Source organism: Mustela nivalis (genome assembly GCF_964662115.1).
Source record: "Mustela nivalis genome assembly, chromosome: 11".
NCBI lineage: Eukaryota > Metazoa > Chordata > Mammalia > Carnivora > Mustelidae > Mustela > Mustela nivalis.
Genome location: NC_139030.1, coordinates 71,672,023 through 72,729,404, shown reverse-complemented (window position 1 = coordinate 72,729,404; position 1,057,382 = coordinate 71,672,023). Strand labels below are relative to the sequence as shown.

The 1,057,382-nt window shown below is 47.9% G+C and overlaps 5 protein-coding genes and 5 long non-coding RNA genes across 28 annotated transcripts; 5 read left to right on the top strand and 5 right to left on the bottom strand.

Annotated features, from left to right (window-relative positions):
• Window positions 1-8,544: 8,544 nt before the first annotated feature.
• On the bottom strand, window positions 8,545-17,900 carry LOC309843842. Of its 3 annotated transcripts, none has more exons than XR_014300361.1 (5): window positions 17,755-17,900; window positions 14,240-14,551; window positions 12,733-12,865; window positions 10,622-10,838; window positions 8,545-8,931 (listed from the first exon to the last, which is right to left on the bottom strand). It is a non-coding gene; the product is annotated as an uncharacterized lncRNA (long non-coding RNA). The 3 variants fall into 3 exon arrangements; XR_014300362.1 differs by having other exon boundaries at window positions 14,240-14,573; window positions 17,755-17,877; XR_014300363.1 differs by lacking the exon at window positions 14,240-14,551 and having other exon boundaries at window positions 17,755-17,877.
• An 83,710-nt stretch (window positions 17,901-101,610) lies between these two features.
• AGAP1 (ArfGAP with GTPase domain, ankyrin repeat and PH domain 1) lies at window positions 101,611-606,354 on the top strand. Of its 10 annotated transcripts, none has more exons than XM_082689783.1 (19): window positions 101,611-102,340; window positions 271,762-271,820; window positions 278,771-278,858; window positions 300,476-300,561; window positions 303,382-303,523; window positions 308,465-308,599; window positions 349,478-349,605; window positions 350,773-350,928; window positions 357,328-357,420; window positions 419,819-419,923; window positions 439,244-439,412; window positions 458,215-458,373; window positions 487,418-487,579; window positions 520,355-520,432; window positions 537,808-537,962; window positions 541,026-541,116; window positions 549,474-549,696; window positions 603,185-603,440; window positions 604,989-606,354. In XM_082689783.1, exons 1-19 carry the CDS (start codon window positions 102,178-102,180, stop codon window positions 605,190-605,192), a joined length of 2,652 nt encoding a protein of 883 aa, XP_082545909.1. In that variant the 5' UTR covers window positions 101,611-102,177; the 3' UTR covers window positions 605,193-606,354. The 10 variants fall into 10 exon arrangements, with proteins under 10 accessions (XP_082545909.1, XP_082545911.1, XP_082545910.1 ...); XM_082689778.1 differs by lacking the exon at window positions 101,611-102,340 and adding an exon at window positions 242,737-244,256; XM_082689776.1 differs by lacking the exon at window positions 101,611-102,340 and adding an exon at window positions 242,737-244,277.
• Window positions 606,355-638,435: 32,081 nt separating this feature from the next.
• Window positions 638,436-641,725, bottom strand: GBX2 (gastrulation brain homeobox 2). The gene is made up of 2 exons (XM_082689793.1): window positions 640,771-641,725; window positions 638,436-639,728 (listed from the first exon to the last, which is right to left on the bottom strand). The coding sequence occupies exons 1-2, from the start codon at window positions 641,291-641,293 to the stop codon at window positions 639,205-639,207; spliced, it is 1,047 nt and encodes a 348-aa protein (XP_082545919.1). The 5' UTR covers window positions 641,294-641,725; the 3' UTR covers window positions 638,436-639,204.
• On the top strand, window positions 640,903-778,655 carry LOC309843843. 4 transcript variants are annotated; one of them, XR_014300364.1, is made up of 4 exons: window positions 640,903-640,991; window positions 676,015-676,251; window positions 776,418-776,785; window positions 777,976-778,655. It is a non-coding gene; the product is annotated as an uncharacterized lncRNA (long non-coding RNA). The 4 variants fall into 4 exon arrangements; XR_014300365.1 differs by having other exon boundaries at window positions 776,418-778,655; XR_014300366.1 differs by lacking the exons at window positions 776,418-776,785; window positions 777,976-778,655 and adding an exon at window positions 680,091-684,047.
• On the bottom strand, window positions 658,671-722,171 carry ASB18 (ankyrin repeat and SOCS box containing 18). 2 transcript variants are annotated; one of them, XM_082689792.1, is made up of 6 exons: window positions 720,296-722,171; window positions 700,334-700,460; window positions 696,760-697,027; window positions 676,694-677,198; window positions 660,745-660,858; window positions 658,671-660,001 (listed from the first exon to the last, which is right to left on the bottom strand). In XM_082689792.1, exons 1-6 carry the CDS (start codon window positions 720,500-720,502, stop codon window positions 659,816-659,818), a joined length of 1,407 nt encoding a protein of 468 aa, XP_082545918.1. In that variant the 5' UTR covers window positions 720,503-722,171; the 3' UTR covers window positions 658,671-659,815. The 2 variants fall into 2 exon arrangements, with proteins under 2 accessions (XP_082545918.1, XP_082545917.1); XM_082689791.1 differs by lacking the exon at window positions 700,334-700,460 and having other exon boundaries at window positions 720,292-722,171.
• Window positions 695,883-720,323, top strand: LOC309843844. The gene is made up of 3 exons (XR_014300368.1): window positions 695,883-696,562; window positions 697,624-697,761; window positions 720,239-720,323. It is a non-coding gene; the product is annotated as an uncharacterized lncRNA (long non-coding RNA).
• Window positions 751,638-903,102, bottom strand: DRC11 (dynein regulatory complex subunit 11). Of its 3 annotated transcripts, XM_082689788.1 has the most exons (19): window positions 902,835-903,102; window positions 892,810-893,134; window positions 889,410-889,529; window positions 886,143-886,334; window positions 884,066-884,137; window positions 868,459-868,664; window positions 835,722-835,806; window positions 827,472-827,603; window positions 818,763-818,838; window positions 811,857-811,963; window positions 811,590-811,691; window positions 801,275-801,342; window positions 798,564-798,646; window positions 791,488-791,595; window positions 787,798-787,997; window positions 773,900-773,986; window positions 763,871-764,048; window positions 757,570-757,808; window positions 751,638-752,233 (listed from the first exon to the last, which is right to left on the bottom strand). In XM_082689788.1, the coding sequence occupies exons 1-19, from the start codon at window positions 902,843-902,845 to the stop codon at window positions 752,105-752,107; spliced, it is 2,520 nt and encodes an 839-aa protein (XP_082545914.1). In that variant the 5' UTR covers window positions 902,846-903,102; the 3' UTR covers window positions 751,638-752,104. The 3 variants fall into 3 exon arrangements, with proteins under 3 accessions (XP_082545914.1, XP_082545916.1, XP_082545915.1); XM_082689790.1 differs by lacking the exon at window positions 757,570-757,808; XM_082689789.1 differs by lacking the exon at window positions 791,488-791,595.
• A 38,994-nt stretch (window positions 903,103-942,096) lies between these two features.
• On the bottom strand, window positions 942,097-946,118 carry LOC309844207. Its single transcript, XR_014300546.1, has 3 exons — window positions 945,697-946,118; window positions 944,523-944,588; window positions 942,097-942,467 (listed from the first exon to the last, which is right to left on the bottom strand). It is a non-coding gene; the product is annotated as an uncharacterized lncRNA (long non-coding RNA).
• A 3,465-nt stretch (window positions 946,119-949,583) lies between these two features.
• On the top strand, window positions 949,584-961,137 carry ACKR3 (atypical chemokine receptor 3). The gene is made up of 2 exons (XM_082690586.1): window positions 949,584-949,703; window positions 959,224-961,137. Exon 2 carries the CDS (start codon window positions 959,250-959,252, stop codon window positions 960,336-960,338), a length of 1,089 nt encoding a protein of 362 aa, XP_082546712.1. The 5' UTR covers window positions 949,584-949,703; window positions 959,224-959,249; the 3' UTR covers window positions 960,339-961,137.
• Window positions 961,138-974,082: 12,945 nt separating this feature from the next.
• LOC309844140 lies at window positions 974,083-1,035,523 on the top strand. Of its 2 annotated transcripts, XR_014300517.1 has the most exons (5): window positions 974,083-975,334; window positions 975,825-976,109; window positions 1,004,877-1,005,107; window positions 1,029,558-1,031,741; window positions 1,031,960-1,035,523. It is a non-coding gene; the product is annotated as an uncharacterized lncRNA (long non-coding RNA). The 2 variants fall into 2 exon arrangements; XR_014300518.1 differs by lacking the exons at window positions 1,029,558-1,031,741; window positions 1,031,960-1,035,523 and adding an exon at window positions 1,007,039-1,007,479 and having other exon boundaries at window positions 974,083-976,109.
• The last annotated feature ends 21,859 nt before the right edge of the window (window positions 1,035,524-1,057,382 follow it).

Sequence of the window (1,057,382 nt, the reverse complement as noted above, 5' to 3'; positions counted from 1 at the left end):
GAATTGGATAATTACTGCATATTTACAAAAAATAATTCTGTGCTAAGTATAATGCTTTAAATGCCACAGCATCACCTCACTGTAGGAGGGACAGCTGCAGCCCACCCACCTGAACAGCATCCTTGACTGACACTCAGAGCTGCAATGCCATGAGGAAGAGAGCCCAGTGGGTACTCAGCAATGTCCGGGGAACAACTCAGTGGATTTCAGTGAGCCAGCCAACCATTGAACCCAACCATCAGGCCATCAGTGATTATTAACAAAGAGAATGATGGAAACATCTGTAAGTGGGAAGGAAGAGAAGCGAGAATGGAACATTTTTATCAAATTATATCAATGACATAATCCTGCTGGATGATTTTAACCCAATGTCTCTAGTCCTCTCTGCTCACAGTGAGGATGGACGCCACGATGAGTGGTCAGGAGGGACATCATTGCTGCTGCATGGGAAAGACTTCCAGATGAAACTTAACCAACTTCCACTCAAGCTCATTGGATGGACCAATCACTGACCACCCGCCATGTGCAAGAAACTATGGGGTGCTACAGACATGAAATAAAACATGGCTCCCTTTCTCCTCTTCCCATGCCCTACCTCTCCAACCTTGGCTTCACCTTGACGTTTCAGTAGACAGAAACCTTTCAGAAGACACCTAGACCTTTCAGAAGACAGAGAGGAGCTTCACCCAAGAAGGGTCTTGTCATGTCTGTTCTGACTAGTGAGCAAAGGGGAGAGGAGAATTATACCACCCTTCTACCCTTGGTTCTTCCTCCCCATTTCTTCCATGAAAATCCTATAAAAAGGGAGCCATTAAATTGACCTTATGGACCTTGAAATATACTTTCTCAGAGGAGGGTACCAGAACATGTCTTCCAAGAGCAGGTGAGCTATGACAGTCCAAAGCAGTGGGTCATGACTCTTCTCCCCTGGCTGAGGACATCTGGCAACATCTGGGACACTTTTGGTTATCTCCATGAGGGGAGGAGAGGTGCTAACAGGTGCATCAGGAGTCGAGGCTGGGGATGCTGCTAACCTTCCTGTCATGTACTGCACCACCCCATCACATGGAATCACACAGTCCAAAATGTCAACAGTGCCAAAAGAGAGAAACTTTGATCCAAAGAGAAGAAGCCAGATAACATGGAAAGATCAAAGCCAATGCATCAGTCTCCTGAGGAAACATGCCAACAAATGATGCATTCACCAGTGGTGGAGTCGGCAGCATGACCTACTCATCTTTTATTCTTTTCTACCTCGACACTATCACGTTGGCAAAGCAGAGGTTCAATGTGAGGGGGAAAATGAGAAGCTGGCAAACAGTTTTTTTTTTTAACCTCGCCACACGACTGCACAGAAATTTTATATAGACCTTCTGCGTTTTCAACATCCACATCATGTCATCTCATGCTGGAAGCAGAGATGATTCTGCCCTCTGAATGCCAACATTTCCCCAAGACTGGTACCTTGAGTGTATTGGAAGGAAGAAGGCTATGGGAGCTGGCCAATGAAGTTCTCTGAAGCATTAGTAAAAACGTAGACTCACGTAGTACGTAGAGTACTGGTTAAAGAAATTGGATGATGTTCTAATCAAATGTCAAGCTTGATTTTTTCGGAGTCTTTTATTACTTCCATAATAAATGGAAAACTAAATTCATGTAGATATAAAGTCAGAGTTGATTTTTACGTTATGATTGCCTTGTATGTTGAAAAGGTGGGTCTCTGTAAAAGCTCCTGCTTCCCCAAACTATAAAGAATGTAACAAAATATTAAGAGAATCTTCAGCCATTAAAAAATGCTTCTCTTTGCCCATCTTGCCACCAGTATAGCAGCTAAGCCCCATTGTCTGGACGCTAAGGGTTAGCCCCCACATCTGGTGGTTTGAGGATATTTTTCTTAGGTTTGTAGATTGTGTTTGGTTTTTGTCTTTTGATACTGTTGACAGTAGAACATAACAGGAACAGAGGAACAAAAGCAATTATTTCCTTTGGCATCGTTGAGACGAGTACTGAGTCTCCAATAAGCTTGATTTAGGTGACTTATTTTCCATGGCCTTGGTTTCACCAAAGGTGGGCTCTCTCTCACAAAGACCTGTAATGAGGTCCCATGAGGCGTCCCCTTGAACAACACCCAGGTGCATCGAACACCAACCAAGACAGAGAGTGGAAGAGTCTTTGCTGGAGAGAGACCTCCCCCTGAGATAATGCACGCAGGCACCGAAGCTTCGTGGTTCCTCACGGAGACTCAGGTACAGCCGAGTCGCTGGCTGACTGACACCTTACATCAGGAACTTGTGATGTGAGCGGAGGAGAGAGCAGGGCATCGGGATGTTGAGAAGACTGGCCATGATGTCTTCATTGGTCATGGGGGATGTGGACAATCTTAGAAGACCGAAGAGCTGCTAGTGAGATTCCTAATTTTCAAATGCAGGAGACCAGTTTACTTTAATGCTTTTCTGTGGTACTGCCTTCCAGGGCTAAGAGCGTGTGGGGAAGGGAAGCATAGAAGGGCTCATCACTCCCTACGCAAGAGGACGAGAATCCCCGAGGGAGGAGGAGGAAGAGCTATGGTGTGTCCATCCTGCAAAGACTCCATAGAAGAGGCCTCACAGGTGTATCCCGCCACACCTCCCTGCCCCCAACAACCCCAGGGAATGGGAACTGCCAGCAAATTGCGCTCATGGGCCTCAGAGAGCTGGCCTCCTGCACAGACAGAGCAGGGATGTGGAGGGGAAGGGAACTGGCCCCAGGCCAAGGCCTTTCCAAAACCCATTCCATGTTGTGGACAACTTTCTAGACACAAGTGCCTGTCCCAGCTGGAGAGGGGACGAAAGCGTGCCTCCTAGCCTCATCTTCCATTGATGGGATTCATCAGTGGGGCATCACCTTCCCTGACTGGCCCTGAGAGGCCTGTGGCATGACACCCCTGGGCCACCACTGGGAGGCAAGGGTCTTGCCTGGAGTCTTGCATGCCAGCAGAAAGTGGAACCAGAAGCAGCCACCGGCAGCCCACCACGGTGGCAGTGAGGCTCTTTGGCAAGACCTGAACCCCAACCTGTCCCAGTGATGGAGTGGGCGCTCCCGCAGGTTTCCTTCTACTGTCCTCCAGGCACAGCTCTTCTCAGCAATCGGACAGCTCTCAGGCCTGTCTCTTCCACGTCTGGATTAGGGGACAGGGGAAATAACAACAGAGTACTTTGCACACCCACACACCCACACCCACTGTGAGCACACTTGGATTTGGAAACCTCCAAGGGTGCCAGGCCCCATGTAGCTGCAGACAGCTGCTTTTGGCTACCAGCTCCTGACTTGGCTTCGGCTTCCTTCAGGCCCTAACAATGGCCACAAACTGGCTGGCTTGCGACTACAGGAGTCTCTTCTCTCCCAGCTCTGGAGGCTGGAAATCCAAAGCCAAGGTGTTGGCAGGGCCATACTCCCTTGGAAGGCTCTGGAGGGAATCCTCCTTTACCTCTCCCGCTCCTAGTGGTTATCAGCAGTCCTGGGCTGCTAGCAGCATCCCTGTGATCTCTGCCTAGGTCATCACGTGGCCTTCCTCCCTGGGACCATAACCCCCGCATGTCTCTGTATCCAAATTGCTACCTTTTAGGACACCAGGCATTGGATTTGGGGTGCCCCCAATTCAGTACCACCTCATCTTAACTTGATTTTACCTACAAAGACTCTACTTTCAAATAAAGTGACATTCCCAGGTGACCATACAGGGAGTCCGGCATGTCTTTCTGGGGGACACAAGTGTACCCCCAATGTTTTATCATAGAAATCAAGCACCTGGTAGGCTGCCCATATCATTCTCCTGTAATAAAACCATCATCCATCGAGTCATTACAGGCACAGATCCCCCCACAGCCAACGCCTCCTGCTTGTCACCATGGCGTTGGTAGCGGTCATTAAATTTATCTTCACATGTCTCTGCCAGTTAAGTGTCCAAGACCCCATCCCACTCTGTTCCACACCACTTCTATGGGAGCCTCTCTGGGTGAACCCACCTCCAAACCCCTAGAGGTGTCAATAGACCCTTCCTGGTGTGTTTCCTCTCTATTGAATAAGGGGAACACCCTCTTGCCCTCTGAACCCTCAGGTCCCACAAGGCAAATCCATCCTAATATGTCAACCTCCAGGAGCCTTCTGACCCACCCCTCTACACAGGGCCTCTACCGGGCTGGGCATGCATGGGTACCTAGCGGGTCCGGTCGAATCTCTCCCCTCCCAGGGATAATAGTAGAACCAGGGCTAGGACACAAGCCCTGAGGAGAGGAGCTGTGAGACCACAGCTGCCACCACCTGAGGGACCAGGGGGAGCTGGGATTGTGGGTGTTTCTTACCACCTGACTCTCAACTTCAGCCAGTGCTGGGCCCTTGGCCAGAAGGTGAGGCAAAGGCAAGAACAAGAGGAGCTCCCACACTGAGCGAGGTAGGAAGGCAAGGGATTCCTCCCAACCCAGCCCTCCGAAGGGGTACATTTTTGTGCAAGGAGAGAGAGGCACAGCGAGGTTTGGTAACTTGCCCGGGGTCACCAGGTGCTGGCTCCAGAGGAAGTGGCTCACCAGTTCTAGAGGCTTCTCACCCCGTTCTGCAGGATGGCCCGCATGGCCAGCTGGCCCCAGCAAACAGCAACAGAGGCAGACACCAAAGGGTGACACAGTGTTAAAGTAGAGAAATGTTTACGATTGAAAAAGTAGGGTCCAAGGACGTCATGCTTTCTGGAAAGTGGGAGAAGGTTCTCACTATTTCTTCTGCAACAGAAGCCCTCAGCCCAGCTTGGAAGCATAGCTGGGGACGACCTTCCCCTGGTATTCCATATTTGTCAGGAGAGCTGGGTCGCCGGAGGCACCCTCCCTATACAGACAGAACATGAGCCGTGGGAGGTCAAGCTAAGGGCCCTTAGGCCAGGATCTTAACGCTTCCCAATCTCCTTCACTCCAGCACAAGGGATTAAACCAGACACCGTATGGAAAGCCCCTCTCGTGTTACACCAGCTCATATGCTGTGGTGGTTAAGTTTGTATGGCAACTTGGCCGGGCCTCCGGGCACGCAGATACTCAGTCAAACATGATCCTGGGTGTTTCTGGGGTTTGGGGGTGAGATTTACATTTAATCGGTGGACTTTGAGCAAAGATGACAGCCCTGCATAAACTGGGCAGGTCTCCTCCAATCCCCTGCAAGCCAGAATAGAACAGAAAGGTGGGCCTCCCGGACATAAGAGGGAGTTCTGCACTAGACGGCCTCTGGACTTGAATGTCAATGTCTGCTCTGAGCCTCTGTCTGACGGCCCACCCCGAGGATTGTGGACTTGTCAGGCTCCATCATCACATGAGCGAATTCCTTAAAATAGATTTATAAATTTATAAATACACATCCTACTGGGTCTCTTTCTCTGGAAAACTCTAATATATGTGGTTTGAGACAACACAAACCAAGAAGGCCCTGCCATAGTGCAGGGGAGCTTAGCCGGGAATGTCTGTCCTACCACTGAGCTTTCTAGATGCAGAACCCACACTTGAACAACTGGTCTACGGTGCGCCTGCTTGGCCCATCTACTATCCTTTGACAACGTAATGTTGGTAGCCAGAAGATGGTACAACATTGGGTCTAAATAGGCAGCCATTGGGGCGCCTGGGTGGCCCAGACCGCTGGGTGTTTGACCCTTGAATTTGGCTCAGGTCATGATCCCAGAGTGGTGGGACTGAGCCCCTCATAAGACTCCAGGCTTGGAATGCAGTGTGGAGTCTCCTTTCTCCCTTGCTCCCTGCTCCTACCCCACTCATGTGTGCACTCTGTCTCTCTCTCAGGTAAATAAATAAATAAGATCTTTTATAAATAACTAAGTAAATAGGTAAGTTGTCCTGGGCTGGCCGGGCCTCTGCACCTCCATTTAGGACTTTGGCGGATGTACACCGAACACGTTCACAGCTACGGAAGTCTGGGTTTCTTTCTTCCAAAGCTTGAAAGACTTGCTCTTGACATGTCTGCGTCTGACAGAGAGAACCATGTAGAGGCAAAAACACGGGTCTCAAGTGTTGACTGCTTCCTTCTGCATCCGATCCCATCTGTCCATTTCCTACACTTAACTCATCCTGGAGGACGATTGCCTCCCTCCGCCGTGCGTGCATTCAGTGGACCATCCTCCTCACTTCCTTCACCCACCAATGCCGGAAAGAAAAAATAAAAAGCACACAACAAACAGAGCTGCTCTGGTCAAGCTTGGGGCTGTGATGATGGACCGGCAGGAAGGATCAGACTGCCCCAAGTTGCCCTGATCCCACATAGGCGCCAACGGGATTTGTTCCAAAGCAAGAGGAACGATTTGCATAGCAGAAGCCTGACCGTGGTCCCTGCAGGTAGGTCGGCTCCCGAGTATTTGGAGCCTGTAGAATGCAGAGAGGAAAGCAGCTTCTTTCCGTCCTCTCCTCTTTGAACGAAGTGCGACAGACATCCATCCCCAGACCTGGAATCCTCTGCTTCAGATCTTTTTGCTCTTTTTGGTTAACTGGATTTAGGAATTGTTGGTGGGTGGGTTGGTTGGTTGGTTGGTTGGTTGGTTGGAGGCTTTGAGGAGCGAGGGCTATTTCTTTGGTCTGGGTTAGTTTTATTTAGCTTTGTAGGAGCATAAGGACAGAAAGTCGATACCAGAACATTTCAAATGGAAAGGTCACGCTCCCATCTCTCCTGCTTCTGGTCCCTGCAGGTAATCAGTTTGTTTTCCTGGCCTGTGGCACGTGGCCCTCTTCTCCTAGAAATGATTTTCTCCCATCTCTCAAGTTTCTCCAAGCCCTAAGCTTTAGGGCACCTGTCCTCATATGACAACGTGCATCAGAATCACCTAGAACCACACACTTAGGTGGTTTTAAATTTTCTAGAAGCCACGCTTTAAAAAAAAAAAAGGTTAAAGGAAGCAGATAAGATTGATGTTAATAATAATACAATTTAGTTAACTCCATATGTCGAAATAAAAATTCAATAAAAAAGTTGAATGCGTTAGTTGTGATCTCTCCCTTTTCATTCATAATTTCATTAATTTGGGCTTTCTCTCTTTTCTTTTGGATTAGTGTGGCCAATGGTTTATCGATCTCATTCTTTCAAAAAACCAGCTTCTAGTTTCATTGATACGTTCTACTCTATCTCTGGTTTCTACCTCATTGATCTCAGCTCTAATCTTGATTATTTCCCTTCTTATGTGTGGAGTTGGTTTGATTTGTTGTTGATTCTCCAGTTCTTTAAGGTGTAGAGACAGCATGGCGGGAGTGGGAGGTTGCGGGAACCAAGTGGTGGGTATTAAAGAGGGCACGGATTGCATGGAGCACTGGGTGTGGTGCAAAAATAATGAATACTGTTATGCTGAAAATAAATAAAAGGAAAAAAAAGTGTTCAAGAAATCCCTTTGCCAGCAGGTAGAAGCTGACCAGTGTGCACTGGGAGGATGATACAGTTAGTTGGGGGAAGTGGGAGCATCTGCCTTCCAAAGGTGAAATGCTTTTGCAAGTTTATATGTATCATAAGTTATCAGAAATAGAATTATTAGAATTTCTTTTTCAAGTCTTCCTACAATTCAAATGAGTTTAGTTATTATTATTATTACTGCAACACTCTTTTCCCTTTTATAAGCTGAGCACATGCAATCAATTTAGATGCTAGCCTGGTTTTACAACAGCATAAGGATCTCATGATACAAATTATATGTTGTATCATAGTAAAAAAAAAAAATTGAATGCGGCCTTCCACATGCCTTCCTCACATCAGGTGGCGAGTTCGAGTGTACCTCACCAGCCGAGTATTCACCTGTCAAATGTTCACTTGCCACCGTAAGGCTAGCGGCCACCACGCAGGATGGTGCAAGCTAGGGAAGCTTATTCAACCACAGCTTACCAGTTGCCAGACATGGAGTTTCCGGTTTGGGGGCATCTGGGTCTGGGTGGGACCTGAGAACCCGAGTATCCACAGTGTCACTGTTGGGAGTAGAGCTCCACTGTCCAATGTGGCAACATCCAGCCCCATTGGGCTACAGAGCCTTTGAAAGGTGCCGGGTGCTGCAAGCTTCAGATGCATACAAGATTTTAATGGCTTGATAGAAAAAAAAATGTAAACATCACTACTTTCATATCAATTATGCCTTGAAATGATAATATTCTTGATATGAGTTACATATGTCATATGTCATTGTATATGTGTTACATACACATACGAGTTTTATATTTTTATACATGATTTTATATTTTATAACATAGCATAGAGTAGATTATTAAAGTTAATTTCACCCAGTTCATGTTACTTTTTAATGTGACTCCTGAAAAATTAAAATCACAGCTGTGGCTTGTCTTTGTGGTTCACATTATGCTGCTATTTGGACAGTGCTGGCCTGGAAGATCACTAAGAATCATTCCATTGACGGCAACATTTCCTAGAATATGTACCTGAGAAGGCGAGTCCCAGGGGTGTTCTACACCAAAAGATTTCCTTGACTTAGGCAAGTAAGTTTGAGACGCGCCCTCTAGGACCTCCCTCCCTTGAAGGTACACATTCACACAGAGGACCCTGCATAGTCATGTAATGAGAAGCCTTCCAACCCAGCACTCCCATAATTGTAGGCTTCCATCCTGCCCTTTCCCACCCCACAGAACGAATGTTCCAGGGGACCGACGCTGAGATTGCCTCACCATGCCACCATGGGGAACACGAGCCCTTAGCAGCAGGAGAAGCCGGAGATACGGCGTGAAACGCCCCATGCGGAATTTATGAGGCTCCGTGGGAAAGCTGCAGAGGAGTTGGAATGTCCCTGTTCCAGGTCACTGATGCTCAGGATCAGACCTAACGGCTGCAGAAGGATTGATGGAGGGACGGACGCCTGATCTCATCAGTCACCGACTAAATCATCTTCGTATCTTCATCACAGCCTGTTTTCCACGGGCCAGAAAATTCCTTAGGGAAGGGAGTGAGAATAATAAGACTTAAATACTCTGCTTTCCACCTGTTTGGTTCCCGGACTTATAACTGTGAATATTTCCACTCAATTAGCAAACTCCTATTTGCCTTCAGAGGCCAAGGCTCTGCAATGTCGGTGGTTTGTCTCTGTCCAATTGTCAACTGACGGTAGGAAGTTGGCTATATTCCTGTCTTCAGCATCTTTTCAGTGGGGTCCTGGTTGTGGGAGGGGGCTTGAAAAGAATGGCAAGGGGACTGCCATTAGCATCGACGGATGCTTCTCTGGCCTGGGGACAGTAACCACCTCGGTCACCTGGAGTGACTTCTGTGTCCTGGGAGAATCACTTGAGTGGCCTCTCCTTAGGCATGGCCTTGGGAAAGCAGCAGCAGGACCCTCTTTAGTGTCTTAAAAAGTCCCAATTTTGTTTCCTCCCGACATGCTCACATAGTCCATCTGCCCAACCAGGCCCTGCCGCTTCTCCGGAACCCCCGTCACACTGATGGTGCTCAGTGCAGTGAGACAGACCTTTCTCAGCATCACGGACAGAAACCAGTAAAAGGATTTTCTCCGCCCGCCATCCCCTGTCAGGAGCAACTTCACGCTCTATGCCGAAGCTGTCACACCACCCAACGTCTGCCTGAAGCACCTTCCGTGCAGGGAGAAGCCTGAGACCCAGAGTGTCTCCGAGGGTCACAAAGAGTATTACTGGGTGGCTGGGAATGGGTGGGCCAAGGCCTCATAGGTGACCCAGCCGGGAGCCCTGCAGGGACCTCCAAGAGACCTCCCAAGATCTATTCCAGTACGTGGGTGGGGGAGCTTCTTAAAGCTTTCTACCAGACTCTGGAACAAAAGCTACAAGGATGGTAGAAGTCTGCTTGTAACTTCCTTCTTCTGTCTTTGGGATGCAAAAGATAATTTTCTATATAACCTGTCCATGGAGATATCCATGTAAGAGGAAGGAAGGAAGAAAAGGAGGAAGAGTGAGAAGAAGGGAGGCAGGACAGGACAGAGGGAGGGAGGGAAGCAGGATTTTTGATAAATTTTCCTGCTTGAATCACTTCATTTCTGGGATGACCTTTTTTGACCTTGGCTGGGATTTTTTAGCATAAAGTCTGAAAGAGCGTAGCAAGCTTGACATTACTTGCTTAAGAATGATGTTCTTGATGCATTAGTCTCCCCTGTCTGTTCAGAAGGTGAAAATATATGCCCCAGGGCTCTGCTGAGGAGCTCCCTTACCACCCCCAAGGCTCACCGGCAGGCGAGGTTCCCAGCGCTACCTGGCAGGGAAGAGCCAATGCTGGAAGGTGTCCTCACTCCAGCCCTAAGATCAGAGCATGGAAATAGACAATACAGCAAGCCGGACCTGCCAAGCAGGGCAGGGAAGCTGGGAGAGCCAACGGCCCCCTTGCAGCCCGGCCAGACACACCAGGGGAGGCAGCCCCCCCCACCCCCACTCCAGCTGCACAGGGTGTCAGCAAGTGCTGACAGCCAAAGCCAGGGTCTGCTCCAAGAGCAGAGAGTCTCAGCTTCCCTCTCCAGGGAACTTTTTGAAGCAGCACTGGCCTCTTGGTGAAGGGAGCCTCAAGGCTTGTGGACAACACGGGGAGTGGTGGAGGCCCCTTTTCACTTATAATAGAAGGGTTTTTCAGCTCTATCTTCAAGACAAGCATGACTGTAATTACTTGCCATTAACGATGCACCTGGAGGATAGTAATAGTAGTCAAGTTCTCCTTAGCTCAGGGAAGAGTTCTCCCAGCAGAAAAGGGAAAGAATCCGCTGTCTTCCACAAACGTCCCCTTCTCTTGCCGTCCAGCAGCCAGTGAGCTGTCCATGAGAGCCGTGAGCTCTTGGCTCGCTGGAAGCAGTGGCATATTCCTCTTGAACCCCAGCCTTGTGGCCCGAGCTACGGAGAATGACAGTACAGAGGGGCTTGGTGGTCCGAAGAGCAGGTGCGCCTTGCCCTTCACAGCCCCAACACCCAGAGAAACCACCCAGAGACGTTCTTTAAAACACTTTGCTTAAAAACCAAATAATGAAAATGTGGATGTTTAAAACCAGCACTGAAGCTCGTCCTTTGGTCTCATTAGGAAGTGTTGGCTGGGGCAGAAGTGTGAAAGCATGGGGTGGGGGGGACGCACAGGACAAGAATATGCAAAGATTTCACACCCCGGAATTGCACTGCAACTCTGCCCCCTCAAACACACCCTGGAAGAAGTCTTCCAGAATCCTCATGTGCTCCAACCATGCCCCAGGCTCTAGCTCCCACAACTGCATGCACCCAGACTGTTGAAGCTCCTTCTCATCCCCACTCCCGCCCCCAGGAGGACAACTTCTCAACTACACAGCCAGAAGCAGAACAGCAACAGGGGCCACTCTGTGGCCTGAGGAGGCATCAGCAGTTGGGAATGGAAGGCCAGGAACTGGCTTTGCAATCCTGGGACCCCTCCGTGTCACCCGATCTCGGTGTTTCCTCAACTCGGTGCTTGCCTCACGAAGGAGGTGTGTAAGTCCGCCATTAAGGGGCACATTAAGGATGAGCTCATTAGCTGACAAAGCACTGGGTAAGGGTTCTGCAGTGTTGTTATTTTTGAATTGTGACGCAAGGCATCATTACGGTTGGCTGTGTCAGCTTTAATGAGGTGCCTCATTAAGTCTAAGGATACACATTAACACCTGTCCAGGGTCGAGCTTCCGTGGGCACCAGCCATTCTGGGGCACTGGAGGAAACAGCAGCAGGCAGGGCAGGGTCAGGAGCCAAAATGCTAGAAATCATCCAAACATGTCCAAAGACCTCTCCACCTCCCATCTCCCCCCACCCCCAGACCCATTTTCCTGCTCTTTGCAGCAAAGCTCTCAGGAAGAGTTGTCCATGCATAGGCCTCCTGGCCTGCACCTGCCATGTTCTCTGCGCCCCATACCACCAACATCTTCTCTTTATCACTCCACCAAATTCACCCTAGTCAAGGTCACTGATGACCTCCCATCGCCAATTCCAATGGCCAGCTGGCTCCTAAGTGTGTTTGTCCTGCTCCAGTCTCATCCCTGGAGCATGCAGCTCCTACATAGACCAAACAGCCTTCTCCTCATCTCTGTGTGGTTGTCTCCGAAGCACCTCAAGCTTGCCTATCCACACTGAACTCATTTGAGGGCCTCATACCCATGGCTCCCCCAGCTAGTCCACAGCCATGAGGGCCAAACTTTCCACCAGCTGGATCAGGCCAAGGCAATCATCTCCCCCTTGATTCCTCTTTCCTCTCCCTCCTCTCATCCAATCCACCAGAAAATCTTGTCAACCCACCTTCAAATGTATCCAGAATGTGAGCAACTGTCACCCCACCACTAGTACAACAGTCAGAAACACCCTGGCCTCCCCCAGACCTGTGACGCCTCCATGCCCATGTCCTGTCCATCCAAAAAGTTCCAGGGAACCTGGACAACAGAGGACATACAGAAGGACCAAAGGATGTCTAAGTTTCAGCTTGGTGTGCTGGTGATGACACCATGACAAGGCATGGACACATGTGGGTGCTTGTCCTTAGGACAGCCACTGAGGTGTCCCAGTAAGGATGCGGTAAGGGAGGAAACAAGCAGGCCCACCAGGGACCATCTTCCTCTTTGTGCGTCTTCTGGAAAGTGAGGCCGGCCAAGAAGGCTGACGTGTTCATAATGGTCTTCTTATGTGTTGACCATTTATGAAGTGATTTAGAATAAGGAAAGTGCCTAAGGAAAACATGCTTTATCACGTGGCAGAGAAAAATCTAGAAGTACCACAAGGATAAGCATCTGTCAACACGCACGGTAAGAGTTGAAGCAGAAGCTACTGTTGCGACCTGGGGAGCTCTGCAACAGATGCACATGTAAGGCTTCACCATCCGTTGTAGGCTTTCGTTTTTGCAAAGAAAAGGAGCAGCAAACGCAATCTGTAAGAATCTGCAATGGAAGCGAGAGAAAATGAATTTCACTAATGTATGTAGGTTCTTGCTCATTTCACGAGCAAGGAAGAGAGTGTTACCACGGAGAGCTCCAGTATCACAGTTTAAACACATCCTGAGCTCAAAATGTGGGCTCCCAGCAAAGCAAATTATCACATTTTCAAGAGTCATCACCAGTGGGAAGTAGAGGGAAGCTGATAAATGTGTGAAGAGTTTAGAATGAACAGTGTGTCTCTCTGCTCAGAAGTTTATAAATAAGAAAGGGGAAATAAGATCTAGTCGTGTCCTTCCCTATGTGGGCGGAGCTCAGGAGACCAATCCCCAAGGTCTCATAGTTGGGCTGGTAAAAATCGGGAAGCATTTCCAAACCTTCCTTTCAAGAGCCCAGTCTTACCAAAGCCCACCCCTTCGCCATCCTGCCCTTCGTCCTGTGTCGCCATCTTACAAATGGTGGTTCCTTTTCCCATCAGGCTTTGGGGGAGCTTCTCCAGAGCCCCTGCCATCAGAGAGCACATCTCGGTCCCAGAGTAAAGGCAGGACAGCTCTTGCTCCTTCTGGCAGAGTGGGGTGAGAAAGAGGAACAGAATTCAGAAAGGGGTTTGGAGGATGGGGAGGTTGTGTTCAGCCACCAGGATACAGGCTGATGGCTTGGAGGAGCTGATGTTTGGATAGGGTCATGAATGGTTGGGAATGCCAGAGTGGAAGAGGGGTTCCCTGGGAGCCAGACCAGCATGTGCAAAGGCCAGGGGTAGAAAAGCACACTTAGGGAAAAGTGGTTGTCTGGCCCGCCTGCTGGGTAGTGTAAGGCACAGAGAGAGAGAGAGAGAGAAGGAGGAGGAAGGGTTCTAGAGCAAGGCCAGGCCAGGGCAGAAGAGGTCTTGAATGGCATTCTATTAGGATTTGAACTTGATTCAGAGTCTACAGGCCTCATTTGTCGGCAGCTCCTATCACAGACTGAGCATCACAGAGCTGTTCTCCTAAGGAAGCAAGACCCAGAGACTCCAGAAAGCCCATTTTCTGGCAATGCTCTCATTGCCACATTTCTGGGCTCCCCCAGAGCCCAGCTCAGGGGCATGCAGCGGTTTCTTAGGCAAGACTCAAACTGAGCACAAATCCTCTTCTCTCCTCCAAAGATGGTAATTCATCCTATTTCAAGGCTTGACCACATCATTGGACATTTTTACGTCTAGGTGTCAGGCATAAAGGAAAGTCATGGCGGGCCCTCACCCTCCCCAGGAAGGGCACACTCACACGAAAGTGTGGGCCCAGCTGGTGGCATCCTGTGCTCCTCCTAATATCTCAGGATGCGAGGCTGCAGCAGGGCCCCTGGGATGGGAACAGCCACTACCAGAAGTGACCAGAAGTGACTTACCTTCTGCAGCAGCAAATTGTTTGATTATACCAGACGAACCCATGATACTGGATCAAAATTATCCAGTAAAGTAGAACTAATTATTCCGAGATTGTTCCAGGTCAGCTTTGCAATTGCTGTATTTAAAATGGGCACATACGGGGCGCCTGGGTGGCTCAATGGGTTAAAGCCTCTGCCTTCAGCTCAGGTCATGGTCCCAGGGTCCTGGGATCGAGCCCCGCGTCGGGCTCTCTGCTCCATGGAGAACCTGCTTCCTTCTCTCTCTCTCTCTCTCTCTCTGCCTGCCTCTCCGCCTACTTGTGATATCTCTCTCTGTCAAATAAATAAATAAAATCTTTAAAAAAATAAATAAAAATAAAAATAAAATAAATAAAATGGGCACATACGTGAAATCCAAAGGCAAACCCAAGGCACATTAGGCACGGTGGTCACTGTGAGGTGGGACATGTGTGGAGTAATGTAAGTGCCACCAGGCAGACCTTCTGTCTACCACCCTGACTCTGGGTCCTGCAGCTTCCAAACAAACCAGTTTCCTCTTGTCTCACTCATGCTCATTCATGAGGCTGGATGGACAGACCCCGCCCCCACTCCGCCACCTCCCATCAATGTCTCAGCTCTAGCAGAAATCCCAATTGGCTTTCACAGTCCTGCCTGCCTGGAAACGTTCCTTCTAGAGTCATGGGGCAGGCAGCCCCCAGCCGGAATCTACCAGAAGCCCACCTGTACCCCTCCTGCAGATCCAAACAGCCGCCCAATGCACCTTCGAACGCTTGCTTTGGCTTCTCCCATCTCCAGCCAGCTCAGCTCAGCGCCTGCTCTGCCCAGGGCTTCCCTGAGGCAGCTCTTGACCCTGAATTGGTTTGGCATCATCACCCACACCTGCATGAGGAGTTTAGAAATGCAGATTTCTTGGCCCCTACTTCGTATGAGGTGGAGCTTGGGAATCATTCCTTTTGGAAGCATCCAGCTGATTCTGACCTCGAGTGGAGCCTGTGAGCCCTGGCCACCCTGGGGATCCCAGCTTCCATGTTCTGTGCTACAAAAATGCAGCATGACCTCCTTCCTTTGTTCTTCAACACATATGTTTTGAGTAATTTCCTAGGACCAAGGGCTGTGCTGGGTACAGAGGGGCTGGGAGAGGGGATTTATGAGAAATTAAGAAGACATGCGCTCTAGAATGAGAAAGTTCACTGTCCATTACAAATAACAGAAATATGAATAAATTATTGTTGTCCGCTGTGAACAGGTCTCCCTTAAAATGAGTGTCCAAGTTCCCATCAGAGCAAAGGAGAGGCTAATCCTTCCTGAAAGTCAAAGGTGACTGCCCAGAGCTGCATCTTGCAGGACCAGCAGACCAAACAGGTAAGAGAGGGGTCATCCATCGCCCAACCTGTTTTCTTCTATACCATCCTTTTCCAGGATTACAAGCGTGGCCATTTTAAGGCTGTGCCATAATTGATAAAAATCAATCTCCCGTTACTGCACATGTAGTTTACTTCCAGTTTTTTTCCTATTGTAAACATATGGCAGCCTTGAAGAATTAAAAATGTTTCCCTCAGGAAAATTCCACAACATCCAATTCCCCTGTCAGAATACTGGGTTTGAAACAAAAACAAAACAGCAACAAAAAAACCTTGTGTCGATTTTTAAAGGTGAAAATTTGATTACTACTTTTTTTTCCCAAAAAAGTTTTATTTATTTGATAGAGAGAGAACACACGCAGGGGGAGCAGCAGGCAGAGGGAGAGGGAGAAGCAGATTCTTCAATGCAGGAGCCCGATGCCGGACTCGCTCCCAGGACCCTGGGATCATAATCTGAGCCCAAGGCAGCGGCTTCACCAACTGAGCCACCCAGGTGCCCCTGATTATTATTTTAATTCTATACCTAAAAATATTAATAAAGAAGTACTTTAAAAAATATTGGGTGTGTTATAATGAGCACTGGATATTACATAAGACCAGTACCCCTGAAACAAATTATACATTATATGTTAATTAATTGAATTTAAGTTAAAAAATAAACTTAAAAAAATAAAATGTAAAACATTTAACACAAGGTAAAAGCAAAATTTATTGGCGGGGCTCCTGGGTGGCTCAGTCTGTTGAGCATCTGACTTTTGGTCTCAGCTCAGGTCATGATCTCGGGGTCCTAAGATCGAGCCCCACATCAGGCTCCATGCTCAGTGGGAAGTCTGCTTGAGATTCTCTCTCTGTTCCTCTTCCTCTGCCCCTCCCCCTGCTTGCTTGCACTCTCTCTCTCACTCAAATGAATAAATAAATAAAATCTTTATAAACATATATTTATTGGCAATTTTTAAGTCTTCTTTTGAGAATCTTACTTGTCTTTTGTCTACTGTAGTGTTTGCCTTTTTCTTACTGACTTCAAAGAATTTTTTAATCTTTTAAAAATATTGACCCTTCATTATATATAGGAAATATATAGATTGGAAATTCTCTTAATTTCTTGGTCACCTTTTATTTTTGAATAGGATGTGTTTGGGGATGGGATACTGAAATCATCTTCTGCAGAGTAAAACCTACCAATATTTGGCTTTTATGATTTCTGCTTTGGGTGGTCGTATCTCATTGCTGAATTACATATTTAATCTGCTATGTATTTAACAGCTCCTGCTACGTTGCCTCATATTTTATGTTCTATCTGTATGTAGTGTAATTAAATACCTATTGAATCTGTTCTTAAAGGGCTGTTTCCAGGGCATCGATTTTTTTTTTGTGATGATATAGGAAGCAGTTGGTGCTCAGAGGAACCTATCATCCTACAAAATGAAAAACTGGCTCCTGCTTTACAGGCAGGTTCCACTCGAGCATCCCTTCCAGCAGCTACAGCAATTGTCATTAAAGAACACGTGCCTAAACCACTCAGCCTAGCAGAAGCGTTGTCCTTCTCTTCGAAGGCCCTCTTCATCCACTTGCCTTTCTCCTAAGAATTTCAAGCTCAGCTTCCTTTGCTCTACCCTAGTCATTCCCAAAGCATGGCCCCTGGAGCAACAGCATCAACCAGGAGCCTGTTAGTAATGCCAGTTCTCGGGCCCCACCCCAGACCTACCAAGTCAGACTTTCTGGGGTTGGGGCCCTCATGGCTGAAGCTCGGGGATCATTGCTTTGCATCATCTTGTGAAAATGTTCAAATCATTCTCTCCGGGTCAACCATTGCTTGTGAGCTCTAGATCCACACACTAACCCCCCCCCACACACACACAAGATATCCCCTTTTTTGATATCTCTCAGGGACCTGGACTCCACACGTGAAAATAATGTCATCTTTGTGTCTCCCCCAGCCCTACCGTGTCCCCCCAGCTCCATCATGACCTCTCTCCATGAATAGCACCCCCACTCTGCCCTTCTTTCTAGGTTCTGCTCACACCTCCCATTCCCATGAGTCCTGCCCATCCCTGTTCCCAAAAATACCCCCGTCACCCACCTCACCCCTCTCCCCACCGCCCTTCCCCCGCAGCTTTCTCTTTCCATAACACCAGTCACCTTCTACCTACTCACCTGATCGCCATGTTCAGTGTCTGTTGTCTGTCTAGAATGGAACATCCACAAAGGAGGGGTCTTTGTTTGGTTCACTGTGTACCCCAAGCATCCAGAGTAATGCCTGCCACATCAGAAACATTCCTTAAATATTTAGATGAATGAATGAATGAATCTATTTAAGTCCGTCCACTTCACTCACATGCTTATCGTGTTAAGTCAGACTTGGAACGATGACTACGGCATGACTTCATGAGTTTCACAATCTATTGCTGAGTGGAAAAGTAGATGATAGAACCCTGTGCTTAGTAAGATCGCCTTTGTTTGCAATGTGCGTGCATCAACGCTATGTGTGCGCGACGACATCCAGCAGGAAAGTCACCAGCACATCTGAGTGAGTGCCTTCTGGTGATCTCATTCACACCTCCTCCTCCCGCATGCAGGTTTCAAGCTGCTGGTCACACCCACCTGCCAAACCCAGATAAATCCTACATCCAGAACCTCAGCAGCGGCATCTTGTCACCTCCTTTAGCGAACTCATGCTCTACACCCTTGTTTCCTTCAGGTTCTCTCCTTCCTCCCAGCATGGCCTCCTCCACCTCCCCCAGCCCTCCCCTCCAGCTCCCTGGCCTCATCCCCTACCTCTCACCTGCACCAGCCTCTCGAATGCCAGCCTTTCCTGGGGCCTCAACCCACAACTCAACGTTGTTCCTGGGAAAGCCCGTTCTCACTGCTCTTGCTGCGTTGTTCTTCCCGATGAATTTTATGATCAAACAGCTCAACTCCTGTAAAAGAAACAAACTAAAAACGGTGAGTATGTTTGCTGGGATTATGTGACCTGTATAACCTAATAGGTAAAATCATTTTCTGTTCAAGCACGTGTGTGTCTCTCCATGTGTTTGAGTTGTGCTCCTGTTTTAGCTCTTATAGTTTTCTCCAGGCAGGTTTGAGGCATTTCTTGAGTTTTTTTTAGCTGTTGTATTTTCCTCTTTGCTCTTGTGCTGGATTTTCTCTCCTGTTATATCATTTGTATTACTTGTAAATAAAGGGATTAAGATAGATATCAATATATACATTGAGGAAAACTATAATATATATAAACAATGTATACATTGATACATACAATATATACTATATATACATATATATACTTTCATTTCATAAGTTCTCTTTTTTATGGCTTTTCCATCAACTATTTCATGTTTTCCAGATATATAAGCATATCCTTTACAAATAGAGAATGTTTCAGTTTTTCCTTCTAATACAAATGCCTTTTATTGTTTTCCCTTGTCGAAATGCATGGACTGGTCATTGCAGTGTCGTTTAATAACAGTGAAAACAGAGGGCACACTTGTCTTATTGTTCCCTTTAATGGGAAATCCTCACATGTTTTCTGATTAAGGAAGGTGCTAGTCTGGGGCCTGAGATATAATATTTTTATTAAGAAAGTATCCATGAAGTCCGATTTTATTAAGTAGATATTGTCTTTTGTCAAACTCTTTGTTTTATGACATCTTTGGAGATGACTTTTACACTTTTACCCTTATTTCTATTAACATAATGGATTATATTAATGGGCTTCTTAATATGGACTCAAACCTCACTGTATTTGTTGAATTATTATTGGTGGTAACAAATCATCCCAGAACTTAATGACTTAAAATAATAATGAACACGTATTTTCTCATAGTTTCTCCTTTTTAAAGATTTATTTATTTGAGAGACAAAGAGAGCGGGAGAGCATGCATGTGAGTAGGGGGGATGGTGCGGAGAGGCGCAGAGGAAGAAATTCTCAAGTAGACTCCTGGCTGAGCATGGAGCCCAACGAGGGTTCAATGTCATCACCATGAGATCACGACCTGAGCCGAACAAAGAGTAGGATGCTCAACCAACTGACCCCCCGCCCAGGCATCTCTATTTTCTTATCGTTTCTGAGGGTCAGAAATTGGGGAGGGGCACCTGGGTGGCTCAGTGGGTTAAGGCCTCTGCCTTCAGCTCAGGTCATGATCCCAAGGTCCTGGGATTGAGCCCCGCATCGGGCGCTCTGATCAGCAGGGAGCCTGCTTCCTCCTCTCTCTCTGCCGGCCTCTCTGCCTACTTGTGATCTCTGTCTATCAAATAAATAAATAAAATATTTTTTAAAAAAAAGAAAGAAATTGGGGAGCAGGTTGTCCATGTTAACTAGACATTAATCCTCAAAAGCTACTAACATTACGCACACACACACAGAGTTGGGTATTATGCAACTCCTGTTTGGAAGAATATATCATCACCTGTTAAAGAACTGAACTCCCATTTAATCAAAACTTGACCCAACTGCCAATTAATTTATAATAAATATACAGAAGACAAAAGAACATCGTAGGGACATCATAGGGAAACAGTCAGCAAATTGCAGACCACAGGGGATGCTGTGTGACAAACAGTCTAGTTTTCTAAATGTAAATTGTAAAGAAAAGAGAGACAGAGACTGGGAGAGAGAGAGATGTGAGAAACAGCTATAAGTAAAAACAGATGTGGCAGACTCAGTATTCAACCACAACGTACGGATCTTGTGTGGATGCTGACTCAAAGAAAACATTAAAAAATAATAATAAGGAGCCACACCTGGGCGGCAGAGTCAGCTGAATGTCTGATTCTTGGTTTTGGCTCAGGTCGTGATCTTGGGGTCTTGAGATCGAGCCCACGTCAGGCTTTGTGGTCAGCATGGAATCGGCTTGAGACTCTCTCTCCCTCTCCTTCTGCCCCTCCCACTCATTCTCTCTCTCATAGAAACAAATCTTTAAAAAACAAATAAATAACACTTTAAAAATAAGGAAACAGAAATTCGATCAGTAGCTGACTGTAATCATATTAAGGAACCATTGTGAATTTTTTTACTGTAATATTCATATTTTGATTTTTTAAAATTTTTCATCTTTTAGAGAGACTTCCTGAGCTGTTAGTGGAGGATGGGATACAATGTCTGGAATCTATTTCAAAATTATATGAGAGTGAGAGGTGGACGAAAGTACAGGAACAGCTTTGTTGGCCGTGACTGGTCACTGTTGAATTTGGTTAACAGGCACAAGGTTTCATCACCTTCCTCTGCGTGATTTTGTGTGTATGTGACATTTTACCATCTCAAAGATTTTTAAACATCCTGATTCATCATTTTCTTCTATTCTGAGCTGCTCCTTCTCTTGAAAGCCTTATTTCAATGATGGCATCCCCTTCCCCCCATGGACCTGAACCAGAAATCTGGGGAGACAGCCAGTTCTCTCTTCTCTGCCTCGCTCTACAGGGTCCATCGAGTTCTGTGTCCTGATGTTTTATATCGCCCACATTTTTTTTAAATTATTTATTTGAAAGACAGAGATCACAAGTAGGCAGAGGCAGGCAGAGAGAGAGAGGAGGAAGCAGGCTCCCCACTGAGCAGAGAGCCCGATGTGGGGCTCGATCCCAGGACCCTGGAATCAATGACCTGAGCCGAAAGCAGAGGCTTTAACCCACTGAGCCACCCAGGTGCCCCACCCACATTTTTTTATGGAGGTGAAATTCACATAACCATTTTGATGCGTACCATTCAAGGGCACTTAGTGTATTCACAGCCTTGTGCAACCAACCCCCACCCCCTCTAGTTCTCAACATTTCATCACACCAGAAAAACACTCTGTACCCATTAAGGACTCACTCCCCATTCTGCCCTCCCCCCAGCCACTGGTAACCTCGAATCCGTGTCCTGTCTCCATGGATTCGCCTGTTCTGGACGGGCCATAGCAGAAGAATCATGCAGTCGGAGCCTTTTGTGTCTGGCTCCTTTCGCTTAGCATCAGGCTGTCAGGGTTCATCCTAGCCATAGCATGCATCAATCCTTCCCCTACATTTTTATTAATCTTTGCATTTCTTTCCATTGCCTGCACCAATGCTTTACTTCAGGGCGTCCATCTCTCTTTCCCAGGGTGTCTGAACACGCCACGCCCCCCACTGTCTGAAACGACCTCCCTGCCTCCCCAACCCATTTTCCCCAGTGCCGTCACAGCAATCGTACATTTCACCAACACTGTCCACTCCCCACGTTGGCCACCTGCCCGTCCTCCAGGCTTCACTCCTAGGTCCCCTTCACTCAGGCCCCTCCGACCCGCATTGTTCTTTCTTCTCTCTCGTTCCTTGATCACATTCGTTCTCACCACTGTGATGTGGAACATGCTCCTTGTCACGGTCACTACAGCATTGCTTTCTCTAGCCGGACACCAGGAACCACCAAAAAGCCCATCCAGGGAGGGAGGGGTGGCATCATAATGTGAAAGCCACTGGAGCAAATGTCACTGGGCTGAAGAACCTGGTACCAGGGGCTCCCTGATGTGAATCATAGCTTCGAGAGCACTCTTGCCCAAATGAGGGACCGGGCCCTAGTGCCAGGACAAACTCAGCCAAAGGGACATTCTACAGAACACCTGGCCTGCATGCCTTGCCACATGTGAGTGTCGTGAAACACCCGGAAAGGATGAGGGGCAGCTCCAGATTCAAGGCTTCACAGAGGCAGGACAGTCAGGTGAGATGAGAGACCCTATACCAGACCCTGAATCAGAAAAAAAAAAAAAAACCAAAAAAAAAAACTGGGAGGACTTACTGGGACAGCTGGTGGAATCTGAAGGTGGACCAAACATGAGACAGCAGTGTTACACGGATATTAGGGACTATTTTTTTTTAAGATTTTATTTATGTATTTGCCAGAGAGAGAGAGCACAAAGAGGCAGAGCGACATGCAGAAGGAGAGGGGAAAGCAGGCTCCCTGCTGAGCAGGAGCCCGATGAGGGGCTCAATCCCAGGACCCTGGGATCATGACCTGAGCCTAAGGCAGAGGCTTAACTGACTGAGCCACCCAGGTGACCCTAGGGACTGGTTTTATAAACAATGGTTACATTGTGTCCACTGTGTTAAGGCCTAATTTTCTGACCACCCCCCAGTCTGCAGAGCAGGGCACTTGGGATAAGTCTGTTAATGCCTAACTTTGATTTTAGTAAGGACTAATGTGCCTTGACATGATCTAACCCCATAAGCCATCCCACACGGGGCATGCTGTGGTCTCTCCTTACGATGGGAGTCTCTGAGAGTTTCCAGAATGAGGTCACCTAAACTCCAGGGCCCATAGAAGCCCACCCCCACCTCTCTACCTTGCTGGGCCCAGTCTGCTGTTTCTTTCTCAGCCTCTCCCCTGGGGAGCTGCCGAGGGGAACCAGCCCCCATCCCAGCTGTGTCGGGCACACAGAGGGCATTTTTGTGCCCTGTCGAGGCTGGACATGACCAGCGTGGCAATCAGGGCTTCAACATGTGACTCCCCCTCTCCCACCTAATTCCCTGGCCTGATCTGGTCCAGGGCCCGCTCACACGGCTTTTCTGATTTCCCAGCCATTGTTCCAGGCTGGGCGGAAGAGAGGCTTCCCCGAGGCTTCCTGGCGTCCGGGAATGTATAATGAAGTCACCAGCCTGCGAAAGAAAAGGCCTCTGTTTCTCGGGGTGATGGGGCTCTATTCCGGGACGTGCGTTATGCTGCTCCATCTTCAGAAATAAAGTGGGGACTGTTAGGAACACGTCATCTGGCCTGGCAGCCCTGAGAGGGGACACTGCATTTCGTGCTCTGTGAGTTCCCTTTTGCTTTCCTATCGGCTGCATGGCTGCGTGGCTGCGTGGCTGCGTGCCCGAACGGTGGGCCATCGCTCTTCTGCCAAGATGGTGTGAGCCACTGGCTTAGAGGAGCCCCGATTTGCACCTTCCCCCAGGCCTTACGAACCAAGAGGCCAGGAGATCCGCTGGGGCAGAGGACCTCCTAGAGGCTCTCAGGGCCTGCAGAGGCTCTTAATCTAAGCCCAGACGACAAGAGAGGTCACCCTGTCTTGGCTCCCGCAGAGGCCGCCACGGGAGCTGTGAGCACAAAGCCGGGATCGTGGTCATGATGAAACCATCAGGACAGGGGCTGGGGGCTCACGCCATGCCCGCCAGACAAAGCCAGAGTCAGGGCCAGGCCAGGTCTTGGGGGCACAAAGTGCGCTGCCCATCCCAGCGGAGTGAGAGTGGCTGAGAATCCGCCGACTGAGAATCGGCCGGCCAAACCAAGGGCCAAACCCCACAGCAGCTGTCAAGGAAAGGGAAGGTCCAAACCTGGGAGTCTGAAGTGGTCTCACTCAGTTTCTCAACTCGAGCTGGGGCCATCACGAAGTGAATCTGTTAGTTCCAAATCCTGGTTTCCCAAACCAATCAGGGGGAGGGGGAACCCTCCAAAGTTCTGGAACCTTCATTGTGGGAAGAACTCCTGAGGCACCACTTGAGCTCATGAAATTAGAACCCACACGTGGCCCTTACAACAGCTTCACCAGCTTTTTCTGGGGCGTGGGGAGAACAGAACCCTATTAACTATTTTTAAAGTATGTCCTTGTCTCATTTTACTTATTTAATTTGTTCCCTTTACATTCCTGTTCCAACCACCCCATCAAAGCAGCCTTGCCCATGGGTGACTATGCATCTTTGAATTTAAATGTATCTTTGAAAAGTGCTTATTTCTTGGTGCGTACTGCTATTTTGATTTCTATAAACAAGGTTGCCTTGACCAACTGCCTCTTCTGTTGCTCCTGCCGCTCCGAGTGCTTGAGATAAACCCATGCTGCTTAGCGAGCATCTCCACTGTTTCCAAGCACTGCTCAGAGCTCCGTGGTGTGTGTGTGTCCCTCCGGTTGTACCTCTATCCCCGAAGGGTTGGGAGTTCCAGATGCTTCCATCCCCCCCACACCCAGCAGACATAGACACATATACATATAGACACACATGCACATGCACACGCACATGCATACACAGAAACACATACAGTTCGTGTGTGACTCTGTGTGTGTGTGAGTGTGTGTGTGCATGCCCAGAAGCAGGATTCCTTGGTCATACTGGGAATAACCCAAGTTCATCAATTGATGAACCCTGAACTGATGACAGACCTGGAGTCCATCAGCTGAATCCGCCAGATGGCCCCCCACCAAGGATACGTCCATCTACACTCCCACCACCAATGCGCAAGGGCCCACACACCCCATGTTCCAGAGTTAACGTCATCCTGCTTCTACTTTCCTAATTTTTGCTGGTCTCGTAGATTTAAAGTAAAGACTCACTATAGTTTGAATTTGCATTTTTTTCAAGATTTTATTTATTTATTTGACTGAGAGAGAGAGACAGGGATAGCAACAGAAAGTATAAGCAGGGAGGAGAGGGAGAAGCAGTCTCCCCACTGAGCAGGGGAGCCCAATGTGGGATCTAATCCCAGGACTCTGGGATCAAGACCTGAGCTGAAGGCATGATTAACTGACTGAGCCACCCAGGTGCTCCAACATTACAAACTTCTTATCTCACTTTTACATATTTTTCTCAATTTATGATGCACCTTTCTCATTACGTATTTTTAAATGTTTCTGTTGAGGTATAATTGACATATAACATTAATTTCAGGTGTGTAACATAGTGATTCAATATATGTGTGTATTGCAAAGTGATCACCACAATAAGTCTGGCTAACATCCATCACTATACATTGTTAAAAAAGACTCTTCTTTGTGAAGGACTTTTAAGATCTACTCTCTGAGCCACTTTCAAAAATACAGTATAGTATCATTAACTGCGGTCACCATGCTGTATGCTACATCTCATGACATATTTATTTTATAACCGACAGTTTGTACTTTTTTACTTCCTTCACCCCTTCTGCCCACCCCCACCCCTGCCTCTGGCAATCGCCAATCTGTTCTCAATGGTGTACTTTTTTGTAAACAACTTAACGGAGATACAAGTCACATATTGTACAATTAAATTGTGTCATTCAATGGTTTTCAGTGTATTCATAGTTGCGCAACCGTCACCACAATCAATTTTAATAACATTTCCACTATCCCCCAAAGAAGCCCTGTATCCACTAACAATTCTCCCCATTACCCCCACCCCCGAAGCACCCAGCCCTTAAGCAACTGCTGATATCCTTTCCATCTCCATAGATTTGCCCACTCTGGATATTTCATATAAATGGAATCCTACAACATGTGGTCTTTTGTGTCTGGCTTCTTTCACTTAGCATCATGTTTTCAAGGTTCATTTGTCTTAAAATGTGTGTCAGTACTTTGTTCTTTATTACCAAACAATGTGTATGGCTAGACCACGTTCTGCTTATCCATTCATCAGTTGATGGACATTTGGAGTTGTTTCCACTTAGTGGTTATTACGAATGATGCTGTTGTGAACATTTGTGCTTACAGAATTTTGTGTGGACATATGTGTTTCCTTCTCTTGGGTATTTACATTAAGAGTGGAATCATATGGTGACTCTACGTATTACATTTTCAGGAACTGCAAAACTGCCTTCCATGGTAGCTGCGCCATTTTACATTCCCACCAGCCATATATGAACATCCCCATTTCTTCACATCTTGCCCACATTTGTTGTAGCCGTCTCCTCTATTACAGCCATCCTGGTGGGGTGGAGCACTATCTCCACCGACGGCGCTGAGCATCTTGTCGTGTGCTCCTGACCATGTGTATATCTTCGTTGGAGAAATGTCTATTCAGATCCACTGTCCATTTTCAACCTGGTTTATCTTTTAATTGTCGAGTTGTGCAAGTTCAGTGTACTTTTTGGACCAAAAGGATAAACCATTACTTTGAGGTAATCACAACAAGCTTATTTTGTTTGAGTTTTGCCTTACATATGGTCTGTGATCCATTTGTGGAACATTTCTCCTCTTCTCGATCTGCACCTCTGTGTTGATTTGCATTGGAGTTCCTGTAGGACTTGGATCATTGGTGCCCTCCAGTTTTCTAGGTATCCCATAATATAACCAAGGAGAAACTGCTATGACTTTATGGCTAATGCTCTCCTACCAAGAACCCTTTTGACGGGACCAGTTGTTTTAGTTGGCCAAATCTGTCTTCAGATAGCTGGGGTCCTAAGTCATGGTTTAGGGACTTACATAAAGCATGACTTCAGTGAACCAGCGCCTTAAGATGGCAGCTCTGGTTTCATGTCACAAAGGTTCATGCCCTCCTCCAATGAGCCTGAAACCACGCTTTTCCTGGGGGCCCTGCGTGTCCCCACCTGGTGTGAATATCAGATATACAGTCTGGATAGTGATGCATCCCTGTGTGGTCTAGCACCATCTGTCTTTTTATGGATGCAGTATCCAGGTGCTAGGACGTACCTGGCTGGACAGCTGAGGATAACATACCACCCAAGCCTCAAGATTAAGAAAATGTTACACTTTACAACTGTGTCACTGTATACAATTTGATTTTATTATGTTTATTAATCACCATATAGCACGTTATTAGTTTTTGATGTCGTGTTCCATGATTCATTGTTTGCCTATAACACACAGTGCTCCATACAATACAATTTTAAAAGAACATGTACTTATTGCACTAAACCCTTAGTGACTTCTGGTGAAATAGTCAAAGCCCTGTATTGTAATTTTCCCCATTTTAAAGGTGGAGAAACTGAGTGCAGAGGTGGTATGTGATTGCCTGTGACCCCAGATCTCATGAGTGGTGGGTAGAGCTTAGGAAAGACCCCAGCTTTCTCACCTACACTACATAACTGCATTGGTCTGCTAGGACCACCATGACAAGACACCCCAGGGGCTTAAACAATAGACCTTGACTTCTCACCATTCCAGAGGTTGGAAGTCCAAGAGTAAGGTCCAGCAGAGTTTGGTTTCTGGTGAGAACCCTCTGCTTGACTTGTGGATGGCCACTTTGTCCTCCCATAGCCTTTTCTCTGAAGGTGCATGGAGAGGGGAGAAGGGAGAGAGGGAGAGAGTGCACTGGTGTCTCTTGTTATAAGGACACATCCTATCAGATCAGGGCCCCTCCTTTATGATCTCATTTAACCTAAATTACTTCCTAAAAATTGCATCTCCAAATTCAGTCACACCAGAGGTCTTACTCTTTAACATTCGAATCTGGAGGAGACAGGATTCTGCCCTTGGCAATATTATAACAAATTGCTGCAAACTTAGTGGCTGAAAACAACACAATGGTACTATGTTGCAGTTCTGGAGGGCCGAAATCAAGGTTTCACTGGGTTTCAGCAGAGCTGCATTCCTTCTGGAAGCTTCCAAGGGGAAGCCATCTCCTTGTCTCTTGCAGTTCCTAGGGGCCACCTGTACTCCCTGGCTCATGGCCCCTTCCTCATGCTGCTCCAGCCTCTCATGCTCTGTCCTCACATCTCCTTCTCCTGACTCCGATGTCCTGCTTCCCTTGTATAAGGACCTCATGATGACCTTGAGCCCGCTCAAGTACTTCAGGATACTATTACCATCCCTAGATCCTTAACTCAATCCTATCTGCAAAGGGCCTTTTGCCAGGTAAGGTGACATTCACAGGTTCCAGGGATTAAGAAGTGACCTCTTTGGGAGCGTATTCAGCCCCCAATGTTCACTTAACTCCCCTAGATTGCATCTTCCTTTCTATAAAATGAGGAAGTAGAACAAAAAGATTCCTAAGACCCTTGTAGACTCTCTCCCGCTGTGGCTTGTGGTTAGCCTGCTCAGAAGAGCAATTTCTGGTTTGCTTCATGTATACCTGTCACCTGCTGGCCATGCTCCCCTCCCTTGGAGCATGAATGAGGTTACATATCTGTTAGATCGTAGCGTTTCTCCTCCTCTTTCTTAGAACAACTCTCTCTCTCAAAACTTCAGCTCATCAGCATTATTTTCCAATTTTAGGAAAACCAAAATGAACTCATTTTGCTCAAATATTCGGCAACATTGCATTTTTCAGAATTTCTCACTTTTTCTTCAGAAATTAATCAGATTGGGTATGCATCCATTCATTCATTCCACAGATATTTACTAACATCTGTGTGCCAAGCACTGTGCTACTTTGCAAGGATGCTCCTAAGTCAACATGTGGAAGTAAGAAAAAAAAAAAAATGGGGATTCAGGACACCTGTTTCCTGTTGCCTGGATACCTCATCTATAAAAAGATAGATGATGGTAATGATGACACTAGATCACGTAAGGACTCATCACTATTCAGGACACCTTCAATTCTGAAGATGGCAGGAAACACAGTTCAAATGAAGAGACTCCAGTGAAAAGCTCCCTGCCTTGTCCAGAGGTGTGGGCAGGGTTAAGGGACCACCCAAGGGATGATGGGGAACCCAGAGCCCTGTTACAATGGCTAGTGCTACCATCCCCAGGGACAAGGGAACCAGGTGAGACTTGGAACCACGGAGGTGGGAGCTGTCATCACAAAAAGTCAGAGCTACGATCAGAGATGAGGTGTCAAAGTAGACAGTGGGTGGGTGGCAAGAAGTACCCCAACTCGTCTTTCTTCCTGCCCATTCATCTTATGCCAGTGATCCAAGCCAACCAGAAGGGACCCCTGGAGATGCAGTCATGGGAGTTAGTCTCTGGGGGCACAGAGAGGGCAGAGAAAAGCTGAGAGCGGATCTTGCTAGGGTGGGTGGAGGGAGAGAACCAGGGAGAACCAGCTTTCCCGCAAGTCACTCACCAGCTCTGGTTTTTGTTTCCCTCACCTAAAAATGAACCAGAGAACTGGAGTCTACTAGGTGAAGGGTCGTATCCCCACTTATTTCAATTTTAATAATCTATGGTTCGAGCTACAGACATAAAGTAGAAATATAGAGATATGATCTATATTCAACCGCCGCCAAGCCATATGTTTGTTTTCTGTAAATATATAAAATACCGTGAAGACGTGGCTTTCCAGGCACCAATATGTATAAATATATCAACAGGGCTTCCCTCAGCACACATAATTCATAGCTGACTTGCACAGAGTTAAGAGGAAAATCAACAAATAAGAGCATATTCTAGCATTCGGTCTGGCCTGATTGGGGTGGGGGAGGGGTTCTTCAAACTTCCTTGGATTTTAATCTTTACATGAACAGCTGTCATAAAAATAAGAAAGCTTGGGGAACACAATGCACTCTCACAGAAGCCTTCTCTCCTTCCAAGCCATAAATTCATTGAGGAGACAGACATATAGCACCATGTCCATGAGCCCGCGAGGAAGACTCTGCTGAGAGCCCTAGCCTCCCCGGGGACATGGAGGGAGAGGAAGCCTCTCAGCTTGTGTCCCAGATACGGCAGTGGCAGCTGACGGTCTCTAGCACAGCGCTCTTTCAATCTGGCTGATCATCTAATAATACCTTTGAACAGAAAGAGACGGCCACTGGCAACAAATGAAAATACTGCAATGCGTTCAGAGAGCAGAAGGGAAGCCAGGCTTCTACTGTTTGCAGACACTCAGCCGTGAACCCTCCGGCTCTTAGCTTGGGGCTGCTGTCCTTGTGAGAAGTCACCCCCTTGACTGGCTCTGGTGGGGGGACATCTCTTTCCTCGTCATGGCCGTGAGGGGGTCCCTGACCCTCTCCTGGTACCATGGCCAGGTTTCAAGGGGAGAATAGCAACAATTGTCTGAAAGGCGTCTGTTGTTAGTTCAAAAATGAACATGTGCAAGGAAATTTCTGGAAGAACATACAGACAACAGTGTACTACTCCCTGGGGAATAATAGGAATTCTCCCTAGGAAGGAAAATTGAAGTCTTGGGGTAGGAAGAAGAATTCTATCTTTACTACGAATCCTTCAGTTCTGTCTAAACCCTTGACTCATGCATGTGTACCTTTTTAAATTAAAAACCACTGTCCTAAGGGGTCCAACCATTCTACAAGCTCTGGTCCTGTTTTGCGATGAGAAGTTCTTTGCCACAAAATGGTTTGCAAAGTATCCCCGATGTGTTTGCACATATCACTCAACCCTGGGGAAGGTATGAGGAATAGGTTTGCTTAGAACTCATAGAATCAAAGTAAATAAAACCGAAAGGCTCTAAAATATCCGAAGAAGGCCCCCCTCTGCATGCCCTGACCGGCATTTGGCATGATTAACTCACACCAGTGACTGATGCCATCCAGGCAGGGTGCAGGGTCCTCCGATCAGCTGATGGGGATAATGGATATTTCTCTTTGCAGGAGAGGACATTGCTGTGGACAGCATGGCCATTGCCAGGTCTTCCTATTTACCGGAAACCTCCACTGGTGGATGCCTTTTGGTTTTCATCAACCCCTGTCTGCCTTTTTCCCAGAAAGCAGAAAGAAAGCAGAGAAAACCTCTGTGAGCCTGCACTAGCCTGGGATCTGGAAGTGGTCAAGGTACCCTTTCCACCACCTTATGACTCAGGGATGCTCCCCATGGGGGCAGAACTGAACATCTCCAAAAGCCATGATTTTGGAAAGACACAACCTTGACCATTTAACCTTCAGACCCAGCCTGTGATGACCTGGGCTCTGGGGTTCTCAATCTCTACTGACAGCTCTCAGAGACCCTCTTGGCGCTTTGCTCCCAACTCAGCATGTCAACCCCATCCTCTTTGCCAAGTGAATTTGTCTTCTCCCCAGTTCCAGGTGCTACCACTCCTTGAAGCAAAAGGTCGGGATCCCTTGTGTTCCCCCAGCTCCAGCTAATCTGCCCAGAAGAAGTCACTGGAAGTGAATTAGAAATGTTAAGGAAATAGAATGTGGAAAGAAGTCTGGAAAAAATTAACCAAGAAACTGTTGCAAAACCATCTTTGTGGTGAACAAAATTACCAACACTCAAAACATTGTAGGCTTTCACTATCAACAAAACTGCTGTCTCGACCAAATGGCCGTGTTGACTCCCCCTTTGCTTTCTTCCAAACTGCTTTCATGCAAATACTTTTCAGCTTTATCACTTGCTGCCCTGTCCCTCAGCCAGCTCTTGAACCTGACCTGGTGGCACCACACTTTTACTCAGAACATTGCCTCCCCACCCCCACACCTTCCCTGCTATGAGGCGTTGTCATGAGGTCAGGCATGAACCAGAGACTGGGGAGATGCCATTATTTTTAGGAACACCTGCACACCACTTGGCAAGGGGTCAGAGACATTAATAAACTTTTGGTCAATGAACACCACCAGCTAGAGGATCGTGTGAGCAAGAAACATGGAAAGGTTCCCCTTTTGCCCACCTACACCCATCTACACCCACCCTGCCTCAAGCTGGGGTAAGGACATATCTGAGGCCCTGTGATCTCCTGGCCCTGCACCCTTCCTTCCTCCAGCCCCTTAATAAAAGCTCTGCTTTCACTCCACTAAGCTCTCCTACAACCAACACCCATCCTACCACTGTCCCATGACTTGCTTGATTTCCCTCATTTTGATATTTTCCAGTTCAACGATTCCAAAGATGGCCATCAAGATACCGCCACACCTGGGCTAGGTCCTCACATGCAGTGTCCCACATGGGACACCTTCGTCCTACAGAACCTGCTCAACTTGGGGACGAGCCCCAGAATGAGGATTTTCTGAAGTCACATTTGGGGCAGCCTGGGTAGGTCAATGCCATCTGGTACAGCTCCCTTTCCCTCTGGCACATAACTGCTATCTAGGTTTGGAATTGGTCTTTATGAACTGAAAGCCAGGGGTTGGAATTTAGAAAGAAAGGGAGACAGAAGACATTACTGGTTGGAGGATTTCGGACACACAGACAACCTGAGACAACCTGAGACCGCCCGGCTGGTGTGTTTCTCTCAGCTGCAAACCCAGCCCGCACCCCTTTTACACCCTTAGTCTTTAATTCTACATCTCAGTGGTATTACTGAAGATTAGTGTACTTGTGATCTGAGCACACCTACTAGCTTCAGCCAAAGGGAGTACCTGGGGAAGAGTGATGGTTTTGAGTCATCGGAGGAGGGGCTGTTCAGTCCGAGTGTAGGAAAGGTGGGGCACAGCTGAAATCACCAGAACCAAGGTTCATGGGTCATATGTTTGTCATCTCAGTGTGTCTGCTGCCAAGCCTCATGCCCTCTCATCCTGGGCGGCTTTCCCCCGTGGCTGGAGACACGGGGGCCAGCACCTAGCACATTGGTTATCTTGGGTTCCCTGCTAGCAGAGACAGACTCCTTGGTTCAGTTTCTCCCAGAAGACTGGGTCTATGAATCATGTTTGTTAGCTCTTGACCCTGACTTTCCTAACTCCGAGAACTCAAGTCCACCACACACTGGAAAGGAAATGCTGTCACAGCAGAGAAGTGGACAGAAGGAACGGCACACTTTATGTAATAATAACAAGCATAGCCATGAGCGGAATAGGGAATATTGGTTGGCTAAGGTGGGGCAGGTTCTGAGGGTGGACAGTAGTGCTTTTCACTGGAATTGTCGGCATCTGGAATTATGCCTGGAGGCTTTTGTACACTGTGGTGGGCAGAATTACCATCCCTGAAGATGTCCACATCTTATCCCTCGTGCCTGGGATTGCTACATTACACCGAAAAGGGGAATTCACATTGCTCATCAGCTGACCTTAAAATGGGAAGATTATCCTGGATTATCTCAGTACGTCCAGTGTAATCACCAGGATCCTTAAATATGAAAGAGGGAGGCAGGAGAGTCCGGGCCAGGGTGATGCCACCTGAACAAGGAGTGATGGGACATTTCCGGCTTTGGGGACAGGTGAGGACCTGGCAAGGCAAGGGGGCTGGGGCCTCTGGGAGCTGGAAGGGGGCAAGAAGATGGATCTCCCCTGGAGCCCTCAGAAGGATCACAGCCTCTGCCAACACCTCAGTTTTAGCCAGGGAGACCCATTTTGGATTTCTGACCTGTAGAACTGTCCAATAAAGAGCGTGTGTTGTTTCACACCACTGATTTGCGATTATCAGTTACACCAGCACCAGGAAACTAACACATGAAGTAATGGGCTTGTAGGGAAGATTTTGGCTTGGGGAGAAGCAGATAAGAGAGCAGGAAGAGTAATAGGGTCTGTGCTCCTTTCTGTGGCCCATGCCCTTTGAAGAGGCTTGAGCCCCTATGTTTGGAGGATTTGGACTGGGAGTTGATGGAGTTGCTTTCAGGAAACAGCCCCATGAGCCTCTGCGCATCAAGGGACCACCTGACAGAGCTGGTGCTGAAATGTGGGGCAAGGCCCTTCTCCTCACCTTCGTTTTCTTCCCCCTTCTACCCTTAGCACATGAAGGACCATCCTCATTGGACACATCCAAGGTGGAAGCCTGTGCATTGGTATGTCTCTTACCATGATGGAAACCATCAGCTAAGGGAGGTAGGTGGTCTCCCTGGAGAAGCAGCCAATGGATAGGGGCCACAGCAGAATGGAAAAAGAAAGAGGAAGGCGCATGTGCACAAAATCTTGTAAATTTAAGACCTTCCCATAGAGCTGTTCCACATAACCGGTAGCCAAGCCCCAGTTGGAAGTACTGAGTTATTCCTTCCTTCTATTTTTACATTAAGTCTGCTCAGCTCATAAAAGACACAAACACCAGCCAAAAACAGGAAAACTGGGAGCATCCTAAGAAGATCCTGACACTCCCCCTGACTTACTTTCTTGTTCTTTATGACCCGGACCTCATGCTGAACCCTTATATACTCTTGATGTCACTGTCCCAAGTTCAATACTGTTTTTCAATATTTATGAATGGAGTTTAAGTCCTTGGCCACCCCACCATCTGATTCTTGGCTTTCTCCAGTGATGCCTCAGGTGAGAATCTCTCTGCTTCCCCAGCACAATTCCCTGTCCTCCTGGCTTCACTAGTGTCCTAGTCAGGCAAGCCTGACCCTCCCACAAAATGAAGTAAAAGGTGGGCTTCGATGTAGATATTGGCCATGACCTCAGTTTCTGAAACCCTCAGAAAAATTGAGGAAAAATTTCCCCAAATTCAAAATAGTCTAGTTTTTTCTCCTTCTCCAACAATGACTGAAATTATAAAAATGTCTCATTTTAACTTGGTATTTCATCAGTGCCCTTCAACTGTCATGAACCAACTCCAACCCTATTATGTAGAGATAGATTAATATGTATCTGTGTAAAATGTATCTCTGTAATTCTGTTTCCTGAATCCAGTGCCCCAAGGCAACACCTGGCTTTGTGACATCAGAACTGATCACTGACAAAAAGCTTATGCTGGTAGAGTATGAATATTTTGGTTCATTTCTGCATCCCTACCCCTCCCATCCTTATCAGAAGCCACCCCAGAACAATTTTCCATTTTGGTGGTGAGCTGGGAGATGGGCGAGTGTCTGCCTTGCATCAAGCTCTGCAGAATGTGCTCCCATATGAGTTCTGGTTTATTCCCCCACTCCATTGGCACTAACCCGTCTCACTGGCCTTCCGAAGGGCAAAGTAGACATTCTCTCCTGGTGCAATAACTGTGAACTTTGCCCAGGTCATCTCCAATCAGAAGGAAAGAATGGCCTTCTACCCATGAAAGGAGTCTGGCATTTTCTTCCACCCATGGATCACTGCTCGGTAGATTTCTATTAGAAACTTGACATTCCTTAGCAACTCCCTAGCAACAAAAGCTCACCTGAAATTTCATAAAGCTTTCCAGAAATTGTTTTCTAAAAGGATTCATTCCCTCCCAACATTTTTACCCTCAAGGAAATAATTTCTCTTTATTGCTTTTCCTGATCACAAAAAGTAATATAGACTTGCTTTAGAAAATTCAAGCAATATACAGATATAAAAGTAAGAATTCCTGGCTGGTACCACTCCCATCCCTGCCCCCTGTCCCCTGCCAAGAACATCTCCTAAGAAACATTATTAAACAAGGTTGGTTGGTTATTGTTTTCAAACAGAGTTCAAGTTACTTTCGTGAGCAATAAGTAACAAAATTCTGTTTAGGTGTCAAAATAGAAAGAGACTTTCCTTTCTTTTTAAGGAAGTTACCACTAGTTCTGCATTGTTTCCCTTTCATTCCTAAACAATAAAAGTTTGCTTTATCCTGGATTTCATCTTTCTAGCCACTATATCGAATGAGGATAAACCAGGAAGAGATTGAGGAAAGCACAGACTCCGCTGAAAGACACTGAGTAGAAGTTCAGCCAACCCAATAAATTGGGTTATAGTGTGAAATATAGACATGGAAATAATTAATGTGAAGGAAAAAGAGGAGGTGGTTATTGAGTAGCAATCACACCAATAAGATAAGCCAGAAACTTCTGAGCATGAAAATAACCAAGGTGTTTTATAAAGGAAAAGTGATCTTGACCTCATGTACATCCTAAATGGTTCAGAGTTGTTCTTTTTCTAACTGTGGGAAGTCTGAGCCAGCAGGATTTCATACAAACTGGCACTGCAGAAATATGTGTATTATATTAGGGTCTGGGCTCTGTCTTTAGAAAAGCTTAGCATCCTAATTCCAATTTTCTGCATCCAAAGTAAGTCAGTATCCTAAAATAAGGTCATTTATTCTCCGTGGCATAGACAAGATTAAAATAATGCTTCTGTGATCATAGATTGCTCAAGATAAAGAAAAATACCTGCATCCCGACAGCCGTTGATATATTCAAGAAATATTACTAAGTGTAAATTTTTATGTGAAGCCCGCCACCCAGATGTGTGAGAATAATGTGTGTGTGAATCTTGCAAAACAAAAGAAAAAATAAATCCTTGACCAGACCCGTTGCTAGGCTTTGAAGATGCCATGATTAATAAGAAGAGACAAGGAAACAACTATTAGTCCCATGAAGTGCATGCCACGGTCAAGGAGAGCATCTGTGAGGGTGAGGAGTGTATCCTAAAGGAAAGCATACACTAAGAGAATGTGAAAACCTCAAATATGTCAAGGAACATTTTCTTATTAGGAAATGTGGGACAAGTCCCTCTTCAAATTACCCACAAAGCAATTTTTCACTTAAAAAAAAAAAAAAGACTTCATCTGTGTTAGTTTCCCACAGCCGCTATAACAAATGACCACACACTGAGTGACTTAGAGCAGGAGGAATGCATGCTCTCACAGTTCAGGAGGGGGGAAGCCCAAAGACAAGGTGTCAGCAGGGCCACGCCCTCTCCAAAGGCTCTAGGGGAGGGTCATTCCTCACCTCTTCCGGTTTCTGGTGGTGCTGGCAGTCCTGGTGGTCCCTGGCTTGTACACTTCAGACGGTGTCCATCTCTGCTGGCTTTCTGTGTCCGAACCTCCCTGCTGTTGAGGACAACATTCCTGTTGGGTTTAGGGTCTGCACTCGCTCTTCTGGTAGAACCTCATCTTAGCTCAGTTACATCAGCAAAGACTATTTCCAAAGAAGGTCACACTCACAGGTTCCAGTGGACATTAATTTGGGAGAACCGTGTTCTACCACATAACATTTTGTAACCTTTAGAAGGGAGCATTTTTCAAATTGCCATCTGAACTTCACAGTCAAGCAAGCTTGCGATCTATTTTTGGTCGGTTCTTTGTTTGATTGGAAACATTTCTCACACACAGAAATACTTCCAGAGTAAGGCGCCACCGTGATCCGTTTAAAGTCAGCTAATTCTCCGAAGGACCCCAGACCCTGAAAAACAGGGTCTTGGAAGTGAGGAGCCTCTGGGTTTGAGCTGTGTTTCTGTCACAGGCTGACCAACCCGACCCATTTGCCAGCTTCTGTACTAAACGCGCCGCATTCCGGGAACCCCACAGCACCACCCAGAGTGGAACAGCTCGTCGCCTCACCAAGCCTGCGGAAAAGCAACACGGCTTTGCAAATGTCAGGACTTACCAGAACGGGAGCCAAGCTCTGGAAAAGCCGTCCTCCAGCTCTGCTCCAAAAGTGTGCTTCTGTTCAATCAGCCGTTTAGAAGGGGGACTGGAATATTGGACTGAGAATCCACACAGGGTCGGCCCTCAATAAGTCGTCTTAATGGGCCGAATGACTGCCTTTAATGACAGCACCAGACGAGGGGTGCCTGGCAGACTCCCTGGGGAACCGGAGGTCTGAGCCGGCCCCGCAGGTAACATCCACCTGTCTTGGGCCTGGAATGTTCCATCTCTGAGATTCTTTCCTTTGGATCTTAAAGACAAAGTTCAAAACTCTCATCCGTACAAATGCCCTCAGGGGGAAGGAAAGATGAGTTTGGAAAGCCCCCGTACGGAACAGAACAGATAGGACGTTTGTCTCAAATCCTGGCTCTGGCCCCCATTTTATATTTGGCGCCAGCAACTCCCTTAATCTCATTGGGTCCCAGTTTCTTCAACTGTAAAATGAGAAAGATAACCTGCCCCTCCCGAAGCCGCAGGGTGGGGGTGAGGTGTGTGAAGTACTCTCTCGGAAGGGCGATTTAAATACCATGTATGCTTATGAGAGCAGCAGAGGGGAAGCTTTGCTGGGCCCCGCAGTCCGCCAACAGCCCAGCCAGAATGGGGTATCAGAACAGAACAGAAATCTTCTTGGCCTAACTCAAAACTTTAAAGTTATGCTGAGAGCACTGGCCAATAATTGTAGGGAAAGGGGCTGCTTGCCCTAATATTTCTGGCTATAGAACCTAAAGGATGTGAGGGCTCCTCTGGGGACCCACGAGCCTGGAGAACCAAACAGGGAGGCAGCAGGAACAGAGAGGAAAAAAACAGGAAAGCGTAGGTAGAGAGGTGCAGCACAGACTTGGGGGGTCGAGGGGATCGGCAGGGTTGGCAGGCCGGAGCCCAAGCAGAGATCCAGTCCCCACTCTCAGCCCCTCCCCGAGTGCCCATGGTCAGCTGATCATCAGGTTCCTTTCTCATAATGAACTAAAGCTCCATGCCTCTCCAGATTTAGATCACACCCAGAGGGTCCCCAGTGAAAACTGAGAAGCCTAGCTGCTCTGGTTGCCACCAAGGGAACACAGCGGTCAAACCAGGTCCCGTCCCTGGTAGCTCCCTGACATGGAAGGGGGGAACAGCAAGGCTCAGGGACACCACTGTGCGGGGCCTCGAAGTCCTTGCAGAAACTGCCCTCGAGGACTCCTGAGAAGGGCAGGAGGGAGAAGATGAGGCCAGGGAACATTAGGGAGCAGGGCTGTGAAGGAGGGTGTCAGGAGAAGGGGGAGCCGGGGAGCAAAGGAGCACTTTATCAGGAGTCCCTTTCCCGGAATTACTTGCCCTCCAGCCCAAGCAGGCAGGCCCAGTGGTCTCCCCCCAGCCTCCCAACCAGGAGGACACCCTGCAGGAGGCATCATCTATCTATAAACCCCTCGGAGGAACATGCCGCTGGCCCTTTTGGCCTATGGCCAGCGATCTGAAAACAACTCTGTGGGTGTTGAATTCCTTGAACTTTGAGTAGGAGAAATGACTCTTTTGAATTTGCGAATGTTGCCCGAGGCCTGGAGTCAAGACTATCATTTCAGAATAAAAGCTCCAACGGCATCTTTCAAAATTCATCTACTTGTTCCTGCATATTCTTATCTTAAAAAAGGAATAAAAGCAACAACAAAAAAACCCAAAGAACCCAATTTAAAAATGGACAAATGTCTTGAGTCGAACTCTCTCCAAAGACATACTAACGGCCAACAAGCACGTGGGAAGATACTGAACATCCCCATTAGGGAAATGCAAATCAAAACCACAATGAGAGACCACCTCATGCCCACTAGGAAGGCCACTATCAAAAAAAAAAAAAAAAAAAAGCATAAAAGAAAAAATATTGGCAAGGATGTGGAGAAATTGGAATCCCTGTGCACTGTCATTGGGAATGTAAAGTGGTGCCACCACTACAGAAAAGAATATCATGTCTCCTTCAAGAATTAAACATAGACTTTCCAAATGAACCAGCAACCCCACTTCTGGGCATTCCCCCAAAAGAACAGAAAGCGGGGTCTCCAAAAGGTATTTATTTGTACATCTGTGTTCACAACAGCCCTATTCCCAATAAGCAAAATGTAGAAGAAACCCAAGTGTCCATGGACAGTGAGGGAATGATGTAGTATATCCATAGGTTGGAATGTTATTCCATCTTAACCAGGAAGGAAACCGCATCCCACACTATAACACGGATGACCTTTGAAGACATTATGGTAGATAAAACAAGCCTGTCACACAAAGACAAATTCTGTGTGACGTCGCTCTATGAGGGACATAGAGGAGTGGCACTTAGAGGGACAGGAAGTAGAATAGTTGCAGGAGGACAGGGAATGGGGCATCGTTGCTTGGTGAGGGTGGAGTTTCAGTTTGGGGAGATGAAGCGTCCTGGAGATGTTGCACAGCAACGTGAATCCACTCAGCGCCGTTGAACAAGACACGTAAAAATGCTCAAGATGGTGCATTTAATGTTACGTATATTTTACTACAATTAAATTCTTTGAATAATAATGTTTTTTTTTTAAAGCTAAAGTCTAAAAAAAGCACCATGATTTACAGTAAAAGAGAACACAGGTCATCAACTGTTGGTCCTATTTAATAAAGAAGGAGAAGCAGAAACATGAAAGGCTAAGTGGTGCCTAGTGATAAAGAACAGAAAGGTTAAATACAAACCAAAGCAAAAAAAAGCGGTGGGGGGGGGGGGACAGACTGTGGAGAGTTTCTTCGTTAGCATTCGAAAGATCAGGATCCTGTATGCCAGACAGCAGTTCCAGCAAGGGATGAAAGTGGTCGCCCATAACAGAGATGCTACCAACGACTCTGTGCATTTGTGGTCCCCCACACTTTCTCTAGTTCCATCCACCAAAGTAAGTAAGATGATTCCCATCTCTCTCCCCACCACAGTGTGGCCGCATCCAAGCAGAAGTCACCTGTTTCCCTCAGAGTGGTATCCACAGACCGTCCAGCAATAAGAGGCAACTCCATAAATACCTTGTTGACTCACTGATTGATTATTTGATTGACTGAGTGCCTGCCTGGATGAACGAATACAGAAATTGCATTTGACATGCCCTTCTCCGGGGTATAAATTGGTGTTCTGTTTTAGAAATACAATTTAGCAAAATCTCTACACTTTTAGAGCACACAGCCTTTGACTCAGAAATTCTCCTCCCAGAAATGTGTCCTGTCGATAAAGCCCGCAAGTGGGGGAAGATGCCAACATGAGTGTCTACAGCAGTACTAAGCAGTTGCAACTGGAAAATTCTGGAAACCATGTGTTTAAGTAATAGGATATTCAGTATCTTCCCACATGCATTAACCTGATGGGATACTATGTGGTAACTTTTTAACTATACCTTCATGTAACAGTTTCAAAATCTAGTTTCAAATTGAAAAGGCAGATTGTTAAAGAATATGACCAGTAATCCTGATGGTGGTCTTTTTTATTCCACGCTTGTACTTAAAGAGAAGTTCTGTAAGGAAAGCTGTGTCAGGAATAGAACCCTGTTTAAGACAGGGAGAGGGACTTCTTTTCAAGTTACACGCTTGTTTGCTCTGATTTATTTTATTTAAAGGTATTAATTTTTAAATGTGAAAACAAGTATGAAACAATTGTTTCATCTGTAGCCTGGAACATTAAATCGTAGAGAGATATCCACTGAAAGTCAGGATGCTGTACAGCCTCCCGACATGCCAGGCTTGCTCAAAGGGTTCTCTGTAAGCAAGAAGCCACTTCAGTGTTGTCCAAATGCCAAGCTGGCCAGGCCACAAAAACCGAGCCTTTGGACAGGGGCCTTGAGCCCTCCGAGGTCACATCAATGACATATTATAGGAAGGGTTTCAAGGCTTCGTTTTATTTTAATTTTTTCCGTGCTGCTTTTATTCAATGAAAAGACTAATTTCAAATCTACACGAAGCTAAGCTGAATCCGAAGACTTAGAGGAGGAGGTCTTGTGGTCTTGTTTGTAAAAACGAGGCCACTATCCTTTGGCCTTCAAACTCAGGGAAGGGCCTCTCAAATGGCTTCCTGTTAGTGTTTCAGGGACAGTGCAGAGGACTGGCCCCTGGCATCCAGATGTTCTTGGGCTACAGGAGTATCGAGTCTCCGCAGCAGGTCCCTCTTTGGTAAGGAGATGACTGCAAGAAATTCTCCGCCTCCTGGCTTTGACTTAGGTCTCACATCATCTGCATCCTCTCCATGCATAGTTCCCACCGTGTACTATCTGCAACATCACCGTTAAGCCAGTTTCTTCCTCAGGCCCCCAGAGAGCCTTCCTTAAATTGCAGGGGGCCCCCTGGGACCTCCACGCAGTGACCTTCCTTCGGGGGTCAGAGCTGCTTCCCCAGAAAGATGCACACATGGTGAGGAGTTCTCCACTTGCAAGGACAGGCACCATGCCACCTGCCAACGGTCCTGCCTGGTGGCACATTTCATGGTCTCCCAAGTTCTTATTTGACCAGTAGGATCCATGCGAGCCCCATCTTCAGGCTTGGCCCATCTTCCTTCTGAAAGTACCTACGGCGCTCTCCCACACCGAGGGGACAGCCTCAGTGCAGACATCCAGCCCTGGCCTTTTTCTCCCCATCCTGTCTTTCACGTCCGGCCAGCAGTAACCTAAGAATTACCAGCAGATCCCCTCTGAAATAATAAACTGGGATTTTGAGAAGGATCCGCTGGTTCTTGGTTTCTCATTTTCAAGCTAGTTAGTCTTTTTCGTTCTCAGGCAGGAAGTTCACACTCCTGGGCTGTGCACGACTTAGAATCTCTGTCTCGACACTTCCAGGACTCCTATCCTAGAACCCGGAGGCTGTGTGTGTGTGTGTGTGTGTGTGTGTACTAAAAGTCACTCCACGATTTTCCTCTGCTCCCTTTTCTGCTCTCACCTCCTTTCCTTTTCTCAAGTCTTCATTTTATAGTAGGTGATGTCTTGTTTGGGGGAGGTCTTGGGGGTAAGAAATAGGGTAACCCTTGAGGAATTTCGAAATACATGAATTCATCAGGATCGTCTCAGCTATGCTTCAGTAACAAATACACCCTCAGTAAAGGTCAATTTCTTTCAATGCTGGTTGGGTAGCCCACTTATTTGGGTGGCTTCGCAGGCGGTCATGGCTAGGGAAGAGACAGAAGTGGAGAATCTAGAAAGAAGTTCTGAACCCCAGGCTTGCAGGTGGCTCCTGTAACTTTGGTCCACATCCCACAAGCTGGAATCCCAGCCACAACTTAACTTCAAGGGAGATGGGGATAGGCAGAGAAAAGGAATGTGGGGCAGTCACAGATAGTCATAGCCCAGGCACCCTAATGTTTATTGAGATACTGATACCTGCCAATGTCCCTGGGAAGAAGAAAGGGATGGTCCCCTTCCCCCTTTTATGAGACAACCAGATGAATAGCTTGTTCAGCTTCAAAGAAGCCTATATCATGTGCCAAGTGCTCTGTGGCCGGGCTCGATGGATGGGACTTTGAGTCTCACAGTGTCAGTGTTTCTCCCATTTGACAGGTGAGGACACACACTCAGAGGTGGGCTGCTCTTCCAGATCAGAGAGTGCCCAGGACAGAGCTGTCCAGAGATCCCGTGTCTCCAGACCCTGAGTCTGAGTGCTCTCTGCCACTCTGAGCCACCAGCCTCTGCCATCACCAGTCACCTTGCATCTACCAGCTCCCAGCAGATCTCCCGTTCTCTCTTCCTCTGCCATAACCCACCTCAGAAGCCACAGAAGGAAACAGCTGCCCAGCTTGCAAGCAGCTGGGCACCCCTGGGCCCTCCATTTCAGAGCCAGTCCCAGTAGGGACCTGTGCAACCTCGCCCTACCAGGCGGAGGGGCCAGCGCCGTTGTCACTCTCCCAGGAGACCTCTCCTCCACCCCTTTAGCACCCTAGGTTTCCTGATTCAAACTCAAGTTTCCTGCTGGGTCCTGGGCCCATGTCTGAGTTCCATCTGGTCTCAGATCCTGAGAGCCTATAGAGATCTGCCGATCTATTTCCTGCCAGCCGCTACCACTTACTCATCTCTGGACAGGCTGAAGGCCAAGCCTTGGACTCTCTAGCCCCACACTCCTCCAAATTCCAGCTCCGGGAGCAATGTCTTACCTCCTCAGATGGCCTCAGAGGAGAGCACAGCTCCTGATTCCTTCCGATCCCTTCAGAGCCCAAGGTTCCAAGAATCCAGCCCCAGACACATCGGAGCCAGTCAACTGTCTCCCTTCTCCCCCTTCTGTCTTACTGACTAGGAATCCCTCCCAACGCCTGACTCCAGCATGAATCCACCATGGGAGGGACAGGCCAACTTCAGATATTGTGAGCAGTTCTGAGGTCTCATTTCACACCAGCTAGACCCTGAACCTCCAGCATCTCATGGAACCTCTACTTTTCCAAGTTTTGCCCATAAAATAATCCTTAGTGCAATGCAAGGATTTGTAAATTTCTAGGGAAGCAAAGGACACAGATCTTAAGGACACAGAGCTGAGGGAAAAAACATCATTGTGTGTTTAGGAGGGACTATGAACCTTGTTAAGGAGGAGCTGGAGCCCTGAGCCCTGACCCCTTCCTTCTGCTGGGACTACCCATCCCCATGTTGTCCATCTGCATGGCCCCTCTGCAAGAATCCAAGTTCATAGCTTATGACCCTGATGCAAGGCAGGCTAAAGAGGTAAGTGTGGGGAGAAAGACCTTGAGGACCTATGAGTATACTTCATTCCTGTTGTTAAAAAGGATGCTTTTAATCCAAAAATTTACCAAGTTGGTGTGTGTGTGTGTGTGTGTCTTATAAGTGAATTTCCTTTGTTGCCTAAGCAGCTCATGCAACTATCTGAGCTCTGCAGCCAAAATTCCTCAGTAATACAAGGTGTAATTGAGAAAGACCAGCATTGATCAATTAGCAATCAGAATTTCCCATCAATACTTTCAAGAACTTCTATAAAATACGTCTAAATTGTGAACAAATTAATTTGGAAGCAAAGCAACAGGTATTTATCTTCCTTGAAATTATTTACTACTCTGACCTAGCTTTCTCAGCATTGGCAAATTAGTAAATTTAATCTATTTTGTTTATTATACACAAGCCACCACAGACTGATTGCACGAGGGAGGTTGCTGTTTTTACGGTAATAGCCTTTGACCTTTCGACATTCTGAATTTCTTGCAAAATGTGCCAGTCTTTCTCGACCTTGGGGTGACCGTGTCTCCAGTTGCCTAAATTTTAAGTCTGGTTTTTGTTTTGTTTGTTTTTTCAACCATGATAGGAACAAGTATACCTGATCGCTTGTCCAGAATATAGCAGGAAGGAGGAAATTGGCTAAAAAGAAATTCAGTGAATTCCACTTGTATCTGTGTGGGCATGCACAGTGCCCCCCCCATACACATCAACCCCATTCCTGCTGTCTGCCAGGCCCTGTGCCTACTGCTGGGCACTCAGAGAAAACTGGGATGGTGTCTCACCCCCCCAGGAGGCTCACAGGGTCATCAGGAAGAAGGACAGGTAGCCAGGAACCATGATGCCATGTGACCAGTCCAAAAGGAGCACAGCCTTTAGGCACTCAGAGAACAGAGTGAGGCAAGATGCCAGGCCCATTCAGGGAAACCACAGAGAAGTGTGGGCGTGGAGGGGCAGGGCTGGATGGACTGGATGGTCTGCCAAGCAGGAGTGGGAAGAGTACTCCAGGAAGGACAGAAGGACGAGTAGAAACATGGTGTCGAAAAGGCACTTGGAAGCCTCCAGAAACTGCTAGTAGGCTAGTTCCCTGAGTGAACCAGACCCCATCCATGCCCTTAAGTACAGGAAGTAGAAATGCCCTTTGATCTTTGTTTCTTCCTTACTTCTTTCCATTTTTTTTGTTTTTGTTTTGTTTAATAACAGATATGTGTGTGTGTGTGTGTGTGTATATATATATATATATTTCCCATGCCATACAAATCACCTATTCAAGTGTACAATTCAATGGCTGTAAGTACATGCATGATGTCATGCAACCATCTCCACCATCTAATGTTAAAATAATCCATCACCCGAAACAGACATTCTGTGCTCAGCAGTCCCTTCCCCTCCCCCAACCCCTGGAACTGCTAATCCAGTTCCTGTCTCTGTAGATTTACGTGTATCGGACATTTCGTGTAAATGGAATAATGCAACATGGCATATTCTGTGACCAACTATTCTCACTGAGCATCCCGTCTTCCAGGGTTACCCGGGGACCAGCACGGGTCAGCACTTCATTCTCTTTTACTGCCAAATAACATTCCTGTGTATGGATAGAGTGCATTTTGTGTACCCACTGATGAATGTTTAGTTTATTTTCACTTTTTGGCTACTGTGAGTTCAACTCCTGTGAACATTCACATAAAGGTTGTGTGTGGACGTGTGTTTTTATTTCTCTTGAGTACGTACCTAGGAGTGGAATTGCTGGGGCCCGTGGTCAATCTACTTTTAACTTTGTTTTGTTTTGTTTTGCTTTAAGATTTTATTTATTTATTTGACAGAGAGAGATAGCGATAGAGGGAACACAAGCAGGGGGAGTGGGAGAGGGAGAAACAGGCTTTCCACTGAAAAGGGCTTGATCCCAGAACTCTGGGATCATGACCTGAGATGAAGGCAGATGCTTAACAACTGAGCCACCCAGGCACCCCAATGTTTAACATTTTGAGGAGCCCCCAGACTACTTTCTAAGGTAGATGCACTATTTCACATTCCTACCAACAGTGTATACAGGTTCTAATATCTCTGTATATTTGCTAATACTTATTATTTTCTGTGTTTTTGATCAAAGCCATCTTAGTAGGTGTGACATTGTACCACATTGTGGTTTTGGTTTGTATTTCCCCAACAACTAAAGATATTGATCATCTTTTCAAGTGCTCTTTTTTTCTTTTTTAAAGTTCTTTCTTAAAGCTCACTAAATGCCTGATTTCTTGGCTTAAGAAGTGATGGGAAGGAGCCAGGGACATCACTTCAGATTGGGTAGGTAAAGGATCGCTGGACCATGGAAGAGCACAGACATCGGTCACAGCTCTCAAGCTGGGTAAGGACCCACTGCACAGTGTGAAGAAGGGGAGCTCTGAGACCCCATTAATCTGTTTAAGTCCTGGTATCAAAGAGGATGTTATCATCTGAGATTCATCATGATTAAATATAGTTGGATCTGTACAATGTGTTGGAAGGCTCTTTAATGTATGAAAAATAGAGAAGTCAGGCAAGCCTAAGTTTTTTTTTTTTTTAAGATTTTATTTATTTATTTATTTATTTAAGAGCGAGAGATACAGGAGAGAGGAAATACAGGCAGCAGGGGGTTGGAGAGGGAGAAGCAGGCTTCCCACTGAATAAGGAGTCTGATGCAGGTCCTGATCCTATGCATGGGATCATGACCTGTGCCAAAGGCAGATGCCCAATGACTGAGCCAGCCAGGTACCCCCTAGACAAACCTAAGTTTTATTCCCTATGCTTTCATTGTGTGGCTTTGGGCAATTTACATAATCTCTGTAAGGCTCAGCTTCCTTGCCTGTAATATGGGAAAACAAATACCTAATTCACAGCTTATTGTGAAAATTAAAAAATATATTAAAAGAAACCTATCGCTTTATGGTCAATAAATTTTGGTTTCTTTCTCCTCCTTCTAATACTTGACTGGGGACACTTTGTAATCGCACATCGCCGTGAATTTCATACTGTGGATTTTCACAACTATAGAATGCCCCCGGACATAGGAAAGGACTTTTCCACTGCATTGGCTTGGTTGTTTGGTAAAGGCTGAGACCCAGGGCCTGATGCAGTCAGTAAACAAGGCTGTGTTCTCCACAGCTGAGCAGACTCTGAGAAGAATCTAATTATATTTCCCCCTCACCTTCAAGACCTCAGCATCTCAGTGTGGTTTGGAGGGAATTGGCAAGGTGGTTTGGACAGTACAGGGAAGACAAGCTGTGTGCTCTGTCAACGGATTCCTGGAAGGCTGAGTTTTCTGGAAAGGTCATGGAGACGTTGTTCCTAGAGCCAAGGCTGGGAAGAGGAGGAAGAATTGGGTGGTTAAAGAGGAGACCACTTCTTTCCCTCTGAAGAGAAACTGATAGGCAAGCCACGCCGAGGCTGGCAAAGTATCTCAGGGTTGGGGAGGAAGTGAGCAAGACTTTGGTTGAGCAGAATTCACATGTGAGAAACAGCCTCCCCGAATTCCTCCTGTGCTACCATATATGGCTCTGGTTGTTTAAATGTGATTGTCAGCGCTCTCCCGGGTGGCTGTCTCATGGTTTGGGTGACTCTTCTCATCCATAGTCAACTCATGGACAAATGGAAAGAGCATCGTCTTGCCAGTACTATCAACCCCTGCCCCCCTAGATCCCCACGAAGCTCGTCGTGGAGACGGTGCCTGCCAATTCCCACAACCAGGCCAGGGGAGGCTCCCTGCTGGGATCTGTCCCTTCCGGTCCATTCAGCTCCTCTCTGGCAGCGCCTGGACACTGGCTGGGTGTTTTTGGCTTTTCTGGCTGCCAACTTTCAAGGCAACAGTCTAAAGATGACTATCTTCAGAGGAAACGTGTATGCAAGTCTGTATATTTATACCATACACACACACACACACACACACACACACACAAATATGTTATGTCCTGAACATTTGTGTCCCCCTCTTAAAATTCATATACAGAAGCCCTACCCTCCAGTGGAATGGTATTTGGAAAAGGGGTCTGTAGGAGGCCGGTAGGGTGGGGGTCCCCAGGTTGCAATGTCAGGTACCAGAGTTCTGGATCTCTCCCCACTTCTGCACAGGGAAGAGGTCCCATGAACCTACAGCAAGATGGCAGCTACCCAAAATCTAAGAGAAGAGCCTTCAGATTGGAACCTACCTTGCCGGCACCTTGACCTTGGACTTCCAGCCTCCAGAACAATGAGAAATTTCTGTCGTTTTAAGCTGCGCTGTCTGTGTTGTTCCATTATGGTGGCCCCTGCTAAGACAACATATATACCAATATGTTTACTTCTGGGGGAAGCTCTTCAAGTAGCCCCATTGCAATTGTGCAAAAGCACCTGTTTTTCTCTGTATAGTTTATGGGCTTTTAAAGCAACAGTTCCTTTTTTTTTTTTTTTTTCAGGTGTTTTCTAAGAAGCCCAGGGACCTCACAGTAAAGACATTTCCTGAGACCATGGCCCTCGGTGAGGTGATTTCACATGATCTGTATGGCTCCTTGCTTCTGGAATCCTCCAGGGCTCCTAAATTACTGAAGGAAACAGATGCCTTATAACCTTTGAAGCTCTTACTCCGTGAAGCCCTGTGCTTGTCCTTACTCCTGTGTGAGACTATGTCAACATTTAATACATTTCGTCTCACCATCTTTCAACTTCAGACTCACATCCAAAATGCTGTATTGATTTTCTAGTTTGGGACATGCATTTTTCCAAATAGCATTCGCTTCTGATGAGTGTCTTTAAAAAAAGAAAACGGTTCCCTGGTGAGTCTGTTGCCCAGCAGGTCTGAGGAATGAGGAGCTGGAGACCAGCTTAGCTCACCCCTTGTGGAGAAAATTGGAACATCAGGTGGGAGAGAGGGTGGTGGGACCAGGTGTGCCCTGAGAAGCTGTATTGACGTAAATATTTTCCCATGGGCCTTGCATATCTTTGGACTGTGAATGATATCACTTTCCCATATTGAATATACTTCTCTTTGGCTCCATTCTTGATAACATGCCACTTCCTCAGGCCACGGTCAAGTTGCTTGTCACTTTTCCGAGGCACGGCTGCTTTGAGGACTATACGTGAGATGTGTCGTGTTGAACCTCAGTAGAACAGTCTTTGGCCTAGCTGCTCCCACTTCAGGAGACTTTTCAGAAATGTCCTCACTAAGTTGTGGGAGAACTGAAAAAACTGTAACATTAACTGTTCTGATGGCTTGAGAATTTGAGGATGCCTAGGGACAGGTCAGACCCCTGTTCGTGCCCCTGCACTGTGCCCGGAAAATTGCAGCAGCGCCCCCCTGACCCGAGCCGCGGCCGAGCCTTAGCCAACTCTACTGAGCCCCTGAGCCTGTGCCTTGTTCCTTATTGTTCTCCCTCTGACCTCTGGGGTCACTCCTCCAACCCTTTTATGGGTGAGGATATTGGATTGCAGAGATCTGACAGGACCTGCCGAGGTCATTCAGTGAGTCAGAAGCTGAAGGCAGGCTGCCTCCTACTCTGTGGACATCCAGGCCCTTTCCCCACCTCTAGCGACCTCATGGTGATTGCCTCGTCCCCTTCACGCCTGCACAGGAGAGTGGCTGCCGTCAGGTGCCCTGCATGTCGGGCCCTCACGCTCCCGTTGTGTTCCCACCACGGCCGAGCACTGGGGCTGCATGAAGCCAATGCTCTTAGTCACCTAATTAAGCAGGAAGACCCAGCCACCACCCTGGCCCCTCGTTTTGTCTAGGCATCCAGTTCCACCCTCCCCCGCCCCTCCCCCCAAGTATTTTAACATCTCCTCCCTCCTGCGGCTCCACTCAACACCCACCTCTTCAGCAAGGGATTGTTGCACAAATTTGAACTGTTTTCCCCATAGGAAGGCAAGTTTCAAAATAGGAGGTGCAGCTGTGTTTAAAAAAAAGGAAAAAAAAAAAAAAACCAAGAGTGTTTTCACAGCATCCGGAAGAGCAGAAGCTCACCCAGACTCAGGTTCTTGCAGGCGATCGCAGTGTCAGTCTTCAGGGAGATTTCGAGAGAGAACAGAATGGTCCAGCGTGGGACAGAAGGACATTTCACATTGACTTTCCAGTTCCATCCGACAGCGCCGGCTGCGAGCAGGTCAGGAAACGAAAGGTAAAGGGGCAGCATCTCTGGCCTCAGAGAGTGCGTAGTTTTGAACAGGAAGAAAACGTGTCTCCAAACACAATGTGCTTGTTAATGGGCGGCGGGAGGTGTTCTCCTGCAAGACCAGGGGCAGCGCCTGTATTCCGTCTGCAGGGTGGGCCCCTTGTCTACGGACAGCAGGATGAGGCTACCAGGCCCGGACCACGCAGAATCCACATTTCCCGGGGCCACTCACGGGCCGCACCCTCCCCCCCCCAACACTCCATGGTGACCGTGGTCTGGGTATAACTTGGGACTCTCCTTTGGGGTCAGATTCAGGGACTCTGGGATGTCCTGAAGCCTTGTTTGCATGGGAGATACTGAAGTCCGTGAAGGGGGCCCAGAAGGAGTTTGGAGCTCAGCTTTGATCCCTGGAATTAGGTTCCGACCATCCAAGTCTGAACAACCAGCAGGAGGAGACGGGTGCCTCACAGAGGCCTGGGGAGGATGTTCAGAGGAGGAAGGGAGCTCTGAGCAGAGGAGAAGACCGAGAAGTTCTTCCTGTCCTGCTCTGAGGGGCTGGAGGCCAGAATGGGGCCCAGAGGCCCGCCGGCTCACCAGGCCCACGGCACTCTTGCCAGCATAGCGATTCGTCCCCCCACCGAGGTGTCCAGGCCACATTGAGACAGGCCTCGAATGCCCTCCTGTTCACAGATTCCATCCCGACTCACACATAAAACAGGATTTATTATTACTTAGGACAATGTACTCTGATATTTCCTCTAATCTGTTTCATTGTATTAAAATTCAGATCATCCCAGGGTCCTGGGATGGAGCCTACTCAGCGGGGAGTCTGCTTTTCCCTCTCCTTTTGCCCCTCCCCAGCCCACCCCTGCTCTCTCTTTCTCTCACTCTCTCTCAAATAAAGAAATAAAATCTTTAAAAATAAATAAATAAATAAAATGCAGACCATAACCCTCCAAATTGATTTCATGACCCCCTGGAGAGTCATGACCCGTAGTATGAAAAACAGAGGTCTAGGCCTCCATCGGGAACCTCCTGTGTCAGGAGAGCAAATGATCAGAGGCCAAGTGAAAGCAGAGGAAAGGGGCTGCGGGGCTGCCCGACCTCACCACGCGGAGGCTCTCGGGGGCTGGGAAGGAGGGCCAGTCTAACACCCAAGGGGGACAGGGACTCCGGCAGCACTTCCATCTATGCAGAAAGTGAGAGAAAAGTCAGTATTATTCCCATACGAGAGAACACTATATGTATGCTCTGACGCAACGTTCCAGTATAAAATAATAGCCTGTAAATGAGAACAACCGAAACGTTCTAGAATGCTCACCCGGTGAATTACAAATTATTTTAACCTTGCAATTGCATCAACACCTGTGGAATATTACCATGTCTGCCTTAGCAATGGGGGGTAGGGGTGAGCTACGCTTCTCACAAGGCAGGCATGTTTAAAATCGCTGGACAATGCAAAAGAAGAACTGAGGAAATTGTATCAGCGCACAGAGAGCCTCCCCACCCAGACTGCAGCTTTCCAAAGGTATTAGGAGAGCGCTAGGATAACTGCAATGTATAATTAAAAAGTGACAATGGCTGTTACAGCAACCAGAGAATAAACTTCTGCGAGGCAGAAGAGCCTGAGCTGAGCACCAGGAGCTGGACCACCCCACTGTGGGCTGGAGGATACCCTTCATATGAAATCCAGAGTCGCTGAAACTAACCAGGGGTGATGGACATCAGACCAGGGGTCACCTGGAGGTGTGAGGGTTGGTGCGGAGATCGACTGCAGAGGGGTACGGCAGGACCTGCTGGAGTGATGGATGGATCTCATATTGTGGGGGGCGCCTGAGGGGCGCAATCAGTTAAGCATCTGCCATCGGCTCAGCTCATGATCCCTGGGTCCTGGGCGAGTCCCTGCTCAGTAGGGAGCCTGCCTCTCCTTCTCCCTCTCCCCCAGCTCTTGCGCTCTCTCTCTCTCAAATAAATAAAAAATCTTTAAAAAAAGAAAAAAAGATCTTATATCGTGATTGGGAAGGTGGTTGTGCCGATAAAGCACTTACCAAAATTCATCAAATTGCACAGTAGAAAATAGACAGCATTGTGCCATATGTAAATTAGGCTTAAAGCTGATTTTTAAAAAATAGCTAAAATTAATCACTGTGCTTGGCTGAAGGTACTGATAAGAATATTTTAAGAAGAAAACAGAATGGCTGTCCCCCACATAAGAATCTTGATAACCCACACGTACACGGGTCTGGTAGAAATTTCTGATACCCCGTGGCCGCCAGTTTTTCTCTCAGCCAGCAAGAGGAATCTCAGCACATGCTGGTAACACAGGAGATTTAGCTGATAAATGCTCATCTTAGAAGCTGCCAGTACCTCGTTAGTAAGGACGTGAGGTCATACACAAAATAGGATGTGGGTTCCTTGGCCCGTGAGACACAAATAGTAACTTGCCTGTGGGGACCCATCCGAGGTCCCCCCCGTTGGACCTGCTCAATATCCAAGGTTCACAAACCACATTTGAGAATCACCGCGGTACCCACGCCTCCTGCTGCATCAGGAACACGAGGGTGGCGTTTCAGGCCACGCACACACCTGGCAGCGTCCATCATGTGTGACAAACCTTGGTCACTCCCTGTGCCTTGCCTGTCTCCTGCCCAGCAGAGCAAGCAGATGGTTTGCTGTGAGCTCTCTCCTAGCTCCTCTGGTCCATCCTAGGCCTTGATGCCTGTTCCCCAGTTGTGAGCTCCTCTGGGCAGCCTGGCAAGTGCCCACCTTCTGTCTCATGGAAGGCTGTCTGCTCTGCTCTGCCCTGCATGCCCTGAGGCCCAGGGACCAGCTCTCCAGCGGGACTTTCTCTCCCCAGCAGGCTCCTTCCGGCCATCACTCCCTGGACAGGTGCAGCCCGGCCATCCGGCAACCACAGCAGGCCCTTGGCTCTGTCTGCAGCTAGCAAGCCTGGATCCCAGTGAAGGCTGGCATGGGTGTCCCATGTCCGTACAGTCAGAGAGCATGTGGATTGTACCCAGCAATCACCTTATATTAGTAGACACACAGCACAAATGGAAGGACACACCCCTCCAAGTTTGAATCCTGGCAAGTTATACATTAAGCTGCATTTACAGTCTGGGCTCCTCCTTTACTCCCCAGAATTTTCGGCATACTCCCCCAGAATCAGTCTTGTGATCTAGAAGCTAACCCAGCCCTAAGTCAGAGCATGGATCAGCCAAGCCTAAGACTCCGGGGTGATGACTGGCCTTCCACTCCCCCAGGGACCCCACATGGCAGATGCCTCCTTTAGCCTCTCTGATGTCCTGGCAGATGGGGGAAGGGAGAGCACAGCTGTCAGGGAGCCCAGCCTGCCTGGACTCCACTTTAGGGGTCGGGGAGGAGTCTGTTTGGAACAAACGCAGCTCCGCTTCCTCTGTTTGGTGCCAAGGGCAGGATGTGAAGAGGGGAGAAGCTGTCGGTGCTGGGAAGGCAGCCATCGCAGTGAAAGTCTCCGGTGAAGGCAGAGAGGATGGACCATCCCTGATGATTCTGATGCTCAGAGGGAAGCACTCACCCCAGGGCGTAGGAGGGCAACAGGGGGATGCTTGCCAATGCCACGAGGCTGAGGGATCTGTCCTCCGTGGCGGGGGCCGGCTTACCTGCCCGGCAAACACATCTGGTCCACAGGACTGGAGCAGGATCAGGAGGAGAGCGGAGTCTGGTCCACAGGAATGTGCAGAGCTAATGTGAGTGACGTTCCTCCAGCTCTGTGGAACCTCCCAGGTGAGGGGTGAGGATTCTGCCTCTGGTACCATGCACCTGACTCACACCAACTTGCTTGACTGGGTGAATTTCACCTGTTTGTGGTTCCCAACTCACCGAAGGTGTGTGCTCCCTGAGCAAAGGGACCACGTGTTATAATTCTTTACCAACCCAAGAGTAATGTTCACAGGGACATAAATAAAGCAATGTTTTCTATTTTTGTTGTCATTGTTCGGTAGGTCCTATGTGTTGCTTTCAATATTGGCATGGGCCAACTGTCTCTCTGACCAAGGCAGGGCTTGAACTCACAACCCCAAGATCAAGAGCTGAGCTGAGATCAAGAGTTGGACACTTAACCAACTGAGCTATCCAGGCACCCCTCAACTAAGTCTCTTAAAAAGAAAAAAGACATAGCTCTGAAAGACTTCAATGAAAATTATGATTTCGATGCACTTGAAGACAATGCATCTTATTTTTTTAAGATTTTATTTATTTATTTATTTTAAGGAGATGGGGGAGGGAGGGGCAGAGCAAGAGGGAGAAAGTCTCAAGTAGACTCTGCCCTGAGAGCAGAGTCCTATAGGGGGCTTGATCCCAGGACCCTGAGATCACGACCTGAGCCGAAATCCAGAGTCGGCCACCTAATGGGCTATACAACCCAGTGCCCCGAAAGCAACACATTTTGAAACAATGAGTGCAAAGAAGGTGACTGTTCCTGTGTCCCTCCATGCTGCAGGTAAGGACCATCTGTCCCAGGTAAGAAAGATGACCCTAGGCAGAAAGGGAAGATGGAATGGGCACGTGCCCAGCTGGACCTCGCCAGAGGGGCCACGTTCTAGCCGGAGCAGAAGCAGACATGTGGGTGGCTAGCAATGGCAGAGGAGATGGCTAGTGTACAGGGAGAAAAGCCGGTCCAAGAGTTTGCCTAAAGGAAAGCAGTAAGAAGTCTCCAGGACGCATGTGGCAGGTGATATCAGGGGGCTGTTGAGGGGCAAGGAGGGCCCAGGGTCTCAGGTGGGATGCTTCTAAGCCACAGGTGTCCCCCTGAGACCCAGTGGGACTGAGCAGGAAGGAGAATGTCCCCGGATTCTGAAATCTAAAAACACCCAGCCTCTAGTTCAAATGGTGCCGGCACAAAAGCCCTCAGTCTGCGTGAAGACGGAGGCTACAGGAACTCAGAGCAACTCCCAAATGACGACATGAGCGATCGCCGAGATCTGGGAAGAGTTGGCACTGGCCATCAGAAAACTGAAAAGAGATTAGGAAGAGGATCCCCAGACACCATCTGAACAGATGCCCCTTTGCTTCAAGAGATACAGACTGGCCCTAGTTTCTACCCCCAGGCTCAGATTTAGGTGTCCCAACCAAAGAACTGGCCAGCTTCCCCTCCATCCAGCAGGTATAATGTCCTGGGAAAGACAAGGAACTGATTCCACCCGGCCATATCCTGCCAGAGCAGGTGACCAATATATCTATGAACATAAGCTTAACGCCTGTAGTAATCACACAAATTCAAATGGAATGAAAAATGAAGTCATCTTTTGCCTATTAAACTTGTAAAATCCTTTAAAATGATAATACTTACTCTTAGGAAGCATGCCAAGAAATAGACACTCGTGACTGTTTCTAAGAACGCAAAGTGATTCGCCATTCTGAAATCTCTGATGAACTGAAAAATTAAAAATATGGACATAAGTTTATCTGTCCATCATGTCCTCTTCTGGGCAACCACTTCTTCTCTGAGGAATTTCTGTGTGGCTTCAAATCAAGGAGCCATTTCTCCTCACTCCCACAGATAGTATGAGACACAAGCCAGTAAGCCAAGCCCCCCTCAGGATTTTTCCCAGGACTCTCAGGAAAGACACGTTTGCATGCATCATCTCGGTGCACACACAAGACTCAAGACAGGAAAGGGAGGAGAAAAAGCTGTGCACATCAGCAGGGGGAAAAGCTCAAATGCAATGCTAAATTAAAATTAAGAAATGCAAGTTTGGGGCGCCTAGGTGGCTCAGTGGGTTAAAGCCTCTGCCTTTGGCTCAGGTCATGATCCCAGGGTCCTGGGTTGGAGCCCCACATCAGGCTCTCTGCTCAACAGGGAGCCTGGTTCTTCCTCTCTCTCTGCCTGCCTCTCTGCCTACTTGTGATCTTTCTCCCTCTCTGTCAAATAAATAAATAAAACCTTTTAAATTTTATTTTATTTATTTATTGACAGACAGAGATCACAAGTAGGCAGAGAGGCAGGCAGAGAGAGAGGAGGAAGCAGGCTCCCCGCTGAGCAGAGAGCCCGATGTGGAGCTTCATCCCAGGACCCTGGGATCTTGACCTGAGCCGAAGGCAGAGGTTTTAAACAACTGAGCCACCCAGGCACCTCAATAAATAAAATCTTCAAAAAAATGCAAGTTTTAAAACACACAGGATAATATATGCTTCCCCAAATTACGTGTATGTGTAACTAAAAGTCTAGAAAATAGATCAGAAGGACAAACAAATTTCTCAAAAGTAAGATCTGTGAAGGAGCAGTAGAACGAAATTTGGGACGGAATGAAGAAGGAAATAAAACAATACAAAATTTTTCTAATGGATTAATGAAGACACAGTGCCCTGAGCTGGAGATCAGGAGCAATCCAAGTCTGTGCACCTAAAATGCAAAACAAGCAAGAAAATTATGAGCATGCCTAGCTGTTGCACAGAAATAATTGTGAGAGACTAGAAGCTACTTAATCATTCAGGAATTAAGACCTATCAAATAAATTATGGTACATGCATATGATGAAATGATATGCAGCCATTAAAAAGTACACAGCCCTGTGAGATTATGATTTCTAAGAGGTATGTGCTTGGTCTGCATCCAGTTCCTGGCACAAAACACCTAAAACCCTTGGAATTTCCTCTAAGGAGAGCTGGAAAGATGTCTTTTATTATGTTAATGAAGTGGCTTTTGGAGAGCACCTAGGATGGGGGCTGGTTGCCAGGGGAACAAACCTTGAGATTAGAGGCTTGGAATATTTAATACCCCCCTCCCCACTCCTGGGAAGAAAGAGGGCTTGAGATGGAGTTCAATCACCAATAGCCAATGATTCAATCAGTCGTGTCCATGTAATGAAGCCCTCCACAGAACCGTGAAGGATGGGGTTAGGAGAGCTTCTGGCCAGGAACTAGCAGGGATACAGGGAGACTGGCGCACTCGGAGCACAGAGAGGCTCCTGTTCACCCTGCCTTGTGTATCTCTTCCGCCTGGCTGTTCCTCAGTTATATTCTTTCATAATAAACCAGTAGAATTATAAGTGAGATGCTTCCCTGAGTTCTGTGAGCTGCTCTAGCAAGTTCATTTCTCCCTGGAGCCAGTCCATCAGAAGCACAGGTTCACAACTTGGACTCACAACTGGCATCTGAAGAGGGCTGGGGAGGCGGGCAGTCTTGTGGCACTGAGCCATTAACCTGTGAGATCTGAGATCGGAAGCTATCTCCAGGTGAAGAGTACCGGAACTGAATTAAACTATAGGACAGCCGGCTGGTCTAAGAGAGTTGCTTGGATATGAGGAGGAAAAAAATCTACATGCTGGAACTGGAATCAGAATCAGAATTGCAGAAATTAATTAATCAGTATAGAAAGTTATTCTTGATGCATTGACTCATAAGAAGGCAAATTATAAAATAGTACATACAATTGATTCATACGTGAAATAGAAAACATTCCAGAAGATTGTGTAGCAAATAGGGGCACCTGCATGGCTCAGTCAGGTAAGCTGCCAACTCTTGATTTTTGGCTCAGGTCATGATCTCAAGGTCATGAGATGGAGCCTCACAGCAGGCTCCACGCTGAGCATGGAGTCTGCTTGAGATTCTTTCCCTCTCTCTCCACCCCTCCATTGCTCATGCGCTCTCTCTCTCTAAAATAAATGAATATTTTTTTTAATAAAAAAAAATGTGCCGTGAATCATTAAATGTTGTTACTGTTGCGATAACAAGTCTTTTTCCCACTTTTTTTCTTGGTTTCTGTGTGTCTTCGGAGAGTTCAGCAGTGAACATATATTACTTATACAATAAAGAAATAATAAATTTCCAGAAGGGGCTTTTATTCAGTAGAAAATGATGTACTAACGTGCCAACTCTCAAATGCAACTCCTCTATACCCCGTTAGCATATTTTAACGATTGCAAGTGTCAGACTGTTTTTATGCCATTATAGCCTATCAACCCCTAGATGTGTTGATTTCTGGAGGAAAAAGAGATCAGCACCTTGAGACAGAGCATGAATGACCCACAGGTGTTTCCCGTGATGAAGGAAGAGCCTAAATATAGAAAATCCAACTGTGAGAATGAATTCACACTGTTCGTGATCTGAACGTAAGCAGGTTTTCTTCCTGTGCCATTCTTCAAGCCCTGTGCCTATGGAGCAGCGCTGTTTGGGTGGATGTCAGGATATAAGCTAGTTTTCCATTCTGTACGCCACTCGCCGCCTGCTTCTGGGTCATTTGGCACCCGCATGCCCACACCATCCTGTTGGAAGGGGCCCAGGGGAAAGACCACGGTGGTTAAGGGCACAAAAGCTGGACTTTGCCAAGAGCAACACTCACGCCACTCCGACTTCACAGGATGGGACTCGATCCAAAGAGGCAGGCTCTTTCCCAAGGAAGCAGGCTCTCTCCCCTGGTAGAGAATGCAACTGAGAAAAGTAGAACTTGCCCAGGACCCGCTAAGACTTTCCTGGAACTTATAAAAACAACTTCCAAAGTTAGAAGGGACATTACTTCAGCTTTGTGTCCTATTCCCAAATGAAAATCAAACCACAACCCAGAAAGTAATTTCCACCATGACTTTGAAGTGCTTCCTTGTACATTCATGACCCTTTTGCAGGTTTCAATGTTTATAGGGGAAATAGTTGTGTAATTGTCAAAAAAAAAAAAAAAAAGGTTTAAGTTTAGCCCTAAACAGCCCACCACCATTTAATTAAGAATTCTCATTCTTCCAACCCAAGGGGAGCAGTTCTAAACTTGCTTTAAACACTGTTGGCTAAGTTAGGCAGGATTTGGAGGCCCCAGATGTCTCTCTAAAGAATTGGGAGCTAATCTGGGGAAGGGAGGAGGGAAAGAGAAGATTGAACACCTGGGACTAACATCCTGAATGGCAGGGGGTGTGGCCTTTCAGAGGATGGGTCCTACACCTAAGTCATCCGACAACAACAATATGTCACCAAAAACAAATGTGGCTTGAGATACAGGAAAGAGCATGGTGTCCATTGGATGTCGCATTTGGCTAAAAGTAAAGCATCTGGAAATTCTATTTTAACAACAAGTTCACTGCTGAGAAGGTAGCTGAAACTGTAAGAACTGACATCCTACTAAGAGGCTAAGCAACAAAGAAGAGCTGATGAGTGGACACGCTTGGAATTGGGATACAGGCCATCTTGGGGTTCATGATTGTCAAGGAGGAGGATTTTGTGCAAAGCCTGGTCCACAGCTGATCTCAGCTCAAGAGCTGTGACAAGGACAAAGTCCCTAAAAGAGGAACACCCTCTTTTCACTCCCTGAAAATGAGTGAGGGGCTTCAGAGTTTTTTAATGTTGACTAGGACATCTTCACGTGAGCGAACCACTCCTTCCTTTCCTCCTTTGCATGTCTGCCCCATGTCACCTCCCAGGGCAGCCTCTTCTGACCACCCCAAATCTCGCACCCTCCCGACCTGGCATTCCTGTCCCTACTTTACTTTTCTCCACGACACCTGTCACCTGACATACCTATGTCTTACTTGCTTGTTTTCTGTCTCCCCGCCGGAGTGTTCGTTCCACGAGAGCAGGGACTTTGCCACTGACATTTCCCCAGTGCCTCCATTTGAAGGAACGTGGTAGGCCCTCAGTAAATACTTACCTCATCATTGGGTTAATTAACTGATGAATTAATTCCATTCCTATTATTCTGCTTTTTAGTGGAGCCATTTGTCGCATCCTTCATCTCTAGATTATAGCTTCTTTTTTTTTTTTTTTTAAATATTTTATTTATTTATTTGACAGAGAGAAATCACAAGTAGATGGAGAGGCAGGCAGAGAGAGAGGGAAGCAGGCTCTCCGCTGAGCAGAGAGCCCGATGCGGGACTCGATCCCAGGACTCTGAGATCATGACCTGAGCCGAAGGCAGCGGCTTAACCCACTGAGCCACCCAGGCGCCCTAGATTATAGCTTCTTAAGGGCAAAGACTCTAAGGGAAACCTTTGGATTCCCTAACTACTTAGCCCATTGATGAATGAATGAATGAGTGAACGAGTGAGTGAATCAATGAACTAACAAATTATCTAAGGCCCAAAGGACAAATGACACGTTAGAAGAAAAGGGGGAGCCATTAGGAAACCTCTGAATGGACGCTTGGAATTTCTTCTTTAGCCCAATTCAAGCTTGTGTCTATACTGCTCGAAACGGAGTACACCCACATAAAAATTTATTTCTATTTATTCAAAGCAAGTCAGAGTTTTTCAAACCGAATGGGAATTTTTAAAGATGATTCTTCCTAGAGTCAAATAAGTTTGGAAAACTCTTCATGTAACAATGTTAAACAGATTTCTTTATGGCAAAACTTGCATGTAGATACATTCATTCATTCTGAATGAATCACCAATATTCATGATTTTTTCCTCCAGTTTTGTTGTTGTTGTCTTACGACCGGGTGCTCTGCCTGTGCACTAGCCGTGAATGCCTCCCAGTGTTCCACGAAACAGTGTGGGAAATGTCGTTTCAACATATAGGTCAGAAATTAGCACTGGCACCTTTTTTCTCCATGGCCTTATTGATGGGAAAACCCGCTGCTCACTTTTCTGTTTGCCGAAGAACTGACATGTTAAAGTAAAGACAGAAAGACCCAGAAGAGCTGAGCATGACCTCTGAGCCTGCCAGGTGGTTAGGAAGGATCCAGCATGATTTTTTTTTTTATTTTTTTTTTAAGATTTTATTTATTTATTTGACAGACAGAGATCACAGGCAGGCAGAGAGGCAGGCAGAGAGAGAGGAGGAAGCAGACTCCCCGCTGAGCAGAGAGCCTGACGCGGGGCTTGATCCCAGGACCCTGAGATCATGACCTGAGCCAAAGGCAGAGGCTTTAACCCACTGAGCCACCCAGGCGCCCCTGATTTTTAAATAATAATAGTAGTAAAGTTCTTAAAAGTCTGTAGATGTCAAGGTAAGGAAAAATGAGGAGGGTAGAGAAAGCTTGGGCCCCGGAAGGACGAAAAAACCCCGTTTCCTCTGAGGGTAAAGCATGTCTCGTATGCTGGGGAATCCCTCTCTCTCTCACCCTCTTGCTCGCTCACTCTTTTTCAGGCTCAAGCCACAGCTAAGGTGGAGGACAAGTTCCGTGACCAGTGGACCCAGGCCGCGCTTCACGCCTCCTAGGGCCAGCCCTCAGAGCCCCCCAAGATCACCTCCAACACTCTGTGGCTTCCGAGGCATGGCTGGCCGAGCCCTGAGTTACAAAATGGCAGCAAAAGGGCAAAAAGAAGATCTTTCCTTCCAGCTTGACATGAAACAAGCAAACATGACGGTTCAAGGTCATGGGCGCCTTTTCTAATTTCATGAAGGACGTTTGTTTGCAGAAAGCTCGTTGGCTGCCAGCACAGGGCATGAGGCTGGAGCCGCCCGCCGCAGGCCTCTTCCCTAAAGGGTTTGAAATATCAGAGTCTGTCACTTCTATTCCTGTTGGCAAAGGAGACTTGGCTGGGTTGTTCTATCAAAAGCTTTCATCAAAATAGCCCATTCACATTACATAAGCACATGCAGGTTATATTTGAGAGGGAGAGAGAGATGTTGACGTTTGGGGACAAATGACAGAGCTTGCTGTATGTTGGGGACAAGTCTAAACCCCCACGGGTGGGGAGGGCTGGCCACAGGAGTCCCTCTGCCCAGACTCCAAAGTCCCCACGGGGCCAGAGAGTGTTTCTCAGGGTTGCAGTGATAAGCTTTCTGGGGGAGGTGAGCACAGAGGGGGGTCTCTCCTCTGTCCTGCCCCTCCCGGTGAGGACTGCGATATTCCTCCGTAGTACTTCTGAGCCTGGGAGGGGGAGGCCTGTGCTGGGTTGTCCTCTCTCTTCCTCACACTCAGGAAGGCCTCGGGTCCCTGGGTCCCTGGGTTCCTGAGGGTGCAGCCTTCTGAGGGATCTGGCCTATTTTTTCCCCAGAGATAGATAGATTTCTTTCTTTCCTTCTTTCTTTCTTTCTTTCTTCTTTTCCTCACCTTCCCTCTTCCTTCCTTCCTTCCTTCCTAACTTAAGATTTTATTTATTTGCCAGAGAGAGAAAGAGAGGCCAAGCAGGGGGAACAGCAGGCGGAGGGAGAAGCCAGCTCCTTGCTGAGCAAGAAACCCGAAGCAGGACTCCACCCCAGGACTCCGGGATCATGACCTGAGCCAGAGGCAAACACTTAACCAAATGAGCCACTCAGGTGTCCCCAACCCCCTGGAGCTGTCTGTCTTAGGTTCTGAGTCTAGGAGGGCTTCTTGACGCAGGCATAGAAGGCGTTTTTCTCCTGTTCCCTTCCTCCAGATATAGTGGGTCTTGAATTCTGCCCTGGGGAGCAACAAGGTTTGCTACCCCTACCCAAACAGCCTGAGACTCCTGTTTCCCACATGAGCAGGTCCTGGGTGGGCCTCTGGGTCTCCTGTCAAGGCCGCTGCGGCCGCCCTCCCAGGCCCACGTCCTTAGGAAGGTTTTTTACCCTACCCCTCCGCACCCCAGTCTTTCCTGTGCTCCAGACATCGCTGAGGTCCGTGGAGCAGAGCCAGGCGTGGGTGCCAACTCCCCTGGTGTCTGCCGCTCCCCGGGCTTCTGGGCTCTCAAAAGCGCCCACATTCAGCCTTGACAATTCATTAAAAGTTTGGATGGAATCTTGCAGCTGCTTGGAGGCGGACCCCGTCTTTCTCATGCTCTGTGCCCCCAATAAGCTGGACCTGGTACCCAGCTGCCCGTGAAGCCACCAGAGTCCCCCTAGTTTCCAGGCCAGTGGCCACCTCTCTTGCTCTTAGCTCGCAACCCTCTCTCCACCTTCCTGTGCCCTATGCAGAATCGGAAGTCCTCCCCACCTCTTTCTGCAAAGAATCCAAGTGGTTAAAAGGATTAGGTTTATTTTGAGTTTATTTTGTTTTGGTTTTGATACATGTAACAACACTGCAGGGGTTGAGTGCTTTGTTTTGTGTGATACTTTTACGTACATCAAACGAAGCCCTGGAATTTTTGAGCAGTGTTTTACAATTCACAATAGGCATCCTTTCGGGGGTGCATTACCTAATGACCTTCGCAGTAACCCGAGACTCGTGCTTGGTCTCTGGACTCACACACCGTGAGCCGCAGAGCGTTAACCTGGCTGTCAGGGCCAAATCTATGATTATCTTTCTTTGACATGCTTACTCTTGTAGCAGTCCAGATGCTGTTGTTCTTCTATCATTTAAATTAAAAAGAAGCTTCGTTTTCAAACAGTTAGGGTCCTTGTTCAAAGAATAGAATTGAGCCTTCCAGCACAAGGCTGGCTCTTGAACCCCTCTCTCCAATCAGTTTTGATGCGCTGTGCACCCTGTGCCAGGCGTCCTATCAGATTCAGGACTAGCAGTCATGAGACCCAGCCCTGAGTCGGGCACAGGCTGCACTCCTTTATTACCATCCCATTTAATTCTTAGGATAGTGCCATGAGATGAGAGACCATTATATCCATTTAAACATAATCTGGGGGGATTTTGGTGGCTCAGTCCGTTAAGTTGGCTCAGCTGGTTAAGTTGGCTCAGCCAAGTCTTGGTTTCAGCTCAGGTCATGATCTTGGGGTCATGGGATCCAGCTCCGCCCACACCAGGCTCTGGACTGGGCATGGAGTCTGCTTGGGATTAAAAATAAATAAAATATATTTTTTAAAAAACATAATTTTGTAGTTTTTTAAATTTCTGAAGTAGTACTCATGGTTTTGTTTCTTAGAATCAAACTTTTTTCTTTTTCTTTAAGATTTTATTTATTTATTTATTTAATTTTTTTGCGGAGGAGCAAGAGAGCACCAGCAGGAGGAGGGGCAGAGGGAGAGGGAGAAGCAGACTCCCCGCTGAGCAGGGAGCCTGATGCAGGGCTCAGTTCCAGGACCCTGAGATCACGACCTGAGCTGAAGGCAGAGGCTTAACCCACTGAGCCTCCCAGGCGCCCCATAAAATCACACTTTATGGAAGCATAAGAAGTGAAAAATAAGGCTTCCATCCTTCATCCCAACACTTAGGCTCTATTAGTAACCACAAGTAGGGTGTGTGTCTTATACAGGATTCTTATGTATCTTTGTAGTAAATGCCTATACATACAGAAGCAGACTCCTACAGGATACATTTATAGTAAAACTTTTTTCTGTCTCTGTGGGCTGACACTATTTGCCACCTGATTTTTTGCACCAAGTATATATATGTATTATGTATTTATATATAGTAAACACATCTATCCCTCTATATAGATATATATATCTATATCTATAGAGATGTATATATCTTAAATATATTTCCTTATCAGTAGGTAAATAAGCATCTATGTTAATATTCCAAGCATCTGTTCAGTATTGCCTTGAGTGACTGCTCTAAAATTTATTTATCCAGTTCCCTAATTGTGAGCTATGCAAGTTGTGTCTCGATGTGTGATTGTGTGCGTGCTGCAATAAATTAGCTTTGTGTTTTGCGGGCAAGATAATTCAACTCTATCTCAATATTCTCATCTGTGGGCGCCTGGGTGGCTCAGTGGGTTGAGCCGCTGCCTTCGGCTCGGGTCATGGTCTCGGGGTCCTGCTATCGAGTCCCGCGTCGGGCTCTCTGCTCAGCGGGGAGCCTGCATCCTCCTCTCTCTCTCTGCCTGCCTCTCTGCCTACTTGTGATCTCTCTCTGTCAAATAAATAAATATAATCTCTTAAAAAAAATATTCTCATCTGTGTAATGGAAATAAAAATAGTACCTCCCAGCCGCCTATTGAGAGGATAAAATGAGATCATAACATAAAGCGCTGAGAAGGGTTCCTGGCATGTTGCAAACATTCAGCAATTGCTGAATATTATTATTATTCTAAATTTCTGTGTTCTTTTGCAAGAATAAACAATACATTTCTGTAAGTAAAATTCATGTGGAAAAGAGTACAGGCATTTAGAGTTTTGAAAAACATAAACAAATTACCTTCCTGCAATTTACTCTAAAAATGTTCAAATCACTCGTAAATAAATGTTAGTCACAGCAACAGTGCAGTTCCATTTCTCACCCACCTAATCACTGAAGACTGAAAAATGGGAAGGTAACTGGTGCTGGTGAGCCTTTTGGGGAAGGTGTTCTCAGACTGACTGGAATCATCTTGAAGAGGTTCTCCTTGCTAATTTTGTCAGGCACACTTAGAATATATGCAGTTTTTGTTGTTGTTGTTGTTGTTTGTTTGTTAACAATTACATAAAGTCTAGTTTGGCCTTCAGTGACCCAGAAGCTGAGGAGTTATGGGGAGTGTCCCTCTGGTGAGAAAGTCCCTCCAGATGCCATGAGTCCATTCCTGGGTCCAGATGGTTCTCAGGAAGAGGCACCCACTGTATTTCATCTCCTCGAAGTCATGGGATTAGCCCTCCAGCTGTTCCTAGGTCCATGAGCAGCAACCTAAAGGGATAGAATAAATGACTCAGCAGAGGACCCTTCATTTCGAGTCTCCGGGGCCAGTGCCAAGAGATTCGGCAGACTCCTTCCACCTTCCATCGTGTGAGCCGGAACAGGTTACTTGACCTCTCTCAACCTCTCTCTCCTCAGTAAAAGAATGCCAATGTCAGCTCCTATCTCCAGGGCTGGTATCTCCATGGCTATTGGCATAAGGAAGGCCATAAGATGCTGAACCACTCCTGTCCCCGTGGGTGACTAGCCCCTGTCCTCATCCATGTGCCTGAACTCTGCGTGTCAGCTCTTCCTGCCCATCCTCCCAGGCTCCCCCGCCCCGTTCCCCCACCACTAAAGGGTTCACACCTGGCTCATCAATGGGCCTCCCCGCTTTATCTCCACAGCTGAGTTTGTTTTTGATCGACCGTCACTCATGCCCTAACAAAGTTGAATAATTTCGGGGCACCTGAGTGGCTCAGAGGGTTAAAGCCTCTGCCTTCGGTTCAGGTCATGATCTCAGGGTCCTGGGATCGAGCCCCGCATCGGGCTCTCTGCTCAGCAGGGAGCCTGCTTCCTCCTCTCTCTCTGCCTGCCTCTCTGCCTACCTGTGATCTCTGTCTGTCAAATAAATAAATAAAATCTTTAAATTAAAAAAAAAAAAAAACAGTTGAGTAATTTCAACGGCACTCTTGCCTGAATCCCAGAGTCACCAGGGATATTTGGGATGACGCACAGGAATCCCCCAGTACCCTGTACACACTAACCACAAGTAATAACTTATGACCATAACTGACACTAAATTATCAGTGTCGAATGGAGAGAAGCAATCCTACCGCAGGGTCACCCTCGGTCTCCTCCCTGTCTCTGGCTCCCACGGGGAAAGGATTCTTGTTTGTGGTGTCTTGCAAAGAAGAACAAAAGAGGCCAAAGAGTAGAAGGTGGTCCACATCATGTGGGACTAGCAAAGTAAGAGATGAGAAACAGAGGCAGCCTTGCTGGCCAAACGCCTGGGAGAGGCTGCTTTGGGAATGAGAGTGGAATGTGGGAGAAAGCCATAGTCCGTTGAGGGGGCCAGCCAGAGGCTGACTCAGCTGAAGTCCATGAGTTTATGCTTTGGGGCCATTGGTTTACAGGGGCTCCTTCTAAGACCCCGGGCAGGGCCAAGTGATACATTGACACAATCATGTATGTTTTTGAAAACTTTGCAAAAGCAAGATGTTTTAACCACAGTTCCTTATGATTCTCTGTCTCTTTCCCTCCTTCCCCTCCAACACCTTTACCTCCTGTCGGGGGTGTTAGAGCGAAGTTCCTAAAATATTTTAGTTGGGGTTTTTGTGGATCTATATATCTGGTTTGTGGTTATTTTTGTGCATAGTTATAATTCTAGCCATCCCAGCATGGGAACGGCTGTCAGGAGTAATGCTCTCCCCATCTCTGTGACTCCCCTGTTGCACTGCCCCGGGGACTGCTTCCTTGCATGAAGGTATCCTTTGGTTCTTAGCATCGCAAGGATGTATCTAAAGGAGCAACACTAGGTTTAAAATAAGAAGCAGGAGCTAGACTGCTACATCCTTCCAACATTATGTATATAAAATTACAAGCTGAGAATTCAGTTCTCATGGATGCCTTGCTAATAGGAGAGCCCTCTCCCTCCCATCAGGAGTAGATCTACAAAGCCTCACAGACAGCTGTGCCTCGCCGCAGCTTTTTCTTTAGCACAGAATTGTGTAAATAGAATTTATCAGAGTTCCCATGTAAGTTGCACTAACCTGCAGCTGTAGTAGAAACAGTAGGCACATCTGGGTATAAAGATAGATATTTTATCTGCCCCAAATCCTGGATCCTGTTTTCGTGTATCTGATGGATCAACTCCTTACAAAGTCTGAGGGTTCTCGGTGAAACGGCAGTGCAGAGTTGCTGTCCACACAGCAAAATGGCCTAAGTGAACCAGGTTCTCACTGAAAGCAGCACTTTTCGTAAGTCAGCATTTGTGGGATGAGGGCAGCTCAATTACAAAATTATGTGCAATCAAAAATCGACTGCACTTTCTTTACTCTTTATAAACACTCATTTTTGCATCTAATTTTACAGTCATAATTTTGTATTCTTCTTCTTAATGAGGTCCTCCGAAATCATATAAGCCACGGGCTCCACAAAAGCTGGATCTGTCCCTGCCTGAACTCAGGGGGAGAGAAAGGTTTTCCTTTTAAACTCACTGAGTTCATTTCAGATGTAAAATGAAATTGTGAAAATAGGATACCCTGCTTCTAGCTCCTGTTAACACAACCTTAGTTGCATCAAGAACAGGAAATGAACTAAACTGTAGACCTTATGAGAATCTCACTGATTTTTCCTCTAATGCCCCTTTTCTGGTCCAAGGTCCCATCTGGGATTGCACACTGCATTTAGCGATTGGTTCCAGTTAGTGTCTCCAGTCTAAGACAGTTCCTTAGTCTTCGATCCCTCATGACTCTAACACTTTGGAAGGATGCTGCTCAGTAATTTTGTACACTGTGCCTCAGTTAAGGTTTCTCCAATGTTTCCTCAGGGTTGGAGCAAGGAGGTGCATGTTTAGCAAGAATAGGGCAAAAAGGACTTTATATCCTTTCAGTGCAACTCCTGGAGAAGTTCATGAGGCCAACATATGTTATTAATTATGGCAGTTCCCTTGATCATTTTGGTTAAGTTGGTGTCTGCTGGGTTTCTCCATCATAAATTTGCTAACTTTCCCTTCTTGGTAGTAGATAAGAATCTCAGGGGAGATGCTTTGAGACTCTGCAGACCCTACTTCTCAAGCTTTCTCCTTCTAACTTTAGTATCAAGGATCTTGTCTGAGACAATTATTACTGAGGTGTTTGCTTCATGATTATTTTTTATTTCCCTCTTTTTTTGGGGGGTCTTTTTTAGCAATCGAAATTCTATTTTGAGGAAGCGCTGTCTCTTCTCCCCCCATTTACTTAGTTATTGTTCAATTATTTATATATACCAGTACGAGATAATGGTGGCTTTTTATTTTGTTCTATATGTTAGAATTCAATACTATCATCATTTATTTTGTTGCTCAAATGTTTAAGCTTTGGCCACTCTGGGTTCCTTCAGGTCAACTCCTGTGTTCTTTTGACAGGTTGTCATCTTTTTTTGAGTATTTCCTTACTTTGGGGCACCACAGTATGTTCTAGGTTCATCTTGCATTTTCCCTTCCCCAGCACTGAGATCAACCACTTCCCCTTGGTTCCCTTTATTAGAGACCAAGATATGGGCAGCAGGTGTACCCATTGTTACTGGGGTGTCACTGCTTCCAGGCTCTCTCAGAAGACAGAGCTAAGGAGTATATGATCATACAACCTACTGAATGGGAGAAGATATTTGCAAAGGACATATCGGATAAAGGGTTAGTATCCAACATATACAAAGAACGGATACAACTCAACACCAAAAAACACCTAAATAATCCAACTAAAAAAAATGGCAAAAGATATGAACTTCTCCAAAGAAGACATCCAGATGGCCAACAGACATGTGAACAGATGCTCACCATCACTTATCAACAGGGAAATGCAAATCAAAACTACAATGAGGTATCACCTCACATCTGTCAGAATGGCCAAAATCAAAAACACAAGAAACAACAGGTGTTCACAAGGATGCAGAGAAAGGGGAACCCTTCATGCCTTATTGGTGGGAATGCAAATCGATGCAGCCACTGTGGAAAATAGTATGGACGTTCCTCAAAAAAAAGTGAAAAACAGAACTATTCTATGATCCAGCAATCACATTACTGGATATTTACCCAAAGAATATCTGTGGTACATGCCCCCCAATGTCTACAGCAGCATTGCTCACCAGAGCCAAGATATGGAAGCAGCCAAGTGTCCATCGATTGATGAACAGTTAAAGAAGATGTGGGGTACACACACACACACACACACACACACACACACACAGAGGAATATTGCTCAGCCACAAAAAGAATGAAATCTTGCCATTTGCAAAGACATGGATGGAGCTGGAGAGTATAATCCTAAGCAAAATAAATCAAATCAAATCAAACAAATGTCCTATGATTTCACTCACATGTGGAATTTAAGAAACAAAACAATCAAATGGAAAAAAATAAGAGAGAGAGAGAGAAATCAAGAAACAGACTCTTAACTATAGAGAAAAAAATGATGGTTACGGGGGGGTGGGCAGAGAGGAGTGCACCTGTCGTGATGAGCATTGGGTGTTGAATGGAAGTGATGAATCACTGTATTATATACCCGAAAGTAATACAGCACTATATGTTAACTAACTGGAATTAAAATTAAAACTTTAAAAAATTTTATGGAAATATAGTAACACGTGTGTATGTCTGTATCTGTATTTCTTTATCTGTCTTTGTCTACCTACCTCTAGAAAATAATAAGTTTCTACTAATACCTACCTCTAGAAAATAATAAGTTTCTACTAATACCTCTGATCCCAGTTCAGCACCTTCTTTAGATAAATACATGGGAGAGGGAACTAGTGTCACCAAAATGGCAGCATAACCAATCCTCCAGAAACCCACGATCCATCCTGTATCCATGGGTTCTCATGGATACTTCTCAGGGGTATGCATTATTCGAGCTCCCCCCGTGCTGCCATGATTTCAAACAGACATAAGAGCTCACATCCACTGTGAATAAGTAAATCACCTTTGCCCTTCATAAAGCCAAGAACACAAAATAAAATTAAAATGACCTAATTCCAATTGCCAGTTCTCCAAATGTTATGACTGGCAAATATTCAGATAAATTAAGATGCTTGTATCCTGCTGATTTTATCTTTAAAATTATACTTTGTTGATGTTGGAACTCCACTGTCCACAACAAGTCATTGCATTTCAGGTAACAGAGCTGCGTATAATTTGAGTGAACACTTCAGTAAGGGTGACTGACGTCATGGGGTTTCGGAGCTCATGGGGCATGATGCCTGCTGGGTAATGCGAGCTAACACAAGACTTACCAGCAATGACCCTAACGTAGCACTAATACTCCCAATGGCATCCAAGTCCTCCTTGTTAATATAATAGGAATAGGATGTAGGAGTTTGTCTCTTGCTACACTGGTTTCCACAAGAGGAATTTCCAAAGTATATAATTCTGGCTTCTTGTCCTACCTCCCACTTTTCTCAAGGAAGCTGGGGTCCAGGAGTGGATTGGGAGGTCAGGAAAGGAGAACAGCCATGCACAGCCAGCCCATCCTCCTTCTTTTTTTTTCTTTTTTTTTTTTTTTTAAGATTTTATTTATTTATTTGTCAGAGAGAGAGAGAGAGAGAGCGAGAGCGAGCACAGGCAGACAGAGTGGAAGGCAGAGTAAGAGGGAGAAGCAGGCTCCCTGCAGAGCAAGGAGCCCGATGTGGGACTCGATCCCAGGACGCTGGGATCATGACCTGAGCCGAAGGCAGCTGCTTAACCAACTGAGCCACCCAGGCGTCCCCCATCCTCCTTCTGACAGCGAAAAGGAGAGACTCGGTTTGCTTTTCCCAGTCCCAAGGGCTCCAAGGCCAAGGCCACATAGGTGGAGGGATGATTCTTTGTCTCTGCCTGTGGTTCAGCAGGGCAGTGTCAGCCTGGTGCTGTTCCACAGCCTAAGCCATGATCTGGTCCAAGAGTTCCTTTTGGGTTGCAAGTCACAGGTCACTTGAGGCCAGAGGGAGGACAGGCCTTGCAGATTTTGAATATTAACAGTTCCAAGCAGACTCAAGACCACCCTAGTGAGATTTGATCTTAGTGAGTTACTGCAGTTTGGGGCAGTTCTGTTTTTCAAAAGGAAGGACAGCAGGCCCTGACCTTGGCCAGGCACAAGCTACCCACACCTTCACAAACGCTCCCAGCCTCAGCCAACTCGGGGGGTGGGGCGGTGGTAGGAGGCTGCAGAGCACAGGCCTCAGCAAAGGCAGGTGCCGCTGGGACCGAGTAGGTGTGTCAGCCAAACATGAGCTGCGTGGGAGGCTACAGGGTGCCAGCTGCTACGGCTTGACCTTGAGCTATGCAGACACAGCTGACATTTAAACATGCATGCCAGTGTCACAGGTGAGGCTAAGGCTCGACCTTGACCTTGACTTCGGCAGGCAGAACATTTTCTGCTTTTGAAGCTGAGAGGCAGCTGAGTTCTGCAGGGAGTTAGGTCTAGCTTTTACGTGGGTGGCAAGCCTGGGGAGACGGGCCACGAGAGACTGGCAGCCCGATTCCGTCCCATAAGCATGGCTGAAGAGGCAGCTGGAGGGACGAATCTTTAATCATATGTTCCTCACTGGGCCCCGAGTTGGCTCTAGACAGGTTCATTACAAAAGCCCGCTCTGGGTTTTAGACTTCAGGGACCCAAGCAGACTCACCTGCAAGACGTGTGGATTTTTAGTTAAAAACAAATAAAAAGAAATAGGAGTCTCTCATGAAACAAAAGCTGTCATTTTGGGTTAAGGGAGAAACCCAGTTCAGTGAAACCGTTGCTAGAAACCCAAAAGCTAGAAATGCCGGTGCCTCTAAGAAACACATTTGCTCAGAAAATCAAGTGGAAATCAGAATGACATTTAAAAGAAAAAAAAACTTTAGGCTTATAGTCAGAACAGTAGCCCTGGAAAAATCAAAATAAAATAAGGCAGACTGGGAGGATTAAACCAGAGAGAGAGCTTTCTTTAAGAGGCAGGAGAAAGGGCAGGATTTTAGCAGCTGTCCAAAACCATACTGAAGAAATAAGTATCGAGATCTAAGGCCAGGAGAGACAGATATAAACAGGAAAGAGCTAACTGCTCTCACAGGGAAATAGTGAGAGCAGTTTGGTTGCTCTCAGATCAGAAACAGTGATGAGGGGCACCTGGGGGGCTCAGTGGGTTAAGCCTCTGCCTTAGGCTTAGGTCATGATCTCAGGGTCCTGGGATCGAACCCCGAATCGGGCTCTCTGCTCAGCAGGGAGCCTGCTTCCCTCTCTCTCTCTCTGCCTGCCTCTCTGCCTACTTGCGATCTCTCTCTCTCTCTCTGTCAAATAAATAAATAAAATTAACTAACTAAATAAATAAATAAAAAGAAATGGTGATGGAGTCCAGTGAAATCTGGCAGAACTGTCCTCTCAAGAGCTATGCCAGGCGGGCCTCCTGGAGGAGGTAAGGAAGAAGATATTTAGAGCATCAGAGTCAACAGTAAAATCAACCGGAAACCAGCAGGAGTGCATTCCAGGTGGTTGGAGAAAATCTGAACAGCTTTGAGAGACAGTCACTCAGACCAGTGTGGAACAACATCAAGGCGGCCTCCTCGGGTGCACTTCAGGGTGACATGGTTGGTGGGGTCCCCGTGCATCCTACCCTGACAGGACAAGCCTCAGGAACAGGGATGCCAACGCCCTGAGCCAGGATCGTGAAGGTGGAGTCCAGGCCGGGCTGAGATGCTTGCCTCATGGCAGAATGATCCAGCTCAGGGAGCGAGTTGTAAGGAGGTGGGCAGTGGGGGGTTGCCACAGACCTACAACGGTTGTTTTTCTTTCCTTCTTCTTACTCTGACAGCCTCGCAAGTCTGTGTGGAGGCATATGTTTGAAAAATAAAGGCCACAAGGAAAAGGAAGAAGAAAAGACACTCAGACTAAGCAACCAGTCGTAACCCAGGACCCCTGAGCCAAGGACAGGGAGCCAGTCAGCACACGGCTGAAGTTGCTGGAAACTCAAGGGGCCCCTGAAGAGTGGGACACCCAGAGTACCTGACACTTCACCATCAGGCCCTGGAAAGGGAGTACTCCCAGTGGAGAAGCTCAAAGCATGAGCTCAAAGTACCAACCAAGCCCAGAGTTCTCCTCACGCGGAATGGGGATGAGCATCCAACAAGACCAGGAATGGGTCTCTATGGGACGAGGGATGTCTAAGGACTAGGGACTACGAAGTTCTAAGTCCTGCAAGGAGGCAGCTGTTTCGTGTCACATGTGAGCAGGTGGATTCTTCCCAGATGAGATGAACATGGCACTGACATAAGAATGTTTCCATGACATATTTCTCCCAAGTTTAACTCAGAGGTCAAGGATTTGAGCCAACCAACACAGCCTGATGGGCACCTGTGGGGGGAAGGGGTGAAAACAAGATTGTCTCCTTCCACACCGTCTGTTCACATGCCCAGGTCAATGCAAGGCTGGGCAGTAGGTGTGACATGCGTGCTCCGTTGTTCCTGTCCTGTCCTCCTAGCTCTTGGATTATTTAAAAGAGGAACACACAAGAGACTTGGGCAACCTTCTGCATGTTGGAATCACCTGAGCAGCCCTGAGAAAGCACTGAAGACTGGATCTCACCCCAGAGATTCTGAGTGGGCAGGTGTGGGAGCTGTATGGACCCTCCAGGTATAACAGGACACCCAGAACTCAGAATGTCGCCTTATTTGGAAATAGGGTTTTTGTGGATGTCTTTAGTTAAAAGTCATCAGGGTGTGCCCTAAATCCAATGACAGGGTCGTTTCAAGAGACAGGTGGGACATGCAGAGCCCGGAGAAGTCGATGTGAAGATGGAGGCAAAGGTGGGAGGGAGGAAGGGTTTACAGATCAAGGAAGGCCAAGGATTCCCAGCAACTGCCAGGAGCTAGGAGAGGCACGGGAAGGTTTCTCCTTCAAGTTCGCAGAAGGAACCAACCCTGACAACATCTTGATTCTGAAGGTCTAGCCTTGAACACTGTGAAAGAATAGATTTCTGTGGTTTCAAGTCCCTCTATTTGTAGCATTTTGATACAGCAGCCCCAAAAAGCTAATGCACCAGGTGACTGTCCCACGTCCCCACATTGGCCACTCTTGCCCTTTCCAATGGAAGAGAGCGCCGCTGCACGGAGACGCCTCCATCCGCGGTGCTTCCCATCCAGACTGTGTCTGGCTGAGCCAGAGAGGATTAGAAATGGGAGATTAATTTCTGGTCTTTAACTTCTTTGACTTTTAACCGACAAGGAAGAAAAAAATTTTTAATTCCAAGTTTTACTCCTTTGGATTCCCACTTCTTTGAAGTTTCACAGGCAAGAGGACCTCATCTTCTCGTTCCATTTTATCGCCAGAAACTTCCTAACAAAGACAGGGTTTGTAGTCACATAGGAGGATTTTTGGAGAATCTTTAGGATGTCCCTTGGCATACCGCAGATGCTCTGACAGGCCACGTCAAAGAGCATGGCTGGACAGGGTGCGACAGGGCACCGGAAGACGGAGTGAGTGTGCGGCCGTGGGGAAAACAGTGACCTTGAGCTGGTTGAACTCCGGCAACGTTCCCACTGAGTTTTGAGCTATGTGGGAGCGGAGGGTAGACAATCCGTTAAAGAGCAGAGCCTGGTTCTACGGGGAGCGGGACGCAGGCCTGGCCCAATACACGGCTGGTGCCCTCCTCGGAGATGTGGGGCCTGGAGGACCGCGGCCCCACCAGGCAAGTCCTGTGGGTAATAAAGATACAAAGCTCGGAGTAGGGAAGCCACAGCCCTTCGAGAGGGGTGTCCCCAGAACACTCCAGGCCCCTGGCCCACCCCACTACAATAGGGCAAGATTTCTATGACCTTCATTGCTGGGTCTGTGCCCCCAAGAGTCTATCTTTTCCTCCCTCTCCCTACCCAGACCTGGGCAAAGTGTATCAACTGAGCGTGGGTTTGCTCTCTCCCTCTGCAGCCTGTGCCCAGGCTCACCTGCCGGCAGGACGCCAGCAGGCCATATCTTGAACCTGGCCTTGTCAGTAGTAAAGGTGACATTAAGGTCTTTGCCTGCTGATTGTCTGACTTTACCATTCGTCAGAAATCAGGAGGGAGGGGAGATCCTTTGGCTGACCCTGAAAGCAAAGGCCACCGGCCCTTACAGAGGCCGGGCCCTATGCTGGGGTCTATGTCCAGACCCTACAGGAATCTTACCGTATTTCCATAGGGAGTTTTCCCTACTGCTCTAGAAGGAAGACTACCTATTGTCCCATTTCACAGATGGATACTGAAGCAGAGAGAGGCTGGGTGAGATTGCACAGGCTAGGAGTAGAAGAGCTGAGATCTGAAGGCAAGCAGTCTGATCCCCAAACTCTAAAGTTAATGAGACAAAAGCAAACCTGGATAGTGTCAAACCTTTTCTGGCATTATATATCATATAACCTATATTAGATCGTATATAAATATAGAAAATACACGTGGGTATGTATTTAATACATATGGATATCATTTGGGCATGATACTTATAAATATATATACACTCACATATGAGCTTATGAGTATGTATATGAACATATAGACCCATAATTTTTGATATGTATGTATTATATATAGCAAATACACGTATCCAGCAATTTCTCTTACAAGAATCTATTCTAAGAAAGAGTCAAAGAGCTATATAAACGCATATGTATAAGGCTGTTCAAAGCAGCTTCTTTTTAACAACAAAATGGAAATAATTTGAATATCCAAAATAAATGTCGATTAATTATATTACAATAAAGTCATGCAGGGGCACCTGGGTAGCCCAGGCAATTAAGCATCTTACTCTTGATTTTGGCTCAGGTCATGATCTCCAGGTTGTGGGATTGAACCCCACGTTGGGCTCCCCACTTAGTGCAGAGTCTGCTTGAGATTCTCTCACTCTGCCTCTGCCTCTCCCCCTGCTCTCTCTCTCTCTCTGAAAAATAAATAAAATCTTTAAGGAAATAGAGTCAAGCAACACTGGAAAGATATTTGGAAAGGTAAGGGAAGTCTCAGGGATAGCAGTAAGATTTGGAACTGGGGAGCAGACCAAAGGGTGACCAGCACCTAGCAAGGCTGAGACACCTTCAAGCAGTGAGAGCTGAGAACTAAGAAGCAGCATCCCTGGAACGTCTAGGAATTAAGGCACAGGATACATCCAGTAGTGGGGTCAGTGGGGATGATCTAGAGCTACACCAAGGAGAGGAATGCGCCTTCCCCACCCCTGCACGAACTGGAAGTAGACCCTCAACAGGAAATGAGGCCGCTGGCCTCCAGACTGGTCACCGCAGGCTTGCTCGAGGGCAGGGCTGCCTCTGAAGACAGGAAGGCTAAGGTGTTTACGTTCTGGATGCTGACACCCTGCACCCCCTCTTCTAACAGCTCCCGGGCAGGGGCTGCAGGACCTCCCCTCCCGGCAGAATGCCAGTGGCATCTCCTCGGGAAAGGACCTAAAGACTTCAACATCAGCAATTTTCCTTTTTTTTTTCTTTTAAAGATTTTATTTATTTATTTGACAGAGAGAGAGATCACAAGTAGAGAGAGAGGCAGGCAGAGAGAGAGGGAGAAGCAGGCTTCCCGTCGAGCAGAGGGCTCGATCCCAGGACCCTGAGATCACGACCCAAGCTGAAAGCAGAGGCTTAACACACTGAGCCACTCAGGCGCCCCAACATCAGCAATTTTCAGTGAAACATCCAGCCATTGAAAGAGGTTAGCCAGGTGGGTAGATTGTGACCCTGTTGTGCAAACAGAACAAAGAGGTGACCTTGGAGGTAAGGCTACTGGCTCGTGTGTCCCTCGTGGGTGACCACCAGGATTGGCCAGTTTGAGGTTCCCAAACTGAACACAGTGAGAGCCAAATGGAGGAGACAGGATCAACGGAATGTTCCATAAACATGGGTGGAAATTACACCCTATCTGGGGACACAGCCCAGAGTCAGTGCTGCCAGGGAACGAAGATAAGAACAAAGCCGTTGGTGTGTTGGCACAGGAAACAGCATGGTGTTGGTGACAAAGCCCCAGAAGGACAGCAACCAGAATTCAGAACAAACATGGCTAGGGTGTGTGTTCACAGGGAAACTCATATCTCACAGGAGCTAAATACACCCATGTACTACCATTCATGAGCCCAAAGGCCAGTGGTTAGAAAGAACTGATGGTATGTGGATAAGAGGTAAAAATTGATCTTACTAGTTCCATTACCAGCTTCTTACTAGTTCCATTACCAGCTGTGGCCTTTTGCATTAGTTTTTCATGCATCAGTGTGGGGGTTTTGTGACCAAATGAAAAACACTCACTACAACTATCGGTCTGCCATTAATGGCCACCCCTAGCACAAAATCATCCTCATGATGCTCACAGTAAATACCCAGACAGTGGGAGCCAGGGTTAAAGCATGTTGAGGGTTGAACTGTGGCCCCAGCACCACTACCGCAAAAGATAGGTTGAAGTCCTTACCCTCGGTTACCTGTGAATGTGACTTTGTTTGCAAAAGGGATCTTCGAAGGCATCATTAAGACGTAAGTTAGGTTAAGTTCACACTGGAGTAGGTAGATCCTTTACCCAGCATGACCAGTGTCCTTACAAGAAGAGGACAAGAGGCACAGAGACATACACAGGGGAGAAGGTCACCTGTACACAGAAGTGGGGGGAGGGATATGTCCACAAGCCAAGGAACGCCAGGGATTGCTGGCAGAGCTCAGGAGGGGCACGGAAGCTTTGACCTTTGAGTTGCCAGGGGGAAACAACCCCGCTGACACCTTTGATTTGGGACTTTTTGCCTCCCTACTGTGAGACAAAGAATCTCGATTGTCTTACATCACCAGTTAGGGGTGCTTTGTCTCAGTAGCTGGAGGAAACCAACACAAAAGGGCTCAAAGGTGCACCCAGGGCTGGAATTGGAAACCACCCCCCTCCTGATGCTCTTCCCTCCACCTGGCTCTACTCGTCTGGGAGCTCATTATCATACTCCTCGGGGGTGTGGGGGAAACAAAACAATTGTTCCCCCCAAGAGAGAGGACGCTGAAACATATACAAAGGTAAAAATGGAACCAGGCGCAGGGAGTCCAGCACCAACAAAGAGAGCAGCCCGGCTCCCGTTATAGATTTGTAGTTCTGGTAGTTCAATACAAGCCTAAAAGCCCTCCAACCTGATTTTCAAAATTCAATATTGGCAGAGAGGAAAATAAGCCTTTGTTTTTCATGCGTGAGGACCATTTCTCTGTTCTCAAGCTATCGAGGAAAACAAACGTGGAACCAGAAGATACCTCTTTTCCAAAGCCCTTTTTTCTGCCTCTCAACTGTGCTCTGGTTTTTCAATAAAGGACAATTAGGCCTGTGATGGCTGTGTGGTCCCTATGTAGCCACAGGTCTGTGGAATTTGTGTGCTGTGGAGCACAAATTGGTCTTCTTTAAATTCTTATTAATTAGATACCTCTTATCTGAATGCGACACCATTTCTGCCTGTTCCCATGGGGGTACCTTACGGCAGTGCTAAAGCACGGCAGCATATCTGCCACCCACACCTGCCCTCCACAGCTGGCACTCGCCCAGCTGCACCTGCCAGCCAGGTAGGGCTCCTGCTGGGGTGCATTGTGTGAGGTTGGCTTCTGCCAGAGAGGGAACAGACCTCCCCAACAGCACCCAAACCCAGAAGAACCACATGGTGTGTTGTAGTACCTGCCAACCTTTTATATTTCTCTTTTTGCTCCCCTAACTGTTGTCCTTGAACTTGGCTCTACAGGATCAGAAGGAGCTCTGAGAAGAGAGCTAGGACACGTTAAAAGGAAGAGGGAGAGAAGGGAAGGGAAATCAAGGAAGATCCAAAACTGTGAAAGGAGGTGTTCCCATGCCATCATATATGACTTGTTTCTTCACTGTTGTCTTAGAATTTCAGGGAGGGTCCCATTCCTGAGGGCAACGGTAACCTCAGGTTTTCACATAGACCTTCAAGACATATGCCCATGGGACTTATCCTGAGTTGACCACATAGGCTCTGCTCCTTAAACCTGATACCATGAGCAGGCTCTCTAGGCAAAGACTAGAGCATATGGGAGGTAATTGTGGGAATAGAGAACAGTTGAACTGTGGGAATCGGGGATTGCTAGGAATCTGGGATCATGACCTGAGCTGAAGGCAGAGGCTTTAACCCACTGAGCCACCCAGGTGCCCCCCCTTACAGCAATCTTAACACCAAAGTCAAGATGTATGGTTTGTAACAGTAGCCACTGGCCATGTGTGGCTATTTAAATCTAAACTAATTAAAATTAGGGACACCTGGGTGACCCAGTCAGTTAAACATCCAACTTGGCTTGGATCATGATCTCAGGGTCCTGGGTTTGAGCCCCATATTGGGCTCGGTACTCAGCGGGGAGTCTGCTTGAGATTCTCTCCTCCCTCTGCACCTTCCGCTGCCCACACACTTGCTCTCTCTGTCTAAAATAAATAAATAAATAAATAAATATATTTTTGAAATTGAGTAAAAGTAAGGACTCATTTATTCTCTCACATTAGCCACATTTAAAGTGGTGAAGAACCGCAGGGGACTGGTGACCACCAGACTAGACAGCATAGAACATAGCTGTCACCGCAGAAAGTACCATTGAACAAGGTTGTCTAGATGATTCAAACGTTTAAACATTACAACTTACCTTATTAAAGCACTAGAAGAAAAATAAACATAAATTTTAAAATATTGGAATGAAGGAGGGTCTCAAAATGGTTCAAAAAGGTAGATACCAGATAAAAATGGTTCAAATCCATAAGTAAAGAGTTAACATTTTCTCTGTATGAAAGATAGCCTCAGTTTCACAGTGTGAAAAACCAGGGGAAGATTATAACTCATAAGCAGATAAAGAGCTAATCTTCTTAATCAAATCATAAGAAAAATACCAACAGAAAAACTTGCCAGGGGCCAGGCATGTAAATGGCCAAAGAATATATGAAAAGATGCTTAACCTCACTTACAGTTAAGGAAATCCAAATTAAATAATGATGACACCATCTGTTGATAAATAACGGAAGAGGCCACTTTATAACTATCACTGATAAAAATGTAAAAGTTTGCAAAAACCACAAAAAGGTAACACCTCCTACCTGTCGGAATGGCTAAAATAAAAGACAAGAAATAACAGGTGTTGGGAAGGTTGTGGAAGAAAATGAACCTTTGTGCGCTGTTGGTGGGAATGCACACTGGAAGAAAATGAACCTTTGTGCGCTGTTGGTGGGAATGCACACTGGTACAGCCACTCTGGAAAACAGTATGGAGGGTCCTCAAAAAATTAAAAACAGAGCTACAATACGATCCAGCAATTCCACTTCTGAGACTGTCCCCAAAGGAAAGGAAACGCTAACTTGGAAAGATAGCTGCACCTCCACATTCCTTGCAGCATCATCTACAACAGCAGCCAAGATGGCAAAACAAAATTAGGCGTCCACTAACAGATGAATGGGTAAAGAAGCTATGATGTTATTCAGTCATGAAAAACAAGGAAATCCAGCCATTTGTGACAACATGGGTGGACCTTGAGGGCAGTATGCTAAGTGAGATAAGTCAGACAGAGGAAGACAAATATTTTATGATCTCACTCAAATGTGGAATCTGAAACAACCAAAGTCATGGAAAAAGAGGTCATATTTGTGGTTGCCGGGGTTGGGGAGGGAGGAACGGGGGAACTGAAGGAAGGTGGTCCAAAGAGGTATACTTCCAGATACAAGATAAATGGGACCTAGGGATGTAATACACACCATGATGATGGCGGCCAGCGATGGATGTCCTCCCATAGACAGGAAAGCTGCAGAGGGAGTAGGTCCTAAAAGCTCTCATCACAAGGAGAATCTTTTTTCTTTCCTTCTTTTTGTTTTTTTTTTCTTCTTTTTATTCTATCTACATGAGATGACATGTGGTAACTAAAAGTTGCTGTGGCAATCATTTCACAAATCATATAATTTAAACCCCTATGTGGTCCATATTAGACTTACACAGTGATGTGTGTCCATTAAAACTCAGTAAAATTTTAAAAAGTTTTAAAAAGTTTGCACGTATCATGAGCCAGAATGTGGAATATCTGGTGGGTTCATACATGGTCGGTAGAAGAAAAAACTAGAAAAACCTCTTGGGAGGCAGTTTGCCAGCAGAAATCTAAATTTCAAATGCACGTTCCCCTTGGCCCCATATTTCCATCATTAAGAATTTACTCTGCAAATAAACTTGGAGATGCGTACAAAGTTATGTTCACAAAATGGTCACTTGCAGTGTTATTTGTTACAACAAAACAAAAATCCGAATGTCTGTTAAATGGTCTATTTCAATAAATCATGCTACAGTTGTATAGAGAGATAACGGGCACCCACTAAAAAATACATGGGCTGATAAGTTAAGATCCCCGAGATACATAATTAAGTGAAAAATGCAAGGCAAGAACAGTGCATGGTATGATCCTAACTGGGATTTTTTTCTATTTTCAGGTATACAAAATATACACACAGATTCTGCATACACACAAATAGGCACAGACACAAGGGGACGCAGGAGCCTGCTCATGATTTCTCCCAAAGAATAGAACTGGGGTGGGGGAGAGGCATCATTTTATTTTTTTTCTCTTTAGATCTTTTCATGCTTTGGAGTTTTTTATTTTGTTTTGTTTTCCTTTGGAGTTTTTTTTTTTTTTTTTTTTTTCCTTAAGCATTCATTTGTTTATATTAGAAAGGATTTAGTTTCAAAAAATGCTCAAGGCACTGTATACATGGAAAACAGCCATCAACATCTTGCCTAAATTTAATTCCCATGGGCAGGTATCCCCGCAGGTAATGTAGACAAAGGGACTGAAGGGAGTTTGGAGACTGAGTACAGGGTCGCGCATGCGCTGAGTGTGGAGCGGCTGCAGTCCGTCACCATGGAAGCGAAGGGACGCCCTTCCTGAGGTCTCCGCGCCAACGTGCCAGGCCAGGTATCACCTAACTCCAGCTACCTGATACCCGGTGAGAGGATCCAGCTCTGACTCAGGGAAGGATCTGGTTCCAGGGAATGTGGTCCTCAAGAGCAAATCATGCGACAACCCAGGAAGAGAACCAGCCGGCCCGTGGAAATCCTTGGAAAATGGAAGTTGGTCCTGGCTCCGGGCTGCCCGGAGGATTTTCTGTTCCCCGGAGGTGAACCCAGCGGCCCGGTTAATGCAGAGGCGCAGAGAGGGCTGTTGGGGACGGCCGTGACCGTTCACATTGAGGTGGAGGACCCGGTTCGGGGACAAGCGGGTGTCGCTGGCAGCGCACAGCGCCCCTGGGACTGAGGCTCGGGAGGCCTCTCGTGGGTCTGGAATGGCAGCCTGGAGGAGACAGGCTGGCGGCAGGCCCTGCTGGGGATGTCAGCTGACAAGTAGAAGCCTTGTTTTGTTCTCTGTAGGAACAATGGAGCTTCCACGACGTGGGGAAGTGTTCAAATGTCTCACATTCTCTAACATCCCACCACACCGAGGTCACTCCTTTTATTTGGACAGGCTCTCTTCCTATCTTCCCCCCCCCCCCACCCTTGGATACATATTTTTCACAGTTCTCATTAAAACATAACCCCCAAAATAACATTTTCCCATTTTATTTTTTAAGGGTTTATTTATTTATTTGAGAGAGAGGGAGAGTGAGTGAGAACAAGCAAGAGTGACCTGAGAGCAAGCACCAGCAAGCAGAGGGGCAGAGGAAGAGGGAGAAGCAGGTTCCCTGCTGAGCAGCGAGTCCAACTCGCAGCTCCGTCCCAGGACCCTGAGATGGTGACCCGAGCTGTAGGTAGACACTGAACCGACAGAGCACCGAGGTGCCCCCCATTTTGCCATTTTAAGTCATTTAATGTTAAATGTATTTTCCACATCTCTGCATAGCACTCCTACTTATAGTTTCAGTGGACTGAAAGTCCCTTACTTCACCGAGCTGACACCCTGTTCCTGTTCCTCTTTTGGGTGGTGACACGTTGCCAGATATTTCTTATTTGGTAACCCAAAAGATGAGACTCCAATGAGCATCTCCAACGTATCCAGTACTTTCCTTCTATCAAATTACTTCCTAAAAGTGCTCAGGACTGAAATCACAGCAGGAAAGACAAACTTTTTTTTTTTTTTTTAAAGACAGAGACAGCAAGAGAGGGAACACAAGCAGGAGGAGTGGGGGAGGGAGAAGCAGGCTCCCCACTGAGCAGAGAATCTGATGCGGGGCTCCATCCCAGGACCCTTGGATCATGACCTGAGCCAAAGGCAGATGCTTAATGACAGAGTCACCCAAGTGCCCAGACAGAAACACTTTTTAGACGTGTCGCCACATTGCTTTCCAGATGGGACAACGGTAGAAGCACAAAGCCAGGAGGGCCTTAGCAATCCTTGTCAGCTGGGCTTCTATACCAAAATACCACAGGTGAATGGCTAACGAAAACAGAAAGCGATTTCTGCCAGTTCTGGAAACTGGAAGTCTGAGATCGGGGGGCAGGGTGGTTGGGTTCTGGTGAGAGCTATCTTGTTGGTTCACAGATGGCCACCCTCCTACTGTGTCCTCACACGGTGGAGAGAGAGAAATAGAATACTTCCTCTTCATATAAGGCCACCAATCCTATTGCATGAGGACCCCATCCTTATAATCGCATTTAACCTTAATTACCTTCTAAAAACCCTAACTCCAAATACAGTTACCCTAGAGGTTAGGGCTTCAACATACGAGTTTAGGGGGAATGCAATTCCGTTGGCAAGAGTAGCCCTGTCTCTAGGGGAGCTGCTGGACCATCTGAGCCCAGTTCCAACCAGAGATAGGTGGTTACACCAGCCACTTCTCTGGAGAAAAGCCAGGGTGTGGCATGTGGAAGCAGAATGTGAGCTCCGACCTTACAAGAGTCTGGGGTAAAGTCAACAAAACAGGGGAGAAGGGAAGGCTTTCCAATTTCCATAGCGAGACCTGGAAAGTCATTCCACTTTTTTGTTTATAATCTATGATAATCATTGAATATGAGCTCAGCTGCAGTGAATTGGGAATGAGGCTATTACATTCTAGACCTGAACCTGCCCAGAAACCGTCTGCTCTCAGGTTCTCCCACTGCCAATCTTTTGGGACCTTACTTTGACCGGATACCACCACCAGGACCTTCTCAGTGTCCCCGGCATGCTGGGGTAGCTTCATGAAGACAGGTGTATTTGCTTTAGAGGACCACTAAAAACATGTGTGGCCTCTGGACACCACCAGCACCCTGGAAACAGGTGGTGCACGAGCTCAGGCTGAGGTCAAAGACTAAGCATCACAGAGATGAATCCACATTGCATCGCCTTGCCCAGCCCACGCCCACTTCAGTCCCTCTCCTCCCACAGAAGGGCCTGTTCCTTTCAAGATAAAATGGGGAAGTGTGCCTGCAAATGTGCCATTTGCTACCTCTTGTCCTCTGCTGGGCCTCTGACACGTTATGGGTGTCAGCACTGGACAGCCCATATGGATTAAAGCTTGGGTCATAAGGATTTTTCTGGAAAGAAAAGAGCTAGTGACCAAGGCTGCAGAGCACGCAGGGCAGGACTAAGAAGCCCTGTTCTTACCCTATCACACCCTCTGCCTGGGGGCAAACTTCAAGTGTTGCCGCCACTTCCCCACTCAGACTCATCGCTCCTTCCATCCTAAATAAAAACTCCTTATCTGGGTCTAACACATGTGCAAGTAATGTAGATTTTACTGATTTTCCATGGAAAGAAAAGAATGCCATATTTTTAAAAATAACATCTTATAATAAAATTTAACGAGACGTCCCTATTAGTCCTGTTCTTCTCTATCTTTTTAACCAGACTGCCCATCACTGGGCCTCTTCCCGCCTCCCCCTCTCTTCCACAGAACCTCAAAAAATGACCTTCCATTGTCTGAGACTCTTCAGCTCTATTCTTGTGCAAACATTTACTCTCTCTTCACAATAAACAACGCTATCATTTGCCAAAACTCGACCAGATTCTGCTCCTCGAGTCTGTCCCTCAGGCTTCAGCTCATATTGGCCATTAAGGCCAAGGTCAAAGACCAGTTCAGGAGCTACAGGGTAATAAGCACATGAAGCTGGAGAAAGGAAAATGGAAATCTGGCCCAACCTTGGATCCAGAGACACTGAAGCCGATGGGAAGTGTCACTTACCGCAGGTCCATCAGAGCACATACTTGAAATGAGCTAAACAGCCACAAGACAGTATTTAGTTACGTTCCACCTGGACAGCTCTGGGAAGGAAGTGACTGTTTTGTTAACCACAGTGTCCCAAGTCCGCGACCCACTGCCTCCCACAGAGTGGGTACTCAATAAATATTTGTTGACTGGCTGATTGGCCCCATTTTTATGCTACCCCAGCCGAGCTTATGAATGTGTAAATCCCCAAAAATAAAATAAAATTGTAGATGGCATATTTAACCTAAGCTCAGTTAGACACACGCTGAGTTTGAGAATATAAGAAATTGTTGTAATTTCACATGTGTACCTTAAATTAGCAACTGCTGTTTCTAATAAGATTGCAGGTAAAGTTAACTTCCAGGGGTGCCTGGGTGGCTCAGATCATTGAACATCTTCCTTTGGTTTAGGTCATGATCTCAGGGTCCTGGGATTGAGCCCCATGTCTAGCTCCCAGCTCAGCAGGGGAGTCTGCTTCTCCCTCTGCCTGTGTGCTCTCTTTCTCTCTTATGAATAAATAAAATCTTTTTAAAAAGGCCCAATTCCCGGAAAGGGAATGCTGATATCCTATGAGGTAGGTATGTTAGTAGTTCCGTTTTACAGATGAGGGAACCAAGGCCTGAAGACGACAGTAAGTTCGCCGGAGTCACACAGTGAACAATGGGAGGGCAAGATCTTGAACCAAGAGGGCTGACCTATGCAAAGTTCTGTTTGTGGTCAGTTTGGGGGTTGTCTGGAGAGCGTCCTGGACCAGACATTTTGTCCGACTGCTATCTCTGCCATTGACCTTCGGGTGACTGGAGGTTAGCTTTAAGCCACTGTTTTCTCATCCATAAATAAGAGCCATCTGGAGGTGCTGTGCTCAGGTCTGGCCTGCCGAAATCATGAGCACAAGACTGGTGGAGCCGATTACCACCTCCAGGAAGCCGAGAGCGAGCCAGGCCAGGATCCAATCTGCTGTTGAGTCGGAGGCGGCTGACCTGCCCCGGGCCAGTGTTGCTGCCAGAAGTCAAGGACTGAAAAGTTCTATTCCAGCTCTGGTGGGGGTGAGATTGGGGGAGGGGGAGAATTGGCTCGAATGCCCACCTCACTCCAATCAGGGCATTCTACGCTATAAAACTGGGAGCGACTTGATGCTTTCGATAACCAGGCAGGTGGCTTGGGATAATGACACAAGGAGGATGTCTGGAGTCCCAGAGAAATGCCCTATGAGGAGAAGACTCACAGATTGAATTCATTGCTAAGAAACTTCTAGAAGGTGCTTTGGTTTTCAAAAATACCATGACTTTCCTAAAACAGAGCTGTGGTCTAAAACATTATGGAGAGACATTCAATGACAAGAATTGGAAGAGCAGCAACAAATATGTCCCCACTAAGAGCTGTGTACATTGTCAGATCCTGTCCCCACACCATGCTGGTTCACCAGAGACTTTTGGTGGACAAAGCCTAGCTATTCCACATGAGATGGGCAGATGAGCCCAGTGGCTTCTAGTGATGAATCTGAGGACTTATCTGAGCCTACTAAGTCAGAACCTGGATTTCAGGTTCCCGGTGGTCTGTGAGCACACAGAAGTCTCAGAACCATGGGCCGTCAGGTCTTCTATCCATCCCAGGTTTTTCAAGTTGGGAAACAGAAGCACAGGTGAGGAAGTCACTTACTTGGTGACAGGAAGTTGGTGGCTATGCTCAGGGAGCCCCTCACCTCTCACCCCTGGCTGAGGCAGGATCGCTGCCACTTCCTTTGCCCCAGGACCTCCTCCTGGTTGTGAGACTGTCTCCCCCTTCCAGGAGCCCCGACAAGGATGGAGGTGGGACCAGCGGGGTGCCTCCTTGAGCAGCAGACTGAGAGGGACCCAAAACACCCCTGCAAACGAACCAAGGTGGGAATTCCCAGGATCCTCACCCAGTGCATGGAGAGGGATAGGGAGAATGTAGCTGGTGCCTTCCCCTTCACCCCTAGGCTCACCACCAAAAACACGCGGGTGGTTTTTCCCCATGGGAACCCAAGGGGTTTCTGTGATCACAGGAGTGTGCTAAGTTTGAAATGTCAGGGAACCAAGGCCCCAGAGAACAACCCCTAGTCCGTGGATTGGTGAACAACTATCCCAGCTTCCTCATCCTTTGGGGTGACCCAATGCAGTCCCCCAGAGGACCCAGGTAGACTGAACCCCAGTTGCCTATAGCAGCATCCTTCTTAGGAACACAGTCTACACTGGCTTCTTCCCCTTCCCCATCTCGCTTCCCAGCACCCCCCACCCTGGAGCTTCCTGGGGTCACCTCTCAGACCAACTCCTTGGGCTCACATCCTCATCTCTGGGTCGGCTCCTGAAGGAGTCCCACTGGACTGCCTTGAGAAGCCCAAAGACAGTCAGACAGGTGGCGCACTGCTTTCTATGGAGGGTGATTTCTAGTACGTTCCAGAACTGAATATTTTTTGCTGAATAGGTGATGTGGGTTTGGGGCAGAGCTGAACAGCTGTGGAGAATGGAGACAAGGGCTGGCTCACGATATCCCCATGGTACCTTTTTCTTTATCTCTCTGGGAAGCGCAGAAGCTATGCATCTGTATACATTAACCGTTCAGTGAATGTTGGTTTGGATGGATTCAAGGTCACCATCAAGCTCTGTCCAGCTTTGCATGATGCTCTTGGTTATACAACTGCTTCAAAGACCTAGTTCATAGCACATAGCTACTAAAATTCAGAAATGAGCTTGCCCAAGTTTGCTGTATGCTATTAGCAGACTCGTGAAATCTCTGTGTATTCACAACAGCATCAAAACAAAAGTTCTGTACTTACCCAGCTGGCCCTTCCTTAGGTATCCATAGGCTCCCCCATAGAAATATCCAAATCTCCAAGTGAGTGCAGATTAATGACTCCCTGACTTCCACTCCAGACCCTTTCTGTGATTTTCTGTCCTCTGTTACCATTAGAAGTTTGCTGTTAAGGAAATACCCTCTGGAGACCCTTCTAAAACCAGGCAGAACCCTCCAAAAGCTATGTGGGGGTCCACAAACGCTTTCTGCAGAGGGCCTTACCATAAATAGGTTTTGCAGGCCTTAGGTCCCTGTCATAGCTCTTCCCCCCTGGAGTGTGAAAGTGGCCATAGATAGCAAGTGAATGAATGGCTATGGATGTGTTCTAATAAAACTTTATTCAGATACTCGAAATTTAAATTTATATAACTTCTGCATGCTTTATGGAATAGTCTTCTTTTTGACTTTTTAAAAGCCATTAACACATAAACATGATTCTTACCTTCTAGGCCCCACAGAAACCGGCTGTGGCTAGGGTCTCGTCCATAGGCTAGAGTCTGCAGACCCGAAGCCTAGTGTTGCATCAGCACGTCTCTGCTGTCGGTGGAGGGAACGGTGGAAAGAAAGTAGAATCTGAGGGTGATGTTAAAAAGAGAAGTGAAGGGGAGTGTTCTTCAGCTATTCGCTTCTGCCCACGTCTTCCCTTTGCCTTCTCCTTCCATGATGAGCAGAGCAAAAATGCCCCGAGCAGGTGACGCTCGCAGATGATAACGAAGAGGTGTCAATGACCCAGAAAATATTTAAATCCTTAGAAAGCATGTTGGTGCCCTGCACTGGTGTGTCTCACTTCTTAAGCTCTCCCCCAAAGTGAATCTAGTGGGGAACCTCATCTACGAAGATAAAGTGGAGCTTTTCTGTGGAGGGAACCAGAATTGGGGATGGAGGGGTGCATTCAGTGCATTCAGTGCACTCAGACCATCCTCCCACCCCTGCCAGCGGACTTCCTCAGGGGGTCCCAAGGAACACCGTTCGACAACCGCTGGTCTCGGAGAAGGAGGAGGGGAGTCAAGCAAATGGCTGCTGTTCCTTTCCAAAGGCGGTCCTATGATCTCGGGAGACACACGGAAAGTTGGCTGGCGTGCTGCACACCAGGTGTGCCCTGGACCCCAGCCGGGCACAGGCCAGCCCCTCCTCTGTAGTGTGTGCTCACACTCTGGGCAGCGTGACAGAGGGCACACAGGGACACAGTGGGAAGGGATCCTCGCAGCCCTCTCGCTGAGCTGGGTGGAGCGCGACTTAGGAAAGCCGCAGCTCACAGGCCCCCAACATGACTGGTGAGATGAGAGAGCAAGGTCAGAGCGAGAAAAACCTCCTAACTGTGCCTGTCCGTCCAGACAGGTTTTGTAACGGGCTCGTCTTCCCTCCTGCAGAAAATGTCTCTGTGATCATGCTGGTGAGAACTCTGCTGTGTTTTATCTGCACCGACGCTGCGGTGAGGAAAGAAGGCACACAGGCTCACACTCAGAACACAGAAAATCGGGTCTTTAACACCGGGTGTGTCACGGCCCCCAGACCCAGCCCTCAAGGTCTGAGAAGGTTAAATGAGATAACACCCAAATGTGCCAAGTACTTAGTGGCGATTCGATAAATATTTAAACGCAACTTATACTTGGAAACTAAGTGAAAATCGAAGAACAGAAAAGCAATCCTTTTTTGGTCGATGTCGTTTTACATACATTCAGAGGGCACACGGAGAGGAACAGATGACCCAATGTATGAGATCCTAAGTTTCCCAAACCCCCCGAAGATATTGTAGCAGGTCATCTATCAAACCAAAAGCGTGAAGATGTTTTCAAATATGCATGGTGAGCATGATGAGAAAGATACAGTTGGTAAACATCGCAGAATCCGTCCTTTTAGCTGCCTCAGTAGATCCATTCTAAATCATTACTCGGTTTTCACATGATCTGGGAGACGATTATATAATTTCAAAAGTGTCTGTAAACTACTCATTTGCATCTGATTTCTCAATGTCTCATTTGTTCATCAGCCAAAGCCATGTGTATAAAACCAGCTATTTAATCTGTGCACAGAATGTGTATAAGCAAATTAATCTTCCGTTTTATGAGAGAAAAATTCATACACTCTAAATTACCATGCGTTGCGCACATGATACCCAGAAGAGATCCTTTACACGATTGTGTGAGCATGGTCTCCATAAACACGCACTTTAAAAACCACTGCAAATCTAAAGTCAGTGGGCAAAGTGCAGATTTTCACACCCCCGGTAACCGACATGAACACAGACTAGTGTTTCTGCGGCATACGGAAGATGGCTTGAAGGCGTTGCTAGGAGAATAAGGCATCTTTGCCTATTACCTTCTTCTGGGAAACAGAAAGCAGTCATAGCAGCTGGGGCCATGGAACCCGTCCAGGACAACTGGCGTGTGACTGCGTGGCTGTCAGGGAAGGGGCAGGGGCATTTCTACCGAGCAGCGACTTCTGCCCTAGGGCCAGCACCCCTCTCTGCTCTGGGATCTCTGATTCCGAAAGCCTGCTGGGTCTGCAGCCCTGTTGATCCCCATCCCTGTGTAAGGCTGGGACCTGGAGGGTTTCCTGGGCTCAGTGCTACTCCTGGGTCCGCGTCTAACAAGCAGTGAAGTTTGGGGATTGACTTCACCCACTCGGGCTTTCTCCTCTGTGCGTGAAAGGGACTCTGAGATCCCATGCACAGCTCAATTGTGTGACACTTCAGCCTGCAGACTGACTGTCAATTACTTCTTTTGCAACCCCTGGGAAGCGGGCTTGAGTTTTGCTTCGACATGCCGTTACAAGGACTTGGCTTGGCCACCAATCCCGCTTATGGATGAATACACCCAAAGGAAATGAGGGTGAGGGTCTCCAGGAGATGTTCGTGCCCCCCAGTTCATAGTGTCATTATTCGCAGCGGTCAAAGGATAGAAACAACCTTTGTCTGTCAAGGGATGAAATGAATAAACAACTGTGATCTAAACAGGCTTGATATAAATTATAAATATGAATAATATATTGATATAAATTTATATCAATAATTTATATATATTAATTTATATGTATAAATAAAATGGAATGTTCCTTAGCCTTAAAAAGGAAGGAAAGGCTGCCATGTGCCACCACATGCGCAGATTTGGGGGACATCATGCTCGGTGAAATAAGCCAGACACAGAAAGGCGTGTACTGCATGATCCCACTTAGAGCAGTCCAATTCATACAGATGGAAAGTCGAAAGGTGGTCGCTGGGGGCTCGGGTGGGGGAGTGGGAAGTGTTGTTTAGTGGGTATGTTATTCCAGTTTACAAAACGAGAAAGTTCTGTAGATTGGGTGCACAGCTATATGATTACACTTAATGTCACTCAACTATACACTTAGAAATGGTTAAGATGTTAAGTTTTTCGTGATTTTTTTTTTTTTTTGGCCACAATTTAAAAACAATAAAATAAAGGCACGCCTGGGTAGCTCAGTCAGTTGAGTGACTGATTCTTGATTTTGGCTCCTGTCATGATCTCGGGGTCACCCTGCACCCTGCATGGGAGTCTCTCTCTCCCTCTCCCTCCATCCCTCCTCACCCACCCTGTCTCAGAAAATAAAATAATAAAGTAAACTGTAAAGTAAAATAAACAAATACAATAAAATAAAGGTCTTGCCTAAGAAAACTTAACCCTCTTCCAAGGCTAGACACCCTGGCTTGCCCGCTCTGTCCTGTCCTGAAAGCAGGAAGAGGGGAGGTCTGTGAATTTGGACAGGAAAGCACCGACATCCTTAATTTCACTAAGCTCTAAGTGAAATATAGTATCACCTTCCATCGTGAACATAAACTAAAAAATCACAGAAGAATTAGCAGTATCTGAAATTTTGCCACCAAGGGGAATCAGATATTTTCCTATAGCATTCAAATAATACAAATATCTTAAAATATTCTTTAAGTTTATCAGTAATTCAAAGTTATAGTAGTTACTAGACTGGCTGCTTTATCTTGTTAATTAGTGTGTTTATAAAGAAGTACATATATTCCTATAAACTGTTAAATATCTTGTTAACTGTATGTCAGTGTAACTGGTTTCTTTCATAAGTTTATGTATTTTATTGAACAAATTTAAAAACATCAACAATTAAATTTTAGATGAAAATGAGGAAAGCTGACAATGCTTCAGTTTCCCCCAGAGAGGTTGGCTTTTTATTAGTGTGTCACTAATTATGTGTTGATGTCCATACATCCAAGGACCATCCCATGATTATTTCAGTGAAATGTGCAAAGCCCGTGTCTCTTTCCATGCATTTTCAGCTAAGAGGTCAGCAAAAAAAAGGCCCCAGAGATCCCCGTGTCCCAATGCCCGGCACCTGTGAAGACTGCCTCCAGTGACAGAAGGGATTTTGGAGGTGTGGCTAAATTAAGGATCCTGAGCTGGGGAGATTATCCTGGATCACCCCAGTGGGTCCAGTGTAATCACACAGTCCTTGTAAGAGGGACACAGGAGAGTCAGAAGGGGGTTAGAAGACACTCCACACTGCTGGCTTGGGAGAGAGAGGAAGGGGCCAGGAGCCAAGGAAGGCAGGAGGCCTCTTGCAGCTGGAAAAGGCAAGGAAACAGATTCTTCCCAGAAGCCTTTAGAAGGAACACAGCCTGGCTGACACCTGGGTTTTAGCTGGTGAGGCCTCTTCCAGAGTTCTGTCTTTCAGAACTGTAAGAGAATAAATGGATGCTTTCTTACACTACCACGTTGGTGGTACTGTGTTACAGCCACCATGGGAAGATGCCTCAACACAGGGACTCCAGCATAGTTGTGCTTAGCAAAGACATCCAAGGGGAAGGCAGGGTGAGAGTTTTGCTTACATGCTTGTCCTCTGAGACACGCTACTTATTCTCTGCCTTTACACAATAACAAAAGTTTGCAGAATAATCATTACCCCCAAAGAGTACTCAGCCCCACTACCTGTGATATACCAACATTCTGTTCTGTTCTCTCCTATTCTTCATCAATAGAACTGATTTCTCAACCTATTGAAAAATCATGAGCCATAGAAATCTTCTCTGAGTGACAATTACTCCTTAATTTGGGAAAATAAGAGTGATGGACTTTTTTGTGTGTGTGTGTGCCTTTGGTCTTTATGCAAGAGGTAAAGCAAGTACCATAAAGTATCACGGCTCAGGGAAAATTCCATTCTGACAATTCAAGATGGCTGAGGAGAGGGGCAATGATCCCCATGACAAGGGAGGGTCCTGAGGGGAAAGGTTAACGGTGAGGGATCCTGATTGCTACGATCAAGGAAGTTCTGAGAAAAGTAATGTACGGTGTACAGTTTTAATTTGTCCCATCACCTTGAACTCTGATTTACCCCTGCCCACATTATTATCCCTAAAGCTTTCTAAGAGTCCTTAACAACCATACCCTTATTTTAGTGACACAGGAGCAATAAAACTTGGATTTCAAGGAGGAACTATTTGCACTTTCAGGGTGATTTTTAAAGTCTGGATAAAATCCATATATCATTCATTAAATTAATTTTAGGGCTCTCCATTACACGTGAACATCTTTTTTTAATGACCCTCAGGGAAGTAATACTGCCACTCACTTTGTTTACTTTTCACAAGAGGGAGACATTCCTCTAATGCTCTTCTCTAAAAATAACTTCCTTTATTTATTAAATAGGCTCCATGCCTAGTGTGGGGCTCACACTCAAAACCCCAAGATCAAGAGTCACACGCTCCACTGACTGAGCCAACCAGGAGCCTCAAGGTAGATATTCTTCTAACCCTATGAATCACTACACACTGACCTAAATATGTCAGGGTAAGAGAAATAAAGATGTGAGTTCTTAAAAGTGGTATTCATCTGGGGGCACCAGGATGGCTCAGTTGGTTGGGTGTCCAGCTCTTTGGCTCAGATCATAATCTCAGAGTAATGGATCAGGCCCTACGTTGGGCTCCATACCCAGCGGAGAGTCTGCTGGAGTCTCTCTCTCCCTCTCCCTCAGCCCCCGTCCCCAATCTCTCTCTTTCTCACTCTAATATCAATAAATCCATTCTTTTAAAAAATGTTATGTTCATCTTTATTTCGTTTTCCATCACCTTGGCTTGGGGGTCACGGGGTCCTGTGGTAGGATTCTGAATATGTTAGTAGCAGGTGGTGACTCACCAGCTTACACAAATCTCATGAGCTCCAGAAAGATACCTGGCATTGAGTGGTGTGGGTGGGTGCAAGGCTGATTCTGACAACTGAGGATTCCTTTTGAAAGCTCTCCTGGCTACTCATAGGTGTAGGTTCAAATGCAACAGCTACTACATATGACAGTGCCAAATAGTAAACCACCATGTTACACATTGCATACTGGACTATGGCAGAGTTTATTAACGTGTTATAGGCAGCATAATGAACAACCCCCTTTCCAAAGCTGTCCATATCCTAATGCCCAGCCCTTGTGGATATGTTACCTAACATGTCAGTGAGGTATGAAGACTGCAGGGGGAATTGAGGTTACAAATAAGATGACCTTGTAATGGGGAAATTATCCTGGATTATTCAAGTGGGATCAGTAGAATCACATGTGTTCCAAAAACCAAGAGAAAGCGGCAAAAGAGGGGGTCAGGCAATGTGACAAGAGAAAAACTCAGCTCCCCGTTGCTGGCTCTGAAGCGGATACAGAAAAGGGCCACAAGCCCGGGGAGTGTGCAGGCGGCCTGGAGAGGCTGGAAAGGCAAGAAAGGACCCCACACAGATCCTACAGACATGAACACAGCCATTGACATCTCAGTTTTAGTGTGGTGAGATGCGTGGCAGGCTTTAGACCTGCAGAACTGGAGGGTGGTACATTTGTGTTGTGTAAGCCCCTAAGTTTGTGGTGCAGTAGAAAACTAATAATGTTGCTTCAGAAGAGGGGTCATGGCCATCAGGTAAGAGCTGTGGGGAGTAGATAAGCAGAACCAATGCGGGGACTGGGCTCTCCTTCAAGGGATCCCTTATTCAGGGCAAAGGCTCAATGAATGATAAACCAAGAAACAAAAATGTCTTACACATGTGCTCTCACAGACATGCCACAATTCTCAGGCATTTTCACAGGGTGTAGGGATCGTCTCTCCATCAGTACCTATTACTACAGTACAAATTACTCCAAAATGTAGTGGCTTGAGGAGCAATCATCATTTATTATCTTTCCCAGTTTCTGTGAGTCAGGGATTCAGACAAAGCACAGAAGGGATGGGTTTTCTCACTGAACCGTATCTGGGGCCTCAGCAGGAAGACCTGAAGCTGGGGAGCAGGCATCTTCTGAAGGATCTTTTATTCACATGTGACCTCTCCATGTGGCTTAGGCTTCCTCCCAACATGGTGGCCAAGGACAAGTGGAAGGAGTAGGAAGCGGGTTGAAGAGGAAGAAAAAACAAGCAGAAGTGGTCTTGCTTTACATGACTCACCCTCAGACATCCTGTATCACTGCTTTTGCTGTTTGGATGGCTGGGAAGTTGCACATAGAGAAAACAGGGATGCCGTCCCTCTATGCTTCCTTTAGAGAAGTGGAGTAAAACAGATTTGGATTCTATTACTTTTAGTAGCCATATGAACTTGGGAAAGTTGTGTTTTAGGTTATATAACTGATCTTTACAGATAAGAAAACCAATGCTTAAAGATATCCTTCCTCCATTGACAAAGCATCAGACACACATTTTGTTCGATGTTTATGACCACCTGTGACATGTCGCTGCTTTCTTCCTGGAACTAAAAACTGAACAGCGAACACAAACTCGGGAGATTGGCTTGGTTGCATGGCCAAGGATGGCATGACAGACCAGGGTAGGAGTCAACTATATGCTACCTCCCAGCAGCTGGGTTATTTACCCATACCTGACCAGCAACTTCCCAGGACCATCCCACTACAAGGAGCAGCTCTTCCTTCCCCTTACTCTCTGCTCAGTTTTGTGATTTACTTTGACCACAGGGATGTCTGCAGATGTGGAGTGCAGATGCTTGAAATATACTTGCCCACTGGGGATAGTTCTCATGAACCACCACCATCACTAAGAAATGTACATGCCTGATCTAGCCCACAGTGCCAGGTGGAGAATGAGAACTACAATGGGGTAAAGGTCAACGGCCATGGAGAGCCCAGTCAAGTCATTTCCCAGAAGGGAAAGTCCACCCAGGGGCAAATGCAAGATAAGGACATTTAATTTTGGTAACTTTCCAAATTCCCCCTCTTCCTGGTCCCTGCTCTTCTCTCCTACCCTGTATGACCCTTCCCCACCTCCACCAGGAACCCAAAGTCTTTAGGAGACACTGATTCTTCAAAACTACCTACTGCCTTCTTCAGATGACCCCATGAGATGAACTGACCTCTGTCATATTATCACCCATACACATGTTAAACAGAAATCTCAGAGCTCTTTAAACATGGGTGTAATCTAATGAAATCAATGCAAGCTCAGGCAAATGGATAGAGTACACAAAAAATCCAAAGACACATAATGCTTCATGAATTTTCTTATTTATTTATTTATTTGAGAGAAAGAGAGAGAGAAAGCATGTGAACAGGGATAGGGGCAGAGGGAGAGGGAGATTAGCAGACTCACCAATGAGTGGGGAGCTGATGTGGGGCTCAATCCCAGGACCCCGTGATCATGACCTAAACTGAAACCAAGAGTAGGATGCTTAAACGATGGAGCCACCCAGGCATCCCTGCTTCATGAATTTTCTATGACACTTCTTAGAGATAATTTAGGTGGAATAGCTATGTAGCTATGCATACGGGCAGTTCTGTAGGTTTGGGGGATGGGGAGCATTTTGATGTTTAAGGTTATGGCTGTGAAATTATTCCTACAGACCACATAATTCACACTGCCGTGCCACAGGAGAACATGTCTATCTATGGCTACGCACTAGCAGAACTGCCCTTAATTCACACTTTTAATTAAACAGTATCAGAATTATTCACCCAACTCTAACTCAGCTGCTGAATGTGCTCGTGTGGGACCCCTGTGTCCACTTGTGTGTGTCTTCGAGTCTGGCTTCATCTGTAGCGATTCTCACTCTCTGTTCATGATCTCAGACTTGGATTCAGATAGTGAACCCTAAAAGCAGTCCCTCTTCTACAAATAATCCCCTGGAACAAAAGCTCATGAAAGGTAGGTATCATCTTTTTCATCTTTGTGTTCCTAGAATGTAGCACCCTGCCGGGATGGAATAGATAACCAAAACAAAAATTTGTTGAATGAATTAATGAGAGAATTAATGAATGAACGAATGGGATGACCCTTAGATCTTTCCTTGACTGTTCGGCTGATGGGAGAAACTACTTGAAGGGCCAGCTTGCTCTCAAAGTGAGGTTTTCACTCATACGTTGAAATCCTTAGAAGGACTACCCGTATCAAAAATGGCCAGAATTCTTGGCTGTATTCACCTAAGATGAACCTATAGTAACCTTCTCGGCAGTGCCACTGAGTCTCATGTTGGTAGAAAAACGTTAATTTCAAAGCAGCTAACATTTATTGAATACCTACTACGTGCATGGTGTGGCAAGAGAAAAGTCTTACTATTTGAGAGATGTTTGTTCACTTATTAATTTATTGAATATGTCTTGCCCCTACAATGACCAAGCACTGTGCAGAAGAAAGATGGTCCTGTCTTCATGGAAATTACAATTTAATTGGGAAGCCATGCATTACCCAAGCATTGACTGGGTATCTATTATGTCAAGCACTTCTTATATGAGCTGCAAGTAGAATAGGGAACAAAACAGACAAAAATCCTGGCCTCTGTGGAGCTTATATTCTAGAGGAGGACACAGACTATACATAAGATAAACCAGGAAAGTAAGTATTGTCTTAGAGAGAAGTGCTAAGAAGAAAACAAAGCAAGTGTGGTTTTTTTCCTACTGCTGTTAGAACTTAGTGGTATAAACACAAATTTAGGATCTTATAGTTCTGGAGGTTACAAGTCAGAAACAGGTCAGTAAGGCTGTGTTCCTTCAAAATATCTAGAAGAAGATCCATTTTCTTGGCCTTTCTAGCTTCTAGAGGCCACCTACATTCCTTGGCTCATAGCCCTTTCCTCCATCTTCAAAGACAATGATGCATAGGAATTACCAACCTCTCTCTCTCTCTGTCTGACTCCCACATCTGTCTTCCCATCTCCTTCTCTGACACTGACCTCCTTGCTTCCATCTTATGAGGACGCTTGTGATTACATGGGATGCCCACAGATGGTACAGGAACATTTCCTCCTCTGAGTGTCCTTAAATTGATGACATCTGGAAAGCCCTTTGTCATGTAAGGGAACATATTTACAGATTTTAGGGGTTTGGATGGGGGTACCTTCTTCTTGCCACAGCAAGGAAGTGAAACATGAGGTATTGATGAAGAGGGATGTCATTTTATTTTACTTTTTGGAGAGAGAGAGGGAGAGCACACAAATACATGCACAAGCAGGTGTTGTGGGGGAGGGGGGCAGAGGGAGAGGGAAAGAGTGAGAATCTTAAGCAGACTCCACACCCAGTGCAGAGCCCACCTGGGGCTCAATCTCATGGCCCTGAGATCATGACCTGAGCCAAAATCAAGAGTCAAATGCTTAACCAACTGAGACACCCAGGTGCCCAGGAGGGATGCCATCTTAGGGTGTCCAGGAAGGCCTTCCTGAGAAGATGGATTTGGAATCAATATGTGAAGGAAATGGCAGAATTGGTGGGCACAGTTGCTGGGGAAGCACATTCCTGGCAGAGGAAGCACCAAGTATAACACCAGAGGGGGGCTGTGCCTGGCATGACAGCATGGGAGGCTCTGCAGTGTGACTAAAGAGGAGAAACCATCTTTCATTGGTCTCTCATCTCTGAACATCTGTGGGCAGAGACATGGACTGTCTTTGCTCTGAACCATCCTTTTTTTTTTTTTTAAGATTTATTTATTCATTTTAGAGAGAGAGCAAGATAGTCTATGTGGGCATGTGAATCAGGGGAGGAGCAGAGGGAGAAGGAAAGAGAGAATCCCAAGGACAGGGCTCACCAAGTGTGGAGCCCAACATGGGACTCAGTCCTGATCCTAGGACCCTTAGAATACAACCTGAGCCAAAATCAAGAGCCAGGTGCCTAACCCACTGAGCCATGCAGGTGCCCTGCTCTGAACCATCTCTTTAAGACCCTTTGTAGGGCAACAGCCTAGGGAGATGGAGATAGTGTTTCCTGTTCACAGTTAAGTGCAAATATGCTTACTGTCCATGATAATTAAGATAGGGTTTCCCTCCTGAAAGAACCCTTCCCATATAAAAGGTTGGGGTTCTCTAAGCTCAGGATTCCTCTCCTGTAGGGCAGCCCACTATGTGTCCATGAGGTCTGACCTCATGGTCCTGTGGAAACAGGGCTCATTGATCTGGTGCATGAAAATGCTGATATTCTACCTACTGCTATTGCTGTCAAGGATAAAGTCCTTTGTTTCTGACCCAGGAGTCTCATGTCTTCTGGCAGCATCTTACAGCAGGCTAACTTGTTAGCTTAGAAGTAGTGGGAATGCTCAGACCCTGAACTGGTGCCTATATGGCTTCAGAGGCCAGGGTAAGCTAGATTTCACTCTCAGTGGGATGGGAGTCACCGGAGGGTTTTGAGCTGAGATGTCACATGACCTTAGGTTTTATAAAGGTTCACCAAAGCTGCCTTATTGAGAATATGCCGTAAGAAGCAGGAGATCAATGGTCAGGTCAATGACCTACCAATAACCCAGAGGCAAGATGATCAGGGCTCAGTAGTGGTGGTAGAGCGGTGTGAGTAGTGGGATTCTGGATCCGTTGGAGGTGAAGCTGACACTCTTCCGGGTATGAGAGAAGAGGTGTCAAGTTGTTAGCTTGAGCAGACAGAAGCCAGAAGTTGCCCATAACTGGGATGGAGATGATTTCAGGGGGAGCCGGGGGAGGGGATAGCAAGAGTTCAGCTTGAGGATGTTGGATTTAAATTGCCAGGGGGCATCCAACAGATGTTGAGGAATTTGGATATAAATTCATGATTCAGGGGTGAGGTCTGGTCTGGAGAAACAAATTTGAAGTTCATTAACCATATACGATATTCAAAGCCTAAAGACAGAGATCACTGCATATAGAAAAGAGAAGAGGCCCAAGAATGAACATCCCCCACTCCCACCTTCCATATTTAAGAGGTTAGGGAAGTAAGCAGAAATCACAAAAGGGACTGAGAAGCCAGGAAGATAGTAGGGAAGCCTGATGAGCAGGTTATCCCAGCAGCCAGGAGAAGAAGGGGTTTCCAGGAGAGGGAGTGACCAAGGCCTGCTGATAGGTTAAGTAAAATGAGGCCACATGCCGGCATCTCAGTTATTATAGTTACTTACAATAAGTGTAAAGCCAGAGGCATATCACAGATGGAGCAATGAACTCTAAGTGTGTCAAGAACCCTGCTGGGGCTTGGGGATGGGGAGGAGGGCATGAGCAAAGGCTCAGAATGCTGAAGACGGTCGGCACGTTTGTCTGGGGGAATTGTGAGCCCAGGGAGGGTAACGCAGCGAGGCTAGATATCAGGGTTCAATACGCGGGCTGCAGGTGAACCGGTGAAGGCTCAGCTGGCTTTGCTCAGGCATGCCTAGGCAGCGGATCTCTGTTTCCGAAAGACCCTTCGGAAGTGTGGGGGCAGGGACTCGGCCAGCGCACAAACCAAGCCCTTCGGAGCCGCCCATTGGTCCTGGTGTTGCACACATCTGCAACAATCCACTTGCTTAGAACCTGCGGGGAGAGCGGTCTGCGCGCGGAGGCCAATGCTGCAGTGCGGTCCAGCTCCGCGGGGTCCGGAGGCTGAGCTTACGCGGGGCTGGGGGCTGGCAGGCAAGGGGCTGCAAGCCCCCTCTGAGCGGGCGGTGTATGAGCTGTCTGATTCACACCTCAACCTTTTGATTTTAAAGGGAAAGGGTACCTAGGATGTCTCCGTGGTAGTCCAACGCCCCTCGCTTCCCCATCTAAACTTCAGTTCACTCGTGGAGTGTGAACTCCACGCCCCCACGGCTAAGAAGGCTTTTCGCCTTCGCGAGGTAATTTCATTTAAGAGGAAGCACGCATGTCACTTTCGGAAGAGGCGAAAAGTTTAAAAATGCGGGTTGGGGGAGGCCGACCAAGTGTGGTCGTGGGGCACTGGCGAGTCGCAGAGCCTCCTGCAGTCGGCCCCGGGGAAACAAACAAAAACACGGGGGGGGGGGGGAGGTCGCTCCCCGCCTCCCGGTCCCGAGGCGCGGGGGCACAGGGGCAGCTCCAGGGCCCACGGGGAAGGCTGCGTGGGATGCGAGATTGTCCCGCGCCCTCGGCGCCTTGACCTGGGCCGTGCGCCCCCTCCCCGTGGTCCCGGGCGGGGCGGGCCGCGACGCGGCGCGGACTACAAGTCCCAGGAAGCCCAGAGGCGGGCGCGGGCGGAGCCTGGCGCAATTCCCCGGGATCCGGCGCGCAGGGAAGCGCCGCGGAGGACGCAGCGGCGGCGGCCGGAGGGCGGCGAGCGCGCGGGCGGGCGGGGCGCGGGCGGAGGCGGGGCCGACGTGGGCCGGAGCCCTGCGTGCCGGGGAGGGGGCCGGCCGGGCAGGCGGCGGGCGGCGCTCGGAGCGGGCTCCGCGGCTTGCGCGGCGCCTGCGGCTCGGTCCCGGCTCGGCGGGCGGCGCACGGCAGGCGCGGCTTGGGGGCCCCGGCGCGCCGGGCAGCGCAGCACGCAGAGAGCGGACCCACGCCGCAGCCGGGCGTCCAGAGCGTTGCGGCCACTGCCCGGGGGCCGGCCCTCGGCCCCGGCGCTCGGAGCGCGGCGGCTGCCTGGCTTTAATGGCTGCTCGGCCGGGCAGCGCCTAGGGGTGGAAGGGGCTGAGGCGCAGGAAGGCGCCCGAGCGAGCCTCCTCCGGGGCCGGCCGCGCCTGCCGCGGCGCGCTCCATGGGGGCCCGCTGACCCGGGGCGCCGGGGCCCGCTCGCTCGCCGGCCGCGCGTCCCGGCCATGAACTGAGTCTGCGGGCCGGCCCCGCGCCTGCTCCGCCCGCTCCTTTCTTCTCGCGCCTCCTCCGCCCGCCGCCGGCGGGCCCGGCTCCCCGGGGGCTGCGGCGCCCCGGGCTCGGCGGCCCGCGGGCCCCGGGGCGCGGGGCGGCGGCGGCGGCGGGGGGCGCGCGGCTCCGGGCGCGGCGCCTGCACCATGAACTACCAGCAGCAGCTGGCCAACTCGGCTGCCATCCGGGCCGAGATCCAGCGCTTCGAGTCGGTCCACCCCAACATCTACTCCATCTACGAGCTGCTGGAGCGCGTGGAGGAGCCGGTGCTGCAGAACCAGATCCGGGAGCACGTCATCGCCATCGAAGGTGAGGGCCGGGCCGCCGCGGGGCTTCTGGAAAGCGCGGGGGAGCGGGCGCCCCCGGCACGGCGGGGTGCGCGCGCGCGCGTGTGTGTGCGTGCGTGTGTACACACGCGCGGGGCCGTGGCACGCGGCTGCCCCGCGGAGGGAGCTTTGCGGTGCTTCATGTCCTGCAAAGGCCGGGCGTCGGCGGAGGGGGAGGCCGAGGGCGCCGCCAGCTCTCCCGGGGAAGATGGGCGGGCAGCGTTAATTTGATCATGGGCAGTGGAGGCTCTCCTGTGCGAAGGTGGCTCGATGCTGCCGCGTCCCGGGCCGCCCTACTGACCGGACCGAGCCGATCCCCGGGGACTGCTGGCAGGGTTGGTGCCACCGGACCCGTGACAGGTTACCAGGCCAGGGCTGGGCGTCTTGCTAGATGTTGAAGAGGTTTGGGGAAGTGCAGCTGCTGGGCTGGGGGCCCTGACCAGAGTGCTTAGGCGGGGCAGGGCCACCCCCTTCTCGTCTTTGCCCAATTCAGGGAGCCCGGTGGAGACAGCTTCACGGAGCCTGTGCAGACAGCCAGCCGGGGCTGCAGGCTGTGTTGTGTCCTCGTGCCTGTCCACCTGCCTCAGTGCAAAGGCTCGTCTCCCTAGAGTGTTTTCTACCAAAAGTCTGGGGCCAGATTAGAAGTAGAGCCTTCCCTACCAGGAGGAGAGGGGGTCCCTCAGCCTCAGGGTCTCATTTTCACAGGCCAGAGGCCACCCCCTTCCAGTTTGTCCAGCGCCGCTGTGACCCTGCTGGAGAGGTGCTGCAGAGTTCGCCTCTCTTGGGCCTGTATTCTCTTTGGATTATGAGTGGCTCTTACCTCTCTGCTAGTGGGTTTCTGGTTGTCTCCTTGGTCCTTCCAGTTGGCCCCACCGAGATCCGCTGCGGGGACAAGGTGGGATGTCAGTATGGGCTGTGGTGTTCCACTCCAGCCAACACTCAGTCAGCAGTTTTTCCTCTCTGTTGACCAGAGGTGGTACAAGGCCTGTGGGTGGGCCATGCTACAACTGTCCTAAGCAGACGCCACTGGGGCCGCTGTTGAGGAACATTGAGAATGTTCCAAGGCCTGGCAGGAGTTTGTCCAAAAGCCTGGGTACAGGCATTCACCCAGCTTCCCTCCATCAGTGACGGCATCGGCCACAGGAAGGCTTTGCTTTGGCATCATGCAGTCCGAACTACTAACCCCAGAGCGTCTTGGTTTGACACTTAGCCAGTTTAGATGGGGAGGGTGGGTGCTGTGGTGCTGATCCTCTTGGCATTTGGCAGCGCGGTGGACTTGAACCATGTCCCGGCCCGGCTGCCTGCCGATTGGCCGACTGCATCCACAGGGGACCTGCTGATTCCCTGGGAGGATCGGAGCAGAGCTCCAGCCTGTGTGGGACCTGGCTGTCAGAACACGTGGCCGCCTTGTTGGCAATTTAAGATGCTTCCAGATTCCTTGAGAGCTGGAGAGTCCCTGTGTACCTCCGATGAGACCTGTGGGAGGCCGTGGGAGCTGCACGCATCTGCTGATGGCCGCGTGATGTTGCACGAAGGTTCCTCCAGGGCCTGGGCATCGGCTTGGTTGTGGTCAGAGTGAGAGGGACGCTGTGCCTGCTTCCCTTGTCTCTTTGCAGCTCTCTGGTTGTATCCATAGAAGTCTGATGAAACACTTGAAAAGCTAGTGGCAAGTGTTGGTTGCCTTGGCTGAGAGCCCCTCGTGGCCGTGCAGGGACCTCTCGTTGAGTGTGGTTCCTGACGCCTCGTTCTCATTTCTCATTCGGGAAGCCCAGCTCTGGGGTCTCCCGCACTTCCAGCAAAGCAGTCTGACTTTCTAGCAAGAGGCTGTGGTTACATTTTTCTTTTCTTTTCTTTCTCTCTTAAAAAAAGATGTTATATGATTTCTAGGTGAAGGTTTTTGGTAGCTTGATGTCTGCCTTTACCATGTGACAAGTTAAGCCCTTTCTTGGCTGGAATCCTTGTCATTTTTAATAAGACTCAGAATCACTGAATATGAATCCTATTTGGGACTTTGATGCTATTATTTTTCTGTTAGAAAAAGGAATGTCTGTGTTGTGTGTGGCTGTTAATGAAGCTTAAGAACCATTCTCATATGTTTCTGTTCTTCGCTTTACTGTGAGCAGTCATATCTCCTTTCATTTGTATAGAACTTTAGCAGAAATACTCTTGCATTCATCATCTCATTGTGTGTCTGTACCAGCCCTGTGAGAATGTGGGCCAGATTCATTATCTTCCTGTCGTGAAGGATGGCAGTTCAGGGAGGGATAATGACCTCCTGAACATTTGACTGAGGTCATTCCAAGTCTGGTCTAAAGCAGAGGGTCATTTGAATAGGGAGTGTAGATCTGTACCTCCCAAAGCACCTTACACTACCCCTTCCAACGAAAGGTAAGTTCATCCATGATAATGAAATGTCCTCTCCCTCTGTGCTGATTTTAAGATATGGCTGTGATTTATGTCTGTATTGTTGATGTTTTGGAAATTGAGAGGATTGCTCGATTGTGGCAGGGGGACATTTTTGCTACGAAAAGAACACTGTGCAGAAGCAATTTTGCGTGATTGTGTAGTGCGTGGGTTATTCATGCATACGGAGCCCAAGAGTGTGGCCGTGGGGCCCGGAAGCTGCAGGCATCATTTGGAGGAGCCCAGGGCTGGACGTGGGCATGTGCCCAGAGTTTTAGCACCTTGCAAGTCAGGATGACACAGCGGCCAAGTAGAAGTCTTTCTGAATTTTAAAACAGAACCATCTGCTATCAGGAAAGCCTGTGCACATCAGGGCAGATAGTTGTTTAAAAATCATTTGTCCCACACTTCAGAGGCTATCCAGTTCATCTTCCCCTGCTTCTGTGAGTACGTGTACAAAGTTGGATTCCTATTTACAGAGTTTCTCGGTTAACATATTGTGAGTACTTTTCAGTGATATAGACAATTTTGGAGATATAATTTCTTATTTTGGCATAATAATCCGGCATTTGGCTGCGCCATAATTTATTTAAAATTTTTCTATTTTTTGGTGTTTTCAAGAGTTTTTACTGTTGGTGTGAGGAGTGGCCTTGTTTGGCCAACATCTTTTCAAAGCTCATTTCAAAGTGATTATAAGTGGGTCTGGATTGGAAAATCTCTTGGTGATGGGCTGAATTGTGTCTATCTTATTTGAAAGAGTTCACTGAGAGTCCCAAATAAGAATGGGTCTGTGGACCCTGTTCGCAGGCATGGGAAATGTGATTTTGTTTATGTTTTAAAATAATAACTTGTCAAAAAGTTTTTTTTTTTTCAAATTTTTATTTTAGACTTTGAGAGATTCATTTTTTTTCTCCTAAATCTCTGGATTCTAAGGAAGCATTGCCTACTGTTTTCAGATTGTCCTGGTCAGATTTCTGGGGTGTCCCACAGGGGTGTGGCATGCTCTGAAACGTAGCTGGGTGGCACGGATGTTCTCCAGACCCAGACACAAGGGCAGGATCCGCTGCTTCTGGTGTGGAGAGCTTGTCTGGGTTCCCCCCTTTGGTTCTCTTTAAAAAAAAAATCTGTCTGGGGTGGATGGGTCTGAGGTAAACGAAGTCAGCTGCCTTTCTTGTTAAATAAACTTGCTCTTCTCTTAGGGCTCATGTCTCTGTTGGCGACTGCACAGTGTAATTCAGTTTGCCAGCAGTCGCACTGTGGTGGGAATAGCAGCACAGAGGGCTCACTTGCTGGGGTGATGGCTGAGCCCCCAACCAGCTTTTAGGCCTCCACACCACCCCCCCTTTCCCAGGTGGCCCATCAGGCTTCCTGCCAGCCCCACTGGTGGTTTGTGCAGCTTCCTCTGGAGAGAAAGGCAGGAGAGCGCAGTCGCAGTCCTCAGCCAGAGAGCTCTGCCTGGCGTCTCTGGAAAGGGCACTTTGATGGAGTGGGGAGGAGGGGTGCTTGGGCTGAGCCCCTGCACCAGGGGACCTGGGAAGGTGGGGTAAGGGGCCACTTAAATGCTGTGATCCAGCTGCACTGTGGAGCATCTGCAGACAGTGGAGTGCTAAGTGCTTAACCTGTATCGTCTCAGTTCATCCTGCGGTGATCCTAGGATCTTGATGTCACCGCTGAGGTTCCGAACATGGAGGAGAATTGTCAGAGCTGGCCGCGGGCTGGACTGACCTGGGTGCTGGCTCCGCAGGTCCTTACGAGCCAGAGCAGAGCTCCTGGTCATTCACAGTCTCCGCAGGCTGGAAGCGCCGCGGTCCCCAGCACAGCCTACCTTTCCCCTGCCAGGAAGGGTCTGACAGTGCTGCTGGTAGCTGCGGGTGTTGTTTTTCTGTAAAGCTGCTCACCATGGCGAGCTTGTAAGAGTTGGTTTTCATATAGGACATTATTCAATCTGGTTGTTGCCTGTGTATGTGTCTAGGGAACAAGTACCTTCTTCCTGCCATGGATGAGCATGATTTTTCTTTGCCAGTATCGCCTGCATTTATGTATTTCAGGTTTAATTGGAAGGTGCAGTTATGGGGCCTTCTAGTTATTGATACAAATGTTGCACTTTCTTCCTTCGAAATAATTCTCAGTTGGCCGTTCCTTGCTTCCAGGTTAAAGTTCATACCTTCCCGGTCCAGACGTCCCTTCTGGCCTGGCTGACGATAGCATCTTCCCATATCTCTCCCAGGCACAGTTTCGGCCTGCCCGCTCCGTGTCCTTCGACTCCTCTCTAGCCTGCAGGACTGGGAGCTTTCTGAGGGCAGAAATAAGGATCTGTTCATTTTTTTAAATGTCCTCAGCGATTCAGTGTGACATGTCTGGCCCTTGGAGGAGGCCCAGGAATTGTTTGTTGACCGACTCACTTGCCAGAGGGACTAACCTTTTCTCTGGAGTTTGAGTCTCTTTGCTCCTCATTGGTAATATAAATAGCGTTTATCCCCTGGCAGAAGTTGAGGGCGTTTTGAAACTTGTTAGGAGGGTACAGATGTTAGGGCTGGGCACCTTTTGGATCTGATGGGTTTCAGCCTGGGTGGAAACTAAACACCATGTGTTTGGGGTGGAAATGAGGCTTCTTTAGCGGGTGTAGGAGAAGGGAAGACTGCTTGATGAATCTGAGAGCCCTTTTCCACCAGGCGCTTTGCACAGAGAGGGTGTTCCTTTGTGTTGGGTGTGATTGACTTTCCAGCGGAGAAGACTGACGTGATGTATCTTCACTGTAACACTGAGAGCCGTGGTTCCCCAAGTTCAAGTGCAGTTGGATGACATGGAGGGAAGCAGACTGCTGGCCCCCAACCCCCAAGTTCCTAGCTCTGTAGGTCCGGAGTGGGGTCCAAGAATGTGTTTTTCGAACGAGTTTCCAGAGGCTGCCAGAGCTGCTGGTCCAGGGACCACTCTCTGAGAAGTGTTGCTGTGGGTGGAGGAGCTCCTGCGGGCAGGACCTCTCTGGGCCCGCTGGTGGGCACGCATTCTTACGTGCAGGTGACAGGTGAGGGCCGGTCGCTGGGGAGTTCATTAAGGCCACACAACTTAGGCATCATGGAGAAGGGATCCAAATCCAGGTCCGAACGGGTTCACGTCACTGTTCAGGCTACATCCATGATGCTGAGTGCCCGTGAGGGAGGCAGTCACATGGGGGTGGACATGATTGGGGGAGCCTGTAGGGAGCTGCTCCGCTTTAAGGCCCCTCTGCTGTGACGTTTGCTTTCCTTCCAGTCTTCTGGAGATTTTTGCGGCTTCTTGGAGTCCCCTGTGCATTTAGAAGGGGCTCGTCAAACTTCAGTTGGCGGGGTGATTCGTCAGAGGATAACGTTTTGTTATCACCGGTGTGGAGCTGGAAGAGGCTTTCAGTGAAGGAGCCGAGCTTCGTGTCATGAGCAGCCTGGGAGGGCCGACGGGGAGCCCGAAGGACGTGACTCAGAGCCGAGAAGCCACTAGAGAAGCTGCAGGAAACTTCATAGCAAATCCTGGGGCCCTGTCACTGCCACCTCTGTTTTTGTTGTTGTTGTTGTTTTGTTTTGTTTTTCCAAACCAGACTTTTTATTTGGTTAAGACTAAAATCCCTTAGTTTGCATCCTTCTTCTTCTTCTTCTTCTTCTTGTTTTTTTTTTATCCCCTGTGTACCCTGCAGGTGTTTATAGTTTGTGAGTCTCGCTCCGGCTTGTTTTAACTACTGATTTGGTCTTGTCTCGTGTTTCTCAACATTCAAACAAACCCGTTCCCCCACCTCCCACCCCCCTTCTCTACGCTGCAGATCCTCTGAGTCCTTTGCTTAAGTGATTGAGTTTGGCAAAGCGGATCAGGCTTAGTTATTTTTAAAATCCAGGGTTCGGAGTTCTGATCTGGTGCTTAGCTGCATAATTCCTTCCCTTTGTTAAGTGCCTCTCTCTGAGGAGGAGGCCCTCTGCAGAAATTAAGCCGCAGTCTCTGCAGCATCTGTTATTTTGGGACTGGGGATGAGGGCAAGGCTTTGTATGTGCTGCCGTGGGCCCCTCTTCCAGGAGTTCTGTGCTTCTGAGGGGCTGAGAGGGATTGTGGGTTCTTGCTTTATGGAGTGGGAAGCCCGTATGCAGGGCTGCGAGTGAAGTGACTTTCCCGAGATGCACTGATGACCCACCCAGGAGCAGGGTTGTTCCGGTCTGGTCCCTCCAGCCTCCCTGGGCCCCAGCTCTCAACTGCCTGAGGCCGGAAAGTGGTGTCTTGGTTGCCTCTGGGGGTTGCGAGGGAAAGAGAACAGTGCCACCCCCACAGAAGAGGTTGTTAATGGACCCTTTGAATAACCAGCCAAATAGTTTGTGTGCGAGGTCGGAACATTTTCCATAAAGAGCAGGCTAAATATAGGCTCCAGGGTGGGGACCCGGGCCCAAGAGGGGGGTGTCAGGCCTCAGATATTGTTTCTTCCACTGGTAATCAGAACTTGCCACCAGCCCGGAACAGGTGGCCACCCTGAGCTGTCTGGGAACAGATTGGTGTTTTTGTTTAACCAGGGCCTCATTTGCAAATTTCACACTTCTCCCGCTGTTTGGTGGGGATTGTCTTTTTTTGGGCTGCAGTGTTGGAGTATTTGTACAGTGTTTCTACACAAGCAACTGTCTCATCTTTAAAGCTGCTCATGCCGTCTGCTTGTCATTAGCATCGTGGTTTAGAAACAGCTTTTTATTTTTCATTTTTTAAGGGTGGGAAACACTTTTCATGGTCCTGGGAGAAGAATTCAAATAATTACCGGCCATGTTCACTTTTGATTTATGTTTGGTCTTAGAAATGTCAACATTCAACAGGCTCCCGCAAATAGAACCATGTTGATTTCCAGCTTAGGACACAGCCTCACCGAAGCCACTGTTCCCATGTTCCCAGATAATAGTCTTCAAGGGAGAAGAGTGTCTTTTGGAAGTCAATTTAGTTTGAGTTTGAAGAGTTTTAGTTGACAGGGACATACCAACAATAATGATGAAAGGAAGAAATTAGAAAAATTTTTTTTTTTTATTCAATGCCTGCGACAAAACAAGACCCATTTTAGGTTCCTGGCAGAGTTTTTACCTCTGAAGTGCAAGACCAGAAGCGTGCCCTCTGCGTGAGGACGGATAGTGGCCGTTAGCAAGATTTGGTCTTGCAGGTGAGCTGGTTACTTCCTGGTTTCTGTAATGAAAACGAAATTGATTTGGAGAGAGCTGATGGCCCTGAGATTCAGCTGTTTGTTTCCAGTTGTCCTTTTCCGTGAGGGGAGAGCAGGCCTATCTTCCAGGGAGGGTGCTTGGCTGAAGCCTGCCAACCCACCTTTCGTGGTGGTTCTTGAGGACCTGGGGTGCCGCAGTCACGTGTGGTTCCCTCTCCCGTTCTGACCCGGCTGCCATTAGTGCAGGCTGGTAAGCCTGATTTCAGACGGACAAGAGCATTGTTTCAGTTGGAGGCTCAACAACCACGTCTGGGTCTCTGCTTGTCCATGTGTTACTATTTTGAGTTTGGGATTGCTGGGACTGGGACCACTTTAAGCTCCTGAATTTTTCTGAGCTCTTTTTTCACCTAGAGCATTATTACAGAAAGATGCCCGAGTCATCAGGGAGGAGGTTTTCACGGACTGAGCACATGTATGTCACCGGCATTCAGATGAACAGACAAGGCAGTCGGCACAGCCAGGACCCGTCTGGGCTCTGGGTTGAGTTTAGTTATAGGAGGTTGCCTTGGTTTATTGGTGCATTCTCCCACTGATGGGCATTTGCATGGTTTCCTGTTTCTGGCTGCTACGAACAGCGCCACTGAGAACATTCTCGTACTGGTCTTTTGATTCCTATCAGGTACCTAGGAGTGGGGAGCTGTGTGATGTTACTTGTGTGGACACAACCAACCATGAAACCAGTCTGTCTGGTCGGTAGGCAGCACCAGTCTGAAGAGACCTTTCATTGCTGTTCAGTGTTTAGTTCATGGGGCTTATGGACTGCCTTCTGCCTTTGATTTTAATTCTCTGCTTTGTTTGTTCATAAACAAATATTTAAGTGGCTAATAAATTTCCGGCACTGTCTTAGATTTTAGGATTTTTCTATGCACTGTTAAATCCTTGTTAGATGAATAATTACAGCTCTGTAAAGAGAAGCTGTGTGAGTGAAATCCTTCAACAGGAAGTACTTTCCTTTAAAATGTGGATGGCACAGTTCCCCTGAGGCCGGCATGGGCCCCTTTGGGCTCTCCCTGGCTCTTGGCAAATCAGTAATCAGTTGGGGTACTCATTCTGGAGGATCCCAGCCCAGTCCAGGATCCATCTCACCACACCCATCCTGGGTGTTAGGTAACCTTTGGATCTGTGTTGGCATTTGAATGGAAACTCATTTTCTACTCTGGGCCTAAGCTGTTCTGTGGTCTTATAGTTACATATTAGCACTCCTCAGTTTCTGTTGTTTGTAGCAATTATGTGCAAGACAGGAAAGAAAAAAAGCTAAGTGTTGCCAACTCTGTTACTCTCAAGGGGTTATTTTCTTTGTTCCTTCTGTGGTGATCTGGAGCTGCCCACCCTCTCAACAAAGGCCACACTGACCGGGGCCAAACCTGGGAGCTCATGAGGGTGGGAGGGTGTGTGCGTGGGGGAGAGCTTCTCCAGTGGCTTCACACAAGAAAATGTTTATTTTGAGGGATGGGGGTGGGAGGGCTGTGTTTATTGTCCCAGCTTAGCATGGCAGTAGCTAGTGTGAGAATCAATAGGCAAGGTTTTATGAAGCACCTACAGTGGGGCAAAGGGCAGTTTTTAAAATCTGGGGTGGGGGAGGGCAGGTAGATGTACGGGACCTGAGGCCTTCTGCCAGCACACCTTAGATCTAGCTCAGGAGGCCACAGGAATACAAACTGAGATAGGGGGCCACAGTAGTTCCAGGCTACGTGAGAAAGCCAGGGCTGCCTTGCAGGGAATGGGATTAACCCAGTTTGGAGGGTGGGTGGGACTCGCAGTGGAGGGTTTTCCGGCTAGTGGGTAACAGGATGGATCCTCAGCATACAGAGACTCAAGGAGTCCTGGGTGATGGAGAAGAGCCTCTGCTCTCCCAGAGAGCAGGTCAGGAGCACTTTTATTGGGGAGCAGGAAACTATTGATTATGGATTTCCATTTGGGGAGGGGAGCACTGTGATGCTCAGCTGTGGCCCTGCAGGCTAGAGGGGGTGTTGGTGGCTGCAGTCATGGGGACTGGTGGGGAGGGCTCAAAACCGGGACCATCATCCAGGCTGTTATGGGGGAAGGTGGGAGAACAGACAGGCCCCAGGAGATGGTCAGGGAGCTGCAGGCCACCAATGTGGCCTGTGAGCCTCAGGGTGGAGTGGGGGAGAAGAGAGACTGAGGTTTGATCCTTGAGGTTTGTTGAAGGGATTCCAACTATGGATGCCCTGGGGGTTTGGGCAGGGGGTGTACGGGGCCATGTGCAACAGTTACCTGGGATTTGTGGAAGAGGGCCCTGTCCTGTGGGGCTGATTTGCATATGTAGATCAGGGAATCACCCTGTCTCTGGAGCAGGCCAAGAGGCAGGCATCCGGGATGTATTGTGGCCTCTTCCTACCCTGCAGACTTTAAATGGGTGTCCGAGGTGTGTGGACGAGAGTTGCTCTGGAGTCTGGCTGGTGTGTATCTGTCCAGGAGCTGAATCTGCCCCAGGTAGGGGCTTACATGATTGAGTTGTTGCTCATAGCCCCTGGACTGTGGCTTGTCCAACCAGAGTCTCTTGGCCAGCTGTTCCTTTTTCAGAGCAGTGCCAAGGGCATACCCCGGGATGCTTGACTGACGTATCGGTCTGGAGCTAAACCTGAACTTACATCTTTACGTCGGGCTCTCTACCCAAGTCTGTGGCTGTTCCTGTCTATTAGGTGTGTGTAGTTTCCACTTAATGGCTTGAATCCATAGACTTGTAGAGCCAAGTGCTGGGAGTACAGAGGTGAATGGGCCATTTGCCAGGTGTGAACAAGACAGGTTTGTGGTTTGGGCCAGGTGTGTAGTGAGCTGGGGGGTAGCGAGGGTGCCGTGAAGAGGCCCGGGGGCTCCTGGAAGATGCCTTGTTTGAGCCCCAAAAGGCAGAAAGCCAATGTCGTGGGGGGTTGTTGACAGGGGACTCTGTCATCTATCAGGAGGCCTTGGAAAACTCATCTTTGCCCAAAGATGTCTCACTGTGTTCACGCAGAGAAGTCAGTTTCCATTTTTTCACTTAGAAAATTACAGTTTTACTGGGGTTTCTCAGTCTGTGTTTGCGTTTCTGGTCATCTCATGCTGGGGAATAAAAGAGTTACTTGTCTCTTTTCGTCCACAGTCTGAATCTACAGGTTTTTTCTTTTCCTTTCTCCCCCCCCCAACTCCCCCCCGCTTTAGACTCCCCAAATCCTACACTCTTTCCCTAAGTTCCCAGCTGGCCAGGAGACATCACCAGAGTGCTGCTAAAATCATGCGCAGTGGCATGTGGTTTGTTGCCTGCCCCCCCCCCCCAGCCCTGCCCCCATGCCAGGTGAGGCCTGGAGGTGCTGGGAGGGCAACTTGTCCTGAAAGTGCTTCAGAATTCCAGAGTTCCAATTAAGAGTCTGTGTTCTTCTAGAATTCCACCTTCTCCTTCTGATGGGATGCAGGTTGCTGTGCACTGAGAGTTTTGCAGATTGCCTGCTTAGAGATAAAAGACATAGAGTGGTACAGCTGTACTCTCGTCTGGGGAGATCGGCACCCCTCCACTTGCTGGCATTGATGCTGGGGTGTGTTGTGTTGAGCAGAGTGTGGTAAGAGGCAATTGCGCATCTGAGTGGACGGAGCCCTCACCTACCTGTGGGGTCTCAGGCACCTCCTTCTGGGTCTGCTTAGGGAGGGAGCAGTGTACTGTTCTAGGGCCTGGGAGCCATACAAACAAGGCGTTTTGTGACTAAGAGACAAAATTTGCAGATTAACTCCAGCTTGAGCTTGAGGAGGCTTTCTTTTCTTCAGCGTTTTGTGATGAAAATTGTCAAACACACAGAAGAGTTAAAAGAATGTTTAGAGGAACTGTTCTGTTCCCTTTGCCTTGCTTCTCTCCTTGTCATTGCGGCGTATCTCCCCATCCAGCCAGAGGATTGTTATCTAGCATTTTCTCTAGATTTCAGAGTTTTCCAAGGCTCATCCGATTTTGGCTTGGAATCCAAAGGATTACTGGAAATGGTGCTAGGCAGGGTGTTAGGGCATCTGGTTCGAGGTGCAGTGCCGGCAGAGAGGGGCAACGCATGGGCTGAGTGTGGGTGCTTGTGAGGGGGTCTCATTCTGCAGGGAGTTGGTTTAATTTGGGGTCTGGAAGGACAGCATTTTGTTGTGTTACTGTTGATTTAGTTCAGATGTGAACCCAGAAGGAAACTTGAACTGAATTCTGACTTGAATTCCCCATTTCAGGGGGTGTATTTGGGAGGGCAGCCCCTCTTCGGTCCTTGGTAGTTTTGGGGATGGGATGGCACAGAGGGCTTTGGTTTTAGGAGGAGCCCATGTGTTGATATGGAAGACAGGCATTTTCTTATTTGATAAGTTACATTGTGATCGCTTCCTGGAAGGGGAATGATGTCCTGGAGGCTGACAGCCATGGTGACTCTGCGTGGCCTGTAGCAGACAGATACCTCTTGCTTGGGGATCCAGGCAGGGTCCTGCCTTGTGACTTGCCATGGCATTCTTGGGACACACATGTCCCTTTGGTCCTTCAATTTAGAAGGGGTTGAACTTTGATCTCAGGGTTCCCCCGTCTCTGAAGTGACCACCACAACTGCCCCTTTCATTGCTCCTCATTCTCCAAAATGACCGAGTCTGGCAGAGGTGGGGATGGGTGGGGGGAGGAGGAGATGGTCAGATGAGGCCAGATTGCCCTAGGGCCTTGTGTTGAATTGTTTCTATCCATAATTCTCCTCCGCCAACAAAGTCACAGAGTGAAATCTCACTCAGTAGAGCAGTGTCCAGTCAAGGGAAGGAAACATATTGCGTGTGTGTGTGTGTAACCCATGTGGTCCATGGAAAAAGTAGCACCGACATCGGTGCATCTCTTGAAGGCTTCCTTCTGACACCTGAGCGTGGGCAGGCGTGTGCTGAAGAACCTCGTGGATGATAATCTCCAGCACTCTGCAGTACTTAGAGACAGTAAACAGCAGGTGTGCAGCTGTCTAACCTGGTGATGGTGTGTCATTGTCGTCGTAATGGGCATGTGTTGAAAGCAGCCGGTGTGATGAACACGTCTGTTATGTGTATGACTTATATGGCAGGTTCTAAGGCAGATCCTAGAAGTCTAATTAAGCTCTCAGTCACCTCGCTGGTTCACGAGTTTGAGGGAGCAGCCTCCAGAATGGCAGTCATCGTAGCCCTGAATGGGGAGCTGAATTACAGTGTGATTTTTGTCTCTGCAGTGTTAATCACAGTGTTAATTATAGAACCCGATTGGCCCCAAATTCCTGTTCTCCAGACTGGGCCCAAATGGGGCATGTCTTCCGGGTTGTCCTTGAGCCAGCAGTGACTTCACAGTGGGCTGGTAGAGTCCCCAGCCTCCTCCTCATCTGCCCCCTGCAGTGCTCCCCGCATCCTGCCCAGAGCTGGCTGGACCGGAAGGCCTGGGGGGGGGGGTGTTACTGAGTCAGCAGATTCCTTCCCGGATCCTCTCTCAGGTCTTGTACACACAGAGTCCTCTCCGGGTGGGCCCCGCTTCTGCTGGCCGGTCGGACTCTCCTCTCCCCTTCCCAGGACTTCCAGCATCTTTGCTCAGGGACCTACCTTCGTTTCTTTGCCAGATTTCAGTTTGAATGGGTCTGTGTGTCCAAAATCTCTAGCAGAGCTCGGGCTGTAATTTCCATTTGGTCGCAGTCCTGTCTTCACGGCAAGCAGGCTTTGAGCTAAGGGGAATTTATGGCAGAATGTGTCTCGGTTGTCACCTCTTTGTCACTCAGCGAGGGGTTGAGTTTCTGAAGAAAAGGTTGGTGGCTCGATGCCCCTCCCTCTCTCCCCACTCCTTCCTTTCTCACGATGTGGGAAAGCTACCCCCCCCAAGTGGGAAAGCTTAGCTTTTGAACGTGTCCTCTGTGGTGGGACACGATGCTTTGGCCCTTCCAGCAGTTTATGAAAGTGCGATCCAGCCTCGTTCGTGAGCTATCGTGGAGGAGGGCATTCCCCAGAGACTGGCCTGTACAGTTCATCTGGTCATTTCCGTAACAGGCAACCCAAATTCTCCTTATAGCTTGGCTCCCCCTGAGTACTGAAAGGCCTCTTGTTTCTGAGGCCTTATCTTAAATGCTGCTTCCCGGGGATCCAGGGCTGTCGGCCTCTCCAGACGCCCAGACATCCCTCTCCCTTCTCTTTCTGTCTCTGGTGTGTGTGTTTGTGGACACATGGGATGTCTTTCCCCCGGTTTATCCCAAAAGCAGCCTAGCAGCCTTGGCCGTGATTTGTTCCCAGAAGGGTGGGCAGTGGAGACATGCGTGGACCATCTGCATGGTGGGGAGGGGCGTCTGCACCTTCTCACACCAGAGAACAACAGTTCCTCACCCTGCTGCACCCACCTGTGGCTTCTGAAAACAGTCCCTGCCTAAGAATTCTGTAGGAAGATACCGTGTAAGAGCTAATTGCAGTGAACTTTTCCAGAAACGTGTGTTTGGAAGATCCATGTTCCATGGTTACTGTTACCTTGGCTCTTGTTACATAACTCCTGTTAGATACGGGGGTTTTGGGAGCTTGGGTTCCAATATTTGAAAAACATGACTTGAACTACAGTGACTATGGTATTGCCTTTTTGGGGCTTTCTGGACATAAACACAGGAATTGTAATCAGAAACCTGAGTTTATTTGACCAAGAGTTTCTTTGTTGGTTTGAAAATATGCTGCTGGGACCACTCCTGACGAGGGGCTGTCAGAGGCTGCGTCCCCAGGAGAAGGGCCACTGAGCCTCCAGGCCACTACTGTTGGCCTCACGCTTAGGCTTGTTTTCCCTGACCCACGTCCGTGCTGCATTCCTCCCTCCACACTCTGCAGAGATGGGGAGGCAGGGGCTGGTGGGCAAGGGGCTGAAGGGACAGCATGTTAGACCGAGACCCTAGCCGTCTGCTTATGGAGTTGACTAGAGTATGTCTTCTGATGGTTTTTCTACGAGCACTGTGATCTCAGGCCAGCTTCTGGCCTTTTCCCTGAGCCTGAGGGAAGCTGGAGCTGGAACAGCCCCTTACTGATTCTTTCTCTCTAAAGCCCCAGGTGGCCAGGTCCTACTTGGGCTGGGCTGACTCTCTTTCGTTGGGGAATTTGTTTGTGATCAGTCGTGACCTTTTCCATGCTGAGCTTCTGTACCTGGAAAGCCCCAGAGGGAGCAGCTGCTGGGAGTCTGTTGGGCGGGTTTGGAGTGCTCCCGTGTTCCAGGCCCAGTGCTGCAGCCAACTGGCCCAGGGGCCTCCACGCTCTCCTCCCCGGTTGCTCCATCCCAGACCTTAGCTACGAGTTCATTTTGAGGAAGAGAAGACAGAAACCGCTCCCTGAGATTGCCCTGTGCGGTGCAGACCTCCAGGGAGAGGCTGATGCAGGGATGTCCCTCTTGGGCCCGAGGTATAGTTCTGCTCCCGATGCCAGGCAGGCAGCAGGTTTGCCTTGTAAATGACACCGTTTGTTGCCTGGAGGCGTCTCTGACAGCTGCTCCTGCTCTGGATTCCAGAAATTTCTACGAAACATTTCAGGAACACCCTCCCTCCCTCCCTCCCAGTTTCTTCCCTTTCTTCACTTGGTACAACCCATAACCGCTCCAGCTGTTTCCTGAGTGTGTGCTGTGCATGGGACCCCGTGGTGAGCGCTTAAACATGCTTTCTGTCCTTTTATCCAGGTTTCCCTAGGACAGATGTGGTAGGACCCTCATTTGACAGGTCTGGAGCCTGAGAGCCAGGGTTTGAGCCCTTGCCTGAATCCACCCACTCCTTGGAGCTGGCAAATTTAGGGTTTAGACTCGGGAGTCACAGTCATGATGTTTTAGTGAAACAGAGAGGAAGCCTCTCTCATCAGACCAAGGCCTGCAGGTTCTAGTTGGTGATTGGAAGCTCATACCCACACCCAGTGTTTTACCTATTGCTGAAGTTTTAAAGAAAAGAAAAGCTGCAGATCATGTTGACTGTGTCGCTGAGGTTTGGTGATGCCGGGATGCTGAGTGCTGGTTTTGGTTGCACAAGGAGGAGACACGGTGGCAGGCTCGCTGCTTGCAGTGGCAGGTCTGTGGTCTGGGACAGGGACAACTTCCAGATGGTGTGCCATTGAAAAGACGCCCAAGTTCAGAAGGTCTGCAGCACCTTTAATCTGAGTTGGTTGGAAGTACTGCTCTTAAACCGAAGCCACATGAATTATGTGACATTTTAATAATGGAGATGCTAGCAAGCAGTTAATTTTTAACACATATAAATAGAAGTTACTTTTCCTCTGGGCTATAATTAGCATAATAGGGAGAAATTGATACCCTGGGAATCAAGGGATTTGCCCGAGGTCACGCAAAGTGAGGTGCTGAGCCGGGAGGTCGAATCGAGGTGCTCTCCTGGTGCTGCATTCATGGGGGAGCGGAGCCAGTTTTCCATTTGGGAAGCTTGGCACAGGGTTTACTTTTCACCACAGGTTGTGGGCTGGCTGGGTCCTGGGCATGGCCCCTCTTTACCACCGGGGCCTGGGCTGGAGGGCCAGCCCAGACTCTCTCGGGTTGTGCAGTGGTTGGCTTTCTGGAATGGGGTTCTCTGATGCCCGTCCGGGGCTCTGGCCACAGCATTCCTACCATCAGCCTTTGGTGATGGTCTGGATTCTTAACCCTGTTCTGGTCCTGACCCTGTCCTATGCAGGGAGCTGACCGCGGGGAAATGACCACAGTGCCCCGCCTGGGGCTGCAGCCTCAGGGCCCCCCTTTCCTTGCTGGCGTTGTCATGGTTAGCAGGCGTGCGGCGCTGCTAACTGGGAGTTCCCACCTGCACCGTCCGCGACGTCAGCGCCGTCCACATGGCCCGTGCCCTCGTGTGAGGGGATGCTGTGGGCAGTTCCTGTTAAAGTTAAATCTGGTGGGTGCCTGGGTGGCTCAGTTGGGTAAGTGTTCCACCCTCGACTTTGGTTCAGGTCAGGATCTCGGGGCTGTGAGATCAAGCCCCAAGCAGGCTCCCATGCTCAGCAGGGCATCTGCTTGTGCTTCTGTCGCCCTCTGCCCGTGCACATGCGCTCTTGCTCTCTCTCCAGCCCTCCTGCTGCCCCCCATCTGCTTGCACTGATGTGCTTTCTGTCACCGTGAGTTAGTTTGTGTTTTCTGGAATTTAATAGAAATGAAATAGTGCAGCAAAGCCCCCTTCTTTTCTAGCTTCATCCACTCCCTGTGGTGATTCTGAGGCTCATTCCGCTTGCTGGGTGTATTGGCACTGAGTTCTTTTTCACTGCTGACTAGTGTTCTATTGTGTGGCTCTACCACGGTTAATCCTGTCGATGGACACTGATTGCCGAGTTCATGGGTTTCGTTTGTGCAGATAAAGTGCCGTGAGCATGTGGTTCTTCATGCGGCCACGTGCTCTTTTGGTCAATACCTAGGAGTGAGGTGCCCGGGACATGGGGTGGGTGTGTATCTGACTTTTAGAGAGCTGCCCAACTTTTCCAAGTCAACCGTTTGGTTTTTCGCTCTTGCCAGCAGTGTGAGAGTCTCCCGTTTGGGGCCGAGGCTCTGCAGGCTCCTGGCGGGGACGGTTTCGGGGTGGCACCCATCCTGCAGAAGGAGGAGGGCGCCTGGGGGGCTCATTTGGTGAAGCATCTGCCTTTGACTTAGGTCATGATCCCAGGGTTCTGGGATCAAGTCGAGCATTGGGCTCCCGGCTCAGCAGTGAGCCTGCTTCTCTGCCTGCTGCTCCCTCCTCTTGTGCTCTCTCTCTCTCTCTAATAAATAAATGAAGTCTTCTAAAAAGAGCATGTGCCATCTGTGTGTCATGGGCTGTGAGCTGTCTTGTACTAACGGGGGGTGTGGGGGTGAGGCCGAGGTGGGGCTAGAGGTGAAGTGGGAACTGGGTGAAGAGGCCCAAGGGAGAGAGGCTGTGGTCACACACGGTTGTGTGTGTAAAAACCAGACCCATTTGGGTGCTTCTGGAACCGTCTGGGTAACGTGAAGAGCTGCCTCAGGACCTCCACAGCAGGCACTAGGCGCAGGCACTGAGATGAGGTGGGCAGAAGGTGGTAGGCAGACATTGGTAGTCAGGCCTCCATCCTCTGCATTGCTTTGTGACCCCTGGCCTAGTTTCCCTGCCTGTAATTCCAAGTGTTTGGCCAAGATCGGTGGTTTTTAATGGGGGGATGGGGCAGTTTTGCAGTGTTCGGGGAAATTTTTAATTGTCACGACTTTGGCATCTGGTGGCTGTCCTGCAGCCTGGTCTGCTACCCCTCTGTGGTTCCCTCCAGCTTCTGCTCTGCGTGCAGGGCCCTGCGCTGACTAAGCCTTACCTGGCACATGCCTTTCTCGGGGGACAGCCGCAGGTGTGTGTACCTGTGTGCTCACCGGATCTCACCGGGATCAAGGACTTCTCAATGAGAAGGGCTGACAGGGGAATGGGAAGTAAATGGGAGCCTCCGTTGGCTCCTTCTCCCCAGAGTTTTCTAGGAAACTGACTCCCTGTGGGGATGTCTCTCTCCCATCCCGCCTCCAGTGCTGGAGTAGGCAAATTCCACCCTGCTCTTTATGACTAAGTGTCTGGCAGCCCGAGCCCAGGATAGTCTTTTTTTTTTTTTTTTAATTTATTTATTTAACAGACGAGATCACAAGTAAGCTGAGAGGCAGGCAGAGAGAGAGAGAGGGGGAAGCAGGCTCCCTGCCCAGCAGAGAGCCCGATGCGGGGCTCGATCCCAGGACCCTGGGATCATGACGTGATCCAAAGGCAGAAGCTCAACCCACTGAACCACCCAGGCGCCCGCCAGGACAGTCTTAATGAACCTCTCTGATTATTAACCTTTGCCTGGCTCAGGGAAATCGCTCACTTGTTCTCTGGCCAAGAGTAGACCTGGAAACCTTTATTTGGAAGTCTTTTTGACAACTCCACCTTCTGGAGAGCTTAGTTCCTTTATTTACGGGGTGGGGAGAAAACCCTGAGTGATTTCCTCAAAGAGTGGATTTGCTCCTGCGGAGTTTTACGCAAGTGCTCCTGGCGGGGTTCACTGTGGGGAGGGGAGATGGTGGGGTGTCCACCTCACTTCCTGCTCTGATGCCACATCAACAGAACACCGGAGAGGCAGATATTATCTCAGCTGGGGTTCTGGGGTGTCTGTTTTTAACTTTTGCAGGTGCATCCCGAGGATGAGAAGTGGTTTTCTGGACATAGAAAAAGAATATATTCCACGCACATCCTTCTGCATTCCCACCTTGCTTTCTGTGGTGCTCACTGCAGAACAGACCTCCAGACAGGGCCATCGCTGGCCTCACGGAGGTCCTACCTGCCGTGCTCAGCAGCTCCCATGTCTTCGGAGAGCCGCAAACTTCCAGGCCAGCCAGAGAGCCTGCCCTTTGCCTCCCTTTCCAGGAAATGAACATACATGAGTGAGAACATTAGGAAGTGCTTTTGGATGTTCTAAGAAGAACGTGCTATCCTGTTAGTAGGAATGAGGGGTCCTGGCCGGCCTGGGTCCCTCTGCTGAGGGACTTGTTGGCCGCGGTGGTCGAGGTGGGCGCTCCTGGTCCCGCTTGGGGATGCTCCTCTGGCCAGCTGCCATGGGGTTTGGTTGTCTGCGGTTTACTGGGCCCATCGATGCTTCTCTAGTCCAGATGTGGCTTTGCTCCTGGCATCTTCCCGACCCCAGACAGCCAGAGCTCGTGTAGTTTGGAGGTGTGTGGGGTGTTGTTTTCTCCCTCCCCATGTTCCCGTCGCTGTGTCAGGTGGAGGGGGTGCTGCTGACCTGCGGTATGCTGGCCTGTCAGCCCTCCCCTTGCCATCTCCACGGCACACACGCGCCATCCTGGAGGGGCCAGTCCTGGAGGGGCTAGTCTTCGGGCCTTTCTTCCTTAAAAAGCCAAAAGCTCCCACAGTGTGCAGCCCCACCACGGTCAGCCTTCTAGAGAATGTCGGGCTCTTCCAACCGAATAATGATCTTACAGGCTTCCCAGGTTTGGCAGTGTGGTCACCCCTGGGATTCTGCTGAGATGTTTTATGGTCAGCCCAACATGTGCTTTCCCCTGCATGGTGTGTGTGTGTGTGTGTGTGTGTGTGTGTGTGTGTGTGACAAACGTGGGTCTCTGTTGACGTGAGTAAGCGCAGGTTGTCTGATCAAGTCTCCCCTCCGTGCGTGCCGGCTTGTCTGTGCATCTGTGCTCGATGTCCAAGGATGTTGATGTGGTAATTCGCGTTTGACAGCTTGGCTCACCCAGAAATAGGTTCCAAAACAAATCTGGCCAGGCCCTGCCCTGCTTAAAAGCCTTTAATGGTTCAGCAGCGGGCGATCAGAAGGAAGTCAAGATTCCTTGACCTCACCCCTAACCCTGCTGAGAGCAAGTCATGGGGTAAATAAAGAAAAAGGAGTTACTTTGTTTAGCCCCCAGGGCCCTCTGCCACAGGCCTGCCTGGTCCTGCTCCTTAGCAGTTCCCTGGGGCCACCCCATCCTCCTCAGACTCACTGGCAGTCCATGTCCTGCACCCCTCAGATCCTGTGTCACTGCTCCCCCGAGGTCATTCAGAAGGTCCCTGACCCAGTGCCCACGTGTGGCCTTTGCACTTTGTCAAATTGTGGGATCACCTGTCCTTCCCCAGCGTGGGCTCAGAAAGCTCTGGGATTGTGCTCCTCGGGCCTGGACCTGTGGTCATCCAGGGCCTGCTGGGTGGCGGGAGCTCCAGCCTGACCTGACCGCCTGCCAACAGAAGGACCTCAGAGGCCTTTCCTTCTGTAGCAGAGGGAAAGCAGCAGGGTAGCAGCAAGTTGCGCGCCTGCTGTGTGTCATGTCTGTCCTGGCATCTGGTTATCCCAGGAAAGAGGCCCTGTCATGGTAATGAGTCGGTGAGGTGGGAATTTGAGGTGGCTGTGGCTGCCGTCTTGAGAATCGCAGAATTTAGGGCACTAAAAAAAAAAGTTCTTAAATTTCAGTAGTCTTTGCCCTAAGCAGATAATCTTTGCTTTTTAGAATAGAAATTGCTTATTCTTTAATCTGGCAGGGGCGGGGGGAGGTGAATGCTAAGTTAGTCCTTTCTGGTCCGTGGTTGAAAACATCAGAATCCCATTGTAGGTCCTGCAGGCACACGTGACGTTTCCCAGAAGGCTGTGGGGGGGTGCATCCACGTGGGAGGCCAGCCGGCGAGCCAGCCCTGGGGCTGGGCTGAGCCAAGCCCACCGATGGGGTCCAGGGAGGAGGCACAAGTCCCGTGTCATGGAGATACTGCTATTTTCTTCTTGGCCACCACCCGGACCACTTGTTCCTGGAGAGCTTCAGCCACCCCTTGGCCACCTGGAGTGACAGCCCCACAGGGATGGTAGCAGAGAGGAGGGCCTGGTCCCGATGGTCTGTGGGGAAGCTGTCTCCAAGAGCTGGGAGAATGGGCACAGGCTGTCAGTGACGAGATGCTAGTCACACGTCGCAAGTGTGGTTTCAGGTCTCTGCTGAAGTCCACCACTTCCTTGTACTTCCGTTTGAGAAGCTCTGTTGAGCTGGACACTTTGTGGCTTCAAAAGAGAATGTGATGGGTTCGTTGGTGACTTCTGACACAGGTGCTTATCTTTAAGATGTACGGACATCACAGGCAAACATACCAGCAGCTTCAGACATTTCGAGTGACTCCATGCACATCTGAAGGACAGACATTAAACCTACAGGGAACTGGGAAGACGTGGTGGACTGTGTCGCCTTTTAAACCTTAGTGGATGTGGGGTACTTTTGAGAGCGGAGGTGCCTGCGGGACGTGGGGAGATGTTGCTGGGCTGCGTGTGGGCTTCGTGGACCAGGGGTCCTGTGGACTGTGACAGGTGATGGAGCATGGTTTGTGCTGCTGCTTGGGACGACCGTGAGGTTTCCATGGGTGCACACTTGGCCGTGCTTTCTTCCTCTCTAGACATCACTGCTATCGCCACCTGTCTTACTGTCCCTCAGGGCCCCCCTGTTTCTGGGCATGCTGAGCAGCACTGAATGTCCCGTGGAAGGAAGCCCTTTCCTGAGTGGTGGTCTCTGCTCCCCGCACAAACCAGAGATGCTGTGTGCCCTTTTCAGCTCCCAAGCTTGGGAGTCTGTTGTTTGAACCTTCCTTATGCTGTTTTCTGCTTCCCTGTCTCATAACTGCTGGTGGAGGGGCAGTCCATGCAGGGTTGAAGGGCAGGTCTCAGGAAGTATGCTGCTGCTGCTGCTTTCTAGCTGTGCACCTTGGGGCAGTCTTTTTAATTCCCGAGCCTCAGTGCTTCCTGCTTTTTTCAGAGGACGTGAGTGTAAGTGCTTGGCACTGGGGTGCACGGCCCATGCTGTGGCCCTCCCTGACCGGTCCTCCTCCAACTGGCCTCCTGCCATATCCGGGCATGCATGGATGTCTGTCTGGTGGGTGTGCATTCGTTTGGCTTCCCTGGGAGACTTCAGCTCACCTCTACTGGGGATCGGCAGTGTGGACGCTCAGCCTGAGGGAGGGCACTGAGCAGGGAGGCCCTCCACCAGCTGGGTCTCCACGGTGGGATTCGCTCTCTAATGTAATTGACCCAGCAGTTGGCCAGGCAGGTGCTGTGATGGGCAGTTGCCGGCAGATGCATCCAGCAACCTGCGGGGTGAGATCTGACTGGCTGGGGTTGCTGTGGGGTGTGGGAAGGGCTTGGGGTCTAGATCTGTCTGCAGGCTTTCCTGTCGCAGACTGGCCGGCCCAAGCAACAGATGTTGACTGTCTCAGTCCTAGAGGCTGGAAGTCTGAGATTGAGGTGGTGACTGGTTTGGATTCTTCTGAGGTCTCTCTCCTTGACCTGTGGACAGACTCCTTCTTGTGTCCCCTTGTGACCTCTCCTCTGTGTGTGCATGCCTGGTGACTGTCTCCTCTTAGGAGGATACCGGTTCTACCAGATTAGAGCCTTATACTTAGGACCCTTATGACTTTGCTTAGCCTTGGCTGCCTCCTTGAAGGCATTGCCTGCAGGTACAACCACACTGTTGGTTTGGGCTTCAACATAGGAATTGGGGGTGGTGGTGGTGTCTGTGCATATTTTAGTCCATAACAGTGTCCTTCCCTCCCTCCGCCTTCCCCAGGTCACATGGTGACACGGGCTGACAGGTGGTCATTATTCATGCGGATCGGGCTGGGGCTGCAGGCTGTGTCCTGTCCTGCCCTGCCCACGCTGGTGGGTCATTCAGGTGCAGACTTCCAAAGTGAGTGGAACCAGGCAACAGTGAATTTCTGGACCCGAACCAAACTACTTACTTTTCATCTTTATTGTGATTTCTTCTTATGATATCTTTGTTTTATAATATCTTTGTTTACTTCATATATTTAATTGTATTTATCCGATGTCTGTATTTTCTATATTTATTATAATCTTATTTTAATTGAAGTTGTAGAGATTTCATTTTTACTGGGAAAGCATGAGAGACATTAGACGTTCTGAAAATTTGAAAGAATGTGTGTTTAGATCAGAACAATGTTTTAAAAATATAAAACAAATTGTGAAAAAATTAGGAAATTTGTCTTACAGAAAAGTAGAAGTGGAGTACTCTGGGGTGAGGCCTGATTTCAGGGCACCTGTCACAGGAGCTGTGCTGCCCGGTTGGGAGGGGAGCTGCTGTGGGCTCAACCAGGCCTCGGCTCCCGGCTCCCAGCTCCCAGCTCCCGGCTCCCGGCTCCCGGCTCCCCGCTCCCCGCTCCCCGCTCCCGGATCCAAGTGTGGCCCCAACCCTGTGGCTCCAGTCTCACACGTGGCCCAGAAACAATATCCAGATGCAAAGGGGAGGGTTGGCCATCTTCCTCTGCCTGAAGACCACTGCCCTGCCACATTCTGTTACCATGGTCAGTTTCTTCTGTGGCCGTGTTCCATCATCCAGGCGGGAATGGTGGTCATCAGGTGATTGATTGAATACAGTCTCGCATCTCCACAGCTTTGAGCAGATGGAGTTGACGGTGATCTTTGAGTGGTTTTACAGAAGGGGTTTTTTGATCAGGAGCTTTAAAGATGGCAGAAATAAAAATGGCTATCTGCCCACGTCCCATGCCCGTTCAGTTACATTCTGAAGACTCCTTGTGAGTCCGCCCCGCTGGCACTGGCTCCCCGGAATTGACTTTGATCTCCGAGTCCCAACACAGATGTGAGGGTGGAAGGTGCAGGTCAGCCCGTGTCAGCTGTCCCCACAGTCAGCCTTTGGGAGGAACACCAAGCTTCTAGAACATCTCAGGCTGGCATTTTCTGCTGTTGTGCAAAGAGAAGAAGAGCGCATAAGTTTCCAGTGTTGAGTAGGAAAACAGCCTTCAACCTACACCAAACCGAGAAAAAAGATGAGTGATTATTCAGTTTTTAAAACCTCAAAACAATAAAACTTTAGTCTTGGCAGACGCTGGCAGAGCCAGCGTAACCATAATCCTCAGGTTAACTTGGTTTCCAGGCTGGTGCGATAGCCCTTCTTCGTGCACGCTGCTCCTGCAGTGAGGGGTCCTCCGCCCTGGGTCTTGTCCAGTGTGGAGACACGGGGCCCCACCCTGTTCAGGGCGGCGGGATCGTCAGAGCCAAAACCTTGAAGTGTTGGAAACTGGCACTGTTAATGAGTACAATTTGCAGATTATGTGACATGAATCATGTTAATCAGCTTATATTTATTAATTGGTCTAATCCTCACAGCAACTCAGAGACAGATATAATTGCCAGTTTATAGATGTGGAACCTTGAGACCAAGAGTATCGAATGATAATTCACCACCTCCTGAAGGTGTAATGATACGCATAGAAAATACAGAATTTGTGTGTGTGTGTGTGTGTTTTGTGTTATGTATGTATGAATGAAGTTCGAAAAAAGTCTAAAATGAACCTTTTGCGGTTTTATTTTATGTATGTATGTATGTATTTTAAGCTCCTTGCTGGGGCTTGAACGCGCAGCCCTGGGATTAAGACCTGAGCTGAAATCAAGAGTCAGAAGCTTAACAGACTCAGCTGGTCAGGTGCCCGTGAGGTGTTATTTTCTAAAACTTATGAGACAATTCAAATGTATGAAGAATGCGTAGACTCCTGTAATCACCTCCTGGGTACCCTCAGGGAGCTTCAGTAATTACCAGCCCATGGCTGGTCTCACTTCCTCTGTATGCCCTGCCACCGATTAATGTTATTTTCAAGCAAGTCCAAGACACCCTATCATTTCACCCGTAAATGTTTCAGTACTTGTCTCTAAAGTTGAGAACTTAAAACATACACACTCGCGTGTGCATACATAATAGCCATATTACCACTGTTACGCTTAACAAAGGAACAGTTCCTGGGTGCCTGACTGGCTCAGTCAGTTAAGCATCCGATGCTTGGTGTTGGCTCAGGTCATGATCTCAGGGTCCTGGGATTGAGCCCCGTGTCAGGCTCTGTGCTCAGTAGGGAGTCTGTCTGCCTTTCTCTCTCTGTCCCCCTCGGATAGATAAATAAATCTACAAAAAAAAAAAAAAAAGTTCCTTAATATCACCGAAAATCCCATTCATGTTCAGTTGGAAATTCGAGTACCATAATTTTTGTCTTTCACCTTGTTTGAATCAGGATCCATTAAATTTCTACTCAGTGCAACTGGGCTGATCTTCTAGGTCTCTTAATGTGTGGGTCCCATGGCCAGCTTTTCTTTCTTCCCATGTGATATGTTTGCAAAGCTGAGTTGTGTGTTTTGTGGTGTTTCCTTAGTCTGGACTTTTTTTTTTTTTTTTACTGCATCCACTTGGAGTCACTTATATGCTCCCTTGCCTTCTCTGTTTCCCCATAAATTGATGGTTTTAGAGGCTTATTTTGGTGTCCATTCTGGTTTGCTTGGTAGACTATTTCCTGGGTGGTGGCTGGGCTTCATCAGGAGGAATGGACCTTCTGGTTGTCTTACTATTGATGGTAACTGCTGCCGGTGGGCCCGGCCCAGATCCGGTAATGCTCAGAGGTTGCAGAATGGTAGTTTGTGACTCTGTCATTCATTCTGTTTGCTTGTTGGGAAGCTCTCAGGGAGAAAAGCTTTCTTTATGCTGGTCTAGGCCTTGCCCACTTCTGGGGCATTTCAGGGGAAGGGAGCATTTTCCTCTAAGCCAGATGGATCCCTGCAGAGGACAAGACCCAGACCCATGGCGGATACCCCTTGCTGTAGCCGGCTCCTGGGAGAGGCGGCCTGGTTCCCACTCAAGGATGGGAGCTCTCTGCTGTGCTCCCCTGCTCCATCTCTAGTCCTATTCCCTGTGAAGCCAGTTTTGAGAAGTGTTTCATGCCGTCCATGGAGGTAACAGCCGGTGTTTATCTGGTCACAGAGTCCGCTGGACTGGGTGTCCGCAAGGAAGGAGCTGCCGGTTGAGATGGGGAGATGGTGGTTTGAATGCCCCACTGGCCACTTAATGACCTCAGCAGATTGTGGGATTGGGCTGGGCTCTGCTTCCCCTCTGTCCAGCGGGGATGATGCCGCCCATGTCCTCTGCGTTGTGTGGTGAGTGTTAAAGGGGGTGAAAAGCTTTGAGAGGGAACCACCTCCAAGCATGGGGCTTGGCACCATGGAGACGCCATGTAGTGTGTCCTTCCGCTTCGCCTCGTTCCCCCAGTCATTGTGGGGGCCCCCTTGTCACGTGGCATCTGTCTGGACTCGGGTCCCTGCATCACATGCAGCAGACCCTGAACCCAGCAATACCCACTGACACTGGGTCTGGTTGCAGGTGCTGCCTGGAGCCAGTGGGCTGCACTGGGATGAGGTGGGGGCTGGCTTGGGCCCCAAACACCCTGCCTGGCTGTTGGGTGTGACAGCACACATACAGTGTGTGAGGAAGCTGCAGTGTTGTGTGTGTGGGAGTGAAAGTATACGTTTGTAGGAGACTCCGACCTGGTGGAAAGTTTTGAACCTTCCAGCTGAGAATCAAGACAGGAGAGGGTGCGGGTGGACAGTTGCTCCAAACCTCTTTCTTTTAGAAGCCAGTGCCGCTGTGGTTCTAACCAGGTCCCAGTGGACGTGCCCATCCCGCCCCCCTCCCCCACTCGGTTCCAGAGGCCCCTCCCAAGGGATGGGTTGACAGTACACACTTCGCTTTCCTGTAAGTGTTCTTGGTACATAAAGTAGGAAAACGGAAGGTTGTAATTGGAGAGGTTCCTGCTCCCTGAGCACAGGAGGTAACATGGATCAGAGGGAACAAGGCAGTGGGCTGCATGTTGCCTTTCCCTTTACTTAGCAACCTCCTTGGACCCCACAGAATGGGGGGAGTCGTTCTGTAAGGATCAGCTGGCAAACTAGATATTAAGTTCTGGATAAGCTGGTGCTGTGTACAGATTCTGGGTACAATGTCTCTGTTGCAAAGTAGGATTTTTCATTAAAAAAATAGGAGCTTTAAAATGCATCCTTTGTTTCTCCTGAGTCTGCAGAATGTGAATATCACCCTAAAATGTCAGGGCTAAATTTCTTAAGGTGAGTGAGTGGGACAGCCTTGAAATTGAGCAAAGAAAATTGAGATTGATCACTTAAGTTTACTTTCCCCCGTTTGGTAGGTGATTGTTTCATGTTAAATTTGTGTTTTATGTCCATGCCTCTTTTGAAGCTTGAGATGCTGATGTGATCGGAAGCAAACATCTCCAGAACAAGACAGAGAGGACTGGTTTATGAAGTGGGTAGACGGAGTGAGAGCATATGTTCACATGGCTGTTTTTCAAAGGCAGGGCCACTCAGCTAGATGAATCCAGGCACGTGTGGTTTCTTATGATTGATGCAAACCTGTGGACCAGCTACGATGAGGGCCCCCGGAGCAGCCCTGTGGGAAGGCATTTGGTGTGGTTCAGATGCCTCCTCCCAGGGCAGGCCTCGGCATGGCTGTTGCCTTTGCTGATAATCCATCTCTGTTTACTTGGAGACTGTGAGTTAGATTTTAATTTTTTCAGCAAGAAAATCATTTGAAAATATAGAACATTCCTCTTGTAATCCTCTTAAACAAAATGGTTTACGTTAAGGAAAGCCTCTTGTGGGTAAGTGGGGGTAATAAGGAATGAATTAATACAAAGAAAAAAAAACCTAAAAATAAAAAAGCAGTAGGACCTTTTTGAGATTGTTGTGCATAGATGAAAATCAGAAGCAGGTGCAGAAGTGGGTGTGAACAGTAGAAATGAGTGGGAAAGGCCGTCACCATCCTCAGGTCGGAAATCTGAGGCACGTGTTGTTTCTTTAGGTTGAGAATAGTTTTGATGCATAATGAGCCTAAACGTTAAAGAAACACTGTTTTTTCTCTCAAATCGTAGGTGAAAGTGGGTGAGTGCTGGCAGCGTTTGTCTAAAACATTACGCAGGCAGACTTCTGTTGATGGAGTGGGACAGCGGGGCCGCCGTGGTGGCTGGCTCCTTCTGGGCCATAGCTCTCTTGTGCGCCGGGGGTAGTCTCTTGTTTCCTTCCTGGAGTGGAAATAACAGTCAGACCTGGAGTCTTCCTGAGACTGCATCTCGTGAAAGTGAAACAGTAATTCTTCTGTGTCGGCTTCGAGTTTTGTTCTGCGTGCCACAGTGATGGGCAGGGATGGCTGTGGCTGAGAAGGGGGAAGTGGCACCCGGGCAGCGGCGTGTGGCCACAGCAGGACTCGGCTTGTCTAGCAGGCCACTGGCCGGGCATCGGTCCCAGTGTGGACGTGTGGTTTGTGTGTCCAAGTGGACCTCAAAGAGGACATTATTAATAAGCAGGAAAATGCCTGAAAAATAGCCATCCTGTTACTTTTAAACAGACTCTTAGACATTTATGATTAGACATTATGATTAGACATTTGTGTGTTTATTGTAGGATTATTCAAGTAGAACAGAAAAACCCCAAACCTAGCACTGTAAGATGCCGTGTATAGGTTTTGTGTTTGTCATTTTGGGTGTGGTTTGCTTGCTTCTAGTCACATCTTTGGACTGAGGCTCTGAGGACATTTTTCCGATGTGGTGGTCCTTCTGGCGCGTCTTCACCAAAGTGCTTCTGTCATCCTTGCCGGCATGTGGATATTTCATAGATGGCCACTTTGTTAGACATTGAAGCTCCTTCTGGCTTTTCAGTATTCTGAACAACACAATGCAGGATGTTTTCATAATTGCGTTGAATACTTCTTTGTGATGTTGCCCTAGATGGGTAACTGTTCTGCCAAAATTTTCTTCAATAAAAATAATGTTGTGTGGACTCTGGAAAGTTGGTACCAATTTACCCCTCCACCCGCCAGGCATCGCATTGAGGGGTAGGTGGTGGCTGCAGGGGGAGTTAGTCCTTCCACCCTGCAAGCCCCAGGGTGGGGGGCGGACCTCCATCGCACACTCGGGGTCCCTCGCCCTGCCTCCCTCTCCCCCTCCAGCCTAGCCTTCAGTTTCTTAGACTTCATAAGAATACTGATCATGAGGGGGACGGAGCGGGGCTCAGTCGGTTAAGTGTCCGCCTCTTTGTTTCTGCTTAGGTCAGGATCTCACGGTTGTGGGATGGAGCCCTGTGTTAGGCTCTGCGCTCAGTGTGGCGTCTGCTTCAGATTCTCTCTCCCTCCTCCTCCCCCTTCTCCTGTGTGCACATGCACTCTCTCTCTCTCTGATAAATACATAGATGAATAAAGTCTTTAAAAAAAAAAAGAATGTGGATTACGGCTGACTTCAGGTGTGGCATTGAAGGGTGAGGTAGGGACATGCCCACAGCTCTGGGTAAGGGGAACCTTCCCCAGAGGCTGCCGAGGAGCGATGGCCGAGGCAGTTGGCGGAAGAGACGGGCTTCCCAGCACCTGCGGCCTGGCTGGTGTCTTCCACTTGGTGGCTTTGGAAAGATGCGCATGGCCACCCTTCTTGGGGAGCGTGGGTGTGCAGCGTGCTTGGGTGAGATGAAGGCTTCCCATCACCGTCTGGCTGTGGTGTGTGACTTTCTCTTTCCTTCCTCATCTGCAGGGCCATTTTGGCCGAGGGCTGCGCCACACCGAGTTCTCTAGGCCAGGAGTCTGAACTCCATGTGGGGAGTGGCTCCAGGGCCCTGCTCTCCTGCTGGTGGCATATCAGGCCACACTGCCAGAAAGCCCCTGTGTTGCCTTGTCATAGCCAGAGCACAGATTCCTTCTGTTGCGGGAAGTGCTTGTTTTGAGTCCTCTGCAGGGAGCTGGTACTGGTGTAGTGTGTGCCAGAGGTGGTTCTGTGCTGATGGTGGTCGTGGCTGTGGTTAGTGGGCATCTCCTGAGTACCAAGAGTTCCGTGTAATTTGGCTACCTCTATGAATAAGCCACAAAATCCACATTATCATGTTATTGTAGGGATTAAGAAACTCAGAGAGTACAAACCTCGTGTGGGGTCCTTCCAGGGTGGGGTCGGGGGTGGAGAAGGCCGGGTTGGTGTCCAGGTGTCCAGGCCCCCTGACCCCAGAGCCTATGGGTAGAGATTGAATGGGCAGGAGCTGCTGGTGTCCTGTGTCAGGTGTCCTTGGGGCAAGGGAGGGAGGTGCACAGCCAGCCTTGGACGGGACAGCTTCAGGGAGCTGGTACAGAAGCCGCAGGGCTTGGGCTAGAGGAACTCATCTCCTGTCCTACGGAGCCTGAGAGCGCATGGGAGTAGCAGACATCTGCGTCCTGCGTGTTTTTGTTCCTATGTTAATCTATCCCCAGCTGGGCGGGTCCCCTCAGGACGTTGTAAGGCATACACACATGCACAGGAACCTTTGGGACCATCATCCTTTCCTTCCCGCAGCTTGGCCTGTGAGTCGGGGCTGTTGGCAGCTTCGGGTGGGAGGTGGGGCCGTGGAGGAGATGGGAGCAGGGTGGGCAGCACTGGGCCCGGGTCTGCCTGCCCTCCTGAGCCTTTGCGGAGGGCTGGCTGCTATGACAGTGCGGCATCTGGGTCCAGAATGCTTGTCTTCCAGGGCTAGGGGAGTCGAGGTGGGGTGTATTAGGTCCTTGCCGAGTCTTAAGTCTCAGTGTGGCTTTGGGATCCCAGGGGTGGGGAGGCAGCACTTGGTGCCCGGGCGCAGAGAATGCCCAGGGTGCCCCGCCCCTGTGTGCAGACACTGACCACGGAAGCGGACAGAACTGGAAGCCCGAAGTTTCTGTTGAAGAACGGGTGCTAGCCAAGTGCCTGCATGACTGCAGTGCCACAAGGGACCCACAAGAGGCAGGTACATGAGATTCGGGCCAGCAGGTTCCTGAATGAGTGAATGCTGCCAGGTCTTGGCCTGTCAGTGTCCCTTAGTGAGGGTGTCCTTGTGCTGTTGGTTTGGCTCCTGCCATATGAAATCTGCCATTAGATTGTGCTCTGACTTCCTGCAGCAGGTAGTTCCCCGGGCCTGCACCAGGTTGCCGTGACCTTGGTGTCAGTTCCCAGCTGCTGCTGTAGCAAACTGCCCCCAACTTGGGGCACGCATGTATTCTCTTGCGGCCCTCTCTGGAGGGCACGTGTTCTAAAGTGAAGGTGTTTGCAGGGCTGTGCTCCTTCTGGAGACGCCATGGGAGGGAACCCACCCCCCCGCCTCCCCCTGCCATTCCTGGTACACCCCTGTCCACCGGCCTCAAGGGCAGCAGGGTGGCCTTCCCCCAGGCTCTCTCTGACCTCTTCTTCCATCCACATGCCACCTCTCTCCTCTGCTTCCCTTTGCCAAATTGTTAGGACCATTATGGTTACCTTGGGCCCATCTGGACACTCTAGAACAAGATCCTTAACTCACACCTGCGAAGCCCCCTTGGTCATGGTAACAGTCACAGGATCTGGGGATTCTGACTTGATCGTCAGAGGGGAGGCCTTTTTCTGGGGATCACAACAGTCCCCTCACTCTGTTTCTGAAGCTCCTGTGAGTCACACTTCCACCCGGCAGAGTAGGGGGCCTGCTTATTGTCACTGGGGCTCAGCCTTCCCCTCAGGCTGGGGCGGGGGCCCTGCTGAGTCCCGGGCTGTCCGGTGCCATCTACTAACTTAGGCTACAGTTTAAAAAGTACAGTTAGACTGTGAGGACCTGGGTAATGATTTGGGGCACTTGGCACAGGCTGACTGATGTGTGGGCACCAGAGATCTTGACTCAGTACAGGAACGCTGAGTTTGGAAACCCAGCCCATTCTTCTGGTCCAGACTGCTGTCTGTGGGCATCCTTCATGGCCGGACTCCTCGCCCCTTGTGCAGCCAGCCTTGCCCCTGCTCACTGCCACTGAGGAGCCTTGCTGCTTCTCCCCTGCATGGCATTCCAACCACCAGCTGCTCCTGTCCCACTCCTTGCTGGTGGGGACACAATCTGCCTTTTGGCCCTGGTGTGGCCTGTCCTATCCCTTGGACACTCTTTGTGAATCCCTTGACTTGTGACTCACCCTGTCCCATGTCACCTGCCACTGTCTGCCTGGAAATGCGGTCATGACTTGTGCCTTCTTCATGTAGCGTCCCTTGGGGGATGAAGGGATTGGGAGACTGGGGTTCTCTGTCCGGCTTTGCTCCTACACTGCAGGCAGGACCCGCAGCCCTGCAGGATGGGTGCCCCCACTAGCCTGGACAACTGGCAGATGCCTGTTTAGGCTTTAGATTTTAAACAGGAAAAAGAGAAGACAGGAGAAATGGTAGAGTTGATCCCAAGAAGTGGCATTTTCCGGGAATACGTTCGACTCTTGTTCTGGTCACTAACCTATTACCTGCTCATTACTGCTCAAAATATGGGGCAGTGTAATGAGGGGGAAAAATTGCCTGTAATTAATCCGTCTGTAGGCAACCGTGGTTACGTGGGGCGGTGGCGGGTCCTGTTTTCCCACATTTCTGTTCTGTGAAGGTTCACATGTGTGGCGTGCTCAGTGGGGTTTCCGATTTTTTTGCTATGTCATCTTTGTTACACTGACATTTTCCCATCCTCACCTTCTAATTGATTATGTATCCTACGGCTGTGTGTGAGATTTAATCATGGATGGATTGGAATGGACTCATCCCAAACTAGATTTCTTTTCTTGTCTTTTCTTTCTTTCTTTCTTTCTTTTTTTTTTTTTTTAAAGATTTTATTTATTTATTTGGTAGAGAGCAAGCGAGCATAAGCAAGGGGAGCAGTGGGCAGAGGGAGAGGGAGAAGCGGGCTCCTTGCTGAGCAGGGAGCCTGATAGGAGGCTCTATCCCAGGATCCTGGAGCATGACTTGTGGTGAAGGCAGCTGCCTAACCCACTGAGCCACCCAGGCAGCCCCCCCAAACTAGATTTCTTTTTAGAACTTTTTGAGTGCTTCAAGTAAAAAAAAAAAAAAAAAAAAAAAAAGGACAGCAGTTTATGTTTTATATGTTTTAAAACAGGTAAGAAGGAAACCAAATACCCTTCCCTCAGTACCCCCTGTCTCTTACCGTGTGAGGCGTGGCCCATGTGCTGTCTGTTCCCTCCGGGAGCAGGTGATTGGTGGCTGTGGGCTCTCTTCCACTGGGCGGCTCTTCTAAGTTGTCAAGCACACGGTTTGCTCTTTGGTCTGTCTCCTCTGGTGCTTCTGACTGGGCATGGTTTGTTTTGCTCCTGAGCGTAGAAAGGGACACCCCTCCCCCCAAACCTTATGTGTGGTGCCAGTCTGGTAAGAGTGAAGGGCTGCAGAGCAAACCATGACCAGGTTCATGAGCATCAGAGGTATGTAGGATTATGGGCCCTGCTGTGGATATTTTTGTTCCAAAAAAGTTTTTGCAATCTACTGGTAGTCCATTAAAAATAAAATATGGTCAAGTTTATTAAAAACCACAGTCAGCTACCTGATGAAAGAGGTTTTGACTTTTTGCTTTTTAGAATTAATGAAGATCCAGATGTTTGTGGTAGGCAGGAAATCAAGCAGATTTTATAGGAAATTATGTAAGGAAGCTTAATGACTAATTTTTTTCTGGATTAGACAAGTGGAGAACAGTCTTAGGGAAATGTGTACATCCATTACTCATTAGTTTACTATATGATAATTAAAATTGTATAGAAGCATGTCAGATAATTAGAAACTGGGTGGCATTTTGTGCTAAGGGTCAAAACAAAGATTTTGCTTGGAATGTCGAGCAGAATTACACTCGGGCTCAGATTAAACACATGGCAGGCATCCTATTCCAATTTTTGAAATCATCAGCCAGGCTTTATTCTATTTTTTGGGTCTTTGTTCTTTTGTCCTTTGTGCTAATGAAAAGGAACGCTGGGAAAATGGCATTGGGAGGCCAGTGCAAAATCGGTTGGGGTTTTTCTCCCTGGTGGGAACTGTGAGATCTGCCTGTCTGCTCCTTCCCCCTCAGCCACTCCCCCTCCGTTCCTTGTTGGGCTGAGGTTTTTGTCTCCATAGCCCAAGTTTACCTTTTTGGATGAATGAAACTTAACCAAATGAATAGTTTATTTATACACATACATTCATGTATAATTTTTTACTCGGGTTCATCGTAATGTATGTCTACTACAGAGAGTTTCCTTATATCTCAGCGACACCCCGTGGCTCAGTTTCTTGGTCCAGTGACACTGGGATAGTGGTAGTGTGTCTTGAGCTGTGTTGGGAAGTATCAGCATAGTAATCCCTGGGAAGCCTTTGTAGATAAGTGCCCAGGAAGGTGGCAGTTTTCTCTCTCTTTCAAATGGTTGGGCATTTGCTTTCAACCTCATTCTGCCCTGTTCAGGGTTCCTTGGATGAGTTATTGTTCACAGCATTGACCTTTTCTCCAAAATAGTGTGGAGAAACCCTGGCAACAGTGGGAAGCAAACCCCATTCTTGAGCGATGAACATTGGGATGCTTGTTTCCGGCAGATGCCTTCTGTCTGGTTCCCCACCTCCTCCCATGTAATTCTGCTGTTGTGTCTGCAGATGGAGAAGGACCCACCCCCTGGTGAACATCCCTGCCTCCTGGAGCTACGCCTCCTGCTTTCATGCCTGGTCCCTGCAGAAACACCCCATAGGGGGGCTGGGCGGACACCCTCAGTGCAACTCCCTGTCCCCAGATCATGCTTGGGAGGAACTTTCAGGGAGAAGTATGGTCAGGAATAGATGGAACTGTGTGTGAGTGGAGGTCCCAGGTCTCTAAGCTGTCACTACAAAGGCAGTCAGAGCTCTGCAGCCTTCCATGTGGGGCCCAGGCACAGAGCAACCCTGGGGATGGCCCATGCAAAGGCTACCCTCTCTGGGGCTTGAATGTCTGCAGCCTTTAGCAAAGGTTGGTCTGCCTGATTAGTGAGCTTGTGTGCACAGTGAGCTCTGAGCTCTGACAGTCCAGTGTGAGGCCAGCATGGTGGGGGGAATGTTGCCCTGGCTGGCCCTTGCATGCTCCCACAGGCAGTGGTCCACTTTCCAGAACTTTCTCTGATTGGGGCACATGTGTTTGGAGCTCAGGGCCCTGGCTGGCTGGCTGGCTGGCTGGTCTTTTGAGCCCTCCAGGGTCTGGCCATAGAGGCTATTCTGGCTTGCTGTGTAGGACTTAGGAGTTGGCTTCTAACCCTTGCTTGTTACTTGCTTGTCCCTGAAAGTGCTTCATCTTTTAGAGCTTATATTGCTAAATTTCATTGCATTTCCGCTTGCTCTGGTGTTTTTTCATCAAGAACAAAAGATTTCCATTTCCATTAGTGGAAGTCCGATAATCTTTCAAGGACAGATCAATGCATCCAGATGTCCAGTTTTTCCGTGAAAACTGTCTCCCTTTAGCTTCCCATGGGAGTGAGTATCTGCCTTCTTTGTGGCCCTCTCTCCTTGCAGCATGATTACATGGAGCCCAGTGTGCTTGTGTGTGTATGTGTACCTGTACATGCTTCTGCTGTGCAGCTTGTGTTCAGGTATGTGTGCATAGCTGTGTGTGTGTGTGAATGTGTATGCCTGTGGGCATGGGTGTGTGTGCATAGCTGTGCATGTGTGAGTGTGCACGCACGTGGGCATATTTGTGCATAGCTGTGTGTGTGTGTGAATGTGCATGCACGTGGGCATGTTTGTGTGTGCATAGTTGTGTGCATGTGTGAATGTGCACGTACTTGGGTGTGTTTGTGCGTAGCTGTGTGTGTGTGTGAATGTGCGCGCATATGGGCGTGTTTGTGTGTGCATAGCTGTGTGCGTGTGTGAATGTGCATGCACGTGGGCATGTTTGTGTGTGCATGTGGGCATGTTTGTGCATAGCTCTGTGTGTGTGTGAATGTGAACGCACATGGGCATGTTTGTGTGTGCATAGCTGTGCTTGTGTGAGTGTGCATGCACGTGGGTGTGGGTGTGTGAGTACGTGTCCTGCAGGTACTGGCACTGTGTCTGGTCCTCTTGGTCCCTTGCACTGTGTAGATTGGTGGCACATGTGAACAGCATGGGTGGAGCTCCATCTGGGAGGAGAGTCTCACCCAAGTTTCACAGATAAATATATATAAAGATTGATTTATGTGTTTTGGAGAGAGCGTGCACGCGGGTGGGGAGAATGGCAGAGAGAGAATTCTAGGTAGACTCCCCGTGGAGCCCAGAGCCTGATGCAGGGCTCCATCTCCCTGAGATCATGGCCTGAGCTGAAAGGGAGGGTCGATGCCTAAACCAAGCCGCCCAGGCGCCCCCACATACACGTATTTTTAACTGGGGGCCTGGTTTAGACAGCGTGTCGGCTTTTCTTAGGTTGTAGTGACTTTGTTTTCCTCCCTGTTGTCCTTCCCCCCAGCCTCTGCATAGCGCCTTGCTTTTTTAGTATATGTGCTGCCGAAGCGAGCACAGCGCCTTGCTTTTTTGACAGGTGGGCAGCTTTGGGAGCCCAAATGATTCCTTTGTGTATTTGTGTACTCACTCACTCCTTCACAGTTTAGCAGGTCCCTGTCGAGTTGCTCCCTGTGCTGACCCCGTGCCTGGCACTTGGGATCTAGCTGTGAAGGGGACAGGTACCAACTGGCGTTCCTGGAGCCAGTCCCATTTGGACTAGGTGGAGGAGATAGATGAGAGACTGAGATGAGTGCATTATAGTGCAATTTCCAGGATAAGGACCGGAACGCAGCAGGGAATAGTGGGAGGAGTGTAGGTCTGCAGTGGATGGCGTGAGGGTGCAGTGGAGTCCCGGAAGGAGGTGTGGCTGAGAGAGCACGTCTGACCACAGACCTGGAGGAGGGGAGGAGGGGAGGATGGAGACCTCCAGCAGGGGTGGTGGGAGCTCTGGGCAGAGTCCTGAGAAGGAGGGGCCTTGAAGCATTTTAGGACCATTTTAGGAGCCAGAGAGAGCTGTGCATGTTCTGAGAGCAACGTGAGTTGGATAAAGAGCGAGCAGCAGGCGGTGGGTGGGCGGCCTGCAGTGGCCATTGGTAGCTACTACTGAGCCAGTCATGGCCCCTGCTGGTTCTGCAGACCCCCCCCCCCCACGCCCAATAGCAGTCTTAGGGGCTTGCAGCTCTCTGAATGAAAACCGTCACTTTGATTCTAATGATCACTTTAAAGATGACTATTGTCGAACCTATAGGAGCTTTCAAATTTAGATGATTGAGCTCTGAATCCTGTCCAGTAGTTATCTCAACAATTGGGGTATTTTGGCAGCAGCTTGGGGGTGTTTTAAGGCCCGAGTCAGTGAGTGATCTGGGGGGACGCACGTTGGAGGTCACTTGCATTTTTTTGTTTTTCTCCTGCCCTCCATTTTTTTTGGCGCAGTATTAAGTCAGCCTCATTTTAGACTTTGGGCCTCTGTCATCAGTAAAGCTGTCATGCTTTTCCCTAAAGACCAGGTTTGAAGCCTTTCTTTTAATGTTTTGTACCAGCCACAGTAAGTGGCTTCATGTCAACTCTCCATTCATATTTTCTGCAGCAACTAATATGCCTGGTGTGCTCATAATTGTTGCATATTCAAAATGCATGTGAAATCTCCGTGTATGCCCTGCTTTTCTGGGGATAAATTCAGAGAACAACTGTGAAGTCTAATCCATATTGTCATGTTGTTGAAAAGAAAGTAGGGTTAGAGGCTTATTTGGAGGCTTTGAGTGTTCGTGGTGATACAGATGGGTGTTACTGACGGATGATGTAAAATCTCGAGTTCCCGAGGCAGGGGCAGGCTCAGTTTTCGGCTGAGGCATATTGCGCCATGGTGGTGCTGTTGAAGAAAAAGGAGCATCTGGGGTGCCTGCGGAGCTCAGTGGGTTAAGCCTCTGTTTTCGGCTCAGGTCATGAACTCAGGGTCCTGGGATCGAGCCCCTCATTGGACTCTTTGCTCAGTGAGGAGCCTGCTTCTCTCTCTCCCTCTGCCACTCCCCCTTCTTCTGTGCTCCTGCTCTGTCTAAAATCTTTAAAAAAAAAAAAAAAAAGAAAAAAAATGAGCGTCTTTTATGATTAGCATTATTTGGTCCTAGAGTCTGTTAGATTATATTCCGATTGTTGAGGATGCACTGCACCCCCCACCCCTGCCCCGGTTTAGGAGGAAGACTCAGCCATTGTGTATGTATGCGTGCTTGCACGAACCTCTCTGCAGAGGATGGGGGGTCTCCTGGAACCTTCTCTGTGCAAGGGTTTCCCACGCCTTGTTGCCTTCTTGTCGGATGCACGGAGCAGGTTGTCTATCACTGGAGGCCTCTCTCACGGCAGGGGCCATCCCTGCCTCTGGGTCCACCCTGAGCCATCTCAGGGCCTTCATCCTCCTCCTAGGGCTCCCCTTCCCACCTTCTCCTCAGAGTTCCCTCCTCTGGATGCCTTTTCCTCTTTGAGGACAGTTTTGAAGTCTGTCGTCCAGCATAGGATTTGGTGCTCTGGAGGAGGGCCTGAAATATCCGTGGGGAAGAATTGGATTACCCTGGGAAAAAATGAGGGGAAGATGTTTTTATTTATTCATTTAATTAATTTTTTTAAAAAGATTATATTTATTTGAGAGAGGGAGAGAGAATGCACGTGTGCAAACATGAGAGGGGTGGGGCAGAAGAAGGAGAAGCAGACTTCGTGCTCAGCACAAAGCCAACGCGGGGCTCAGTCCCAGGACCCTGAGATCATGACCTGAGCTGAAGGCAGGTGCTTTACTGACCGAGCCACCCAGGTGCCCCTTTTAAATTTTTTATTAGTTGATTGTAGTGTTTTAACACCATTAAAATAACTATTACTTTATTAGAGCACTTTAAACCATTTTTTCCTGGGTGGGTGGCAGAAAGAAAACCTTGTCTTGTCTCAGCCACTTTTTAAAATGCAAATTTTAAATGGTTTATTTTTTTGTTGGCAGCAAAGCATCATCTGTGTTTTTTACACACAGAGTTCCGGACTCTGTAAGAGAGCACAGCAAACTGGTGTGTGCCCCTGCTTTCCCCGCTGGCCAGTGGGGATCCCTGTGGGTCTGGAAGGACGCCTGTAGCACGGCAGTGCTTGGGGTGCAAACATCTGACCGCATCGAGTAGCGCACTCTGTGTGCACCTTCTCCTAGAGTTGGGAATGTTCCCTTCTGGGGCTGAGATTGGGGCTGCATTGAACCGTCTGTGTGGGAGATGACTTGAAGGGCTCAGAGCAGGAGCAGTGCTTTGGAATCTTCTTCAGCTGGGTCAGGAGCTGATTTTTAGGGATTTCTATATTTAACCCCATGCTAATTCTTGGGATGTGGGGATGGGAGATGGATCTCATCCCTCCCTGGGGCTACCTGTCGAGGGGCTCCTGGCCCAATTCAAGTAAAGGATGCTGGTCTCTCCTGCCTCCCGTTCTTGGTCCTTTTTAGGGTGCCGTGCTGCCATGAGTGGTTATTTCTCATGTTGCTCCTACTTTTGTAGGTTTTCTCTCTACCCTCCTTCCTGAGTTTTCCCGCTGCGTGGGAGGGAGGAGACCTGGGCGTGAGGTGGCCCAGGTTAGAGCCCCGGGGCCCGCACTAGGGGGCAGAAGCCAAGGGGATGCATCCCATCTTCCCTGCTCCCGGAAGACACTCCTCATTTGTTTCTGAGGAGAGACCCTGCCAAATGCTGGTGTGAGGGATTGCGGGACGGCCCCCGGGGCAAACGTGTTAGAATGGAGGCCCGTGTTGGGGCTGTGAGAGACTGTGGATGTGGAAGGAGAATGAAGAGCTACTAGGGGAACGTAGGTTTCCTTTCTGCCAGGGTTTTGGGCATAAGAAACGAAGCCCTTTTTCGGTCTGGAACAAGGAAGCAGCTAGTGCCTGCACCTGGGGGATCCACCTCGGCCTCCTGGGTCTCCGCTCAGGCTGCCGGGCCCTGGGTGGGTCCTGCTTCCTCGCATAGCATCCTCGGGAGTGGGGTGGGCCAGGTGATTGGCAGCTGGGGGGAGCAGGGACACTGGTTCTCATCCTAGTTCTTCTCTACATCTGTGTTGAGGAGAGAGTGTTATTTTTATTAAATAAGCTCAAAAAGAAAAGAGGCTGGTTATCAAGAAAGCAAATGATGTGTTTAAAGACTTCAGAAAGCTTCTCTTTGGAGGGAAAGAGAAGATGGGAGAAAATCTCTACAAAATCTTCTTACAGTGTCTAAGAGAGTAGACAGTAAGCAAATCTGCAATGAATTAAAATGGGATGCAGAGACCATTATGAAGGGATTAAACGTATGGGAGAAACGGGAGCTGCTCTTAGAGAAAGGGCATTTATCTCTGCCTGTCCCAGGACTGGGACGGCATAAGTGAGGAGGCAGCTCGGGCGGCCACACAACCACATGGAGAAAGAAACAACTTCTGGTATTTCGGAAGGATGGAATAAAAAAGTTGCAGACCTGGAAGGGTGTTTGTCGCCTTCTTTTGTTTGTTTGTTTGTTTGTTTTTAACCCAGCATGACTCTTTATGGGATTACTGAGCTCCTTGAACAGTCTAGATGGACATAGGTTTGAAGAGTATTAATTAAAAAAAAAAAGTAATACATACTCATGGATATTGTTTTTTGTTTATTGTTTTAAGGAGTATAGATACCAAAAGTAATTATAGGTAATTTTTCTTTGGAATATTCTGGAATTATTTTTTCTGAATCTCGCACCTAAACAGTTGAGCACAGTTACCATGTTTAACAGTAACTGTGGGACAGGGTCCTGCATTGGGTCAGTCCAGACCGACCTCACGCAAACATGGATGGACACGAAGCCCGTCTGCTTGAGGGCCGCTCACACGGACGCCTGCACTCCCACTGACTTGAGGAAACACACGCCCCCGTCTCCACTGACCCGTGGTCCTCCCTCTTCCCCCAGTAACTTCTGTCCTCAGCATTCTCTTCGCTGTTCCTGTCATTCGTTGAAAGTGTTACCGTATAATAGATGTAGCCTAAAATAGCGCGTTGTTGGTGGTGTCTGTCCTTGTAAGCTTTATGTAAACGGGATTTATGTGCATGTGGTGCCGTAGCCATTACATTTGTTCCCGGGTTGCGGTAGCGGGCAGCTGCAGCTCCTTCATTCCCACTCTGTCATGGAGAAGTCCATTCTGTGCATTGAGCAGCGTGACCAACGGTCTTCCTCTTTCTAATGGATGCATCGTTTTTTTCTTGCTGACGCTGGATGCCCTGTTGCATTTCGGGTGGATAAAGGACAGAGACCGGGAGCCACCGTTCTGTCCCAGGGAGGAGGTTGCTGTTCTCCGTGGCACAAGGGTGACTGCTCTTCGAGCTTCGGCTGTGGGCGAGCTCTCTCTGTGTCTTTCACATTCACACACAACTGGTCTATAGAGCGGGACTCAGGGAGTGGAGTGCAGTTCAAACAGCAGGGCCCTGTGGGCTGCTTGTCAGGGATCCTGAGGTCAGGCACTTGAAGCCAGAGTGCAGGGACCCATCCTGAGCACAAGGCCCAGTGCCAGGCCCAGGTCGCGGCCTTGGCCTTCAGGGAGTCTTCCTTGTGTGGACATGGGGAGCACAAGTGAGTCTGTAGATGAAGAGGAAGCAATCTGTACAGCTCATTTCCTCCTGCGGTTTCAGGCAGCTTCTCTCTCAGATCAGAAGAGACTAGCAGTCCCCAGCCTCCATCCCTGAAGAGTAAAATCCCGTCTTTCACTGTTGAAAACAGTCACACGATGTCGGAAGAGACGCTGATCCTTGAACCCCCCCTACCCTCCCTGGTAGTAACTAACACAGGAGTTTAATATGTCCATGCACGTTGTTAGAAATGATTATAAAACGTATATGTTTTACATGAGATGATCCTAAAAAGAAGGTTGATTTTCTTTCAGGCTTTTGGAAAAACCAGTTTGTTGGATTCACCTTACCTGCCTTTGTCTTCGTGAATGTCTATCTAGTCTGTCTCACTGAACCATTGGAGGCTGCTTTAGGGTACTTTGGCACCCGATGCTGCTGCCTGTGTCCTGAGAAACAAGGAAAGAATACTTAACCGCAGGGCGTGGAGCATTCTGCCAGTACCACCCCTACTTCTCCGGCCATGTTTACGGCTCCCAGTTGTCCTATGAATGGCCCTCGTAGCCTTCTGGAAACTGAATTTTTATTTACCTCTGGGAGCTGGACCACCAGAATAGGGGGCACCAAACTGCAGCTGGGGTTTTGTCCTTCAGTTTTGGGATTTGGAGCTGTGCCCCTGTTGACTGAAGGCTGGGTTTTCTTTGCGACGGATGAGTAAGTGGTGGTACTGTCCTTCTCTGGGGATCGTCTGGCTCCTTCCCACATGGAGTGAGTCTGTGGCAAGTACCAGGGGTAGGCTGGGCCCAGAGGAGGAGGGCTGGCTGTCATTGCAGCCAAAGGGGCTCAGTGTCATTTGCAGGTTCCGAGTGGGGAAGTGACTGAGCTGGGCTAATTACAGTGTAGCTACTCTGTAGGATAGAAGGTTTCTGCTCATTGCTATTAAGTGTCCACTCTTGCAGAGCATGCTCAATAGGACATTGTTCAGTCGGCCTGGCGACATTCCCTGTCCCTGAGCCTGGGAAGGATTATTGGCTTTGCATCTTAACCAGGCAATGAAGGGCCCCTAGGGCGTCTAGGGGAGAAGTTGGAGGAAGATTGTTGATCTGAGCTTCAGACTGTAGCTGCCTGGGATTGTTTTCAGGGCCTCTCACCCAGACCTGGAGCTGCGCCCTGGGGTCTGACAGATTGAAGGCACGAGCAGCTCTGTCCCTCGGGGATCTCTGTGTCTTGCAGGAGCTCTGCCCGGCAGGTTAAGTCTGGGGTGAAGTCACACCCTGCCAGCAGGAAGCTTCTCCAGGGCTGGCCTGGCCCTAGGCTGCCCCTCCTGTTGGTTTCCCTTTCAAGTTTACCCTCTGTCCTTCAAGTCTGAAGTGCCTCCCTGGCTTTTGCCCCCACCACCCCCCCGCCCCCGACCTGGAGAGGCTTCCTGGAGCATCCCTGCTTGGAAAGGTCATTTTTCCTGCTTTAGAAACAAAGTATCTATGTCTTAACTACCAGCCAGCTCCAGAGGGTGCAGACCATGTTACAGTAGAAGGCACAGAACATGGCCGTCCCGGGGGAGTCAGGGCCAGTCTCTGCTCCAAGACTGGGCTCTGGGTGCACCCGGACTCCTGTCTATCTCCTCCCTTGGAGATCTACCCCCACACCCACCCCCCTGCCCTGGGAGGGGCTTCCTCTTGGGTGGAGGCTCAGTTAGTACAATTTGACATCTTGTTTCCAAATAGATTGAGCAAGAGAAGATAGGGACTCCCTTTTCTGGATCTTTTTCTAGGAGTTTCTAGAGCTCTTTTCAGGTGGATGGATACTCCTGGGAAGAGAAAGAATTCTCCGGTGAAGGCAGAGAGCTATTTTTCTGATTAGATCCTATCAGGCTTCTCTAGTTCCTTTTCCAGTTCCTGTTAATTCATTTTCTTGCTTGACAGCCCTGACAGAGCATTCACAGCTGGGACCTCAGCCTGGAGCACTGGCAGTGAGCTCAGGCTTCACTCCTTGATGGGAGCCGTGGCGGGAGCTGGGTGGTGTTCGGGAAAGCCCCTCCGAGCCCTCACCTGTGCTGGCAGGGTGCACTTCGGGATATCCAGTGATGGTGTGTGCCCTCCAGAAACACCAGCTCAGGAAGAACATCGTGGGATGGATCTCAGGTGACGTCCCACCAGGGCCTGGCATCTGCTTTTGCCTGCTGCCACAGATGCGACTGTTCATGTATCTGCCTCTGGCTCTGGTCATGCCCTTTCCTTGTGCGCTGGCTGCCCTGTTGCTTCCCTCTCCCCCGTTCCAGGAAGAGCGTTTGAATGCCTGGTGACTGGGGGTGGCTTTTGATGAGGCTTACCCTCCAGTGTGCTCAGTGCTTACCAAACATTTGACCTTCAATGGCCATCTGTATGAGTGATGACTGATTGCTCAGATGTGGGTTCCGCCTGTCCCAGGATCGTGACGGGAGTGAGTGGCAGAGGTCTGCAGGCCAGCTATCTGCCCAGTGGCCCATCAGGCATGGTGGGCAGGACATAGGGAAGCTGCCAGAGGGACCTAGGAAGCTGCAGTTTGCTTTTGTGAAAAATGTCCCCGAACCTGAGGGGCTTTGTGCTACCCTGTGGGGCTTAATGGGTCCTGGGTTCCACAGAAACTGTTTCCTCTCTAGATGAATCTGTGTGTAGTTTCTATTATGTAAGCTCAGAAGGAAAGGATGCTCTCTGGGGCTTGACCGGCCTCTGAGGGGGAGAAATAGGATCCTTCCCAGAGTCATTGTGGCTGGAAATACGCTTTTGTTCACTGGAAGTCAAGCTCTCAAAGCTGAGGGTGAGCACGTGAGTCCTTTCCCTGTGAGTTTCGTCCTATTGGCCACCGGGGTGGGGTGGTGTGTGCCTGGCCTGGGGAAAGTGGGGGGCCTGCTGAACCCACTCCCATTAAGATGCCTGGAGCTCTTTATGACGTGAAGACTTTTGCTAAAGGCCCTCCATGCTGTAACTGTCAAACTTGAATTTCCAGTTGATTAGAGGGGAAAATCTGTCTTCCTGTTGGAAGGCCGACTTTATAAACCTTTCGTGTCAGGTTTCAGAATCGCTCTCTTTCCTGTGGGTAAGACTGGCTCAGCCAGGGTCACGTTACCTTCTCCTCAATGGCCCTGTATTCTGTGGATGGAAGTTCTTTGTAGTTCAGTTTTTAAATTTTGGCTTGAGTTAAACGATATTCTAATGACACAAGCAGTCACGTCAACATACGAACGGATCTTTTGTACCCCATGGAGTTGAATCAGACCGTTTCCTCTCTTCCTTGGGTTATTGCCATTTTGTTGTGTAGATCACTGTTTATTAGGGGGATTACGATTCTGTGTTCTGCGCGATGTGGGCACTCCCAAACCTGACCCCACTGACCCACCCAGGTTCAAAGGGCTTATAGGTTACAGTGCTGTCGGTTAAGGTCATTTTGACTCTCTCCTCCTTCCCGCGTCGAGAATAGTGCACACATTTGAGAACGGCGTCCGTGCGCACAGTTTCGTTCGACCACACAGCAAGTCTGAGCATTTTGCTTTTGCAAGGAAGGGACGATAGTCGCAAGGCTGAAGTTTGGGAGAAACACTCCATCCTGGTGACTGTGTCACAGGGCGAGCGCAGGGATTCTGAGTTCGACGTTTATTTAGAGGAAACTGGGGACAGAATTGAAACCTGTCTTGGTCTCTTATAACCACGGATAATGAAGCAGGGGCAGTAGGAGATGGGGTGTTCTGCTTCTGCTCCCAGCACCTGATTAGACTGAGTCAGACCTGTAACTGCGTCCTGAGGCCATTTACTCCCGAAGGTGGGGGTGTTGGGGCTGTAGTGCGTCCCTGTCGTCAGCTACAGTCTGCCCTCCTCAACCATGCGTGCGGATTCTGTTGGGGGATGCAGTGCATGCCAGTTCCAGGCCCCCTGGGACGCTGGCCCTGATGGATCCTGCCATGATCAACTCTTCTCCTGGCCTTGTCACGAGATCGCTCTAAGATGGACAGTGCTGAGCTGTTTCTGCTCTGTTGGTGTCCACAGCCCTTGAGGCTGGGGACCCTCATTGACACACCCTGTTATCTACCACAGCACCGAGCATTGGTTGGCACTTGCTGCCTCCTTGTCGGACACAGAGCCTGGGAGAGGTGGGGCTTCTGCTGCAGGGCAGGGCCTGGGGGACACCTCCTGACTCTGGAAGACAGGGTAGGCTGCAGACGGCAGGTGTCCCCCAGTTGGCAGAGCACGTCCCCTGCTTGAAGCTGTTTGTAACCCCTTTACACCCAGCCTTCTCAGGAGGGGTGAAAGTCCATTCCTGAGAGGGGAAAAAAATCCCAAATGCTGCAAGGGTGTCTGGCCCTCAAAAGCCTTAGGACACAAACAGGTGTTCAGTGTGTCTCTGCTGCTCAAGTTTCACAGGGGAGATGATGAGAAGAATTCTGAAAAGGTTTTTGGGTTGTGTAATAATGAGACACAGGTTTAGAAACACTGCTCTATGCTAAGTGTGGTTCTTACCTCCAGGCCTTTGTTCCTGGGGTCCTGTTCACCTGGATGGCCACCCCTCCCCCCACACACAAGGTCTTGGCCAGACCCTCCTTATTCTTGAAGATTCAGCACAGTCTTCACTTTCTCTCCGTGGTGATTTCCACACTGGGCTCTAATGGTCTGTCTGTGACAGAGAGGCCCAAAGGGCAGGAATCTGGAGGCGTGGGGACAGCTGTCTCCCAGACCTCAGCTGACTTCTTGCCATCGTGTGTGAATGTTATCCTGAGCCAAGCTTGGGGCTGCAGGGAACGCCCCGGCTGAGTGCCCAGCAGGCCCATACCCCACCCTGATGGGAGCCATCTTGCTTCTTTAGGGCCTTATTATCCTGTGAAATGGAAATGAGATGCTTAAAAATCTCTTTTTCAGGGTCAGAGGGGACAAGCAAAGTGGAGACTGCATTCTGGAAGTAACCTGGGTTTCACTTAGCCAGCTTGAACTCCTGGTGATGCTTGGCATTCTATCAGGAGAAGGAATCGTGGTTCCAGAAGCATGCCTGGGGTCTGCACATCTGTCCCGGGGCTCTGTTGGGAAACAGGGCTGGGGCCCTTCCAAGATGACTTTGGTTTCTGTCCAAGACTGGGGTTATTTAGTAGCTATGGTGATGATGGGGTGGGAGCTTATGTGGGGATTGGAGGGTGATCCTTGGGGGTGATGGTGACAGCTTGCCCCCTTCCCCGGCTGGTCCTTGGCTCCCACTCCGCGAGAGGGCTCTCATGGAGACCCAAACGACGTCTTGCTGGCTGGAGACCTCCTGCTGTGTTCCACCTCACCCAGGAGCTTGCTTCTACCCGTGTGTTCTTCAGTTTCTTGGCAGAATGAGAGTTTTATTTAGATGCTGCTGTGAATCTTGAAACAGATTAAAGAAAGTTATGGAAAATCCTGTCAGTGGAAGGAAAGCAAGCAGTTTGCGGAAGTAGAGTGAGAAGGTGGGTCATCTGTAGTCGTCAGCCCATGGTCCGCCTGCTGCTGCCCCGTTAGCCGTGAGGCTGTGCAGAGGGGGACCCCTGAAGGAGAAAGGGCACCTCATCTCTAGGAGCCTGTTGCCAGCTCACAGAAAACATACATTTTTGAGATTGTGGTGTAAGATGGCACTGTGGAGGGATGGTCTTTACCCTCCAGTGGACAACAGAGAAGTTACAGAGGCAGCAGGCATGGGAATCGAACCCCACGTGGTCAGCCTCAGGGAGCTAGCTAGCTTAGCCATTTGGTACCCTCTGCCCAAGTTCTGTACTTTTGCTTGTGCTTCTAGAACACTTTTAGAACTCTTTGAGGAAATCTTTGTTTTTTTCCTCCCCAGTACTTGAATAAAACTCCAGGGAGCTACATGCTGCTTTTAGTGACTTCTTGACTGTTTTCCCAAAGTCTTAGAAGCTCAAGAGAATGATTTTGGACTCACCGCAAGGCTCCTAGTCCTGGTTCTGTGAACACTGCTTTGCTTCTTGGAGCATGTATAACACAGTATGAGAAACAAGTCCTGTTCTTCCAGTGTTTTCCATCAGCTGCCCCAATAAAACTAAATACAGATGAGTGAGATCACAGACTTGTGAGGCCACATTATCAGCCCAGCACAGGCAGAACCTACCGGTGCTGTGAGATCCATTAACACAAGATTAGCAAACCCTAGGAGCACACCCGATTGAAGATGAGTGGGCCTCCGGTGTTCCTGTCTGCTGGGGTTCCCTTTGTCTGTGTTAATATGATTTCTAGGTCCTACCCCCCCCCCCTTTTTTTTACAGGATGTGTATGGTGTGCTTGAGATTCAACACAGGGCTTGCCTGAAGCGATGATATGGAGAACATGTACCTTTTGTGTTCGATTTGGAAAGGAGTCTGTTTCTCCTAGGAAATACTCAAATCCATATGGTGCCAACCTCCCAGATAACCTCAGCTTATGTGAGTCCTTTCAGCCATGAGGATGGACTTATTTCATGTGGTTCCTGTGAGAAGCTATATTTGTGGGTGTGGGGGTAGGCTTGGGAGTGGAGGCAACAGGTAGATGCTTGGGTGTCTGCTCCGAAAAGAAAAGACCCTGGTAAAATTCTGCACTGATCTGTGTGTAACACTTTGTTCTAGAAACTGTTTTATGGAAATGCATACACACCAGCAACAGGTATAATGAATTCCTGTCAGCCGGACCTTGGGGGAGGTTAGTCTCTTGTTGCCATTTCTGTCCAAAGGTCAGGAGACGTAGTTATATCCATTTTAGTGCGAGAAGACAGAGCGAATGCTCTGAGGCTCCTGCTAATTCTGGGGCAGAGAGCAAAGTCCAGTGCTTTGGGCACTGATTCGGTACTCAAGACAACGGGCTCCTGTTATCCTGGTAATCATGGTGGTGACCCTTTTCCGGGTCTGGGGGCGCTCACCTGCTCTGCCTCTGTGTTCCAGTTGTGAGATTGTGGTGGTGAAGCCCTGCAGGGTGGTGCTGGGGGACTCAACTCCTTGACTTAAAGATTTCTTTCCCCTCTCCCGCAGCTTACTTTCAGAAACACTGGAGTGTGCAGAAGGCCAGAAGCTCCTCAGTTTGGAGCAAAGCCTAGTTTGTCTAGCTGGGAGGCTGGTTCTATTTATGCAGATGAAAGGACCCATATTTCACTCCCACATTTTCTACCTGTCCAACTAGGGGTACTCTGCTGCTGGGGTCAGCAAACACCCTCAGGCTGAGTCCAGCCCGCCATCCCTGTTTTTGAAAATAAAGTTTTTTTGAAACAGCCACACCCTTCTGTGTGTGCATTGCCTCTGGCTGCTTTGGCATCTGGCCCCCTGCAGAGGTGCCTTGACCCCCCTCCCCCCACGCTAGAGGGACACCTGGGTGTTTGCAGGGGTGTTCAGTACAGACTGAACTTGCTGCATTCTGGGGCTTGGGCAGAAAGGGAGAAACAGCCTCTAGGCATGTGGCACTCACCCAGGTGACTGAGTGTTTCACAGCTTCCCTGTTCCTCTGACATTGTGTCCCTCACGGTTCTTGGAGGGTGGAATGCTAAAGAAATGAAGTTCTCCAGATCCTGGCATAGGCCTGTGTGGGCAGTCAGGTGGGGAGGGCTGGAGAAGACCAAGGCAGTTGGGGGAAATCAGTGAGCGCTGCCTGGCGGGAGGTCCATTTGCCAGCCACCTCGCTCAGGAAGGACAGCATCTGGGTTTGCAGTCTGCACAAGCCTCAGGCTTGAGATCAGCTGTACCTCCAGCCACTTGTTTGTAGAGCTGCTGAAGAGGCTCAGGAGAGGCAGGGCATTCACCAGCCTGCGTGAAAGGCTCCCCATTCAGCTTCTATTTTTAGCTCTGCCAGCCTGTCCTAGCTTTCCTGGTACAAGTTGATTTTGTCTGTTAATTTTCTGTGTGCCTTGTGGGCAGCTTTTGCTCCCTTTAAATTATTATTTTTTAAAAGCCCTTTTCCACCACCTAATTTTTAAAAAATGAGCCTAATACTGTTCACATTTTAGCACCTGGGTATCATAGCGACAGTATTGATGTATCTGGGAACTCACATTGAGTATGTTTGGTGCGCGCCCTGAGCAGTCTATTCTATGTGGAAGCCCCGTTTAAGCCACTCAGAATTGTTAGATTCCAGAAACAAGGTAGGATGTATGGATAACACCCTCGCAGCCACTCAGTGTCAGTGAAAGACCCCTGTCCCTGGGAGCATGTTGGGGATGGGGGATGTGTGCCCCAGTCCTAAGTGCCTTTGGATCCGCACATGAATGGTGGACATGTTATAGTGGAGAAGTTCTGGGCTGCCCCCCAATCCGTCCTCCTCCTGCTCCATATGTGGCTCCCACTGGGTGGAGGGAGTCAGGAAAACAGGCAGTAGCAGTCCAGTCCTTGGGGCAGTCACCCCACAGGTGCGGCGTCACCTGTGCTGGAAGAGGGAGGGGCGCCATCCTGCCCAGCATTGTAGACTGGTTATGTGAGACAGAGGGCCTTTGTGGGCCCAGCAACGGGCCACTTGTTCTCCACCTGCGGCCAAGACCCTCCCTTCTGCCCAGCTGCCTCATCAGAGGGATTCCCGACTGCAACCTGGGCTGCCACCTGCTGGGGGGACCTGTGGCCACCCTCTGGAGAAAGCCTGTTGTCAACCCTGGACGTGTGCTAGGGCCACGTCTTGGAGCCTGTGCCGACAGTGCTCTGCAGTCACTGTATACAGTACATTCGTGGCGAGCTTAGCCTCATGAAGTCACCTGGGTGTGGTGGCTCCCGCAGTGGCATCTCTCCTTGGCTATAGCTTCTAAGGCTCTCAGACAGCCCTGGAACAGGATGTTCCAGGCTGATGTTGCCTAGGTGCAGGCCCTGCAGGGCTGTCGGTATCTCAGATGACCAGAGCTGACCTCTTCGGCAATGCAGGACCTCCACTATGCAGGAGGATTGGCCCTCGACTGTTGTGGACTCCTGTGGACTTGGCTCACTCTTCTGTGATCTATTCTGTGTGAAATGACGAATGTCCTGTCTGTGCCCTCGTGGTGTCAGGTGAATTTTTCGGGGCCTCTGGTGGCATTGGTGCTCTAGTGACCTGCTCCATGAGGGTCTTCAGGGGTGCCGGCAGGGATCTGCTGGGGCTTGGGCAAGGAGGGGGCCCAGTATCACCCCCGCAGGCCCGCACACTCCCAGCCTGTGCCCACAGCCGGCTGTGCAAGTGGAAGGTTGGCCCAAGGCTCTTGGTGCTCATCGTGCTCCAGGCAGCCCTGCCCGGTCAGGCTCTGTGCTCATGTTCCCACCTGAAGCGGAGTCTCCCCTGTGTTCTTCCCTGCTTTTCTCTTGGAGCCCTCTGTAAAACTGAAGCCCTTTGCTGCCTGCAGCTTCTCCCCCATCATCCGTCCCGCAAAGGTCAGCCGAGAGGGCCAAGTGGCTTCTCTGCTTCTCATGGAGCTCTGCCTCTCCGTGGGCGCCGGTGGGAGCTGCGGGGAATGCCAGTGCATGGGCTCCCCCACCCGCGGGCCCTGGCCACCAGCTCAGCGAGTGCCCTGTGTGTCCGCCTTGGTGCTGTTGCGGGCTCCGCAGGGCTCTAGGGCCCACCACCCTGGGTCCTGCGCCTGAGCAGTGGGAGCTGTAGACAGGATGCTGCAACGGGAGGGAGAACCTTGATCCCTTCGTGGATCTGAAGTGTGAGCTCTTTGAGTCTGCTGATAAAACAGTGCTTCCTAAAAGTGAGCATATGTCAGAGGGAAGGGGCAGGCTCAGCGGGACGGGACTTGGCAGCTGGTGCTCCACGCACGGGCCTGACAGTCTCGTGCCCCACTAGCCCCTCCAGGGCAGCTGAGACCGCTTGGTGGGGTCAGGCCCTGTCCTGCCTTCTCTCTCTCAGGAGCCCTATTTCCTTCTTTCCTGCCTCCTGGGAATGAAGCTTCCAGACCTCCCATCTCCCCGCTGATTTTGAGCAGCTGAAGGGAGAGGAGCCAGACAGCTTCTGGGGCCCCCATGTGAGACTGATTTTCTTTCCTAGGCACAGTCTTGGAGGGCATTTGCCAATGGTTACTGAGTGGGGCATCTCAGGAGAGAGAGAAGGTCAAACCCTGAGAGTTTTCTCTCGAATATGGAGGGGGCTCACTTCCGCTCTTCCCTTGGCCAGTAGGTCCTGGAGGGGAGGGGGCGGGTCCTCCGATCAGGAGGCATAGAGGCACCCTGCACTTGGGGTGATGCAGAGAGCCGGGTAGCTGCTGCCCTTCCTCCAGCCCTGAGTGCGGGCTTTGGGAAGGGGGAGGCCTCTCGTGCACTCTTCTCCTGGTTTATTCTTCCAGCTTCTACAAAGGTACAGGAAGTCTGCAAGTCTTTCTGGAGAACCTAGTATGGAGGTATGGCAAATAGCCTGGTTTAAATCTGGCTACTGATACCCACTTGAGCAGGACTTGGGGACGCGTGACAGGGGTGAGTTTGAGGACCGTCTGTGTGGCTTTTAACCTCCTTTCTGGCCACACACATCTGGGAGGCTCCACTTAGACCCACTTGAAGTTCTGCATGTTGCTGGCACTGAGAAACACAGTTACTGCAGAGAGAAGAGAGAAGTTGGAGCCAAGAAATTTATCAAGGGACATTTTATAACTGGAAATAGTTTAGGAAACCAGGCTTGGAATGCTTCCCTGGTGTACTTATAATGCAAATGGGATTTCATTGTGTGTTTAATGCTTGCTGTTGTTGGAGGCCCAAAGACCAGTGGAGTCGCCTGGTCAAATAGAACCATTGGTTCTTTGGAGACAGTGCAGAACCCTGTGGAGTGGGCTTTCTGGAAAGTGTGGCATGGTTCCACTGCTCCTTCATTTGGTGAGTCATTCGCGCATCAGAAGCATCAGCAGAGCAGCTCGTGTTTGCCAGGCAGCGGGGATGCGGGGTGGGAGCAGCTCCTCCAGCTGCAGGGGTGGTGAGCCGGGGCTGGCATCTGCCGGAGGTCGGAGACAGGTGTGGCTGAGGCAGGCAGAGCTGCTGTGGGTGCAGGGAGGCTTGGGCCCTGAGAATGGGGGCAGAGGAGACAAGGAGGTTCGTGGTGGTGGGCAGCTGGAGAGAGCAGTGTCTGCAGTCCGGGAAGTGGAGTTGCAGGAACGCAGCTGCAGAATGTAGTGCCCGAAGTGAGGGGCCGTGAGCCAGCTTCTCAGCGAGGGCCCTTCTGCGGACACAGGTGGTAGTATGGAGCGGCAGGGCCCACTTTGCTCCTAAGTGTGCACATGCGTACACACACAGACACACAGAGTTTATATGGGCGTGAGTGTGACATCCCCAGATGTGTAGTTTCTCTGAGCTCCCAGTTAAATTGTATCAGCATGTAGCATTAATGCTTATCCTGTGGTGTTACTAGGATTGGTTAAGAGAAACAGATTCTAGAACGCTGGTACGTGGCAAGTAGTTCATAAATGATTACCGCTGTTACAGTTACCATCTTTGTCATCATTGTCATTGTCATTGGCTTTAAAAGGACTGGTTGAGCCTTGGTGTATGAGCACATCTCCCTGCCCTGTTTGGCGGGGTCATTTGGTGGCAGTGGGATCTGTGTGTGAGATGGCAGCCAGCAGTTTATATCTGGAGCCACACTAGGATGCTTCCCAGGGCTTTGGATCTGGAAGGACCTCCAGCAGGTGTGGTGGGGACTGCAGGTGGCAGAGCCTTCCAGGACACCTGTCAGCATGTTCGATGTTCCTACCTGGCTCGCCCTGTGCTCTGTAGGAGAATCGCCTTGAAAATGTCTCAACTGTGGTCACTGGATGTGAGAAAGAAGCGCAACTTGGGGATCAGAGAGCTACCGTCACTCCTGTAGCTCAGTCCCACTTGCCCTGGGGGCCTGTTACTGGGTGGACAAAAAGGCTTTTTTTCCTCTTGATACCTCTGTCCAGGAATTCATGGAAGCTTCCTGGTAGCAAACATTCAGTCCAGTCACTGCAGGAGACCTCCAGAAGGGCTCCAAGGAAAGCAATTTTCTAAAAGTAGAAAGGTAGATAGCAAGGTAGGCTTTGCGGGAGGAGGAAGACAAGGAGCCTGTAAGACAGTACGTCAATCTGTCAGGTGATTAGGAGCCCTGAACTTGAGCATCTCGTTTTAATTAGTGTGGGTCTGCCTGTGTGTATATACCAAAACAGAGTGTGGCCTGCTTAGCCGCTCCTCGTGGTGTGTTTGAATTTCTTATGTGGGAAGTCTGCTTGCAACCAGGGCTCCTGATTACATCCTCTGGGGTAGGAGAGGGGCACAGTCCCGGGAGTGCCTGGGGAGCATGTGGACCTTCCTGGTAAGGAAAGCAAACTGGAAGGACCAGGCTGCCCATCATAGCCTGCTGTGTTCCCCGTGCCTCTCAGGAGACCACCAGGGGGGCCTCCAGCTTCCGGGAAGGAGGAAGAGAGTTCCACTGACACGCCTCTGGTTGGAGGTTCCCAGGGCCTCATAAAAGTCTTGATGCCATTTGGAACCATTTTTTGATTTTGCCAAACAAACTTTTTTTCTGGCCGATAATGTTGTAGGGAGGTCCAGGGAGGTGGTTTCCCGTGGTGTGAGCACTAGGTGTCTTAGCATTTTAGAACCTCGGGGTAGCCCTGGGGTAGTCTGGGGGCTAGGGTAGGGGTGGGGGGAAGGTCTGGTGCCCCTAGGCAGAACTTCCAGGGCTCTGGGATTCTTTTCTCAGATGGATCATTTCTTTAAGAATCTGGGTTAATGAGGAAAGTATTTCTCCTTAAAGGAGCCAGGGTCTCACCTGCTCTGTACTAGCACTCTTTTGCCTATGCCCAAGCCTCAGTGACACAGACTGCCAGCTGTCCTGCTCTGTGGGTCTCCCCACAGACTGTGGGTCTTTCAGCTGGCCCTGAGGACCCAGCTGGCTGTCCACTTGTGCCCATTGGTCTGCATTTCCAGTCTCTGAGTAAAAGCAATCCCCACTTCAGTGTCTGAAGCTCGGCTACATGCTTGGGGAGACCTCCGCTTGTGGTGTCCTGGGTCTGCTGAGTGTCAGGACCACATGCTATATAGGGGTGTCCCAGGTGGGACAGGGGCAGGGGGCTTGCCTCTGCAAGTGAAGGAGGTTTCTGCACAGTGCCTGCCGCCCCCTGCACTCCCAGCTGGATAGCAGGAGGGATAGCTGTGTTCAGAGGCTGGGCTGTGTACAGGCAGGTCTGTCCTGGGGCCTTTTCATCAGATTGCTTTTGGCCGGATAGGAGGGAGCGACCCAAACGTGTGAACTTCTGCGTCGATCTTGGCAGCCTCAATCCTGAGTAAAGCCACAGTTGGCCAAGGTGCTGGGGGAAGAGAACTGGGGTCCCCACCTAGCATGCTGGTTGCCTGAGGCTTGTGGCCGGTGACCGATGCTCCTGTGGCTTCCGTCAGGATGTAGGGTTGGTTGGATGATGACTTGGTTGTTGGGTGTTTGGGCACCCGCTCTGTGGGTGTACCATGTGGTTACGTAAGGCCACGGAGACTGAGAATAGGCCTCCCAGGCCTGCCTCCCTCTGTCCTCCGGTTCAGTTGTGCACCCGCTGGGAGCTGCTGGTTGGGGAGCTGTGGAGTTGGGGGAGAGGCTGCAGAGTTGCCCCGAGAGGAGGCAGGGGATGGAGACTGAAGTGTGTGTGGTGCAGGGTGCCCACTGGGGACTACACCTGCATCCTGCCTGCTGATCAGCAGAGGAGCTGCCCCTTTCTCAGAGCTATCCCCTGTGAGGCTGGTGTCACAGGAGCTATGATGCCTAAGGTCCCCCTGTCCTTGGCCCGCACCTGCCTTCTGCATTTGAGGACTCAGCTGCTGCTCCAGCGGCCCCAGATGAGACAGGAGGGGTGCAGCCTCCACAGCCCAAGCCAGCGGGGCCCTGTCACCTGCACCTGGGCCTTGCAGGGTGGGCCATGCCTCAGGCAGTGGCTTATCCCTCCTGTGGATAGGCCACGTGGGAGTCTGGGGTGACAGAGGGGGAGGGGGTTTAGTGGTGAGGCCACGGATGCCAAATCCTGCACCCTTTCCCTGCTCAGACTGCCCCTGGGTGCCCAGGCCCTGAGTGACCCCTGCCTGGGGAGGGAGGGAGTCCAGATTTGCTCATTGCACTTCCTAAGGCAGCTGGGTCCATCAGCATCCTCGTCGTGCTCGTTTATACGTTCGTTTACTGAAACACACACCTGCACACATGGAGGTGGAGCCTCCTCCCACTGAACCCTCTTGGAGGCTCTGGGCTCCCTCCCTCCTTGCTGCTGAGCTGCACAGCCTTGCTCGTGTACTGCAGTTGGCAAGGCCCATGAGGGAGCTCCGAGAGCAAGAGATTCAGCAGGACGGGGTATAGGTGGAGGCGTAGGGCCGTTTTGATTTGGGAAAGGAGTGAATCTGACCTCAGTCCAGAGACTCTGGCTTGTGAGAACCAACGAAAGTGAGAACCAAGAAGTATTGGGGCTAGTGGTGGGGTCCGTGTGCCCCGTTCCTCATTGGCCTTTCCTCTGTGACAGGAGCACTAAGGGCTCTACCAGAAGGTGCCTACGACTCCCCCATGCTGGAACGTTCCCTGCTGCCCAGATGGAGAAACTGAGGCACGGAAGCTTCTCAGACTCGCACAGTACTGCAGTTCCGTTAGGGAGACTGGAGTGCATGCCCTGCCCCATCCCCAAAGCAGCTGTGAGGCCATGTGCGTGCATGCGTGTGTGTGTGTGTCTGTGTGTGTCCGCGCGCGCGCGTGCCCTGGGGCTGCGGGTGTGGGACTTGTGATGTGCAGCTAACCATTGATGCCACACTGAGATCTGAGGTCTGCGTTGGTGCTTCCGTGGGCCCTTCCTCGTGTGAGCGAGCTTTCAGTCATGAGCTCACCTGCTTATAAGGTGGTGGTTTGGGTGTGGACGGGGCTGTGCTGTGGAGGCCAAGCTGCTGGGCCAAGTCCCCATGTCGCCTGTCTATCCGTGGGCTCTGTGCTCATGAGCCTCCAAGCCGGAGGAGAATGGTAGAGCCCGCAGCAGCTGTGTGTGGAGGGGTGCGTCCTTCCCTGCACAGACAGGGCGTGGTTCTGCCCACGGAGGTCATGTGGTAAATGTGCACAGTGGTCATTACTCAGGTCCTTGAGGGGCTTGTGTGTGGATGTGTGTGTGTGTGTCTGTGAGAGCCCGTGTGTGAGCAAGAGCCTGTGTGTGTGTGTGAGAGAGAGAGCCTGAGTGTGTGTCTGTGTGTGTGTGTGAGCTTGTGTGTGACCCTCTGTGTATGTGTGTTTGTGAAAGAGCCTGGGGGTCTGTGTGGAGCGATGCCCCCAGGAGATGGACCCCCCTCCCATGCTGTGGCCTCCTGTCGTGGGAAGCACCACACTTTTGTGTACATGGGCTCTTTCACACGCACATTGCTTTATTCCCCTATTTCATGACTTCTTTCTCATCTGATTCTGTGTTGTCTTCGTTGTGTATCTGTGTACAGTGACTTTAGCCACTACTTTTCTCCTTCTTTTAAACCACTTTTTCTCCCTGAAAATCCTTTCTGTCACCTTTTCCTTGTTAACCATGAAAACATGCCTACTGTTTATCTCTGATGGGCTTTTGTTCTCTGTCAGCCTCTATGTGTCTCTGCCTCAGTTTCCCTCTCGTGGTACTTCTAATGCATGTGATGGGTTCTGAGAATGAAGCATGCCCAGGAAAATTATATATGTTGAAATCCAGCTTCTCAAGCCTTTAAAACTACTCAGAGCCCTTCCAGAATGTTCTCACATCTCCACCAACTTCCTTTCTCTTTCTGCTGTAACCCAGCTACCCTCCAGCCTTTGCCCTCAGGAGAAATAAGAGCACCCCGGAGATTCCAGCCCAATTTCCCTCGCACTGAGTTCCAGGAAGCTTCCGCTGGTTTTCCCACAGGAACAATGTGATGATGGGATCAGGACCACATTCCTCACAGAGGACGCAGCCTTGAAAGATATGATTGGAAAGATGCAACAACTTTGAACTGCTGTAATTTATAATAATGCAGTTATGCTCTCGACCATAAATATACTGTACAAATTGACTTTTTGAGGGGCCCCAAGGTGCTGTGGGTAGAAGTCGAGTATATGCAGATGGACTCTGGGAAATCATTACCGTAGCCTCAGACGGGTCTGTTTGTAATTAGGAAAAAAGTTTATTACACATTTCATTGAGGTTTCTTATAATTATTTGCCAGCTTAGAATTCATGAGAGTACCATTATAGGGGTTTGTGAGTGTCCTCAGACCGTCTGGAAGGGGTTTTGTCTTAGTTTGCGTCTTGTGCTTCTCTGTGGTCACAAATACAGGCTTTGCAGTGAGCACGACCTTGGACCAGTGGGCGCAGGCTGTGTGCTGGCGGCTTGATGAGGATGCTGGGAGTGCCTCTTGCTCTAAGCACTGCTCTCTGAGAGGATTTTAAATCACTGCAGAGAAAACCAGAGAACACAGATGATGGAGCAGTGAAGGACAGAACTCATCCCGGTCCCCAGGGGGAAGCAGCGTGATGTTTCTTGGAGGTTGTTGTGCAAATTCTTTGCGCCCGTGGAATTTAATATACAATTATTTTAAAACAATTTTTATTGAAATAAAATTTGGATACCATAAAATGGGCTCCTTAAAATGTATGCTTGAGCTCTTGAGATTCAACACCACCATCTAATTCCAGATCATTTTTGTCACCCCAAAGAGAGCTCTGTACCCGTTAGCAGATGCTCTCAGTTTCTCCCTCCTCTCAGGCCCCAGCAGCCTTTAATTTAATATCTGTCTCTGTGAATTTGCTTATTCTGGATATTTCTATAAATAGAACCATAGAGTATGTGGGCTGTTGTGGCCGGCTTCTTTCATGTAGCAATGCGTGTTCAAGGTTCATCTGTGGTATAGCCTGTCAGTCCCTTCTTAAGACCAAATTCACATAGAGCGTGGGGAAAAGACAGGGAGCTCACATTTGTTAAAACAGTCATTCAAGGATGGATGTTGGGTTGTTTCCACATTTTGGTGTTGGGAATCAGTTCTCACAGCCGTGTTTAAGGGTCCACATTTCTCTACATCCTTGCTAATACTTGTTATTATCTTTTTGATTACAGCTGTCTTAGTGGGTGTGAAGTGGTATCTCATTGTGGTTTTGAGTTTTGTTTCCCTGATGTCTAGTAGTGTTGAGCATTTTTTCATGTACTTAGTGGCCACTTATATACCTTCTTAGGAGAAATGCCTATTTAGATCTTTTGCCCATATTTTAATTGGATTATTTGTCTTTTTATTGAGCTGTAAAAGTTCTTTATGTGTTCTGGATTATGAGACTCTTAGGAGACATACGATTTGCAAATATATTCTCCCATTCCATGGCTTGTCTTCTCATAGGGTGTTCTTTGATGTACAGAAGTGTTTAAGGAAGTCCAGTTTACCGGTTTTTTATTTGGTTGTTGGACTCTTGGTGTCCTGTTTGAGAAATCACTGCCCAATTTCAGGTCATGAAGGTTTATTCCTGTTTTCTTGTAAGCCTCTCCTGTTACACTTAGGTTGTCAATCTGTTTTGAGTTAATTTTTGTATGTGATGTGAGATACAGGGTAATTCTTCACATTTTCCCTTCCCAGTGTGTTTGGATGTTTCTCTACATCAGTGTGTTCAGATTTCTCCTTTTAAGAGGGCCTGGGTCATTCCCTTGTATGGCTGTGCAGTCATGTGTTTACCGGGACTTCTGTTCAGTGCTTGGCCTCTCCATTTTTTCCACTTGTGAGCAGTGACATAGGGACTCTCCTTGCATGTATGTTAAAATACATTTTTATTTGTTTATTTTTAAAAGATTTATTTATTCTTTAGAGAGAGAGCATGGTGGGAGAGGAAGGGGGGATAGGGAGAGAGAATCCCAGGTAGATTCCCTGCTGAGCTTGGAGCCCCATGTGGGGCTCGATCCCACAACCCCAAGATCACAACCTGGCCAAAACCAAGAGTTGTACACTCAACCGACTGTGCTGCCCAGGCGCCCCTGAAATGCATTTTTTGATCAGCCCCATCTTGCACTATTGTGGTAGGCAAAATAGTGACCTCCAAAGATGTCCATGGCCCGATCCCCAGAACTTGGGATTCTGTTACCTTACACGGCACAAGGGACTGTGTAGGCGTGATTATGGTTAAGAACCTTGAGTTGGGGGGATTATCTTGGATTATCTCATGGGCCCAGTATTATCACAAGGGTCCTTAATTGTAGAAGAGGAGAATCTAAGGGAGAGATGTAACTTTGGAAGAATGATCACATCAGATATGATGCTGCTGGCTTTGGAGAAGGGGCTATGAGCCAGAGTTTGTGTGGCCCCTACAAGCTGTTGGAAAAGCCAAGGAGTGTGTCATCCCCCTGAAGCCTTCAGAAGGGAATGCAGCCGTCCCTCCCCCATTGGACTTCTGACCTCTAGAAGTGAAAGATAGATCCTAAGTTGTTGTTTTAAGCCTCTGAGTTTAGGAGCAGTGGGTAGTGAACACATGTGGCTTCTCAGGTGCTTCAGATTTCAGGTGTGTGTTCTCGGCTAGACCAGGTGACACTCCTGCAGGGTCGGGGTGCTGTTAGGTGCTCTGCGCACTGTCCGAGGCCTTGTGTTCTGTTGAGAGGTCATTACGAAAAGCAGACCGCTCTGTCTGCGTAGACCCAGGCTTGAGTGTCAGGGAAAGTGTGCATGCCGCCGCCGTGACATCTGGGCCATGTGGAGAAGGCCCACAGGAGGAGGGGGTGGCCCCGCAACTGGGAGTGGGGAGCCAGGAGCCGGCACCCCTGTGTCTGGATCTGGAGCCATTGTGTTGTGCTACACTTACTGGTCTTGCTGTGACACTGCCTCTGCAAGTCTGTTCTCTTTGCATGAGCAGAGTTCCTGCCTCATCAAGGGCCACAGGGGCCTCAGTGGGCTGGCCGTGGACCTGGCCACCGTTGCCAGTGCTTTGTACCCTGAATCCCAAACCACCGACAAACCGGTGACCTTTAGAAGCTGTGCTGTTGGAGAGTGGCCAGGCCATGTGCAGGAGGACAGGGAGGGTTTACAGAGCCCTTCTGCTGCTTTGGGGGCTGGGGCAGTCATGGCAGCTAGAGCGTTTCCCTAACATGTTGGAATTTTCCGGAATCCCTCCCAGATGGTTCAGGTGTGTAACCAGGTGCTCCTTTCCTTGTGCTTCCTCTGGCTACTAAGCTGGGGGTGAAGGGCTTGGACGGGCCTGCCTGGCCCCACCCCGGTGATGGGCCTACCTCGTCCCAGCCCCAGGCCAGTCTTCTCCAGGCTGCAGCCTTCTGCCTCTGTGGTGGGGATGTTGAGAGGATTAAGTATCTAATTCAGTATTTGGAAAAAATATCCGAGTTTAAATAGAGGCTCATTAGATACCTTTTTTGGATTAGAACCGTAATTGACTTAGCATTTAAGGCAGAAACAGGCCTTTGATTTAAAAACTGTTGACAGATTTGAACCTAAGCTGCTTCTGTTTGCAGAGGAAAGCGACCGACTTCAGTCAAGTTGAAACATAACTTCCTCTGTGTCCTCTGAAGTTTGACTTTTGTCGTGTCTTGTAAAACACAAGGCTTTTAATTGTAGCTCATGTTTATGGCTCCTTCCTGGCCTAGCTTGAGGGCTTTTCTTTCCTAAACAAACTAGGTAATACCGGGACATGGTCGAAAGGGTTGAACATACAGAACTCTCAACAAAAGATGAGAAATGTTTGAGCTTAGAGATTGAGGTATGTATGGTGTTATGTTTTGCACGTAAAGGATGGTCTTCAGTGATCTTGAAGGGAATGGGTGGTTAACTTTTAAGGCCATTCCCCATGAGTGAAAGCGATTCCTTTATTCGTCTGTTACATTAGGCACCATATAAACGATTCTTTTCTTCTCTCATACCATAATAAGCAAGCAGTGTAGTCAAAGCATAACATATTATGGCCTGTAATCAAGTGATTATAGGGTACGAGTGTATTTTTTGCTGCTCTGGGGTTGAGGAATGAGGAAGGGATGCTAGGCATTTGTTGTACTGCTGATCACTAATGGGGGTTGAGGGGGTTAAGGCTGCCTCTTTTTGTGCATTCTGGAGCAAGGGGTGTTGTTCCTGCTGCCTCCCTCCGCCCCACCACATGTCTCTATTTGGGCTTCTAGCTGTACCCCACCCTTAAACCCTGAAATCCACCCTGCAGCTCCCAGCCATCTGCCTTTCCTCCGTGTGCCTGGAGCTTTCCAGGGGCCTTCTCATCGTCCGACCCGGGGTGTCTTTCATCCACTTTTCCTTAAAACCCTCCTCCCAGAGAAACTCCCTGTAGCTTCGGTTGTGAAGATCCTCAATCCTTAACCAAGAGTGAAGCCTCAGGAGCCAGACCACTTGGATTCTCGTCCTGGCTCTGCTGCTCTGCAGCCTGCTGACCTTGAGCCATCCCATCCCGGTGCACAGCGCCCCCATCTGTGAAATGGGGACGGCAGCAGAGCAGGTGCTCCCCTCTGGGGCTGCCGTGGAGATAGGTAAGTGCAGTGCGTGTGGTATGGGGCCTGCCTCACACCTCTAGCGTACTTCCCACATGGAGGCCCTGGGGCCCCCAACTGGCCCTCTGCCAACTGCCCTCGGCTGCTGGGCGCTGGCCCCCGACCCTGACTGCCATAGAGCCACTCATCCCAGCCGTGTCCTGTCCCTTTTTTTCTGTGTCTGGGTCTTTTGCCTTCCCCGATGCCCCATTGTGAATTGGCCGTGGTGCCCTCAGCTTTGGGCTGTGACTGCAGCCCACACTTGTCTCAACTCCCCCTCCGGCGACGGCAGTGCCCCGCACCCACAGCCCAGCTTCCTGAGCCCTGCTGATCAGCCCCGGTTTCCTCTGCAAGTCCACAAACTCAGATGCGCCAGCTCCTTCTGGGGAGGAAATTGGTGCGTTAATTGGATCCAGGGTCTTCTGCAAACACTGCTCTATTTTTACAATCAGACAGGAAGTTGTAGTTTTAGGATACTCTGTATCCATTAGATCCCTGGGAACTTGGAATGTTATAGTAAAATTATCCTGTTCTTGGTGGTTTTTTTTTTTTGTTTTTTTTTTTCTGATTTCTTGGCAAATTTGAGGACTCTGTCATATTCTCTTCATTTTAATTTATTTTGCCGTGGGTTGGGAAGGTAGAGAGAGAGCAGGAGGCCAGCATCAAGTGTCTGCTGTGTGTTGAGTACGGGGCCAGCTGCTTCAGTGTCCTTATTATAGCCCCTGGGAAGGAGGTGGTAGTGTTCCTGTCACAGATCAGGAAACTGAGGCTGGGGTCGGCTGGCATCTTGCTTAGGTCCCGTGGCCAGAAAGAGAAGCTGGGAGATCAGTAGGACTCTCTGGTTTCCAAGCCCACGCGTCTTCACGGGAGAAAGCGTGTGTTGCTGCTGGTCTGTAGGTCTCTGCTGGGAGGAAATGACCTCTGGAGAAGTCAGTAGGTCTTGCTCTTGGCAATTACCTTTCATCCTGCATGCTTTTTCAACCCACACAACCTTTGAAAATCTATTTATGATCTTGACCCTGGCCTGTATTCATTGAATCTTAAAGTGGTCCAGCTACTAATGACCAAGATGTGACCTCATGTGATGCTTTCCTTGGACGGATGAATCAGGTTTCAGTTACAGTCTTGAGCCTTGCTTTGGAGTTGTCGGACTCTGGGGGATGCTGTTATTATTATGGAGCTTTGTTTTCCACAGAAATTGATCTCGCCTGATATACAGTAGGCCAGGGAGGCCTCCTAGTGCCTCTGGTGGGGGAGGATTTTCATCCATTTGCTCAGAACCAGTACCTGAGACCAGGTTTCTGCAAATTCTGTGCAAGTGTTGGTACTTTTGAGAATGCCTTCTCTTCAGGGGCCACTCCTAAACTTCAGGTTCATGCACTGGCCACGCATGTGACATGGCGAGAGCCTGCCTATTGTGAGCAGCCTTGAGAGCAGGTGTCTGCCTGGGTCCTCTCCAGGGGCCTGGCCTCAGCCCCCTGCTGGTCTTTTAAGCCAGGGTGGAGGAGCCCTGCTGGGCTTTGCTGGGGGGGGGGTCTGGGGGGGATTTGGTTAAAGGGAATGAAGGGGATCCTTTGAAAAGGCCCATGTGTTTCGCCGTTTCCCACAGTGTTGTGCCTGCAGGTGCAGAGCTCCTGCCACCCCGCGGGCTCAGCCGTGTGACCTGCGGAAGACAATTCTTCGAAGGAGCTAACCAGGCAGTTGGGTATTCGAACATTATTACACACTTTTCTTAGTTATTTCTGATGAAAATGTTCTTAAAAGGCCATCGGGAGCTATAAATACCAAAGCTTTTCATGTTTCTGCTATTTATAAACTTTCAAAGGATGTTCTATAATGAACTATTTATTGCAATGTTTTATTATTAATTTTTTCAAACACAGAGAAACAGAAAGGATTTTACAGCAAATGCTGGTCTGCCTACTATGTGGATCCTGCAGTGCACAGCTGACCGTGCGGACCCCCCGCCCCAGGGTCTTTGGGGTGCACTTCAGGGCCATTTGCAGACTTTGGAATGGATCGCTCAAGCATTGGGGGGAGCGGCGAGCATAACTTGAGCTCAGTATTGGTTACCGGATCCTTCTTTTGAAAAGAACCTTGAACAGAGAAGCGCACAGATCCTGTGTGTGCCATTGGATGAGGGTTGGTGAGCTCTTCATTGCAGGGAAGAGAGGGCAGGCTTGTCAGTGGGCATGCGCTGGGCTCCCTGTCTCTGCGTCTCCCGTTCAGGTGGTTGCCCGCCTGGTGCCCACTCGCTCTGCTCCTGAGTCTTGTGTGTGGAGGGTGGAGGTCCTTGGCCGGCAGACCCCTGGGGGGCTCTCAGAGATACTGTCCGTCACCTGCTTGCTGAAAAGCCCAGCACCATGTTGTGGGAGTGTCAAACTATTTAAAGTCTCACGGAACATCTGGGGGCTGGTGAGAAGGGAGCCGCAGGCCAGAGTGGAGAAATCTCTGGAAGGTTGCTTCAGGGTCAGCATGCTCGCTGACGTTCGAGGAGGGCCAGGTAGATGCTCTCTGGGAGGTTGTCCCGCGGCGTGTGGGCAGATGGGGTGGATGACCTCACCAGTGCTGTTCCTTCTGTGGTGCCCTGAGTCTGCGGGCGCCCGTAAGGACCTCATTGTGATGGCTCTGGTGCCAGCAGGGCCCCCAAAGGCGTCCTGAGAAGGCTGCCTGTAGGCAGCACGTTGTCAGGCGGGGCCCGTGTGGCATTCATCCCTGAGTGGGCCTTTGTCAAGGGTGAGGGCAGAGCGGCGGAGACAGATCCACAGGCAGCCCACATGTTTTGGACTCCAAGCGGGTGGCTGGCGGCATGCTTAGCACTCATCCCCCATCCTCCAGGTCTGTGGACACAGGAACCCATCGCAGTAGCACTCTTCCTGTTGAGAAGGAGGCTGAGGCTCACTGGCAAGGCTAAGGTGCGTCCAAAGCCGCTAGAACTTGGCACGTGATGGGCACCAATGAGTCTGTGGTGCTTGAGTGTTATCTAGAGCAGAGCTGTGGCTCTGACACAGAATAGAGATGTTCTGTGTGTGTGCTGGGCTCAGAGAGGATGTGGGTTCCCCCTATCGCTGAACAGAGCATGAGAGGAAGACCATTGTGCGTGCGTTTCCGATGGCTGCTGTACCCAGTTATGGTTCACGGTGACTTCAAACCACTCATGTTTATTCTTGAGGTTGGAAGTTTTTAAATGTGTCCTCAAGGCTGCATTCCTTCTAGAGGCTCCAACAGGGTTGTTGTTCCCTCGTCTTTTCCAGGAAGCTCCTGGGCCCCTTCCTCCGCCTTCAGAGCCAGCTGTGTCATGCCTTCCAGTCCATCTTTGTCTCTCTGTGGTCCCACAGCCCTTTCTTTGACCTGGGCTCTCCTGCTTTTCTTGAGTAGGGACGCTGGTGATAACGCTGGGCCCACCTGGATAACCCAGACTGAGTTGAAGATACTTAATCAGACCTGCGAAGTCCCTTTGCCACGTGAAGTGACATACCCAGATGTTCCAGGGACTAGGAGGTGGACGTTTCTGGGGCCCGTTTAACCTTGCGCTGTGACAGAGGCTCTTAGAGGACTAACACAACCGCTTCCGGACACTTGCAGGCGTCCCTTTATGTGTGCTGCACAGCAGCCTTGCAAAGTAGGCTTGTTACTCAGCTTTTCAGATAGGGAAACTGAGACTCGACTGTTGGTGCCCACACGCAATAAGGACAGATGGAAAGAGAAGCTGGTGTGTCAGGCTTCTGAACCCAAAGTTCTGCCTTTCCCCCTGCATGAGAACAGTCTGGGAGCAACCTGGGTGCACAGATTCAGGTGGCTGAGACAAGGGAGGGTGCGGGAGGGTTGGACGTGGGCAGCAGGTGTGTGCTGGGTCCACACTCCCACCTAGGGGAGGCTGCCCCCGGTTTGCGGGTCACAGAAGGTGCTGGTCTTCTCTTGGCGCTGGTTCAGAGAGTGAGTCACGTACAGCACTTACTGCTTGGGCTGCCTGTGTCCGGAATTCCCACTGCCAATCAATACCCTCAAATGGATACAATCATCTCTAAGACCTGTGCCTCCTTAATCTAGTAAGTGTAGATTTAAGGAGCTTGTAGAATTAAATATTAAAACCAGAACTGCGTATCTCAGGGAGAAGTGGTGTGCCCGCCCACGACTGAAGATACAGAGAGAACTGGTCCTCCTCCCCTCGTCTCTTTCAGGGCTTTGTCTCTCTCCTTCCTTGTTTCCATGTCTTTGAAGTGTTTCGGTTTTTGAAGAGAAAGCCAATGGGGATCCATTTTCATTTTGTCCAGAATGAGTCTGCAGACTCCCCTTCCACTGAGCCTTTGCTTTATTGCGAGGCTGAGCCTGAGTAGAAGGGTTAGTGGTATTTGTGTTCTTCCGGGAGCAGTTTCTTCCAGTGTGCGTCCTGGGGGGTGATTGGTGCCATCTGTCCAGTCCTCATCCTGGGGAGGGTAAGATTGGTGTCGTCTGTCCAGTGCTTGTCCTGGGGGATGATCTGTGCTGTTCGCCAAGTGCTCATCTTTGGGGAATGGTGGGTGCTGTTCATCCAGTGCTTGTCCTGGGGAGTGATGGGTGCTGTTCGCACAGTGCTGCTCCTGGTGGGGGAGGGGTGATGCTTGTCCATTGTTTGTCCTGGGAAGTGATCATCCTGGTGGAGAAGGTGCATGCTCCCAACAGGCAGCTGTCAGGCTTACCAGCCCCAGCCCCGTTTGAAAGCCGCCTGGGTGGGGATGGGACTTTTTTTTCCAAGGCAGAGCCTCTCCATTAAGGCTGGTCTTCCTCTTCCTGGTCAAGAGGAATGTCAAAGTCAGACTATCCTTTTAAGAGTGTCTGAGAAAGCCTCTTCCTGAGAAAGACAAAGTCTTACCACACAAAGTTGGGGGGTCCTTTTTGTGCTTTAAGAAGCACATTCTATGTAGCACACCCTATCATTATTACCTTGCAAAGATGTAGAGAAAGAAGTGACTCACTAACTGAAAATTCTTTTGATAATTTTCTAGGTGAGTTTGGTGGTGGTTTTATGGCCACTGATTATTAAGTGCTGATTTCTGGTCGTTATGTTAAGACACTAGTTTTCAGGGTTACTTTTGTTGGGGTGTCTCATAGTTCTCTTAAGTTCAGAGATTGTTTCCAGCTTCACTGAACCTTGGATTCTTCTTTGCTAAAGTGGGGATAAGGGCAGTGCTCTGATAACATTTTTATCAGGATTAAGTGTAAAAATGCTTGTCGATGGTTAGGACAGTACCTGGCAAAGCAGCATTACTAAGGAAATCTTACGTGTCTTATGTTTATGGTAACACATTTTAAAATATGTCTCTAACTAGCTCTGCATGCTCCAGTATGGTGACCACTGGCCACATGGAACTCCTTAAATATGAAGTGAATGAGAACTTGAGTTCCTCAGTGGCAGTGGCCACATTTTTACTGTCCCGTGGCCAAGTGTTGCTGGTGGCTGCCACATTGGACCGTGTGGATAAGTGACATGGCTGGCATTGCAGAGCTCTGTTGACCAGTGTTTGTCTGACTCAGGTTAAAGTATCAGCTACCTGAACTTTCTTTGTATATAAGCCAATTTCTGGGGCTCTTCTCCAGTATTTATTTTACTTGGAACAACCCTTTTTGTGTCACAGGGAGTTGTGAATTTTTGTTCTAAAGAGCTTTTTTAGAAGATAGAAGGCTGGGTTGGCTTCAAGAGGCGAACAGGGCCCTGGGGTGGTGTCAGCACTTGGTAAAGGAAAAATGACCTCTCCTTGAGGCCTGGCAGCCCAGAGGTCCGTGGTCTACTCTCTGCGCTGATGCTGATGTGGGCTCAGCCTCTGTTTGCCTTTGAACTTCATTGCACTTTGTTCAACAGCTGCAGGGAAAAGACGTGAACCACACAGCATCCCTGAGAACCGCTGGTTTGGGGGTGGGGGAGGTCGTGCTTGGATGCTTCTCTGCTTTCCCTGCGGGTCCAGGTTCTGCCTCCTCCTCCTGGTGTCACCTGGCCCTTCCTCACAGCTGCCTGCAGCCAGGTGTGTGGGGAGACTCAGCCTTTCATAGTTCCTCCATTTTTGGAGCAGCCTTCGAGACATCGTCTGTAAATCGCTTTGGCTTAGCATCCCCAGGTGTGTGCCCCTGACCGTGCAGTCCCACGGCACCTGTGGGGACAGTGGCCCTGAGGCCTCCCCTGCAGGTGTCAGCATCTCCATTACAGTGCCACATGTGTGGCTGTGTGACCCCAGGACCTGGGTCCTGCTTGCTGCATGCAGGCTGGGGCAGTTCCCCCAGAGACTGGGGTGATGCCCATCAGCAGACCCTTTCCTGCCTTCTGACTTCCCTCCCTGCTCTGCACCGTTGTTGGCCCCACGGTCCCAGCACCCTGGAACGTGCTGCTGTCTTCCCTCCCATGTTTGCCTCATGCCCCCTTGTCTGTACCTCACTGCAGCCCAATCTCACTGAAACCAGCGACATCTTTCCCCATCCCCTTGGCCACAAGTCATCTCTCAGCCTTCAAAGTGCTACACAGCTTCCTCTCCAGAGCCAGACTGTCACAGGTGTCATTTTTGGCGTTAGTCCTGTGAACAAGGGCCTACTGTGTGCTGAATATGTGCTAGAAGCACACCAGACCCAAACCTGGCCCTGCAGCGCCTCCCAGACTGGGTGTTAAGAGCCGTGAGCAGACATTCCAGCTGCCCTCCTTTTGGAACAGGAACAGATACGTGCAAATGAAGAAGAAACCTTGTGTCAGCCGCTGCTAGACCTTTGCCTCCCCCCCCTCCTGTCCTGCAGGTTGTCTTGCTCATACTTACTTAAACCTTCCTTCCTTTCTTCCTTTATAAAGCAGTTTGTCTTCAAGTCTTCCTAAAACATTCAACTTAATTTTCATAGGAAAAAACCCCTCTTACTTAAATTCTTATAATCAGTCTGTGTAATGTTTAATCAAATGATGTAATTATACTTACTCTTATTAAAACGTCCATTGCATTGATGTGTGTAATATTTAATTAAGTGATGTAATTACAGTCACAAGTACAGTGGGGATACGGAGGTTTGGAGACAACAGTGAGGCTCTTGAGGACCACAGTCTCCATAGGTGGGTGTGGAAGGGTGTGGGCAGCCTTGGCATGGGTGGGCTTGGCGGGGGTTTTAGGAGGAAAGGGCTTCAGTGAATCGCTAGAGTCAGGTTGGCATGGCTGGTCAAGATCCCTGTGGACACATGGAATGTGAGTTTCCACAATCCCGTTCTCCCTGTGCCTCATCGCTGGGACGGACCAGCCCAGAGGCTGGAGGCTGGGCTCTGGGCAGGGTCATCTGGCCGCTTGGTACTTTGTTCCGCTTTCCCCCACTCCTGGCACCACCTCTCCTCCTAGCTCGACCCTTCCCGTGTTGACCAGGAGCCCCTGGCTTCACCAAGTCCCAGATGTCTGTCAGCTCCTCATGAAGAGAGGGCATGAATAGCTTGGGGTTCTGCACACTGATTCGCACGTGGCCCTGGGCTTGGCCTCAGAGGTCTGGTGTCTGCAGGGACGTCCCTTCCAAGTTGCAGTCTGCTTAGTGGCACTTAGTCCAAGCTGGGGTCAGCGTTTGCATGAATGTACTCCCAGACCTAAAGAATTCAGGGCTGCATGGACTCTTTCCTGTTCTTCTGGAACGTGACTGCCAGCTCTGCCATTGGGGAGTCATTCTCAAAACACCTCTTCACTGGGCATTAGAAAAATCAGACATGTTCCTTTCCCTCAATGGAATGACATGAATGGACAGACTTAATTGTATGTATCGTGCAGTTTTGTTTTGTTTTGTTTTGTTTTTTTGCTTTGCTAAACACATAAACCGTTTCACAAAATATAATTAGTTAAGATGCATCATCTGATAGAGAAAATAAATGACAGCCCCTTCTAAAGAACCTCTATGACAGCGTGGTTTCTCCTTCTAATAGTCGTTATCAGATGATGCCTTCAGATCTCCTTAGAACTTCCCATCACTGAACACTGTGGTTTTCTGCATTTGAAAGTTCTCATCAGGCTTTTGAGAAGGTGAAGAATTCTCCTGTTAGGACTGTTCTGGCACAATGCTTCCCGAAGGCCCGTGCACATGGCTTGAGTGGGGGAAGGTCTGTAGCTTTCTGAGGAGACCTGTCTGGAGCAGTGGCAAGCCAAGTCAGCCAGGAGGGAAGGAGCAACAAGAAGGAAGAGTGAAATCAAACAAGATCGGATGACTGATTTTGAATATTTCTGAGATCTTTGGTGTAGGATCTCAACTTCTGAGCTGTTCTGCTCAGGAGATGAATAAGATGTAGCATGGTATCATTGTTCCCTAAGCTGGTGTTACGCGCGGTGCTCGCCGACGATCTGTGTTTGTATTGTCATGCATGTTAGAAAGACATCAAACGTTGGAGTTTGTGAGTGATTTAGTACTTGGGATAGATCTCAGGTGTGAAAGATTTAAAGTCCCTGAAAGAGTAGGTGCGTAACAGGTGGAACTTGGCAGTGGCAGGAATCACGAAGGTGGGAGATGATGCCTGAGGTTGGGAGGTAAACCCAAGGAAGCATAGTCAAGCCTTTTAAGGACCAATCTGATGATAAACAGTCAGAGTCCACCTCGTTGTCCCTGTCACCTCTCTGTGTTGGCAAGCAGCATGCTCTGTGCGGCGGATGCTGACTGAGGTTCTCAACCCTTGTGGTCCTTAGACCTGTCCTGCCGGACCTTGGCTGTGTCCCTCTGCCCTGCTAGATGGAGCTGCCGTCGGGAGATGTGGAAATGCGCAGGCTGCATATTTACTGTTATGGAAGTTTTCTTCATTGCAAAGGTCTTTTTCTACTTTTCCTTTCCACATGTATGTTATCTTAAGTGTCTTTCTGTTTCTGGTGTCCTTCATGTCCTTTTTCTTTCTATTAAATACCAGCTACCTCGCTCCTGAGATCGTGGGGGAAGTCTGTCTCTTGAGTGATCCCCTGTCCACATCAGATAAAACTCCCTTCTTTCTGTTGTTTTCGAAAGAGAAGCAGCTGTGGAATGGTGGCATTTTTTTATGAGGCACATGGCTTTCTTGGATGTCCTTCCTTTGTCCAAGGGACCCAAACTCTCTGGCTGTTACTCTTGGCCCATGCTGGCTCCTGTGGTGGCTGAGACCAGGGGTGGGGGAAGTGTCTCCCCCAGAGGCAGTTGTCTGGGCAGCCCCTGGGGCCTCAGGGATCTAGCTTCCCTGCTCTTGCCTCGGGCTGTGGCTCTTGTTGACCGTGATGCCAGGGGGAGGGACTGGGCACGTGGCCAGGGGGACACTGTCCTGGGGATCCACAAGAAGCCGTCCTGGAGAATGAGCCTGCTGGCCGATGCTGACAATGAGCTAGGTCCCAGGAAGAGGGTTAGGAGGGGCTCAACAGGGCAGGGTTGCAGGCCACATGGGAGTGTGGCTGGGTGCTTAGGTGCAAAATGGTTTAGGACAAGGATTGTGTAAAGCAAAGCCCATGGAAAACCAGCAAAGGCTTGCAAAAGAGGAAGAGGCTGAAGGAGGCCAGAAGGCTTGTTCATTCCTCCTGTGCGCCATCTGGGGGCTCACAGCCTGCCTGTGCCGGCTCCATCAGATGCGGGAAACGTGAGGTTTGGAAGAGTGATCTGGAAGGTCAGCAGCCACATGCACAGCCTGGGCCTACCTCACTGCTCAGGCAGGTGCTGTCAGCGGGAAGGACGGACACTTGTGACGTGTTTCACTTCACCTCTTTCCCTGTTTCTTTCCTCTCTGGTGGCTGGGGAAAGCTGACATTTCGGGTTGTACCCCTTGTCACTGTTCCTCCCACCTTTCCCATAAAGAGGTGCCCAGCGGCAGCTCCTGTGAGTCTGACTGCGACACTGAGATTTGTAAGAAATATGCACATGGTCATTCAGATGACTGGAAATAGGTATCTCATTAGCTTGCCAGGAGAACCAGCTACGACTGGAGGGTTAGAACTTCCAGTCCCCTCTACGCCACCTCTGGAGAGGGGAGAGGGGCTTGGAGGTTGGATCAGTCGCTAGTGGCCAATGTATTAATCAATTGTGCTTTTGTAACAAACCCTCCATAAAATCCCAGTAGTGCAAGGTACAGAGAGCTTCCAGGCTCGTGAATATATAGACACACCAGGAGGGTGACACCGTCCCCCTAGCTCCACTGAGACAGAAGCTCCTGTGCTCCAGACCCTCCGTGACCTTGCCTTGTGTGTCTGTCGTCTGGCTGTTCATGTGTATCCTTTGTCACATCCTTTAATAAACTGGAAAAGGTAAGTGTTTCTCTGAGTTCTGTGAGCCACTCTAGCAAATTAATCAAACCTGAGGAGGGGTGGTGGGGGCCTCTGATCTCTGTCAGGTTGGTCAGAAGTCCAGGTGACAGCATGGGCTCACTGCTGGTGTCTGAAGTATGTGTGCGCGCCTGTGTGCATGTGTATGCATGGTGCATGTGGTTTGTGTGTGTGTGTGCATGGTTGTGTGTGTCTGTGTGTGTGTGAATGGTGGGTATTGTGTGTGCACAGTTGTATGCATGGTTCTGGGTATGTGTGTGGTATTTTGTGTGTGTGTGTGTGTGTGTGTGTACGTGCGCAGGAAGACATTCTGGGGGGACTGAGCCCTTAACTTGGGATCTGATGCTGTCTCCAGGTAGATCAGAATTGAGTTAAACTGTAGACACCCAGCTGGTATCAGAGAATTACTTGGTATGGGGAAAAACCTCCACATGTTTGGTGACGAGAAGTGTCAGAATTGAAGTCTTCTCTGTGAAGGTAAAGGAGACACACAGGGAAGAAAGACATAGTAGGGAAAATCTGCATTATTTCCTACATAGAAGGAGGGGAAAATTGATTTTTTTCCATTTCACCGATATTCCTTTAGAGGACTCCCACAGAAGTGAGCCTTCTGTCCCACCCTCTGCCACATGCACGTGCCACGCAGGCCTGAAGGTCCCGCCATCTCGGCCCGTCCTGGGGGATGTTCACGGAGGGGCTCCCACCAGCGCAGCACTCCAGGACTCCCTGTGGGGCGGGGCTGTCCCTTGGGCTCTCCCTCTGGTCAGTCCTGCTTCCTGCCTTCCTGCCTTCCACTGGCTCCCATCTCCCAACTCTGGCCTGAATGTCGGGCTCCACTTCCACATCTTTCCCAAGGAAAGATACAGTATTGTCAGAGTTGGGACTTTCTTGAGGTCACTTCGTAGAGCTATCCAGTGGAAATAGAATGTGAGCCATATGAGCCCTATAAAATTCTCCAGGAGCCACATAAAGATGTAAAAGAAACCAGTGAAATTAATTTTACCAATACATTCTGTTTAAGCCAGCATATCTGCTGTATTGGTGACCCTTCTGCTTGGTGAGTGTATGGAATGTATTAAGGAGTTGTGTTATATTCGCTTTTGGTCCTGAGCCTCTGGCATACAGTGCACATGGCTTGCTCACCACACATCTGCCCCGGTTTGCACCAGACATACCGCATTTGCCCAGGAGCCACCTGTGGCTGGTAGCCTCTGTGTCGCACAGTGTGGTCTTGGAGTTTTGATTTGGTCCTGTTCTTGTGTCCCTCTGCCCAAGAGCCTTTGGCAGAAGCTGTGCAGGTATTCAGCCCATTGCTGAGTGTCAGCAGACTCCTGTGTTAGTAGGGAAGTCCTTGGCTCCCATACTGCTGGCTGGGCTCAGTGATGGCCCGAGTCCTTGCTGCCCAGAGCGTGGCTGGTAGGCAGGCAGGAGATTTGCCACCCCCGTACCCCCAACCCCAGTTGTTTTTGTGGGGCCCGTTAACTCGGGATGTTCTGCTCGCTGATTGAGCCAGAAACAAAAAATGCATTCAACACAGACGTGTCGGCTGCCTCCTCCAGGAGGGAGAGGAGGTTAGCTATTCCTGAAATGTAATCCCTCTTTCAGCCCTGCACAAAAGCCTCATGTCTACGGGCTTGGGACCTGATAGATTGCCTTTGTGCTGATTGAAAAAACCAAACACAGGCCTGGTGTGAATAGGGCTGTTGAGGGGAGGCTCCTGGGGCAGAGGAAGGGGCAGGTAGTGTCTGCAGGGGCACCTGGCCTGCACCTGAGGCCGTCCCAGCTGCTGCCGTAGTGGGGACTTCAGGTTGGTCATCCCTGTTGTCTGGACTGGAGCTCCAAGGGCTCTAGCACGAGGAGCCCCGGTCCTGGGACCGCCCTTTGCCTGCATCCTCTAGCCCGGGAACACTCAGGCCCTTGCCCCTTACTACTCCTGGTGTTTGGGTGAGAAGTCAGTGGTGGGATTGAGGATAGTGAGCACAACACGTGAATGTACTTACTGCCACTGATCTGCACGCTTAAAAACGGTTAGAATGGCAGACGTCATGTTCCCTGTATTTTTCCCCCTGGTTAAAGGAGGCTAGTCCTGTATTTTTAAAAGTACTTGTGTTAAAGCCCAGTCAATTTTCAGTGTCTAGGATCAGAATTATACACTTACCGTGTATTTGTTTCTGTGTCTCTAACAGCTGTTTCTGTAATGCCTCTCTGTGTAGGTACAGATACGTAATTACGTATAAATAAATTTATTTCTGCTTCCTTGGACAGTCAGAGTGTTAGAGGGGCTGTATTAGTACTGGCCGACGTTAAAAGGTATTCAGTTTAATAATCTTGTGAGATTGTCACCATGAAGCAGCTCTCCCCCCTCTTGTCACAGTGACGTGCTTCTGCTCCTGGCTCGTTGACCGAGGGGAACAACCTCAGTGCCGCCTCCCCCATCCCCCGCCCGGGCCCGTGTGTGCCGCGAGGGCCTCAGCCGTGAAGGGCGTCCTCTGTTAGGGCCAGCTGGCTTCCGGCGAGCTGGGCTCTGTTTTCTGTGTGCGAGAAGCATCTGAAGGTCTTACTGTGCGGCCACACAGGAGTGTTCTGGGGCCGTGGGGCCGCGGTCCTGAAGCAGCCATTGTTCACACTGGGAGGCTGGCTTCTAGGCTGGTGCCTCCTGTGGGAGGACCTTGCACCCCGGCGCCCCGTGGCTGTGAACCTCTTCCCATGAAGAGCCTTCGTCTGGCACAGCGCTCTGGGGACCCAGTCCAGCCCGGGGCGGCCTTGCGGTGGCTGGGGTGGCCCTTCTGTTGTCGCCATCCGGTAAACGATGGATGCAGGACTGGTAGGATGTCAGATTCGCCATTTTAAAGTGAGCACTTCAGGGGCAGTGGGTCCACAGGAGTGCACGCCGTGTTGCCCCAGAGCAACTCCAGCCCCCCCTGGAAACCCTGCACCCATCAGCTGTTAGCTCTCACCCCCTCCCCCCGCCCCTGGCCCTGGCAACCGGCTATCTCCCCGGCCTTACCCATTCTGGACGTTTCACGGGAATGCAGTCCTCCTGCACATGGACGTGGGTCTGTCTGCTTTCTCTCGGCTTGATGTTTCCGAGGTTCCCAGGTCCCTCCATGTCCTTGCGTGTGTCGTGTGTTGGGACTCTTCTGCTCCTTTTCAGGGCCGAGTCCTGACATCACCCTGTGCCTGCACGTGCTCGGTCTTTCCCCCTAGTCTGCTGTTGGATGTTCGGGTGCTCTCTGGCTGTTAGGACGCGTGCTGCTGTGCACATGAGCTTGTGTGTGTCCTCGCGTTGTCTGTTCTCCTCTCTTTCCGATGTATGCATTGGCACCGAGTCCCTGTCCCTGTGGGAAGTCTATGTTTAACTCTTGGAGGTGCCCCTAAACTTTTCCCCATTCTTTCTTTCTTTCTTTCTTTCTTTCTTTCTTTCTTTCTTTCTTTCTTTCCTTCCTTCCTTCCTTCCTTCCTTCCTTCCTTCCTTCCTTCCTTCCTTCTTTCTTTCTTTCTTTCTTTCTTTCTTTCTTTCTTTCTTTCTTTCTTTCTCTTTTTTTTAAATCAGTAGTGAGAATATAGAAATCCGGGCCACTTGCTTCTGTTGGGTTGAGCTGTTCCCTTATTTTGTTTTACCTCCGTCATGGTGGCTTCTGTGTTGGTCCCCTTGGAGACAACAGGTGGATTTCCTCACTGTCTGGGGGTCTCCGAGGCAGCGTCGGACGAACCCAGAAGCCTCGGGGTGCTGTGTGAAAGTCTTGGATCACCACCTTGTACGCCTGAACTAGTAGAACACTGAACTGTGCTGGAACGGAAATGCAAACACAAGAACCCAAGGGTCCTTCACTCTCAGACTATGTGATACTTGTTTTGTAAAGGGATTTGTGTGGGCACATGTCCAGGCGTCTTCAAGTATGAGCATCATTTGGGTGGGCCATTTGTCTAGGATGGCTTTGTTAATTGATAGCTTTCTTTTGTCTTTGTGGTCCCTTCTTCTTGGCCCCTCTGGCCTCTGCTGTTTTGCCAGTGGTCTTTCATTAAGTGCCAGCAGTGGTAGCAGTGAAGAAAACCAAACAACTCACCTGTGGGGACAAGGGAAGAAATCAGGAGAGAACCCTTGCATCGGCCTCCGGGTGCAAGGCAGCATCTCTCTGAGCAGCAGGTCCTTTGCCCTGGATGGGAGAGCGTGGCCCCACGCGGTTTGGGCAAACAGCCCTACATGTAACTTGTGTTTCCATATGTGCCAGTTCACACAGCAGGTTTGCACACACTGTTCCGTGATCCGATCCTGATGACCACCCTGTGGGTATGGAAGGTTTCCTTAAGAAGCTGGCGCTCAGTGAGATTGGACTTGGGGTGTGCACAGGTGCTGGGATCTAAGCCTTAGGCACTGACCCGAGAGTTACACAGAACTGGGTCACGAAGCAGGGAGGTCGTCCGTGTTTTTAATGGATGGGGTGTGAGATTCATAGAACTATGTTAATGGTCATAGGTGGGTTTGGAGGACGGACCTGGAAAGATCCCACAGAAATGTGAATCCATTTTTACTAAATACATGATTTCCTTTCTAGAAGCTCAGCCATGTGCAGGTCTGTCACACACACAGTTTCTGCTTGTTGGCATCCCCCACCCCCCAGGTTGGAATTTATGCTGCGGGATCAGTCCCTGTGTGTATGTGCCTGAAACAAAGCCACCGCCCCAATTCCTGTTTCCTTGGAGACGTCTGGAGACCTGTGCACATGGGGTGCAGACCCCTCAGCTGTGTGGAAGAGTTGGCTAAATCTGTGCTTCTCGCAGGGCAGCTCCCAGTGCACAGATGAGACATGGGGCTGGGGTGGGGGGCTTGCAGTCGTAGCTAGTCTCAGCTGCTGGGCACACACCTGTCGGGCAAGGGTGGGCTGAGCAGAAACCCTGGGAGAACAGCACATGCAGGGATTTTAGCGGACTAGGGGCGCCGTCTGAGTCAGTGTGCTGGTGTGGGTGCCTCGCACAGACACGCCCCACAAGCTGGAGTGCGCCGAGCCCTCAGGCCACCTTACAGGCATGTCACCTGAAAGAGAGACGGACAGTCACGGGGCTTAGCATGTGCCAGGCCGACCCACGGACGTGTGTGGACTTGTGTCGGGAAGGCGGCAGGCAGACCCTGGCTGGCAGGCCCAGCTGCGGAGCCCTGTGGGTGCTGGCCTGGGGCAGGAGAGGAGGTGGTGAGGCTGTGCTGGGGGACACCGAGGGCTGGCTGTTGGGGGAGGCGGCAGAGGGCTGCTGCTGTGTGGCGCCCAGGTTGGGGTCCGCCGTGAAGTGTGTGGATGACGGGCTGGACCCAAACTCTGCCACACACCGGCCCTTCCCTGCAGAGGCCTCTTGGTGAGAACCGAGTGCCCCCCCGAGTCCCGGCCTCACAGCTGTTAGGATTCATGTTGTCCCTGTGAAGACCCCCCTGCGACACTCTCGTTCCGCAGGGTTCAGTTTTGTTCCATGAACACAACAGACCTCTAGGAGGCGAGACTGGCTTACCCTGTCCTCCCTGTCCCCAGTAGGAAAGGGGGGCCGGGGGCCTGGCCAGAGGCCCAGGCTTCCAGGGGGTTCTGGGGCACGTGCTTTGTGGCTGTGTTCCCATATGACGCTCTTTGTCACCCTGTGCAGCTTGGAGGCCTCCCGTGACAGAGCTCACGTGTGTGTGAGCAGTGGTCGGATCAAGACCAGAGAACGACCGGCGTGGGGAGGTCGGGGTGGGGTAGTTCTGGGAAAACAGATGCATGGACTCAGCCGGGCTCCGGCATCCGTTAATTCTCACGCAGTTTAATGAGCAAATGCTCACTAGATTCTTTTGTGAATGGATGGATGAGTCAGTGGCTTGAATAATTTCTGAGCAATTTGTAGGGAGAAAGTTCTACCCAAATAGAAACCTGGGGGTAATAATAGGAGTGCGTTTTTCGCTTGTTAAAGTGAGCAGACACCTCTTACCTCCTCGGTATGCACAGAGCCATCTACAAGGCACCAGCAGGTGGGAAAGGAGGAAACATGCCCATCACCAGCAGCCAGAGGTGAAGAAAATGAGGGACAGAAGCTTTCTTTCCGTGCTGCGTCTTTGTTGGAATGATCATAGGTGTAAACACAGCTGAGGTTCTGAGCTCACCACTGCCGGATGTTCTTCAGAGGACTAGAAGGGTGTCATTTCCTTTGTCTGGCAGTCCTAACTCCCCAAGACGGTGTCACGGAAGAGAAGAGAGGGCTGGAGGCTGCGGAAAGTACAGGAACCCGCTCGAGGCCTTTGTGGCCATTTACACCAGGTCTAGCCTCTCGCCCTGCAGCTGCCCAGTGTTTGGAGCCCAGTGTCCTGCTCAGAGGATTTTATCTAGCCGCAAGTGCAAGTGATTATGGGGGTAGTGCTCAGAATTCTTTGTGGATGAAATACCGAATGAAGGGAAAACCCAGGCTTTCTTCCGTTGCGGCATTTCCCTACAATTCAGGCCCTTGTACCCCATCCTTCATGTAATGCGGCCCCCTACCCTTCACTCTGCCCCTTCTCAGTCCTCAGTGCTGACAGGCGGGAACCTCGGCCTTGGTAGAACCCGTGGCTCACTCCTGCCGACACATGTGGTCATGCCTGGCCTCCGGGGGAGTGAAATCCTAGTGAAAATAATCATTGGCTTGTAGTAGAGCTCAGAAATTATTCATTTGCAGCAGCCAGGTTGCTGGAATATATTAGGTTATACCCTGTTCATTCAAATACCTAAAGTCCTCCCTGGGAAAATTTCCGGATTTCCTTAAATTCAGAGAGTGACATAAGGTGTTATTTTTCTGTTTCTTTTTTAACCCGCCTTTTCCTTGGAGGTCGTTAGTGTGAATTATAGATCAAGCCCACCATGTCATTACCAAGTTGAGGCTATTGACAGGCTCTGTGAATGCAGCTGGGCTCCCTGAACAGAGCTGCTGGGGATTGTCATTACTGATGGGACCCTCGAAAGACTCTTCCAGCAGGAGGGTCCTCCGTGGCCCATTTTCCTAGCTTATTTCAGAATTTTAACTAGCCTCTAGGTAATCAGCAGTTTGGATTTCTTGCTGTTCTTCACTGAAATATGGCTGTGTTTCCCTTACCTTGGGTATATTTGTCTCAGTGGATCAGGGTTGCCGTCATACAAATACCACACTGGGCGGCTTATAGAACATTTCAAACGGTTCTGGAGGCCGAGAGGAAGGTACCGGCAGGTGTGGCGTCTGGTAAGGGTCGGCTTCCTGGCTCACAGGTGACTGCTTTCTCACTGTGCCCTCACAGGGCACAAAGGCAAGGAGTCTTCTTGGGTCTCTGATTCGTCACCAGGGCTCCCCATGTGGTACGTGATCGCCCCCTACAGGCCTTACCTCCTAACACCATTGCCCTGGGGGTTTGATTTCCAACGTAGGAGTTTTGTGTGGGACACATTCAGTCCACAGTAATATCTCTGCCAGATTTTCCAAGGGCCCCTTTCTCCAAGAGGCCTGGGAAATGCCCTTTCCCAGCCCCTCTTGGGTGGAGCCCTCAAGGCCTCTGGAAGGGTGATGGACGTGTTGAGACTTTGAGAGACACCTTTCTTTCAACGGCTGAGTTTCAAATTCTCACTCCAGCTTAATTTTTTTTTTTTTTTTAAAGATTTTATTTATTTTTTGTCAGGGGGAGAGAGAGAGAGAGCACAAGCAGGCAAAGTGGCAGGCAGAGGCAGAGAGAGAAGCAGGCTTCCTGCTGAGCAAGGAGCCAGATGCGGGACTTGATCCCAGGACCTTGGGATCATGACCTGGGCTGAAGGCAGCTGCTTAACCGACTGAGCCACCCAGGTATCCCCCAGCTTGAGTTTTCAGGGGGTACCTCTTGGCTCTTCACAGGTACGAGGACTAGGCCAGCTGATGGTGTCGTATGCCCTTTGGGAAAGCTGTCTTTATATTTCATATTTTTCTGGAGTGAAGATGATGGGAGGAAGGGAAGGTCATCTTGGTGGGTGTGCTGCTCCATATGGCCAGGAAGGAGAGGTCGGGTCCAGGTGGCACGCTTCTAAGGAGGGACTACTGAATTCTGGGGAGTCCAGGTGAAGAAAGAGGTGTGGCCCTAGGGATTTGTTGGGGGATGGGGATTAGGAAGCATCTTTTCTTTCTTTCTCTCTAATGTGCTGTGCCCCCCCACGTTTTACTCAAGGGAACTTTTTAAAGGTTTGAATTTTTAAAACTAGTTATTTTAATTTTTCTTATCATAAAAACATAAACAGAAAGCAACTGTAATCTCTCTGCACCGAGAGAGATTATTAACCCCCTGGTGGTCATCCTTCATGCTTTCCTGAATGCAGTGTCTCCAGGGTCTGGCGCTCCCTGGGCATTTGCACATCCTGGTGATAAAGGAGGAGCCCCGAGTCCCTGGAGGGTGGATCGGGTGATGAAGCCAGTGATGAAGGGCCGTGGGAAAGATGGGCAGAGGCTGCTGGTGGAAAGATGAGACTGGTGGGCAAGGAGAGGAGCGCCAGCAAAGCTGAGCCTAGCCATGAAGCCAAAAGTGAATTTGGGAAACACATTTTATCTGTGTTTTGGGATGAGATGCAAAGGGGGCAGACCGCCTCCCCACCAGGGCTGTCATTTCTGCTCAGGCCCATGGGAAGGCAGGTGGGAGAGGCAGCCAGGCCTGAGGGAGGCGTCCCCCTTAGGTCACCACCACACTTCTCTTCCATCCCCAGCCACAGCCTGTCCAGGGGACTCCTTTCTGGTAGAATTAGGCAGTTTCCTAGAATTCTGCAAGAGATTGAAAGAGTGACTGTGTGATGGAGCTGATAGGAAATAGCACGTCATCTTGGCCACAGCGGTGCACTAAAGGCTGATGGGTCTGGGCTCAGAGAGTCCCTCCTTTTCTTGGTGGATGTGGCTCCAGAGGAGTGGTATGCCCTATTTGCTGTGCCCCGTTTACTGTGCCACATACACAGCCTCAAGTCGCAAGTCGGAGGTGAGTTTCAGTGGAACATTTGTGGTCCCAAGGAGCCCAAGCCAAGCAGGACAGGTTGCTGTGTCCAGGGAGGGTCATTGAGGTGGCTGGGAGCCGTGTGTGTCATTTCCGTCCTGCAGCAAAGGAGCGAACATTCATCCTGCACAGCTCTGACTGTTGGGATGGGGCATTTAACCTGCACACGGCACTCCTGAAGACCAGGAGATAGACCATCGCTTCTAGAATGAGCACAATGGGGGAGAGGCCTTGAAACCTCTTCACTGACTGTGAGGGCCTTTGCTCTGAAGACGCTGTCTTCCCGTGCCTTTGGAGGGCTGGACTCTAGCAGAGGCTGTTTCAGAACAAGGACCATGGTGAGTTTATGGCTGGTGGTGCAGGGCTCCAGAAGGAACCTGTGCAAGGCCCTGCCCCCTGTTGGGTACAAGTGATTGCCAGCAGGCCTCTAGTTTATGGGTATTTCATGCCCAGGAAGGATGCCGAACCCCGGTCATCATCGCAGAGCTGAGTCAGGGACATGCAAGCCTTGGTACCTTTCAGGAATACAATGAGAAAGCTGAATTTGGTGGAAGTTGTTTAGGGAGGTAGTGGCTAGAAAGCCATGGCCTCTCAGGGCTGAAGGTACTAGGTAGGCTCTTTTCCTCAAGAAGAGGGGACCAGCTGGGAAATGGAAGGGGTTCTAACTCCTGTACTCTCCCAGGGGTACTGGGATCCCAAGAAAGCACATGGTCACTCAGTATAAGGAAAAGCAGGCTGTCTGTCAGTCAGTGAATGAACAGATAAAAAGGTCTGGGGACTGTGGCCAGCGGGGGGTGAGGAGGTGAGGGGGGTGACCTCCAGGGCCACTGAGCTTCTAGAATGAGTTTCAGGTGCCTCTTCACCTGGGCAGGTATGTGATACCTGACAGGCGGTGGGTGCAGGTTGTAGGTCTGTAGTTCTGTACTGACGTCAGCCACCCCCAACCCGTGGGTGACTCGGGGTTACCTGTGTTTCTCGAGCACTGTCAGGCCAGCTATGTTCATAGAGCCTTCCGGAAGATTCTATTGTGCAGCTGATGGAAGCGATGGGTGGGTGAACGTGGACCCTCCTTGTGCAGGGATGGACCTTGTTCCCTACAAGTTCCTCTAAAGAGGCCCTGATACGAGACTGACCACACGGAGAGCGACAGATTTGAAGTGGAATGAGTTTATTAAACTTCTCTGGGTGCAGGGGGAGAAGTATGTTTGTTTTTGATCACATTTTTCCTTCTTGGTTTACATTTTACATGTTTCTGATGAACTTTGCTAAGAAACATTTTGGAGACTTTTACTGTCTCTAAGCAAACGATGTCTCACAGATGTATTTATAACATATTTTTCTGTACATACAGACATATGCTTAAATATATATAGACACGGTGTTTTGGCTCTGAGGTTTTCAAAAAAATGTGTATTCAAGTAACATAAGAGAGTGCTACTGTTACATAAGGTAAAGGGTGAGCCACTAGGTCAGTTTATATCATAGATACACGTGTTATGTTAATTACAATTTTATTTTAATGGTAGGTTCACGTGCGGTAAGAAATTTTTTCTTTTTCAGGTAATATAAGGGAAGTGGAGATTTGGAGATTGAGATACTTAAATGCAATCTGGTGTAATTTTAGTTCTCAAAGGGGCTTTTAATATCTGAGCTTCCTGCCGGAGAGCCCGGAGAGCAAGCTTCTCCATTGTCTTTAAGATGCTGCCCCCTTCTGGTGATGACGCTCACTCGGATACTGGCTGTTCTCTGCAAAATTGCATTCCGATGTTCTTGCTATTTGAATATTATTTTTATGAGTAAACCTGGAATCGAGAGTAAACCTGGAATCAGCCGTGGTCTGTTTTCCTCTGTCCCTCTCCTGCTCCATGAGACCTGGGAATAACTTTTTGGTCTGCCTACCATCCCGATTTCTAAAATGATTGTATTTTTTCACTCCCATGTTACTTCTTCCTTTAGCTGACATGTGGAGCACCTCTGTGGGCCAGGCACCATTATTGGCATCCCAGGAGTTACAGCACTTTTGTTTTTGTAAAGACTTGGGAATATGGTGTGTAGTTTACCAGATCATTATTTCTTATGATATAAACACAATTATAAGAGCATTAAAATAATTTTTTAAAAAGATTTTATTTATTGATTTGAGAGAGAGAGAGAGAGACAGAGCACATATGCACGGGGAGAGGCAGAGGGAGAAGGAGAAGCAGGGTCCGTGCTGAGCCACCCGGGGGCCCAGTCCATCCTGGGACTGGAGATCATGGCCTGAGCCGAAGGCAGATGCTCAACCAGTCGTCTGAGCCACCCAGATGCCCCATTAAAATAATTTTAAAGAAATTTTGTCTCACTCTGCCCAAAGGAGGTGGCTGGAAGCAGGACCCCAGCTTTGGAGCACTTACAAGGAGGAAGAGGCACACCTATTTGCCCGAAGTTCTTGGGGGGTAAGGGATGGCCCCAGTGAGATGCGTGTGGAGCCGAGAGGAGAGCTCACTCGGATATTCTCAGAAAAGGAGTCTCAGAGAATGAGGGGCAGCCTCGAAGAAGTGCTTGGAAGAGGGGCAAAAGGGCAGCCCTGTACCCAGGGGAAGGAAGCAGGAAGTGAATGGGAAACCAGAGATTTCTTGGTAGGGAGGGTAGAGTGGGGGTCAGCTAGCATGGGGATATTAACCCATGGCGCCCCATGCCCTATGTGAATGCTGCAGTACATTCTCAGGACATATTACCAAAGTCTAGAATTCAGCTTGCTCCTACACATGGGACCACTGTTGCCTTAATTTACTCATATGGTTTCAGTTTTGTAAAGTAAGCATAGCACTCCAAATTGTGCTGTCTCTTGTAACTAAGTGAAGCAATGCTTTGTGGATTTGTCAGTGCCCATTATTTTAAAACTTAAGCCTGGACTTTTTGGGGACTCCTTTTCAGCAGCCACCAATAGATGGAGGGAGTGAGACATATAAACAGGAAAGATCCCATCCTGCTTGGGGACAGCGTAAATCCATCTTGCTGTGGATGCTGTTGGTACCATAGAGAGAGACTTGTAACTGATGATTTCTGTGAAATTGACAAAATCTAGCCATCGACAGCAACAGGAGGGGCCAAAGTCTGTTTTGGAAGGTTTCTGGGGTTTTGTTTTGTTTAGTTTTGAAAATTAAAAAGCTATACCTTTATTTGCCTTGCTAAGGACCATTTAAGAATAAGTAACATAAACTGAAGTGGGTTATTAGAATATTACGTAGAATTACAAGGTCAGAATGGTTTTTTTTCAGAAGGAAGCAACGGCGTGCTGCTCTGCATACATTGTCCATTGGGCTCAGACATTTCTCAGGCTTATGAGGTTGTGTTCTTGGAAGTGATGGTGTGAGTGCATTGGTTTGCCCGGAAGGGCGCTGTGCTCTCGATGGGAGTGATGCCATGCTTCCTTGGAAATTACCGACAAGCACAGCCTTTACTCTGATCTCACACCAAGTGTGAGTAGCACACAGCTATGCATGAATCCTGTGAGCACCTCCGGTCTGTAGGGGATTGGACAGGAAGTCAGAACTCAGTACAGGTGCTCATATGGAAGGCAGTGTTGGGGACAGGGTTCAGATGGCTCTGGGGCTATGGAATTTTGAGGAGTCCCAGGAGAAGGTCTGTGTCTCTGACTGGAAGCCAGGGACCTAGGAAGGGGCATCAGGGAGACAATATATATAGCTGTTTACAAGGGGATTGTGTAAATATTTATTGTATAAGTAGTGATATTTGGAATCATAGAATATTAGATCTCTGGGGAACCTTGGGAACTGGCTCCACTGCTTCTCTCCCCATCCCAGTCCTAGAGACAGGAAAACCAGTGACGTCTGCTCAGGTTAGTTGTGTGCAGTGAATTGGATCCCCCAAATTCATACGTGGGAGCCCTAACCCCCACCACGATGGCATTAGGTCCTGAGGATAGAGCCTGTGTGACAGGAGTGGTGCCCAGCGAAGAGTTTATCAGAGGCCTTGCTGTATCCCTCTCTCCTCCACACAAGGACCCAGCAAAAAGGCGTTGTCTGCAAGCCACGTGGAGCTCTCCCCAGGAACAGAAGCAGCAGGACCTCGGTCTTGGATTCCCGGTTTCCAGAACTCTGAGACATGAATTTCTGTTGTCGAGGCCACCCTGTCTGTGGGATTTTGTCGCAGTGGTTCAGACTGAATTGTACAGCAGATCGATGGAACCAATGGGACAAGGGTCAGGGTTGCAGACTCCAGGGCCAGAGGTCTTCCATTTAGAGTGATGCAGGCCTCAAGGCCAGGGGCCACTCCTGGTCATCGTCACGCCCCACTGCCAGCCCAGCTGTGGGGTACAGAATGGCTGTGTGTCCTAGGACTGCCTGCCCTCTTGGAACAAACACAGCTCCCAGAGATGAGGGTGAGGCTCACTTTGTCCTTGGGCCCATGGAGCACTTTTTCCTGGGCCGTGACCCCCGTCACCACCCCATGAACAGTCCACACACAAGGACACCTCCCAGCCGTGCACCCTGAACACCCAGTGGGCCCTCATTGGACGGCTGCTCTTTTGGTTCTTCTGCTTTCCTACTTGTGGGGTGATTCCTTCGTCTCCTGGGACGAGAGCTCCGAACCCCAGAACATCAGTTCCAAACACTCCATCAAGTAAGGAAAGCTTACTAGGGGAAGGTTCCCATGCTTCTTGCCCCACCCTGGGCTGGTACTGTTGTTTTATGGTTACTTAACATAGTGTGCAGGATGAGATCTTACCTTCTTACACTCATCACTCTTGCATAATCCAACTACAAGTTCACAATGATTAAACCACAGGCAATAACCTAAGGAACCACTTTAATTCAAATGTAACAGATGAGGTGCTTTTGCACAACTAAGCCAGCCTCTGGGTGTGATTCGCGGTAGTCAGAGGGAGGCCCAGGCTCTGTGTGTTTGGGGTGTCTTAGTTTCCAGATGCCTCTGCTGTGCCCACAGCACAGCCTTTAGTTCTTTAAGATATTTACTCCAAGTGAAAATGCACATAACCCCTGAAGGTTGCTGAGGCTGAGTCTGCTGCAGACCTTTTAAGCTGCCCCATTCGGGTGCTTCTCAGAGAATATCGATCAGTCTTCAGTTACATGCATTGTCCATTAAGATCAAGGCACCATGTTTAAAAAGCAGAGTTGGAGGAAACTCAGATTGGGCAGCCGGGGACCTTGCTTTTGAGCAGAAAGCACCTTGCACAGGTGAATCCATCAGTAAAGATATGGGAGGCACACCCCTGGTAATTCGGTCAGAGGCCCAGGCAGATAGTGGGGGCTTTAAGAAGGTGTCACCATTGCAGTCACGAGAGCAGGAGTCCTCTGCCTCACCCGGAATTATGCAGTGCTTGAGGCAGGTGGGTCCAGTGGTCCAGAGTGGATGGGAGAGACTGATCAGAGGATCCTCATTGTTCCTAGAGAGTTGTTCCTCACTTATGAGCCCCAAATCCCTGAGGAGAGAGGAGTAATTGGTCATTTCTCATTTGTGAGCAGAGGGATGAACGAGGTCCCCAATCTCTTCTCACTTGCTGTGTGCACCAGATTAAGTGCCTTTATTTTAAAAGCATGTGAAAAATGAATTCTTGGTTCAGTGATCCAAATATTTGGGGCTGTGGATGGGCTCAGCTGCTTTAAATATTTGGCTGGTGCAGTGAGCCGGGAGTCTGTCTTCCTTTTGTTGATATTTCCCCGTGTGGTTGTATATACAGATGAGCTCATTGTTTTCTCTGAGCAGGTAAAAGTGCATTTACTTAGATGCCTTTGGATACTTGTCCTAAATCCGTTTGAAATTCTTCCTCTGCTTTTATTTGTGGAAAACTTACTTGAAGCCAAGATGGAAACTGCTAGCTGCTTCTAGAAGTCATCCTGGTTTACTGCAGCTGATCCCTTGCGCATATGCTGACAGAGCCCGTGCAGGTATATATTTTTAGCTGCCAAGGGTGTGTGGGCTGGAGTAAGTTACCCTGTGTTTTCTTCTTCCTGTCCTAGTTTTGTAGACGGTGCAGCCATTATGGAAACCGGTGTGGAGGTTCCTCAAAAAATTAAAAAAACAGAACTACCATATGATCTTTGTCCTTGGGCCCATGGAGCACTTTTTCCTGGGCCGTGACCCCCGTCACCACCCCATGAACAGTCCACACACAAGGACGCCTCCCAGCCGTGCACCCTGAACAACCAGCGTTCCAATCCTACTTCTGAATATCTACCTAAAGGAAATGAAAACAGGATCCCCATGTGCATTGCAGCATTATTTACAGTAGTCAACGTATAGAAACAACCTGAATGTCCATGGGCAGATGAAAGGAAATGGGCATATATGTACACACAATGGAATATTATCCAGCCATAAAAAAACAAGGAAGTTCTGCCTTATGTGAAAACATGGGTGGACTTTGAGGGCATTGTGCTAAGTGAAATAAGTCAGAGACAAATACTGATTCCACTGATGTGTGGATTCAAAAACGAGACTTGTAGAAAAAGAAAAGTGGTGGCTGCTGGTGTTTGGGGGTGGGGACGGGGAGCTGTGGATCAAAGGGTATAGGCACTCACTGATGAGATGAGTAAGTTCTGGGGATCTAATGTGTCCCATGCTGACTGTAATTAACAGCACTCTATTGTATACTTGAAAGTTGTTAAGAGTGTAGATCTAAAATATTCTAAGCACAAAAAAGGTATCATGTGAGGGAGTGAAGTTGTTAACTAAGCTCATGGTCGGGGTCATTTCTCAGTGTATATGTGTCTCTGATCATCACGTTATAAACCTTAAACTTTTGTTACATGTCAATTTTATCTCCGTGAAACCAGAATAGAGGGGGAAACCTGAGGGTTCCTTGTGAACCTACTCTTGCATTTCTCCCTTTAATGACCCCTGTGTCTGCTTGGGCCAGAACACTTAGGAACTCTTCCTCTGTGTGGAAAGGGACCAATGTTGAGGATGTTCAGAGAGAGCACCTGGCTGGTGACTGGCAGAACCTGTGCACTCACACCTGCTTGTGGTCAGGCTGGGAAGGTGCTTAGGGATCTTGGGCAAGGCAGTGCCTGTACCCAGGGCATGGAGGCTGCAGAGGCCATGGTGGGCTGTGATAGTGAGAATGAACATTCTGTGTAACTGACTCGAGGAAGCTCCCGTTTCCAGGTGGAAGTTAAACTGTCCTTTGAAAGTAGGACAGTTTTCTTTAAGGATGAATAGGGATTAGGTGCATATCGCAGCTGCAATAAACTGTTGTAACCTGAATCTAAACAGCCTTCAGGGAGCTCCCGGGCCCTTAGTGATTATTCATTCACCAAATGTGGAGTCAAGTCGCTTGTCCTATGTGCAGAAACTGGTGAGAATGGGACTGTTTTGTAGGTCAGTTGGCAGCAGAGCCAGTGGTGAGGACCTAATAATGTGGGTGGTTGTGGCTTCTCTTTATCCCCCCTGAGGCGAACATCGCCATGCTTCCCCGTGCAACTCTCAATGTGTGCGACTCCAGGGGCTGCCTGTGAGGGACTGCACCGAGTCACTTTTCTCCAGTCTTAATGCCGCTCTGCTCCTGGTGATCTGCCACCGCATCAGCCTGAATGAAGCCCGAGTCCCCTTCCTCCTGCCCCACCCAGTCCCACCCGCTCTACCTGCCCCACCTTGCCCCGCCTCGCCCCACCTGCCCCCACCCCTCCTTGACTCAGATTATATACGTATGAAACTTGCAGTGATTTTTTTGTTTTTAAGAACTAAAGTCTCTTTTCCTCCCCACAGTGTGTCTGCATGCATGTGAAGTGTGATCCCGTATCCGCAAAGTCCAGCTTGCAGGGGCCTCGGCTGTAAAGGATTTCACAGGGAATTTGAGCACTAGGATTCTTGCAAGATAGTGAATCAGTTTAGTTTAATCCCATTTTGTCAGAAAGAGATGCATTGCGTTGGTTTCCCATCTCGGAGTGAGACGCGGTTGCTCGTGGGGAGTGTGGTAGTGCGCGCGTGCGCGTGGTGGTGTGCGCGTAGTGCGCGCGCATGCACGTACACCCATCTGTGGGCAGGTATTACTCTGGTTTCTTCTGGCATTCATGAGATCACCGCCCCCTTCCAGTGCTCGTGGGTGTCCCCGTCTTGCTTTTTCTGTTGCTTTGGAAGGTTTACTATTAGTGGATCCCTAATCTAAAAATGTAGATTACAAAACTTACATGTCAGGTGTGTCTTGTTAAAAGCACCATAGCTATGCATTTCATTTGCTCACTTTTTTCCCTTAAGATACATAGAATCATTACCCTCAGAATTGAGGCGACCTCCATAGGTGTAATTTGGCATCTGTAATGGAATTAAAAAATGTTTTTGTTCAGATTTGCCATTCGTTCTCTAGTTGTGTATGTAAAAGGAATATTGTCACTTTATGCTATTTTTTTGTGTCAGTTGCACATTTTTATTTCCTCTGGCAAATGATATTTAAAACTATGATAACAATAAAACTTAATAGGCAGGGCTAACATCAAGTGCTTTCCATGTTCTGTGCTATATGCGTTTCACATACATCACCTTTAATAGTGTGGGTATTATCAGGGACACCTGGGTGGCTTAGCCTGTTAAGTGCCTGCCGTCAGCTCAGGTCATGATCCCAGGGTGTTGGGATCCAGCCCCACATTGGGCTCCCTGCTCAGTGGGGAGTCTGCTTTTCCCTCTCCATCTATCTGCTGCTCCCCCTGCTTGTGCTCTCTCTTTTTCTCTCAAATAAATAAAATCTTTTAAAAAATACTGGTATTATCACCATTCCTGTTTTGTCAGATGGGAATGGCCAGGCTCTAGCTCACACCCGTGGGCACTGAATTTCACCACACGTGGTCTTATCTTAGTATCTGTTTTTAACCTTTTTAAAGGTAGCACTGCATCATTGAGCGTTTTATCATTTTTATCAATATCAGCGATTTTCTCCTTGTCGTGTTGTGAAATACAGACACCTAACAAGTAAAACAGGACACCCCAAGAGAGAACATAAGGGAAGCAGTCTTTAAGAAATGGAAGCACATTTACAGAAATTTCAAAATTTTAGTCTCTACATCAGAAATTGGAAGTGTCTGAAGACACTGCTTTCCAAAAATGGCCAGCTCTGCCTGGTCGGCACATTTTTGTTGTGCAACATTTCTTCCCAACCGGCAATTAGTTGATGACTCTAGAATTTCTGCTGTGGATCTGAAGAGTTTCTGGAGGCAGCACACACCCTCTGTGCCCTGAGTTGCCATGGTAACGGGCACGCATATCCTCCTGCTGCTCAGTTGGTCTCTGGGTTGGCCCATCAAGAGCTCTGCAGACACAAAATGAGTTTGCCTCCTCCAATTAGATTTTTTTTCTTCTAGTTTTGAGCATTTTATAGACTTTCATAAGCATGCGTTTTGTGGTGAAAACAAAACAAGCAGATACGTGTCTGTGTATGCAGAGGATTCTTTGGAGGCTAGTAAATATTGATGAGTGCTCCCCAAGGTCAACTGGGGCCAGTTGCTTACTTGCTGTGTCTGTCAGGCTCGGTGTTATCCAGATGTATTTACCGCTGTTCTACTCATGGCCTCTTTCAGCCTCTTGGTGAATCTGGTGCAGGAGGCAGGAGAGAGCAGGCTGCCGGAGGCTCAGAACTTGGTAGTGTGTCATTTTTCACCAAAAGCAAAAGTGGTTTGCCCCAGATGAACACAGTTCACCTGGTAGCTGTCCATCTTCTCCGGGATCTAGAGAGTGACTCTCAGTATGTAGTTCAGAGACCAAGACCTACTTTGATCGAGTCATCAGTGGGGCTCAGCTTCCTGATGCCTAGTATTGCATCCAGAATGAGCTGTTTAAAAAAAAAAAAATCACCCTGACTCCTATATATCACCAGAGGGGCCTCACGAACCGTCCTTGGGGAATAACGGCAGAAGCAGTCCCTGGTCCATGGAGCTTGAGCATGAGGAGCAGCACTTCTGACCCCAGATGATCATTGTTTACAAGCCCGTTTCACATGCATTATCTCATTTGTCCACTGAGGCTGGAAGGAAGGAAGAGTGGGTATGAAATCCTGTTTACATTCTGTGGATGAGAAAATGGGTCAGGTGGGTGAGGGGCTTTCCCAGGTCCTCCAATTGCAGATCTGGCACCAAAGTGAGTTCCCATGGCTCCAAGCCCAGAACCAACTCTCCCCAGACCCTGGGCTGTCCCCAAACCACGCAGGGGAGGGTTCTAGGTGGGGGAGGTGGGAGACTGTATAGAAGGCCAGTGCATGATGAAGCCAGTCAACACTTGGCTTCCAGTTACTCCAGCAGATCCCCAACGCTTGCTTCAGCAGCTCCTGCTCACTCACGCCACGTGGCTAGCTGTGCAGTGGTCTTGCTGCTGTCCTGTGCGGTCTCCTTTCAGTGTTCCTGCAGGAACAGCACGTAGCACCCAGGGCAGGAGGAGGGCCTGCTGGATGTCGGGGGAAAATGAGGATGACTTAGGGCTCCTCTCAGCCTTTGCTCCCCCTGCCACCCAAAGGGTTGGACTCAGAGGCTTCTTTCAGCTGGCACACCATCCGGGGTCGATTTGGGCCCCCTCAGAACTCGGAAGATCCAGCTCCAAGGTGTCTTCCTGGAGATGGGGGAGCAGCAGGGAGAGGAGATGGCTGTGTAGCTGGAGGTTTGGGGCCTCAAGCCCTGAGACACTGTCCTGGGAACATTCTTTGAGTTTTTATTAGCATCTTAGAGTTTTAAAAGGATAGATAATATCTGGATGTCATGTCCCACCAAGATAATTACTGATCTGTTGAAAATATATTAGACCAAAAGTGCACCCACATCTTCTCAGCCTGATGTAGAAATGTGTTGCATGAATGCTGCTGTGTCCCAGATGCAGGGGAGCCGAGAAGAGCTGGCCGGGCCTGTAGTCTGAGGGATGCCCTGGCCTACAGGGTGGGCGGGTGGGTTAGGCCTGGAATCCTGCCCCTGGTCTGTGTAGCTCTCAGTTTTCCCACTTGTACTATGTTTGTTTTGTTTGTTTTTGAGTTACGGATTTATTTCAGAGAGTGTGAGCATAGGGGGCAGGGGTAAGGAAAGGGAGAGAGAATCTCAAGCAGACTCCCAGCTGAGTGCAGAGCCAGACTCGGGGCTTGATCTCAGGATGAGCTGAAGTCAGAGTCGGCCGGTTAGCTGACCGCGCCACTGAGGTGCCCCTGCTTGCGTGCACTTTGGATGTCCTGGCTACCAGGTTGGGAACATCCCCTGTGGAGCCCCAGTGCTACTCTTCTGCCTGGTGCACCTCTGGTGCCTCCACATTGTGCTGGGGAAAGGAGCACTGGCCAGGCATGCTGGGGACCTTCGGACCCAGAGCTCGCTGGCCTTATTCTGTAAAATTCCATGGTGTGTGTTTTTTCCCTGTGTAATCTGGCTCTGGAAACAGAGCTGCTGATCGGAGTTCCCAGCTGGGAGGGCCTGGCAAGGCTTGCGCTGGGTGTGGTCCTCAGATGGAGGAGCTGTCTCAGGCCAGGGCCCCAGGGATGCTCTGGGAGAGGTGGCCTGGCCCTGGGTCTGCAGCAGCAGTAGCCGCTGCCCCACACAGCAGGCACTCCCGACCCCCGCAGTGGGGCTGGGCCTCCCACTGCCCTCCCCCGGGGGGCTGGCCCTGCCCTCTGATCAGTGGGGAGGACGTGGGGGGCCGCCATGCTCAGAGAGGTTACATGGTTAGATGACTCCTCCATGGTCACAGACCAAGAACAATTTTCCATGAGCTGTAACTTATAGGACACCTGGAAGTCAGTCTGTCGGAGGTCTGGAGGAGGCCAGGGACACGACTGAAGGGGATGCTAGAATGTAAGGGAAGGTTTGATCTGGCAGAACCCACTCTGGGATATCCAGTCTCAGCTTTCTCTACTTTCCAGGTAACCCCCTTGCCCCTCTCCCCAACCCCTCGTTACTCACATAGTAGTACTAGTAGTAGTAGTAATAATAATAGAAGTAGTAGTGATATAATAGTAGTAGTAATAGAAGTAGAAGTAGTAACAATACTAGTAACATAATTGTATATAACATAGTAAGAATAGCTTCAGGAGACCCCAGAGGCAGGAAGCAGTGGTCACACTGGGTATAGAAGTAACATAGCACAGAGCTTGGTCACTTTGAAGGGTGCTTATTACAGAAGGCTTGGTGGTTTCCTGTCCTTCTTTCTTGTCTTATTTTTGTTGGTTTTCTTTGTTGGTGTGGGGGCGTGGGTGGCAGGTTCGAAGCCAAGACTTACCATGCCTGTGTGTGTGCATGACTGGGGTGCTCAGGCCTGGAATACAGATCGGCTGCAGAATCCCTCTCTGTGGTCTCTGGATGGGGGTCCCAAGCTTGTTGGGTCACCGTGCGGATGACCAGGGGCTTGAGCCTGTGGTAATGAGCAACGCTATAGAAATTACAGTGAGACTAAAAGATACAGTCTGAGTTCTTGCTAGAATTGTGATTTGGTATGAAGGTCTTACTTTTTTATTTTATTATTTATTTGAGATAGAGTGTGTGAGAGAGAGACACAAGCAGGGAGAGGGAGAAGCAGACTCCCCGCTGAAAAGGGAGCCTGACTTGGGGCTCAGTCCTAGGACTCTAAGATCATGACCTGAGCCGAAGACAGATGCCTAAACCACTGAGCCACCATGCACCCCTGTCTTCATTTCTTTAAGTAGCATTCATCAGAGATGCCTGGGTGGCTCAGTCGGTTAAGCGTCAGCCTTCAGCTCAGGTCATGATCCTGGGGTCCTGGGATCGAGCCCCGTGTCGGGCTCCCTGCTCAGGGTGGAGTGTGCTTCTCCCTCTCCTGCTCCCCCTGCTTGTGCTCTCTCTCTGTGTCAAATAAATGAAACCTTAAAAAAAAAAAAATAAGAGCATTCATCAATTATAAATGTGATTTGAATTTTGTACCTTTATAAGAGTTTTCACATAACTATGTATACACAGTGAACAAAGAAGCTCTTCCCTCTTCTGTGCCAGCTTTGGAACACACAGTTGCTGTTCTGTAACGTGTTTAGGTGCCTGTGGGTCTGTCCTTCAGGGTCTGGGGCTGCGTTTTAGGCCTGCTGGTCAGAAACCCCAGTACCGGGGACCTCCCTTGCCCTCCGTCAGTGTTGATGTTGATAATTATGTAAAATTATTCTGCTCTGCAGCCTGCCGACTCACTGGAGAACCATCAGACATGCTTGACTTTCTAATTATAATCATAATCTGAGCGTAATTTCAGGATTTTGTTTCCCAAATTGCTTATTGTTTTCTACTTTCCCTTGGCGCAGTGAAGCCTTCCACGCGCCTGCGGGAGCGGCGTTGGGCGGGTTCGCTGTGCTGGGAGGGAGGCTTGGGAGAATTGAATCCCAGTCCTCGCTTCTCATCTCTGTGGGACTTCAGTGTGCGTGTTAATTGATTGCACCTTTCCCTCCTCTCGGAGTTGGTGCCTCTGGACAGTAGCCTGTTTAAAGTGGGGCTCAGATGCACCTTTTTGTGGGCAATGCCTGTGCATAATCAGAGGGCCAGGGCTGCAGTGAATAATTCATGTCAGCCGGGGCTCCTGCCTCTAGTAATGAGATCTCAGGGGCAATGTCTTGAGTGCCCAGACCCCTCCAGATGATCTATGAATTGGTCTTTGCCTTTGTGCTTATTCAAACTGACAAATACACACTTAAGAACTAATCACATTCAGGGCTAAGGGAAACGAGAACAACTCTGTGTGGTTTTCCCTCCGACTCTTGAGAACCCGCCATCTTCTGAACCAGTGTAGGAAGAGTTGTGGGCGCCTGTGGACAGAATTTGGGAGTTCTCAGCCACCATATCCAGGGGCACTTGGTGGGGTGAAGGGGTGGTGGGCTAGAGGCAGTGGGGGTTGGGGGTCCAGCCTGGTGATTCTCCCCAGCACCTACCCGCCACTTCCTTGGGCTCGTCCTGCCCCCCAGCTCTGTGCTCCTGTGGATGGATAAACCAGTGTCTGGATTCCAGTTTCTGCCCCTACGTGATAGTGCAAGCTCAGGGCTCCGTGATCTTCACCTTCTCAGTGTTCTGTGCTCTCTGCCCGACTAGGGGTGCTTTTCTTGTTGGGCCATTCTGTGGAGCTGGGGCTCTGTTTCCCATGGCGCTGTGAGCAGGTAAACTACGGTGGTTTTGAAATAGCTTTACGTTTACTGTTCGTTCACCTGCAAGTCTGGGGCAGACAGCCTAAGGAATACAAGCGCTTTGTAATTTGGCAGCTTACAAGAAAATGGGTCTTGCCTTGTAACCTCAACCTGTTTCCGTTCAGTGCGTATATTAGAAGTGCCGTCCCCCAAACCTTTCTGCTTCCTTTAACGAGAAGTGTTACATCTATTTGAATAGAAACTGGGGATTCAGAAACTAACATCACCACGTTCCTCTGCAGGAGAAGAAAAGCTAGAGAAAGAATTTTTAGCCAAACCTTAAAACATTCTTGCTGGTTGGACATTCCCTTTTCTCCTGCTCTCCCTTAAAAACCACTAAATGAAGGAAAAGGAAAAATGAAAATACATCAGAGGTGAAGGGAGCCACTTTATTGCTTATTACTCCAGGTGATCTACCGATAAGTTAAAAGAAGTATTTAAAATAAACTGGCAATCATTTAAGAATATTCCTTTGTGAATGTGCCTAATTGGCACATCCCTCCCCATAGGACAGTCGCTCCTCTGGCAGTGGTGAGGAGAGGCAGTAATTAGCGGTAATTAGCATATCGCCACGCTGGGCAGTCTGCAGGTGTTCTTTCCCATCTGCTGTGCAGGGAGCTGAGGTGACACCTGGCCAGCAGTGGCCCACACGAGTTCTTTGTCATTTGGGAATTTATGGTTGAATCAAAATCTGTGCAAGGATTTTCTTCCTACAGTTAAAAAAAAATGTACGTGTAGATTTACACCCAAACACACATGGTTGTGTGTTCTGCCCAGATGGTTGTGAAAAGCCCCCAGATTTCCTTCATTGATGTCAGCTCCTTTATTCTTTCTTTAGGTATGTGTTGAACACCTGTAGACATACTGGGTAGACACCCTGGTGGTGCTGGCAAGCAAGCAAACAGGGTCTTCAGCCTTGGGGGTCCTTGGAGTCTAGAGGGGAAGGCAGCACTGGCCATAGTCACCCTAGTAACCAAAAAGTTAACAGTATGGTCAGTGCTGCTCAGATGGGAGGTGGCTAGTGTGGGGTACGTGTGCCAGAAGTGGGATCAGGATGGGCTTCTGCAGACATGGGAGACCTTAGTGAGCTGCTGCTCTTTTCTGAGGTGTTAGTTGGGGGAGGAGTGTGTGTCATCCCAAAGGGGGCAGTGTGTGCAAAGGTCCTGTGGTGGAATGGATGGATTTGAGGACATGGAAGGGGTCTGTTGCAGCTGCTCTGTGGATAGGGAATGCAAGAAGCATGAAGTGTGGTCTTAGGCACTTACAAAGTCTGTGAGCAGAGAGAAGTCTTGATACCGAAGGGTTTCTGGTGCAAGGTGTTCCATCAGCTTCCCTTTGGGAGTGCTGAGGGTCCCTGCAGGAGCCTAGGCCTCCCACCCGACCCCTTTGCAGCCTGGCATAGGATTTGGGACGTGCCAGGCACAGGGGCAGATGCAGGCAGACATAAGCATCCACATGGTTGGGGAGGAGGCTGGATCTGCTGCCTTAGTACTCACCACGGGTTCTTCTGTGCAAAATACAACAAAACATCGGGTACCACGAGGTGCTTTTTCCATTTTCTCTGCCTCTTAGGAATAAATTTGATTTTGTGGCTGTTCATTGTTTAGCTGAGATGTTTTCTCTACTTAGAGCACATGCCACATGTGATAGTCTTACAACACATTCAGGCCCTCAGCCTCCGTAACCCTAGGAACAACCTCCAAACAACCAAGGCCAAGTCAGCATCTGCCTGTGGGTTGTGTGCTCAGACAAACAGTGCTGTGCAAGATGAATGGTTTTCTGTGGGTTGTTTGGTAAAATGCAAATGACGGTGGCGTCTTGTGTGAAGGTGATGAGGGGGTGACATGGAGCTTCTGCAGCTCCATTTGGTCAGCGTCAGGTGTGGTCCCTCCGCAGTCCAGCTGTGGGCAGTGGTGACCGGGCTCTGCTTGTGCAGGGCCACATGACTGGGAGTCAAAGAAGCAGTCTCTGCAGGGCATCTGACAACAGCATCTGCCTCTTTCTGCTCTCCCTTGGACTGTCTTGTAGCTGACCCCACAGAGGAGCCTGTCAGACTGTTAAAATTGGAATGATCGAAAATGACCTAAAACTGGAGGGATCCCATTCTTTACTCACAGCCCAAGATATTTTTTCAAAGGATTATCTCTCTAGTGTTTCTAGGCCGAGAATTTATTACATTTTTCCTAAATTTATCCATAAACGTGGATCAGATGTACATTTGGCATTACTCTCTTCCCTGAGCCATTGTGGCCCTATTTTTTATGCCAAGAGAAAGTATTCTCAGGCAGCAGGGTCAGCTGTGCTGTGGTCTCCTGACTTCACAGAATAACTATGCATTCTGCCTCTCTTGGGGAGCCGGGTTATTGTGAAACTAGGTCAAATTATTGTTTTTCTCTTTTTGCCTATTACTATTCCAAAGACAGAATCCTTTCCTCAAAAACAAGGCTTGAAAGTCCGATATGCTTGGGATGGCCGTCAACGGCAGAAAATAAAAGCAGTTTGCCTTGACAGCATCTGAGCAAGCGAGTGCTGTCTGAACAGGATAGAGACACTTTAGCCAAAATTAAAAGGCAAATAAGAAACAAAATATTTACAACATGTGGTGAAGGGTTGTCTTTTATATGTAAAGAGTTCTTATAAAGCAATAAGAAAAAGAAGTTCCCCAACAAAAGGAATGGGCACAGATTCATCAAAATAAATCAAGGAACAAATAGTATGTAAGCATATTTATTAGCTTTACTAAGGAGCAATTTAAATGATGAGGTGATTTTTTTTTTTTTAAACCCAAAGTAGAATATTAAATTAGGGAAAGACTGTGTCGGCAACGGCATATGGACCTGGGTCTCTGTCTGGTCTGTTTAGGTGGTGATGACAAAACCCCACTGGCTGGGTGGTTAAAAACAATAGAAGTTCAGATCTCAGGGTTGTGGAAACTGGAAGTGGAGGTCATGGCACCGGCGTGGTCTGGTGAAGGCCATCTCCTAGGTAGCCGACGGCTTGCTGTGTTTCACGTGGCAGAAGGAGGTAAGGGGGGCACTTGGACCGGTCTTAGAAGGGCATTAATCCTGTTCATGAGGGTCTGCTGTCATGACCTCATCACCTCCCAAAGTCCCCACCTCCTAAGAACACCTAATAGGTTAGTTTTCAGCTGACAGATTTTGGGGACACACATTCAGGCCATACCATTCACCTTTCAAGTAAGTGGAAGGAATGTAAATTGGCATAGTCCCTTTATATTACATTTGACACCATGTAATGAAAGCCTTTAAAGTGTATGTAGCCTTTGACCTAGCAGGTTCCACTTCTGCCTGCCAGTCCTTAACCCTGGATTCGTTCAGCCCATTAAATAAAACACGTGGTGTTGAGTGTATAGCAGACCTCATCCGTTTATGGCCCCAGCCCCACGTGGGGTCTCATCCTGCCCAGCTGTGGTCAGTGTGACATCACTCTGTGGAGACCTTTAAGAAATGTGCTTGCCCAGAACAGATCGTAAGATTAACAGTAAAGAAAAAAAAAAATTTTTTTTTTTTGAAATATACAAATTTAAAAAAATCCACTTTGCAGTTTAACAAAAGCTTGGGAAAGATGCCCTTTTTGTTGCATCTTGGAAGTGAGGGGGGATATGTTGTGTAACTTTTAAATGCCATTAACTTCCCTAGAGATAATTGTAAAATGAACAAATGTGAATGTGTAATTTTTTTTTTTTTAACTTCAAGTGAATTAAAAAGTCAAAGTCGCACAAGTTCTCCAGGGATTGGGCAGGACTCACATTTTATGAATTTGCAGTGCAAAAGGGAAACATTTGCTTTCTTTTTTGGCATGCCGAAGTGGTCTTACCAGGGGATTGTGACTTTTAATTTTAAGGATTAATTATAATGTGGGGGAAAAAGATATTCCTAAAACCCAGAACAGATACGGGGGAGTAAATGAGCAAGGGCAGTCAAAACAGTGATTTGTAAAAATAAGGTTCAAATGTCCTGAGAATTCAATTTTGTTCTGTCCAGAGCACAGCAAGTTATTCTTTGTACAGTTTTGCGGCACTGGATTTGCAGAGGAAGGTAGGATAGTGGTTGAAATTGTGAATCTGGAGTGTGCTGCTGGCTGCTGCTGCTTAGTTGTTCAGAACATTTGCTCTTGGGTGATCATCTCCAACTCGTGACCTGGCTCAAGGTTTTGGGTAGAAACATACTTTACCTTCAAGGGGTTTGCTTATTTTTTAAACTCTCGCAAACCAGATTTTTTTTTTTTTTAAATTATCTAAGTGAACACAGCCACTGGTTTTAGGATATGCATGAACTTCCTTTTGGGTGGAAGCACTAAACTGATTTGGGAGCCTGGGTCTCTGGAGGGGGTGTAGGCAGCAGGTGGGCAGAGGGAGTCCCGTTCCCTGGATTAAGTAACTAACATTTCATGGAGCATCCAGCACATGTGACTTGTCTAACTGAGAAAACCAGCATTTGGAAGGCTCACAGTTTTGATTGCACGTATGCATTTTGAAGGGTTGTTTGAATTCAGTCTTCAGGATGCCTGCAGGTTTTGCCCCTACCTTTTTTGTTTAGTTTTTTGTTTTTTTGTTACCGCAGTTTCGATTTGTAAACCCATTGTATGTATTAGTATCTGTGGCTTTTGACTGTGTTCTGGTTGGGACCCAGAGCTCCAGATTGATAGGATACTGAGGATTTCTTTGTCATCGTTACTGAGCCACAGGGGCTGACAATTTTCAGTAGGTTTTTGTGTGTGATTATCCAGAGCACTGGCTTTTGTGGGTCCCACCCCTACTCTGGGGAGCCGACACATTGTTGTGGGGCACCTGGTCTGTTCTTAAAATTCACGCCCGATCTGTCCAGCTTAATTGGCTCCCTGAAGCGCCTTTCCTTTTTTAACTTCGAATTTCCTATAGACCCATTTTACATTGCTGCAAAAATTTGGAGGCATGATTCAGGCACAAATTAACAAGCTTCAAGGTTAGGATTTAAGGAGTAAAAGGGCTTTAATTATTTTTTCTTTGTTTTCATTAAAAAGATCCATCATTAAGCTTATATTTAGACAACATACCGTAAATGTGTAACATTGGAAGACTTAATTTTGATAGTGTCTATTAATTACTATTATTAAGCTCTAGATAGTAATACGTACATTTTATCAGGCTGTGGTTAAATGGCGTGTAATTTCATTTACTATTCACCAAAACAAAACCAAAAACCCAAACCTGGGGGTATAAATACGGTAGAAAAATGGCCCCCAAGGATGTGTCCGTCCTGATCCCCTCCCCGAACCCTGCGAATACGTGACCTGCATGGTTAAAAGACTTTGCAGATGTGATGAAATGGCCCTTTGGGTGGGAGATTAGCCTGGCTTAGCCACGTGGGCCCTGTGTCATCACAAGGGACTTTGTAAGAGGGAGGCCTGAGCGTCCGAGTTCTCAGGAGGCGATGTGGGGGAGAAGCTGGGCTGAGGGGTAGAGCCAGGAGTCAAGGAATCAGCTTCTTCCCTGGAAGCTGGAAATGACAGGGAAATGGCTTCTCCCTAGAACCTCCAGAAGGAGCACAGCCCTGTGGATCCAGTGATTTTAGGCACAGCTAGCTGATTGTGGGTGTGAGATAGGACATCCGTGTTGTGAGCTGCTGGTTGGTGATGAGCGTTCCAGCAGCGACAGGAGAGAGACGCTGTCCGCACGGGGACTTGTCCTCAGGCATCTTGCTTGGTATTCCCTTAACCCATGTCCCTGGTCAGCATTTGGACATGGGCAAGCCCCCTGTGCTATTGCGCTTTGTGTGGCTCTGTCTGGAATGTGTGCCCTGAGCGCGGGCCTTGTTTTTCCTGAGCCTGGGTGCCTGCCGGGCCCTTCTGATGTGGCCTGGCTGCCTTTGGTGACATGTGTCCAGGAGAACTGTGTTGTATTTGCACTCCCTGAGGGGTGCTGCCTTCTTGCGCCTCTGTAGCGCCTGCCCTTAGCCGCCTGGAGACCTCCTTCACCCCATCTGAAGCCGTGCCACGCTTCACACCGAGATCCCTCACCTTCCGGGAACCCTCACCTTCCGGGAACCCGCTCTTGAAGTCCCGGCCCTGGACGGCAGCGTTGCCCCAGCGGGTCCTAGCTACACCTTCTGGCCTCTTCCCCTGCCCCCCCAAACCTCCCCGGACACTGGGCTTCACACAGCAGCTGGGACTGGGGAGACGGTCCTCAGAACCCAAAGTCAGGTGTGATCACCTCTGAACAGAACCTCTTCCTGAAGTCAAGGTGCCCACATAGCCCTCTGGCTCCCCTGCCCCCACCCCCAGACCTCTGGCTCCCCTGCCCCCACCCCCAGCTCTGGCTCCCCTGCCCCCATCTGCTGCTCTTGGCCTTGCTGGTCGTCCTGCTGTTCCTCAACACGCAGAGTCACTCTTCTGCCCATTGGTGTTGTGTACTGTTACTTTTTACTGGACGGCCTCCACCCAGTACCTTCAGGCATTACTCAGGGCTCACTGGAGAGGCCTCAGGGCCAACGCCCCAGCCCTTCTCCCTCACCTGTCTCATGTCTCTCCATGGAGCGTAGCAGCAACCCCCTGCTGCAGGCGTTGCCCTCTCTGCTCACTGCATGGAGTCTGAGAGCACTGGGGTTGTGCAGGGCTGCGGCCCCAGCCCCCAGGTGAGGGGGCCAGCCCCCAGCAGGTGTTTTGTCCATGTTTGCTAGGTGTGCAGGTGAACGAAGCTTGCATTTTCTCCATTGTCCTCTCACTGGTGGTAGGTGATTCTTGAACCGTAGCTCTTCGACCTTTATGGGTGACAAGTTGTTGGTACGCCTCCTCACTGATGGAGAGGTGAAGAGGTGTGGGAGTCATTGTGAGTTCTGGAGCCCAGAGGCCCCATTTGAATCTCCGCTGGATTCCCTAATTGGCTGGGCGACTTTGGAAAGTTGCTTAATTTCTTTGTGCCTCAGTTTGTTCCTCTCACAGTGAGGGTGGGGGAGAATCAGGGACATGAGTGCGTAGAGCAGTGTCAGGTACGCAGCGAGTGAAAACCGTCACTGCAGTCTTTCTTGCCATCCTGACTTTGGGTGCCCCAGATTCTTATGTCTGTATCCGGGGAGCCCATCGATTCCTTAGGGATCCATCATGTATCTGGTGCGGTTTCCTGGAAACCAGGGAAGGCCTCCTGCCCTTTGTGCTTTTCGAGGCGTCTCTGACTTCATGCCTGTGACCCCTCTGGTCTCTGACAGGAGGGCGGGTCATTCCCTATGTCTGTGTTTGGAAGCGGAGTGCTTGCTCTTTGCCATGGGCTTGTGGCCCAAGTATCCAAAGATGGAAGCTGTTCCTTCCGAGCTGTCCCGGTGTAGGAAGAGGGAGCATGGCTGGGACCACCAGGGACAGCTGGCACCATGTGGGTAGGGAGGGTGCTGCACACATGTGCCGTCCACCCCTAGGAATGGCGGTCTGCTCTGGGGACATTCCCTCTTACAGACTCTTAAAGACTCTGCCCCTTTTCTTGCAGCAGATGAAGCATAATTTAAACTACACGTCCTGGGGTGCCTGGGTGGCTCAGTCAGCAAAGCATCTGCCTTCGGCTCAGGTCATAATCTCCAGGTGCTGGGATTGAGTCCCCCATCAGGCTCTCTGCTCAGCAGGGCACCTTCAGTCTCCCTCTCCCCCACCCCTGCTCATGTTCTATCACACGCGCACACGCATGCACTTTCTTTCTCAAATAAATAAAATCTTTAAAAAATAACTACACATCCTATCGAGTGTTGAGCCTGCTGCTGTCCAGCATTAAATCCTGTTTACCACCCTAGAATGCCTTCACCTTCCCTTGGTGTGTGGTGAATAGGTCACCCATAGACGGCCATCCAGAATGATTAGACATTCTTGGTGGTTGTTGTGTTGTTGGTTTTGTTTTGCTGCACAAAATAAGATTTAGTAAAAGAGCCCTGGTTAATAGCTGGGATTTCTTTTCATTATCTTCCCAGCCTTGAGAAAGGAACTTTCTGGAATGGTCAGTGTCTGCAGGCCAACCTGGCCCTCTTGCTGGCTTTCTGGAGTGTTGGCTGTGGTTTAGACTCTGGCGTGAGCTAGTAAAGGATCTTTTGTACTTTCTGTCCAGTCAGTGGTCTGTGGCATCCTCCTCCGCCAGGGGCCCCTGAGCCTCGTGAGATGGGACCTCTCCTCACATCTGTGTGCCCCCACATGCCTTGTTCCTGTGGACTCATGGTACAAAGCCCGGTGAGTGTGATCTGAAGACAGTTGTAGGAGAGGGCAGTGTTGGTCCTTGCCCTGCTTTCTTTAACTGAACTCTGGTAGTCTAGTCGCTCTGGTTCATGGACTTAATGTCAGTGTCAGTTTTGAAAAACAGACCTGTAACCCCAGGAGCCCCTGGCCAGGACAGAAGCAAGCCACTCACACAGGTCTCATGAGTCAGTTGGACCATAGTGTTTATTGAGCACTTACATGGGCCAGCCCCTGTTGTATGGTGAGCTTTCAGCAAATGCACACATCTCTTACACACATACACACACTGGCCCATCCTCGTAGTCCGTAAACTGTTATGTTTCTAGTCTGTTCTGCTGGTCAGGGGATATAGGACCTGGGAGGGCGTAGGTCTTGGTAGGCTGGGACTCATGATCCTGGCACCTCCCATCCCCCACCTGCATCCTGGAGGGACGGGATGGGGGAATAGGGTGTGAACAGTGATGCTGTCGGTTATGTGAATGTATTCTAGGGCTGCGCTCATTTTCCTGTTGATTGCCCTGTATTCTCCAGGCCGCCACAGCTCTGATGTTTTCACGCATGTGGGCCTCTCCTTTCCGCTGGAACTTCCACTAAGCTGCAGAAATGGTGTGTCCATGCTGATGGACCACTCCGCGGATGGATGCTTTGTTCAGTGGTCTGTGCACGACCCAGAAATCTATGGGTGGCAGCCTCTGGAACAAGATTTGCTTTGCTTCATGCCAACTTGTGTAAACATTAGCAAAATATGTTTTGGGGACAGAACATGAGCTAATTTGGAAATGGTGGGTTATTAGACTCCATTTGTTCTGCACATGGTGGCATTGAAAGTTGCTGTTTCAGGCTTTCAGGGTGTGGGGAGCTGTCCTGAGTCAAGACCTTTGTCTTCTTGCCCTTTGGTCAGTGCACTTTGTGCTCCCGTCCATGTGCTGCCGGCTCCCACACTGGTGCGCGTGGGCCTCCCAGCACGGCTGCGCACAAATGGAAGGCTAGGATGCAGTGTTGGAGGGCTATGAGCTTGTACTTCTGGTTGCCTCTCAACCACATATCTAGGGTGTATTTTCTGACTTTGGGCTTTTTTCCCCTGCCGCCCCCAATAACTCAAGACATTTTCTCTGAATGAATGACACATCTCTGCTTTCTGACAGCCTGGGTCATTCTTTCCTTTCCTGTTCCTTTTTTTTTTTTTTTTTTTAAATTCTTCTTAGTATTGTAGTGTTTCTCAATATTTGTGAATCACTTAACATTTGTAATAAGACAAAAGGTCATATTTAATAAGGTATTGTACCCAAGAGGAAAATGTTGTTTCCGTTTTAAAGATGATTCCAGTGCAAGCTGCCTCATGGATAAGTTAGATCACACCGAGTGTGTCCTTAAGCAGGGCCTCCGGGGGAATCTTTGACCACTAATTACTAACAGAAGAGCACCGAAATACGGCCAGCCCCTCTGCAGCCTGTGTCCCAAGTGAGGCTTCGCTGAAAAGAAACTTTTTCACTGTTCAGAGAGCCTCATGTTGTCATTTTTGAAAATGTTAAAGGAGGGTCACCTGGGTGGCTCAGTGGAATAAGTGTCTGCCTTCAGCTCAAGTCATGATCTCAGGGTCCTGGGATCGAGTCCTGTATCCGGCTCTCTGCTCAGCAGGGAGCCTGCTTCTCCCTCTGCCTCTGCTGCTCTCCCTGCTTGTGCTCATAGCACATATGCTCTCTCTCTCTCATAAATAAATAAAATCTTTAAAAAAAAGTGTTAAATTATTGAAATACTCAAATCCAGAGAGGAGACCGTGGTGAGTGTTATTGTGTATTTCCCTGATTTCAGATTTTACCATCTTTGCTTTCTATGCAAAGGGTGTGTGTTTATGTTTCTGAAGTTACGGATACTGGAAGGGCCATCGCTGGTCTGCCACACTGTTGATGGTGGCTGTGTCCCTACCACCTACATCTCTTCAAACTGTGATGTGTGTGACCTCAAACAGCATCTGGTATTCTGTGCACACGGGACGTGAGACCCTACAGGCGTAACATGCTGAAGATGCCCTTTTGCACTTTGAATGAAAGAAACTGTGTTATTGCATATTGTTTTTTTTTTTTTAATTTTATCCACTATAGAGTATTCCATTTAGAACCTTAATTATTTCATAGCTAAATATCTCTTTAAAGGTTTAAAAGTTTTATTTTACGTATTTAAAAATACTTCCTTGCTGTGTATGCTTATGCTGTGAAGCCTGTGTGTGTGCTTCCGCATTAGAATCGTGATTGCTGGGCACCTGGTGGCTCAGTAGGTTAAGCTGCTGCCTTCAGCTCAGGTCATGATCTCAGGGTCCTAGGATCAAGTCCTGCATCGGGCTCTCTGCTCAGCAGGGAGCCCGCTTCCTTCTCTCTCTGCCTGTCTCTCTGCCTACTTGTGATCTCTCTCTGTCTAATAAATAAATAAAATCTTTAAAAAAAAAAGAATCGTGATTGCTTGTGTTGGTTATGTTAAGAGATGCCGAGGGGGACCCACATCCTGCCCAACAGATTAGGCTGTAACCCCCACGACCGTTGTGGGCATATTTGATGGGAGGGCTCTGAGAATTGCTCCAGGTGCTTGGTTGAGACTTGGGGTGCCACTCTCTTCCTCCATCACCTTGAGATCTCTGAATGTAGCAGCAAACCTCGGAGACCTGGGCTGCCTGTCGGGATACTGTCCAGACAGCTCAGGTCTCAGGCTCTGGTACAGGTGCTTCTCTCGCAGCAGGGAGCACAGGATGCATTGTGTGATGACCTGTGTACCGAGGTGGTTTAGAACCTAGCTGGGGCAGCCGGAGGAAAGTTGCAGGTGTCCTGTGTGCCTGGGGTCAGGGCTGGCTCTGTGTATCTGGGAGAAGGGGAATTGTAAGCCTGATTGTCTGAAAGAGAGATAAAAACTGTGCTTGGAAAAGGCACTGTTATTAACCCAATAGAATAGCTATTTTTGCAATTCCAAATCACCAGATTTTAATTAGTTAAAAGTGTCCGCTGATCAGGGGATTATGAACTGACTATGTAAATCAGGGCACGTGAGTGTTCAGTCCTCCTTCACACAACTTGCCAAACACCAGGTTGGCTATGACGTGTTAGACCAGCAGCAGAAAGTGGGATCTCAAAGACAGATTGGTTGTGGTTAGTTTCCATAGGACTTTCTTTTGTGATCGTGGTTTAACATGGTGTCTAACAGAAGATTGAAATAAAATAACTTCAGACACGGTCACACTGTTAGTAGGTGTAGGTGTTGGCCAGCCCATCTGGGAGGCCCTGGGACAGCCTGTGACCCGTGTTTCATAAATGTTCACATGTTTGACCGAGAAACTGCATGGAGAGAGGTGCTAAAGCAAAGCAGAACACTGGCCAAGATAGTTGTCAGCAGAAAGCACAGGTGTCTTTTGCTGCATTTTATAAGAGTGGAAACTTGGGAAAAGGTGTGTGGGCAGATGTCTTTCTTTCATGTGGCGGGCAGAAGTCACTGAGTACAGCGTGCACATACTCCCTTGGAGGTTTGTTTGGTGGCTTCGCGGGGAGACCCAGGTAGGACCTGTGCTGTCGCGTCTGGCACTTGGTGAGAGCCATCATTTTTTTTTTTTTTTTTTAAGATTTTATTTATTTTATTAGAGAGAGAGACAGTGAGCGCATGTGCTGGGGAGGGGCAGAGGGAGAGGAAGAGACTCTCAGGCAGACTCCCTGCTGAGCACAGGGCCTGACATGGGGCTGATCCCACAACCCTAAGACCCTGACCTGAGTGGAAACCGAGAGTTGGCCGCTTACCCAACTAAGCCACCCAGGCGCCCCGTTGCCATTCTTTTTAAAAAGCATCTTGTGCGCATATAAAAAATCCAGAAGAACGTACACCAGAATATGAGTGGTAGTGATGGTAGGTTTTATGGGTCTTTTTCCCTTTTTAAATTTTTTTGAATCAAATATATATACTTTTCCTCAGTGAACACCTATTACTTATATACATAAAGTTAGTTACTTTTTTTTTTTTTTTTTTTTTTTTTAATTCTGGCCAAATGGAGATGAGAATGCGTTTGGAACTAGAAATGTATGCCCCGGAATCTCCTCCAGTGGGGGAAGAGGAGGGTCACTGGTAGTGAACTTGGGAAAGGAATGGCGTGCTTTGCTGGAGAAAAGGGAGGAGGTGAGCCAGGGAGGTACCTCATGTCCTTGAAAGGCTCAGGACAGTGGCCTCACCCCCCACTCACTTGTCGGTGAGTCTCCCCAGGCACCAGGCAGGAATGTGTCTGGAGGGGTGGGGAGCACAGGACCCATGTGAGTGAGTCAGGGCCCGGACTGAGCTGGGTGAGTTCTTTGGGTGGACGGAGGAAAGCACCCGAGGGCAGCAGCCTCAGGGGTTCACGGCAGGGGCAGAAAGGGGGAGGACTATGCATGGACTCCTGGATCGGCCTGCAGGTGAATGGGCCCAGAGGCCTTCAAGGGCAGGGCGTCCAAGGGAAGGTGGGAAGAAGGCACTGGAGGAACAGCTCTCAGGTGAGGTAGAGTGTGACCTGACTTGGGGAGCTGGGAGGGCAAGGCCAGTTTGGATGCTTTGGCCATGGCCGGACCTCCTAGACCAGGAGGAGAAGGAGGATGGGACAGACATGCAGGGAGAGTGTCTCCAGGCATGGGGACCAAGTGTCCAGCGAGGTGATCCTCATTGATAACGGACACAAGGGACATCATGGAAGGCAGAAAATGACCCTGGGAGGATTGTTAACAACACTCCATTGATCAAGGTATCATCTTCTGAAGCATTCACCATTTTGTCACTTCATGTGGAATATTTCATTGCACCTGTTTGTCCCATTAGTGTTGTAATACATTAATGCAAAATTTTAAAACAGAGAAGTATAGAAGGGTTTTGTGCCAAATAAAACTGAAAGAAAATTACTTCTTTGAAAACTCGGAGTCTTGTCGTACATCCTCATTAATATTTTGGTGAAATTTCTCCTAAACATTTCTCTCGATCGATTGATTGATTGATGTTTGAGAGGGCGTTTGGGAGCCTGGCCTCCTTAGTGTCCAGAGCCATGTGGTCCAGCAAACCATCCTCTGCATGGTCTGAAGTTGACGGAGAGTGAGTGGGAGGCGCAGGCTTCCTCCGTCCCCAGGTCCGGCAATGGTGCTTGTCTGGTGTTGGCGGGGCCTTATTTAGGCTCCCACCAGCGGAGGCGGGGGGCGCATTTGTCCTTCCTCCCATGTGGCCACCTTCCTTTGCCGCCGCCATGACAATGCTGTGCCTCCCCCCCCCCCCCCCCCGCACCGCCTGCGTGTCTGTCCTTCTCCGACGGCTGGGACCGCGGCCCATGTGCCGCCCCAGCCCGGTGCAGGGTCTGCATAATGGATGAGCCCGAGTGACAGGGTGACAGCCCGCACACAGCCTGATCAAAACAAAGAGCCCGCCGCAGAGAGACCGGCAGATTGCGGAAACATATTGTGAACACATTCCCTGCTAACTGAGAATCGTGTCATAAAACGCGTCTCTGGCCTGTCAGGAAATATTTTGACAGGGCCCTCTAGCCTCGCTCCTTCATATGCAAATGTGTTGGCAGTGCCGAGCTGGGGGGTGCCCCCCTCGCTGGAGGAGTCGTCCACCAAAGGGTGGCCCCATCGTCAGGGTTCACTGCTCCTGCGGATAAACACGCGGAAACCCCCTCTGAATGTTTTCCCTCTAACATGTAAACCGCCAGCTGGGTGATGCCGGCGCTGCCGGGTCCTGGGGCTGCAGAAAGGTTCCCTGAGGGTGTGAAGGGAGAAGCCACGCCTGGAGCCTGGCATGAGGACGGATGGCGGATGGGCCAGGCTGTGGGAACTAGCCACACTGAGGCTGGTTGAAGGGGGAGCCGCAGTGGGGGGGTTCACCCCCCAGGGAAACTGTTGGTGAAGAAGGGGCCTGTGCCTCAGGAGCAAGCCATGGGGTCTTGGTTGTGGCTGGTGTGCCCTGCCCGGCTCACAGAGCACCCCTCTTGGGGACGCATCCCCCCATGCCTCTTCCTCCCAAGAAGGGCAGCCGTCTTCCCCGGCTTACCGTAAGCCCCCCTGTGCCAGCCTCCCTGTGCTGGTGTCTGCAGGGGCCTGGTGAGGTGATGCAGCCTCTCCCTTGGTGTCCTCCACTGGAGCGGCGGTGGGGAGGGCATATCTATGAAACATGGTTGTCCTGGAAGTTCAGGGGTGCATGGGCAAATGCTTGGACGTGCAGGTGGCACATGGGAAATGCTAATGAGGTGTCGGTTGTTGTCAGGGCTGGTCCTCCGCTGGGTTGTCCAGAATAAGCCTCTCGTGCTGGTAGGTGTAGAGTTACTATGTGGCCCCTTTTGGTAAATCTCATTACAAAAGACTGGGTGGGTCCCTTTGCCCCCTCCCCCATTTTTTCCCCTCTGTTGCCTGTGTGTGTATTGGACCACAACAGTGACAGTCACATCTGCCCGGAGACAGGTCTGGGCTTTTGGAGCCACCAGCCATGTGGGACAGCCCCCCTGGAGACATGACGGAGAAATACCTCTCAGTCTTGCTGAAGCCACTGATGGTAGAGGGTTCTCTGTCGCGGACGGTTGAAGGCCACATTGATTCCTACGCAGGCTGAGACTGTTGTGGCTGCCAGCCGAGAGCTAAGCCTCGTGTCATCAGGTGAATTAACATAGCGGCTTTCGGATGCTGGCTCTTCTCTCTGGAGCCGCATTCCGGGGAGACTGCGTGGCCGCTAACCCGGCGCCCACTGGCCATGCTGCAGCTGAGGGGGAATGGTCAGGGCAGAGGCCTGTGGACTCTGGAGCCCCCAGGATTCCCTCTGCTCCTCGTGCTACCTGCAGCCCTGGGAACTCTGGGTGGGGTGCTGGCCGGCCAGGGACACCCCAGGGGCTGGTGGCCACGTGTCACCCAGCTGGTTTCCTGAGCTGGAATTGGGCAGGTGCTTGCAGCCGAGAACCTTCCTTGTCACCTTGGGCTTCTCTCTAGGGGGTCGAGGCTCTCTCCTCTGTTGGAACAATGTCCGGTCAGTCGGGATACACGCAGGCAGAGCCTGATGGCACATTGGTGTGTGGTTTATAACATATGCCCTGTCACCTTGCTGTTCCTCTTGAGATTGATGGTTGTCTTAGCGCTCGGTGTAGGAGCTTGGTGGCTGGAAAGTGGAAAGGGCTGCAGTGGCCGACCTGACTGGCCCTTACTGTGCAGATGGACAGCCCAGTGTCCTGCAAAACCAGAGCCCGCTGTGGTGTCTTAGCCCCTCACAGTGGGGGAGCTTGGGGGGGGGGGTCTCCCGAGTGTCGCTTTGCCTGAGCGCCCCTCCCCCCTGCCCCACAGAGGTGCAGCCAGGTTCCCTGAGTTTCCGGAATCCTCGAGGAGGGGGGACCCTCGCGCGTGGGCTAGATGCTGACGGAAGGCAGCAGCTGTGGCTTTCAGACAGATGGTAGGGCTTTTCACTGCCTTGTCCCACAATCGTGGATCTCTCGAATTTCTTCTTTTCGGCGCTGATAATAATTTATTGTCTGTGTTTGCCAATGCATGCCTGAGTTTGCACAGGCGCACCACTTCAAGCCAGCTCCATGCCAGACAGGGTCACCATCCTGTAGGGTCCCATTTCCCCTCCCCAGCCTTGGGAGTTTTAACCATAGCAGCAGCAATACCACCACCATAGTAATTGTGGACAATCCCCCCCCCCCCCCCCCCCCCCCCCCCCGTGGTGCTGCAGAAACAATAGAGCTCAGCCTTGGGAAGTTCCCCAGGGCATCCTCAGCTGTCTTGATCTCTCCAGAAACAGCGACTTCCCGGCTTCCCATGGGAACCAGAGGACAGACATGGTCCATCAGAAAGTTCTGTCTTGTGTCAAAATTGAGTATCTCAGGCTGTGACCTCGTCCCATCCCTAATCAGTTGCACCGCCTTGTGCTGTGACCAGCTGTGTCCGTGACACTGCGGATGGTCAGAGGAAGGCCGAATCTTCTGGGGTGGGTTGGCGGGGGGGGGAGGCAGGGCATCTTTCTGGTATGTTTGCAAGTGTCAGCAAGCCCTTCCTCAGCAAGCTTGCTCAGAGTGAGGCTTTCCGCTCTGATTTCCACACACTCCCACTTTCACTTGTGCAGCTGAAGCATAGAATGCTGTTTTTTGTGTGCACCAAAATAATATCATCCTTTGGTAGTGTTGGAATTGTTTGACCGTTTGAACTGTCTGGTGGCGGTCAGCTGTGTGAATTCAGACCTGCGTGGTTTTTCTGTGGCCCTTCCTCAGCTCAGGGACCAGCTTGCCCTCAGAAGTGTGAACGTTTGTTCCCTGCCAGGGAACCTTGTACAGCCTTCTGCCCTAGGACCTGCTGGTCAAGAGGCACCTGAGATGTAAGTAACGGTGTCCAAAGTTTGATCCTTGACCTCGTAGCCCAGCTGTGTGGCATTAGGTGAGTTGTTACACCTTTCTGAACCTCTGCCTCTTTGTCTGTGAAAGGAAAGACGGTAGCTACCCAAATACCTACCCAAAGTGATTCTGGGAAGGAAGTGACACACTTCCGTGAATGCGCTGTGCTCACACAAGCTCCCGGAGCACGCTGCTGGTATCCCTTCCGTTTCTCCTTTTCTCTGCTTTGTGGGATTTGCCTGTAGACCCACCTGGAAGAACAGGTTGCCCTGAATATTTGGTAGTCCTCAGGTTTGTAAGGTGGATGAATTCTTTCATCTGTCATTCAGAAAATGCCCGTTTCTGAGGTTATTTAAATTCTTCGGCAAATGTGGTTTAAGGCTCAGAAAAACAAGAAGATCGAAGAAAGGATGCACTTTGATTTTAGTTTTGGAAAGAATCAACTAGATCAGTGACTTTTTTTGTCCCAAGTGATAGCATTGTCCGCAGGGCCTTTTGCAGAACTCCGCCCCTCCCTCCACCAGAGCTGTGCCCTGGGAGCCACCGCCCTGGGGGACATGGGCTTGTGTGAGGTGGGGATAGTTGAAGGATGTTGTTCTGGGTAGGACGTTTTTTTTCCTTTCCATGCTTTAAAATCGCACCTTCCAGAGAACAGGATTCTGGGGAATGAGGCTGGTCTTCAAGGCTCTGTCCCCCTCAGCTGTGGTTTTCTTTCCTTCAGTGAATGAGTCTTGTGGGCGTCTTTCCAGGACTTTGGCCTCATGCAGGGAACAGGGTAGTGTCCCGTGCCTTTGGCGGTGACTAGTAAAAGATAAACATAGTCCTCATTGAGTTGCTGTGGGGCTGCTGAACTCAGAGAAGGAAGAGGAAGGGAAAGCTCGTTGATTGAAGACATGGTCATGGCTGTGGGAAAGGCAGTGGATGGGCAGTTGTGAGCCCTCTGGGTAAGTGTTGGGGATGTAAGAGGACTTGCGCAGAACCAAGAGGCATGTTCAGACTTTCCCCTTCTGGAGGCCCAAGTGCCCCCTCCTCTAGCTGTGGGACCCTCCACATCAGAATCCCAGAACTCTGCTGGCTTAGTGGTGAATCAGCCTCACTGAATCCTTGTCACACTACTTGTGGTGGGCTGAGTTGTGTCCCCATGGAATCCATATGCTGTTAAGTCCTGACCCCCACAACCTCAGAATGTGATCTTTTGTAGAAGAGGCTTCATTGCAGACATCGTTAGTTGAGATGAGGTGATACTGGAGTTGGGTGGGTCCTAATTTGGAGACCAACATGCCCCTGGGAGAACACCATGTGATGATGAAGGCAGAGGAGCCCCAAAGATGGCCAGCGGGCCACCAGAGTCACCCTCGCAGCTTCAGAAGAAACTGACCCTGTGCACACCTTGGTCTGGGACTTCCAGCCTCCAGGACTCTTAGACCAGGGATTTCTGTGGCTTCCACTACCAGGCTGGGGCTGGGAGCTTGATTTACTGTGTGCCCATGTTGTTTGGCAGTTGTCCTTGACCTCCGTTTCTTTATCTGTACACTGAGGGTTAGACCTGCCTGATACGGTTGGAAGATGCCCAGCACCTCCTGGTCTGTCAGAATGTAACTATATTTCGAAGGAACGGGAAGCCAGGTGCTCTGGGCCAGTAGGCAGCACTTTCAGACCTTTACAGCTGGGAAGGTGGAGTAGTGCCATGTTATAGAGGTATGGCCAGGAAGTACAGATGCAGCTGGTGGTGTCACACTCTGGCGCTATGGCCTGGTTGTGTCCCTCCTGCTTCCCTGGTCCAGGTGTCCTTGGCTGTAAAACAGGAAGTTAGACTAGATAACCGTGTTCAGCCCCAAGATGTTGCGACCTTGGCAGGTGAATGTGACACTGTCACGGTTGTGGCCCTGGGAATGGGAGCCCCTGGAGGGTCCTGTCTTAGTCTGGTCTGATGCCCTGCACATGTTAGGGGTCTCATAAACATTGGCTCCAACCGAGAAGAAAACTGGAGCATGTCCCCAGGAAAAAAATTGTGAAGAATGTAGAGATAAACATCAGAATGATGTGGGAAAATGCTAACATCACTTTGTTAAATTGGAAAACGAGTTATAAGATGATAGGTTAATTATTATCTCAGTTTGGTTAAAAAAATTACAAATAAAAAAATGGTCTATGCATACACAGATAAAAGATGGAAGAGAAAAGGAGCACAGTATTGATAGTAGCTGTCAGTGATGGGGAGCTCGCAAGTCATTGGCTTTACTCTCCGGGATTGGGGGAAGAAGAACCTGGTGATTGTGTGGGTCTTGGAGTCAGATGTGTATCCTGGCTCCCCTGTAGAGCACAGGCTGGGGGGAAGGAGAGACCGAGGGGGTCGGGGGGAGACCAGCCAGGAAGCTCATAATCCAAGAGAGGGGTGATGTTGGCCTAAAACGGGTTTTCTCGACTTGGGTGCAATAGACATTTTGAGCAGGACAATTCTTTGTTGAGGAGACTGTTCTGTGTCTTGCTGGGATATGTGGCTGCCTCCCTGGCCGCGAGACCCATCCAGAGGCCAGCAGGAACCTCTCCTCAGTGGTGACAACCAAACACATCTCTAGGCAGTCCAGTCCAGTGTCCCCTGTGGGGAAGAATGGCTTGTTAAGAAACCATTGTCCTACGAAGAGCCTTGGAGGTGAAGGAAGGGGGTCAGTCTGGAGAGATCAGAGGGAGGTTGGAGGAACAGCACCTTCCCTCCTGGCCTGGGGCCATGGTGGTTGGTAGGATTTGGGCTGGGAGTGGCTCTCAGGTTTGGGGGGTGGGTGTGGGGTGTGTTCTGCTTTGGCCATGCCATTGTTGAGTGTGGAGTGCCTGTGGGGGTGGCTCAGTGGGTTTGTTCCAGAAGGCTGTTGGGTCAGGGGCCGTCCAAGGCTCAGATCTGAGCAGGAGCATTCTGAGGTTATCTCGGGACTGGGGCAAGCCTTGGGGGTGGATGAAGTCATCCAGGAGGATTGTGTAGCCTGAGAAGTGGGCCTGAGATGGAGCCCCGGGGAATCCCAGAATTTCCAGGGTGGGCAGGGGGGAATCCCAGAGTTTCCAGAGTGGTCAGGGGACGAGGAGGCTGAGGGAGGAATTTGTTTCCCTGGCTGGACCTGTTGCTCAGCAACCGCTGGGCGGTGAGGCTGAGGCCCCAGGGCAGATGTGGCAGCGTGGTGGGATGACCTCACGTGCGGTGGGTGTGCCCCCATCCCCGCAGTGCTCCCGGCCTTTCCTGGTTCCACCGTCTGTGTGTTTGGGCAGATAGGAGATGTTTGTCATTTGAGGAGGAACCTGAGAGAGTCTCTCTCCCTTTCAGGGCATGACGGAGTGGAGCCTGTTGTGCCGCTGTGTCTCCCAAGCCCAAAATAGTGTGTTTGACCCCTGTTGCGGGTCTGTTCATTGCTGCTGATCAGAGCTGTGGAAGATAACAGAACAAAACCAAATTGCTTTCAGGGCAGTTTAAACTGTTCTAGGACTTTTTCTTTTTTGTTTGGATCATTAATTTGTCGGGTGTTGAAATATTCAGGACCTGGTAATGTCAGGAATAGAGAGTTTCCCTTTCAGGAAACTGGCATCTGTGTAGCTGTGATGGGTCCCTTACGAGGTTCAGGGACCCAGGGTTGCTCAAAAATCACTTGCGGTTTTCCTTGACATGAGGATCTCCTCGGGTGTTTGGTGTCCCCGTGGGATGTGGTCGTCAGCCTCTAGGGCCACGAACTTCCGGTTCCCGTTCACAGGCGCTTCCCTCTTTCCTCTCGAGGTGTGCCAACACCGTCACTGACTGGTGCCGTCCCCCTGACTGAGGTGGCCGATTGTGGACAGCTATACCACTCAGGGCCCTGCTGTCTCTGCTGGATTCCCACGTGAAACATGGACACTGTGCTGTGTGAGCCTGAGATATCTGTCACATTTCCTGCCTTCTGTTTGGTCCAAGCTGGCCCATCTCCCAGGATTCTGACTGGTTTACTGTGCAGTTAATAAGGAAAAATGGTGCCTAATGGCCATTATGGCCCCAGGCCAGAAGGGAAGGTAGTATTCCTCCCCTCAGAAGTTCAAGGGTCGGGAGAGGCCAGCCCTGCCCAGGCAGAAGGATTGTCTTCCAGAAAAGGAATGCACCGGGTGTTACCTCCCAGATCGCAAGTCACCATCTCAGGGCCCAGAAGAAAGAAATCTTAAAACTCCCAAGTACCATTTTCCCAACCCATGGACTGACAGGCTCAGCCTAATTAGAGGCCAGTAAGGAATCGCGTTTCCCCCCGGTCATCTGCCCACGGCGCTAGTCCATAAGCAGGGTGGGTCTGTAATTAAGCTGTCTAATTGGGCAGGACTGCAGAGGAAGCTGGGAACTGGCAGGCTCTGGTACCAGCCACCATGTCTGTCCCCTGTCACCTCTGGAGAATGGCTTGGGGGTAAATTCTAAAGACCTTATGGGGCATGCTCTTTGAACTTCCCTTTGGTCAGCTGGCCTGAGAAGGAGTGGGGGGAGCCACATTCTTTCCTTTCCCAAGGAAGGTGAACTGGCCAGAAGTTTGGTGCACTGGGAGACAGGAGAGAGGAGTCCTGGGCTGTTCTTCTGGGGGTCAAGACAGGTGATGAAGCCTCCCCGTCTACCTCTGCTTGTTCTTGGGTCTGATCACACGGTCTTGGGCCTGGCATTTGTGTATTGACGAGCCTGTTGCCTGCGCCTGCAAGACTGCTTTTCTCCCTGGGAGTTTCATTCGGGTCACGATTGGAAGGCATTTCCCATAAATCAGCCAGAGCACATGTCCTTGCCCACCAGCCAATTACAGAATGCACTGGGGCAGACCTGTACATTACCCAAAACAATGTATCACGGCACTTCTGAACTTTAAAAAATAGTCTCTAATCTTACCCTCAAATGTAGACAAGTCAAACTATACATAAGTATGGGTATGTCCCCAAAATGTGCATTTTTTAAAAAATGTGTTGCGGTTATATTTTAGGGAAACTTAAAATTAGACAAGAAACCCTGCGTGTGCGCATGTGTGCACGTGTGTGTGGCGCATGTGTGTACGGCCAGGTGGCGTCCCTCAGAGAACTGCTTGTCCTCTGTCTAGAGCCTTCACTTTTCTCACTCAGCCTTTGAGTGACATCCTCTTCTCTGTGTAAAAAATACACATTTTATTCTGCAAACAGCTTTGCTACATTACCACCGTCTAGGAAGTAATCAGTAAAGAAGATCCCCCCCACCACCACCTAGTCTGATCTCACCAGTCTCATGGTTTACCTGTGTTCCTTTCTTCCCTTCCCCACATCCTGCTCTGACCTGGATCTGGGTGCAGAGATAGCTCTAATAATGCTGCTTAGAAGCGATGGCTAGTGTATTCTTCTGGGCAACTTAGCCTTCAGGCTCAGTATCTCCGTGGTGGCCCAGGGTCCTCTCTGCCTTGCTTCTGCCTGCATTTCTGTCTTCCCTTCCTTTCCACGAGCAGTGGGTTGCTCACTACTGACTGGCTGTTTCTGCCATCATCCACTGCCTTGTGTTTCCACATCGCTTCCCAGAGGGTCCCAGAGCACCCGTGTCTGAGGTGCGCGTCTCCCCACCCAGCTCAGCCATCCCAGCACCAGGGACTCCTGTTCCAGAACCTGCTGGCCGCTTGCTACAGTGGGGTCTCTTTCTCAGGTGTGTGTTTCTTTCTTCCCTGAGGTCCGGGGCATTTGGTGGGGAGGATTTACAAGGAAACGTGGCTGGGGCCTTTCTGCATGTGCCTTCCTGGGGCTGTGACCGCTGGCATCACGGAAGAGATTCTGGCCTAGGAGGGAAAGCCTGGCTTTGAGATCAGAAGAGCCTTCTGCGTTTTGCTGGAGGGACCGTCCCCGGGGTTCTCCAGGAGAGCCTTGGCACAACCCGGAGGCATCTGTGTCGGGATTCGAGCCTTGGTTTTTCCAGGAATTCAGTGCACAGTCGTGCTTGAACTTGCCCTCCCCACCCTCCATGTGTCCCAGCAGCTGCTGGCAAAGGTGTCCCCAGGGGCCAGCTGTCTGAAGGCAGGCCCGCCGGTGAGGGCAAGAGAGCCCTGGCCTCCGCTCCGCTGATTCACTGGGAGGTGAATCATTGTTCCTTTGGCTTCAGAAGTCACACGGCGGTGGAGAGCTGTGTTTATGAGGAAGCACAGACGTAATTCTTGCTTTTAGAAGGAAGAAAATGTGAGTCGGGGATCAGTTTGGCTTTGCAGCAGATTCCCTCAGGAGGGCAGGGGAGCGATCTCAGTAACTGTCTTCTTCCTCTGCCTTCCAGCTGCAGGGGAGGGAACGGAGGCCCGGGGAGAGGATGCCCGTGAACACACGGGGTCTCCGAAAGTATAGAGGACATTCTTGATTTTCTCTGAACTGTCTTTTAATTCAGGGAAGAGTGATCATCGTGACATGGAAGAAATGGAAGAAGCTAACTCTGTGTGTGGTGTAAAGGAAATCTACCTGTTTGGGGTTACCGAGTAAGACCCAAAACATCTTCCCTGGGGGTGCGCTGGTAATCGACTGTCTCCATCTGCAGGGGCCCCAGGAGATCAGGTCATCATGTGGATTGTCTGAGCACAATCCTATTTCTCTGACTTTGGACAGGAAGCCAGAAAGTGAGAAGCACACCATTGAAGCATATTTTAGACATAGACTTGGGCAAACATGGCTTCTCTCCCCCCATACTGTCTCTTGAGTAGGGTCCCTGGTAGCAGAGCCAGCTGCGCATTCGGCCCTTCTGCGCCCTGTGATCCTCCCCCGAGGGAGAGCCCATCATCTAATCAGAGCTGGCAGAAGACAGAGCCCCGGGGTGTGCTGCCTGGTTTTGTGCCTGTGCTACAGGAGGTGTGGAAAGGGCAGGGACGCTGCTCCCTGGCCACAAAGTGGGGGTGCCGAGCTGCAGAGCAGGGTTCACGTTCTGGAAATGGGGAGCCTGTTAAGTTGTACAGAGTGGGCCTTGCAGGCGTCCCGGTTCTCTTTGAGCTGCTTCCACTGCAGGTGGTTGGGGAGGACTGGAGGGAATCCTTGGAAGCAAGATGAGAGGCTGGGAGCAGAAATCCTGGAACCCAGTTAGATTTCTTCCGGATGAGATAATACCGAGGAGGAGCGGGACGAGGACACAGCACGCGGCCAGTGCGTTCTCTTTCCCTTGCACGGGCATGTGGCATGCTCACGGATGTGTGTGTGTGTGTGTGCCCCTGGGGACTTCTGAGCATTGGCTGTTGACATTCATCTCTTGGACATGCTGGTGCTTACTCAGGTGGCTCCAAGGAGTCTACACCCTGCAGGCACAGAAGAGCGCCCCTGGTTATGGGAGGGGAACGCGTGATTATTCTTGGCGCTAGAATTCACGGGCTGTTCACAGAGCCTGAACCCCCTGAGCTGGGGACCGGCAGTAGTCTCTCCCCTGGGAGGGAGTCATTCAGCTGTCCATGAATGAGCGTGAGGCGAAGCTGGGTCAGACCCCCAGCGTGCGAGGCAATCTCGGAGAAGAGGTTGGCTGAAGGGGCCCCGGGGTTTGACCCATGATCCGAAACGCAGCTCGGCAGACTGGGTTGCCGAGGTCCTGCCACGTGCTGTCGCACCCGTTGGTGGTGCCCCTGGACCTGTCGATTGAGGTTTCAGATGGACTGACTTGCATCGGGATCCTTTCTTGATAGTGCATCATTGTTCTGTCTTCGCAGAGGGACTTTGGCAGAGCAAACTGATGTGGGGGGGGGGTGCCGCTGGCCGGGGCGGGACTCCCCATCTGAGACGGGTGCACTGCTGCCAGCCCTGCACAGTAGCGTTAAAAATGAATACCGTGAGCTGTGCATAAAATTAAAGGCGGGCTCACAAAACTGTGCCGAGATGCTCAGCGAGAAAGATTCAGCTAACATACGAGAAGCTGCGGGGCGTGAGTCTATCTGTCCTGGACGGTCAACCCAAGGCCAGCATTGCATGGTGCAAGTCACCTGGCAGCATGAAGGGTGGATGTGTGTTTGCGTTTTGAGGCACTGGCTGATGGTTTGGTCACAACTGCCTGTGAATGAGAATAATTATTACCTTGACAATTCTTAGCAGTCTGTCTGCCATTAAAGTGTCTAAGTGACTTGCTGAGCAGGGAGCAAATACCTACCTGAGGCCACCTGAGTGATGGGGATGTATCCGCTGTCACGGGAGGCCTCGGAACCTGCTTTATGGAGCTCCTCGGTGGAGGAATCCCGTCATAGTGGTCTGCAAAAGAGATCCTGCTGTTCGTGGGGTGGACTCTGACATCTGGAATGAAATTCTTCCAGGGCTCTGTCTGATCTCATCATTGTTTTGTGGTCCAGGACCTGACAGTGTGGCCGTGGGCGGCTGGCATCTCCCTGCCCCCCATCGTGGACCACACGGCCACTCACTTCCCCCTCAGGCCCCCTCAGTCTGGAGTAGAGCAGATTGTTGCCATTCAGTTAATGCCCCCCACCCAGTATGAGCAAAAAAGCTCAGGAGAACCGGGGTGACTGAGATTGACCCAGATGACTTCTTATCTTGAAGACAACTGCTCCCACATTATGCTTTGAAAATCTCTCACGGTCGTGGGCCAGTATGGGGGAGGCTTTTTGGCCGTGTGTCCGTGGTGTCCACCACTTCCATCTGTTTCTATCTTCCTGCAACTTCGGGGTCACCCCCAGCCACCTGCCTCTCCACCTGCTCTGCAGGCCCCTGTCCCAGGGCGGTGATCTTCACATTGTTTTCTTTCCTTTTGCTCTGTTTTTTGTCTAGGGTGGGTCCTGAAACTGTGCTAGTGTCCCCCTAGGGGATGGGCCATCAGTGGATGGCCCTGTTCCTCTTCACAGGGAGATGCGTAGAGGCAGGACCCATGGAGAGTCTTGGAGGATGGTTTGAAATTTGCCTGAATTAAAGTGCCTTAAGTGATGCTGCAAGCTCCATGGGTGTGGTTCCTACTCCCTCCCTTGGTGGTGAGGTTCCTCCCTGGGAAAGACAGTTTTCCATTTGCATTGTGAACTCATCCACAGCCTAAGAAGCTGAGGTCGGGGAGGGACATGCTGGCCTGTGCCTGTAGCCACCCCCCCCAACCCTGGTTCGTGTTTTCCATTGCCTCCATCAGGAGCCAGGGGTTTGTAGCCAGTCTAACCTGAGTTCAGATTTCTGTCCCTCCCCTCCTGCTTCGCTGTGCAATTTGAGTGACCCCTTCTAAGTCTCTAGTCGGTTGTCTGAAAAAGTTAGAGGGTAGAGGTACCCACTCTATTGCCGGGGACTGAATGCTAGTGGGTGTAACAGGCACACGGCCTGTGCCTGAGTTGCTCTGAGCGCCTGACCTGCATCAACTTTCCTGGTGTTACTGTTGGTCCCAGCCCTGGTCACCATGCTGACACCAGGTCAGTGCAGTGGCCCCTCTGATAGGGTCTTAGAGGACACACGGGACAGTGTGCCTTTTGTGAGAGTTCCAAAGGAGGGTAGTGAAACATTTTTAGAAGGTTTACTTAAAACTCCTGTGCTGGTTATGTATTGGAATTTAGTTGTATTGTTGTTTAGGGAGATGGGCAGAGGGCTCCCTGGAGGAGGTGGCCTCCTACCCTGGGAGGAGGTAAGTGTGGTCACTGGGCAGGGAGCTCCTGGAGGACTTGGTGGGGCATAGAGGAGTGTCAATTTTTCCTAAACCAGAGAGTGAGTCTAGCAGAGAAGTTATTTTTCTATGACAAACTAAGTCCCAGTGACCTTCTGTCTCTGCTTCCAAAGTTCTAATTTTTCCATTATTCCATCCTTGACTTTATCACACTTTAAAAGCCTCTTACACTTTTATATGTCTTTTTAAAATGTGTCATTTTAATGATCCTTCAAATGGTGTGCCTTTCTTCCAAAAATGAGGGAAATGAGGGAGGGAGGGAGGGAAAAGAGAACATTTGGCTTTTTACTAAATCAGTCATTTTAAGACATTTGAGTCGATTGTTTATTTAAAATGTAATCTGTTACATCTTTAATGTCAGAAAAGATACCAACACTCTGTGCCCTAGTGTGGTGCTTTTGCGCACTTGTGTAGAGATGCGTGAGAGGAATCTGGGGGAGGCTTTTTGAAGCAGATTTCTGGGTTCTGCCCTCAGAGATTCTGACTCAGGGAGTCTGGGGTGGGGCCCGAGACTTTGCATTTCTTTAAAAAAATTTTTTTAAAGATTTATTTTATTTGAGAAAAAGGGAGAGTGCCTGGGCACAAGAGTCGGGGGAGGGGCAGGGAGAGAGAATCTTAAAGCAGACTCCCCTCTGAGCTCAGAGTCTGATGCGGGGCTTGATCTCTGGATCCTGAGATCATGACCTGAGCCAAAACCTAACAGCTGGACACTCAACCAACTGAGCCACCCAGGTGCCGAAGACTCTGCATTTCTAACATTGGTGCCATGTATTTGCAGACGCCCCTGGTCCGGGGACCACATGCCAAAGAACACTGCCTAGAAGTTCCATGATTTCAAAGGGTACCATGCAATATATCATGTGTCACTAGGCATCATGGGTTGATGAAAAGGAAATCAATTAGAAATACTTCAGCCCTTCCATTAGATCATGGGCTAGCTTCTCTTGTTATTTATTCTGGAGTACCTCTTATATCAAAGTAGTGGCTTTTTAATTTCGAGCTTGGGTTAATTTATGGAGTTTCTGAAGCAACAGAATTCAGTAAATCAAAGTGGATGACCGTGGTGATAGGCAATCAGAAAAATGTCTTTTTGATTAGAGCATGATCTTTGGATGAAAAAGCTGAAAATAAGCATGGATCAGATCTTGGGGGAGTGAAACATTGGGAGGGAGTCCCTTGCTGCCCTGGGAACTGGGTGGGTTTGTGTGTTCATTCATTCATTCACTCATTCCCCCCCCCAACACCTCCACTGCTCTTTCCCCTCTTTCCCCATGTCCCATTGGCTGGCCCGCCCATCCATCCATCCATCCATCCATCCATCCCCGGTTAGCTGTTTTCCATGGCAGCTCCAGGCACTGACGATGCACCAGAGGAGAAGGAACGTAAACTCTGCGCACTCATACTGAAGCACGCAGCCAGCGGTGCCTTCTGAGTTCCTGGGGGTTCTTGCAAGTGCAGTTGCCCTCTACCCCTCCACCCTGCTGCTCTGAGGAACACCTGGCAAATAGCACACGGAAAACTCTATGTGAAAACAAGTACCAATTTTCAAAGTAGAAAAAAGCATGGTTTCTACAAATTGCAAATCTGTGAGCTTAGCTTCAGCTGCATCTAAAAGTCTAGAAAAACTTGATTTTAGCTTGTGCCCCAGCCAACACAAGATGGAAACCATTAGATGGGTAACGCCAACAGGAGAGAGATTTGCTACCCCTGAGAATACTGTGCCCTGGTTCTTCATATCAGCAATTTTCTTAAAATTCTTTCTTTTTGATGGACTCTGATCCCCATTTTGACAAATTAAGGACAACTATTTGCAGTGAATGTTATAGATGAATGGAATGCACAAAACCCAGCTAGTCTGAGATGTTATTTGAGCAAATAAGCAAATATTAAAATCACTGATGACAATGACATAGAAACACCCATTTCTATGTGGGCGTCAGATGGGCTGTTACCAGAAGATGCTTGGTGGGCAAGGGTGCAGGGGTGGGAAGCGTTGAACCCCCACGCTCCCAGTGATGGAGTTGAAATCATTTACTTTTTCTAGAAAGCAGTTTGGAAATGTTGAATCAATGAAAGGTTCCTACACTGTGACCTGGGAATTATGCTTCTAGGAATCTAGGCTAAATAAATAGAGATTTTCACAGTGATTGATGGGTTGGTTTATATTTTTCCCCTTCTTGTTCCAGAGAGGATATAAAACAGCCTACAGGGATGGGCGGGTGTTTAAAGGCAAGATACTGTTTCTGAAAATGTCTTACTTTGACAAAAATCAGTCTTACATCACACCAGGTGTCTTCTAGGATGAAATGATTAAGGTTTAGCGTACCATGTTTATTTTCTGAACTTGATTTTTTATGGTTATTTAACTGGGAAAGAGATACAGAGTCATGCTAACTGTACCCCATACTGAAGGTGGTCGGCTGACCTTCACACCTTGACTGGGCAAGAGACTCGCTGACCTGCTTTCCAGATGGCAGAGGAAAGGGTCTTGGTGAGTCCCCAGATAGACGCGCTTCAAGCTTGCCTCCTGGAAGCAGCACACCTGACCCCTGTGGCTGGGCCCTGCTTCCACGGTTATCAAGGGCACCACCCAGGCCATCTGGTCACGCTCCAGCCTCTGTCTACTCCAGACTGAGGTTCTGCCTCCCAGCCTCAGGCCCTCCCCTGAGTCCCTGTGTCCCTGAGACTCCCTGTCCCCTACTCTCACCCAACCTTGAAGTACTGCCATCAGCAAATGAGCTGATCAGGTGTCTGTGGGGTGACAACACCGATCATAACTGAAGGGAACAGTGTTCTACCTGGGGTTGGGGGAGGGGCACTGATGGCAATGCCAGAGATCCCCAGTGGCATTTCATAGGCCTCGTGGGACACCAGGGATGAATCAGAGCAGGAAAGACCCCAATTCCTCCACCCATAACAAGTGTGGGATGGAAGCACAGCACTGAGGAGGAGCAGAGCCTGGGTCCATCTCCCTCACCATCCACGTACGAGCTCTCTGGCCCTGGGCGACTCCTTGACCTCTTGAAGCCCTTCCCTCCTCTGCAAAAAGGAAATCGGACCCAGTTGCAGCATGGGTCACCCTCTTGCTTTGTTATGTAAAGAAAAGGGGTGTAGATTCACTGGTTTCTTCTATGTGATCCGTTCCAACTTTGCATGTTATTGGATGGATTCAGTAGTAAAGGAGAAACTTTCCAAGAAGGATTTGAAAGGTGGTCACTATGAGCAGAACAGAAAGAAAGCTTTTTAAGTCATTTATATTGTGTTCAGAGCATAAACAGAATTGTTGAAAAGCCAGCCTAAATCCAAGTTTTAAGAATTTAAAATAACCTTCCTTGTAAAAAACAATGTAAGTCAGTTTTCTTTTTTAATTTTTATCATGGAGCCCAGGACGGGGCTCGAACTCTTGACACCTAACTGATTGAATCAGATACCTAACTGATTGAGCCACCTTGGGCACCTCAGCAACACAAGTCGAATTAGAAAATACAGAGCAAGAATGAAGAAGACAAGTCCTAACAGTTACTGGGAGGAAGGTAGAATCCGTATTCTCTAGCTGCAAATTTCAGTCTGGACTGCGAGGATGGCTTTTATTCATAACATATATTTAATGTCATGTGAGCTCTTCTTCCTTCTGCTGCTGCTGCTTCTTCCCTGGGCCTCTGTGTGTAGCATATGAAATGGTTGACAGGAGCCCCAAATGATTCTTCTCTGCCCAATAATGTGATCATTGCGGTGGCATTTCCTGGACAGCTGGGGTTGCTTCACTTTGTAGCTACATGGTAAGATGAAGGAAACAGATTTTCCAATTGAATATTTTAATACATGACGATTGAAAAGGGATACCATAAACCACATCACGGACACTGCTGCTGATGTGATGAGAAGAAGGATTTTAATAGGTGCGTCACTGTCCCAGTGTGGAGACCGGAATAAAGAGTGGTTCATCCAACTGAAGGTCATCCTTGGGCCTCCATGTGTGGGTTTAGCAGAGAGGGAGTGATCTCAGGACAGTGACACGTAACAAGTGACAGGATATTGGTAGTCAGTCTTGCCCCCGGCCAGTTCTGAAGGTGATGTGCTCTCATCTTAACCCCCCGGGCTTTCTGAGGACCTTCCCTTCTCCTTTCAACAGGACAGTGCTTGATGGTAATTTCCTCTGAAAAGTGTCCATCATGGGTCTCTGCTATATTTTCACGGCAGCAAATGGTCTTAAGGAAATTAGAATAAAAATATCCAGCATATTCTGAGTCTCCGAGCTGCTGCTCGCCGCTTTATTGGGAGCTAGTTGAAACATTTATAAGGAGTGAACAGTGCGTTTTCAGTCCTTATGTTGTGTCTTTGTCACTGTGATTTGTATTCATATAGGAAGCCCAGCAAACTTGGAAAGAAAATGACTTTCTGATTGAATCATATAATTTCAAACAAAGCTATTTCATGAATAAGGAATATTAATTATGGTATCCGGAGTGATCCCCAGGTTTTTGTTTTGTTTTGTTTTGTTTTGTTTTTGTTATTGTTTTTTTTTAGTTTTGTGTTAGCAGAAACATTTGTGCCTTCCATACAAGGTCAGCATAGATTTAAAAGCAGACATACGCTTTGAAAATTTATTCATGCTGGAATCGCGAACATGGAATTAATTAAGTGTACAGAAGCTGGAAGATAGAAGGGTCACTGCCTCCATTTTTGTTCTGTAAAGCGCTTTATTCCACTGGGAGATCATACTTGGCTGTCATGCGTGGTGTATGGTTTCTTCATGGTGTGTATTAATAACCTGTAGGTGGAAACCATGACAGACAGAAGACCGGAAAGTGACGTGCCCTGAATTTGTTTCTAGGAATGGTAATCCTAACGATGCCCGGGGATCTCTTGGGGAATCATGGCATCATATCTCTCCCCGCCTTGATGTCTCACTTCTCTGTTACTTTTGTCCTTTTCCCTTTATTTCACCACTATCAGACTCCCCACCCCCAGTTTCCAAAGGGAAGGTTGGTGGAGGTAATGGAACAGTCCTGAGTGCTTTTATCTGATCAACTAGTAACAGCTAGCGTGTTTCTCAGGGCGGGGCTGTGTGTGCATCTGGTGCTCGTGGTTCTTGTGTTGTTGTCCCTGGCAGTCTCCTTGGAGCAGAATTCCTTAGTTTGTGGCGAAGTCATCTACATTATCATATGGACGTATGTGTGTCATATCATATGTACATATGGTAATATACATTATCATGTATCATATATACATATAAGTATACATACTTATACACGTATGTATGAGTACATACTTGTGTGTGTATTTGTGATACATTTCAAAAAGTATGCTTTATTCATGCTTGAGTTTGTTCAGTGGAAATTTCTAAGCTTTTTTTTCCTGCCCCAGTGAGGAGGCTCTGTCCTACAGGCCATGGGGGTATCTCTGTTGGGAAAAGATCCTAGTCTTTGATCTGGAGATTTAAGGAAGGGGGTGGGGCCAATGCAGAATGAGACAAGGCCCTTGGAGCTTGGATACTTCCAGTAAGTGACCAGCAGGGCTGTACACACTTTGCTGGGCAAGTGAAGAAAGCATCCTGTTCCAGGAAGGCAGGTGCCTGGCATGTCTTTTCCTTCCCTGCAAAGATGAAGGAGTCGTTCTTCATCCTTCAGTCGTCCCAAGACTGCAGCCCCTGTTCCCACTGGCCTGGGGGGATGCTCCTGCTAATGACTGCTAGTGAGGATACCACGCAGGACAGAATATTGCTTTCATTTATCTGGGTGTCTTATTACCACCATGGAAACGGACATTCAGGTCTGAAGAAGACACACCTTCTTTGTAGGGCTGTCATCATATCCTTGTTTCTAGAGCTCCATTTAAGAGAAAGAAAAAGAAAAAACAAGAGAGTTTCAAGCCTAAAATCCTGACTTGTGTATGTTAATAATGTGGTTTATTGTAATGGCATTAAGGAAATGGGAGCGTCGGGTTCAGCTTCTGCTAGAGCCCTCCAGTCAACATTGCTGACCACATACAAGGATGACGGTTTAATGGTTGCACAAGACACACCTGGTTTTAGGTGAATCCAGTAAGGTATTCCAGTGAAAAGCGGAAACCCAAACTGACCCCACCTCACACGTGTGCGGTTGATTCCTGGTTTCTATGAGAGGGTGGCAGGGAGGCTGAGCAGAGGCGTCCCTGCTGCTGTCAGTTGGAGGGGCCGTACTTGGTCATTGGCACCCTCGGAGCAGAGCTGGCCTCCCAGTCCTGAGCTTCTCACGTCTAGTAACTGTTCTTTCAGTTGCGGTGCTGGGCAGCCCTGGAGTTGAGCTGCACCTTGTAAGGCCTGTTGATGATGGGGCAGCTTTGAGATTTACTGGGGGGAGGGGGGGGCTTTGTAGATCCAGATGTGACTGTTACACACCAAATGCTCCTCTTTAAGAATTGCTGTTTGCTAATCATGAAGGTGCTTTCATGAGCTGAATGGTGTTTACCCAGAATCCATATGTCCAATGAGCCCTAGCCCCTCCCCAACAGCACGTCAGAGACTGTTTGGAGACAGGATCTTTAAAGAAGTCAGGAAGTTAGATCAAGTCACTTGGATGGGCCCTGATCTAGAAGACACACCTGACTGGTGTCCTTATAAGAGGACATTAGGACACAGGCACGAAGGCACCACCATGTGAAGACATGGGGGAGACACTGTCTACAAGCTAGAGAGAGACCTCGGAAGAAGTCAGCTCTCTGACACCTTGACTTCAGACTTCTACCCCCTAGAGCTTGGAGAAAATAAATGCCTGTTGCTTACACTCCCAGTCTGTGAGACTTTGTTACAGCAACGAGAGCAGACTTTGAAAGAACTTTGAAATATTTGTCTTGATAGTCAAGTTCATTAAAACCTTGGTGGCCAATCAAACATTTATGGAAATTTCTCCTTTACACTTTTAACCCCTTTGAAAAACGTTTTTGCTTGTTTGTGCACAACTTGTCTATTAGCAGAATGTCTTTTGGTACTAGAAGTGACGAGGTTTTGCTTTAGAAATAATGCTGCTGGAGCGCCTGGGTGGCTCAGTGGGTTAAAGCCTCTGCCTTTGGCTCAGGTCATGATCCCAGGGCCCTGGGATCGAGCCCCGCATCGGGCTTTCTGCTCCTCGGAGAGCCGGCTTCCTCCTCTCTCTGCCTGCCTCCCTGCCTACTTGTGATCTCTCTCTCTCTGTCAAATAAATAAATAAAATCTTAAAAAAAAAAAAAGAAAGAAAAGAAAGAATGCTGTTGATGCTACATGTGGAGGTACTGAGTTGACAGACCTCCTAAGGTCTGCATGTCTTCTGAGCAATGCTCAGTTTTCCAAGGACCCTGGCCTTTGGACTGATCTAATTATATCCGGAATGTGTCTGATGGTGAGAATTTATGGCTTATTTATAAGTGAGTATTTCCGCTTTAGGGAGGAGAGATCCACAGTTGGCAGACTTCCCTGCGACCTTCCAGGGTCAGGATCAAGGGCAGGAAGAGGAGGGTTGAGAGGGCGCTGGGGGCACTGGGTGGGGGAACCTGGAGAAGGCTCGCAGGCAGAGACGGGCCCAGCAGATGGGCTGGGAAGGAGACGTTGTGATTTGGAGCCCACACCGGTGTTTCTGCCAGGGCTGCCCTAGAGTCTCCGCTGGCGGGGGAAGCAGAAGCCAAGTTAAAGCCAGGGATAAGGGCTGAGGGGAAAGCTGAGGGTTTACTCATTTTTCCAGGGTGGGATTTGGGGATAATACTAACCTCAGGACTGGTAGCTGTCCTTGAGATCCAAATAAAAAAGGAGCCTGTTTTAGCCTGGTCTGGTATGTCTTGAGCTTCCAGTGCCCTATCCTTCGGAAGCAGGGTGAGGGGCTTTTGTGTGTGTGTGTGTGTGTGTGTGTGTGTGTGTGTGTGTGTGTGTGTTTTAACCAGGATTTCTGCCTGCCTGGTCCCAAAACATTTTATACTTTGCTCTCCTTTGCCTTCCCCCTTCTGTCCCGCCCCCGCCCAAGCAGAGCGGAAGGACATGCCCCCGACATTCTCCAGCAAAGCTCTTTCACAGTTTTATTCCTGGCACTCTGCCTCTGTGGCCTTGCTCTGCATATCCAGAAACCTGGCTGGGCCCTCCTTGGAGGCAGGCCACATGGGGGGCTGTGGGTCGGAGGCCTGGGGAGCGGAGTCGGGGGGCTGCTGTCAGCCATTCCCCTTGCATGGACTTGGTGCTCTTCTGAGCGCTGGGCTCCAGTCTAGCTCTAGGCCTTACCCTGAGGTCCAGGATGCCTTTTCTACTGTCTGTGATGAAAAGTTTCTGTATCTGTAAAAGATGTCTAATAATAATACCTACCTTATAGGAACACTGGAGAATAGAAACTGAATTAAATGAATTAATCCCTGAAGGCCCTTCAGCTGAGCCTGGCCTTTGGCATGCCCTCCTCAGGCCTGGCCTTGGCCAGGGCAGGAAAGGGGGAGCTGAGGGTTGGTCTGGCTGAGCCTTGAGGCCCACCAAGGGGGGACCCTGGGCTGCAGAGGGTCAGGACGAGCAAGCTCCTGGGGAGTCTAACAGAAGTGCTAGAAGTTCTGGGGTCATGGTGGGGCTGCTGATGGCCTGGTGCCCTTTAAGCCAAGGCCAACCCTCTCTGGTCGGCAGTAGCCCTGCACAGCTAGGCTTTTTTGGGCCTTCGAGTCCTCAGTGTAAATCACTTCTGTTCTATTTCGCTCCTAAGCTCGTAGGAGAGTTGAAGGTGTGCTGCGTGCCTGGCTGGCAAAGCGTGGCCACTTTGTACATTGTTTCTCAGGAGGGAGGTTGCCTCTAGCCGGGCTGGCCAAGTGTGGACCCACGTGACCTGCGTGGTGCACAGGAGGTGTGAGCAGCTCAGGCTTCATATTTATCCCCTTGCCTTGGCATTCAGCGGCATCCTGTGGATGGTGGAACATTCTAGAGCCGTGGTGTGCAGCAGTGGGGAGTCTCGGCAGCTTGCTTGGGTAAACGGCCATCTCAAGCGTTACATTTCCTTGCATACGAACTCCTGACTTCCTGGAGCATTCTTCTGGAGGAAAAGTCCTTTTGTGCAAACATCCTGTTGGCCAGTGTCACTTTATCCCCACCCGGAAGCATCCAGTGCCTGCTGTCGCTTCTCTGGAAATTCTTGGACAGTCAATCCAGTGTGGTAGTGTTTGCACACACAAATGTGGCCACCCTTGCGGGTGACTTCCAGAGTGCATGCCCTGCACAGGGTCCCACTGCAGCTCCCGACAGCTTCCCTGAAGGTGCCCTTGGAAACACGAAAGCCAGGATTTTGAAAACTTCTCAAGTGCCACATGCCAGGGACCAGGCCCTTAGATCTTTGCATTGACTCTGGGTAGGCCCACGATCGTCTTCCTTTTCAGTAGTTCTAAGTTATTTCAAGTGTTCTGGTTCTTTTTTTTTTTTTTTTCCCCTTTTGAAGGTTTTTATTTATTTGAGAGAGGGAGAGGGCGCTCACATGAACAGGGGGAGGGACAAGCAGTCTCCCTTCTGAGCAGGGAGCCTGATGCAGAGCCCAATCCCATGACCCTGGGATCATCACCTGAGCTGAAGGCTGACACTTAGCCGACTGAACCACTGAGCCCAGCAGGCGCCCCTCTAGTGTTCTGGTTTTCAGTGAGTATCTGAGCACTGAGATCAATGGCTTGCATTTCCTTCTATGTCAGTAAAGGCCCAGTACCCTGCGGATAGCCCTGGCTAGCTGAACCTTGGCCACCCTGCTGGCCTTCCTCATCCTGGGACGGCTGCTGCTTTCGCACAGTTATCATGGCCCAGACTTGAGGGGGAGGAGGGGGACCTTGGAGGGCTTCTTGGAGGATCCAAACCCTTCCCTTCTGACCAGTTCCCAAGTGAAGCCGCTGCTTCCCTAGGTAGTCACAGTCTGGAAACTCCCCGCCCCCAAGCATGGCTTTGAGTCCTGGAAGGAGGGGCACGATCTTGCGGGGGAGGGGGGGCGGCCACCCAGGATCAGCTGCACTGCAGGATTTTTGTGGCCAGGGGAAGAAGTGAATCGCCCTCCTCTCTGTGTCTTTCCCTAACCACTAGAGACCTTGTAGATAAGCTTCTCGGGGGTGGGGGGCTGCTGTGTGGTGTAGCAGTGCAAACGGGGGCGTCAGCCGACCTCTGCTATTACTTGCAACATGAGCAAGGTGCAACTGCTCCCTTCCAGAATTAACCTTGAATCAGTTGCCTGGATTGGTAAAGTTAACCACCTGGCAGCATTTATTAAGCAGAACACTGATAATGCCTGGGGCTGGGAGATAAAGATGCTGGTCCTGTGTCGGGACTGATACCCAGAAGGGGTGGCCCAGGTGTGCCTCTGCGGGAGGGGGGGAGGCCCAGGCTGTGAGTAGGACCTACCATACCAGCCCCAGCGGGAGGCTGTGGGGAGATGGGGTATGGTGTGGTCAGGACTGGACAGGAGTTGGCTCTGTTGGAATGAAGGGTCTTGGGAGGCAGCAGGCAGCGCATGTTTGTTAAGCACTGGGACACATGCTTCATGTATATAGTCATGTTTGATTGTCACATCTACCCTGTCATCACGGCCTTACTGCCAAGTGAAGCTGGCTCAGAGACTTGAGATCCCTTTCCCGAAGTCACACAGGCTTTGCATCATTCTGGCCTCAGAGCTCAGCCCCTTAGCTGCTCTGCACAGCAGGGGTGGCGGGGGCCATCCAGGGCCTGGCGTGCGGGGTATGAGTGGGCATTCTGTTCTGCAGGTGACAGGGAGTCTCTGAGCGGAACGGTGGCCCACAGATTCCATCAGGGCGGTGGAGAGGCTGCTGTCTGCTAGCTCTGCGACTCCGGTGAGGGGTGAGGAGGGTATAAAGGGAGGAAGGAGAGTGCGCTCTTCAGGAGGTAGGAGGAGTTTAGGAGGGGGCCAGAGGGCACACAGAGGGAGGATAGGCTTTTGTTTCTGTCTGTTATTAAGTGGGAGATAATTCAGTATTTTCCGTGCTGGCTGGATGAATGTGATGGATGGCCACGGTCTGCTTGCCAGCTCTGAGCAGGAGAGGTGAGCGTGGGTGGGAGGCCCAGAGTGTGGCAGCTCTGCGGTGTGGTCCCCTCAGGTTCTCAGAGCAGGCTGCAGGCTAGGAGAGTTGGGATGGGCTTGTGGGGGGACCAGTGCTGCAGGGAGGGCCTGCGGGGTGCTGGTGCCCAGCCTGCGCCCCCACCGCCCGTCGTGTGAGCATCTGCCTAGTGGGGCCCCGAGATGCAGACTCAGCACTCCCACACTTGAGCATGGGTCCAACGGGCTTGAGTTTGGATGGAGCCACCTTTGGGGTGGGCCTAGGTGGGGCTCTCAGAGGCATCGGGGGCCAGCAGAGCAGCGGGGGGCGAGGGCAAGGGGTGTGCCTTGGCCTTGGCTGGATAGAGTAGGGCCTACAGATTGGAAAGCACTGGACGTGTCACGCGAGCCTGCAGAGAGCAGGAGTGGACGCGCTGGAAAGAGAACAGCTGTTTGGAGGCTTGTGGCCCGGTAGGAGACATTTGGAGGCTAAGATTGTGGGTTGTCACAGACCTAGGTAATTCAAGGGCGTAACCTTGGGAGGAGGCCCCAGGAGCTAGTGAAGAGAAAGACCACGTGCATTCAGGAGACAGTGTGGCCTGGCTCTCCACAGGGATGCTGTACCCCTAGGCACCTTTTTTGGGGTATCCGGGAGGTAGTAACAGGAAGAAAAGAGGCCCTGGGGCATGGCATCGACATCCCCATTCTGTGTATGCACTCCCTGCCAGGCCACCTGGCGATGTCTTAGCTGGCGCTAGGACTTTGTAGTTTGGAGTCTTTTGGGGGCTGCCTTTGATCCACTCACACTCAGGTCAGTAGCTGGGTGAACCTCCTTTTACAGATTCGACAAGTTTTGTGTTGGTAACCAGCCACATCACCATCTTCAGGAGCACTCCCAAGAGCAGAGACGATGCTGGAGCCCTACGAATTGTTTGATTGTGGCAGTGTTGTTTCTCATCCCTCCGCTTTGTCTCATGGAAGATTCTGGAGCAGGTGGTGATTTCAAGGATGTGCGCCTAGCATGGCATGCATCTTAGCCCAGGGAGGTAGCTCCGGGGCAGCCTGGGCTCTCTGGCCCTCATGCCAGCGTCTTCCTGGCACAGGACCTCCTCACCCCTGCTCCCCACAGGCCGCTTGCCAATGAGCCGTGCTTGGCAAGCAGATGAGAGGACACGGATGCTTTATTTCATCTTACAATGTCAGAACGGGTCCCCGTGACCCACTTCTCCGCTTTCTCAGGAGCTCTTATGCAAATTGTAACTAGCAAGGGGGCCGCCACCACTTCCGCCCCAAGTGGTGTGTTTGTCCTCTGCCCCCGGGAAGGCCAAGCCGGGGACATACTGGCTAATAGAGGCAGGAGGGTGGTCATGTGGCTCCCGCTGCTGACCAGGGGGATTGTGTCTGGGCTATGAGCAGGCTTCTTAGCCATGTTGTTTTCCACATTTAGAGAGAAATACATCAAGCCTTCGGGTCTCCCAGGCACAGAGAAAAGATCTCAGCAGACAAATCCCAAATGGGACACAGAAGTGATAACTGCCCAAATAGGCTCTTCTTGAGCCTTTAATGGTGTGGCCAGAAGTTCCCAGGGCGTGATTTGCAGATGGGTTATTTTGTTTTCATGGAAGTCGTGGGCTTCACGAATCCTCCTTGTTGGGGGTGGGGGTTGTCAGTACAGCTAAAGACAGACTCGGTAAACATTCTCAAGTGTCAGACAGACTGAGGCCGCTGTCCTTTGACAGCTCGTGGTATTTGTCTGAACTCTGGGGGGCCGTTCAGGGGTGAGGGGTGAGGTCCGTATCAGATGGTTCCCTGTGTTTGGGTTGTAAGGTTTGTAGGAAGATGCTAGTGCTGATCATAGTATTAGGAGAATGTCTGCCAGTGGAGCCTCAGAGGAAAATGCTACTGGACAGGCCTGGTCCCGTGCACCCTCGGAGACGAGGAAGATTAGGTAATCGGTAGGAATTCCTTGGTTCTTCTCCTCACAAATTCCGGAGCTTCTCTGCAGCTGTCCAAGGGACAGCTGCACAGTTGTGTTTTACCCTTGATTAAGTCCTTCTCATTCCTCAGCTGTGTCTCCCCAGAGTGCTGAAGGCCAGAGAGGAAAGCAGGAACGTCCCCCGGGGAGCTCTGGGCTCGGCCCGTGCCCGGCACCTCAAGGGTGACCGTCACTTGCAGAGGCCGTGGTTGTGCCACAGACCACGAAGTGTGGTGTTCGCATTTGTTTCTGCAAAGTGACGCTTAACACATTTGGTTTTAATTTTATCTGAAGTCACCTTTGCCTGGCATTTAGCAAGAAAGACCACCAAGAAATGTCTGATCTTTTCTTTTGTATGGGAGTGAGAATCTATTCGCAAGGGAGTCTTACTGGCATATTTCTAAAAATCAGGACTTTTTCTCCTTGGCCTATGTAAGTGGATGTGAGTTTTCAGCTTTGTTTCATACACTCCCTCTTGGCTCACAGTACCAGAGTGTGGGGAGGAATTTCTCCCCTGTTCCCCATGGAGTAGACGTCTTTATTTGAAAAATGGGTTGGATTAAGGTTTCTTCTCGTCCTGGCTCGTGGTAATATAAATGAGTTCTCATTTTCCGAAGATGCAGTCTGTGTGTGAACAACGCCAGCCTGACCCAGTGCAGAGGGAGCAAGGGAGGGGAGGGGACAGTGTCCTAAGGCAGCTCCAGCCCTGTGCACACTGGTGGGCAGGGGCTCATGGTGGGAGCTCCCTGGAGGGCCAGCCAGTGAGCTTCCCTGAGATCATAGAGTTCAGGTGCTCTGGGGGGACCTGGCCAGGGCCGGCCTGCCTTCTCTGCATGCTTCTTAAGACCCAAAGTCTTCAAGCATGGTGCTTAGGATGAAAACAACACAGCATTGTTTGAGATTTTAAAGACTTAACATTGGCAAAACTGAGGGTTTTTTTCCTCTTTCCAGAATTTTAGTCATGTCTTTGATACTCACTGATTTAAACTAACTGTAATGGATGGCTTGTCTTTCACAGAATGACGACTGGTAGTGGCCTCATCTGGAACTATTGCTGTTTTTCCAATTTTGGAAGGGTTACTGGAAATGATCGCTTCTTTTTGTTATAGAGGGACCTTCTAGAGCTTTTTAGTTTTACATGTAGAGGCTAGAGAGTGTGGTTGCATCAATGAAATAATAAAATGAAAAGTTGCCAGGACACAGGAGCCACTCCTTCCTTCTTTCTGTGCACCTGCCTGTCCTGGTTCTCTGCTGGTGACATTCTGCTCTGCAGGAGACCCGAGGCAACATTTGCCTGCTGTTTGGGTGGTCCTGACTTATGGAGGGACATTCTGGCACTGCTAGGGGGAGGCCTTGGGGTACTGCTCAACATTCTCCGATGAGCGGGACGGACAATCCGCAAAGGAGAACCCAGCCCAGAGCATCTGTGGCGCTGGGGCTGCCCACCTTCCCGGGCCAAAAACCCATTTTCACCTCCTTCTTGAAGCTTTTTTTTTTTTTTTTCTTTAATCTTTCCCCTAGAAATAATCATCTTCCGCCTTCTTCTTTCCCCCTCCTTCCCCTCACACGTAACGCTTTCTGCTGGACATTGGTCATCTAGGACACTTGTCAGGCTCCTCAGCTCCCCATCACCCCATCCCTGGGCCGAGCGCTCTGGGCACAGTCGGGGTGCTCCTCACTGCTGATGCCTGCTGGAGGGTGGAAAGTGGGTGAGAAGCGGGGGCTCTTGCTGTCCTGTTGAGGCCCCCAACTGCCAGGGCCCACGTTTCTGACACGCCTCGCAGACTCCTCAGCAAGCTGAGGGCCAGGCTCTGGGCCACGGCCCCACACAGGTGTGCTTGCACTGCTTGTTCTACTCCTCTGTCATCCAGAATCGGCAGGGGGCTGCCTGGAGAAGCCCTTTGTTGGCAGGACACTAAGCTGGGCTTGGGGCATCATGGTTCAGGGGTTGGGGGAGTGTTCTCTCGTGCCTCCTCTGCCCCCCCCTTCCCACAGAGGTGCCCACTCCTGGACTCCTTATACAAAACCTCCTGATTCTCTGATCAGGGGATGCCTTTAGATGGGACATGGACTAAAAAAGCCCTTCCCCTCATGTAAAGCCTCACCAAAATTGGTTTTGATAAGTAGTTGCTGACCTTTTTCCTCTGACTCCTTCTGTCTGGGGCCTGCTGCTGTTGCCCATTGAGAGAACAGTGGGGCCTCCTTTTAAAATTGAGGAGTCTGGAGCCCAGGTGCTGCCCTACAATGTCCGTGTGTACAGACATGTAGGAATGTGAAAGGTTCTCTTGGCAGTGGGGGCATTACTGGTCCTCGAGGGAGAATATAGGTGCTCAGGTGCTCAGGGGATTTCTTTCTCTCTCTTGGGTCAGAAATGTCTTGGCCTTAGGGTCCCAGCGTACTGCTCCCTCTGTGACTCATCAAGTCTTTATCTCTTTTATGGCTCCTCTTTTAACTTTCAGCTTATAAACTGAGGGAAACGGGGTCCCTAATGAGTTCAGCCCAGGCAGGGTTGGTCACAGAGTCATCTGTCTGCAGAAACTGGGCATCCTGGTGGGTCTTAGATCAGATAGCATCATTCCTGTAGTGATCGGACTGGAGTCTCATGCTGAAAGGTAAATCCAGGACAATGTTGGTTTAGCACAAATGCCATTATTTTTGCTTCTATCTGTCTGTATCTTTCAGTCAACCCGCTGTCAGAAAATAGCCTTTTAAGGGCCCCATGCACTGGGGGAGGTGCTTTGTTGCCCCCCAGGAAGGTGTGCAGAACCTTGCAGGTTCAGTGGTTGGCCTGTGGCGGTGCCCCCCGCCCCCCACGGTTCCGCGAAGGTCCTGTAAATGTGATCACTGGCGGGCAAGTTGTGTTCCTGGGAAAGTCTCCTTGTGTAGCAGATGGCTCTGCTGACTACCAGAGATTTCCTTTCAATAGGGCTTACCAGCTCTAGTAACACTCTTGAGAAATAGTATTCTCATGGAGGATGTGTAATTTATAGATAGCTAGAAATGGCCCAGGACAGGGAAGTCGCTCAGGAGGGTGGCCAGATGATCCCATAAACCCAGAATGGGTGAGGAAAGCTAGCTGCAGGAGGCAATGGAATGGAGGGGTAGGTAGGGCTGTCCCCCACTCCTGGACCTCTCTGCAGCCCTTCCAGTCAGCACTGGAGCCCCTGCATTGCTGAGCCTTTTCCTGCCTCCCTGTTACTTGCTTTTGATGGAGCCGTGAGATCAACCACAGGCTTGCTTTTTTTTTTTTTTTTTTTTTTTTAAATAAGCCAAAATGGTGATATATTCGAAGGCACAGAAAAATTTAAGAAATGATTATGAAGAGGGGTCAGTTTCAAAAGCAGCAGAAAAAGCATAGTGCACCTGAACGTATATAGTATGACTTCTGTTTTTAAAAGGCAGGTCCCGCTGTGTGAAAGGGGATTTAGATTTTGGAGTGACAAGATCTGTCTGAGCCTCTGATTCTGTGCACTGGAAGAGCCCATGTATCCAGGGCAGCGGGGAGAGTCCTCTCCCGGTCTTTCAGCCTAAACTGTAAGGCCTGGCGTTGGAGCATTGCGATCTCGGTGTGGAAAAGATATGCATGCTTGGGAGGGGAAAGCACTGAGGGGTAGTGAACCTCTCCGCTGTGGCTGGAAGAGTTTCCCTCATTCAACACCATCTGAGATTCCGAGGCATCTAAGGTGGATCAAATGGAATCTTCTACTCTGCAGCCTGAATCCTCCCACGGCAAAGTGCAAACCCTGGGCTGGATTCCAGACAACCCAACCGGCAGGAGTGGGAAGATGCCAGCAGTTCAATATTCGAGCCCTTAAGGAATGCTATCTATGTTTTTTTTATACCTTTGACTCAGATAACAAGCAAGATCTATGTCTTAATCATGGCTGACTAATTTCATAGTAAACTTCATCACAATATTTGAGGGTTGCCTTTGTCTTAAAAAGTGAGAGTGGATCCCAGGCTAAGTTATGAGCTCTTGGTTCTGATGCCACTCTGCATGGCGGAGTCCCTTGCCTCCACTTGAAGCCAGCTTGACCTTTCTGTCCACACAGCTGCAGGGATGAAACCATAGACCCTGCCCAGTGCTTCTGGTGCTCACCCTGTAGACAGACAGACAGGTCCTCTCACCTCCCTCCCCTTCTTTATGGTAAATCACAGGCCTTAAAAACACCATTGTTTCACAACTTTGTGAGTTCTTTGAGGCCAGAGACTCTGCCTTCTCACTGAGTGCTGTGCAGTAGGCATGCAACATAGATTTGAAGAGTAAATGAACAAATGAACCTCATTCTGAAAGCTAATTACTCTCCATTTCCCTCTCTGGAAATTGCTGGTTCTTGGGTCTTATCCAAGTGGGCTTTTTATCCAAACTGAAGGTAAGACTGATCCATTCTGGGGTTCCCTAACATTGCACTTGAGGACACATTAGAGGCACTGCTCTTGAACCCTTGAGGGCCAGGAGTAGGTGGACACATGACCCCATGATTATGGCAGTCATATCCAGGTGCAGCCACTGGGGGTGGTCAAATGTGTTTTAAACTTTTTTTTTTTTTTAATGGACTTTATTTTTTAGAGCAGTTTTAGGTGAACGGCAGTATTGAGCAGAAGGTACAGATGGTTTCCCTATACCTCCTGCTTCTACACACGCATAGAATCCTCCATTACCGTCCACTACCCACATTCCCTCCAGAGTGGTACATTTGTTATGGTCGATAGATCGATGTTGGCATTGTTATCACCCAGAGTCCAGAGTTTCCCGTAGGGTTCACGCTTGGTGTTGTACATTCTGTGTGTCTGGGCAGATGTATAAGGACACATGTCCACCATTATGGTGCCATTTAGACGGGTTCCCTGCTCTAAAAATCCTCTGCGTTAAAGTATCATCTTAAAAAGAAATGGCATCGGGGCAGCTGGGTGGCTCAGTGGGTTAAAACCTCTGCCTTCGGCTCAGGTCATGATCTCAGGGTCCTGGGATCGAGCCCCTCATCAGGCTCTCTACTTGGTGGGGAGGCTGCTTCCCTTCCTCTCTCTGCGTGCCTCTCTGCCTACTTGTGATTTCTGTCTGTTAAATAAATAAAATCTTAAAAAAAAAAAAGAAAGAAATGGCTTCACCTAGGAAGATTTCTGATCTGTCCCATTAAATCTGAATACTTAATTTCCCTTCAAGGTAAAAATCCAGGTAAAAAATTTCCCTTCAAGGTAACGTCCTCCTTCAGACACCTCGCCATTCATCTTTGTGTCCCCTTCTGTGCTGTGAGCATGGTATTTGCTGAGGAGGGGAAAAGAGGACTTGCGAACAGTCACAGAATCCCAGAATGATGCTTTCCCTCTAAACAGCTTCTCATGCGTCTTTGGCATTTCCAGGCCCAGAGAAGCCCGTATGAGCATCCAACTTGATTACACAGTTGATTCATGCTATTTATGACACTTTCCTATGGAAGCTTCTAAGCCACCAAACGGAAACCGCTATGTTCGGACATCATCAAGAACTAACAGGTTGATGGGGCGCCTCAGTAGCTCAGTCATTAGCATCTGCCTACCGCTCAGGTCGTGGTCCCAGGGTCCTGGGATCAAGCCCTGCATTGGGCTCCCTGCTCTGTAGGAAGCCTGCTTCTCCCTCTCCCACTTCTCCTGCTTGTGTTCCTTCTTTCACTCTCTCTCTCTCTGTCAAATAAATAAAATCTTAAAAAAACACAGAAAAACAAAAAAAACCTAACAGGTTGATCAACTATGTGAGAATATTGTGCAACAACAGATCCTATCAAGAAACAGGATCTGGAGATCCAAGGGGTAGTGGATGGGGGAAATTTGATGGAAGACAAACTCAGCATGGCACTTGGTATCTTAGCTGTTTCAGTCCTCTACTCAGAGTTTGGGTCCAATTTTCTCCACCGCCATCTTCCAGGTGTAAAATCTGAGACGGAAGTGGACAGGCTTAGACAGACTTGGACAGGCAAGTCTTACTTCTTCCTGCTCTGAACCGCTGTGTTCTCCTGTCTGTTACTATCAGGGGCCTTTTCCCACACCTAGGGATAATACTCCCCAATCAGCATTTTAGGAGTGGAACTGCCTGTCCTTTGTTGGAGGGCGGTGGTGTGAGCAGCACCGTCACAGGGAAGCTGCCATCCTCATCCCTCCCAAGCACAAGTGTAGTACTGAGTACACTTGTGAGGGGGTAACAAGGATCTGAGACACCTTGCTTTTTAAAGAAGTCATTGTTTGAGTTACATCCTCTTCAGAGCTCCAAATAAATAGGTGAGACATGGCCCAGATTTAGTTTTGCAGGCCAAGCCCTGGATTGAAGGGTTCAGGCCAGGTGCCAGGCTGGCCCCTGGAGGCTCCGGTCCGCGCGGTGGAATCCAGCCCGGCGCTTCTGCCTGCGCTCCAGGCCGCGCTCCCGCCGCCGCGCTCCCGGGACTCCGCCGGGCTGGGCGCGCGGCCCGCGGTCCCTGCATGTCGGGCCCCCGCCCGCCCCGCCCCGCCCCGGCGCGCATTTCCATTTTAAACCGCCGTCCGCCAGCCCCTCGGCCTCGGCAGGCGCAGCTGCCGGTGATCCCCAGCTCAGGGAGTGGTGGAGGCTGCGGAGCTGCCGAACTGTGCAGAAAAGGCCTGAAGATGCGAGCGGGCCCCGCGCCGTAGACAATGAAGCCGCGGGCGCCGCCGCCCGCCCCAAGCTCCGCGCGCGGCGGCCGCACCTGCCGGCGAGACCATCTCCGCGCCTGATCGCCCGCCGCTCCGCCCACCCGCCCGGCAGGCCCATGGCTCGGCGCCCCAGGCCGGGACCCCCGCACATGGGCCGCGCCGCGCACGGGCCAGCGGGCGCCAGCGGTGCCGTCCCCGCAGCCTGAGCATATCCCTCACGGCCAGCGGGGGGCGTGGGTCCACTGCGGGCGTGCCGGTTCTCCCGCCTCGCCCAGCGACCTCCCGACAGCGCGTCCCGGCCCGCGGCGCGCTGGATGCGGCGGGGCCCCGGCGGGCGGCGCGGTGGCTGCGGCCCCGGGCGACATGTACCTGCTGGACGGCAGCGGCGAGCCCGCGTCTCCGCCCGCGGATGCGATGCCGCGCGGGACACCCCCCAGGAAGACCGTCTACCGTATCTCCGTGACCATGGTCAGGAAGGACCAGCTGGCCGCGCCGGTCCTCGGCGGTCCTGACCCGCGGCCGCCTCGGAGGCCCCGGCCCACGCGCTCCCCGGACGCGCCCGGGCGGCTGGTGGAGGAGGCGGAGGAGGAGGCTGCGAGCGCTGAGGACCCCGAGGGCCGCCGGCCGTGCGCCTGGGACTTCCGCACTTTCCGCACCCGCAGCACCGGGCAGCTGGAGCTCGGGCGTCTCCGGCCTTGCGCACGCGGCCTCGAGCCCGCGGACCTGTCCGGTGGCCCCCCAGCCATGGATGAGGGGCCCGGCTCGCCCATGCCCAGCAGCCCCGATGTGGAGGGGGTTCGGGCCGCGCCCCTACGGCGGAGCCTCAGCTTCAGGCACTGGAGCGGTCCCGAGGCGTCGCAGAGTCGAGCCCTGGGCCGAGGGAGGCGCCACAGCAGCTCTGGGAGTCTGGCCTGGGCACCGGGTGGCGAGGCCACGGCCGACCCGTTGACAGCGGTGGAGCCCGCGGCCCCCGCGCAGCCCGCCTCGGAAAAGCGCAACACCCTGGACGTGGGCGAGGTGCTTAGCAAGAACGACGCGCTCTCAGACCTGGAGCGCTGGGAGCGCAGTAAGAGCAAGAACCGCACGCTGGACAACAGCGACCTGCAGCGGCTGGAGCGTGCGCGGGCGGCGGCCGCGGGCTCCGGCGCCGCTTCCGAGCACCGGCTGCTGCGCTTCTTCAGCGGCATCTTCGCGCGCAGGGATGGCGCGCCTGGCAGTGGGCCCTCTCCCCGGAGCGGCTCCTCGCGACCCCGCGGCTACTTCAGCAGCCTGCGGCGGGCCCCAGCCGAGGCGCACTCGTCCAGCGCTGAGAGCATTGACGGGTCCCCGCGCAGAGGTGGGCAGCGCGTCGAGGGAGGTGAGGGCAGTGGTGGGAACTGGCCTGGTTCCGCAGTAGCTGCTTAGCAGAGTCCCCTGGGACTTGGAAGTAGCCAAGGGACCTGCCTTCATGGGCCACCAGTCGGCAGGTGGCCACACCAGATGTGAACTTGCTACTGCAGTCCGGAGGTTCTTGGCTGCCCTGCCTCCAGCTGTGTCTGGTGGTGCCCTTCCGAGTCTGTCTCCTCAGCCACCAAGAGCCTTGTCTGGGGACAGATCACCTTGCCATGCTGCATGTTTCTCCTTGTGCGGAACGGGGAGACTGGGGAACCTGTGGGCTGCCGCTCAGGTGGTGCTGCCTGGCCAGGAGCAGCAGCGTTTGTTTTGGTTAATCTCCACCCCCGCCCTATGCCTGGTCTTCCTGTGGGCGCTGCCATCTGCCATTGCTGTGGTGTGGCCTCCCTGATTTGGCAACTCTCACCTATTGCGTTCCTGCTAAGGATGCTTCATCCCAGTGGGCAGGAAGGCAGGCCTCTCCCCACAGCTTTTGGAATCTTAGCGGGAGAGCAAGTCTGGGTCAGGATTCTGTTTGCTAATGATGTATTGTACCATACCGGTAGGAAAATAACCCCCCGCCCCCCTCAGACAGCCAGTTCAGAAACTTTACTTCCCTGTTGCCTTGTAACCTCCCTATAGGGACCTCACAGGGAAGGTTTTGGAGGCAGATGTGACAGTATTGTCTTGCAAGAATTAGGTAATCTGCTGGTGTTTGGAGATTAGGCTCCTCCAGAAGTTAGAAAATCCAGATCCCCTTCTCTCCCCATGTGGGGTCATCACCCTAAAGGGAAGAGAGAGGGGTGAGTGGAGGGGCTGGATTGTTACACTGTGCTTGCATTGGAGGTGGAGGGGGATGGCTAAAGATACTGTCCCCGTGTACTTCACCACCAAGAAATCATTAGTAACATCCTTGGTGCTGATTCCCAAACACTGCTGAAGGGAGTTGAGGCTCTGCAGTGTGGATTTTTAATTGGAGAGTGTCAGCTGGTAACTCAACCCCCTTGGAGAGAATAGTCCTCCCTAGTGGACTTCACAGGTCAGCTGACTGCCTGGGGTAAGTGTGCAAACAGCCAGCGCAAAGACATCCCTGACCTTGCTCAAGTATCTTTAAGGGAAACTGAAGATCAGTGATGTCATGTTGTAAGATGCTTCTGATGACCCTCAAAATGCAATAGAGAATAGTTGAAATTAAGCACTTGCATATGCAGTAGAGTTTAAATCTGAATTTTCTTTTTATAGGTGAGGTTGTAATATAAAGTTATCTGTTGCCAGGCTTGTGTTAGTTGAACTTGCTGTGCACATCCTGTGGCTAACCTGCCCTGGAATATTCTAGAAGGGACTGTGTTTGACTCTGGCCACTATCCCATCCCTTCCTGCGTGCTCTTCAGATTCTAAAAAATGGTGTGAGTTATTTTGTTTAAGTTGGTTGCTCTGAAGTTGCTCTTGCCCTTACTTGCATTCAGTGGAGGTTCAAATCCGTAGGGTCAAGTTCTACCTGTAATAGCAGGCTTGCATCTTTTGTTCTCCTGGGCTTGCTGAAAATAGTAATTAGCTGCCTGGGTTCCAGACAAGTACCCATGGTTGGTGGGGAGGGGAGTAGAAATGAACACTCCATTTAGAATGAATGCATTTCCTTGTGGTCTCTATTGATTCCAGTTAAAAGTATTGGGGTTTGGGTCTTGGTGATCCGGTCAGAGAGATCAATGCCTTTGGAAAGAAGAGGTGTAAAGTGTGTTGGAATTTTTCCCTGTAGGGCAGTATAAGATTAAAACAGTAACAATTACAGTAACGCTTGGTTTGTTTATTTCTCGTGGCCAACCCTTCTCAGGGTGGAATTACTTTGGGCTGAGACATCAGCCAGCACCGTGGGCTGCATGGAAGAGCAGACTGTGAATGAGCTAGGTCACAGCATGCATAGTCCCAAACCCAGGTTCTCACTTGACTCTGAAGTTTGAGGTAATCACAGAAAAAAGCCACAGTTCTCACCTGCCTTCGGCTAAAAGGCCTGGAGCAGTGTCTGTGTTCTCGAGGTTTGGTAAGGTCAGTGGATCTTATGGTAAAGGTGCAGCCCCTTTATTATGCCGTTCTACTTTATACATATTTGCTGCTTCTGATGTAAATGAGGTTTTGAATTTAGGGTAAATGCTCTGAGGTAACATTCCGACGCAGTGGAACCCTGGCTCCATTTTCCTGGAAGTGTCTGATCACAGGTGCACAGAGCCTTGCCGAAACCCTGGGGCCAGGGAGGTTGGTAAGACTTAGAACATTTGGATTTTAGGAAGGTCAAATGCTGTGTGTTACAGAACACCGCGTGTAGCGTGTATAGAGAAGGCGTACTGCATTCAGACACTAACAATGGCCCAAGAGCTGGAGACACTCCCATTCGGTGTGATAAATATGTTTACCATTAGAGTCTGCTAAGCTTTTGTGAGTAAAGCTTCCATCTTTAGCCCTTTTTGGATTTCAGGACTATGGATAAATGATCCTGGAACTGAAATGTAGTACACATCATGAGCATCATCTCTAGCTTTCTTTAAATCTTGGGCCACAGTGTATTAAAATTTGAAGCCCTTTCAAGTATGAAGGAAATTAGAGGACCTTTGTCATCAGGGCACGTTTTCCTTTTGTTAGACTCAGCTATTAGGTTGTCATTTGGCTCTGGGAAAATACCTTTAAAAGACAAAGTAACTCTTAGGTTCCTTAAGTTAACTTAGAAATCTTCTTCCTCTTAGACAAGGCACCTAGGCTAGTGGTAGGGAAGGAAGATGGTTGGTCTTCTGAAACACACACACAGGCCCACACATCCCGTGCCTATGGTTTTCTTGTATTCTTAAGGCATTAGGATGAAAGGATTGGAGCACCTACTTTTGTAGGATGGTTCTCTTGTACTTTGTAATCCCTATTGTGGCTTTTCTCTTCCTCTGACTGCTGCACACCTGCCTCCCAGAGACCCATGGCTGATTCTTCTCTCTTAGGTTCATAACCATCAGGAACCCCCAGAAGGTTTCAGAGTGACCCTGTGTGAGATTAAGGGAAGTTTCCTATACCTGCCAGCCCCATACCAGGGCAGAGTCTGTTGACATAAGTATGATTTAATGCAAAAAAAGATCGAATAATAAGTGATGAATTGCACTGTAGGGTGTCCCTTCCTGGCGCATGCTCTTTTTGCGTCCTGCCCCCTGCTGCTGGCCCTCTGCTGCTGGCTGGTCCTCCCTGCAAGCAGCTGCAGGCAGTGCCCGCGCTGGGCTGGGCTGCCAGTGTCTTTGGGGTGTTCTGTTGCTGTCCACGAGGATTGATGACCGCAATAAAGTGATCACGGACAGCCCTGGCTGAGGTTAGCTTTTCAGATTAGTAATTTACAACTGATTTCTGACAGCATTGTTTTTATGAGTGGCTTTGTTCTTTAATTCCTGATTCCCTTGATGTGTATCACTCAATTTGTGCAGCTTGATAGACTGTTTTATAGTTAAAAAACAAAACAAAACAAGCCTTCAGTGGAGAAAGAGAGGAAACAGTAATTAAATGAAATAAAACTACTGAAATAACTGAAAATTTTTTCACGTGATTTGTTGCTGAAAAGGACATACATGGTTTTAAAGGAGCAGTATAATTCAGTTGCTCGTTTGAAACATTTTAAACTAATTATGTACTCCGTATTTGGGAAATCACCTGCTTTTTAGAAATGAATCAAGATAGTGGTTTAGGAGAACCTTCACTGTTTTTGTTATAAGGTCGAATTGCTTTCCTGGAGAACAAGCAATCCACTTGGCATCCAGGCAGAGCTGCCCCCATGAAGGTCAGCTGGGGACGCTCTAGGCAACTGCTGAAGGCTTGGACTGTGTCTTGCTATGTTGATGTTCTCAATGTGGAGACCCCAGTGTCAGCAGACTCACCCGTTAGCACCTTCCTTTATGTCAGCCGGGACCCTGAATATCATGCTATCACAGGCATGTTCTCAAGTATGTCTGTCTGCCAAAGAGGCCTCAACAGTTTAAGCCTAGTCTGGCCCATTGCAGCAAAATCTGGTCAGTTATACAGTTAACAAATACCTTTGTTTGGAAACAAAACTCAACTATAAAGCACTGGTAATATTTAACCCTTTTTTAAGTTTGTTTTCCTGTTCATGGACGGATATTTATGGAGTTTCTGTGGTGTGTTCTGAGCAGGAGCAGGGAGCTAGAGCTAAGTCAGGCATCATGCCTGTCTTTGGAGGCATGGGGGAAGGGAAAGTTCCAAGGAATCACTGTTTAGGGGAAGGTACGACTATATTTCTCTCTACAACATACCTCCCTTAGAGCACTGCTAATCCCAATATGTAACAATAACCTCGTCTACATACTTGCCACTTCTCCCTCCTGGGCATGAAGCCTGTATTAGTCCTCTTCTTAGTACAGAGTTCAGAGTGCTGTTCTTGGCTCTTGGACTTTTAATAAATGTTTGTGGGAGGAATTAATGAGAGGACTGGGGACACAAAAAAGGGAGCAGATGTCCTTGAGCAGGAGAAGGAATTAATGAAGACCTCACAGAGGGATAAAATGATTCGGGTGTTGCAGGGTCACTAAGAGTTTGACAACTGGAGAAGAGAAGATTTCAGCAAGCTGGTTGGGATTTCTGTAGTTAACATCTAAGAAGTCATTCCTTCCTCTAATCTGTATGATTAGCACCAGCCTCAAGCATAAGAAAAAGGATGTTACAGCTTCCACAATGAGTTGGTTTATTTTGTTTTATTTTTAGCACAAGTTGTTTGTTTTTGATAGGAAATCTCCTTTAGGCTGTTATTTTTCTCTGTAATGATTTGAAAATCATTAATTTAAAATGACATCACAATGAGTAAAATAATGAAAAGTAAAGGTTTTATTTATTAAGGGCAGCGATTGAGACAAAGTACATCCAGCTGCGGTCTCTCCCCAGGTGACGAACAGAATTGGGATTAAGGTCAACAGATTAGCAAAAAGAAGAGAGATTATTGTCTTTGCATCATTTTGAGAGAAGGACCATCTGCCCGCCATCGTTTTGCTCTGGGTTTTGTTCAGCTCAAATCCCAGTCGGCTGTGCTTGTTTGTAGGTGACGGCTTGAAATTCTATTTCTCTTTAGGTTTTTCAGTTGATGGAGGCATTCACGTCAGTTTTCTTTTCTCCCATTAAGTAGGAATTAACGTAGAGGCCTCTACAATTAAACATATTTTAGTCCCCATTCATTTGGTTGGTTTTCTCATAATCTCTTGTTAACTTCCGTTTTTGTAGTTGGCTTTCCGTCCTAACATCATCCATGGATCTATAGGCTCAGAGCTTATGGAGAAATCAGCTTTCCTGGGTTGGAAGGTGGATTCCTGCTCACTCATTCCGAATGGGGCCGCCCCAGTGGGAGGCTTGTGAAGGGATCCTTTGGCTTGTCCTTGTCTAACAAATGCAGATAATTTTGAGAGGTGCATTTCAATTAGCAGGAGTGAAAGGGAAAGTGAGGGTCACTTTCCTACACAGTCCCTTGTTGGTGATCATACTGAACGCAAAATCTATTTCTGGTGTGATAGCAGGTCCAAGACTTCGCATGACCCAGTGAGCCAGGCGTCTCTGGGGGCATGCAGGACTGTTCCCCGTGTTCAGTAGGTTGTCTTTGAGAGGGACGCATGGGACACACATTCATTGAGTGGATGCTCACTTGTTTGAGCTGGTTGGTAGTCAAAGGGAGTCTTGTGCTCCCTCTGTGCCTGTCATTGGCCGGGCTGCTTTCCGAGATCCTGCTGACCCACTCCAGAGAGAGAAGTCCCTGGACAATGCCGCCAGCCTTTCTGGGGCAGCTCACATTCTCTCCAGTTCCTACCCCATATCAGAATCCCTCAGATGCCGCTTCTTCTGTGGATGGGGGTGGGGAACAGCGGCATTTATCTACTTTGTACCTTCCTGCTCACTTAGCTTAGCAAGGGCTTTAAAACAACCAGAGACCTGTGAATTATGTGAAACAGGATTCTGGACTTAGGGATGCTTACCAGTGACTTGCTTTCCTGCAGCTTACGTCCCACTACCTTATAGATGGGCACAGTTCCTGCTGTGTGGGAGACCTGGAGCCAGGCTGCTTCCGTCTTTTTCCGCACCATGCAGCAAGCTCCTTGATGGCTCCCTGGGACTTGGGGCTTGTTCTTCTGATTCGTTTAGTTCCCAAACTAGAATCCCCACCTTCAGAGAGTCTGATCTCTCTTGCATTCAAGAGCAGCTGCTGAATCTGCTTTCTTGATCTGATTCATGGAAGATTCTGGAAGCCGAGTTCATTAAAGACACTGGAAATTTTTAGTTTGAAAGAGAAGCTCAGGAGCCTGGAGACTTGTCTGCCAGTATTTGAGAAGCAGACATAAGAAGGGCCCAGCAGTTAGCACCGATGAGGGAAACTCCTAGGGAAAGGGATTTCGCCTCAAAAGTAGGCAGTCACTTCTCAGAAGCCCTCACACCGTGGAACAGGCTGCCTTCTTATGTGCAAAGTTCCTGTGACTGGAGGTGTCCAAGCCCAGGTGAGTCTGGGAATGTTGGAAGGGGTGCTTTGTTTGTTGTCTGGGGGCTTAGAGTGGATGGTCCTAAAAGCCTCCTCCCAGTTTTAAGGTCAGGAGTTCCCTTCAGGCTGTAGGATTTTGATGATTTTGTATCTGGTGTTCTCTCAGAAAGTGGTTCCTCCCAAACTCCAAGGGAGATTTGTCTGTATTTTCTTGGTCCTCTTGCCCGGCCCTCACCTGGCCCCCAGTGTGGCTCCCACTTTGTTCTGCTGGTTTATCTGGGTTGGGGTAAGAGTTCTGGCTGCCAGCCAGAAGTAGTCTGCTTCCCCCACCTCCTCTGTCTCCCCATCCGTTGCCCCCCTCCAAGTTCCCCTCCAGTTAGCGCTTCCCAAGCTCGTGTTGGGCCCATAGAGCCCCCGAGGTACAGATACCATTGGCACCAGGGCGGTGGGGGATGTCCGAGCGCGACATCGTGGTGTTTCCTTCTTGCTCGCTTCCTCCTGGTGCTCCGACTCGGGGTGTGAGTGATGCCATGACGCTGGCGGGAAGGAATGTTCTGCGCATGGTGGGAGATACTAAGGTGCTGTGTGGGGACAGCAGCGTGAGTTGGTGGGCGAGGTTTCATTTTGGCTGCCGCACTCAGGCTCACGCCGAGCCCCGACGTGTTACGTGACGGCCTGAGCTCTGTCTCCCTCATGCACGTGAGGGGTTCGCTCCCCACCTGGCTGGTTCTCAGGAAGGCCGGAGGGGAGTGAGGACACCCCCTGAGCCGTGCAGCTCAGTCGTGTCGGCTTTGCTTTACAGTCGCTGCTTCTGAGAGCTTTTGCAGAAGCTCCAGGGATAGAAAATAACCAAGTAGCGGCTGTGCTTGGATTTATGTGGGCTGGGAGGTGTGCCTCTGTCCCGGTGGGACAGGTGGCCTCCCCGCACTAGCGCGAGTGTAAGTCCTCCTTGCAGTTCGTTTTCAGTAAGTGACCCTGTATTTCTCATGATCTGCAGTTTTAACTGCTGCTTTTTAAGTTACTGACCATCAGACCCTCAAACCCTAAGCCGGGAGAGCAGTCCTCGTTTGTCTTGGGTGTCATCTCCCGCCTCCCCTTCCTTATTCATGTCACTAGAAGGTTCACTGTTCTTCACAACATATGGGTTCATGGAGTTCCTGATCCAAGCCGAGGACGTGCTGATTCTAGAAAGCTGTCCCTAGCAGTGCCTTCTCTTACTGTGCTCCCTGGAGCGCGTCGGCTGCGGCCCCTGAAGGAAGAAGCCACCATCCACGTCAGTGGCTGATCATCCTCTCGGCAGTGACTTGCAGCCTTCAGAGTAGTAAGCACTGATAGGAGGTGTTACCAGGCGTGTTGAGTGGAGTAGTTTGTAATAAAGATCATCTGGAGCATTCTACTTACCTAACAGTATTTAGGCTTTCTAGTCTCATGACCCAGGTGGTGTCACTGGACCCACGTTGCTCCCAAGCCGGCATTCTGACTCTCTGTGGACAGAACTTCCTGGGCTTAGCATGGGGTGAGATGCTGATAAACCCATTGTAAGTTGAAAACGACAGAAGTCGAAAATGCCTTTGACAGACCTAACTTACTGGGCATCATAGCTCAGCCCTGCCCACCTCCAGCGTGCTCAGGACAGGCCTGTGAGGCCACAGCTGGGCAGACCCATTGGACACAAAGCCTGTTGTGTGATGAAGTGCTGTCGGATGCAGTGCGGTGAGCACTGTGCTGCGCGTGACAGACACTGGGTCTGCGGACACAGAGCTCTTGTGAGTGGGTTGGCTGTTGACCCCGTGATCGCTCGCTGCCTGGGAGCCACAGCTGGCCTGCCCCCAAGAGGGGATTGGGCCGCACGTCACTAGCAAGCACGGTCTCTGCCGACCACACGGGTTTCCGCAGCCCCGTGCCTTGGGGACTGTCCGTTCGGTGCACTGAGCTTGACTGTTGACTATGACGTAAAACGCCCATCACTTGTGCCCGCAAGAAATCCTAGCGAGAGGTCCTTCGGGTTGAACAGGAACAGAACAGGGAGCAGAAGCCGTGGCTGCTCCCTCACCCTTCAGGACTGAAGAGAGGTCAAGAGATACATGCATAAGATGGAGAACATGTTCACCGTCAGTGGACAGGGGCTCAAATGTTAGGAAACTGGGCAGCTTTGGTGGGGCTGTGAGGGAGGAGTTCAGGCTGAGCCCGGGGGTGATGGGCTGGCATGGGGGTCCGGGCCTGAGTGCCAGTGTGTAGAGGGTCAGGGGTCTGGGAGCCGCTCTGGAAGCTGTAGCTCTGGAGGGGTCCTGGAGCCTGTTCACCTCATGATGTGTGATGGCTGCTCCCAGGCATGTCTCTGGCCCTCCACAGGCTGGGGCAAAGGGACCCAGGTGGCCTCATCCAGTCCTCAGAAAGGCACTGAGGACAAAGTCTGGCCTCCCCCGGGCCTTGTCTTTGTGTGGCAACAGGTGACGTCCGTTTAGACTGGTTCTGGTGCCCAGTGTGTCTTCTGGTAGCGCTCTGTCCCTTGTCCTCCCTCATTGGGAGCATTTGTTCTGATAGTTCTTCTACAGAGTGTCCCCTTCAGGCCTTGCTGAGAAAGGTGGGCAAGTGGGAAGAGAGGCTGCGGAGCCCCAGAGTCTCTGCTAAGAGCCCTTCTCCATCACCTTCTGCGTCAGGCTCCAGAGGTACCACCTGTCTACCACCTGCCAGGCTGACCTGGGGCCATGGCACCAGGAAAGGTGACCAGCTCCCTTGACTGCAGTCTGGGACTCGGTGGCCACACACTCACCTTCTCCTCACAGCTGTGCGGTCCGCTGCCTGGGTGAGTCTGTGCTCCTTTCACACTCACTGTGGCCATCTGGGTTTTGCTGCAGGTGGAGAGCATGCACTGGTAGGACCTGGTTCCAATCCCGTGCTGTGGTCCCCAGCTTGTTTCTGCCCCACTGCAGCTGACGGCCTTGCCCACCCACTTCTGACACAGCCAGACACATGCACATACAGACATGGAGAGCCACTCAGGAGGGCGTTTGTCTTTTCGTAGACCTGTTCAAGTTTGAAGGCTTTGCCTATCCATTCTTAAACTAAGATCTCGAGTTTATGGCACAGGAGTGAACCTCAGGGGGCGCCGGGGTGGCCCAGTGGGTGAACGTCCAACTCTGGATGCCAGCTCAGGTCATGATCTTAGGGTCATGAGATCAAGCCCCATGTTGGCCTTGGTGCTCAGCATGGAGTCTGCTTGAGATTCTCTCTGTCCCTCTTACCCTTCCCACCACACTTCGCCTCTCAAAATGAACAAATAAGTCTTTTTTTTTTTTTTTTCCCCCGAAGCGGGGAATCACATGCAACAGAATCTGAAAGCCTTATGCAGATAGCCAAAGGTCGTCCCGCGTGGCCATGGGCGCCGCTGGAGACGGGGCTGGCGGGCTGGGCCACTGCGGTCCGAGCAGGTGGGCTGTGAGCTTATCCGTTGCCCTCCCTGCCAGGGGTTCTTGGAGCGGGGACTATCAGGCTGGATACTGTGCTTTCCGGACTGTTCCTGAACACTTATGGACATGAAGTGGTACTTACAGTGTTTGGTTTTTTGTTAAAGTAGGATTGATGTACAGTGTTGTTAGTTTCAGGCTTACAACATAGGGGTTGGAGAAGTCTCTACGTTACTCAGAACTCGCCACGATGAGTGTAGTTACCCTGTGACCGTGTGGCATTGTCACACTATTACTGACTGTGTTCCCTGTGCTATACTTTTCACCTGTGGCTTATACCTCGAAGTTTGTACCTCTTAATCCTTTTCCCTCCATCCATCCCACTACCTCTGTCCCCTCTGGCCACCGCCAGTTCTCTGTGCTTGTGAGTCTGTTTTTGCTTTGTGTTCATTTTCTAAAGATTTTATTTGAGAGTTTGAGAGAGAGCATGAACAATCAAGTGTGTGCCCATGGGTGGCGAGGAGCAGAGGGAGAGGGAGAGAGAAAATTGCGACATGGAGCCCAACACGGGACTCCCTCTCCAACCCTGAGGTCATGACCTGAACCAAAATTAAGAGTCAGACACTCAACTGACTGAGCCACCCAGGTGACCCTCTCTGTTTTTTTTTTTTTTTTAAGATTCCACAGCTAAGTGAAGTCATACGGTATTTGTTTTTTATGATTTGTAAAACCGTTCCAGGGTCCATCCATATTGAAGCAGATAGCAGTATCTCATTCTTTTTTTGTGGTTGAGTAATATTCCAGTGTGAGAGAGAGAGAGAGAGAGAGAGAGAGAGAGCAAGAGAAAAAGAATACAGACATGTGTGGACTTGGGTTGCATCCATGTCTTGGCTATTGTAAATAACTGTGCCATAGACAGACGGGTGTGTGTGTCCTTTTGAATTAGCGTTTTCATTTTCTTTGAGGAAATAACCCAGTAGTGCAATTACTGGATCATATGGCATTTCTATTTTTAATTTTTTGAGAATCTGCATATTGTTTCCACAGTGGCTGCCCCAGTGTCCATCCCCACCACCAGGGTGTGAAGGCTGATTTCCCCATGTGCTTGCCAACACGTGTTGTTTCTGGTGTTGTTGATTCTAGCCATTCTGACAGGTGTGAGATGATACCTCACTGAGGCTTTGACTTGCATTTCTCTGATGAGTGATGTGGAGCATTTTTCCACGTGTCTGGTGGCCATTTCTGTATGCCTTCTTTGGGGAAATATTTATTCAGGTCCTCTGCCTATTTTTAATCAGGTTATTTGTTTTTCTGGTGTCAATTGTGTAAGTTCTTTGTATGTTCTGTATACTCACTCCTTACTGGATATGTCATTTGCAAATACCTTCTTCCTTTCAGGAGGTTGCCTTTTAGTTTTGTTGATGGTTTCCTTCCCTGTGCAAAGCTTTTTATGTTGGTATAATCCCAGTAGTTTATTTTTGCTTTTGTTTTCTTTGCCTGAGGAGACACAGCCATAAATACCTTGCTAAGGTCAATGTCCAAGAGATTATTGCCTGTGTTGTCTTTTAAGGTTCTTACGGTTTCAGGTCTCACATTTAGGTCTTTAATCCATTTTGAATTTATTTTTGCGTGTGGTGTAAGAAAGTGGTCCGGTTTTATGCTTTCGTGCATAGCTGTCCAGTTTTCCCAGCACCGTGTACTGGAGAGAGACTGTCTTTTCCCCGCCGTGTGATCATGTCTTTGTGTCGTATGGTAATTAACCATATAGGCTTGGGTTTATTTCTGGGCTGTCTGTTCTGTCCCACTGGTCTGTGTGTCTGCTTTTGTGCCAGTACATACCGTTTTGATGACTGTAGCTTTGTAGCACACCTTGGACTTGAGGATTGTGGCACTTAAGTTTTCCTCCTTCTTTCTCAGGATGGCTTTGGCTATTTGGAATGTTTGCTGCGGTTAAATTTTAGGGTTATTGTTCTATTTCTGTGAAAAACACTGTTGGCATTTTGATAGGATTGCATTCAATCTGTAGATTGCTTTGGTAGTATGGATGTTTTAAAAACACTGATTCTTCCAGTCCATGAGCACGGAATATCTTTCTGCTTATTGTTTCGTCTTCAGTTTCTTTCATCAATGTCATAAATTTCAGAATACAGGTCTTTCATCTCCTTGGTGAATTTTTTTTTAGGTATTTTATTTGGTATACCATGTTTTTAAAAATGCTGCTTCTGCTCATTTCCCTTGGACTGCTTTTATGTGATGGTGGATGGATCTCGTGCTGCATGTGTTTGAGGAGTATGAGGACATCGTCAATGTGTGGGTGACAGGAGACCCCTCGGTTTCCTTCCTCACTGGCTTTCCGGCAGTATTGACACGCGACATGCATCCCTTCTCCCCGTCACTGATAGGCCCCAAGGTGCTTCTTTTATCTCGTCCTTGGGTGAGGAGGTGTCTTGCTGCCCAACCCACATCTGGAGCCAATGTGGTGGCTTCACTTTTCCTGCTCAGGGGACTTCAATGCCCATGCCTGGAAAGTTAAAACTGGAAGGAACCTTGACCCTCCCACTTCCCAACCTTAATCCCTACCCATTTGAAAGAAAAAGCAGTACCTGGCTTTTAAAGACCCCTTCCCTGTGGCCTCCTGGGCTGCAGGCAGGTGCAGGAGGGGGCCTGTCGCACATGCCCTCCCCACCCTCCTTTTCAGCCTCAGGCTTGTTTTGTTCCAGAGGCAGAACCCAAATCGGAACATTTGATAGTACTCTCTTGGGACATTTTAGGCGCAGGCTTAGTGGAAAATAAAAGTGATAACCAAAAAGCAAAGTGTGGTGTATTCTTAGTTGCTGACTGAAGCCCTTCCCTTCAGTCCAGTAGTGAGATTGGGTCTGAGAAGTCCAAACCGATGGTTTTATTTTGAGAGTTCTAAATTCGGCCATGTAAACACTTCTGAGTCTGAGCCGAGGGTTTGGCTTGGAGTTGAGGCTGCTATTTTAAATATGCCAGAAGCCTTCTTGGAAATCACTTGCTGCTGGCTTTCCTCTGATTAGGCTGTGAGCTTGGGATCTCAGGGGGCTCAGATTGGAGAGTTAGAGCCCTGGGGTTCTAACTTCTAATAAACAAATTAGAAGATCCTCCCCCACCCCAGATCCCACTGCCCGGACCAGGCAGGGTCCAAGTGAGTGTTCGCCTTTCTGAAGGGGCCAGGCTGGGGCTGCTCTGCTGCACCACCACCCCAACCCCCCCGACCCCCTGGGGAAGGGCCAGGGTCTCGGCAGATGGGTATGGCTGCTGCTAATCCAAGGAGGAGAGAAGTACGCCTTTTCAAAGGCCAGCGCTGGCCCATGACTGACACCCAAGGCAGGAATTTCTACCCATTTCCATTACAGTAGACAAGAGTAAATTGAACACATCTTGAAAATCTGATTACAACCTCAAATTAAACCTCAAATTAAAGATCATCATTCGAGATGTATCAGCATTCTGTTGAGACATGGGGGAGTCTGTAGCTGGCTTTGGTTCCCCTCCTTCCCCCCTTTCCCCCCACTATAGAGCAACATTGGGTTTAAAATGGTCAGATCATCATGGTCAGTTGTGGGCAGGTGCTACACAGTAGTTGCCAGGGGAAGACTCAGGAACAGTTACCTATTGCTTTGGGATCCCCAGTGCAGAGTCCCCTTCCTCTCCCTTCTCTCTGTGGCCACCCTGGGGCCCCTTCCCTACCCTGCCCCCCATTCACCCTTGGGGATGAAGCACTCACCAGGCTTAGGGACAGTGGCTGATGACCTCCAGGAGGCTCGAGGCAAGGCGGGGATGCAAAAATCAATTTCCCACTACAAACAAACGCACATCGTCTTAGGAAGCTTCTCAGAGACTTGCATGCCATCGTGATGCCAGTTGTAAGAGAGACCCGCAGCTAGATCCCCCTCACCCCACTACTGTGCCTCCTTCCCTCTACTGTGTCTACCTTCACTCTAGTCCATCAGCTGGGCCTTCTCTCTTATCTGGTCCCTCAGCGCCCCCCGCCCAGGCCCCTGCGGCTCTGGGAGAGCTGATATTCTCCTACCCCTTCCCTTCCCCAGCCCCCCACGCTCTCCCCCTTCTCTCCTGTCTGCTTTCCTCTTTCCATACCTCCATCCCCTGGGTCCGCGGGAGCATGGGCCTTCCAGCCTGCCCGCTGTGGCCAGGTCTCGCTCATCAGCCTGAATGTGTGGCTTATGTCATCTTCTGACTTTAAAGCCATCAGGTGACTTCCACTGCCACGGTGGTACAATCTAATCTCTCTACACCAACCATGTAATATCAATCTGCTCTTCATCCTGTTCCCCTTCATCACCCGCCTCACTGCCCTCCTGAGTGTGCCCGGCCCCTCGGAGAAGCCTTTATGACCAGCCCGCCCTCAGCCAGCCTCTCCCACGTACCCTTTCGCAGGGTCTCTTGTATTCCTGCCTGGCGTCCTTGTGGTCTGTCCTCCCAGACTTCTTTGTGGCCTTGTTGGTCATCCACTCTGGCCTGATGCTCCCCAAGGGTGGCATCAGCTTGGAGCTGGTCTTGGGTACCTCCCTAATTCTTGGCATGGGGCCTGCCTGTCAGAACCCCGGGTGAATGAATGAGCCAGGAAGGGCATTGTGCGTGTTGTGGACAGCTACATCAGGAAGCCAGCAGGGTGCTGTGATCCAGGGAGGCGCCGTTAACTGTCAGACTCATCTTCTCCCTTCGTGGTGTGAGGACCTTCCTGGTGGGAGCTCTGTGTACGATTTGCAGCGTTCCCCATGGGATACAGCCCTTGTGGGAGGTCAGCTGCTCTGGAAACTGGCTTGGGAAGGAGAGCGGCATGCAGGATGTTTCCTGAGTCCCGCTCTTGGGAGGACGGTAGTGTTGGGCTGCAATGCAGCTATCAGAGGGGTTCTGGCACTGTGAGGAGGTGGGCAGAGTGGGACCCTGGAGCTGGGACAGTTCTTAGAGTTGTCCCTAGTTAGGGACCATGCATTTATACCCATGACTAATCTGGGTGCCCTTCATGGGTCACGTCCTAGGGCTCCACCACTCTCTTCACTCCTGGACAGTTCCTGGAGGGGTCTCAGGTTGGAGTGGCCAGCCTCCAGCACTTCATGGACAGCCAGGTGCTGAGGGGGATGGAAGGACAGGGCAGCGCCCATGTGGTCATGAAAAGATACTGCTGAACACTTCTTAAAATCTCATTAGAAGTAGTATTTGCTTTCCTCCCAAGCTGAGAGTCAATTGTAGTTTAGCTTTTTTTTTTTTTTTAAGATTTTATTTATTAGAGAGTGAGCATGTGAGAGAGAGGGAGAGAGAGAGAGAACATGAGCAGGAGGAGGGGCAGAGGGAGAAACAGAGTCCCTGCTGAGCAGGGAGCCCAATGCAGGGCTTGACCCCAGAACCCTGAGATCTTGACCCGAGCTGAAGGCAGATGCTTAACCTACTGAGCCACATAGATGTCCCTTAATTAGGTTTTTTACTCACACATATCAGATTGTCTAGGAATATTCTTAGTTCCTTTCCAGTAAGAGCAGGTCCTGTGAGTTGCTCCCTAGCAGGTGGTAATTAATGGCTTTTCCTTTTGGAAAACATGAGAGTTTGGATGTCTGCTTATTTTGCAACAACATATCGAACCTTTCATCAGAGGTGGAAGAAATCAGATCGCTGTCTGATATTGGAGTATAGGTAACTATCTGTTTAGCTTTAAGGTCAGTAGTGTAAAGAATAAGGAACACAAAGATTAGGCAGCCCAGTTCTGTGCACCTGCTTGGATCCTGGTATGATTAGACAGCAGACACATCTCAGACTTGGGACACATTACTAGGAGTTCGTCAGCACCGGGAAGCATGGGGACACGTTCCTTGTTCCCAGTTTCACCTGCATGGTGTGGACCTTTTGACTTCATAACCAGGTAAGAATCTCTGACATCCATAGTCTGAGGGCTAAGAATCACAGAAACAACGGGGACCTTCTCCATATGTTCTGTTCTTAATTATGCTCTGTGATGCCTGGACACTCAGGCTGACCTTTGAAGCCTCCCTGGTTTGCCTCCTTGATCAGCAAGAGGATTGATGTCTGACACTGTAGTTCTTGGAGGCATACAAAGGAGGTTCTCGGGAGAAGGTATTTCTGCCTTTTCTTACTACAGAAGTAATATGTGCCCTCGGTGAGAATGAAAAGGACCCAAACCATTGAGCGAGATTACGCCTGTCTCCCTTGCCCCTGCCCCTCACAGAGACCCCTGCTGTAAGGTCTCTGGCTAGAAGTCCAGGGAGCCTTCCTTGGGGCTGTTTGCCTGCCATCCAGCTCGTTAAGGACCTGGTGATCGTCCATGGGCTCAGGTTACGTGTTCTGCAGGCCAGTTTTTATGCTTGGTGTGTTCTACTTAATCTGTCGTGGGACTTCTCCATGCACAGCCAGGGTGGGTCCAGGGTGTGGTGGTTTGTGGGGGTGAAGCCATTAGAGCAATGACCGGGGAACTGTGTGGGGCTCCAGGTCAGGTGTGATGGGGGCACCGTGCTGGGGGAAGGAGGTAAGAGGTGGGCCGTGACTCGAGCAGGTGGCCCCAGGTGAGCGCCTGTGTGCATGGGACAGTGTGAACATGGAGCCTGGGGACTAAGCCAAAAAGCAGGGTAGCGACTGTCCTTCCCAGGGGGCTTCCTAGTGGAGTGAGGTGGATGCTTGTAGACGCCACATGGCATTGTCAGCCTGAGATGCCGATGATGCCCGTGACTGTCACCATCCCCTCTGTGTGGACTTTGTGCTCTTGTCACTTTCTGCTGAGAACTGAGGGGGGTCGAGAAGGAGTGTGCCCTGGGGCCCAGGATGGGCAGTGCAGTGGTGAGCACTCCCGTGACAATGAGGAGGGAGTTGGCACACTTATTTTGCTTTCCCGTTTATAATTCTGGCCCATGACCTGTACTGACCCCGATCATCAGTGACTGAGGGGGTCCTAGGAGTCCCACAGGGTCGTGGGCTGCTCGGTGGGCATTGAGCATGACGAGGGGGGTAACCCTCGGGCTTCCATGTTCTGTGGCTGCCGGCGTGGTCCTGGATGAGAGGCCGGGACAAGGCCCGCGGAGAGGAGTGGTGGACCCATGCTTGCTGCCGGCACAGCCCACGTGCTGCTGGGTCCCCAGTCCCATTGGCGGGCATCATGAGCTGACGTGTAGCACAGCCACAGACTTGGTCGTGACACTGGGATCTTGCTGTGCATTCCCTGTACGTGGGCTACAGGTGGAGTCCCTGTTGAGGGAGGAATCAGTCAGGCAAACTCTCCAGATGAGCCCTGTCCCCACCCTACAAAGTGATACTTCCTTTTCTTTTCTTCTTCTCAGTTTGTTTTGACTTGGTTTTATCAAAATTAAGTTGAAGGTTATTTTAGCCAAAGGCCATGATGAGGCCGCGTGAAGGATCGGGGGTCTGTGAAGCGTCCCTGGGGTTCAGTGAGGGCCTGTGTCGGTGAGAGCAGCTGGGGACAGCCCCGAGCGTGCACGGCTGTGTGCCCACATGGATGCTGTTCCTGGAAGAGAAGACTCCAGGGTGTGACAGCCGGGGGCCCCTGGCAATGGGATTGAGGCCCAAAGAACTGAAATGACTTGCTGAAATTGCCCAGCTCTCGGGTGCAGAGCATCCCCGCAGCTCAGCCATCCCCCAGCCCCACTCCGGGAGTTCGTCCCCACGGAGTTGCCGCAGAGGCAGGCCAACCCCTGGGATTCCTCGCAGCCCCAGAGGGAGTGATGTGTCTCTGCGAGCAGTGGTGACAGACGGGGTGTGGCCTCTCTGCATCTTTCTCCCTGATCTGGGGCAGCAGGACCCCAGGCCCCCCGCTCTGCTGCCGGCAGTCCCCTGGCTGGTGAAGTCTGACGGCTCCTCCTCTGTTATCTTCTGGGTTCATTGTCCTCTGTCATCAAGCTGTCCCTTGTCATAAATATCACGTGCACCATGAATTTTAAAATGTTACTGTGTACAATTCTTTACCGAATTCAGACCACTTGGTGTAAGAATTCTGCATACGAGTTAACAGTCTTGGGGCCTGTCCTCCTGTTTCCTCAGCATTTGATTTAACCAGGGGCAGCTTTGCTTATTTCAGCTTTGTCTTAACTTCCACAGACCATGGTTGTTACCACCCTCGGCACCTAAGCCGTGCGTGGAGAGTCCCTTGTCATACTTGGGTCCACAGCAGAAACCTCCGTAAGACAAACAGCTGTGAACGATCTCAGAAAAATGGCTGTGAATGTAACCTACCAATTCTGTTTTATCTCGTAATTTCTGACTCCTACCATTTCATAAAATATCCTTATTTCAGGGTGCCTGGGTGGCTCAGTCGTTGAGCATCTACCTTCAGCTCAGGTCATGATCCCAGGGTCCTGGGATCGAGCCCTGCATCGGGCTCTCGGCTCATCAGGGAGCCTGCTTCCCCCTCTCTCTCTGCCTGCCTCTCTGCCTACTGGTGATCTCTGTCTGTCAAATAAATGAAATCTTTAAAAGAGAATATTTTTAAAAAATGTCCTTATTTCAACATCTTCCTTTTCAAGGACCCTGCAGGTTCATTTTAGGTGTTAAAATGTTTTAAAGAATCCTTAAAAGAGTTTTTCATAGTTTTAAGTCTCATAAAATCTGAGGTCCTCACTAGTCTGAGAGACGAGGTGCTGCTGCTGCTTAGAAGTACCAGTTGCCCCTGCACGAGACTGTGTGTCCTTGGCGGTGGCTGGCGCATTTGCCAGGGCCCGGGGGTCCGTAGGGTCCCTCTGTCAGGGGTTCTTCCTGCCGCAACCCACTGCGCAGGGTTTCCTCTTTGTAAACTCTTCATCACACCAGCCACACACTTCAAGTCCTTGTTAATCTTCCACATTACAGAAGCTGTTCCCTGAGGCCCAGGCAGCCACCAGTCCTCCTGAAGGCCCGTTTGGAGCCTCCCTGTGCTGAGACCCTGGGGCGGCCATGGCCATAGAGAGGAGTGGGAGGGAGGCCTGTGCCTGCGGCTGGTCTGGGGGCCGTGCGGCAGATGTTGGCAGCCTGGACCTTGTGGGCATCCCACAGGCTCTGACTCCTGGTTCGCGTGGGAATGAAACAAGAAAAAAAGTCTGGTTCGGCAAGGTGTCCCAGAGAGCCCCGCACTCAAACTGGAGGTCTCCTAGGCCTGTGGTTTTACTGCCCGGGAGGGGGACAGGTGGAGTCCAGTGGGTTGGGGCCCAGGGCAAGCAAGACCAGGAGACCTCCTACAGACTTGGGCAGAGTCTTTGGTTTGGGGTTGTCTCGGTGTAGAAAGCCTGAAATGGAAGAGAAGGTTTGGGGTGGCAGCGGCTGGTGTAGCTGGGGAGATAGAGGCTGACTTTTCATAACAGTTTGGCTTGCTGCCTGATAGATACTGGAAGTTGGAGGTATTTTTTTTTTTTTCCTGAAAGTTTTGTGACCCTTTTGAATTCCCACTGGTTAAAGAGGATCCCCAAATACTTAGTTGAGTCTCTCCTTTTTAAAACCCCTGGAGCATCTCCTGGCCAGAATTTCCTCTTTACAGCTGCGATATAGGCTCTGGAAGGTGGACAGCCACGTCCTGATTGCATTCTGCTACCACAGGGGTTGGCGTAATTCAGAGCCCAGCTTTGGAAGCGGTTTCTGTTTTCTGGACAGTGCCTTAACCACCTGCAAGGAACACCCTTCCTTCTCTGCCGACAGGGGAACAGACAAGGCCTTGTGAGGCCTGCTTGTCCTGCAAAGATTCGCTCCTAGTGATGCTGTCTAAACTTGCCCTGACACTGTCGGGGTTGGGGAGTTAGAGCTGTACGTGAGACCCTGGTGAAGTCAGCAAACCCAGAGTGTGATGTTTTTCCAGAAAAGGCAAGGGAGCGGGCACCTGGGTGGCTCAGTGGGTTAAGCCGCTGCCTTCGGCTCAGGTCATGATCTCAGGATCCTGGGATCGAGTCCCGCATCGGGCACTCTGCTCAGCAGGGAGCCTGCTTCCTCCTCTCTCTCTCTCTCTGCCTGCCTCTATGCCTACTTGTGATCTCTCTCTGTCAAATAAATAAATGGAATCTTTAAAAACAAAAAAAAAGGCAAGGGAGCAGCCGTAGGTATTTCTGGGGCCTGCGCGCGGGTGGTTGTTCTGGGGACGTCTGTGTTGAGAGGCTTGGGGGCCCGTTTCTGCGTGTGTGGCATTCTTGTGTTCTGTGTCTCAGGTTAACAAGAGCTGGGGGCCCAGTGCTGTCCCAAAAAGACACCTGCTCTTGTTCACAAATAAACCATGGGAGGTGGCCGGAGCACAGAAACGGGTGTCCTTCGGAAGGAAACGCAGGTCTTCAAAGGCCTGGAGCCGCACCAAGGAGCTCTTCCTAGCTGGTTCTCCTGCTGTCCTTGAGGCTCTAGGTGGCCATCTCTTTCCCTGTTAGAAGAAGGAAAGTAGACTTCTTTCTCTGCTTTCTTATCCCCAGATCCCCACAGCCTTTCCTTTTCTGACCGTCGAACACAGTGTTCCAAGCCGTTGTTCCCAGTCGTGCCATGGCACTGGTGTTCTTGGGGTTTGGGAACCAGGTGCGCGGCAGCTACTCGGGAACACCATTGAGGACAGTGTAGGGAAGGGAGCCATCATCCTCTGGAAAGTGAGAACCTTGCGGATTCCCCAGAGTTCATCTGGCCAGGCAGCATTTTGCCTTGGGGGCTCCTTAGGGGAGAGAGGAAAGGGTCCAACTCACTCCGAGCAGTGCAGCGAAGGGTTCTGGGTCCTGTTGGGGCCCCTCGGGGGGCATGCTGGAGGTTGCAATGCTGGCATGAGTCTGGTGGTGGGATTGGGGCATCTTGGTGGCCCCTGTTGTCATTTGCATTGGGAGTGGCTTAGGAATGGGGAGGGTGGCGGGGGTGGGGGGGACTGTCTTGTGTGCGGATTTTTGAGGCCACTGAGAAGCAATGTGGACTTCCAGGGACCCCTGACATGAGTCTGGTATCCCGGCGGCTTATGCTTTATTCCATTTATTATTGAGATCCAAAGATTTTCTAATGAGAAACGAAGTCACACGGTGGCAGGTGGTGCCCGTGAGCTTAAGTCCTCCTTTTGTGACTCATCAACGTATTAACCAGTTTGCAGTGGGGCTCTCTCCTGCTGCGTTGAAATGGATTTCCTTATTTTATTAAGGATGTGCATTTCCTTTCTCAGCACAGAAATGAGGCTGCAGTAGGAGCCATGTTGCCTGTTCCCTGTGGGTGCGCTTGCTTTTCCCCATTGCTTCCGTTTATATTTTGGGATTATGTGTGCATGCTCCTTCGCTTTTCTCTTGCTAAAAAGAATAGTTGTTTTGTTTTTTTAATAAAATCCTTGTGAAATTTAAGGTTTTTAAATTAGCATCTCAGTCCATGAGATAATACATTGTTTTAAAATTTTCACCTGCAATTTCAGGTTCCTTTTTTTAAACCGTTGTATATAATTTCACGAGTTTTGCTTAGAACCTCTATTTGTGGTCACTGGAGCCAAATGGGATCGCAGAGGGGAGGCGAGACTGTAAAGTCGTTCTAATTGTGGCCGCATGCTGTGCTTCTGGTTGGCAATTAGGAAGAAGAAATCAGAGTCCATGGCTCTGCTGGGGATTGAGCCCACCAGCCAAAGGATGGGGGTTTAATGTAGTGAGAGATGAGGGAGTGAGATGCGGCTGTCTAATGAGATCGCTGGTGAACCTCTGGTTGCAGGCTCTGCTCCCCGAGGAAGGGCTCGGGGCCAGGAGAGGAACTGGAGCCTCTGTGGAAGCTGGGCTGGCCTCCCTGGTCCTTGGGTAGCCAGAATCTGGGGAGGTGGGGATCCAGGAGGTGGGGCCTTGTTGCCTTTCTAGTCCCCTGGAAGAGCTCTTCTTGGTTTAAGCTTATTAGTTCTCTTGCTCTGTTCCTTTGATTAGGGGTATTTTCAGGATTTTAGAATTCTGCAGCATTCCTGCTCTATATCAGTAATCACTCCATGTGGATATGATTTTTGCCTTTGCATTCTCATGTGCTATAGGTTAAACCATAGGAAACTGTCATCTTTCAGCCACCTTTGACCTACAAAACATCAGTTACACCTGGTTGAATATAATATAAACTGAGATTGAAACCAACTGACGATACTTTTAGCTGGTGTTACTCACTTGAGCCTTACAGGTTTCTTTGCCCTAGGAGAACTGGGGTGTGGTTGCTTGCCCAGTGCTTTTTTAGCCACATGTCACTTCGGGCTCCCCTATGGCTCACTGTCCCTTGTGGGCCCAGGGTAGGTAGCCTGTGTCTACCCCAGAAAGGGGACACCCGAATGTTCTTCATCACACCTCCAAAGGCAGCTGGGGGGTCCCGCTGCAGGTAGTCTGGCCTGTCGCCAGGCACAGTCTCCGTCACGGCTGCAGGTCCTCGTGGAATCCGTGGGAGGGAAATACTTCCATTTTACCGGTGAGGACACTGAGGGTCAGACTCACAAAGTCACCCAAGGTTGAGGACACCACCAGCCAGGACTCTGAGGCTCTGGCACTGAGTTCCTCACGACTTGGGTTGTGTCCCTGTCTTGGGTCTTGTAAATAATGCCACAGTAACCACAGGGGTGCATGTGTCATTTTGAATTAGTGTTTTCATTTTCTTTAGGGAAATAACCTGTAGTGGAATTACTGGATCATACAGTATTTTGATTTTTGATTTTTTGAGGAACCTTCATACTGTTTTCCACAGTAGCTGCATCAGTGCATTTTCCCAGCAACAGTGCCTGAACGGTTCCCCTTTCTCCACATCCTCACCAACTTGTATTTCTTGTCAAGATCCTGAATTTCTAGGATTAGTCTGGGCTGAGGGGTCTGAGACAAAGTGTGGTGGGGAGTAAACTTGGAGGAGCACAGAAAGGAAAGAGGGAGGGATTTAGAATCTGCTGGTGTAGATGTGACATTTGCTTGGTGCTCCCAGGAGCAGGGAAAACCCAGCCACCAACTGCTGTGGTGTTTACCAAGCACAGGGGTTGTGCATGCTCTGGAGACCATCTTCAGGGTCACATGCTCAGTCACAAAACACGAGTGCAGCTCTCTCCTCTGTTTTCTCTGTGTGCTCCATTCGGTATGTATGTATGGACTTACTTCTGCTCATTAAACAGACGATGCTGAAGTCACATGTACTCTGGGCAATTTTCTTTCTTTTCTTTCTCTCGTTCTTTTTTTTTTTTTTTTTTTTTAAATTACTGAAATTATTTGTCTCCAAACCAAATTAGTTGTGATGGAAAAATTGCACTGTTTGCCTGGATAGCAAAGAAATTTAATTGCATTTTGTAAAGAAGACATGTGTTTGTACTCATAATTTCTGTGCTCCTGGGAAAGTCCTTCCCACAGGTGTTTGGGGTGAGGGGGTAAGAGGACCAGGAGAAGACAAAATACATCCCTTTCTAACTTTAGCTTCCCCGACCGGATATGCTAATAAGATTATCCTCAATTATTTTAACTGAGATTTACTGTTATGTCAGTGGATTTGAGTGTTTATTCTTAGAGAGCGCTTATTTTCAGGAGGAAGTTACTCTCCAGCTCAATGCTTTTCTTTCTTTCTTTCTTTTTTAAGATTCATTTATTTATTTATTTGACAGACAGAGATCACAAGCAGGCAGAGAGGCAGGGAGAGAGAGGGGGAAGCAGGCTCCCTGCTGAGCAGAGAGCCCGATGTGGGGCTCCATCCAGGGTCCTGGGATCATGACCTGAGCCAAAGGCAGAGGCTTTAACCCACTGAGCCACACAGGTACCCCTTGATGCTTTTCTGATGTCAGAGTATACGTGGTTGGTGCAGGCCGGGCAGAAAGGGGACATAATGAAGAGGTCCTTTCATTGGTCGATCTTACCCCTGGCATTCCTGGTTGTTGCTGGGACCAAGAGGTTAATGCTCATACCCTGCATTTAAATTAACTCGGAGATTAATGCTGAAGGACAAGGTGTAATTTTCAGCTAGTTTGCAAAATTCTGCCAGCTTCAAGACTTGAATTTCTGCCTTTAATACATCAAGAGCGTGGACGAGTCGTGCTGGAATGATAGAGAATACAAGGGCACGGAGGCAGGAACAGGTTTTCTGACGTCCGTGTGTTTGCTGGGCCTGTCTTCATGTGTGTTCCCACCGCTGGGAGGCAGATGATCGCCGCACCCCCATCGACCCGTCCGTGTCCTGTCATGCCTCCACTTCTGCTCTTTGGCACGTGGTGGGGGTCGGGGGTTGCCAAAGAGGAACATTTCTGGCTTACAGGCTCGAGCGTGTTTTTTGTGTGTCGTGTAATGAGGGCCTTAAATTTCCTGGGTACCCTTGTGGTTCACACATGAATATTTTTGAGGGCAAACCTAGAGCCAAGTTCCTCAATTAGTATTAGTAGCAAGTGGAGAATAAAGGGAATTAGGAGTCACAACGAATTTCAAGAACACACAGGCAAGGGAAACAATACCATTCTTCTCTTAGAGTAAAAATAAAATTAAATTGGATAGACTCGCTTTTGTTTTCTTCTTGTTTCTTCCTGTGCTCCCAGGCCCCGACCTTAGGTCCGTCCTCCTACCTGTCAGCATTAGTGGGTGTTTGCATTCCTTGGGGTCCAGAGTCTTGTCTCAGTGTGTGGCCGGGGGTGGCCCTGGAAGGGAGGGTTCTGGAAAAACAGCCTCCCTGTCCCTTTGCTTTTCTCTAGTGCTTTTCTTAGAAAAGCAGCTTGTACTCTGGGAAGAGGAACTTTTCTCTGAGATTGAGTTTTCTGTAGCTGTGTCTCTTCTAAAAGAACAAGGAAGGACTTTGGGCAACTGCTGAGGATGCTCCCCTGAGACCCACTGAGGGTCTTTGTGCATCCCCTGGAGAGGGTCCGTCTGTCTGTGTGTTTCAGCCCCAGTGGGGTGTGTGCTGTTGTGCTGTAATCCGGGGCTGCAGTCAGGCCATCGAGGCAGGCTGCTGTTGGGACCAGGAGAGCGGGGCAGCTACAAATGAGGGTTCCCTTCTCTGCCATGTGGGTGGAGCCTCTTGTTTACATTTCGACGTTGTCTGAGCTGGAGTTGGACTCAGCCTGCAGACCTGGTGGGCCAGCCCAGTACCCAGGAGGAGGCAGCTAGATGGACGCAGGTCCTAGGACACCGCTGGCCTCTGTGCGCTTTCCTTAAAGGAGGGGGGCCTCCCAGGAGGAGGGGGGAGGCAGGGGATTTTCAACTCAGTGTCTGTGTGATCCCCAGGTTCCACCACACCAGCAGTGTGGGCTCAGCTGGAAAGTCCGGAGTCCTGCTCGCCCTCAGAAGGATGAGCAGGAGTTTAGGGGTGCCGAGGAGGGCTGACCACAGTGCCACAGGCACTGCTCCCCATGAGGGAACCAGGCGGATCGCAGGCACCCAGGCATTGCCAGGACCAGCATTTTCCATTCTCCAGCCCCGAAGCCACTGTCCATAGACACGCTGACCATTCAGTGACCTCTATATTCAGCAGGAGTGCGGGAGACCCAGATGGGAATGAACCTCAGTAGTAGTATCTGTATGCACAAGTCTCAAGCCGTCTCCCCCATCTTGGGAAAACAGTCTGGCCACAGACCCCCTTTCTTTTATTTTATTGCCTAAAGAGACTGTTAGAACTGATGACAGTTGATTGGGAAAAAATACAGTTTTGGGACGCCTGGGGGGCTCTGTGGGTTAAGCGTCTGGCTTTGGCTCAGGTCATGATCCCGTGGTCTTGGGATGGAGTCCCGTATTGGGCTCCCTGCTCAGCGGGAAGCCTGCTTCTCACTCTACCTCTGCCTGCTGCTCCTCCTGCTTGTGCTCGCATGCTCTCTCTGTCTGACAAATGAGTAAGTAAAATCTTTAAAAAAAATACAGGTAGGCCAAAACCCAAAATTCGTGGTAGAAGCGACGCAGTGTCTGACTTCCCTGGGTCACTTGGGTCACCCTGCAGATCATATAAGGCCACGTTCCCATTTTTTCTCCAAGAGAGCCGTTGGTGACAGAAAATAAGTGTTTTGGCGACTTAATTCGCAGTGCCGTTCACTAGGAAGGATGTTTGTTACCATTGCCCCGTTCCTACCGGGGCTCAGGCCCCCTGCTCACAGCGTCCCTGTTTACTGTTTACAGGTGACATCTTATCTGTGGCAAAGCAGGGGCTGCTGGGCTCACTGAAGAGCGGGTGCGCCCGACAGCCCCCAGCCTGCTGGCTTCAGTGGGGGGCAAAAGCTGCTCTCAGTCTTTACTTTCATGAAGGTCTTTCTTCCTGCGTTCCTGCCGACGCCCCTTTGCTCACCAGCTCCACCCGCCAGCCAGCCCCTCGGTGCCCCAGAGCACAGACTCTTTGACATTCAGCACCAGTCTCTTCTGCAGCCAAGGTTTCAAGGTGACCAGACATGTCCGCATCAGCTGTGCCTCTGCCCCGGCTGCTAACAGCCTTCTGTCTCCTCCCAAACCCCTGACCCGTCCTAAGCAGTGAGTCCTCTGTGCTGGGCACCTCCCATGCCCCTCTATAGGGCCCAGGAGCTCATTTCTGCATCCCCGTGGATCGTGCTCGCCTTGCTTCCTTCACATATGTTATTCGTCCTTCCACGGGATGGCCCCAGTGGAACTGAACGGTCATGCCCTTTGCTTCCATTCCTGCCCCTGTGATCTAGAACATCATGTATTTCTTTGTAAATGATGGGCATTCCTTGACTTCTGTGAATCACTTCACTTCTTCTTGGACATAACGCGGAGTGATGAAATTTCTGAATTTGTGGGAAAGAGATAGAAAGGGAATCCCATTTGGAATGAGAAGTGTTGGCCCTGGGCTGGTTGTAGTGGGAGCAGGTGACCATGTCTTTGTGAGCTCGGCTCCATCTGTTCCTAAGTGCCTAGTACTGGCGGTGTTGTGGGGTCTCCCTGATGAGAAGAGGTGAGCGGGAGGTGTGGGGAGTTGGGTCGTGGGGTCATCTGAATTGGGTGGGTCCACCTGACCCACACATACGAGATGAGCGGCAGAGACGGCTGTCTGGGAAGGGTGGGTACCACGAGCCTGCTGGCTGGGATGGGGCTGGGCTCTGCAGAGCACCTCAAGGTGGCTGGGCGCCCCTCCCCCATCTTTCTGGCAGGTCTTCCAGTCCTGACCGCATCTTCAGTGTACCATGTGTGTGTGAGCATCAGAGCTCCACTAAGTCTCCTGAACCATAAGTGGCTGTTGTATGGGGAACATTGGGATTTTCAAAACTCATTCCCTCTGTGACTTTGTTGGTGGAATTTCAGATAAGACTCTCTTAGCAACAAACTGAGAAACCAGAAGCTGACTGACAGCTACGGGGTCAGTTCCCAGGAAGCCAGGGGCCTCCTTGATCATCCTGCCTGCAAATGTGCAGGATCACGAGGCTCCTAGCTCACCCCCTGGACAACGCGGGCTGGTGGGGCTCAGGCGGGGATGTCTGAGGTAGGGACATGGAGTTCCCGAGGCCCCTTGGTGTTGCTGGATGGAGTGTACGTCCTGGTTTAGGAGACAGACCCAGACTTGGGATAGGAATGGGGTAGGAGGAACATGAGGATGGGGGGGTCTCCACCATCCTTGGTGTTTTCCTGGTCTGGAAAGTGGCACTCTGGGGCATTCTGACTGCACTGAAGTGAGTTGTGGTGTCTGACTTTGCTTTACGTCCTGTTTTACAGATGCCTTTGTGAATAGCCAGGAATGGACGTTAAGTCGATCTGTGCCAGAGCTCAAAGTGGTAAGTGGTTCTTCTGGCCTCTGTGGTTGTGGTTCCTGCCCTGCAGGAGCTGGGCCTCTGTACGGGGTGGGAGGTGGCCTGCGTGCATGCCCAGGCCTGCATTCGAGAGGGCCTGGCTGTCCCTGGGGCCTTGACGTGGGTGTATGCCTGGGAAGGACCAGGTGTAGCTGACAGTTTGGGACCGGAGCCCCGAGTATGCCCAGGATGGCCATGTCAGCCAGCCCACCAGCATGGCCCTGTTCATGCCAGGCAGGGTCCGTCCGCCATTTTCTCTCTTGTGTCTGTGCGCCTGTGTGAGAGAGAGACAGAGTCACACATACACGCACAGATGTGTCTGCCTTTATCCTTTGCCGGGATGCCATGGAAGGTTTCTGTGTGAGCTGTCACGCCTTGGAATTCATCATTTTAAAAACGTGACTGGTCACTTAGCATGGTACATAGTAATAACATAAAAGATTTTGTTTTTATTAAAAAGTTTAAATACTCTTCCAGTGAGATTATTTAATGCATCAAATTGCCTTACATAAAAAAATGACTTGGGTCTATTGCAACCACACCCCTGAGCACATCTCCACTGCATGTCTGCTGGCTTAGGGTGGAAGGAAGGGACCAGTATGACTTTTAAGTAAGTGTGTTCTTTGTCATGATGTCAGTGACATTTGGGAGAAGTGTGTGTGTGTGTATTTACATGCATATGTATGCACACACATTTACACATGTGTATGTATTTATGCGTGCATCTGTGTGTGATGTATATGCTTATATGTATACGTGTACTATGCATATATGCGTGTGTATATTTATATGCAAAATGTGTATATTTGATGTATGTGTTTACATGTATACGTGTGTATGTGTATATGCATATTTATGGTGTGTGCATATGTGTGCTTACACATGTGTGCATTTATATGCATAAGTAGGTATGTATTTATGGTGTGTGTATGCTTACATATATACATGTATAATGCACATACGTGAGTGTATATTTGTGGTGTGTATATTTATGTCTGTAGGTGTGCTTGTATATGGTGTGTGTGTGTGTGGTACATATGTATATGTATTTATGTGTGTATATGTGTGTATTTCTGTGGTGTGTATAGTTGTGTGTGTGCATACATATGTGTGTACACGTGTGTTTACACGTGTGCATCTATGTGTGACATCTGTATATGTGTGTGTACACTTGTGTGTGGCGTGTGTGCATTGTTTGTATACGTGTGTGCATGTGCATGTACATATTTGTGGCGTGTGTGATTGTGTGTATACATGTGTGTACATTGTGTGCATGTGTGTGCATATTTGTATGTATACTTGTGTGTGGCGTGTGTGTGTGTGTTGGGCTGCTCCAGTGGCGCGTAGGACCGTAGGACGCAGGCAGACAGGCCGCCCTTGTTTCCTTCCACCAGTGACTTGCACACAGGCCTGCTCGGTTCTCCCCAGCCCCCTGCCTATCTCTGTGCATACACAGCCTTTCCCCTGCATGAGCCCCTTCTCCCGAGGTTTGTGTAGCTGTTAGCCTCTCTGGCACGTCTGCCAGTAGCCCTCCCTGTCCCCACCTCCAGCTGCAGCCTCCGTGGTGTTTTGTGGGTGACCCGGGGTAGGGGCCAGACTTCAGGTTTCTCACCTCTGAGAAGAGATGGAGCCACAAGGAATGTCCAGCTTTGAAGAGAATGTATGTGACTTTGGTCACTAGAAAAAACACGTTTTTAAACCTAAGAAATAAAGGATGACGTGGGAAGGGACTCTGGGATCTGCAGGTGTGGTCATCAGGCCCTCCTGTCCTGTCTGACGTGCCCATCCCGCTGCCCTCACCGCATGTCTTGTCGGGGCCTCCTTCCCGTTTCTCCTCGCCCTTCCTGCCAGAACCCTGACCTTTCTCTGCCAGAACCCTGACCTTTCCCTGCAGCATTGCAGGAGGCTCTGTTCCTCATGGGAGATATGGGGTCTTCTGGTCTTGTGGCCCTGCCCGAAGCCAGCATCTGCACGACTGGCCTCGAGACAGCCACTTCTTTCCTTCGTGTTTTGTGCTGTCCTGGCACAGGAATGATTCTGTCAGGTGGGCACTTCAGGAAACGCCTGTTGAGAAGGGATAATGAAGATGTGGTCCATACACGCAATGAAATGTTACTCAGCCATCAGAAAGAATGAATACCCAGCTTTTGCATCAACATGGATGGCTTGGAGGAGATTATGCTGAGTGAAATAAGTCAAGCAGAGAAAGTCCATTATCCTATGGTTTCACTTACTTGTGCAGCCTAAGAAATAGCAGGAAGGACATTGGGAGAAGGAAGGGAAAAAGGAAGAGGGAGAAATTGGAGGGGGAGACGACGCATGAGAGACTCTGAACTCCGGGAAACACACTGAGGGTTTCAGAGGGGAGGGTTTGGGTGAGTCTGGTGATGGGTATTACGGAGAGCACGATTTCATGGAGCACTGGGTGTTATATGCAGACAATGAATCATGGAATACTACATCAAAAACTAATTCCGTACTGTATGGTGTCATAATTTAAAAAAAAAAAAAAAAAGGAAACGCCTGTTGAATGAATGCTACAGAGTTGGCAACACTGTTACTAGGAGCTTTGCGGGAAGATTTACTGGTTGCTACCGGCCTCAAACTCAAACCACTGAGGCATCTTTCTGTCCTGCAGTCAGAGCACAACAGTGGGCGCAGCGTTGTGGTGAGGCGGCGAACCACGGCCACTGTGCATGGTGGGTTGTGATTGTGTCACAGGAGCACCTCACTTCCACTGCCTGTGAACCACGTCCGGCTGTTACCCCCATTTCAGGAGGAGGAAGTACCCTCAGCGTCCTGGGAACTCCCCCGCAAGCCACAGTCAGCGAGCGGCGGAGCTGGGACTTGAACCTATGCCTGGTGTTCCTGCGTCAGCACTGCTGGCGGAGCTTCCTGCTCCCGGGGAACCTCCTCTGTCTCGCTGCCCAGGCCTCCAGCTGCTGGCCCCACGCAGCCGCCGAGCGCTTGAAGGACGGCCAGTGTGGCCGAGGAGCTGAGTATGAAACTTTCATTTAAGTTTAATGAACTGAATTTGAATGAGCCCCAGGAGACCAGGGGCTCCCCTTCTGACGGTGTTCCAGTCTGTGACGGTTGAGTATCCAACCCTGTGATTCGGACCCCAAGCTTGGTAGTTTGTCAGGGGTTCCGCCACCAGCCACATGTGCAGACCATCCATGACTGAAGATGCTCACTACTGAACACTGGTCTTCTGCGGGTATTTCAGAAGCGTGTCATTTTTTGGAGGAATGCTCAGAGGGGTGGGAGGTAAGTCCATGAAGAGGTGGCTTGGATTTGTGTTCCCAAACGTAACGGTCTTGAGGTTTGCACATGTGCTGAAGGGTCGGCCATGTCCCATTGATGCAGAAATGTGGTTCGGCACGCTTTCCGCGGAGGAAGCTGTGTGTCGTGGCCCTGACCTGAGTGTGGATGGATGGACTCCCCAACTGCGGAAGGGCGGGCGGCTCTTCCTCCCTGGCTGCCCCAGCAGGTCCCCCTTCGGCGCCGAGGACTTCTCAGCTTCTGCAAAAGCGCTCCTTTGTTCCGAGGCAGCCTGTGAGCTGCCATTGTTTGACACCCCATCCCCGAGACAGGTGGCCCCTTAGGTCAGCGCCTTCGGAATCCCTGACTCTGTCGCAAATGCAGTGGGTGCATGACATAATCCCAAGCCTCAAGTGGACTCTTTATGTTTGCGATAAATCTTCTGGAATCTGTCAGAGGAGAAATCTCAGCGTTCGCGTTCTTTCAAGATGGTAGGACCATGCCTTATGTTTTCTAAAGGCATGCCGTGATGAGATCATCGGTGACCAGTGGCTCTTGGACCAGGGCACCACTCTTGGGCGGCGGGTGCTTGGTGCTGGTGTCTGGGCGAGAAGAGCCACCCTCCACGTCCTGCCTGTAGGGGGAGCCTCGGGTCACAGCCCACGTGTGGGTTTTCACTGAGTTCACTGGGATTTTTACAGACAGCCTTGGCTTCCTTTTCAGCAGACTGCACGCATAGCAGGTAAGTGGTGAGGTGAGGACGACAGGGAAAGCAGTCCGAAAAGAGAGAGCACTCCTTTCCCCCGTGTGGCGTGAGGATGCGAGCAGGAGCTCTGATGCTTCTTGGCCTCACCCCGAGGACACGGTCTGCAATCCGGGGACCGTGACTGCCTCTGGCCACCAAACGTTGGCGGGCCCATGTGTGATTTTCCCAACTCTGCTCCCACGTCAGCCTCCCACGAAGCTGGTAGACGATGGATGGGCTGGTTCCATTCTCTCCTTTTTATTCCCAGTAGCTCTCACGGGTCCCAGTGGAGCTTTACAGCCTGAAGAGCATTTCCGTGCCTTATTTTATTCCTCCTTCCAGCTGGCTGGTAGTTTCTGCCAGTCTTTGAGATTAGCATAAGGCCTGTGGGGCTAAATATAATACGGTCTATGAGGCAGCCGTGCAGACCGGAGCTCAGGCCTTCCCCCGCTACCCTCAGGACTGACGATTCTCTCCTCCTGAAGGCCCGCTTCTCCACAGAGCATTGGTGTGTGCGGAATGGACGCTGCCCATGCAGACACACAGGCCAAGCAGTGCTGGAGTCTGAGCATTTTCCTCCTCAGGAAAGAGAAGCTCTAATCTTAATTAAAAATTTAATTCTGTGGCATACTGGTTTGGATTTTCTCAGCATGAAGCTGACAAACAGCAGGTGCCCTGGAGCAAAAGAATAATTAATAGGTAGAAACTCAGATTATAGAGGCCGCAGGTAAAAGGAAGACATGAGTCCCCCCGGGAAGGGAGACGGCTTTATTTAGGATCTGTCCATGTTGCCTGGCTTTGTGCCTCCGCAGCAAAGCCTCTGTTTGTACTTGTGCTTGGTTGTTCACATGTTGGCTCGTTAGTGTGGCCAGGGCTGGTGGGAGGCTGTCCTTGCTGGGGTGACACTGGGACCCAGAGACAAGGTGACCCTGAGCCTGCTCATTGAGACTCGTCAGCATCACTGGTCAGACCCATACAGCAATACTGGTAAGATAAAGGTCAAGGGACAGCGTCATGAGGAGGGCACGAAACGGGGTTTGAGGAGAGGTGCCCAGTTGAGGTTGTGCGTTAGGAAGGCTTCTCAGAGGAGGTGACATCTGAACTGCTTGCTGACCCGTGAGCAGGAGCAGCATTTCAGGAAGTGATGGATGCGAGAAAGTCCAGGTGTCTGGAGACAGCAAGGCCTCTCAGGACAAGGCAGTTTCCAGGAGTCTCTCTGGTACTCCAGGGGTGAGGAGGGGAGCCTGTAGACAGAGAGGCCAGCTAACATCTGCCCTTGTGATCCAGTGGACAGCAGACCTGCCCCAGGAGTACTCCCAGGGAGTACGAGGAAAGTACTCCCAAGTACAGGGGCTCCATGGCCGGAAAGGATGAGAATCTGGGATGACTTCCATGTTTCTGGTTTGAGAGGCAGGGTGGGGTGTGGCCACAGAGATGGATGAACAAACTGGGGGAAGTGATGAAGTCTGGGCATGGTGGGGTCTGAGTACCAGCAGCGATGGTGTGGGGTGCATGCAGAGAACTTAGTGGTTCTCCTGGTGGCGGCTGGAGAATGAGATTTGGGATCAGTAGCTTACTGGGGGTAGGAGGGATGTGGCCAGGCACACTGGGGGTCAAGCATCTAGAAGAAGCTAGGAGATCTGCAAGGATCCTGTGTAGGCCAAGAGGAAGTTCAGGGAGGAAGCCCGGAGCAGAAAGTTTGAAGAAAGCATAGCTCACCTCCAGCTTCTGGTGGTGGGCTGGGTCAGGAGCAAGAGAAAGGCCAGTGCTCCGAGAAACATAGTCCTTGCTGACCTCAGGGGCAGCGTCCTTGCAGCCCTTGGCTCAACACTTGAGATCTTAGGGGTCGAGGACAGGCCTGGGAGGGCACGAGCATGGCTGAGAGCCTGGCTCTGCTGGGAAGGGGACCTGGCTTTCATAGGAGGGGACTTGCGTCCAGAGGCAGGGCTCTTGTTTTGTTTTTCTTACAGAATTGATTTGGGCATCTTGAATGCAGAGAGGAAAGTTCTGGTGGGGAAGGGAAAGGTAAATATACAGAAGGAGGTTCTCCCTGGGTGGCTTGCAGAGGAGGTGGAGGAAGTGAGGTTCCTGGCATAGGCGAAGGAAGGTTTTCAAGGGTCCCCCGCAGGGAGGGTCCAGCCGCCCTCAGGTCCATGTGTCAGCGCTGTGGTAAGAGAGCTTTTCCTGAAGAAGGCGCTGCACGGGGGACACTGCCCACTGGGAGTAAGACGCAGCTGGTTCTGGCTGGAGCCTTGGTCCTCCTCGCTCTGGATGGGCATTTTAACCCAGTCCAGACACCTTTGCCGCCTTCACTGCGGGCCCCTCTCTGCCCTGTGTCCTGGTCCCGCCGCCCAGACCCATGCTCCAGAGAAGAAGGCTTCTCCCTGTCCTCCGCGCCCTGCTCCCAGCCCCCCTTTCAGCCCCTGCAGCCCCCATGGTTCATCCTCCATGTGGCTCTTTTTAGTTGATCTCTCTCTGGGCTCTGGGACCAATGCCGTAGTCTTGGTGGAACATACCAGAACACCCTTCTCATTCCTATATGAGTCCAGACTGCGCCAGGCCCCATGGAACCCCCATGGACCTCGCTCAGGATGGTGAGGGTGTGCGGTCAGTGTCGATGGGCTGACTCACTGTGCGCACTGCCGGTGGTGCCGCTGCCCACGGTGCTAGCATGACCACAACCAGCGTGTGCTCAGACGGCGCTGACGTTCTCAGAGCCTGCGAGACTGGTGAGGACAGGAGATGGGCAGCTGGGCTCAGGAAGCCCTTCGACTTCAGGAGAGTTTGACGAGCCAGGTTTGGTACTTCCTGTGGTTGCTTGGGTGTGATCAGGCTTTGACTTACTATACATGCTCACCTCTCTCTGTTTGCAGATTGACGAGTAGAGTGACAGAATGATAATGAACAGTCGTCCGATTCTGTGTTTCAGGGCATCGTGGGTAATTTGGCCAGCGGCAAGTCGGCCCTGGTGCACCGGTATCTGACCGGCACGTACGTCCAGGAGGAGTCTCCCGAAGGTATGCTGTCTGCCAGGCTGTCTCAAGCTCCAGAGCGTTTAGTTTATTAGATTTTCCCGTAGCATACTCTGAATCGTGACGATGATGCATCATCACATGTCGAAAAAGAGTAAAATGCCAAGCAGTAAAGATCCTTAGGTATGTTGTTTCTTCCATAGTGTTTTTAGCTAACCGATTATACTTACTTTGGCATTTAGAGTGGTAGAGTAGAGTCTTGAAATGCTGTTGAATTTATTTCTTATGTAATAGTCCTGGCGTTTCAAATGTCAGTCCAGTGTCGCCCCCTTTAAATACTGCTCGGACATTCCTCTGATCTGGGTATTGAGTTTTCCCGTAACTTGTATGTGCTGTTACGTGGTCCTGGATCAGAGCCTCTCACATGACCACCACATGTTTGAGTACATCCCCCCATATATTGTATTATGAACATGTAAGAATCATTTTGCATGAGAGTAAGAGATTTCTTTTGCCATTAGGGTTTTGCTTCTTCAGTTAACATATTCATATTTTATTTTTTGCTTTAAGTGAAATTATGGTAGCAGTAGGAAGCCACGCAGTCCCTGTGTCTTTAATCAATGTAGAGTTCACAGGCGGCTTTCTGAATGATATTTTCTCTCCATGTAACCTTTTACAATCCAACTCTGAGACACTGAATTTCTGGTTCCTTCTTTTTCTTACTGGCTGTTCCATTCTTTGCAGATATGGATGCAGGTAACTATACGTTTCCTTCATGGCAGCGCTTGTCTTGTTTGAAGAGAGAGGACAGGCTTGACTTCGCACTGTAGTGTTCCCTCCCTCCTCGTTCTGTGTGCCATTGATTCTGTTTCATTTTATCCTTTTGTTTAAGTTACACATTTCACCCTGTTTTGTCCCTTAGATGTGTTCTTAGAAGCAGTCCTGAGTAGCTTCTCATGTTCCCTGTAACACCTGTTCTAGTATTTAACTCTTGTCCTGGAGACCGTGTAACCATTCCGAAGAGCACGGAAGGCTGGCGTTCTGGGGCTCTCTGGGGGCTTGGCCGTCATTCTGCAGGGTCTTGCAACCCTGTCCTCAAAGCCTCGTGGTGGTCACCTCAGGGAAAGGTCCGCTTTTTCGTTATCCACATGGACATGAAGGTGTACGGAGTTCAGACACACAGGCTTCTAGCTGGGAGTTGAAGAGAAGCCCGTGTATCTGATGGATGGAGAATGTATACAGATGCTAGGAAAAGTACCATCTGGACAGGGGTAGGGGGAGAGGTGGTCCTGGGTCTTTCTGACGTCTTCCCTGGGACCTGTGCCTGGGCTGTGCTGGTGTTGCGTCTGTTCCTCGGTGTCTGAGCGTGGATTTTAGCCATAGTCCTTTGGATTCCACTGAGGAGGCCTGAGCTCTTTTCTTGGCCTTTCTGCATCTTTGTTGGGGTTAGGGACTATTGATGAGGCCAGCTGTTGAGGGACAGGCTAACCTGACCTCCCACAATCGCCTCGTGGAGTGAATCTGCACGCATTCTTGGGGGTCGCTGGTGACAGGGTCTGGGCCCCTGGTTTTCTGCCAGTGCTTGGGCTCCTCCTGCGCTCAGTTCGGCGTCCAGTGTAGTCAGCGTGGGCACCCCCAAGTCATGGATGCTGGTTCTTCCCCACGCAGTGCTGTGCTGTTGTTATGTGGCTTTTGCTGTTTTCCCATGTGCTGTTTTTGGTCTGTTCCATCACATTTGGGGCTGTGGTTTCTTTTCAAGGGACCCTTATATTTTGATGAGCATGAAGGCATTTTTCTTGAATGTTCATACTTCAGATAAAAATTCTACTTAGTGGAATGACTTAAACGGTGGTCTCTGATGAACCCCCCTTCTTTGATTGTTTAACACATTTTACTCTATTGAAATTTCATGGCAGTGCATACAGTTTTAAAAATACACCATTTTACAGGGTAGAAGCATGCATGAGCACACCAAAGGACATCCCTTTCCTCATCTGCAAAGTCTCATTCCCCACAGTGAGGCTTGTGCCCAATGTGTCTTGGATGGGGGAAAGACCATCCATGATCCTTTCTCTCTACTTTCAAGGACAGGCCACCTGCCTGTCCTCTCATGTGTGACTCAGGTCAGGGTAGGGCCCCCAGGTGAGCCTGAGTAGACGTGCATTGGAGCCTCTGGCTGCAGAAGGAACTGGGCAGGTGCCACTGTGTGTTTGGGAACCCCATACCTCCTCCCCTACAATCTTTGCTTCCCAGGGGCTGTCCACTCCCGCCTTCCTGGAACCAGGCAGGTGGCCACGTCCTTGCCTCGTGGGGAGGCCGGGGCACTGACTCCCACTTCCCGTCCCCTGGCCTGGGTGAGTCTCGTAGCAGCAGGAGAATCCGTTTGTTTCAGAAAGGGCGTGAATGATGGAAGCCTCGCTTTCTCACTGTCTGGCCACACTGGAGTTCTTTCTGGAACTGGAACTCTGCCAGGGACCCTGCAGCTGGAAAAAGGGATCTTGGTTGTTGTTGAATGTGAATGACATTGACGTATTAGATATGCTTACTTCATTGAGAAGCCTTCCATCCAGAATGTTCTGGATTTGGAGTATACCAAATCTCTGCCCAGGTTTGTGTGCCCATGCGGGCGGCACGAGAAGCTGATCACAGCTCAGCCCCACCTGTGAGTACCTGCGAGACAGAGGGTCAGGTTAGGGGGCAGCAAGCTGAGGATGGATGTCTCCAGTGCCACCCTGGGGGGAGGGCACGTCCTGCAAGCTGTGCGGCCCTTCACTTCTTCTAACTCATCCTCCTTCCCTCCTGCAGCTGTTGGAGTGACCAGCTGGCTGCCCCCGGTCGCGCGTGGCAGTGACTTCAGGCACCAGCTTGCTGCTGCCGGTGGCCGTGAAATCGGCCAGTGTGCATGGCTCGCTGGAGCTCTCCTGTCCTCTCAGGGTTGTTTCTTGATTTCCTTAGCATGCAAATGTCCCTTAGTGCCACTCTGACCCGCCGCCATGAGACCTTCATATTGCTGGCCTTTTTTGGTGGGGACAGCTTTCTCTTTGCAGGAGAGTTTTCTCTTCTGCAGAAACCGGTGCGGGATGACCCGGACTTTTGGCCGAATGTACTTTTCGTCAGATGGGTTGTAGCTGGGTCTCCGAGGAGAACAGCTGCTGTGTTTGAAACGGCTGATAGGTTCTCACGGATACTCCTGTAGCAGAGGGTTGACAAACACGATTTCAATGATTTTAAAGGTGCAGTTTAAATGAGGGATAGATTTAAATATTATGTGTGTTTTTTAATGAGTAAATGAGCAATGCAAAAGTGGGTAACTCAGAGGGGAGCCAGTGGTTCCGTCCAAGTCATCTGAGGAATGAAATTTCTGTGTAAATACCCATTCAGTTGTGTGTGTGTGTGTGCATGCGTGTCAGTTCTAGGGCTGTCATAGCAAGTGACCACAGATGGCATGCTGTCGCCATGCCGGAGACCTGAAGCCCGACAGGATGGTGTTGACCAGGTGCATTCCTCTTGGAGGCTCTGACCACTGGTCTGTTCTCACGCGGTGTTCTTCCAATGGCCTTGTCTGCGTCCGATGGCACTCTTCTCATGGGGCTGGTGGTCCCTGGATGTAGGGCCCACCCTGGTCTCGTCTGACCTCATCTTTGTCACCTCTGCAAAGACCCTGTTACCAGATGAGGTCACATCACGGATGTTAGGGGCGAGGACTCAAGCTTCTCTGTCACGGGAGGGAATCCCCCCACCAGCGCTGCTCCATGTGTGATGCACACCTGGTTTTGAAGCAGAAGCTGCACCTGGCATGGTTGTCCGCTCCCTGCGGTGGGGGCGTGGGGACAGACCGTGAGCTGCCCTGCTGTCGCTGGAGGTGCTCACTGCTGGTGTCCTGGAGCTCTGCAGAGAGGAGATGAGCTTGCCTGTGACCATCACACCTTTGATGGGGATTTCACAGCTGTCACTCACTGTCTGTAAGGAGAAGTAGCGTGATCCGTGCCTTGTTATTGGCGCTCATTAGAATTGTGAACGATTTTGGCCATGTTGTCTGAGTGTCCACCTCATGTCCATGCTTCACGTTCATGGTGCTCCCTCCCACCATGCCCCACCAACCTCAGACCCCCTCTTGGGTTTTCACTCTGTCCCCCTCAAAATCAAGAAAGAGAAAAAAGAAAGGAAACACGGATGTCCAGTCTCTGCGAGAACATGAAGGACACCTGCCCTGAGCCGTGGTGCCCCTTGAGGACTGGGAGGTGGTGGACTGTGGTGATGTCAAGAGACTTCGAGCTTTAGAATGGGGTCAGTGCCCCGAGACCCTGTCTCTGTGACATCCCTGTGTTCTTCCTCTTCTCTCTTGTGCCGTGGGCCTTGCTGAACTGTGCAGAGAGCTCGGGTGGAAGAATCTAGAGCCTGGAGGAGCTCACACCGGCTAGCTGCCATGGTGGTAGTGCAGGGCAAGGGCCCAGGGGCTCCCCAGGATGAGACTCCACTGTCCCGTGGGTTGAGGGGAAGATTTTACAGTCTGCAGAGGTGAGCTTAATGTCCACAGACCCTTTCTCCTGTGTTTATAAAACTAACTGCTCTTAGCTAATTTTCCAAGGAACTGTGGGAACAAAATGGGGAGAAAGGTGCTGGGCTGCCCCGTTCCTGGCTGCCCCTGTCCCATGTGGGTGGACAGCTCTGTGGTCATGGCTCTTGGCAGGAGCAAGGGCCTGCTGGCCGTGAGGTCCCTGCAGGCTGGCTATCCCTCCCCTGGTCTTGCCATCGGCACCGCCAGCAGCTGTTTCTCAGCAGATACGTCTGTCTTGGGGTGGGAGGTGGTTCTCAGGAGCACATGGGTCTGAAATATTTTTTTTAATGAATGTTTGCTTAGTTGCTTAGAAACAAACCATGTGGTAAACACTTAGCCATATTTTTTGGGACACATGAAGTGCATTTGAGCTGTCAGCCCCTGAAACCCTTTCCAAACCAAATAAACTTAAAAAAATTTTTTGTCAGCTACCACTGCTCAACAGATGTTAGGGCTTACTTCTAAACACGTCCTCTTGTGTTGTTTAAAGTCCTGATGAAAAAAAATCTGTAAACTCTAATAAAAGTTGAGTAGTTTTGAAATCCAGCCTTTTAAGTGTTTTAACACAATTTTGCCATGTTACTTGTAACTGAGTGATTATGAGTACATGATAATTTTTTAATGAGGATTATCTGTAAACCTTGAGGTTACGAGCAGCCTGCTGGTAGTTTGGTTTAATAGATCAGGCACAAGTCCGGTCTTTTTCACGTTCTCTGATCCTTTCAAATCCGTCTCTGGCCATGGAACGTCACTGACCTCTCGCTTCCTTCCCCCTGCTCTTCACTCTGTCCTCTCGGACGTAAGCCACGTAGAGGGCCAGGTGATACTGCCCAGAATAGGGGAGGGATCCTGAAATTATCCCTAGAGCCACAAAGAAACCATGAAAGAGCACGTTCTGCTTTGTTTTGAACAAGGAAAAGAAGGCTGTAAAGTAAGAATGAGGAGGTCGTCATGTTTTTGGCATTGACAGAGCTGGCAGGACAAAATGTGTTTTTGAGTTGGTCGTTTGGAACTCAGAACACATCTTCCCATGTTGTTACAATTAGGTCAACAAGAAACCAAGGGCGTACTGTGAGCCGGGTACCTTCCAGAAAAGAGAAGAACCTTCTGTTGAGATAACTCAAGTTCAAGGCCGTGATTCACACCTGGCCAAAGAAGACAGTGAGCACTCGGAGGAGGGCTTGCTGGCTTCTGCCCGGAAGAGCGCCAGCTTCCCCCTGTAGCCCACAAATGCTCCCTCTGGCCATGTGATGCAGAGCCCCCAAATAGCACGGTGCACACTATTGACACAGCTGTTGCTTTCCCAAGACCTCTCGGGACATCACACGTTGCTACAAAACCATTTCTTTAATAGGAAAAAGGAGATGAGGGTCCAGAAAGTTTCACCTTTGCAATTATAGGTCACTTTTTCCTGGAGAAGTTTTAATACCAAAGATGTGTTTTAGAGCTTCAATTGTGCGAGCTCTGTATTGCAAATGGAAAAGTGGTCATTGGAGAGTCCCCTGGTCCGTTGCTGCATCTGTCCCTGTGTCTGGCCTTGATTCTGTCATCTTGTTGGCAGCCGGCTCCCGTCTCAGGCAGTCTGAATGGCAGTAGAGCCGATACCACTGGCCCTGCAGCGGCCTGCTCGGATCTGGCTTCTGATCTGGAAGCCACAGGGTACACATGCAGTGTGTCAGCCTAGACTGTAGGTGACCACCTTCAAGGAGTTTACGTAGAAAAGCAGGGATTTATGTAACTCGTGTGTGGGGAGCAGCTAAGAGGAAGGATTTCGTCTAGGAAACCTTGCTGATCCACGTAAACTCCCGAGGAATGATCTGTCCCATTTCTTGCCTCAGTGGGCTTTCTGCTCAGCGAGGTCTCCCCACTTGGTGGCAGGCATTTCATTGATGATCCTTAGTGTTCCCGGGAAATGGGGAGGAGAGTTGGCTATTTCTGTAGCTCCAGCAGAAGATCAGACATCCGTCTGGTTGCCTGGCTGCAGTCCTGTGCTCTTCTGTGTCGTCACTGATGGGGGCTCGTAATGCAGAGCTCTTCCGTGACCCGCTGTCTGGCCTTACGCCCTGAGGACCCGCCCTGGCAGTTCCCCGGGCACCGTTTGAACTCACCCCTGTGCTGCTGCTGCCAAATCGTTCTGGCTTCCACGGCCCTGCTTTGGCTGTGGACCTTGGGCTTCTTAGGCATGTTTTCCTTCTTGATTTTCAAGGACAGCAAACTCCAGAATGTTATGCATTTGTTTGGATCTGAAAGTATTAGCTCACAAAACTTTTTCTGTATCTCCCTCCCCACTGTTGTCTTAACTCACCACCCCTTCCTCCTGCTCAGGCTGCTTTACTGGTTCTAGGAAGTGGGAGACCTCAGATGTATGTGACCATGCCTTCGCTAGGTGAGAGGTTTTCTGTGGAAGGCAGCACAGAAAGGAAGAAATACTGGGCTGAGACCAGCCTTGGGGTGAAGAGAGGAGAGGGTGAGGGGCACACCATGCCTGGTGCAGAGGGGAGGGTGCAGGGAGGAATGCGTGGGTTAGGAGAAACTCCCTGTGTGGCTGTGGGTCAAGGTGGAGAGACTGACATTCCAGAGGAGGCTGGGTATCATTTGAATGGATGGAGCTCACCTGGCAGGTATGGCTGATGAGAGATGCAGCGGTTGACATTGTCTGCAGAAAATGTTACCTCCCGGGAGACCATGCTTACTGGACCGAGAACTCCCAAGTGCCAACTCTCCTTTAGGGTCATGGGCTCGGAGGACCAGGACTTGGTGATGAGGGAGGTCAAAGTTAGCAGAAGTGAAATAGGCCAAGTGGCAAAACTACATGGGAGAATCCGTGGTCAAATGAGAGTGCCCATGTCTGTGACTGTGCAGGAGTCCCCTGTCTCCAGCCTAGGGGCAGAGGTCATGTGACCGTGTGGGAGTCCCCTATCTCCAGCCTGGGGGCAGGACGTCCGCAGGTACTAGCTGTTCCAGTCTCACCGGATGAGAAGGCTCGCCCAATCCTGTATGTGCGTGTGCGTGCTTGCACATGGGTAGACCATGCAGATCTACCACTGATCCTGCGGATGACGGTTTCATAGCATCCACGTGAATTCTCTGGTGACTGACCCAGGCCAGAAGTAAAAGCCAGAGTCGACTTCAGTGTCGTGTTCTGTGCATCCTGGGTGGCTTCCTGGAGGCAGTGTGTTGGGAGACTCTGAGGGAGGGTCTAGTCTGGGCAGAATATGAAGTGTGATGAGTAGGCAGCAGAGGCCTGTGTTCTGCTCACACGGCCCCGTGGAGCAGCATGTGTGGCCGGCATTTGTTACCCTTTTCCCGAGACCCATTTTTTCAAAGCTGTTTTACTTATTTTTAAAAAATAACATCAGGGACAAAAGAAGAAAACAGCACTTGCTCTTTGAGGGCTGCTTGAGTAGTGGATGGTGTGGAGAGAGCGGGGGAGGGGGGCTTGGTGCACAGACTCGACTGGCTCGCAGCATGCTCTTGTCTCTCCCCAGGGTAGGGGGGGCGGGGAGCGGGCCTGGACTGGTGTGGGGAGCGTGGGGGGCATGTGGGCGAACTGTCCAAAACCACGTGCCCTGTAACCACGTAGCCTGGCAGGGGTGCGGGTCAGCTGCTCTGTGCGTCTTCCTTGCAGTCCAGGGAAGAAAGAGGCCTTGTTGGGGCAGGGGGATGGCTACTGTAGACATGCTCTGACAGGAGTTGGGGGTCCGGCCTCTGACAGGATGTGGGGACAGGGAGGAGTCCTTGGACAACCTCTGGAGGTTGGAATGGATTCACATCCCGACAGAAGGAACTGCAGGAACCTGTTGACCTCCACGCCCTCTACAGCCTGTCAGGGGTTCTGGCTGCTCGTTAGTTCTGAGAAACACTGGCCACAGAGTGTGTTTGTGTTGTCTGGGCCCTGTGCCCTGGAGTGCCCTCCAGCTTGGGCAGGCGCCCGCCATGCACCAGGGAGCAATGCAAGCTGATCTTGTTCCAGAATGTTCCAGATGCAGGAGCTTCCTGTGCCATGTGCAGAGTCAGGTTTAGCTGGAGAGGCAGTGACACACAGGCATGCATGCGCGTGCATGCACACATACCACACCCACACACACACACACACACCCGTGAGGACACCCCAGGGGCAGTCTGTCTCCTGCCCGCACTTTGCAGGCTCGGAGCTGTGCAGCTCATGCTCTGCACTCTCCTCAGGTGTGCTAGCCGACCAAAGTTCCCTCTAGGATGGGGACAGAGACCTAGAGACAAAACCCGGATTCCTTCCAGTAAAGTAAATACACTGTTTCCACAGGACTGGAACAGTTACAGCGAGTCTCTAGAGGGAAGGCGGAAAACTGTAATGTGCGGGCATTGGCATGAGAAATGTCAAAGGGGAGACTGGGTCCAGCAGCGCCTGCCCCGCTCGAGCTGTGACTGTCCATGAGCTGGAAGAGTCACTGCATTTTGAAACATTTGTAAAAGTAAATAAACCAACCAAGAGGCACCCAGGGGGAAAGAAGAATATGGCCCATGGTGCCTAAACTATTTATTACTTGGTCCTTTAGTGACAGTTTACAGACCCCACGCTACAGTGTGTAGAAATGGCATCAACTCGTTAAAATGGATAGGATTTTTTGGTTTCTCCATAGGGTTGGATCTAACAGTGAGCAGCCTTTTTTAATTTTTTGAAGCAGATACCTGATTTACACTCAGGGAATAGTGAGTGAGCAGTTATTTACTTATTTATTTTTTGAGAGTGAGTGAGTGAGAATGAGTTGGGCAGAGAAGCAGAGGGGGAGAGCAAACCTCAAGCAGGGTTACCCGCTCAGCGTGGAGCCTGATGTGGAGCTCTATCCGGTGAGGCCAAGTTCATGACTAAGCTGAAGTCAAGAGCTGTACACTTAGCCGGCTGAGCCACCCAGGCACCCCATGAGTGAGCAGTTCTGAAAGCCGTTACTTTTCCATATTTGATTCTAGGTTTGTGTATTTAAAAATAGAGTTTGTGCAACAGATTATTTATTTATTTATTTATTTATGTTTTAAGATTTTATTTATTTATTTGACAGAGAGAGATCACAAGTAGGCAGAGAGGTAGGCAGAGAGAGAGAGAGGAGGAAGCAGACTCCCCACCGAGCAGAGAGCCCGATGTGGGACTCGATCCCAGGACCCTGAGATCATGACCTGAGCGGAAGGCAGCGGCTTAACCCACTGAGCCACCCAGGCGCCCCAACAGATTATTTTTTTAATGGAAAGTTACTTTCACATGGATTGCGCTAGTTGAGTCCCCATGAATCTGGGGACTGAGGGACCACTCGCCAGCATGCCAGTAGCTGCGTAACCCAGCGTCTGGCTTCAGTTTGGAGCTTGTGATCACGCGCCCACTACCATTCTGGGGCTCTGGCCCCAACACCTGGGTCAGGCCACAGGTAGTGTCACTGGTCGAGGAAGCCTTGTTTCAGTATTCTGCATGAGCCAGGTTCTTGGACCCCAGTTTGCAAAGCTCTTTGCAAGTTTACCTTTTATGATGCTTAAAATAAATGTGCAGAATACTAAATAAAACAACCTAAGTGTGTTCTTTTCCCCCAAAGAAACTAGTACGAGACTAAGTATATTTCATTAAGTTCACCACACAAGTTATTTCAGGGATGGCAGTAGGTGCTGGAATGTTCAAGTCCAGCCACCGCCGTGGGCACTGGAATGTTTTCAATAAACAGTTCACTGATTTGGTTATGAATCAGATTTTACTGAGCAGGGGCCTCGAGAATGCAGTTCTGGGACTGCCCCCCTCCCCCCATCCACTCAGTGGATTCTGGGGGCAGGTTCTGTACCTATTCTCGGTACCCTCCCTATCCCCCCTGCCCCATCCGACACCAGGCCTGGCTCTTCTCCTCCTGCCCACTGCCCTTGAAAACAAGCTGCATTCGGGCAGAGCTTCTGCCCCTTTCCCTCTGTTCCCAGCACCAGCACTTTGCGTGGCACGGGGCAGGGCTTGCCAAACACGTGATTGGTGGTTCGGAAGGCCACGGTTAGGCGGATCCCAGTGCCAAATTGGCAGGAAGCACTTGGGAAAGGCTCACAGGTAGCAGCTCTCTTGCCTGTGCTGGGAAGAGCCAGATGGTGTCACCGGAGTGCAGATCAGATACATTCTACCCTTTACTGGTGTGGAAGCCCAGCTGGTGGTGAGGAGCACGCCTCAGGCTTGGGTAAGTGTGTAGAGGCTGTTAGCAGAGACTGGAGAACCTTCTCCTTGGAGCGGTTTAAGAAGCACTGTGGAAGCCTTGCTATCTCATGAGTTGTTTTGACCTGGTCTCCTGGATCTTCCAGAACATGGGGAATTAGGACCAAATGTTAGGCAAACTCTTGGTTTTCATGTAGGAATGGGGGCAGTGTTTTTTGCCTTCTGGTTGTATCCTCCTGGATGTGCTCCCATGTCACTGCCTTTGCAAGTGCAAACTCTCCCGCTAAGTGTGAGTTTGCATTTGGAAATCGCAAAATTGTCCTTGTAACGGAGCAGTCTCTAGCTGATTTCTGCCAGGCACTTGTGATGTTTAAGGACCCGATGGGGAGCTGATGTGGGCCAGCTCCTGCCTGCTCACCTTGGTCACTTGAGTCAGGTGCTGTGATTACCTGAGTTTTCACATGAGGAAATGAATGCACCAGGAGGCACAGGTACCATTGAGGTTTGGGCCAGGGGTTCACATTGGTAGGTGTGAACCCAGGGTTGACGTTGGTGGGTGTGAGCCCAGGACTTACCCTTGGCCGGCAGGGCTGTGTCTCTTCCCCTTCACTGCTGCCTGGAAGTACCACCCAGAGTTACAACTTGACGGATCATCAGCTGGGCTCCAGCACTTGGAAGGACCTTGGGCGGTCATGCGGTCTGAGTGCTGGGCTCTGCTGCTGACTGTGGGGGTCTTGAGCCCTGGTACAGCTGCCAAGTTATTAGGGAGAATACTGAGTTCTGCGGGAAAGTATAAGTGAGCTTTGAGGCTTTGGGTTCTAGCTTCTCAGAACAGTGTTAACAGGAAAATTCTGAGTGTATGGAAGCATGAGGAAGCCTTGGCTCCTGATCCCAGAGGTGGGACCCACACTGAGAGGCCTGGGTGGGAAGCCATTCGCATGCAGAGGTCTCTTTCTGGACGGCGTTCCCCTTATTTCAGGGGGAACCCCTGGACACCTTTGGGCTCTGTGGCCTCCTTGCCAGCCTACCTTATGGCGTTGATGACAACACAGAGGATGTGTTATTCTTTGCAGTTGCTCTATTAAAGATAATTTTGGGGGGGGTAATAGTATTTGAAGCAATTTTGGGGGGTGGGGGAAACTCATGAAACTTAATGAGAATGATATTGGGTCTATCAGTGGATGTTGAAAATTGGAGATTACTTGCCCAGAGTTGCTGGGTTTATTTTAGTCTTAAAAAGAGATGATTTGGGGGCACCTGGGTAACTCAGAAGGTTAAGCGCCTTCCTTGGACTCAGGTCATGATGGATCGAGTCCCGCATCGGGCTCCCTGCTCAGTGGGAAGCCACTTCCCCCTCTGCCTTCCACTCTGCCTGCTTGTGCACGCATATTCTCTCTCTCTCTCTGTCTCTCAAACAAATAAAATATTTAATTAAAAAATGATTTGGAGGAGAGAACTCTCAGTAGGATTTATGTATTAAACTGCTGGTTTGCATATTCCTCAGTAAGATGTGAAGAAATCCTGACTATTGAGCAACAAGCCACTTCCTCGGCTGTTTCGTTTTCCAGCTTCTGTTGGAGCAGCCGTTTCCTCCTGCAGGCCTCTGGGACATCACAGTGCTTTCCACGGGCCATGCTCAGTGCTCCGGAGGGGCAGCCCCAAAGCTCTTTTGGGAACAGGGCCTGAGGCTCTTGGGTTCCAGTGTTCCAGTGTTATGTCTGCCTTTCTGTCCAACTGGTTTTGGGTTTTGTTGGCTGGATGTCAGGAAATCTGAACTGTGTGAATGACACTTTAAAAAAAAAATACATTTTATATATATATATAATCAGCCTGTTTACTATTTCAAGGTACCCTTCCACGAAGTAGGTCCACAAGTGTGGAAGTAAAAGGAGTGGCTGGACTTTCATAACTTCGTGTTGCGTTAATGGAAGAGCTGTTGTCCTTTCATGGAATTGTTCAGACAGGGGCCCCCCAAGTAGTGGTAAGCACTCAACGCACCATGACATCCCGAGGTTAGCGTGTGAACCAATTACTGTTGCCCCACTGACCGACACACAGAAAGCTGCCCCCATACACGTGCCTGGCTTGTCAGCCTTGAGAACATGGGGCATGTCCTGTAGCCAGGTACTTGTCGCATAGATTGTGGCTGGATTTCAGGTGCAGACGCTCACAGGACAAGGGTTTTCAAAAGTCAAGTTCAAAGCCACCTTTCTGCTAATATTCCAGAAGGTGGGTTTCTGCGTTTACGTAGGAGTTTACCTGACGCAGCCAAATCCACGTGTTCTGGGTCTCATTCAGTGCATCACTTACTTGGTTCATTGTCACCTATGATTCACTCACCAAACCAGTTAACTGTATTTAAAAATGCTCGAATCAACCATTTTGAAAAGCCTTGAGGCCTCGCTGGAGGAAAGTTCTTTTGAGTAGCTTCGAAACCCTGCTGCCTGATAAGAAATCCCACTGTTGGTGGCGGGAGCTGTTTCCATCAGGGTCTCTGTTTTCTCTCCTTTAAAGTGGTTGAGAGTGTGTGTCACTGTTTCCTGGAACATCGTGTAGTCTTTTGATCTGCGGATTCAGATCTCTGCATTTCTGGAAAATTCCTTTGTATTTTCTCTCTCAAGAGGCTTGTCTTTCTTCGGGGGAGTTTATTGTCAGCGACCCTGTTTACCCCCCACCCCGTCAGCTTCATCTGTCGTCCTGTCCACTAACTCCTGCCTCGGGTTTGTCCCCATCTTTCTGATCTCACCAGCTGTTTATTTCAAGCCGTCCCCTCTGTGTCAGACTCTCAGCTTGGAGCATTGTCTCTTCCGTTCCTGTTTTTCAAATTTTACTCATTTGTTCCAGAAGGTCGCTGTGTTTCTCCTTTCTCGGGGTTTGCACTTCATCTCCTATCTGAGATTCTCATCGCTGGCATTCTTGTTGTTTGGAAAGCCTGTTCTTAAATTGCATTAGAGAGGAAAGCGCTTGTAAGGGATTTCCTTCTGCTTTTTGAGTTTAGTTTTCTTCTCCGTTGGCTCCTGTGTTCTTCGTGTGCTCCCTTCCTCTCTCCCTTCTTGCCTCTTACCGCTGCATCAGCACGCGGTGTCCTTACCATTTCTCTGCAGCATATCTCCTCTGTGGGCATCTGCCCACACCTTCTCTCTGACAAGACTGCTGCTGTCTTGACTGTGCTCTGGGGTCCCTCCGGGGTCGGCCACCAACACTAGCTGGGGCCACCAAGGAGGCTCCTCTCGCTCATCCTGAGTCCGGTAGAGACTGTGGAGAGCCCCCTGCCATCTGGTTTCCTGCAGGAGATGATAGCCCCAGTCTTGAGTGTCCTGGAGCAGAGGGCTGGACCGCTCCGCTCACACTGCTGTTCTCCAGGCCCCCGTCATGCACGCAGATTCCCTGCAGGGATGTGCTTGGGCCACAGGACCAGGCTGGATGTTCTTTTCCTGGAGAATGACAGTCCAAATGCATCATCATGCCCTACCCATCCCTGTCCTCTGCCCCCTGAGGGAACCGCCCCCCAACCACAGGGATCTGCTTTTTGTCACAGGCTGGGCTCTGTTTCTCCTGTGAATTTGAGAATGCCCAAGTATGGGGTTCCCTTCATTTATGGGGTGGGGGTTGGAATACAGACTGTCATTCCCCATTCTGGCATTTTCTTTGCCTCCAGAGGGTCGAGGATAAGGCTGTGCTGCCTCTACCCTCTTTCCCTCCACCCTTTGGGGGCCGTTGTTAACCCCAGGGGATGTGATTAGGGGCCCCCGTCCAGTCCTGGAGTCTTCTTTTTATCCAGAGCCCACTGTGTTTGAGGATTTAGTCGGTGAAGCTTAATTCCTTTTCTCAGTGGATGATCAGTTTTCTTCCTCCTGCTGTTTACTTTCCCTCCTTTGTTTTATTAGGAATAAAGGAAAGGAAATTGAATGATAGTGAAGTTCATTTTTGCCATCTTAACCTGGAACTTTGACTTCTCTCTCGATCTTTGTTATTTTACTTAGATCTGGGTGAAGTGAACTCATTAGAGTCCTCGGGCTGCTGGAGAAAATAGCATGTTGAACCCTCATCTCACCGAGTCATAACCCTGAGTGCTTCACCCTTGGGAGCACTTCGAGGTCGCTGCACATTAATCCTCTTTGCTGGTACAGTCTTACAGTTGTTACTGTTCCGGTTGGGTGTTTTTTTTTTTTTTTTTTTTTAAACAATGTAAGTTTAAAAAAAAATTGGCAAAGGAGATGAAGTCTGACTCTGTTAAATTTTGTAAACTAATACATTACCGATGAGACTTTTTTCCCAGTGAAAAAAATAGCATGTGGTCCAAAATTCCTTTTAAATGTCACAATAGAGAACTTCTCCAAAACCTCTTTATTAATAAGTTATCAACTTTGGTATTTTTGTCAGACTTAAAAGGGCAAAATTTAAAAGTTTCTGGCACATTCACAATTAATTTTTTTATATTCTCCTAGGGAAAAATGAATTCATAGTTTTTATTCAATGTATCCCTCTCATTCCATTTGCCTTAAATAATTAGGAAACAATAACATTTGCAGATACTCCGTTTTATCTAGTGGTTATGTGGAGAACATCATTTTGGGCAAATGTTAGAAGGGTTCTCATGGCCAGCATTGTGCAGGGAGCGTAGGAGGCCCAGTCCCTGATGGATGTCCTCGCCTGAGCCACGGCTCATGATCGCTGCCCAGTCCCGAGGCCAGCTTGCCCCCACGGGAAGCAGCGGGCCCAGCCACAGCTCCATCAGCTGCTAGGACAGTGCCCCTCCCCTCTTACAGAAAAAGGAAATAATATGCTCTACAAATGCAAATTGAAACTCAGAAATAATTTTCATCCTTTGCCAGAGCATGAAAAAGTAAAGATGAAAGTCCACAGTTTAAAAAAAAAAAAAAAAAAAAAAGGAAACAAAATGATAAGCAGGTTTCTTTTTAGTGATAATTTTGGAGCTGTGAGCAGAGCAAGGAAGAGTCTGGGTTCTCAGTCGGCCCCGTGGGTGCTGGGAACTTCCCCGAAGGCTGTGAGGCTCATCTGTGGACAGGGCGGCATCACGTGCACCCGTCCCAGCAGAGTCCCCTCGGGAGAAAGAGGGCAGGGATCTGTGGGCGCCTCTGGGTTTGTGTCTCCTTCCTGCAGCGTGCTGGTGAGGGGGTTTCAGTCAGCGCCTGACCTTCTCTTCCTCCCCAGGAGATGGGGATGTCGGTGATGATGTTTGCTTCACCCGGTATTGTGAGCAACAGCAGAGAGCATGTGGGGAGAACAGCGCTTTGTGAGCTCTCAAGGGTTCTAGGTCTGTTATTGGCTTTGTCTTCTCTTGCTCAGAGAAATGTTAACGATATATTAGTAGCTTTCAGTCCTATTCACCAAAACGATAGAAACAGAAATGTCAAACATCTGTTGCAGTGCTCACTCCCAAGAAAGCTTTTTTCAAAGGAAAATTAATTTGCTTTTTTCCCCCTTAAAGCAGAATGACAACACAGATGAGTGCTTAGCCCTCCGTGTGGGGATCACCGTCCACAGTGGGTCAATCCCACTGACTGTGAGCCATGACAAGGAACGCACTTATTCTACTTAACCCAGCATCCTGACTTTAGAACTGGTTCCCAGGAGTGAGACCGAGACTCAGTATAGTAACCTCGACACCTTTAGAGTGACTGATTGTGGTTGGGTGGTCAGAGACATTCTCCAGTCTTTCTGGAAGCTCCTTAGAAACCAGAACTGCCTTCTTCCCAGGTGTGCCGTTCACAACCCCTGCAAGTCAGCGTCCCTGTTCTCATTAGGCACACCCAAGTCCGCCAGGTCTGCCTTTTACCTGTTTTGGGGGGAGAAATGAAGACTTCGACTCCCTTCAGAATGCAAGCTCAAGTACACACAAAGGTCAACAGGGGAGTTTCCTGGGAAGCCGGAAAACTTGCCTTTGGCTGAACTAGAAGATGCACATGAGGCTGAGTTCAGGCAGCAGAGCAGCCTATCTGTCTGTCTGTCTGCTGAGCGCCGAGTGTGATGCTGTTCCCCTCTGCTGGCCGCAGCGTGTCTTTGGAAGGAACTCGCATGAGCTGAGAGGGACATCCGTTTTCCATTCCCACAGGGATGTCATCCCGGGCTCTGGGCCCTGGTGCTAGGGTCGAGCCAGCAGGCTTGCAACTGCATGGGGGCCTCATGGCCCTGGGGTCGGCACACCCCTGCCTGCTGTGCCCACCGCACCCCTGTACACAGGTGTGCTGGGCCAGCCAGCGCTGACAGTTTCCAAGATGAGGTCAGGTATGGGGACACTTTCTAAAAGTAAAATCATTCCAGTAGTAATTTAATATTATGTAATAATAGCTGGCAGAGAAGGTTGAACGCCAATCATGTAACAAATTTACATGTTGGCCACGGGGAAGACTGGGCACTGTGGACTAGGAACACAAAGTCGGGGAGAATAGACCTGCAGGAAAACCATTGGAAATTGGATTATAAAATAGGCATCAAAAAAACACTACATGAAAAGTGCAGTTGGATGCAGAATTTGGGGGTGTCCTCTTAAATCTAAGGTAGGCAAAGACCTAATGCTCGGGATGGACTGGACACTTGCTTTGAAGTCCTGAGCCATGGCCCCCACTGAAGCCAGGCCAGCTTGGCGCTTCACAGGCTGTCCTCCTGAGGCTCTCCCCTTTGCATTTCTAAACTGCAGAAAACGAATTTTAAAGTCGAATTTTATTTACGTGCCAGACCGTGTTTCTTCAGGACCCAGCAGCCCCATTCCAGGGGAGCCTGCTGGTGGTCAGTGGGAGTTTATTTATATATAAGTCTTCTTAATCTCTTTCTTTGTTCTCACACCCTGGATGCTTCAGTATCTGGCCGAATTTTATTTAATTATTAAATCTTTGGGGTTCTTGGCAAATCCATAGGTGTATTTAATTTTTTACCTGTTGTGTGTATAGTACCAGAAAAATCACATAAGCCAATTATAGGTGTCTAATATTAGTAATTGTAAGGTACTGAAAAAACATGCTAATTATATACCTTGAGGGGAAACGTTAAGTGATTTTAAAATTGGGAGGGGCCTTTAGCGGTGGGAGAAAGGATCACCCCTCCTTTTAGAGATGATGTAAATTAGGTCTGGATCCTTTGCTGAGGTTACAGAGCTGGATATTGTAGAGGAGTAAGAAAAGAGGTCGTTGCTAACCTTCCTTGAGTTGAATACTGTGATGGAACCATCTGGAAGCAGAACTTGCCAGTAAGGCTCCACAAATATGCTGGAAAGGAAGAAAGTGAAGGAATGGTGGTTAAATTCATCCAGCAGGGTCTGTGGGTAGGACATGCGAGGTGGAGGTGCTGAGCCCTATGCCATCCCGTTCCTGGAAGGCTGGGTGCTGACGCCTGCCCACTGGGCTCTTGCTCCCTGGAGGGGGATGGGGGGAATGCTGCTGGTTTGGGAGATCGGGTGGCCCCAGGGACAGGCTCCATTGCTCGCCTCCTGCTTGGAGGCCACGTGTGTGGCCATTGTGCCCAGGGCAGGTTTGTGTGCCCTCCAGTGCTGGCGCATCAGGGAGCTGCTGGGCCAGCTGGCAGGGACCCAAGGTCCCAGGGAGACGAAGAAGGGCAGGGGTTCTGAGTCAGACCTGCACGTGGTGCAGAACTTACAGACTGTGGATTGCCGTGGGGGTGGGCCTGCGGCCAAAGGCGGGTGTGAGGCTGCCAGGAAACTCCTGCAGAAGCCTGGATGATTTAACAGATACAGTCAGGATGGAGAGAGTAAAGGGGGTTTCAAAATGTTCTGGGGATAAGCTAGGTGGAGAGAGAGAAAGTGCGTGCCTGTGTGTGTGTTCGTGCGCATGTGAGCTCACTCTAGGAGGGTCTTGAGGACCAAGACGGCACCAGTGTATTAGTTTGCTCAGGCTGCTGTACCTGAGGGCTACCAACAGGGGGCGCTCCAAACAACGCAGATTGATTCTCCCACCATTCCCAAGGCCAGAAATCAGAGGTCACAGTGTGGGTAGGGTTGATTCCCCCTGAGCCTGTGGGGGTGGATCTGTTCCAGGCCTGTCTCAGGCTTCTTGTGGTTTGGGGGCATCTTCGGTGTTTCTTGGCGTATAAAGCTCCTGCATCCATCTTCACCAAAATTTCCTTTGTCCCGGGACTCCAGTCCCTGGATAAGGGGCCCATCCTACGCTAGTATGAGCTCATCTTAACTAATCACATCTGCAGTGAATTTATTAGCACATAAGATCCTTTTCTGATGTTTTGGGCGTGAGGACCTCAGCATATGAATTTGGAGGGGAGGGGACCCAGTTCCGCCTATAACAGAGGTAATGGTGGGCCACTGCATGAAATTAACGTTGCTCTTTTAGGATGTGATAATTAGCAACTTAACAGATTGAGGAGCACTTAATGATTACTGGGTTTTTTTAAATACCTGCTGGAACAACAGGGTTCCCACAGCCTCCTGAGGGCCCCAGACCTCAGCCCTTCCCTTCGTTCTCCCGAGCACAGGCAGGACTGTGTTGCTGAAAGGACATTTGTGAGGTGCTACCCAGACCAGTCCCTGCCACCAGAGGGCCCAGCGGATGTGACATGTGAACTGCCTTGAAATCACTCAGAGCACCAGTATTTCCTGCGACGTGAGAGCTCTAAGTTCTGCCTCAGATCTCTAGACAGACATGATCTGAAGTGCTGTGCTCACTCGGCTTCTCTGTAGTGGTGTCTCCCTAACTCAGGCACTAAGATCGACCCACTGGGAGTCAGAGGGAGGAATCGTGAGCTTGTACACAGATTCCCGTGGCTTTTCCCTTGTCCCCATCAGATCTCTACAAATAGGATGTGAGGGGAAAGGTTTTTCCCAAAGTATAGATTTCCCATCTGACATTGGTTTTTCATGAGAAGTTGAATTCGATTTATTCTCACCAAGACATAGAAGGTTTCCAGCATCTCTCTCTCTCTCTTTTGAAGATTTTATTTATTTGAGAGAGAGAGAGAGATCACAAGTAGGCAGAGAGGCAGGCAGGAAGCAGGCTCCCTGCTGAGCAGAGAGCCCGATGTGGGGCTCGATCCCAGGACCCTGGGACCATGACCTGAGCCGAAGGCAGAGGCTTAACCCACTGAGCCACCCAGGAGCCCCAAGCATCTCTCTTTTTTAAAGGTTTTTAAAAATGCGGAAGTGATCCTGATTGCTGTTGCAATAGCAATATAAGAAGGCTTACACATTAAGTGTATCTTTTATAAAAGCAAGTGATAACTCTTGGCAGAAATTTTGAATAGCACTAGTAATCCTTGTGAGTGGTTGCTGCCCTTCGTGTGGGGCAGGGGCCCCATTTTATAGAGGGGCACACTGGGGTAGAGAGAGTTGAATAAGGACAGTGAAGTCCCTGGGGTGGCGTGTTGTGGCCCTGGGATCCGCACATAGTGCTGGCCTGGCCTTGGAGTCTTGTGGCTGCATGCCCATGGGGACATGGGGACTCTGCTGGGTGCCTAAGGTTTCCTAGCTCATTTTACAATCTCGGCAGCCCAGCAGGGACAGACTCTCCTTACACAGAGTCTGTGATTCGGGGACCATAGGTCATCTGCCCGTCTTCCTACAAGTGCAGGAAGTAGGCTGAGCTTGTCCAGATCCAGCGAGCAAAATGCCAGTCTCTGTGCTCTGCCTGCAGTCTTTGATGGTGGCCTTGCGGTGGGAGGGGGAGCAGAAGGAGCATCAGTCTGTGCTGTTGGAACGTTGGAGAGTTGTCTTTGGTTTTTGTTACTGAGCAGACTGAACAGCAGATAGAGCACGTGTGTTTTGTGGGCCCAGGAAGGAGAAGAGAGTGGGGGCATGCATCTGTGTATGTGCAGATGGGGGCCTGCTTCAAAAGGTTGGTCCCCCGGCTGGCCTGCCACTGTGCACATAGCAGGTGCCCGTCCGGAGCTGTCGGGAAGGCCTGGGAGACAGAGAGCCCACTTGCATCCTCCAGGGCTGGTGGGGACGCTCTGCCCGTGTGGTTCTCTGGGAAGTGGTCGTCCGGGGCTCAGGTGGTGTTTCTGGAAGGCACCTGTGCCGAGGACAGAATGAGAGCAGGTGCTGATGCATTTCTTTCTCAGAAACAATTCAGAATCCTGGGGAGGACTCAAAGCCCAGGATCTCCAAAGTGCTTTGTCTTTGAGGTGGCTGAGGGAACCAGAAGTGGACATCCTTCCCATGTCCAGGAGAAGCCTGGTGGGGTGGTCTGGGGTGCTACAAGGAGGTGCACAGGACAGTTGCGTGTCCCTCCCCAGCTAGGCGTGTGCAGGGCCGAGATGAGGAGGGCCAGCCCCCCTTCCCGTGTGCACACACACACAGCAGCCCAGCAGGGTCCCTGATGGTTTCTCGCTAACACGGCGTGCTCTCTAACCCCCCACCCCCGCCAGCCAGCTGCCCCGCTCTGTCTCGACTTGTGCGAGAGGCCATCCGTAGTTCTGTCTAACACGTGTGTGCTAGTCGAGCGTCCTCCCCGTGCTCGTGCCCCGTGAATACGGAAACACCATTCCCATGATGTTCTGTGTTTTCCTTTCAAAAACTGGGTTTCTCTTGAGGAGAATACAGGTTCTCAGCCCTTGAATTTCTCAAAATGTTGTAGATTAGGCACCTGTTGAACATGAAAAATTCGTTTCAGTTTTGCGAACCCAACAGGAGAATGCTAATTCCTGTGCTGTTTCTGAACTCTGCATCAATGTGTTCCCAGGGAGAGCGAATTCCCGAATTTACAAACAAAGGCTGCGATCAAATGCTTCCCTTCTCAGCCGCAGGTGACCCCGGCATTGCCTGGGAGGCTGTGGACACAGGTCCTTAATGACAAATACTTAAAATCTGAGTTCAGTACTTCTTTTAAAATCCAGTGGTTGCTGGTCCTAAATACTGAGAGTTGCCTCCCGGGCGACAGCCTAGGGTGTATTTTTCCACAAGCGAAGCCCACGTCTGTTTGCCCTCCTCACACCCTGTCTTTCTTCTGTAACGAGATGTTTTGTGTGTGGCAGGTGGCAGGTTCAAGAAAGAGATCGTTGTTGATGGACAGAGCTACTTGCTGCTGATTAGAGATGAAGGGGGCCCCCCAGAGGCGCAGGTGAGTACTACAAGAAAAAAAATGGAAAGCAGCCTCTTACCTTTGCTCCCTTGTTAAGGTTTTGGTTCAATAGGTGATTCTAGAAATCTGTCAGGTGTGTGCAAGAAAGGTAACTAGAGCCCTCATGAACACGTTCTGTCTAATAAACATTCTGTTGCTCCTTCAGACACAGTCCTGGAGGGAAGTTAGGTCTGTGTGGCTGGTTTTCACTTTGTGTTTTTAAGATGGAAGGAACAGCAGAATGTGCACTGATTTGTCGACTGTTGATGTGACATCTGGAAATGTCCATAGTCCTCTACCATTCTCTGTCTGCAGTTTATTCCCTAGAGCAGCAGGATGATTGAGAAAGTTGCTGGTCTAAAGTCTAGAAATCCATTGGGGGCTGCCGTGCTGCTTTCTGGCCTTCTTGGTGCAGGTTAACCCTACTGAAAACCAGTGTACGGTATGGTGTGGTTTCCTTGGAGGTTCCCTCAAGGCTGGGCGTCCTGGAGATCAAAAAGCTTAGATGTGGAAAGCTTTGCCTTGGTTTACTCAATCTCCAGTTTATTATTTTACTTATGTAATAATTGACTAGGCAAGCACATATTATGTCTGAATCCAGTCAGCAGCGAGCGAATGCCTGCTGCTGTGGTGTGGGTTCACTCCTGTCATCCTTGAGACAACCCCGGGGAGCATGCTCTTAGGAATCCTGTCTTCACGGAGGACCCTGATGCCATGACGTCTTGGCCGGGGTGGACATGGTGGAGGGGCACAGACCAGGGGATGGAACAAGAACCCCCTGGAGATCTCTGTCTTGGCCTCTGGCCATGAGACTGTGTTGACCAGTCCTTTCTTCTAGCTGTACTTTGTTCAGGAGCCTTCTTTAGCTCAGAAGCCTTCTTTAGCCCAGAAGTGTACCCTAGTTAAAGATTTCTACCGTGGGGGGATATCAGCAAAAAGCCTTTCAAAATTAGCGACAGGATTTTGTACAAAATTAGGCAGAGTGTGTTTGAATATCTGGGGCTGGGGGCATATCTGTTTTCCTATTACCCTTTTCAGGCACATGGAAGCCTGATCTTTGTTTTCATTGTTCCAGAACAGTTCATGCACCTCACCTAAGAGAACAGCTTCATGAACAGGATTGTAAGACTTCTTTGTGGCTACTAGTGTCCTCTTAGGTTTGTGGAAAACCTGCCGGTTCACCGGCTTTTTGTGTGTGGCAGTTGGTGGGAGCAGCCATTGGGATGGGTGAGGGCTGGTTCTGGAGTGCTCACCACCTGCTAGGTGCTGGGGTAGCCCGGCCATGACCACAGGAGTGCGGGGTGTGGCTTGCTTTTCCTCTGCACAGGGGTTCACACAGCCTTGCTCCAGTCCTGGAGGACCACAAGAGCTCTCTGGGTGCTTGTGCTCGTGCGTGTGGGGAAGCTTCACTGCACTTCTTGGAAGAGAAAGGGAAAACATACCTGGAGGTGGTGAAAGGGGAAAGGAGAAGCCCCTGACCCCCTGGGTCTTGGGCCCTTTGTAGGGGCATCAGGCCTGTCCCAGGATTCATTCTTAACAAGATTCTGGGCTCATTTAATTCTGCTGTTAGCATTTGGACTTTGTCTTTATTTAAATTTTATCATATAGAATTTTGACTTATAACTGAATCACTTTTCTGTCACAAGTCAGAGCTTACCCCACAAAAAAATTCCCCCAGTTATATCAGAGCTGATGCCTAGCCTGGTAAAAGCTCACCTAGGAACTGTGGCTTCACAGAGAAAGTAAACAGGACTAATATTATTTTTCATTTTCATGTGGAAAGAGCAGGGTCTTAGGTGGCAAATTGGCCTGCTCTGGATTCTGCTGTTGGAACCATGTGTGATGCTGGGGGGCTGAGCCTCCAGGGCTCCCATTCACTAGGCTCCAGCCTTACGAGTGTTTTAAGTACTGAGTGGGCCAGTACATGCCTGGCTGTAGTCACTTGCCGGATTAGAAGTGATGGAGGCTTCACCTGGATGCAGGTAAAACAGGAACAAAATAGCAAGAGTCAGGCTGTTGTGGGATTTTAATGTTTTTCTCTGATTTTTGCTCATTTTGTTGATTAGCTCTGTGTATTTCTCTAACCATGGTTTATCATATCCTCAGAGGGGGCTTTCAGAATTCACTGGCAGGGGTGCCTGGCTGGCTCATTTGGTGGAACACATGACTCTTGATCTTGGGATTATGAGTTTGAGCCCCATGTTGGGGATAGAGATTACTTTAAAAAAAAAAAAAAAAAAGGATTCAGTGGCAGCTGATATTTTCAGTAGAAAGACCTCTTCTTGTGAGAAGGGAGTGGGCCACAGCCTGGGTAGAGGATTTCTGAGAGGCCACTGGAGCCCAGTGAGGAGCCCCCGCCCCCATCTCAGAGGGGTCCAGCCAGGCTCCTGGGGGTCCTGCGGAAGGGAGCTGGTGTGAAACAAAGCTCCAGCATCACTGTCAGCACCTGTCTTCCGATGTAGGGAAGTTTCTTCTGTGAGCCTGGGTTTGCTTTGGGTTTGTGGGACTGTGGCCGGCTAGACCGGGGGCAGAGGGTAGACGTGCCCATGGGCAAGCATATGCAGGTTGTGTTTCTGGGAGTCCGGGGTGGCCTGGGTGGGAAGGCGGCGAAGGTCCACTTCCAGATGTGTCACAAGGTGGATGTTAGTGACACCAGAGCCATGTGTTACAGCCGAAGTCAGGCATCTACTGGACTTGGCCTGCGTGACGGGACTGCCCGCCACGCACCCTGTCCCCAGGAAGACGCTGTCCCCACCCTTTCTCTCCGACAGACAACCTTGTCACTCAGCTTCCCTTCTCTCTGCCCTCTTTTCTCCCTAGTTTGCCATGTGGGTGGACGCTGTGATATTTGTCTTCAGCTTAGAGGATGAGATAAGCTTCCAGACCGTTTACCACTACTACAGTCGGATGGCCAACTATCGGAACACGAGCGAGATCCCTCTGGTTCTGGTGGGGACCCAGGGTGAGTGCCGCCCGCGTGCAGCTTGGGGGTGAAGGACCCCGGCAGTTGAACAGTGAGTGGACCCAGGGCCTGTGGTTTTGGCATGGAGGAATTTGAAAATGGTGTGAAGAAGAAATAATTTCCTCCTGAAGGCTTTTTCTGTGAGAATCCAGGAAACTGAAATTTTCCCATTTCCTGATTTGATTCTATGGAGAAATCACTCGGTCAGCACCTTCAGAGCAAAATCCTTTCCAAGTGCTCTCGAGAAAACAAAATCTATTTTCTCTTCCTGTCATGGGACCTCTTAATTCTTTTGGGTATGTCAGATAGTTGATAAGCAATTTAAAAGCGTATTGATTTTAACTTTTGGTACATCTTTAAAATACTACTGATTTCTTATATGCAGCAGAGTTTTGTTTTATGTTGCTCTCTTTGTTAATGTGTTATGATCTTTGTGTAATTTTTCACCTGGCAGGTACCTCAGTGTCTGGTATTACCTGTAAGAGTGCATTTCTTGTCTTCCTCTAGGCCACTTAACACTTGGCCTCTTGCAAAGTGACAGCCCTGAAGTGTCCTTGTTCTGGATCAGATTCACTGATGGGCGGATGTCCACCGTCTGTGTCTTAAGGCCACATAGAATGTTTTTAAAAATCAGATGCAGGTTGACTTTAAAGCTGCTTTGTCAGCAGTACGGGTAACTTACAAATGATCATGTCAAGACAAACTGGATTATGCCTTCATTTTGTTGTTGTTGCTGTTCATGTGCTATGTGTGTTAATTCCTTTAGAGCGTCCACATCTGGTTTGCCTTTCTGTGCCCTGATGTGAGACTTTTCTAAACGAGAAACGGGCTGTGTGGCAGCAGGGACAGAAGGCCAGCTGTGTGCATGGTATGGGGTCTCGTGTGCCAAGAGGGAGCTCAGGTAGGGAAGCAGCTGCCCTGCCACGGAGCTGCGTGGGCCAGCCCCAGCGGGGGTGGGTGTGTCTCATGAGAACGGAAGTAACGGAAGTGGCATGGGATCCACGGAAAGCATCATCTCCGTATGCTAGATAGAAAATGTTCAAGTCGGGTTATCGTGGGGAGCACCCCCACCCTCTTTTAGGGAACGTATAATGGCCAGGGGTCTCAGGACTTAAGCCTGGGAGCTAGTGGTGGGTAGACTCCACCTACAACCAGATGGGAAAGAGGTTCTTTGTGCCCAGGGCGCCCTCTAGTGGTCTCCGGGAAACCAGGGCGGGCCCTTGGGAAGCCCTGGGTTCTTGCTTTAACTCATCGAACCGGCCTATTGGAATGGGGCCTCCTGAAAATTCTGTGTTTTGTGGTGGGTGGCAGGATCTTCAGCCGGTCTGCTGAGAGCTGCCCTGAGGCTAGAGCGAATCCTGCGGGCAGCTTTCCCTGCGGGCCAGCCCAGGGCATTTCTGAGCAAAGTCAGACCCTGGGTGCAACCGTCCCCTCGGCGGCTGAGTTCAGGGCTTTGTATCTTTTACGCACAAGGCCTTTTTTCTGTGGACTCACTGTGCTGGGCTCAGGGACTTCCTCGGTCTGGGCAGGGAGGCGATACGTGATCCACTTGGGGTCTTGTCGTCTTAGACAACTGTGGTTTCGGTAGTAGAGGGTGGAGTGGCTGGTCCTGGGTGTGGGGCTGGCCAGCCCTGGCATCAGAGCATCCTGGCGCCATGACTTGGACTGCTGCCTGCCCGGACTCTGGCTGGGGAGCTCCCGTGAGGCCCCTGAAGCACCCGCGGGCATGTGAATGTACGACAAGCCGTCATTTCGTTCTTTGTTAGATGCCGACAGACAGCTTTACTAGGGCCCGGCTGGGGCTCCAGAAGCACACCTCTCTGTTCCCTTCCCTGGAGATGAGCGTTGCCCTCTGTGTCCTACCACAGTTGCGGGAAGGCAGAACCATGCCTCCCCCCAGGATGGCCCACGTGTTTGTAGAGGAAGCCTGCAGAAGGCTCCATAAGACTCTGTGGAAGCCCCAGTGTGGTCCCCAAGGGGAAGAACCCACCCCTTTCTCTTCGTGCTGGTCTTCTTAGCATTTGTGTGGAAAGGCCTCAGGCGAGTGAGCACCTGAGCCAGGGAGCCTGGGTGGAGGGGGGATGCTGGCAGTCTCCTCATGTTCACATTTGTCTGTGGGGCTTTGTTCATACCGAATCCCAAATGAACAGGACATGTTACCAAGTAGGGACATTCCTCACCTGAGGGGTCCTCTTGGTCAGACCTCTCATTTCCAGAGTGCCCTAGAAATCCCTGTGGCAAGAGGGTAGAGTGAGTGTAGGCTTCTAGAAGGTTCTGCTCTTAGGTTCACTGCTTGCAGCCTTGCTTTCTGTGAAGCCTGCGTATGCCTGGTACTTTTGCTTGGGCTTCATGGGATGCTGGAGGTAAAAGGTGGGTGAGGTCATAGATGGAGGACCCTGAGCTTTCCCCCATGCTAGGTGTTTGGGGTTGGAGGCCTTATCTAAGGGCGGGAGGAGTGTCTCTGAGAGACTGTGTGTTCTCTCCAGGTACAGTCAGGGAACTGTGCGAGGGTCTGCAAGTGGACAGGACACTTGTGAATGAGGCAGTTACATGATGTTTGTTAAGCTCATTCTGTTTTAAAGGCTTCAGATGATACCAGTTTAAGGGAGGAGGGGTACAAGCTATGAACAGGTGCAGGGTTACAGGTGGAATGAGAGATGGGGCTGGTATAGCCCTCTCTGGTGTGTGCTGTGGGTACAACATGGCCACAGAGGAGATGTGTTGCTGCCCCTGGGAAGTCCAGATGAGACAGTGCAGCAGGCCTCTTGCTGAGGAAGGTGGGCTCTGGGATTGTTGGGGACCCCAGGTCAGGATAAGCTGGATTTACTCTATGGCATGTGTTTTCCACATTACACCAGAGCATTGAAAAATTACAGATTTTGACCTGAAAACTACCGTTTTCTTAAAAGATGCATGCACTGGGGCGCCTGGATGGCTCAGTGGGTTAAAGCCTCTGCCTTCGGCTCAGGTCATGATCCCAGGGTCCTGGGATCGAGCCCTGCATCAGGCTCTCTGCTCGGCAGGGAGCCTGCTTCCCCCTCTCTCTGCCTGCCTCTCTGCCTACTTGTGATCTCTGTCAAATAAATAAAATCTTAAAAAAGAAATGCATGCACCTTTAAAAAATACTTCTTTTCCTTAAGTGTTGTGAAATCCAGGTCAGATTTATTAGTCTGGAAGACAAGAAGACAGGATGGGGTGGTATTTGAAGAAATCCCTATAGGGGACCTTACCAGGGAGTATTCTAGAACATTATTGAGGTGGCACAGGCCATTGTCAGAGAAAGAGGCCTGAATCGGAGTTAGTCTTGATTTCTCTATGGGAAACTGTCAGGTCAGGCTTATCCCATGAGATAAAAATAAAACAGGAAGCAAGAGAAAAATGGGGGAAAAAATGAATAAATTATTCCTTCAAGATGCCACTTTTTCATACTTACAAAATTAAATGTCACATGCATGTCCTGAGCCCCAAAACAAACACAATTTATTTATGTATTTATGTATTTATTTATTTTTAAAGATCTTATTTATTTGATAGACAGAGATCACAAGCAGGCAGAGAGGCAGGAAGAGAGAGAGGAAGGGAAGCAGGCTCCCTGCTGAGCAGAGAGCCCGATGCGGGGCTCGATCACAGGACCCTGAGACCATGACCTGAGTCGAAAGCAGAGGTTTCACCCACTGAGCCACCCAGGCGCCCCAAACAATTTAAAAAGTCGTTGCCATCTCCATGATTTCTGCTGTGCTGCTGCTCTTCCTTTGACTAGTGGAGAAAAGCCTGTCGGTGGATCTTTGTTTCAAGAGCCATTGGCATTTTCCGTGGTGCAGGAGCCTCAAGCCTATGAAGAAAATGTCATAGGACAAAAAAGTCCCTGAAAAGTGACTGTTGTCTCACACCTTGGTCCTAACATCTTGACCTTTCTCTGTTGGCGTGTGCCAGGCACCAGAACGCATGATGGGATAGGGTCGAGGCATCTTGGACACTTGAGCTAAAGAAGCCTGGTTTTTCTTTGTTTAGGGGCCTGGTGGCAGATGGCCCACACCTGTTTGCTACTCAGACATCCCCGTCTGTGTACAGATCCTGCAGGAAATGGGTACACCCCGGCCTGGCTCTGTTAAAACCTCAGGTGGTTTGCAGCCCAGTGCTTGGGGCCTTCCACCCGCCCCTTCTCTTATACTCCTGCCTCGGTCTCCCGTAAACACACCAGGTGCTTGGTTGCCCCCTGCCCCAGGCTCTCCCCCCTTTCCCCCCCAACCCCACCTCGCCCCAGGTAGCGGCTGGTTGGTCTTTACCTCCTTCCTACAGGTGGGGCTGCCCTGAACATCCACACTGAGCCCACTGACTGTCGAGTGTCCTGCCTGCCTGACTCGGGTCTTGCGGCCACACTGCATTCACAGCTGTTCACGTCCCTGTCTTGTTCTCTGCCTCTCCCCCGGCCGACCTGGTAGCCCCTCTGTGGGAGTGCCGAGTTTTGTCTCGCTCACTGGGCATCCCTGAGCCTGGAACAGGACCAGATGCCCGAGGGCAGCCCTGTGGGCACGGACCGAACAGGTGTGTGTTTACACCTGCAGAGTGACGCTGCTGGAAGGCAGCCAGCAGGGTGCTGTGTGCACCAGACACCGCCGGCCAAGAGGGAGCATAGGTGTTCTTTTCTCCTTTTTTAAAGTATTCTCCTCCAGAGTCACGTTTAACTCTTAACTCCTTTTTTCCGGGCATATGTTTATCTTTGTTTCAGAAGCAGGATCCTCTGAAACACGTGTTTACAAATGATGACTCTGCTGAATGTTTGAGATCATTACCTGGAGGACAAAGCAGGTTCTAAAAACTCCGGTTCTTAAACATGTTCCTTCCCTGGGAGCAGGGCACAGGTTTTGAGCTACTTGGAGACTTGAAGTGGCAGGAAGTAAGCGGGGCTGCTTACGGTCACCATGTTACTGTCTGTTCCAGATGCCATAAGTTCCACTAACCCACGGGTCATTGACGATGCCAGGGCACGGAAGCTGTCCAGCGACCTGAAGCGCTGTACCTACTATGAGACGTGTGCCACGTATGGGCTGAATGTGGAGCGGGTCTTTCAGGATGGTGAGTGCTCCTGGCGCAGCCGGGTCCCCTTCCCACGGCGCGGGGTCCCGTCGGCGGGCACGTGGGCCTTGGTGGGAATCTGGGGGCCCCTCTGTACTGAGGTGGTGCTCAGCGGCATGCAGCAGTCCACAGGGAATCCTATGTGGCACGCTTGTGATGGGACTTCTGTGCACAGGGTGCGACACCGCCCACACTTACTTCTGCATGTGATGGGTCACATGTACGCATTTGCCATTTCTTATCCACCATAGCTGCTCATTCTTAACCCCAGCCCATCTCTAAAAACAGTCTGAAATATTTGCTTTTAGGCTTTGGGGAGAATAAACCAAAAGAGAGTCAAGTTTGGGCCAAAAAAAACCCAAACAAACGAAAAACCCAACACCAACCGCACATTAAGACTCATGGCTGAGAGCCAGTACCACAATTTAGGAATTGTTTCTTTGTTGCTGAATTCATCAGTGATCACCCACCCCCAGAACAGCCAGGCAGCAGACTGGAAGCTCTCCTGGAGAAGCACGGGGCCTTTGCACGGGGCTTTTACGGGGCAGAGACAGTCTTGTACAAGATCAGAGTGGCTGGCTGGGAAGTGGAAGGGGTGGATAAGGAGGTGGGAGGGAGGGCTGGTCTCTGGTCTGGAGGACTCGGGAAAGTCTGTGGGAAGGAGAGTCCCTAGGCCTGAAGGGACAGTACTCCCTGCAGAGGGTCTTGATGTCCATGGGGAGTTGTGGGTAGTCACTGCCAGGCCGTCCCCCCTTGCCCCTCCATCTGGCTGACCTCTGTGGTTGCAGAGGAGACCACCAGAGCCGTGGGTCACCCCGGTCTTGCCGGCCCAGACCCCAACAAAGACCTGTTTCTGCCAGGGCAAGCAGTAATTACATGCCTGCGTCTCCGACCTCCCCAAACGGGGCAATATATGCTCATCTTCTAAATGTCCAGATGAGTTTTCAGATGGAATTGGAGAAATCCCACATTTGGACCATTTTAGGACATTTCATAGATTGGGTCCTCTCCAAACCTTGCATTTTCTTCCCTTTTCCACAAGAGCTGGTCCCGTTCTCAACTCACAGCCTCCTTCCCTGCACCGTGGCCGGTCCTCCCCCTTCTCAGCCCGTGTGCCCTCTGGGTCCTCCCTGCCTCCCCAGCGCCTGTTCTGAAACAGCGGCGTCCTGCTGAGGAACAGCACGAGGGCCTTCCTCTTTTGGCACACATTTACAACCCCCCTCGCCATCCCCCTCCCTGCCGGAGCCCGTGATGGCCCATGGGCGCCCCTACTTATGTGAAGAGCAGTGCGCGGAGGCGCAGGGGGTTCCGGGGGTGGGGAGGGGGCACCCTGAGGGGCAGGCAGCCCAAACCTTGTGGGGTTACCGCAGGTGATGGTCGCCAGTCTGGGGCGCACGGGCCGCGCTGCTGGCCAACCACCTGTGTCTGTGTCCCCTGGGGCGTGTGGGTGGGCTGCTCTGGTTGCCACAGAGGCCTGTGCACGTCGCCCTGCCAGGCCCGACCGAAATAGCTCCTCTCTGGCTGGCCCTCTGCAGCGGCTTGCCCGCCCCTGCTGGCAGTTTTAGGAATTTTATCCCGTGAATGAGCTAATCCTCCATAGTGATTGCTTTACATGTGCGTTTATCGCAGACATGAATTGTTCATCAATAAATGAGCTCATACGTAATAATTGTAAGAGTTGGTCCACACTAGGGGATGCCCAGGTCCCGTGCTTCCCTGCCCTGACCCCGCTGACTGTGAGGGGGAACACCAGCCAGGGGAGAAGAGGGAGGACCTTTCCAAACAGCGTTACTGTATCCTCTCCCAGGGCTTCTCCTGCTGTGATTTGACAAAGCACCTGAGTTTTCACAGGCTCAGGAGATTTCCAATACATTTTGTTACTTCTTATTTTAGAAATAATGCATTGCTGTTAAATATTTGAACTGTATAGAATCAGAAAAGAAAATAATACTCATGGTACTATGGTTTCTATGACTATTATGATTTTGTCCTTAAAATATTTCTATTTATATGAGGATCGGTTTTAAAAATAAAATTAGGGCTTACTCTGCGTGTTCTGTAGGAGGATTATATCTTTTTGTGTAATTGTTTTATCTGTGATAAAAGTCGTTGCTGACCAAGTTGGGACTATGCTCAGTATTTAGAAGCCATGAACAGTAACAGTCCATTTTAGTCCTTAAGGAGAAAAGAAACCTCATAATGTTTAGAGTTTAAAGAAATCAAGGCTTAGAAAAATTATGGAACTTAACCAGAGGCATTGGGTCTGGATGGGATGCCTGTCTTGGGACCAGGAGCCCAGAGCCTTACCGTTCTGCCGCACTGATGTGGGTCCTGCCTGGTCCCCTGGGGGAGTCTGGACAAGGGTGCACAGCGGGCTCCCCACCCACTCACAGACTCAGATCACTCAGATTTCTCGGTGGACTTTTCTGGCTTCCTTTACGCCTTAGGACTTGCTTTTATTTATGTGCTTTTTGTAACTTCTTATCAGAGAGAAAGAACGAGCATGTGGTTTCTACGGAACATTTAACTGACTCCTGAAAGGAGGATGCAGGCCTGGGTCTTAGACCAGCCAGATGCCCCCCGCTGCCCCTGCCCCCGCCCACCAGACTTACTGGTTGACTGGCTCCCTGAGTTTTTTGTTTGTTTGTTTTTAAAGATTTTATTTATTTATTTGACAGAGAGAGATCACAAGTAGACAGAGAGGCAGGCAGAGAGAGAGAGGAGGAAGCAGGCTTCCTGCTGAGCAGAGAGCCCGATGTGGGACTCGATCCCAGGACTCCGAGATCATGACCTGAGCTGAAGGCAGCGGCTCAACCCACTGAGCCACCCAGGCACCCCTTGAGTTTATTTTTTAAGATGCCAGGGACTATAGTTTTTGCTTCTTTAACTCGGGAATTCTTAGTATCCTGAAACTGAAGACAAATTGTGAAATTAATGGAGAAAGAGAATGCCTACTTTTCTCTACAGGGTGTAGTTCTCACACAGCTCTTGGGAAGGAGTCCAGGACACAGGGACTCCGTCAGCCCTGGGGGTGTCCAGAGGCTGTTCGGCGGGTGGATGCCCTCACCCAAGCAGAGGCCTTGCTCACACTGAGTCTCTGGTTCGGGGTCGAGAAGAGGGGATGGTACGGGGGGAGGGCCCCTGCCTTGGCGAAGTGGAGGGCTAGTGCCCAGAGATGGAAGCTTGCGCCTTCCCCAAGGGTGGAAGGCAGGTTGTGAAGGACCTGGCTGCCTTGACCACAGTGATGCTGGATCATCGTTGATCCTGCTCCTAGCTATGTCTGTGTGGCTTGGAGAGCAGAATGTCTGGCCTCCACAAGGGGGTTCCTGTAAATAAGATTCACCTGCTGAGAAATCACATACTCCCCAGTTCTCCTGCATCTGGGCTACCGGTCCTCACATGGGCGTGGTTACCCATCTGTCTGTCTGTCTGTCTCTCTGTCTGGATTCTCAGAAGAGCACTGCAGGGAGCACGGGGCCCCACACGCTGGACCAGGGGATTGAGGCAGCCAGAGCTGCGTATGGCCCCCCACCTGCCGTGTCTCTCTGTCTGTCCAGTTCTGTGCAGCTCTGGTCACCGCCGGCCGTGTCTACAAGATTAGCTTCAGGCTTTTGTAGTTTTAACGTTATAACAGTGATGTCCGTGCTTGGCATGAAATTTTTCAAAAGTCCCTGGTTATTTATTCTCTTGGCCTGGATTCCTGAAGGCCAGGATTACAGAAAAATGATGTTCACTCTCTGCAGATATTGTCTGGTGCTAAGATTTTTATTCAAGAGAAGGTCCTCTCGCTCTCTGAAGGAACCAGCCAAGTGGGAGAATCTCTTGTTGTGAGCACATGTTTCCTGCCACTTTAGTTCAGTATCTAGGTAGGGAAAGGCGGGTCATGTTGGTGATGGGATGTTTCAACCAAGATAGGGACAACCTAAAATGAATATAACTTAGTGACAGGAATAAATCCTTCCCCTAGACCAACCCGTGCTGAAAGGCAGTGAAGAGCCACGTGTAGAAGTGGTTGGAGGGCCCCTTGGGCCATTTGTGTGTGCCATCTTGAGAGAAGAAAGGGGACACTGACTCCCCATGTTCCGAAGGGAACATTTGGAGTTTTCGTTCCTTGAGGTTGGGTTCTGGAAATGATGAATTCTCCTCTCTTTCCAAACACACTTAGATTTCTCAGCCTACACAGATTGTCCCTGGTTATGGCCTGTTTTGTTTTGATGGCAGTGATCGTACAGTGGGTATACGAGGCGTGCAGTGATTTCGGTCATAGTGCAGTTCTCTTTTTCAAACTCTGCATGATGTAGAAGCAGTTTTCAGTGTGTTTTGATGTTTTGTGAAGTAGAACCAATAGACCCCTAAGTGTTTGGGGTGGTATATTTTATAATTTTTAAATATTACATTATCTGACTGGTGTGTGATATTTTAAAGATATATGATATATAAAGAAAAGCGGTTTCCCTTTCATGTGGAATGAGTAAACCCTGATGGTGGTACAAAATATTTAAATTTTTTCTTATCCAAACTCCTTTATGACTTTTTTCTCTAGCCCTCCCTCCCTCTCCTAAAATGAGCGGATAAATACTTGTATTGTAAAACAGCAGTGTTTTATATACAGGTCATTCCTGTTATGCATCCTAATGCCAGCTGGTTTTTTTTTTTAACAGAATGTAATACTTTTACACGTAAACTCTAAAACTGTCATCACTTGTTAAATCTGAACTGAAAACACCCTATTAGACATTAGAGCATGCTGCCCTGTAAAGCTTTAACTTCTTGTCTTAAGCTTGTTTTCATAGGATGGTAGGAACACTGTATACAGCATTTCGCTCTGACAGTAATTGTTCAGACCCAGTCAAGATCCGTATAAGCAAGATGTAAATCAATTACATGTCACTGTCTGTCTCCCTGACCCTCCCCGAGACGGCTGGGTCTGTTCTGTGTTATTGAGAGTACCTGGGTCGTTGAGTGATCTCCCGTGGAGGACCGCTCACCCTAGGGTAGATGTTCTGCATTACTTCCATTAAAAAGAGACAGTTCAGTTAGAGGTGCATGAGGGTGGGGAGGCTGGCCAGTCGCCTCAGCAGGGTTCTGTGCACTGGTGGCTGGCTGTCTGGGCTTCCTGGTTATCACGTACTTGGTGCAGTGTCCTGCAGTGCCGGTATGGGCCTGTTCAAGGAGGATCCACGGCAGTCTCTTAGCATGGCCATACCAGCTCTTTAAATGCGTGTTGTGGTTCACATTCTGGAAAGCACCTGCGTAGAAGCGATGCCTAGTGTCCCCCACCCTGCGATGGCTCACCTACGTGTGGATGCCCTGTGCTGTCAGGGCTGAGCCTGGAGAGGCTGCGTGAGTGCCCCAGGGCTCTGTGGTCCGTGCGGGAGCCTCAGTTTGCTTTCTGTCCTTCTCTTGCAAGGGCTGATACCCTAATGTACAAAGCATCCTATTTCACATTAAATTCTGCAGCTGCTTGGTCCTAATTATGGCCACGTCCCGCACAAGAGTAGCTGTATTAATGAGCCCGGTTTGTACAACCTAATTGCTTGTGTTAGAGCATCATTAAGTGGGAGCAGTCTCTAGGGGTTTTGGCCCTGAGTGCTGCGTCACCCTGTTCCTTTCCGTTTTGCTGACGCCGCGGTCTTTGTTTGTGCTGTTAAAGGATACGGCAATTAGGCCTCTTCTGTGCTTTCTCGGAACCGCTTAATTTTCATTGTTGGGGTGGCCTATTTTATTATTTGTTTTGTGCTGCTTTTTCTCTCTTTATTGTGTTAGGGAGGAGACTGGAGCCTGTCATTTGTTTTTATGTTTGTGTAATTCTTTCTTCAAAGGAGTTCTTTCAAAAATAAGATTTTCCGTGTTGAAAAGCAATCCATATATATGTGTACATTGGGCACCATATATATATATATATATATATATGATAGATATAGCCAACAGAGTCATTTAGTATCTGTCAATTTATATTTTTTTATCATTTGTATATATTTATGTATGTACATATGTATGTATATTTTTTATCATTTGTAATAATGACTAATATTGATGTCACAGTTTAAGGGTTTCTAAAGGACGATGGTAGATCTTAATAGGCCCTCTTTACAGCCAGCGTCCAGCCTGCGCGTCCTTTCTGTGCACAGTTTTCTCCACATGCCTGTGCCCATCACCATCCCCATGTGCCCGTCCCCCCCGCCTTGGCGTGGCGTGTGCTCACTCCCCCGCTCCTCGTTGCACCGAAAGGTTGTACATTCAAGATTTCATGGGCAGATGGGTAGTTTATGTTATGATGGGGCAAACAGACTTTATTATGCTTAAATTACACTTTATTTGGTTAATATTTTAAAACTTCTAAGAACAAGGATGACACAAGCAAGTTGCCTCCATGTGGCAGAAGTAGGAGAAAGGCTCCTTGGACCGCTGTTGGTGAGTCATATAAGACGGGCTTGGCCCCGTTTGTTGGCCGCTCCGCAGTTGTCATTAAACACCAGTGTCAGTGGCTGTCACCGCCGGGCGGCTTCTAACCTGGTCGGTTCCTGCCGAAATTAGAATCTGCATGTCGCCTCCAAAAGAACCACGTCTGTCCCATTGTTTGTCGCCTCTCATTAAATTGAAAAGATACCTATCCGGTGTTGACGTTAAGTAGACTTGGGGTTGAGCCTGTGGGTGGGGAGGAGGGAGTGCGTGCGGGAGCAAGGAGGCCGGGGTCTGGGCGGGTCTTTCTGTGCCCTGTAGCCCGTTTGTGTGTCGCTGGGAGAGTGCGCGCGTGGTTCGCCTTGGTTGTTTTTATAAAACATGATGTTGCCAGTGCGCTTTGTGTGTGCATCTTTAAACTCAGTGAACTTCTTAAACCGGAGAAACTTTCTGTATGAGCAGGGTTAGATCACAAAATGAAATAGTGAATTAATACCAAAGCTAAAATATCAGCATTAGCTATAATACGCCATATTTTCAGAGGCTCAGAACCAAAACCAAAACCAAAAGAAAAACAAAAAACCCTCTTGAATTGATATTTTTAGGGAAAAAAAAAAAAGTTGTTTGGAGTTGAAAGCATCTTACAGATGAGCCAGCCCCCTGGTGGCCGCCCTGCCGCCCAGTGTTCTCAAGCACAGTTGACAAATGGGGGACGTGCTGAGGTGGGGCTGATAGCCAGGCTGTACATGAACATTGTCAGGATTCATGTGAGAATTTGTTGAAAGTGATGACCCTGACATAATCCAAGTGTCTTAAGATATTATTATGAACTGGACACAAGCATGAAATCAGTTTGTTTCTTGTTTGGAGTCTCTCTGTGCAGAAATTTCCCCTTTTGAGAGTTTCTCTCTCATCCATTGAACTGTTCAGTGGTCCCCAAAGCTGGACGTTTATGAGGGTCTAACTCCTTTGGATGTGAGCCGATCTGCTTACCATCACTGACACAGGTGAAAGCATTCGGTTAGAGGTATCTCAGTGGTGGGTGAGACTTCGAGACTGTAGCTCCTGGCCCTGACAACTCAGATTCAGGTGTGAAACTGGGTAATTCTTTTTTATTTTTTTAAAGATTTTATTTATTTATTTGACAGTCAGAGATCACAAGCAGGCAGAAAGGCAGAGAGAGGAGGAAGCAGGCTCCCTGCTGAGCAGAGAGCCCTATGTGGGGCTCGATCCCAGGACCCTTGGATCATGACCCGAGCTGAAGGCAGAGGCTTTAACCCACTGAGCCACCCAGGCGCCCCTGAAACTGGGTAATTCTTAAACTAGTTTCTGGTGGGGCAGAGAGGACCCTGACATTTTTTACTCTTTCCAGAATAACATCCAAAGATGTCATCTTAAAATCCTGATACCAAGGTTGCTTGTTATCACAAACAACAGGGGACAGTGAATAGTCTTCCGTTTCACAGTTTTGTAGACGGGTCTGGAAGGAGAGACTGTGACTGTCTCTGGAAGTTTCTTACCCCGCGTCGGAAAGGTTTCCTGCCATGCTTCCCTTACTGCGACCATGGGCAGGCACCACGGCTGGCCTGTTCCTGTAGATGCTGCTCTAACGCCCACCCCACCGACATGAGATCAGTAAACACACTATGCTCTGTTCTGATTTTCATGTGAACACTCCTGTCTTCTGCTCATAGAATTAATGTTATCAGTGACACGGAAGACGGTTGCTTATACTTTCCTGTGCTGTGGCATTATAGCCAGGCCTGCCCCAGGATTCTGTTAATGACTTGAGCCAGCTTGAATTAGCTTGATGTATCATTAATGCATACAAATGGCTCTTATTTTTGTTCATAATCTGTTCATAATGCCACGCCACTCTGCTCTTCTTAGTGGTTTTAAAATGATTAAATGCTGATGTACTTTTTGACCTACTTAACCCTCCTCAGCCTCTGACCAACACAATATGAAAATATTCTTTACATAGGATCGTCAGAAATTGTTGTTGTCATGGCTGTTGTTTTCAGCCCAGTTTGAAGTCTTCTCTTTATAACATTTTCCCCCTAGAGAATACAGACATGGCCAGATTCTTAGGGCCTCCCCCTCCCCAAGAACTGTCTGCCATTGATGGGGGTTAGCAGCACCATTAAGTTCAGTTCGTGAGAGACAAGGAAGAGTAACCCTCCAAGGAGGGAAGTCGTGAAAGTCCTTAGCACCAGAAAGCATAGCTTTTCCTTATGAATACTGATGTTTTTGAGTGCTTCTCAGCAGCTGGGGGCTGGCCAGGAGTGTGTGAGGGTCCAGCTCGGAGCAGACACTGGGCGTCCCTGGAGATAGGCTCTGAGATCTGGCGTCGGCTTGTAGGGTTAGTGCAGTCACTGGAAGTTCTCTGAAGAGAAGATGACCCCCGAACGGCTGGATGGATCTTCCCTGATTTAGGGAGAAGGCAGCTGTGAGGGATGTGGATCGCACACTTGTTTGTCTGAAGAAAAGGAGCCTGTAGAAACTGCTGATGACGAAATGGGATTGTGTGAGATAGGCTTAAAAAAGTTTACTTTAAAGAAGTTTAAAGAAGAAAAGAAGTTTACTAATTTGAGAGAGAGAACACACCTGGGGTGGGAAGGGCGGGGAGTGGGGAGAGGGAAAGAGAGCCCCAAGCAGAGTCCCTGCTGAGTACAGAGCCTGATGCAGGGCTCGATCCCAGGACCCTGAGATCACAACCTGAGCTGAAACCAGGAGTTGGACACCTAACCAACGGAGCAGCGCCCCTAAAGAGAGGACTTTTATTAAAGGATGGATGTGAAATACGGAGGTAGAAACCACCCATCACACCACCCCCTACTGGCTGTTACCGTTAAGGTGTTGGCTGTGTGGCTGTATCCATTATCCGCCCTTGTGACACAGCACAACCGCTTTTTCACATCAGTACTTTCTCTACCATATATTTCCTCATTTTTGCATTGTGTTCTCTTGAGTGACTAGAAATACTTTTTTGGCCCAATCCTCTATTAGACATTGAGGGGATCCCCCTACTTATGTATTTGTTTTAGGTTCAGTGCCCGAGTAGATGGCTCTTTACCTAAATATTTGTTTCCATCCTTAATTCTTTCTTCAGTAGACAGCCCTGGAGGGGAGACTGCAGGCTCCATGGCCCACGTGGCCTCACGGATTTTGGTTCTTGACCTGTAGGCATTCTTTGGGGTCATTCCTGCCCTCAGTTCTCCAGCGGGTGTCCTTTTTCTATACCCTGGTCACACTGGATATTTTCAGTTTAAAAACTTTCATCATGTATAAAGAGAAAATAATCACAATTCTTAAATTTGTCTCAAGTATGATTTTCTACCTGTTAATATAAAAATAAGCTCATTGTCCACAGTCAGGCATTTTGTTAAGAGATAGCAGTCAGTGCCTTGGGTGGGCCAAGGTCTGGCGTTTTGGGTGGCACATGGGAGCAGGTGGGCCTCGCTGCTCTTGCAGATGTGGCCTTGGTGCTTCTGGTAGGTTCTGCACAGCTGGAACACCCCAGCTTGCCATAGGTCAACAGCCCAGAGACCTCCCCAGTTCGATGTGTAGCCGTGACCTTGAACTGGGGTTTTTTTGCACTTCATCCATCCCTTCTGACCCATGGTGCCACCAGCATGCTGCCTTGTGTCGCCTCCGAGGCAGACCCCTGCAGTGGGTGGGAAGCGGCAGCTCCTGGCATTTGGACCTTCCCAGAGCTCCAGGTCATGTCGGTGCTCGAGAGGGCTCAAGGGACTCTGGAAATAGAAGCAGTTCCAGAGAGGGGCCCTGACCCACTCCCCGCCCCACCCCCTGCCCTGGTCACGGGGCTTCTGCTGCGGCTGGGGACTGTCCCTCTGCAGTGGGGTCCTGACGCTCAACGCATGTGACCCCTTTGGTGGATATAAAAATCCTATTGCATTTATTTCCTGTTTGGACTGTCAGAATCTGGGAAGCACACAAAGTCTCTGAAAATCGAAGACGTAAAGCACAGGCGTGCATTCCCCTCCCCCCCCCACCCGCGTGACCTCTTGGGCTCTCAGGCACAGGGGTCTCTGCCCAGGAAAGTGGGGCCCCAGCGTCAGTAAGGGCGTGGTGGCCACGTTTTTCCAGGCTGCGTTCAGCCACAGCCCCGGGTGTGTGTGTGTGGGGGGGAGCAGTCCTGTCTAAAAGAAAAGAGAACTGGAAAAGAGTTCGGTGGGGGACGTCTGGCTGGCTGCTGCATGATCGGGCCTGGGGCCGCGAGTGGCACTGGGTGGACAGCACCCCAGCGTCCCTTCCCCCCGGCTGGGAGGTGGCGCTCGCTTGTGTGCGATGCGCCTGCAGAGGGCGCTGTGATTCATCTCCCTCCGCGGAGCTGCGGGAGCTGCGGCGGTTCGCGCGGTTCGAGGGGCATTTCTTCAGGTGATTTTTGGAATTTCAGGAAGCTTCCTCCCATTTTACTTTGTGTGTAAGCCATAAGAACAGCGGTGTTGCAGTCACTTGGGATGCTAGGAAGTTAACTCCCGTTCCTGCACAAAGATCTCTACTAAATGACCCACCGGGGTGTCCCTTTCGGGCCTGAACTCCGACCTTGTGGAATGTCCAGTCTGGAAGGGTGTGAGACCCCGGCTAGCTCGGGGTTTGCTTTCCAGCCCAGGCCAGCCCGCCAGAGAGCACCAAGCAGGAGCCGCACGGTCGTACCTTTGTCTGGAAATGTTGAAAGCCATGGACTGCATTTTAAAATCCAGTAGTGAGTGAAAATGCTCCTTTAAGTTAGAGTTCTCTTTATAAAATTAAGCCAGGCCGCCGCTGAGGGGTTTGGGGTTAAATGTGACGCTGTATTCAACATGTGAATTATTTCTGATTAGCTGTGGACTAAACGCTTATCTGCGCACCTGTTCTTCTTCCAGGAGTAGAGTATGTGGGTGCTGGAATGTTGGCTCTCTAAGGGCGTCTCAGATTCAGCGGAAATACGGCCTAAAGGAAACGTTGGCTTTCAACCGCTTGGTTTTGTAATTTAGTGAGAAGCCACTAGGGGGCATCAAAAGAGCGCGTGAGGGTGATTCTGGCCGGCCTATTTTTCCCTTTTGCTGTCACTGTGGAGAATAGACATAGTAAAACTAACATAGTGGTTTAAGAGATCATTTAGACCTGTAATAAGATACACTCCATAAAGCATGAGAAGTTACTGGATCAGCAGTACAAGAACACAGAAGTAAAGTTTCATTCATGGGCATGGGGAGGAGCACAAAACAAAGATGAAATGATACATTCTGTGGTTGTAGGGACTCACATCCCTTCTTGCTTTTTACCTTGTGTGTAACTTTAGAGAAGATTCAAAGATAAAGTGACAAAAGATATGCTTTTTTAAGCTAGCATATAGTAATAAACAGACTTATTATTTAGTACATAGTGCTCTTTTTCATAGAATTCACCAAGTTTTGCAGACCTGATGACAGCCAGGGTGTCTCTGATGCCGGGGCTGAGCAGGTGGCCATACACGGCTGGGGCGGAGCCTCTGCCATCAGCATCTCTGCCTGACCCTCACCTCTCCCTGCAGGGACACTGAGGGTTCTTCCTGTAGTCAGGTGTTGATGTGGAGGTCAGTGGTGAAATCAGGCTGATGCCCCTGGGCAGAGGGAAGGGAGTTGATCAGTTTGAGGAAATGTAGAAATCTTATAGAGGCCAGCTGTGGCCCTGGGAGTGCTGCCCTGCGGAGGGTGCAGAAGCACTGGGCTCGGGGCACGTAGAGAGAAGAGTCCCATTGTTGGAGTTTGGGGTTTTTTTCTCCTCCTCTGTTTTCCTAAGGTTGAGGGCTTTTCTACTGTTTTCCATTGATTTATTTTTTGCTTTTACCCTTTATTTTTTCCCACTACATAAATTCCAGTAGAAATTACAACATTTCAGATCGTGACTTTTTTTTTAAGATTTTAAGTAATTTCTACACCGAACACGGGGCTGAAACTTACACACACACACACACACACACACACCGCGAGATTGAGAGTCGCATGTGCCACTGACTGAACCTCAGATCATGACATTTTCAGTTTCTTGATGTGGCTAGGGGGCCTTACTCCACTTCTGGTGTCTCAGGTGAGGAGCCTGTCAAGTCACAGTCTTTCCGTACAGATGGTTTCTTTTTTCGGATTACGTACAGCTGGAGCGTTCAGAATCAGCAAGGAAGTAACATCTAGTTCAGGAGCGCTCCAGTTTTCCAGCCCTGGGAATGGTGTCAGCACGGGCAGAACCCCATGAGCACCGAGAGGACTGCGGCCTGCAGGGCGATTCCATCGGGTGAAGAAGAGCAGCGTCCGCCGCTGGGGGGTTGCTCTCACAGACTGTGAGAAAAGTGTTTGCCCAGCCCCTGAAGATGCGAATGCTGGGGGCACACGTAGGTGGAGCACTGGCCCGGGTTCTGGGTGCTTCGGCTGCGCTTGGTGGAGTCTGCATTCAGCCCTTCCACGGTGGTGGGTGCTCGGGACCCGCGGGAAGGGAGCCCAGCGCCGAAGTGAGGCGGCTGCCCACTGCTGTGGGGGAGCCCTTACTCACCAGGGCTGCAGGATGGATTTTTCTTTTTTTAAGAACAGGGAAAGCCTGCTCCTGCAGTCCAGTTTGAAAACCATTGCTCTCCTAAATATGTTCCTGATCACAGACCTCAGCACATAGCCCCACGAATCTAGTCAGTCAAAGGGTGAGGGAAAATTCCCAGGAAATCAGAACTTGCTGGTGATGGGTCTGTTGCTGGGCATTCCCCTTCCCCAGGCTCCTTGGGCTGCTCCTGCTGGTCCCTTAGGGTTGGTGTTAGGGGGAAACTGGGGGGACTCCATGCCTTTGTTTTGTGCTTTCTCCTAGACAGGCTGTGTTCCCAAATGGTGATTAAAGAAACGCAAGCAGGTAGTTCTCCCAGCTCACGAGCCTGTGCAGCATGGAAACAATTAGGAAGCCCTTGAAATGAACTGATATGTAAAGGAAATCTTTCAGCATAATACACAGTGAACATGACTGCTGTAAAATCCAATGGCTCTGGAGGGAGGGACAGTTGAAAAAGACCGATCAGATGAATATGGGCAGCTCCATGTGCCACTGCTCCCCGGGTCAGGTGACAGTGCGGAAGCCCAAGCAGAAGGTCTGTTCCCAGGCTTCCTGAGCTGGTCAGGGACGGAGGTGGGGAGGGAGCTTGTTTGCCACAGCGGGGAATCAGCCCGGAGAGGCAGGAGGGCATTGCCCTCGGCCACTAAAATAGCATCACATCCGGCATGGATTTTGCTTTTCAGAATTATGTTTCGTATCTGTTTCTGTTAAAATACACATTGATGTATATTTTATACGTTATCTATTTAAGTGTACTTAAAGGTGTTTAGTTTTTCTCATCAGAGTAACACCTGTTTATAAAAATACAGAAAACTAGGGTGCCTGGGTGGCACAATGGGTTAAGTGTCCGACTCTTTATTTCAGCTTGGGTCATGTGTGATCTCAGGGTCCTGAGATGGAGCCTGGCGATGGGCTCTGCGCGCTCCGTGGGGAGTCTGCCCGGGATCTCTCTCCCTCTGCCCCTCCCTCCACTCGCACACACATGAGCGCACTTTCTTTTTTTCTTTAAAATAAATAAAATCTTTTAAAAAATACAGAAAACCACAAAGGAGCCAATTAAAATCAACTGTGATCCCGCTACCTAGGAATAAACATTTTATTGAATGTTGAGTCGACTTTCAATACTTTTCAAATGGAATTGGGACTTTATTCTATGTCCTTTTAAATAGCCTGCTTTAAAAAGACCTAAGAATAGTTACTGTGTTATTTCATTTCCTCTAAAGCCTGTGTTTTTATGACCTCACTGCATTCCTTTTGGAAACTTGCATGTGCTAGCCTGGATTTACCAGTCCCAGAGCCAGAAGGCTGGTCCTGAGACTCCCCTTCCCCAGATCTGTTCTGTAAGTAACCCTTGAGTGCCTGTGGGGTTGGCAGAAATGCCCACTTCCTGCTGAGACCATCTTAGATTCATACCTTTTGGATCAGGTGTGGTCCGCTGGGACCTTCCCAACCAGAGCCCCTGGTGCACGGGGACACACTCCTGGGTAGGCCTCTGCCTCCCCCCACCATGTGCACAGGCCACCTCTCCTATCCCTCGTCACCAGTGAGCTGGGGGCTACAGGCCGGCTCTGGTAGACTTGACCACCAGAAGACACTGGCCTGAAGACCTCAGGGGTCCATCTCTTTGGTGTAGATTCCTCATGGGAAAGAAAGAATTGATTCCATTAAATATGTATATTAGACAAAATTTACAACGGACCAGATTGGCCCTTTTTGCCCCACGCCCTTTTCTGGCAGATGAACAGAACTAGGCCAGATTCTGTAAAGATCCATTTCTAAATCTCATGTATTCATTTGTATATAAAGTCCTTTAAAATATAAGATTTAAAATTAAAATTGAGGCTTAAATTGAAGGGCAGATCTTAAAACGCTCAGAATCATTTCAGATTTATATTAAAACTACTTAGAAAAGTTGGTAGGTTTGGTTTAAAAAAACAGCTTTGGTAGGTCGTCAGTCAGTGTGAGGATATTCGTATTGGAGCTGTGGCCTGAAGTGGTGTGGGGGGCTGGATAAGTCGTGCATCCCCCCCCCCCGCCCCCTCGCAACTAGCACAGCTTCATCCCTGGAGCCTGCGAATGGTCCTAAAGCAAGAACCAGGGACTTGCAGATGTGGTTAAGGGCCTTCCGATGAGGGGGTGGCCCTGGATTACTGGGCTGGGCCTTGCAGGAGGGAGGCAGAGATGTGGCCGTCTACAGAGAGAGCACCCTGTGAAGGTGGGGACGTGAGGATTGGGGTGCCCTGGCCCCCAGAAACCGGGTGAGGCAGCAGTAGGTTCTCGCCTCAAGCATCTGTAGGGAGCACAGCCTTGCTAGCACCTCGATATCAGCCAGCGATCCAGGTCTGGACTTGGTCCCCAGCCCCAGGCCAGAATGTCTCCTCCAGCCTGTGGGACCTGGCTCCAGCAGCCCCCTGAAGCTACTACCACACATGGAAGGAGGCAAGGTGACCCAGGAAGGAATAGGTGAAAGCTCAGAGGGAGAAATGCATCTTGCTCAGTCCAAGGTGTGGGCTTGAGGGGCCGCATGGCTGCCCTGGGCTCCAGGAGCTGACCCCCCCCCAGCTGTACCTGTGCACACCTGTAGCAGGTTCATCACCAGGAGCCCACGGGCCGGCCCTGTGACTGCAGCCTGGGTGACCACAGTCACAGGACCACATGAGCGGCTTTCCAAGGCAGCTGCCCTCGACCCAAGGGAGCAGATGGCTGTGTGCTCACTGACAACAGGGAGGTGGGACGAGAGGTCAGGGACATGGGCAGCCCACCCGCTGGCTGTTCACTGCAGCCCCAGTACCCTCATCTGGGTCTGTCACCCCTTGTGTGGCCAGGGGTCTCCGTGGCCCCTGCCCCCCACTAATCACGCCACTCTACCCTCCCATCTCCTCATGCTCTTCAGTGACCTTTCTTCCTGAATCCAGAGGCCAAGTTCAGTTGCCATGCTGCCTTCACCTGGTGGCCTGGACTCACACGCACCCTTTCATCCTGGGACTCTGGACCCACCTGTTTTCATTTCATGACTCAGGGCGCCTGCTGTTCCCTGGGTTTCTTCTCTGTGCAGCCTCTCCGTGATGCCCTTCACTGAGACCTGGTCCCAGGCCATCACATCCCTTGGCAGCAGCTCCAGACGGGATCCAGATTCATGTCGGTGACATGGGAGATGTAATTAAGGGTCAAGAAACTGGGGGGTTTCTGCCATGCAGCAGCAAGAAGCGGGGGTCAGGCTGAGCCCCACGGCAGGTGTTGCTGAGTACGGTGTGTCCATCGGCCTGCTTGCCACATGATACTGGATTCCTGTCCTGTGCCCGGGTCTACCTGGCACTGACCAGCTCGAGCAAGGACCAGCGGTATGCTGCCCAGCAGCCTCCCCAGCGCCTAACCCGAGACTCTGCCCTAGCTAGTCTTTTCAGATCAGAAAAAACATGTTTAAATTAGTGCAGCTGGTGTGGCAGGCTCTGTGGACAATTAGGAAAACATCCGCATATGAGTCTTAGAGTCAGAACACCTTCCCGTTTGAGCTTTACTCTGTTTTGTATTTTATCATTCGGCCTTCCCGGTTTCAAAACCAGGGCCGTGGCAGATGAAGCCCATATCCAAGGTGTCAAAGACAAACTACGAAGCTCAGGTGGGATTATTCAGCTGTTGTATCGAGAAGGTAGTTGAAGTCAGTGACCGTCCCAAGGCGCAGATGTTTCTTGTAACTTTGCCAGTGACAAGACAGGCTGAGCCATTGCTAAACACGTGACTCACTGAGAAACTTCATTTCCTCTTAATGAACTTCCTATTTTAATTCTGGAGAGACCGCTGTTACGAGTAGGAGTAGGAGTAGCCGCCTGCCCCAAGGCACATGAAGTCAGCGGACATGGGAACAAAATCTCATCGCTGAGTCAGTCCCCAAGAAGCCATCGCCCCAGGTGCCCGGGGACAAAGGTAGGGGCAGCGGCAGGGGCTCCATCTGGAGCTTAGCTTGCATGACGGGTCAGGAGCTCACTTCCTCAGTTGTCCCAGCTGTGAAATCGGGATGCCTTCCCCCTTTCACTTCTTCTAGGGATGCCCATAAGAACCGAAATACAGCTGTCCCAGCCTGTCATAAAGTAGCGGAAGGCCTGGAAAGGTGGCATGATTCTGAGCAGAAGCCTGTTCATCAGGAGATCCATTCTGCTTGGCAGAGACTGAAGGCGGAGCCGGGAGCAGACGGGCAGAAGCCGCCCTCGGTCAGCTCCACACCAAGGGCGGAGGTAGGACAGAAAGCACTGTTTGTAACCAGCTTTCCCCCTCGTGTTCCGGAAGCAGATTAACCCGGGTGTCCACTCCAGCCTGACTGCCACATTCAGAACGGCTCCCCAAGACCCGGAAAGTGGATCGCGAATCCCGTGCTCCCCAGTGCCATTCCCTGAGATGGCCGGATACTAAATGAGTACTGACCCTGGTTTCTTTTCTTGTATCTGCAACCCCCCCCCCAAAGTGTCCTGAAAATATTACCAAAATGCCGCAGAGAGGTGTTTATTTTCCCTGCTTGAAGATAAATATTTATCTCACCTGCTGGTCAGTTCCACCAAGCTCTGTTTCCAGGGGCTCTTAGCAAAAATAAGCAGCGTTGACAGCCTAGTTAACCGGTTAGTCCTCGAGCAAAACCTGATGTCCTTTGTCCTTTGCCTGGCTCATGCTGATAGACGAACTTGCCATGAAGTATCCAAGTCCGTGAACTTACTGCGTTAAGTCTCAAGAAGAAAATTCAAAGAATAGCTAGCTTTTCTGGAGATACCATGCCCGTGTGTCCCTTCCACCCCCCGCAGAATATGGCATATGTCTAATGAGGAACCCACATCTGAAAAACCCATAGAACAGAAATGCAGCCATTCTGAGAGTCTGTGGTGTTACCCCGCCTCTCCTTCCCCCCGCCCGCCACCACCACCACCGGGGAGAGGGCCGGGGTGCTTGGAGAGATGGGGACAGGCAGGTCCAGGGTGAGTGGTGCTGCAGACAGGGGCAGCGTGTGTGGGATGGGCCCCCACCCCCCACTCCCCCCCAGCCCCATGTTGCTCCAACGCCTGCACCCGATCTGCGCACGACACGTAGGCCAGGGGGAACATAGGAACCCAACCCAGAGCCGTGAGGTCTGCAGCCTGAGAGCCGCTGATGGTGGAGCCACCGAGGACTGAGAAACGAAGCATTGAAAGTGGAAATAACGCCACTGCTCTGAGGTAGCGCCGCTTTAAAGTGCAGTAATTAAAGTAGCTGCTAGGCTGCTCCTAATTCCCTTCGCTGCTGCGGCTGCCTTTATCTTTGCGGCGGTGCTTTCATTCCAGTCGTGCGCTTCTGCTGGTGTTTTCAGTGAAGTTTCACCGTAGAAAACAGATGTAGCTCGAAAGTAATTATAACCATTTTTCATCCTGTGGAAAAGCAAGACGCATGAGATGTGGGTGCTGCAGGAGAGAAGCCCGGGAGGTGACGGAGCCGTGGGACAGCCCTTCGTGCCACTTCCTCTTGTCTCCTGGCTGGTCCTTGGGCCCTGGGAGCAAAGCCACCAGCACCCGGAGGAGGCCACGGTTCACGTGTGGGAAGATGCAGAGCTTCCGAGAGCCTAACTGGTTTTCTCATGGAAAGGATTCCTTTCATTAAAGGAATTAAATTTAATTCTGGGAAAGGCAGAGGGGAGGTTCAGATAGTGGGGATGCGATGGTCCTATGTTAGTGCTGTGGGGGGTGGCAGAGGAGGCTGTGTCCTCTGCCCACAGCCTCGTGGGACAAACGAGGGAGGTCAGCGGGGTGCGGGAGCCCACACACAGATACCCGCGCCCCAGTCGTCCTCCTCCGCCACCAGGCATGGAGCTGCCTGGTCACCCTCAGTGGGAGGAGATTGGCATCCGTGTCCCCTTCGTTTGGTGTCCTGATGACTGACATTAATAGTCATGAGTGCATTTTAATCCAACAAAGATACAGTTTTACTGGGGGAAGACCATTCTTTAAAAACCATGGGTGTCCTGACGTTCTTTACTCTGGAACAAGAAAAGCAGCATCTTCAGGACAGAATAAGCCACCATGGAAAGTTCAGGAAGGCTATCCTCCATCCGCCACCAGCACCCGGGTTCCTCCGTCCTCCAAGGGGCAAGTGCTTCCTAGTTCCAGATCCAGCAGGGCTTCGTCACCTTGCTTTCCAAGAGCAAGAGTTCAAGGCGGTCTGCTCCAGCCAGATTTCCAACCCACTGGCTGCACTTGGTGCATCCCGGATTTCCCTGGGGACCTGGGATGATGGGTGAACCATGGTTTGGGCCGAAATTGTACATTGGTATGATCAATCAAGAAATTAGTCTCCTGGAGGTATCTCAAAGACAGAAGACTTTTAGAAATGAATTTTAGGAATTTGGGACATTAATTTTCTTCAAGGAGGTGCTGCTTGTCCTTCCGTGTCATACATACGTACGACTCAATTTGAAGACCGCCTCTTGATCCTCTTCAGGCTTTCAGGTTTCCCAGTGCCTGGGATTGCTGTGTGCGTCTGATAACTCTGGTCCTTAAAGGTTCTCCTATGGTGTTTTCTGAGTTACTTGGAAAAGTATGAACACGGGGCTCTGGACCCTCAGGAGACTGGGTTTCGTTTTGTTTTGAGCACGTACTGGACTCAAGATCCTCCTTAGAGCTGATTTCACTTTCATAAGCTCTGCAGGAGCAGGGAGTGGATCTGTTTCCAAATCTGGGTCACAGCATTTGGCATATGATGACTTCTGCACAAATATGATTTGGTGAAGAAGGGAACTAACAGAGGGGCTGGTTTGTAAACCCCATGGCGGTGGTGGTCTTGCTTCCAACCCACCTTCTGAATCCAGGCAGGCCGTCCTACTCCCAGTCTCTCTATGGCCTAGATCAGCACTCAGATAATAACTATTTCCTGCTCAGAGGCCTAGGCGAGCTGCTGGCACCTCCTACGGTGGTCTCCACGCCTGGCTGTGACTGGTTGTGACGGTGAGCTGCTCTCTGGGAGGGGAGGATGGCCCGGACCCTGCAGAGAAACAAGGAAGAGAAGACAGATTTCCTGAGCTCTTCACATGGGAGAAGGCAGAGAGGAACAATCCAGAAACACTGCTGTGAGAGTTCTGCCCACCCTTGAGCCCCCAGCCCCCTCTTCCTCATCAACAGATACCCTTGCTCCCATCTTTGGGGACACACAGAAGCCACTGTTTCAGACGGGACGTTCCCCAGTGTCCTCCTCCCGCTCCACTGTGCCCTGAGCTGGTGGTTCCTCAGCCGCTGGCTCCGACCCCTGACCGCACCCTGCTGTGCCTGCTCTGCTGTGGCTGCTCTGTCGTTTATTTTTTTCCTGCTGTGGCTGCCCTGCCGTGGTTGCTCTGTCGTTCCCCTTCCATGGCTGCCCTGCCGTGGCTGCTCTGTCGTGGCTCCCCTTCTGTAGTGGCCAGCAGGGCTGCTCTGCTGCAGGTCACTTTGCCGGCCCAAGCCACTCCCACGTGCAACTACGGACACAGACCCTTCCTGAAGGTCGCCAGCGGCGTCATGGCTGTGTAGACACCTGTCCTTTTGAGAAGGTACATGTTGGAATGTTCAGGGCTGGGGGAAGTGACATCTCTGACTTAGTTCATTCAGTTAAAACAAATAAGGCGAAATACTTGCGTGTGTCGGATGTCAGTGGTGCTCATGTAGCTTGGCTGTTCATTTGTATTACTACATTTTACCTTATGCTTAAAAAATGTTCCTAACGCAGCAGGGGCTTAGGGGCAGGACTTTCCACGGACGCTCCTGACTCTGTCCTCTGTCCGCGCTGACCCGGCCAGCATCACGTGGCTGTGTGACATGCGTCTGGGTCCCTGCCAGCTGAGCTTGACACTCACTCGTCCTCTGTCCACTTGGCATCCCGTGGGTATCTGAGGCGCTTCTGGCTCAGCATGTGGCCCTTCCATGTACCCCGATGCTCAGACAGCTGGGGCATGTTCTGACTCCCCTCTCTGCCTTCCTCCCTGTGCACTCCGGTCGTCAAAGTGTGTTGGTATAACTGCGTGGCTGTGTGGTCACATGTCCCAAGTGGCCCCATCCACCCTGCACCAGGGCTCCCACCAGTCTGTATACTTTGCAGGTGTCTGTCCCCCAGTCCTCCCAGTGTGGCCAGGGGGATTTTTTAATTAATTTTTTTTTTTTTTTAATTAGAGAGCATGAGCCAGGGAGGGTCAAAAAGAGAAGCAGACTCCTCACTGAGCAGGGAGCCTGATGTGGGATTTGATCCTGGGAGTCCAGGATCATGACCTGAACCAAAGGCAGTTGCTTCACCGACTGAGCCACCCAGGTGCCCCAGAGGGGCTTTTTAAATTCATGTGTAATTAGAGGCCCTCCTGGTGTCTTTTCAGACTCCCCATTGTGCTGGACATGGAGACCTCAGTCTGTCTGTGTCGAGTCTGCATCCGGGCTTCTCTCCTTCCCTGGGACCCTTGCTTTCCCTCAGCTCCAGTGCCACTTTCTCAGAAAGGGCTCTTTCCTTCCTTGTTCAGCTCTTAGCTGGAAACCCTAAACACAGGAGGCCTGCCCACTGCCCCACCTCACCACCCTGGAGCTGGGCAAGGTGCAGTGTCCTCAGTAAATGAGGGGACAACAAGGCACCTGCTGTCAGTTGGTTATGCCTAGAGCAGATCCTGACAAGGGGATTAGGGGCTCAGCAAGCTTAGTGATGATCATGATCTGAGTGACATCCCCATGGGAGTGGGAACCGTGTCCAGACTCGAATCCATGGCCCCAGCCCCACACCGTCTTCCCTGGCACCATGGTGGTCTTTCTGATGTGGCATATACAGATGAGGAAACTGAGTCACAGAATGGCTCGGTCTGGCTCCAGCGGTCCAGGCCATCAGTTGCAGAGCGGAGTTGGGGACTGAGGTGTCTGGACACCTGTGTCCCTCCTTGTTGCTCTCACCACCTTTGTTAAGGGATCAATAAATTCGAGAATCCAAATGGAGTCATTAGCAAAGAGTCCTCAGGAACTTGGTAAATTGTCGCAAGAGAACTCGGAAGAGGAAGTCCTTACAGAAACATCGAGCAGCCGTGTTTTTTGAGTAACGGCTTAGCTGAAATGTAATTCGCCCGCCCGCAGAGCTGCCTGTCAGAGTTGTGGTTTTCGTTTTTGGCTTCGCTTTTTGCCACAGCTTCCTTTGGGATATTTGTAATCTGAAAGCTGATTAATACGGTTTACTCTTTGTGCCGCCTGAGATAAATATTCCTCCTCCTAGCTTGTTCTCTTGTAGCTCTTTAAGGAGCATTATTGGCTGCCCTTGACCCTGTCAGAACTCTGCGGCTTCCTGTGGTTCTCTAGTGCGCCTGAGCCGGAGCTGCTCGGGGGCCGCTAGGTGGCAGCACCGGCCCGGCCAGAGCGCCCGCGGGGGGCTTCCTCCAGGTGAGGCCATCTGCCTGGGAGCCTTGCAGTCGGAAGGTGGGGAGTTAATGTGCCACATCAATTTTAGTTTGAAAGATACAATTAATTCGATTAGGCATAAAGTGGACGTGATAGGAAGCTGGAAGCCCAGGGCCGAGGCGCAGTCAGCTACCGGAGTGTCGACCTCCATTCTGCTTCGCCTCTGGGGCGATATCCTCACCAACTCTGCTCTGAGCGTATGGTTCATAAAGTTCCCACCGTTATGGAAAAATACCTGCATCATCGGTATTTCATTAAAGGATTGGACTGCACAGTCTTGTTAGGGAAAACTTGATACAGCTGTTCCCATGAGGCTCAGAATAAAGATGTTGAGAGAAAGAAGGTAGCAGGTGCCTCTAGGGATTGTCTGTCCCAACCCCCTCGCCTGCCGTTTCTTGGTACAGTTGTGCTCGATTTTATTTCAAGAAGATAGTTGGTGGTGGTGGTGTGTGTGTGTGGTTTTTTTTAAAACAGCTTTCAAAGTAAGTTGAAGAATTTAGGCCTACAAAAATTAATAGCTATAGGTAACCGCAAAAGATATTATTGGCAGATGCAGCAAAAAATATATTTCCACAGAAAATTGGATTTTGCACATAAAACTTAGTAATACTAATAAAGACAGGTCATTACCAGTTTTAAGCCAAATAAGCAAACTCAAAGAGATCCGCTGTCAGTGTGACTCTTGGTGGTTTTTTATTTTTTTGAGAAGTGTAAATCAGCTTTAGTATAGCAAGTACACCGCGGATTTGCTCAAATCATTCCTACCCTTTCTGACGGTGGGGAGAGTTGCTCGCGCCGAATAATTTACAGTCCTATGGCAAGGTATGTTTATATTTAAGCTGTGCAACGGTGTAGCTAATGAGAAAGATAAGAAATTTATAGTCCTTGGTGATTGATAGGATTACTACTTCAGCATTAATTGAAATCTGAGGGATCACAGCTGTGGGCTTAAGTTAGGAGGAAAAATTACTTCAAGTAAAGGAAAACTTTTAGCTATGCATCTGAACATTTTAAAGATAATTTTCCTGCTGACAGTATGGTTGGTGGTAGAAACAGTTGCTCCTTGCCAGGGCGTGGGTAATTACACAGAGATAATTATGGCATTTCCTTTGTGACCTCCCTATGGTGTAGGTGGTTATAAATGTGGAAAAAAAAATTAAATACTGTGGAGTTTTTTAAATGGCTTTAAAATTTTACATGTATAATAATAAAATTCTCTATGGCTAACTCTTTGCTAAATATTCTCTGAAATATTTAAGATGGTAGGGAGAAAAAAAAAAGGCCCATACTAATAATGGTAGAGGCAAGTCTGTGCTATTAGTCATTGCCTTAAAATTTCCTCTGATTATATTAAATCTGAGGATGTCCAAAGTAATCTCACAGAGCTTCCCTGCCTGCCACTTTTAAATGCACCATTCTTGTTTAAGCTCAGTCTTGTGAAAATGTCTAAATTTTCCCATTAAGTGCTTAAAAAGTAATAAAACTAAAGTCATTAGCCTTCACTCATCAGAGCTGTATCAGGAGAAATATTCTTTGGCGCAATAAATCTGACCAAGGGTTCGACATTCATATCCCTTGGATTCATTCCCTGGAAATGGCCATTTGAAGGTAAATTGCTTAAGTAGGGCAGTTTAAATTTTTAATACAATCTTATTGTAACTGTTAGCAAATGATTAAAGTGCAAAGGGGCCTTATATGTTCTGTAAGATTTATAATAAACGCTCTATGATGCCTTTTCTGGGCTGAGTTATAGATGTTATGACAGCTAAATGCGTAGAAAGGCCAGAAAGTCTCAAATGCAGAGTTGAGTCTTTACAGGAGACTAAATCATGCTTTCTGAATGCAGACATCTTTCTGGTGGACACTTGTTAGTTCCTGCATTAGTTAGTTAGTGGTGCTCAGGCACCTGCCAGCTTGCTTAGGACAGATAGCACACAGTGCCCCTTGGAATCCACTGCACAGCCAATGGCAACGGCTTTGAAAATAAAAGAACAGCAAATTACTGTTCCCGTCACCAGTTTGCTCGTGGGATGTAAATTAATCTTATCAGATGTCTCTTTCTCTGACGGAATGCCTTTAATTTATGATGCCTTCTGGCCTTTCTTTTGCACAATCAAGGAGGCCGCCAGCTACCTGTTCGTGAATCGTGGCCACTGCGATGCTCTCCTTACTTTCTCATCTCCCAGGGATGCGATGAGATTCCTTGGACTGTCAGATGTCCAGCTGTCATGTGTGGATTTGACGTTGGAAGGCACGTGACTGGACTGCTGGACTGGCTCTCTCTTGAGGGCCCAGCTGAAGCCCAGGAGAGCCCCAGGGATGGGCAGGGTGGCCTCGTGGATAGACACCAGGTCAAGGTGCAGAGCCGTGAGAGTGTCCCCTTCTGTTTCATGTGCATGTGAATCAAAGCCGCTGTTGGGTGCACCTGTGATACATTGGCAGGGTAGCTTTTTGTAGCTACTATATATTTTATATTTTCCCTCCTCTTTTTTGATGTATTATTGCACATCAAAAGAGAAATCTGTTTTAAAGACGATGCTAATATCTTTTCTCATTTGCATTATATGTTTTTGGAGGAAGGTACTAAATACCCAGATTTTCTCAACTTCCTTTCACGTGTTAATTTAGCATAGTAAATCTCCTGGGGAGAAATTTGTCTTTTACCGGGTGTCTCGTTCACAGGTGTATTTTGAGTGTCTGCAGCGAAGAGAGAACATTCCTTTTAAATTAATGTCCTTAATTCCTGAGATGGGTATTAATGATTTATTAACTCATACACGTTTGAGTTCTTTTTATCTATCCATGTTGGGGTTTTTTCCCCCCAAGACTGAATTCCCAAGAGCTTCACTCGAAAAGCTTGTCTGTAAACAGATTTCGTGTTATCAGATAAAATGTGAGGTGTAGCAGGATTCGTGGAGGAACTTGAGACCCCGGAGGAGAATCTACCTTCCTTAGGAACTAGAAGTCACAGTCACTTCCTTTCTCTTCAAGTGGTACGGAAGCAGCAGTGTTGCAGATTTCATTTTCATAGTTTTTTGACCCTAAGATAAACCTGGTGCCGGGCTACGAAGTAGGGGAGCCTTTTGCTTCCATTCCTCAGGGTGGGTTCCGTGCCTCCCGCTGCCGTCAAACAGATGGGAGGGGACTGTGCTCAGCCGGGACTGCCGGTCACTCGTGTGAGTTGGCAATCTCTCTCTTAGACTTTTGGGATACAGATGATAACTTTTTGTGACCTGCCGGTTGCTGAGAGCGGAGTCTGTGATTCTCTGACTTGTCTTCCGATGTGTCCACCGTGGGTTTTTCTGACGCCATTTTCCTTGGTGAGTTTGAGCCGTGATGTATCTAGGACAGCATGCCTCCAGTTTTTGTGAGGGAAAGATGATGTGTTCTGAGGGTGGGCTAACACAGTACTTTTGAATAAAGGAGAAAGGGCTTTGAACTTACGATCTAAAGGGTCATTTCATAACCTTTTGTCTGTAGCTAATGCTTATACCCCAGGTCAAACAGATTTAGAAATAGATTGGCTTTTCTAAAAATAATGGGTACTGAGTCCCTTTCTCATTCCTGGCAGGACCAGAGAAGTTGATGATAATTAGGTGTCATGTTCTCTGTGGTAGGAGGTCCCCGTCTTCTCTGGGAATCTGTGGAAGGCAGTGAAGGACTGTTGTGTTCCACTAGGATGAGAAGAAGAGTTGGTAATGTCCCTCCCTTAGAACTCTAGGATTGTGGTGCACCAGTGATGAAGTTAGTTTGCAGACTTGTGATTGCGGACGTATCTACAAGACAGGACTGAGTGAAGAGCCAGGAAGTCGAGGATTCCGTTTACATCAATTCTACGAAAGGCAGAACTAACTGATGGCCAAAAAACCCGGAAGGGTGGATTTAGAGAAGAGTGAAGGACTGCTTAAGGTGGGGGGCACAAGGGAGCTCCCTTGTGGGGATGGAAACTTCAGAATCTTCATGGTGATACGGGTTCCATGACTTCTCAAAACTCCCAGCAGAACGGTACAGCTAAGACTTTTGCATTTTATGGTATGTACATTTAATCTCGAAAAGACCCTTGAACAGTTAATGAGTTAATTATGCGCATGCTGAAATGTATCAGGTGAAGGGAACCCACGTCTGCAGTGGGTTAGAAATGGATCAGAAGATAAGATGGATGGGTGGAGGGATGGGTATGTGATAAAGCCGCTCTAGCAACAATATGTTGTCGGGAGACCTAGTGGTGTGTCAATGGGTACTGACTCATTCTTGCAACTTTTTGCACAGGTTTAAAAATTTCCATTATAAAAACGTAGGAGGAAAAATCAAAACAGTTCTTCCATTTAAAATCTTTTTGTGGATATTTTACATTAAAATGGATACAGGGAAACTAAGTCATGTCAAGTACTTTCCCACTCACAGGTGAAAGTGTGTACTATTATTGGGAGCTCTAATTTTTTTTTTTAGATGTGGCCTTCTTGAATTAAAATGCACGCACGATTCTTTTAATAATTTCCATAATTCGTAGAAACTGGCAATAACAGATCGGGGAGCTTGACTTCCCCACCGTCACTAAATCACAGCAGATTACAAATTCAAAATCAATCCGTATTCTCCGCTGGACTCTAATTAACACTTAAACGTTATTAGTCACAAACGTGAAATCTTGATTGGCGATGACCTCCGGTATTCTAAATGTAAATAAAATTAGATTTAGATCCTTTTTAATTACCTGAGGTGCTGTGAGTAATTACAATGGCAATTGATAAACTTCATTTCTTGTTAAAGAAAAAAAAAAAAGCTTACAGAAAGTTTCTCCACACAATATACTTAACTCTTCAGTAACCACAGTCTATGGAAAAAAATTCTCCAGAGTTCGGTGTTGATGAAATGGAATTATTACATCATTTCTTTACTCGGGCCCTCGAGTGCACAGAACCACAATGCCTTATAGTGCCGTAATATCCCACAAGGCAAGACCTGCCCAGAGGAACCTTGCATGTTTGAAAGGGTGGCTTTCTGGATGTTACTGGTTACATAATAATAATTGATGGGCGGCGGGGAGAGCGTTACAATGACTTAATGCACGGAGCCCCGTTGAAGACCAAGTGGAAATCTGTTTTGTCATGTCATCCTTCTTCCTAATTGCATCACACTACATTGTATAATTCAGCCTGTGTGTCACTGTCACTTGTTTGAAGGCCTCTCACACTGGGGCCACCACCACTGGCTCATTATTAACGGAGCCGGGGGAGAGGAATAATTTTCTCCAGTCCCAGCCAAGACATCTTCTCTCCCACTTTAAGAGGGAAATGTCTTTTTTATGGAGATTGTTGTAAGGATAATTATTTCTGGAAATAGGAAAACAGCTTCAGTTGTGATAGATAAGTCCATTTTTCTCAAAAGTTAAAAGATCTCTGAAGGAGAATGTGCTTGTGGCAAACGGGGAGATTAGAGAAATGTCTAAGCTCCTTTTTTCCTTAAAGTATATCTTCAAATAGGAAGCAATTTAGACCCAATGAATTGGGCTTAACCAATTATTAATCAAAGTCTATTAAAAAAAAAAGAGAGAGAAAAGGAAACCCAGTGAGACCCCTCACCCAATCTGTGTCGGGTGCCCTGGTTCCAGAACCTGACAGCTCACCCATCCTCTTGTTTGGGGCCCTTTCTGTCTGTTCCTTGCTGGTCCCATCTCTTCCTACCTTAAATTTTTGTGCAATTTCTTTGGTCTGAATAACTTAGCATAATCAGTTTTATGCATCTGTCATTTCTTCGAGGTGCCTTCCCCATTTCCATGCTTGAAGATCCTTCGTCAGTTCTGTGTTTGTGGGACCATGCGTCCTGTGGTGTCCCCGCGCATCCGCGCCCTCACCTGGAGCGTGTCTGTCACCCCACCCATGAGCCCGGTTCGCAGGTTCCACCATCTGTGATTCACCTTCCAAGCAAGAGCAATGCAGAGGTCAAGTCCTGGGGCATGGCAGGAAGGGCGCAGAGCCTCGCCAGGCATGGGGAAGAATCCAGGCAGGATGAGCTTTCACCTTCAGGGGGTGTCAGAGACATTTCTGCTCTGGAATCATCAGCTTTCTCTGCAAGACAGCTTGATGAGTTGAGAAGAAGTGACAGGCTCATTTTTCCCCTCTTTGTTTAAGCCATTCATCTTGCAGATCCCGCCTGCCATTCTAGTTGTGTTGCCCATTTATTGGGATAGTCACGTGCCTCGTCTTGAAAGACGCTGATTTGCATCCAACTTGAGAAGAAGTGAGGGAGAAAGTTAATCATCTCTTGGCCTTTTGAACGGATGTGCCTGGGGTTTAATTGCAACATTTGGACCATTTGCTACTCAGGGTCTGTATCCAGCTCCATGTTAACCCAGGTCTTCGTGGGAATAGACTAGGGACCCAGTACAGAAATTGTCCCTCTTTGCAAGGTTTTTAATTTCTGCTTTCTGCACATCTTGTCTCCCTTTCAGATTAACGTAACCTGCAGTAGCTCCTTTTTAGCTCTCCCAGCTACTGAGTATTTATTCAGTTACGTGGAATAATAGTACTGAATGCTAGGTAGACCCCGAGTACACGGCTGTCTGGCCTCATCAGCTCATCAGCGTACGGCAGTCTGTTAAGACAAGAGTACAGTGTTCTGACTTCTGAGCGAGCGAGCTCCTGAACGAGACGTCCTGTGTCCAGGTCTAGGGGACCAGCCGGCATCCCAGCCCCCACCCTGGTCTCCACACTTGCCAGAGGGACCAGTTCCTGCCACCCAGCATCCCGCTGCCCCCAGCTTGTACACGCTCGGACCACCCACCTTCTCCTGGCTTAGAGCCGAGCGGAGACCCCGGAGACCAACACAGCCGGACTCGGGTGCATTGGAAAGGTGTGCTCATTGTGTACTGCTGACCGCCCACTCCACAGGCACGACACTCTTATGTTTCATGCGTCCCTGGCCATCTTTTCCAAGTGCTTCCCATTTTTAAGGCTTCTTCAGTGTTCCCCCAAGACTTGTAATTTCTCAGTATTTCCCTTTGAGAATTATCCCAACTTACGATTCCCCCATAAACACATGCCTTTCTTTGAAGCTATTCGTGCTCACACAGCTGGTCACAGGCCTGGTGTACTGGTTCCCAGACATCTTGCTGGATGGATTCTGATGAGGAGTGAGGAGGAGCTTGGGGGCTCTAGGCCAAGACTGATGAGCACGGCTTCTTGACACCCTAATAAAATGTCATGGGAAGTGGCCTGACTTGTCTCCTCCACGGGACACTCTGACAGAGAGCAGAATCTGTGCTGGGTGTCCCGGCTGCTGGCTCACCATTTGCAGTGGTGGGGACAGCAGCTTCTCACGCTCTCCCCTTGTTCAATGGCTTGCCTGGCCCACACCAGCCACTCCATGACGTCATGAAAGAATAAGCAGGGAGTGAGTAGGGGTGCCTGATGAGGATGCTTCCCCAACACACGGACAGTAAAAGCGGCCAACCCCATGTAGTGGACATAGAGTGAGTAGCACTCGGGCATGACCAGGAGTGTTTTGGGGGCCCTTGTTGTCCATGTTGCACCCTCTGGGTCACACATATCTCGTGGGTTTTATCCCACCCTCACCTGTGGTGGGGAAAGTGGGAGGCAGAGCTGGGATGCCTCCTTCCTCCCTTCTCTTTCCTCATGAGAGTCCCCACTCAGGTTCTTGGTGTCTGTTCCTGTTTGGAGAGCCAGGGGACCCTTATGAGCTAGGCAGCATGGCAGGCACAAGTATACTGTGGGTGGTTGGGGCTTTCAGGAGCCCGAGCCTGGCCCAGCCTGGTGCCCTGCTTCTCTGGGCACGCACCAGTGCTGGGTGTGATGATGTCCTTTCTAAGCCTCATGTCCTGACCAGCAGTCAGAGACACAGAAGAGGTCCTTCCAGCTGGAGAGGGACTTGGATGTATACATATCGTATCCCCGAGCGTAGTGCAGACCTGGAGAATATTTAAACTGGGAACGTACACAGAGAGGAAAACCAGCCAGCAGCCGGCACAGTCAGGAGGGATGACTCGGTGAAGGTCTCCGACAGGGTGCCGGTAGGGTCTGCCAGTTGGAGAGAACGTGGCTGCAAGTGTGGAGCCAAGGGAAGACCAGATGGTGCATGGCGAGGAGAAGGCAGAGCAGCTGGAGGGTCTTCCAGAAGGTCAGGGAGTGACCATCCTGTCCTGTTGGCACAGGGGGCAGTCCGGAGCCTGAGATGCAGTCCTGCGGGGGGACACCAGGCCGTGCTGTTTGCAGTGCCTTCCTTTCTCCTGGGGGAGAGATGCTGATAAAAGCAGCTTTGAGCCCCAGCAGCCCCACGCTCACACAGGCTGTGGGCAGTACCAGCCAAAGAACACTTGACGTTATGGTATTGGGATATATTGACCCTTATTTTTCAGAGACATGAATGTATGCAGTTCTCTGGACCTGGGGACCTTGTGCCCTTTGGAGCCTAGAACAAGCAAGTGGTCAGCACTGTGGTTCCCGCCACCCACTAGCCCAGCGTCCACAGTGACTGTGGGACCCATGTTCCTGTTGGCAACTGCACTTGGGACTCGACTTTAAGGGGCAATTGTGACGAGACAAGGGTAGAGCGTGCATTTCCTCCAGGGGAATTTAACGTCCCTAACGACCTGTGACCTCACCCCGCTGCTGTCCCTATTGGTCACAGATACTAACTTTATGTGAAAATTAGGAGTGTGTATAAAAACACCGAATAGACCACATTTATTTCAGCATGGGTTTCTCTAAATTTTATGTTCTTTCACTTTCTGTGAAATGGGAAATCCAGCTGCCTTGGACATGGTAGAAATTTCCCCTCGTTCTGAAATTAATGTCGGCAGCCATGACTTTGCTCCGTCCTGAAGGTAACTGTTTATTACAGTCGGCATTTAAATCCCCCGATTAATAGGAGCAATTAAACAATAGCTTCATTTCCAGCAAATTAACAACCCTAATAGGTAATTGCGACATAAATGAAGATAAATTTGTTTTAATACAACGAGATAAAAAGAATACAGACAAGCACTGAATCTCAAATTAAGAATTCAGACTTCATTAGTTTGTGGAAAACTTGAGAGCATCCCCAGAAGAGACGAAAGCTAGCTTGGCTTTTCAACCAGGGCCTGTTTTGGATTTGAGGTGTTTTTTTTTTGTTGTTGTTGTTGTTTTAATATAATAGAAATATTATAGTTTGTGCTTAGGTACACATAAGGTAAATCATCAAAGGATCTCATGTGCCCCCCAACCCTCTCTTCGGAGGAGTCCCTCGATTTTTGTCCAAAGTTCGTCCGGTTTTCTGCAGAAAGCAGATGCATAGAAGAACATTGCCTTTGTACTCACCCCTAAGTTATCATTATGATCTTTTAAGTTACAGGGTACCTGTCCTTTTTTATTAATATTTGTCATAATTAGGAAACTGTACGGGTGGTTTATGGTTTGTTTCATAGAAATGTGAAAATGAGCCAGGCCTGTTTATAGAACGATAAACGTAGCATTGGTGGCAACGGTGGGGCTGGGATGTCCGCTTTGGACAGCAGCGGGGTGAGGTCACAGGTTGTGGCAGAAAGGGTGAGAATCTCACTAGATCCAGGATAAGGAGCTTCCCCTTGTGAGTCACTGTGCTCCTGGGAAGATCTAATGTACTTCAGAGAACAGGAACCGGGTCCAGACTGTATCTCTTAAGAGGATCAACATACTCAGGTTTTGGGAACTTTTGGCTTAGCCTGGTTCAAGTTCCAAATCTGCTTGGAACATTTTTTAAACTGTGGACGTTTACCTGAACCCCATCACTGAGGCTCGATCACTTCAGAAGAACGCCTTCTGGTAGCTTTGAACTGTAAAATGATGCACGGTCAGCCCAGAATTCTATCCCCTATAGGAGTATTCATCAAGCACAAAGGAAGAGGGACAGTTCTAGAGACAAGCCTCACAAGAGAAGGTCCAGTTGCTTCTACAAGCCATAAGTACCTGGCTCCGGCATCAAGGCCACGGCGGCTCCAGTACAGCCCCTCACTGCCTGCACCCCCGCCCCACACTCTCTCCCCATCCGGATGGAGAGGACCTGCAGCTCCCATTCCACACCAGGTGTCCTTCCAAAGCCGAGGTCCTGACACACCAGTCTGTGAGTGGTTTTGTCCGTCCCCATTGCCTCAAGGATCAAGCCCACACTGGCTGCCCCTCTTTGCATACGAGAACCTTAAAAATGTGTTTCCAGTTGCCATTTTAAGCTGCCTCTCCCACTTCCTCCTCTCCTAACCTCCCTATCTGCTCTGCGGCTTCATCTGTTCACTTGTGTGCCCACCTGCCCAGGACTGGCTGTGTGTCAGGCACACAGCAGTTCTAGGAAGGTAAATGAAGCTTGGCATCCAGCATTTCCAGAATGGTTTTAGAGCTCCGCGGAGTTGACCCATTGTCCCAGAAGGTGAGCAAACCATACTTTCCAGTTGGCAGGATCTCTACAGGTGTGGAGGTCCCAGGCCAGGCCATGGATCCCTCTGGTTCACTAATGTCATCAAGCATCAGACAACCTGAGAGACCTTTATGAACACATCTCTCCTCACTGACTCTCTCTCTTTACCTGTTTTTCTGGCATTGTTCCCTCTATACCCAAAACTGATAATATAAAAACAAATCTAATAGATGGGGCTTGGGGTTCCAGCAGTGCCGAATATGCCTCCTTTCACATTGGCTCACTGAGATACTTGCGGTGAGGAAAATCCCACCTCAGATTGCTTGTCATTCCTAACGAAGTCACAAATTCAGAACTACATAGATAATTTGGTAATTAATTTCTTCTTAATTAATAAGATAGTTTAATGATCACTGAACTGTAATTTAAAACTGAGTTGAGACATTAGAAGATCTTTTATTTGTTACTGGAAGATTTACAACCCCTGGTGGCTTCCGTTATTTATGGGAGTTCTCCCCATGGTTCCAGTGGAGGAGCCGTTGGGTGAGAGGCGCCCCAGACGGCACCTTCGGGGGCAGCACCAAAGACAGGTGATGCACGCATGGCCTTGTCCTCTGTTGGTGCTTTTAAGATACCTCTGTGAGTAAAATTAGTCTCAACGCTAGTTGATTTTTACAAGTATGTCTGTTATAAACATTTTAAATACTATTTTATTAGATTTATTCATACTTAAATTCCTGTCTCACATTACTTACGGTCTGGGCTTTCCATCCTTTCATTCCTCCCCCACCCCACATTCTTGGCCTCCACGTGCTGCCTACAGTTTTCTGCAGTAGCTAAAATATCATCTTCCTCAGATTTGGCTCAGTTCACACTAAACGTCCACTTGGCATCTAATTGTGGCTCTTCAGTGTCAGATCGATGTGCTCTTGGAGTGCTGTCCTTGGCTTCTCCCCGATCCCTGCCAGCCCTCTGCTCCCCAGCACAGGCTGAGTGTGCGGGTCTCACCCCAGAGCCCCGCTTACCCTGGAAGAGGCTGTCCGTGTACACAGTTGTGCTAAGGTAGAAGTTGACATTGTAAAGGATGTAATCATGTGGAATACTGAATAGCAAGACATTGCACAATCTGTTCGTTAGTTACCTCTCTTGCACTGTGCAGGGGGTGGGGGTGAGGGGAGGTGAAGGGACAGGCCGCCTTGGACCTGTGTGGGGCGTGTGAGCAAATCACGAGGGGAGGAGGGCTGCCCAGGGAGCCTTTGAGCAGTTCCAGCAGTGGCCCCTTGGTCTCTGGTGGATAAGCTGGCGCTCTGGGGGTGCGAGCTCCTTGACCAGGTCATCCTTCTCTCCTCTCCTGCCTCTGGCCCTGCCTCTGCTGCCTCACAGATGCCACGTCAAAAGTTCTCGCTAACTGATTAATTCAAGCAAATCATTTAAACCAGAGAAGATACTTCGCTGATTAAATTTACTAATGTTTATTGTACTATGCCAAAAATGTCATAATCCTTAATGAAACCAAAAAGCTTAATTTCAGATGTTGCGGAAGCCAGGCAGCGCCTTGCAAACAGCCGCTCAGAGGCAGCCCTCCGCCCTCCGCCCCTGGCAGGAGGCCGGGCCGCCATGAATCTGAGGTGGGATTTTCCTCACCGTCGGGCTTGGGGGTGTTGAGTACGTCGTCGTCTCTTGAGTGACTGCACGCCGGGCGCTATGGGAACCCAGAACCGCAGTCTTTCCACAGGGGCCCCGAGCGCGTGCGTGTACGAGCGTGTGCGTGGGGCGTGCGCGTGCGTGCCTGTTGCCCCCTGCGCGCGCCGCAGCGTGCCAGTGTGGCGTGAGGAGGCTCCGCGGTAGCCACTCGGCAGCTGCGGGAACCAGGGTGCGGGGCCTCCCCTGAGGCTCCGGGCGTGGCTTCCGGGACAGGGTGGGAGGGCGACAGGGCCGTGCTCTGGGCCTCGGTGACCCCACGCTCCGGGCTTCAGAACGACCGCGCCACGTGACCTGTACGGCAGGCTGGCCGTGGCCGGGCCGCGAGGTTGGGGGGCCGCAGCGTGGGGTTGGGAAGGGATCCCTGCCCTCTCCGGGGTTCTGAACCGATTCAAAAATAAGACGAGGGACTTGGGCCCCTGGAAGACCGAATTCCTGCTTTCTGTCGGTAAAGCTGTGCTGCGAACTGAAGCTGGGCTGGGCTTCCCCCTTGGAAACCAGAGTCAGACAGCCTCGCCCCCAGGTTCCAGGCAGTGCCCCCCCCCCCCCGCCCCCCAAGCTCCAAGCATGCCGGCTCCCACTGCAGGGTTGAGAAGGGATAGCATGTTGCAGGACAGGTCTCCCCATGTGGTCTGGCGCCTTTATGGGGACGCTAGTAAAGAGGCCACGAGTGCTCGGGCGGTGGGAGTCTCTTTGTGGAAGGAGATTCCAGGAGTGGACGGTCCATTTCGCTGCGGAGCTTCAGGTGTGATGTGTGTCTGCTGGGAGCCGCGAAAGAACTGTGAGCAGAACAGCGCTGTGGGGGGACTGGCCTGCAGCAGAATGGGCTTTGGGGGCTGCGGTGGACAGGACTGCTTTGGAAGCCAGTTCAGGAACCAGCCACGGAGGGTGAGGTCTTGGACCAAGGCAGTGGCCATGCAGATAAATTTGAGATTCTGGTAATAGGATGTCCCCTGTGTCCATCCCTGTTGGGGGTGGGGGGTGTCCTGTCATGGAGTTAGGTGGCAGGAGGGTGAGGCTCACTTGGGCCACATAGACTCTGAAGTACATCCCAGGGGAGATGTGTGGTTCTGGAATGCAGAAGGGTTCAGAGCAAGGCTGTCCTATAGATCTGGGAGCCATTGGCATCGAGGTGGATGAGACTGCCGGGGGGGGGGGGGGGGGGGGGGCGTGCACGGAGGTAAAGGGAAGCTGAGGAGGGCTGTTTGGAAGCACCCAGGCATAAAGAGCCAGTGCAGGGGGCTGAGCACCAGACGTTCCGGCTAGAGGAGGCAACTGGAAGTCAGTGTCAGGGAAGCAAAAATGAGTCAGGAAAGGAGGGAACCATCAGCCATGGCAAATGCTGCCCAGAGGTCAAGTGAGATGATGGCCTCTAGTCAGTCACCAGTGGCCTTGGCAGTGGCAGGCTCCACCCTGGGGGTGGCGATGGTCAGGAGAACCGAGGAACAGTCCAGAGAGTCCCCTGCTGGTAGAGGGCTGACTGGAAACAGAGGTAGGCCAACAGATGGACGGTACCAGCGTTGGCTGAGCATCTCCTGGGTGCCAGTCACCAAGCTGCCTCTCTTACCCATTACCCAGATAGAATGTGAAGATCATAGAGAAAGTTAGGGTACAAAGCAAAAGGATACATAGTCCCTGTTCTGGAAGAGGTAGAATCTTATGGGGAGGCAAATGGGGAAATCTATTCTGTTGCCACATGGCATTGTTGCCCCCATGGCAGAGCCACCCTGATGGCACCTGAATCCTACTTCTGCCCCCCAGTGGCCCGTCTGCTCTTTCGACCTCGTCTGTGGCACCGGGAGCTGTGCGGGTGAAGTGAGTTGCTAGATGGGACTGTGTGGCCCACATGTAAGCCACAATAACAAGGAGGGTACAGACTCGGGGGAGGCAGGAGAGGCAGGCCTGACTCCCACTGTCACCAGACATGTTCTTTCCCTTGTTCAGTGCAAATGAATTAAAAAATAAGGTCAGAGCAGAAATTGGGCATCACACCAGGGTTTAATGAAGTCTTATTTGGGAATGATGAGAGAATCTTATTTTTATCACTAATTAAAGGGGGCTGTTTACAATAGGAAATCTTGTTTGTGGAGGAAGGAAATATACAACTCACTTTCCTTGTTGCTGAAGTTTTTTTTTTTTTTAAGATTTTATTTATTTATTTGACAGAGAGAAATCACAAGTAGATGGAGAGGCAAGCAGAGAGAGAGAGAGAGGGAAGCAGGCTCCCTGCCGAGCAGAGAGCCCGATGCGGGACTCGATCCCAGGACCCTGAGATCATGACCTGAGCCGAAGGCAGCAGTTTAAACCACTGAGCCACCCAGGCGCCCCGTTGCTGAAGTTTTTGAATAAACTTCTTTTTAGGGACACCTGGTGTGCTCAGATTTTAAGCATCTGCCTTTGGCTCAGGTCATGATCCCAGGGTCCTGGGATTGAGCCCCTGCGTCAGGCTTCCTGCTCAGCAGGAAGCCTGCTTCTCCCTCTCCCATTCCCGTTTGTATTCCCTCTCTCACTGTCTCTTTTCTCTCTGTCAAATAAATAAATAAATAAGATCTTTAAAAATAAATAAGTAAATAATAAACTTCTTTTTAATGAAAGGATGGAAATAAGTATATGAAAGTATAATTGAGTGTGGTTTAAAAAATCATCTCAAAGTCATCACTTACATCAAGTAAGGGCACCACCAGCCCCCTAGAAGTCCCTTATGCCCTGATTATAGATAGATCTTTTATCTGTTATCCAAATAAATTTCCCAATTATGGAGGAAGTGCCTTTTAAAACAGCATGGAGCATTAGTACAAAGTATACGGACACTAATGAAATTGTTTAGCAGTGTTGGGTAAAAGAGCAAACATTTCCGTATGTGGTGACTTAGGTATAGTTCATGTCACCAACACTGAGAAAACAGCACCTCCCAATGATAACGATTCCAGATTCTTAGCTCAAGTGATTGGGTTTGTGTTATTCATTTATTCACATCCATGTATTTTTTAAGACATGTAAGAGGGGCACCTGGGTGGCTCAGTGGGTTAAAGCCTCGGCCTTCAGCTCAGGTCATGATCCCAGGGCCCTGGGATCGAGCCCCGTATCGGGCTTTCTGCTCTGCGGAGAGCCTGCTTCCCCCTCTCTCTCTGCCTACTTGTGATCTCTGTCAAATAAGTAAATAAAATCTTAAAAAAAAAAAAAAAAAAAAAAAAAGACATGTAAGGTACTTCACTTGTTGAATGAGCAAATGTAGACAAAAACTTGATAGTTAAAAACTGTCCAGCCCCTATAATCTGGGGTAATACTGATGTTTTAAGTCTGTTAACATTCCAGTGTTATAAACATCATGAGTAGTTAATGATTGTAACTCAGGAGAACAGTTCCTCCCTCTGGCATCCCACTGCCTGTGAGTTGTTGGGGAGGGAGATTCATCCATCTGTCCCACCATCTGTCCATCCCTCTCTCCATCCCTCCCTCCCTCCCTCCCTTCCTCTGGCTCTCCTTTCCTTTCCTCCCTCCCTCCATTCCAGCTACCCTGGGGCTGACTCCTGTAAGTTCACTTGCTTTAGCAAAGTCATCCGAGGGACGGACCATGACAGTATCTCAGCAGGCAGTAGTCACGCTAGCCTTTGCACAACTGAATGATTCACCTTGGAAGGTGTTGAAGTGAGGTACAGAGACTCCACCTCTCAGGTCACATTGTTGGGGCATTCAGCAAGTAACAGTGGTGACACTTAACCAGAGGGGAGACACTGGTTTTCACTCTGGCGGGGAGGATGGCCACACCTTACTAGACAGTCACTTTGCCTTCTCTTTCCTGTCTTTCTATTCTTATTCTTGAGTCACATGCTTTCATTGCTCATCATTAAGTTTTCCTAACTTTTATGGGTTATCCTACGGCTCTAAAGCAGTCTAATTTTTTTGTTCATTTGTTTTGAAGATTATTTATATCTTTTATTTGAGAGAGGGAACTTGTCCAGGGGAGTGGCAGAGGGCGAGGGAGAGCATCTTAAGCAGACTCCATGCCCAGCACGGAGCCCAGCGGTCTATATATTTTACAACACAATATCTATAAATCATTTCCTTTTGCCAATGGTTTATCGAGGCAGGAAGACAAAAGTTATGGGGGAGATGGGAAAATGGAATGAATATGAGTAAAAGTTCTAGTAAAGTAAAAGATGCAACAGAAGTTCTCACTTTGGTTTATGTAAATAATGTGGTAGAACAATTAGAAAAATTTTAGTACTTAACAGGCACCACGTGCTTCATACAGCTGTCACTTGGGGAGAAGCCTCGGTGTAAAAACGTTATTTTTGGCCATGAGCTCACTCCCTCTAGCCTCCAACCAGAAGAGGTGGAATGGAATGCTCATTTGCACTTGGAGTTTCATAAAATGAGGATTTTATCTTATTTTTTAAAAGATTTTATTTATTTGACACAGAGAGATCTCAAGTAGGCAGAGAGGCAGGCAGGCAGAGAGGGGGAAGCAGGCTCCCCACTGAGCAAAGAGCCTGATGCAGGGCTTGATCCCAGGACCCTGAGATCATGGCCTGAGTCAAAGGCAGACACTTAACCAACTGAGCCATCCAGGCACCCCAAAATGAGGATTTTATAACACATTTGGCTTGTCTTGGAAAGTTTCTCAGATCTTCCCTTCGTGTAGAAAACAACTGTAGAAAACGCTTACGCAGAGCTCTCTGGACAGCCTAGCTGCATTCCGTTCGGGCTCTGTGTGCTCTCTGCAGGCTTGAAGATTCTAGCCTGCGTGGTCATCCTGTGGTACAGTGACTCTGAGGCTGGGAGTAAAACAAAAATGCCTCTGCACTGCTCATCAAAACCCCCTTTCACTACCTCCTCAAAAAAAAAAAAAAAAAAAAAAAAAAAAGAAGTACTTTGGCAGTCACCCTGACAGTCGTGACTTTTGGTCTTTGGATTTCACTTCACCCACATGACCCATGTTTTGCAGCTTTTGGAAGCTGAGCTTAGATTTTATTTCCGAGTTCACATAATGATTTTTAAAATGTTCTGATATACGTCTTCAAAGACCCCAGATCGATACGCCAATGGTTTTGAAATGACAGAATGCTGCGATATTCCTCTGTAATTTAAACATGATTAGCTGATGAAGCTTGTGATCAATACACTGCGGGAAGATAAATTAATTGATACCATCCTTTCGGGATAAGAGGCCCATTGGAGGCGGGATGTAACTAATGAAGCTGCTGCTTCATCTCTGAGAGCCATTTTTTACACTCTGCATTTTCGCTTCATCATATTTACACGATCATTCATTTATAGGAAAGCCATAAGCTGTGGACAAACCAGTTCCCTATTAAAATTTTGTTCATTTGGAAAAGAAACCACGGACACTGTGTGTGCTCCTTTAGTGTTAACAGCCTATCGCTGGGGATGACGGTGTGTTCCTTGGCACAGGCATCTTTAAAAATAGCAGCTCTTGGGACTGAGACAAGGATTGAACACCACTGAACTTCATTACAGCTTGTCCCCAAAGACACACATCTATTCAAACAAAAGCTGCAGTTCTTCTGCAGTGACACCTATTGGTGTGGGAAGAGTTTTCTTATTGTGGACTTCCTTTCCAATTAAAGGCAGCATGCTTTATCAGTGAGCCCATTTGCCAAGAGAAGTTATGGCTGGTTGAATTTAGATTTGTATTGATTAAGATAAACTTCCAATGTGTGTAGTAATGTATTTAAATAAAGTCTTTGATATAATTACGTGTCCTTGGCTATAATTCTATGCAGTAGCTTATAAAGTTAAGAGTGATTCTTTAGGCTATGCAAAAAATAGATTTTTGATTTTCAAGGGGGAGAGGTTAGTCAAATAACCTTGTCTCATTTAGGATTATTTTTGCTGCAAGTAACAGGAAAAAATTCATAACATTAGAATAATTTGAATAGGACAGGTGTGTATTTTTTATTGTTTTGTTTGATGGTCAAGGCTGCTGAGGTGGTCTGGGCAGGGCTATTAAGGCTGGAGCTGGAGGGCCAGCTCCTTCTGTCTTGTGCCCCACTACATGTGGCTTCTGTCCCTAATATGGCTGCAGAGGCTACAGCTTACATCTGTATTTTCAGCAGCAAGAAAGGAAAAGGTGGAAGGAAGAAATGGGCCAAGGGCAGCCCTTTCAAGGAAAATTCCTGGAAGCTGCCGCATGAGCCCTCTCGACAGTCATCCCCCCGGCCAGCACTTGCCTATGTGGCCGCACTTAGCGAGGTTGCAGGAGAACAAGGAGGAGAAGGCTCTGGGAAATGCTATCTTTATTCTAGTGGTCCTGTGCCCAGCCCAGAGGTGGGAGCTCTGTTACTGCAGAGGAAGGAAGTAGTGGATTGTGGGGACAGCTGGTGGTCTCTGCCACATTCCCTATATTTGGAAACCAGCCTCAAATGAATTCCTCTTGTCTCCCATCCACTAGTTGCCCAGAAGATTGTGGCCACGAGGAAGAAGCAGCAGCTGTCCATCGGGCCCTGCAAGTCGCTGCCCAACTCCCCCAGCCACTCGTCCGTCTGTTCGGCACAGGTGTCCGCTGTGCACATAAGCCAGGTACGTGGGGTGGAAAGGCACAGCAGAACCGGGGAGCAGGCCGGTCCCAAGGGTACTCTTAGCCAATTCTATGCTAGATGTCTTTTTTTTTCCTTTTCCACTTTATAAATAACAGCATGTTGGTAATTCACTGCACATTTCCTTGAGAAACTGCTGTGGCCAAGTGGATTTTATGGGAATCATTCTTCAGTGTTTCCATCTTCGTGCTGCCTGTGTTGTGAGGCATGCTGGTATGGGCAGAGGCTCCAGGTGTGCGTTGTGCTCTTTGCTTTTGATTTAAATTACCCTGCGTTGGTCCTGGTTCTGGTGTGCTCATGGGTTGAACAATTGCGGGTAAACCTCAGTGGCTAATCCCACTATCTGCTTAAATTTGGTAGCACACCTCAACTATAATTACCATCTCCCTTGGTTACATCTTTCCAGAGTAATATTCTGGCAAATTAATTACTTGAAAGCAAACAAAGTGATTTTCACTTTGAAGCACCAAACCCATAGTCTGCTAAGGAAACCATTGTCTTGGTTTGCCTGTGTGTGTTTTTAACTAATATTTCTTGGGCAGGTGTTATATTTGGACTTTTTTAAAAGGCTACAGTGAGAGGGTTTGGTATGCCACTTCCATTTTCCTTGGGGAAGTCAGTAAGTGATGGATTTACGGTAAGGGACTATGAAGGTAGACTCAAGGATGCGGATGTCTCCACTGTAGGCATCTCATTTTCTGTGAATCTTTAAATGTCTTTGAAAGTATTCGGATTTTCATAGTGTGCATTGGGTTCTTTCAAGACAAACATCATTTTTTCTGCATCTGGTCTAGAGCCATGGAGTCTTAGGGCCCATTTAGTTCAGCCAACCCCTGATCTTTCAGAGGAAATAGAACATAATTACATTTTAATCCCCCTTCCCATTTTCAAATCAAATAACAGAGACCTCTCTTTCTCAAGTCACTTTTCTTAGGAAAAAGTACTTTATGAGATGACTGGTATAGTCTACAATGAGGCCATGTTCTACTCGATGCTAATCAACTAGCTGGGTCAGAGAAGCTATCCCACCTGTCATGCAGGCCTCTCTTCAGTGTAACTTGCTAACTTGTGGCTTACGACCCTGCAAAGGTGGTGACATTAGGTTCCTGGAGCGTGTCATTAGTAAAACCTTCGTTTTCCATTGTTTCAGACAAGTAACGGAGGCGGGAGTTTAAGCGACTACTCTTCCTCCGTCCCGTCGACGCCAAGCACCAGCCAGAAGGAACTGCGAATCGACGTCCCTCCCACTGCCAACACACCAACACCTGTCCGGAAGCAGTCCAAGCGCCGCTCTAATCTCTTCACCGTGAGTGTCTGCCCCAGAAGCTTGAGTGAAGAACGTCAGTCACTATGCATCGATTAGTTGCTGGATGGTTTAGTGTTACTTGTAGAATCCAGACTTAGTTAACGAGACTAGCACTGATTTCTTTGAAGGTCTAACAAAATTACAAGAAGCAAGGGTTTGGGCACTGAGGAAAATGTGAATTTCTCTGTGTGCAAGGAGTTCAGATACATGTGTCAAAATGAAGAGTGAGGGGCTGTACAAGGGTATTTATTATCTCGTGGTTGTCCCAGTCTCTAGCGACAGACTTGTCACTCTGGGTATGAGATGACAAAACTGTGCCAGAATCCCCAGACGTGGGCCTCTAACCTTCCCTGTGGGATGCGTCAGCGACTTTGGTGTACGGAACCGTCCCTTCTCGGGCTGGGGCTTCTGAGGATTTATCACGGGGGTGGAGGGGTGGGGGTGGCTTCATCACCAGGAGGCTTCAGTGTTTCTCAGAGGCTCCTCGACAGGAGGCTCTTCATTGGACTTTTCTTCAGAGTCATTTGTGGAGCATTTTAAACCTGAGCATCATCTCCATGGCTTAGGTTTATGAACTCAGAATCTGTAGGTGAGCCCCAGGCATGTGCAGTTTTTAAAAGCTTTCTTGGGCAATGGGGACACAGAGAAAACCCCTAAATCAGCGAGGAGGCAAAAGCACTCCCACCACATCCCTTCCTGTGCACCCAGCAGACATATCCAGTCAATCGTGAGAGGCTCTGCAGCTGACCCTAGAGCTGCAGGCAGAACTGCTGGCTTGTGACTGGAGTCATTTGACCTCAGAAGAACGTTTTCCCTCCTGAGACCAGGTGTGTGCATCATAAGTATATCATTTCAACCAGTGCTTTTGCTCCCTGGGGACACCTGGCAGTTTCTGGAGAAATTCTGAGTTGTTACAACTGGGAGCCAGGTGGAGTCATGGGTAGCACCTGAGGTTGCTGCTAAGTATTGTACAAGCCCAGGTCAGCAGTACAGCACACAGTCATGTGGTGCCCTGTTTTAAACCATTGGACTTCTCATTTTGGGTGATTACCACTGACTTAGATGCATATGAGTCCAGGATTTCATGTCTTGAACTAAGGGGGGCTCTGCAGGGGTGGCTGGGAGCCTCAGCTGACCTGTTGCCTTATTCAGAGACAGCATTTCTGATGTTGCATGCAGCTGCCAAGCCTGGTAGACACCCATGCCTTTCCTACCATGTTTGAGGCAGTCTTCCTGTTGGAGAGTTGTAATTGCCAAGATCTGCTGCCGACAGACCGTCCCCTTTCCTTTGCTGCCTACCCTCTGCCACGTCAGTTCTGACGGACGCTGTTGCTGTGAGTGCAGGGTAAGGAGCAGACAGACCAGATCCAGACCCCAGCCTCCTGGGGTCTCTGCTTAGCCTCCCTGGGCCGGAAGTGGCAGCATTCTCTGTGAGTCGTGCTGCTGGAAGAATCTCCCGAGGGGTGAGGGGTCTTAGTGGCATGGATTTCAATTTTGTGTCTCCACCCTTGCAGCTGTGAAAAGAATTATGACAGTGCTAATAAGCAAAAGCAGTTGTAGGACTGTGTGACCCACTGGGAGGGTGGTGTTCAGCCTTCTACAATATGCAGGGGAATGCATGATTTGGTTATAAACTCCTCTGTGATATAAGAGGCTTTCTTATGAAATGTTTCACATGCCAAGAATTAACAGCAGTTCCCAGTGCGCCCAATACTGGCAGCACTTGGCAACACCCAGGCCGGGGGAGAAAGAACATGCAGGCTCACCACACTTTCCAGGGGCTGCATGTACTGGTCATCAGCTTTGGTTTCCATTCTAAGGAAGAGGTGAGAAGCCAGGAAGTCTCTTTAAAAATAGGGCTGTTTGGAAAGACAGCTGTAGCATATACCCATTCCTACTCTTTAAAGAGTAGCTCTGGAATTGGAATGTACCAGAAAACATTATCCTGGACCCTGCCTACTAGGTAACCATGACAACCCAGGTTGCATACAAAGGAGAAACTTTAAGGCAGGTGGAATCAAAAATATTAAGAACTCTGTTAATATATACTTCCTTTCCCTCTACTGTCTGCGGAGACTGGTTTTCCTGTCTGTCAGGAATATTTCTTGCCAGAGTCAACCCACATTCAAGATAAAGTGTTTTTGGAGAAGAAGGAGGGGCCGGAGAAGAACAGAAGTGAGGCATGAGGCCTTCCCCTCCTTCTCCAGGCCAAGCACAAGTGTGCATGCAGCGTGCGGCATCCAAGAAGAGACGAGGGCCCCCCAGCAGCCCAGACTGGGCTGGGCGGGTGCGGAGCCAATAAAAACTCATCCTTACGGTTTCTGAAAATCTCCATTAATTATGTCGTAATTAATGTGTCTAATAGTGGAAAAGCCTCCCTGTGAACCTGTACGTAATCACTCCTTACTCTCTTTCCCTTTCAATGTTGGAAAACAGTTGGAGTAAACCATTTTAGAAATTGAGTCTAGCCATGCAGCAGTTCTTAAAGGGAACAGAAATTTGGGGTTGTGAAGGAAGCAAACACTGCAATGGATTTACATCATGGCATTTAAGGAAAAAGGTTAAAATCCCAGGGCGTGACCCAGGTGTTGATGTTGAACAAAATGGTGATGGTGCTGGTGATGGTGACTTGTGGTATTTTTAAGTTCAAGATCTTAGAAATAGGAACTCCACTAGATGTCAGTGTCATCCAAGGAATGAGAAGAGGCAAATTAGTTTTGAAATTGTAGCAATTAAGAAACTAAATTCTCATTATTACCAGTTTGCATCTACTCTTAAATATGTAAAATTCATAGACTCTTCATCTCTGGCAGTTGTTGGTAATTATTGGCTTAAATTGGGGAAACGTGTATTTATTCAAAAGCATCTAGTAGGAGGACTCATGTGCCCTCGGCCGAACAATCTTAGTGAGTAAAATTCCATGCAGACTGCGGCTGTACCACCCCAGTGAAGGAGCTCTATCCACCTTATTTATTAGACCGTCATAAAGAGGCCAGAGTTAATTAAGTAGTACACACATCATTTTTCAAATACCACGCTTATAAATTTTATAAAGTAGACCTGTAATGTACCACTCTGAGCTCAGATTTTGCAGTCCCAGATGTTTATTTGCATATACACAGGTTTTTAGACAGAAATCATATGCACTCTGAACAAATTATAGTAAACTTCACATTGCTCCCCTAGTAGCAAATTGTTATATTTGTAGTAGGAATTAATCAAAAGCTTAGTTATATCTTACTTTGCTCTTTTCTTTGAAAAAAATCATTGTTTTAAGAAAAATTTTAAAAGACTATGTCCATTCCATTTTTGGTTTTGTAACCAAAACCAAAGTAGGTTCTTAGGACAATTAATTTAGTGTAGTTGTTCTAATGTACATGTGGTTAAAATGTTTTATTAGAAAATATTTTTATGCAGAGGTAGGAGTAAAAAACATAGGCATGTACTTACGTGGGGCTCATCAAATGCACACATTTTGCTGCGCCTGCCACGACTTTAAGAAATAGCACATCTTGGGTAAAAGTTGAAGCCCTGCAGGTGTGCCTCCTAGATATACGCCTGCCCAGTTCCCTGCTGGAGGATCAGCATCATCTTGAATTTGGTGTTTATCATCCATCTGCACATCTTAAATTCACTCTAGTACATGTCCATCACTGGCACTGCCTTGCTGTTTTTCGTATTTAAACTAGCAGTGTCCTTACACGATCCTTCTAAAAGCTCCCCATCCTGCCCGCCGACACCAGTTAACGGTGCCCAGCATACCCACGAAGCATACTGTGAAAAGATCCCTAGAAACCCACTGTAAAAATGAGGCATTGAAGTTGATGGTGCAAACAGCAGCATGTGTGTTTTGTCTGCTGTGGAGGGGAGCGTGGGTCCTGTCACAATGTGTCCTAGTCAAAAGGCTCACTGTGGGTTGGAAGGGGGAAAACAGGCTTCTGTGTGATAGCGTGGGCTCCTGGCAGCATTGCTTCCTGTCCCTGGATGCAGATAGTTGATGGGGTGTCCCTCCGTGGCTTCTTGCATCACATGAGGAAAGGTAAATATTTGTGCAAAGAAGGAGGTGATGATGAGACTATCTTTAGCCTTTCTTTCTTCACATTCGGGGCTGGCAAGGATGATGGTCTCTCCAAGGGCTCGCCGCTGACCCCTGTGCCGAGCATGGTTGACCCTTGTTAGCTTCTAGTTGTGCGTGTCTGGCTGGTCCCTGCACACTGTTACTTGTGATACGCGCAGCTGGTGCCCAGAGCCTCTTTGTACGGGAGGATTTCACGGAGCAGTTTCAGCGCGAGCAGAAGCGTGTGTTGTGGCCATGCAGTCTCTGGGCCAGCAGAAGACTCGGGAGAGCTCCCTGCAGATGCTTGTGTGCCCAGGGGTCTGTCTCCGCACAGTTGTTGGGTGCCCATTGCTTTGGCAGCCACACAGCCTGGGGGCGGGGGGAAGTAATCGTGGGGCGGGGCGGCAGCAGACCCTTCTGCCCAGCAGCTGGTCAGAGCCTTAGAGTAATCGGGATTCTCTGTGCCATTTTGGTGGTGAAGTCTTCCTAACTTCCGGGGTCATTCATGGCAGCGTGTGTGATCGGACAGAGATGGGTTTTCTGGCAGCCTGCTCCCCTGGAATCTGGGCATCCGGCTTGGAGCACAGAGGGACTAGGGGGACAGATGTGCTGCCTTGAGGAAGATGTTAATTTTTTTTATGTTTGTTTTGTTAATTATTCTGGTTAACAGAGAATAATGAAGGTGGATTTTCAAATTTGGAAATTTGAATGAGCTCTGTTGATTTAAAAAAAAAAAAATTTTTTTTTAAATATTATCATCGGGAGCTTTGAATCTTCTTTTACAAATGCAAACCTCAAGTGCCAACCTGCCTGTGGACTAAGATACAGCAAAAGGAGACTCGAGAGTCATTTCATAGCTCTAACTGAACATTACTAATTAAAGAATTAATTAAAGAGAAAAGTGAGCCCCTAGCCTGTAGCTGAAATTCATGACAAGGAATCAGTATTTCCTATTTCTTCCCGGCCCAAATGGACAAACTCTGTCTTAGTTTTTCTGCAACTTTCGGTTTGTTGCTTTTTCACTTCCCCTTACCTCATTCCAGGCTTTTCTACCACCTTAAAGAAAAAAAGCACACAGTGCCTAGCACATAGTAGGTTTTCAGTAAATGTCGGCTTCCACAGTCATCAAAGGGTCCTGTTTCCTAATGAGCACACGTGCTCTTCAAAGTGCCACATCTGAGTTTACATCCTAGGGAGTTTTCTCACACCCGGTGACACTGCCCCTTTTAATATTAGAAAAAAAAAAACCTGGCTGCTCTCACACCCCTTTGAAACTGGATTTCATTAGCTCTTCGCTGCACACCGGACACCACGAAGTCTGTTCATTTCATATATCATCTCAGATTTGAAAAGCACATGAAAATATTTCTCCATTTTCAATATTGCGTGAGTAATGTTCCCATTGAAAAGTAATGGAGTGAAGTTGTCACTTGTCAGCACAGTTATTAAGGAGGACGAGTTTCAGATCTTTCTCTCATAATAAAATAAATCTGTCAGAAAATCATTGTGCTCACACTTCCTCATGCCATCCGGAGATGGAGGCTGAGCTGTGGTGCTCCTTCCACTTGCCGAAGTCGCCTGCGCTCAGGGTTGTGGCTTCCCTGAGCGGCACGGGGCCACCTGCCCACTCCCAAGCTGGTCACACAGTGTCAGCAATGCCGCCCAGGAGACGGTTCTGCAAACTTAGCAGACAGAACTGCTCATTTTTCCCCAAGCACTGATGTGTTGTCAAAAAAGAGGTCTTCAACTGTGTTTCCCCTTTGTTATTTTTTGTGGTGTGGTGTGGTAACAGTAGTTAGACTTTGCTGCTTTCTAACTGTCCAGAAGCAGTTAAAAAAAAAAGTTCACGGCACCTTGATATGAATGAAGAGTGCACTATTAAATTGCTCTGCTCCGTCGTTCGTAGAATTTCAAAATCCTCCTTCAGACATTAACTCAACATACACATTCATGTGGTAGGTTCCCCCAACAAGCCGCAAGGAGGCCTTTTCTCCTCGGCTGGATTAGCTGCAGCCCCAGAAAGCGCTTTCCTGTTGGGCGTTACTTTCCTATACGGTCCGTTGGTTTCTACTGATTGAATTTTGAGCTCTGTAAAAAAAGAATTAAAAGGGAATTTGGTGGAGGAAAAGTAGGGGGCAAAGTTTGGAGAATTCTCTGTAAAATGATGGGTTGGTGGGAGCGAAGTATTCAACAGCCCGCTTTTTGGGCTTGTGTGTGCTTGCGCCTGCGTTGTCCATGGCTTCTGGGTCGTGGGAGCAAAGAAACCGTCCGGGGAAGGGCAGGCCTGCAGATCCGTGAGCCACAGCCCTTACCCAGATGCTAACTTTATTTTTGCTTTGCAGTCTCGGAAAGGGAGTGACCCAGACAAAGAGAAAAAAGGCCTGGAGAGCCGCGCGGACAGCATCGGGAGCGGTCGAGCCATCCCAATTAAACAGGTACGCCGCTTCCCCCTTTTTCCCTTCCTGGAGCTGGAGACACACCTCGGCTCTCCTTGCTATGATGCCGGCTCGTGCGCCAAGGTTTGTTTGATGTGCTCTGTTGATGAATGTAGAAGTCACTCACTTGACATCAATTAGAAGAGGTTCCTGTGTGTATTAAAATAGGATCATTAGAATAAGAAGAGGGAAAAATGTGACAACAGATCTAATGAAGTGCAGTCTGCCCGCTGCATATGGAGTGTGTTTCGAGGCTGAGCTGGCTTCAAAGGCTGCCTTTGTAGCTCGGCTTTGATTGGGCCGCGGGCCGCCAGTCGACAGGGGTAAATCAGATCGCCGTACAAGAGCCCCTTGTGATCACAGGAATAGCCCGATGTGGCCCTAATTTGCTCTCGCAGACGGACATCTGAACACTGTTTCAGGCTGGTTTGTAACAACGAGGCAATTAGTTGTGATAATCATAGCCGGTGTGTCAGCTGCGCGCTCTTGTTTGTAATTTGCTAATGAAGGAATTGTAACTTTGATTAGGTTCAGTTTCATTTAGACCTTATTATATAAAGGAACATTTACAGCTGTAATGTGGGGCCTTAATTAAACTTCCTCATTACACAACAGGACTTGAATTCAAGCATTTGTTTTGGCCTATGTCGCTAGCCTGGAATAGGTTTTCATTAGCCCAGAAACCGGGTACCAAATTACTTTATGTCTCAAGTAAAATGGAAATTCACGTGACATATTTTGCTATTATAGTTCCAGAGAAAATAAAAATAAAGACTTCGACCCAGCACTGTGGCTCCTGGTAATAGCATCTTTTACTTTGTGAAAGAAGTCCAATTGATTTAGAGTGCATTCTGCTTGAGAGAGGGGGAAAAAAATCTGCAGGCAGGATAATAGCTCTTCCTCTTATGAACATGGCTGTAACCACTTTGTTCCTCTGGGGGATTGCTCTTTGCCAGCCTCTTCCACGGGCACTCCATTTCCTGTGCCCTTCCACAACTCTGGTTGGCTCCGGCCACCCCTCCAGAGGGCAGAAGTCAGTGCACAAATACAACTTTACCATCTGAAACAAGCAGGAAGGCCGCGTTAGCTGGGGGCCAGGCAGCCTCAGCGTAGACAGGTGAAAACAGGTCGGTTGGGGCCTGAGCCGGGACTCTGGAAACATTCAGTACCCAGGCCACGAATGTGTGGTCAGGCTCTGGGCACCATTGAGAAGAATCCTCTTCCCTCCCCTTTGCTGGCGGGCAGTGTCTTCACGCTCTAAAATGGTTTTGTTACTGTCGAGGTCCACACTCGTCGTTGCTCATTCTTTTCTTTGTATGCTTTTATTTAGACACTGAGCTGTCTACAGGAGGTGATTTTAATGCGTGATTTTTCTGTTGATTTTGTTCCAAGTAGGATTATGAAACTCCTTTTCATATTATTTAACTCCTTTTCTCTCATTTAAAAAATGAGTCCTGAGACTTTTCCTTTTGGGAATATTAAAACTTAATTCTCGACCATTTCCTTGATTCACGCTTCTTGTCTGTTGGGGGGTGCCGCCCTCCACACGGGCTGGGCAGGCCCCTGGCGTAATTGGAACCTTCACTCAATTTGTACCCTGCTCAACTGCAGAGGGGGCCCGCCGTACAGACTAGATTTTCAATCTGTGTGCCGATTGGAGTTGACCATCAAGCGTAAAATGAGTATTATCTAGTCTTTGGAAGCCTTTCAGTTGTGAATGTTCTAAATAATGCCGTCGAAATCTAAATCATGGTCTGATTTCCCGATGAGTCATGGTTCAGGAGCGTGCACAGATCCTTGTCCCTCATGGCTGCCCAGGGCAGCTCCTTCCTAGAAGTACACACCTGTCAGATCAGAGTCCCCCTGTGGCAGAACCTTCCAGGCCTCAGATTCCTCTTCTGTGAAATGGGCCCTGGATGATAATCAGAGCCCCTTGAAACACCGGGATGTGGAGATTCCAGAGAGAATTTTTTAAAATTCCAGCAAAACTGGATTTTCCAGTTAGTCATGCTCAGGGCACCTTTGTTGGAGCCTGTCTTTGGGTCACAGGGACTGATGTGGGTTTATAGCTGGTCCTACAGATTTATCTCACATGCCTGTGTGTGCTGTGTTTGTAAAGGATCCAAGATCATTAGAGACTGTCTGAATTCCTAACCCTTCCTGCACAGTGACTTCAGCAAGCAGAAATGAGGAGCAAGACTGCAGAGGAAGGAGCCAGGTGCTGGCATGTTCTTTCTAGATGCTCGCCAGACCTCTTGTCGAGGGAACGAACAGTTAGATGAGTCCTTAATATTGGTTAAGTGCTCATATAGTGTCCCCTTGAACCCCCCCACACCACCACAGGTGTGGCTGTACTATTCTTGCTTTAAATGAAACCCCGGGCAGGGTGAGCACTCCCGACCAGGCCACTTAGAGAAGTGATGGGGCCAGGATCCAGACACCAGCCCCTCGCCCCTGTGCTTGTGCTTTCTCCATGGCTGGTTGGCGAAAGCCTTCGGAAAGCTCAGAAAGCAAAGTTATGTGTTTTAAGTAAAACAGGTGAGCCCTGACCTCAGACAAATACCTTCCACCTATGTAGAAGAAACGTCCAAGACGGTCCCCACATTTGTCTGGGGACTACACCACCACGTGCTCCAGGCATGGAAGGTCTCCCTTTCCCCTGCCATGGTTTCATTTGCTCTCCCACCCTTCTCCCCAGTGCAGGCCCTTGGCCTTGCCACACAATGTTCAAGACTTGGTCTGGGCATGGGAGCCCCATATCCCGGCTTGTAGGCCAGTCACCCCATGGCAAAGAAACCGTCCTGGAATCTCGGTGACCGCCATGGGGCTGGTGATGGTGACGGGTTTAGGACCAGCTAGTTTTTTTTTTTTTTTATAAAAAGAACTCCATACAGGAATCTTGTAGCAGCTGGTTTAGGGTACGAGCAAGGTGGTCTTCACCACGCTATGCCACTAGACTCGCATTTGTCCAGATTGTGTTCCAGTGGATTATTTTAATCACACTTTGTTCACATTCTACAGCTCGTTCATTTTGAGAACAGAGGCCTCTTCCTCCAGTGTGGGAGCTGGCTGGAGCATGCTGGACAAGGATTTCATCTCTTCTCCTTTCCCCCCAGTTAAAGATTCTTCATCAAGAGTATGACTGATTTTCTGCAAAATAACTTCATTTTTCGAACCTGCACCCATTTCTTTTTTTGTCCTTTCTGGGACCTTAGAGGAGAAGAGGAGAATTGGGTCAGAGGGGTCCTAGTTTTCCTTGTTTTTTTTTTTTTTTTTTTTTTTTTAACTAATAAGATAAGGTCTGTTCGAATAAAAATTAAAAAGCAAAGCAAGAAAAATAAAAAAAAAAGCCAGAGGCCCGGCTCAGCGGCGAGTGGGCTTGTCACGTATTAATTTTTCATTGCTGTGGAGAGTTGTACATACATAATCACTTGATTGCAGTGGGAGTTAGGGAGCTCCTATGGTGTCATTTGCATAAATCTTGTTAAGTCAATGGCAGTTAATGAAGTACAAATGAGCCCGGAGAAGGTGACATGCAAATCGTGGGTGGCAGATGGGAGGTCTGTTTGGGGGACGGCAGCTGTGTGCTCTCCTTTCTTTCTTTCCCTTTGGCATTTTTTAATCTCTATATTATAGTACGGATACACAGCCTCAGCCCTGGCCTCTCCCCCTCCCGGCAGACTCCCGGCCAGAGCCTGGCCTCTTCCCGCCCCTGCCGCGCTCACTGTGCAGAAACAGACCTGATGGCCTCACCTCACCTCCCGCTTCCTAACAAGCACTGGGGTGTTTTTGAATCTTTGAAATCTTGGTCCGCTTGTCTTATCATGTTTCCGTCATTGAGAATACATATTTCACTTGGTGAGGCAAACATGTGAGCTGCTCACTAAATACTTGGAGAGAGTATATTGTCTCCTGCAGGACTTTGAAGAATGAGAGTAAGAAACACTGTCTTTGCTTCATCATACTTCCATATAGGAGTCTGGTGTTCCCCCTGAGACAGGCCAGTGGTGTCTACCCAGCATTACGACCTTCGCATGTGCGCTGTGGGCCTGGGGGGCAGCGGGCCTCGTGGGGCTGGTCAGGAATGAGAGGCTCTGGAGGTGGATGGGCATCCTTAAGGTCAGGCTGCGGCAGAGACCCCTGCCGATCAGTGCAGATCCCTCAGGCGGGCCCCCTCGGGCCTGTCTCAGTCATCTCTTGGGGTCCCTTGCCGGCTGGTTTGCGTTTTTAAGCTCCAAGTGCCATCAGGCCTCACCATGAACTTTTAGAGATTTATGGGCAAAACATCTACTTCCTGCTTTCAGAAGTTGGAGTTGTTTTTTTTTTTAATCTGTTTCATCAACTGGATCTTTTGAGAGAAACTGGTCTCTGTGGACTTTGAAGAGAGACAGGCAGAGAGGCATGTGTGGGCAGCCTGTGTCTGGCAGCCACTGTCCTGCTCACACAGGAGTTGCCAGGCCATTGGTCCTCGCTCTGTGAGTCCAGCTGAGCACTTTCCGCAGTGTGTGGGCCTGCGAGATAGCGCCATAGGCCGAGATCAGCACAGGTTGGGGATGGGTGCCCCAGGGATACATCGAAGCCATGAATTGTCCTCCAAACACCTGACTTTAAATCTTAATTTTGACCTTGAAGCTGGATATCATGGTCCCCTCGGGAGGAGAGCACTTTTCAACAGCCACCTGAAGCCACCAGGAAACCCTCCCCAAGCTCTCGTGGAAGGGCCGACCTGCATGGAACTTTCCGGTAGCACTCCGCCACAGGGCCTGGGAACCGTTTGAAGCCCTGTGTGGTTTTGATTCTCAGCTGAGTAGAAAGAAGCAATTGTCAATTAAGTGAAAGGCACCTCTGGAGTTAATCCTTTTGGCCAGCCTGCTGCAGGCCACTGACCCGTGTTGTCTGGTACCTGGGATCGGCCTGAGGGGGTGGATTGTGTGGTGCTGGCAGAATAAAAGCCACCTAATGATGCTCACTTTAACATCTCCAAGTTTGACACCAGTCACAGTTGGTCGATCAGCTGCCGGCCAGTGCTCTTGTGCAGGAAGCAGAATTGAAGAGTGGGCTGAAACTTCTGGGGGGTTTGGAAGAGAGAGAGTGGCCGCACTCTTCCTCCCGGGAGTGCAGCAGAAGCCACCCAGGTCCATCCCGCCACATGTGTGGCGTCTGCAAGGCGTCAGTGCTGCGGCTCCTATCTGTCAGGCCTGACCACAGAGGGACCAAGGTGAGCAAGAGGCGGCCCTGAGAATCTGCTGTTCACCCATGTGGCAAATCAGCTCTGCCCGGGCATCGGGGGCCCATTTAGTTCCCCAGAAGCAGATAATTTACTGACGTGGACCCCAGTGCCCTGAAAGCTAATTTACCTCACTTGGGTGAACAACTCCCTGAGAGTGTTGCATCTGGCCTGGTTCACGACAGACTCAGCCAATTACAATTATTAATTTAATGGGTCAGGTGGGTGCATCACATGCTTTTAATTTGACTCCTCAAATACCAGACTGTCATTGGAAAAACCACTCTGACTCTCTGGATGCCTGGGTAGGAATTGACCACCATCCATCTTGGACCAAAGAGGACACACACCCCGCCACCCCCAGACCCCTTTGGCTGTACGGGTGGACGACAGAGTGGTCTAAACAAAAATGCCTAAAAAGATTATGTTAACCGAAATACAGAACCCATCATTTAAATATAAATCTGCAAATTAATTTAAAATGTGACTCCCCTTAGTACCGGGGGCTGCAGGGGGTGACACAGAGCAGTGTGTGCACTCAGGTGCTTGGTACACCGTAAACTGCTGTGCAGACATGATGTGTCCTCTGTGGATCCATAATCCAGGAGCTGGGATAATAACTGACTAAGTGATTCATTTCAGTAAAATGTTGTTTATTTTCTTGAAAAGTTCAGCAGTGATGGTGAAGCCCAATTCCCCACGAGCTCAGCAGCGCAAGTTCATGCACAAATAGAGGAAAGTTCCCCAAAGCCAGCACTGGCATGAATCACCAGAGTTTATTTTTGTCCAGATGAATGAAGAGGGTTTTTTTCCCGGGTGTTATTTCCTATCAGACACGATCAGCTTGGAACAGTCATGTGCTCTTCCTGCACAGCTGTGCTCTGGGTACCCTGCTAGGGCTCAGAAGAGTCTACGAGCCAGCCAGGGCCCAGACCCCACCCTGTGTCCTCCAGGACTGGGGAGGACAAATGTTGGAATAGAGCTGTGTGGCAGGGGTCCTGGGAGCCCCAGGAGCTAAGGAACGGTAGATTCTCCTGAGCTGGAAAGGTGTGGGGTGAGCAGGGAAAGGGAAGTGGAGGTGGGGGACAGGCGGATGCGGCTGCCGGAGGCAGGTGGGTAGGACTGGTGCTGAAAGAGGGTGTGAGGAGGGCAGCCTGGAAAGGCTGGGGTGTCCCGTGGCCAAAGGGTCTGGTCGGCCTTGAGTGGATGTTGGGAAGGTAGTTGGTTTCCCAGAGTCATTCGGGGGTGAAGGGGGGCGCCATGCCATGTCTCCACAACTTGGCAGTTTGGGGGTATGAGACTGAGGACAGTCTAGAGCTAGGGGCACCAGCTCCCCAAGGGACAGTGCCTGCTTCAGGGTAGTGTCTCTGAGGACCAGAGGAGCCTTTCCTTTGGAGAGCAGCCCTTGGCCACTGTTCTCCCTAATCAGAGGGTTTCTTCCCTCCTGCTGCTTTAGCCCCTAGGGGTAATTACAATCCCTCAGAGTATCAGCAGTTGCCAACACTTCCTGTTTATGCACCAGAGATTGTCTCCCATTTAGCAGATGAGGAAGGGAGGGTTCAAGGAGAAGGTCGCTTGCCCAGCGTCACACAGCACATCCATGGCGAGAGCTGTCCTAACAACTGCAGACCAGGGCCTTCGGCAACATTGGTTTCTAGAGACTGGAAGTCTAGGCTCAAGACATTAGCAGGAGCAGTTTCCGATGAGGACTCCCCCTGGCTTGGTGTGGCTGCCTTCCCACTCTGTCCTCACATGGCTTCTCGGTGGAATGGGTCCTGGCATCTATTCCTCTCTTCCCCACCACCAGTCATCTTGGAGGAGGGCCCTGCCCTTCTGACCTCAGTTCACCTTAGTTACTTCTTTAAGAGCCCTGTCTCCAAGTATGGTCACACTGGGAGTGAGGGCTCCAGCATCTGGATTTGGGGGGCACGTAATTCAGCCTGTAATGTGGGACTGATTAATAACAGAGCTGGGGCACAAGGTTGAGTGTGTGTGTGTGACCATAAGGGACACCCGCTGCTGTCTCTCCTGTAACAGTCTTCTGCCTTAGGCCTTCTGGACATTACAAGTTAAGACCACTGTGTTCCTGTGCACATGTTTGAGAATTAAAAGAACCTACTTTGGGAGTTCAAAAAAACTCCATGTACTGGTTAATAAACATGCAATAGTCAAAATATTCTGATTTGAAGGTTTTGACCTAAATCCTCCTAAGTTGCAATAAATTGAGAATTTGAAGTAAGCCTGTGGGAACACATCCTTTCATGAAGCCTGGAGCATCCTCTCTGTGCAGCACATTTTATAAGTTAAGGCAGTGGAGACCGTTTAGGTCGGTTCTAAAATGAAAAGCTGCAATAATCTATGATTTCAGTGGGCCCTTTCCCATGCAAAGTTGGCTCCTCAGGACTGTGGGCACGTGTCAGGCCTATAGCTGGAATGGCCAGGAAAAGCATGTTTATTCAGCAAGTGCCTACAGTCCTGGGGTTCATCCTGTACATGTCTTCCCTTCTAGCCTTCCAGAAAAGCAAAAGCAAAAAAAAAATCCATTGTGTCCACAAGTTACTTAACCTGTCACTGTGGTAAAGGCACAGTGTAGTGTTTTATCAGTTTATTGCAGGTAGAGGAGAAGACATCCAGAGAATACATGTCATAAATGAAGGAGAGATGTGGCAGGAGCACAGGGACCTCACCATGAAGGTGATGAGGGGCCATAAGGCTGCACTCATGGGCCACAGGTTTGCAGATACTACCTACAAACCAAAGTCTACCAAGACGCCTGAGAAAATCATAGCACATCACAACCTCATTTCACTTCTGCTCCATCAAGCTGTTCCCAATGGAGGACTCTTCTTTTTCCATGTGTAAGAACATAGAACATGGATTAGGACCTCTCCCAAGCTGGCTTTTGTCCTTTGTTTATAGGAAGTTTAGAAAATGAGTGAGCGCCTCTCCTCCTGCAGGAAGAATCACACTGGCTGTTAGAAATCTATGTTCTACATAAAAACAGCAGCAGTGGAACTCTGGGGGGCGTTTGGCTGCTGGAACGGACCCTTTTCCAAAAAACGGAGATGGGCCCCCAGCTTAACCAGCTTTACTTGTGCCCTGGGCATCCCGGGCTTTCCTTTACTTTACCCCAGCTTTACTTGTGCCCTGGGCATCCCGGGTGCTCTGTGGCCCCTGTGTAGGCCCTCTGCCCTCAGCGGGCTTGTACCTGGTGCTTGCTCCAGAGCCTTTAGCCCAAAATTCTAGAGAAGATGACTTTGTGAGTCTTTCAAGTCCCTGTTTCAGGAAAGACATCAGACCATGATGCTTTGGGTCTTTTTGTTGTTGTTGTTGTTTTAAGATTTTATTTGAGAGAGAGAGAGCACAAGCAGGGGGAGCAGCAGAGGGAGAAGCAGGCTCCCTGATGAGCAGGGAGCCTGATGCAGTCCCAGGACCCTGGGATCATGATGTGAGCTGAAGGCAGTCATTTAACCAACTGAGCCACCCAGGTGCCCCAGACAGTGATGCTTTTATCAGATAATTTTGAGTAGCAAAAACATCCTTTCCTTCCAGCATCTCACAAGGGGACTTATTTCCAACTGACTTACTGATGGCCAGGTCTTCACATCCTTGGTATCAAAGCTGATGCTATTATAACATGTAGATATTTGGTGAAATTATATAAAATGGGCATGGGAAGGGCTCAGGCATGGGAAGTATGTTCCTAGTTAGACCCTTTTATGAAGTACCTAATAGCATAAGTATGTTTATAGACTGGGAAAAGAGACACATTTAAAAGAAAAAATATTACTAACTCCTCAGGGCCTTCCCAAACCTTGTCTTCCCCAGTTCAGGGAGACCTACACCCCACTGTACTTACTTGCTCACATTTCCATCTGCTTAAAAAGTCTGCACAATGAACCAGATGGTGATTGTGTTATATTTATCATAGCAGTGCTGGCCCCCCTTTCCTTGGTGCCTGTTGTGCATTGGTTACTATTAGATGCTTCAATCCTACAACCTTATTTAATTCTCTGCCAAGCTAGGGCACAACGTCTGCCAATGGGAGACGGGAAATCCAGGGTTCAGTGGGATTAAGTCCTCCAGCAGATGAGGTTCCCACACTAACCAGTGTCAGAGCTGGGATTCAAATGGAAGAGTCTTAGTGTGTTTCTAGAAAAGTTTTCCATGCCCCATTCCCCGATTTTATCCATGCTTACAATGGCCATCTTTTCCACACCAGATCAAAAATCATGTAAATGGTGTCCTCTCCTTGTGGGGTTCCATGTGCCCTGTGGGGCCATCCTCAACAACCCTGTGCTGTCTGGCACCCGGACTGACCGTAGTACCAACGTGGCAGTGTCCTCACAGCCCAGAGATTGACCAGACAGCCAGAGCTGTCTCATGAGAGATTTTGACCTGAACTAGCCACATGGGGCATGCGTGGCTCCTAGCTCTGGCTGATACTGGTCCCTTTAATCTGTGCTTGTCATAATCTTCCTGTCTTTGGGGCCCAAGTCAAATGCCTTCTGTTCCAGAAAAATCTTACCTTGTCCTCAAATAGGTGTGGTGTCTTTCCCCTTCTCCCTTCCCAGGACATTCCATCAAGTCTTGGGATCCTACTGCCATCTTGTGTGACGCTCATCAGCAAGGCGTCCTTTGTGCATCCACATCCCCACTGCCATGTGCTCTCACGCTCCTGGAGGGATGCTCGCTGGCAGAGCTCCTCCCCTGCTGTGTCAAGTAGGGAGGCAAGCAGTGGTCATAGATGAAGTAGTGTTATATTTTGAAAAATGGAATAAATTTTAATTCGGTGTTCTTTACACTGAACTCTATTTCATGTACATAGAATACTGTATTTAGGTAAAAGAGAAGAGGTACATTTTTTAACTATCAAAGAATCAAACCGTCGTCCGTGACCAAAATCATTTGTGAAAACTGGTTTCTTCTAAAACTTCTCTACTTTTCAATATTTGTACATTAGAAATTACATTTAAGTAAATATCTTCACTATGTAACTTTGTTTATAAGAATTGTTTCATGTCAAACCTACAAATTTTAGAAACAGTGGGCTATTTTTATAATTGCCAGATTTTTACCCCATTCTTCATTCTGTATCAGCCAGAGCCGTTGTGATTGTGATTAGTGCTAAAAACAGGAGTATGTGTGTTCTCAAAGTTATTTTGGAAAAATGATTGATACTGTTTTTAATATACATTAAGTTTTATGGAAATTTATAAATATATCTGCTACATAGATATTATATTGCTGGGGCTATAAGTGACCTAGAAGAGAAGGTTTGGAAATGAAAAACTACAGGAAGCAAATAAACATGGGTGGGTATTTGGTTTTTCTTGTGAGTGTCTAAAAAGCTTTGGAAACTTAAAACAATTAGAAATCATTTTATACTTAGGTTTGTAACTCACAAAGCATGATAGAATCCTTTTGGCAAAAGTTAGTTTAAAAAGAAAGTTCTAGAAATGGATTGCTATGTCACTAAAAGTTGGCCTGGTGTTCTTGGAGGGTATAAAAAATTTTACTCACTTTTCCCCATTAATCTCTCTGCTAGAAATTTACCCCAAAGGAATAATTAACAAGACAAAATTTTTAAGTATACAGAAATGTTCATAGCAGAATTATTTATAATATCAAAATCCTGAAAACTACTGATGTCCAACAAGCAAGGAATTAAATTAGTGATGGTCATTTAATAGTGCTAGGATCGGTAACCTCTAGAACTTTCATTTTGGAGATTATTTAGAGGTGTGAAAAGTGTTTATAAAACAGTAAGAGAAAGCATAAAACTATAATCAGTACATGAAAATAATTGTATATTTGGTTTAAAATTGGATGAACAGGAACACAAGATATGAGGTAAGGCTTAAAGAAGAGCTTTAATACTTTTGACTCTCTTTAATATTTCTTGTGAAATAATTTTGCAAAAGCTACAGAGCCAGCGAGAGCTCCACGTGCCCCATGCCCAGCTCCCCTGCAACACCAGCTGCTCTCTCGAGCTCAGTGCAGCGATGGCAGCCACAACACCTCAGCCATAAACCTCATTCCAACTCCATCTCCCAGTTCAGCCCAGGGTCCCTGCATGCGTGGGGGTCACTTCGTCCCCCTTGGTCACCTCCACCCTGAGACTGCTCTGTGGTCTGTCTTACCCTGACTTTAATGCTTTTTGAGGAATGCTGCAGGAACCCTGCAGAACGGAGTGCCCCTCGGTGTACACTGCCTGCTGTTGGTTCCTCGGTTGAGGTGATGCATTTGGGGCTGGAGAACCACAGGGCTGTTCTGTTCTTCTTGGTGCCCTCAGCAGGGGGCACATGGTGGTGGTGTATCTTATCCTTGGTAGCTTTGACTGTGGCCATTTGGTTCACGTGGGGGGGTCTGCCTGGTTTCCTCTGTCGGAAGGGATTATTTTTCCCTTTGATGACAATGAATTGATGAATATCTTGGGGGAAATACTTAGAAACTATGCAGATAGTCTGTAAAAATATTTTTAATGATATAAATTGTATTCAATAAGTAGGTTTTAAAAAATGAAGACAATTTCCTTCTGATAAATGTGCATTGTCTTGAATAAAATGCCCTGGGTGCCGTGTGCACATCTGTGAGTGTATGTGTGTGTGTGTGTATGTGTGTGTGTGTGTGTGTAGGTATAGCAAAGCTAAATTTCCCTTCCTTTATACTGAGTGAATTAGAAGTCTAAATACCACGAAATGCCTCTCCTATTCAAAGAAATTTCAAGAGCAGTAGTTACATGTGTGCTAGTACTTTTAAATACTTATTGGCTTATTGGCTTTTTAGTAGTATCTACAATGCAAAAATATTTTACAGCCTGAAAGGACCACTAATATTGTCCCAGTGTTCTTTTTTTCTTTCTTAATTTCTATTTTTAAAATTTTTATTTAAATTGGATTTAACTAACATATAGTATATTATTAGTTTCAGGGGTAGATGCTGTGGTTCATCAGTTGCATACAACACCCTATGCTCATTTGCATCAAGTGCCCTCCTTAATGCCCAGTCACCCAGTTACCCCATCCCCCGACCCCCCTCCCCTCTAGCAATTGTATTTCTTTTTTTAATCTTAAAACATTGATTTACCATCTAAGAACAGTCAAGTGAGTGCTTCTTTCCTCCCTCTAGTGTTGGAGGGAACGGGAAAGTGAGGATAATTTGGAACTTACTGGGCCTTTGAAGAGGAGCTGAAGGGTCCTGGGTAGGTGGAGGAGGGGAGGAGGAGCCTGGTTGGGGTGTGGAGAGGAGGCCTGAGTGGTGTTAGAGGGGGTTGGAGATGAGGCAACATCTAAAGGGGGGTGGGGAGGAGCCCTGAGGCAGGGATGGGAGATTTGAGGAGGAGCCCCAGGGGTACAGAGGAGCTGGAGCATTGGGAGTGTGAGTGGACCTGGTGAGAATGGAGAGGCAGTTTGCAAACTCAGGGGGAACCAGAGGCTGTGAGCCTTGAAGGGTAGGCACATTGTAGGTTCTTGGCAGACCCTAAGAGCAATGAATGCTCAGGGCACTGCTGTGGCCTGGGTGCAGTGTCACGTTGGTGTAAAGCAGGAGGGAAGCTTCACAGAGATTCGTTTGCAAACCAGGGTCTCTTGGGTTTGGTCTCAGTTTTTTTTTTTTTTTTTTTAAATGAAAATTGAAGTTCTGCTTAAGATTTCACCTGTTTTTTAAATAATTTATCTTAGAAAATGGAGAATAGGTACATGGGTACACCTGTACATATGTATTATATACTTGTATGTGTATGTGATACGTTAATATATAGGAATTTCGTGAATTAACCATAAGAGGGTTTTGTTTTGTTGTTTTTCCCTCCGAGCGTCCCATTTTTGCCCAAACACCATACTCTGCTGGTGCTTGGGATGAACTTGAGGCAGCCCTGGCATAGCAAATGTGCTATTTCTAAAGCTGGAGGAGATCCACATTTTGCACATGGAGAAACTGAACCCTGGGAAGGTGATGTGTCTTGCCCAGGCTTGCACCTGATGTGATGGGATCCAGGTCCCATCTTCTCTGATGCTCACTCCAGTGCACCTTTCACTATTCACACCCATATCCTGGGTATTTTCTTTTCCCTTGGGTTTAAAAAATACATAGAAATAATGTATACATCTATCTTGGTTGTAATGTGAGTGGCCATTTTTTCCTAAGTGGAACCTCTAAGCTTCATACTGTTTGATCCAGCTATTATAAAAGTGAGGAAGAGAATAAAAATTACTACATTTGCAAGGATCTGGTTCCTAGGGGTGGATAAATCATTTGGGGGACATTTCTCTATCCCATGGCCTCACTGAGGCCACATCAACCCCCTGAGACTCTGTGTGCTCTCTTTTACATTTTACAGATGAGAAAGCTGGGGCTCAGACACATGATTTCATAAAGCCAGGAAGAGGCAAAGACAGGATTCAAACCCATGTTTGCCTCTTTCCAGAACATGCTGCCACTGAGCCTCCAGCATGACTTCCCGGTTATAGTAAAAATTCAGGCGTGGGCAACACCCAGACACTGCTGCAAACAATGCCCACGCTGAGGGGTCTTCGGTTGGTGGCACCCGTGCTCTACGGCACAGCCGGGCCTCCCCCGCCAGAGCTCCTTCCCCCGTTTCAGAAACCCTCTAAGTGTATTCCACAGCGGTTGTTTGTAATTGGAGTATCTGGAATTCACTGTGGTTTTAATTAGTTGATTACTAGTTCTTTAAAATGTACTGTACTCACTGTGGGTCTCGCAAATTGGTAACTGGTAGCTACCAGTATAATTAAATATTTCAGAGCACTTGGCTACAGTAGCATTGAACTGTGAAGAAATAATGTTGTATAGCCAATCAAAAAGAGATCCTTGTAAACTCATTTACAGCGGCAGTGTGTGTTAGGACCATCATAGAGATGCTTATTGCAGGAGAAATTAAAGATACAATTTTGTGCTAAGAGGCAATATAGAAATTAGTTCCTGAATTACTTGTTAATTGATTTGGTAATTCCCTTGGGTCTGCATGCTCTTTTTTTCCCCCTTTTTGTTGTTGCATTCAGTTAACAGTGACTGTTCCCAGAGCAATAAAAATATTTTTCACACTTAGATTAGATACGTCCTTACATCAGACTGCTAACATTCATATTTGCAGAACCAAAAAATATCTGCCTTAACTACAACCAGCATATTGTTGTTTTATGTGCACTCATCAAGGTAACCAGTGCGTTTGTTTGTGGGACTGGATAATTTCAGCAACAAGGAAGTGTGTTTTTATGTCTTGTGTTTGAGGAGGTTTCTCTGATTTTCTTTTTCTTTTTCCTAATGGAAGCCCTCATTTTATTATCAACAGTGGAGCAGATTTGGCAGGCTTGATTTATGAAAGTCTTATTGTTTGCAATTCAGCAAGAATAACCATACAAAAGACCATTTGTAGAGAAGCAAGGATTGCTCCTAGAAATGATATTAGAAGAGAATGAGACCTGTTTCTCCTGTCGAGATTGAGTGTGGGTCCGAAAGGAGCACTGTGAATCCCAGGCTGGCGGGGGAGCCTCAGGGACCACTTCCTGCGTGGGGTTGGCCCCTCCCCTGCTGCTGGCTGACAGACAGGAAAGAACGTTGGGATTCACACACATATTTCTGCTGCTTCTGTGAGGAGGCAGAAACCGTTGTCCTTTTGGATTTTTGAAAGAAGGAACTGACTCCCATTTGGACAGCTACCAGCACGCTGGCCCCATTCTCATGGTGAAGAACACATTTCTCATCTTTCGGCTGTGCCTGTGGCCCAAGCAGGACCCTCGAAGACTTTTTGGAAACGTCATGACCTCAGTTTTAGGCCAGTCTCTTATATTTTCTGTTGCCCCCCCCATCCCCTACCTGTATAAATATCATTATGCTCTTGCTAAATTCAGAGTAGTTGATTCATTTCAGTGTCTGCTCTTAAAAATGTGCAATAAAAATTTATATTCAGTTAGGAAAAGTGGAAAATGTTTGCATTTAGCCTTATCTCTATTAAAAAGTACAAAGTTGTGACAGTAAAAAGCCATGTTTATCCTGAAATAAAGGGCATCCCAAATTTAGCTTCACACGGGAACAGAAGACACATGCGAAATGGGGCTCCCGTCGAGCAGACCCTTTGATGAAAGAGCTATCTGGCTAGTTGTTGATTTCAGTGGACAGAGAAGGAATACTCTGTGTGCTCTGTGCTCTAGACACATTCCTTCTCAGTGCCAAAATGGGGTGGCTGGCATTTTCCTCATTCTCATGGTTTAGTCAGAGCCCATAAGACACAGTGTTGTCTCTGCCAGCAGATGCTGCTTGGGCACACGTGGTACTTGACCAAGGCTAACAGGTGCATTCCCAGCCTCATCCTTGTACACTGTGGTTTTAGTTCTAATTCCCTACCCATTGCTTCGCTCCCATCTACCTTATTTTAAAGGTTTTTCTCATAGAACTAGCTTGCAAGTTACTTCGCAAAGGCTCCTGGGAAGGTACCTGTCCGTGTCACTTTCCTCTACTGATTATTTAAAAATGACCCAAATTTAGCTTAACCCCAGAAGCAATGGTTTCCTAACCCTCCTTCCCCAACGCCCCCAGCCTTGATGGAGTTAAATCAGCCTGCTTTCAGTTTTCAGGTAGTATGGATGGTTGGTTCCCTTGCTGGAGAATTCAGCACCAGGTCCCATCGCTGACCCTAAAGTGGGCCATTGCGGGGGGGGGGGGGGGCGGGGTTCACAGCCTTGGGCAATTTTGTAGTCCTGAGTTGTGCTTCTCCCCAAATTGCAGAGGAGAGGAAATGCATCCCCTTGAGAGATTGGAAGGACATAGCTCTATATATTTTATTTTGCATTTTTTATTTATTTTCTGCTTCATAAGGGTATCTTATGCTGGAATATGTCTTCTGGTAGTTAAATTGCTGATTGTCTCCAAATATTGGAGCCAAGTTGGTGTTCCACTGAAGCTTGCCTTTCTTGTTTACTGGGGCCCTGACCTGAGCGCCCCAGGTGTAGACCATAGGCTGCATCTCCTGCTATGCAGGACTGAGAGTTTGGAAGCAGGAAGTGAGGGCTGGCAGTGAAGCTCCAAGGTGATGAATATTTCTCCATGATATTTCTGCACTTTAATGACTATTTCTACTAATACTTGTACTAATAATTTTTAATGGTTCACACCGAGTAGGTGACATTTTGATACATTAATGAGCCTTATCAATGACTTTTAAAAGTTCTCTAGTTTGCCATGATGCTTTGCCACAGTCCCCCCAAAGGAAGGGTGAGAATGGAGTATCCAGAGTCATGACCCCCTGGCTATGCTCTCTGTGAGCTATAAAGAGTGGGTGTCATACCAGCTGCCGGCTTTGAGAATAAGTCCATCACTACATTGTGTCAGAGGTGCTGAATTACCCTTCCACGGTTTGTCATGGAGTATTTCCCTTAAAAATCATTTGCCTATGTACTAAAAGGTATGTCCGAATCCTTGAGAAGAGTAAGCCTCAGGAACGGTTGGGGGGTATTCAGCAGTGGCTGTGTCCTGCGCCAGGAGAGGGCCAGCTGGGGGACTGCTAGTGTGTGTGGAAGGAGAGGCCATAAGGAGAAGCTTCAGGAGTTGAAAATGCTGGAGGTTTGGAGCAGGTAGGCTCTGGGAGATTCCTGCTGAGGGCAGGAGGCCTCCCCAGGACCGATGCTTGCCTGGGCCGCTGTGGGTCCCGATGATAGGGTGTGGGGCGTTTTGGCAGGATTGTGACAAATATCCTAAAGAAAGGTCAGTGCGGATAACCTTCCTGAATTTTGCTTTTTGGGAGACAAGTGTTTTCTAGTTTGCTCTTGGGGTTCTGGAAAGCAATGGGCATAACTCAGGTACCTTCTCAGGCACCAGATTTGTCAGAAATGGAAACACTTTGAGAATGGTGAGATAAGAACCCGCCGGTGCTGTTCCCTATGTCAGGCCCGGGGGCTTACCCGCTGGTGGGTGGCCCAGTGCAACGTCAGCATCACATGGTCAGGAATTCCAAGTCTCTAGACTAGTAGGTACTTGGTAAATATTTATTGAGTGGGCAAAAAAATCTCCATTCTTACAACCACCTTATAAGAATGATAGCATAATTCCCATTTTATAAATAGAACGAGTGCTCAGAGGAGTGAAGCCACTTACTCAGTGTCATATTCCAGTGTTTGGAAATGGTGTTACTTGGGCTTAGGCATTGTGTGACTTCCCAGGAGTCAGGTATGTTCTGGAAGGACCCCGGAGGCTCAGTGGAGTGTGTGCCTTAGCTGATAACACATCTGGAGCTGGTGGGTATGATTCAAGGTAGGATTCAGGGGTGAGTTTCCTTTGGCACATGTTGCCTTAAGAGTGGAGTGGTGAAAGGTCAAGGAGAGAATTCTGGGAGCTTCTGCTCACCCTAAGCAGGTTTCCCAAAGAGCATCCCAGGACTGTCAGGTCCACTTGTTTTATGGCTGTAACCGGGTGAGGAACAGCTGACCAGGGCTGGGTACCTTTTTTCAGGACTCAATACCTTTGCTGTTCTTCCTGGCACTGGAGCCTCCAAGAAATGGTGGAGCACGTGTCCTCATTTGCAAGACACATCTCTTGGGACTCCATTACTCCAAGGCCCTGATCCTCAGTTTTGAAATCAGGTGTCAGTGTTTCCAGAGGCAGTCTCATGGACTGGTGTGAAGAGGCCAATGTAAGACAGTCTTTCTTTTGTTCCCATAGTGTTTCAATGTCTGGGACAGGGAGTGGGGTGTGGGGGGTGGTGTCAGGACATTCTCTGGTGCCTGGGCTCGTTGTGCCACAGGGCTTGCCCCCCAGAGCCTGGCCATCCTTGGCCAGTATTGTCTGTAGGGCCTGGGGAGGACCACTGTCTGTCACCCCTGCTCCTAGCCTGGCTGTTGTGCATTTTATTTCCTGAAGTGGGGGGAGCTGGGCCACTTGTGACCTTTATCAGAATTCCATTTTATTGGTCAAGGATTAATTTTCTTCATGTCCTTTGTATCACAGGCAGCATGGGCAGTCTGTCACCTTGATTTCAAAAGGCAGAAGTCTTTTTAGGACGAAGATACTGTGCTATGTTTAACCAAGTTCTAATTCGAATAAGAACTCTGAGCAGGAAAGGGCCCTGACCGGACATCTGATCTCTTGTTAGCCGAGCAAGTCCTTGATTGTCCACGAGAACTTGTTCATGTTCCAGGCGGGCTGGAACAGTGGTTTTCCTACCCTTCCTCAAAGATGAATCATGACATTAGCTTTTTTTATCATAAAGAGATTTTTTTTAATGTTGATGATAAATGCTTTTTAATTTTTCAGACCCTGTATGTAATTCGGGCCTCCTTTTCTTTGGGGGAAATCCAACCACATGAGGGTTTGGTGCTGGAGCATGATGATGACTTCTGTCCTTGCCTTGCTGGGTAGCTGTTGGTGCTGGGCTGTACAGCAGGTGCAAGATGGACAGGAGGCTCCTTTGGGCCTCCAGAGTTTGCAATGCAGTAGATAGGAGCACCTGAGGGTGTGGGACATGTGACAAGAGGGCTGGGACCCGCTCTGCTGGGAGGGGAGTGAAGGGAGGGGCAGCGTGAACATCATGTAGTGGAGAGGAATTGTGTTCTGGGGGAGGAGGAAGGGGATGTGGGAAATGACAAGTTTATGGTGACAGACTGCTACCTGGACACTCTCTGGAAACAGCAGGAAGGGCTCAGAGTGGGTAATACACAGTCTGGACAGCAGGCAGAGCACCATTGCTGAAGACAGAGGCAGGGAGCCAAGGCAGGAATTTCCAAAGAAAGGACATCATGGCTCCATCCAGGAGAGAGCAGAGAGAACCGAGTGCGGAGGCCCATGGAAGATGCGGACAGAAGAGACCTCAGCTTTGGAGCTTTCCGTGATAATGTCAGGCGGGTGGGGCTGGACTGGGCCATTTTGGTGGCCTGGGCGGTTTGGTTTGCTCAGTAAACGAGTCGTATCAATCCAGGCCACTTAATTCTTTTTTTTTTCTTTGTTTCTTTTCAGTGTAACAGTATTCATTGTTTTTGCACCACACCCAGTGCTCCATGCAATAGTGACCTCCCTAATACCCATCACCTTGTTACTCCAACCTCCCCCCTCCCCGCCCCTTCAGGACCCTCAGGTTTGTTTTCAGAGTCCATAGTCTCTCATGGTTCACCTCCCCTTCCAATTTCCCTCAACTCCCTTCTCCTCTCCATCTCCCCCTTGTCCTCCATGCTATTTGTTATGCTCTACAAATAAGTGAAACCATATGATAATTGACTCTCTCTGCTTGACTTATTTCACTCAGCATAATCTCTTCCAGTCCCGTCCATGTTGCTACAGAAGTTGGGTATTCATCCTTTCTGATGGAGGCATAAACTCCATAGTGTATATGGACCACATCTTCCTTATCTATTCGTCCGTTGAAAGGCATCTTGGTTCTTTCCACAGTTTGGCGACCGTGGCCATTGCTGCTATAAACATTGGGGTACAGATGGCCCTTCTTTTCACTACATCTGTATCTTTGGGGTAAATACCCAGTGGTGCAATGGTAGGCTCATAGGGAAGCTCTATTTTTAATTTCTTGAGGAATCTCCACACTGTTCTCCAAAGTGGCTGCACCAACTTGCATTCCCACCAACAGTGTAAGAGGGTTCCCCTTTGTCCACAACCTCTCCAACACATGTTGTTTCCTGTATTGCTAATTTTGCAGGCCGCTTAATTCTTTAGTGCACTGACTTTTCTCTGCATGTGAGTAATCCCTGTGGGGAAACACATGCCGTCAGGCCCAGTCAGAGCGAGGCCAGGAGACCTCTGCCTGGAAGGGCATCAAGACAGCAGACATGCTCGTTGTCTTCCTCTCAAAGGATTCCTTTCAGTGAACGTCCTGTAATTTGGAAACCCTACAACAGTCTCCTCTCCTCAGGGTGGCACAGACCAGGGAAGGTGACTGTTCAGGAAGATGGAATTCTTCCCCGGATGCTTTGGAAGTCAGAGGAACTGGGGCTTCCTTCTGGGGAACTGTGTTGGGCCGGGGTGAGGTCCCAGGCAAGCCTGCGGGTGTCGCCCCTGTGTTCACAAGCTGTCCTGCACCACTCACCTCACAGCAGTTCAGCAATGTGTCCACAGATCATTTCTTCCTTGGGCATTTTCATCGTTTGCCAGCTGTCGGATTCCAGACACACCCCTCCATGAATCCAGTGGGCAGCTCTTACTCTCAGTCCCTATCCGCAACCCCACAGGCCTGGGGACTCATTGAGATGTCAGTGGGGAGTGATAATGGCACCAGCCAGGTGTCCCCAGCAGGTGAGTCCCAAAGCATTTGTGTGAGGCTGGCGTCGCATGCAATGACAGGATGTGTTGAGGCCCAGGGACCTGCTGCAGGACTCATGGAGGTGCTGGTACCTCTTGGATGCTCATCGTGCTGATTCAACCTGGTGGGGGCTCACAGCCCAGCTTTAACTTGATTGGCCCTGGCCTCCTTCCCTTACTCCTCCTCCGTTTCCTATTCTTCATCATTACCAATACACTTATAGAATGGTTTTAGATTCGCAGCAGGATAAGCAGAAAGGGCAGAAAGTCCTGCCACAGCAGTGCACACCTGTACTAGCTGGCCCACCGTTACCACCCACAGCTCACAGTTTCTGTTAGGGTCTCCCTTCATGTGCACATTCTTTGAGTTTGGACAAGTGTATGGTGACGTGTATGTTGTTACGGGATCCTACTGAGTGGTTTCACTGCCCTGAAAATCCTCTGTGCTCTGTCTGCTCATCTCTCCTTCTCCACTGCTGGACACCACTGACCTTTTTATAGTGACTATATTTTTTGCCTTTTCCAGAACTATGTATCATATAGTTGGAATCATAAAGTATGTTGCTTTTTCAAAGTTGCTTCTTTCACTTAGTAATACACATTTAAGGTTCCTCTAGGTCTTTATGGCTTGAAAGCTCATTTCTTTTTAGTGCCAAATACTATTGCATTGCCTGGACATATAACACAGTCTGATTATCCATTCATCTATTGAAGGACATTGTGGTTGCTTCCAAGTTTTGGCACCTTGAGTAAAGCTGATTTGATAAGCATTTGTGTGCAGCCTGGGGTGTGGATGTAAGTTGTCACTCATTTGAGTCAATACCAGGGTGTGGTTGATAGATTGCATGGAAAGAATAATTGTAGTTTAGTCAGAAACTTCGCTGGCCTTCCCACATGCCCGTACCACACTGCAGCCCCACCAGCCATCAGTGAGAGTTCCTGTGGCTCCACATCCTCGCCAGCATTTGGTGTTGGCAGTGTTTCAGATTTGGGCCGTTCTGGTAAGTGTGGAGCAATGTCTCATTGTTTTAATTTGCAATTCCATAGTGACTCATGATGCCAGGCACCCTTTCTTATGCTCGTTTGCCATCTGTTTGTCTTGGTGAGGTTTCTGTTCAGATCTCACTTTTCATTTGGGTTGTTTTTTTATTGTTAATTTAAATTTTTTTTTTTTACATTTTAGATGACATTCCTTTACCAGACGTGTCTGACATAGTGTCTGACATAGAGTACTTTCTTCCAGCCTGTGGCTTGCCTTCTCATTCTCTTGATCACTTCTACTCTCCTTTCTAATAATTACCCTGTAGTGTTCCTGGCCGTCAGTATCGAGGTGCCCCTTTCACTGGAATGTTGGACTTGTTTGGTTTGCTGGTAGCGTTTTGTTGGTCTTTTCTTTAGAGGTTAGAATTCTTGCATACATTTCAGCCAATATACACTGTATGTAAATGCACCCTCAAAATCATCAACTCTTGATTACATAATTGCTCAGAAGCATGGCTATTTCTTACAAGTACTTTATCGTGTTATGTTTAGAATAGGTGAAACATTTTATAAGTTATATATTGTAGACATTCTAAACTTAATTCTAATTAATAAGCATTTAGGAATGTGCAGAAGTTCTTATGAGTAATAATTCTCCCTGTCTTGTGTTACTGTCAACATCGGTAACTAACAGCTGGGGGAGTAACCAGTTGCCACTTGGCTTCTGTCTTCATTGTCTAGAGTAACCATGTGCAGACCAAGTCTATCTGAGCCTTGGGGAAGTGTCTCCCTACTTTCATGGGCATAGTATGGGAAGTTGCCCCTCCCCAAAAGGCAGGATCTTCTTGGATTGAAACAGTGTTACATCCCATTCTTGAGGCATGGATGTGGTTGCAAGGTCATGAGGCTGGGGTGCTGGCGGACTGAGGAACTGAGTGGAAAGGAACAAGAGAGCTAAGAGCAGGTGTCTGGAGAATAGGTGGAAGAATTGCTGCATTTAGTAGGCAGGCTGCTTAGTACAGAGAGTCTCAGCTAGGGCAGCACTGTAGAAGGACCCTTGGCCTGCAGCCAGGGTGGGGGTGTCAGCAGAAGCACTGTGTAAACCTGCAAGACTGAGGGAGGCCAGGAAGTGTTGGGGGGGTTGCAGGTCAGGACTTGGAGCTATAAGGAAGACCTGATGCCTGGGGAGGGAGGTAGAAGAGGCTCCCCTGAACATGGGGAGGAGCCACAGATGGCTAGGATGGGGTGGCTCCAGGGGGACTGGATGGAATTGTTTAGCAAACCACAAAAAACCCCGAAAGTAGTACATGCTCATTGTATCAAAATTAGAAAATATGCATGGACAAAAAGGAGAAACAGTCACCCATGATGCTAAGTCTTGTGCTAACAGTGATTACCACATTATTTCGGACTCCGTTCTATCTAGTTCATGGTCTCTGGAACCTTTTTCCCTCCTGCCCACCCTAATCCCCAAAGGTCCTCTTGCTCCCCATCCCCCATGCTTCTGCAGATTCCCTCCTGTCACCTGGCCCCCACAGACCACCTGTGTCACCCTGGTTGGTCACATCTGCTCTGGGCCCCATGAGGGAAGGAATCTTGACTCTTGGTGATGGTTAAAACCATAGTAGATGCTCAATAAACATTTCTTGAATGAATAGTTGGAAGAGTAACTGATGTGTCTGTAAGTATATTTATAAAATGAGAGCACGATGTATGTGCCATTTGGAACCTGCTTCTGGTTTCCAGCCTTTGAGCCCCGGAGGCATCTCTGAGGCACATTCTCCTTAGATCCCATTCACACCCCTGGTTCATTCCTACTTTCTCTCCAACTTCCCTAGCATAAATCTCCAACCACAGTCTTGCTTAGCCAAAGGGCATAAGAATTTTAAATCTTTTAGATACATTTCCAAATTGTTCTCCAGAAGAAAAAAAAATCACTCTTTTGCAAGCATTGTTTCTACATACTCTTTTCTACATTTGGGTATTTTATGTATGTGTTTTTAAATCTTAATGAGTTTTATGGAGTTTTTTAGAATTACATTTTCCTGTTTAAAAAATACGCACTTCCTTTATTATTAGTTCTAAAAATCATTTTTATTGGCTACTTGTATTGTTTGTGTGTGAAGTACCTGTTCAATTGTTAGCTCATTTTTTTACTGGTGTTCTCATCATTGGCCTGTTAATTCACTATTCAGTAGGCACATTAGCCATTTGCTCTAGATACATTACACATTTTCCTCATTTACCTTTTCGCTTCAGTTTTATTTACAGTAATTTTTGACATGGACAAGTTTTTCCAAAATTTTAGAGTCAGACCCTCTTAATTTTTTTTTCCTCCTTTATTAATTATGTTTTAAATGTTTTCTCTCACCCCAAGTTCTAGAACTGCATCCTTTTACTGTTGGGCTGCTTGATGCTTTCAGCTACTTAAGCTTTCATCAATTGAGAAGTTGAGCCATTTTCTGATGAACCGAATGTCATCTTTTTCATGTTCTGTAAACTTTCAGTGCCTCGGGAACTTTGTCTTCTGTCCCATTGGCGGGATCCGTGCCGTACTCCCTCAGGTTACTTCTGCAGGTTTTGAACTAAGCTTCAAAATCCGGCAGGAGAACGGCTCTTCTAGGGGAATGGAGGAGGAATGGTTTGTGGGTGACTTTGGGGAGTCAAGCCAGTACTGCCCCGTCCCTTCCTTCTGTCCCCAAGGACTGGGAGGTGCCAGTGATGAGGAAGGTGGTCAGTTTGCAAGGGGCTAAAACGAGGAAAAAGTGAGAAAGCTAGAGGTCGTACTCCTTACCAGTGCTTATGGAGAACTTGCTGTAGGCCTGGTGCTGGAGCCAGTTTACTTCTGTCATGTGGTTTTATAGAACCCCGAGGTATTATAGAGCCCCGAGGTACCTGTACTAGGCAATGTCACTTGCCCAAAGTCTCCCAGGTCATAAGTGCTGAGTCAGCATTGTGGGCTTATGCTGTGCGAAATGGCCAAGATGACAGGGATGTGTGAAGCTGGGGTCTTCTGGGGTCAGGGTCCAGACACAGCCCCCCTATGGCTTTGGCCTTCCAGAGTCTCCACACCTTGGCTGAAGTGATATTTGGGCAGAGTCCGCAGAAACCTGGTCTCTAGGAGTCTGGTGGCTGAACAAACATAGGAGTGTCTAGGCAGAGGGGAGATTGGCCTTCCATAAGGAGGTGACTGCCTGTGCCCCATGTCCCATAAAGGCTTTGTCTCAGGGGCTAGGCAGAAAGGCCTGCGGTCTCAAGAGCTAGGGCTACAGCCGAGCTAGGGCTACAGCCCTGAAGGCCGAGCACCATGGTGTGCCAGAGCTGATTGGTGGCCAGGTTTCCTGGGGAGGCTGGTGCTGGAGGAGCTATGGAAGGGACCCTGCTGGCATCACATTCCTTTACTTTGTCAAATAAGTTCCCTCTCAGAGGGAATTTGTGACTTGATTCTCACATCACTTTTTTTTTTTAAATTTATTTTCAGCATAACAGTATTCATTGTTTTGCACCACACCCAGTGCTCCATGCAATCTGTGCCCTCTCTAATACCCACCACCTGGTTCCCCCAACCTCCCACCCCCCGCCCCTTTAAAACCCTCAGATTGTTTTTCAGAGTCCATAGTCTCTCTCTCATGGTTCACCTCCCCTTCCAATTTTCCTCAACTCCCTTCTCCTCTCCATCTCCCCTTGTCCTCCATGCTATTTGTTATGCTCCACAAATAAGTGAAACCATATGATAATTGACTCTCTCTGCTTGACTTATTTCACTCAGCATAATCTCTTCCAGTCCCGTCCATCTTGCTACAAAAGTTGGGTGTTCATCCTTTCTGATGGAGGCATAATATTCCATAGTGTATATGGACCACATCTTCCTTATCCATTCATCCATTGAAGGGCATCTTGGTTCTTTCCACAGTTTGGCCACCGTGGCCATTGCTGCTATAAACATTGGGGTACAGATGGCCCTTCTTTTCACTACATCTGTATCACATTTTTATGTGCATTCAACATTCCAGAATATAATTAGAGCAGGTAACTGTATAAGCTCATTTTGGACATGTTCCTATGTTCTTATAGTTACAAAAGCCACCACAAAGCTAGCCCTCTTTTTACCAGATGTTTCAGACTTCGTTGACCGCAACACCTACTAAGAAACAGATCTTCTGTGTGACTGTATCAGGATATATATGCACACATGTATGTATAAGTGAAAGTTTTGTGAAATAATGGTTTTAGGTGCATTGTACTTGAGTTTGTTCCCTTCTGTCCTGCTTTATGAAAAGGACTGGTAGCAACTCACAACACTGGTTTCATGACCCTCTTTTGGCATAACTCACATTTTTTTGCAAACACCATCCTAATGGCCTGGTAAGCGTGGTGAGGTCTTTGCATGTTGAATCCACACTTGGTGTTGACTTCCGATTTCACCCTCCTAATTGCAGGGCTGGTTGACCTAGTTGAGCGGCACTCAGCCAGAGAGCACTGCGGTGTTCCCACATTTCTCCCAGGCCACACCATCACAACAACTCTTAATTCCACACCTGCCTTACGTGGAGTGTCAGTTCGGGAGGGCACTGTCTGCTGGGGTTGAAATTCATTTTCACCAGTTCTGCCTTTAGCAGACTATTATGAAAGAGGTCTCCATGAGAGGATAGGAAAGAAAATATAATGAAAAGGTCCCCTGAGAAGGGAAGGCTCTGAAATCAGACAAGCACTGGCTGAGCAAACAGGCTGGTGGGGAGGCTTCACTCTTGGGGAAGGAGCTCCTTAGCAGTAGCTGAGGTTCTGCCACAGGACAGGGTGCTGTGTCTCTATAAGGCGCTCCATGGAAATCACCTGAAGCAAGCAGGACAGACTCCTGAGTCATAACACTTTCAAAACTGTTTACATAATTGCATGAGAGCCTTTGATTCATTCACTGTGGCCAAACTCCAAGAAGCTCCATGGAGAAGATCACTTAAGATCGTGGTGTCACTGTGGCCCCACACTCTTGCCCCAGCCAGCCGTGACCTTTCTTAACGCATCAATAGGGAATGCTTCATGCGGCCTCCCTACCTTCTCCCCATTTGCTCTGCTCTACCCCCCCAGCTTGCAGGACAGACTCCCTGGGGGATCAGCCTGACCACCATGTCCCCCACTGCACTGGAGTCCCACACTGAAGCCAAAGCTTGCTTTCAGAAAATGCCAATTTGATCCTGTCACCAGTTAGCTTAGAATCTTCTGTGTCTCCTCCCTGCGTGCTCCAAGGTGTCCAGAGCTCCTCTCCACCACCCAGCCTTGATCTGGTTTCAGGCAGGCCTCTCCACTTTCCACAGAGAGGGTCTTGAGCTCCTAGCATGGCTCCTCCTTTGCCTTTCTCCGTCGCTAAACTTGGCATCTGTAAGATGCCTCCCATAAATCCCCTCTCCTTTGAAACCTTCCATGTTTATCTGAAGAGTGGATACCCCCACCCACGCCTACCCCATTCCTCTTAGCACTTTGTTCCTTTATTAAGTTGCCTGGTGCATTGGATCAGCTTTCTCTTGGGGAGACCATGGAGAGTGCATATCAGGCTCTCCTGACAGGGAGTTCCCTGAGGACCGTGGGTCGTTGGCTTCTGCTGCTGCTGCTGCTGGCATGTCAAAAATGCAGAAAGTTTACACCACATACAGTGTTCATGTGGTTTATTCATCAGCGCGTATAGACGATTAAGGTGGAAAGGAATGACTGAGCCACCACATTTCAGGGAGACAAAGGAAGAGTGGCTGAGACGAGCCAGCCAGTGACTGGAGAGGCCCTGGCTGTCACCATGATTATTAATACATTGTAAAGACATTTTGGGGATTCCGCCATATTTTGTATGGTTGCCAACAAAATGTTGACAGTTGTATTGTGGTTAATAAATTCATTTAGATTTATAAGCATTGTTTACAGAACCTGTTCGCCTGCTGAAACTCTAACAGCATCTGTTCCTTCTTACTAATTAACTGCTAATTACGAATGAGCTTTGTGTGTTTGTCAGTATAACTGGCTCATGCATTTTGTAAGGAACATTAACAAATTGATTTACATAGCGGCAAAGCCATCAAAAGAGTAAACTGAACAGCAAGCCTCTAAAGCCCTTCAGCCGCTTTCCCAACGAAGCAAACTTTTGATGCTACGGACTTGATTGTAAATTTCCTGTTACCTTAATTCTTTGGTAAAGGGTGACCAAAAGCGCACTTCTTGAGTCATCAGTATATTGGTGCTGCATAGCAGAGGGGCCCGAAGGGACGGGGACCTGGGGGATACCAGTGGGGATGCCACAGGGGAGGAGTCCCACAGAAGTGGTCCCTCAGAAAACTCATATCAAAACCGGTGATACTTTGTGTCAGAGTAGCAGAGTAGATGTGTAGCTCACAGGCAGCAAGGTGCCTGGCCAGAAATTTGAAATCTGTTGTCCATCACATTTTTTCCCCCTTCCTTGCATTTTTCCCAGTTTCAGACCCCACAGATGCACAGCATGTTTTTAAGAGCAGGCATTTAAAATTAACCAGTTTAGATGGCTGACTCTAGCAGTTCAGGGCTCATCGACTTTACAGGGAGAGGATGAAGGCAGCCCCCTGCCTCGCTGGGATGTCGGGCCTGTTTGCATCCTAACAGCTCCAGAAGAATCTAGCCCCTTGGGGTTTTCTCTGCAGTTACCTCCTTGGTTAGAGTTAAGGGACAGAAAAATAGAACCAAGGCAAGAGAGTTTGTGAGCAGAAAAACAAGGGAAGAAATATGTTGTACCACTGACCATTTATTTTCAAGGTTACCTCTGCCAGTATTTCAGAATGCTGGTGTAAAGCTGGAGGTCGTGAACCAGGCAGGTGGATGGAAAGTGGGTTCAAGGGTTTTGAGAATAGCTCAGGTTAAATACGATAACAGCATTACATTAAAAAAAGAAGAAGAAGAGGGAGCAGCAGCCCTAGTAAGAGTTTGCAGAGTGAGAATGTTCAGTACAAAGAATTAAAGTACACAATGCTGGCATGAGCCTTGACACTGTCGCTCTGGAGGTGCCAAGGTCCGGGCTTGCAGGGAGACCCTGTACCCCAGCTCCTCAGGCAGACAACCCCCACCCTCTTCTGAACCTACAGAGTTAACTCCTCTGTAGAATGGGAATGACAGGATAACCCCCCTTGCAGGGTTGTTGGATATGTTAGAAAGAGAATAAGTAATCTGTGTACAGCAGGTGGCCCAAGTGATAGATCTGGAAAGAACAGTTAGCCATCCTTGTCATCTCTGCATTCATATAAAAGTAAATACGTGTAAACACTATATATTCAACTTTAGTAGAGTATAGTAGTTACGTGGGCGAGGAGAGTCTTCTTTCTACACAGTGAATTTATTACTTTTAATTTGAAATGAAAAAACTTTAAGCGAGCATAAGGATGGAAGCTGAGAAGTACAAGCTTCAGGGGAGGGGTAGGATAGAGGGGCAAAGTTATTTTACAAAGCTGTAAATGTATTTCATGGATAGCCGAGACATTTGATGAGTATATTTAAATGGTACCACTGACAAAAGAATAGGTTGCCACTGGTCACAATTACACCTACAAAGTAATTTTGTTAAAAGTGAAAAACTGCTTGCTGCAACATTTCAGTATATTAGGAGGAGGAATAGGAGTCATGCTTTCTGAAGAAATTCTTGCATTTCTTCCCATGGAATTTTCCCATGGAGAAGTTAAGCTTTGAAAACTTAATTCAAAATAGTTGGCTCCAAAATATTATGAAATGATTGCGTGAACTACAAGATAATTTCAGGTGGCATTTTCTGGTTGTGTGTGTTAGCTACCATCACTAGTTACCAAAAAGGGGACTCAAACTTACAACCTAACAGGAAAGACAGTTTGTCTTGGTCACTGTGGTCTGTATCTGACTCTCCCTGCTGCTATAACAGGAAGTCCCGGGGAACCCAGAAGGGAACATTCACTCTGCTTCTGTATTTGACATGCACTGTCCTTAGCTTTCCAGTGTTCACTGCAGATGACAGTTCATGAACAGAAAGCCTTTTCTCTTGGAACTTAATTGATTAAAGACTTGGTTTTTAAAGCATAAATTGAAATAGATACCATTTTTTGGATTTATAGTAGAAATCCAGTTTCTAAGACTTTCTGGGTAAATTTTGCAACCCAGGAATGTACTTTTGAAATAGAAAGGGATCTTGAAACTGCCTCTGGTGCATATGGGATTTACCCACAACAACAACACGCCACGTTGTTGACGGTTCTTAATGAACAAATTCCCAGTGCTGGGTATTTAACGTGATACTGGTCTAGTTTCCAAAAGATGTCCACATGGGTATTCCTCTCCCCAAGGACCTTAATCTACACTTAACATGAAGCAATCTTGTGTAGAAAAAGCTTACAAACCATAGGATGAGTTTGGAATAAAGTGAGAACACACCGTAGTTCTTTTCCATTTAAATAGTGCACAAGGGACTTGGAAAAGCGCTTGGACTGGTGGTTTTCGATCTTGGAGATATATCTGTGTGTGGCTCTGTGTACATACAGACACACGGTACACTCCATCAGTACAATGCCTGGGCTTTGTGAGGGGGCTGGTGGGGAGGAGGTTTGTTGCTAATCAGTTTTCACAGCCATCCTACCCCATTAAGAACCACTTCAGGGAAACCTGAAGGCTGCTTGGTGCCTCCTCTCTGGGGTTCCTAGCGAAAGGGGTATTTGTGCTTTCACACATGAAATCGTTCCTTATTTGCAGATTATCATCATTTGAAAGACATTTTTGTAGCTTGATTTCCACTCGGAAATAGATGTCACCAACACAGGATGAGAGAAACTTAGAAAGAATTATGAACTTCTTTTTAAAATGAGAAAGTCAATGAAGGGAGGCGGCATAACCAGAAAAGGGGAAAATTAAAATCTGAAATAATTTATGAGCAAAATAATTTTCCAGCTAAGAGTATATTAGCTGTTTACTCAAAACATTTGAGAGGAATATTTAGAATCAGACTACATTGTGATCTCTGGGGAATTCATGATCTCCCTGCAGCCCTTGGGGTCAGTCTTTCTCCTTGTGGATTTACAGCTAGAGAAGCATGGAACAGACTCCCCGTACTCCCCTGAGAGTAGGGTGACTCACCTGTTGATGGTCAGTCTTCTATGATGATACGCCGCTGTCCACTGGCTTCAGCCATTGTGCATCCATTTAAGAAAAGAAATGGTTTAGAGAGGTAAGCACAGTGACATTTATGTAGGGAGGGAGAAAACATTGCTGGTCCTCCACCCTCCTTTCCCCTTGGAAAGAGTTGGAAGCCTCCCCCTCTCTTTTCTGGCCTCCCTCTTGACTCCTTTTTTAACTCCTTTCTTTAGAAGCCTTGCAAATGATGGGTCAGAACTCAGCATTCATGGGCCTGGGTTTCACTAGCCATATTCCAGCATGATGTCCTTCAGCAGTGCCCTTCTAGCTGCAGGTTGGAGGCTGTTCAGAGGGAGCAGGAGCCCAGGTAGAAAGCAGGCAGAGCAGTGATCCAGGTAAGTGGTGGACCCTAGAGAAGGCTCCTGAAGGCGGTGGCTGCAGGTGTGGAGGGAAGGGGACGAATCTGGGAGCCTTTATGGCAGTGGTTGATAGGTATGAAGATGAGAGAGAAAGAAGGAGGAGGATGGTGTTGAGATTTCTGGCTTGATTAGCGTCAGAGAAGATGTCCAGTCACAGACTGAGAGATGGGACCCCAAAAGAAGTCCTGAGTGTCACGTGGTTTAGACATCCTGGGTCTGAAGGGCCTGCAGAACAGCCCAACAAGCCTTTTGGTGATGTTCTTACAGCCGGGGGAATCCTGGGCTGAAGGTTCATGTTTGGGGACCATTAGTATAGACGTCATGATTGTAGACATGAGAGGATACCATTTGGAGGGATCACACAGAACGAGAGTAGAGGGCTGGGGTGGCATCTGAGAAACATGAGGGTTGTAAGAACGGGCAAGTGAGGGAAAGCCCAAACTGAGAAACAGGAGCAGAGAAGTGGGAGAAAATCTAAGCAGCTGTGTGGTCAAAGGAAAACAGAACTTGGCTTTTGCAGACGGGGAGAATAGGGCGGGGACAGGAAGCTGTCTGTTGAGGTGGGTGACGAGGTCATTGGTGCCATCCATGACGCAATGAGAGGAAGCTAGCTTACAGGCTGTTGAATAGAGAGCAGGAGGGAAGGTGCAGGACAGCGAGGGTAGACAACACTTTAAAGCCGCCGGACTGGTGAAGAAGAGGAAAAGAAGTCTAGAAGTTCTTGATGAACACATGACAGTAATGCAGTATTGAACTGCCATGCATTTCTGCTCAGAAGAGTTACCAGCAGTCTCATTCTGAATCTCTTGAATAGACATGCATGGGTCTTTAAGTAGTTCCTCACATACCATTTAGTGGTTGACGAATAATTACCAGTGTGTATGAAGCACTCACCACGTGAGGCGTCGGGGTATGGCGGCCAGTGTCTCCCTCACAGCTGTGAATTTCTGTTGACTTCTTTCATTGCTGAAAGAATAAATTATTTCAGGCATGCATCCCTTCTCCCAGCCTCACCCTGGTCATTCCTCACCCCTCGCTGTGTCCCGTCCCCGTTCGTATATGCGGCCCTTTCCCTTCCCCCAGAGCCCCAGGTGCCCTTACCTGTGGTCTCACCTGTGCTCCCATCAATGAGATGAGGAACTCCTAGCCCTGTGTTAGGAAGCGTCTCCATATTTAAAGGAAATCTTGCAGTCCTTGTTCCACAAGGATGGTGGATAAGGTGTACCTACTTCTACAAGGTGCCCCTCACAGGGAGGGGTTCCTCTCTCTGGAAGCAGGAGCCTGCCTGATGGTTGGGCCTCCTCCACTGTCTCCAGGTTTTGGCTTTCCTTCTGGATTTTTTGTTTTTTAAGGTTTTGTTTGTAGACCATGCACACAGGCAGGGAATGGGCCAGAGAGAGAGGGAATCTCAAGCAGACTCTGCTGAGAGTGGACTCTGACATGAGCCCTGATCCCATGGCACCAAGGTCATGACCTAAGCAGGAACCCCGGAGTCGGATGTATAGCCTGAGCCACGAGGCGGCCCTTCCTTTCTGTTCTTTACGTCAGAGTTCAAGAGCAGAGCCTGCCTGTGAGAGAGCAAGGAAGTCTGCCTCCTCACCGGCTGCTGCAGCCCAATAGTACTTGGGATGATTGCTTAGTTGCAGAGCACACACTGGGTGCTCAGGAGCCCGAGTTCTTAATGAGTGCTCTGCAGGTAGTTCTCGGGGACCCGACAGTATGGGTGGGGGAAAGGGAGGATTCATCCTTACGTCTGCCAGGCTCTGAGGAAATTAGCGTTTCATTCAGATGTTGGCGGCGACCCACGGGTTGGCGGCGACCCATGGTAGTGAGAGTAGAGCCTGTGACTTGATCCCCACGGATCTATAGCTATCACAGATAGTTTGACTGGGTCCCTGGTACTCTCAGTCTTTGGCAGATTGTCAGGTCAGCCGCCAGCTCTGAAAGTGTTATTGAAGGGCTGTGTTGTTTACCTATCACAGGTATGTTTTTATATTTGGGTTACTGTGTTTAAGTTTAGTTGGTCCTTTTGTATTCCAATGGATTTAAAGATGCTCTTTTTAAGAGATCCTTCAGGAAGAATCTATGAAGACTCAGTCTTCTGGGAGCACGCCTACCAGTGGCTCAGGGTTTTCTTACCCTGTCAATTCAGTAAACTGAAAATGTTTTCATCTTACATATAAAGTTTCATGTAAAATCAGGGATGAGTGTGTTCAAAGCTAAATGGAGGTGTTCGCTGTCCTGTTCTGCCCTTTCTCACTTTTCCCCATGGAGCCCTTCAGAGTCCAAGGGGTGGGTCCAGCGTTGGCCCACCCCTCCCAGCCTATCCTTGCCCCTTATCTCCCATCCCTCCCCAGATTGTCTCTCCTGACCTCTCCTTGAGAATATTTCAGAAATGCTGCTCACTCCCCACTCTCCTACGTGGAAGTGGAATTGCCGGGGCCAGTGGGTGACAGTCCCCTTACCAGAAAAGGATGCTTGTTCTCCTTCCTCCTAAGGCCTGACATCTCCAGCATGTGACAGCGGCATCAGCTCTCCTCCTCCTGTGGCTCTCTGCCCTGGGATTGCTCCTCCTCCCTGTCCAAATCCCTCCCAGAGCCTGTGCTGCCCATCTCTGGGTGCTCTGTCTTACCCAGTGCACCCCATCATCGCTGGCCCAGCCCTTGGCACCTGTCTGCCTGAATTGGATACCTCTGTTTTAAGCCTGCCTGCTCCAGGATCCACAGCCTTTGGAGCTCTTCCTGATCCCATAAATTCTGTTTCCTACACGACTTTTCCACTTGATCCGAGGATGTTAGTGGATAGCTTGAACTTGGGTTGTCTGTGGTCCAACAAATAAAACTATTTAATGTAGGAGTTGTAAACACAGTACTTTATAGGGGCCACCGTACTTTACAAGGGTCAGATGCACTTTGGCTGAGTACATTCTGGGGGTAGGCTTGGGCATTTGGTTCATGGGGAGGGCAGCTCCTACTGTGGGAGCAGCAGTCATTCTCATACCCCCTATTTTGTGATCCATTTTTCCAGATTGCCCTAGTGTTTAAGGGAAGCCAGGAATCTGGGTTGGCATATTAAATCTTGTCCTTTTCAAATGTTGGCAACTATTCCAAGAGATGGTAAGCACTTGTAGGGGCTAATGGAAACACTGCTGTAGGGTGGAAACAGCCCCTAAGCTGTCTCATCTGCAGGTCCTCCCCACCTTCCCAAGGATCTGGTGTCTCTAACACAGCATGAGACCGCTTGTCCTGTCTCTGCCTTCTGGCCCCGGCTCCGTCCCATCCTGTGTGCTGCCTCAGCACTGACCACCTCTCCTCTACCCAGCCTGCTTCTCCGTGGCCCAGGGAGAAGCCCTTTTTTGTGCCCCATCCCTCAATTCCCTAGGTGGCCCTCTGCACACAAACACCATAGCACTTGTCACACTGCGTGTTGACAGCTCCTGGTCTTCCTGCGTCTACCTCCAGACTGTGCTTCTTGTTTGGATACCAATTACAGCATACTGTTCGGGGTGTCCCCAGGACCTAGTGGGGACCCAGCCTGGCAGCTAGGCTCTGTTACTGAATGATCAACAAGAAACTTTCACGCCATGGGCCTTGCTTTATGCCAGGCAAGTTACCAGACCAGGAAAAGAAATGTGCATCAGGTTAAAGCTTCAGCCCAAGAACCAGGCATGTTGGGGATTAAGAGTGAGGCTGTCCCCAGATCTTGGGAAGGGGGCCAGCAGGGAGATCCTCCCCCAGAGCCCAGCCACATCCTGAGTTAGATCAGGCCGTGAGGCTACTAGTTCTGTCATCATTGCAGCTCAGACCACATTTAGGATGTATTCACCTGAAGCCAAAACAGGCTCGGTGCCCACTTCTGAATGCACGTGTTTATAGGCATGGATGCAGAAAATCAGGCTATGCCTGACACTTGTAAACAGGAAAATGGCATGTGGGAGAAGCTCAGGGAGCTTGCCAAGGGTGCCCTGTTCTTAGCCGTGGGTTATCTCTGGCCCTGCTGATCTACCGTGGACCTTCTCTTCTCATGCCTCTGTTCCTGAGCTTGCTCATCTTTGTATCTTTCCTATCAGCAACATCCATGGATTCGCCCAAGTCAGGAACCTAGGATCTTGGAGTTTCATGTTGTCCTTCCCCACTCATTCCTGGATGGTCAGCATGTCCGGCCCACTTTCCAATCTGACTGCTAACCCTTGGGAAAGCCTGCTTGGGAGGTGGCCCTTGGCTGTGGTCTGGGTGCTTTGGCAGCTTCCCAGCATCCTCAGGACTGACAAGAGTGGCTCACTGTGCCTACACCATGTGCATACAGCATGGTTGAGGCTAAACTTCTGCTCTCCTCCTGGGAAGCTGGAATTCGGGTACATGCCAGGCAGAGGATGCCTACAGGACCAGCCCCCAGCAAGGTCCCTGGTGCTGAGTGTCTGACGAGTGTCCCTGGTAGACCGATTTCACACATGTCCTCACAGACTGTTGCTGGAAAAATTCAGGGTGCTCCGGGATACCTGCAAGCTTGTGCCTGTTTCCCTTGGATGTCTCCCTGTGCTCCTTCTCCCTTTGCTGACTGCTTTGCATCTTTGCCCTGTAATAAACCACCGCCACAGTCCTGGCAGTCCTCTTAGTGAGCCGTCAACCCCCTGGGGGAACCTTAGCATACCAGCTCTGTTAAGACTAGATGTCCCCCTCCTCTTTGCCAAAAACCTTCATTTTACTATATGCTCAACCTCAACTTTCCTTCACACTTAACCATGTTTTATTGAGCATAGATAGATAGGTAGATGAGTTTCTGGCTGAGTTTAAAGAGGAATCCTCTTAAACACTTTATTGGATGGTTGGAGATTTGGGTCTAGACCTCAGAGGGAAAAGGTTTTGAAGGCAGCCATTTGTAAGTTCTTAGCCTGAAGTGCATAGACCCCCTGAAATCCAGATGGAACATAGGAGTTGATGTATCTCTTTCTTGGAATCTCACTGCTTCCCAGTGGGCTCAGGCCTCCCCAGAACCAAGAACCACAGACCGGTTGGTATTCCCCAAGCTGACCATGTGGAGCCAAATGAGAGGAGACTGTCCTGCAAGCGGCAGACCCATCAGGCCGACCGGTGCCCCAGAACTCAGCGAAACCATGAGTCTTGTGTGGAAATAAGGAGCATCTTGTGAGACCAGGTGCCCAGAAGGGTGATGTGGTTCTGTTCACAGAATTGGAAACCAGAGAAGAAAAGAGAGTTCAAATAGCTTCTCAGCCTTTGGTTTTGGCTGAAACTGAGTGAAAAGAGGATTCCATTCAGAAAAAAAATAAGTGCTTTTGAAAAGAAGCTGGAACCAAAAAACATGATCATCTTTTGTTTGCTTTCAGAGGTGCCGTTCCGGTTCTTTACACAATCCCAAAATTCAGAGCCCTCTTTCCATTCACATAACTCAGGCTTTCAATTTTTTCCAGAAGGACAGAGGGTCACAGTGGAGGTGGTTTACATGTGCGCGTTGCTGTCTTAAGCTCATACGCGGCATGAGCCTCTTCCTACATTAGCTTAAAGTCCACTCTCCATGGCACCTTGCATCTCTGAAGAGATGCGGCAGGGTTTAAGTGAATCAGATTTACCGTAAAACTATTCTAACCATAGCAGCTTAATTTGCTATTTTATCAAACAAAAACCATTTTTAATATTTTTGACTACTCCTAACTGAAGTAGCACAGCTAGCCCATTAAAGGAACCATTTTTACCATTGCAGTTCTGTTTCCAGATCCCGAGATGTGCCATTCTGGGTTGTTGGTCAAGATGGGTGACCCTGGAACACTGCCTGCCCCATGGTGCCTCATCTCGAGGGCAGCCTGAGCCATGCCTCCCTGGGGCTCTGCCTTGTGTTTGTTTCTTCTATCAAGTAGGGCAAAATCCCGCAAAGTCACTTTGTTCCCAGCATATGTTTTACTGGTCAGTATAAGAAGTTGAACTTCACCAGGAGCCTCGAAAGCTAATTCTCATGCCAGGATAGTAAGGTCTTACAGTTTCATAGCAGTGGGGAGGGAGTGTTAAAACCTTTGACCTAAAATAATTTCTGGTCAGTACTGTAAGATCAGCACTGTGTGTTCACCTCTCAGAGTGGCTGTTGCTGTATGTCCACCCCGTCCCCCCAGCACCACACCAGGGACAGAGTCTGCACTTTGTAGATGAATGGTGGGCAAAGTCCTACTCCCAGTACATAGCTGCATTCTTATCCTGAAGCTGGTAGCCTGCCTGTGCCACAGTAGAATGTGGTTAAGGAAAGGAGGAAAATAATCATTGTCTCAACAAAGATTTGGATTTAGCAAAAGGGAAAAGTCATTCATAGTGGACGTAATTGTCCATTGATTGTGATGACCACGATGAGATCTTAATACTGATAGTGTAGTCCACTTCTAAGGTGCTCTTCTCAAAGCTCTTACACCTCTGACCCAACTGTGTGTACAGACACACGATCACACACCGAGAGCAGATAAAGTTTCACCACTCTTCTGACAGAGTAGGAACTCACAGTTGCGTCTTGGTAATTGATTGCACTTTTCGTCCCTTCTTGTAAATATTTGGAAGCATTTCTCTCTTAATGCTTTTCTGGTTTTGGAGAGGATTTTTAGTTGTGTGGGTGGTTGATTTCTCCACGTCCCTCAGCTGCCCCTTAGGGCTTGGGGTCTTCATGGACCGAAACCCCTCATTCATGTGTGTGGTTTAGGGGTACCCTGGCCATGTTGTTCCTTAAAGCTCTAAGTAAAAATGACTTTGTTCCATGGCGCTATGTTAAATTGGCTGGTTAATTCTGGTGTTATTTACCCTGTAATTCATTAGTTTCACCCCACCATTGGCAGCTGACAGGCCGTAATTTCACGCCTTGCAGTAAAAGATGTCTCATAATCTGCTTCATTTAGCAGCAAGAGAATTTAATGAAATTAACTGCAGTCCTAATTATGCCAGTGAATACTAAAGACTGCCATCAAGTTTTCTCAGAAAAAGGACGAGGTCCACCTCGTGAAGGATTTAGAATATAATTTCCTGGGAAAAGTTGCAAATGTCTTCCTTCTATTGGCCAACAAGGGCCAATTATGACCACACACATGACTATAATTAACTGATTTTTTTTTCCTGAATGTCTCTCTAAGTATTCATCGTTTCCAGTCAGATTTAAAAGTGATTCCTCCATTGGAGTGGCATTGATGATGTAAACAAGCTGATACTACGTTTTGCATTAATGGGTTTTCTCCTATGACATAGGTCTGCACATGCCATCACCCGTGGGCAGCAGGTTTTCGGCACGTGAAGGTGGATATTTCCGTGAATATACTGAAATGAAGCCTTCCTTTGCGTGGTCTGTTCCAGGCTTGGTGGGGTGGGGATGGGGCCCAACGGCTGTAGCTTGTTAGCTCTTGGGCTTGGAGCATCCACCCCTACCCGATCCCTCCCCACCACTCTCCTCTTGGACAGGTGGTCTTTCCTGCCTCTCACTCCAGCCCACTCCCTGCTCCTCAGGTAGGGGGAGAAGATGTATTCTTGGCACCCAGTGTACCCAGTCACCTGCTCGTGTGCACCTTTCCTGCCCTGCCTTCACTTCTCCCTATGGTCCCCTTTAGTAGAGGGCTTGGAGGAGAAAGGAAGACAAGCTAATGCCCTGAGAACACCCAGGCTTCCCTGCCACCACAGCCCTGGCCTGTAGGGTCTCCTGCCATCTGCTGCCCCTCATCAGGATGCAGAGGACACAAGCATGGTGGGAGTATAATGACCCCAGGGAAAACACCAGTGGCTGCACGTGAGCCAAAGGAGTGGAGACTCAGCAGAGGAAGAGCCACGCCTTCTCACCAGCACAGAAAGCAATTCAGACACAGACGTGAGAAATTCTGCATTTTATTTAAGTACTATAGAAACATCAACAGCCATGAGTTGTTTACTGCTGCCTGTCTTGTAATCACACTTACAAATGAGTGACATTTCTTACGTTCTAAAAGTAATCACCTGCCTGGGAGCGGTGGCCTGCTTCCTTGGGCCTCCAACACCTGTGCTTTGTGGGCTCCATGTACACCTGCCCACGTTACACATCAGCACAGGCAGGGGACTCGTTCCAGGCAGCTTTCATTCCAGAGACCTCATTTGAAAAATGATGGTGAGGTTTTCCTTTACTGGAGGCTGTGGGCAGGGAGGGTTTGGCAAAGAAGCCCTTTGGGGCAGGTCAGGATAGCCACCGTGTACTCGTGACAGCATGGCTGAGTATGCTTGTCTGTGACCACCCTCACCTCTCTCTCCCTACACGGTGGTCCCCTGCCATCCTGCACCGGCCACACTCCGAGGTACTGCCAGGTCGCGCCCTCCCCAGCCACTCCTGTCAGGCCCATTCCTGAGGCTCCATGAGTCTTGCAGGTCTGCGTCCGGATGGGGGCTCGTGGTCTGCAGTGGGCAGGGGTGACCAACCTGCCTGGGGGTGTTTAGCGGCTTGCTGGTGGTGCTGGATCCTGACCTGGGGTCTTCTGCTCCACACAGCCTCCTTCACCAGCTGCTGTGTCCCTCTCCTCCCTGACACAGCTGACCCAGGGGCTCCTGGGCTGTGTTGGCTGGATGGGCCCTGGTTCTTCTCCGTGCATGGAGCTCTGAACGCAGACAGTCCGTGCCAATGCCTATGGCAGGAGCCACCTGGGAGGCTGCCCAGGGACGGCCAAGTGTAGGAGCACGTGACCAGAGGAAGGCAGGGATGGGAGGCGTTTCCTGAGTGCTGCATAAAAATAATTGTACTGAGATGCAAGCTGGGGGTCCCGGCGGCCTCCCAGTTGGACGAGGAGGAAGCCGGGTGTTTGGACGCACACCCGGCACATCTTGCCTGTACTACGCCAGAGGCAGTTTTGGCGACGAGCAGTAAGGAAACCTGGAGTATTTCTCTCCCAGACCCTCCCAGCTTATTAAAAGAACTTATAGACATGAAAATACATTAAAGGGGCAAAGCGGAGAGGGTGAGAGAGATTAACAGCCTTCGCTGAATAGAGCCTATTGATGAGACAGTCCTGTGGGCTGCTGCTGGCTCTGCAACAAGGTGCTAGGAACTGAGAAAGGAGGTCAGGCCTGTCCAGAATTTCGAGGGGAAATGGAAATTTGTATTTAAAAATATTCCCTGCCCGTGTGCTCCTTCCTCCCCTCCTCCCGTGGGGAGCTGGCGCTGGGAAGAGGCCGGCCCCCCTGCAGCCTGTTCCTTTGCATCCACATGGAAGGATCTGCTCAAAATGCCATGGGGCCGGGGGGAGCTGCGACAAGACACACGTGCCTCACCTCCACCGGGTCTTGTCTGTGTGTCTGGGGCCGCTGTGTCCTGCCAGGGTCCAGCGCCAGAAAGCCCCCCCCCCCAACATTGGGGCAGCCACCACATGGGTGCCTTGGGCGGTGCCAGTGGGGAGCAGGGCGCTGGTGGGGGTGCCCATGGGCTCAGGGCTGCCGCGCACGACTGTGTGCAAGCCAAAGTTAGCCGTCAGTCAAGTTTTATCTCTTAATGAGTAGAGACTGCTGAAGTAAGGGTTAGGTAATTGAGTTTATAATTAATTAGCCATAACCCTCATCAGATAAAGGAGTTGTGAGGAATATTTTTTTTTATCTCCTTTCTCTCCCCAGGGCCTGCCCTTCTTTGTCCTTGCACTGACAGCCCGCACTTATCTCGGGCCGCGGCCGCCCGTGCCGCCCGCCCTCCCCCGGCCGGGGCCGCGGGTGGCCAGCGGGCTGCATTGTGCTGGCGGGCCCGCAATCAGCCCAGCTGTCCCGGCCATGATGAATTAGCGGGGGGAGGCCGGCGGAGGTGGCCTCCAGATCGGCTGATAGCTCGCAGGCTGCAGCCGCTCCGCCGACTTGGGCGCATCTCTGATAGACCTTTGACACCTCCCAACAAAGAGGTTAAAGAAGGTAGACCTGGAAGAATGGAGTGCTCGCCAGAAAGTTGGGCAACTTACAAAAGACCCCTTAATTTCTATAGCCCGGCAATTCATGCCACAAAGGAAGGAAATCAATGAGAATTTGCCCTCTTTCTTTGAGGAGCCCTTTTTTTTTAATCCCATTTATTGGAACTTTGTGCGTTTGGGGTCCAAGCAGCAGTAAACACGGAAGGCATTCAAATCAGAGACTGGAAGGGAATCTGTCTTGTCTTCCCTGCATTCTGCAGACTGCACAGAGAAGGATACCTCTGCCTCCTCTGTTTGAAGATTAGAAATCTTGGGTTTGGACAGGTTAAGTGAGGAATTTTTCATGCAACAAGACTGCGACCCCCTTACTGCTGCTGATAAACTGAGTTGGATAAACTCAGGGCTTACAGTACCAGCTTTCTTGTGACTATAGTTTCTTTCTGATTGATCCCCAGGCAGGTACAGGTAATTTCCCCGACATCCCAGGGATGTGGCAGGTAGGTGAGAGGGTATGACCCTTCTTTCCATGTGCACTTGCTGTCCCTTGTAGATGATGAAGGCAACAAGGCAGTTTTTACCTGTTAGCAGAACCAGGTATCACTTCTTGAGACCATGTGGCAGTTATTTGGGGACTGAGAAGCCAGAATGTTTTACCAGACAATATGACTGAGTAATGATTTTGAATGTTAATGAAAATTTAATCAGATTGAATATATTATTCAGCCTCATTTAGGGAGTAAAGTATGATAAGTGCATTTACAAGTGCTGAAATTTATAGAACAAACGAGTTCCCTTTTGTGGGGAGGAAGACGAGAAACCCACAGACTGATGCATGGTTAATTCAATGGGGAGAAGATGGTAGGTGGTTCCTGTTGGGTTTGGTTAGAAATACAGACTTTCCTCAGAATTCGTTTGGGAAAGAACATTCTCAGCAGATGTTTCCTGGTAAACACAGACTCTGTTCATCTGCTCCTGGTATAGAGATGCTGCCTGCTCTCCTGGAGCCACACCTCATGACCCATCTTTTAAGGGAAGCAGGTAACAGTGAATTTGTCAGTTCTGGGCATTCTCTGGAAGAAGCAAAAGGCGTTTGGTGTGTACTTGTGGAATGGTGAATACCGAGATGTGGAATCCAGATTGCTCAGCTGGAGAAAGTGGCGCTGCCTTATTGACCAGAGTACTTGGGGTCCCCTCCAGGACACCCAGTGTGAAAAACAGTGGCCAGCTCTGTCAGCTCCTGTTACCGCTGGGACAGTGTAGACCCAGTTCCTTGCTCCTAACAGATCAAGAGCACTGTGTATAGGGGCCCAGCCATGGTCCTTCTGGTGGCCCCATGCAGACTGCATGGTGCAAAGCAGAGCTCCTGCACATCTTGCCCCGCTCGCATCCCCTCGTGGCATGTGAGGCCTGTTCCCAGTGGGGTCCGCTGGGCCGCCCTAGGGATGTCACCTCCCAGCTAGCTGCTCCACCCATCCTCACAGAGACTAACCAACTGACTCCTTCTTTTGCCTTAAACTGCTGTAGTCTGTGCAGGGTGACAGGCTCCTTGGCCAGCCAACTGGGATGTAGTGTGGCCTAGAGACTGGTGGCAACAAGGGCTTTGAACCTGCCAGCCTGGCGCCTGGTCCTGCCGCTTCCACCTGGTGGCCATGATTTAGGGAAGTCCCATCCCCTGTCCGAGCTTCATCTGCGTCCTCCGTTGACCTGGTGGAATGATGGGCAGTCTCGTGGTAGGGTCTCAAAAATGGCTGGTTTCCCCCCTGCTCTACTTTTCCCCCCCTTTTTTCCTCATCTATAAGTTAATGAAGCAAATGACAAGAAACAGTTTTTCAGACATCCTTATTTTTGGAGCCAGTATTCTGTGAAGCATCCCTGAGAGTATGGGTCACTTCCAAGGCAGGAGCCCTGGTGGTCATTTCTCCCTTTGGGACGTGCTCAGTGGGATCGGGTGGCTCAGAGGAGGTCCTGCCTTTCGATCTTTGCTTTCCATGGTCATCACTTCCAAAATCTCAACCTTCCTTTTTTTAAACTAGGGTGACTAATGAAACCTTTCCAACCATGAGAAGGAAAAGAGGAAAGGTCTTTAAAGGAAGAAAAGATGAAGGTTGTCCTTTGTGATGTTCTCAGGCCAGCCACGTGGATAGTTGACATGCTTGACGCTCATGTGGCTCTTTGTTGGGATGGCACGAGGGAGAGGCAATGGGAGGTCTGGCCAGCTTGCAGACAGGTTGCAAAAGGTCTTCCGGCAAAACAGTGGCTTGGATGTGTCAAGGGATTAAGGGTAGTGTGGCAGGCATTTCAGATTCAGTTGTTAATATGTTTGATTCAAAAGTAGATATCACCTGAAATTCTAAATTCTCTTTCCTACTCTTTATTTAAGTAGCACAGTATTTTTTAGACATAGTTATTAAATCAGTTTTCAAACCTAATTCTAAGCTTATTTTATCTTAGGTATGTTTTTGAAGCCTTTAAGTTGAGTTATACTAAATTAAAAATAGAGTGATTCTGGATTTAGATATAAATAGAGTCTCAGTTTTCTTTTCCTTTAGATTCATTGCCCTGAACTGCAAGTTTCTGTATTGTGAGTACTTGTACCCCATTCTCTTGCCTCCAAAGCACTGGGGCCACTGGGAGAGTTGAGCCTTCTCTCTCAATTCAGGTCTCAGGATGCCCAGTTGAGCTGGAGATATGGTGTTGTAAATGGGCGATCAGGCATCTGGGTAGGGAGGAGACTTCTTGATCGTCATGCCATAGAGGGAGACATGGAGCTCTTTACCCTTTGGGGGTCTCTCGGTGGTTAGAGGCTGCTTATTCCCAGGAAGTCGTCCTTATCTCAGAAGTACCAAAGACATTGAAAATTTCCATCTTAAGTTAGCCTTCCTGAGGCTGTAGCTCCTCTTAGGTTTGTTTGGCTCCCCATTGGCTCACCCAGAATTATTTGGATTATGTGTCTAAGAAAATGCATCTTACCTAGTGTCCACAAGGAAGAGGTTTACTGACTCAGTGATGTGGAAGGCCAACCCCAAATAATGGCAACACAAGGCCCCTCTTGGCTCTCTGATCTTTTTGGGTTTGGGCCCTGCACATACTCCGTGTGCGAAACCCGGTACCTGTGGTTTTATACCCTTTCCACATCTAAGCCAGCAGTAGAACCAAGCAAAAGTTCCAGAAATGACTCTGTAGTTGTGAAAGCCCCACATGGACCACCTTGCAGTCTAATGCTGACCCAGTCTCTATTGACTTTGGGGATGAAATGGGCAGTGGTAAGGTGAAGACCTTGATGTAAGACCTTATGTTGGCCCAGAGTACAGAGGCCAAGATAAGAAAAGGTTAAGTTCCCATGCAGAGTTGGATACCTACAGCCATGTGAATTCAGGGTAGGGTACAGGACAGCCACCAAAAAATGTCCCCTGCCCAGAGTTACCATTAAAACCTCAAATCATCAAGTAATGCTGCTTGCTTGCACCTGAACCCTAAAGACCGTTTGCAAAGGGTCGGCTCATTTTGTGAGCTCTGGCATCTGAGAATCCACTTGGTTTCTGCAGTCTGGTAGGGCATATCCTCAGAGACGGCAGTGCCTGAGAGGACATGGCTGTAAATAAACAGATACCCAAGCTCAGCTGTACCTTATTTAATGGGCCCAGGTGTATGTGGGAGCCAGGTATTCTCAGTGGTGTGCCCTCGTTGGGAGCTCCCCAGATTCTGACTCATCACTCAGTAGCTCACGTTAGAGGTGCTACATTCCTGGGTTGCTGCTCTTTAGAGCCTTCCCGAACATCACAAGGAGACCTTAAGACACAGTGTCCTTCTCCCATCTGTCCCCCACCCTCCTAGGTTGCCCAGAGCACATTCACTGAGGACCATGCATCCTTCTTAAAGACATTTCTTTTAAACCAGAAACAACAAGAGTAGACACACACAAACACTTGAGTGTGTTACACAGCACATACAGACCTTGCGTTTCTCCATGTGTGCACCACACACGAAGGACACAGAAGAGCACAATCTCGGTTTGCCAGCCAGCTTTCAGCTAGTAGCAAACACAAGGTCAGTTAGTGATAAGGAAAGATGAATAGACAAGCGTTTTCTATGTATGTCTGTAACTGATTTCCAGGAATTCAGCACAGAAGTCATTTGGGAATCAATTGAGTATAAAGACAGGTTTTCCAGTTAAAAGCACTGAAAAACCCAGAAGTGCCGAAGTTACTCCTAAAATACGCCTTTTGATCTGTGCCCCTGTGCATGTTTTTTGTTAGACTGTTTGAATGCATTAGGTGAGTGTAGCTGCGGTTGCCACTGCTGCCTGAGTGATCTCGGAATCTTCACTGACAAGGCACCATAGCTGTCCAGGCATTTCCTCTAGCTTTGCCATTTTGGACAAGTGTGTCTCTTCATTGCTAAGACCTTTAACTTTGTATACGTTGAAACTTTAAATAAATTCTATCATCAACATGACTACGGAAAGGAAACTTAGTGGGCAGAAAAGATTATAATTCATTGACTCTTTCTTCAGCTGGTAAGCATATAACTAACTATTCATTGGTTCAAATACGTCATCCAGCGTTTGGGTAGCAGTTCAGAAATGGAAAGATACTGCTGTAGAAGATGAACATAACATTTTCAGTGAAACCTGTTTATCTAACTTTATAGCTGCAAAGCTCTAGAGGGCTTTTCAGCAACAAAAAAGTGTTTTTACTTCTAAAAGATAAGACTTGTTGTGTCTTTTTCTAAAAACATCGAGCCCTCAAGTTGGTAGAATGACACTCAGAATATATCCATTTTCTTGATTTTATTTGAGATAGAGTAATTTAGAAGGAAATTATTTTAAAACTATACAAAATTTAGAAAATGGACCTTTCAAGGAGTTCTTAAGACTCCTACCCCAGAGGTGCTACAAAGTAACGAATAGAAATTATTTCACAATGAATTATATTTTGTGTTCACAATTATATGTGCTCATTACAGGATGTGTACTTCCCCTTTGTCAAATGTTATAATGTATCCATCTACCATGAAAGGTCCATATAACATGGAAGGTGGTTTCCTTCCATGCCTATGAAATTGATGAGCTGATGAGCCGGGAGAGACTTACTCATATTTTAATGCCAACAGCAACAGTGCTCACACCCAGAGAACAGGGGCATCAAAGTTGGTGGTAGCAAGGAGTATTTGCCGCTGTAATTGACAAATAATACCCCTCATAAATACTGCCAGTCTTTTCAATTAGTTTTCATCTAAAATTCGGGCTACAAAATGATGGCCTGTCAACTGACAATGAATGGCAAAAATTAATAAATTGTCTTCTAAATAGAATGGACACTTAAGAAAAATTGGGCAGCCAATTTAGCACAGCATGAAGCGAGGGGAACCTTTTGTACTGATGCCGGGCACTAATGTCGTCTCTGTCTTTATTAATGGTGCTCGGCGGCTGCTGACAGTTTTGTTGCTACTGGCAACTTTCTTCATTAAAATTAAAGCCAGCATCAAATTCCATTAGCCGTACTCTGGGCACCTTGCATTTTCTTATACATATTGTTTCTTTTATTAACTCCCTGTCCACCCATGAGAAGTTTTAAAAGAAGTTAAACAGGAGGAATTATTTGCCAAGGCCAGGGAACCATTCTGTGTTCCTGAGGAAGAATGGCTGTTACCTTTTCTATTAGAGCCTGCATCCTGAAATCTACAAACCCCCTCTTTTTTGTTCCCCCCTCTTTTAAAGTGGGAACACATGACCTGGAAATACAAACTTCTTGGGGTCTGCCAAGCTTTCAGATAGGAACAGCCTATTCTAGTTTCTGATTTTTTTTTTTTTCTGAGCAGTTTTTTTTTTTTTTTTTTAAGTTGGGCTTCCCATTTCCACTCTATTTCCATAGCTGACTGTACCCTGACACAATAGTAGGTTGACGCTTGGAGAGACTTGCATTTGTCACAAATGCCTTAGAGTTATTTTCCCCAAAGGCATTACTTTTATCTGTAGAACAAATTTCAACCTTTGAAGGAGAAAAAACCAAGCTTTGCTGAACAAGTTCTCAACTATTGTCTGAAAAGCTGTTGCTGCCCTTCACAGCCCTGTAAGCAGTTCAAAGGCCTGAAATGCCTCCGCCCCGGAGCGTTGCCTCTTTGGGCAGCAAGAAGTCACAAACAGCTCAGGTTCTAGGACAGCACAGGTCTTGCCTGCGCACTGACGCCGTCCACCACCACTGAGCAGAGGTCGTGTGGCTGCTGTGGACGGCTCTCAGGAAGGCACTGGGCTAGAATCACCAGCCACACAGGTCAGCTTCCCCTCTCCAACCAGCATCCTAATTGCTTTCTCAGACCCTGAGTCATGCTCAGCTGAGGGGCTCAGCCTGCGTCTGCATTGTTTTTCTTCTCCGCCTCCTCTTCCTCCTTTCAGTTGGTCCCTTATACTGAAAGAAACCCAGATACTAATTAAAACAATGGAGAGTTAAGTGCCAGACAACAAAGGAAAAGGCATTATGCCAGAAAACCTGCACTCAGAAACTAACATCTCATCTCTGAGCGTCCTGGCACTGGAGGCAAAAAGGAAAGCATAGTTCTGAGCTCTGCTGGAAGTCAATGCCTCTGTAGACGCATTCCCATAACCTCGTCTTAACTGACTTGAAAGCATGGATTGCAATTACTTTATTTCCCCTTACCTCAAGGAGAAATATATAATATAAGAGTTAGTATTTTCTGATTGTACAGGTGTCTAGTCCCTACTGTCTCCTTGTACCTTATCTCCCACCATAGATTAATATTAGCAATATCTAGGGTAGTGTTAAATAAATGAGAATCCCAACAGGCAAAGTATCCGTCTTATTCCTGATTTTGGATTTTCTTTTTTAACCTAAGAAGTGACTAGTAGTCCAGACAGTTTATAATTAAAGACTGGACATGTTTTTGCTTTGCAGAGAGGTGATGCTTGTTGCAATCTGTTTTTTTCTAATAAATATTTGCAGCATTTTAATAGTGAAGCAAATCAATCAGGTAATTGCAGGAAGGCTTGGCTAGCCCATCTTCTTTTTGAATAATCTTAAAAATTAAATGAAAATCAACATAGTGTTTCAATTAGTTGCACTTAAAAAAAAGTATTCACTAAAGATTGTATTATTTGCTAAAATGTAGATGTGCGATTATTTAATATTGTTGATGGGCCTACGAAAGGAACAGTACCAAATCCCTGTCCATGTGTGTAGCTATCTGCAGCTCCAATGGCTCTTCTCCCACTGCAGACCCCCTCCCCAATATCTGAACCCTTCAAGGAAACAATTGTTACTTGATGACTGAACCCACTAATATGTTACAGTAAATGGGGCATGAAATACAACACTTTATATATAGTATATACTAAGTGATTCTTATATTGAAACAACAAGGCCATTTTTAACTTGCTGACACAATGTTTGCAGTGTTTCATCATTAAATTGTCCTGATTAACAATCAACTTCTATAGTGGGACCAGTAATTTTTTTTTTAATGTGATGAATCAGATCTGTTGAACACAACTTCATCCCCTTTTTTATTTTAAATTTTCACATTTGAGGACTTGAGTGAAATAAGGTGTCATTCATTTTATGTGCTCATTTCCATAGCTGCATGTTTAACCACTGCTGAGAAGTTTTATCCAGACATTTTATAGCGATAAGATGTCGTAGGCATCATTTGATTTTACTCCATAATCTGGGAATGTGTTCCTTGTTGATGGCAACAACAGTCTTGTCTTTCTCAGGGTCTCTAAGTTGAAGAGAAGACGGTCGTGGAAGATGTTAGCTAGAAAACACATCTAAGCTTCCCCACATTTAGCATCACATCTGTCACCCACATATACTGCGTATAATGGGCAGGGTAACCTCTGCCTATGACTTGGGGCATTCAAGCTGATGGCTGTCTTCTCCCTCCTTGGTTCCAGATATATGTAGACATGCCAGCTGGTTGTTATCTGTAAAAAGACCCACTGGTGTCCCCTGGGGGCAACTGGTGGACTGGTAGGAACACCAGTTCTTATTCACAAAGGGAATGATTCTAAGGATGACCCTTTACCTTCTTTATGCATATCTGTATTCATAAGCACATGTGTCCATATCCATTTTATCACAATTTCCAGTAACCTGACGTTTCCTCAAATGAAAATGGTGGGGGGAAACACTGGAATCCATAGAAAAGTTCTACGTGACATCTTTGCCATAACGCAACTTAAAACGCACCTTTTGCAAGGCAAAGGACTGTTGGGAACCTTGCCCTAATCTTTGTTTGAACTTAGCCCTTCAGGTCAAAGACCAAAAGCACGGGTTCCTCCTTCATCCCAGACTACAGAGCACCTGGATGACTCAGTCAGTTAAGCATCTGACTCTTGACTTTGGCTCAGGTCATGATTGGGATTGAGCCCCGTATTGGCCTCTACTCTCAGCGGGGAGTCGCTTGAGATTCTCTCTCTCCCTTTGCCCCTCCTGACCGCTTGCACACACTCTCTCAAAAAAAAATTAAATAAATAAATAAAATCTTTAAAGAGAGAGAAAATAGAAGAAAGAAATGGCTGTAGTGTCTTTAGACCACCAGAGACTCTGGTGTCCTGGGTGTTCGGTGACAGCCCCCATGTACACACAGCCCCAAAACAGGACACTGACTAGATCTGCTTTGTTTTTCCAGAAGCACAGACTCTCTTTTTTTTAAATGAGTGTGTGATGGCATTCAGTTTCCAAGAAATGAAGTGGCAGTAGTGGTAGTCATCTCTATCATCCCTGGGTCAGTAGTGCCAACAGAAGGAAGGCTTTGTGCTGCTCAGATGCCTGTGGTATGTTTGCAGATCAGGGACTGCCTTGGGACTCATTTTCTGTGCCGGCTCTCGTGTATAGTGGAGGCTAGCTGTGGGCTGTGTTGAGAAAACTTCTGAGGCTCTTCACAGCAAGTTCTCTCTGCTGTCAGTTCAGGGGAGGGGAGTGGGAGCCCATCTGCCAGGTGTTTGCCATGCCTGTTTAAATACTGGCCTCACGTTGAAACTTGGCTATTTGCACCAACCTTTTTCTTGTCCTAACCAGGGTGACGGTGAGTGATGGTTCCCTCCTTGGATTTCTCCAGTAGAAACTATTCCAGGCTTGAACTGCCTTTCTCTGCCCACATCCTCATTTTTGTAAGAGAGAGGAATCCTGAGGGCCAGGTCCTAGGTAGCGTTTCTCTGTAAATGTCCCCCCATATCCAGAGTAGCGGTTTGCATTTACAATGTGTGCAGTAAGACTGTTTGTGTTGATTTGGTCTCTGCTGAGATCTCTGTATGAGCATCATTCAAATCAGTTTTAACACATAGCATGAGGCACACACGTATGGTTACAATAGGACTGGAGCCCTCCAGATGACACAGATCAGAGTTGGGTTTCGCTTCCCACTGATCTTGTTGCCCAGCTTAGTTACTTACTCTCTGTGGAAGCCTTTCTCATTCATGGCCGTGGTTGTAACTGCTCCGCTGCTTCGTTCATTCATTCAGCAGGCATTTGGGGATCATTTATTCTTTGCCAGGTTATAGGAAACAGAAACAAGCAAGGTAAGAATGGTCTCTGCCGTTGCTCAGCTGGTGAGGTGGAGGCTAGGGAGCCACATGGGGCAGGAGCTTGGTACAGCATGCACGGCATCATCAAACAAAAACAGAATGGGATCCACCGGTTCAGTTTCAACTCTAATTTTCTTTTGGTAGCCACATAAGGGGAAGAAAAGTGAAATTAATTTTAATTTGTTATGTCAGCAAGTATGCGAAATATATTCATCTCAACATGTAACCAACATAAGAAGTCTTCCTCTTCCTGAGCTTTCTGAAGTGGGCGTATAGTTACCCTCAGGGCAGCACATGTCAGAACTGACCCCAGGTGGCATCTGCAGGTGTCATGTGGGGCTTTTGGGGGCACAGAAGTGGCTGGGGCAGCACCAAAGAGGAGGTGGGGAGGCAGCATGAGGCAGGTGCTCTGGGCTCAGGGGGCACTTGGGCACATGGGAGAGTGTGCCGATGGGGAGCTCTGGGCTCAAGGTGTCAGCAGGTTGAGATCACTCTCCCTTTGGGGCACCAGCCAGTGCTGTCGCAGTGTAGTGAGATTTTCTAGGGCAGGAGTGTAACTGGTAGAGAAATGAGCTCCAAGGTTGGCAGCCTTAGAGAGTGAAGTGGGTGAGCAAGGGCCAGAAACAGGAGTGAGAACAGGTGCATTCCCAAGGAGAACATATTTCCAGGTGTTGGTAGGGGAGAAAAGACAGGGCTTCTGTGCAGAGGACTTCCAAATAGCTTCTGTAGACATGAAATCTTCTCCATAGCTTACTTGAGCTTTGGACTCTTACTCAAGCCCACTTGAGTGCACAGGCATGGTGCCCAGAGGCACTTTAGTGAACAGTGGGTGGGGGGCTGTGTGGTGTTTGCAGTGACTGTGGGCTCAAGGGTCATTTACCTGAACAAAGAAGCAGCCACAGGTTTCTTATTATTGCTTATACAGGAGTTCCTCTCTGCTTTGTCCCTGTGTCACGTTGTAGGTGCCCGGTTTTGTGCAGTGCCTGCCCGCCCTAGCAGGAGGGGATGGGACCCCTCCACCTCCGGCCTCTCTCTGACTGCCTGGACACTGGGACGCTGGCTCCCTGGGCAAGCGATTGAGTTCAGGTTTATTTCATGTAGCTAAAGCTAAAGGAGGACTCTCCCAGCTCGCAGAGCCCTTTGCAGATAGTGGCCTGCTGGCCCCCAGGGCTGGCCAGGGCAGGAGGAGAGGCCACCACCAAGGAGGAGCCCACACCCCAGTCTGTGTCAGGGCTCACTTGCAGGGGTGTTGTCACCCCTGCTGCTGAAAACCCAGTGACAGGAAGGGGTAGAATGAAAGGCAAGAAAAAAACGAGGTGATGAAGAGATAATATTAATTGGAAAAATCAAGATGAGATTTGTCGGTCCAGGTGGAAATCATTTCTTTCTTAGCATCCTCTGCTTGTGTTTGGCCAAAGGAGGTGTTTTCTCGTAAGTGGTGCAACACAGAGCGGCTTCAGTGGGTTTTTTCCATGCGGGTTTAGAATTTGTATGTTCTTGTTGGGACTTAATAATTCCAGTCAGACCCAACATGAAGTGGAAATCTCCGTGGCCTTCCTCCCTGCCAACATGGTGCCTAAAGGGGAGAGAAACCCAACAAACTTTTCTCCCTTCGCTGTCATTGTTCTTGGTCTTGTTACTCAGTGGACACGGTGTTAAATCGGATTCTGTGTCCATCATTATTAAAATGTGAAGTGTGTCGGTCACAAAGCATACATTTCGGGGCAGTTAGCTGAATAATTCCTTTCTTTATTATCCCAAATTACTGCTGAGCTCTGGAGAGGGGACCGGTTTAGCCAATTATTGCCATTTGAGCTGGATTTGTGGGTGATTAGCTCCTGGTCGAATCCAGTCCCGGCCGGCGCTTTGAAGCCCGCGCCGTGTGATTTTCTCAGCAGTGAGGTAGGAATAGACGCGGCTAATGACAGCAAGGTCACGCGGGTGAGCTGACCTGTGTGTGGCGCAGGTTTGGGTTTCGCAAATAGGGCATCCACAATAACAAGTGTGGCACTAACCCTGCCGTGCATAATCGGGGCTTTCTAGGATTGTCGGAGATGCTGACAGCTCAATTAAAGTGTAACCCTTTGTACCCTACAGCCTGGCAGAATAACAGAAATATTACTAACCAGCAAGGGGAGGGGGCCACGAGGGAGCTGGTTAAAGATCCAGAATTGGCTCCTCGACCCCCTCCCCCACTCCCTCCCGGCACAGAACAAGCTGGGAGAAAAGCCTCCATTTGTGGTATAATAGATCCTCTGGAGGAGGGAGACGGAGACAAATATTACTTTAAAAAAAAAAAAAAAAGGAATTCAGTTATTGGGGGGGACACGTGCGGGCTCCCTGTTGTTTCTATGGAAACACTTTAAACTGGGAAGAAAGTTAAGATGGTATAATTGCGGCCGAGCTCACATGTGCTGAGCTCAAATTGGTCCGGCTCCTTCTGCTAAAGCTTACATCCAGGCATCACGTTGGTGAATTTGCGGCAAGTTTTCCTTTTGAGGAGGATCTGGGGAAACCAGTTAATTGGGATTATTTTCTTGCACACGGTGAATGTTTATGTTATTGATTTACTGCTTTCACTTAAGAGCATTTTGTGAACCTTGAACGACAAGCTGTTCTGACCCCACGGTGTGTCTGTAGTCTTGTCATTTTTGTCACACTTGGTTTTTTTTTTTCTCTTAAACCATGTAATGTGGGGTTCACTCATCCAGATTTGACTCAGTGGCATTTTAATTGAGTGCAATATGTTACTCTTTCCACATGTTTTAGGTTTTTGATGGATCACTTGTATATTTGGAGATATTTTAGAATGAGGAATGGAGTGATGGAATAATTATTATCGAGACTAACTGTGCACAAGGTACTGACAAGAGAATCTGGGAGCCCACGCCAGCATGGATAACCCAGTCTCCCGCAGAATTCCCAGTCACAGAGGGAGATAACCCATGTGTCCACTTGGGGACTGGGCATTTGAGGTGCCTGATAGATCCTCGGGGAAGGACATCCAGTTGGGACTGAGAAGCGACACTCCCTGAGTGGGGAGGTAACCGCTGTAGGGACGGGTGTGACCAGGGACCTTCGGGGCACTGTGCCTTCTGATGGGGAAGAGCACTTCTCTGTCCTGCAGCAGCTCCCAGCCTGGGCACGTGCTCACATGCCACCTTATTCACCTACCAGGGCTGCCAAGATAAGGTGCTATGGCCCGGGTGCCTCAGACAGCAACTTTATTTCCTCACAGTTCTGGAGACCAGAATCTGAGATCAAGGTGTCCTTAGGGCGGTTTTCTTCGAAGGTCTGTCTCCTTGGCGTGAGGATCATGCCTTCTCTTTGTCTCCCCATAGCCTTGTCTCTGTGCTTGTCTGTGTCCTCATTCCCCCTTCTCACAAGGACAGTCAGATTGGAAGAGGGCCTGTCTCACAGCCCCATTTAACCTTACTTACCTCTTTGAAGACATGTCTGCACATGCAGTCATACTTTGAGGCATGGGGGTTAGGATTTCCACATTCGAATTTGAGGAGGACATAATTCAGCTCCTGACAGCCAGTATCTAAAGGTCTGGATGATGCTTGTTTCAGGAGAGGTTATGGAAGCCCAGAACCCATGACCCTGAGGCTCAGGGCTAAAGGGTAGGGGCTGTTCACCAGGATGGCAGGAAGGAAGGGGAGGATGTGAGGAGGACATTCCAGCGAGAAAGAACAGAATTTGCACTTTTAAGTAAAACTGATGACTGCTGGCTGTTTTTGCACGGTTCCGTATCCTGGAGCTGGCTCCACACCCGTTTTCTGTAAAGGGCCAGGTAACAAGTGCTTTGAGCTTTCCAGCAACTACTGAGCTCAGCCAGTGCAGGGTGAAGGCAGTAGCACTGATGCGCGAGAGTAGCTGTGTTCCCATTAGACCTTACTTACAAGAGGCAAATGGACAAAAGGTTAGATTTGGCCCTTAGACCAGACTTGGCCAGCCCCGGTCCGGTGGGATTCCCAGCACCAAAAGTCCAGATTCAAGTGCACTGGATGGGACATCATGTGTCAACAATGAAGGACCGTGGGGGAGAGGCCTGTGCCGATTTGACCCCCATAGGAGGTGTTGCAGTGTGTCACTTACCGCTCATCTGAGTCCAGGTGCACTCTTGAGAAACGTGCATTTGTTATTTGCAAGGGAGGGCTTAGCATGAGGGGAGAACAGGGGCAGGATGGGTAAGTTTTCATTTTAGAAGAGCTGAATATTGTTAGGGATGGCAGGGAGCCTGTGACATAGGAAAAGATTGTCCCTGCTCCTGGTACCACCCCTTTGTGTTCCCCAATTTCTGATGATGAGATTCTGTCACCTAACACCCACATAAACATGTTTTTTTAGGTGCTTTTTTTGTTTTGGGATTTTTTTGTTTGTTTGTTTGTTTTTGTCAACACCCTCATGGAGGGCTTGATCTCATGACCCCAATATCTAGAGTTGCATGCTCTACCAGCTGAGCCAGCCAGGCACCCCTCTAGGTGGATGATGATGCTGATTACGATTATTTTAAGTAAACCAAAAGTTTAATACATGTCCTAGGAAAAATCTTGATTAGAATAAGTAATAAATATAAATGTGAAGACTGATTGGAGTTTATACTCCTTGGATCTCTGTTAAAGATGCCAGCATTTAAATAAATAAAATCTTTTAAAAGGGAGGTGGTGCCAGGGTGGCTTAGTGGGTTTTAAAGCCCCTGCCTTCGGCTCAGGTCATGATCCCGGGGTCCTGGGATCGAGCCCCGCAGCAAGCTCTCTGCTCGGTGGGGAGCCTGCTTCCCCCTCTATCTCTCTGCCTGCTTCTCTGCCTACTTGTGATCTCTGTCTGTCAAATAAATAAATAAATTCTTTAAAATAAAAAAAAAAATGATGCCAGCATTTCTCTGCAATGCTTTAGAGAAACATAGAAATCTTTAACTGCCATAAAGAGAATTTGTTACAAACTGAAGAATGTGAATCATAAAACATGGAGGAACCATAGCAGGTGTTTTATTACAGGAACCAAAGAAGTACTCAGACTTCACTTTAAAAAAAAAGAAAAAAGTTTAGACACATTGAACCTTTCTGAGCTAGTGTAGATATGTTTAAACCATAGGACACTTGTGTTCTTAAACTTGGTAACAAGGAAGCTGTTGGCACCACTGCCAGGGCAGCGGGGCCATTCAGTTACTGTCACCGTGAGATTCGGCATGTGCTCCCCCTTCTGTCCACTCCCATGCACGCCCAGCCCCCAGCCTCCGTCCAAGCCAATGAGAAATACTCCCTGGGGAGCCAAGGTGGTCTGATCTTCACATGGAGCAGCCTGCCACTGGCTGGTGCCCCCTTGCTGCAGAGGCCCTGGCCATTAAACGTCCCCCTGTGTTGCAGTGAACTCCGTGCTGACAGGCAACATCGCCGTTCCGTCCCTCAAACCGAAAACAAAGACTGATGGGCCTGGTTAAGACCCCCAGTCTCTAATGCAGTCAGTAAATCTTTGTTGGTAAATAATTGCGATCGAGCAGAGTTTTAATATAAATTTATGAGTGGTGTTTCATCACAGCTTGGGGCTGCAGCAAGCACTGAGTGATGAAGTTCAGATAGCACTTACATTCGTTACATTAACTTTGTGAGTTATTTAAAGCTTGTACACTTAACATTGCTTTTGGCTTTCCATGACCTCTTGGGACTCGGCACACGAATGCACACGACTAATAAAGAGATTGCAGCCAAAAGACAATTCTACCCTTTGCTCCACCACAGGGAAAGTTCCTTGAGCAAAAAAAGCAGGAAGTGCCTGCTTGAAATTCTGGTCTTCTGGTTGTAGATCATTAAAATCACAGTCTTTCTGATGTGCCAGTAAATTAACTAGGTGGTAGCAATTAGATCAACATGTGCCATTTCCAAGTAAGATCAGCACTGGAGAGGTCACAAAGCCCTTCTGTTTCTTACTATGCAAACAGGTGACAGACATCAAAGCTTTAAAATAAGTCTGGAGGGCAAACTGATTCATGGGGAGGCAGCCTGGTGTTGGGGTTACAGGTATAGACTGTTGCCCCTGGCTCTTCCTGCTGCATGGCTTACCTGTTGCTGGCAACTACCCCAAATCACAGTGGTTTAAAACCATAAACATTGCATTATTTCTCCTAGGTCTCAGGGTCAGGCATTTCTGCCAGGCATCATGGGGACATGATCATCTCTGCCCCACAGAGGCCTTTTAGGGCTGGGGCAGCCGGGATCCTTCCTTCACCACCATCTTTGGTGCCTCAACAGACGTGGTTCAGATGCCTGGGCATCGAGCCAGCAGCTCAGTGGCCATCCTGTAGCTGGCACCGGGGCTATTCTCCACATAGCGTTGGGGTCTTTCTCTTCACAGTCTCCCCAGTTGGAGAGATGGAATTCTCACGAGGCCACTCAGGGCTCCCAGGGGCATAAAAACAGGAGTGGCCAGACTCTTGAGGCCTCAGCTAGAGCAGGCCCAGCATCATTTCTGCCACATTCTGTGGGCAAATCGAGAAGTCCCCTGAGGACCACATAGGAGGTTTTTTTGAGAGACTAGCTACTTTGATCTGCCCTCCCAGCGTGCAAAGCACCCCCCCCCCCCGGCCTCAGATTCTCAAAATCTCATGGCCTGGTGGCATCCAGTTCAGGCTTGAAGTCTGAGACTGTCATCTGTATTGGGTACGTGTGGATGTGTCTCCTTGGGTGTGATCCTTGCCATCTGAAGACCAGGAGGAGACAATTCACCCAACACACACACACTTGCACACACAAGGCAAAACTCTTCAGCCCAAAAGGAGGAGAAAGAAGGGGCCTGTAACAGTTAGTGGTCCACAGCAGCTCCAAACCCAGCCAGGTACCTGTTGCTAATCATCCTGCCCAGGGCATGGTGGGAGGGGTTGTTCTCTTCCCAGGGACACCCTTTTGGGCCCCAAGCTCTGCTGTCTCAGCCAACCTTCCTTTCCCTTAAGAAATGGCCTGGTTTTGCAGCTGTGTGGCTCTCTTCCTGCTTCCTGCTGGTCGTAGTTGGAGGGTCAGGGGCCTCTTTTCATTTTAGACTTGCGCTGTGCCTTTTAGTCCAGCACGGTACAATTCCTTTAAAACCCTTGTGGGTATCCTTTGTATCAGATTGTAATTTATTCCATTAGACAAAAGCCACCCCACAGGTCCTTGTCTGTGGTCCACGTGTGCTCTCTAATTGGAAGGGTCTGTGAGGCCCTGCCTTAAATCTTTATGTTCTCAAGATGAGGGTCCAACTGCCACAACCTTGCTGGGTCTTCATTCTGAGATACATCCCCTGGACTCCCTGGATTAGATCTTTGTTCTGAGGCCAGTTCTTACCTTGAGTTTTCTGCTGGCAGGAGAAGCTAGGAATGAGAAACGACTTTTCTCATGTTGGTGTTTAAATTGGCAATATTTTCTCTAATCCTGCTGAAGACTGAACACCCTTGACTCCCCCCGCTCAGCTCATCGGAGCCAGTAGCATGGTGAGCCTTCTGCTCGAAAATCTCCCCTCCAGGTCCCGGGCTTCCCAGGCCAGCTGGCTATGCCTCACGTTCCTGCAGACAGCAGGTTGGTGGATGGCTGTGCCGCTGCCCGGCTGGGCCACCCTTTTTCCATACTCAGGTAGCGTCTTCCTCCCTGTCCTTCTTGCCTGCGTCCACAGCTGTTCCATTCCTGCAGCCTCGGCGAGCTGCCTGGTGCCAAGCCATGGGCACATGTTTATGGATTTTACTACAGAAGCATTACGTGCGGATTCTGTTTTCTTATCTATCATTGCCTACAACCTACCACAAGACTTAGTGATTTCAGGACCACAGACAGAGCACAGTGTGGCTTCTCTCTCAGCCCTCCCCAAAGCACAGAACCTGCCAAGATTTCTTTCTCTTTTTTTTTTTTTTCAGCATAACAGTATTCATTGTTTTTGCACCACACCCAGTGCTCCATGCAATCTGTGCCCTCTCTAATACCCATCACCTGGTTCCCCCAACCTCCCACCCCCCGCCCCTTCAAATCCCTCAGATTGTTTTTCAGAGTCCATAGTCTCTCATGGTTCACCTCCCCTTACAATTTCTCCCAACTCCCTTCTCTTCTCTTAACTCCCCTTGTCCTCTATGCTATTTGTTATGCTCCACAAATAAGTGAAACCATATGATAATTGACTCCCTCTGCTTGACTTATTTCACTCAGCATAATCTCTTCCAGTCCCGTCCATGTTGCTACAGAAGTTGGGTATTCATCATTTCTGATGGAAGCATAATACTCAGTGGCCTCATCTGTAAAATGGGGATAATCATAGTAACTTACATTGGGTTGTGAGATTTCTCTGGGTTAATATGTGTCACGCTTTTAGAGCAGTGACAATATTGTTTTAGAGCAATATTGTTTTGCAGTAGTAAAATTTGTAAATAGATGCATAAGCCACATAAGAGTTAAAGAAAACACTAACAGCAGTGATGTCCACACTGATAGCAGGTCAGTGAGAAGCAGTCTTATGCAAGAGATTGTTTTCGAGTATACAGAAGTGGCATCTGAAAGATAGACCAAGTATGTGCTGTGACATACTCCCGCACAGTTTTGCCCTGGGTAACACAGAATCAAAGAGACTTAGAATCATAAGGGCCATTTGCACCCGCTGATGGGAACTGCCCGCCCATGTGTGTCTCTAGCAGAGAGCCTTCCGGCCTCTTCATCCTCATGACTTCATGTCCTTTAAAAGTTGAATATGAACTGGTTTTAGATTTTCCATTTTCTTGGTACTTAAGTAGACAATGTATAAGTTCAGGATGCCAGGAGCATTGTAGTTGAAGTACAAGGGGCTCGGTCTGATGCAGGGAGGGGCTGCCAGGACCCTAGGCTTCTCACTGCACTGATAAAAGTCTGTCCCAAAGGGGCACAGTGCGTTTGCTCTCCTTCTTGACATGTTGGGGGACACTGTGTTCAGAGGGGGGCCCCACCGTGGCAGGGCAATTGGAACGTTATGCTTCTGGAAGAGTCTGGGACTAAGAAGGGGCTCCTGGTATGTAGCCATGTGATGGGATGTCTCACTGGGGCTTTGCGGTGGCTCTGCGGTTCCTCCAAGTGAGGGCACTTTGGAGGGGGCCTCCTCTTTCCATGTGACTCCAGAATTAAGAACCAGGATTATCCAACCCCCCTCAGACAGCAGAGCATTGCTCCCGCAGCTCTGGCCATCTGGACCCATGGGCTCCCTGGCACACGGCTGCCCAGGCAGGACTAGGGGACCCTGGACACGAATTGTAAAATAGATACTGGTCTCACAGATTCGGGGCTGAGTGGTTTAAACTCTGGGGTCTTTTTAGACTCTGAAACTCCCTGATTCCCACTTCATACAAATACTATGAAAAATCAGTGTTTGGAGTGAACTTTAGCAAAAAAAAGAAAAAGAAACTAAAAGAGAACATATTTTCAGTCTGCAGAAGCTATTTGCTGAGTCTTGTCATTCGTCATCTGATTGAGCCTCTGATTACAGAACTTCACCTTGCAGCTGCCTCTGCTGCTCATCAGGGCAGCTCGCGTCTCCTCATGACGCCTCTCAGGGTGGGCTCTTGCTATCAGTCACAGAGTGGCGGGTGCGGCTGGCGGGCCCCATCTTGGGTGCTTCACCGAGACAGGGAGCAGGGCAGCCGAACAGCTCTAACAGCACAGAAATCTTGGGGGTCGGGTCATGAACCCACCGGGGGCCTGGCCCAGAGGGTGGAGGCATGGCCTCTAGGATGCTGGGGTGTTCTTCAGCCCTGCTGACTTGTACAGCATTTGGTTGTTATCAGAGATTATCCTGCAAGGTGAACCATAAGATTTATTTAAGATTGTCAAGATTTGGACATTCACCTTTCCCAGCACCAAGATAAGTCAGCCTAATTTAGTTTCCTGACAATGTCATCTCTTCTCGTTGCCTCCTAGTGGGACTGTTCCCCTCTATCCCCTTAGGAGTAAGTCCTGGAAGCCCCCACTGGGGAGAGGATAATTGTGCATATAGGATTTGCTCGTGAAAGTACCCGTAATCTAGCCAGGAGCTGTGTAGATCCATCTGCACGGAGCCCTGGGGTTTGGTGGGGGGGCGGTGCAGCCTGCATTTTTGTCTGAGTGCAGATGGACAAAGCTTTCTGAAGCCTGGAGCAGCTTCCTGCTACCAGTGACACTGAGGTGACCCCCGGCCCCTGGTATTGTTGGAATTCCATCTGAAACGGATGGTGGAAAAATGGGAGCCCACAGGAGAACGTCTGTGAAGTTTTGTTAAGCTAAGTTTAAAAATCTTAGAAATCTGCCAGAGAGGGAAATGTAAAGATTTTAAGTGAATGCTTATTTACTATCGAATCACCAGCAGTGACTGCCCCTCTCCCTAATTCTTACTCTGCAGGGTGACCTCGAAACATCTGGGTTTGTAACCAGCATTTTCCTTGGGGCCTGCCGCTCTTTGTTGGTCTCTGCACCATATTTGGTTTAGATTGGTTTTTCTTAGATTCTAAGAAATCAAGGTATGTTGAGCAGAGCGATGCTGTGTGTTTTCTTCAAATAATAAGAACATACAGAGGGATGACCTTCTGAAGGTTTACTTGTGAGTTTCTTCAAACTTAGAAATATTTTCCCCCAGAAACAATGTTTTAGGGGTAGTCAGGCTTCCCAGCTGGCTCGTCATCCATTATACTTGTGAAAATTGGTGTAGAAAGCAGTATTGTTGGAACTTGAACCTAATTATCCCATAAAAGTGCTTCCTTGATCTTACCTTGTATTGTGGTTCATGGGGGACAGCAGAATTAGGAGGTCGGGCAAAGCTGGTACACATTTGCAAGGACACTCATGGGCACCTCTTCTTCTGGAAGACTCTTTCTCACACTCAGAATTTCGCTTTGGCCTCGGCCTGGGTACACCAACTAGCATTTTTCTTGTGCCTTCTTAGTCACCCTTACCATGCTGTGAGTTTCTAAATGGGCATTGAGAGTAAGAGCAAGCCAGGAGATGCTTGGCTTTCCCTTATTCCACGAGGTCAGGGGCTGAAGATTGCAGAGGCAGTAGCTCAAGCTGAGATCATCTGACCTGAGAGGGTGTGGAGCTGCCCCAGGGAATAAACCCCCCAAGTCAAGGCTGAGCTCAGTACTGGCCATGGGTTTTCACCCCAGAAAAGCCTGGAGACCACGTGGGAGGTTTGCTGGGAATGGGGAGTTCAAGCAGGAGTGAGCTCCCATCAGTTGTCAAGGGAGGCCTGGCTTCAAATGCTGGGTGGTTTTCAAGAGGCCCTAATACGGTTCCATTCAAGATGGATTATGTTAGCCATGGTGTGTCTATTAGATGCTGTACTAGGGGCGCCTGGGTGGCTCAGTGGGTTAATCCTCTGCCTTCCGCTCTGGTCATGATCTCAGGGTCCTGGGATCGAGCCCCACATCGGGCTCTCTGCTCAGCAGGGAGTCTGCTTCCTCCTCTCTCTCCCTGCCTTTCTGCCTACTTGTGATCTCTCTCTCTGTTACAGGAAGAAATAAAAAAAAAAATCTTTTAGATGCTGTACTAAATTTACAAATTGAATTTCATGTTTAGTAAATTAAAAATCTGGAATGAAAAACTGTAAAGTAAAATGCTCTTATTTGTAAATACCAGAAGTTTCAGAATTCAGTTAATGTCTGATTTCAGAAAGAGAAATTTGGGTTTCCTTTTTTAAAGCATTATACCTTTGGTTCCAGGATGCTTGCTCAGGTAAAGGAAAGGTGCACAGTGCTTCGTGGCAGTTAGCAAATCGCATTTGTTGAACCAGCGGCACATCAGCCCCCAGTAGCGTCACACAGTTAAGATCTACACACACACAGGGAAATTGGTTGAACATACATGTCATTCACAAAGTAGAGGAGAAAAGCTGAATTACCAAGCTAAAAATAAGTGCCATTTCCATTTTATGATGACAAGAGAAAAATGAATGTTTAAAATTTCTTAAATTAGTGCCTACTTTTTTTAAAAAAACTTATGCCAGACTTTATAATTTGTGTTTATGAATGAATATTTTCCTTCTAGGGCATGTTGTTGAAGCGGAGCGGCAAATCACTGAACAAGGAGTGGAAAAAGAAATACGTCACCCTGTGTGACAACGGCGTGCTGACCTACCATCCAAGTTTACATGTGAGTGTGGCCCCTTGGTGCAGGTGGCAGGCCTGGAGTTCAGCTTGCATACCTTTGGTGGGGGAGGGGGGGTCCTAATCATCAGGACTCTTGTCTCTGAAGTTAAAGTAGTCTTGGGTCTCCTGCTCCATCATGAAGTAAATCATACGTTCCTCACTCTCCATCGGACCATGTGTCTCTCCCTTCCCCTCCCCGTCACCCAGCTCTGGTTCTCTAATTCTGCAAGGACTTACAACAAAGGGGACAGATAAAGTAAAGTAAAAATAAAGTAAAAATTTCAGTGAAAGTGAAAAGATAAGAGCAGGTAGCAGGAGAAAGAAAAAAAGCAAGCATATACCTGAGAATCTAGAACAAAATCTGAACAATTGGTTCAGAACCCAGTACTCTGCTCTGAGCAGCTGAGAAAAACCGGAAAGTTAAATGTAGTTCATGACTCAGGTTTTATCATCAGATAAGAACCACAAATCTGTCTATAAGGTAAGAGCTTTTCTGCATGTGTTAATAAAATGAGATATGTTGGTGATTTATAGAAGATAGATTAAAAGGCAGAATTAATTTTATTTTAGGGGGAAAATGTGGAGGACATTCTCCTCATCCTAAGTTGTCTTAGGAAGCCTGATAAAATCTGAAAATGGAGTGTAATGACAGTTCTCTAACAACATATTACGTGAGTCTTTGGTATTTATAGTTCTTAATGTAGATAGATGTGTAGATCAGAATATATAGTGGTAGCTGCTCAGCTAATTGTATCACTATGGTAAGATTTTAATTTAAAGATGTCTAAATATTTTTTTAAAGATTTTATTTATTTATTTGACAGAGATCACAAGTAGGCAGAGAGAGAGGAGGAAGCAGGCTCCCTGCTGAGCAGAGAGCCCAATGCAGGGCTCGATCCCAGGATCCTGGGATTGTGACCCGAGCCAAAGGCAGAGGCTTTAACCCACTGAGCCACCCAGGTGCCCCTAAAGATGTCGAAATACTTCAAAAATTACAGTTACGAACAAGAAGTTACACACAAGAATACTAAAGAAAATTAAAATCGTTCCCACAGTACCACCTGGGGAACAGGACTGCTGGCATTTTGGAGCATGTGCTCCCAGCCATTTCTGAGCATCGGTGCTTTTTCCTCCCATGAGCACGTGGTTACCCTGTACACTCTGTCTGTGCCCACTTCCGTAGATGATGACAGATCACATGCCCTGCCTGTGCCCACGAATACTCTTGTATGCTGCCATTATTGATAGTGACTTGATAGTCATGGTGCAGATATGTCCTGATTGGTGTAACGATGTCTCCAAAATGGACATTTGGCAAATAAATTTACTTTGAATTATTTTTAATGTTTTAAGTACTAATCATTGTCCTCTATTGACATCCCTGTGCCCTTATCCATTTCCCTGGGACCGTTTCCTAGCAGTCACTTCTGGAGTTGAAGAGTGCTGATGCTCTCATGGCTTTGGGTATATGTTGCTGGATTCTTGGAAAGAGTGTATCAGTTTTTCTCCACCAGCAGCATACCAGAGGGCTTATACCTATATTCCCATGAACATTCACTTCAGAATAACATATATGTCATTTTTCAATATAATAGGTAACAAGTGGTACCCTTACTGTTTTGTTTGCTTCCTGGGGTGAATTTCCATTCTTCTCCAAGTCGTCCAGCAGTGGCTTTCCCCTTTAGAACCATGTTATGAAACAGGTGTTTCGTTAAGTGTCCCTGACTTATTCTGACATTGATGGGAATGCCTCCCGTGCTTTACCAGTAAGTAGACTCCTGAGATGTCAGTACTTATTGTACTGAGGAAACTCCTCTGTGCTTGATTTATTTTGGCTGATTTGGGAATAGAGTCCGGTCGCTTCTCTAAGAAGCCTGCGTGTGGCTGTTCCTGCGTCACCTGCAGCCCACTCTTAGCCTCTGTCAGAACACCAAAGCAGTGTGGGCTCATCGCTGTGTTCTCTTCCCAGCGCTGCCCCGTCAGCTGCCGTCTCACTGGTTCGTGTCCTCTTCCTCTTAAGACCATGTCAGGGAGCACAGGTCAAATTATTGACCCACTTGCTTTGTGTTATTTAGAGAGAGAAGTGTAATCAAAATACTCTTCATGCTCTAAGACTCACTGATCAGGAAAAAGTGGGGTCCAACTGATGAGCATTTCGGGCCACCTTACACTCATCTGTTAAGCCCAGGCTTGATTGGAGGGACATCTGCTTCTTCTTGCCAAGGGGAAAAGGCATGAACATCAGTATGTCCCAGAAAGTTCCTGTAGGAAAGATAATGCCTACTTACTTCCTGTCCCAGCCCCTCAATTAATAGAATCACAATCAGTTCTTCAAAAATTGTCCCACATGAGTTTCTTCTTGTAATGCCCCTCAGTGCTTCCCAGTTCCTTTACACACACACGTGTGTTTGCATGGACCTGCATGGACATCATCAGAGCACAGAATAAGGAGCATAGTGGGGCTTTGCTATATAATTATATGGCAGGCAAGAGCTAATATCATTGTAAAGTGCAGTTCAGTGAATGTCAGTCTCCTGGGAACTAAAATTATTGAAGCAGATACATGCCCCCCCACCCCGCAAAGGAAATGGTGTAGTCTAGAGATAGATTTTAATTACCAGAGCACGGAGAGGTGGCATGACCTTCACTGTAATCCTCCTTTGGTTTTATTTCCACAACCAAGCTTTGGTTGGAAGTTCGGAGAAGAAGTGAGGTCCAAATACATGTTCTCTTCCAAGATAGAGAGCTACAGATCCCCAACTACAGAGTTAGTCTGGCATTCTTTGGCTCAAAATGGGAAGACTTGTCAAAGGGATGCCCATGGCAGAGTCCAGATTTGTTTTAGTGATAAGTCCAGAAGCATGCAAATTTGTTGCAAATTTATGTCTTAAAATTCTACACCATGAAGACTGTCCTAATTATTTTAGTCCAGGAAATTTCAAATGGTGATAGAACCCAGTGATATCAGTTAAACTGAATGCACTGTGTCACCCACTTCCTGGTGGTCTCTGGGCTGTGTTATGGCTGGAAGTCCATGAGGGTGCATCTGTTGTGAGTGCTTAAATACTGGGGAAATCTGCCAGGTTAGTGGCTTTGGGTTTCATTACTGTTGGTCATCACTGTTAATGGCCATCTGCGGTGATCCAAAATAGCATAGCCTACAGCCCATGTCTCTCCAGGGAGTGAAGGGAAATAAACCTGGCTAAATAATCTGTTATTTGTAGATAGTTTTCCACAAAGACTAACTGTATCTCAGTAATGGAGTAACGGGGCCAGCTGCTGGTGCCTACCACTAATTTTCAATGATTAGATAGTGTATTTACCAAAAAGGATCATGGTGTGCTTTTCTGAGGATGGGAGTCTAATAGTGTAATGATTCTGTAACAGGATGAGCGCTGCAGGATTGAGCACGCAGTGCTTGAGAAACACAAAACACGTAGGAATGGAACAGATACTAAACAGAGCCACACAGCAGCCCCTTCCAAGCCAGTGTGGCCACACGGCCCTCATCATGAGCACAAATGTGAATTCCTTGTGCACGTGTGTGCTGCTCATGGTCCCCCTCAGGCTGGACCCTGATTCCACCACTAGCCACCTTTAGCTTGGTGATCATGCTGAACCCAGGGAGCTCAGCCCGGTTCTTGCACATAGGGCAGAGTAAGGGATCGAATCAAGTTTAGAGGGAAAATAGGCTGGCATTATGAGGGCCCTTAATAATTTCATTCAAAGTTGAGATTGCCTGGCCATATCGGCCACTAGTAGAATGCCACCGGTATTGGAGGGCCCCGTCCAGGAAGCTGATCCAGATGCCTCTGGTGTTCATTAGCCAAATGGGATTCCTGGCTAAGCTCCCCAGCAAGAGCTGCTGGACAGACAGGCCTGGGCAAGAGGGTGTCAGAACAGGTATAGAGCTTGCTGCCCCCACAAGCCTCTCCCTTCCCCACTCTTGCTGAATCAGTGCCTTGGCTCCTGCAGCCCCCGGGCAATGCAGATCTCCTGAGACCTTTGCTTGGAAAAGATGCTGGAGCAGCAGCAGATTCTGGCTTTAGCTTACCTTGGGTGCTGTGGAAGCAGAAGACTGACCATTTCCTAAATTTGCCACCACAAAAAAAATCTTGGAAGTTTTTAAATGTCTTCCTTGGATGCGCTCAAAGTAAAGAAGGTCTCCTGGAGAAATGAATTGTGATCCTTTAAGAGACCAGTACGTTTTTCTTATTACACAGGTGTCCATGGCCATGTTTGTGTAAATGATCGTCCTTCAGACACCCCAAATTTCAATCCCAAGCATAAGTTTTGTGTACATAGCTGTGATTGAAAAAAGCCTCTTGACAACCCAGACTGTTGGTTCGTGGCCCCAGCGGCGGGCCGGGCTCCGGGCTCCCAGTGGAGTGCCACGCACTTTGAAATGGCGGCTTCAGAATCAGGCTGCTGGGCGTGAGCTGGGGGACCCGGCTTTGCAGCACACAGTAGGGTTGGCGTGAGGCTGGCAGGCTCGCCACATGCTTGGAATGGGTTGGCTGCCAGGGACACTCCCAAAGCTGGCCTCTGAGGACAGCTCGCCTCTCCAAACTTGGAGGACCTCTGCTACATGATGGCCCCAGGGTGTCAGTTCCCACTGGTCCTGTTGCTCCCGATCCCTCTTCCTTCCCTCCCATCCTTTCCCAGCCCCATCTTCTTCTGAGGCTTCATTCTTCCCAGGTTGGTGGCTTCATCCCCAGCAGCATCCGTAGTTCATCCTGAGACCCAAGCACAGGCGCAGATGAGTTAGGGACCAGCCGTCCTCAGTGGCTGTGACACGCAGCTTGGCCTTGCTCTGTTGTCAGTAGATTCAAGCTCTCCCTGCACTTGAGAGAAAGCCTGTCACCCTGGCCATGCCTCCTACTATTGGAACCCTTACACGTTTTTCTCAGGGAGGAGAGAATGGCTGTCTGTAAGCAGGGGTGGAACTGCCTATGTGTGGCAGATCGAGGGAAGAGACTGACCACCCTAACCCAGAATGAGAGTTTCCTGAATGTTGATGGTGGCAGTGCCTCCCGACCCCAGATGTCCTCCCTGTGTGCTCCTTGCCCGTGTCAGCCCGTCCTTAGAGGCTCAGGAGACGCCAGCAGGGCCGGCCTCCCGCAGATAGGTCCCCGCCTCCCCCACACTGTCGCAGGGGAACAGGAGGAAGAAGTGACAGTCTCAGCCCTAACTGTTCCTCAGGATGGGTGGTTACCACACTGGCTGCCAGCAGGGCGGCTGGGTAGCGGTAGAGAGGCACCGGCCAGGATGTGGGAGCCGCTGAGAGAATGCACGCTACCTGAGCATGACAGCAGCTGCTCCACTGTAGGCCTGGGGGCCATCCCGCCTTTTAAACACAAGCTGGAACCCATGCACTAGCACACATCCGCAGTCTGCAGCATTCCTTCTAGGGAATGCATCTTAACAGTGGACACTGAGCAATGGGCTGGACGGTGTCCACTCTGGATATCTGGAAGAATCCTTCGGTTGAGAGGTCTGAGGATCACGTGTTCACTTCAGAGGCTTCTCCTGCACCTCTGTAAAACAGAGGCTGATGGAGTCCATTGGACTTGTGAGGAAAAGCCTCTCCTCAGATTGGGGCTGCTGGGCAGGGTCATTAGTCACATGGGACGGTGAAACCTGGGGTCCAGGGTAACCCAGTTCACTTGCTGCCTCTTTCTCAAGATGCTGTTCATAAGTAAGGTAAACCTGTAACCCAGTTTAGGTAATAGGTGGCAGGGTCAGGCAACGTAATGAAGCTGCTTTGAGTTTGGGGCTGCTCTGGTGGCTGGTCGCACTGGTTAGCCCAGGACACAGGACCTGTCAGTGCCAACACCCGCAAGGCCCAGGGCTCCAGGGATAAGCGGGTCACCCGCACTCCGGTGCTGACCAGCTGAGCGCCTCCTCCATCTCCACTTGGCATTCTGTAAACACAGCCCTAGCATGATCAAAGTATGATCCAAGTATGTGGGCAGACTTCTGAGGCTGCTCTGTGGTCCGGGTTTCTGTTTCTCAGAGAATTTGTACATTTAGACGACCTTTAAAAAGCCCTCCCTGCGTCACGTTCTTGGGGGAGGTAGGTCTGAGTGTTTCATTGATGACACCTCACTGGGTCACTGTCAGGGGGTGGAGGGCGGCGTGTTCTTTGGACTTAACTCTGAGCCGCAGGGAGCACCTTGATGGAAAAATGGAGGGGATAATGAGAAAGAACTTGGACCTGGGGGCTTCACAGTCCAGTGTCCCCACCTATTCATCTTTGTGTCGAGAGAGCACCATCGAGGGCATGGCTAACAGAGGTGTGTGTGCTGGGCTTCCTCAGTGGGAGCTCGTGGCCATACGGTTGGGCCAGTGACTTCATGGGGCCCTGGCCAAGAGGCCTTTCCTGGCATCCTCATGAGGATCCAGGACGGTTGGGTACAGCCCACCTGCCTGGCATGGGCTCGGATTGCTCACACTGTAGAAAACCTCGTTCTTGGATTTCATTCCCTTTCAGTGCATATGGCCTGACTTGGAAGCAGCCGTGGCTCTGTCCTTCCCTGACCTGCAGAGCTGGACTCCTCCTTCCCACGGCACCTCCTTCCTGGGTGACGGAGAAGCTCCCAATGCAGAGCAGTTGTGCTCTGGGTGCCACTGGCATTTGCTTGTCTTCTCCCAAGCTGGTAGAGTCAAACTTGGGCTCTCTGAACCTTGCTATCAGAATGCTGATTTCAGTCAATTTTCAGGTGCAAAATCAAAAAATCCACCCCTCTACCAATGCAAAAATGAAGAAAAGATCTGGGATGATGCCCTGAGTGGGTATTTATCTAAAAAAATAATAATAATAATAACATCAGGAAAGAAAGGAAGATACTTCTACTGGGAGAACAACTCTTGCCCATACCCACTGCTGGTAATCATCATTTAAGGTACACACAGTCCTCACATAAGATCAGGAACTTTTCTGTGATGATTCACTATGAATCCATGATCAGTTCTTCAGTGAGTTTTGCACACCTGCTAAGGTAGACCTCAAATTTCTTCAGGTGGTGATTACTGAGTTATACCCAGAGAAACTCTTCATTGGTTTCCCCAAAACATTGCAGAAGTCGGACTAGCTTGAATCTAGATGAATACGCAGCTACTTCAAAGCCCAGATTTCTAGATGTCAAATATTTTGAGTCATGGGATGACAGAGGACCCTGAGGTTTCAGGACCCCCTTCTTACTGAGCAGAATAATGTCAGACATGTCCTGTCTAACATGCTACTGCAGGAGCATAATTAGTTTTATGATGAACAGTTATTTGATCTTGCTTCCCCTGTATAAGCCACAGTGTTGCAGGCTCTCCTTCTCTGCTCTATATGTTCTTTTCCAGCCGGGCTGCTTCTAATTCCAGTCTGCAATCCATCCTGCTGGTAGACCTGCATGGCCTTCCTCCACAAGAAGTCCTCCCTGATCACTTGGCAGACCACCTCTTCTCCTGGTGCCTTCCAGTATCTCTGTACCACCCTGTCTAGCAAGGACCTTGCCCTGTTTCCCACTGTTTGCTCAGGACTAGCATAAGCTAGGGCACCCTGGCCAGCTCCTGTGGGTCACAGGCAGTCAAGTCATGGGCTCCTTCCCGGGCTGGGATCCTCACAGGGGACGGTCCTGCCTCTACTTTGAAAATTCCAGTGGGACTGGGGTAGAGGTTTATTTCCTCTAGACCTCCCTGAGTGCTTGCATTGGGTGGGGGAGAACACACACATACACAGTCTTATACGAAGGCCATAAAATCTTAAAACACTGCTGAAACCCACAAATAATCCCCTTTAAAGTAGATCAGGAAAATATGTCAATACTGAGGAGCAGAGATCTGGAACTCTGGCTACAAGTGAACCTTTCTGTTCTGTTACAGGTGGGTGGAAATGGATTTGAAAACCATGGGAGTTCTTAGAGTGGCCGGCTTTATCCATGGGGCAGCAGAAGAACCCTGAGTTTGCTGGGATGGGGACTGTATAGGGGAATATGGAGGGCTTTGCTGAGGTTGGGGTAGAAGTTGAATTCCTGAGTCTGAGCGTCTCCTCGGCCTGCCCCGGGAATAACCGCTGTCTGGTTGTCCCACCAGAGTGGTTTCCTGGGCCCATGGTGGGAGCAGTCCCTCCAGGAGCCCCACATCCAGATCTTGCTTGCTTCTAGTTGCACTTGATGCTCTGCCCCTTCCCAGGAGAGGCATTCAGGCAGCTTGCCTCAAACCATGGACGTGAGAGTAAATTAAGAACATGCCCCTGTATAGTCATGTGAGAACATAGGCCATCCATGCACACATGTACAGAACTCCCATCTCCTTTGTCTTAGGTAGAGAAAGAAGTCACTGTGGATCTCCATGGTTCGCACATCCTTACCTCTGTTTTTAAAATTCCTTCCTTCCTTCATGTCTGACAGATTCCATCAGCATCCTGTGCTGATTCCTTCTGATGCACAGGGGGGTCCGCACTCATGACTTAGGGCCTGGCAGGGCCCTTCTGCACCATGGTGGCTGGGATGGAGCCCCGTGGCATGCCAGGACTCGGCAGCCCACTTTGGGGATCACCAAGCCCCTTTCAGGTCTGTGACTCTGGTTACTCTGTGGGCTTCTCATCTTCTGCCCTAGCTTTGGTCTCCACCTTCTGTCCTCCCTGGGAACTCATCCAGCAGGGCCTCAGAATGGAAGTCCCATTGGCAGAGGTGATATGCTCAAACCCCCCTCTCCCAGACCTCAGGCCTGCTTGTCTGCTCCGTTAGCCACCAGAGCACCCTGCCTCAGGTTTTTCAAAAGTCAGCCGCTGTCTGCGGTACAGAGAAGGGCGGTTCTCCCCCTTCACCATGTACTTCTCATAGTCTTGTTACTTCTCTCCACTTGATTCTTTTAAATGCGTCAGTGATGAAGAAGATCCCCACTCTGCTTAAAATGGAGCCCTCATCTTCTCACAGGACCCGCCAGGTCTTTCTGAGTGTTGCACCACATACTGCCTCTGACCCACCATGTCCCTCCGGGCCGGTCTTTCCTTCCAGCTGCTCGCACTGCCGTGTTCTCTGGCCTCCAGGCCCAAACACATGCAATCGCTCCACCAGGAATACCCTCTCCTATTCCTCCTCCTTGCCACACCAACTCTGCTCATCCTTCCCCTGCAGTCTCGAGAATGGCATGTCTCTGTGGGGTTTCCTTGGCCTGTCCTCTTGGGGTGTACCTGCCGTGCATGCCCTTCCCTTGCTGTGTCCATTGGTGCTCTGTTGTTCCAGTGTATCCTGCAGCCTGCATCTCCCACAGGCTTGGGCAGAGACCTCCAGGGTCCTGTCAGCTGCATGTCCTTCCCATCAGCGTAGTCTTGCTGAACAAAGAGGCACAATTTGTCCATGTGCTTGGGCTGTCCTCATACCAGCAGGCCTGTAGTTCCCAACATCATGAGCAGAGGAAGCCACCTCCTTACACTTTAACACTGAAATATGTCCCAGCTGTATTGAGGTTCCACTCAAAGAGAAGACTGCAGGAAAAGTCCAGGGTGGGAGAGGAGCACAGGATTTCGGCTTTGTCTTTCTAACTGTGGTAAAACACACACAACCTAAGACTGACCATCTTAACCTTTTTTAAGTGTACATTTCAGTGGCCTGAAGTGTATTCTCACTGCCGGCAGCCAGTCTCCAGAAGCTTTTCATCTGGCAGAACTGGGATTGTCCCCATTATACACTAAGTCCCCATCCCCTTCCCTGCAACCCCTGGGCAGCATCATTGTACTTTCTGTCCCTGTGAATTTGTCTACTCTAAGTTCCTCATATTAGTGGAATCACATAGTGTTTGTCTTTTTGTGACTTACTTATTTCATTCAGTGTAATGTCCTTGAGGTCTGCCCACGTTGTAGCATGGGTTGAATCATACTCTGTTCTGTGTTTTTACCACAGTTAGTTTATCCATTCCCCTGTGGATGGACTTTTGAATCGCTTCCTCCTCTTGGCTGCTGTGACTCATGCTACTGCAGATGTGGGCGTGCAGATGCTGCTTGGAAGCTTTGTTGTCTAAGCTACAACATGCGAGAACTGTAGAGATATCCATCCTTAACCAGGGCCCACTGGGGAATTGGCTGGGTGCAGTCCTGAGCAGAACGAGTCATGGAGGAACCCAGGTGGTATGAGAGCAGCCACCCAGCCCTGTTCCTATGGGCTGCCCCTGGCCTTGTCACAAGCCCTTGGAGCACTGGGGAGGCTGCCCTGTCTGTGCTTGGGGCAGCCCAGAAGCTATCTCTGACATTCACCCAGTTTCAGGCAGTGTGGTGAATATCAGTGTTGTCAGACCCATGGAATGATCCTGCCAAAATTAGTATAAATACTTTCGGAGAAATAATTACAATTTTTGTTAGAAAGAATGACTACTGAAAAACTCATACCTTTTACATATACACAAAAAAGGTTAGATGCTTTTTCAAAGTCTTATTTCTGCCTGAGGAAACTCTTACTTATCTTATAGAACACTCGGGGTTTGTAAAGTGTTTAGATTTTCAAATAAAATGGCCAGAATGCCTGCTCGCGTGGGACAAGTTATCTTCATGTTGATCACACAGTGAGTAAGTAGGGCGTGACCAGACCAAGAAAAGTCTTCATGTTTCTGTAAAAACTAAACCACCAAATATTCTAGATTCTACCTAACCTATTTTTTCTACATTGAGAAAAATCCATCTGCCTTCTTTTCTAAATTAAAAAAATAATAATATATGCATATTTGTGTGTTTCTGTAAATATGCAGATTTAACCGGTAGCTTGCAGATTTGAGTCTTCAAGCTTTTAGAGTCAATAGGACATTGTCTTATTGGGACGCAGCATGGGAGTTCTCTTGACCCAGTCCGTATCATTTTGTTTTCCATTTTTGGTCTTTTTAGTGTTCCTAACCGTAGCTAGAATTCTTGCAAAAAGGTAAATAAGTCAAACCCATTGGTTTTTTTCTCTGGCAGTAAGTCACTACAGAGGAGAACTCTCTATGGTAAAGGATGGACGTGGGGGGTCACAAGAAATATTCTTCCTCTTCTACTAAGAGATTGAATTCCATTACGATATTTTATAAATATTTTCTTCTGTAGCTCATAACCCGGTTACTGGCTTGTTGCGAAGGTCTTGCAAGGAAGAGAGGGATGGAAGGCCTGCCTCTTCTCAGGTGTGCCTGTGGCCCCAAATGGAAACCAATCAAGGTGGCGATTTATGTTCATTAAGTGCTTGTCAAAACTGAAAAATTTTCTAATCAACAGCAATCTAGCGGCGGCCCCCTCGATGGCTGGGAGTGCCACCTCGGCCGCATCGGCTCTCTGCCTGTTACAACTCTAGGCGAAAATCCGCTGATGATTACATTAGGCTAAGCTGCGGAGTAAATGAACCGTGTCTTATTTAGGTGCCACTAGCTCCAGCGTAGGCCTGCCCCGCAGGGCACTGGGTAGCGTTTTATGGCTTTAAAATTAGTGTAGCTTCCCATTTGCTGCAGGGTGCTGCATGTTATGCCTTTGAACTCAATAAGCAAAGGGAAGGGGGCCTTTTGTTTTCCCCCCTGTGTTTTTCTCCCTTGCATTTTAGCAGTTTTGTTTTGCATCTTTTCCAGACGGCATTTTGCAATAAAAATGTCTGACAACCATATACATGCCTCCCCCACAAAAAAAAAAAAAAAGAGAGAGAGAGAGAGAAGAGAAAAGAAAGAAAGGAAAGTGGAGGGGGAGAGAAATAAAAAGTAGAACATAGCAGATGTCTGCGGAGGACAGAGTTTCTTTTTTTCTGAGCTGGGAAATGAAAAGTCGCTTGGCAGGTCACCCCTCATGGCTTATCATGTCAGGATTACTACCTCAAGTAGTAACAACACCTTGAGCTCAGGGAATGATCATGTCAGATCAGAGAGCAAAGATTTCAGTATGTTGACTGGACAGCAGTAAGGAGAGCTGTCGTTTGGGGAGGGCTCTGGCATTCTCTTAAACAGTTTGCAAATGATCTTCGTCCATCCTTAGAACTGTCCCATGAGGTGGGAACTGTTCATCTCCCTATCTTAAAGATGTGGAAATGGGGACCAGGAATGATTAAGTAGTGTGCCCCAAGTGCAAAACTCCCCAGACCCCAAGGCTGGATCCCGGGCTGGTTCCAGAGGCCATTCTCTGGCCCGAAGGAAGCTGACTTTGTCGTCTGCAGACTTCTTTAGTTGAGGAAATTAGAATGTTAACGGACATGAAGCAGTAGCATCAGGGGAACAGAATTATTCCTAGAAAAGCAGTGTGTCAGAAGAAAACACAGGTGTGGTGAGCGTTCAGTATGGGGAGAAATCCTTCAGTGTTCTGGTAGGCAACAGTGAATGTGGGAGATTTCTGTCCTGCACTGGGTTAAATGGCAGAAGAAAAGGTGTAGTGATCATTAGCGCCCCCCCGAGGACAGACTGTGTGTGCTCTCTGTCTTAAAAATCTGCTTTTTGAAGAGCTATGTGTTCTAGCAAATTCACCCCAAGAAGTCTGAAGTTTTAAAGAGCTTCAGATCTAATATCGCTATGTTGAACATTCCTATCTCACTAAAAACTTCCCAGATATAACTGCTGGTCCAGTTGTTTCAAGCCATAATTAATTATTAAAGTACTCACATAGCCAAGGAACAGTGCCAGCTCCTTGAAGTTCATTGCAGTGAAATTTCACTCATGCTTGCCTTCGGAAGAGGCCTACAGTGACTGGGAAGACAGGAAGCCATTTTCATACCCGACACATTCATTTTGTGTGGGCTGGGTTTGAGCACGCATGGGTTACAACTGGGTAATATTCAATTTGAACCTAAAATGAGGAAAATCTTTCTTGCAGTGTAAAGCTCAATATGCTAGGTCAATCAAGACAGATACAATCAGGAAGCAATAGGTGTATTCATAATTCAATTTGGAGTTTTCTGCTGTTTTGATTTATATTATAATAACCTATCCCCCAGGGCTGACGTTGGACTTCAGCCCACATGTGTCAGATGCTCACTGGCGGAGGGGCCTCTAGAGGTTGGCCCTGGCTGTGTGTGGGAGCTGTCCATGGTGCACGAAGCGCGCTGCCCCTGACCCCCCCCCCCCCCCCCCGTGACACTTCCCCAGCCTTCCCTTCTGCTGGGCCTTCCATGATCACGGGGCCCACTAAAGAATCTGCTGTCGTAACTGTTGCATTTGTCCCGGGCACCAGGTACCTTCTTCCTGGGGTGGCCACGCGTCACGTTGGCGTGTACTTATAAGCCAACGTTGGTCGAGGGGTCCTTTCAAAGGCAGGTCCAAAAGCGAAACCCTGCAATTCTGTTGGCTGTCTGGGGAAACAAAAATCATCTCTCCTAGGGTTTTCCACTTTGAAGCTGCCTCCTACCTTGCTATTGTGACTGGCCCTTTGGAGAGAAGGAGAAATTGTCTTCTTTGAGTTATATGATCTGAAAGGACATGGCCAGAAGATTCCTCCTAGTTTTACGATATTTTCATAGTATTTTTAGGGTATCGGTTTCGTGCGCTCCTGTGACTGTATATGAGCCTATTGTTTATTATTCAGAAATGTTGGACTTGAACATTTGCTTGGGTCTCTTTGAATGGATGGTATTATGTGTGTCTTTATAGATTAGTTTCCTTTGAAAATAGTATTAAATGGAGTTGGGAATAGCAGTGCATTTAACAATGGCTTCTCTTACATACTTTTTTTTTTTTCTGAACCCTGAAGTAAGGATTTTTTAAAAATAGAACTTATACAAACTATAGTTCCTCTTTGAACGTGGACATTCATGAAGTACAGTGAAAATTGGAAGAATGAGTCAATCCTTTCCTCCAGGAAAAGACAAACAAATCTGAAGAACATTTCTGGCATCTCTGCAGAAGCCCAGCTCTCATTTTCTTTCCCCAGTTGTGTGTGTGAAGCTGTTGCACACTCGTAGCTCTTGGCTGTTTTGTGAATATTGAACTGGGCCAGTGGTTCTTAACCTTTGGGCCTCAAGACTCCTTTACTTTATTAAAAATAACTGAGGAATCCTAAAGGCCTTTTGTTTCTGAGGGTTATATCTTTTTTTTGTTTTTCAAGTTTTTTTTTATTTAAGTCATTTCTACACCCAGAGTGAGGGCTCGAACTCACGATCATGAGACCAAGAGCCACACACACCTCCCACTAAACCAGCCAGGCACTGCATCTGTGGATTATACCTAATTGATACTAAGCATGTTAAAAATCAAAACTAAGAAAATTTTAAAATACTCATATAATTTATTTAAAAGAATAAGAAACCACCCTTCTGTGATATATTATTACATAAATAACATTTTTATGGAAAACACATTTTCCACAACAAAAGGAAATCTTGAGAACAGTAGGACAGTCTTACTGTTTCCATTGAACTGTCTTGCTGGTTGAATGACCTTCTGTGTGACACGATGCATGCGTCATTTCAAAAACATTGCTTAGGGATGCCTGGGTGGCTCATTCAGTTAAACATCCAACTCTTGATGCACCTTAGGTCTTGATCTCAGGTTTATGAGATCGAGAGTCCCATGCTCAGAAGGGAGTGTGCTTGAGATTCTCTCCTTTCCTTCTCCCTCACCCTCTCTCTCTGCATCTCCTGCTGTGTGTGTGTATGTGTGTGCGCATTCTCTCTCTCTCTCTCTCTCTCAAGTAAGTAATTGAAAAAAAATTGTTTAACTGAGATATGCAGCTTTCCAAATGGAGACACTTTCCATCATATAATATCCAGAAACTGTTTGGATTTATATCACCATCTGTCTTGTTGGGAAAGAGTGTCAATAATTGGAAAGTGTGAAGCTCACGGTGAGAGATGCAAGTTGCCAAGATTCTCATCCTCACCGGAAACTCGGGTTCTACACCAGCCACAGATACTGTCCACTCTTTTCCCTGCAGTGGCCATGCTGTTCATTTCAAGAAAAAAGCTTTTAAAAGCCCAAGGTTGAATAGTCATATAACGTCTGACATATCATTCTTTCAAGTAAAAATAGGTCCCACCAAAAAAGCAGCTAGTTCAGCTCGAACCTCAGACAACTGCAGAAGTATGTTTCTGTGGGACACCCATCCCCTTCCATGTGTGGCACCAACGCTCACACACGCTTTCCCTGTCATTACCCAAAAAAATTAAGAAGATATGTATGTACTTCAGGGTTGAAATGTTTAAGAATCAATAATTGCCCTTTTTTTTAAAAAAAAAAAATTTGACACAGAGAGAGAAGCAACAGCAGTAGGGGGAGCGGCAGAGAGAGGAAGACTGATACTGGGCTTGATCCCAGGACCCCAGGATTATGACCTAAGCCAAAGGCAGATGCTTAACCCACTGAGCCACCCAGGTGCCTCAAGAACATTCTTAAGTGAAACTTTCTGTTTGTTTTTATTTAGAGAACATGGCAATGAATACTGACAAGAGGGACTAGTGCAGTTTGGTTCTGCTGCCTGGGCTTATGGTCTAGAACCAGCCGTTTTAGTCACCAGAAAAACAAATTTCAGCTCTGGAAGAGGCGAACAGTGTCTTGGGATATTTTAAAGGTAGTCTGAACCTGTGAACCCCCGGATAGTCTATCAGGGACCACACTTTGAGGACTGCCAAGCTAGGTCATGCAAAGAGGAAAAATTCAATATATTGGCCACAGCAAGTATTAGTTTGTGCTAACAATTATCTCACCTAGACAAGCTGTATTACATGTTAATATATTAAATTTCTAGGCATTTATGTATAATTAGAAACCAGAACTTATTGGGAAAACATCATGGGAACAAAGTTTCTGTGATTTTTTTTTTCACATTTGTGAAGATGAAGGGTCTTCATACTGTATAAAAAATCTGTGTTAAAATCACAGTGGTGTTAATTGCATTATCTGTCCTTGAAGATAGTCTCAAAGCCGTGTGTTTGATTCAGATGCTCTCGTTCTGAGATGCCAGTCATACCATTTCTACATTTGGAGTTGGCTTTAAGATCTTGTTAACTGCTTTTGGTAACCCCATGAACACATCAAGCAAACCCATCTTTCAGCAGACAGCCAAAGGTAACGTCGGGATGGGAGGCAGTGAGAATCAATATAGTAAGAGTATTTTTAGGGACTATTGATGGATTGCTGTATTTTGAGCTTAAGTCCAACGCCAGATGCCCCAGAGCTGACTAAGATGAACTCACCATTTACTGAGTACCGTATAGTCCATCACGCACGGAGAGGGCTCTGAGATCGCCAGGCCAAGACCTCCACACCTTTCCCTCTGCGGTTTTGGGGAAAACACCTGGGTTCCAGCAGCCTCATGCCGTGTTTGGGTAAGGGCTTATTCTCCCTGCCAGAGTACCGCATTAGCCAGTCGATGACCTCCAGGTCCTGGTAACGCATGACCATGAGACTGGAGGACAAGACTGTCAGCCGCAAATCAATTAATTCTCCAAGTCCGGAGAGATGCCGTCCACCACGGCACTAATGACTCCGCGGCCCTCTCTGAAGGCAGCCCCCCAGAAGGCTGGAGCCGCGTTAAACCGTGCTTCTGTCAGCAAGCTGGAAGCTGTGGGTCTCTGACACGGCTCTCAATTGCTAGCAGGTTTCTCTCATTGCACCTCATTTGCATCTGGGACATCAATTAGCATGTTTGTTGAGGCTAATTGAATGAAACTCAATCATAGCTCTTAATTGCTTGACTATGTGAAAAGAAATCACATTAATGCAGCTAATTAAGTGTACGGCAATAGATGCAACATAATTAGGAGCGAGAGGTAAAAAACAAGGGATGGCAAAGGTGCAGGAGTGGGCTTGCGGGGGGCCGCAGTGCTCCGTTCCTGAGCTCACCGCATGTTCGGCAACGGGTCCCTTTGCTCCAGCGCCTGCTTGGAGAAAATAATCCGCACGATGAGCATGGACAACTTGAGAAGAAAAATGCAAATAGGTTTGCAATTACTACTTTTTCAAGCTGTTGAGGGGCAGGAGATAGCACCTCTGGGGGGCCTGGCTCTTGAGTGGGCCCCAGGGACTTGTTAAGTGCTGTTTAAAAGTACTTGGCTTTGAATTACCCTCATGCCTTGTTAAAGGGTTTTTTCCCCTTTTATCATCGATCAGCATTTTCTACAAGGAACAGGAGAAGGGTAGTATCTGTAACATTTGCATATCAAAATCAAGCTTGCTGTCTTTACTTCACCCAGTGAGGCCCCTACCTCAAACCTGTAGGGCCGCGTGTCCCACTTCTGAGGAGGCGACATTGGTTAGTGGTCCTAGCTTTAATTCCTCAAGTACCAAGCTGGGGCAAGATGAAAAGGCTGGGTTCTTTCAAAAACAGAAAACTCAGTGTCGTTTCTCTTGGGGGAAACTTGAAGCCACAGACACGCGCCTTTGCATTCCACCTGTTTCCGAAGCACCATAGTAAAGGGCTTTTGTGGATTAGGAAGTGCATTTTGTAAGGTTTGTAAAACTGTTGGTGGCTTGCACTATAAGAATTGCCAAGTTTATATCCTGGTTTGTTTTTTTTAGATCTAGCTCCTCTGAAGTTTTGGTGCCTAACTCAAGCGAGAAAACAGATTCCCTGGCCCATGCTGAGCCAAAGATAAATGTGTTCCCTTGCTGCATTGTAATCCAAAAAGCAGACACTTGGTACATTTCTATAATAATTTTAAATAAAATATCATGGTTATTGTATGTTAAAACATGCCTATTAAAAGAACCCATGCTGAGGCTTTAGTCACTATCTGATTAGCCTCATTTTAGAGCCCATAAGCAATAAATGCTCAATTACACTCCTGTTATTGTATTTTAATTTGTTAAGAATTGGCATTAAAGAAGAAAGTTATAGCAAGTTGATATTTTTGAAAGAGTAACTATGCAAGAATGAATTCATTATGTACAAGCCTTAACTTTGGTGTTGAAGCTTAGGTTGGCCTATTTTCAGTGGCTATTAACGGAAGTAAGTTAAAGATGTTTAAGAACACATTTTTTTTCTTTTTTTGGTGGATGACCTTGACCCTCAGTCCTAGACTAACCAAGGATCACTTCCCTTCTGCTTTTTGTTCACCATCCTCAACACCCTGAGCTCATTCATGAGGTTCCATGTATTTTTTCCAGTCTGTCTTATCCTTCTATCTAATTTAATGGTAACAGCCTTCTGTCTTTGGTCCACATCCTTTCAAAACATAGCTCTTTCATGGTTAATTATATTTTGGGGAGTTTCCCAAGCATCTTGACTGTCAGGTGGAGTCTTGGGTCTGTCAAGATGGTGGAGGTGAACGCCAACCAGCCTGTCCTGCAGGGGCAGGTTGCATCAGGGCCTCTGCTCCTGGCTCCCATAGCTGACAGCAGCTCTGTGGATCCCACTATATCTCTCTGGGTGGTGACTGCTGACAGAGGCCTAGCCTCCCCACTCCCATTGAAGAGCTGGTCTGTTTCTGACCCCCTTTGGTGCAGCTCCGGATCCTTTCTCTGCTGGTCTTTGCTCCCATATTCCTCCTGGTTCCAGCCTTGTGTAGCCTTTTGAACATTCTTCGCACGTGGAGGTCCAGTAATTCCTAATTCACCAGTAAGCCCCTCACTCTGGCTCTCATTTTCCTCTCCCATTCCCCCACCCAGCAACCAGTTCTTCGGTGGTACTTTACACTGAAATGTTGTCAGGTGACCTCCACAGAGACCATCACTATCCACCTAGACTTCCCCCTGGTTCTGTTAGCTCCTGGTCATTCACCTCCAGCATGGAAAGAATGGCAAGATAACTTTTTCTGGATACATTGAATCACTTGGAGAAACACAATGCTTGAGTACCAGACTTACTCAGTATTCTTTCTTTTTCAACATCCAGCTACTACACATCCATCCATGAGCTCTGTTTTCTCAGCACCATACCACCAACCTCTCAGACATTGTCCTGGTCCTTAGTGAAATCCTTGACCTTTTACTTAGTTTTCTCCTGAGCTCCCACCAGAGAGCTTCATTCTTGTCTAGGCGCTTAGTGGTGTTGCTATCTGAGGCTGAACAGTTGTTACAAAACAGTTTCCTACTGCATGGAATTTTACCTGAAACTTAGACAGAGTCTGGGGTCCTAGTGTGCCATGTAATAAGCAGCAATTTAAAAAACATGATTTCACATGGATACTTATTTTCTCCAGCTGGCCTGTCCTCCACCAAGTGGAAGCATTTCCTGTGTCTCCTTGTATTTCCAGGGTCTGGGTTAGTTCAGGACACAGAGGCTGTGATTTCAGTATAATGATGATGCTACCATACTAGACGGATCAAAACCTCATTATTTTTAAAGTGCCTGCCTCAGTGGAAGGGGTCATAGGATTATAACTTATGGTGTCTGATAGAACCTTGTGTCCTAGATTGTACGAGGTCTTCTTTTTAATCTCTCTTGGATGTTTAACATTTTGAACAGGATTACATGCAGAATGTTCATGGTAAAGAGATTGATCTTCTGAGAACCACTGTGAAAGTCCCAGGGAAGAGGCCACCCCGAGCCACGTCGGCCTGCGCGCCCATCTCCAGCCCTAAAACCAACGGCCTGTCCAAGGACATGAGCAGTTTACACATCTCACCAAATTCAGGTAAGCTCATGGCAGACCCGCACAAGAACCCAGTGGTAGGTGCTGCTGGTCGCAGGACAGTGTGGAGCCTTGGAGATGAAGTGAGGTTAGAACCATAAACATTGTACTTTAAGGTTTAGAAACCTCTTCTCTTCTGTGGATGGTCATCTTCCCTACACCTGTGGTTCCGGGACTGCCAGCCAGCACATGGCACCATCTTGAGTCACAGTCTCACAATCCAAACCGCGAGGTTTTCCCAGAGATGTGTAGTTGGGAGTAGAGTTTTGCATATGATTGAGGATTTAAGGGTCTTCTAAAGTATGTAAATGAGCTGTGAAACTATCAAGGGCTGGTGTGTATTTGTAGTGACTAAGTGGATGAAAGTGGAAGAGCTATTTGGAACAAGATTGAAAGGAAACTATTGGACCTCAACTTTCAATTCTCTTGGCTTCATATTGTTAACTTTTATGTCATTCTTTTACACAACTTTAATTTTCTTTATTCTCTTTTGAAAGGAGATTTGGTCTTTAATTCAGGATCAGAGGAAGTGTTTCTCAAATCTAGATGTGTTTAGAAATTCCTGGCCATTGTGTGCAGTTGCAGACCATTCAGAATGTCGTGGTTCATTTTGTGAGTCTTTGCAAATGGTTGCCTTCCGGCTTTGACCTTCCAGTGATTACTTATCAGAGAAAAGGCCTGAGTCCTCCTTCTAACACACTTTAACACACAGGTTTGTTTTCTCGAGCAAAAAGTCCCTTTTTTCTCTTTGACATACATCCAGTCTTTTAAAAATGAATTAACTGTTCTTTGGGACTTTCTGGCATAGTCTCTGCTGCATTTTTCTCCTTCTGAGGTGTCAGGTGCTTTGAAAGACAGATCATGCTGACCCCACAGTTCTGTGGTATACACAGTGTTGGTTGGTGAAAGCAAGGTAGTAGAAAGGGGCCAGAACTGGGGTCCATTGGGGCTCTACTGTGTGATACCAAGTGGCGTTGGACCACTAACTCGGTAAAGTTTTACCACCATATTAGGTCCATCTCGCCTGGCCTGTGTGCACCACAGAAATGTGATTGCAGGTAAGATAATACATAGGAAAGTTTTGGGAAACTTGTAAAGTACAATTTAAACATCAGCTGCTATTAAAAATCCAAAGAAGTAGGGCTTTCTGCTAGGGAGACATCAGTTCATTCCAAAATGGTGGTAAGGTCTCTTATGACTTGCTGACCTTCCTTCTGAGACATACCTGAAATTTCCCTTTTCTGGATGGTGTGCTAACTCTGGGATAAGAAGAGAGAAAATAAGTACCCATGGTGGAAGGAGGGATTCTGTATTAAATGAAAAGCTGATATCTTCACTACTTTGTATTTATTAGCTTTTTCAAAAAATATTTAGTGAGCGCCTGTCCTACGCCAGGAACTGTGTATGCTATGGGTGTGGAGACCCCAGTCTCCAGAACTTACACCTGAGGCCGTCACCTTAAAACGAGCTCATTTTCCACTTCTTCTAACCCACCATGCCAAACCCACCCATTTTAGTCACGTGAACAAACATTTATGGCATATCTGATGGATGCCAGGCATGGTGCTGGGCTCTGGGAACACAGAAGATTAAGACTCATTTCTGCTGTTGAGAATCTTGGGCTCTGGTGGGGAAGAAAGACCAGCAGACAGGTAAAGGCAGGGCTCTGAGGCAGGCCACGGTACAAGTACACAGAGGCCTGAAGGTCTAGGGGTGATGGGTCCAGTTTACCCGAGAAGGTGGACCAAGGCTCAGGGCTTGGAGGGTGCCTGTGCAGAGTGTAAAGAAAGGATGGATGGGAATCTGCCAGGCACAAGGATGAGGGAAGAGCCTCAGTGATTTGAAGGAGTTTTAAATACATAATGTTTGGAATTTAGAGTTTTTTTAATCTTGAGACTTGTGTTCTTTGGTGCTGAACTGCCCCTTGTTTTCCTCAGAAAAATGTAATGTGGGGCGCCTGGGTGGCTCAGTGGGTTAAGCCGCTGCCTTCGGCTCAGGTCATGATCTCAGGGTCCTGGGATCGAGTCCCGCATCGGGCTCTCTGCTCAGCAGGGAGCCTGCTTCCCTCTCTCTCTCTCTCTGCCTGCCTCTCTGCCTACTTGTGATCTCTGTCTGTCAAATAAAGAAATAAAATCTTTAAAAAAAAAAAAAGAAAAACGTAATGTTTGGTAAACAAAATACAAAATGCCTTGTAACCTTATCATATGCGTGGAGTGGCTCATGTCCTGTGCCTTGGCTAAAGGAGCATTCCTTTAGCACCTCCTTTCTCTTGAATGCCCTGGCATTGTGTGGATAGGAGGGTTTGGGATTCTTTTGCACAGAAACCCTTTCCCTGCTCCCACTTTCAACTGATGACAGCACGTTCTTCCAACCCTTAGCCAAGTTAATTCCTCTTAAAGGGAACCTGGTTAATGTGTACTCTTCCTCGGATCACAAGTAGGGACATGTTAAGTGGGGCTGTGACATCATAGGAACACAATACCACTTTGGGGAAAGACAGTGCCTCGTGGTCACAATGGTGCTCAGGGACGTAGCTTCCTTGTCTCTGCATGCAGGTGACCTCATCAGCTGGTGACCCTCTGTCCCCTTGTTCACATGTACTCTCTCACGTGAAGAATAATTTTAACTTGAAGTATGTTGATGTTATTTTAAGTGGCAGACTTTGACCTAAAAATAGGTATTATTTCAGCTATTTTAGGGCTGTTTGCCAAAGAACTTAACATGCTACTTAACTGTATTCTTCTTTCTCAACTCATTTGATTTCTGCTGTTTTGTTCTAGAGGTTCGAGTTAACATGGAGATGTTTGTTTCTTTTTATGCTTTTCCTTTTTATTTGTTTTCTTATCTCAATTACCGGAATAGAGCAATGTTTTGTGCCTTCCCCTCTTGTAACTTTATCACTTGTGTAGACGTGATAATATGCATGTACCTAAATCCTTGTGTATACCATTTGTTACTGTCTTAGGACAAATGTCCCTAAGTGAAGTGACTCAGTCAGTGGTTAGATACCAAGATCGTGGTATGCATTTCCAAAGTAATTTCTGGAAAGGTTTTGTTACACAAGTACCCTTCCATCTCTAAAGTGAGTATCCATTTCACCCACACATGCTTGCTAGCATTGCTGTTATCATTTTGGAATCTATACTAAAAATATCTCATGCTTTGTTTATTTGGATTTCTTCAGTTAACACTAAAGTTGACCATTGCATGCCTGTTGATACAGATATTTCTTACGTCACAATTGTTTAGATGTATCTTTTCCCATTTTTGTATTTGGTGTTTGTCTTCTTTACATGTTAAGGATATTAATGCTGTATAATATGTTCTATAGGTATTTCTTCAGTTTATTATTTGCTTTTTAAATTTTATGGTCTAATTTACATATAGAGGTTTTCCCTTTTTTAATGTATAATCAAGAATATATACATATAATCAAATTATAAGTCTTAGTTCTGCAATTTCTGCTTTAGATATTTAGAAACCCTTTAGTAATAATCCTGAAAACAGATCACAATTCATAAATATATATTTCTGAGTTTTGCAGTTTTATTTTTGTTTCTTTCTTAAGAATATTTAGCCCTGAATCCACCTTTAATTTGTTTGCATCAATTATACACAATAGGAAATCTAATTAAACTCCTTTTTCAAATAGATAACTAATTGTCCTTTCTCTGTCAAACTGTTTACTTATAACTGTGTGTGTCACCTTTATTATACAACTAACTCATTTAATCAAAATCACTGTGCTTCTGGGCTTGGGAATCTTTCAGTTGACCTATTGTTACCATTGTGTTACCATGTCTGGATTTACCACAGTTTCTTAGGTTTATGATTCAATTTATATCTGGCAGTAATATTACTCTGATTTTACTGGTGTTCTTGACTATTGCCACTCATTTATTTTTTCCAATAAACTTAAGAGTAACTTGAAACCTTCTCCTTTCCTCGAAAAATAATCACATTGTCACTCATTGACAGTGTTTTGATCTATCAGTTAATTGGGGAGGAACTGATATCTTTACTATATTGAGCTTCTTGTCATGGAACACAAGCCTTGCCCGATTTATTCAAATCTAATATATATCCCTCAGTAAAATGTTAACACTTTTCTTCATTTAGATGTATCATGTCTATCCGTTCTGTTTATAATTTTTGATGAAATGTGAAGCTAGTGTTTTGGGGGAGAGGGGTTGGAAGAGAAGGGGGCTGTCTGTTATCTCATCTACTTTGCAAGAAATAAGAAAGCTCGGGGTGCCTGGGTAGCTCAGTGGGTTAAAGCCTCCGTTTTCAGCTCAGGTTATGATCCCAGAGTTCTGGGATCAAGTCCCACATTGGGCTCTCTGCTTAAACAGGGAGCCTGCTTCTCCCCCACCTCTCTCTGCCTGCCTCTCTGCCTACTTGTGATCTCTGTCTGTCAAATAAATAAATAAAATATTTTTTTAAAAAATAGAAATAAGAAAGCTCATAGTCTTTATGTTTTTTATATCCAGTCATTATATTGAACTCTATGTTAGTGGGAATATTTATTCAAATGTTTCTCTTGATTTTCTAGTATATGATCTTAATGTATCTCACATTTCAGATATGATAATGCCTAATTGTATGACTGTGTTGACTTTGGAATACCTTACTGCTTTTCTTCCTGTACTGCTCGTGTACCATCATTACTGGGTCGGCTGCATGTTTGCCCAGCCCCGAATAGTGCTTTGGAGGTTTCATGGGCAGTATGAGATCTTCCCTTCAGAGGCCTTGCACTCTGGTGGGGGCGGAGGAGTCAGAAGATAAACAGATAAGACCATTGAAGTTGGTGATCAATGCTCAAGGGATGAAGGGGGCAACTGGATAGAAAATCACTGGTTGTGGTGGTGGTCTTATGTTATTCCTAGTATTGGGAAATGCTTCACCAGTCTTGGAATGTTGACTGCATTTCAGACATCAAAATGCTGGAACTGTGATGATCTTCATATCATATTTTGACCAGGGCTTAGGGAAGGGGAGGAAAAACACATCCAAGTAGCTGCCTTGTGTACTGATAACTGAGCCTGGGTCTCCCTTTGGGGCCCACAAGTTACGCAGAGCAGAAGAACTGCAGTGAAGGTGGGGAGGCCCCACACTCCGTGGGGCAGCTGCGGAGGGCAGGCATGGCGGGTAGAGGGACACATTCCAGAGGAGCCTGCCATCGGTGTCCCCCACCTCCAATCCGATGGGGACACTGATGCTTGAAAGAGAAGGGAGTGGCTTAGGGAGCTCAGACATCCACACACAGAGACAGAAAGAAATGACAAGGAAAGGCAGTCTTGCCGTGAGGGCCGTCACTGATGCACACCAGCCTGCCCACGAGCCCTGTGCGGTTGATCTAAAGTGAACCTCCCAGTCAGCTTGGGCCACACACCTTCCAAAGGCTGCAGGGCCAGCCCCTGCCTCTACCTGATGGACTGGCGGGCACACGTTCACAAATACGTTGCATTTGTGGAAACCAACACTAAAAATGAGAGAAACCAAGATAAACTGCAACTGATCCTACAAGAGAGTGAGAGGTGGGGAAGAAGGAAGACTTCAGAGAGCTAATTATTATTGTCTTCGTAAAATGAAACAAAGTTTACATGAAAAACCTGGGGATAAAGAGTCCTTGAAAATTAAAGAAAAATTGATTACAAAAAGAAAATTTTTTTTTTTTATTTTAAATTCAGTAGATAGGTTCAGTGCTGTAAAGATCATGGCCAAGGATACTGTTGGTGATTGTACCTGTGATAGCAGAAAGCACACTAGAGGTGATGAAGGACATGTTAGTGTCTTCCATCTGAAGAGCTGAGTGTCAAGTTCAGGGGAGAGGAGACTCTGCAAACACAGACAGATTCCCAGAAAGCATCCCAGGCAGGAAGAGAGCATGCTTACCTATTGAGAGGGAACTATTCCGGCCTAGGGACTTCGGAGCAAACACCATATGCTAAAAGACAATGGAAGAATTCCTTTCTAAGGACAAATCATTTTGAACCTAGAAGTCTATGAAGGGCCAAACTACTATCAATCAAGTATGGAGGAAGAAAAAAATTTTTAGATATACATGGATACAGAAACAAATTACTTTTTGAAAAATTACTTAAGCATCTACTCCAGCAAGAAAGAGGAGGAAGAAGAAGAATCCAGGAGATATTTATTCAGGCCTGGTTAAATTTCCCCTTCCTGATCACATCTCCCCCTTCTTCCAAGGTCACTCACTCAGGATGTCCATGACAGTATCTGCCTTTCCTGGTGCTTTTTGGCTTGGAACCCACGTCACCATTCTAGTCAGAAGCCACATTTTAGTGAATCCATCCAACTGTAATTTCAGGCATACTTCCAGAGAAGACAGTCAGATGTCCCACAGTATCTTCTGACAGGAGTTGTCAGCCAGGCTGTTTTTGTAGAATCGTATCCACCTACAGTGGAATACTGAGTTGTGTCAGGTCTGGATGTTATTCTGACAGTGAAGTAACAACAGGAAAACGTAATGGTCCACAAAAGGGTCTTGAGAGGCAGAAACCCTACATTGAATCCCACCTTCCCCATCTTAGGACCTTATGCAGATGAACACCGGGTTTTTCATTGCTGCCATGGCCAGTGTACTTACTTCGCTCTTGGGAGTGCACCTTTGCAAAGTCCAGCAGTCCAGGGCCAGTCTCTAGATTCCATCAGGAATCCATCATATTTGTTGTACTTGTCACTGGTGAAGAAAAGGAAGCAAGGGGACAGAAATTTTGCATGGATTTTTTCCATGCCGGGCACTATTGTTTCTGTCACCTGTGTGCAGCCCTCATGGGTCAGACACACTAAACCCATGCCCGACCCCCAACAGCATTCCCTCTGTTGTGGTGGGAGCGGAGCTCTGCGGGACCAGCCGGATCTCCGTGGGCACCGGGCTCCTAGGCCATGTCCCCCCGACTCTTTATTCCCACACTGCCCCATTTTGGTCCAAGATGCCAGATACCTCCCTGTCCCAAAAGTGTGTCTTTGTTGGGTATTTGGCATGGTGACTGTGTTTTTATCCTCAGCAGAGCAATGTGTAGGCCTTTGTCGCAGGAAACCTTGCCTCCTCCTCTTCCCTCCCTCCCTGCGCTTCAGGCCCCCAGCGGTTTCAAAATATTAAAGCCTCCGGGAGGGTTGAGGCTGATTTTTCGGGGTTGGGGGCGGGGATCTCGATGTGTTTTGAGTATTGAACTGCCGTTGACATCTAAAGTCTCAACCATGCTGTTTTCCTCCACACTTCAGTAATCAGGACATCCAGCAAACCCATAAAAAACCAAACTAATAGCATGAATATTCAGTGACCTAGAATACTAATTATTGTCATGAATATTAATGTGATCGGACTTGCTTTTTCCTCTCCTCTTTCTCTCCCGTCCTCTTTCTCCCTCTCTCCCTCTCTCTTTTTTTCCACTTAGCCGGCTCTAAAGATGGGTCATAATGAGAGCATTTAAGAGGGAGCGCGCTCTCCGCCGTGACAGGGACTGGGGTAATAAGGAGAGCTTGATTAACGCGGTGCACTTGGGGGAGAGATGAGAGGCTTCACGTGGGCCTGTTCGGGGGAGGCAATGAGACACCGGCGGCTCTGTTGCTGCTCCCGGAGATTAATGAGGCCTAAGAGTGCATTAGGAACAGTGACAAAGGTTTGATCTAATGGGCTCAGCCATTTTTCCTTTGAGTGACAGACGCACAGAAGTAATTGGCTGTGCAGAATGGCAGCTCATTGGCGGTACTTAAGGATACATTATCCCCGTTGTGTGGCCCGCAGAGGCTGTTTATCAAAACTGCTCACACTGCAGACGCCGAGCCGCTAAGCTGCTGTTACAGTCGTAATAGCTATGAAAAAATAAATAAATAAATAACGCAACATCAGAATTAGATCCGTTGTCTCCTAGAAACAAAGTTTTTCTTTGTTTAGTTTCAAATGGTCTAGAAAACATTTTAATAACTCCAGAGTCTGCTCTGGGCACAGAGGGAACCGCATGGCTCATGTGTGTCTTCTGGGTCGGGGGCCTCCCACAAGGGAGGGGACCACCCCCCTATCCCGACTGCTTTTCGCTGTGTTTCTGCCTCAGTCACCCCTTCCTGTCGCACACTTTGGACTTTGTTTGCCACGTTAGTCTGATTCATAAATCGGGTCCTTTTCCTAAACACCCATCTAGCCACTTGGTAGAACGCTTGCAAATAAAAGCCTTACTGGTTGAGAATTATTTTGCTAAAAAATAATAAATAAATTTTAGCCAAAAAATTGATTTTTTGCTAAAAAAAATAATAATAATGATAATCTCCTTCCACAAACCAGGGTTTACTTGGAGTCGATTTGATGGCTTTTTAATAACTCATTATTTTTAGGGAAAGGAAGAAATATTTGGGGGCATTTCTTTCAGACCCAAAACATCAGGAAGTGTGCTAACTCTGTAACTAAAAGAGACACTAAAGTTACTACTCTTCAGAAGAGTTGCACCATCTTCAGCTTTTGTGAGAAACACATTCTTATTGCTAGCTGTTTCTGTGTTTAGATGTTTCTACCACTGAGGTTTAGGCAGATTTCTGTTCTGTTGTTTCCATCCTGAAACTGTAAGCTCTTTGAGATGGAGACCATTGCATCCTTTTCTTTGTTACCCTCTCCTAGTTTCGTGACCTCACAGTTATTTTATCATTAAGCATCTCTGCCCAGGAGAACTATAAGGGATGATCATTGAGGCTAAGCACTGTTTGCTTTCTTTCGATGCAGCACTCCATGGGCAGAACTGTTGGGGAGGAATTCAGGGATAAATCAGAAGCATGCTTTCCAGTTTAAGGAAACTTCCTTCAATTATTTGAACCCTAAGTGGGGTGGTCTCTTCTGAGAAGATGACAAAAGCACCTTGATCTTGATGATTTCCATTTAAAATACTCGGGATACTGAGCTATCTTTCACTCTGGGGACAGATATTCTCGTAAGTAAATAAAAGTTGCTTTAGAAACTTTGTTCCCCCTTTCAGAAAAGTGCACGTTTGGTGAAGAATAATGTTTTGGCTGTTCCCGTGATGCTTTCAGCACCAGCAAATGGTCTGCATGGGAAGAGCTGGAGGAAAGAGGGTCCCTGAGAAGGACCTCGTCCTTCAGGAGGGTGGCTGAGTGCTGTCTGGGGCCCGGGGAAAGAGCCATTCTGTGATCGAGCCAAGCCCATGACTGGCTTCCTTGCTGCATGCCTGCTCCCACTCAGGCAGGGGTGTTTTCAGAGTAGTCATGACGTTCACCATATCCAAACCAGGTGGGCCTGGTGTTTGGTAGTTACCGCTTATTAAGAGAACATTTGTCTTTCTGGAATATTCTGGGGAGTGGTAAAAGGCCCACCTACACACCACAGCCATGATTTCTTTATAAGAGCTGACCTCGTAGGACCGGAATAGAGGGAAAGAAGTGAGCACTTCTGAGCATAAGCCTACATGACTGCCACAGTCTCCTTCCTGAAGAGGATAATGAATGTACTGACAGCCAGAGAAACCTGTTCTCAAAATGGATTTTGGGTAAAACACCTATTGTATATATCATATAAAGGAGAAAGAACATTTTCAAGACAGAACTGTCATCAAGTGCAAAAGAAGAAACTCAATGTTGGATGTAGTTGTTAGGAGTATAATACCAAATTACAAAAATAGAGGAGAAGACACAGACATCTTGGGCTTTATGTGTTACAAAACATGACTATATGTGAACATGGTAATCATATTTTGTTACTTAGATTTTATTTATTTATGTGTCAGAGAAGGAGAGAGAGGGCAAGCCTGGGGAGCTGCAGAGGGAGAGGGAGAAGCAGACTCCTTGCTGAGCAGGGAGCCCGACACAGGACTCGATCCCAACACCTTGAGATCGTGACCTGAGCCGAAGGCAGATGCTTCACCGACTGAGCCCCCTAGGCATCCCTTAAAAGAAAATCCTTAGTTTTATTTTCCTTTTGTGCAATGTTGCTTATACTTTGTTATCACTGCATTGCTATAAACTCATTCATGTAGCCCATACAAGTAATGGGCAGTAGGCAGGCGAGCCCGATGTATGTACTATGTGAGTAAACACCTCAGAGTCTGTAGTAGCAGGTGTTCCTGCCCCTGATAAAAGTGGGCAAGAAAGCGCGGGCATTGTTTTCACAGTGATGAGTGTGGCGCCGGAGAACTGGGAAGACATGGACTTTGTCTTTGGAGTAAATATATTTGGACTGATTTCTGGATATAATCCCTTAAAGTGAGCGCCTCCCTTCTCATGTGCTTAATATTTTCATCTTGAATTGTCCCGAACACCAGATTTATATCCATCTCCAGGATGCAGTGGTGGCCCGGCTGTGGCACGTGAGCAGGCCCAGGGCTTTTCCAGCTCCTCTTTCTTTCTGCACATCTGGTTGTACTATTCATCCACTGTTAGCACCATGTCCCAGGCCCATGGTTTCATTTCTTCTTTCCCTTTATAAATTGTGCCTCTGATGGCTTGGATGGACCTGGTTGTAATCCTTTGGAAATTCTGGAAGACCTGGAGTGGTAGGAGTGTTGTCACGCTGTCCCAGCACTAAGCACTGCCCAGGTCCATACAGCAGATGCTCAGGACGCCTTTGAGAGCATGCATGTTGGCTCATGCATTGTGAGGACGACTGTAATAGCCGAATGCAGATGTGAGCAAGGGACACATGAGGAGACCCCAGCACAAGAAAGATGTAAGGATGACATTCATACCTTTTAGATTTTAAAGGCAAACAAAATTAGCATTATTGGCATTTTAAGCTTTTAGTAAAAAATAAACTAGAGAGAAAAGGAAAACTCACCATTGGTGAAATTAATAACAGCTTATATCCACAGAGGCTTTGTGGTTTACAAAGTGCTTTATACAATTTGATGTTTATATAAATCAGCCACATGAGGCATATTATTGTCATCATCATTAACGTTATATCCATTTTACAAATCATGAACTGAATTGTTTTCAAGATGTCCAGGTTCCATCATCTTTTGGCCAGTGGCCTCAGAAAATCAGCAATATATGCCACAAGTCAAAAAGACATTAATGCTATTGGACTGAGTAATGATTCTTCCAAGATCTTATCCTAAGGAAGAGTCTTAATAGAAGATGTCCTTTGCAGTTTTGTTTACTCCAACGAGAAATTGGAAATGAAGCTATCCAGAAGTAAGAAAATAGCAGTATGAATTGTCTGCCTTAAATCAGCAAGATGTCATATATCTAAAATTATGATGAAAATAATGGAACACATGAAAAGGATTAGAAGCCATAAGAAAGAAGTGTAATATAAAATTACATCATTCCTATGGCCATTACAAAGAAGAATCGATGCTCATGTTCAATAATGAGTTGATCTGTTACATGAGATTCTGGAAGTCTTCTAATTGACAGCATTCGTGCAAGGTAAGTTTTAAAGACATTGATACAACAAGAATGATTCAGTGTTCTTTTTCCTTGGACATCATAATCAGAACAAGGAGAAATCCAAGCAAAATGAACTATTTCTGCTTTTTAGGAAATAGATGGGAACTGGTCCCAGGACTGTAGTCCTGAGTGTGGCCACACTGTTGTAGGTAGTAGCAAATACATCCACTGTGACCACCGGGTCTGGGCTCCATACATTCTCTCCTCTCTGGTCAGCACATATGGGCTTATATCCCAGTGAAGAGGTGCACCGCGATTCCCATCTCAGTAGTGGACGTGTTGAACGCACTCTAACAAAACAAGTGTCAGTTTATAACAATGCAGAATCCCGGACGCCTATGTCTTTAAGATACTGAATGTGTCCTTGGAAAAAATCCTCTTAGCCTCAAGTCCTGGATGCCAAAAAGGAGGGCAGATTTCCAATGCAAATAGTGCAGCGAACGGCCCTGCTCATAGGCACTTAAATCATCCGTATCTCACTTTTTATGGTAGTGTTGTGAATTATATTTCTTTTTGGGTTTATAATTGGAGGACGAACAGATGGCAAAGGCCTATTTTGAAGTGGTGTGGCCATTATAGTAGCCTCAGTCGCCCTGCTCCAATTCCAGCAAACTGGCCGTCTTGCTCGTGCTCAGTGGGGGCTGTGCTTCGGAGGTTTGCAAGGCGGCCTCATACCCCAGACTCCTCTCACATTGGAGGCCAGGTAGGAATGAGAATCCACCCCCAAAACCGATCTGTTTCTCAGTGTGAGGCCTCCGAGGATCAGGGAAAGCTCCTATCAATACTATGCTGTAATTACGATTTGTTTTTAAAAAGGTATAAAATCCCACAGTAGATACCAATGTCTGCATTGTACTGGGGCCTTTGTAGACCCCTCTCTGCGTCGTGCTCCCCTCATGCAAGGCACAGGTCTCTAACCTACTGGCAAGCACTGCTGCTCTTCTACAAGCTACTTTACTAGTAATTCAAATGCCAAATATTCCTTTTCCACTTTAAGCCTTTGAGAAGGCCAAGCTGTGTTTGTGAAGATGAACTAAAACGGAAAGTGCAGTGAGCAAAATTTTGTATTTTACAAGACATAATTGTTGATGAACCTTTATTTGAATGCTATGAAAAGCCTTATTTCAGAGTATATTTTTAAAAATCAGAGCAAGCTATTTTTTATGTAATAAGCCTATAGCTTAAAAGAGGCATTCTGTCTTTGATGGCATTTGGTGGATGAAAACAGTCGTGTTCAATAGAAAACCAGCATCTTTTTCATGCTCGTTTGAGATCAGTTCAGGCAACATACTGATATTCATTCAGATATAAATGCCATAGTCACTTTGAAATGCAAATTGTTTTAAGAAAAATAGCATATGGTGGAGGTAAGTACCTTTTCAAATCAACTCTTACACTTTAGGGATAGAAGTAAAGCTAAAATTATTCTTTGGGAAGAATCTGGCGCTTTTGACACATGGAAGCTGGGCTAATCAGGGCGGCCCATAAGCACACACATATCCATATCAAGGAGATGGCGCTGAGACTCCATGGATTAGCATGGTAATGTAGCCGCCCCCTGCTAATCAAGGCCAACAGCCAGCTGATCCGGAGATGGGGTGTTGGAGGAAGCACTCTATCTGAGTTCAGAACGGGCCAGGTAGTCGACTGTGTATATCTCAATATTTGGGGAAAAGATACTGAGACAAACAACAAATAGGTCTTTTCTTGACTCCCTTGCTGTGGAAGCAGCAGCTCCTACTGTGAAGGGCTGGGCCCCTCTTTGAGACTTCATATTGGTGCCCCCGTCTCCTCTCCCCCCCCCCCCCAACTCTGTCTCTCACACTTGCTGACCTGACCTCTGTATCCACAAACTCTTCAGATGACCCATTCTTAGCTTTTTGGGGAGGGTGAGATACATTATATCAATAGAACACACACAGAGAAAGTGCAAAATCCTGGTAGCTAAGTGTGTAGGTGGCCCGTCCTCAGGTTGGGAAGCAGCAGGTGGCCGCCAGCCCGTGCCTATACACACGCGTCTGAGGGTGGTTGCTATCCCATTGCTCTCTCCTAGTACTGGTTGCTTGTAGATGGTGAACCGTTGGGTGGGGTCACAGCCATTGGTGCTCGAGTTGGTCTTCTCCACACATCCTGTCTGTAAAGTTTGTCCTGTTGTGGCCATGTCAGCATCCGTCCTTCCTGCTTGTGGTGTTCCACCATATGGACATACCACGGGGTGCCTGTGGTGGGGAGATGTCCTCCTTTGCTGGTTCGGGGCTGTTCCAAGGAACACCACTGCGAATATTCTTGTACAGGATTTCTGGCACAAGTGTTAGGCACTTGTGGGGACTAACATTGGACTGAGTGTGTGACTTCCATCAGATTGAGGTGAAAAGGGAAACAGGAATCTGGGGAGAGTGGCTCTTATTGGACATCAGGTGAGTCAGAAGAGCGTTTGGGTAGTCCCAGGATTGCGTGAGATCCCTCTTTCCACACTTTTCTGGAGGGGGGTGGTCTCCATTTCCAAAATCTAAAATAAATCTGCAGCGTTTTGTAAAGTCTCTCCCACACCCTTCCAGGGGCTGTTCTTCCTGCCCCTCAGACCTTCCTGTGGCTCCTATATTCCTCGGCCTTGTGTTTTGGGCACACACGGACTTGTCCAGTCAGATAGACTTGAGTGTCATATCTTGGTTCTCAGCCACACGAATGGAATTCTGTAGCAAGATGGATGTGTGTTCGGATGAGGACCTGCTGGAGCCATTCAGTCTGACGGCCCAGAGAGGCCCCTCTGCCTAGGCACAGCCGCTCAGAGCTGCTCCGCATTTGAGGCTGACCCCGACTACGTTGAGAATAGTGTCCAGGTCCTCCCGTGTATCTCTATGGTCTTGGTCTTCCATGCTTGACTGCCAGGAATAGATCAGCTGTGGGCTTCTTTCACAGATGAGAACCCCAGATCCTCAGCCTTAATTAATAATATGTTAATGTGAAATGAATTACCATTCACTTGAAGATGTAGGCCTAGAGAACTTAGGAAATAAAGTGAGTTTAAGCTTAGCACCTCTCTTACTTGCTTTAGAAGTATTTTCAGAAGTGGTGAGAAGATCGCAGTGTGGTCACACGTAGGGCAGACTCTGCTGGGTGTGCATGTGTACAGTCTAGAAGCAGAGGCTGGTGTTGCTTGACTGGTGCCAATTCGTGACATTTTTTTCAGAAATACAAATGAAATTATGCATTAGCCTTTTTTGGATGAGGGGTGTATATGTGTGTGTGTGTGTGTGTGTATGTAAAAATAAGCATCAGAAATTGACATAAAATACCATAATTAGATCTGTAGAGTTATTTAAGATAATTCATGAAACATTTGGGGGTAGCTGGTTTCTTTGACTTATGGTTTCACTCAGAGCAAGTCGAAATGCCTCAGAGGGTAACCACTGGCCCAGGACTGCTCCCGCGGGAAGTGAGATGCTCCACAGGCCACAGTGAGCCACTGAGACTACTTCCATGGGGCCATGGAGCACTGGTTTGCGTCAAAGTTAAAACCTGTGTCTTCATGTGTTTACCTTTAAAGGTGAGGGCATGTCTGTGTTGATCCCCAAGCTATATATTTATGGCAAAAACGGGATTTTTAGCCCTTCATAATTTTTTTCTTACATACTAGTTAGTTGATCTTTTATTGTTTGGTGTTTAGAAAAATTTTAACTGACATTTAAAATTGAGTATATACGAGAGATTCGCTCTCTTGGGAGAAAATCAGAAACGTTTTACTTCTGAAACAAGATTGTTCTTCAGCCAATTTTTGAAAGATTTTGTGACTCGCGGTTAGCAAAGATGAGGACTGGGCAGGCAGGTGTGTTCTCTGGCTGCTGCACTGGCCATTTGGAGAGCACAGGCACAAGCCCGCTGCTGCCAGATGCTCTTCATTTTTTCAAATAATGCCAGAAACCACAAATTTTTAAAAGATATCTCCCAGATTCTGCCTTTAAAAAGAAGTCATTATGTACTCAGGAAAAATCATCTATGAGCTCAACCCAGACTCTAGGCCACAAGTCTTACCCATATTCATGTGGCCAGAACTCGGTCATGTAGTGTATCTTGAGTCCACAGTGGGGGGTTTGGTGTGATTGCAAGAAGGAGAGCCTCACGCACTGCAGGGCCCTGAGGTTGGGCTTCCTGAAGAGCTCTGCCCACCTGCTTTGGGTCTTGCACTGAGTCGGCAGTCACACACCAGGAGCACACAGTCTTGCCAGAAGTTTCTTCACAGGCCCCAGTGGGGTTCCTTGAGGATCCCCTCAGGAGCCAAACCCCAGAGATGCTCCCCAGCAGCTTTATACATTGAACGTGCTATGCTTGAAAGTTCACTTGACAAACAGCTGGAAGCTTGAGGACTAGGGGACCCGCTGCAGACACATGGCCAACTCTGTCACATGGGTTTCCTACAGTGTGTTCATTTCAAGAAACCTACTCCTCTCCTTCCACAGTGGCTATTTGGCCTGGACATGAAGAGTTTGTTGACCTAAGACGAGCTCTTTGTCGGATACCCCCATTAGGACACTGCACGTGTTCCTGTCCCACGTTCAGACTGAGCAGGCTGCACTGTGTGCAAGTGGATATCCTAGGGCTTCTGCTATGTGTAGTCAGGGACAGGTGCACTTGGGAAACTGCCTTTCAAGGGAAGTGTGTCAGGAGGTTTTTAGGCTGGTTCTCGTCTGGGAGCCACTCCCCGGAAGGGAAGCCACACTGTGGGCTTAAGTGTCGTCCTGGCATCATTGGCTCGAAGACAGACAGTGAAGGTGTTTGGGTACTTGTGAGCCTTGCCCTTGTGTGCCTCAGGCTGGTGTAAGAAGAGGTTTTGTGGACAGAGTGCACGCTTGATCATGACTTGTCACCGGTGTGATTGGCCCTCACAGAGAGGAAAGAATCATCTCCTCAACGTTTTTGCCAAACGGCAGGTGTGCCCACAGGCAGTTAGGCTTTGGGGCTGGGGTTGCTGGTTCAGCGGTGAGGTCACAGCTTGTGTGGATCTTCTCGTGGTCCTCTCTGTCCTCTTTCCAGCTTTTCTCTTTGCCCTACCATAAAAGTATTAGCAGTGTCCTCGGGCCCCTATCTGCCGAGAATTCATGTGATGAAAGTAGAAATGGTTTTGAGGTCTTAGGGTAGGTGGGGTTTGTCTTGAATGTGGCTCTGAGTGTAGGTGTGTGAGATGAGGATCCTCCCAGGGAAGAGCAGGCCCAGGGTCTGAAGGTGTGGGCACCGGGGCTGGTGGAAGTGCCACAGACATCACTGGGGCAAGGGGAGGGGTGCCCTAGAAAGTCTCAGGGACAGCCAGCCCCAGGTGACCGCCCATCTCATCCCTCTCCCCACTGGTTGAGCCTAACAGGAAGCCAGTGGTTGTAGCCTAAATGGGTGCCCTCCTAGGAGAGCAGGGCAGGGGAAAGGGATGGTGGGAAGGTGGCCAGCAGACACCTATATGGACATAGGCTGCAGGGGGAGAACCACACTGCACTGCCCAATGGGAGTACCTCGTCCGCACCCCCAGATGGTGCCCTGCTGTGGGTCTGAGCCCCGAAGGAGCATGTGGTCTGTCCCTGATTGCCACCCCCACTGACCATGAGCTGCTCCTCTGTGTCTGAGCTGCCAGATGCCCGGCCTTTCTCCCCAGTCTGCCATGGGGATCAGCCCCCGAGTGGGTGCAGGAATCCTAGCCAGCAGCATCAGTCACAATGTGTGCTTACAGGATTGGAGGGCCTGAGTGGGCCCAAAAATCAGCACCTCCGTGGTAGGAGGGAAATGGCTAAACTGGCTCAGACCCTGCAGCCAGACGGAGCCAGGAGCGGGCTCCTGACCTGCAGTCCTGCATGCTGCCTGAGGACACCTTTGACAGCAGGCGTCTGAGGTGGCAAAGAGCTCCAGTTGTCGGTATTGTGTTCGTAGTGATTTCTGGGTATCCGAGCTTCAGCAGGTGCCCCCAGGATGTCGTGTGTGCCCGCGTTTCCGAAGGAGGGTCTGAAACAGCAGGAGCTAGGGCAGGGCCTGGGGGTCTGCGATCCTAATGAGCCCCTGGCCGAGCACTGGTTTGAGAACCGCACTCAGGAGGGCCTGGGTCCGCCCATGCTCCAGGTCCTGAGGTGTTGCTTTCAGCTTTTTTCTGGAAGTGGGTAGAGCTGCCTGGGAATAGTTTTCCTCTGTGATATTCAAAGTATTCCCGGTTCAGATAACGGCATAAAATCGGTATCCCCTTTTAAGGAAGAAATATATTTTTTGAAGCATCGCATCTCTGTGGACCACTTGTTTGTTGCATGGCTCACGTAGGCGTTTCAGTAGATGATCTTGGGATCGCAGTCCAGTTGGTTGTTGGTAGCAGAGCCCCAGTTCCCACATCTTGATGGCTCACCGGGACCACCAGAGTTCTGTGGGAAATGTGCATTCTCTCCAGCCCCAGCCCCAGCCCCAGCCCCAGGCCTTCGGAATCAAAATACAAATATTCTGAAGCCTTTGTTTTTTAAAAGTTCCATGGGCAGTTCTGGTAATTGGCCAGATTTGGGAACTACGAACCCAATCTATGCACTTAAAATCTTGTGCTATGAGAGCCTTCTATTAAAATAATTTGAACTTGATTGGATCTAAACTAACATAAGCAGGAAAGTCTAAAACAAAACAAACCTGATCTCTCTGAAGATCTGCATCGAATACATGAATTTACTCACAGACAGTAGGATGGCCGCACTTTAGAGAAAGGCTCTGAGTCATGATTTTGAGTTTATAGTTGATATGACCAGGAGATCACTCGTTCTGATGTTGAGCTCCTGATCGCTGTCATCCCACACACATTGGGACTGTTCCATAACCGCCCCATGTGCTGAGCAGTGGCGAAGGCTGTCTTTCCTCTACTGGGCCTCTTCGGGGTAAGAGTGAGCTAACCTGGGTTAAGAGTGCATGTCCTCCAATGTCTTGTCTAGGAGCTTCGATTCGTGTTGACCATAAAGTAGAGCTTCACTGTAAAAGTTGGCTGCCATTTGTGATCATTTTCCCTTCCATCAATACGTGGACACAGTGGGGGCTCCTGTAGGGTTCGTTTTGCTGGGACTGAGGCTTTGCCCAAAAGTGGGTTTTCCATCTTCACCTCTGCCCCCACCTAGAGATGGTGTCGCGTCGGCGTCTTTTTGTTTAGGATTGTGTTGCGTGGTTAGATTCCTTGGCAGTGTGCCAGCAGGCTCCCTAGGATCTGTTCCACCCTTGTTTTCCTCTTGAATATTGTTCTGTAGGATGCATCCATCTTTCACGTAGGCAGGACGCCAGCGGCTCTCGGTACCGAGGTCCACCATGCGCAACCACGTGGGCGTCTCTACTGACTCGTGCTGGCTTCTGGGGTCTGCAGTCCGAGGTGGTGTTCACCTGACTTGTTTATTCCTAGGGAATGTCACTAGTGCATCTGGGTCTCAGATGGCCAGCGGCATCAGCCTGGGCTCCTTCGGCAGCCGGCCGGACGGTATGCAGCAGCGCTCCTACTCTGTCTCCAGTGCCGACCAGTGGAGTGAGGCTACGGTCATTGCAAACTCAGCCATCAGCAGTGGTAAGAGAGGGCGCAGGCCCCCGGACCCGTGCCCCCCTCACGGTCCTCGGTGTGAGCCAGGGGCCGGATGTGGCTCCCTGGTCATCCGTGCTCACTCTGTGTGCAGGCCCTATGGGGCAGCTTCATGAGCCGGGTGTGTGTCACCTTTCATCTGCAGAGCATTTGGTCCTTGACAAAGGTTTCACTCACATCCTCCCATGTGGTCCTATCAGGGAGGAGCAGATTGCCTGCCAGGTTTGGAAAGCAAGGCTGCACACACACGGTCCCATGACAAGGAGGCGAGAAATAATTATAGCCAGTATCCCAGTCACACTTTCCCTGAGACCCCACACCCATACTTCGAGTAGCACTGCTGATGTTCCATTGTCGGATGTGGGGTGTGTTTGCTTTTTTCATCAAAGGAAAACACAGAATTCGTTCTCCCTATTAGTTTTCCAAAATTCCTGATGCACCTTCTAAATTTGGAGAGTTCCCTGTCACCTTTTTTTTTTGATGAGTGTGGGCAGCCTTTTGGGAGACGGGTGTGGACGTCAGAAACCGCCCTGATGTCTGGGCGGAATCGTAACTGATGTGCTATCGAGGCCGCCTGGCTTTGCAGCAGCGCACTTTGCCTGTGGCGTTCTATCTACGGCCCGCTCACCGGTATTTAACGGAATTCCCACTGTTGTATGTCGTCTATCAGACAGGGGTTTAAAGTAATTTTAGCATAATTTGTTCTAATTAAAAGATTCAGCATCAGGTCTTCCCTCTAGACCCACCAGCTGCTGTAGCAGGACGTTTGCTGTGGGTAAACATCGTCCTTATTTCTAGTTGCTTCCATCTCTGTGGCCAACCCTGCCAAGTGAGGGCTTGCAATAAGGACAGCTCCAGACTGGTTGCCGAGGAGAAGTGGAGTCCATCAAGGCCACACCCAGGGGTGCCATGACAGTGTGGGTCTGGAAGGGCGGGTGGCATGGCATGTGTGAACAGAGCATGGCCCCTGTGCCCGGCACGCACCTGCCTCTGGGCCCCCTTCCCCACCCAGAGGAGGATGCTTTGGCAATCGGTGTTCCCTTCTGCCTCTTTAGGGCTTTACGCCCATTGTCTCAGGTCCTGCGATGCCCAAGGACCCCAGGAAAGCGGGTTCTGACTCAGACAAAGCACCTGGAGTTTGGTCCCTTGGAAAGTGACATTTGAGTGTTCACCTCTGTTGCCTGCCCTTGGAAGGGCCTGTGCTGGATCAGCACCTGAACCGCCCGCATGGTGGCCACAAGCCTGTCTGGTCCGAAGCATGGGTGTGCTTCCCTCCTTGTGTGGTTTGGGTGTGAACACAGCACCAGGTCCAGGGTGGCTTCTGTCGCCGAGTGTCTGCTGCTGTCATTACAGTGAGCAAGCAGTTCACATAATTACTGCATCATCAAGCTGCTCTTTCGGTATCGCTGGCCAGCCACGGTTGGCCTGTGGCCGCCTTTCTGCACAGATGTTTCCGGAGCCTGCTGTGCATGCTGCCTTGGTTCCTCCTGGTCAAATGGGGACCTCTTAGATCTTTCCTCCTCCCAGTTCACTATGGATCCACTACCAGGGCCTGAGGAGGGCAACAGCATTGGAGTTCTCCTTATGTGCTATGGGAGTTATATTTGGGAAAAGGGGGGGACAAAAGAGCAGGTTCTTAAGAAAGACCTCACCCCCAGTCTTTGCCTCCCCTCTACTCAGAATGTTTTATAGGGGCGCCTGGCTGGCTCAGTGGGTTAAGCATCTGACTTTTGATCTCATCTTAGGTCTTGATCTCAGGCTCATGAGTGCCAGCCCTGCATTGGGCTCCATGCTGGGGGTGGAGCCTACTTTAAAAAAAAAGAATGTTTTCTAGAAAAGGCATGGAAAGTGGCATATTGTCTAAATCTGTTCTGTGTAAGCCTTCCTGCTGCACACTTAGGTCTTTGATAAAGACTCACTAGGTCACTCTGCCCCCACCCCACATCATAGCTCTTTGCGCCCAGCTAGGCGTGTGTGCCACAGGCACTCCCCACCACCAAAGCTTGGGACTCCTGTTATTTCCAGACCATCAGTTTGGTTGGAAGTGGCATTGCACGGAAAGAGATGGCATTGGTCTCTACACACACATTTATAAAGTTCCTGTAAGAGACGGTGCTTGCCTACATACAAATGGTGTTTTTATATTTACAAAGTGATTTCTCATCTGTTGACACCCTCGAGTGTCCATTCTTCATGTAGCACTCTTGGTAAAACTCGTTAGACTCCCTGACGCCACAGGGCCTGAGCCCCAAACATGACACAGAAGGAGCTCCAGTCCCGCCCTTTGTGAGCCCTGTGCCATGGGACACAGAGAACCTGTAGGAAAGCCTGGGCTGAGATTGTGCAGGTAGTTGAGGGATGGACAGTCCATCAAGGAAAACTGAAAGAGAATCCAACTTGAACAATGCTTACAGACCCAGATGGGGGTTTTTTTGGTGCCAAACCACAAGAGGAAGTTATTATAAGCATTGAGGCAATTTGGACAAGGGCTCAGGGAGAAGGAAAAAGGGAAATGCAACCACCAGGGAGTGGACGTGACATGAAGGGGCTGTTGGGAGCGTGCAAGGGGAGATGGGTGCAGACTGGACAAGAAGAGGTCAGAATGGCAACATTAATTAGCATCTTAATTTTAAGGCTTAGAGCTGGCATCACTTATATAGCAAAGATCTGGAAAGGCAGCAGAGCACTGCACAGAAGGAGGATTCTTGCAGTTTTCCTCGATCCTTCCTGATTCTTCTATTTTCTGAGGGTTGATGGCATATCACAACCAACATATAGTTGAAAAGGGAAACAACAGTGGTAATAATAAGAGAGATGATATTTATGGAGGTCTTCATGTGGCTGATCTCATTTGATCTTCAGGGAGTAGACACTGATGTTAGCTCTACTTGGTGGGTAGGGAGATGTGGGACCGTATTGCTTGTCCAAATTCACCCTCTGAGAGGGGCCGGGATGCAAACCTGAGAACACGTCGGTGCATTTTGAGATGTGCTTCCCAGACGAACAGTAGCAGTCACCGCCCCTGGAAATTGGTTACAGGTGCACATTCCTAGTCTCTTCCCAGACCCACTGACTCCGAGGCTCAGGGCTGGGCCCCAGCAGCCTGTGTGTTAACAAACCCTCAATGGAACCGTGTCCCATGCTGACGTTTGAGAACCATGGCTCTGGGATCAGGCAGTGCCTGGGAGTTTGAGAGTCAGAGCCTGGATGGCTTTGCCAAGACCCGCCCCGTGGGAGCCTCATGTTCCTGGGATCCCTGGGTACTCTGGTCCACCTGGGCATTAAGAAGCCCTGTACCCACCTGCAGTGAGAGTAAGTAACATCCTGGCTTCTTGCTGCTTAGCACCATCCCTGCCTTCCGTGATCCATCAGGTCCCCAGACCCTGAGCAATTTTTAATGAACATCAGGGCATCAGGTCTGACAGGCGACTTCCAAGGAAACGTGTTTATGAATGGATTTCCAGACCTCAACTTGGGCATCAACATTCCCTGCCGTGTTGGAAAATAATCACCAAAGAAACAAATATAATTAATAGCTTTCTGTCATACTTTTTTCTTTTCAAGTTGCAGTTGATACAAATCCCACTCTCTTTTTTTTAATCATTTTATTCCCCCCTGCCTGGCCCAGGTATCTGGTTTGGATGTCAGAATCATAAAAGCTTACACAGCGCTAGCAGCAGGGACAGGGAAAGCTAAGCTGCTTTTGAATCCAAATGCCCCTGAATTGGTGAATTTGCCTTCCCATTGTCATACACTTTATTATAAAACGTAATAATAACAACATCAGGACTCAATTTTTCTCTGCCCCCTCGTCCACAACTAAATTAAGACTTTGGCTCCGGAGAACTTTTGAAAGGCTCCCCCTCTCTATGCACAGGTACCCTGAGGGGTTTCTCTCTTTTAAGCAGCTGTGAGCAACTCCTAATTAGATAGATTACTTTGTAGTGTGCAAAACTACCAAACAGGAGGTTCTGGTTAAATTAAGGGGGGAGGAGAAGAAGAATCCATTCTGTGAAATGGAATGCCCCACTGCTTTATGACTATTACTGTTGTAAGGTTTTACATTAAGTACCTGAGGTTTAAAATTAAATGTCTAATATAATTTGGCGTTGCTAACATGAGACCCGCATCTGCCCTTAGAGGAAATCCAGACAGCTCAGTTCGGGGTTTCAAATTGCTGTCTGCTGGCTCTCGAGCAGCACGGAGGATTGGGTCCCTCTTAGGCGAAGCGCCACATGCTGCTCGGCATAATTTTTTAAATGCAGAAACATATTCATCTTCAGCTTCAGCATTGGAAGAGGCTGTTCCCGTAGTACATGAAAAATTAATTTTTTTACATTTTTCCTCACTCTCCTAAGTGTTTGACAGAAGTAATTTTTGCAGCAAGAGGGAATAAAAACTGGTGGCTGTAAATTCCTGTCCTGCAACCTCTTGTGTAGATTCTTTATGGACCCAGAATTGATCTACATGTCAGACCCTGTTGTGGTTTAAACTGTTTATCACCGTAATGGCAGCAGTGAGCCTGTGAACACCAACTTATAATCCTGGGTGAAAGAAATTGTTGTTTGCAGTCAATGAAGGGGCAGCTTAGCTTTATTGATAGATTCAGGACAATTATCTCTGCAACAACTATTGGCTGAGAGTTTTCATGAGTCTTATCGGGAGCCTGTGATTTTTTTTTTTAATTAATCATTTTCTTTATAGGTCGTTTTCTCTAGAAGCCTTATCCTAGAGTTTGCATTACTGAGGGTGTAGCAGGGGACACCAGGGGGTCGTTTGTACACACTTTCTTGTCATATCTTGCTCTGAGGCTAAATGCATTTTGAGATGCATCACACCTATGCCAGTGGACCCCCCCACGTGTGTGTCTGAGTGTGTTCAGGCCAGCAGTTCATCTTTGCTGCCCTGGCTGGCCATCACTGTGAATACTGCATTGCTTTCAGTGATTCTAAAGCATTTCTCTTCGACCCTTCTTCAGCCTGCCTCTACACCCAGCCAGCAGACAGCCTTGTCATTGTGCACACCGCGCTCAGCTTTCATCGTGAAAGTCCGTGTGTGTATGCATGTGCGCTTGTGCATCTCCTTCCAACAGTTTAATCCTGCGTCCTCCTGTTGGAATCTACCAGAATCTGCTATTGGACCACTGATCCTGAATCTGAAGCCTTTAAGCTTTTTAAACCTTTAAATAGTTTGAACTGTTTTTTTTCTGTGGCTATTTTAATGATAGAGGCTAGACACGCAAGTTTCAGACCCTCTGGTTGTGTGCCCCACACTTCCCTCTGTCTTTCCCTTCCCAGGGGGCTGGTCCAGGGATGGTCAGAGAGGGTGCTGGGACTGGGTGCCGGGATGTTTACAGTCTGAGCACTTCTTTCCTCTCCCTGGATAGTATGCTGACAATTTTGGCATGTTGCCAGCAGGTGGTGGTAGTGTGACACAGCCACTCCGACCATGAGGCTTCATTTGTAGGAGGGTTTTTGCGAGGGAGGAAAGGAGAAGGTTAAGGTGGGAACTGCCTTTGTAGTCAGCGGCCTCTCTGTGTCCAGAGCTTGACATCTAATGTTCATTTTCTGAGAATCACTGTTGCTATTTGATAACTGAGGTTCAAAAAGGCTGAGAAACCCAAGACTCTTAATAATTAGCCAAAATTCAAACCCAGGCCTTTCTGATGCAGAAGCTTACAGTTTGCCCCTTTGCCTTTTTTAAAAAGGGAACGTGAATGCTTAATATTAAAACATTGTATCATGAAAGTTGTTTATCTTTATAAAGCTTGCTTTTAAAGAAAATAACGTTTTCCCTTCTCTGGTTTCTCCTGAACTTTTCCCTTTATCATCAGTTCCTCCCCGATCCTGGCTGGCATTCAAAAACCATTCCCTGGGGTTTGTCATCAACCTTCAGCTCAGTGCAGTGTTAAAGGGCCCGTGGGCTCTCATCTCTCAAAGCTGGACACCCCGTCTCAGCGGCTGAGGTCTGCTCCCCTCATTGGGCTGGTCGGCCTAATTAAAGGGATGACCCCAGTTCCCTCTGTGCTCAGAGCCTGCTTTCCTTTCTCTGCATGTGGCCAAGGAGAAAGCAGAAGCTTCCTGGGGTAACTGGCCACAGGGGGGAAAAGGTGTATTTTTTTTCTTCTCTCAATCAAAACGCTGTTACTTTGTACTTTATCTTCTTAGTTCCTTCCTGCCAGCTATTTCTAGCAGCAGGTGCTGACCAGAGAAAACATTGCCCCCAATATTAGAACAGGGAGCCGTGGATTTCATGCTTGAAGGCCAGCAGCTCTCATTTTGCCTAGCAGAAGTCTAGAAATCATTTTAAACGGATGGCAGAGAGAGATACTCTTGTCAGTTGCTGTTAATACATGCCGCGAGTCTCTTAGCCCTCTCTGGCCCTTGGTATCTTCTTCTGGACCACTGGTTCTCAACGAGGAGTAATTTTTCCCCTCTCCTGGGGGTATTTGGCCATGTCTGGAGACATTCGGGGTTGTCGCAGCTAAGGATCAGAGGGGTGTGCTTCTGATTTCTAGTAGCAGAGAAGCTGCTAAATTCAGCACCACAGGATAGCCCACCCGACGCAAGAAGTGATCCCACCTAAAAATGTCATTAATACCAAGGTTGACAAACCCTAATCTAGACAAGACAACTTCAGGTCTCTGGTCCTTTTTTCCAGCCATCGGTCCCTCGTGAATTAAATAATCCTTCCTGAAGAGATAGAAGCTTGGACGCCTCCTTTCTGGAGGGAATTCCTGCAGCCAGCCCCAGGAAGTGTCTCGTCCCTTTGACTTTGAGGGACTTTGACTTTGAGACTTTGAGCTTACCCCCAGGCAGAAGCCGGAGGTTGTCGCTTCTACTCAGTCTTTTGCCCTCACCAGCTCAAATGTTCCCTGGCATCCAGCAAACACTTGCTGCTTGCTGGGCATAAGGGCCCCCCAAGATGAGGACCTAGAATGATCCCCACCCAGCAGACCAGGGCTGGACTGAGTCTCAGGTGCCCAGAGCACAGTACAGGGGAGGGAAGGCCCCAGCAAGCATGGGATGGCCTTGGCTGTTGGCAGTCCTGTGTGCCGCCTGTGTGAGGATGTGTGGACAACATCGCAGGCATCACATTGGTCCCCTTCCAATCTAGAGACCACAGAGTGAAACAGAGGGCTGATGGCCCAAATTCTGTTCAGTGAGCCAACTGTACAGGGCTGCAGTGGGGCGGCTAGTCCTAAATGGTGCTCACTGACATAGCTTTGTCCTGAGAGAATGGGAGGCCTCGGACCACCTTCTGTGCTCACCTCCCCTCAGGTTCTGTCGTGGGGACCCCTCTCCAGAAACCTACATCAGATAGGGACTGAGAACTGGGAGAATGGGAACCTCATAAACCTGGCTGCACATCTTAGGCTTCAGGATGCTTTTTAGAAATCCCAGTTCCCGGGGTTGAGGGCTGGCACCACAGTTCCTCTGGCCAGGGCTGAACCTGAGCACCAGAATGTTCCCCAGGTGTTTCGAACGTGCATCCAAGGTTGAGATCCACTCTTCAAGGGGTTGTGAAGTGTGCATGAACCATGGCTCTGATAAGAAACATGAGCCTTATTCTGTAGATGAGCCTGTTGATCTCAGGGCACTGACTCCACAGTGCAGGAAGGATTGTTGTGACGGTTTTGACACAAATAGCAACAGATAACCTGACATAGCATACTGCGAAATGATTGGCTCCAACTTTTTCTTCTTGAATCTTCTTCTTTCTTATTCACCTGATGACTCTCTTTTACTTTTACCAAGGAAATAGGGGGAGGTGCTCACTCACTCCCTATGCTCAGACCCACCCCTGCTGCACCTGCCCATCCCCGCTTTACCTACGGTGCCCACGGCCGCTCTGCTTCCTGCTTGCACAAGGGATAAGCTGTCCTTGCCCTTGGCCAGCGTCCTCCCTTCCACCTCTGTACCCATCAGCTCTCCACGTCCAAATGACTCTGTTCCTAGGTTTATCCTGTCTCCTTCCTGTGCCCCCAGCTTTCCCCAGTCATCAGATCCTGCCTAGGAGCCTGCACACCTGCCCTGACAGCTCTCCTCCTGGTACTGGCCAGGAGGAGGCCTCAGCAGTTCCCAGGCCTTGGTCCGCTCTCCTTCTGAGCACACCTGCCTGAGGCAGCTTTCCATACTCCCTGTCCCCAGTTACTCCCCGGCCACTTTCTCTCTGACCTGTCCCATTCGTCCTCTCTCCCAGCCCTTCTGAAACACTGTTCTCACCCGTGGCCAGACCTTCCCCCTGCCAACTCCTTGGTTCCCTTCATAATTTCCTTGCTGGAAGCTCTTTTCTTGGCTTCCCCCATGACACATTCTCTGTGTTTTCCTGCTATTTTCTTGGCTATGTCTCAGAATCATCGCCTTCTCTTTCAGACCTCAGATCCTTGATGTTGCTCCAAACATAGTCTTCTCTCCGCACCTTACACACCACCCCCCTTCCTCCGAGTGGTCCTAGCCATCTGTCTAGACACAGAAGACACCCGAGTTCTTACACCCCACTGGACCACGCTCTGTTCCGTTGAGCACGTGTAATCAGCCACCTACTTGAAGGACTGTTGACCCACTCACACTTAGCATTTCCAGAGGGGACTCCAGACTTCAGTCTGCCATCCACCATCTCCTCCCAGGAGATCAGGCCACACACAGTTTCTCATATCCTTACCTCACTGAATCAACTCATATGGCTGGTTCTTTGCACTCTCCTCCTGAGTGCACACCTGGTTGCCCACCAATCGGCCTCTCTTGCCCATGGTTCCCACCACAGCTCTGTCTTGTCAGCCCTGTTTCTTCCCCTACCGTATGTTGTTGCTTCCGAGAGGTTGGCCAGACTCATCTTCTAAAAAAAAACAAACATGAATCAGCTTGCCACGCCCCCCGCATGACACTGTGGTGGCTTCCCTGCTGCGCAAGGGCTGTGTTCCTGATGTTTTATTTCTGGCTGACAAGGCCCCAGCTGGTCTGGCCCCTGATGTTTCTTTATCCCATGCCCCACCTGCCCCTCCCGTCTCCCTGTCCTTGGCTCCTGCCCGCTGCTCTGCTCAGAGCTGGTTGAGCTTCTGTGTGTCCGTGTCACCCCCAGTGGCTCCTCTGTTTCCCCTCCAAGCCTGCCCATATTGCCTTCTCCTCTTGGTGGGACCTAGCTTACACCGTGTGCCTGCCTGTTTGTTTCCCTGCCCCAGCCACTTTCTAGCCAGTAACTGTGTGGGATTGTGTGAAGTCATCCCTTCTTGTTTTCTTATTTGTCTTATCTTGCAAGAAAGTAACTACACAAGGAGAGAGTCTTCAGAGTCTTACTGTCTACATCCTTGAGTGCCAGAGGCCACACCCTGCACACTGTCCCAGTGTCTTCTCCCCAGAGTTCAAGTTCCATCATGAAGGATAAGAGCAAGAATCCTAGAAGGTTCAGCATTGACCCTGAGCAGCTGGGTGCCCCTGTGATTTTCAGGAGGAGAGTGATGTGACTTTACAAGCTGCCTGTCTAGCCAGCAGGGGTCCTCATCTCACATATGGAGAGGTTGGGCAGAGGTGTGTTAGGAGAGGGGACACCCAAGTCCAGGCAGGTCACGATTCTCCGGGAAGTCTAGAAGTCTCTGCTGGAATTTACACTGAGACTTGCACTTCTCATCCCCTGGGTATTTTTAGTAACATCATTTCACATTGGCCTTAACCCTGTAACAATGTGTTGTTAAAATTTTAAAGCTTCCTAAAATATAGAAGTCTAAAATTCTGTGAAATTATTTAGTGTTTTAATATTTTTGTTTATTGGTCCCTGCAGTTTTAATTGCCAACTTTCAATTTTAGAGTTTTTGTTTTGTTTTGTTTTTAAAGATAGAATCATTTACTACCCCAGTATCCAATCGTCTATAGATAGAGCAGTATAAAAAGATCAGTCAAATATATATGCTGTTACTCCAAATAGAAAGAAAACTTTCAGTGATCTTTTGTTTGCCACATTAAAACATCTGATTTTCTACTGTATGTTTTTAAGTAGTCTAGGATAGTTTTTCATGGTTTTTTTTTATCACCCTTGAGCCAGGAAAATACTCATACTCATTTTGTATTTCTGTGTTTTGCTCAGGTTCTCATCCTGTGAATCAGGTAGTTTAAGAAATGTCAGTGATACTGTCTTCCTGGTGACTTTGTTCATTATTAGAATAAAACTTGATCAGATCTTTTTCAGTGTCTTCCATGTTCTTTACTATAGAATGTATAAGGACATGCAAAAATGGAAAGACCTAAAGGGCTCAAAACATTTTAGGTACCAAGAAGAAAAAAAGGAGTGGAGAAGGAGTGACTATAAAAATATAAGTAATTGTGAGTTGTTTGGAAGGAGATGGATCAGGTAGATAGAGTGGATGGATGGATGGATGGATGGACAGACGGATGGACGGATGGCCTGGTGGGCAGATGGGTGGGTGGATGGATGAGATAGGTAGACAGGGTGATGACAGATAGATAGAGGATAGAGGGACAGAGAGATAGACAGATAGAGGATAGATTGAAAGGGCAGAAGGATGAGATGAGTAGGTAGTAAATAGGGAGATAGATGGTAGATAGGTTGATAGATACAGTTGGCCGCTGTGTAGTGGTTGATCAGTGCCATCCTTAAACCCTCTGTATTTCCACCTTTAGGTTTTGTATATTGCTGTGGTTTTCATTCTTAAACTTCTTTCAATGAATATATATCTTTTGTTATATCTTTGCTTTATTATCTGACAGAAAAGATTATTAACAGAAAGTGATATGAATATTAATTATACAATGATACTAAAAATTTTATATCATGAGGAAACAGATGGTTATTTTAAATGACCTAAAATTTTATTCTTTTATATGAAGAAACATTTTAAACATGCATAGTTATAAATGCTATTTTAATTGCTACATTATTTCTGCAGTGGGGTTTTTTAAATCTTACTACAGTTGCAGGGAAATGTTTCTGTTTATTGCAGAGTTTCTTAAAATGTATCTTATTTACAGGAAAATAATTGTAATTGTATTTGAGATCTAGTGTGGGGGCAGACATTGTCAATGAACGTGGCATGCGGTTACCCCACCCCAGCTTGCCATCTGGCATGGTTCGGGAGTTCTCCTCTCATGTGCTGGCTGGTCTGCAGCCTGTGGTTGAGCCCACAGCCTTGTCAGTTTTCAGATGGACCCTCCCTTTCTCACAGTGTTTGTAAATAAGGAATCCCCAGCTAGACTCATAATCAAATCTCGAATCGTAACTGAGATAATCATTACTACTTTAGAAGTATTTTCTGTGTATAGTGTAATGAGAAACAATTACCTAATGTACTTCAAAACGTCGAGCTTGTTTTTACAAGATCAGAAACTCAGCTTTCAACCAGCTGTTGACTCTTATTTCATATCCAGCTTTGCATTAGTGTGATAAGTCAACTAAGCATCTCTGCTCCCCAAAACCAGCCCACAGAAATCTTGTAACTGTTTTCCTTTGACATCAAAATGTCCAGGAAATCCTGTGTCTAGAAACACTACCTCAGCACCTGCGCATCTCCACGCAAGATGCCTTTATGGTGGGGGTGCAGAGGGAAATTGAAGTCTGGGGGCACGTCAGCCCCAATCAATCAGAAGACAGTGGCAGCGCCCACCAGACACGCAGGTCAGGCCCCCAGATGAGATTTGTACGGCAACAGCATCCATCCAGAGCATGCATTCTAGAAAAATTATCATCATATGATACCATCTACAGAAGTCAAGGTGTAGGTTATTACCTGAGCCAGCACCTGGTTTTTATACACGGCTTTCTTCTGGGGGCACAAGCAAGCTGTAATCCACAGTGTTAGCAATCAGATCACATTAATACCAGTTCCTGAACAAGTAATTATTTTAAAAAAGAAATTATTTCATACGCTAGTCCTTTTTTTCCTTAAAATTGTGTTACCAATAGTCTGTTTCTTGTTTAAAAGATTCTTTGATTTCTAGATAAATGGATACTAGATGCACTAGTATGAAAGCGCTACCAGTAAATGGATGTGACATCTGTCCTGTGGCTAGAACACGGTGACACGCTGGTGTCAGTTATGCACCTGTCACCCCATTCTGGGAAGCCTGCTGCCTTCCCTCTGGCACATGGCTAACTACCACGTCACTTCATTCTGGCAAGTGGCTAACTAGCATTTCCCTTCATTAATTTTTACAATAATAACTGTATTTTTCCTTCAGTATAAAACATCATATTGAGAAATATTGAAAAGGCAGAGAAGCTTTTTGCTTTAAAAACAAACTCCTTACAGTAAGTTTTCAGTTTGAGGGTATACACCCTTCTAGTTGTGCATGTGTTCTTCTTTATTTCCAAAGTTGGATTATATTATAAGTGACTTTAGCTGTAAATACGTTAACTTTCCATTCTGTCTAAGAACAGTTCATAAACAACTGTTAAAACAACCTCTACGACCAGCAGTGAGGGACTGGATAAAGAAATCATGGTAAGCCCCTGCGAGGAGATACTGCACGGCCATGAAAAGGTCACTCTCTCTGGACAGACATTCCTAGGTGTCTTTGTCCTATGGAGGTGGTTGAGCCTTGCTCCCATGCAGTTCACCCCAGCTGTACCTTTCATTGTCCCAGCAGAGACCATTTTATCCATGAGGCCCTGGTGACCTCCACCTAAAAGTGCCCCCACTCCACTTCCCTGCCTTACTTTCTCTGTACCCCTAATCACCTTTGTGATTTCTTCCTTTACTGCTTAATTTGTTATCTTCCACCACCAGAATGTGAGGGGAAGGACTCTGCCAAGTTCACAGGTTTGTTTCCCAGGCCGCCTCAGTCCATATCCACCCAGTGAACTTCCACTCAGGTTTTATGTAATGGAATGAACAGCCAAATGTTATTATTTGCCATGTGGTTGTCCTGGATTGGGTGATTTTTTTTATATTGCTCATTAAATTTACTGTACAGCTCTGTGAGGTCGTGTTGTTATCTCTGTTTTTAAATGAGAAAACACAGTTTTAGAGACTTTGAATAATTTTCCCAGGGTCACACAGCTCGGAGGGGTCATGTGTGATGCAGGTGTGACACACAGGTGGAAACCCGAGCTGTGGGTGGGGCCGATTGCGTACCCACCTGTGTGCCCAGCTGCATGCATGTGTGTAAAAAAACCAGCTGGATGGAGAGTACAGACATCTCCAAGATCGTAAATGTTTTTCCCTTTTCTCTTTTCATCCTTCAGCAATAAATACATACTATTTATGGAAAAATATGTTAAATAAAATTATTTCAACTAGGAATTCTATAGTTAGAAAACACAAAGTAGGAGGTAAACATTTGCAAATCTTTCTACTTGCAGTAGGTATAGTCAGTTCGAAACCATAATTTATCCAAAAACCAAGAGCCGTGAGTCTTTCTGTGTGGTAATAGAAAGTGGTCCTTGCCTGGCTATGGAGGGCAGAAGAGCTGGAGGTGGGCATTTGGGGCCCTGGGTGGCAGCCATGGGAGAGCCAAGACACCTACGTCCTTGCCCCCATCCTGCCCCTTGCCGCACAGCGAAGAAAATTAGAGATACAGAAAGACCCAACCAAATGCAGAACAACTGGTCCAGTCCTGGTGACGCTGTGCAGAGCCTGCCCCGTCCCCTGGAGGGCAAACGTAGTTGCAGCAATAAGCCGAATTGTTTGCAAACATGGATTGGCTTCAGTAGGATGTGCCTTGGCCTCGAATTTAATTATATTGAGGAAATTACAGGGTTTCATAGTCTGTGAATGTCTTTGGCTGCCTGGACAGAGGGCAAGGCTCTGAATCCTGCTCTTGCCGGCCCCGTCCTTTCTCAGCCAGAAAGCACGCCTTGAACAAGTAGGCCTGTTCTGAGAAGTACCAGATGTGAAGTCAGATAGAATCAGACTCCGACTTCAGTGTGTGATCTCACTTTTCAATTTCTTCCTGCAAATGTGTACTGAAGTTGGATTTGTAAGAATCATAGCTGTAACACTTCACAAAGGGCCATGCTTTCCCAGAGGAGCTAGAAAATACTGTGAGAGTCCTAATTACGCCTCATCTCGGCCTCTTCTTCTGCATGCTGTCTCCATGTCATCATTTTGTTCTCTTTCTTCACAACTGAGCAGCTCCGCTTAAATCCCCCACGTAGCCAAGGCTATCTAGACTTGTTACTTTGAGCGTGCCTAGTGAATTCCATTTTTGTGCCCATTTTGCATGAAGCTTGTACGTGCGTGCTCTCTTCACTAATACCAGCATCTCCTTTTTTCTGTTTCTCTCTCAGTCTCATAAAATAAGAGCAAAATCTCTGTAGTCACCCTAGCTGCATGCATAGCCCCAGCCAGGCTCTCCCTCCAGGTCTGTGGGGTATCCTTGTCCTTCAGGTAGCCATGCCTCCAAAGGTCAGGGTCTCAGCTGGAGCTGAATGACAAGGTGTGCTGGATAGAAGGAGACCATTTCCCCTGTGAAGAAGTGCCCCTGGATCTAGAATGAGCAAACAAATTCGAATTTCAAAGAAGAAAATACATAGATCCATTCTTCCTTTTCTATGCCCAGAACCAGGGAGTCAGAGGCACCAGAAGTAGCAATGGGGCCACTCCTGAGAGCCCTTGGCCACTGTGAATGAAGAGGGGAGTGTTTACTGATAAAAGCCAGTCGGGGCCGGAGTTTGAGACTATGGAAGTGGGGAGGATGCTGGGGTCTGCATACATGTGGATTGAGAGACCCTTTCCATTTCATGCCCAGACAACCTGGAAGTCCCCACTTCCTGGGGCCACTCAGAGTCTCCTGAAGCCTGTGAGCCATAGAATCTCAAAGATTAGAGACAGCTGGTCCCGGCCACTGCTGGATGGTGGACTGTGCCAGGGTGTGTGGGCAGGGGCAACTGGCAAGAGTGCATTCAGGAGAAAATTGTGGATCGCCTGGAACCTTCTGTAGAAATGGGGGGAGAAGAGGAAAAAAAATGTATTCCTCAGGAAAGGGGCGGGCAGAGCCTTGGAGGCAGGGAGGAGGCCCACATCCTGGTTGGGGAGGCTGGTGGGTAGTTGTTTCTTTTAACCTCACCCCAGGGGATAAAAGGCAGCAGTAGGGAAGAATGGGAATGAGCGATTCTTTGATGAATAGCAGGCGGCAGATTCCACTTCTCTAGCTGGGCTGCTGCACCCTCCACTGACCCTTCCATGGGCCACAGGGGGCTGGCCTTCTGCTTAAGGAAAAGGAGAAAAATGTCAGTTATTATGTTTGGGAACACAATCTTATCTTTCATTTTATTTTACAGCAATTTCCCCAAAGATCAACCATAGTGTCTGATTGAACCATATTGACAAAATTTTTAGCCACAATAAAGAAAACGCTTTAAACTCAAAGCAGATTCCACTCAGAATCTCAAAACACTTTATTTTATCGTGTTGCATTTTATTTTATTTTTGCCAGGAGAGAGCCCAAGTTCTAAGGCAGTGCTGGAAGTAACACGATAAAACCATTGTAGTATCAGTGACATCTGTTTTTTTCTTTAAAAGAATGTTCTAGACTTAATGCTGCATTATTAACTGCTTCTTGTCAGAAGCAAGCTTAATCTTAGTTTTTACACACCATCGTTAATTTTAGAGATGACAGCAATTTGTCATTTTTGTAGAGAAGACAAAATAAGAGCTACTCACTTGACCAATATTATCATCTATTGAAAAAGGCTGTACTTTAAACTGTGCTTCAGAAATGAAATGATGTCTTGGCTGCAGTTCTGAACGAAGATATTACTCGTGGTATCTTTATCCATGGGGTTATTGGCAGAGACAGTTATCCTGAGTATAAAATTTGACAGATTTTCAGTCAGGTTAAAATGATCTGTCATGTTACGAACTTTTCCTGTACTTAGCAGTCCAGGGGGATTCTTGATTTGAGATTGACGCAGGGTTGTCATGACTCCCAGCTGCATGGAACACAGAAATAAAGGGCAGGTTTGCAGAGGGGCTGTCCCATTTTCACACAACCTCTTACATACCCAATTCTTAATCATCATAATCATTAGATTTTCTTGAGCTTTCTTCTTTTTCTCATTCTTAGAAAGGATCGCAGAGTGGGATTAAGATTGGGGTGCCCATGGACGGCTCAGGTCACGATCTCAGGGTCATGGGATCGAGCCCCACACCATGCTCCAGACTAAGCACAGAGTCCACTTGAGGTTCTTCACCACCACCCCCCACCGCCCTTCCCCTGCTCATGAGTGTGTGTGCTCTCCCTCTCTCTCACTCAAGTAAATAAATAAATACATAAAATCTTTAAAAAGATTGAGGTGTCCATGTGTTAATACTTATGGTGGGAAACTGGCGTAAACAGGGATTGTCCCAAGCAAAGCAGGATGAATGTCACCCTAGTTAAGCTTGGGGCAGCCTTGATTTCTCACGGGTAGTACTCATGGGAATCACTGGTTTTATGCTAGCCCCAAACCCATGGTATCATCATCCGTTACATGATCAGAATCCTGGCCTGGAGATGCATTACACTTCACCAGCCCGCTAGCCCCTTCGTGGATTGGGCTGTGTTTGCACCCCTAGAACTTAAAGCTTGCCAAATGCAGGAAACCATCAGGCTCCTTTGCAACAAGGAGGAATCCTGACTACAAATCTTGGATGAAAACCAGAGAGCCCACTCTGATCTACTTGTTTGCCATCTGGACCTACTACCTATTTGTGACCCGGTAAATATTTTAAATACAGTGTTTTAATAGTGTGTCAAAAGTAAGAAGTCATTAACCTCATCTTCTCATTAATGTCACACCAGATTGATTCCAGTGCTCAGTGAACAGATGACCTTACTGTCTCAACTTCCTTATTTAAATGAGTGTGTGGCCACTGCTCACCTGCCACTAGTTAGAAACATGAGTGGGTTGATAATATCTGGTTTGCCGACAGAAGAGTTAGAGGTCAACCCCAGCCTTGGAATCTACATAAAATATGTAGCGCAGTCATTAGTCATTAGCAGCAGGTTAGCAAAATTCTGGAACAGCAGGAAAGAGAAATACTCTCTTTTCAGTAGCTGTTAAAGGAGTCATTTCACCCTTATTTAAAAAAAAAAAAAAAATTCATGGCCCAGATCCTTGCATTTGAATATTAGGGGAGGGGTGTTTCTGTATTTTTCCCCCAAATGTTTATTTTGTTAAAAGGTTATTCAGTTACAGAGCAGGTACGCAAGGCACCTCGTGATGCAAATTTAGGTACCTTCAGCATCCGCGCGAATCAGTTCTTAGCCACATGGGATTACAGTTGGATTAGTCTATTAGGGCTCTGCACTGTTAACTGCACCACCATACTTTTCTGTTTTCTTCACTGTTCTTTCCCCAGGGCCTGGAACAGTACACCCCGCGAAGCAGGCCCTGGGTAGTAGTTTGTTGAATCGGTGAATACCTCTTGTCTACACACATCCATGCACTTGCTCCCTGAATAGGTGGTCAAGGTCTTGCTCCTCTCCACACTGAGCCACATCACCTGTGTCCCCAGTGGTTGCAGGTTGCCCTCCATCAGCTCCAGGGTTTTCTATGGGTGGGTTACCCATGGATCCCAACCGTTTGGGTTTCCCTCACTGGCCAAGTGGCTCAGGGAGCGAGGGAGTCCCACTCAGCAACCTCAAGCCCACTGACTGGGGCTATTGTTAGGGCCCAGGTGTGGCGGAAGGGAATGGAGTTTCAGAGGCTGGCGGGGCCTCTTTCAAGTGGCCTGGCCTTTTGTTTGAAGCACCTGACACCACAGCACTCTCTCTAGCTCCTGTGATGGGGGCATGCCACCCACCAGCAATAAAGACTTGGGAAGCTCAAGGGTCCCTTTTCATAATCAAGCTGCCTGTCCCGCAGCTTAGGAGAGAATAGTGAAATCACATGGAACAATAAGTTTTTCAAATACTATTTTTAATGACATCATTTCTCTGACTTTGCAAATTAGCATTTGATTTCATTCAAAACAAAAATACACACCATTGACTTGAAACAACAAAATGTTACATGGGATGCCTGGGGGAAATTGAGATTTTTTTAAAAAAATAAAATTTATCATCTTTGTGTGATAATAATTTATTTTGCAAAGTGCTCAAAACTGTGTGGATATTTATTACAGATTTTTCAGCTGGTGTTTAAATAATATTTAAAGTCTCCGGGTCTTAAACATACAATTCTAGATATATTGGATGTTTGTTTCCCCTGGCATTAAAAAAAAAAAAAAATTACTCATGTTTATGTTCTTTGTGCTGCCAGTTAAGTCTTTGAGACCCTTTGTTTTTCAAAGACCTTTTTATTGAGCACCGATTTTTGCTGATTGGTGCCTACTGGAGGGACACTACCGTGTAAGAGAAACACCCACAGACAAAATCACAGCAATGAGAAGGAAGGCAGTGATAGGAGCCCTGTGTTGAGAGGAAGTGCAAAGAGGGGCTGGGAGGTCATGGTGAAGGTCATCTGGTGCACGCAGTCCCACTGCTGAGGAGCCCTCAAGCAGCCTGTCAACAGCACTGTGGTCTGTCTAGCTGTAGTGGAGACATATCTCAAAGTCAGTCTCCCAGGATCCATTCTAATAGTTACCAAAATTTCCCTCTATGTTTCTAATGTTATGGTATCAGTCATGTGTGAATTTTGGTGTTGAGAATCCTCAGTTTTGACATACTGGATGATTATTATTTTAGAAAACTTGACCACCCTTTGTGGACTTGTGTTTACAGTGTTCAAGATCCGCACTCTGCCCTCGGTGCTTTGTGTCTGTCTATAGCTTGCACCGTCCTTCCTCCAGTGCTGTGAATGCCTGTGTGTTTTGTATGTCTGCTGGTAATATTTTTGCATTAGAATGTAAACTGTTTAGGACAGGAGCTGTGTTTTGTGTACTTGGATTGTTCCAACTCTAGAAGAGAGCTGGATGCTGGTGAGTCATTCTGCACGTCTGTCTGGCAGCTGGCCTGCCACCACACTGAGCAAACGGCTGAAGCCATATGCGTCTCTGTCCTCATGGATAGAGGTAGATGTGAGAGGAAGCGGGGAGTCAGGCAGCCCAGGGCCACCGGTCTGAGCAGCAGGAGGGTGCCGTTGCTGTCGGCCAAGATGGGGAAAGGAGCACATTGAGGCATGGCAGGCCAAGAGTGGGTGTTCAGGACGGCTGTTTTGCCCAGTTTACCTGTGAAGAAATTGAGGCTAACAGACGTGAATTCCCCCCAAGTGGCCAGCTAGGATTTTGAACAGCCTTTCTGATTGTACAGCTGGGCTGGTTCCTCTTTATGGAACACACCATGGTTCTTTCCCTGCCCTCAGTGTTTCCATCTTATGCCGTGTGATGTAGGCCATTCAGAGGACCAGGGGCTGCTTCGTGGAAACGGGCAAGGGAGGAGCTGAAGTGCAAATTTGGCCAGCGGTCAGTATGCAGGCTTCAAGAACTTGGTTAGTTGGATGACCTCACACTCTGCTGGCGAGACAGGCACAGAGCTTCCAAAAGTGGTTGAGCAACATGTATCCAGAGCCCCACAAATACTTACTTTCTTCAACCAACACCTCGAAAATTGTCCTAATGCCATAATTCTAAATATTCAAAAATGTATGCAGAAGTGTTGGCATTGGTCAAAATTTTGAAATCCATCCTAGCAGGAGAAATAATTAAGCAAAGTGAGATACATATTCTGTTCTTTCTTTCTTTTTTTTTTTTTTAAAGATTTTATTTATTTATTTGACAGAGAGAGATCACAAGTAGGCATAGAGGCAGGCAGAGAGAGAGAGAGGAGGAAGCAGGCTCCCTGCTGAGCAGAGAGCCCGATGCGGGACTCGATCCCAGGACCCTGAGATCATGACCTGAGCCGAAGGCAGCGGCTTAACCCACTGAGCCACCCAGGCGCCCCTATTCTGTTCTTTCTGATGTTTTTTGTTTGTTTGTAACCTGTAATTGACCCTGGAGCAGTAGGATATGTCACAGCCAAATGACCTGTTTTTTTCAGTCTGGGTGTCTGTGTATCAAATTTTCTTAAAGCTGAGGACACCAGCTCCCTATTTCTTCAAATCACATGATGTCAGCAGGTTAAGAACAGGTATGTGTCATGAAGAAGCAGCCTTATTGTGGTGAACCAGAATGCTCTGGTTGAATGTGTTCAGGACCCTGGACAGAGGCACCCCGCTTACCTAGAAACTAGCTATTCCTGCGTCAGACAGGATGCTTTCTTGTGTAGCAGTTGATAATTTGACTCCATGTGACTTTTAATAGAAACAGCTAAATTCCTAAAATGGGAAATTTACATTATCAGAGAGGGAACAGACATTTAATTAACTTCTCTAATTGAGTTTTCTTCTCAGACATGCTCAGTCCTTCCCCAGCCTGCCCAGCCAGTGGAGCCTCCCATGTGAACCAGGATCTCTTTGTCAGTTACTACTTATAAGCACCAAACTTGACAAATGGTTGTGGCTGATTATGTAAAAATAAAGAAGGCTGGAAAGAAACAGACATCTCTTGAAATGATTTCATTTCTACTTAACAGCCTTGCTCCGAGCACCTTTGCATTTTCCCGAGTATGCTGGATTAATTCAGCTAAAAATCAACTAGAGAACAATTTGATTTTTGATCCTCAAGTGTAAAATACTGACTTGCATTCCCTGATATGTTCCTTCCCAGCATGTTCCCACATTGACTTCCTCAGGCTGTCGGCCTCACTGGACCTTTTATCCCCTGAGATCAGATCAAGGTTTTCAATGCAAGCTGGCCATCCAGCTTGAGGGAAAACTAGAGAGACCTGAGAGGAACAAGGCCGTTCTGGCTGCAGTCATATGCTGTGCTCTGCAGGAGGTGGGGGAGACTGGGACAGCTCCCTCAGAGAAGGATGGAACATTCCGGGATCTGCCATTCACTCAAAGCATACAGCCAGGTCCTGGCACATGGCTGGAGGACCAGACCATCAGCCCCATAGATCCCCCGGTCCCTTCCTGACCGTCACTCTGATACCCTCCCTGCATCTTGTTAGACTATGACGTTGACTTGATCTTCCTTGTTTGATTGCTTCGTAGCATTTAACACAATGACCCCCCCCCCTTTTTCTCTCTCTTTTTTCTTTTTAACAGCTTCATTGAGATAAAACTCACATAGCAATATGCTTCATTCACTCAAAGTATACAATTCGGGAGTTTTAGTGGATTCACAGGGATGTGCAACCATCACCACAGTCCTCTTTAGAGCATTTCCATCACCTAAAAAAAAAAAATCCTGCACCCTGATTACTGATCAGCATTTGTGCCACTATTTTTAAGGCTGTTACAGATGTGTTTCAGTAAGGGCTTCACATAAATGAAGATCAATTCCAGTACTTTAGTTTTATTTACAGAGACATCTTGGTGTGACTGAACGTGGCCCGGGTAGGAGATGGTTCTCCCCTACATTTTCTCTCCATTCTGGCCCCTCCTATTGTATTCCTTTCCTCCCCACTTTGTAACTCAGTCTAACACTGTGGTGTCTCTTCCTTCCCCCAACACCTGTCATCTTCCTCGAACCCCCATCGTGTCCCTGCTGCCCCTTCTTCTGACACCGTGTACCTCTGTGTGAGCGCCGTGAGCGGCAAAGGGAACCGGACAATATACCAGTCTCTGAAACATCTTCAGAGATTGGGATTCAAGTAAACCTCCTCCTGTTGAAAGCTCCCGTCAAAAGGACTATGAGAAGGGGCGAGGTTTTGAACTTCACTTCACACTCACCTTTTAACAGAGGCCGGGATGTTGTGATTTCCTTGGATGGCAGAGGTGGCCTGTTCTTTATTTACCAGCCCGCACATCTCTCTGAGCTTCAGAAAGAACAGAGCCCTTCTTAAAGATCCAAATGAGCTTTATATGGTTGGCCTTGTCTCGAAGGAAATGTGTTTTAATTCACTGGCTCCTACGTGACCTCATCTTGGGTTTTTAGAAGGTCTTAGCCATCAACTGATGCCCCCTGCCCCCAACCCAGCACGGACAAATAGCTCTGTCTTTGATCATTTTGTATTCTTTCAATAACCCCCCCCAAAAAAAGGATTTTTAGGAATATATGCTACTTCATACTGCCAAATGAGTAAGGTAGGGAGTGTGTGAAAGGAGACAGGGAGGGCTGGTGTGCACACACCTGTCCTTCTCGTTTTTCCTGCTTCCTTTGATTTTGTATAGATGTGTACTTCCTATGAGCATGCATTTGAAGGTTTTTGTATCTGTCTTTGACACACTGGAAATTAACAGCCAGCCAGCCCTGGGGACCATTAGCAGCTCCTCTGGTCATGTGGGTGGCTTCCAGCAGCAACTTCTTGATGTCCCCTCTCTCCAAACCAAGCCCACTAAAGAAGAGTGGTGGGAGGTCAAGCTCCTTCCAGTGCCTGGGAAGGGCCTGACCTCTGACCTGGTGGGGACTGGGGATGTGTGCAGGGACAGCCAGCCCAGGCGCCGCCCCAGGAAGAGCAGTACATACGGTTGTGGGGGGCAGGGTGGGGGTCACCACCCCTTTCCAGAGTGGAGCTGAAGGATGCCTCCCCCAGCAGACGAGCCATAAGAGCCACATGCATAGAGCCCCGAGTATTTGAATATCAGCCAGGATATCAAAAACCTATCTACACACCTGGCAGTGACGGCTCCCGCCAAGGCAAGCTCCCTGCAACAGTTCATCAGAAATGGCCCAGCTAATGATCGGCTGGGCAGATAATCGGAGGAGAGTTAATTGTAAGGTTTCGATATGGCATCTTGTCAGCAGAGATAAGTTGTCACGTTTTCCACTTGAGCTGAAACTAAATGATTGTAAAATAAGTTATGAGTGTCCTTGGGCCTGTCTGCCGGAATGATAGCTAAGAATACATTCCTGGCCATCCGTCTCAAGCAGGCTGCTTGATATTTATGCGAGCGGAATGTTATTTTATTCCCCTCTGGTCATGCTTGTCAGCTCTCCGAGTGAAAAGTGAGGCGCGTCTTTGACTCATACTTCACGTACCGGAGCCTGGAGAGACTGCAGATTGTTATCATTATTGCTCATATTATATATTTTTTGGGGTGTGCGTTGAACATTGATGCCCGATTGGGAAGAACTAATGGTTGACACTGAGCGCACGGGACGGCAGCGGACCAGCCCATGCTGGCTCGGCGTTGCACACCCAGGGGACTCCAAGTCCCTCCGTCAAAGTCGGGTTCGATGTGGAGTAATGAGGTGCTTGCTTTTTTAATTTGGCATGCCTTTCTTCTCTTTGCGTCCACCCTCCCGTACTTAGCTCTGTCGATGGTCGCCGGCTATCCCAGCGCCCCGTAATTGATACAAAATAAAATGCATTATTTGTATTCAGTCAGGAGGAGCGGATTGCGTCCCGTGGGCTGCGGCTGGAGCTCATTTACTGCGTCTGGGGCTGGGCTTTCCGGGCCTCTTCACTTTGAGGGATACCTTGTCAGGCAAGAGGAGTCGTCGGAAATGGAAAAGCACAGCATGGAAGCCTAGTACATTTTGATTGCTCATATTTTAAACCAGAGGAATTTAAACAACTCCTCTGAAAAGGGGGTTCTCAAAATCTGGAAGCCAGGGGCATTAATACAGCAGCTCAGGACCCAACTAACTCCAAATGTAGCTCTCTCTGCCCCACCCACCCCAGCCTCCAGAATAGCCCTGCTGGCCAGAGTCGTGTCTCCTGCCACAGCCCCCCTGTCCGGCCCCCAACCAAGGGTCCTGAGGCTCTCTCGAGAGCTGGGTTCCCCTATGCCATAGCAGGCCCCTCCCACAGCCAGACCACCCGGTCCCTGTACACACAGCCCCCTCGCCCCGCCATGCACTCCTAAGCTCTCCCTACTCCCACTGACCGAGGCCTGGAGCAGCTGGTTTTTCCAGATACTTGTGTTCCCATCCCACTCCATCTCCCGCCTCAGCCCCTCCACTGTAGACTTTCAGCCTCTAGGTGGCCACAGTGCTGCTGCCTGTGGAAGTAAATTGCTGAGGGGAGGCGGCGGGGGGGGGGGGGTGCAGAGGTGTTGGGGCACAGACACACAGACATGGGACCAGGAGGAGACAAGAAAGATGGACTCCACCTTCACCTGCAGAGTGGCCTCGAGAGTCACTGCCCCAGCTCGTCACCTCTAAACCCAGGCAAGGATGGTCCTCTCTGTGGGACCTGGGCCTACTACCTGGTGCACTACCAGTCAGGCAGCAGGTGGGAAGTACTCCTGGATTCCAAAGTGTTTTGTGCCCATTGGTTACTTTATTCATCTTCCTTCTTGTCTGAAATAGAATTTATGGGGCTTACAAATGCTGATCCTGCTTTTCTGTTTTCATTATGACAACCCTGTGTCATCTTAAAAGCTTATCTCCTTCTCTCCCTCCAGTGTCCAGGGCTCCTGTGATTTGTTTGTCCCCAGCCCCACCTTGCCCCAGGGCCTTCTAACTCAGTGGTACTTCGTCTCCCTGTCACCCTCACACACTCATTCTCTGAGTCCTCATGGCCCAACCAGTTGTCCCAAGTCACATTTCTGTTTCTCAAGGGGACCTACAGGGCCAGCCGGTTGGCCTGTTCCACCCAGGAAGGTGGGCATACAGATGGTGCCTCACCTTACTTCCATCTGCGTGCGGGGTCGCTTGCGTGAGCATGCAGTGACCTGCGTGCAGCTGGCGTGCCCACTGCATGCATGAGCCCCTCCTTCACTCTCTGTTCCGATAACATGGCCCCAGAAAAAGAGTTCTTCATGAAGACATTGAGCAAGAAATTAGATAGGCATTCCTTCACTCATAGAAATCGGCTCTGTGATGCAGGGATTTTGCCCTTTTTTTTTTTTTTTTCTAAGATTTTATTTATTTACTTGACAGAGATCACAAGTAAGCAGAGAGGCAGGCAGAGAGAGAGGGGGAAGCGGGCTTCCCGCCGAGCAGAGAACCCGATGCGGGGCTCGATCCCAGGACCCCAGGATCATGACCCAAGCCAAAAACAGAGGCTTAATCCTCTGAGCCACCCAGGCGCCCCTTTTGCCTTTTTCTTGGTGCAAACCTCAGGTGCCTGGCCAGAGTTGGCTCATGCAGCACTCCATGCTCATGCAGTGTACGTGGTATATTTAAGGCTTCCTTATTCTCAGTGTGAGTAGACTCATTCACAGAGTTAGAAGCTTACCTTCAAACAGGTCCCAGATGGCTGGAAACTTGCGTGCCCGTATTTTGCCAGGAAGTCACCAAGTGCTTCTCTGTTACACAGCAGAAAACACCATCCACCTGTGTGAGTGCCCCTCAAAGGGACCTCAACTCCTTATAAAACTTAATGCCACAAATATGCATGCAACTCCCATTTTCATCCCAAATCTGTACCAGGCGGCATCCTGGTGAAGAGGCCGAAGCAAGTCTCTGCCTCCATAAGGTTCACATCACAAGAAGGCGTTTGTCACCAAGGACACAAGAGTGCCCTCCGTGGTGACGGAGCATTCCACATAGGGAACACCACCTGCCACGTGAGGCAGTAGGACTGGATGCCAGGCAGCCGTGGACAGTGGTTCTCTGGGGGCCTCTCTGGGGGCCTCTCCTTTGGGTTCTAAAACCCACACCTTCCTAGTTTCCCTGTGATCTGACAGGCGTCCAGTTCACTCCAGCCTGTCCACAAAGGTGGGGGCTGTGAGCTGTGTGGGGTGTTGCCAAGACCCGCGTAAGCCCACTGGGGCTTGTCCACTGATGGGGCTGTGATAGTGCTGGTGGCCACCGTGAAGGCAGGGCAGCAACTGGTGGGGCAAGCTTGATGGGAATGGGGTCAGCCTTGACCAAACACAAGCAGCAAAGAGGGGAGAGGCTCAGGGAACTCTGCTTTAAAGAGGATCAGAAATCAGGTGGTGGCTGGGCAAGGGCACAGGGTCACGGAGGTTTTTGTTAGAAACAGGAGGCAGTGCAGTGATACAGCACGTTTGATGCAGGCCAGAGAGGGTATGAAAGGCTGGGGCAAAGTCACTCCAGGAGCAAAATGGGATGGGAGCCAGCTCCCAGAGCGAGGAGGCTCCGGGTCTATGAGAACCAGGGACAGGAAGGAGGATGCTCTCTTCTGATGGTTGCTTTTTCGGTTTGGTTGGGTTTTTTTGTTTTGTTTCTGTCTTCAGCAAAATGAAAGGTGATGTCTTTATGGGGGATGGAGTGAGGTGTGGGGCATTTGGGGAGAATGGAGGGAGTGTGATACAGCCTATTGGAGAGCAGGAAGCAGCTTTACTCTGGGAGCGTAATAGATGGAAGGGCAGGCCCAGTAGCCCGGCCCCAGTGGGAATGAGGGTGTCTCTCCAGCAGGGCCTGAGCGCAGGCACCAAGCAGGTGGGGGGTGGAAGTTAGCAGTCAAGTTGGATGAGTGATCAGGAAGGGTAGAGGGTGAAGAGTGCTGCTGGATTAACCCTCAGAGTGTGGGTCCTGGTGTAAGTAGCCTGGGAGACCAAAAAATGAGACCCAGTGAAGGTGGTTTCCTGTGGCGGGCCTGAGTCAGGACCATGAGGGCGAGAGGGAAGGAGGGAGCTTAACGAGGCAGAGGCCTAAGAGGCCAGGATGCTGAAATGAGCGCCTAGGAGGAGCTGGACATTGTCACTCCTAAGTGAGGGTGGGGTGAGCTGCTGCTAAAACAGGGAGCGAAGAAGGAGCAGATGCCAGGGGTCAGTGGGTGTGAGCAGGCTCAGGGTCGGGGGATGGGGGGATTGCTTTATGGGGTGGGGCTGGAGGGGGAGTGGTCTGCAAGCAGTGCCTAGTGAGGAAGGATACCTGCCCCCATCTGTGAGCTTCCTGGGGGTAGAACGCCAATGCCATCACCTGGGTGGGGGGGCCAACTCAAAGCAGGTAAAGCGAGTGTTCCAAGAGGTTCATTGTCGTGAGGGGGTTCGCACGGACAGATCAGGAGACTGAGCCGGTGACGAGGAACAGAGCAATTCAGATCCTGCAGGTCTCTCCCTGTTGCCATTTTAGACCAGTCAGTTTTTAGTGGTGGGAGCTGTTCTGTGTGTCCTGGGACATTTTTTAGCATCTCTGGCTTCTACCTGCTCTATGCCCATACACCTCCACCAGATGTTTCTGTGGACATAACCAGGTGTCCCTGGGCAGGGGTTTCCAGTTGGGAGCCAGTGGTGCAGTGGAATGCCAGAGCCACAGGTGGAAGGATGTGCTGGTGTGGAAGGTGCCCATGAAGAAGAAGGCTGGAGAGACTGCTCAGGGTCCCTCGGGGGAAGGCAGGTGTCACTGCTGCCCCAGGATGCCCCTCAGCCACTTCCTTCAGGAGAATCAGAGATTTCTCCCTGAATTACAAATATTCCAAGATGCCCAGAAAACTTGGGAATGAAATCACCAAGTCCCTGTTAGTGACTTTGGGAACAGTTTTCTGCATCTGGAATGGAGGGAGGTTCCTGGACAACAACACATACATTTTGTTCCCCAGGAGGGTAAATCATGACTAGTATTTCAGGGAGTTGAAGTGACCTTCCAGGTGGATCCTGAATTAGGCTGTTGGAGAATTGCTTTGTGTGTGTGTAGACTAAGCAAGGTAGCTTATTAAGGAGAGAAAACATGAAGTGGATTTCCCTTTATTATTCAAAAATTGTCAAAAATGTGTGTCAGTGGAGCAGCCGTGTAGGCCTTCAATGAGGTGCTTGACGAGAGCATTCAGCACTTTCTTCCTGGGTAAGTCCGAAGATCTGTGAGCGGGACACGCACAACATGATGTCCCCCGGTCTTGTCGCACCAGTGCTCACCAGCACTTCCAGCTCAGTGTTGCTGCGTCTGCAAGCTGGGGCTTTGTTTGGACTCCTCTCAGGTTAATGTGTTCCCTGGTGACATGTAGGTGGAGGTACCAGGTTGTGTGCTCAGCACGAGCAGGCAAGGCAGTGGTGAAGGATCAACAACGTGCAGGGGGATGTGCCAGCCACATGAGGCACCAGGACTCCTTGGCCGTTGCATTCAAGGCCGTGTGCTGTTACAGGGCAGACAGAGGGTAAGAGTCTCAGAAGGGACTTAGAGGGCGCAGACATAGAGCCACCCCATGTGATGGCAGCTGTTACTTGACCACATGTGACTCTAGTGTATGTTCTTAACATCTTGCAAAGAAACATGAGTGTGTGCCTTAAGAAGAAGTACCAGGTGATGGGAGGGACCTGGGGAAGCTTGCTGGGAATGGTGTTGACACTCCGTGCTCAGCATCAAACGGAGGAAAGGGCATCTACAGCTGCGCCGGGGGACAGGCATGCTGGTTAGAGCCAGACAACTGGCAGACCTCCGAGTGCAGGGATGAGAAACATTCATCTGGGAGAGAGCAGTATAGCTGTGGAGTGACCAAAGAATTAGGGTGCACAGTTGGGAATGAAAGTGGTGCCTTGAATTGAGTGGTTGCCCAAGGGGCAGAGTGAAGGAGCAAAAGGCCAGCCCTGCCATCGCAGAGACCAGTCGTCCTTGCCTGTTCTCCTCATCTGCCTCCATGGTGAGGCTTCAGCTCCTCAAGGGTAGGGATGGAGGAATGGTCATTGGGACATTGGGACAGTTCCATTGCCTGTCAATGTGCCTGACACAGGGTAGGTCCCAAAGAGTCAGAGAATCAAAAATTGGCAGGTCTGCTATGGGGAGAGAGACAGCATGCTGTTTTTCACTAATAATAAACCTATGCTGCAGTTGTACGTGACATTGAGGGTGGAAGTGAGCTAATTGGGACTCCCTTTCCTCTGTGTGCATGCACAGAGGCCGAGCCACCCCCAGGACACCTTCGTATGCGTCCGCAGACATCTTGATTTCTTTCCTAATGGATCAGGGTAATTATGGGATGAGAAAAATAAACTAGTAAAAAGCATGGACTTCTCACTTTGCTTTTCCAGAACCCCAGCCATGCAAAGTGGAGGATTTTAAATTCATAGCCTACAGTGATCCAGAAATGAAGTCTTTTTTTCTTTTTTTTTTTTTTTTAAATGGGAGGTGTTACATTAGAGGAAACAGCCCCATGAACTTTTAATACTGCATGCTTTGGGGCCTTCAGTCCAGTGAGCTCACCTAAAAAATAGTACTTGTGGGACCTGGTAGGCTATTGGAGGAACATTGCTTTCGTATTTCTGCAAAGCTAGCTTTATAAGTGTTAACTTTTGCATTCTTTTGTCTTTTCTGGTCCCATGGCAGACACAGGGCTGGGAGACTCCGTGTGCTCCAGCCCAAGTATCTCCAGCACCACCAGCCCCAAGCTCGACCCGCCCCCTTCCCCTCACGCGAACAGAAAGAAGCACCGAAGGAAGAAAAGTACCAGCAACTTCAAAGCTGACGGGCTCTCCGGCACCGCTGAAGGTAAGGTTTCCCGGGGAGCTCAGGGTGAGAGTCTGCATTCCTGGAAATTAGTTTTTATTTCTCAAGCTGGGGAGGTCCCATATCCTTTGGACCGCACATGCATAGCACTGCTGGTCACCACACGTGCATTCTGTGTGCCAGGCTGCCCCAGAGGGGCCCTTGGAGCTGCCTCGTCACTGACTGAGTCTCGAGATCATTCCACCAGATCAATTCTCTTCCCCTCTAGCAGTCATCATCTGGTAGACGGTAAACCTGGTTTCCCTGTCACCCACCTGGTCAGGTTCTGGGTCTGACCCAGCCTCTGCACCCTGTACGCCAACTGGGAGGGGCGCCATATTGTTTTATTCTAACAAAGACAGTTCCCTTTCCTATTCTAGAAGTGTTTTCTAGTATTGGCTGGTCTTAATTCTTATAAGACAGCTACTCCAATCCTGGCTTTCAGCAACACATTATGATGAATGCTTCTTCTATGAGTGTCTGTCTATTCTTTTTGTTTTGTGGACTCTATTAATATTCCAGTTGTCACAGTTTGTCATGGCTTGTCTTGGTTCTCCTTTTACTTGTTGAGCCCTTAGTTTTTATTCTCAATGATGGCCAGATGTGATCTTTCTGAAGTCACTCCTTCAGATGGATTTACATTTTTTTATTTCACAGATGCAAAGTGGAGATGCGCATGTGTACACACACACACACACACACACACCCATCATGAGAGTGAAATTAATGCAGTTGTAGTCAATAAGCTGAAGAAATATGTCAAAGGAAGATAAAAATTTCGTAGCGTCATTGTTTAACATGAATAGTTGTCTGTGACACCATCAATAGTAAGAGTCTGTTTTCGACACACATTCCACACAGGCATCGGAAATACTTTTATAACTTTATACGCTTTCTCTTCCTCTGTTTCTGCTATGCTTTTCCCAAATCCTCTACTTGGTTGTTCAGAACTACAATTTGCAATGTTGGAAAAAGTGCCTTCTTCCCTCCTAGTATCCAGCCATGTGCCTGGAAACCCACAATGTGTACATTAGCAAGGAAGGAATGGAGTTGATGGTGTGTGCAGGGGGTTTGTTGTTCACATGATTCTGTGAGTTGAGTTGTGGCATGTTTCACGCATCTGAGAACTCGGGAGTTCAGAGTTTCCAGTGGCTTGCCAGGGTTCTCATGGTGGCGAGCAGGGAAGAGTCTGAGAGCACTTCTTCACATCTCTTACCCTATTGCCCCCCTTAGGCTGCCTGTCAACAAGTTTAGCCAGTAAAAACTGATTTTCTCCCATTATGGTAAATAAGGATGATTCTATTATATCAGGAGTGGTGAAAAATAATGATTATGGATCAGAGCACCCACCTAGACATTTCTGACCTTCCCAGTTGAAAAGAATGAGCTACAGATGCCCAGTGTTGCTGAGACTTTCAAACACTGCTTTAACAAAGAGCATCCGGCTGTAGAGGTGCACCGGTGGCCATGCCCTACCCAAATGGGAGGTTGGAGGTAAAACCAGGAAGAAGCCTGGAGCCTCATCAGTCTGGGTGACATTTACCCCATGTACCCCAGGGGAGAAGAAGGTTTGCTGTAGGAAAAGGCCTCCTATCCGTGTCACAGATAACCATCTTACTGGGTATGTCGTGTTTCTGTTGGACAACTTTTTTCAGAAACACCACTTGGTAGAAACTGATGATCAGGTCCACCTTTAAGTACATGACACCATTACACATATTTTACACTTTCTGCTTATATTCTACCCACCTCCTGATGGAGTGACAACTGTGTCAGTAAGATACAGCCTTCAGGTAAATCAGTGGTTGCGTGTTTAATAGGACCACAGCTTCAAACCAGCATCCCGGTCAGCCAGGCATGACTCAAGAGAGGTTTTAGATGTGTCGGTGAATTTGGTGGACACCTGAGAAGCTCCCAGCCCATTTCCTGAGTTACTGGGATCATATCCTATGCTGAGCAATAGTGTATAATAAGGCTGAGACAGATCCTCAACGTAAAAACAACCTTGGACCCTTTCATTAAAGGGCCTAACTGCTGCGATGGTGACGCAGACAGAAAGATGGACTCCCAGGCACCATAGAAACACCCAGATTAGAAATCGCCACAATATCTCAAGCATGGATGATGAGTAATGGTTGACGTGTGTTCAGAAATTCAACACCAGTGATCAGAAGGGAAGCTGCCCCTCACTTCCTAGTTCACAGTTACTGAGTCTGTAATACCAATGGCCATGACATCTTTCCAGTAGGAAATAAGGCAACAGATTCTCTATTAAAAGAAAAAAAGAAAAGGTATCATTTTTCCTAGGAAAGGTTACATACAAGATGGTAAATGAGTCATTTTTGTGAGAGGCCCTATATTTCATTATTTCTGAAGAACGCTTTTTTTTTTTCGTGTTTTAACATCTCTAAAGTCATAAGGCAACCTACAATTGAGAATTGAGGTCATTTTAGATTTAATGATACAGAATGTTTTGTAATAGTCTTAACAGCTATTAGCTCCTTTAAGTCAAGAGCATAAACTGTCTAAACATCTGTTCTTGAAATTAAAGCTAGTTGTATATGTTTTATTTTTAGAGGATATTGTTTAATTTTAATTATAAGAAAATATTTGTTTCTCTTTCCTGTTCTATATGTTCATCAACCAGTTCTATGACTGGTTGTTTCCACTGTATTCTTTGTTGACTGACCTCATAGTGAAAAGTTGAAATTGTAGATATCAAACGTTCTCTACAAGGTGTTTAAAAAGTAGTTGAATTATATCGTTTTTGACATAACCTGCTGGAACAAATGACTAGATTCAAAGGTCTTCAGAGTATAAGACAAATAAAATTCCACTGAAAGCTACTTTAGTCAGGGTCCTGGGAGAAAACATAGCACCCTCAAGCTGGGTCATTGAGGGGAGTTGACCCTCAATGGGTCTGCCTGCAGAGGTGTGGGAAGAGCTGTGGGATGGTGCAGAACCCCAGGAGTGTAACAGACAACAGAGGGGTCAGTTATCAGGACCCAGACAGAGAGCTGTTTGGGCAAGGTTAGGAGCTATGACCTTCAACAGAAGGACCTATGTTAGTCTGTGGTGACGCGGAGGGTAAGGGACCCAGGGGGACTGCCCTAACTTCATTCCCTTCCCTGACTCTGATTCTGCCTGACCCCTTCTTTGACTAAATCCTAGTAGAAGCCAAAGGCACCAGCCACCTGGGTCCACCTCCAAGGCAGAGACGGCAAGAAGGTAGAGATGAAGCAGCAGAAGCAAGGCGGTACTCATGCCTTTGACTGTGTCTCTCAGAAATCCCTAGGGAAGTCTGTACCTCTGACCCTTGACTAAGTGCACTGGGCCAGAAGCCCTGCAAGAGGGCAGAGGTGTGTGCTAGCCACCATTGTTTTCTGGGCGCCCGGCCCAAGCCCAGCTGAGGGGCATGGTCAGAGCTTCCTGAGTGCACCTCTGAACCATTCCTCAGCCAGGTGCCCCACACAGGAGCCCTAGACGCTCAGCCAAGCACCAAGATTCTGGTGCCAGGTATTTCTTACCTTGGTACCATGTTTGTCCAGAAAGTACGAGCTAACAGCATAACATTCTCAGGATCTGTGCTGCCGCAAAAGCCAGAAACACTGTCCACATGGGGGCTCTTGGTGCACCTGACAGAAATAAGGGCATCCCAACCAATGAGTTTGTCACTGGACCAGCATTCACAGTCATTGTCCCAGTTCTCTGATGCTGCAGAGCGGTGATAAACTCTACACCCGATGGAAGAATGCCCTATGACCTAACTTAAGCTGAACAGTCATCTGCTTATATGTATAACTTAAAATGAATGGAGTGAATCTACTAAATTATAGAAGCAGAGACTGTGATCTTTATACGTATAACGTAAAATAATTCCTTAACTTTATAAACATTTTGAGTTCTGATGTCGTAACTTGATCAGGTGTGTGCATATATGTGTAAGCGCTGGAAGTGTTTGGATGATCAAGCCAGTCACTGGACTTATCTGGAACTATTAGTATCACTTACAGAGTCAAAAACTAGGGGCGCCTGGATGGCTCAGTTGGTTAAGCAGCCAACTCTTGATTGCAGTTCAGGTCATGATCTCAGAGTCCTCTGATCGAGCCCTGAGTTGGGCTCTACGCTTAGTGGGGAGTCTGCTTCAGAATCTCTCTCTCCTTCTGCCTCTCCCCCCACTTGCTTGCATATATTCTCTCTCTCTCTCTCTCTCTCTCTCTCTCTCTCTCTGTGTGTGTGTCTAAAATAAAGAAAGAACCTGTGGGGGGGGGGAGAGTCGGAAATTTAAAATAATCCAACCCTGTCCTTGTGCTGTACAGGAGGTGTGAGGTACAAGCTGGGGCCGCGAGCTCTGACTTTGTGAGAGTGACCTCATGTATCGTTGAAAGCAGAGTGCCCCAGCAAGGTAATGGATGCCTCGTTGCTCCCAGGGCTCAGATCTGAGGCTGCTAACTTTGGGCAAGAGTAGACACTTTCTCACTGAGTTTAACTTTAAGCAGAACAAGCCTCATAGAAGCCACCATCTTCTAGCCGTACCATAAAAAAGGTGCAGGTGGTCATTACGTTTTAAAAGAAAAGAAATTTGCAAATCCCATTTCTACTTGTACTCCTACTTAATAGACCCTTGAGAATATTGGATATTAAAATATCGGTGATCTTGATTTTAAAAATTGGATCTGATTTGTTCAGGATGAATTGCATTTAGGAAAATGTCATATGTTCAGATCTGGGCTCTGTATTCTATGATGATGATAGACCAGTGAAGATGAATTCAGATGGGGGCAAGAAGCACAGGCATGGGAACTGAAGCCCATGACGTAGAGGGAATCTTTGAAGTACCTAGAAGAGCTGTAGGGAAGGACAGGAGGAGCCTGGTGGCATATGAACTCACCTGTCCTGGGTGGCCTAGGTGGGTTTCTTTGGGACCAATGGGTGGACGCTTCAAGGAGATGGGTTTGGGTTCAGATATTAGAAGGCAAACTTTGTATGAGGCAGGGCACCTTGCCCCCTGTGGTGGTCACAGCACTGGCTGGAGGGGAGTTCGGCTCTGGAAGGGTGCTGACACTCAGGGCCCTGGATTTGTTTCCAGAACCGAGTTGAAGGGCGTGTGCCTGGAAACCCCTGGGCAGTGGGAATAATGCAGGTCTTTCAGGACTTGCCGTGTTTTGGCATTGTCTCTGAATTGCCATAGTCTCTGGGCATCTTCTTACTCAGGGTCCAGTAGTGAGCTTACCGCTGCAGAAATGAAACAAAGAGCCCTGCATTCTCTGTGGTCCTGACTCTGGTGGTTCTCGTTAGTTCGACAACATTCATGCAAGTTTGCATCGAGTGTTAATTTCCCTGTTTCCCCAGTGAAAAGGTGGAAGTAGAGAGAGGTTAAGTGGCTTTCTTGTCCAGGGTCAGGTTGCTGGTAGGTGACAGAACTTTCTCTTGATTCTCTGCCTCAAACTCTTTCCACCAGGCAAAAAGCAAGTCTTTGAGGTATGTGGAGCGGCTTTTGAATCTAGGAGTGGGGCAGACAGAGTAGCTTCCTTGATATTTCTCAGATTCTATGTAAAGATACTGACTTTTATATGGATCATAACATCTAGAAGTTGTGTAGCAAAGATCTTTCTTTAAAAATGCAGAGCCAGTCTGGATTTACCGAGTCTTATTATAGGAGAGGGTATGCAGAAATCCTGTTGTGTTCCCCCCACCCCCTGCCACCTTGGGTTCACAGTGCTTTGTTCCAAAGGTCTCAGAAGGGAATTTGTTTTATCCTTCTCATTCTGATCCCTTGGTTGTTCACTCTGGGTCTTTATAGAACCATTGAATGGTTGATCCTGGATAGATATTGAAATATTACCTTGTGGAGGAAAGTCACAAACGGCCTCTCTCCATTAGGATAAGAGAAAAAGAAAAGAATTGCCCAACCCAGCTGCACTCAGTAAGCAATCAGAGGAAAGGGCTCAGCCTGTTTCCAAATTCCATTAAGTCCAAGTTGCAGGGGTCAGCCTGGATGGAGCTTTCCTCCCCTCTCACCCCGAAGAACCTGACATGGCACATCATTTTATCCTCTCAAGTATCAAGCATCCTGCACAAAGGAAGGACCACTCGTTTGGCTCCGGGGAAGATATGAGAAATTAAGGCTCCGCTTCTCTCTCCCCCGAGAGGCTGTTAGAGCCTTAACTTGGAGCCAAGACACACACAAGAGACGACCTCCATTTATACCTTAAAACACCAGTGCTGGGGAATGAATTTGGCGAAAATGAAGTTTCGTCTTCACCTTCGCTTAGCTCCGACTAACACAACGGTGGTTGCTATGCCCAGTCAGTGAATCTTTTACCTCAGGAAAAAAATGTTTTATACGTGAAGTGAGGTTTGGAAAGGTAGTCTGGCGAGGAAATAACCATGCACATGCATCGTCCAGTCTTGTTCCTGCACTTAGGGTTACAAGAAGGCGAGACCTGGGGGCATTGAAGCTCTGTTCCTCGGTGTCCATTGGGTTGTGTTGACTGTCATGCAGTTTGGGCATCACTGGGTCATTGGGGGATTTTCCATATGAAGATTGGGCGGGGGGGGGGCAGTTTGTTTCATTTGTTATGGAAGTGTCATACCACCATGATGTTGTTGTCCTTCCTCTCTCCTTGGCCACAGCTGACACACCAGGGAACACGCCGTGTTGCTCATGATGACGTATGAGGCCAGCATGGGGTCAGGGCCAAGGAACTGCCTTCACGGTTTGTTTCCTGTCTGTGTGGTTTTCTCATTTAATTTCATATTTGGAGGTGGCTGGAGAGGGAGGGGGGAAGGTTTATGAAACTCGTGCAAGCATTACTAGCACACATCACCTTGGATTCCCTCCTTTTAATCTTCAAGAACATTCCAGCAGCATCCCTCGGGTCTGCTTCTTGTTCTAATTTTGGCAGCTGCCTTGCGTCAAAAGAGAGGAAACAAGAAGCCTCCATAATCACCAGCCATGTTTTGTAACAATAAGGACTTCATAATTGAACTCCCTCATTATTAAACTAGTTAGTGCATCTGAATCTTTGAGCAGTTAATCAGAGTGAATTGGAAAACCAGTAATTCAAGCTTTTCCTGGAAGATATTCCTCGAGTATAGCCACTCAGAGAAGGGAGCCGGGGGGCTGGGTTTCTTCACCCTTGATCTGGAAGTCAGAGGAGATACCACGTTTTCAGATGGACTCACTACTCCCCACCAACCAGGTCTTTTTTCCAAAGCGAGTTCTCAGGTTGTAACCCCAGCTCCCACGAGAACAGACTTGCTGGATTTATGCAGCTCAGGGTTTACTCTAGACGTGGACATGATAGATGGGGCACCGTGGACTCCAAAGCTGGCCTGCAGGGTCCCATCCTCCCAGCATGCTCGAGCTGCAGGTGCCCACAGCTCCTTTGTAGGAATCGGCGGGTGAGAAATAAACAAAGATGAGTCGACCACAGCAGGAGGAGCCAGAACAGAGGCTCCCAGTCATCAGGCACTGACAACAACAGAAGGGTTTTTGATATTATCCTTTTTTTTCAAGTACGCACAAACTAGAGAGTTAGATTGAGTTCCCTGGAAGTGCATTGGTCACCTGCTTGGCTGTCACAGTGACGGAGACAACCCCTGCCTTCAGGATACCCACCATCTGGTGCAGTGCCCACATCTGTAAACAGGCTGCGGCCACCGAGCAAGGCCCCTCGGGCCCTTGGGGTCCCTGCAGGAGGCTCTGCAGAGGAGCTGAGCTGCTCGTTCATGGCCTGTTACGTGGAGAAGGAAGTCTCTGGTGCTATAGAAAGTCAGGGGGAGTACAAGAAGGGAATGGTGTTAGAACAAGGGAATCTTATTCTAAGGCAGCTTGGGGGCACCAGGGTCTCTTGCCGTCCACGAGCGAGCAGGCATGGGCTCACCTGTGAGAAATGTGGACTCCTTTGAAGGTGCCATTCCCAAAGGACAGGGAATGGGACAGATCTCAATGGCCCTTGTTTTCCCTCAAGTTAGGGGTACTGTTCTGCAGTGGGGCTTGGTTGGCAAGAGCTGCCCACAGCCTCCAGGGTTCACTGACAGACTGTGAGGCGGCATGTTTCCTCCTGGAATTCCAGGGCAGACTGGCCCCTGGGAGGTTCTAGCCGAAGATGCCGTAGCTCCCTTGCAGCGCACGCGGGCATGAAACACGCAGGTCGAGGGGCCTTCGTTCCTAAGGATGTAAAACAACATAATAAAGATGGTGACCAGATGCAGAACTGGGTCTGTGTAGAAACAACTTGATAAATGGAAAGTAAAATCAAATCCGCACACACCTTATGTCTCAGGCAGCTGGGGCCATGACAGACCCACAGATGGGCAGTTTAGATGGTGGAAATCCATTTCTCCCAGTTCTTGGGGCTGCAAGTCCACGAGCAGGGCGAGGTCTTTCTGGTTCTCAGCAAGGATTAGATTCCCAGCTTGCAGAAGCCGCCCTCCCACATGTCCGCATGGCCTTTCCTACATGTGCTCGCTGCCTCTTCTTGTGAGACCACGAAGTGCACCGTGAGAGCCCCGCCCTCTCCATACCAACCCTGGTCACCTCCCGCCTTCTCCAGCACCATAGGCTTCAATGGATGAATTTTGGAAGGACATAAACATTAAGGCCATACAACCTGGTGAATTCCTGTTTTTGTGGGCTGCCGTGTGCCCTCCTGTGCCACTGAAGGAAGAAGACACTCTGTGGACTCAATCACGCAAACCAAGCCTGTTCTCCCCACATCTTCCTCCCCAGGGCCTTAGGTCCCTTGCTAGGATATGTCACGAAGTGTAACGGAAGGAAACCAGGATTGATTCAGTGCCCACTCTTGAGTGTGTGCCCTCATTGCAGCCTGTAGACAATGTGGTGGTCTTAGGGGGAGTGGGTAGGGGAGAAGGTTGTCTCCCGTTTTCACGGGTGAAGGACGAGGTTCGGGGAGGTAATTGGCCAAGATCTGCAGATGATGTGAATCTGAGGTCTGCCTCTGGCCTCCAGACCTCATGCTGTTCACCTGCTCCAGGTCCACCTGGCAAGGACCTCAAGGGCTTGGCATGAGGAGGAGCTCAAGGCAGGGCCATGCCTGCCACTCCCCACTGTGGCCTTTTAAGAACTCAGAAGCAGCAGGGTGCCTGGTGGCTCAGTTGGTTAAGCCTGACTCTTGGTATTGGCTCAGGCCGAGATCTTAGGGTCCTGGGATCAAGCCCCACGTTGGGCTCTGCATTCACTGGGGGGTTGGCTTCACCCCACCCCCATTCATTCTGCCTCTCCTCCTACTCGTGTGCATGTGCTTTCTCTAAAATTTAAAAAAAACAAACAAACAAAAAAAAAACTTTAAAAAAAACTCAGAAGCAGTGATTCCTTTGCCACTCTTGACCTCAACATCTTTCCTCAGGACCCCCGTGGTGGCACAGCTTTTTAGCAAACACTCTCTCATGTGTACATGCATACTCTGGTACCTTCCAGGGAAATTTGGGAGTCACTGCTTCAGCCACTCTGCAAATAGTTGGAACATGCAGGACTCGAAGACAGGCTGTCTCATGTCTGTGACAAGGGGAGATCAGTCTTGAAACTTTCTAAAACTTAAGGATGTTTAACTCCCTAACACGGACATAACAAATCCCTGTTTTTGTGTTCCTTCTGAGGATGATACCTTTTTGTGGGGGATAGGGGGAGTGACACAGTTTGAAGATGGAGGGCAGAGAGAAACCCTGGACGAAGCCCCCCCCACCAATTGCCTGAACCCCACCTTGCTGGATTCAGGTATTCATCAGAGGTCTGCCTCACGTGCTTGTGGGGTGATCGTGGCACGCTCCCGTGTCATTGGATCATGTTAGAGAGGCTCCAGAGCAGGTGTGGTCTTGAGGTAAACTATTGCTTGAGGAAGCTTTGCCAGTGCCCTTCTGCTTTCCAGTGGCATCCCTTTCCGTCGGAGTCATGCCGTAGGCTCCAGGCTCCAAGCCCAGGGTGTCATCACCCATGAAAGAGGGAGGCCCCATGAGCCCCACAGCAGGCATCGCCACTCACACACACACACAACTTACCAAGGGCTTCCTTTGTACTCAGGACATGGAGAAAATTGGCCATATGTCTGTGGGGTAATGGGCTCGGCTGCAATATGAAAATCTCTCAAATGGTTAAATTCAATGACATTACATCAGAGTTCATGAAGAGCGACAGCTGCACACAGTTTAATTCTATTTAATTTTTTTAAGGGGGAAAAAGCAAAAGGGAAAATGTTTTAGTTTCTCTTAAGCTGATTTCTCTCTGCTTTTGCCTTAAAAGTGCCTTTCTAGTTGCCACACAGTGATGTGATCATTATCCGCCACCTCGTCGCCGTGCCGTCCCTGTGCGCAGGAAAATACAAAAAGAGAGAGAGAGGGAGACCAGGGGAGCTTGTGAAGTATGACTTCCTATCCCAAGACTCATTGCCTGCGATTCGTAGCGCTTGACAGTAATGATCTTATTACAGTACTCTGGACCTTGAAGAGATTTCATGAGGAGAGAGAAAGGACAGGCCTCCGTGTAATCAAGTGGTGCTGAATATTCCACGCGTTTTTGATCACACACTGATTGGGCACAGTTTTAGCCCATCTTCTAGTCAATTATGCATGGCCCCTGCGCTCTCGGAGAGTCAGAAACATTGATGGCTGTTGTCTGGGTTTTGGCAGGCAGCCAGGGGTTTGAAGTGCCTTGCACACCATCATCCCAGGATAAGTGCTTTTTAGTTGGAATTGATTACCTTTCTTTGGGTTTTGCTTAATAGCAAAACTGCATTTGGAGAGGGCTTCAGGTGAAAAATGGACGTATTAGCCATTTAGAGCATCTGAACTCCCAGGCAATCCTTGGGTTTCCCTTGTTTCTGTCTAATTTCTGTTTAATGATACAACGTTTGGTAATATTTAAGATATTCCACGTTCTTTGCCGCCAAGCACACATGTTGAGCGTGGAGGGCAGGTTGGAGTGCATGGCCACCATTGGGGGCCTCCAGGACAGTCTGGGGGATGCGGCTCCGGACTCTGAGGGGGTCTCCGCCAGTGAGCTTCCATCCTGGTCAGAAGGCATTAATTACCTAGAGAGATCTGTGTCTGCAAGAAAATAGATGGTGGGTCTGTCCTGCAGTTGACCACCTCGTCATAGGTCACTGTGGCACGCTCTGCTGGTTGATGCCTAAGAGAGCTATTAGCTTGGGGCTTGTGCAGTTGTGTACTTCCCATTATTGATCTCAAAGCCTAGTGATATTTGAAAGGATGAGATTTTTCCTACCAGAATGATCACTTGATATTGTCCATTATGAAGCTAACACAGTTAAGCAAATGATAATATGCCTAAGAGACCACAGTTATGAACCAGGATTTTTTCTTCCCTGTGTTACCCTCAGAATTCTGGTTCTTAGTGTGTAGATGGTCTCAGAATCATCAGATAGGAAAACATCAAAGTTCTTTTTAAGTGTGCGTGTGAGACCAAGGAGTTAGACATACCAAAACCCAGTGGAGGGGAAGGGGGGAGTTGTTAGTAGATGTTTCTAGAAATCTGTCCTGAGCCTACCTCTAGCCATTGACATAACTGACACTGGAAATGGGAACTATGCCATTTTGCCACGGGGTCCCTCAGTAACCTGACTTGACTCTTCTTAATTGAGTAAATAGGTAGCTTTGTTCTTTTTTCTTGGTTTTCATTTAGAGCTTTCTTGCTTTCTGCAGGTGGGAATAATTTTCCTCTTCAGTGGCTCTCTGCAGAAGCCATGCATCTCTGTAGCAAGGTTACTAAACAGCCCTAGGAGAACTTACCAGAATCCCTAACTCCATGTTCTCTGTGCACGTGCACAAACAGAGGGTTTTTTTCCTTTCTCAGTCTCGTGAAAATAAAATTATTTTCTCTCAGTGCACATTGAGTGATGATTCTTGAAAAGAGAAAACCTCAAAACAGAAAACCAAAGTTGACCATCACTGATGGCCAGAATTGCCCCCGATTGTTGACCTTTGCATGGTGTGGGCAGTTCAGCCTTGTTTGTGGCCTCTCAGCCCCATGGGAATCTCTTATTCACATCCACACTCCATACTGTGGCGTATCTAGGACCTTTCCTAAGGCATAAGTTCATGTAAAATAAAGGATTTTATAATAGGTTTTCAAAAGGATATTCCTTGATTTTGATAAGTTCCTATTCAAGCCCTTAAAGACTTTTGTCATCTTACCCATTGCTACATTTCAACAGGTTGATAAAATGTGTTTTTATAACAACTGGAAAATGCCAAATCTGCAGTTAGCTAATAATGCAAGTTTTAAAGGCCATAACTTTAGAAAAGCAGGGCATACAGTATGATGATCTCCTTTCAGCCTATAATTTTACCTGAAAAAGTGAGTCTAGTGTTTGCATTTAAAGCAAAAGAGTCAATAAACTCATACAGTTTCATCTATGAATGCAGAATAGCTCTTGTAATTAACCTGTAATTTACCCTGAACAGGCCAATCAATTGATGTAAACAATTAAAGACCAACTGCTTTCTTGAAATCTGCCCCACCCTCCTGACAAACATTGGTTCCTCACAGTGTTGGGAGATCGGTCTCTTAAAACTAGGATACCAGAAGGAGGGAGGGAAGGATTCATCTAGTGGTTGGTGGTTTGGGACCATTTTCTTAAACAACTCGTAACAGTGAATGTAAGTTGTATTGTCTGTCGTTGGCTCTCAAGGAGTGCTAAAGACAGTATTGACAGCATCCTTCCCAGTTCTGCCAGCGGGAATGGGAAGGGACACGAACATGGTTTGGCTGTTTTGTTTTGAGCAGCATAGAACCCCCCACCCCCACCCCACCACCATGAGCACTCATGGAGGGGAGGAAATGAAGCCAGCCCACAGCCATCATCTCCTCCAAACTATGCATGGTTCCAGAATGGTGGTAAAGAGCCACTGGTCTTCTTAAATTTTGAACATTTGAAGATGAATATGTTGCTGGTGTCAGTAACTTGTTACCTTCTATTTCTGATCACAACAGATCAGATTAGTTCACCCAAGAGGATTCTTTGTCCCAAGTTCCTTTCTTAAAGAACTCTAAGACATGATTTGAAGCCATTCATTTATAAGCCAAATCTAGTTCTTGGTGTCACTTTTTTCCCAAACCTCAAAGTATTCTGATTCCCCCCTCCACACTGTCAAAATCAATGAGTACATTGTGTGACTGGGATGGAACATTCCATAAGCGATCAAGGTCTGCATCAAGGAAGGGCATTTACCCCTGCAAGGCCATTTGCAGGCAATTTCCAGGGAAGCAAGCTGGGAAAGGAAGTATGCATTAGGAGAGACTTGGGGCTCTGGGGATGCTGGGGCCACATGGGGGTGGGACCTAGGGGCCGCAGGGGGAAGCTGGACCTGCAGCTGAGATGCTGCCAGGGGACCAGGGCTGGAAAGGACTCCATCCAGGCAGGGCTACTCTGTCGGCAGGTGAGGTTGGGCTCCATCCTTTGCTTGCAGCTACTCCCCCCATTTTCCTCGTTCTTGCTTCTGTTCTCATTTTACTCTTTCTTTCTCGAACTTCCTTTATCTGGGACTTTTCTTGCTTTTTTTCTTATTTTCTCTTTCCATTTTTTCTGATCTATACCTCAGTAGGCATCTTTTTTTCCTTTACTTTCTTATTTTCTTTCCTTGTGTTTTGCTAATTTTTTAACTTTCTGTGTATCATGAGGAAATACATAACATAAAATCTGCCCCTGTAAGCTTAGAGTTCATTGACATCGGTCCAAGTGTCGCCTAACCATCACCGCTGCTGATTTTCAGATCTTTATTGTCGCCCCTTTCTCTGGCCCAGGGTGACCTCTAGCCTACTTTTCGGCTCTGTGGATCTGCCCGTGCTATACGGTCTGTAAATGGGATCATTTAGCGTTTGTCCTTCGTGACCGGCTCCTCACACTCTGCCTGTCTCCAGGGCTCGCCATGCACACATGTGTCAGTGCTCCCTTCCTTTTTAATATCGAGTCATATTCCATTGTGTGCACAGACCACGTTTGGCTTACATGATAACCTGCTGATGGACACTTGAACTGTTTCCACTTTAGGCTGTTGCGTAATGTCGCAGTGAACATTGGCATAAAATAGCTGGTCCTTTTTCTCACTTTTTTTTTTATAGTGTTTAGGGAAGAGTGCATTTAACTTTTTGAAGAGTGTCCGGATTCCCTTGTTCCTTACATTGCTCTCTGCCTTTCCTTTCTTTCCTCATCTGTACTATGGACTTGAAGGACCTCCCACAGTTGAATGAATCAATTTTTGTCTCCCTCTTAATTACAAAGCTAAATATATATGACTTGAAGATGTGTTTGAATCTTTTCCGTTTTCCTTTTTAAAAAGCTCTAAATGTTTTTTAGTTCAAAGCTCCTTTCATTGGTTTGGGAGTGTTGATGGACTCCCCACATCTGCTGCTTGAGTGGATCACATCATCCAGCATCCTGAGCCCACAGGCTCCCCCTGACCACACAGACTCAGAGCCGCAGGCCGGCGTCCCCAGGGAGTGTGCTCCTGTGCCCACACACCTGCCTGTCCTACCCACAGGCATTTCTCACTATGGTTGCTCAGACCCCAGCATGCCCCTCTGCAACTTCCTACTAGTGAGCAACCGGGTGGGTTCATGAAACCTTAAAGACAAGAGATGATTATTCCTCACTTCTGCCGACTACTTTGACCAAGATGAGCTTTTCCACTTCCCTTCCGAATTAGTGACCACAGCCGTTCGCCTTTGCCCGTCATCCCGCTGCAGCAGAACCCATGTGCTGGGTCAGGTGTCCTGGCCTCCACTGCCCTGTCCTCCTCACAGCACTTCCCAGGACTCAAGTTCTGGTCTCTGGTACCCATCACTTCATTTTCAAGACAACGTGGGTCTGAGCACTGGTGCCCTCCTAATTCCTGTGCATTTTGCCTGCGCGTCGTTAAAAACTTCCAGCCTGGCTCACGAAGGAATGCAGCCGATTGCTATGGGCTCCATGGTTGTATGTTTCTCTCTGTAAAAGCTCAAATACTGCTATCTGTTCTGTGAACCAAAGTTAGTATCAGAATAGAAGCTGCTGTTTTCAGGACAAGTCAAACCCTTGTCCCTCCCTCTCCATTCTGCCTGCCCCTCCTTCCAGCTACCCAGGCCAGCAGGTGCAGTGCCAGCCCCCCAGGGCAGCCTCTGTGGCTCAGGCATTAGGACAGGGGCCCACTAGGACGGCTTGTCTCTGCTCCACAGTGTCTAGGGCCTCACTTAGAAGACCAAGTCCAGAGGCTGGAAGTCTCTGGAATGGTTGTCAGCTACTTATGTGTGCCTGTGAGGACCTTCACAGGGTCTGTCAGCCAAAACATCTGCACATGAGCTCTCCACAAGGCCAGGGCTTCCTCCTGACACAATGGCCAAGCACCATAGGAGAGCCATGTAGCCAAGAGGAAGCCATGTTTCCCTCTGCGCCTGAGCCTCAGGGGACACACAATGTCACTTCTCCTATAAACTATCAACATTGTCACAGAGTCCCACCTAGGTTCCAGGTAGGGAAGTAGGCTCTGTCTCTTGCTTGGAGTGTGGCAAGGTTCTAGAAGAGTGTGTGAACCTCAAACATTGCTGCTCCCATTAAGGAAAAATCGCCACGGGTAGGAAATAAATACATGCTATGTCAGGTTGTGGTCAGTGCAGTGGAACAAGATGATGCGGAGCAGGAGGACTCACAGTCCCCGGGGGAGGGCAAGGTTATTTTCTGAGGTGGGTGAAGGGGTCAGGAAGGCTCCCTGAGGAGACCTAGGAGCAGAGACCTGGCGGAGGAGGCGAGGCTGGGAGCAGGTGGTCCGCTGGGGTCCGCATGTTCCTGGCAGAGGGGTCTCATTCCCATTGGAGTTACGGGGGCCTCAACAAACTCAGCACTTGTCCCTGGTCAGTCTAGTGACCTCTGTGCATATTTATGTTCTGCTGTATTGCTGACTTTTACCTTGATTTCAGTATTGTGATTTTTTTAGTGGTAAAATAACAGGAAAAATCATTTCATTTTATTTTTAGAGTTGTTATATGTTTATTTCTCCATTTCTTAGTAGAAGAGTCAATATAAAAATATTTCAGTATCCTCTAGCCTCTTCCCCACATACATTTGTACTCCAGTATTATGGGATTTGCCCTTTCCAAGCAGCACTGGGCATCTAGAACTTGTACTGCCTTTAAAGGTGCTCCAGAGACCCACTGAATACAAAGGGATGCTTGAGAAAAATGATCATTTTTCTACATGCTAAAGAAGAAGAAATACAGAAGAAGTTCTTGAGTATTTTATTCTGTGTAGAATTATTTTCAGAGTTGGGAGAATGGCATTGGGAGTTTTCCAACAGTGGGAGGAAGACATAGCCCTTAATAGTGAATATTCTCCTTTCTAGTGCTCTTAAGATGAAGGCAATCACATAAGGTTATCTTGCTTCATGGGTAATTAAGGCATTTCACTCTGTGATCCCTTATTCTAATGAAGAAGAAATTTCTCTTTTGCTGAATTATTTCTTACAAGGGCTTTATTTCTGCTCATTGCTCCGATTTTGCAAAGTGTTCCTTTTACTTGTGATTGTCCCCTCTAATGTCTTATTGGAGGAAAAAAAAAGTCAGGAGGAAAAAAAAAGTAAAGATTCTCCACAGAATCAAACATTTTAAAAAATGCTTAGAATCTCACTGCCCACAAAAGCAAAACAAGCAACATGGCAAGCATCCAGTTCCCTCTCTTCTCCTTCAGCTGTAGCTACACTTTGCTCACCTGTGGCGTTTGCTTTCTTTGCCAAGGACATGGTGGATCCGGGTAGGCAGGTGGCTGTGCATGAAGAGAGGCTGGGGAGGGTGAAAGTCGTGGGACCAGGCAGATAGAAGCCACTTAGGAATTCGGGCTCAGGAACCATGCGTGCTGGGTTTGAATTCGGCTCTACCTCTTGCTGGCGGGATGACCTGGGTGAGCTCCTTGTCCCTCCCATGGCAGTGCTCTCAGCTGTGAAATGAGGGGACCGTGCCATGCCCCTGCTGTCCGACCCATGGAGCTCTATCCTGAGTCCACAGGACAGAACCTGCCCCTCATTCCTTCTCGGGAGCTGGTTCGTGCATACCACAGTATTACTCTCGGGAGCCGGAGTACTCCCCGCGTGTCTGAAGATGATGCTGACTCACCCAAGAAAGGGCTCAGGGGCCCTGTTGTTCTGACGTAAGGGGTCATTCGTTAAATTGTGCTACTTTCAGTGTCATGGACAGTAGCAATCAGAGATCATCCTTGAAAGAGCATTGACCAAAATGTTGAAGCTACTTCTTCAACATCCAGACCTCCTGCCTGCTACCATTCTTCCCTCGCGTGGTGGGCAGCAAAAGAGAGTGGCCCCTCTCACTGCCGCATGAGCGGGAACAGAAATTGTTTCCAGGCGGAAGTGGCAGGTTGCCACAGCACCCCACTGCATCGACTCCTCCCAGTCTCTCACAGCTGATCTCCAAATGAAGGCCATACGCCTTCCTCTGCCTCCTCCAGGGAGCCTACCCAGGCACAGAGGTGAACTGGAGACCCTGCACTGTCGTGACTGCCATTAACATTGGAAACCACCCCCCCAAAAGAACCCACAAAAAACAGATTTTTTTTTTTAATTGGAAATTCCCTTATTAAGATAGTGGTAAAAGTGCATTAAAGATGAAGAAAAACAACTTAATATTGAGGCATGGGTTTTTATATGTATGGCCTATCAATGACTTTAACATAGACTCTGCACCTTCAAGACCCCAGTGGTGTTGTTTTCCCTCAGCATTGGCAGCAAGGGGTCTAGGACGCTCCCACATCAGAGTTGTGCAACTGAGAAGGCCAACTCTTTGTGGCGAGGACAGAGCAACGCATTGCTTTTCCTCCTTTTGCTACGCTGCTGAATTGACTGGGGCTGCTTGTCCTGTGTCCTGTGCCCCTGCATACTTCCTGGTGTCCCCAAAAGCCCGGCACTGTGCACGCGTGTGGGGTGCTCCTGATGTATGCTGATACAGTGGAAGAAGAGGAAGGGTACCTCCGTGGGCCCACATGGACATACCAGAAGGTTTTCCAAAGTATTTCTTCCGTACAAGTTGGTTTTATGTGATATAAACCCAAAAGTTTGTATTTTGGATAATGAATCCAGCAAGATGCTCTGAAGGAAAAAGTTGCGAAGACATCATGTAGTCTGTTTTCCTGTTGGGAATTTTAGTCGTCAGATGTGCTCGGAAACCCTCCATTTAAAAGAAGGAAAACAGAGTCTTCATTTAACTTATTTAAACGGTGATACCAGGTGGGTGTGGCCATACCCATCTAAACCGTAGTTAGTCCTCAGGACCATTATTCTGTTCTGGAACACATTTTGGGAAATGTTCAAACCAAAGAAGACAGTGTCGGGTTTGGTGGTTTTTTTGTTTGTTTGTTTGTTTTTAAGATCTTTTTAAATAATCTCTGCACCCACCATGGGCCTTGAACTCACAACCTCAAGATCAAGATTCTTGCTCCACCAACTGAGCCAGCCAGGCACCTTGGGAGTACAGCATTTTAATTGCTTATCCGACAGTGTGTGGGATGTCCTGAAGCCTCCTCACTGCTAATTTGGGAAAGACTGAGTGAGCACGTGGGATTTCACCCATGTGAAAACCCAGAACATTCCTGGGGTCACAGAGGTCTTGAGTGTTTGTTCAGCTCTGGAAAGCTGCAGTCCCAGGACTGCTCTGGGGCAGACATCTGCCTCATGGTCCCTGGCCCCTAATTCCCAAAGAGCTCCAGGCCAGAATTATATCTCACATTACAGATCACCTGAAATCAGACAGCACACTTTCCTTATATGTCTTTTTTAATAACTGTGTGCTTTCATTTTATCCTTTCAAGGCACCTTAGAGAATGCTTACCCCTGCTTTAATCCTTTGCATTTAGCATATGTATTCCTGCAAGCTAGTTACACATAGGGATGTTCCTGACTTTTTCATTGCCGTGTGATAGTGGAAGGAGATAATGTTGTCTTTCTGTGCAGGTGCTTATATTCATCTGGAACTTGCTGATGGACAGATGCATATACTCCATGGAGGCTTACTTCTTTCCATGTTGAAACTTGAAAAATAAATCATCTTCATTACATTTAATATTTATTATTTACTCTTTGCCAAACTATACACTAATTGCATTCTGTGCATTATCTTCTTTAATCCCGACTTTCCCCCACCCCGACCTGATGAGACAGGCATTAAGCAAGAGTAGAGACCAAGTTGTGTTGGTTTCCACGTTCTGTGAATTTCTTGGGGAGAGAGAGTATATTGAATGGATTTGATTTTAACCAAAACTAAATGATACTCAGAATCAAAATGATACTCAGCATATGGTGCCATAGAAATAAGTATATTATTTTCAATGTTGTTTCTCAGTAAAATCTTTAATTTACCTAAAAGGCATGCTAACTACCACCCTCCCACGGTGGGGGCAGGGTTGGAGGGCAAGGACAGAAGATCTGCTTCAAGAAACTGCAGGCTCTGTGCATCTTGGACGGGAGGCCTGTGCCACAGCCCAGCACCCTAGGAGGGCACAAGCCTCCATAGGGCACTCGGATGCTGCTGGTCAGATGTTACCGTTGAGCAAAAATGTAAGCTGTCCTGAGCCAATGGGAAGCCCTTCTGCTCTCCTGCTGCCCAGGATTCTGTGTCAGGACCCTGCTCTCTCCGCGTGGCTTATTCATCTTTGTTCATGTTGTGCTTCGCTCTTTCTCTCCCTTTTCTCTTCTCTCCCTTGCCCCTCACCCAAAAACTCCATTCTGCAAATGGACTCGGAGATGGGCCTTGATAAAACACTGGCGTGTCGCCCTCGCAGCCTCCGCGTGGCGGTGTCATTAGCTCTTGCTGATTATCTGGCTGCGCGAGCTGAAGCTGCCGCCGCGGCGGGCTTGGCGGGGTGCGGAGATTAACTGGGGGCTTTCCAGCCGTTTGTCACACAAATAGCGGTGCCAGTAAACTGAAAAACGATAAATCATTTTTCTCAAGATTGAAACCTTTTATCAGTTGTTTCAGTTTCATTATTCAATCAACGATTAGCAGCCAGCCGTCCTCGCTCAGTCATCCGCTGCGCACAGCTCCGGCTGCTGCCAGCTGAGCAGCTCACGGGCCCCTTCCTCCCACCTGTCCTCTTGCTGGTCCCCGCCACTAAATAGACAAGCGGTAGGTAGGTTTCCGATGTTCCTCTCCTGATTTCCTAAAGCTAGGCTTTGACACACAGTTCCTTTCTGCTGCGGCTGGGAAATTGGTTGGGGGGCGGGGGGGCATTTTTCTTTTGCCTCCTGGGAGGTGTTTTATTTAAGATATTTTTGCCTTTTAATTTAAATGTCTGCCATCTTGATTAGAGAAATGAGGTGGCAGTATTCTTGCTCACACCTAAGTCCTTGATGTCGGGGTGAATGGGTGATGGAGCCCTTTGGCTGCCCGCTCTAGAGCCCAGTTCATCCAGAGGGAGGACGGAGGATGGCACCATGGCCCCAGGCCGGCAGGTAACTGACCCTCTGGAGATGCCAGTGGCCTGTGGTCCACATGTGTGCCTGCCCCGGCAGAAGGCAGTAGATGCTGATACTGTGGTTCATTGAAAACAGAGTTGTTCTGGAATGTTGACAGATCATGGCCATCAGAAAGGCCTGCAAATTTCGTAAAATGTAATAGAGATCTTTGCCTTTTTTTTTTTTCACTTTTTCATTCACGTTTAGTCTATCAGAAAATATATTTCTACCACTAGCTAAATGTGGAAGAGGGAAAAATCACTTAGTTTATTTATGTATCATCAAGACCCTACTTGGTTATTCTGTTGGAGCTCTCCTCAGCCAGGAGTGGGAGGAGTGTGTGTGTGTGTGTGTGTACACACACATGCACGTATATGTGAAGACTTTAGGGCAGACTTTTTTTGTAAGAGAGAAAAAGAGCATGAGTTGGGGGGGGCGGGGCAGAGGGAGGGAGAGAAGGAGCCCAAGCAGGTTCCATACCCAGTGCAGAGCCTGATGCTGGGCTCGAAGTAAAAACCTGAGCCAAAATCAACAGTTGGACCCTGAACTGACTGAGCCACCCAGGTGCTCCTAGTGAAGACTTTTTTTTTTTTTTTTTAAGATTTATTTATTTATGTTAGAGAACACAAGCGAGAAGGGCAGAGAGACAGAGAGAGAATCTTAAGCAGACTCCACGCTGAGCACACAGCCTCACGTGGGGCTCCAGTCTCACAGACCTGAGACTGAGACCTGAGCCAAAACCAAGAGTTGGGTGTTTAACCAGTTGAGCTACACAGATGCCCCAAGACTTTTAAAAATACTATAATTTTAGAAATATTCTGAATTATATTTCTACAACTTTCAAAAATACTTCCATACCATCTTAAGACTAATCTGTATTTTTTTCCTTGGTGGTACATTTTGTGAGGGATGTGACTGTGTCTTGTTCCTTCAGTTCCTGTAGCATCAACATGTGGTTAGTGGTTTGTCAAATGCTGATACCGTTAAGTTGTCCAATTTATTGTTTAAGAAGAAGTAATTTGGAGAACTTTTCCAGCTTCCCCAGTGTAATCATTTTCCAAGATAACTAGTAAAAACCTCTGTACTTTGTAACTGGAACACTCCCAGCCCCACTCAGTGAGAAGGTTCTGGTCTCCCCGTGGATTGTAGCAGTCCTGTCCCATCTGCTGAGATCCCTTTCTGCCGCCCTTCCCTGCCATCTTCCTCAACATGTGTGTGAGACACGGTGCGTGCACACCCGCCCCCACCACCGCGAGGGAGTTCCTTGCTCTTGTTAAAGAGTTTCTTGGGGAAAAAGAGTCTCATCTTCACCTTTGAGAACAGAACTCCATATATCCTCCTGTCCTCCCTGGATGAGTGGCTCACCAGGAGAAAATAGTGGAGGCTCTGAGAACTAATACAGAAGGTCACCAGGAATTATTCAGATAACACTCCAACCAGTGTTTCCCTCCCTCGTGTCTGTCATGCTGTTTGAGCTTTTCTTTCTGTGCATCGTACACTTTGCGTGGTCTCGATCTTGTGCACGCAGTAAGGGGAGGATGGCGGCATGCACCGAGGCAGACTTTGTGCCCCTCTTGGTGCCATGTCCCCTTCATGTCTTGTGGCAGGCCTGGGATGGAGAAGGAAGGGGACTGTGGCACTCTGTTCTGAGTCACCCTTTGGCCACCCTGTGCCTCTGCCAGATGGGGTGGCCTGAGCATCAGCTTTCCTACCTCACTCCCGTTCTCTGTTGTACATTACCTTGCCTTGCCCCTGCACCCCTGAGGAGAGACACATTCACTATGCCAGCTGGTTGGGCCACTGACCCACTGAATCCCACCACAGCCTGTGACTGTATCTCCTCTATGAAGGGAGCAGTCCATTGCCATCCTGATACTATTTTCTGGGCAGTTTGCATGTCCTACATGCTCTGTAAAATACCACTTTTCTTCCCTGAAAGAATTAGAAAAAAAATAAATAATAAAAGAAAACCCTCAAATAATGCATATGTGATACAGATTCCTGTGTTGTATACTCATTCATGAAACTGATGGTCAAAAACCATAAGGCCACAAGCTTAGTACTTGTATGGAATGAGCCACTCTAGGATTCCTTTATCTTACAGTTTGGGGTTTTTCTATATGAAATGCCCCTCATTAAAAATGCTGATTGCACTTCATATCTTGTACCCAAATGAAATATATCTATTTGGGACAGTATTTTGTAGATGCACTTGTGATTGCACACTTGTTTTGCCTACGTAACTTTATCAGTATTTTTCTGTGTAAGAAAAGGGGCTGATTTGGTCCCCTGACACTTGGGAATCTGAGCTCAGACCTTCCAGAGCAGATAACTTCCCACAGCTGTGCCTTCCTGAATTTCACAAAACCAACTTAGCATGACTCTGGTCTTTAATTTTATTAAGCTCTTCCACTTTTAGTTAAAAAGGTGAGTTTCTTGTGCTGATTACAAGCAAAGATCTAAATTCAGCATGGGAGCAAACATTTTCTCTCAGTGGGTCGAACTCATTTTCTGATTCTTGCAAGTTAATTCTGAAGATTGATTGGAGGATTGTTCAGACTTGGTACACTTTTGTTAAATATATGTTGTAATTCACTAAAGGGGAAAAAACAAAATTTCAAGGTCTGTAATGCCAGATGACATACAAGGAGACAGCTTTAGTATCCATAAGAGCTGACCTTATTGAATTGCTGCCTCTAGAGAGCATTAGTTCACAAACGTACCCTGAAACTCATGTTCATGATCAGAAATTAAACAGCCCATCTCGGCACAACCACTGGGTGGAGCAGGCTTTCAAGTTGTTAAGAGTTTCCAGAGTGGGGGCTTCTGGGTGGCTCAGTGTGTTAAGCGACTGCCTTTAGCTCAGGTCATGATCCTGGGGTCCTGGGATCGAACCCTGAGTTGGGCTCCCTGCTCAACAGGAAGCCTGCTTCTCCCTCTGCTGCTCCCCTTGCATGTACTCTCTCTCCCCTCTCCTCAAATAAATAAAATCTTAAAAAAAAAAAAAAAAAAAAAAGAAGAAGAAGAAGAAGAAGAAGGAGGAGGAGAAGAAGAATTTCCAGAGCATGTGTGACACATACTGGTCATGCCACACAAAGATTTCAAAGTGTCTTTAATTTGTAAACGTTGGTTTAGTGAGAATAAGTGATACCTGACAATGAGATAATAGTTTCCTCTGTACATACTCCAAGCAGTAGAGTAATCTTTTCCCTGGGTAATGTTACTCTTGGCCTTTCCTTCCAAAGAAACAATTAAAATGATCAGGAGAAAAATAGCCATACTCCTGCCCAAAGATGCTTATTATAGTATTTTTAATAGACTTTATTTTCTAGAAAAGTTTTAGTTTCTAGAGAAGACTTCTAGAAAAATTGAGGAGCTACTGCAAGTAATTCCCAAATGACCTCCACACATACACATGTGTACACATGAGTTCCCTCGTTATTCACATCTTTAATTAGTATGGCATATTCATGAGCCAACATTGGTACATTCTTATTAACTGAAGTCTGTACTTTTTTTGGATTTCCAAGGTTTTTACTCGCGATCTCTGCTCCAAGATGCCTGCCAGGATACCACATGACACATGGGGCTGCGACATTTTCTCAGACTTCTTGTTGTGGATGACCTTGACAGTTTTGTGGAGTGCTGGTCAGGCATACTGTAGGATCTCCTACTGCTGGAATTCATCTAATGTTTTTGTTAGGATTAGTCTGGGGCGGTGGTTTTGAGGAGGAAGACCACAGAGGTGAAGTGCTGTTTGGTGGGGGTGGCACCTGGGTGACTCAGTTGGCTAAGCATCCCACTCTTGATTTTTGCTCAGGTTGTGATCTCTGGTCATGACAGTGAGCCCTGCATCGGGCTTTGTACTTGGTACAGAGTCTCCTTGTCCTCTCCCTCCCTCTCTGTTCCTCTTCCTCTCTCTCTCTCAAAATAAGTAAATAGGATCTTTGTGGGGGGGGCTGTATTTGTCATGCCCTTCTCAAGGGTCATACTCCCTCTGGCGTATATGACCTTGATCGCTGGCTTGAGGTTGTTTGTCGGCTGCCACTCTGTGAAGTTACCCGCCCCACCCTCCCACTTCCACACTGTGCTCCTGGGGAGGAAGCCTCTTGGTCAGCTGTCCCTGAGAATTGGGGAGTTAGGCTCTTCTTCCTCTAGGGTTTGGTAACAACATAAATTATTTGGGATTCTTCTACATGGAAGCTTTATCTCTTCTCCCCCATTTATTTATTCAGTTACTTCTTTATATTTGCATCAACTCTTGGCTATTTCTTTTATACTTTAGGTTATAATCCAGTACCACTTTGCTTATTTTGTGCTCAAACTGTTCCAGCTCTGGCCACTGGAAGTCCTTCCTGTTGGCTCCTGTGCCTCTTGTCACCTGCCCCACACCCCAACAATTACGCTTGTTTGCCTTAGCCCTTCCTTAGCTTCCTAGGACCATACAACAACCTGGGCTCATTTGTGCATTTCCTGACCCAGTGCTAGAATGAGCCACTTCTCCAAGGAGCCCTAGTTCTTTTTGTTGGAGAATAGCATTGGAGACAGAGATCCGTGGGCTAGACTGGTGTCATTTCTCCTTGGCTCTGTCCTCAGCATGGCAGAGAAGAGAGACCAGTGTGTGTGTCCTACCACGTCTGTATCCATATCTGTAAATAATTCTATATGTGACCATCTCTATCCATATTAAGTCAAAGAGAAGATAATGTTTTTAGTAACATGAAGCTGGAAGTAACTAAATACTTAACGATAAGGAACAGCTGCGACTATGCCACGCTGACTCCATGATGCAGCTGTTAAAAAGAATGATTTTGAAAACTATGGTAACCTAACACCTTGCATTCAAAAGTAATACAGGTCTCTGTAGAAGTCATACCTGTAAGTGGGGTAATTATGCATATATATGGATAAGAACTTTGAAGAGGACAGTGAGATAGCTCATGGTTTATTCTTATTATTAAACTGCTGTGAAGCTAACTTTGCTCCTGCAATAATATTGAAGCAGTGTTCCCATATGTTCTTGCTTGAGGCTGAATAAAGTGGGTGTATTTAGATCATTCTTACAGAAAGCAATGAGACCTTTATTGTTACTCTGCTGTGTGAGTGCAGCTCTCTCCTGGGCCCTCCTGAGATAACTGTGACCTTGTTTGTTCACTCACAGTAGCCAGGGGGCAAGCTGCAGAGCTGCAGAGTTCTGTGTGGCCAAAGCAGTTTTGCAGAAAGCAACATGTTAGTGTTTCAAGGCATGCATGTCCATGGTAGCAAGAAGAATCAAAAGTTTAGAAATCTTCTCTCTGTCACTCTGCTCTTTGTACCCTATCAACTAAATACGTACCCGCCTATCTCACAGCTTCCGTGGTTTCTGAAGCTACAGATCAGAATTCTGTTAGAAATTTCCAGGGAAATTCTCCTGAAATGCCAAAGGTTACAAATGTTTCCGAGAAGATATTTTTGCTAGTCTTCTCGGATTCACATAGCCATGTCTGTGGGGACTGTGACGGGTGAAATAGCCCTGAAGAAGTGTCCTGTTTCACTCAGACAGGTGTAGGAAGTCAGCTACAAAGATGGCAGATCAAATGCGGCATCCGCCATGGTGGAAGCTGGTGGTCCAGTGATCACAGCCCCTCAATTATAGCCCTGCAAGGGGCGCAGGCAGCCGTCATCAAATAATTACGCCTTTGATTAGTTGCTTTAACTGGTCATCGCCTTTGAAATACGATAGCGCAATTCAAGGTTTTATTAAAAAACTATTTTTTCTGGAATTGTTGAGAAAGAATTTATGTTAAAAAAAAATCCAAAGAAAAGCCTGCAGTACATTCTCTTGGAGGAGACTGGGAAGAAAAAATGAAGAAGAAAGGAAAGCAGGGGTGGGAGGTGGGGGGGATGAATGTTTCCCATTATCACTCCTTCCCTTGGTAAGCCCCTCAGGCAGCCTGCTGCCCAGCCTCTCCCCCCCCCCCCCCGCAGTGTGGCTGGCCCTTTTCCTGCCACCCACTTCCCCAAGCCCTGAGCTGGCCCTCTGGGGCTGGCCCTCGGAAAGGGGCTGGGAGATGCAGCTGGGCAGAACCCTTGCCCCATCACACTTAACTGCGTGAACACAGTTGAAGCCATCTCACAAAAGGTGTATTCCATACACACATCATTCATCTTGGCAAAACTCACTTGCACCTCATTTTGTCCTAAGTGAGAATTTGGTTTGCATCTTGTTCCTGTTTGGAATGCCAGGTATCCAGCCCTGTAACACGAAATGCCATTCCCAGAGTAACTAGCCCTAGAGAAAGCTGAAGACCCATCACTACGCATTAGCTCAACAATCATCCACAGGAGAGTGAAGCGGGGCTCCCTTGTCCATATGATCCTTACAAGTCACCCCCAATCTCCCCCCCCCAAAAAAACCTTTCCTTTTCAAAATGAATAGCTGCTCCATGAAGACAGGGAAAGAAGTTAATACCATGTACTGACGTGTTTCCACTCTCCCTCTGAGACTGTGCCAAACCCAAGATCTACACCCAGATTTATCATGAAATTGTGCTCAACTTCAGCTCTTATTTTATTCTAGTCCCTGTTAAAAGTCATCCTCTCGGCATCATACTGAAAAACCCAATTAATTTTGGGTACCCTTGAACCCTTACCCTGCAACGCAGTGTGTTTCTAGGCCATGAGGAAAGCTGGCTCTCCACCTAATTGGAACTTCTGGTTTTATGGTGTATCCCGGAGCTTTCGCTTAGTTTTTATTTTCGCTGTTTTCTGGGGTTAATGGTATTTTCTGTGTGCATCTGCATTAACCACTATGCAGAAGCCCTCGGCAGCTTGCCTCTCCTAGCAGCATTAAAGAAGCCACCGCTACGGAAATTGTATTTGCTGTAAAGAAAGCCATTAGGAGTTATTGGAAATTGAATTAAAATTTTATAATTAAGGGTCAGTGACTTAATTTCAGGTTTTTCTTTAGTTGGGTGTTTTATCTTCTGCGTTCTGGAGCTTCTGATTAGCTAGCTCTCGTCTTGCTAGAAACTGGCAACGGTGAAGTTCTTTTGCTTCCTGAATGGACGTCCTATATTTGCTTGGCCTCCGGTTTTGTTTAATCCTCTCAAAGCCCTTTTAATGGACGTTTCAACATGACTACTTCTCTGTGTGGCAGCCTCTAGGAAGCGACCGTTATGTCAAGCCCCTTCACAGCTCAAGGAGTGAGTTCCCAGTGCGTAGGAATCTTCGGGTTGCATCTTGTAAGGGTAAAAAAAAAAAAAAAAAAAAAAAACTGCCTTTTTATAAGAGAACAGAACATTTACATTCTTGTTGAGCAAATGAACACTTAAATGGCCAGGACAAAAGAAATCTACAATCTCTAACCTCACAATGAAATCGCCACCAACAAAAGATCACAGGGTGCTGGGCACGCGAAACTGGAAGTGACACAGAACCCACAGCTGCCCGCGGGGGCTCCTGGGGGATGCTCTTTATCCAGCGTCCTGGTCCCTGAAGGCTCTGAGGAGCAGAGGCACTCCCCTCTGCACAAGTGGCATTTATACCGATGGCCTCTTTAAAAATAAATAAATACACGTCTGGTGTGGACTGGGAGCGGTGCTGTCTGACAAGGTTATCATTTGGCTTCTGTAAGAGCTACAAGCTTACAGTCCTCGTATGAATGCAGGGGGTTATTTGTTTCGTTTGGAGACAAGACATTCTTAGAAATGAGTGACACACCTTCTCCGTCCCAGCCCCATCCTCTGTGTAGGTAAAAAGATCCTATTCGTTCTCATAATTGATTCTGAGGGCTACAGCGTGCCTCATTTAGCCGGCCCTGTTCGGTTCACGCCAGGGATGTAATTCATGTGCACTTGGACATCCAACATGGCTGACAGGGCTTGGACATACAAGCTCACGGCTGCATCATTTTTTAATCAGCTATCTGAGGAATATTTATCTAATCAGCAAAGAGCGCTGTCAGAAGGAGACCATAGGTGACATTAATATAAGTCTGTGGTCTCCTGGTACAATGATGGAGGAAGACTTTAGGAGAAAACCCTGCTCGTTTGAGCATGCCAACAGACTAAGGAGTATTTTTATTCCCCATGTAAAGAGCCAGTCCCAAATTCTCCTGCTAGAAATCTGCATGTGATCAGTTCTCAGGTTTTTGTTCACATGCTGTAGTTCAAAAAAAAAAAAAAGGAATTTTTTTCTTTGCTTACAGAAACAAAATAACAATTTTTTCTTTAAAATAAAATTTGTAAGTCCCTCATGATCATTGTGTGAACTCCTATGAAAAGGTATATCTTGCAAAAACCAGGAGATGTGTCATAACTGGGAGTTGTTAACTCTAAATGATTCCAGCTACTCTAACTTAGTAGAAAGCCCTAATTTGCACATTTTCGCCCTCGCTCGCTCTCCTTTGAAAAGATTGTGACTGTCTGTTAGTAATTATGAGTTGAGTGTATTGTGTCATATCTCATTTTGGACTTCTGGACACAGAATTCTTCATTTATAACTCTCAGACCTTACCTTAAAGAAATATTCTGTGTACTGAAGTTAATGCCCGCCTCCCTTCTTTAGATGTAGGACTCAAGATAAGGAGCATTTGAGACCCAGATGAGCTGGGTCACAGCCACCCCACCTGGCAATGTGGCACATGCTGCTGAAGAAGACCAGTCACTCCAAATGTGGATCTCTGTGGGGCAGCTTTCTGGAAAGGCCATGTTCCTCAACGACCAGGGCGCATATGCTTATACACTTGGCAGCCTTAGGACTTGGGTACCATAGATCCTGCAGGTCACCTCTCTTTGTCCTTCTTTATAATTTGAAGATTACCTTATAAATTCACTCTGCTAATGTGAATCAGTGCTTCTTCAGCCAGGGGGCTCTTCGTTCATCATAGGGGGACAATGACAATGCGACTGTTACTAAAAGGCAGGAAGCTTTCTGTCTTAGAGTTCAGAGGATGAGTCCCTACTCTCTTACCATGTCTTTTTTAAAATTTTGATCTTTTCAACCTTAGGAAACACATTCCAACCCATATAATGATGAGTTCTATGACCTTCTCTATCATAATTCTTAAGCCATCAGCCATGTGTCCCACGTATCACCTCTTGATGTAGCATTCATGTAACAATCTGGTATTCATCGTGAGCTCATAGTTCACGTTTTGATGCCATTGTGGGGAGACATTGGCGTCCTTTCCCCAGGCCCTGCTGACTCTTCCTGCTGACCCAAGCTGGGGTTCAGAACGTCCCATTTAATTTGCAGGCTAAACTGAGAAGAGGTCAGTCTTACTATCTACATTCAGGCTGACTGTTGGTTTGCATTATTTCTGAAATTACATGTTGGAGGGTTGTGTGTCCTTTGAGGTTTGCATTTGTGTTCTCGACATTTAAGACTGTGCAGGGACATCGTGCCGTTTAAACAGCCACAAGAGGCACTGAAAATCCTTTAGAGAAGAGACTTGCATATCCAGTGAACCCAGCAGCAGGATGGAAATACCCACAGCAGCTCACACCCTGCCTCTCTTCTGTCCAGTAATGTGAGACTCTGACACTAAAACAGTAGTGTTGTGAGAAGGAACATGAGTGACAAAATCAAAGTAAGTTAGCCTGTGTTTAAGTGGAAGAAACTGTACACCTGAAAATTTTTTTAAAAAAGAATAAATTTGCTCATTAAAATAAAGATAACCCAGAACATTCAGAGATTTGAACTAGTCCACAGGAAGCCCTCAAGTATCCCCCAGAGGGCGTGGTTGTAGCATGGCGTGGGGTGGCATGGTGTGCAGTGGCACGGCACGGCATGGGGTGGCATGGTACAGGGTGGCACAGTACAGTGCGCCCGGCCAGCAGCAGGTGCGCTGCTGTGCTCCTGCATCTGCTCAGGGCAGTGTCTCCATTTCCTTAAGAAGGGAGCCCAGGCAGCAGCAGTGTGCACACCTGGAGATTGTTATCAATGATAATCTGATTGTATTTTCTCTTTGAGAAGCTTCGAAACAAGTGGACCCAGAGCATTCAATGCCCCAGGAGACAAATGCACGGATCAGGACCTTGGTATCCTCCAGAAAAAGTCCATTTGTTTAAGGGGAAGAAAAAGCCATGACATTTTACACATTAAAATTGATTATTTCATCAATAGGTTAATAGAAAACCAGACTGCGAACTCACTTCCTGCTTCTACATCCGTATGATAATGGGAGATGGGAGCATGAAAAATGCAGGGTATAAAGCAGAAGAGGGAAGAGGTTTGTGCTGAGCATCCCTCCCTTCCAGAGGGGTGCCCAGCCCAGACTAGGCCTATTTATATGTAAATGTTTGAGACAGAGGTAGGTTTTACACTGAGGAGTATAGCCTCTTTTGCAATTACTACTTTCTGGAACTTGTGAAACATGGGCCAAGACAACACAACTTCGTCTGTTGAAATAATTAAACACACAATTAATTCTACAAAAGCACCCGCTCTACCTGAGGAAGCGGATAAACATTCATTGAACACTTCTAAAGTAAACATCGGAAATCTGTGACTGGCTTGGTCCAGAAGTCAGGGCATTTGTGCTGCCATGTGGCAGTGGCTAGCTCTCTTTGCCAGGTGTGTTCACCCCTGGGACAGACCCCTTGTAGGTAGTTGATAGCCTTGGGGGTGCGGAGACAAGGGGAGCTCCTCCAGGTACATAAGATTATATCCAGACCATCTGTTGCAGGAGGTAGTCCGGGTCACCACGACTCTGGAGATTACAGTTCTTGTTAATTGTCAGTTTTCAAGCTGCGAAGTCATTCTGAGGTGTAGTTATGGCTTACTCTTTTCTCGTTTTAGATCGGGTGACAGCTAAGTTAGAGCTCGGTTTTTGTTTTCATCAGGAACACAGAATTTGCATCCTAAATATACAGTATGTGTTTCAGAGTTGCGCTTGCTTCCTGAAACATCCCTGTTTCTTACACGTAGCTTACTTTGCGCTCTCCAAATAAGTCGAATACGCACAGAAGTGCTGGAGATTCAGGTCCGCGGTGCAGCTACTCGTGAGGACCTGGTCATCAGTATGGGTCACGTGCTGGCCACCAGAACTGCATGCACCCTTTGAGATTGAGCCATGGACCTGACAGCGGGCCAGAAGAGCCCACCTGTTCTAAGTCAGGAATGCAGTGGGGTGTGAGGGACTCCCGGCCAGCCTGCCGTGGTCTCGGGGTTGGCCTGGTTTCCTGCAGTGTGCTGCAGACACCCTGTGGCAATGCAAACACCTGCCTTCCCAGATGAACGAGCGCTTCTTCCCTACCCACAGTGAACGGTTTTCCAGAAGAGGCCCTACCAGCAGGTTGGACCACTTTCTTTTCCTGGCTCTGGCGGTGGAGAGAGAGGGCCAGTCCAGTGTGCCCTACTTTGGGAACTTCTCGAAGTTTGTGAACTGTCTCCTCTGAAGGGCTGGCGGGAACCAGCCTCTTACCACAGGTGTCTGCTGGCCCGAATATATGGTTGGTGGGCCAGGGGGTTGGTGAGTTGAGAATGTGTCCCTGGAAAAGAGTGTCTGAGAAGGCTGGGGACCCCTCCCACCTACCTCCCAGGACACCGCACACACTGTTAAATTTGTTCTGCATTTCCCTCCCAAACCCAGGATTTTTCTGTGGGTAACTCACTATTTGTCTAACCCCCACCCAACCCGGGATGCTTTCCTGGGCGAGCTGAGAGCTTGAGGCTCATGCTTTTTGGGGTTCCTTGGTGCTCCATTCAGAGCCTCCAGCAGCCCCCATAGGAAGGAGAAGGGACTTCACCCTTTGATGACAGCAAGATGCTAGCGGTTTTGCTGGTGCAGGCTACTGTCCAGATCAAAATAGGAGTGGGGAGAGACCGCTTCTCTGTGGATAGCTTTGGGTGCTGTAGACCTCCCTTCTGCAGCATACATGCGAACGGCTAACTGCCAGGGGCTCTTGGTTAGACATGCTCCCAGTGTTTTGCCAGATAAAAGGGCTGCTGGCTTCATAGCTCCTTCAAGAGACGCCATCCGTCGCCAAGGAGAAGGCCAGCGTGGCACCATTTGGAGGAGCCACGTGTCCAGCCCAGCAGGGTGAAAAGGATGCACGGACTTCCTTGCCTGGTTGTTTGATTTTGTACAAATCTAATGACACTGGATAGCCCACCCCTGCCTGCTCCTGAGCTCTGCAGGGGAGGGGGGTGCAGCAGGGGTCAATGGGGGGTGTGAGGCCCAATGCCCACCTGCCTCCCAGGATGCGCCAGCTCAGGGCTGACGTCACAAGCTGCTTTGACATTTCTTTTCTCCCCTTTTCATTTGTTTTCTTTTCCTTTTTGTTTCCTCTCTTTCCCCCCCTCCCTCCCCTTGCTCTCGGGATGCAGCCAAACGCAAGGCTTGGAAACTAAACCGTGTTGGTAGCCTGCGAAATATTTACAGCAGCAGCAGCACCAACACTGAAGGTAACGCCACGCGCCACCCGGAGCCGCATGCCCCCTCGTTGTGTTCGCGGACTCATCCCCGCCGTCTCTCCATCTCCCGTCCGTGTGCCTGGTTTTGCCATTCGTGTTCCTTTCAGCTTACTTAAATTTTGACCTTTCGCTTCAGTCCTCGAGTAGCGATGTTTAAATTACTTCAGAAACCTATTTTCTTCTCTTTTTTCTTTCCCTTTATACATGCGGGCACTCAATGTAATATTTCCCAAGTTATTACAGTTTTTAAAAGTGTGAGTATCAGGTGTAATGATCTGTAGCCAAATACAATAGTGTGCCGTGACATTTAAGTCACAGTCTTAATTTGTTTTGTGGACGCATACTCCATAATGCTCTGTGAGGCTCTAATCCAGAGGCGGCCCGGCCCGGGTCATTTGCATGGGCTGCTATTGCTTGTAAATTCAGTATATTGTTGTGTTTCTAAAGGTCGTCTGGTGCCAAAGTTCACAAATTGACTTGCGTTGCTTTCTCCACTGGAGACAGCCGCCACTGCTTTTGTATAATAGCAGATTGAATTTTTCCCACCTTCATTTGAACAACACAATTATAAATTGCCTTTTTTTTTATGATTACAAATGTCAAGGGTCAGAATTATTTTGATGCCAGGCAAAGGAAAACCACCGTCCGCCCAAGCGCTTGTGCGGGAGGGTGGTGTACGATGTGTACGATGCAAAATAGGTCACAATCCAACGATCTTGGTATAATAGGGGGACATTTTTTTTCACTTAAGTGCAAGCCAAATGGGTCAAGTAATCGTAAGCTCGTGCCCTAACACTAATTGACTTATTTGGGGATGATTATAACTGTAATATTTTTCTTAATGTCACTGTTTTCTGGGCTGTTGATTTTAGCGATTGCCAAGCAGTGGCATTAAATCTCTTGTAAATTTTAAATTGCACGCTATTTCTGTAAACAAGTCCCTCTCTTCACATCCCGATCATTAACCTTTGCTGATTTATATCACCATCCTCTTTTTCTTCCTTCCACAATTACTCCTGTCTTGCTGCTGAAAGCCCTGCTCTCAGCCAGAAAAAAAAAAAATGAATCTGGAAAACAAAACTACATTTTCACGATGGCTTGTTAAAGACCTATTTTTTTAATCATAATTTTTTTTTCATTCCTCAAGGGGAAATTGTCATCTGTTAAGGTACCAGTGGGGCTTGACCCCCCCCCACTTGGTATCTTCTTTCAAAGCATTCATTCAAGAAAGACAAAATGAGAGGGAAAAATAATAGAATTTTACGAGCAGTCACACGCAGTATGATTTTTTGTCTTATTTTTAAGGGTGTTAAATATACTCTTTCACTGTTTTCTTAGTGTTAGTTTTTCAACTTAGGCTGCATATCATTTCTTTTCCCTGTGTCCTTATCAGATTTGTTTTTCTTTCGTGTGTGTATGCATTTGTCATGACAAATTTGTTTATTGACTCCTGGCCTTCAAAAAAAAAAAAAAAAAGGCACATCTGGTTTTCCATGTGGTCATATATAAAGTTGGGAGACAGTGAGGAGGTGGACAGACAGTTCCCCCTGGGACTTGCTGACAGCCCTTCCTGGAGACACTGGTGGGCTGTAGCCCCCGACAGGTGTGGTGATGTGCAGAAGTAGGAGCTTCTCACCTTGACCGGCCAGGTAATCTGTGGCGTCTGCCCTGCCCGGCTGTCCTGGCTGGGGTCGGACAGTGATGTGTGCAGCTCCTAGGAGTCCAAACACCAGATCAGGCTGCATCTCCAGGCCCTCAGTCGACTGCCAGCAGCCGCTGCAGGCAGTCCCAGGGGAACTGGAGTAGATAATGACCACCAAGCCAATCCTCCCTCCCATTTTCTCTCATTTCCATTCAGCGTTGAGTTACATCTGTGAATCTTCAATTAAGTGACATGACTGTTCTTCCTTTACTTTGTTTGGTAATTCTGTAAGCACACCACCTCATTTCATACGGCTTTTAGTCATGTTTTCCTGAATTCGTGTAATTATATAAATTCTCAAAATGCCTTTCTGACCTCCAGTCTTTTGCTGTGTGATGTCATCATGTGTTCTCTATAAGATGATCCTTTATGAAAATTCATACCCTGAACATTCCAAGGTTGGTTATCACCTGAGGCCTTGGGTGATCTGCTAAATGTACCTTCCTCAGACTGAGTATTTTTTAAACTGGTCTCTTTGTATAGTGTATTCAGACGTACCCTCCAAAACACCAGAAGGAGAGTTGATCCCAAGATCAACTGAGTTCCCAACTCAGTTTCCAACTCCAACAAGTTTCGGGAGTTAGGGAGGGGCACACGCAATGAGCCAGGCACCATACGAGGAGCGCGTCCACACCTCTGAGCCGGCCTCAGCATGACCTGGAACAGGGCACCTGCATCCCCCTTTCCAGATCCAGGGAGTGCAGCTCAGGTGTTTTGGACTTGCCTGGAGACTCAGGTTGGCGGGAGACAGGCAGGACTGGAATTTGGACCTGGTAGTTTTACTCTAAAATCCTTTTTCTCCTGTGTCCACTCATTCCTGGCCTGCATTATTTCAGCAAATCCACATGGTACCCTGCTGGTAGGTATCCTGTTGGAGATGGGAAATTGGAGTTCTAGAGGTAGAATGCATGCCCAGAGAGCTCAACTCCAGGACCTACTCCTGGATCCTCATGGAACAGGTCAATAGATGGGTCAATGGTGGGAGGAGATAAGACAGATTACCCAGAACTGATGACGGAAATGCCCAAGACGAGAAAACAAACAAAAATGTGCTCTTTTCTACTTTTTTCTGTTCATTGGGGTTAGTTACCTCAGAAACCGAAACGGAAACCTGATGTTTCTGTATATGTATATTAGACTAATTTTTACATCTCTGTTACTTTATAAAAATTCAACTCTGCCAAGGTTGGTGAAATTTCAGTTCCTTCAACAAGAACGAGCTTTCATTTTGCCATCTCAGAGGTTTGTGAAATGGGATGGAAGATCTGTTGATGGTGGGATTCTCCAGTTCATCGCTGCCTCTGAGCCCAAGCGAGAACCACGTCCGCATCAGGCGGCTGAAGCCAGACTTGGGAATGTTCAGATCCGAGGTCAGCGTCTTTCGGAGGAAGAATAGAGAGGGCTGAGCAGAAAGTGAGCGCTGTGTCAAGGGGATGTAGAAGGAAGGCCTGTGGGATGTGTGTGAGCAGCAGCACCCCAGAATAGGGCCACACAGGGTCCCTGCACTGTCTTCCTCCGCCCACCCAGAGACAGGTGGGATTATCGTCCCCTGCAAGACAGAACAGAAGGACTCTTCCAGGACATGATAAAGCATAAATGGGTAAAGGAGAAATGTGTTGGGCACAAGGGGTGTTTCTTGGGGTGCCAGGCCCACCCTCATTTTGTGAGCTGAACAAGCCACTTTGAGGTATAGGTGATGCTCACACCCAGGTCCCAGCCAGGTTCAATATTAGCCTGAGTCTCAGTTCAGTCCCATCTCGGGGTACATTTCTGTGGATCTGGGACTTGCCCAGAGACGGGTCTATGAAACCTGTTTGCACGGCTTCCCCATGCCACAGCGGGCCAAACGGAGGGACTCTAAGGTCCCTAGCACGAGGTCACAAACAGGCCCCACATAGAGGGATACAAGCCATTTGGAGAGCACCAGCCAGCACGGCTCCTTGCCTTGGACCTCCATCTGTGTCCCTCCTGCACCAGATGGCCAGCACAGTCCCTGTCCAGCACCTGATGCCCCCGGTCGTGGTGCTGAAATATCTGTCTCCTTCAGGTCGAGGCAAACAGATGATGCTTATGCACTCGCGGCTGAGATAGTGACGAACTTGCCAGGTCGCAGGTCCCTATCCTGCGCAGGTCTGGGGCAGAGGGAAGGGAAAAGGGCTTGCAGTCAGACAAGGGATGTTGGACGAAGACTCTGGCATGGAGTGAGGGAATATTCGTTCCAGAGGAGGCATGGTGTGCCCTGCGGGTTAGTGGAGAGTGAAGCTCGACATGGTGGAGGGGGTCAGGAAAGGCTTCACTGTCTCCGGGATTCAACAGGAGCCACAACGGACTGTAGCACTGAGCATTTTCCTGGCATCCTGCCCTGGGATTCCCAGGAAGCCCAAGGGGGAGGCTCATATCCTCCACATTTCCCAAAAGGAGAAACTGAGGTGTGGGGAGAAGCGGTCACGTGCCTCCAGAAAGCACCCTCACAGGTGGCCACTGAGGTCAGAGCCACAGCCTGAACCCGTGGGCTCCATAACAGGTGTTGGGCAGGTGGAGGCTCGAGCAGAGAGGCACAGACTCCCTGCTCGGGCTGTGACCTCCATGGACGGCCCTCACCACAGGGAGGGGAACAAGGCTGCTCTGCCGCTGTGGATGTGACCTGTTGTGTCCTTTGGTGTCTGCATCCAGCCCTGACCTCCGGGCTCATCTCCTGAGGCTGCCTTCGACACCTGGACACAGGGCTTGCCACTGTGAGTCCTTCGGACACCTGCAGACCCATGGTGATGCTCGATCGGAGGTTCTGCACACCGCGTATTTGTGAGCAGTAGTGTAGACGGCGCTTATTCAGCCCCAACTCCTGAGCCAGATGGGGTCCAGTTCTGGAGTCTCCACAGCACCTCGGTCCCCCGTCTGCAGGCTGTGGAGACAGCACACTAACATATCCAGAGGAAGGTCGCTCAGCATCCACACCTGCTGCTATTGTCCATGTCTTGTGCCAGAGCACCGCCGGTCCTGTCATCAAGGAAAACTCAGAGCTTGAGAAACGTGGACATGGCAAGGAGCAGAGATTCAGCAAGAGATGTTTCCCTGAAAGTGTGAGGGGGGACTTAAAATCAAACCTCGTTTTTTTCCAGACCTTGAAAGCTACCCCTCTCCCTTCACTGTCATCCTCAAAGCAGTCATCAAACACAGAAATTTGGCTTTGGAAACAGACGTGCCTGAGCAGATCCCAGTTCTGCCACTTCCCAACTGTGTGGGTTACGATGCCTTGCTAGGTCTGTCCTCCCCCTGCCTTGTTTTCTTCCCCCAGAATGAACACGATGAAGCCTACTTGGAAGGATGACTGGAGAAGAAATGACTTGACAGCAGAGCTGGGCCCACGGTCAGGGTGACCACAGGGGTCACAGTGAAATTCTTAGACTTATTTAATAGGCAGATCACTCCAAGAACACAGTCTGTGGAGAGTATCCATGGCACTATTTTCTAGGCCTGTTGAGTGTATTAGTTGAGGGCAAAATCGGCCAAGGTAGACGCTGGTCAGTGATGAATGGCACAGATTATGAACTCCTGCAGATCAATTAAGATTGGAGACCCTTTCATGGAAAGTAACTCCAGAATCGACTTTTAGGGGAGAAAAGTGAGGGTACTTGTCTTTCCAGCCATCAGCTTTTCAAAGGGTAACCAAGACACTGTCAACCAATCCCACAGCCAGCAGTAGCTAGGGGCAGCCCCAGGGGCAATACAGGGCCCGCCCAGCAGCAGAGCCCACACACGCCTTCCACCAGGAGACTGGGGACCCTGGAAACTAACGAACATCAACTAGAATGAGTAACAAATGATAAATGCGCAGAGCACTGCTTAGGAACCACATAAATCAAAACAGATGTTCTGGGCTCGTTTTCTCTTTCTAAACCAAGAGCTTGGGCCTCAGGCTTTCCTGCAGTGCCTTGGCCATAAGCAGATGCCAGGAAGTTGCTCGAACATCTGTCTTCTCCATCCTGAAGTGTCGCAGTTTTGGATCTGTTTATATTTTTTCAGGAGATTTGTCTTAGGTACTTTCCCTAATTTAAGAAATGCCTGGCACCCCATGGCTTTGGAAGCCAAAGCTGATAGAACAGAGTTTCGTGGTGCCCAGCTCTCAGACTGCTCTCCCGGCTCTTTCTAATGTGTTTGGAAAATAAGAGAATCTTCCCATGACAACAGCGATTAACATCCCTAACTTTGTGACCTCCCCCTGGGGACTCGCTTCTTCACAGAATTAATTCTGCTCATGCCCTAAATTAAGCCACAGTACAACACCTCTGTTGGACTCTGGGCTAAACAAAGATATTTACCTAATTCAGAGTTTGCAAAAATATTTACCTAAATACCACAAACTGAGTGTGTTCATAATGAGCAGAAATAATGGTGGTTTTTTTTTCCTTTTCTGCTTAAAATTAACTTCTGGAGCAGGAGGAGGGAGTGTTTTTCTATGTATTATTTAGTGCCCATAGGTCTTGGTTCTGCAAAACCCTAGACCATATTCTTTAGGTTTTCCTTCACATTTATTGTGTTCTATGAAAATGGGAGAATTACTGAAAATAAGTAGAAACTAACTTTTTGTATTATGGTGGGTTTGGCTGAAACCTTAAACATGTGGTTTTCGTAATGAAGTAAAAGATCTAGACCGCGTGCCTATGTGATATATGCTTTGAAAGCGGAAGTATCTCAGTATTTTACAAAATGCGTGGCTCAAAAAATTAACATAAAAGCCTGGGGCTGCGTACGACATAACCACGAGTGATCTCGCCGTGTGTAGATTGTGGTAGACCCGAAGAGGGGGCAGAACAGCAAATGCATCCCCTCCCTGTTTCCGACTTGGACCAGCTGACAATGGCTGTGTGCAGAGTTGCGTTAGGAAGGATTCTGAGGCTGCATCAGGCTCTTCAGGATCCATTATGGATGTCTTTCCTGGCAAAAGAAAGGGAGGGACAGCACGCCTCTGTCATCCCAGGCCAGCCTTGGGCCTCCCTCATGCTTGAAGCTGAGATCAAAGGGTGGGATGGGCTCCCAGTTGGCAGGTGGCAGAGCAGGAAGGGCAGAAGAGGGAAGCTCGTTCCCGGAGAGTACCACAAAATTGGAAGGACGTGAAGAAAAGACAATGTGGAGTTTCAGGCAAAAATTGGAAGAAACCGATTGCTATGCTTACTTGGTAATGAGAAAAAAAAAATAAGCCAAACGTTGAAGTGACTATTAACCTGTTAATCCAGGTACTGTGATAGATCCTAAAACAAAAGTCCTAATTCTTGATCAACAGAAGTCTGGAGTGGAGAAGACCACTGTCTGACTGCAGGGCTTGGCTATTTCACAGTCAGATCACTTTTAAATGGTGAGCAGCTGGAAACCCTCAGGTTCTGTGGATCCTGGACTCCTCCCTTGGCCCTCTCTTCAAGGAGACCTGTGCCTCGGCGCAGAGCAGCTCATCCCTGCAGAGTTGAGAGAACACATTCTCATCATGGGTTTGTCATGACCTATGTCAGGAAGGACGCTTAGCCTCACAGATAGCACTGAGCATGGGAGGCTGGGTTCCAGCTTAGTAGAGGCACTCAGGAGAATGGACTCAGGTGCCCCATCCTGCCAGTGAAGACAGCGACAGACACGCTGACCCCTTCTAAACTCAGAAGAGATGTCCTTGCTCGTGTCAAACCTGCATCTCAGTTTCAAGCAGTTGTGTGTCCCCTGGGCATAGGGGACCAGGTTGCCTGGGCCTTTGTAAGAACACAGTGCAGTTGCTCTGTTGCTCAGACCTACCCCTGGAGACAGGCTCACATCTGTCTGGTTCTTCTCCCCTTCCACCCACTTGCCCAAACGCATCCCTGGTCCAGGCAGTCTCCTGTTGGAAACAGCTTCCAAATGTAGAACAGTTGCAGCTGCTTTAAGTCCTTTAACCCTTTGTCTGCTAGGAGTCCGCAAAAATAATTGATGACTGATTGGCCCATTAACCTTTAAAAAAAAAAAAAGTTTGACAGGCCAGACTTGTGTAATGAGGAGGGATTCCTCGTGAAATCAGTCTGATGGCTGAGTTGCTTGCCCCTGAGGAGGCAAAATTAGCCCCACGGGGCCTCGTCTGCATAGAAACTGGACGCAATTAGTGTAATATCCGGTGTTATTAATGTCGTTTGGAATAATTGGGCAGGTTGATTTCGACAGGTTCATGGCGCTAAAATACTATTATAGTGGACCTCTCCGCAGCTAACTGTTAAACACGGAAAACTGTTCAAATCCCTGCGAGCCCAATCACAAAACTTTATTTAGCAGCTCAGCCCTGGAATGTCACGTCGCGAGACAACACAGTTCTTCATCCCCAGCCGTGGATATGCAGCGCTCTGATATCCCCACCCAGGGGCCGTGGACCAAAGATTACTGGTGACGTGTGCGTCTGACACGGAGAAGCCCACTTGTGACGTCCGCGCCAGCAGGCCTTCTGGCAACCTGAGTTCTATTTCTACAGGATAAATTAAATATAAGCCGCTGTAGTTGTCACGAGTTTGTATTAGTGAAAGGAATAATAGCAAGTGTATGTTCCTGGGGTCCACGTGCACACTCTTCACATTTTAAATGAGGGTGACAGTGAAGAGTAATGTTCAGTCTGTCTTTCTGACTGATTGGCCTCACGCTGCCAATTACTGTTTTTATCATTTTTTATGTAGTTGCATATAACTAAAATATCACTGTGCCACTTCATTATGGGATGGAATCCTGCTCGTCCATTGGTGATTTGAATAAGGCCATATCACCAGAAAGAAATTCATGTTCATCCGTAAAGAAGAAGGGAAAATGTCCAAAAATCTGCTATGAATGAATGTAAACAGTCACTGCTATTAAGCAAGGATTAAATCAAGAGATTTACTAAGCGTTGACCCTAGTAGGATGCCTGGTTAGTCTGTCCCAAGTCTTCTGTCCCCGGGATGAATCAGGATGGAGTTTGAAACAGGTGGCTGCAGCCGGCTAGAGGGGAACCTGGAGGGCATCCGGCACATCCCATCACTCCACTTTGCCGGTCGGCAGCCGTCTTACCTCCCTGGGTGGGGTGGGGGTAGGTCTCGGCGTGGAGGGGCCAAGGTACCTGCATTTGTGGGACATAGCGTGACAGGTCCCCAGTAAGAGAGGAAGGAGATCTGTGGCCCCAGCCCAGTTATGAAAACCTGGAGAAGGAAACTTGACACGTGCCACCCACCCCCAGAACAGAGCACAGCAGCCAAGACTGTCACTTGCTCTGATGATCCTGGTACAGATGGGACTGTCCTCCTCCTGGTGCTAACCGATCACTGACGATGGCAGCTGGACAGTCCCCAGCTTATGACAGACACACCCAAGGGCATCACGTCCCAGGAGCCGTGACAACAGCTCTGCGGATGTCTGTCATCCTGTTCCCCTGGCATTCTCCAACTGGACGAGCTTAAAAGAATCGACACTAGTTACAAGCTGGGTAGAGATTTTAGGGAAACTCCTTTTTAAAAGTTCGCACACCTTGCTTGTCTGACATAGGTAACAAGGAAAAGTAGCAGAAAGGTCACTGGGAAGAGGAGAGACACTTCCAGCTCCCACTAGACACCCACTAAGAGTTCCTTTCCTTTAAATGTTTGTTTTCAAAAAGCAAAGAGCACTACTAGCCACTTTAAAGAAAGAAGAATAATTAAAGGTAATGAGATGATGGCGATAGGTCTTTTTGTATTTTTCCTAACACAGAACTAGAGCCTGACAGTATTTATTTTGTATTTATTATTCCACGCGGTTTCATTGCAAAGAAACAAAGTATCCCTTCATGGAAATTACATGTAGTGTGATTAAAAATGCAGTTGCTCTGTAATCCTTGTTCTTATTTTGTTTTAATCTAGGGAGGCAGAGAAAAGCCATACGGCAGATATAATTCAGTTCTGAAATTCTAACTGTATCTCTGTTAATATATTACTCCCCCACCACCACCAAAAATAAAGCCACATAAAGACATTAGTATCTGGGAAAGCATGTTATGCCGTAAGCATCAGCTGGGACCCCTGTGAGGACAGCAAGTAGACCCCTTATTTGGAGTCTCAACCCCTTATTTGGGGAGCGAGGCATCCCTGCTGCCCAGCTCCTTATAAAGACATCTTCACCAGAGCCCAGAATCCAAAAGAAGGCTCACGCCCACTGGGGATGCCTCTTTCCTGGGACAGTGCCAGCGTTCCATCCACCTTCTCCACACAAGCTGGACCCCACTCCTCCAACTATCCCCAAGGTTTCCGTTGGCAGTCCAGCAAGGAGCCCCATAAGTGTGGCCCACCTGGCACAGCCAAAGGCAGCAGCATTTGTCGGGAGCTGTTACTGGGGCCCTATGGGCAAGACTGGAGGGCCCATCTTCTGCCACATCAAGGCCCAGCAGTTGGGGTAAAAGAGAAAACTTCCCCCAAAGAAGCTCTGTCAGTGTTTGACAGCATATTGAGCTTCAACTTAGAGTGAGTCCTGTCGGAGACCAGTCCTGACGCTCCCACCTGTCCTGTGACCGCTGGGCCTCAGTGCACGCTTCCAGACACCTTAGAAACAGCACATACACACAGATGTCACAGTGACCACACTTACTATGACACCACACTTTGTCCTCATTCGTGGCTTCATTATTTCCGTGACTGTGTGCCTTTCCAGGTTGGCAGTCACCCCCAGGCCTTCCCCTGGGCAAAGCACAGTGTCCCAGATGAATTGGAGTCTTGTGCATTTGCACCGGTGGTTCTTCGTTGGGTCATGAAACTTGTGCTTTCCAGGGTTGTTGGGGCGACCCTTGTTTTGTAGACACTTCTGGTAACCTTGCCAGTCTCACACCTCTCCTCGAGAGCCCATGTCCACCAGGCTGGGTCACAGGATGTCTTGCATCCATTTGTTCTGTGCTTTGCTGATTCTTATTGGTGTTTCATTACAGTTAGCAGACCCAGCAAGGGTCTCAGCTCCCAGGAGACGAGGCGTGAAACCCTCTCTGGCTGCTTGCATACTCTGGTTTGTCCATCACCTCGAAATGCAGGGTGGGCTCTGCCCTTCACCACCTGTTAGCAGTGACTGCAGGTTCCAGTGATCCTTTGTGTAGTTACTTTAACAACAAAGTCAAATTGGCTTATTCACAGTTCTTCGTATCCTTCCCTATCACAGATGGAAGGAAATATATATTTGTAAACAGATATATTTACATATGATTTGTTTTTTCTAATGTACAGAAATGCAACTGATATTTCTTTATATTGGTCTTACATACCGTCCATTTACTAACGGTTGTTCTTATTTTTCATAAATCTAAATTACTTGTGGTGTCCTATGTAAACAGTCCTGCAATCTATGATTTTTTTTTCTTTCCAGTGTTTAGGTCTTCTATTCTCTGGTATATCTTGGCCCCAGGGTTGAACAAATGCTGTTACAGTGAGCATCTTTGCTTTGAGTATCCTTTAACTATAAGAAGTGATTGCTTCTGTTCGTCATTAAGAATAATGATGCTGGGACGCCTGGGTGGCTCAGTTGGTTAAGCAGCTGCCTTCGGCTCAGGTCATGATCCCAGCGTCCTGGGATCGAGTCCCACATCAGGCTCCTTGCTCAGCGGGGAGCCTGCTTCTCCCTCTGCCTCTGCCTACCATTCTGTCTGCCTGTGCTTGCTCTCTCCCCCTCTCTCTCTCTGATAAATAAATAAAATCTTTAAAAAAAAAAAAAAGAATAATGATGCTACGGGTTTGATAGGTACTTTTTGTCCAACTAACGGGGTTCCCTTCTAGTCCTGGTTTGATTATAGATTTTGGTCGTATATCTTTTTCTTATTTAAGTGTTTCCCCCTTCTGATTTGGAAGGTGCATCTTTTACTTCTTTTTTTGTAGAGACTGACTCTGGTACTCTATCATATGTGCCTAATGCTCGTCCTTCATGCCCTTACAGATGAGTAGGCCACCCGATAACACATTGGTTCCAGTGTCTCTCTGCCAACCTGTCTCGGGTACTTTGAAATGAGACTTTATTCTCAAAAGTAGTATCTGACACAGGTTTTGCTTAATGCATCTACATCTCTATCTGTTCAGCTGTTGACCAGTCCTTCCCTGGTGCTGGCTTGTTTTCTAGACACTTCTGAAGAGCATATTTGTTAGCAGCTCCTTCAGCGAGTCTTGGTAATAGACGCTTTCTACTGTTTTGTTTTGTTTTTGTTTTTGTTTTCCACATAAAATATGTTCCACTCTTCTTCTTCAGAGAAGGTTTTCCAGGCTCCCATGCCTTGACCGACATTATTTTCTTCCAGGACTCGAGGGTATTATCCCTCTGTCTTGAAGTTTTGGTTGTTGCTCTTGAGATAATCTGTCATCCATTCCACTGCCATTTTTTTAAGAGCAGTCTGCCTTCTCTTTCTTTGTGTTATTATGGACCCTTTTTTGTCTAGCTTTCCATGGTTTCGTAAGCTTCTGGTGTGGTTCTTCATGGCTGCGATCCTTCCTGGTTGATGCTGTTTTCCCTGGTTTAGAGCCCCCTATCATTCACAGTCCCCTGAGGCACCCACCATTTACCCGGTGGTCAGGTATGCATCCCACCTTCCACATGCCCCATCATTTCTCTTCCACAGCGGCCTCACTGTGTCCTCTGTTAGTCCCTCTGTCCTCCGGCTCTTCACTCCCCCACCCCACCCCCTTGCAGCTCCTCCTTCATCCTGTCGGGGGTGGGGGGGTTGTTAACAGTATCATTCGAATTTCCAAAAGAACTATCCTTTTTTCTGCTCTACCTGATCAATTTTCATGGTCTCCTTTTGCCTGAAAATTTAGGGTTCCATTTTTTGTGTTTATACATTTCAAGCATAGTTACTTTAAATTAGGTATCTGTAATCCTTTGGATCTAAATTTACTGTCCTGTTTTCTTTGTGTTTAGTGTCTTTGGTATTGAGTTCACATGTGGTCAATTTTTGTGGAATGCTTTCCTTGCAAGGACATGCCAGGAGCCAAGGAGGCTCTACAAAGACAGGGCCCATGTCCCCTTCTCATCCTGATTGCTTGGTTGGGGGGGGGAGTCACTCAAGGTTCTCTCTCCCACCTTATTATGACCACCTTGTTTGTTATGCCACCAAAGGTGTTTGCCCCTTGGGGTGGTGCTTACTTATAGGCATTTAGCTCTCAGTGCACTGTTCTGGTGTCTGAATTCCTGGGGCCTCGGGGACGGGGAGAGACGGTAGGCTGGGAGATTGGGCCGTCGGTACAGTAACAAGTACGTTTTGTGGAGAAGCCCTGCATATGTCTGTCCACCATATTGCAGGGCAGTATGGTTAGCAGAGTGTGTGGAAGCCATGCTCAGGCTTGTGCTCCCCTGGGAGGAATGTGGCACACAGTCATCACATGGTAAACTCCAAGCCAGAGCCAGGGAAGCAGTCAGCTGAGGGCCAGAAGTAGGGGATGCAGAGAACCCTGCAGAGCAGGGAGTTCGGTAAACAATGCTGTAACTAAGGAGATGGCCGTGGGAAGAGAGGAGAAGGTGGGATCTGGGTGATTTTGAAGGGTTATGGCAGTTTGGTTTCATGCATGGTAATTTGATGTGAGGACACAATATTTAAAGAGTATCTGTGGGCATTTTTTAAATTCCACAAATGATTAGATCTGGGGGTCGGAGCTACAGATCTGAGAATTGTCCACATATATCAGAAGTGACTGTCTATGTTTTGGAAGGAAATGAACCCTCAGAAGTGGTGGGGTGGGGAGCCATGAACTAAACCTGGGGTATATATTCACCGGTGGTCGGCAAAAGAGGGCTGGGTAGGAGAAGAAGCAGCTGTGATGTATAAGCTAGAAAGAAAATTCTGAGCCTGGCAAAGCAATGGCCAGCGTGCTGAGCTGCAGTCCCCCCTTCCCCTAGGGCAGACATTGCTAGTTGAGCGTAGCACTCATTCTCCAGAAGCCTGAAGCCAGCCTTGGGACCCTCCACACAGGCCTGGCTGCTGCTCAAAGCCATGTGTTACAAAAAAGTTGAAAAACTGTCCTGCGTCCCTCCCGTAGTGAGTAGAGAGGGCCTACAGGTCATCTCTGAGAAGCTGAATTTCCTCCAGGCTCCCTCTAAAGAGGACACACAACAGGGGATTAACTTCTCAAGGGTATGATGTCCCAAAGTTGGTTGTTCATCTGCAAATAGCTCCGACAGGGAGAGAATCTTCTGCAAGTACAAACAGGAATGTTGGGTGGTATAGAATATGCTAGAAAAGGAAACTTGTGTCCAGTATAAGTAGCTGGAGAAGACAAATGGTGGGATTGACTTTGGAAGTGATGGAAAAGTTCCAGAGGAGATGTAGCAAGAGTTCCATTTGGAGATTTGCAAGAAATGAAGTCCGATATTCCTGTAACTGCTTAATTATGTTTATTCCCACAAGTAGATTTGGCATACACAGGTAAGTTCTGTTTACATAATTAATGGGACAAAGCCAGACTCTACTCCAGCAGTTGAATCTGGAAGTCTAGTCTTTGCACGAGCTATGACGAGTGTTTCGGTGGAGAACTCTTCATAACAGCTAGAACCAAACAAAAAGTATTAGTGTTCCCGCACCACAGACCCCCATCAGTGTGTGCCCCTGCGCCACAGGCCCCGATTAGTGTGTTTCCTGGTGCCACAAGCCCCCATCAGTGTTCTCACTGCTTTGTGCTGAATCATCTGAGGTTATGCGTGCACTGGTGCCCCCTAGATGATGTCTCCTGTGTGCCTGAATCCTTGCCCCCCTCACGGAGCCCGGCAGTCACACACCTGAGCTGTCATCAGTGGAAAGCAAGCTCAGTTCTTTCCCTTAGTTCCAGGGGAGGTAGCCAGTGATTCTGGCTAGAAAGCTTTGTGGCAGACCAGTGATGCATGAATTTAACTGAGAAACTAATGGTTATAATATTTTTTTCCCCTGATAGGTTCAAAAAATCCTGATCAGGGGAACTTTTGTGGTACATTTGAATTTCACAGATTAAGACAAGTGTGAGCCTATTGGGTAGATGTAATCAACAATTGTCACATTGCACTGTGAATTAGCAAGCTTTTCCCAGTGGCCTATGACTTAAGTTGTTCTTCTTATCTCCCCTACCAGTTCACTGGGGTGGTTTTGCATAAAGTACATGAATTCAGGGTACTATCTTACAGAATTCAGTATAGAAGAGATTGTATTTATAGTGTTAGGACATTAAACCCTGTGGATCAAGAAGCTAGACCTTTAAGAATCCACAGATGTAGTATCTCAGCAAATAATTGCAAGGTACAGTTGTGGGTCAGTCATGGGAGACCTATTTGAAAGTCACAGCGAGGTTTTGGGTTTGTTGTTGTTGTTGTTTTAAGATTTTAGTTACTCATTTAGAGAGAGGGAGAGGCAGAGAGAGAATCCCAAACAGACTCCACACTGAGCCAGGCCTGACATGGGGCTCGATCCCAGGACCCTGAGATCATGACCCCAGCCCAAATGAAGAGTTGGACACTCAGCCAACTGAACTACCCAGGTGCCTTAAAAACAGCTAGTTTTTAAGATGAAAATCCCAACAAGGCCGTAAGTGTCCAAGGGCATCCGGGGTGGGGGGGGAGCAGACCCCCTGCCTTCCTCCCCCTCCACCCTGTTCCATAGCAGATCACTTCTCTCTTCTGTGTGAACACAGGGGTCATTTGTTCTCCAGCTCAAGAGCATGGTAGATTGGGGTAGAATTTCTGATGCCCCCTCACTTCTGAACTCTTAATCACTGTCTCTCCAGAACTCAAGTCATAGAGAGTTAGGAAGTGTGGCATGCTCACCTACCCCGCAGGCAAGCGTAAGACACCCCCCACCCAGACCCCTGCGTCCTGCGATGCCTTCCAGAGGCCCTGCCCTTGCCCCTGAAGGGGCATACCCTTCAGCCCTTTCTCCGAGCTCTGCCAGTCTTCTCCACAGGAAACCCAGCTTTTGGCCCCTTCTGGTGGGAGGGCCTTCAGTTCAGCCAGGGCCATGCCTGACCTGCACTTGGCACCTGCATCCCACAGTGCACTGCATCACAGGAACTTTGAACAATGCCAGCATTGTCATAGACCTTTGAGAAGCCGGTGGGAGCACTGGACCCTCTTGTCAGACAGATGTCAGTCACATTACCTGAGACCAGGTGCATTTGTAGAAGGCCTTCAGCAGTGATTTGGCCTGTGGACATACCCACCGACTCTCCTTCCAGTGCTATTCAGAGTTGGTTCCAGCTCCCTGGGGGACTAAGTTCTAAAATAGTGACTTTACATGGAGCACAATACCGTTATCATCAGAATGCGTATAGATGCTGTGTAACTGTGGCGTAGCCTTGTTTCCAAGGCAGTTCAATCAAGCTCCTTTAGGGAAGTGGTTGCCCAGAGCTGGCTGTGCATTAAGAACGTTCTGGTTCCTGGGTCGGATGGGAGGGGTCCGTCCATCACAGTGGTCGAGGCTGCTCCTCTCCTGAGACAGGGAAGCAGGTAAGGACCTGATGTGCAGGATAGCCTCCTCATCTCGGGGCTGAAGGATTCCGGGGAGGCAGGGCTCTGGGAGAACAGCCTCGAAAAGGGCAGGACTGACCTGCGCAGCAGGGAACTGGGCAAAGGTCAGGGGCTGGGAGGGCTGCTCCAGAGCCGAGAGTGTGGAAGATCAGGGCGTGGTGTGGTAGATGTGCCTACATGTGGGTGACAGTGGTCACCTAGGCAGTGGTCTGCTTGGCAGGTCTCAGTGGTTCTTAGTATGACTAACAGCTGCTCACAGGGCAATTGTAACGCAGCTGCTTCACAGTCCAGTGCCTGCAAACTACAGCTCAAATGAGATGTTGTGACTAAAACTCGAGCTCGAGATCTCTCCATGGTTGTTGGTAACTCATCATGCTGCTTTTATGTGGTGCCCCTTCTGTCTCCGTGGCAGTAGCAGGGCTAGACAGAAACAGAGGGTCTCCCATGGTCCAGGCTGTGTCAGCCTCAATGGCACATGTCACTAAGCCAATATGTAACACTGTGGAGTGGGCGGCCTTTCCCCCCAGGTTAAGGGTACGGAAGTGAGCCTCGGAGGAGTCAAGAATCTGTCCAAAGACCCCACCATGGCAAGTGGTAGAGCATGATTTGATTGCAGGTCCCACCCTTCCCTGTGCAGATGGTCACCCCAGTCGCAGCCGTGATGTCGCCTCAAATCACCTGGAGTCCCACTCACTTTCCAGGCAGAAGACAATGGAATGAAAGCCTTCCTCACTGAAACGGGTCTCCTGCCGATAAAGAGCAGAAACCCCCAGGTGTCCCCATTTGCCGTTGGTCAGTCTGTGGATCTTCACACAGGTGCCTGAGAGAAATCAAGACTCTACCCTGAGATTAATGCCATTAACTGAATTTTCACCCCCACAGATCTCAATGGTGCAGTGAGTGACCGTGTTATTTTCCTGAGTGGCTTCCTCTGTGCCCAACACAGAGACACGGACATCACACACTGATTTTCATTTTTCCTCATCCCCCGAGCACTGATTGAAACCCAGCTAAACCATGCTGGCTTTAGGAACCAAATCTTGCGTGTTTGGAGGTCTGTGGATTCAGATCTCCGCTGTGTAGTCGGGCCGTCCTGTGTGTGCCGCCAGCCCCATGCAGGCACGATTGAACCCAAAGGCACTTTTATGACCGAGGACGGGCAGAGGGGCTGCGATCTCATGAAAGCTAAACTCTTCATCCCCACCACTCTGTGTTTCAGAACAAGAAGAAAACTTTGAGTTTATCATTGTGTCCCTCACTGGCCAGACGTGGCACTTTGAAGCCACCACATATGAAGAGCGAGATGCGTGGGTCCAAGCCATCGAGAGCCAGATCCTAGCCAGCTTACAGTCATGTGAGAGCAGCAAGAATAAGGTAAGACCCTTAGCAGGCTGCCCCCCGAAATCAAGAGCCACTGATCGTTAAAGGGAAGTGGAGGCCCGGAGGAATGCCCAAGGGAGGGGAAGCATCATATGATGTGTGTGACTGACAGAAGCCACTTATTCTTCCGGAGTGAAAAGCTAAATAATTGAAAAGAATGAAAAAACACTTTGTGTCGATACGTATCAAGTATGAGTATCCTAGCCTAACCATGTTCCTGTGGCAGAACATCCCATTTTACATCTTGACTCTCTCAACTAATCCCCAAAAGAAAGCATTGACCTTTTCATGGTGTGTGATGAGATCTTTTAAACTCTTGTAGCTTATGCATCGACATTTACTTTGTTTTAGGCAGAATACACTCAGGAGAGGGAGACTTAAAAGATGCACTGTTCTCTTCTCACAAATGCACAAAATTCAAACCCATGTCAAGTTAGAACACTGACTCTTGCTACAGAAGTAAAGGAAAACGAAAGGCGCATAGATGAGTCTGCAGGGCATCAGGCGGGGGGTGGGGGGTGGCGGACAGCGTCCATTCTGTAAACTCTGCTGATGAAGCCCGCTGTGTGCTTTATTCAGTCAGCAGAGGCGATTCTTTGCAGTTGTTTAGCCAGAAAAACAAAACAGAACAAGAAACTGTAAGCTGCGTTTCCTAGACCACTGCTGGGGATATTCCCATTATGGCTTTTTTCTCAGTCATTGCTTCAGTAGGGTAGGTGTTTTCAACCCCTTTTCTGGGACATTGTAAAGTCTCGAAGAACGTTTTGATTTTTTAAACTATGATCAACCAGAAAAGGAGAGAAAGAGCATTGCCCACCAATCTGCCACCTCCGTTTGTGACCATTTGAAAAAACCTCTGCACGATCCCTGCTCAGCTTAAGAAGGGAGTCTGTCTTTCAGAAAGGTGGAGTGTCTTACCTTATTACCCTCTTTAACCAGGATAAACCAGACCACAGTCATTGTTATTATAATATAATTTGCTTCTCTTCTTTAAAGATGTTTTATACCAGGGTGGGAGGATCACTGCCTTTCCTTTCCAAGAACCTTGGCTTTACTGACTCACATCCACAGATGGGGCTTCTGAAGCAAATGCAAGGAAGTTTCTGGATCTCCTCATGAACAGGGATTGACGACACATATCCCACACAAAGCATGGGACTCTAGTTTCAGAACAGGAGTGGGGAGAGCATATGGTCGAACAAACAAACACATCCTCCAAATCTTAGACACGATCATGGTATTTTACGTCAGACTTGAATCCATGTCACGCCCTTCCCGGACTCTTCCCAGCTCTTTGGGAGAACAGACAGCATCACTCTGGGCATGACACAAACAACTGCCTACAATGCTGTTCCCTTTCACTCTGTCTACCAGCGCTCTCCCTTGGAGGACTCATGAGCACCAGGGAAGACAGACTCATACCTGTTCCCCTGGGTGTTTGCTGAGTAGGTGTCAAAGTCTGCAGCATGGAAGTTCCATCCAAGGAAAAGCTGCAGGGAAAATACAGACTCAAATGAGTATGAAGTCTAAGGAATTTTGGCTGCTTGTGGATAATGCAGGCATGGGCATACATATGCTGTAGAAGTCAAACAGGCAGACAGACAGACAGACACATCCCTTTGTGTGCACATACTCCAGAAGCCAACATAAGTTGTTAAGTACACTTTGGATACTGGAGTATCCAGCCAAAGGGGAAAAAAAATCTTAATAATGCAGTATGCTAATTAGATAATAGATACAAATAAATTATGATTTATGTTAGTAAACAGTCGGTTGTTCCACATCAAACAGTTTGACATATGATGATTCAATTTGTGATTTCTGATATAAAAATCCAGCTTATTTTAAGTATTCTCTGATACTTGTTATGTTTAACCATTATTAAATATATGCATTGTTAACCTTTAGAAACAGTACCTGTCCTAGGATGCCTGGCTGGCTCAGTCAGTAGAACCTGCAGCTTTTGACCTTGGGGTCATGAGTTCAAGCCCCATGTTGGGCATGGGTTTACTTTAAAAATAATAATAATAAAGTTAGCTTAAAAATAGTACATACCCTTGTACCTAGCACCTCTGCTTCCAAAACTTTGCCACCAGTAAGTAATAACGAATGTAGGCTAAATTTTAGCAATGAGTTCTTTACAGCACTATTTACAGTGGAGAAAAATTGGAAACCACCTAAATGTCCACCAAAGAAAACTTCAGAAAGAAATTCTTATAAGTGGCATGAGATCCAGCCACTCAAAATGATGACATGGGAGAATGCAAGGTGGCATTGAGAAGTGACCCCATGTCTTTAGGCTAAAGCACAGGTTCCAAAGCAATACAGGCTGGCCTTTTTTTTAAAGTACGTGTATGCATACAGGTGTGCTTTTGAAAACAGGTTAGAAGAATAGATACCATAATGTTGCTAAAACGAAGCATGGATGATCACATCAAAGCTTGTAAATTCCTAAGTTGTTCTTTTCTCCCTTGGGTATTTCTTTAACTTGTAGAGAGAAGAGGCTTAAGTATCAGTTTAAGAATCAGTGCCCCTCCTTGCCCTCCACCCTCCTTAGTGACTTTGTTGCTAGAGCAACTGAGATACTCTTAATGTGAAAAGTGCATCTCTAAGGCATGAAGTGTGGTATGGACGTGGTTTCCTGCTGAGGAATCATGAGATGTGTCTCGTGGTGCTGATTAAGCCCTGACCCATGGCTCATAAGCAGATTCTTTCCCCTTCTTCCATCTTCAGAGCAAGCAGACCCGACAGGGCATGCTAACCACTTCCATCCCCCAGGTGGCGGTTGGTCTGTGTTCACTCACGAATGATCCAGAACTTACCTCTGTCCTCGTTCCTAGCAGAGTCCCTTCGCCTGGCAAGTCTTAACGCAGGGCACACAGCTTTCTCTGGTGGTCATGCTTTTCCCCCAAAGACCTAAGAAGAGGAGCGGCTGCTTCAGATCGTCCTCATCCTAAATCTGCTGACACACAGTTTGGCTTTGCCCCGATGTTGCCAGGGGCTGTGCCAGTGTCTCCCGGGCTTCTCACCTCTTGCCTTTTTTCCCTCTATGCCCAGTCCCGACTGACGAGCCAGAGTGAGGCCATGGCCTTGCAGTCGATACGAAACATCCGCGGGAACTCCCACTGCGTGGACTGCGAGACCCAGAGTAAGTCTGGACGGGGGAAGGCACACAGGAGGCGGGGCAGTCTGGTGACACCCAGGGCACAGTGGACCCATGTCAGTCCTTTGGCATATAAGGTTTATGACATGATGTGATGACTTTTAAAGAACTGAAATATTCATGTTTGGATTTTATTTGAACACAGTACCCTGCACTCAAGCCTAGGTTTGCCTTCTGCCTCAGGCTTCCTGATGATCAGTGGTCAGGCCAGCCAGGGGTTCGGCTGTGCTCCCAGATTCGGTGCCATATCCAGAAATTAACCTTTTGCTTCATCAGTGATTATATGCTTGTTTGCTTTTTCATAAAAATGCAGCACAATGGTTAATTCCTGCCCAGAGATTTCTGGGGTCAGTTTTTCTTAATTTCAAAATCATATGTTCTGGATTTTGGCATCAAAGGTGTTTATTTTTTTAATGTGAAAGTTATTGTACACTAAAGCCTCTGATTAAACTGATAGACTTTATTTTGATTGCTTTGTGCCTTGGAGTGACCCAGTTTCACTTTGTGCTTCCTGCTGTCCAGCACAGAATACAAAGTTTTGACAAGAGGGAGATCCAGTTGAGACCAGGTGAAAGTCACGGGCCCCAGGCTCAGTGTCACTTGGGAATCAGAGGCATGTAATGTGGTCCTGGCTGTCCTGGAGCCCAAGCCCAGTGGGTGAGGCAGGACCCAGAGACCACAGAACCTGCCACCATGGAGAAGGGCTGTTACAGGGCACACAGCAACTCAGGCAGACTTTCTGCAGAAGTTAGTGTTTCCAGGGGCATTGAAAACTCATGGGATCTGAACAGGTGGCTGGAGGGGTCATGGTATCAGGGAAGCAGTAGGACATGCACCTGCTGCTCAGGTTAGAGGCTGGTTGGAGCCAAGGAAGGTGAGGATAATGGAGTGGGTGGAGGGTGAGGATGCTAAGTGTGTTGAAGGTAAGAATGCTAAGTGGGTTGGAGGTGAGGATGCTAGAGTATGGGAGGTGAGGATGCTAAGTAGGTTAGAGGTGAGGATGTTAAGTTGGGGGAGGTGAGGTTGCTAAGTGGCAGGGAGGTGAGGATGCTGGAGTGGGGGGAGGTGTAGGTACTAAGTGGTGGGGAGGTGAGGATGCTGGAGTGGGGGGAGGTGAGGATGCTAAGTGGAGAACATTAGAGCCTTTATCTTCATCTGTAAACACTGGGAACTCCTTTGAGTTTCAGAGCAGGAGTGAGATGAATTCTGAGCTGTGCTCAGGGAGATTGGCCTGGCCGTCCCATCTCCTGTAGATTGGAACAGAGCAGTAAAGGGAGGAGGAAGCCGCTCTCGGGGATGGTCACGTAAACAGGAGGAGGTAGGCACTAACTCAGGTTGTTAGATGAAAGGGAAGTGGGGAACCCCTCTGAGAAGCCACTGTGCTGCAGGGCAGGAACAGGAAGGGTCACCAGGCCCATGTCTGTGGTCCCCAGGGGAGAGAATGGGTCTCTTCTTCAGGTGTCTTGACAAACTTCTCTAAAGTATCTTCTTTTGTTTAAAGTTTTGAAATTTACTTTTAAAATGTGTTGTGAAAGAAGTTATAAGAGAGTACTTATTAAGTGTGTTTTTATCACAAAGTTGTTAAAGTAAGAATTTTTAAAGCTGTTAGAGCCTCCATTAGGAGAAGCAGCTACAACTGTTTCCACCATACAGCCGGAGTCCCTTAGGGACGATTCCGGGACTCACAGGCTTCGTGGTATGAGCCACACTGGAGGTCAAGAGTCCCTTCTGGGAGCAGGTGGGTTGCTCGAGTGCTGAGGTGTGTGGTCGGGGGCGTGGAGCAGTGGGGAAGGGAGGCTCCTAAGCAGATATGCAGGGATGAAGGGAGCGGGGAGAGGCCAAAGGTGACAAGTCCAGAGAAAAAAGAGATCACGAGCTCCCATTCCTTAAACACTTTGTCTCCTTCAGGCCTGTGCCAAACCCGCCATTGCGCTCTTTCAGTTCTTATGACTGTGAATGTTGGTGCTGCAGTCAGCCCCAGTTACAGGGGAGGAGACGGGAGTCTGAGGGGGGAGTTATGTATCGAGTTCTATATTCTGTGCCACGAGAAAGAGTAAGCGGAGCTCCTTGCCTCCCTGCTGTATTTTTTCAGAGAATAAGATAGGGGGACAGAGATCAAGGACACCAGAAGGGGACACTTTAGCAAAGGCTTTTTGTTTTTAAATCAAGATACCCAGTTTTGGAGAAAGTGCTGGTAAGGGCCCCACCCACACACTGTTGATGACCTGTAAAAGCTCCCTGAGCACTTAGGCAATGTACCTAACAAGCCTCAGGCAGGTGGATGCCCTGCACTCCAGCGGTGTCCTCTGGGGACCAAGCCCATGCAAATGTGCAAAAAGGCTTAGAAATGTCGCTTCACAGGTATCCATCACTACACTGTTGGCAGAGTAAAGAACCAGAGCACCCCCAAAGTGCGAGACTTGAAGAACCATTAATGGTGGCGTCTGCTCAGTGCAGCAACATGTGCAACCTTAAAGAGTGATGGTAAAAATTAATAACGTTATGTAAAAAAAAAAAATACATATTAATTGAGATGGAGAAACTCTATAATGCATTGGAAACGACAAAGAACTTGGGCAGTAAGTCAAGAAGACCCTAGAGAATCATTTCAGGAATTTAGGCAGAAAAGATCTGTAAGGTTGCACTCCAGAACGTGGACCCCACCTCTTTCTGGAAGTGGTAGGGTATGGTGATGTGGGTCATCTAATTGTTGTAGAATGGGCACCTGTGTCTTAGGAAATTGGATGTTGAGTAGCCTGTATTTCGGTGTGTGCAAGTACACACACACATTTGTCAGTGTGTCAGACTTTAAATGTAAGGCCATTTACATTGGTCAAACATGAAATAGTCAAACATTAAATGTAAGGAGAGGCTCTGGTTTCTGGGTGTTGAAGAAGAAACAGGGTCAAGAAGAGGTTGCTGCTTTCTGCAGAGCCCTGGAGAGCCCGATTTCACCCAGGGACCTGGTCCTGCCTGCATCTTCCCAGGGAGGGCACAGGACACTTCTGCAGCCCCCAGCATCACAGCTAGGAGGTCATCCCTCGTGCTTCTAGAGGGTTCTGGCAGGAGGGGGGTGGGCCTGCCAGGCCACAAACGTGCGGGATACTTCCTTGGGTCCCAGTGGGATCGAGGCTTCCCTGCTTTGCTGCTAAAGCCAAAACACAGGAAACTGTGTCCTGCCCTCTGCCTGCAGGTCCTGGGAACTGGGTCCAGTGTTTGGTCCTTCTTACTGATTAAAGGTCTTTCTCTTTTTATTTGTTTTCTGGTTTGGTTTGGTTTGGTTTGGTTTGGTTTGGTTTTTTGAGAAAAGAGACATTGGGAATAAGAAGATGACTTTTTGGAGTCCCAGTTAGCTTGGTGGTCTCTGTGAAGAGAGGATCAAGTTAGGGGAGAGTGGCTGCTCTATCGGCCATGATGGGCAGCATGCTAGTAGAACAAAAGACACTCCTGTCCTCCATAGCATTGCTGGGGACAGAGGCAGCGGATGGCTCCAGCTCCAGCCATTCAGGGAATTAACCAATAAAGGAAGCGTTCCAACCCCAAGAGTTATTTTTCATAGAAAGTGCATAGGTAGATTGTTCAATGAACAGAAGCAAGAGAGAGTCTTGTGCATTTCTTCCATGTAAATATGCACAGATAAAAAATAAGTTGACTGTGATCGAAGTGGGTCGTAGTTCCAAAGATTTTCTTTCCTTGTCCTTTGTACTTGACACCTGTCTTTAAATGAGCCCATTACTGTTATCATTTTAAAGGGATCTTTAGAGAGGCTTGAGGGGGACTTGAAGGTGTGGCCGCCCCATTGGCTTTCTGTCCACCTGAGAGCAGGGCCCTTTGCTTCGTGGTCCTATGTCTGGGGATCATGTGGGAGGAACCCTGGGCTCCAGGTGCCACAGACGCCTCTCTGGATGATTCCACTGGCTTGTGAACACCCCCCTCCCAGTTCAGTTGTGCTCTCTTGGAGCTGAGGGGAGTAGGGCTTGACCATTTCCATGACATGTGGGATTGGGAGCTGTTGGACCCCCCGCTACCCACCCATCATTCTTCCTGCGAATGTGCTAGACTGTCGGCAGCTGCCTGTCTACACCTGGTAAACCCCAGACCAGGCTGTTAGCTTCCTTAGTTCAGGGGGTCCATCGGTGGAGGGAAGCAGTGCTGCAGTGAGTTTGGAAAACCATAGCAGCTGTCCCTCGAGGAGCTGCAGCCTTCAGCCATCCGTGCTTCTGGGAAGTCCTCCCATAAAGATAAGGAACATGGCCCAGACTGATCAGACAGTGGGAGTCTTCATTCAGGCCACCTGCTGCCAACTCTCCACCAGGAACATGTTCGGGAAAGTCCATCCTCCAGAGCCCTTGACAACCCAAGAGCTTGGAGCCCTGGCATGTTGGTTGCCAGTAGGCCTGACCTGCATGGACAGACCGGTAGAGGCGATGCAGCCTTTCCACAACTCCCAAGACCCCTCGTCCATGATGCCCTCCTTCTCTTCCTGGGCAGAGCTGATCCCTCTCTCCTGGCTGGTCCCCGCTGCCCTGGATAGAAAATAGGGGCGTGAACTCCTCCCACCATGTTGTAGTGATGTTGGGAGCAGCTTTGCTGGTGTCCCACTGAACGTCTGGGATCCTGTCTTAGGTATCTTTATGGACCCTGGACCTGCACACAGGAGGGGAGACTCTACTCCCCTCTCCTTCCCCAGTCTCTAGATGTCCCAGCAAAACCCGTAGTGGGAGCACATCAGCCTCTCACTTCTGTTTCTTGCTTTTTCCAATAGGCATAAAAAGAAACTGCAAATTATATAATTATATATTTTTAAATTACAAACGAATTATGCAGTTATATCTGTAAAGACATCCTTGGGGCTTTGCCCACATGTTCCCTCAGAGAAGCCTTCCCCAGCCATCACTGGGTTGAAATGACACACGTGGGTCCATCTCACTCTTTCCCTAGCCGGGTTTTCTCATAACACACACTTCCCTGACACCTGGTATGTTTTTCCTGTCTTCCCTGTTGGTCTGCCCCATGGAATCGAAGCCCTCCACTTAACCCTCAGGACAGGCCCCACGAGGAATGAGCATCATTAGCCTCGTTTCCTAAGCAAGGCCTACAGCGCAGAAGACACTTCAAGGGGCAGGTGGGCAGGCTGGTGGGGTCACTGCCCTGAGACACTGGAGATAATCCAGGGCTTAAAGACCATGCTGGACTCGCCTGTAGGCCTGATGTGGCAGCCCAGGCTGCAGCGCCCCAAGGCATCCTGGTGGGAGTGAGGTGTGTGACTCAGCAGTGTCCTTGGCAATGTGGGGATGCTGACAGCTGTCAACACCTTCTCACCTATTGGGGCAGAGGTGAAGCTATCCCCCTCTACCCCCTGCGGCCCCAGTGGACATGTCCCTGTAGCCACTGGTCTTCCTGAGGTGATGGAAGGTCACAGCAACGCTTCATCTCCCCACACCAGCTCCCCCCAACCATTCTCGGTATTCTGATTTTCATGGAGATCTGCATGCAGTCTTTGAAATGTGTCCTGCGTGTGCCATCCTCCTCCAGAGGATGCTGCACCAGGCTGGTCTCTGAAGCTTGGAGGGGGAGGGGCTGAGGCAGCACTATATGGAGTTCCAAACCAGGGGTTGGGGTTATTGGGGTCCTATGCCCATGGGGTAACTCAGAATGGTTGTGGAGGTCGGTGGAGCTTGGCACCTACTGAGGGGGTCTTTCCACAGTCCAAGTGAGTGGCACGGGGGCAGCGGGGACAGCATGTAGAGCTTTCACCCACTGTGCACCATGATGGGTGGGGGTGGGCACCTGGGCCTCGTGGCATCCTAGTGTGTGGGCCCCACCTCTCGCCAGCCCTGGGGAGGGGGCCTTTGCTCTAGTTGGGCCATTCCTTCCTTTGCCTGAAACTGGCTCCCTGAGGTGGGCTCTGCAGAGTCATGAACGCGAAGAGTTTGGTGCCCCCAGCTCTGCCTGACACAGGGTGGGTTTTGCAGCATGAGGCACATGTGTGTGAAGGTCTCCCAGGAGCAGCTGGAAGGCTCCCATGAGGAAGCGAGCTGTGTGCTGAGGCCAGCAGGAAGAGATGGTGGCCATGCAGAGGGCGCAGTGTGTGGGAGTCAGCGAACTGAAGGGCTCCTGAGAGACACACACACAAAGACAGGCTCACTTCTGAACCTGCTGGTCAGGATTGTGGGTCGGATCCAAAGGTCGGATCCAGAAGGCCAGTTGAGAAGGGGCAGGATATGGTCAGATGTACCGAGGAGGCCACAGGCCACCATGTAGAACTAGGCTGTGGGGCATTGGAAGGCGAGACCCCAGATGGGAGGCCGCTGCGTCCTGGTGGTGATGGTGGCATGCACCAGGGCAGGAGCGGTGGAGACAAGGAGGAGATGAACATCAAGACTGAAGGACTTGGTGATAGGCCAGGGGGTGATGGAAGGATCAGGCTCAGTTCCCAGAATTCCAGCTTGAATAACTGGATGAATCTGTGCCATTGGCTGGGATGGAGCTGTCCCTTGGAGGAGACAATGTTCAAGGGCAAAATGTCGACAGGGAGGTACTTGCAAGATTTCCAAGTGCAAATGTGTGGTGAGCATTACAGGTTCTATTTGAGAGAGAAGCATATCCATGTTCACTCCTGAGGTGGGTGGTGTCTGTGGATAGTTGTTAGCAGTTGGATCGTACTGGGATCCACAGGTTAGGTAGAGTTTGCTTGGAAGAGCATGTAAAATCAAGAGATGAGCCTGCAGAGCCCCCTGAAATAAGGGACAGGTTCAGGAGGAAGAATTGGGAAGGAAATCAAGTTGGGGAGCCAGACAGGTGCTAGAAAAATCCAGAGATGGCATTGGCCAAAAAGCCATCTAAAGGCAGTGTTATAAGAAGTTTCCAGAGGTCAAGTAAAATGATGACTGAACACCGTCCTGATCTTGCCCACCCTGATGACATTGGCTGCCCGGCTCCAAGGGGAAGTTGGGGGTGGGGGGCCAGGCTGGGATTGAGAGGTGTAGACTCAGAGGTGGCCAGTGCAGGAGTTGGACTATGAAGGGGCACAGCGGGGGTGTTCCGCAAACTGTTCACCACCCCACCCTCTTCTCTCACCACCCTATAGGGCCCAGGCCAGCCCTCCACCGTGTAGCCTACCCTCCGGCACCTGCTACGGTCAACCTCTTCCTTCCATGCCGCCTGTGCATTTATTCCTCCAACTCTACTCTTCAGCATGTAGTCTGCATTTCCTTATTCCGTTTATTTTATTATTATTATTTGGGACATATGTCTCCTTTTCCCAGCCAGAACATCTCTAAGGCACAGACCTCTCTTCTCCTGTATCCCTTCATGGTATCCATCCCCACCTCCCAGAGTTTGTATTAGATATAAATGACTGGCTGATTTCTGATGAAGTAGTACAAGGCCATTCCTGGTTTTTTGTTGACTCAGATGTACCTGGAGTAAATCTTGATTGTCCCTGGATGATTTAAGCCTTCCTTGCATCTGTTGGTAGTTCAAGCCATTGACTGTCCTGGTGAGCCCTGTCTTCACAATCAGCTGCAGATTGCAGCACGAAGCCAACCTTGGGCTTGAGTCCAACATCTTCAGAGCTGCCAGCCACTTTCACACAGGGAATGATCCATCTCAAGGGATCCGGTGGTGTTCTCTAAACTTATTTGTTCTTGTTGGTGTGTTATCACAGCCTAAAGCATCACCATTCATTCTGCAGGTCAGGGTTGATCAAGCTGGGTCATGACCTAACCAGCGGACCCTGTCCGCCATCTTACCAGCCTTGATAGATTCTTCCAATGGTTGACCTTACGTAAGATCACTGAAAACCATGTCTTCATGGTAGCATGCCTGCCTTTGTCTTTGAAAGTTGCAAACATGTCCATCATATGGCTAATGAAAACTCCGATGTGCCTAGAGTTGCAGGAATGGCTGGTTACGAAGGACACTGTAGCTTTGGAAGTCCTCTTGAGCATTCCCTCACTCTCCCTCTGTGAGCAGCTGTCCCCCGTGGATGCCAGGTCACATACAGTTCTTTCCCATGTGCATTGGTGCTTTCGAGGGGGTTGCTCTGGAGGTGTTAGAACATACATCTCTGTGTCCAACCCAGTGCCTGCACCTATTCGTCATGTGGGAAATCCTACACTTTGGCTGAAGCCAGGTTTTTTTAAAGGCATCCCCAACATGTCAAACCTTTCAAAATGCCTGAATCAGCATGGAGGACTGGCATGGGCTCCATGATTCTAGGGAGGGATGTGAACATCCCTTCACACCGGATGTGAAGTCCGGTAACAGGCCTTTTTGTTCCTGAGATGCTGAGGGCAGTTGGGATGAGTAATGATGGTCTAACGGTCCTCTTCCCACAGATCCGAACTGGGCCAGTTTGAACTTGGGAGCCCTCATGTGCATCGAGTGCTCAGGGATCCACCGGAACTTGGGCACCCACCTTTCTCGAGTCCGGTCTCTGGACCTCGATGACTGGCCCATTGAGCTTATTAAGGTGATGTCATCCATTGGGAATGAGCTGGCCAACAGCGTCTGGGAAGAGAGCAGCCAGGGGCGGACGAAGCCCTCAATGGACTCCACAAGGTAGGGACGTGGGCAGCTGTGTGGCTCTGGGTCCTTCTGCCGGCAGTTCAGCCTGGGGAAGTGACCTTCATGACAGCCCCCCCACAGCCACCCTGGTGACCTGTAGGAATGCTGAGGGGCCGGGCCACGGAAACGTCTGTTTTTAAAATTGGTTTTCAGCAGGCATGGATAATTCAGACTCCTTAATTTTTTATGTTTGTTTTTAGACCTTGGGGATTCCTCTCCCCCTCTTAGAAATATATTAAGCTTCCAACCTTATGAATATATCACTTTAATTAATACATTTCTAATAGGAGTAAGCTGTGCTGTGAACACTAATTATGAATTTTTGATTCTTTAATTTTGTGATTCTTCTGTCTTTGATAAGCATCTCCTCAGTTGGTTTCCCTTCTCACCCCCACAGACCCATAGCAAGCCAGTTTACAGTAACACAATATATTTTATTTTCTAAAATATATTTCCAACACAGTTAATCAGCCAAGTATGGCGTAACGTATGGTGACTCCTCATTAACGTTAATTGTTACCCAGTGTAAAAAACGCATTTATTTTGAGCCCATTTATTTTCTCATTTTTCATTTACAGCTATTATAAACCGTTTTTGAGTACACATACATATTTAATGTACCTAAGAGGTGATAAAATGGCATGTCTTCCAAGAAAGCCTGCTTCACAGAGGCAGAGTGGGCCATCAGGTCCCTGCAGCTGCCCCCAGGAGGAGGCGCTCATGGTCGCATCCCCCACTTTCTCTGGGGGGTGGGCAGTACTCACTTTACGCTTTTACTTCTCCTGTGTGTGTGTGTGTGTGTGTGTGTGTGTGTGTGTGTGGAGAGGTGAAGGGAGATAAGGTCATTAGCACTTTTTAAATTCCTCTGGCTTGTTTTGCTGGTGATGAGACAGCATGAGAGTCCACACAGCCATCTGCGGTCGGGCCCCACGTGATGCCTAAGAAGTCGGTTTCGTCCACTAAGCCGTGATCCTGTGCGAGGAGTCGGTGGATTTTTTTTCATGAATGCTGAAAAATGAATTTGTGGTGCCACCTTCGGTTCACTTTAGAGAATGAAGTTGGTGTGTTACGAACCTATTCTTCTTGTACAGTGTCCTGTGGGGCAGGGGTGAGGGGAGCAGGAGCGCCCAGAGCCAGCCTGGCATCGCCTCCATTTGCTGGGCGAGCTCGACCACGCAGTACCCATGTAGGCAGCTTTCCTGCAAACTGAAGGAATGATAGGCTCCTTTAAACTCTTGATCTTGATCAAGAACATAGGAATTAACCATCAGTGAGGAGCATTCTTAAAAGACGAATTTGCACATTAATATCTGTTTTTTCATAGATGTAGTTTCCTCGGAGGACATGTAGGCCTAACAATGAAATAAGATTAGAAATTGGATCGAGTTTCATGTAGGAGTGCAGAGAACTTTGAAATTGTTAGGAAAAACAATTACTCCTGCATCTTCCTGTTTTATGTGTAAAAGAAGAGTATTATTATTTTTAGTTTCCAGAATTGGGCAAAAGTTTGTTTTTCCATCTGTCATAATTAGCCACCATTTAGAGTGTTTAGGCAACCAAGACAGGTTGATATTTTTAACTGGTAAATATTTTATAAGAATCTCATCTTCATTCCTAAGTGAGGGTTTTGCACATGCAGGCACTTGACTCCTCTAACCTGTGTATTTGATCTGAGCTCTTGAGTGCATGACTTTCTCTTCTCTCCATCATTATCAGGGGCTTCCTTTCCCACAAATGGGGTGATTGCAGCAAAGTCCCAGCTCTCCATGGGTCCCATTTACTGTCCTAAGGGGCTGTCCCAAGTGACAGTGCTCCCCCACCCCACCACCACCCCCCGCAAAGTCTGTGGTGACAGTGATGCTGGGTTACACGGCAGTTCCAAAGAACATGAACCTCTTTGAGAACTGAATGTTTCCTTGTGCCTTTAGTTATTCTGTCTGGCAGTTTCGTTTTTAAATTAATATTCAGCAAATAGTCACTGAGCACTTTCTCATAGAAAAGAAGTGATACGTGGTGATTATTGCCCCACGGCGACTGATGAATGTTGATGAATGTTCTCAGGGCCACAGCTGAGGGTGCCGGGACTCTGGAGAATTCACGCATGGGAAGTTCTTACAACCACTGTGCTCCAGGGAGGTGTCACTGGCCAAACAATGTCTGAGCTGGACTTGAAAATGTGGGGTGATGTCTAGGCCAGGGTAGTGTGGTGTGCAGGTGTGGGCGTGGCCCAGGCCAAGTCCGGCCCACAGGAGAGTGTAGAAACTGGCAGTCACCAGCCATGGGGTGGGACCTTCAAGTAAATGAGGAGGGGTAGGGGCTGGTAAGGCCAAAAGAGAGGAAAGGCCTGGCTGAGCCTTTGAGCCAGGGGTGTATTATAACAGTGACTCTGGGATTTGTGTGTTCACGTGTGATCCACCTGTTCCCAAGAGGAATAGAGGCAGCTAGAGGCAGCCAGCGGCATTGCTGGAAGGGATGAGATGATGCAGGGAGGCCCGTTGGAAGGCTGTGGTCCTGGTGGATCCTGTGAAAGCCATAAATGCTCTGTCAAAAATATAAAGAAACAACTCAGCATAATAGCACAGCAATAATTCAGACACCCACCATCTTCACTACCTCATGCAGTCTCCTCGAACAGAAATGAAGAACTCCAAAGTTTGGGCTAGAATTTCCATGTGGAATTCAGTCTGCAACGTGAGAATGGACAGGCAGCCTGGATCCTGCCTCTCTGAGACAGGGACAGACGCCCCCCTCCCAACCATTCCCTCTGGTCTCTCTGCAGAGTCTAGGATTGTTAGTAGAAACAGCTGGAGGGGTCTTCTAATGTGGCCCTAAGGTAATACTAAAAAGAAATATTTTAATAAATTTTTATTTCTATCCAAGGAAGGGCCAAGTGCAATATATCCAGGCTAATTCTTTGGAAAAGGGCCCAGCTGTTTTCCTAAGAAGCTCGGTCCATTCCATCTTGTGCAGGAGATTCATTCTGACAGTGGAATATAATTAGAAATGTGCCATTCCTCCCCCAAACACACACACATGACCATGGAGAGGTTCAACACAGCAATCTTCCTCCAAAGAAATATCCAGTCCCCTGAAACCACCTCTCATTGGTGTCCCCCAGGCCCGCGGGTGAGTTAAGAAAACAGGCGCCTTTGACCAACTGGCTGGCCTTCTGCTTGTTGTCCCTGCACCCCTGATTAGGGCAGCTTCGGACGGCTCATAATTGGTTCCAGTGATTCTCAGCTGCCCTGAGAACTGCCGTTCAAACTTGAGCAGCGTCATGATCAATCGAAGCTGACGGCAGTGAAGCAGTATTGACTTCCCATTCCTAAACCGGGGAATCATTAGTCAAGAAAAGCATCTTTTAATTACTCCCAGGAAGAAAAAAAAATCTTTTTGGATGGATTCTGCAACAACTGCCATTTTTTTCCAGTGCATTCGATATTAAATTTATTGTCGCAGGAGGGGAGAGGATGCCCTTCATCCCCCATCAGTGATGGAGGTTTAATTCAGAGAAAGGAGCCCGGTAGAGGATATCGATGGTACAACAGTTAACTACAGCTGGGGTGGAATCAGAATCCCCCTCTCTAATTGCTATTGATGCCATTTAAGCACACACTTAAAATATTGATTTTAAATGGGGATGCTGAAGCAGGAGAGCCGTGGTGACAGCGGACAGGATTTGCTAGGTCCTAGGGGCTAACGCAGGGGCAGTGGGCTGTGGGGGGGGGGGGGGCGCCAAGAGTTTCATGATACATAGCACATGAGTGTGCAGGGGCTTCATGACACGTAGCACGCGAGTGTGTGGGTCGCTCCGTGCAATGTGTTGTCTGCACTTGGACGTGGGGCCTGGAGCAACCAGGCAGGGCCCTGGCTCCCACATTAGGACACGTGGAACCGTCGGGCCAAGTCCCGGAGCTCGCTGTGGCCCCTTTCACATCAAGGAGTAGTGCACTCGGAGGCAGCAACAGCCAAACTGTGAAGAGCATGTTTCTTGAGCGAATGAACAAATGAGCGAGCGGATGGGGGGACACGGGAATGGGGCCGCGTGGAACCTACATGCCAGGTGCTCCTGCTGCCTCAGGGCCGGGGGTTGCTCGCTTGTTCGTGCATGAAATCGGGGCTGCGTGTTTGCAGCACACCATGAAGTCGTCTGGGCAAACCTCAGACCTCTTTCCCTCCTTGGCCCCGTGAGGGTGTTTGGAGGGCTACTCTCTGTGTCACTGTGATGCATTGTTCTCCATTCCTGTCCCTGTTTCACTTCGGAATCTTTTAGGATTGCCTGTGGTGACCCTAATTTCCTTCCAGGACCGAGCGGAGCCCTCTGGTCCGTGTTCCTCTTGGCAGAAGCCAGACCATACTCAGCCACCTACTTCGTCTTCCCCTCTCCCACCTTTAGGTCTCCATGTATAAGCATCGGGTCCATAAGGGTCTGCAGGGATCCCTCGCGGCTGGCGTTTCAGGGCAGGTAGCCTATTTACACAGTGGTCTGGGAGCCAGCTGATTTGGTCTCAGAAATCAAAGGAACCTGGACGTGTGTTTTCCATTCTGTCAAAGAGCCCTTGGGAGGAGCTCTAAACCCCACCGAAATCCCCCTTCCTTCTGATCCCACTTGGAAGGGAGCCGAGTTGCTGATTTAGGATACACTCTTCTGCCTCTTTGAGCGTTCTTTTTCTTTCTGTCATTGTCACCTGCACATCCAAACTCCCCTCTTGTCTTTAACCTATAAAAAGATGCCACCTTCGGGAGGAAGATTTGGGGCCGGACGTCAGAAATCTGCGTGGGAGAGACTGGCCGCGCACTTCCAGATGGAGCAAGTCTGCCCAGTGACACGAGTTCCGGTCCTTTTTGATTTGGGATCGCCACTTTCATCTTATTTATGCACATGGAGATATTGATAAAGGGGAAATGTATCCAAACTGAAAATAATTGGATCCCTACCGTTAACTCTGAGATATTAAAAGCAGTACCACTTGGCCACGTCTTTGTCTCGTTAGGTTTGATCATAAGATCACAATATAGTAATCTCGGGCTCAAATTTCTGGCATAAAGATGCACTGTTCCAAATGTGGCCTCAGGGAACATGAGTACCCACACAGCCCCAGGATTATCTCATCTTATTATTTTTCAACAGTTCTTGGCCCGCTGAGGTCAGTGTTTTGTCTCTTTTGAGTGTTCCTCTATGCTTGACACCTTTTCCTATTTTCTTTCTTTAAAAAAAAAAAAAAATGGGCAGGGGGAGGAATCGGGGGTGAGGGGGATGGGGAAGGACTTTGCACTGATGACCAGAGCCCATCTGCAGTTGGGTGGCATCTGCTCCCCACATGTCACTTCCCTCATTAACAAGCAATTGAATTAATTAAATGCTACTCAGAACACGCATAACAAGCTACCGGCAGTGTCCAAATTAGCACTGATAATCAAGGATGATTTCCTTTATTATCCTGCTAAGTGGTGTGCAGACTCTGATCTCCCTGTCTGCCCTCATCTATTTACATACCCCCAGCTTCTGCCTTTGGAAGCGGAGGTTATCTTACCTAGTTAATTTGCCACGATCACCAAGCATGGCGGATTGATGCCCTGCCCCCGCCGCCACCGCCACCGCGCAGCCCCCTCCCCACGTGCCCTCCCCCAGCCCCAGCCTTTGTATCTCAAGCTCACTGATAAATTAAAGGCCACCCCTGTGGTCTCTCAAGTGAGTAATAGAGGCAGAAATTTCATTTTGCAACTGGCTGATTTAATGATCCAAAGGGTAATTAATGGCCTGATTATCTTAATGTTAAATATGTCCGGCAGCAATTACTGTGACCTCCCGCTTGTCAAGGTCCGGGCTGTGCTCTTCTTTCAATTAAGTTCTCTGGGGCTTAATGGTATGAATAAACTCCTCTGATTCTATCATCCCGGACGGACGCAGAGGGTTCAGGAGCTGGGGGCTCGCTTGGAGTTTTAATCAGCCTGTCTCCTACTCTGGCGATCAGAGTTAACAATTACAACAAGGACAGCTTAACTTTGTTCTTCCCCATGCAGAGCACCCACACACACACACATACACGCGCGCGCGCACACATACACACGCTTTATTGTTGTTTTATTTTTTTTATTTTCTGTCGTTTATTTCAGCGCTCTGAGGGAGAATCCTGTGTGTGGAAGAAGCCGCTGGTCTCTTCCAATATAAATTATCATGTGAGCACTGTGGTTTTTCTGTTTGACAGGCTTAATTAATTGGCAGGAGCCCCCGAAAATGACAGTGCCACTAATTGCAACTCAGAGTGAATTTCTGTCATCGTGGTGTGCCTGTCAGCGGGCGTGCTCTGGCCCTAGCCGGCACAGTGGCCACCCTCCCCATCCAGGCGGGGACCGGCTCCCGAGCACATGGGGACAGAGGCAGAGCTGTGGGCTTACAGGCACGCCGTCTGTGTGCAGGACTGACGTTTACTGACGATAAAGTTTACACGGCTGCGGCCCTGCAGACCCAACAGCTGCTTGGGGACCTCAGATTCTACTTCAGATATTTCAGCGACGTCTCCTCGCAGGCTGGCTTGGAACCAGACTGCAGGAACCATAACTCACTGAGCGCCCCCCCATGACCGCTGGTCCTCCCCAGTACATGGTGAAATATGCTTGGTTTACCGGGGCTCTTCCCAGATCAGAAATAGTCCACTATAAATATGAAGCCAATTAGAAAAATGTACAAATGAGAAGTATATTAACACTGGCTCAGAAATAATGCCGGTAGATTACAGTCGACAACAGATTCGGTGGTTCATCTGGTAAACTGCGGTCAGGGAGCTTGGCGGGAATTTATGCTCAGCTGTAGTGGTCTCCGATTAAGCGCTCGTTAACAGACTCGCTCCAATTGTAAGAAAGCGGATTTAAGAAGATTCTCTCCTTACGGTTCAGTAAAATGGGATCTGCTTTTTACAAGAGAACTGTACCTTCCATTTGCCTTTGAACCAGATGGACAATGTAGTGCTCTGGTGTATTGTGGCCGCCTGCTGCCCGCAAACCCCAGGGTTTGTTTGATCCTGCAGGAGACTGAATGTGTCCTGGGAGCCAGTGTGGCTACCGGGGAGCTGTCTTGAGTTGAAAATCCCTCTCGTTTACTCTCTGAAATGGAGCGATGGAGACAATTAAGGAGTTTTTTTTTATTTCTAAGAATTTTTATTGCCACCGGTAGATGTAAATTCAAGCCAGTGGCCAGCGCTGGCAGCCTCTGGGGGTCCTGGGCATGCCTGGGCCTCTGGCTCGTTGTGAGTGTATATAAGGGAACATCACGCTAAGATTAACCTCTTGGGGCTTGAAGTACCTATCATGGAAGACATTCCAAACAATGGGCCCATGAATTCTTTCTACAACAGCTGCCTCTGTTTTTATTCCTACGATGGTAGAACGTTTTCCAAAGTGTGTTTTCTTCCGGTGTTGTTTTGAGTCTTTTGCACCAGAAACTATCTCTTTTCTGGGGAACTTTCTGCTCGGTGCTGTGAGCTTTTCCTTAGCACGGAGCTGTCCTGTGACACAGGATGATCCCCATTTTCCAAGCAAGAGGAGTGAGGACCTAAGGTCCTTGTGTCGTTTCTCTGGGATCCCACACAGTACTGTGGGCTGGATCACATGAATTCAGGATCAGACCCCTGGAACCTAGTCTTGGTCCTTCTACTGCTCCTGTCCTTGGCCACTCAGCCTCTTGTAGCTAAATCCAGTAGCTAAATCCATGTGGCTAAATCCTGTGGCATTTAGAGATGCAGTGTCCCTTTCCTCTCCTCCCCAAGGCCCCAGCTCACACTCTCATTAGCATGGCGTGCGTCTCTGTGTATATATATTACCAGTGTAAAGAGATAATATACAAGATCACATAGCCACCATATCTCTACACTCGTGAAATCCAGTGGCCTCGCTCATAGTTACTGAAGTATGATAAAGCATCATTCATTTCCGTTTGCATTCATGGGGCAAACCTGATCTTTTAAGTCATTCAGTCATGATTCTAAAGTCTTCATTTTCTGCAGTTGGTACTAATCTTGAAAGCTTTAAGTATCTGGATCAACCACCACAGATGTGTGGATCGAGCCCCGACATTTCATGTAACTACATCCTTCTGCCTGAGGCTCCCTCTGTCCATGACCCTGACACAGCATTGTGTGTTGAAAACATTCAGCTTCCATTTCCAGAAAGCCTTACAATCACATTTATTATCTGCATGATGAAATGCACAGGCAGGCTAGAAGATTTCTAGTTTGGGTTCCATGACCACCATTTTCTGAGGTTTTTTATTTAAAACAAAAAAATAGGGTATGTTCTCTTTTTTAATAGGAAACTACCCATTATTTCCACCCAATTGATCGTGTAGATTTAATGTTGAAACAATATTTATGAAGTTTCCTGGGTTCTTTTTTTTTTTTTTTAAGATTTATTTATTGGGGGGGGGGGTACAGGCAGATGGAGAGGGTAAGAGGGAGATCTCAAGCAGATGCCCCACTGAGCATGAACCCCAACATGATGCTCAATCTGAGGACCCTGAGATCATGACCTGAGCCAAAATCAGGATTCAGACTGTCAACTGACTGAGCCATTCAGGCACCTGTCCTGGGCTCCTTTTTATCTGGAAGACAGAATCAGCTAAGTACCTAGGTCCTGCAGGCTAACAGTGAGAGAGGCAGACAAGTGGTCTGTGCCATCTCAGGTGCTGGCAAGGGTCTACTGGTGTGGATGATGTGGGGTTTTGTTTATTTCCCTTTATACTTGTTAAGTGGTTTTACTACAGCATCAGCATCACCTAGAGGTATATGTTTTTGGCCCTACCCCACATCTATCTTGTTGGCATTTCTAGAGCGGGGCCCAGCAATATGCTTTAACCTTCTGTGTGATTCTTACGCTTATTAGAATTTGAGAAGCCCTGGTTCACACCATACAGCATAGACAAAGGTTCACAGCCCTTCCTGAAGTCCACTCCCTATCTCAGCCTAAGTCCCTGGACTTCATTCCTCATTTCTTGAGATGCAGGTGTCTGTCCTCTTTGTTTCCCAGACAGTTGTCTGGCCTGACATATCCAGGATGCCAACCCAGCAAGTGCTGCCATCCACAGAGGACATCTCTTTGTCTTGCCCCAGTACAAGAGGATTATACGCTATGATCAAATGTCATTGTCCCCATAAATGCAAGGTTGGTTCAACACCCAAAAATCAGTCCATATAAAACACTACATTAATAGAATAAAGGACACAAAGTACACAAACATCTCAGGAAATGCAGAAAATAAATCTGACAAAATTCAGCACCCTTTCATGATACAAACACTCAGCAAACTGGGAATAAAAGGATACTCAGCCTCCATCTTAGAAAAGCCCACAGCTAACACCTGCTGAATGGTAACATACCAAAGGCTCTCTCTCTAAGATCAGGAACAAAAAGCAAGGATGTCTGCTGTCATCACTTCTGTTCAACATTGTACTGGAGGTTCAAGCCAAGGAATTAGGCCAGAAAAAGAAACGAAAATTATCCAAATCAGAAGTTAAACTATCTCTCTTGGCAGATGACATGATCTGTATATCAGAAGTCTGCCAGAATCCACAATTAATTATTAGAGCTAATAAATGAGTTCAGCAAAATTGAAGGGTACAGAATCAGGTACAAAACTCAATTGTATTTCTATATACTTGCAGTGAACAATTCAAAATAAAATTTAAGAACAAAATTCCATTTAGTATACCATCAAAAATAATATACTTAGAAATACATTAACCTGTGTACTGACAACCAAAAAACATCATTGGAAGAGATTGAAGAAGACCTAAATAATTGACAGGACATCCCATGTTCATGGACTAGAAGACTTAATACTGTAAAGATGTCAGTACTTTTTAAATTGACACAGATTCAACACAAAGTTGGTCTTTCACAATCTCAGCTGCTTTTTTTCTTGTTTTGCAGAAATGGACAAGCTGAGCTTCTAGCATATATGGAAATGTAAGAGCGCCCCCCCCCCCAGACAGGCAAAACAATCTTGAAAAAGAATAACAAAGTTGGAGGACCCACACATAAAACTAACTATAAGAGTATAATAATCTAAGGCTGTGTAATATTGGCATAAGAATAGACTTAGAGATCAACAGAACAGAGTTGAGAGTTATGTAATACCCCATACATCCTTGGTCAGTTGATTTTCAACAATGATGACAAGACAATTCAGTGGGTATGGGGGAACACTCTTTTCAACAGGTATCCAGATGCAAAAGAATGAAGTTGGACCCTCTCTTTATATGCCATATATAAGTTAGCTCCAAAGGAATTAAAGATCTAAGTATAAAGACTAGAACTTTATTATAATACTTTTAGAAGAAAACGTGAATAAATCTTTGCAACCTTAAATTTGGCAATGGCTTCCTAGATACAACATTTAGAGCACAAGCAATGTAAGGAAAAACAGATTGGACTTCATGGAAATTAAAAATCTCATTGCTTCAAAGGACAATACCAAGCAAGTGCAAAGGCAACACACAAGGGACACCTGGGTGGCTCAGTTGGTTAAGCATCTGCCTTTGGCTCAGGTCATGATCCCAGCGCCTTGGAATCAAGTCCTGCTGAGCAAGGAACCTGCTTATCCCTCTGTCTGCCACTCCCCCTGCTTGTGCATGCATGCACTCTTTCTCTCTCTGACAAAATCTTTAAAAACAAAACTATAAAAAAAAGACCACACAGAATGGGCGATAATATATAAAAACAGTACATTTAATAATCTAGTATCCAGATCATATAAACAACATTCACAGCTCAACAATAAGAAGACAAATAACCCAGGTTTTAAATGTGCGGAGACTGTGAAAAGACATTTTTTTCTAAGCAAGATGCAAACACACAAAAAGATGCCAAGCATCATTACGTACTAGGGAAATGGAAATAAAGCCCATATTGAGAGACTACTTTACACCACTAGCATGGCTGTAATCCAGAAGATGGACAGTGGTGGGTGTTGGCAAGGATGTGGAGAAACTAGAACGTTCCTACACTGTTGGTAGGAATAGTAAGTCACAGAGCGCCTTGGAAAACAGCCTGGCAGTTTCTCAAAAAGTGAAACATAGAGTTACCATGTGACCAAGCAATTTTCCTCCTAGGTATATACTTAAGAGAAATGAAAACACATGCCCGTACAAAAATTTACACTTACGTGTTCACAGAAGCACTATTCTTAATAGCCAAAAAGTGAAAGCAAAACACCCATCAGCTGATGAATCGATACATAAAATAGGGTCTGTCCATACAATGGAATGTTATTCAGACATAAAAAGGAATAAAGTATCACGTATGCTGCAATTTGTGTGAACCTTGAGAACAAAATGCTGAGTGGAAGGAGCCAGACACAAGAGGCCACACGTTGTACAATTCTGTTTATACAGAATGTCCAGAATAGGCAAATCCACAGAGACAAAGTAGATGAGTGCCTGCTGGGGGTTGGGTGAGGCAGGGCAGTGAGGCCTAGGGACTGGCTTTCTTTTGGGGATACTGAAAAAGACCTGGATTTCCATGGTGGGAATGGCTGTACAACTGTAAGTATCCTAAACACCACTGAATTGTACACATTTAAAGGGTGGATTTTATGGCATATAAATTATGTCAATTAAAATAAAAAAGAGGAAATTCCAAGGAGAAAGATGAGGCAAGACATTCTGCAAAAAGAGAACATTCTGGACAAAGGTGCAGAGGCATGTGTGGTGGGGAAAGGTTGGCCCGGCCAGCCCTTCTGCCCCTCGTCCAACATGGGGAGACAGTGGAGGAGTTTTTCCAGTGTGATGCTTTGACCGGTGGTTCCACTCTAGCCAGAGCTCCCTGTACTTGGAAGGATAGACCAGACAAGGATGAGACCAGGAAGAAGGTCATGCTGATCGAGTCTGAATTGGTGATCATCCCTACCAGGGCCTTCGGGGAACCTGAGCGAGGCCCCAGGCACAGCCCGCCATTGTGGCACAGAATCCACACAACAAACCGACGTCCTTCGGAGTGTCCTTTCCTGGGCCATGGGACAATTGCCAAGGCCATTAACTGACAAGCAGAACAAACAAGGTAACAAGTCACAAGCCCCTGATGGATCAATGTCATGATAGTAAAGGTAAAAGTTGCACAGGAAGAGGGCAGAGTAGTGGCACAGCCTGCCCAGCATGGCCTTGGCCCAGCCGTGGCCGTCCTCTTGTGGCTTCAGAGCAGGATCTCTGGGCCACACCCTCCAAAACCAGCAGACAGAGCGAGCCTCCCCCGCTGCAGAGTCCTGATTTCCCCAAGAAACTGGCTGTGGTCCCAGAGAGTAGTAACAGCAGGGGCAGTGCTAGTAAAGCCTCAAATAACTAAATGTTCATTTGTAACTTATACACACTTTCATCGACCTGAGATCCAGAAGACGAACATTATTGGAGTACACAGCACTCAGTCTTAGGGACCCACTCATACGGAAAGCATCTCTAATGTGCATGATTTAATACAAATGACCCTGGGTGGCAAATACATAATCATGATTACTTACTCATGACTTTATCCTTGACGACCCCCAAGTGCCACCTTGTGTGTTTTCACATGGATCCTCATGATCTCAATGAGCTTGGAAGATACTGATCTGGAATCAGAGAAGAGGATCCCCAGGCAGGCAAAATGTCTTGCATGTAATCTAACCCAGACTTGGAGCAGAGTTAGCTCATGGACTTCCCATTTGGGGCCCCTAAGAAAAGTTGGGTACATGACTTGCAAGTGTGGAATTCTGTCAACAAATGACCACAGTCTTGAGCCATGCCTTCCCACCACTCCAGTGGTTTTCAGCTGGGAGACCTTTGGAATAGACCGTGGGGTAGGTTATGGGACTGGAGGCCTGGGATGCCCGTGCCCAGGAAGGAGGAGTGGCTTTGCCCAGAGGGACTGTAGCGCCCTGACGGAAGTACACGGTAGAGCCAACCATGAAGTAAACCCGTGCTGCTCTGACGAACAGAACCAGCTCTCCATTCACGGGCTGCCTACACGCTTCCAGACTCCAGCAGAGGCCTCTGGGGAGCCAGGACCTCTTGCAGGAGGTTCCTTCTTGGTGTGGGCAGTGGATGAACTCAGAAAGAGAAACATTCATTCATTCATTCTAGAATGCCAAACTGTACCTTTGTAAATGCATTAGACCAAACGAGGATAATTGTATACTCCATAAAGTTCCAAAGGAACCACAGTAGATGCTCAATAAATATTTGAGAACCTGTGGGTTTTCTTCCCCAAAAAACTAAAGTTAGGGCTATGACACATGATCACTAAAAAGGAAGTGGAAGTAAATGGCTGACCACTGGCCCCGGGGAGTATCTGTCTGATGGAAGATATATGCAAAATAGTGTGAACGCCAGTACTTGGAGAAGGTGACGAAGCAGAGTCATGTGCCCCAGCAACTTAGAGCTGTGTAGAATGCAAACTCATTTAAAAGCTAGGAGACAGCTTAGAGAGGTGTAAGGTATAGGGTATCTTGAGACTTGCGGATGAAGCAGTGTTTCTGGGACTGGGATCAAGGCCCCGTCCAGGGGCTCTAATCTAGTGGGAACAGCACACCCCACGGGGCTACCATAACGCAAGACTGAAGGGTACTGCAGTGTGAGTACAGATAAATAGTACAGTTGCCTAAATGCATAATCAGAAGTAAACTTTGCGTCAGGAAGAAAGGTGGGATGTTATGTCATTTTCTGTCATAAGTAACCATATAGCTCCATAAAATTACTCTTGATTTCAAAGTTCTCATTCCTTTGTTACGTTCCTGTCCAAGACTATTCTTTAACAATCATGTTTCATCTTGCAAAGCATGTGTGAGCTTTTCTTCATCTCCTGGGATTGACCCTGTTTTCCAAAGTGCGACAAAAGCCAGTGGCTGGGCCATATCGTGAGGCAGCATCTGAGGATGACGTCACCAGCCATCATGGTAAAGGCAACGGCTGCGCCCATACAAAGTGAGGGTGCTTCATCTTAGACTCAGTTGGGACAAAGCAGAGCACCCTTTCCAGGTGACATCATTGCTAAGGGGATACACATCTCTGGCACTAGGAAGGGAGCAGTAAGGGATTGAAATGTAATTGTGATTACACTGAAAAAACTATTTCCACGATGGCAAGGCACCAAGAGCTGAGCAGAAAAGACATAAGTCAGGAAGGGCCAGAATGTTCTGTGAAGTCATATGATGTTCTACAGTTGGAAGAAGATCTAAAGTGCTCCCTGTCAGCCCACATGTTTGGCGATGGCCACGGATGTGTGGTGATTCATGAAGGCCACTGCTTCTTCCATGGTCACTGGGCTTATGTGAGGTCTTCCCAATGGAATATCCTGTGACCCAAAGCAAGGTGACTTCAAGGATGGGCTTGATTCCCCCTTGGCCTCTGACACCACCCTCTCATGTCCAGCACACTGAAGACATCAAGGCCAGAAATAAGCCGAAAAGGTCCCAAAGGCCTGGGGCCGCCAGGAGAACTTGCCCAAGTAGGTGGACAATCCAGGCATTCCCTACACAACCTGCAGCCTCCAGGAATAGGGAGATCCACTGATGCTACAAAGGCCACATGTACAGACCACCCACAGCCTGCACACTTTGGGGGCCCCTGCTGAGGTCTCTAACAGCTCTTGGAAGGTGGGCAGGCTCTGTCCCCATGGTACGGCTGAGGATATGAAGGTCACACAGCAGGTACTTGGTGACATGGAGTCCAGGCCCGGGGAACCTACAGCCTGTGCTCTACACCTCGGTGCTTTGCTGCTGGGATCCTGAGCCGGCAACTGAAGGCTGTTGCATATAATGCTGGACAGCAGTGAGATGTGGCGCAGCAGCTGGCGGGGTCTGCAGGACGTGGGACATCAGAGGCAGCGTATCACTGCCTGTGCCTCTCACCCCACCCGTATGGAGCAGGCAGCTCGGGCCAGGGGGCTCGTCACTTCCCATGCCTGCACTGCCATATGGCACAGCTTTTCTGGGCTTGGTGACCATAATGCCATCTGAGTGCCATGGAGAATGCAGGCCTAGAAACACAGTGTCTGAAATTTGTATTTCATTTTTCAGGCGTAGCAAACACTGAGACACAGCCGGATTCTCTCAAAAGTCGGCTTCTCAGTACACTGGGTTTTGATCCCCACCACCAAGCATGGTGGGTCGTACCCACCTTCCTCAGGGTAAGAACCACAGGTCGGCTTTAGGAAGCTTTCAGCCTGCCTGTTGCTTGGATGCCATGTCTGCTTTAGGGCAGGGGGTACCGGTCTGTTGAGCACTTTGTAGGAGCAAAGAGAAGAAAAGAGGAGTATTTTGTGATGCTTATTGGAAATAGTGATTTTGCTCTGATGTGCACCCCGGCGTGCATGACTGTCTTCTGGGCAGCAGATCCTTAAGTGAAAAAGCCTCCTGGGGGGTTGGAGTTAGGAAGGCCGAGAGGCCCTTCTGGATGCCAGGAGAAATTTCTGGAAGGCGATATGTCAGCTCCCAGGAGAAGCTTCTGGAAGGCGATATGTCAGCTCCCAGGAGAAGCTTCTGGAAGGCGACATGTCAACTCCCAGGGCCCAGACGGTATTGTTGCTGTGCTTTGAGGAGCATCAATTCCCAACAGGGCAGTCTCTCAGTGTCTCTTGTTCAGGAAAGGTGCTTTCTGAATCTTATTTTAAAGATAATACCAAGTTAACAAGCATAATGGCTTTTCTCCTCTGTTGTCGAAGCTTTCATCAGCAGCTTGAAAGAGGACGGGAGCAGTATGTAGCTTTGTGAAAAGCTCAGTCTTGGCATCTGTGAGCTGGGAACTTCGTCGCGGCTTCCCGGGGCAGGAAGATGCCAGGGGACCACAGAGGCCCTGACCCATCTTCCATGCTGCTGTGAGCCTGGCCCGTGCAGAGCCCTGAGAGGCAGCTGCTGGTGGAGGGCTGCTGGGCTGCTTTTCCTGGCTCTCCCCAAGCCCAGGGGAAGCTCATGTGGGTGAAGGGGTATGCGTGCAGCTACAGAACGGGACAGCTGGACCCCAGTCCTGGGCCTTGCCTGCCCTCATCTGTGAATGCTAATTACACCTGTTCCTAAAACTCCCAGCATCCCTTCAGACACTTACCCTCCCCTAAAACCCACTGAGCGGGTCTCCATGAGGAGGGCCTGAGAGCCAGCCGAGCGGCGACCCCCATGTGTCCCTCGGGGTGGCCAGGGAGCTCACTCAACACAGGGAGCAGAAGCGGCTCCAGCCCGAGCACCAGCCCTCATCCAGAGGCCCACAGGTAAAGCCTGCAGCGCTTTGCTGTGCCTCAGTGGCGCCCTTTGCAGACCCACCATCAGGCAGTCTACCCCATCCAGGCAGGTAACGTGTGGGTGAGACAGACGCAGACGTTCCGACTTAATCACAGGCTTCCGGAAAAGCTCCTGGGTTTGGCGGTGTTGGAAAGGCTCTGTCCTGATGTCTGCACGTGTAGTTTGGAAATCGTCGAACTGGGTGAGGCTGAATCGCTCATCTGGGCGCAGGGAGTGCACGCGTGGGCTTTGAGTTAGGAGCCTCAGCTCACTGCCTCCGGCGCCAGCCACCCTATTGTTGCGCCTGCTCGTTACCCTGCCATCCACTGGCTGAGCTTTATTTCTGAAGTGCACTCCCCTCGCGGCTGGTTTTCATCTGACTGTTAAGCAGCCATCAAAGGAAACTACCCTAAATGTTCTGTTCGCCGACAGCCTGGAAACCTTTGCTGACATGTTGCTCACACGCAGGCGGGCTCTCAAGAATGGGAACGGTGTCTGGCCAGCCCATGGGCCGCTGGGTGGTTAGCGAAGGGAGGCCCGCAGGGGCTGCAGAATGAGTAGAAAAGGAGCCCTTTTAACGTCCATATTGACAGTGAAGTCCTGTTCCCCAGGGCAGGCAGTGGGTCCAATTGTTGCTGGAACGGTTCGTCTCACTAATCCTTCTAGAACGGGGATCTTTGACAGTTGCCTCGGGTTGAGTTTGAGAGCCCTGCTGTGAGCAGCTGGGGTGCCTGTTTATCGAGAGCCCTGGGGCTCCCGTCCCAGCAGTGGGACTAGCCCTCCAAAGCCCTGAAACTGTCCCTCGAACTCATCAGTGGCATTACTCCTTTTTGCCCTTAAATACGAACTTTAAGTTCCTGGGGCTTTTCCCCGTGTGTCTTCTGCTGAGATTCTGTGGAATGGCTGACCTGTGGTGGGTTTGTGTCCAGCAACTTCCATGTCACTGTTCGGCGCCTCGGGTAGGGGTGGAGGGGCATGGCTTGGCTGTGTGTCTTGAAAAACCCCACTCTCCTTGGTTGTTTCCTTGATCCAAGGAAGGACTTGAGGTCTTGGGGTCGCATTCTCCCCTGGGGCAAGGGGTTCTCTCTGCCTTCTTCATCACCATCGTATGACTACCCTCCCAAACTCATGGAGGCCGACCACAGTGCAGATCCATTCACTAAAGTAGGGACTGCAAGAAGCTTTGACGTGTGGGCTGATGCGAGCATGCAAAGGCCAGAATTATGAGTGCCTTATTCTAAAAGTCCTGAATAGAAACCAGAGACTCCCCAAGAAGACTCCTTTGGCAGTTGTTGAGGTGAATTATGAACTCCTGGAATTGTTAGATTATTTATTTAGTAAGGCAGTGAGGGGTAATTTTTAAAAATTTATTTTGAGGTAAACCTTACACACAGTGCATTGGACACATCTTGGGTATGTAATCAGTCCCACTGGGTTTTTTTCGTTTGTAAAATTACTTTAAATTCCATACAGTGCTAGATAAGTTTCAGGTGTGCGATAGAGTGATTCGGCCGCTCCATACATCACCCGGTGCTCATCAGGACAGGTGTCCTCCTTCATCCCCATCACCTGTTTCCCCCCTCCACTCTGGTCCCCATCAGTGTGTTCTCTAGAGTTGAGTCTGTTTCTTGATCTGACACTCTCTCTCTCTCTCTCTCTCTCTCTCTCTCTCTCTTTTTTTACTATGTGCTTCTGTTTCTTAAATTCCACATGAGTGAAATCATCTGATATATGTCTTTCTCTGACTAATTCATTTTACTTATCATAATATACTTTAGCTCCATCCCTGTTCTAGCAAATGGCAAAATTTTATTCTTTTTCATGGCTGAATACTATTCCTGGGTGTGTGTGTGTGTGTGTGTATACACCTACCACATCTTTTTTATCCCCATTCGTCTATCAGCAGACACTTGGTCTGCCTTCATACCTTGGCTATTGTAAATAATACTGTAGTAAACAGGGGGGTGCACGCATTCCTTTGAATTAGTGTTTTTGTATTTTTGCAGTAAACACCCAATAATGCCATTACTGGATCATAGGGTAGCTCTAATTCTAACATTTTGAGGACCTGGAGGGTCCTTTTCCACTGAGTCTGCACCCATTTGCATTCCCACCAGCAGTGCACAAGAAAGAGTTCTTTTTTCTACACGTCTTTGCCAACACTTGTTTTTTGTGTTGAGGATTTTAACCATGCTGACAAGTGTAAGATGATAGCTCATCGTGGCTGTGATTTGCATTTCTCTGATGATGAATGAGCATCTTCTCATGTGTCTGTTGGTCATCTGGATGTCTTCTTTGGAGAACTGTCTGTTTATTCTTAATTAGGTTATTTGGTTTTATTGTGTTGTGTAAGTTCTTTATATATTTTGGATATTAACCCCTTAATCTGTTAAGGTATTTGCAAACATTTCCTCCTGCAAAACAAACTACTGAATACAGACATTCAGTAGGTTGCCTTTTAGTTGGGTTGATTGTTTCCTTTGCTGTGCAGAAGCTTTTTATTTTGATGAAATCACAATAGTTTGTTTTTGCTTTTGTGTCCCTTGCCTCAGGAAACATATCTATAAAAATGTTGCTATAGCCAATGTCAGAGACATTTCTGCCTATGCTCTCCTCTAGGATTTTTATGGTTTCAGGTCTCACCTTTAGATCTAATCCATTTTAAGTTTATTTTTGTATATGGTGTAAGGAAATGGTCCAGTTTCATCTTCTGCATGTAGCTGTCCAGTTTTCCCAAACCATTTGTTGAAGAGACATTTTTCCCTTAGATATTCTTCCCTGCTTTGTCAAAGATAATTAACCATGTAATTGTGAGTTTATTTCTGGGCTTTCTGTTCTGTTCCATTGATCTGTGTCTGTTTTTACCAGTACCATACTGTCTTGATCTCTACAGCTTTATAATACTGCTTGAAGTCCAGAATCTTGATGCCTTTAGCTTTGTTTTTCTTTTTTCAAGATTGCTTTGGCTATTCGGGATCTTTTGTGGTTCCATGAAAGTTTTAGGATTGTTTGCTCTAGTTCTGTGAAAAATGCTGTTAGTTTTTTGATAGGGATTGCATTAAATCTATAGATCGCTTTGGGTAGTATAGACATTTTAACGATACTTGTTCTTCCAACCAATGAGCATGGAATGTCTTTCCATTTCTTTACATCATCTTGAATTTATTTCATCAGTGTTTTATAGTTTTCAGAGTATGGATCTTTCACCTCTCTGGTTAAGGTGATTCCTAGATATTTTTGGTTTGATGCAATTATAGATGGGATTGTTTTCTTAATTTCACTTTCTGCAGCTTTGTTATTAGTGGATAGGAATGCAACAGATGTCTGCATATTGATTTTCTATTCTGCAGCTTTACTGAATTCACCAGTTCTAGCAGTTTTTTGATGGAGTACTTATGGCTTTCTATATATCTAATATCCTGTCGTCTGCAAATACAGCTTTACACTTTCTTTACCAATTTGAATGCCTTTTATTTCTTGTTATCTGATTGCTGTGACTGGGACCTCCAGTACTGTTGAATAGAAGTGGTGAACGTGAACATGTTTGTCTTGTTTCTGACCTTAGAGGGAAAAGCTCTCCGTTTCTCCCCTTTGATTATGATGTTCACTGTGGGTTTTTCATATATGATCTTCATGATGTTGAGGTATATTCTCTCTAAACCTATTATGTTACCAACAAATTGGAACAACCTAGACGAAATGGATAAATTCCTAGACACATAAACTACCAAAACTGAAGCAGAGAGAAGTAAAAAATTTGAACAGACCCATAACCAGCAAGGAGAATGAAGCAGTAATCAAAAACCCCCAACAAACAAAAGTCCAGGACCAGACGGCTTCACAGGCAAATTCGGGCAGACATTTAAAGACAAGTCAGTACCTGTTCTTCTCAAACTATTCCAAAAAATAAAAGAGGAAGGAAACTTCCGAATTCAGGCCAATATCACCCTGATCCCCAAACCAGATAAAGACACCACAGGGAGAAGACAGGCCAGTATCTCTGCTGAGCATAAATGCAGTCTCACCAGTTTTAACAAGCACACACACCTGTGTAACTCACACTCTTGTTGGTATCCCTCTGTCATCCCAGGAAGTTCACTCATTCTCCTTCCAGCTAATCTCTATATTAGGCAGTCATGGGTTTGATCTCTGTCAGGACACATTAGTTTTGCCTCTTCTAGAAATTTACATAAATAGTATTATATGGTATGTACTGTTTTTCTGACTGACTTCTGTCCCTCAAAAGTATTGAAAAGTGTTATGGTTCTATCACTGGTATATTTTTTTGCACTCCTTTATTTTTTCAAAGAAGTATCTAGAATATAGTTTCTCATCAACCATTGTTTTTCCCATTTTATGAATTTTGAATCACTATGACCTAAGAGCTAAGTGTATGTCAGGTGCACTGTAAATGGACCTGGTTCTGGTGCTGAGGTTCAAGGACAGACTCAGGTCAGACTCTTAGTTTATACTGACTTGTCGTGTATCCTGGGCTGTTTGTGTCTCAGTCACCCTGTCTGCAAAGTAGGGATAATTACAATACCTGCCCCAAGGGAAGATTTTGAGAAGTAAGGAGAAATATATGTAATACCGAAACTTCTAAATAAAGGTCAGAATTCTAGGTAATTGTCACCTATTAGCTCTTGTTAGGAAAGGGGAAAAAATTTCTAGGAGTTCAGATATGTTGGGATCTGGTTCAACGAGCTTATTTAAAGATGATAGTAATACACACTTCCTGTTTACTGCAGCATCCTGAATGAGTCATAAACACATTACATCTGCAACTATTATAATACCCAGTACTGACCCAACCCCTTTGAGATAGACAAGAAGAATATTTCTGAAAAGACAGTTTGATTATTATGACATAATGTTACCATGTGCTCAGTTCTGTGGCTAAGACTACAAGTGGCCACATATCTGAAGAAGAGAATAAAGTGACATTTCCTCTCTGGTTCTGGGGAGGCAGCCTTGTCCCTTAGAGAGACGTCCTTCTGTCCCTTAGAGAGAGACGTCCTCCTCATCCTTTGCAGCCTGCGTGTTCCGAACTTTTGAGACGAGACTCAGGAACTGCGAGAGATGTTCCGGTGTGGTCACAGAAGCCAGAGAAGCAGGGACCACCCCCAGGGCATGGATGTTCCAGATCATAGTCACTGGTCTAAGGCTGGCTGGGCCAGCAAAGGGAAGGGCAGGTTGCATGCGGTCCTTTAAGATGGGTGGCTCTCACCGAAATCAAATAATTAGCTTCAAATCAATGTGTGACAACTTAACATGTAAAAAAGATAATTACTTTTTTTTTTTTTTTTAATAATAATGCTTAATGTTATCCAGCGTTTCCTGGAAATGTGCCCATGTCCATCCCTGCCACCCCCCCGCACACACACTGGTGGCAGTAAAAATTGGCAAAATTACCAAAATCTTCCTGGAAGGAACTTAGCAATATGTATAAACAGCCTTCAAAACCACATGCTTTTTGACCTAGCAGTACTTCTAGCATTTATTCTAAATGATGAGGCTCTAAGAAAAGATTTCATTGCAAAGGTATTCATTGCATCATTGTTGCAAAGTTAAAAATTTTAAATAAAGCAGGATTCCAAATAGGTGATTACATTATTTATTTTGTATACAAATAAGGTATCAATTATATAAAATGCATATATGATTATAGTACAGAGTATATACCATGAAGCATTTTGAAGTCTTTAAAAATGATGCCACTAAAAATATAGTCACACAGAGGGGTAGTCACACTATGTTAAATTAAAAACATCTTATAGATTAGAATGTACCCCAGATTGCTAATTTTGACTTTCTTATAAAAGACTGAAGCCTTATTAGAAGGACTGGGGTTACATTATTAGCATGGGCATCATGTAGATGACCATGCTTCTCAGACGGTGTGAGATTGTTACTACCCAAGGGTGCACTTGCCTGCTCTATCCAAAGGCCCATAGCTGGCGTACTAAATTAGGAATGTGCAGATTATGGCTTGCTGAGTAAGGAGGCATGAGACCCTCACACAGAATCGGTAGGTGGTTCCCTCAGCATCCCAGCTTCCATTTTGGGGAAATGAAAACCTTAGGTCGTTTTGATTGAAGGTACAGTTCCAGTGTACCCCAACAAAGGAAGTAGAGCCTAGGATGTATTGTTACTTATAGAGCCTAGGAATGGGGGAGGGAGGCAGTGGCGGTGAGCCAGTGGAAGGGTCGTTTTCTGACCCAGGTCACAAGGCAGCGGGAGATAGACAGCAGGGTAGCATGCACCTGTTATGAAAGCTGTTAAAAAAGCGGGGCTGACGTCGCTAACTTTGCTCGTGGTCAACTCTAAGTGGTTATTTTAAAAGGTGCGGGGAAAGAGCCAAGCAGGAACTTGGGACGGGCATCCTAAGCTCAGGTCCTTCTCTAAATGTCCAGGTTCTGGGTGTGAGCAGGGTGTCATGCTATCAGCTGTCTAGGCAGCACCTCAGATAGCTGTCTCCCCTGCCTGTGGGGCCCTGGCATCCCTGGCTGTGCTCGATGCTAGGAATGGTAAAGCTGGGGGAGCGTGAAACTTGGGGGAGGGGGTCGTGTGATACTTGGATTTGAGCTGCACAGCCATGAAGTTGGCCCTCCCTAGGTCTCTGTTTCCATTCTTATAGAAGAACCTGGCTGTTCTCTTTTTGTTGCCATGGGCTGCGTTTGGGGGGGCAGAGCGGACGGTGAGGGGTAGTATCCAGAGCACCAAGTCTGCCACCCGCATGATTAATCATGAGAATGAGCCATATTTACACAGACTGATTCTGAAGGACTGTTGGCAGGTGGGGGGTGTCAGGAGCATTATGAGTGCCTCAAAAGGTTCAGTGTAAACATGGAGTTCCCACAGAACCGAGGACTTCCACCCCTAGGCATATACACAAGAGAAACGAAAACGTGCATCCACACAAAAACTTGTTCGCCAGTGTTCACAGCAGCATTGTTCACAGTGTTTCAGAAGTGGACATGAACCAAACGTCCATCAGCCGAGGAACCGTGTGGACTGTCCACACAATGGGCTGTTTCTCAGCCCTAAAAAGAGCAATGTACTGATTCTCGCTATAGCACAAATGACCTTGAAAACACTATGCTAAGCGGAATATTGTTAGCTTCTGTTTGTATGGAACACCCAGAATAAGACAGCTCTGTAGAGACAGACAGTGGGTAGTTAGTGGCCAGGGCCAGGTCCAAGGGAATGCCAAGGGAGATGGGCAGTCCTGCTGACAGGAGTGCGATCACTTTTTGAGGTGATGACAGTGGGCCAAACTTGATTGTGCTGGTGGTCACATAACTGTGAAAATGTGACAAACATTGAATTGTACACTTTTAATGAGTGAATCGGCATGGTATAGGGACTGTATCTCAATAAAGCTGTGAGATTAAAAAAAAAAAAAACATTATCCGCTTTAAGTGGCAAAAAGAAGAAAAGGCAGCAGGCTCTCAAGTTTTAAGTGAAGCTGGAAAAAATCACGTTTCCACGGTAAATAGTAAGCGTTTGCAGAGCACAAGGCATTGCCCGCATGGGGAAGACCAGGCAGGGTCACCCCAGCCATCTGGGGTGCTGCTCTCTCTAGATAAATCGATGGGAACGGTGCAATGAGGGCAAGGGTTAGCCAGAATTCTGCCTCTGCAGAGTGCCTGGATCAGGGTGCTGCCTCCTACGCTCACAAACTGTGTGGCTTTGGACAAGTCTGTCAGCCTTCCCCAACCTTGTGTCCTTGAATATACTCCAGGGAGGAGAACGTGTGTGTTCTAGGAGTGTGTGAAACCCCTTCATTTGACCTGGGCCAATAAGCAGTGTGTATGTATGTCAACACCGCAGCCTCTTTCAAGACCTATGTCAACGCCACCTGCCCAGATGTGAAGACTATGTGGCCACAGCTCTCCTGGGCCAGCAGAGCCTCCCTCCCTCCTATTTGCCCCTGAGGACCCTCAGTGCCAAACCCCGGCCCTTTTCCCAAACACACACTTGGCTCCATAGCCCCAGTGCTGAACAGGTGTTGCAAGTACCCGCTGACTGAATTCCAGGAAAATCAGAGCCACCAGCTTCCCGGAGTAACTCAGGGCCATGCTCGAGAAAGGCAGAGAGAGATTATGGAGAAGGTTATAGACTTCCCTGGGAACAGAGAACCCATGATTTTTGACTTCCAGACAGTCCTTTAGAATAGACGACCCTCCTTCTCATTAAAGATCTAGTGACAGTTTTCATTAGAGGTTTGCCCTAATGTCCTTGATAGTAAGTCCTTCCAAATCACGACTCCCATACCAGCTGATGAGAGGGAGCTGCTGGACAGCGTGGAAACTTCTGGTGAGAATCTGCAGATTCTTGGTCCACTTGGGCGCAGATCGGTGCAGGTCAGTTCATTCTGTGTCACTCTGCAAAGGGGGGTGTTGAGCAGAAGACCACCAAGGAGCCCCTGTAGCTTGGAGAGTCTGTGGACCTGTCTTCTCCCCTTCCCCATTTGTAATCAGCTACAGAAGGCTTGGACATTTCTCTGGTGTGAGTTAGTGTAGACTAAGATGTGGTACAGGAATGACTTCCTAATTCTCCATGGAATCCACTAATACCTCGGAATGGGACAACAGCCTCAGGGGGTTCACATGTAAAGACACTGAGGTGTTCCTTCCCTTCCTGCACTCTGGAACGTTCACGATCAATTTCTTTCTGGCACCACACAGGCTATTCCTAATTTCCAAAAGCTTAAACTTGGGGATTCATTTTAAATATCAAAAGAGTCCATTTGCTCATACTAAACAACAGCCTACACCAGACCCAGCCCCTAAATGCAGTAGGTGTTTCTGAAACACACTGAGCCAAAATACACCTGTATAAGGTTTATGAAATGTAAATTAGTTGAGCAGTGACCACAAATGACTTCGATGCAACCCATTTTCTCAGCTGTGTTTTCCATTTGCAATTCCTATTTTTATTTACTGTCCTCTGTGGAATGAACTTAAAGACGAGTCCTCACTGAAGAAGCCAGAGAGAAAAGACCTACGTAGCACATGATTCCATTTCTGTGAGACACTCAGAAGAAGCAAGGCTGCAGAGACGGAAGGCGGATGAGAGGTGGCGTGGGTCCAGGGTATGGGATGGAGGACTGGCTGCAGGGCTGCAGGGGGATGTGAAGCATCTTCTGGGGGAAACAGAGATGTTCTCAAACTGAAGAGCAGGGCTAGGCACACAGCTCTCTAGGTTTTCTAACAATAGTTGAATTGTATCCTTAAAACAGGTGAATGTAATGGTATGTAAACTATACCTCAATAAAGCCGTGAGGGAAACAAAAGACTTGGTACCCTCCCCCACCCCAGGGGGCACCCGGCTTATTAAGAAAACACAAGACAAAGAGGCAGCATCAATGAGGGTGAGGCCACAAAGCGGTCCCCTGCTGCAGACATAACAGTGACCCATATTCGTATTCCCACCTGCAAGGAGGCAAGGAGGCGGCGGGACCTCTTATCCCTGGTTTTCAAAGCCTTTCCGGTCAATGTGGGACCTGCTGGGGGCCTCTCCAGGACTGGAAATGGCCTGAGGTCCTATCCTCAGGCCCTGCGGCAGGCCTGTCACAGGCTCTCCCCTGCCTCGAAGAAGCACCTCTATCTCTGACAGCTCCTGGCAGGGCCTTGACCCCCAGGAGCAGCCGTGCAAATGTCCGATGCATCATGAGATGCCACCGTGGGCTCTAGGCTTGAAAGCTCATATCAGGGTGAGTGGTTCAGGATCCGAAATGTATCGGGGCACCTGGCTGGCGCCATCGGAACACACAACTCTTGATCTTGGGGTCATGAGTATGAGCCCCATGCTGGGATTACTAAAAAAAATCAATGAACTTTAAAAAGAAAAAAAAAAAAAGAATCTGATGTGTATTCAGAGAAAAGGAGGACCCTGTCACTTGGCTTGGGGCGCGCCCTGTGTCTGCACCTCCGAGGCTTGTGACTGGTCCTCCCCTATGGCTTCCTAGGAGGAGTCTGGCTCTGGGCTGTGCACCTGTCGGGGGACGGAACAGGGTCACTGCTTCGACCTCCAGGAAGAGGGTGCCTGGGCACCAAGCATCCATCCTTGCCGCCCATTCGCCTGATGCCGCTCATCTCCTGAAGCCGGTCCACATACTGCCTCCAGGCTCGTGATTCTATAGCTGCACTCTGGCCAGGCTGCTCTTGGGCTCACTGACCTGTTCTGTCGGTCAGCCAGACACGGAGCTCCCAGTGTGTGTGCCTGTGCAAAGAGAAAGAGAGAAACAGAAAGAAAGCTCTGTTGTAAGGAGTTGGCTCCTATAGTTAGGAGAGCTGGCAAAGCCATAGGGCAGGCCCACAGGCTGGAAACTCAAGCACACGTTAATGCCCGGGACATGGGGCACAGTTGTCTCTCCAGAAAACTGCAGGTGTTTGCCCCCAAGCCTGAGGCCCGGTGGATGGGGCCCCTGTTGAGGATCATCTCCGCTCCTTAACAGCTGCTGGTTAGAGATGATGGTAACTGTTCAAGGCAACTCGTAGGCAGGTGGTCGATGAAATCGTGGGTGCCACAGCGTGGACACCTTGACACATGAAATTGAGCTTGAGACTTGCCATGGCTCCAGCTGGCCAGAGGATTCCATTGAAGCAGAAGCCACACGCTCTCTGTCCTGGGGCTGTGCTTTTTATTGGGCCCTTTCACCTTTCCAAGGATAACCTCCCTGGAGAAGTGTGATCACTGCATGACACCTTGAACAACTTCATGGCCTCGCCTGATACCAGACAGGTGCCTACATTTTGGTTCCTGTGACTTGGTGCTTTTATGGACTAGATGCATTCAGCCCGCCTGCCCCCCTTGTCACTGTGGAGCTGTGTCCCACTCGGCCTGTAGAGGCTCTGGCCCCGTCTCCTGCCCTTGGCCTGATTATGTCCTTCTCTCCACCTGGGGCACCCCTCATCCTGTGTGCTCAAATGAGTGACAACACCCCCAGCCTTTCCTTCCTCACCCCCAGCCCTGCACTTCTTTCCAGTGGGAGATCTGACTGCATACAGTGACCCCAGGGCTTGAGCAGTGAGGTTCCAGTCCTGTCCTCATGAGGAGATGACACGGCAGCAGCCTGATCTCTACCCCCCACCCAGGCACACCATGCCAGTCCTCCAGAGTCTGACAGCCCAGAAGGGAGACAGACACACTCAAAATTGTTTGATGAGGGGTGCAGGGGGTGCTCAGTCAGCTGAGCATCCAACTCAGTTTCGGCTCAGGTCATGGTCTCAGGGTGGTGGGATCGAGCCCCACATGCAGCTCTGCACTGGATGTCAAGCCAACTGAAGATTCTTTCTCTCCCTCTCCTTCTGCATCTTTCTCCTTAAAACCATTGTTTGATGATATGATGCATGGAAACACTGAAGCAGGCAGAGGGGAATGAAAAAGTCCAGGGAGGCCTCACCAAGGGAAGCAGGGAATGGTAGACAGAAAGCTGGTGGGATAGGGAGCGACTATGCAGCAGTATGGAAGAGAGGCCGAGTGGGACACACAAACGTGGGTTTCCCAGTTGCTGAAGACTAGCATCCAGGGCAGGGAGTAGCTGGAGATAGAGTGCTTTGGGTCTGAAATTGTTCAAACTAGGGCAAGTCCACTCCATAGAGCCCATCAAACACATAAAACTCATGTGTCCAAGACAAAACTTAGCAAAATCTGTAGCTGAAATACCAGCACCTGTATGCTTCCCCAGCCCTCCCTGCCTGGTCCCCATAGGGTGATGGGACGGGGCGGGGGACATCTGGGCATGCCAGAGCTGAGCCCCGATCTCAACACAGTGATGGACAGAGAGCACACTGGCCTGGGCTCTGAGGGGGACATTCTGTGGTGCAAGGAGCCCCCTCCGCAAACATTCTTGGAAGAAGAATTGGAAACAAAGACAGTTGAGCCTCTGCTGGGAAGACGAACAGAGACGAGAGCCACCTCTAAAGACCGGTTTCCCGACAAGAGGCAGGGAGACAGGGTCACACCACCTCTCTCATCACGTCTCCAATCTAGACTCTGTGAGGGTCCAGAACCCTCCTTAATCAGGCAGGAGGGGTAGCAGGGGGCAATTGAGGGCAGCTTGTGGCCAGACAAGGTTGGGGGCCTGTGGAATTCCCAGGTCAAAGGCAGAGGGCTTCACGAGGCCTCCTGCTGCCCAACGTCAAGTCCAATGGGCCGCACTCTGAGCGAGCTTGCTGAGGCCAGCCAGCCTGCACTCTCTACATGGTTCATTTATGCCCTCTCCTCCTAACAGTGTGCGAATCAGATTCCCACCACTGCTGGGATAAATTACCAGAAGCTCAGTGGCTTAAAGTAACAGATTTATTATCTTGCAAGTCTGGAAGCCAGAAGTCCATGGGTCGACATGGCTCTGTGTCTTGTAGAGGCTCCCAGGGAGTCCATTTGCTTTTGGAGGCCACCCCCGCCCCCTGCCTTGTGGCCCTGATCTCCTGTCCTCTGTGATCCCCCTGCCTCCCAGTGGGATCACCATGTGGGCTGGTGTATTCATGGGAATGAAGATATGGACGTCTTTGGGGAGACTTTGTCTGCCACATTCTCCTGTCCTCTTGAGGTGTTGCAGCCCACATCATCAGTCCCGCACCACAGACATGGCCCTCTGCATGTTTTTCTCCACCCAGATGTGGTGCGTGTGGACATATCTCTGTCTGGGGTACAGAGGGAACCATCGTTGCAGGGAAGACCATGCAGAATCAGGACAAGGAGCATCTTAGGCTAAACAAAGGCATCAGGCAGGAGAGCTGGGTCAAATTCTTCCATACTGTTGACTACCTTGACTTTCTTCTTTAAAAAAAAAAAAAAAAAAGTGAGGGACACTTGGGTGGCTCAGTTGGTTAAGGGTCTGACTCTTGATTTTGGCTCAGGTCATGATGTCAGAATTGTAAGATCCATCCCGTCAGGCTATTTGTGGAGCCTGCTTAAGATTCTCTCTCCCTCTGCCTCTCCACTACTCGTGCATGGGTGGTCTCTTAAAAAAATAACAACAACACTACTTGACCTATTTACCTACTAGGTGGTTATGAAGCTCAAATGAAAAATGCCCAGGGATAGCTCTCTGAACTATACTGTATTGAAAATGTTGCCACTTGCTCTGTTCCCTCCATTTAACTGCAAGCTTTTGGGTATCTAGATTGGGATAAAATGTTGACCAGTCGCCAGGCAGATGCCATAGTTCTTGGTCAAAAGCCACCAAGCCATTAGTCAAAGCCTCTTTAGTAGAGATGCATGCCTTCCACGTTGGAATAACTTACTTAAAAATATGTGATTAGTAGAAAACATAATGTTTCCATCTGCCTGAAGTTCTGCAGGGTTTTGCCAGGCAATTATCTGTATAAAATACTTTTTTTTTTTTTAAGTAGAATCCTATTGCTAATGAAACCATATTTTGAACATGAGATTTTTACAAAGAAGAAAAAAATGTCATTATCCAGAAAAGCAGCATTAGCTCTCACATTTGATGGTCTACACAGAATATTCCTCTTCTAGGAGAGATGAAAGTCGTCCCCATATATCGGCCTATGAAATTACTGTAGAATTGTGTTTTAATCCCCAGAAGAAGGCAGGGAAATGGAACCCTAAGCTGGGTTCCACTCATGGGAAGTCAAATCCGAAATGTAGAGACGGGATGTATAGGGTAGCATACCTCGTCACTAATCCAAAAGAGATACAGAAAAAGTGGGTTGTTTTCATGTTGGAAAGAGGCAGCTTGAAAGGTAAGGCTTCATTCCTGCAGTTTCTGCTGGTGCCCTTTTCCCCTGATCACATTTGCTAGATGTCCATTTCTGTAAGTTTTCCCTCTAGAACAAACCTATCATTTCTCGCCACAGGATATTTACAGCTTCAATCAGTGCCAAATTCAATTGGCTTCTGATCTCATCGCTGGAAGTTATAGATGCAGATATTATTTGCACTGCGGTTAATTATGGAGCAATCAAACTTTGGCTTTTCCACTGTAATTTCCTCTGCCAGCTAATTTAATTAATCACCCCCAGCTCAGCTCTTCCAGCTGCGACCAGCAGGGTCATTAATTAGGCGTGTGGCGGTAGCTCACCGACCAGGTCCTGCTTCCAGGCTGCTGCCCAAGTGATCTCTCCGGGAGGGAGAGCCCTTCCTAAGCATCCAGGCAGGATTAGGGGTGGGAAAAACATTGCTCCATCCCCTCCCAAAAAGAAGACATCTCCTAAAGGACCTGTGGGGGCAGAGAGCTGACCCACAGTGGTGACTGGCTTGGGAAGCTCTCGGAGTAAAAGCAGCCTGGACCTCACTCTCCGTTTAGACCAGCCTGGGGACCAGGGGAGGCAGGCAGCACTGATGATCACTTCTGGTCTCCAGTGTTTCGATATGGCGGCGAGCTGCCAATAATGCAGATATCACTGTGAAGAGCTGAGTCCATGACACAGAAGTGTCGGTTTCCTTACAGGCTCGTGACATCAATCCTGTGACTTGGGAGCTGACTTTTGCCCTGGAAGCAAGAGGAAAGGGTTATTTTGGTTATATCCTAAGGAAGTGACTTTTTTTGGTCTGTACCCATCGAAATGGATGCCTCTGTGATGCAGGTGATTCTCCCATTGCTTTGGAGAGCCTGTTAATTTTCAAGCAGTTTCCAGCTTAACTTTTCCTACATAAGAAAACCCATTACTAAGAAGTAGTCTCTGGAATTCCACATTATCATGTGTGTGTGTGTACATAAATAGAGAAACAGTCCCCCAGATGTGGGAGGCTTTCTTATTCTTTAATAGACTTCCTTTTCTTATAATTATGGTTTTTTTTAACTTAATATATTACGTAGGAAGATCTTTTTTAAGTAACTGGTTACTAAGTCTGAGTTTTGTATAGAAGGATAAATTGATGAACAGGTGTTTTCAAGAGCTGTAATAAATCATCCTAGAACAAGGAATGCCTCTTCTGAGATCCTATCCAATGCCCTGCCCTCAATTAAATGAATCAAAGAGACAAATGTGAATGCGTGCGCGCACACACACACAGCACACACAAAGGTTCTAGTCGGGAGGGAGCAGGGCGGTCCAGCTCAGTAATTAAAGGGATAATAAGGACCCATTGTGTGCCAGGTGGAAGAAAATGTGCAGGAGAACTCACAAAGTCTATAGGGTTGGACCTGTCTGTTCAGCCGGACAGGAAGCACCCCCATCATAAAACCCCCATGGCCTGTAAACACCAAATTTCCCTCCTGCCAGGGAATGGGGCTGGGGAGGCCCCAGTGGGTAATGGCTCCAACAGTGGCTTTAGTCGTGCCTTCCTGAGTAGGCGGGGTCCACACAGTCCTTAAACAAGTGTGTTCCGTCCTGACGGCCAGCCCCGTGACCCTCTGGCATATTAAAATTTAAATGCACAGTACATGCATTCATTTCACACTGTAAAGATTGTTCTGGAATGAATTATAAGCGGAGGTTCCTCCTTAATGTTCCCACTCTGCTACTGGGAATATAGGAGAATTTTGTAATTCTTGAGAATTGCAAAACAGCCATAATGCAAAGGTCTTCTGCAAATTTCTCTCTTCAAAAAAAAAAATTTTATTTTTGATTCATTTTTTTTCTAGAGGAACCTCTTTGGATTCAAGTAATTGCAAACCCTGGACCAAATCTGTCTTAGTCCTAGTGCTAATTCAGATATCCATCATAAGAATTGTTGTTTGTCCAATTCCACTACTGTCTGAACCAGTCCTAGGAATGGAAGGAAGGCAGAAACACCTGATTCTTTCCTTTCGGAACACTGAAGTACAAATTGGAAAACTCTTGTATTCCTCTAGGAACTCCCGCCACCACCTCCAAGCTGGTAGGTGGATCTCTTTGCAGTGGAATGCTGTACAGGACTGCTTACACACACTGGCTGCAGGGTCTGTAATGCTAACCTCAGGCCTCAGTTTCCCACACGTGGAACAGCAGACCCCATCCCAGGTAGGAGAACCAGCTCTTGTAGAGCCGAGAGGCCCGAAAGGCTTTACATTGACTGTTTCCTTCTTATCTGGAGGGCCTTCTACCCTGGCAGCCTTTACTGCCCCTGAAGAGAATTGCTTCCATAAAGAGAGCCAAGGGGAAGCTGCTGGAGGAGGGGTAGGCAGGCCCAGGCCGTGACGAGGGCACCCTGTGGTTTTCCAGGACTCAGTGTGGGCCTGCTCCATGGGCCACCTTAGGATGTAGCCTAGCCGCCTTCCTTTGTGAAGGCCTGCCAGCCCTCAAGGAGGGCTCCTGGCGGGGACAATGGCTGTCCGTCAGGGGTAACAAATCCCATGTCCTGCCCTTGGGTTCACTGGGCCCAGCGGGGCGGGGTGATGGCAAAAACCCTGATCACTGTTGTCATTTCTCTGCTCTCATCACAGCCTTGGAGCCGGAGAGAGCCCATTCCATTCGCTGAGTCTTGAAAATCTGCCCTAATCTTCCCCCTTTTCCCTCCTGCTTAAAAACAGGCTCTGACAGTCTGAATGTTGGAAATAATTGGATTCTAAATTCTAATTCATCTGTAAAGTATTCGGTGATTAAATTAGCCTAATAGATATTATTTCTTACGTGGCTGCATAATTTTACCCTGCTCAGATCTCGGAGGCCCTAACATCAGTCCCCCCCACCCAGCCCCCATTTGCTATTGATGTGAAATTCTCAGAAGGCGAGACATAACTCTCCCTTCTTCAGTCTGTTTTCCCAGGTTAAGAGTTAAACTGATTTATGCTTAAAGGGTATTGCCTTATTGCTCAAGTGTGGTTGCACGGGGTGTGTTATTCGCTAAGAAGAGCTGGAGAGGAAAATATTATTTTATGTAATTTTGGATAATCTTTTTCTATTCAAATGCTAAAAGATATGCAGACCCTAAAGCGTGTTGGCCTGCACATCTCTTATCAGTTGCATGGGGTTTTCCAAATAGTTGAGAATATATCATAGTTAAATCATGAGCTCATTCCATAGATCTTATAAATGTGAAGATCATCCAAAGAATCTTAGAGAAGCTGAAAATGCCTTTTAGCTGGGCTGTCTTTAAGGATTTTCTGTAGAGCTGATTAAATTCTTGGCTGGAAAGGGGGCACTGCAGGAAAGGCCAGACCCCGGACTTGCTCCAAAGAGGGCATCTTGGCCCATCACCCTTCTGCCCCATTTCTATATTTTTACACCTGAATTCAGTTTCTCCAAGTGTGTGCCTCTCCCCTCCCCTCCTCCGCCTCCCAGCCTGCCTCCCTGCAAACATCTGCAAATAAAATCCACAGTTCCCTCCCTGGTTCAGTAGCTGGAAACAGCTGGTGGGTTTTGTGCAGCAGCCGAGCAGTGGGGGGACACAGTTTTGGCAAACACTCGGAAACCGGGAGAGAGGAGGCTGGGTAAAGTCAGGAAACTGTTTTCATGAGTAAATGAAGGAAAACAAAGGCCGCTCAGCAGGAACAGAAGGGACACACACCCCCTCTGAATAGCTCCCTAAAAGCAGAGCTGAAAAGGAAGAAGGCCCGTTTGCTTCTGGGGATCCAATAAATTGTTTCAGGAAGTGAAAGTCTGTCCAGGCTAATGGAGCTGTGATTGACAGCACTTCTCATTATGGAACCCATCAGGGGGCGGGGCATTCAGTGCTGTGAGGGGCCAGGGTGGGAGCCAGGGAGCCCTAGCCCCAGGTGGGGGTCGTCCTGTGTTCACTGAAAGAGTCCTGCATCCCCTTCCCCTCCCCAAGGAAGGAGAACCACATCTTTCAGGAGCTCGTCCCTTTCCTGTCTTAGCACATCCTGCTTGCCACCGTCAGGAATCTACCAGAATCTTCCTTCGAGTCTTTCCTGAGAGAACCTGCTGCAAGCGCTGGTTGCAGTACCAGGCAAGATGGCAGAGCATGGGTCTCCAGGATTTGGCCGCCTTATGGCCTGGACCCACCTGGACCAGTTTGATGTTAGGGATAAGGGTCCTCCTGGAGGTTGTTGATAACGATCATGGGCTTTTTAAAAAGCCTTTCTCTCTCTCTCTCTCTCTCTCTCTCTCTCTCTGTGTGTGTGTGTGTGTGTGTGTGTGTTGCTGTGTGTTACAGAGGCAGACCTGTTAGACTACCAGAGACGGTTGCTTTCTTTGCCCACACTGGGCCATACTGAGGGCAAATTGGCCTCAGTTAAGTGAGATGGATTAATCGTTATCCAGGACTCTAGAATGGGCCCTGGAAGGGCATGACAAGCATCTTCTGTGCTCGAGACCCCTGTGTGATCAGAAGCGTGGGGAGACCTTGAGCTGGTCAGCATTCCCATAAGGAGGGTCACCTGACACAGCAAGTCAGATTCAATGTCAGCAGCAAGCACAGGCCAGGGTTAGGGAAGGCAAACAAGACATGCCTAGTGTCCCTGGCCTGAGGGACAGGTCACAAAGGCCTGGTTGTCCAATTTGTTGATGTACTGGGCTGACAAGACTCCCTGCCGGGGCAGGAGAGACTCCATGATGGTCATTTCCAGAAAGCTGGGGAGCGTTGCTACTGTCCTTTCATTTTGAACCTCACCCCTGTTGGTCACTCGTGGACCTCCAGCAGTATTCCCTCTCCTGGGTCCCAGTCCCAACCTTGCCAGGTCTCTAAGAGCACCGCTCCACTAAACATGGGACCAAGGGTGGGGGATGGGGGTACTTTTCCACCCTCCTAGGCCTAGTGGCTGGGGGGTGGGGGATGGGGGAGTGCTGTGAATTAGATTGTCAACAGATAAAGAGGAGAAAAACCATACAAGTTTACTGATTTTTTTTTTTTTTTTTTTTTTTTTTTGAGAGAGAGAGACAGAGGGAGGAGGGGCACAGGGAGGGGGAGAGAATCCTAAACAGACTCCATGCCTAATGTAAAGCCAGACACAGGGCTAGATCTCAGGACCCTGAGATCACCTGAGCGGAAATTAAGAATCAGACGCCTCATAGATTCTATATGCAGGACAAAGTAATAAAAACTTGTCTTTAAGATAAAAAAGAATCAGACGCTTAACTGACCAAGCCATCCAGGCACCCCACGAGCTTATTGATTTTTAGTTTTAACGCATGGGGGGCCATCAGAGAAGTGAATACCGAAGGGATGTGGAGGTTTGAGAGGTTATATGCTGTCTTCACAGAGGAGGGGAAGGGGAGAAAGGCCGCTCCTGGGAGAGCCGCTGATGTGTAAAAAGGATCAGGAGACCCTTAGGAAAATAGTGGGAGACCTGAGAGCCCGGGACAGAGTTTGGGTGCAGGGCCGACTTCCGGCCTCTTTGGGGCTAAGGATTCACCTTCCCTGGTGGATACGCCTCTTGGGACAGAGATCTCCCACAGCTGAGTTCTCTGTGATGGAAGACCTGTTTGTAGGCAGGTAAGAGTGGGTCAGAGAAGTCTTCCTGCATTTGTGGGTTCTCAGAATGGTCCTTGTGCCTGTGTTGCCCATCTTGGTTCCCACACAGGATATCGCCTGTCCTTGGACGATGGTGTCCTTTATTAACCTTGTCGAGAGTCCTTAAGCACTTTCCCTTTGAATTAGCAAAGAAGGAGTTTTCTTTTGCCATGTTCTGAAGGAGTTTCCATGCACCCTGAAGAATAGGTACAAAACTCCAGCTTTGCTGAAAATGCAAGGGCCTACTTGTGGGGTTTGGGTCTGGTACCGCCTCCTTGTGACCACCATCCTGAAACATGAGACACTCTCGTACCCCTGTCGGTTGGCTGGCATTTCCATAAAGTCTGCCTGGTGCTCTTAAATTAATGGATGGTCAGTGTATCTTGAGGTTGATGCCTCTGTGAACTTAAATATTTGCTGTAGTCATTTTGCCTGCAAATTGGAGATGCGCCAACACTGACCAGTGCATACTGTGTGTGTGTGTGTGTGTGTGTGTGTGTGTGTGTGTGTGTTTAAGGCTTTAGTTTTAAGTAATCTCTACCCCCAGGCTAGGGCTCGAACTCACAGCCCTGAAATCAGGAGTTGCACACTCCACCAACTGAGCCAGCCAGGCACCCCCATTATGTGTTCTTAATCTACAGGAAATAGTATGGTTTTCTCATCTGGGTTTGCTACACTTGAAATTTTGTAAACTAGATCCTGGGCTGTCTGTGTAATAAAAACCCAAAGGAGAAGGATTCTCTGTCTCACTCCGTTTGTTTTGTTCCCGTGAAATTAGAGCAGCAGCTACGGCAAGGACAGCTCTCTCCCCATTGTGCTGTATTTACTTATCCATCGGCCTCTGTTCACCCTGTAGCCCAGAACCTAACTCCTAGTGAGCATTCAATTGATATTTCTTGAAAGAATGAATGCTTAATAGGGCATTGGATGATGGTGGTAATCAAATCAAATTCAAAGAACTCCCAACTAAGAGAAAAAAAGAATTATATGTTTCGAAGTACAGAGGTGGAAGGGATGTCCACATCTGTCAGTTGGAAAAATGGATGCAAAGCAGGGGGATGGGGATCGCACTCGGGGTATGGTATAGAGCCAGAAGTGCCAGCAGGCAAGGGAGGAAGGCAGACCACTCACGCCCAAGTCCACATTGCCCCATTCTTCAGTTGACTTTTTCTTAAAGATCATGTACTTCTTTTGTGATTTTTTTCCCCAAAGAAAACATATAAAATTAAATTTCTTCTAGTCAGTTGCTTTAGTGCAGAGAGCAAATAAATGACCACTCTTTCACTGGGCAGGTCTATGCTTCTCCTCAGTCAATGTCTGTGCGTCTTCTCCAGAAAGGGGGATACTACCTCTGCGCCTCTGGGTCTCACTCTGCTCAGGCCAAGATGCTTTCTTCTGGCTCTCTGACAGAGATGAGCACATCCCGGGCCTCAGGGCCTGGCAGAGGAGGACATGGTACCTCACTGAAGGTAGCTGTACCAGTAATCCACAAGGTTCCTTGCTGGCCGGTGCCTGATGAGGAAACCCAAAGTGTGGAATCTTGTTCTGTTGGGATCCTGTGGCCCTCTCAGGTCCCTGTTTACCCCTATAGAACAAAGAGAAGTTTGCACAGAAGAAGAGGGAGGTCGTTTAACCAGAAAAGCTCTCTGGAAATTACAGATTCCTGTACAGTCAGCATTAATATGCCGCTTTTCAAACATATAAATGGGGGATTGAATTGCAAGAATGTCAGCAATAAAGAGTGCATTTGTGGAATGATGACCTGATTGGCATCCCTGCCTTTTGAATGGCTGACGAGGTCTAATTGGCATAGAACGCCCTATAAATTTATTAGCGGGCCTCGCCTGTCATTGGTGGACTTTCTACTGTTAACCACCAAGAAATTACCAATTTTCAGGAGTTAGTCACTCAAGTCGCACTATAACTGGTTTAAAAAAAAAAAAAGTGCACACCGCTCATGTTATAAATCAGGCTTATGCCTTGTACAGCACAGCCCTCCGGCTGCCAATTATCACTGGGTTAGGGAAGTTTGGGACCAGTGGAGTTGCAGGGAAGAGCCCGTGCTCACAAGGAAGCCCACCGCCTCTCTGCATTCCTGCGCTCCTCTCGAGCTGTCCACAAAGACAGCTGGCTGGAGCTGTCTGCTGACCTGTTTACCAGCCCCTCACTGCCCCCCCAACACCCCCACTGCTCCAGCTGCTCAGGCCACCGATGGGCTGGCTGGAAATTGCAGTTTTGTGGTCGTTCACATCCAGGGCTTTGATGTTCTTATTGATACATTCAACCCTCGGGCACATCATGCAAAGAGGACACATCTACCCTCTTATTTCAGGAACATAATAGAAATATTCAGGAGCAGACATAATTATTTCAATTACTTCTCTCTGGTGTTTCAGACACACACTCGAGAGTCACAAATTAGAAAATAATATTCACATGTGTCTTCTAATTGGTAACAGATTAGAGGCATTTTATCTTCTTAAATAATTTCCAAATGTGCCCTGAAGAGACAGAGGAAGGAACGGAATAAAGGTGTAGAAAAGCAAACACGGCTTTGGAAGGCCGGCGCGAGGCCCCTGTTTTGGCCACAACTGCAGGACAGTGAGGTGTGGGAGGCCCTTCTGTTTTCAGTTGTCCAGATTTTGTGTTCATCACTTTTTTTCCTGTCAAAACCCAGCAGCGATAGGGCTGCCCACGTCTGTGCCAGCCTGACTTGTAAACGGCAGTCCTCACGTGTGAGTGCGTTATAAACACGGTTCCCGCCCCTGTACCCTGTGTCTTTAGCCACGCCTTCCACACACACACACACACAGTTGCGGATCTGCACTCGGTCTTGGGTCTTATCTGCTTGCAGAAAGAAACCTGGAGTCGTCTGTGCCTTTGTGTCCAGGAATTTTGGAGGAATGAGGACCGAGGTCACAGTGACCCCAGATCACCCAGTAGGCCGTGCTCTCATTCACACGCAGGCAATGCTGCATTCCTTTCAGTCACAAGGGCTCTCTCCATTCCTTTCTCATAATGGAATTTAGTTTTATCAAATAATGTTTTTAAAAACTTATAGCTTCTGTGGGACACCTGGGTGGCTTGGTCACCTTTAGCTCGTCTGCCTTTAGCTCGGGTCGTGGTTCCAGGGTCCTGGGATACAAGCCCCATATCGGGCTCCTTGCTCGGTGGGGAGCCTGCTTCTCCCCCTCTGCCTCTGCCTGCTACTCCCCCTGCTCATGCTCCCAATCTCTCTCTAACAAATAAATAAATAAAATATTAAAAAAAAAAAGGCAAAAAACTTGTAGCTCCTGCTCTGGAAAACAGTTTGGCGGCTTCTTACAAAACTAAGCACGCAAGTCCCATACAACCTAGCCACAGTGCTCTTTGGCATTTATCCCAGAGAAATAAAAACTTAAGTTCACACAAAAACCTTTTCCTAATACTCATGGCAGCTTTATTTGTCATGGTGCAGATGTCCCTCAGTGGGATGGTTGTATACACACTGTGGTCCATCCACACCACGGAATGCAGTTCAGCAGCCAGAAGGTGTGGACCATTGATGCACACAAGAGCCCAGAGGGGACTCCAGAGTTACGCTGAGTAAAAACAGCACATCCCCAGAGATTACATGCTGTATGAGTCCATTTATGGAGCATTCCGGAAATGATGGAGTTAGAGAGCAGATTAGTGGTTGTCAGAGGGGGAGGGAGGGAGGGAGAGAATGGGAGGGGGGGTGCGGTTTTAGAAGGGTCTGCGAGAGGAACCCCAGCAGTGGGAATGTTGTCTGCCTTGACCGTGAGGGGTGCAGCAACGTGTCACAGGAATCGGATAGGATGGCCTGGAACTAAGCAGACACACCACAGACACAGATGACACCACCTAAAACTGGGGCAACCCTAAAACTGGCTGGATGGTATCACTGCCAAGATGTGTCCTGTTGTTAGACTGGACTGTAGTTTCCCAAGATGGTACCGTGGGAGGATGCTAGCTCAGACATACGGGGTCTCCCTACATTATGCCCTTAAACTACATTTGAATCTCAACATGTAAGTAAAGTAAATACAACAAAATAAATGGCGGCTTCAGTAACAGGATGAGGATCCCTTAGGGAAATCGCTCATCCCAGATGTGGGGGAGTGCCAGTCGGCCTGGGACACGCTGCCATGCTGGGCAGCACGATGTTCTCAGGGTCTGTTGTACAGAACAGGAACAGCTCCGGAAGGTGCCCTGTGGCCAGCCCTGGAGCAGCATGTAAGCATCAGAATAATGGCAGTAGGAAATCCTAGGACACAGGGACTTTTTTAAAGCCTGTGGGTCTGTGATACCCCCAAAAGGAGATGTTTGGGGGGGTGACTCTTCTTTACAGAAAATGCCAACTAATAATTAGAGAGGGACTGACAGAGCTGGAAAGTCTCTGTCTTGCCTTCAAGGATGTACCAGCAGATTCTGCGGGCATCAGAGCTTTGGGGAAACATCTTGAGGAACCAGAGGTGCAACGTCTTGAGGGGTCAGGTCCAGGCCACTTGTTAGTTATAAAGAGGGAAAGGTTCTGGACAGAGGACAAGTCTGGGGACCACTGTTTCACTTGTGCCCAGACTCAGTAGTTGCAGCACTCCCCGGTCTTTACCTCCTGATGTGATGGGGGGGGGGGGCAGTGAGCATGTGTCTAGTGTCCTCATCACAAGTGACCCGGATCAAATCAGACAGAATGAGATTGGGGGACAGTGTACAATCCAAACTGCTTGGACTCCTCAAGAATCCCCATGTAATGAAAGACCAGAGGGGGTGCAGAGTTCGGGAGGACAGAGTAAAGGAGATGAGGAGGGTAGGGATCAGATGCAGCCTCATGGAATGACTTCTGGCTAGAGGAAACATTTGGCTCTCGCGGGTGTTGGGGATTACTGGGGGAAACGGAGTATGGACTGATTACCGTCAGTAATAACGTTATGTGGATATGAAGTGCTTGGGTCGAATGGCGGGGTGCCGTCATGATACAGGGACATAAGCTGAGTCTCACACAGTGGTGCCTGGGGGACACAAGACAGCATTCAGGTTCTGGAATATTTTTTAATTGAAACAAAATAGATATAACATAAAATTTACCATTTTAATCAATTTTTAGTGTCCACTTCGGTGGCATTAAGCATGTCCACATTGTTGTACAGCCATCATCCCCATCATCTCCAGAAGTTTCACATCTTCCCAAACTAAAACTCTGACCCCATTAAACATGAACTCCCCACCCCCTTCCCCCAACCCCGTTGCCACCATTCCACCTTTTGTTTCTGAGTTTGACTCCTCCAGGACTCATGTGGTCTTTGCCTTTCTGTGACAGTCTTCTTTTGCTCAGCACAGTGTCCTTCACGTTCATCAGTGCTGTAGTGTGGGACAGAATCCATCCTTTTTTATGGCTGAATGATATTCCATTGTACGGATAGACCCCATCATGCTTATTCATTCATCTGGTGATGGACACTCAGGTTGCTTCCATATTTTGACTGTTGTGAACAATGCTGTTGTGAACATGGGTGTTCAAATAACTCTTCAGTGTCCCTCTTTCATTTTTTCTGCCAATATACCCAGAAGTGACCTTGCTGGGTCATGTGGTTATACTGTCTTGAACCTTTTGAAGAACTGCCTTGCTATTTTCCCAGATTCTAGATTGTTGACTCATTTAAATAGTGAGTGTTGGCTGTCTCATAGAACTCCTTTTTCCTAGAGGCCTCCGACATCCTACTGCATCCTACAGAGCGAGAGGGCATGCTCACAGGAGCACAAGGCTCCCCGTTCTCCACTGTGGTGTCAGTGAGCGGGCCCTCCTTGGCCAAGGCTCTCTGCAGAGAGGCTGGCAGACCAGGGCTCTCCAGTTAAGATGCAGGGTATCTGGTTCCTACCTTTGTCATATTAAAGACACATAATAATTTGGTTGTTGTTACCATCATTTTATAAAAGGACGTTAACATCCAGAAGATAGGAAGGATGTAACCTCAGAAAAGGAAGTGCCCTACAAATGCATGAGTTTAGCTTTATTCAAGCTCCATTATGTGGTTCATGTTTTGCCACTTCTCGGTGGACTGGAGATAGCTTTGCCGCCAACTGATACTTTATTTTTTTTAAGGCTTTATTTATTTACTTGAGATAGCGTACGAGCAGGGCGAGGGGCAGAGGGAGAGGGAGAAGCAGACTCCCCAGTGAGCAGGGACCCTGGGACCATGAGCTGAAGGCAGACACTTAACCAACCTAGCCACCCAGCTGCCTCACCAGCTGATTCTTTAAGGCTACTGGACTATACAGGGGACACCCGGGTGGCTCAGTCAGTTAAGTGTCCAGCTCTTGGTTTCTACTCAGGTCATGATCTTGTGATCATGGGATCGAGTCCCATGCTGGATCTGCTCTGTGCATAGTTTGCTTCAGATTCTCTCTCCCTCTCCCTGTTCTCTCTCTTTCTCTCTCTCTCTCTCTCTCTCTTTCTCTCTCTGAAGTCAATCAATCTAAAGCAACTAGACTATCTAGGAGCAACTAGAGAATTTGCAGGGCCTTGTGTTCAGGTACCGTCAGAAATTTCAAAACAGTGTAATTTAAACCAGGCATGGACCCCTTCTGGGACAAGGGCCCATGTGTCTGCAGATTTGCACCCCCACGAAGTCAGCCTGGGCTAGGAAAGCCCTGACATCTTCTCTGTACCACTGTTCCAGGATTCGCTTTCCAAGAAAAAGCAGGAAGAATTTTCCTGTTGCATCATCAAAGACAATGACATTGGGCATGTTAAACACTGTGTCAGTTGTGGAAAATAAAATATCTGACCAGTTTCTGCTTCCTGATCCAATTAGGTAGATATATGTTTGGTGATTTTCATGAAAGAATTAACTTTATCTTGTTAAAGGATCATGTTTTCCTTACACTAGAGAATTCACGTATACACTGCAGTGACTCATTCCCAAGATCACCTCTACACTCACACGTGACCAAACTCAGAAAAAAATAGTACCTAGTGGGGACATAGATGGGGTCTAATATTTGCAGTATTTAAGATCAGTTGAGAAAGAAAAAACAGCCATTACTCATCTGTTGGGTTTTCTCTGAGAGGGACATCTAGTCTTCAACAGATTTTGAGTTGCCAGTGACACTGGCATGGAGTCCATGTTGTCTGGTGTGAAGGGTCTCGGGCAGACCAGCCCCACTATCCTGACTCTGTCAGTCAAGCTGGCAGCTGATCCAGTTTGGATCTTTCAGCATGTTTTTATGTTTTTGTATTTTGAAGAAAATTAACATGCAAACTCATCTTGCATGCCATTTCCATTTCCATACCCTCTGGGGTGCATTTTCCCTTGTAAAATCTGTTCTGTTCTTGTTATTATTGTTTTGTTTGTGTGGTCATTGAGAAAACACATGACTATTACAATCCCCACCTCCCCCGCCCCCACGCCCAATTTAAGAGGAAAACTACATTAAGAAGACTCTTCATTGTTCAAAATCATTAGTCTTAGGTCTTTAAGAGGCTGCCATTCTTAAAGCCACTTGACCATTTTTACCGGAAACCTCAGAGCTCGGCACATGTGGCCAGTGTGTCTCAAGCCTGTAACCTGTGGCCTGCCTCTCTTTGTGGTTAACGACCACTTAGCGGATAGGTCTTGGGGAAGCCACCAGGTCATGCTTGGCCCTGTGCAATTACTCCATCCTGTCCCTTGGTTTTGCATTTACGAACAGCCCCAGAATTTTTGCTCCCTGGTGTTTAAAGGGCACTGGGGCACACACAGCAGAGGCTTCTATCCATTTCACAGTATTCCGAGCGGAGGAAAAGGGCCATTTCTCTTCCCTTATCTGTTTATGATGCGATATGTTCCAAAGCGGATCCCATCAGCCACTGTTATGGTGAACTTAATTCGCTGTGATGGGGGTCCTACCACCAGGGCTGCCGCAGAGGCTGCCGAGGCGCATCCCGTTTCATGCCACATTACGCAGGATCGAGGACCGCCTCACCTGACTGGCTCAGGCTCCCTCTCACTTGGCACAGATGTATTGGGATTTATGCTCTAAAACAGTTTTTCACATTTTTTCTCATGTTGAAGTACGGAAAACGTCCGTTGTGTGCATGGCTACCGTTGCTGAGCCATGATTACAATGTGAAAACATGCGCTCAATGTGCAAATTAATTCACAAACTGAATTTGTCAAACTAGCTTTGCACAGAATAATAAAGGTGTCTGCTAAAACTCCAACAAGAGAATATGTCTGGGAGTGGAGCATGGCACGGGAGCAGTGACAGTAAGAGTTTGCAAGTTGAGGTGGTTTCCTTTAACTTCCCACGTTTTGATGGGTTGTTTTATAATAGATGAGAAAATGGAGGGAAATCCTGAAAATAAAAATAGTGTGACTGCTTCTGAAATAGTCTGGTCATTCTGACTTTCTCTCATAATATTCCAGGTTTTCAGAAGGATTTTCTTGAAAGTCACATGTGCTCTGAGCTGCCCTCAGTGCCCACCCCCCCCACCCCACTACCTGCCCCCCGTGCCTGCTCTCCCCTCTCCAGGACCAGCCCCAGCCAACTGGCCCCAGCTCTGTCCAGGGCTCTGGGAAGACAGGCCCGCCTCCCCTTCCAGTTACACCTACCTCTCTAACTGGTCGCCTTTTAAGTGGGCACTTAAAGGGTGGAGAGGGGTGGGCCCTGGGGTCCATGCTGTGATTCCAGGGCCCAGAAAGTAAACATGAGCAGATTCTCCCATTCTGGGATTAATTTCCCACGTATGAAGCCTGAGAAGGCAGTTCAGGCCACTCTTGGAGGGCCACAGCCTGGGCCAGGGATTCCACCTTCACTGCCAGCAATATGGCATCTGCAGGTTGTGGACCCAGAGAGGCCTCAAAGCGGCTGCTACAAGGGAATGGGAGTGTGCTGGGTCTCAGATGGATGGTTAAAAGCTCCAAGGGAGTGGCTGCGCGGGTGCCGTGTGCTGTCCAAATGGGAAGCCAGGTGAGGCCTGCCTTCCAGTGGACCCAGCGGGAGGAGGAAGGCCTGGGTGGACGTCTGGCCCAGCGGTGCAGGGCTCTCCCAGCACAGTGAGGTTAATACCCGCCTTTGTCTTTTCAAGCCAATGTTCCCATGGGACCTTCAACTTCAGAGTCAGTAGGTCTTTAAATCACCCAGCCTCTCCAGAGGGGGAATGGAGGCCCAAGAGAGGGTGGCTGCCTGGTGAAAGACGCCCTCCCAGAGATGCCCAGGTCTGTTCTTTGTGACTGTCTGGCCTGTCGTAGACAACCAGGGTTGTGTCGTAGACAATCCTCCTGGGTTGTTGAGGATTGACCTGGGTCTGGTCCGGAATCAGCCGAATGTTTTCCCCTCCCCAGGTCAACTTGAGCTTGTGACCCAGCCTGACATCTCCTTTATGTCTACTTTGAAATTTTCAAGGAGGATCCCTGCAGGTTATCCCAAAACTTGAGAGGAATGGTGTTGTATATGCTCTGTTGCTTGTAGCCCAGAGCATACTTCTGCTCAGCCTGGCCAGGTTCCAAACAGACAGGTGCTGGGAGGTGCCCAGTGCTAATGACAGCAAAGCTACCAGGGCCCCAGGACTCAGCCTGAACCCCGGACTGAGATGTGGGTGTGGGACCCCCTCTGCTTGTGGTGACTGGCGCTCTCATCCACTGCCTTCTGGGTGGAAGGGGGTGGGACCCAGTGTGCACCGGGCAAGCAGTACCCCTGAGGACGTGCTCCTGCCTCCTGGGCTGCCCAGGGTTGCACCTGCATCCCCCCACCAGCCACCCACCTCCAACACCTGCAGCTGGGCACACTTACCTAGGACTCACAGAAGTAATAAGCCTAATACAGTTGACTTTATTTAATTAATAATGATTCTGTTCTGTTCCTGCAAGCTCATAAAACACCCTGCAGGTTGGCAAAAACACTCATAATATTGATCAGAAGTCAGGAGGGATATTTATTTTGTCTTAGCCCCATGAGCATAAATCCTTGTCCGTTGCCTCCTGCTCTCTGCATGCGGAATTTACAGTGGCCAGTTTCTTAAAAGCTTTCGGTAATTAAGGAATAAATATCCATCGGTCTTTGTTGGCCGCCCTCCCTTAGCAACGCAGCTGGGGGAGAAGGCATGCATGCCAGGGGCAGCCAAGTGCTCAGTGCTCGGCCTGCAGCGGGCCGGGGTCTGCCCCTGCAGAGAGAGGAAGCCCCCTGTTTTCCTAACATATTGTTCCAGCCCCCCTTCCGTGCCTCCCTCCCAGTTCCTGCTTTGCTTGAGGCAGAAAGACACTTTGGAAATTCCTTGCTGCTAGCTAGCCCTGTCTCCCCTCTCCCATCACTGTCACTGACTCCGCGGCAGCCGAGCGCGTCTCCTCCTCGCCGCTAAGGATAGCCCTTCACTCCCATATTCTCTGCTCCAGAATCTTCTTTAAAATCAGTGTTGACAAATCCTCTCCCAGCCCATGAAGGTGTAAGAGAGATGTTTCCGAAAAGAACAATGTGACAAGTGACAGGCCCCCCAAAAAAGTTCTTGGCCTTTTAACGTTTGGGGGGAGGGGTTCCCATAAAAATGAACACATTACACTTGACATGGAGGGGACTTCCGGGAAAGGCCACTGCTGGTCCGCGTCACATGGAGGCGTCCAGGGAAAGTCCCGCTCATACGGAATGGAAGGCTGGGGCCAGATCCTCCAAGGGTCACGGGTCCTCGAGGACCCAACACGGTAAGCTGGTCACCACGCAGGTATCTGTGCCCCATGTGACTCGCCTCCTGGAGTGCCGCAGAACAGTGCCGAGAGCCAATTAGAAGCTTCGACGTTATTTGCTAAAAACTGCCTTTTCTGGGAATCCAACCCATTAACCTCATTCCCCCTTGGCAGCCTGCTGAGCCCCCCCTGCCAGACTTAAAGTGCAGCTGATGGCAGTTACATGTGGCTGCGTCAGGATCAGAGACAGGGGCACCGCCTCAAGAGAATGCTCTCTGAGGACGGTGGCTAGCCTGGCTCTTCCTCGCTCTCCGGGTCCCCCCACGGGCCTGTGAGACCTGCTCTGCACTCTGCTCCTCGCTGACGGTGACCGACGGCCCCTCTGGGACACAGCTGCTGGGGGCCCTGCCGCCCAGTGTTGCTCACCTCACCACACTTCTCTCATGGGTCCTGGTGTCTGTGATGTTGGCTTTGCACTCACTCTTCTCACCTCTCTGTGGTTTCCTTTCTCTTCGTTCTAAATTTTTAATGGCAAATAGTTTTGGTACAGGAAAAAAATGGGAGGAAAGAAAGGACAGCTTGTCTAGAAGGGCACTTTGCAAGCAGCAGAGAGAATGTTCTAGATCATGTGCACCGACCGTCCAGGGCCACAGCCGCCTGCTGCGTGTGGCAGCTGCACACCGGGCCTAGGTGTGGGGCGTCTAGAGGAGCTGAGCAGAACTCACCGTTTACTTCAATGACACTTAGACACCAGCGTGTGGCTCACGCTGCCCCGTTGGGTGACATGACTCGTTACCTACCCCTTCCCTGAGGAGAGGGAGTGGGTGTTGAGATGGCCAAAGAGAGGCCCAGCCGGAAGCCTGCTGCCCAGGCACTGACCCGGGGTCAGTTTTCCTCATTTGAGAGGCAGCGGGGCCCGGAGGAGGCGCTCAGGCAGTGACCCCTGGGTCAGCTGCTTGGCCCTCACAGGTGGGGAACCCAGAGCAGCTGTCTTCACTGCTCTGTGGCTCACCTTTTTCCCTTTTAAAACAAGGTAAGACCCACGTACGTCACCAGGTGTCATCAGAGTGAAACCAGATAATTTATGAAAAGCTCAACCCAACGGCTGACACATCAGAGGTACTTATAGCACACAGCAGCTGTGACCTGCACGGTTGCACTCCTGGTCTGGGTGACAGAGTCAAGCCATTTGAGTTGTGATTCTTGCCTGGTGTACAGTCACGTGTGCATAGGCCAATTACTGAAAGCCTGGCTCACGCAGGCTTGTAAACAATGGTAGAGAGACGGTGAGGGGCTCAGGGCCTGTTGCACGGCAGTGGAGGGTGGCACCCAGGGGATTCAGACAGGACGCCCCCCACAGCAGCACTTCTACTCACGGGGCTGAAAAGGTGCCAGCCTGGTACTGGGTGACTCCGGGTGCTGGGGATACCCAGCCCTTCCAAGGACACCCCTGCCGTTACCAAGGACGGGTGACCTTCACAGTCGATGTCTTTCTTATCATACTCAACAGCACCATCCGTGTCTTGCCCTGCCGGCCTTCTTCGCTTCTAGACACTTCCATCCCACTCTCCTCTGGCTTGTCAGTGACCTTCGTTGTCTGCCCCAGAGCTGAACAATGCAGGGGTCTGCCAGCACCTGGCACAGTGGCCCTCACTCCACGACTGGATCCCATAACCCCAGATGGAGCCTAGTGTAGCCCACACATGTTGAATGTCCCCAGCCCTGGGTCCTGGCCGCGTTTTGTTCCACAAGCCTAAGTGCTTATTTCTGTCCCTTGCCCTGCCCCCTTGTTGGCCATCTTTTCTTGACTCTGGCTTGGATTCTGTCATCCACCGAGATAGCTGCCCCCGTGGCCGCCTGTACGTCACCCAGCATTTATTCACAGGTCCCAGGAGTGACTGGTGCCACACTGGTGAGATGGCACCAGCATCTGGCTCGCTCACAGGGCCCGTGCAGGCTGGAAAGCCCTTCTGCCCGCTGCACCCGGTCCCTGTCCAGGCCACAGAGATGGGCTACGGCCCAACCAAGGTCCCGGCCCGAGCGGATGCCTCAAGCCCATCTTGAAGGCCTGGCCTGGTGTGGGAGCCTTGCCACGGCCTGTCCTGCCGGGATGACTCTGGGCTCCCTGGGTCTTCACAGCCCAGCCACCCTTCCCCCTCTTCTGAAACTTGGGACAAAACTGACCCATCTCATTTTTCCCCGAAGCTTTTCAGGAAACAGCCTTTCCTTTTTGTCATGATTTCTCAAAATGACTCTGCCATCACATGTGCGTTTTGCTCAGTGTTTGATATGTAGCTCTTTTGTGAAAACATGTAACATGAGCCTGGCATGACTGGGAATTCTCCAGAAAGCCGGTTTCTGTCGTCATCATCCTCATCCTCACCCTTAGCCTCACCGCAACCAGTGCTCCCGGGACTTGGGGGCAGTCCCTTTTCTGCTGTGCCTGGTAGCCTTCACTGGTGTGGGCGGCTGTTTCCGTCCGCCAGGCACTACAGAGGCAGGCTGCAGGGGCAACATGTCCTGGGGACATCTTTAGGGAGGCACCTGGAACCTTGGCCACATCAAGGTCAAGTACGGCAATACCTTGTCTGTTGGGCCACCGGACCAGAGCCCATCCTGATTTAGCCTGGCAGACCCCACATGGCTCTGGGGACCATGGCTCCCCCTGTCCTCTGATCCCCAGATCCTGGGCTCAGTACCTGGCCTGCCCACGGCTGCGCTCGTGCACCGGGAAGTTTCCTGGCCCCCAGACAGGAGGACATAGCAGGCCCCCTCAGAAAGGGGTTTCATTTCAGGCAGGAAGAGAGGAAAGTGTTACACCTCCAGTTGTATCTTTTCTTTTTATTTTTGGGGATTGGGTTAGTGTCTCTCTTCTGATGAGTTGCCCGTTCTCTCATTTTCTCTCAGTCCTGTGCAGTTGATTTATCTAAAGGTGTGTCAGCACGGGGCTCAAATGAGGAGCTGGGCCTCCTTCTTTCTGCTGACGGCCGGCCATGCCAATAAGTCATTTTTTAGCTCATTAGCTAACGGAGACTGTGAGCCGCGGGCCTCCGGGGGATTGGAATGAGGTGAAGTGATCTACTGCCAGCTATGCTGCTCTTGAACTGGCCTTCCTTGGGGAGAATGAAAGGCTTGGCCAAGACAAGCGGGGGATCCCAGAAGTAAGATTGGGACATCAGAGTAACAATTAGCGTATTTGTGCTTTGGCGTCCTGGTTTCTTGGGATAAATGGTTTTAGACAGAATATTCTTGTAGCAAAGGAGTCATTAGCAGAGTGTCCATCTTTCACGTGGTAACTGTGGGCACAGGAGCCAGATGACAGTGATGGAGGCCATGGTCATCCAGGGCGTTAGCCTGGGCTGCCTGAACAGAAGGCCACAAAGCAGGTGGCTATAACAACAGAGATGTATTTTCTCACAGCTCGGGGGGCCGCAAAGTCAAGGTCAGGATGGCCAGGGTTGTTTTCCAGTGAGAGCTCTTCCTGGCTTGCAGACGGTGCCATCACATGGACAGAGATCCTTGTGTCTCTTCCTCATCTTTAAAGGACACCAGCCCCACTGGAGTAGGGGAGTATGATCTTACTGAACCCCAGTGACCTCCTTAGAGGCCTGGTCTCCAAATGCAGACACATCTGGGTTAGGACTTCAGTATATGCATTTGGGGGCAAACAGTTCAGGCCGTAGCACCCGGGAAGACATCAGACATCTCAGGGCTATGGGCTGGGGCTAACCTAACTTGGCCCCAGATGACAGCCACAGCGTCCTTCGTACTAGCCAGGCACCCCTCGCCCAGTGTCCCGAGCCCCTCTGCCCCATGTTAGGGTGTGGGGGGATCCACAGGGTGTCAGTGGGTTTGTCAGGGCCCCTGGCCTAGGGCCCTCCCCTTGCCCTCCCCAGGGCATTGACAGCCTGGACTTAGAAACCTAAAGCATCCAGCAGGCCTTTGACCTCCATGAACCCCTGTGCCATGGACCCCTCTTTGTCCCACACGTCACCCCCACAGGTGAGGTCACAGGTGCTCGAGAGCAGTGGTGCGTCATTAGAGACGCCATTCGATTTCATCATGACAGTGCCCATGGCCAGCCCGCCCTCCAAACATGGTCACCTTGACCCCGAGACTACCCTGCCTGCTGTAGATGTCACTGTGCCCACTTTAAAGATGAGGAAGACAGGGCCCAAGGGGTCCCTGAAGGTGTGGCAGTCGACACCACAAGGAGGAGGAACCAAGCAGGCACACAGATGCCATGTCTCCATGGCCAAAAACCAGGGCCTTGTAGCCCTCGGCAGTTCTTTCTTCCTGCCCTTGGCCACTATGGAAAGCACAAAGGGTGAAGGTTACCCCCTCGGTTGCCAGGGTGCGTGGTGACCAGGGGACATGGGTTCAGGATAAAGGCAAGTGCTTGCGCATGAATAGGGCTTCTTGAATTAGCAAGACCCACGTGTCCTTGTCAGTGCTCTCTGCTCCTACCAGCTGGAGTGTGTGCGCCTGGGGCAAGCATGAAGCCCAGTGGCCTCCCTTAGCTTTCTGGCCCCTCCTGGAATTAGAACACTGACACTCTGCGGTCCTTAGGGTGCAGGAGCCAGCATGGAAAGAAGTCTTGGTGAAGAGCCCTAGGTCCCCCCACGACAAAAGCCACACGTTAAGACAGCTCTAGGGGCACCAGGTGGAATGTTGCTAGAAGAGGCAGTCCCCACGAAGTCCTTGCAGTAGTCCTTTGGGGACAGCCCCCGTAGCAAGCCTGTTCTCTGTCTCTGAGTTGGTGGAGGTTCAGAAGCCCTGTTGGGATCAGTCACCTCCCTCCAGCTCTGCAGGGTTGCAGGTGGACCAGCTGAGAAGAGCTCAGGCCTTGGGCCTTCCCTTGCAGGAACCCTCTCCAAGACCTTGTTCCTAATTTCATATCATAACATTACAATCTTTCTCCTGAAGAAGCTCCCAAAATAGTGTTCAGCCTCCTAAAATCTGGACCCACGTTTGTGACATGAAGAGCACCGACTTTGAAATGTAAGGAACAGTTTAATAAACAGGTCAGTCGTTGACACACGTGTTGATTTCCGTGAACCCAGAAAAACCTGTTTGTGGGGGTGACCCGACCCCCAACCAGAAAGTCACCCTCACTTCCCCGGGAGAACGTGCTGGCTGCTGGCAGGACTCAGAAGCTGCAGGCTATCCTCAATCTTCGCCTGGGGCATCCGAATATTAAAAAGAGAATTGGATAATTATAGTGAGGATGATAGTTACCGTGTTCAGTTCTCTGTTTTATCCCTGGGTGATTTGGCAATGTGCATTAAAATCCACCAGAGCAGAATAAAACAGCTCTGATTTTAATGCCTACCCCCAAAAACGAGAGTTAGCAAATTGGAGCTTGAAAATCTGGACACATCCTTCACCACTGTCCCTTTTCATTGCATTCACGTTTGGTTCTTTTCTTTGGTGATTTATGAAATGCACCAACGTATGTTAAATACATTTTAAATAAGGGTTTTTTTTAATACCATGAGAGACATGATTTGTTTGCAGCCTTCTTTCTTTCTCCTGCCCAGAGCTTTTTGTGCTTGTATTTTGTCCCAAGTAGGGACTGGGTTCCAGGCTGCGTCCCAGGTGGGGTGTGTGGTGGGTTTTCAGCTGTAGCCGAGTGTTTGTCCTGGAAATCTCCGCATGAAAAGGGTCGGGGGTCACTCTGGGGTCACTCGCATGTACCAGGAAGTGAAGCAAAACTAATCCAGATTTACTCCTGGAAGAATTTGTTTGCCTAAGTATTTAAAAACAGATTAGGGCTAACCCGACACTAGATCACTAGGAGCAATGTAAACATGGGTAAAAGGTGTACACAAGGCCTTTCTTCTGTACTTCGGGAGAAAAAATGTCAGGGTTAATGAGTTTTCTTTCTAGAGTATCACGGAGGTCCTAAGTCATTCTCTGTGTGGTGTGTAGCTATGTACCCTGATCCTTCTCTGGGAGGAAATGCTGGGTTGTAGGAGGGGGCAGCGGTGAAGCAGTGTGTTAAGTCTCAGGAACGACAGTCACTCTGCTCTGCACGGCTGTCCTTTCATCTCTCATCGTCCTCATGGAAAAGCATCTGTCCGGCTAGCTGCACCCTGGCTGCGCCCACCCTGCATGCTCGCCACCCCCCAAGACTGGCACCCCCCCCAGACTCCCCCACCTCCAGAGCTACTTGTGAAATCCCCCTTCAGTCTCCAGCATTTCCTCTTCGCCCCAGGCAAGGCTGCGGGGCCGTGACGCTGAAAAGTGTCTCTCGCACCCCGTTTTGAGAAACCAAGACCCATGAACACACCTTGCAGTTGGTTTCTTCCTTTTTCTCTCTACTTTCTCTTCCCATTCTCCCCCCGCCCTCTTATGCTCAGCCCTCCTTCCAGATGTCATAGGCAGCATCCTGTCCTATTTGGATCCCAGCTCCCCACCCCCCACAACCAAGTTCCCAGAAGACCAGAGCTCCTGGGGGAGAGACTCCCACTGCAGCTCGTTGCATCTGTGACCCCAGGCCCTTCCCCTCACCTCCTTGTATCATCCCCTCCTGCACCCCTAGCTCAGCTCTGGCCTTGGGCCCCCTGCCTTGTCTCCCGGGCTGGGCCCTCTAACACCTTGACACTCTCCACTTCAGACCTCTCCATTGGGGTCTCTGTGGTTTTACACGTGGGTCTGTAACAAGATGTTCCTTAACCGAAGCACCGGGAGACCCCCGGGGAGTTCACACACTCCCTTCCCAGGCTCCGAGTTAGGGGCTAAGAGTTCAAGATCACACCGGGTCAGGTAGCCCCCTGGCCATCCTGTCCCCTGGCCCTGAACTCCAGCAGGGTCCTCTAATCCCAACTAAAAGCTGTCATTGCTTACAGTAGAGGGGGCCTCCAGGCTGCCTTGCCATGCGTGGAGTCTTGGGCAGGAAGGTGGTTCCTCAGGCTTCTGGGCTAAAACCAAAAGAAATCACGTGAGAGCTCAAGGCCGTGGGCCTCTCTGCATACCTGCAGGCATCGGAACTCCCTTCCCCAGAGGTTCTGATTCAAGGAGGCCTGGGGCAGAGCCTGGGGATCTGCATTTCTAGCACGTTTCCAGGTGGTGCTGATGCTGCTTGGCGGGGGACCCGTCTGGGAAACAGGGGCCTGTCCCTCCAAGGGCTTTCTTGTGGCTCCATGGAGGCACTTGTCTCCTGCTATTGCACTTCCACCCTGAGGCCACCAGACCACCTAGGTGCTGGAGCAGATAGGCGTTTCAGCCTTGGTTGTCCTTCCTGGCAGTGACCGCACCCGTGTGGTGGCTCTTGCAGGGAAGAGAAAGAGCGGTGGATCCGAGCCAAGTACGAGCAGAAGCTCTTCCTGGCGCCGCTACCCTGCACGGAGCTGTCCCTGGGCCAGCACCTGCTGCGGGCCACTGCCGACGAAGACCTGCGGGCCGTCATCCTGCTGCTGGCCCACGGCTCCCGGGAGGAGGTGAATGAGACCTGCGGAGAGGGGGATGGCCGCACAGCACTGCACCTGGCGTGCCGGAAGGGGAACGTGGTCCTGGCACAGCTCCTGATTTGGGTAGGTCGCCTGGGTGCCGCGAAGGGGGCACCATGTTCTGCTCTGCAGGCATGGTTGGGGCAGAAGGTCACAGGTCTCAAGGTGGGAAGCAGTGTGGACAAGGCACGGGGGATTTCAGTGTGGAGGCCCCCGGCTCTCAGGCTCCCTTGCGTGAGGACACCCCTAGAGGACTGAGGGAGCAAAGGGAGGAGGTGAGCGGGACACGCTCCACCTGCCATGGGTCAGGGTGTCTGCAGCGTTCGCGTTTCTCGTGACCCCTCTGGGTGGAGCGTGGCTGGAGGTGTCCCTCTTGTTCCTTTTATGACAGACTCCTGGCATCTTTACTTCAGAGCAGGGTGGAAAGCAAGGACATAGCTAGTTTATGTGGTTTTCCCTTTTCCAGACACAAAAATACTGGACCCAAAGTTTGGTGTTTAATACAGTAGGACTTTAGCCAAGTGCTTCTTCTGGACTGTTCTGGCTAACTTCTACTATTTTTTAAATATCTAAATTTATTTTATTTTATTTTATTTATATTTTTTATATTTTATTTTTAAATATCTAAATATTTTTAAAATATCTATTATTTTTTAAATATCAATGGAAGCATTTGCCATAAAGTCTGAACGGGGACAGGGATGGGACAACATGCATAGCAGGGCACTGCCTGGGCTGCGGGGTGGGGTGCTGCTTCAAAGAAGCCCACATCCCATGGGGGCAGCTTTCTTCGGGCTTGGCCATTGTGGGTCCCGTGGAAGATTGCTACTGAGAGGTCCCTGGCCGGCGTGGAGGAAAACACTTGCCCACTGAATAGACTGAAGTGTGCAGTGAGGTAGGAGCTGACTTTCTGTGCTCTTGTGTATTACATATGTGTTTCCTACAATGGAAAGGAATCACCTCCAAGATCAAGAAGTGATTATTTTTGTTTTTACAGTTGCAGAGTCAGAATAGAAATAGCAACATGAGAATGATTTTTGGTCTGCCACACAATGTGCTTTTTTCCTTGTAAAAAGCACATTATTAGGGCATCTGGGTGGCTCAGTTGGTGAAGCCTCTGCCTTCGGCTCAGTTCATGATCCCAGGGTCCTGGGATCGAGCCCCACATCAGGTTCCTTGCTCAGCGGGAAGCCTGCATCTCCTTCTGCCCACTGCTCTCTCCCTGTTTGTGCTCATTCGCTCTTCCTCGCTCTCTGACAAATAAAATCTTAAAAATAAATAACACATTTTTTTAAAGATTATATTTATTAGAGAAAGAGCATGCATACAAGCAAGAGGGAGCAGCAGGCAGAGGGAGAGGGAGAAGCAGACTCCCCGCTGAGCAGGGAGTCTGACTCGGGGCTCCATCCTAGGACCCTGGGATCATTACCTGAGCCAAAGGCTGGTGCTTCACCTACTGAGCCCCCAGGCGCCCCCAAAAGTACCTTCTTTCAGAGAGCGCGCAGAAGGGCGAGGTGCGGCACCTGGCCATGCGGCTCCCCTCCAGCTCAGCCCATCCCAGGGGTCCGTGTCCCTGCGCGAGCTGAGCTGTGCTCCCTCTGGTGACCTAACAGTCCTCTGTTGCCTCTACAGTACGGGGTGGACGTCATGGCCCGGGACGCCCACGGGAACACAGCACTGGCCTACGCGCGCCAGGCCTCCAGCCAGGAGTGCGTCGACGTGCTGCTGCAGTACGGCTGCCCCGACGAGCGCTTCGTGCTCATGGCCACCCCCAACCTGTCCCGGAAGAACAATAACCGGAACAGCAGCAGCGGGAGGGCGCCCACCATCATCTGAGGACTGCGCGCCCCCTGCCCGCCGCACCCGGGCGCCTGCAGCCTTGTGCCCTCTCTCGGAAGTCACGACACGTGAGTCCCATCACGTCCCCACTCTGCTCCCGCTGGTCGCCTGCCACCTGCCCACCTGCCCACCTGCCCTCACCCCACGCGAAATCACAATACCTGACCGTCCTTGCGGGGCGAAGAGGAGGCCAGGAGGCTGCGAACGGAGTCCTTTTCATAAACTCCCCTAGCGACAAGCAGGAGCTACCGGCGGGCCTCGGTTTACTGACGATAGCACACAGCAAGGGACCCCCCCCACCCCCCAGCCCCTGTCTGGAGACCTGGAGCGCGGCACAAGGGACAGGGACGAGAGGGGGAGGGGAGGCAAGGAGAAAGGAGAAGGGTAACTCTCCTTAACCGGCAGTTAAGCACATCAGTACACTTCACCTCTACCAAACGGAACACTCGGATTTCATCTCCTCTCCGAGGAGCTTGACGGCATAAATCAGAAGCAAGCAGAGTTTGTCAGGTTTGAAGCCCCTATGATGGTATGTGTCAAATCAGTTGTAGCTAATCTGTCCAGGGAGAATACTGGCTTCATTACACTTGCATAGTTGGGTTCTTCCAGCATTACCGCTGTTTAATAGAACATGATTAGTCATCACCGAGAAGAAAGCATATTAGCTGGGGAGGTAGTTACGCAGCACGCTTCGATGATTGCCACGATGTGATTGCAATACTTCTCAGAAGCATCGTATTATCCCAGACATGTTCTTTCGAGCCCTTGGAGCCCTCCTTTCTAAATTCACTGTCATAATTTAGTATCTGTTTAATTTTTCAGTCCAAAGAGAGGAAATCGGTTGCTGAGTATTATTTGACTGGAGTCTCCTTGGTGCAAAAACAAAATGGAAAAAATAAATAAGATTAAGTCGGAAATTTGAAAGGAAATCACGAATTCAAGCTAATAATAACATTTCGAGGCCATGTAGTAAACTCGGTAAAGGCACAAAAGGCTTCTTTTTGTAAATCTAAGACATTTTACTTCCCTTTTGCCAAGGTGGATGTCATGGGTCTGAGTCACTGCCGGGCCACTCCTGAGTGTCACACAGGCTTCTGTGTCATGTCTGTAGCTAAGATTGTGAAAATCTATTTGAATAAAAGAAGTTCATAAATATGCATTGATTTTTGTTCAGATAAATGGCACCTCTGTTAATTTATAAATTGAACTGGATGTGAACTAATAACGTGCAACTAGTTGAGATAAGAGAGTTACAGATCGTTGTACATGGAAAGCACTCCCAGCAGCAAACACTTCCATTAATGTGATCGACAGCTTTTAAAAAGGAAACTATCAGAAGATGATGGTGGTACAATTTGCTTATTAAAATCGAGAAAGAAAAAAAAAAGATGCCTATGAGAGAAAGGAGGGGAAGACATGTGATTTCTCATTGTTTAGATCTGATACCACTTCTGCCAACCCAGAGGAGGGGGCCGTGGGGAAGCCAGGGATGAGTTTCTGAGTCCCCGCCCCGGGTGCTGGGCAGAGGCAGGCCATGACCGGCTGACTCGTGGGCACTGCTGGCACTTCACTGGGTGGCCAGACCCTCCATTTCCTTTATTTTGGCACCTAACCTGCCATCTCCGAGGTGTGGGATGACTTCGGACTTAGCTGCCTTCAGCGTGATGGCCAAACAGAGTAAAAAATCAGATCACGACACCTTAGGTTAAAAGGGAAGGGGTGGCTGTGCCTGGAACCCTTTAGCAAGTCCGAGTGAGAAGAGGGCTGGCTGTCTCCCTGGCAGGTGACCCTGGGTCCGCTGTCACCCAGGAGCAGGGCCACGTCCGCCCAGCCACATCTGCCCGCAGCCTCCAGGCAGGTCTCTTGCTCTTCTGTGATGAACCTATTTTGTAAGAGTTTTTTCTCTTCTTTCACCTTTTAAGAAAAAAATTTAAGTAGGTGGGGGGAAAAATAAAGCTTTACACAGAATTTATATGTGGGTCAGTGTTTCATGGACATGTGTAACCTTGATTCCATTGCGTGGAAGCCAGCGGGCTCCGGGAACAGCAGGTGCGGAAGCCAAGAAGCTGCGAACCTTGACAACAGGTCCCTAATCCTACTCCCATCCCCACCCATCCTACTCCCATCCCCACCCCACCCCCCACAGTTTTTAATTCTGTGTTTCATCACTGTGTAGTTATTTTAAATGTGAATAGAAAAAAAAATGTCATTGCCTATTTTTGAAGAACGCATCACTGTTCTGATGCAGCTGTACACGTTTGCCTCTGCACAGCCTGGCTTCTAGCGTAGACTTGATGTAGTGAACGCAGATACAGCACAAATGAAATTCTTAAATTATTTCATTGTCGTTAACCCCACTATAGGAATGCTCTATTCATATAGCGAAGCCTTGTTTTGAAAAGAAACGGAATTCCTTGTCAGGCTCCCCTTTGAGATATATATGAGCGTGTACATATGATTATATGTGTTTATAATATAATATTTTCCCAGATGACTTCTTTTTTCACTTAGCCTTTCACGACCTGAATGCCACATTGGTTTGGTTTGGTTTATTGTTTTTTGCGTCCTTCCCTCTCTCAGACACAGGGACTTCACAGAAAACTTGACCCCTCTTCTGCTATTCTGAGCAATGTTGATCTGCGCTGGGAGGCGGCCAGCTTTCCTGAACCTGAGTTTTGGCAGCAGAGGGGAGGCAGTGGTGGGCTTCAGGGGTTTTCCTTGAAAAAAAGAAGGTGGCTGGTGGCTAATCTGCTTGTATTTCAGTGTCACACCAAAAGGCCTTTCTTCACTGACAGTGCTCTCATGCCCATCTCAAAACCTTGCTAACACTGAGGAGGGGAGCAAAAAGCCACAAGGGCTGGTGTTAGAAATGACCAGTTCGGCAAGGGGGTCGAGTTGTCACTTTCTAGTCCCATGGAAGTTTTGTGAAGTGACAGTGATGAGAAGACAGCACCGCATCATCCCCATAGCATGTTCTCGCCAGAAGTAAGTTCCCCCGAACTTGAAACCACCTGCTGGGGTAGGCACAGGTGCATGTGGTCACCGGGGAGGGTAGCTTCTCCATCTGGCCAGAAACTCTGCAGACAAAGGAGCCTCGATTCTGATCCCTTGAGAGTGGACTTCCAGAACTGAGTAGGAGGATGGCTCGCCAAGCCCAGAGCCCTAGTCATGGGGCCCTGGCCCCTCTGTCTCCTGTTGTCCCAGGAGATGAGCAGCTCGAGGGTGAGTAACATGTTCTTAAGTCTCTGGCCCCATGAGCTGGCACAGTTCTATGTCTCCCAGGAAGAGCACGCTGTGTGTGATTATCCCGGAGAGCAGGGGAAGGCAGGGGGTCCTTGCCGATCCCAGGGCTGTCGAGAGCTCTTGCGGATTAATCTTGACCAGAGCTCTAAAAGGAGCCCATTCTCTACCCATGACCCCAGGCACCGAGGCAGGGCCTTGCTCTTCTGCCTGTCTTCTGAAGTTTTGTCTAGCCTTTGCCACCTACCCAGCCTCTGCCATCGGGCCTCGGGACCAGTCTTCCCCAGTTTTGTAACCTCTGCACCCTTCCAGAGTCATCCTCTCCATCTGCAAGGGCGCAGTCACTGACTTCATGAGGGGAGAACAGGGTCCAGTGATGAGAAGGACAGCCATAGGGCTGAGCAGACCCAGCTTCACCCGGCTTTGCTGCCCCTCCTGGGTGACCCTGGCCAGGTCCTCAGCTTTGGGGCGCTCTTTCCTTAGCTGTGAAACTGGGGGGGAGGGCGGGGTGGCCTTGCAGTATCCAGTGACCCATTGGTTTCCAAGCATTGTGATCACTGCCAGCCAGACACCCGACCAGGGGCTGGAAGCTCAGGAAATGGGAGTGTTCGGGAAGAACAGAGTTGCTGATGGCATCAAAGCCTGCGCACCCAATAGAGAGGGTCCCCAGGCTGGAGGTGCTTGCTTTCTCCAGCCGCGCCCTGGGGAGCCTGTGACGGCATGCTCGCTAGGCCGAGCCAGAGGATGAGCGAGGCTCTCTGTGAGCCCCTGCCCCAAGGGGTGAGCTCCAGTGCTCACTTCCTGATGTTGATCCTCCCATCTTCATGGTCTGATTTTGCTTTTCCAGAGGCAAAGTAAAGGTTGAGTCTTACTCTCAAGCATTCTCCAAGATCCCTTGAGGCCCAAGGTGACCCCTTCTCTCTGACGCCGTGCTGTGTCATTGGCTCAGACAGGCCTCCCACCATTCAGAAGCCACCAGGAGGCTGCTGTTCACTCTTGGCCCTCAGAGCTTGCCAAAGAGCACCCTGGCTGGCAGAGGTCGAGGCCTTGGGGCCTCTCGTGCGTCGCTTAGACACTTGCACGGTGAGCAGGCACCTCGCCAGAGCTGCTCTCCCTCTTGAGGCTGGCGTTCGGCTGATCTTGTGCCTGCAGCTGGTGAATGTAACTTCCCCTCGAGGGCGGCCTTGGGTCCCCCCCGGACCCCAGCCCGAGCTGTGCTCCAGGGTGACCCAGGTCACCACGGCTCCAGTTCTGCCATCCCTTCCTCCTGGCATTTAGAATGTTCTGGAAATAAGAAATCCACATTCCCACCTAGGGAGGTTCAGAAGCCTTGCAGCAATGTAGAGGCTCTACGAGTAAGTATGATCCGGGCTCCAGAACTTCTCAAAAGGCAAAGATAATTGGAAAGCAAATCCATTACCCCTCCATGGGCTCTTTGCCCCTCCCCCACCTGCTCTATTTCCATCCCTCACGCGCCCCACAAGGTCGGCATGACTTTCTAGAACTCCCCTGGATTGTATTTATGTCCTTCAAGCAAACAAATTGAAAAGCAGTCAGGAAGGAATTCAAATAGAAATGTGCTGAAGATACACCTCTTTCTTTCCCAGGAAATATAATTTATTTCTAACTGCCTCCTCGAACATGGGCTTCACACATTGTGAAGTCCTGTCTTCAAGTGATTTTCACCCTCATCTTTCACCAAAAAGCTAAATAAGGGCCTTTGGCATCCAGACTTGGATTTTTCACTTTGGGCCATTATCAACAATGTTGCTTTTTCTTGAATTCCTAAGTGGCTTTCTTCTGGAAGCCCTGTGGTCATTGAGGCTTCGGTGTGGGCCCCACCAGGTGTGTGGCTCACACGGGCAGGGGTCTGGCTCCCTACCTGGCCCGAGGTGGGGGGATTGGCCCCCACGCTGCTCTGTACCCTGCACCCTGGTGGGCCTTTCCTGATTCAAGCATCTTAGGTCACCTTTCAGTCAAATTGTTGAATTGCTTCCAGTTACGCAGGAGAGAGAAGGGGGAGTGGGTTCGTCCCTCGGGTACACAGGAATGGCGTCAGGCTTTTATTTCCACTGCAACCCGAAGTGACCCTTGGAAGCCGGAAGTGACAGCTTAGAACTCCTATTTCAAAAACATGGGTGTTCTTCCCCTTCTAGAAGAAAGGTTGTCCTTATTAATGGATTCTCCATTTCGTTTTGGATGTCTGCTGCTTTTTGAGCACTGACTGACGCTTCTTTCCGGTTCCAGCTTCTCCGTGTGGGTCAAGAGTGGAAAGCGGAGGACATCTCCTCAGCATGGGACTCCGCAAGACCACAAAGTCTGGTTTTCAGTTTGCGATTTTTAAAGCACCCAAGTTCTAAAAATCATTCCGTTTTACCAGTGTGGGGAAGAGCTTCCCAGGGCAAGGGCTCAGGGTGGCAGATATGAAAGCCTCTCCTTCCCGCATTTCATTTCTGGGGGGGGGGGGGGGGGCTGCTTCTGCTCGTGGATGGTCGCGTCTGTGCTGGAGCTTGTTCCTGCTTGGTAAAAATGCCCTCGTCCGAGGCCCTCATCCCACCTAAAGGGCCATTGGTGCCCAGAGGCAGGTGTGCCCAGCATCGACCCGCCGTGAGCCATTCCCGCCAAGCAGACAAACTAGGGTCTGTCTGGGTGTCCCCCGGCTCCCAGCAGCTGCGGGGTCTGTGCAGGGCAAGCTGCCTTCGTCGGGGTGCACGAGGTCAGCTCAGGGCCTGTGTTTTATTTGGACCTGGTGTGTGGCTTCTGCAGAGAACGCCCCTGAGGGTCAGGATGGAGCCATATGACAGAGACTTGCTGTCAAAGTCCAGTGAGGTCTAATCTAGAATTCACCATCAGTGGGGATCCCGTGTCTGTCCTTCATCTTGAGACACAGGTGAAAGAAAGCGATACTACATGTAGGAGCTTCCGGGGATCTTCCAAACGAACAACGAGTTGTTAGAGGAGCAGCTGCCCCCAAACCAGAGTGTGCCCTGATCTCCCCAGGCAGTGTCCACAATGGCCTGGGAAGCAAATATCTGAGCTGGCCCAAACACGAGTAACAGTAACAGAAGCCCACACCGTCTGTGATCCCACGAGTAAGATGGGGAGTGTCCAGGTTTGATGCAGGATGTCGCAAGGCTTTCCACCCCTGGTCTAGCACCCGGATGTCGAAAGCCTAAGTGAGAGGCCTCTTTCAGAGACCCTGGGGCAGCCCAGCTGATGACCACTGCACCCAGCTCATCAGCTGACATTCCACTGAGTGGCCTGGGGGAAAGTTTCATCCCACCTGGGGTCCTCGAGGTTCGGAGGACAGAGGGGACCAAGGGTGCATGAGCTGGAGCCAGAGCGGGGAGTGAGTCCTCACTGACCACTCACAGGAGCACAGCACGCCCTCCCCGTCCTGCCCCAGGGCGCAGGGGCGGACCTGAGTGGGAATCAGGCTGTTCCAAGGTGCATGGGTGATGGGTATGTTTAGAAACTGCTTTATGGCACATCACACATCTTGAGGTTAGAAGTCATGCCTTCTCCAAACCCTGAAAAACATCTCGGTTTCCCTTCTCCAGCTGGGCTTTTGTCTAAAATATATCAAACTCTTGAGGTTGCAACCCCTATCCCGGTCTGAGCACCCATGTGCTGGGGAGGATGCCGTGTGGCCTTGACCAAGGGCACTGCACAAAGTCTTGGGACCGCTGAGCTGGCTGCCCCAGGAAGGACTGGAGGAGTTGGCCACTCCAGGCCCAGGCACGGCCACTTGGGTTCTGAGAGTGCTTCCTGCTCCCAGACAGTCCCCCACTCCTGCTCATGACCTTGAATGGGGTTCTTATAGGGCCACACATGTGTTTCTGAACAGGAGACTGAGCGGGTCAAAGGTGGCAACCAAGAGGCATCTCTTGCAGGGAACAGGGAAGGCCGAGTCTCTCTGCCCACCTCTCAGCACATTTTTCTGTTTCTGTAAATAGTGATGTATAGAAGATGGAAGAGCGGCCCGGCGTTTATCCAGAGATGGGTTTGGTTTCTTCGGGTTTTTTTGTTTTGAGGTTTTTTTTTTTTTTTTTTTTTTTTTTGGTTGTCTTTCTATTACCTCATTCAGCAAGTTTGTTTCACAATGACTCAATGATGCTTTATTTATGTTGTTTGTACTGTAATTAAAACCATTGACAGACATTTCACTTTGCTTGTTATCTCATATGATTTTGTTTTGATTAAATATGCCAGTTTGTATTTTCCTGCATTGGGATTTTTTGTGTCAGCTGTACAGTATTCTAAGGGGGGGAAAAAGAGAAAAAGAAAAATGTGTAAAGTAAAGGAGAGAGGTGGCTATGGTGTAGAGACCTCTTTCTAATAAAGAAATGAAAATATGTCTACACTGCTTCTGTGGAGGTTTTGTGGGGACTTGGGGGGCAGGGCGTGTTGGCCATTCGTCACGACTAATTGGATGTGTGTGCTCAGGCGAGGTCAGTCAGAGAGGAGAGGTGCTTAGAGAAGGGAGGCGCTGGGCTCCGGCCACCTCCCTCGTGTGGAAGGAAACGGGCGCACGCGTGCTGTGGTCACGGCATCGGGACCATGAGGAGCATCTCCCCACTTGTTCATCCCCAAGACACTGCAAGGGGCTGTGGCTCCAGCCGGGGATTGGCTGGGTCCGGAAGTTACAGAGGCTTGTCAAGTGTCTTTGCGCTGGACCACACTACACTGCCCCAGATGTGTGATAAGGACTAGGAAAGAAAACCCTTCCAGAATGCCTTTATCAATACTCTCTCCTTATGAGTAGCATCACATTTTTCTCACACAAAATACACAGTATCTTTACCCCCACACTCAGAAAATTAAAGCACCCAACTGCCACCACCCAGACATCACCAGTTAGCAGTTTGGTGACACCTTCCAGATGCTTCTGTCTGCAGACGGGCGGATGTCCGCTCCCTCGTCACTTGCAGGGCAGTAAACATAAAGCCCTACGATCCCACGACATGTCCGTACTGACATTTGCTGCGGAGATTGTCTCACGGCCCGGGGGGCCACAGCAGCCAGCATGCCACAAGCAAAATGTGATGAAGGCTCCTTGTCTTACAGGGGACTCAGAGCAAAAGGAGGACAAAGAAAGTGCTTGAGGAGGAATCCGTTCCATTTACACGCATGTTGGTTCTCTTGGATCTGGTAACATGTGCCTTAAATGACGTAAGGGACTGGGCAGTAAGCCAGGACAGGCACAGACACCTGAAGGGCCTCCCGGGGCCAGCCTCCTCCAGCCAGCTGGTCAACCGCGGTCTGTGGGTGTGTTACCTCCTGGCACCCATGTGAGGTTCTCCACCACCGGCTTCAGCATCCCATGCAGGAAGAGGAAAGGCAAGGGGAGAGGCAGAGGGCAGGCCTCTCCCATCCAGTGTTGCCTGAAGCCCCACTCACGGCTCCATTGACAGCCCCCATCCGTGGCCACACTGGATGAGGTCACTTAGGGCTGCAAAGGAGACTGGAGGACGTGGCAGCTCGAGGCAGGGAGGGTCTGGTGGTAGGGAAGAGGGGGAGAGCGGGTGTCAGGCGGCATGCGGTCTCAGCCCATCCACTGTGTGGGTCCCCAAAACGCCCTCCGTCAATAACCCAGAACAGCGGCTCCCCCAGAGACATGTCCAGTGGGCTGTCAGCCCCACCCATGACTGTCCCCACCTTCCGTCCAGCGCTCCCCACTCGATCTCAGAGGGTCCATCCAGGCCCAGAAGCACTTTGTCGGACCGGACAGGTACCAAAGGCAAGATGGAAGCTTCAGATTTTACAGCTGAGATCTTGGAAAGCGACTGTACTCAGTGCTGGCCCGGCTCTGGGGGGACTGACAAGAACGCGCCACTAGGGGAAACGAAGTCAACCAGCGTTTCTGCAAAGCCCTGTGGAATCGTGCAGAATGCCCTGTGGAATCGTGCAGAATGCCCTGAGAACCCTCCCTTTGGCCCAGGAGCCCAGGGCCTAGACCACCTCCATCCCGTAAACATACGTTGGTGACATGAATGAATTTGATGCTCGGAATCTGCCCGAGGAGTAATGTGGCTACTTGAGCATTTGTGTGAGAGATGTTCACAACTACAGTATTTATAACAACAAAGTTTGGGGAACAAGCTCAAAGTCTAACAGGAAGGCAATAGTGAAATAAATTCATGTACCTCCATAAACGGAAAGTGGAGTCAGTTCAAATGTGTTTATCTCATAGGAAAGTGATAGCATGGAAATTAAAAATTAGGATACAGAATATACATAAATTCTATTAATAAAGAATTTATATAAGCTGTCTTGAAAGTTATTTTTTATCCTTATTTCATATTGAGGGGGGAAAAATCCAAAATGTTTGCAGTGCTGCCTCCCTGGGGAGTTCCTGTCCACATTTCTTGTTCATACTAAAATCGGAGAAATGGTTGGTTAATTGATTAAATAGATGCCTGAGCGTGGAACCCGATGTGGGACTGGATCCCATGACCTTGAGATCATGACCCAAGCCAAAATTAAGAGTTCAATCAATGCTTAACCAACTGAGCCATCCAGGTGTCCCCCTGCCCCCGACAGCAAGTCCGCAGTCCTAAAGGTGGTCCCTGCCGTCTGCTTGCTCCGCCCTCCTGTCCCTCCCCTGCCTTCTGCCCCTCTGCCCCTCGTGGTCAGCTCCAGCCACGCCCTGTGTCCTGGCCTCTCCTGCTCCAGACCTTTATCCACCTGTGCCTCCTCCTGGGAAGACCCCACTGTTTGTGGCTAGCTCCTTCTCATCTTTGGGGTCTCCGATGAAACGTCCCTCTGAGAGACGTCTCCCCACGCTACCCCCAGCTCAGTCAGGCCTCCCTGCACTGGCTCTTGGCACCCTCCCTGACCTTCACAGTGCATTTCTCTGTGGCAAAGGTCAGCCCGCTTCTGTGCCTCCCTCGGTTCCAGGGCCCTGAGTCTGCCTGGGTCTGGGATATCGGCCCCACCAAATACCACTGACCCAAGGCGTGCGCGAGGCAAGGACAAACTCCAGCCCCCCAAGGCCTACACGGCCCAGGGCACTGAGGCACCCAGGGTCCACTTGCACCAACAGTGTTCCTTTTAGGAACCGAGCCTCGTCGTCACCATGAAATGTCTGAGCAGTGTCCTCGCTGGACGCCCAGGGCCTGTCAGGACGATCCCTACCAGGCCGTCGCAGCCCCACAGCCGTCTCAAGGCCCTCGGGTGGGACTCCGTCATGGCAGGTGGGCCCCCTCTGGGGGTTGATGTCCAGAGCTCGCGACCCCAGAGACGCCCCGATGGGTCCCAGCCTGTCCCCTGCCATGGCCCGAATGGGGACAAAAGCCTCGCTTGCCAGTCATGCCAGTGGTGAGACAGAGCTCCAGTGGCCCCACGTCCCTAGCACGCTCCCAGAAGCCACTGAGCCACAATTTATCACCACACGTGTCCAGTAAGGCGCCTAATTGGCCCATAAATGTGGCCCAATAACCGCGCCTGACACCCAGAGACACTGCGGGCAATTAGCTCTTATTTATCTGCATGTGGCACTGGCCACTTGCTAGCTCCGCACACGTTCACGATCTGTTTATTTGCAAAGCTGGAGGGACACGCACCTCATTACTGCAGGAGACAGCACAGTACCCACACACACCCATTTGCCACGCACCCCAGACACACACACACACACATGCACACTGGACACACAAACACACCCCACAGACAGACACACACATATACACTACCACACCCTACAGATGGACAGACACACAAACACACACACATACACCCCAGACACACAAACACACCTCACAGACAGAGAGACACACACCAGATACACACACACACACACCCTTGAGACACATACCCCCCCCACACACACACACCAGACACACACCACAAACATTGTAGAAACACACACTATATACCAGACACAAACCCACACACATTCCACAGACACACACACCCCAGACACACAACATATCACAGATACACACACATCTTGACACACACACACCACACACACACACCACACACACATCACACGCACACACTACACATACAACTGCATATACCGCATATACACACCACATACACATCAGACATACATACCTTCATACATACACACCACGCACACAAATACACACCACACACTACACACCCCCACATTACACACCAGAGACCCACATGCGTACAGAGAACACACATTCACGTGCACACATGCACGCACACAGACACACTAGCAGGGACGATGGGAACTTGGCATCGCCCTGCTGTTGGCTGAGGAAGTGGGTGATGCATGTGTGGGCAGGGCTTTCTCTCATGAAACACTCAACAGATCAGGCCCCGGAGCGGCTGCCGGCTCCTGACGGTCTGTCCAGGTGACTCTGCACCAGGCTGGGGCAACTGGCCCGGGACCTGTGCCCTGGTTATGTGGACTTTCAAAATGCACAGAGATTTGGTCACTTCCGTTCCGTGGCATTCATCTTGACTTTACCCAGCCTCGCTCAGGGAAACGACTTCCTGTAAACAAATGATTGGCTGGACATGGAGTTCCCCAGAGACTGGGGGCTGCCGCTCCTCCCAGCACCTGAGCCATTTGGTGTGGAAGAGGTAACGTGACCTTTGAACGGGAGAATGCCACACTCATCGCCACGGCCATGTACTGGGCTGGTGAAGGTAGGGGCTGTGCTCCCAGACAACCTGGGCTTCAAGGCCTTCCGAGCGCTCATCTGTGAAATGGGTGTAATTTGTGAAGACTTAATGGGTTAACAATACGTGGAAAGAACTGAGAACCATGCTTGGTCCTCAAGAAGCTCATAGCAAGTATTAAAACTCATCAATATTGTCACAGAAAATTTGGAACATCCAAATAAGCAACATCGTACATAACATTAAAATTCCCCCTAATCCATATACAGGCAAAAAGATGTTATCTGAGATGGAAAGATGTTTCTACAACAGAGGGAGAAGCAAGTTATCTGACAGTTATCAGACAGCATGGATAGCGTGAGCCCTTTCTTGGCAGGAAAATATGTAGAATTACATATCTGTAAACATATATATTTAAAAACAACAAAAATAATAAAAGAAAAAAAAACAAAAAACAAAGGGATAAAAAGAAGAAATAAACAAAATAAACATATATACACAGAGACCCTTCAGAAGAACATGCAGGAAGTGCTGCCAGGAGTTCTCATAGAGATTAATCTTGATTTTAACTTGTTCTCTGCCTGTTTGAATTTTCTGATTCATCTGAACATTGATGACTCCTGTAACTATTTTTAAAATAAAGAAAATGAAATGAACAATTAGGACCCGCCCACCCCGGATAGTCACTCCCAACTTGAATGTGTATCTTTCAGCCTTCTAAATTCGTATATATGTGTCCTTTTATTTAAAACATAAAATAGGGAGGGACCTGGGTGGCTCAGGGGGTTAAGCCTCTGCCTTCTGCTCAGGTCATGATCTCAGGGTCCTGGGATCGAGCCCCGCATCAGGCTTTCTGCTCAGCGGGGAGCCTGCTTTCTCCTCTCTCTCCCCACTGCCTCTCTGCCTTCTTGTGATCTCTCTTTCTCTCTCTGTGAAATAAATAAGTAAAACCTTTAAAAAGGGTTAAAAAAAAAAACATAAAATAGGGGTGGCTGCGTGGCTCAGTCAGTTGAGCATCCGACTTTGGATTTCTTTTTTTTTTTTTTTTAAGATTTTATTTATTTATCAGAGAGAGAGAGGGGGAAAGAGCAAGCACAGGCAGACAGAATGGCAGGCAGAGGGAGAAGCAGGCTCCCTGCTGAGCAAGGAGCCCGATGTGGGACTCGATCCCAGGATGCTGGGATCATGACCTGAGCCGAAGGCAGCTGCTCAACCAACTGAGCCACCCAGGCATCCCTGACTCTGGATTTTGACTCAGGTCATAATCTCAGGGTCATGAGATCGAGTCCCACACCAGACCCCGTGCTGTGCGTGGAGCCCACTTACGATTCTGCCTCCCTCCCTCTGCCTCTCCCCACCTCTCTCAAACAAATTAATCTCCAAAACATAAAATAACGTTCTTCAAACTATTACTTCAAACTATCTACTCTTCCCTTCTGTCCTTCAAATGTTGGTTTTGAAGGTTTCAAGCCAACAGAAAAGTGAAACAATGGAGTATTCCAGAAAACACTCTGAGAAACCTCATCTGCAGTCACCAGTTACTCACATTTTCACATCGTGGGGCTCTTCAGATCGATGACGCACAGACGATACAGACGACATACGGGTGACAATGAGCACACACACTAGGCGGAGCCACTTGAAAGTAAATTACCAACATCATGATTTTTCACCCTTAAATAAATAAGCACAAGGACTTTCCCTGTCGTAACTACAAGACCATTATCACTCCCCAGATAGTTCCCATTGATATGATATAATATGCAGTCCATATTCAAATCTCTTCAATTGTCCCAATAATGTCTTTTATAGCTGATTTTCCTCTCATCCAAGATCCAATCAATAATCACACAGAGCCCTTAATTGTCACGATAACCTACTTCTTTAAACTTAAATGAGCATGAACAACTTTTCATGTCAAAAAAAAAATAGCTAATATGATTTAAACACTCACCAGCCAGGAAGGAGGCTGCCTGGTTCCTGGCGCTTCACCAACACCAGGACGAACATTTTATTTAAGTTTTTCCGTTTTAAAGGCAAAAATGAGGATCTCTTGGTTTTTCTGCATTTCAAGATTACTGGGTTGTGATTTTTTTACGTTTAATGACTCCTGGTATTTTGGTGTTCCCCCCGCGTGTTCTCTCCTCACTTTTCTTTTGGAGCAGTTATCTTTCTCCTAATGACATGTGAACGTGGAGGGCATTACCAGCTACAGGTCATATGTTATATAATGTTTCTCATTGTTTCCTTTTTGAACTTTGCAAATTTTTAGGGTGCCGAATTTTGACACTTGTGACCTCAAATCAGCATTTACTTTCATGATTCTTGGCCTTAGTGCTTCCCTTAGAAAGTCCTTCCTCACCCCCATTTCTCTTCTAGTACACTCCTATTGTTTTCTGGTACTTCGTTACAGTTCAACTTTTCATCCCTCTTCCGTTTGTGAAAGTTGTATTTTTCTCCAATTAGTTAGCTAATCATACCAATTCCATTATTTATTCTTTTACAAATTACATGTATAAACAATAGGAGGGATCCTTATTAAATGAATGACATGTAAATTACAGAATTTCCATGTAATAGACTAATAATTGGCTGTTAAAAGAATAACATAGGGGCACCTGGGTGGCTCAGTGAGTTAAACCTCTGCCTTCAGCTCAGGTCATGATTCCAGGAACCTGGGATGGAGCCCCACATCGGTCCTCAAGGGTCATGGAGGACCCCTCAAGGGTCAGGGAGCCTGCTTCCCCCTCTCTCTGTGTGCCTTTCTGCCTACTTGTGATCTCTCTCTGTGATCTCTCTCTGTCTCTCTGTTAAATAAATAAATAAAATATTTTTTAAAAAAAAGAATAAGATAGACAGGTCCTGACAAGGGAAAATCTCTAGGATATATGCTGAGCAAAAATTCATGCTGCAGAGCAGTGCACATAAGTGTCACATGTGACTCCCGAAGCATAGGTGTATGCGTATGTGTACACACATACAAACACACAAGACACTCTCTGGTCCCTCTTGGTCCTCTTTGCTGCCCGCTCCTCCTCCTTTTTTCACTTCCAAATATTGGGAGTCCCAGGACTCAGGTCTTGAGCCATCCTGTACCTACACAACCTCCCTAAATGATCTTATCTAGGCCCAAGGTTTTCAGTATTTGCCCCTGACTTCCAAATTTACCTCTATCCTTCCCTCTCTCCTGAGTTCTAAACTTGTCTATCCAATGCTAAGTAGATACTTGGATGGTGTATAGTTAGGAATGCTTTGGGCTACAAATAATAGTAACAGAGGCTTAAGGACACTACCCCTTAAACATTACAAGAGGTTTAATTGTATCACATAAAATATTTTGAGGCAGACAGTCCAGGGCTGGTGCTGTGGCTCAGCAATGCTATAAAAAATAAAATAAATCAGGGGGTACCTTGGTGGCTCAGTCATTAAGTGTCTGCCTTCGGCTCAGGCCATGATCCCAGGGTCCAGGAATCAAGCCCCACACCAGGCTCCCCGCTCACCAGGAAACCTGCTTCTCCCTCTCCCTCTCCCTCTGCTTGTGTTCCCTCTCTCACTCTGTCAAATAAATAAATAAAATCTTGAAAAAAAAATCAAGTTCTTTCATGCTATTATTGTTAGCAATATGGCTGCCACAACTCCAGACATTGCAGTCACATCCATGGCAAAATCCACATCTGTCCTTTTGATCAGGAAAACAAAGACATTTCCAGATTTTCCACCATCCTCCAGCTAATTTTCTTTTATGGCAGTCTCATTGGCCATATGCAGAGACATTGCAAGAGCAAATATGGTACCTCTCTTTTCCAGCCTCTGTTCTGTGGGTGGGAATGAGAAAATAGAGGAATAGGTGTTGGGCTGGGCAACAATAGTGCCTCTGATACCCAACAGTCACCTCAGGTACACTTCCCCAAACAAAACAGTATTCCTTCCCAATAGAGCCCTCCCACATCTGACCTGTGTTGTAAGTAACATCTCATTGTTGTGATGTTGTGAATCTCATTTTTGTGAATAAGTAGCATCTCACTTTTGCCAGTACCTCTTGCCCATATGCACAGGAACCATCAGGGACCTCTCTATGTATCAGTCTGATCTGTCATCTCCAAAGATACACCCTAGCACTGACTACCTCTCATTCTCTCCAGCTCCGCACCCGAATCCAAGTGCCAGGTTATTCCCACAGCCCCAAGCTGCTCTTCTTGCTTCTTCTCCTGTCCCCTTTGTTGAATCTCCATCAGAAGCCAAAATAACCCTTTTAAAATGTAAGTCAGTTCCTGAAACTTGTGCTCTCCATGCGGATGGCTTCTAGCGACCCTAGGATAAAAATCCGGTTGCTCACCTTGTCCTGCAAAAGTCCCATGTGATCTTGCCCCTCTCCTCCCCTGACCTGTCCTCCACAAGCTGCCCTCCCACAGCCTCGCTCTTTCTCGAGTATGCCATTTGATGGCCTTCCCATCTTTGCACGTGCTGTTCCCTCTCCTCTTCTGTTCCTTGTCCTGTAACAAAGAGATCAGAGTTATATCCAGGATCTAGGAAATGGATCAGAAGCAGATGGGAATTTAGCATATGATAAAAGTAGCACTTTGCATCAGTGGAAAATATGAACCATTTAACAAATGAGGAGGGACAACTGGCTATGCTTTTAGGGGCAAGTATACTTCAGCTCTTACCTCCCCATGTGCAAAAATAAATTCCAAATAGATTGAAGCAAAATGTAAACACGGAAGGTAAAAGAATACCGGAAATGTATGGAATATTTTTATCATCCTGGAAAAGCCTTGTCTCACTGATATATAGAAACCAAAAGCTTAGAAAAGTGGACAGATTTGATACATAAAAATGAAAAACTCTTATATAATAAAATGCATTGTTTTTCTTTTCTTAGAGCCATCCCGCGCCCTAAGGACTTTAATTACCTAGAGAAAACACATAGGACAGAGAAAGAAACACTACTTGGACAATTCTAGGTAGGAAGGCATTTTGTAACAATATTCACCTGAAGCCTTTCAAAAAGTCAACGTCAGGGTGTGCCTGGATGGCTCAGTCAGTCGAGCATCTGACTGGATTTTGGCTCAGGGTGGTGAGATCAAGCCCCATGTCGGGCTCTGTGCTTGCACGGAACCTGCTTGAGATTCTCCCTCCTTCTCCCTCTGCCCCTCACATTTGTGCTCTCTGTCTCTCTCTCAAGTAAATCAATAAATCATTTCCAAAAAAAAGTCAGTGTCAGGTGTGTAATTATAGGGTAAGAGAGACCAAAATCTGTAACAACCAGGTACAGTTTATGAAATTGACCAGATGCTGGTCTTTCACAAAGCTATCTAATGTGAGAAGGGGGCGCCTGGGTGACTCCGTAGATTGGGTGTCTGCTGTTGGCTCAAGTGATGGTCAAGGGTCCTGGTGCTCTCTCTCAAATAAACAAATAAAATCTTAAAAAAAAAAAAAAAAAAGTGAGATGGTTGAGGAAATCCAAACACAGGCTGAACATTAGATACTGTTGGAGAATTCCGTGAGTCTTCTCAGGCCAGTGATGGTTTGAGTCAAGGGGGCCAGTGTCTTTATTCTCAGAATATGCACAGAGGTTTAGAGTGATTCAACAGCCATAAATAATAAAAATAAATTAACCATTATATAGTGTAGGCAAAGGGTATATAGATCTTCACTTGCTGTTCTTTTAACTTTTCTCTATGTTTGAAGATTTTCAAAGGAAAAATTGGGGAACATTTGTAGTTAGACAAGGTGTGATAATGAAATGGAGTAGATGTTAATCAGTTATGAAAGCGAGTAATAAAGAAACCCACCATCCCAGTGCCTCCAACGGAGATAACCACTATCTTGAATTTTGTGCCAATCTCTCCCTTGCTTTAAAAAAATACTTTAAGTCATATAGCACGTTGGTTTTGTTCATTTCTGAGCTTTATAAATCTGAAATCCTATTTTTTTTCCACTCAACTGATTTTCTAAGATTTATCTAGGCTGTGTGTCGCTGAAGTTCATCCATTTGTACTGTTCCTGCATGTGAATGGACCACAATTTGTTTATTCATTCTCCTCCTGATTTGAGGTTCCGGTTTTTGCCGTCACCAAGCAGGCTGCCAAGAATGTTTTCATGCAGACAGGTCATGATCCCAGGGTTCTGGGATTGAGCCCCACATAGCATTAGGCTCTCTGCTCAGCAGGCAGCCTGCTTCCCCCCTCTCTCTCTCTGCCTGCCTCTCTGCCTACTTGTGATCTCTGTCTGTCAATTAAATAAATAGTATCTTTAAAAAAAAAAAAAAAAAGAATGTTTTCGTGCACTTCTCCAGCACAGATGTTTGGGAGTTCCTGCAGGTTTGCGGTCTCCAAGTTTTCCCTCCCTTACTCTAAAATAATTTGAAGAATTACGTATCCTCTTCCATTTCTTTTTTAAGATTTTATTTATTTGGGAGAGAGAGAGAGAGAAAGTGAGCATGAGTGGTGGAAAGGGACAGAGGAAGAGGGAGAAGCAGAGTCCTGGCCCAGCAGGGAGCCTAACTCGGGGCTCAATCCCAAGACCCCGAGATCATAACCTGAGCCAAAGGCAGATGCTTAACCCACGAAGCCACCCAGGCACTCTGCCTCTTCCACTTTTTAAAGTTGAAATGTCAACTTTTTATAGTAAGTTTCAGAGTTGGAAAGGATATAACTTGGGTACATCTCAAATATTAACATTTTAAAATAATGACAGTATTCTTTAGATAAAGTAGTTTTATTTCATTGTGTTCCAAGTGCATTATCCTGAACATCATTACTATTGTATAAGGAAAATAGCAAAAATAAGGAATTTTGTCAAAGAGACAAAGAAGGAATATATCTAATCTGATGGTGAATGGCTAATAAATACATTGTTCTTTGCCTCATTTTGGAGTTAGCTCTTCCAGCTTTTCAAGCTAAACCACTTTAAAAAAAATCTGTCCAAAAAAAAAAAAATTCTTCCCGGTGCAAGTGGTGACTGTGCTGGCAAGAACTGAGGAATGCATAGAACTGTGGAGTAGAGCTGCTGTATTATACATCGGAAACTAATGTAACAGTGTATGCTAATTATACTTCAATAAAAAAACAGGTTAAACTAGAACTGTGTCCAGCAGAGTGCAAACACCATAGCAATTTTCCATCACTCACCATTCCATTTAAAATTACATGACTAAGGTCTTTGAAGCTCAGAAATCTCAGCTTGCTCCCCCTTTTTCCCTTGAAGTTGTCCTTCTAGTCATCCTCCCCACAAAATGTAATCCTAATACTTGTATCCTAAAAGATAATTCACTGGTCACCTTATTGCAAGTCTCTGCCATGCAGATATGTTTATAACACGAATTTTTAATTTATTTTAACTTCCCATGACCCTATTTCTCTACTTGTTAAACATTATTTTTAATAATGTACCAGCTAATCACTGGATTGGTTCTCCTCTGTGTCTTTGAAGACAATAAATTGAAACGACTTGCAGGAAGTTTATTAGACAATCACAAGTCATTCTCTTTTACAACGTTGACATCAGAATCTCTCATTGCACCTCTGGCTGACAGTCTAGAATATTCTTTACAACCTGGGGTGATGCACCAAAGATTAGGCATAGTGGAGGGAGAGTGGAAGAGGGTGTCGTGGTGAGAGCAGAATGGATAGAAAGAAGGACATTTGGAAATGTGATTAAATAGGTTTCCTCAAAACCATCAGTTTCTCATTACTTCTTGGAAAGTCTTCATATGCATCAGTGTTCTAGAATAAATACCTAGAAGTAAAATCACCATGTGACTGTGTGTGTGTTTGACTTCACAGTATGAGAGACAAATCATTTTCCAACATGGTTGTATGAATTTACATTCCCACCATCTGTATAGGAGGGTTCCAGGTCTCCACACCTTTGCGACCACTTGGTATCATCAGGTTTTTAAATTTTTGCAATTGGATAGATGCCAAATGATATTTCATAGTGGCCTTAATTAAATTTCTCTGGTTACAAATTAGATTGAGCATATAATATAAATGTACTTGCCAATCATATTTCTCATCTATGAAATATGTACTTTTCTTATTTCTTACTGATTAATCTGTTCCTTTTTCACTAGTAGCAGCTCTTTTATTGTTCTTTATACTAGTTCCATACAAAGATTTTCTTCTAGTTAATGGCTTTTAAAAAATGCTCTCATTTGATGAGCAGTGCATTTTGAAACCTGTTGAAATCTTTTAGAAAACAGCAATTCTTCCGTATTTGTTTCTTTTTTTCTTTCTTTTCTTTTTTTTTTTTTTTAAGTGGATCTTGAGGGACACCTGGGTGGCTCTGTCAATTAAGCGTCTACCTTCAGCTCAGGTTGTGATCCCAGGACCCTGGAATCAAGGTCCACATTGGAGGTGGGGAGGGTCCTTGCTCAGTGGGGAGCCTGCTTCCCCCTCTCCTTTTGCCTTCTGCTCCCCCTGCTTGTGCTCTCTGTCTGTCTCTGACAAATAAATAAAATCTTAGAAAAATAAACAAAGTGGGACTTGAACTCATGACTCTGAGATTAAGACCTGAGTGGAGATCAAAAGTCAGATGCTTAACTGACTGAGCCACCTAGGTGCCCCTATTCTAATTTTTTTTTTTAATTTTGTCTTTTACATCAGTATCTTCAAACTATTTTTAATGTGTGTGTGGTGTATGAAGGAACATTTTTTTCTGGAGAGATAATCAATTGCTTCAACACTATTTATTTAAAAATCTGTGATGGGGCGCCTGCATGGCTCACTCAGTGAAGCATCTGCCTTTGGCTCAGGTCATACCCTGGGATTGAGGCCCACATCAGCCTCCGTGCTCAGCAGGAGGTCTGTGTCTCCCTCTCTCACTCCCTCTGCTTGTCTTCCCTCTCTGGGAAGACAAATTTTGTAATTTTCCCAATTACCTTATATCTCTCTGTCAAATAAATTTAAAAATCTTTTTTTTTAAAGATTTTATTTATTTGACAGAGAGAGAGAAATCACAAGTAGGCAGAGAAGCAAGCAGAGAGAGAGAGGGGAGGAAGCAGGCTTCCTGCAGAGCAGAGAGCCCGATGCGGGGCTCGATCCCAGGACCCTGGAATCATGACCTGAGCTGAAGGCAGAGGCTTTAACTCACCGAGCCACCCAGGCACCCCAATAAATTTAAAAATCTTAGAAAAAATAAAAATAACAAAATAAAACTCTGTGAATACATAGGGTATTACACACACTGGGCCTTCAGTTCTGTTTCGCTGTTCAGCTGGTCTATTCTTCTGGTAATGCTTACATTTTCTTAATTACCAGAACTTTATAAGACCTTTTTAAAAAGATTTTATTTATTCAGAGAGAGAGATCACAAGTAGGCAGAGAGGCAGGCAGAGAGAGAGGGGGAAGCAGGCTCCCCGCTGAGCAGAGAGCCAGATACTGGACTCAATCCCAGGACCCTGAGATCATGACCTGAGTCAAAGGAAGAGGCTTAACCCACTGATCCACACAGGTACCCCTATAAGATTTGATATCTTGTAGGATACACCTCTCCACTCTGCCCATTTTCTTCTTCGGGTGTATCATAGCTATTCTTAACCCAAGTTCTTAAAAAATTCTCCTACATTTTTTTTGTTTTGTTTTAAAGATATTATTTATTTATTTGACAGAGATCACAAGTGGGCAGAGAGGCAGGTGGTGGGGGGAGGGGAGAAGGCTCCCTGCTGGGCAGCGAACCCCATGTGGGGCTCCATCCCAGGACCCTGGGATCATGACCTGAGCTGAAAGCAGAGGCTTTAACCCACTGAGCCACCCAGGCACCTCCGGTCCTACAGTTTTGATAGGAATGATTTTGAATTTTATGAACTGGTTTGGGAATAATCGACACATTTATGACACTGAATCTTTCCATTCATAATCATCGTGCCTCTCTCCATTTATTTTTATATTCTTTAATGTCTCTCAAGAAAATTTTGTAATTTTCCCAATTACCTTATATTTTGTTTTTAAATGTATACTTTTATTTCCCCCTCTTTATTCTTACGCCTTTTAATTTTTCTTATCTTACTGCTTTGGTTAGGACCTCTAGATACAATGCCGACTAAAAGTAGTAATAGTGGTTTTCTTATTCATTTTTTGATAGCAAAGTTTATTGCTAAACAAATTTAAAATAGACTGAGAGAAAATTTTGCCCTGCCTCCTTTGTCCCTCTTGTCCACAACCACCTCTCTGGCTCCTTGAAGACTGGTTTATGGTGGCAGCTCAGTCATAAGTTATTGAATGGATGTGCTTCCTCCAGCCATGAATGAGGGCCACTTCACTGTGTCAGTGTCTGATACACCCCATGTATCAGTGTCTGGTCTTACTAACTTTTTATATCATAAATTCTTATATTATTTTTATATTACAAACTTTGTTAAAGGATTAAAGTGTTATTTCGTTTTGGTCTTAATTTATATTTCTTTGAGTTTGACCAATTTTATTTTATTTTTTTAAAGATTTTATTTATTTATTTATTTATTTATTTGAGAGAGACAACACAAGCCGTGGGTGGAGGGTAGAGGCAGAGGGAGAGGGAGAAGCAGACTACCTGTTGAGGAGGGAGCCCAGTGTGGGGCTTGATCCCAGGACCCTGAGATCATGACCTGAGCCAAAGGCAGATGCTTAACCAACAGAGCCACCCAGACATGCCTGATTTTGGCCAATTTTATACATTTATTAGCAATTAAAGAAAAAAAGTACGCATTGTTCTGCCCAAGGCCCTCCAGTGGCCTTCCTGCATCACTTTCCAGAATCTCCAAAGCCTTCCATCATCAGGATGCTTGATTACTACCTTTGTGACCCCGAGGGTCCCACCCACCACTCTCCTCACCAGTCTGCTCCAGGCACAGTTGTCTCATTGCTGGTCCCTCTGCCTGGAATGTTCTTCCCCCAGTTCTGTGCGTTTCTTGCTCCCTTCTGCTTTCAGGGAGCTACCCACTATCACCTTATCAACAAGGTTGTCCTGACCTTCTTATCTAAAATAGTTCCTCTCACCCCTTGCCTCTTTATCTAGCCTTGTTTTCCTTCCTATCACCTATTTGTCTGTGTAATGCCTGGTATTATATGACATTCGTTCATTGGTGTGTTTAATGTCACTCTCACCCCCTGGAATGCCAGCTACATCCCAAGACCAAAACAGTGTTTGACAAGTAACGTGTCCCCATAAATATTTGTGGGATCAATGGGTTTGCTTTTCACCTTCCATGAAAGGCCCGTCCACGCCCCTTCCCACCTTCCTTTCCCTTTTATTCTAGTCATTAATGTGGAAAAATGTTTTTGACAAGTATTTTTCCCAGTTGCTCCTGATATTTTAACATTTTTTATGATCTTTTTAATGAACAGGAGCTTCCGTTTTTTACGTAGACAGCTTTGCTCTTCTTTCCTTGTGTCCTCCCCACTCAGCAGATAATTATTTAGCTAATCCTCTTTTCTAGGTTCTGAAGGTTTCCTTTTATCCACTGAATTCTGTAATCCATCTGTAATTGATCCACAGTAAGGTGGGAGGTGAGGATCTTTTCTTTTTCCCCAATTAGCCAGTTTTAGCAAATACCACATATGCAATAATTCTTCATTTTCCACAGATTTGTGGAGCTTTCTTTATCACAGATTCAATCTTCATATATTTGAGTCTATTTCTGAGTAGCTAGTCTGTCAATTATATAATGTAATCCAGGAGCACTAACCCTGCATCCAGTCTGTCTGGATATAATTTCTCAATCTACTGATTGCTAGTTGCGTGAACTTGGGACCATACTTAACCTCTCTGTGCCATGGCTTTGCCATCTTCAAAATGTGGGTGACAATAATACAAAATTGCCCCTTCGTAGGTCCAAGAGGCTAGCCATTACCAGCCATTTCTTATGGTTAAACATAATACCTACCTCATTGGGTTGCTGTGAGGATTCAAGTAATTAACGAATTTTTTAAAAAATATTTTATTTATTTATTTGTCAGAGAGAGAGAGCACAGGCAGAGTGGCAGGCAGAGTCAGAGGGAAAGGCAGGCTCCCTGCAGGGCAAGGAGCCCGATGTGGGACTCGATCCCAGGACGCTGGGATCATGACCTGAGCCGAAGGCAGCTGCTTAACCAACTGAGCCACCCAGGCGTCCCAGTAATTAACGAATTTCAGGTGCTCCGAGGAGGGCCCATCACCCATGGACGTCAGTTGTTGGCCCTTATTAGAGCAAATGCCCTCCTCATTATGTATTTTGGAATCATTGGCTCACTTTCAGAGAAGTCTTCTGGGACTCTGGTTGGGACTGTACCGAGGTAATCAATTCACCTGAGGAGTCCTGGCGGCTTTGAAATTCCATCCTCTCCCAGCTCACAGGCTGGTCTCCAACGGACTCCAGCATTCTCCCAATGTTTCTGCGCAGAGTTGAGGGAGGAGCAGGGTAAAGCATCTGGGGATTCTCCTGCCTGGAGGGAGAGTCTGGGGGTAGGGGAGGGTAGATCTGACCTAAGGGCTGGGGTGGGGGACACATGGGGTCACCTTTTACTAAATCTTTATTTCAAGACCAAGGCGGCCCTGTCAGGAAGAAATCACGTCAATGAGAACATTTCCTGAAAGCACCACTCAATTCCTCCAGCGGAGGCTGTGCAGATGCTGGGGGAGGTTGGCCAACTCCAGGTCTCATGGGCTGAATTGCTCAGAATCTGTGGGCTCTGACCTCACCAAGGTCTTGGTTAAACGTCTCCAACTTGGGCTGTAAACCCCACCATTTACCTGCCTGTCAGGTGGCTGGAGTGGGGTAACATGCAGTGGAAGGACCATTATCATTAGTATTACTGTTGGTCTTGGTATTGTTCATTCATTTTGAGAAAGCTTTCCAAAGACCCAGTGACACCACAGAGGCCCTCGTGTCCCCAAGACACACGGAGGGCATTGTGGTCCTAAGCCCAAGGAAGTGGGATGCTGAACCGAGGAGGTGCGTCTCAACCTTTGGCAGAGTGGGAGTTGTCTCTGAAAAGAGAGAGACTCCTCCCCAGATGGGTTCATTGTCAGCTCATAGCCCAGGGGCCCTGAGAGCTGTGTTTCCACAGTAGCCAGCCCAGCTACTCAGCTGGGGTGGGGGTGGGGGGACATCACTGCTACAGCTTCCGAAGCGGGTCATGACTTATCTGGAGCAAGGATGCTGGAGCCCAGGGGACATCTGTGTGGAGGAACGGGGTGACCCCTGAGGGCACCGAGTTCTAGGCAGCGAGTCTGGGAGAGGCTTGGACGCAAGCCCTGCTGTACGGATTCTGGGGGTGCCCTGCACAGACTCACTGCCCGGGGAGCTGAGAGAGGGGCTGGGGTGAATGCCCTCTCTCCCCATGGCCTCTGCTCAGGCTCCCTGAGCCTGTGTCCCCTTCTTGTCTGTGCTCACTGGGGATGAGGGCCTTGCCTTTAGCCTCAGGGCCCACTGGTCTCCCACGATCAAAGTTGCTGTCTTACCGTGGCTCTGAGGGCCCAAGGGTGTGTCTAGCAATGTCTGTCCAGTCTTCCATGCCTAGCCCAGTGCCAACAGAAGTGTTCTCAACCAGGGACAGTTCCCCTCTCCTTGAGAGAATTTTTGGTGGTCACATAATGGGTCACACCTTTGAGTTCGTGGGACAGTCCTACACCACCACAAGGACTGTTGTGCCACCAACGCCAGACCATTGGTGGGGGAGGGGCTCTGCATACAGGTGGTGCCCGTGCAGGGAGAGGGAAGCCTCCCGTGGCGCTCTCAGGAACCCAGGCCACTACTAGGGTGCCCTCATCTCATCCCCAGATGGCCTCCTCTTCATAGCAGAACTGCCTTTTGGAGGGAGAGAGTAATTAGGGGAAAGAATGGAAATCTCCTGACTTTACAAATGTGACTTTGCAAAATGAGGCAGGAAGACAAATCTGTCTTCACTGTTATTCATTAAGGAAAGTCCTTTATAAATCCCAAATTAACAATTTCTCATTTAAAGATGGGCGATTATCATTCTTTTCTGGCAATTTGTAGCTTTCAAAATGCTGAAATATGGAAATTATTGGCAAGCAAATTCCAGCCATGTTCGTGGAAAATAGGAACCCACTTCAAAACTACGGATAAACATTTTAAAGAATGATCCATCCTCTAAAGTTTAAGAGCAAAAATCACAAGCCTATATATGGAAGCACTGCTTCGTATGTTTCAGATGACCCCATGAAGGTCGGCACTCTGGACGGTACAGAGTCCCACATTACTGGAAACTGAGTCTAGCCAGAGGGTACACAACCCGGAGATTTGCTGACCTAGGATCGTGTCACCTCTGTGTTTGCATTCTGCCTTTGTCAATGCTCAGGCTCCTACCAGCTTTCTAAATAATCCCTCCAGACACCTCTGGAGGGAGATGGGTTTCTGTGCAAATGAGTAACTGCAAATATTAGGAATGATGAAAGGAGACTTCACGTCATTAGTCTTGATTTACACAACCACTGAGACCTCCCCTGCCAACGTCCTGCTGAAGACTAAGAACGAGCCAGAGCAGGACTCCCGTGGACAGCCACACTGCCCCCTCCTTAGGGACTTGGGTGGGGGGCTAAGGCATCCCCCACAGGGGTTGAGATGGTCTTCACCAGTTAACAGAGGAGGCAGCCTGCTGAGGTCTGAGAGTTCACTGCCCAAGGACTGGAGCGCAAGGCAGTCTGAGTTTGAGACTGTGTTCCACGCCTTCTGTGGGCTGCTGCCATGGCCAGACGTTACTGTTCCCCTCCTCTGTGTTACATCATCAACCTCCCAGAAAGCAAGACATCTTGAAGTTTCCACTCTGTGCAGGTCATCCGGCGAAGAAACAGTGGTTCAGATGGCTGAACTGGTCTAGCTCTAGCTAGAGTCTCTACAAGGATCAGCCCCTCCCCTCCCCTTCCTAGGCCCTTTGCCATGTTCTCTGCTCCCTCTCCCCCAAGATCTAGCCAATTCCAGACGCTGGACTCTGTGAAGAGAAAGGAAAACTTGAAACAGGCCCAAAGCTCCCCCAGAACCCGCCCGCCACCCCAGATTCACCAGCAGGAGTGCTGTCTAGAATCCCTCCAGCGCCCTCCTTCTCTCACCTCTTCCCCAGCAGGCCCATGGCTCTGCCTCCCCAGGATGGGGTGGGGGTGGGCGGTCGGAGGTGGTCTGGTCCTCAGCACCCAAGGCTTGTGCAGACACAGAGATCAGGTGTGGCAGTGGTCCAGGATAGACCACCCAGCTGGAGGCTCTTCTAGTGGTCTAGCCACTGCCTCTGCAGCCAGGACTGCCTCCCCCAGCTGCTGTGAGATCTGAGTGCCCTGGAAGGCCTTAAGGGCTGAGTACAGCTACTGCCCTTCCGACTCTACTTGCACTCCAGGCCCCAGCTACCTTGGCTGGTGCGGTGGGAGGGGTGTCCTGGAAGCTTCCAGGCTGAACCACCCAGCTTGGGTTCAGACACCTGCGCTGGACTGACCCTGCCTGAGAGAGGCCAGTCCAAGGCCTGATGGGGTCACCCCCCTCCACCACTTGTTTCCTTCCGAGGTGTGGCCGGGCTCGGTCTTTGTCATTCAAAGAGAGGGCCAAGCTCCCACGCTGGGGTCAAGCGGCCACTTCCAAACCCCCCAGGCGCTCAGCCCACTTGGGTCGCCAGGCCAGGTGCTTGGGTAGAAGTCGGGCTGGGGGCGGGGAGAGAAGGAACGGGCAGGGGATCTGAGCCGGCCGGAGTCCCGCGGGAGGGCCGGGTTGCGGGGTGGGGGGGTGAGGGTGGGGGAGGGAGGCTTAATGGGATTGGCTTGGTGTAATCCCATTTCAGCCTTTGTCGTTTGGCGGCCACGGGGACCGAGCTGGGGGGCCGGGCCCTTTAAGAGGACGCGCGGCCACACCAGAGACAGACCAGCACGACAAAGGCCCCAAGGGATCCGGTGGCGGGAAATTAGGAGATGGAGGCGGGTGGAGGCGGGAGGGAGGCGCCCGGCATGACGTCTGCCTCCGAGACCAGGCCCTGCCGCAAGCCTTAGCCTGCACACCAGGCCGCTGCCTCGAGCCTTGGGGGGGGGGGGACCCTTTAGGCAGGGCTCGCTATACTGGGCGCTGGGCCCAGGAGAGTTACCCCAGAAAAGTCTGTTAGGGTCGAGAGTGAGAATCGCGCGCGGGATGAGCTACCGCGCCCACCAGTAGCCTCCTTGCCTCCGTGGAGCTCTGAGCTGCGGGGCGCCCAGATCTGCTCCTCTCCCCTTTGGGGCCCAGGGGGCGCACGATGGTTTCGGGCAGAACAGGCTCTCCTCACCGTCTGAGGACCTCGCCCTGAGCTACCCCGGCCTCGGCCTCCGCTTTCCCTTCCCTGCCCCTGCGCATTGCGCAGCTCCGCGGTGGACACGCGGATGTCGATGGGGGCCTGTTCCAGGAAGAGCGCGGTGGGCAGGGGTAGGCCAGGGCCCGCGCACTGGTGGAGGTGGGAGTGTTGGTGGTGGACTGTGGGATCGCGAAGGAGGCAACAGCCCAGAGTCCACACTCGGGGATAGCTCAAAGGCCAGATGGGGTCTGGTGGGGCTGGATATGGACCTGGGGAGGGGGGCGGGGCATCCCAGAGACTAGAAGTGGGGGTGATGCCTGCATCGTGGAGGTCTGGGCTGTGTGGGGAGATCGCAGAGACCAAAGGCGATGAGGGGACATAGAGTATGGGGGTGGAGGGTGGGGGCCAGAGACCAGATTCTGGCCTGGGGCAGATTCTGGCAGTGGGGTAGAAACAGGCAGTGGGGTAGAAACAGGATGGAGCACAGAGGCCCAGGCCGTCGAAAGGGCTTCTGGCAGTGGAAGGTAGGGTTGACGAGTTGGAGAAATGCGGAGGTTAGACTTGAGTGCACAGTGGGCTCTCAACTTCCATAGGCATCTCTGAATGGTGTTTTTGGTTCCTCCAGTGGGCTGGGGTCTCTTGGCCGTTGGGGATCCAGGAAGACAGAAAATCATGGCAAGGCAGGTTGAGACATAGCAGGGAATCCCACAGCTCCATGCACTCACACCCGTGCTTGCCCCAGAGCTCACTCTGTGGGGAGGGAGGCCTTTGCAGGGACCTTGGGGTCTGAGCTAGAAATCTGAGCAGCATCAGGGAAGGTAGCAGCAGCAGCAAGTGCCCCATGTTTCTGGGACCCAGACTGGCCCATGACCCACCCCTAGCAGGGCGCCCATGGTTGTGGGCCTGTCCCCTCCTTGTGGCCCGGAGCGTAAAGTGTGCTTCCCACCCCTGGCTCCACCAGGTTGGGCCACGGCGCTGGCAGGAGACTCTGGGTGCTGTGACCCGGTTTGAGGCCAGTCGGGGGGGAGTGCTCTCCCTGACCTTCTTCCAAAGCCATGGAGGGCGGAAGTCAGCTTAGGTCTCTCACTTCTGAACTATTCAAATAGGCAATCAATTTTATGATGTAATTTATAATTTATGCAGGTTGTCTTCATACATATGGTGTTGCTTTTGTGTGTCGGGGTTTCAGGTGCTTTATTACTCTGACGGTGTGATTTGCATTCATGTTAGGTTGCCAGGATCATATTTCTCCTGTTTACACCATAAGGGCCCAAAATGAAGATTAATGCCTCCTCCCTTCGCCCGGGCCGCTTCTGGTAGACCCCAGACCGCAGCTTCCCCCTCGACCCCAAAGCCTGGCTCCCCGACAGCCCCGGCGCCGAGCTTCAGAAGAAAGAGGCCCTGTCCCTGGCATGAGGGCCTTCCAGGAAGCCCTGCCTTGCAGAGGGCCCAAGCAGGCCTCCTGCTCAGACTGCCCACTGGAGAGGAGGCGGGGGTGGGGGTGAAGGGGTGGGGGGTGTCCCCGGGGACAGAAGCAGGCATGCGCCTACAGGAGCCTCCTTCCCAGGGAGGCCATGGCTGGGTGTGGGCAGGCTACTTGGCTGCGTGGTCACTCCACTATCCTGCAGGCGAGAGGAGAGCCAGTCGAGGTAGATTCCATGGCTGGGCCTCAGGAAGCCACCTCCAGCTTTCCCCAGGGAAAGCGGATGAGATCTGGGAAGGCCCAGGATCAGCGAAGGTGGTGACCAGATCTGAGGTCCACTGGAGTGAGCCTCCTGACTTCCAGCGTATGCAGATGCCCCTGCCAGGAGGAGGACAGTGGACGACTCCACTTGGGACAGGACCGGGGAGAGGGAGCAGTCGCAGGAGCCCTCTGCTAGGGTAGGCAGGCACAGCTGAAATGATTAAGCCAATTAAGCTCAAACAAACAGACACTAGGCTAAACGGGCTTTGACCCTGAGAGAAACCGCAGCCTTGAAATGCAGGTGCTCAGGCCAGCCACAGGCTCAGCCAGAGACTCTGGATGATCTTGGGAGGCACACCAGACCTGGAGGTCCACCACCCTCAGTTAGCTGCAAGTCTCCTGTGAAAGGACGACCCAGGGGGGCTGAGGACTAGGAGGCAAATGCTGAATGTGGAGGCACGTGCTAACTCTCAAGAATTCCCTCGTGGACGGGGTCGGGGAGGATCCAAGCGCTCGTGGCCCAGGCGGCCCTAAGGATATCCCCAGCCCCTGCAGGGAAAGTGGGAGAGGTTGCTTGGGGGCAAGACCAGTCCCATGAGGGCTCTGTTCAAGGAAGTATAGATGTGTTTTCAAAGGAAGCTTGGTTCTCCAAAAGAGGGGGGGGGGGTTTGCCCAACTCCCCGGAGATCTAGGGCAGAGGGTCCCTGATAGGGTTGATGCTCCCTCACCCTCCCCACTACCCTTGTCCAGCTTGGTGCACAAGGGGGGCCGGTAGCCCCCAGGGGCTCTAGCGGATGGCTGGGGGCGCCGGGCCGGGAGCTCCCAAGCGTAATTATTTGATCTGCAGATGTAAGTGGAATTTATTGTAACAACAAATATAGTGATGTCAAAACCCAACCTTGGATTAAAGCCGGCAGCCAAAGGGGAAGTGTATTAATTTCCAACAGCATCTCAGGCCAGAGCCTATTAGAACAAGCTATTCTTCAGACCCCCCCATCAGAATTAATCATTGGGAGTTAATTTGAAGCTCAGACAAGTTGCTGTTAATTTAGTGCAGGGAGGACGGGATGGAATAAAAAGCTGAGGTGCTGGCCGAGCCTCGTGGGTCTCATTAATCAGCCAGCTGAGACGGCCTGGCTTGATTACAATTTGCAAAAAAATTCATTAGGGCCCAGGCGATTGACAATTTTTCTCTCTGCCTGTGATGTGACTCATTAGGCAGCCAAATGAAAGCCATGATGACAGCGGCCATCAAGCGCTGCTTGTTTATCTTCCTCCCCTCGGCCTGTCTCTCGGGCCTCGGCCTCCGCACCAGGCTCTCGGGGGCGCCCCGGCATTGGGGGTTGGGAGGAGGGGCGCAGCTTCCCAAGAGAATAAACGGGCTCCACGTTCCCCAGGCTGGGGGAGCTCCGGCCCCTCTCCTCGTGCTTCCGAAGGGCGAGGGTCTCACAGCTGGGAAGGGCCAGGCAGCTTTGTTACCCCCGCCCACGGGGGTGGGGATTCCCGGAGGTGGCCCCCAGTTTCTAGGGAGCTTCATTCCCGAGAGGTTCGCGTAGCCAAGGCTCTGGGTCCTTCTGTGCTTTCTGCACCTACCACGGACTTTCAGAGAAGATGGGTGGGAGTGACACCTGTTAGGGTGTAAAGGTATAGGGGAAGCGGGGGCGCTCCAGAATCTGACCTGGGCACCCAGCTCTCGATACCCAGGGTTCTTCCCGCAGGCCCAGAGTGCCAAGTGGGGGCGCCCCCGCCCGGGAGGCCGCCGCTCCTTAGGCTGGGACTCTGCACCACCCGCCACTGTTCCGCTGGGGGCGCCTATCCATCCCGCCCCCGGACTGACTGGCTCAGGTGTGCGGGGTGGGGGTGGAGGAATGGGACATGGTGGGAGCGGCGTCTCCGCTGGCCTCGAATGCGCGGGGAGGCGTGTGGCCGGGGGAAACCTGCCTGAGCAGGTGACGCCAGCGGGTGATCCGGGTGGCGCACCAGCTGGTCGCTGGCAAGATCAGGGGGTGCGGCCGGGCCTGGCTGACCCGGCGCGGGGGCAGGGAAGGACCCCGGCGCAGGCTCCACCGCGGGCCTCAGGGCTCTTGGTGGGGCAGAACGGGGAGGGGGTGGGGGGACAGCAAGAATTCCCTAAGCTCTCCGCGCCCGGCAGAGCCGGCTGAGGCCTTCGGAGGACCCGCCGCTCCGCTGTATTGTGCTCGAAAACCAAGTCTGGGCCATTTTCTACGCCTGGAAATCTTGGGAACACGGCGGGAAACGCTGACTCGGTCGCTTCCGTCCCTCATCTTGTGCCTTAAGTGTCGACTTAGGCCGCAGTCCCCACGGCCCTCCGCGGCGGGGAGGTGACGGGTTGTAAGCGGAATACTTTAGGCCAATACTAGTATTGACCGAGGGCGCCGTGTCTGCCCTCCCAGGGTTGCGATCCGTGGTGGGTACCGCGCGCGGTTGCTTGGGAGCCTGCTCCCCACGCCGAAGGCCGAGGTTGGTGAAGCCTCTGGCTTCTTTCTCTTCGCCCTTGAGAGGCCACAGGTCAGCGGGCCGAGCTCCCTCTCGCTCACCCGCTCCAAGCCCCTGGAGAGACCCGGGCCTGTTCGAGAGAGTCTCCGGGGGGCCTGGCCTGGCGCTTCGGGGTCGGGAAGGGAGCGTCGTCCAGGGCTAGGCTCGGGTGCGCGGTGCCCAGGGCTGGGGGTGGTGGGCCTCGGGGGCCCTTCCCGCGCCCTGTGAGCCGCCCGGCCCAGGCGGGGAGCTGCCCAGCTCTCAAGTACCCCTGCGGACCAGCCGCCACCCCGTGTGCGCCCTTCTCCGCGACCCTTTTTGTGCTGCCGACCGCCCCAGAGCCCTCGGGGTGGGGCGGTGGTCGGGGCCCGCCCCTCCGACCCCGCCTGGAGAGGGAGGTGCGCGGGCTGCCGACGCTCTTCGCACGCCCGGCCCTTGGAGCTGGGCGATGCCGGGAAGCCCAGCTCGGTTGGGTGGGTTTCTGCTCCCGTCACCAGATAACGCCCGGAGCCTGATTTATGGGCGCTTGGCCCAGCTTGGGGCGCAAGCACCGCTCCTTTTCCGACCCGGGATGTTGGTAAGAAAACGATTTTCCTCCCTGGCAGTGGTCGGTTTAGAGCATCAGGAGTCTGTGAAAAGCCACCAATACCCGCGCTCGCTTTCCCTCCTCCGGGAGCCCGCTGCCTCCTCTGGCCGAAGTTTGCCAGCCTCCTAGGTATTGATTAGAGCAGGCAAAAGGGAAGAAGTCAGTTTTCTAGGATGAAAAAGAGGCTCCCTTAAATTAAAAACCCAACTAGAGCTCTCGCTCTCCACTTAAATACCTAGTAGTAAGGTGCAAGATGGCTGGTGTCCAGCCAGCCTGCAGAGACCAGGACAGGGGACTTTTATCCAGTACGGGCCCCAGACCAGCTACCTGGCCATAGCCTGGCAGTGCCCTCGAAACAGTCAAATCTGGACACACTTATGAGACCCAGAGATTGGTCTTTTTTTCCCCCTTCTCTCTCTCTCTCTCCTTTTTATTATTCACAAGACTGCGATTGTTTAAATGTCATAACTTATAAGAAAAGAAGCTACATTGAAATAAATTAAACACAACAGAGACGTGCTTCAAACATGGCTCAGATAGGATGTGCAACCCCAGGAAAGAAAGCCAGGCAAAACCAAATCAAAGCAAATCTCCCGGCTGCCCCCAAAACATCTGCTTTTCAGTCAACTAAAAAAAAAAAAAAAAAAAAAAAAAAAGAAAAGAAAAGAAAAGAAAAAACCCCACAAAAAACCAAATAAACAAACAAACAAACAAACAAAAAACCCAAAACGAAGATGGAACCAAAAATGAGCGTAAACCCCATGGTTTGTTCTGGAGTGTTGTGTTTACCTTTGGAAAAGTATGGAAAGGAGGCTGCTATGCGTGGAAGATTACAGCAGAGGGTTTGTTTTCTTCTGGAATGTGAGTGGAGAATATTACTGGGTAGTTTGGTCCTATAACTTTCAAAATACTGCGGCTGAGATCCAGTTTATATAGATATCTATGTACAAAGTAGGATAGTATAATAAATATTTAGTGTGTCTTCAGGTGTAGCTGTAGCCCCTTCAAAAGCAGTCGTTTAAGCCTTTTTAATGAATATACTCTCAATTTGCTTGGGGTGTCCAAAGTTGGGTGGGGGTGACTTTGAGTTTTGCTTCAAACATGGCAGAAGCCACCGCGGTTCCCTCCAGAGCTGTGGCTTCTCCGCGGTGGTCCAGGCCCCGGGTTCTCCCTGGATCCTCAGGGCCGGGCCTGCTCCAGCTGCTGATGCTGACTTCTGATGGCGAACCTGCTGACGTGGACGGGGATGGGGACGACGATCTTGGGGTTCCTGGAGGGCTCCCCTGTCTTGGAATTGGCATTGCCAGCCTTGACGCGTTTCCACTTGGCCCGGCGGTTCTGGAACCAGATTTTCACTTGCACCTCGCTGAGTTTGAGGGCGTGGGCGATCTGCGAGCGCTCGGTCAACGAGAGGTACTTTTTGCAGTGGAACTCCTTCTCCAGCTCGAGCAGCTGCTCACTGGTGAAGGCAGTCCGCCGCCGCCGGTTCTTGCCCGTGGACGTGGTGCTGCCCGCCGCGCCGCCGCTCGGCGGGGTCTCCTCCAGCGCATGGCCGGGGTCTTCTTCCTTGTGAGCCGCCTGGCCAGTCAGATTGTCATCCGAGCTGTAGTCCAGATCACTCTCCAGTGAGAAACTCTCCTCCTTGCCCTTCGGGTCGTCTTCCAGCTTTGACTCGTCTTTCCCTTGCCCTCTGACAGCCCCGACTGAAAGCAAAACCAAACGGCGTTTTATTACATTTCGCACACTGGCCTTCCTTTCCCCTTCCCACCGTCACTTGGGCCTTTTCCCCTTTTAGCGGATTGTCTTTCTATGACATTAACACATTGTGATTTCCTGGCCTTTGAGGGGCAGGGGGGGGGGGCGCGTGAGAAAGCTCAAAGGAGGAAAGAAGACAGTACAGACGACGGCCCTTTGCCCAGAACCATCACTCAAGGGGCCCCAGGCCACGTCTGCACCCTCCCAGCCTCCAGCAGCTTAAGGCAGAAGTAACCGGAGGCCTGAGGCCCAAGAGAGCATCCTCTTTGTCCCCAGGGTGGGGGCTGGGTGAGGACGGAAGAGGAAATTCATGATCCATCTTGCCCCCCACCCCCGCAGTGTAAATTTAGTGAGCCTCAATTACATCGCAGTCAAAGTGGGGACACAGGGAGGTATAGATCCCGGACAGTGTCTTTTTTATTTATTTCTCTTTTTTTGTTTTTGACAGATAATGTTGGCAAAAGGGAAGTTTTGAAGCCTTAGGAGAACTTCCCACCAGACACCACAAAACACCGGCAGACGCACAGCCTCCCAGGAATCTGCTTCTCCCGGGCAAGCCCAGTAAAGGGGTTTAATAGGTTTGGGGGAGTCCAAACCCGGCGCCCCCACCCACCCACCAGCACACGCACTACTGAGACACATAGCCCAACCCGCCACCCCTAAAGGCTGAAACCTATCCGGGGCCCCAGGTCACGGCTCGCAGGAGGGGATGGTTAGACTCCTCCAAACTCGCCGCCAGATAGGTCAACCGCCCCGCGCAGCAGCTGGCCCTGGGAGCTAAATGCCACCCCACCCCCTAGCTTGTTGCTCGGCTCTAAATGCCCCCCGGAGGCCTCTCGGCACAGCTTGGCCGCTCAGGAGGGGGAAGCCGGGGCGGGGTGTCGGGAGGGGGCTCGGCCTCGCCCCCTCGGCCCCAGCGGGAACCCGGAGCTGGCTCGCCCCCGCCCCCTCCCGCCCCCGCGCCCGGGGTCGCGCGCGCCGCCGACTCACCGAGCGACGCCTGCACAGCCTCGGCAGCGGAGAAGGCAAGCAACGAGCCCTCCTTGGCCAGGAAGCCTTTGCCGTCCTCAGTGTCGGCTTGCAGCGCCTCCGCCTTGTCGAAGTTGCCGCCACCCGGCAGCGGCTGCGGCGCGAACTTGCGGGCGGCCGCCGCCTCCTGGTGCTGGGGAGACGCAGAGAAGCCTCCAGGCAGCGTAGCCATGAGCGTGGAGGTGAGCGCCATGCCCTGCGCCAAGCTGGAGCAGAAACCGGTGGGCAGGCTGGGGATCTGGTGGTGAGGGTGCGCGGGCGGCAGCGCGGGCTGCAGCGCGGCCTGGGGCAGCGCGGGTGGCGGCGGCGGCGGCGGCGGCAGCACCACCGGCCGGTAGGGCATAAACATGGGATAGCCGGTGTAGACGAAATGGCCGGGGCTGGGCTGCGGCGGGCTGCCGATCAGCGAGTCTATGCTGAAGGCGGTACTACTCCCCAGCGGGCGCTGCATCATCATCAGCGACGGCGGGAACGCTGCGCTCATAGACGCGCTCGGGAGAGGCCAGCGAGAGGCGAAAAGTCCCCGCGCCGCGCCGCCGCCAGGAAGCCCCCCGGGCGCTGGGAGCACAGCCGGGTGCGCTGAGCAGGGGCCGAGCGGAACCCTGAAAGCAGGCGCCGCCGACCCTCAGTCCTGAGCGGGTTGCATGCCCGGCGGGAGCGCGTGCGGACGGTACGCCGGGTGAGGCCGTGCGCCCCGGAGTGGAGAGGGCACCCGGGCCCCGCGGGCTCGCTGGAGCAGCTGCCCGCCGCTTGCCCGTCGGAGCCCGCGCGAGTCTCGTCTGCCACCCTCTGCCCCGGCTCTGAGCCGTCGGTGCGTCCGTCTGTCGGATCCGCAGTCCGTCGCCTCCCGCGGGCCGCTGGGGAGCGCGCGAAGCTGGCGCACTTGTCTTCGGCGGGCGCCGCCAGCACCTTTAAATCGCGCTCCTCTTTCTCATTCACATTTTGCCTGCTGCCCGGCCGGGCTTACCTCACGTGGGGCCAGGCACCACTGCCTATTGGCTGCGCCGGGAGGGGGCGGAGCGAAAACGGGGCTCCGCCCCTTCTACCAGGGCTGGCCGGGAGCCGGCCGCGGGAGCCACCGGCCAAGCGCGCGGGCCCGAGAGCCGGGACCTGCGCGCCGGGCCCGCGCCGCGCAAACTTGAAAAGGGCTGTGGGCTCCAAAGCTCCAAGGCTCGAACCCCGCGGCCCGACGTCCTTGTCGAGGCCGCCTCCCAGGGCATCTTCCGGGGTTGGGACCTACCGCGGCTGGCCCAGGGGCGTTCTATTTCTCCCTCAAATGCCCTGGAACAAACCTGTCCGGGGCTCTCCCTAGCGTTGGGTGCCGCTGCTGCGCCCGTGCTCCAGAAGAGGTCCCCAGAGTTGGGAGCAAGGTCCTGCCCCTTCACATCCGCCCCCAGGACTCTGATCCGGAGCTGGAAGGCCCCAGCCACCGGCTGGAGCGGGCCGAGTTCCTCACTGCGCCCCCCCCCCCCCAGGCTCCCGGGCGGGGCGGGGAGGCTGCTGGTCCCCCCATCCCGACCTGGGCCCTCCTGTGAGCGATCCCTTCTCATTTTTCATGACATTCTTAATCATCGCACCTATTTACACACTTTGCCTGCGCGCACCAAAATAACAGCCACGATAATTATGATAATAAAGCGAGTCCTTTATCTGCTCCATCCTCGGGGAGGAAGGGGGAGTTGCTGTGCCTCCAGATTGTATAACGTGAGATTATCCTGATGAAAGCTTTATGATGTTTGCTCAAATAAAAGCTGCGTTTTGTAAATAGGCGCTAATTAAGCACGTTGAGAACCGAGGGAGCGCTCACCCCGGCGCCGCCACCCGGTTTCCTGAGCGAGGACTCGAGGGCGCGCGGTTCCCCTTTGCCTACTGCAGGATGGAGCGGATTCCCTCAAGATGTTTCCCCTGCCTCGACAATGGTAAAATCCCAGAATTTGGGAATAAGGGAACTGGCGGGGAGAGAGTGGGGGCTAGTGAGGTGCTTATCTCCTTCTCTATGACAAAACCCGAAACTTGCAGTGCTCGAATTTCTCTTAAAAAACGGAATCGTTAGTGGCCAGGGCTGCCCGTGCAGTGCGCGTCAGTACGCGCGGGGCTTCCACGCGCCCGCAGGACCTCGGCTCCAACTTCCCGGGTCAAGACGCTCACCCGGAGCGGCCGAGGACACCTGGTTCGCGAGGAGAGGAGAGAAGGGCATTGTTATTCCAGTCATTAAAAATCAGCTCACGCCGAGGAGCTAGTGGTTGGGGAGTTGGCCCGTGTTGGACGTGTGTTATGTATCACTTACAAGCACATTTAATTGGGAGATAAAGATAAATCGATCTTTATGAATTTATCGACCCTATTCCTTGAAGCTCTTCTTTCTCGCTCTTCTTTCTCCCGCTCTAATTCCAAGGCCCCTAGGGGGACGTCTTAATTCGAGAGCACCTCTAAAGCTGTGGGTCTGGCCAGGAACCCACTGCCCACCCAAAGGGCCCTGGGGGAAAGAGAGGAGGGTGCATCCCGGCGCCCCCGAGTGCTGGGAAAACTCGCCGTCCCCGCAGCCAGCCGCCCTCCTCCCGCTTGCCTCCTCCCCCCCGCCCCACCGCCACCCGGACAAAGACGTCTCGAGCGCGTTTCCCCACTCCAGGCGGCAGTAATAGATGGCTCCGGCGGCAGGCGGTTTGAAAGGAATTCATTAGGACGCCGCTGACTGTACCGCCTGCACTCCCTTCACGCCCAGACCCCGAGGTGGCTTAGGCGGCGTGAGGGGGAATCGGTGGAATCCGCGGGGCAGGAGGTGTCTGTGGGGTCTTTAAGCTCTATCCCTCTTTCTCCACTCCTACAAAAGAAGAAAAAGAAGAAAAGGAAAGGGGGGGGGGAATCGAAGCCCAGGGCAAAAGGCTGATTTCTTTATGAGCATAATAAATACTCCCTCTCATTATGGGATAGTTACAGGCACAGAGTCTCTGGTATGGTTACCTTGTTTTTTGAATACTAAGAAAAAAATGTTCGACTTCTTGCTTGATTTACGTTGCTACAGCCGGGTCTCTTCGCGGCTTGACACTGGCGTGTGTGTGTAAGCTGTTACTCATTTTACCCGAGCAGATTTGCCATCCACTTTGCTATTTCGCAGTAAAAATATTGTTCTAGGGACTTCCGTCGCCTGATTACCCTCCGAGAGACAGGGATTCCTTTGATTATTTTGGTGATAATTCTACATTTAAAGTTCAGCAAGAAGATTTAGGTCCGCTGAATTATAGCTACACTTGAAATAATTTGATGGCATATTATTTGCATCCATAAATTGCTGTGGAAAGTATTGACTGCGGGGGTTATAATACTAATCTTCTTTTATTAGTGAGTTCAGAGAATTCTCATCAATATGAATTTTATTTACTAGTGTGCTTTTTCTCGAATGCAATGCGGTCATATTTTCTCATCTAATGCTTAACTGCTCAGAAAACGACTGTTCGCATCATAAAAGGATTCTTGTGTTTCGCCGGTGATTAACAAGATTCATTCGGGGCACCTCAGCTACCTGCAAAGCGTTCAGAGCGCGGGGACTGCGGAAAATAAAAGCCCCTAGAGTTCTTCCTCTTCTCCTCTGAGAGATTTATGGGTAGCGAGCGACAGGTACAGGGCTTATCCATCCTTCGGATTCCTACCTGCTTACCTCGGACCTGCCTCAAACTGCAGAACCCTTGGGGTGACTCGGCTCGGCCCAAGCTCCGCAGGAAAACCACCTGGCACAGATCTTTGCAACTTTGCCTTCAGAGGTACCCCCCTGCCCCCCCACCCCCCACCGCGCGCGCTCCCTCGGGTTCGGAAAAAGGAAGGACACAACCGCCAGCACATCTGGGTGCTCCAACTCTAGTTAACTTCCGAGAACTTTTTTTTTCCCCCTCTCAGGAAGACTCCCGCGGGGATGAAGCTGGCCCACCCCTTACGCACTTTCCTCGGCCGATGCCAAGCTGGTGTCAAGACCGTATTAAGCCACTTAAAACCTCAGACGTCAGTAAAAGTGATGGTAATTAAGTTGTCTCCACGCTTCGGGGCTGTCCCAGTCAACGTTCGCGTGCAGGTGTATGGAGGCTGAGTATAAAATGCTAAACGCACAAGTACATGAATATTCATGTGGCAAACTTGCGTCGGCCCGTGGAGTCCAGCCCGGAGGAGGAAGCACGGCGAACCGCGCCTTTTACAACCGCGGTCAGGGTGGAGGTCGCGGGCGGTGGAGGAGAAGGGGCTCCGTGGGCTCCCTAGGTCTCCGTGGGTGCGGAGACACCCGCAGACCCAGCGGGCCGGGTGCTCCCGCCCGCCACCCAGTCCCGGGAGAGAGGCTGGTTTCTCTGGCAACCGTGTTGTTTTTATTTATAGAGACTTTGAGTGGCCTGATCATTCGGTCATGGCAGCGGCTCTTGCTCCTGGCAATCGTTGGGAAATAGCTTGGGATGGGTTTTATTTATGGAAGGGCAATTGGGATTCACACCCAGCAAACCCACAACAGTCCCTCCCAAGCCCAAGACGCACTTACAAAGGGGTGCTTGTGTAAAATTCCCCATCAGACACACCAATTTGCAAGTAGCAGAAAGCATTGAAGCCTCATCTTTTTTAACTATTTTATTCAGCCTTTTTTTTTTTTTTTTTAAATCTGAAAGCCCAAAATAGACTCCATGTGGTTCTAAGTGAAGTCAGCCCTTGGCTGGCTTTGAAATAGCTCCTGCAATTATGTAAAAGAGCCATTCACTAACAGGACGGAATTAAAAGGGATCTCGCCTGCTTCCCTTTCATTGCCAACCTCTCCTGTTTGGCTTTTCAAAGCACTTCCAACACGATGTCTTTCTCCAGGACAAAAGGCAGAACAAAAAAAGTCCCCAAACTTGTAAATTGAACGTCAAGGGAACTTTAAACAATTTAAAGCCCATAAATAATGATAAAGGGGACTGGCAAAAAAGGCAAACCCATTCAATTAATAGAGTTTCCCAAGCAAAGATCAAGTGGTTTATAAAATGAAAGTCTTTGGTTTCATTATTCTCCTCCTTGACCATGCAGAAAGCAGGACAGGGGGTTTTTCTAAAGCGCCCTGAAGAAGAAACACTTTGCGGGACTGTGTGTGCTGAGACATTCTTATGTAGAAAGTTTTGCTTTTTGTCCCCCACCCTCAAAGTAGCAGAAACAAACCTGCAAATCAGAAACGTAAAAGAGAGGAGACTCTCTCTCTCTCTCTCTGTGTGTGTGTGTGTGTGTGTTTTCTTGGGGGACTTGGAAAGTGTTACCCGCAGGCCCGAAGGCCGGGGAACCTGACCCTTAACACCTGTGCCGCCCTCCCCACCCCGGTGCGCAGTAACAGACGGAGCCACGGGCTCGTGGTCTGTGAGCCGTGCCCTCATAGGATCTAGCCGCCGGGATGAGGAGGGTTCTGCACCGCCCGGGAGCCTGGGATCTGCGGGCCGGGACGCGCTGACCTGTCACTCCATCCTGGGCTCGGCTTCAGACACCCGGCCTAGGCGTCCCAGGGCGGAGGCGGGGGTCCTAGTTGCTTTTGGGAATAGCCCCACAGGTTGGAGTGGGGAGTGCGTGACCACTGGGGGTACTGGATGGCCCGGGAATCCCCGCGCCCGCGCACAACGTTAATCGCCTCGCGAGCACACAGTCCTGGGGGTGGGGTGGGACAAGGAGGATCCTTAGCGGGGGTTGAGGCCCGCCGCCCCGGGGTTCCCAGCGTCGGGCTGAGGCCGGAGCGAACCGGGTCCGAGGGCTGCAGTTGGGGGACGGAAACTGACGCGCGGACGACAAGGACTGCAAGTGCTCGTGCGGGGCCGCACAGGACGAGCGTCCACTTGGGTGGGGTCCGGGGCTGGCTGCTCCGGGGGCCCGGGAGGCCGTGCGGTCTCCGAGACCCTAGCCCTGGGTCGCTGGGGAGGTTGGCGCTTGGCCGCGCGGCGTTTCTCACCTGGCTCTATCTCCTCCCATCAGTCCCCTCAGATTCCCGCGGCTCCACCTTCGGGGACTTCAAACGACCCCCAGCCACCGGGCGCCCGACTTTCATCTCCCCGCACAGCGGGCATTGTTTGCGGGACTTCACAGATATGCTAATCCAGGGGCCGCGAACCGGACGGCCTGGGAGGCGGGCGGAGGGCACAGAGGGGTGAGGAGGGGCGCAGGCGGGACTGGGGAATCGGGGGCCGCCTGGCGAGCAGGCCTCCTGGGACGCCAGGGGCCGCTGCGGTGTCCGCGGCCCGGCCCGTCCGCTTTCCCCTGGAAGGTCCGGGGCTGGACACGGCTGGTGTCCGATGGATGCTGAAGTCGGAAGCGTCGGGCTCAGCGGTGCACCCCGCGAGCTCCCAGCTCGGGAGAGGGGGACCGCGTGTCGAGGTGTAGCCGGCCAAGGACTCGCGCGCGTCACCCTATGGCTGGCGATCGGGAGACCCCCCAGGTTCTCGCGAAGCAGGGCCCCTGCCGCCTCCCCACGACAGCCCAGACACCCCTGGAGGTGGCATGTCTTTTTAAAAAGACGCGGTTTACCTCTACTTTATCCATTTAACCCTTTCGAAACCACCCTAGAGGCAACCAGAATGTTTGGGTCAACAGTTACGCACATCAGGGGCTGTGCTGCAACTCTAACTTCTGGGGGACCGAACAAAAAGCGGCCATCGCTGGGAGGCGGAACTCGGTTTGCCCTCCTTCGAGAACTACTTGCAAAGCGGAGCCCGCGCTTGCTTTCGTTCACGCCCCTTCCGATTGGAAAATTGCACCTAGAGAGGAGGTCACCAGACTAAGAGGAGGCCTTGGGTGTAAACGCAGGGGAGAGAAGTTGGCTAACTGGGGAGGGAGCATGAGAATGGCCTCTGTTCCTCTTGTGGATTTCTGCGGGAGGTGGGGGGTTGATGTCTTTGTAAAATTGCACTTTGCTTTAACCTCATCTGGAAAGACTCCAGGTGACTGCGTGTGTACCTGACCAACCTAGCTCCTCTGAGGTTTCCCAGAAGGACAGTTGTGACTAGTAGGGACAGCAACTCAAGGAGGGCCACCTTAAATGTCAGGCTTTCACAAGGAGAGGGTGGAAGGAACCTGTGCTGTTGGGGGCTGGGAAGAGCCCCCCTATTAGCCCACAGTTGGAGGGAGCTCACAATAGATGCCAACCCCTTCTAAAAAAAAAAAAAAGCAGCCAGGGGCACTTGGCTTACAACAGAACACCCAGCTTACAGAAGAACCAGGGAAAAGAAATGTGCTTGCTCCAAAGCCACTGGGATCATTACATTCCACATTGGACGAAGAGCCCAGTGTAGATCTTTGACTCTCATTTGAGGGGTGAAAAAGACATTGAGCACCAGAGTCATTGGAGACTGACCACGGGACTTAACACTCCTGTCCACGCTCTTTGACTCACCTGTCCCCTTTGCTCTTGCTCGCTGACCTGAGGTTAGCTGTAGGCCACTGGCCAAAAGAGAGAGAGCCGATTTCCTTCAGCGAGGCTTGAGAAGTTAAAATGTCAGCAGGCACCTGTATTTGCCAGGCCGGGACAAACGAACACCGTTTCCTTGTTACATATACACACTCACTGTCTTGCTTCCCTCCGCTACTGCCGGGAGAAGCTTGCGGCGCTAGAGGAAGGAGAGCGCCCTTGTTTGTAGGCCTCTCGGTTGTCCCCGCTGCCTCTGGTTCCCTAAATATACAGCCCCTTGGTGGTGGCGATGGCAGAAATAATTGGAGATACTCACCTGCTAGACCTTGGAGACAGAAGAATCTTGGAATTTCCCTCACTTGTCCTCTGAGAAAACACAGGGGAGCTGAATTGCCTGACTCTGCTGCCAACAGTGATCTCCCTTGTGGGTGTGTCCTGAAGTCCCAGAACTTTAGGGAAAGAAGGAGCCAAGAGCAAGGACAGAGAGCAAAGGCCAACATCCTGAAGTATTTTCGGCCAGGCCCGACCTGCTAGAACCGAGGAAAGAGGAGCTCCTTCAGGCCCAGAAGAAAAAAATCAAGAAAAACTCAAATGCTGTCCCCATACTGTCCTAGGGGACACGTCTGGGTTGTGCAGGAAATGAAAACATTTCTTTCTGTGGGGCATGTTGCCTGTGTGTGTGTGTGTGTGTGTGTGTGTAGCACACTTTCCTCCCTCTTTCTTTCCTTCCTCATTTCTTTCCTTCCCCCCCTTCCTCCTTCCTTCCAGCAGGGAGTTAAAGAAGGCCTGTTGTTCATACCTCACTATCTACTGTTTATTCTGCGCAGTGATTTTGAAACACCCTTCGAAGGGAAGTTATTCACGTGAATCTCCACACTGAGGGTGACGGCGGCCTGCAAGGACATTGCCACGGACAACCAAGAGAGGGCTTCGGAGGCTGCTTCTGGGGGCCCTTATGGGTATCTGAGGCCTGCTCAAACCAGCCCGCAGCAGAGCTGCCTTCCAGAGTGGTGACGGAAATGACAGTGGGGCAGGGACAGGGTGGGGGGGGGGGGAGCGGGCCTCCTGCAGCCCTCTGCCTCAGGCTCTTCTTCCCCCTGGGGAATGTGTGAAAAACTAGGTTCTGCTGGGAAGTGAGCCAAAGCCAGAAGCAATCCGGCTCATCTCCACCCGGACAAACCTTCTGTTCTCCATAATCTGGGACAATAATGAACGGTAAGCTTCAGAACCAGCAGAAATTGATCATGGTAGCTCAGAGAGGGAGGGTGATTGACTTCATGTGACCAATCTGATGCATCCTCTGAGTTCAGGGACTTCCCCTCCCCCGCCCTTGCTCACCATGCCCTCTCCTTCTAGTCATTATATTTTGTTTTTGAGATGACTATTTTAAATTTCTGTTATTGTGATGTGATACTCCTAGCTTATCTTTTGCTTTTTATAATTCCCCCCTGTTCTGAGTTTCTCTCAGACCTACTTAAATTGCAACAAACAGGGGCACCTGTGTGGCTCAGTGGGTAAAAGCCTCTGCCTTTGGCTCAGGTCATGATCCCAGGGGCCTGGGATTGAGCCCCACATCGGGCTCTCTGCTCAGTGGGGAGCCTGCTGCCTTCTCTCTCTCTCTCCACTTGTGATCTCTGTTCATAGGATGTGATCTCTGTTCTCTCTCTCTCTCTACAACTGCCTACTTGTGATCTCTGTTTAGTAAATAAATAAAACCTTTAAAAAAGGTTGCAACAAACACCCACCACCACCACCACCAAAACCCAAGAAAAACCTCAGGAAACTTAAGAAATGAGAGACTTAAAAGTTCAACTTCATTCTAACCCAAAAAACATTCCAATTCAGTTCATTCGTTTTATTGAATGTTATTTGGAAATTTATACTTTAAAATGTAATGAACTGAATACTTGTATTTTGCAACACAAATTTCACATTACACATTTTCAATTTAATGAAATAACAGGGCTATTTCCTATCTGTAAACAGAGCTCAAATGTGTTATTATGTATCTTAATAAATTAATGAGGGAATGACAGGAAACATTTTTATTTGAGGCTTCACAATTTCCAAAGGAGTAACAGCCTGAAAAGCGACGCGGGTGTGCAGAGCGCTCAGGGATCCACATCGCCCCCTATGGGCCATGGAAGTAATGGCATCTGCTTTGGAGCCTGGGTTCCGCTGAGCCGGGGGAGTTAGTGGATCCCCGACTCCCCTTCTCAGGGGATAAGAAGGACTGAGACGTCTATTTTTTTGTTCCATGCCTACAACTGCATAAGAAAAAATGCATTTTTCTTTCTTTTCTTTTCATTATAAACATCTAGAGCACAAGAGAAGCCTTTGTCACAAATGAGGGGGAAAATTCAGACACACACAGTGCTAGGAAGTATGATCCGATTTGGGATGTGATAATAGGAACCCCACCTCGGCTGTCTTTACAACCCCAATTTTCCTGACTCTGACTCATCCTGAGCAGCCTCATCCAGGAAGTGGCTGGATGAGAAACCTTCTGACATCCGGGCCTGACCCGCATGCACGCACCGCCCAGCACACGGTGGCCTCTGTTGCCCCACCTGCATAATGGGCGGGGGACTCCGGCTCTCTCCCACCAGCGGCCCGACTGCCTTTCTAAAACGGGGGTCATTAATACAGCGCTTCCGCCACGGTTTGCAGCGGAACTGAATTAGATCGCGTGGCATTCCTTGGCAGGGGGCCTGGCCCGGAATGGTGGCCTGGTAGGGTAGCTGCATTGCGCCAGAGGCGTTGCAGAGTGCTGTATGGATGTGGGGCAGCGTGGGGCGCAGGCCTGCGCTCTCAGAGGGAGAGTATCGGTTTGAGGGCAGCCTCTGATCACAAGACTCTCGAGCATTTAAAGACAAACCATAGGCCACCCATGGAACAGGCTGCAGTGTAGTACTGAACATGCGCGACTAGGGGTGGGTTGGAGGTCCCAAAGCACCGCCCCCAGGTCGGTTCAGTGTCAGCCCCTCTGCATGCACTGCAACATGCACTGCAACCGGCGCAGAGGCAGTTCCTGGCCCTGGGAGCTTTCCTGGCAGTGGGCCCTTGTCACCAAATTGAGCATCAGAAGGGCATAAGGCACTATCTTCCTGGGAAGATGGCCTCTATGTCATTTTAGATTATTTTATTTTGAATAAAAGCTCTGTAAATTCTGTTAACGTAATAAACAAACCCTAGATCCCCAACTCTTTGGGGGAAGGGATAGGCAACCCTTGCACTTTGCCTCTTGCTTCCCCCCAAACTCCATGTCCCCAGGGCTCCCATCGCGATCCCACCGTCAGAATTTTGAACGTAGCTGGGGTACTAGGATGGACGAAGCTGAGGGAACGGACGCGGGTGCGCGACCAGGACCAAGGTCTGACCGCCCCTTTCCTCTCGGAGCTCCGTTTTCGCCGCAGGACCCGGCTCCAGGGCTCCCCCTGCGGGCCGCGGTCGGGATCGGTCCCTCGGAGCCGGGGAGGCCTGCTGTGGTTACTTGGTCTGGAGGGGCGCCCGGCCAAGGTCCCGGCAGGCTGGGATCCCGCGCACTCCCGCACTTCTGGTCTCTGAGCAGCAGTCGCCTCGAGTCCTTGTTTCGGATGTGTGAGCTGGGGGCGCTTTTACCGCCCCACCCCGTCGGCTTTTTTTTTTTTTTGGAAGGAGCAAACATCTCCAGTTTTAATGTGGCCCAATTATCTCCTTTAAACGACTTAAAATGTTTCTCTTTAACTCATTTCAATCTAGTAAATATGCTTCAGCAAGTAGCTAATTTCTCAGGGATGGCTTCGCCTCTCCATTTGCATATAAAGCGCGTCGGGGGCCGGCCCCCTCTTGGGGTGCCCAGGTCTCAGGCAGCTGGGCCACCTCCTCCCGGGGTGACGCCTGGGTTTGGCCTGGGAAGGCGGAGGCCTGGGTCCGCGATTGAGCCCGGGGACCAGAGCAGCAGCCGGGGCGGGGCACCTTCCCCCTCCCCACCCCCCAGAGAGCAGCCCCTCCTCTGAGCGCCCCCCTCCGCGCCTGCGGCCTCTGTTTGGCCCCCGGTCCCCGCTTGCTCGCGTCCCAGGGAGGGGCCTCTCCTTGGATGCCACAGGGGCGCGAGGGTCGCGGGCGCATTTATCCCCAAGTGCGTTTATTAAATCGCGTCTGGAGATAGATGGACGTGGATACAGGAAAGGAAATCGCAGCGCTCAGTTGAGCAATCTTCTGGCTTTAAATTCCGAATAAAAGTCTCAAATATTCCCGGGTCAGGGGGGCACTGTCTCATTAAAACCACTCTCGTCCTGAAACTGCAATGCAGACATTAAAGTGCAGTATTTTTCAATTAGAGCTGACGAATTCAATCAAAATTCCATAGATTAGGATGAAATGAGGCATGGGTCATTTACAGGGGAATTTAATTGCCGAGCCATTAGACAAATAGTATATTTGCCATTCCCGCGTTATCCATCATTTTCGACATCAATACCGGGGCCGCATCTCCCCGTCCCGCAGCCGCCCGGCGTCGGCTGTAAACACTCCCTTCCCCGTATCTTCTGATTATATCTGATTTCATTTAGGGCCATGGGGGATTATAAATGTTCACGCAATCAAGTTCATTAGGACTTCAAATCGCATTTCTGATTGGGATCGCTCTATGGCTGTCCTCGGTGCGCCTTTCAAACCCCAGGACGAGGCTTTCAAAAACATCTTTTTGAATTCAAAGCTGCACATCCTTTTGTCTTCCGACGTCGCCTCCCGCCTCCTCCTCCCCTGGGCGTCCCCGCGCCCCTCTGTTCTCCTTCACGGGGGAGCAGTCCCCGAACCCCACCGCCCCTTCAGCTGGACCTCCGCGCTCCCAGGCCCGCCTTCGAGACCCCCAACCCTGGGCGACAACCCCCCGCGCGGCCGCGGGACGCTCGGGACACCGGAGACAGGAGCGGCCCGCGGGGGGTAAAGCCCCAAGCGCTGGCGGATCTCGGGCGGGTGCCCGGCCCTGCTGCTCGCCCCCAGCCCGGCGCCGCGGGGAGCAAGTGGGCGCACCTTGGAGTCTCGTGACCGCAGGCCTCTGGGCGGCGGTTGGGCCCGACCCTGGGGACGGACACCCGGGACCCCTTTCCTGGCTGGCCCCTGTGACTCCACAGAGGAGGGCGGGGGCGGGCCCCAGCAATTCTCTCTTCCTATTAGTGCACCCAAGAAACAAAGGAGCAGACTCTTCTGGGGAGCGCTCGGCAAGGAAGGCTCGAGACATCCCTTCCAGCACAGTTGAAAAATAATAGCTTAATATTAACTGCTTCTCATAAAAATATACTTCCACAGTGATACAGTTACAAGAAGAAACCCTCATTTTACCCCCGTACTTTGCGCTCATCGCTGTTAGCTGCCTCAGTAATTTAATTGGAATGAAACGTGAGAAATGTGTCATTTTTGAAGAATTTATGCATCACTTCCTAGAAATCTCATTGTGTTAACTAGGAGCCTACTGCGTTCTGTTTAGAACCCATAATCACATTTTTATGTGTCTGTATTACCAGTTAATGTGACCTCCTGTCTTTAGCAGATAAAAAAATTATTCTTTTTCTATAACATCTGCATCCAACCCTGGTTTGCATAGTGTACGTGGAAATCCTGCATCCCCAATGTTCTGCAAACTTACCAACTTTCTCTAGAACAGGGCAAAGACATGTGAATGGAAAAAGTGCCTACTAAATGAATAATTACACACCAAATTAAAACCCTGCATTAAACATAGTCGACAGCAAATACTGCATTCTCAATCATGTTTATTGCTTACAAATTGCATTACAAAGAAATCTACTCTTTTTATTGGCGTGATTAAGCAGAGTGTTAGGACTGCAGAAATACCATTCTGTTAGATTAGATGGAGGCTGGAAGCCGGGCTAGTCCCATTGCCATGGTAAATGTATAATTTTGTTAAAGAACACGTTTAACACACAAATGAGGACTGTCTGTCATTATGGCATCATAAAAGAGTCATCTTAAAATATATTTATTTATAAACACAGTGCCTATAAAACGTGCATATTTATTACAAAGGAAGTAGCAATTCCATAATCAATATTTTAATTACTGAATTTTTATGATAGTAGCGCAATTCTATATGATACGTCACAATTCTGTAGCTTTTCTATATTCTCCTCCCCTTTTTCCTGTGAGCTAAAATCTCGTTTTCTTGTTTTTAATTCTGGGGAGAGCGGGTTGGTGGACGTGGGTAAGACCGTTTGCTTATGGCGCCACCTGCAGGATTCTATGAAAATGCGTTTCAATCCTTGCAACCCTCTGCAGGGCTCTAGCAATGTAACCCCAGGCTTGTTTTAGCAATTCAGTGAAATTAGTTTTTGTTTTAAAATAGAACGATGTTGACAGTTTGAAGACAAAATCCTGGGGTCGGAAAAGTAGACTTAAATCCTCAAGTAAGATGCGGTATTGATCACAGTTGATAATTTGGGGTTTCTGACTATCCCCAAGGGGATATCAAAAATTTGAGTAAGGAATGATTCATTCTTGAAATAATGGGATAAAAGGTGCAATATTCCTGGTTTATCACTTGGTCCTTGGGCAGCCCTTAAGAGATGTAAAGCACTTGGCAAGCTAATAATATCTACGATTACAGTGATTAAGCTTCCCATCAGCTGGCCCGCATCAGGACCGGTCACTGGAGCAGACCAGCTCATTCTCCAAGCCTATATTTTACACCATTTTTGTAGAGGGTTAAGTGTCATTTGCAAAAGTTCAACAGCCTTCTCCATCAATGTGTGTCTAAAGGGTTATTTCAGAGATTGGAAATGTGGCAATTATATATAGTTACTGGAATTAGCAAATGCTTCTTTGTAAGGAGTCAGTGGTGTTGATTTTCTTGAAAACATGCTACATTGATGATTATCATGTAACTTAAAATTAAGCAGACACAAAGACAGTCAAAGACCAGCCCAATGTCGTGCTCAGAATTTTAGGCATAACACGTCCCAGGGTGCTGTGTCCATGTACTGGTCGCCCATGGACTGTGGATGGTGTCTAACGGTCCCACTGTGCTGTGGATGGTTTGCCCTGGGCAGGACACGGCCAGGGATGCAGGGAGGCGGACCTCCTCAGGACCACCGCTGCTGGAGAACCTCACTTGTGTATTTTTGATTTCTCAGGGTTTGGATGACAAGTAGTACTGCCAAAGACACTCAATAAAAGCGGAAGGAAACTATTCCTCTGTTATCTTTTTTTAGTGGAAACAGCATTTAGTCTTTTGTTACCATCTGATTTTTGAACCATGTGAATCCATCATTAAAAGCTAAATATGAAGTTAAAAAAAACAATTTAGATCTTATGGAATTGAGTTTATGTAATATACTCAAAGAGAAAAGTAATGATGTCCGTAGGAACCGCTTAAGAATGGAAAACATTTTTAGATCCTTTAATAAAAAAAAAAAAAAAAATACCAGGGTACATTTTGTTCACTGGAAGAGAAGTCAGCCAGGATAATTCTAGCTTTAAAGTAGAATGTCTTGGGGCGCCTGGCTGGCTCGGTCAGGCGAGCATGTGACTCTTGATCTTGGGGTCATGCGTTTGAGCCCCATTGTTGGGTGTAGAGATTACTTTAAAAAATTTTTTAAAAAGTAAAGTAGAATGACTTTTTGGATATTTATTTCAGCTAGCTTATCTCTCTCTCACCCTCGTCCTCTTCACCCTGTCCGCCCTCTCCTCCATTTCTCTTTCTTTTCTATCTAGAATTACGCAAGTCTCGTTGACTCCACAACTTCCAAATACTTGTGGCTCATACTAGAGGGTCATCAAAACAAGTTGTTTTTTTTAAATACAGTTTTTATTTATTTGTTGGAGAGAGACAGCACAAGCAAGGGGAGCCACAGGCAGAGGGGGAAGCAGGCTCCCTCCTGAACCATGAGCAGGGATCGGATGCGGGACTCAGTCCCCAGGGATCATGACTGGAGCCGAAGACAGACACTTAACCAACTGAGCCACCCGGGTGTCTGCCAACAACACATTTCTGACAGGTATTTTATTTTTGGCCAAACGAAGCAAATTGCTAGCAGTAATTGCATTCTGCAACACTGTAAGTTACTTTCATGCCATCTGATGATTAAGGTAGCCCCAGTCACACGAGGCTTCTTTGTCTCATACAGCCATGACCATCCTTTGGGAGAGGCATTTAGCACTTGTGGACGGCCGCTGAAACCCAGGGGATTTGAATGAATTTCTAGGACCAGTTTATTTTCTGCCTTTTCTCGTGATGTCAGGTTCCTGATGAGCTGGAGAACTTGGGAGAGCGTCGCTAGGTTCCTGTTGTGCATGGGCGTGGCTTGACCTAGAATGGGACTGGCTGGTGGAGTGGGGTGAGGGTGCTTCTCGTGGAAGTTCCATGATGGTGTGTAGGGCACAGTGGGGAGAGGGAGGGATGGGGAGATGCCTGAACGCCCACCTGCCCTGGGAATACGTCAGCATCTCTCATGTGCTGCAGAGCCAAAGCCAGGGTGGCCGAGAAGGGGACCCTTCCTCTCCACAGCCCACCCCACCACTTGCCAGTTTCTGTCCAGCAGCCTGGCTGATGAGTGGGTCTTCTTTGCTTGGCTCTGAGCTGTCCAAGGAGGAGGAGGAGCCTTTGAGCCTGTCTTGTTGAGGATGGGCCCTCAGCCCCAAGGTGGGCAGGCTCAGTCAGGATGGGTTAAAGCAATGAGCAAAGGACTCAATCGGTGAGTGATTAAACCCAAGGACTTTTTTTTTTTCCTAAAAGATTGTATTTATTTATTGAGAGAGAGAGAGAGAGAGAGAGCGAGCGAGCATGAGCAGGCGGAGTGGCAGGCAGAGGGACAGGGAGAAGCAGGCTCCCGCTGAGCAGGGAGCTCCATGCGGGGCTCGATCCCAGGACCCTGGGATCATGATCTGAGCCAACGGCAGACGCTTAAATGACTGAACCATCCAGGTGCCCCTCACCCCTCAAAAATTAAACCCCAGGAACTTTAGGGATTAGCTCTTTTGGGAACATCTACATGTTCAAAGAAGTTCTTGGAGGAGAAAACACTGAAGAAGGAAGTAGTCCCTCCAGGCAGCTATGGAGAGCCATCCGGGGTTCCTTCTGTGAATCTTATTGTCATTCGAAGCTGTAATTTGGGGAAACCTAATAACTGATCATCATTTATCAGTTTAGAAATGTAAGGTCAGTATGTTTGAAGGGGTTCTGCTTTGTTTCAGGACTCTAAAAAGTCCGTAAATGTTAGTGCATTTCAGAAATACGACCGGATTGTTTTCTATGATGGGCAGTATGGAGCGGGTGGCTGGAGATGCTGCCCTGCAAGGACAGCGTGTTTGCTCAGCTTCTCATTTGCAAATCTGATGAGGACAGGGCTTGGGGGGTGGGGCGGCGCAGTGGTTGTGTTTCTTACCCTGTACTCTTGTCCTTTCTGCTTGTTCTTATAAATAACAAGACTTCGCCTTTTCCCTTTTTATCCCTTTCTTGGGCCATTTTCTGCTAAAAATAATGCAATCATAATAACAGAAGGAAACATTTATTGAATTTCTACTCTGAGCCGGCTCTGGACCTGGGGCTTTGTGCTCTCTGCAGTCAGTGGGGACAGCCACCAAGAGCAGGGTTGTCAACCACGCTGGTGATCCACACTCCACACCACCTTCCCCAACCCCTCCACGCCCCCCCCCCCCCCCCACTGCCCAGACCTCCATAGTTAGGATCTGCAATTCGACAACATCCTTCCAGAGCTGGAGAAGCCCAGCCTTCCTGCAGTTCTCTCACGGAATCCCGACCCAGCAAGAAGGACGCAGATACACCTTCCAGCTGAGCAAATCACATCTGGTTTCGGTTAAGTAACTCTTCTTGCTCCGGTGGGACAGCCCCAATTCTGGGGTGGTCACTGAGGGCTCCCACCCATCCCACAGTGTGCTTTCTTCCCAGAGCAAAGCCATCTCCCCAGAGTCCCACTGTGACCACATCTGCTCACCTGCTCCGTGGATCCCCGTGGCTTCTCTAGTTCAGAATCCCTGGTCTGGAAGCCAAGGTCCTCCTGGTCTGCCCCAATGCTGTCCAGCTCTTTCTTCTTCTAGTGGTCGAAGCATGGGGACCTTCCCCTCCAGGAGGAAGATGGCTCTCTGGTCCTCCTGCATGTCCCATACCTTCCTGCATGCTGCCACCTGCCTGGGTAGCAGGTGCTGTGTGAGGAGTTCTGACGTCAAGGCACACATAGGCCTTTTCTGGGTTCGGTGAGGTGTCTGTCTTAGGGATGTGGGCAGGGCGCCCAGGTGGCTCAGGCAGTTAAGCATCCGACTCTTGGTTTCAGCTTAGGTCATAGTCTCAGGGTCATGCGATCGAGCCTCGTGCTGGGCTCTGCACTGAAAGTGGGGCCTGGTTAAGATTCTCTCTCTCCCTCTTCCCCTCCCCTACTCATTCTCTCTCTAAAAAATATGGCATATTAATAGAAAATTTGAGATCTAGTAAGGCCAAGAGATCAAGAGACAATTGCCATTAAAAAGATAGTTTATTACTCATCATTCCCAAGAGAAGGGGCACATCGTACCATGGCGGGGGGCGGTCACAAGGGCACACACTAGGCTTGTTCAGGCAGTTGGCGGAGCGGATGCGGACAGAAGCCTTTGTCGTAGTTTTCATGGATGGAACAGGCCAGGCAGGATAGACAGGCTTAGGACCAGCAGGTCTGAATAGTTTCAGCAGGCTGTCCCTATCTCTCTGGCACCTGGCCCTCGGATAGTTAGGACGGGTGGAAGGTAGCCCAGAGTGTGACAGCCCAGTAGAAGGGGTGGTTGGGGGTGTGTATGTGAGCTCTGGACTGGTCGGTTTGCATTTGGAAAGCATGCTCGGGGTAAGTTGTATGCTGTCTCTGGAATGGGCTGACTCTGGGAGGAGCAGTCCCTCCAAGGTCAGCCAGGCCCTGGATATCAAAGCACCAGAATACAGAAAATGAAAGAGATGGTTCATATAGTCCTTGACCCTTAGAACATCTCTCTTGCTATGCGACGCTCAGGCTGGGCTGATGGCTATCTTTAGCAACCTGTCTGTCCCTGGCATCTGGCTTCCTGGGCTGCTGGCCACTGGGGTTTGGCAAGGGCGTCAGAAGACTCACATGGGATCACAATGTTGGGCTTGCCACCCCTCCGACGTCCTTTAGGGAGTTCTGGGCTGTAATGTGCTGGGAAGCACCGGTGGGCTCCAGAAGGGCACTCCTGTTACGGCAACAGGTGTCCTCTCTCAGTAGATACACCTGTCATGTGTTGGGGACAGAGCTTTTCTAGGTGGCCAGGCTCCAGGAGGGGTGGGACGCCCCTGTGAGGCAGACAGTCTGTTAACCCTCTGCAGGGGATGTGTGTATACTTTTTAGTTCAACTTCTGTTGAGAAGTACTTTCTGATACAAATACTATGATATTTGCAATCTTGATCCTCACAAGCAACCCTGAGAGGCAGAAAGGCCTTTTAGGACCCATTCCATTTCCAAGTGAGCATGAAGCTCAGGGAGGCCAGTGCATCCACAAGGGGGGGGGACATGGATAGTGCTACCAGGGTCTGCCTGCTTCCCCGCGGCGCTGTCCTCAACATACGGCCTCCACTGAGGGCAGTGGTGCTAACTACAGCCTCAGTCCCAACACTCTGGTTTTCAGTGCAAAACACCCTCTGGCTCCAGAAGGAGGTAATCTTGCAGGGACTTTGGCAAGGGTAACAGGGGCACAAGGTGAAAGCACTTTTTGCCAAATAATTTCCGAATGGCACAGCGGCAAAGATGCTGCAGACAGCGTGGCTTGTGGGCCAAGGCCAAGAGGGACTGGTAGAAGGCCTGGTGCATCTGGAAGGAAGGCAGATGGAACATAAACCTGAGTGCATGGACCCAACAGCCAGAAGGCCCCATGGTTGCCATGCCCTCCACCAAGAGGGTGTATGCACATTTTGGAGGTGCGGTTCCTCAGGCGGTCCGAGGATGTCTGTTTTGGGTGGTAGAATGGGTAACACAGATAGTCTCCTCACATCCTGCTCTACTCCCTCCACCCCCGCCCCCTGCACAGTGCATTGGCTGTTGAGCCATGTGGATGGAACTCAAGTCAATGAGACATGAGGGGATGTCTTCTAGAGGCTTCTGGGAAAAAAAAAAAAAACCCCACCCTCACTCTTTCTTCAGCGACAGTGACTGTGGACTCTGTTGGGTACATATGTGGTGCCTGCCACTGCCTAGGCCATATCTAAGCTCTCACAGGGAGAAGGAGGACACACAGAGTAGAGCCCGTGGATTCAGGTGGCTCTGCATGCCCCTCTTCTCTGGGGGGAGGGGTGGTTACTCAAGTCCAGCTGGGTGTGTTGGGTTTCTGCTCCTTGCAGCCAACAGTACCCCAAATATAATAACAGCTCTTGGCTGCATGATTCCTCCCGAAGAAAACCAGCAATGCTCAGCTATGCTTTCACACTCTCCCTTTCTCCATCCTTCTTCAGATGCCTTACATCTCAATGGGTAAGTGCCCAAGTGCACATGGTGCGGGGAGGGAGCTGAAGCTCGGGGCTCTTGTACTGAGGGGGAAGGAAGGGCTGCTGCCTTACCTGAAATACTTCCTCAGGAATCACTTCCCTCCAGGACTCTGACACTCGGAGCTGAGGGTAGGCATTGAAAAGAGTCTCAATGACCCTGGGGGCTGGTGCACAGGTCTTCAGCACCTGTTGGAAGTGGTGGGAGACCAAGTTCACGTTGACTGGGTTTTGGGCCCAGGTGGGGGACAGGGCCAGCTGATAGGGAGGTGTGTTTGGGGTCTCCCTTCTGTCACTTCCTGGCCGTGGGACCTCATTATGCCTTAGCCACATGGGGAACAAGAGCCCGCATGGTAAGAGGACAGCAGGGTTCCCAACAAGCCCAAGGCAGCGTTCTGGCCCGGGCAGTGCGGGAGGGCGGGGGTGCTGTCTTAGCGCTAGGAGAGCTACATGTCCCAAGTCTGGGCTTGGGAATGGCTTGCTCATCCTCGTGCCCAAGAGCAGCATGCCCATGGCTCCGTGGACTCTCCTGACCTCTACATTGTTGCTCAGAGCAGAGGAGGGAGGTTCTGCTGGGGGCGGTGGGAGGAGTGTGGTTCAAGGATGGTGTTCGTAATTTCTTATCTCAATTTTCTTATATGTCAGGACAATGAGGGAGAAGAATGGCTTTGTTGTTGAATTTCCTCCTGACTTGGCCTTTCTATTTTATTTTCCATCCCCACTGGCAAAGGATTCCTCTTTTCTTATTAGCAAATTTTACAATTCAGGTTCATCAGTTTCATCATGAAGATGAGAACACTGTTTGCTTTTTTAAAAAATACATTTCTTGTGATGGTGAATGTCAGTGAGCACAAAAGTAGACCCAGTGGTATGATGACCTCATGTACCCACCATCAACCCATGCCTCATCCCACCCCATCCACACGCCCGTCATCTCCCCCAGTATTATTTTAAAGCCATTGCAATGGATCCTGTATTTTCATCTGTAAATATTTCAGTGTGACTCCTATAGGACACTGTAGGAGAAATACAACATCATTATAAGACCTGAGAAGTTAACAAGTTTCTTAGCATCTTCAAATATATGGCCAGTGTTTAAATTCACAAATTTCTCTTAAATGCCATTGTATGAAAAAAAAATTGTTTGAATTAGAACCCAGATAAGTAAAGAATAAATAAAGAACCCAACAGGATTAAGATTGGTTGATATGCTGTATTATCAGATCTCCCATTTTTGTGTCATGTTACTTATTTGTTGAAGAAACTGGGTTATCTGTCTAGCAGGGTTTCTCGGTGTTTGAATTTTGTTCCTGGTATTCGTGTAGAGTTTGGGAACATAAAGCTCTTCATCTGCTTTTTGTAAATGCGTAGTTGGGTTGGGAAGATTGATCAAATTCAGATTTGATTTTGGGGAGGGGTAAGGCAACTTCATACTCCTCTGTTTTTGAGGTTTACGATCTACTAAGTGTTGTAAAATTAGTATTTCTTCACTGAGAAAACTGAAGTTAAGCAATTTTCTTATAATCAGGCACCAAATATCTACAGCAGACAATTAACAGGCAGGGCCAGTAGCTGAGCTCACTGGGGCTTTGTGAACAAGGTCAAATAGAAGACAGACCTGAATCACTCAGTATGGTTGCTCCATTCACAACTTGCTGAACTTCCTTCACATATGAAACCCCTTTTAAATATATTAAAACAAAACAGGAAATTAATATCTTTTTGTTTAGAGATAGGCACTATTAGCATTTTGTATATATTAATGTTTTATGCATTTAGACAAAAAATTAAGATATACAGTAAAAGTGGAGTAATACTGTGCCTATTATTTTGAAACTTGATTTTTGTCTACTCAACATCAATTGTGAACAATTCAGAAATTATAAATAAGCACTTCAACATCATTTCAGGGGCCATATATTTTATGAATGTATTGTAATATATTCAATGAGGTGATTATTGTAAATGGATGTTATAAACAATGAACACTCTTGAATATCATTCTTTCTCTTTCTGCCTCCAACCATTCTTAATTTAGATAACAAGATAAGTCTGTCCCCTTCTGACACTGAATTCCTAGAAGTAGAAATGTGGGATCAAGGAGTATGTACATTTTAGAGGTTTTAGCACTTACTGTCTAATTGTAAGTGTGTAAATTATCACACTTTTTGAAGAAATGAGTATGAGAGTCTCTTTCTCCCCTACCCAAGTCATCTCATTAATTATTTAAATTTGATAGAAAAAGTATGGCATATTTACATTTTGGTTGACCATTTCTCTTCCTTTATAAATTGCTAAGTTATGTCTTTTGCTCAGTTTTTCTATAGTATGTTAATTATCCGCATTGATTTGTATATACACTTTATTAAGGTTATATCTTAGTCATTCATTTTTGCAAATAATAGTATTATCTCCTCTCGGTATAAATATTTCACATTTATTTTTCTTGTCTTATTACATTGACCAGAGTTTTAAAGTTCAGTGTTAAAGACTTATTTATTTATTTATGAGAGAGAGAGAGGTTAAACATGTGTGTGGGTAGGAAGAGGGGCAGTGGGAGAGAATCTTTAAACAGATTCCCCGCTGAGCTTGGAGCCTGACCAGGGGTTCCATCTCACAACCCTGAGATCATGATCTGAGCCAAAACCAAGAGTTGGATGCTTAACCAAATGAGCCACCTAGGTGCCCCTAAAGTTCAATGTAAAATAACAATACTGATGCATCATTATCTTATTCCAAATTTTAACAAGATTATCCCTAAAGTTTCACTATAATAACCTTGGCTATTAGTATTAGATAGATAATCTGTTCTCAGTGAAGAAAGTAGCTCTCTATTTCTAAATTACTACACATTTAAGGATGTATTTTTTGCCTTTTTCTGACCAAGTCGATACAAGATTTTCCAATACTGACCCATTTTTGTCTTCATGGAATAGACCCTGTTTGGCTATTCTGCATAAAATGGCAGATTCAATTTGCTAAGATTTCTGTATTTAAGAACTAAATATGGTTTGTCATTTCAGCTTTTTTAGCTTCTTTTGTCAGATTTTGATGTGAGTTTATGCCAACTTAGTCAATTTAGAAAATTTCTATCTTTTTAACTCCTAGAAGATTTTTAAAGTACATATTATTGGAATTAAGAAGGCATAACAGATATTGTATTTAACATTGTCTAAGCCTAGCCTTAAGCTGCAGGTAATAACAAGTTTTTATCATTTTCTCTTCCATGGTTATTGGTATACTTTGTTTTGATGATTATTATTTCCCCTCCCCCTCCCCCTCCTCTTCAATTTGATTTTTAAGTAATCTCTGTACTCAACATGGGGTTTGAACTCACAACCCCAAGATCAACAGTTGCATGCTCCCATGACTGAGCCAGCCAGGTGCTCCTTGCTTTTTTCTTGAATCGTTTGTTAATGTATACTTTCCTGGGAAACAATCGTTTCATTTTATTTATTTTTTAAAAAAATAATTCCAGCATAGTTAACATACAGTGTTATATTAGTTTCAGGTATACAGTGTGATGAGTCAACAATTCTATACTCAGTGCTCATCACGATGAGTGCACTCTTGGTCCCCTTCACCTACTCCACCCATCTCCCCCACCTCTCTTCTAGTAACCAGCAGTTCGCTCTTTATAGTTAAGAGTTTGTTTGTTTTTGTCTCTTTTCTTCTTTGTTCATTTGTCTTGTTTCTTAAAGTCCACATATAAGTGAGATCATATGGTATGTCTTTCTCTGACTTATTTCCCTTAGCATTTTACTCTCTAGCTCCATCCATGTTGTTGCAAATGGAACAATCTTCATTTTATTTTATTTCATTTATTTTTAAAAGAGATTTTATTTATTTATTTGAGAGAGAGTGAGAGCACGAGAGACGAGGTCAGAGGGAGAAGCAGACTCCCCATGGAGCTCAATGCCGGACTCGATCCCGGGACTCCGGGATCATTACCTGAGCCGAAGGCAGTTGCTTAACCAACTGAGCCACCCAGGCACCCAACAATCTTCATTTTAAAGAAATTTAGCATTGCATGTATATAGGAAATAGACGGCATGTTGATACAGGATCTTTCTGGGAGGAGTTTTTAAAATTTTTATTGATTTTTTATTTTATTGTTTAATTTTATTGGTATAGCAGCTATTTAGCACCATTTGAATACAGGGGAAGTCAAGGGACAGCGCTCTAATGTGGAGTTGGAAACACAACTCCTCTGGGCCTGAAGAGTACAGAGTCAGGTGGGCTGTGTATCAGGAGTAGTGGTCCTGGGGTGCCTGGGTGGCTCAGAGGGTTAAGCCTTTGCCTTCAACTCAGGTCACAATCTCAGGGTCCTGGGATTGAGCGCTGCATGGGGCTCTCTGCTTGGCAGGGAGCCTGCTTCCCCCTCTTTCTCTGCCTGCCTGCTTGTGATCTCTCTCTCTTGTCAAATAAATAAACAAAAAAATCTTAAAAAAAAAAAAAAAAGGAGTAGTGGTCTTGGATTGGGGACATGCATCCAGCCTATGGCAGAAGGGGGTCCAATCAGAGACATCCTCTGACCTCACCCTCCTCTGTCTGTCTGCTGGGAGACTGTACTGGTGAAACCCAGGAAGGCAAAGGGCCCAAAGCCTTGTCAATGTGTCTGTGCATGTGGGGAGAAAACCTGGATGGGCGATAACCCCACTACATCTAGAAATAAGCATCCTTCTTCATTTGAAATAAATATATATATATATTCATATAGTGATGAAATAATTGTATTTCCAGTGTCATTCCTTATTTAGTCTTACTGGAATTTTGCTAATTTTTTTTTTCAGGGAATCCCCTATTGGCTTTTGTTGACCCATTCTCTTTTAAAATACTCTAACCCATCAGTTATTGTGTTTATTGTTATTAATTCCTTTGTCTGTTTCTTTCTGACTCCTTGGACTGATCACTCAGCTAGTTTAGTAACATTTTTCCCCTTGAGACATAATATAGGCAACTTTCAAAATAGTACAGATTTTCCTTTGAACATAGGTGTGATCATAGCCATAACTTTTGAGGCACAGTGTACTACTTTCTTAAATATTCTGCAATGATGTAACTATTGATGTAGTGGTTATTTAGAGGTTTATACTACAATTTTCAAAAGGTTATTTTTTAAAAATTAGCTGTTTGGTATTAATTTTCTGGCCTGTTGTATTATGGCTTTATTTATTTATTTTTTAAAAAAGATTTTACTTACTTATTTGACAGAGGGAGAGATCACAAGTAGGTAGGGAGGCAGGCAGAGAGGGGAAGAAGCAGCCTCTCCACGGAGCAGAGAGCCCAATGCAGGGCTCAATCCCAGGACCCTGGGATCATGACCTGAGCCGAAGGCAGACACTTAACTGACTGAGCCATCCAGGTGCCCCAATTCTTCTCCTTTCTTAATAAGATCTGGAGTTTTAGTCCCAGATTATGGTTATTACAAGATCATATTTTATGTTATGTGTATCTTCCAGAAATGATTTTTGGTATTAGTGTTTAGTTTTATAACCTGCGTTTCAATTACTGAAGTTGTTTCTCTTTCACTGGGTTGTATGTTCACCTCCTGTCCATGATTTGTCCTAGATACTTACCAAGCTCCTGCTAGAAGCTGGGGATTGTGTTATGTCTGCATGATACAGTGTCAAGATCTGCCCTCACAGACTTTTATAATCTCAAATAAAAGAAAAAGCACAGCAACAATAGAAAACAGGTGCCACAGTACCATAGAGGGGAATCACAAGGTACTAGACATGGTACCTAGGTGAGACCTGGATTTGCTGTGGGTGGTGATTTGGTTGGTCAGTTAAGACCTGCTAAGGAGGAGGAATTACAAAAGTATGGAGAGTCCTGAGGACAAGATTGTTCCAGGTAGAGAAAACAGGGACCAAACCTGGGAGGTGAGGAGGAGCTTAAAATGTTGGCCAGGTGCGGAGCATGATGTGGGGAGTGTGAGCCAGAGCCTGGGGATGAAGGCAGGGCATGGGCAGGAGGAGTGCAACCACTGTGATGAGGCTGGACATGACCCTGAGGACACAAGGGAGGCATGGGGAACTGCAAGTTGGGGGGTGACAGGATCAGATTTTAATTTCACAAGCATCACCATGGCTACAAAGTGAAGAACAGTTTCCCGGGGCCATATTGAAGGGTCGGAGTGCAGCTTAGGGGACATTTCCACAGGCTAGGAGAGATGGTGGTGGCCCAAACTCAGTTGGTATGAGTCAGGATGGAGAGAACAGGACGATCCTGAGAGACGGTTAGGAGGTGGAGTTGTGGGAATCTACGAACTTGAGTTTCCCAACCCTGAGATAGTCTTTCACCTCATCTGTCTCTCTTTTTTTAAATAGGACAACAGTTTTAAAAAGATTTTATTTATTTATTTGAGAGAGAGAGAGAAAGAGAGAGAGAGGGATTGAGAGAATGAGTGGAGGGGCAGAAGGAGAAGCAGACTCCCCATAGAGCTGAGATTCCGATGTGGGACTCCATCCCAGGACCCTGGGATCACAACCCGAGCTGAAGGCAGAAGCTTAACAACTGAGCCACTCAGGCGCTCCCTGTCACCTCATCTCTTTGACAACTGGTGTATTTCACCCCACAGACCTTCAGCCCTGGACACTTGAGACAACCTACCCTTGTTAAGCGTATTGACGGGCGGGGGCTGCTGCATCCTGTGGCCAGTGCTCTACCTCGCCTTGTGCTATGTCGACCACGTCTGACACAGTCATTCAGGTCCTCCTCTATAATACGTTCTTTAGCTGGTTTCCAGGAAGCCTCATTGGCCCCTCCTTTTTCCTTGGCTGTCTTCTCATTTCTCCTTCTTCTTGATGTTGGAATGTCTCTGCATTCAGCCCTTGTTTCTCTTCTTCTTCTGTGCATTCTCACTTCCTGGTGATCCCATCCAGTTTCCTGGCTTTAAATCCCATGCGTATGTAGAGAAGAGGTGTAGTACGTACACATAATGGAATGTCACTCAGCCATAAAAAAGACTGAAGTAGGGGCGCCTGGGTGGCTCAGTGGGTTAAGCCGCTGCCTTCGGCTCAGGTCATGATCTCAGAGTCCTGGGATCGAGTCCCGCATCGGGCTCTCTGCTCAGCGGAGAGCCTGCTTCCCTCTCTCTCTCTCTGCCTACCTCTCCATCTACTTGTGATTTCTCTCTGTCAAATAAATAAATAAAATCTTAAAAAAAAAAAAGACTGAAGTCTTGCACTTTGCAATGACAAGGGGCTAGAGAGTATGATGCTAAGTGAAATAAGTCAGTCAGAGAGGGACACATGACCTATGATCCCACTTATATGTGAAATTGAAGAAACAAAGAAAGAAGGAAAGAAAGAAGAAAAGAGACAAACCAAAAAACCCCAGACTCTTAATTATAGAGAACAAACTGGTGGTTACCATAGGGGCTGTGAAGGGGGATGAGGGAAGTAGGTGAAGGGCACTAAGAGGGTACTCATTCATCATGATGAGCACTGAGGAATGTATAGCATTGTGGAATCACTGTATCGTATACCTGAGACTGATATAACACTAGGTGTTGATTATACTTGACTAAAAATAAATAAATTCCACTCACATGCCATTGGCACTCAAAAGTTGTATTTCTAGGTCAGTCAAATCCTTCCCTCAAGCCCCGGACTGGAACAGCCAACTGCTTCCTTGGTATCAAAACAACCCTGAATTCTGTTAATTACTATACCCACAATCTTCCCACTTCAGCTGATGGCAAACCCATCTAACCAGTCTCTTGGGCTGAATGCCTTAGAGGTCATCTTTGACCCCTCTCTTTCTCTCACATTGCACATTCAATCCACCAAGATACCCTGGTGGCTTCACCTCCAAAATACAGCCAGAATCAGAGTGCCTCCCTCCCACTTGCCCCCAGCACTCCTCACATGGATCCTCACGTAGCCCCCCAACTTGTCCCTCCACTTTCTGCACTCTTCCTCCTGACGTATTTCCTCAGCACAGAGAGCAGAGGGTCCCCATCAAATGTTAGCAGGTCCTGCCACTCTGCTCAAAGCCCTCCATGGCTAAAGTCATGATAATGCCCTATAAGTGCCCCATACGATTTGAGCCTCTCCTCTCCCTCTGGTCTCATCTCCTACTGTCACTGGTTCTCTCCACCATCAGCCACACTAGTCACCTCATTCTCAGGTCAGGCCCACTCTAATCTCAGACTGCATATTGGCTGCTGGTTGGCTGGCCCCTTCCCCTATAATACTTGAAATGCACATGTCCTCACCTCTCTCAAGTGTTGACTCAAAGCCACCCACCCTAGCTACTGCACGTACAACTGCAACTGCTCACCTTTTCCCTTACTTTCTTTCTAGTCCTTATCATTTTATTGGCCCGTTCATTATGCTTGTGGTTTAAAGACTGTCTTCCCATTAGACTGTTAGCCCCACGAAGGCAAGAATACGTCTTCCCCCTTGAACTATCTACTCATATATCCAAAACACCTAGTATGTTGCTGACACGTGGCTGGTGCTCAATAAATATTTTTTTGGCTAAATAATCAAATAAATAGAAGTATTTTTTTGATGCATTACAAAGGCATATCTTATGAGCCCATGATATCTAAAAGCGTTTTACTTTTGTCATCAAAATGAAAACCATCTAGGATGAGTCTAAAATTCTAGCATCCAAACTTTTTTTTTCCATTAGAGGATTTATTTGGAGAGCAAGTAAAATGAGTCCATATGATTAAAATCTAATGACAAGTATACTGAAACCTTCATTACTACTACTTATCCATATTAGCATAATCAAATTTTTAAAAATTAATTTATTAATTTTTTATAAACATATAATGTATTTTTATCCCCAGGGGTACACATCCAAACTTTTTCTTTAAAAGTCTGAAAATGATATTTTCTTGTCTCATTATACTATAGCAGCAGAGAAATCAGAGTCCAGCCTGAGTCTGATTCCTTTATGAATAGCTTTTCTGCTCACATACTTGGCAAGATATTTTTCATGCTTTTTATGAATACTTCTGCTAGAATGTATATAGGAATGTGTCTCCAAGGACGCCTTGCTGGCTCTGCCGGTAGAGCATGAGACTCTTGATCTCAGGGTTGTAAATTCAAGTCCCATGTTGGGCATAGAGATTACTTAAAATTAAAATCCTAAAGAAAAGAGAAGAAATTAAAAATAAAAGGAGTGTGTCTCCCATCACTGATTTGCATAGAGTATCCATTCAACTTCTAGGAGTTAAGACTTCTAGTGCAGCTAAGTTTTCTTCTATTATGTCTTTGATTACTATTTCTGATCCATTTGCTCTAGGCTTTTCTTCAGTAATATCACTTTTCTGTAGGTTGGCTCACTTCACTCTGCTCTTCATGACCACTTTTTCTTCTATTTCTTCATTTTGGTTTTTTTTTTTTTTTACCTTTGCACTTAGGAAGAGGTTTTAATATTAGTAATGAACACACAGTGGTTGATTTTCCAACAGTCCAAAGGATTAGTGTGATTCAGTCACAGTAACTCCATTCTACTTGTCATCACTGGTTTGGGAAAGTGCATGTTTAAGTCAGCCTGAGCCAGTGAAACATGGGAAGATCTCCTCAGGGCTTCCAGAGAAAAGCAATTGGATATGAAGCTGGCTGGCCCAGTTGTTGCTGGATGCCATCTTATCACAAAAGCTATTTTGAGGACAAAGCTGACTCACTGAGGTTGGACAAACCTGATTCCTTGATAGCTTCGTGAGGACACAGAAACAACCAGTCCAAAAGCCTGCCTTACTTCTACATTTCTTGTTATATGAGATACAGTGGAGTCTGGAACCAAGTCAGCGGGGGCTGTGACCATAAGGAGGAGTCGTTGGGGTCCCAGAACCTTGGGGATGCAGGTACTGCTGGTGAACCTACCAAGGCAGAGAAAGAGGAGAAACACCCTGGCTTCTTTTTCCCTCCATGCCTAGTTTTCCATGGTGTCACCTTTTGCTGAAGCCAGTCAGAAACCAGCTGGCCTGGGACTCTGAGCTCAGCTTGAAAGTTCTAGTTGTGCTGCCCTCACCCCTTCAACAAGTCGAGTAGACCCCAGGGGACACCAGGGAAGGGATCTGAAGCCACAGGTGCCACCAGCCCAGCTCCCTTACTTAAATCACAGACTCTGTTCCTTTTATGAATCTGTTCTGTTTTCTGCCTTGCTTCATATACTCGCCACCCTCCCCCATATGACCTTGTCTCCTCCATCTTCCTTTTCACATCATTCTGCTGCCTTGTCCCCATCACGGGCTCTGTTTTTAGGGATGTAGAGGCTATGTCTTCTTGCACTCTGTAGGTGAGAGCATCCATGGCACACAGTTTCTCAGACTTTCTTCTGGATCTTCTGATGAGGGGTATAGGTCACCTTTCTATTCTGTGGATGCTGTCCCCATTTTTTGTTTTTCTGCTCCCTTTCCCCGTCATGGATCTATTTATTTATCTCCCTATTCAGCATCAGTTAAGGGAAGATCAGACACGAGGTCTGTTAACATGCAGGGGAAGTCTGTGGTGCCAGTCTCATTCCACCAGGGGGGCCTGTGGAGGGCCTGAGCAGAGGTAGGCTCATGAGGATGGTGCCCAGCCTCCCTCTGCTTCCATATTCACCTGGTGACTGCGCCCCACCCCCACTGGGAGGCCTCCTCTCTTACCCTCTTCCCAGCAGAGCTCTCAGGTTGCTATGCAACCCGGGTTCCTTGGTTTCCACCTCTGCACTTCCCTGCATCTCCTAGAATGCACTGCATCTCCAAAGACATCCCCTAATGCCTTTTTGACCTCTAGAATATTTTTGTAGCGACTGCCTGATTGCCTGAAAACTCGGGGTGGTGCAGCGCAGGAGCGGGAGCTCCCTGACTCAGACATGAGGTCATCGTGTTGGGGCCTCGGATCTGCTTTGCGGCCCCCTCCCTTCCTGTCTTCCTTACCTCCTCTTGCCTGTCTTTGCAGCTATGTCAGTACGAAGACAAGAACGGCTGCCCTTCAAAAGCCCGTAATCACCTTACTGCTGGAAGAACCATCATCTCTGGGCGCCTCCCTACTCGAAACTTGTTTTTTTGTCCCAATCCCTTCCTGTTTCAAAGTCCAACATAAACGGGCTTTAGAGTAGGAGAGAGACAGAGGGAGAGCCAGGCAGGCAAGCATCTTCCCACCTGAGCCTCGCCCAGTCTTATCCCTTCACCACCGCACAGGATGCCCCCAACGTGTGGCTATTTCCGGCTTTCACGAGTCACCACTAATGTGCTATTTTCTGGGGCTTGGCGGTCTCTGATTTCAATGGTCTCCCTTCTGCACTGGGAGGAAACCACACCATGAAGAGGAGCGGTTCACACTGGATCCCTTCAGATCTAGTCTCCCAAGCCATTCCTGCTTCTTCGGACTTTCCCCAGATACCCTCACCCAGACACTGCCCCTGCCCTTGGCCCTCTCCCTTGTCTCTGCAAACTGTTAAATGGTCCCCAGGGACTGCACGTGACAGGAAAAGCCTCTCCCACACTGCCCCCCTCCCCCCAAGAGCTGCCCTCCCTCAGCAGACGCGCCCCCTCTCCCTGGGGCCCCTCCTCCCTGGGTCACAGACTGTGACCAAGTCTTATTGCCTGTCTCTGGGAATTCATTTCCTGTCTCTCCTCAGTTCCACCTCTCTGGGGCTCCCCGGCCCTCCCCCATCCCCCGGCACTGTGCCCCCTCACGTTTGCCAGGCAGCTGGCTGCTTCCATTATTTTTATGCCAACACAGTTTAAAGATCTCCGCCGCCTCCGTGCTGTCTGCGGAGACGCGGCAGTTACACTCCTCTGACATCCTGGTGTCATTAGGGTCCACGCGCACTCTCCTCGGCTAATGAGGCGGCAGAAAGAAAATTAAGGGGAAAAAACCACACAGGCGCCTTACTCTATATGCAGATGGAGAAATAAAACAAGAGCAAGAGAAACAGAGGTGCGCCATTTAGGGGAGCTCACCTCCGTCCTCCCAGGGGGAGGGGCGCATACGCCACTCGCTCACTGGAGACCGGAGGGAAATGGAGTCTGGTTTGTGACTACTACCACCCCGGGATTCTCCCCTTGAAAAGCTTGGGAGGTTGGAGAACCGTGAAGTCACTTCACCTTGTTCTGTACTTAGGTAAAATGCAAATGTAAAAACTTGGGCCCCATCCTTCCAGCATGGTCAGTGCTGGGAAGGTAAGGCAAGACCAGAGCTCTGCAGACGTTTCTAGAATCTGTCATTCTCACCGCCAATCTTCGTTTCCCCTGGCGGAAGCTATCTGCAGGCCTCACCTGGATTGCCACAGCAGCGTGTGCTTTCCCACTCATCCCCTGCCCGTACATTTTCTCCATTCTTCTGCAGAAAAATCAACCCCATGCTCATTTGATTATGTCACTTCTGCTTCAAATGATATAATACATTCCCACTGCTCTTAAGACAAAGGCTAAGACTCTTAATCCCTGAAACCCCTGCCTCTTGCCCCCTCTTACTGCTTCCTTCTAGCGCCTGGGTCATCTTTCAACTGCCCCTACTACAGTGCTCTTTCTGCTCCAAGATTCTTGCCTATGCTGCCGGGAATGGCCCTTCCTTTCTTCATGCAGCCGAGTCTTCCGCCTTCAGGTCTGGGCTCACTCCCCATGCGCCCAGGGAAGTCTCTCACCCTGCCCTCTGCGTCAGCCAGCTCAGGCCCCCATTTGGCACTTTCGAGCCACACAGGGCCTTGTTTGAGCAAGCTCTCCGACCATGGCAACTTCGCACTGAACATGTAGTGGTTTGAGTCAAGGCTGTCCTCCACTCAGGTGACTGGCAGCTCCACTAGGGCGGGACACACGCGAACTGCCGTCCAACACGAACTCCAGCACTGAGCACAGGCGTTCTGAGAAACGTCTGCTGAAGGAGTAAGCAAGTGCCGGGGGGAAACAGCCTGTGTGTGCGGCTTGGTGGAGATGGCTCATTGCTGCTGCAGTCCCTGCACAGCCAGCACTCCTGGGCCAGTCTGGATGATTTAGATGGCCCAGCACAGGGGAACAAGGGGCAGGAGATGTGAGCAAAACCCACATTGCAGACCAAGATTCTGACCCACTATCCACTAGTGACAATTGCAAAACAAATTTGGATCTGCTGGTGTGTGTCACCCCACCCTCCCGCCTGCTCTCCTGCAGGCTGGCGCCCGCCCAGGCAGACACCTTCCAGGATTCAAACCCGGCAGCAGCCTGCCACCGCGCCTGCGCCTGCCCTCGCGCCCCAACGTCTGACTCCGGTGTTAACTAGCGGGCAGCCGGGCAGAAAGGCCTGGCACTGTCAACATGCTTGCTTCCCAAGCTGTGACACCACTTTGATTTTCGGGGCAGAGCACTGCGCACGGCTCCGATGGATGCTCCGAGTCCGCCCGCCGCGGCGACGGTGCCTTTGTCTGGGCATGGGGGAGCTGTGATTTATGTCATAAGCTCGCTGTGAAACCTTTGCCTCAGTAATTCTGAGCTCCGTGGGTGTCTCTTTACATCTATTTAAAGCACGGCTGTTGCCCACGGACGGCGTGCTCTGTGACATTCCCCGGTGCCTCTGTGTACGCCCCGCCACGGCGCTGAGTCTTGCCGGCAGAGCGTCTTTGTGGCTCGGTTCAGTGTTTGCTGCGCACTCCACGAGTCTGCTGAGCAGTCGGGTCTGTCCCTTTGATGCCCTGCGTGGTGATTAGACCCCTTCCCTGGTGGACCACTTGCAGGGGCCTGGGGGGAGGGACGGGCTGCTGCCTGATTTCCAGAGTTCGCCGTGTTTGTCCTGGGCAAGGCTAGAACAAACGCAGCCGCCTGCCTCTGTTTACAGGATTCCCAGGGTGGCGGTCAGTGTGTTCCCCTTTGAAACCCGCTCCAGACCTGAGCTCCAGGGCCTGGTGGCTGTGGACCCCATCGGCACTCCTCGGTGGGGTAGAGGTAGAGGTAGAGGTATGGGGGATCTCGGCCCAAAGAAGTCTCATCCGGGTTTCCAAAGATCTAACCCTTGGGGCACTGGCCCTGGAGTTGCTGGAGCTCACTTCATTCATTCAGCAAACACTGATGGAGGAATTGCCCTGCGGCACTGTGCTTACTGTGGGGTGGAGGAGACAAGGTGGCAATGCTTTTTTGTGAACACCTCCAGGTATTAAGCTTTCTCAAGAAAGCTCCAATCCCTTCCCAGATGGTGTGAAATGGCTGAGAGATCCATTGTCACTTTTAGGAGCCAAGTGCTTCTCATGGCTTCTTGGTCATTGCTGTATAACGGCCTCTGAGTTCAAACCTGCCTGAAGCTCCCTGCCCCCCCTCAGTGGCCATGCTCTAGTCTCATGTGGCTGGCGAAGCATGGGGGAATTCCAGGAGGGGGCCCTTGGGGGCCCAGGCGGGAGACATTGTGCCTTCTCCTGCATCTCGAAGCAAAGATAGGATAATTCTTAGAGCTCTGAAGACAGAGTTCAGGTGCTGGAGGTCCTGCCCCCAGGGATGATGTCCGTGAGGCTGCGCCCAGGGCTTGGAAACCTACAGAGATCACTCAGATCGCATGACTCCCAGGCTAACAAAGGATTACGACTCGTCACTACTGAACTATATTGACTTTTTTCTCTTTTAAAGAACTTGCCCCAAATATTTTTCACTTTTGGCCTATGCGTAAGGACATTTATTTTGTTCTGTTTGTTTCTCGGTCCTTCTTTATGCGGTTCCATGCCAGGAAGGGTGAAGTGAGCTTCTTGGTTTAATGCAAACATGGCCGGAGGGGCAGCAGGGATGTCCTGTTCCCTTGGCTGATAAACCAAGATCGCTAATACGGGGACACATTGCAATGTAAATGGTGACTATGAAAGGTAAGTGGTACAGAATATGGAAATGCTGGTGCTCCCTTTCAAGAGCCTGCCATATTGAAATTCTGCATTAGTGGAGTGCCATGGAGAACAATTCAAAGATACTGTGAGAGGTAGGGGAAGAACCTTGTCACAGTGCTGGTGAGGTAAGGACACACCGAGGGAGTTATGTGGGTAGAATTGCCCCTCTTTGACCTATGTTTTAATAGACACAAGTGTTACTCTGAATGCATCTACAAGGCAAAGTTGGCATTTGAGAGAAGTGTGTGGATTTCACTATTTCAGACCATCTAGAGTGATGTCCTTTTAAAGTAGAAGCTTTTCAGCTATTTGTTCAAAACATACCCAGCCAAAGTGTGTCTCCTGCATATGATCACTGAGTCTGGGGATAATTTTTAAGTCAAACACTCTCAGTTTATACCTAATGGCATGACTTCCTTTCAATGGAGTCTTTTTAGGAGGACAAACCGTTATTCCAACCAATATTTGGGGACCTTCGTTTTGGAAATATTTTCCATCTTCTAAGTGCTTTCTCTAATGGGCAATCCTTACCCTTTATCTTTGTCATTTCAGGGCAGATCTGATACGTGGAAAAAGTGACATGCTGCTTCAGAGTCAAGTCTGCAACTTGGGGCTGAGACCCCAACACAGTCCTAACCCTGAATGAGGCATTTCACCTGGCTGAAACCCAGGTGGGAGAACCTCATGGGCCTGGGTCACGTGCCTGGTGTCTTGTGTAGGAGTGTGGTGTGGACTGAATGTCAGATATTTGCAGACGTGTCAAGTGCTTTCATTCAAGTAATGACTAAGGTAGGTAGCCAGATTGGGTATTTCATTTTATATCAAACACTGGATGGACTTTCATTGTTTACCAATTAGATAAGCTGCCAAAACATTTTGAGCCATGAGGGCGCCGTCCAACTAAGTGTCCTGTGTCCCCAGTTTATTTAAAAACAACTATATTTAAGTTGGCTCTGCATCCAACGTGACGCTTGAACTCACAACCCGGGGATTAAGAGTTGCAGGTTCCACCCAAGGAGCAAGCCAGGCGCCCAGCCAACTGAATTTTCTAGGGACTGGCCCAGGGACACCTGCCCTTCCAAGTGTGGCCCCAAGTTCAGCAGCCACCGCCTCACCAGGGAGAGCTATATTCCCCCACCTCCCGCACCTGGGGAATCAGAAGCTGCAATCCCGACAAGTTCGCAGGCGCAGCGAGCCCCCAGCTGCAGGCCGGTCCCCGGGGCCCTCTTACCTTGGGGAAGGCGTCGGGCCACACGGCGGGGGAGCCGTGGTTGAGCAGCGCCTGCACGGTGCGCTGCGGGCCGGGCTCAGGAGCGCAGGCGGCCGTTTGCAGCGCGCGGGCCAGCGGCGAGGCCCCGCCGTAGTCGAGCGCGCCCGCGTCAGCGCCGTGTCGCAGCAGGAGGAGCGCCAGCCCCGGGCACGCGTGGCCGCAGGCCTTGTGCAGCGGGCTGCGCTCGTCCTCGTCGCGCGCGTCTGCCGCCGCCCCGCGCCGCAGCAGGAGCGCGCACAGGCGCAGGCGGCGCGCGTGCTCGTCGGGCCACCGCGCCGCGCCGCACGCCGCGCTCAGGGGCGTCTCGCCGCGCCCGTTCCTCGAGTCCACGCGCGCGCCGCAAGACAGGTAGAGGCACGCGTGCTCGTCCAGGCCGCGCTGCGCTGCGACGTGCAGCGGCGTGTCCCCGCCCGCGCCGCCCGCGCAGTGCACCGAGGCGCCGTGCTCCAGCAGCGCTTGCGCACACCTGTGGGAAGGCCAAGGCGGGTCATTGCGAGGTCCGGGTGCGCGATCCCCCCTATGGTCCCTGATCGCCGCTGCCACCCCTCCACCCCTCCACTCTACTCCTGGGGCATGTCGGCTCCGTGGAAGGCAGGGGCGGCTCTGAGCTCAGCATTTCCCTACCCAGGCTCTGGGAGGTCAGCCTGAGCTGAGGGGCGGAAGTGAGAGTCTGGACGACCCTGGGGCTTACAAGTGGTGGAGGTAGCTGGAAGGTTTCCGAAGACGCCATGTGCAGAGTAGGACCTTATGAGGAATTTGTAGCTGCTTGGTGATCCTTGGGAAGGTAATGTGGTTCAAATGGCAGTGCTCGAAGCACTAATTACCTGGGCTCTTTGTCATAGTTGCCAATCACAGAGGGCCTGGGAGTCCTGGTTCTACCGAGGGTCCTTTAGACCATCAGGCTCTTTCTCAGTCTCTGCTGTAAACTGTTCATCTTTGGTGATGGTGTGAGGCAAGGCTTGCCTTGCTCCCACAGAGGGACTGAATGCATCCTTCAAGGCAATGGCACGGATTGGTCCTGGGGTGTCCTCAGACAGGGCTGGAAGAAGGAGTAGAGCACATAGCCATCCCTAACTAGGGGGAATCCCTTTGTTTCAATCGGACTTTCCTTGGAGACTGTGAATCTTGGCTGGGCCCATCTGGGTACAGACCCCAGTGGTCTCCTGGGGGGGGGGGAGGGTCCTAGATTCCTATGGGACACTGTGGTCTCCCTCAGAGGTGGGAGTCCTCTGCTGCCTCCCAGTCCACCAGCTGATCCCAAAGTGTCCTCTTCCTCAAACACCAGTGCCTCTCGGGACAGTGGCTTCTTCAGAGCCTCTTGGCACCTGGGGGAACGCCACACGCCTACCTAAGGGCAGATGGCAGGCTGCTGACTGGGCCAGGGTCATGCTGAGCCTTGGGCCTCGGACCCCAGTGGGAAACTCTCGGCTGAAAGCAGGAGGCCAGTCGCACAGCCCCTCCCTCCACCACGGGGCTGGCCCTTGTCCCCTGTGGGCACTCCTAAAACACCAGCCCCACTGCGAACCCGTGCTCCTGGGTCACCGTCTGGACAAGCTGTGAATGTGTTTGCCTTGCTCACGGAGCTTTCGGCCTCTCTAGCTCGTCCATGCCTGTCAGTCCCCTTCTCATCTCCGCCCTGCTCAGACGTGGGTTGTAGGCCCCTCATCTCTCAGCCCGTCCTGGCCTTCTTCCTTCCTGAGTGGCACTGTGGTCATTCTTCTCAGCATCCCAGCCCCTGGAACTGAGGGGACGTGGCCATCCCCCACGCCAAATGTGGCTCGTGAGCCTCTGCTCCCTCTCGGTTTCCTGTGTCCTCCCCGTCCGCCCTCTGGTCCTGCTTTATTCTGAGCTCTGGCTCTCTCAGGAGCGGCCGCCCATCCTGCTTTCTGCCCACGAGTCCATCCCGACTGCCACTGGGATCTGTTTCTGGAACGACTGCTCCGTCCTTTCCGCATGTGCCTGGGGAAGGGAGTCCCTTCTCCATCATCTGCCCCAGATTTAACCCTCTTCTGCCTCCCTGTCTTGTTCTGTAAGTTATTGGCTCTTTGCCTTTTTCTTGTCACCCGGCTGCCCTGCATTTCAACTGGTCACTTGGCCCGTGGACTCCTAGTCGTTCATCATCACCGGAAACGCTTCCTCCTTCCGCTCCCACCGTCACCGCCCTGTGTGGAGGCCCACATCATTTCTAGCCTGAGCTTTAGCCGCGGACTCCTACTCTGCCCCCTGCTCTAATCGAGCAAGCTCCATACCACCCAGAAGGAGCCTCTCCAGTGTGACTCAGCCATGTGCCCGATGAAACCCGGAGGGCTTCTCCTGCCCGCTGCACGGAGCCCATGCTCGTTTCCCCCTCAGACACAGGACGCGGTCTGACCCAGCTCCCACTGGCCTTGCGGCTTTAATTCCTGGAGCTCCAGCCTGTGTCTCAACCCTGCCTGGCCAGGTGCAGTTCTTGGAACACACCTGCTGTGTCGTGCCCTCATGCCTTCTGCCTGCGGCTCCTTCCTGGGGGTGGTGCACACATTCCCCACGTCCCCTCCTCTTCATCTGCGATGCCTTCCCAGTGCCACCGACAGAGGGTTACCCCCCGGTGTTGTCATCATATACCACATACATGAAGTGCCCGGGGAATTGCATTTATCACACCCTGTTTCAAACGTGCATTAGCACGTCGGACTCCTCTCTTAAGACGGGTGGCTCCCTGAGTGTAGAAATGGGGTTTTATTGGTGTCTGTGCCTCAGTGCCCACAGCAGAGCTAGCCCGCTGTGGGTATTCCCTGAAATTCAACATGTCGCACCAACGCATCTGCTTAATGACTGCTTTTCAGCGCTCCTTTCTGTGGCGGCTCTTTTTCCTGTTATTTACCTGGCTGGGGCTCCCAACGAGATCCCCCATCGAGGGTTTCCAGGCTGGAAGTGGCTTCTGTCCTTCCGTCCCATTCATGTCTCTACCCCGGGTCCCTCAGCATTTTTTAATTCTGTCTCTCTAGTTCTCTAGCCTCCCGACAGCAGGATCTGGAGAAGTGGTTTGTCTTGGGGGGAAGAATCTTTAGAAACAAGTACAGTTTGATGTGAAATGTCCTTCGGGACAATAACCAGCTAAGAGAGGATGCGAATTTCACAATCAGTGTTTCGCATTTGCTTCCTCCGTGCCTCTCTGGGAGGCATTTTGAACATTTTGAACAGTGCAGCAGGAGGTGAGAAATCAAGGGTTCTGTCTCATTTTGTCGCGGAGCCTGTGTGTGCTCACAAACAATCACAAAACATTTTCTTTTACTATTTTTTTTTTTTTTTTAAAGCTGCCTAGCTTTTCCAAAGAGGTCCACGGGGAAATAGAGCCGGGTCTCTTTCCCCCATCCAGGGCTTCACCGGCGGAGGGCCAGGTTGCTGTTCGCAACAAGGATACCCTTCAGAAGAACGAGGACACCGGCCCACCCTCTGGAGGGCTGCAGGTGCCCTTTTTCGTTTTTAATGAAGAGCTTCTAATTGGCTAAACCTTGGCACTTCCTTCGAGCAGGTAATGATGTAACTTGCAGACCACAGGCATGAGAGAAACAACACAAACAATTGACTGAGGCAGATCTAGCCGGCGCACACTGGGCAGTCATCAAAAATGAAGGTGTGGGAGCCTGTTTAATGACACGGAAAGCTATTTGCAGTGGTTATGTGAAAAGATGAGGTACAAAACAGCACTGAGCAGTCTTGTGTGTGTGTGTTTTGTTTTGTTTTTGTGTTTTAAAGCAGAGATGTATAGGCATCGATAGCAAGCAAGCCTGGAAGTAGGCTGATGTGTGTTTACCTATGGCTGATGGGGTGAGGGGTGTTCTGATTTCCTTTTTGCTTGCCTATATTTTCAAAATTTGCATAATGAATCAGAGTTACAGTTCGAGAAGGGAGCAAGAGAGGCTGATAATAACAGACCCGTCCCCTGCCGGCTGTTGCGACATTCCTGGATTCTAAGAATGTCAGCTGAGCTTTCCAGGTTCCCAGAAGGAGCTCAAAGTTTCCATGGCTCTGTCCAGGTCCAAGCTGCGCTTCATAGAAAGTATGTATGGCAGTACCCCCCGAGAAGGTGAGCCTGAAGTTGGGCAGGGGTGGTGATAAGCAGAGTGGTAAGTGATAACTGTCTTGGGGACCTCCTAGACCTGACCTGATAGGTGTCAAGTTCTCCAGCGGAAGAAGAAATAGCCCAGGGAGGAAAGCCCCACCCAAGTTTTTGCACAACTGTGTGGGCAACTCAGCTTTGGCCGAGTCCTTTCCTCGGAGGCAGGTTTTATGAGTAGGTTTCCTGCTATCCTGATAGGCAGGCAAATCAGGAAGGCCTGGGGCCAGTGTCCAACGGTCACTGTCAGGGACCAAGGCTACATTTCCATGTAAGCATGTCAGAAGGACTTATCTCTGGCTTGCAGGGATTAAGGAGACACTGTGTGTCTGAGCAGCCTCTGATCCAAAGCAGCTAGGGTGAACACTAACAGCCCCCATGCCTCTTCGCCATCCTTGATAGTGATCGTGGTGACAGGCTGTTACAAGGGCCCGAGGTTCATAGTACACAGAGAAAGTTACTTGAGCCAGAAAGCAGGAGTTAATAGAGATGAGCCCATCAAGGGCTATTGAATCAATGTCATTTTAACTTATTTCTAAGTGGGAAAGTAGGGTTCTGAGCCCACATCCCACACATGGCTCCCATCTACCTTCCAGCATCTTCCCGAGGCCCTGCCTGGTTCCCTCCCAGGTGCGGAAGCCCACACCGACCCTTCACCCCGGGCTTTTCTGCTGTTTCCTCACTCCCTTGACGCCACCTGCCGAGCCTCCCTGCATCCTGTGAGACCGCGCCTGCTCAAGGCTTTCCTTCTTTGCTCCTCATTACTTGGTTTCCACAAAGTCCTCAACAGTGGGATCTCAAAGCCTCTGAACCTGAGCTGAGAGGTCCCCAGTACTTGATTTTTAGATTTATTTTTTAAAAATAATTGTCTGCAGTTTTGCAACAAATCTACACTGTGGATGGAATTTGCAAGTGGGGAAACTGAGGCTTAAAAGACCAGTGACTTGGATCAGGCCATACAGTCAAGGACTTCCTCCTCTGGCTCCAAAGCTCTCAGTCACTTCGCCCACCTGCTGCCTCTTCCCACTGGTATCGTCTATTACTCCGAGCCAGGAGTGCAAGGCATTTTCCATAAGTTATTTCTGGACTTTTCTGCCAGTGGTTCGTGCGTTCGCTCATTCATTCAGTAAGCGGGGAACACCGTCTGTGCTGTGTTCAGTACCACCCTCAAAGCAGGGAGAAGTGTGTCTTGTTTAAGCATGTCACAAGAATTTCTGGGAAGACTCGTGGACCCAGAAGGCAGGACAAAGCAGGGGAGGTCACCAGCCTTGGGGACTTGGTGCTGTGGGGCAGGTGAGAGCAACCTGCTTCTCACCCAGTCGTGCCAGCAGCTCTGCACGCAAGATCTCATTCTTACCAGCTGGACTCAGTTTTCGAGGTTTGGGCAAGGATCTCAAGGGTTACATGGGAGATGACAGTGAACCCACAGCCAGTACATCGTGCTTGGGAAGGGAGCCCCAGCTATCCCTGGATAACAGCATGACCCAGCAACCACCAAAAACTGGTACCGAGAGAGCAATGCAACCAATAGGGAGAAGAAACTGTTCAAAATCAAATGAAACTTAAGATCCAGAAACCTCACTTAATCTTTCTTGTGGGGAAACAGACACAGCTCCTATGTTCGCATGTTAATCATCTGTCTCCTGAGCAGTGTTTCCTATGGCCGGAGGTCTCCAGGGTCCTTGGATAAGCCTGACTGCCCTTCCCCATTCTCCTTCCATGACTGTTGTCCAGTCCCCCTGACAGGCAGAAGGGGTTTCACACTGGTTGATGTGCATAGTGAGTGTTATGAACCAGTCTTGTTGGATCATCGTTGCTACTATGTTTCCTTTTCAGAGCTGATATGCCTGGTGATGGGCTGGGGACGGGTCCCTGGGGCAAGGTGGCTGGAGCTCCAAGTCTGGGTCCCTGGGTGGGGGCTGGACGCCACCATTTGAGCCCTGGGCAAGTGCCAGCCTGTGGGAGGCAGGGGACATGGGGGAGTGACTGAGAGGAAAATACAGCCGTGTTTTCTAATGAAGCTATTGTGAGAAGTTTCCCTCCTGTGGATAGACTCCCCAGCTGGCTCTGAATGAAGGACGGGGAAGTCACTGCCCTGAGACTTTGATGGAGGAGCAGTTCCACTTTATTTCCTTGGACCTTCTGCTGAGGCTCTCTTTTGGGGACCTGCCACCCGCCCCTTTCTGTTCTGTGGTTTCTTCTCTTTCTCTTTCTTCAGGGATGCTAAACTGTGAGACTAAACAAGCATACATGTTTACAGTTGAAATGACTGATGTGCATGGACAAATCTGTCAGGGTAGGGGCAAGATTGAGAGAGAAATCGGCCGGCCTTTTCCATCCTTATGGTTTCTCTCGGAGCAATGGCCATCACTTACATTTTTTTCTGAAGTGATCGATGGTTGTGGCTGGTGATGATATTTTGGGCAGAGTCTCCCCAGATTGCAAGTGAAACCCTGCATTTTGGCAAACTGGGAAATAATTTAAGGAACAAACTGAGAATTCTGCTTTGCTTGCCCCTGAAGTAGTACTTGACTTTCTAGAAGCTTCACTAGTGTCCCTTCCTCAACAAGGAATAGACAACCCCTTTCTCCTCCCAATACACTGGATGAAGAGGAAGACCCAGAATCATCAGAATGATGAGCAAAATGAAGAATGAAAAAAAGAAGAAAGCAAGACTTGACTCCCTTTTAAAGCAGGTGTAGGGATAAGGTGGGGGGGCTTTGAATTGGATGAGAGAAAAGTTTTATGTATGTATGCATGCTTGAATGCATGTATGTATGTATGTTTAAGGTGAGGGAAATTTTGCAGACAGAGGAATGCACTGGTCTTAAGATTACTGTTGTATAAATTTTGACAAAGGAATACACTTGTGTAAGTAACATCCAAATCAAGATGTCAAATGTTTCTATCACCCAAGAAATTCCCTTGTGTTTGTTATGTGTCAGTCATCACTCCCATAGACAACTACTCTTCTGATCTCTCTCATGATTTAGTTTTGTCTTTTCTAGAATTTTCTCTTTTTTGGTGTCTGACGTCTTTTGCTCGGTGTAATGTCCGCGGCGTTCATCCCTATTGTTGCATGCATGAGTCACATTCATTTTTATTTCAGAGTCATATTTAATTGTATGGATATGCCACACTTTTCAAATTCCTTCTATTGAGAGTATGGACATTTGAGTTTTTCTGTGTTTTTTTTTTTTTTGGCTATTATGAATAAAGCTGCTATGAACATTTATTTTTTAAAGGCTTAATTTATCTATTTGAGAGAGAGCATGAGCAGGGGGAGTAGCAGAGGGAGGGGGGAAGCAGGCTCCCCACAGAGCAGGGAGCCCAATGCAGGACTCGATCCCAGGACCTTGGGATCATAACCTGAGCTGAAGGCAGATGCCTAATCAATGCCCTGCTATAAACATCTTTGTGTTAGTCTTCTTGAGGGCATATTTTCTGATTTCTCTTGGGGAAATATCTAGAAGTAGAATTGCTGGCAGGTGTGTAGTTGATATTTAATATATATTTAATGTATATAAATGGCCAACATTTTTGGAAGTGATTACATTATTACACACTCCCAACAACAGTGTACATGAGCTGTGGTTGTTCTGAATTTTTCCTGATGTTCATTATTTCTCAGTGTTTTTGATCTTAGCCATTCTAATGGGTGTGAAAGAGTGAATTTTTCCTCGTGGCCTCAATTTGCATTTCCCAGATGGCTAATGATGTTGAGCACCTTTTCATTGACTTATTGGACATTTATATAACTTTCTGGAAGTGTCTGATCAAGGCTTGTGCCCTGAGGGTAAAGGTTTGATTTGGCTGCATTACCTCTTTTCCTTCCTGATGATGAGTTATAGATGTTCAAATAGGACTTGGCAAGTGACCAGAAAGCCGACAAATCTGCCTGAGAGGCCAGGGTTGGTGGGAAGGGGTGTAAACCTCGGATAGTTCATGTCTGAAAGGTGGTGACTAGATACAGAGTTTTTTGAAAAGAACTTAGGTGAACAAGGGAGAGGTGATCTTTCAGCATTGGCCTATCTTACAACACTTGGCTTTTGGGAATTTCCACCGTGTGCCACCTTACTACCAAAACATGGGTCCTTGAAGAGGCTCAGTTTCCTGATCTGCAGACTGGGGATAACCATGCCTTGCAGGTCTGCTAGAGGACTATGGGAATTAAGACCCTTGCAAGTGCTCAGGAATGTGTGAAGTTCTGCAAATAATCAAATCACCTGACGGAGGCAGCCCCTCCCTGACACCTTGCTCTTCTGATGCCTCAAACACCTGTTGGATCAGGCCATGTTTTCTCCCCTCAAAAAAATAACTTATTCATTTAGGATGTGGAAAGTGTGGACAGTTTTCTGGATTATGTATCAGTGCCCGAAAGCCTGGCTCCTTAGGCAGGTAACTCTTCTGTTATTTGGTGGAGACATTGGGGTTGGTGTGGGGACTTTCAACAGTTTTCCATGCTTGAACCTGACCAGAGAGTGCCTTTCTTGCCTCAGGAAACCTAATACCCTCTTTCTCTCTGCTCGGATTTCAGCCTGTCTGGTCTGAACCAGAAAAGCATTGTCCAGTGATTTTCTTCAGTGATTTTTAAGGTAATTAGCTGCTTTCAGAGGTCTAATTCTGGCTTATGAATTATATTTTATTAAGTCAAATTAATCCAGCTGGGACAAAAAAAGTTAACATGCATGCTTTTTACTAGTATGTTCATGAAGGAAGAGAGTCCTCCTTACTTCTATTTAAGTCCAGATAACTTTACATGAAAAAAAGAATCAGGACTCTACTAATTCTTTTTCTCATTTTAATTATTTCAGAATTTTAAAAAGGGTCAAGGAGAAGAGCCTGATAATAAATAGGGCGAGGCTGACATGCAGGCTACTAACGTGAAGAGAGTAACTTTACTGGAACTTTTCTTTTTGGGAAAATCTCTTCAAAAGGTTCCTAGATTAAAGCTTCGATATCCCTTTTTGTGTGTTGAATTCTGAATTCTGAAGCTTGCTGGTTGGAAGGAAGCACAGATAATTTTTCTTTTTTAATCCCAGGAACTCAGAGACTCAAAGGTTTTAAAGTCTTGCACCCATGGTGAATTGCTGACTAAAAGGGGTTGGAGCAGAAGTGGGTCCCTAGGTGTGGAGACCATTGTCATCAAGAGTAAGAAAATGAAATGGCTCTGTATGTAGGTCAACGACCCCCTCTCTACTGTAAGGTAAAAAAATTAAGGATGACCTAAAATCTACTATGTATAAAAGATTCTGGAGAAAGTAGCTCTTTCTTGTCAAAGTGATAATATGTTTATACTACCTGAAGACAGACCTCCTCGGAGTCTAACTTTAGGGGAACTCTTTAGAGCTGAAAAGCTGTGGTCGAAACCCCAAGCCCTTTCTGACATCTACTACCTTTTTATCCTTCAAGGTAGTTGGCTATGTTATTGTAGAGGTGTTCAATGGAATCCACCAGCATTTCCCATTATAATCATGGATATAGAAGGGATTCTAAGTCAGCTGTTGCATAGTTCAGCCTGAACTTCTGGGATATTCATCACTTATCTCAAACTTTCCCCCACTAGCCAGGATTTAAATAAGTCAAGACTGTCAAATGAAAGCACCAGGGGGAAAGATTCACATTGAGAGACACGTAGAGGCAGAAGACAAATGAGAAGAAGAAAAGGAGGAGAAATGAAGACAAAAGAAAGGAGATTTTAAAATCTCCCCATTAATTCAAAAGCATTTAAAAAAGTCCTTATTAAACCATGTTCTGGACCTGTATGATTCCTAAAAAACCAGCTCAAGCCAGGAAATTAGTTTCTATCACACAGTGTATAGCTCTGGTGGTCTGCGTACATCTCAGCTCTTTATGATATCCAAATGTGAGCTTGTTGGCTTATTGGAAGAGCTCTTGAAGGGATTCACAAAAATTTGTACTCTGAGTAGGTGTTTCTATCTCCTTTCTTAGTAAAGAGCAGTATTTTTCTAATATTGTAAAATGGGAGGTTGGAGCCCAGGGTGTGAAGCCAACTTGGTTTTAAAAACTCTTTTTAGTTTAAAACTATTTTAGATTTATAGAAGAGTTGCAAAGGTAGCACAGATAATTTCCAAATGCCTCTCACCCAGCATCCCCTAAAGTTGAACTAGCAAATGGAGAATGCCTACCGCTGAGGACAGAAATGGATGACAAGGTCTGAACTTACCAACATGACTGGCAAACACTGAACTGCTTGACCTCTCAAAGGACCTCTGGGCTCCCAGATGGGGGCTCTGTGAAGAGATCCTAGGCAGAGAGCAAGGGACTCTCTGAATTGAGGAGTGGGATCTAGGAGTCTGGGGAGGCCAAGGCAGGTGGCATTTGCAAGGCAAAGTACTTGGCAGGGGTGTCTTCACAGAGAAAAAACTTTGTAGAGGGTCCCCTTTGAAAATGCGTTCAATTACTGGTTAGTGTATGTGTGTGAGGGAACTGCTCATGACTGGGGAAATAGCACTCCTCCCCGAAAGGGTTAGAGGAAATTGTGCCCATAGCATGTATGGGTTCAGGAATAGTGCCTGTTCTCAACAACCAGAGCATAAAATCTCATAAATAATGGGGCATGGATTGGAGTGCTAAGAAGGGTGTTGTCTCAGTAGTGGGGAAAAATTAACCTTAGACTAAATACTGCTGTGGTCAAGACCCAAAAATGTTATAAAGTATTTCCAAGTAACTTTACATTCCAGAGCAGAGATCAAGAATATTGATAGGGATACAAAAATATCCAGCACCCAGTGAAATAAAAGGGGGGGGGGAAGGAAAGGAAAGAAAGGAAAAAAAAAAACCTCAGTCAATTAAAACTGACCTAGATGATAGACTTAGTAGATAGGTAAAACAGTTACTACAATGGTTACCATAGATTTGAGAAGCTAGAAGAAGGACAAAGCATATTAAGTAAATGTGGGGGAAGATAATAAAAGAAACCTAACACTGGACTTCTAAAGTTGAAAACCATGACTGAGATGAAAAATATGGATGGGAATAATGGTAGATCATGTATTTTAGAACAAAAGATAAGTACAGAAGAAAAAAGTGAACAAAGCATGGGTAAGCCGTGCAACCTCAAATGGTGTCACATACCTGTAATTGGAGTCCCTGAAAGGGAGGAGGAGATCGTATAGAAAAAATGTAAAGAAATAATTGACAAAATTTTTCCAAATTTGATGAAAAGTATAAGCCCATAGATCCAAGAAAGTCACTGAATCTTAAGGATAAGAAACATAAACATCAAAACACATTATTATCAAATTTCTTAAATCAGTGATAAGGAGAAAAGATTCAAGCTAGGGAAAAGGACATTATTACAGAAGAATAAAGATAAAGAAGACAGATTTCTCATTGAAAAATGCAAGTTTAAAGATAATGGAGCTGTCTAAAACACTGAAGGAAAAAGACTCTGCCAAATCAGAATTCATTACCTAAGAAAGTATCTTTCAAACATTCAGGTGAAATAAAGATGTTTTCAAACACACAGACACTGAAATGACTCATCACCAGGATATCTTCCCTCAAAAAATATTTTTAAAAAGTCCTTCCGGCAGAAAGAAAATGATACTAGATGAAATCTTTGATCTGTACAAAAGGATGAAGGAAACTGGAAATAGGAACTCCCTGGGTAAGCATAAACACTTTTTTTCCTATTATTTCAATATATTTAAAAATTATCAACTAGTTGAACAAAACTTTAACAACTTATTGTGGGAGTTTTATGTAGAAGTAAAATGTGTGATACCAATAGCACAAAGGCTAGGAGGAGAGAAATGGAAGTATACTGTTGTACTATATGTGAAGTAGTATGGTATTACTTGAGAGCAGACTGATAAAGCAAAGATGTATCCTATAAACCAAAGCAACTACTAAAATAACACAACAAAGTGTTGTATAGGATGAGCTAAAATAGGAGATAAATTGGAATCACAAAAAAATCCTCCCCTTTAAAAATAAAAGATTTTATTTATTTATTTATTTATTTATTTAAGAGAGAGAAAGAGAGAGAGCATGAGAAGGAAAGAGAGACAGAAGGCAGAGGGAGAAGTAGACTCCCCACTAAGCAGGGAGTCAAATGTGGGACTCCATCCCAGGACCCCAGGATGATGACCTGAGAAAAAGATGCTTAACTCACTGAGCCACTCAGGTGCCCCCACCCCCCCAAACCCTCAATTAATACGGAAGAAGGTAGAAAAAAAGAAGATAAAGGGAACAAAGAATGGATAGAAAAAAAAGGCAAGATGTTTGATTTGAACCTAGCCATGTCAAAATCACATTAGATGTAAATGATTTAAGTATCCAATTAAAAGGCAGAGACTATCAGACCAGATTTAAAGAAAGATCCAACTATAAGCTGCCTGTAAGAAATCCACTTTAAAAATAAAGACACAAACTGAGTTTGGCCTCCAATCAACTCTCAGCAAGAAACTAAGACCTTCAGGGGCACCTGGGGGGGGGGGCACAGTCGGTTAAGCACTGGACTTTTGTTTTTTTCTCAGGTTGCGATGGGGATTATGAGATGGAGCCCGGTGTTAGGCTCCTTGCTCAGTGTGGAATCTGCTTAAATTTCTTTCTCTCTCTCCCTTAATCCCCCACCCCACCCATTCTCTAAAATAAATAAATAAAGCTTTAAAAAGACCCCTGAGGCCTTCATTCCACAGTCCCTGAGGAACTGAATTCTGCTGATGACCTTATGAGTTTGGCAACAGATTCTTTTCCAGTTGATTCTCCAGATGAGACCCTGGGCCTTGATGACATCTTGATTGGAGTCTTGTGACTCTGAAGTACAGAACCCAGCACAGCCATTCCCAAACTTTTCACCCATAGAAATTTTGAGGTAATAAATGTGTGTTGTTTCAAGTTGTTTTTAAGTTTGTGGTGATTTTTTAAAAAAAGATTTTATTTATTTATTTGACAGAGATCACAAGTAGGCAGAGAGGCAGGCAGAGAAAGTGAGAGGGAAGTAGGCTCCCTGCTGAGCAGAGAGCCCGATGCGGGACTCGATCCCAGGACCCTGAGATCATGACCTGAGCCGAAGGCAGAGGCTTAACCCACTGAGCCACCCAGGTCCCGATTTTTATTTTTTAATTAGGATCCAAGCCCAGCATGGGGCTTGACCTCATGACCTTGAGATTAAGACCTGAGCTGAAATCAAGAGTTGGGGGCTTAAATGTTTGAACCACTCAGGTGCCCCTGTGGTGATCTGTTATGGAGCAGTAGAGAACTAATGCAGATGTTAAAAGATATACTAATGAAAACACTGTTCAGAAGCAATCTATATTAACATCAAACTAGATATTTTAATATGAAACTAAGTAGACTTTATTTTTTAGTTGCTTTATTTTATTTTTAAAAGGTTATTTATTTGAGAGGGAAAAAGGGAGAGAGCACAGGGCGGGGAGGGACAAAGGGAGAAGGAGAGAGAATCTCAAGCAGAGTCCACACCAAGGGCAGAACCCGACATGGGGCTTGATTTCACAGTCCTGAGATCATAACTGAGCTGATGAGTTGGATGCTTAACCCACAGAGCCTCCCAGGAACCCCAAGACTAAGTAGATTTTAGAGCAAAGAATATTACATGCCATATGCAACTGATGAATCACTACATATTACCCCTGAACCCAATAATACACTATATGTTAACTAACTTGAATAGCAAAGAATATTACATGCCATATGCAACTGATGAATCACTACATATTACCCCTGAACCCAATAATACACTATATGTTAACTAACTTGAATTTAAATAAAATCTTAAAAAAAAGGTATCTTTTCATAATGATAGAGGTCATTTCTTTAAGAGGACATAACTGCTAAATATCCATGAACCTAATAACAAAGTTTCAAAAGATTTGAAGCAAAAGCTGATAGAACTGTGGAGAGAAATAGACAAATCCATGGTTGTAGTCAGAGATTTCAACACCTCTTTTTCCATATCTTCACCTTTTTCCATATCAACACCTCTTTATTCCATATAAAAGAAAGGAGCAGAATATCAGTAAGGATATGGAAGACTTAATACTATTCAGAAACTTGACTCAGTTGACATTTATAGAATACTTCCCCACAAACTGTGGAATACAAATTCCTTTCTGGTGTACCTGGAACATTTGCTAAGACCAAATATATTTTGGATAATAAAAGAAGACTCAAATTTAAAAGTACTAAAGTGATACAAAGTAAGTTCTTTAATCACATGGAATTAAATTAGAAATCAATACTATAGATATCTGGAAAATACCCAAATAATTGAAAACCAAATAGCACACTTCTAAATAATTATGATTCAAAGAAAAAAGAAGAGAAATTAGAAAGAATTTAAGACTAATTGAAAGTGAAAATATGATATTAAAATTCGTGGGATTTAGCTAAAATAATACATATGGGGACATGGATAGCACCAAAAGCCTATATTAGAAAATTAAAAAAAAAATTGTCACATCAATGACATTAGTTTCTATTTTCAGCAATTAAAAAAAGGAGAGCAAATGAAATTCAAGATAATTAAAGAATGGAGGGTAATAAAGACCATAGGAAAAGTTAGTGAAATAGAAAACAGTAAAACCAACTAACCAACCAATGAAATCAAAAGCAAGACTGATCAGGGTGGAAAATAAAAGAAACAATATAATGAATTCCAATATCATTAATGAGAGTGATGCTATTACTATAGCTTCTATAGATTAAGAGGATAATAAGGAACAACTTATGCCAATAAATTCAGCAATGTTGACGAAAGGGCTAAATCTCTTGAAATATACAAGCTATAAAAGCTCACTCAAAAGGAAAGAAATATTTTGAGTAACACTATAGCTATAAGAGAAATTAATAGTTAAAAAGAAAACGTACAGGGATGCCTGGGTGGCTCAGTTGGTTGGACGACCGCTTTCTGCTCAGGTCATGGTCCTGGAGTCTCAGGATCAAGTCCCACATTGGGCTCCCAGCTACACGGGGAGTCTGCTTCTCCCTCTGACCTTCTCCTTGCTCATGCTCTCTCTCACTGCCTCTCTCTCAAATAAATAAATAAAATCTTAAAAAAAAAAAAGGAAAGAAAACGTACAAAGAAAAAACTCAGTCCCAGGTAACTTCACTGATGAATTCCATTAAACATTTAAGAAAGAAGTAACAATTTTATATCAAGCTTTTTAAGAAAAAAGATAAGGAAGAGACACTTTTCAACTCATTTTTGAGGCCAGCATCACTCTGACACAAAGACCAGATAAACAGATTACCAGAAAAGAAAATTACGGCCAAATATCTTTCATGAACATAGATACAGATTAAGTTTATTTCCATTTGATCAAACCAAAGAATTTATTAAAAAGGATAACACTCATGATTGAGTGTAGTTCATCTGAAGAAGGCAAGGTTGGCTTAACATTTGGAAAACAATCATTGTTAATCATCCTATTAACAGACTAAAAAAACACACCATATAATCATCTCTAAATGTGCAGAAAAGGCATTTAAAAAATCCACTATCCATTCATAATAAAAATGCTCAGAAAGCTAGGAATAGAAGGGAACTCTGTTATCTGAAAAGGTTCATCTACAAAATCCAACATCTAATATCATACTTAATAGGGAAAGACTTAATGCTTTCCTCTAAGATCAGGAATAAGAAAAATTTTCTGCTCTTTACCACTTCTATTCATCATTGCACTGGAGGTTTTAGACAATGCGATAAAACCAGAAAAAGGAATAAAATGCATCAACAGAAAAAGAAATAAAACTCTGTTCATTCAAAGATCACATGGCTGCCCACGTAAAAATCTTATGGAATTTCCAATGAGTTACAAGAACAATTAGTTTAGCAAGGTTGCAAGATAGAAGATCAATAAACAAAAAATAAATTATTATTTTATATGATAGCTATGTATGATAAAAATTTAAATTAAAAAATACCATTTATGAAGCACCAAAAAATAAAAAAAAATTTAACGAGAAATCTGACAAAAATGTGGCATATGCTGAAAACTAAGAAACAGCAGAGAGAAATTAAAGAACGAAAGAAATGGAGAGCTTGGGGCACCTGGGTGGCTCAGTGGGTTGAGCCTCAGGTCATGATCTTAGGGTCCTAGGATCAAGTCTTGCTTGGCCTCTCTCCTCAGCGGGGAGCCTGCTTCCCCCCCACCCCTTCTCTGCCTGCCTCTCTGCCTACTTGTGATTTCTGTCTGTCAAATAAATAAATAAATAAATGAAATAATAAATAAATAAACAAATAAAATCTTAGAAAAGGAAATGGGAAGATTTATTATGTTTGTTATATCAATTCTCCCCAAATTCATAGATTGATCCATAGATTCATAACAATCCCAGTGAAAACCCTGAATTCTTTTTTATACAAATTGACAAACTAGTTTTAAAATTTATATGGACAGGCACCTGGGTGCTCAGCCGTTAATCGTCTGCCTTGGGCTCAGGTCATGATCCCAGGGTCCTGGGAAGAGCTCCATATCTGGCTCTCTGCCTGGGGGGCTGGGGGTTGGGGGGGCTTTGGGGTGGGGCAGGGGGGTTGGGGGTGCCGTGGGGATCAGGTGGGGAGAGCCTGTTTCTCCTTCTCCTACTCCCCCTGCTGTGTTCCCTCTCTCACGCTGTCAAATAAATAAATAACTTAAATAAAATAAAATAAAATTTGTATGGAAATGCAAAGAGCTAGGGTAGCCAAACAACTCTGCAAATGAACAGTGCCTGAGAACTTCTACTACGTGACCTCAAGATCTTCTAGAGCTATAATATTCAATACAATGGGGAATTGGTGTTGACACTGACAAGTAGATCAATGAAATATAATATGAATATAAGAAAGGCTCCACTGTGAAGCCCTGGGAACCTTGCATGTATCCATACAGGCCATGGAAGCAGAAGTCTTGACCCACTGCTGATGTAAGTCTTGGCAGGACACTCAGTGATCTTTATGGATGGGAAGCTTTAAAGTGCTGCTGTAGGGCCAGTGTCCACTTGCTTCATTATCATGAGAGTTTTTCATTATCTTTTGGGTTCTGGTGAGTTTTGGGACTTTCTGCCTTGCCTCCTGAGAACAAAGCTTCAGACTATAGCACCATTCAGCTGAAGTCTACAGTTGGCTCTTCAGCAAATGGATATCCTATAACTCAGACTGCTAATTATCTGCCTCCTTTCCTTTAGGTGTTGTCCCTCCTGATATGTAGGAGGAGGTGCTGGCACTTTTGGCTATTCCTCTCTTCACTGTTTCTATAAGTGATAAATGGTCTGAATTTAAGGGTGACTCTTTGGGTCTTAACCAACTGAAACAGTCAGACCTCATCCTGTCCTGTGTGCACATGACAAGAGAGTCCAGAAAGAAACCCACACGTATGTATAGTCAGTTGCTTTTAGATGAAAGTACAAAGGCAGTTCAGTGGAGAAAGGAAAGGCTTTTTGCCGAATGGTGCTGGAACAATTGGACATCCACATGCAGAGAAGAAAGCTTCGACCCATACCTCACACCATATCCAGAAATTAACTAAACATGGGTCGCAGATTTAAGTGTAAAATATACAATCGTTACATTTGTAGAGGAAAATGCAAGAGGAAATGTTTGTGACCCTGGGTTAGGCAAAGGTTTTTTTTTTTTTTTTTTAAATATATATATAATAACCTAAAATAATCCCTAAAAGAAAAAAAATTGATAAGCTGGATTCCACCAACATTGTGAACTGCTGTTCTTCAAAACACAATTTTAAGAGAAGAAAATATAACCCATGGATCAGAAGATAAGATTAACCAATTACATGTCTGGTGAGGAACTTGCAACCAGCATATACAAAGAAATCTCAAAATTTAAGAAGACAACCTAATTTAAAAACATGGGCACAAGGGGTCAGCAGGTGCCTCATTAAAGCAGATCTATGGAACTTAAATAGGCACCTGAAAAGATGCTCAGATCACTTGTCATTAGGGAATTCCAAATCAAAACTAATAGTATACTTAGACACACCTTTTAGGATGTCTACAATTAAAGGATGACCATACCAAGGACCAGTGAGAGTGTGAAACAACCAGGACACCGTTGGTGGGAATGTAACGTGGCACAGCCACTTTGGAAACCAGTTTGGCCGTTTCTTTTAATCACATCATAGCAGAGGGGCCAGCCCTTCGAATCCCAAGTCTACAGCCAGAAGAAAGGAAAGCATGCGCCTGTACAAAGGCTGGCACACAAGTGTTCATAGCGGCTGTATTTGTAATAGCCCCAGACTGGAAGCAATCCAGTGTCTTTCAGTGTAGGAATGGATAAACACATGGTGGTGTTCCCATACCGTGGAACACCAACTGAGCTAGAAACAGGAGTGAATCATGGATCCATGAAACCGCATGATGAATCTCGAGGTAATTACGTCGCATGAAAGAGATGGGACAAAATACAAAAGTCTGGCAAATTCAGACTAAATTATAGTGGCCGAAAGCAGATCAGTGGGGGCGATGGAAGAGATAGCAGGGGACAGGGAACCTTGGGATGGCGACGGGTGCGTGCGCTATCTTGATTGTGGGGACGGTTCCACGGATGCATATGTAGGTCCGCATGTGGCAGATGGCACATTTATCGCAGTTTACTGTATGCTGACCACACCTGAGTCAAGCTACTTAAAAAAATGTGTTGTTGGAATATGGCTTCCTTCAGCCGCTCGGAAGACCCGGCGGTCCTTGTGCCTCTCTGAGTCCCTGTTCTCCTCTCCAGTGATTCTGGGAGGTGGTGCCCCTGCTTCGGTCATAGCCCTCCGCGCCTGCTCTGACCGCGGTGATTTTATTCAATCCTCACTTCGGCGAGAGAAGAAATGAGAGAAGAAATGATAAGCCCGAGGGCAGGGATGAGAACGTTTTGACTAAAGAAGTGTCAAGATGACAAAATGCAAGCTGAGAAACCCAAGCCTAATTCCTGCGCTCCGACGCTGTGGCCCCCCGCCGCCTCTCCCGGGCCCTCGCGGGCCCCGCGGGGACGGACACCCTGCAGCCTCAGCCGCGGGGCCCGACGGGCAGCTGCGGGACTCGCCGAACCCCGGCGCCTGGGCGGGCGGTGAGCTCCGGGCGGCGGTGCCCCTGCAAATGCGGAGCACAGCTCGGCTTCCTGTGGGACTCCGAAGCCCCGCCCGAGGAGCTAACCATTTGTGTCACACTGTGACAATTATTCTGCATAAAATTATCATTAAAAACCCTAATTTTTCAGCTTCCAACCCCGCCAGTGGCCTTTTAGCATTCTTCAGCGCCGGCGTCTGCAGGCCTGTGATCACGGCGCTCATTACCTCGGTGTGGGGCCTCCCGCCTCGCGCTCGCAATCAAGCGCTAATTATACCCGCCCGGGGGCCGGGGGCCGGGGGCTCGGGGTCCGGGGTCCGGGGTCCCGGGCCCTGGGCCCAGAGGAGAGAATCCAGTACTCTCTGGGGCGTGGCAGGGTCTGGGTCTGGGGTCTTGGGTGTTCCGTCTGAGTCGCGAGGCAGGGCTGGGGTAGGAGCTCAGGTCGGTGAGGGGTCTGGGGTCTGGGGTTCAGGGTCTGGATAAGGTGGTGGGGGCAAGGGTAGGGACCAAGGGGGGGCCGCGGTCTGGGGTCAGAGCGCAGGGGTTGTCTGAGGCCGGTGGCCCGGCCCGGGACCAGTTGGGTTCTGCTGCGGTGTGGGGGAAGGGGGCAGAGGGTCTGGGGGCGGAGTCCCGAGGTGGGGGTGGCTAGCTGGGCCCCGGAGCGGTGACAGCGGCCCGGGTCCGAATTCCAGGTTGGTTGAGGACGCGGGGTGTGCCGGGGTCATGGAGCATGGGCTGAGGCTAGGTGGGGGGACCCGGTCTAGGGGCGGCGGGAGCTCGGAGGCGGGGCCGGGGGCGGAGGGACATGGCGGGCTTCTGGAAGCCCGGCCCAGGTCGGCTCCAGGTCTGCGGCCGCGGTCTGGGGCCCTGCCCGGCCGCGCGTCCTTACCCGAGCGAGGCGGCGGTGCGGCAGAGGTGCAGGGGCGTCAGGCCCTCGGCGCTGAGCAGGTCGGGGTCGGCGCCGTGCTGCAGCAGCAGCTGGACGCAGGCCGTGTGGCCTCCCAGGCAGGCCTCGTGCAGGGCTCCCTGGCCGCCGGGGCTGGCGTCGGGGTCTGCACGGCGGCTGAGCAGGTGGCGCACGCAGGCGGTGTGGCCGCGGGCCGCCGCGATGCACAGCGGGGTGGTGAGCTCGCGCTTGTACTCTAGGGTCCAGAGGCCTGTGGGAGAGGAGAAGTAAAGTGAATGAGGGAGCGGAGAGGGGGGCAGTGTCCACTAAGGACGATGGAGGGTGGAACCATCTCTTAGAATTAGTCACCACGTGGGCGTGTAGATAAAGAAAGATACATATAGACCAAAGAGGGGCATATAAAGACCCAGAGGGCTGGGATGGGGTGGCTATCTCCTACCCTAGGGAAACGGACTTGGGAAGACAAAGGCAGACAGGGGCAGAGAGAACTCTTGAGGGAAAACCAGCGCAGGAAAGTTGGAAGGAGAGTCTCGAGGCCCAGGAGAGGTGATGCGGAGGAAGGTGGAATAAAATAGAGACGGATAGGGCCACAACCGAGCCAGAAGGAATGGAGGGTATGGAGAAGCAAGAGGGTCTTGCCAAATACGGGGAGCCGGGGGCCTGGGCTAGGATTTGAGGAGTGAAGGGCTGACCCAGTGGGTGGCTGGTGGGAGGCTGTAAGCCAGGAATTCACATTTTCCAGGCTCTGAATTTGGGACAGCTTGAAGCAGGAGAGTGAGCTGTGGATTTTTCTGGAATCCAGCTCTCTCTCACTGAACCCCAAACTTATCCCTTTGTCATTAACAGGAGAAGACAGCAGACAGAACAAACTGACCTGCCGAGCCAAGGTTGCTCAAGGAAAGGCCTTACAAAGTTTAGTCCTCTTGGAAGTGCTGGGTTTCAGAGGCTCCCTTTGATGTGGTGTCCACATTCAGCACAATTCTGGTTTGTTTCTTTGCGCTCTTTAGGGTTGTGTGTGTGTGTGTGTGCCTGTGTATAGGGTTGCTCTTTCTTGGTGGATGAATGAAGCGGGTGCTATACATTGTACTTGTCTGAAAACTTTGGGCTTTCAAAAGGCCCGTGGAAGGTTGTTAGCGGCCAGGAGCGCTCGTGGAAATGGGGGAAGCGGTCCCCGGTGAATGCACTTCAAGGGACAGGATTTCACATGGCAGGGATGCCTTCTGATAATGATGGAAGAATCGATATCATGGCTGTAATGAGCTGCAGAGGAGACCCTTTTCAGAGGCCACCTCCTTCCTGGGACCCATGCTGAGCCGGTTTTGAAAGACCACTCATAATTACCTACCTGTATGTAGTGCGGAGTTCCAGCCTGCTCTGGGTCCCCAAGGCCTAGCCTGCGGGCTGTTGCCCACTCACTGGGAGATGTGGGGCCTATTGTCCTGGCAGTGGGTGATAGTGGCCAGAGGCCAGCTCCTGGTTTTGATTGTACTAATTTTCCTGAGCTAGGAAGTCTACTCACTGGGTGGGTTGGTGGGCGTCTAGGAAGGGGGTACTCCATTCTCCCAGCCCAACTCTGCCCACCCTGGCAGCCCTGTTCACCCACCCTGGATTCCTGAGACTTCCTGTGGACTGATGGAATGGGTCTCGGGTGGACCTTTGGCTCAGTGTCGGGTCAGCACCCCTGTCCAGGTTCTGGGAGATGGTGATAATCTTCCACAAGGCCTTCAGGAAAACCTGACTTCTGAGGCCACTGTTTAGATCAGAAAGCTTGCATCCGGTGCCTGTAATCTCCACTCCCACTCCCTGGTCCAGGTTCTGGCACCAGGAGGAACAAGGACATAGGATTCTCCCCATGTAGTTCATCCCTCCTCAAGCCAACACTCTCCTTGGATTGCGTTTCATCCTGGATGTACTGAGGTGCTGGGGGACAAGCACTGTGAGTGGGCTAGTGTTACCCCCTTGCCCATGACCCCCTTCATGGGGAGCAGTAACTGGCCATCAGCAAGTCCTCATATGAGAGAGGGCGCTGTTCCCAAGCCATGTTTGGTCATTTCTGAGGCTTGGGTGAGCTTCGGGGAAAGCGGAGTGGGTAATTGGGAAAGAGCGGGGAGTGCAGCCGTCCCCAGGGCCACCCACCCTCTCTTTGCAGTCCACATGAGGCCAGAGACCAGCCCTGGCTCTCAGGGCAGCCCCTTCCACTGCAACAGTTTATCGCCTTGGTGGCTGGGATTCCCTAAGTTTCTGTGGTTCCGGTGTGCCGTAGAAAACCAGCAGAACTCACGGGGTGGAAAGAGTAAGGCAGAGAAAAGGAAGGAGCCCTTAGATTCAGACCATAGATTAACATTAATGCTTATTTGAAACTGCAACATTTGGGGGTGGGTGGGTGTGTCCAGGACTGGGAGGCATGGGATTTAAAAAAAAAAAAAAGACATTGATTGAGTGTGCAAGCGGTTGGCATTCTTGGCCGAATCACCACCCAGCTCCTGGGAGGAATGTGTTGCCCCTGTCTGGGGCAGATGAAGGAGGGGAGGCCCGGAAGGATTCCAGGACCCCCTGAGCTGGGGGGTGGTGTGACTCAGACTGCAGCTGCCCTTGTCTTCCCTAAAGCCCATGCCACCTCTGTTTGTACCGAGCTGCTTAGCCCTTTGACAATTTGGGGTTTATTTCCTTCTCCCTGGGTGGGGAATAAATGGAATGGTACTCTGTTCTTTGGAAGCTGATCTTCTGCATTCTTTGCCTGCCTGAACCCGCAAGTAAAGCACATGGGACATGGGACAGTGGCCATTGACCCAGTGACCACAGAGTCTCACATCCTTTTGGTCTGGCTGTGCTGCAGTGGCTTCCAACACATGAACCCTTTTGGTAAATGTCTTGTGTCTGGAGACCCTGGGGCAGGAGGGGAAGGATGCTCAATGCAGAGTGCCAGCTGAGAATACCCTGGCTGAAGCCTGCTGGTCAGCAAGTCTCCTCAGACCGGGTGGGTAAATGGAGGGTGTTTCTCTCCTTGGGGGAGTCTCTTGCACATTGTGGTGTTCAGGCTGCAAGAATGCCCTCAGATATATGACTTAGGGACCTCTGATTTCTTTCTCTCCCTCCCCCATTCTCAGGCTCCCCTGGGTTCTGGGAGAAGCACCTGCTGAGGGCTCTCCCTTTGTTGATGCTGGCTGTGCCCCAGCCACCCCACTGTAGCTGTGGTGTTCACAGGTTCATAGAAGGACCTGGAGCAGAGCTGCATGCCAGGGGACCTGCTTCCCCGGCTGCCAGACCCAGGCACTGGCAGATCAGCTCCGAAACCAAGGCTGTCTTTTAAAGACGAGAGGCACCTTCCAGCATCAGATGGGTACTTCTCACCCACATTTTGGCCTTTCCAATTTGATTTGTCCCATCTCATCATCTAAGACATTGTGCTGACCAAATTTCATTTATAGATGTCCCTCGCTCGTGTGCATTAAATGCAGCACCAAAGTGAGCAGTCTGTACCCCAGAGTTCCTCATCTGGAGGAGAGTTAGTAGCTCCTTAAACGTACACAGCTGAGCTTTAAAGGAGAAAGCGTACCTGACAGTCCAAATGTGGCTGGGGATGTCACCTGCCACTCCATCTCATCCTTCTTGATCTCAAACACCACGTTGGCATCGTGGAAGGAGCGGTTCATGAGTTGCTGCAGACGACTCAGATCTCCCGTGACCAAGGCAGCATGGTACTGAAGCACTGGGGACCCAGCTCTCGCTTGAGGCTCTCTTTCCATCTTGTGAAAGATTTGAAGTTCTCTAACTGGCTCTGGCCATCTCTCCATTGCAATGCCCTTGGTTTCAGAAAAGCTCTCCAGGAAGGCGAAAGATGGTCTTATGGAGCGTGAGCTATTTCTATTGTCATTACTCAATTGTCATCCAGACAGGGCTCGGTGCTGGTGTATTTATAACTCCTGTGGGCTCCGATGTGATCATGGTTACTTGATATGACCAGCGTCGTGTGACCACTGACATGCCTGAGTGCTCAGCCCCCCCTTTGTGATTATATAGATTTGACTTCCAGAGACAGATACATCTGTTTATCTCCAAAACAGCTCTCCACAGGAGGGCAGGCACCCGACGATGGGCAGGGCTCCTTTTTCTGCTCTGTAGGAGATCGTCTTTTTGTTGGCCTATCGCTTTCTTTGCTGCTGTGGATAAGGGTGGGCAGACGTGTGTTCTGAGGGCTGTGGAGCCCTGAGCATGTATAAGGAGTCCCAGCTGGATGCTGCAAATGACCAGGCTGTCTCCAAGTGTCCCTGGGTGGGAGGCTCCATAGGGCAGACCACGGATTCCCAAAGGCATCATCTTGGGTTCCTGGTGGCTTGTGAATTTCTTTCAGTTGTTGAGAACTCATCCCCAAAGGCCCATAGAAATGCCACAATCTCTGTTTCCGAAACGAATGGGAACAGCTTTTTATTAGCAACTTACTAGTTATTTCCTACAGTTTGGTGCAGGGCTTTATTTTATTGTCTAAAAATTAATAAAATCATTTTTTTCTCATAATATGGGTAATACACATTCTTACATCTTTTTTTCTTGTTTTTCTCCCACTAGGAAGTTGGGATGGGCCACCTTGGTTGGGCTATAGCATTCTTTGCCATGTCCTTGTCAGTGATGATAAAAGATAGAGGCTAGAGGGCGGACGGAGGCTCAGGGAGGGTGCTGCTTGGATGGGCCAAAGGGGACATGGTGGAGCACGTGCCTGGGATGCTGATGCACAGAGATGCTGAGGGAGGGGAAAGAACAGCAGCCACCATCCACGCAGCTCCAGTGTTGTACGCGCATCCATGGGATCAGACACACCCCCGTGGGATCCTGTTGCTCTATGGCATTGCAGTCAAAGAAATGACAGAGATGACAGGAAGAAAGACTTGAACTCAAGGAATTGGGGTCGTAGGGAAAGCGCAGGCTTGGTCAGAGCCAAACTTCTTAAGCACCCTCTTCCCCCGTGTTCCTGTCTCTTGATCTTTGTACCTCAAAGCGCCCCTTGACTCCTTCTGTTCTTCTAAGCACGCCCCCTGCCGCCCCCCAGCCTCAGCAGGCTGTCTGTGTTGGCTCTTTGTTTTGAACAGTAATTCACCAAGACTTTCCACAACAACAGCAGGCCCAGCAGAGTACCCTTGATCTTCCTTAGAAGAGGTAAAGGGTGAAGGCCAAATCACCTGCATTTATCATTTAATACAGATATGGTTCTACCCTGGTTATAGAGCTGATTTGCAGGCATAAATGCACATGCATGGACTGACCCAAGGCCTGGAGTTTCCCTCACGTGGTAGAACTCAGATCTCCTCTGCTGAAGAGGGCTGTGGGGTTGCTGGGAAGAGGGAGATGTGCTCATCTGTCTGGTCACTGTGATGCTTTCATGCAGGCAGATAAACAGTGTTGATGGTGTCCCCATAGCTAAAGGGCTCTCATTGGTGACACACAGTGTGCAGGCAGGAGAGACTTGGTCACAGCCTGAGCCAGCTGCCAAGGGGCTGCAGGTTAATGATCCTCACTGTGATTGTCTGATGTCTGGGCCGAGGCTCAGTACAGAGGGTGCCGAAGGGTCCACGGAGTTTAGCTCTCAGGGCTCAGGGTGAATTGCAGGAGGAGGCTCTTTCTACCCAAATATCCCCAGCAAGTAGCTTTCTGTCGGGGACCCCATAGGTGGGCAGCCTTGATGACATTTGCAGAAGAGGAAACCAGGACTCCAAGGTCCAGGTAACTTGCTCAAGGCTTCTTGATCCTGAGATGGTCAGCACCCGAACACCTGACTGTGAGCACAGGGACTCCCTACCTAGCCCTCACTGCTGCCGTTGACCATGACACATTTTAGCACAGGGATTGGTAGTCCTCTGGTGGTGTATGGTGTGTCAGGCCCCCAAATGTATGTACATGTTGTCCCCTGTACCTGGCATTCTGGTGGTCCCCTTGTCAGCTGGCTGGCCCCATTCTTCAATGCTCAGCTTAGATTCCCTTCACTTCCGTGGCTAGTCCTGTTGTCTGTTCTGGCACTCTGTCCATGGTACCTGGCTCACTGTTGATTGCTGCTCTTGTCTCTGCCCCCCACTGGACCATGAGCATCTGCTTCTTCATCTGCATGGGGTTTCTTAGTACTTAGCACAGTGTTGTCACTGTGGTCCTCAACTGGTCCTCAGTGGAGACGGCAAAAGAACAAATGGATTGATTTCTTTGAAATTTGCTCAAGTGCTCTGAAATTCCTCTTGTTCTTGGCCATCTGCTACCTTTTTCCCTTAGGGAATTTAGGTGGTAAACTAGCCCCATGGCTGGCCAAGGGCAGGGGCTCAGATGCTGTGGCTAGGGGTTCTGCCTCAGATCTGTGAGCTTCAGTGTACACCCTACCTTTCCCCACATGTCAAAATGCTTTACCAAATTTCATAGGACTGTCTATTGAATGCTTCCTGGAGTCTCTTTATTTTCATATTCCACTATAATTAGCACATGGCATTATATTAGCTTCCAGGGTACAATAGAATGATTCAGTAATTCTATAAATTTCTCAGTACTCATCATGGTCAGCATACTTGTTGAGCATCTTTTCATGTTTTTGGTGGCCATCTGTATGTCTTCTTTGAAAAAAAGTCTATTCAGTTCCTCTGCTCATTTTTAATTGGATTATTATTATTGTCATTTTGGTGTTGAGTTATAGAAGTTCTTTATATATTTTGGATATTCACCCCTCATCGGATATATCATTTGCAAATATCTTCTCCATTTCAGTAGGCTGCCCTTTCATTTGTTGATGTTTTCCCTTGCTGTGCAGAAGCTTTTTATTTCGGTGTAATCTCAATAGTTTAATCTTGCTTTGGTTTCCCTTGCCAAAAGAGACATATCTAGGAAAATGTTTCTACGGTTGATATCAGAGAAATTATTGCTTATGTTTTCTTCTAGGAATTTTATGGTTCAGGTCTCACATTTAGGTCTTTTTTTTTTTTTTCTGAGTAGTTCCAAGTGTTTATTTAATTCCTCTAATCTTTATGTATTTCCATCACTGCCAGCAGTTAACATGTATTTCTTCCATGATAAAAAAAAAAAAAATTGACAAAACTACAGAAATGGACAGACTGCATTAAGGTTGCCAGGGAACAAAGATAGGAGAGGTATTCAAATATAAAGGGGTAGGGGCACCTGGGTGGCTCAGTGGGTTAAGCCACTGCCTTCAGCTCAGGTCATGATCTCAGGGGCCTGGGACATTTAGGTCTTTATTTCATTCTGAGTTTATTTTTGTGTATGGTATAAGAAGGTGGTCCATTTTCCTTCTTCTGCATGTTGCTTCCAGTTTTACCAGCACCTTTTGGTAGAGAATGTCTCTTTCCCACTGGATATTAATAGATCAATCAACCATACAAGCATGGGTTTATTTTTGGACTCTATTTCATCCTATTGAACTATGTGTCTATTTTTGTGCCACCACCCTACTGTTTTGATTACTACAGTTTTCTAGTGTATCTTGAAATCTGGGATTGTGATACCTTCACTTCAGCTTTGTTCTTCTTTTTAAGACTGCTTTGGCTATTTTTTTTTTTTTTTTTAGTTCTGTAAATAATGTTGGTATAGGAATTGCATTCAATCTATAAATTGCTTTGGGTGGTATGGACATTTTTAACAATATTTTTTCTCCCAATCCATGAAAATGGATCCATGAGGGTCCTTTAAAATGTCATTTCACATGTTTTAAACTTTACCTCCCTTGTCTCCATCAGCAGTGGCAAAGAGAGAATCAGTGTCATCAGTGGAAGAACTGAGATTTTTTTCAAGACTGCTCCTGTGTGCCTGGAACACTGCTGGTTGCTATGGACAGGGTAGTGGTAAAGAATATAACGACGTTTGCAAGGAACTCACAGCCTCCATCAGACATAAGAGGCTTGTGCATACAGAAAATGACAAAAGGCAACACTACCTAGACCATATCCTGTGTCAGCTGTACACTAGCATAAAACCAACCACTCTCCACACTTCATTCATATACTAGGCAGTTACTCTATTTGTTCTTTGGATTTTTCATTTCTATAAGCTTAGCCATTTTGCCATGTTATTTTTCTCAGACTAATTGTGATTGGATTCATTTCAGAAGGACTTATTCATACAAAACTATAATATACACAACTATAATATGATCCAACTCGGACTTCACTTTAAACCAGAGAATTCCTTTGTTCCTGATGTATTTTGTCATGGGTTATTTTTAGAAGGGGTGGGAAAATTGGAGGTGCGTCCTGGCATAAGAGCCATTCTGGCCTGTGTTCTGCGATAAATTTAGCTTTTCATGCATTATATTTGTCAACAGCACCCTAAATATCCAAGCTTGATTTCAGCGGGTAGAGAGTAGCAGTCCAGAAACAGACACGGTTCTTTGTGAGAGCTTTAAAAATAGCCCACGGAAGACAGCATTGGTTTTATAAGTAGGACATGTAGATTACTTCAGGAGCATGACGGAGGCGTCTTGTTTTTGTTTTTGTTTTTTTAAAGAGCAGCAATAGCCATATGTGGTTATTACATTAAAAAACAAAATAAAAAAACTCTACAAACACTTAAAAACAAATTTAGTCGTTCCACTATTCATTCAAGAAGCATTCATGGGATATTATGCTCTAGGGTGTGTGGTTAGGTTTGGGGGATAGAGAGACAAAAAAATACAAGAATCCTGCCCCCAAGGATCACACAAGAAAGAGCAGTGACCACAGGACCCTAACATAGAGGAGTTTTTTAGTCCTCCTTCCCACCAGCTGAACGATGTCCTTTGGTGACAGGTGAACAGCACTGATCCCTGATCCAACACTGGGCTCCTTCTTGCCCATTGTACAACAGTTCTTTCTATCCATACCTTGCTTGGGTTGGGCCATTTTAATTTTATTTTTATTGTCTTCGCCCTTCTCAGCTGAGTCAGAGCCAATGTGTAAGCTTTAAGATACAACTCAAACCTTATCTTCTCTGCCTATTTCCGTCCATATGAAAACAACTTCTTCCAAGAGTGAATTTGTATATGATGCTGCTGAGCAATTATTAAAATCCTTGAAGAATTATGATAAAATGGAAGGACCAGAACGACCAGAGTTTTAGTTTTCAAATAAGTAAAGAATTTGATCCCTCAAAGTCTGAATTGACATCAGTGCTGGGCAAAATCCCTAAAAAGGATGAAAAGGATGGTTTGGGAACATTTAGAAAAGAGAGTGGGGATACTTGGAGCTTTGTAGGTCCCTAGGAACAGGTCATGGTGGATAAAAGAATTTTCCTTTGTGACATGGAGTCATTCATTAATATGTAGACGGGATGTAGACATGGGGTATAGTTCCACCTGCAGTGGAAAGTTTCCTGGAAACCTTTGAGAAAGTGGAAAAAAATATGGGTCTTCTTTTAGGAAAGTCTTGCTAAAAACTCCAGCTTGAGAAGTAATACACATGGCATGTGCAGAGCAGGGGTTCAAATCTTGGCTGTCAAACGGAACCACCTGGGGAGCGTTAAAAAGATGTGGATGTCTGGATCTCACCTGACAGGTCCTAGTGTCACGGGATGGGCAATGCAGCCTGGGCATCAGGTCTGTTAAATACCCCCCACCCCCACCACCACAGGGACTTCTAATGTGTAGACAAGGTTTTCCTCTGATCCTGTGCAATACGCTTATGGATGATTTACGTGGCATATGGAAAGGTGGATATCCAATTGATGAGTGACATGGATCATGACAACCACAATCGCCAAAGATCTCAACAGGCCAGAGCAATGGGCTGATTCCATTGATGCCCCAAGGTGACCTTAAAGCCTCACCCACATAGGATCCCATTGTCCTCTGGGTCACGTGGCTGAGACCGGTTCCTGCTGCTGGGGGCTCCCATTTGTGGTACCAGAATTTTCTTTTTCTTGATTTTAGGGTCAGAGGTTAATGGTGCTAGGTGACATAAACACTGCAGATTATCTGACAGTATTTTAAATCATTCAGAGAGCATTTTGGTCCAGAGTAATTTGTGTCAGTCAGGGTCAGTTTGAGTTCCCTTCCTTCCTGGGACCCTGGCAGCACCTCTGCTTTGCCTCCTCATGTTTTTCCTGACTTTCCTGTCTGCTCAGACTGTGTATGCTCTGCCCTGCCCCCACACTGGGGCACAACATTGGCTCTTGAGTTTTTTTTGTCTGGTTTGTTTGCTTAACATCCACTACCAACATCATGTAGGGAGTTTGGCGACTATCCTGAAGTTATGAAGGGTCCGGCACCATGTGCAGTCTTACCCCACCTCTCTTCTCCATCTGCACTTCCTGTCTCTGGTGCAACCACTGAAGTCCCTCCTCCCCTCCTTTCCCCTTAATTGTGGTTCTTGTCAGTTCCAGCTTCTCCTCCAGAGATCTGGTCCAGGAAATTCTTCTGAACAAATACCGTGTCCTTCTTGAAAGAGGGGGACTCTGATGAAAAGAACCTTCTCCAAATCAGCATGCTTAATAGTTTTGGTTCTTCAGAGGAACTATCAAATGGTACTTATCTGATGGAAGAACTTCATTTGTATCTGTGGACCATTTCAGAGTACTACACAGATTTGACTGTGGCGGCCTTTTATTGGAGTAATCTTGGGAAAAGAAGGACAAAAATCCAAATGGGGTGGATACCCAGCTTCTATCTGGACAACTCAGTGAATGGACTAAATCTCTCTAGTAATTGCCCATGTAGTTAACTGGACTTGAATATAATTTTGCAAAGACTATTTTTTGGATTTGAATTATAAACACGTTTTATCCACACAAAAACTGAAGGGCCGGTAGCTCATGAGAGGGAGTTTTGGCCTTGGGATCCGATAAGATGAAAAAGTAAAAATCTGCCTTAAAATTATGAGATATACAAATGGTACCGTTTGAATGAATGGTAGTTCTTATTCTCAAGTGATGTCAGGATCTTTGTATTCTGCCATTGAACTGATGAATGATTTTCTTTTGCTCAGAAGTGTCTGAGGATGAGCTCTGCTAGTACCCAGTGGAAAAATATAGTTGAGCTTGAAATGTGAGTTTTATTACAGGGTCAGACTGTTTTTTCTCCAGGACAGAGACTTTCCATGTGTTCAGGCCACGAAGTAGATTTTCGCTCCCTGCCATTTCTTTGTATTCTTGGAGAAAGCCAAATGTGTGGATTCTTTCCTGGGCTATTGGACAAATGTCTGCTTCCTTCTGGGGTCAAATGTCCAAGTAAATGGTTAAGTTAAGACAGCAAGTCATTCCCCAGGTGGACGTTGTGAGATTCTGAGCACTTTCTCAAATATGTGAATATGTATTGTTAGCCTGGTCAGTTCATACTTCCTACATGAATCGTTTCTCTAAATGGCCGTGTATGAAATTCGATCAGACCCTAGATGTTTACATTACTACCACTTGGCCAAGAGCTAAGGTCTTACTGTGAATCCACTTTCACCGTAAATCATTTTATCTTGTTTTGGTCCCCTCTGTCCCATTTAATTTCTAAGGGCCACTCCTCCTCCACTCCCAGTAGCTTTTTCAAATAATAATAATAAAAAGTTTTTAGAATTATAAGCTAGGCGGGTGTGTAAGGCTCTGCTTTCAAGAGCTCCAGGACACATTCACGCATGTACCAGAGTTAGTCACACAGACATTAATATAAAAAATGTTAAAATATCTCAACCTTTTCTCTGAATAACAGTGTTAGCACAGCACACCTCATTTAACAAAACATTAAAACAGTTTACTTCCTCAGATCAAGTGTATCTATTAATAATGACTTAAATTGTCTGTACTGATTTCACATTATTAAGAAATCTCATTCCCATCATGTGGAAGAACACAATATGGAGGGGGGTGGTGGCGGTTTGCGGTGGGAACACCTCGCTAACCTATTCTGCCGACATGGCTACCCAGCCCAACTCGGATCATGCAAAACAACAGAGTCCCTTCTCATTATGAATGCAATCTTATCCAAAGGTCAAGTGCAGCTTTCATCTAGAGCCCAAGAGAGCTTTTTTGGAAGCTCCGAACCAAAGGTGCCCTTGAGGGCTGCATATCCACTGTGGTAGAGTGTGAAACAGGCCGCCAGATCCTGAACACGCACAGCCAAGAGTAAATAGCCCTGGAAGGACATTTATAGACTCAGGGGACGTTGCTGGAAAACATATTATCGAAGCTTTCCCTGATAAAGGTGACAACGTTTCTTTACGACTGTCATGGGGATTTAATTACATGATAAAATTGCAGCTCCTGCCTCTTGAGACAAATTGCATGCTAAGACTGATTGTTTTTTATGAATCTCACACTGAGAGCGAAATACTTCTCTCTTGAAGTTGCTTTGATCTGATCGTTATGTCCTGTCACCCTTCATATCCCTTCTAGATACGAGAACTTGGCTGATCCTGCGGTTGAAGAAGGGGGCTCCTGGTGGGCTTGCTTGGGTGCTTTGCAGCTCGGCATGGAGCAGAGTGGGCCAGTTTTGTCTGATGGATTTAAAGTTGGCTTCACTCATTTTTTAGTTGGTAAAAAATGAGAACTTTGGGCTTCCAATAGAAAGATAGGAAAAAAGCATTAAAAGAAATGAAAATGATGATTACAGACATATATAATATATAATTTTACTAATTTCAAAGGCAAGTTAAAATAAGATTTTTTTAAAAAAGTCATATTTTGGAAAACTTCGACGAAACTGATGCTTCTTAATTTGCAGGTAGAAGGGTACATTTCTGTGCAATTTGGAAATATTCTCTGTTGAGCTGATACATATGGAGGATTTTCCAGGCGCTAGCAGCCTAGCAGCCTACAGAGGCAAAGAGTAGAAGCCCTTGCCTGTAGGAAGTGTTGCACTTTGTGAAGAGATAGATGAGGCAACCAGTAACTAGTGAGCGGGATGAGATCACTGCCAATGACAGGTGTGGGTCTGATGGGGAGAATGCAACAAACAGAGCATTATAGTGATGGGAAGTAGGGATGGGACAGACTTTCTCCACAGGAGGCATCTGAGCAAAGCACAGAGGAGGTTGAGGTACAAGGCTAGCTCATGTCCCTTGGAGGGTGTCTGTTTCCTTTCCTTAACCTATAGTCAGGATGAGCAACTGTACCCTATTATTTTTGGCTGAGCAAGAGGCAAGCTGTAGCCTCAGAACTGCATTGCATGGGGCCATGAGTGCCGTCTGGAAGGGGGGTCAGGCAAAGGAAGGGTTGTGGGTAGTAAAGAAAAGCAGCATCCAGCAGGCCCAGGGGGTCAGAACATAAGTGAGTGGCAGGGACTAGACCTTTGGTGGACATGGAGAGGGGTCACCCAGACCCTACTCTTAGGGAGGACTTGTTACCCTGATGCAACTCCTTCAGGGTTTGTCTCAGCTCTAGAGAGCTGCCTTACTCCAGAATACACCTCTCAAGGCAGCCAGATCCCATGACCACTTTGGTGTGTGGAGAGGTCCTGACATCTTGACCAGATGTGGGAAAACTGTGAGAAGGGACTCTGCTCCAGAGCTCCCCTAGGGTTGGCTACACATGGCACTGTGCCTTCTGTGTCACAGATCAACTTCTCCTCTGCCAGTCTGATTTTCTCCCTCTCTTCACAGGTGTTCATGCCCTGCAAATATCCTGTGAGGCAAACTCTACTCAGCATCAGACTGTGAGCCCCAGAGTCTCTTGGACCACCTAGAAGGCTGGGGGGGGCGATGTGGGTGTGTGTTGTTAGGGCAGGTGAAGACAGGAGAGCAGAGAGATGGCCTGCTCAAGAGCCAAGAAGGGTGTAAGGGATTGATAGTGTCATTGGGGTATTTTTTTCAAAAGATTTTATTGATTTATTTGACACAGAGAGAGCGAGTGAGTGAGAGAGACAGAGAGCAAACACTAGCAGGGGGGACAGCAGGCAGGGGAGAAGCAGGCTTCCTGCTGATCAAGGAGCCTGATGTGGGTTCGATCCCAGGCCCCCAGGATCATGACCTGAGCCAAAGGCAGGCACTTCATTGGCTGAGTCACCCAGGATCCCCTAGGGGATGGTTTTAACCAGAGTTCCTAACCACTAGTTAAGCACCTGGGATTTTTTTTTTGTCTCAATTTGCCATGGGTTGATTCTTTTTAAAAGTACAATTAAAAGTAATTACAAGAAAAAATATAATAGAAAAAAGTCCGGTAATCACACACTGTCATATTAATTGTTAAGTTGCTGTCAATATTTTTAAAAGCTTACTGTCAATTTCCACGGCAAACACTTGGCAGAGTGTCATCTGCCTCTCACTGTGCTCTGACTAGTGCTATTTTCCATCACTCACCCGGGTACAGGGCTGGTAAAAGGATGCTGGCAGAAGTGCTTACGGGTAAGTTAGCTCCTGGCACATCTTTCAGGCCCTTGAACACTTGCTATAAAATTTGAACTAGAAGGTCAAAAGTCACTAGACTTTTTCTGCAAAGTGCCAGAAAGCAAACATTTTAGGTTTGTAGGTCGTATGGCCCCTGAGGCAACTTCAGCTCTGCCATGATGGAATGAAAGTAGTCATTGATAATATGTAAATGAATGAGCTTGGCCAATTAAACCTTACTTGTAAAAACTGGCAGCCAGGACTGGGATCATAATTTGTTGACCTTTGCTGTAGGCAGTAGGGAGCCACTGCAGGTTTGTGGGAAGGGGAGAGACAGGCACCTTCAAATAGGAAACAGTCATTGCATCCTTCTCTCTGTGTGCCTTTCCCACTCCTCACTTGAGTGAACCTGCTCTCTATTCTCAAGGCAAGCTCAACTCAACAACACTCAGCAGAGCATCCAGGTACCCTGGCACACATTTGACATATTTTCCTCACTTATATCTCTCTTCTGGTTTGCTGAACTTCTTGAATCTGTAAATTTATGTCTTTCATCAAATTTGGGACATGATTGGAATCTATTTCTTAAAATATTTCTTCTGTTCCATTATCTTCCTTCTCTCTTTCTTGGACTCCATTTGGCTATATTAGATCTTCTAAATTGTCCCACAGTCTCTGTTCATTTTCTTTTCTATCGTTTTACCTGCTGTTCTTCAGGTTGGATACTTTCTGTTGATCTATTTTCAAATTCATAGACCCTCTTCTGTTAAGCCCATTATTGACTACAACAAAGCCAACTCTAACTTCAAGAGCGGTGGGTGAGCTGTATTGCCTTAAGGACTCAATTAATAGAGAAGGAAGCACCTCCTTGGTCCGAGTCTCTCCACTGCCATCCTTCCTATTAGAAGATCTCATTCCATTGCTGAATGGATCCTCACTGCCTTTCCAAGATAAGTGTAAACCCTCATCTAGAATTTGTGGTCTCATGTTGTGCTATCTATCCCAACTTACTTGCCTCAACTTTTCTCCCCCTACTCTGATTTACACAGCCTCATTTCCAGGCAGGTCCCTCTTCATTGCACAGGGTGTTGTGCCCCAGCATGCTTCACTTATTCTCAATCTACTCCCTCTATTTGGATTCCCTTGCTTTTGATCACAGCCATCTATCAAGGACCAGCCCAAGAGAGTTTTAGTGTCCCCCATATGTTATGTGGCCTGTTAATATTTATTATGTACCTACTGTGTGCCAGAATATGGTGAATAGGACAAACCCAGTCCCCGTTCATATCCAGTTGCTGAATTCAGTATTGGAAGATAATGGGCAATGAGATGGAGAAGTAGAACCAAGCTACAGGTAGTCATTTGCCACTTCCAATTAGTGCCTTAGGAATGTTTTTCCTGAACAGAGCTCACCATTGCAGGAACTGCCATCCTCCTGGGAAGGAGAAAAGCCTCTTTGCTATCATCCTCATTTCTTTTTGTTCTTTCAAAACTCTCCAGTGTGCTTGGGAGTGATGCTAATAGAAGTATGTCATCAGCATACATTATTTCTTTATTAGCCTGTTTCTCAATTTTGATTCTGAAAATATCCTGATTTAGTCTAATTGCAATTTCACCGTGTTCCACAGGCAGTGACAATTCATACTGGGGGGAGCTGAGACGTGACCCTTAGGATTTTTCTTCCTGCCCCATATGATCTGAAGCTGGACCATTAGCTCTAAGGCATGCATCTCATCTCATCACAGTGACTCAACCTGCTTCTGGGGAAGAAGAGAGCCTAGGGTGTGTATCTGGTTGAAAGCAAAGAAATATCTTTATTCTAGGTGGTGGGAGATATTTTTCTGTATCTAAAGCAAAGGCTAGAGCCATTTTATTCCTAAATAATTTAACTATATTCAAAGATAATCTGATGTTATTGTAGGAAAGTGTATTTCTAATAAATTCCACTTGATCTGGGTGAATCAATTCAGGCAGCGCATAATTGAGTCTGTTAGCAAGGACTTTAGCAAGAATTTTGCAATCAGTGTTAATTAAGAAGATGGGACAATAATTTGTGCATAATTCCGGATCTTTTCCTGGCTTGTGAATCAAAGTAATAAGAGCAATGCTCCGGCTGGTGGTGGGATAGTGTCATTAGGTGCTGATTTATAAGTACTTAGAAAGGTTTAATTTCATTTTGCTTCGAGCAGGGTCTCCCTGCCCCCACATCGTCTGCTCAGGGTGTGCAGCCGAGATGGTGGAGAGCTTCCCTCTCTATCCTTCCCTGTCACTGCTGACCTCCTGCTTTCCATTTCTGTTTTATTAGCCAGCCATGGACCCCATTTATTCATCCATGTTTTTTCTTAATACTCTTACTTGAATTATTTGAAGCCAGAGACTCCATGCTATTGATGTGTGTGGGCATGAGTATGTGTGTAAGGTAAAGTAAAAGGGCTGTATGCAGCTTCATTGGGGGAAATTTGTTCATGGATCTTCCTGAAAAATGTGTCTGGGTGGGTATGTATCAAGAGCCCTTCACTAAAACTTAGGAAACATACCTTGTTTATACACTGCTGCTAACTTGCTGTTGACCAATGGAGGAACAAATGTGAGCCTCAGTGTCTCCATCTGTAAAATGCAGCTGTAAGATGCGTGAGCTACAGGTATCATGGAATTCTGGGAAGAGTGTTGGATTTATACTTTCCACCAGCTGTGAGGCCTCGGGGGTGTAACATACCCTCTTTGAGCCCCATTTTCCTCAGCTGGGTAAGCAGGAAAGGCAATAGCTCTTGGGGAATAGGGACTTAATGAAGTTCCTTGATACCTGTAAGTCCTCTCTCTTTGCCTCCACTTAGGGTTGGTTCCAGTTCTAACATGTTCTGGTTTGGGGATGTATTCTCCTTAAAGATTAGAACAGGCTGGCCTTGTGCCAAGCCACTGCTTATTTGGTGCATTCAAGTTCATAAATCAGTCTATACCACCCTCCAGGAGATACCTTCTTTCTCCCATTGTTGTGGAGTTAGCCATTCCTTTGCATGTGGGGCGGGGTCTACACAGGGCTCTGTTTGGATGTTCCAGACTTCCGAAGGCAACAGGGTTTTGTTAATGGCCTCCACAAACACAAGTCATTGGTCTCAAAACCTTAGCACAATTTATAAAGACCCTGAGAGATGAGCCAACCAACCCCATGTTTTTAAAGTGAGGATATTAAGGTTCAGAGAGATGGACTGACAAGTTCAAGGCCACGGAGGCAGTGGTAGAGCCAAGGGAAGAACTGGGTCATCTCACTGTTAGTTTCTTGCTGTCCCCAGTACACCATTCTCAGAGCCCCCAGCAACATACATGATTCTGTCATTAGTTCAAATATGACTCCTACAAGGGAGGGGCTGTGCTCATTTCACTGACATTTGACTGTTGGGTTTGTCCTGGGTGATGTTCTCCTCTATGCACAGGGAAGGGGTGGCAGATGTGGCCCAAAGTGATGGTGGCCTCAGTGTCAAGTCTACCGGGGTGTTGGCTGGGTGAGAAGTTGCACTGCACAAACAGGCCCCATTTTGATGTGTATGCATATGCCTATCACACATTCCCCACAATCACTCCCCAAGTGTATACATGCTGCTGGGTACGATCTCTTAATAAAAACCCAATTAGTATTTCTTTAACTTGCCTCCAGATGCTTAAATACCATTACCCCAAACACAACATAATGTCTCTAGTTTTCTGTTTCAATCAAGAATTCAAGTAGCATCTTGACTTGTATATAATATATCAGCAGCAAAATCATGGAATGCTGACATCCTTAATAATAGCAATTAGTAATCAGTTGTTTCTTAAGTAGTTTGATTACACCAGTTACCAAATTGTACAGTTGATGCATTTGGGGGCAAGAAGGGTCTCGCCACCCCTCCCCCAGCCATCCTTTCTCCCTTTCCATGTTCTTGGTGGTTAGTGAACTGATAGGCATTGAAGGATGCGAGGACAAACGATGCAATCATCACTAATATTAAAATATTATCCAAAAATAGAATTAAATATTTCTTTACAGAAAGGCTAACCCCAGTAGTATCCATGGGAAGGCAATCCATCATGTCAGCAAAAGAGCTTAGACTATCTGTGTTAGGCAGCACACACAGACTTTGAGCTCCTTCTCAGAGCAAAAACCTTGTGCTAGGCTCTGGGTACCAATATGTGTTCAGTAAGGTTCTCACCTTCAAGGAGTTGTTTTTAAGTTTTAAATATCTGGTGGGTATAGCAATTAGCCACAAAAGGCCATGTGTTTCCGTAACTAATGGAGACTGAGGCCATTGTGTCTTTATGGAGGAGGAGAGTCTGTGGGCTAGGTGACCAGGGATGGTCCTCTAGCGGAGGCCATCCGCTGAGCAGGCTCTGGAAGGAAGGAGTGGCCTAGGTGAGCAGAGGAGGTCCTCACGTGCCTCAGAATTTGGGTGCAGCCCTGGTGGGGAGGTTCCTATTGGAATGGGGTGGATGGCATAGATGGGGGAGTTGATTATTGGACAGCTGTGTGCTTGGTCCTCTTCACCTTCTCTCCCTCTCCCTCTCTCTCTCTCTCTCTCTCTCTCACACACACACACACACACACACACACACACACACACACACACGGGGCGGGGGGAATGCCCCATTCCTGGTCCATCCCAGTCCATCCTTGCAGGGGACATGTGAATAGTGTCTTTAGGGAAATCCCAGCCAATGACCTTTCCCCTGCCTGTCTGCCAACTGTGTATGGAAGGCACATGCTGCACTTTGTCCCATGATCTGTTAGGGCTAAAATTTCAAGTTCCTCTGACCTCAGCCCTCATCAAGGTGGGGGGCATCTACACCTGGGGAGACTTCTCCAGAAAAAGCTCCTCCCACCATTTTCTCAGCTGATGCCTCCTTTTCTCATGCTTTTATTGTGATGCTGACATGATGCATTGGAATAAATTATTATTATTGTTTTGTGTTCCCTTTGGTTGAATAGTAAGTTCCTAGTGCAATGAACATGGGGAGTTCACTGACAGATAAGGTCCTTGTGTGTTCATAGTGACAAGCACATGAGAGAGAATGGTTACTTTTCTTTTTCTTATTTTTGCAGATCGTTGTCTTTGGAACTAGACTCAAAAACCTGTAACCAGGGTTGTTCTTGGGATGGAAACTTTCCTCCTCTCCCCTAAATGCATTTGCCAACATGCATCTTGGCTCTTGCCTCTCCTGGCCTAAGTGGACATTCCAGGTGCTGGTCCTCGCTGGCCCAGCCCCATCCCCCATCTTCATATTTCTTCCCCGGAGGAGAATAAATTCTTCACAGTATCCATTTCCAGTATGGGCTGTATTTCAGCATATTGCTGTAAGTTCTAACCACTCTTCAAGCATTCTAAAGACCTCAAATGTATATTTAAATCCAAACAGCTCTTGTTTCTGACAAGGATAGTCCTCAAGGACTCAAAGTTGCTTTGAGAAAGAGCTCATTTGCTCTCACAAATCAGCAAAAAGGAACTCATGCTTCACTGCAGGCTGTGACAATGAATCTTTGGGATCATCGCCTCAGAGAAGCACAGAGATGATGGGACCTCAACATTGATGCAAGCCGGCGTTTCCCAGGAAGCACCTACAAACTACCAATTCCCCTGGTGACGAAACCACACCAAGCCTTTAATATACCATCGTGCCAAACTCCAAGCGCATGATTCTGCAGAAGCATCTCCCAAGTTCATTCCATCATGTACCTCTGTTTGGGAAGCCCTCATTGAATCTCATGTCACTGGCCCAGAAAGGGAAAGAGACGTTCCTAAGGTCACACAGCTCATTGGTGGCAGAGCCCAAGTTCCCTTCTTGAATATCCCACTCCATGGCGGGAGCTTCTCCAGACCCCTGGTGACCGCTTGGGGCTGATGTGCCTGGGCTGTGAGCCTGGGAGTCGTCCCTCATCACTCTTTTTTTTTTTTTTTAAAGATTTTATTTATTTATCTGACAGAGAGAAATCACAAGTAGATGGAGAGGCAGGCAGAGAGAGAGAGGAAAGCAGGCTCCCTGCTGAGCAGAGAGCCCGATGCGGGACTTGATCCCAAGACCCTGAGATCATGACCCAAGCCGAAGGCAGCAGCTTAATCCACTGATCCACCCAGGCATCCCCCTCATATCACTCTTGTTTATGTTATCCACTCTCCCTGTTGCCAGGCACACAGTAGGGGCTCAGCACACTGTCACAATTAGGTCCCTCTGTTTTTGGTCTCCACTGGTAGCACCAGCCTCTACTTGTCACCAAGACCTTCCCATGGGCCCACCCATGCAGTTCTCATCTTTGTCACTGACCTTTGTATTTATCCTGCTCTCTTGGTTGAGACTCTTGTCATCTATCACCTAGAAACTGTCTTTGGTCACCTTCTAATTAGGCTCTCCTTTCCTTTCTTGTTTCCTTCAAATACTGTTTTCACATCATGCCCAGAGCAGCATGCCCAGAACACAAGACCGAGCACACTGCACGCTCTGCCTTGGATTCAAGGCCAGCCCTCTTTCCCTATAATAGAGTCACTGGTAACAAGATGTGCCTTAATCATTCAGGGTATGATCACCCTGAAATGAAAACAACCCTGAAGGAACCCAAGCCCTTAAAACATGTCATCAGCAATGAATTGTTCTTGCCTTTCTAAATGGTGCACTTCAGCAGGGAGAAGTATATACATATATGATTTAGGATGTAATGGGTTCATCGTGGGAAGGAATGAAACTCTCTTAAAACAAATGTCACTGCTTTCAAGGGTCCAGCAGAGTTGTGGTGGTTGGGGGACAGTGAAGGTGGGGCAGGGCAATTAGGAATGTGAAAAGTATGATATTTTAAATTGCGGATTCCAAATACACCCATCCCCAACCAGCATTGATGGCTTTGTAAAAGGGGATGTCGAGGGGGGACTTGCTTTTAAGCTTAGCAGAAGACAGAGGGCATGACCATGGGGTGTAACAAATGTAGGCGGGGTTCAGGGAGGCAACCAGGCGTGGGACAGACAAAGGGGGAGCCCTCGTCCCTGTGTCTGAAGGGGCAAGAGGGGGAGGTGAGAGCTGTCAGCCAGGAGCTGAGCTTTTGGCACAAGGATGAAGCCATCTGCTGCATCCAACAGGGGTCAGAGTGCATGAGGCAGGTGATGCAGTTCAGAAGGTCAGCTTCATAGACGGGCACAGGGCAGGCAGGGTGAGGTAGGGAGGGTGGCAAAAGCAAAACATAGAGCTCAGTGCTCTAGGCGAAACTGCAGTTTATGATGGCTAAGTTCCCTCCTCACACGCCAGGGCAATCTCCTGCACTGGGCAGCATCCCCAGTACTGGCTTGGTGAGACTGCAGTGCCTGTCTATGTGAAGCTAAGATCAGAACAGAGGTGTGTTGTTCTTTGGGCTTGTGGCTCCTGGACCCTCACCCTGATCATGGCCACAGAAACTAGAAAAACCAAGGAAAAGAAGAAACGGGAGATGCTTTCTCCCTATAGCCTAATGCAGCTCGCTTAACTCCCCAGTGAAAGGCAGCCAAGGGGGTACACCCATGCCGTGAGGGAGCAGAGGGATTGTCACCCCCATCCAGACTGATCTGGATCTCCCTCTTCATCACATGAAAGCCCCACTGGCTAGCACCAATGTCCCGTGCACACTCCTTTTTGATATATTTTCTGCTTGTGGGAGCATGTGTGTATGTGTGAGTGTGTGTGTGTGTGTGTGTGTGTGTGCGTGCGCGCACGTGTGCAGGTATACATGTGTGTGCATGCAGGCGTGGATGACAGGACTCAGTCTAGTGGGTTGACAAGAGCCGCCTGTACACCTTGTAGGGGCCAAGCACCTCTGACAAGCTAGAACACAGCACTCGTTTGTGCAGCATAAGGAATAGCATGGAGGACATTAGGAGAATGAAGGGAAAACTGAAGAGGGCGAATCCGAGGGGAGACAAACCATGAGAGACTGTGGACTTTGAGAAACAAACTGAGGATTTTTGAGGGGAGAGGGGTAGAATGATTGGTGAGCCCTGTGGTGGGTATTAAGAAGGGCACAGATTGCATGGAGCACTGGGCTGGGTGTCATACGTAAACAATGAATTATGGAACACTACATCAAAAACTAATGACGTACTGTATGGTGACTAACATAACACAATAAAAAAAGAAAGGAAATCTTGCACCAGGGCAAATAGTTCCATTTTTTATACAAAGAAGTTCTGTAAAATGACAAAAAAAAAAAAAAAAAAGAAGTGGGAAGAGATTGCCTCCCTGAATAGACACATCCCATGTGTACAGGTCTACAAAGAAAAAGAAAGCCCTGTGGCTAAGACTTTGTCCTGAGCTATACCAGAAGGACGGGTGGGCAGGCAGAGGACAAGGACCAGTGCATGCTTTTTCCGTTGCTGGCTCAAGGATAAATATTCACCACCAGCAATGTTCAGGATATGGTGAGACACACGCTCTCACTGTTGGAGGAAATAGAAACCCTTTTAGAAAGCAGTTTGTTAACTTTTCTGTCCTTGTTTTCTTGTCCTTGTAATTTGGCTCCTAGGAATTTATTTTAAGACTATAACTTGACATGCTACAGGTAAACAATGAATCATGGAACACTGCATCAAACTCTAATGATGTATGGTGACTAACATAACACAATAAAAAAATTATTAAAAAAGGATATTACCTGAATAGGGAAAAAAAAAAAACCCACCACCAGGTTTACACACTTCACACTGGGGATAAAAATAAATGTTTATAAAAAATAAAAAATTTAAAAAAGTTAAAAAAAAACCCCACCATACGAAGGCTGATAAAGATGCTAATTATGGCATTAATTATGGTAGTAAAAATGTAAACAAATATTCCTTTCTTGTTGGCATTCGGTTTAAGTATTTTGTGATTAATCACCTCAATAGGTGATTGAAATTAAGAAGACTATGTAACGTCATGGAAAATACTTTAGATATATTAACTCAACAGAGCAGAACACAAAATTACATCGCGGACATGGCTATAAGGGAGGGGGGAAATCTACACATGCAGAAAAAGTGGAGAAATGGAAACAGGTGTGTGGGAGGCCAGGGGCCCCAGGAGTGCTTGTCCTCTGTTTAAATTGTTTGTAGCAGGTACTGGGGGTTGCATAGCAACACACACGGTGCATGCAGCCAAGTGTGTACCTATATATAAACAAGAACCAGACGGACAAACCTCCAGCATGTGCCGTTTTCACCCATTCACCCTTCCACCTCCAGGAACAGCCCACCCCTCATGATGGGAAATTTGATGTCAGACACACGCTGGTTACCTACGAGCGCGCCAACGGGCAGCTGAGCCGCGGGGTCCTTCATCCAGTCATCATTGTCCAGTTCTATGATGGCGTCCACGTGCCTCACTTCCGTGCAGATCAAGTGGCTCACCCTCTCCTCATCCTTGGCGTCCAGGGCAGACTTTAATCTCCTCACTAAATCCGAGTGGAGCGGGTAATCCGGAAGGCGATCAGAGTTGGACATCGTCATGCTGTTTGTGCATCGACCAAACTTCCCAACGGAGTCCAAAGGTAGCAGCTGTGGCGCGCAGGGCACTGTGGGCGTTGCTTTAAATAGAACAAACCCAGCTCGCGTTTCAGCTGCTGGGGAGGGCCACTGGCTGGCAGCCCTTTTCTTCACAGGGCCATGGGAATCAAGCTTCCTGAAGGTCTCTGGTTAAGATTATTCTAGGGTTGGGGCAGTAGACATGTTGGTAAGTGGAGGAAGAAGATAAGGGGATAGAATTTTAAAAGAGAACTCTCATAGGTACTGTTGAGCAATGCCCTCTTTCAGCAAAAGTGAGATCTTTTCGTGAAACTGATTGAAAGGGGAAGTATTACCCAGTGGTCCACTTTCCTTCTTTCCTTGAACATTGACATGATGTGTGGAGATGTGGCAACCATATTATAGCCATGAGGTGACAGTCAAGAGTGAAGGATCAACATACTGAGGAGAATGGAATAGAAGGAGGGGAAGAGATGGCTTCTCAATGGCATTTCTGGACCTTTGCTTTAGCTCTGGGCTGCCAACCACCAGACTTCCTGTCTTTATTCCTTAAGCACTATTCACGAGTTTTTGTTGACTTGCACCTCATAGTGTTTCTGGTTGATGTATTCAGTCTACCTTTAAAATCATGGCAATGTCCTGGTTTAGTCTAGAGATGCAGCACAAGAATGTCGTAAATAATGTGGATGATCTCCCCAAGCCTTCTGGTCTCTGGCCCTTGAACTCTTGCCTTCCATGATAAAATCCCACTGTATGTTGCTTGGACAGCAGCCAACCCCATAGTCTTTGAGGAAGGAGCAGTGGCATGGTGGGCTGGGGTCATCAATGAGCAAGTGGCCAGTATCCCTTAAGGGACTGCCTTCCAGTGTCACAGGAACTGAAAATGGACCTTGCTGGAGACATTCTGGGAATCTTGGAAATGGGTTAAAAAAAAATTTTTTTTTATTAAAGACTTTTGTTTATTCATTTGACAGAGAGAGATCGCAAGTAGGCAGAGAGGCAGGCAGAGAGAGAAGGGGAAGTAGGCTCCCTGCCAAGCAGAGTCTGATGTGGGGCTCAATCCCAGGACCCTGAGATCATGACCTGAGCCAAAGGCAGAGGCTTAACCCACTGAGCCACCAGGTGCCCTGGAAATGGGTTTTTGAGATCTTAACTCAATGGATCAGTCTTCAGTTCAGATGTCTGACCAACTTGTTGAGAGGGTAGTTGCCCTTTGATTCTTCCTTTGGCCAAAGAATTGTGAATTTTGACAGGAGAGATTTTTGAACCTGAATTTCCAGGTCCAAATGCTTGGCAGTATCAAATACCTTATGTTTAGAAAGAAACATAACAACACAAGCACCATTTGTGTAAATGCAAAGAGAGGGAGGGTAGTGGCCAAAGGAAAATTATTGGAATTTGGTAAGGTAATTTGAAGAAAAAACCTGAGAATTATTGAGATTGCTATCAAACTTCAAATCAGAAGGGAGGTAAAGATGAAGCACTTGTTAGGCAGATAATAAGATGACAAAGCCTCAAAATATGGCACTCACTGATCTTAATTACCAAGCTATCTGCTGGGTGTTTAATCAGTAGCACATATACTATGCTAATTATTCTGGCTAATTTTGTTATAATGTAATTCTTTATCAACCCTGCTATGTATAAATTAGGAATTGAAATGTAACTAACACAAATTATATTTAAGGCAACATGAATTTCTTTATTTCAGTGTGAAATCTTTTAATCTCTATTTCTTTATCTTTCTTTTTTTTGATTAGCCTATGTGAACCACCCCCTCTACTGTCCACCCTGCCTCAGTGCCCAGCAACCTGACTATTATTTGAAGAGAAAGGAGAGCCCAGCATTAACACTCCCCCCAACTTCTTGGAAATCTTATATATGACTATCTCCTTCAGTGATTGTCCTTGAAAGGTGCAGAACGTATTTAAGCAATCAACGGTAGACAGATACTGGCTTTCTCTGAATGAGATAAAGGTTGTTTCACTGTTCTACCTTAATGTTTAAATAATCATCAGAGGGTACCATAATTCACATATTTTCAGTGATATATTGTATGTGACTTATGTCAATTTGTTTACAAATGTGTTTAGTTGAGAACTAATAACACAGATCCTCACAGAAAAGCACAAACATTATCTAGAGGGTTTTATTTTTTTATGTCATTTGAGCTTGCATCCAAATTAGGTCAGGCTGGTACAGAAGTTGGTGGAGCTGTGCAGAGCCCACTGGCATGCCTTCAGACACTGCCAGACACAGAGCTTTTAAAAAAAAATGAATCAGTATTTTTGGTTTTGAATTATTTTGGGGCAAAATAACAAAGCTTATTGAATAAAAGAGTACAGTGTGGTTCTAATTTAGTTTTGGCACCGTCAGCGCGAGTCAGTTGCCAACAGAGGGTCATGGTGTGGGAGAAATGGCCAGTCCCAAATACTCAGACCCTATTGTGACCTCAGGGTAAGGGGCAAGCCCTGGGCATATCCAGATTAACTTGAAGTGACCATGAAGTGAATCCATTTCTGATTTCTTCTTTGAGCCTGAAATGCCCCTGCTATTTCCTGAGGTTCTAGAGAACTACTCCTTTGACCTATAGGTTCCCACTAGGAGGCCCCAGTGGCGCATACCTCACCTTTGAATCCAGCCATGGGCCTTCCCAGCTCAGGGTTGTCCTGGGGTTCCCTTCCCAGGCCGTACTCCCTCTATCTCACCATTCTGTCCTCTCTCTGGATCCTGCAGCCCGGTTTCCAGAGTCTACCATTTCCCTGTTCCAGGACACAGATGCTTCTCCCTGTGGTCAGAAGCTTTTTAATTTGGCTGAAGTTTCCTCTAAATCCCTTTTTAATGGGTCTCTCATAGGCTTTCAGGCCTGATGGTTTCAACCAGGACATTTGTGTAGATTGTATTTACCGTTGTGTGGCTGGACTGACTTGCCCATCAATCTCCTAGGCCATAGGGAGCCACTTTGTGAAGTGGCATTGTGATGTGGTCTTTATGGGCAGCTCTTTGTGCAAGGAGAAAACAGAAGCCCCTTTCATTCCCTTTGTATTTTTGGAGGCTTGAAACAACGCGATGGGATGTGGGCACAAATGAAATGTGATGAAAGCCATTTACAACTTTTGCAAGGTTTTTCTTTTTCTTTTTTTTCTTCTATTGGGGCATGATTTGTGATGGCACAAGGATGGAGTTGTACAACTGGAGACGCAGACATTTCCATTAATGAAGCCCTCAAAGACAAAATAACAAATGAGTTTCATTCAATGAATACGTTTTGAGTCCTAGTGTATGGCAGGCTCTTCTCCATGTGCTGGGAGCACAAGATATGATATACTATGTACTGATTATATGGTTCGTGACACACACCAGGCATTCTTCTAAAGGCATTGCATACATAAACTCGTTTTCTCCTGGTAACAATCTTGCAAAATGGTGCTATCATTATTGCCACTGGGCAGAGGGAGAAACTGAGTAAGTGAAACAATTTGCTTTCTAAGTGGCAAAGCTGCTAAGTGACAAAGTCACACTACTGCTAAGTGGCAAAGACAAGATGCAAATAAGTACAGTCTAAGTGTGCCCTTTAAAACTCCAGGTCGAGCTTCTCAGCTGTCTGATTCCTCCCTGAAGATCCCACTCTGCTCTCCTGTAGTCTGTTGCTTCCTCATCCTTCCTTTCTGTTATTTTGTCTTTTTTGAGATGGAGTCTTGTGAGAAAAGATGAGGAAACAGTGGGAGGAAGGAGAAAGACACAAGGGCAAGGCATGCACTGAGAGTATTTGGGGAACTTTGGGAGAAAAAGGTCTATGAGCAACTGTCGCATATGTAGGAAGTGGATAAAGAAAGAAGGAATCTTTGGTTGCTGGATGGTGTTCCGTTGAGACTGGACCACCAGGGTCATGGCTTCTTAAGAGTATTAACAGCTAATTACGTGTATCACTGCCATTGACCGAATGACAGGGATGCATCCATTAAGCACAATGATGGGAGGTGAGGAGTTTGCCTTCTGAAAAGTAAATGTGGAAATCAACATGATGGAAAGCAGACAGTGCAGTCACTTTGGGGGTGCAGACAAACAGTTTGAGGGCAGCAATCTGATTTCAAATTTTAACTCCTCCTAATTCAGATAATCTTAGCAATAAAGGAAAAGGAGAAAAATGGAAAAAATGTATGTCAGTGGTTGAACTTAGAGCAGACTGCATCACCATGACAAAAATTCTGAGCAATTCCTCTGAGAAATAGAGCAGGCAAGATTGAGAAAGGGCTGACCAGCTCACTGTGGGCATGACTGAAAGGAAATGCAGAGCGGAGCCCTGGGATGAGTATGGGACTGATCTTGCCTCCTCAGCAGGTTCAGAAAGGGGCCCTGAGAATCACGTGTGTCCAGAACACCAGCATCTCATGTCACATTCTATTTCTGATGCAGGCAGGGGACCCATTGGCTTCTTAGCAGGACAGTCATGTGTGTTTCAGAAAGGGGTCCCATATTGGCCATTTCAAACTAGGAACAATCCAAATGTCATCAACAGTAGAATGGATAGATAAACTGTGGTATATTTCCACAGGGGGTAAAGATAGACTAACAAGGAAGAATATACCGCAGTTACTTGCGATAAGGGCTTGACTCTCACAAATACAATGTTGAATAAATGAAGTTGCCAGACACAAAAGAATAAATGCCATAGGACACAATTTGCCTAAAATTTAAAAACAGGCAAAAGTAAACTATAGGGATGGAAGTCAAGACACTGATGACCTTTTCAAGAGAAAGAGGAGGTAGTGAGCAGGAGGGGACATAGAAGAATTTCAGGCAGTATTTTACTTCTTGAACTGCTTGATGGTTACAGGGGTGTTTGGGATAATTCATGGGACCGTTATATTGTCTCTGTGTGAACTTTTCTGTATGCATCTTGTACTTCATAATATAAAAAAGATAGTTATAGAATGTTTCAAAGAAAAAGGCAGCTGAAATAGATACAAGACAGAAATATTCTGAAGAGCTTTTTTTGAGAGTTTCTTCATATTTTGAAACTAAAATATTAATGGCCCAGGAGAGGTGGAGTATGGTTGACAGTATCCAACCCCCCCCATCCCAGGACAGATGAAGAACTGGACTTTCCATTACAAATACCAGGAAGCTCCATGGGGACTGATTCAGGGCTGAGGGGTTCCTTAGTTAATCTTCTAGACATAGTGTTTCAAAGGTCAACTTGTCAGCTAATCAACATCTGGTTTGGATGATATTTGGTGTTTCCAAGATTGTCCAGTTTTTTCCTCTCCCTCTCATTGACTTATCACTTGTGGGAAACTCACTTTAAGTAGTCTGAATGCTCAAAATCCTACTTGAAAAGAGAGCCCCTGTAAATCAATTAGAAAAAGGTAGGCAGCCTAGTGGAAAAGTGGAGAAGAGACTTGTGAAGGAATTGTGGTGTGAAGATAAACACTTCTGATCCAAGATGAGACTGGACAGTAACCAGTAGAACACTGCCCAATGTCCTGGGGTGGTCCACTATTACATAACAAATAAATACATGTTGCATTTTGCAGTATGCAAATGGACAAACATAGTCTTTCCAAATGTCCCTGCAATGTTTATTGATACACAGACATTTGCTTATATTCAAAGCCATGTGGAAAGTATTAATAAATTTCCAGAGAAATGTATTTATATTCTCTGACCACAAATATATAAATTGAGAACTTAACAATATCTTTTGGACAAACAAAGATCATCAAAGCACTTGGGTATTAAAAACAAACAAAACATTTTTTTTAAATGAGGAGCTTAGATGTTATAAGATAAATCAGTGATAAGAAATTGTCTCAGAGGAATGACAACAAGGGCAAGGTATAGCAAAATTTACCAGAGGTGGCCAAAGCCATCCTCAGAAGAACATTCATAGCCTTCAGTGTTTTTTTTTTTTTTTTTAAAGATTTTATTTATTTATTTGACAGACAGAGATCACAAGTAGGCAGAGTGGGAGGCAGAGAGAGAGGAGGAAGCAGGCTCCCTGCCAAGCAGAGAGCCCAATGCGGGGCTTGATCCCAGGACCCTGGGATCATGACCTGAGCTGAATGCAGAGGCTTTAACCCCCTGAGCCACCCAGGCATCCCAGCCTTCAGTGTCTTTATTATGAAACAAGAAAGAAGGGAAATAGAGGAACTAGGCATTCACCTAAACAGCAATATAAAGGTAAAACCAAGAAAGCAAGAATGTAGGACAAAAATAATAAGTGAACAAGCACAAATACATAATCTTAGGGAAAAAAAGCTATCTCTAAATAAAGGACATAGTTTTCAATCTTCAGGAAAAATATATTTTAACTCATCTAAAAGTCTTTTTTTTTGTGGTATTTTTCACATTTTTAAAAAGATTTTATTTATTTGACAGAGAGAGAGAGATCACAAGCAGGCAGAGAGGCAGGCAGGGAGAGGGGGAAAGCAGGCTCCCTGCTGAGCAGAGAGCCTGATGTGGGGCTCAATCCCAGGACCCTGAGATCATGACCTGGGCCGAAGGCAGAGACTCAACCCACTGAGCCACCACCCAGGTTCCCCGACTCATCTGAAAGTCTTAATGAAATGAATGGTTTTTCAGGAAAATGAAAAGAAATAAAAATGAAATAAGGAAAAGGCAGAAAACCAAAGTACATCAATTTTGTTGATGAAACTAAAAAATTCTGCCAAAGAAATATTCATAAAAGGCTCCAATAAAACACAACAAACATAAGAGCAATCATAGCAGAAACAACAAACAGAGGTAGACCAACATCAATTACAAATACATTTATAAAAATGCCATGTAAAATATTGACAAATCAAATCCACCAGTCTGATGAAAGAATAATACACGTGACCACGTAGTGTTTATTGTAGGATTGCAAAATTTAACTTTAAAAAACCTCCTAGTATGTTTTATCTCACAATATGTCAAAAGAGAAACAATATAGTTATCTCACTAGATGCTAAAATAACATTCAATGGCATCTAACACCCATTTTTTTTAAATCCCTTTATTTATTTATTTATTTTAAGTAATCTGTACTCCCAGTGTTGGGCTTGAAGTCAGGACCCTGACATCAAGAGTCACATGCTCTATTGACTGAGACAGCCAGGTACCACATATTTATTTCTTATTTCTTATTAAAACATCCAGTAAGCTAGAATTAAAGGATGTTCTCTTACATGATAGAAGTTATCTTTCTAAAAGTAACAACTAACCTCATATTTAAAGCTGAAACAGAGATATTTTTTACTAAGATCAAGAACAAAACAGGAAAGCTCACTATCATCCCTTCTTCCCTGTCTCAGTTTGGGATCAATCGAAAGGAGGCATCAAACAGATGCAGCTCAAAATGTCAGCTTCATTACGATAAAGCCAACTGAAGAAGGTGGCTTCAGATCTGAAGCCAGAGAAGCTGGCTAGCAATCCATGAATTAGGCGAGATGCACAGTCACTGGCAGCTCTGACACTCCTTTCCCCACCCACACCCGACTAGGACTGACCCTTCCCAGGAAGCAGAGAGATCAGAGCGAACCCTCTCAGATGGGCAGACCCATAGAGAATCCAGAAGGGGCTGAGCCATAGAGCCATCTTTTTCCTAAAGATATAATAAAGCGTTCCCAAGGGAAAAGACAGGAGATGAGAGGGCGGCCAGGAGCGAGATAGAAGATCAAGTTTTGCATGTGGAAGCATGAAGCCAAGGGGACCTTGGTATTCTGTACTCCTCGTGACATTTTAGCCAGTGTGATGAACAGAAAAAGAAATAAGAGCAATAAGTATCTTTAGATAAATCAGAATGATCAATTATTATCTGCACATGATGCAGCTCTTTGGAAAACCCAAGTGAACCAACTGACAAATATATTCATTTGAACTTCCAAAAATGTTCAGTAAGCTGGCCAATTTCCCTCCCCAAATGAAAAAATTAATAATCTGAGGGTTTTGAAGGGGTGGGGGGTGGGAAGTTGGGTGAGTCTGGTGGTGGGTATCAAGAAGGGTACGTATTGCATGGAGCACAGGGTGTGGTGCATAAACAATGAATTCTGGAACACTGAAAAGAAATAAAAAAAATTAAAAATAAAAACATTAAAAAATAGCTTATTTATATATTCTGGCAAGGTTAGAAAATTGGGCAAGGTGTGGAGGAGGGAATCCTGGAAAAATAAATTTACTCCAATGTCCAAGAAGCTACAGTGATTTGTAAAGCGTGGTTGTGGCAGAAGAAGGAAGGAAGATCAATCGAAGAGAATACCGGAAAGGTTTAGAATATGAAATCAGGCATTTAAGTCACTGGCAAGGAAAGGTTTCAATAAATAGAGCTGAGATAATTGGATAAAAATAAAATATCAAATTTGTCATATTATACACCAAAAGAAATCCCAGATAATTTAAAACTTTATTTATTTATTTTAAAAAAGATTTTATTTATTTGTTTGAGAGAGAGAGGCCGAGAGAGAGAGAGAGAGAGAGAGCATGAACAGGGAGAAGAGGGAGAAGCAGAATCCCAGCTGAGCAGGGAACCCAGTGTGGAGTTTGATTCCAGGACCCCAGGATCATGACCTGAGCCAAAGGCAGACGCTTTACTGATTGGGCCACCCAGGTGCTCCTAAAATTTAAATAAGGAAAATAAAACCATCTAACCATTAAAGGAGACTATAGATGCATACTTCCATTACTTGGGGATGAAAAAGATCTCTCTAAATATTAAAATAAGGGCAGAATCTGAAAGAAGACAGATTTGCCCAAACAAGTTTAAGCTTTCAAATATCAAAAGCCCTAAAAGCAAATGGGCAGAGCACTTGTGAAAAATATGGAAGATGATCAAACCTTCGTATGTAAATGACTTCTTAGTAGTCAATAAACACAACTCCAAATCTCCAATGGCAAAAAAAGGGTAAAGAATATTTATGGATTTTTCACAAAAAATAAGTTAACATGCCAACAAATTGCTTAAAGTCATGTTAAACTTCACAAACATTCAGAACAATGCCAATTAAAACAAGATATTAAACTGACAAAGTTTCAAAAACGTTTATTTGTGTGTTGAGGTGACTATAAGAAAAGGAGCATTTATAAACACTTCTGGTGGGTATAAAATTTCTGGAGGTCAGAATGTATAGTGTGATTCTACTTTTGGTAAAGTCTTTATGATATTATGCTTAGGGAGAGAGTGAAAGGACAGATTTCAAATACTAACAGTGGTTCTCTTTAAATGAGCATTTTAGATTTTCATCTGTATTTTCTGTTTTCCGCAATGAAACGATTACTTTCGTAATCATGCTGAAAAAGCTGTTTTTTTTAGAGTAAAGAATACACACGTGTGCTAGTTTAGGACACTTTGAGGAGCAAGGGAAAGACAAGAACTTCCTCAGAAGGTACACAGGGACAGTGATTAGAAGTGTGGGGCAGGGGCGCCTGGGTGGCTCAGTCCTTAAACGTCTGCTTTCGGCTCAGGTCATAGTCCCGGGGTCCTGGGATCGAGCCCCACATCAGGCTCCCTGCTCCACAGGAGGCCTGCTTCTCCCTCTCCTACTCCCTCTGCTGTGTTCCCTCTCTCGCTGTGTCTCTGCCAAATAAATAAATAAAATCTTAAAAAAAAAAAAGGAAGCATGGGGCAGTGTGGGAATTAACAGACCAACGGAGTGGGGGAAATGGTGGAGAAAGGGTCCTCAGTGGATATTAGATCTCAAAATTGTTGAAGCTGAAATACTGTCACTGGGAGGATTGCAAGCCATTTCTGCAGTGGGATTTCTCTTTGGGAGGGTCTACTTGGTGAATCTCTGCAAACTGGAAACAACCCAAATATCCAGCAATAGGGAATTGGCTGAGTAAATTACGGCACTTGATTCAGTGGCATTGTACAGAGCCAGAACAATGCTATGGTGGTAGAATATTCAATGGCATGGAAATTTGTTCACAGTTTATTGTTAGTGAAAATCTTGTTTCAAAACAATGCACATGGCGGACCAATATTTACAAAAACACACATTTAGTTAAAGAACGTATTTTATTCTGCTCACTTAGTTCCTTTTTTTTTTTTTTTTTGGTATAATGAGCATCTATTTCCTTCAGAAGAGAACACACAATAGAGTTTATATAAAAATGTAAAAAGGGAGAATGGTTTTCTGGTCAGCAAGATTCAGCTCTGAAATGACTGGATGAATCCATACATCCAAGAAGGAGTCAGTTAGAAGGGGGTTGATCAACAGAAGACAAAAGGAAAATGCTACCACCAAATCCTGCTCAGGGGAGAAGACCTCTGGCCCCTGGACCCCAAATAGAAAGACCCACAGGCCAGTCCATCTACTTTTCAAGATGGAAGCTTGAGGGCACCTAGCCTCATACCATGACACATTCCAGTCATCCCACTAGCCCTCTAGATTTGGTACAGGGATTTGGCTTGCATTGACTTGCATGATTATGGAGACTGAAAAGACCCACAATCTGTGTTGGCAAACTGGAGACCCAGGAAGGCTGGTGGGGTGTTTACAGTCTGTTTGAAGGCCCCAAAGCCAGGAGAACCATTGTGGCAAATTCCAGATGGTGGGGGAAGGTCAACATCCCAGCTCAGCACTCGGCAGAGACAATACCTTCTCCTTTCGGAGCCTTTGTGCTTTATGGGGTCTTCGATGGAGTGGGTGAAGCCCACTCACACTGTGGAGCGCAGTCTTTGCCCAGTCTTTGGATTCCAGTGCTGATCTTGTCTGAAAACAACATCAGAGACACAGCCGGGAGTGATATTTCACCAGATATCTGGGCCCAAACCAGCTGACACATAAAATTAACCTTCCCAGGGATGGACCTGTAATTGTGAGATGCAGAGATTTGAGCATTTTATATTCTAGCAGATAATACCTTATATAGAAAGGAATATTGAAAATTCTCTGGGAAGGGAAAGTAAGTGACCAGAATGAGTCAGGACTGGGGACAGAGCGGAGGGGCTGGTAAGGGGCCTGAGTTGGAGCTGGTGACAGGAGTGCTGTAAAACTCTGCTGCAGAACGGCAGGAAATTCCTGATGCGGGGGAGGGAGGATAGGATAGATGCCCCAGAGACGAGTAGGTTTGTGCCCAGAGTCCAGATTTTTATGGGAGGAGATCTAATGGTGTCTTGTCTTTGGGTGAATTAAGAGCGTCTGTGCCTGAGAGAGGGACGAGAGATGGGGGAGGAAGTGTGGACACAGCAGTGGAAATTAGAAATTATCTGCTGGGGTTATGGAAGAGGTTGATCAGTTGCAAAGACAAAGTTGGTGGTTGGCATTGCCCGTGATTTTTTTTTTTTTTAGGTTGTCTTTTAGTTTTTTTTTTTTTAAATTTTTAATTTTTAAAATTTCTTTTCAGTGTTCCAGAATTCATTGTTTATGCATCTGTACATTGGGGTACAGATGGCCCTTCTTTTCACTCCATCTGTATCTTTGGGGTAAATACCCAGTAGTGCAATGGCAGGGTCATAGGGAAGCTCTATTTTTAATTTCTTAAGGAAACTCCACACTGTTTTCCAAAGTGGCTGCACCACGGAAGGAAGTAGACTGCTCGAGCTCGTCCCGTCTTATGCTTCTCTCATCTGTCAGGATGGGTTAAGGAGAGACATGACCTCTCTCTCAGTAATCTTTAGTCCAAAATCAGTGGCTGAGGGAACCCCTATTTTAGGCTACAGAAAGGCTTGTAGAGCAAGGATCCTGGTTCTGGGACTAGCTAGATAGAAGGCATGATATGGACCTTGATCAGCCTGACCGGTAATGGTGGGGAGATGACTTCTTGCTGTAATCATCAGACCCTACAGGCAGGTGGCATTTGAATGGATTCCTATGACACGGGGAGGCTTTTGGTAGATAGCCAGATCTGTGCAGGAGGAGAGTGAGCAAAGGGATGTGGAGGGACGACTAGGTGTGTAGACCAGGCCGGCAGGGGTGGAAGTGTGTGTGGGTATGGTGTCACAGGAAAAGGACACCAGTCAGCATGCAGGGTCTTAAGTGCCAAGGATTGGCTGTTAATGAGCAGCTCTTTAAGTATTTAAATGACCAGAGTGGGGCTTTGGGCAGGTTAATTTGGCATAGTTTGTAAGAAGGAGAGGAAGGGGAGCCTCGGAAGAGGGGGCAGGCCCCGGTGTCAGAGACATCTAAAAAGAGTAGCTAATGAGTGGCAAAACAATGAGATTAAACAATCCATGTGATTATGCATTTAAACTTCTAATTTTAAATCCAGCACCCTAATTAAGCATAAATTATTTTGCCATTCAAATGTATTCTGGCTTGAAGCCCCCTCTCCGTTGGTGGCGAGAGGGGAGGAGGGCAGAGGGGAAGTGAGCACACGTCAACAATCCAGAATTATCTGTACTTCCCACCATAGAGTCCTGAAGGTTTACAGCCATTCCCCAGGTATCTTAATCTTCTAAATTGGGCTCACCCTTTGCCATCCTGGCTGATTTCGACCTTCTCTGAAAGTCCACAGGATGTGGACTGTGTTCTTAGCGGCCCTCTTTCCACTCCTCTGACATCTGCAGCTGGCGAGGATGCTGGAGGAGAGCATGGCACAGTCCGGCCAGAGTGTGGTACAGAAGGGTCTGGGGTCTCCATGTCCAGAGGAAATTAGAAGCCCAGGATCATCAAGAAGAATTTTCAGGCACCAGTGAAGCTCATCTAGGACATCTTTCCATCAGGGAGGGGACGTCCACACCCAGCGTGGCGGGGGTGGGGGGGTGAAGGGTGGGGTTCGATGAGCAGCACCATTGAACTTCTATGGATGCTTATGACTCCCTGAAGGGAAAGTTGGGTGGGATCAGAGAGCGAACACAGAACGGAGGAGACACTGGTTTCATATAAAGGTGCATGCAAGAACTTGCGGCTCTGCCCATTTGTTGCTTTTCCCAGCAGACTGATGGGCCAGGGGGTTAATCCGTCATGCAGTGGGAATTCCATTGTCTCACCAGTTCTACCACTGTGGGGAGAAGTGTGTGCCGGGAAAGAAGAGGGCGCTCTCTCCCTGGGTGTCTTGCCAGATGATCTGGGGTTGCAGGGATCTGGACCATTGGTTGCTGAGGATAGCTCTCCCTGAGTGGGAGTCCATCACCTCTGAGTTTGGGACCACTCACATGTGGAGGTCAAGGTCAGCACAAAATAAAGAGTTGTCAGCTTGCAAGAGTCTGCGCTCAATGCCTTCTCTGTTCCTGACCCTTGAAGAGGGCGGGGACCATAAAACCACACAGTTTCTCCTCCCTGGGTTTTACAACATGTTGGCAGGACAGTTAGACAACTAGTCCTAAATCTAGAGAATGTTTTTCGTGGACTATGCCAAAGGGAAAGTGGGAAGAGATATGTAAGTGAAGGAATTCATAGGAAGAAAGGTTCATGTGATTTTTGGATCTATTCTGAGGACTTCCTGGAGGAGGTGTGAGTGAGCAGAGCATGCTTTGGAGAGAGGGAGGGGAGGGCTTTGTGGTAGGGACACTGGGGTAGCAGCAGGGCCAGGGTGGAGGGTAAAGAAGTGATCAGGACTGACTGATCAATTCATTAATTCCACCAGTGATCCTCTGGCCCAGCCCTGGGCATGGGGCCATAGCCACCAACCAAAGCAGCAAGGTCCCAACCCTCGCTGAGTGTCCACCATCCGGGAGACCACAGGTGCAGAGTGCCCTGGAGGAAAATCGCAGGGCAGGAAGCATGGGTGTCAAGGATGGTTTCTGTTTGCTGTGGGTGGTTAGGAGAGCTCCTCTGATGAAGTGACATTGAGCAATGCAGAGGGAGCGTGGGGGGAGAGAGAGCCTTGCAGACAGCAGAGGGGAGAGCGTCCCAGGCCAGCGGAACAGCAGGTGCGAAGGTCCCTGAGCAAGGAACATGCCAGGTGTGTGCGAGGAGCAGGGTCGGGAGAGACAGAATGGAGACTAAGTCCCGGAAGGGCTTGATGGTCATTGTAAGGCTGTGGACTGCTCTGCAGAGGTGCCTGGAACGTCTGGCGCAGGGCGGTGACTCCCTGCCTCCCAGCTGAGCGCAGGGCCGGCTGTAGGGACGAGGGTAGAACCCAGCACGCAGGTGGGAACTCACTGCAGCATTTCAGAGGGGAGTCGGTGGCGTGGACCGGAGCATTTGCAGTGGAGGAGAGGGCAGGAACTGGGGGTCTGGGTAGATGTGGAAGATGGAGGAGACGTGGGGTGGAAACCCTTCCCTAGGATGAATGAGAGTTCCTGTCCAGGGTCCCTGAGAGGGGCAGGCCTCAGTGGGCAGCCGGGGAGGATGTCTTCAGGGTGCTTTGTGATCCATTCACAGCTCCTTCACCCATTTCCTGGCAGGCCTTGGGCCAACAGTGGGGACAGATGACCCTCTATCCCTGGCCACCCGGCCACCTGCCCACAGCTGCAGGGACGTGGCTGCTGAGCCCAGGCTTCCCAGCAGGGGGCAGCAGTGGCCAGCGGTCAGTCTTCTAACTGGCGAGTTACTGGCCGACGGCGTCTAACACCCAGGCTCAGAACGTTCAGCACCAAAGCCTGGCAGGAGAGGCTTTTGGGGTGGTGATGGGGCACAGCCAGCAGGATGCTGTCTGTCTGTCTGTCTGAGGGAGGAGTGGGGTTGGCTATAAAGCTGGAACCCCAAGGACCTGGGATTTAAATCAGTCAGCTTGAGACGGGGCCGAACCCCCTTGCCATCTTAGTCTTTGGAGCCAGTCCAGGTTCACAGTTTACCAGCCATGTGCCTTGGGCAGTTAACTGATTTTTCTGAGCCTTCGTTATCTCCTCCATAAAATGGGAGGAATGTAGTGCTTTCTGGTTCTGATACGTGAACAGTGCTGGCCCATGACAAGGGCAAAGTGAATGTTCCTTTATGATTCTGTGAACATTGTTCAGTGAGGCATGAAGGTGGCACCATCTGTGTACAGTGGGTGTATCGGAACCTTTGGGAGCATGGGAGCCTCTCCCCTTCCTTGCAGGGGAGAGGGTATCTACTTAGCTCATAGCTCATGTGCACGACAGTGCTCCGTACTTATCCCTTATCCCTGGGCGGCCATGGGTTAGATGTTCAGGCGCTGTCCTCCCAGGGTTCTTGGACTTTAGTGACAACCTCACTGGGGTTGGGGAGGACGGTGTATCAAACAGCCCAAAATATCCAAGTTTGGCTGTAGGACATGGGGTGGTGGCCTGGGTCCGTCCCTTCCTGGTATGATATGTGGTCTGCTTCCCCAGGTGGGCTTGGTTGAAATCATCTCTAGGGTCCAATGTGGTCTGGAATCCCCTTGATGTCTGAGCAAGGTTCCTACTTCGCACCCCCCCAACACAGTGTCCACCAGGTCTGGTTAAGATAAAACAGTCAGTGAACATCTACTCTGGCAATAAGCCCTGGATTTCTGTCAAATCCCTGCTCCAAAGCCAGCTTTTCTTGTTGCTCCGGAGTCCAGAGGAGTGTTGCCAAGTGGAGCTGGACCCAGGTGCTGGCAAATAGGACGATAGTCTTTGCTTTGCAAGGTAATGAGATGTGGTTGCCAGATTGTTACACTTCGCTCTTTCCTGGAGGTTTGGGGAATCGACATAAGGCTGTGACCAAGAAGAGCAGATTAAAGTATGTCTGAAAGGAAATAGCCCATTTAAAAAATATGGTAAAATATACATAGTATAAAATGTGCCATTTTAACTAATTTGAAGTGTATGGTTCAGTGGGTTTCAGTATATTCTCACTGTTCTGCAACCCTCTCCACCATCCCTTTCCAGAACTTCTTACATCCTCCTAGACAGAAGCTCTGTACCCAGTAAACCCTAGCTCCCTCTTCCCCCCATCCCCAGTCCCTGATGACCACCTCCCTACTTTCTGTCTATGTGACTTTCACTGTGCTAGGATCTTATATGAGTGGAATCGTATTTGCTTGTTTGTGATTGCTTATTTCACTTAGTATAAGGTCCCCAAGCCTCATCCATATTGTAGCACGGCACAGAATTTCCTTCTTTTGTAAGTCTGAGTAATATTCCGCTGTATAGATAGATTGCATTTTGTTTATCCACTTATCTGTTGGTGGACACTTGGGTTACTTCCATCACTCAACTCTCATGAATACCACGAGTATCTCATGAATATTGTGAACACGGGTGTGGACATGCCAGGAGCCCGTCTTGTTCCTTCTTCTCACTGTGGGCTCTTACCCCTGCTCAGAGCAGCTGCAGAAGTTCCTCTCCCTGGAGCTGGGGCTTCTCTCAAACAAAGAAATTCCAATCTGTTTACTTTCTCAAACACCCAGGTGTCTTCCAAAATGCTGCAACATAGAGCAGAGAAGAGATGAGTGTGGTCTGGGAAATTGTAAGCCAGGAATTCCTGAATGTCCATTTCTAGCAAAATAGAGTCTTAATAGCTGCTGATAGCACCGTGTGTTGGAGTCAGCGCTGGGTATTAGGATTAGGACCACATCCTAATGGAGCCACCAGGACACATTAGTCATGTTATGCACACACCCACCCCCCTACAGATAAGTACAGACATTAATCTGTTGAAGAGCTTTGTATAGAAATAGTCTTTCAGAGCCTTCAGAAATCTGGCAGAAACAGCTGAGGTTTTGGCCTGTGTGTCTGGATGCTCTTCTTGACAATAGTTTTCCAATAAGTGTAGCTTATTCTAAAGGCTGTTTCTGCTGGTCTTTCTGTGAATGTTTGAGGATGCACATCTCCTGTTTCCACCCCTCACCCCCGGCAGAGATGCGTGATTTCTATTCCTCTAAAAGCAGCACTGAGTTTTTTAGTTAATTAAATTTAGTTAAAAGGAGGGAAAGTGGGCAAAAGACGCGAACAGACATTTCCCTGAAGAGGAGATGCAGATGGCCAATCAGCCCAGCAAAAGAGGTTCAACATCGTTAGCCATCAGGGAAACGCAAATTATAATGACCATGCGATATCGCTGCTCGTGTATCAGGAGGGCTCAAGTAAGAAATAGTGACAACATCAAATGCTGGCCGGGCTGCAGAGAAGCTGGATCCCTGGGCCATCGCTGCTGAGAATTTAATACGCTGCAGCCCCTCTGGGAAACAGAATGACAATTTCCTATAAAACTAAACATGACATTTCCACAGACCCAGAGGTGTCATTCCTGGGGCGTTTATTCCAGAGAAGTGAAAACGTATGTTCACACCAAAACCTGAGTGTGGTGATGGGTGCAGCAACATGGATGTGAAAAAAATTGCATAGAACCACACACACACACAACTACAAGTGAAGCTGGAGAAATCTGAATCAGAACAGTAGAACGTGCCTTTGTCAGTGTTCTTGTTGTGACTTGGTGCATTGTACTGTCATTTTACAGGACATTACCACCGGGGGAGACCTGGTGGAGGTTGTACAGGATCTGTCTGTATTGTTTATCACAAGTACACGTGAATCTACAATTATCTCAAAGTAGAAAGGCTAATAAAAAGAGAGGGCTGAGCTGCCAGACTTCATTTACTCCTTTAAGGATGGACATTTGGTCCATCCAAGGGTGGTCCCCACCCATCCTGATGCTCATGGTGCCTGTAAAGTCACCAAGGACCTGGGACAAGCCTGGTCAGCATCAGCATTTGACTTAGTAGATGAGGAAACACTTCTGGGAGGTTGTACCAATGGGCAAACCTTCTACGAACTGGATCTTTTCTCTATGAGATTTGCAGATGTTTAGGGAGAAAGAGAAAAACACAACTGTCTGCAAGCATGTGTTCAAATTTTAATTTGAAAGTGGAGCCATGCAGTTGTGTTTGCAGTCAAAGCTCTAACACGTATCTGGTTACCTGAGCAAAAGAGAGATTGCAGAAGGAGTACACATAAGGTGGAGAATACATTAGAGAAAGAATATGAGACGGTAGAGTGGGTGTTGTCCTTACTGTTGTTCGCTGCAAAGCGGGGAAACTGTCCATAAACAGACTTGGAGCCAGAGCAGAGGTTTCTGAGGGCTGTGTATTTATCAGTCCTGCAGGGGCTGGAGCCCTTTTGTTCACTTACTTAGAAGGCCCTGTGATGGCCTCAATTAATGCAGAAGAAGATCTTGGAGAACCTTGGAGATTGTTTCGTGTTCTTGGTGAAGTTGTTTATAATAATCTACCAACTGGGGTTGGCCATAGACTGTAAGTCTGTGTCCCCCCCCAGAATTCCTATGTTGAAATCTACACCTGCCCCCCAACCCCTGCAGAGTGATAGTATTGGGAGATGGGGCCTTAGTTCATAAGGGTGTTGTTTATAAGCCACGAATCTATGGTATCTTTGTTGCAACAGCCCAGATGGATGAATACAAGGTTTAAAAAAAAAAAAAAAAAGAATATGGCAAATAGCAAGGCATCAGAATGGCTCAAAACAATGACAACAACAACAACAACAACAACACACACACACACACACACACACACACACACACACACAATCCTAATGGAGGTAAGAGTAGGGAGCACACGAAACTCAGATACTTTGCTGGTCAAGTGTAAATTTGAAAAACTGTTTGGCATTATCTACTAACACTGAAAACTTCATGTGCCTTTGAGTCACCTGGGATGTAAAAAATGGCAGATTTTGATTTACTAGGTCTGGGGTGGAGCCCGAGATGATGTATTTCTTTCTTTTCTTTCTTTCTTTCTTTCTTTCTTTCTTTCTTTCTTTCTTTCTTTCTTTCTTTCTTTCTTTCTTTTTTTTTTTTTTGCATTTTTAAAAAAATTTCTTTTCAGCGTAACAGTATTCATTGTTTTAGCACCATACCCAGTGCTCCATGCAATCTGTGCCCTCTCCGATACCCACCACCTCGTTCCCCCAACCTCCCACTCCCACCCCTTCAAAACCCTCAGATTGTTTTTCAGATGATGTATTTCTAATACCATTTTTGGAGACAAATCGTATCGGCATCATCTGAGAGCTCATCATAGATGCAGAATCTCGGACCCCATTCCTGACGTGCAGGTAAAGAATCTGCATATCTACCAGATTCACAGGAAACTCAAGTGCGCCTTCAGCATGAAGAGGTTCTGTTCAGAAACGCAACGGTGCAGGCCATTGTGGGAGGCCCTGGCTGCCAGTGACCATGTACAGACAGCAGCTGCACTGGGTTACGCTGGGAACCCTCTCATGCACTGATGTTGTGCAAGTCCCTTAAGACCAACCTGGATCATTCCTCCTCTACCTTTTGGGTGACTTTGATGACCCACCACCCTTCCCTTCCCTTCCCCTCCCTGGGGGTCTGCTTCCTATTGCATAAACACAGTCCACTATGAACCCTTCCTTCTTAACAGGCATCTGTTTTGTGCAGTGGACCTTCTATCTGTGTTCCCTAAAATCCCAGGGATGCTAGGAAGAGATGGGATCTGGTGGGGAGGATCTGAGGACACTTTGTTGACCTCCAGCCACCCTAAGGCACCCTGGAGGCAGCCATAAGACACCAGCCTCTAGTTTCAGCTGCCAGCACCCACCAGGTCTCCCTTCACAGAAGGCAGTCCCTGGGCTCCAGGGATGATGTGCGGGTAGAAATCTTAGGAGAGTTTATTGTCCTAATAATGCCAGCATGACACTGGGTGTCGCATTGTGGGTGAAAGCACTGTGGGGTCCCCAATGTGTCTCCAAGTAGCCGACTTTTAAGAAGGTTTTATTGGCCCCAGTGTACTAATATCTTTTCCACTCTCCTGGTTTGGCTTCCTTCTTATCACCAAGACAACCTCCATTTTGTAGGGATTCATCAAGGCAACCTGGAGGAAGGCTCTGACAAATGTTCCTGTTATAGGTGCCTTAGCTCTTCCCTCCACACCTGATGGAAATCACTAGGATTTAGCACTTCCAAATTATATATGTCAGCTGAGATGTGTGCACATGTGTCTGCATTTGGCAGTGACAGTGGTGTGAGAAGGTAAATGCATGGGTCATATTCCAATGTAATGGCCCAGACAAAAAGAAAATCATGGGCGAACACAGTTATTTGGCTCTGAAGAAGTCCCATCCAATCCTAGGTCTGATAAGGAGAGAGGAGAAGGAGCAGAAGCCAAGTTTTCTATTCTTCTGTATTCCTTCTAAATCTGTTTGAATATTAAGCCTGTCTGGTTGATATTCATCTCTTGAAATATTGGGAGATATTAACTTAACTTAAATTGTGACTGTGACTCTGTGTGTAAATTATCATAGATGGTGAAATAGTAATACCCCCTTCTTCACAGCATAATCCCGTCTCAACCGGCACCCCATTCTCTCCACCATTATGACACATGCCCCTCTAATAAAGTGGCCCATCTTAGGAGTGCCTGAATGGCTCAGTGGGTTAAAGTGGCCCATCTTTATGGAGATGGGGGACTGACCTTGACCATCAGAAGTGTTGGTTTTCAGAGGTGAGTCTTGTCCTCCTCCTGCCTTGGGCATGCAGTACTGCCTACATTTGGCATGTGGTCCCTTAGGGTGTTCAGGACTCAAGAGAGGACATTAAGATGATTCATCTCATCCTGGATTCTTGGTGCTAAGGACTTCCTGCTTCATCTATCCCAAGAAGAACCACTCTGAGCACCCATTCTGGCATCCCCTCTCTACCCTATGCTGCACCAGTCATAACTGCTTGTGGGAAGGTAGAGCACGATTCGAGGAGTGGGGAGGGAAAAAGGAGGAGGCTGGTTAGTGCAAGCCTCTTGTCCCTTGAGCTAGGGCAGTGCTTAGAGATCTCCACTTGAGGGCACTGTGATCACAGTATTGCTTCAGTGTCCCCTTCAACTGGGCCCTTGGGCTGGTGACCAACTGGTCTACCTCTTCCTCAACCTCTCAGTGTGCTGGTTGAGAAATGAGAACATTTCCATTTTTCTCAAGCATGGAGGCCTTGAGGCAGGTGACTGGCATGCCCATTGTCTCTGCATAGAGACAACATTGGATGTCCTTGGTCACTGGGGAGCCATGTGAGTGAGAAGAGGTGGTCCCATCTCTGCAGGGATGGTCAGCTTTCTGGTGCTGCCAGTGCAGGGGTGGCTGTTCCAGGTTAATCTGTGATTGGTGGGAAAGAGCCTGGGTTATCTTCCTCACAGGACTGAGGGCCTGGGTGGAGAGCCCAGCCTAGGAAGCCAGGCCCGAAGTAGCAGTAGAATCCTGTCTTCCTGGGGTCATCTCTGTATCATTTGAGCTCAAGAAGACCTACCATTCCTTCCCTTCCTGGAAAGAGGATAGAAACGAGGGATAGGCTTCACCAAGACCAAATGGAGTCCATATTCAGATTGTGAGCATTTGGAAGATGGCATGGGCCAGCCTCTCGAGGAGCAAACTGTGCCCTGACAGTCCTGAAGTTCTCCGCCCACTGACCATGACACCCCCACACTCCAGGGCCAAACACAAAACCTCAGTCATTCCATTTTCCTCATTTCCATAAGCATTATTTCATCCGATGGTACCATAATCCTCCCCTTGTGTATGTGTGCATATGTATTATGCAAGATCCAAAGTCACTTGATGCCACGAGGAACATAAAAACTCTGCATAGGGCAGAAATAATTTGCAAGGCCGACTTGGGTAAGAGTGTTCTCAAATGAACTCCAGTGGACCCACAGCTTTCAGAGGTGCATGCAAACCCCCCTTTGAAGAGCTGTGTAACAAAAGGCCCTGGCTGGGTGCATTATAATTTGTTCCAACTAAGTTCCAAGGTACTCATATTTTCAATGATGTGAGGAGAAATACTAATGTCACAGGACGTGGGCATTGTGCTTAGAATAAATACACACACAAAAGCTAAACGTGGGTATTTTGGATGTCTTGTTGGGGAGGATGTAATTGCATTTACCTTACAGAACACTTTGAAGTGGGAGACTGACTGTTTTATATAAAGGTAACGTTCCCCATCAGCTGATCTACCAGTTGCAGAATTCATGCGGGATCAATTAATTCCCATGTGGAGTAAAATCTGCCTTTCAAGAAGGAGTATGTCATCCTTTTTTTGGATGTTTAATTAAGCACTGACTCACCTGTAAGGATGATGTACTGTGTTCAGAGGGCCCTGGGAGTCCCCCAGGCCTCCTGTGGGTCTGGGCTGCTGAGCATCGTCCCCTACCCCTACCCGCTGTGTACCGCGGGGAGATCTAGGTGTTGGGCTGGTATCCGCTTCTGCACAGGCCTGGAGCTGTCAGACTGCAGCATAATGAGAGCTCCCCACCCTCTGAGCCTCATAAACACTGGAGCCTGGCTGGGGGGAGGGGAAAGCGCCACATCCCACGGAGGATGGGTTGGAAGTGGCCCATGCTACTTCCTACCTAGGGTGAAGTGTTGCTCCTCAGTTTCTCCCTGTCCCAGGTTGGAGCGCTCAGAGCGGGTGCCTTGCACCGGCCTCCCGGCTGGCCCTCCCTCCCAGCCGTCTTGTCAGGGATGACTTGTTCTCTGTCTCCCCCACGTCATTCACATTTCTCCAGACCAGGACTGAGCTGGTTCTGCTTCGATCCAATATTCCCACTTTTCTAGGGGTCCTCGAGGCCCAAGGGCTGCTGTGTCAGATGACAGTGGCCACAATTTAGCTGATATAAGGCTACTGGACCGAGAGTCAAGAGAGCACAGAGGAGAAAAGGTGTGAGGAAGACCAGCGGGACTGCAGGGCTGGCAGGTGGGTGGAGATGTGTGTATGGGGATGGTTATTGATGATCCGCTTTGGCTCCCTGGGAGCCAACTTCTTGGAGGCCAACTCATGCTTGGACACCCAACCACAGGTCTTAGGGCACGACATAATGCCAAGCCAGGCCTGGAGGGGACAGTGGGGATGCAGGTGAGGGTCACCAGTAAACTATGTAGCCTCTCGGTGTCTATTTCTTCTCTTCTAGAATTTCTACTCTGTGGATACTGTAAGGTGCTTCTGCCCCCTTTCTTCCTGGGCCTCTAAGTAGCTGGGTAAAGCATGCTTATTTCCCATTTTATTTTTCATTATCAGTCAATTCCTTAAAACTCACATTTTGTGTTGTTCACTGGGATCTGATTTTTATTTATTTTAAGAGATTAATTAATTTATTTCGGAACAAGAGAGAGTGTGGGAGGAGGGGCAAAGGGAGAGGGAGAGAGAGAATAACCAAGCAGACTCCCCACTGAGCTTGGAGCCCTGTATGGGGCTCGATGTGGGGCTTGATCCTAAGACCCTGTGTCAGACCTGAGCAGAAACCAAGGGTCTAATGCTGAACCAGCTGTGCCACCCAGACGTCCCTGTTATCTGCTTTTTAAAAACATACCATAGGATTCCAGGTGAGCTCCCTAAGGACATACACAGAGATAAGGTTTTTAGCACAAAAATTGTAACTAAAGTTGACAACAGGGTAGAGATGGTATAGAATCTGCTTTATTAAATCTTTTAAATGTATGGCATTTTCTTTCTAGCCTGCTTTCACACAGAGCAAGATAGAGGTCCGAGCCTCCAGTTTTAGATTTTGATCTCATTTATTTTAATTTACACTTGCTTATCCTAGTGTTTTAAAAAATATTTTATACTAATTGCAAATGCATTAGTTAATTAACTGCAAATGCATTAGTTAATTAATTGTGGTATGCAGTAAATGGGAAAATAAGCATTTGTGTACCCCACTTCCTGGAGGCCCCTGCTTATCTCATTCTTTGTGTATGTGCAGGCACCCTAAAATGCATCACCCTGATCATAGTTCATCCTTGGAGCTGTTTTTTTTTTTTTTTTTTTTAACATGGCAAATACCAAGGGAGATTTTCAGAGGGAAATTTGTAGCTCTACAAGTTTATATTTAAAGGAAGCTAAAAATCAATGAGATAGTTGTCTTAATTAGAAAAAGAAGAGCAAATTAACCCCTAAGAAGTGTGGAAAGGAAGAAGTGGTAAAGATAAACTCAAAAATTAGTATAATTAAAACATTACAGAAGCTGACTCCTTGAAAATGATGAAGTCCTGAAGAGAAAAGCCAAGGAAAAGGAGAAAAGGCATAAATAACCAACATCAGTTTTCTACATCAGGTCCTACAGACTTAAGTATTGTTGGAGGGCACTGGGAACAACTCTCTGCCAATAAATGTGAATGTTTAGATAAATTAAGTGAATTCCTTAAAATATACAACTTACCAGACTGACACAAGAAGAAATAGATTCTGAATTGCTTTATAATACTTTAAGAAGTTAAGTTGGAAACTGAAATCCTTCCCACAAGGAAACTCAATTTGCCTGTAATGCTACCAAAACTTTTTAAAGAAGATATAAAGGTAATTTTGCACAAATTCTTACAGATAGAAAAAGAAAGAATTCTTTCCTACTGATTTAAAGAGGTCTTGATATGAAAAGGCAACAAGAACATTGTGAGAGAAGAAAATTATAGAGCAGTTTTATTTAAGAACATAGCTGGAAATATTCTATGCGAAATATTAACAAAGATAATACAATTATTATAAAAACACACTTAAAATGCAACCTTTTACTTGACAATGAAAGGCTGGTTTAACTCTCAAAACGTGAGTTACTACACGTGTGTCAGAACAAGTAAATTATAATATGGTGGCAATGAGACATAAATGGACAGAAAGACTGTAGCAAAGTATGCGAAGAATCAACTAGCTGTTGCATAAGACACAAAGAATCAACTAGCTATTGCATAGAACACATAGAATCAACTAGCTGTTGCATAGGACACAAAAATGTGTAACCATAAAGAAAAAATTGATACGTTTAGTTACATTCACATTAAGAACTGTTCATCAAGACCCCATGAAGGCAGTGAAAGGGTTAATGGAGAGTGGAAGATGATATTTGCAGCCCACGTACCTGCAAACAGCTTCTTTCCAGAACATAGAAAGAACTCTAAAGCTGGTTAAAGAAAAGATAGACAACTCAGCAGAGAAACAGGCAAGAGACTTATCAGGCATTGCACAAGAGTAGATCCCGATGGGTTCCTAAACATATGAGAAGGTGAGCAACCTTGACAGTGAGCAGGGATAAGGAAGGTAAAGCCACTGTTTGGTGCCATGATACCCACTCCAGAGGGGGGATGACCCAAAGGGCTGGCCACACCATGTTTGGGAAGGTTGTGGAGTGGCATGGGGAGATCAAGACGGCTTTCTACACCTGAGGATGCTCTGGGGCAAGCAGCTCTGAGCTCTAACTGTTTACTTAATTCATAAGCACTGGGTCTTGCATCTCTTAGGATAAAAACCTTGGCACTCTGGTGACGTTTACTGTATATATGCCAAGGACATTGTGCTGTGATATTTTGGGTGCCTTCTCAGGATGCATCTGGAGGAGGTGTGGTGAACTGGGCCATGGGTCTTTTATCTCAGGTGTCCCCGATGACTCTCACAGGTGAAGGTTTTACAGATCTCTGTCTCTGGGCTGCTTCTGTCCTAAGGGCAGTAGGAACTTAGAGCTAGAAGGATTCTTATCTCTTATGGAGCTCACCCCTGTCTTTTATGTATAAGGAAACACACATGGCACCCAGGGGCCCACAGGATGGGTCCCAGATCACCCTGTATTCAGTTACCATCCTACTTCTCTGTGTCTCAACCTTGGTCTTGTGGTATTGGGGAGGAGCTCTGTGACTTTGGGAAGACTATTAACCTCTCTGAGCCCTGCTGGTGAAGTGGGGATGACTGGTTCTGGTTTTTGGTGGAGGTGCCCTTCCGGCAGGTGACCGACCATGCCTGCAGCCGCGGAACCTTCCTGTCGCTCCCTGCTCCAGGTGCAGCTGAGTGGGAGCTGTGGGAGGTCTGCTCAGCCTTTCCTGTTGTGAAGAGTAGGAAGCGGATGTTTTCATGGCAGACTCACTCGGTGTAAGCTCACCACCCCCACCCCTCTGCGGCCAGTACCACCTGCCTGGGGAGCTCCCCATTTGCTGCTTCCGGTCCCTGCTGCAGCCCAGGGTGAAGCGTGAGGATCTGGGAGGTGTGGTGCCCTCAGCCCAGTGGAGGAAATGCGTGCTTGTGGGAGGTGTGTGTGTAGTGTGTATGTGCATGTGCATGGGGATCTGTATGTGGTTTGTGGGGAGTATGTGCATATTCGTGTGTATGTGTTGATATGTGTGTTTATGTCTCTATGTGTGTTTATGTTCAAATGTCTGTGTGTCATGAGCTGTGTGTGTTTGTGTGTCGTGTGTTTGCATGTAGTGTGTACATGTGCTGTGTATATGTAAGTATGTGTGTGGCTGGCTTGGTCCAAGGTCACTCAGCTTGTTTGTGAATTTGGACACAACCCAGCCCAGCCCAGCCTGTGCTGCTTCCCAAGAAGCCACACCCCTTCCCCGGCAGGCTGAGGGGAGCCTGAGGAAAGGTTGGATAAAGCAAGGCCGGCCAAGGACTCTGGAGATGGAGCTGGGGTATCCAGGAGGCAAAGCACGGAGGTCTACCGGACCCCCAAACTAGCCCCCAATAAGGAAAACAAGGTTGCATGAAAGGCTTGGAGATGGAGGGTAGTGGGGGGACGCTACAGAGAGTTCCAGGCTTCTCACCTGACCCTTTATTTCACACTGGCCCTGAGAAGGTAGGAGTTTCCCTTCCCTAGCTCTTTTTTGTCACAGCACGGCACTATCGTCTCACGAAGGTAGAGAGAGACCTCCGTTAGAGCACCTGCTCTGCTGGGCGGGCTCTATCTGGGGCATCTGAAGCAACCAAAAAGCAGGTGATATTCACCGAGAACACAGGTGGTGCCGGGCCCCCTGGCAGGTGCATCGGGCACAGTTGGGTTTCCTCTCCCAGCAGCCCAGTGAGGCAGAAACTGAATGCATGCCCACGGGGAACTCGGAGAGTGCATGGCCAGTAGAGAGCTGGGATGAGACTCTGCCCTTGCCGTGGGGTCTGCCAGGGTCTTTGCTTTAAACCACTAGAATTAACTGCAGGGATCTGACTTCTAAGACTGTAATCCCTAGGCCGAAAGAAGGAGTGGGACTGGGCCTGGCTGCCACATGGAGGAACTAGGCTTGTTGCTTCAGGCAAGAAGATGGCAATCTGACAACAAATCAGAGTGTGGGGGAGGCCAGAATGCACCCCCTCACCCCGACCCCTGGACTCCCATTTCCCTCCCCAAAGTCCATTGGGAGAAGCTGACTCCTGAACAGCTACAGAGCAGCAAACCCTAATGAGTGCATCCTATGTGCCAAGACCCCGAAACACACTGTCTTAGGTAATTACATAGCCACAGAGGGAAAGCAGCTGGGAAGAGTTAAAGCATCAGACAGACCTGCCACTTCCACCTGGAGTCTCAGATTCTCCATCCGAGAGGGGTCCCTGCAGGGATGAAACCTGATCCCGGAGGTGTGCCCCGGTTCTTGGTCATGCACCCGCATTGTGCGATCTGGCCTTGCACGTTCATTGCACACCCATTTTACTCAGTCTCTTCCCCCACTCAACTGTAAAGCAGCTCATTCGGGTTGTATCCCGGTGCTGCACATAGCAGGTGCTTAGTGCAAGACTTGGAAGTTGAGCAAAGAAGCGCTTTGCTGCGGCTCTGAATTCTAATGAAACGGAATTGTTCCAGGACTGTGCATCCACAGGTGATTCTAATGGAGGGATTTTGGGGGCTGGGAGCCACTGCTCCAGGCCAAGGTCCTTTTGGTTTTCCAAATCTCACTGCCCAGGTGGCTGCTCGCTTCGTTCCAAGTCCAGCGTCTCTTATTTCCTCCGCTGTTGTTAGCATCACCCCATGCATCTCTTCAAGTCTGGACTTTCAAGGACATCGGAAGCCACTTCTCTCAGAGGTTTGGGTCCCCTAGTGTCATTAGTGGCTGAAAATAGTGTCACTTTTGTAAAATAGCTCTGTGACGCCTACCTCCATGACTGCCCTTGTGTTCCATGTGGACGTGGGCTTAAGAGCCTCCAAACAGCATGAGAGGGTTCTAAACTTGCTAGTTCCAGATGGAGGTGTTTGTGTAAGCCCCAATGGTCTTGGGGACGCCTTTTAGGGAACGTCGTGTAATCAGGCTTCTGAACCTGAAACCTGCTCCTTCATCGGGGCAGGCTGAGTGCAGAGCCACCAAGAGATTTTATTCCACTTTAATCAGATCCCATTCCATAGAACGCTCCTGTAATGAGGGTTAATGACATTAATTACTGTCCCCTTCACTTAAGAACACGCTCAAGAGGAGCTAAATGTCACATAATGGCCCAGGAATAGCTCAGGCCCCAGCAGAACTCCCTAGAAGAGCCTACGGCTCTTCTTTCTGCCAGCCCCTCCGCCCTCCACTGCACACACCTCCTATTTCTCTTTCCTCATGTCATTTCTCCCATGTCTCTGTTGGTTAGAAATAGGAGGTTGCTTATTGCTGCATCACCTTTCCCAGAAACTTGGGAGTTTTACACTGACCACTGGCAGGGTCATAGCTTGTTATCCACTGGGCAGGTGCCTAGTTTTGGAACCTGCCCCATGGATGATAACATAATTGGCACTCTCCTGCGGGACAGGTGCGCTGGGTACCTTTTTCTTTTGATCTTTCTCCCTTCTTCTCTCCCCTCCCCCCTCCCTCCCTCCATTCCTTCCTTTCGATTTTATTTATTTGAGAGAGAGAAAGAGAGAGAGAGAGAGAACAAACACAAGCGGGGGGCGGGACAGAAGCAGAGGGAGAAGCAGGTCCCTGCTGAACAGGGAGCCTGACATGGGGCTTGATCGTGACCTGAGCTGAAGGTAGACGCTTAACCAACTGAGCCACCCAGGCACCCCTGGGCACCTCTTCCGAGGGCAATCTGGCGAGAGCTACTCAAATTTAAACGTGCAGGTAATTTGGTTTGGTAATATTGCTTCTAAAAATTTATCCTATGGATTTTTTTCTCCCATACACACCGAGAAAGAAGAATGTATAAAGGTATTCATTAGGCACTGATGGAACAGCAAAAGGGTGGATATAATCTAAATGTCTATCGGAGACTGGTAATGCTGTATAAATAAATAATTGTTATATTTGATCTATCCATCCATCTAAATTTTGCTGTGTCCATAAAGCGGGGCAGTATGTAACTGACATAAAATGAAGCCACTCTGCATGCGCAGATATAAAACAATACCCAAGTTATATTATTCAGTGAAAGGAGCAGGAGGGGTGTAAAACAATATATCTGTGATACATAATTGTGTGGGTAAAAACAGTGTGGTATACGTATGCGTGAGCATACCACACACACGTACACATTTCTTGCCACGCATCCGAAGCAGGAGGCGTGGTGTGGATACCATCTGTGCTGGGCTATGGCATGCCAGGCTCCCACGGGGGGCCACTTGTGCAGAGCGGGGGGCTTCTATGAGTGGGGCGGACCTTGCTGGGGTGGGAGATAGCCTTGTTCTTGGGAACCTGGAGGTGGAGCTGCCTGGATCAAGCCATGGGGAAATCAAGGGAAAATCTAGCGCTGTGAGAGGCAGGAGGCCATAGTTTGGGAGGAGACCGTGTGACCACAAAAGATCCCATCTCAGTGTGAGTATGCCATGAGGAAGAGCAGGGGACACCGGGGAGGTAGTCAGGCTATCCTTACCAATTATTCTAAAGCTGGACTGTTGAATACGTAATCACCCTAGCCATGTTTTTAAATCAGCGTGAGAGAAGAAATCCGGTTCCTCAGTTGGACCAGCTACATTTTGAGTGTTTTGTAGCTGTGTGAGACTGTTGGCTACTGCTGTGGGAGAGCGCAGACCTGGACCCCTATTTTGATCCTTGTGGACTGTCCTCCTGGACAGGGGCTGCTGGAACGCATGTGTATGTGTTACACTTTTGCCATTTAATTATTGTTTATTAAGCCTTATCAACACAAATTTGCAGGAGTTCTGGACAAATGGGCTTGTCGTCAAAGATCAAGTTTGTGGTCTTGTCTACTCATAAAATGTTAGCACGATTTCTTTACCGTTCTCATGATTTTCCCTTTGTGATGGTGCAGACAGATCCTACTCTTGTAATGAGCTTCAAATGCTAGAGCCTTCAAGTCCCTTCTTGGGTCATAACCAACAATTTGGTTCATAGCCAATAATCTGGTTCCCATGCTAGGTGACACGAAGGGTCTTGGTGCCACCGTCTAGGACACATGGAAGTTGAACTGCTCTCTGAGGTTGGGGTGGAAAGTCTGCCCATCTGTCAAGCCACTTTGGGCCTTGGCCAGATGCAGTCTGAAGTGGGTAGTGTGGGGCAGGCCAGCCATCTGTGGAAACCACAGTTCCTTCTGGAAGAGGAGGCAAATCTGCAGCAGGCCAGTTGGAAAGCCGAGGTCATTTATGAATGCAGACTCAGGAGACTGCCTTATGGTGTATACAAAGCAATCCCCAACACACAGACCTGTGGCTGTCTCTGTCCTAATCTGGGCCTGTCTCCCATGCAGACACCAACTGTGGCAGGGGGGACGTGCTGGGGACCAGAAGACTCCCAGAAATACAGGGCACTGAAGAGGTAACCTACTAGGAACCAGGAAAAACTTAGAGAGATAGCTTGGTCTTTAGAGAAGGAGATTTTCCAAGCTTCTATGCTGTGACCAAAACTTTCAGATAGGGTATTCCTAAATTCCAGATGAAATTCAGTTAAAGTCTAGGGCAACTAGGTGCTGTAGTCTCTGAGTCTTGGTTTCAGCTCAGGTCATGATCTCAAAGTCGTGGGATCAGCCCCATGTCAGGCTCTGAGCTCAGTGTGGAGTCTGCTTGAGATTCTCCCTCTCCCCCTCTCCCTGCTTGTGCCAACTTGCTTTCTCTCTAAAATGAATAAATACATCTTTAAATAAATTAAATTTCAAATAAATGCAGTCTGCTTCTTCTGCCGGCATTCCCACTGCAACTTAGAAACAGGTTACTTACCATCTTCCACCAAACAAACTTTCATCTTCATATAAAATTTAAATTTATCTTTTGACCATTATTTTTCTGTTCTTATTTAGTTTTGTTCTTATTTAACGTTTCTTGCTTCTTCATTCAGGCTTCCTCATTTCCACATCTACCCTATGTTTATGTAGTACTTTTCCTCTAGCCATTGGCCTGCTCATGTTCCTGCACTTGTCAAGAGCACCAGTCTGGGAGGGAGGATGATTTTAGTCCCGCTGTCCCATATGTCCACTGTGTGACCCTGGACTTAGGTTCCTCCATCTTCAAAGTCAGTCATTCATTACGCCCAGTGTGGAGCCAACCATGGGGCTTGAACTCACAAACCTGAGGTCAGAACCTGAACTGAGATCAAGTGTTGGATGCTCAACTGACAAGGCCACCCAGGTGCCCCTAAACTCACCAATTTTAAACATCTTTTTTGGCTCCAACAACCAAATTACTGAGTTGGTTCAAAGACAACAGTTTTTATTCCATTATACGAAATAGATTAATAGAGCAAAGAATTAATGTATTAAAATATGTGTAAGATCATACACAGTATATATGGATTAATAAAAAGCCGGAGTGCTGGTGACAGACTCAAATTACTTATAGTTGTCAAATTAGAGTATTTTCTAACTATCATATTGTAAATTTGTCAACTAGTACTGATGAAGTGGAAAGACTGTGTGTAGAGTGGATTTCGATTACACACAAATTTCACACAAACTGAGAAACAATTAAGAGCTCTAGAAACAATTGTGATGGACATCACACTTGGTGTGCAGCCTCCTACAGACGTGAGTGAATGCAGGGGCAGATGAGCTCGGGGCATCGGCCAGGGTCTTCTTCAGACAGGCAATGGTGAGCCTTCTCCCCGGCAGGTCAGGTCCACCTCCATCCCTGAGACACTCAGGATGGTTCCTCAGAAGGACATTACTTTTTCTTCTTCTCCTTTTTTCCCTTCTTTTCCTTCTTTTTCCCTTTGTCCTTTTCTTTTTCAGTGTTCCCTCCCATTAGTGCCAAAGCTCGCTTTTTACCCATGGGGGTTTTGGCATACCAGTCCTGAAACAGAACAGATGTTTAGGAAAATATCAAAATGGCACATATTCAGGAGAAAGAAAGGAAAAGTGAACTGGGCAAAAATTGGAAGGTGAGACAAACCATGAGAGACTGTGGATACTGAGAAACAAACTGAGTGTTTTGGAGGGGAGGGGGGGGTGAGGAATTAGGTGAGATTGGTGGTGGGTATTAAGGAGGGCATGTATTGCATGGAGTACTGGGTGTGGTGCATAAACAATGAATCTTGGAACACTGAAAAAATAAAATAAAAAAAAATGGCATGCATTCACTGGAATATTCTTAAAAATAAAGAAAAGCTTGCTAAGAAGGAAGGGGCAAGCAGCCATCAAACTTTGGACATTTAATGTATATTTAATACAAATTCTTTTTTCAGGGCGTTTTCCAACCCGTATTTTGACACAACTTGAAATTTCCACCTCAAGGAGTTAACAGTTTGAGAGAATCACAGTCCAAATCTAATGAGCAGGTCTTCCTTTCAACATTACCTGTCTTTCTGGGGATCCTATTCTGTCCTGAGGGCATGGGCTTTCTTGGTAACGCGAATGACCCTCTGTGGTTCACACGTGGGCATCAGAAGTTGGATTGGTGGCCAAGTGGGAGCCATGGGAGGCCACACAAACACTGGGAGGGGGACTGTTGAAAACATGGCAGAAATACTGGAGCTGATATACCAACAGAGCACCTCGTGGTTCCAACTGGCCCTGTGAATGCATTTTCCTCAACCTTCACTTTTCATTTGAAAGCTGAGAAACATTTTAGTTTATAAACTTTATAGTAGTAATATTTCACTGAATGACTGCATTACAAGTTGTTTATCAATTCTCCTATTAATGGACATATAGGCCATTTCCAACTTTTTGTTAGGAATTTGTATGTATCTCCTTGTATACTTAGAGGAAACTTCTCTATGACATATGCATAGAAATGGAATTCCTGGGGGTGGCGTAGGACATGAGCTTCTTCAGGTTTTTTTTTTTTTTTAAGATTTTATTTATTTATTTGACAGAGATCACAAGTAGTCAGAGAGGCAGGCAGAGAGAGAGGGAGAAGCAGGCTCCCTGCTGAGCAGAGAGCACAAAGTGGGGCTCAATCCCAGGATGCTAGGATCATGACCTGAGTGGAAGGCAGAGGCTTTAACCCACTGAGCCACCCAGGTGCCCTGAGCTTCTTCAGTTTTACTGGTATTTCTAAATTGCTCTGAGTGGAAGGCTAGCTCAGTCTTTTTAAGTCTTAAAGTGTCTTTATTGTCTCCTGTCTCTTGGGTGCTAGTTTACCTGGGGATAAATGTTAGGCACACAGTTACTGTTCCTCAGCACCTTGCAGAATGATTGTGTTGTCTTCTGGAACAGATCTCTGTCAAAAAACTGCAGGACCTCCCCATTGTTTCTTTGTAGGCCATCTGGCATGTTTGAAGACTAGCTTGTTATCTTATTCAAAGATTCACAGTAATATATGTTTGTGTGGATTTTTAAAATTTTTTTCTGCTGGTCACTTAAAGTTCATTTTTAATCTAAGAACGCATGTCTTTAATTCAAGAAAATTTTCAGCAAATCTTTCTTCAAATAATTGCTCCTTTGACATTTCTTCTATTATTTTCTTCTAGAGCTTCCATAAGTTAGGTGTCAATGTCTTCAAAGGTTCTTAATTGCAGTTTATGGATTTTATCTTTTTGGTTTTTCTGTACTGTCTCCAGAGGGAGTATCCTCCAGTCCATAAATTTGCTCTTTGACAATGCCTAGTCTAGAGTTCATACTGCTTTTATTTTTGCCATTTCAAATTATTGTATTTTTTATTTCTAAGCTTTCTTTTGTGATTTTTCCCATAATTATTTCTTCTTATTCCATTTCTGGAATGGAATGTTTCAACACTTAGTGTACATCTCTATTGGAAAGGACACCTTCATTTATTTCTTCCAACATCTGAATGAATTATATTAATTTAAACATCTTTGTCAGGCTGTACTAGGCACTCGATTTCCTAACATGTTTTGGAGTTTTTATTTTCAGGTTCCTTTTGAGTAGGAGGCTCTGTTTTTTTCTTTATCTTTCTCATTATTTGTCTGTCCCTTGGTACTGCTTCAACAGTCCTCTAAAGCCAGATGCAGAAGCACATCTTGTAGTGATGCTTTGAAGTTAATGCTCCTTGGTGATGTTGACATACCACAGAACTATTCGCAACAGCAGCAGGTATTGCCTCTTCATCCTCTATGGCCCTAATCTCTTTCTTGTTTCCTAGTCTTGACTTTTCTCTATGCTACAGGCCAGGCACATGGTTGTCCCAGTGTTTGGGATTTATCTTTGTTTCTGGCACTTGGGGATTATTCTCATCTTTCTTTTCACTTTGGCTCTGTTTTCAATGTAAGATGATGAACTCCTAATTTACTGAGACACAGTATAAAATATGGGTAATAAAATTGCCTTAGGAGGATGGCTTGAATTTCAGCTCTTTTTGCTTTTAGCTGTGTGACTAGGAGAAGTCACATTGCCTCCCACTGTTTTTCCTGCTGTAGCAAATTACCAACGTAAAAAAAAAAACCCAAAACCATTCATTGTTCTTTGGTCCTGAAGTTTGAAAGTCCAAAATGGATCTCACTGGGCTAAAATCTTGGTGTCTGCATGCTGTCATCCTTTCTGGAACTCCAGAGGACAATCCACTCCCTCATCTTTTACACTTTCCTGAGACCACCAGCTCTCCTGGCTTGTGGCCCCTCCACCTTCAAGCTAGCAACACGGGGCTACTTGGGGTACAAATGGGTCCTTCCCATGTTGCTAACTTTCTGGTTCTCTCTTTTGATTCCCTCTTCTACTTTTTATCATTATGTTGGACTCACCAGTATAAATAAGGATAATCTATTTTAGGTTCAGTGGATTAACACATTTACTCCATCTGTAACCTTAACTCCTTTTGCCATGTGACCAAACATATTTATAGATTCTAGGGACTGGGATGTAGACATCATTGGAGGGCCATTATTCTGCCCACCATACCTGTCTCTGTTTCCATTTGTAAAATAGGAAGATTATAAGGTCTAAATGAGTTACAACAGCACCTGGCAGAGAAGTAGTCAATAAGTATTAGCTAACATCATTATGATTTTTATAATCATTATCCTTAAATATTTTCTCCATCATGTCCATGAAGCAGGGTACTATGTGTTTGGAGAATCTGCAAGATCCTAGTCTGCACATTGTCAGAAGCACAGTTAGGTCCAATTTCTCAGAGAAGAAATGATTGGAATGAGCACAAGCAACTTCAGCCACAGTATTACATTATTCACCAGCATCAAGTGTCAGCCCATCTATCCATCTGCTCTATAAATTTGCCACTAAAAATGTTTATTGAACATCTATTTGGGGCCGAGTGCTGTACCAAGCTCCTCAGCTACAATAAGAAGCAGAAATTTATGGGGGAGGGGACTGGCAGTGATGGTGGAAAAATGATTTAGTTTGCTTAAAAAAAAAAAAAAAGAATAAAGTGATCAAATAGGCCAAGAATGGAAGGGAGAAGCATGTGTGTTCTCATCTCAGATTATACCATGGTAGCATTTTCTTCTCTTGAATAGTGTGATCAGTTAGTTACTGGACCTCCAGTACCTAGAACAGAAAAACTTACACAAATCACTTCGGAAAGTTAAAAACCCAGCTAAGAGAAAGCATAGGTTTTACTACCCCAAACCCAGCTCCTCAGAATGAGTAGGAAAATGATTATTTTACAAAAGAAAAAAAAAATAGGAAAAGAATAGGTTATATCACAAGAAGAGGGTAAACATTTGCAATTAATTCTAACAAGGCTTAAATAGTTAACAAGAACATTAATTCAAATCCTTGGCAAAAACTCCAGCTTGGAGTTGGAAATATTTCTTTGCTGTTTTCCTAGACCCTTTTAAGCAAAACTATAGCTGATGGTCCATATCTGGCCTGCTGGCTGTTTTTGCAAATAAAGTTTTATTAGAACACAGCCATGCCCATTCATTTACATACTGCGTATGAATGCTTTTGTACTATGATACAACATTGAATAGTTGTAACAGAGACTGCGGAACTCTCAAAGCAGAAAATATTTGCTCTCTGGCCCTTTGTAGAAAAGTTTGCCAGTTCTTATGCTAATTTTTGTGGGAGATCAGTTTTGTGACTCTTTTCCAACTTGTACTGAAACATCAGCAGCAAAGCAGGAGGGAAACATGGTTTTTAGAGTTGGAGGAAAGTGATATATTGCAGTGGGAAGTTTTCCTAATCTTAAGCAGGCTTCCAGATGCACAAAGCTTAGATGAGAATTCTGATACTTTTTCTGATGATTGCATGGCCAGTGTTGTGGTGGGTATAATTGCATGGATATAATTTTCCTCTTGTTTTCTCAGTTGGACAAGGAAACTGCCTCCAGGTCCAGAAAGTGAACACCGTCGTATTCATTTTGATTAAAAGGAGTGTGAGGTGTGCCTGTTGGCCTGGGCATCTAGGTTTTCATGGTGATTTGCTTGGATAAGGCACATAGCTTTCTGCAACTTCTTTTCCTCCTGTAAAAGAGGGATTTGGAAGAGCTGGTTCTCAGTTTCCTCTAGATCTAAAAAATTCTCTGAACATCACAGATTATAATAAAAAAATTAGAAAATCAAATTTTGGTGAGTCCTCTTGTGATTCCCTATTGCAAATGCACTGAAAAATGAAGCATGCCACAGCAAATCTGGGACAAAACCATCATGGGCTTGAAATGCACTATTTAGAGAATGGTTTTCTTTCTGCACAACTTGTTCCATGACATGAAATATGAAGTAAAATCCAGTGACCCAAGGGGAAGGTGTGCATACATGTATGTATGGGGTGTGTGTGTGTGTGTGTATGTGTGTGCTTGTGTGTGTGTGTTTGAATCCAGTGGTTTCAAAACTACTATTTATTTATTTTAAAGATTTTATTTATTTATTTGACAGACAGAGATCACAAGTAGGCAGAGAGGCAGGCAGAGGGTGGGGGGAAGCAGGCTTCCTGCTGAGCAGAGAGCCCGATGTGGGGCTCGATCCCAGGACTCTGGGATCATGACCTGAGTTGAAGGCAGAGGTTTAACCCACTGAGCCACCCAGGCACCCCTCAAAACTACTATTTAATTCTGCAGTTTGGCTGTTAATTGTGGTCACAGACCACAATTTTTCCTAAATCTTGGAAGACATGTTTTACCAGCAAGGCTGGCACGAATTTGTGATATAAAATTTCAGGTTTCCAAAATTCATTGTATATGACAAATTCATGAAATTCAGGAACCAGAGGGAGGAGGTTATGTGACAAGTGTCTGTGGCGAAGAACTGACCACATAGGTGTTCTGTGTACCTTAAAGCTCTCTTCTTCCTCCTGGTACACGGGATTCATGCTGGTTAGCATTGCGATAAACTCTGCTGCCATGAGTGGTTTGTAATTTTGCTGCCGGATTCTGCGGTCTGTGAGCACGCCTTTAACCACCTCGACTATGTGTCCCTGGGTGAAACCGTCGGTGATCTTTGCCAGGCAACTTATATTCAAGGCATTGGTAATGATGCCTCCGTTGCGTTGAATGATCTGTTTCCACAAAACTGTTGCATCCAAGATGGTGGAAAAGACACAGAGAACAAGGGTCACCACAGGGAAAGTAATATTGTCTCGTTCTTGGTACAAAGCTGCAGGTCATCAAGAAAGCAATGTGCAGGGAATACTCCAGTTTAACTGTAATTCAAATGATCAGAAAGCCACAGAACTGAATACTTTTTTCCCTCTGAATGATTTCAACCCTAAGACCTGCATATTGTTGGCCCTGAGGTCCTAGACCCACAAAACAAGAAAAAAAATGAAACCACATTCAATATAGTTTTAGTGTGGTATCTTTAGAGATGTTCAAAATCTTTCAAGATTGGAAATTCAGATAGGGTACATATGGGATTTCTGCAAAGTTCTCAAATACTCTGCAAAATTATATTTTGCAAAGTATTTTTGAGTAGGACTTTGACCTTTTTTTAAACTTATAAATATTTTGTGCATTATTTTTATATGTGGGATTGGAATTCAGATTCTAATTTCCATTCATCATCACTGGGCTCAGTTCCCTTCAGGTGCAATTTGACCCTTATTCTCCCCTTGCCCCCCAGTAATTGTAAATAGGCAGCGGTCTACTGAAATCCCATGGGTGGGTGCTCAGTGGTTCTCCGGGTTAGTGGGACCTGGGATGACAGAGAGATTTCTCTTAGAACACAGGGATGTTGTGAAAATGAATTTTGGAATTACTGAACTTAAGAGAGAGAACGGACTCTCACACAGCATTTGTAATAATATTAAACTCAGGGAATTGCAGGCATTCCACAGAGGGGGAAGTATGTGAGAGTCACAGTGGCTTGTTTCATTGTATCTAGACAGTAAGAAAGGTGAGACTTTGCCAAGGCCGCCTGTCTCCTAGCTGTTCTCAGTGCTGGAGTGCTGGAAGGATCTGGTCAAATGTTTCTCAAGCATTTTGACCTTCTTCGAGGGATATTTGAAACAGTTTGTTTTTTTTTTTAAATGACCATTACTATATAATCTGGCACTGTTGGATTTGTTAAATGACTAGCTCATCCAAATACATTGATCCACAAATACTTGATAAAATGAAAAGGAATAGGATGACCTCCATGTGTCTATGAGCCACATCACAGAGTGAGATTTTGGGTCATGAGTCATTTTAACAATCCACCTCCACCAGAGTGATGGGGGGTGGTGGTCCTTGGCCTTGTGGTGAGCTGAGTTGCTGGCAGGCATATTACTCTGGGCCATACTGTGTCTATGTGTAAGGTTATGTATCAAGGGCCATGTGGGCCACCAAACGGACCTAAAGCAACATCTAACCCCCCACATCTACTCTGTTACTTTCTTGGTGGGTGTGTTTGAGCTTGAATTCCTCTTAGGGTTCCCTATAAAATGCGAGTAGAAAGATCTGTTCCTCAGGCTGCTGTGACAAATAAATACAAGAAGGCAGAGAAAGGGATCGGGAGAGCATTGACCTAGCATACGGCGGGCAGCTTACTTTCTTGTAGTTGTGTCACTGTTGTTCTTGTAATTATCATTAGTAATTCCATTTTGTATCAAATTTCCCAATTCTCATTAAAGCATAAATACAGAACATGTCTAAGAATATATCTGTACAGCCTAGACATAACTGAGGTTGAATCAGAAATTAGAAAATATAATCCATGGGAAAAATAAGAAAAATGACCAGGCAGCATTATCCCTTGGGATCTAATGTGCCCCAGCCCAGATTTATAACCCTGAAAAACAGTATGTCCATGTCTGCATGGTGACTCTGGAAGCTGAGAAGAGAGCATGCTTAATGCTGAAGCACAGCTGAGGACCCAATTATTTTCCCAGGCTGGGAACTCTGAGAGCTTCTGACCTGGGCATCCAGGCAAACTTCTTCCCAATGGTGTGGACGTGAACCAGTGGGTAAGCAAACAGGAAGGGTGAGGGCTCCCAGAAACGAATGCCCAGCTCCCATTCCTGCCTCTCTGCTAAGCTGCAACAGTCACAGCCACCCAGCCTCCCAACACAAGAGGTCTCTCTGTAAGTAAAGATTCTTTAGAAGCAGAGCAAAAAACTATAATTACTCTGGTTTAGCAAGTATGTGGGAACACACTGTTGATTCTTTAAAATGTATGGTACTTGATGCTTAAGTGGAGTTTTGGCCAAGGGTCCTCATAATACACACATCATTGATTTCCCCCCAAAGCTCACCGTTTGTTAATGGAGGCGCAGTAAGGGAAAACGTGGAAGTGGCCACCGCTACAGGGGGGCTTGGCCACTTGCCCACAGTCTCCTCAAGATCCAGAGAATGAGGAAGAGAATCACTTTGACTTCTCATATGATGAACTAGACTTCCTTTAAAAGAAACAGCTTCTACTGCTTCTAAAAATCCACCCGCTGTGGGGTTAGGATGGGGGTCAGGAGCAGAGTGAGTCACAGCCTGGGGTGGGGACCGTGGATGTGGGAAGCCCACAGTGAGCTCTGGAGCACAAGCTGCCCAGTCTTTGCCCAGCAGGGCAGGTGGAGAGGACGAGAGAGAGCACAGCAGAATAGGGGCTGGCTGTGAGGGTGTTGGGGGTGGTGGGATCGGTGAATGGAGTGTGGTAAAGGGAGTGGAGGGGCTCCAGACCAAGTGCACAGACTCCTCACCTCTTCAGACTAATCTGCATTCTCTTTCCCTTCTTTAGACTGAAAAGAACCTGGTCTTTGAATCTCCTTTTCTGCTTTTGATGTTCCAAATGGATTCTGTCCTGGCTCCCAACTGTGTTCTTGAGATGACGTAGTATCTTAAAATTCATTTGTTATTTGTGATTTTACAAAAGCCCAGGAAGTGATAATAGGATTTGGACGAGCTTCTGGCCTCTGAAGACCAGAATTCTAGAAAAATCGGAAGATGTGGACTGAACTCATCCGACCAGATACGGGGTCTGGGGTGGAGGTCTATGATAAATTGGGTTATTAGTGAAACAGACCCCCAGGAAGAGAGGCGAGAGCAGGAAGCATTAGGAATGTGGGGAGAGGAGGCCCAGAGGGACTTCTGGGGACTAGACGAGGCATTAATCAACCTTGCGGGTGGATTTTCTTTGCAGACATTTTGAAGGAAACAGCTTGATTTGGGGAAAGAAGGTAGATATTGAATTCTATTTGGTAAACCTTAAGGATTGTGCTTCCTCGTTCTGACCCACCCTTTCCTTCTCAGCTGTTACTCCCCCACCCTGCCTGGAGGGATTTGAGACGCGGGAAGGTGAATGTTCCCCAACACCTCCCTCACTCTGCTGCTGGTAGATAGATGGCCAGGCAGAGGCCCAGGTTATGGATTTGCAGCCCATGCTTTATGGGCTGGAAGAGACCATTTTTGATCACGGCAAAGACAGGAACAGTCTTTCTTTAAGACGGATGTCCTAGCCACCGTGGCTATGAAAACTTCAAAGGTCACTGGAGGAAATGCCGGACAGCAGCATTGTGACGTCAGCAAGAATGGCGACCTGAACAAATCAGCCACCATGGAAGACATATGTGAGAAGCCTGTGGTGTAGTGGGCAGAGCCTTGGGCCCAAGCAAACCCCTGCCTGCAGGTTTATCATCTGCCCGCGGGTGAGGGGATGCTTTCTCCTTCCTCCCCTGTGATGCCGCCACAGGGAGATTCAGGTTGGAATCTGTAATGTGATCTGTGTCCTTACGGACGCCTGTCATTGTAGCAAAACAACACAACTGTCCTTGTTATGCATCAACAGCTTCATTTTTAAAGGGCCTGTGGTTTTGTCAAATAATAGAAACTATTCAATCCAAAGTCAAGAATAATGCTCTGTTCCCCCCCAATTAATAACACCACAACTTATTCCATTAAAAGAGCTCAAAATGCATATCTACCACAAAAAACCCCAAACAAAATCAAACCCTGGGATCGTGAGAGGAAATCTACCAACAGAAATGAGAGAGAGAAAGCCGGGAGAGGGGGATGCTCTGTGTGGACTCCAGGAGGAGGGGGGGATGGCTGGCATCCACTGAGCTCCGTGCCGAGCCTTTCCTTGGTGGGACTGCACAGCCCTGCTGCCTTGAACTCCAGTGAGGCCATGGGAGTCATTCTGGCCAAGGCAACAGGAGTGAAACAACAGTTGGCCCTTCTGGGTCTTGCCCCTGAAACCTCCTGTGAGGCAGATACTCTCTCCTGTCTTCTCTCTTTTCCTTTGATGCTGGCTGATTACAAAGGACCTAGTGGATGTCCCAGAGGCTCCAGGGGATGAAGAAGCCACTAGAATGAAGGAGGAATAATTGAGAATGACGTCCTCCTGTACTTTGTGTATGACATGGATTTGTGAAGCCAGGATCACAGCTTCTCAAGAGAGAAAGGAGCTTGTACAACACATGGAGTGGTTGGTGGTTCTCTAGCAGATAACATGGGCCAGGAGCTCAAGATGAAGCAGAAAGGGTTTTGGGGGTGCTGTTGGGACTGGAGAAGGCTGCCTAGAAACCGAGTCTGACCTGGTCATTTTCATTATCTTATTCATGTTAACTGCTACCATAGGCTGTCTCACCTCCATCCCTACTCCACCGGGGGCACCTTCCTGTCCATACCACACTGCTGCCCCCACCGCTGCCCATGCGACCACCTTCCTGTTCCCTGGCACCAGGCTGCCACCACCATCACTGCCCTTTGCCACACTGAATCCACCATCACCGTCTCTATACCAAATCTGCCATCACCACCACAAGAGGTAAAGATGACCCCCCCCCTGAGCTGCCCTGTAGTATTCAGACCCTTGTTTGGTCCATTGCCCTTGAATCTGGGCTGGCCTGGGACTTGCTCTTGACCCATGGGGTTTGGTGAAAGGGACTTTGTGTAATGTCTGAGGCTGGGTCACAGGAATCTCTCCAGCTTCTGCCTGAACCTTTTGAAACGTTTGCTCTCAGGATGCTCTCTTGTGAGACCCAACCGCTGTGCAGGGCAAAGCCACATGGAGAGACCAGGTGTAGGCTGTCTGGCTGCGAGTCCCAGCTGAGCATCTAGCATCAACTCCAGTCGTGGGTGTGAATAACCACGTATGTCCGGCCCTGTTGAGTCTTCAGATGAAGCCCAAACAGACCCCCGACAGCAACATCCTAAGGAACATGAAGGAGAACTTGCCAGTTGAGTCTGTGAACCCTCTGAACCATGGGGTGGAATAATCAGTTGTTTGAAGCCACTGAGGTGGTTTGCTTGACAGACACAGGTAATAGAAACCACTCCTGCAACACGGTGGCCACTCATGGCCCGGTCACACTCTCCTTCTCCATAACCATGGCTGCCATCTTGGCTTCTTCCCTGTACAGCACCCCTGGGCTCTCCAGGGGGCTGGTATGACGCTGAGTGTTCTGCTGCCAACCTCACATAAGGGTCATGACAGCCCTGGGGACTAAGGGGTCCTCTGTATGGAGCAAGCAGTGGAGGCTCAGAAGGTCCACTGAGCTGTCCAGGTTGTCCCGCTATCCCGGGCAGAGCCTGGATTCAGAATTATGTCTCCTTAGGGCTCATACCTTGTGGCTCTCTACGGCTTCATTGCACCACCTCCAAAATCACTTTTTTAGTGTCAGTTCCACTTAAAAATACATTTCAAAAGAAGGAGATTTTGAATGGTCTGTTCAAGGGGCAAAAACTCCAGAGGCACGTTGTTACTGTTCATGGTTATTTTAAGTAAGTCAACGCGCTCCTGGATGAATACTTTGAGACTGGGAAACTAAAACAAATCATCCTGTGGAAAGAGAGGTGCTCTCTGAGGGAGACACCATCACCGTGGGTCCAAGGCACCTGTCGCAAGAAAAATCGGCACCCGCAGCCTGCAACTCTCGTCACCTTCAGGGCCCCAAATAATAATCCCTGTCCGGTTTCCTTCTGTCCTGGGTAACAAGAACGATGTGACAACAGTACAGACACTCTTTGCTCTCACGACCTGATTGTTCATATTTATGGCCCAGGTTCTGCCCCTGTCCCGGAGCCCCCTCCAGCACACGGGCTCTTCCTCCACCACTGTCCGGTCAGGGCTGTGTTCCTGGGGATCTCGCGCTGGTGCCACATGCCTGACACTGCCTGCCCCACCCTCCACCACCCCACACGGGAAAGGGCTGGGGTACTTGCCGAATCTTGAAGCATAGTCTGGTCTGGGAACCAAAATAATTTTTTGGTAAACTTTGCAAAAAGATTGAAGTTCAGCATCAAAAGGGCGCTGTGTCGTCCCCACAATCAGAATCCTGTCGTCCGGTTTCAGAAGTCTCAGGATTTTTGGAAGCTGTTTTTTGAGGCGTTTAGGTTCCATCTGGGAGAAAGAGGGAGAAGGGGAACATGAGCTCACATGCAGAAAAAAAAATTCAGGACGGAAGAACACTTACTCTCAGAATGCTCTGGGGCACGCATTTGTCTGAGTGAACCTCAAAGCCCGGACAGGCATGATTCTCAGAGTTCATCCTGGTCTGGGTGGTTCGAATTGCAGTCCCTTCCTTTCCTCCACCGCCAGCATTCGGATTTGGAAAAGGGGGAAGGAAGAAGGAAGCACCTGACTGATCTTTTTAGCACCTTGGCCCTCGGAATGGGAAGCTGGGCAGGTTTCCCAGTGGAAGGAAGCTGGCTAGAGTGAGGGGCTCGGCCGTGGCAATCTGTGTTCCTCTGAACCATTCTGAGGGTGACCCCAAAGCTGCCTTTGCTGCCAGCCCTGACTGCGAGCCTCCGAAGGTCTGGATCTCCTGTCTGGAAAGCACCTGCTTACAAAAGAGTGTGATGCTTCTGTCTCTGAAGCAGTTTGGAAAGAGTTTGAACCTGTATTATTTCAGTAAAGTCTCAACACTAACGAGGGAGAGGAGCAAGATGCGAGGGACCCCAGGGAGGATGAGTTCCAGGCCATGGGGGTCAGATTTGGCCAGGTTGCCATGGCGACGCACCAGCTTTCAATTAGCCGCATGAGGAGGAAGTGTGGGGAGGAGGAGGACGGTTGGTGTGATGGAGAGAGCCTCTGCAGAGGAGCCCTGAGCAGACTCGGCTGTTTTTGGTCCCACTTGGCTTGGGGGTGATTGAGCCAATTAGAATCTGAGTGTTGAGCAGGAGTGACAGAAGCCAGTGCATGGCTTTCCCAGAGCACAACAGGCCTGATCTTGCTGTGACCACCCTGCAGGGACTGGCCCCTGTTGCCCAGTCCGGGTTTCCCTGTGTGTCCCTGCACAGCCCAGCCCAGGGACAGCCCTGCAGGCAGGAAGGGCCTGTGACCCTGGGGGAGAGCAGGTGTTTGGTAAGACCTGTGCTCAGGAATAACAGTGAATGGTAGTGTAATGGGGCCATAGTTGGTGGGTGCAGTGACAGTGCTGGGGACAGTTTGCAGGGTCCCTGAGACAGGGATGCTCACTTGCTGTGATACCCTGTTCCATGGGAGGCCCTGAGCAGAGCTGGGAGTCACAGCTGGGCCCACCAACTGTCCTGCACAGTGGAGGGGGGAGTCAGGTATGACTGAGCACTCAGGAGGTCAGGGGCACCCCAGGGGAGCTGCACAGCCCTGGGGTGACTGTTCCTCATCATTAGACTGTTGGCTGTGCCTGCTCGCAGTGGTGGTTGGCATTCTTCTTTTTCCTTCCTTTTGACCAGTAAGAAGGCCCCATTCCACATCTGGATCGAGAAGGTGCAGGAGGGAGGCCAGGTGGGAAAGAACAGGCGCCTGGAGCTTGCAGGGATGTTAGGAGGAGAGCCTGATGGGAAGCTGCAGAAGCATGGGGAGGTCTGGCCCCGGCAGACCTGGGGACTTCTGTTGGTGTCCAAGGACCAGGCAGGAAGCTAGACCTCTCCGATGTCGACCACGCACTTGCCACTTCTTATGTCCAGGCTGTTTATGCGACTTCCAGCTTAATAATCCTAGTAAGTAGGAGCTGGCGAGGGCCTACTGGGTTCCAGGTACTTCTCTCTCCACAACATGGACTTCCCACTGAGTCCTCAGGACCTCCCCCAGAGGGAACAGTCCTCCCCTCACTCAGACATGAAAACCTTGGGCCCAGAGAGGCTGAGTGATGTCTCCAGTCCCAGAGTAGATGAGCAAGATGACTCCCAGACTCATGCTCCTCCTTCTGCTCTGCTGGGGTCCCCTCCCTCTCAGAGGGGATTGCCAGGGGCTTGCGTGTCCCCCCCCCCACCCCCATTCCTCTTCCTGGGTCAGGGCCTATCTCAGTGGAGGGTTACAAAGGAGAAATAAAGTATGTGTTTATTATTATTGTAGTGTGTTATGTCATATTTTCTTATTATATATATATTATTATGATGTATCCATATCAGCTTTATTGAGGTAGAATTCACATACTATATGATTCATCTATTTAAACTGTATAATTTGAGTGTTTTTTTTAGTATATTCACAGAGTTGTGCAAACGTTGCCACAGTCCATTTTAGAATATTTTCATCATTCCCAAAAGACTGCCCTGTAGCAGTCACTGAAAGCTTCCACCCTAACCCCTTCCTCCAGACTGAGGCAGCCAGTTATTCACCCTGTGTCTCTACAGATTTGTATATTCTGGATATTTCAGAGAAATGAGATCACCTGGTATATGGTGTGCGTGCATGTCTGTGGCTTCCTTCACTTTGTGTAGTATCTTCGGGATTCTCCCATATTGTGGCAGCATTCATTACTTGCTGCGTGACAGCCATTGTCCAGATAGGCCATATTTTATGCATCCCACCATTAGTTGATGGGTGTCTGGGTTGTTTCTACCTTTGGGCTCTTGTGAATCATGCTGCTATGAACATTTTACTTGGGCTCAGACACACAGGAATTGAGTTGCTAGATCATATAGTTATTTTATGTTTAACCTTTTGAGGAGTTGTCAGACTTCTTTCCTAAGTGGCTGAGGTTTACATCTCCCTACATCCTATGAACACTTGTTATTATGTGTTCTTCTGTTCTCTTTCTTTTCCCTTTTAAAAAAATTTAACCACCCTTACAGATGTAAAGGGGTATCTCATTGGGATTTCAATTTGTGTCTTTCTGATGGCTGATGACGTTGAGCATCTTTTCATGCGTTTATCAGCCATTTCTTGACTTCTTCAACTCTTTTGTCCACTTTTTAAAAAATCGGGTCATTTGTCTTTTTATTATTGAGTTGTAAGAGTTCTTTATATGTTCTAGACACAAGTACCTTGTCAGATCAATGATTTTCAAGTACTTTCTTCCATGCTGTGGGTCGCCTTTCCACTTTCTTGATGATGTCCATTACAGCAAAAAAAGTTTTTAGCTTTGATGAGATGTAACTTTTTTTCTTCTGTTGTTCATATTTTCAGTGTCATATCTAAGGTATCATTGCTTTAAGGTCACAGAGATTTATGCTTCTATATTCTTCTACAGGTTTTAGAGTTTTAGCTCTTCCTTGTAGGTCTTCGATGCATTAGGGTTTGATTTTTGAATACTGTGTGAGGTAGGGATCCAACTTTATTCTTTTGCACATGGCTATGGAATTGTCCCAGCACCATTTCTTGAAAAACTATACTCCCTCCATTGAATTGTCTTGGCACCTTGTTCAAAAAGTCAATTGATTGTAAATATAAGGGTTTATTTTTGGACTCTGAATTCTATCCTGCTGATCTATATGTCTCTTCTAATGCCAGCACCACACTGTCCTGCTTGGTACAGCTTTGTGGTAAGTTTTGACACTGGGAAGTGTCAGCACTCTAACTCTGTTCTTCAAGATTGTTTTGGCTTTTGAAGGTCCCTTGAATTTCCATATGGATTTTAGGATCAGCTTGTCAATTTCTTCCCGTAAGTCAGATGGCACTGTGATGGGAATTGCACTGAATGTGCAGGTCAGTTTGGGAATTCTTGCTGTTTAACAATATTAAGGTTTTCAGTCCATGAAATTGATATATCTTTCCATTTATCTAGCTTTTAACTTTTTCAACGTTTATGTAGTTTTCAGGGTTGAAATCTTGTACTTCCTTTGTTAAATTTATTCCTAATATTTTATTTTTTGATATTATTATAAATTATTTCTTAATTTTAATTTTTGATTTTTCATTGCACATGTATAGAAATAAGTTGCTTTTTGTGTATGGATCTTGTGTCTTGCAAACTTGCTGAACTTGTTTATTAGTCCTAATGGTTTTTAGTGGATTCCTTAAGATAAGGTCATGCCATCTACAAATAGAAATAGTTTTACCTCTTCTTTTCTAATGTGGATACCTCTTATTTCATTTTTCCCCCTAATTGCCCAGGTGAGACCCTCCAATATAATACTGGGGAGAAAAGGTTATGTTAAGGGAAAAGCATACAGTCTTTTGCCATTAAATATGATGTTAGCTGTGGATTTTTTGTAGTTGCCCTTTATCGGGTGGAGGAAGTTCTTTTTTTTCCCTATGTCATTGATTTTCTATTATGAAGGGTTGCTGGATTTTGTCAAGTGCTTTTTCTGCACGTATTGAGATGATATGGTTTTTGTCTTTTCTTCCAATGATATAATAGTATATTACATTAATTGATTTTTGGATGTTAAACCGAGGGTAAATCCCACTTGGTCATGGTGTATAATCCTTTTTTTATGTTGTTGGATTCAGTTTAGAGGAGACTTTTTATAATGTAAAACATAGCAGAGAAAGAGAGGAATTTTTCCAGCAAAATAAATCCTGGAGGCTGGGCCTGAGGCCAGACCACCAGGCATCTTCCTATCATCTCCGCCTGCACCCACAGGAATCCAGAGCCTGCTCCAGCCCCACCAGGAGGAAGCAATGGCCCTGCATGATTCTACCCAGGAGAACAGAACAGCTTAAAAGGGGAAAGCACAGGAGAGGGATGATGGAATGAGACTTCCTGGAATCCTAGAAGTGGACAGCTCTGACAATGAGAATCAGGATCTGCTCATGAAGGGGCTGCTCCTTGATCCCCACCCCAGGTCTCTGCAGAAACCTGCCATCACTCAGACCCAGCCTCTGGGCTGTCCTGAGACAGGGAGGGGTGTTTGCTGGGGTTAACTTTGATTCTGAACTTAACTTGGGGGCCAGGCTATGTGCAAACTCCCTCCCCTCTCCACTAAATGCAAACAAAGAAACAAACACCCAAGGAAGAAACTCCATAATAATAGGCAGATGATACGGCAAATAGTTAATTGCACAGCTTTTGATTCAGACATATTTGATCACAGTCTTGGCTCTGCTCTTAACAGCTGTGTGACCTTGAGCAGATGACTCAACTTCTCTGAGCCTTAGTCCCTAAATCTGAGAAATGGGGTAGTCACAGTGCCCAACTTATTGGGATGTTGTGAGGATTGCATGGCCTAATGTGTCTGTCTGATGAAGTGCTTATTAAGGGATAATTGTGTCTTATTCTGAAATACGCGTGTGGGTGAAACCAATGCCAAGTCTTCTCTACTGAAGAGTAAGGTGTTTAAAGGACAGAGACAGAAAAACTGGAGGCTTTGCAATTTGGAGGAAACTAGCAATTTGCCAACAGAGTGCACAATGACTGCGTAAAAAGTTCCCGTCAGTTTCTGTTATATTAAATTATAATTTTTCATCTACCTAGTTCTGAGAAACTGCCTTTGGGCCCCATATTGCTGAAGAAAGCCCTCTGCTGAGATTCTGGAAGAAGAGACCTCATGAGAATATCTATACCTGTGCCAGGAAATAATCCACTGCACATCTATGAGGCTCGGCGAGTTTGGTGATATTCAGGGTTCATTTTACCAGTGCAAATCCAAAGCCCTCTTATGAAGCATGGTTATTTTAACCCCCTGAGCCACCCAGGCACCCCTGAAGCATGGTTGTTTTAAATAAAACCAACCTTTTGAAAATGCAAAAGCAGCAGCAGTCATGAGGGAGGCGGGTTTGGGCAGGCTTTGTAGACTCCATGGGCGGTTTCCCATGGATGCTTGGACCTGAGCCTCAGGGGAGAGCACTGGGCTGGGGATAGGGTGGGGCTGTCATTGGTTTGGGGGTGATTTTTCAAGCCATGAGATGGTGCCCAAGAAAGACAAGGTGAGAGAAATAGGCCAGGGGCCTGGGATGGAAACTTGAGGAGACAGAAGACACAGAAGGAGGAGACACAGAAAAAAGTGTTGGTGGGGTATTAGGAAGCCAGGGTTGTGGAAGTTAAGGGAAGACAGAGTTTTTACAAAATGGTGAAATTCAACCACCTCAAACATGGCAAAAAGAGCAATGGAACCGAAGTGTTTGTTGGCAAAATGGATGTCAAAGAAAAACTTTCAGAGAGCAGTTTCTATGGAGTTGGAAAGCAAAAAACAGATAGTGGTGGGTTGAGGGGTGAGTGGGGATGTGAGAACAGACTGGTCTTTTAAGAAGCTTGATGGAGAATAAAGCAGGTGGCAGGGGTGACAGGGATGTGCCAGGTGCACATGGCAGCTGCCCAAAGGCTGGTGGAAGGAGGACAGACCTCAGGGCCCCAATGAAGCTGGAGACTGCACTTCGTGTGGTGAGAGACTTGCTTGTGTGGTCTGAGCCCATCCCCAGCAGTTTGGTTGCCATGGTGATGGTGGGGCTGGCTGCCTGTTCGGAGGCAGATGATCTTGCTACATGCACATCCGGAAATGGCAGGGACCCCTGAACTTCATTAGCCTGTTTCCGATAACAAATGTTGATCCTGGGCTGCAGCGAGAATGACACCCTTGCTGACAGTGCCGTGTAGTCCCATTCAGAGGGGGTGAAAATGAAAGGCGAGTCCATTCAATCAGCACTCCCCTGCACCCGGGCCACCCCTGTTCCAGTTCAGAGGCCTGTCCATTATGCACGAGACCCTGGCGCCTATCCATCACACCAGCCAACGTCCCCACAGTCACCTGGCAACATCCACGGCCACGGCCTCTATGTCCGGTCCTGCCAGCCCCCGCATGGCCACAATCCCATGGGCAGTTTCCAATTATTGCTTAGCATCCACACGGCAATTTCCATTTGCCGTTCTGTAGTCAGCTCCCCAAAATCCCACTGCAGCCGGCTCTAACAAAGCACGAGCTTCCCTCGCGGAGGCCTACTGTGATGTCAGGAAGGCTCCTGCTAGATGGGGGACGAAGGGTAATGGTGCGGAAAATGCAGCTGCAGCCTGTCTGGTCTCATTCTTTACTGCCTTCCCCTCGTCCACAAACAACTGCCTGGCAGTGTGAGCTGCACCCAGTGGAGAGGAGGACTCTGCTCGCAGGAGGAGGAGAAGAGAAGGGGGCTGCTCGTGGTGGGGAGGGAGGGACATGCTGGGAGCTCAGACCTTCGAGAAAGTCTAGAGGTGAAGGACTTTCTGGGCTGTTGAGGACAACGGGGGAGGACGAGGGTGTGGGCAGGAGTGCTGGAACTCTGGAGCAGGGTACCTCGTCTCTAAGACCAGAGGACCCCACAGGCAGTTTTCAGGCTGTGGTCTGGAGTGGCCTGTGGGCTGGGGAGATGTGGAGAATGGACCTGGGTGTCCACATGGTAGGCGGAAGCATGAGGGAGGGCAGAATGCCTGGCACTCAGTGGCATCCCAGCTGGGAGCACTGTCCAGACGGGGAGAAAGGTCTGTCCTTTGCGTTCAGACAAACGTGTTTCTGGGTGCCAGCACTATCCCCAATCTGCTGTGGCTCCGTTGGAGACCTTTGTCCTCTTATGTAAAACAGGAGAAGACTGCTTCCTTCCCAGAGTTGCTGGAAGCCTCCCTGACATAGGAGTTGTGCCCCTGGGAACCTCTTCCTCTTGTTCACAGCTGTCCTAGGTGTTGGGCCTGCGGTCCCTGCCCCAGAGAGCTCAGCTCCCCAGGCTGAGCCAGGCTCAGTAGCCATCGTGCCCAGGCTGGGCTTCTTCCTTGCTTTGCTGCTCAAGATGGGGTGCTCCTCATACATTTCATGACCTTGGGAGACTTAATCCAAATGTTGAGGCATTAAGGGGGCAGTGAGTCACTGTGGTGAGCAAGACTTTTTTTTCAAGGGGAGATTCTGGAATGCCTCTGATCCAGGTGGCAGTCTCTAGTGGGCTGTCTGTTGTAGTTTTTGTTGGTGGGCTTGGCAGCCTCCTGATTTCTTTGCAGGTGGACTTCCTTCTCTATGCCTCAGTATCTTTGGGATCGTGGAGCCTTTGGGACAGAGGATGGACCATGGCAGAAGGAAGGCTGTAGGCTTTGCCCAGGGGTAGTCGAGTGAGCAATGAGAAGCTGGTTGTGATGTCTCCTGGGTTCCTGTCACCTGTGGATGCCCTTGGCTTTTGGTGGCCAGCTTCAGAAGACAGCTGGACAATGCTCCAACAGCTCCAGCCCTGGTGACTGGGGGACTTGGTAAGAGCCTAAGTCAGAGGCTGGGTGTGGGGACAGAGAGCTGAAGTGGCCCAGGCCTGGCCCCATCTCTCCAGGAAGGAAGCAGGGGCCGCCTGAGGGGCAGGTCCAGGACTTAGGGGTGAGTGGGGATACCTGCTCCCATGTAGAGCTGGAGGACGCACACAGTGATCGCCACCCCACCACCCCCGCTGCCATGCTCTCCTGCCAGATGGGGTGTTCATGCCTCCTACAGCTCTGTCTGCACCTGGGATGGCTCAGGACATTTGGGAAGCCAAGGACCACTTCAGTTTGTTGCCCGTCAGGTGTCCTAGGAATTACCTAGGGGTGTGATTCATGCCCTTCAGCACCGTTAATTCCCTTGAGGGATGGCAGACTGTTGCAATGCAGAGCTGGAGAGAATAAAGGTCCGACTGGTCCCCTGCAAAGACTCTGGCACCAAAGGCCTTCATTTCTTACTGGAATAACATTAGCCCGTGGCTATGTTTGTGGGAATCAGAGCTTGGGCTGAGTCTCCTGAGATCAGCAACAGTGGGGCTGGTTTAGGTGGGAGGCCTGGAGACACCCTGCTTGTCTCTCCTTTGCCGGCAGCCTGCCCTGCACCATCTCTGTGGGAGATGTCTGCTGACCCTGAGGCATTTCATTTCCCACCATCAGCCCTTCCCTTAGGGCTCCTCTGGCTCTCTTACAAATGAGCATTTTGGATTCATCTTGGTCCCCACAGACTCCGGGGTGCAGACGAGCAGCCAGAGCCTGTGGGCAGGCATGGCAGAGAAGGGGGGGGGGTTCTGAGCTGGAGGCTGTGCTCTCTGGAAACCGTTAATTAAGTCATTAAGGAAGTGGATGCTCAGAGAGGTTGTTACTTGCTCAGACACACAGTCAGCTCAGGTGAACAACACAGAGAGCCCGGAAACCACGTCTCCTACTCCCCAGGCAAGGTTTCTGATGATGTTGGGTGTGGGGCACGTTGGATTATACACGCCCGGGAGGTCTCTTTGTCTCTTTAGATTTCTGATCGGGCTCATAGTAACGCCCGCCTTCACGTGTTCCTGTGGGGTGGGTGGGGAGGGACTTTCGTCAATGCAGCAACTTGGCCAGCAGAGGGAGTGAAATCTGATTCCCGGATTTAATAATGAATGAGTCCTCTTAAGAGTTTCTGAAATGACAGGGCAATCAAGGCTCATTTGGGGAAGAAAAGATGGAGCTTTCATTCTTTATCCAAATCATCTCTACCTGCTAAAAATGATGTATAATACATAAGGATTGAAAGTGATTAAAATCCTTATGAATTTAATCAGAAATTCACAGTTAACCACTATTTGCTTTGGTGCAAATTGATGTGGAATAACAATCATGTGTATCTGCAAATTTTTTTTAACTTGTGGGAAATTTGCTGGTGATTTGTGGGGGGAGGTTTGGGGGAGGGGGAGCATCTGAAGGAGAGAAAGGAAGGAAGGAAGCAGTTGAGAGGGCGCTCTCCGGGGGCCCCAACCGCCGGCACTTAGCAGTCCTGTCGAAGGTCTTTGTTCCTAAATGTCAAGCCTTTGCTATTTATTATTATGAACAATAGGAAATCCTAATAATAACTCCTATGTGTACCATTTGCTTTAACCAAGGAAAATTCTCTGAATTGTTTCTTACCTCTGAGTCCCATGTTTGGGTCCAAAGCTCCTCCTCCCCCTTCCTTCCATACTTTCCTTCATGTTTTCCCCTAATTACGCCTCATAAAATCAGACCACTGAAGTTTTTCAAGTACAGACATGTAGAGGGCAGAGAAAGACAGCTGCCCCTTCATGCCCTTCCTCCCTTAAAGAAGACATTCTTGAAAAGTGGAGACAGTCCTTGGTAAGGGTCCCCTGAGGGGAGGGGAAAGAGAAGGCCAAATGGAGAAAGATCGAGAACCCCTCACCATCCTTTCTGCGCTGGGGACTCTCTTGTAGAAGGTTTTTTCTGTGTCTCCTATCCACACCACAGAGGGCTGGAGCTCCCGGGCCACCTGCAAGGAGAAGGAGGGGCTTGGCTGTAAATGCATTTCTCTCGTGGACCCTGACGGACAGCAGGACCCGATGGCTCCCCAACAGGGCTCTCGGGGGTAGGGGTGCCCAGAAGGGCTCCGGGGCAGGACCGCACCCCTCCTGCACAGCAGGATGGGGCACCACATGCCGGCACTGTCCGTTCTTCCCTAGGACCCGGAGCCTTGAATCGGTTCGGCTTGAAATCAACCAGTCGTGTTCTGCGGCAAACCAACGGGCATTTGGGCCTCAGGTTTAATGACAGCCTACTTGCTGCTCCCAGGTTCATTCAGACTCGCTCGTCGTGAGAAAAGCTGTTTCAGCACAAGGGGCCCCTGTGATGCCATTTGTTCGCTGCTGCGCGGCTGTGCTTTTGTGCCCGACGTTTTGCCTGGAAGGTGGCTCTGAGCCCCTCCATGGCGGGCAGGGCTTCGCGCCAGCGCTGGGCCTTACTTACCGTGGGCCTGGGAATAATTGCCACTCACTGAACAATCTCTTCAAAGCGCCCCCACGATAGCAAAGTTTGGGTATTTTTGCAACAATCTGTGCTTTGTGCAAAACCGTGACCAGATAAAAGCTGTCTCCAGCCACGGCAAATAGAGCCTTATGTACTCCTATTTTTATATATCTTAAAACATCATTAAGGCAGCTGGCGTGAGTTGTAACCAAGACGGGCATTTAGTAAATGATGGGAAAGTCACGAGGTGCACGTGGCCATGTCTCTTTCCGCAGCATCAGGAGCCACGGCGAGCAGATCATGCCTGCGTAAAGACAGGAGCACATGGAACCTGATCCTGGGGCCAGTATGAGTCCTGGGCCATGAGCCTTCACAGCCCCATGCTCATCAGCACTTTTGGACAGAAGCAGACCAGCCGACCCCTGTTTGGTAGGCCTTAATTTTTAGACACAGAGCCACAGAGTTTAAGAATCCAGAATTGCACATTGTAATCCCAGCTCCTGGGGGGTGTGGTGGGTGAGTCAATGAGAAGCCCTGGGCCTGGCCGGGGCCACATGTGTCACCCACGGCAGCACACGCACCGTTGGGGCCAGCACTGACGCGGCATGAGTCCACACCCTGGCCGCTAGATGACAACTCTTTCACGCCATGCCCTAGGAGGCAGGTGCCTCTCCGCTCATCCAGATTTTACAAATGGCGAAACTTAGCTGAAAGACGCAAGGGGACCTTGTCCAAGTTCACACAGCTGGAGAGTGGCAGAAGCAGGCTGCAGAGTTGGCTGGAAGCACGGCCATGTCCGCGGGTTCTCTCTGTACCCAAGCCAGACCCTGGGGCCCCCTCCCCAGCTGTCCATTCTCTGGGCTCCTCGCCCCTCTACTTTACAGTGCCCCTGGCCTGCTGCAGAGGGCGGGGCCTACGGAAGCATTGTTCTGCTAAAAGCTATTTTAAGTCCAAAGCTTCCCTACTTCCAGCCCCCAAAGAAAATAAGAAAATGAGATGCTGGGTTTTAAGCTTCTTAGAAAAGAGACACTTTATAATGACAAAGGCAAAACCTTATTCTTTTCACTCCCTTGGAAAAATCGTAGCTTTGGAACAGAAAGCTGCAGCGGAACAGTTTGTCGTCTCCTGTCTTTGGCTAAATCGTGGGCTCGCTGGGGCAGCGGGCCTCCCCACTCCCGTGTCCACTTGGCAAGCGGCAGCTTTTCCACAGCCCACTTTTCTTAATGGCAATTGCAGATGTGAGCACCGAGAATTGCTGTGGGACTTTTCTCCTTCTGCCTCTAATGAAGTAAGCCACCTCAATGGTCCCGAAATGCAGGAGTCTTCTTAGCTGGGACAATTTTGAGACCAGCAGTCTCACTTCCAGTACCTGGTTTAAAATTGTTCTGTTCACGGCATTGCATTGAACGGGCCCGCCCACAATTGTCCTGTGAACTTGTCTGGGCCATTGGGCTGGTGGGGGAATTCCGCACTTCCTGTAAGCGTGCACCTGCATCTGTGAAGGAATGGCTTTGACGGGACCATTCACCTGCTTTGGGGCCCACGGGGCTGCATAAAGGACCTTGGTGGTGACGTGGTTTGGCAGGGCTCAGTACTTATCAAATGAAGAAGACATTTCCCCAGCGAGTGTTTGACAATAACAATACAAGGAATAATTGGGGGCAAAGAGCCTGGATCTCCACGACTTCACTGCTATCCTCACTCGCCACGTGCCCCATCCTGTGCCAAGCACATCCCAGCACCCCCCCACCCTTTATACACGAGGTCACTGAGTGGGGGGTAACACGCCCATCAGCACTGGAGAAATGTTGGAACCTGAAGTCAGACCTGGCTCAGCCTGATGTCCCCAGGCCCTTCTATTAACCAGGGGTCACATTGCCATGTCACCATGGTAGACAAGATGTCTGGTCAAAAGCATCTCATTAACCCATTTCCTTCTCTGTTCCCTGCCATTCCAGATAGAAGAACTCTAAAAACCATTATTGTCCGGTCCTGCCGGGTGTGCATTTTCCATTTTCCTGACCTTCCACAGTGGCGAGCTGGCCTGAGGACACCTGGTGATGGCGCTTAGCTCTGGACTGAGAAGGGAGAACTGAACCTGGGTCCTCCCATGCGGACAGCCTCTCCCACCAGGAACCATCTAAGGGAAGAGACTTTTCCTTGGAGAAAAGAAGACTCAAGGCAGCAAGGGAGCTGTTTTCAAATAGTCGACGGGTTGTCGTGGGAGGGATAGATTGGCTTTACTGTTTTGGGCTCTGGATGTGGAAGAAGAGCTGTTCTCACATGTTCCTTCATTAGTGCCTCTGGAGGAGCTCTGATGGGCTAGGTACGGTGCTTGGTGCTGGGGTCCCTGCCCTCAAGGCCCTGTCCGTGGGCAGGGAGGGAAGCTTGTGAGGGGGCCCAAGGAAAATGGGGTGTCAGCAAGGACCACTAATGACAGGAAGATGGAAAAGTGGGTCAGGCAGACCGCCAGGAATGGAGATTGCAGATAAAGTTTAGAGCAGACTGAACGTCTAGTGGTCTCTAGAAAGTCACAGAGGTGAAGAGGGGGACGCACTGGCCATGCTGGGGACAGGAGCCAGGGCACAGGGCTAAGTGTGCCCTCGTGGGGATGCATGGGGTCACAAAGGCATCACAGAGGCTGTCACCATGCTATGGAGCTTGCTTTTATCCTGGAAGCTGTGGAGGGTCTGTACAGGGACTTGAATCAAGAACTTTGATCCTAGTCGTGTTCTAGAAAAATCCCTCTGGCGGGTGTGTAAGGCATGATAGTCTGGACAGCTGTTCCTGGGGAACTGGGAATGTGGTTGGTGGGCATGTGGGACTGGATGGCAGGGACTCACAAGTGAAGGATGAGAGTGGAGAAGCCCAGTGTGGGCTATGGAATGGGGTCGGGGTGAAGACGCCGACGGAGCAGGAGGGCTCAGGCTAGGGGGTAAGAGCAGCACTAGAGAGAACAAAGGGCACAGAAGAGAGAACTTTCCCCTGAGCCCAGGGAGGTCAGAGATCCAGGCAGGCAGAATGGGCAACCATGGCCAGCACTGCCCTGAAGCTCTGGCATTCTGGAGGTCACTGCTGGCATTGGCAGGGCATGGAAGGGACAGAAGCTGGGTGATGGGGGCTAAGATGTGAATGGTCAGAGACTGAGACAGGGAACATTCTTTCAGAAGGATGGGGGTGGTGCATGGAGACCAGGGGTGGCACGGAATGGGAGGGGAATCAGGAGAGGACGACCTCAGAAGGAGAAGGGCTGTCCTCCTCCTCCAGGGAGCAGGAGGGATGGGTGGTTACTGGTGCAGGCTGCACGTCTATGAGACAACAGACAGCAAGAAATACAAAGGGTGGACAGACTAAGCTTTGAAAACATGGAAATTGGTAGAATTTTGGTTCTTTCTTATTGTTATTGCAAGAGCAGTATTCATTAACAAAATTTTCAGAATACATATTCAGACACAGAGACAGCACTCTTTGCCTCCTCCATTCAAGTCACTCATCAAACATTTCCCATCTTTCCAGACCGTCTTCGATGTGCGTATTTGCCAAAATGAGATCGTTCCTCAATCAAATCAGATTGTTCCTCACGCTGTTCCTGCATTACCTTCTGGCTTACCCAGTGTGAAATTTATTTCTCCAACATCATTTTAACATGAAGTCCCGTAATTTATTGATCGGCCCTCCTGTTTTTGAACCTTTGGGCGGTTTCTGCCTTCTTATGAAATTAAACAGTGGTTTGATGAGTTTGGGGGACACATGATGGTTGCTTTCCGTAGAACGAGGCCACACCCGTAGCTGCTGGGTCTCAAGGCTTGTGTTGTTTATGTTTTCACCTGCATTGCCAACCTGTCTTCCTGGAGAGTCTCTGCTTACACCCTCTCCAGCCGTGGAGAAGCGGATCTGTTTTTCTACACGCCTCTCCTTAACAATGTATTAAAAATAAAAACCTCTTTGCCAATTTGTTAATGAAAAATGGTATCCCTTGCTCTTTTGATTTTCATTTAGCAATGAAAAGCCTTCATTTAAATTACCCACAGATAGTTTGAGGTCCTGGGTAATTAGATGTAATTAATTCATAATTGAACTTTTTAGAAGTTCCACCGGGCAGTTTGCTTCAGCTGCCAGTAGAGGGCTCTTTAGTCCTATCACATTTAACTTCAGGGTTTCAGTTTTCTGTCCGTTCTGGAATGAAGATGGGACTTCCACCAACGAGTGTTTTTTTTTTTTTTTTTTTTCAAATTTTGGGGAGCTCTAGTGATCAATTAAAGACTTCTCCTTCTACACGAGTTTGATGGCTTTGATCTTTTGCAATCTCTAAAGAAACACTGTCAAACATTCACCGTCAGAATGAGATTCTCTTGGGTTACGATATGATGGCTCCACAATGAAAATTGTTTGTGTTTGGCATGCTTGAATTACCAATATGATTTGTCCAAATGACTCCTGGAAGCTTTGAAAGTTCTCTCTGAAAATGTCCTACTTTGCTTGCCTTAGAGAAACTGATGAAAAACCAGTTATTTCCCCCTCCAATTGTTGAGTCTCAGTTTACCAAACTGAAAAGGACCACCCGCTCAACCATCCAACCATCCATCTACTCACCCACCCTTCTATCTGTTTACCCTTCCTTTGTCTATCCATACATTTATCTACCCCTGTATCATCCACACATCTACCCACATATTCATCCAACCAACCATCCATCCATCCAACCATTTGCTGTGGTGAGATCAAGCTGTGATGTATCAGGCTCAGTGTTGGGAGACAGGAGCGTCTGGGGACCGAGAGACATGGTCCCTGCCTGCATAGAACGTGTAGTTTCTCTGTCTGAATGGGCGGTGCTGGGCACAAGGAGGCAGCCAGCCGTGAGCTGCTGCCATGCTGGGGAGGAGTTGGAGAGGCGTGGGTTACTTGGGGAGAGGGGAGGCTCATGTTCCCAGACTGGAGTCACTTGGATTCCATTTAAGTACTGAAAATGTGAGCACATTTTGTTCTGTATTTCCACTATTTAAAAATATTTAATATTTCAATTTCCTTGCATTAACTTTTATGAGATTGCAGAAATTACTTCAAGTCTTCACTGGGTGTCAGCTGGGAAAACCATAAATGATACTCAAAAGAAGTGCAAAGGTGTGCTAAAGAGTCAGGAGCCCAGGTGGGCTGATCCTGCATGGAAAGGAAGGTAAATTGAGGCAGAGGAGAGGACCAGGAGGGAGCCAACATACAGGTCCAGTTGATAGACTGTGGCAGACACCATATGGGGAATCGGGTTTGTGCTGGCCACAGAAAGACATTGACGTCATTGCTGATTGTTAGGCTGTATTCAAGCAGTAGGTGTCTGAATGCTGGCAGGCACCAGGCTTACAAATCACCTGGACTTCCCTTTGGAGCCCTTCTCCTCCCCAGCTCGCTCTCAGCCATACTAGGGCTAATGGCGTCACAGGAAACCGCCTTCTGAGCTGACTCTGAGCAGCAAAGGGGTTAACGCCTGTGCGCACGGGCCATCCTCAACTTCCCATGGCACAATCTAGCCACACCCAAGGCCTTCCCTGCTTTTGGTGTTTCCAAATTGGTTAACAATCCTTTAATACCTGTGGACTGACCCTGGTCCTAGCCCACCCCCATTAGCGTTCCAGGGAACAAGAACAGATGGACACGGTATTTACGGTGATTTATAGCCCACAGAATGTCTGCACATCCTTGCTGACAGACAACGCTTGGGGCACCCACGGTCCAGGGCCCGCCCCCACCCCTGCGGAGTCCACTCAGCCCTCCATAAGCAAGTGGAAATGTTCTGTAGCTTCCGCTCAGTTTGGCTGTGAACCTAACAGTGCTCTAAAATATAAAGTCTGTGCTAAAAAAAGATGGGAAAAAACAAAACAACCCCCCACTCGCCCAATCCAAAAAAACCCATTCTCAAGTCCATAGGCGTTCCCTTCCTCAACCTGAAACCATATCCATGACACAGTGAACAGTGAGCTGGCCTCTGACGGCAAACCCATCTGGGACTTGGGGTCACCAGTCCCTCTCTTCTCTTATTTTCATCCCCGGTGCTTCACCAGAGCTCCTAAATTCTGTGTCCGTCCCGTCTCCCCCACTCCTCCCTTCTTTCACAGGAGTGGCTCTGTGGTTTGGGGTCAGATGTGGTATGTGTTTGCTTTATCCTAATTGAATTCCATCTTGTGAAGGTGACTGCCATAATTATTGTATTTATTACACACCTGTGTGTTTGCAAAAAACCACCCACAAACAACCACAATGTCTCTGTTTGGGTTATTAACTGGGAGTATAGGTTTCCATGAGCTATAGAAACATAATTGGCTGGGCTCTCCATCACCTGACTCCTGGACCAGCTGTTTGTACCAGCACATCTGGGCAAGATCTATTGGCACGTGGCCGCAGGCTGTTGGCTGTGAGCCCAATGAGGAGCCCCTGGTGGGTGATGCCAAGGCACGAATAGCATCATAACTTCTTTTTGTCCAGATGTGTAGGCCAGAATGGGCCACGTGGTCTAGACCCATCACCACTGGGTGTGGGGGGCATCCTCTCTCTAGGTCTGGCTATCGCTGGAGGAAAGGGAGGGCTCAAGGACCACAGGGAGAAGAAAATCTCTCTCTCAAGACCGGGAGCACGAGACAGGAGTTCTCTGCCTGGTCTGCCTTCCTAGCTCTGCAGACCTCCTCTCGGCCTTCTTGTGGGAGGACTAGAAGTTCAGGAGAAGAGTTTGCTGGACAAGAGGGAATCCAGAAGTCATGGAAATCCACCAGGGGGCCAACAGCATGTGGGAGCTTCCCGTTCCTCACCTTCTTATGCTGAAGTGTGCCCAGCTGACACTTTGACCCAAGAATGTCCTTGCCCTTGTGTCACTCACTGTGAGGGCACGGCAGCCACAGGCTGGGCACGACGGAGGCTTCCTTTCCCCAGCAGCCCGTCGGGAGCCAGGTGACAGCTCTGGGGTCAGATGTGGGCTAACGTCTAGATGCCAGCCTCTTTGTTCGTTTGTAGTTTTGGTCAAATTAAGCACTCTGAGCCTCACTTTTCTTGTCTGCAAAATGGAGACTTTAATTCCCGCCTCATCTGGGATTGGTGCGGTTGAAAAGGAAAGTGTGTATAAAACTCCTTCTCATGTGTCAGACTCCAGGCGAGATGAGAATCCTTCCTGCTCTTCCATCCTGATTTACCGTCATGAAGACCCAAGGAGGCTGGTGCCTTGCTTTCATAACTTCTTTCTTTTTAAGATTTATTTCTTTTGGAAGGAGAACAAGAGTGCAGGGGAGAAGGGCAGAGGGAGAGGAGGAGTGAATCTTTTTTTTTTTTTTTTAAAGATTTTATTTATTTATTTCACAGAGAGAGAGAGAGAGCACAAGCAGGGAGAAGGAGAGAGGGAGGGATGAGGGAGAAGCAGGCTCCTTGCAAGAAAGAAGCTCAGTGTGGGGCTCGATCCCAAGACTCTGGGACCATGACCTGAGCTGAAGGCTGATGTTTAACTGACTGAACCACTGAGGTGTTCCGGGAGAGTGAATCTGAAGCAGAGCCCACGCGGAGCGTGGATCCCAGTGCAGGGCTTGATCTCACAACCCTGAGTTCACGACCTGAACTGAAACCAAGAGTTGGATGCTTAACAAATGGTGCCACTCAGGCGCCCCCCTCCTCAATAACTTTCTACCAAATATGTATTCAATACTAAATTTTTATCACATTTCTTAATTGTTAGATATATTTCTAATATTTCCCCGCTAGATAGATGTGTATTCTTTTCCACGTACACTTTTAGTATAAGAGGGAGTTTGAGACAATAGTTGCTTATTTGTATAGTAAACTTGTTCCTTCAGGGAACTCCTTTACCCAAACTGTTAATCTATTAGCATTATTGTGTGTAAAGCAAAGGAACCCACCAAAAATAATGATCAGAGAATGGACTTGAATTGTAGGCCATGGAAACAAATCCGAGGCTTGTTTCCACGGTGTTTCCCGGTGAGCAGAGTGTGCCAGGTGAAGCCTGAGGTGCCACCCGCCAGAAGGGTGATTAGGAGCAGTTTCCTAAGAGTTGCATTCTTATCTTCCTGGAGATTAATTCAAAGATAGGAATTCTTTTTAAGGAGGTGTGATGAGTAGCAGGCCCTTCTGTTATAGTTCACCTTCTCCTGCAAATGCCGAAGACCGGATTCTGCTGCGTGCCAGGCGCAGCCCGCTCCACAGTTCACACAACACAGGAATGCACTATGGCTTCCTGCCCTTGATTTTCCGGCACAGGCATCACTTCCTACTTTTCCGTGGTTAATTGAAAGCAAATACTTTTTTTTGCAATGCAGATAGCGGTTCTGTCAATCATGCCAGGACACAGTGGCCCACCGCATGTGGCTTCTAATTGAATGACACCCACTCCGGAGACCTTTACGTCTTTCATTTATTGGTTATACACACGGTGAACGTGAGGCTTAATGAGGCAGGTGTCAGGCACTCAGACATGGAGGGGCCTCAGTGGATAAAGACACTCTTCCACATTTTGAAAATTGGATGTTCAGCATTTTGGGGCCCACATGATGTCAGAATGCAATGATTCTAATAAATGCAAAGATAGCTTACTTGATATCAAGATGAATTCTCAGCAGTGGAAACAATAACTTCTTGAGAGAAAGTACATCATGATCACGCTATTGGCCTGTCCGGGGGTCATACCAGGAGCAAGGGAGCCATGTAGTAGTAGGCAGAAGAGGCTCACTTCAACTAGTCCTACTTCAATCAGAGGCAGAATAGTGTAGTGATGACACCCAGTGGCTCTGGACCCCGATTGTGTGGGCTCACATTGCAGCACTGATGGCCAGGGGAAACTTCTTCAGTGCTTCAGTTTCCTCATCAGTAAAATGGGGATAATGACAGTGCTTCCCTCCTAAGGTTGTTGTGAGGACAGAATGAGTTAATTTACACAGAGACGCGCTAGAACAGGATCTGGTATATATGGATGCTTATGAAATGCCAATATTTTAATATTTATGTGCTTCTGTCTGTTACTTGACAATGTCAACAAAATTAGGTGTTTATTCGGGGTGGCAGGGGGAAGCAAGAGGGTAGGTTTCTTTAACCTTTCCTCTGAAGCACTTAGTGCTTGGGGCTTGGTGGGTGAGCCCATGAGGTCATAAGCCAGGCTACTGGGCTTTAAATTCCAACTCATGTTCAAATCCTTGGCTAGCCTCAGAAATGTGCTTGCACGCTGGAAGATTCCGAGAAGCTCAGTGGAGAGCAACAGCCAGAAAGTTAGAAGAACTAAGCACACACCTTAGCCTTTGCCAAGTTAAAGGCATTTGTTAAACTCCTCAGGCTTTCTATTTAAGTTTCATTAAAGTGAAGATGATGTTCTAGGACTAAGAGATTCACCTTAGACTAAGGGCAAAACCGAAATAGACCCACAATAACAAACTGGAAAACAAAACCTTTGCAAAAGCTCAAGCTGATCAGCTAGTAATATAACTGCCTGTCAGAACAAAGCTCAGCATGCCCAGAGTATCAACAACATATCATCCACAATGTCTAATATGCAAATAAGAGTAATTAACGATATGAATAAACAGGAAAATGGGACCCACAGTCAAGGAAAACAGTCAAACAGAGAGCGACTCCAAGATGACCCAGGGTTGGAATTTGCAGACTAGAACTGTAAAGCAACTCTTAAGTTGACTTAAAGGAAAAGATAGTCATATTGAATGAATAGATGGAGAATTGCAAGAGAGAAATAAAAATCTATAAAAAATAAGCAAAGTTAAATTCCATAACTGAAAAGCAAAATGTCAGAAATACAAAAGAAATCCACAAGATAGGCTTAATATCAGATTGGCAATGGTAGAAGAAAATGCAGAGTACAGACTTGAGTACAGACGAACAGTAATTACCTGATGTGGAAACTAGAGAGAACAAGACGCGAAGGACTTGTGGAACAACACCAAGCAGTCAAATACACGTGTGATGAGAGCACCCAAAGGAGAGGACCGAGAATGGGGCAGAAAGAATATTTGAGGAAGTGGTGTCCCAAGTATCCAAAATTTGGTATAAAACATGTATTTATGGATTCAATTATCACAGTGAGCCACAAGCAGTTTAAGCCCAGAAAAAAAACAAAAAAGTCCAAGTACCTCATAGTCAAGCTGAGGAAAACCAAAATAAAGAAAAATACTTATGATGTCAGGAGAATAATGACACATGCACACACGAGATGAACAGTTCAAATTTCTGATAACTTTTTATCAGAAATACAGAGGTAAGAAGATAGATGGAATCACATCTTTAAAGTGCTTAAAGAAAAATATAACCTGGAATTCTATATCCAGTGAAACATGACTTTACAAATGGAAGTGCTATAAAGGCATTTAAAAATAAATCAAAAGAAAGCTAAAAAATACTTGTTGCCACCAGACCAGCACTGAAAAAAATGCTGAAGTCCTTCGGCTACAGGGGAAATGACACCATGTGGGAACCTGGATGGGTGGAAGGGAACAAAGATCACTAAAAAGAGTAAATATGGAGATGAGTATAAAACCGCACCCCCCCGCCATTTAATTTCTTTAAAAGACACATGACTATTTAATATAAATAGTGCAGAAATGGTACCACTCTACTGTGTTTATAACATTTCTAGATGTAAAATGTATGATAAAAACATGAAGGACACTGGACGACAAATGGCTTATATTGTTCTCTCATTTTATGTAAAATAGTACAATATGAACTGTGCATGCACAGTGCTAAGTTAAAAATGACTATTGTAGTCCGTAGAGCAGTCCCTGGAAAGGAAGAAAGAGGCACTGCTAAAAAGACAATAAAGGAATCCAAATAAAGTAATAAAAAGTACTGAGTTAACCCAGTAGAAGACAGGAAAGGACAAACAGAAGAATAAAAGAAGAGATGGGGCAACAGAGAACAAACGGCAAAATGGCGGAACTAACACCACCAGATGATGACTGCATTTAGTGTAAATGGAGCAAAGGCTCAATTAAATGGCCTGTGCTGTCAGGCTGAAGAAGAAAGCAAGACTCAACTACATGCTGCCTACGAGAAATGCATTTTAACTCTAAAGACATTGAAAATAGAAGAGTTATCAAGAGAGCTCCATTAGTATTCAGTGAAGTGGACCTCAGGATGAGAAGTATTGCCAGAGACAAAAAGGGAGATTTCCTAACGATAAAATAACCAAACAGGAGGTCACACCAATCAAAAATGTGGACATATCTCTTAACGGTGCTTCGACATCTGTGAAGTACAAACTGACAGAATGAGAGGGAGAAATTTGGAATTCTATGATCACAGTGGGAGGTTTCCACACCCTTTGGCACTAAGAGGTAGGACAAGTAAATGACAAAAAAATTAGAAAATGGTTCATCTCCCCCTCTGATTCCATCCTCCCCTTCATTTTTTTCCTTCGGTTAACAAACTGAGGGTTTTAGAGGAGAGGGTGATGGGGTGATGGGTGAGCCCAGTGGTGGGTATTAAGGAGGGCATGGATTGCATGGAGCACTGGGTGTTGTACGCAAACAATGAATCATAACAATGAATCATGGGACACTACATCAAAAACTAATGATGTGCTGTATGGTGACTCATAATATAATAAAAAATTATTGAAACTTAAAAAAATTAGAAAATGAACAAGCAGGTCACAGAACAAGACACAATATTTGCAATATGTACGTCTGGCAAAGATCTTGTAACGAAAATATACAAAGAACGCTTGCAAATCACAAGACCAACCAGGCAGTAAAAAGTAGGCAAATGACTTGAACACATATTTCAAAGAAGTTAAACGAGGACCAAAAAACCCATGAAAATGGTGCCCACACAGTTGTGTACATTTTTCAAAGCTTGCACTTAAGAGGCATCCTTAAGATCTATGCATTTCTCCTTGTATAAGTTTTGCCTTGATAAAAATGGTGCAGGAGGGCGAAGAGGAGGAGGAGGAGCTGGGTTTGAACCCCAGCTCAGCCACATGCTCTTCATGGCCTTGGTCAAGTTACTGAACCTGTCAGAGCCCCATTGTCTTTATCTGTAAATGGGATGAGGATGGGCTCTTCATGGGCCGGCTGCGAACATGCAACAGCCCCGTAAAGAGGTGACACAGGTGGTCCCTACGAGGGGAGGGCTCTATTAAACAGCTCGGTGGTCTTTACTCCCTGCCCACCTTCCTCCCCTCCCACCTCCCAGGTCTTCAAGATTCTCTCTCTAGGGATTCCTGCAGGGTGAGCAGCGGGGGAAAGGAGAATGGGAAATGTCCCGACCCGCCACAAGGGTAGGGACCACGAGGCTAAGAGGACAAAATCCCATTGCCATCACAGCCTCACTCCAGAGGTCAACATCATGTGGAAAAGGAAGGATTTCTATGGGCAACTGCTTGCATATAAGCCCCAGAGCCCCCTGAGAGCTGATGCACAGGTGACACCGTGCCCCAGATGTGGGGTGTCCTTGCTAGGCCATAAAAGCTGGCTGATTCGGCATTCTAGCAACTAAAAGTGAATTGAACAGCATAGAGACAACCTTCCGTTACTCAATGAAATAAAAATTAAATCTGTCCAGTTTTAACATTAAATATGAATATTCTGTTCTAAAATGCTTGAAAACTTGGTAATCCATTTGTGAATATATCATCTCCCCATCTACCTATCCACACCTGTCTATTACCGTCATTACCCATTTCTAAACGATATCAGAGAATCTTTGCTTTTAGGGATGACAGTATCATTGGGTCTTACTGCTTCATTTTGCTGGCATAAGACAGAGATGCAGGGAAGTGACGAACTCTTCTAAGATCTTGGGACTGCATAGTATATGGATCTTTTAGGGTATCCTGTCTTCCAGCCCAGAGATCATGGAGCATGGAACCCCCTGTGGTCAGCTTAGCTTCCCGCAGGCTCCTTGGGATCATCTGTGTGAGGAGCAGACATGCCCAAGGAACCACATACCTTGGAGACTCATGCCATGTGTGAAAGAACAACTGCCCCCCAACCCCTGCCCTAGCAAGTGGCTGACACTGTTACCAAAGGAAGGGGGGCTGGAGGTAGAATTTGTGGCTTTCGATTTCAGAGACATGTGGGGGCATTTCAGGGAGGATTCCTGCGGCGGGAGGAGGCTGATCTGGACAGAACAGTAGGGGTTATTTATGTAAAGGAAGGTGCTGTTTCTGCCCGTTGCATGCTCAGCCAGCTGCACAGTTGAAGTGATTTATAGCAGGATGCGATGGGGGGGTACAGGAGAGATGGGCGTGTCAGCCTTTGGGAATCATCTGCAAGGGTCGGCGCTCATGGGCGTAAGGGAGTTAACAGCAGGATCTGAACATGTAATCTGAACAAGAAATGCAACCAGTACCTTGACCACCACGTGCAGCATCATCTGCAGGCCGTTTTTGCCAGGGTACTTCCCCGCAATGTTGGCTGCGGACAGGTTGAAGAGGTTGGCTCCCGTTTCGGTGCAGATGGCGTGGACCAGCATTTTCTTCCCTACCCCCGATGGCCCTGCCAGCAGCAGGGATTTCACCAAAGGAGCCTTCTCGTGCACTGTTGCAGAACCTATAAGACGTAGAAGCAGAGGCTCTAAAATTGTGCAGAGAAGCTAAGTGGCACTAGAAAGAGCATCCCTCAAGGCTGTTCCTCCAGCGTGTGACCCCACTTTCTGCAACAGTGATGAATGTGTCCAAAGCATTTCTAACTGGAGGCACATCCCTGGTCTGAGCTGGGCGGTGACACCTTTGATTTTGTATGTCAGGGCTAGAGGTGGGGGCCACAAACCATCCTGCTTATTCTGCACATGCCTTCCCTGCTGCCCCTTTCCCTAGAATTTTTCCCAAACTCATCATTCTAAAGAGCATTCCTACAATAACTAACCTCTGGCGGTTTTTTTTTTCAGGCGGGGTTGGGGGGCAGTTTCTCTGCTAGCTGCAGTCTTTGAAAGCTTAGGAAAAGGAATGCGGACATGAAGCCACAGCCGGAGAGGGGGGCTGGGAATGTTCCTTAGTGGTTCTCAGGAGAGAAAAGGGAAAAGAAAGAGGCAGGTGTAGTGGCCAGACTTCCTTGATCTGCCCTCGGTTCCAGCCTGTTGATGAAGAGCCTGGAGTTACCACGCGGACACTCGGAAGTCAGTCACACTGTCCATTTCCTCCAGCCCGAGCGGGACTTGGCCTCCAGCATCTTCTGCCATCCCGAACACAAGTGGAGTGCACACTGGCGTGAAGTAATTATGATATGAAGTCCTGGAAAGTGCTGTGATCAAAACATCTCCTATCATGTGACTTTGCTTTGGGCAGCCACTGGGCACTTTTTGATGAACTGGAATATATATATCCAAATTACGATTATTATTGTGCTTTTTCTTCTTGGGTAAGTGAAAAGATACAATGAATTTATCAAATAATCAGGAATAATTTTTATGGTTACATAACATAATCTTGGAAGCCGGTTTTGAGCAAGTTCTGTTTAAAATGCAATGACACAGGGGGCACCTGGCCTCTGCCTTCAGCTCAGGTCATGATCTCAGGGTCCTGGGATGGAGTCCCACATCGGGCTCTCTGCTCTGCAGTGAGCCTGCTTCCTCCTCTCTCTCTTTGCTTGCCTCTCTGTCCACTTGTGATTTCTCTCTGTCAAATAAATAAAGTCTTAAAAAAAATGCAATGACACAGACAGGCTTTATTTGTGGTCAGTGAGGAGCACAGTAATGTAATACGATAAAGGTTATTCTATTGCTCACAATCGGAGAGGGACGCCATTCACTGGGTGGTCCGTGCAGCACAGGTATTGGGGCTGGTGCATTCATGGCCCTGGCGAGGGGCTGGTGGGGAAAACTCAGGGCTTATTGTCAAGAGTTTATGGCTAGGACGGGAGCTGAACCTGAGCAGACGTGACCAGAACAGGAGGCAAATAGTGCTGAGATCTGTGCAAGCCGCGGAGGGTTCAGAGAAGAACCTTTTCCCAGGTCGGGGGATGGGGGCCTCAGGCAGGACTTCTGGGAGAGCATGGCACCTGAGCTGGCCTTGGAAGCAGCAGAACTGGACCTTGTAGACACAGGGACCCTTGAGAAGATGCTGGGTGAGGAGGCACAGTCACTGTGGGCCTGGAGAGGGAGGTCAGATGGGTGCTGGGGAGTGGCAGATAATTCTTGCTAGTGATATAGCAGGGGGACAGCAAAGGGCTGGGGATGTAGACTGATGCCGGCTTTAGGGGTCCCTGGAAGGCAGCTGGCATTGCAGATTTGCCAAGGGGGCTGGCTGAGTGCCTTCCTCCTTCTTCTCCCTCCACATTCTGGGAGGCAGTCACATTTCTGGGAGCGTGTGCGGGTGAACGCTGACCAGATGCATCCTGGGTGCTCCCTTATCTGCCCGGTGGGCTCGGAAAGCTCATGCCTTGTCCTGGGAGCCCTGGTTGAGGTTCTTGGGGTTCTGGAGGCCAGTGGATGCTTCTGCTGCCTGGCCAGGGTACAGAATGGCCACACAGAGTGTCCTTGGGGCCCTCTGCGGAGTGGCTAGGTTGGCTGGGACCTGAACACAGTGCCAGCAAACACAGTTCATGTTGCCATTGGATATGATTTTAGATTTATGAAATTTAAAGGAAGCACCTGAAGGCAGATCTGTGAATGTCCTTGTCTGTCTGGCTGGTTTGTGCCTTGCACACACACACACACACACACACACACACAAACACACACACAGGTCCCGAGAAGAAATGCCTGTTGGCTCTGGGACCCAGGGAGGTCTGCAGCCTGTAGGGACTTCAGGTTCCTCATCGACAAGAGAAGGATTTAGGTGGGATGTTCCCTGAGTATCCTTCTTCTGAGGCTTTTAAGCCAGCTTGGAAATGACATCCAACATTTTGTTTCTTGGAGTCAAGGATCAAACATACTGCCCCTGTCGAGGACGTCCTAGGAGTTCCCGTAACAACATGCTAGGTCTTGGTGCTTTCAGCTCGACTGTTTTCCATCTCACTGTGATGAGGGTTGAGGACTCATTGTTTCATTTGCATGGGCCTCATAAATATTGCATATTTATTTTGTGGACCCCTGAAGTATCATATACTTATATATATGATATGTTCCATATATATAAAATTGATGTTGACCCCCAATTGCACTTATTACTTCTGACATGAAATTTAAAGAGGAAGGGACCATTTCTGGCCTGTAGGTCTAAGTTAAAGTGGAACAATATTGTAAGTGCCCAAACTATTCTCATATTATTTTAAAGCCAGTTAAGCAAATAAAGCATGATTTCTCTTTCAGAATTGTCAACAGAGCCCAGCCCAGATGACCGAGGTCATACCCATAAAAAGGTTGTTAAAATGATAAGAGAGAAGGAGAGCAGCAGAGAGCTCTGGGACAGAGGACCCCGCCCTTCCTGCACCTGTCGCCACACTGCAGAACGCTGGTCTGTTGGTCTGAACAATCACGACCGCATCTCACTTAGCAGTTAGAGTGGATATCAGTGAAAACTGGCAGAGCCTTAATCCTTTAGATTCATGAAACACACTTTCACTGGTTCATGAAAGGCCAGCTTTGTTAAGGACCTAGTAACAGAAGCTTGTGTGTAAAAGGCAAGCCTAACATTAGCCCTTTGTCTAATTTGATTAATTTTAATCGCAGGTGCTTGATTGCTGACGGGACCTTCAGCCCAGAATGTTAAGCAGGCGCTCAGAAGTGGTGCACACATGTCCCCCGTGCAGGACCTTCTTGTGCTCTCTGGGATCAGGGTCACAATAGAACTACCCTTCCTCAGAGTGGTCTGCATGAAAAGATCAAACAGGAAGATGCTGCCAATGCAGCAAGCAGTTCACCGCTGCCTCTAGGAGACGTGCAACGGGGGTGCCTGGGTGGCTCAGTCCTTAAGTGTCTGCCTTTGGTTCAGGTCATGGTCCCAGGGTCCTGGGATGGAGCTCTGCCTAGGGTTTCCTGCTTCTCCCTCTTCCACTCCTCTTGCCTGTGTTCCCTCTTGCTGTGTCTCTCTCTGTCAAATAAATAAAATCTAAAAAAAAAAAAAAAAAAGGAAATGCACAACAGGGTGTGTGGTCTCTTTACCTAGTGGCAAGACCCCATAGAGGGCGATGAGCTGTCTGACGTCCAGGAGGGAAGGCATGGGTTCTATGGATACCTGGCGAAGTGTGGTCCCCAGGTAACTGTACTCTCCTGGGGGAACACAACCAGAGGGTAAGTCAGTGGAGACTGTGCTGGTCTGAGCGGCATGATCTTGGTACCTGTGAAACGAACACAGAATACACAGTCAACATGTCTGAGCAAATACAACGGTGTTGCCAGGAGACATGCATGGAGAACACCTCTTCTCTCAGACCAAGGCCTTAGAAGACCCACGCATTCCTGAACTCTCCGCTCTCCAGGCTACTGTAACGGTGCATTCTGTTGAGTAGGACACTAACCTCCTAGGATTTCCAAAATTGGCCTTGGACTCTAGAATACACGAAGCGGAACAAAGTTTTAAAATGAAGGATGTATAGAGTAGACTAAGCTATGGTAGGCTTTATTTCATTTATATTTCTATTCCAAGTGATGATGTCTAACATGGGCATAAACTTTAAGCACAAATTATGTAAGATCGATGTGGAATTTGTACCGGAGCAGGGTAAATCTGAACCTAAAAAACAATCATTTGAAAGGAAGGATATGAGTCTAATTTAGAATAAATAGAAACATCTCCTTTTGCGGGTCATATTCATTTACATTTTTATCATTTTCAAAGGATTACCAAAGGAATAATATAGAAATAAATCTTTACAGGTTTAATTAGAAGGCATCAAAGGTCTTAATTGTAACTAGTCATAAATCTGAAATGTTATTTTCTAACTAATTTAGATAAGGTCACCAAGAAAATTAGTTTGGTTGTCTCCATTTCTCACAAGGACGGACCCTTTATATGCTCAGACAGTTCTCTCTTGATTTGTACCGGAATCTGAAGGGAAAATATTCAATGCCCGAGTCACGGAATCTTGATCATTTTTTTTTTAACTTTTTCTTTCTATAAGAAGTATGGGTCTTGCAGAATTTCGATGTTCTATACATATGTCCGACAGAATGCTCTTATGTGTACGTGAACTGAGAAAAGCTTTAAAGCATTTTCGAATGCTGAGAAAATTAGAATTAGAGATCAGATAATGCTTGCTGTTTTGTTGTGGAGGGCAGGCTTTCAAAGCTTTCATGTGAAAAAAAAAAAAAAAAGTCCTTGGCAAGGACAATGGGTATTGGTGGAGAGAGTGAGTGATAGTGAAAGCTTCCATTGCGGCTTCCGATCCCCGCGCTTTTTAATGAGCAGGTCATAAATAGGAGAGTGGTTAATTTCGCCTTCACTAGAGCAGGAAGAGATCCTGTAGCCACCATTAAATCCAGTGCTTATTGCTATAAACATGACATTAGAGGTGATCTGAAAGTGACCCCAATTTTCCTGCTTAAATAAATCCATATTAATACCCAGATGCACCATATTTTCTAGAACCTAATAGATTTCATTTAGACACATCATATTAAATTGAATTAGTGGGTGTTGCTTCTGATGGAGCGAAGGACACCACCAGTCCCTTGCCAGGCTTTGGGACTCATCCTGAAAGCATGCTGCTGTGCTTTGCTATTCCTGGTGTGGATGCCCTAAACCCTTCCCACGTGCTCAGGCAGAGCTTAGAAACTTCAGGATTTCCCGCACAGATCCAGGTCTTCCACCAGAGAGGGAAGAAGGCGACGATGGATGAAAAGGCATTTAAGTACAAAGCATGAACAGGGGCAAGAAAGCCTACAATAGTGGATGGAAAAGGAACAAGGAATGTCTTACTGGTCAGACTGGGTTTCCTTACAATTCTAATGTGAAAGGCAGATCACCAATATCACAGTGTGTGACCTTGTTTGGAAATAGGGCCGTTGCAGATATGACTAGTGAAGGTGAGGTCATTAGGGTAGGTCCCAGTGCAATATGACTAGTGTCCTTTATAAAAAGGGCCATGTGCACACAGGTGTGAAGATGGGCACAGGGACAAGGAGACCTAGCAGAACGCCAGAGGCTGCAGCAAACCTCCAGGGGACAGGACAAGGGGTGAAATGATGAGGTCGTAGGAGCGCAGGGACAGCAGGGTAGCCATGCAGGAGGGCTGGCAGTCGGAGCAAGAGAGACTCGGGAGGGGCATGTGCAGAGAGGCTAGGGCAAGGCAACAGCTTCTCCTTTAGGCTCTCAGAAGAGACCACCTTGCCGACACTTCGATTTTGGACTTCTGGCCTCTGGACTGTGAGGGAATGTTTGTGACACCTGTTCCAGCAGCCTTAGCAAACTAGTACAGAAGGAGTAAAATAATGGAAGACCATGGGGACATCAAAGCAGTTAAAAAAAATGAGAAATTAAAAAAATATTTGAGAAATAAGGATGGGATCAGCCTCTAATGTTCCATTCTACCCCCGACACAGCATTAAAGAGAGTATGGTGAACACTGTATAATAAGTCCTAACTTCTCAAACACGTTCCTCGGGGACCAGGGGCGAGGTCCAAGGGCAGATGTTACTGATCGGTGTTTGCTTCTCCCGACCCCTCCCCGCCAAGTGCAAGGATGCCCTGCCACCCTTACTCCAACAGGGTTGCACACGCACCGTCTCCCAACAGCGAGGATGGGCACGCGTGTTACACGGTGATGGGTCAGGAGTACGGACTGGTTCATAAACTGTATGTTGGACGCTGGCCGCCTGGCTTCCAGGACGAGGTCAGCCAGAGAAACTGCTCTAGGTCGACTCCATGTTGGGAGAGCTCAGCTGAGATTGTGCAGGACGTGCCAGGTATCAGCTATTCCGAAGCTCTGGGGGTTTCATGTGTGCAGACGTGTAAGTCATACCGTCTAAGATAATGAGTTTTCTCCTCTGTAGAGCAGGCTCTGAACACCAAGGGGAGTGTGGGAAACACCAGCTCTGGCCTCAGGTCAGTGTTCCCCCAAAGGCACAGGGACTGAAACATGGGTGGAGCCGGATAGTTTAGCAGAATATTAATTTGTGTCTGTTCTCTCTGTATTTTGGCCTTAGGCAGTGGCCCTGCACTCATGCTTCCGTAATGTGGATTGGTGGGGGAGGCCCCTAGAGATACCACGAAGTCTCAAGCCCTCCGATTTGCAGTCCCTCTCCCTCTCCTCACCCCCCAGCCTGCCAAAGCCTAGGCAAGAATGCCACCACCAGCAATGGCGGTATATGTTCCGGATGCCCGATCTTCTACCTCACTATTTCCAGTGATTTAATGAGGCGGGTGCTGTGACTGTTCCTCTAATTGTGGAAACTGAGGCACAGAAGGATCACATAAAGGACAAGCCTCCTTCAGAAGGTGAGGGGTGGGAGAGGGGACATTCTGCCTTTCACATTTTATTTCTCTTAAGGTGTTATTTACTCATTCTTTGATTCATTATAATTTATTTTCCAAAGTGATTTTTCTTTTTATTTCTAATATTCCTTGAGTTTTGTCCACTCATTTCTGAGTTTTTCTAATTTCCATTCTATATTTCTTCTATAATTCTCGTATGTTATGTTAGCTTGCTTGAACGAGTGGGTTCCATCTTTTTGTGATGTTAATTTGTTCCTTATTCTTTCTTTTTGATAGAAACGTTGTGTGGGCTTTGATCTTGGATGTTTCCATTGCTTCATTTCATGTGAGACAGTATTTCTCTACTTTTAGAAGAAGGCTTGGCACAGGGTAGCTTTTTAAATGTCACAGAGCCCCCTCTTCTGTCGTTTCCAGATGAATTAAAAGCGCAATGGTGTGCTTTTCTGAGGTGGTCATGCCTCTCCTAGTTCTGGCTGCCGCTGCTGTCTTGGTCTGGTCTCACCTCCCTGTGAACGCCTGCTGGTCATTTTGGTGTTCCTTTGCTCTGTGTCCTCAGTGGCTTGTACTTTGGGATTTCAGGGGAGACCCTGTCATTTAGTTTTGGTGTAAATGTTGTCCGTAGATTTCTGGTTTTGCTCTCTGGCTGCTCTGCCAGTTTTTATGGAGGGATTTGGGGCAATCTACTGTCATCTTTCAAGCTAAGGAACTTAACTGGGAAAAAAAATAAGGAAAACATGGAAACGCCCTCATGGCAGTTTGACTGATTTTGTTTTAGACTGGGTCGTTTTCCTTTTTCTTTCGATTTTTTAATTTAAGTTCTAGTTAGTTAAAATGCAGGGCAATATTGATTTCTGGAATAGAATTTGGTGATTCCTCGCTTACATACAACACCCAGCGCTCATGACATCAAATGCTCTCCCATCTCCCATCTAGCCCTTCCTTCACCCACCTCTCCTCCAGCAACCCTCAGTTTGTTCTGTATCTTGAGAGTCTCTTTCTCTCTTTTTCCTTTTCTCCCCGCTTCCATCTGTTCATTTGTTCTGCTTTTTAAATATGTATGAGTGAAATCATACAGTATTTGTCCTTCTCTGACTTACTTCACTTAGCATAATACTCTCTAGCTCTATCCATGTCATTGCAAATGACAATTTCTTTTTGATGGCTGAGTAATATTCCACTGTATATAGACTACATCTTTGTCCATTCATCAGTTGATGGAACTTGGGCTCTTTCTATAGTTTGGCTAATGCTGATAAGCTGTTATAAACATCAGGGTGCATGTATACAGACCCTCCAGATTTATATTTTTGTAGCCTTTGGGTAAACACCTAGTAGTGTAATTGCTGGGTTGTAGGGTAGTTCTATTTTTAACTTTAGAGGAAGCCTCATACTCTTTTCCAGAGTGGCTGCATCAGTTTGCATTCCCAGCCACAGTGCAAAAGGGTTTCCCTTTTTTCACATCTTCATCACCATCTGTTGTTTCTTGTGTTGTTAATCTTAGCTATTCTGACAGGTGTGAGGTGGTATCTCATCATGGTTGTGATTTGCATTTCCCTGATGATAAGTGATGTTGAACATCTTTTCATGTGTCTGTTGGCCATCTGGATGTCTTCTTCAGAGAAATGTCTATTCATTCAACTGGGTCATTTTATTTTCTTTCTTTTATTTTTTTTTTTAAAAGATTTTATTTATTTATTTGACACAGAGAGATCACAAGTAGACAGACAGGCAGGCGGGGGTGGGGAGGAAGCAGGCTCCCTGATGAGCAGAAAGTCCGATGTGGGGCTCCATCCCAGGACCCTGGGATCATGACATGAGCCGAAGGCAGAGGCTTTTAGCCCACTGAGCCACCCAGGCACCCCACGACTGGGTTATTTTCATGTGAGGTCTGATTGCATTCACTTTGGCCTTAGCATCATGAAGATGCTGCCTGGAAACTGACAGATTGATGCAAAGTCCAAGATGGGTGAGAAATCAAACAGAAGATGAGAAATATATCCATCAGTTTATTTTTGGAGACTCCATCTTGTGCCAGGCACGTCTAAACACTAGGAATTCAGTGATAAGCAAAAATACAGGATATCAAAGGAAAAGACAGACAAGGAGAAGTCAGAGATCCCAACCACAAGGAAAGGAGCAGTGTTCTGTTAACGATGTCATGTTTTCATAAGAACAGAATTAACAGAGCTAAATCAAGGGAATCCAGGAGAAAACTCTTTGGTAGTTGAACAAGAAGCACATTAAATAAATAGAAACCCAATATACATTCCAGTATATGTCCTGGTAAAATTCTTATACTGTTAGGAAATACAAATGCTCCCAAGGCCCTAAGGAACTATGGATCTATTTCAAAGGCATTAAAATAACTATTTTTTGATCAGAGGGAAATGCCTTCCTGTTCCTACAGGCCAAAATTAGGTCAGTGTGTAATATAATACTATGAAAAAGAAAGATTCCATGTTTCTACACACATACCACAGCACATTAAAAAGAGGGTGGGGAGGACACTTCTTTCTAGAAAAATGGCACCTACTAGACATGGAAGGGATGATAGAAATAGATCCCCCCATTTCACAGCTACCCTAGTAGGAATCGATGCAGGCAAAGAGCCTCAATGGAGGATAAAACCTTTAAGCCAGCTGGGAATGGAATCTCCAGAACCTGGAATAATTCACCTCAACCCCCGGTTTTTCATTAACTAGGAAGCAGAGAGTGAAGCTTAACAGTGGAGAAGTCTGGGGAACAGCACCTTAGCCAGTGATGGTACTTAGCATCCCCAGTGATGGGGCACACGTGACCCCAGTGTTAAATACTGAGAAGGACATAACATCAGCTATATAGTCTACTTTCAGAAACATTTAACCTGAATCAAGTTAAGAGCAAATTGTCAAACCACTTCTGAGAAGGGCAGTCTGTGCGACAGCTCGGGCTCTGACAATGTCAATGGGGGGAAAGACGTTGGGTTGGAAATTGTTCTAGATTAAAGGCATGAAAGACGACTAAACAGATTTGAACACCATAGCCAAGGTCCTTGACTGGATTTTGGATTCAGAAAGACAAAATTGTATAAAGAACATTATTAGGACAATTGGGGCAGTTGATCGCTTACTAGGTATTAAGTAAGAACATTGTAGTAATGTGTGTGATTATTCTTTTGTGTGGTTATTAAGTAAGAACATTGTAGTAATGTGTGTGATTATTCTTTTGTGGTTATGTGGGAGAATGTCTTGGCTCATGGCCGATGTGAGAAAGCGAACATTATACCTGCATTGGGGTGCTGGGATTAAGAAGAGTTTTAAGCTTTGAGTGTGTTTTCAGGTCATCATTTGTTTTTTAAAAATTGAGAGAAAACATTTGTTGGAGATAATGACAGCCTATGCCCCCCCCCCCTTCCTCCCAGCTACTTCTGTGGTGACCCTTTCTGGAGGGAATTTCTCTTGTGAGAACTGTGTGTTGTTCAAGTTCCAGGGGCTGCTCCCTTGGGGCATTTGTTTAAACCTGAAAGTATGAACACTTCTTCATTTCCTCAATTTAACCTATGCCAGACAGAATGCCCCCAGGAACATGGCTAATAGGCTCAAAACCCTGCCTTTACCACATTCAGGGAGAAAGCTGGACCTGTGAGTTCACGGCACAGACTGAATTCAAATCCATTCAGTCCAACAAAAATCTACTACGAGCCACTATGGGCCAGGTTTTGCTTTGGACAACAACACAAATGAAACCTCTTTCCAGCTGTTGGGACTACAAAACCCAAGGAGTGACATAGGCGGGACATACATGTGTTAATTTTGGTGAGCCTTACCGATGTAATCAGAGAGGTTAACTTTCAGAGCCTGGATCAGCAGCCCTTCTTCCACCAGTTCCTTATACAGAGACTCAATGGTCCTGGTGATAAAGCAGACCATCTATTCCATGAGCAGACACATAAAACCAGCACTTCCGTTAATCGCCACATACGCAAAGAACTTCCACCAGATCTATTTCTAAGCACGTTGGTATGTATGCAAATAAGTTGATTTTTTGAAGCGTTTCTACCATTTGGGGGACATTCTCGGCTTTAAAAACAATACTTTTGCTCATCCACGTGTACGTCTGACGTTTCCCATTAATAAGAATTATATTCCTGGGCATCTGAGACCAGGTATAGCTCCTACAGCCTGCCCTTTCATTAGTCTTTGTGATGGCACCAATATGAATTAGAAATTGCCCAGTTATAGCAGTGCAATGGGCTCACAATTATATATTCAGTTAGCATCTGCAAGCCGTAGTAGATCATTAATCCTTTGTGAATTGATGTTTCCTTTTAACCCAATAGCATAGTAGTTTAGAAGAAATATCTATAAAGTGGAACTAATTCTACTACGAAAGACAAAATGTCTAACACAGTGAGTGTGATGATTTTTCTGGAAGATGTTATACATTTCCATAGTGTTTACAGATGTCCAAACCACTCCCCTAAGGGAGCCTTGGGCATACAGCCAGCACACTGGTAATTTATACTAATTGAGGAAAAAATCAAGACAGTATCCCACTTAATGAATGAAACTCCCAGTGAAATTAACTGGGGCTTGGCTTGTAGGAATATAGATAGGTCAAGCTCAAATATTGAGTTTAATTCTTTGAGATGTTTTGTCTATTCCCTTTTCATTGCTAGGGGCCTTATGCTTTAGTTCTACCCTAGTCTTTAGAATGAAGGATTGTAAAAATAACTATTTAACCAGTTCTTTGTTCTGTGATCCAGGTTAGTAGGATCAAGAATACCAGTTATATTTAAGACAGATACCATTGAGATAAATGTTAATTAAATGACCCCAGTCTTTGATTGACTGGAATTGTATTTTTTCAAATATGTTTAAAATAGTGTTTAAATTAAAATAGCATTTAAAATTCTGCAGCGAATTAAGGAGGTTCTAATTGTAATGGGATTTGGGATAACAGTATCTGACCGGCAAGAAAGTACCAACTGTAGGTTTCTAACTAGAATACTGATTTAATATAAACATACAATGTATGCATACAACTCTCAAGCACAGTTTGGGAATGTACCCCTGCTAGCCAGGGGATGACTAGGAAATACCCCTGAACAGGGGCACAATACATGGTCTCCATTAACAAAACCCATGGGAAGAAAGGTATACCTTCAGAATGATTTCTGACATTCACTTATTAGAGACTGTATTTTTTTTTAAGATTTTATTTATTTATTTGACAGACATCACAGGTAGGCAGAGAGGCAGGCAGAGAGAGAGGAGAAAGCAGGCTCCCTGCTGAGCAGAGAGCCCGATGCGGGACTCGATCCCAGGACCCCAGGCTCATGACCTGAGCTGAAGGCAGAGGCTTTAACCCTCTGAGCCACCCAGGCACCCCAAAGACTGTATTTTATTTTATTCTTATTTATCTATTTAATTGAAGTATAATTGACATACAATATCTTATCAGTTTCAGATGTGTATCATAATGATTCAATATTTTTATACATTACAGACTGATCCCCATGATGTTTAGTCCCCATCTGTCACAATATGAAGTCATTACAATATTATTGACTATATTCCCTGTGCTGTATATTACATCCCCAGGACTTACTTATTTTATAATAAGTTTCTGTGTTTTGATCCCCTTCCCCTATTTCACCTGTTCCCCAGGGCTCCCACAGCTGGTGACCACTAGCTTGTTTCCTGCACCTGTTTTGTTTTGTTTATTTTGTTTTTCAGATCCTAATACATTCCTTGAAAATATTTGAAAACCTGGGTCCTATTTATTTCCAATGTTAAAGCATGGAAGGGCCATTTTAGCTTAAAAATGAGCACTGAAAATGATTCATGAGTATCAGAGTTTGGCCAGTGGAGCTCAAGCAATGGAAATGCCCCTCAATGAGGCAAAACCCCATCCTTCCTTTCAAAGAGCACTTGTGAAGTGCCAGGGCAGGGCAGAAAATGGGAACCATCTCTGCCCTCCAGGAGGGTCTGTACTCCTCCAAAGTTGGATCAGGTTGCTGCTTCTTGAACACCTTCTTAATACTGTCCACAAATTTTGGGGTGCTTGGGTGCTGTGGTCAGGTAAACGTCCAACTCTTGATTTCAGCTTAGTTATGATTTCAGGGTCATGGGATTGAGCCCCACATTGGGCTCCACGCTTGGCACAGAGTCTGCTTGGGATTCTCTCTCTCTCTCCCTCTGCCCCTCCCTGTGCTTGAGCATTCTCTCTTTCTCTCAATAAATAAATAAAATCTTAAAAAAAAAGAACCCCACGAATTTTAAAACTTAAAAAAAGTCACATGATTTCAGAGGTGACTCCAGTGTTCATCCTTTGGCACGCATCTTTGCAGGCTAGGAGGCCACTCTTTATACAGGACTGCAGAGTGGCCCAGCACTCCCAGGGTGGAGGAGGTGTGGTGGGCAGAGAGGGGTGCTATTTCCAGGCTGGGGCCGAACACTTCGGCTGTGACCTACCCTCTGCTCTGGAGGTGGGGGGAGCCCTCCATGTGCAGCAAAAGTTTAGAGCACACCTCACCTGTCCGCTGTCAGGTCTTTGTCCTTCTTTCCTCTTTTTCCTTTTTTTCCTTTCTTCCCTTTCTTTTTCTGGAAAAAAAAAATGGAAATAGCCAACAATTTAGTAAAAACAAGTAAGCAAATAAGCTCTAGATTTCGGTAGGGCAGCTGTTTTTGGTAATGGTGTCAAGGAATGGGATTGGAATGTCCATTTTGCACACTGGACGTGTGACAGCCACATTTTAGTGGATGGAGGGCTTGCCCTGGGAAACAGCAGGTTGCTTATGTGGGCATGTCCCTGAGCGAGTAGAGAGTGAGGTCATCCCTGTGAAGCCTGCACGGGGCCTGACTGCCAACAGGCACTGAGCATCCTGGCTCTCTTCTTGCAGGCTCTCAATTACAAAGGATGAGAGCACCATGCGCCCAGGCCATCAGGCTGTGCTGGTCTTTGACACCCAATCGCATGCCCTGTTAGCATCCCTCCCAGATCTGGTTCCCAGATCTAATCAAAAATTTTTTTAACTACAGAGTTTTGAGAGTTCTTTGTATGCTCTATGTTACTAGCTCTTCCTCAGATAATGTTGTTTGCAAATATTTTCTCCTAGTCTCTAGTTTGTCTTCTTATGCTCTCGATAGAATCTTTCATGGAGAAGTTTCTAATTTTGATCAAGTCCAAATTTTCCTTCTATGAATTCTGCTTTTGGTGATTTTTCCTAAGAACTTTGCCTTGTCTTAGATCCCAAAGATGTTCTTCTATATTTTAATAACACATTTTCCGTTTAAGTGTATGATCTGGTTTGAGTTAGTTTTGTACAATGTATGAGACTTAGGTAAAGGTTCATTTTTCTGTTTGGGGATATCTAATTGTTCCAACCCCATGTATTATAAAGGTTATTCTTCCTTGAATTTTTGTACTTCTATCAAAAGTCAGTCAGGAATATTCGTGTTGGCTTACTTCTGGGTTGTGTGTTCTTTTTTCTTTTGATCTATGCATCTAATCCTGTACCAATAGTTAAGTTTAATTCTATCATTGCCATATCTTTTTCTATTTGTGCAATCTGTTCATTTTTTCTTTTCCTTTTCCTTTCCTGTATTCTTTCTGATCAATCAACTATTTTTTATTTTCTCACTTTATGTTCACTATTACTTTTTGATATATACTTTAGTACTATTTATAGAATTACAAAATATATTACTAACTTATTACAGTTTACCTTAAGTTAGCACTTTATGGTGCCCCAAATGACACAATAACCTTACAAGTACATTCACCCCTACTTACCTTATCAATTGCTGTTGTCACATATTTTATTTCTATGTTATAAATATATAAGGCTTTGTTACTATTCCTGCCTTAAAAAAACAGAATATTCTAAAAGTAGTCTTTTATATTTTCAATAGCTGATCATTCCTTCTTATGTTTCTTTGTTTCCATTTGGGATCATTTTCCTTTAACCTGAAAAATATCCTTTTACTATTTTCATATTGTGGATCTGCCAATGATAAGTTCTCTAAGATTTTGTTTGTCTGGGAGCATCTCTATTTCATTCCATTTTTGGAGGATATTTTCTCTGGGTCCAGAGTTCTAGGTTGATAGCTAATTTTTTCCAATCTCTTAAGAAGCCATTCATTGCCTTATGGCTCCATAGTTTCTGTTGGGAAAGTCAGCAGTAATTCTTATTTTTATTTTTGTTTCTTGAAGGAAATGTGTTTTTATTTTCTTTTTTTAAAGATTTTATTTATTTATTTATTTGTCAGAGACAGAGAGAGCAAGTGAGTGCACAAGGAGGCAGAGAGGCAGGCATAGAGAGAGGAAGGGAAGCAGGCTCCCTGCCAAGCAAGGAGACTGATATGGGACTTGATCCCAGGATCCTGGGATCATTACCTGAGCTGAAGGCAATGGCCTAACCGACTGAGCCACCCAGGCATCCCAGAAATGTGTCTTAAAGCAAAACAAAACAAAACAAAAACTCGTAAGATTTTGCCTTTTATCTTTGACTTTTAGCATTTTGACTATGATGTGTTGAGATGTGGTTTTCTTTGTTTCACCCTATTAGACCTCACTAAGTCTCCTGAATTTGTGGCTTCATGTATTTCATCTGATTGGGAAAATTCATGGACATTACTTTTTCATATATTGCTCCTTTCCCATTCTTCTTTTCTGGGGGACTGCAAGTAGACATATAGTGCAACTATTGACCATGTCTCAAATGTCTCTTATTCTCCTTCTGTTCTTTATATTCTTCTTCTTTTTATGCTTCAGTTTAGATTTCCTTTTGGTTGGTCTTTAAACTCAACCTGTATTCTGCATGTCCATGCTATTGTTAACCAGTTCAGGGAGTTTTCAATTTCTGTTAGAATTTTCAGTTGTAGAATGTTCATTTGTTTCTTTTAAAAGTAGATTTTCAATTTATTTTTAAATATGGCATTCTACCCTTTCCTACTATAAATGCTAGCACTTGGGAATGCAAAAAAGAGTCAGCCAAGGATTTTACACTTAAGGAAATTCCTAGCTTCTTCAAGAACTCCTATATCCTTAAAACTTCTGTGATTATGGCAGGAGAGGAACTTAGGAAACAGAGGGCCTCTGAGAGGTAGGACCTCACCCAGTGATGTGATCAGGGGGACGACAGCACATCCAGAATGATCTAGCCCTGCAGATCTGGAAACTTGCCTTTGCCAGTACAGAAGCTTTGACTTGTCTTGTTTTCTTCTGTACTCTGAATGCCTTGAAATATACCTGGCATACAGTGCTGAATAAATACTTGTTGAATGAAAAAAAATTAATACAGATAGTCTGTCTCCCAAGCCTAATTTTGGATCTACGAATTGCAGGAGAATGTGGGATAGACTGTGATATAAATTTATGAATTTAGAATGAGACATACAATTGCTAAGAGAATCAGACCCTGGACATCTCCATCTTATAGAAAAATCAAAATGAAACTATAATAACTCATACGAAGGTTGCTTGATGAATAAGGAATCAACAAGGAAGGTGGCTGGATATCGTGAATTGCTGTTGATGCTATAATGTGATATTCTGAGGCATATATTTAGCTTATAGGGATCAATCTTCATGGGAACTAGATTTGACTAATTTACTTGATATATGTATTAAGGACTTGCTTTGTGTCAGAAAGGGGTACAATGGTGAATAAGCAAAAAAAAATCATACAGTGCCTGCACTTATAGTCCTCCAGTAGGTTCGGGAAAGAAGATACCAATAAAATGATCTCACTAGTAAATATAACACTAAAACTCTGATAAAGCATCAGGAAGACCTAGTAAACATGCCATGTATATACAAAGAAAGCAGACCTACTATGGATGGCTCGCTCAGAAGGCTTCCCCAGGAAGAAAGGCTTGGACTGAGACCTAAGGGATGAGTAGGAGTTAACAAAGCTAGGGATTAGGGGCACGGGAGTAAAGATAGTTCTTGAGGGAGAACAGTATGTGCAAAGGCACAGTGGGTTTGGAGAACAAAGAGGAAGGTAAGGGTGCTAAAGTGTAACTGGTAAGGGAGAATGGGTGAAGAGCTTGGGGAAGAAGGCACTGGCCAGGTTAGATATGCCCTTGTAAGCCTGGCTGAAGACTGTCATCTTTGCTCTCAGAGGATTAAAATGCCATAGAACAGGGTTAGCATGGAATGATAAGATCAGATTTGTATTTTGAAAGGAAGACTCAGGCTTCTGTAAAATTTCTGATTAAGTCACTTTCTCTGGAAGATGATGGGTTAATACTGCCTAACTCTATCCCTCTGAGTTCTTTCCCTCCTCTTCTACGTATAGGGTAAACTACTCCCCTTCTGCTAATGGTCTTTCTGAGGATGGGATTTGGTATAGTTAATTACGTTTCAGTTAACAAAATAAACCACATTATGTCTCCAAAGTTTATGTTATTGGATTGGAATTTGGGACACTCAAAACTCCATAGTTACACAATTACCATCAATCTATTGGGGTGTGCGTAGGCACACCCACTGCATGTTAAACCAGCTTAATTCCAAGAAGGAAATTCACAGTGATCCCTCCCTGTGACATCCTGAGTCATGACATGGAACAAGCACATACCAGACTACAAGGAATGAGAGGTGGCAGTCATGTAAGAGGGTGAGGAAGTCCAGTCTGATGTTAGGCCTGCATGATGATACTTGCTGGGTAAAAGGAGAAAGACTATTTTCAGCCAGAGGAGTACATCCACTTCTTCCCTTCATTTCCCATTTTGTTTAGCTTAACTACCATGATCAATCATCAAAACATCATGTTTTCCACATCAACAACAATACAATAATAGTAGGGGACTTTAACACTCCCCTCACTGAAATGGACAGGTCATCCAAGCAAAAGATCAGCAAGGAAATAAAGGCCTTAAACGACACACTGGACCAGATGGACATCACAGATATATTCAGAACATTTCATCCCAAAGCAACAGAATACACATTCTTCTCTAGTGCACATGGAACATTCTCCAGAATAGATCACATCCTTGGTCCTAAATCAGGACTCAACCGGTATCAAAAGATTGGGATCATTCCCTGCATATTTTCAGACCACAATGCTCTAAAGCTAGAACTCAACCACAAAAGGAAGTTTGGAAAGAACCCAAATGCATGGAGACTAAACAGTATCCTTCTAAAGAATGAATGGGTCAACCGGGAAATTAAAGAAGAATTGAAAAAAAATCATGGAAACAAATGATAATGAAAATACAACGGTTCAAAATCTGTGGGACACAATAAAGGCAGTCCTGAGAGGAAAATATATAGCGGTACAAGCCTTTCTCAAGAAACAAGAAAGGTCTCAGGTACACAACCTAACCCTACACCTAAAGGAGCTGGAGAAAGAACAAGAAAGAAACCCTAAGCCCAGCAGGAGAAGAGAAATCATAAAGATCAGAGCAGAAATCAATGAAATAGAAACCAAAAAAACAATAGAAAAAATCAACGAAAGTAGGAGCTGGTTCTTTGAAAGAATTAATAAAATTGATAAACCCCTGGCCCGACTTATCAAAAAGAAAAGAGAAAGGACCCAAATAAATAAAATCATGAATGAAAGAGGAGAGATCACAACTAACACCAAAGAAATACAAACTATTATAAGAACATACTATGAGCAACTCTACGGCAATAAATTTGACAATCTGGAAGAAATGGATGCATTCCTAGAAACATATAAACTACCACAACTGAACCAGGAAGAAATAGAAAGCCTGAACAGACCCATAACCAGTAAGGAGATTGAAACAGTCATTAAAAATCTCCAAACAAACAAAAGCCCAGGGCCAGATGGCTTCCCGGGGGAATTCTACCAAACATTTAAAGAAGAACTAATTCCTATTCTCCTGAAACTGTTCCAAAAAATAGAAATGGAAGGAAAACTTCCAAACTCATTTTATGAGGCCAGCATCACCTTGATCCCAAAACCAGACAAGGATCCCACCAAAAAAGAGAGCTATAGACCGATATCCTTGATGAACACAGATGCGAAAATACTCAACAAAATATTAGCCAATAGGATTCAACAGTACATTAAAAAGATTATTCACCACGACCAAGTGGGATTTATTCCAGGGCTGCAAGGTTGGTTCAACATCCGCAAATCAGTCAATGTGATACAACACATCAATAAAAGAAAGAACAAGAACCATATGATACTTTCAATAGATGCTGAAAAAGCATTTGACAAAGTACAGCATCCCTTCCTGATCAAAACTCTTCAAAGTGTAGGGATAGAGGGCACATACCTCAATATCATCAAAGCCATCTATGAAAAACCCACCGCAAATATCATTCTCAATGGAGAAAAACTGAAAGCTTTTCCGCTAAGGTCAGGAACACGGCAGGGATGTCCATTATCACCACTGCTATTCAACATAGTACTAGAGGTCCTAGCCTCAGCAATCAGACAACAAAAGGAAATTAAAGGCATCCAAATCGGCAAAGAAGAAGTCAAATTATCACTCTTCGCAGATGATATGATACTCTATGTGGAAAACCCAAAAGACTCCACTCCAAAACTGCTAGAACTTATACAGGAATTCAGTAAAGTGTCAGGATATAAAATCAATGCACAGAAATCAGTTGCATTTCTCTACACCAACAGCAAGACAGAAGAAAGAGATATTAAGGAGTCAATCCCATTTACAATTGCATCCAAAACCATAAGATACCTAGGAATAAACCTAACCAAAGAGACACAGAATCTATACTCAGAAAACTATAAAGTACTCATGAAAGAAATTGAGGAAGACACAAAGAAATGGAAAAATGTTCCATGCTCCTGGATTGGAAGAATAAATATTGTGAAAATGTCTATGCTACCTAAAGCAATCTACACATTTAATGCAATTCCTATCAAAGTACCATCCATCTTTTTCAAAGAAATGGAACAAATAATGCTAAAATTTATATGGAACCAGAAAAGACCTCGAATAGCCAAAGGGATAATGAAAAAGAAAGCCAACGTTGGTGGCATCACAATTCCGGACTTCAAGCTCTATTACAAAGCTGTCATCATCAAGACAGCATGGTACTGGCACAAAAACAGACACATAGATCAATGGAACAGAATAGAGAACCCAGAAATAGACCCTCAAATCTATGGTCAACTCATCTTCGACAAAGCAGGAAAGAATGTCCAATGGAAAAAAGACAGCCTCTTCAATAAATGGTGCTGGGAAAATTGGACAGCCACATGCAGAAAAATGAAATTGGACCATTTCCTTACACCACACACAAAAATAGACTCAAAATGGATGAAGGACCTCAATGTGCGAAAGGAATCCATCAAAATCCTTGAGGAGAACACAGGCAGCAACCTCTTCGACCTCTGCCGCAGCAACATCTTCCTAGGAACAACGCAAAAGGCAAGGGAAGCAAGGGAAAAAATGAACTATTGGGATTTCATCAAGATCAAAAGCTTTTGCACAGCAAAGGAAACAGTTAACAAAATCAAAAGACAACTGACAGAATGGGAGAAGATATTTGCAAACGACATATCAGATAAAGGACTAGTGTCCAGAATCTATAAAGAACTTAGCAAACTCAACACCCAAAGAACAAATAATCCAATCAAGAAATGGGCAGAGGACATGAACAGACATTTCTGCAAAGAAGACATCCAGATGGCCAACAGACACATGAAAAAGTGCTCCATATCACTCGGCATCAGGGAAATACAAATCAAAACCACAATGAGATATCACCTCACACCAGTCAGAATGGCTAAAATCAACAAGTCAGGAAATGACAGATGCTGGCGCGGATGTGGAGAAAGGGGAACCCTCCTACACTGTTGGTGGGAATGCAAGCTGGTGCAGCCACTCTGGAAAACAGCATGGAGGTTCCTCAGAATGTTGAAAATAGAACTGCCCTATGACCCAGCAATTGCACTATTGGGTATTTACCCTAAAGATACAAATGTAGTGATCCAAAGGGGCACATGCACCCGAATGTTTATAGCAGCAATGTCCACAATAGCCAAACTATGGAAAGAACCTAGATGTCCATCCACAGATGAATGGATCAAGAAGATGTGGTATATATACACAATGGAATACTATGCAGCCATCAAAAGAAATGAAATCTTGCCATTTGCGACAACATGGATGGAACTAGAGTGTATCATGCTTAGCGAAATAAGTCAAGCAGAGAAAGACAACTATCATATGATCTCCCTGATATGAGGAAGTGGTGATGCAAGATGGAGGCTTAAGTGGGTAGGAGAAGAATAAATGAAACAAGATGGGATTGGGAGGGAGAGAAACCATAAGTGACTCTTAATCTCACAAAACAAACTGAGGGTTGCTGGGGGGAGGGGGTTTGGGAGAAGGGGGTGGGATTATGGACATTGGGGAGGGTATGTGCTTTGGTGAGTGCTGTGAAGTGTGTAAACCTGGTGATTCACAGACCTGTACCCCTGGGGATAAAAATATATGTTTATAAAAAAAAAAAAAAAAAAAAAAAAAAAAAAAAGAAAGGACCAATACCCAACTTTTGTAGCAACATGGACAGGACTGGAAGAGATTATTATGTTGAGTGAAATAAGTCAAGCAGAGAGAGTCAATTATCATATGGTTTCACTTATTTGTGGAGCATAACAAATAGCATGGAGGACATGGGGAGTTAGAGAGGAGAAGGGAGTTGGGGGAAATTGGAAGGGGAGGTGAACCATGAGAGACTATGGACTCTGAAAAACAATCTGAGGGTTTTGAAGGGGTGGGGGGTGGGAGGTTGGGGTACTAGGTGGTGGGTATTATAAAGGGCACGAATTGCATGGAGCACTGGGTGTGGTGAAAAATAATGAATACTGTTATGCTGAAAATAAAAAATAAATTAAAAAAAAAATTGCAAAAAAAAAAAAAAAAAAAAAAAAAACATCATGTTTTCATGTAGATGTGCAGACATTAATAGAGTCAATGGTGTCATCAATAAGTGTCCTCACCTACTGGTGTGAGAGAATAACCTACAGATCACCCTCATTAACCTTCAGTGATGTATCCTCAAGGAGGGCTATCAAAGACACTCAGGTATTGAACCGAAAAGTCAGAGTTAAACTCAATACAAAATGGATCGGGATAGCGCCATCCTAAGGGGATTGGCTGAATAGACACTCATGTAGTTGGATATACGAAAAGCTCTAAGAGAGTACAGAACTGCAAGAAGGGTTGATCAGCCATGGATCCATAAGAAAGCCATCAAAGGGGCAAAGATCGCCTCTCCACCTGCTAACACTGCCAGAGAGGAGAAGTCTGGCCTCTCCTTGGAGGATTCTGGCCCCAGTGGCAGGGCTGGATCTGGAATGAAAGTGGAAATAGGGGTCTAGGGTAGGAAAAGTAGTTCTTTCTTCCTGTGTCTCTCCTTTGCTCCCACTGGCTACCACATACACAACACTTCTGACACCAGATGTGCATGGGTGGGTTTCCCCCACCAAGCAACATCGACTGTTCTACAATTTGACTCCATTCTGATACCACCTACTTAGAAATAGCACCAGATCTGACAGGCTGAAGATCCATCCCACATGACTACTCCCACATCCCCCACGTCAGGCACCAGTCACAAGTCCGTGTTGTCACCTGTGTTTCTGACCCAGTGGTTGTAAACCTGAGGTTCCCATGACCCCTTCTTTTTTTTTTTTTTTAAAGATTTTATTTATTTATTTGACAGAGAGAAATCACAAGTAGATGGAGAGGCAGGCAGAGAGAGAGAGAGGGAAGCAGGCTCCCTGCCGAGCAGAGAGCCCAATGCGGGACTCCATCCCAGGACCCTGAGATCATGACCCGAGCCGAAAGCAGCGGCATAACCCACTGAGACACCCAGGCGCCCCCCATGACCCCTTCTTTGAGTTCAATTACTTTGTTACAGTATTTCACAGAACTGAGGGAAACACTTCATGTTTACCAGTTTATTAAAGGATGTGATAAAGGTTACAGACAACAGCCAGACAGAGTGGTACTTTGGGCGAGTTCTGGGAGAGTCCTGAGTGCAGGAGCTTCTGTCCCCATGGAGTTGGGGCAATCTGCCTCCTTGTTCATGCCTGTGTTCACCCTCCTGACATTATCGGGATTTCATGGAGGCTTCCTCACACAGGCACAATCAGTTATTAACCCCCTTTCCAGCCCTTCTCCCCTTGCTAGAGGATGAGGAGTAGGGCTGAAAATTCTAAGCTTCTAATAATCATGCTTTGGTCTTCCTGGTGACTGGGCCCTAGACAAGAGCCATCCAGGAGCCCACCCAGATATGCTCCAAGTGCTCTCATGACGTAAGGATTTACAAGAGATTCGGGAGCTCTGTGCCAGGAACTGGAGGCAGGGATCTATATATTTTCTATTCTCTCACAGGGCCCAGTAAATGAACTTTGAATATTAGGATCTAATTGGCTACTCCAAAACACTGTGAGATGGATTGGTGGCAATTTAAAATTCAATTAATCTGAACCATTACTCACAAAGAACTTGCTCATTGCCATGGGCAGCCCTTACAGATCTTCCCAGAGGGAGAAAGGGGCAGACATTTGGGCACATCACTGGCTCCCCTGACGGTCCTCATCCTATCTGCGGGACCTGGGTAATGAGAATCCGCAGTGAGGACGTGTGGGGCAGGTCACTCTCAGACTGTTGGATGTCTCCCATTTATGAACCCATGTCCCCGAGGACTGCATGGTAGAACAAGGCACATCCCTCCAAGGAAGGCGTTTCCCTGCGCAGCAGCCTGGGTCCGGCCGGTGTGCCAGGCAGCATCCCGGACTCAGCACCGGGACCCCAGGTGGCGCTCCTGCTGGTGATTCAAATCTGCGTCTCCCTCATCCCTCCCATGCTTACTTGCTCCTCACCTTTTTACCTCCTTTCTTCTTTCCTGCTTTGACGGGATACTCCTTTTCTCTGTCCACAGCCAGTTTCAAGTTTTTTAGTTCCTGTCGCATTAGCTCATCCACCTATATGAGTACAAAACACACCACTTTTGAGTGGCTTTGTGTGTCTCGTGTTTTCTCTGTGAAGTTTAAAAATAGCTTAAGCTCTGGGTCGGTCGTGGATGGGAAATGGTAAAGAAGCCCAACGGTGGCCGCTGATGACTGTCTTTGTGCAAAGTGTGGTGTTACCTGCACTCTGATCTCCGACTCCAGTTCCTTCCGTTTCTCCTGTTTGATCAGTTCCGGGTCATAGTTCTGGGGGAAATTCCATGACTCGTCTTTATTCTTCCACAGGTCTGTGGTCCGGAAGGATCAGGAAAAGGAAAATAATTTTTTTTTTTTTCAACATGAGAATGAACAGAAACTATGATTGCAATAAAAAACACAAGTCTAATTTTCTATTCTATTGCATGGAATACAAGTTCAAATAAAATACTCAAGGGATTATTGATGGCAGAGCGACGAGACCCATGTAAACGACAAGATCCATGTAAAAAATAATACATTAGGGGCGTCTGGGTGGTTCAGTGGGTTAAAGCCTCTGCCTTCGGTTCAGGTCATGATCCCAGGGTCCTGGGATCAAGCCCAGCGTCGGGCTGTCTGCTCCTCGGGGAACCTGCTTCCTCCACTCTCTCTCTGCCTGCCTCTCTGCCTACTTGTGATTTTTCTCTGTCAAATAAATAAAAAATCTTTCAAAAAATACATTAATCGTGGGATTATATAATTAGACAAAGGTGAGATGACTATTTTTGTAATATGTTTTATATTACTTTCAGTTTTCAAACAATTCACTAAATGTGGAAGATTTTATTGCTAGCTGAATCCACCAGCAACTGACCCCAACCCCTTGTTAAAAGACAACACTGAACATACAAGCACCCATGACTTTCCCCAGACAGCTATATTTTTAAATTACTTTTTAGATGTGTTTGAAATCATACATGTTTTGCATTTCCCTTTTGCCTGGCTCTGGCAGTGAAGAGGATGGTTAGACAAATATGACCTTAGAGGAAATAAGGATAATTTTGTATCACTGGAAAAAATTGAACTATAGCTCATTTCTCAGGGGGGGAATTCCAAATGTGTGCCAAGGTACAGCTCAGCTGGATCCTGGCACTGGGACATGGGTGGTGTCCTATGGAAAAAGAGACTTGTCAGTCTGGGAAAGGAGATCTTTTCCCAGAATCTATGTTCAGAATGTGATGGAAGCTTGCCAGAACCCAACCTGCAATCACCACCCAGCTTGGCTACACCACTGGGAGCTAATCCTTGGGACAATGATGCTCTTCAAGTTGGGGAGGCAATGGAGGGTCACAGGGACCGGGCAGAGGCCTCCCCCAATCTGTCCGATGATGGCTCCACTTGGGAAGAAGGGGGACAGTGCAGGGCTGGATGGCATTGAGCATGTGAATGAACGGGCAAAGGTTTCTCAATCATGACCTTCCCTATGGGCACAGAAGGGGCATCTTGAGAGTGGCCGGGAGTGTGTCCCCCTGAAGCAGCTGGCTGAGAAGGGAGGGACAGTCACAGTAACAGACGGAAACAGATGTCTGGGTGCTGTGGAGAGCAAGCGGTGTCAACCATGAAGACAGAATGGAGAAGGTATGTAGAGAGATACCTGGGCAAACAAATGAGTAGGGAGGGTCAGATCTGCAAATCTGTCACAGGGGTCCGGGGTCAGCAAAAGAGACCAGAGACAAGAGAAAGGACAAGATGTGGTGTGACCCAGGAAAAGTTGCAGATTCTGGAGAGAAGGTCAGCATAGCAAGGAGATTCTGATGCACAACTCAAACTTGGCCGATGGGCACAAAGAATTGCCCCAAGGGCTTTGGCTATCTGATACCTGCCCAGGGATGCAGCCCACACTTGGGGTCAGGTGGAACCTCTGTCCTACTGGTTATCTGCTGTTGGTCTTATGGTCTTCACCCTCCTGGTTGAAAATTCCTACCTCCTGAGGGGGGAGGAGGCTCTGCAGGACAGCTGTGCCCAGAGCAGACACTTTCTTGTCAGCAAAAAGGAGGCAAAGGGTACCTGAGGACCAGTGAGTGTGTCATCTCAAGGTCATCAGTCAGGACCCTGTGGACAGGAAAACTATAGGAAGATGGGACATGGAAAGCAGCTCCAGTTCTCCAAAAGTGTGGAAGCCCCAGGCTGAAGACCCTACAATGCTCCTGGTGGTTGGCATGGAAATTTCCAGAAGTGGAAATGGTCACCACAGGGTATTGCCACACACAGGTCAGGCAGGCCCACATCACTCTCAGCCATCCTGTGTAACATAGTGTTGGCCAGAAAGGAGCCTATTTGGAATTTGGGTCCAGCGAGGACTCTCAGCCTCCCTCAGCTTCCTGTCAGAGAATCAAGGGTGGGGTGGGGGGTGGTGGCTGGGCAGGGCTCTGCCAGTTGCTGCACTAGTCAGGGTCTCTGCCATGGTCACAGCCTATGGTGATGCAAATCTAGGGGGACAGATTTTGGAAAACGAGGATGATGAAAGGACCTAGTTTCTTCTGGGGTGGCTACTGTAGACATACAAGAAATAGACAGGAACTAAGTGACAAACATGGTACAAATTTCATAAAGTCTATTCACCCATGTGTCTTTCCCCATCGGGGTGGCCACGTGACAGGTGGTCCTGTCTTTGTGACAGAGATGATGGCAAGGGATGATGGGGTTGGAATTGGGTTTGGCACCTGTCTCCTAGATGGCTGCCTGTCTGTGGATGACCCCAGAGATGAGGATATCACCACCTGGGAGGGGCAGGTGACCAGCTTGGAACAGAGTTCACATCTCCATGAAGACCAAGAAGGAGACGACCCAAAACAGATGGGATGGAGGCCACTTTTGACAGGAGTGGGCACACAGGAAATTGCTAGAAAGCTAGGAGCTGAATTTTTATTATTTTAAATAATCACTCCTGTGACTGAGTGACAGCCAGAGAAGCCCATCCTGTGTTTTACAGCCAGGTAATGAAAAATACTGCATTGCATAAATTGCGTATGTCAGCCCATTGATGTAAAACATGTTTTAAGTCATTAATTGAGTTTATTCTTGGCCCCGAACCCCCTAGCAGGTGGATTTTGTGGTTGGTCTGTAAGGTGCATGTTCACTTACGGAAGAACTAAGTAGTTTACATGTCCCTTATTTGAAGGTAACTGTCCTTTCAGAGTGCTTTTTCTGAAATGCACATGAACTTAAATTGTGGAAAACTTTAAAATGTGTGACAGTTATGATTTTTCTTCCATGTTTGAAATTGTAAGGTCTTCCCCCTTGAAAACACTATGAAGGGTTTAAACGTGTTAAAACATGCTATGTACCAGTAACTGTTGTTTACCAGATGTCCCCCTTACACGATCATTAAATCTCCCACAGCAAAGCTCACCTGTTTCTATTAAGATATTTTTAAAGCAAAATCGCTTTGCTGAGGCGAGGTAGCTACTTTGCTTTCTCACTAGACAGACTTGCTAAAATCTGGAAGCGGTGCATTTCCTAAAGAAAGGGACACAGACTATTGAACAGGAAGGAACACGAGGCGATTATTTATGTAAAAGCACCTCGCAGCAAATTCTCATTCTGCGGTTGTAACTGTGTCTCACGAATAAAGCGGAACTTAGTGGCCTTTGCTGATTTCACCTCCACCGCCCTTTGAATGGTCCTGGTTTTGCTCGGAAATTTTGCTTTTCTCATGACACTTCGGCACAGGGCACCTCTCAATCCCTTCAAGAATTTCATGGACATTTACAAATGCAGGAAGCTTTTCAGGGTCCTCAAAGCACTAACAACTGCCCCAGGAGCTTTCATCCCCAGAGTGTGAAAAGCTGGCCAGGGCAGTTTCTCACGTAGGGGGGTGATTAAAATGCTAATGTCTTATTTGAAAAGGAAAACCTTTGATTTTTGAGAAAAGATTTCTAAGATGAAGACATTTAATTTCTTTAAAAGACCAGAGATCCTGGCAGATAGCACAGGAAACGCCACAAACCCAACTAGGAAAATGGTCCTTCACATTTCCTGCTCCCAAGTGACCATTGCCTGTTTTTTTTTTTTTTTTTTCTTTCTTAGCCTTAATGGAAACAGATATTCTACAAACAGCGTAATGGAAACATATTACACAAACGGTGTGGAAAGTCTCAAGAGCTTTCCCGAGTGGGTCAGCAGGTCGCAAGCCTTGGTTTCCCACGGGAACGTCAGATTTCCCCCAAGTTAATTTTTGCTTTTATCAAATTAATGCAGGCACATTGTTTTAGACTGAGTCTGATAAGATGGAAGGGATTATAACAAAAAACAGTCTAATTCTGCCTTCCAGAGAAATTGCCCAATGGCATTCATTCCTGTTTTCATTCATTCATTCGTTTAAGATTGTGAGGAATAATTTCAGATTTATCTGCAAATCTGATATATGCATAAGTTTAATTCATGACTTGATGGAGCTTGATTGTGGAGCAGGCACTGTTCTCAGAGTAGGCAGACACTGGGGGGCCTTGTGGTCTGGGACCATGTCCCCCCATGGGGAAGCAAGGAACACCCCCATCCCCATAGATGGAGGTGAGTAAAATAGGGTGGGCACAGGATGAGGCTGGAGACAGCCCACAAAGGTCTTGGGGAAGGCCTGCAGGGACAGCATTCCAGGCAAGGGGAATGGACAACATCAGGTCTCTGAGGTGGAACCGACTAGCTTGCTGGTGGAAGAGCATGGAGCCCACGAGAGGAGGGTGTGAAGCCAGTGTGAAGTGGTCTAGCTTCCCAAGAACTTTTCGAGCTATGTCTCTATTTCGAGCTATGTCACTGCTACTTCTTGATTTTTGAATTTGAGATGGGAGCCCCTGACTTCCTGTAATGGCAGAGGAAGGCTTGGCTGTCTCTCATCTTCCTGTCTTTCCCCTTATTCTCTCCTGATAGTAATTTCAGAGGGAGCTAGGCCCTCCACACACTGAGGGAAACTGTTGCCTGAAAGAGGACTTCAGCAGAACATGAGCGGGTCAGTGACCTGATGTGTTAGAAGGTGCAAACAATGACCTTGGAGGTTGGTGATCGATGTGTCGCATATGAAGCTATGAGGGGTCTATAAAGAGCAAAAGAAATGTGGCACAAAGCGTGTGAACAAGAAGTTGGTCATGTTGCAAACACACCTGGGTTCCTGTGGCATCCACAGCACACCGGTGACCTTGCCATGGGATGCATGCAGCTCCTAGCTGACCCTTGGGTGTTGTTGCCGCCAGCCTAATTTGCACAAGCCACTCAACTTGTGCCCCTGGCCCGTCCCATCCATCTCTGCCACACCCTGTATGTTGTGAGTAGGTTGATGGTGGGCACTATTTTTGTATCTCCACGATTGCCTTGCACCTGGCACACTGGACACAGAGGTTGTTGAATGAAGATGAAGACATAAGGGTATGAATGTGTCTTGATAGTGATTGCTTTATAATGATTTGAGGGCCCTGTACCCCAATGTTCATAGCAGCAAGGTCCACAGTAGCCAAGCTATGAAAAGAGCCCAATGTCCATCAAATGGATAAAGAAGATGTAGTATAGATATATGATGGAGTATTAATCAGCCATCAAGCAGGATGAAATGTTACCATTGGCAGTAATGTGGATGGAATTAGAGGGTGTTATGCTGAGCAGAATAAGTCAGTTGGAGAAAGACAAATACGACATGATCTCACTCACATGTGGAATTTAAGAAACAAAACAGATGAACATAGGGGAAAGGAAGGAAAAATAAAACAAGACGGAACCAGAGAAGGAGAAGAACCATAAGAGACTCTTAACCACAGAGAACAAACTGAGGGTGGCTAGAGGGGAGGTGGACGGAGGGATGTAGTCACTGGGGATGGGTATTAAGGAGGACACGTGATGTGATGAGCAAGGGTGCTAATATGCAACTAATGAATCCCTAAACTCTGTCCCCGAAATTAATAATACAATATATGCTAACTAACTTGAATTTAAATGAAATGTTAAAAAAAGATGTGACTTTGAGACTTGAGTGGCAGCATGTGTTCTAACAGTACCTGCCAATAGAGGGGTCGCTGGGTCACTTCTTGCCATTGTCGTGAAGATCAAATGAGACGAGCATGGAAAACACAGAGGCTTGCTTGCTTTGGGCATCTAATAACGTGAGGTTACTGCCTTGACCTCCGTCCTCCCCAATTAAAACAGCTGCTAGTCCTGGTGATGTCCCCTGTCCCCCCGTCCTGGTTCAGCACCATGTGCAGGGTGGGACCCTTGCCATTAGTGGAAAGTCAAAGAATTTCGGGTGGAGCACGGATTTTTTCTTTCATACAACTAGCAACTCAGACCTGAAGAGACATGGATCTTGCGGCTAAGGGTGAAGCTCAGTTTATTGGGGTAAAAACCATGAGTTGATGAAAAAGTATGTTAAGTGATTAACAGTACCAGTGCTGTCCAGATAAGACCAGAGTCAGGGAGGAAGCCCATGTGTGACTGACGTTTGGAAATATTCTACTCCATGTCCCTATTGCATTTTTTAGCAATTACCAAAGAGGACCAATGCCCAGGGCCATCGTGGCCCCTCATTCAGGGTTGAGATTCATCCTGAGAGAGGAGTGAAGCCAAAGGAGCTGAGTAATTGTTCCAGTAAACTGTAATAGAAATGTATGAAAGACTAATTCCTACACTTGCAGCTCCCCTCATATTCTAGCTACTATGCTAATTACGCTGAACAATGGACAAAAGAACTCTGTGTCGGTCTGCGGGCACCTGTCTTTGTCCGACAGGATTAGAATATCTTATTGTACATCTGGTATTGATTTTCTTAATTTAAACAATCTAGGCCGATCCCTTTCATTCCAGCAAGAGAATGTTCAGCTGACGTCCTACAGTTTGAAAACAGAATGGAGGGTTCGATTGTGTTCTCGTACTATTCATATTTGGTCTTTTACCGACCCTATGCCTTTAGGCGTCTGGAAGGAATTTTAAAATAGAGATGGACGGAAGGTCTGGGCCATGAGCTGCGTGTTTTCAGCCTCTCCCTACTGAGCGCCTAATTATGGACCTCACGGGGTGGGTGCGGGGCCAGGGTCATGCTGGGTGGGCCGGGCAACTCCCGGGGTGGGGGCCCGCATGGTCTCCTAAACTAACCTTTGTACACGTTATATCCTTCTTGCATCGTGGGAAGGAAAACACTTGGTGACATTTTCCAGCCCTCATCTTCTTCCTGTTGAAGAAGAATGAGATTTCTGTTAATTACAGAGCTGCCGTACCTATCTGGATGAGACAGTACCCGGTGAACATCCTGACGACAGGGCTATCGTAAGGCACACAGGCTCTTTCCTGGTTTATGAACTTGCCTACCTCCCTGGGAAGTTTCCCTGCTGGCCAGTCTGAGCAGGGAGTGTGGTGTCCACCAACCAGGGCATGGATGGTTCTAGAAACTTAGCTCCACCTGCAGGCTCACTGAGGTGCCCCTATTTCAGTCACCTCTCCTGGGGTACTCCAAGCCCTGAGTCTGGTCTGTTGTCTGATGTTCTGGTTCCTTCTTTGATCTGAAAACTGATTCCCAGCCTGAGTCCTTCCGCCGCCCTCCAGCAGCTTGCAGGTTCAAATGTCAGACTGGTTACTCAGTGGCTTTCAGATAATCTGATGGTTCCCTTGGGGTCTGTGTCCTTGGGGTGGGGGTGGGGTTACTGTGATTTGGAAGAGGCTGATCATTTCCCACTCAACTAGGAGTGAAATTATACATCAATTCCAGATCCAGAAGTAGAAACTGGCCCAGGAGCTCTCATTACTATTAACTATATTTTAAAATAAAAATGCATCAAAAAAAGTGATAGCTCGTTGCAAAAAACAAACATAACCTCCTATTTTCAAGCTTGCATTTAGAATGTCATTTTACTTCTCTGCTCACACTTTTCTCTCCATTCATTGAGATTAAGAATCAAAGCTACTAAAAAAAAAAAAAAAAAAAAAAAAAAAGTTACTCATGCCTTTTTGGGATTTGGAGTGCTGCTCCTTTCTGGAAGTAGTGGTTTTTGAGCATTTCAGACAGAAGGAAACATAAAGAAAACTCACATAATTTTTTCTCAGAGGAATGCATTTTCACATAAGACTTTACATACAATTTCAGGCAGTCTATCCTTGGGGTCTCTGTTTCCTAGGTTAAGTGTGTCTGTTTCCTCTGGAGATCAGCAGCTTCTCACTTCCTCTTATCTTCCCCTCTCACTGCCCCTCAGTGGACACAGAACATGCTCAGAATGGATGTTTCCATGATGACATCCTTATTCCTGATAACAGCCTCTGGAAATTCTCAACATTCATGTCTCCATCTTTGTGAATTAGTACAAAGTTTTGTTTGAAGTCCCCTAAAATACCATAAGAATGTGGTTGGCTCAGTGGTTCAGTCTGGAGCACCTCCTTGGGCCAGGCTGCTGGAGAAGGGGCACTGGGATCACAGAAAGGCTGGGTAGCCCCTTGGACAAACAGAAGCTTTTAAAGCTAATGGGTGCTGTATGCGGGTGCTAGGCTCTTCCCAGGATTCAGCATGAAGTTAGAATGTAGAGGACTCTTCTGTATTCACATGATCCTGTGTTCTGGTCAGGTAAAATCCATTTAAAATAGTTCCAAATGGTTTAACATATAGCTTGAAAAATAACAAAGAGAAAAGGATTGTAAGGATGGATTGCACAGTGCTTCTTTTCTGGCTCCTGAAGCCAAAGAGAGGTCCACATAGCTGACTTGTTAGGCTAATGGTGTAACTTTGATACTGAAAGCACATTTGTAAAGATGGCTATTGGTTTGCAGAGAATGTCCTCCTGACACTAGCATTCCCCTCTATCACGAAGTCTTAACACAGATCTCCTTACCTGTGATCCTTAACACTTTTAGAGATGGTTAGCAAACCAAAGATCCAAAAGAAAGACAATTTTTTTTTGCTGTTGAATTTTAAGAATTCTTTATATATTCTGGATGCAAGTCCCTTTGCTAGATCTATAACTTGCAAACATTTTCTCCCAGTTTGTAGATTGTCTTTTTATCCTCTTCCCAGAGCTAAAGTTTTTTTTTTTTTTAAACTTTTTATTAAAATGATGTCCAATTTATCAATCTTTCACTTCTATAGACACTTTTGGTTGTCAAGCTGAACTGTGTGCAGAGCCCTAGATCCTGAAGATATTTTTCCTCCTCTTTTTACCTGAAGGTTTTATGGTTTTACATGTGAGTCCATAATCCTTGTTGAGTTAATTTTTGAATAAGGTACCAGATAGACATTCCTTTTCTTGTCGAGGGGTGAAAAGATTAACTCTTGTAAAGCCCATCTTTGAAGATGTATATGGTGCTTTTATGTATTCCCTTTACTAGCTCTGAGGGTGAAAACCCCTAAACTAATCTCTTAGCTTCTGTCCTTCAGCATCTCGGTATCCAGGGTCACTGGATGGATCTAGACATGAAATTGAAGACTTCATGCTTCCAATGTTAAATTGCTTGCAAAGCTTTTTGTTGAAATGGTCAAATGAATGTAAGATTACCAGCCACTGTTATTTTATTTTAATTTTTGTACAGAGGGAGAAAATGCATGTGAGCTGGGTGGAAGAGAAGGGGGGCAGTGAGAGAGGGAGAAAGAGGATCTTAAGCAGCAGACTTCCCCCTGAGTGCAGAGCCTGACCCGGAGCTCGATTTTGTGACCTTGAGATTATAACCTGAGCTGAAATCAAGAGTCAGATGCCCAGCTGACTGAGCCACCCAGGCGTCCCCACAGTTATTTTACTATATTTTATTTTATTTTACTTCGACCCTCTCTTTTCTCCTACTGTCAGCCCCACAGTAAATTGTAAATCCAAGCAGGGACACTGAAGCCTACAAATTCTCACCTTTAAACTTCCTTCTAGTTACCTTCAGGCTCAAGTGTCTTAAGATTCTATAGGGACACTCACTAATCCTGAGTCCTGAATAACAGAGTATCTAATGGGAGCTCTCTCCTGCTGCACTAGGGTCAGAGGGAGAGAGGTTTTGGGCAGATCGCTCTAAGACACATTTATTCAGATGGAGGTGACCCTAGGAAGGGGTTGAGGTGGGAGGTGAAGTCATAAAAGCATGACCATGGGTCTTTGTGATTAGAGAAGAGTGTTACTCTGCTGCTCCCTATGAGCCCAGATGTTCATACCACCAGCTGGATGCACCTTTCCTTCTTCATTATTTTCAGAAAAAATCAACGAGGTGATTAGAACTCACTTGCTTTGCTCTCAACCTCGTGAATGACATTTGGCTTTAAATGCATCCTCCCATGTGTGTGGATGCAAACTTCTGAGGGGCTATGGCTGCTGGCCCACACTTGTCCTTTGGTGAGACATGGACTTGTACTAACCCTGCTTCCCGTCTAAGCCTGGACCTACTGGTTTCCTTGTCTTGGTTACACCCTCACCCACAGGCCATCCTAACCATAGCCACAAACCACAAACCTTAGACTACAACTCACACAACTCAGGTTTGCTCATGTCACTACCCCAGGGATGACTCTTGTCTCCTCCAGCAGGTTCTGCCCTAACAACCATGGCTGTTCCAAGCTTTCCCAGCTCTATATCATATCCTCTCCCTAGAGTCTGTCATCCTTGCTCTGAAGTTGCCTTCTGGTTCTCTGGTTCAGCAACTGCCTGGAATCCTTCCTGTAGTTCCTGGTCCTTATCCAGCCTTCAGATTTACCCACCACCAGACGCATGTCAACAGCCCCTCTGGGGCCCCTTAGGCTCATTTGTAGCCATCTTATGGACTGACAAAAGTTGTACTCCTATGATATTTTGATAAGAGTCTATTTTTCATTTATCGATGTGAGTGGAAATATTCAGATAATCCTCAGTTTTTTGTTTTTAATAGGAGGTCTTTACCAAGTTTTCTGAGTATATATGGACTAGCAATTGAGAAATGACCAAATTTATAAAAATACCTGAAGGATAATCCCACAGCTGTGCTACAGTGAAACAGTAGGGGTGAGTCAGTTACGTAAGTTGAACAAAACTAGTTTCCTCTCTCCTCTGCCTTACCCTTTACCCAGGATGAATAATAGATGCTTTTCTACAGGTCAAAATACCAATTCTCATACAAAGATTTTGAGTAGCTTGTCTCAAGAATGCTTCTAGATGCCTTGGGATTGATTCTAAAATAAGATTTTTAAAAGTTAATAAAAGAGATAATCTGACCTCAAATATGAGTAGCAATATAATGTAAATATATTGATTTCATTAGAGATTACCATTTATGATCACATTGTTACTGTGTAGACATATACCTATCAAGAATAAATTCAGTTCTAAGGAACTGTGAAGGATTTTGCCCTTCATTTGCAACTACTTCATAAATGCTGATGTACTCAAACTTCTCTTTTTGTCTCAAACTGTTCATCATTAAATGACTCTTTAATAGCTAGTTAATAAAATACCTTCACTCAACAAAGACCAGATTGTATAGCTGATAATTTCAGAATTTTTATGGAACAAGCTTCATTAACAGTGAATTTTTAATTAGCAAGTGTCAAACTCCCTAATGCATATTTAGAGGAAGAGAATGCTTAGAATAAAATTGAAATTCTTCCAATTGTCCTTATTCTTTGGCACGGCTTCAAAATTATCTTGCAGAGTGAGAGGAGGGCTTTTAAAATTAAGAAGTAAGCTCTCTTCTTATTTTTTTCTGCAACAAGTTAGAAGATTTGGGGCACAAGCAGAGCAGTAGGGCAACAGGTGGCCTTGTGGGTTGGGTTCCATGGAAACACTCAGATGGAGGCTGTGTAGGTTCCCTGTGGGAACACCACCCACAAGGATGGAGGGATAGAAGCAGCAATGGACAGAGAAGCTGATGCAAGTGAGCTGTGATGCAATTGGATGTGAGATGTCAGCTGACCTTACAGGGAGCGCAGGAGCTAGGAGAATGCTTCAGAGATGTCCCAGTGTGGGGGCTGGGTCTTTGTACCCAAACATGGCTATCCTTGGATGCAGCTGCCTGGGTGGGTGGTGTGACTTTGCATGGAGCAGCTCCTTTACACTTGGAAAAATTCCTGGGGAGGAATTAGGTGAGGAGTCAGCACAAAATACTGAGTGGCGGGGGACTAAGTTGGGGACTACAGTGGAGTGGGTTGTGAGCAGTGAGAGGTCTCTCTTCTTTTGTTCACAGCAATGTAACATGGTGAAGGAGAGGGACAAAGACAGATGGGGGCAGTTGGATGATTTCTGCTGATCATGGTGCAGAATATGAGCCTTGTAAAAGGGTCAATTGCCTCCAGCTGGGTGGCTGCAGTCATGCAAGGAATTTTTAACAAAATGTTGTCTTTCATAAATGCAAAATGTTGCATTTATGTGGAGTTTGGCTATTTTTTAAAATTTTAAATTCAATTAGCCAATCTATAGTACAACATAAGTTTCAGGTGTAGTGTTCAATAACTCATCAGTTGCCTGTAACACCCAATGCTCATCACGTCACATGTTCTCCTCAGTGCCCATCACCCACTGACCTCATCCCCCTAACTTTTCCCTCCAGCAACCCTCAGTTTGTTTCCTATAGTTAAGAGTCTCTCATGGTTTTTCTCCCTGCCTGCTGACTTCCCATTCAGTTTTCCCTCCCTTCCCCTTTGATCCTCTGCAGTGTTTCTCATATTCCACATATACGTGAAACTATATGATAACTGTCTTTCTCTGATTGACTTATTTTGCTTAGCATAATACTCTCTAGTTCCATCCTTATTGATGTAAATGGTAAGTATTCATCCTTTCTGATAGCTGAGTAATATTCATATATATATATATATATCTCACATCTTTATCCATTCATCTGTTGATGGATAAGTGATTCATTTTAGACCCAAACACACTTCCAGATTGAAAGTGAGGGGGTGAAGAACCATTTATCTTGTTAATGGACATCAAAAGAAAGCTGAGGTAGCAACACTTATATCAGAATATTAGATTTTAAATCAAAGAATTTAGTAAGGGATATAGAGGGACACACTATATCATACTTAAAGAGTCTATTCAACAAGAAGATCTAACAGTTATAAATATTTATGCTCCTAACTTGGGGTCAGCCAATTATATAAACCAATTAATAACAAAATTAAAGAAACATATTGATAATAAAATAATAATAATAGGGGACTTTAACATCTTGCTTACAGCAATGGATAGATCATCTAAGCAGAAGATCAACAAGGAAACACGGGCTTTGAATGACACACTGGACCAGATAGACTTCAGATATATACAGAGTATTCCATCCTAAAGCAATAGAATACACATTCTTCTCAAGTGTACATGGAACATTCTCCAGAGTAGATCACATACTGGCACAAATTAGGTCTCAAATAGTACCAAAAGACTGGGATTATTCCATGCATATTTTCAGACTACAATGCTTTGAAACTTGAACTCAGTCACAAGGGGAAATTTGGAAGGAACTCAAATACTTGGAAGATAAAGAGCATCTTAGTAAAGAATGAATGGATCAACAAGGAAATTGAAGAACTAAAAAATTCATGGAAACAAATGAAAATGAAGACACAACTGTTCAAGACCATTGGGATGCCACAAAAGGGGCCCTAAGAAGGAAGCACATAGCAATATAAGCCTTTCTTAAAAAATTAGAAAAGTCTCAAATACACAAACTAAGCTTACACCTAAAGGACCTGGAGAAAGAACAGCAAATAAAGCCTACACCAAGCAGGAAAAGAGAAATAATGATTAGAGCAGAAATCAATGAAATAGAAACCAAAAGAACAGTAGAACAGATTAATGAAACTAGGAGCTGGTTCTTTGAAATTACTAACAATATCAAAAAACTTCCAGCCAGATTTACCAAAAACAAAAGAGAAAAGACCCAAATTAATAAAATCACAAATGAAAGAAGAGAGATCACAACCAACACCAAGGAAACACAAATAATTTTAAGAACATATTATGAGCAACTATATGCCAACAGATGAGGCAATCTGGAAGAAATGGATGCATTCCCAGAAACTTGTAAATGACCAAAACTGAAACAGAAAGAAATGGAAAACCTGAACAGACCCATAATCAACAAGGAAACTGAAGCAGTCATCAAAAATTTCCCAACAAGGGTCGCTGGGGGGCTCAGTGGGTTAAAGCCTCTGCCTTTGGTTCAGGTCATGATCCCAGGGTCCTGGGATTGAGCCCTGAATCGGGCTCTCTGCTCAGCGGGGAGCCTGCCTCCTCCTCTCTCTCTCTGCCTGCCTCTCTGCCTACTTGACTGTCAAATAAATACATAAAATCTTTAAAAAAAAAAAGAATAAATAAAATCTTAAAAAAAAAATCTTCGAACAGACAAGAGACCATGGCCAGATGGCTTCCCAGAGGGAATTCTACCAAACATTTAGAGAAATAATACTTATTTTTCTGAAGTTATTTCAAAAAACAGAAATGGAAGAAAAACTTCCAAACTTGTTCTGTGAGGCAGACAAAGAGCCCACCAAAAAAGGAGAATTACAGACCAATATCCCTGATGAACATGGACGCCAAAATTGTCACCAAGATACTGGTCAGTATGATCCAATGGTACATTAGAAGGATTATTCACCACGACCAAGTGGGATTTATTCCTGGGATACAAGGGTGGTTCAACATTTGCAGACCAATCATTGTGATACATCACATAAATAAAAGGACAAGAACCATATAATCTTCTCAACAGATGTAGAAAAAGCATTTGAGAAGGTATAGCATCCTTTCTTGATTAAAACTCTCCACAGGGTAGAGATAGAGGGAATATACCTCAATATCATAAAAGCCATCTATGAAAAGCCCACAATATCACTCTCTTTTCCCGTAAGGTCTGGAATTTGGGTATTGTCATTGTGTATCCACCGTCCTCCTTTCCTTCCTCCTCACAATTTCTGACTCCTTGATCCCATCACTTGTCCTTGATGATGTAGCCTGTCCTATTTCTGTCATGAACCCACCTCCTGGAATATGAGAAATGGCCCAAAGTGACACTGTTTGAAATCTGATTTCTTTTGGGTAGTAAGAAATGAAAACTTCCAATAAAATGCATCCACTATGTCAACCTGAAGTAAAAAGTTTGAACAAACACACTTTGATTAAAGTAGGGATTATTTTGACTTTGTAGTCTCTCCTGGTTTCTACCTTGAGGAAAGACCAGGCGGATCATTTATTTTGAGGAATAAAAATTCAAAGCTATAACATATGTGAATAACACAAAGTATCAAAGTCACTGAAACCACCTTTATCCTAATAGGTATTTATTATAAGTCATAGGGAGGATGATGACTGGTGATCAAACAACATAAAAAAATATTGAAAAATAGTTGGTAGAATGATTTCCTACGAAATGAACTACTGCAGTCTCAGGAGATTGGAGATCATGTCACTGGTTCAAAGCAAAAAAGCCACTTTAAGGAAAATTTCTTTTATTTTTTTATTTTTTTAAAGATTTTATTTATTTATTTGATAGAGATCACAAGTAGATGGAGAGGCAGGCAGAGAGAGAGAGAGAGAGATGGAAGCAGGCTCCCTGTTGAGCAGAGAGCCCGACGCGGGACTCGATCCCAGGACCCTGAGATCATGGCCTGAGCCAAAGGCAGCGGCTTAACCCACTGAGCCACCCAGGCGCCCAGAAAATTTCTTTTTTTTTTAAAGATTTTATTTATTTATTTGAGAGACAGAGATCACAAGTAGGCAGAGAGGCAGGCAGAGAGAGAGGAGGAAGCAGGCTCAGAGAGCCCGATGCGGGGCTCGATCCCAGGACCCTGGGATCATGACCTGAGCCGAAGGCAGAGGCTTTAACCCACTGAGCCACCCAGGCGCCCCGGGAAAATTTCTTTTAAAATTCCAAATTCCTTACCTTGTTTTTTTCCTTTGCTCCCTTCTTTTCCTTTTCTTTTTTAGGTTTCTTGGATTTCTTGGTCTTCTTATTCTTTTTCTTCTTTTTATTTTTCTCTTCTTCTTCTTGGTTTGCAATAATATCTTCAGTAACCTGGCAAGAAACAAAAAAGACCCAAATTAATAAAATCACAAATGAAAGAAGAGAGATCACAACCAGCATCATGATTTCATGGAGCCCGATCAAGACAAGGACTGCTTTCCCTCTCATGAACATGAGGGAGGTGACGGCTTCCTCAGGATCTCTGCCGCAGCCAGGAGGCCAGGCCCCACCCCCACACCTCTTTCCCAGTGGAGCTCAGGACACCCTGAGTTTCCTGTCCGAACTCTGCCTGACAATTGCTCTTGCAGTCACTTTGCTTTCCCATAAATGATCATGCCTCTCTTCTCAGGGTTGGTTTCTTTCCTCTGTGATTTAATTTGTATTTCCTACAGTGACAAAATCCCACTTATCAGTTCATCTCGGATTAGCATCATTGGAGAATTAGTAAGGGTTTGTAAAAAACGATACAATCGGGTGCCTGGGTGGCTCAGGATCGAGCCCCGCATCTGCTCCGCAGGGAGCCTGCTTCCTCCTCTCTCTCTGCCTGCCTCTCTGCCTACTTGTGATCTCTGTCTGTTAAGTAAATAAATAAAATCTTAAAAAAAAAAAACGATACAATCCATTCTATACAACAGATGTTTGCTGAGGTCCCGCTTGCTGAGGTCTCCCAAAGAGCGACTTCTGGGAGACACGAGGCTGTGTAGACCCTAGGACACATTGCTGGTCATGGGACCAAGGTAAGCGGCGTAACATCTCTGGGGCTTAGTATCCTATTTTCATTTTCTAAAATCAGGTCCGTATTTCCAACCATTAGTCTTATGATAAGCCAAGCACGGTTCTAAGAGCTGCACAAAGATGAACTTGTTTACTGCTAAATGCAGCCTAGGGATGCGAGCTGTTACCAGCCTGTTTTATCGATAAGAGAACAGGCCACAAAGAGGTCAATCTCATGGCCAAGGGCATACAGCAGGTGAGTGCTGTGCTGGGATACAAACAGAGGCTAACCAGGATGAATTTCACAACGTAGAAAGAAAAGAGGCAAGATGCTGAACAACATACATAAGTTTATTCTATTGTACAAAATGCACACGGTTAAACAAAAGAATAACACCCTACAGTGTCGGGATATATATGCACATAGGCAAAGTAAAAATAAATACAAGGGAATGACAAACACCAAATACAGTGCAGTGGTTACCTCTGGAGAGCAAGGTATGCAATTAAACAGAAGGGCTAGTATCCTTTACTTCTACTGGGTTGTACTAAACCATCCTCCTGGGATCCAGTCACTTGTTTATGCCTTATTAATGATTTACTACAGTGCTGAAGTTTATTTTCTAGTATTATGTTTTTGATATTTATACCTATGCTATTCTTAGGAGTTTAGTTCACACTTTAAAGAGTATAAAAGACAGTTTACCATGAACAAATCAGGATATTCTGGTCCCACCTGGACTTAAAAAACACACCACCACTACAGTCATTGGACATGTGCCCCCTTCCCAGTATCCAGAGGCCAACTTATCCCCTAGGCTCCCATGAAGCTCTTGGTGGGATGAGACTCAGGATAACGGTGCTGGCGAGCATAAGAGGTGACGTATGTGTTGTGCACATTATTTGGTGATAAAAAGCGTGTCTTTAGGTGGAATTAAAAGTCCTTTGTCCAAGTGGCATTGTTATCCTTGGGGATCAGGCTCACTTTAATGCATGGAGCCAAATCGTGGCTGCTCAGGACTTTTATGTTTGGAGCACTTAGGAAGCATGAGCATTTTTGGTCCTTGGAAGTTTGGAAGCTTTCAGAAAATGTACAGACAGTTTTTGAAAAATGACCTGATGTATAAACTGAGCAGCTACAGGAGGAGGAATCCTTATTTGTGGAACACACAATTCAGTGCCTCTTGTAAATCCTTTTCCATTGTACTACTTACTTCCTCTATCTCCTCAGTTTATTAATTTAATACTTTGATAAGTACATTCACAAGGCCCACAATTCAAAACTTACAAAAGATCAAGTCCAGGAACCTTCCATTCCCATGCTGTGAGCCAGTCAGCAGGATCTGCTTCCAGAGACATTTTATATAGCTATAGGCAAATACACGTGTACACACACACACACACACACACACACACACACACACACTGCTGTGTTATGTTCCCCATCACACACTTGAAAATGGTGTGTGATTGGAATTTGTCTCTTTTTTAGCCAATGTTGAAATTGTTTTGCTCTTGATTTTCAACTCAAGCAAAATCTTCCAAAGTACACAAATATGTACATATATACACCCAGATACACACTGTAAATATAGATGGGTCATTTTGTTCCAATGTCAGTGTCTCGTACACACAGTCCTTGTTGTGTGTTTTCCTCCTATTCATGTCCCTAGCTTTCTTAGTGGTACATAAAGAGCTTCCTTGCTCTGTTTTTACGGGTGTTCTGTAGATGATCTGGCCCTTCCCCTGCTGATGGAATTAGGTTGTTTCCAATCATCTGCTGTTACTAGTAATGCTGCATACATAAATGCCTGGAAATACCATTTTGCAGGTGTATGAGCATATTGGCAGGATAAATTGCTAAAAGTAGAAGTGCTGGATCAAGGATATGTATGTATATTTGTAATACTGTCCAACTGCCTCCATCGGGCTGTGCCAATTCACACCTCTGCCAGCCATGCGGGTGGGTGCCGGTTTCCCCATATGCTCTGACACAGTGTGACACAGTGTGTTATGTTTGCCAACTGAATGGCTGAAGAAATGGTCTGCCTTTGTCGTTTGTTTTTTTTTTTTAAGATGGCCAGTGCTTAATTTATTTTGCTCATGTACTTTAGCTACAGCAAAATCTCCCAAAGTGAGAAGAGCACTTATTGCCCTATTAAGTAAGCCATCATATTTTTGGCATACTGGGAGGTCTGAAGACCAGATGCATTTTGTTTTATAATAATATAATATATTATAATTTTATTGAGGCATATTTTACATGGCCTACGTCCATCCATTCCAAGGGTCCGTGTCAATCATTTTAAGTACACTTACCTAGTCGTGCAACCATCACCATAGTCAGCTTTGGAACATCTCCATCACCCTAGGGTGACCTCTCATGTCCATTCTCAGTCTCTTTCCTTTTCCTTCTTTCTTTGCCAGGCCCCTGCTAATCTCCTCCACACCTCTATTCATTTTGTTTGGACGTTTTCTGTGAATGGAACTGTATAATGTGTGGTCTCTTAGGTCTGGTTCCTTTCCCTCTGCATCACAGTTGAGTCTGTTGTAGCGAATCTTGATTGGTGTTTCCTTTTTTTGTAGGAAATCTAAATAACATTCTATTGCCATATGCACCACAGTTTGCCTATCCAGTCATCACCTGATATTTAGGCTGTTCCAAATTTTTGGCTATTATGAGCAATGCTCCTATAGTCTCGTACAAACTTCTTCGTGTGGACCTATTTTCATTTCTCTTGGATAGAGTATCAATAGTGGACTGATGGCTCATTTGGAATCTTCATATTTAACTTTTAAGAAATGGACAAGCATTTCCCAAAGCAGCTGTACCATTTTACATTCCTTCCAGCACCACAGGAGTGTTCCTTTTCCTCTATACCCTCAAATTTTGTTACTGTCTCTCTTCTTGATTATGGCCATCCTAGTGGGAATAAAATGGTCTCACTGAAGTTTTAAGTTTTATCTCCCTAAGACTAATGATGTCAAGCATCTTTTCATGTGCTAATTAGTTATTCATATATGATCCTTTGTGAATTATCTATTCAAGACTTTTGTCCATTTTTTGATTGAATTGTCTTCTTACTGAGGTGCAAGAGTTTTTTGTTTATCCTGGGATACAAACCCCTTATCAGGTATCTGTTTTCCAATATCTTCCCCCAGTATGCTTTTGTCTTTGCATTTTCTTGACGGCATCTTTTGAAGTGCAAAAGTTTTTAATTTTGATGAGGTTCAATTTATCAATTTTGTCTGTTTCATTTCCGTTATATGTGTGAGGTTGATCATCTCTTTATGTGTTGAATACCCTTTATTATGTTTCAAATCCATTTACATTTTCTTTACTGAGAAATGTCTGTTCATATCCTTTGGCTTTTTAAAATATTGGGTTATTGATCTTTTTAAAATAGAGCTGTAGGGGATCTTTATATATGAGAAAAATGATCTCTTGTGTATGGTCCTCATTACAAGTAATTATCCTACGTGTCATCTGTCATTTGACTTCACTTGGGGTCTGTTTTGCCATGCAGGTTAGAAAATTTTGTGTGTGTGTCATTTAAAATTTCATTTTTTTTTTCTTCTACCACCCCTGGGTTGTGCAACAGAGGTAGAAATGTCTTTCCCAACATTTCTTCCTTGGCCTCTTCGAATTCTTTTGTGTTTTTGTTTTCTTTGGCATTTAAATCTTTGGTCCATCTGGAATCATTCTCGGGTGAAGGATAAAGAAATGGAGATTTAATTTTCTTTTTTTCAGACGAGAACTTGGTTATTCTAATCCCATTTGTTAAAATTTCCCCCTTACTCAAGAAAGGCGTGATGCCATCTTTATTATGTACTAAACTGGCCTATGTATTTGGGTATATTTCTTGACTTTCTATTCTTTTCCATTGATGTGTCTTTCTATTTATTTGCCTGGAGCCAATGGGATCTTAATAGCAAGGCTCCATACTACTCGCTTCTCCTTACATTGTGTAATTACATTCGGAATTTTACTGGTTATTCTTGGCTATTTACTTTCACCTCAGGTTTAGAATTAGGCTGCTCACCTTCTGTGTGGCCTGCCCCTGCCCTGAAACATAATGCCATTGGTATTTTGTTTAGATCATATCACACGTGTGATGATGTTTGGGAGAAGTGATGTACTATAATGTGGAGGATCCCTACCCAAGGACACAGTATGCTTTTCCCTCTTTCCATTTGCATCCTCATACTTTTTAAAACTTTTCTTCACAGAGAACACACCTTTATTGTTAAGTTTGCTCCTGGCTGCTTTATCTTCGTGTTGTTGGTGCTGTTGTAAATGGACAGTTTTGTAGTATTTTCTATCGAGCTGCTGTTTGTACACACCAAAGCTTTTGCTCTCTGTAACTCCCTGTATTCCTTCTCACACGGTTTAATTTTCAATTTATTCTCTTTGCTTTTCTAAGTGTAGGGCATACCTGAAAAGTGATCATTTTGCCTCTTCTGTTCCAATTTCTATATCTCTACATTCTTTTTCATGTTCAGTGGTGTTCAACAGATCCTAGGGAAATCCTTGCACTTTACATGACATTGGTGGACTTCCCATGGCCATCCTTGTGACTTTCATGACATTGGTGGACTTTTCATGGCCATGATTGTGCCTTTCATGACATTGGTGGAATTGTTTCTAGTGCATATCATTAAGCATAATATTAGATCTTGAACTAAGAACTACTTTACCTAATTAAAGAAGTATCCCTATATTCTAATTTTTTTTTTTTTTTGCTTTACTTTTTAAAATCAAGAATGGATGTTGAATCTGCAAAAGGCTCCATCAGCCTCCACAGAGATGCACTCAGGGTTTTCCATTTTGAATCTCTTTATAGGATGCAGTGTATTCGCAGACATCCTCAACAGCAGCCATTCTTGCATTCTGGAATAGACGCCACTTGATTGTGGTGTTCTGCTTCCTTGATGTGCTGCTGGTTGTGGTGTGCTAATATTTCAGTTTGAATTATTGCATTAACACTTGTAAGGAAGACTCATCTGCGACTCTGTATTTGGTCTTCTTTGGGAGCATTGGTGTCAATGTGATTATGCTCACTTTGCAGAAAGTGTTTGTATTGCTTGATTTTTTTTTTTTTTTACAAATACAAAGTGGACTCTTCATGCACACGCTCTAATGATTATGCTTTGTCTGTTTCTTCATCCTTCATCTCTGCTCGGTGATAATTAAAACGAGCTCCTGTGGAGATGTCCATGTGTCCGGCTGCAGGTACACTTCATGGGTGACCTCACCTAATTGTTACATCAGCCCAGGGAGGGAGGCGCATGGGGGAGGAGCCCCCTGAGACTGCAGACCCAGCAGGTGGTGGGACTGTGGTCCATCACCTCTACCCTGTCCCAACTCTTCTTCTCCTGTCTTTACAATTCATGATTATGGGCCTTCTTTGCCTTATCTTAACATATTAACCAGATGTCTTCATCTTCTTTTGTTTTTAGTCTATATGAACCCTCCTTTTGAATGTTTCTTGTATACAATGTAGACATTGCATCAATATGTTTAATCCTGTAATCATTACCTTTCTAAACTAACACGAACCACATTTGGTCCCTGGCTGTGGGATTTCAAGATACAACTTGGGCCTGACAATTTAGCTACGGGGGCAAGACCTCACCAGGTAACAAAGGGAAATAACACTAGGTGAAAAGGTTAGTCCCTCAAGGCAGGACTTGATGAACCCCCAAACAGTAGAGTGTAGAGTGTATGGTCACTTGACTTCTGAGGAGGACAGGAGTCTGTCAGAGGCTGGAATGAGGACTGAGGAGCTGGTGTCAGCTTCTGACAGGAGGTGGGGGAAGAGCATGACCCTCTGACACTAACGGCTCCCTTGGGGGAGTACAAGGCCATGGGAGGCTGACTGTGGGGACAGTAGTGCTGAGGTGGAAAAACCCTGATTGTGGAATGCTTTATGCCCCCTAACTAGTTCCCTCCTTATGAATAGTAGCTGCTCTCTGCGTCTGTGTGATAAACGGTGTGGCCACAAACAGCTGTTTCTGTTTATGGCACAGGTCAGCAAATCATATTGCATAGGCCAAATCTGGCCCGTTGGCCAATTTCTAAATAAAGCTTTATTGGAACACAGCCATATCCATTAATTACCTCCTGTCTGTGTCCACTTTCATGCTAGAATAGCAGAGTTGAGTAGTTGTGCCAGAGAATGTGTGTTCCACTGCCTCAAATATTTACTATTTGGCCCCCTATGGAAAAAAATTTATTGTCTCCGGTCTATGGCAACTTGTCTTATTATTTGCTTCCTATAAATTCCTTAAAAAGCATTTATGGGTCAAAGAGTAGACACATTAAACATCTGATGAAGTATACTTGGTCCATGTCCTTCAAAAAGGTTATGCTAATTTATGTATTTATGTATCCAGCCACAATGTATGGGAGTGACCTTTTTCCACATGTTCACCAACTCCTGTGATTATCATGATTTAAAATTTTTACCAATCCTATAGGTGAAAAGAGATATAGTAATATTATTTTATATTTGAGTTTCTTTGATTGTGGGTTTTCAAGTTTTGAAAAATAAGTTCACATTTTTTTGCTTTCTTTTCTATTGAGGTGTTTAGATTTTTCTTCTTTCATAAGAACTCTTTATATATGAAAGATAGCCATTATCATCTACATTGCAAATATTTTCTCCACTTTATCATATGATTTTAATTCCAGTTATGATATTTTTTGCCATTTGAGTTGTATGTGGTCCAGTATATTAGCTTGAGTATATGAGTGAGTTTCACTTTTAACAGCAATGCTTCTAGTGCTCTGCTGCTGAACACGATGCCAACTTTCTCTTGGTTTCTATGATAAATACCCTGAGGTTAAGAACAGTTTTCCTATTTCTAGCTTATTGAGGCTTTTCTAAAACAGACTTACATGTCAATTTCATGCCACAAATGCATCTGCAGAGATGTTTCTCTGGAAGAGCATCAATATGGTAAAGAGTTGACTCTTGACAAGTGAGCAGGAGTGAAGCGGGGGACAAAGGGCAGAAGGCCAATCTGGGATGAGGAGAGAGCATGATGTGCAGAAAGGCACTGAAGGTGCAGTGACACAGGGCACAGGGAGGGTGGGCCAGTGGACCACTGGGGCTCATGGCAGGACGATGGGGATGAGGGGACAGCAGATGACACCAGGAGGCAAGCAGGGACCAGAACATAAAGGGCCCTTGAAATCAAGCTGCTCAGAACTTACCAAGAAAGTAAGCGCGGTGTGTTGTCATGTCTCTTTCAAAGGTAAGATAGTAGGAAGAGTGATTTCATTTTGAAATACATTTAGCAGTCCACAATTGATGAAACATTGAGATATTTCCATGTAAATATTTGCAGGAAAATAACCCAAACCTAATAGCACTATGAACCCATTCAGGTTACAGTTTAAAGAAATGGGGTTAAAATGATTTGTGTTTTCTTTCTCAAGCATCTCTGTACCTGTTGTGGGGTCTTGTTGGAAAAGATAATGGCTGACCCTCCTTCTTCCACATTAGGGTATTCAGGAAATGTGCCAGTTAAGTTCCTGAGGAAGAAAAAGAGGGAAATTAAGTAGGAATGAACCCCATACTCTCTGTTATACTTCCCACTGGCTAGCTCTGCTCACTGAAATGGGGGACAGTTCTTAGGATGGAAGCTCCCTGACCCTTGCAGCCAGATACTCTGCCTCAAAGGAATAGCAGACCTGGCCATATCCCTGGAGGTCTGCTTCCTCCAGGTAATTGTTGTTCTGAAATAGACACACCTCTCTCTCTATTTTTAATTTTTTAAAAATTTCTTTTCAGTGTTACAGAATTCATTGTTTATGCACCACACCCAGTGCTCCATGCAATATGTGCCCTCCATAATACCCACCACCAGGCTCACCCAACCTCTCACTCTTCCTTCCTTCCAAAACTCTCAGATTGTTTCTCAGAGTCCACAGTCTCTCATGGTTCACCTCCCCCTCCACTTTCCCCCAACTCCCTTCTACTCTCCAGCTCCCCATGTCCTCTGTGTTATTCCACAAATAAGCGAAACCATATGATAATTGACTCTCTTCTTGACTTATTTCACTCAGCATAATCTCTTCCAGTCCCATCCATGTTGATACAAAAATTGGGTATTCATCCTTTCTGATGGAGGCATAATACTCCACGGTATATACGGACCACATCTTCCTTATCCATTTATCCATTGAAGGGCGTCTTGGTTCATTCCACATTTTGGCGACTGTGACCATTGCTGCTATGAACATTGGGGTACAGGTGGCCCTTATTTTCACTACATCAGTATCTTTGGGTTAAATACCCAGTAGTGCAATTGCAGGGTCATAGGGAAGCTCTGCTTTTAATTTCTCAAGGAATCTCCACACTGTTTTCCAAAGTGGCTGCACCAACTTGCATCCCACCAACCGTGTAAGAGGGTTCCCCTTTCTCCACATCCTCTCCAACACATGTTGTTTACTGTCTTGTCAATTTTTGCCATTCTAACTGGTGTAAGGTGCTATCTCAATATGGTTTTGATTTGAATTTCCCTGATGGCTAATGATGAAGAACATTTTTTTCATGTGTCTGTTAGCCATTTGTATGTCTTTATTGGAGAAGTGTCTGTTCATGTCTTCTGCCCATTTTTTGACAAGATTATCTGTTTTGTGTGTGTTGAGTTTGAGGAGTTCTTTATAGATTCTGGATATCAGCCCTTTGTCTGTAGTGTCACTTGCGAATATCTTCTCCCATTCTGTGGGTTGCCTCTTTGCTTTGTTGACTGTTTCCTTTGCTGTGCAGAAGCTTTTGATCTTGATGAAGTCCCAAAAGTTCATTTTTGCTTTTGTTTCCTTTGCCTTTGGAGACATATCTTGAAAGAAGTTGCTGTGGCTGATGTCAAAGAGGTTACTGCCTATGTTCTCCTCTAGGATTCTGATGGATTCCTGCCTCAGGTTGAGATCTTTTATCCATTTTGAGTTTATCTATGACACACCTCTCTTTAGAACAGATTGTACTTTTCTCTTCCTCCTCCTCCTCCTTCTTTTTTTAAATTATTGAGGTACTCTGTGCTTGAATTAGGAATGAAGACAGAAGCACAAATCACTTCTTCCTGTTTAAATTTTAGGATAAACACAGGATTTTGAAACTAAACAGAAGGATGGGGTTGTTCAGATGATAAATTTAGTAATAATGCATGAAATACACAGACAAGCTTTAGGTTTCCATAAGGCTAAGGCTTCATTTCGTGTGAGTTCCAGATAGTAATTTTTTGTGTGTCACCATACAATTTCTACCTTTTAAAAAGCATACCTTGCAATTTAATATTGAGGAATTTCAGAAGGCATGTGTAGTTACAATTTCTAAGTTCCACCAATCCACTGAAGTAGAAAATCTAAGGATTAGAGGAGACAACCGTGCTTCTAAGTTCTCAAACTTTTGACCTTTGGAGCCCTTTATATTTTTGACAATTTTGAATATCTCAAGGAGCTTTTGTTTATATGAGTTATAGTTATTGATATTTACTGTAATAAATATTAAAACCAGGAAATTTCTAAAATATACATTTTAAAGTCACTCAACAATAACAATAATAAACTCATTATATGTTCACATAAGTGACATTTTTAGTATATGTTCCAAAACAACAACAAAAAAATTAGTGAGAAGAGTGTTCCTGTTCTGCCAATTTGAAATCTTTTCAATGTCTGGCTTGATGGAGGGTAGGCATGTGCTCATACGTGCTTCTGTATCCATTCTGCCGCCTGTTCTGTTTTGGTTGAAGTTTGAGAAGAAAATCTGTTCTCACATTTGACACATCTCCTCATATCAAAATCACACTCATCCATAACTCCACTGGTCTCAAAACCAAAACTCTAAGTAACGGGAAGCTCTCAGGCTCACAGAGGTGATTACAAGATTTCCAAAATTTTAATTTTTCTTAGGTCAGAGCTTTGCTTTCAGGCTCATTTTGTTCATTTTTGAGAAAATGCCTCTCAAAAGTCAAAGTTTGTTGTTGTTTTCTAGATTAAAAATGATGTTCAGTGGATAGTGGCTGGTTCAGCTGCAGGCAGATGACTTCACAGGTTGGCTTTCTTGTGGCCACCATATTTCCACGAGCTTCCCAAGATTGCACACCCAATTTCGTTACATAGCATATGAAAAAGCTGTGTAGTCAAGGTTCAAGTCTTACTACAATTATTTTTTACTGTGTCCTCAAGGATATTGCTAAATGAAACTGTTTTTTTAAAGCAGATGCCTGATAGTGAGGACCACAATGATTCTAAGTAGGGGTCACAGCTTGATTCATGCTGAGAAGCATGCTCTGCTTCTGGGGCCCCATTGTTCCTGTGGAATTACCCAGAAAACTTTAAAATAGTCACATCATTGTCTGGACAAAATATCTCAGGTCTCTGGAACCTTTCCTGTGGGCTCATTCAGTAGGAACATGACTCAGCACCTCAGCTTTGCTTTGAAAGGAACTGAACACAATGGGGCATGTGTGGAGAAATGTAAGGACAAGGATGACAGAGGAGATCACACACTAAATGTGTAATTCTGCCAATGGAGTTGCCATCATTGGAGGTACTTTGGTGGCCTCATGCACTCATTTACCATCCACCTCTGTCCATCCAACCATCCACCTCTGTCCATCCAACCATCCATCCATCCATCCATCCATCCATCCATCCATCCATCCATGCTTCCTCCCTTCAAATAGTCAATCAACAAACACCTGATTAGTACCAACTAGATTCTGGATGCAGGGATGGGAAAGAGTGATCTGAAGATATTAAAATGTCAACCCTTGCCTGGATACCCTCACCTTCCACCATCACATGGCTGGAATGTGTAGTTGACCTCAGACACTTCTTGTCCACAAGACTCAAATCTCAAAACCTATTAAACTGCCTGACCACCATCTGTCTTGTTCTGTGTATCACTTGGCCTTGATGGGTCTTGGATAAGAACTGTGAATACACCTTGACTAAAAGCTCTAGCATTCTCTGTTCTGTGCACCCACTTGATCATTCCCCTGATGGTCACCTTTACAGGCAGCTCCACTAATTTTATTTCCATACATTAAAGCTTGAGTGTTCTTGAGGACACAGAACAAACCTAGAAACTTATATAAACTAGAGCCCAAAAGAATTTACATGTGCCATTTTTAAAGCAGAATTTTTAAAAAAATTTTTTTATATCTAAAAAATTTTTTTAAACATTTTTAAAAAAGATTTATTTATTTATTTGACAGAGAGACACAGCGAGAGAGGAAACACAAGCAGGGGGAGTGGGAGAGGGAGAAGCAGACTCCCTGCTGAGCAGGGAGCCTGATGTGGGACTTGATCCCAGGACCCTGGCATCATAACCTGAGCTGAAGGCAGACACTTAATGACTGAGCGACTCTAAAGTAGAATTCTTTTTTTTTTTTCATTTAATATTATCTTATTTCTTTTTAGTGTTCCATCATTCATTGTTTCATGCACCACACCCAGGACTCCATGCAATATGTGCCCTCCATAATACCCTCCACCAGGCTCACCCAACCTCCCACTCCTCCTTCCCTCCCAAACCCTCAGATTGTTTCTCAGAGTCCACAGTCTCTCATGGTTCATCTCCCCCTCCACTTTCCCCCAACTCCCTTCTACTCTCCAGCTCCCCATGTCCTCTGTGTTATTCCACAAATAAGCGAAACCATATGATAATTGACTCTCTTCTTGACTTATTTCACTCAGCATAATCTCTTCCAGTCCCATCCATGTTGATACAAAAATTGGGTATTCATCCTTTCTGATGGAGGCATAATACTCCACGGTATATACGGACCACATCTTCCTTATCCATTCATCCATTGAAGGGCGTCTTGGTTCATTCCACATTTTGGTGACTGTGGCCATTGATGCTATGAACATTGGGGTACAGGTGGCCCTTATTTTCACTACATCAGTATCTTTGGGTTAAATACCCAGTAGTGCAATTGCAGGGTCATAGGGAAGCTCTGCTTTTAATTTCTCAAGGAATCTCCACACTGTTTTCCAAAGTGGCTGTACCAACTTGCATCCCACCAACCGTGTAAGAGGGTTCCCCTTTCTCCACATCCTCTCCAACACATGTTGTTTACTGTCTTGTCAATTTTTGCCATTCTAACTGGTGTAAGGTGCTATCTCAATATGGTTTTGATTTGAATTTCCCTGATGGCTAATGATGAAGAACATTTTTTTCATGTGTCTGTTAGCCATTTGTATGTCTTTATTGGAGAAGTGTCTGTTCATGTCTTCTGCCCATTTTTTGACAAGATTATCTGTTTTGTGTGTGTTGAGTTTGAGGAGTTCTTTATAGATTCTGGATATCAGCCCTTTGTCTGTAGTGTCACTTGCGAATATCTTCTCCCATTCTGTGGGTTGCCTCTTTGCTTTGTTGACTGTTTCCTTTGCTGTGCAGAAGCTTTTGATCTTGATGAAGTCCCAAAAGCTCATTTTTGCTTTTGTTTCCTTTGCCTTTGGAGACATATCTTGAAAGAAGTTGCTGTGGCTGATGTCAAAGAGGTTACTGCCTATGTTCTCCCCTAGGATTTTGATAGATTCCTGCCTCACATTGAGGTCTCTTATTCATTTCTAGTTTGTCTTTGTGTTTGGTGTAAGAGAATGGTTGAGTTTCATTCTTCTCCATGTAGCTGTCCAATTTTCCCAGCACCATTTTTGAAGAGACTGTTTTTTTTCCACTGTGTATTTTTTCCTGCTTTGTTGAAGTTTATTTGCCATAGAGTTGAGGGTCCATATCTGGGCCCTCTACTCTGTTCCACTGATCCATGTGTCTGTTTTTCTGCCAGTACCATGCTGTCTTGGTGATCACAGCTTTGTATTAAAGCTTGAAATCAGGCAACGTGATGCCCCCAGTTTGTTTTTCTTTTTTAACACTTCCTTAGCAATGTGGAGTCTCTTCTGGTTCCATACACATTTTAGGATTGCTTGTTCCAGCTCTTTGAAAAATGCCAGTGGAATTTTGATCAGCATGGCATTGAAAGTATGGACTGCTCTACGTAGTATAGACATTTTAACAAGGCTTATTCTTCCAATCCATGAGCACGGAATGGTCTTCCATCTTTTTGTGTCTTCTTCAATTTCTTTCATAAGTGTTCTGTAGTTCTTTGAGTACTGATCCTTTACGTCTTTGGTTAGGTTTATTCCCAGATATCTCGTGGTTGCTACAGTAAGTGGAATCGATTCTCTAATTTCCCTTTCTGTATTTTCATTGTTAGTGTATAAGAAGCAACCGATTTCTATACACTGATTTTGTATCCTGCCACATTATTGAATTGCTGTATGAGTTCTAGTAGTTTAGGGGTGGAGACTTTGGGTTTTCCATATAAAGTATCATGTCATCTGTGAAGACAAAGCTTTTGATTTCTTCATTACCAATACCATTGAATACTTTTTATTTCTTTTTGTTGTCTGATTGCTGTTGCTAGGACTTCTAGTACTATGTCGAACATAGTGGTGGGAGTGGGCATCCTTGTCATGTTCCTGATCTCAAAGGGAAGGCTGTCAGCTTTTCCCCATTGAGGATGATATTTGCTGAGGTTTTTCATAGATAGATTTTATGAAGTTGAGGAATATTCCCTCTATCCCTATACTATGAATCATTTTAATCAGGAATGGATGCTTTATCTTGTCAAATGCTTTTTCTGCATCAATTGAGAGGACCATGTGGTTCTTCTTTCTTCTCTTATTGACTTGTTCTATCACATTGATTTGCGGCTGTTGAACCACCCTTGCATCCCATGGATAAATCCCACCTGGTCATGGTGGATAATCTTTTTAATGAACTGTTGGATCCTATTAGCTAGGATCTTGTTGAGAATCTTAGCATCCATATTCATCAGGGATATTGGTCAGAAATTCTCCTTTTTGGTGGGGTCTTTGCCTAGTTTGGGAATCAGAGTAATGTCGACTTCATAAAAAGAGTCTGGAAGTTTTCCTTCTGTTTTTATTTTCCGAAACAGCTTCAGGAGAATAGGTATTATTTCTTCTTTGAATGTTTAGTAGAATTCTCCAGGGAATCCATCAGGTCCTGGGCTCTTGTCTCTTGGGAGATTTTTGATCACTGCTTCAATCTCGTTAATAGATATTGGTATATTCAGGTTGTCAATTTCTTCCTGATTCAGTTTTTGGAATTTTATAGCTTTCCAGGAATGCATCCATTTTGTCTAGGTTGCTTAACTTATTAGCTTATAACGTTGATAATAATTTCTGATTATTGTTCCTATTTCCTTGGTGTTAGTCATGATCTCTCCCTTTTCATTCATTATTTTATTAATTTGGGTCCTCCTCTCTTTTGGATTAGTTTGGCCAATGGTTTATCGATATTATTGATTCTTTAAAAAAAAACAGCTTCTAGTTTCATTGATGTGTTCTACTGTAACTCTAGTTTCTATCTCATTGATCTCTGCTCTAATCTTTATTATTTCCCTTCTTGTGTTTGGGGTTAGCTTAATTTGTTGTTGACTCTCCAGTTCTTTAAGGTGTAAAGAGAGCTGGTGTATTCTGGATTTTTCAGTTTTTTAGCTGTATACCATAGGTTTTGGACCAAAGTGTCTTCATTCTCATTGATTTCCATGAATTGTTTAAGTTCTTTTTTGATTTCCTGGCTGAGCCAAACATTTTAAAGTAAGGTGGCCTTTAGCTTCCAGGTGTTTGAATTCCTTCCGAACTTTTTCTTGTGGTTGAGTTCCAGTTTCAAAGCATCATGGTCTGAGAATATACAGGGAATAATCTGAATCTTTTGGTATTGATTGAGCCCTGATGTGACCCAGTATGTGGTCTATTCTGGAGAAAGTTCCATGTGCACTCAAGAAGAATGAGTATTCTGTCGTTTTAGGGTGGAGTGTTCTGTATATATCTATGAGGTCCATCTGGTCCAATGTGTCATTCAATGCTCTTCTTTATTGATTTTCTCTTGGTTGATCTGTCTATTACTGAGAGTGGTGTGTTAAGATCCCCTATTATCAACGTATTCATATCAATATGACTCTTTTTTTTTTAATTTTTTATTTTTTATAAACATATATTTTTATCCCCAGGGGTACAGGTCTGTCTTGATTAACATTTGTCTTATGTAGTTGGCTGCTCCCGTATTGGGGGCATAAATATATACAATTGTTAAATCTTCTTGGTGGATAGACCCTTTAAGAATGATGCAGTGTCCTTCTTTATCTCTGACTACAGTCTTTTTTTTTTTAAATTAATTAATTTTCAGCATAACAGTATTCATTATTTTTTCACCACACCCAGTGCTCCATGCAATCTGCGCCCTCTATAGTACCTCTATAGTACCCACCACCTGGTACCCTAACCTCCCACCCCCCGCCACTTCAAACCCCTCAGATTGTTTTTCAGAGTCCATAGTCTCTCATGATTCACCAGTCTTTAGTTTAAAATCTAATTTATCTGATATGAGAATTGCTATCCCAGCTCTCTTTTGAGGCCCACTGGCATGAAAGATGCTTCTCTATCCCATATCCTTAAGTTCCCTAAAGTAGAATTCTTAATGATTTTACACATCCATTGTCATAGTAAGATTTAAAAATATTACATTGTTCATAGTACTTTTTTGGCAAAAATAGTATTAACTATATTTATTCTTTTTTTTAAATTTAAAAAAGATTTTTATTTATTTGTTTGTCAAAGAGAGAGAGCACACACAAGCAGGCAGAGTGGCAGGAAGAGGCAGAGAGAGAAGCAGGCTCCCCACTGAGCAAGGAGCCCAATGTGGGACTCGATCCCAGGACCCTGGGATCATGACCTGAGCCAAAGGCAGCAGCTTAACCCACTGAGCCACTCAGACACCCCTATATTTATTCTTAACAGATAAAAGAACATAGTTAGTTTTAAAGTCTCATTAAATAGTTTCTGATAATCTGAAATTGGATGTCTTGACCTTAAATAACACAAAAACTGTTGTAGGGCACACATTTAAGAGATATATTTATATGTATTTAAAGAGATTTAAAATTCTTATCTAGAAATGACAGTTTAGCCTGATAGGTTTGTCTCACTCCCCCACATGTGCACACATACGTGTGCATGCATACTTGCACACACACACAGTTATGCACGCACACACATGCACACATGCACACACACACATACATGCTTCCCTGTGCTCACTCCACCCCATGGTCTCCCAACTTCAGCGAGGAGACCTCTGTCCCCAGAGCTGTTGTTGCTTCCCTGCTTTGGGAGATCCCAAGTGCACCCCAGGTTTGCCCTGACTGGGCTTCTCTCCTTAGCCCTGTCCCCGTGACCTGGTCACGTAGAGCATGCCATGAGAACACAGGTCTTGAGTTTTGTTTTATGTTTCCTTGGCTGCTGGGTTTCACCTTCACATTTTTGGTTGTGTACAATGGCAGAGATGGGGATGTGTCTTCCCTCTCCAGAGTCAGGGTGCTCAGAGCTGGACATGTTCGCTCTGTCCCACTGATCACCATCAGGAAAGCTGTGAGGTGAGGAGTGTTCAGCATTCTGGGCTCAGCGCCCTGGGAGCTGGGGCAGACAGACAGCTTTGACTTGGGGACGATGGAAGAGAATATAATTTTGGCTCCCACCATGTTCCTGGCAGAAACAGCTGGGGGCTGACAGCATTAGCTGCAGGTGACAGGCCCATCTGGGGACTCCTGGGGGAGTAACTGAGGAGCTCCAATGACATGGTGTCAGGAAAGATTACAAGTGGAGACAATATATCTGGTTTCTGCTGGACTCCGCTCCCCCTACAGGGATGTTATTCCTGTCTTCACCTTCTTCACAGTCCCTGCATCACCAGGGTGGCAGCGGTCCATTCAGTTGGGCACAGACATGGTGTATGCCCACCACCCACAGGGCCTGGACACCACTGGTGCCCATCCAGGTCCCTGTCTGGAAATCCTGCCACTGTGTGTAGGGCTGACACAGGGTGGGAACACTGACTTATTCAAACAACTGGAATTGCAAAATGATGGAAAAGTCTCCTGCCCACCCCTCCCTAGGACTCTGTTCCTGATTGCTTAAACGTGTCCTGGGCAGGGGAGAGTGGGGACATGCCATCAGACAGAGATGGCTGGTCCCCTCTCTTCACTGGGGGACAGAACCATTGCTCTCCAAGATGGGCCAGACTGGTCCTAACTCCCAGGACCTCAGAATGTGGCCTTACTTGGAAATCAGACCATTGTGGATAGCAGTAGTTGAGAGGAGGTCATACTGGATGGAGTAGGGTAGACTAAAATCCAGTATGACTAGTGTCTTTATAAAACAGGGAAATCTGGACCCCAGGGCAGACACATACAGAGGGAGGACGTGTGAGGACACAGGGAGAAGACAGCTATCCATACACCAAGGAGAGAGGCCTGGAACAGTTTTCCCTCATAGCTCGTGCAAGGAATAACCCGGCTGTCACCATGGAGATGTTGGACTTGGAGCCCCAGCCTGGGAGGGAGGGAATTCCCACTGTTTCAATAGCCCAGGCTATGGTCCTTGTTACCGTCACCCTAGGAGGCTAATCCATGAGTTTGGCAATGAGTTTGCTGCGGCTGACTTCTGCGGATGTTTTACAAATTCCATTCCACTCTCTCTGGATCTCTTATATGGCCTAATTCTCTCTTCTGGAAGGTTTTCTTTCTTGGCTTCCTCCTACCTCTCTCATCCCTCCTCTGGCTTTATAGGCAACCCCTCCTCTGCCTCACACAGGAGGAGCTTAGATTGGACGACCTATAATTAATATTAGAGCCCTCCACTGTCCCTTCTTTCTGAAATGAAGTGCTAATTGTATTCCCTCCATGCTCTCCTGCCCCCGCTGACCACCTCCCTAGCCTGCTGGGCCAGGGCCTCCTCGTCTTCCCACTTGTAGGTGTTGAGGCCCAGGACTCCATCCTTAGGCTCTTTTCTGTGCACACCCATCAGGGTCTCATCTGGTTTCGTGGCTTCAAACAGCACTGCGGGCTTCACCTCTCCCAATGCCCAGTCTCCTGCTTGTCTGTCCCCTGGGCCACAGACCTACATTCAGCTGCCTGCCCAGTACCCCCTCCAAAATGCAGTGAGTTCTTCAGGCTCCGATGGCCCAGACTCAACCCTTGTTCTCATTTTGTCCCTCCAACCTCCTCCTCCTCTCACATTTCCCTGTTTAAGAAAATGGGAACTCCTCTAGTTGTTCCAGAGGGAAGAGCCTAGACTCCTGCTCACGTGCTCTCCTCTTTCACAGACATAGATATCTGTCCAACCCATCTGCCCACCCTGCTGGCTCCACCTTCTGATCACACCTTCTGACCACCTCTTACTGCTTGTGCTGGTCCCTCCACCACCATCTCTAATGCCTTCCTACAAAGTACTGGATCCCAATAGGAAGCCCCCACAGCTCCAGTTCCCAACATACTCCTCACAGCAGCCAGAGCAATCCTTTGAAAACAGAAGCCCTGTCATTCTCTGTTTCTGCTCACAAGTCTGCCAATTCTCCCGCTCAAAGTGAAACCAATGTCCGTATAATTAGATTATCCTCTGTCCCTGCTTACAGGTCTCATTCATTATGCAATTAACAATGCACCCCCTTTCCTTCTTAAGTGTTCTGTTTTGGGCATTAAATGACATGGTTCCTCCATTTGCAATGGCCTCTGTAAGAGTCCCCTGCCATCTCCCTGGATGGACCTCCCAACACCTTTCTCCTACTTCTAGCCTCTCCTCAGTCTACCTGGATTCTCCCTCCTCAGAGACATGCTCGCCCGCAGAGACAGCACACACTCCCATGTCATCCTATCTGATGTCTTTGCTGACTCTCTCTCTCTTTTAAAAAATATTTATTTATTTGACAGACAGAGATCACAAGTGGGCAGAGAGGCAGACAGAGAGAGAGGGGGAAGCAGGCTCCTGCTGAGCAGAGAGCCCGATGCGGGGCTCGATCCCAGGACCCTGGGTTCATGACCTGAGCCTAAGGCAGAGGCTTTAGCCCACTGAGCCACCCAGGTGCCCCTTTCCTGACTCTCTTGCATAAAATAAAGTTTTCGGCCAAATAAAATATGTGTCCTCCCATCTGATAGCCGAAGGCCTTGCTGAGGTAGGTCTATCTGGGGTGGAGAAGAACAGTGACATTTTCGGGTAATTACTCTGGTTTCTCTTTGCAGTTTGGAAATTCCTTTAATAGACGCGGGGATCTTCTCTCCTTAAATGTTAACACAACAGTCTCTGCAAAAGCATTGTGTTAGACATGCTGTCTCTGTGCATCATTATGGAAATCATGGCTTTCCCTCAATTATACTTTGAACCTTGATCCCAAAAGCATTTGATTATTCTGAAATTTTATCATTTCAGAATGATGACATGCCAAGTTAATGCATGGCTTGCCCTTCCCAGACACCCCACACCCACCCCAACATTTGTCCTCCAGTTGCTGCAACAGGCAAGGTAAAAGTGGGGGCTTCCAACCGGCTCCAGACCACCTAATAGAGCAAGCGATGCAGAAAATGGAACTTGGCCCATGGCGGCATGAAGGATGGCCTGGACGGTGCATGGGACGTCTGCCTCGGTTCACCAAGTCTATAGAGCAAGATGGAAAAGGAGAAGCAAGAAAGGGGGACACTGTCTGAGAACATGAAGCTTGAGAACCGGATACAGAGCTTGAGAAGATTGGATTCATCAGATATTTCTGAGTCTTAGCATCGAGTCACCCACGCGCAAATGCCGGCACATTCCATGGGGGTCACATTTATTTTAAAGCAAGAATTCAGCTTTTTGGGACAAAATTTAATTTGTATTAAATTAAATCTGATTTCCAAAAGACAGTTTTTTTTTTTTTAAGCTGATACATTGAATCTTCTCCTTAAAAGTACTTAGAAAGATTTGAACACCAACATTGGAGGTGAATATATTATGGATCAAACTCTAGGGACTGTCTTACAGTTTTCAAAAACAAATGACACCTGCATAGCTCAATCTGGACTACTCCAGGAATAGTACAAAAGAAGGAAGCTGAGGAGCCACCAGGTCCCCATCCCTGCCAGAGAATTAATCTTCTGGGGGATCATACATTCTAGTTGTTCAAGAGTTGGACAGCTGTGGTGGTCTGACCTTCCTTCCAGTTTCTTCTGTCAATCTGGTTCTTGACTCTGTATTGCACGATCAGAGTTATTTAGGGTAACGGCCTCCAACCTCTTGGCTCCTAAGTGAGGTCTGCACCCATCACACCTGCTCACCCCTGATTGAGCTTCCGTGTAGGTTTCATAGGTGTCAAACGATCCCACTGTTTGTTCCTAACCTATTCTCACTTGGTTCTCCCCCACCCCCACCCAAATCCTTGGTTGGTGATTTCTCTTCCAGTCCCTGTCTGGGGCCCTACAGATACGGCTAAGAGGAGCTCCAGCCTGAGACACATGAAACCCAAGCTGCCATTCTCTCCAGAGACCCGTGGCCCTTCCTGCCCACTCTCCATCTCCACAGTGGGAGGTGGGAAGTAGCCTATATTTCACTTTGTACAAATAGCATTTGCCCGAAGTCTGGAGGCAGGGGCTGGAACTGGGGCACAGAACTGCGTCTTGGATGCTGAAGGGCCAACCTGGCCTGTCTGGAGTTCCCATGCCCTGATCTGACCAAGTTCAGGTCACCCAAGTTCACGTTTCACTTGGGCATCTCCTGCTAACTGCACCCACCTGTTTGGGAAAGTCAGAGGTTTCCCACAGGACGCCCGTGTTTCCTTATCTTCAATGGAAGAGTTACAATTCGGTATAACCCCCCGCCCCTGGCGAGCAAGCAGTGTGATGGCAGCGGGGAGGACAGGGGTGATGGTAGTGCACTGGGAAAAGCCCCCTGGTCACCCCCCAAAAGAAGAGAACTCACACCCAAACATGCCATGTGGCTCCCTCTTCCCGCACCAGGAAATGAAAAAAGGAAAAAAGATCTGTCAGCCGGGAGCCCAGTGTGTTGAGAAAATGTGATCAATGAGCTGTTGTCTCAGTTTCTGTTCCAGGACATTGGGGTGATTATTTCCATACCTGAAATAACCACAGAATGTGTACTGACAGATCTTACAAATATTCTTTTAAGTATTTCCTCATGCTAAATTTTATCCATGAGATTACCCCAGGGCATGGGGTGCCGCTCCCCTCCTGGCTGTATGTTGGTTCTCCTGAAGATCTCCAGAGAGCTGCTGCTGATCGAAAGCCCTGGGTGAAGAGCCGAGAAAAGAGACCCGACCCTGACTCTGGCCGCTCCTCCCGTGGGGAAGCCCCGTCTCCAACCGGCTTCTCTGGAGAACCGTTCAACGGTTGCGCCAATAGGTTAGCTCTCTCCTTCCTCTGATGCCTTCATCATATTGCCTTGATGGGTTGTGACCCGTTTGAGTGTAAAACAGAAGCCAGATGTGGATTTGAGTTTCTTTGGCTGCTAGTGAGGTTGACACTTTGCTCCACACCCCGTGCATGTGTGTCTCCTCATTTCTTGGATCCACTCATGTAGCAGAAATTCTAACAGCTCATATGCGTGTTGCACGAATGTTTACAATGCATTTCACACATGCCTTTCCCAAGGTACCTTCTCATTTTACCCTTAAAGAAATTCTGCGAGATGAGCATTTCTCTCCATTTTGCAAAGGAGGACATTTGGACACTCGAGGGTTTAAGTGATTTATCCTAAGGCAAATGGTTCCTTACGGGAAGAGCCTGGATTCCAGCTTGGACTTCTGCCTGGATGCCCAGGGTGCCCCTGCTCATCACAATCACTCACTGTGTTTGAATGATCCCTTAGATAAGGGATTCCCACTACTATTGCTGTCATGTGTGCTCTAAACACTTCCCACGTTGTTTGCCCCAACAGTTCCTCTGTGATGACTCTTCCCAGAAATGAAAGCAGAGGTACTCTGTGATGTGCCATTTGTACTAGCAAAAACTGTAAATAATGAAATCTGTAATAAAATCCCACAAATTATCACCCACTGGGGAACTGATCTATAACCACGGTAAAGCCTCGCGGTGGGACTCAGCTTCTGGACCTGACTTCATCTGTTCTTCTCTACCTGTTCACTGCGGGCACTTCGTAAACACTTGTATGGATGAATAAATTCAGCCCTTGCAAAGACGAATCTGCTCTATAGGAATAGCGGGGATGTTAATGGTAGAATATCAAGGAGAAAGAACAGGCTGGGAAGTGGTATGTGTTATAGAAGGAGGAAGAGAGCCTCATGGGTGTGTGTTTCTGTCTGCAGGTGTGTGGAGACCAGTCAACAGAGACACAGTGCGGTGAACTGGAGTCACCCACAGCTGTGGGGTTGAAGGGAGGAAGGCCAAGAAGCTCTTCCCTGTTTGTTTTAGTATTGTACTCCTTGCTATAGTATATGGGAATTATGTTGATAATTAAATAAAATAATAAACTAAAATAAATTCCAACAAAAACAAATGTCATATTTGGTTGGTTTCCTTTTATGTCTTATTTTGGGGGTGGATTTATACAGATTTTGTGAATTGTACAGTAGAATCAGTCCAATTTTCTCTGACAATATTTTTGTTTCTGTTAGAAAATTGTGACCTGTGTCTAGGAGGGCTAAATTCTCCATCCTGCTTTCTATTCCTTTTTGACCTTAATAATTAAATCAATCCAATTATTGCAACTATGTTGTTTGTATTCCCATGACTTTTTACTTAACTTATCATACACTATTTATTTCCATCTGTTTGTCAATGCCTGGGCTCTCGGTTTGACTCTACTAATCTATGTTTTTATGCTTTCATATCAGCATAATATATTTATCTTATTTTTCTTTATAATATACTTGGAAACACAATGCCATTTGTCCTTCCTGTTCTTCTTCTCTTCCTGTGTTAATCCTAATGGTTTCAATAATTATGTTTTCAAGTTCAATAAATAATCCTGTTAGATTTTAATTGGAATAGCAGTCTCTCTATAAATTACCTAGAGCAGACGTGTCCTCTTTCCATTTAACCAGGAAAGTGGCCTATTTGGCCATTTATTCAAGTCTCATTTCATTCCATCCTTTTAACATTTATGGACTTCTTAAATTTTCACAGATTTTTCTTTCATCTTTAGTCTATCATCGATTTAAAAAAATACATTTTGTTACTTTTTAAAAAAATATTTATTCTCATTTCTTTCTCATGTCATCCTACTGAAAACAATTTCTAGGATGGCACAGATTATTATTAGGGGCAAAAGTCATCCATATGGTCCTTTCCTTTCATGGGAAAGCCTACAGTGTTTCTTCATTCTTTTGTGTTAAAGAATACTGGATGTTTCATTCATTCATTTACTTATTTATTCACCGATTTGGAGCTTATTTATTGAGGATCTACTATGTGCCAGACACTGTTCTAGGCACTGGGAGAAAACAACAAACAGAAGATACAAAGGTCTTTGTTTTTATTCAGCCTGCACTTCATTATGCCAGGAATTTGTCCTTGACTTTCCATTTTTAAATTTTAAAATCAGAAGTAGGTATTGATGCTATGAAATGGTTTCTCTGAACGAGCTGAGATGATCATATTGCTTTTATGGATATACATAATATTGAATTTTCCTACCACTTAATTTTTTGTTTGTGGGAATAAACACTTGCGGTCTGATTTCAAGCCACTTAGAAATCTAAAAGTACTCTTTGAAATAACAACTGAGCCAGAGACAAAAGTCAAAACACAAACAGGTTGAAAATGGACAACAAGAAAATCATGACTTGTGATTTTTTAAAAAATCCTACAGAATGAGGAATCAGCACCATAATTGCATGCCTCTAATTTCCTTTCTCCCAGATCCTGCTGGGACAGGTCTGGGAGCGAGAATTCCTGGGGCGGGGGCTCCCGTGGAGTCCTCACAGCACCTGCTCTGGGGAGGGAGGTGTCTGTGGTCTGATCTGGGCATCTGGGAGCTGCAGGTCGGGGTCAATGCCGCAGGACAGTGAGGCCAGGAGTGCGAGGGAAGCTGCTGCTGGGTCATGACCTTCCTGAGGGTTTTAAAGGATGTTTCTTCCTCTCTGTGGTGAACAGACTGTATGCAGTGCCTGTGTTCATGCCACTGTGTGTTTCCTTCCCTTTGAGTGTGGGTGGGACTTGGTGGCTGGCTTGTAACCAACAGAATACAGCAAGCACGGTGACCGGATGTCACTTCTCTGATTGTTCTATGCGGTTTTAATTGCCACCTTGCTCCCAGATTCTCTCCCTTGCTTGCATTGATGGTGCCCGCTGCCAGACCAGGAGGCGCACCTAGCCAGGACCTGGGGGTGACTCCAGCCAATGTCCAGGGAGCACTGAGGCTCTTGGAATGGTGGCCCACGAGGAAATGCGCGCTGCCGGCAGCCACAGGGCTTGAACACCTTGTCTGCAGCCTTGTTGGGCCCCTGAACAGAGGCTCCAGCCAAGCCCAGACTCCTGATCCATTATGGTAGTGAGCCCCTCAATGGGTGTGGTTTCCAGCCTCTAAGTTTGTGAGCAGGAGTAATCCGTTAGCAGCAGTAGACAGTGAATGCTGTCATGCTGAAACAGATCTTGGGGGGCAAGGGGGATTGCAGGGATGAATTAGGAGGCCATGCAGTCTAGGTTGGGGCTGGTGTGACACACACCAGACCCAGTGGCAGCGAAGATGGAGGCTGAAAAGGGGGTGGGTTTGGGGCATATTCTGAAGGCAAAGCCAACGGAATTTTCTGATGGACTAGAAGTTGGGCAGAGAGGAGAGGTGTCCCGGTCACAGCTAAGAGACTGGCAGGGTGGGTTCTCCATCTGCTGGGATGGGGAAGGCTGTGTGGGCGAAGCTTTGAGGGAATGAGGGTCTGGACATGTGGAGCCTAGGAAGTCGCCTGGATACCCGTATCTCCATGTCTTTTGGGGCTGAGGATTCACATTTGTGAGTCAATGAAGCCTGGATGGGATGGAAACCATGTGCCCAGATGAGATTGCCAGGGAGACAGAAGGTTTGGGAAGGCAGGCCTGGGTCCTGTGACTCCGGCTGTTGAGGTGGGATAGAACAGGGGGGCAGGGAGCCTGCTGGGGTAGCTTCTATCAGCTCTTCCTGTCCAGGATTTTTTTCCCCCTCTTGTTTCAGATGATTGCACTCTATGATGTAACCAAAGTCAGCCTCAAGATGGGGCATGTGCTGGGCAAAGCTGATGATTTCATGGAACCAGAGGAGACTACTTCAAGTTTGATGGCCTTTCCAGCGGGAAAGGGTGATGTCCTCGGTCCCCAGCTGACAGGTCCATTCCCCATGTTGGCTGCTGCTAATCATCCCTGTACCCTAATCTTTCACTATAGGTGAAAACCTCTAGTCATTGAAAATGCAGTGTCATTTCTGGGTAACCGGATCTGGTAAAAGTAGTGAAATGAGTTGTAAAGAACCTCCCATAGTAGTGTAGTCATTAACACTTACGTGCCTGGAACTTGATACCATCGTCTGTGTACTGCTTCCAACGGTCCTACAAGGTAGGTACTCTTATTTTTGTCAGTGGTTTTCAGAGAAAACTGGGGCTTGGCAAGTTTCAGGGACTTGCCCACGAAGAATCCGACCCAGAGCAACTCCAGAACCTTCGGGACCCATGTGGACTGAGCTGATGGTGACGGGAAGCAACGGTCGGTTGAGGTTCCAGTAATAAAAACGTAAAATAAAGCTTTAGACACAGTAAAGCAGCATCTGGTGGCTAGAGGCATGGCAAAGATAGTTTCCTGGAAATGAAGGAAGCCAGGCTGCTGTGCCCGTTAGCTGTGTGGCCCAGCAACGCACTCCATCATGGTAGGACCTCTTCTCTTTCCTCAGCCACACGGTGTAGCTGAACTAGGTTTATGACTTCAGTTGTTATAAAATAAGTATGGTGTGCCTCGTAGACCATTTCTAAAGTTCCTTTCAGCTTTAGAAACTCTATAATTTATTTGTGACGGAAGTGGGAAAGGAAAGGCAATGTTCGTTTCTTACAGAATCTACTCCATGATTAATGTTACTTTCTTATAAAAATATATTTGATGTAGCCATCTGACTTTGTATGCTTTTATGGAGAAAACTTAAGGAGAAAAACACCCGTGCCTTATTATATCTTTCAGTTAGCGAATGTGAGGTACAGAACCCTTGGTAAAGTGAAAGCCTATTAAAAATTTATGCATATTGTCAAAAAGTCTTGCACAAACATGAAAATGACCAGCCCCAGAGTTTGCAGTGATTTAGAAAGCAGAACTACTAAAATGATAAATATTTCCCTTGAGGTCTGACACTGGGCTTCAGTGGGTCCCACCATTTCAGACTCCCAGGACAGAGATTTATCTGTGTTTCATCAAGTATGAAAAATATATGGATGAAGGGGCTTCCGGCCGCCCACCCCCCCCAAGTCATCCAGCTACCTCCATTAATGTCAGCAGGCTCATAAATTTCTCCCGTGTTCTAAAGAAAGCAGCTTGTGCCACTGCACAGAAGCCTCCAGAAGTGTCACTTGCTGCCTATAAATTCACTTACACTCAATAAAGGCAATTGGCTGCACATGGACTTAATTACCATCACGCTCCTTGGGAAACTGAGGGGTTCACCATTTCTCAAAGGAGAGGAGGAAAAAGGAGTGTGCAAAGCAAGGCAGTTTCATAGTGGCACATCACAGAATCTGATTTATTCATTGATGTTTCTACTTATTAGTGGGATATTATAAGCAGTTATCACTCAAGATGGAAACTTCCTTCTTGATTCGAAAGTAATACCTTTGCTCATGCTTGAATCCTATGGGAAGCTCCCTGCCCTACCCCCTGCCCATTCTTTTTTTTTTTTTTTTTTAATTTATTTATTTGTCAGAGAGAGAGAGAGAGAGAAAGCACAAGCAGGCAAAGTGGCAGGCAGAGGCAGAGAGAGAAGCAGGCTCCCTGCTGAGCAAGGAGCCCGGTGCTGGACTCAATCCCAGGACCCTGAGATCACGACCTGAGCCAAAGGCAGCCGCTTAACCAACTAAGCCACCCATGCGTCCCCCTCTGTCCATTCTTATTTGAGCAAAAGAAACAATATATTAGTGATCACGTAATTTACTATTTTGATTACTCTTCAGTTGAGAAGATGACATATACAGCTTATTTTCACTTTTCTGGCTTAAATATTTTTTTGTAAAGAGAAATGGTTACCTAGGCACGAGCAAAGCACTCTAGGAAGGAAAGCCGAGATTTCCCATTCAAATAGGCAGTCACCAGTTTCTGTCCACATACTCCTACTTCAGAACCCCAGCGTTGTTCACCCGCCAACCCTTCCTCATTTAAGGAGTCAGGCAATCTCTTGTCTATCCCAAGACTCCAGGAAGCCTCGGAAGGTAGTTGTAGGAGCAAAAGTGTAAGTTAGCAGAACAGATGCGTATGCTCTCAACTCATTTCTTAGGTGCCACTTTTTAAAAATAAGTAATCAGTTACGGACCGCAGCAGAACAAATTCTAGAAAAGGGCAGCATTAGGGCATAAAGGTTAATTCTGAAGATTCTCTGACCTTGCTTGGTTAAGTGGCAAATACGGATTTGTGAAGCACAAAGTCAAGATGATTTCCATCTGAAACAACACATACATGTTGACACATGTCACCATAGGACATAGAAAGTAAGTGAGCTAAATCAAACCAAAGGGCGCTCTATCCAAGGAACACTCAGTCTGTCCTTGGTTATGGTGAGTAAGCACTGGAAAGTGGATGGCTCCAAAGTCATCTGGCTTTCGAAGTTAGTGACCTCAGTCGGTAGACTTGCGGGCTTTCAATTTCCAGGGATAATACTGGTTTTAATTTTTTCAGTAGTGCTCTGCCCCTCCTTCAGGTGATTTCCTACATAGTTCCCTTCTCTAGACGGGGTGACCAGTGTGGTCATAATTCGGGCCCAGGGCTACTCCAAGTACAGTCCCGGGGCAGGGACTTCAACATCACCCAGAGCTCGTTAGAAACTCAAAGTCTACACCAAAAACGCAGGCAACAAAAGCAAAACTAGGCAAGTGGGATTGTATTAAACTAAAAAGCTTTTGTATAGCAAAGGGAAGAGTCAACAACATGAAAATGCAACCGATAAAATGGGAGAAAATATTTGCAAGCTATATATCTGACAAAGGGTTGACATCTAAAATATATGAGGAACTCCAAAAACCCAATATAAAAAAAAAAAACCTGATTAAAAAATGGGCAAAGGAACTGAAAAGACATTTCTCAAACAAGGATATACTAAGGTCCAATGTGTGTGGGGGGCACGCTAAAGTAATAGAAATATATATATGTCTCTGCCCTTAGTTCCTTGCACAGACTCCTAAAACCCTTGTCATTTCCTGAGTGATCGGAGCACCAGGACCATCCTTTTTTCTAGTAATTATTCTTTGACCCCACTTCCTCACACAGGGGCTCGTAAATCCCTGGGTGATAGGAGCATCTTTTGTTCCACTGAAACGATGTCTGGTGGGTAGCTGAATAGGGGGCTCACCCTGAGGAAGATGGAGCCATGTGAAGCTTGGAACTTTCAGTCCCACTCTCTGCTCCCCAGAAAGCAGAGAAAGGATGGAAACTGAGTTAATGATCAGTCATGCCTGCATGATGAAGTCTCCGTGAACATCCCCAAAGCATGGGGTTTGGAGATATTCCAGGTTGGTGAACACGCTTGGGGGCTGGGGGCCTCCCCTTCCCCACACCTCACCCTCTGCATCTCTTCCATTCAATGGTCACCTGTCTCCTTTCATTATAGACATGCATTTCCCTGAGTTCTGTGAGCCCTTTTAGCAGATCATTGAACCCAAGGCGGGAGTCGTGGGAACCCCAACTTAGAGCTAATCAATCAGAAGTAAAGGGGACAGCCCGAGACCCGTGACAGACATCTGCAGCAGAAGCGGTCTTGTAGGACCTGGCCCTCGGTCTTTGAGGTCCGGTGTGGTCTTTGGGTTGCGTCTAAGCTATGCTGAGTTATGGGGAACCTGGCTGATGGTGAGGAAAAGTGCTCCACGTGTGGAAAATGCACACAGCTGGTGTCACAGGTGAAGGGAATTCCTGTGAGCGTTGAATGGTGGTTGTCAGGGGAGGGGTTAGGGAGGAGCGGGGTGGCTATTAGTCAAAGGGTACAAAGTTTGGGTCTATGGACCAGCACTTCTTGTAGGTCTAGCTGTATGCTTACGGTTAACAATGCCGCATTGTATACTTAAAGGTTAGCTAAGACGGTAGATTCTATCTTAAGGGTTTTTAGTGGTGTGGGCACATGCGGGCGGGCGGGCGCGCGCGCGCACACACACACACACACACAGTAATAAAGTAAAAAGACTAGGAGGTGATTAAAATTAAAAAAGAAAATGCAGGCTTTCAGTTCCCACCCAAGTCCTTCTGGAGATGAGGTCCAGCAACCTGTGTTCCAACATGCTTTCCAGCTAATTCTGACGCAGCCTCCAGTATGAGCCCCACCCCCTGCCCCACAGTCTGGCCCCATATTAGTGACAATATTTAGTTAGACATTTGGGTATTCCCTGCCCCTGAGCTCAGCTCGACTCACGTATTCCATCTGCTGAATCCCAGGCCCTGTGCTTGGCTGGGAAAGGACCAGAGCAAGACATCACTGTCCCCCCCCCCCCCCCAACACACACAAAGCTTGTGGTCTCACAGAACAGACACAGAAGCATCGCAGAGTGGAGGGTGCAGTGGGAGCTGGGTCTATAAGCCGGAGTCGTCCCCAGCCCACAGAAAGGGTGTCTGTCTGCTGCATTCACAAAAGAGCCTCAGGGCCTGACTTTTAACAGGACTTGGCACCTGGACAGAGCATGAGAGCTCGAGAGCCCCTGGCTGATTTAGCATGACGCTGGCACAATGCACGTGATTTCACGCAGGGGGTGCATCTGTCCCCGAGGCCTCGATTGGTCGAGCCGCGCACTTAATTTCTCGTCCCACCTCTTCTTACGTCCTGTGCTCACCCGGATGTACTTTCCACCAAAACAGATGGCAGAAATGTTATTCACCTCCTGGTCTGAGCAACCTACATGTGTTCCCGTCTCCTCTCTAGACCTCAGCTGTGCTGTTTTGCTGATGATAGAATTTGAAATAAAGAGCTCCTCACTCACCTCCCTGGGTGTGACCAACCCTTTCCCTTCTATATTCCCTTCTGGAAGTTATTCCTGCTTCATGCGGGAAACTCCGGGGAGGGTTATAAAGGAAAGAACCAGCTGTGGGCCCTACTACCCAGACGGTGTCTGCCATGTACTTTCTAGTGATTTCTTCTTGACGTCTTGAAAAATCCTCAGAGGCCCCAGTTCTGAACCCTGCCCTGAAACCAGTTCTGGTTTTATAAGAAGTTTGTGTTTCTGCAAGTCTTCACACCGCTGGGTTTCAGTTCTGCAAGTAAATACCTAGGTTTTAGCCAACTTCTTGCTTCTCTGAACCCACTCTGAAATCTGTAAGATAACTGGGGCACGGCAGGTCCCCAGAATCCCACGGTGCCTCTCCCGCCTTCTCCCTACACAGGACCATTGCCATGCTCACTGTGCAGATGTCTAGGAGGAGGGGAAAGAGAAGGAATCAGAAAGGAGAGCCCTGGGTTTCCAGGTGGTATGGAATGAGCCCCGTGGACTCCCATAACTCCTAGCTCTTCCTGCAGGATGACACTGCACGCAGGACAAGGTTTCTGCTTCTGGAAGGCTCAGAGCAAGGAAACACACTTAGGGGTGTGGGGCCATCGTGGTTTTTGAAATCCAGAGACCTGAGTGTGAATTCCAGCCCTGCCTCTCCTGAGCCACGGGCCCTGAGAGCGCCACTGGTGCAGACTTTCTAAGCCCTGGGATCCCAGAAGAGCACCCATGGGAAGCTCCTAGTGCAGTTTCTTCTGTAGGAGAGTGGAGAGCCACAGAGGCCGAGACAAATGGACACGCGTCTGAAGGAATGAATCATGGTGGAAGCTGGTGTGGCCCCGAGGGTTTAGGACATCCAGAAGGGGACCACTAAAGACTAGATCGGGGCGAGACCTGGACAGCCCTCCACTTTCCCATGCCAGCAGGGAATGGGCTTTCTACTTCCATCCAAACCACTCAACCTCCGCGAATTTCTGCTCATGGCCCGGGGCTCTGCTGGCCAGTGAGCATGGTCACCCCAGTTTTAGAATCTCCTCCAGTGTGAGTTCCTGAAGCTCGGATTGCCATAAACTGGGAGAGCAAGAGAAGAGTCTCCTTGGGTCCACACACCTGAAAGTGACAAAGCTTAACTTGCAAAACGGTGCACAAAAGGACAAATTTTACTGCATTTCAATGATATCTTAACTTTAAAAATGAAACAAGCAAACAAACAAAGCTCCTGCCGCCCAAACAAAGCATTCCAAGACCTCTTCCAGAAAGAATGCACATTTGCTGGTGATCTGTAGACATGTCACTGCTCTGCCCTGGGGATCTGAAGCACATTCCGTGCTGTCTAATTCTTGTTTGTCTGCCCTGTTATTATCCCCTCAACTTTTTTCCCTACCCCCAGCCCTGGCAGTCCTGCCTCTCCCTTCTCTCTTTCTGGAGATTTCCAATGCAGCATTTCAAAAAGATGCTCACAGCTGGGATTATAAATTTCCCACACTCGGGAATGGAAACTGCAAATTTTGTGTCTAGAAAATGATGGCCTTTCTCAATGCTTGACATAATTATGGAGGGTGTAACACGTGACACACATATGTCTCCAAGGATTTTATATGAATTAATCGATTTTATCCTACCTGTGAGTTAGGTGTTATTAAGATTCTCTTTTTAAGATGAGGAAATGGAGGCCCAGAGAGGTTAAGTAACTGGCTCAAGGTCACACATCCCATAAGTCCCAGAGCTGGGAGTTGAAACCACGTTGCCTGGGTCCACAACCTCTACCTCCTTTGTGTGTGTTTGATTTATAAAGTATATGTTCATCATGAATATGATCACACAGTAAGATTAGAGACAGTGGCTCTGTCCATTACATTCCCAGCTATGTCCACCCCACTGACCAAAATCTTCCCAAGCCTTTCCTCTTGACCATCCCTCTGGACTGTATGTTGGCTTAAAAAATGGAATAAGGCTACGTAATTTACATCTCTTGCAGATTCCTTAAGAATGTGTGAATTAAAAGGAGTTGGCTAAAATCTGAGAAGCACCACTGGGCCAATCCTAGAGCTAGCCCTCTATCTGGGGTGTTACGTTCTGTACTGAGGGGTGAGCTGCACTTTGGGCCTAGTTGCCACATATGGAGGAAGTGGCAATGCTCCGTCACAGGACAATCTGCAATTTGCAAAGACCCGAAGGCTGTGGTCAGCCCTGGTTTTCAGGTGGCCTGAGGGCCGGTTCTTCGGTGGTCGGAGCCCACAGTCCCCCTTGAGGGCTGGCTGTGAGCAGGCAGCCTCCCTGGGGTTCAGCATTCTCACAACCCTGAGACGCTGGAGGGGGCTCTTCTGAGACCCTTGATGACACTTTAAAATAAAGCTTACTGAAGGATTTTGAAACATCAATGACAGTTTATGATGGATCCCAAGCCAGGAGACATAGCAATTGTAGCAAGATATTTTCTGAAGACAAGTGTCCCCATGATAGTGCTCTCCAATATGGTAGTCACTTGTGACTTGTGGCTATCTCAACTTCAATCTAAATTTATTAGAATAAAATAAGATTAACCATTCAGACCCTCCCTAATTACCTTGCAAGTGTTCAAAAGCCCCATGTGGCTTAGGCTACTCTGCTGGACAGAATAGAAAGGCTGACGGGACAGCGCAGGTCTAGAGTAAAGCACTATTCTAGAACAAAGCTACGTGGTTCTGTCCTTCATGGAGAATGCTACTGTGAAAAGGAGGAGAGTGAGTATCTCAGAGCTGTTGAGCCATGTGGTCTGCTGAATAGTGGCTCCCCGAAGCGCTGGGTCCTGACCCCTGGAGCCTGTAAATGTTCTCTTACATGGAAATAGGGTCTTTGTAAATGGGGTTAAATTCAGGATCACGAGACAGGGGGATTATCCTGGGTTATCTGGGAGGGCACTAAAAGCAACCATAGGAGTCCCCCCAAGAGAGGAGCACAGAGAGATTAGGGACACATAGAAGAGTGGAGACTGAAGGGACGCAACCATGAGCCAAGGGATGCCAGCCGCTTCTGGAAGCTGCAAGAGGTGAGAAACAGACTCTCCCTTAGAGCTGATGGGAGAGGGTGTGGGGGTGGGGGGGGGGAATCGCCCTGATGACACCCTTGACTACACATTTCCAACTTCCAGAACTGGGGGAAAATAAATTTCTATTGGTTTGAAACCACTAAGTTTGTGTCATTTGTTATAGGAGCAATAGCAAATTAATGCATAGTTTAAATTAATGTGTAAAGCACTGGAATTCCTGGGACTGAATGAACACTCAATAAATGTTAGTCTCCGTTATTTTTATTGTTATTGTTTTAGATGAATACACACCAAATGTATCCAGTCAGCAAGTTTTTCTAACTACAACGGAGGCCAGTGGTGAGTTTGGGCAGCAGGCACCCGCCTTTGAGCAGGGTCCCAGGGGTGTGAGGAGGGATGGAAGGTTGGGTGGAGGGAGCTGGTGCTTCCGATGAACAAGTGAAGCGCCCACCAGCTGAAATCATGTTTCCAAGATTGCAATATTTGACAAAAACAGCTATTCTGAATAGTTTAGCCTCTACAAAGGACCAAGAAACACAACTGCCTCATGATCCAGAAGATTCTTGGCCACTGGTGTGAATAAAGTGTGAAGTGAAGGGAAACACACCACAGGAGGAAGTGTCAGCCTGGAGCCTCCCCAGAGGGAAGGAGCCAGAAGAGTAACTCCAGGGACAGGGAGAGAGAATCAGCCACATTTTTACCATGACTGCATATTCAAGAAAATCCAAAGGAATCAACTAAAGGACTATTAGAAATAACCTGAGAGTTCACTTAGCTGATGGTGCAAATATATATATATATATATATATATATATATATATATATATATATATAAAATATAAAAGTAAAAAAAAAAAAAAGATTAGGACTCACAGCCCGGAGAACACAGTAGTATTGTAATAACGTCAGGTGGGGTCGGGTGGAGACGAGTGGGGACTACAGTCATGATGAGTGTTGTGTAATGTACCAACTTGTCGAGTCCCTATGTTGCACAACTGAAACTGATATGACATTTTATGTCAACTATACCTCTATAATAAAAAAATATAAGTAAGTAAAATATACAACAGATAATAACAGGAAATGATATTTGGAGAAAATCTCATTTAAAATAGGAAAATACCTATGAAATTCATAACCTCAAAGAGAAACTGATGGGGCCCAGGTGTTTCATCTGCATCATCTCATTAGCCACCCTCAGCAACCGCAGGTGGCAGGTGTGGTGACTTCCTGGTCCAGGTGGCCAGGGTGGGGCTCAGAGGCTCCCAGGGCACAGAAAGTGGGCACTGGGTTCTTAACGGCTGTGTGATTTCTCTCCTTCTGTGTCTTTCTTCCTCTCTCTTTCTAGTTTTCTTAGCGGTCAGCTAAAAAATCAAAGGCAAATGATAACTGAGAAGTCACTATTATAATAATATGTCCCAAACAGCTTTAGTATCAGTAACATAGATGACTCCACTTTAGAAAGATGACTTAAAAAGATGACTTAGAAAGATGACTCCACTTAAAAAGATGACATCACAGAGCGAAACATACAGGACAGGGTGGTTCACAGAAGAGATGCCAGACTGACAAAACCCAAAAAAGAGTTTCACGTTTCCCATAACGCCCCCTCCCCCCATAAGAAGACAGGTGTAAATGGAAAGATTACCAAGAACATTTTTCTTTTGTCAACTTGACAAAAGATTAAAAAGTAAGTAATTAATTCAGTCACTAGTAAACCCACGCTGTAGAATGCTAAGCAATCATTAAAAACATCTTCTGGAAAATATTTTAAGGACATGGGAGAACCCAGGGTTAACTTTAGAAAAATTTTAAAAAGTCATAAAAGTGAAATGAAATACATATGTGAGAGAAAAAAGGAGGAAATTTACCAAGAACTTCTACAGTAGCAACTTCAGCATGCTGAGGTCAGGAATGATTTTAATTTTCCTCTCCATACTCTTCCCTGTTTTGTGCATTTTCTACATAAGCAAGTACTACTTTTAATGTTGGCAAACCAGGATTCCTTTAAAGTAATTTAAAAATTGACTTACAAAACAAATCCGAGTACAATTTGGCAGCTGTAAGGACTGATTAAACAAGCTCAGCATACATATTCTAAATTGTGGGAGCCTATATTAATTGTTACTTCTCGCAACTTTTCCGAGTTGTCATCCTGTGTCCTATTGGAATTTAGCCCAAGGACTAATCATGTTTCAGGTTTCAAAAGACGGTATTTGCTTTTTATTTGTCTTTGATTTAAAAAAACAAGGAAAAGGATTTTTATCAATCGGATAAGTGTGACCCAATTATGAAAATAAATTTGCCCTTGACCTTACATCACTTAAAAAAAGAGGAATCTTTATGTTTTTGTGAATGATGCCCAGCACGCCCGTGGGAGCTGCTCTAATCCAGCCTCCAAACCATCAGGCCAGTGGCATCAGGATGAAAAATTCTCAAGGGACCAGCCAGTGAGGGCTGGGTCTCCAGAGGAGCCCACAACTCCTGGAACAATGGAAGTTCCCCTCCTAGGATGACACCAAGGCCTGCCAAGTCCTCCATGAACCTTCTGGAACACAACTTACATTTCCTGCCAGCCTCATGTCTCCCAATTCTTTTATCAAAGGGTGATTTCCAAGAGTATTATGCAAGCATTGCATTAACCTACCTTTTGAAAATTAGGGTTTTAAAATTCTCAATATTTATTTTGAATTATCCCAAATTGATTGCTCTCTTTCTTTGCTTTTTAGTATATTTTTCATGAGGCTTTTTATCATGAAAATAATATTTGTTAAAAAATACTTCCAATAGCACAGAATATAAAATAAAAAGTAACATTACCACGCTAGTCCCTAGATGTAGCCATGCTAACAGTTTCCAGTGTTATCATTCCAGAAAATTTCCATGCATATACAAACATACACTTAATGAGTTAAATATGTGTATGAATTTATGTGTGTATGTATGTATATTTTATAGATTTCAGCTTATTTGGGATTATAATTGTACACAGTGCTTTCAACTTGGTTTTGTCGCCTAGCAGTAAATTGGACTTTAAGACATAAAGCATCATTTCATTTATAGTAGATGTATTTGTGGAGACTTATTCCCCACAGTCCTGAGAAGAGGGGAGGGAAGGTCCTGGTAACTGAGGGTACTGAGCGTGGGGCATAGCCTTCTCACTGTAAAAATGAATTTTATTATAAACCTATGTGATTTCATCAGAAGACTCCATTCTTTTGAAACTATGCCTTTCTACCTAAATGTCCATGATTGTACAAAATCGCCCCAGGTATATTTCCTCTGGACACAATCATGTAATTGGATAAGAGTGGAATGCTGCAGAACCGTGGCTTGCATGAATAACTGCTTACTCATGGAATTCACACACTTCTCAGCACCAGGCTCATCCCCGGGGCTTGCCGTGCGACTGGGGGAGGGGCACTTGAGCGAGCAGGTGGCTACTGGCCGGTAGAAACAGTCATGGCCTGGTGTACAAGTCTCAGTATCCTGTGTTTCTTAGCAACCCCATGGAGTAGGGGCGAGTCTGGTCCTCATAGCACAGATGGGGAAACTGACCCCCAGAGAAGCCACACAACTTGCCCAAGGCTACACAGCGATCTCCAGCCTCTGCTCTTAATCATTATGCAAACTTCCAGGGGCAGGAATGGTGGGCGCAGGGCTAGTCAGAACTTAAGCACGAGACAGGGAGGAATTCTGGAGGGAGACTCCTCAAGGACCCTAAAGAGTCTCAACTTGAACAAGAAGTTAGTGAGGCAGAAGGGGGTGGGAGGAAGCCAAAGAAGGTGGATGAGTGGGGACACCAACGGTGTCCTTGAGCCTCACCCTGTAGGGGTCTTGATGAAGGAGGGGGTGAATGCTGAGATCCCAGTTGAAACCCCAGAATGGCTGAAGAAGATCTAGGAACATCTGGGTCGTGCTTGTCTTCCTGGGTGTGCAACTTGCTGGACGGAGATGGTGGGGTTCTGATGGCAGTATTGGTGGATGAGGGTCTGAAGGAGCCTGTTTATGCCCTGAGGCTGTGATCCTGGGGGATGTGGAGTTCCTAGGGGATGTGGGGTTTCTGAGGGAACTGGCATCTCAGTGAAGGTGTGTGTGCTCAGAAATAAGAGGCCAGGATTGTGGGTGCCCAGTGCCTAGGGGCATGTGGCAGAAATCACAGGCTGTGGAAGGAAGCCCCCCAAGGACCAGGTGGGCCACTCTGTGTTGGACCAAATAATTAACTTCATGCCTGCATGACTGGCCAAGGCAGGGGCAACAGCATGTGCTCAGACGTCATTCACTCTTGGTCCAGCCCCCAACTGGTGAAGTTAGGGTTTAACCTCCCTTTGTTGTCAGATGCCATAAGGGGAAGAAAAGTGGCCCAACATTCCTGATAGGCATTTGAATGGACTCCGAATATATTCAAAATAGACAGTTCACCTGAAAGAGACTATTTCAAACCAGAAGACACTGAGTTACCTACAATGGACAAAGCTAAGTTTTCCTTAGATTGTGAGCAGGAGACTGGGTAGTCCAAGGACAAGGTTATCGAAGGGAAGACTGGGTTTTGACTTTTGGATAACAGAAAAACATGCTCCTTTTAAGAGCTAAAAACACATATATCCTTGCTGATACAATGCCATTACATTTTTAACAGCTTTATTGATGTATAATTGATATATAGACACATGAAGTGTACAGATTGGTAAGTTCTGACTCCCTATACACATGAAACCACCACCAGAATGGGGAGAGGAAGGAATGTGATGGAAAAAGAAGGATGTATGTGGACATATATGCCTCCCTCTCTGTTAATAGCTTAATTCACTTTTCACTATAAGTATCTTTTTACTGAAAATGTCCCATTTTGCTATAACATATCCTTGACAAATAAGATACCAGAAGAAAAGCTCAGCAGTTTAAGCAATTTTGAATTTTAAAAAATCATCAGTATTTTAAAATTGTATTTGTATAACAAAGGACAGAACTCCCCAATTGAAAGCAATTAATTGCTATATCAAACATTCATCAAGTTTGTTATAAAACTTCAGTATTATTGGGATCCCATACAAAGTTACTGCAAGAGGATTTATGATGGCTGAAATGTCTCTAAATCATTATAAAAGTAATTGATACATATTATCTATCACTGCCTAACACGTTACATCAGAACTTCATGTTGAAAACAGCAAACGTTTATGTGGTCACTGTTTCTATGGGGAGAGACCAGGTGTGGCTGTGCTGGGGGTCCCTAACTCAAGATCTCCCACCAGGCTGCAGACCAAGCATTAGCCGGGTTCCAGTCTCATCTGAAGGCTCGCCTGGGGGAGAATCTACATCCAAGGTCACCCATGGCTGTGAGCAGAAGTCTCCCAGGCTCCTGGAGTGAGGCCTTTGTTTCCTTCCCTCATGGGCCTCTCCCCTGGTCAACTCACAACTGATTTTTCTCAGAGCAGTGAGAAACAGAGCAAGAGAGAGGGCTAGAGAGGCAGGCAAGAAGGCAGTGACACTCCATCTCCATCCCTTCTGCCATTTCTTTTCCTTCAGAAGGAAAGTTTTAGGTCCAGATTCCACTCAAGGGGAGGACATTAGGAGGAGCAAAGGGTGAGGTTACCAGAGGTCATCTCTTAGGCTGTTTACCATGGATATGAATATCTTTTAATGTCATTTTTTGAGATGAAGTTTGATTTTCTGCTGCAGACAGCTCAATTCTCTGGTTCTGATGAAGTAACTGAAGCGAAGGTCTGAGCATCTTGGACTCAATGGGAAGCAGCACGGTGCCCATTAAAGGAAACAGATGGCCAAGTCTGTCCTCCATGACTCCCGGGACTGATCACTACAACCTCCCCTCATTTTCTCCCCCTCTTGAAATAAAATAGATTTTAAAACTGCTTTAACTAGGTTTTCTACAAAGTGTTTGTTCCACTATGTAGAGACTTCCATGTTCCACAGGTGTCTGTGCTTCTGTGTGTGCTTCTCTTAAAACTAATACCTTTAAAGCATATAACATTTCAATCAAGAAGACACTTCCTGCAGGGAGGCCTGGGGCCCTGTCCCCTGAACTGCTACCCACCCACCCATCCACCCACCCATTTCAAGGAGGCGCAGGGCCTCCCTATTAGTTCACAGGTTAAGCAGCTGTCTCAGAGAATTCTGACAGAGTTGAGCTGTGATTGAGAATCTCAAGGGTCACCCAAGTAGAGAGGCTGGACAGACCCTGGAGGGCAGGACAGCAGAATCTACTTGTGCCTGGACTCCTTGACTTCCAGACAGATCTGGCCCATGAAATCCACCTGTGATGTTCAAGTCCATGTGATTATAGGAGCATTATATGGACCTTATTATTTGTTCATTTATTTAAATGAATATTTTCAATATATTTTATATTGAAAATAACATTTATATATAAATATATATATTTCAATCATATATATATATATATATATATATATATATATATATATACACACACACACACACATATATATAAGGAAGAGAAAGAGCACATATGTGCAAGTGGGGGTGCGAGGGGTAGAGGGAGACGAAGAAAGGGAATCTACAGCAGGCCATGCCCAGTGTGAAGCCCAACACAGAGCTCAATCCCATGACCCCAACATCATGACCTTAGCTGAAATCAAGAGTCAGATGCTTAACTGACTGAGCCACCCAGGTGCCCCATTATAAGGACCTTATTTTAAAAAAGCAAGCACCAGCACAAAAAGCAATCTTATTAAAAAAAATTTTCATATGGCTTCACTTATTTGTGGAGCATAACAAATAACATGGAGGACATGGGGAGATGGAGAGGAGAAGGGAGTTGAGGGAAATTGGAAGGGGAGGTGAACCATGAGAGACTATGGACTCTGAAAAACAACCTGAGGGTTTTGAAGGGGTGGGGGGCGGGTGGGAAGTTGGGGGAACCAAGTGGTGGGTATTAGGGAGAGCACAGATTGCATGGAGCACTGGGTGTGGTGCAAAAACAATGAATACTGTTACGCTGAAAAGAAATAATAATAAAAAAATTAGCTCCTGAATTCTTAGCCTTGACATTTTACTCCTCAAAAGGAAGCCCAAAATTCCATGAATCTATATGGATGTATTTTTGTACTTGAAAACATCCCACAGCCTCAACCCCTGCAGAAGAGCCATCAGGATATATGTCTGTGTGGCTCACATTTACCTGCATTCAATGAACCAATGTCGGATCTGGTCTTGAAGGTTCTCCTTGATGTCTGGACCCTCTATTAATTTCAGGTCATTCTTGATTGTAACCAAGGCTTTCCTGTAGTTCTCCTCATGCTTTACCTGCGTCTCATTTCTCAGGGAGCTCACCTTCTCAGCCTGGATTATTGTAGCACTGACTTCGTTAAACAGAGGAGGTGGATCCTGAAAACACAAGCAAAAAGGTTTGTGATCTTAAAGGTTATTGTGCTGGTGAAGGGCATCAGATGTTAACGAAGTATGTCAATATCTTTGATGCTGTCTTATCAAGGCCTGTGAGAAATACATGGAACGAAAGAATCAAGTGCGGCAGGAAAATCTGAAGAAATGATTCACCACTACGGAAAGGAAAGATGGAGATCACTTTATACCATTTCCCGAATCTGGGGGGTTGAAGTTAGCTTGAAAAAGGCGTAACTAAGAAAACAATAAGAAAATACAGTTCAAACTCCTGAAAGTGTTTCCAAATCTTCTTGGTTCATGGGAAAACAAAGCATATAGAGGAAGAAAGAACCTGAAGCAAGACTGGTGAAAAGTTTGGGTACTCTAATTTCAAGAAAAACTATCCCCAAATCGACTCGGCAAACATCTGTTCTATTGTTAAAGACCTCCCAAGTAGGAAATTCTCAGCTGACTCCAGACATTCACCCTGATATTATATCTTTTTTTTTTTTTTTTACAATGTTCTACTTCAAAATCTGCTGATTAGCAAGTCAACAGAAGTCTGGCTATTAAGCACCAATCAAACGCTCAGTGCTGGTCTATGTCATCTACCATCTGAAGAGAAAATACAAAATCACTTTGAGGGGCACCTGGATGGCTAAGTTGGTCTAGCGTATGATTCCTGATCTCAGGGTCGTGAGTTCAAATCCCACATTGGGTGGAGGCCCTACTTAAAACAAAAAACAAAAAACAACAAAACAAAACAAAACCACCCTAATCGTTTTGAGACATAATTCTTGTTCTCTAGAATTTCTAAAGAACTGGAGTTGGCAAGAGAAGAGTAACATAAAACATAGTGGCAAACAATGTCAGATAACCTAGACCTTCCAGCATGGGTTTGGATGGAAATTTCAAACTAAAACAGACTTGGAGAAGGAAAACAGGTACAGAACAGAGGTACCTGGTATCCTCCCTCAGCAAGATGAAGGTCTGTTTCCTTCACGGATAAAGGATTTGAACTCTGAGTAGTTCAAAGTCAGCCTGGGCCATCCAGCAAATAAAGAACATAGTCACTGCTGCCACCAGCCCATGATAGCTCATGGGAGCCAAATGACACACTTTCTGGAATATGGCAATCTGGTTGTTAAATACGGTCAGTCTAAAACGTGTAATTGTAGTAACTTCTGAAGCAAATTATAATACAAAGTTCCCAATACTCAAAACTCATTGCTTCCTAATTATTTTGCTGGGTATTACTGTATCATATATGTTCTTGATGTTATTGATGTCCGCTGTCTCTCTATGGTGAAAATACTATATAATGGTATGCCAGAATGTGTATCTTCCCAACTGTTAGTAGCTTGAATGGGCTACGATGGGAATATTTACGCCATGGAAATTAGCAAAGGCTATTTAAATTTAACCCTAAGTTGTTCTGATTTCTCTGTTTACTCTGTCTTTCTTGTGTTCCGTTTTCATTTTGCACATGCATTTCACCGCACATGCAGCGGTGAACCTTCCAAGTGCTTGCCCTTCCGAGGTGTTGCCTTGGGCCCCTCCCACCTGAATGGCAGTGTGGCAGCTTCCCTGGAGGAGACTTCTAGGAAGCAGAGCCTGCAGGGACCAGTTTGTTGGACACTGTTGTTCCTTGTGGATAAGCTCTTCTCCCTTCTGCTTTATACTCAGAATTCTGAATGTTGATTGAAATCCGACTAGCTGTGGGCAGGTCCTCACTCACCCTAGTCTCCTTTTGGTGGGTCCACTCAATACAGAAAATGAAGTCTTCAATTCTGAAAATGTCTTTTCTGTTATCCCCCCCACCCCACCATTTCTCTCTCTGCAACAAATATTAGCTAAAATGGCAGGCCACCGGATTAATCTCCCGCAGCTCTGACTTTCCTCATCTATGATCCTTCTCCCCTTGATCTATTTGCACTATGTTATAGGAGGTTCTTGAACTTTATCTTCCAGAACTCATTTGGTTTTCAGTGATGTCCATTTATTATTTGCATTTATTTAACATTTTAGGAGGGGTTATTGTTTTGCCTTTGGGGGCATGTTTTTTTATTTTCCCAGAATTCTTTCTTATTTTATTTTTGTTCTCTTCTTGTTTTTAGTAGTCATTTTGTTTGGGGATTTTTTTTTTTTTTTTTTTAAGAGGCAACTTACTCTCAAATACACTGGTGAATAATTTTTTCCAAATTCTCCCCTCCCCCTCAAAATTCTGGAGGGCTTAAAAAACAGATTCCGAGTTTCATCCTGGCAGTGAGGAAGCAGGAAGAAACTAGTAGTTTTGGAAAATCCTTCAGGTGATTCTGGTAATTATCCAGGGTAGGGTTTAGTAACTTGTAGCCCATAGGTCACACCTGACCCACATGCATGTTTTTGTAAATAAAGTTACATTGGATCATGGCCAAGCCGATTCATTTGCATACTGTCTGTGGCTGCTTTCATACTCCAAGGACAATGTTGAATAGTTGTGGCAGAGATTGACAACTAAGGAGAAGGGGGAGAGGGAGAAGGGGAGAGGGGAGGGGAGCCGGAGAGGGAGAGCAGAGAGGAGGAGGAGACAGAGGAGGAGGGGCTGTTTCACAGAAAAATCACAGAAGATGCAAGAATCCCTCGCTTCTGAGTGCACACTCACTCTATGGAAGTAATCCTTCAATCTTTACAATAATCCGGCCAGGCAGGCATTTGTAGAAGACAAAGAAATTAACCAGAAAGGCTAATTAGCTTTTCCAAATTCACACAGCTGGAAAATGGAAGAGGCAGGAAACAACCCCAGCTTTATCTGACTCAAAGCCAGGCTGCTCTGGGGTTTGGGACAACAGCCTGGGTGCGAGCTGGGGCTCAGGTGATTCTATAAAATCACCCAATTTTACAATTTTGGGTGATTTTGTAAAAGGCATTGACACTGGTGAGGCTCAGTTTCCTCCTCTTTAATGGGTACAGCAGCAGACTGTGAAGACTGAGGGGAACCCTCTTTGTGAGGTCCTGCTACAGAGCCTGTGACTGAGTGACCCTTCTGTGCATTTCCTGCTCTTATGACGACTGTCACCATAATGTCAGCTGCACCAACGTCTAAGCATGTAAACCCAGGAGTGCTAGGAGTGACTATTCAAGGAAAATTTCAGGGATAAGAGAAGAACTTTAAAGTTCATCTCAAACGCTCTGAAACAAATCCAAGACAAAATTCAAGTATAGGACAAAATTTTGCCTCATTTACAAAGGATATTAACAAAATCATACATTTAAACCAATTAGCAAGAAAAAGATATTCTTAAAGACTCAATTGACACCATAAACTAAAATAAATTCAAAATGAATGAAATGGGTAATTCCAACAAGTATGCAAGTATGCAAGTACAGCCCCCCCCCCCCCATCTCCAAGAGATACCTATAACCCTCCGGGAGTGATTTCTCAACTAGAAACTGCAATCGAGATGCCATTAGAACATAGCACCCACTTAACAACACGAAGTCTGTGAAAAAGATGAAAAAATTATATATGCATTAGAAAGTCTAAAGAACTAATCCAGTTGTCTGAGTTTAGTATAATGAAAATATACAACTTTTATGGCAGAAAAAAATGCTAAAACCGCTTCAGAAGTGAATCTAGAATGAAAATAACAGGATGACTTTAAAGAACAACGTTCACAACAAGTGATCTAAATTCCCTCTCTATGCAGTTGCTCAAGGCATGACTGTATTATATATCTTGTGCCAAAATAGAAATTTCCTTTATTTAATCATTTAAAAAAGTACCTAATTCTGATATCTTTCAGGTGATTTTTTTTTTTATTCCTAGTGTTTACATTTTGACTGTATGAAGTGGGAGTTTGTAATCACGGAGGAATTTTTATCTGATCTCTGCAATAACTATTTTAAAGTTCATTGTTTTCATGAAGATGTTAAAATGGCTCTCTACTACAAATGACCCAAATCTCTTTGTCTGTGATGGATGTGCAAAATTGTTTTGGAATCTTGCATTAATGTTCTGATTCTCTACTCTATCAATCAATCATATGGTATTGCTTTACCCCTAACGGCATTGTTTTTATGGTAATTTACAGCAGATTTCTTTCATAGATGGACACGTACAAACTACATTGTAGCCGGTCTTTCTCCCTTTTGTCCCCTGAAAATGAAGCAATGTGTAGGTGACCCTGATTTGGGTCTTGGCAATAGCTCTATAACATGATGGAGCATCCTACCAACTTCCTAGCACTTCCTAGTGCTTCCTAGCACCCAGCGAGGCGAGCAGAGAAATCTCTCAGCTCTCACTAGATTTTATAAGAACCCCAGTGGCGTGTGCTCTGTCCTCTGCATTCTTACTCTGCATTTCCTTACTGATGTTCCATCCATTTTGGAGGTAGAAATGAGGACATGACTATCCCATTGAACAGATGAGGACACTGAGGATCGTGCCTAAGTGGCTCTCCCAAGTCTTTCTACATTAATGAAGGAGCTAGCAGTAAGGTTCCCTGATTCCTTCCGTTCTGTTTCTCTCCTATTACACCATGCTGTGCCGTTAATATGTGTGTATTCATGCGTGTTTCTTGATATAGACTGCCTCTGACAAAAATACATTTGGGGTCATTTGTAGCTTCTTTCTCTACTTGCTTCTGAATTTAAAGGTTATAATATATTTAGGTCCTATGTTAATGAGAAGCTTTTCCTTTGGGCTAAAACATCTTTTCCTCATTAGGAACTTTGGTCATACAGAATTCAAATTTGTTAACTCACCGCATAAACAGCAACTCATTTAAAAATAAATTACGAATATTAAAGGGAAATAGAGAACATGATAATACACTATACATTGAAATACATCAGCTGTAGAATAATGCATCTTAATGAAGGCTTCCCATGTGAATAAACCATTATATTTACAAGCTTTCCATAGTTAATGACCCAGAACGGGATAGCGAAACCTATGTTTATAGCAAGGTCCTCTGTCAGCAAAAATATACATATTAATAATTGATGTTGCTGTAAAAATAGGACGTCTGATGATGCTTCCTGGGTTTGTGGGGAAATAGGACGCCATGGTCCATTACCTTAAAATGCTTATCTAATGTTTGATGGGCTTTGTCTTTAAAAATCCTTGTTCAAATTAGTCAGATAAAATGGACATTTGTCCATATGAAAATCCGTTCAATTTATCAGTCACAGATACACTTGCAGAAGAGGGATTTAAGGCTGGCATCGTTCTCCAGAAGCTCATTGTCTTGGTGGCTTTTGATACCTCATGGTGGCCAAGTTGGAGCAGGGAGGGGAAGGGGAAGCGTCTATTCCAAGCAAGTGGCCATCCCGGGAAATCTATGCACAGATTAATTAGCTCCAGCGTCTCCCGAACATAGCGTGTGCTGCTGTTCATTAGGAAGCCGCGAGAGGCAGGCTCAGGGGGCCCGCCACACGCTTCCTGCTCTAATTTTGCTCATGGAATGCATGCGTCACGCTGCGGAGGGGGGCTGCTTTTCGGCTGGTCCATTGCAAGATGGTGTGTGTGGTGTTCCTCAGTTCATGAAAATATGCCATTTTGTTCCATTATTTTGTTTAGAGGAACACATCTATATTTATGTGTCTGCATTTATACAAATACACCTACTTATAAAGATGAACCTGGCGGGAGAACTGGGAAAAAAAACCGTACGCAGAGCCCCTTCCAGTGATTTTCTTGGGCTCTCTGCTCCTGGTGATGATGGTGGGTCCTTATTTTAGGATGCCACAATTTAAGTGGGTGCAAAACTATTAAATAATACATATAGATGTATTATTTATTTAATAGTTTATATATATAACTTTAATATATATTATTTTATTATTATATATATTTTACATATATAAACTTTAATAGTTATAGATATGTGTGTGTATATATATATGTGTATATATGTATATATATATATATATCCCACAAGCTAGCTTCTAAAAATTTAGTCATTTGAAGATCTGCTAAGTGAGGAGCAGGGCCAGAATGGGTAAGTTGAGTTTATTTTTGATTAGTGATAGAACCCTTAGATAGAATCGGCTACTTTTGTGTCTTACTCTTTTGAAATTTTTTTTTTTTTTTTTTTTTTTTTTTTTTAAGGGAAGCAGGCTCCTGCTGAACAGAGAGCCCGACGCGGGACGTGATCCCAGGACCCTGAGATCATGACCTGAGCCGAAGGCAGTGGCTTAACCCACTGAGCCACCCAGGCGCCCCTTGAAATATTTTTTTAAATAAACACTTGGATGATGGCCCTTCTAGGTCAGGAGGCCCAATTTTAAGTGATTGACAAATATTAACTAATTTATTCCTCCTAATGGCTTTTTTTTTTTTTTTAAGTAGGTGGCATTCTTTCTTATCTTCATTTCATAGGGAAGGAAGTGGAAGTACTGGAGGGTCACACAGTCCTGTGACCTTGCCCGTGTCACACAGCCCTACAGGGCAGACTGGGGCTTTGGCCCTCCAGGTCTATTTCTGGCATCTCTGTTCTAACCCTCTAAGCTCCATTGATAGGTTTCTTCTGCCTTAAGCCACTTTTGTCTGAAAATGGTTTTTTTGGGATAATATAGACCATACATTTTAGAAACCGTGCATTTGTAATTTTGTTAGATAGATTGCTGATCTGCCCTGCAAAGATGTTAGAGGATTTTCTCTCCCCGCAACAGTGTAGGACAGAGCCTGTCTTTCCATTTTTTGCCAACATGGTGACATTAACTCTTTTGGTCTTAGCTAACTTAAATAGGTTTAAAAAAATTGGCAGTTGGTAAGCATTTTTGAATCATGGATGATGTGAAACTCTAAACCCATGATATTAAACCATTTGAAGAAAAGCAACCGCTAATGGTCCCTTGGCACTCACTGTGAATGTGTCAGAGGCTATTTTAAATGCTTGACAGATAGCAATTTCTTTAGGAATGAACACCTATCTAGGAGTCAGGTGCCACAGCCATCTCCATTTCATGCATGTGGAAACTGCGGCACCCAGAAGTCAAGTCACCACCCAAATTCCCCCAGCTAGGAGAGAGGAGAACCAGGATCTGAACGCGGGCAGGAGGGCTCCAGCATTCATGGCCCTAACCTCTCTACCTGCTGCATTAGCAGACTGCGTAATGGACCCTAATCTAAGATAGATGAGGACAAATGTCCTACCCCAGGATGTAGGTAAAGAAACCCTGGGATCAGGCGACAAAGGGAGGGTAAGAAGAGGATTCTTGTAACTTCTGATGATCTGGGGACCCAGGACAAGAGTAAAGCAGAATCACAACAGTAACAACATCAAACTAAAAGTGCCCAAGTAGCTAGACTGTAAAATCCCATTTAATAGAAAATGGTGTCCTCCCTCAAGCTCTGATCTCCCTGCTCAGCCTAAGAGCCCTTCATGCACCCCCCCGTACTAAAGTCACTGCCTTTCCGGGTTTGCGAACTTTTTTCTGGGGCAACACACATAGTGTGGGTGGTGTGTGGGTGGCACCTGCTGTCTTTTGGGATCCTCAGAATTCTCCCCCCACAGCTATCTGAGGTGGCTGCGGATTAGACTCAGACCCCCGTGGGCTGCCCCAACTCCACTGCTTTTTGAGATCCTACTTTTAACAGACTCATTTCAGCTTCATAAATCTGAGCAGCAAATAACAAAGGCCAAGAGAGTTTATATTTGGGAATTGGTGGCATGTCTCTTTTAGGCAACGACTTATTTTGGAACATACTGTGTTCGGTTACAGATGAGAGTTATCCCACTTTTTTGTGATTCAGTTACTGTGACACTGTACTATAATTTTCCAGGAGGATCAATGTTGGCCACGATTCCCTGAAGGCATATCGTATTCCAAGCTCCTGGATAGGCCCTTACCTCTAAACTCTCTTGAAGCACTTCTAATAGCTTTGTGAAATAGACAGCAGCATCCTGCTCTTACAGAAGAAGAAACTGAGGTTCAGAGGGAGGGTGAGTATGTTGCTCTAACCCCCTCCCCCACGTGCCCCGTTGTAGAGCTGGGTTCCCATTCCCAGCTGGCCATGCCATATGCTTGGGTCTTCATCATCATGGTGGACCAAACCCTTCAGAGCTGGTGCCTGAAGACTTGCACTCATTTCTAAGAGGATGCCTCCCCAAAAGACACTTAGAGAATAGCTCTTTTGCCTTTAGAAATTAAAATAAAACTAAAACAAATTAAAACAGAACCCCAGATATAATGGGTGTTTTCCAAATCCGTGTTTTGGGGAATAAATTTATTTCTAGAAACAAACATCATTTGAAGCCAACTATAATGAATGACAGACATGACCAGGTGGGATAACGTGGGTTTCGGTTGAAACTAAAGTGTGACCATGAGGGGCCCTTCACTTTGATCCTTCATGCATTTTGGCTTTGACAATAGTTCCCAAAGAGCCCATGACTGCGGAGGGCGCCAGAAGTACCGCCTTCCCAAGGAGATCCTTCACTGACCTGCCTTTTGAGAATTCTGTGGGTGCCCAAGCTCCAACTTTGGGTTATTTGTTAATCAGAAAGACCGTAATGACCAAAATAATAATATAGCTTGTTTGATTTTAGAATCTGAAGGTAAGCCGGGTTTTATGGTGCTTCGAGGCCTTCATGGACTCATTTCAAAGTGACAGTTCCTCCTCTTTAATAAGTGTCCCCCAGTGTTCTTTCTTATAATGAAAACACTGCTAGCTCCAGGGTAACATAAAATATATGATGGGCATGACCGTAGGACAAATTATTTCGAAGAGATCCACAGAAGGAAATGTATTACATTCATTAAGTTTCCTTCCACTCGATCCACTCCATTGGCTCTGCCAATTAAAATAACTGCACATGAATTTTTAGAGCGCTATTTATTTTCTCTGTAGATTTTAGAATATAAATATTTAAAACGGCAATATCAAAAAAAATAATTTGTATGACAATGGGAAAGGAAACGTTTGGTCAGGAATGGAAGACATAATGATATCTCTTGTTCTAATTCTGGTTTCAGTAACTAAATACCTGGAAACAGGCCAAGCTTCCCAAAACATACAAATACTGTTTTGAACAGATAAGTCAATGGTTTATTCATTGGCATGATGTAACAAAATGAAATAATGGAAAAGTGAAATTTTAAAATGAGTGGACAATATCTTCATTAGTGACAGAGTGGGAAATAGATTCAATTGAAAACATTTCTTGGAGTTGGGATAATGGATTTTCATGGTTATCAGCCAGAGAACAGAAGATATCATTCTTTTAAGAATTGAATCCATATATTTCTCAATGATGTAAAGTTTCAGTAGAACACACACTAGCAGGAGGAGATGTACTTGAAAAGAAAGGCAAACTGAAGAAAGTCACATTTAACATGAAACAGACAAGTTGGTCTCTTTATAGTATCTAAAACCCTACAATGCTGAAACATTTATACAGACTTCTTTGATTTGATCTGAGGAGATGCAAACTCCACAGTAAAACAGAAAAATTACAGTAATAAATGTGTAATTCTATCTTTGTGTGCTATCAGTGTAAGCAATTAAGACTTCAGGATGAAAAGGAGTGCTGGGCCATCCTCAGGTTTCTGGAATGCTACGTGTAGTAGATGTTCAGTAAATGTTTGCTGAATTAAATGGAAAGGAAAAATTTTTTTTTAAAGATTTTATTTATTTATTTGACAGAGAGAGAGATCACAAGCAGGCAGAGAGAGAGAGAGGAAAGCAGGCTCCCCGCCAAGCAGAGAGCCTGGTATAGGACTCGATTCCAGGACTCCGAGACCACGACCTGAGCCGAAGGCAGAGGCCCAACCTGCTGAGCCACCCAGGTGCCCCTGAAAGGAAATTTTTGAATCAAACTACTAATGTAAAATTTCGTGTCAAACTTAGATGATCTTAGATAGAATCTTCTGACTGCTAGTTTAGTGTTGAAACTAGAAAGGTGGAGTTCACCATTGTGTTGATCATGACATCTTGAGTCTGTGTGCCCCTGAAGGATGGGACAGAGAAACACATTTGTGTCATTGTCTATCTCCCCATCCGTAGGCACCAAATGGTGTGGAGATCTCAGGAGAAAAAAATAATGATATGATTCTACAGCCATATGCTTTCATTTTAAATGTATATGTTCCCCCAGTTATTGCAGTAAAATTTAAGCATATTGGAAAATACAAATACAGACAGAAAAAAATCTTCTGAAGTCTCCACATTAAAAAAAGAGCGCTATTTGACTGTGGTAACTTTTCTTTCTTTTGCATGTGCATAGATGTGTAAATATATTTAGTTGAAATCATATTCTATGTATAATTCTACACCTTGAATTTTCACTTAGAGCATTTTCATGTCTTAAAAAATTAGTCACGAACATGCTTTTCCATGGTGACATACTATGGCATCAATATAGGTCCGCCAGAAGTTGGGGACTTACATCCCTACTCTGATGGGTTTTATTCCCAGTTTTTCATTATTGAAAAGACACTTTTCAATATTTAATTTTAATCAAATTTAAATTAAATTAAATCATTAAATTGATTTTATTTAATTTATTATATTATTAATTATTGTTACAATTATACATCATTATTAATTAAATTAAAATTAAAATTTTAATTAATATTTAAATTTTAATATTTAATATTTTAAAAATAAATTAAAAATCTAATTTTTAAATTAAATTTATATTTAATTAAAAATTATTCTTAAAAAGAACACTTTTTAAGGAGACTTCCACGCACATAAATCTCTACTTCTGATGATTTCCTTAATTCAGAAATAGAGCATGGGGGCGAAGGGATTTAAATATGTTAATGAACTTGGGGCACCTTGCTCAGGCTCTTTTAGAAAGGCCGAGTTGGTATAATTCATGGTGTAAGAGAAAGAGTGTCTCCTCCTACTCTTGTCAATAATTACAATTTGAAAAACTTTTTTTGTTTGCTTATAAGATAGAAAGAACTTACCCTATCTCACCAAGTCTAAGATGCATAGTTTTGCATAGTAAACTAGTTTTCCTGGTTAAACGTAACTCAAATCAGGGATGGATGTGTCTTACCTACCATCAAGGTTGTGTTTTGGCTTATTCGACAATATTTTCTTGCTTTAAAAGTACATAAAAATCATGATGCATCTTACAACTGGTAACATCAGGATTCAAGGAAATGCAATATCTCATGTAATTTTTAACTTGTATTTTAGGACCACGAGTGATTCATGATTCTTATAGAACCACTTCAGTATACATTTCAATGTCCTGGTCAATTAAAACAATTTTTTAAATCGTGGTAAAAAGGCCATAACGCAATGTTATCGCTGTAGCCATTTTTGAAGATAGAGTTCTGTAGTGTTAAGGGTATTCACATTGTTGGGGCACAGATCTATAAAACTTGTAAATTTTGCAAAACTGAAACTCCATGCCCACTGGGCGGCATTTGCTCCCTCTCCCTCCCTCAGCCCCTGGCAGCCACTGTTCTATTCTGTTTCTGAGTCTGACGACACTAGGTGCCTCAGATAAGTGAAATCACACAGTATTTCTCTTTTTGTGAGTGCTTATTTTACTTAACATAATGTCTTCAAAGTTCGCCCCTGCTATAGCATGCGGCAGGATTTCTTTCTTTTTTTTTTTTCTTTTTTTCTTAAGATTTTACTTATTTGACAGAGAGAGAGAGAGAGTGCAGAAGCAGGAGAGAGATACAGAGGGAGAAGGAGAAGCAAACTTCCCAAGGAGCAGGTAGCCCGACGTTGGGCTTGATCCCAGGACCCTGGGATTATGACTTGAGCCGAAGGCAGACACTTAACTGACTCCCCAGGATTTCCTTCTTTTTATGACTAAATAATATGCCACCCAGCGAATGTGTTAAATCCTAAAAATCCGCAGGGCGCCTGGGTGGTTCAGTCAGTTAAGCATCCGACTCTGGATTTCAGCTCAGGTCTTGATCTCAGGGTCATGAGTTCAAGCCCTGCATTAGGCTTTGCACTGGGCTTGGAGCCTACTTAAAAAAAAAAAAAAGCATATATAGATTTATATTTATATACATATTTATACACAAATACACATTTATATTTATATACTATGTAAATATTTATTTATATTTATATGCAATATATAAATATATATTTACAGGTATAATATTTATTATATTTATATGTATTTATAAATATGTAAATATAGATGTAAAGATAAAATCTGCGACAGCAGGCAGAGACTGCTTGCCCACATGGCTCTCCTAACGGGACCCAGCAACAGCACGGTACAGGATGGGTTGTGGTTCCCAGCGGTCTCAATTCCAAAAATAAACGTTGACTTATCTTTTAAATCCAAAGATAAAAGAGAACTCAAAAATGTAGGTGATCAAGATCAAGGTGTTTCTCAAATCATGTAAAGCATACTCAGGTACGATTTACCATAGTTTTTTGGACAATAAAGGCAGGACGTCACAACTGAGACTTTCTAAGCACATGCAGTGGTCCCATTCCCCTTCATGGTGAGACTATGCTCTTCCGAATGTCTGGAACCCAGAGCTGAATTCCTTCCTCGAGCAAAATAATTCACAATTTTAATTCTGTGCTGACAACAGAGGTGGTGCACAGAGGCCACAGCTGGAGGTGGGGCGGTCCAGGATGTGGGGCCAGAGGGAGACATAAGACATTCCCAGACGAAGCGTACTGACCACGCCATTTGTAATTTAGAATGTGCCGTCATCAAACTGACACAAGTTACACGGTTACATCCTGAATGTGGGACCGGATTACAGTTTTTCTATATTTAACAGTATCACTGAGAAGATCTTCTAATGTAATTAAATCTAAAATCTCATAACAGAAAATCTAAATATTTCATACCTGAAGACCTGATGGAAACACAGCATCAGCGGACGTGTTTACTGATCACAGATCAGGGGAGCTGCCTGCCTCCCTGCTCCTGCTCAGTCACACACCGGTGACCCTCGATTTCTCTCCTCTAACAGTGAGACGTGGGAGTGCAGTGTGAGCAAATATAACTCCCACAGAGGAAGAGAAGAGTAATATAACAAAACCCACATCCCTCCATTGGTTAAAAAAGTACAGATCACATTTTTTTTTTACTTATAGTATTCTCTGCATATTAACTTACAAATAGAAAGGAAAATCTTAAATCCTGATTTTTGTCCTATTGAGATACACATTTGATAAGAACTACACAGAATTGGGAAAAGGTATTATGAATTATTATTTAATTTTAAAGTTTTTTTAAAAGTTAGTTTCTGGGGAAGAATTTAGTGATTCATCAGTTGCGTCTAACGCCCAATGCTCATTCCTTCCCGTGCCCTCCTGAATGCCGGTCACCCAGGGATGCCCCCTCCAGCAGCCAGTTTGTTCCCTAGAGCTCAGCGTCTCTTACATGAAGTTTCAGTGAAAAGCGCTACAAATTGCTTAAACCATGATTCCTATCTTTTTTCCCCTTCTGACAAAATTCTGAACACATATTTTATCTGTAATTTTTTAGACATAAGATATATGTTGAAGATAGAGAAATGTAAAAATAAGTAAAAGCATAAATTGAGGATCATGTGTTCACACACACTTTGCGCCACACAGAGAAACCCTAAACATCACTCCTGAACATACACAATGGGGTGTTTTAACTGTGTGAACTGTTTCTGGACACCCGTCTATGACTGTAAAACTACCCTAATATGAATATTTATATATTGTAAACTTTGCTCACTTTCTTCTTCTTTTTTTTTTTTTTTTTTTTCAGCAAAGAAGTTGCAAAGGGTAGGGATTTCTGAGCAAACAGGTGTGTTTTAACGTGTGTGATGAAACAAATCGTCCCCAGTGGGTGAGTGCGCACTTAAACCTGTGAGTGGTCCCCATGCAGCCCTCATCCCTGGGTCCTTTCCCAGACTGGGCATCCCCATGCCTGTTTATTATTCTTTCATTAGCATAGATACTTAAAGATGGTGTTGGCCTCTGTTTTGGATGGTGTTGGCCTCTGTTTTGGAAATGTGTTGCTGTGCTGGCTCTTCCCGCCCACCCTTCTCCCTCACTTCTGTCTGGTCACCCCTGAGTCCCCGCGGAGCTCCCCCTGCCTCTCTGTCCCAGTTACTGTCCTGTGCGTCCAAGTCCTCCTGGCCCCTGGCTCTCACCAGACTGAAACGAACCCCGGGGCTTACGAGACCTTTCCAGCATTTGCTGCGGTGATCGTTTTATTGAGGTATTTTATCTCTTTGATCTGTTTCGATATTAGACTTCCCTGGATAATCTTCTCTGTTCAGTATTTTCTAATTTGTGACTGTGGTTACTCATGATACTAATAGTTTTTTTTTTTTTTTTTAAATATATTGGTATCTGTGGTTATATAGAGTGTATTTGTGTTCTTATTTCTTCTTTTAGCCTCACCAGAGCTCGGTTCCTGATCAGCATTTTCAAAGACTCGGTTACAGTGTTTACCAACATTATCAGTGCAGTGTTTTTCTCCTGGCACGGAACAGGGAGCCCCGAATAATGTAGATCATTCCAGTGCACCAACTCAATGCTGTTAACAGGCTTTCTTTTCCTTTAAATTGTAATATCCTTTCAGGGACAGCGAGCAGGTCAGGAAGTAAAACTCGCCAGATTGGTCACCATCTGTGGTGGTAATTGGCTCTGAGAAGAGCTGGCATGGAGGGTTCGAGAGCTGCCTTCAAATCCTTGAAGGCTCGTCAGGTGACAGGGCAAGCAGACATGTTCTGAGTTGCCACAGGGGACAGAACCACAGCCAAGCTATGGCAGCCATCAGCCAGCAGCCTTCAGGTAAATGAAAGGAAGAAGCTTCTAGAACGGAGCAGAATGGGCAGGCCTGTGAAGCAGGGGCTCTACGTTCAGGAGGGGCTCAGGCAGAAGACAAATGAGACCTCCTCAGAGTCCTTTGGCTTGATGATGCAGATAATGTAGAAAAGTCCTTTGCACAGATGGAGACTCTAAGCCAGTTCCCAATGACCCCCACCTCCTGGTGTGCATCACGCTTGCTTCTAACCTATCACCCAATGGTGATGCACACTACTTCTGTGGTCATTGCATGAGATTGTAGGCATCCCCTCTCTCCCTTGCTAGCTCTGGTGAAGCAAGTGACCACATGGAAAGGCCCACCTGACATGGAGCTGGGGTCCGTCTCCAGTGAGCAACTAGCAAAAAACAGGCCTTCAATCTGCAGCCCACGAAGAGCTAAGTCCTGCCAACATGCACACAAGCCTGGGAGTGGATTCTGCCCTGCTGGGCCTCCAGTGACACCCGGCCCTCAGACTTGCAAGATCCCGAGCAGACCATTCTGCTAAGCCCAGACCCCTGACCCACAGCAGCTGAGGTGATGAATGTGTGTGAGCTGGTAAATGGTGGTAATACTGTCACAAGGCAACAAATAGCAAACCCATGCTCTTGGCTACAGATGCTGAGGAAGACACAAAGAAACCTCTACACATATCCTGTCTGCAGGAGGACTTACCATCCCCAGGAATATCATCTCCTCTTCTCTCTGTTTCTTGGTTTTCTGGCATTGACTAAAACCTCGCCAAACCTGAAAGCAAAGAAATGATTACTTGTCTAATACATCAAAGAAATAAATGGTATAATCACTGTCTTGAAGAGATAATCTACACCTTCACGTTCATCCCAGCATTACTGACAATAGCGATGACATGCGAACAACGGGTCAGTTGATGGATAATAAATGTGGTATATATACAAAGCGAATATCATTCAGCCAAAAAAAGGGAAGGAAATCCTGACATATGTGACAACATGCATGAATTTGGAGAGCAAAAAAGTGAAAAAAGTTGTAGAGAATGACAACTACTACATCCTCTCCCTTAGCTATGGAATCTAAAATACCGAATTCTAGAAATAGAGTAGATTCGGGATCACCAGGGGCTGAAGGGTGAGGAAAATGTGTGAAAGTGGCCAAAAGATATAAACTTCCAGTTTTCAGATGAATGAGTTCTAGGGGTCTGTGTACAGCAGGGTGACTGTAACCAACACAATGTTGTGTCCTTGAAAGCTGCTAAAACAGCTGGCCTTGAGTGTTCTCACTATAGAAATGGGTAAGTATGTGATGTGAGATGTTTTAATTATGCTTACGGTGATCATTACTTTGTAATATATATGTCTATCAAATCATGATGTTGGCCATCTCAAATGTGTGCAATGTTTTACGTCAGTAATGGTGGACGAGGCTGTGAGAGAAGAAATGACTTGTAATTTTGTGTTTTTTAAGATTTTATTTGACAGAGATCTCAAGTAGGCAGAGAGGCAAGCAGAGAGAGAGAGGAGGAAGCAGGGTCCCTGCTGAGCAGAAAGCCCGCCGCAGGGCTCCATCCCAGGACCCCGAGATCATGACCTGAGCCAAAGACAGAGGCTTAACTCATTGAGCCACCCAGGTACCCCTGACTTGTAATTTTGGTTAGGGACAGTCCCCTACCTGGGTTTCTTCAAGAGAAACTTCCAGATTTCAGGTTAGATCTAAGAGGGGGGCACTTTATAGATTTAAAAGAAAAATTTTCACTCAAATGTGGGGAAATAGAACATGGTCATGTCCAAGACTGGTAACAGCTCAGCTCTGAATTCAGATGCTTGTTTACAACTTCCTATCTTCATTGAAACTTGAAAGGAAACAGTCTGTTATGGGTCCCTCCATTCCCTGCCCTCCACCCCCATTCAGACCCCAGCAGGGACGGGGTCCTGACTCTCTGGCTGGGGTCTATGATCTCCTGGTGACTTCCTTCTCTCTCTTCTTCTTTTCTTTTTTTTTTTTTTTTTAAAGATTTTATTTATTTATTTGATAGAGATCACAAGTAGGCAGAGAGGCAGGCAGAGAGGCAGGCAGAGAGAGAGAGGAGGAAGCAGACTCTCACTGAGCAGAGAGCCCGATGTGGGGCTTGATCCCAGTACCGAGATCATGACCTGCGCTGAAACCAGAGGCTTAACTCTCTGAGCCACCCAGGCACCCCCCCCCTTCTCTCTTTTCTCATTCTCATTTGTCCCATATGCCAGCTTCTACATTTTCCTGCAAGCGACCTTAGCCTCCATTTGGAACGAGATAAGGTGCAAACCGATGGTGCTCATTTGGGGACGAAACCTCAGGCCCACTTCTAAAGAGAACATCGATGTCCTGGTTCTTAGTGACGGTCACTGGCATTATGAACAGCACACACCAGCTCCGGCCAGCAGGTGTGGACCCTTGCTCCCTTTCTGTGATTGCATCTATGTGTGAATGCACATTGAGGATATAAGCCCTCAATGAATTTTCTGCCACATTCTTTCCCACAATTATCAATGACCTTTAAAAATATTTGAATGAGATGCCCTGCATTTTATACCAATTTATAATAAAATCTAAAAAAACATGACTGAGCTTAGTTAATGGTTTCTCCAGGGCAAGATTAAAAAATCTTTGGAATTTAAAATCCAGCTCTATTAAAGGTAGGATTTTGTGACTTGGGCTTTCTGAGCTCACCCCTGACCCTGGGGTGGGTCTCTGGCTGTGTCAAGACACCTGTCCCCAGCTCCCTGAGCACCACGCACACCTTCTGAATCTGCAGTGCAGCGGCTCCCATGTCGATGACTTTCTCGCCAAGCATCCTGGCTTGCTTCGCTCTGTATTCTTGGAGGAAGATCTGTTTCATGAACATAGCTCTTAGGCGACCTTGCCGTGCTCGCTCAGCGATCTGGATTAGTTTAACAGCCTCTTCTAGAGGGATACTCTTTGTGGCGTATTTCTGTGAAAACTTTAAAGTTAAGTCGATGTTTAAACAGGTTAACTCCCTCAGTTGGTCCCAGATACATCATGTGCTTACTTCTAACACTACCTTGCTAAGAGTTCCCAAGCTGTTGATCGAGAGTCTGATGGGGATTTAATACTAACCATTTCACTCATCAGTTATGTGAATTTTGATAACCTGCCATGCTCGGGCCCTGGTTCCCTATTTAAGAAACCCCATAAGCGTTCCTCATCCATTCCGAACAAAATACCAATTAGTTCCATAATATTATAGGTTGGCAGGAAATTATACCAGGAATGCCAATAAAATGAATTCAATAAACCTCAAAATTGATTTTTATGTTTTATTAACTTAGTAGTAGAAACATATAAATAAAAAGCATATCTTTAATATGAGAACTTAGAATTTAAAAATCATGTGAAGTAAAATGCTGACATCAAAATCCATTACAGGATGATTTAGTAATCATGAGTAAGATTAAAATCATTTTAGAAGTATTCAATTTACATGTGAAATGTCTTCTAGTCCTTACAAATTTGTATTTCAAAACATCCAAATGGGATAGGAAGATTATAAGTGGAGAAACACCAGGGCTCGGGTGGTAAAATGCTGCCTTGGGGGAATCAGGTGGTCTAGGAGGAGACAAAGCCAGGTGTGGGACTGTGTGGTTTCCCAAGGAGAGCCAAGATCAAGGTTTCTGGGGCATCTGGAGCCCTGTGAGAGCTCTGAGTGGGATCAGAGGGCCCTCTATGGCCCTTGGAGTGAGGGAGAAGCTGGGGATATGGCTTGGCTTGGGTGAAGCCTCATACAGGGACAGAGGCAGAAGAGAGAGGTCTTCAGAATCAGAAAACTCCTGATCATGGGATGAATCTTTGCCAAGGTGTCAGAGTGAAGGGTGGCCCCTTTATCAGGCCCTGGTGCCAGACACTGAGGCTCCAAGTGTGGGTGCTCTGGTTCATCCCCAAAGCCCCTATTTGCCATGATGATCTTTTGTCTGTGGGGGTGGGCGTGGGGGGACAGTGTCCAGAAAGGATCAGGGAGAAGAAAGGGGCATTTCCTGAGACCCTACAGAAGCCAAAGGCTTTTCATAGATCCTCTTGGCAAATGCACAGAGCAACCCCAAGGCCGGTATTCTTCTGACCAGTCAAGAGTTAATAAGACTGAGGCTGACCGAAGAAATAGAATTGACATGAGCTGCCATGGTTAGTAAGGGGTGGAGCCAATCTGAGCCAAGACTGATCCTTTTCCCAAAAGAGCATCCACGGATCCTCGGTGTGGAAGCCTGGTTCCCTTCGAAGGGGCTGTTTCAGTAACATTTCCTCAGAGTTCGGTTTTCGGTGAGATCTCGTCACCTCAAATTTGCAGTGAGCTCACATTTCCAAAAATGCACTCAGCAGGTTAGAACAGAACGGATATCATGGGGGCAGTGAACCGGACAAGGTCACTCTGAAAATCATTACAGCCCTTACTGAAGACTTCTGAGGGTTTGAGTGGTCTACTTAATACGACAAAGATTTTTGAACATTTATGGAAGGCCCAAGAGTAAATACTAAGCACTAGAGATGTAGGACTGGATGGTAATAGTTGCCTCTCAAAATTCTTTTTGGGCTGTATATTGCATATGTCTTCAAGAAATAAGCAGCTTGAGGTGAAAACGGGGTGTCACGAGGCACTGAAGGGTATAAGAAAGTCACACAGATGTCAAGGGCTGTTGCCCAGAGTCCGGTGTGTTGCCGACGTTGGGCCCACCAGAAGTCGGGGCTGGGAGGGAGATGGACGTCTCTACCCAGTGGGGCCAGCTAGCGTTGCCTGCTGAGAAAGAAGGTTCCCCGCCGCTGACCCCGCCCCAGCAAAGAGGGACAGCAGAATAAAGAAACGGCCAAGAGGAATTTTTAGGGTTTGACCATAGTGTGTACAATGTCATCTCCCTCCTCCACTTCCCCTATAAAATCCTCTGTAAATTCTGCCCTGTTTGTCAACGTTCTGTGCCAGGGGATTCCTTGGGGGAGCTGGGTGAAGGGCTGAGTGCCTCCTTCTGAATGATGTGTGGACTGAAGGCACCAGCAGGTGCAGGACGGTGAGATGACCCCTCTCAAAACAGCCCCGGACCAACTTCAGGAATGGAATGTAGGGGAAGGGTCAGTCTGTTAGGGGAGAGGTGGAGGAGGGAGAGATGGTCCTGAGTTAGCTGGGTCGGTGTAGGTTGCTGGAGGGATGCTGCATCAAGTTGGGCTCTGCAGAATGAGTACCATTTCGACAGGCTGGGCTGTAGGGAGAAGAGCGAGCCCTCTATGCAGCATGAAGCATGCCCGCAGCTGAGAGAGTGCAGGATACCGTGAGCCCACCCCCATGTGTCCTGCGGCAGGCAGACAGGGCACATCCTGTTCCTGCCCCACTGTCCTTCTGGTTGCGCTTGGAATTTTCCTTGGCACCAGGACCCAGGCTGACAACACTCAGCAGGACCTGTCTAGAGGAAGCTCTCATGTGCTGCTCTGCCCTGGGCACCAGAGAGTTACTGACAGTGCCCGCTTCACTCGGAATAGTCCCAGCTTGGATAGCAACTGCCACCTCCCTGCATGGGCCATGACCAACCAAGGCCGTGGAGCACTGATGTGCAGGAGGCAGCGAGGGCCACCGAAATGCTCAGCGGACTTGCCACAAGTTGGGTATAAAAGTGCCGAGCAGAAAAGTCTGGAAGGTAATGACGGACAGGTAGGTTATCTTAACACTTAAAGATTTCATGAGATAACATTCCACTTCTGACTTTAGGTTAGGGGTCTGAGATGAGAACTCAAGCTGAGCTGATAAATCTACTCTGTCTCAGAGATGCTGACTGAACCAACAAAGCGTTAGGTTTCAATCTCTATTTCTAAGTTCTTGAAAAATAATGGTCGTGCGTCATCGAAAATACATCTCCAAGGGAAGCAGCTTCTTACACACACATATGGAATAGCAAGAGGGGTGGGTGCTGCTTTCCTTCTACTGGAAATAATCTGTCTCCCACACAATCAGGATGCACAGAAAAAGGTTCTATCAATTACGGAAGGATGTTTATAAAAATGATGTACAAACCTTATCGGGAATATCTAGTCCAATGTCAGCTAGTATCTGAGCAAGGATTTTCTCTCTTCCTTTGATGACTTCCAGCTTCTCTTTCAAAAAATACTTGGGAATGGGAATATCTAATTGTTGCTAGAGGAGAGAAAGAATAAGCCAAAGGGCACAATTTTGTCACAATCAGTCACAACTGTCACTTTTGTCCCAATCCCAGAACTTAAATCTGTCTAAACTGTATAGTAAGGACTGTACACTAAAGGGACACACTTTACCTCCCATCCTGATCTAAGAGGTGATGAGGCCAATGGTGTCAAGAGAATTCATCACTGTTAAGGAGACACAGAATCACAAGGAAAAACCATCACCTTGGCCCTTATTTTAATCATTACAGTAAAACTTGAGAACTCACATTAGTAATTCTCAATTAACTAATGATAACTTAATGAAGGCCTTTAAAGAAACATAATATCATCTCAGCCTACCTAAAGTAATAATGCAAATTAAGATAGCAAAGCATTGTGATGCAGAGACCTTTGAATTCAACTTCATAATTTATCATTAGCATCATTATTTGCATGTAAGTGATCACAATTTTTTTCCTAATAATGTTTTTTTTTTGTCTACATTACCTGAAATTATAAAAATTACTGGTAAAGTTCATCTGCTTTAGTAGGAAACTTGTTTTTTCATGCAATCAATATAAACTCCTGTTTCTGATTTATGCATATTACCAAATATTTCAGTTAGTGGAGGTCACACAAATATTTCCCAGCCCAAGTTCAACAATCAGGAGTGCAAAAGAGTTTTTCAGGGGTATGGGATGGGCCCTTGGCCATCCCCATCAAGAAATACTGTCCTAGACTCTCAGACACTCCTGGGTGCGCTCTGGTAGACCAGTTGGCTCAGCAAAGCTAAGGTTCTGGTCCTCATGTTCAGCTCCCTTCTTCCCATTCTGGGGTGACTCTCCACACCTTCTCATCCAGGGGATTTTGAATAGGCCTTCCCTTGAAGAAGCATTATAACGTAAAGGGGTGTCTTTTTTAGGACTTGGTGAGATGGTATCCATCCAGGTGGCAACCGTTTTTGAAAACCAAACCTTTTAGACTAATGGAGTTTTGGGGTGAGTCCTAGGGTTCACTGAGTGAGTGAGACCTGGGAATGGAGGGCAGTCAGAGGAGAAATATTGCACTTTTATTCAATGTTGAGATTTTATTTATTATCAAGTATGTTTAAGTGCTGTACTTTCCCAACTTTTAAGACAACATTTTTGTGCTACAGCTCACCCCTGTCCACTGGTTAAGATTTTGAGGGGCAGGAAATACAGCCTTTGAGAATGAAGAGAGGGGAGACACATATCAGTGGCTTCCGTCCATGACACCCCAAACGTCCATCTCAGATACCCTGGGATTTCCCCTCCTCTAAAGGGCAGAATAAAGGACACTTCTTGTGGCAGAGAAACTCCCTCTCTCCCTGAGATGTCTCTCGACATCAGGGACCTGTTAGAGAGGCTCCTCATGTGGCAGGCTGCAGAAACACTCTTCTGGTTAGTTTGGCCACAGGGGACAAGAATGACTTCTCGGACGCAGGGCAGGAGCACAGTGGAGAGTCTGTCAGCAGCAGGGATGTGTCCGGGGATGAGGAAGCCTCCAGGACTTGGCATTTCCTTCTGCTCCTCTTGGTGAAGTCTGTTTTGTTCCGTCTCTCTCCCTCTTTTATGCTCAGGAGCAGCTTTCTTCATTCTTCTGAGCATCTGAGAATGAAGGCTCCAACTACTCAGAAACCTGGGAGTCCCCGGTTCAGACTCCAAGACAGAAACTGGTCTTTCTGTCTGTTTCAGAATCTCAGAGGGAAGGCTTGCCTGGCGCCACCACCAGTACCCATCCCTGAGATGACCAACTGTGGTTGGACTGGGGGGGTCATATTATACGGAGAGCTGTGTGTTGTTCAGGTGGTGGGCACGGGGGCCCAGACACAGGGGTGCAGAGCTGAGCCACGTAGGAGCTCCCGGAGATGGCACACGTGTCTTCCTGGCCTGGAACTAGCTCCTGGGGTCCAAGCTGCTGCTATTAGACGTGCCCCCTAACCATCTGGACCCCCATGTCATCACATGGCTCACCATGCATCCTCCAGAAATGGTGGGAAACACAGTTGAGAGTCTCCTACTGGGAAGGCTTCCTGGACAATGTCTGTCATTTGTCACCCCTTTCAGTGTTCATGGTCTTTGAAAAGATGAACCAGGTGAACCAGAAAATCTGAAGGAGCCCACCACAGAAGTTTCATAAATTTCTTATTCTCCAGCTTCGAGAATATTATTTAATATTCTTGGCATTAAGTTAACACATTTAATACTGATTTATTAATTCAATTTAGGGATATGATTTAATGACTTGATTTCATGTTTATCCTCAGGTGTTCTTGGTAGACTCACCCGGGTGAGTCAAGTACACCTGATCGAAAAATTGCTTTAATCCACGCCTTTATAAATGAATGGCAATAAACATTAAAGTTTCGGAAGGAACTTCAACATTTCCAGTCGTTCTAGTTATTCTTTAGAGTCCAATCCAATGAAGTGCAGTAGTAATGCTAGGAAAGTCTATTTCAGAAACAAAAATAACCTTTATAGACTCTTGACTATTTTCAAAAGAAAGGGGCATTAAATGCCAGGTAGAAAATTGAACACTGTCTCCTTTCAATTTTATTTTAGGGAAATGTTCCTTTCAAAATGAAGACTGAGCTCACAGGACTGTGGTCCTGAAGTGAGCTCTCTGTCCACTGACTGCTGGTAGACTCATCCAAGGAGTCTGGCAGTGGGTGTCTGGTGGTGAAGGTTGGGAGGACAGCAGGAAGGCAGAATGCTCATGGCTCCAGGGCATCAGAGGTAGGGAGGATGCCCTTCTTTCTTGTCTGAGGCTTGAAGGCCTATTGCCAAAAATCCCCGAGTCACCAAAGACCCAAAGCAAAGGAGGAGACACAAGCACCTGGGAGGAAGGAAATGGCCACCAATTGGCTGTTCATCCTGAAGAAGATGATGGGAAACAGAGGCCAGAGGGAGATCTCCTTTGGAAACAGAAGTAGGGGCAGTGGGACGGGAAATTGGGAGGGTTTGTGTCTCAGGATATTTATGGAAGAGTTGGCTTACTCCAGCCAACAGACCTGGGCAGACCCACAGAGACAAGGAAGACAACAACTTCAGTGTCCAGTGGACCCAAGGAATGTGTGAAGATTTGTCTGTACCCAAAGCTACAGGAACTCAATCTTTGTCCGGGTGGGTATGGCTCAGCCGAGGGGCAACGCTTCAACTTTTCATACAACAACCAGCACAGATGTCTAGAAAGCCTGTAGAAAATTGGTTACAGGCCTACATGGCTGATTTAAAGCAACAAGAAACAGATAAGAGAAGAAGCTGAGTACTTACAGGAGCCAACTTTAGATCCTGTAGGATGTCATCAAAATAATGAAACTCTGTTAATTCCAATTCAACCATTTCATTCTTCAGTTCCAGGAGGCGACCCATCACTCCATCCAGGATTTTTCGGATCAGTATTCGCTTCTGCGGGTGGACAATCTGGTCATAAACGTCCTCCAAGTTTCTGAAGATCTGCACGTATTTTATGTAGAAGGTGGCTAACATTTGGAAGATGAAGATTTGATTGCTTTGGGATTCCATCATGTGCTGAGACTCTTTATCAAGCAAAGAATTGAGGGTGTCTTGGGTCTGATGCCACATCTTGTTATACATTCTGGTGGAAGACAAGAGAATAAGTGAAAATTCCTTTGTGAGACATATGAAATGGGCATCCGGAATAACAAAACAAACGTGAACCAGGAACACGGCATGTAGTTCCCTTCAGACCATTTATGTCTTGTTTCGAGGTGCAAGTGATTTTCGGACATGACCACTGTTACCATTATCAAATGCATAGCTTAAAAATCCTTTCACCTCAATGATAAGACTCATTTCTCACTGTACCTGCAAAACCAGCATGATTACACCCATTACAGAGATGAAGAAGCTGTGAGTCTGAATTTTGCACAGACCTGTCCATACATACAGTTGGTGGGCTATGAGGTGGAATGACCACGTTGGAAAGGAATTCTGCAACACCTCATAAAGTCAAACACAGGCAGCCCCTATGAACAAACAATCATTCCCCAGAGAAACTCTTGTAAATCTGTATTGAGGATGAACATAATAGCGTTTCTTTATAAGAGTCCAAACAAGGAGATAACCCAACTGTTTATAAATGAAAGAATGAACAGATAAACTGCAGTGAATTCACAGTGGACTAGTCCCTGCGATGGAGAGTGAATGACTTAGAGCTCTAAGCAACAACTGTGAACTTGAGACCCGTAATGAGGGACATAAGAAGTGAGAGGTGGCTGCCCTGGGACTCAGGACTGCCTGAGCGGGCTCCTCGTCCTCATTTGAGTCAGTGGAAGCAGCAGACAGGAAGCTGGAGGGCGGGAGGAGAATGGGATGCAGGTATGTCCTCTCCCACTGCTCCCTGGCCAGTTAGCACATGGTTGGGAGCCTCTTTCTACCAAAGGCTTTAGTGTGGCCTCTCTGCATTGCTTGCCTCAGGACCCTTGTTGGTTCCTCGAGACTCTGTCCCCATTTCTTCTGCCAGTCCCTTTCTTAACCATCCTGCTGAGTGTGCCATCCTTTTCCAGCCTGGACCCTGACAAACATATCCAAGGCAGACTTTTTTTGGTTGACATTTTGGGAAATTTTTTGCTCTCTTTGTATCCAAGAATCAGATGAAAAGCTAATGGAAAGTTCAGTGTGTCCGGGAAGAGGCTTAATATTTCTCCCAGGGGTAAGAAGGTGGGGAAGAACCTGGCCCTTTCCCTGGGATGAGGGGGAAACCCACAACCCATTAGGTCTTTCCCGTGCTGGCCAGGGGGCTCACTCTCTGCCTGAATGGAGCCACTGGGTCAGGAGTGAGGATTCTCCCTTCCTCTTTGAGGTCGCCCTGACCTCCCAACCCCACACTCAGCTGTGTTGTGGCATCCTTGGGGCCAGGCTGCCTGCACAAGCCTCTTCTGCCAGCACAGGGGCAGCTGGGCACCTGCTCTCTGCAGTCTACCTACCACCTTTAGCCCCACCTCAGAAGGACCAGACCTTGCCTCCTCTCTTCGCAGGGTTCTGCTGGAAGGTGGGCTTTTCCTTGCTCCCCCTCTGCTGGCCCTCAGGTCCCACATTATCAGGCCTGCCCCCTCGTCCTCATCTCACCTACTTTCCCTCCTTCGATGTTTTCATGGTATCTTCTGGAAAATGCTCTAACGTTCCCTTAGCCCTCATGTATTTATAGCCTTTGACATCTCCTGTTGCCATGTTGGAGGTGATTCAGGAAGAGCAGGGAAGAAAATTGCTCATTCAATCCACCGTGTTTTACTGTGAGTCCCTCACTGATCTTCCCAAGGTCATTAGCAGGCATCTCTGCTAGGTCCTTTGCTCTGGTCCCACTACCTGCCCTTCCTTACTCATGCTCCGCACTTCCCTCTGAGAAATGGCCAACATCACTTCCTGCAGTTGACCACACGCTGTGACCCTGGCCATACTCCATGAATAGGGCTCCCGTCACTCTCACTGAGGTGGGAGGAGGTGGTCTGTTCCCTAGTGTCTGAACCCAGTCTATGGGATTCTAAGCTTGGAGCCATTATGCAGCACTGTACCACCACCTCTTCCCTGACCAAAAATAAAAGAATACCACCGTGACCAGAAAATACGTAATTGTAACTCTTGCCAAGATGATGGAATCAAAAGCTTCTGCACAGCAAAGGAAACCGTCAACAAAACAAAGAGCAACCCTTGGAATGGGAGAAGATATTCACAAATGACAGTACAGACAAAGGGCTGATCTCCAAGATCTATAAAGACCGCCTCAAACTCAACACACACATGTCAAATCATGTCAAAAAATGGGCAGAAGAGGGGCGCCTGGGTGGCTCAGTGGGTTAAGCCTCTGCCTTCAGCTCAGGTCATGACCCCAGAGTCTTGGGATTGAGCTTCGCATCGGGATCTCTGCTCAGCAGGGAACCTGCTTCCTCCTCTCTCTCTGTGATCCGTCTGTCAAATAAATAAATTTTAAAAATCTTAAAAAAAAATGGGCAGAAGATAGCAACAGGCACTTCTCCAATGAAGACATACAAATGGCTACAAGACACATACAAAATTGTTCATTCATTAGTCATCAGGGAGATTCAAATCAAAACCACATTGAGATCCCACCTTATACCAGCTAGAATGGCCAAAATTGACAAGACAGTAAATAACATGTGTCGAGAGGATGTAGAGAAAGGGGGAACCCTCTTACACTGTTGGTGGGAATGCAAGTTGGTGCAGCCACTTTGGAAAACAGTGTGGAGATTCCTCAAGAAATTAAAAATAGAGCTTCCCTATGATGCTGCAATTGCACTACTGGGTATTTACCCCAAAGATACAGATACAGTGAAAAGAAGGGCCATCTGTACCCCTATGTTCATAGCAGCAATGGCCATAGTCGCCAAACTGTGGAAAGAGCCAAAATGCCCTTCTTGGACATCTTGACGAATGGATAAGGAGGTTATTGTCCATATGTACTATGGAGTATTCTCCTCCATCAGAAAGGATAAACACCCAACTTTTGTATCAACAGGGACAGGACTGGAGGAAATTATGCTGAGTGAAATAAGTCAAGAGGAGAGTCAATTATCATATGGTTTCACTTACTTGTGGAGCATAAGGAATAGCACGGGGGACATGGGGAGATGGAGAGAAGTGAGTTGGCGGAAAATCGGAGGAGGAGACAAACTATGAGAGACTGTGGACTCTGAGAAACAAACTGAGGGTTTTGGAGGGGAGGAGGGTGAAAGGTTGGGTGAGCCTGGTGAGTATTATGGAGGGCACGTATTGCATGGAACCCTGGTGTGTTGCAAAACAATGAATTCTGGCAGAACACTGAAAAGAAATAAAAGAGAAAAAAAGATGATGGGTGAGAAATTTAATGTGAATATTTGAATGTCCGTTCGCCTGGTTGCAGATGAGATGAACCACCTGCATAAGGGTTGTGCGTAAGTTCTGTTCTCAAATTATTTATCCATTTATTTTGCTTGTTTTTCCACTGGGTTGTTTTTCTATTCATTTATGGGGGTTCTTTAAATACACTGAGTGTCTATGCATTCCTTAACTTGCCTTCTAGCTGAGAAGCTGCTGTCTTATCACCCACAGCCCAGGGCAGGCTGTAGGCACGTACCCTCCACCTCTGTCCTGCTGGGAAGGGCAATCCCACCTGGATTCATAGGGATCCAGCTGCAGCCCTCCAGGCTGGTTTGGGGCCAGGCCCCGTAGGAGCAGCGATCGCAGAGCACTGTGCCAGTGCCTGACGAGGCCTCCTCCTCGTGCCTGCTCACTGCTGTGTGCTCCCACGCTGTTCTTGGTCCAGAGAGTTTCAACTTGCATTAAAAAATTTCTGATTCTTTAGTTTTTAAATTTAGAATATTTTCATTTTATTTTAAAATGTACTATCCTACTCTTAAGTATAACAAATACACAGTAGTATGTTATCAATTAATACAAACTTAAAAGAACAAATAGAAATTTTTTAAAAAAGATTTATTTATTTATTTCAGAGAAAGAGAGAGATTTATTTCAGCGAGTGTGTGTGCCAGCAAGGGGAGGGACAGTGGGAGAGGGTGACAAGCAGACTCCCCACTGAGCTCAGAGCCCCACACAGGGCTCCACCCCAGCACACTGAGATCATGACCTGAGGCAAAATCCAGAGTTGGATGCTTAACCTACTGAGCCACCCAGGAGCCCCTAAAAATAAAATTTTTATATAAAACATTAAGAAATAATTTTTTTACATGTCTCATTTTTATATTCTTGGAACAGAGATGAGAGACTCATCTTCTTGGCCAAAAATTAGAAGCTTATCTTGGTGTGTGAAGAGTCTTTCAGGTTCAGACGATGACAACGATGATGACGATGACGACGATGATGACGTAGAGTTCAGAAGTTCATAATGCTGGTCACCGTCCTAAATGCTTTACAGGCCTCAGCTCACATAAAGCTGACAGCCCCCTCAGGCAGGTGCTTCCATCACTGCAGGTTACAGACGAGCCAACTGAGGCACAGCAAAGCTGACCTACGTCCAGAGTTCATAGTCTGAGCCCCTCTGTGGCCCCCATTCTTCAGGATGAAGGCAAATGAGGGTGACAAAGCAGGTGGCATAGTTGTGATGGGCCAAGATTTGCGGTTGGAAATACACTTTTTCCCTGCAGCCCGCACCTGAGTTTGGATACTGAATACTGCCCCAGGCATGCCTCCCGGAGAGTCAGATATCTCCAAACTTGGACATCTTTAAAACCATTGCTAATGAAAGAATGTTCTGCCAGATGGCTTTAGGAAGCGAGAACATTTTCAGGGGCAGTTCGATTCCACTTAGCACAGGACTTGCCCCTCCTTGCAGAATAAATGACAATTTATTAGAAACAACCCCACCACAGAACAGTACCGTAGCAGCTTCTGCCTGGTCCCAGCATCAGATGGCCTTAAAAAACGAGGCAAACAGGACAGGGGAGGTGGAGGTAGAAACTGAGTGGACAATGAAGGCTGCCTTATCAAATACCTGCTCTGGGGGAGGTAAAGCTGGGAAGGGTGCCGAGAAGCAGAACATATTCCTAGATGACCAAAGCCCAGACTTGGAGCAGCGGAGGGGGGCGGCACACCCAGGGGTCCCCTGACCTGACCAGCTGCCCAACCAATGTTACATAAAGCAGCAAACCATGTGGTTTGTTTTGTGCCCGAAACCTGTCAGGATAACATTACAGAAGAAAATTATAGGCTAATTTTGTTTAGAACTGGGATCTGAAATTCCACTTAGCAAACAGGACTCAGCACCAGATCAAAAGCATGGTTCCCTCTGACCGGGGAGGGGTCATCCCAGGAATCTGCGAGAGTTCAGCATGGAGACAAGCTGAGCTAAATACAGCAACAGAACAGTACAAAGCTGAAGATTATTTCCACAGGATGCCAAGAAAATTCTCAATAAATTTAATTTATGGCATATGCCTGATTAAGAAGACCATCCAGATACCCCAAAGAACAGATGCTGTCAGCCCTTCAAAAACGCTGAATGCCAGAGACCAAAAACATTTTCAGGAGACACACTAGAAATCTAAAAGACAGGAGTGAAAAAGAATGAAGCAGACAGAAAAGGGATTCATACAAAAGATTTAAGAAACTCCTTGTAAATGACACAGCTGCAATAACCAAGGAACTCGATAACAAAATATAAGAAGTCAGCTGGACAGCTAATTTGCAAGCCATCGATAAAAGCCACAAACACTGAACGCAGAGGAAAAATACGAAAAAGGAAAAACAAACTCCCTTTCCCAGTACTGATTAAACATCTAAGAATGAATATGGTGGGAGCCACACAAGAGGTAACTGAAGAAAATTCTAGAAGGCTAGTTGCAGAGGATTGGACCAGGCAGAAGGCTGGAAAGACAAGATGAAAAGAAAGCAGACTCTTGAGATTGACATGCAGATTTAACATCACTGAGAATTTGGGAATATAAAATATTCCCAAATAAATAAATCTAGTCATAACTTCCAAATACAGGGGTGAGATCAGTAATGAAAAACAAGGGGCATTTATCAGACTTCAAAGCACTGAGCACACCAGTAAGCACTAAGGTTGTGCAAGACCCCAGGGAAGCTGCCCCATGAGGTGCAGGTGGGGTGACCTGAATCTTACAAAAACCCATACCCATCAAAAGCAAGGGATGTTAGGTAGAGGATGTTTCCACCAGGGGGGATCACACCCACACTGATGGAGGGAGCCCGCCCAGAATTTAGGAATGCCCAGATTCCACTCTGGGACAGACCAGCCTGAGAAAGCCTTGCTGCCCTAGCTCAGTGCACTCATTGGCTTCCACCCAGGGTCAAAGAAGCAGAAACCCCTCCAGGACCATGGCTGAGCTGACCCACCCCTGGAACTCTGGGCTGAGGATTCTCCTGGCGGCCTGAGCCTTCCAGGCCCCGCCTTTGGGCGGCAGCGTCTTCCTTCCTCACCTGGTCCTTTTCTGGAGAGCGTTGCTGGAGAGACCAGGCACCGGTCATTGGGTGATAGGAAGCATGAGACAGCCACGTGAGCCGGCCCACCAGCATCATCACCCTGTCCTCTGGACACTGACCTCGGCGTTCTTGCCTTCCAGGTTCCCTACTTTCCTGGGCACCCACTGGCCACAGCCCCACCACTCTCTTCACTGCCAGCAGCCACTGGCCAGCCTGGAACCACCCCCCACCCCCACCCCGCCACCGCCCCCTGCATACAGTCCCAGCCCGGCCTCGCTGCCCCACAGTCCCTGCATCTTTCTGCGGAGCTGGTGCCCAGGAACATTACGTGAGACCTGGGATGCCGCAGGACATTTTTTGCTTTTTTATTTTCTTTCCAAATAAGAACATCACTGAGATATAATTCATGTTCCATAAGTTTACCCTTTCAAAGGGCACCCATCAATGGGTTTTAGTATATTCACAACAACCGCCTCTATCTAACTCGAGGACATTTTCATCTTCCCGAAAGGAGCCCCTGTCCACTGTCTACCCAGCCCCCAGTCACCATTACTGTAACTGCCGCGGACATTTCACATAAATGGACTCACACAGTTGGTGGCGCCTGCACAATGTTTGCAGAGTGCGCATGTGCAGAGGCCGGCACCGGGACCTCGCTGCTTCTCGATGCGGTCCAGGCACGCCCCTGACCCGCATGGGGGCCGCGTCTGCCTCCTGGCCCTTGTGAATGAGACCCCAGTATCCATGCGTTTTTATTTTTATTTCCCTTTCGTCTGGCCAAGAGGGTTTTAAAGGCAAAGGGCCGTAAGGTTAGAATCAGAAGCTGTCTCCTGACCTAGTGGGTCTCAGGCTAGCCACAGCCTCCCTGCACTTTCACTTCCTCCTCACGGGGAAAATCTGGACAGGGACACGCCTCTGGACACCCGAAGGGGTTACTATTGGATGGGATAACCGATGTGAAAGTGTTCTTGAAATTTTAAATGCACTTTGTAAAGAGAAAGTGGTATTTTATCCATGGGACTACTTAGAATATTATTTTTTAAGTACGTACACGATTGATTTCAGACTTGGGCATATGACAAGAAGTGTTACAGATTTTGAAGTCAGGAGGATTGTGGGTGGAGAAGATGAAATATGACAGCTGAAAATGGCCAGACTGTTATTTACATAGCTTGGCAGATTTCTGTAGCTGGGTGGGTGGGGGAAGGGAAGACTAGAGTATTCAGACATACAACGTGCTTTGATGAAAAATCTAAATCTTGGGGCGCCTGGGTGGCTCAGTGGTTTAAGCCTCTGCCTTCAGCTCAGGTTATGATCTCAGGGTCCTGGGATCGAGCCCCACATTGGGCTCTCTGTTCAGCGGGGAGCCTGCTTCCCCCTCTCTCTATGCCTGCCTTCTGCCTACTTGTGATCTCTCTCTATCAAATAGATAAATAAAAATCTTAAAAAAAAAAAAAGAAAAATCTAAATCTTGCAAAATGGGAATTCTCCCCAAGATATTTTATACAGGATAAATCTTCAGATTCTTCCAGTACTATGTAGCTGTTTGTTCTATTTCCAGAATATTTCCTTGGCCTTCTTGCTTAGGGAGAGGCCCAGCTGTCCTTCCCTGAAGCCCTCACAGGAGAGGCTCCTTTTCGGCCAGAATCATCTGACTGCTGTAGGGATGGGGGGGTCAAGGTCCTTGCTCCTCACTGCCACTTCCAAATCAGTCTGACTGCCCCCCCTCAGCTTTGTATCTCATTTAATCAGGTGGCATCACTATTGCCCCTCACTGTCACCATCGTTTACGCCCTGCACCATCTTTCCAGGACCTCACAAGGTGTCTACGCATGAATAGTATTTACGGACAGACTCCTCCCTCCTCAATTCCCTGTGATAAACAACTCAGTTCCTCCCTTGAAGCCAAGACCTCCAGCTACCTGCTGGGGCTCATGCCCCCACTGGCAACCCCACTACTCCCTCCTCTTCCTCACCCTTTCCTTTAGCAAAGTAACATGCCATTGCCTCCTGTCTTTAAACAAAACAAACAAACAAAAAATATGTCTCCTGGCCTGTTTCCCTAAATCAGGTTTAGCAAAACTCCTTTAAAAAGTTGGCCATGCTCACTGTCCTCCTGTTCCCGCCCATTCTCAGCCACCTTTATACTCCATACCCCACAAGGGTCAAGGGAACCATGGGAACCTACCTTGCTAAATGGATGGCCCACTTTGGTTCTCTTCTAACCTGTCTCAGCAGTGTTTGAGTTTGTCACTCCCTCCTCCCAGAAACCTTATTTCCTGTTCATCTAAACACCACAATTTTGCTTCCCCCTCATGGATGCTACCTTCGATACTTTTGCTGGTGTCTGCTCCCCAGTCTCTTACCACCGGATGACCCCTTCTCTCTTTGTCTATACTCATGCTGTGTCAATAAAGCCCATCTACATACCAACACGTTGAGTTTATATTTCATACACAGACCTCTCTTCTGAACTCAAGGCTCGAATATTCAACTCCCTACTTGATCTCCAAAAGGCACATCAAACTCAAAATGCCCCAACCTGAAATCCCGATCTTCTGCACTGCAACATCTCTGCAAGCCCTTGATCTCTCTGCCCTCATTTCTTCACTCATAAACATGGTTAGTAAGAGCATGCCTAATGCTGGAGGTGGAATGCCTGGGAGGACACCCTCTGCTTGCCCGGAATGAACCCTTTAGCCTCTTCGTCCCTGATTCCTCTGCTCTGCAATGGGAATAACACGATATACAGGTCCTGAGTTACTGGGTGTTGTGAGGATCACACGCCCTGCCATATTTCACACACTCAGCACAGTGTTGGCAGACTCAGCACTATAACACCTCGGAAATGTCCTGATGAAGACCACAGAAACACGCTGCTGAACAAGTGCTGGGCGAGCAGCTCAGGGCTGGGCACATACTCTTCCCGGTACCCCTACCACCCGACTGCAATTCCTTGAGAAAAGCAGAGTGGTACCATAAAGCTTCCTCAAGCTCCTTCTTGATTTAATACGAAACCTAGGTTTCTACCAAGCAATCCACAGATAACTGAGAAAGGCAAACAAAAAAGCAGACGATGTACAGAATGTCTTGAAGTTGCTACTGTTTCAAAATGACAGCAGCTAGGGCATAAGCCACGGGCTCTTGGGACCTCATGTCCACGGGGCAAGAAGGCAGTGCGACGGGGAGGATGGAGACCCAGGCGTATGGCGTTCCTTGTCCACAAGAACCTGATACTCTACCCTGGGCCCGTCTTCATTTACTAACACATGAAAAGGAGGGGAGAGGAGAGAAGAAAAGAAGGAAGAGAAGCAGAGCAAGCCATCTCTCCGCCTGAAGACGTCCGGCCTAGGTCTATAAGCCGGCCGCCCATCACTTACGCGTTCGACATGGCTGACTACTTTCTCTCTTTCCCTCGCCCGCCTGGAAGCTCTTCCGTCTCTCTCCGAAAGGCGGCCGGCAGCAGGCGTCGGGACACAGGGACACAGCCACGGCGTCCACGGAGAGGTCCTTCTGGAGCACAGGGTCGGGGTGGGGGCTATCCTCCACTCTGGGCAGGAAAATGCGATAGCGCGTAGGCACAGATAGGTTCTGAAACCTTCCTGTAGCCCCTAGGCTGGACGCAAGGCGGAACCTAGCAACCGAGACGCTACGCCTGCGCAGTGCCGGCTCGCCTCGAGCATGGGGCACGCCCCCTGAGCTCCGCGCGCCTGCGCTCTGGGCTGGTTTCCGTGGCAACCGAGGAGCTGCGCGGCGGGATTCACGTTTTGAGGAAAGGAACTGCTTCCCGCGGGCAGGAGCTCCCAAGATGAGGGGCTGATCTCCCTGTGGACCCTCCCGGACACCAGCCCCCGGGGTCCAGCCTGGGTCCCTTCCGCCGATTCGCCGTCCTCCATGCCTTATTCCCACTTCCCTGTTTGCCCCCTTGTCATCTGCCTTCTGATATGTGGCCTTGGTCAAGGACCTTGATTGTAGCATCTATCTTCCCATCTGTAACAAGGGATAGCAGTCATTCATTTGTTCAGAACTTGATTGGGCTTCTCTCCGGGGCATGCGCAGACTTAGGTTCTGGTGATACAGGGTGGAAGCAGTCCTGGACTTCTGGGGCAAAATGAAAATGAAATGAGGAGCTAGAGAGTTGTACATGGAAAAATGCCATGTGGATGCTAGTTATTAGCAGGTCGCTATGAGTGTCTGCTTTCGCTGCCCTTCTTTCTTCATCTTTAGTAACTATTGAGATTTATTTGCAAATTTTATAACCTGCAATTCCTACAGGAATACATTCAGGACCAATACAATTGAAAGAGCATGGGAAAGGCATCCCCATAAAAATGACAGGGTGATCTGGATGACAGAACCTCTCTCACACATGAAATGAACAAAAGAAGAGCAAAAATAGGGAATAACAACAACAAGAGAAAAGAACAACTAAACAAACAAAAAAAATTAAGTACAACTTTGCGCCATTAACTTCAAAAAACTGTACTCAGTGAAACAGATGTCTGCCATGGAGAATGGTATCTGAATCTCATCCCCGTTGCCCAAAAATCCCCATGAGGGAAGAAAACCAAGTAGACAAAAATACTAAGATTTCTCACTAATGCTTTTTGATACAAAGAAGACATGAATCTGCAAAGTGAAATGAGAATGTGCACACAGAAGCAAGCTACCTGGGGAAATCCAGGTGAGACAAAATAATCGTTAGTAGAAAACAGCCCCTGCTGCCCACAGGACCTGATCAGAGCTAGGAAAAATCACTAGGACTTGCCACTTTCTAGGACTCTGCACTGTACAGAGGCAAAGATTCAAAGTCCAAGGACGGTTGTCACAGAGACAGGGTGGGCTCCTCATAAGGGTCGGGAAGTTGAGCAGAATCTCTGGAGAAAGCAGAGCCCAGGGCCTGCACACATTCAGGGACTCAGTCCTAATCCTCAGTGTGTATCCAGGTCACAGCAAAGTAGATAAAAATGCCATCTTCCAACTTTCAGACTCATTCAGATATAGTGAGAAAGGAGTCAAGGAGAATTTGCTCACATTATATTTGAACAGAAGATTCATAAAGAGCAACCCATGTTAGATACAAATAAGATAGAAGCAACAAATCCATTATCCAAATCTAAGACGTTAGTAACAAGGTAAAGGGGGAAAAACAAATAACAAGAACAAAAGAGAGATGGCCGGGTGGCTCAGTCAGTTAAACATCTGCCTTCGGCTCAGGTCCTGGGATTGAGCCTCAAGTTGGGCTCCCATGGGGAGTCTGTTTCTCCCTCTGCTTCTGTCCCTCCCTATCCAAGCTCGCGCATGCACTCTCTCTCTATCAAATAAAATAACATTAAAAAAATTATGGCATGGGTGAGACAGTTGAAGAACTTAGTCTTGAAAAAAAGTAACCAAATAAAATAAAATTCTTCACATATGTCCCATGTTATAGAATAAATTAAAAAGAACACCAACCTAATAGACTAAGTGTTGGGAGAAAAGATAAAACAACACAATGAGAAGAGGGAGATGATACAGCTAAGACAACCAAATGAAAATTAAAAAAAAATTGCCAATAGAGAAACCAAATTAGAAAGACCAAAAAGCAGACTAGGGCACAATTCACCTGGATTACTGACTTACAGGAAAAGCTTGGATCAACTGCATTGAATGTGCAGGAAAAAGACTCCATAATTTGAGCAATTAGAAAGGGGTTAATTGATATTCCTTAAAAAAAGAGTCCTCTAATATTAATTTTTTTTCAAAGCTGTAAGGAAATGCCTCTTAAAGAAGAGAACCAAATCAGTAGATCAAAAGTTCTCACTGTGTTCCAGGAAAAACTGGTATAGAACAAGCAACACCAAAGATCTCCTGGATGTGTGATTGAACTTCAGGGAGAAGTGGTAGGGGGATCTGGTGGCCTCAGATGTCTGCATGGTAGCTTTCAACATCAGATGAAATGATAGCAACATTCGCAAAGGTTTTGGAGAAAAATGTGATCCAAGATATTTCTGCTCACTGAAGTTAATATTCCCGAATATGAAAGCCCTCTGGAAATACAGCACTCATGCATAAATTGGCATGTTTTCAAACACAAGTAACCCAATGTCTGATGGCTTGAACAATAAGGATTTAGAATCTCCCAAGAATAGAGGTGAGACAATTTTGGACTGGTTATTCCAATGGCTCAGTGACATCATCCTTCTTTGGTGGTTGTTTGGTCTTTTGGTGTTATCATCCTTAAGATGTTGGATGACTTCCCTCATGGTAATAAAATGTCTGCAGTGATGCCAGACATTACAACCTCACTCTGGGATATCTCAAGAAAGCATAAGACCAGCTGGGAAATGTGAACACCATTATTGCCTTAGAGAAATCAGGGTTTACCTGCATTATGAGAGAGAGAGAAGTGGATAAAAGAACCAAAACAGGGCTCTGCCAGCCTGGAAGCAGGAAATATGGCTGGTTGTGTAGGGGACATTCAGGAAAAGCCATAACTCGAGCTCTTCTAGAAAATAAATCAGGGACACCTGAGTGGCTCACTGGGTTAAGCCTTTGCCTTCCGCTGGGGTCATGATCTCAGGGTCCACAATCTCAGGCTCCCTGCTCAGTGGGGAGCCTGCTTCCACCCCTCTCTCGCTGCCTGCCTCTCTGCCTACTTGTGATCTCTGTCAAATAAATAAATAAAATCTTTTAAAAAAGGAAATAAATGAATTGAAGGTGCAATCTAGCAATCAAAAGATGTAAGTCACGTTCAAAGGATGAACAAGCGCTCAGTTGTGGGAAGACAGTGCAGCAAGGTCTCCCAAAGTCTACAGAGCAGGAGAACAAATAGAGATTTCTCTGATTATGTCCCATGAGCTTTGCAGGTGCTAAGGTGATCTACTTATTGGCTACTTACTCTGTGCTGGGGACTCTGTGGGACTGGATGCATATTCATACACAAAGCTGGCCCGTTAACATTATGAGGTGGGCAATATTTTCATCCCTATTTTACACATGTGGAAGCTGAGATCGAGGGAGGCTATGTCTAAGGCCACACTCCAGGAGACAGTGGAGTTGGCATTCAAACCGGCTGATTATCTCACTTTGAAGACTATACCTCCGACAATTATCATTTTGTTGGGAGTAAAAACTATCTTAATATCTGTTAAAAATTGCATTCTGTGAGATGAATGCTATTAAAAACAGTGGTTCTCAAATCATTTCTCCTTTAAGAAAAAATAAATCAATGCTGCCTAATCAGGGAGATAGAAGGTGACTTCGTCCTCAATATTCGATAATTTACACAGCTTCATGATCAGACTGCCAGGTCTATGGGAAAATGTATCTTGTCCCATATGCAGTCGCTCAGGCAAATATTTGCTAATGTTTGTTCTGAGCAAAACACAAATGTCTCCACGGCGTGGCCGAAAAAGATGACGGATCTCGCTGCATTCTGTCTGCAAGGAATAGGGGTGATAACCGTCCAGAGGAGCTCAGGCTTCTTTATCACAGACTCATTTCTTGGAGGAATGGGAGGTCTGCAAGAGCCCTCAGACACCGTCCATGCAACCGGGTCAGGTGCTTCAAGCCCCAGGACATTCCTATCCTTTGAGCGCCTCTTTGCTGCCCACACACTGGCAAGGATTGGGACCACCTGGCCCCTCTCAAAAGTCCATTCTGGTTCTGTAGAGCCCACTGTTACCCTTTTACGTCAAGGCTCCAGTCCCAGCAGAACAACCTTTTAGCAGAGCAGCCTCATAAACTTTTAAGCCCCCGCATCCCTGCCCCGGTCTCTCTGATTACAGGGCAAGCTCCCTCAAGTTCCTTAGGCTCCCCTGCCATCATGGTCTCCGGGGTCACGCCGTCCTCAGTGTCCTTCTGACTTAACCCCATGAAACAGAACCTCCCCTTTATCAACATCACACTGTTGGCTGAGGTGGGTCGACCAGAACTCTCTTTCTTGCTCCATTGTCTCCTGCTGAGTTCCCTGAGCCACCCAGTTCCCAGATGGAATGTTCTCTACAAGAAAGCCAGGGAGCCCTAGCACAGCATGGGAAGTGCGTCTGAATTTCCACCAGCTGACAAGTTAGACACCTGCCCCACTCCGCTGCCATCTGGCCGGTGTGTCTCAGCAATCCCGGGAGATGAGGGTTTGGTCAAGTGCGTTGCTGGTAGGAGGCCCTGTGGTATGGACAGCGTCGTCCCCAGGTAGGAGGCTAGTGACGGAATTTAAGATTAGGCTCATCTACTCTGCCTTGTTTTTTAGAGAACCCAAAATGACCCTTGTCTCTGCTTCCTTTTCTGAGAACTCACAGATCATTTTAATGGTCTGTTCTGGATCCATGTGAGGCTTGCTGGACCAGCACCTGATCTTCTTTCCTTCCCAGAATCACCGGCCACTCTGAAAATACTACGTTCATTTTGTTTAGTGACCATACTCTGTGCTCTGCTAGACATCTGAGGTCCAAATCATTATTCAAACTGACTTTCCAGTAATTTCTTCTAAACCAATCAGTACCTTTTTCATAGTTACTGTGTTTTGTCCTAGTAATTGATGTTTTATTCCATTTTAGATGTAAATGTCTTTTTGCACAGTCTCCTAATCTGACTGCCGGGTCTCTGGGGAAGTCCATCTTGCCACCAGTCTTGATACGTATGAAATCATTTGGGCAAAAGTTTATTGATGTGGGTTCTATACAAAGCCCAGCACTCGACACTGTGCAATAGAAAAAGATGATTCTGATATGAATTCTGTCTTCAAGGAGTAGAGCAGAGGAGAGCAAGGCTAGAGGTGGCCCAATGCCACAGCGTTGAGTTGTCTGTGAGTTTGGAAGTGTGAGGGCCAAGGGGCCCCTGGGAAAGGGAAACGTATTGCACAGTAGATGGGAGCTGAGCTGGCCATGCTGAGAATGAGTGGGGCTGTGGCCTGAGGAAATAGAAGGAGAACATTCCAGGAAATGGACTCAACATGGGGAGAGGCATAAGAGCAAAAGTGTGGGGATACACTCATTGGAGAATCAATGCCTCTGTCTGACCTGGGAACAGGTTTGGCATCCCAGACTGGGGCTAGGGGTACGTGCTCCCCCACCCCCCAACCAGAGATGCTGAGGTTTGGCTGAGCAGGAGAGCTGACGTGATCACAGGACACAGAGACCCTAAAAGACAGGGAGTCCAGGGGTGTGAATACACAGAATGGGGAGTGAGCATACTGTGGGTTGTGGAATAACTCTCAGGCATGTGAAGGAATGACGTGCCGACCCCTGCTACAACACAGAAGAGACTAGAAAGGCCTTAGGCTGAGTGAAATAGACCAGATAACAAAGGACAAATACTGTGTGGTGTCACTTAGTATGAACTATGTCTTGAGGCAAATTTATAGAGACAGCAGTGGATTTGAGAGGTTACCGGGGTTGGGGAAGGAGGGCATGGGGTGTTATTGCCGAATGGATGTGGAGGTTCTTGTTGGGGTGAAGAAAAATTTTGGAAATTGTGCTGATGGTCACACAACATTGTGAATGTAGTTAATGTTACTGAACAGCACTCTTCAAATCGCATATACGTTGGAGGGCTGGCAAAGCTCCGTGAGGAAGAGGAGACGGGAGAGCAGCTCGAAAGGGATACCGGGACACGAAAGCTGCTGTGAGTTAGGGGGGATGAGCTCATTTTTAGGGTACATGGAAAGGAAGAACTGCAAGTTGTACTCCTCAGCCAAATGCACTGGACTGTTAAAGCCTGGTCTAGACGTGGCTGACCCCCAACCACTCCTTGTGCATGATGAGCCCTTCAACCCCCCCATCCTGCTTTCTTTTCCTGGTTCCAGTCCTCTCCCTCTGCTCTCACAGCAATTGGGACTCTACCTGCGACTCAGGGTGGTGGCATTTGGCCTTTACCAGATCAGGTGGAGCTGGCACAGAGCACACTCTTGGTGAGTCTTGGCAAGTATCTGAGGGAAGACAGCCCATCCCTGGCTTCCTGCCCAGCACACGTGTCCAGGGGCATGAGTGTCTCTTCTTGGCTTCGACCATTTGCAGAATCAGGCTTTTCACAACCCTCCCTCCCCACTGCCCATCACTCAGAGCATACGGTGTGACTCCTGGAATGGTATGAAATTGCCATGTGCCAGAAACCTGGGTGGTACGTTACTGTGTACTTAGCGTTCAGGAGATGCAGTTCATGAAATGTTTTCCAGAAACGTTTTTGGAAACTCAGTGCTTGAACATTGTTGGCATTTCTCACTTCCTCAGCGATGCCATAGAGGAGTCAAGTCCTCCAAAGATGAGTTTACCTGGCTTGTGAGGAGGCTGCCAGTGAGGCTGTCTGATGTGACTGAGCCCGCTGCCGTTTGATGGGACTTCCCGGCTCTGGGACAGGAACCCCCCAGACTCTGACTCTGCGCCCATAGGTGTCCAGGTAAGCCCCCAGGTCTGCAGAACGTGAAGGCAACACAGCTAAAAGGGGAAGGAGTCAGGTTCAAGTTGAATTTGCAGGCCTTCTCTCCCCTTCGATGTAATAAACCTTCCCAATGCTTCTATGTATAAAATGTCATTCTGCTCAAGAGGTGTATTTTTAAATGTTAGTTATGAAAACTTCTGCTGTGACATACCACCTTTTATGTCCGATGTTCCGTTTGCACAAAAGCAAATGCTGACGTGCTAAGCTTGTCACATTCACACGTGTAACTGGAAATGAATAGAGCATTCATGTCATTCACTCGTCGTTATGACAGTACCACTGGCAGACCCTTGGTGTCCCAAGGCCCAACACATTCAGACTCTTGACTCCTCCTGAGCAGGCTCCAGTGTTGGTGACATATTATCATCTATAGCAGTTCTGTCTGCCTCAAAGGATGATGGTAAGGATTAAATGAATAATGGATGTAGGGCACTTGGCACAAGTTAGAACCCACCTGCTGTTATGTAGCAGCTAATCCCTTAAGCCCCTGGGGTTGCCAAGGTGTCTGCTCGAAATCCACATCTCAATTAGCAGTTTTTCTAATCTGGAGGTTATTCAGTGATCTTGGGAGAAATCCCAGATGTCAAAGATCTGTCCCATCCAGGTTGCCTGGTGGAGCGTTCATAGCATAGATATGGCCTTCATGATAGGATTAGTCACAAACTCGGCTCCAACGACTGAAGTCTGCCTGCCCAAACAGCAAAACCGTGGACTGTGAATCTTGGCTTCTCTCCAGTCTATTACAATCACATAGCAAAGGATATCGAACTGGAAATGAGTCTTATTGGATGGATTGTGTTGAGCTCATGCTAGTAAACAGATTTAAAATGGATATTAGTAATCCAAGCATTATATTCTGGATGGAATTCCAAAGATAATAGACGATACAAATAGCAAAGCTCTTTTACGTCAAATAAACATCACTTCCACTGGGAAATGAGTGTGTGTGTGTGGGTTTCTTATAAGCTATTTTATTATCTATAAATAAGACTGTCCAGTGTGAGAAAAAAATAGAAAGGAACTAGCCAAAGACAGGATGTTTTTTTTTAAATATATATTATTATTATTATTATCCTGTTTTTTTTCTCACAAACACTGAGGCAGCTTTTGTAACCCAGGTGCAAAGGAGGTCACTTCTCATTGTTTGAACACCTGCTGTCTTTTAAAATGAACATGATTTCCACAGGCCATTGATAAATTTGTTCTTAAAACCTCCTCAGAAAGGACTGTCTCCCTGTATTTTGCTAATCCTTCTGAATAAGTAGCACGTGTCTGTCCAATTGGTTTTGTTTTGTTTTGTTTTGTTTCTGTTTGACTCTCAAACCGTTTCCCTCCTCTTGTGCGATTTTCACAATGCTTCTAATAAAACAATAGTTCTCCGTGCCCAGGGTGGAAAGCTAATTGCAAATAACAGCTGCATTGTTCGTAAAACAAAGTGATACATTAATGAGAGGCATTTAGAATCTTGAATTGCCAGTGGCCCCAATTGCATCAGTAAGATGTGGTTGAACAGAAGAGAAAATATTTAGTCAATCTCTTCATTTATCGCAGTTTGCTGCTAGACTTAATAGAAATAGAATCGCCGTTTAAAAAAAAAATCAGGCAGAAGGCTAGTATGCTTTTTACATGCACATTTCATCCTCTGTCGGTCTTCTGGCTGTCTCTCGGCTTGTCCTTGTCTATTTATATCTTCTCCCTGGAAGTGCACTACATCTGAGAAGAGGTGTTACCCTGTACCTGGGCAGGGCACCAGGATGGTGTCATCTGTCCCAACCATACCCAGTGCCTCCTGTTGATGCCATGTGCTGAATGCAACATTAAAGCCACCCCGGGAGTTGTTTGCATCTGCTTTTCTAAGCTAAGGACACTCTTTCAAACTTTTTAGCTGTCCTCACATGTGAAATGCAGATAAACGTAGTAAGAGCTACAACCTTTAAAATACTTTTTATTTTAGCAAGTGCAGACCAGGGTGCGGCTCTTAAGCACACCGCTCAGTGAATTTTCTCCATCTGGAAACACTCATGTAATAAGTACAGAGATCAAGATCTCGAGGAGCAGACTCCTGGGAGCTCCTCTGTGACCTTCCTAATCCCATCCTGTGTCTTTCTCCCAACCACTGCCTGTCTGACCCCAAAGATTACTTTTTCCCTTTTAAAGGAAGACTTCCTGTATACATTTTGAGTGAATGGAGTTATCCAGTGTGTATTCTTTTGGATAAGGCTTGGATCTACTTGGGAATGTGAGATGTATCCACATGGCTTCATGTAGAGGAAGTTGTTTTCATTGCTGTGTAATATTCCACTGCATGATCAGACTACAGTTTCTCTATCCATTCTACTGCTTACGGACAGTAGGATTGCTCCCAGGCTGAGCTTATCACCAATGATTTTTTTTGGTCAAAAGACTTTATTGATTTATTTGAGAGAGCGAGAGAGCGAGTGCGAGTGACGTGGGGTGGAACAGAGGAAGAGGGACAAGCAGATACAGTGCTGAGCACACAGCCAGATGTAGGGCTCAGTACCACGACGGTGAGATCATGACCTGAGCTGGATGCTTAACTGACTGAGCCCCCATGTGCCCCATGAATAATTCTTGCATGGGTATTCTAGTATACAGGCATACTCTTCCTTGGATTGCAGGGTGCACGCATGGTCAACTTCAGCAGATATTGCCCAAACAGCTCCCCAGTGTGGTTGCGCCAACATTTTTTTCAGGTTTTCTTGTTCCACATGCTTACCAATACTTGGAATTTTCTTTTTCTTTTTCTTTGGAATTGTGGTATTATACATCTTGTGGTTTTGATTGGCATTTCCCTGATGAGTAACGGTACTGAGAACCTTTTCATATGTCTCTTTGGCCATTTGGATATCCCTTTTTTGGTTTGATTTTTGTGAAACCCCAGTGAAAATCAATGGTCAATTTTTTTTAGAATTTCTTTTCCTTATTGATATTTAGAAGACATTTATGTATTCTGACACAAATCCATGCTTCATATATTTGTTGAGAATAACTCCTCCCACCCCATGGTTTGCCTTTTCTCTGTCTTAATGATGTCTTCTGAAGAATGGAATCTCCCAGTTCTAATAAAAACCTAATATATCCATGTATGTCTTTATGATTTGTGCTTTTTCTGGACCTGTTTAAGAATTTCTTTGCCTGCTTCAAGGTGACGCAATGTTCTTCTACATTCTCTTCTAGAAACTATATTGTTTTATCTTTTCACATTTGGATTGAGAATTTATTCAGAATTAGTTTTTATATGGAGTATGACATAGACATTAAATCTTGTTTTGTTTTTTTTTCTGCATGAACATCCAAATCTACTAGCACTGTTCATGAGAAGACTACCTTTCCTCCCCGCTCTGCTGTGACACCTTTCTCATGATTCCAGGGTCCGTATCAGTGTGGATGTCTTTCCGAGGGGGTGTTGAAGTTCCTTGAGTGTTTTTCGAATCTTTGGGATGATCATATGATTTCCCCTTTATTCAGTTAATGTGGGGAAGTACACTGTTTGATTTTTGAACGTACATCTGGGATGAGCCCCACTTGGTGGATTATCCTGATTACAGACTGCAACAGTATATATATAAGATATTGTTGAGGATTTTGCATCTGCATTCATGAAGGTTATCAGTCTTTGATTTTCTTCTGATATCTTGTGTGAAGTTTTTGCTATCATGGTGACGTTATGCTCCAAAAATAAATTGGGAAGTGTTCCTTTTTCCCTGTACTTTTAAAAGAGTTTGTATAAAGTAGTTATTATTTCTTTCTGAAATGTTTACTAGAAGTGATCTGGACCTGAAATTTTCGTTGTGGGAAATTTTCTTTTTTCTTTTTTTTTAAAGAATTCAATGTCTCTAATAGATAAAGTATTATTTGGATTTTCCATTTCTTCTTAGTTTTGGTAAGTTGTGTGCTTCAGGCCACTTGATCATTTCATGTAACTTGTGGAATTTTGATATTAAATTGGTTGTCATATTTCTACACTGTCCTTTTAATATCTGTGCGATCGGTGATGATATTCCTTTTGTCATTCTTAATGTGTGTGATTTGTGTTTTCTCTTCTTTCCCTTGATTAGTCTTACTAGGGTTTCATTATTTGTATTAATATAGTAAAAAAGGCAACCTTTCGTGTTATTAAATATCTTTATCATTTGTCTTCTGTATTAGCTATCTGTCTCTGTGTAACAAATTATCCCCAAAGTCCGTGGCTTACAACAATACACATTTATTCTTTCGGCGCCTGTGTGGGTCTGAAATCTGCTCACAGCACAAGGGCGCCTCTGCCCACAGGCTCCTGACAGGCCACACTTGTGGGATCATCTGGGCCATGGTCTCATCTGAGTCGTGGTCTCATCCGATGTCTTGGTCACGAGGTCGGCGTGGGTGGCGTTCCGCTTAACTGGGAGGCTGTTGGCGGGAGAACTAAGTTTATCATGAGTTGTTGGACTGGCAAATTCGCTCTGGGTAGGCTGCTGTCTGGAGGCTTCCCCTCAGCTTGTTCCCACAGGACCCTTTCCATTGGGCGGCTTACAGATCGGAGCTGGACTCGGTCAGAGTGAGCAAGTGAGAGACAGGGAGCAGGACAGCAGCCCCCGTCTGTCTGCAACCCATTCCTGGAAATGGCTGCATCCCTTCTGTTTTTGTCTTCTCTTGGGTTCCATACCACTTGTGGTTTAAAACACTTGAAAAACAGTTAATACACAGCTTTCATCCAATTGTTGTTTACAGCAGGAGGACTGGCACTGGAGTAGTTAATTCATCAGGGCTAGACAGAACTGTGATTATTTTATCTTAATAAATAACTGCCTTTAGCTTTTAGGCTTACTCTTCCAAAACACTGCTAGATCATTTCCTTGACAGATATTCTTCCTTTATACTGTTCGCTTCAGGACTATTTTCTCAACATCTGTTCTTTTCATGCCCTGCCTACATCTAGATTTAATGACACAGGCACTAACATAAAATTGATAAGAAACAGCAACATCTGCATTCAAAGTACTGATAACCTTCCTGTGACTAACAGCTTGGATTAGAAATTCATATCAGAAAAATGGTGGGTCATGCATGAGGTACTATGCTACAAAATCATTATAATCTAAGGTTTAAATGAATGATGTATAGCCAAAATGATTTTCAGTTATTTTATTCAACTTTTTAAACGTTTTCTCCATTTATTATTATAAGTGGTCGTGAGTATTCCTTCCAATTCTCCACTTCAGATCGAGAAATCACTGGAAACATGCATCCAACTCTAGTTTCCTAGTGCAGGAAGATTTGGCATCAGAATGTCCAAAGTGGGGCGCCTGGGTGGCTCAGTGGTTTAGGCCTCTGCCTTCTGCTCAGGTCATGATCTCAAGGTCCTGGGATCGAGCCCCACATTGGGCTCTCTGCTCAGCAGGGAGCCTGCTTCCCCCTCTCTCTCTGCCTGCCTCTCTGCCTACTTGTGATCTCTCTCTGACTATGAAATAAATAAATAAAAATCTTAAAAAAAAAAAAAAAGAATGTCCAAAGTGTTCATCCCTGACTTGAGTGTAGAGTCATTATCCATATTCCCCTGTAGAGACCTTAGGACAGATGAGAAGGAAATAAAATGTCTTGCAAGCCTGAAGATGAAGCTTGGAGGACAGGAGGTGAGACAGGAGACGGCCTGCTCTGTGGTTCCTTTCTCCGTGATACTAAAATGAATCGAGAGACCGCATTCCCCTGCTGGGGGTTGGATGCTGGATGTCTTCGGGCTCTGAAAGAGGTCCTGCCTTCCTCAGGGTCAGAGGCTAGCCCAAAGGCCTTGTCCTTGCTCTCTCAAACTGGCTGGTGTGCTAATTTGGGATGATCATGAGCCAAATCAAATCCTGTTTGTACACCTGCTGCGGAACGAGTGGGATTACTTTTATTTCTGCTTGTGTCAAGGCCTGGATATATTAGCAAGAAGCTGAACTAAGGGCCTTTTTCCCTTTTTGCGGGAGCTTGGGGGCTGTATTACCATTAAATAATATAATGGGTGCAGAATTCAGGCTGAGCTGAGTAGAGAAAATAAATGGTCAGAGGTGAAGACAAGGCAAAAAAGGAGAATTAGGTAAAAACCATAGACAATGAGTCTGTTTTACTTTTCCCTTGTTGTACAATTTATTATCATAAACTCAGGGCCTTTCAGTGTCTAGAAGTTTCTGCTGGTCAGAAATCCCAGCATGGCTCAGCTGGTTTCTCTGCTCAGGGTCTCCCAAGGCTGGAATTGAGCGCTGGCTAGGCTGCATTCCTTTCGGGAGCTCTGCCTCCTCTTAGGAGCTCACTCAGGTTGCAGACAGAATTCATTTCCCTGTGGTGTGGGACCAAGCCCCTTTGGAACTCAGCTCCTAGAAGCCACACTGAGCACCTCTGCAAAGCTGGCAGGGGAACTCCGCTGTGTGCTACCATGGACAAGCTTAGAGGTTGTATCCCGATCAAGGGATGTCACCTGTGCATCCATCCACATTCAAGGGGAAAGAGTGATCCAGGCATATCCACCGAGGTTGTGGGCATCTCCGGATCCTTCTGATAGAATTCTACCTGCCACAGGTTATTAAATCAGGTGGTTAGAAAAAAAAACAAAAAACAAAAACAAAAAACAAAACAATGACCACTTTGGCTAATAGAAAAAAATTAGCAGCCATCACTTGAGAGGTAGAACTCTTAACTGATGGCTGCTAATTTTTTCCAGCTTCAAAATATGGAGATACGATACGAAATCTGTGTCCTGTTTGGGGTTGTTACAGGACTGCTCATGGGAGTTGAACGCATGCGTGTGGGCAGGTGCCTGTGTGTGCAGGAAAATATCCCTTATCAGATGCCTCCCTCTTCCGCATTTAGAGGTGAACCCAACCCCCTTTCCTGTCCCAACGGCACCTTGGCTTCCGTTAGGAAATTAACACATTCCCACTAGTCTTGTAATGTCTTCTGCACCTTATTGTGGCTCCCCGCCAGTTTAGAAACTGTCTAACTAGTGAGTTTGCCCTCTGTTCATTTTGGCATTCACTTCGGTGTCCCCCAAAAATGAAGTGGGGTATAATTTACCATAAACGCAGCCCATTCTGAGGCAGCGTGCATTCTTTAGGCAGTGGGGCAGGCTGCCGCTGTCTGGGAGGCCCTTTGCAGCAGATGTGGCCAAGTTCCTTTAGGAAGCGTTTACGGAGTGCCCAGGGTCACGCAGGAACAATGTCTGCAAAGTGAAGCTGCTCTCCAGGATTTCTGCCTTCCCAGAGACACTTCCGTGTTAAAACAAAACAAAACAAAACAAAACAAATGCACCCTGTGTCGCAGCGTGGGAGGTTTTCATAATGGTACAAAATATCATTTTGCACTACGTGGGCTTAAGAGTGAGAAAGGGAAAAAAAGATACTGGCAGAACATATCCTTTCAAAATTCGCAGTAGTAGCGGTGGTCTTTAGGGGGACATGCGTGTGTTCTTAGTGCTGGCCTCACTCCTGGAGAGAAGCCTGGCTTGCAGGAAAATCTGGGGGTGTGATGATCTCTTGACAGAGGCAAGTGGTGTGGGGTTCAGGTACCATCAGGAGAGAAAAGCTGCTTGCACGGGCTGGAGGAGAGGGCAGGAAGGCTCATTGCTCATGGCATCTGATAAACACCACAAATCAGGAGATGAAGGAATTATTAGCGGCAGGTTGACCTGCTGTGAACTCGTAACAGGTTAAGAGGCATTATTGATAGCTTTTTTCATTCTTGGGACTCAGAGAGGGTTACCTTTTACTTCAATGTAAACACACTCAGAACGCTTTTAATAACAATCGCCAGCCATGTCTCAGCGGAGACCAAAAATCCCTGCTTGGTCCGGTTTTCTGATGCTGTGATTAAGGCTAGGTTTGCACCATGAACTCATGTAGTGAGTTTCGGAATTTCAGGCTGTTTGTCAAAACTAGGGATTTTTCTAATCTCCTCAGTGAAAGATTAGCCAAAACATGCACAAGAACCACCACGTCTTCTTCTTTCTCAACACTGATGCCTTCTTCTTAGAAAAAAAAAATAATAATAATAATAATTTTTAAGTAGGCTCCACGCCTAGCCTGGAGCCCAAGGCGGGGCTCAAACCCAGGATCCCGAGATCAAGACCTGAGCTGAGCTGACGGAGCCCGCCCAGACTCCCCCAGAAAACAAAATTTTAATTCTGTTTCTTCTTCGCAAAACTACTTTTTCCAAAGTGGTACATGCCCGAGGAAGGTCAGAAATGGCTTCTTAGGGTTTATCCTCTTACTTTTTAGAATTTTTCGTTGAAGTATGGTTGACGTATAGTATTATATGAGTTTCAGGTGCCTGACACAGTGAACCAACAGTTGTGTGTGTGACCAGGTGCTCGTCACACGGAGTGTAGCCCATCAGTCCCCATACGACGTTACTATGACATGATCGACTATACTCCCTCTGCTGTGCTTTTCGTCCTCATCGTGACTTAGGTTCTAACTCCAATTCTGATCTCTTGCAGTTTCGCAGCTAAGAACTGAGGCCCCTCTGCCCGCTCTCACCTCATTCGTAGGGGACCCCTTGAACCCCACGGCTGCCACAGACCTCTCCTACCTGTGCAGTCCTGCCATCTTTCCCCGCTCTGAACTTCTGCAGGGCTGTTGTTTATTTTGTTTAGCTTGTAAGTGGCAGAAAACCACTTACCAACTCCAATTGGCTTAGCAAAACGGGATGTTTGTTGACTTGCAGACCTGAGGGGGTCGAAGTCCAGGATGCTTTCACACAGAGCTGGTCTGAGTTTGTCCTCTTGCTGCCACACGCTGGTGTCTCAGCTCCCACGTGGTGGCACAGGGCAAGACTCTTCCCCAGCCTGTGTTGGCAGCTATGTTTCCTTCTGAATCAAATAATTTAGAGGATTCTAGGACCCATAATATTTTCCTTTGGATCACTTTATTCTCCTCCTCCTCCTTCTTTTAATATTTTATTTATTTATTTGAGATAAAGAGAAAGTGAGAGAGAGAGAGAGAGAGAGAGAGAGAGCGCACAAGTCTAGGGACAGAGGCAGAGCGAGAAGCAGACTCCACGCTAAGCAGGGAACCTGGGAATCGATCCCAGGACCAGGATCATGACGGGAGCAGAAGGCAGACACTTAATGGACTGAGCCACCCAGGTGCCCCACATCACTTTCTTCGTACTATTGATCCATGTCTGTGTGTGCAGACACACCTCTTGCCCTCTGTGTGATTAGAAAGTCTGAGTACTAGAGTACCCTTCCTATCTCTCTGGGCCCTAGGAAGTCCACAAATAATTTCTGTTTCTACTTACTGAAAGCAATACTAATTTAGTACTTGTGATCAATGCAAATGCCTTCCTTTAAAATTATTGCTGCATTTCTCCGAGAGGCTCCAGTCTCCTCCTGAGCTGACTCAGTGCAACAGGAGTGTTCTTCACGCATCTTCTGGGACCAACATCACCTGTTCACAAGCACGGTGATGTCTGTTAGGTGTCCTTAACAAATGTGAGTGTTGATGACTGCACAGCAACAAACTGGGAAAAAGCACCAATCCTCTGCAATGCGCAGACACGAGCTGTGCTAGAGTTTTAAAATCCCCGGTGTTGGGTTTATTCAAAACCCGAGAAACGTGGTATTGTCATGTATTTGCACCCTAACACCTGATCTGTGGCGAAGACTGCCTGTCTTTGGCCAATTTACAAGGAAGAAATAATTCACTTCGTTGAATTTTTATGAATATTTAGTTTGATAGAATGATTTTCAGAGCATTTGCCAAAATAACACATTTTTTCCAAGCAACCAGAAAAACAGAACTGACAGCACAGTTCGAATAATTAAAATCATTCTTTTTAGTAAAGTGAAAAATACCTCTTTGCTTTATCAAATAGACTTAGTTTGCGTGGCAAAGGGCTCAGTGTTGGTGTTCTGTGTTTTCTTGGAGTCCTGAAAATCTGGGGGTGCATCACCACTTCCTGGTCTTCCCTTCTTGAGGTGATGGAGCCTCTGTGTTGGAGCCCATTCTGCTCTTGGTCTGTAGACCTTCCAAGAAGAGAAGGGGGACTGAGACAACATGGAGAAAATAGAAAACACAGAACAAAATGGCAGATTCTAAGCCAACCATATCAGTAATCGTGCTAAACACAAGTTGTCTAAACCCCCTGGCCAGGAATAGGCTAGAAGTGCCTTGAAATGCCTTGGATCTCCACCTGGAAGAGTCTGATGAGGCAATCTGGGGCCATGTTACAGCCTACTGTTTTATTTGTGTGTTTTCCAGAAAGGAAAAGCTCCCAATTCCTTCAGACATGCTCATTGTATACATTGTCCTTCTAATCCCACCAGTAGACCTGTCCACGCTTTAGTGGACCAAGCTCTAAGGTGGGACTGGTCTCTGTGCTTTTCTGCTCCTCGCCACTCAGGTCCTCATCCTAGAAATAGCTGTGACAGTATTTCCCTTACAAAACACTCAGTGTTGTTTTGAGGACAAAATAATGTCAAATGGCTATTTGTAGTATTTTATAGTTGATAAGCACTATATAGGCACACATACACACATATCTCATTTAGTCCCCATAATGAAGCCAGCTTTATTATTGTTATTGTGTAAATATGAAAATGAAGGTCATATAACTTCGTAAAATCCAGGCAGCAAGTGAGTAGTCAAGCCCGTACTTACCCCAAGACTTCCATGTTCTAGAGGCTCATGTGACAAAAGATTGAATTTGTGGAAGTCTTGTAAAGTTCCCACTGGAACCGCATGGTAAAAACCAAATAATCCCACTCCAACTAACTTACACAGAAAGAGGAGAATTCATTAAGAAGATTCAAGGACATATCCAGAATCCAAAGTTAGCTTGACTTTATAAGGGCCAGAGTTCCAGAAAAACTGCCAGGACCAAGGACAGCTGGCTTTGTTCTCTAGCTCAGGTTCTCCCCGGAGATGTTTCCCTCCACAGATCTGTTCTGTCCTTCACTCCATTCTCTTTTGTCACACTTTAAGACTTTCTGCAAGTAAGTCCATGCAAGGTAAAATACAATGTACATTCTACTGCACTATGTCCTGAAGAAGAGCACAAGGCTGCATTACGGAAGGGGAATTATTATACACTAAGTGGAAACCACTAGTCATTTTTCAACAAGGTAAAATTATTTCTCACCCAGTGCTTCCTACTGAATTTCATACATACGTTGCCATCTGCATTACTCAAAATTTTTTGAATAGAATCTTCTTAACATAGGATTTCTAGTACATGGAATAAGGACTGGTCATCAATATTGAATAGAAAATGTAACCCACGCATCAAAAATGGATGGGCCAAGTCTTTTTTTTTTAAGAAAAAATATAATTAGTATTCCACCAGTATATGCACATCTTGTAAGGATAGAACTGGGAAGAAAGGCTTCTGTGGGCAATTCCCTGCACCTCCTGTCTTATCTGCTTGGGGAAGGTGTCTGTGCTGCAGCTCTGGCTGCATGGGGAGTGTCAACCAAAAGGTAGGGACAGCTGCCGCCCCCCGCTGAGGCCAGAAGTCACCTGTCCCCACTCCCAAACCACATGGGGCTTCTTATCGCACTTCCTCGTGGTTGCCGTCTCTCTTCTTTGAAGTCCAAGAGCTCTCCCCAGCTACCCCTTTCCCTTCCTAAACCCTAAAACGCTACATCCAGATGTCTAGATTTCAGATGTGGACAGGGTCTGTGGCAGCCTGCTGCCCCTTGTTCTCTTAGAACCAGAGGAATTTGGTGATACAGAAAAATCACCTCCTGAATGCCTAGGGATGGTGTTTCCTTGCATGTCCCCACTTGACCCTTTCCCAGACTCAGTGCCCGAGGCATTGCATCTAAGGTAAGCAGATGTCACAGCTGCCAGGATGTGTCGGGAGGCACAAAGATAGACCCTGAGATGTGGCAACTCTCAGGGGAGGGCTTCGCAGCCCAGGGCACCAGAGTCCCTCTATTCCATCTGCTGGTCTGATCTCCTTGCAACAGGAGTCTGTTCACTCTTCTTCCATTGTCAGCTGCACCTGCTCTATCCTCACGGAGGAATCATGGGTCCAGAGTGCAATTAGTAAATGTTTTTAGTATGCTGTCCCAGACTGGGTTCCCCAGAGCAAACTCTGTGACAAGGAATGGAGTGCAAGTGCGTGGTTTGGGTGGTGATCCTGGAAAGCTCTAATGAGGGGGTGGGGAAGTAAGATGGAGAAGAGAAAGAAGCCAACAAAGGCACATTTTCCAGCGGTTTCCACTGTGGCCACAGGGACTCACTACTGCTGACCACACAGCCATCGGCTCATGGTGCAAGGAGCTGGTTATCTGCCAGCTGGGGCCACCCTGCCGTGCTGTCCCCAGCACAGAGGGAGCTCTCGGGTGGAGGGACAGGCACCTGCGGTGGGAGGCGCTGCCAGCTCTGGGTGCCTTCTTGGTCATCAGCGTGAGTCTTAGGTGAAAGACGAAGGTATAGACCACACTGGAAGGGCACAGGGCAAAGGGCCAGGATCAGCACATGTTGGAAGAAATGTAAATTAAAACTACTGTTATTGTTTTCAGAAATATTGTCAATTCCAAAGTCTCCACGATTGGAAAGAACACAAGATCTGGTGAGGATTCTCGAGAACCAGCTCAGCTACACATGACTGGTACACTGAGCTGGTCAGAGCATAAATCAGTATAAAGTTTGAAAGCTCTTTGGCAGTGTGTACTTACAGGTGATTCTCTTTAATGAGGGTAGTAGCAGCATAGGTCTTCTTGTCTGATGCAAATAGTCGAGGTAGAGGAGATGTTTAGAACGATTTTGCTCTGTTCTTCAGTGGAGATAGGGAGCCACTAAAAATGAATTGGAAACTGACAATTCTCCTCTGTCCCCACCCACTTTCCCTAACTCATCTTTTTGCCATTATCATCCACTGAAATGATGTCACATGTGGTTTTAAACCTCTTTAGTGTCTATTTCCGTGTGATCACGTAAGCTTCATGCCTTGTGTATGAGCACCCGAACCGTGCCCAGCTGGAGCTCAGAGCAAGCAGCAGTACCAGGGAGCGGTGGTAGGAACAGAGGGAGGAGATCATCTTTGCTGACTGGGCATTGACCCATTCACCCAGTCCAGTGAGGTTCTCAGCAGGACGTCTTGGTGAGACTCCATGGTGTCACCTATGACACGTACCAGCTGATCAGACCACCACGCTGTGAGCCCCTGGGGTGGTGCTGAGAAGCAGAGCTTCTGTCACCCAGAGCTGGACTGGCCAAGACTGAGGAAAGGCCAGTCTCAGTGGGGGCATCCCAGGGGAAGGAGAGACAGGCAGCTTCTTCAGCAGCCAGCCATGGGATCTCAGTGTTGGAATCCAAGCCCTCTGAAGGGCAGTCTTCTAAGTCCTGATCATGGTGGATTTTCTGACAGCAGGTTTTGCACACTGGCCAGGGGGCTCCCCTAGCTGGGGCAGTGGAAGGAGGTGGGTGCAGAGTAGCGGGGAGCCATGCGGGGAGAGGGGTACTGACATGGGGAAGATGGGCAAGGTTATAGAAGGTACTTCCTCAGGCTGGCCACCACTGTGGGCTGTGGGGTTCCATTCACTGGGATCCCCTTAGGAGCTGCAAGGAGTCTGCCTCTAAGGGTGGTCTGCCCTAGTTCAGAAGACGCTGTTCCTCATCGTCAGGGGAGACTGCGAGGGCGTCACTGCCTTGAACCTTCCAACCTTTGTGCGTGGGCGACAGGCAGGTGTCAGAGGCACAAAGCAGTCTTGGGGCAGTGGAAGCAAAGTGAGGAGAGCGAGCCCCTGCAGGAAGCCACAATGTTGCAGGAGAAGGTCAGCGAGGAGGATGTTCAGGGGTGGGTTGGGAGGGGGGCGGTTCAAGGAGGGGCCTTTGGGAGCCGGTCTTAGGTCCAGGGATCCCAGGACCTGATCCTAAGCCAGGCCTTTGCTGTCAGGACTGAGCAGCCTCTGGGGCTGTTGGGAAGTTTGCTGGTGGCATGTGGGTGGCCGGTGCCTAGTATCTAGGGTAACTTGGTGACCTTTCGTCCTGGGTTTCTGCCTGGTGGTCTGGTCCTGGACACATGCACCAGGCTTGTGAGTGAAGAAAGGCAGCCCTCCAAACCTGAGACTCTAGTGTTCTTACTTGTGAAGTGGGTGTGGTAATTTTGACTGTTCCTGCTTCACGGGTATTTTCAGATACTAATCAATGATCCACAGAGAGTTTCCAAGGGAGGCACTTTGCAGTTTGCAAATCACTGTTCAAGTGTGAAATAACACTGCTTGTAACACTTGTCCCATGCTTGACACTTTATATACATAGTGTCATTCTGTCTTCATTGCAGCCCCCGAGGTGAGTGCTACCATCATCCCTGTTACAGATGAGGCTGCAGAAGCTGGGGGAGACCAGGGCCTTGCCAAGCGGGGCTCTCCTCACTCCTGTCTCTGTCCCTTGCCCCAAATCTCTCACCATGCAGTGTCAGCCAGCCGTGTGACACCGTGTCAAGTGTCCTAGGATTCGTGCTCAGACTAGAAATAATCAGGTGGTTGCCCAGGCTGCTGGGTGCTGCGGGGGAAATGGACGGCTCAAGGTTCTGGCCCCTGCAGCCCCCCTCAGCTTCAAGGGCCAGAGGCCACAGGGGTCATGAGGTGGGGGGGAGGCGGGGAGTGGGAAGGACATTGGTGGTGCTTAGTGCAAGGATTCCTGACCTGGGCTCTAGGAGGAAATGTGGGGGCAGTGTCTGAACCCCTCGCAGGGGTCTGGAAGGCTGGGTTTCAGACGGGTGTACATGCACTCTCCAAGAAGCAGTTTTCTGATTTGTACGAGGATCTTAATGATCCATGACCCAAACGTCTTACAGTCCCTTTAGTCGGGCCATCCCAGCGTGACTTCCAAAGGGGCAGGGCCCCCCTGCGCACCCCTAGACATGGTGAGACCCATCCAGTGCATCCTTTGCAACAGCTGGGATTCCTCGTTTTGCTTTGTTAATGCACCCCACTTCCAAATTTCACCTTTTTGTCTTTTTGCACCTGTTATCTATGATCCAGGGTTAGAAAGCTTTCATGGAGAAGAGCAGGGAGGGGGAAATGCATGTTAATTTTATGTTCCAAATGTTCCCTTCCACCATCTTATTATTTCCCATGCTTTCCCCAAAGGTATAATTTTCTTGTCAAAGTTCGTGTCTCTTACTGATAGATATTCATGTTCTTTCCAGCAAGCGAATGTGCTTCTTTCAGGGAATCAGCTCTTGTAAATTACACCCTCTTTTGGTTGCCAGGCTAGAAAGAAAAAAAAAAAAAAACTATTAAGAAAGTGTTTATGTTCAAAGTAGGCATTCTAAAAAAAAAAAAAATGTTCTTTAAAAAATAATTCCTCAAACAGCTCTTAACAGGTTTTCCTTGAAGGGATTCTCCTTGTTACTGGTGTGAAAGGCTGCATAAACAGATCAGACTGGCCTTGCTTGTGGGATGCAGTAAATATCCGAGCTGTCACACCTGCTATTTGACTTCTTGGAAACTGGCTAAAAATCTTGTGTGCTGTAATCCCCTCTTTGATGAACTGTGATTGAGCATGTTCTGCAAATGCACAGGAGCTTTAGACATCTCCGGAAAGGAAAAGCAGAACTGATGCAAATAACCCACATAAAGCAGCGCACTGTAATGACACACTGTCGCAATGGGCAATAACGACAGAGTGGTCCAAGGGATCCATTCAAGCCAGAGAGTGGGCTCTGTCCTCCTGGGGTGTGGGTCCCCCACCTGAGGCTTGTAGACACAGCAAGCTTTGCACCCCTGCAAACTTTTGAGAAATCCAGGGCAAAGCCACATAGCAGGGATGGGGTTCTGCGTGCTGGAAGGGGTCTAGGGCACATGCGTTTTCTCTCCCCTTTTCTGAGAAATGACTGGGGGTTAGACCAGCCCTGCAGACCTCGGTCTTGATATTTAGGCCTGTGAGCAATTTCGAATTAATTTTTGTGTACGGTGTAAAGGAAGGGGCGGGTAGGGGGGAACTTCCTCCTGTCCCCAGTGCTTCATTGAAAAGGCTTTCTTTTCCCCTGTCTTGGTTGAAAATTAATGGAGCATGTGTGTGTTTCTAGCATGTTCTGCTCCATTGCTTCCTGGGTCTATCTTTACAGTGATGCCATCCTGTCCTGGTTATTGTGGCTTTACGGTAAGTCTGGAGATCTCTGTGCCCAAGTGCTGATCACAGATGACTCTGCCTTCTGGGGGAATCCAAGGCAAGATTAATGGGAGGGGAACCTCCCGGCACACTTCCTTATTAATGCCAACCTATGGCTTCATCTACACCTTTATGGAAACCCACATCTTGTCCTGCAGTTATCTTGGGCTGCTAGGTAACAAGCACTGACTCTGGCCATCTTTAGGAAGGTCACTCCAGAATGCTTACTTCTTTGTTCTTCCTCCCTGCAAGAAATGGTTTCTCCTTCTATGATATAAAAATAAACTTTGTTGAAAGTTCTGACCAGTAAAACGCACTTGGCATTTTTAACTTCTCTTACCTTCCAGGTTTCTCTCTCCTTTGCTGCAAAAACCTCACCACAATAGACAAATGCCGGTGTTCCATGTCCATCCCCACAGGTGTCAGCCTTTGGCTGCTGTCTCAGAGCTCATGGCCAGTGGAGCAGGAAGCATCCCATGTCTGACATGCTGACATACTCCTGTCGGCCTTCAGAGCACTCTTCTGCAGCCGGTAAGGGCCCCTCCTGGTTTCTCCTGCTCAGAACGTGCATCTGAATGAGAACAGTGGACTCGCCTATGATAGGGAAAAGCTCCATTAAGTTTTCTGTGGTCAATGCTTGAAAATCTCGATACTTTACTGAAAGTAAGAGATTGCTTGGGTCTCAACCCCCCGTGAAGATCTGTGGCTTTGCTTCTGTGAGACTGAGTAGGATCACATACCCACCAAGGGCTTAATGCTTGTCAAGGACACAGGTGGGGGACAGGTCAGCCCACGACACCTCTTGGTGATGAGCACCGAGGGCCCAGCAAGTGTTGTGCAGCCGTGCAGCTGACTCATGGTCCTTGTCCTCATTCTTTCCAGGGCCATACTCCACAACCTCGTCCTGGCAGCTTGCAAACTGCAGTGATGCACACGTTTACACCAAGGAAACTGGCCAGGGCCACAACTCTGGGGGGACTTTCTCCCCAGAGTGGGCAAACATTTAGCAGCACGTCCCTGGGTTCCACCTTCCTGCTGGTGGGGAGACAAGCAGCAACTGAGTTTTCACACAGAAGTTTTGTACAAGGGGGCAGAAAGGCTTACACCGCCGTGGACAGCTGTCTTAGGGACAGATGTCTTACCACTGGCGACAGAGTTGCCTGAGTACTCTGAATTAATAGAGTGCACTGTATTCGTTTGCACCAGCTTGCAGAGAGGCTGTGATGGGATCTAGCCCCAGCACAACCTTGAAGCCAGTGTTCAGAGGGGACTTCGGGTTAGAAAGGAGTGGCACAGATTTTGTGCTGAGCAGCATCATGGTGTTTCCAGAGAAGTCCCATTTCAGTCGGAGTTAAAATTTAAATGAGAAAGGTACACGACATTTCTTAGATGCGGCACAAACCCGAAAGGAAAGCAGTACCGATCTGATCTGCGAGGGCACTTGTGCACGAGCGACTGGTGTGGAATTCCTCCCCCGCGTTCTGAGAGATTCCTATAAAAACTCAGAGCAGCTCCCGCCTCTTTGCGCTCTTGGCCATGGCTTCCGTTCTCTAATGGGAACGACTTGTCTAATACCCTGTGAAGACCACCGCAGCTACAAAGAAGATGGTTTTTGGCCTCCAGGAGTAGAAGTCTTTTGAGGGAGAGAGAGAAAGGAAACAATTACAGTCTAGTGTGATTATAGGCTTTACCAAAGCAACAAAGAAATCAGGAAATCTTTCTGGATGACGCACTGTTTGGAGTATATGATGATGAGTGGGGTTATCCTAGTGGGTAGGAAAGGGAAGCTGCTCCAGTACAGGGGAGAGAAAGTGCACAGGAAGACACTTGTGCCTTTGGGGATCTCACCAGAGCTCAGCATGTGGGGCAGCGGCAGGTTCCCATCGGGGAGGACAGGGCTCACGTGGTATGGACCCTAGGAGAAGAAGGGAACCTCTTTGTTTCAGGTTCAACTATGACCCCCATATGGGTGCCATATTTCAAAAGGGGGATTTGCAGTCACCATGCAGGAGCTGGTGAGGACAAAAGCTGTCTTACTTCTCTTAATTCTTCAGCCACACTGAAGCTGCAGAAAAGGGGTTGGAGATGCAGAGAAGACGTTGGGGTTATTAATGCATTGTGTATCCTAACCCCATCGCCAGGGACTGGATGGGTAAATACACACGGGGTGGAAAGACAGGGATGTCCCCAACCTCCTAAGTGGGTGCCCAGCCAGGATTGGACCCAGCCTGGCAAGGAGGAGTCACTTTAAATGAAATCTCACATCTTGATTAAATCACCACACCAGTCATGTTAATTACGGACGGGTTTGGGAGCTATTATTGGTTGGATGTGACCGGAATGGTGATGGTCCTAAATTTTTATGACCTAAATTCTATCCAAGGGCAGGGCAAGAATTGGCCTTTCAGAGTAAATCTGAATGCACAGTGCCCCGCCCCCCGAATAAAATAAATAGGATTACTGAATTATTCTATCTATGGCTTACGCTCATTAATGTCACGGTTACAGATCTGCAGCGCATGTATGATTTTTGTCCTCTGGGAGAGGGGTCTCTAGATTCATACAGATTCAGAGGGGCTCAGGATGCAGAGAGGTTTTCACTGCTGTTGTGGTCACTGAAGCCCACTCAGCCGGGTCATGGGCCATCACGAGAGCTTTGTCATTGCCATGGCTTCCTTTGTGGGTAGGGAGGCTGTCCCGGGGGTAGATCCAAGTCTGGAGCAGTTGTCCCTGGGAGTGTAGAGCTGAGGGCAGACAAGAGAGACATGGGGGAAGGCCGGATGGATGGGAAGAGGGCCTGCTCAGAGGGTGACTGTGAAGGGGACATGTGAAGGTGACCCCCAGTGTGTAGGTTGTCCCCTTGGATGGATTATGGGCTTAAGACTGAGCTGGGGGATCAGGAGAGGAGAAGCAGATTTTACAGGGGGAGATTTTGGCTTAACCAAAAATTTCAAGCATAGCAAGAAAGGGGTACATGCAGGTTTGATGCTCAGGAAGGAGACCTGGGCTGCATTTGGAAGAAAGTAGAGACGCAGAGTGTAGGCAATTATTTTAGGGAACTTGGAAATTATGGCAGAAATCTACAAGACACAATGTGGATTTTGTTTTCTTTTAATTGGAGACATTTGGACGTATTTATAGGGGAACAGGGCCACTGGTTTTCACCCTAAAGAAGAGGAATCTGGTCTACAGATGGTAGCAAGCCACCAGAGCTGGGGTTGGGGGACAGACATAGGACCTCCGGGAAGCCTAGCACCTCAGAGGCTCGTGTTTCTTGTTCAATGCAGTCCCTCAGGATGCAGGTCTTTGCTTCCTCTCAATTCCGGGGGATGCTCTGGGTCTTTCCTACCCATTCTTCATGGATGGAAACTTAAGTGAGGCCGAGAGAGCCTCTGTTTCTTGAAACTGAAGGATATAAGAGAAGCACTCTGACTTTCGGGGGCTTGGCCACTCTCATAAGCTAGGGTAGTATCGTTCGCAACTCTGAATGCCCACCATGCTGGGCGTTCCTGCTTCCCCCTCAGTCACCCTTCCCAGAAATACAACTGCCATGTTTTCCACTTTATGCGTCATCTTGAAGTTGTAGCCATACTCAGTGTCTCCATGTGATGTCACTTTAAAATGTTGCCCCTGTCGTAGGTCCTTGGAACCCTCCATCAGCATCATAGTTAAAGAGGAAGATGCTACTTCATACCTTTGACACCCCACACTCCCAAAGCCAGGATGCCGTAGCCATATGATAAATATTTGATAATGATGGTCAAGATATGGTAGTCAGGATGGACAGAATATTAGGAATCCATGCAAATTGTACGTAAGAGGAATCAGTGGCAAGCCGAAACAAAACACTTCTCTTCTGAGTGTGGTTCACACCAACAAAGGCCAGGAAGTTCACTGGGGCCTGAGGTTCTACTTCCCCTTCCCCCACCAACACTTGACTTCACCAGCACGCAGGGGATGGGGGCATTCCGGATGGACTCTGGTCTCCAGACAGCCACTTTTGAAAGCTCTGAAACAGGCAGATTTGATGGCATGCCACGTGGGATCTCCTTTCTCTGGAGATAGAAACAAGAACCCCTGGGAATATATCTTATAGATCTTCTGGGGGCAACTTCATCATGTTCTCCAAGCCAAATACTTGTGGATTACTAGAAAGAGAAGTCATGTTTATTTATGAAGTGATTTGCATGGTGCAGGCCATCCCTGGTGAATTTCACATGCCTCCAGCCCATGGTGTGATGAGAACTGCAAAGCCCCGAGTTTACAGCATGTGGGAAAGGAAATGAAGCTCAGGACCAGCTGTTCTCTGCGTTTTTAGTATGACTACAAAGGAGGGAGCTGTACTTTGACCACAAGAGTTTTGCTTCCTTTTCAGAGACGCAGTACGTGTGTGGCTGGAGAAAACGCATGGCGCCCTTTGTGAATGGTGAAACATTTTATTGTTTATGTTATATTTATTTATAATCAACTCAGAATTCATGTGGTCTCACGAGAAACCATGTATCTGGTGAACTGTGTTGAACTTGTGAGATGAAGACCATATTTCTGAACGGAGTCCTTGGTAAAATGGGTCCTTTGATGACGGGCGTGCCCACAAGGGGGATCAGCCTGGGTCAGGCTCATTCTGGAAGGATGTCTCCTTGACTTCGGGGGCCACAGATCTCCTCTCTGTCTCTTAGTCTCTGTGGGCAAAGGTGAGGATCTTCCACTTGTTACTTTGACACATAGCTACTTTTCCACTACAAATTTAATAAAATATATCAGTGCTGGGTGGTCACATTGAGAACCTAGATTTAAGGGGACAAGGGTGTCCTCTGAGACCTAAGCTGAAAAGTGCAAGGCTGGATGGACACTGTTCACCCTGGAGTGGGCACCCCTGTCTGCCAGTGTGGCCACCCTCCTGAGTGAGGGTGAGGCACTCAAGGAAGAGGGGACATTGGTCAGCCCGGGGGGACATGGGAAGCTGGGGGTTGGTGAGGACATGTTGCTCCACCTCCCTCATGGAAAATCCTTTGCGCACACTTTTGTGGACGACATGGAATGTATCCTTTCATCATTTCCAACCTCAGCAATGAGGACTCTACAAAATGCAGAAAAACTATTAAAATGTAAGTAAAGAAATAAAAATTGCCCAGAGCATCTCCACACCAAGAAAATGACACTTAAAAAATATTATACTTTTGGGGTGCCTGAGTGGCTCAGCGGGTTAAAGCCTCTGCCTTCGGCTCAGGTCATGGTTCCAGGGTCCTGGGATCGAGTCCCGCATCGGGCTCTCTGCTCAGCGGGGGATCCTGCTTCCTCCTCTCTCTCTGCCTGCTTGTGATCTCTATCTGTCAAATAAATAAATAAAATCTTTTAAAAAAATTATACTTTCCCCCCTTTAACATATTTCTAATCATACTATAAAAATATAAATACAAGTTAATTAAAGTTCTGGCCCTAAATGAGAGAATCTCTGAAGGGAGCCCATTTGTCTCTGTGTGTATCTAGAAAAGAATGTATATTCCTTATTCAAAAAGGATAAACTCCCCAAATACAAAATCAGAATCTGAATTGTTCACCCATAAGTATTTTACTTTCTTTGCTCATCTTTTCTTCTTACATATCAGACTTTTTTTTTCTGGGATAATTTTATTTCTTCCTTTGAGAAAGGTTTGTTTGGTAAAAATCTCAGTTTTTGATAACCCCAAAGATATTTTTGATAGTATGTATGTGTGATACGTTATCATAAAAATGGTCTTTGGAAAATGAATACTTGAAACTAATTTTTAAACTGAAGCACATCTTTTGGGATGATGGAAGTGTTCTAAAATTTGATTTTGGTGATGGTTTCTAAGCTTTATAAATGTATTAGAGATCACTGAATTGTACACATAAACAGATGAACTGAATGCAAGTATAGCAAGTTTTACTTTACTTATTTACTTATTTTGTTTATTGACTTGTACTTATTCTTTTTTTTTAAGATTGTATTTATTTATTTGAGAGAGTGAGAGTGCAGATTGGGAGCCAGAGAGAGAGAGAGAGAGAGCACGAGCAGGGGAGGAGTGGTGGAGGGAGAGGGAGAAACAGATTCCCCACTGAGCTGGGAGCCTGATGTGGGGCTCAATCCTAAGGCCCTGAGATCATGACCTGAGGCCAAGGCAGACTCCTCACTGACTGAGCCAACCAGGTGTCCTATTCTGCTTTCACTCTTAATAGATAATCATCTTGGGTTGACAGTTCTAGATTAACAGCTACTGTCTGTCATCATGTTAAAGTTCGTATTCCCCTGACTTCTGGCTTCTATTCTTCTGGTGTCTGACAAGTCAGATTTCAGGCTGATTGCCATTGCTTTTTGAGAGTCTGTCTTTTCTCTGAGGTTGCTCTGATGATCTTCACTTTTGACTTCAGCGCTCTGAAACGTCTTCGTAATGCATCCGTGTGTTGAGTGTTTCACGTATATTCTGCTCGAGGGTTCTTGTGCTTCCTGAGCCTGTGGGTTTGTGTCTTTCATCAGTTCTGGAAAATTCAGGACTGTTTCCCCCAATTACTGTGTCATCCTCTTTCTCCTCTGTCTGTCCTGGATCTTCCATTAGACATATAACAGGCATTTCTACTGGCCCTTTCTATCTTTCCTTCTTCATTCCTATTTCCATGTCTGCAGTTTTCCACATTCCTATTTCCAAGTCCGTGTCCAATAAGTCCAGTGTCTGTGTCTTCGCAGGTTTGGATTTGCCATTTGTCTTGTCTGCTGACTCCATGTTCATGGTACCTTGTTTCCTCATGAGCTTTGTGATTTTTCTAAGTTTATTTTTTATTATTTATCTAATTATTTACTTTTAAAGATTTTATTTATTTATTTGACAGAGAGAGAGAGAGAGAGAGAGAGAGAGAGAGGGAGAGAGCACAAGTAGGCAGAGTGGCAGGCAAAGGGAGAGAGAGAAAAAGGCTCTTGGCTGAGCAGGGAGTCCAATGTGGGGTTGCATCCCAGGACCCTGAGATCATCACCTGAGCTGAAGGCAGATGCTTAACCAACTGAGCCACCCAGGGCCCCTATCTTTTAAATTTCACGTTAAATTTTATTATTTATTATTTGAGAGAGAGAGAGGGGGAGAAGGTGAGTGGGGTGAGGGCAGAGGGAGAAGCAGGATCTCCACTGAGCTTGGAGCCCAACACAGGGCTCAATCCCAGAACTCCAGGATCATGACCTGAGCTGAAGTCAGACTCTTAACTGACTGAGCTACCCAGGCGCCCTTCTAGGTTTATTTCGCTTGTGAACTCAAGACCAATGCTCTTCATCTCAAGGAGATCTGAGGCCTGGCTTGAGAGTGCATTCTTCCAGGGAGCATTTGTGTTTGCTTTAGTCTGCCTGCTGCAGGAAAGTCCATTTCTTACCAAATTCTCAGTCAAGATATATTTGGACCACAGAAGTGGGAGAAATTAGGCCACAAATGTGCATAAGGTCTGGACTGTTTTTATGAATTTTTATCCTTTTCTCCCTAACAAGGACTGAGATTCTTCATCTTTTCTTTCCTTTCTTTTCCTTTTTGTTTTAAAAAGAGAGCCAAAATGCACTCATACACACGAACATGGGTGGGAGGGGCAGAGGGAAGGGAAGAGAGAGAATCTTAAGGAGGCTTCACACCCAGTGGGAAGTCCAATGTGGGGCTCCATTGCACGACACTGAGATCATGACCTGAGCTGAAATCAAGAGTCAGATGTTTAATGGACTGAGACATCCACCAGGTGCCCCTTTCACCATCTTTCTTAATCATCTGCCAGAGAGTGTGGCAGTGTGTATGGAGGACTCTGATCTAAGCTCTCATCTTTGTCCTTTGTCCCATCTTCATGAGCAAATCAATCCATCTAGAAGACAGAGAGTGGACATTGCCAACCTCTGGACAGAAGCAATTGCTCAGCTTGGAAAGCGGGCCCCGTGCGATGCAAGAATGCGAAGATCAGGGAGCGTTATTGAAGACAATCACAGACATCAGCTTTTTCTGACATAACAGCCAATAAAAACTCCCATCAACACAGTGTAGTATTTATTTAATTGTAATTTATACTCACTGGGTGAGTTTCTTGCCAAGTAGCTTATTAAAAGCTCATTTACATGTATCTACAGAGGACATATTTTATCATTCTGGAATATATTTCCTAAACAAACAACAAGGGCCCACACATTTATGCTACTCTTAAAAACTTTAACTTAAGCAGCTTTTGGTTAAACATTATCATCATTTAATTAAATATAGAACCTTAGTTATCTTCGTTCAACTTTGGGAGAATTTGAGACTGCTTTAGTGATTTACTAAAAACCCATGACAGAATGATAAAACGAGGGAACCCCTGGCTGGCTCAGTCAGTTAAGCATCTGCCTTCAGCTCAGGTCATGATCCTGGGGTCCTGGTATTCAGCCCCACGTCAGGCTCCCTGCTCAGTAAGGAGTCTCCTTCTCCCACTCCCTCTGCCCCCATGCTTGTGTTCTCTCTCATTCCCTCTATCTAAAATAAAATATAAAATAAAATAAAATAAAATAAAATAAAATAAAATAAAATAAAATAAAATAAAACAAAACAAAAGGAGGTAAGCTCTTCTCTTATCCAGTAAGATTGAGTTGAGGTGTTTCCAAAGGTTGAAACACTTCTGCCTCCACTCTCTTCCTGTCTGATGGGGCTTTGTCTGAGCCCACAATTTCCATGGAGCAAGCTTCTCCTGCGGGTTTAGCTCGGTTGGGCTCAGGCTCTTCTCTCACCCCTGTCCCTATTCTTCAGGCCTGAGGTGGCTGAGCAAAGGGGGTGCTTTCACTTTTGCTGGCCTCTGGACTGCTTTGCAGTCTCTGGTTGGTCTCAATAAGGCTGCCCATAATTCTTTATGGGTCCCTACCCAGCCACCCTTCTGAGTGTCTTCTGCACCTGCCAGTAGGGTGACTCCTGGTACCTTGTGTTCCTCCTCCTCCATCCCCAGGGGCTCCCCTCATGGTGCACTGGCCTGTCCCCATCTCTCTCTTGCTATGGGGGTGGGAGTGGGGGCACCCGCTGCTGCATTTCACATTCCACCTGAGAGCTGGTCCCAGAGGACCCTGGGTAAGCTGATGTGGGACTGTATGACCAGCTCCCGGCTTCTCCTTCACCCCTCAAACTCCAGAGCCCTTCCTGCCTGGCCAGGTGAAGTCCTTTGCTCTGGTGTCTGGGGATCCCGCTGGTGACATTGAGTTGAAGGTGGCTGCTCCTGAGGCCAGCCTTATGGCTGCAGGATGGGAGGTGTTCTTCTGTCCCCTTGGCCCCCAAGGAGGAACTCAGAAAACATTTCCCCGTGAAACTCTGAGGCACACTGTTGTCACTGACATTCAGGGGCTGTCTTGGGAGATTATGTCCCCAAGCACCCTGTCTCTGTAAGACAGTGGGATCCAGGTACCTGCCAATGCCTGTACTAACTGACCCCCTACCTCAGGACAGATTGTGTTGGGACTGTCACCTGCTCTTCCTCCCCCACCTTAACCCACAGAATGATGGCTTCCAGGAGGCAAAACGGAGTATTTGCAAACAGGAAAATGTGCCTTGGGCTGTTTGCCTTCATTTTCAGCATCTACCAGCACTGGTTTGTATTTGAGCATGGAACCCCAAGACCTACGTATGCCTGATCCTGGGCCTGGGGTCTCAGATTCTTGTAGCTGAAGCCCAGAGGGAGGCCGGTCCTGACTCTGTCTCTGTACCAGCCTGCCCTGTCCCAGGCTGTGGGTTGGAGGCCATGGGTCTCACCTGCCTTGGGACTCAGGTACCAGTATTCGGAGCCCGTCCTTGGTTCTTATTATCAAACTCTTCTTTCTATCACCATGTTACCAATGGAAATGGGTCTCTTCCACTGATGGGACTTTCTGCTGGGTTTCCTGCCCTATACCCTGATTCAGAGTATTTATATTTTTGTGGCGGAGCCAGGGGGGATTTCCCAGAGCAAGTAGTGATTATCTTCTAAGACCTGTATGTGCTTAGTGAAACCCCGGGAGGAGGTGTGAGGAGGGAGGGAGCGCTTCCTAGTAGTGACTCTGACCTTGCCCTCGGGTGTGCAGGAGGTGGTAGTGAGGGACAGAGGCAGGGAGAGGCAGGATCTCTTCCCACCTGCCTGTCATTGGTCTTGTTCATTTCTTTCTATTTCCCATGGTGAACAATTGAGGAGATTAGTAAAATCAGAAGTAAGTGAATGTCAACATTGACCTCACCACCCAAAGAAAACCACCTTGGGAGTTTTGGTGTGTTTTTCCCAGGCTTTTCCTCCTCTGTTTTATTCTTTGAGAGTAGTGATCAGGGCTGCAGGGCTGCAGGGACCCAAAGCAATATCTGTTTTGGTGGTGGAGGGATCGCTGTGTTTGGAAAAAATCTGTAAATGTCTGCTCTTGTCAAAAAATTAGATAAGAGATTCTCAACTCTTAAAACTGAGGGTTGCTGGAGGGGGGAGTGGGGGATGGGGTCACTGGGGGATGGGCATTAAGGAGGGCATGTGATGGAATGAGCACTGGGTGTCATATGCAACTGACGAATCCCTGGTTTCGACCCCTGAAACTAATAATACAGTAGATGTGAATTAAATCTAATTTAAATAAAAAATTAAGAAAGCATATCCCAATGAAAGAAATAATTAGAAAACATGGACGGTGATGACACTATCAGAATAGGGAAATCGGAATCATGTGTGTCTACAAAGCATGTACGTAGCAAGATGGTAGGTGATGCAGACTGTGCAGTGCCAAGCAGTCCCTGGGGCCGGAAGCAGGGGGTTGTGGCACACTCAGGGACGCCTCCTGCCAGCCTATTCCCAGGCCCCTTCCTGGGCCCCAGAAGAGGACAGAGTCTCCTGGTTGCTCCCATTATCCCATCATTTGGAACATTTGTAGAAATAACCCATTTTTTTAAACTTACTTATTTGACAGAGAGAGAGAGAGAGAGAGAGAGAGAGATCGATCACAAGTAGGCAGAGTGGCAGGCAGAGAAGAGAGGAGGAAGCAGACTCCCTGCTGAGCAGAGAGCCCAATGCAGGACTTGATCCCAGAACCCTGAGATCATGACCTGAGCCAAAGGCAGAGGCTTTAACCCACTGAGCCACCCAGGCGCCCCTAGAAATAACCCATTTTAACGGCCACTGGGTAAACACATTTCTCTTCCCATTCTGACTTCAAGTTCCCTTTGGCACATCCTTCTTCCCCTGCACTTGGGGGTTGACAGTGGCTTAGGTGTTTTCTATTTATAATTTTGCATTCTTTTTCTGAAAGAACCACCCAAGTTGTGTCAGTCCCACAGCACCCGGATCCACCGTTAAGGAAGAAACAAGGTTGCGCGGAGTTGGTGGCTCAGCGAGGCACACCGGGATGAGGGTGGAGAGCAGGGTGATGGTCCCCTGCTATCTGCTGCCTGGTCCTACCTGAGGCTAGGGTGCCCTGGAGCCTGTGGATGTGTCCACTGGCTCAGGCCGCTGGCTCAGCCTCCCGGGTGGGGAGCAGGTGGAGGAGGACCGGGTGTGGATCTAAAGGGCAAATGAAGCTCATTGACACCCCACGTATTCCCCCATGTAAAGATAGCCACTAGTGACATTAGCACATTTTATGCTTGCGATCCTTTAAAGAGAGCTCTGCTAGAGGTGGAAAAGTCCAGGATCTGGAGAAGCCAATGAAGAAGATCCAGAACAGAGAAGACAGGTTCCAGAATGCTCTCAGTCAAGAACAATACTAGCTAAGCTGGAATATGACCCAGTTGCTCTGAACAGAATCACACGTCCAGTGAAATAAGGCACAGATAGAGAAGCTCCTGGTGAAAATCTGAGATGGATAAGGAAACTCCTCGTCCGTAGGCAGCACATGAGACACTGATGGTCAGAGGCCTGGGGGACTGGCTGTGCACCTTGGGGGCCCTGAGAGGCCTGTATTCAGAGCTGTTTTGAATGAGCCAGTACTGGGCTTCTGGCGTTAGGTGGTTTGGTTTGTAAGCATCTATAACAGTAAGGGGAGTGGAAAGGGGCCTCAGAAAAATAGGACCTTCCGGGAAAAAAAAAAAAAAAAAAAAGAAGCGTTCTTTTTGGAGATATTTTAATTATTTCATCTCAACTTGTTGCAGTCACTGTGGGAGATTTGTCCCGAATTGTTATTCTGTTTGTGTAGGTCTTTGTTCCGAAAATTCCTGCACGCTTGCTGTCTGCACCGTCGCTAGAAAGGGCCCAGGACAAAAGCTCACAAGCTGTTTTTGTTTCTGAGGGACAGGACACAGTGTCCTAAGGAGCAACTCCAAGACACAGCTGGGAGTCTGAGCTGGACTCCTCTTCAGTGGGAAAGCGTAGTTTGGAAAGGCTTCCAGGTGATTCTGATACCTGCCCCATCTCCCTTTCTGGGAAAATAAGTGATTAAGACACATTCCCTTACCTTCAAGGCATTATTAATCCTTACATTCTATATAAATAATATGATTTATGATTAAGGCCTGTGCCCACAGATCTACAGGAGGGGTCCCTGGATCCACAAGGCGGTGATACACTCTGAATTGGAGGGAGAGGAAAAGCATCCTGAAGAACAAGGCAGGTGCCTCCATTGGGGTCCAAACAGGAGAGAAACCACACAGTAGCCTGAACGGAGAGGGTTTAATGTAAAGCACTCTAAACTCTCACGGAATATTCAAGTAAGGAGAGAATGGCCAGCAAGAAGTAGAGAGAACTCTCAGGAAGATAGGACTGGCAGATAGAAGAGCAGCCCTGGGGTGACCCAGACCTCTGCTGAGACCCAGGCCTCACAGCACAGGGTATGGTCGGGGCTTCCTGGATGCCTGAGATGTTGCTATGGTGACTCACTGCCAGGACTCATCAGAACTCTGTCCTCTAGCGCAATGGGGAGAGCAGTTCTCGAGGCGACATTTCATGACAAGGCAACCCAGATTTTGTACAAAAACACCGCCCGCGTTTCTGCTACAAAACCATGTTGGGTGTTGTGAGAAGCTGCTGGCTGTTGCTGTCTGCCATGTCCATTGGGAACTCCATAAGCAACGCACCCACATTAGGAAGCCACGCCCCTGCGGCCCCCTCCATTGACAAAACTCCACATCATGCCCACTGACACAGTAACAACATTTAAGGGGCTCATACCCATTACAGAACAGTAAAAAGTGTGAATTTGCTGCTGAGAGGCACTAAGTCAGTAAGCATAAAGCAGGGTTTCACCGAATGTCAAGTTGAAGAGGGACTCTCAAAGCCCTATTGTATCCCAATCCTCACATCCCCACTGAGTGGTTGTCAAGCTTGCGAGACATCCACAGCAAGGTGCCTACCACCCCCTGGGATGGTCAGACAGCTCCTCCTCACCCTGAGCCCCCGTCTGTCTCTGGTTTTGGGTCTGATTTACCTCACGTCTGCCACCTGACATGATGTAAGCTCTTCAAATATATGAACCTGGTCCTTCTGCTTTGCTTCTTCTCCAAAGCTTCTGTCTTTTGTAAGCTACCCGTCTTATAACCTCTATAACAATTCAGAGCCTTTTCACTCTACCAAGCATGGTGGTGAAGGTATTTCCATGAGTTTGGGTCTCTTTCCAAGACTTGGTCATATCCACCCCCCAAACCTGTTCCAATGTGCTCTGATTGTACAAAATAGAGCACTTGTAAGTGATCTGTCTTTTTGGCCACAGGGATTGATCTAAGTAGCGACTCCTGATCTATGTCAGAAATGGTGCTTTTCAAAATGGTGGTAGGAAAGAGAAGTCTCTTTTCACAGCCAATGATGAAGGTAAGATCTTACAAAACCAAAAGCTGCCTCCAGGCCTGACTATAGCCAAAGAGAATGCATCCAAGTTGAGAGGGATGCAGAGATGGCAGACAGAGAGAAAGCACCTGATGCCACTAGAGTCCCCCGTGTCCACCATCATCTGTGAGACCAGGCCCAGTACCTCTTTGCCTTGGTTTAGTTATAGGAGTCAATAAATTCTTTTTTCTTTTTTTTTTTTTTCTTTTTCCTAAACTAGTTCAAGTTGGGTTTCTGGCAATCACCAACAAAGAACACCAACTCCACCTTTCTTAACATTAAAAGAAAAAAAAAAAAGGGCAAGGGTGTCATTGTCTCACTTCTTTGATAGAGGGTTTCTGTAGAAGCTGATATAATTTTAAATAGTAACTCTGGGAATTCGTTATTAATGATTTTTAGAAAAAGTGTATCTAGAAAATAAGACCTTGCTCCTCACTGTCTCTTCCCTTTTCTTTATGAGCAATTTAGTCCTAAAGCAATTAAGTCCTTCCCACAGTGGGGAGCCAGGGAGACTCAGGATGGGATAAGCAGGGCACTCTCACAGGTGGTGGGTGTTGAGGCCCAAAGGGAGTGAGGAGGGCATTCACAGACGGGGAAGAAGGACAACGAGTTCTCCCAAAGATGTCCACATCTTTGATCCCCGAACACATTTTTGGTTCCTCCAAACCTATGGATATTACCTGGATGGCAAGTTGTGATTAGCTAAGGATCTTGAGACGGGGAGTTTATCTGGATTATCCAGGTAGGTCCAATGTCATCACAGGTCCTTACAGAAGGGAGGCGGGAGATCAGAGTCAGGAGTAAGAGATGCGAGGACAGGACACAAGATTGGAGTGACGTGGGGAATGGGCCAAGTCAGGGCCTGCTGGTGGCCTCTAGAGGTTGGAAAAAGCGGGAAAGTGTCTTCTCTGAAGCCTTCAGAAGGGAAGAATCTCCACGGGAACAATGCTTTTAAGCATTGTTGTCCATTGATGTCCAAAAATGTAAGAAAAGGTGATTTGTTACAGCAGCAACAGGAAAGTAATAACAAGGGGAGTGTTCAGATGAATTACCGTAAGGATAATGGAAGCCAAGACCGTCATTGAGAAGGGAGTTGGAATAAACATTAGCTGTGAGCACATTTTGCACCCAGATCTTGACTTCTAAATACCACTGTCTACTAAGGCTCCTTGGAAGGCTGAGTCCAAACTGGGTTAGGGAGAGTGCAAGATGAACCTGGGTCATCATCTTGTGCTAGGAAACAAAGTTCCAAAAAAATGGTGGAGGTATATTAAAAGGACACGGATGCCAGTTCTCACTGGCCAGATCAGGGAAAATTCTGAGCTGCAGAATAAATACTGAGAGTAATGGATTATAACTCACCGAGACAGGAAACTATGAGTTTGTACAGATACACATAAATAAATGAATAAATGGAAAGTTTGAGGAAGAATGACATATTTGTACAGATTCAAGCTATCTACTCTCAGAATCACATAGAAAAGAGTAACTACAGTGGAAAAGCCTGACAGACAGTTCTGAATCAAGAGATCAGAGTGAACCCCATCTGTAATGGAACAAATTGATGTTGTTCACCATTTCACGGGCTGCAATGAAAACACACCTTCACTTCTGTGAAATTCTCACCCAAAACTTGTAACTTGAGCCTAATCAAAAGGAACCATCAGATAAAACTCAGATGGAAGGATAATCCGTAAAATAACCAGGTTGTTATTTTCAAGCAGTTCCATGTTACAATTGTCAAACGAAGTCTGAGAAAGTGTGCCGGACTGAACTAAATGGAAGAGAGCTAGCTGCTCAAAGGCAACACCCGATTCTCTGCAAAAGGTATTATTGGGATAATTGGCAAAACTCGAATGGGATCTGTGCCCTTGGAGGTAGGAATATAACGGTGTTAACTTCCTGATTTTGATGGTTGCATTTAGATAAAGAAAGAGGATATCTCTGTGAGAGTCGCACACATAAGTATTGCGGGGATGATAAGGCAGTATGTCAATAACTTACTCTCAGGTGGTTCAGGGAAATAAACGAGTTTTTATTCTTGTCTGACTCTGGATTTCAGCTCAGGTCATGATCTCAGAGTCCTGGGATCGAGCCCCACGTGGGGCTCCATGCCCAGTGGGGAGTCTGCTTGAGATTCTGTCTCTCCTCCTCCCTCTGCCCCTCCCCTCATGCTCTTTCTCTAAAATAAATAAGTCTTTAAAAAACAAAAATAAAAATAGGAAGGAAGGAAAGAAAGAAGATGGGAAGGAAGTCTCCCTTGCTATTTTGACATCCCATGGTGGTAAGGTCTTTAGAGGTATTTTCAAACATAGGTGGAATTGAAAAAGTGTCACTCTTCATATATAGGAAATTTGCAATCTCAAAACTCAAATCAGCTGAAATAATTTTATTAGCTATACTCAGATATTTCTTCTTTATCTTCAGGTTAGATATTTTTGGGCTGAATCATTTTTAGGCTTTGAAGCTAAAAATCTATATATTGAAGTTTGAGGAATGTGAAATCACAGTACTTTAGAATGTTGCCAAAGTTTCAGAAAAATGAGGCTTAGGTTTGACCCGACTTGCCTGGTATCTCATTAGGAGCTCCATGCTTTGATATGCTCTCCTGGCAGAAGTTTCCTGGACTCAGAGATCAGAAAACATTCTTCTCTGTGTCAAACTTCACAACGAAGTGGAGAGAAATCCAGTCTTCACTCAGAACTTTCAATTCAAGTTTTTTCCCGTTTTCTTAAAATTTAAAAGCTAAAATGAAAAATTTCAAACACAGAGAACAGCAAGTAATGTTAAGTATACCTGTGCACTCAACCAATAAGATCCAACAAATGTGAATATTTTGCCTAAAGAAATAAAAATGCTGTAGAAATCTCAGATACTCCTGGGTATACACTCCATTCCTTTTTTCTGTCTCCCTCCTCCGAGGTAACCATTGTCTCCAAGTTGGTGTACAGCCTTTCTTACTTCTAGGTAGGCTTTTTGCATAGTTCTATAAATAATGTGTACTTTTCTGTGAATGCCTTGAAACTTTAAATAAATGGTGTCACTTCATGGTTACATTGGGCAACCTTTTTAAAAATTGAGGAAAATTTCAGGAAAAGCACAGATCTTAAGTGTACAGGTGATAAGACATGATCAATATATATACCCAATGTGACCACTGACCCAATGAATATATAGAACATTACCATCATCCCAGAAAATTCCCTTTCTGTTAATCCCCACCCCTATAACAACAATTATTTTATGAATTCCACTATGATAGTAGTAATATAATCGTTCTGAAATTTTGCTAATTGCTATGGTGCCTTTGTCGAACAGCAATTGCCTGTGCATGCAAGTCTTTTTTTTGGACTCTATCTTGTTCCCTTGCTTTATGTGCCTATCATGCCAATTCTACCCTAGATTGCTTGCCATGGCTTTATAGTAAGTCATGAAATCACAAAGTGAGTCCTCCAACATTCTTCCATTCTGGGACAGATGGAGTTATTTTGAAGTCTGTTGAATTTCCATAAAAATTTAAAAATTAACTTGCCAATTTCAACAAAAGAATCCTCTGGGATTTTGATTCGAATGACATAGACTCAATAGATCAATTTGGGGAGAATTTGCATATTAACAATATTGAATCCCCCAACCCATGAACATGGTATATCTCTCCATTTGTTTTGCTCTTCTTTCTCTCAGGGCTGTTGTTGTAGAGATCTCATGTGTTTTTTGTTGAATTTATTCCTAGATATTTTATGGTGCTGTTATAAAGGAATTTTACAATTTTGTTTTCTAATTGTTTGCTGCTGATATACAGATATGTAACTGACTTTTGTATACTGACATGATACTCGGAGGCCTTTCTAAATTTACTACTTAGTTCTTGAAGTTGTTTTGTAGATTTTTCAGGATTTTCAGGATTTTCTGTGTAAATAACCATGTCAGCTGCTAATAAAGGCAATTTTACATCTTTCTAATTCATATGTCTTTATTTTTAAAAATCTTCCTTATTGGCAATAGCTAAGACCACCAGTATATTGCTGAAAAGAAGTGATGAAAATGGAAGTAGAGTGTTCAATTTTTCACCATTAAGTATGATAGTTTTAACTTTTCATACATGTCCTGCATCAAATTCATACATATTCCTGTATAAAATTGAAGAATTAAATCAAGTCAAAACCATTCTATTTTTAGATTGCTGAAGGTTGTCATCACAAATTGATTTTGAATTTTGCAAATGCTTTATTTTGTTAACTTAGTGAATTATATTGATTTTCAAATGTTAAACCAATCTTGCATTTCCAGAAAGAGCCCCACCTAGTCATGGTATAATACTATATTTGCTTTTTTTTTTTAAGGATCTTTATCTAAACATTCATGAGGGATATTGATTTATTATATTCTTTTCTGCTCATGTTGGGTTATATCTGGTTTGGGGAGTTCTTATAAATAGTCCTACTATAAACATTCTTGTGTATTTCATTTGGTGCAGTGTATACATCTTTAAGTTATACCTTGCGATGAAATTCCTTGGTCATATATATGTATACATTTGACTTCAGTAAATACGGTCAAAATGATTGTACCAGTTTATACCTCCACCATTGAGATACAGACATGTCCCTTAAAGTGTGGGCTGTGAGCTGTTTGCTACTAGTCTGTAAAGAAGTAAGGTTAGAAACCGAGAGTGAGGAACCATTCAGGAAGGTTTAAAGAAATGTGACATAACTGTGACATACGAAAACATGGTCAGCAGCCTTGTGTGACAGGCTGCTGCATAGACAATTCATACGTTACACTTGCATGATGACGCACAGTGGCGGGAGCTCCTCCCTAGTCACGCTCAGTGGGACATGTCTTGGTGTGCACTGCATAGGATATCTGAAAAAAAAAAAAAAAGAAAAAAAATGCATTGCATGGGCACTGGGTGTTATATGTAAACAATGAATCTTGGAACACCACATCAAAAACTAATGATGTACTGTAGGGTGACTAACCTAACACAATTAAAAAAAAACAACAACGAAAAAACAGAAACCAACAATAACCGCCCCCCCTCCCCAAAAAAGAACACATTTGTTCTTCACCTTTTAGTCTGAGAAGCACTGATGTGGGAGTGTTCTGGTGGTTCTACATCCTTGTTAATATCCCTAATTTTCATGTTAGCCTTTCAGGGAGTGTCCAGTTGTAATGGTACTGTGTTCTAATTTGTATTTTTCCAATGTCTAAGGAAGTTGCCTACTTTTCATATTTGTAGGGGGTCACAACTTGGTGTGAAGTACATATTCACATTTTTCCCTATTTTCAAAATATATTTTTTAAGTCTTCCTAAAACATTTTTTGGAGATCTGTCCTAACTGACCCCTCAACCATTTCTATGAGGCAAAGGGTGAGTGAAATACGGGGAGGGCAAGAACCTAACTCAAAAGTGAGCTTCTTCTGAGTTTATTCATTTGGTTAATATTTAGGAACTCCTACTGTGGGCCAAACACCCTGTGTGACAATGAGGATAGAGCAGTGAACAAAATAGCAACATTCTTACCCTTGAGGAATTTATACTCTGGTGGGGAGAAGACAAATACTAAACTGGAAATTTTGGGTGGCAGTAAATTCTATGAACAATATAGGAGAATGACAGAATAATAGGAATAGACCAGAGCAGTGAAAGGTTTTTCTAAAAAAAATATTGAAGTCAACATTAGAATAACAGGAAGGACATAATCATACAACAGTCATTGGGAAGAGCTCTCCAGGAAGAGAAAATGTCAGGTACAAAGGTCCTGAGGTAGAAATAAGTAGGTCTGAGTATTAATGAGTGAGTATTCTGATTTGGGTCAAGACTGACCTAAGTGGTACCATTGATACCTAGTACAGTGGGTATGGGTGGCATGTTCCCAGACCCCTTTGACTTCCTTGTATGTCTGTGTGTCCACATAACATGGGTTTCCTGCCCAGGCCTGTGATTGGGATGTATCTTTGAGAGACTGACCTCAGGTTCCTGGAGCTGCTTTGCTGACTCTGAGTGGGAACAGGAGGAAGGGGGAGGCTATGTTCCCCACCTTCCCACCAGGCAGCCCCGATCCAGGGTTTGAAGGGTGTACGAGTATGAAAGCCAGCATCCTTGTCTGCAGTTGGCTGGGGTGAAGTCAGGGTGGACCGCAGGCTCTGGAGGCTCATGAAGGGTGTCAGGCTGCAGCTGAGACCTGGCCAAGATCATAGCTTTGGTTGGGTTTTCTCCTTCCCTTGCTAGTTTCTTCTGGAGCACTTCTATAATAAACGGGTTGCCCCGAATTCTCATCCAGGGTTCTGCTTTTAGGAAGTCCAACTTAGGACCGCCTGATCTATATTTTGCAATGGGTTTTCTTTTTTTCTTTCAAGAGTATGTCTTCTGTGGCATCAGATGACAGCCGGTGCTGTGAAGTCAGACAAATCTAGATTTGAATCCCCTCCATTCACTAGCTTGGACAGGTTAACCACTCTCCCTGGGCTTTAGCTTCCTCATTTACAAAAGTGGGACAAAAATAGTGCCAGCTTTGGGTCACCATAAAGAGTAAATGAAAGAATGTAGGCAAAACACTTAGATCAGCAAAGTGCTAAACGCTCTTATTATGAAACCTGTCCAGGCTTTACCAAAGGGTTCATAAAAACTTGCAAGCCTTGGGTTAGATATCTGTTTTAGTCCTTAAAAAAACACACTATGTCGCTGGAATTTGCCTCAGGCCAGGGTGGGACGAGGAAAGGACCTGTGAGGTGTCTCTGATATACATCCTTTCACTGAATCCTGAGACGCACCTGGCAAGAATAGAAGGTTTTATAATAATTATTATTTTTTAAAAATATTTAATTAATTTATTTATTTGAGAGAGAGCGGGATAGGGAGGGAGAGAGAGAATCTTACGCTGACTTTGCATGGAGCCTTGAGCCCAGTGCCAGGCTCTATCCCATGACCTCATTGAGATCACGACCTAAGCCAAAATCAAGAGTGGGAGGCTTAACCAACTGAGCCACCCAGCTGCCCCTATTATAATTATTTTAAAGATAGGAATTTCCTAATCAGAAAGGCTAAGCTGCCTAAGGAGACATGGTGTGTAAGTTAGAGCTCCAAGTTACACCTGTCTGGAGGGAGCCCAAGCTGGGATCCTGATCTCCTTGGGGGGTTGGGGTCTGTCTTTACTTCTAGGTCCTTCCTCCAGAGAAGGGGCTTGTGTCTGCTCTTCAGAGGAATGTCCAGTGCTAGCCGAGACCACTCCCACTGGGCCGAGGCACTAGGAATAAGTTCGAATCTGGAATGTGATACTCCTGAGGTTGGAGTGAAGACGCAAGGTTGTGCAAAGTTAGCCTGACGTCTTCAGGCCGATGGTGCCCTTGTGCGTCTCAGGGGCCACAGCTGCAGCCGCCAGAGTCCATGCTGGCTCCATTCTGACCGTACTCACTAGGAGCCCAGACTCAGAGTGCCCAGGACAACAAAGCTTTTAAAGTAGGGTGAGGTTTCAGTCCGCAGGCCCACTTGGGGTGCCAGAGCCCCGCAAGAATAGAGGGTTCTATTATCATGTTTTGTCTGCAGGCAGATCACATCAATGGGGAAAGTCTGTTCTGTGGAATTAGAATCCCAGGAGCAGTTTGGACACAGGGAAGGAGTGTGGGCTTGGCCAAAAACCTCACCACTGCGCGTTCCACTAAGCACTCTGGGGGAGAAAACAAAGCGAGGACTCAGTCCTGAGTCAGCTGGGACAATTCAAGCGACAGCTGCCCAATCCTGCCTTCTCGGACTTTCCTAGTGGGGGTAACCAAACTCATTCCTGCCAAGCTAACCCTTGTGCGTGACGCTGTCCTTTCGCAAAGCTGGGGCAGCCCCGCAAATGTGCCAAGAGCCTTCTGAGGGCCTGGGGTGCTGGAACCCAGTCCCCTTACAGGAGTACTCGCTGGCCTCTCATTTTCCCCAGGGCTCCGCGCTGGCACCCGGGGCGGGGGCGGAGGCGGGGGCGGGGGCGGGGTCTGCCTTGCTCGCCGCCCCTGGGCTCCGAAAACCCGGTGGGGAGTGCTGGCCCCACGGCCTAAATATGATTTTTTTTTCTTTTTTTTCTTTTCTTTCTTTTTTTTTTTTTTTTACAATTACGCCGGGTGTTCCTTTTTCTTCCTGGGTGACTGCATCTTGTAGCACGTTTCTGGCCCTGGCGTGTTTTAAGAGACAGCAGGGTTAATTCAGAGCGGATTCCAGCCCGGGTCCAGCGCTTCACCCCGGCGTCCGAGCTTGCCAAGGGAGAAATGCGTTTTCCAAAGAAGAGATTGTCAAGTTCATAGGAAGAGAAAGCGAAGCGTGTGCTCTCCAGCCGGCGCGTCCCTGTCCATAGGGCTCAGACACAGGGTCACGCATAAGAAGAAACCGGGACCAGAAAGTTGTGAAAAAGCATTCTTGCCCTAAACCCTGGGCGTGCGCACACGGCTGCCGGCGGTTTCTCTTTAGCAAGATTTCTCGCCAGGCGCCTGGAGGTGGAGTTCGGGTGCGCAGCGACAGGGGGACCCGTGCGGGACCCCGGCCAGGGCCCTGGGGGCAGAACCCCCTCCGCGAGCCAGGGGTGGGGGGCGGAGGGGAAGCCGAGCAGGTGTGCGCCTAGCGCTCGCATTTGGTGTTCCGCTGCGGGAGAAAAACGGGCAGCTTTGATCTCAAAAGAGTGTTTCTTTTGTTAAGGGCTTTCTCCGCGCCAGGACCTTCTAGCCACAGGAGAGTTTGACCCTCAAACCCTCTGGGCTGGGCGTTGGGCTGTCTCCTGTTATTTTCAGCAAGTAGAAAAAGAATCTCAGAAAGTTTTAGCTGGGGAGAAAGTGGTAACATGCGGGCGCCTCCACGAGTATGCGTCCTTGGGGAACGCCGGGAGAAGCAGAAAGCAAGCCAAAAGCCAAAACGTGGCACGTTAGTGTAGGGGGAAAAGCTCAGTGAGCACGCGTTTTAAAAATGAAAGTTTAGGTCATTTGTTTCATGGTCGGTTTTTCTAAATAGGGTATTCAAGGTGACTAGCCTTTGGAACACATTCTTGTGGACAGAACTTCAGCTATACACTTCTGGATGAGAATGTAGATTTCAGTAATAATAGCAATTAGTAATAATAAAGCATTTGCCAAATTCACCTCAAAAAAAAAAAAAAAAAAAAGACTGTATCAAAAGACATTTATTATACCCCTAATGTGTGCCTGGCCTTGGCTAGGCATTTCAGAACACCAAATTGTTTAGATTTTCAAGGACTTTGGGCCTCAATCCTTTACAGATAAAAGTATTCAAATAAAATCTTACAATCTATTTCTAAAGCCCTTTCCCCCCCTCTTGGGGTATATAAAACGGCGCCGATTACCAAAACTGTTACTTCTGTTTTGGAGAAATTAACAAAGAAAACCCAGGCCAAATAAATCAACACTGAAGTTCAGAAGGTCAGAGCAATTTGTCTTGGGAACAAAGTCTTCCCTTGAGCTAAGAGGCATTCAAAGGAACTCTTGGTGGTAATGGGATTATTAAAGATATACCTGAGACCAGATAAATATTTGATGATTCTGCAAAGCTCTAGGGTTTCTCTGCCGGTTTTCTTCTGCTGACACACGTTCCCCCAGTGGGGTCCGGACCTCGTGGCTTCATTAGACCTTGCCAGTCAAGGGCGGCCGGGATTCCAGAGAGTGCGTTGTGGGGTGCAGAGCTGCGCGGGAAAAGACAGACCGGGGTTTACGAAAGGGGTGTGCGTGCATGAGCGCGCGTGCGCGTGTGTGTGTATGTGTGTGTGTGTGTGTGCGCGCGCGCGGCTGCACGTGTGTGTTTATGGGGGGGGGGCGGCGGCGCGGGCCGGGAGCGAGGGCGATGCAGGTTCCACAGCTGCCACCTAGAGGCGTATTCCTGCAGTGTATATAACGCGGGTCCGCCGCCCGAGAGCTCAGTCCTGCAAACTGCTCAGCCCCGAGGCGGTGAGCGTCGCAGCCGCGCAGGGAGCCCTGAGCCCGAGCCCAGCCCCGGAGGTAAGGAAACGGCTCCCCGCAGCCCTGCCTGCAAAGGAAGGCGAGGAAGGCGGGCAGGGTTTCTGTTCTCAGCTAAGCGCTCTTTTTCAGAGGCCTCTTTCTGAATCGCCCTGATGGTTGCTGAGAGTTCGCAGGTCTGGTGTCTGAAAGCCCGGGCTGCAGGCTGCGTGGCTGCTTTGCAAAGCCTGTCTGCTAACTTGGGGGCTGCCCCTTTCTGCGGCAGCAAGTAAAAAGGCAGGTTTCCTTGAGTCACTGGTGGAAGGGACGCTCCGTGTGTGCCTGCTGGCTGTAGGAATTGGTGTTTATTTGTTGCTGTGGGCGTTGAAGCTCGGGTAAGGGGGAGGACTCCGCAAGAATGCAGACTGTCGGTTCTGCTTGCTCCCAGTTGGCATAGGGAACCGCCTGGCACCACGGCTGACCTCTTTCACGGGGAGATCAGTCGGGGCATAGATGGACTTGCCAGGAAATAAGCAATTGCTGAACGATGTGAACTTTAGGAGGGGGCATCCTTGAGTGAAGCAGGGAACTGTGCTGTGAATCTTTTGTGAGTTCAGAATGTATTGGAATTCCGGGCTTTGCGGGATTCCCGGCTCCTGTAAACTCAGAAGCTGGAAGGGCGAATGTTAATTCAGCTCCGTGTTTGTGGCTTTGACTGCATCCTTGCTAATCTGAGTATTTATTGTGCTCTTGGAAGGTAAGTCCAACTTCAGTTAGGAAAAACAAAACAAAACCAAAAAAAGCACACAAAGTCCAGGATTTTGTAATTTAAAATATACCCTTCAGGTAAAGCATGACTTTTGTTCAGTTCTGTTAGCAAGCATAAAGATTCAAGGGGTGACTGACAGAGCTTTGGAGTGAGGTCAGGGGTGGGTGGTTAGCCAAGACTTGTAACTTCCAGGAGAATGAGAAGTTGTAAAAGTCAGACTAGCTGTCTCCCTCCCGCTCTCCCTCCTTCTTTTCTGTCTCTCTTCCTTTCTCTTCTCTTCTCTCTCCTTCCCTTTTCTTTTTCCTTTTCCTTCTCTCTCTCTCTCTCTCTCTTCACTTGCTCACAACAGGGTCATTAGGTTTTCCAGAAGTGGAAGCGGGTCCCCTGACATGGTTTATAGCTCTTTGAAGCTCTTTGGTGTGCTGACATGCCCTGAAACTTCATTCTGCAGAATCTCAATGTGGTAACTTTTTCTTTTCTCTTTAAACGCAGATGCTGCCTTTGTGTCCTTTTATTTATTCCAGGAAAATGCGGAGATCAAATAGGCTTGCCTAGAAAAGAAAGTGGAGGCTGCCCCGGCCTGTCCTTTACTTTCTGTAGCTTTTAAATGGATAAACTGCCTGTCGTTCCTCACATCAGCACGAGTTTCCCCAGATGCAAAGCCTTTCTCTAAAGCAAAGTTGCACAGGGGAGCTCTAGCTTGGAAACAATTTGCTCTTTTTCCCCCTTCTCTGCCATAAACACTTGAATGTGCGCACAGCCTCCTGGGGATTGGAGGAGGGGGGCGTGTGGAAGAGCAAAAGAAAATTGAGAAATGCCTGTATTTTGCTGCCTGTCCATTTTTTAAAAGGGGCACGCATTGCAATCATAGTTTTAAAAAAGTTCCAGAGAGTATAGCCAGGGCAGCATGCCGGGGCTTAACTAAGTCAGGACTTTGGAGGTGAGTTTTTCCCTTATTAACAGCAAGTCCTGGGAGAATTGAGAAGGTATTATGGTTTCTAATCAGACCCAGAATAGGCAGAGTATAGGCTTTCTGGATGAAAAAAAAAAAAAATCCAAACAAAAAAACCTCCTTCATCAGGAACAGTGGCTTTTTGTGCGATCATCTAGGGAGAGGGGCTCCTGTTTTCGGGGAGGTGTGAGGGAGCTGGCTGAAGTTACTCAGACCTGAGACCAACCGACCGTCATTCTAGAAAGCCTAAGAGTAAACTACGGAGGAGAAAAACCACCGAGACTTCAGGCCTTTAGATTTTTCTCAGTGGTTTTTGCCAGGCACAAAAGAATTTGGAACTAAAAAGAACTTAGCTTTACTTTTAGGAACAAGAACAGTGTTAGAACGCCTTGCTAGTTGAGTTCCATGCATGTAGGTAGAGTTTAGAAAGAAACCCAAGGCTGACTCACATCAAGTGTTTTTCAAGTCCAGAAAATTATAGCCCTGGGACACACATTTTCTATTAAAGTAATAACAAACAAGCAAGGAAGAGAGAGAGAGAGAAAGGAGAGGGGGAGAAGAGAAAAGAAAAGGGAAAAGGGGGGATTATCTGATTTTGAATACTTGATGGTTTTCTGCAGGGCATATTTGATTTTTTTTTTTTTTAACCTAAGGATCGACTAATTTAGAATTGGGAAAAAAAAAGTAGGTGCTTTCCTTGTTAAAGTAATGAGGGGATTGCATATTTTTATGGTGAATATTTTGCTGAACCACAGATAGGTTTGGGAGCTGACTCGGTTTTGTTCTAAGCGCTCCCAGGGTGGAGGGACTAAAAAGTGACTCAGGTGGCTTTAGACCACCGTTTGCTAAGAGACAGCTAAAGGACTGTATGTACATCGGGATAGCCAGCATCTTTGAATTTTCTTATGGTAACAGATAACCTTTGTGGGGATCATCCCTGAGTTTTAGGAGAAGAGGCCAAGATGGAGTAGCCTTCTCCTGGGAGCCCTATTGTGTCTGGCCCAGAGCCTGGCTGACCTCCCACTGCCTCATCCAGGTCCTGAGCTGGGTGGGAATGAGGGCTCTGGTTACAGGGGGCTAACCCAGCCGGCAGCTTTGTGACGTGGATCTCTGGCTCTGCCTTTCTGGGCACAGCATTGCTTTCCCGTGGGCAGCTGAGCACAATAGACCAGATTGGGTTTCTGCACGTGGGGTTCGATTTCTCCCCCAAATACTTCAAAGTGGGCGAGGATGCCCCAACCCGTGCGTTAACGGGAAGTACATTGAGAACCCCAGCGATAGGTGACCTCCTTCTGAATCAGGATAGGGAGTTTTTGTTTTTCTCTTTGACTCTCTATTATTTTTGAGTTTTCTAATGAATTAGAGCAGTTCCCTACTTGTGTAAAATAAGTCGCTCTCAAGACAGCCTTGTTTCTGTTTGCTTGGCACTGGGGGACAGACTAGTCCCCGATCTGCTGACAGCCCTAGCAGATGGCTGCAGGGAGTCTGCTGAAGCTGAAGCTTCTCTGGTCTTTCCTGTAGATATAATGCAGCATCGGTAAAAAAAAACAACAAAAACAAACAGCAACAACAAACACACACACACATAAAAACCAACCCCTGCCCCCCACAAAACCCTGAACCCAATATTGTACAATCGCCTGATGATTTTTTAGATGTAGTGTGGGTTCTCCTCACCTGAACCGCATGCCAGCTAGCGTGGAACGTGTGGGACTCTGGCAAGGAGGCCAGAGCGTGCCTCCCCTGGGGGAAGCCCTTGAGAAGTGGGGAAAGTGCGGAGAGCAGCTGTGTGCCACAGACCAAGATGAGCGCGTCTCTTCTCCTGGCCTGGGCTTGCTCTGAAGGTCGCAGCAGTGAGAAGCCAGATGAGTGATCTGGTCTGAACAGCACTGAATGGTTCTGTGAAATTCCCTCCTGGAAGGACATAGATCCCAAATTGCAGAAAACCAATAAAAAAAGGTCACCTGGAAAAAAAAAAAACAAAAAAAGGTCACCTGGAGGCAGAGATCCTAAGGAGCCCCAGCGGCTAGAGGGCTCCTAACTGTCCAAGCTGGTGCTCAGCCTCCACCTGGCGGGTGTAACTTCATCTGCACCACTGGGGCCTGGGCAGGAGCACCTTCCTCCAGCCTGTTTGCACCCTGTCACCACAGCTGGTCTTTAACTCCCTGCCTTTGACTTGGTTTGTGTCACCTCTGACCACCACCCCCCCCCCCCCCCGCCCCCGAGCCTTTTCTGTTGCAAGCTGCTTCCTTGCTCATAATATCTCCTGCCTCCTGCGTGGGCAGGCCCAGCCTGACTGCCCCGCTCCCCCCACCCCTCCCTTTGACTCTGGTCACCAGCTTTCCTTTGTGGGGAGCTTGGCTTCAGCCCAATTCAGTGACCCCTTTATGGTATTTCATTGATCATCTCACCCATCCATTTCTCCTTGAAGGCCTCCATAAGCCACTTGAGTGGAAATCCCTCACCCTCCTGCTCTGGGGGCCACTCACCACCACCCTGCTGCTTTCTTGCCCTTGTCGGTTGGCTGGTGAGTTCTTGGGGGATGGGCCACGGTGATCCCTGTCTATTAGCCTTGGAGCAGTGCCCCTCACAGAGGAGGTTCCACAAACATTCGGGGGCATGAAAAGGCTGATGTCTGTCTCAGCTTGATGAGGGTGCAGAAAAGTGTCTTCTGGACTCCTGCTCCCGGGATGGCCTCAGACCCCTTGGTCTTGGTGGATCCTGATATCACTGCTGACTGGGAGTGCCCCAAACACCCGCCTTGGGCTGGCTGTGGGGGCCCAAGGATGAAGACGTTGGGGTGAGGAGCTTGGGCAGGAAGAATGTGGCGCGACACAGCCTGGAGATGTGGGTCCTGGTTGGGGCCGGGGGGGGGAGAAACGGGACACTTTCACTGGGAAAGGAGTGGCTAAAGGGTCGAGAAGACCCTTGGTCTTGGTCTTGGTCGAGAATACTCTTCCTGGTCTGTGATGGGGATTTGCAAACACACTGAAGGCCGTTTTGGGGAGAGCAGCCAGATGCTTGAACACTTGGCAGGCTCTGTCATGGAGGGACTGACTCTGGTCCAGAGAGAGGGCCTGTTCTCTGCAGGCCGACTGCCACCCCGTGCAGACCAAGCTTGGGGACGTCTAAATCTGGCCTGACTGCCAGCTCCCTGGGTGAGCTCAGGCCACCATTTGGAGCAGTGACATGTTGCCTGCCAGTTGCTGTAGTTCACTCGTGGGGATACTCGGTTGATGAATAAGGAGGCTGAGAAGTGGGAGGCTCATCTCCCAGAAAAGTTCTCCCATTGATTCCCCAATGGCCTTCTGCCATTGGGAATTTGGGTGGTGGACGAGTCCCTTTGCAGACAGACAGCAGGCCGGTGGGGAGGACCGGCCAGATGCTGGGTCCGCTGTAGGCCATAGGAAACGTCCCTTCCTGTCCTGGTGGAAGTGGGATGCTCCCTGCATACGGGGGTGGGAAAAGGTCCAGAGCACGTGGCTACTGTAGGGAGGGGGTCAGAGAGAGCACGGGGAGTGCCGGGGAGAAGGGAGCAGACGGGGACAGGTCCAGTTCTCTGCCCTCAGTTGGGTGTCTGGGCTCTAGCACAATGGAACTCGCACCACCCATGTCTTGTGAAACATCCCTCCATCACAATGTACTTAATTCTTGATGTCAGATTTCAAATAATACAGAAGTTTATGGGGTGAAATTTACAGTCCCCTCTTGGGCCTCCACCCTACCCTGCCTGCCCAAAGCTTTCTTCTTGAAGGTCTTTTTTCTATGCCTCAGTGCATGTGTATTTATATAAAGCTGCTCCTCCTTTGGCTCTGGTTTTTCTGTCCCTGAGGTCATTCTCGGTCTGTGTATCTGCCTCTGGCCTCTCCCTTCAGGTATGCTCAAACGTTCTGTCTTCACAAAAGCAGATGCCCCCATCTTCTTACGGCTACAGTGGATATACCCTACTTGATCAAACCATCCCTCTCCCGATGGACATCGAAGTTGCCTCCAGTAAACATACCTGCGGGGATAGTTGGGGACAGTTGGGGACACAGGAATCTTTAGAGAGGTGAAATGTGTGAACTTGTAAAATCAAAAAGCGTTAGAAAATTCAAAGCCCTCTTTTTTTCCTTCTGTCAGGACCTTTTAGGCAGATGCCTTACCACTTAGTTGCAAGAGGGTCTCATCCTCCTGCCTGCCTTGGTAGGGGGCGGCTCCGAGCCCTTGGAAGGCAGGCAGTGTTGACTCTGAAAGGCGTTCCTGAGCTCTGGCTCCAGGCTGGCGGGAGTGGAGGTGCTGGCTTATCCCAGCAGAGAGAGGTTGGTCCCAGTGGGAAGAAGGGTCTCCTCCAGGTCCAGGGCAGACCACTGTTGCCTCTCAGGATGAACACACCAGCACCCTGGCCCAGAGGCCTGGCCATTTAGACGGGAGCGTGGATCCTTCCGGATGGATGCAGAACGTGGGGGGACTGTCTGTGTACCGGCAGAGGCCATCTCCTGCTTTTGCTGGAGGGCAGCCAGAGTGCTGGTGCAGGATGCTCAGGGAGTTAAAGTGGCCCCTGTGGTCCACTGGGCCACCCCCTCCCTCCACCAGGACAGGGAGAGAGGTTTCCCATGACGAAGTGAGCTTTGTCACCAGGCCTTTGGAAACCTGTGATCTGGGTAGACACTCTATAGCTTGCCATACTGATGGCTCTGTAGGAGCCCTTGTGAGGATCTCAGCCAGTGACTGAGGAAGATTCCTCTTTCCAGTGGTGGTCACTTGCTGTTGCTGGAATGGCATGAAGAAGACCGATGCAGCCTCCCTCTTGGACCCAGGCTCAGGCAGACAGGCTTCTGCTGCAGGCCACATGCAGCATCCATGCAGACTGTCTTTGTCAAGTCATAGTCTTTCCTGGAAACAGCCTTGGATTGTTTCCAAAACCAAATGCGGGAAAAATACCAAAAGGACAGGGGGCTAAGCTGTTGTGAGTCCCGTTTCCCTCTTTAGTCCCCTGTTGGGATTTGCAGGGAGTTTGAGGACCACAATTTGTTTCATCTCCTCTCTGTGCCTCCTTCCTTGTCTTGATCACTAAGGCCTCCTGCCCTGGGAGGAAGGGGAACCAGGGGGTCCCTCTGGGGGAGGTGGTGGTCCGGGCACAGGCCTCGGGCTTCAGCTTCTGGGCTGATGGTTGGCGGGAGATAAGTGATCGGGGCCCAGCTGGCTTTCATGCTCGAGCCAGGAGCTTTGGAGCCTCTGCTCTCCACTTCAGCCCTGGCTAGAAGAGTCTCACTGGGCCCCCCAAGGGAGGGGGAGAGGACTGCTGGAGGGGAGCCTTGCCCTGCAAGCAAGAAATGCTTCTGGCTCAAAGGACCCCTGATCGCGGAGTCGGGTTTTCATTGCCCAGAGGGCAGAGGTGGAAACCAAGGATGGAGCCGAGCCCTCTCCCACCACGGCTGGAGCTCTGGGAATAGCGACAGTTGGCAGCCCGAGAGAGTGGGTCCCGACACCTTGACCTGGTAATTTCCAAAAAAGTGGAGTAATTTCCAAAAAGGTGAGAGGCAGGGGACTTCTCGTAGACCCCTGCCTCTGCGTAGGTCTGACTGTCCACACTGAACAGTGCCCAGGGTCTGTTCGCTGAATGAATGGCATGGGAGGCCTGAGCTCGGTCACTAACTCCTTGTGGTGAGCAAAGAGCTGGGTGTCCTTGGACCCAGTCAGGCTAACCAGGGCTGGGGCTCATTTCTTTCTTTCTGGCCCTGTGGACAGCCTCATGGATGGCCCCATGGACCGCCTGGACCCTGGGCTCTGTGGCTTCCAAGCACAGCACCCTGAGGCCAGTCCAGTGGGTTGGGGAGTCCTGGCTCCTCAAAAGTGTTCTCTTTTGCCCCTTGTCCCCATGTCCTTTAGGGACCTCAAGCTGCCTCTTAGGACAGAGTGGTCCAAAGTCTCATAATGTGAGGATTTTGTCCTAAACATTGTCGTGCTGAGTCTCCCTGGGTGCTTCCTGTGCTTGTGTGGTCTGTCTGATCTGGCCCAAGTTGCTGGTCGTAGGGCATAGGAATCCTCCTGCTGGGGTGCTCCGAGGACCACCAGGCTCTCCGGCTGTGGGCCTTGCCTCTGCCAACTCCTCCTGGGCTGCCCAGCGTTCTCCCCTCGGCAGTAGGGACACGGGAACCTGCTTAGATCACCGGGAGAGGGACAGAAGCCTGCAGGTGGTCTCTGCTACCTGAGATTTAAGATGAGGTCACCTGCTGTTAGTTTTGAAACTAAGGAGTGGGTCCTGGGAGGCAGCAGGGATGTCTAACCCATCAGGGATGCTGTTCATTTATTCTGAAGGTAAAGCTATCAAGCTGCCTGTCTCTGCTCACTCCTGCGTCTCCCTCCAGGAAGGGACATGTATTCCTTAAGCAGTAAGAGGTGGTTTCAATGTGGAGTGAAAAGGGGGGCTATGCATTTTGCCAAAAGGATGGGGGAGGGGTGGGGTTGCGACTTACAGAGCATCTGCTATGCGCTAGATTCTGGAGTGGGTCCCTTTGTTCTTGGGTGCCTCTGTGAGATGGTGTTGGTCTCTCAAGAATGCAGCCCAAGATAGGTTAGCAAGTCAAATTAAACAGCAATGTGGAAGGAATCAGAATTCCTACCCAGGAAGGTCTAGTCTCAGAATGGGTGCTTTTCCCAGCTACGTGTCTGCATACTGTTAGCGTAGCCACCTGTGTGCTGACCCATGGACCAGGATCACCCATCTTCCTGTGTGACCTGGGGTCCACTTTGGATGAACTTAGCACAGAAGCTCGACTGGGGTCAGTCATTAGCTATGACCCATGAAAAGGAAGGACAACCATCTTCCCATGTGAGGTCACTCCTAGCAGGATACCCATGTTCCCAGGGTCACCCAGTGGGCAGCCGACCCAGGACCATGTCCTGTAGGGATTTCAAGGCCCTTGAATGGGTGGGGCATCAGTAGAAAACCCTCCCGGGAACTCTTCTAGCTGGGGCGTTTGAGGGGAAATCATCATTTCTAGATGCTGTGGTGGTACTTTGGAGCTGAAATCTCTGTGGACAATAAAACGGTGACAGTTCAAAGTGTTGGCCTTAGGTCAAGTCAGCAGGAAAGAAAGTTGAGAAATTGCTCCCCCCCACCCCAGAAGTGCAGCAGGTGGTGACTTTTGTGCGCTGGGTCTTGGCCCAAGTTGCTCTTGAAGTAGTTGGATAAACTACTTCTTTAGAAGGGGAAAGTAGGCGCTGGACAGCTGGGTGGCTGCCCTTCGTTGAAAACCTGAGATCTCTGCAGGTTTGGGGTGTAATCAAGCTGTGGGTGTCACACACCTGTGGTCTTCATGGCTGCACACTGAAGGTGGCCCAAGACCCAGGTTTCCATGTGCATTCTGCAGAAGGTAAAATGCACCAAGTCCCATTTTTGATGCACACTGGGAAGGGAATCTCAAGCGTACTCATTAGGACACCAGAGCAGGATACTTATAATACAGCAGTGCTAGGAACAGTGGACTCTGCTGTCCTTTGGGACATGGGGGAGAATGGCGCCACTGTCCTCTACTAAGACTGAGCGAGTGGCCAGTGTCGCCGTGGCTGTCAGATGTTTCTCGGGCCCCCGGAGCATGCCGATCTCACACTGTGGGTCTAGCCAGGCTGGTGATGCCTGGGGAACATCGCCATACAAAGACAGAGAAAGCAGGCGCTCTTCTCGCTTAGGCACCATGCAAACTTAGATACCAGGCCTGTTTTTTGTTGTGCGGAGCTCTGCTTGGCTGTTTCCTTTTCTTTTGTTGGGAAGACACCACCGAATATGCAGAGCGCTGGAAAAGTGCCTTGACCGGGCTCCGGTGTGTCCTAATAAAGCCCCTTTTCCATTGCATTCTCTCTGTTTGATCTTTGCACAGGCCGTTTGCTTGCTGCCTGCAGCGCCATGGACCTGCACCTCTTTGACTACTCAGAGCCAGGGAACTTCTCCGACATGAGCTGGCCATGCAACAGCAGTGACTGCATTGTCGTCGACACGGTGCTGTGTCCCAACATGCCCAACAAAGGGGTGCTGCTGTACACGCTGTCCTTCATCTACATCTTCATCTTCGTGATCGGCATGATCGCCAACTCTGTGGTGGTCTGGGTGAACATCCAGGCCAAGACCACTGGCTACGACACACACTGCTACATCCTCAACCTGGCCATCGCCGACCTGTGGGTGGTGGTCACCATCCCCGTCTGGGTGGTCAGCCTCGTGCAGCATAACCAGTGGCCCATGGGAGAGCTCACGTGCAAGGTCACCCACCTCATCTTCTCCATCAACCTGTTCGGCAGCATCTTCTTCCTCACGTGCATGAGCGTGGACCGCTACCTCTCCATCACCTACTTCGCCAACACCTCGAGCCGCAGGAAGAAGGTGGTCCGCCGTGTTGTCTGCGTGCTGGTGTGGCTCCTGGCTTTCTGCGTGTCCCTGCCAGACACCTACTACCTGAAGACCGTCACGTCGGCGTCTAACAACGAGACCTACTGCCGCTCCTTCTACCCCGAGCACAGTGTCAAGGAGTGGCTCATTAGCATGGAGCTGGTCTCTGTGGTCTTGGGCTTCGCTATCCCCTTCTGCATCATTGCCATCTTCTACTGCCTGCTGGCCCGTGCCCTCGCCGCTTCCAGTGACCAGGAGAGGCAGACCAGCCGCAAGATCATCTTTTCCTACGTGGTGGTCTTCCTCGTGTGCTGGCTGCCGTACCACGTGGTGGTACTCCTGGACATCTTCTCCATCCTCCACTACATCCCCTTCACCTGCCAGCTGGAGAACTTCCTCTTCACCGCTCTGCACGTCACTCAGTGCCTGTCGCTGGTGCACTGCTGTGTCAATCCTGTGCTCTACAGCTTTATCAATCGTAACTACAGGTACGAGCTGATGAAGGCCTTCATCTTCAAGTACTCGGCCAAGACAGGCCTCACCAAGCTCATCGATGCCTCTAGGGTGTCAGAAACAGAGTACTCTGCCTTGGAGCAGAATACCAAGTGACACGCTCTGTGGGGTCTCGGGGACAAGTGTGTTGCTTTCTCCACGGCACTGGCTTGCATCGTTCCCCAGAGTAAAGCAAGGTGGCTTTGGGGCTTGAGGCGGGAGTCATGAGGAGAGAGGAGCGGGTGCCACCGAGCGTCCTTCCCCTTTTTCTCGGGCGGTCGCGGTGGCTGTCACGGCTCTGTGCATGCGTCCTGCCGTGTGCAAGGCCCATCACGTGTCCAAGTCTGCCGCAGGGCAGGCTAGCCTGCACTTCTGTACAATAAGACGTTCTGTGTTCCCTGGAGGTTTTATATGGTGATTTGTATTTAAAATCTTAAGACTTTATTTTCTCATTATCGGTGTACCTTATAAATGTATTTGAAAGTTTAAATATATTTTAAATATTGTACGGGAGCTATAACGCGGACATGTATCCAGAGTGTTGTAGTTTTAAGGCTAGTTTGATTTCAGTTTTGACTAAGGATGACATTAATTGTTAGCTGTTTTGAAATTTTATATATATATATATAAAAATCTATAAATCTATGCCAGTCCTGGCTGAAATGTTTTATTTACGATATAGTTTTCTATCTGTGTGGTGCTCTGTACTGGCATGGGATATGGAACAGGAAAGACTCTGTAAAAACAGTTTGTGATATTCATAGTTTTGTAAAGTTACCTTAAAAAAGCAAAACGGGGCAGACCTGTTCCAGGCTGCAACACTGTGCACAAAATGAACAGTCTCATTTTGGAGAATTCTCTCAATTTGTAAGTTATTATTATTTTTTTTTAAATAAAGATTTGTTTTTCCTAAAAAGGCATCCGAGTGTCTATGTTAAAACCATGTTTGGCATTCAGGTAGCGTGTGTGATAAGAATAGTACAAATCTATACTGCATGTCAGCTTGACCTAATATGCTTAAGGAAAGAGCGCTACTGTAAAAGCAAAACCCAAGGGGTTAACGGATGCAATGACATAAAAGGAAAAATATTCGAGCATATTGAGGGTTTTGGTTTTTCTAAAAAAAAAGACAAAAAAAAAACTGTCAGGCAGCGTATTTGCAGTAGGTGTGGTTTTCAAGGTCACCCTGGGGTAGGAAGGCTCTCTCGGCTGCTGTTGGCCCAGAGCTGACTGGGGCCCAGGACTGGGGTCGTTTGTTGTTTATGCCCTTGTGTGTCCCCAGGGCCACATGTCACGACCCCTTGATGCTTCCCTGCTATGGTTCTATGGTTTAAGGCCTGTTTACTCTTTCTGTGTACAGGACAAATTCTTAATTTAAAAGATAACACCCATTAGTGTCCCTTTTCTTGAGGCCAAGCAAAGAGCAAATTATCAGCCTGTGCATTACCAAAGAAATCCACTTTACAAGAGGCTTGGAAGAAGTGTGGTCGGAATGGTCTGTTCTGCTGTGCCCTCACGGATGACCTGGGGGTCCACGAGACAGAATGGTGGAGGCCTTAGCAGGTGGGTGCATCTGGGCAGGACCTGGGGGGGAGGACCCGGCACCCTAAGCTGCCCTTACCACCTCTACCTCTGATGGGATTGATTTGCATGGGAGCTATTTGCCAAGACAAGAATGGACCCTGGCTGGGAGCTCTGCTCTTACCTGTGAGCTTGGGGGCTGCTACCCTACCTTTGTGCGCCTTGTCTCAACTCCTCCCAACAGCCCAACCTCTCAGGGCCCACAGATGGAAACTGCTGCACGAGGGCTCCTATGTCTTCAAAGGTTTACGGTTGAGAGTTCTCAAACCAGGGTTATAAATTACTTTAAATACGAGCCTGATACACACACACAGTCTCAGGTGCATATGCGCCTTGCCTTGTTCCAGACAGGATTCCGGTGGGGTAACAGTAGTGTAGCTAGTGGGACAATAGCTTAACTACAGACCAGGATCCTGGGAGCCAGGGCAAGCAAGAGTAGATGGCAAAGACATTCCAAGAATCCTGCCCCAGACACGTGTTCGTGGCAATAGGAAAGGGTTGTGGTTTTCTCTGAGCTCCCTAGGGGTCTAAGTCCAGGCAGAAACCTTCTCACCAAGTAGAAAATGCAAGGTGGGGCATAAGCCGTAACCTCTGCCGTGCGGCAGGTGGGATGTAAAAAGTAATTCCACCGAATTTCTATTCTGAGGACCCAGCTCTGTCAGTTCAGAGATGTTCCCCACCCCTGCCCAGTTACCCTGGGATTTGGGGCAAGCTCTGGGGGAGGTGGTGATATAGGGTGGTAAGGGGTGGTCCTCACTGTCTGTTCCTGCTTTGTCCTTACGCAGGTCTCCTCCATGTCGTCATATCGCAGGGTCTCCCCTGTTGCTCCCCAACCCCGTTTTGGGTCATGGGATACTTGGTGGACTGTCCTGGCCCTCTTCTGGTTTCTGACCACCCTTCACCCATAAGAATCACCCACCCTTTGCCCTGAGAGGTGGAGGGAGGGTGCTCAGATGCTGAACTGATTGCAGACAAACCATACAGCACTTCTTGCTCTGTGGATTCCCATCTCCCCCCCAACTACCCCCCCCCCCCCGCCCAGGCCCCAGGATACCCCGGCTGCCTTCAGACTTCCGTGGGGTCCCTGGTGTGCAAGCTCCATCTCAGCAATGCTACAGTGACTAAACTCTCTCTGCTCTTAGAAATCCTCTTCTCTACCCTGCTTGGGGTTTGAGGACTTGCTCTGGTTCATCCCGGTTATCCAGGCTCCAAAGCCCTCCCTTTGATCTCTGGCTGTAAAAGCCTTCCCAGGTGCTCTGGACTGTGGCATTGTGGGTGGAGCATGGAGACACAGGTCAAGGGCTACAGAACTCTGAGGGGTGGGGGTTAGGGGGGTGGATAATCAGTTTATTAGAAGAATTCCATTCCACCCTTGTGGATGTAGATGTGGAGTTGGGAGAGGAGCTGTGTATCAGGTTTTGGATAGGAGTTGGGATCTAGTGCGAAGAAGGCTGGGGCAGTAGCTCCGGGCTCTCCTCAAGTTCATTGTCCAGAGAACCCGATGCTGACATTTCTCCCTTTTGAGGTTCATTCATCTGGCATCCTTTCTGATGGGAAGAGCTTTGAAAATGCCAGCCTTGCGAGATGGTAGTGAAGCTGTTAGTAATTTCATGCATGATGGCATCTGGACCCCAGGAGGGGTGACTGGAGCTCCAGCAGAGGGTGTGGTGTGGGATGGAGAGAAAATCGACCTGGAGCCCCATCCCCACTGGAGAGAGGGGGAGTCTTCCTTGCTCTCCCGCCTCCCTCTGTCCCTGCAACCTGATGGCAGTGTGCATCAGGGAGTCCCTAGTGAATGCTTTCCACATGCGGCAACGTGTACACAGCTTCCTCTGTCCCTGTAAGTGAAGAAGAAAAGTATTGCAACTGAAAACACCACATGTAATATCCCGCGGCCATCAAGGAATAAATCTGGATGGTCCCTGGATGATGAATTTCAGTCCTCCCAGTAGACTCAGGGCAAACTGGCATGAGACCCCCGTGGACACTTGTGTTTTCTCTTACTGGGTCACAAGAAATTCTGGAGGTCTGGAGGCAGCAGCTCGAGGATGTGGCCTATTTATGAGGCACCTGGAAATTCTGCCTCACTGGGCTTCTTCTCCCTGGGTCCAGGTGACTTTCTATCCACCTATCCACCTATTCCCAAGTCCAGCATCTCAGAACCTGGGGACCCGTGGGGAGCTGTGGATGTGCACCTGGTAGGATTGAGCGCAAGGGCTGATGAGTGCAGGAAGATCCCTGGAGTCCCCTCCTTGAGGTTTGGACTTCACTCCTGAACTGCAGGCTTGTCTCTGGGTGGAGGCATGCCCCTGACATTTCAGTCCTTCCTGGCTGATGGTTTCTGGGGGGTTAAATGCTTGAGAAGATCTGCCAGTGTCATAAAGCCCTTCCCACCCCACGTCCCAGGACCGGAACTCCCAGCTCCTTACGTCGGGATGGTGCATGGATACACAGTGCCTACAAGCAACACCAAATGTTGATCCCAACAACCCTTGATACAGAATTATAGCAATTTGGGTAAAGCATGATAGGAAACTGACTGACTTCTTGTAGGCAGTTCGCATTCGCAACCATTCTTCAGTTTTTTGGGCTATAACCCATCCTAAGCTGGGAAGACGTGTGTATCTGACCTCTGGTGCACGCTCGCACTTGCCGGGCTTGTTGGATGGGTATGGGTGGGTTTCTGTTCACCTGTGTGTGGGTGTACCTTGCCATACCCACGGCTTCTGTCCAGATTCCTCAGGGCCCTGCTTCCCAAGGACCGAGATAAATGACCATGGGGAGGATTCTTACTGAAGGAGGGGGTGGTCCTCTGTATGGGATGGGAAGAGTGATGGGCAATTTTGGCATTTTTTTTTAATTTTTCAAAAGCTTCGTTTTTGTTGGCTTTTCATATGCTTATTCCCTCAGGCCTTTCCATGCAGGATTCAGAAGGGCTGCCAATCAGATGTCATTTCTCCCGACGTGTTGTGGGACATGCGGGGATCATCAGGCGTTTGTCACAAGACAATGTGCCGAACGCCATGGAATGGAAAGATCTGGATTTCCACAGTTATTTCCGGAACTAAACTGATTGAAATCATTTCCTAGGTAGGTCGGAATCTTCCCTTTAACAAGTTTCAGAAGAAAGAGCAAAGAGAGCGTCATTGTGGCAATGGCATTAAATCTGCTTGGGTGACTCAGAATGTATGTTGGCACGGCAACCTATCATGGGGCGAGCGCAAACACGACGTGGCGGTGGCCGCCGCCCGTCTGAAAGAGCCCCGGGCTCCCCGAGACCATGCTGGATTTGCTTCCTTTTAGCCTTTCACATGAAAGCGTTTGAAGCTAATCTTTTCATTCCCTTTTGCAGCGCTGTAATCAATAGGAAGAACGCATTAAAGGTTTTCCCGCCGCCGCATTTCTCAGGGTCGTTGTTGAAAGTGTGGATTGTGTTTTATGCGGTCCCGTAATGAGAATTTGAATTTCGTGTGGAGCCTGAAGTGTAAATGAAAAGTCGTCAGTGGCCCAGCTGTGCCACCGATGGATGTCTTTCTCCGCAATTTATTCCACACTTGTTTCCGTTAATGTATTCATCCATCCGTGCACTGGTTCATTCAGTCTCGGATCCGACGAGCTTTGTGTAGTGCCCACCGTGTGCCAGGCACTGTGCTTGTCTTTAAAATGTCAGAGACGGCCGGGGCTTTGTTTTCCCTTTTGATAGGCTCCCAGCCTGGAAGGGGAGATGGACGATGAGACGGAGAGAAATCGTTATAGGGCAGCATGGTGAGAAGGATCCTGGTGGCCTTTTTCTGGAAATATTCAGAGCTGACGGGAGGGAGTGAACCTTTACAGAAGGAGTCAGGGACGCTTACAAAGAAGGGTCTTCCTATCCCAGCCCAAGGACGGCCAGACACCAACAGGCAGGCCTGGGGGACACGGGGTGGGACGGCAGCCATCGGGAGAGTCACTGGGATGTGGGCACTGTTAAAAGCAATGGGTTATGGAAAAGTGACGACATCCGAGGGGTGGCCAGAAGTTAATGATTGCTGACATCATTCATCCCTGTGTGATAGGAGCTCATTTCAAAGTGGGGATTAAAGGTCTTAATGACCACCCCCCACCCTGAGGTTGGAAAAATGAGGCTTTAGCACAAGAACTTCGGAGGAATGGTGAGAGAAACGTTGGGGGAGAATCTGCACTCTGTTCTCACCTGCTCTGGAAGGCACATTTCCAGCCCTGGTTCCAAAAGGAATGGGCAGTTCTCTGTGAGCTCGACTTCTCTCCGTGTCCTGCTTGGTGGCACCTGCTGCGGGTGACAGACGCCTGCCAGGTCTTTGCCGAGGCTTGTGGAGGGGACGGAGACCACATTGTAAGTGCGGGCCTCTTGCCGTCGAAACTCAGTGTTTCCATTGCCTTTTCTCCTCCCATCTCACACAGGGTCTTTAGGCTGGGAGTCTGGTTCACAGCCACACATAAAACATACTTGGGGCCCCACAAGAGAGGGGCAGGAAGAGTACGCATCCCATGTGCCCAGCTGCCCTTGCCTTTCTTACCTGGTCTGTGCCCTTGACATGCACCTTCAAACTCCATCCTGAGCCCTGGGGCTCTGAGTCTGTAACCAAAACTGGAAATGTCCCGTAGCCAATGCCTGGGAATGTGGGAGTGTCAGGCTCCAGCCCTGCTATTTTGGGAGGGCAAACTCAGGGTGTTAGTTGTTACCCCAATTCTCCTTCCATTGGCTTCACCTCCATTGGCTGCTTCCCTTCTCCTTCCTGCTTCCCCACTCCCTCCCTGGGGCATCAGCGCTCAGTGGAGGGAGCTGTGGGGACAAAATACTATGGACTGGTGCTGACCAGGAAGGCTTCATCCCAAGGCTTCTCCTGGCTTGTGGGTAGCTGCCATCTCACTACGTGCTCACATGACTTCTTTGAGCACATGGCGGAGGGAGCAAGCTCTTGGCATCTCTCAGGACCAGGGCTCCATCCTTATGACTTCATTTAATCTTAACTACTTCCCTAGAGGCCCCGTCTTCAAATACAACCACCTGGGGAAGGGGGAGAGGTTGGGGCTTCAACATATGATTTTTGTGGAGGGAGGGGGCACCCATATCCAGCCCATAGCAGACAGGGTGTAGTAAATGAAACAGGAGCATTTATGGAGCACTAACGGTGCACCCGGCCCCTCATGGGCCTTCTCAAAGTTTAGTTGCAGAAATGGAAAGACCCTCTCACGTGCCACCATGCCCCCTCCCTGCCATCTGGGGCTGGCACGCCGATGAACATGTCTTCCCTTTTTGGAGAATGGAAGCCTGGGACTGGGGGAGGCAGGGGCTGGTGGGGGCTCCCCCAGCCTGCCCGTCCAGCTGTGGATCTGGAATCTGAGTATTTACCGTCCCATATAGGACCACCTGTACACACGGCTTCCTGTGGGACTATGGGAAGACTGGTTTCTAGGGTTGCTATGGAACAAACTGGGGGGATTATAGCCACAGAGGCCTGAAGTCAGACATCAGGGCGTTGGCAGGGTTGGCTCCTCTGGATGAATCTGAGGGATCATCGCTTCCTGCCCTCCCAGCGTCTGAGGGCTCCAGGTCTTCACTGGCTTGGGGATAAGTGACTCCTGTCATGGCCTCTGGCTTCATGTGGTTTTCTTTCTCTGCATCTCTGGGTTTCCTCCTGTTCTCACGAGGACACCTGTCATTGGATGGAGGACATTTAATTATATCTGCAAAGATGGTCCGATGGTCCTCTGATCAGCCCACATTCACGCTCTGGGTGGATATGTTATGTAGGGTATACTAGTGAGCCCCCACAGGGGTGTTCCTGCCCACGCACCCAGTGGGCAGACAGCCCAGCCCAGCCCTGCATGCATGAGGCTTGTGTCAACTGGGCTCCAGCTAAACCTTTCTCCTCCTGTCTTCCTGTTTGCTCGTTAGGGGTTCTGTCTTTCCCATCGGGGTTTTTCTCAAGCAGCTACTGACGTTTGGCGATTTACTCAGGGGTCACAGCGGATGCTAAAAGAGTCACCAGGAGCGCTGTGTGGTAAGGAGGGCCCTGGTGGCCATGAACCTTGCAGGAGGACTACTTGGCCAGAACGAGAGACTTCACCACAGACACCTGAGCATCCGTGCCTCGGGAACTCTCTTCCTAGGCTGGCCTCTTTCCCCAGATCCTTCTGTCCTTCCGTCTGGGAGGTGTAACCCTGAGACAGGGCATTCCAGAAGGGAAGAAAGAGAAGGGGATGGGAAAGTGGGCGGGGTGGGGAGGGGAGTGTCCCAGCCACTTGACTTTGGCTTAATTGTAACAATTCTAGCCATAGCTTCTCGCTGCTGGCTGCTCTGCCTGAGGCTCCAGAGCCCAGACTCTGATTCAGTTTCTCCCTGGGAGTCACCTAGTTCAGGGTGGACAGGGGAGGCTGGTCTCCCGACTACGGAGTAGGGGTGGGGCATGAGGGTCGAAGATGGAAGTGTTTTTAGAGCCGGGTGGGGCATGAAGGTCGAAGATGGAAGTGTTTTTAGAGCCGCCCAGGGGTGTCTTGGCTAAATGTTCTTTACCTGGCTCGCTGATGGAAAGAAAAAGTCCTGATTTCTAGTGTCCTTTGATTCTTTTGGAGTAAATATTCCCACCGTGGCCGATTTCCCACTCCCCGAGTGATGACCCCAAAGGCAAAGTAGAGGCGAGTGGGTCCGTGGCACGCCTTCGGTGGCCCTTCCAGCAGAGGGATGCAACCCTGCCGGTCACTGGAATAGCACAGAGAGGAGTGAAATGGAACAGAAGAACCAGAAGTGATGCGTTCTGAGTACTGATTACCTTTATTTTTCACACATTTATTCTGAAGTTTACATAATTAGTTTTAATAATGGCTGTGCTTAGTACCTGACTCACAGAAGTTCTAGAAGCGTGACCAAGGGCCCCTGCCATGGGGCCATGTCCTGCCCTCTCTTGGGCACCTGACCGCTCAAATTTCTGAGGCTTTCTGGACTTCGAGGCATAAATAAATGTGTTTCTTATTGGTTTCTCTCTCTGCAGGACTTCAGATTTCATTCTGGGTTTGGAAGATAGTGAGTCAAAGATGATACACGTGTCTTTGTGTGTTCATTTGAATTTTCTCCACGAACATTGTGGTGAGGGTTTTGGAAGATACGCCAGTAATTCCTTGCTATTGTTTATAACCCTTTCTATTAAATTTCTCTGTTCTGATTTCTTCTCCTGATTGGGCTGACTGATCCAGACCCATGGGGTAAGTCAGTGCCTACGAATGTCTGATGGGTTTGCTGTCCCCACGGCAGTGGCATCCCCCCGTCACTCCTTCCAGGGCTCTCAGCTCAGTCTCACATGTTGGTTGTCCCCTTACCTTATCTCTGTCCAACCGACACATCCTTCATCTGAGGGTCAGACTCGTTCTCTCTGGTGCCCTGCACTCTGGGGACCCCTGGCCACAGGCTTTTGGTCACTCTGGGTGGGTAGGTGGTCCCAGCAGGTGGGTGGGGGCAGGAGGGAGACACCAGGGCAATTTTCTCCTCCGTCCCTGCTGTGGTTCCCTCCTCTGTAGTCCTCCTTTGCACCCATGGGGCCTGGCCATGGGGAATCTTCTGTCAGGTGGCCTCGAACTTTTGGCTCGGGTAACTCACCTCTTCCAGGGTCCCACGGGCCCTAGAGGTGGTGTCCCCTCCCTGACACTGATGGCCGGGTTGCCTCATTGTCCTCAAATGTCTTCTCAGGGCTCTCAGAACATTTTATGAAGCCCCCCAGGCTACATTCTTTCCCTCAGTGGCTGGCGTGGTCTCCTTGTTCTCGGCTGAATCCAATGAGTTCGTGAGTCCTTCCCCGAACCCGACCAAGTCTCCTGCCAAAGACAGGGTGGGTGTGGGAGCACCTTTGACTCTCACTCACCATTCCCTCTCCCTTTGCACTCAACATTTTCCTTGTCTGTTTTCTTTGGAGTCAGTTCCAATACTTGTCACACCATGGGTCAAACTTCACATTATTTCGGATGCTGCCCATGGAGACTCCTGCGACCCCAAATGCCTCCTAGTTAGCCCTCAGGGGGTGACATCTCCCTGAGGGTGACTAAAGGCCAACAGAAAGCGCTGGTAGTCTTGGGCAGCTGCCTGCCACACGTGCTAGAGAAGGAAGCACACCCCCGCAGCCTGAACCAGGCTATGGAATTCCAGCAGTGGCCAGTGAGTAATTAGGTGTGGTCACTGTTGGTTGGCCTCGAGGCTGACTCAATCCATGTGTCATTTCTGGGCTACTCAGTCTCCACTGACTGTGCCTGGTCGTTGTCTGGCTTCAGAACCAGACCTGAATGTTCAGGCTGCGTGGTCACAGGGGAGACTCTGTCTTCTCAGATGGGAGCCCACAGGGTTCAGGCAGCTCCGTCTTATGGGGAAGAAACAGACCAAGCAAGTACAAGGGTTCTGGTTGAGGTCAGCCAGCGAGATCACTGGGATTGGTTTTAGAGGAACGCATTCCAGAGAAGCTTAGCTCTGAGCAGCATAGGCTCCAAGGACGCAAATACTCACGCTGAGGATGACGAATGAAGCGGATGCCTGCTCCTTTGTGTCCTGGCGATGTTTCTCCAAGGGTGTCCAGCCCTGGCAGAGTCCCGGAGCCTTCCTTGAGAAAGAGGTCCCCGTGGTCAGACAGGTTTTGTACTTGGGCAAAAGCTGATGCTCGAGATGTCCCTGAGTAAAGAAACCTCAGCTTTGTTGGGTGCATGGAGCCTCATCCTTACGGAACTTGTATTTCTGGCCCACGGAGCTGGGTTAGCCTGCAGTGCTAATATTGAACCTGGCAGGGGTTCCGAGCTTGGGAATGGGGCTTCCCATTGGGAAGGTTTTGAAACAAAAGTGATTCCCAGAGTCTGCCTGTGGCTGGTTTGGTTTAAGGGCTCCAGGGTTCACCCTACAACCCACACTCTGTAAAATTTTTCCAGGTGATTCTGATCATCCTTCAGGTCAGAATTTGGATTCACTATGCCTATGGAAGCATTTTAGGGACCACAGAGCCCAACAGTTGAGTTGTTCTTTTGTTTTGATGTAAGTCTGAGCATCCCAGAGGTGAACGGGAGAGGGAAGTCAGGGGTGGCCCATGTCCGTTGTCAGCCTCACCCCACGGGTAAGCATCCTGGAAAATGTCGTCTCAGGATAGACATTGATAGAGCAGTCATGCCTTTCAAGGGCTGGGGAAGATGGCTGTGGGGGCAGGTAACTTTACCACGGGGGCTTGCCCCGGTGCTGAGTGGCAGGAACGTCCTCCCCAAGAGTCACTGCCCTGGACTGCGGAATTAGCAGTCCTCCCTTCGGGAAGCAGCAGGAGGAAATTGTCTCCTCTGTGAATTTACTCATCCCTGGCTCGCCCAGCATTCAGGCCAACGCTTATAGCACATTTCCACCCAGCCCGGGAAATGTGTTCTGTGCTCTAAATAACATGGAAAAATCAAGTCGTGGGAGACATCTGAGAAGTATGTGGACCCATGTAAAACTACTTTAGGAAGAGCCCAAGGCAATGGATTAGAACGGAACTGCAAAGTACCTCTTAGTAACCGGGAAGGCAATTAGGCGTTGCAAACCCTCACAGAGGGGCCCTTGAGCAGTGGGCCTGGCCACCAAATCAAAAGTCACGAATGTGGTCTTTGTGTAGGACAGAGCTCCAGGCAGTGGTGATTCCAGTAGAACCAGAAGCACCCTGCCGAGTGGACCCTGAGATGAGCTAGAACCAGGCCGGACAGGGCTCCATGCCACCCTTTCCAACCTTGTGTGGTTCAGCTTGGCCGCACACAAGAATCTGAAAAGTGGTTGAATAAGTTATGCTTAATAAGTGACCATGTCTCATCCTTAAATTATGTTTCAGGGTTGTTTAAGGCACCCAATTGTGCTTTGGTCCCCCAATACTTTCTTGTACAGAAAACTCAGGGGTTTATTAATAATGCTTCATATATATATATATATACACACACACACACATATATATGTATATATATATATATTTTTTTTTTAACCTCCTACCCTCCACCACCAAGGTGCCTCAGGGGTTTTGAGGAGCAGACCCCCCAGAGAAATGTGTGGCTGCCAACTCAGAGGTCACAGGTGAAACAAACAACAGGTTTGAGAATTATCACGAATTCTGACTTCGTTCTTGTCGATCTGGGTTTTACTCCCCACTTATCTCTGTGTGACTTTGGGAAGGTTACCTAAGTTCTCAGAGCTACAATTTCTGGGACCATAATACGAGGATGCTGGAGGGATCTTCTTCACGGGCTTGATTTGAGGATGAAATTTAAGGAATTGTATAAGCTGCATGGCGCCCTGCCCGATAGAGGTATGCCCTCGCGATAGGGCAGGTGCTGCCAGCAGACGTTACTTCTTCCTCGGGCTTCCCACGAGCTTTGTTCTGTCTGCCTTCACTCCCTGTCTCCCCAGTGAGACATGGGGGGACCGGACCGGGAAATCGTCTCTGCTCAGACAATGCCCTGCACAGAGCCTGGCTCTTGGCTGCTGGCTCAGTGTGGAGCTGTTGAACAGACAAATGGATGAACGGTACCCTGAGCTTGCCCTCCATGATATTGCCTACAGAGGCAATGCGCTGATAACAGATGCAGTGGAAGCAGGGACATGATCAGTGGGTTTAAGGATGGTCTCCTGCACATTGATCTGTGGCAACCTTCAGAAGTGAGCAGATGGGGCACTCGAGTCCACAGATGCTCATCTGACAGGAGGCGGCCCTGGACTTGGCCTTCCCATAATGTCCAGTGGCTTGTTGCTCAGAGACCTGGAAACCAAGATTCTAAGCTGTATATGGACTTTCTTTCCTTTGCACAGTCACAAGAAGTATCTCTGTGTGTTTTGACTTATCCAGTAGTGTGAGGCCCATGCAACTGAAAAACAAAACAAACAAAACAAAACAAAAGGAAAAACACTCCTGTTTTCTGAGTGTATAAAAGCAGGAATTTCTGGCAGTTTTGCTCAAGCTTGGGGTGTTTTGGAAGCTCCAGCAGAGAATGCCACGGGAGCAACCACTGGAGATGGTGGTGTGGGCACCCGTGGCAGCAGGTGGGGAGAGGAAACTCTAGTGTGGATGATCAACGCTGGGCTGAGCCTATCACCTATCTCCACCCGGGCTTTGGAGGGAGGTGTTTCTATCGCCCTATTACATGCATCGAGGGACTGGCCCGAAGAGGGTAAATGGAACCTAAGCCTGACGGGTTCTGAGGCAGTCCCTTAGACTGCCCCCGGATGGACTCGGTCTCCGCAGACTGTGTCAGGGATCCAGAGGGCATTCTGAGCTGGCCAGCCCAGCTGCCTAGAGCAAATCCTGGCACTGCCAGGGACCCAAACCCAATTTACAAAAGAATTTTCTTTTTCTTCTCTTTCCTCCCCTCCGAGCTATGGATTTGAGCATAAGTCTTTGATTCTTCATTTATAAGAGCAGATACCCTGATGAAATACACGTTTATTTTACAGAATTTGCTGAAGTCAGAGGTTATCCAAAGGCCAAACAAGATTGCCATCCAGGAGTAGTCTTTGAAGATAGTTAATTGGACCTTTGGGGGTTCTACTCAGAAGGAAGGACCGATGAAGAAGTAGGTTTAAAACTAAGCAAAGTTCATCCATTTCTACTTGGGGGTTCATTTTCCCTTCCTTTCACTCCCATAGCTGGATTTGGTCTTCTAAGTTTACTCTGAGGTTGCTAAACGGGCAATTCATTCTTTTTCCTGACAATGTAGAAAAGTAATATTGATCGCCATATGGATGGAAAGTTTGTTCTTAGATGCTGGATTGCTGCCAGAAAGATAGGGTAGGCGATGAAGGCGGAAACCCCAAACCACGTGGCTTATTTTTTGGTGTAAAATCCTGAAATGTCTGAAACTGGATACTGTTCTTCGGGGAGGCCAATCAGAGGCTGCACTATTCGGTGAAGATCCTTTAGAGAGAAGGGCCAGGCTTTTTGCTGCATTTCTGATCCTTGTTTCAATAAGCATTTCTGTAATGAGCTATTCATTCATGGGCAGTGTCTACTTTTGGTTACTTGATCCAGAAAACACCCAGACATTCCGATGGTCAGCAAGCTGAATGTTTGCACGTTTTTCTGCTTTGCGGCTTCTCATTCAATCCTATTCGGAGAGCCGACCTCGCTGCGGGGGGGGGGGGGGCGGCCTCAGCACCTCCACCGCTCAGGGGTCTCGCATGGTGCCTAGCAACACAGGTGGCCTCACAGAAGCACACTGACTCCATAGACAAGGGAGTGACTGCTCTTTCTGGCAGCACTTCCTTCGGTTGGGGAACATGCGGCCCAAATGCTCCCATTTGGATTTTAGTGCAGCTCCGAGAAGCTGGCCAAGACTGAGGGGATGACAATCGTGGGGGTCAGGTGGTGTGATTTCGGGCCAGATGAAGTGTGCTTCACTCCACTTTGGGCTGCGTGTCTCCAAATGTCCCTGGCTTTCGGGTGGGCCAGATGACCCCAGGAGACCAGTCCTCACGGGATTCCTCCAGCTTAAGTCTTTGAAGCCAGGAGCTCAACGAGTCAGGCTTTCGTTTTGGATTTCTGTGGGATGGACCACCAAGCTCACAGCTGGGCTCTGAGAAGCAAGTGCCGCCCATCCCCCAAAGCTGGCGGTCTCTGTCTGCCAACTGCTTGTTGCTGTCTTTCTAGCATGTTCTGGTTCAGAGATGGCATCAGAGCTCAGGAATCAAACCTATCTTATTCCGCCCCTCTGAGCTTTGACCCTCTCCTCTAGGATATGGACTCCACTCTGGTATCCACCTCAAAGTGTGTGGTGAGAGGTCATCTAGACAGCTCTGCGACAGTCCAGCACCTCGCACGTGTCCATCAGCGGCCCCTCCCCGACCCCCTCGCCTGTCTGCCTCTTCTCGCTCTCGTGCTGCAGGGTGTGGCATTCTCCTCACGACATAGCTAGGAGGATGTATGGGGAAGCCTGAGACGGGCAGGCCTGGATGTTGTTGGGAACGCCCGTGCCTGTAGGCGGGGCGCAGAGGCTATCGCAAGAATCCTGGATTAGCTCCATTCGCCCATCAGGACACTTGGCAGGTTTAACTTTATCTGGACGCGGCTGATTGCTGTGCACCCTTCATGGTCCCCTCAAAGAAGAATTCTTTCCGTATCATCACTCTCTTTATACCGATTTACTGGAGGGGGTTTGTTCTTATATTTCAAACGTCAAGTTCTTTTCCCATTTTAACAGCCCCTTGCGATTAGTTTTTAAAACCCCACCCTGTGGTTACGTGTAGAATATTTGAGGAATTCACATATTTCCAAAAATTGCTAACAGTGGGGAAAATAAAAAACAAATTCTTGACCCCACCTATGATGACTCAATTGATGTTACTCTCGGTCTTAGCCCGGCCCTGAGTACATCGTGGTCAGCAGGCAGCATTCCCTGAGGTCAGCTAATTCGGTCTGTGGCACATCACCAGCCAGGCAAAGCGATGGGGCTCCAGTTTGCCCCACAGGCCCTTGAGGGCTTCCTGGAGGAGGTAGAATTCTTTGAGGGAGCTTCGTTAGAATTTACCCTACATGTTTTTCAAGGTAGCTGTTGACTCTACTCGTCCTTGAGCCCCCAGCGCCTTCAGTGCTCCGTCTTGAGGTGATCTCAGGGGTGGCGGAGAAGGGACAGCCAAAAACACCTTTGCTGTCAGGCACCACACCTACCTGGGAGCACCTGACTGAGAAGAGAATGGGTCTGGGTTTTGTTTCACTTGTGGGTTCTCCAACTGGTGCTGTAGTTTTCACCTAAAAGGCACTGGGAGGAGGGCAGCAGAGCCATTGTACAGGAGACACTCCCGTTCACCTTGACATCTCCAGGTTCTCAAATGTGCCCAGCATTCAGAGGAGTCAAGTGTACCGCGGGGATAAGGAATGAATGAATGAGACCCGTGCCCTTTGAGAGAACAAAGCTGTCACTCATTTGGGCACAGCAGACTGATTTATGCACTTCCACAAAGCTCTCAGAAATTTGGCCAAGACTTCCCACATTCAGCCTCAGGGCGGCTGCCTTTCTGAAAGCAACTATCCGCAGGTTCCCTAATGAAAACCAAACAACTTAACCCGTGCCAGGACTCACCAGCGACAGCCCCGGGAAATCAGGCTTCTCTCTGATTACCTGCAGTGTGTCTGCGGGAAGCAGCCTCGGCGGGTGTGGACGCCAAGCACCGGCCAAATCCACAGATGATACCAGTCGTCACGAGGGAACCTGTGCCTTCCTGCATCCTGGGAGTGTGGTGTAATCCAGATGGAAGACGGGAAACCTTCGATCGGACCTCAGGCTGCCTCCCACGCCCACCTCCATCCCAGCACCTGGCAGGTAACTCTCAGAAGAGACACACAAAATATTATTTTGAATGGTTCCGTTTTCCTGCTGAGAACAAAAATCAGAGTGAGTTCCTTTTGTTTAGCTCTGTAGCTCATGAAAGACGTTAGCTATATTACCAAACAATTTATCTAGAATGACTCCATTAATCAGTAAACCGTGCTGTCCATCCTGGCGCTAAAATTGATCTTTACCAGCAGGAGCCAAAGGTGAGCTTTGGATATTCCTTCAGTAAGAGAGACCTCGTGGGCTGTTTGGCTAAAGAGAAATATTGCCATTTTGGTCACCTGTGTATGGGTTGACCAGACTGTTCCCTCTGAAAACTTCGCCTGGGGACACTCATTTTACTGAGATAACACCCAGCCTTTCAAGACATGAGGCCAACCTCACAGATTTTGGGGGGGGGAAAATGTTGTTTTTTAGAAGTCCTCAAATAACATCGTTTAAGCCCTATGTTAGAATAAAAACCACAGTATTTAATGAAGGTTGTCTGATTTTTTTCATTCAATTATGTTTGAACAAGCGGGGGAAAGCAGAAATAGAGCACTGAGGGGTTAGGTATGAAAAATCCACAGACCAGGGAAGTAGCTGTCCACAAAGGGGTCTTTTGCAGCTGTGGGGGCAGGGACGTGGGGTCACAGGGTGACATGGGGGTGCCGGGGGCACGGGGGCATGGGGTTGTTGGGGGGGTGTGTAGCTGTGGGGCTCTGAGAGCAGCACCCCAGAGTGGGCACTAGCAGAGACCAGAGCTGGCCTCCACAAAGGGTTAGCAGGTCTCTTTTGTCAATCGGGGAAAAATATTGGCTAAGGTGAGTTTTCATTCATCTTGTGAATTTTATCACTGTAAACATCTGGCTACCCCCCTGGGGCTTTTCACACTTGGAGATTTATGATGACCAGTCCCTGGCACCTGGGGCACAGAGCATCCATCCCCCAGAGCTGTGTGAGTGCCCGCCCCTTGGCTACGCTTCCTACTCTCTTAAAGGGACAGTTTATCAGTCGTTCTCAAATCAATCAGCGAGCACATATTTCCATTACTGGCACGAGTATAGATTTCCCAACACTTACTTTTCTTCTGCGCTTAGAATTTTTTTGTATCATTGTTACTTTTTTCCTCTGGTGTCTGAGCAAATACCTTGGTGGAGAGTTTATGGAATTTTGAGAAGAGGGGTGAAATTGAAGCTATTTTTGCATTGCTCAGGGTCAGTGGTGCACAGGAAGTGACATTTCCTACCTAGTGGAAGAGGTCTGAATTGAGAGTATGGAGGTCTGGGTTGGGTTTCTGCCCAGAGACCCTGTCCCAGCTTGCTTTTCTGGAATATGCCTGGGAGCATGGCTCCCCCATTTAAGGATCCAAGAATTTATGGGGGGGGGGTGAGCAAAGGGGACTGCCAAGTTTCCAAAAATGCTTTTTGTCCTTAAGAAAACCAGTGAGAAATTTAGCAGATGATTCCAGGTGGTTAAATATTTTTCTCCAGACATTATAGTTCCTTTATGGAATAACTTAATAAGACTCAGGAGAGGGCAAATAACTTATTACATGGTTTAATTAATCAAAAGGCATCTTATCCCTCCCCCTCAACCCAAGGAATTTCTTTAAAACACTAGGGGAAGTGTCCAATGGTACAGTGAAGCACCATGAAAATATCATGCCTGCAACTTCTCTAGGACACATCTCCTTGGCTCATCTGGGAAGCTTTTAAACATTTCAGAAAGCTGCTCACACGTAAGAGGCCCAGGATACTTGGAGGACGCAGTGGCCTATGTCAATGGAGAAAAGAACTATGGTGCTGGAGAATAATTATAATTTCTAGGATTCATGTCTCAATACAATTGTCAACCCTAAAAATGTCCAAGGCATTGCCCACCAACTTCTAGACCAGCACCGATTTCCTCCTTCAGAAGCTAAATAAAGAATCCAGTGATTCCAGACTGTTCTTTTGCCTGAATGAGCCTTCAGCTCGGCCTCCGACCTTGTGGTCCCAGCTACCTGAGCGCATTCCTTGTCTCAAACCAGCCTTGCCCTTCCTTGCCTTCTGCTCTATGGCATGTTGGGTCCAATCTGATAGCTGAGAGCTCCCTGATTTTATTTCCATTTACATTAACGAGAATAAAACAAATGCAGCTGGTCGGTTGTGGCAGCCTGTATTAAAGCATTCAGTTGCCGTGTGTGGTTCCTAGCTCTCTCACTGGACAGGGCAGATTTCTCAGCCATCAAAAAAAGAAATCTTAGCATTCGCAACGATGTGGATGGAACTGGAGGGTGTTAGGCTGAGCGAAGTCAGTCAGTCAGAGAAAGACAATGATCATATAATTTTACTCATGTGGAATATAAGAAACACAACAGAAGATCATAGGGGAAGGGAGGGAAAAATAAAATAAGACAAAACCAGAGAGGGAGGCAAACCGTAAGAGACCCTTTATCATAGGAAACAGACTGAGGGCTGCTGGAGGGGAGGGGGGTGGGAATGTTGGGACGGGGTAATTGGGGGATGGGCATTCAGGAGGCCCGTGGGATGGAACAAGCACTTGGTGTTATATGCAACTGATGAATCCCTGAGCTCTACCTCTAAAACTAATAATACATATGTTAATTAATTGAATTTAATTAAAATTAAAGAAAATAAAGAACATTTCCTGGATCACAGAAAGTCCTACTGGGTCGTGCTTCTCCCCAGGGTCCATACTGAAGGTCCTCAGCCTGGGGTTGATACACACGTCCCCATTCGGTCCCATCCCAGAATAGTTACTGCTGGAGAAAAATCCCAAGAACATATGGCCAATCATACGGATGCCTCTTAATGCAGGTGGGTACCCCAGACCCTTACAGTTCTGTCCTTCAGAAACCTCCCTCTCCCTTCCTATTCCTACTCCAGCCCCCAGCCCTGTGTCTGGGCAGATGACCTTGCCTGTTCCACCCTGGAGAAGAAAGGGCTTGCCCTTAATCTGCTTTGGAATGTCCACCCCCGCCCCAACTGCCCTGCCCTTCCTTCTTCCCAGGAGGCTCACTTACAGCTTCTGCTCCTGACCCAGGAGTACCATCAGGGGCTTTGCTCATGGCCCTTTCCCAAATGTGCCCCTGTAGCCATCTCCCAGGGCTGCCCTCACCAAGTACCACAAATTGCCCCTTGAGAACAAAAGAGATTTATTGTTCCAAAGTTCTGGAGGCTGAAAGTCCAAAGTCAAGGTGCTAGCAGGGCCGTGTGTTCCCTGAAGAGTGTCGGGGGGATTCTGCCCCTGCCTTTCTCTCCGTTTCAATCCTTGGCAGCTGTCCTTGACCTTCTGGGCTTGCGGATTCATCCTTCTAATCCTCTGTCTTCACGCAGTGTTCTCCCTGTGCTTCTGGCTCCATGCAGCTGTCTTGTCCTGAGGACACCAGTCCTGCTGGACAAGGGCCTACTTACTCCAGTGTGACCTCATTTCAACCAAGAACATCTGCTGCAAGCCCATTTCTAGAGAGGTCACAATTTGAGGAACTGGGGGATAGGACCTCACCGTATCTTTTGGAAGCAGGCATGATCGATCCACCCATCACATCCCCCAGGTTTGTGGCCCCCTCTGCTCTGTGCCCCAGGGTGTGACCCCTGTGGCTTGGCTCCTTCGCTGTGCAGTTTTGTCCTCGGTCTTTGGATGGCTTTGTCTGCAGGAGCCTCTGGGAGATCAGAGGTGAGCAGAGACAGACATCAGGGTTTTCCTTCCATCCCTCCCTGTGTCGATGCTGTAGCTTTGAGACAAATGTCCTCTAATGCACAATTTCTCCTTTTCCCCCCACTAGGATTTATTTGTTTATTTGAGAGAGAAAGAGAGAGAGAGCAGGGAGGAGGGGCGGAAGGAGAGTGAGAGTGCCAAGCAGGCTCCAAGCTAAGCGGAGCCACCCACGCGCCCCTCTAATGCAGGACACCTTCCCTACGCGGTTTCCATTCTTGCCTGATGGGGGCATCACTATTTCTTGCTCTCTTCCATTTGGGGGTCTGAGTGTTTAATGACCGTCCTTGGGTGTGGCAGCATACCTTCTTGTTCCTTTAATGTTGCCCACTGTCCTCTCCATATTAAATTCCGTCCACGATCCCAGGTGAGGGTGCCGAACGTTTTCTGTGACATCTTGTAGGATGGGTCCTATCCCAGCTACGCACTACTTCCCCTTCTTCTGCAAAAAGTCTTGAGTTTCTCACATGGCAGACATGCTCTTTACCCGAAACGAAAAGAAGACGATATTGTCAAATCTTCCCTGGACGCCTGGTCCCCCGAGGCTGCTGCCCCATCCGGTCTGCCCTTCACCCCAAGCCTCCTGAAATGTCTTTCCTCGCTGCGTCCACGGCCGGCCCTCTGCCTGACTGCATTCAGTACAGCCCTAGCTTTGTCCCTCCTGCTCCCGGAAGCAGCCTCTGCTTTCAGCAGGTAAATGGCCTTGCCAGGGCATGCGTGCTCGTGGTGGGTACGGGGGACAGGAGGCTGCCCGCTGCTCCCCTCGATCTTCACAGTGGTCCTCGCCCCTTGCTGGTCTTCTCCAACTCACCTGCGTCGTCTCCCTGCAGAATCCCTTGCTTGTCTGTGGGGGACGTGCTCCTCTGCCCAGGGCTGCTGTAACAACGTACCACGGATGGGGCTCCAAGGACAGAAACTTTCTCCCGGTTCTGGAGGGGGGAAGTCCAAGATCAGGGTGCTGCGGAGGTTGGTTCCTGCGGAGATCGTGCTCCTTGGTGTGCAGATGTCTGTCTTCTCATGGAGTTCTTGCCTGGTGTTTCCTCCATGAGATTCCATTCCTGGCCGTCTTTTGGTGTGGCCACAGTTCTCATAAGGACACCAGCCAGACTGGAACAGAGCCTTGTCTTAATGCTTTGTTTTAAGTTATGTGCCTCCTTAAGGGCCCAATCTGCAAATGTGGCTACCTTCTGAGACATGGGGGTGAGGGCTTCCACAGACAGACTGGGGTGCAGGTACCATTCACCTGCAACAGATCTTATCACAGATTGGTTCCAAATTCCTCTGTGAGTCAGTGGACACCTTGCTCTGTGTGTCCAGTCCCCACCCGCCGTCTGAGACCCAGATCCGTGTTCCTACTCACCACTTCATGGTGTCTTCTCGGGAACTTGAGCAAAGCAGGCTGCCCACACCAACTTTCTTTCCTTCCCCTGCTCCCAGCCCCAGGAGTTGAGACACTCCTCCTGGCACTGGCTGGAAGAGGAGGGACAACAGCTCGTTTGCCAAGCAGTCGTTATTTCTCTCACGGTTCTGGGAGCCAGGAGTCTAAGATCAAGGTGCTGGCAAACATGGTTTCTGGTAAAATCCCACGGGCTGGTTTGTAGATGACCACTTTTGTATCCATACATGGCCCTTCTTTTATGGGCATGGGGTGGGAGGTGAGAGGGAGAGATCATCTCTGCTTATGGGGCCACAGCCCTATCCCATCCAGGGCTGCACTTGTGACCTCATTTAACTTCAATGACCTCCCTAGAAGCCTTGCCTCCAAATACAGTCCCATCGGGGATCAGGTTTGCAATATATGAATTTTGGGGAGTCCAGCTGGGCGTGCAGCAGAGGCATCTGGGACTCAGATGTTGTGGAAGGGTACCCTAGGTGGTACGTGGAGCCAGGAGACCAAGGAGCAGCGTTCTAGAACCAACGCTGTCATCTGGTGATCTCAGCCGCGTCCATTTACCTGTCTGACCTCCCAAGAGATGCCCTGCTCCTGCCTTGGGGCTGGGGTACCCCAAACGGAGGCTGGCTCATGGTGGGGGAAGGTACCCCATCCACACGAAACATTGTAACATATTCCACATCATTTTGGACAGTGAGGTTTGGTGACAAAAACGTGGTGATGGTGAAATCACCAGGAAAACAGACTTGTTGCCGTAGTAACACTTCTTTCAAGAAAACCTTGTCCCTAGAGGTAGGGCCTGGTTGCTGACATTCAAATACCTTCACATTTCCAATGAATACAGTTCTTTTTTCCGTTTGACTGGGAGCTTAATAGTATTACCACTTAATGAATTCCAGATGAGAGATCCGAAGTACCAGGACCGCGAGCCTGTCCTAGATGTGCGTCAGGCCGGCTGGGTCTCACGGGTGCACCTCCTGACATTTCCGCAAGCCGAACAGGAGATAACAGCCCAGGTTTTGACCATTAAAAACGAAATCATAGTCTCCGGTAATAGGTGTCACTGACATTTTCGGATCTTGACATTATTTAGCAAGTCTAGCAGAAATGAAAGGCCTCTGAGAGTCCAACAGAACCCAACGGCCGTGCTTCTCCTTAGGCTTGTTTATTTTGCATTTAGTTTTCTGAAATACTCTGAAATGATCGAACATCTCCATTTTCTGTCAAGTCCTATGAGAAGAAGGCTGGGTCTGCCTGCATTGTGTGATTTTGGCTGATATAATACAAGCTCAGATCTTATGATAACAAAAGCACCCAAGGGGCACCTGGGTGGCTCAGTCGGTTAAGCGTCTGCCTTCAGCTCAGGTCCTGATCTCCGGGTCCTGGGATCAAGCCCCAAGTTGGGCTCCCCGCTCTGCGTGGGGTCTGCTTCTCCCTCTCCCTCTGCCCCTGGGCCTTCCCTCTCACTTTCCCTCTCTCTCTCTAAATAAATAAAATATTTTAGAAGAGAGAAAGCCATGGAAAAATGAGAAAAACAATGGAAAGGAAAGCCATCACCCCTCCCCCATTTGTTTATATAATGCTGATTATAGAAATAAAATGAAGGTTTTCGATGACGGCTCCTTAATGAGATGTTACTAAACAAGAACGGGGCCCTGACTGCAGATGGGAAAGATCCGTGGGAGAAGGTCCTGTTCCTTTGGTGCCACCAGTCCCCCGAGGATAATAGCTCTAGCTCACAGGGTGCCCACGGGGTGACGAGGGCTTCTCATTCATTGTGCTGCAGGCTCTTGGCCACTCTGCAAGATGGCATGCCTCTGATTGCTTCTGCCAGCGTACCTGGGGTGATGCAGTTAGCCTCGGAGCATGGGGCTGCTTCATTCCAAGACCTTCTTTTCTTTCTGGTAGAGTGGGCTGGGTTACCTTTTGGATATGGTTTAGGATGAATCAGAAAGAGAGGTTTGCAGCTAGCTAGTGAAGGTAAGGACTTACAGGGCGCTTACGGGCAGGCATTTTCCCACATGCTTTATGTATTAACACGCACGATGTCACATGGGAGAGGGGCTGGCTTCTCCTGTGGTGGCCCCACTTTTACTGGTCCATGACATGTGAGAACACAACATGGTAGCTTGCCCTCTTCACGGTGCCTGTCTGAGGTTATTCGGGAACATGAGAGTTAGCCCTCTAGCATACACACTTATTCTGGAAATTAGTGCCCCAGAGTAAATGTCATGTTCTTACAAACAGAACGCACCCAGAAGGTATGTGAGTGGAAGGCATGGGCCACCTGTGGTCTTAAAGGGGAAGATTTAGAAAGACGAGGTTCCGGGCTTTTCTTCAGACCACTGAGATACAAGCTGCTGGCAGCTACAGCAGTGCATGGAAAGTAGGGTTCCATGGACACGTCCATCTTGACAGGAAAGAGACAAGGAGGAAAGCCGTGCTTTTGGCAGAGAGGAGCCAGACCAGCGGCAATCAGAGACTCTCACTGGAGGGACAGTGGGGGATGTATACCCTCAGACGCTGGTGTTCTCTGTCCCAGAATCAGCGTTAGGGTTTCTCAACAGAGCAGTCCTCTGGTGCTGTGGTCCCACAAAGGCTTTAATAAAACAACATCAAGTTGATCGTGAGCTTTTGGTGCTGGACTTGGTTCAAACGCAGGTGAGAGGCCGTGCAAGTTCAGTGACGCCTACCAGCCCTTTGGAAATAACCTTTCCTGATGCTTTGGTCTTGTGTCGTCAGCTCAGCCGCGTCCCAGTCCAGCCGCTCAACGTTACGTGCTAATTACCTTCAGTGTCAGCAACAATTAGGCATCAGTGCAAACCTTCTAGCCTGTTTCTTGGTGGTGGACGGCTTGAGCGAACTAATTATGTCCAAATGTATTTTGCTGATGGTCTGGGGCGAGCAGTACCCCGGGCCTCTCTTGCACACTCAGACCCAGAGGAGAGTCGGGAGGGATGAATCAGGCTGCCCTGCTCTCAAGGGCATGGCGGTGTCGAGTTAGAGGAGCTCTTTTTTGGGTGGAGCTGGGGAAGTGAAGTATCTGAAAGTGGGGGATGAACGATTCCTCGCACCTTTGGCGGTGGGCGTGGCTCACCCACCCGGCTTCCCTCCTGCACGGAGACCTGCAGGCTTGGCTTCAAATCCTTCTAACACAGTGACCGCTGTCACTCTGCTGATCAGCTGGGCTTGGCCCTGAAGGAGAAACTTGTCAGCCACCTAGGTCAAGGGGTCCAGCACTAAGGAAGACAGAAATTTGTGAGGAGCCTCCTATTGCCTCACGTGGAGGCGTGACCAGACAGGGGGACCAGACAGCTTGGCTGTTGCCTGCTCATCGCGTTCATATCTGGCCTTCGACGCACATAGGATTGAGCTCACTGCTACTTAACCCAGGGTCTGACTGTGACGGCCACCAGCTGGGGTTCTCCTGCCGTGTTAGATTGTGGGCTCCCTGGGGGCAGGCTGGAACCCCATTCCTCTCTTCACTGGCCCCAGCACCTGGACGTGGCATGGGGTTCTCAGTCATGCGTGCTAAGGGGCTGGCCTGGAACGGGAGGCCCCATAGAGATGAGGTGAGCAGTTTACTCAAAGGAAAGTCGCCAATGGTCTTTCTTTACTCAAGTTCCAGTTTTATTTATTTATTTTTTTAATCTTTTGGAAGGACAGATTTGGGGCTCACAACTGTGAGTGGCCTTGCGCACAGGAACTCAGGGATGGCTCACCTGCCGCCTTTCTGCACGGGACCTAGACCAGCATGGAGCAAGTCTGCAAATAAGGTTTTGTGGGACCTGGAAGGGTCCAGATCTCTCGAAGCATACCCAGGGGCTCCCAGGCTCGTGGAACAGTTACATAGATTGAAACAAAAACAAAAACAAAACCCCAATTGTCGCCTCCGTGCCTCCCCTTGCCCTCAGGGAGGTTTAGTGCTGTGTCCACACGTGGCTCCCCCAGGAAGTCCTTGGGTGGCCCGAATCTTCAGTGCCGTTCACCCCAGGGCTCCTTCTTGACCTCCAGCTGGCCTTATTCAGCATGATGCAAGTGGGGTGCTGCCTTCTGCTCGCCCCTCCTGGTCTCTGCCCTCTGCTCCCCATACCTGGATCAGAGGCCTGGGGTCCTGGAACCCACAGAGACCCCTTATTCCACACTTCTGAACAACTGTGCCCTGGCCTTCTAACTCTCCCTTCCCCTGGGTTGTAGAGCAAGAAAGAGCTTGTTTTGCCTGATGGAACTCTGTCCCAGCTCTCCAAAGGGGTAGCCTCTTCTTGGCACTGCCATCCTCACAGGAGCGCCACAGGACACGGAACCTGGGCTGTGTGTCCACATGTGCCTCTGTCAGAAGTAGACCTGCCCAGCCCTTGTCTATAAGGTGAGGCCCTTCACCATCTCTGCCCGCGCTCATGGCACAGTGAGATTCAAGGAAAAGCAGCAAGACTCACAGTCACGTTTTCTAGTTGGTCAAGGTTCCTTACTTGTCTTCTGAGCTGATTGCTAAGACCAAGGAGGTCAGCAGTTTCTCCCTGCAGGGACCAGGGACAGTCCTGTGAAGGAGTCAGGAGACCCTGGGCTGAGATGCACCTGCAAAGGGCTTCTTGTTGCCTCGATGCCTCCTTGAAAGTGTATCCAGGGCTCTGTCTGCCTTGCGGTGTGCGTGCTGGCGGGTATGTGGTGGTAGGCAAACTGAACTGGGCAAGGAGGGAAGGCATAGCCAAGAGGATGTGTTTCCAGCTCTGGGTGGGCTACCTGATGCTTATTCTCAGAACCTTCTAACCATTCCAGTCTGATATACAGACGAGGAGGCTGGGCTTGTGTGTGGGTGCCCCGCTGGTCTGTGGGCACAGGGAGGGGTTGTGTCAGGGATCCGGGTGTATGTGCAGTTCCTGCTGGGCCTGCCGGTCTCTTGCTCTGGCCACCCAGAGTGCTTCAAGCCTGGAGGGAGGCCACAGGCTCTCCTGACCCAACCCGCTGCAGCTGTCCCTTCACTTCTCCACGCTTGCCTGCAGTATATGAGTCCTTCACACCATCTGCTGGGGTGGTTTTCTTCTCTAGGAGCCTCTCCAAGGTTGGCATTTGCCAAGGCCACCAAATGAACATCTCCTGCCCTCCTGCCACATTTTACCTGGCCAAAAAAAAAAAAAAAAAAAAGGAATTATGTCAGCAACACACCCTTATTACAACAGCAACAAAACCCACCGTCTTTTCAAAGAAGGGAATATTATTGGGGAGATTTTAAAACCATTTGGTTTGCTGAAAATAGATTTTTGGGGTCTGGAGGTATTGTGGTTTTGGGGTCTGGAGGTATTGGGAGCAGTGGGGAGAAGGGGCACGCCCTGTCCACGGGGGTCATCACTCAGCCCATGATGGCTCCTGGCGTCTCCATCTCGTCCCCACCGACAAGGAACATGCAGGGCAGTCCCCCGAGTCCTCCCAAAGGGCCCCCCGAGGCCTAGATTTTATGAAATGGCCAAACCGGGAGCTTCTCCATGTTTCTGGGAAACTGCTGTCCCCCAGTTCTAGAAATCCATCCCACTGTTCTGTGCCCATGCCACGGATACGCAGGCGGCACGTTCTCTCCGGGCCTCTGCCGTAGGAGAAACGTTCTCTGTCTTGGCGGATGGGCCTTTCCCAGAAAACGAGGGCTGTGGGATCCTCATGTCCTGGAGGTGCAGGGGAGCCGAGCACCCTGGAGCCGAGCTCTCTGTAGCCACCGGGGTCTTCCCCTTCTGCCGAGGTTTTCCGGTGAGAATATTTGCCTCTCCACCTTATTCCTTGGCTGTCTTTTATTTTATGCTTCAGTGGTTTTTGGATTTATTGCATCTTTCTTGGTGTAAATTGCCCCAAACCTTCTCTGGAAATAAGTCACTTTCTTTTCCATCACTGTGCGGGCTGGTCGGTGGCTTGGCTGTCACGGGAACCGAGCATTTAAGGAAAGACAATGCCAGCTTCTGGGGAGGGCTTGCCGTAACTTCACTGCTGGGGCCCTCACCGTGCTCATCTGGGAAAAGGAATAGTTACCCCAGGGTCTGGCAAAAATGGGAGATACGGGTTTTAAGTTGCCGAGCTGGGCTCACAACAGGTTCCTTAGATGTTCCTGTCCTTCTGAGTGGCCTTGGGTTGGTGAAATCAGGGATGGCACCCACCCCGTCACAGGTCACAGGTCATTCCCCACCCATCCGGCTCAGGCACCTCCACGGAGCTGCACCCCTGGCCGAGGCCTGGGTGGGCGTGCGGCTGGGCCCGATGCCCGTGCAAGCCTGCAGTCCCCCAACACGTATCCCTGTGCCCAAGTGAGAGGGACATAAATAGCAAGTAAAGCCCACTGGGGTAGGTTGAGAGAGAGGGAAGAGGCAAAGAGAACACTTTCGGACAAATGAACCCGTGAGCTGGTTTTGCGTTGGGCTCCACAGATCATGTGGCTGGCTCTGGGGCTGCTCCCGGCTCCCGAGGGTATGTGAGTGCCGAGCTCACAAGACAAAGACTTGTGTAGCCCGGGTTCCCGCCTTCACCACCTGAGGAGGGAAGGACGGGGGAAGGAAGAACCACAGGTGGGTCCCCGAGGGCTGCAGCAACAGTGAGGCATGGGCTGGGCACCTTCGCACAAGAAAACATGTCCACAGTCTGGAGGCCAGAAGTCTGGACCCAGGTGTCATGGGGCCCATGGTTCCTGAAACCTGCAGGGCAGAGGCCTGCATGCGTCCTTCAGCTTCTGGGGGCTGCCGGCCACCCTTGGAGCTTGTCAGCTTGGAGATGACAGCCTCCCTTGTCGCACGGAAGCCCCCCGCCGACCCCCGGGTGTCTGTGTGTCTCCTCTCTCCCTGTGAGGTCACCAGAGGTCTTCCAGGGGCTATAAGTAATACCGGCAGTTGTGTGGTCATCACACATCTATTTGCAACAATTCTGGTCTAGCTTGTGGGCCACCGCCCACCAGGGCACTGATCCCACTCCCAGGCGCTTCCCCCTCGTGACCTGATCCCCTCCCCATCTTGACTGGAGATTGAAGGCCCACCCAGACAATCCGGGAGAATCCCTCCATCTCGAGGGATGGTCACGGATTACAGGGAGTAGGACGTGGCTGATTTCCCCGGCGGTGGGTTCGGGTGGGGTGGTGGTATGTTACCAGCTTGCTGGCAGGCAGGAGACGGTGAGGTTGGGAATGCATTATTGGAGGCCCTTTGTGTTTGGAGAAACTGAGCTAGTGGGGGAGGTGGAGGAAAGAAGCCGTGGAATCAGAGGGTCCCTGATCACATGGAGACCAGCGGACCGGGGCTGGGGTGGGTGTCAGAAGGGGAAGGAGGTGGCAAGGCTGGAAAAAGCTCCGGGTTTGGCCTGACTTGTCCACTGGGGTACGCTTGGTGCCTCAGACTGTGGATACAGTGCCTGGAGCCAAGTAGGTCCTCAAGTATTTTTTTAATGAAGGAATACATGAAAAGAATCTTCCTTATGAGAGAAGGTGCAGTGCTGGTGCCCCTGGGTCCTCGTCGTCCCTGAGTGGGCTCTGTAAATCCCCGTGGGAATCTGGGACGGGCTGGGCCTGACCTGTGCCAGAAATGGGAACTGGGCCCCAAGAGAGGCTGGCCCTTCCACCTGCTCTTTTTCAGAGGCTTAGGGCCGCCTTTGGAGCACGGGCTTTGTGCAAGGTTGCACTGCACCCAGAGAAAAGGTGAAACCCGTGGAGTGAATACTGATGGGGATTTGGCAGGCAGAGGGGAGAAGCCCGCGAGGTTGAAGGCTTTGGGTTCTGTCCCACTTTCTGCAGGAAAAGACGAGAGACTCAGCCCCAAGCATTCGTTCCCGTAAACCAAGGGACAGATTCCACGCCAACCAGCAGACTCTTTATTATTCAGAAACCATTCCCCCTCTTGGAGGCTTTCCTGCTTCTGAGACAGACCCAGAATGGCCCTGCGTTCCGGCTCTAACTCCAGACTCGCAGTGGATGGAAGGGCCGACCCGGGGCCTTGCGGGGCCAGCAGTGTTCCGCGCTGTCTTTCCTGCTCGCCCGTCCAGCAGACCGATGATTCACTGGAGCTGATGGAGGTCTTCACATTTAATTACGTTTGCTTGCAAAGTAAATGCGGAGTGAGACGTCCAGCCGAAGCCGATCCCGAGGCAGGCTGAGAGAGACGAATGGCAGCGTTGTCCCTGCAGAAGGCTGAGGGGGCTTCGGGCTCCCACAGGAGCGGGTGCTGTGAAACCCGGAGCTCCTGAAATTCCAGTGCGCGGTCGGTCACGTGCACGTGTTCCCTCCCCCGCGAAGGGCTTTGAGATTGGATTTCTTAGACTTCTGAGCAAGTTATTTATTTTTCGGCCCCTGCAAGTTAGTGCAAAATAAGCTCTGTGTAAGACTCTGTTTACTCTATAACAGGAGGGACCCCGGGCGGCAGGTCTGCTCACTGAATCCGTCCTTCATTCGCCGACCCAGCCCCTGGGGTGTCCGCCGTGGGCCGGCACTCAGATGAACTGAGCCTGGCCTCTGTTGGCCAAGCTGCTGGGGGAGGAGCCTGCAAACTGCCTCGCTTGGGCTCCATGGGGGATGAGGTCTGTGTAAAGTGCCTTGGGCGCACCGAGCATGGGGGGACCATCAGCCCTGGGAAGGGCAGGAGGCCTCGGGCGGAGGGGCATTTGGTGGGGTCTTAAAGGAAGGGAGGTGATTGGTTTTTCCAGGAAAGAAGTAAGTGACTAAAAAACAATCTGAGGGGTTTGAAGGGGTGGGGGGTGGGAGGTTGGGGTACCAGGTGTTGGGTATTATAGAGGGCACGGATTGCATGGAGCACTGGGTGTGGCGAAAAAATAATGAATACTGTTATGCCGAAAATAAATAAAAAGTAAATTAAAAACAAAACAAGGCAAAACAAAACAAAACAAAACAACAACAAGAACAAAAAGAAGTAAGTGACGAGGGGAGGCTTGGGCCCAGTGGGAAGTCGGGGGCTGCCCCTGCCCCAGCCCCAAAGTCTGGTCACGTGTCCATTTAGGGCGCCCGGTGGGCAGGGTGAGGGGAAAGGCAGCTGGGGCAGATGGGGAAGAGCTGTAAGTGTTTGCTTCCTGCAAGTGAGAGAGTAGTAGCAAAGGTATTTAAACATTGGCTGGGGGCAGCTTGACTGGTGAATTAGGGACAGGGGAGGCTGGAGGCTGGGAGGTCCACAGAGCGGTGCTCCCACAGTTGGGCAGTGCTTGGAGGATTGGCATCCAGCCTCTGGAGGTGTCTATTTAGAGGGTATGATCTGAGCTGCACTGTGACTCCCCTTCATTTGGATGTTGAAGCCATAACCCCCAGTACCTTAGAATGTGAGCGTCTTTGCTGACCTTAATGAGGTCATGAAGGCACAACAGCGAGGTCTTTGGCGTGGGTCCTGATTGAACCCTGCCTAGAGTCCTTGTAAGAGGAGATTAGGGCACAGTCGCAAAGGGAAGATGGTCCCTGCAAGCCTCAGAGCTTCCAGGGAAACCTATGCCCCCTAGCACTCTGGCGCTGGGACACTCAGCCCCCTGGACTGAGGGAACTGTCATGCCTAATGCTGACGCCTACTGTGGCTCTTGGTTGTGGTGGCCACTGACAAGCATCACAAGGAGGGAGGGCTAGACGTGGGTCCTGCTTGTGCACCATGATTTCTGAGACAGGTGGAGAGCTTTGCCATCATCTCAGGGACACAGGAGAGGAGCAGGGTTGAGGGGGGAAGGATCTGGTGTAAGCTCGGAGGAGCACTCCAAGAGGCTGCGGTGGGGTGGGCGGGGGTCCAGAGGAAGGGGCTGCAGAGGGCAGGGAGTCATGCGGGAGATTGGAGCGGCGCCAATAACCTCGGGGCTGGCAGGAGGGGTGGGGTGGAGGGAGCCACAGGGGACAGCACAGCCACGGGTCTTACCAGGGGACTGATGGGACCTTCTGAAGATGGGCAGAGAGGTGACCAAGTGAGGCTGGTGGGAGCACTCCCCTTCTCCGAAGGAAGAAGAGAGAGCGGTAAGAGGTCTGAAGGTCCAAAGGTGGGCCAAGGTATTGGCCCCGGCCATGTGAAATGGGCCTCTGCTTGCCTCACGGGGACTTGATGATTCTGGGCTCCACGCCCCCCACTTCTGGCCTCTCTGTCCTCTCTTCTACCCGACACGGAGGCCAAGGCCTCTCTTGAATCTTTCCCTTCTCTTCTGACCAGCCGTAGTTTCATTCTGATAGCCCTATGGCCTTTATATTTCAGGCCTGGATTTTGTGACCTTCGCACTTCCCTACATCCTCACAGCTCCTCCCAGGGACACGGTGCCCCTCACCCACCCACTGCCGGAGCTCAGAGGCCTGGGCAAGAACAGCCCCTAGAGCCCCTAGGAGGTTACGGCCATCGCTGGTCAGGAAGAGCGGGCAAGTGTCCTCTGTTTTCCTGTGCATCCGGTTGAGCTCTTTCCCCCGGGGTCTCATCGGCTACCCCAGGAGGGCACCCTCAGCAGGGATGGGAAGCAGCCTGTTTTAGATATCCAGTTGTGAAGACGGGTGTCCCCTCCTGCATGTAGCCCGAGAGGGCTTGTGGCAGGACGTTCACAGGTGGATCTCGTTCTGCTGCGAGGGGGAACAGATGGCACCTCCAACCACAGATGGGGAGTGGGGTTCAGACAGGGGTATTGCCTGAGAGCACAAGGGGGGGCGGCCGAAGGCGGTGTGCTGCTTTGAGAATCCAAGTCCGAAATGCATGCTCTTCCTGCCTTGTGCTGCTCAGCGCCCAGCAGGTGCGCCTATGCATGGATGAGGCTGGGAGATGGCTCGGTGTGAGGGCAGGTTCAGCCATAGGGGCTGCCGGCAGCTGCGGCTGGAGGCTTCCATGAGGACTGACCCATGTCCCTGAGCTCACAGGCGGACACCAGGTGAAACCTGGGTCCCTCTCAGAGACTGGGGGACTGAGGATCAGGGACGGGAAGTGCCCAAGCCCCGGCCGGACCCATGTCCTCTCACGGAGTGGAGTCATGGCGGGTCTAGAAGGGCAGTTCAGGGTCATGGGGTCCCACCCTGGGAGGTGCTGGAGGCTTTATCCTGGGAGGAGGGGGACGGAAGGCTGCCCAGGGGCTGAGTGTGGAGACGTTCCTCACCCTGTTTCCTGTTTACATTACTTGTAAGCTAGGGCTAAAAACAATACAAATAAGTAGGAAATGATACTCAGAAAAGCAAATGAGAATCAAACTAGAAAGGAAAACTGTGACTGAGGCAGTGGAAGCCAGGCAGAAAGGTTGGCAACGGGTGTCTCCGATGAGCTAGGATCGAATCCATTTTCCAACGCGGTCTGAGGGGTATTCGTGGGCCCAGACGCCTCCGCCTGGTGGGGTGCAGGGCTGGCCTGGAGCGTGTGTGCTCAGCGGCGGCCAGTTCCCAGTGTGGGACAGGCACCTGGGTCTCCCTCCCTGGCCCCTTGAGGCACCTCTCTGTCCCTGTGGCTCACCCTCCACAGGGTGGGCTTTGTGCTTGGCTGCAGAGATGCCCCGCGGTGGGAGGCTGCTCCGGCTGGGGCGCAGAGCCCGCATCTTCTGGTCCAAGTCACGCACATGGTACCCTCTGACCCTGCCCCATTCCCCTCTCCTCCAACCTGCTGTCGGCGTCACAAGGTGCAAATTCCAGCAACCGCCTGTGTACCCTCTCCCGTGACACGGGCTGTTTTGGGCATTCAGTTTGCTGGAAGTGTCTCCGGGTCCAGAACATCCCGGCCGGCTGGACCACACAGTGCTCTGAACTGCTGAAATGCAGCTTCGTGGGGGCTGCCTCTGCATCCCAGCGTGAGCGCCAGACGGCTTCTCCTCCCCTCGTCTGATTAGGAGAAGAGCCACCATGGAGAGCCCCGCTGTAACCGATTTCCCCCATGATGTGACCTAATGGTGCTCACATCAGCAGATAGGTGACACAGACTTTTCTCCAAATTCCTGCCACAAAAAAGTGGGTCCTGACTCAAGGCCCACGAGGCCTCCTTTTAGCTGTCAGAGGAAACCTGTCATGCTTCTTTTTCTTGCACAGTCTTCTAGAAGGCTCTGTGCAAAAGCTTCCTCAAATGTACTGAGGATCTCATTTCCAGGAGTTGGAGGGATTGGCGGTGTCTTTCCTTTAGACATGGCCAGCTTCTCCGTTTGGTCTGCGTGTGTCTTCAGGATAAGATACTCAGATATCTTGAGAAATAGGCAGCAGGGGTTATTTCAAAGTCTTAAGCTAAGGCACAGAAAAGCCCAGCTGGGTAAGGACAGCTGGGAGAGCTGGTTTCCAAGCTGCTCATCTGAAAGTGATGTGGGGGGCACCAGGTGGTAAATATAGAGCAAGTCAGGACATCGGAGTCAAGGCATGGACTCCCCGGAGCCGTGTGCGGTTTAGATCGCATCTGCAGGGTGGCCCTGGGTCCTAGGCTGGACGTGAAGAGGGCAGGGGACAGGCCCAGCGTGCCAAGCTGGATGGGCAGCACTGGTCAGGGAATGAGAGGGCAGCCTGGAGGCAGTACGTCTGTACATGGGTTCGACTCATTCTGTGTGCTCCCAGATGAAGGGGTCCAGGGCGGGAAGCCGGAGGCTGGCTCAGTGTAGAGAGGTCCTGGGTCATCAGTAGCTAATGTGAATTAGTGGTGATGACGTCCCAGTCAAAAGGAGCATCCAAGAGGAGGTGTTCACCCACTATCTTGGACTGTGCAGAGATGTGCTTGACATGGGGTTGAGCTCCCAGCCTTGAGAGTTAGTCACTCCACATCCCGTGGATGTGGGGAACCTTGGGAATACTGCCCTGGAGGCTGCTACTGGCCTGCCTGGTGTGGGTTGGGGAGCAGGTTCTGGAGAAGAAGTGGGAGGCTGAAAACTTGGAAACCACCCGGGGGCCTGCTGGGGAGGAGGAGACGGGGGTGGATGAGGGCACCGTGTGCTGGTTGCCTCCTCGTGTCTAAAGTTGAACCTTCTTGACCCGTGGCAATTCTGTCTGCCAGAACTGGAAACCTCGGACGTGCTCTCCAGCTTTATCTTAAACTTCCTCTCGGTGGTTTTGGCCTCAGATACGTTCCTATTTTAATATATATATATTTTTATTCCAGTTGGTGACTTTGCCTTATTAGCTACTGTATGTAGGGGGTGAGGAGGGACTGTGGTGGATTTGTGGGTGCTGAGCTCAGGACGGGGAGTCTAGGGCTTGACGTGCCCCTAGGATGTTGCTACGCTATTCCACAGCTCACTGTCCCAGACTCTGACGGAGCTTATAAGTGCAGCGTGAAGGCAACCACCGCCCTCTGTCCTCAGGGAGACCCATAAGTTCTCAGAGGAGGCAGCCTGGGGCTGGTGGCTCCTGGTAGAAGTCAGAGGAGTTCCACAATAGAAATGTTGGGCGCCAGGGGTCCAGGGTGAGCCCTGCTGAGCTCCCACTGCGTGCCAAGCACAGGTAGGTATTGGGGCACAAGATGAATGAGATGAGATTTTTGCCCTTACGCGGCCCAGGTGGGGGGTGGTTGGGGCATCATGGGGAGGCAAACACAGACCCACTCTCAGGTGCCACCATTCACCCCATGACACGAAAGGTGCCCCGGAATCATGCCACGTGGAGGTCCCAGTCGCTGGAATCGGGGGTGTGCGGCAGGAAGTGGGCTGTGAGCCTGGGTGAGTGGGGTCACCGAGAGGGGTGACATCCCATCCCATCAGGGAAAACAAGGCCAACCAGGCAGCTGGGGGCCCGGCATGAGCATCCCCTGTGCAGGCAGAGACACGGGTGCCTTGCTTGGCTTTCTGCCTCCCTAGCCCTGGGGCTGTCGACGGCAGCCTCCCCTTTTGTTTGTAGCTGGAAAGCAGTGCGGTTGGGACCAGGCTTCCTGATGCTGATTTCCCTGTAACTGTTTCCAGCTTCTTAATCCAATTCAGCGCCCATTCTCAAGTGAGCACTTCGTGAGAGCCCAGAAAGGAGCCGGAACTGAATAGTACAGCCTGGAGGCAGGAGGGCAGAGGAGGTGAGAGAAGCCAGCCCCATGGGTTAGGGACGTTTACACAAACCTATGAGCAGAAGCGGGCAGGGCGGGCCCTCAGGGAGGGTGGGCTTCTGCTTGGTGGTGGATACCTGTGGGGAAGACAGAGCGGGGGAGCTCTCGGGGCCCTTCCAGCGAATGCAGAATCCAAGGCTTCCTGTGTGTCCCGAGGGACCCTGCTCCCCATTGCTCAGAAACCATCCCTGCTTACCCTGTTGTCCCTTGTCTGGCTCTGTCTCCACGGCAGGAAAGTATTGAGTATGTGAATAGAGGCTGGGGGAGGCGGTCTGGGCAGTCCCCCTTCTCAGGACCCTGCTAATGTGGCCTGGCCTGGGTGCTCACCATTAAGGGCAGTGGAGCCTTCTAGACTGAGGGCCATTTGTCACCACCATCAGTTTCCTGGAAAGCACCCTGGAGGTGGCCACCTTCCCTCCAGGGTGCCAGGATCTCAGCTCCTAACACAGAAGCACCTGGAGTGGGTGAAAAGGTGGGAGGGGGACAGCCCCGATGGTCTCACTTAGGGAATCTGGCCAGCACCTGAAGGCTGGCCTGCATGGTGTAGGGTCTCAGGCACCACTGGCCTTCCAGTTCCGCCTGGCCAGGCTCTCAGTGAGCAGCTGGTGTTGGGGGTGCTGTGGAGGAACCAGAGCCCAAGCTGAGAAGAGTCCCAGCTATGGGACTGAATCTCCCTCTAGGGTCCACATATCGTCGTGTTCCCCAGATGGGCCTCAGAGGCTGGGGGTGAGGGATGGGCTGGAGGACAAGGAAGGGGCACCGACAGCACCATTCTCCTATTTCAGCTAGAGAGCTGTTTAGATTAGTTCTACTTTTTGCAATCCTATGTCAGATTTTTGGGGGGTCAGTGCAAGCTTCTCTCAGCTTAAGGAATGTTTGAGACCTTCCAGGTAGCAGATGAGGCATCTTCCTGGATGTCCTGCACCTGCCCAATGTCTTGTTACCCCTGCCCGACCTGCTGTCTCATGTCCAGTCAGTGCCCCTCCTCCCGACCGAGACAGAAGCCTCCAAGGGCAGGAGCTTCCCCTCCTCTTGCTCATTGTCGTGCCCCCCTACGCCGGAACCTGGGCCTGGCTCACATCTGCTTGGGAAGAACATTTGTTAGATCATCGAGCAAGTTCTGGAATAGGAGTCAGGACACCCAAGTCGCCCTACTGGGTGATAAAACTTGATAAAGTGATTTCACACCTTTGAGTCTCAAGCTTTCTCATCTGCAAAATCGGTGCGAGAGTGGGGCTGATGTTCTGCACTTGCGAGACATGACGTCTGTCCCCAGTGCTCTGACGTCTCCTGTGCTCCCCAGGAGCATCCCAGGAACCACGCCTGCTCCCCCAGGGCCACAGCCTGTGAGACAGGAGGGGACTAAGCCACCCTGGGGCCACAGTCACCTGAGATCAGACCCATTGCCCACTGAGGGAGGACCTTGGCCACCAGCTCCCACTGCCAGGGGCAGACGGATGCTTGGCAAGGTGACAGATTCCTTCTTGTGTAGGCTGGTCAAACCTCGACCTTGAAACCCACAAATGCCAAGGATCCTAAGTTATTCCTCAACGGGGTGACACGTTTGAGAGTAGAGTGACTGGGCTACTTGACACGAAGGGCACCTATCAGTTTTCACTCTGTTTTCCTGGCTGTAGAACTTGAGCATTTACCTGGATGCACTTTGAGTCCCCATTCTGTCCTCTTTGTCCCTTAGGGTGGCCTGGGGGTCTCAGTCAGCAGGGGCACAGGGCAAGGGTTTCTCCAGCCTAACGTGAGGTTCCATGTTCAGACCCAAAAGCTGCCTTAGGAGGGGCTAACGGCACTTCTCCAGAAAGACAGGGACCTCCAGCCACAAATCCAGGGAGAAGTGACTGTTGGGGTCCATCCTTGCTAAGGAACCCTGGAGGCCAAGGGGTGACTAAAGGTGTAGATCCTATCTCCATGGAAGGTCCAGGGAGGTAAACCCTTAGCTTGAGCGGTGTGGCCAGGCTAAAAGAAGTGTGTGCTCATTTGCTGAGGAGAGGGAACTGGTGTCATATGATGGGAATTGGGGCAAGCTACCCTGGGGACAGGCTTACGGTGCTGGGATCAGAGGAAGGGATGGTTCAGACCTTCCTTGGCCTGTGGTCCCTCCGGGTGTGGCTCTCCCTGTACGCTCCCCACACCTACATGTCTGTAACTCTCCACCCTTAGAGCGGGTCTGCCCACTCCCCCGTGAAGGAGGCAGGATTGTGCAAAGCAGGTGCTGGTCTTGTCCCCAATGCCACATTCAGGGGACATTGGTGGGAAAGTCATTGGGAGCAGCAGCTGTGTCCAGGGCTTTCCCTGTGCTGACTGGCAGCTGGTGGCTACCAAGAGCCAATATCAATAAGAAGATAACGGTGTTGGGCGGGACCCCAGAAAACAGAAGTCTCCAGATGAGTGCAGAGGAAATGCTGGCTGCCTTTTTTTTTTTTTTTTAACCTCTGTCCTCTTGATGCCACCAGTGCTAGTTATGGGGTGTGGGTGCCAGGGAGACAGCAGCGGGTGACCCCCAGTGAGGGCTTATGTCTTGTGGATCAGGTTGTCTGGGTGACCCAGAGCAGGTAACTCTCTGGGCAGACTTTCTCTCCTACGAATGGTGCAGGGAGGGTGAAGAGTGTCTCGGTTTGCTTGCTCGGTTCAGTGCTGAACCCTTATGTCCTTGTGTCCCAGGACCCCCAGCCCCCGCAGCCTCGGGCTGGCTGGGATGTTGGTAGTCTCCAATCTGGAGTGGGTAGGGAGGCTTCAAACCCCCAGCGTCTGGGTGTAGCTGAGGGGGTCTCCCTGCGAGCAGGAGGTGAAGGGAATCAGTGTCTGCAGGAACAGGGCGCCAGGGAAGCTGCAAAGACCCCTTTCCCAAATTCGGTCTCATTCTGATTACAGCATGTAGACACAGTGTTTGGGGGGCCACCATTCGACCTACAACACTCAGCCTCACAGAGAAGTTGGGGTGTTCTGGCTAGATCCGGGTCTGCTCTGCTGAGCTTGCCCAAAATGAGAGCTTGTTCTAACCACCTATGGAGCTGGGTGTATCCATGTCCCCCGTGGTCCTGCCTGCCTTCCCCAGAGTCCAGGGGCTGGGGTCCTCAGCCTGACCTTCAGCTTGGCAGTGGTGCATTGGGGACCCAGACCTGACAGAAAGCTGTTTTTCTGGAATCTGGGATAGGCTTTGTGGTGGACTTGATGGTGAAAACCCTCTCTTAGGTATTTTGCTAAGCCAGTGGCTCTGGGCAGAGCAAGTAGAGTGATTCCTTCTTTGACCCTCTGAGTTCAGAAGTCAGGCAGCGGGGTCTGTCTGCGGGGCCCTGGCCCAGTGTGCTTGGGGGCCCCGAGACTCTGACCCTGAGCTCCCTAACCTTGGGGTTAGAAGCAAAGACCCCAATGTTCCTTCTGCTCCCATGATCTGCACCCCGACTCTGCTCAGAAAAAACAGGTTCAGGCCTGGCTTGGATTAGTGGCTGGTCATGGCAATGAACCCACAGAGTGCCATGGGCAGGTCAGCTCACACTGCATAGCAGGGCGGTTCTGACCCTTATAGAGAGGGAGGTCGCCAGATGTTTCTTTATCGCTATCACAACGCCCCCTCACATCCCAACAATCCATCCCGAACTCTCCAGCACCCCAACACAGAGCCGTGACACGTCTCCCCCGCACAGCTCTGTTCTCTCCACTTTCTGCATCCTTTTCTGGCGCAAACTGCTGTGTGACTCTACCTTCCTTGCTGGGCAAGGTGGTGCCAGGCCCGGGGTCCCTCTTCAAGGCCTCGCCTCTGTTGCTCATTGTTTCGGGGGATCTCAGTCTCTTGGCCTTTCTGCATGTTGTTTTCCCTGATGAGCATTTGTCTTCGCTACAGTGAAGCATGCCTTTCCCATCATTTCACGTCATTATCAATCATTATCACGAAGGAAAGGATTTTTGTCTGTTTATAATTTGACCAGGGTATGTTTATTTTTTTCAATTTTTCTTTTTTAAAAAAAGATTTGTTTGTTGGAGAGAGAATGAATATAAGCAGGGGAAGCGGCAGGCAGAGGGAGAAGCGGGCTCCCCGCTGAGCATGGAGCGGGATGTGGAACTTAGTCCCAGGACCCTGGGTTTATGACTTGGGTCAAAGGCAGATGCTTAACAACTGAGCCACCCAGGAGTCCCTGACCAGGGTAAGTTTAAAAGCAAAGGTATGGGGCATCTGGGTGGCTCAGTGGGTTAAGCCTCTGCCTTCAGCTCAGGTCATGATCTCAGGGTCCTGGGATCGAGCCCAGCATCAGGCTCCCTGCTCAGTGGGGAGTCTGCTTCTCCTTCTCTCTCTGCCTACTTGTGATCTCTCTCTGACAAAAAAAAAAAAAAAGAAAAAAAAGACAAAGGCGGGATGGAGGGCTGATCTTCGTGGTTTTATTTTCTCCCCTTCTATTGTCTGTTCTGATCCACTTCCTCTTGTGCTCCTTCCTCTGACCACCGCCTTCTCCGGGCAACGTCCCCAAAGGGGGTGTCTTTCAGCTCGGGGTAGTTTTACCATTTACCTTGTATTTTCTAACAGCGGAAAAAGAAACATTAGCTTCCAAACGTATTGTTATGATATCTTTTTGGAACTCAGGATGCGTGGGAAAAGTAGAAGGTTAACATTTTTTTTTTTTAAATGGCCTGTTTCCGGCAGCCTCAGGTGGAGATAAAACACGAAGCCCTCTCATGGGGGCGGGAGAGGGACAGCAATGAAATCGGGTTGGGAAGGGGTTTGAACAACACCCACTGCCGGCTGGCCCATATCTTTAAAACATGAGGGATAATGAGCAGCCTACTCTGTGCCACACAAGGCCCTTGGCTCCTCCAACGTGCTGTCTTGTGGGATCCTGATGGGCTTCCCAGGGGGTGTCTTTATCAGCAGATTGACGGGGACGGAGGCTCTGCTGTCTGTCGATGGGCTTTCACGAAGACCTGCCTCAGATCCCTGTGTATGCGGCACCAGAGTCTACACCATCTCTCCGAGACGCCGAGCCACAGGCAGGCTCCTGCCTCCATTCCCTCAGTGAGGGGCTGCTGGGCCCTGGATCTGCCTGGACTGCCTGCGACCCCTGTCTGCCCAGGGCCCGGGGTTCAATGGGCGCGGCGGTCCACAGGCAAGACCTCATAACTGGGGATGACCATTGGTGTTGTGGCGAAGCCCCCGCTGGAGGGACGCTCATTTCCTGGGGGCCAGGGCGGCTGCTCCGAGGAGGATTCAAGAAGAAGCCTCAAGAGTCCAAGAGGGCACGTGGGCCGGGGCGAGGGCAGGCCAACGAAGCAGAGAAGGGGGTGGTGGAGGGGCAGAAGGGGTGCAGCGTGGCTGCCCGCGGTGAGGACGGTGGAGCAGAGAGGGGCCACACCAACCAGTCTTCCGGACTGAGCGCAGACTCTGGGTTTCTTCCTAAGGACAGAGGGGAGCACAGGGTGATTTTAGGTAGGGAGTGGCTTTCCGGGAGTCACTCCTGAACCGGCCACGTGCCTTTGGGCTGCAGACTGGTGGGGCCCGGGCAGGGGGTGGAGGGTGGCTGCGCCTTCATGGCTTCTACCCTGAGCCTGAGAGTCCTCATCGCTAGCTCGTCCCAAAGTACAGAAATCCCTGGTGGCCACAGACCAAGAGTCCAGGCTCAACGTGGACATTGTCTCCGTGCTGTTGACTTCTGCCTGGGTGGTGGGGGGGTGGGGATTGTGACTCATCCATTTGTCACTTTGGGTTGGTCTGTTCTCATGGCTTGACCGGGGTTGTGAGGTTTGGAGGGAGCCTACAGAGCTGAAACACCCTTCTTGTCACATCATGTTTAAGGTCAGTACTGTCGGCACGACGTGTTTCTGAGGCGGGACAGGGGGCTGTGACCCACACACCCATGACAAGCAGAGCAGTGGGCTCTGGGATTTGGAAAGGTATGAGACAGGTGCCCCTCGAGGAGCTCCCAGCCGTGGTATGGAAGGGACAGAGGCATGCAGACAGCTATGGTGGGGCGGGGCATGGCCCGTGACAGGCTTGAGAGGGGGAGGGGCACGAAGGGCAGAGAGCGGCGGGAATGAACTGACCCTGTGAGGTGGGAGCTGTCAGAGGAGGCTATATGGACACCTTGTTGGAAAGGGTTTTTAAAGGATGGTCAGGCTCGTGGTGAGGAGGGGTGTGGCCTGGGGACTCAGCACAGGGGTGGGCACTGGACCGGAACTGGACTGGCTCTGCATTTCTAGGGCATAGTGTTGATGTGGCGGTGGAGACGGTGGAGACGTGGGACTGTGGAAGGCCGGCAGGTCATGCCAGGACTTGGGCCTCCTTGCGTAGGCTGAGAGGTGGTGGAGGGCGCTCAGGGAGCTGCGTGGCTGGCCCTGGTGGAAGCCGGTGTGAGAGGGCAGGGAGGAGCTGATCGTCTCAGGCTCCACCAGAGGCAGGGGAGGACCTTAGCCGGGACAGGGCAATTGGGAGAAAAGGATCAAATGAGTCAAGACATTAAGAAGGGAAGACAAACGGGATTAAGTGGAGACGGGGCCAGCCTGAGACCTGAGGGGCAGTGGTGGTCCCTTCCCTGGGGCTGGACAGAAGGTAGGTCTGCTTGCCCTGCCAGAGACCGCCGGGACATGTTTCCAGGTCACAGGAAGCAGAAGAGGATCAGCTCCATCTACAGAGTCAGACACGTGCGGCCAGATCTGGGGTGGAGGTTAGACTCTGTGGGTCATCTGTCTGTGTGTGGTGGGGAGCTGAGTGAGGGGCCGGGAGAGACGGTCCTAGGACACACCCATAGGAGCCGGTCAGATGCGGGTTCCCTGGGGCCTGCGTGTTGGCCAGCTGAGAAGCTCTACAAATAGGCAACCACACCAACAATATTAGATGTTGCAGGTAAATATCATTCCAGTGTGTTTACATTTCTGGAACATTCATGTAGTAGGATTAGACGCTAGCTCTAATGCATTATAAACCAGTTTCTGGGCCCTTTGCTTCCTCGTGCTTGGGTGTCTTGGCAGAAGAAACTGTACCCCTTTCATTGACCCCTAGGTCCTATTTGACACCCCTCTGCCCGACCAACTTTCCCTGACCCCCTTGCTATGGCAATCTGAGCCCACCCACCTGGTGGAAAAAAACAGTCCTAGTTGGTGTTGGTCATAGTCACGGGGGCATCTCTGCAGCTCACAAAATGGGAAGCCTTTTTTTCTGGCATGATGGGCTGAGCTGGGTCGCCGGGAGCTGGACCTCTAGCTGGCCTCCTGATTTCTCAGGTCTCGAGTTCCTACGTCCCGGGGATGGCTTCTACGTGCTCTCGGCTCTAGGGACCCCTCTCCTTTGTCCCCGTGCCATTCTCTGCTAGGCTCTGAAACGCAGGTGACGGATTATCCACTTGGCAGGTTAATTAACTTTCCGTATTGTCCTCTCCCCGCCGCCTCCCTCTTCCTCTAAGTCAGTGGCAAGCGTCAGCTGAGGCAGCGTCCTGTCCCAGCCATGTTTTCGGCTGTCATTCCTTCAGTCTTGGATCAATGGTCTGGAATCACAGATGTCTCTTCCTGGATTTCTGTAATTTTTTCCAGAGGTTGATTCAGGCTCCTCCTCGCCGAGCATCCGGCTCGACTCACCGGAGGAGGAGCGCGGAGCCCCCTGAGGCTCATGGCAGCTGACATATTCCCCACACGCTGAGGAATGAGTCCCATTAAATCAGGATTTATGATCAATCCTCATAAATTAAGGCTGCCTCGTGAGCCCCAGGTGAGACCCTTGCCAGTGAGTCTTTGTTAATTAGCATGGGAAGCGTCCTTGCTCACTCAGGGAGAAAAGCCAGCGAGCGTGTTTGTTGAAACCGTGTCCTTCCATGGCACGGTGGCTGTCTCTCACGCCAGCGGCACAGACTGGGGTTGGGTGGGCAGCTGCCTACCGTGGGCCACTCTATGGCTAGGGATAGACAGTTAAGACCCAAGCACCCCGGTTCTAGAAGCCTCAACACCATGGCCATTTCTGGGTATTCCGTTTTGCTCTGGGGTAGAATCAGAAATCAAAGCCATCTCTCTCTTTCTCCAGAAATCACACACCCTCACACTCGCACACACCACTGCTCTGAGCTTGCTTCTTGCCAGATGTGTGCTTGTATCAGCTACTGAGCTTTTCTTCTTATGTCTTCATGTCTAAAATAGGGGTAGCATGGTCATCCCCTGCACCGCCCCCACAGCTGGTTGGATAGTGCCTCTGCCCCACCCTGCCAAAAAATGCACCCGTATCCAAACCCCTGGTGCCAGGGAAGGTGGCCTTATTTGAAATTGGTTGTTTGCAGACACGATTACTTCAGGAACTTGAGAATAGGTTATCCCTCATGAGTGTGGGCCCTAAACCCTAGGACTGGTGTCTTTATGGGAAAAGGAGAGAACAAATGGATGTGCAGAGAAGAAGACCATGTGGAGAGGTAGGAGGGAGGCAGCTACAAGCCAGGGAATGGCCGGAGCCTCCCCAGGTCAAGAAGACACATAAAGGATTGTCCCCGTGACCCTAGAGAGCACGACCCTGCCAACACCTGATTTTGGACTTCTGGCCTCCAGAACTGAATGAGAAAAAAATAGCTGTTGTGTGAATCCACCCAGTCTGTTCAGAGCTCTGCTCCCAAGGAAGTGGTTTGCCACCTGCCTGGGGCTTCATGGCACTGCTGGGGCCCCCCTTCTGGTTTTTGCTTCTGGATGTAGCTTTCTCATAATCTCAGGAATCTCCACCAGGCCGCTGACCTTCTGAGCCAGGAAGGAGAAAATTATTTTCAATGATTTCACTATTTTACTATTTCATTGTAAACACTTTGGGGGTGTTGGACAAGTCATGTCAGCTCTTTTGTGGGGTGTGTGGATTCCCACAGTAATGGAATCAGCCCCCAGACTGGCAGGTGGTTGGAAACTGTGATTCACACAGGCACCCTGATGTCACCTTCTGTCTTGCTGATGTGATAGAGGAGGTGGTGGGGCCCCAGACAAGGCCAGCGGTCATGGCTTGGGTCGCAACCACTTTTCCTGGACACCTTGTATCAGAGTATCACCTGGATGGACAAATGGGCCATTTATTTAAAAATAAAACTGGTCTCCAGAATTCCACCAGACGAACTGAGTCAGAATCTTCTGGATGTCACATGCCTGCTGGGAGTCTTTAAGAGCTCCTGGGGTAGCCTAGGTGAAGCTGATCACCCATGCTCAGGTCACAGGAGCTCCCTAGAACCAGGGACCAGTGTCCACGGTCTGCTCGCCTAAAGAAGCTGGTTCAGTGGAGGCTCTCAAGGGGGACTGGAGCTGCCTCCCCTTTTGCATGGCAAACACCCAGAGAAAGGAGCTGCAAGGGTGCTGGTCCTTCCAACCACCCATCGCTCCTGAGCCCACAGGGCAGGCGGGAGACCTCCATTTTGGAAAGTTCTCTGGCAGATTTGAGCCTTGTAGAAACCTTCAGATAAAGAATGCATTTAAGTGGGGGATCTGATTAAAGCTTCAGAATGAAGTCTAACCAATTTGTTCAAATAGTAAATGAGGCTTTAAATACGGAATGATTTTGGCTCAAATGGCCTGGGATCCTGGGAGCCTTGAAGAGTAAGAATCCAGGCCAGAGCTGCAGAGTCCGCCGCTGGAGCTTTGCAAGGAGTAGCTGGAGGGTCACGGCTCGCGTGCGTGTGTGCATGTGATGGCTACATTATCCATATCACGTAACCACATACACTTCTCATTCTCATGCGATGGCTCATTTTTTTTTTTTTTTAGATCAACAGATCCTTTGCCAGATGCAGAAAATCCTGTATTCACCAAAGGCCCCCAGAAAGCATTTTCTGTGAGTGTGCTGGGGAGGCCGCTCAGGCCCATGACGAATGCTATCTGTAAGAGCCTTCTCTGTGGCCATGAGCCACTTGGCATGGCAGCTCTCCGTTCCGGGGTGTCCTCCACAGCTGGAGTCAGGAGCACAAGCTTGGCTCAAGAACATAGACTCTGGGCAAGGTGAGTAGAAGGAAGAGAGCAAGCGTGTGGGGGTCGGGGGGAGTGCAGCGTCCGGCCATGGCTCAGGGCCCATGTTTGACAGGTGAGGAATCTGTCTGGGCCTCATCCTTTCGCCTGAGGAAGGAGAGGCTGAGCTCTTTTTCTAGGAGGAGTCATAGTGTATTTGGAAGCACGCAGGATGAGAGCTGGTCTTAGCACTGGGGACAGCATTCAGCCTAGACAAGACCACCTCGCCATCACATTTGATGTGACCTTCTTGGAGCTCTGCCTTTCTGGATGACCACTTTCAGGGTCTTCCCTCCCACCACTTCTCTACCTGTCCTCATTGCCTGGGTATGTTCCTTCTCCTGTTCTCAGTTCCTTTGTGGACTGTCCTCTTCTCTCCATCCCCCAGGGGTCCGTCCTGAGCCCTCTTCCCACTCTCCTTACCACAGCCTCTGTTCTCCAGGAAGGCTGAACCCCACTGTTTCTGAGCAGGCTTTCCTGTTACCTGAGCTCCAGTCCCACACATGACTCAGGATGTCTCCATGGCCATGGGGAACTCAGCGTTTCCAAAAAGGGATTCCTGTCGTGAAGACAGAAGTCCCAGCAGTGACCCGGACTGAGTCTTCTCCCTTGGCATCTTGTTCTCTCGTCCTTGGACCAGTATCTGTGCCATCTCCAGTGTGGCTATTCTCAGACCAACCTTCTGAAAGCCTTCAATTGGATCCCCTTCCCAGCATGGTGCACGAGTCCTTCTCGGCTGGTCCTTTCCAACCTCCTCCACCATCGTGCATTGATGTTCTACTTATACCGTCATTTCTGACCCCTGTTCTTCAGTGCGCCCTCTGCCTGGGTCCATCTGTCCTCCTCTGGTGGACTCCAAATCATCCTTCAAGACCCTGCTCAAATGCACCTGGTTTGGAAAGATTTCCTGAGTCCCCAGCAGAACCCATTGGTCCTTCCACTCTGAGGTCGGCCTCTGTCTCAGCAGTGTCTCCTGTAGTGGGCTCCCCCCTCCCCACTTTTCTCTTCCTGAAGGTCATGCATCTCAGGTTGTGGACACTGTTCTGTTTATCTGCTTGTCTCTTGCCTGTCCTCACTGCCTCACTCTAGCACCCAGGCAGATCCATCAGCCCGGCTTGGCGGCGACTTGGTGAAGGCTGCTGAATGCAAAATCTGCAAGGCAGGGCTTGGGGCCAGGCAGAGGGACCCGGATGCTCACATTCTCCTCAAATGTTCCCCAATTCCAAAAGGTGACGGTCGTTCTGGTTACTCTTGCAACATTGTCATACCTTCTTTTTTCTCTTTCTTCAATTATCATTTCTTCCCTCTCCATCTGAGTCCGAGACAAGAGGGGAAGAACTCATGGCCAGTTTGGAGTGTGAGCAATGAGAACCATGAAAAGGAGGGGAACTGGTGTTTTCTTTCTCTTCTTATCCTGTTTTTTTTTTTTTTTTAAATCCAGATAAAATTCACATTCTAGAAAATGTACCCTTTCCAACTATACAAATCAATTGTGTGTGCATTTTTATAATATTCACCAAGCTGTGCAAATGTCACCACTCTGACTCCAAAATGTTCTCATCACTGCCAAAAGAAAGTCATTAGCTGTCACTTGTCACTCCCCCTTTCCTATCCTGTTAACTTCTCACCATAGCATTGTACACATCTTTTTTTTTCCTTGAGATAGCATAAAATTAAGAAAATTTTAGTTCTAGAAAATTTTAAAGGACACGTAGAACCCCATCTTCACAGACTTAACTCTATGGAACCATGCTTCTGTATATAGGGATGTAGGGTTTACTATTTACAGTGTTTAGAACCATGCCTGGGGCATGCTCAAGGCTATAAATGTGTTTGCTAACCACCTAGCTGAGTGACGGTGTTATCAGGAGAGGTAGGATTTCAGGACTCATTATAGACACACGGATTCCAAGTTTTCTCTACAGGATCTAATGGAAAATCCCATCTGTTCAATTGAGGACAAACACCAGATTTGAAACACAAGGATGTCTCTAAGAAGGGGATGATTCCTTATTAAATATTGGAAAATATTCCTAACTTCCCTCCAGAGAAAAGCCATGGAAAAAAACCAATGTCAAGAAAAATGCAGTCCAATGAAAGTGGAATTACAACATTTTGCTATAATTTCAAATAAGTGGATTCTTTCCATTTGCTATCAGATGTATTCCCACTGGGCACCTCAGTATCGATATTTCCTACTGACATCAGCAAGGAGCTCTGGGTGCGCTGGGCAGTCCTGCAGTGCACGGATATGCCACTCTCTCCTCTGCAGGATGGAGGGCTTTTAACAATGTAGGCCTATGACACAAGGTTTTTAGAATGAACTTAAAAATAATAATAAAGCCTAATTCAGCTTTTGGCATTAATTTCTTGATTGCTAACATGATGCATTTCTGTACGAAGAGCTCATTTCACGAACTTTAAGGACATGATGTTTCTAACCTGCAGGTGCTGGTGAGAACAGCAGAGCCAGCTGAAGGCTCTGGGAGGAACTCCATCTGGAAGGAAGCATGATGTGTCCAGAGGGCAGCGGGGTCTGGTGGAGTCAATGCTGGCGAGGGTGTGTGTATAGTGGCAAGACTCTAGACCAGGGTGCAAATTCAGGCCAGCAGATGGAGAAGCTGGAGCTTCCTGGGACTGAACCAGCAGGCAGGAGTCAGTCCAGGTGGGTGGCTTGGGCAGAGAGCAAGGGAAGCAGAATGCAGATCTACATGGGGACCCAGATTCCTGAGGTGGCTAAAGGTGGTGACTTGGCCCCACAAGCTGGAGCTGGCCAGAGCAGAGCTATGGCAGAGCTGCCCACCTGGGGCCAGGTGGGCTGAGGACAGAGCAGCCTCCTCAGCACGAAGAAGTCCCGTAATATGAGTGCTGGCAGGGGGAGGCTGCAGGAGGCTTGGCTGGCTGGGGTAATGAGGACAGGTGAGTCTGAAAGAACATCTGATTGGTCTTTGCAGTGATGGGGTTGTGAGCATTCACACCAGGTGGCCACTCTTCTCTGGCAGTGTTCCCACTTGGTCTGTAAGTAAGGTCCATCTAGTAGGGACTAGATGTGTCGGCCAAGGCCATACTGGTGAGAAGACATCTGATGCTGGCTTCAGCATGTGACCTCTGGAATAAGGCATGTGTGGGCTCAAATCCCAGCTTTATCACTTGCCAATGTCATGGCCTTGGGGTTGTTATTGATCCCTCTGGGACAGGGCTAATTAAAAGCACTGTTATAAGGATGCATGAGATAATGTTGGCAAAGAGCACCCATGGTTATAACAGATGAAGCCCAGGAAGGTCATTCTCCCTGATTGCACTGGCTACCTACAATCAACGCCATGACCACAGCCATCTGCTCAGCCATTAGTTTACTGGTCCCCACATCCGTGTTTCTTAACTTCTAAAATGTATTGAGTCACAAACTCCTTTCAAAACCTGATGAAAACTCTGCCTACTCCCTCCACGAAAATCCAAGCATACATTTTGCAAGGGATTTCAGAGGGTTCACAGATACTCAAGTTGAGAATCCCTGCTCTTGAGTTCAAGGCTGGTTTTATAAGTGAAGTGTCATTTTGCCAGTCACAGGCCATATGTATGTACAATCCTACCTTAACATTCTGATTTGTGGAACTGACTCAGGTACTTGATACACACTGTACCCTATGCATTGATTGATAGGTTAAGTAAGACCATGACTCTGGCATAGCCCATGAAACGCCTCTACTCATTTCTGGCAGCTATCTGGACAGCTTCTGAGCCTGCAACAAACCCTGCTGCTTGGAATTTAGGGGACCCCTTCTCCTTTTTGTCTTGCTGAAACCATCTTTCCACAGGGAGACATCAAGTTATGATCTGGATCTGACCTTCCCTATAGTCCTGCCTCATTGGGGGGGACCAGGTCATTCCCCTGCTCCTGCTCCAGCTCTGGATCTGCTTTATTCTATCATCCCATAACCCACCCTCCAGATCCCTGGAATCTACAGAAGAAGATTTTACTGGTGTAGCCAAGTCCTTCCAGCCAGGCCACAACTTTTTTTTTCAATGGGTGGGTTTCTGCCTCATAAAATGCCTTCACGTGTAAGCAGGTCATACTTTTCACTTTTCCAAACAGGCTTGTTTCCTCGCTTCCTCCATGGGAGGTTGGATCAATGTGCCAGGATGAGGCAGGAATTCTGAATTCACAGACATTATGGGGTTGATTCTCCCCGAAAGGGCCATCGCAGGCATGTGAAAGGAGTCCATACTGGAGGAGTTAGGGATTGGGGTCTTCGTGAGCTAGTTGTGTATCCTTGGGCTCCGTGGTTGGTCACCTTGGGTCAGTGGACTTGGTGCCTCTTTGTGGCTCCGTGGCAAACACCGGAGTTACCTGTGGACAATGAACAGCAAAGGAACATCAACACCACCGAACACGTGGCTGGCTCCAGATCCTGGGGGCTCTTGTCCGGCAGGTCTGGGTGGGGCCTGCAGGCATGTTCTTTTTAGAAAGTTCACGGGGTCTTCTGACACATGTGTCTGTTGGAGAGCCACCAGACCAGAATGACGTCCAACAGAGCTCTTTCCAGAGGAGGGGCTGGTAAGTGACTTCCAAAACGTTTCTAAGGCTTGGAAAAACAGCAGTGAAGGAGTGACTCAGTGCTTGGGTCATGCACATTCTTCCCGAGTGAGGCTGAGCCACCCCAGATCCCCTGCTCTGCACTCCCATCTGCTGTTCCCCCAGACGCGTGACACCTCCTCCACTGGGCAGTGGGGCGGGGGGATGTTTTCATGTTCACTGGCTGGCCCTGGGCCTTCCAAGGGGTCATTTGAGCCTGAGTGGGACTGTTAAAGAAAAATAGCAGAGGGGATGAAAAATGGGCTTGATTTCAAAGAAGTGTGTTTGCAGACAGGGGAGTGCGGGCTTCCCGGGCAGGCTTTGCCTCCGAGTGCTGAGTCACGACCCACCGCTGGCTCAGCACTGTTTCACAATCAGCCTCGGGGGTCACTTGCATCAGGCCCATTCCAAGAAAAAGCCCAAGCCTGGCCTAGCAACGTGCTTTTTTGGTGTGTTAAACACAAAGATGAATTGTTCAAAATATGAGAGAAAACAGTCTTGAAAGTGTTATGGGCGGGTTTCCTAAGAATCCCTTGGAGATTTTGGACCTCATTTTTTTTCTCTGGTTCTATTACTTTGGAATACAGTAGCCCAAACAGTTAGCTGCCCTGGAAAACATTTATCAAGCTCCTAGTTGCTCCCTGCCTGGTATCTCAGGCAAACACCTGGGCCCTTCCCTGAGAAGCCCAAGGGAAGATCACTGATGATCACGTGGGGGGACTGGAGACCCGCCTGGGGTCCAGTGTCCTGACGTGTCCATGGTCTCTGCAGCTACTTGCTCTCCTGAATGACACCTCCCGACCCACCTGGGCCTACCAAGCAATGTCTTTCCACCTTACCTTTCGAGATTCGGTCCCTCTGAACAGGAGTCTGTAGCTTCTGTTGACATCGGTGAGAAAGCAGCGCCAAAGGTTTCATTAAAATACGGACTGAACAGGTGTACAGGTTAGATGGTGACCGCTGAAAGGTACATCCACACCCTGATGACAAGTATCTGGGAATGTTACTTTAATAAAAAAATGGAGTAAGTAAAATATATAAAATTTAAGGAGAGTCTTTGAGGTGAAGAGATTATCAGTTTGTCTAATAAGTCCTAAATCCAGTGAGAAGTGTGCTTGTAGGGACACCCAGAAGGCAGACTGGAGTGAGGTGACCACACGCCAAGGGATGCCTGGGGCCACCAGAAGCTGGGCGAGGCAGGAGGGGCCCTCACCCAGAGCCCATGTATGTGGCTCTGCTGCCAGCTTCACCTCACGCTCTGGCCTCCAGAACTGTGAGAATTTCCGTTGTTTGAAGTCACTCCGTTTGTGGTAATTTGTTATGGCAGCCCCAGGAAATGAAAACAACGGGTGTGTGCACACACATGCACACGCACACGCACACACACACACACACACACCCTGGTGAGCGTGCTACACACACAAGACCTGGACTCTTGATGGGAGCCAGAGGGCAGCTAGGATGGAGGGTGCAGCAGACACTTGGACCATCTCCTCTTGGAGCCTATACCTCCCTTCCACCCAGGCCCTGCATTCTGCCCAGCAGATGCCCACTCGTCAGCCTCAGTCTCCAGGTTGCTGCCCAGGAACGTCACATCCTGCCCTCAGTTCTCTGCCTCGGCACACCCCCACAGCTGAAGGGACTCAGCTGGCTGGTCTGAGGTCCATCACCCTGACCCCTAGGCCACTCCCTGAGGGGGGAGTCACTGTCCTGTGGTTCCAGGGACTTTCTCCTTCTGGAACCAGCTCAGCCCTCCTGTCATGTCTGCCTTTGAGGACCCCAGGCTGCCCCGAGTGGCCCCTGATGTCTCACGGACTACATGTCCCTGTCCCACAGCTGTCCTCTGAGCCTTTTTTTTCCCCTCCTTGAAATATGTTCTGTGTCTCCATCCTTTATCATTTGGATTTTAAGGATGACTTGAGCCATTTTGGATTTTGATGAAGAGTCTTGATGATTTTTCTTATTCACTTTTAGGTATTAGGGGATGTCAATGTTTCCTTCCTGAGACTGAAAGAGTGAAGATTTTCAGCACATTATTACAGCTATTATTATGTTCTGAATGTTGTTCTGAGGGTAATAAACCCTAAATTTACCATGACTATTATATCTAGAATACAGATATAATACCTGGAGATCACGCATTTTGTCACTATTTTATCTCCCAGCCTTTAGCGTTTGACATTCTCTGAAAGGGTATTTTCTTTTAATACAGCTTTTGATAAGACAGTTCTAGTTAGAACAAATACTTCTTTTTTTAAAAAAAATTATTTTTTAAAATTTATTTGAGGGAGAGAGAGAGAGCGTGAGAGAACACAAGTTGGGTGGGGGAACAGGCAGAGGGAAAGGGATCGCAGACATTCCACTAAGCAGGGAGCCCAGCTTGGGCTCCATCCCAGGACCCCAGGATCATGACCTGAGCTGAAGTCAGATGCTTAACTGACTGAGCCACCCAGGGGCCCCTAGAAGAAATACTCTAAAGAAAACTAGAGAGATAAGTGAGTCATGACTTCACAAGGGGCCAGGTGAACCACAACTATCTCTTTTCTGTTTCATGTCAGCTCCTACCATGGCTATTAATTGAGAAGAGTATCCTGGAGTTCTGATTGTTTTTGCTCCTTTATGAGGGCATAGGAAGACTTGTTTTAGTTGGGATTGACCACTGTTAGCCTCACTATGGCCCTCCTGTTCACAGCAATGGGGGATTCTTTTCATTCCAGTCTGAAATTTATCTTCTGATTTTCTGCATGCACTAAATGCATTCCCTTCATCTCCTTCCCCATCCATCATGGTGGAATGCTCCAGTCATGGGATCTGAGGAGAAAGGTCAGATGGGACACCTGTTGGACATACTGCTTTGTCAAATAATAACCAGAAAGAAAATAATTGAAAGAAGACAGACAGGAATTCATTACTAATTATAGAGGAAGGCCATCTTGGCTTCAGATGCAGAGTTCAAGAGAAGTATATTTGCGAAGTAAGTAGTATTAAAAAAGTTTATGTTTACAGGTTGGACATAGTTCATATGTTCTCTGAGACTTCAGAATTATAAGCCATCAAGGAGATGCTATGAGAGACCAAAAATAATTTTATCTTTCATCATGGGTAGCTTCACTCTTAAAATAAAGTCTTCCCAGCCGTGATGTCATTTAATTACTAATAAAAGCAATTATATTCCCATCTTGCAATGCTCTCAAATAGTTATTCTTAGAGCCTTAAAGCCAACGGAATTCACTGCATTACTTTGGGCTGACTGCAGAGTCCTGAAATCAACCACCAAACTTGTCCTTTGAAACAAACAGACATCAATTAATGGCGGGTCCCCTGGGGCTCCTGTTGGAGACAGGCTAATGGGCACATCCAGAAAGACAGATGCTACCTCTGCTCCAGAACCTTCCCCCATTTTATGACTTGCTACCACCCATGGCCAAGGTGTTTTGCTAAAGAGTATTTGTAGTTTGTTTATTCAGTTTTTCACTCCTGCTTTTAGGAAACTCAGAGACAAGTTTACTCTTCACGAACGTTGATAATTTCACACCCATATTCTCTGCTTCTTGAGGATGGTCTCTCTTCTGCTTTGATCTTACATTTTATGTGATGTTCTTCAACAGTGTGGGGACACCAGGGCCCAGCTAGGAACTGGCCTTCATGTTCTGATAAAGGGGTGAAGCAAGCCAAGCGGGGACAAGGAGCTTCGGTAGACTGAGCTACTGTGGAAAGTTCTAGAAATGGGGTAGTTGTGCAGTGAGCATTGTAGGCACACCTCTCCCAAAATGCGTCTGGTTCTTCCAACATGCATTCCCCACTCCCACAGCACCCCCATGACCCTTGCCCCAGCCTCCCACCCCCCACCTCAACCCCCTCTGCTCCCAGGATTACACATGGAGACAGCAATTGCTCTCCCTGCAGAGGGGCCGTCTTGTCTCGCTGATGAACCCTGGCTGGGCAGGACTGCGACTGAAACAAAAAATAATGTGTGGTTTTATTACCAAATTCTTGAACAGTTATATGTATTCATAATGGGAGATAAGGTGAGTAAAATAACCCCATGTCCATAATTCTTCTGAAACATCTGTTTTCAAAATATTGTTTTACCCAGAGGGTGCCACCTTCAAATAGTTGAAACAACTTCTAGAAGGGCCAGGCTGTCAAGCTTGAGTTTAATGTATGAATTGTAGTTGAACCCTGCAAATATGATTCACTCAATTGCCATCCTTTTCTTCATGTCCATATTTCCGAAATAGCTTTTCCCAAGTGAGGTCCAGAACCACTTGCTTTCGAATCATCTAGAAATCTGTAGATGTTTGGGTTTGCTCCAAACCTCCTCAACTGGAAATTTTCTGTATAGAACTTGAGTTTAACAGGCTCCAAAAAGATACTATGTCAATATTCATTTTGAGACCCCCTATATCAGGAGTTGGCAAATATTTTCTTTAAAGGCCTAGATAGTAAATGTTTTAGGTTTTGTGGGTCATAGGTCCCGGTAACAGCTAAACTCTACCATAGCAAAACACAGATAAATGGACATGCTTGTGTTCCAATAAAACTTAATTTACAAGAATAAGGGGTAGCTAGACTTGGCCCCTGGGCTGTAGTTTGCCAACTCATAAATAAATTAGACAGTGAGTTTAGAGAGTGGAGACCATATCTTTCTTGCTTACCACTGCACAGAATTCAGCCAAATCTGCATCATAAAATAATCACTTAGTAAACACCAAGTGCATGAATGAGTGGACCTTGACTTCTTAAGGTTGTCTAAAAATTTATAAAAACTACAATTCACTCTTTCTGGGGTGCAATTCTAGTATTTTGGCAAATGCATCATCATGGAATCACCACTGCAATCAGCAGAGAGAGCTGCTCCACTCCAGCCCCAAGTCCCCCCAGCTGCTCTTCATAGTCACCCTGATCTGTTCTCTGCCATTACAGTTAGTTAGGTTTTGCCAAAAGATCAAATACATAGAATAATGCTATGGGTAGTTGTTTGAGTCTGGCTTCTTTCACTTAGTACAGAACAATAGCGATTCATTGATACATATATTGTATATATCAGTAGCCTGGTCCTTTCATTGAGGATCAATATTCTGTTGTATGGGTGGATCAGTTTGTTCACTCATTTGCCCACTGAGGGAAACTTTGGATGTGTTCAGCTTTTGCCAATTAGAAATAAAGCTGTTATAAACACTCCTGTACAGGGTTGTTTTTTTGGTCTTGTTTTGTTCATTTTTTCCCTTAATTTAATTTTATTTTTTCAGTGTTCCAAGATTCATTGTTTATGCACCACACCCAGTGCTCCATGCAATATGTGCCCTCCATAATACCCACCACCAGGCTCACCCAACCCTCACCACCAGTCCCTCCAAAACCCTCAGTTTGTTCCTCAGAGTCCACAGTCTCTCATGGTTCTTCTCCCTCTCCAATTTCCCCCAACTCACTTCTCCTTTCCATCTCCCAACGTCTTCCATGTTATTCCTTACGTTCGACAAGTAGGTGAAACCATATGGTACTTGACTCTCTCTGCTTGACTTATTTCACTCAGCATATTCTCTTCCAGTCCCATCCATGTTGATACAAAAGTTGGGCATTCATCTTTTCCCATGGAGGCATACTCCATTGTATACATCACCACATCTTCTTCATCCATTCATCTGTTGAAGGACATCTTGGCTCTTTGTGGACACATGTTTCATTTCTCTTGGGTAAGAAATTCAAAGTGGATAGTTGAGTTGTACGGGAAGAGTCTGTTTAACTTCATTGGAAATTAAAATTGCTTTGGAAAGCTGTCTGATTTTGATTCCTACAAGCGATGTGTGAGACTTCCACTTGTTCTATAACCATGCAAGCACTTGATATTGTCCATTCAAAAAAAATTGTAATCATTCTGGTAAGCATTCAGTGGTATCTCATTGTGGCTTCAATATGTATTTTCTTAAGGAGGAATGATGTTGAATATCTTTTCATGTGTTTATTTTCCACCTGCATATCTTCTTTGGTAAAGTGTCTGTTTAAATTTTGTCCATTTAGAAAAAAACTGTTTTGGTTGAATTTTGAGAGTTGTTTATATATTCTTGAAACAGGTTCATGGTCAGTTACATGACTCACAAATATTTCCTCTCAGTAAGTGGCTTGTCTTCTCTTTCTCTGCCATAAGACAGATGTTTTGGAATTTGCATGATGTCCAGTTTTCCCCCTTTTTCTTTTATGAATTGTGCTTTCATTATCCTAACAAAGACCTCTTTGCCTAACACATGGTCACAGATTTTTTTTCCTGTGTTTTTTCTAACCACTTTATAGTTTACATGTTACGTTTATGTCTATGACCCACTGACTTAAGTTCTATATGAGGTGGCAGATGTGGATCAAGGCTTATTTTTTTTGCATATGTATGTTACATTTTTCCAGCACTATTTGCTGAAGAGTATCCTTTCTTCCTTGAATTGCTTTTTCACATTTGTTGAAAATCAATTGACCATATTCATGAGGGCCTATTTCTAAGCTCTCTCTTCTGTTCCATAGATCTACGATGTCTATTTATTTTTACGCTTCTTTAATTCTTGGTATTAATAATTTGTATCTTCTCTCTCCTTTTTCTTTATTAGTCTGGCTAGAGGTTTTATTAACTTTATTGGTCTTTCTAAAGAATGAGCTTTAAAATTTATTTTTGTCCACTGTTTTTTTCTATTGTAAATTTCACTGATTTCTGTTCTGATTTTTATTATTTCCTTCCTTTATCTGCATTTAGGTTTAATTCATTCTTCTTCCTTTGTTTTACTAAGGTGAAAATTTAGATTAATGGTTTTAAATATATTTCTCTAAAATATACATGTAATGCTATAAATTTTCCTCTAAGTATGATTTCTCATTGCATCAAACACATTTTTGTTTTATTTTCATTTTCTCCTAGTTCAAAAATGTTTTTTATGACTTCTTTGAGACTTCTTTGACTCATTAGTTATTTAGAAGGCTATTGTATAATTTCCAAATATTTGGGAATTTTCCAGTATTCTATCTGTTACTGATTTTCAGCTTAATTTTATTATAGTCTGAGAATGTACTTTGTATGATTTCTATCTTTTAAAATTTGTTAAGGTGTACTTTATGCCCCAGAATGTAGTCTATCTTAGTGAAAGTTCTGTGTGTTCTTGAAAGGAATGTATACTCTAATGTTGTTGAATGTCAGTTAGGCCGGGTTGATTGATAGTGCTGGTCAGGTCATTTACTTCCTTCTTATTTTCTATCCTCTCTGTCTGTTGATTACTGAGAGGAGGATGTTGAAGTCTCCAACTTTGTGAATTTATCAATTTCACCTTTCAGTTCGATAAGGTTTTGCTTTGTGTATTTTTCCATTCTATTAATTATGTGTATACATGCTTAGGATTGCTGTCTTCCGTAAGAATTGACCACTTATCACTATATAGTGTCTCTCTTTGTTCCTGATAATCTTCCTTGTCTTGAATTTGGCTTTGCAGAAGCTAATGTGGCTACTCTAGCATGTCCTAGATTATATCTATGGTATATCTTTCTTCATTCTTTAACACCCAATGCTTTTGAATCTTTCCTTATTATTTTATCTATTTACTTTTTAAGACTCTATTTATTTATTTGACAGACAGAGAGTGAGGGGAGAGAGAGAGAGAGAGAGAGAGAGCACAAGCAGGGGGAACAGCAGAGTAAGAAGCAGAAGCAGACTCTCGGCTGAGCAGGGAGACTGGTGCAGGACTCGATCCCAGGACCCCAGTATCATAACTTGAGCTGAAAGTAGATGCTTAACCAACTGATCCACCCAGCACTGCCCGAGTATTTTTTAAAAATATTTGTTTATTTATTTATTTGAGGGAATGAGAGGGAGAAGGCATGTGTGTCTGCATGAGTGTGGGGGAAGGGCAGAGAGAGAGAGAGGTAGAAAGAGAATCACAAGCAGATTTCCTGCTGAGCGCAGAGCTGAACTTGGGGCTCTTCTCATGACCTTGAGTTCATGATCTGAGCCAAAATCAAGAGTCGTTTGCTTAACCAACTGAGCCACCCAGGCACTCTTGTATTTGAGTTTTTATATTTAAAATGTTTCTTATGGCCAGCATAAAGCTGAATCCTTTTATTTTCTTTTAATTTACTTTGACAGTCTCTTTTATTTGTTGTGTTTGGACCATTTGCATTTAAAGTGATAATTAAGGGGTACATGGATGGTTCAGTTGGTTAAATGTCTGAATCTTGATTTCAGCTCAGGTCTTGATCTCAGGGTCATGAGTTCAAGCCCTGCATTGGTTTCTGTGCTGGGAATGCAGCCTACTTAAAATATAAATAAATAAATAAATAAATAAATAAAAGTGATTGTTCATATACAGGCATCCTCGCTTTGTATAGTTGTGTAGAGCTGTAGAAATGATCATGGAAGCTGAAACCACACGGAATGATCTCAATCATCAATGTAAAAAATATGGTGGTTCCATGAACTCTAAAACTATTTTGTCAAAATGTTAAAAACTCTCATATAGTTGGTTACCAATATATAGGAAAATGAAAAAAATAGTAAAACTAATAGTTACTTAGAGTACCATAATGTAAAACATTAGAAACATTGAGAATTAAAGTGTTTCATTCTTTGTCAAAAACTATCAAGTATGTGAACAGTGCTTGCCTTCTTCTCACTTACAACTTCTGTAGGTTCTGAGATCTTCTTTGTGCTTTAGCAGGTTGCCATTTTGATCAGCCTCCAACATTTTCTCCTTTGCTTTTATATGTCATGACATATCTCTGGGTGTTGATCCAGCACCATAACACTGGGAAATCCTCATCGTCTTTGTGGGAACCACTGTCCTCACGTGCATTGCACGTGTGCCTCACTAACTTCATGGTTTGCATGTGGAGCTCCTTCATGACAGCAGTACCAGCATTGCTGTGGTCATCTACTTCTTCTATAAATCCATTCATGTTCCACTTGAGTTTTTCCTGAACAAATTACTTCTCACTTATTTCATGCACTCTCATGTACGTTGGCCAATTTCCTCTTTTGATTATCCATTCTTGGGCGTATTGGTGGCTCAGTTGGTTAAGTGTCTGCCTTTGGCTCAGGTCATGATCCTAGGGTGCTGGAATCAAGCCCCACATTGGGCCCCCTGCTCAGTGGGGAGACTGCTTCTCCCTCACTGTCTGCCTCTCTCCCCACTCATGCTTTCTCTCCCATCACTCTTTCTCTCTCAAATACATAAGTAAAATCCTAAAAAATTGATTATCCATTCTTTGTAAATACTGCATGGTTTTATCAATGGAACAAAAGGAGACAACAGAAATAGACAACTTTGCTATCCATGAAGCAATGGGCAAAAGAGTGATTATCCACCATAGATTCTGGAAGAAATGATGAGTTGGTGGCTGATGTGATGTATGTCATTATTTATGTCAGGGTCTGCAGACAGGAGAGCCAGTGGTGAAGCCTGTGCTTTATGCAATTCCTCATAGTTAATGTGCTGTGGGAGCTGAACGTAGAAGAGTGTTGTTGGGGACCTGGCATCACTGAGCTCAATTGTTCTTATCTCCCTTTGTGCTTCTCCTCAGAGTCTGTCTCTGACAGTAACTCAGCTATTGTCTACTAGTATTGTGGATGGAGTCTTAACCAGGTGGTTTAGGGAATGGGGGAGGGGATTGCATCACACACTGGATGGGATGTCACTGCTGTTATTTGGAAATGTCATTCCTAAGATGAAGGCTTTGTTCTGTAAGGAGAAAGTTTTAGTTGGATTAGACACTCCTTCCTTCCTCCTATAAGGACCATGAGAACTATCAGGGTTACTCCCTTTGAATTCACCCAATCCTTTCTGTAAAAGCTGATTGGAGTTCCTGGAGGAAAAACCTGAAGAAGTGTGGGTATTTCTCTAAAATTGTGCCCTCAGGAGCTTCTCACTCAGGATCCCACACTCAGAGTCCAGCTGTCCCTCAAAATTCCCTATCTTAATGTTCCTATTGTCTTATGGCATCTGGTAATTTCTGCTCCAAGTAAGTCAATCGAAGGTCCTCCATCTCCTCAGGGCACCTATTATTTCAGATGTCAGGGTGGTGGTTTTCCCCCAGACCTCGGTTCTCTGAATGGTCCAAGAAAAGCAACCAATATTCAGTTCATCCTGCTTTTCTTATTGAAAGGATGGAATGCTAAGCTCTTTACATGTCCAGCTAACACCAGAAGTCCAGCAAAGTCATGTTGGAGTTTCCTTCTCAGCTTCCTGGTTGTGAGGCTCACAGAGAAAGTAAGGTCACAAGTGGAAAGCCATTAACTGCTGGTCAGAGAAACCTGGTTCTAGTCAGATCCAAAGGGTTCAAGAAGGCCTGGAGTCATTCCCTGTCATAGACAAGATCTCTGGAATCTTTTCCTAGGAAGCCTGGGAGCATCTACAGGACATTCCAAATCAGTTCACATGCCTTGTTAAACATCTACAGTGGTTGCATCTCACCACATCTTACCATTCCCAATGTGTACCCTGGGAGATGTTAATCAGAGTCATGGGATGTTGGGGCAGGCAAGGGTGGAAACTAGGAAACTAGTTTGGGAAACTGGGCTGTACCTTGTGGAAAACTCTGATTCCAGGGTTCTAATCCTTGTACCGAGCTGGATTCTGGGACTGAGGGAAAAAGGTGGGAGGGTTCACTGAGCAAGACTCCTCCGAGCCATTAATAGGGATTTGACTGTGTCTTGGGTGAATCAAAGGATTCTAAAGACATGAATTGATGTGGCCAAATTAAATACCTATATAAAACTCTTGAGGAAAAAAGAAACCAAATGTGTACTAGATTAACTGAAGCAGATAAAACAATCAATGCCCTTAAAGATCACACAAGAGGTCACTACCCTGTGAAAGCTTTGAAAATTAGAAAACTTTGAAAGTTAGAAAATCACAGTCTGAAGGCAGAGGCTGTGTCCTCCTGAACTGTGCTGCCGAAAAGAAAGAATGTTCACCAATTACCTGATTTGGAGGGAGCTTCCCCGTCAGGGTACAGGAGTGTCTTCCAAGGCATATGATAAGAGCAGTCACACATGAAGGTGTGAACATATGACACCTACAAAATACAAGCCAAAGTTCTTTTGGAAAAATTTTAAGGATTCACTGGCTATTATCCAAGGCAGCTTATTTTCCAAGAGAAAAAGGTCAAGATAATGCATTGAGTGCTCTTTTGGCTGAGAGACCCCCATACAACTTAAAAAATGAGAGTTCTTATCTGAGACCAAAAATACTGAGGAAGAATTTTAAAGCTTTCTAAAGTATCTGTCTGTCCCTGCTGTTGCTGATGGGGTATTTGGCAGACCTGAGAAAGCAGGAACACTGGGGCTGTGGCTGATGGGGGTCCAGGGTTCAAGGCCCTGGGGCAAGAGCCTCCACTAAGTCTGTCCTATCGCCACATGGAAGCTGTTCACTGAACATGAGAAGGAGGGGCTGGCTTTGATCCAACCTTGCCAGAGAACAGAGGGTGGTTGGCCTGGGCTCCATCTTCCTTTCTCAGATGGCACAGATTCCAGGAGCCCTGGGGTGGGGGGCAACCTCTGGGAGGAGGACTATGTTCTTCCCCAGATTGTAGACAAGAAGAAAAAAAAATGCCTAGGGTTCTTCCCCACTTAGGAACCCACCTCGCCCAGTATATCTTCTCCTGAGGTGCAGAGAAATAGATCTACACCAGGCACTGTCCATACAGCATGAAAGCAGAAATGCGTTGCTTCTGAGTTGTCTCCACCTTTAATGAGGCTGCGTCTGAAGATCCAGAACCACAGTAAGGCACTTTTCTCTCTACCAAAATAATTTTTGTTTTTTTTCTTTTTAGTTGAACTGCTGTTAGTTTTTATTGGCCCAAAAGGAAACTTGATAGGATTTTGTTATTTTTAGATAATGTTTTATAAGTGGAGATTACTTAAATGTGACTCATAAATTGCTTGATTCCATTTTATTCTATTTGAAGATAGTGCAATGAGAGTATCTTTACTGTTGTTAACAAGTCCACTAAAATCATCCAAAAACATGGCAAGAATTTTATTTTGAATAGCATAATTTTGAAATTTGTTTTATTTTGGTTTCACTGTTGTTAAGTAACTATATAACATCTCAAATGGAGATTTGATTCACAATTTCTAGGATGGTGTTTTATAAATATATATTATACAAGCGTGAATCTTATTAGTCAGTTGTTTCTATCCTATCTTATTTGTAGATGGTACAGAAGTGTTTTTCTTACTGCTATTTAACAATATCTTCTATTGATCCAGAAAGAGTAAAGTTTTGTCTCCCTTCGAAAGTAATGTTGCATTTGTCTTGTTTGACTTTGATGCTGTAGTTAAGTGATTATATAAGTGCTCAAATGGAAGCTTAGTAGAATTCTAGTTCTTAGGATAATATTTTATTTTATGCTTTAAATATTTATTTATTTATTTTAGAGACCGGGGGGGGGGGAGGCAGAAGGAGAGGGGGAGAGGTTCCCAAGCAGACTGCTAAGCACAGAGTCAGATGTGTGGCTTGATCTCATAACCCTGAGATCATGACCTGAGCTGTAACCAAGAGTCATTTGCTTAACTGACTGAGTTAAGCACTGAGCCACCCAGCACCCCCTAGGATCATGTTTTATGAATGTAGCTTATTTAAAAGTGAATTTCCCAAGTGCACTGTCTCTTTCTCATCTAACCTGTGTAAGGGGAGTACTTCACTTGCTGTTCAACAAAGCTCATAGCAGTGTAGTGTATTGGGAATTTCATGTGAGCTTTCTCGTGTTTGGAGGTATTTTAAACTCAAAGTGATTTCTGTTTACCAAGGGAAGAATTTACTCTAGTTATAAGATAACTAAACAAAATTTGATTTTAAAATATAGTTTTGGAAACTTTGAATATGGCCAAAGATCCCTCCTTCTGTATTCATTATGAATGGTAGGGTATATGTAGAGAGAGGTGTGGTTGGGGTTATGGGGGATCCTACAAAAGCTTTGTATTTTGCTCCTCAGTTTCACCCTTAGAACTGAGGAAGAATGACCCAAAAGAGGCCCCAGTGCCCGAAGCTAGAACAATTTTGGCAACAAAATAGATAATGTAATATTGGATTATAACATACAATGTAAAGTAATCACACATGACTCCATGATGGTATAAATAAAAAATTGAATAAAGATATGAGAGAGAAGAAACAAATCTTCCTTGCAGAAGAATTCAAAATCAGAGATATATAACTCCCTTTCCCAGAAGAGGAACTGAAAATCCTCTCTCCCTCAAGTGGGCAGACATAATGGCTGGCTCCCAAAAAACAAAGTATGGAAGGGAAAGGTCCTAACACTACAGTGAAGAGGCCTCGCAGATACACCTAAAGTAAGTGATCAAGGGTAGGATCTCCAGTGATAAGTCACACTGATACCATGTCCCTTTTGATGGAATAAGTTCACTGCATCTCCATGGATTCTTTCCCCAAATCCATGACCCCAGTCTCATCATGAGAAACTACTAGACAAACCCAAATTAAGGGGCCCTGCAAAATGCCCTACCAACACTCTTCCAGTCTATGAGATCACAGAAAGGAAAGATGTACGAAAAGAACATCACAGACCAGAGAAGACTGAGGAGACATGATTGACTAAATGCATTTAGGAAAAGGGTATTAGTGGAAATACTGGTGAAACCCAATAAAACCTGGAATTTAATTGAGAGTAATGCACCAATGTTAATTTCTTAGTTTAGACAAATGTGCCCTGGTCATGTAAGATGTTAATGTTTGCAGAAACTGGGAAAAAGGTATACAGGAACTCTCTGTACTGTCTTTGCAAATTTCCTATAAATCTAAAATTATTCCCAAATTAAAATTTGTTAGACTTCTGAGCCCAGAAAAGATGGTGTAGGCTCATCTCTCTGCTGTTCCTGCTAAGCACAGCAAAACCCTGGACAAAGGCAATACACAATTGACCCTAAGGTGACTCTGAATATCAAAAGGAAAGGACTGACTAGTTGGGGGCCTGGCTGGCTCAATCAGTTAAGGGTCGGACTGTTGGTTTTTTTCACTCAGGTCATGATCTCAGGGTCAGGAGATCCAGTCCTATCTCAGACTCCGTGATCCTTCTGCTCCTTCCCCCATTTGTGCTATCTCTCTCTCTAAAATAAATAAGTAAGTAAATAAAGAAATAAATAAAATAAAAAAAAAAGATACAGAACAGTTCCATCATAAGAATCTCTTGATCTACCCTTAAAACAACAAGAAAAAAAAAAAAAAGATTGACTATGACCCTCAGGGATTGAGGAATAACAAGTTGATGTATTCTCTGGGTTTTAAAATTTTTTAATTTAAAAACAATTTTTCTTCATGTCCCATATATCCCAGGCTACATGCTAGGGGAGCCTGAAATTCAGAAATGCCAGGAGAAATAGACAACAGAAACACTAAGACAATCTTGGTCTTTCTGGCCAAAAGACAGAACATTTTTTGGCAACATCCCTGTGCCCCAACCGAATAGCATGGATGCCCCCCCACCTTCCACCCCAAGGTGATGTCAGCAAAGCCTGAGCGCAAAGGGCAGATACCCACTCCTGTTCCCCACTCTGGGCAGCCACTGAGGACTTGGAGAGACATTCCCTTTCCTCACTGTTTTAGTGTCAATGAAAGCAAACAGGAGACTCTAGGTTTCCTCTCTCACGGCAGCTGGTGTCCACCCCTCCTCCCAACTTAGAGACTGAAAGGAGAATTTCAGATGGGAGGGGACTGCAGAAAGTGATTTTTTAAAACCTGCTTAAGAAGTCCTGGGCAGACATCTAACCGCTCAAACATGAAACCACCCTTAATAAACATACCAGAAGGTTTGAGAACTGGACACGGCCTCTGAGCAGTGTACAAAGTAGACCAGAATAGCACTACAAGGGCTCCAATCCGGATTGTCACTGGAACTACAGTCCATGCACAAAGGCCAGGACCTGTGCACTAAATATAGACTGTTAAAATCGGAGATGGCTGTTAAAATAGGAGATTCATAGAAGATCCAGATTGCCTAATGCACTATTCAGATGTCCAGGGTACAGCAGAAAATCACTCATCATAACAAGGTGTTCACTGGAATGTGCACTGGACAGACTTGCATGATCACACAGGTATTCCTGGGACAGAATACCTCCCTGTGCATCAGTGTTGTAAAGTTTCTAATGTCTCTAATGAGAGTGCCCTTGGGCACCTGCTTTGGGGAGGTGAGGGGTAGAGGCCCTCATGGCTACTTGCGGGATGCGGGAGACAGGGAACTGAGAAGGGTGAAGGAGAGTCAGGTAGCAAAGGAAGGGAGGGTTGGATAAAGGAGCTCACACCATCACTTTCCAACAACATTGAAACAAAATCCTTTCCTTGGGTTCATTACACCATTGACCATTTTCTATTGAAAATACTCTTGATTTGTGTTCACGGCCAAAAGCAATAAATAGACACTTGATCATTACTTGGATGTCTCTTCTGAATTGATGGAAGGATGAATGATTCGCCATTCCTAAAGAACTAAATTCATAAATTTCCATATTAAATCTCACGACAGAAGGATGCTGCCCCACTTTCACATCTCCTGTAAAACCTACAGCTCATGCTCCTATGATCTGCAGTGTCTCCTCTGACCTCAGCTTTGTCTAAGAAATTCAATATTTGAGAGACAAATTTTGTCTAGTCTTTTTTTTTTTTTAACTAATAAGCAAACTTTCAAACACTTTAAGGTCATTGAGAAGCAAAATACCTTGGCCACATGACCTCAGTTATCCCCCACAGAAACACTTCCATTCAGTAATGAGAGTGGAGGGGCAATACAACCATCGTGGAAATGGAATACAGCTCCCAGCTTAGACTAAGATTGGTTAATTCCCTTTGTAGTTTACAAAGCACTTTCATGTACAACAGTGTCTTGTCTGAGCCATGTATTAGTCAATGTTGTGCCCCGTGGACTTGCAGAGAGGTTCGTTATCACACCAGTCGTGATGAATGGATTTCCCATCATTAGACAAAGGTTGAGTTAACTCCTTCATTTTAGAATTAGGAACTTTCTCCAGATGTATTTTCATGGCACCTTTTGTTTTAAAAATGCCAATTATGCCCAAAGCGTTCTACTTTTGACTGGCTTTTAGGAAACTTAAAGGCTCAATTTAATGTTAACTTGTTATAATAAGCTCATATCAGGATATTGAGACATCCAGCCCTTCTGCTTCTTTAAGATCGTTTCTAATTGTACTACTTTTCATTATGTTCCATCATGCTTTTAGACATGAAAGGGGCTTTGGATGTTATCCAAATGGCAGTAGGAAGCCATAAAAAGGTTTTGGCAGGGAGATGACCTGATTGAATAAGGATTTAAACGGATCATTCTGGTTGTCACATGGGGAATGGAGTGCAGTGGGCAGGCATGGGGGGAGGGACACTGAGCGTGAGACCAGAGCAGAGGTCTGGAGCAGGTGCCACAGAGGAGATTGGCAAAGGAGGACAGATTTAAGGCAATTTTGGAAGTAGAACTGATAGGAATTAGTGGTGGTGTGGCAATGGGGAGATTATCTGATGGATGGCCAGTACAAGGAATCGAGTACAAGAGGGAGTCTGGTGATAGAAGGGGACGAGCAACCATGGCGTGGTACTTTATGGTAATATACTAGACTTCTCTTATCTGTGAAATTGTGGGTGGAGGAAACAATGAATCAGATTGTGAAGGGGGTTTGCATTTCTCAAGGACGTCAGGGACACATGCACAGACTAGTGCTGCTTGTCAAGTTGCTCTTGTTACCAGTGTGTGTCCCTTGGTGAGGGAGAGTGTTTCTTCTCTGCGGATTTGTGGCTAGAGATTCTCCCACTTCTGGCGCAGAAAGAAACCCCCTCGGCCTGTGGTGGGAGAGTGGGAGAGAGGTGTTGCCCTCTCAGGTCTATCTTGGTTATCAGTCACCACTCCCTTCCTTTTCCCTCCCAGGGTGAGAAGATAAGAGGCCCACTAACTCAGTGTTTTGAACATTGTGTCCTCTGTCTTATCCCATCTCCCCAGCTTAGGGATCCTCCCCTGTGACTTGCACCTCTTCTAATTGTGTGGGAGAAAGTGGCATTTTGGCTAGAGTTATGGACTGATCGCCGTATTGCTTTGATATCGGGATGGCTGCTTCTCTTGTCCCTGGGACTTCACGGTCTCTGCTAGGTTCTTTCTGTGGGAGACGCCGGTCTATCTTTCACCTGGTCTAAGTCCAAGGCTGCAAAACAGGTATGGGGAAGAGGAGAGCAGGCAGGCATGACCTCTCGTGCCACATTTGGCAGGTCCCAGGGCAGAGCAACTGTCTGCCATTAAACAGAAACCTCTGAGTTACAATTAGGTGAAAGAGTAAGAGGATGTTCCAGACTCGAGCATCTCACAGCCAGGACCACATGGCACTCACCCAACAGCATCAGTTGGATAAACATCTGTTTCTATAAGATTCTGTCTACGGTTTCACTTAGAGAGCTTTTCTAACCTAATTATGTGTGTCAACTCTGTGGCTGTAATCAGTGCTCTTGGGTTAACCTTCATAAACAGTCAAATTTAGATGGCTTTATGGGCTGTCTCAAGGAGTCCTTGGGTTCCACTAGACATGACGGATTACCGCACGGTGTAACTGAACTGTGCAGCCTGCTGACCTTTAATATGCACATTAATGGTGATTGAGTCTTGGCACCACCTTGCCGTTTTGGCTCTTGTGTTGCCTTTGTACATTAAAGTATGGATAATGTCTAGCAAATTAGAGTGGCCTGAACTGGTTCCAAGTTATGAGTTCTCAGTGAGTTTGCTTAAGAAGGAGCCCAGCAATTAGCTCTGAAGTCATTCTCATCTCCCATTGCCCGCCCCTCACCTACCCCCTACCCTGGCCCTGGGTTAAGTGATGGGATTACAAATTAACCCAGCTAGAAGGGCCATCAAGATCAAATAGTGCACCTTGTCTCCTCAGAAATCCTGAAGAATGAATGGCCATTGTTTTTCTCCCCAACTCTTCCCAGCTGTTTGTCATTTGGAATAAACATGAAGGAGCAACATGAGTTAGAAGGGGGCTTCAGGTGGCTTAGGATGTTTATACGAAGTTTTCTGATGTGTTATGGTAAAGTTCTCTCCCTAACCTTTCTAGTTGTTACTGCCTTTCTTTTCTGTTTATAAAGCGATTTCTCTTCCTGATGGTTGATCTTGGGGTCTTCATTTGCTCAGACGCTTTCCTTGCCCTGGGGAGTTCTAGCGGAGTGTATCTTGTAATCCTGTGTTCATCATTTCATCAGAAGTGGTCAGTTATTTTTAAATAAGGAAGCAATGACCCAACACTACAGGTCAACCAATGAAGCTACTAAAGAGAAATCTGAAATTGTAAAATAAGTTGATGAAGGCAAGTGAAGTAGAGTCCATTGTTTTTGGAGACACTATCAATATTCAACCATAATAAAAAATGACTGGGTAAAAGCAACTCTGATATATAATAAAGATTAGCCTCATTTTATGAGGCAGGCTACTCCCTAGTTGAGAAGAGTTGAAGAAACATAAATCGCCCTTCCCTCTTCTGGGAGATAAAAATCGCCTTTCCCTCTTCAGCGTTTGATGTTGGGTACAGCGTGTGTTCTTTAGGGCTTGTGGTTGAGAGCATTAAAGTTTCTTGCCCTCTTTTGCAGCAACTATATCTTTTATATACATGTTAAAAAAAGAAACTCGAATTTGCTCAAACCCTCCTTTGTTTTTTCCAGAGCCGGATTGTCTGGTTCTCTTCCTGAAAAATGTTTTTAATCCTTCAGCCTTTACGAGGCAAGAGTAAATAAGATACGTTGGGGCATTAAGGGAGGTGGTATTGCAGGGGAAGAAAAACCCCAGACCGAGAGTCGTGCCCAAGGCTGCTCACCCTGGCTTGCAAGGGCTGGAGGCTTAGTTTTCAGCCATTGGGAGAGCTGGCTGCTTTCACATGGGTCGCTGGAAATTGACTGTGGTGGGATTATTCATTTGGCAAGAGCACCAGTGGGGGCTCTTCACACCAACCACCCTTGAGGTTATTAGCATATGTCCCTAGACCACTGCTTCTTCTGGAATAAACCACAATCTGGGTGCAGAGCCTTTCTCCACCACTAGTGACTCTGATGGCAAAGTGGGTCATGTCTCAGATGCTCGGGAATACATGGAGGCTCGGGGGCAGGGGGTGGGGACGGCCAGTCTAGGACTGGGGGTCTGGGTTATGAGTAGCCTTCACGGCTGGGATTCTCTCACTCGCACTCTGACTCTGCTGAGTTCTGGGAACAGAGAGGTTTCTTGCTGTCTGTGCACAGACAGACCAAGCATTTAAACAGAGGCAGGTGAGCTCCTGGGACAGCAGGCAGTCCCAAGGAGCAGCAGTTGGGGAGGCCAGGCCTGGCACTCAGTCTTGATTCCTTCACCTGTGTGGCTGGCTGTCATGGACAATGTCCAGGTACATCTGTTTTAGGAATAAAAACAGTGTAGGAACTTCTTTTAAAGCACTCATTCCAATCCAAGCCACCAATCTTACCCCTATTGAAGAAGTCAAGCTAAAAAGATGTTTCTGAGAAGTCTCAGGCAGCGAGGGGCAGGAATCATGTCCTTGGCTTTATATCCCACGTTCAGGGCTCTGATGATGAAATTCCATGACACAGGAGACCTGGGAGTCAGGGACGTTCTTCCTGTGGATTTCTGAGTTCTCTGCAAACCAGAACCAGATGCTCTGAATTCTTGGGTCAGGTTTTCCCGGGCATCCTTAAACCAGTCTGCAGTTCTGGCCATCCTACAGCCAGCAGCACTGAGGAGTCTGAAGGCTGGCTCTCAAGTTTTAAAATTCGTCCCTTGCTTCAGCCTGCCAGCCATTTGTTTGATGAAGTCTAAGCATCAGTTAACCCGTTACATCTGAATGTGGACTCTTTTAGCTCCTCCCCCTTCCTCCGACTGGACGGACGGAAACCATCATCTCCAGGTGGAAAGAACACTCCATGAATTTCACTTATGAAGCTGTCCGCTTTGTGTGCGCTTGACCCCAAAGAAATCCCAAAGGAGCCCTGTTTCTGCGGCCTCCCTTCTGCCCAGCTCACCACCCCTTGCTCCTGCATCGCCTGGGAACTGGGTGTCTTGATACCTTCATCTTCACCATCATCGAGGTGATGTACTATTCATCGAGGATATTCCAAATACCACGTTTGTTTGTTCTCATTGTTGCTGTCCTGGTTAAGTTAGTCTTATGCTCTTAGTAATTTCACAGTCTGAACTGAGCAGATGATCAGGGAAAAGGTAGGAAATTCATGGAATCATTAAGGTTAGGACCTTGCAGGTAAAGGATCCCAATCAATATTCTGCCCCAGTGGTTCTCAATCAGGTGACTTTGTCCCCCGAGGGACATTAGCAGTGTCTGCAGACATGGTTGGTTGGGTGACTGGTCACTGCGGGGAGGAAGTGCTGCTGGAATCTGGTGGGTAGAGGTCATGAGGCTGCTACACACCTTACACGGCACAGCCTGCCCCTCCTCCCCCATAAAGAATGATCCAGCCCAGAACATCCTTAAAGCCGAGGCTGAGACATGCTAATGTCTACCTAGTGAATGAACCCTTTCTAGCCTCAGAGTGGACAGCTCCAGGGACAGAGCTGCTCAAGAAACTGTGCACAGGAGAAGCACCTCCTACCCTAGACCCACCCATGCTGTAATGAGCCGATGACTATGGCAAGAGCAGATGGGACCAGGAGGCCCCTGGGAGCTCAAGATGTGCAGGGGAACCCCAGGTATGTGGTGGCTGTCTTCCGTGCACAGAAGTGCATACACACATTTATTAAAAGAGAGGTGGTTGCAAAGGCAGGTATAGAACAGGGACGTGGAAGTTGTGGCAGGGTCAGATATGGCTCTCTGAGGACGAACACTAGCTCTCACTGAGGCAGGGTTCACAGTGAAGAAAATCCGGAGGTTTCCTCCATGCACTTTGTTTACTTCTGCCCTAGCCCCCACTCCATGCTGTTCCTGTGCCGTTGATTTTTTGGCCCCAGCAGCGTTCACGCTGGGCCGGGAGACGAGCGGGGACAGTGAGGGTTGAAATTCCAGGAGCCGACCTGCGGGACGCTTCAAGGCCAGGAGCGCCGTCTCCCTGGCTCTCCTCCCGCTGGAACGGCCTCCTGGCTCTCACGGCCAAACCTATGAAGCTTGCCAGCAAGGGGAGAAGAAAAGGCAAACCATTACTGCGAAGTTTAGGACACAAGTGGGGAATGAGTGTGCGTGCATGGCTTAGAGGATATCACTCACTCTCCCAGAATCTCTGGATCGCCCTGCAATAAAAACACGGAGCATCCTGCTTGGGGCTGAGAAGGGCCTGGAGTGTCTCCTGGGGGCGTCTTTGAAAGGCTGCCCAAACCACAGCCCTAATCACCGAGGCACGTGGCTGATATTTTAGCAAGCCTGACTAGACTGTCACGGAACAGAGACTCAGGAATACTGTCCCTTCAGAAAGCCGCTTCCCGTTCCCTCTCGTACCCACCTGGTTTGGGCAGGTGTCCCACCATCCGGGGAGGATGTTTGTTTGCACGGTGGCCGGATACCAAGGGCATCGCTCAATACTCTTTTCCCAGGAGTGGGGCTCGGGACTTTTGGCATCACGGTGTGTATTGCTGTAACAATAATGTTTTACATTAATAATGTTGCTTTCATCCAGTTGGGTTTGAAGCATCCTACAAGCTTTGTTAAGTAATGAGAACAAGTTTTAACAGTTTAATTTGTCTATCATTGAGCGTAGTTTCTGGGTGAATCATGGGGGGTTTTTGACCACACACAGCAATGGGATATTGATCTGGGATGGGGTAGAAACAAGGGTTTCAGCTGAGCTTCAAGGAAGCCAAGCCTTGGTGTGAACTGGAAAAGCACCAGGTCCCACATGGGTTGTACACGAAGTGAGTAAGGACCAAGATGAATGGATGTGTCCAGTGCCTGGTGTTATAGGAGAGGATCAGAGAGGTTATGCGAGTGGTCTGAGGTCACACAGCTAGTGGCTGAAGCAGGCTTGAGCAGTCTGTCCCCCGCAGCAGTACTGATCTCAGAGAGAAGGACAGATTCTTCAGGGCTGGAAGACCGGTCTCAGGTGGTTTTCTTTTTCTTTTTTTTTTTTTTTAAAGATATTATTCATTTATTTGGCAGACAGATCACAAGTAGGCAGAGAGGCAGGCAGAGAGAGAGAGGAGGAAGCAGGCTCCCTGCTGAGCAGAGAGCCCGATGCGGGACTCGATCCCAGGACCCTGAGATCATGACCTGAGCCGAAGGCAGAGGCTTAACCCACTGAGCCACCCAGGCGCCCCTCAGATGGTTTTCTAAGGAAGGCCACTTTTCGCTTCCTTTAAAGCTAAGAGATGGATCTTGAGCAGTGGTATGAGGAATGGTTTGTTCCTCTGCAGGATCGAAGCGGGGAAGCAAGCCCTGGGCGGTAAGACAAATTGCTCTCACGAGGGCACCATGCACCCGGAACAGGGGACGGCGAGGCACACGTGTGCCCCATCTCAATCTCCTCGCCACACCCCTATGAGGAGGCCATTCTCAACTCCATTCTGCTGCTGAGTACATGAAGTTTTAAGGAAGTGAAATGATTTGCCCAGACACAGCGCCCGGAAGGTGGTGCTCCCCACGGCTTTCCCGGTGGCCCTCACGCTCTCTTCAGTCGCCTGCACTCTTCTTCTCCTCTTACCCTGAGCCCCTGTCATAACACCTGGCAAGGGGCCTTGGAAGGGCACCCACTGCATCCCATGTGCCCTTGAAGACTGACCTTGGCTGTCCTGGCTTGACAAAAGCTGTGAGCACATCTGCTCAGGAGAGAGCTTTGCTAAAAGGAAAATCCAGCAAGCAGAACTTCCATGTCATCTCGTCACTTCCCGGGGAGGTGCCCGAGTTGGGCGTGAAAAGTGCCACCCCTAGGGACGTCCCTTGCTCATCCCTGGAACTGGCGAAGGTGTTAGGTTACGTGGCAAAGGAGAATTAAGGTTGCTAATTAGTTGATGTGAACATAGGGAGATCATCCTGATGGCCCTGGTGTAATCACAAGGGTCTTCAAAGTGGAAAAGGAAGGTGAGCAGGTGAGCCAGAGTCAGGTGTGAGGACCAGACCAATTCTGGTCACAGATGGACATCTACTGTGTTCTGGTGGTCACAATTCTGGTGGTCCCTGGTGATGCAAGATTCAAGACTGACCTGGTCATCTCTTGTAGGGAGCTGCTGGTCTCCCTGAGCTTGGGCTCATCGCCTCTTCAGGGTCTGTCTGAACGTCTTGAGACTGGCTTCTCATAGGAAGCTCACCCCCATGAGCACCTGGCTTCTCCCTAGTCCCTACTGGAATTCCAAGGAACCTTCTATTAATTACGCAAAGCACAGCAAACATGGTGCTGTCATGGCACATGCAACTTGACTGTAGACTGGGCCAGCAGGGAGATTGATGCAGGAAAGTCACTGTAGCAGGGACTTTAGGGCCCCACGGGCTCCCTCTGCCCTGAGCTCTCCCGCCATTGTTGTGCCTCCCACCTCCCGGACCATGCCCTCCCTTCCCGGAGTCCACACTCCCAAGCACTTCGAGGGACAGCATTCTCTCCACCCCCTCGGTCCCACTGGGGCCCCTGTCACCATGTCTTCCCTGTTACAAATGTGCCAACAACAAAGGCAGCTTTGACATTCTTCCAGCACACAGCAGTCTGGCTCCTGGGTCTCTCCAGCGCTGCTACCCCGGGAGGACTCCGGCTTCCCCTTGCACAGTGAGAGTGTTTTCTCATCACTTTTCCCAAAACAGAGTGGCAATCTGTCTCCAAAGATGAAGCCAAATGACCCGCCGGAGCGGCAGGGCTGTCCTGACACTGTACACAGCATCACTCCCTTTGCAGCTTGTAAGGGCTTCTGAAGCCGGGTACTCAGACTGCCTCTGAGCAGCGTGCTCCCGGCTCCTGTGCTGGCAATCTCCGTGACTGGGTCGCAGATCTGAGCCTGGGGTCCCCCTCCCTGAGTCATGTCAATGTTCCGTCCTCGGAGGGCAGCAGGCTGGGGTCCCCTGACCAGCCAGGCTCTGTCACGCCAGGCAGGTGCACCACTCCCTGTCTCTCACACCAGCTAGCGACCCCCTGGAGCGCCTGGATTTTTTTCGTGACACAGGATGCCACCAGGCTGGAGAAAGAGTGATCAGTTTCACTCCCCGTTCCCTCAGCACATTCTACTCCACAGCCCGAGGACGGACGTCCTGTCTCTGGGCCAGGGATGCAGGCTCCCCGGCAGCAGCATGGAGACATACCGGATCTCCTTGCACAGGAGCCGGGGTTGCAGGGAGACCCACCACATCCACCATCCCAGCTCCTCTCCAGACTGGAGGTGGGCATCCTGACCAGGCCTGAGGCATCTGCTGTGCCCGGGGCCCCATGGACTTCCGGTGGTGTTTGCAGCCTCTTGAGAGCCGAGAAGAATGTTTGGGTAGGCCTGACACCTGTTCACAGTGCAGGGCAGAGACTGGAGCTCTGGTGTCCAGCACAGTGGGAACTGTGGTGGGGCCCCACGAATTAACACCTGGACGGCAGCTCAAGGCCAGGCTCTCTGATGAATGTCTGGCCCCGGCACCCGCGCTGCTCTCAGGTCTCTTCTCCTGTGTATCATTTCACATCACAGCCCAGGCACAACGACCCTGAGTGTCCTTCACCACCTTTTAATGGCTTATAATTTACCCCTATTTGATTAGTCATTACAAGTCATTAGGCATTGGGATGGGTTAGGTGGTGTCTCCCCAGATTCATATGTTGGTATGGCAACCCCTAGAATGTGACCTTATTTGGAGACAAGGTCTTTACCTGGTAATCCAGTGAAAATGAGGTTATCCAGGTGGGCCCTAAACCCAATGACTGGCTTCCTTATATCATGGAATATTTGGACACAGAGAGAGGTAGACATTGAGTGGGGACCATGTGAAGACATGGGGAGATGGTGGCTGTCTACACGCCAGGGAGAGAGGCCTGGGACAGCCTGGGACTGCTGGGACTCACAGCCTCAGAGAGAACCAGCCCGGCCGACACCTTGACCCTGGACTTCTGGCCCCCAGAGCTGAAAGACAATGAGGTTCTGTTGCTTTAAGGACTTCAGTCTGTGGAACTTTGTTCTAGCAATCCTAGCAAAGGAATGCAGACCTTGTCATGTGTGTTTGTTATGATAGATAATCCCACGAGAGCATCTCCACGCCTGTGTGAGCGGGGTGTGAACCTTTGCTCCTTCTCCAGGACCCACCCACATGCCCCTGCTCCCCACAGCTCCTCCTAACCCCTCTGTGGGCACCATGCATCCCCGCCTCCCTCCACCAGAGCTCCTGTCGGAGGCGGCGGTCAGCACGGAAGTACAAGGCTGTGGGTCGCCTTCTCTTTGCACCCGTCATCCTGAGCCAGCATGGTGGAGGACAGACGGGTCTCTACTGCACACAGTAGGGCCTCTGGGCAGTGGCCATACTTGGTGGCCAGTGTGGACAGGTTTGTGTTCTGGCTGGTCTTTCTGTGGGAGCCCCACCTCGGGACCAGGCAGGACACAGAGGTTCTGATGCCTGCGCTGGCTGACATGGAGGGACCGAGGATGGTGGCTCTGCAATGGGACCCTGGCAACGAATGGAGCCCCAGGCCTGCCAGCTGGGCCAGCAGGAGAGGGAGAAGCCACCATTCTGGACACAATGTGTGATCTGGCTGAGACAGTCCATCTTGGGGCGAGTCTTGCTGTTTGACCCAGAGTAAGCTGATGGCGTGTTAGAGTCAGTACCATGGAATTCATTTCATCGTGGACATGTTAAAAATCTGCTGCCTAAAAGTTTAGGATGCAGGTTTGAAATTGAAATGTCAGTCTACCATAGATAATAAAAGTACAAGTACAAGACGTTTACTGTGCTGCCAACTTTTATCTTTGAGGAAAAAAAGGAGGTTCACTGAACATCAGTGAGCTTGAACCTCCTCCAAGTGACTGGGACTCAAGGAAGTTTCCAGATGCAGCTGAAACTCTGCAAACCAAGGCCAAGTTCCAGGCCTGGGACTTGTACAATTGTCGTTGAGAACCCTTTGTGTGTGTGTATGTGTGTGTGTGTGTGTGTGTGTGTGTGTGTGTAGGCACATGTGTGTGGATGTGTGTGCACATGCAGGCATACGTGTGCAGGTACATGCAGGTCCTGCACTCTGCTGGGCGGGGCCCCAGGTCCTGAGATCCGAGGGCTCAGTTGGGGTCACCCTCTCCAACAACAGGGATACCAGGCCTCCCTGCCAGTGGTCCGCCTGCGGGCTGAGGGACAGAGCAGATGATTTCTTGCCCAATGAACCCCTACGTTGTTGACAAAGGGCATCCACAGGTAACCTCCTCTGTGGCCTGAGGGTTCCACAGGCTCGGAGAGCCACGTCCCTGGTACAGGGATTTGGGCAGTGCCCCTGGGGTATCAGCGTGTGGTGGTCTAGGCTGTGCATGTGAGGGGGAGCTGGTGTTTGCATGTGTGTGTACGCCTTTGCCTGAGTGTGCACGTGTGTGAGTGCTTGCAAGTGTGGGCATCTACATCTGATTGTGTGCACGAGTGTGTGAGCACTTGGGTGTGTACCACCGTGCATGCCTATGTGTGAGTGTCTGCCTGAATGTGAACGTGTGCATATGTGATGGTGCATGTGGGTGTGCGTGTGCGCTGGTGTGAACTTCTCTCATCTCTCCCCACCATGCCACGAGAACATTCCCGATTTTATTCTCTCACATTCCTCCGAAGTTCACACAGGGGCTAGAGACCGTCAGGCCTTGGCTTTGACACGAGTCAGCTCTGACCTTTCTGGGCACGGATGTGGAAAAGGGGATGAGCGGTATTTACGCTAAGATTAGCCCACCGGCGGGATGGCTGGAACAATGAAGTGAATGTTCTACATTTCCTCTGGCAGCCGGGGAACATCGGGAGGACAGGATGCTCTCGGGAAACCTTCGTTCACGCCGGGAAACGAGGCCGAATAACAATTTCCCCCTCCTATTTGGGAAATGTTATTGCTTACTGTATCAGGGCAAAGTGCTGGGAAAGAACCGGGGTTGATCATTTAATGGTAAACCTTGGTGGGTATGATGGGCTTAAGCAGACAGGACTCCCAGATGGTTTTGCAGCTGCTGCCTCGTGCAAATCCGGGAAGCCTGATGCAATGATGCACCATATTCGGGTCGGGGGTGTGACCACCAAGGGTGTGGGAATCTGCATCTTTTGTGAGAGAAGTAGGCAACAAGTGCCCACGGCTCCTTATAGCCCGGTACTGAGCGCCTTGGTGCAAGACTGCCTTCAGTCCTCACAGTGAGGTTGTGTTTAATGAGCTGCTGGGGCGGCTTTGGGTCCAGGACCCTGGGGGCCAGCAGAGTTGGGTGTGACTCCCTCTTTGTCATCAGGCCCCGGGCTGGGATGCAGACATCTTTCACCTCCTCTCATGCAGGAGGGTACTGCCTTCTGATCTCCTCCTGGTGAGCCAGGTACGTCCCAAACTCCATCGCTTGTGTCTGTTTTCTCTTGAAGTTGGTGCAGGCCTGCAGACTTCAGCCAGCCCACGCTCAGACCCCAAGCAGAGCTCAGACTCACGGGGTCCCATCCACTCTCTCAGGGTTTGGTGTAGGGGGGCTCCGTGGGGGAGATGGCAGCTTGGAAAGCTGGGCGGATGTAGTGTGGGGTTGGTTGCGTGTTTGACTCCAATTCTGTAGTTTGCCGAAGGCCATACTGGCAGGCGTTTATTTTCCATCTGAAGATCACTTAGAGCATTCAGAGGGCCTTCTCATTTGCTGCAAGCTTGTGTCCAGGACGGAAACCCTGAGTGTGGGGCTTTGTGGACTCATCTCCTGGACCTGGTATGTTCCCCCATGTATCTGCCCAGAAGCCATGCGACTTGTATTTTCAATCCAGAGGTCTTTCCTAGGCCACCCCTGCCATCCGTTACGGGGGGAATGCCATCCCCTGCCAAGCATATTTGGAAACATACCTCTGAGTACTTATGTGGATGCAAGAATTAAAATACTTGCTGAATTAAAACATGGGGACACACAGGCTCTGGGGTCTGCTGCTCAAAGTGCCAACAGCATGGAATGAACGTGAAATCATTTTCTTCTTCCAGTGAGTAGGGGAGGGAGGAAACATTTAGACATTGGGTTTGATGAAAGAATGTTGTTCCTGCACCTTTATTCTCGGGTGTGATGAGGGTTTGAACATCACTCTGGGGCTGATTCCTCCTGGAACGAGTCCCTCTGCCCCATCCCCACTCAGAATGCCATGGAGAGAAGAGGGGAGGTTGGATCTGCGTTGCCATTTTGCCTCTAAGGGCAGGGCGGTGTCGGGCAGGACTTGACTCCCACAGAATTAGTTCATGAAACTCCAAGATCGGTCAGGGTTTTCTGGGCACCCCGCTATCTCCCCTGATGGATCTCCTGAAAGAGACTGAATACGCTGCTTCTTAGTAATGGTGATCGCCTCATATTGTGTATCTTTAAGAAGACTCCAAAATCATAAAGCACACTTTCAGGCGATGCAAAAGGTTTGAATTTGCAATTCTAACCCTCCTTCCAACTCGTGGAAAATCACGATTTCTTTGTAAGATGTTAGACATTAAAATACATCTAATTTGATTGTACACATAGCTTTCCCTGATCAGCCCAGAGAACACAGTTATTACCATGCAAAGGCAGTTTTGTGCTGCTGTCGCTCTTGCTGTGGGAACTTAAGAAAGGGGATCTTGGTTTTTATCCATCCTCGTCAATCAATGTGGGGGTTGATTGTGTGATATTTATACCAATTTACGTCCAGGTGCATGAATTGTAGGATAACGCAAACAGGCTTATGGAACTTTTATTTATATTTTGTACTTTTGCTTTCCTCTATACCACAGAAATTTAAAGGATAGAAAAAAAATAAGTGAATGGTATGGAAATTCAGCTGAACAGTTGGCTCGAAATAATAGAACCCTTTCATGTTTACTGTGGAGTTCCCTATTCATGAATCATGATGCCAAGTTTGGGCAAATATGCCAAGTGTGGATTAAGTTACAGCCAAGTATGTTGGCTTTGCCCATTCAATTTATTCTTGGCAAACTTCAGGGAGTATTTATAATAAAGTCCCATTTCGAACATTCTATTGCCCCAATGGAGTTCTAATAACACAGGGTATTTATTTAATGTCTAACTCGAGGAGTTCAAAGCGCTTTATAGGCATTCTTTGACTGATCTTTATATCCCTGCAAGATTTTATAGATTGGAAAAGTCAACTGCGGCATGGAAACTTGCTTGAGATCACCCAGGAAGACCTCGGATTACTCAAGTTAATCACACACCTCCCGACGTTTACCTCAAACGGCGATGCATTCCCAACCTCTTATCTAAATGGTGTTGAATAGAAAAGTATTTGTTTATTCCTCCATGGAGATCTTTAATTAAGGAAAGTGAAAACCCCACAACACTTACGTTTGTATGTCAAAGCATTAATTTGGCACAGTATTTTTCAAGTACTTGGATTCTCTGGCGAGGGAGTTAGTGTTTTAGTAGCTAGAGAACCAACAGTTTGGGAGGTGTCCCATTTGGATAAGTACATCGTGGTGATTTTTTCCATGGCTTCCAGAGCAAATCACACTAGGCCTAGGGTGTGTGTGTGTGTGTGTGTGTGTGTAGCAGGGAATCACAGGGCTGAGGGGTGGATGGTATCAGAGAGATCGCCAGCTAGGAAAGCCTTCAGCCTGAGTGTTACCACCATCCAAGCATCTGCTGTTCTCGGGCACCGGCTTGAAGAGGGTCCGTTGGCATTTTCTTCACACTTCTTACGTTTGCCAACTTATACTTGTGTTAAACTTTACACTGTGTCTGAGATGGAGAACATGCCACATCGAGCCTTTGAAGATGATTAAATCTAGAAGCAGCAGTGTCCCCAGTCTGAGGGCTCACTCAGGGGTCTGTGTGCCACCACGTTTCACATGCAGCAAAGTCATGTTTGTTCCGCAGAGGTTTCTTTGAAATGTGGTGTGGAAAGGCCATTTCACCTGCTTGCCCTGATGAGCCCAGACCTGGTGTCTGCTCCCCCAGCCCTGGCATGGAGCTGGGGGAGCCCTTCCAGGGAGGCTATAGTCCCTGCAATCTGTTTATCTTACAGTGGACACAAGGTCCCAGGGTCCACTCTGAGACTGCAGGTCGCGGCCAGAATTTCAGCTTGCACGACCATTCCACGTGTTCTCCCTCTTTGTCACTTGGGGAACGACATGCTGGAGTGGACAGCAGCTGGGGCCAGTTCCACCTGTGGATGGAAAGGCACGAAGGTGGGGCGGGGCGGGGTGGGGGAGGAGGAGGAGGAGGAGGAGGAGGAGGAGGAGGAGGAGGAGGAGGAGCTAAGATGCTGACTCAGCAGGAACGAGTCTGATCAAGGGTGCCCCTCAGCCCTGTCGTGACTGTGTGGGAACCAGTTGCTCTGATTCTATTATGGTGGTTGGCATATGCTAGATGCTTGAGACTGTTTTTGGAATGAGATGAGTATCTCATTCGTGTCCTAGCTGTTGTTATTCCCATACATGTCGTGGGGTCAGACCAACCCTGCAGCTCCTCTCTCGCTGCAAGATTGACTGTAGGACAAAACTAGGTAGGCAAATGCCACCAGTGCTGAGTCGTGGAGGTGGGAGGCTCTGTGGTTGCAAATGTTGAGGGCTCTCTGCTGGGTATGGTGCAGGTGAGACAGGCTGCCGAGGCCCCAGGAGGCACCTCATCTTTCCCCAGAGGTCATTGAGGGCCATGGGTGTTGGTGGGTGGTCTTTTCGGGAAGCTCACCACAACCTGGCCCTCAGAACACAGGGTTTAAGGTGACACTGGGTCCAGGGGGAGTCACCTCTTGTGTTCCCTTGGCCCTGCCTACAGTGACCTAACTTCCCTCAGTGAGGCCAAATGGAAAGCCAATTCATCTGGAGTTTGTCTCCAAGGGGCTCGTCCAGACCCCAGGAGGATCTTTGACTTTCTGGGGCCCATTGGTGATCTGCAGTCTCACGTGAGGTGGGAGGTAGTAATCCTCCAATTCGGTGGATAGGAAACCAGCCAAAGTCACCCTGGGTGCTGGACAGCTGGCCTGACTAGACACCTGAGTCTCCATGTGAGGGTTTCCTCAGTGAGAGGAAACATCAGGTAGGAGACCCAGGGACTGAGCAAGGCCACACTTGCTGTCACCCCGGAGACCCAGCACCTACCCTGTAAATCTCCAGGGGCCTATTCACCCTTCTGGCCAGATGTCATCTTGTGATGGCCCAGACCTGCTTCCTCACCCGTGGGAAGATGGCCACATCCCAGAAGGAAGCAGACTCACGTTGCAACTGACAGGGAGCAAACACATTTAGCCGAACTTAATACAGGACACAGGAGGGAAATGTACACATCAGCTTCTTTTCCCTTTTACGTAATTGGCCCAGTCAGAGGGGAATTAGGACACGGCCAGGCAGAGATGAATAAGGAAATGGCAGATTTAAGAAGACGTGGTGAGAGAAAAAGGAAAAAAAAAAATGGTAACCGAATATAAAATGGATTAGAAGAGGTTAAAAAAAAAAAAAAAAAGAGTCAGAATTCCAAAAGCTGAGTTCAGTCATATTGAGGGTCTATTTTTAGGACAAGATAAAAACATGGAGGAGGACTGCTAAAAAACATATAGTCGCTATGGGTGAGATATGGCAGGGTATTTGTGTGTTGATGACTTCTGCTCCTCAGGAAAGATTTGTAACCCTCGGAATGATGCGCTTCCTGCAGATGACCAAGGTTACCTGCTAGACCTTGCCGGAAATAAATAGTAGCAGGAGACCATCTGTTGCATTTTGAGAGATCACGTAAGATGGGGTGTCTGGGTGGCTCAGTAGGTTAAGCATCTGCCTTTGGCTCAGGTCATGATCCCAGGGTCCTGGATCAAGTCTCATGTTAGGCTCCCTGCTCAGTGCAGAGTCTGCTTCTCTCTCTGCCTCTGCCTGCTCCTCCCCCTGCTTATGCTCTGTATCTCTCTGACAAATAAATAAATAAATAAATAAATAAAGAGATTACATAAGAAAAAAAAAGGTGAGAATTTGAATACTATAATTAATAACTTTGAATTGAGAGCTATGCGTCAAAGGGCGTGCTCGCCAAAGGGTGAATCCAGCACCTTCTAACTGACCCTGGGGGGCATTTGCAAAAATTGACTTGATATTTAACTATTAAAAAAGAAAAGCTCAAAAAAAAAAAAAAAGAAAAGCTCAATAAATTTCAAAGAGCAGAAGTAGTACTATCCACATTCTTTGATCACAATTCAGTAAAACTTGAGAGAAATAAGGAAGATATAAACAGGACACTGGAGCCCCCGGAAAATTAAAACAAAGCAAGACAAAATAGAACATTCCTACATGATGGATGGCGTAAAGATAAAATCAAAACCACAAACTATTAAAATATTTGATGTGTTGCAAAAATCCAGTATCAGTGATGAATGATAACTTTGACGGCATTGATTCCGACAGGGAAAAGTGGAATATCCCAAGTATTTACCACGGAGGGGGAGGTTAAAGACGTTATGGCTCAGTGTACAATGAGCCAGCTGGCTGTGGAAACCTCTTTACTGGCATGGAAAGATGCCCACGTTTTCCGTAAGAAAACCAGGACTATAGAATCATCGCACTTTTTTAAACTGTGGTTATGTTTTATCAGTGGGTGGTAGGATAATACACATAATTTTTTTTCTTTACGCTTATGGCTATTTTCCACTTTGTCTTATGGGTGTGAATTAATTAGGTATCAAAATAGACACACATATACAGATGCAAAGGGAGATGAAGGGGGCAATTTGACGCATGATGGCCGAGGCAAACATCCGGCGACTTCCTGAGGTCCGGGACAGTTTACCGTGTGGACTTGGCTGGTATGAGATCTTCAGAGAACACGCTTGTGTAGATACATTTTCGTGATCAACTTTATGGATTTCTGAGCAAGTCTCACTTGATGTTTTCCACTCTTTGCATGATAACCGGGAGCTACTTACTAATCCTGAAACCAGTTGGTAAGGTTTAACTTTATTTCCAGAAATTCAGTGGCCTGTGTAGGCAAGACAATTGCCCTGAGCCGTGTTCTGAATGATGGCTTCAGGGTACAATCACCCAAGACACCCTAACATACGTGTTTCCAGAGTCTAACTGCCAGAGATTCTGATGGATAGATTAGGTGATTTGGATAGATTTGGAAGCTATCTGCCTCCTCCAACCTTGTTTTAATAATCCCTGGATCGCCTTAGACCGTATCTATAATTATGGCTCTCGACACATCAGTAGATCTGCCCATCATACGTCTAGGCTGGTGGGGATTCTGTTACACACAACCAAGTACTTAACAGCTAGGCCAAATACTTGGCCTGGAAATTGAACAGACTCAGTTTTTGTGCTGAGAAACACTAAGCAAAGTGCAGTGGCCTTAACTTGTCAGTGATGCTTCCAGCCCTTTTCAAGTTAGTTTCTCAAAAATAGAACAACATGCACACCTTATGGAAATATTGGGGGAAAAAAGCCCACATTCCTATAAAGCAAACTACAACAAAACAGCAACAGCAGCAACAACAACGAAATAAAGAATACTAGGAGAGACCCATGGGTTTATGCAATTCAACCATTATTTGCAGGACCTGATCACAAGAAAGGGTTAACAAAGCATTTCTAGGAGAGTGGTCTCATGAAGCCACAAGGAAAACATCTCGTTTGGATCCACAATAGGTACAAGGCAGTAGTTCAAACTGAGAAAGGATCGCTCATTCCCAAAAGGAGCAATAAAGTGGTTGGATCGGAGTAAAGGAGTTTACTCCAGAGTGCAATTGTCAGGGACCCTCACTCAGGGCGTGAGATTTAGCAAACAAACATACAGAACACTCAGAAACATTTGATTTTTGGATAAACATTGACTCAGTTTTTTTACGCTAAGTATGTCCTAAATATTGCATGTATATGTCAAAAAAATTCATTAATGATCTGAAATTTAAATTTAAACTGGGCCGCCTCTATTTTATCTGGCAACCCTTCCCCTCTGCACCACCAAGAATGGCTGAATTGGTTTTCAGAAACAATATTCATGGAATCACCTTTCGGCTCTCACTCAAGACATTCTTGACCCAAATAAGTCTGTTGCCTGTAACCCCTTTCCATCCAAACAATGTCCTTGGCAATGTGCTTTCTGTCAAGAGAACAGCAACACTGTGACCTGGCATTGCAGGTGATGGGCAGCACCTATAACCCAGTGTCTGGACATTTTGTAGTGTCTGTATATCTCCTTTGGAAATAGGGTGCATGGGCATCTTGGGAGGGTGAGTAATCCAAGGCCTAAATACTCTCCCATCCACTTGGGTGGCTGAGTCGTTAAGCGTCTGCCTTTGGCTCAGGTCACGGTCCCAGGATCCTGGGATCAAGTCCTGCGTTGGGCTCCCTGACCAGCGGGAAGTCTGCTTCTCCCTCTCCCACTGCCCCTGCTTGTGTTCCCTCTCTCGCTCTCTCTCTCTGTCAAATAAATAAATAAATAAATAAAATCTTAAAAAAAAAAAAAAAAGATAAATACTCTCCCATCCCCAAACCAACTTTATGAGAACCTCAAATATAAGAGCCCCCTGAAGGTTATTTATTGAATTTATATATTAACAACACCATCTAAGCCATTTTTGGTATCTTTGTTGGTGTTTCGTTCCACGTGGTGGGGACCTATCCCTTAATGACACTTTTCCTTCCTCCCCTGTGCAGCGAGGGGAGTGGAGTAGGACTAGCACATTACTTTCCTATAGGGACTTGAACCCTGCACCATCTATGCGCTAGGAAGTCATAGTGGAGCTATGGTTCTAGGATGATTTTATGCAAAGAAATCTTTGTGCATTTCTGCTCCTTATTTTCTTGACTGTGTCTGAGCTGGCTCTAGGCACCGAGATGCCAGCCAGGTCTCTGGTGCTGGGTGGGGGGCCAAGCGACACACAGCTGAGCAGCACCACCAGGATCAGAAACCCATCTCCTGAGGCCGGAAGACAGGTTTGGAGGGAGAAGGGGGCAGACCTACATGCCAGTGCCTCTGACTTTTCTTTCTTTTCCTTTTCAAGTCAGCTGAAGCCTCAGGCCTCCACAGCAAGCCCTTGTGGGCAGAGCAGCTCGGTGCTAAGGAATGTTGTAACGTCCATGGGGGATGTTGCTTAGGGAGGGCAGGCTTGACGTCTCCCAGCTCTGTCGCCAGAACCCTGCTTCCGAGCTACCCGAAATGCTGGGGCTCTCGGGCTAATGGTTTTGGAATTACTTGTTTCATCACGGAATACCAATGCATTGGGAAGTTGATCGTGTTTTTCCTGTGCAGTTTGTAGCTGAGGAAACGGGAGGTCTCTGAGCTGTCCCTCCCAGGTTTTCTGACCTCCATGAGCAGTTCCGAGAGGGAACTCACTCATGGGACACCTGGTGCTGGAGCCAGCACTGCTGACAGCCTCTCTGCCTGATTTTGCCAGTAAGGACCAGGATGAGGCAGGCCAAGTGTTAATCACGCTTGCCGTTGTTAGTCAGAAGACGGAGTCTGGGTCCTGGAGGTTTGCCATCCTGAGACTGCCGTCCTTCCCAGCAGGGTTTCTCCAATGGAAAATTCTGTGAACAAACGTCTAGAAAACATCAGTGAGAGACATAAGCAGACACAGAGTTTTTCTGGGCGAGGACACTTCTCAAGGAGAAAGGGGATGGTGCTCCTTTAGGGCGTATTATTATTTGGTTTCTATTTACTGGAATTGACCAAGAAGAAAGTGGGTGTGGGTCCTTTTTAAAAGGGGGTTTTTATTCTTGTCTACATGGACTTGAGGTAAAAAAGAAGTGAAGTACAGAGACACCTTGATCTGCCCGTTTCTGGGAAGTAAGTGCCTGTAAAATGAAGTTGGCTTTGCTTCAAAAAGAAAACAAAACAACTTCATAAATCCTGGCCCTTGGGCTGGGCCTGTCATGGAAGGACTGAGCTGCTGCCCACCAGCCGCGGGGTGGACCAGGACCTTCGGCTCAGTGCGGGCTGGAGGCGGGGAGTCATCCCGCAATGAGCAGCCCCGTTCCCTTCTGTCTTGCGATGAGCAAACTTGGCCAGAGCCGTGAGGCTGCCTGACGTCATGCTTGCTGTGAACGGCAGGTTGGGAGTCGGTTGTCAGAGCGTCTGTCTCCAAAAAAGTCCTTTGCCTACAATTAGAGGCAAAAAGGTGAGCCAATGTATGTTTATTCTGAGTCTAAATCTCTCCCTAATTATGAATCCTGCCCACCCAAGAGTCTGCAACCTGCTCTCCCCAACATTTTCTCCCATAAGAATAGAATTAGGATTTTCCTGCTGCCACTTCTAGTGTCCCGGACTCTTCCTGCTTGTGTGTTGAAGAACGTGGGTTCTGGAGAGCCGCGGTGAAGAGCCTGGGATCTGGGGAACTGCGGTGAAGAGTGTGGCTTCTGGGGAAGTGTTTGAACCCCACTCCCTCCCCTTCAGTAGACTGTGTCTAAATGCTCTAGTTCCTCTTCCTCCTCCTCTATGGAGGGAAGTCATGTTGTCTGCCCCTCAGGGTTTCTGGAGGCCTGAAATGAGAAAGTTCTGTGGGACTTTGGTATGTGCCAGGCGCAGAGAAGGAATTCAACATTTAAGAGAGGTTAATGATAATACTACCAGATTAACAATGTTCCTGTATCTCTGCCACTATACTGCCTCAGCCAGACATTTGGGGTTTGAACATTTTTCCTCTACCTGGATTAAAAGACCTTCTGCACTAGCCACCTGTGTGAACAGAGGGACCCCGACATCACTTCATGAATAAGGCTAGTTCGGTGCTGCTGGTGGAGTGACCCCACGGCCCAGCCACTGGCCTGGCATCGCCCCAGTGTAATAAATCTGGATGGTAGGCTGTTCTGGCACATTCCAGCTGGATAAGAAACCTGGGCTAGCTCACCCCTCTGTGCCTCTTAAAAGATACCAGAAGCCTGCATGCGTTGATTACAGCAAACCTGGTCCCAGAACCTTCTGAGGGTGGAAGATTTCTGAGTCGAAGTCAGTTATAAGCCCTACCTAGAGTGCTTGAGGGATAAGGAGAAGGTCCTTTCATTCTGCCATCACTTGGTCTCTGCTCTAGGGAGGCACCTGGCCAGCCTGGTCATCCTCTAGGGGCCCCGTGTGAGAGAACCTGGCCTTTACTTGCTGCGTCACCCAGAAGGTCCAGACTGCAGGAGGAGCCAGCCTCATTAGCATACATCTTCCTTGTGCTCTGAGACTGTCCCAGACCAAGCCTCTGGGCCTGGATTTTCCTGCATGTGGATGGTCTGGCATCTTTCTCTTCCTTTTTGCTTCGTGCAAGTCCCAGGACAGGGGACGTTTTCTGTGGCCTCCTGCCATGTTCCCCTGCCATCTTCCCCAGCAACCACCCCCCCCCCCCACTCAGCTGCTCCAGCTCTCAAAACCTGTGACCTCTCTGTCCCTCCCACTCTGCCTCCCCTCCCAAATGCATCTTGCATGCTTCTGCCCTTCTACTTTTCTCCACATGCTGGGGGTCCTGGTGAGAAGCTGTGTCCTCTGCTCCCAGGCTGAGCCATGATGCCCTGTCTTCACACAGAAGCCAGGGTAATGCTTAAAAAAAAAAAAAAAAATCCTATCCCCTCCCTCCTTAAAGCCCTATAAAATGTTAACACTGCATTCAGAATAAAATAGAATAACATACTAACTCCTCATCATGGTCAATTCTGGCCCCATCTGGTCTCCCTGTTCTCTGAGCACTGTCGGGTCCCTCTTCCCATACTTTCTCAGTTTCTTCTCATCACTTCTTATGGCAAGCTCTTTCCTGCCCCAGGACCTTTGCACATGTGGCAGGTGCTCTGCCTGACTCCCTGCTCCCCACTCTATGAGCAGGGCTCCCTTCTTCTCATTCCTCACAATTCGGCTTCAGGGTCACTCCTCAGCTATGGCTGATCAAACTTTCAACCGGGTTTCCCTGGCTTTTTGGTGTTCTACCATGTGACTCCCGTCTTTGTACACAGCAGGCAGCTGATTCACTCACGGCCTCTGAGGAGGGGCAGAGCCTCTCTACTCATCACCCCGTATGTCGCCTGGGGCCCGTCAGCAGGTGGCTCTGGGTGGGTCCTTGCACACACTGGGCTTTGCTACAAAGCTGTGATCACCAAGACAGCATGGTACTGGCATAAAAACAGACACATAGACCAGTGGAACAGAGTAGAGAGCCCAGATATGGACCTTCAACTCTATGGTCAAATAATCTTCGACAAAGCAGGAAAAAATATACAGTGGAAAAAAGACAGTCTCTTCAATAAATGGTGCTGGGAAAATTGGACCTCTATATGTAGAAGAATGAAACTTGACCATTCTTTTAAGCCACTGTTACCCTTCTGACCACAAACCGCGTTCCCACGCCGCAGCCCAAACAGCTCTCAGTCCCCATCCTCCTTCTATAATCCTCCAGAACCGCATGCCAGGTGTTCAACCAGCTCAGGCAGAAGCATACTGGACCCCTGGAAGCCACGCATACATTTCCACACCTGACTTCCTGGGTGTGTGTGTGTGTGTGCACGTGCCTGTGCACCACTCTTGCCACTACATCCGAGAGTGATGTCCCTGCTGAAATGACCTATGGCAAGCCAGAACCTCTTGTGTTGAACCCACAGAGACCCAGGCCAGGATGGTGGTGCCATAGGGAAGGCCGACTCGGTAGCGTGGCCATGGGCTGAGATATGAGCCTACGTTCCTCCCATGAGCTCCTTCAGCCCCAGGCCTTGGGCCCACAGCAGATCCTCCTCCAAGCAGACCTTTCTTAACCTGCTGGGAAGCTTCTGCACTCCCTCCAGGCACAGCTGTGAAGTCCTTTGCGGACAGAAAGTGCAGATGGGGATGTCTGTGAGGTCACACAGGCCCTTCTTGCCTGCACGTAGACTGGGGCCCTCCAGCTGGGGAGCCCTCGCCAGGAACTGATGTCACTGGCTGCTGGCTGGAGCTGGAAATCAGGATGGAGGGTAAATGGTACAGAGCCTGGGCCAGAGCCAGGGCTGGCCCCATGGCAGCGGGTCATAGCGGGGCTCACCTGGGTGTGTGTGGAGAAGGAAGGGAGGAAGATGGGTTTCAGAGGTGGGGCCCTGGGGCTGAAGGCAGAGAGCACAGAGGACTCAGATGGAAGACTCTGGAATGTGGGACCAGTGTCAAGGGTCAGGGGACACGCCGGGAGCACTGGTGCGGACATCATGCTGTCTGCAGGCACTCTCGTCAGGGTTCCAGCCTGTGCTTGGGCTGAGCTCCTCCAGAAGCTTGGAGAGCTGACTCTCTGGTGACAAGGACGCCTCCTGGCTGGGTCACTAACATACCTGGGAGTCTGTCCCAGAATAGGACTCCCTCCCTTTGGGGCTTTACGTTGCATGCAGAATAAATAAGCGATGGGGAGCCAAGGGGCTTTGTTTCTCCTTGCCAATACTGCTGGCATCAAAAGCATGGGTTTATCTGTGACTCGGGGCCCTCCCTCTACTGCTGGCTCCTGGCCGGGGGCGTATCAGACCTGAACATCTGCCTGTTGCCTCTGGCCTTCTCCTTATCTAGACTGCTCTCCAGGACACGGGGTCCAGGGGCCATGGGTGTGTTCCCGTCCCTGGAGGGCTGTGCTTTGCCTTTGCAAGAGCACCCAGAAAGCCATCCATGGAGATGAAGCCATGGGCGGTGCCTTCCGCGAAATGATCAGTAAACCTCTAATGTGTTCTGAGAACATGGGCTTTCACTCTTCAGGGTTTTTGAGAGCCATAACTGTGATTCAGCTCCTCATGAAGACGGCTATGGAGACTGTGCTCACTCTGTCTTCCAGCTCCTTCGTCTGTAAAAATAATCACGGGGTCCCCACCTATCTCCACAGAGAGTTCCTGAATGCCGTGGGAATTGGATGATGTTTGGGGAATCGTCCCGGTTTCCAGGGCAATGTCTGGGCTGGGAGGGGCCATGAAATATGGCTGGGGTAGGGTGTTGTAGGAAGGCCCTGGAGGTGGTCCAGGTTCTCAGGCGGGCCTCTGCCGTAACCTCATCAGGAGGAAGCAGCTGCACCTGATAAAGGGGTTTCATTGCATTTCCCCTGATGCCCTAACTCACCCCTCTGTCCCCAGGGTCTTAGGATTGGGCACAGCACCCTCCCCACTCCTCTTTCCCCTGCATGGCCAGGCTTCAGGGCATCTAGGAGACCTGGGGTGGTCACTGGCCTGGATACGGGACCCTGCACTACCCACAGAAGTGTGGGTGCTGAGGGCGATCCTCTAGGGGGCTCCTGGGCGGGGTCTGTGGAATCTGTGGAGGGAAGCAGGTCGCGTTCCCAGCTGAGAGGTCCCAGGACTGCTGATGTGGGGTCGAGCATGTTGAACTGGTTTGAATCCAAATGAAGGCATATCCAAAGTATGACAGGCATCTTATTATAGAAATACAGTGGAGGGCGGAGGGAAGAAGCCAAGTGGCTCTGGGACCACCCGGAGGAACAAAGGGCAACAGACAACAGACGGCCCACGTCCCAGCTCACTTCTCCAATCCTGGGAACTGGGGAGGTGTTAGAACCTTCTACCTGGAAATGAGTTATTCTTCACCAGCATCAAGCAACTATGGGCCCCATCTGTTGGGGCCCCTGGTACAAGTGGCCACACGTTTGCCCCCCGTCCCCCGGGTCTGGGCATCCAGAGGCTCCCCTTGGGAGCCACTCCCACTCCCGCTGGGTCAGACAGTCTCTGTCTTCCCCAGTCTTCTGCATGTGGTTCAGAATCTGAGATCTTGCTGGGGTACCTAACACTTTGGCCAAAACTTGCAAGGTCACCTCTTTATGCCTGACCTCTGAGTGATTCCTAGAGAATGTAGGGGGCTTGAGGGAAGCCTTGGAATCAGGGCATTTGAGGGCACATGCTGCTCTGGCAAGGAGGAACGTGAGCAGTCCTGCCCCTCATGTGTGGAATGGCTGCCCCGTGGCTCGGCCATCTGGCTGCTGTAGGTCATTTCCACGGCAGCTTTCAGGGGTGGAGTGACCACAGCCTTTGTGATCTGGTAAGATATGGAAGAGGTCCCTGTCATGCGGGGGCGCAGGCCATCCTTGGAAGCAAGACACACTCGGCCTCTCTGAAACGTGGCTCCAACTGAAGCAAGACGTTTTCCAGCAGTCCGGCGGGGGTGGGGCTTACTGAGAGCTTGAACACGCCTCCTTTCCTGATGGTGAGGCCAACTGAGGATTTGGAAGGTGGTTACCAAGTGGTTACCAGTGGTAATACCAAGTGGTATTCAGTGAGTCTCGTGTGTGTTTTTAAACTAACATTTATGGATGGTTGCTCCATGTTCAAAAATATCATATATAATATTTATATACATAAAACAAGATTTCGATAAAGTAGCAGGTCCAAGGTTATGGCGCTCACACATGCTGGGGACACTGTGTTGAGCTCAGCGTAAGTCTGAGCCCAAAGTCTGAGCTCATGACAATCCTGCTGTATTTAGGTCACTGGCTTGAGAGAGCCCGACAATCCATGCCCGCAGTGGGTCCAGGGACTTGTCCTGTTTTCGAGAGGGACCTGGTCTTCCCGAGCCATAACCCTCACTTCCCTGGTGGCTCTCTGCCCCGCGTCCTGTGGCTACCACGCCACCTCTGCTGTATGCCTTCTGTCCTCGGGGGAAGGACAGTGGGCTTTGCAGGCAAAGAAGCAGGACCCCTCCCACAAAAACTGAGTTCTGCACAACACTGAGGCATGTCCTATTACATGTAAACAGTAGAGTCTAGCTTGTAGGGGACCATTTGTTTTCCTTTTTTATTCTAAATTTTGGTGTAATGCTCTGCCTCCTTCATTGGCCGTGTGGTTGGAAAAGGCGGTCCTTATGTTTTCTTTCAAATGTTGAGTCCACTCATCTCCCAACTGTTGTAAGATATGTCCTATAGGATTTTCGTGTAGAATGAGATAAACACCCGTTGAGCTGTGGAGAATCTCAGCTTTATATTTTTAGTTTTAGATTGCATTAAGGAAGCTTCAAGATTTTTTTTGGTCAGATGGCAAGCGTGTAGCACATACATTCCTCTGTGTGGCGTCTCCCCTGGGAGAAGGAGCCACAGGGCCCCATGCTCGCAGCACTATCAGACCCAGTGAACAGGGAACAGTCTTCTCCGCTCTTAAGGACTGGGTTTTGGAATGCCTCACTCCGACATTTCTGCATTCCACATGGGCAGAAGGAACCCGGCAGAACCTGTCTGTCATGATCGTGATTGAAAAGGAAGAATGTTTTCTCTTACTTTGGGTTTGGGCCAAGACATGGAAATCCAGCCGTGACAACCGCCTCCACACAGGGCCTCCTGTGGGACTTGCCTCTCCTCCGACCACAAACCCCTAAGCCCATGCATTCATGGGAGCAGTTAGAGTCCCAGAGTGTCCGCAGGAAGGGACCTCAAATGCTCCTAGCCAGATAGCCTCCATTTCCAGAAAAGACAATGTGGCCCAGGAAGGATGGGAGGGGCAAGGGCAGGCAGTGGACACCTAGCCTGGGTAATCAAGATTTCCCTCCTTCTCATAACCAGTGGAATTCTTATTGGCATTCTGCAGATAAACCAATGAACAAATACCGGTGAGCTGTGTGACCTGCCCAAGTCTTGGATTCAAAAGAGGTCCATTCATTCCCTCATGTGTCTATGTGAGTATGCATCAAGCTCTGTCTAGGGGACAGTAGAACCTGGGGCATTTCTTCTCCATGCAGACACGGGACAGACAGCTGTTGTCTTCTGCACTCCTCCATATGAGGTCTCTGGCAGCTTGAAACCTCATCTACTTATCCCTTCTTGCTTGACACCCTCTCTCCAGCGGGTAAGAGTCATGTTCTCAGTGAATCGGCTCTTAAGACAGCACAGGATGGTTTCTAAATCCAGATCTTCCCGCATGTGTGTCTGCTGCCCTACTAACTCCTGGGGTGTCCAGTGGTCGCCCCCCCCCGCCCCCCAACCCCCAGCATGCTGGAGCTGAACTTGCCAGCTTCCCTCCACACTTCCAGAAGTGTTTAGCAGCAAGCATGTGGCAGGTGCGCTCCTTCCTCTTTCCCCTCCAACTCTGTTCTGGGCTTACCTGCCGATGGTGGCACAGAGCGTCTGCCTCCCTCCCCTTGGTCAGGACTCGCCCCCATCTCCCTCAGCCTCTCCGGTTAAGCCCCCTGATTCTTAATCAGTAACACCCTTGCCCAGGGGCTGTCGCAGCCCATCGGCTCTCTGTGGGGAGGAGGACCTAGCCAGCCTGGACTCCGGAGGCATGTCCCACCCCCACGAGGCCTCACAGCCAAGATCATTCTCCCTTCTCTCATCCTGGCCTTGCAAAAACCAGAGTTTTTCCTCTTTTATTGTATCGTAAGGGAGTTCTGAGGCCTTGGATTGGTGTCTCCTTCCCTGGAGCTCGCCTTTCTGGGCCTCCAGTGAGGCCCCTGCTCTAATCAGATGGACAAGAACGCAGCGTGTGACATGTCTACAGCAACCTGCCTGAGTTGGCCGGTGGCAGAGGTGACAAGTTAGCTCTCACCTGTGGGCAGGAAGGCTCCGACACACTTGGCCATGTGTTTGGACACCCAGCCATTCACAGTCTGGAGTGGCCAGTGGCTCAGAGTCTCCAGGGCTCACCCCTCCACTGGCCCCAGTGTGGACTTTGCCACCCACAAGTGCCATGCTCCAGGTCCCTCTAGTGAGGTGTTTTTAGATGGAGAACTTGGTCCTCAGGACACAGAATTCTTGGCTGATGCAAAGAAAGAAGAAGAGAAGGTATCTGAACCTCAAAATTTTCCTAGCAGCATTTTTCTTGGGAGACTCCAAGGAAATGCAGCTCCCGGCATGGGAGCCCTGAGCCGTGCTCAGAGTCTGGGGCTCAGAAGACCCAGACTGCAGGGTCCAGGGGAAAGTCCCAGGAAGCAGGATTCAGTGGACACAGAGAGAAAGCTGGCCCTGCTCTCTCTGCTCTGACCGGCAGGATCTCGTCTGCTGCTGCCTCTCTGTGTCCCTGCTCTTCCAGTCTGCGCACCACCATGCCATCCCTTAGCAGAAGGCCGAGTGCACTTGAATATGGGTCCCACACACTGTGGCAGTGAGATCTTGTGTGGTTTCATCTGTTTTGTTTGTCTGTACAAAAAGATGGCCAGTGTGGGAAACACAGGAGATAAAGGTGAACAGTGCTGGGGGTGGGGGTGGTGCCCAAAGCTTGGTGGTCTCCGCCCTTGCAACCCTCTCTCAACCGCTTCCCATGCACCTCACGGCTGTCTACCTCTTCTCATCCTCCAAACCAGGGGTCCTCAAACTATGGCCCATAGGCTGAATCTAACTGTGGCCCGTTTTTATTAATAAAGTTTTATTAGAACTCAAACATCTGCTTGTACATTGGCCATGGCTGCTTTCCCATTGAGTTGTTGTGACAGAGGTCTACGGCTCTCAGAGCCTAATGTACATACTACGGGACTCTTTACAAAAACAAATGTACTGATCCTTGCTCTAAAGTCAACATTTGGGATACCTCCAAATTTGCCTTCCTGGTCATTTTTCATTTCCTCCTATATCCTCTCCCTTGGTGGTCTTTTTAACACGAAAGCATTATTTTTCACCCTGTTAATTGGCTTCCACATCAAAACTTCAGGCTTTCTCTCAAAGTCCAGACATACAAATACTCATTGACTAAATTCAGCGTGTTTAAACTGAAACATTATCATTGCCCCCAAATCTGCTTCTCTTCTGGATTACCCTATTTTAGTTAATCACAACTCCAATCCACAGAGCTCAAACCCTGTGGTTAGTGGCATTTGCTGAGTCTCTCAGACTTTTTGTGCTTTATCTCTCTAATCTGGTCAAGTGCTTGTCCCCTGAGGAGACGGGAAATGTCCTCTTCACAGGGTAGGGAAGTAGGGACAGAATGGGTTAATGCTTGTAAAACACTCAACCCTAGGCTGACACAGAGAAAGGGCTCCTAATCCATCTGGATGGCGCCTGGGTGGGACAGAGAGTAGGTTGATGAGTGAATGGTTCGGGCGGGCTCCAACAGCTACGTGAAGTTAGATATGGGCGCTGATGCCATGACAACTCTGCTTCAGGAAACTAATTATGGCAACAGTGTACTAAACGGTTTAGAGGGAGGAGGGCTTGGAAGAGCATGTCCTCCTCCCAGGTTACTAATGGTTTTGGCACTACCTGGGATGAGCACAGGTGAGAAAGAGCCAGGAAGATGCTGCTGCAGGACTGGATGGTGACCAGGGCGACTCAGGCAGAGGAGGGAGACAGAGGAGGGAGACAGAGCAGGGAGACTATGAGGGACTCAGCAGAGGCGGCTGCAGCCTTTGAGCTCTGGGGACTGGGGCTACTGTTAACCCAAATGGGGGCAATCCAGAAGAGAAGCAGATTTGGGGAAAATGGTAAAGAGTTAGAGTTCAGACATGCTGAATTTAGTAAATATGTTCTTGTAAAGTTTCCATGTTCCAGAAAGTGACTTAAAGTGGCTTATCGAAATGCACGCTATCCAAGCGAAGGAAGTTAGGAATCCAGGACTATGGGAACAGGATGATGTTTGGAAGGTCGTTAAAAGTGAGCTGAGGAGACCAAAGAGGGACGGAGGAGGAGTGCTGTCCACCTCCCGGTGGCTGAGGGAGGGGCCTGAATGGGCTCATGTTTGCAGAACACTCAACTCTGGGCGGGCACAGAGAAAGGTTCCATGACTGCTCACGATTGCTTGCTGTTATCTTGAGTTTATTCATTTATTCATTTAAACATGCCTGACCAGCCTGATAGAGTCTAAGATCCCTGAGGGTAGGTGCTGCGAGCTGTGTCTTATTATGATCTTCCTTCCCTTCTCCTTAGCGGCTCCCCCACCCCCTGCCCCCAGCTCTTAATACACAAACTTGGTGGAGTAGTTGTCACCCAGTTAGTCTGGATGACTGCATGAGTGACTGGGATCCCATTCGGTTGGCTCCTGTCTGCACATCTGGTGCATGGGCACAGTTTCTGCCATGATGTGACCTTGGCCACAGTTCAGCCCCAGAGCAGGTCCAACCTCGAGCACATGAGCAAGGCTTGGCATGTGCGCCGCAGGAACGGAGTGTTGGAAGCGGGACCAAATGGGCACTCTGGGGGCAGAGGAAAGGGCTTGTGAAGTTTGTCGAATGTTTTATTTAGTGTGAAATTATTTCTCACTTTATTTGAGTTTTTTTCCTTAGCAGTAGGCATCCAGAGCCATGCTTAATTTAAGAATGTATCTGCTTATTACATGCTGTGATTTCCAATCATAAAATCTCCTAGAATTGTACTGAAAGTTGGCAGAGGTAAACAAACCATATGTAATCCCTTCAAAACTGGGAGTTCGGGATGTCAAATAATGTATTGTTACATTAAATTTTATTATTATTACTTTTGTTATCCACATGGGCATTTTATAATTAAAAATTAGTGTACTTTTTAATTTAAAAAAGATTTTTGGGTCCTTAAAAGTACACCCACTTCTATTTTTAGGTTTTTTGAAAACCTGATTTCTGCAAAGTGAATAACTAAAATAATTCTTTTCCCTTCCAAAATTTGGGGAACAACTTTCACTCAGAAGTCAGGGGAGATGTATTCAACTAGGTCTTCATTTCTGTGCCTAGAGGGAGGGATTTATCTGCCTCCTAGGAATGGGGTCTGTGTATTATTACTTACTCTGCAATGTCCAATTTGGTCTTTGATCTTTGGGCCATTGTTAATTTTATGGTTTACACAATTCAAAGTGTCAGACAACTGTGAAGTGTTTGCTCAGGAAAGAAAACCAGAGCAGAACGCCTCCATGGCTCAGCAGTCCTCACGAACACGCAAGTCTAGAGAGACTCCAAGCAAATATTTGCACAGCAAATTGCATATTCCAAGGCTATGTACTCAAGTGAAACTCTTTTTCCAAGGGCCCCAGAGACTCAGGCGTCCTGCTACCTTCCTGGGAAGGTAGCAGTGGGTGATTGGTCCTTTTTGATTGGCCTGGAGTGCTCTGGACACAGAGAAAACACACGAGTGTGTCCTGCCTGCTGTGGGAACTGCATGGGTCTGTGTTCCTCATGGGATGATTTGGAGCTGCTCTTTTGGGTTCCTTGTGCAGGATTGGTGGTAGGGCGGGTGTTTGGGCAGATCAGAAAGTGGTGCAATGAAGACTTGATTTTGGAGTGGGAATTGTGGGGAAGAAGATGAACATTTGGTGAGTACCACTATGTACATCACTAAATTTAAGTTCTTGTTTAATTTCCACAAATGCCTGTTAAGAGCTGGAGTTTTCCATTTTGTGGCAAAGAAGTGGGCACCCTGTCCAAGGTCACATGACTGGGAAGGAGCAGAGCTGGGGGCTGTATTCAAGAGTGTGGGGGTTCCAAATCCCTGAGTTTTGCACAGTGTCACAGTCTGGCTTGTCTTCTCCTGCTCATTAGATGAGTCCCCCACTCCAGGGGCAGCCTGCCTGGCCTTGCAGCTTGAGGATGGTTCCCAAGTTCTCGTCTCTCTCATAAGCGCGGGGGGCAGGGCCCCACAGACCTATGATCTGGATACTTATTCTTCACCGGAGAACAGAGGGGGTCATTACAGCAAGCTGGCTACTCTGGGCTGGCCCAGGGATGTATTTGGGGACTCTATAGGAATTCTAAAGACAAATCAAGGGCAGCCATTGATCTAGGGGCTCCTCGCACAACTCTCCTTGGGGTAACTTCTGGTGAAGGCAGAGTGTGTGATTTGGTCAGGGGTAGAAAAATAT

Coding starts and splice junctions, on each gene's coding strand:
- AGAP1 (XM_082689776.1), top strand. CDS start 243,284: ATGTACCTGCTGGACGGCAGCGGCGAGCCCGCGTCTCCGCCCGCGGAT. Junction 300,562..303,381: donor GGGGCCCCCCAGAGGCGCAG/GTGAGTACTACA, acceptor TTTTCTCCCTAG/TTTGCCATGTGGGTGGACGC. Junction 458,374..487,417: donor AAACTCAGCCATCAGCAGTG/GTAAGAGAGGGC, acceptor GTCCCATGGCAG/ACACAGGGCTGGGAGACTCC.
- GBX2 (XM_082689793.1), bottom strand. CDS start 641,293: ATGAGCGCAGCGTTCCCGCCGTCGCTGATGATGATGCAGCGCCCGCTG. Junction 639,729..640,770: donor GGCTGTGCAGGCGTCGCTCG/GTGAGTCGGCGG, acceptor TTTTGCTTTCAG/TCGGGGCTGTCAGAGGGCAA.
- DRC11 (XM_082689788.1), bottom strand. Junction 811,692..811,856: donor AGTCGGAGATCAGAGTGCAG/GTAACACCACAC, acceptor GTACTCATATAG/GTGGATGAGCTAATGCGACA. Junction 801,343..811,589: donor AGAAGAAAGGAGGTAAAAAG/GTGAGGAGCAAG, acceptor TTTTTTTTCCAG/AAAAAGAAAGGGAAGAAAGG.
- ACKR3 (XM_082690586.1), top strand. CDS start 959,250: ATGGACCTGCACCTCTTTGACTACTCAGAGCCAGGGAACTTCTCCGAC.
- ASB18 (XM_082689792.1), bottom strand. CDS start 720,502: ATGACGATGTCCAACTCTGATCGCCTTCCGGATTACCCGCTCCACTCG. Junction 677,199..696,759: donor CGCACCGCCGCCTCGCTCGG/GTAAGGACGCGC, acceptor GCCTTCCCACAG/GTGTGCGCAAGCGCTGCTGG. Junction 660,002..660,744: donor TTCCTGAGGAAGTATTTCAG/GTAAGGCAGCAG, acceptor CCTTCCTTCCAG/ATGCACCAGGCCTTCTACCA.